This window comes from Polypterus senegalus, chromosome 5 (genome assembly GCF_016835505.1).
Source record: "Polypterus senegalus isolate Bchr_013 chromosome 5, ASM1683550v1, whole genome shotgun sequence".
Classification (NCBI taxonomy): Eukaryota; Metazoa; Chordata; class Cladistia; order Polypteriformes; family Polypteridae; genus Polypterus; species Polypterus senegalus.
Genome location: NC_053158.1, coordinates 135,868,965 through 137,022,397, shown reverse-complemented (window position 1 = coordinate 137,022,397; position 1,153,433 = coordinate 135,868,965). Strand labels below are relative to the sequence as shown.

The window sequence follows — 1,153,433 nt, the reverse complement described above, 5'->3', positions numbered from 1 at the left end:
TTTTCTCCCTAAATAATAAAAACCATCATTTAAAAACTGCATTTTGTGTTTACTTGTGTTATATTTGACTAATGGTTAAATGTGTTTGATGATCAGAAACATTTTGTGTGACAAACATGCAAAAGAATAAGAAATCAGGAAGGGGGCAAATATTTTTTCACACCACTGTATATGTTTTACTGGTTTACAAAATGAATCGTGTATTAATATCACTGAGTTCAAATAACAAAACCAATATAATGCATGAATTCACAACAAATTGCATACCTTTTCACAAGGACATAACCTTTTTTAATACTACCACACTGAAATGATTTTAATTTTTAAACTTATGTATTCCAATAATAAACATTGTATTATGCTATTTTTATCATTTTAACACACACCCATCACCTAATTTTCACCAGGCTACAATAATAATGAACATTTACTGCAAATCAGTGTGACTTCTGCTGTTGCCTTTGAGAGACCAGTTCAGAAATGCATGGCTTCATCTTGGTAATTGCCACTCTCATGTCATTTTCACAACAAAGTCTGTTCCTTTTCTTCATTTTTATGGCTAGCATCCTCGAAAAAGATTGCTCGCATATGTTGTAAAAAACAGTATAAAAATTTCCAGAGCTTTCCTAGCAATAGTAGGATAACTTACCATTTGTTGACACCAAAACGATGAGAGCGTTGTTGTTCTGAAGAGTTGCTGTTGAATTTCAATGATCTATGCAGATCTAAATGCAGAATTCCCTCAACACATAATTTTCTATATAAAAGTTATTAATTGTGCAAAAAAAAAGAACTTTGATTAGCAATTAAAAGAATGTTGGCAGCATTTTCCGACTATGGCAATTAATGTAAAATATCAGTAGATAAAAATTGGAATGTGGTGATTCACAGCATTTTTTTTAAATCAATTTCTACAAAACATGCCATAATTCAGCTAAAAAGTGTACACTGGAGACACCTCTGCAGATTAAAATTATTCTAATTAGACCCTTGAGGTGAATGATAATATGCAACTCCTACCTTACTAGGGCACATGTTCTGGGAATGTTCTACATTAAAATCATTTTAGACAAAGATATTTTCTTATTTTTCAGATAGCATACGGGTTTGGAACCAACCCACATCTATTTACATAAATGAATGCAGCAATTTCCGATGGTATTAGCAATGAAATTATTGTGATTTTGAACATTATATTTGGTAGTGCATCAACTAATCTTTCTCAGCTGAAAGAATCCTAATCCACACTCCATAACTCAATTGGAAAATGATATTCCATATTATCAAAAACTGGAAAATTAAAAATTCTCTTTGGAAGGAACAGTTCAGAAATTGACAATTTGGCAAGAATTAATTCATGTTATTATAAAATAAAACTACTGCACCTCTGCCAATGTTTTCTCTGAATCATATTGGGGTTTATAGTTTGGTTTAAATTCATAACTCATTCTGTATAGGGATTGGTTATGTTTCTGACTGGACTGACTGACTTTTTATGCTTTAATTATAATTGCAATTTATTGCTTATCTGTGCTTGACTATATATAACACATCCCTTGTAAGGTATATTTTTGAAAATATTTTTAATACAAAAATATGTCTAGCCTCATCTACTGGAAATTAGCAAACAATTCTACCTGTGTCTTAAGACCATAGGGGCTGTCTTCACTGTGAAAGGTGTGATATAAGTCTTCAACTGATACTTAAAAAATGCAATGAAAATTTCAATCAAAAAGCTCAATGGCTTGCATAAATAGACATCAAGCCAAGTTGAACAGTGGGTGGTTTCTCATAATGATGAGTCAGGAGGCACAGGACAAAAAAAAACTGAAGTGTTTTCAGAGTGTTCATAGGTAATTCATAGGAAGTTTGAATTGCATTGCGCACATCTTTTTTTGTTCTAAAACATTAGTATAAATTAATGCCAACCCAAATGTGTAATATTATGAGCATAGTCATTTAAAAAATACTGTTTGATACCTCAGTATCAATAAAGGATTTTTTCATATTGGATTCCTTCCATGAACATACAATACAAAATATACATACAAAAAATGTAAAGCTTATGTTACGTTGATTCCATATCTTGAGTGAGAGACACAATCATTAAACGGGTGGAAATTACTGCCACTGTGCCATTATGCCATCTGAATGATTATATTGTGTAATGACATTCCATCTGCTGTTGTATTTAGTCTTGTGCCTGGAACTACTAGGACAGGGGAACTAGTTTATTAAGACTTTGTTATAGAATAAGAAAGTTGATAAAATTAATAAATATCTCATTTGATTAATATTTTACAGGAATTTTAATTAATAAAGTATTTCAAAAATTTTCCATCCCTGTTTGTTTCTAAACCTTTGATAAGGTAGTTGCCTGACTTTGTAAAATTTCAACTCTTAGTCTGGTGATTCGGTACCATGTTGTTGCTGACTATGCTTTCAGCGTTGCTACTGAGACCTGAACACGGATGTGCATCTGTTAGTTTAGATACAGTAGGACAAATTTCGGCAGAATTTGCTCAAGAAGTTGTGAATCACCCCCCATTTACATACTCACTAAGAGGACAATTTACCTTGTGGAAATGTAAATGAATGCATGGAAACAAAGTTCAAAAATGGTCTAACATATGCCATGGATACAGAAGGCCATCAATATCAACTAAAAAAAGAAATGCAAAGATGCTTGAGGAAACAAAGTTCAAAAATGGTCTAACAAATGCCATGGATACAGATGGCCATCAATATCAACCAATATAAAGAAGTGCAAAGATGCTTGAGCCACCAGTCTCATGTAGGGAAGAGTCTTAATAGAGGAAAGCACACTACAGCCAGTAAAGATTGGTGGCTCTGAGGCTAAGGATCTGCGCTGGTATCCCAAAGGTTGCTGGTTCAAATCCCTGTCACTGCCAAAAGAGATCCTACTCTGCTGGGCGCTTGAGCAAGGCCCTTAACCTTCAATTACTCCAGGGGCGCTGTACAGTGGCTGACCCTGTGCTCTGACCCCAAGGGGTATGCAAAAACTATCCAACCCGCTATATCCTAACTACAGGGTCACAGGGGTCTGCTGGAGCCAATCCCAGCCAACAAAGGGCACAAGGCAGGAAACAAACTGCCATCCCACCGCAGATGCAAAAGCTAACAAATTTCTAATACAAGAAATTTTATAAGGTGAAATAAAGAACAAAAAAAAAGCATGTTGATTCACAGATGAGGTAAAAGAAGCAGCACAGAACTGGCATTACACTCAACTGAAAACATTTTTTTTCCTGAAAGACGTCAGACTTTTTAGACTGCTAAATATGGGGCAGCATGGTGTCTCAGTAATGAGATCAGGATTTGTGTCCCAGGTCCACCCTAAGTGGATTTTGCATGCTCTCCCCCTGTGTGCATGGGTTTCCTCCGGGTGCTCTGGCTTTCTCCCACTGTCCAAAGACATGCAGGTTAGATAAATTGATGACACCAAATTGGCCCTAGTTTGGTCTTGCACTTGTGCCCTATGCTATCTGGGATAGGCTCTATCACCCCCGCCCCATGACCCTGACCTGGATTAAGTAGGTTAGAAAATGATGTGACATGTTATAAATATATTGAAAACATAAGAATATAAGGCAAAGTAATAATATAAGTTCCCAGCATAAATACATTTTTGAAATATAAAGTGGAAATCCTTTGTGAAGAATTCTTGTATACATTTAAGTAAAGCTACCACTTGACAGCTTCAAGGACTGGAGTTCAGTTCACACCTTTTCACTATGTAGTGTTAAGTCGGCATAGTTGCCTTTTTCCAACATGGCTGTTCTTTTGGTTTTCCCTTTTCTTCCCACATTCAAGAGATGCACGTCTTAGGGAAAGTGGCTTTCAAATTCATTCTGACCAATATATTTGCATACTATATCTCACTTCTTTTATTGTAATAATTTAAAAGATTACTTTTAATATGTGGAGTTAATCAAAAAACTGAAAAATTAAACTAGAGAAAGACTGATTTAAAAAAAAAACAAAAAAACATGCCATTTGAATAACAAATCAATGATTGAAATCTGACATTGTAACAACAATGCCAAAAGATGTTGATTCACTCTTCATTTTTAAGCATCCAGCAACTGTCAGTCAGGATGGAAAGGAAATATTGTAGCAACGCTGAAAACTGATGTGAAAACATTAAGAAAAGACATGGATTCAGTTTCAATTTTCATCCATCTAGCAGCTGTCAAGTAACATTGAAGGCTGATGTTGCAGCAACCATTTTAAAACAAAAATTACACTCTGCAATATATAGAGACAAAAAAATTATGACATTTTTCAAACTTCAACAGTTACATCAGTGAGATTATCTCCAGAGAAAAGCACTTGAATTAAATCGATGAATGCAGGAATGCACTGGCATGTGCCCTAGGGCATTAATATTGAAAATTATACATCTGCACTCTATATTTACACATCAGCAATATTATTCAACATTCTGTGTAAATAAGTTTTGAATCATCATTCCACTCTGTCTTTGATGATTAGTCTCATTCTAGAATTTCTGCAAAACAAAATGTCATCTCTCAATGTCTACAGCACATTTGCCTACTCAAGAATGCATTGTAAAATTTATCTGCTAGTATTCAATCAACTGGTACCTTTTTTACTGTAGGAAAATCTGGCTGTTAAAAGCTTGGTTTTTCAATAAAAAAGAAATGTATAATAGAATATGGTGGGTTGTGTGTTGGTGCTGCTGCCTTACATTTGTCCATGTCAGTGTTTTTGTGTATGTTCCTTTTGTTTTAGGTTGTGTCCTTTTTGTATGAGTTTTTTTTTTCTTTCCAAGTACTCCACTTTCCACTCTCATCACAAGGCAGTACTGATTAGCAATGGAAGACTTTGCATGAAAACAATGAAAGTGAGGGTATATCCAGTTCAGGATTGGTTAATACCTTGGAGTAGGCATAGACGTTGTGATGCATGAAGAAAGGATATAAAAAGAATGAAGACAAGTTAAAAATACAAAAAACATCAAATAGCAACTCATTTTTTTCCTTCATTATGTTTTCAGTCCCTTTGAATGAAAAAAATATACTGTAATGCGGTTCAAGACAGCCTAACAGAAGGTTCAACTGTTGGGATTTTTAGCATTTGCACTAGCTCTAGTATTGCTGGAGTTCAGAGATTTTTTTTTTCATTTTAATTAAAAAGGTAGAAATTTGATAGTTGTTATTGTTAATGTTAAATTATTTGAATATGGCTTTCAGGGTTTATGAGGGAAAGAAATCTGGTGGTTATATTTATGTTTTGCTTCTTTGTTTTTTTTTTTTACATTGTTAAAAACGATTAACATTTTCCCACATTGACATCTTGTTTTTCTTATGGATTATGCCATGTTGGAGACAGGGTGCTAGGACAAATGCCCAGTTGCGTCATGATGTCCCTTATGCAATTTTATAAAAGCTGGCACTAGACATGCCTAGTCATCTAAGACTGGATTAATGAAAGAAGAAAAAAATTTGATTGTGATTTACATCTCCTGTTTCTTGTCTCCAGTTACAGTATGTGTTCCCATTTTTACTTACAACTTACCACTCTATTCTTTGACAACAATTCTGGGCTTTGTCATTTAATTTCTATCTTCCCAGTTATAAAGCTGTGTGAATTCTGACTTTTCCAAACCTTCTACATCCATTCTCTTTTAGTATTACTGTTGCCTTGGGCAAGCAGTACACTCCCGTCCCTATATTATTCTTATTTTTATTTCCTGGCAGTTATTTTTTTATTATTATTTATAGTCCCTTTTGTCATTTTTTGTAAGCCATTATCTTTAGTTTAATATATACAATAGCAGCACCTAGAAAAATGCATGAATTAACACAGATACACCAACTAGTACTCACTAATACACGGCAAGTTTACAGTATCCAAGTAACGTGCGTGTTTGAAATTTAGAAGGAAACTGGGGTGGCTAAAGAAAACGCACACAAACATAAACTCCAGGAAATATGCATACTTAACACAGACAGTGAACAAGCCATGAAATCATTGCTTCAGTGAGCACACACTCTTAAAAATACTGGTTCTTTAATGGTACTTACCGTAGATACTCGCCTATTAGTCGACCTCGCAGATAAGTCGAGTGTATTGTTTAAGCTGAAAATTATGAAATTTGTTATGACCTGCGTATAAGTCGAGGGTAAAGCTTGACAGCCTATTTGAATTTCATAATTATACCCAATGTACCTGGGCCCAGACTTTCAACATTTTAATCTTTGAAGAATTTTAGTAAGCCAATATTAAAACTCCAAAAACATTTTTATTCATTTACTTATAGTTAGAATATTTCAATTAAATTCATATTCAAATCCTTCGCATATAATAAAGTGGCCCTAAGTGTCTTCTTCAAATCCTTCAAAGTCTGACTCTTGTTGGTATCAGAGCTTAAAATAGCAGCCTGACATCCCTATTATACTGAATGTGGGATGTGGGTGGAGTTGTCGGGGTTTTGGGGGGTGGAGTTTTGGGATTGAGTGTTTGTTGACGACGTAGTGGGGCTCTTGTTTTTTTGGTCTCTGTTAAGCTAGTGACACGAAGCTTGTAAAACTGAAAGAAAATTGGTGCATTCTCTCAGTGGAATGTGTAACTAGGAAACTGTGAATGGCGACAAAACTAGGGGTAGACGCTGACCTGGAAGCAGAGCTTTCCAAAGCCACCGCAATTAGCACCAACCCCTTTAGGACATCGCCCACGCAAGAGGAAACTATGTCTCACCGTTTTCCACTAGTAAACTGGGAGAAAAGTGTCGAGGATGGGATTGTCGGACGCGAACGCGAACCATTGTAACCCTTTCGTACAGACGGCGTGGACCGAACTCTGAGAACATGCGGACTCGCTCGCTATAAAGCCTGAACTGTTTTGTGAAGAGTATTACTCGGTGATTCGACCGCACACCTCCGGTACCAATCCGTTTATTTTGTATGTAACAAACGAAGATACTTATGACAGCGAGATCGAGACCCATTCATTTATATTGCGCTTTAAAATCCGGTACACCTTATGGTCCGAAATACTGTATGTTTCTGGTTACCGCCATCTACTGGCAGCTAATGGTATGTTTGTTATCCAAAACCTGCAAAAGCTAATGCTCAAATTCAAGTGTGGTATTTCACAGTTTAAAGAATTATTTAATGAAATTAGTGTTGCCCCGTGGATAAGTCAACTTTGTGTTTTTGAATGAATTTTAAGGCATACATTTTTCGACTTATACATGAGTATCTACGGTTATTGTTCTTTACTGAGTCGTATGGTTTCTCGTTAAACTATTCCTTGACAAAGCACCATTTCATTCTGGGAAGGGTTTTCTACATATGAAGTTAGTTCTTTGTGCTTTGAAAAACTTTCCAAATATATAGACAAATCTGAATTCTTTAATATATAGTAGACAATCTAACAGGAAACTAACAGGTTAAGAAAATCCAGGCTTGACCTGTGTAATTGTATTCATCCATAGTTCTTTTAAAATGATCACTCATTGGTATTTCACAAATCTGTTACCATCTGTTCTTGGTTATTGTACTATATGGTGCCTGTTACGGATATAAATAAATAAAGGGTCGTTCTAGAACCTTTATGTGAATGGATCTTTTATGAACCAAAAATGGTTCCCCTCTGGAACCTTTATTATTAAAAATGTGGTTGAAGTAGAACAGAAAAGAAAAAATTAACTAAATATTTTCAATGCTCAGTGTTGAGGTATAAATACTTCTTTTAATATTATGAGTTACATTACTGCTTAGGTTCCCTACAGTAATTGAAAAATCTGCTGTGAGCTCCATTTTCAAATGATGCTTTTAATAAAATAAACTTTTAGGTTATATTATAAAAACTTGTGAATATAAACCAAGAGAGAGTATATCTAGCACTCTAATGCACTAGAGACCACATTTATAAAGGTGAGAGGTTGGGAGCTGATAGCGCATTGATGAACCCACTACATGACAAACCACCTGGATTGGGACCCAAGTGCAGCGGATGACACCTCAGCACTACACTGGAACAGTGTGAGGGTTTTTACATTGGCTGGAGTGCCAATTCTGCCACCAATCCCAAGTTTTCCCTGTAAGATGGAGGACCTGCTTGCAGGGCTGTGAGCATTGAGTGCATTTCTGGTCAACACTCTGTAAAATATATACTGTATAGTTATTGTATTTAAGCACACTGGTGCAAGTTAAAGGAAAATGGAAGCTAAGAAACAGTTATTAACATTAAGGTTTGAGAAAATTTGAAAGCACACTACAGGGTTATATAGTTGAAGCAGAAACCTTAACAACTTTCATACTATAAGTTGTAAAGTATAGTTATATAGTAGTTAAGTCAAATTATAATATTTGGCCAACTCACCTGTGAAATGAATGTGATAGACAGGTTCTTCTATATTAGATGTCTTCAAAAATTGAATAGCATGAACACTTTTGTGTTATCCTGTTGTCAGACCAGTGATATCCTGTCCAGGGTTGGTGTCTACCTTGTTCCATATGCTGTTAGGTTAATTCAAACTAGATTAAGTGGATTCAGGATATTAATAAAGGCACCATATGAATAAGTAGCTAGATAATCTATTTAATTGATTCTTTATTGGTCAGATGTTTTTTCAAATATTGTACAAAATGTTTGCTTAATATTAAATAAAATGTAACATCAAAAAGGAAAATTAAGTCCTAAGGGTTGCACTTCTTGCTTTCTCAAGCACTTTTCTAAAAACCTTAAACATAACTTTCCCAAAATGATTCTCCAATTAAAATAATTTCCCTAAAGATCACTTGCTTAAATTATCTTATTTCTTTCTGCCTTCATTACCAGGATGTAACCCATTTCCTCAAATAAAGAAACTCTCAATGTCAAAGTCAAGAAGAACCAGATCAACTAGGACAAATAATTAATAATGTATTTGTTAAAAATAAATTCAAATAATTTTAATATTACATTTGTATCATTGCTTATGGGGTGTGCTTTGTTGCATAATTTCTGGGATGTATATATGAAACGTTAGAATACTGCTCAAAAAATACTGATCTCATGTTTTATATGCAGCCCTTTTTATAAAAAGAATTACCTCGGCCTTTTCAAGTATTAATTTCTGGAATTATACTAGCATTAAGCACAAGGAAGAAAATAACTCAGAACATTATGCTATTCCATGAGAGCGCTTTCATACAGACACCCTCACACTAACACTGAGCTATTTCAGATTAGTCAGTGCAAAGTGTACATCTTCAGAATGCAGGAGAAAAAGTACATGGAAAAAAATTACAGATTCCACAAAGACAGTTATCAAGCTTGGGTTCAAACTCATGTCTTTAGAACTGTAAGAAAGCAATGTTAATCACTTTTGAAGAAGGGATGTGCTAAACTGCTATTAAAATAATCTAAGTTCAAAAACCTTTGATTTGGTTGAAAATTACTAAGCTGTGACAGTTTCTGTGACATGAAAAACACAGCCCTAAATCATCTGTGTAAATTTTAATAAAGCTGCAATGCTTTTACAAACTGGTGCTAACAGAACTGGAAAGGACATGAAGGAAGAATATAGCAAGTAAAACCTAAATATTATATTGTATTTCTTACTAACCAACAAAAAGAATAACCAGAGTGCACTGTGTGGTTACCTGCCTGCATGAGCTACACACACAGAAAGAGGAAAGGGAGAGTTCTTTATTCATATCACAGCTGTTTATATAGACAATAGATGGTCCTAATTCTAATACTTCTGCTTCTCTTCTTTAAACACCCTATTAGTTCCCTAAAAGAAGAACTATATATCTTGTCAACCTTGGGTTGTAGAGTTGCACAGGAGACAGGGTTTCCAAGGAAGATTAACTTTATTGCTAAACAGGCAGGAACAGACACAAAAGTTTATTCAATAGGGGTTTTTCTGCAGCACACGAGCGCACAGGTAGCAACAGGCAAACATTGCGCTCCAGCTCCACCCTTCTGCTTAAAAGAACATATAGTCTTCCTCAAGCAGGTTCAGTGTCTTGAAAGCAGTGGCTGGGGCAGATTCGGTCAGGGGAAGAGAGGACAGAAGCAGGCTGTGGCTCGCTCTTTTAAATGTTCTAAGCACTGTATAAGAAGCATGTTATGTGGTAAGGGAGAACAGCTACCAGCTGATACTGCAAAACATCTGGTTAAGAGTGTGTTCATTTCCCAATGGAATACTGCTTAGGTTGGGGTTTTCGAAGGGCAGTTGTGTTTCTTTGCCATTGGTTTACTGTTTAACAGAGAGTCAACATGCAACTAAGAGTGCGTCAGCGCGCAGCAGCCAGTGTTAAATGGTAGGAATATGGAGCAGAAGAGCCGTCGTCTTGAGCAACCTCCACTGCCTACATCAAGGAAAGTGAATCGGCCGAGACACAGGTGTCAGTATATACATGTAATAAAATTTTAATAATATGATAGATCAGGTAATCTCTCTCTTGTAAAAGCATTTGAACCTGATGGATTGAACGGTCTCCTCTTATTTATCAAACATCTTGCATTCTTAAGTGATGAAAGTGAGACTTTCTGCCTCTGCAATGTTTATTAGTCATTGATATTTTACTTCTGGTTTACAAAGAAATGACTACTATCTCCTGCAAAGTATTTAGATTATTTTCAATAAGTGCACAGTCATGTGTATATTTCAGTTAAAATACTTGAGATGGCAGAAGTTACTGTGAGACTGATAACAAATCAATGCAACAGCAGCATTTTTATAACATTGTACTGGATATTGGCAAAAAAAACAGAGCTAAGTCCTCAGATGAAACATTCTGTTTAAGGTATAATCCACATCCTCATCCTCACCTATTAAAAATTTAGATTACAATTACAAATGTCCAGAATAGGTTGTGAAGCTCAGAGGATATCAGAGGAGAGCTGTTGCTTCTCCAGATCAAGAAAAACTAGTTGACATGTAGTCAAGGCGTGCAAGGTATAGCCCATTGAAGAAAGACTCAGGGAAAGGCCCATGACTTTCTGACTGATTATATCTCTACTGGTCTGAAAGCGACTGGGAAATTCCCAGGTAGGGTTGAAAACAACTCCTGAGTATACTGCAGCCTGGTCAGCATCTGCCAGTGTGAACTTTATTAGGTTAAGCAGACTGAAATCAACAAATGTGGGTAAGTTTATAGTTGCTCTGCGTTTGATCTCCACTTTCTTACCCAATGAATTGTAATATACTGAAATTAGCTGGTAAAGGGTAAAAGCTAAAGTCATTGCACTCTTGCAAAAGGAGGGTTTTCCAAGGAGAGCTTTCCACTGGCATTTGTTATTGACTGAGTCAAAGCTTTAGATTGTTCTCTGAAAACTACTTCTGGGTTGCCAACTTTGCTTTTGTCATTTTTGGAGGTACAGTAAATAGCCAATCTCCACAAGTACAGAGGGCCGATTTCATGTTTTCTAAATCTTTGTGTTCTGAAGCCACACTGATACTCAGTAAGTATGTCTTCACATAGGAACTACAGTAAACCCTCGTTTATCGCGGTTAATCCGTTCCAGACTCTATCACGATAAATGAATTTTCGCGAAGTAGGATTCTTTATTTATAAATCGAATATTTTTGCAGTTAGAACATAGAAAACCTGTTTATGACCTTCTAAATACATTTTTTAACATTAGAGCCCTCTAGACATGAAATAACACCCTTTAGTCAAAAGTTTAAACTGTGCTCCATGACAAGACAGAGATGACAGTTCCGTCTCACAATTAAAAGAATGCAAACATATCTTCCTCTTCAAAGGAGTGTGCATCAGGAGCAGAGAAAGTCAGCGAGAGAGAGAGAGACAGAGAAAATACGTGCTGTTTGGGCTTTCAAGTATGCGAAGCATCACGTGGGAAGCATATCGTATATCATTGAGGAGTTTTATTTAATATGTAATACGTGCTCTGATTGGGTAGCCTCTCAGCCATCTGCAAATAGCGTCCCTTGTATGAAATCAACTGGGCAAACCAACTGTACCATAAATTAAAAGACCCATTGTCATCAGAAACCAGCGAAAAATCTGTGATATATATTTAGATATGCTTACATTTAAATTCCACGATGGAGTGAAGCCGCGAAAGTCGAAGCGCGATATAGTGAGGGATCACTGTATATAAACTTTAAATGTTCTTATCCTGGCCATAACTTTTCAAATCGGTATTTGCCACAAGGTGCAGTGTTTTTGCTCTTTAAACACATACTTATATATGGTTGCAAAGTTTATATCCTGCTATTGTGGTAGGCCTAATTCATATCATGATATTGTCACTCAGATAAGTCCTTTTAAACACATTTTATACTTGAATTTCAAAGAACAATAATGGCGTCTTCTAAAAGCAGACCACAAACACAAAAACTCCACTCAATTTACCACAGTCAAATTCACAGGCATCTCTATCAGCACTACTGATCTCCATGAACAATCTACAGGATATTGGACTTAAAATACATTAAGCTGCTAAGCTTTAAAGGTTTCTGCTAGCATGAGGCATGCGACTTTATGTGCCAGCTTGAAGTGGCTATCAGTGGATCCTGTACTGTCTCAAAGTATGCAATGGCCTGTAGATGTCTGCCGTTTGATCCCACACTGTCATAGTGCTACATGTTTGTATGTTCTCTCTGTGCTTGAAACAGCTCTAAAAAAAATAAAACAGCAGCCAACAGGGCTCTGCCCTCAGTCTCAATTATAAACAGTTGAAAAAAGATGATTGTAGACTTTAATTCCTTAAATATAATAAATTTTTTTTTCCTTTTTATTTTAAATGTGTTTATTTTATGTTTATAAAATAATTTCTATGATTCTCTATTTGTGATTTGTTTGTGGTTATTGTTTTTCAGCTTCTTTTCATAGTTGGCATTCTTATACACAGGCCATTGCAGCAGGGCTTGCTTGTGTCTACGTGTACATCAGAGTCTGACATCATGATACCACATTATTTAACGGTAAGCTACTGGTTTAGAGAATCTGAGCACTTGATTTAATAATAATAAAACAGAATACATCAAAGATTTCAACTGTTACACTTAATGTGTGCTAATGAAGACAAAACAATGTTAGTGAAAGTAACCTTTCCAACAGAGCTAAAGTGGTGTCTCAAAAAGACAACACAATGCAAAATGAGTATATGCCTTGAGCAGCTCAATATATTTGTAGTGAATCTGAATTCATGCACATCACTCACATACTTACTCAAACTAATCCAGTTTAGAGCTGTTAATTAACAATATTTAGGATGTGGTAGAAAGACCAAAGAGACACACTAACCAACTAGAGAAAAATCCTTACAGACAAAGGGGAGAGTGTGTAAACCAGCTAGCCAAGACCCAGCCTACAGCGACTATGGGGCAACAGCAGTACCCACTGTGCCATCCTGCTGCCACAATTCAATTCAGTAGACTTTGAATTTGCAATTACTGTAATGTACTTAGCAGTTACTATACTAAGTACATTATCATTAAAAACTTGGCACATAATTGGCACATAATAAGAACACAAAATATAACACCATGAAATGTACACAAGGAAATAAAGTACAGTATATATGAAATATATATTGGATTACAGAATCCAGAGTGAATTAGAAATAAGATACATCCAAGTAGTACCAAAATGATTTGGATCACCATACCATAATATTGTATGCTACAGTTTTAATTACTATTATTTTTATTGTTGTTATTATTATTATTATTATTATAAAACTTTACTTTAGGTACTGCAAAAATACATTACTATTATATAACATGACCAATTTAGTTTAGGTACTGCTGAATTCTTAATTATTATCCTGCCAACATGGTGGCAGATGGTAGCACTGCTGCCTCACTGTAAGGAAACCAGGGTTTGCATCCTGGATCCTCAATATTTGGAGTTTCCATGTTCTCCCTTTGTCTGCGTGGGTTTCCTCCTGGAGCTCCAAGTTCCTCCCACTGTCTAAAGACATGCGGGTTAAGTGAATTGCCAAAACCAAATAGGTCCTAGTGTTTTGGTGTGTGTGTGTTCATCCTGAAATAGATTACTTTGGCACCCTGTCCAGAATTTGTTCCAGCCTTGCGGCCTATGCAATCTGAGACAGGCTCCAGCCCACCTCATGACATAGTTCTGGATTAAGTGTGTTAGAATATGACATGACAGTTTTCATCCTTTTGGTTCAAGTACTAATGCCTTACGTATGCAGTCAATGTTTTGGTCTTTTACACAATAATAAAATAATAATAAAATGTTGCCAAGATTTACACAAATTCTCTAAAAAAAAGACAGCCTCTTTCAATCTCAATTCAATCTTTTGGAACTCCCAGAAGAATCTCTTACTAAGAGTTAATGATGAGCTGAGATTTCTCTGCTGCAATTTTATTTTAGAAAAATGGAGAGTCCTTGAGAGTCACACAGCAAGAGAATCTTAGTTGTTACTTCAAAGGATAATTATATTTTCAAAAAGCTCAGTGACCTCGAAGACAAGAATCATCTCTGCAGCATTCCAATTCTGGAAATCACAGGAGTATTGAAATCATATAATGACATACACTTAATGGCAAAATATGCTATTTATTCAAAAATTGTAGAGTTAAAATTGTGACAGCACATTGCATCCATAGTATAAATCTTCTCTGAATCTTTTTCTTACCTTGTTAACTAAAATACTGAACAAAATTCACAATTGAAAAGGAAAGAAACATTTTTTTTCCACTTATTCCCATATTATCATAATAGTACAGCTTAGAAATAGGTAGAATAATATGGAAGCCAATTTATAATCATGAATCCTGTGCCAAACAAGTGTCAAACTAGACACTGGCTTTAGCTTTTTGTAGTATTTTGATTAAGTGTAGTTTTGTTATTCTGGATTATAAAATACCATGAATTACAATCAAAATATTGAATGTTCTTAGATCAGGGTTTTCACCACATAGTTGTGTGTTCCTGTGTATGCTCTGAACATTCAGCTGTCACGACTTACTGATCAGAGACCTGGACAATCTAAACAATTGTGACGGTTTTCTGGAGATGCATAGCTAATAAGATCTTTTGGGATGAGTTCAGCTTTTTTTTTCACAAGTCATTCTCTAGTATTTAAGAGTAGCCAAGAGACAAGGGGCCTGAAATGGTGCTGTCTCAAGACCATGGAGCCTGCAGTAAAGAGATGTGGCTGAAAAGTAGTCAGTGCTATTTGGGGGTGCCAAATCTAAGACACATTAGTACTGTGTATGGATATAATCTAAGTGATAAGTTCCAAGAGACCAAGAATTAAACATCATTAGAGGTGGCTGTAGTGAACATCCATGTGTGGGAGTAGTTTGGTGAAGTCATGGAGAACAGACTTTCCAGTGGCATCAAAAAGACTATTTCTTTTCAAAATTTTGCTATTCAAGATTATTTATAATGTGATGAGCTCTGCAATGTAGGAGAAGAATGGCTGGTTCATTGAATCAAGCTTAGGTGATTTATTTGGGTATACTCCCTTGGTGCTTACAATGGAGGTGTTCCAGGCACAGTCCAATGGAAGAAAACCAAGGAGCAGGGCCTGCACATGCTACATAGATCGTATCTTTTCACTGGAGAATGTTGGTGGGGATTGGGTGCTTTAGTCCATTTAGTTTGCTGTGCCAAGGAAGACTTAAGAATTTAAAATTACTGTTAAAATATGAATAATTTTAAAGTTCTTATGAATATAAAGTAAATACTACTGGTCTTTTCTAAATGTAGATTTAGAGAAGAAAGGCCAGCTTGAATCTTGTTTTGTTTTTTATTCCTTTGTATTTCTGTTTTCTTTTGTTTTCTCTGTACTGAATATTAAGTAAATGCTTTTATCTACTTTATTATTATTTGTTTGATTGACTTGCATGCTATTGTAATATTCTGCTTTTCTAGAGGAAAATAAAAATTTGTAAAATCAGTGAAACCCATTTGAGGTTTTATCATGGTGTGGATGGGAGGAGAAATGGCGTAAGGATTATTCTGAAGGAACAGTATGTGAAGAGTGTTTTGGAGGTGAAAAGAATGTCAGGCAGTGTAATGAAGCTGGAAACTGGAGGTGTGATGATGAATGTTGTTAGTGCATATGCACCACAAGTTGGGTGTGCAATGGGTGAGAAAGAAGATTTTTGGAGTGATTTGGATGAAGTGATGAACAGTGTACCCAAGGGACAGAAAGTGGTGATTGGACCGGATTTCAATGGGCATGTTGGTGAAAGGAACAGTGGGAGACGAGGAGGTGATGGGTAGGTATGGTGTCAAGGAGAAGAATGAAGAAGGTCAAAGGATAGTGGATTTTGCCAAAAGGACGGACATGGCTGTGGTGAATATGTATTTTAAGAAGAGGGAGGAACATAGGGTTACGTACAAGAGTGGAGGGAGATGCACAGAGGTAGATTACATCCTATGCAGAAGAGTTGATCTAAAGGAGAATGAAGACTGCAAAGTGGTAGCAGGGGAAAGTGTAGTTAAGCAGCATAGGATGGTGGTCAGAAGAGAGTGAGGGCAGAGCCAAGGATCAAATGGTGGAATTTGAAAAAGGAAGACTGCAAGGTTGAGTTTAGGGAGGAAGTGAGACAGGCAGTGGGTTGCAGTGAAGAGTTACCAGCCAGCTGAGAAAATACAACAGATGTAGTAAGGGTGACAGCAAGAAGGGTGCTTGGCGTGACATCTGGGAAGAGAAAAAGGAAAATTGGTGGTGGAATGGGGAAATACAGGAGAGTATACAGAGGAAAGAGGACTGCAAAGAAGAAGTGGGATAGTCAGAAAGATGCAGAAAGTAGACAAGAGTATAAGGAGATAAGGTGCAAGGTGAAGAGTGAGTTGGCAGAGGCTAAAGAAAAGGTGTATGATGAGTTGTATGAGAGGTTGGACACTAAGAAGGGAGAAAAGGACCTGTACCGATTGGCTAGACAGAGGGAGTGAGCTGGGAAAGATGTGCAGCAGGTTAGGGTGATAAATGATAAAGATGGAACGTACTCACAAGCAAGGAGAGTGTGTTGAGCAGATGGAAAGAGTACTTTGAGAGGCTGATGAATGAAGAGAACGAGAGAGAAGAGGTTGGATGATGTGGAGATAGTGAATCAGGAAGTGCAACGGATTAGCAAGGAGGAAGTAAGGACAGCTATGAAGAGGATGAAAAATGGAAAGGCCGTTGGTCCAGATGACATACCTATGGAAGCATGGAGGTGTTTAGGAGAGATGGCAGTGGAGTTTTTAACCAGATTGTTTAATGGAATCTCGGAAAGTGAGAGGATGCTGAGGAGTGGAGAAGAAGTACTGGTGCCATTATTTAAGAATAAGGGGGGATGTGCAGGACTGCAGTAACTACAGGGGAATAAAATTGATGAGGCACAGCATGAAGTTATGGGAAAGAGTAGTGGAAGCTCGGTTAAGAAGTGATGTGATGATTAGTGAGCAGCAGTATGGTTTCATGCCAGGAAAGAGCACCACAGATGCAATGTTTGCTCTAAGGATGTTGATGGAGAAGTTTAGAGAAGGCCAGAAGGAGTTGCATTGCGTCTTTGTGGACCTGGAGAAAGCATATGACAGGGTGCCCGAGAGGAGCTGTGGTATTGTATCAGGAAGTTGGGAGTGGCAGAGAAATATGTAAGAGTTGTACAGGATATATATGAGGGAAATGTGACTGTGGTGAGATCTGTGGTAGGAGTGATGGATGCATTTAAGTTGGAGGTGGGATTACATCAGGGATTGGCTCGGAGCTCTTTCTTATTTGCAATGGTGATGGACAGGTTGACAGACGAGATTAGACAGGAGTTCCCATGGACTATCATGTTTGCTGATGACATTGTGATCTGTAGTGATTTTAGGGAGCAGGTTGAGGAGACCCTGGAGAGGTGGAGATATGCTCTAGAGAAGAGAGGAATGAAGGTTAGTAGAAACAGAATACATGTGTGTAAATGAGAGGGAGGTCAGTGGAATGGTGAGGATGCAGGGAGTAGAGTTGGCGAAGGTGGACGAGTTTAAATACTTGTGATCAACAGTACAGAGTAATGGAGATTGTGGAAGGGAGGTGAAAAAGAGAGTGCAGGCAGGGTGGAATGGGTGGAGAAGAGTGTCAAGAGTGATTTGTGACAGACGGGTATCAGCAAGAGTTAAAGGGAAGGTCTACAGGATGGTAGTGAGACCAACTATGTTATATGGGTTGGAGAGCCAGAGGCACTGACCAGAAAGCAGGATACAGAGCAGGAGGTGGCAGAGTTAAAGATTCTATGATTTGCACTGGGTGTGATGAGGATGGATAGGATTAGAAATGAGTACATTAGAGGGTCAGCTCAAATTGAATGGTTGGGAGACAAAGTCAGAGAGGCAAGATTGCGTTGGTTTGGACATGTGCAGAGGAGAGATGGGCGTATATTGGGAGAAGGATTCTAAGGATAGAGCTGCAAGTTAAGTGGAAAAGAGGAAGACCTTAGCGAAGGTTTATGGATGTGGTGAGAGTGGACATGCAGGTGATGGGTGTAACAGAACAAGATGCCGAGGACAGAAAGATATGGAAGAAGATGATCTGCTGTGGCAACCCCTGACGGGAGCAGCCGAAAGAAGAAGAAGTGAAATTCATTTGAGGTAAAATGACGCCCAGATTGTGAGACTCATTGGAACAAAGACCAAAGCCTCAGGTAACTCTCAACCTGGAAACCACAGCTTTAGTATTAAGTGAGTATATAAATTGTAATGCTGCTTTGAAAAGATGACTGCAGTTCCATTACAGCAACAAAACAACTGGGCCAAGTCTTAAGGGAAGCTCAAATGATAAGTCTGAAGACAGACAGAGATCATTATACTTAAGATAAAACACAAAATAAAAATAAAAGCAAAAAAATCTTCTTTTTTTCAAAATGAAAGAAAACCTTCAAGCAATTTCTTGCTTTAATTCAATTGAAGATTTGCCTGAATTAAATAATTTCTCTCTTTATGGAGCAAAGTTTGGTCATGAATGAATATGCTCTGCCATCTTTTATAAGAACACTGTGATGCCATCATGTCGGGGAATTTTCCTTTAAATAACAGCCAAGAACACCACAGCATTGTTTCCAATGGACATCCTTTCTTAGAACAGATTAGATGGAGCTCTGCCACATAAATGGCTTTGTTTTCTAAGACAAGAATGAAGAACTATGGAATTGCTTGATCGTATGAAGGCAAGAAAAATTTGAACAAGACTGTAAAATACTTTAGTTTGTATCAATAAACCTTTAGAAAACAGTAATAGCACAACATGCACCCTATGTTTTGAATACTTAGAAAGGTACCAAAATATCTAATTAGATTAACAGTCTTTGGAAAACATCCATCCATCCATTATCCAACCCGCTATATCCTAACTACAGGGTCACAGGGGTCTGCTGGAGCCAATCCCAGCCAACACAGGGTACAAGGCAGGAAACAAACCCCGGACAGGGCGCAATCAGATTATCTCCGTGAAAAATATACTGCCACATGAAGTTTTGGTTACACAGAAAAGATAAGATAAAATTTCCTTTACACGTCGAAAAGTCACAAGCAATGTTACAAAATGTTGGTGCTAATTGAAAAACACCTAAGAAAATGGCAGTATGATTATATCACAAAAAAAGAATGAAAAACATTGACAATACAAATAAATCATAAAAATAATTAAAAAAACAAATTAGATTAAAACCTAATGTGTTCTAGATAATACTGAGTTTCGAAATGTTCTGGCAGAGCATATATTAAAAATCTAAAACAAGAACATTCAATTTTAAAGCAAATTTTGATGAAACAAAATCTAAAAAGATAAAAACTGAGACAAACTATGGGGAGAGACAAGGATAAGTGCAGTAGGGTTTAAAATTATATTACACACAGTTATAGTTGCCAGATTGTGTGGGCTATTTTTAAATCTGTTTTGTGTAAAAAAAAATTGCCTTGGCTGTGTTTCTTCATTTTGGTCTATTTTTTCTGAAACTGTTTTCAATTTTGTAAAGATAAAAAAAAAAGTCTATTTGCATTCCCATACCCCTTTAGTCTATAAAAGCTCTCTTTTTCTTTCCAACCTATGAAGATATATGAATATTACATAACCCCTTTCATTTTAACTTTTTGATAAAATTGGATGTTGTAGTAGGTATTACCCAATTACGACTCATAAAACAGCCTAATTAAAAAAGAAAAGTACAAATGAATATCCAAAATAGAAATGCAGAGGTAGGATAACTTCAGTAGAAAACCCAGCACTTGAAGTGGTCCGGTATGTAGTACCAACTCCTCTTCCAATTTCAACATAGAGTACCAGCACCTTTTCTTAGCATGCTGTTGAGTACTGGCACCTCTTCAAAGGGTCAACCCCCCACACCCACTCTCCAATCATCTATCATTGAATTGCAACAACACAACAATCGACATTTCACGATACAGGCATCTTTTCTTGGCATTCAATGGAGTACCAGCACCACTTCAGGAATCTTGAAGGGGGAAAAACTATTTGATCGAAAGTCACTCTATCACCATAAAGTACAGCCAGTAATTTCGCTTCAATTCAAGCACTGAGAAAACTATTTTCACAGCAGCTCTACTACAGTTGGACAATGTTTTGTGAATATATGGAAAAAAAAAAATTTTTTAAAAACAAACAAAAATGTATTGAAATATATAGAAATGTAATCCCAATGTTAAAGAACTAATTGTTTGTGTTATTTGAGACAAACCCATGGTCAAAGGCAGCAGCATTGTTTATTTGAAATCCTTCCATTTTTGAATGCCTCTTACATAGAACTAGCAAAATACCCGCGTTTCGCATCGGAGAAGTAGTGTGTTAAAGAAGTTATAAAAAAGAAAAGGAAACATTTTGAAAATAACGTAACATGATTGTCAATGTAATTGTTTTGTCACTGTTATGAGTGTTGCTGTGTTTAAGGATTTTATTATCATTATTTCTTTCAATCAGGTTCGTATTTGGAGGATGTGTTGTGTTCAAGTTATATTCCGTGATTGTCAACCGTTGTAAAGATAACAGGTTTCATTCATCGAAGCGTTCACTACCCAAATCGGTACTCGTGAATCTAAGATGTTTAACAGGCATTCCCGGTATTAAGTTGTGGATTTGCCTGCGAATATTTAGTGTCAGCGTGTCTATGAACTTAATTTAAACCTAAGCTTTACACCTTGCTTTCCTATTGATATGTCTACAAAGGCTTGTTCAGATTCAGAGGGTTGCTCCTTTCTTACTGCATCAATAAACAGCTCGTCTTCCTCTTTATCTGAGACATCACACATTGCATGCACGGGTTTACCTTTCTCAGTCCTGCAAAGTCAGTTCACGTGAGCCGCTCAGAGTACATGCATCAAAGCTTCTCAGCTGTGCTTGTGCTATCTCGTGCGATCTTGCAATGTTCATGGCTTTATTTAATGTTAGCTCAGACCCGGCACTTAAAAGTTTCTCTCACACTTTTGCTGAGTTTGTGCCAAACACTATTCTATCCCTGACCATCTCATCTTCGTTTGCATAACAACAGTCCTTCACCAGCAATTTTAACTCTGTTACAAAGTGATCAAAAGTCTCGTTTATACCCTGCGTCTTCTCATTAAACTTGTATCTCGCGAATATCGTATTCGTCGTAGGCATGACAAACGCCAGCGGCAGCCTATCTATGAACTTAATTTAAACTTAAGGTTTACACCGTGCTTTATTTCCGCAGTAGCTGCACTTATGAATATGCTTGTATGCGTCACTCACTTCATATTCTTTTGCTGCCTTCTCAATTGTGTAATGCGTTTTTTGAACAGGTTTCATTCATCGAAGTGATCACTACCCAAATCGGTACTCGTGAATCTAAGATGTTTAACAGGCATTCCCGGTATTAAATTGTGGATTTCCCTGTGAATATTTAGCAGCAGCGTGTCTATTAACATAATTTAAAAGCTAAGCTTTACACCTTACTTTCCTATTGATATGTGTGCAAAGGCTTGTTCTGCGTCAGAGGCTTGTTCGTTTCCTACTGCATCAATTAGAAGCTTGTCTTCCTCTTTATCTGAGACATCACACACTGCATGCATGGGTTTACCTTTCCCAGTCCTGCAAAGTCAGTTCACGTGAGCCGCTCGGAGTATATGCATCGAAGCTTCTCAGCTGTGCTTGTGCTATGTCGTGCGATCTTGCGATGTCCACTGCTTTATTTAATGTTAGCTCAGACCTGGCACTTAAAAGTTTCTCTCGCACGTTTACTGAGTTTGTGGCAAACACTATTCTATCCCTGACCATCTCATCTTCGTTTGCATAAGCACAGTCCCTCACCAGCAATTTTAACTCTATTACAGCAATTTTAACTCTGTTACAAAGTGATCAAAAGTCTTGTTTATACCCTGCGTCTTCTCATTAAACTTGTATCTCGCGAATATCGTATTCATCGTAGGCATGACAAACGACAGCGGCAGCGTGTCTATGAACTTAATTTAACCTTAAGGTTTACACCATGCTTTCTTTCCGCAGTAGCTGCACTTATGAAAATGCTTGTATGCGTCACTCGCTTCATATTCTTTTGCTGCCTTCTCAATTGTGTAATGCGTTTCTTGTTCAGCCCTCCTTGGAGGTCTCACTTGTTCTCTGCATACTGCGTTCACAGTCAGTTCATTTGAGCCGCTCGGAGTACATGCATCGAAGGTTCTCAGCTGTGCTTGTGCTATGTCGTGCGATCTTGCTATGTCCACGGCTTTATTTAATGTTAGCTAAGACCCGGCACTTAAAAGTTTCTCTCGCACTTTCGGTGAGTTTGTGCCAAACACCAGTCTATCCCTGACCATCTTATCCTCGTTTGCATAAGCACAGTCCTTCGCCCACAAATATTTAGCGGCAGCGTGTCTATTGGATTGCTGTTGATGGACGGCCTTATATGGGCAGGCACTCAATTATGTGGGAGGTGTGACGATGAGGGAACGCAACTCCGCCTCACACGGCGACCGAGCTGCAGGCCTTCTACCTACACGTGAAGTTGGAGAATTAGTGATGAGTCAGTGAGTCAGTCAGTCAATCAGTCAGTGAGGGCTTTGCCTTTTATTAGTATAGATTAAATTTTGCACTTTCTCTGTGCAGCATCATTGTATCTTAACAATGGCAATTAAAAACTAACAGAGCAGACACCCAGGTAAACATCACTTAATCGTTAAATGCTGCAACTACTTTAGCATCAAACCCACTAATTAGTAAAAAATTGATTAATTAAACAATTAGAACACCTGGAAAAGTAGAATAAAATCAAGATGAAAATATTGTTAAAAAGAAAAAAATACATTATTTCCAAATAGCAAAAATGTGTTTAATAAAAATGTGCTTACCAAACTTAGTTCTCTAATTACTATATTTTCTCCAAAACACAGAATCTTGGAAATAATAGTTCACTTAACTAGCCCAGGAGTTCAATTAAAAACAGAAGCTGGTTGGAACAAAAACTTGCAGCCACAGTGGATCCCCAGGACTGAGTTTGAAAACCCCTGCTCTAATGGATCTCAGCTATTTGAATAAATTATTCTTTAAATTTAACTACACAGCCCTGCCTACTCATGCAAATTAAAGTATCAATTTGCCAATCATAGGAGTGGCATTCATGGATGTTTGTAGCTTGGGAGCGGTGAAAGGTATTTGGGTTACCATTTGCTGGCTTGGACTGCTCGATTTTGAATAATAAGTTACTGTGATTGGGCTGTAAAGTGCCTTCTCAAATCTGGTCACCCTGCACACAACATACCAATCCTGGAAAAAGAAAATTTTATAGAACTTAACAGCGCAGAAGCAGCTAGGAAAGTAAATGCAAAAAGGAAAAGTCACTGTGAAACATGGACACTTTCTACTGGAACTATTACACAGTGATTTAGAGATAGCAGAGAGTGAAATGGTATTAGGAATGAAATGACAAGGGCTGTGCAATATATCATTTCAGCATCATTATTAAGATGCACAATAATCGCATCACAGGACTTCCAATGTTATTTATTTGTTTGTTTATTTATTTATTTATTTATTATTTTTTGCAAAGTCAGTTTACAAGAATAACTTCTACAAAAAAGTGATACATAAATACAACACACTTAGTGGATTACACTGTATATAGGTACAGAATTGAAAGAATAAAAGGCAAGCCACATACAGATACTTATATCATGATGTGTGTTGTCAAGTAAAGCAAATGGTTCTCATCACACTAACTTATCTACAAGACAGGTTTGTGTGATATATCAAAATTTAATACGATTATGGGTTTTTGGATACATGGAGCTAGGTAATGAGTGTCATGCAGGCTGTGCATGAACAGAGAACCACCACTCAGCAATGGTTCTCAAATAAACAAATGAGGCCCTGCTAGTCATCAATCACAACAGACCTGAAAATTAGTGATGAACAGAAGAAAAACACCAGAAAGGAAGATTTGGTTCCAAAAAGAAATGCAACGTCAGCCATTTGGAATTATTATGGCCACAGAAAGGATGATGTAAACCAAAAACAGGTACTTTGTCGACAGTGCCTTACACTTTTTGCCACAACACAAGGCAACATGAATGATTTGTGTGATAATTTAAATTGGCACCACAAAACTCTGTATGACGAGTGCAAAGCCAGATCTGAATGCCATCCAAAGCAAAAAACTATTTCATTCACGTTTTCCAGTGTTACACCATATGAGAGGGGTTCCAAAAAGTATAGAGAAATCACTCACGCAATAGCATTTCACCTCAAAAAAGATATGGTACCAATTAGCACAGTTAACAGGGTTTTAAAAAGATGATCCAGTTACTTGACAAGCGGTATGTAATACCATCACACAACCATTTTTCTCATATCCCCATCCCAGAGCTGTATGAGTAATGCAAGGCACACTTTCAGTCAGAGCTATCAAAAGTGGAATATTTTGCAGCAACAACAGACTATTGGTCCAGCCGGTTAATGGACCCCTACATAAGTTTGACTGTCCACTTTATTAATGAGGACTTCCTACTAAAATGTCTCTGTTTGCAAACAGCATTTTTTCTGCATTAACATATAAGCGAGAACATCACAACAGGTTTAAGAGAAGCATTGGCTGATTGGGGTCTAGAAGAAAGATGCAATCTGTATGACAACTGACAGCATGGTGAACACGATTGAAGTTACATCCCTTAACAAGTGGATCAAGCTGCAGTGCTTTGGCCACAGACTGCTTTACTAAACTGTTTTACTAAAGAGCTTGTCCTAAAATTAAACATAATAAAATTATTATATCAGATTTATATTGCTATTGTTATAATGTTTATATGTGTACAGTATTATACAGTACTTCTACTGTTACTCTCACATATTGTCTTAGCTATACTGTAAAAAATGTATACATTTTAACAATTACACTTTCTTCCAGCTTATTGTTTAATAGCTGGATTATTTTAATAGAACTCTCTTTTTTGTTAGTCCTTTCTCTTAATTAGCACAATCTGGAGCTAATTAGACTTGTATTTCACTGAATGCTCCACCTGTAAGTCTGTAGTTAAACATTTTTAATCCTGAATTGAATTTTAAAATGTTATTTTCATAAACAATTAATTTTTAAAGACACATTAAATTGAAGCTGAAGGGCACATTCCCTCATACTAGAATGCCAAACATGATGGGTTTTAGACAGATGATGATCAGCAGGATACTAGAACAGCAGAAAGCTTTAACTTATGTCTTGCGGACAAGAAGATGCAACATCTAATTCCAACCTGGAAAGATATAGATGTCTTGGAGGCTATCAATAAGTCACTAGGTCCACTGCTGGATTTCACGACTGCACTTTCAGGAGAAGACTATAGCAGTGTCACATGTGTGAAGCCAGTTCTTCACCTCTTTAACACTTCAATGTTACTAATGCAAGAGGAAGAAACAGACCTGAATGAGAACTTGAAGAGTGAGATATTGGGCAAACTGAATGAGAGATATAAAGATGAAGATACTCAGTAGCTGCTAGATTTGGCATCTTGTTTGCACCCCCAATTACAAATGGACTTCATCAGTGCAGACATCAAGATCAAAGTCAAGGCCAGAGTGACATCAGAGATAATTCAATGCCAAGAGACCTGAAGATGAAGCTCTGAAGTGGAGCCCACAGTTGCTGACATGTCCGAGGCAAAGAAAGCCAAGAGATCCTTAGGAAGTTTCTTTAAACAAAGCAGAGCTGCAGCAAAGGGTGATTCCTCTATGACCCTTTATGGAACCTGTGGAAGCTGAGTGAAAAGTACCTGCGAACACACCTTCTATAGACAAAGAAGGAGATATACTTTCTTGGTGGAAATCACACAAGGTTAACTTTCCATGACTTGCCAAGCTTGCCCGCAAGTATCTGTCACTTGTCAATGTATTCTTGGCTAGAAATCTCTAAGTTAAGTAGTCTGTTAATAAAGTAACCACATGTTACACAATTGAAAAGATTCATTTCATCTTGTTTAGCCATGATGACCAACACTTTGTTTTACTTTGACACTGTTGCTAAGAGAAGTTAAGTTTAAAAACAGTTTGTTATGACAAAATGGTTTTAAGTTGATGTTTGTTATTTATTGCAAAATACTATTGTTATTTGTTAGTTCAGTTTAACCTTTTAAAAGTTATTTGTTTTATTTTTGAAAACAACTCAGGACTAGTGTATAGCTGCTTTTGTAGTTTTATAATTTTGTTTAAAATATGTTTACTATATTACTGTTTTGTGACAGGTGTCTGGACACACTTACAAGTAATCCAACTTAGACACCATTAACATATCCGACTATGCCACACAGTTTTATTAAGAGACTGGGAACTCTTGAGATCTACAGAAAATAGCACACAGGGTTCTTTAAATTGGGCAGTGAGTAAACACACAATGAAAGACACAACAGTAATTTCAGGAAAAGCAACAGTAACTTCTATTACACAAGACAATAATAAGTACATTAAAAAGATAAATGAACATAAACAAAAAAAAAACTAGCAATATCAGGTTCAAAATTCCTTATTTTTAAAAAGGAAAGCACACAGTCCACACTCTAAAAGTCTGTTAAAAACAAGAATTGGAGGATACAATCTTTAGTGGTGCAGAGCCCAGTTTGTGCACTGTGTTACCCCAACACTTAATCGTTCAACTGTCCACCGACGCACTCTGTTCACCGGACACTCGTTTCCCAACAGAAGTTGTGTCAAATCATTGAATCCCTGTCAGCGTCTCTTCGTCGTTCCTTTTATTTCCACCCTGGGCTCCTTGTGTTGCTGTGACCTAGGCACGCCTCATTTCTTATCTGCCAGCTTTGCTTGGTCCTTTCATGCGGCTTCCCTCTCTCGCTGGACCCACAACCGGTGTCTCCTTGTGGAGCTGTCTCTTCCTCCCTGGAAGTGTTGCCGTCCTTGTGCCTCACGTCGTGCCAGCCAGGTACCCTCGTCTGCCTACAAGCCTCTTTGCTCTGTCCGATTGTCTTGGCAGCGTTCTAAGTGGACTGTCCCACTCCTTGCCTTCTCCTGCCCAGAAGCTTAAATCTCCTTCAGTATCTGCAATTATCAGTTCTGGACAATCGGATTAATAAATGATACATCTAAATTTCCTGGATTTAACAAATAATGAAAACACAAGTTAACAAAATGTATTGTTACCAACCATTAATGAGTACAGATCTGCTGTTTAGAAACCAACATTGTCAAACATGTTAATTTCCAAGTCAGGTAAATACAGACATCCTCTAAGGAAGGAGCAGTTCTATTATCACAACTTGGTATTGCTTGTAATCTCAACCAGCCAAAAACTTCAAAGTGTTGACTCTTTTGCAATACAGCAAATACCTACATCCTGCAGACAGCCTTTTAACTTCTCACCCCTAGTCCCAACAATGGGTACCTATTGCTTCTTCATCTGCTGGATTTTAAATGTAATATTATATGTTTCTTTTCCTAAGAGACAAATGGATTGACCCAGTGTACAATAAATCTCGCCCTCTGACAGTTTACCAAAAAAGTAGTTTAATTTTGAAATTAAGTGTAAAATAGCATATTTTATTATTCATGTTAATTTGGTGTGTGAAAATGAAGCTTCCTTGCACCATATTTTAATGCTCTGTTTTAACCTCCTGTAGTCTTCTTTATCTGTTCTAGACAACATCCTGCTTCACTGATAGATGGGTTGAATGGCAAATAAAGCTTCATGAACAAATTGCAGTATTTTCTTACTCCACTAAATATAGAGATTACATGGCATTAGAGATAAAGACAAAAAGGTCAAACACTCAAAGTTTTTAAGAATCATTTTTCATTTTTAAAATTCTTATTTTCTATATAGCAGATGCACTCACATTCCAAGATCACCCTAAACATTCTATAATGGAAGGCAGCTAAAGGGCTTGAAAGAGGCGGCAGAGTGCACTGATCCATTCTCTCTTTCTTCTGCAGACCAACCATGGGAAATTCAGCCTGACATCACTTCCTCTAACCGGCTTTATAAACGTCATTTTGTGTGTTTTCAAATCAGTTCAGTTGTGGACTCAGCTCTGTAAAGAGATATTGTTGTTTTTTATTCTTTGCTCTACCAAATCTTCAAGTATATGGGGTAGCTACCCCAAACTCATTTGAGGTGTCCTTTGCATCTTTTGACAGCATGCATACATCTATAGTATGTGAACATAATTTTTAATTACATTAAATGAAAAAGCAAATATTTATGAGAAAGGGAAGGTCAAATTAAAAAAAAAGCTAATTCAATGAAAATTCCATAAAGTGGTGTAATTTCCATAACAAAATGATTGTCCTGGTGTACTTCATTGTAAATCACTGAACCTTTCTCACTGCTTTTCAGCTCTTTGGAAAATTTGGTTAATCCAAAATAATGAGTATTGTGAAACATGTGCAAACAAGAGACTGTTTTGAAAATTCTGAGATAGGGTGGTCTCACTGAAGCTGGATTTATAATACTGTATATGCAGTATGTCTGGAGACAACCATGAGTGAATTTTGCCTGAAACTGGGTAGGATGAATTAGATAATTCATCGAGTATCACATTTCTAAACCAATCCAACACCTCATAAAGGCAGTGCTCAAAGTAGATCAGTGACTTTGACCTGCAAAGATTAGAGTTTCTCCCATTAACCTGGTCTGATAGACAGAAATCTTCTCTTTTTACGATGAACCATCTATAGTTGAAAAGTCTCCTAAAAAACCCCATTAGACATTGTGAACGCTAGGGCTCACTGTTGCCCCTTAACATTAGAGTTACCAGAGCCTACGAAAAAACTTGTAGATCCGTCCCACCTTAAAACGCTTCACACCTCTCCGTCTCGTCCTTTGTCTTCTAAATTTGTGGCTAAGCGGCAAACAGCAAGCAGCCTACTATCATATCGCCCACCAGCGCACAGTTTTCTCAGCTCAAGTCTGTTTACCTGCGTGTCAGTTGCTTGGAGTTGTATAGAACGAGAAGTCAAGCAAAATGACACCTTTTATATAAATACTATATCGTTATTTGGAACACTTGCATTTCATGTGTGTTCTTTGTCTACATAGATCTATGCACACACATCGTTAAAAAAGAAACGTTTTTCATGTTTTAGTCATAATTGACAAAATGTTGACATGAAGTTTATAATGTGTGAAGCCTGAAGTCCAAATATCAAAGAAACAGTTTGACAAAAAGTACAAATATAATAGAACAAGTGCGCTTTTATTCAAAAATATAACTACAGAAAAACAACCAGTGTTAGAATGCGATATTGACACACATTTGCAAAGAGCGCTGTGGTGGTGCAGCGGTATCAGCTCTTTACTGGTAGTCTGAACTTTATGGGTTCGATTCCAGATGAGTCTGTTTTGAAAAGTGAGCTGCACCTATTCTTTCTATTTTAAAATAAAAACATAGATTTGATTCAAGTCTGTAACAGCTGGTGTAATTTATGATACTTGTAAAGGTTAGCTTTTTTTTTTTATTTTGTTATTCTCTCAGCCGCGTTCATGATCCCAACTCAAACTCAGCCCCCCGCCGCATTTGACACTGCTGTTTTCTCAGACGCGATACAACAGAGGTAAACTCAAATCATGATAATGGTTCTACATCGGATCAAGAATGCACTTTTGCCATCGCTGTACTTTGTATATGTACACGGGAAGCACTGCACTCGTGACTTTATGCTGTAGGAAGTAAGTAAATAAATAAAGGTAATAACATTAGATCTGGCTCTTACATACAAAGGACGGTGCATGCGCCCAAAACATTAACATTTACATGTTACATAAAAGCCAGATCTAATGTTATTACCTTTATTTATTTACTTACATGATTACAGTTCTACATCGGATCAAGAATGCACTTTTGCCATTGCTGTACTTTGTATATGTATATGGGAAGGTCTGCACTCATGACTTTACGCTGTAGGAAGTAAGTAAATAATAATATCAATATAGTAATAACAATAATTTTATTATTATATACCAGCTTCCCTGTCTGCCTATCATATAGTGCCTTTCCTTCCTATCTATCTATATATCTATCCTCTTAGCTGTTTTTTTTATATATCTATTATACAGTGCCGTATGGGGTGTCAAACAGGCAATTACAATGATTTTCGGAATATATAAAGTCAAAACTTGAATATATAAATTAATTCCTGAATATATAAAGTCGGTATCAGAATATATAAAGTCATTACTGAATATATAAAGTCAGAGTTAGAACATATATATAATATACTGTATATATATAATTTTTAACATACATAGCAGTATGTACAGCTCTTTATACATTTTTTATTAATTTTAATGCCTATTTTTTGTTTTATTTTACTTTTTTCAGTTTTTTCTAAAAATGACATTTAATTAGTTCATTTCAAAAATACTTTTAGAATGTTGTGTTTTGTCCCAGAAGTATATTGTCCAGCTGTCCGTTGCTAAATGGATGCACCATAAATATATACAGCCTTAACATGCAATTTTAAGCATTTGCTGCACACTGGGAGATTCCTAGAAATTGGAAGCTAGCAAATGTTTTCCAGTAATCAATTTAATTTTCATTGCAGCAGACATATTTTTTGTAACGATGTTGCTGGTTAGATGGCCACTCGCATGTTTCTCACTGACATTGTTACATGAATGTTCTTTAAAATGACTGTGTGATACATTAATCACACTTTCATTGATTGCTCTCATGAAAACAAACTACTGTCCAGCAATTATTCCTGCATTGTGACCGATGACCGCTGGGATAGGCTCTAGCTACCTTAGAAACAAATATCGTAAATTACTTTTCTTATGTGTTATACATTTATTTAAGCCAAACAAGCCTATACTCCAGAGCAAATACAGCGTAAAACCAAAATTTTTAATCAAACAAACGTTTCGACAGAAATGTTACTGTACTGTTTTTGACATTTTCTAAAAAAGCCTATTCTGGATAAGCTTCTTGAGAAGATGGATGGATGGATGGATGGATGAAGTGCACATAGATCTGTTAATACATTTGGCTGTGTTTTTGAGATATTAATTTTCTGGATTTTACCAAACATTTTTTGACAGTATCCGTGTGTTTTGATCTCTGCATAGCCCTTTCCCTTTTGGTTTCTCGCTTAGTACTTCTTTATTTCATAGTTATATTTTCTAGGAAAAAAAACATTAACTTGCCAGTTTTCACCTAAAGCATAACACTTTGAATAGATTAGGAGCTGATTAAAGTAGGCTGATAGCCATGTTGACTTCATGGTATCACACAGGTGAGGTGAAGTCCATAGAGGAGCTTCATAACTAGCTCTCTTTTTCAAGTTAGTCATAGAGCCAGTCAGGGATTTTTACAACTATATGCTGTTTTCTTTCATTTTTACATGCCAACTGCACATGAAATAATTTTTCATGTGTTCATACACACATATAATTGCACGCAGGATCTAGGGCAGAACTAGGGAAAAATGAACAGATGGAATAGTAAACATATGGAAGTTAAAGGATGTGTAGGCATGTGGTGTTAAGGGTCCACAGCTCACTGAGCACAGGCCATTTTTAATAAATAATCGATGTGCTCACGGCTTAGCGAGGGGACGTTGGGCCATAGTGGGCCGCGGGACGATCCGTAGAGTGTGGGCGTTTCTCACCTAGTGCACAGGTGAGGAACTGCCCACATTCATGATTGTCCCGTGGCTAATGCTGCAGCTGCTGTGGCCCTCGTCATTTTAAAAAGAAGCGCGAGTCGGTTTTAGGGGAAAAAAGTGGAGAGAGAAAGGAAAAGAGAGGACGGAGGTTACCGGGAGCAGGAGAGGAAGCAGGTCGGTGAAAGAGAGAGAGAGCCGCGAAGAGCGAGCGGACGGGCGAGCGAATGAGCGCTCGTGGACAGCTGCGCAGAAGCTGGGTGTTAGGCCGACACCCACGTGTTTGTGTTGATGTCGCTCCCGCTGAGCGATCAGGTAGCGGGAGTGACCAGGGAAGGCGACTGGCCGCAGAGAGGCCATGGAAAGGCAGCGGAAGTCGGGAGACTTGGTGGTGGGAATCCCCAACGTGAGTGACCTGGCCGTTGTGGGAAACCAAGTTCTCCGGGACTGGGATGAGTGCCATACCGAAGCCAGGGATCGGGAGGTCTCCAGTCTCGTGCGTGTGTTTCAGGAGGGCAGCTGCAGAGAGCGTCTTGCCTGCTGCGATGCCCAAACGGGATTAGCAGGTGAGACGCTAACAGAAGAGCACCAGGTTTGCTGTTGGTTTTAAGACTGCTTCCTAAAAAGATTTTAACCTCTCGTTTTTAAGGATGTGTTTGATTTTCTATTTATTGATTTTTAACCTCCACGTGTTCTTTTTATGGATTATTTATTTAATGAATTTTGAAGATCTGCACTATTTATGGAACACTGTTTTTGTTTTGTTGATTTTTAATAAAAGCACTGTTGCACTTTTTTTTTGCACCACCCCTTGCTCAAGTGTTTATTTGCCTCCATTGACTAGCTCACTCGGTTTCATTATCGACGGTGTGGGGTTCGAGTGCTTCCAATAGCAAAGGGAGTGTGGAGCCAGAACCTACATCGTCACAAGGCAGACTAAGTAAGTTGCCCTGCAATGGTATATTTATGTGCCTGTGGCATGAAGAAATTATGCTGCAATTACTTATTTTAATGAGGCACATTAAGTGATTAAGACAGACAGTTTTCAAAGAGATCCCCAAGGATATTCTTGTGCACACCTATTAATGAAAGTAAGAAAGTAAATTCTTAAAGTATAATCCTGTCTTTTCTGATGACAATGAGACATGGCACAAGTTTGGGGCATAACTGGACAGATTTAATTTGAAGTCTTAAGTAATAATGTGTGGCATCTGGCCGGGGCGGGAGCCCAGCCGGGACGCCCAGGAGGACCGGAGGAGGGCTTGTGCCTCCTCCAGACCACGAGGGGGCGTCCGCCCTGGTTATGTTGGGGGCCTCGGGTAAAGGGCTTGGAAGCCCAGCCCTGTAGGGACCCGTGGCCACCGCCAGGCGGCGCCCCGGTGCCTGAATATCCCTGGGGGGAAGACGACAGGGGTTCCTATTTAAGGGGCCGCCTCCCTTCAGTCGATGGTGGAAGTCGGGTGGAAGAGGACGGAGCTAGAGAGAGGACGGGAGGCGGCCAAGAGAGAGGCATTTTGACTGTGTGGCCTGGACATTTGGGGGAACAGTGCTGGAGGCACTGGGAAGTGCACTGACATCACTATTGTAAATATTAGTATAATAAACGTGTGTTGGGTGAACATAAGATGTCCGTCTGTCTGTGTCCGGGTTCAAGTTCACAAATGTCAGTACCACTATTAGCTCATTAAATGACACATTTGTGCCTTTGCCTATTTTCAGTGTTTTTATGTATATGTTAATGTTCTTCTGTAAAAAAAAAAAAGTTGTGTACTCCAAAAATTAAATCAAATACCCCTTTCCCTGTACATAAGCTTTTCAAAATGCCTATTTTGTATGGCATAATATAACTGCCTGGAATGACTAACATTAACTAATATTAAAGCAGGAGAAATTTAGCCAACAACAATAATTTTAGCTGGCATGTAACGTCACATTTTTGACAGCTTTTGTAAAGCACCACCAATGGATTATTTTAATGATAATTGCATATGTCACACACGTGCGCATGAGAGGCAGCTAAAGGGCTTGAGTAAGGGCAATTCTGAATCAGACCAGGATGTGACAAAGTGCACTAACTCTTTTTCTTCCTTTCCTGCAGACCATTCACATGAGATTCCGCCTGGTCCTCTTGACGTCACTTCTGGGTCTGAACCTATGGAAGAAGACCTTGCTGGCTCTGGCCCCTGTGATGTCATGTCCGGGCTCGAGCCTATGGTTCAAGACCCTTATGAGCTGGACCCCTCTGACCTTACTTCCTGTCCTCCCCTTTAAAAGCCTCCACCTTTTCCCTATTCCCTAAGTTCTGTTTTGGAGTCGGTTTTGTGCACATCAGTACTGCTTACATTTTCGCAACTTTGCAGCCAGGATACCAAATACAGTATACGGGTGGCTGCCCCAAACCTTGCTATGACTCAGAGTGGAGTTTGTGACAAATGATAAAAGGCACCTCTTCAGTTTTGAAATGATTCTGAAATGTCACATGGCATAAAACTACAAAGTGTGAGTTGTATAGTTTAAATGCATTGAAGTCAAAACCCAAAACAAAAATATTGGAAGAAAAATACAGTACAATTAAACAAAAAAGTGTACTTATTCCTTGACTGACACCTTAATTCGAGGCGACTTGTAACATCTGAAATACAATTGGTTACACTTCTTTTGTCTTTTCAATTGGAGCACAGGCAGGTGAAGTGACTTGCTGAAGGTCATACTGTGTCATTAGCAGGATATGAACCCACAACCTCAGGGTTTGACGCCCTAGGCTCGACGGTTTTATCACTATACCACCGTGTCTGTCAGATACAGTGCATGATTCTTTATTGTTTTGCAATATGTGCCAGCTCATGTTTTGCCGGTCATTTTAAATGGGCAAAGCTCTAGTAAAATGAAATCAAATTAAACTGTTCTCCTGTGCTACCTTGGAAACAAATATTGTAAATTACATTACTTATGTGTTATATATTTATTTAAGCCAAACAAGCCTATACTCCAGAGGGAATACTGTGTAAAAGCAAAGTTTTTAATCAACTGAACATTTCGATAGAAATGTTATTGTACTGTTTTTGACATTTTCTAAAATACTGCAAAACTATGAGAGAATGACTTTTCTAAAATTTATCAGCAGTTTTTTTTTTTCTTAAAATTAGCTTAGGAATAATTGTGATATTGAATAATCCCTTCATTAACATTAAATATTTTCAGGTTGAAATTTAATATGTCTCTGACTGTAAAAGGCAATTAACTAAATTGCTTCCTTAGGCACACACATTCCCTTTTTATGATCCAACAAAATGTTCTGCACATAAAGGGGATATTTACCTTTTTATCACAATATTTTTTGGAGTATACTCAAAGACTGTCAACATTAATTGCTGTTTAATGGTCATATGTACCTTAATGTCTCCTCCTTTTTGAGTGACATTAATTTGTCCCTTAGGGGAAATAAGTTTTGCCTAAATATTCACTTATAAAGTTTACCTGTTTCCAGAAATATGTATTCTTAAAATTAATTGTAGTACAATGGTGTTGTACTGTGTTAGCAATTATGAATGTAGAGAAAAGCCAAGAAAAATGACACATTTTATTGGCTAACTAAAAAGATTACAATATGCAAGCTTTCGAGGCAACTCAAGCCCCTACTTCAGGCAAGATGTAATACAGAAACTGAAGTTCCCTGTGTTTATATACACACACTAGGACAAGAAACAACATTGGTAAATCTTTAAATGAGAAATCTTAAATGTAAAAAATTAATAGGTTCATTCAGGCTAAGATTAATTTAACAAGAGAGAGAAGAACAATTCTTATCAAAGATCTTGACCATACATTGTTCTAGTACTCTGTGTACTATATTAATGGCACTTTATTAAGATTATGGTTTTTATCTTAATAAGAATTAGAACTATGGGAAAAAATATTGATTTCCAAAGATGAGTCCTTCTGCAATTGCTCATGTAACTCCCATACTTCATGTTGCATTACTACAGGCGACATGGGAATATTTGCTACATCCATAACCTGGAGTACAAAGCCATAATAAGTTAAATAATGTCTTCACTTGTAAGCTTAACAAAGTTAAATAGTCATACAACATGTGCCCTAGGATACTCCAAATGAAATGTGAGGTAATGACTGTGGGTGAATGATGCAGTTTAACTCATGGGGAAAACAAAGTTGCCCATTTAACTTCCTCTAGTGAGTTAAGCCAGATTAAAGTCCCAACAGGCATAATCAGAAGGCCTTCAGTGATATTTAATCAGTAGTAATGGTGAGCTACAAGTACAAAGTGCTGAAATTGAGACTCACTGCTGGTAAATTTGTTAAGATTTGTGACATTAGAACTCAACACAGTTACCAACTGGCTATTCCAGAGATGTACATATAAAAAAAGAAAATGAACCAAAAGGATTGACAAGTAATTTAAAATGAATTTTGAAGTTTGAGGTGTACATTGCACTACACTAGACACTAGGCCTAGTCAACACTAGGCAACAGTCAGCTGGAAACAGACACCATCTATCGCTGTCTCTAGCTTCTAATATGCTTCTTAGTGGTCAGCATTCTGGCAGTAGGGAGGGGTTCGATAATTGGGAGGGACGGCTCCACACACACAGTCTAAGATGTTTATTCCTTGGGAGGAATTTCTGCTTACAAGTGTAAGTGCACTGTGGCATGGTGGAAGAGATGATATTGAAGGGTTTTGTGATAGGCCGTATCATTGGACATTGAGAAAGATTATAACTAACTAGCGCGGTCCTTGATACCAAAGGTCCAGTGGGCCACTAGTGGACCACTAGAAGGCTAAAAGAGCGGTCTGTCAACAGACACCACCAGTGACTGCTGAAATTTTGCAGATTGGCTTTTGGTGGCCCGCTAGCAGCAGCAGCTGACAGCTGGTCCTCGGGTGGCAGGAGAACATTTGCCAAAAGAAACTTGCCCTTCAGCCACTATGTGCGTTTTCATTTTATCTTAATATTAAATACTGTTGTTGGCAGTTCATTAATTGACCGCCACTCATGTAGGGAAAAATGTAAATAGACAACAACACACTTAATAAAAGTCTTGATATTTTTATTACAGCAAAGAATGTGCAACAACAACAATAGTCTATATATATATAAAAGCCAAATACTACTGACTCACTCAGCACGAAATCTCCTGAAACATGAGGACTTAGGACTTGAAATTTGAAATATAGGTTACCCTTGGCCCATAGGTGCTCGGTAAGAAACGGTTTTAAAAATTTTGTGGTCCAAGCGCGTTTTGTCTGTATGTCTGTCCGCTTTTCACAAGTGAATTACTTAACGGATTTACAGCTGGTTGTTTTCTATAATTTACTTCAACTTCCAATGTATTTATGCAAAACCAAGAGAGTGTCTGAGAGCCAAGAGCAGGGGGGCGGGGCCTTCCTCATTCACTCGCCAGCCACTGTTCGAGTTGGTCTACGTCTTGCCACGTGTTGGCTAGCTAGTGATACCTGTTTGTTCAGCAGACATTATCATCTACAGATTGTTAAGGAGTAACGTCTGACGTTTTTGAGACAGAGAGTAGAGCTCCATGTGTTTTAGTGGGTAGCTGCTGATTGCCAGAGATATCACGGCCATCTGCTTTTCTCCCCACGTGGGGAACGCTCTCCCATCAGAGCAGAACATGATCAGATATAGTGCCAATGTCTATTGATTTTTAAAGTTTGTCCTGTTTCATTACTATGTTGCCACCTACCCATCCAATGCCTGTCACCAGTGCGAAAAATCCACGGAGGAAACACTGCCACCTCCCCGCCAGCGTGAAAACTCGAGACTGAGTGTAAAACTGCTGCTTTTGACAGTCAGTAGAAAATTTAGCTTCTCAGTTAAAATACCAGAGTTCTAGAAGTGTTGTTCCCAAAGAATTAATAAATACACCAATAAGATCTAGGCAACAGTTTTTAACATTGATGTATATTAAAATGCAATATTTTTAAATTGTGGTAAATTCTTGGTTTATCAGAAATATTTGTTTCACTTAACATTTTCAATGACCCATTTTTGCTAATAAGTTGGCCCAATATTTAAGCCCCTTACCTGCTGTCAAAACAATTTGACTATTCCACATCAGATTGAAACAAAAATATTAATAAACCCTTAAAGAGTGAACATATTGGCCTAAATTGTATATATGTTTTGTTTTTACTCAAAGTAACCAAAACTGTGACCAAATTATGTCTTCCAATACAACTCGGAGTCCTATCACATGCAAAGGTTTGCTGATGACACTGCTATCGTAGGCTGCATCGTGGGCAGGCGGAAGAGTATAGGAACCTAATCAAGGACTTTGTTAAATGGTGCGACTCAAACCACCTACAGCTGAACACGAGCAAAACCAAGGAGCTGGTGGTGGATTTTAGGAGGACCAGGCCCCTCATGGACCCCGTGATCATCAGAGGTGGCCGTGTGCTGAGGGTACAGACCTATAAATATCTGGGAGTGCAGCTGGATGATAAATTGGACTGGACTGCCAATACTGATGCTCTGTGCAAGAGAGGACAGAGCCGACTATACTTCCTTAAAAAGCTGACATCTTTCAACATCTGCAATAAGATGCTGCAGATGTTCTATCAGATGGTTGTGGCAAGTGCGCTCTTCTACACGGTGGTGTGCTGGGGAGGCAGCATAAAGAAGAGGGACGCCTCATGCCTGGACAAACTGGTGACGAAGGCAGGCTCTATTGTAGGCACGGAGCTGGACAGTTTGACATCTGTGGCAGAGCGACGGGCGCTGAGCAGGCACCTGTCAATTATGGAGAATCCACTGCATCCACTGAAAAGTATTATCTTCAGACAGAGGAGCAGCTTCAGCGACAGACTGCTGTCACTGTCCTGCTCCATTGACAGACTGTGGAGATCGTTCCTCCGCCACACTATGCGACGCTTCAATTCCACCTGGGTAAACGTTAACATTATACAAAGTTATTTTCTGTTATATCAGCATTTTTATCACTCTTTAATTTAATATTGGTTTTTATCAGTATGCTGCTACTGGAGTATGTGAATTTCCCTTTGGGATTAATAAAGTACCTATCTATCTATCTTTAGGTATTTTTTGGTGCATAGTCACAATCTAGATCAAAGCTATGGGGTGAAAGGTCACATACAGCTAAGCTGATAGGTTGGTGTCACGCCAGTGTTAATGATTGGCCAGGTAGATCAACTTGGCAGATAAAACAGTAGGGGTTGTCTTTTGACCGTCTGTACAGCATTATTTGATTCCTTCAATGATTTTTCTGTGATTTCTGCTTGTGCCATTTTTTCACATTTGATTTTGATAACTTTTTTTCTGTCCTCTTGATTCTGTCCTGGAAGAAGGAGGAAGAAGATGAGTTGTCTAATTGCAAGTTTTTGTTACTTTTTCATAATCCTTATTTTTGAGCCACATAAATACTGTACTGAATTTTTGTTTTCTTGCTGGCATTTTAATAAAGATTTGTTTTCTTTTGGATATCTTTTGAATTCTGAGTCTCCAATTTACACCGCTGATCTGGTTGGACACATTACAGACGCCCAGAGTTTGAGAGTGTGCAGAGGTGCCTTTATTGTTTTAGAATGTCTATTACAGGTGTTTCCTAGTAGAGCTCTGGATTTGGGTGGAAGTATGTTAGCTAGCGTCATCCCAAGAAGCTGCAGATCTGGCAGACCGGTACCTACACAGCAGAAGAACCTAAAACCCCTAGTTACGAGTATAATGCGAATGATCATTTGTCACAGTTGTTACCAACAGGGTCACATCAAGAGATTTTGCCCAGCTAGGCATAAGGAAGCACAAACATTTTAAAGGTCAAGCCCCCTACCTAAAAAGCTTCTTAGAGGGAAGTAACTTGGGGTGATACATGCAGAGCGGTGGTACAAAAGAGTAGTCCTTTGGCAAAGGCAAGCCTGGGGATAGGTGGACATAGTGAGGAACTATGAGAAGGGGTAGACAATGGGTTGGTTCTAGTTCTGTATGAGCTGGATGTGCCAGGCAAGAAGATGGAGCTGAAACAGCAGAGATTTCGGGTGGAAGCTCCAGAAGCAGTCCTGGGAAAGGCAATGGTGCAGGGTGCAAGCCAAGTGCGTGGCTCTGCATCACTAAGCCAGGAGAGATAAGGCCTGGACACGTGGAGTAAGTCCCAGATACAGGAAAGACTGGAGAAGCTGAAGGTCCTACATCAAGAGAAGAATGGAGCCATCAATCTGTCCATTTTCTTGGGTAAAGCCGTTGACTTACCAAGCAATGTGGCTTCCACTCAGCATGGCAATCCAAGCCTGAATACATGCTTTGACAAAGCTGCCCAAAGACACCAGGGTAAGACTGGGGAGATGTTTGTTATCCAGAATCACTGTACCACTTCAATGAGTGTGGAGAGCAACTGGCACTGCCGACCTGTTTGCATTAGTGGGTTCTGTAAATGAGCCATAGTACCCCCTAGGGTAGGCCATTGTGGGCCAATGAGAAAAATAGCCAGGATCTCAAATTACTTTTATTGGCCAGGTTGGACAAGAGATGTGAATAATTGGGTCAAAAGGATGGATAATAATAATAATAATAATAATAATAATAATAATAATTTATTTTTATTTATAGGTGCCTTGTAACACATTAATAACAACAGTCACAATATAAAGTTAATAAAATATTACAGTACAATAAAACCAGAATAAATACAATAATAAAAGTAAATGTAAATATATAAATGAAAATTTATGTCAAACAGAATAAGCTAGCTGAAAAAGATGTGTTTCAAGGTGAAATTTAAAGGTAGGAAGAGAGTCAATATTACAAATATCTTGTGGGAGAGAGTTGCAGAGGTGAGGGGCCGCTCATGTGAAAGCTATAAACCTCATGGTGGTCAAGAAAGCAGGAGGTATGATATGATTAATAGAGGAGGAAGAAATAAGGATACGGGAAGGAATGGAGAAATGAAGAAGATCAGAAAGATAAGGAGGTGCCAGAATATGGAGTGTGTTGTAAATAATAATAAGAATCTTAAAATGAATTGATATTTAACAGGGAGCCAGTGAGGCTGCTGAAGGACAAGAGTAATGTGTTCTATGGAAGGGGTTGTGATAATAATACGAGCTGCAGCATTCTGAACCAATTGAAGTTCATGAAAGAGTTTTTGAGGAAGACCAGAGAGGATGGAATTACATTAATCAATAGGAGATGTAACCAGAGCATGAACAAGAATAGCAGTACTGGTGGCTGAAAGAGATGGCTGTAAATGGCTGATATTACATAGATGGAAATATGCAGACTGAGTAATATTATTACACCTCACATTTTAAGGTGCTATCAAAAATGACACCTAAGCTCTAACCTGAGAGGAAAAACAGATTAGAGAATTATTAATAGTCAATGAAATATTATCACATTTAGCCAAAACAGATCTAGTTCCTACCAGAAGAATCTCTGTTTTATCACTATTTAATTTGTGAACATTAGCAGACAACTGTGATTTAACTTTGTGCAGGCAGTTAGAGATGGAAGAAGGTGGGAGTTTTGAAATAGGCTTAGTAGACAGCATAATGTTATCAGCATAACAGTGAAAATGAATATCAAATTTCCTAAAGAAATTGGGAAACACCAGAAACAATTGGACAAACTTGTGATCTGAAATTTTTTAATTTTACAAACTGTTGTACAATCCAAGAAATAAGATTTAAACCAGGCATGTGGAGTGCCAATAATACCAATCAATTTTAATCTCTCAAGGAGAGCTCAGATCAAGGAGCACAAGTATGGTTAACAACCCAGCGTCAGCTGCCATCGGCGGATCATTAGTGATGTTGACCAGGGCTGTCTCTGTATTGTAAAATGGACAAAAGCCAGACTGATATTGTCCAAACAAATGATTATCAGTAAGGTAAGAGTGAACATTCACAGCAACAGTTTTTTTCAAATTTTTTTGAAAGGAAAGGTAAATTTGAGATTTGACGATAATTATTTAGGTTGTAGGGATCCACACCAGATTTCTTGAGAATTGGAGTTATCACGGCCATTTTAAGAGATAAAGAAATATGAGCAGAGATAATCGATGATGTATTAGAGTATATGTTTTTAGTAATTTTTTTTAGGATTGTTAATAGATCTCTGGGATTAAAGTACCTGAGCAGTGGTGGTGAATTAGCATTGAAAACTATTTGGGGTGGTGTAGTCAGTACTCTAAATATTTAAGAGGGGGCAAAATGGGAGTGTCTGGGTTTAAACACATGCATATGTTTTTGGGTTGAAGTTTATTTATTTTAATACTCGCTAGCTTTGGAGATTGTTAGCTTTGGATTGTTATTATCAGATATCCTTTAGGGTCTGAGGCTCCAATTTACACCACTGATCCATTTGGTTACATTACAGATGCCTGGAGTTTGAGCATGTGCAGAGGTGCCAGTGCACATGGCATCACAGGGTTTAGTTATTGTTTAATGTTTGATTGCATTTTTTGTATAGGATTTTATGAACAGAGCCTAAATTTCCCCTGGGGCTGTTGTGTTAATTTAGTGTCGCCATGTGAATATACCTTTTTATTTTGCCTAGCACTCCATGGGAAAACTAATGACCTGCCATCAACTCTCTGTTAAATTTCACTCTGTTAGTCCCATTTTTTATTATTTCCCTTCAGTCTCTTTCTTATTACTTTTATTATCTTTGAATGTTTATGGCCTTCAATTGAACATCAAAAGGTTCAGCATGCTTGACTATTTGTGGCATAAGAGGACTGATGTGGCTTCATTACAGGAGATGAAGTTCCAGACTGATATGCACTAACTTTGTAATAAGTGCTACTTGTTGTTGTGTCAGTCTAAGCTGACTTAAACTGAACAGTGAGAAAATAGAGAACACACAGGATGAAGAAATTAATCAAAGTCAGGGAACAGAAAAAGGGTTGTAACTGAGAGTAAGTGTAACCATAGGACCAAAATCAAAGATCATAGTTAAAAAGAAATGTGAAGCTGAGCTGAGATCAAGAAATACCAGAAAGAGTCACACAGAAAGAATTCTTGTTTTGAAGTCCAATCACACAAATGAAAATAAAAATAACATATTAGTACAATAATTTCACATAAAAACCCCAAGATCTGACTAGGATTCTTAACAAATCCGTTTGCTTCACCATTTTTTATTGTTCTACTGGGCCTTTTGTCTCTCCTTATCTTCCACCAGTGGTGGTGTCTCTCAGAATCTAAATTCTGCATCTCTTTTACATCTTGGCAAGCTTAATTTTTCAATCTTACTCTACTGGCACTCTTAGCAGTGACGGTCAATGGGTCATCTGGTTCTTAAATTACAGAATTGCACGCTCTGGTGCAACGTCTACAGGGCCATATGGCTTGTAATGGCCAATGCACTCTTCTCATTTCTACCTAAATTTGATCACAACAAGACCTAATTTCCAGATTGATTTCCCACCTACGTTTTTCTGAGATAATTTGTATGTGTGGATGGGTTTTTATCATTGTCTTTATTTTACAGGATATTTTCTGATTATTATTTTTTTAGTCATTATTAAAATTAGAATTCCTGTAAATACTTGATCACAATAAAGTCAACTGGAACCATATGTTTAATGTTCTTGTTCAAGAGTCTGAATAAACGGCAACCACTTGGATATCCAATTCAAATATAGAGATATAATGCTAGAGCATATCCCAACAAAGCAAGAATAAGTTCTGAACAGGGTACTAGTCCATCACAGGTCAAACACACATGCACACACACATTGGGAGACAATTTAACATTTTGATTTTCTGGAAGAAAGCCAGAGTACCCGCTGGAAGCCCATACAGACACTTGGAGAACATACATACCAGCTCCACTCAGGGAGAACCTGGGACTTGAACCTAAAACACTTAATATCATTCAAAACTGCAATAGATTCCTGAGCAATTGTCATGGAGTGCCAGATCCTCAATATTTTAAATAATAGATCCTTATATGTTTATTATATTTTGCATATACAAACAAGATGAACTAAATTTAGAAGGGAAATTAACATCAAAGCATCTTCTTTTCCTGATCTGAACATCATCAAAAGCATTTTATGAATAACACCCATTTCTAATTCAAAAGCCTCCCCAGGTCAACATCCAATCCTTGACATTTTCTGTAAGCTTTTTCTAAAGACTATATCAAGACTCTTTCTATCAATTTTATTTTCTATCATATCTTGTTCTACTGTTATTAGTATTATTATTATTCATTAATAAATACCACTTTGCTATTACATTTTCTATATTTTGTTCTTGTATCTACAGTAATTGAAATAATAAATTGAAAATTAAGACACCTGAATGAATAGTTTGTCACATTAATTGCTCATAAGGTTATCAAGATTAGATGTCACTCCTCAAAAGAAAGACAACTGTGGTAAAAGCAGGTCATATTGTTTGGTCAGGTAAGTGGCATATAGCCAAAAGAGTTGCACTTTTAATTGTGTCTTGATGACACCTACAAGTTTGTCAGTGCTGGTGATAGTAAGTTATTAAGCAGAGACTCCTACATAATATTGTGTGATGCATTTAGGCATTGTCTAAATTAAGATATCTACAGTATGCATGAATCTGAAGGGGTTCTAAGTACAGTAGAATATTGCAGGGTGAGTGACAATTAGGCTTTCACCTGAAACTTTGTAGCATCCCCATGTGTATGTGTATTAAACTTAAGGTGTGAGAGTAGGCCAACCTAGTAAGGGAACCATGATAGTACCGGTATATCACTACCTTTAGAAATACTTAGTTTAAGCTTTAGTAAAGCTGCGAGAAATACATTTTTAGGATGCAGCATGAGGAAATGATTTTTTTTTTTTTTAAATTAGTATGAAAAGCAAGTTACTTGACGCATGTCTTAAGATAAAAAAGTTTTTCAAATGAGCTCCACCATTAACAATACAATAGTTTAACTTACCTGTTTCAAGAATTCAATTAACCAAGTTAAAAAAGAAAAAAAAGGTAAATTATTCCTAAATAAAATGAAAACACTATTTGTATTTTATACAGGTGCTACATATAAATAATGGTGAAAATTTTGGTGACAGTCCAGTTTGAAAGAACCGTGGTCTAGCAAACATATCCTTCACAATACCAGTAGATGGAACTTGAAAATCCACTTTAAAATAGTGTGTCAAGAAGGAGTTCTTCCTCACTTAGGTACATACAGTATTAAACTTACTGCAAAATCTTCTTTACAGCTCTGTTACAGATTTAGATTCAATGCATGCTGTAACAGTGAACACGCAATGACCCAAAGAGCAGTTGTTCATGGCCATTGAAACTTCATTTAGTGTACATCACTGCCAAAGCACTATATATTCGCCCACATAAATCACGTACCCTTCATAAAATCTTGAATATTATCAAATTCTTCTACATTATTTTCATTTTTACATTTGAATCTAGCGGCACAGTCCTTTTATCTCACAAGCGTGTCTGTGTCATTCCCTCCTCCATTCCCATTTCACATCTCTTTGCTGTCAGTTTTTGACTGTTAGATTGTTTATTAGGTAATAAGATGGGAGATGGGGAATACTTAATTTCATTTTCATGCCACGGAAACAAAAGCTTTCATTGATACATCAATGGTGTTTCACATACTGCGCTAAATAGCTTGCTAAATAGCGGGTGACATACATTTCAGCACAGAATTCATACAGGGATAAACTTGGGTAGTTTTACTACATAAACATATGGTGACCAATCCCAAGCATGATACAAATAGTTTAAGAAACAACAGGTCAATAGCATCTGTAGTCCGTGATAGTAAATAATTACTCAGGCACCTATGGAGAGCATTCCCTTCTCCAAATCATCATCAAAACTAATGCATTTGATTTTGGGGGTTAAAATATGTGAAAATCTGTAGACATTTATGCACCAGAAATGTTGTAGTTTCTTTATTTGCTGCTGAATTATATGTGTACATTTTCCTCACATAGGATGCTGTATGTTAGACATAAGGTACATTGTCCTTGTTTATGTAGTTTGTGGAAAGTGGGAAGGATATCTTTTAAATTTCCATTTAAAAAGTTTACAGTATCTTAATGTTTTTGTACCTGGATTTTATATAAAAATTTCCACAGCACGCACCATTAGATTAAATATGTCCTGAATGACACAGTACGTTTGCAGAAGAATCAGAAATACAATTGGCTCAACCTCAGCACAGCATGTACAAGACATTAATGTAATTGCCAATTTCCACCACATCCTCCATATTTTAAAGAGTAAATTAAAGAAAAAGTAAAATTAAGGCTAGGTTCAAGGTGAAAGTTTGATGCATAACAGAGTCAAAACCTTTCATATGCAATCTCTTTTATTAGCAAGAACCATTCTACGATTTTGTGGGGAAGTTTCTTTTTACATTTTTAATGAAGACTGATCTTATCAAGTGTCTTAAGCAGGAAGGCCAAAGTCATAATCCACAGTGCATTTAAAATCATATGTGGTGTATTATCAGTCTTTCTTTTAATACAGACTCATTAAAAACAAGGCTACCATTAAATATCAGACAAACTTGAGGATAACAGAAACCACGCCCAATGTAATTAGAATATAAAAAAGACAAAATGACTAAAACTGATCAAAGCTGAAATACAGAATTAGATAGAGCAGTTCTTTTTAACAATGCACATAACTGAGCCAAAACGAGACATAAAAATCGTAGTCAGGGACATAAAAGATGTCAAAACCAAAGAGCCATTCAAAAGAATGAAAAAACAAACAAAACACAATCTATTTAGTGAGTTTAAACTTGGACAACTAGTAAGTTCAAGGGGATGACCTTTATACCCATTGATCTGTGATGTCATGCAATTTAAGACTCGTAATGTCACTCCTAAAAACTATAGTAATCAACATTAGTGAAGTTCCAAATGCTGGTCCCCATAGAAAAAATGAAATGGTGCCATAAGATAATGCAAATAATAAGGAACATAAGAAAACATGCTTTGAAACAAAAAAAATGTGACCATTAGATTGTTGGGTGTTAAAAAACATATATAAATTATTTTCAGAGCCCTAAAAGCCATTCCAAAAAAAAAAAAATACAATCAAATCATGACATTTTGTGATATTAATAGGGATTGTTGAGACATGTGTAGTGTTTAAAATTTGCTGTGTAAATCAATAAGACCAAAAATGCTTGATTATGCCAAAGGTAAGAGATCAAAACTAAATTGGCAACCAAAAATCAAAAGGTAAGATGTTACTCCATCCAAGGTAAAACAGAGTAAGAAACCATAAAAAAACTTAGTGATGGGGCCTTCTTGAATAAAAAGTTAATTGCATTAAAGACCATCAATATGTAGAGTATCCAAAGGATAGCACGTAGTCAAGCTGTTGCAAGCTTATAAAATCATTTCTGTGATGTCACAAACTTAACTAATGCAGTCATGTGACATGTCATGTAAACAAGAAAATCAAGAGGGGGAGAAATGTAAACTGCTTAAAAAGAAACATGAAAACCTAAACCATAAATATAATCTACATGTAAGAAAACCACAAAATACGCCAAAATATACAGGGTACCACAAAAGATAATTAATACTACATATATCGTTTTTACAATTTACACCCAAATTGGAAGGCATCTTTACACTTATAACAAGCAAAATAGATTTAAAAGTTGTAATTGAGGGTTCAACAATCAAAAAGCCGAACAGAACAAATGGACCTTCAGAGTGAATTTGAATGCAAGCTGAGAAAGTACCTCTCAAACAGACCTAGAAGCAGAGTTACAGGAAGATGTTGAAAACAGCTGAAAGGATGAGGAAATTAAAGGGAAATTTTAATTTGAAGGAGATAGGCAGAATTGTAGTTAGTATGGCAAGCAAAGATCAAGACCAAAAGTATACACTAGCACTAAAAGAAAAACTGTATCACATTTAATTAAAAGGAAAGCAAAAAGGTCAATAATTGAACTGGCAAAAGAGTACCAAAAATAAATGTGATTCAAAACAGCTATTTAGTCCTAGGTTTTCCAGAACCTTTTATATAGCAGTTGGTGTGCTGCAGTCTTAAATTCATGTCTAGTGAAGACATCACCTGTCAAACCACATGGAAGGCATGAAAGCAACAGGAATGTTGTGCCAGCCAAAGCACAGTGGTGAACTTACAGCAGATTCTAAAGCAGTGGTGCATGGACCATAAAATCGAGCAACAAAATTGCAGAGATGATTTAATCAAAATAATGGAAAAAAGAAACATCTAATGAGGACACCAAAAATGATTGAGTGCTTGCCAAGTGATGTGCACAAAGGATTTCAAAAGCTTTACAAGGTCAGTATCATAAAAATGTAAATGTTTAAGAAATGTATACTGTGAAGCCAGTTGAATGAGCCAACTGAAAAATAGTATGGCTGTGGTGTTCAGTTTGAGTCAGCGTTCCATCAGCTAAACCTGAGATATCTTGCTGATACTATCCACAGGAAGTAAATTTAACAGAAGAAAAAGGAAGCATGAAAAAAGTAGCTCTGCTGAAGTGGTTGGAATAGATTTAGGAAGCCTCTGTTAACAGTATGACACACCTTCATTACTTCAACAAAATACCATATATACTCGCATTTAAGTTCTCCCATGGATACAGTAAGTCGGGGCTTGATTTTACTGTATAATTTCTGATATTTTATAATGTTGGTCATATAAGTCGAATGTGTAAAACTCACTCTATTGATCCAAGGGATTATGATATGCTAACGCCCACCTGAGAGAGTAACCACGAAGCACATTGCCTTTTTTTCTATGTTTTGTGACTACGTGATCACACAGTAATACCCAAGCTATTTCGAAGCAATGTTTGCACTGTTTTGTATTTTTTGTATCGCACACCTTTATCATTCTAGTATCCCTTTTCTATGATGGTGCATTCGATCAGAAGAAAATATGAAGCTGGTTTTAAATAAAAAGTCATTGAAGTGGCAAAAGAAATTGGTAACTACACTGTTGAAATAGAATTCACTGTGTCAGAGAAACTGGTGCGAAATTGGAGGAAGCAAAAAGACATAAATAAAAATTAAGTATTGTATTTTTGAACAGGATATAATTCGGGGTCTGATTTTATGATCGAGTTTTCGGGTTTCAAGACCTGAATTATACGTGGTTATATACAGTAATGCATGTGTTTCTTATTGTTGCACATTTTCAACTGTTTTTTCAGAGATTCTTCATTGGATACATTTTGATTAACACAATGAACAGTAATTTCCAAGACATTCTACACTGAATAAAAGCATTTTTACTATCAACAATTCATCACACATACCCACCCGCAGCTCAACATTAACAACAAATCAAATTTAGGAGGCAGAACAATGCTAAAGCATTTTTATAACTGTGCTACTGTATAACAATCAAGTAGCAATCAGTTGTAGACCTGCAGTTTCAGGACAGAAGTGACGTCACAATAGATAGGCAAGGCGAACACAACATCTTCATTTCTCAAACACATTCTCCATTTCTAGGCACAAGCACAGCATTCTTGAGCACAAACAAAAGATGGCAGAAAGCAGCATGGTGTTATTATTATTATTAATATTGTTTTTAATTATAATTATAAAAACTGTTTTTCAAAAGAGGTTGAAAAATTAATATTATGTTACATGTACGAGGTGTGTCAATGTAATTCCCGTAGTGTTACCCGTGACATAATTGTATCGAAATCAAATGAGTATTCATGTTTGAACATGTTTGAACTAATATGTGTGTAAATTGCAAGCTGATAAAGCCAGTTGTTAATTAGCTAGTGGAAAGGTAATATATATCTGTATGTACACTTTGGCGTAAAAATGGGTGATCAAAATTTAGAGCAACGTATTAATATTAAATTTTATGTGAAAATTGGCAAATGTACTACTGAAACATTACAACTGTTGCAAGTGGCATATGTGAAGATGCTATGAAAAACTTGCGTATGTTTGAGTGGCATAAGAGGTTCAAAGATGGGTGAGAAGATGTGACGGAGCACGCAATGGAAATCCCTGGGTTCAACAAGCCCTAAAAAAGTATTCATGTTGTGTTCACAGTTTAAGACCATGCTGGTGTGTTTCATTGATCACAAGGGAATAGTCCTCAAAGAATTTATTGAACAGGGACAAACAATCAACCAACAATTCTATTTAAAGCTACTGAAGAGATTACAAGATTATGTTAGAAGAAAAAGACCTGAATTGTGGCCTAACAAGTGGATCATTCATCATGACAATGCACCAAGTCACACTGTGCTCACTGTGAGAGACTTTCTGGCCAAAAAAGCAATTACCCAATTAAATCATCCTGTCTATTCACCTGACTTAGTTCCCCATGATTTCTGGCTATTTCCTAAATTAAAAGCTGCAATGAAAGGACAAAGATTTTCTATTATAACTGATACCTAACAGAATGTGAGACAGCTGCTCAACAGTATTCCAGAAAATGTTAGCACTATTATACTGGCACAATGACTGTTTTACCAGCCTTGGAAACACCACTGCCAGTGCCACAATGATTGTTCCTCCAACCCAGGAAAATCCACCAATTGCCACTGCCTTAATTACTGTTCCATCAGCCTTGGAGACTCCACCAACTGCCAGTGCCACAATGACTGTCTCTCACACCCTCATTGTTTACACAGGACAGGTTAGTTTGTGTGCAGTGGACAGAATGAAGTGCCCAATTTGCAATGTTCTAATTAATAAATGGAACTCGAAAAACCATACTGACCTCAAACACACAGAGCAAAAAACACAAGATATCAATGCTAGATACCACCCTACCAGCCAATGCATTGATGTAAAAAATGGCATTTTTGCTGTTTTGAAGACATTTAAAGGGCATAGCATACCACTTCATGTACAGTGTAAAACATGGAGGGAAATTCACACTGTGCTATGTGAGTCAAATGAATGCCAGATCAACATGGGACTAGTAAAACGGAGTGGGGTCTTGAATCTTATCACTGAAAACACATCAAGTCAGTTAGCTACTGTGTTTCTTCTGCTAAGGTAGTTTCGCTGTCGGAGAAGGTATTGTCAGAGATGGTAAGCGCAAAGTGGTTTATTGAAGAAAAGAAAAAAAGACCTGCTTTGCTTGACAGAAGCTTGTTAACACCAACAGTCAGTCCTCCTGTCAGTTCTCACAACAACTGGAATCCCACAAACAAAAAAGTGTATTTCAGTCTATGAGCTATCTATGTCCTACTACTGCCAGTTGGGATGTGTCATTGTTGTTTATGATACAAAATTAAATACCTGGCACTGTCCATGTGCCAGTTTAAGACGATCTTGCATTCACAAATATATTTCCAAATGGCACTTGTTTGAGACCCACTGTGAACTTTTCAGGACTGTCATCAGTACAGAGGAAGCACTGCAAAGAAAAAAGAGATTCTGTTCTACTGAAGAAAGGAATGTGAAAGATGACCATTCTGTTTATCCTCCAAAAGGTGTGGGACTAGAGATTATAGTGATTTACAGTATATTCTGAGGAACAAGAAGATACCTGCTGCCCTGCCAAAGAATTTGTGTGTACCAACAGTTGACAGGCACTATCTAAAGAACTTTTTTCCTGAAGAAACAATGTCTCAGAGATGCCACAGCACTGTACCACTTAGTGACCCTATACTGATTACACAAAAGGCAAAAATACAAACCAACTGGTGCATTATTGAAGGCAAGTATCAAGTCCCAATCCTAGTATAACTTTTTGCAAAACATTGTGTTTAAGCTAAAAATATATATTTTTTATCTTTTAGATGTTGCCACTTACTGCAAGCAGTGACTCTTGGTGTTCTATTGCTACCAAGAGTGGAAAGACCACCTCCACAATTTAAAGGATTACATTGTTCTTGACTTAGCATTATGCCTGACTTTGCGAAACCTTCTCAGGGTAACCTTGTCTTTTAGTAGTTATGAATCTTATAAAGTAACCAAAACCTGGATACCACTTTTATAGTCACTTTGACTCTTTAGCTGATTTTCACTTTAAAACTGAAGCATAACCCTTAATTCATAATATTGTCTTTACATGTAATGAAATATATACTGTACAATGAAAGATACATATGAAGTGTGTAAATCAATTATAGAGAAAGGGAGAATTTTCACTTTCCTGTTTTAGGTCCATACTGCAGTGAGCAGAGCTGTTGAATATTTACAACTCACAGCGGGTGTGCAGTTTCCACCATCGGACACGGTGCAGCATGCCTATGTACATTTTGAGGCCCTTACGGGTTACTTGTGGTGATCATCCCACAGTGATAATAATGGATTTGCACAGAAAGGATGTTTTCAACATATCAGGATTTACAGTTTAAATGTTAATTCACAGGACAAGCACATTATTACACCTACTCCATTATTGACTTCTCAAAATAAAACATAAATCCTTTGATTTTAGTAAATGACATAAAATAAAAAACACCAATTTCAGAGGAAAGGTCGATTTGGAAACTTTTTGGGGGGCATTGTCCAAGGAGATGATTTGTCATGAATTTATGGTAAGTAAGTATGTTGTCTTGGCAATTTCATTACAAATACTAGACTACACTTGCCACTTGTTTGCTATCCTGCCTATTGGATATCTGTAATACTTTTGTTTTATGTGGATGATGTAATCCCTTTGCAGTACCATCAAGTTTTCACTTTTGGTCTCCTTATATAAGCAGGAGGACTCGGCGCTCAAATGTTGTGGCAAACACTAAATTTGAAAAGATTCTTTTTCGAAATTCTTTGTCAGAGGCTGCTGATATTTGGGTTTCAGAAGACAGGCTTATAGATGAACTTTTCAAGCAGAAGGTTTTTTGAGTACTGTAAAAAATAATTTTTATTTTCAAGTATTTTTAATCTTGCAGGTTACACACTGATAGGTTGAAGTGATAAGAAAATTATGTAAAGAGTGTGGATTGGATTCCAGTGGATCATGTAGTGACCTTCTACTTAGACTATCGAACGAAATGAAGTCTTGGCAAATGTATGGCAAAATATTTCAGAAAACCTGGGCTGTCTGTGTTACACCTAGTGTAGTCTTTTATTTATTTCTTGTATTCAACAGAATAAATTAACTTTGAAATACGTTTTGCTAAGTTAATGTGTACTGTAGTATATTTTATTGAGTATTATTTGAGAATGTAAAAATCTAAATGACTTTTCTTTGTTAGGTGGATGGGCAGTAATCATTTGTCCATGGGGGATTGTTAACAGCCTGAAATGTAATTGTGACTTTGCTGATTTGTTGCTATCATGGAAACACGTGCAAATGTTGTAATTTATGACTTTGCCAGGGGTCTTGCAACACATACTAATCTCAGGGTGCCAGAAAAGCTGCCCTTCTTTCCATTTGGAGGACATTTAGCTGAACCTACTGAAAGCAACGTAGCATTGGCCACACGCAGGAAGCTGAAAGTGTCTTTACCTTGGCCTAACACTAAAAAGATAATAGCAGATCCAGATGGTCACCCCACAACAGGTTCTTCTGATAATTATGCACTGGATGATAGATTTCATGAGAGCAATAACACAGACCATAGGAATATCCTGAGGAAATTTACCTTGGTACCACAACTAGCTGAGAAACTGAATAGACAGGTTGCTGAACAACTGTTTGATAAGATGAGGAAAACCAACTAGTTCTTGAATATGACAATGCTCTTAAACAATCTCAAATGAGGAACATAATTCATCACTACAATCAAAACAGGAACAAAAAGATTTTAAACAGGCTAAATAAGACTTTGGGTTCTGAAACGATGATGAATGTGCATGGACAGGTCATGTTGGGTAATTTTGATTGTCTTTTTTCAACATGTAAAACTATTGTGAAATTTTATTTATTTTAAAATGTTTATGTGAATCCAGAGAAAACAAATCCTGATATGGTCTGTTCAGTTACAGTTACAGGAGGTGTGTTTTTGCTGCTTATCACAAGATTTAAGTTTATGCCTTCTGATTCACACTCTAATATCTTTTTTTGTTTGTTTATTTTGTATTTTGATTACTGGAACCAAATTAGAGGAGAACCCTGCTCTGATAAATGTTAAGACCACCTCAACTAAAGGTAAGTGTTTTTTACAAAATGTAATGTAACTTTTAAAAAAAAGGTATTTTACAATAAAATGGATTTTCCAATTGTCTGTCACAACAGAATACCCAATTGTGTATCAGATTCAAGACCTGTCTGCCAGGAGAACCTGCTGGGATTACATCAGCCAAATAATAAACAGATAAAAATGGTATGTTCTACTACATAGATTATTAATTCAGTACTTTGTTTAATGCATTTATACTCAATCCTTTTTTGTGTTGTTATTTATATATTTTGTCGGTCTTTAAGCTTGATTGGATTTTGGGAAAAACTGACCCAGAAAAGAAAGTGGCCAAAGTTGGGAACATTACTCTCTAGCAAAAGAGCTTTTAGACCTTGGGTCACAATGAAGAGCTAGAGGCAACAGTAAGTCTACACTATAAACAAATGTTATGGAAATGTTTATGTATGTATGTGTAACACCAATATGTTACTTTTACAACTACTGTATTCTAGATTGCAAATAGCTGTCTGCATGCAATCACATTGGTGGCTGATGTACATGGGTTGTAGTTAACAATCAGTTACACACAAACATACAGTATTGCTTTTGTGAGCTCTGAATTGTGTGTAATTTTGTAGGGGAAGGATGTATTGGCAGTTGATGTATATGTTGTGGTTACATGGCTACCACCACTAAATCAAGATCCTTTTTTATCATTTCCAGTAAGTTAACAAAAACATTCGGCATCAACTAACAATAAAGTGTTAGCAAATAACTTGTCAGGATCATTCACTTCATGTTTAAAATGACTTCCAGAGTAATATTGCGCTCAAGGATTACCTTCTTTTTCCTGCTGGGAAGCCTGGTCACTGGATGCTATGTGTATGTATTAACTTCTGAATGTAATATGTAATTAAATTTGTGGAGATTAATGTTTATTCCCCTCTGAAGTGCTTATTTCTCCATTCAAAAATATTCAAACTGAATATGAAACATAAAGCCTAAAGACAGACAAATGTTCTTTCTTGATTCAGCCAATTCTTATGGATTGGGAGATGGTTGATACTTGACGCTTTTCAGGTTGCTTAAGTTTAATAGTTTGGAACAGTTCAGATTTTCATTATTTTTTTTGTTTTGCATAAGGTTACTAGCAGTCCTTACTATGTTTTTGTGTGTGTGTGTGTGTGTATTAACACACATATTGTATATATACATATATGTGTGCATGTTGAATAGTATTTATGCATATACAGTATATATAATATAGAATTTCCCAACATTTATACTTGCAGAAACTGTTCATATTTTGTTTTAAAAAATTGTTTATGACTTTGGCATAGTATTCTGCACATATATATATTATACTGTACATATGTGTGCGTGTGTGCAAATGCAAGTTCACCCTGCAATGGATTGATGCTTTGTCCAGAGTTTGTTCCTGCCTTTTACCCCATGCTTAATGGGATTGTCTCTAGATCACCCAAAACCCTGTTCAGGATAAAGTGGGTTTAGAAGATAGATTATGTATATGTATCTTCATCTATAATTAATAATTAATTCTTTGCATTTATATAGCGTTTTTCTCACTACTCAAAGTGCTATCGATCTTAAAAAAAAATTAGAGAATAGCTTACAATTTCCTAAATTTCAGAGTCACTGCTTATACCAATTAGAAGCTATCCTAACTTGAATAGAAGGGCAGGTTGTTAGGCATATTTAATAATTTAAAACATATTCTGAAACATAATATAAAAAACTTAAATCAGAAATTTGAAGAACTCTGATTATAATTAGGGCGGCACGGTGGCGCAGTGGTAGCGCTGCTGCCTCGCAGTTAGGAGACCCGGGTTCGTTTCCTCCGGGCACTCCGGTTTCCTCCCACAATCCAAAGACATGCAGGTTAGGTGGATTGGCGATTCTAAATTGGCCCTAGTGTGTGCTTGGTGCGTGGGTGTGTTTGTGTGTGTCCTGCGGTGGGTTGGCACCCTGCCCAGGATTGGTTCCTGCCTTGTGCCCTGTGTTGGCTGGGATTGGCTCCAGCAGACCCCCGTGACCCTGTATTCGGATTCAGCGGGTTAGAAAATGGATGGATGGATGGATGATTATAATTAGAGAATATATTCAGATACCTCACAAGTATTGGTGTAAATCTGGCACCTAATTTCCTTAATTATCTGACAAGCCATATTTATCTGGCAGCACTGCTAATTACTATTAGCCGTTCCCAGCAGACCCTCACAACACGTTTGGGCCTACCATGGCTGACCGGCATCTTCCCCCACCATCGAAGACATGTGGCCACAAGTCCGACGACACTACCACAAAGTCGATCATCGAACTGAGGCCTAGGGTGTCCTGGTGCCAAGTGCACATACGTCCAATAACAAAACACCGCTCAGGTTCAGATCGGTGGGGCCATTCCTCCCAATCACACCCTTCTAGGTCTCACTGTCATTACCCACGTGAGCATTGAAGTCTCCCAACAGAACGAGGGAGTCCCCAGAAGGTACGCCCTCTAGCACCCCCTCCAGAGACTCCAAAAAGGGTGGATACTCCAAATTACCGTTCGTCGCATACGCACAAACAACAGTCAGGACCCTTCCCCCCCCACCTGGAGGTGGAGGGAGGCCACCCTCTCGTCCATGGAGTAAACCCCAATGCACAGGATACAAGTCGGGGGGGCAATAAGTATGCCCACACCTGGTCGGCGCCTATCACTGGGGGCAACTCCAGAGTGGTAGAGAGTCCAGCCCCTCTCAAGGAGATTGGTTCCAGAGTCCAAGCTGTGCGTCGAGGTGAGTCCAACTATATCTAGCCGGAACCTCTCGACCTCTCGCACTAGCTCAAGCTCTTTCCCCTTCAGAGAGGTGACATTCCACGTCCCAAGAGCCAGTTTCTGTAGCCGAGGATCAGACCGCCAAGGTCCCTGCCTTCGGCCACCACCCAACTCACACTGCCCCGACCTCCTTGGCCCCTCCCATAGGTGGTGTTCCCATGAGAAGGAGGACCCATGTTACCTCTTCGGGCTGTGCCTGGCCGAGCCCCATGGATGCAGGCCCGGCCACCAGGCGCTCGCCATCGAGCCCCACCTCCAGGCCTGGCTCCAAAGGGGGGCCCCAGTGACCCGCATCCGGGTAAGGGAAAACGTTGTCCAGAGTTTTTGCTCATCATTGGAGGTTTGTTTGTTGAACCGTTCTTTGTCTCAACCCTCACCTAGGACCAGTTTGCCTTGGGTGACCCTACCAGGGGCATAAAGCCCCGGACAACATAGCTCCTAAGATCATTGGGACACGCAAACCCCTCCACCACGATAAGGTGACGGTTCAAGGAGGGGGGTATGTGGAATTGTACAGTATGTTTTATTTAATTTTCTTTGTTGTGTATCTTAAGGAGCCGCTAATAAAAAATGACTTCCACACTGCAATAAAATGGTTGCGCCAACATAGACAGCCATGTTTGATCCACATTTTCTGGAGATGGAGGTGGAGGAGGACCAAAGCCAAGCTCTCCAGGACATTATCAATGTAGTAAATACTGAAAATGCAGTTTTGGCAAAAGAACCCTTTTTATTTATTTTTCAGTTTGGTGATGATATGGAACTTTTCACTCAGGAATGTTGGGATAAAATGAATCTTAAAGTAAACTGCATATTTAATGAATCACTATAAATTTGTTGTCTGTTGTTACATTAATTGTATTAATGTTCTGTTGATTTCAGTTTAAAACACTTTGATTTTTCTGCTTTCTTTTGATGGTGGGTAGTTTTTGGAAATAAAAAATTAACCGTAGGTCTCTTTTTTGTGTCTGCTGCTCATTTTGAAATATTAATATTAGTTCTTCTTACGTTTGTTAGTATTTTAAAACTCACTTACCACTATCTAAAAGCTCTTTTAAAATATTTTTTTAAAATATTTCATAACAAACAAACAAGTAAAATAGTAGAAATGGCTCCTTTTGGAAACAATTTTCTTCGAGGGCAGAACATTATTTTGGTACAGTAGTGAAAGTTTTAAGGTATTGGACATTACAAAGATTCTGCTGTGCAATATAATTTAATGTATTATCGTGGTTTTATAAGTCACTACACACATTATTAAAATACACTTAAAGATAGTTTTGAAAAGCCCCACACTTCTGTCCTTGAAGAAATGTAATGCGGTACTGTTCTGATTACATTATTGCTACATATGTACTATTGAGGGACTTAGGTGTTTTTTTTTTTTTTTTTATATATAACCTGTTTGCTATTTACCTTCAGATCACATTTAATTTGTTTATCAAACAGAACTGAATATTTTCATTTTCTACACAACACTGTAAAAACTGTACCGTTCAGCAGGCTAAAGTAAGACACGCACAGACACATTTATCATGCGTACATACTACAGATGCTGTCATTGGTTCTCCTGTTTATTGGACTCGTGGGACACTAGCATCTTACTGTTGAATATACGAAGTGACTGTAAAATGCTGGCACATGTCCCAATAGCATGCAAGGTGTCACCAATGGTTTACCCAGCTCCTCAAAAAGGATCTGTCTCCTATGACACTTCTCTTTGTTCCAGTGTTGGTTCAAGTTTGTCCAGATGACAAAAGTATTTTTTTCTGAGATGCTCAATATGCTGAAAAAATTGCCTGTGGCTATCATCTAGCAAGATGGTTTTTTTTTTTTTTGCAGCAGTAGCAAGTAATCAGCTTGTCTAAATTCTTCACTCCTCCTTTTGTAGCATTGTAGTAAATTATCATTTCTGGCCATGGAATCTTCTATCCCTGTGCAGCGTACTCCTCAAGATCACACTGTGCACCAAGGATGTGTAATTTGTTTAGGCAAACTTTAATGTCTTCAATGGCCTACTCTGTGTGGCCAGCAATTGAGATGGAAGCTATGGCTTATTTTTCCTTATAGGTTTGAGCATTGTTATCTTCCTCTTGAGGAGCTACTGTCCCAGTGTAAAAGTAAAGGTTATCTCACATGGCGTTGTGGCCATGCAGCTTATGTCATGTCCAGGGAAACCCACATGTCTTAATTTAATGAACTAGTTCCTCCATCTGACTTCCTCCTGTTAATGAAATGGCATCTTCTGCTCTTCTGTATCTACAGTATATACTTCCCCTTGACCATGTTATTCATAGCTTTGCACTGGGTTTTCATTTTTACGCAGATGATACCCAGTGTTATTTCAGTGTTATGAGTGACAGTTCATCACAGTTTTCTCAGCTCACAGCTCGCCTCAGTGAAATTAAATTAAAACCTGAATGGAGCACAACTGAACTCCTGCAAAGTGGCACCAAAGTGCAACTTAAGAAAACTAGCTCATCTCCAATCATTCTTGGGGATGATCTTGTCATACCTTCCTTTACTATAAAGAATCTTGGTGTCACTTTGATTTCTCCTTTTCTTATTTCACCCATGTAAACCATATTTGGAAACTTTCTTACTTCCACCTGTGTAGCAGTTCGTATGTTTGCTCATTCCTCTCCTTTTCTAAGGCAGAGAATCATGTCCCTGCTTTTATCACATCCTGCATCGATTGCTATAACTCCCTACTGGCAGTTCTTATATCACAGCTCCAACTGATTCAAAACTCTACTGTAAGAGTCCTAACACAGACTAGCAACAGCGAGCACAACACAGCCATCCTGCTGCACCTTCACTGCTCTTACAGGGTTGAATATAAAATTCTATTATTAACCTACAAAGCTTTAAATGGCCTTATACCGTACTACATCAGTGACCTTATCCATCACTCTGATTCTGGCCATCTTGTTGTGCCCCACACTAACCTGCACTCTATGAGTGACAGCAGGGCATTTGGCTGTGCAGTGCCAAGACTTTGGAATGACCTCCCGAAATTACTAACATCAGCTGACTCCATTCATTTTTTTTAACTTATTTGTTTAGGAAGACATTAACAGACCTGACATTCTGCCCCTTCATTTAGTTTACCTGTCTGTCCAGGTGCTCAGGATTTGGGTTTTTATCACAAATTATGTTATTTGTTCAAGATTTTATTGTTGTGTATGTTTTTTTTATTATATGTTGCATTTTAGTTTGGATTATTGTCTTTTATTCTATTAGAATACTTTGTATATCCTGTAATTATCTTTATTTACTGGGGATATTATTAGTAACCAAGGTTATATATGTGATATTGTTCTTTCTGAATTTTGTAAAGTGCTTTGAACATAAGAAGGGTGCTATATCAAAAAATTGTGTTATTAGTTTTTTTCTTGTTTTATTTTAGTGGCCTATCATTTATAATAATAAGTGACAAAAACTAGAGATGTTCTATAGAAGGCAATTAATATATAGCATAGTGCAGCACAGAATATGTATTGCCATTTTCTTTACATATATGTTTAAAAATATTTTTTCATTTATATTGGTTTAGAACAAATTGCACACATGAATCATACATTGCACACATGAATTGTACACTTTTTACTTAAATCTAACATAGTGTAAACATTGTAATTATATTGTAAATTGTGCTCATGAATGTAAACAAAAACTATTTTCAATTAAAACAGTTCTTAATGATTTTAATTTTGCCGACGTTACATGGTTCCCACAGACCCAAACACAACATAAATGTTAATAGTGTAATTCACAGAAATTATCTGCATTGTTTAGTTTGATCTATGACACAACGTGATGGCAGAAACCCTCCAAACTTCACAATGATGTGCATTGTTTGGTGCAATGTACTGTTTTTCCTTCTCTTTTTTTGTCTCTTAACTTTTGAACCGGTCCATGACACCACATTACTTTCTGGGCTTTGCCGAGACCCGATGAAACCTTCCAAAAGTGAAAATGAACTCTGAAAACTTCTCCAAGCTTTAGAATTCCACATGTACACAAATGTCACAAAAGCAAAGAACAGTCAAATAATAAAAAAGATTTTAAGACTTAACTCCCTCTGAACTCCACCTTACAAACCTACCCTGTTCTTACACTCACCGCTATATATTGATTCCTGTATGTCTAATCATTTTCCTCTGATGATGATACCTGATGGGTGTCAAAAACTTATGATATGTGATTTATTTTGTCCCTTTTTGGATTTCTGTCTACAAATATGCAAACCGTATCACAGACCTTTGTTTTTATATATATAGCCATATGTCTGATCACCTACCAGGTAATGTTTGTGGTTGGTTCGCCAAATCAGCAAAAATCCACCATGCCATTTCAGTTGCAAGAAGCAGAATGTAGAGATGTTATATAGTACCTGCCAAATAATGCAAAGACTACACAACACTTGTTTCACCCTACTTGGGGCTTGTCAGGTGTACGCACTTTTGTTACCTTGTCGGGGATCAAATCTCAGATGGTAGCTGGTTTGCTTATTTGATAGGTACTATATAACATATACACACATTTAAACATATATGCACTGGTAGCAGACAACCAATCTCTGCCAGAGTCCACGTGAACACTGCAGTTGGGCGGTTGTCGGGGTCTCAAAAATCTCACAATTTATAGTATACAGTACATACACTTAAAATATTCATATAGACAAAGATAGAATGATAATTAGAAATTTTTATATAATTTTATGTAAATATTACAAGATGTACTGTTTTTACAAAAGTTACTATTTGGGATTGATTACCTACCCAAAAGACCAGAACAATATTTGCACACACCTAAAAGGAATGGAGGAGCTGCTGACACTTGTGTTTGTCAGACAGATTAAGAAAAACATAATGGAGGTTACTCATGGAGTGTATGACCACGGTCAAAAGAAGAAAAGCAGGTGCACTATATCCATCAGTCTTTCACATGGAAGGTTGCAGAAACACTGTGCAGGTGATGCTCGTTGAGATGGTGCTTGCAGGAACAAAACTGCTACTGCTTTTAAGACAGGTTGAATAAAAAAGGGAACAAATAAAACCAATCAAAGATACTTACACAAGAATGTTCCTTTTAGACCTATTCACTTCAGAACTGCAGTTTCCTACCCTAGAAAACAAAAGATTTACCTAAAATTTTACAAAATTGAAAGCCTCATGTACTGAATTGCAAATGTTGTCACTTTCATATCTACTGCCTTTAGTTTTATTTGTGTTGTTTTTTTTTTAATTTCCTGAGTTTCATTACAAATTTATGTCTTTAGATTATATCTATAATCTATAAGATATGGCCTCACACCAGAAGGGGGAAATGCCATGTTTGAAGGTTGTGATTAATTTGCATGTCACCTGTAAATGCTTGAATAGTTGCCTTGACAGTTTTTGTCTGTTTATACATAGTCTGTTCAGGGAGGCAAAGGTAGCCAGCTGTCTTATGTCTTTTGAAAATTCTTTGATGTAAGCACTGTGGGCCCACAGGGGTTTGTTTTTTTCTAGGATTTATGTCATGTTGAAGTTTTATACAAGTCTAAAATATGTGATGAATAATCAAAAACTTTTTGATCATTACATATGATATCAGACATACAGCAGAAGTCTTATACTGAAATATACTGCTCATGTTATTTGCTCTATTTAACATATTTCCTTTTGGTGATGTAATAAAATACAAAACTGTACATAATCTGTATTTACCACATACTGTATAAGACCAATTTTAAATTCTCTCTTCTCCACCTGCATAGACACTCACTGATCTCCCTGGGGATTCACTCTGGGCACCCTCTCTGGGATTATCTCAGGGATGGGAAAATATACAGAATGACCCTCTGAAATCTAAAAAGTTATAAGCCACTCTAATGGACAGCTGAACCTGACAAACTGTTCCTTTGTGAACCTGAGAGCTGACATTCAGTTTACGAAGTTAAACATTGAGCCAGTCTGAAGGCTGAGAAACAGACAACCCTTCAAGAAAGGAAACCTCAAGCAACAACAAAGCAACAACTTCACAAAACCTCGGACATCATCCATAAAGACTTGGTGTTGTAAAACTGTTTATCTGTACCAAGATAAAGTAGAACTTTAAATACTAGTAAATAACCAGATTATATGTTATATGTTTATCTGTCTAGTCTGCATTATATAGTATGTTAACATATATACACAGTTATATTTCTATAATCCTTGTTTTTATTATTAAATAATTTTATTCTGTTTCTTGAAACAAGTGTGCCTCAGTTACCTTTATATAAATCTAAAGGCCAGAGACCCACCTCCTACAAGAGAGAAATGTACGGTAAATAAAGTAGGAGGCTAGGTATTGCCAAATGCAAAACTGATATAATTAACTAACCAAGTTAAAATTTCTTTTTCATATCCTATAATATTAGAGCATCCTTCCTGGACCCGCAAGTACTTCTCTTGCCACCACGTTGCATCCCGGAAACACTTCCGGGAATCTGACAGAAATGGGATGGGTAAGAGTATATTTGTTTCTCAGTGAAATATTGTTTAAGAGGGAGTTTCTGAAGGGCAGCTGTGTTTCTTTGCCATAGGTCTACTGTTTGACAGACAGAAAGCTTGCAGTTATGACCATAAGAGCATGCATCTGGTGGTGTTTTGCGGAAGGAAAAATGGAGCAGGGGATCTACTGAACTGCACATGAGCAATGGTCGCCACCGCTATAGGAAACTAACCAATATCGACACTGGTCACAATATTTATAGCCGCCTTATTAAGTACACCTGTTCAATTACTTGTTAACGCAAATATCCAATCAGCCAACGACATAGCAGCAACTCAATGCATTTACGTATGTAGACATTGTCAAGACGACCTGCTGAAGTTCAAATTGAGCATCAGAATGGGGAAGAAAGGTGATTTAAGTGACTTTGAACGTGGCATGGCCATTGGTGCCAGACAGGCTGGTCAGAGTATTTAAGAAACTGCTGATCTACTGGGATTTTCATGCACAACAATCTCTAGGGTTTACAGAGAATGGTCTGAAAATGGGAAAATATCCAGTGAGCGGCAATTCTCTGGGCAAAAATGCCTTTTTGAAAACAGAGCTCAGAGAAGAATTACCAGACAGGTTTGAGGTGACAGAAAGCCAACAGTAACTCACAGTTACTCACAGTAACCACACTGAACGCACAACACATGAAACACTGAAGTAGATGGGCTGAAGCAGCAGGAGAGCATACCAGGTGCCTCTCCTGTCAGCTAATAATTGTCAACTGAGATTACAATTTACACAGGCTCACCAAAATTGAACAATCAAAGAATGAAAAAACTTTGCTTGGGCTGATGAGTCTCGATTTCGGGTGCAACATTCAGATAGTTTGGTCAGAATTTGGCGTCAACAACATGAAAGCATGGATCCATCCTGCCTTGTATGAATGGTGTAGGTGGTATTTTCTTTGCACACTTTGGGCCCCTTAGTGCCAACTGAGCATTGTGTAAATGCTACAACCTACCCGAGGTATTGTTGCTGATCATGTTCACCCCTTTATGACTGCAGTGTACCAATCTTCTAATGACTTCTTCCAGCAGGACGAGTCATGTCACAAAGCTCAAATCTTCCCCAACCAGTTTCTTGAATATGACAATGAGTTCACTCAGCACTACTGTATATAGCATATATTTAAGTTCAATATCTTCAGATTCCTCTGAGAAATAAACAAGTTTATTTGCAGTTTCTTTACCTGTGTTTGTTACGTGTGAAACAAGGTCCTTAATACACTTCACTTTTTAACTGTCTGCTCTGTTTCTGCAAACAATCCCTCCACTCATGCACTTTGTTCAGTTTAGGGTCACAGGGGCTGAAGCCTAAATTGGAACAATCCTTTGTAGAACACACTCATTCACACAAGCAGACTTAGTCATACTGAGCTATTTTAGCAGTAGTAATAGTAGTAGTGGTAGTAATAGTAGTTTTAGAGCTACTAAGTAATACTGTTAAAACCTTTGGGGCTTTTTGGTATGCACTTCTTATTTTTACCTTTAGTTGTATCTGTATATAAGATTTTAAAAAAAAAACAATGAAAGTTATTTTTCAGCGATATACAGTAGAATTTAAGAAACCTGACTTTTTAAATACCACTTTGGTGCAAATATATCAACTATAGTGTATACTGTTAGTCTAAAAATAAAGTATAGCCTGTCACTAAAGAATTCTTTAAATACTGTTCTTAAAGTAAACAATGGCAAATTGTAAATCAAGAAAAACATTGGTTTATATTCACAATAACTACCTTGAACAAAACTGCATTGAAAATACAGTGTTTACAATGCTACAGAGCTTAGACTTCTGAAAGTGCTAATTTCAAAGTGGCTACACCCATGAACCTCATAGGCATTATAAAGGCAGACTTAAGTCAGACACAGAATCCTAAATGATAAAACTATTGATCACTCATTATTACTGTTTAGCAAGTGTGTAATTCAAAATGCTGCAAAGATAATTTAAAGGTATTTTTACAGTAGCTTTAGATTAAAGTGTAGGATTGTATAATAGCACATAGAAAATAGAGAAATAGCTGGTATTATTTTCCCCTCTATTATAAATAGTTTGTTTTGTCACTCGCTTCATTTCACTTCCTAACCGCTACTCCTGGTAAGGGTAACTAAATAATGCAATACCAAAAACATACAAGACCAAAAAACATGAGAAATAAATTTCACATTTAAAAAAATTGTGTAGCCCCATCAAAGTCTAAACCAGTCTCAAGTTTATGGAACGGCCTCCAAGAGACGGACCTGAAACAAATGGACGAAGACCTACCAGGACCTGACGCTGCAGCATTGGCTCCAGCTGAGAACATTAGGGGGAGCGAAACTGTAAGTGAGAAAGGTAAGGAGCACTTGTAAACTTCAGCTAATACAACTGCCAGTCTCCCATACTCTCCTCTAGACTTGCAACTCCTGCATATAGTGTTTGGGGAAGATCAATACACACTTTGCGAGCTGAATGAAATGATCTCATCACTCGGGACCTAAATGATATAAAATGAGATATAAAGAAGAACAATAGGGAAATAACAAAATAAATAAGGACCACAAATGAGAAAAATGAGAAGCAACATTAGCATATAAAACACCTGGGGCCTCATGTATAATGCCGTGCGTAGAACTCGCACTATAACATGGCGTAAGCACAAAAGCCGAAATGTGCTTACGCACAAAAAAATCCAGATGCAGGAATCTGTGCGTACTCCAATTTCCACGTTCTTCCGTTACATAAATCCCGACCAGCGTGAAAACTAACGCTCGTGCACGCGCATTATGCAACGCCCCAAATCCTCCCAGAATTACGCCTATTTGAATATGCAAATCAATATAAATCGCCCTTAAGCGCAGCCTTCTGTGAAAAAACAATGGGAAAAGCACGGGGGAAAATATAAGAATGTCAGCGAATACCAAGTGGAGGCAAAGGAAAAACATACTATTTGTTCAAATAAACCGTGGTATAATCAACAAAATGAAGTTGATAGAGTGACATAGCGTGTTGGAGAAACTTGAAAGCTCACATTCACAAAATCGCACAGTGCCGGAAATAAAAAAGAAGTCACATATCAAAGTCGCCGTGGAAAGCCGAGTTGTAAGCCCACTGTCTGAGTGTCATATGAAAGCTTATTAGGGTACAAAGAAAAAAAGGCACACGGTGGGGAAAAAGCACGAAATGTCAACTTTAATCTCGAATTTTCCACTTTAATCACGTAGTTTATTTTGTCATTTAGTAGAACATTATAAACTTCATCTTAAAATTGTTTAATTAACCAGTTTCTCAAAATTACATCGTAATTAAAGTAGCACGTTAAATGCTTTGTTTTGTATTTGATCTTCTACTCGTATGTGATCTATGTGTGTGAATCACTACTTGCTTCATAAACTGGCTCTCTTCCTCCAACTAGACACAGAGTCCATTACATTTGTGATATTACAGCTCTCTAAATAACTAAAATACTGAGATGTATACGTGATATCATTTTCATGATGATAGGAGCTAAAGCACATTATTAAACATGTGTTTCATGAGCCTCGTGCTCATGACAAGCATTTATCTTTTGTCGAAATTTGTCGCTGCGTTTTTAGCTGTGTTGTCATTTTCTCTTTCTGTTTTATATTCAATATATATTGGCGTGCGCCCAAGAGTCCTTGCTTTTCTTTCCCCAAGTAACCGATCGCCATACAATCAGCTCTGTAATAGACGTTAAGCCATCTGTAAGCTTAGTGCCGATTCTTCAAAACGTTTAAAGAACATTGAAATATCTTCGTAGTACATGTTTAATTATTCTATCCTTCACGACACTCCCAGTGAAGAATATAGATTATTTAAATGAAGTTAAAGTTTTATGTGTATAATTTAACAAACATATTTTGCTGCATTTCACCTTAAAAATGATATCGTCATCATATGTAAATACGCGCTTTATAAAGTGGCCCAGGTTGTGAGATATTATAACTGTAGTGCAAGTTTACAGTGGGGTGATTGTACTTATAAGTACAAACCGTTCTACAAGGAGCAATTGATTGAGTGCATTTAAAGTTCTTGGGATTAAACTGTTTCTGAACCGCGAGGTCCGTACAGGAAAGGCTTTAAAACATTTTGCCGTGGCTGAGACAGCGTGTCCTTAAAGCTGTATACCGATAATTCTCTTTCCGATCAGCTGCTGCTGTGATTCCCACTCAGATACAGTGATATAAATACTCCGAGTCGTGCAGTGAGAGTAATATGGAAAAAGATGATCCGCTGTGGCAACTCCTAACGGGAGGAGCTGAAAGAAGAAGAAGAAGAAGAAGTGAGAGTAACAACGCTAAAGCAGTTATGGTATTTGGAATACTATGGCTGTTCCCTGGACCATTATATTGTTACGATTTAATTACAATCAGATGCATTACACTAATAAACAATATGCGGTTAGTTTCTGTGTATTTATAAAGCCGCGTCATGAAAATAATGAGTAATCACACAAGAACAGTACCATTGCTTTGACGCTGGGTGCCGCCAGTTTGCAAAACCGAGCGGAGAACTTGCGTACGACAAGGCATGAGGTACCGTGGAAAAGTGCGTGGCTTTACGCCAAGTGTAGGTTTTATACATCGCGATTTGAACGTGGAAAAGTTCTTACGCAACATTTCTGTGCGTACGCACCGTTTATACATGAGGCCCCTGGAGATACATTTAAGTACTATTTATACTACAACCTTTATAGATATGTTACATAAAATTTGTAAAAAAATATAGGACAATATGAGTAAGTTAGAGAATAAAATTAGAGCACTTGCTGCTCAACTTGAAGATGTTAAGTAAACATTTACGACCCACATTGAAATAGTTGAACAATCATCTTCCACCGAAAAAGCAACAGCTAAAAAATCATAATGCAAAGTGCTCACTGACAAACTGGCTGTACTGGAAGACAGATATAGAAGGAACAACATCATAATTGAAGGTCTTCCTGAAAAACGGGAAAGTCCAAGTCCAGTAAAATTCATAGCTGAACTGTTCTCTAAAATAACTGGAGAGAACTTTAAATCAGACATCAAGATCTCAGAAGCCTACCATATACGGGGATCGAATTCCTCCAAACCGATAAGTCTAATCAACAAACTACAGGCAAAGCAAAATTTTAATTTCCCTGCTCAGACAGAAAAACAATTATATTTGAAAATAACATAATTTGTATTTTCCCAGATTTCTCCCCTGCAACAGCCGTTAAAACGTGTCACATTCTACAGCATTAAAAAGCGCCTGCGTAGACCTGAAATCAGTTACAGCTTCTTGTACCCTGCCAAACTGAAAGAGGTTATTGAAGTTAGGTTTTACATTTTTACTTCTTCAGACGAAGCACATAAAGAGCTAAGAAAATTGATCTTGACATTCTTTTGAAACATGCAAACATGAATCACACTATGTTCTAGCAAGGCAAAGAAGATTCTACTTGAAGCTTGCATTCTCGACCATTTGTAATCGATATTTGTGACATTTGCTGTAACTAAATATTATATTCTCTTAAACTCTGTGAAGTGCCTTGAGCATGGGAAAGGCACTATATAAATGTGTTATTATTATTATATTATTTTACTTTATATTTTATGTCCTTTTCACCTATCCCTTTCCCTTTTTTAAGCTGCATTTGTTATATTGATGTTTCTTTCAATAATTATATACTCATTTTGGCTATTTATGGCTTATGGCTACATATTGACTATTTACCAAAAAGTAAACAGCTATTGACAGTTTGTTTAAACTTCAGTTATCATATTGAAATTTCTTCCAGTATGCACACTTTGGCTACCACAAAGTAACTAGCTGATGACTTTTTGTTAATGTTTAATCAAGTAACCAGCAATTACAGTGTTTTTAAAGATTTTTTTAACATCATACCCTTGATTTATTTATTATATTAGATTGTTTAAAGATTATATACTTAGTTTATTGTATTTGAACTGTATCTTCACAAGATATTGTGTCACTCTAGATATTCTCTTTCTCTTGGCATGTCAGAGGACCGGTACTTCATGAAGTGTGGTTTGCCTCAATTGCAGAGGCACAATGGTGGAGAGTGGTGAGAAAGACAGCAATTCAATTTATCCCTTATACACAACTGTTGGTGCCATCATAACAATACACCCCATAGCTGTATCACTTGGCAGTAATAATAATAATACGTTTTATTTATGTAGCACCTTTCATACAAATAATATTAAATCTGTGTAAAAGATATCATATATAACAATGTACTATCTTCACCTAAGATTACAAAATGATAACAAAAGTTCAGAAGCAATGTTTCTATGAACAAATTGTGAACTTTGTTAGTCTGGAATGTCAAGGGTCTCAATCATGAATTAAAGAGAAAGAAAGTACACTTGCACTTAAAAAGTCTAAATGCCAATGTAGTATTTTTATAGAAAACTCACTTATTAAGCAAGGACCAGTTCTGATTGCAGAGAGTGGTCTGGCCAAATTTTTCACTCCAGCTATACAAAGAAAACTAGAGGTGTGGGAATCTTAATACACAGAACTATTCCATTTTTAGTGTAAAATGTAGCATCTGTTTCTGAAGGGCAATATGTCATGGCGACAGGCAATTTATCTAATACTAAAATGATTTTGATTAATTTATATGCATTTAACATGAATGATAGAGCTTTCTTCCAATATTTATTTGCATCTATCCCTAATGTGAATACAAAATTATACTAACTTTAATTGTGTTTTAAATCCAGACTTGGACAGATCCTCAGCTACAATGGCGAAAACATTTAATACTGCAAAGATAATTACACAGTTTGTAAAGAATCATACCATTTGACCCATGCAGTTTTTAAAATCCTTTCCTAACAGCATACTCCTTCTCACTTGTACATAATTGTTACTCAAGAATTTATTATTTCCTCATAGACAATATTTTTTTGCCCACTATCAAATCTTGTAAGTTCAACACTATTATTATCTCTGACCATGCTCCTCTCATCATGGACCTTAAATTACTGCACCCTACACACTCACCTTGTAGCTGGCATCTTAATCTCATGTTATTAGCTGATGAAAGCTGTACAGAATTCATATCTAAGCAAATTGATTATTTTCTTGAGACAAATGCATTTTCAGAGGTTTCAGCAGGCATGCTCTGGGAAACTCTAAAGGCTTTTTAAGAGGACAGATTACTTCATATTTTTCTCACAAAATAAATTAGAAGCAAAGAAGGTATCTGATTTAATCAGTAAAATTACAAGAGTACATCTAGAGTACCCCAAGTCTCCAAAGCAGGCACTTTATAGGAAAAGACAGGTTTTGCAATCACATTTAACCTCTTGACTACTAAAGAAACAGGAAAGCTTATCTTTAATTATTATGAACGAGAGAAGACAAATAAGATTTCAGCCCAATAAATCCATAAGTAGGAAGTCCGTAATGCAATAACAGCAATTAACTACACAGATGGAGATAAAATTATTGACCAAAAAAAATATAACTTACACATTTAGAGAATTCTATAAGTCCCTATATTCTACTCAGTTTAAAGAAGGTAAGACACAATCTAATGGGTTTCTTGATTCATTACAGATATAACAGCTAGATGCTCTTACTTCTGTGGAACTAACTAAACCTGAACTAAATTTCAGAATTACGAGATACAATAAACTCAGTCCAATTTTGGAAACAGTTGACCCTAAAAGCTACCCAGTGGATTTTTATATAAAAATTTAAATAAGTTAACTCCACTATTATTATGAATCTTTATAGAAGCTAAAGACAACAAAATTCTACCTCAAACTTTTCACCAAGCATCAATGAACATTTTTCCTAAGAAAAATTAGGACTTACTACAATGTGCCTCACACAGACTAATATCTCTTTTGAATAATGATGTTAAGATACTCTTCAAAATTTTAGCCAGAAGGATTGTGAAAGTGAAAGGGAGGTGAATGGGCGAAACTGGCTAAGGATAGGTGTGCCAAGCTTGTGGCCTCATATTCAAAAAGACTTGAGGCTGTAATTGCTGCCAAAGGTGCATTGACAAAGTATTGAGCAAAAGCTGTGAATACTTATGTACATGTGATTTCTCAGTTTTTTTATTTTTAATAAATTAACAAAAACCTCAAGTAAACTTTTTTCATGTTGTCATTATGGGGTGTTGTGTGTAGAATTCTGAGGAAAAAAATGAATTTAATCCATTTTGGAATAAGGCTGTAACATAAAAAAATGTGGAAAAAGCGCTGTGAATACTTTCCGGATGCACTGTATGTGGTGTCACACAAGTGCGAGTAGAAGGCAGCTAAAGGGCCTGAGTAATTGTAATAAAACATCCAACCAAGGGGCAGCGAGTGCGCTGACTGTCTTTCTCAGTTCCCTACAGACCTTTCCCGGGAAATCTTGCAAATCCGGTGCCTCAGAAGACGTCACTACCGAAGCCGGCCCCTTTGATGATGTCACTTGTGGTTCCGGCCCCTTTGCTAACATCAGTTCCTCTCCAGATGTTTAAAGCCTCCATCTTGGGCTACTATAGCCAGTTCTGTTTTGGACTCTCTGATATGCACATTGTGTTTTTGATTCATAAAACCCTTTTGCAGCTGGGAAAAACAATATACGGGTGGCTTCCCCAAACCTTTATAATGTTTTGGACTCGTATTTATGACAGTGGCGTAGTCGGCAGGATGAAGTACCAGAAGAAACCGGGGCTCGGACAAGTAAATAACCAGGCAGGAAAGTACCGGGGCCGAATTTCTGGGGGTGCGTTTGGGGGTCAGGAAGGACTCAGGACAGGCTCCGCTACTCAAATACAACCCCGGGCTTACAACTTACAAAATGGAGAATGTGAAGGGGACATACAGATGTAGGCTGGTTTCTGGAGATGAAACAAAAAGGGCTTATTATGTTCTTTCAGAGGAGAGAGCTGAGCCGCCCATTGGGACTGAGGTCCCAGATAAATATGGGCTATCCCTAGTCCAGCAGGCAAAAATAATAAAAAACTGGGTACTTGATCCAGAGATATCAGTTCTGGAGCAGGCGGCTGTATGGCTAAGGCCATTTAAATTAACCACCTGCCAGACAGTTCAACAGGTAGCCTGCCTTCTCTTCTTAAAAGGCCCCCCTAAGACAAAACTTTGTCCAGCCGGACTGGGGTGACTTTCACTCTATGGAAGAGCTTTTTAAGCTCATGAAATCACCCGAGACAGTCTCAAAATCTGGGAGTGCAGAACGGCCCTCTAGTGGATTTCCTAGAGATCACATCCTACTGAATAAGTCTCATACACATACATCGGAGCCTGTTTCTGACTTCCTGGGCCACCGGGCGTGTGACCTACCCGGGAGCGAGGCGGAATGTAGGTGGAAGGGGGGAGATGGTTTGTGCACTCTTGCCAACCCCCTGACGTGTTCAAATACAGGATCAGTAGTCATTAATGGTTATAAACTCCATGCCCTGTTTGATTCCGGCAGCAACAATTCCATTGTTGATTGCCGATATGTAACAGAGAACAAAAAAAATAACAGAGAATTAAAAAAAAGACCAGTATTAAATGTATTCACGGAGACACCCAGATGTACAACACCGCCCTGTGTTTCGTGAGTCAGGGAGGATCGCTAAAAAAATTTCCCATGGCCATCCACCCTAATCTTCCCTTTCCAGCGATTCTAGGGTGGGACTGGTCAAAAAATAAATGTGGTAAACTATTGATTACTCCTAATAAAAACTTAGGCCTCATTATAGATGGGGATAACTTATCTCAAGCTGTCTCCACGCCATGTACACAGCCGGCCGAGAGAGATATGGAAGCCCACGAGGAGGATGGAGATATTCCTGTTCTGTCACAGGCAAATATGTCATCCACCCGCGTCTTGACGATTCGGGAGGAATCCCCTCCCCTTGAGGTCAGACCAGACCGTCTCTCCAACATTTACTTTCAGTTTAAACAAACACCTGCTTCTTTTAAAAGGGAGCAGTGAAATGATGACTCCCTAAAATTTACAAAAAATGCAGTAGTCCTTGTCAATGGCCAACGCACACACCAGCCCATGCCACAAGGACCTCACTTTGTAATAGAAAATGATCTATTATATCGGGTCGCGGAACATGGGGTGGAGGTTCGGAAACTGTTGTTAATTCCACGAACCTACTGGCGGCAGGTTTGTGAATTAGCTTACGCCCACCTCCTTGGAGGCCATTTAGGCTCCGAAAAAACTTTACAGCGGGTTAAGCTCAGATTTTATTGGCCAGGAATTAACAAGGAGGTTCGCCGTTTTTGTATTTCTTGTCCAGAATGTCAATTGTGGCAAATTCTTAGGAAGAACCGTGCTCCTCTTATTCCCTTTCCCTTAATTGATGTCCACTTTGAACAAATCGGGGTCAATATTGTAGGACCCTTGGAGCCTTCAGCCCGAGGACATAAATATATATGAGTCCTCCTGGATATTGCGACACGATATCCAATAGCTGTTCCCTTGCGCTCAGCTACATCTAAAGCAATCGCACGGGAACTAGTAGGAGTATTTGTGCGTGTCGGTATTCCTAAAGAAGTCCTAATGGACCAAGGAACACCTTTTACCTCGGAGACGTTCAGGGAAACGGTCAAGTTGCTGAAAATAAAGCACTTAAAGACTGCGGTGTACCATCATCCGGTCTAGTGGAGAGATTTAATCAAACTCTCAAGCAGATACTTTGCAAGGTGGTCAGCGGGGATGGGAGGTATTGGGATCAACTCCTCCCCCTCGTTCTCTTTGCCTATCGGGAAGTCCCACAAGCCTCTACGGGGTTCTCTCCTTTTGAATTGTTATACGGACGACAACACCGAGGTATATTGGATATTTTGAGAGAAGGTTGGGAAGGAGGGTCTCCTTTCTCTACAAATATTTTGGAATATATCGCACAGTTGCACAATAGATTTGGCAAAATCCAACCTATTTTGAAAAGTCATATGGAAGAGGCACAAGCAGCTCAGACCCGTTATTACGATCGTGGCACAGCACTCTGACAATTCCAGGCAGGGGATTGTGTCAGGGTATTAGTTCCCACCTCCCATTCTAAATTGCTTGCCCATTGGCAAGGCCCTTATGAAATTAAGGAGAGAAAAGGATTGGTTGACTATTTGGTGAAACAACCCAATCGTAGACCAACTGAACGGGCTTATCATGTGAACTTGCTGAAGCTGTGGAAGGAGAGGGAACCAGATCCCTCCTCCACTCAGCCCTGCTCATTCTTTGCTCACATAGACACCCTTAATTTCAACGAGGAATTAATTTATAGAACAAAGACGAGAGCTGGAATCAGCTATCCTGTCCATCTCAGAGGTGGTGAGTGAAAAACCCGGAAGGACCTCTCTGATTACGCACGACATAGTGACTGAACCAGGGGTTATAGTCCGGGAGCGCCCCTATAGATTTCCTGAGACAAATAAAACAAAAGTGGAGCTGGAAATCAAGCGGATGCTGGAACTAGGAGTGATTGAGGAAAATTATAGTCCCTGGTCCAGCCCAGTTGTCTTGGTTAGTAAGCCTGACAGCAGTTTGAGGTTTTGCAGTGACTTCCGTCGGCTTAACCAGATCTCCCTTTTTGATGCTTATCCCATGCCTCGCGTGGATGACCTCCTCGAGAGACTTGGACAAGCTGAATTTTTGACCACGCTTGACATGACAAAAGGGTACTAGCAGATTCCTTTAATGGACTCCGCGAAGGTCAAGACCGCATTTAGCACACCTAGCGGACATTGGCAGTATCGTGTTCTTCCATTCGGGTTACACGGGGCTTTTGTAACTTTCCAGCATCTGTTGGACAAAGTGCTCCAACCCCATAATGCATATAGTGCTGTGTATCTGGATGACGTCGTCATCTATTCCAGCACGTGGAAGGAACACGTACAGCAGGTCACTGCGGTATTGTAGACACTAGGAGAAGCCGGGCTTCGTATTAATCCCAAGAAATGTTTCTTTGGATCGAAAGAGGCTAAATATTTGGTTTACCTGGTGGGTCGGGGTACCGTGAAACCACAGTGTTCAAAAATAGATGCCATTGTTAAATGGTCCCGTTTGCAAACCATAAGGCAAGTCCAAGTCTTTCTCGGGTTGGCCGGGTACTACCGTTGGTTTGTACCTCGGTTTTCAGAGAGAGCGGCGCCCTTGACTGATCTTACAAAGAAGAGGGCTCCTAATCATGTGGTATGTACTGACAAGGCGGACGCTGCATTTAGTGACTTGAAACAGGGTCTTATGTCAGCACCAATATTAAAAGCTCCTAATTTTTCTCTCCCTTTTATTCTCCAGATGGATGCTTTGGACACGGGCCTGGGTGCCGTGCTGAGCCAAAGCGTCGATGGTGTTGAACACCCCATCATGTACCTGAGCCAGAAATTGTTGGATTGGAAGACCAGGTATGCAGCAGTGGAAAGGGAAGCTCTTGAGATCAAATGGGTGATTACGCAGCTGAGGTACTACCTTTTGGGCCAGGAGTTCACTCTAGTGACGGATCATGCTCCTTTACAGTGGATGGCACTTCACAAGGAGTTAAATCCATGGGTCACTAGGTGGTTTCTTGACCTTCAACCTTACAAGTTTTCGCTTATTCATCGTAAGGGTTCTCTCTATGCCAACGCTGATGCTCCCTCTCATGCCTACGACCTCTTGGTGCAGGATGTCCGACCCAATGGGTCTGGGCTGAGGGGGGGCCTTGTCACACACATGCGAGTAGGCGGCAGCTAAAGGGCCTGAGTAATTGTAATAAAACATCCAACCAAGGGACGGCGGAGTGCGCTGACTGTCTTTCTCAGTTCCCTACAGACCTTTCCCGGGAAATCCTGCAAGGTTCCAGTGCCTCAGAAGATGTCACTTCCGAAGCCGGACCCTTTGATGACGTCACTTCCGAAGCCAGCCCCTTTGATGACGTCACTTCCGGTTCCGGCCCCTTTGCTAACATCAGTTCCTCTCCAGACGTTTAAAGCCTCCATCTTGGGCTACTATAGCCAGTTCTGTTTTGGACTCTGTGATATGCACATTGTGATTTTGATTCATAAAACCCTTTTGCAGCTGGGAAAAACGATATATGGGTGGCTGCCCCAAACCTTTATAATGTCTTGGACTCATATTTATGACAGTGGTTAATTTCAGTGTATTTGATAAAGCCGCGTCAGGGATGTGAATCTAAAATATAAAGGGAAACCACACAGGAACTAGCACTGCTTTGATGCTGGGTTCCGCCAGTTTGTAAAACCGAGCCGAAAAGTTGCGTACAAAATGGTTTGAACTGGCGTGAGAATGTATGTGGTTTTACGCCAAGTTTAGTTTTCATACATTGTGGTGTGAGCATAGAAATGGGCATATGCAACATTTTTGTGTGTACAGACCGTTTATACAAGAGGCCTCTGGACATCGACACAAATTGATGAATATACATAAGTCTGGTCTGCAATCGAAATAAAATCTTGCAGTATTTGTTTACATTCCCTGCTCTGTGCCCCAGTTAATACAAATTACCATCAATGCACTAATAATTGCCTTTGATTCTTTCAGTATATGGAACCAATTTTAGGAAGCACTTTAAGACAGAGAAGCTTTTATCCATTGAACCTCTACACAACAACCACCGTTGTCCACCCTCTAAAACATATACATTATTTAATGTCTGGAAATGTGTGGAATTAAAATGGTTAGAAACCTATACATAGATAATGTCTTCGGACCCAACAAAAAATAAAGCTTCAAATTCAACCTCTCATCAACACAATTCTTCCACTACTTTCAAGCTAAAATCTTTACTAAACAAACAATATCCAATTTTCCTCACCTCCAACCTTGTTCTATTCCAGAAGAAATATTGATCAGTCTCAGATAGCATCTCTACAATTTATAAAAATATTTTGAAGTCCCTTCCTTTCAAAGACCCTAGAGTACATTGGGGAAAGGATCTGTCATTTAATATTTCAGAATGGGGTGTAAGGCGGCTGCATCAAATACACTCTAGCTCCATATGTGCAGAGCATTCAATCATTCAACTTAAAATCTTTTATCAAGTGCATTTATCTCATTTAAAATTGTCCAAAATGTTTCCAGGGCAAGATTCAACCTGTGAATGTCTAGTTCCCAGCCTCGTATTAACATATTCTGTGTGTGCACCAAATTAAAAACATTTTGGACCAAAATCTATGCATGCCTATCAGACAGCTTTGGTGTCACAATCACTCCTAACCCATTAACAACTGTGTTTGGTGAGCTTCTAGATGAGCTTAAAGTGGAGAATGACAAACAATCTGTAATTGCCTTTACTACACTACTAGACTTATCTTGCCCAACTGGAAGAATCCCACCACACCACTTTTAAGTCAGTGGGTAACTGGTGTTCTGTACTACTTGAAATTGGAAAAAATCAGTTCTCACTGAGAAGATCTGTTCAAAACATTTTTAAAATATGGCAGGATCTAATCAATAACATTTTAGAGTAAGCTTTAATTTTCGTGGAAAAGGATAGCCTTCCTTTCTTGTTCCTTTTATACAGTAGCTTTGGTTATTGGCTCTCCTCTCTTTCTCTTGGGTGGGGGTTGAATTCTACTTTGCTTTGTTAAGTTTGACTTGATTGTATGGAATGTATCTGCTTTTAATTAAAATCAATAATAAAATAATTGTGTATATTTTGTTAATCATTTATAAATTTTGCAAACATAGTTCTTGCCATGACTTCTAAAAAAAGAAAATGATTATAAACATGTTTAAAAAGTCCAATTTTTGAGCTAAGTTAAGACAATATATTCAAGTGTGCATCTCTAGTGAAGAGGGTTGACACCTCCTAAAAGCTTTACAAGCCAGGTCAGGTTTTTCCAGCCTACCTAGAATTAGCCTCAACATTATCAGTCTGACCTGCTGATTCCACAGGGTTGATTCAGTCCTCTAGGCCCAAAATGAGAAACTGTCCTATAAGCAATGCTGGCAAATTAGGCATTCACCTAGGGCACATATCATAAGGGGAGGAAAAACTTAGTCCCAAGGGTTAACTGCCGAACAGTCAAATAACAAAAATCTCAATAAACCAGAAAGTCAAATGCTCCCTGTACTCAAAAGAACTTCAATGGGCCACTGAAGAATCTGCTCTCAGTCTCTGAAGATAAAAGCTGGATTTAATTCAGATAAATGATAAACAAATCCAAGAGAAGTAACACAGAAACATAAAAAATAATGAATCAGAGTTAACAAAAACAGCAGGAAATAAATACAAGCCAGGGAATAAACCCAGGCTGTAAAATAACACAAACTACAGAATGAAAGATTTATTTTACAAAAAAACACATATCAGACTAGTGCAAGGACTCTGCTAAACTGCTGTTTTATCATGTTATCAGATTATTTAACACAAAAGGTATCAATCAATCTCTTATGTCTTTTCTCAGTTGGGGAAAGGAATAAATGTCAAAATCAGCTATGTACCAATTGTTTGCAACCGCTTACCTGTATTATTGTCCATATTGTACCCCTCATATTCAATCCTTGGGATCTCTAATGGCAGGTTACTTGCTGACTGGTGCTATCATTACTTTAACTCCTTTACTTTAACCAAGTTTACTGCCAATAGAGAACTTCACAAGAATATCCTCTGAAGCCCTTAAGTGAACACAATTAGACAAGGAATGGTAATCCATCTTTTGGCACTCTAGTATCATTCAAAGTCAAGATTTAAGTGTTAAACTAAAAATAATATTTACTTCCTTTAAAACCATAAACATGAAATATAAAGTAATGCAACGAATCATACAACCTGGGTGTGTCAAGTCTTCATTCAGTCCAAGTAGCACTAACTGTGCTGATGACCATACAATTCCTAGATGGTTTCTTTCCTTGCAGATTATGTGTTCTCAAGCAAAAGAAGATACAGTAAGTAAAAGAAAAAGGAAAAGAGGAAGTTTTTAAAAGCAGTTGGAGGCTCCTCTGCAGAGTGACTTATTTTAAAACAGCATCAACTCCCCTTCTTTTTGTCTCCAAATGACAACACATACAACACTTGGCAAACTCATTTTTATATCTTTTAAAAAGAGCATGTTTAGATTATTTTCTGCATTTTATCAGAGTACCGGAAAATGTTTTAGACCTCATTATCAAAAGTTCAAGGCTAATTCTCTGAGATTCAAAGTGAAATAAGCAAAACAAAAATAATTAACCCTCTAGCTTCCTGTTAAGTGAACTCAATGAACAGCTGAAATTGTCTCCAGCAAACCTACTTTAGGTGAAAGCAACTTTGCTCTCCTTGTCAGTCTTCAAACATTTGGAATCAGATTCATGTTTATCCAAGTTGACAATATTATTCACTTTTTGTATAATTAACAATTATTGAGAGAAAAACAAATAGAAAAAGAAACTGATGATATGAAGAAGGTCTAGGTGTTGCTTCGATACGCCTTATGCTTCTAAGGCAGGGGAAACTAGAAGATAACTTAAAATAAATACACAACAAAAACTAAGTATACAGAATCAATAATATAATGCTACCTAAAGTATAGGTGTCCAGATGGATCCAACTGGAGTAGCAAACACACTAGAATAACTGCAGGATAAAAATCTGTGCAAAAGAGTTTTTTTTTGCTGTGAATATGCTGTGTTTGCTGATGATCTTGTTCACCCAATATTTTATATGAAATTTTTCAAATGGCTGGTTGAGTTGTAGCAGCCATGGAGAGAACTTTAACGCATGTGTGCTCTCATTACCAGCATACTATTCCAGCTGAATTTTCACCATGTGTTTTAAAAAAAGACCTTGTCGTATTTTCATTTGCGAGATATATTATGTGACTGTAATGACTAATTTCACATGGCTAATTTTGAATGCGAGCTGAAAGTGTATGCAATTCGCCACATTCAGCGATGAGTCAAAACATACCTTAAATTAGACTTCCCTCCCCTGCTCCCAGAGTGACAAAACACAAGATCCTGTGAAGTAATAATAATGACAAAAGGTTTATTTCTATTAAGAAGGCTTTTCTATTTCTTGATGGAAGAAAAAAATATGAATCATTTTCACAGATAGATTAAAAACAAAAAAAGGCTATGCCAGCAGTGTGAATGCCGCCACTTCAGGGTTGCATGGCTAGTCAAAGCGCAACTTCAAAAAATGCTGTGTGGCACAGCCAGAAGATAGGAAATCTGTAAGTGCAATGATATACAGGTTGAATATGCCTAATCTGAAATTTCAAAATCTAAAATGCTCTAAAATCTAAAACATTTTGAGTGTTGATGTAGCACCACAACAGGAAGATTCTAAACTTGATTTTACTTGCCTATGTGGGGCTGTGCCTCTGAAAACTGTTGGAGTCAGTTTGTTATTAATTGTCGTCACCGCCAGACCTATGTGATGTTCTTATTCTCTGCATGCAGTAACCTTTTAATCAAAGCATAGCATCGTAGGTGGAGACTGAAAGCCTGCTGTTGTTTGTCATTGCTGTTGTTTAACAGATGATACTGGTATTCTGCTGAAGCAACTGGACTGTAATTAGATCAGGCTACAATGTAAAGGAGCTCGCAGTGGACATTGTTTGGGAAGCTTGAAATGCTTATGAGGGGTTGAAGACTGAAGGGTTAAATGAGATTAGCATGTGATAAGAGGTCTGTGGCAAAGTGTGTTTTAAAAAAAAAAATCGAGTCCTGGAGTGTGCGGGATCCAAACTGGTGCAAATTTGCACATGGCGGCACTTGCTTCAAGGTTGAATGGGTGCTTGGCTGATCACGCATTCATGAGCAAATGCAAGCAAAACAGTCAGGTGCCTCATTCACACCTCGGAGTAGGCAGAGGACCACACCTGCAAGCTGATGACTGCCTTGCATCAAATGATACTGGACATCAGGTTCCCATGGTTCACATTACCATAAATTAGATAAGCTACCTGTTCATCCTTTGTATATTCAGTTCTGTTTAAAGATCTGAATGAAAAATGTCATACTTTGCTTGACTTATATTTTTAAGAAAATTCCTGATAGGTTTGGTCATTTCAGAATGTTTCAGGAGAAAGCTTTAGGCAACAGTGGAACAGAGGGGATTTTCAAACTTATAGAATAGGGGCAAAAATGCATTTACCTCAAGAGTGATTTTGCAAAGAGGTACATCAATTGGATTGACAACTTTCTGTTTGTCTTTATTAAATCATAGAATTAATATGTTAATTACATTATGTACAATCCTTGTATATGCCATTAGTTATTACTAATGATTATAATATTTATTTTTTAACTTTTTAAAATAATTTAAATGTAAAAAATAATTTACATGGGCTCATCTAGTGTTGCTTCATAGTTGTAGTCACATTGATTTGTTCTCTCTGAATCCCAATTTTGATGACTGTTCATGTTTTTAAATATTAATAATCTGTATTAATGATTATTTCTGTTAATTAGTGTCCTTTCAATATAATTAGATGCCAGATATTCTAATTTTCTAAGGCTGATGTATTCATGTTCAAATCATTCAAAACACTCACTTCATCTTTGCTCTCAGTGTTGCCCTTCTTGACATCCGCACACAGTGATCATCAACTGAGATGCATTTCATTTATGCTAAGTAGAGGTACATTTGCATAACATCTCTACAAATAAGTTGTGAAATTTTTTATTGAATTATGTAGTAGTCTTTTGTTTGTACAGTACTTGTTTTAATTTAGTGGTGCATGTATAGTATGTTGTATTCCATTTTACTTCTCTAAAAAATAATAAGAAACCGAGGTGAAAAACATTAATATAATAACAGACTTTATTGTTTTTTCAGTACAATTGATCACTGATACTGATAAATATTTTTTTTAAATGAACACTTCTTTTTACTATCATACACAGTTTACTTTTTATGAGCTTTTAACAAATAACACATGACAGGCTTATAACATTTATATCCTGTAATATGTTGTCTCTCACCTAGCTGTGGTAGTGTTTATTGCTTTATTTAAAAGTTCACCAGCTTGGAAACATGGTGACAAGGACTATAGCTACAATTTTCAGTGAGATACCTTGATTTCACTTTAGTGAAACTGATGTAAAAATATCCATGCACCATGATAAAATTGGATTCTATAACTGTATAATTTGTAGCCTGGTTTGACTTTTGAAGTAATTACTTTGATGTCAGACTTTAAATCAGCCTAGACATATTGAAAAACACAAAGCCATATTTAGTTGTCCTTCCCTTAGCTCTGTGAAACATGTGGTAGAAAAGACCACAAAGGTGTTCCCAGGGTAATTAAACAACCTTTCTGCATAGAAAGATGTGTCACAGTTGGCAGTTGGAATACTAATAAGGAATGTTCATTGTTTTAAAATCTGATGACACTGGTAAACTGTATAAATAATTTAAGAAAAACAATTGTGCTTAGTCTAAGATTTAATTTTCAAAAATATATGTTTAGAAAGAAGTATAAAAAACTTTAATGAAAAAGAGGATTCTGATGAGTAGATTTTCAGATTGTTTTGAGCATTTTGTGTTGTTTTTTTACTTTGTTGGGGTTTTTTTTGGCTTCTACCTTTTTAATCATTAGCTTTGTAGTTTCTAATGTTATGGTGTGCAGGCACATTAAAATAATTAAATAAATAAATTGGTGGCAAAAGATAAAGAGGATTTTACTAGAAGAATATTTTCCAAAAGGGAACCCAAGCCACATCCCTGCATTTAAACAGGGATCTCTAGTACTTGTCTTACAACCTGACTAGGCACATCCAACCACACACTGGTGAAAATAATACTTTAAAAAAAGAATATCAATCATTAAAGAATCTGGCTTTTCCCAAAAGATATGAAAAGTCTGGCAGAGAATGTGGAATATTGGGAATGTACAGCTCCCCAAACCTGAACACAGACAGGCAGAGAAACACAAGTCCAAAAGCAACACACCCTTTATTCTTTTTTGCAGCCCTTACAGCACACAATGCACACAATTCTTCACAATAAAGCTCAGTCCCTTCACTCTCTTTTCTTCTCTCTTTCTCTTTCTCTCTCTTCTCTGCCACCTCCACTCATCTTCCAGCAAGTGTTTTCCTCCACCTCCTGGCTCCTCTAACGAAATGAGGTGGCCTCCTTTATAGTGCACCCGGAAGTGCTCCAGGTGCTCTGTGATCCTCTTCCAGCTGCACTCTTGGGTGTGGCAGAAGTGCTGCATGGGCACCTGGAAGTGTTCCAGGTGAACCTGGATCCTCTTTGGGCAGCACTTCCGGGTGTTGTGAAAGTGCTACAGTCCTGTGCTCTGGAACTGTCCAGGTGCCCCTGGGCGGTGGCCCATTGAAATCCAGGGGGGTTGCCCTCTTGTGTTCAGGGGAAAGTATTGCCATGACCCTGTCTTCTCCCCCTGTCCTTCCATCACAGAGGTGTCTGCCACAATACTAATTACTTAATTGGATACTTAACGCAATTAATACTGTAATAATCAAAATACACTGAGAAAATCAATGTACTTTTCAAATAAGCACGTACAGCTGGTATTTTTGCAAGTTATATGGGCTCCAATGTTTAGGTATTGTCTTATTGGGAAACCCTGCTGCAGTTATCCGTGGTGGTACAAACACAGGACTGCTGGGCCAATTCTAGACTGTTAAGTACAGCGGATATGAATATGGTGATGAAAGAATTCTAGAGATGGTCTACAGAGGGAATGATGAGGGTTGCATAGCTGTAATGTCTCATGGTGGTGATACAAGTCAATACTGGTAAAGCCTGATGACAGTCAATGGTTACACCATAGTTAGAAAAGCACAAAAGCCAAATCAACTCAAAATGCATGAAGAGTAACCACAAGGGTTGGTTTGTAACCAGTTAATGCATAGACATATGTGCTCTCACATCGGCAGTTACCTTCCAGATTTTATTAATAAGTTAATAATACTGCTGCACATGCCTAAATGAATAGTTTGGGACAGTGGTCTAATTAGTGTGACGATTCCAGGTTCTGCTCCATACTCCCATCTTCTATTCGGGAGCCCTTGAACCCAACACCGTTGATAGTTATAACCGAGATGAGCTAGACAGTGAGGCAACAATAGCAAGGGGATGGTACAAAAACTGCAAAGGTGCTTTTATTAACAATCACAAACAAGAGTGTTCAAATAAATAAAGTGCAGTACCCAAAGTTCAATAAATAATCCATCAAAGAAATGTGGAGATAAAACAATAGAAAAACAATCCTTTAAAAAGCGAAGTTAAACGTTGCTGGAAGCAATAAGCCCGGTGCTTCTGTTAAACTAGTGTCTCACCTGCTTCTCCCGTTTAGGCCCTGCAACAGGCAAGACACTCTCTCTGCGGCTAACCTTCACAATGCCTGCTTCTGCTGTCAGATGCCTTCCTTAACACAGGTCTGGAGGCCTTCCGATCCTGGCTTTGGTCTGGCACTCATCTCAGGTCCGAGACTTGGAATCCTTGGACGCTTACACCAAGGACTTCACTACCAAGCCTCCTGCTGCCGTCCCAGCCTTACATGGCCAGTCGCCATTCACTGGTCATTCCCGCTGCTCGTTCACTCAGCTGGAACGACCACTACTACGCCTCCTGGGTGTCTAACACCCCGGCTTCCCATTAAGCTGCCTGCGTGCATTCACTCGCTCGCTCATTCATCCGCATCGGCTCTCTCTCTCTCTCTCGTGCGCATCCTGCTTTTTCCAGCCACCTCCGTCTTTCTTTTCCTTGTTCTCTTTTTGTTCTCCTCTTCCCTAGCCGACTCACGCTTCTATATATTGATGGGGGCCATAGCAGCTGCAGCACATTAGCAGCCCCAGGAACAATCACCGATTTGGGCAGTCACTTCACCTATGCACTAGGTGAGAAACGCCCACACCGCAGATCGCCCTGAGATCCACTTCAGCCACCATGCCCCCTCGTTAAGCAGTGAGCGCGGTGATTATTTATTTTAAAAAAAAAAACTGGTCTTTGCTGAGAGAGTTGTGGACCCACAACACCACACTCCACCCCCATAAGACTAAAGTTGCACAGGAAAGCTCCGTGCCACTGCCAACCCTGTGCAGCTGGAGTCCAGGTCCACAGCTCGGCCACTCTACACTGCACTAAAACAATAAACGCACTAAAACAAAGCCCACAATAAAACTAACCCAAGCCCCCTTCTTAAAAACAGGACATTAAAAGAATGAGAACTTTAAAAGACAATTACAACCAGCAATAAATAAATGTCCATAAAAAGCTCAATCTATTAAAATGTCCTCCTCCGGCTACGTGGGTATTTAAACGTCTGTCACCAATCATGCTTGCTGGTCAGTCTCCTCTTCTGTCCCCACTGCTAGCTCATCCCACCGCTACCACAATTGGCAGTGTGATAAAGAAACAGCATAGATTAAGAAACAATTCACATAATAGACAGTGGGCCAGTTTAGTGCAAGTTGTGGATTTGTCTCATTTTGATCCACCAGATCTGATAACATATGAAGACTGCAGAAAGCTAAGAGAAACAAACGAAGCAAGCTGGAGCAGATAAAAGTCATCCGGATCACATTCAGATTTGTTTTTGAAATAAAGAAGATATGTAATGAACAAATGATAACACATGATTTTTTAACACAGAAAAAACAGAAGTTGTGCAACAGACTTTTAAAACAATTAATACTGTTTGATTATATCATATCGACATTGTACGAAAAATTATCAAAGGTGGAATCTGGTGGAGTGATATGTGGTTTATAAGTTGATAAATAATTTGTTTGTCTTTATTTGTAAGTCAGGCACAGCAAATGTAATATTGGTATTTTAGGAGAATTTTTTTTTATTTTTTAGTGAAGATGCTACCAAAAATTGTATTAATGAAATCTGACATAAATTCTGTAAACTTTGTTTCATATTATTTTGTTTGCGAACAGTGATCCTTTGGGGATAACTTTCAAATACATCAGTCTACATTGATACTTCATTAGATCTTTAAAATTCACAATGGAATACATTTATCTTCCTTAGCATTGTCCAAAAATACCTTTCCAAATGTAAATTCAATAACACACCTCTTATTTGTCCAGATGTACTGATATGGAGTTCCTGAAATACACATGCCAGCTACAGTGACCATGATGTTCCAAAGTTCCAAGAAGCATCAATTCCATCAGTACTTCATTTACAAGAGTTTTATAGTAGGATTAAACTATGCAATAGTAAAACAAAGGCAGTTATATATAAAAAGTTGATATTAACTAATATGCATACAAAATGTTTAATGCTTAACAGAAGGCTACATTATAAGCTTTTTGTAACGACATAAATACTGTATTTTGAAAGAACAGAGAAAACTACAAAGCAGTTTATTCCTACACTGTATATAGTATGTTGCAAAATTACAGCATTTTTACAGTGCATTAACAATATATAACAGAAACAAAGAAAACCGCCTTGTTTTGTACAATAAACATGATATTGTCAATGTAATAGAAAACAAGTTAAATCTAGTTTAGTAGTATAAGTAACAATGCTGTTTATATCTCCAACTAAATTGCTATACCCTGCACAATACATATTATTTCAACAAAATATTAAAAAACAGGTCAAATATAGGGAATCAGTATAATATAAGCAGATATATAGTAAACTACCTAGAAAAGAAAAGACAAGGGAGAGTATTGGAAGCACGAGAGTATTCATAAGGAATAACCTAATTACAAAATTAATTAAATTGGGAGATGAGCCATGTCTTATTGAGGGCATTTGGGTTAAAATAGAAAATGCCAGAAATAATGATCTGATATTATTAAGAGGCTGAAATAACCTCTTGACTCTACTCCTTAATAAACAATTTTATCATAACACTTAAAAATGTACCCATTTGTAGTGGTGAGAGAGGAATACAGTGATAGTAATGGGTAACTTTATAAACTGAAACTAATCAGTAAAACACGTCCTTAATTGATAGTCCATAACAATCAAGCAAAATAAAAATTCAGAGGTTACTAAACCAACTGCAGGCATTTCATCATTTGGCTCCTGTTCTCTTTGTCGTATGATCCTGACAAAATCAAAGCTATGTAACATAATATCAGAAAGGAAAAGTTTGAGCAGCTTCACTACACATAGGAAAATGAGATCAACTTCTGTCATAGACAATGAATGGGGGCTCAGATGTGGAACAAAAATGTACAGAATCATTTTAAAACAACATAACAGTAAATTAAATAATTGGTTTTGCTTTAAACATTTGACTATTTAAAACAAATTACTACTAGGTTTAATTGGCAACATGAGATGAATATTATTGACAATACAAATATTTAACTCCATAAGATTTCCTTCATATTTTCTTAGGGAATAACCACAATAATAACAAAACAACAAATAAACCAGTAAGTGCCTTACTTACTGGCTGTAATGTCACAAATATGCCAGTAAATATAGTACAGTATTATACTGCATTATAATTTGAAATATTAAAAACAGGGAACTTAAACAGTAATATCATATAATTATTACTTTTTGTAATTTATATATGACAGTAGCAGCATTAATTGCACCCACATATGAAAAAGATCAATCAATCAATCAATCAATCAACATTTATTTATATAGCACATATTCATACAAAAAATGTAGCTCAAAGTGCTTTACAAAATGAATAGAAAAATAGAAGACACAATAAAAAATAAACATAAGTCAACATTAATTAACATAGAATAAGTAAGGTCCGATGGCCAGGGTGGACAGAAAAAACAAAAAAAAAAAACTCAAAGAGCTGGAGAAAAAAAATAAAATCTGTAAGGGTTCCAGACCACGAGACCGCCCAGTCCCCTCTGGGCAATCTACCTAACATACATCAAACAGTCCTCTTTGTATTTAGGGTTTTCATGGAAGGACCTGATGATGATGGTCACGTAGACTTCTGGCTTTCAGTCCATCAATGTTGGTGCATCATGATGGTTTGAGTAGGTGGTGGTGGCGCAGGCCGCCACCACAAAGAAACCGGAAAAAGAAACAGAAGAGAGAGTTGGGGTCAGTACGGATTTTAGAGCTACTATGAATAGTTATTGTGATGAATTGAACATACAGAGTATCAGTATTAAGTTAAAGTGAAGTTATAGAAAGGCCATGTTAAAGTAATGTGTTTTCAGCAGTTTTTTAAAGTGCTCTACTGTATTTGCCTGGCGAATTCCTATTGGCAGGCTATTCCAGATTTTAGGTGCATAACAGCAGAAGGCCGCCTCACCACTTCTTTTAAGTTTAGCTTTTGGAATTATAAGGAGACACTCATTTGAAAATCTAAGGTTACGATTTGGAATATAATGTGTCAGGCATTCTGATATATAAGATGGGGCGAGATTACTTAAGGCTTTATAAACCATAAGCAGTATTTTAAAATCAATCCTGAATGACACAGGCAACCAGTGTAATGACATCAAAACTGGAGAAATGTGTTCGGATTTTCTTTTCCTAGTTAGGATTCTAGTAGCTGCATTCTGCACTCGTTGCAAGTGATTTATGTCTTTTTTGGGTAATCCTGAGAGGAGTGCGTTACAGTAATCTAGTCTACTGAAAACAAAAGCGTGAATTAATTTCTCAGCATCTTTCAATGATATAAGAGGTCTAACTGTTGCTGTTTCTTAAGTGAAAAAATGCTGTCCTAGTGGTCTGATGAATATGCGATTTAAAATTCAGATTACAGTCAATGGTTACCCCATTGACTTTTTTTACTTCCGTCTTAACTTTTAATCCTAGTGCATCAAGTTTATTTCTGATAACCTCATTGAATCCATTATTGCCAATTACTAAGATTTCAGTTTTCTCTTTATTTAGTTTGAGAAAATTACTATTCATCCATTCAGAAATACCAGTAAAACATTGTGTTAATGAATCGAATCATATCAGCTCATTAATGTGTACTGTGTGTGAACCTCATGAAATAATTTTAAAAGACAACATAAACAGTAAACAATAAAAACATTTCAAATTGAGGTAAATCAAACAAATTGGGGCATGTTGCAATAACTGAATGGATTTTATGAGGATACAATATAAACATTTGGTAATGGTAAGGCAAGTAATATTGCGTATTGAGACTTTTCAATGGCTTATTAGTACTACTATTTTGTGTTACTACAGGTAGTCCCCAGGTTAAGGACATCTGACCTACGACTTACGAACAGGCCGCAGCTGTGACGCATGTGCCTCAGTAACTGCCGCTCTGTCATCTTCGGCCTGGGGACGCTGCAAGCGGTGGCTGGACAGAGGCTGGAGGGGGTCGATTTCGTTGCTTGTGCAGTGTAGTGTCCCTTGGGCAGCTCCTGGTGGCAAGAGGTTTCACTGCCCACCCACCACACACGGTTGCCCCATTCATTCTCGGTGGGCGGCTGGTAATGCTGCAAGCGGTGACCCGGTTGTGGCTGAACGGAGGCCATTGAGGGTGAACGGGGCGGCGGGGGGTAGCATTGTAGTGTGCATTGGATTGCTGCCTAATGAATGGGGGTGATTCACTACCCGCCTTTGGCCGCACCATGTTTGTTCTCGGTGGGCAGACGCTGCAAGCAGCATACTGTAGTGGAGGTGACTGTGAGGTGGGCTGGTGATGAACCGCCCGTCAATGCCCCCGTTCATTCTCAATAGAAAGCCTGCTTGTACTATTACATACATAGCAGGCAGTTGTCTCTTGTCAGTACATCAGACATTTGACGACCGGTGCCTTCCTGCTGTGATAGTGTGTACAGTGCACTTGGTTACAGTCGGTCAACAATAGCATTTATTAAATTTATGTACCTGTTCCGACTTACATACAAATTCAACTTAAGTACAAACCTACAGTCCCTATCTTGTACATTACCCGGGAACTGCCTCTATTTCTTCAGACAGAGGAGTAGCTTCAGCGATAGACTGCTGTCACTGTCCTGCTCCACTGACAGACTGAGGAGATCGTTCCTACCCCACACTATGCAACACTTCAATTCCATCCGGAGGGGTAAACGTTAACATTACACAAAGTTATTGTCTTTTATACTGTACCTGCATTTTTATCACTCTTTAATTTAATATTGTTTTTTATCAGTATGCTGTTGCTTGAGTATGTGAATCAAATAGGAAAAAAAAAACAGTATGCAAGTTAATAAAGTGAATATATATGCTATATATTAATGAAAGGAAGTATAACTAAATGCCAAACAGTATAAATCACTCACCTTCCCCCCGCATCATAACACACAAAACCTCACAAGTAATATTATAAAAAAAAAAAACTGTGTGGCAATAAATATACAGTGCAAACCTTTCCTTGACTCTACACTGAACATAAAACAGATATGATGCATGGGAAACATCTAACACACATAAAGTCCAAAAAATTGTCCAAAGAATGATTAATGGAAATGACCTTGAACTGGTTAGAAACTGATTGTTTGCTCCTTTCCCAAAATTAGAAAAGAAACAGTCTCACCATATGGTCCTCGGCATGTCTTGATATTTCTGAACCCCGGGATTTTGTGAGAATGGTGATATCATAACAGGTCTGGCATTGATAGCAGCAAGCTGTGGAAAGGTACGTGACGATCTGGATCAGTGCTTCTCTGTCTCATGTGATGAATTTCAGTGTTGTGTTCTGGTTTGTCTCCTTTTCCCCACTATCGCCTTTTCTTGTCTCCCTCTTCATGCTTAAGTAGAGAATAAAAAGACTTGATGGGAGGGGCAGGAAAATTACCTTAAGGGGTCATGGCTCTGTAATGTTCTCCTTCCCCCTTTGGTTCCAGGTTGACGACATTTACACAGACGCACCACAGACTACATAAACGGGATAAAAACACATTAAGACGCCCCCTTTCATGTAGCACCACTACACATTATAAACTTTTATAGACTTATCAGTTATAAATACTGATATCAGTTGATAAATATTTTGTATGTCTTTATTTGTAAGTCAGACAAAGCAAATGTAATATGTGTGTTTCAGGAGAAATGTTTTTTTGGATGAGAATAGCAATGCTTTCATGTCTAACCAACCCCTGAGTCATTAGGATTTTCGGGGTGCCTCAAACTGGTTTCTCAAGGGATTCTGTCCAGGACATTCATATGAGACAGCCCCCACAGGATGGCCATAAACTGCCTAGTAGCAAGATTCAGCTAAACAATTAAATGGTTTTGGGAGCATGTGTGAAAAGGCAGTGTGTGCACCTAATGTCTGAAGAATGGCTGTTTGGGATTGGTTTTGAATGTGAGCCCATTTTGTACCATGATGCACTGTTTAAGTAAGGATTTGTACAAAGAATCTATAAATTTTGTCGCTTTATCCCTCCCTCTCTGTCTCTCTCTCTCACACACCATGGCCATGAAAAGAAGAGCACAAGCAGAAAGTTCAACTCTGCAGCCTTATTGAGACATGCATTTGGTTTGTCATGAAGAAATCTGACTAGAAATGATGACTTAACTAGAGACATTTGATTAACTACAAGTCTGTGTGGAACCTGAAACTACACATCAAGCATTTATCAGGCTGTATGGTTGCCATTTTTCACAGGTACTTTGGTTATTGCTATTATTTTATGAATATTATCAATAATACATTACTTAATGTTGTAAGTTAATGCCTGCTTCTCCTTTTACTCTGTGTAATTGCCTGAAGGTATAGATATTTGTTAGTACCTTTCCATGTACTTCACATAAGGTGTGTTCTGACAATGTTGGCATTAAATCAGTCTGTATGAGGGTGGGTTACAGCACAAAAACAAGCTATGAAAAATGTAGGGTTTCTGAATCTCACTTGCTTTCCATGCATCTCAGTCTCAGCAAGTGTACCCATTATTGCACAGATTCAGTGAGGAGTCCAACCTAATACAGTATCCAGTTTGAGCTCCAGAAACTGCAGAGTGTACGTGAAGCTAAAATAGGCCAAAAATAATTGCCATTTTTCTTATGAATTTTGTTTAACCATAAGTGTGAAATGCTTCATTTTCTACATGAGAGGGATTTTGAAACACCCAATGTCTTTGACTCATATAACTACAACTCTGGGGGAGCTTACTCATTGACCACCCAATTAAAACAATTAATGATGTTAGTTAAATTCAAAATATAAATGAATGAAATCATTGCTTTCAAAAAACAAGATTGCTGACTGTTTTTTGCAAATATGCAAAAAATGTTCTATCTAGCCCTTAAGGTCAGTAGCAAAGTAGATTTCTTTAGTTTGTTGTTAACTTCATACAGATTGTCATAATGGATGGTAAAGTTAAAAGATGATCAGTGAGATCAGATTTTTCAAACATTTCAAGATTTACTTTTCCTAATCTTGATTCTTTAGGATGACTACCATAATGTTAGGTAGGTGTAAGGAAAATGTGTCTTTTCCAATTTATCTAAAAAATCAAATACAGAGACATTAGGCAATGATGTTTAAGACACAATGGGAATGCATGAAAATGTTTAGGGTATATATAACTATATGGATATAAAAATAATTACCTGAAGATAAATGAAGATTAAACAGAATAGTTTTGTTATTCTATAGTCCCGGAATCCATAACACAACCTAATCTGATTATCAAGAAAGCCCCCCCACATTGTTCAGAATGCTTTGTTGTATATTACTGTTCATACCTCTTCTCAGTCTCAGCAGAAAGGCAAGCTAGACACAATCATTATAAGAGGTTAATGTGGCACATTAACAGATTCTCTAGTGCACCATCCTGAAGCATTTTCCTTCTGCAAGGCAACATTTCAGTTCCAATTTGAGGTGGCCCATCTAGTTAGGTGCATGGAACACCTTGTCTCTCCGGCATGATGAACATCTTTCTCTACTGTCAGCATGGCTTTGTAAACTCTGCATTTCAGTGGCTGTATTCTTTGAGGTTTACATACTTGGAACTGGCCAGATCTCCGTAGAAGGGTACACCTTTTGTTGGTCTGGCTGTTCTGATGGCTGTCATATTCAAGGAGTTGCTGTTGCTGTAGCGGATCGGCACCTTTCGATGGAGTCCAGTTTCACATTTTTCAATGGACGTATTACGAGACTTGGATTAAGGCACTCTCTGGGTGCCTTGTCTGTTGTCTTAGTGTATGCTCTTACTGCTGTGAGTGACTTTTTGTTTGCAACTTCGCTTGGTGATTGATGGGTGCCCATGAGGTGACACTCCTCTGGTCATGGGTGTGGGAAAGAGTAAAGAGATGATAGCAAGGGTACAGGAAGGGTGGAGAGTAGGGGAGAGAAATGGGGAAGGTGAAAAGATAGTAGATTTTGCCATGACATCTGTTTTGGTAATAGTTAAGACATTTTTTGAAATGAAAGTAAATCAGCTTGTGACATACATTAGGGAGGAAAGGGAAAACCAAATAGACTTTCTAATGTGTGGAAGATCTCTTGAAGAAGATCAAGAATTGTAAGGTCATAAATAGGGAAAGTGTGGACAGTGCTGCATAAAGTTGTGATGGTGGTGGTGGACTGGGAGATCAGAGTCAGCAGAGGAATAAAACTGGAGCAGGCAGCACCAAGGATGAAAAGGTAGAAATCAAAAGAGGAAGGGCTCAAGAACAGGTTTAGGGAGAAGGTTTTAAATGAAGGGCACTGTGGTGGAACAGAGAGATGAAGAATGAGATAAAGGATAAGAAAAAGGCATAAGGGAAAGACATGGTGGCAGTAACCAGGAAGGGATGAAGTTAGAGAGCTGAATAGACAGACAAACAAGAAGGCAAAAAATACAATGGCAAGCGCCAAAGCACAAGCTTTGGAGGAGGTGTATGAGAAATTCGATATAAAAGAGGGAGAGAAATTTATTTTTAGAATAGCGAAGGCTAGGTACAAGGCTGGAAAGAATTTTAGTCAGATAAAGAAGATGAAAGATTTGCAAGGAGTGGTCTTGTTGTTGTTGTCTTGGATGAGCATGATACAATGAAGAATAGATGGAAGAGATAGAAAATCCAAGGGTAGTATTTGGGGATAGAGTCCCAAGTGAAGGGCTAATACCAAAATAAAGAGGAAGAAAGTGAAGGAGGCACTGCAAAGCATGAAAAAAGGAAAGGCAACAGGACCAGATGAAATACCTGCAGAAGAGTGAAAGAGCTTAGGAGAAGAAGGAGTAAATGTGTTGTAAGGATCTAATGCAGAATATGTAAGAAAAGAGAGAATATCAGAGAAGAGGGGGGACATTGTGATTGTACCAATTTATAATGGGAATGACAATATTCAGGATTGTGGAAACTATAAAGGGATAAAGCTGATATACACAAAAAAAATTTGGTAAAAGGTTATATAGAGAAGGCTTAGGGAAGAGACCAATATAGCGGAGGAGCAGTTTGGTTTTATGCCAGGAAAAAGAAACAACTGATGCAGTCTTTGCAGTGAGAAACCTCATAGAGAAGCATTGAGAAAAACAGAAAGGTTTGCATATGGGGTTTTATTAATATGGAGAAGGCCTGTGATAGAATGTCTTGGCAAGATGTCTGGAGATGCATGAGACAGAAATAGAGTACCTGAGAAGTATGTGAGAATTGTCCAGGATATGTATGGAGGAGTGAGGATTTGGCTTAAAAGCAGTGTCTGGGTAACAGACAAGATCCCAGTTAGAGTAGGTCTGCACCTAGGATCTTCTTTAAGTCCTTACCTATTTGATCTGATTATGGATGTGTTGAGTCATGGAATAAAAAACAATAGAATCAGATGTAGTTGAAGATGGTAAATTAGAGGCAGAGATAAAACACAGAGTACAGTGTGGATGGTTAACTGGAAGAAGGTATCAGGAGTCTTGTATGATCAAAGAATTAAGGACAAGGTTAAAAGTAACGTTTTTAAGACAGTGTTAAGTCCCGCAGTGATACTGTATATGGAGCTGAGTCATAGGCAGAAAAGGGAGCTCAGAAGAAGAAGTTAGATTTGGCAGAAATGAGACTGTTGAGATGGATGTGTGGAATTGCAACATTAAAAAAATGAGACAATCAGAAGCACAACAAAAGTGGGAGTGATATCTAAGAAGGTACAGGAAAGTGGGTTAAAGAGGTATGGACATGTGATGAGGAGATACAATGAATATGTGGGTAAAAGCGTGATGGGAATGGAAGTACAGAAACAGAAAAAGTGAGGGAGCCAAACGCGTTTGGAAGGAAGTGCAGGAACGAGCTGTTTGGAGAAGGCTGATCAAGCAAATTGACCCCACATAGAGGTGGGGGAAAATGAAGATGAAGACCAAGTTCATGAGGACATGAAAGGCATGATTTAACAAAGAAGAGGATCATATGTTTTTTTTAGAATTTATATTCAAATTTAAACAGCAGCTCTAAATATTTGGTTCATATATAGAGTGGACACATCCAAGTCCTCCAGGATAGTAAATGGAGCAAATGCAAACTGTACTGGTTCTTGGCCTTTTGAACATCCATCAACAATGTTCCCTATAAGCTGTTTGGTTAGGATGTGAACCCAGTGCAAATGTCAAAAATAAATAAATAAGGCCTAATTTCCATGACTTTCTTTATAGAACGGGCAACAAAATTATCTGTACTTATGATTTATTTTTGAATGGATAGTTCGATAACTAGACTTGAGTATTTTGTCCATTTTACTTCTTGATTTATATACTGTAATTGTTGTTATTTAGTCATTTTAATTATGTTTACTACATTACTTATGTTTACATTACTATATATTATGTATATATAAATAATTACATAGGCTTCTGTAAAACAGATTTATATACAGTAGCATTAATAACTGTGTGGCTCTAATAGGCATGACTTGACTTCAGTAGGGCAAATAAAATACAGTGAAACTAGGAACAAGTCTATAATTCTGACCTGAGTAAAATACAGGCATTTGTCATCTAAAACAGGTACAGATGTTTGCAATTTATAGGTACTTTTGTTTTACTTACTGAAATTGTTTTAATATCCTTAAATGCTGGGAGAAGGGGATCTTCTGCATGACTGGCACAGATGAAATTACAGTCGTTTATAGGGCAGTTGGTGTACCTCCACACAATGGTATTTATGCACATGGGGTAATATTTTATAATTAAGCAGTCATAAAAAATGGATGAAATAACTTGCTGCTTAGCCTACTTCAGCAGTGCCATGGAAACATAACAAAAGAACAGCATGCAGTGTTAAGAATCTCTCAAAGGTGTAAAGCAAGCCTGAGGAGAAAGATACTTCAATTTCTAAATGCCTTATTGTTGAACCCATAAGTGCTTGTTTTGTTCAACTGATCCTGCAAGGTTAGCAAGATATCCTGCCTATGATAACTAGCTCCTTAAGCACAAGTGTATTCAGATCTCAAAAAATGGCACCTGGTATCTAAAGTACCTTATTTCACTGATCATGAAAGTGTGTAAAGCTTACCTGTCTCTGTGCGTACAGAGGTAACTACTTACCAGAAACAGCAAACCAAAACCAGCTTAAAATAAAAAAACAGGTGTACAAGAAAAAATCAGATAAAATAAGGTAGAAGCTACACAGGCTAAGATGAAAACCAACCTTCAAAATTTAAGTGCATTGAATGTAAATATGACAGTCTAAGAAAAAAAGATCATAAGGACTGACAATCTTAACATGTTCCCGATACATGGGGAGGGGAGAGAGGACTGAGGACTGAGATCTCCATGATGTTAAATAGTGACCCAGTGAGCCAGAAGACTATTTTATTTGTGGTAACCGTGATACTAATTACTGTAGAGAAAAAAAAAAAAACATTTTACAGAATAAAGGGAATTTTTTTTATTTTTTAGAAGAGTTCTATTTTTGGCGAAGAATAAAAAATTATATGAGTCTTTTTTGATTTGGTTTCAAACGTAATGTGTTGCATGTTGAATAGTACATGCAAATAAGAATGTCACTGTTTTTTGTATATATGATATAAGTGACACAATAATCATATAAACATCTTTTTGATTTCAAATTTGACTCTGCTTCTGTTTTGAGACCATGGTTTAGATTTGGATTCTTGATTTTTGACGTAGTTTGTGTTTTTTGATTCAGAGCTTTTTAGCAGACAGAAAAATAAGTGAATTTTACTGATATTTTCACTGAATTAGAAATCGAGTAACCAAACAGAATCTTTTTCAGCTCTTCTTTAGAAATGCCTACATATTTTAAACAGAGGTTGATTGTGGTAAATTTAAAAAGGTATAAAATTTAAAGTTTGGATTTTTAGTGTTTATATTGTATAAACAGCAACAATTGCTTAACAAATGTCTTTTTAGGCGTGTAAATTACTTTATGTCTTTATATTGCCACATTCTAAAATTAAGACTATTTTGGAAAAGTGTAAGAGTATTTTATCTACTTTGGCCGTAAATGATTTTCAAAACCACTGTAAATGTAATTTCATTGCCTTGAATTGCTTTACTGTACAGTATGTGTGTGTTGTGGAACAATAAGGACAATTACATTTGTTTGAGTTTTTGCTAGAAGACAGCATTAATGGGCATTTTCAACAAAAAAAAATTCTTTAGGTATCACTTATATTTTAAAGATATAAAATCAAGTTAATTGAAAACTGTAAAATCTAAGTATGACAAAGTGAAAATCTAACTATAAGTGAACTTTTTAAATGGCTGGTATCTAATATTGGTTGTTCCCTAACTTTGATAGGCCCCTGGGGCCTCATATAAAACCTTAAATAATAATAATAATTTATATACTGTATATAATTGACTAAGTCGCCCAACCATGGGATACTCACGACAGAGCCCTGCCCGCTAAACTCTAACCCTCCTCCCACGTCATGGGATACACACGACAGACTCCTGCCCGCCAACTCTAACCTTCCTCCCACGTCCATCCTTGCTCTCGAGGCATGCACACTGCCTGCTCATGTGCCCGCACACAACACCTCACCAAACACAGCCTCAGTCGCTTTTGTCTCTGCTACAGTCCATATGCACCTCTGAGCCACATTGACTTTTCATTGTTCTTTTCGGTTCCGGCTGCTTTTCTATATCTTCTATATATATAATCGACCAAGTCACCCGACCATGGGGTACGCACGACAGAGCCCCGCCCGTTAACTCTAACCCTCCTCCCGCATTCACCCTTGCTCTCAAGGCATGCTCACTGCCTGCTCATGTGCCCACCCCCAACACCGCACCAAACGCATGTTTACACGCTGCATACAGAGGTTCCCATCCGCGACAAACATGCATCTTTGTAGATGGTACTGAAGGAACAGGGAAAACCTTTGTCTATAAAACCCTGATTCACACCATCAGACCTAAGAAGCTCGGACCATCGTCCTGCTTCCACCTCAAAACCGGTCACACGCAGCCGATACGGCATTTCTCGCCAACCTTCTGCAGTATGATTGCAACATAAAGCAAACTCTACATGCAGCGAAAATTTACTCCTCCAGCTAGATTCCATGCTCAGAACCATCAAACCCTTCGCTAAATCATACAAACACATGCATGAAATCGCTCAGTCCAATCCAACAGCATCTGTACGAATGCTTTTCGAGGAAAATCCTAGGCAGGATTTACGACGATACAATGCCCCGACATGTCACACCAATGTTGCAGCAATTTTTGTCGGAGAAGATGGCGAATTGCCTGCCGAAAGGGACATTTGCATCTGTCCCATAGGCAACTCCTGTAAACAGATTTCCACGCTCAATATGAATTGCAATCCTATGGTTTACCCACTTTTATTCCCTTACGGAGACATTGGCTGGCACAAAGATTTACAACATGTTCCCGATAAAAGAACCGCCAAGCGAAGAAGGCTTACTCAATGCCAATTTTACGCGTACAGATTAGCAATGAGGAATACATTTAGTATTTTGCACTCCAGCGGCGAACTATTCCAACAGCATGTCGTAGATGCGTATGTTAAAACAGAGGGCACGCGTCTCAACTATCTCAGATTAGATCAACAAGATTTGCGTGTGGAACAATAGAAAGGACTCTCAGTGCACTGCAGGCAAACGCTGAAAATAACAATGTATGTGTAGGCAAAATGATCATATTACTGTCCACATTTCCAGGAAGACCAAGATACATGCAACAAAACTAGCAGGATGCCATGGCCATAGTACAGAAATTCAGACAGCTTTATTTATTTATCAGTTTCACAGGTAATCCTGCTTGGCCAGAAATTCTACATGCACTGTCGAATACACAAAGACGGGAGTACAGACCTGATATTGTAGTACGAGTCTTTTGGATTAAGCTGCAGGAATTACTTAGAGACATTCTACAATAACTTCTTTTGAGGTTGTTATTGATTATATTAACGTAATCGGATTTCAGAAGCGCAGCGTTCCTCATACCCACATTCTGTTTACTCTTCACAATAATTCTAACAACCAGTCTTCAGCCATGGTCAGTTGTACGTGGCTTTTCCTAGGGTTAGATCTTATTAGAACTCATTATCTGTTGTCACCACCAAAACACCTATTCACAACTGCATCTTTCAAGAAGTATTTATTTCTTCTTGATTTTTGAATTCCTTTCTCACCGTTTTCCGTTACTAATCTTACACTGCCGTATGCTATGGCAGTCTTTGGCTAGTAATAATAATAATAGGGTCCTCCCTGCGTGGAGTTTACATGTTCTCCCCATGTCTGTGTGGGTTTCCTCCGGGTGCTCCGGTTTCCTCCCACAGTCCAAAGACATGCAGGTTAGGTGCATTGGTGATCCTAGTGTGTGCGTGTGTGTGTGCCCTGCAGTGGGCTGGCGCCCTGCCCGGGGTTTGTTCCTGCCTTGTGCCCTGTACTGGCTGGGACTGGCTCCAGCTGACTCCCGTGACCATGTGTTAGGATATAGCGGGTTGGAAAATTACTTGCTGACTAATCAGGGCTGGATTAACCATTAAGAAAGATACATTTGTGCTTAGGGCATCAAGGGAAGGGGGACACCACAGACATTTTCCTTTGCCAATTTACCAAAAGAGGATCTCATGTTAAATGAAAAAATTACATACATATATATATATACAATAGTAAAAATAATGATAAAATAGTAATAACAGGTTAATGATATATACATTAATCTTGGGAATACAACAAAATTAGAATCTGGTAGCTGCAAATGGGGGCACCAAAATTTTTTAATTAAGTGCTTAGGGCCTTTAAAGGTCTTAATCCAACACTGATAATAATAATTCTTCACATTTATATGGCACTTTTCTTACTACTCAAAGCACTTTAGTGAGTGGGGAGGCATATGTAGCATTCAACTGTTTGATACGACTGCAGCCGTTTTTGTGCCAGTACACTCACCATATATTAGCTATTAGGTGTTGAAGGGGTGAGAAAGAGAGAGATAGCTAACCAATTAGAGACAAGGGATGATTAGTTGGCTAGAATGACTAGGTCTTGGAGGGCAATAGAGTCTGGACATTGAGGTACACCCTGCTCTTTATGAAAGGATGCCCAGGGCTCTTTTACTACCAAAGAGAGTCAGGACCTTGGTTTTACGTCTTTTGCTTCCATTCAAAAGGCAAAAATGGCAGATGCATAAAAAATTGGATTTATAACTCATAGATTCATCCCATACCAAGCTCAGTTCTTTTATAAATCTCTAATCAACTTAAAACTATGTGCTTGTTGTGCATGCACTTTTAGCCAATTCCCATTATGTCCTGTCAGTAACCAAATGACTTTTTTGAATAGTCATGAATTAATTACCATGTTAATTTGTCCGTGCCCCTGAGTGAAGTCTTTAGGCAGGACTAACAACTGCAAATCAAAGGAAGAAGAAGTGATGTCTTTACTACAAATCATGGGAAAACCTAGAAAATGAAACTTCAGTGAATGTAAGTTCAAAGTATTACAGACTGAAGTGGAAATATACTAAAATATTCTTTTTGATGTTCTCTCTATGGGAGTCACAAGTAAAAGACAAAAATGAGTGTGAGCAAATGACAACAGCTGAGTGGAGAGCACAATAACAATGTGCCATCACGAAGTGCCCAGAACGCTACCAACATACAGTGTGGATTGACAACAGGCTGTGCAGAACTGCAAGATATTAAAAATGTTCTTATTGAACTTGTGAAAAAAATAAAATCATTTTGCCAAGTCAATGTCAGTCTTGCAAATCAGATAAGTTTCTTTACATCCTACATACAACATCCAAACTTACCATTACAATTGGGTAAACCATCATGGGGCTGTACAGCAGTGTGCCTCCCGACTAGTCCAAAAACTGCACTCTACCTATTAATGAACCAATGGTTCATTCTAGCATCGATCATGTGCTGTAGAGTCTTTCATTATATCTTCTCTCTTCTAGTGTATCCATTGTTTCCTGAAAGTAAGATTATACAAGTTGTCTGTAATGTACTAGACTTAATTGAATTCCTATAAATTAGGCTTGCTTACCAAGATGCCAACCATTACTTACAGAATGACCACAAAGTCTGCTTCCCTCACTACTATCTAAAACAATAAATTGCACCATTTACATTAGATTAATCAGCTATCACTGCAAACTGCCTTTGCATCTCAGCTTGCTCAGTCTGACCATAAGGAAACTGGATGAATCTGTGTAGCACCTTAATTTTATCTTCCAATACATATGGCATGACACAGCTCAAGGATGACTGTTAGATCTCCTGACCAGTCAGCCAGTTCACTCTGACTTGCCTGTGACTAAATTCACTATGGTTGTTAACACCTGTAATGGAACAGGTTTTCTGTGAGGTGGCCTGTGTAATGTGGGCTTCAGTTCAGCACACAACTCCAAAGATGACAGTACAAGGAAATCTAAATTGGTTTATTATCCAGTCTTCATCATTAGCCAAAAAAATCATTACAATACCTGAAAATTCGTCCCTTGCATAGTCTGGAGTGGTGATATTATCCAAAAAAGCTAATGCTGCCATTGGCAGTTATGTTGTACAATACACAGCATACTGTTTTTATAGAAAAAATAGGTACACACTAAAGCAATTAATGTATATATGTATTAGACATTATTGCAAACACAGAACACAACTGTTTTGAGAGAACTTGGTTAACTGTAATATATGTTCAGGGACATTAGAGTGTTACTGATGCCTTGATGAAGTTTTCAATGAAATGATAATTTGTGTGTACTTCATTGTCCTGCCGCATAGAGTTACTAAAATGCCAACATGAAAAAAGTCTACGTAGGATTTACGTATGGTTGAAACTTGCTGTAATGTTAAGTCAATTTTCATGTCAAGTTTCTGTTTTTTAAATCCTGAGCTTTGAATAAGAAATGGATTACACAAGTTGCCAAGCCTAAGCACATTTTATACATGAAGCCCCAGTTCCCTATAATCAACTGCTGGATTAAGCAGATACACTTTTGATCAGTATAGATAAATTAATTTAACAAATTAAAAATTACACTTTGTGAAATTTGTGGATCTTATGTGGGTTAGAGTTTATTGTACATTAAATGACTCCACTTTAGTATACAAAATAAGTATTAAATGGCATCTCCACAAATCACCAAGATACAGAATGGGTTGGAGAATCAGTGAATTTGATTGTTCACTAAGAGCATGTGGTTTCATGAAGATAGCTCTATGTTTTAGCGGTCCGTATAAAACTATAAAATGTGTGGATCTTGTCACATATGGTTTAGTTTTACCCAACCAAACCCGTTTTTTTTTTTTATTTTATAGTGATGCCATGAGAGCTGAGCCAGGAGGATAGTAGGATCTATGGCTGTTCTGGGATCTTTTTGGAAAAGCTAGACTCCATCAATTTTAAAATTATTTTTCTTGCTATTTTTTTCTCTCAATTTTATCCTGCACTGGATAAGTGGGTTTGGAAAATGAATGTATAGATGGAAGGATTTTTAGTTAATACAGGCAGACTCTCATTCTGAATTTGCAGAGTTAGTCATGAAACAGCATTATAGTGAGTGAGGATGATAAAAAAAATTAAAAGTAACTGGAAAGGCTTTAATAGTAGTCAACAGCAGAGAATATGATTAGGAAACCAAACCATGATTCTGTGTATGTAACCTTATCCATATATTAGTATATTTTGGAAAGCTGAATAAAGTTTCCACTCTGCTAGTCTAATATGGAATCCACAGAATATTTAAATGTTCGCTCATATTTTCTTTTACACAGCTTGAAATCATATAGTCATTATTGATAGGAATTTAAATCATATGTTCATTATTTATTGGGAGGAGAGTCAACGGGCCAAGAAAACAGGCTTATTTTTTGAAGACTTTTGAGTTTATAATTACTTCAAATCCTCCAATAGTTTTATCAGTATAGAATTATTATTCAGAATAATGCCACATAGGAAGAAGCTCTGTCAAGAAAAATCTAGCAAAATGTCTTAAACTACACAACTCAATTGTCCTATTTACACTCCACACCAAGATGTTGAAATGCAAAACCAAATTATAAAAATCATTATAACTGAAAGAACAACCTTGCAAATTGCTCACACAATCACATTGTAGGTTGCACAAGAACACAGTGGAAAGCATTGTTGCCTTAAATGTCTATGGATTCTATCATGGTCATCCTCTTGGCTTCCACGTTGCAGCTGATATTGCAATAATTGACTTTGCTTCTCTATAGCTATTTAATAAAGAGAAAATTTATTCAGAATATTGACGCATATTAGTGTGTCGCAGGTGGCTGTGGGGGGAGACCCGGCCGGAATGCCCCGGAGGACCGGAAGAGGGCTTTTGCCCACCTCAGACCACGTGGGGGCGACCATCCTGGTTGCTATGGAGATCATGGGTACAGAGCTTAGAAGCTCAACCCTGTAGGGGCCCGTGGCCAGGGGGCGCCCCGATGGCTTGGGGATCCTGGACCTCAGCACTTCTACCACACCCGGAAGTGTTGGGGGGAAGAGAAGCGGGGACACCCGGAGTGCTTCTGGGTGCGCAGCCAGCACTTCCGCAACACTGGGGAGTGCCGGTGGAAGATTGCAGGGGAGCACCTGGAGCACATCCGGGTGATGATAAAAGGGGCCACCTCCCTTCATTCGGGAGTGAGATTTGGGAGTGGAGTAGGACGGAGCTCGGTTGGAGAGAGACAAGGAGGCGGCCTAAAGAGAAAGGCATTCGAGGTTGGCCTGGACTTTGGGGTTTGTGCACAATTGTAAATATGTATAATAAACATGTTGTGGGTGATGTCAACGTGTCCGCCTGTCTGTGTCTGGGCTGGTCTTCACACTCCTTAAATTTCATAACTACCTCTACCTCACCCTAACTGTGGGAATTTGATAATAATAAGCAAAATAAAGTAATTTGTCTATAGAAATAGATTATTAGTTAACTGTTAAAAATCTGAAAACTAGCAAGATGAGTTGAGATAAAATGAAGCTTCCCTAAACACGTATCTCTATTATAAAAGGAAATCCTGGGATGAGACTTTATCGGAGATAATTTCAACTCCTGTGAGAGATAATTTCAGGTCCCACGAGACAAGGCCTTTTGCCAAGAGATTTTTACAAGTCCCGCCCTCCTCTCAAACATTTACAACCACAGCCACGGTCCAATCACTTCTCATTCATGTAAATTCTAATGTGCTCTCAGCTCCAAACCTGGTTGGAAATAAAAGACAAAGAGTAGAAGACAAAGTAGAACTTGTAAAAAGGTTCAAAAATGTTGGCGTGATGCACATACACAACAGGTTAGAGATTATGAAAGTACTAAAATTCGAAATTCTCCAAAAACTGATAGTTAAAATCGCACTAGTAGTAACAAACGGAAATTATTACTCAGTAAATTATTGGAACAGCGAAAAGAGATCGAATATATGGACATAGGTGATATGACAGAAGTATGTAGTTATTGATCGGTTTTAAACTTTAAGTCGGAAACTTGTAGATCGTCTAATTCATGTTGCCATCAGGGAAAAGTAGTGTTTCTTCCCAATTAAGAGGTGTAACCGTGACAACTAAAAGATTTGTTGTTCGGTGAAAGTGAAATCCACACACGTGAGCAGAAGAGACACAAAGTGGCTGTCGCGTAGCACTGGCCAAGGGGTTGGTGAGCAAAGTGAGCAGGGGCGAAGCCCCATATTTTTATATACTGATAATAGCAAAAAGTTGCTGTTAACTTCTTCTGTTATTTAATTACTTACTAGCTGAAATACCCAGCGTTGCCCAGGAGGAAACTAAAATTGTTTTTTAATTGTTTGATAAACCTGTTGGGGGTTGTGCTCCCCTATGATGTTTGTCTATTCTTTAATCGAAAACTAACTGCATACTGAGCTTGTTTTACTTCTGAAAGAGACATGTTTGTTTGAAGTGTTTGAATAAAGTTCCTGTCTCTACAATCTCCTATGTTACTGTGCAATTCTGTGACCCAAGCGTGACATCCTGCAGCACTGCAGCCTCACTGTCCTGGGGATTGAGCCGCTGCACTAGACTAGCCTGCCAGCATCAGCGCTTATCTCTGTGTGCTTGCGTGCAGCCAGTTCAAGAATAGTTGGCTTAGTGATTTACTGAGTTTCATCCATGGCATCAGTTGCACTTTGTACGTATTGTTCCAGTAGTTTTTTTAATTGTTTTTACAGTTCATTAGCAGTGTGTAAAATGATCAGTGTTGCAGTAATTGTGATGCTCTTTCCATGAAAAAAAAGTGTACCATTAAAATTTCACTTTTTCTTTGTGAATTGTGACGTTTACTTAAAGTGCAGCAAAAAAGTATTTGGCATCCAGGGATGCATTAACCCCCAAGTATGTGGCAGTTTAAGGGTTAAAGCCCCAAGATGCCGCCAAAACGAGCTGCACGGTCTAAGGCTTCTGGCAATGAAAACGCGGTAACATTGGTATTTTACATTCTAGCACTGCGGGAGACATAGCAGGACAGCATTCAGGGTTACCTTTACATTCTTTATTTTTAGTTAATGTATTAAGCTGAGTTTGAAATTAAATTAAAGTTTTTTGGGGGCGTATTTATGGTTTAAACTATGAAAATAGGTTTTTTTTAACCACATCCAAAATTCATGGTTTTTCACAATTTGTGTGTGCTCTAGGAATGCAACCCCCGCGAAATTTGGTGTACTGTATAAATAAATATATAAGTTAAATATCATAGCTAGATTTGTCCTATACTTTACCTTCAATTTTGAGAACTAAATTATATTAATTTTTTGATTATGAACGTATTAAAAAAATCCTATTTCTTTTTTACGAAAAAATTGCAACACCAACATGTTAGCTATGATGCTGTAAAAGAAATTACATTTAGTTCATTAATGAATAAACAAAAATTGCAAATAGACCCACTGAATCCACAAAATAAATATGGAATGTTTATGGTAGATAACAATAAAATTGCTTACTTATCTATACTAATAAAAGCCCTTACTGAGTGACTCACTCACTCACTCACTGACTTATCACTAATTCTCCAACTTCCCGTGCAGGTAGAAGGCTGAAATTTGGCAGGCTCATTCCTTACAGCTTACTTACAAAAGTTGGGCAGGTTTCATTTCGAAATTCTACACGTAATGGTCATAACTGGAACCTATTTTTCTCCATATACTGTAATGGACGTTAGCCCGGTGGCCATGAGGGGCGGAGCTGCGTGTGACATCATCACGCCTCCCACGTAATCACGTGAACTGACTGTGACCGCAGTACCTAGAAAAGAAGGAAAAGCCCCCAAAGAGCGCTGAAGAAAAACAACAAATACTTTATTCGAAAAATACAAGTTTAATGAGAAGACACGAGGTATAAACAAGATTTTGGATCACTTTGTAACAGAGTTAAACTTGCTGTAGTGAGAAACTTTTAAATGCCGGGTCTTAGCTAACATTAAATAACGCCGTGGACATCGCAAGATCGCACGAGATAGCACAGGCACAGCTCAGAAGCTTCGATGCATGTACTCCGAGCAACTCACGTGAACTGACTATGAGCGCAGTGCGCAGAGAAAGCAAGACCTCTAAAGAGCGCAGAGAGTTTTGTTCACGTGAACGTGTCTGCAAAAAGTGGTGTTTCCTGCATTGCAAAAATACTACAAAAGTCGGGCAGTCGGCGCGCGCACTGCGCTTCTGCCTTAAGTGAAAGTAAACGTGTCTGCAAAAAGTGCCGTTTCCTGCACTGCAAAAATACTACAAAAGTCGGACGGCCGGCGCGCGCGTGCCTGCGTAGCTGTGCTGGCCTTTGAGACGCTGACTGCGCTTCTGCCTTAAGTGAAAGTAAACACTTTTCATTTTTTCCCGCTTCCCATGAGCTATAGCCCAGACAACTGTAAACACGGGATCCCATTTCTAGACCGCGGCAAACTAACATTAAGGCGCTTCGCACTTTCTTTTACACGTATACGATTATGAGGTCGTCAGGTCGGATTATGAAGACACGCACAGGAGTGGAGGAGCGACAGTGCCATCCCGGACAGTTAATGGCAGGGCCATCTCTCCAGTCTACACGAGACCCACCGCAACGCTCATATCGTCAGCTAAGACCTCTCTCTACACTATATTAAAGAAAAAGGCAAGTTTCCTTTCTTTACACCCTTTTTCCTTTTATCCCCAACCAAAGCCTTTCTCTCTTAACACTGCAGAGCACACAAAAATTATTTTCTTTTAATTACTGGTAATGCCGGTAAGGCACATTACCACAGGCAGAAATTTGGGCGTTCACATAGAAAATGTAATTTCTATACCACTGCCGTCGTGTAGCGCCTTTCAAAAGGGATCAACTACCAAGAGATGATCCATATACATTTTAGCTGCTGCTAGTACTACTTACCTGTTATGTTATACCGGCTTTAAAATGTAGCTTACCCGAAACCACTCCACTGGTGCTCAGTGTATCTTTACTTCTTTAATAGCTTATAGACTACATTTTATTTTTTTCCCTTGCACTCAGTGACCAAAGCTATACACACACATATAGACACATACATATATATACCTGTGTGTATGTATGTATGTATATATATATATATATATACACACACACACACACACACCTATCTACATTATATATACACACACACACACATATATATAATTTGTGTGTGTGTATGTATATGTGTGTATATATGATGTAGATAGGTATGTATATATATATATGTGTATATATAGATATGTATATATGTATATATACAGTGCATCCGGAAAGTATTCACAGCGCATCACTTTTTCCACATTTTGTTATGTTACAGCCTTATTCCAAAATGGATTAAATTCATTTTTTTCCTCAGAATTCTACACACAACACCCAATAATGACAACGTGAAAAAAGTTTACTTGAGATTTTTGCAAATTTATTAAAAATAAAAAAATTGAGAAAGCACATGTACATAAGTATTCACAGCCTTTGCCATGAAGCTCCAAATTGAGCTCAGGTGCATCCTGTTTCCCCTGATCATCCTTGAGATGTTTCTGCAGCTTAATTGGAGTCCACCTGTGGTAAATTCAGTTGATTGGACATGATTTGGAAAGGCACACACCTGTCTATTGAAGGTCCCACAGTTGACAGTTCATGTCAGAGCACAAACCAAGCATGAAGTCAAAGAAATTGTCTGTAGACCTCCGAGACAGGATTGTCTCGAGGCACAAATCTGGGGAAGGTTACAGAAAAATTTCTTCTGCTTTGAAGGTCCCAATGAGCACAGTGGCCTCCATCATCCGTAAGTGGAAGAAGTTCGAAACCACCAGGACTCTTTGTAGAGCTGGCCGGCCATCTAAACTGAGCGATCGGGGGAGAAGGGCCTTAGTCCGGGAGGTGACCAAGAACCCGATGGATCACTCTGTCAGCGCTCCAGAGGTCTTCTGTGGAGAGAGGAGAACCTTCCAGAAGGACAACCATCTCTGCAGCAATCCACCAATCAGGCCTGTATGGTAGAGTGGGCAGACGGAAGCCACTCCTTAGTAAAAGGCACATGGCAGCCCGCCTGGAGTTTGCCAAAAGGCACCTGAAGGACTCTCAGACCATGAGAAACAAAATTCTCTGGTCTGATGAGAAAAAGATTGAACTCTTTGGTGTAAATGCCAGGCGTCACATTTGGAGGAAACCAGGCACCGATCATCATCAGGCCAATACTGTCCCTACAGTGAAGCATGGTGGTGGCAGCATCATGCTGTGGGGATGTTTTTCAGCAGCAGGAACTGGGAGATTAGTCAGGATAAAGGGAATGTACAGAGACATCCTGGATGAAAACCTGCTCCAGAGCGCTCTTGAACTCAGACTGGGGCGACGGTTCATCTTTCAGCAGGACAACGACCCCAAGCACACAGCCAAGATATCAAATGAGTGGCTTCAGGACAACTCTGTGAATGTCCTTGAGTGGCCCAGCCAGAGCCCAGACTTGAATCCGATTGAACATCTCTGAGGAGATCTTAAAATGGCTGTGCACCGATGCTTCCCATCCAAGCTGATGGAGCTTGAGAGGTGCTGCAAAGAGGAATGGGTGAAACTGGCCAAGGATAGGTATGCCAAGCTTGTGGCATCATATTCAAAAAGACTTGAGGTTGTAATTGCTGCCAAAGGTGCATCGATAAAGTATTGAGCAAAGGCTGTGAATACTTATGTACATGTGATTTCTCAGTTTTTTTAATTTTAATAAATTTGCAAAAACCTCAAGTAAACTTTTTTCACGTTATCATTATGGGGTATTGTGTGTAGAATTCTGAGGAAAAAAATTAATTTAATCCATTTTGGAATAAGGCTGTAACATAACAAAATGTGGAAAAAGTGATGCGCTGTGAATACTTTCAGGATGCATTGTATATATGAAGATATGTATGTGTTGTAAAAGATGCAACAATAAGCAGCATAAAGGTTTGGGGTTTTCTGGCCCCATATATTGTAGACAATCCACAATTCAAAAAAGAAAACTCAGGTCAAACATAAACACAAAAATTGGTTCATATGCGCGTAACCATTCTAGGCGTCGGCGGACATTTTATAAGGGAGGAGCCAGAAGTGGAGGAATGCTGGGAAGGAACTGTGAGGGAGGATGGAACTGATGACGTCAGGAAAGATGGCGGAGGAAGGGCGGAAGTAAGCGTACTGCGGGAAGGCTTATGATGGCGGAGCGTCTTTTTTCCTGGAAGAACGCAAAGGAGAAAGGTTAGTACCCCGCCACTCCCTGCCGGCGAACGTCTTCCGAAGCGACCCCCCCCCTCAGCCCAAGACCGTCAGGTTGGACGGACCTAACCGAGAGGTCGTGGACGTGAGAGAGGGCATCGGCAATGGCCTGAAAGTTGCCGCAACGATAAGTGACCGTGAACTATTAGGGTTGTAGGTCCAGAAACTACCTGGTGACCTGCAGATTCGACTCTTTGTGCAGGGACATCCACTGAAGCGCAGCGTGATCAGTCACTAGAGTGAATTCGCGACCCAACAGGTAGTACCGGAGATGGGTTACCGCCCACTTAATGGCCAAGGCTTCCCTCTCCACTGCCGCACACCTGGTCTCTCGGTGCAGCAGTTTCCGGCTTAGGTACATCACGGGGTGTTCGACACCATCGACGCTTTGGCTCAACACGGAGCCCAGGCCTGTGTCCGAAGCGTCGGTCTAGAGGATAAAAGGAAGCCCAAAATCAGGGGTCCTTAATACAGGTGCCGACATTAGGGCCTTTTTTAGGTCACTGAATGCATGTTCCGCCTTGTCGTTCCATACCACGTGTAGGGGAGCGCCCTTCTTTGTTAAATTGGTCAAGGGTGCTGCCCTTTCGGAGAAACGGGGTACGAACCGGCGGTAGTACCCCGCCAACCCCAAGAAAGCCTGCACCTGTCTCTTGGTATTCGGACGGGCCATTCCAGGATGTCTTTGACTTTGGAACATTGGGGTCTCACCTGTCCTCGTCCCACAAGGTAGCCTAAATATTTGGCCTCCTTTAAGCCAAAAAAAACATTTACGGGGGTTAATGCGGAGGCCGGCTTTAGCCAGTGTTGCGAGGACAGCAGAGACCTGCAATAGATGCTCCTCCCAGGTGTCGGAATAGATGACGACGTCATCCAGGTAGGCAGCACTATAGGACTGGTGGGGCTTCAGCACTCTATCCACCAGACGTTGAAACGTCGCTGGGGCCCCGTGCAGCCCAAATGGGAGGACCTTGTATTGCCAATGTCCACTAGGGGTGCTAAAGGCCGTTTTTCTTTTGCAGATGCCGTTAAGGGAATTTGCCAATACCCTTTCGTCATGTCAAGAGTAGTCAAGTATCGAGCCGCACCCAGCCGCTCAAGTAGGTCATCAATGCGGGGCATCGGGTAGGCGTCGAACTTGGAGACCTGATTCAGACGTCTAATGTCATTACAGAACCTCCAGGAGCCGTCTGGCTTGGAAACGAGGACGATAGGACTGGACCAAGGACTGTGGCTTTCCTCAATAATGTCCATATCCAACATCCGTTGCACCTCCAGTTCCACTTCGGCGCGTTTTGCCTCCGGGAGTCTATAGGGCCTCTCCCGGACGATTACTCCGGGGTCCGAGACTATATCGTGCGCAATCAGCGAGGTCCGGCCCGGTGACTCGCTCACTACTTCGGGTACGGCCTGGATTGCCTGGGTTATCTCCTGCCGCTGTAAGGGTGTCAGCTTGTCACCGAGGTTAAGGGCAGACGTGCTAGCGAATAGGGAGAGGGATCTACGAGTGTCAGGAGACTCCTCCCTGTCCTTCCAAGGTTTTAACAAATTGGCATGGTAGATCCTCTTGCTCGGCCGACGATTAGGTTGTTTAACTAAATAGTCGACGAGCCCCTTTCTTTCCTTAACCTCGTATGGCCCCTGCCAGTGAGCTAGCAATTTGGAATGGGAGGTAGGAACGAGCACCATCACTCAATCCCCCGAGCATAATTCCCGGAGGACACAGTTGCGGTTGTGCGCTGCCTGCGCACGAGTCACGTGGTCGTTTAGGAGTGGCCTGATTTTATCTAGTCTGTCGCACAGTTGCACCACATACTCCAATATATTGGAGGAGGGAAGGGCCTAAGCCTCCCAGCCCTCTTTTAGTATGTCTAAAAGTCCTCGGGGTTGTCGCCTGTACAATAATTCAAAAGGGGAGAAGCCCGTAGAGGCCTGGGGCACTTCCCGGTAAGAAAAAGGCACGAGCGGTAGGAGCTGGTCCCAACTCCTGCCATCGGCGTTGACTACCTTGCGGAGCATTTGTTTAAGCATCTGATTAAAACGCTCCACCAGCCCGTCTGTTTGAGGGTGGAAGACAGACGTCTTCAGGTGCTTTATTCGCAGTAATCTGGCAACCTCCCTGAACGTATCTGAGGTGATGGGAGTACCCTGGTTCGTGAGGACTTCTTTGGGGATACCCACCCTAGAAAATAGGTTGACTAATTCCCGTGCGATATTTTTGGTTTTAGCAGAGCGCAGGGGAACCGCCTCTGGGTATCGGCTAGCTTAATCCACCATAACCAATACATACTTATGGCCATGGTTTGAGGGTTCCAGGGGTCCTACTAAGTCCACCCCTATTCTGTCAAAAGGGATATCTATCAGGGGTATTGGGACGAGAGGAGCGTGGTCCCTCCTAGGAATGTGGCGAATCTGACATTCCGGACAGGATTGACAGAAGCGCCGGACCTCCTCGTTGATCCCGGGCCAGTAAAAGCGGAGTTTGATTCTCTCCAAAGTTTTTTCGGCCCCGAGGTGGGCGCCTAGGAGGTGAGCGTGAGCTAGTTCACATACCTCCCGCCGGAAGGTACGCGGCACTAGCAACAATTTCCGCACCTCGCCCTCGTGGGTTGCCACGGTGGGTTGTCATTCTCCAGAACAAAGAAGGGCTCGCGTGGCATGGAACCGTCAGCTGGTGAGCTGCCTGGAAGAACAATCGCATTCCAGGCAAACCGCAGGGAATCGTCATTCCACTGCTCCCTTTTAACACTAGAATTACCAGAGCCTACAAAAAAACTCGTAGGTCCGTCCCACCTTGAATCGCTTCTTAAAACCGTTCTCACCTCTCCGCCAGCGTCTTTTGTTAATCTAAATGTGCTGATGAAAGAAAAGCTGCAAGTAGCCGGCTATTCCATCCCCCCAACGACTTAGAACGTGCACAAACTTCTCCCAGCTCATGCCTTGATTGATCATCTGGGAGTGAAGTGGAGTTTTAGAGTGGAAATAACAGATCATTATTTGGAATACACGCATTTCACGTGTGTTCAGTTTCTACTGTAATCCGTGTAAACACATTTTTTTTTTTTTATTAATTTTATTACAATCCATACAAAGTAATCAAGATTTTACAAAAAGAAAAATTGAGTTAAGAACAGATCGATCCCCACCCCTGAGAGAGAGAGCAAGCCAAATAACGTTAAATTTAAGGCTTGTAAACATACCTAATTTAAAAAACAATTCTTTGTGCTTTATGAACTTATTTTAAAATATTACTGATTAGATCCTGCCATGTTTTGAAAAAGGTCTGTACAGATCCTCTAACTGAGTATTATGAGCCTATGAAAAAACTCGTAGATCCGTCCCACCTTAAATTGCTTCTTAAATCTGTTTGCACGTCTCCGCCAGCGTCTTTTGTCTTCTTTTGTGCCGATAAAGACAAGCTGCAAGCAGCTGGCTATTCCATCCCCCCACCGACTTACAACATGCAAGAACTTCTCCCAGCTCATGCCTTGTTTGATTATCTGGCAGTGAAGTGGAGTTTTAGAGTGTAAGTAAGAGATTGTTATTTGGAACACACACATTTCATGTGTGTTCCATTTCTACAGTAATTTGTGTAAACACATTTTTAAAACAGAAACGTTTTTCATATTGTAGTAGTAAATGACAAAATGTAAGCATAAACTATATAATGTATGAAGCCTGAAGTCCAAATATCAAACACTTTCACAAAAGGTACAAATATAACAGAACAAGTATGCTTTTATTCAAAAATATAACTGCAGAAAAAAGCCGCCTTAGCATGCCACATTGACACATACTTACAACAGCTGCCACGGTAACGTAATGGTATCAGCCGCTGACTAGTATTCAAAAGGTCATGAGTTCGATCCTGCACGATTCAGTTTTGAGAAGTAAACTGCTCTTATTCTTACTATTTTAGAATAAAAACATGCATTTGATTTCAGTGTGTAACAGCCGGTGTAATTTATGATACTTGTAGAGGTTAGTTTTTTTTTTTTATTCACTTTTCATTCTCTCAGTCGTGTTCAGGATCCTTCCCTACCACGCCCCCCCCCCATTTGAGAATGCTGTTTTCACATAAAGATGCACTGTAGCTCTGCAGTGTACTTGTGACTGCATTCTTGTACCAATGCTTACGAACTGAAGTGCCTGCGTGCACTTCTCATGGCATTACACGTCTATTTTTTTGAGCATGCTCGTGTCGCTCAAACACAGAAACATATGTTGGTGTACAAGTAAAACAAAACAAGTGTACTTTTATTCTAGACTATAAGTGAAGAAAAAATAAAGCAAGTTACAGTAGGCGGTTGATACGACAGCTTGTGTGGCGCAATGCTAAGAACTGCAGATTTCCGATCCGTGCTATATAAAATCATCACATTCAAATATTGACAATTCCCACACACCCTTCCTACATTCACGACATGTGTACTTGTTTACAATTATTTACAATTATTATGCATTTACACTGGCTCTTATGGACTGACTGAAATCAAATGTATGTTTTATTCTAAAATAGTTCAGTACATGCAATATTATTTGAAAACGAACAGCGTCAGATCGGGTTTGAATACACACTGACGCTGTTACAGAAGGAGTCAGCTTATTCAGTGCAGCAGTTTCAACGCACAGTACATGCAATATTATTTGAAAACGAACAGCGTCAGATCGGGCACATATTCAAACTCGATCTGATGCTGTTCGTTTTCAAATAATATTGTATTAGTGCGATAATGTTTTTACATATATTGCCTCTTTCATTCATCTTGCGGTTTGTAATCAGTGGCCGTGTGTTTTTTCCCCCGATCTTGCCAGTTCGCACATGTTGCTGTATGGTGGTGTTTCTTTTGTACTCCAGGACATGCAGAGGACAGAATATTACAGAGCGGTAAGTTCAGCGCTATATGCAATCAGACAGACAGACAGGCAGAGAAGGCACTAGATATATAAATAAACAGGGAAGGCACTGTATAATAGATATATAAAAAACAGCTAAGGGGATAGATATATAGATAGGTAGGAAGGAAAGGCACTATATAATAGGCAGACAGGGAAGCTCCTATATAATAATAAAATTACTGTTATTACTATATAGATAGACAGGGAGTTCAGGCAGGCCGAACGGCGAAGGTTAAAAATAAAAAAAATTTCTCCCCAGGGTGGAATTGAACTCAGATCTCCTGAAGTACAGCAAGTCTGCTGCACTCTAAGTGATGAAATCTTACCAGTACACCACAAAAGCTGTTGTAAAAGTTTTGAACCTTTTATGAATGTGTTTATTTGCTCTTTGGCTGTCAGGCTTCACACATTTTATAGTTTATGTCTACATTTTGTAACATTTATTACTAAAATATGAAAAAGTTTCTGTTTTAACATTGTGTTTACACAGATCACTGTAGAAACGGAACACACATGAAATGCGTGTGTTCCAAATAACAATCTATTATTTCCACTCTAAAACTCCACTTCACTCCCAGATAATCGAGGCATGAGCTTGGAGAAGTTCGTGCACGTTCTGAGTCAGTGGGGGGATGGAATAGCCGGCTGCTTGCAGTTTGTTTTTATTGGCACATTTACAGGACAAAGGAGGCTGGCGGAGAGGTGAGAACGGTTTTAAGAAGCGATTTAAGGTGGGACGGATCTACGAGTTTTTTCGTAGGCTCTGGTAATTCTAGAGTTAAATGAGGCAGGCGTGGACTGAAATTGATGGTCCAAGTTGCTCAGGGGGTCTTGTGAGCGGGTTAGCAGAAGCGTTCCCGGCTCGTCCCTTCTCCGGCAGATACTCACCGCACTTGTAACAGCGCGGGAAGGCCGGCTTTTCTTTGGACCTTTGCGCCGCTTCCGCAGCGCGTCGAGAAGGCTCAGGGGTGGCCGCCCGTCCCTGTCGGTTCCCACGAGCTTGCCTTTCTGACCCCCCGGCTTGGTAGACTTCCAGGAGTCCTGGCATGTCCTTACAGGGGTGGCGCCGGACCTGCTGGGCGAGGGAGCTTGGCAAGGCGTTTACCAGGCCCTCACAGGCCACCTGCTCCACGACCTTCCGTGTTTGGGGACCCTCGGGCCGTAGCCAGCGTACCATCTTTCCCCAGAAGTCGAAGGCCTGTGCTCGGGCCGGCTTCTCCGGGTCGAAATGCCAGCTCCGCCATTCGCTCGCCTGCTGGCCCTGCGTGATGCCATAGCGTGCCAGGATCTCCTGTATTAGGAGGTCGTAACTCGCGGCCTCCTCCTCGGGGAGATCGTAATAAGCCCGCTGCGCGGGTCCCTTCAGGTAGGGCGCCAGAATGGACGCCCACTCGGACCACTGCCACTCGTTTTCGAATATGCCCAGGTAGGATTCGATGTCGTCCTCCTCTGTTATAGGCACCAGAGGCGGGGGCGTTGGACGAGGCGGATTGGGTCTTACCCGCCGGGCTTCTGCCAACCTGGCCTTCGTTTCCTCCAACTCCCGGGTGGTAGTGGCTTGCGCTTGCTGCAGGGCCAGGATCTGGGCGTTCATCCCCTGCAGCACTGTGTTGAGGTCTTGTTCTTCGGTCATTTCGCTCGGACTTGTATCCTGCCGACTACACCACTGTAAAAGATGCAACAATAAGCAGCATAAAGGTTTGGGGTTTTCCGGCCCCGTATATTGTAGACAATCCACAATTCAAAAAAGAAAACTCAGGTCAAACATAAACACAAACAGGTTCATATGCGCGACGCCATTTTATAAGGGAGGAGCCGGAAGTGGAGGAATGCTGGGAAGGAACCGTGAGGGAGGATGGGACTGATGACGTCAGAAAAGATGGTGGAGGAAGGGCGGAAGTAAGCGTACTGCGGGAAGGCTTATGATGGCAGAGCGTCTTTTTTCCTGGAAGAAAGCAAAGGAGAAAGGTTAGTACCGCGCCACTCCCTGCTGGCGAACGTCTTCCGAAGCGTTTTAAGGTCTGTCCGCGGTCTCCTATTCGCGCGTGCGTGAAACGGTGTATATATATATATGTGTACACTCAAACCGATTATAACAGCAGCAATCCAAGTTGTGAGAAAACACTAAAAAGGAGGCGTGCCAGACGTCGTGGTACATTCTGATGCAGCTAGACGAAAACAACTTCGTGGACGCTGCGGCCAAATACACAAAACAATTACATTGACAATCATGTTATGTTATTTTCAAAATGTTTCCTTTTATTTTTCATAACTTCTTTAACACACTACTTCTTCGCTGCGAAGCGCGGGTATTTTGCTAGTCTTATATATAATAGATAGTCTATCAAAATATAATTGCGGAATACACTCAAAGTAGTGTAAAAATGATGGAAAAGCAAAGCCTTTAAGGTTTTTTGACAGATTAATTTTTGTTTTGTGGTGTAGTAATAGGTTTTTACATGCAGAATTTTTGATGATGTAAAAAAAGTAAATTAAATTAATAATATTATTAAGTTGATTTAATTCTATTACCACTACAAAATTGTTACAATAAGAATAATGCAAGATGAAAATATAGTTAACAAAAACAACATTAAACGACAAACAAATAATACTATGGATTTTTCATGATAAAACTGTTGGTTGCTTTTACGGAGCACACCAGAAACGTTCTGAGTGTCAACTGGAGGATAACATACATAAAAGACCGCAAGATTGTTACAGTCAGCTTTATATATGTATGGCGGCTCAAGTCACAAAGACAGAATGAGTCCCAAAAATAGTTTGGATGCCAACCCGGCCAACTCTATTTAATTTCAAAGGCAACAGGGGCTCGGTGGTGCTCAAACATAAAGAATGCTGGCAGTCAACTCCAGTTCGCCCTCTGGTGGTCATTCCGAGTGTATACTGGATGATAACATGTATACAAGACCGCAAAATCACCCCCCACCCTGCCAAGAAGGGGGTGGGTTATGGCTGATTTTACCCTACAGTATTTTTAGTCGACCAATGAGGATCATGTGTACCAAGTTTCTTGAAAATCGCTCCAGCCGTTCGGATGTGATGCTGGAACATACATACACACATTGACTTTTATATATATAGATGTACTGTATTGGCTGAAAACTTATTTACTGTAACTACACAAGACTATAAGTTATTTATCTGTGAATACATTTTAAGTTGGGAAAAAGAAAAAAAGATCAAAATAAAATATTGTATGTTAACTGTAAAACATATACCCTAAATCTGGAGTTAGAGATTTATTCTGTTGATAATGTGATTATTTTCTCTTTATATTAAAATGTTACCGCTCAGAAACAACATTATATAACATATTTTTTCAGAGTGAACAAGTTAAAAGAATGGAGAGCCACAGAATCCGCCAGCCAATTTAAGGAAAGATCTATCAGTCTACTCCAAAGAATCAACAGCTGTTAAGTCTAATACGTCACTGGATTAGCGCAACTAGTACCATCAAGCAAATTGTCTTTGGACATATTTAGTATTTCCTTTTCCCTTTAACTGAATTGGTAAAACAATATTTTTTTTCTCTCTGTCTCACTCTCTGCACCTCACATCCACCTTTCCAGTTCATGAGCAATTACCACAGAATCTAGAAGAAGCTAATAAAGAATGAAGGCAGGCATCAGCATCTCTGTTCTGCCTTATTTAGTATGCCTGAAGGAAAGATGACTGCATTGAACATTTTAGACTCTGTATTTATTTTTCTTTTCTGTCTCTACCTTTTTTCATTTTCTTCTTAAGTTTTGTAACTTTATATTGTATGTTACAGTTCAATTATGATATTACATTGCAAAGAGCTCTAAGACAACTCTGCAGTAAAAGTATTCAAAATATTTGGTATTGAATTGAAACCAGTTTTACTTTTGGTATGTCCTAAGAGAGTCACATAATATAAAGTAAGCTTGTTTTAAGTGTAACCCCATTAAATCACTTAACACACTTATTTATAAAAACAAAAAATATAAAAATAAAAAACATAGTTTACAAGTTAACAAGGCCAGGACTATTTCCATTCTGTTTTGTTTTTTTTACCCTTTTTGACTGAGAGCGGCCTTGCCCGTCTTTTCTTTTTTTCTTTTACTATCTTCTTTATCCACTTTCTTAGTCTGCCAAGCAGCTAATGTGCTATTTCTTTAATGAGGCCGTGAAACTGGCATCAAGTGCAAAGTACTGTTAACAAAATCCTTAATGCCAAAAGGTGACTACATAGTAGAGTCTGCCCATTTCCTAGTCACATAATTCTGACAGGGTTTCGTGACCTTGATTAGTAGTTAAACATGAGAACTATGGAAGGCTGAGCAGCTGAAAATAAAAAAGGTATGCTAATATGCAGTGGATTCAGAAAGTATTCAAAACCCCTTCACTTCCTGCCTAGTTTATCATGTTGTAGTTTTAATTTTAAATTGATAAACTTGACATTTTGGACAATCATTCTACACTTAATAACCCACAATGACAAATATTTTCAGAAAGGTAATCAAATTTATTAAAAATCAAAAACTGAAATCTCACACATATAAGTATTCAAACCTTTACTTTTGGCAGCAGTTATAGCTTTGAGTCTTTGCCAGAAATCACTCCAGCATTGTCTTGGCTGTATGCTTTGGTGAACTGTCACCCAGTCTGAGATCCCTCAATTTTGATCAATCTACCTGTCTCTACTACTGAGAAGCACCTCTATATCTTGATTCTGCTACCACCCTTCTTTATCTTAAAAATTATTAGGGAGGTGATGGGCAGTGCCAGGTCTATGTCAGACATAATGCATTGAGTTCTTCACAAAGGACTTAATTTTGATCTCATCAGATCAGGGAATCTTTTCCTTTCTGATTCCAAGCTGGCTGTCATGTTCCTGCCTTTTAGTCAAGGCTGGCTTCTGTCTGGCCATTCTACCATAAATGCCAAATTGATGGTGTGCTGCTGAAACAGTTGTCTTTTTCAACATGTTTTCCCATTTCAGCAGAGGGCTCCTGAAGGTCTGTTATGATCACTGGGTCCTTGGTCACCTTGCTGATCGAGGCCCTTCTTGCCTAGTTAGTCATTGTGGCCAAACGTCTTGGTGGTTCCAAACTTCTTTCATTCCACAATAATTGATGCCACTATGCTAAAAGCTTTAGAAATGGTCTTATATTTTTGTCATGATCTATGCCTCATCAGATTTGACATATAACTCTATAGTGAGTTCCTTAGTTTTTGTTTTAACCTGCAATGTAAATTATTGGAACTTATATGAACAGGTGTGTGCCCAATCTTTTCAGTTTGCCACAGGAGGACTCCAATCAAGTTCTAGACACATTTCAATTATAATAAAAGCAAACAGAATACACCTGAACACAATTTTGTGTGCCATAGCAAAGGGTATTAATATTTACTAAAATGAGAAATGTTACTTTTTGAATTTCAATTAATTTTCAAAACCTTTTCCACTTTGTCCATTTAAAATGAAATCTGCAACACAATAAAGTGTACAGAAAGTGTAGAGGTCTGAATACTTTGTGAATCCACTATATAACAGTTTTCCATGGTTTGCTTATATTGATAAGTATCTTCACTAGTATTTCTCCAAACGGTTGTCAAAGGTTAACAAATCGGATTAGTTTTCATGTGAATAGCAAAGTTACCAGCATGCAAAATGACAGAGTTTGTGTTAGCTTGTTGCTTACGGGGTTAATCATTGATATTGGTTTCCCATTGATTTCATTGTCCCTTGCTTTGAGCAGAAGCATAATGGGTGATGTCATATTTGTGAGCCATTTAGCACAGAGTGTTCCTGAAATGAAAATGACGAATGGTCAACAATAATATAGCAACACAATGAAGATGCATCATACAAAATCCTTTATTATGCTTGCATGCTCAATTAAAAAAGACAATGAACTTCATTGGGAACCAATACCAAAACAACAGTGGTGTCTATCCTGATTTTAGATAATTTCAAACTGCATGTTTGCCTTTGCATAATACTAAATATGGGTTATTCTGTTTTTGTGTATCATTATGCACAAGCAATTGATTTTTATGACTTTATGAATTTCTTTAACAATAATCCACATAAAATGAGATTACATTAGTCAGCTTCCAGAACTAATGATACAGTATTTCATTATTTCTTTCTCTTTCCACATACAATATCATCTTACTATCTCTAAACTGAGAATGCGATTTTACATTTTATTTCCAATATTAAACTTATCACCTGTTCTTTAGATTCACCTTCAATCAGTTTGCTGAAAGCCTCACTTGTAGTACTTGGACAGCCAATATGGGGTATAATTCACACATTCATATTAGTTGTAATTCAGAAACAGCATATTGCCATTCAGTCAAATTATTAAAATTGTTAATAACTTGCTGTATTTATAATTTAAACAATATCATTGATGAAAATAGTGGATATATAATGAGTATTCATCTGTTAATCAAGAAAAACAAATGATTTTTTTGTGGGGTTGGTAACTTCATGAATAGTAAGGCAATAGAGAAAATTCAGAAGGCTAGTGTTTTTGTACAGCAGCAACTACACAAAATGCAAGTATTATTTTTAACACAGATTTAACCTTTGGGTTTCACATACCTTGTACAGTTTAGAAGTACTGGAAAATTAATGCAAATCTCTTTGGATGAAGGGTCTCAATGTTACTTTGTGTGTTTTTTCACTATCCTTTTTAGTTTCACATTTCATTTGTGAGAATAGATGAAAAATAATTTCTTGCTTGAAGGAATTTTTTTTGGTTTTTGAGTTAAGTGCTATAAAAGTCCTTAGAGCTATATAGTATATAAGTCAAGTTGGGGCGCATGCACTGGTACAGTGCGTTGCCACACTCATACACAGCAAAAAAATTCGGGATCCAGGTTTGTAACCCCGCAGGCAGACCAGTCCAGTCCTGTACTCCGGAAATTACCCTCTATCTGCCGCAGCCAGGTGTTACGTGGGAAACCCCTTGGCCTGGTCCAGCCACTCGGGTCCCCAACAACGAGGATCTTACGAGCCGGATCACCCTCTGGGAAACGCGCCACATGGCCGTAGTGCCGTAACTGATGCTCTCACAATGCAGGTAATGTGCCTCATTTGGGACTCCATAAGCAATCACTCATTCAACACAAAGTCAAACCAACAGTACCCAAGGATTTTCCGGAGAGACACAGTACCAAAGGAGTCCAGTCTTTGTCTCAGGTCACTGGATAGCGTCCATGTCTCGCAACCATATAGCAAGACAGGAAGCACCAGGACTCTAAAGACTTGGACCTTTGCCCTTTTGCATAGATATCGGGAGTGCCACACACCCCTTTCCAGCGACCTCGTGACCCCCCATGGTCTCCCAATCCGTCTACTGACTTCACAGGAAGAGTCACCAGAGACATGAATGTCACTATCAAAGTAAGTAAACCTCTCAACAAGGTCAACACTCTCTCCACAAACAGTCACACTGCTGATGGCTGTGCCCAAGAGGTCATTAAAGGCCTGGATCTTGGTTTTTATCCAGGACACTCGCAAGTCCAGACACTTAGACTCCTCACTCAATCTCTCGAGCGTCCCGATCACAGCCTCCATTGACTCCGTGAAGATCACAGCATCATCAACAAAGTCAAGATCTGTGAATCTTTCTTCACCAACAGATGCCCCACAGCCGCTGGACCCCATGACCTTGCCCAACACCCAGTCCGTACAAGCATTAAACAGAATAGGAGTAAGAACACCCCTGACGAACGAATCAACTGGGAAAAACACAGAGGTCCTGCCTCCACTTTGCACAGCACTCACAGTACCAGTGTACAGGCCGGCCATGATATTCAGCAACAGTATATAAGTGAGATCAAAAACAAAAGAAAGGGCATGAGCAGTAACATTTTTTAAAGAATTATTAACCTGGGGACAGGCAGAATTCCATGTCAACATTTTAACTGTAGACCTTTTATATATAAAGACTGAGGACAGACCCAATGTAGTGACTTCATGGAAGCCCTACCTCTTGGGGTTCCACCCACAAAACACCAAGAGGCCTAATTGGTAAAACTTAATGTGATTTTGAGCGTTAAAATACCTGTATGCCAAAAACAGGAAAATGCGTATGCTAAAAAAAATCAGATTTATAAAACCTGCTGTACACACATTTCTACGCAATTTACCGTAATAAATTACAATCATATTGTAAATGTTTGTGAAAGTGCCTCAGACACCACCTGATTCCACCCTGAAGCAACCATATATGAACCATGCCTATCAAGTTCATACATATGCAGTCACACTGCTACAGATGTTGATTGGGTGGTAGTACAGACACATGACACATCCAGTAATGTGAGGTAGAAGTTCTTCTCTCTAAATTAGAGGCATGCAAAGAACCTTTATTTGGTTGGTTAAGCGCAGGCGTCAGCATTAAGTGAGAATATTTTGAATGGCATCATGTTACTGGAGCTGTAAATGTCATGCAATAAAAAAGGTCAATCACTGCGATGAAGCGGATTGCTAGTGACCAGTAGAATATGTGTGTAATGAGATGTGGAAAAAACACACCTACACTCTCTTATTTCGATCTATGAATGGCATCTGCAATTGGAGATTACTTTTTTATGCAGCATTATGACAAAGGAATCCTGACAATTGTCAGTCTTATCTTAGCAGTTAGCAGTTTAATTACTTACTAGGTGCCCTTATTGCAATATTAAACATATAATATTATTATAATATAATATTAAACATTAAAGTTGTAGTTTTACATTAGGAAAATGGACACTGGTGCTAACAGACTTCTTACGTTGGTAACAACATGTTATGTTATATGTATTGTGGTAAACCAGGCCCAGACACAGACAGAAAGACATCGAATGTTCCAATCACACACATTTTAATTAATACAGTCCAGCACCCAACACAGTGCTCTTGCACCAAACACCTTTAGTTCAGTCCTTTCTCTCCTCTCTGGACTTCTCCTTCCGCCTTTCTACCTCTCCTTCCGAGCTTCGCCTTCTTCCTCCTGACTCGACTCGCCTGCCCAGTTTCTTTGAAATGTTATGTATGGATGGGTTAGAGTTACTGTAAGTATACACACATTCCCATGGTCAAGTTTTCTTTTATAAATTCTGACATTTTCCGTGGGAAGTACAAAAAGATACTCATGATGTTCGTATGTAAGCCTAATCAATGAAGCCCCAACAATGTAGCTTAGATGCAGCAATACACAATACATACAAATTAAACAAAACTTACATAAACTTTATTTAAAAATGTTAAAAACAAAAAACACATTAAAGCAATTCAAAACCAACAAAAATAACAATAAAATACACATAAGCCAGGAAAGAAACCCTGGCTGTAACATAATACCAATGATGTTGTGTATTGTTAGGCACCTAAAGCATGCATTGCATGATGCACATTGTCTTGATGGCCTCAGGACTGCTCAAACTTTGGGAAATAAAGGGAGACTTCACAAGAGACTTAGTGCTTGAGCAAAACAAATTAGTTAAGAATCTGATTTGTTTAAAGACTTCAAAGTTGTGTTGCTCCCGTGAACTTTGGTTTTTGTTTTAGTGAACTGTATTCTGCTTTGTCTGATGATACTTCTGATACACATTTAAAAAAAAGAAAAGACTTCTATCACACTCTGTAAACCTTGTCCATGAGGACTTCTAAGGAAAGTCCTTGGCCGCCACAATGGCCTCTGGGAAAGAGGATATTTGCATCTAAGTGTTCCAATCAATTCAATCATTTTTAGTTGGTGGTTATGTGTCTTGACATATATAAAATCAGAATACATTGATTTTCTTCAGCTCACAACATCGATCTGTTGAAATATAATATAATATAATTAAATGTGATTACAGATGGCCTAAGATGAATATTTCGTGAAGCACATAAGGTTGTTAAGGGCTGTAATTCAAAACACCCGAGCCTCTAGTCCACAGTCAGGTACAGAGTATGTAAACTAAAAAAAGTGTGCATTTTAGAATAGCAATGATAGAATCCTGACCTCAGTCCTATTGAAAGGCTGTGGCATGATCTGATGAACTGAAGTTCCAAAAATAAAAGGGTCAAAATACCTCATAAAACCTTTTGCTGTTCTGACCAACAGCAACATTTTTTTGAGGTTATTTTTGTTAAAGGAGGTTTCACCACACACTACATCTAAAGGTTTGAGAAGTATTTGTTTCATCATTGATGTGTGTATATAATCAATATGTTCAGTGTACAATTTTGTTTATGATAACAGTTTAATCACTGCAATGGACTGTCACCCAGTCCAGGGCTGTTTAATGCCTGGCACGCTATACTGCCCCAGTGCATCTTAAGTTGTATTAATCATGTTTGAGAATGTTATATTTATTTAAAAAAACATTTTTCAATACAGTACTATTATGATTTAAATCTGTACCTAAATCACAATTTAGGAGCACTTAAGGAGGAATCCAGAAATTTCCAAGAGGGTTACAAATTGTCTCATCGTCCATATCAGCCTTTATCCCTCCATTGAAGGCACTATACTCAAAGACAGAAGACAGAAAGAGAATGTTAAACCAAGGGTAACTAAACAGTTACTTCATAAAAAATGTAATCCATTTATGGTGTTCTTTGCTGGTGAGTAGGAATACTGTAAGTATGCACCTGAAATGAGATGTAAATTGTTCTCTTCTCTTTACTGCATACTCACCTACCCTCATGCTGTGCTGACATAAACATCTTTTAAACTGAAAATAGGTAATTCCATTCTGTAGCTTCAAAAGCCTTCAAAGCCCTAATCTGATTTGCTGAAACATTTTTTAGAGCCTTTTCACTTAACACATTTAAAGTGTTTTGGTTAAATTAAAAAAAAAAAAAAAACAATGTCTACACTGGCAGCTGTTAAAACTGGTATTCATTTTATGAAAATAATATGGAGCTGTCAAAATGTTAATATGATGGTTTTTAGGATAGCTAATTCATTTTAATTTAAATATATATCCAAATGTCTTTCTCCTATCTTATTAACAGTTTCTGATTATTTTGCAAATATACATTTTACATTGTTTTCTAGCATTTTACTAAGTCACACACGTGCACTTGGGAGACAACTTCAGGGCTCATATAAATGTAATTACACTTCAAACCAAGGGTTTATGCTTGTCACTACCTGATTTGGACCGGAAACCTAATTTGGACAACACATGTGCAGCAAAGTTACATAACTTCCATTATCGTTTTACTATATTCTTTTACGACATGTTTTTACAACTTTGACAAGTATGAAGTGCCAATGTTTTTATTTTTGGCTGTTGGTTGAGAGTAGGAGAACTGTTGGCTGTGTTTTGGAAAAAAATAACCAGCTTTAAAAATAAAATGTATTCCAGTTGTTTCCTTAAGTGAAAAATAATAAATTTACTATCAGTTGCGCTTTACAGGATTATTTAGCGAAAGGTGAATTTGCATACATTGTGGGGATCAAATAAAAAAAATAATAATAATTTTTATGACACTTCTTTCCACTCTTAGAATTTAACTTTAAAATCTGTGAAGTACAACTTGTTCAGTGGTTACAATTAAGCCCATTTGTTTCATTCTCAACTGTATAGCATTATTAAAAAAATGAAGATTTGATACTCTGTTCGGTGTAATTTTAAATTGTATTTATTTAATCAATTATTTTCCATCTCTTCATTTTGAACTAAAATTTGTTTAGCTATTATTGTCGATGTTTATTCGTCTATACAGAAAACAGTCTTTTCTTCACCAGCCCGAACCAGAGTTATATGCGATTGGTTGTGCAGCCAGAGGCTGAGAGAGGGTCTGCTTTAATTAAGTGCCACAATAACCCAGGGACTGGTAAGCACAGTGGCATCAGAGGCACTAGAAACAGGGTCACTGCTGGCTATTACTGGCCTAAACTTAATAAGGATTTGACAGATTGGGCAATGTATTGACACTACCATGTGTAATGCATACTCTGATTTATTTTGGGCAAACACTTAGTATTAGATTTCCATATGAACTTAAAATGGAATTTTCCAACATTGAAAATTTAGAATTAAGATTTGCTTGGCTAATTTTTTTTAGCTAATTGGTTTTATAATGACCTATTTGATAAGCCTGCTTAATTTAAATTGTGATCGTTTTAATAATTAGCATCAGATTACTACTAGTTTACTACTTCTACTTTAGTTTTGAAAATTTAATATCACTCAGGTAAAATTTAGCCTCTACTGCCAGCTGAATGATCCTATTAAAACTGTTGCTCCAGTTTTGCATTCTATTATGGTACTGTTTACAACATTTGTGCAGTAGGCTTTGCAACTCTGTATTTGTGCAGGTTTGAGAAGCCAGGGAGGTGCTTGGCTTAGATTTGATCAGTCCACTACCCAGAACTGCTCGTCACAACATTTATGTCTTGACCATTACCAGCCAGAACACAAAATGGGTTATTGCTGAGCCTCTGCAATCAAAGAATGTGATTGAGGTGGCTTTGACTGTTACTAAGTTACTAATAAATTTTATGTTTGGCTTGGTCAGGAAAATGGTCACAGGCCAAGGCAAGGAGTTTGTCAATGAGGTAATAATTCAGAATTTTAAATAAGGTTTTATTTGTACTTAATTCTCGTATTTACAGTATATACATTGTATATTGAATTATTGATTGATTTTCAATATTGATAATATAATTGTTAATCATTTGTCCGCAGCTCAATGACCAGATTTTTAAAATGCTGAATATTAAGCATTCTGAGTCCAGTGCATACCATCCTCAAACCAATGGCAAGGTAACTCAAATAATGTTGTGTTCTCTTAGATCTATTATTGCTACAGTGCTTATGTACTTACAAATTGATATGTACAGGAGGAAAGTTGCCAAGTTGTTTGCCTGCCTATGGTAAAGTCATCCCTGATGGAGGATCACAGGAATCATGGGAAAGAGGGGTCCTTTCATCGGAGCAACGTTTCAGCCGTGGCATGGTCAAATGGGGAGGCAGCTAGATGGATGAGGTCTCCAGGACTCTAAAAATATCCAAACCTAATTATGTCATATCATCTACTGTTAAACCGTACTTCTAAAATTTTTATTATTATGCTGTATTAAGGAATTGTTCTGTTCTGTGTATTGTATTGTATTGACCCCCTACTTTTGACACCCACTGCACGCCCAACCTACCTGGAAAGGGGTCTCTCTTTGAACTGCCTTTCCCGAGGTTTCTTCCATTTTCCCTAAAGGGTTTTTTTGGGAGTTTTCCTTGTCTTCTCAGAGAGTCAAGGCTGGGGGGCTGTCAAAAGGCAGGGCCTGTTAAAGCCCATTGCGGCACTCCCTGTGTGATTTTGGGCTATACAAAAATAAACTGTATTGTATTGTATTGTATTGAAAGGACCAATCGATACATAAAGCACGCTCTGAGGAAGTATGTCAATGGCAGTTATAATGACATGAGACCTCCACCAACATGCTGTGGTCTATGGCATCAACACTGCCAAGCAGGTATGTCTTTATAAAACTGTATCTTAATATCAACCATTTTTACAATGGAAAAACAGCAGAGTGAATTTGTGGTCAGCTATGACTGTCTTCCATTTATTTTATTTTATTTCTTTTAACTGTACATTCCTCGTGATTAGAACTCCTCCAAGTAAAGTATCAACATCCTACTCCTCCACCAGCACCCCCATTGATGCAAAAATCAATGATACAAAAATTCTGAATGAAAAGGTGCACACCTAAGCAAAACACACCAGAAATCTTAATGCTTTCCGCATGTATTGATTTATTGGTTATTACTTATACATTCCCAGCAATACTGAGAGAGCACAAAGCAGGCAGCAAAAGACCTTTGGAGACTGGAAGCACAAGTTTACCAGAGTGTGCTTAGTTAACACTGCATTGGAAGACACCCTTGGAAGTCTACAACAAGGAACTTATGCCATTATGAACATAACTTCTAAAGGTGTAACCACTGTGAAGAAGGGTAATTCAACAGTCGAGAAGATCAACTTGTCAAGACTATGGCCATATAACAAATTAACAAGTAAGGGACTATAATAGATAGAGGGCAACCTTGAGCCCCAATCACCAGGAACAACTACAACACAGAAAGTCATGGGTTCAATGATAGTGGTGTTTATTATAAGATACCTCACAACAGGCTTCTTGGTCACACAATTACCAATAAACACAATAGTTTATTTCTTTCTTCATTTCTTTCCATCTGCCAACAGGTAAGTACATGGACTGATTTTGTTTGGAATTTCCACAGGTTGTGTAAATCTTCAATGTATTTGTGGAACATGTATTGGATTCCGAATATGCACCTTTCCCCTTTTTGAAAAACAGGAATCCATGCTCCAAATCTGGTATCTGTATACTTTTTCATTTTTTGTCAAAGGGAGGAGTCTTCTTAAAAAGACTTTTTTCTATTGTTTTTAACCTCCACGTTTCACTTCTGATTTTATTTATTGGAACTTTGGACACTGCACTTTAATTTGAACAGCTTGTTTTGCTGATTGTTTTAATAAAACAACTTTTTCACCATCCCCATACTTTATTGTGTCTCACTGCTAAGCTCATCGGTAACATTACTGACGATGTAAGGTTCAAAGGCTCCCCGGCAGCAGATGGGAGCATACAGCAAACCCGCATCGTGTGTTCGCATTCGAAAAATCGCATTTTGTGTTTTTTCACGTAATTTGAATTGACTGTTGAAAAGTATGAAGGTGGCATGCGTATCCAGGACATGGCTGTTGCATACCGTTTGCCGAGAACAACGGTATCTACGTTTGTGAAAAACAAAGACATTATTAAAAAGTAAAGTGAGGTTAAATTTTCATTTATTTCATCTAATTGCTTTTGTATTTATGTATTTTAGTATTAAGCAGTGTTTAAATTATTTTATACAACCCCATCAATGTATAATATGCCAATAACAATAGGATTTTTTTCATGGGAACAGATTAATAATTTTCCCATTATTTGTTATGGGAAAAATTTGTTTGGTATACGTCCTGTTTGGTATAAGTCAAAGGATCTGGAACGGATTAAGGATGTATACCGAGGTAGCACTGTATATATATATATATATATATATATATATATATATATATATATATATATATATATATATATATATATATATATATATATACTTACAAACAATTTTTCGGCGACCAAAGCTGATATCCCATAAAACAGTGGTGGTGCATTCAGCTAATGGTGAGATTTTGCATAAAAATATTGAGATATTGAAACATAAACTCTTTCTTGTGTAAGTAATTCAGTGATCTTACTCAGAAATGGACAGAGTTTTGCCTGCTGGTTAGAGGAAGCTTCATGCTTAGAGCATCTCTTCAGGGTGTCAATGTCCACCTCAAAAACAATCCAGCCAGATATGCAAGGCGTAGCTGATTGCACTGCCAAAGATCACCCTAATGTAAGTGTGTGGTGTTTTTTTTTTGTCTTTGTTGACTTCTCAATATAGGTTTTGACTGGTTCCATCCCTGATATTTACTTCCAACTTTATGTAGGAGCCACGTGATGCTTTGTCCTGGATTCACACGAATGGCCAACTCTTTTGTGAAAAGGTGATCAAGCCTGCTGTGCTCTGAATTAGTGCTAAGGATCAGCAGGAGGCACTCTGCAAGGTTATGGAGGGTCAAAATGTGGACACAAAGGAGCCATTTAGTTTTTTGTTTTTAAAAAGAAGATGAAACGGAAATTTTAAACTTAATGCCATGTTTATATAATCATTTTTGTGTTTTTAGGAAACCCAAATTAACTCTGTTCCTTCTATTGTGTTTACTTATTTGTTCAAATGTTATCTGTTTATTTTCTATTTACTGTACAGGTTTATGCTTGACAGAATCTTGGTTATTGCACTGTTTCATTTCTACTCTTCTCACACCTCTCATTTTTTTCCTCACATTGTTCACCCTGGCTGCAGTGGACCATCTCTTGATTCAGGCCTAGTCAATCGTGTGTTGGTGGAGCACAGATGGGATCCTGAACTATGCTGGACCATATTGAGGCCCAAGTCCAGTTCTTCGTGTGCTGGTACAATGCTTTTGGATTACTGATATTTTGGCCTTAGACATGTTCAGATGTCCCTGAGAGAATTGTGGTCTTCTTGTACGTGGACTGTTTCTTTGCTTGCATAGTTTTTTAAGACAATCAGTTATGAATTGACACACAACAGTTTAATACATAACTGACATGCAATAGTTACACTTTGCTTTCTCTACATTAGACCTAATAAATGTCTATATACTTATTGTGCAATTTGTTTTCTTTGTTCTGTTTACTTAACAAATTTAACTAAACATTCTTATATTGTTTCTATTGTTTTGCTATTCTTGTTTGTTTAACACAGTCTCAGCAAGAGGAAGATGGGCTCCTCTTTTTGGGTCTTAGTTCCTCTTAAGGTTTTGACCTGTAATTTTGCACCAGGAAGTTTTTCCCTTGCTACTGTTGCCGTAGGTGTGCTAACTGGGGGCTGAGGCCTGGAAACATGTAAAGCTGCTTTGTGGCAATGTCAACTGTACAAAGTACTGTACAAAATATACACAAAATATTTCACCAATCAAATTAATGGAAAACTGTGAGAACACAGCATGCACCACACCAGTCTTTACATTCCACAATACATCTGAACAGTTCAATCACACACAAACACTATAAGAGGGGAAACAAGAACAGTTAAGTCAGAGAATACTTTCACTAGCTGCCTTGCTACATGTTTGTGTTTTCTCCTTTTCCATCCATATGTAATAAACTCCATTGGTCATACTTACCTTGTTCATACCGTATATGAACTTCAACTTCTACCGGCAGGGAAGCAGAATCTTACATGTACCACATAATATTGAGTTGACGTTGAAGGATGGAGAGGGGAAATTGATGACTGTACATGCACTGATTAAGTGGTGACCAAAAGAAAAACGTTTCAGTCCAGTGATGTATAATCCACACCTTGATCATGTGTCTTTTTGTCTATATGCATTATATTGTTCTTTTTTGGGGGGAATCATCCATTGTGGTGATGAGATGTTCTGCACAGAATGGTGCTTTTGTCAATAAATTAAACATTCTCCTACTTTGTGTGAATTTGTATTATGGGTGTTGAATTCTTAAAGTGCCATATGTCATGCTACTAAACAATAAAAAATAATAATAATAACCACCTACACCATACACACACATCGCATTTGAATGTTGATACAATAATGGTTGGTTCTGTTATTTTCCGTGCTAATAAAATACTCATTCAGAAACAGATAATACATTCTCCTTTAGATTGCACTTGAAGAGTAAATATTAATTTGTTTGATTTTTGTATGTAATTGGTTGTGATTGATGCTCCTTTAATTATTTGGCCATGGTGCAAAATATTTTAAAAATATATTTTTTGTGCAGTGGGAAAATACTATGTAACAACATTATCACTAAATTATTTGGAATGTTCGTTTTTTTAATACTATAATATTATAAAATTTTAAACTTACATCATTGAAATGAGTCATATGTAATTACTTGTTTTTTTTTAAAGTAACCACTATTTACTTCTCTGTTGTTTATTGAAAGAGTGAACCTAGAACTAAACAAAACTGTTTAAAAAGCAAACATATCATTAAAGACACAACTTGAACAGTCACAACGTAAATTAAAAGGTACAGAGTGCCAGGTTTGTTACTACATTCTCATCATCTGCTGAAAGAAGAGATAAACAGTCTCGTTCAGTTAGGAAGATGAACAGACCAAACTACTTCTTTATTGCGGCAAAACAATTTCCAAGCATTATCTCATGTCCAAGAAACAGAATTACATTATGAAAATAATTCATTTTACATTAAGTTAAAAACGATTTTGCACATGTCTTGTTCAAATTAAAACATAATAGCGGAAATGACATATTTTCACACATGCGTTGTCAATTTAAGATGTCATTTCCAGCTCCCGACTGCCTGAACCCGCCTCTTCTTGTCCTAAATATATGATCACAAAGCCGATGAGTTATTATTAATTAATCTGCATTCCATATTGACTGTGATACAGTGTTAAAAAAAGAATAGATGCTTCAACATTCTATCCTATTGGTAAGGACTGTGAAACTGCTTGCTACAGCTAGCTAAGTGTTACTAAATCTTTTTACATTATGGCCTTTTAGGTTTTTTTTTTAGTAGTGATTAAAGTGGACAGAAGAATTCTGATTACTTTAGCTTTAAAATGAAAAACTGATTAAAATTAAGTCTTATTTTACAATACTATGTCCAATCATTCGTTTAACAAATACAGTACAGTTATTTTACCAATTCTTTAAAAATAACTCTTAATATTTTTACTATGTCTTTTACCATTAAAAATATAATTCACTAAAAATTCTGTTTAATAAAATGTGAAATATAATATCATGTCATTTCTAACCCACTTAAGTCAGAACAGAGTCAGGGGGGGACTGGAGTTTATTCCAACTTGCATAGGGCACAAAACAGGAACAAACCCTAGTCAGGACACCCGTCCATCACAGGGTGAACACACACACACTAGGGCCAACTTAGCCTTACCAATTCACCTAACTTCCTTGTCTTTGGAGAGTGGGAGGAAACCCAGACACACATGGGGAGAACATACAAACTTCACTTAGGGAAAACCCGGGACACAAACTCTGGTCTCCTTACTATGAGATGCTACCACTGCACCAAAATATGTATATATATATTGAATATAAAATAAAAATTGAATAAAGTATGATGTACAATTCATCTGTATGTAATCTACACCACATGCCAATTAATACAAAATACAACACTGGAATTTTCCAAAATATACATATTTTGCATTGATTCATTGGCTCTGTAGTCATCTATATTGCTTTTATTTTTTGCATTATAATTGAATGAAGCAGTTTAAAATAAAGAAGGAAAAAGGTATCAGTGAACTTAAGACTTCTATATGCAAAGGTAGTTCACTTTTCTATTATAATACTTTATATTGTCACAGATGCGCATCAGAGAGTTGGTTCCTCCTGGGTATGTAATTGCACTGCAAGCCAAGAGGAATCAACCTTTGCCCACACAGTGCTGAGAAACATCCAGTGAAGGCAATTGAACTTGTTGCTTCCAATCCCAGACCTTAAAAACCCAGCCACTTGCCAACTGGAAACCTGAAGAGACTGACCTCCTTCAAACCCTGAGCAACATGACAGAGGAAGCCTTAAAACACAATGATTCTGTTAGCCTGAATGGCAGAGGGCGACACTTTATTATTTGTATCTGTGTCATTGTGCGCTGTTTAATTTGAAGTTTGGAAGTAAGGAAAAAAATGGGGTGACTCCCCAACATTTATCTTGTCTTTTGAATGACCACAATATATTTAAACAACTTAAGAAGCCACACTGATTGAAAACTGATAATGAACTGTACTTTGTATAACAAAAATTTAACACACTGCATTAATGCAATTTTCTAAAGATTAAATTACACACTTAAAAATATTTTTCATAATTTAATATGAAGTGTTACACTACTTTTGTTATAATGTATGAGGATGGTTCACATTCACATTCAATGTATTTATTTAATTTGTAATTTTGTAATATGATCATATCAAAGTAGGTATGGATTTAAATTCTTTTTTTAATTCTTTAATTGATGCATAGTCAACTGAAGTTTCTAAAGTGTTAGTAGGCACAATGGGCTGTTAAAAGGCATAACATCACACAATTTATTGAATGTAATATTGATATTAGTGGACAGTAAAGATTATCATTTGCAAAAGGTAAAAATGTGGACACTTCTTCTTGATCCATTGGTTTGCTAAAATAATATAAAACCTCTTAGTCTTCTTCAGGTCGATTTTTGTTTTAAAGAATGTCGAAGCACATTCAGCAGTGGGCATTTTCTGCCAGAACATGTACAGTAAACAGTACAGTTAGTATGAAACTGTGACTACAAAACAGTCAAAAGGCAACCTGGGATTGACCTCTTTCTTTGGAAGAATTCCCAATTAATTATCAATTCATTCTATGCAATAAGAATTATCAGATGTTAAATGTTTCAGGTATAGAGATAGTGTGTCCCTCCAAGAATGTGGAGGGATTAAATGGAATAGAAGCAATGCTGACCTACAGAATCTTGGATATGCACATCTACTTAACTGACCAATATAGACGGAAAAGTCTGCTCAAAGGAGTTGATATCAATTGTAGTGAGAGTACACAGAGTCCTCAGTCACACCGCTTCACTTTCTGTCGGGAATCCACGTGGCAAGGCATATGCAGAACGATAAGGCAGAGCACTGACCAATATATGGCAGTAAACTGTAAAAATTGTTTGTGCTTTATGATAGTCATAAAGTGGTATACAAGATAGAAAAGCATCTTCCCCCTTAAACCATTATGAAGACTCAATTCCAAAGACAACAAAAAAAATGTTTGGTCACTCACCCTTCCTCTCTAATAATACATACTTAGAGCTTGTTGTTAAAGGAGAGTAAATCCACTGCTTTTCAGTCAAGACTTATTCCGATAATGACTTCTTCTTCATGTAAATATTCGAGCTCTGAAAAAACTCAAAAGATAACTCATTTGAGCTAAATAATATGAACAAAACATTCATTTAGCCATGTATTTTCCTAATCTGCTTATTTAGGTCTGAGCCTTGTGCAAGCTGGGGCCTATCCCAGTAAGCACTGGGCACAAGACAGGAACAGTCCCTGGACAGGTTGCCAGCTCATTGTATAATTTTAAATATAAAGGGGTTAATTAAATAATGAGAGCAATAGAAAGCTCTGAGTGTCTAAACTGTAGATAACAGAGGCAGAGAAGAGACTTTTAGCTGGAAAATACACCTATTAGCACTTGACGTTTCTAAAGGCTGATAATCCTGTGGAAGTACTGCACCTGGAACCAGGAAACAGAAACAGCAAAGTTATGTGAAGGGGCTTAACCAGATCTATAAAACTTTAGGTTTGATTGTTGATTGTAATTCTTTTAAAAGAAAAGACAGACATTTGCAATTTTCTAATAATGTAGTTGAAATATTTGTATTTAATGTGCTTAATTTTAAAATTCTAATTTAGTTTTGACTATATTTATGGATTAAGATTAAAGAAGGCAAAAGAAGACTGAAATACCCTGAGTCAAAATTACTCTTCCAAAATGGAATTAATTCTCCATCAGATGAGATACCTTAAAAGACTGGTCATTTTAAATAAACATTATGAAAATATAACAAGTAGGTGTCTGTTTTTCGAGAGTACACCTTCCTGTTTCCCTCTATAGTCACTTATAATTCTCACATTAATTTCATCCTTTCACATACGTAATTTCTTTTTAATTCTGAATATTCAAACTGTTAACAGTTTACTGTGGGAGTACCAGCTTTTATGTATGTAAAAGAAGATTCTGGATTTGTTGATACATTTGTCTTTTCATGCAGTTTTAATAATCTCAGCAGTGAAGGCAAGAAATATTTTTTAAAAAATACTCTATTTACTGATTAATTATATCTGTTTGATATAAACAATAACTTTATTTTTTATTTAAAAAGTCTTTGAAGAGAAAAGCAGTGCAAAGTCAATAAAATTCCATGAATATTACATGGAAAATATTACAATGATTTTATACTTCAAATGTTTATTAAAGCTATACAGTAATCCCTCCTCGATCGCGGGGGTTGCGTTCCAGACCCCCGCGATAGGTGAAAATCCGCGAAGTAGAAACCATATGTTTGTATGGTTATTTTTATATATTTTAAGCCCTTATAAACTCTCCCACACTGTTTATAAATATTCCCCGCAGAGTTATACAGCATAATCCCTTTGTATTCTCTTAGATATTAGGTAAGATTCATTGAAATTATGTATATAAAACACACTGTTTATATACAGTAAAACCTAAATATTATTTTAAAGATATTGAGTGTCTCCGATATCACATGTTACAGCCATTACGATAGACATGCCACCAGCAATAAATACGTACAATGCAACAAAAATAGTATACAGTAAATGTGTGTGTACAGTGACACTAAACGTACGTACATGTACTAAGTACTGTAAGTAGAAAATTAATTATGGTTACTCACCAACAATGACACGATGACTTGTCCGATAACAATGAGTTTTATTTTACTGCACAACAAAGGAGAGCGTTACAGCCCTTAAAGGAGCCACTTCAGGCGATTGTGTAGCACTGCCGTTGTTCTTCTTCTGGCAGTCTTCAATCCAAATCCCTAAAGCAGATTCCATCCAGACTACTGCCTTATTATATCCACTTACAACTTGTTTTGCACCCTGGTTAAAAGGACACTGCGGCCGTAGATCTTATATTCCTTTCCTACTTTTTAAATAAAAAGAATCGTAGCCTTCAACAAATCCAAAACGTTTACCTTTTCGGCAATCATTAACATCGTCCGTTTGCGCTTAGGCACGGCCCCTGAAGCAGTAGCAGATCGTTTTGGAGCCATAATGAAGGGCTTGACTATGCACAAAGATAAACACAAAAGAGCACAACTCTTTACACAGCGAAACATGTTGATGCTGAATGAGCGAGACGAGACTTCCTGGTTAACACTGCATTCAGCAAGCAGGAACTTAACTGCATGCTCTGATTGGTTAGCTTCTCAGTTAGGAGGACTTAACTGCGTGCTCTGATTGGTTAGCTTCTCAGTCATCCGCCAATAGCGTCCCTTGTCTGAAATCAACTGGGCAAACCAACTGATGTACAGAAAGTAAAAAGACACATTGTCCGCAGAACCCGCGAAGCAGCGAAAAATCCGCGTTATATATTTAGTTATGCTTTCATATAAAATCCGCAATAGAGTGAAACCGCGAAAGTCAAAGCGCGATATAGCGAGGGATTACTGTACTTATTTATAAGTATAATAGCAGTTAGGATGAAGAAGTATTTGAACCTGATGTTTTTTTTATCCTTGGAACCTTGAACCTGTGACCTAATGACAATAACATGAATTGTGAATGGAGTGGGTGAGTCCTGTCTGAGAAAATACGCTCTGCTTTCCGTAACACTTGATTATTAAACAGGTTTGTCAGGTTTGACTGTTAAGACTTTGTGATTTTACCGATCCACTTTACAATTTGATTTATTTTATTGTTGTTGCTGACATTGAGATTTCCAACATAAGTAAAAACAGACTCAATACAAGATTCAAAAAGACTGACATAATTTAAAGATTCACTCTAAAACAACTTTGTTTCTTTAGACAATGGTACCGCTGTTGTCGCTTTTGCAGACTGCTACTGTATTTTCATTAAAAGTTAGTTTTGAGTCTATGATTGTCCCAAGATATCTATAACTATCAGCAATCTCAACTATCTGGTCTTTGATGATTGTTTCTTGTGGTTAAATGGTGTAAAAATTTTTATATTAGTTCCCAAGTGTTTATAATGTTTAGTTGTAGGAAGGACTCTTTACACCAGTTAACAAAATAATTTACTACTTGACCGTGATTAGTTTCATTCTCATGAAGTAGGCTTGTAAATCACTGAGTCATCAGCAAATATCAAGATGAACCTATTTTCAAATTTATTATGACAACCATTAGTATAGGGAATGTATAAAAGAGGTGAAAGAACACACCCCTGGGCTGACCCTGTAGAGGAGGACAGCATATCAGAAAGACAGCCATTGAATTTCACTGTCTGAGTTCTGTCTGTTAAAATGTCAATCAGCCACCCTACTAATGTGAAATCTAAATTAAAATCTTTAATAGTCTCCCTTCAAGAAGGTGGGGCTGAATGGTATTAAAAGCTGATGAGAAGTCTACAAATAGCATGAGTCTTGATTACATGGTAATATAACAGATGAAGAAAATGACAAGGGCATCTGTCCTTCTATTAGACTGGTAGGCAAGCTGAAAGATCTAAAAAAGCTTGAGCTTCAACTTTTTCTTCATATGTTTTTCAAATGATATAACCCGCGATGTCAGAGCCATTAGTCTGAAGTCATTTAAGGTTTTGGGTTTTTGTTTTTAACTACTGGAATTACTGTAGCCTGTTTTCATAGCTTTGGACTTTGTGCTGTTCTAATGACAAAGTAAAAATAAAAAATGTGGCCGAGCTGACTGCACCAGATTTTAAAAGCCATCCAATAAGATTATCTGGCCCAGGGCTTTTATATGTTTTTAATTTTCTAGAAATGTTCTTTACATCCTTTTCAAACAAAAAAATATCTCTGCCTTATAAGAAACCATCTGCGTTATCTATTGCACTAGATCTATAAAATCAAACTCGTCAAATTTGAAGTAGTATTCATTTAACTCATTATTAAATAGATAAGTTAGAGTTAAAATATGGCAATTACTTTTTGATTGTTGTTAACCAGCTAAGGTTTTAATGTCTGACTACAGAGAGATCAAATTATGTGTGGACAATTGCTGTTCAGTATTATCTCTTTCCACAAGTTTAACTTTTTTAATACCAGCCTTTAAATCGTATGTGCAGCACTTACCTCGGTACAACTGCCTTGCCTAAAAGCACTTTTCTTTTAATATGATAATGACATTATAGATTTGTTGATAAAGGGTTTGTTGTTAGTTTAGACCTTAATGTATTTAGTTGAGACAAGCACGTCTTCACAAAAATTACTGACAACATCAGAAAGTTTGTCTAAGTCAGTTCTTATATCTTCAAACAGATTTCAATCCTTACAGTGAAAACATTCTTGCAAGCTTTGAAGACAACCTTCACTCCAGAGCTTTCTTCAGGCTGGGTTAGCCTTGGGTGAATATATAGAACTGTAACAAATATTTGTGGAAATTCACAAGGCAATTAGAATGGTGTGAGAGAAACAGAGAGTAGCTCAATGTCTGTAGAGCACACTGTTTTCCAAACAGTTATTGATTTACGCCACAGCTATTCACAGACAGACATAACTGATGTGCTAGTTTGCCTGTGTGCCTGCTCTCCCTCAATCCGTTCTCACCGGCTCTCCGAAGCTGTCAATTGCAAGCTCTGCATTGCTGATCGTTTCAGAGAGCCATGTCTCTGTAAAAGCCATAATGCAAGCATCTCTGTATTCTGGTGGAAGATGAGCATTAGTTTGTAATTCATTCAGTTTATTAGATAAGAACTGCACATTTGCCATTATTACAGTAGTTAGAGGGATGTGTTGGGTTAGCCATTCCTTTGCCAGACAGCTTGACTGTCATTGATGGTGATTTTTTAATAACTTTATCCAATATTCACTTTTACTCCTCTCTTCTGGGTGTTCAGACTTGTATTTACTTTTTCTAAAATTAGCTTAATTTTCTTTTTTAAAAGCCAAGGTTTTCCTCATGGGTATTATTTGGTTAAACCATAGTTTTTAGTTGTAGTTATAGACAATGACTAATTTATGAGGGATCATGCACAAAAATAAATAACAGAAACCAATGTGTCAGTTGGATCAGTTGCAAAAAAATCCTTAATGTTTTCTGTGAAACCTAGAAAACAGCAATAACCTGAAAACTTGGTGCTACTAAATAGAAGTGGTTAATCTCAGATAGCTAGTGTAAAGGTTCTAAATGGGAATATGTACTATGAATAATTCTATGAGGGAGACTGTCAAGGAAGGGTCGACTTCATTCACTGGTAGTTTCACTGCTGAAACTGACTATATCTGTCACAGGCTTCAGGGTACATATTTAGCCAGGTGTGTGCTTACTGGTGGAATACCCATGTATTGCTTGTATGCCTGAAGCTTGGGTAACCAATAAATTAACTTGACAAGGCAGTCACTTTTATTTTATTCACATGGCATATGAAATCATCATATTGTATGCAGAGATCAACTGATTAATGCAGCATACTGATCAAATGATAAATGCAAAGTGGAAAATAATAGATTTTTTTGAATACTGTGCTAGATCACATCAAAAGACAAATAAATTGATTATTAAAACTGCTTCTGTTCGAGGAAAAGTGTACATACTAATATTTGAGAGAAGACTGATTTGCAAAATGGCAGTTATTCCCACCATATCTCTCTAGATATTTATGATGTGATAATTATATTAAATCATCTAGGACTTTAATTCAATTTGTGTGAAACATGGTCTAATTCAACTAAAATTTATACACTGCACAAATTTATTTTTACAGCCAAAATTGCTTAAAACAAGACTCTACTTGTGAAAAATGCCTTCCAGCATCTGCTTCTGTTGGCCACAAGTTGTGTGAATGCTCCTCGTTTAAATCCTAATGAAATCAATTTTTCACTTTTTCAACTGAAACTATAAGATCAGCAAAAAATTAAATAATATAGACCCAATTAAAGTTAAAAAAAAGTTTAGCTTATTTATTAAATCACAAAAATAAAATACAAAGATAAAAAAAATTAAAGGCAATGTGTAAATAATAAAAATAATATTCCTACAACACTTTGGCAATGATGATGCAGATTTAGACCTTCCTCTCTATATTCAAGATAATCTGTCTCTTTTTAAATTTCGTTCTGCTTATATGTAAAATTTGTTCGTTCAAATTGCTGTTGTCCTCCTACTTCTTGCATTACCCTTTGTCCCACCATGAACTTTCCCTTCTTAGATGGTATAATACTTGAAATAAACAATTTCTTTTTATATCTAACATAATATATACTCAGCAAAAAAAGAAACGTCCTCTGACTTTCAACTGTTTTTACTTTCAGTAAACTTAATGTGCAAATATTTGCATGAACACTAAAAGAGTCAACACCATAAGACATAAACTAAAAATGTTTCACAATGTGTCCCTGAATGAAGGGAGGCTCAAAATCAAAAGTACCAGTCAGTATCTGGTGTGGCCACCAGCTGCTTGAAGTAATGCAGTGCATCTCCTCCTCATGGACTGGACCAGATTTGTCAGTTCTTGCTGTGAGATGTTACCCCACTCTTCCACCAAGGCACCTGCAAGTTCCTGGACATTTCTGGGGGGAATGGCCCTAGCCCTCACCCTGCGATCCAACAGGTCCCAGACGTGCTCAATGGGATTGAGATCCGGGCTCTTCCACTGCGAGGATGATCAGCTGTCCTTCCTGTCTCCCTGTAGCGCTGTCTTAGGTGCCTCACAGTGCGGACATGGCAATTTATTGCCCTAGCCACATCAGCAGTCCTCATGCCTCCCTGCAGCATGCCTAATGCACGTTCACGCAGATGAGCAGGGACCCTGGGCATCTTTCTTTGGGTGTTTTTCACAGTCGGTAGACAAGTCTCTTTAGTGTCCTGCGTTTTTAGAACTGTGACCTTAAATGCCTACTTTCTGTAAGCTGTTAAGGTCTTAACGACCATTCCACAGGTGCATGTTAATTAATTGATTAAGGTTAATTGAACATGCATGGAAAACATTGTTTAAACCCTTTACAATGAAGATCTATAAAGTTATTTGGATTTTTAAAACATTATTGTTGAAATACACAGTCCTGAAAAAGGGACGTTTTTTTTTTGCTGAGTATATATAATTAAAAAATATATTTCTTTGACTAATAATATTTACTTATTTTGAATTAAATGTACTCTAAGCTTCTCACTTACTATTATCTAAAATGCATTGTTATGATTAAAACAATCATTGTAAAGTATAATACGGGAGTAAAACTTAATTTTTTTCTTTATCTTAATAGTTTCTGTTTCCAGTAGCACAGATCACACCAAGAAGATGAGCCAGAAACTATATTTAATAGAACAAATACATGAAAAATTTGTAGAAAAAAACATCTGACATTAAATCATTCAGCCTCTTTTTTATTGTATTTAAACAATGTTCAATGCTCAATTGAAAAATAATCACTCTTGATTTAGAAGTATTTTTGAATAATTTTGACTCCAGGGCCAGTGTGTTAAATAATACCACCTGTGACAAGGTGCAGTTTTGCTGCCCAATTTCCTCTCCCAAATATGTTCTTACTAGGCAAGGGACAATGTACTTAATTTACATATAATATTTATTGCTATACAGGCTTCAAGATACAGTGCATTCTTTGAACACTGCACATAAGAAATTAGGAAAAAATATGAAACATTATATAAAAAGCTCAAAAACGTTAAAATATAAAAAGGGCTTAAAAACAATACAATTGTAATATGAAACTGAATGAAAAATAAAATGTGTATCACTTCTCCTGGACACTTCTCTAAATACCTTGGAAGTGTTATAAACTGGAAGTCCCAAATACACAAGTGCCACAAATACTTCCAAAAAAAGATGTACTCTGGACAATTAGAAAAAAAGAGGCCTTGAAGAAGCTTTATAACAAATACAGTAATCCCTCCTCGGGTTCTGGAGTGCAACCCCCGCGATAGGTGAAAATCCGCAAAGTAGAAACCATATGTTTGTATTGTTATTTTTATATATTTCAAGCTCTTATAAACTCTCCCACACAGTTAACATTATTAGAGCCATCTAGACATGAAATAACACCCTTTAGTCAAAAGTTTAAACTGTGCTCCATGACAAGACAGAGATGACAGTTCTTTCTCACAATTAAAAGAATGCAAACATATCTTCCTCTTCAAAGAATGCAGAGAATGTCAGAGAGAGAGAGAGAGAGAGTGAGAGAAAAGCAAATAATCAAAAAATCAATACGTGCTTTTAGGCTTTTAAGTATGCCGAAGCACCGCGATAAAGCAGCATTTTTTTAGAGGAGCGTCCGTATCCTCTAGGCAAACAGCCGCTCTGCTCACACCCCCTCCATCAGGCAGAGAGTGAGAGAGACAGAGAAAAGCAAACAATCAAGCACCGCGCGGAGAGCATATCGTATATCATTGAGGAGTTTTAGTTAATATGTAATACATGCTCTGATTGAGTAGCTTCTAAGCCATCTGCCAATAGCGTCCCATGTATGAAATCAACTGGGCAAACAAACTGAGGAAGCATGTACCATAAATTAAAAGACCCATTGTCCGCAGAAATCCGCGATCCAGCGAAAAATCTGTGATATATATTTAGATATGCTTACATTTAAAATCCGCGATGGAGTAAAGCCGCGAAAGTCGAAGCGCGATATAGCGAGGGATCACTGTATATATATCCATCCATCCATCCATTTTCTAACCCGCTGAATCCAAATACAGGGTCACGGGGGTCTGCTGGAGCCAATCCCAGCTAACACAGGGCACAAGGCAGGAACCAACCCTGGGCAGGGTGCCAACCCACCGCAGGACACACACAAACACACCCACACACCATATATTTTATCAAAAACACTCTGTAGTTAATTTATGCCTGCACTACATTCTTCGGCCCCTTGCCTAACACCTATGTGAGGGACTTGTTTGTGTATTTCTGCTCAGCCTTCAGTATCATTGTTCCAGAGTAAACTAATCCAGTTAGGTGTACCCTATGTGCTAGTGGATTATGAGTTTCATGACAGGTAGGAAGCAGTATGTGAGCCTGGGGCACCAGCTGTCAAATCCAATGTCAATTAGCACAGGCCCCTCCAAAGGCTCTGTTCTTTCACCCCTTCTGTTTTCACATTATACAAATGAGGTGAGTTGTATTATCTTGTATTCCATGTTTTTGCACCTAACCAAACTCAATTCTTATATGTTTCACATCGTAGCAATAAAGTGATTCTGATTCTGACTATGAACAAGCTCCTTAGAGCACAAAAGAGAAGGCAAGGCAATCTATAGCAAAAACAGTCCCAATACAGAATCCCAAGGCAAAGATAAAAATGGAACACAGGTTCAAAAATCCAGGAAATCTCAAAAACCACTGCAAAACACAAGTAAACACTCTACTCCCTAATACATTTGAAATGAATCCCCAGTAACTATGTAAGGTCCTTCAATTTATAGATTTATAAGGGGAAGGGCAATTCCTAGCTGAACATTAAGTAGATAAATTAATGAATCAAAAATGAACAAAAGAGACATTAAACATGAATTTGAATCTCAGTCAGAGGAGAAACCCTGGCTGAGATATGACAGTTACAAACTCTGTTCATTAAGTAAAAGGGCGTCTGCCCTTTTTAAGTAAACATGCACAGTGTAAGAGACTTTTAACAGACATTGTAGATGACAGCTTAAACAGATTCTAGAAATTAACAAAATTTTACAAATGATATAATCAGTATATATACAATATAAATTGCTTGGGCACCAGCCCCTCATAAATAAGATTAGGAAGGGACAAAAAAATGTACAGGCTACAACAGATAATGGTCAAGCAATAATAATAATAATAATAGTAATACATTGTTGTAACATAGGAGACATAGACATGCAATTTAAAATCAGAGCAATAAACAACAAACAATTATATGACTTTGTAATGGTAAATATTGATTTAATTCAAAGTATAAGCATCTCATGAATGGACTTACATTAAAACTTGAGTTAAAACTCTACACTTATCATCCTCTCTTGTTCATCACCATTAATGACTTAATGATTCACATTCACACCTGCTCATGGCATGCTAAAGAAGTTCTCCAAAACTTGAAAAATCTCTGCAGTGCACTGGTTGAATGCAGAGGTGACGGCTCTAAGACTGTAAGGGAAGCTCCGCCTCCTCCACCTATCATGAAAAAATTTGTCAAATATGAACTGTTGTATTTATGTTGCTATTACAAAGAGAATGCTAGGACATGTTCAAATTCAAGGCTAGTTCATTCAGAATCAGTAATAATTTCATGCAGGTCATTGTTGTGATGTGAGATTTTGCATATAACTTGATAAATATTTTATACATCTTTATTTGTAACTTAGGCAAAGCAATGTAATATCATTATTGATAATAACAGCAATGGTTTGATGGTTTAAGAACCCCTTACGCCCACCAGGACTGAGTCTCTTTAAATTTTACGACAGGATTTGGCAGCTATGCATAAAACCAGTTTGGCAAGTGTCTCTCTGTTAAAGTCTTTCAACCCCCAATACCAAAGCCAGGCTGCCTAACTGCCAAGCTTTACCTTAACATATGGTTTTGGGGGATGGCAGGTGTTAAGATGTTCTGTTCCCCCATTGGTCTGAAGTATGTCTGTTTGGAATTTTGGAATTGGCTTGTATCAGAAGCCTTTAAGTACCACGATGTCCTATTGGCTCTAGAAGTTGGACAGAACACCTATAAATTTGCTCACTCCCTCACTCTCTCTCTCTCTTACCAAACTGATGAAGGAGAAGCTCACACAGCATGAACTGAAAAGAAAAACACAATGAAGAGAACAGCTCAGCAGCCATATTGAAATAGGCATGTGGCCTGTTCTGAAGAAAGCAGACCACAAATGAACTAGAGACATTTTTAAGTAACTAACAAGTCTGTGTGTCGCCTGAAACTACACATTACCATTTAATCAGGTTGTATGGTTGCCAGTATTCAAATGTACTTTGCATATTGTTATTATTTATGAATATTATCAATAATATGCTGTTTAAATTGTAACTTAACTCCTGCTTGTCATTTACCTGAGGTTATAGATGTAGGAGGGAAGGTGGGGAGAAGTTATATACTACGTATAATACCTTAGAAAAAGTGGTAAGTCTGTGAGATCTGAGGCATTCTGACAAAGGCTATATTTTAATAATACAATAGGGAAAAGTAGAGCTATAAATTACTCTACCAAGGCAAAACAGTCATCTAACATGATTTGTTTTCTCATACATTCCTATGGCAGAACAATCCATTAAAATCCATTGAAGCTTCACTGGATTTTCATGGAACTTCAGAATATGCTTTGTTTTTGCCAGCAAAGCTAGACGTTTATTGGACAAATGCTTCAAAACTTCTTTTCCAGGTTGTAAATGGGGCAGGGGGCTGGCCATGATGCTGGGCTGCTGCATGATGATTGGAGGAGATGTCAAAGTGGCTGGACCTCTTTTTGATTGACAGAATTTTGGCATCGGAGCATTTCAGGTGCAGTTCCATGCAGAATTTTGAAGTGAAGTTGGAAGGCAAGCTGCTGCTGTTAGTCTGTTATTTACTAGTGATACAGCCCACTATTTTTATTTGTACATATCCTAATGTAAGTAAAAACATAAATATAGTTTTCTTGTGTTTGCTCCTTGTTTCTGTTTAGTAAGGTATGTTCGTCTATTTCAAAATAGGTCTTTGGCTATGGGGGGGTAGGGAAATAGCCAGAAAGCTAGGTAGCTGTGCATAAGGACAAACAGTGCTTATACTATTGACCTGATTTTGGCTAGGCCATTTGATAGTCTTCCTTATGAGGAGAGGCTGAGAATTAACCAGCAAGGCAGTGTGACGATGTGGGTTCTGGCTCCACACTCCCATCTGATTTTGGGACCCCTTGAACCCAACACCGTCGATAATAAAACCGAGTGAGCTAGTCAGTGAAGGCAATAATTGAGCATCTGAGCAAGGGGATGGTTAAAAGTGAAACAGTGCTTTTATTAAAAGAAACAATCAAAAACAAAATAGTGTTCCAATAAATAGTGCAGTTCATTCAATAAATAATCCAATAAAAGAACGTGGAGGTTAAAATCGATAAACAGAAAAAACAATCCTTTAAAACGAGAGGTTAAAAATCTTCTTTAGGAAGCAGTCTTAAAACAACAAACAAACTTGGTGCTTCTTTTAACATGTGACTCCCCTGCATCTCCCTGTCCAGGCTTCGCGACAGGGGAGCCACTCTCTCTTTCTGCAGCTGCCCTCCTGAAACACACGCATGAGACTGGAGACCTCCCGAACCCTGGCTTCGGTATGGCACTCTTCCCAGTCTCGGAGAACTTCGTTTCCAACCAACGGCCAGGTCGCCCACGTTGGGGATTCCAGAACCAAGTCTCCCGACTTCCGCTGCCTTTCCGCGGCTTCTCTGCGGCCAGTCGCCTTCCCTCGGTCACTCCTGCTACATAATCGCTCAGCTGGAGCGACATCCAAATCAATCGCCTGGGTGTAGGCCCAACACCCCAGCTTCCTTACAGCTGCCCTAGAGCGCTCGATCGCGCGCTCACCACGCACGCACGCACCGCGTGTCTGTCTCTCCTGCACCGCATGCTTCCTCGCTCCCTGTAACCTCCGTCCTCTTTTCCTCATCTCTTTTCTCCTCTCTCCATTTTTTCTCCACCCCACAACCGACTCGCGCTTTTTAAAATGACGTGGGCCACAGCAGCTGCAGCATTAGCCATGGCACAATCACGAATGTGGGCAGTTCCTCACCTGTGCACTAGGTGAGAAACGCCCACACCCTACGGATCGCCCCACGGCTCGCTATGGCCCAACGTCCCCTCGCTAAGCCGCGATCATTTATTTAAAACGAATGGCTTTTGCACAATGAGCTGTGGACCCATAACACCACATTCCACCCCCCATAAAACTCCAGTTGCATGGGAAGGCTCCACACCACTGCCACCCCAATGCAACTGGAGCTCAGGTCCACAGCTCGGCCACTCTACACTGCACTAAAACAATAAAAGCACTAAAACAATCCCACTAAATCAAACCAACCCAAGCCCCCTTCATAAAAACAGGACATTAAAAGAATAAGAACTTTAAAAGACAATTAAAAATCTCAGCAATAAATAAATGTACTTAAAAAGCTCAGTCTCTTAAAAATGTCCTCCTCCGGCTTGGGTACGTGGGTTCCACAATCAGGTACCAATCCCGCTTGCTGCTCTGCCTCCTCTTCTGGCCTCCACTGCTAGCTCATCCCACCGCCGCCACCAAATGTGACGATGTGGGTTCTGGCTCCACACTCCCATCTGATTTTGGGAACCCTTGAACCCAACACCGTCGATAATGAAACCGAGTGAGCTAGTCAGTGAAGGCAATAATTGAGCATCTGAGCAAGGGTATGGTTAAAAGTGAAACAGTGCTTTTATTAAAAGAAACAATCAAAAACAAAATAGTGTTCCAATAAATAGTGCAGTTCATTTAATAAATAATCCAATAAAAGAACGTGGAGGTTAAAATCAATAAATAGAAAAAACAATCCTTTAAAACGAGAGGTTAAAAATCTTCTTTAGGAAGCAGTCTTAAAACAACAAACAAGCTCTGTGCTTCTTTTAACATGTGACTCCCCTGCATCTCCCTCTCCAGGCTTCGCGACAGGGGAGCCATTCTCTCTCTGCAGCTGCCCTCCTGAAACACACGCATGAGACTGGAGACCTCCCGAACCCTGGCTTCGGTATGGCACTCATCCCAGTCTCGGAGAACTTCGTTTCCAGCCAACGGCCAGGTCGCCCACGTTGGGGATTCCAGAACCAAGTCTCCCGACTTCCCCTGCCTTTCCGCGGCTTCTCTGCGGCCAGTCGCCTTCCCTCGGTCACTCCTGCTACATAATCGCTCAGCTGGAGCGACATCCAAATCAATCGCCTGGGTGTAGGCCCAACACCCCAGCTTCCTTACAGCTGCCCTAGAGCGCTCGATCGCGCGCTCACCACACGCACGCCGCGCACCGCGTGTCTGTCTCTCCTGCACCGCATGCTTCCTCGCTCCCTGTAACCTCCGTCCTCTTTTCCTCATCTCTTTTCTCCTCTCTCCATTTTTCTCCACCCCACAACCGACTCGCGCTTTTTAAAATGACGTGGGCCACAGCAGCTGCAGCATTAGCCATGGGACAATCACGAATGTGGGCAGTTCCTCACCTGTGCACTCGGTGAGAAACGCCCACACCCTACGGATCGCCCACGGCTCGCTATGGCTAACATCCCTCGCTAAGCCGCGATCATTTATTTAAAACAAATGGCTTTTGCACAATGAGCTGTGGACCCATAACACCACAGGCAGATCAGTGCCCAAGATTGATTTGGTTCAAAACTGGTCTTTTCAACTCTTCTGGAATGACAATGTGAGCTTGTGACTGGAAGTGCTGTGAATATGAGAATGTACTGTTGACCATTCCCTTTAATCCTTTAATGAAGCCATCTCAGGCTGTTTGGTCAAAACTGGGTTTTGGGGGACTGGCTAACTTTGACAGGGAATACAAAAGACATGAGAAAAGCAATGAACACATGAGTTAATGTGCACAGTTAAGCTGTCTTGGCAAGGTCAGAATAGAACATACAATTAATGATGGTGTTTACATTCAGGTGGTGATGAAACAGGTGAGAAAAAGCATGGCCTTTCTTAACTGCCTAATTGACGTCACTTCACTGCTTGGCCGTCAAGATCTGGCATTCAGAGGGCATGATGAGGGTAGTGAATCCTCTAACAAAGGTAATCACAGAGAATACACTGAAACACTATCCAAAATTATGTCTTAGTCAAACACTTCCAGTCAGCGTCTGTGTTGTCTGGCATATACCATTTCATTGAAAATGATTTGATTTCTTATATTGCGGCCACTGTTGCTGATGAAATCAAAGTTCAAGTTCAAATTGATCTTTTTTTGCATGGCAAGTAGATGAGACAACTGACATTTCATGTCATGCACAACTGTCATAGTTCAATATGTTGATATTGCAAGTCAAATTCAGGAGCGATTTTTTGATGTTTCAGGGGGGTAAGTTGCCCAGTCTCTCTTTGATGTTTAAAATGAAAACATTCTAGGCTATAATTACAAAGAAAACCTTGTGACTCAAGCCTATGATGGGGCTACTGTCATGGTGTCTTCTCTGAATAGACTGTAGGGTAAAGTTAAAGTAATAAATGCAATGTGTGTATACTACTATGCACACAAAATGAACATGGTGTTCTCTCAAGTGGCAAAATGCTTGTCTAAATCCATGTATGTTTTTAGCATTTCTCTCTAGGTTTGCCATATTTTTTTCTAAGTCTACTAAGAGGATGTCTTTTCTCAAGTCTGCAGGGTGTTCAAGGTTGCCCAGAAACACTCCTACTTGGTGGAACTTTACATCACGACTATTGAGCACTGTGGCAAACAAATATGATGGAATCCTGTACATTTCAGAAAAGATTATCAAGGAAATAGTAAATGAGGGCACACTCAATACTGCCAAAGACTTCTTAAGCACAGTGAAGGATTTTAAGTTTATTTTCATGCTGAACACATATGAACAAATTTTCTCAGAAACGGATGTGATGTTTAACATTGAGCAGCAGAGGGCTATGGATAATCTTTACTGCAAACAAAGATCTGAGGATCTCCTTGCTTTTGCAAAGGAGAAGAGGTCAAAGGAACCTTTCAAAAGCTGTTTAAATGAAAGTGGCAAGTCTCACACCGGACCCTCAAAATAAGCCTAGGCAAAAGCGTTGGTGTCTGTCACAATAGCAGGATCCTCAGGAGTGTTACAGAAATCTGTACATGGCCATTCTAGACAAACTTATGGAGCAGATTTCTGAGCTTTATTCATATTTGGAAAGTATGCGCTTTCCACAAAATTTATCTGCAAAACATTTTCTTGAATTTCTATATGAATCCGAAAGATCACGGTCGCATTTATAATAATCCTGAACAGACTGAGGAGATCGTTCCTCCCCCACACTATGCGACTCTTCAATTCCACCCGGGGGAGTAAATGCTAACATTAATTTTATTTTAATTTTTTTCTTTTTTCATTTTTATTACTATTTAATTTAATATTGTTTCTTTGTATCAGTATACTGCTGCTGGATTATGTGAATTTCCCTTTGGGATTAATAAAGTATCTATCTATCTATCTATCTATCTATCTATCTATCTATCTATCTATCTATCTATCTATCTATCTATCTAATCCAACATGTGACGAATTGCCAGTGATAACAGTTAAGAAAGACGGAGATATCAAAGACAGAGTTGATATTCGTGTATATCCAAAAGCAAAGCACGATTCAAAAGGAGATCTTGATATGACATTCGTATTAAAACATTTACAGTTTCCTGTGAGAATAACTTTTGCTATGACAATTAACAAATCACAGGGATAAACATTTGAAAAAGTCGGTTTATTTATTAGAGAGAAAGAATATTCACTCACGGGCAGTTATATGTTGCGTTGTCACGATGTAAGTCCAAACATGGAAAAGAAAATTCAAAGCAATCTTGAATAAAAGTTAATTCCAAATATTGTTTTTACTTAAGTTTTAAAGTAAAAGTGAAAATAATGTATATGTAACAATTCCCATGAAAAAAACAATCTCTTTAAATTGCATATCCGCCTAACCAAACCTAGAGCACATGGAGGAAACACATACAAAACAAAGCATTTAACGTGCTACTTTAGTTACGATGGTATTTGAGAAACTAGTAAATTAAACGATTTTAAGATGAAGTTTATGATGTTCTACTTTAATGACAAAATAACCTATGTGATTAAATTTGAAATTTTGAGATTAAAGTTGATATTTCAAGCTTTTTTTCCACTGTGTCCCTATTTTTTTCTGTACCCTAATAAGCTTCCATATGACACTCAGAGGGTGGGCTCCAACATGCTTTTTCACAGAGACATCGATATCTGAGAACTTTTTTTATTTCGGGCACTTTGCGACTTTGTGAACTTGAGCTTTCGAGTTTCTCCAACACTTTATGTCACTTGATCAACTTCCTTTTGTTATTTATGCCACTGTTTAAACCAACAAATAGTACTTTTTCCTTGCCTCCACTTGGTATTCACTGAAATTCTTCTATTTTCCCATGTGCCTTTGCCATTGCCTTTTCACATAACGCTGAGCTTAAGGGCTATTTATATTGATTTGCATATTCAAAGAGGCATAATTCTGGGAGGAGTGGCAGTAGGCGCCTGCACGAACGTTACTTTTCACACTGATGAGGATTTATGTAGCTGAAGAAAGTGGAAGTTGGCGAACGCAAAGATTTATGCATCTGGATGCCACAATATATATATATATATAGGATATCTTGAAAGTGTGTTACACTTCCAATGTGAATATAAAGAAATGACAAACAACTTTGCACACATTGTGGCCTAATGGTTTCAGTCATTAATTTGCTGTTTTAACACCAATTCATGTACACATTTAATGTCACATTTACATGGTATATTAAAATGTGTTTTTCAGTTCTTCCACAAACTAGTAATAGTGGTGACAACAGGCTATGAGTACAAACATAGGAAAGTGAACACAGCATCCTACATTTAAAGGAACATCATGATATACATAAGAGAAACTTCTTTAGTCTAGCAGCCAGAATCTAGTGGTGTGGGTGGTTGCTAATGTTCCTGCATCATTTACCATAATAAAAGAGGAAAAAAGGTGACTCTCCATGGTGGCTGAGGTCTTTAATATTACTGTGTTTTTTTTCAAGGCAGTATGTGTTATACTGTATCTGTTCTGAAGATGGGAGCTGTGTACCAGTAATATTCTGTACCAGCTTCACTACCTTTGGTAGTGCTTTACAGCCCTAAAAGTTGAGTAGATTACCATATCAGTATACAATGGTGCTACTGAGGACTGACTCCACTATACATCTAATGATATTGGTGAACGTAGATACAGTTTTTCAGGCTTGTTTTACAAATTCCCCCAGTGTAGTTGGGATTGTTGTCTACCATCAATTTACTAATTTACCAGCTCATTGGTTTTGCTGAAGTTAAGGGAGAAATTCTCATAGCAACACAGAAGGTAAATCACTTCAATCTAAGCCATCATATCATTGTAGGAAATCAAGCATATGATGATGGAATTTAATAATAATTCTAGTTTTTAAATCATTTCACTATCTTCCAATTAAGTTTAGAAACAATTATAAACAATCCACCACACATATGATTATAATCAAAGGCATACATAACATGCTATGTAGGATGAATTTGTGTCACAGGGAACAAATGTTACAGTGAACATAAAAGACTTTCTCAAAAGTGTGCAGGAGATTTGCCAAAGATGAGATGATACATAAAAAATCATTATTTTTCATCACATTTCTATTACAACATCAGGATCAAACCCACAAAATGTAGCAAGCAAATCCACAATTTCATTTCCATAACTAAGTTTCTTTTTCTTTTTTGTTGTTTGAGCACTAAGTATCCCATTAATATATTTTATAACACTTCTTCATTCACTCTGCCATCTCTTGTAGTGTTTCATTTCAATGCTTTCATTTAAATGAAATTTAGTATGAAGGAGGCTGCAGAGCCAATAGGAAACACTATGAAGCAGAATATTTTTAATCATCCAGAATTTAAACCATGTCTGTAGTTTTTGAACAGGACTTTGCCTTTCAGTTAAAATGGATCAGAAAAGTCAAAATCTGGAATGCGAAATTGAAAACTGTGGATTTTTTCATTTTATCATTCCAATTTCTGTAATCATGACACTTTGAAGCTGGCACAAAACATTATGTAACTTGAAATAGCAAAATCAATAAACAGCCATCTTTAATGAAAGATGTCTTTTGATCCATACACCTTTAAGAAGAAAATCACCATGACTAAGGATGGTTAGACAGTTCATGGTACCAAAGGTGAACTGGCATGACAGAGCAGCCCGCTGTCAGAGGGGAACTTTTTTTGCACAATGGGTGATTTTAGGCAAAAAAAGAAACATGTAATATTAAAGTTAAAGGCCAGTAGATGAAGGGGCAATAGGAACCCATTGTTGGGACTGGGTGAGAAGTTGAAAGGCAAACTTCCTGGCTAATCCTGTTACTGATTATTATGATGGGTGTCTACAGGATATAGGTATTTGCTGTCTTGCAAAAGAATCACTGCTTTGAAGTTTTAACTGCTTAAATATACAAACAATACAAAATTGTGATAACAGAACTGCTTCTTCCTTGGAAAATGTTTGTACTTACCTGACTTACCAATTAACATGTCTGGGAATATTAGTTTCTAATCAGCTTATAACTACTCATTGATAGTTGTTAACAATACTTTTTGTTAACCTGTGTTTATATTATTAGTTAAGCCCAGGAAATTTGGATGTGCCATTGTTTAACACTAGAATTACCAGAGCCTATGAAAAAACTCGTAGATCCGTCCCACCTTAAATTGCTTCTTAAATCTGTTCGCACGTCTCCGCCAGCGTCTTTTGTCTTCTTTTGTGCCGATAAAGACAAGCTGCAAGCAGCTGGCTATTTCATCCCCCCACCGACTTACAACATTCAAGAACTTCTCCCAGCTCATGCCTTGTTTGATTATCTGGCAGTGAAGTGGAGTTTTAGAGTGTAAATAAGAGATTGTTATTTGGAACACACACATTTCATGTGTGTTCCATTTCTACAGTAATTTGTGTAAACACATTTTTAAAACAGAAACGTTTTTCATATTCTAGTAGTAAATGTCAAAATGTAGGCATAAACTATATAATGTATGAATCCTGAAGTCCAAATATCAAAGAAACACTTTCACAAAAGGTACAAATATAACAGAACAAGTGCGCTTTTATTCAAAAATATAACTGCAGAAAAAAAAGCCGTGTTAGCATGCCACATTGACACACATTTACTACAACTGCCTCAGTGGCGTAATGGTATCAACTCCTGACTGGTAATCAAAAGGTCAAAAGTTTGATCCCACATGACTCCATTTTGAGAAGCGAACTGCTCTTATTCTTACTATTTTAGAATAAAAACATACATTTGATTTCAGTCTGTAACAGCCGGTATAATTTATGATACTTGTAAAGGTTAGCTTTGTTTTTTTTCTTTATTCACTTTTCAATCTCTCAGTCGCGTTCAGGATCCTTCCCTAACATCTGACACTGCTGTTTTCACATAAAGACACACTATAGCTCTGCAGTGTAACACGATATATACTACTGGGCCCCGCAACCACCCCTGGGCCCCGCCACCCCTGACACACAAACGCTGGCAAATCTGCCTTCTTCGTATATCACCATCACTTGATTGTCTTTTTATTCAGTTTTATTGAGTGTTCCTGCTCACGCTGAATTAGTATGAACTTTATGGTGTATGATGTCAAAAAAAAATATATAAAAAAACAGAGACAAAGGTATATATAATATTTGGAATTACTCATTTTATGACCTGTATAGTACATTTTGGAAAACTTTGTGGCACAGATGCAACATTATCTATATATATAATTCACTAAGGCAAGACAACCATGGAAAGCACGCCGGAAGGGGCGTGGATTCACTAAGCCGCCGACAAGTGAGACACCTATGGCGCACGCAGGGAGGAGCCATGCCCACCAACTCGGACGCGACGACACAGAAAAACCGGCGTCATTTATATTCGTCTGTCGTTGAAGTCACATGCAGCTCCGACCCACGTTGACTGTTAATAGAGGCATGTTTCTCGCGGAGGTGAATCGCCATATGCGGCGTGTAAAACTGTTTGCGAGGGGTATCCCATGGAATCCTTAAAACGTTCCTTTACAACTGAGGTTAAAACACAATGAAGTGAGCAGTCTTTAAAAAACGAGTTTTCGGTTACGACGCATGACTGCGTGCACTATAGCAAACTGTTTTACACGCTACATACAGCAATTCGCATCCGCGACAAACATGCGTCTTCTTAGATACTCCTGCACTTTGTACACACCCCCCTCCCACTGTGGTCGGGTGTCTTGGTGGATTATATATAGAAAGGCAGCCAAAACCGCACAGAGCAATGAAAAGTCTACGTGAGTCACAGGTGCATCTGGACTGTACAAAGACTCGAGTGACGAGTTGGAGGTGGGCACATGAGCAGGCAGTGTATACTGAACGAGAAATCAGCATGACGGAGGTAGCGGAGTGGATGTCCTTCTCCTCTCCTCCCTTTCCACCCTGAGCGCCGCATGGACGATTGTGTGTTGGTTCGTTCCGTGCATTGGTTAAAACCCAATGAAGGAAGCAGTCTTTAAAAACCAATAAGCCCTGTGCCTCTTTTTCATTACCGTCTCACCTGCTTCACCAATGCAAAGAACAATGAAAAATCAACGTGAAAACCCGACTGAGGCGGTGTTTGGAAAATTAACAGTCAATGTGACTCACAGGTGCGTGTGGACTGTACACAGACGAAAGCGACTCAGGTAGGGAGTTAGGGGCGGGCATATAAGCGGGCAGTGCGTACTGAATGAGCACCGTTCAACCCCGTCCTTCACTTTGGAAGGAGAAAGCGCAAAGGCGCTCCTCCGGTTTTCAGTCACGGACAATTGTATGTTAGTTCGTAGCATGCATTGTTGCAATGTTACTTTTCTTGGTGATTTATTAAATTACGGATTTTTCAAATGTTTATTTTTTCCTCTGTGCTTAAAAATCATTTAAAAAGCGGCCTGATTATGCGGCGTATGCTACGCCGCGGGTTGGCTAGTTCATATTATTCATATTCATTCACAAAACATCTTGCGGTTTGTAATCAGTGACCGCGTGTTTTTTTTCACCCGATCTTGCCAGTTCCCACATGTTGCTGTATGCTGTTTCTTTTGTACTCCAGGACACGCAGAGGAAAGAATAGTAAAGAGCAGTAATAGAATAGAATATGATAAAGTTTCTGTTTTAAAAATGTGTTTACACAGATTACTGTAGAAACGGAACACATATGAAATGCGTGTGTTCCAAATAACAATCTATTATTTCCACTCTAAAACTCTACTTCAATCCCAGATAATCAATCAAGGCATGAGCTGGAAGAAGTTCTTGCACATTGTAAATCGGTGGGGGGATGGAATAGCCGGCTGCTTTAAGCTTGTCTTTATCGGCACATTTAGAGAACAAAAGACGCTGGCAGAGAGGTGCGAACGGATTTAAGAAACAATTTAAGGTGGGACAGATCTATGAGTTTTTTCGTAGGCTCTGGTATTTTTATTGTTAATCCATCGTCATGTTGACCGAGGCAGGGAGTGAAGGAGATTTACACTTCTGGCTAGTACGACATGAGGCACAAGGAGCAACACTTACCCCTAGGGAGGAAGAGACAGCTCTACAAGAAGACGCTGGCTGTGGGCCCAGCGAGAGAGGGAAGCCCCGTGAAAGGATTGAGCAAAGCTGGCGGACAAGAAGTAAGGCGTGCCTAGGTCGCAGCAACAGAATAAGCCCAGAGTTGGAAAAAAAGAATGATGAAGAGACGCTGAAAGGGATTGAACGATTTGACAAAGTCTCTGTTGGGAAACAGAAGGAATTCAACCTCAGTTGGAATCATTTTACACTTTTCAAATGTGTCTTGGTAATTCCCCAGAATCAAGAACCTCACTATAGCTACAAACTCAACTTCATTCTCTTTATATATCTGCTGTGCTGTTTGTCTTTTTTTCTTCATTTTTAGATCTGCAGAAGTTCTTCAATAGTGGATTATGAATCAAAGTGAAATTGAAAGTTTTGGCAGTTCTACAGTTGGACATATCAATGCTATAAAATGACAATTCCAGATAAAAATAAGTAACAACATATCACTATCACATTAAAGTTCCAATCCCTATCAAAGGGAAATTGCAACTCCACTATTCAGGAAACTGCCAAATATTTACTATGAACCCATGGATGAATAGTTGTACCATATAAAGACAACAACTGAAGTGAAGATAAAAGCTGGACTTCATTAAAAATTGTGGTGTCTCAGTGATATATATATATATTTGTGAAAAATAAGGACATACATTTTTTCCAATAAGTTTGTAACCTTAAGGCCTATCATTGTGGATGATATTCAGTAAGTCTTAAGGTTTTTGTTTATTTTGCTTCTGCTTCCTCACTGGCCTCAACTGTAAGCCTCTGAGAGGAATGATTTTTTTCTTAATTTATAAATACTACTAGCAAAATACCCGCGCTTCGCAGCGGAGAAGTAGTGTGTTAAAGAAGTAATTAAAAAGAAAAGGAAACATTTTGAAAATAACGTAACATGATTGTCAATGTAATTGTTTTGTCACTGTTGTGAGTGATGAGTGTTGCTGTCATACAGTATATATATGAAGGCTTTACGTGAAGGCTTTATATATATATATATATATATACACTAATAAAAGGCAAAGCCCTTACTTACTCACTGACTCATCACTAATTCTCCAACTTCCCGTGTAGGCAGAAGGCTGAAATTTGGCAGGCTCATTCCTTATAGCTTACTTACAAAAGTTGGGCAGGTTTCATTTCGAAATTCTACGCGTAATGGTCATAACTGGAACCTATTTTTCTCCATATACTGTAATAGACGTTAGCCCGATGGCCGTGGGGGCGGAGCTGCGTGTGACATCATCATGACTCCCACGTAATCACGTGACCTGACTATGACCACAGTACCTAGAAAAGAAGGAAGAGCTCCCAACAATAAATCAGTGGAGAACCTGTGGATTAAATAAAAAGGCTGCTTAGTTGGCGAAGTAAGGAAAAACGGCGGCCTTATATAGTGTTTATTTATAAAACAGTGGAGAAGCTGTGTAAAGGCTGCTTCACAAAAAAACAGGGGAGCGCCTTATATGGGCAGGCAGTCAGCCAAAGAAGGGAATCAATAAATAAATGCCGAATACTTTATTCGCGAGATACAAGTTTAATGAGAAGACACAAGGTATAAACGAGACTTTGGATCACTTTGTAACAGAGTTCAAATTGCTGTAGCGAGAAACTTTTAAGTGCCGCTAACATTAAATAAAGCCGTGGACATCGCAACATCACAGAAGAGAGCAGCTCACGTGAACTGACTGAAAGCAGTAAGAGTGATCACTTCCATGCATCAAACCTGTTCAAAAAACGCATTACACAATTGACAAGGTAGGAAAAGAATATGCTCCGAGTTCAGCTCCACAGCTAACACAGTCTTGCGGAAGCAACTTCGTCACGCTGCCACCAAATACTCACAGAAAAATCCACAAGTTAATACACACGCTGTCTCTAGAGTTTCTCCACACTCAATGTATTCCTCGCGTCTCCTTTATACCCTCTGAACTCCCATTTCAATTCAGATGCCTCCAATTTCCAGTAAGGCTCTGCTGCGTGATGACAAGTAATAAGTCTCAGGGACAGACCCTACAAAACGATGCCATTGATTTCAGGCAAGATTACTTTTCTCCTGGACAACTATACGTTGCATTCTCAAGAGTGAGCTCGCGCAGCTTTGTCATATTACAACCGGAGTGCAGCTGGAAACTTTTAAGTGCCGGGTCTTAGCTAACATTAAATTAAGCCGTGGACATCGCAACATCACACAAGAGAGCAGCTCACGTGAACTTACTGAACGCAGTACGAGTGATCACTTCCATGCATCAAACCTGTTCAAAAAACGCATTACACAATTGACAAGGTGATGGCTTTATATGTTGTTCGTTTATAAAAGAGCGGAGAAGCTGTGTAAAGGCAGTTTCACAAAAAACCAGCGGAGTGTCTTATATGAGCAGGCAGTCAGCTAAAGAAGGGAATCAATAAATATCTATATAATCGTAATAAACGAGCAAAAATAACGTACAAGCCGCGGATTAAATAAAGGAAATGGTTACCTGAACAGTAAAGTAAGTCTCGAATAGCTACACAATAACTATAAGAATCGTAATAAACGAACAATAAAACAGTATAGAACCGCGAAGCAAGGAGAAACGATGGCCTTATATGGCGTTCGTTTATAAAGCAGCAGAGAAGCTGTGTGAAGGCAGCTACACAAAAAAACAGCAAAGTGCCACACTCTGAATGTATTCCTGGCATCACCGTTATACCCTCTGATCTCCAATTTCAATTGAAATGCCTCAAATTTCCAGTAAGCCTCTGCTTTGTGATGACAATTAATAAGTCTCAGGGACACACCCTACAAAAGGTTGCCATTGATTTGAGGCAACATTGCTTTCCTCCTGGACAAAACTATATGTTGCATTCTCAAAAGTAATACAAAGTATATAAATATATATATCCATGTTGAAGCTCATCGAGAGAATGCCAAGAGTGTGCAAAGCAGTAATCAGAGCAAAGGGTGGCTATTTGGAAGAAACTAGAATATAAAACATGTTTTCAGTTATTTCACCTTTTTTTGTTAAGTACATAACTCCACATGTGTTCATTCATAGTTTTGATGCCTTCAGTGAGAATCTACCAAGGTAAATGGTCATGAAAATAAAGAAAACACATTGAATGAGGAGGTGTGTCCAAACTTTTGGCCTGTACTGTATATATATATATATATATATATATATATATATATATATATATATATATATATATATATATATATATATGTGTATGTATGTGTGTATGTGTGTGTGTGTATGTATATATATATGTATCTGTGTGTATATACTTTGTATATCTATATATGTGTGTATATGTATGTGTGTATATATGTAGATATGTAGATATATATGTGGATGTGTGTGTGTCTGTGTATAAATATATACACAGTATATATATATATGACAGCAACACTCATAACAGTGACAAAACAATAACAATTACATTGTCAAATACGTTACGTTATTTTTAAAATGTTTCCTTTTCTTTTTCATTACTTCTTTAACACACTACTTCTCCGCTAAGCTGGTATTTTCTAGTATATATATATATATATATATATATATATATATATACACACACACATATAAACATATATCTATACTAATAAATATGGTCATAACTGGAAGGTATATTTCTCAGAACTGCCTTAATTCTGTGAGGCATTGATTCAACAAGGTGCTGAAAGCATTCTTTAGAAATGTTTGCCCATATTGATAGGATAGCATCTTGCAGTTGGAGATTTGTGGGATGCACATCCAGGGCACGAAGCTCCTGTTCCACCACATCCCAAAGATGCTCTATTGGGTTGAGATCTGGTGACTGTGGGGGCCATTTTAGTACAGTGAACTCATTGTCATGTTCAAGAAACCAATTTGAAATGATTCGAGCTTTGTGACATGGTGCATTATCTTGCTGGAAGTAGCCATTAGAGGATGGGTACATGGTGGTCATGAAGGGATGGACATGGTCAGAAACAATGCTCAGGTAGCCCGTGGCATTTAAACAATGCCCAATTGGCACTAAGGGGCCTAAAGTGTGCCAAGAAAACATCCCCCACACAATTACCACCAGTCTGCACAGTGGTAACATGGCATGATGGATCCATGTTCTCATTCTGTTTACGTCAAATTCTGACTCTACCATTTGAATGTCTCAACAGAAATCGAGACTCATCAGACCAGGCAACATTTTTCCAGTCTTCAACTGTCCAATTTTGGTGAGCTCGTGCAAATTGTAGCCTCTTTTTCCTATTTGTAGTGGAGATGAGTGGTACCCAGTGGGGTCTTCTGCTGTTGTAGCCCATCCGCCTAAAGGTTCTGCATGTTGTGGCTTCACAAATGCTTTGCTGCATACCTTGGTTGTAACAAGTGGTTATTTCAGTTAAAGTTGCTCTTCTATCAGCTTGAATCAGTCAGCCCATTCTCCTCTGACCTCTAGCATCAACAAGGCATTTTCGCCCACAGGACTGCCGCATACTGGATGTTTTTCCGTTTTCACACCATTCTTTGTAAACCCTAGAAATGGTTGTGCGTGAAAATCCCAGTAACTGAGCAGATTGTGAAATACTCAGACCGGCCCGTCTGGCACCAACAACCATGCCTTGCTCAGAATTGCTTAAATTACCTTTCTTTCCCATTCTGACATTCAGTTTGGAGTTCAGGAGATTGTCTTGACCATATATACACTCTTTGGGGTGCGAGCAACTGTTGCTGGGGATGCCAGAATCCATCAAGGAAGAAAAATGAAAAACATTATTTGTACAAAATCTTAATTTATTTATCCATTCCTAAATAATTTAATGGGCAGGCTATTTCATATCAGTTCAATACGCTGCTTGTTAAAACGGATGACTCCCGCTCTTAAGTGCAAGTCTGCGTGGATATTATGAACTATCGTATCTGTTCAAGTTCTATTTAAATTTTAAATAGAAGGAATTTTTATTTAGTCGACAGAAATATCTTTGGTAGGAATGTAAGTTAAATGTAGGCATTATTGCATAAATTTTTCTTCACCATAGAAATGTAAAGAGTAAATTCGCCTTACATTCCAACCAAAGATATTTGTGTCGACTAAATAGAACTTGAAAAGATATATTTTTTCAATGTGATCACGCTAATTCAGAACGTGCAGGGGTATATATATATATATATATATATACTTCGCAGAGGAGAAGTAGTGTGTTCAAGAAGTTATGAAAAAGAAAAGGGAACATTTTAAAAATAACGTAACAGGATTGTCAATATACAGTAATTGTTTTGTGAGTGTTATGAGTGTTGCTGTCATCAAGGAGTTGATTATCATTATTTCTTTCAATCAGGTTCGTATTTGTAGGATGTGTTGTGTTCAAGTTACATTCCGTGTTTGTCAATCGTTATAAAGATAACAGGTTTCATTCATCGATTCGTTTCTTACTGCATCAATAAACAGCTCTTCTTCCTCTTTATCTGAGACCTGACACACTGCATGCACGGGTTTTTTTTTACACTGTCTTCCTTTAGCGGGACATTGACTTTTTCCACCGTGTGCTTTGTTTCCGCAGTAGCTGCACTTATGAATATGCTTGTATGTGTGACACGCTTCATATTTTTTTGCTGCCTTCTCAATTGTGTAATTCGGTTTTTGTTCAGCACTCTTTGGAACTGTTGCTTTTTGTCTGTGCACTGCGTCATATCACGTGAGCCGCTCAGTGTACATGCATCAAAGGTTCCCAGCTGTGCTGGTGCCATCTCGTGCGATGTCCACGGCTGTATGTAATGTTAGCTAAGACCCAGCACTTAAAAGATTCTCTCGCAGTTTCGCTGAGTTTGTGCCAAACACCACCCTGACCATCTCATCTTCGTCTGCATAAGCATAGTCCTTCACCCGTGAATATTTAGCGGCAGTGTTTCTATTGGATTGCCGCTGACAGACGGCCTTATATGGGCAGGCACTAAATTATGTGGGAGGCGTAACTCCGCCTCCCACGGCCATGGAGCAGAAGTCTATTATAGTACATGGACGAAAAAATAGGTTCCAGTTATGACCATTATGCGTAGAATTTCGAAATGACCCCTGGCCAACTTTTGTAAGTAAGCTGTAAGGAATTAGCCTGCCAAATTTCAGCCTTCTACCTACACGGGAAGTTGGAGTATTAGTGATGAGTGAGTGAGTCAGTGAGTGAGTGAGTCAGTGGGTGAGTGAGTCAGTGAGGGCTTTGCCTTTTATTAGTATAGATTATATTTAGCTCGACAAATCAGACAAATCATAGTAAGCCAAAACTGTGAAAGAATAACATCTTTAACCCAATACCAAATTTCTCCCGTAACCTAACATGGCCCATTATTGAAATGAACGTGAAGTACTCAAAGAACATAACCATAGAGATGTTCTAATTTTTTTAGACTGTACAGTAAATGTAATAAAAGAATAAAACTACATTTCCTGCAACTCTTTCACATCATGTTTCTATTAATAAACATATTTCAGTGAAGACTACTTGTTTATACTCATTTTTAGATGGAATTTAATAATAGCAGCATGTTCATGGCAGATTGCAAGTGACTCCTTGCAGAAATGTATTTTAAACATTTGTGGCAAGAATGAGCAAGTGCTGCAGTTAAACTGGTATTTATCTTTTATATTTTAGTTATTAGGCACATCCAAAAAAAGTCAAATTAATTAGTGTTTGCGTATCTATACGAGATTCTAAAAATCACCCCTTATTTTAAAAATACTTAAAATACACTATGTTTAGTAATTTAAATGACACTGTCTGTTTCTCACAGATATTTGAAGCCACAAGAATTACTTTAGAAGAAAAGTATTGACTTGACGAAGTGTAGTGTCAGCAATATATTCCTATAAGCCAGTGATGCTCCATAGCATGTAGTTATAACCTGTCTTATAAAGGCAGATTAATCATACTACAATTTCTATAGCCCACTCAAACCTACAAATACTTTAAACACCCTACTGCTTTCATTAAGGGTAACCAAACAGTATAATTTTCACTTCCTGAAAACAAAGTTCGTTCAGCAATCCTGCGATTCTATGGCAGATGCCATTATCATTATGGATGTTATTATTGACCCAGAGTCTTTTGCAGCAATGTCTAATTAAAAAGCTCATTGAATAATAATTGACCCCTGCTTTTTGGCCACCATCATTTATCTGTTTGCTTTCAACCTCCCTCTTCCTGACTTCCTACTATATAATTAATTTTCTAAGTAAGTCACCAAAGGACTATACCAGTGCCTCTTATTTGCAGCATTATGTGTATGGATCACTCTTAATATTAAAATCATACTATATGATAACATTGCTACCATAGCATTTAAGTAATACTTTGTAACATGATTAAATAGCTGAGCACCATCAGTTAGTGAACTTGCAAACCCTAACTCTGGGAAATAGTAAAACCAAGATTGGCTTCAGAAATAATTACTAGAATGATGTTTAGAATTTGTATTGCTTTATTGAGACCAAAAAATAATGGAGTATAAATTTTGTATATTTATGGACTTCACTCAGGATTTTGAGTAATTTAAGGTTATCGCTAATAAATACTGCATTGCTTTTTAAATGATATCCTTAATGTTACTGTTATCTCTTGACATTGATCATAATTTTAGTTAATATGAATATCAAAATAATTGGGAAAAGAATGAAATAGGTCATACATTTTTGAATAGGTTTATGGCTTCTCAACTCATTTTCCGCACTGCTTTGATTTGGCACATTTAACAATAATACAAGATTGTTTTTTTTTCTTCTGAAAATAGTCTTCACAACATTCTTTACATCATTCTAAGGAACTTCCATGTTTTTTGAGTTTAGATGAAATATACAGTTGCAGAAGAGGATGTGAATGTTGGGTATGCCCCTCAATCTTTTCTCAGTGCTTGGGACACAAATACAATATTTTTCCAGCACAAGAGTAGTTCCACTCTGAAATCCTATCATGAAATGTAACATAACAATGAACCCATAATCTCTGCTGTTTACCACCAAAACCTGATGATGACAGGTGAGAATAACTATGTAGGACCTGGTTAGTGCTTCATCACCAATGTCTACTGTACCGCAGCACCAGTCAACTGGTCAGCTTTACATGGTAAACTGCAGTTATTTGCTTATAAGACCTCAAGGCACTTACTTGTTAATCTCACTGGCACAGAGAAAAAAATGATATTAATATTTTCCTAGTTTGAATATCGTTTTGTATTTATAAAACACAATTCAGTAAACCTTTGTTTTCCAAAAACACATTTCTTGTTCCCTAAAGCTTGAGTTTCTTATTCATACCCACTCTACCAAAGTCCTGCCAAACTCCCCTTATCCATAGTCAACTATGTATACAAGAAACAAGCAGAGGAACATCGGATACCTCTATGGAAGCATCTTGTTTTTGTTATCTTCTTGTACAATGACTTCTCCTTTTAAACTACATATACTTAAAAATATGCAATTTATTTTGCTTTTTTTACATAGTTGCTAAGAGGGAAATATGCTTCCCTTCCCACCAGTAAAGGTAACAAATAATGTATTTGATCTGTTTCATTCAAGTGCACTGAGTATTTATCACCACCTATGTAAACCTTATTGTCTTACCTATTTACTACAATTTTATTTTTTAATTTAAAGTTTATAATTATTGATGACATATTCTATGGATATTTTTCTAAATAATTACTATTGCTATTAATTATGGGGCGGAGTGGTGGCTCTGAGGCTAGGGGTCTGCACTGGTAATCAGAAGGTTGCTGGTTCAAATCCTGTAAATGCAAAAAAGTGACTCTACTTTGTTGGGTCCTTGAGCAAGGTCCTTAACATGCAATTTCTCCATCCTGGGTATGACATTAATCTGCATCCAATCCTGCATGTAGCCCTCCAACCTGCAGGGAAAAACCTGGGGGTTGGTGGCAGAATTGGCACTCCAGCCACCATAAAAAACCTCACACTGGTTCCATTCCATCTGAACTAGTGTGGTGCTGAGGTGTCACCCATTGCATGGCTGCACTTGGGTCCTACTCTGGGATCCTGAGTTGGTTTGTCATGTAGTAGGTATGGCAATTCACTGTATCAGCATGTGCTCCTAACCTCCTCTCTTCTTCCTCCTATTAATTATACATTATTATTTGCTGTCTATGTTAGTTTTTCTTATGTTTTATTTTTCTTATTTTCATTATATATTTAGCACTGATTACAACTTTTGTACTCATTATTTCAACACTATATAGGTATTTTCCATTTACTGTATATGTTATTTTACTACTAAAAATATATTTGATAAGTTTTTCTTTGATTATGTATTTTATATTACATTTTGTTTAGATTTTTTTTTTATCTTTATTGGTAACATTACTTCAAGAGAGGCCCACCAAATCAATATGCTAATTAAAAGGGCAGGTTTAGTTATCGGATACACTCTGGACCGCCTGGAGGTTCTTGCAAAGGACAGAATTAAAACAAAACTGAGTCCCATTATAAATAATTCTGCACATCTTCTCTCTGATGCACTAACACTGAGTTGTTTTAGCCAATGAATTATTCAGCAAAAGTGTATCAAGAAACGCTACTGGAGCTCATTTATACCAACAGCAATATGTCTGGATAATGCCTCACTGTAACTGTGACATCCGAGTCAGAACTTTTCTTTCCTTTTAATTTTCTTGCTTTATAGTTATCAGGGGCCTCATGCATAACGTCGTGCGTAGAATTCGCACTATAACATGACGTAAGCACAAAAACTGAAATGTGCTTACGCATAAAAAATTCCAGATGCAGGAATCTGTGCGTTCGCCAACTTCCATGTTCTTCCACTACATAAATCCCGGTCAGCGTGAAAAGTAACACTCATGCACGCGCCTGCTGTCCCACCCCAACTTCTCCCAGAATTATGCCTCTTTGAATATGTAAATCAATATAAATAGCCATTAAGATCAGCCTTCTGTGAAAAGACAATGGGAAAAGCACGGAGGAAAATATAAGAATTTCAGCGAATACAAAGTGGAGGCAAGGAAAAACATACAATTTGTTGGTTTAAACAGTGGTATAAACAACAAAAGGAAGTCGATCGAGTGTGTCGGAGAAACTCGAAACATCAAGTTCACAAAGTCACACAGTGCCCGAAAAAAAAAGAAGTCACATATCAAAGTCGCTGTGAAAAGGCGAGTCGTAGCCCACAGCTGAGTGTCATATGAAAGCTTATTAGGGTACAGAGAAAAAAAAAATAGGCGCACGGTCGGAAAAAAGCACGAAATATCAACTTTAATCACGTACTTTATTTTGTCATTAAAGCAGAACATCATAAACTTCATCTTAAAATTGTTTAATTTATTAGTTTCTCAAATCCCATCATAACTAAAGTAGCAAGTTAAATGCTTTGTTTTATATTTGATCTTCTATGTGCTCTATGTGTGTGAATCACTACATGGTTCTTAAACCAGCTTTCTCTTCCTCTGACAGGACACAGAATCCATTACATTCATGATATTACACCTCTCTGAATAATTAAAATACTGAGTTGTATACAGTATGTGATATCATTTTCATGATGATAGGAGTTAAATCATGTTATTAAACATGGGAACGCAGTGGCACAGTGATTGTTCATGTCTCAGATGCTTGCTGTGCCATGCGCAACATTCGATGAAATGCTTTAGTACAGAAGTACTGTCTCTTTCAAACGTACTAACCTCCAGTTCCTGTCCTTACTTTTCTTTCTCCAAATACCCAATCGCCACACAATCAGCTCTGTAATAGACATTAAGCCATCTGTAAGCTTAGAACGCCGATTCTTCAAAACTTTTAAGGAACACTGAAATACCTTCGTAATACGTGTTTAATTATTCTATCCATCTATCCTTCCAGTGTCGCGCCAGTCCCAGTAAGAATACAGCGCAAGGCATTAACAATCCATAAACGGAGCACAAGCTAATAGCTAGCGCTGCAGCACCGTGTCCTGACATGCTTAATTATTGACAATATAGATTATTTAAATGAAGTTAAAGTTTTATCTGTATAATATAATAAACATATTTTGCTGCATTTCATCTTAAAAATATCATCATCATATGTAAATACGCGCTTTATGAAGTTGTGCAATATTGTAACTGTACTGCAAGTTCACAGTGAGGTAATTCTACAGACAGTTCTACAAGGAGCACTTGATTGAGTGCGTTTATAGTTCTTGGGATGAAACTCTTTCTGAACCGCGAGGTCCGTACAGGAAAAGCATTGAAATGTTTGTCATATGAGAGCAGTTCAATAGATAGCATGGCTGAGGCAGCGTGTGTTTGATGCTGTATACCGATAATTCTCTTTCTCAGCTTCTGTAGATCTTTGATTCCCCACTCAGATACAGTGATATAAATACTCTAAGTGGTGCCGTGAGAGTAATATGGAAAAAGATGATCCGCTGTGGCAACCCCTAACGGGAGCAGCTGAAAGAAGAAGAAGGTGCAGTGAGAGTAACAACGCTAAAGCAGCTATTGTATTTGAATAGTTTGACCATTCCATGGACCATTATATTGTTACTGGTTAATTACAATCAGGTGTATTAAACTCATAAACAATATGTGGTTAGTTTCAGTATATTTATAAAGCCGTGTCAGGAATGTTGATCTAAAAAAGAAAGGATAACTACACAGGAACAATAGCACTGCTTTGACGCTGGGTGCCGCCAGTCTGCAAAACCGAACTTGCGTACGACAGGGTATGAGGTACCATGGAAATGTGCGTGGCTTTACGCCAAGTTTAGGTTTTATACATCGCGATTTGAACATGGAAACGTTCTTACGCAACATTTCTGTGCATACGCACCGTTTATACATGAGGCCCCTGGTGTTCAGACCAAAGTATGTGTGTGTGTCTTTGTATTTTTTAAATTTATTTATGTATGTATTAATTTAAGAGGTTTTGTAAAAAGCCAAATTTCCCTCTGGGGACAAATAAAGATCTATCTATCTTTTACTTTTTTTTTTTTTTACTTTTATTGAATTTTTTAAAGCATGTAAAATTCCATACAATCAAGTCAAACTTAACAAGACTACATTCAATTCAGCCCCCACCCATGAGAAAGAAAGAAAGGCCAACGGCCAGAGTAAAACTTTTGAGTGTATATTGACGGAAATGAGTCTTTCTTCCCAATATAAGTGCTTAATCTAAAATATTATTAAAACACAGCTGTTAATGGATTAGGAGTGATTGTGACACTAAGGCTGTCTGAGAGTCATTTAAAAATTGTATTTCTAACAGTATACATTATTTAAATGAAGTTAACAGTTTATCTGTAAAATGTAATATACATACTTTAATGCATTTCATCATAAAAATTACATCAGGTATACATTCCAGCATTCTAGCCCTTGGAAAGCTAAATCAACTTAGAAGCTAATCATCATCACCTGTAAATAAGCAATCTCTTCTATTGAATTTAATATACTGTAATTCCTTTATTGTCAATGTATGGTACAATGAGATTCAACATGTAAATACTTCATAAACTTATTTTCCTATAAAATGATATAACAATAATGATAATATGATAAAAAACAATGAAAAATATGTAGTATGAAAGCTTAAGTACAATATACATGTACATATAGTGTAGATAGTACAAATGATTCATAAAGTGCTCAGGTTATGCAATATTAATGTTGAAGTGCAAGTTTACAGTGAAGTCATTATAATCATAAGTACAAATAGTTCTGCTGGGAGCACTTGATGGACTGATTGAGTGCATTTATAGCTCTTGGGATGAAACTGTTTCTGAGCTTTAAGGTCCGAGCAGGAGCAGCTCTGCAGCATTTGCCGGATGGGAGAACCTCAAATAGGCTGTGCGCATGGCTGAATGGAATTCATGCAAATGCTGGTGGCTTTCCTGAGGCAGCATGTGCTATAAATGTCCTCCAGGGCTTTCTAATCAGCTGCTGTACAGCTGTAATTCCACACACAGATATAATGGATTCAAATACTCCGAGTGGTGCATTAAGAGTAACAACGCTACAGCAGCTATGGTATTTGGAATAGTTTGGCCATTGCATGCACCATTATATTGTTACAGAATGATTGCAAAGGGCCTTACATTTGTAAACAATATGCAATTAATTTTGATATATTTGATAAATCCTGCGTCGTTAATGTAAATCTTTAAAAGGGAGACCACACTAAAAGAGGAGCACTGCTTGTACACTGGGTGCTGCCATTGTGCAAAACCAAGCAAAAACTTGCATACACAGTGAAGATGTGCGTGGTTTTATTCCAAGTTTAGTTTTTATACCTCTTAAAGTGTATGTGGAAATGGGCATATGCAACATTTTTGTGTGTACGCACTGTTTACACATGAGGCCCGTGGTCTGTATTAATGAAGTTGTATTGATTAAACTGGATATGTTTTATCTGGAAAAATTAAGAAACAGTATGGTAATTGATTAATGATCTGGAGTAGAACCTAGTAGCATGTACGATGTATTGTATTGTGTTCCATGTGTTTTCTGCATAGAGAAAATTGCAAGGAATTATCAACAACACTGATAGTAATATTCAAAAAAATTTAAGACTAAAAATAATTTCAATAAATTATGTAAGAGGTTGTAGAACCAAATTATTTGCAAAAACTATGGATCTGTGGATCTATGAATCTTTGGTAGGAAATAGGTGAGCGGGGATCTAGAGTGGATTAACATTTTTCTAGTTTGGCAGAAATAAATTCCATAGAATGTGTGTGATTTGTAATGGATGTGATTAAAGCAGCAATATGAGGACTTCACATGGAAATGACAAATACAGTTAAGTGGAAAAGAACAGATTCAGACAAATTAGTCTTGTAGCCAGAGAGGATTATATAGGTGTTAAAAGAGTTGAGAACATGGGGAAGATCACCTGGGGCATTACCAAGGTTAAGTAGAATACCGTTAGTGTACAAGGAAACCTTTTTTGAGATACCTTTAATTAATATTGGACTGAGTTGTGTAGAGCTGCTGTAAGAGGCTCTAACAAGAGAATAAGGAAAAGCGAGACAATTAGAGAAATAAGGAGGATTAAACATTGAGATGAATAAACAATCTACATCATGTTAATTAAGAGTCATTCTAAGCAAGACCTTTCACAAAAAGGACCCATTCATTCTGTTAAATGCCTTCACATCATCTTGGGAAAATGTGCAGCAGGTTTCAATGGAGCAGTGTTATGATTTTGGTTTTTTTCTTTATGCAAAATAAATTCTGAACTTAGTTTTTGGTTATAAACACATTTCAGTGTAGTTATTGTTTTGTATTGTTATTTTTGCTGCACTATAGTGTTGCCAATTAATGTATTACAGGGGTTGCTGTTTTGGCAAATTTTCTTGCTGGTGGCCATATTGTTGCTGGCAATTGTACTGCATTAGCATGTAATGATGACCTGAAGTTACATTGTTTGATGTGTCCTGGACAGTTTGTCCAAGATTCCATGTTTACAGTGGAACCTCGGGTCAAAATATCTCGGACCACGTACAAATCAAATTACAACCAAAAGTTCGCCAAACTTTTGCATCTGTTCACGACCACACACTCGGGTGACGAACAAGCCAGTTTACCTTCCAGTTTGTATATGCTGATGATTTATGCACGTGTTCAGTCTCTCCCTGTGCATTCCCTGTGCTTTGAGAGAGAGAGAGAGAAAGAGAGAGCGAGAGAGTGACCAAGTGAGAGAGAGAGCATGAGAGAGCGAGAGAGAGAGAGAGGGCTGGCCGTGTAATGACGAGAAGGCAGTTAAAAAAATGCAATGGGCTTGGTTTTAAAGAGATTGATTCGAGCATTGTTTTAACCTTGTTGTATTTAATGAAAACTTTTTTCTGTTGGATTTTAACCTCCACTTCACTTCTGTGTACAGCAATCGGTTCGTAGCATGCATTGTTGCAATGTTACTTTTCTTGGTAGTTTATTAAATTACGGGTTTTTCAAATATTCATGATTTTCCCTGTGCTTAAAACTCATTAAAAAAAGTGTTTACAGCAAGCGGTTTGTAAGGCTATAGCGTGAATTCTAGCAATGTTACTTTTCTTTGTTCAAGGTTTTCTCAGTGTTATTCAATGTTTTTACATTTAGTTTACTATTACACTGTGCATTCTGTGGTATAATTAACTATTTTTGTACTTAAAAATCCTTAAAAAATATATTTACATACAGTACAGTTTGTACTGTATGGAACAGATTAATTGTATTTACATATAATCCTATGGGGGAAATTACTTTGAGTCACGACCAAATCGGGTTACGACCAGGGTTTTGGAACAAATTACGGTCGTGAACTCAGGTTCCACTGTATATGTGTTGCTGTTTGTGCATTTAGAGATCTAGAGATTTGTTGCATTTGTTAATCTCTATTTTCATTTTGCATAATGGACTATGGTTACTCAGTATTTTGTTTGCTTCTGACCATTCCTGATTTGACTAAGATTCTTTGCCTTTATGTTCTGGTTTTCATCTTTATTTTTTCTGCCATTTGTTTACCTTGAAAGTGTAATAATGGACAAAGTGCTTCGCCTCATAACTCATACAGTTTGCCTAGAGATACAGGTCGTGCTGAGAACTCACCCCCCCATGTTCCACTGAGCCCTTTCACGGACCATGAGATCTAGAAATGTCCATAATCTCTACCTCTCGGTTAGGTCGCCCGACCCACGGGTCTGGGCTGATTTTGAGGCACTCAAAGATTTGAAGAATGACAACATACAGTCCATATATTTGTTTATAGAGAGAGAAAAGACTTAAAACGTAAAATTCCATATATTATAAAGAAAACGTGGTTTCAAACACATTAAAAAATCAAAAGAAAAATGTCATAAAGATGTGAGTCTCCAAAACAGACTGCTGAAGATGGCAGGGCGATAGAAGTCCCTTGCATTCTGACCTTGCCTGAAAGAGTTAAAAAGCCTGTGCTTCGACACCTGTGAGCAGTAGTCTAAAAGCCTGTAATCAGACATGCAGTCAAGCCACGGTCACAAGGCATCAGAGTCACAAGGCACACAGTGCTCATCCGGCCACCTCATGTACTGATTTATGCATGAAAAACTCAAAAAAGGCCTGAACACTACAAAGAATGACTGAAGTCTATTCTTTTTAAAGACCTGAGGCCTACAAAATCAGTTTAAGGGAGAAGATAACCACCGATACCCCACCCCAAATAAACAGAATTAGTAATATATTAAAAAATGAAAAAATCCAATTAGGCAAACAAATCCAAAAATAAAAACGGTTTAAAAAAAACACTGTCAAAGACACAAAACAAAGAAATTAGCAGAAATTCCAAAGCCAAATTATTGAATAAGCAAAGAAAAATAAAATTAGATACTCAGAATAAAAGAAATAAAACAAAAGGTAATCCATGGATTAGAATAATAATAGCAAGGTAAGAATTGCTAATAACTGTTGTGTTTAAGCCAGGGTTCCACCGCTGACTAGAGTTCAAATGTCAATTTTATGTCTTTTTTGTTCATTTTTGATTCCTTTTTTACCTCAGTATTGCTTGTAATTTAGTTTCTATATATCTTTTTTTATGTTCAATGTGCTTTATGGCAGTCCCCCAAGAGGCAGGGTCATAGGCCCATCTCCATCAACGAACTGTCCTCGGCCCAGTAAAGGCAAGGACAACCCACGGTCCCTTATGGTTTATTCTGAATGTGGTTGTGGTGGTGGTGGTGATGAGTTTTAGTGATTATTATATTTATGCATTTTCTGAACTTTCCCCTTTGTTTTTGACTGTTCTTGGGGCATTGTTTGCCTTGGATTGCCTGCAACTCTTTTTGCCATTTGTGCCTCTTTGGGAGATTTCATTATTTCAAAACATTTTTGTAAAATAAATATTATTTATGAAGATTTATTTTTGTCATTTTTGGTGACTAGCCATGATATGACAGTTTATCCCTCTATTTGGTATTTCGAGCTATTGTAGGACTTATTGTGCATTAGAACTCTTAAATTCATAATTATGAGATTAGATATAGAGCTCTTCAAGGTTTCATCTGAAGAATAAACTTAGATCAGTATGTAGGGCCTAAGTCATTTAAAGTTTTATTGATATTAAATTAATATTTACTTATTTGGCTGACATATTTTTGTATGACAATTTACAATATCTGAGATACATATATTTTCCTTTTCACCACATAAAGGAGAAGTGACTTGTTCACAATCAATGTCAACAGCAGTGTCTGAACCCAGAATCTTGGGGTTTGAAGTCCAAAGCCTTACCACTATACCAAACTCTCTCTGTATGTAAGAAGGAGAATGTTTTTTATCAGTTTATATAAATAAACAGAGAAGGCACATGTACTAAAAGAAAAAAAAGATCAACATGTGCATTGATCGTGCTGCACTGAATAAGCTCACGCGCTCTAACATCTGACTCTAAGTAACAGCGCAAGTACATACGCTACCAAGTGTATGTGTGTACTGTATAATATTAACAAAATGAGCAGCTTACTACTAAAAATGGCAAATATAGGAGTGAGTGGGGATCGAACCGGGGACTCTTGTTTTGCATCTGCACTTGCACTGTTACTTAGAGTCAGATTGCGAGTTGGGGGGTCGGGGGTGTTAGAGCGCGTGAGCTTATTCAGTGCAGCACGATCAACGCACATGTTGATCTTTTATTTTTTTCAGTACATGTGCCTTCCCTGTTTATTTATATATCTACTGACTTCTCTGCCTGTCTGTCTCTCTATTACACAGTGCTCTGTCTGTCTGTGTGTTATGGATCAGTTATAAGGACACTTGTTCATGTTAATTGCAGTCTCAATTGTTAAAAAATATTTTAAAAGAAGCATCCCACATGAAAATATAATAATCTCATTAACTGACAGTGCATACCAATTTATACATTTTATGTCCATCTGTGGTTAAAAAGAAAAAATACTTTCTCCTCAACAGAGAATCAACCTTGGGTCTCTGAGGCACAACAAACGCGCTGGGTTCTGAGTCAGCAAATCTTACAGCTAAGCTACAGAAGCTGTTATATCATTTTTAGTGAAAGTGTTTATTTGATGTTTGGACTTCATACTTCACACATTCTATAGTTTATGCCTACATTTTGTAACATTTATTACTAAAATATGAAAATTTTTCTGTTTTAACAATGTGTTTACACAGATTACTGTAGAAACGGAACACACATGAAATGTGTGTGTTCCAAATAACAATCTATTATTTCCAATCTAAAACTCCACTCTACTCCCAGATAATCAATAAAGCCATGAGTTGGGAGAAGTTTGTGTACATTCTAAGTCGGTGGGGGAATGGAATAGCCAGCTGCTTGCAGCTTGTCTTTATCGGCATATTTACACAAAAAAGGACGCAGGCGGAGAGGTACGAACGATTTTAAGATGGGCTGGATCTACGAGTTTTTTCGTAGACTCTAGTAATTCTAGTGTTAAAAGACAGACTGGTGTCAAAGATAACACCTAAGCTAACACACCAAACAAGTAAAACTAATGATTGAAAAAAAAATCTCAAAACATACATAATGCAATAAACAAGTAAATATATAAATATTAAAAAATACATTTCAAATCAAAATTATTAAACAATGAAAGAATTTAAATTACCAAACTAAAATACTCAGAATGAAAGAAACAAATCAAAGTGTAATCTAATAATTACCAAAAACAAGCTTGATAATTAAGAAAGAAAACCAATAATAAGAAAGAACTGTCATAACAAACATTCCTCAAATTAAAATAGTAAAAAGACCAACAAAGCTGAAGAAGGTGGGAAGCACAAGAATGGTAACCAAATAGGTATACCAGGGAAAAGGAATCCAGACCCTCAGCAAAGAGCTAAGGCAATCAGGCAAAATATATAGGCGTTGTGAACTGGAGTTCGTAACATGGCAAAATGTGTGAGACCTCCAGAGCCATAAAAGCAGGCCAGGATTTTCACTGGTCAGCCCACGAGAATATTACCCCAATCCATCTTATATCAACTACTAACAGCAGGCTGTCAGCCTGGCTAGACGCTAAATGCCATTTTCCACATTTTAAGTGGCTGGTCCAGATCTAATTTTGCAATTTTCATTACGCTATATAGAGAATTAACAAAAAATATTTATTTTTGTTGCCAATAGATGGCAGCACTTGCCCTGCCTTCCAAAATGGAGGGGAGACGGTTGTCAGTCGAACAGCAGGTACGATGTGTTCGCCTTTTCATAATTGCATAATTAGATCTGGACCACCCTGTACAATGTTACTTGTAATTATGTTTAAGCTTTCATATAGCACTAATGATGTGACTTTTTACGTCACCACCACTTGCAAATACCCTGACAACAAAAGAACAACATGACACTGCCATTGCCAAAACAAGATGACATTGTGGTAAAGTTTAAATGATCTTAAACTACCTTAAATATTTATTAAGGAGTGTTGTCTTTATATTTAAAAACCTCTAAGACTATCTATAAAAGTCTGAAGAAAAATTTAATTTTGAAGACGTAAATTTCTAAAATAAAGTGAATAATAACATAAGGCAGAGGGAACTTGAAAAGACAAGTCCAATTCGAGAATATTTATAACTTATGGAATTTATTTTAAACAAGGAAAAAAGAAGTAGAAAAATGCAAAACAGGGAAAAAGTGAAATAAGAGGCAAAAGGGTTTGCCTAGAAAGGCAGCCTACATCAAACAGATTCTAGTACAAAATCCATGAATCAAAGATCAAATATAAAAGTAAATAAATCCAAAAACAACAAAAATAAAACTCACAAAACCACACTCTTCAAACTTCAATGAACCACTGCTGGGACCATCTTTTTCACCTTAATATAGAGACTGAGGGTGGTCCCAGCAATAGTAACCTCTCTTGGGGTTCCACCGACAAAATATAAGGAACATACTGCATACAAACCTAAATGTGTAATACACACAATTACTAAATAATAAATAACATAATATTAACAAAAATTACATAAAAACATTAAAAATTATACTTCAAAAATAACAGTAAAAAGAAAAAGATATATAAGCAAGAAAATAAAAAATGGCTATAATATAACAAAAGAGACTGGGGAAAGATGCAAACATTATAGTAAAAAAGAACACATACATGAGCAAAAAATCAACAGCAGACAGAGCTGCTAAAACAAGTTTTTTTTTTAAATGAGAAGAATTAAAATAACCAGAACATTGAATTTCTTCAAAAAAAAAATAAAACAAAGAAAAGAACATCAGAAGAGCAAACTACATAATAGGACAGCTTATAAGTAATCATGGCAACAGCTCAGTGGAGAGCTCAAGGCCTTTGGTGGATAAGCATCACATAGGGGAACTGCTAAGTGGGTCAGATTGGTCTTAAGCTTTATTCACCTCAGCTGCAGTGTCATAAAAATATCCTGAGCCCCAAAGGAAAACTTGAGATGCACAGGAAAATCCAAAAAGAGATGGCCTGTATTTCATTCTCAAGAATTTGGGGAGGTTCCTTGCTCTTCTAGCAATGAGACATGTCTAAAATGTCTGTGTCTCAAGTAGAAATTTTAGATAGTTTTGATAATGGATAAATTATAATATCATGAAATGTGAAATGTTTTCCCATATGCCATAAAGCCTCTCTGTAGTCTGCTAAAAAAAAAAAGGAAGAGAAGAAAAATAACCGTGCAGAGCTAACAGAGAAATACCAGCATATTATTTCCTTCCTGGCCAATCCTTAGTCTAGGAATTCTGGGTAATTTCTTAACCAGACTGCAAAGAATTAAGCATTGTAAGACATATGTTACATGCTGTGTTGACAAAGTTTAGGTGGCAAGGGCAGTTAGTGGTGTGTGAAAAGTGAAGGGGACACAAGCAGAAGCAGAGCTAAGCAGCCATTAGCAGTGCACACCACGTGATCTCTACAGCAATCTTTAAAAATGTAATTTGCATTTCTTTTTCAATAGTCCCCAGATGTTTACACGGATTACCAAAATGAAAGTGAATAAGTAAATAGCTCAGGCGTAAAGAAGATTGTGACCTTGCAGATAAAATAAATAGAAAACATCAATGACTTCAAACATAAACAACAGCCTGAATATTGCATTGGCCAGAAGAAAGGCAAAGAGTTATTCCAATGACAATCAACTACTATCTTTACAGTATATTATACAACATTATAAAAAAGTTGTAAGTTATTTGTAAATGTCACATATTCTGTCAAAAGCAATAAATACAGAAATTCTCAAGGGAAAAAAAATGCCAAATAGAGTGATTTTAAAAGTACATGTGATAGATTAATGATTTTATGATTCTGTAATGTAAAATGATTGATGACTTCCAAATATGTGCTGTAACCTGGGATAAAAGCCAAAAATAATGTGTGTCCTGAAGGTTACAAACTGTGATAAGATACTTGGAGCAAGATATGATATACACTCACCTAAAGGATTATTAGGAACACCATACTAATACGGTGTTTGACCCTGCCTTAATTCTACGTGGCATTGATTCAACAAGGTGCTGAAAGCATTCTTTAGAAATGTTGGCCCATATTGATAGGATAGCATCTTGCAGTTGATGGAGATTTGTGGGATGCACATCCAGGGCACGAAGCTCCCGTTCCACCACATCCCAAAGATGCTCTATTGGGTTGAGATCTGGTGACTGCGGGGGCCATTTTAGTACAGTGAACTCATTGTCATGTTCAAGAAACCAATTTGAAATGATTCGAGCTTTGTGACATGGTGCATTATCCTGCTGGAAGTAGCCATCAGAGGATGGGTACATGGTGGTCATGAAGGGATGGACATGGTCAGAAACAATGCTCAGGTGGCCCGTGGCATTTAAACGATGCCCAATTGACACTAAGGGGCCTAAAGTGTGCCAAGAAAACATCCTCCACACCATTACACCACCACCACCAGCCTGCACAGTGGTAACAAGGCATGATGGATCCATGTTCTCATTCTGTTTATGCCAAATTCTGACTCTACCATTTGAATGTCTCAACAGAAATCAAGACTCATCAGACCAGGCAACATTTTTCCAGTCTTCAACTGTCCAATTTTGGTGAGCTTGTGCAAATTGTAGCCTCTTTTTCCTATTTGTAGTGGAGATGAATGGTACCCGGTGGGGTCTTCTGCTGTTGTAGCCCATCCACCTCAAGGTTGTGCGTGTTGTGGCTTCACAAATGCTTTGCTGCATACCTCGGTTGTAACAAGTGGTTATTTCAGTCAAAGGTGCTCTTTTATCAGCTTGAATCAGTCGGCCCATTCTCCTCTGACCCCTAGCATCAAAAAGGCATTTTCGCCCACAGGACTGCCGCATACTGGATGTTTTTCCCTTTTCACACCATTCTTTGTAAACCCTAGAAATGGTTGTGCGTGAAAATCCCAGTAACTGAGCAGATTGTGAAATACTCAGACCGGCCCGTCTGACACCAACAACCATGCCACGCTCAAAATTGCTTAAATCACCTTTCTTTCCCATTCTGACATTTAGTTTGGAGTTCAGGAGATTGTCTTGACCAGGACCACACCCCTAAATGCATTGAAGCAACTGCCATGTGATTGGTTGATTAGATAATTGCATTAATGAGAAATTGAACAGGTGTTCCTAATAATCCTTTAGGTGAGTGTATATTCTTAAATTTGTCTCGTCATAGTAAAGTTAATCTTTTTTCGTAAAGAATATATATATATATATATATGTAGGCATTTAGTTAGTCTGCAGTACTCATCTTTGCTTATGGATATCCATATGTACCCTGAACTTCTTAGCTCTCCTCTGCTTTTTGTGGGTTGCGGTTTTTGGGTTATTATTTATCCTATTTTGTAAACACCTAGACTTGAATATTCACTCTGTTACCTTTGGTGGGAACTGCAGAATTTTGTTAGTTCACATTTAATATCATTTTGTGAAATAAAGTCTGTACTCCACATTCAAGTTCCAGAAATGACAAAGTGAACTATAATTTCACATTTCTAAATCTGAACTTTGTGTTCATGTACAAAATGCCAAAACTGGCCTGGATTTTTCTCACTGTTAAATAAAACATATTTTGTTATATGGTTAATTAAATATAGTGTCTAGACATCAATATATGTGAAAGAAATAATAATGGGTAACAAGAGATATGAATGAGATTGTGCAGTGTTGTACAGTGGAATGATAAACTGAACAAATTGTACACATCCAATTTTTTATATGTGCTATGGTTTATGCAGCTTACCTTACTCAGGTAGTTTCTCTAGTAAAGAATTGGGTATACAGTTCCATAGCTGAAAAACATCATGTCTTTTAGGAGATAAGCATCAATGATTCCAAAGTAAATATAATAAAAGATATATTAATCTCTAAAGTTCAGAATAGAAAGTTATGAATATGCAACTTTTTTTCTACAGAACCTATGAAGAGTTTTAAATATGTAAACAATTAACATACTATTCACAGCTCAGACAGTGGACACTGATCCTAAAGTAGAAAGTGGGTTAATAATACATGAAACTGTGGATGAGATTTTTAGGACAGAAGACAGTAAAGCTGAAAGTAAGGACAACATATGTACATGAGAATGAAAATGAATTGACAATCATGAGTTGGGGAGGTACAGAAATACAACCTGTTGAGCAGAGTGATGACTATAAAGTTCCAAAAGTTGGTAATAGGCTTCAAAACACTGAAGCACAGATCATGTTCAAGAAACATTTAGTTCTTTGTTTGTTTTTCTGTCAGGAAACTGCTGAAACAAAGATCAGACACTAAGGACCTTTCGGAAAGAAAGGGATGGAGGCTTAAACATCACTAATAATGTTTTGATGAAGATCTAGACGAGTGTAAACAATTTGTTTCCAAGAGTAGAGGAATTAATTCAGACTGTAAAAACCCTCAACTAAAGCATGCTGTTCTTTTTCAGAGACAAGTACTCATGATGTTAGACTTAAAATTTGAAGATGACAATTTTGAATATACTAGGGGGCTTTAGTCACGAACCGCCACCCAAACCTGTGCTATGTGTCAGCCATTTCGCATCTCTGCCGCTCTCGTTGTGAAGAGGGGGGCTGAACGCTCCCCAAGGAGACGCGGTCGTTCTTCTGAAACCCCCTCTTAAACGGTGATACAATGGGAAACAAATACAGTTTTTTTTTTACCTCCTCTTTGCTTGATCAGCTGCTGGCTTGATCTGCATCTCGCACACTGCACTTCTGTCATATCACCTATGTCCATATATTCGATCTCTTTTCACTTTTACCTTTTCATCAATATCACACTAAATTTTGATTCTGTTTTTGGAACTTCATCGTGACAACACAACATTTAACTGCCCGTGAGTGAATATCATTTCTTTCTCTCTACAAGAAATGTGTCTGACCATACTATTCACACAAATGAGAAATGATTGAACCGTGTGCGTGGTTATGTGGGCAGGACTTCTCCAAATCTCCTTGCATAAGCTCTTGTCTCGTGGGACTTGAAATTTTCTCTCCCGGGATTTCATTTTCACCAAACAACAAATCTTTTAATTCTCTCAGATAAGCCTCTTCATTGGTAAGAAACACTACTTTTTTTTCCTTGATGGCCACACGAATTAGACTATTTACATGTCTCCAACTTAAAGTTTAAATCGGAACAATATATTTGATCTTTTTTCGCTTTTCTGTTATTTCACCGAGTAATAATTTCCGTTTGTTTGCGCTAATGTGATCTTTACTATCCTTTTTTTGAGACTTTTGAATTTTTGTACTTCCATTATCTCTAACCTGCTCTGCATGTGTACCGCACCAACATTTTTGAATTCTTTATGACGTTCTACTTTGTCATCTACTCTTTGTCTTTTATTTCCGGCCCCTGGTGTGGTTAAATCTTTTGGCACATAGTCTCGGACGTGAAAGTGTCTCTATGAGAAAATCACATCTTGTCTTTTATTACTTATGGGCCAATGAAATGCTTTAAATATGAATGCCCTGGACATATAGATAAAGTTTTTATTGGAAATGTAGATGCAGCCACTGATCATGTTAAAAGAAGTCTGAATATGGCTTCCAGTTACACACTACAGGTAGAAATGGCGGTGGCACATGCATGCAGCGTGTAGACTGCACCTGATGAGTGAAGGTGAAGAGTAGCACTCAGAATAAAGTTCAAAATCATAATGAAGGGAGTCTGATAGTGGAGTGATTTGCAGTAGAGTGTGTATGGGGAGAGGTGGACTTGACACCTGCATAGCAACAAGAGGGATTTAATGATCCAAAACTAAAAAGAGTTTGACATAAAGTACAGCAATTTGCACCAAAGAAGTGTGAAGTTCAAGTGGAAACAGATCATGACTTAGAAGAATTATCAACTTCAGATAGTGGCAATGATTATGAAGGATACACCGATTTGCCCTTTGTTTTAGAAGGGAACCGGGAAATGGGATGAGTTACAAGTTTCTCTTCAATAAAATCTTTTTTGAATGAAACTTAGAGCAGGAAGAATGTTGTGGTTCAGGAGGTTTTTCCTTTAATTGTTGATAGGTTCAGCAAAGTTACTTGTGAAAAGTCACACAGGAGCTGAAAGGTTTAATTAGAGAGAGTGTTGGTGTCTCAAAAGTATTATTATGAAACTGCAATCATTGCTAGTTAAAAAAAGATTAAGGATTTATCTGTAACTTATACCTATTTACTTTTCTCTTATTGATGTTTAGTGCTTGTTGTGTGTTTCTTTCTCTCCTTATAAAATGAAAAGATTAACAGCAGGTACTTTTAATGTTAATGGGTCAAACAGGATTGTACTGCGCAAGTCCCTAAGAGAGAAGAGCTTAACAGTGGCTTTTCTTATAGAGATGCACAGTGATGTGAGTTCCTAGTGAATTAGGATTAGGTGCAGTCATGTTTTTTCCATCCGCTGCCTAACTTGATGTGGGGCAGGTAATAATCCACTTTGCTAAACAGCGGAATCCTGTCAATGTGACAAAAACTGACATGGTGGACGGCCATCATCACTTATTGGAAAAATGTTCTTTAAGATTAATAAATATATATGCACCAGTGAATGGTAAAGAATAAATGTTGAGTGACATATTGTTGACAATAAATACAGATGATTAATGTTTTATAGCTGAAACAGAATCTGATACATCAACTCTATGTTTCTTCAGGTTGGAAAGAAAATGGGGCCAGAACTGAATGCTCCACTCTTCAGAATCATCAGATGGTCAGGAATTGATAGGAATGGATCAAGTTTGTTCAAGAGCTGTAAAGAGTTATCAGGGAAATCTACAGGAAATTCAGTTTTTTTAATGGTCTGCCAAACATTTCTGATGAATGCATGCCCCCAACGACTGTCTAGTTTTCAGAAAGAAATACCTCTTCAGGAGCTACAGTTTCAATGGAGAGTTTAAAGGGAAGTCTGCTGATACATTACTGAGGTGTTCAGAATACACTCTTTCAGACAGAATGATCAGCTGCTAAGGAAGACCTCTGACAGCGTCCCAGCTATGGTAAAATCTCTTATTGAGGATTTCCTTGTTAAGAGAGATGTACCCAAGTCTAGTTAAGATTTTCCCATGTGTCAGTTCCACCTGCTGTTTTGGAAGAAGAGGACACTGAAGTTATGCATGTATGCTGTCTGTAGGGCAAAATAATTTCCTTGAATGCTGCTGTGGGGAAAGAGCTTAATAGAATATATATGGAGGCATATCATTGGGAGTCACTTAACAGAACACCAGCGACACCCTCAAGGAGCATACTTAGGGGGGAACATTTGGTCCAGTTTGGCAGAACTTGCATTGAACACCACTGAACAAGAAAACAGGCATTTTTTAAATGCATGTTCTGCAAGGTAACATGGATGTCAACGGCTGTATCTCACTGATTGAGCCTACATTTGCAGACAAATTTCCATTCAGTTAGTAAAGATAGACTGTCTTAAACTATCTTATTTTCTGTTTTAGGGCCAGTATATCTACTTGACGCTCAGAACACATCCGCGCATATTACAAATTAACGTGACACGTGCATTAGTTGCAGTACCAGCAAAAGTTTGGGTGGCCAGTGTGTTCAAATTTTTAGTATGTGACGTCAGCATTGTTGTTTACTTACAACATGGCTGAACACCAGGAGGAAGTGCTGATAGAGCAAGTTAGAAATTATCATCATCTTGGGTGGATTTTGTCTCATCCGTTATGGTAGATGGACGTCTGAAGCGGAACTCTGTTAGCAGCAGTGTAATTTCTTCTCTTATTTCTTATTACTCTGAGGTATACTATATTTAACCAACCCGAGGAGGTTCTATTACAGTATATGTATATGTATAAACATGAGCGGCAAGAAAGGGGTTCAGAAAGAAACAAAATCTAAAGCTACATCCAAGCCTAGACAGGCATCAAGTCCAAGTCCAAGCACAAGGTACAGCCTTCTGATAAATGTTTATACAACCAATGTGGATGATAGCGAATTCATGCAAAATTTATTTGCATCCATTCCCAATGTGAACACTCATAAAATTATAATGGCTGGGGACTTTAATTGTATTTTAAATTCAGACTTAGATAGGTCTCCTGTCACAGGGGTGATGACATCTAACACTGCAAAAACAATTATACAGTTTGTAACTGATCACAACTTATCAGACCCCTGGAGATTTCTAAACCCAAACTCATTATGATATTCCTTCTACTCACAAGTGCACCATTGCTACTCAGGAATTGATTATTTCTTTGTAGATAACAATTTCTTGCCTACGATTAAATCTTGCAACTATGACTATTGTTATTTCTGACCATGCCCCTTTGTTCTTGGAGTTAAAATCATTATGTCCCACATACTCATCTCGCAGATGATGACTTAACCCACTTTTATTAGCAGACGAGAACTGTACAGAATTTATATACAAACAAATCAGTTTTTTTTTTTGTAGAGACAAATGCATCCTCAGAGGTCTCTGCAGGAATACTCTGGGAAACCCTGAAGGCCTTTTTTAATAGACAGATTATCTCATATCTTTCCCACAGAAATAAATTGAAAACCAAGACAGTATCAGAGCTAATCAACGAAATTGGTAATAGAATAGATCAAGAACATGCCAGGTTCCCAAGTGAGGCACTTCATAGGAAAAGGCAGGCTCTGCATTCAGAACTCAACCTCTTGACAACTAAAGAAACAGAACAATCAGTCAGTCAGTCTTTATCCAACTCGCTGTATCCTAACACAGGTTCATGGGGGTGTGCTGGAGCCAATCCCACCCAACACAGGGCACAAAGCAGGAACAAATCCCCGGGCAGGGTGCCAGCCCACCAAAGGGCATACACACACACACACACCAAGCACAATTTAGAATCACCAATGCACCGAACCTGCATGTCTCTGGACCATGGGAGGAAACCGGAGATGCAAGGCATCAGCGGTAACAGTGAGCAACCGTGCCACCAGAAACAGAACAACTGATTTTTAAATCAAGACATCATTACTATGAACATGGAACGAAAGCTAATGAGATCTTAGCTCAACAAATCCACAAGCAAGAAGTTCACAACGCAATCCCAGCAATCACCAACACAAATGGAGACAAAATCATTGACCATAAAATATAATTAGATAAACCTCTGGCACTGTCAGAATTACTAGATGTTATAAAGTCATTTCAGAGTGGGAAATCAAGAGGCCCCGATGGCGACCCTGGCAAATTTTATTCTCCACTCAACTAGCTCCTCTCTTATTAGCAACATATACAGAAGTCGGAGACAATAAAATTCTACCTTAAACTTTTTGCCGAGCATTAATCACCATCTTTCCTAAACAAAATAAGGACTTATTACAATGTGCATCATTAGACCAATTTCACTTCTGAATAATGATGTTAAGATACTCTCCAAAGTCCTAGCTAGAAGGTTGGAGAAAGTGCTGCCTTCGGTAATATCACAAGATCAAACTGGATTTATTAAAGGCAGATACTTAGCTTCCAATCTTCGATGCCTGTTGAATATAATATATTCATCCACATAGTCAAACACCCCAGAGATATTATTATCGTTGGATGATGAAAAAGCATTTGATATGATTGAATGGAACTACCTATTCTTGATAAATTTCAGTCAGGTTTTAGACCAAATCACAGCACAGAAACTGCATACAGAGGCCATTTATCTGTTCTCATCCTCTTAGATCTGAGTGCTGCATTTGACACCCTTGATCGTAATATTCTTAGAAATTGCCTTAGTCAATGGGTGGGCCTCTCTGGCAGTGTCTTAAATTGGTTTGAATCCTACCTGACAGGGAGAAAATTCTTTGTTAGTTCTGGTAATTACAACTCAAAGTCGCATGATATTCTATATGGTGTTTCACAAGGCTCTATCCTGGGTCCGCTGCTCTTCTCAATCAACATGCTTCCGTTAGGTCAGATTATCTCAGGTATGCTATGCTGATGACACACAGCTGTACTTATCAATAGCACTTGATGACCCCGATTCTCTTGATTCACTAACACAATGTCTGACTTGTATCTCAGAATGGATGAATAGTAACTTTCTCAAGTTAAATAAAGAGAAAACTGAAATCTTAGTGATTGGCAAAAATGGATACAATGAGGCTATTAGAAATAAACTTGATACATTAGGATTAAAAGTCAAGACAGAGGTAAAAAGCTTAGGGGTAATTGTTGACTGTAATCTGAATTTTAAATCGCATATTAATCAGATCACTAGGACAGCATTTTTTCACTTAAGAAACATAGCTAAAGTTAGACCTCTTATATCACTGAAAGATGCTGAGAAATTAGTTCACGCGTTTGTTTTCATTCGACTAGATTACTGTAACGCACTCCTCTCAGGACTACCTAAAAAAGAGATAAATCATTTGCAACTAGTGCAGAATGCAGCTGCTAGAATCCTAACTAGGAAAAGAAAATCCGAACACATTTCTCCAGTTTTGATGTCACTACACTGGTTACCTGTATCATTCAGGATTGACTTTAAAATTCTGCTTATGGTTTATAAAGCCTTAAATAATCTCGCCCCATCTTATATATCGGAATGTCTGACACCTTATATTCCAAATCGTAACATTAGATCCTCAAATGAGTGTCTCCTTAGAATTCCAAGAACAAAGCTTAAAAGAAGTGGGGAGGCGGCCTTTTGCTGCTATGCACCTAAAATCTGGAATAGCCTGCCAATAGGAATTCACCAGGCTAATACAGTAGAGCAGTTTAAAACACTGCTGAAAACATATTACTTTAACATGGCCTTTTTATAACTTCAATTTAATTAATCCTGATACTCTGTATGTTCAATTCATCATAATAACTATTCATGGTGGCTCTAAAATACATACTGACCCCTACTCTCTCTTCTGTTTCTTTTTCCGGCTTCTTTGTGGTGGTGGCCTGTGCCACCTCCACCTACTCAAAGCATCATGATGCTCCAACAATGATGGATGGATTAAAAGGCAGAAGTCTATGCGACCATCATCATCAAGTCCTTCCGTGAGAACCCTAAATCCAAAGAGGACTGTCTCATTTATGTTAGGTAGAATGCCCAGAGGGGACTGGGCAGTCTAATGGTCTGGAATCCCTACAGATTTTATTTTTTCTCCAGCCGTCTGGAGTTTTTTTTTTTGTTTTTTCTGTCCACCCTGGCCATTGGAACTTACTATTATTCTATGTTAATTAATGTTGACTTATTTTATTTTCTTACTGTGTCTTTTATTTTTCTATTCTTCATTATGTAAAGCACTTTGAGCTACTATTTGTATGAAAATGTGCTATATAAATAAATGTTGTTGTTGTTGTACCTGTTCACTGCATTGGAGAAATTTGGGTTTGGCCTGAACATGTGTGCATGGATCAAACTACTGTATACCAAATCCAGAACCTTCAGTTTGTATTAACAACATTAATTCAGACTACTTTAAACTAGAATGTGGTACCAGATAAGGATACCCCTTGTCACAACTGCTTTTTGCAATCACCATTGAGCCACTGGCAGTTCACTGTATAAGATAAAGTGGATTATTAGAGAAGGACTTGAACAGAAAATGTCTCTATATGCAGATGATATGGTACTGTATATATCAAATCCACAAAATACTGTGCCTGCAGTCCTAACAGCACTTACAGAATTTCAAAAGATTTCTGGTCTCAGGATTAATTTGACTAAAAGTGTGCTCTTTCCAGTGAATTCTCAAGCACAAAATATTAGATTTTACACCTTCCCTTTTATCATCGCAGATCACTTTAAATACCTAGGGGTAAACATCACAAGTAGACATAAAGCTCTCTATCAACAAAATTTTGCAGTCTGTATGAAAAAAATTAAGCAAGACTTGCATAGATGGTCAACCCTTCATCTCACTTTAGCTGGAAGAATTAAAATTCTTAAGATGAATATCCTTCCTAAGTTTCTCTTTTTATTTCCAAACATTCCAATATACATCAATAAATTGTTTTAAAGAAATTAGATTCAACCATAACCTCATTTATTTGGAATTCAAAACATTAATGTGTCCAAAGAGCGACCCTACAAAGACCTAAGGTAAAAGGTGGCATGGCTCTACCTGACTTTCAGTTTTATTACTGGGCAGTAAATATACAAGCTATTAACACCTGGTTATGGACACAAATAGATGAACATACACAGGCTTGGTCCACAATAGAAATAAAATCCTGCAGTACTTCTTTACATTCCTTGCTTTGTACCCAAATAAATGCAAGTTATCGCCAATATACTAACAACCCAATTGTGCTTCACTCACTCAGGATATGGAACCAATGTCGGAAGCATTTTAAGATAAAGAAACTTTTATCTGTGACACCTCTGCAAGAGAACCACCTTTTTCCACCCTCTCTAACATGCAGTATTTAATGTCTGGAAAACATTTTGGGATTAAATCACTTAGAGATCTGTATATAGACAACGTCTTGGCATCCTATGAACAATTACATTCCAAATTAACTTTCCAGCAACACATTTCTTTAAATTACCTTCAAATCAGGAAACTTTGTTAAACAGAACCTTCCCTATTTTCCTCACCTCCCACACACCTCTATGCCGGAAAATATATTGATCAGTCTTGAGGAATCAGACAGCATTTCTGCAATAAATAAAACCATTTTACAGTCCCTTCCTTTCAAAGGAAGGAGAACAGTGGAAAAAGGATCTCTCACTCCATATCTCAGAAAAGGAGTGGAAGGTAGCAATGCAGAGAATCCACTTGAGCTCCATATGCGCAAAGCATATAATTATTCAACTCTAAATTATATATTGAGCACATCTGTCTTGCTTAAAATTGTCCAAAATGTTTCCAGGGCAAGATCCACATTAAAAGCTGTGTTTGGTGTACTACCAGATGGGCTCAAAGTGGAGAAAGACAAACAAACTGTAATTGCCTTTACTACACTATTGGCACACAGACTTATCTTGCTCAACTGGAAGAATCCTAATTCTCCTATTTTAAGTCATTGGGCAACTGATGTTATATACTATTTAAAACTAGAAAAAATCAGATTTGCACTTAAAGGATCTCTGCAGAACTTTTTCAAAACATTGGCAGGATCTAATCAATAAAATTTTACAATAAGCTTTTAAAGCACTGAGGAAGCAGATTCGTCCCCCTTTTTCCATTTATCTTTATTCACTTATTAATTTATCTATATACTTATCTTTACTAGCTTTAAATTTTACTCTTCTGGCCTAGCTCTCTTTCTCAGAGGTGGGGGTTGATTTGTTTTGATCCTATTTTTGTTACAATTGATTTATTTGTATGGAATGTTGTGTGATTTCAATAAAATCAATAAAATAATAAAAAAAAAGAAATTATCATCATCTTTGTGATGTGATGGCCCCTCTCCATAGTGACAAACATGCCTGTTTGGCATTAAATCACCAACTCTTTGAAAGAGAGCGAGAGAGAGAGGTTAGGAGCACGCACTGATACAGCACATTGCCGCACCCACCACAAGACAAACCAACTCAGGATCCCAGATTAGGACCCGAGTGCAGCCATGCAAAGGGTGACACCTCAGCACCACACTAGTTCAGATGGAATGGAACCAGTGTGAAGTTTTTTTATGGTGGCTGGAGTGCCAATTCTGCCACCAACCCCCAGGTTTTTCCCCGCAGGCTGTATGAAAGTGGATGTGGAAATGTGTAAGGCAAAATGGAAGTAAAGTCGACACAGATATGTCTGTGCAAAGTGAAAAAATATCTGAGAAAAGAAATGGAAATTCAGATGAAGCTGTGATTGTCCAGAAATTGTCAAGCATCTGGCATGGCTGCAAACCTTTGTGACCCATCATCCAACCGATACAAACTTCAATACTGTGGTATGTGCTAAAGCATCGTATTTAACATATAGCATTTGCTAATTTGAGACCTAGTGCACATCACCTCATTTTATACTCTTGGTGTAATTAGTGTTTACTCCAGTTTTAACAACGTGAGATATATTTCCACATAAAAACTGAGTATATTGCCTCCATATATTTTTTTGCTCACATGTTGCAGTCATCACAGTTTCTTCACAGATGCAGACTGGATTTTTCACTGTGGTTACAGACAAGCAACCTGGAAATTCTTGGACCAAATGAGACATGTGTCTTCACCTACAACTGAGCTCCCTTCGCCATGTCCTTAAGAGTGTAGTTTGATCTACAACTCCGACACATTCAGAACCATCAAAAAAAAAAAAAAGTAAGACAATAAGGTTGCCCCGTCAATACTGTTCTCCAAACTTTGTCTAAACTGCAAGATTGAAGTCAGCCATCCCAAAACATGTATAGCGTATTTTGAATTATCAAGCACAGATTATTCTGCAGCTTGACGAACCAGATGCAAACAGACCGATTTAAGAGATAAAACAACTCATGCTCTCAAATGAGTAGGTTTACAAAACCACTAAATGTTTACACTAATAGTTTTCATTGTTAAAAGTGTTAACTGTGTATACATTTATGTGTTTATGTTTATATAAGTACACTAAACATTGTTTTGATAGTTTACATATGTTGCTTGCATGTCAAACACACCTTTAAAAAATGTACAGTATGTTTATTTAAAGTTTTGCATATAAAATAAAATATTTCTTTGTGAGAGACAGATTTTATAGAACTGTTCAGCATCACTGCAACAAAAATAAAGTATTACTTTATAAATATATCAAGTAAGTACCTTGATTTACATTATAATCTCTTAAAATCTCATTAATTCTTTACATTCTAAACCCTTAAGGGAGCAATAATGAGAAAAAGCATAATTGATTGTGCCTCGCTGGAGCAGAGCATCCTAGAAGGACACTTTCCCTGCAACACTCTGAAAAAATTGCTTGAGACGGTCATGGACTAAAGTGCCAGTCTTTGTAGCATGGCTGGCAGTGAGGCATCCTAGATGTGTTAGGTTGGAATCTCCCTCAACCATGTATCTCCACTTTCCTGGAATGTCCTCATCATCCACACAAGGTACTGGACACATATTGTACCCCATCAAGCTCTATACTGTCACTAGTACAGAGGTAGTTGTGTAGAGTGATGCATGCTTTCTTATGTCTTGTGCTTAGTTAACTGTACTCTCCATGGTCTTTCCAAAAATTCTCCACCTAGAAGCAAGAATTCCAAAATTCCAGTAGTATTGCTGCTGCCTCGCAGTAAGGAGACCTGGGTTCGCTTCCCGGGTCCTCCCTGCATGGCATCTGCATGTTCTGCGTGGGTTTCCTCCGGGTGCTCCGGTTTCCTCCCACAGTCCAAAGACATGCAGGTTAGGTGCATTGGCGATTCTAAATTGTCCCCAGTGTGTGGTTGTTGTGTGGCTGTGTGTGTGCCCTGCGGTGGGCTGGCGTCCTGCCCGGAGTTTGTTTCTGCCTTGTGCCCTGTGTTGGCTGGGATTAGCTCCAGCAGACCCCCATGTCACTGTGTTAGGATATAGCGGGTTGGATAATGGCTGCTGACAAAACATCAGCAGATATGGTGCGAAAAAAGACTACATCATTTGCCATCTGAAATACTACAATTCTTTACTAAGAAATCTTCTTGCTGTCAGTTGTGTCAGTAAACTCTGCGTGTGTTTTAACTTTATTTTGCATGTTTCTTTTCGCCTTACTACTGACAAAGTCCTGTTATCATCATGATGATGGATGTTTTTTGCACCCACCCAAGTGAGTACAGCTACCCTATGTAGTTCTTGGTTTGTGCAGCATGATCTGCTCAGCACAGTTCTTCATGCCCCCATATGCACTGACTTGAAAATTAATGTTCATTTTTTACCAGGTACTTATGAGCAATGTGATTATCTTCATTTGCAATGAAATTTTAAATTGCTGGATGCTACTGGAATCTTGAGCGTTTACATGTAAACCTGCGCTATATTATATATTTTATGTTTGTATGTTGATGTAAGGAGTGTAGGTAGGAACAGCCATGAATTGGAAAGAGGGACATAAGAAAATGACATAAAAGAAAGCTAGGTCTGAAATGAAGTAAGAAATTAGCTATGTGAAGAATTAAATCAGAATAAATAGGTGACAAAAAATTTACATCATATTGAAATTCTCCTGGTGTAGGCCATAAAAGAGATACTTTTTATCATTTTGAACCTGGCTTTTTCCTTGTGGCTTTAATCTTATTAAGTCTCACCTTTTGTTTCTAAGTTTGAACTTCCACAGATACATATTTACAGTATATAACACAAATAATATGTAACAGATATGTTTTTTAAAGCATTCATTAAAAATTTTACACCTATGCAAACTTTCATTAGATCCCCACTTTTTAATCGTTTATGTAATGTTTTTAACTGTCTGTTGCCCATAGAATTTCATTATTCTAGGCACAATGTAGTTGTTTAAGTTGTATCTTGATATAGTGTTTGTGAAATTTTAAAAGCCAAAATATACAATGCATTATATGTTAGAAACCTTTTTGGCATATACAGGTAAAAGATTGGTGTAGTAGCCTTCTTTGCTTTTTGCACCCTGATTAGATTTTTTGCTGAGCAATTTGGAATCTCTTCATGAGTTCTGAAGATTATTTATTCATAATCGGTATGATACTACACCCGTGTGTTTGTGTAATGTCATGGAATGAAGTTATATCTAGGCCTAGAATTTCCTTTTCCATTATTATACCCTGGATGGGCTCAGATTTCCTTTAACTCTAAACAATTGGTAAGTGAATTAAAATACTCTTAGTACACACACACACACACACACACATATATATATATATATATATATATATATATAAATGTTATTTAAGACCCATTTGTTTCAAATTTTACTCCATATGAATGAATAACATATCCATTTTATGTTCCTATTTATGCAATTATAACTATCAAATATGATGCTAAACTTGAATAACTTCACAATTTGAATGATGTTTATAAGCTATTATATGCATAATCATGTTAAAAATAGGATACTATTACTGATTAAGTGTTCCACGGTTCTTTTTGGAGTACAAAACAAGCACTTAAATGTCACTTTTCATTGCTTCTCAGTTGAGTGAACTTTCAACAGTCTAATCTCCAACAGTATTCTTCGTCCATTTGAGAGATGAGGTGGAAAGTTAAAGCACCTTTAAGATCAGAAAATCATGTTCATCCATCTTAAGTGTCTTCCAGATCAATGCTCCTGACTCTTCCTTCCTTTAATCATCATTTGGAGCAACAGTAACAGCAAAAAAAAAATACTCTGAGAGAGATGGTTCTAAATACAGTACAGAATGTTTGCCTGCTGAGATTTACTGTTAAAACCATCAGCAATCATAGCATTACAGAAAATGAAAAGGTCACTGGAAATGCCAATGAAAAAGGTCTAGTTTCTGAAAAAGAAAAGGCTGTGTGTCTGTATTTTAAAATAGCTTTAAACATGGGCCCATGAACACATAACTAGAAAAATAGAAATGTAGGAAAGCAGCTAGAAAAGGATATTCCTAATTTGCAAAAGTTAAGCTGTAGAGAGCAGTAGGAGATCAATAAAGGAAGAGATTAAGAATATTTAAAATTGCATTAGAAAAATAAAATATACAGATAGGGAAAGAGCAGATACATTTTTTCTGAATTTTTCACAACTGAAATTGTCACTGACATGCCATTAGATGCAAGAAATATTCAACCTATAGAAAACATATTGTAATTGTATGCAAACGTTAAAGATGCATACAGCGCCACCCCGCTGCCTGCGCTTGGGAAAGCAGATCATAACCTGGTTCTGCTTCAGCCTCACTACAAACCAATAGTGAAGGCACTACCTACAACCACACGATCATTAATGAAGTGGTCCCCTGAAGCAGAGCAGGGTCTGAGAGACTGCACAACTGATTACATCAACTTCTGTATGGACATTGTAGTTCCAGTAAGAACAGTAAGCTGCTATGCTAACAACAAGCCATGGATTACAAGTGACATCAAGGGCCTTTTGAACCAGAAGAAAGGGGCTTTTAAAGGCGGTGATCAGCATGAGCTCAAGCGTGTGCAGGAGGAACTCCGAGTCCAGCTCAGAGCGGCGAATGAGCAGTACAAGAAAAAGCTGGAGCTGGAGTTGCAGAATAACAGCATGAAGGAAGTGTGGGATGGGATGAAGATCATCACTGGCTGCAGCTTGAAGCAGGGTGCCACCATAAAGAGAGACATGGAGAGAGCAAACCAAATGAACAACTTCTTTAACAGGTTTGACCACACTAACCCACGCTCACATCGGAGTACTGCATCCTCAACTTGAGCCTGGAACAGGGGAGAGTCCCGAGGCTTTGGAAAACATCTTAAGTATCACATCCTAGTGAGCTGAATGACTTCCGGCCTGTTGCTCTGATGTCACATGTGATGAAGACCATGGAGCGGCTGCTGCTTCACCACCTGAGGCCACAGGTCCACCACACCCTCGATCCTTTGCAGTTTGCATACCAGGAGAAGATGGGAGTGGAGGATGCCATCATTTATATGCTACACCGATCCCTCTCCCACTTGGACTGAGGCAGTGGTGCTGTTAGAATTATGTTTTTGGACTTCTCTAGTGCCTTCAACACCATCCAACCTCTGCTCCTTAGGGACAAGCTGACAGAGATGGGAGTAAATTCACACCTGGTGGCATGGATTGTGGACTATCTTACAGACAGACCTCAGTATGTGCGTCTCGGGAACTGCAGGTCTGACATTGTGGTCAGCAACACAGGAGCGCCGCAAGGGACTGTACTTTCTCCAGTCCTGTTCAGTCTATATACATCAGACTTCCAATACGATTCGTAGTCCTGCCATGTGCAAAAGTTCGCTGATGACACTGCTATTGTGGGCTGCATCAGGAGTGGGTAGGAGGAGGAGTATAAGAAGCTAATCAAAGACTTTGTTAAATGGTGTGACTCAAACCACTTACACCTGAACACCAGCAAGACCAAGGAACTGGTATTGGATTTTAGGAGGCCCAGGCCCCTCATGGACCCCGTGATCATCAGAGGAGACTGCGTAGAGGGTACAGACCTATAAATACTTGGGACTGCAACTGGATGATAAATTGGACTGGACTGCCAATACTGATGCTCTGTGTAAGAAAGGTCAGAGCCGACTATACTTCTTTAGAAGGTTGGCGTCCTTCAACATCTGCAATAAGATGCTGCAGATGTTCTACCAGACGGTTGTGGCGTGTGTCCTCTTCTACGGGGTGGTGTGCTGGGTAGGCAGCATAAAGATGAAGGACGCCTCACACCTGGACAAACTTGTTAGGAAGGCAGGCTCTATTGTAGGAATGAAGCTGGACAGTTTAAAATCTGTGGCAGAGCGACGGGCACTAAGCAAGCTCCTGTCAATCATGGAGAATTCACTGCATCCACTGAGCAGGGTCATCTCCAGGCAGGGGAGTAGCTTCAGTGACAGACTTTTGTCACTGTCCTGCTCCACTAACAGACTGAGGAGATCGTTCCTCCCCCACACTATGCGACTCTTCAATTCCACCTGGGGGGGTAAACGCTAACATTATTCAAAGTTATTGTCTGTTTTTACCGTGTAGGTAGAAGGCTGAAATTTGGCAGGCTCATTCCTTACAGCTTTCTTACAAAAGTTAAGCAGGTTTCATTTCAAAATTCCCTGCGCTAACCAAAACCAATGTACGTGCTTATTTCGGTGGTATGACGCCACTGTCGGCCGCCATATTGAACTTTCCAATGGTCTGTTACTTATGGGCCCATCTTCAAGAAATTTGGTACACGGGTTCCCAACGCTAACTGAATCCTACTTACGTACATATATACATCCATAGCCTGCAGCTCGGTCACCGTGTGAGGTGGCGTTGGGTCCCCCATCCCAATGCCTCCCACGTTGTTGGCTGCCTGCCTATATAAGGCTGAACGTCGCTCTGGTCTCTTCATTCCCTTCCTTGCTTCGCCATGAGATTCACGTCTCCCTGCTGATAACTACAGCCTTTTTATTTAATCCACGGCTTCTCCTCTGTTTTATTGTTCGTTAATTACGATTATAGTTATTGTGTTGGTATTTTAGACTTACTTTACATTGTTCAGGTACCCATTTCCTTTATCGTTCCAATCATACCCCCATTAACATGTCTATCGAGGTGATCACCATCGATCAAAGAACTGTCACTACCGAGTGGTTTCCATGCCCGGAGATGGCACCGGCCTTTTCCATTCTCTGTGTTACATATTACACGGCCATATCGGGCTCACTCTTGATATCCGGAGGAACATTGTGTCTTATGTATTGAATGACTGGGACAGGTTCAAGGTGTAGACTGATGATGGTACAGGAGATAATTATATTACACAGGGGCACTATAAGAGTGAAATGCTTAAGCCCTTCGCCTATGGTTCTCCATGTGAGTTGATGGCTGCCGCTGAATTGTTCGGTTGTCGTTTTCAAGTGTACCGAAATGGCCAAATATTTTACACCTTTTGACAACCGCCAATTCCTCTTAAACATCTAAGATTCACAGGTGACGATTTCAGTAGTGGACACTGTGATGTTTATGAATGTTTAAACTCTCAAAAGCTGGATGTGAAGTTATCAATGAAACCATTTGTATGCTTACAGCGCTTGACAGATGCCGAATGTCACTTCAGCACAAGTCCTGCAAATACTGTCGAAACTGAAACAAACCATGAAACTCAAACCGATTATTACAGCAGCAATCCAAGCTGTGAGATTTGAGACAAGATTACTTTTCACATGGCCAACTGTACGTTGCATGCTCAAGAGTAAGCTCAGCGCACAGCTTGGTCATATTACAACCAGAGGGCTGAACTGACAATGTGGTATACAAAGAGATCCTTAACAAATAATTATTGGTATATTTTCCCTCAGTTTAAAAAGGTTTAAGTTTCTTCTTAATAAAAATTTTAAGGCAGTACTTCGCCGCTGCAAAGCACGGGTATTTTCCTAGTATATATATATATATATATATATATATATATATATATATATATATATATATATATACACACACACAGTGGGATGCAAAAGTTTGGGCAACCTTGTTAATAGTCATTATTTTCCTGTATAAATCGTTGGTTGTTACGATGAAAAATGTCAGTTAAATATATCATATAGGAGACACACACAGTGATATTTGAGAAGTGAAATGAAGTTTATTGGATTTACAGAAAGTGTGCAATAATTGTTCAAACAAAATCAGGCAGGTGCATAAATTTGGGCACCACAAAAAAGAAATGAAATCAATATTTAGTAGATCCGCCTTTTGCAGAAATTACAGCCTCTAAACGCTTCCTGTAGGTTCCAATGAGAGTCTGGATTGTGGTTGAAGGTATTTTGGACCATTCCTCTTTACAAAACATCTCTAGTTCATTCAGGTTTGATGGCTTCCGAGCATGGACAGCTCTCTTTAACTCACACCACAGATTTTCAATTATATTCAGGTCTGGGGACTGAGATGGCCATTCCAGAACGTTGTACTTGTTCCTCTGCATGAATGCCTTAGTGGATTTTGAGCAGTGTTTCGGGTTTGTCTTGTTGAAAGATCCAGCCCGGCGCAGCTTCAGCTTTGTCACTGATTCCTGGACATTGGTCTCCAGAATCTGCTGATACTGAGTGGAATCCATGCGTCCCTCAACTTTGACAAGATTCCCAGTCCCTGCACTGGCCACACAGCCCCACAGCATGATGGAACCACCACCATATTTTACTGTAGGTAGCAGGTGTTTTTCTTGGAATGCTGTGTTCTTTTTCCTCCATGCATAACGCCCTTGTTATGCCCAAATAACTCAATTTTAGTTTCATCAGTCCACAGCACCTTATTCCAAAATGAAGCTGGCTTGTCCAAATGTGCTTGAGCATACCTCAAGCAGCTCTGTTTGTGCTGTGGGCGGAGAAAAGGCTTCCTCTGCATCACTCTCGCATACAGCATCTCCTTGTGTAAAGTGCGAATGGTTGAACGATGCACAGTGACTCCATCTGCTGCAAGATGATGTTGTAGGTCTTTGGTGCTGGTCTGTGGGTTGACTCTGACTGTTCTCACCATTCGTTGCTTCTGTCTATCCGAAATCTTTCTTGGTCTGCCACTTGAGCCTTAACTTGAACTGAGCCTGTGGTCTTCCATTTCCTCAATATGTTCCTAACTGTGGAAACAGACAGCTTAAATCTCTGGGACAGCTTTCTGTATCCTTCCCTAAACCATGATGGTGAACAATCTTTGTCTTCAGGTCATTTGAGAGTTGTTTTGTGACCCCATGTTGCTACTCTTCAGAGAAAATTAAAGGAGGAGGGAAAACTTACAATTGACCCCCTTAAATACTCTTTCTCATTATAGGATTCACCTGTGTATGTAGGTCAGGGGTCACTGAGCTTACCAAGCCAATTTGAGTTCCAATAATTAGTTCTAAAAGTTTTGGAATCAATAAAATGACAACGGTGCCCAAATTTATGCACCTGCCTGATTTTGTTTGAACAATTATTGCACACTTTCTGTAAATCCAATAAACTTCATTTCACTTCTCAAATATCACTGTGTGTGTCTCCTATATGATATATTTAACTGACATTTTTATGTAACAACCAACGATTTATACAGGAAAATAATGACTATTAACAAGGTTGCCCAAACTTTTGCATCCTATATATATATATATATATATATATATATATATATATATATATATATATATATATATATATATATATATATATATATATATATATATACTGTATATGTGCAGTATATTCTTTATAAAAGGTTTTAATAATATGTTTCAGAGCTCACTATGGGTGGGGATATCTAAAGATAAAACACAAACCAACATTTGAACTGATTGCTTGAGCGCATCATAGTTTTTGTAACTGACATAAACAATACCTATAATATTATTATAAAAGCATTTCACATCCTTGTAGGTTGTTTTGTCTTGTCTTGTTTCTGAACATTTATTTATTTGTTGTTCTCTGTACCATTTTGAGAATTTCCACACATACAGCTTTTGAAATCAACACAACTTCAGTTTAAATGAATGTAGGGCAAGCAGGAAGCATTAAGACTGCATCTTGGCTCAGTGTATATTTTTGTTTTGTTTGTGATTTTCTGACTTTTGGCTTTTTCTTTTACTGTTCAGGTGTATGGATTTTGGTTATTTAATTACTGACTTGTAGTTAACTTGGTTTCAGTTTTGTTGATTTATTCCAGTATTTTTTTTTATTTTCATTTGATTTTGATTGATTTGGAATATTGAAAAACATTGTTAACTTTACTGTTGAATGTAATGTAATGTTACAATTTAAATGAATTGCTTGATAAAAAAAGATTCATAGTGGGCAAGTTGCTTTTATGTTTTTGGCTTCTTCCAGTTGTGGAAGTTCACAATAGCAAAGTGTCCAAACATTAAGATCTTCCTATTCGTGAAGACCTACACATAAAACCAAAATACTACATGGGTTGTTTTCTGGCTGTGTTTTTTTTTTGAGTAAGAATTATTGTTTGCATTTTGCTTTTGAATAAGGATCATTTGATTTCTCATGAAGGAAGGCCTTGCTTTTTTATTAATTACTCTGTGATGATTCCAGTAAAAATAGCTTGTTTACTCATCTCTGCTTTGCTCACAACAAATTCTACTAGCTAGAAGTCCATTTGTTATTACCGATGTTATAGAAATTATTATGATTATCTGTCATATTTGTTGGGGATCATGGATACAAAGCCACAGTACATTTTAGGGGGTATTTTTGAGTTTTACTAAATCCAAATAATACCCACATTGTGCAAAAGAGTAAAAATATGAAGAATTTATTAAGGACAAATTTAAGCACATAAGGGAAAACACAAAGTGCAACTCGAGCTGTTAGGTGTTTCCCTTACGGGTAAGAGCCACAACTAGGATTTTCTATTTGTGATTCACTGCAATTTAATAATATAGACTGGATAAGACAAACTAAGTGTTCTCTCAGAATCAATAAAATCTTTTAATTACTACATATTATATACTATACATGACAGTGGTTACACACTAAGGAGTGTAATTTCTTTACACATGCTTAATGTGCAGTGAATATATGTACAGTATTTAATTTATTATAAGAATAAAACATGTAATTTTAGCACTCTAACATACTATAAATATAATAAATCTTATGTTAGGACATTTAATTTAATGTAAAGTATTTTCTAATATTAAGGAAAATGTTCTGTACTATTTTCCTACATTACTAAAGAAGTATAATTTTTTTAAATTCGTCTTTAAGTATTGCTGAACTTATAGTGAACTGCCATATTTTTTGCTTTAGGTTAATATTTTAAGGTACCTATTTATACTTGAGTGTTTAATATTAAAGTGAAAATATATTTCTAAGTGGTCTAAATTAATTAGAAATATAAAACAAAAAATAACTGATCCATTAAGTTTTTTTACCTTTACAAAGACTTACCTAAATCGTTACTTGTGGAGCCAATTTTTAGAAGGTTTTAGAAGTCACATAATTAATTCAGTTGACAGTACCTGTCTGTAGTCAAGGGGCTTTAACTGACTGTAGTTCCAAAAGAACACTCCAGGCAATTACATGAAATGGTGATTGAAAAGCACAAGTCAGGGGATGATATAAAACAAATCAATTAACATCCCTTAGAGTCCGGTTAAATTAGTCAGTTAAGAAAAGTAAAGAGTATGTCAAAGCTGTAAATCTGCCTAGAGCAGGCCATTCACAAAAAGTGAATAATCATGGAAGTAGAAGACTAGTGAGAGAGGCAACCAAGAGATCAAAGCTACAATGGCACACACACACAGGATAATTCAATAATGAACTATTTAACCATATTTTAGCAAGAAAAAACATATTTTTTAATGTTTTGAGAATATGACTGGATAACAGACACGTGGATTATGAGACATGAGTAATGTGAACGTGTGAATTTTTTTTTTTCCATGGATATTTTTCACATAATTACCATTGTTCCTATGTGGTGCTGAGGTGTAATTGGCACATGCTCCCAACCATCCATTGTATAATACTGGTCACTATTGCCTTCTACTATGTCATAAACGTATTTCTCAACATTCTGCATGAAAGAGAGGTTAGGAGCACGCAGTGATACAGTGCAAGCAAAGTGGTGGCTCTGAGGCTAGGGATCTGCACTGGCAATTGGTAGGTTGCCGGTTTGAATCTCATAAATGCCAAAAGGAACTCTGCTCTGTTGGGGTTAGGGTTAGGAGGGCCTACATGCAGGGAAAAACTTGGGGGTTGGGGGCAGAATTGGCACTCCAGCTACCATAAAAAAACCTCACACTGTTCCACTCCATCTGAACTAGTGTGGTGCTGAGGTATCACCCATTGCATGGCTGCACTTGGGTCCTAATCTGGGATCCTGAATTGGTTTGTTGTGTGGTGGGTGCGTCAATTCACTGCATGAAAACATGAGATTAAACATTTTTCTTGGCTACCACTACAAAGTAATGACATTTTTAAAAAAATATTTTTGCTGGAGTATTCCTTTAATGTTCTGAAGTGGATCTCAAATTAAGTTAGTCTCAGTCCAATTGAGAATTTGTGGTTGGACATTAAAAAATCTATTCACTTGCAATCCGAATGCAATCTGACAGATCTTGAGCAGTTTTGTAAAGAACAGGGGAAAACTGCAGTGTCTAGATATGCAAAGCTGATAGAGCAACCTGTTCACACAGACTCAAGGTTTTACTGGCTGCCAAAGATGCATCTACTTAATATTCAAGTAACTTTCAAAAAATCCAAAAAAAAAAAAAAATAGCATCAGGAAATAAAAAAACACAGTTCCAAAATTGCACAAATGATATAATATCAAATTACAAGGACAAAATTAGGAAGGAAAGAATCAAAATCACGACACATTTACAATTGAAAGACCTGTCTGGCAATGTGTTCTAATTTGAAATAAGATTTACATGAATATAGGCATAATCTGTTTCAAGGTCATATATTGGGTTCAAACCATATTTGCATAGTACAGTAAAGACACATTTCCGAACTACACTCTATTAAATGCTTGACTACATCCAAAAGTAAGATTTCTGATAGCCTGGATAATATAAGGCTATATATTGCACAAAATTGGTATCTAAAGCCAATCCCTTTTGATTTTATGACATTATTATTTATCTATTATTTATCTAATTTTGCTAAGATCATAAAATCATTTTTAAGCAGTGAGACTGGCCTGTAGGATACACAAATAACATGTAGAGTGTATTCCTCTTTGGGTACATAGGCAGTGATTGATGACTAATGTAGAGTTCCTCATTAAAGGGACTAATTTAAAAGTCAGCATTCATTTTGAAAGTATAGGAATTGTGAAAATATTCTACCTCGAAATTTTGATTAATCTTGACATTTTAGACTTTCTTGAGTCCAAAAAGACCATGTACAGAGAAAGTGTAGGAATCGCCAAAAAACTTGAAATTGAGATTTTGATGAATCTTGATGTTTTATTCCTTCCTGAGTCCGAAAATGGCATTTTTGAAATTATATCTGTCTGTGTGTAAACACAATAACTCGAGAACACTTTGACTTAGGTCAATGAGATTTTGTACACTTGCTTTATATAAAAAAAAGAATCCTATCAACTTTTAGGGTACTTTTACTGAATACTTTCATGAATTTTCAAGTAAACTATGGTTATAATTACACATAGATAATTAAAATTTTGTATAGATATTTATAATGATAAAAAGCAAACAGATATGAAATTTTAGAAAAATTACTCAACTGGAAGTAATATTTAATTTAATCAACCATCCAAATTTTTTGTATCATGGAAACATAAATGTGTATGTGATATTAAAAACTGTATTCAATATAACGCTTGTTCTTTCAATAACTATTATTTATTTTATTTTAGTATATATATATATATATATATATATATATATATATATATATATATATATATATATATACAGTACATCCGGAAAGTATTCACAGCGCATCACTTTTTCGACATTTTGTTATGTTACAGCCTTATTCCAAAATGGATTAAATTCATGTTTTTCCTCAGAATTCTACACACAACACCCCATAATGACAACGTGAAAAAAGTTTACTTGAGATTTTTTCAAATTTATAAAAAATAAAAAAAATTGAGAAAGCACATGTACATAAGTATTCACAACCTTTGACTTGAAACTCAAAATTGAGCTCAGGTGCATCCTGTTTCCCCTGATAATCGTTGAGATGTTTCTGCAGCTTAATTGGAGTCCACCTGTGGTAAATTCAGTTGATTGGACATGATTTGGTAAGGCACACACCTGTCTATATAAGGTCCCACAGTTGACAGTTCATGTCAGAGCACAAACCAAGCATGAAGTCAAAGGAGTTGTCTGTAGACCTCCGAGACAGGATTGTCTTGAGGCACAAATCAGGGGAAGGTTACAGAAAAATTTCTGCTGCTTTGAAGGTCCCAATGAGCACAGTGGCCTCCATCATCCATAAGTGGAAGAAGTTTGAAACCGAGACTTCCTGGAGCTGGCCGGCCATCTAAACTGAGCGATCGATGGAGAAGGGCCTTAGTCAGGGAGGTGACCAAGAACCCGATGGTCAATCTGTCAGAGTTCCAGAGGTCCTCTGTGGAGAGAAGAGAACCTTCCAGAAGGACAATCATCTCTGCAGCAATCCACCAATCAGGCCTGTATGGTAGAGTGGCAAGATGGAAGCCACTCCTTAGTAAAAGGCACATGGCAGCCCGCCTGGAGTTTGCCAAAAGGCACCTGAAGAACTTTCTGGTCTGATGAGACAAAGATTGAACTCTTTGGTGTGAATGCCAGGCGTCACGTTTGGAGGAAACCAGGCACCGCTCATCACCAGGTCAATACCATCCCTACAGTGAAGAATGGTGGTGGCAGCATCATGCCGTTTTTCAGCGGCAGGAACTGGGAGACTAGTCAGGATAAAGGGAAAGGTGACAGCAGCAATTTACAGAGACATCCTGGATTAAAACCTACTCCAGAGCGCTCTTGACCTCAGACTGGGGCGACGGTTCATCTTTCAGCAGGACAACAACCCTAAGCACACAGCCAAGATATCGAAAGAGTGGCTTCAGGATAACTTTGTGAATGTCCTTCAGTGGCCCAGCCAGAGCCCAGACTTGAATCCGATTGAACATCTCTGGAGAGATCTTAAAATGGCTGTGCACTGTGGTAATGCGCGGGTTGCGTCTTACCAAATTTAAGTAGCAGCATGTATATCGCTATAAGAAAGTGCACTTATCGTTGGTGTGTTCAGGGCGCTGTTGCGGGTACGCGGGGCCGTCTAGCGGGTGAGCGCTGTGAGGCGCGTGGTGTTGGACACACGTGGGGCCGGTATAATGGTCAGTACGGGCTCCACCGCATGTTTTCATTTTTACAATCCGTTGTCCTCGCAGCCACGCCTAAAAGAGAAAGCCGGCATTTGATTGATTGAGTCAGAGATGGGGATTCCAATATGTTAGAGAAATGATTTTACTTACTGGTGAGTCAACCACGGTCATGCTTGAGCTCAGCATAGCTGTTGGCTGTACCGGAGGGCTTATATGCAGCATCGACCCGCAGGAGTTTGGTTTTAAATACATAGTTGCTTGGGGCGTGTCGCGGTGTGTGGCGTGAATGCGCTACCGTCTACCTGGATAGGTGCATGAAGTAGACGTGTTGGCAGATTGGCTGGACAATCTTGCCGGTTATATTTAAAGAGTTACCGGCCAACAGGGGTCGTCAGTGGACCTAAGAGCGAGGTAGGAATAAGCACTGCTGAGTTATTTGTAGGAGCAGTTGTAATTTTGGCGACTTTTGCATATATTCTTTTGTATATATTCTTTTTGTATATAGAGTTATATATCTCCTAGTGATTATTTTTGGTGGAGGTATATATACTTATTTGGTGCTGGGATAGTTTTTGATTTTGGGTTTGGTGCAATTGTTTTATTTTTGTATATACACACACTTGTTTTTGTGCATTTTTCTTTCCTGCTGGAGGAACGTCTTGAACTCGGGATAAGAGAAGACAACCTTCATTATTGGAACGTGTGTGTGTAGTTTTTGTAGGAGTGCACTGATTTTGTAAATACACCATATTTTTCCTTTTTGTTTGTTTTTATTTTCTTTTTGAAGTGTCAGGGTTAAAGGACTGTGTCTCAAAGCCCACCTGACACTACTGCATTTTTTTGTGTACAGCACTCTTGTAAATAAACTTGCACCATTCACCCTTCAATTTTTGTCTGTGCCTCTTCTCTCCATTGATCCCGTTCGGTTCATGAACTATCAGATGTCCACAGTGTAGGCTGGGGCCACTTCCCACTACATGGGATTTCACATGCACCAACACTTCCCATCCAACCTGATGGAGCTTGAGTGGTGCTGCAAAGAGGAATGGGCGAAACTGGCCAAGGATAGGTGTACAAAGCTTGTGGAATCATATTCAAAAAGACTTGAGACTGTAATTGCTGCTAAAGGTGCATCGACAAAGTATTGAGCAAAGGCTGTGAATACTTAGGTACATGTGATTTCTCAGTTTTTTTATTTTTAATAAATTTGCAAAAACCTCAAGTAAACTTTTTTCATGTTGTCATTATGGGGTGTTGCGTGTACAATTCTGAGGAAAAAAAATTAATTTAATCAATTTTGGAATAAGGCTGTAACATAACAAAATGTAAAAAAAGTGATGTGCTGTGAATACTTTCCGGATGCACTGTATATATATATACATATGTACATCATCAGTTTAACAGTAATGTGTAAACATTGAACATGCAGTGTAAATTTAAAAATCTAATGGGAACAATAAACTGCTACGTCTCTGTCATGTTCCTAGTAATACATTTAATTTTATTATTTTTTATATCCACCATCTTTATCATAGTTAAATGTAGTTAAATGCAGTTTTACCAATAGCAATTTATTGCAACAAATCTCTTATATATATTTCTTTTCTGGTTCATCCTGCTTCCACCTCAAAACCGGTCCCGCCCACACGCAACTGACACAGTATTTCTCGATTCCTATTTGCCCTCTTCCAAACCCCTCCCCATGCTGCCAGCGGCTTCTCTTCAAAACCCAGTCCCGCCCACACGCAGCCGATATGGCATTTCTCGCCAAGCTTCTGAAGTACGCTTACAAAATAAAGCAAACTCTGCATGCAGCGAAAATTTACTTCTCCAGCTAGATTACATGCTCAGAACCATCAAACCCTTCACTAAATCATACAAACACATGCATGAAATCGCTCAGTCCAATCCAACAGCATCTATACAAATGCTTTTCGAGGAACACCCATGGCAGGATTTACGACAATACAATGCCCTGACATGTCAAACCAATGTTGCAGTGATTTTCGTCGGAGAAGATGGCGAACCGCTTGCCAAAAGGTACATTTGCATCTGTCCCATAGGCAACTCCTGTAAACAGATTTCCACGCTCAATATGAATTGCGATCCTATGATTTACACACTTTCATTCCCTTACGGAGACATTGGCTGGCACAAAGATTTACATGATAAAAGAACCGCCAAGCGAAGAAGGCTTACTCAATGACAATTTTACATGTACAGATTAGCAATGAGGAGTACATTTAGTATTTTGAACTCCAGCGGGGAACTATTCCAACAGCATGTTGTAAATGCGTATGTTAAAACAGAGGGCGCTCATCTCAACTATCTCAGATTACATCAACAAGATTTGCGTGTGGAACAATACAAAGGACTATCAGGGGCACTACAAGCAAAGGCAGAAAATAACGTATGTGTAGGCAAAATGATCATATTAACGTCCACATTTCCAGGAAGTCCAAGATACATGCAACAAAACTAGGAGGATGCCATAGCCAGAGTACGTAAATTCGGACAGCCTCATTTATTTATCACTTTCACATGTAAGCCTAGATGCACTGTCGGATGCCCAAAGACCGGAGCACAGACCTGATATTGTAGTACAAGTCTTTTGGATTAAGCTGCAGGAATTACTTAGAGACATTCTACAACAACATCTTTTTGAGGTTGTTATTGATTATATTTACGTAATCAAATTTCAGAAGCGCGGCCTTCCTCATACCCACATGCTGTTTACTCTTCACAATAATTCTAACAACCAATCTCCAGCCACGGTCAGTTGTATGTGGCTTTTCCTAGGGTTTGATCTTTCAACTCATTATCTCTCGTCACCACCAAAACACCTATTCACAACTGTGTCTTTCAAAAAGTATTTATTTCTTCTTGATTTCTGAATTCCTTTCTCACCGTTTTCCGTTCCTATTCTTACACCGCCATATGCTACGGCGGGCTTCGGATAATATTATATAATACTAACACTTTATCTATGTTTTTAGGTGACAACTCTTTTTACTTTGCACATAATGTAGGTTATGCATATGTAAACATTAAAAAATTCCACCACCATTTTCAAAACTGCAGAAATATCATTTTAATATAAAGTTTGATTATGAATAGAAATAAATGTGTATCGATATTATCAAATAGTTATGATGAGAAACAAACAATATATATGATATTTGAGAAATATTGTGCAGCTGGAAGTACTTCTGATGACCTTTTCCTCCATCTCAGTATACGAGGGCAGGGTTGGCAAACTCCTGGGGCCTCATGTATAAATGGTGCGTACGCACAGAAATGTTGCGTAAGAACGTTTCCACGTTGAAATCGTGATATATAAAACTTACACTTGGCGTAAAGCCACGCACTTTTCCACGGTACCTCATACCTTGTCATACGTAAGTTCTCCGCTCGGTTTTGCAGACTGGCGGCACACAAAATCAAAGCAGTGCTACTGTTCCTGTGTGGTTAGTCTTTATTTTCCTGACGCAGCTTTATAAATACACTGAAACTAACCGCATATTGTTGATTAGTGTAATGCATCTGATTGTAATTAACTTGTAACAATATAATCGTCCAGGGAATAGCCATAGTATTCCAAATACCATAACTGCTTTAGCGTTGTTACTCTCACTGCACCATCTTCTTCTTCTTCTTTTTCTTCTTTCAGCTGCTCCCTTTAAGGGTTGCCACAGCGGATCATATTTTTCCATATTACTCTCACTGCACCACTCGGTGTATTTATGACTCTATCTGAGTGGGGAATCACAGCAGCAGCTGATTGGAAAGAGAATTATTGGTATACAGCATAAAAGCCCACGCTGCCTCAGCCACAGCAAAATGTTTTAAAGCCTTTCCTTTATGGACCTCGCGGTTCAGAAACAGTTTCATCCCAAGAACTATAAACTCACTCAATCAATTGCTCCTTGTAGAACTGTTTGTACTTATAAGTATAATTACCCAACTGTAAACTTGCTCTACAGTTATAATAAAACACAACCTGCGCCACTTTATAAAGCGCGTATTTACATATGATGACAGTATCATTTGTAAGATGAAATGCAGCAAAATATGTTGATTATATTATACAGATAAAACTTTAACTTCATGTAAATAATCTGTATTATTAAACATGTGAGGTCACGGTGCCGCAGCGCTAGCAAGGTCACGTATTGTTCCTGCCTCGCGCTGTATATTTGCTGAGGGTGGTGCGACACTGGAAGGAAAAACGGATAGAATAATTAAACATGTACTATGAAGATATTTCAATGTTCCTTAAAAGTTTTGAAGAATCGTCGTTGTAAGCTTACAAATGGTTTAACGTCTATTACAGAGCTGATTGTGTGGCGATTGGTTATTTGAGGAAAGAAAAGGACAAGAATTGAAGGTTAGTACATTTGAAAGAGACAGTACAGCTACAATAAATTATTTCATCGAAGGTCGCACATGGCGCAGCAGCATCTTGTATGAGACATGAACAATCACTGCCCAATCATGATCTTAAAAACATGCTTTCATTCCAATCATCATGAAAATGATACCACGTCTACATCTCAGTATTTTAATTATTCAGAGAGCTGTAATATCACGAATGTAATGGATTTTGTGTCCTGTCAGAGAAAGAGAAAGAACGGAAGCACGTAGTGATTCACACACATAGAGCACATTGAAGATCAAATACAAAACAAACCATTTAACATGCAACTTTCGTTAAGATAGGATTTGAGAAACTAGTAAATTAAATGATTTTAAGATGAAGTTTATGATGTTCTTCTTTAATGACAAAATAAACTATGTGATTAAAGTGGAAATTTCGAGATTAAAGTTGACATTCCGTGCTTTTTTCCCCACTGTGTGCCTATATTTTTTTTGTCTGTATCCTAATAAGCTCAGACAGTGGGCTACAACTCGCCTTTTCACGGCGACTTTGATAAGTGACTTCTTTTTTATTTTGGCACTGTGCAACTTTGTGAACTTGAGCTTTTGAGTTTCTCCAACACGCTATGTCACTCGATCAGTTTCCTTTTCTTGATTATACCACTGTTTAAATCAACAAATAGTATGTTTTTCCTTTGCCTCCACTTAGTATTCGCTGAAATTCTTATATTTTCCCCCGTGCTTTTCCCAGTGTCTTTTCACAGAAGGCTGAGCTTGTAGCGCTGCCACATAAATGTAATATGTTTTCTGCTGTCTGCTGTGTTGTAGGGAATATGCTTACATCCGGAGATTGACAGCGTTGCCCCAGAGGTGGAATTCTGGTTTTACTGTTTTCTTTCGGGAGTCATTTGCATAAAGTGCGCCATTTTTAAGAGAGAAGAGGGAAGAGGAGAAAAGGAAAAAGAGAATCAGAGAGAAAAAAAAAGCAGATCAGTTACTGCACTGGTCATACAAGAAGTCTAGGAGCTCCTACAGTCCTGGCAGAAGGTGGAAGGTATTCTTTTGATCGGGGAATCAAACGTTCTGCTAATTCCTTCAGACTCGGGTGAGCTATTTCAAAGGACTTATATTGTATCATGGCGCAGGACTGACTGTATGTCTTTTAAGACGAAGAGGTGATTGTGATAGTAGTCCGCAATTTTCAGGACACCTCGGTTGGCCTGCCGGCAGTTGCAGGACAGAACATTGGACATTGGTGGATCTATTTATCATCTCTTGAAGGGGAACTAGGGGAATTAATATTGTTATTGTGTAAATATATGTATATATTTGTGGCACTACAGAATAAGGGTTATTTATGGTGGCGGGGGGTGGTGCATGTGTAAGGGATTGTATTCTTTTGTTCATTGTATATAATATACTCGTTATTTGATGATAGATCTTGACTATTTGGTTTTTTTGGGGGCTATAAAGTATTGGCATTAAGAGACTGAACCGGGTAGAATAAAGGGTGTACGGGAAATTGTTTGGGGTGATATTGGCCTATCCTTTTATCACCTACCGTTACCTAGGACTGATTAGCAGTAGCAATCGGCTCATGTTAGTGCGCGGGACGAATTGTTACAAGCTTAAGGACGATTTATATTGATTTGCATATTCAAAGAGGCTTAATTGTGGGAGGAGTTGTGGCAGGACAAAAGGCGCGTGCATGAGCGTTACTTTTCACACTGATCGGGATTTATGGAGCGGAAGAACGTGGAAGTTGGAGTACGCACAGATTACTTCATCTAGATTTTTCTTTGTGTAAGCACATTTCGGCTTTTGTGCTTAAGTCATGTTATAGTGCAAGTTCTACGCACGGCATTATGCATGAGGCCCCAGGCCTGGAGTAGCTACTGGTTTTCATTCTAACCCTTTTTCTAATCAGTGACCAGTTTTCACTGCTAATTAACTTTTCCCCCATTACTTTAATAGCCCTGTTAGAAAAGTTCAGCCCTCTGAACCGATTCCTTTCTTCATTAAATGACAGCCAAGCAGAAATGAGATGTGAAACGACCTAACATATGACCAGCTAAACTGGGGCTTCAAACTCCAACCAATTTCACTCCAATCACTTAATGAGAAGCCAATTCTTGCTGTTAATTAAACCCATTATTTAATTCCATGTCTTGTTGCTGCTGTCATTCTGCCACAGTACACATTTTGAAAACTGCTTTTCTGTTTTTTCTAAGAGCACTGTCAAAATGTTTTGATGACCTGAGAGATCAACCTTACCAAGACCATCACCTCTCTTTAATTTCAGATATTGTGTAATGGGCACAGGGGAGCTGGTTGTGTGGTGGCTTGTTTTGTGTCTCATTATTGTTTGGCTGCTAATTAAAGAAAAAGAAACAACTAAGGGGCCTGAGTCAAGTTAATTAAAAGAAGTAATCAGCAGCAAAAACTGGTCACTAGTTAAGAAGATGATAAGAATGAAAACCTGCAGCCACTGCGGCACTCGAGGCCTGGAGTTCGCCACCCCTGGTCAAAGGGATCATACTCCCGATTTTTTAATTTTGCTAGGCAGCCATTTAGAGTTGTGTTTTTCCCAGAAGTATAAATATAAGATGGTGCCCCCCCGTTTCTTTGTCATCCTAACTTTAGATCAAAAATACTTTTATCCCTACAATCTTAGCTCAAACACAGAAAGGACATAGATCAGGGAAACTCTGGACGATGTGTTACTCACAAAAATGTTGCGTAAGAACGTTTCCACGCTCAAATCACGATGTATAAAACCTAAACTTGGCGTAAAGCCACGCACATTGCCACAGTAGTTCATACCCTGTTGTATGCAAGTTCTGCGCTCGGTTTTGCAAACTGGCGGCACCCAGCGTCAAAGTAGTGCTACTGTTCCTGTGTGGTTATCCTTTCTTTTTTATATCCATATCCCTGACACGGCTTTATAAATACACTGAAATTGACCGCATGTTGTTTATTAGTTAAATGCATCTGATTGTAATCAACCTGTAACAATATAATGGTCAAACTATTCCAAATACTATAACTGCTTTAGCGTTGTTACTCTCACTGCACCTCGGATCCCACATTGGATCATCTTTTTCCATATTACTGTCAGTGCACCACTCAGAGTATTTATATCACTGTGTCTGAGTGTGAATCAGAGCTGTACAGCAGCTGAACGGAAAGAGAATTATTGGTTTACAGCATCAAGCACATGCTGCCTCAGCCATGTTGTCTATTGAACTGCTCTCTTATGACAAACGCTTCAGAGCCTTTCCTGTACTGACCTCGCAGTTCAGAAACAGTTTCATCCCAAGAACACTAAACGCACTCAATCAGTCCATCAAGTGCTCCTTGTAGAACTGTTTGAACTTATTAGTACAATCATCTCACTGTAAACTTGCACTACAATTATAATATTGCACAACCTGAGCCACTTTAGAAAGCGCGTATTTACATATGATGACAATATAATTTTTAAGATGAAATGCAGCAAAATATGTTTATTATATTATACATATAAAACTTTAACTTTAACTACATGATGCTGCAGCAGTAGTGAGCGGCTGGCGCTCCGTTCACGGGTTGTTCCTGCCTCACGCTGTATTCTTGCTGGTGCTGACTCAACAGTGGACGGATAGATGGATAAAGTAATTAAACATGTACTACAAAGATATTTCGATGTTCCTTAAAAGTTTTGAAGAATCTGCATTCTAAGCTTACAGATGGCTTAATGTCTATTACAGAGGTGATTGTGTGGCAATTAGGTATTTGGAGAAAGAAAAGTAAGGACAGAAATTGGTGGTTAGTATTTTTGAAAGATACAGTGCTGCTACAATAAAGTATTTCATCGAAGGTAGCACACGGCACAGCAAGCATCTTGCGTGAGACATGAACAATCACTGCGCCACTGTGTTCCCATGTTTAATAAAATGCTTTAACTCCTATCATCATGAAAATGATATCACGTATACATTCATCCATCCGTCCATTATCCAACCCACTATATCCTAACTATGGGGTCACGGGGGTCTGCTGGAGCCAATCCCAGCCAACACAGGGCGTAAGGCAAGAAACAAACCCTGAGCGAGGCGCCAGCCCACTGCAGGGCAACCACGTATACATCTCAGTATTTTACTTATTCAGAGAGCTGTAATATCATGAATGTAACGGATTCTGTGTCCTGTCAAAGAAAGAGAAAGCCTGGAAGCATGTAGTGATTCAAACACATAGAGCACATTGAAGATCAAATACAAAACAAAGCATTTAGCGAGCTACTTTAGTTACGATGGTATTTGAGAAACTAGTAAATTAAATGATTTTAAGATTAAGTTTATGATGTTCTACCTTAATGACAAAATAAACTACGTGATTAAAGTGGAAATTCAGAGATTAAAGTTGACAATTCATTCTTTTCCCCACTTGATGCCTTTTTTTTCTCTGTACCCTAATAAGCTTTCATATGACACTCAGATGGTGGGCTACGACTCGCCTTTTCACAGCGACTTTGATACAGTATCTGACAATTCTTTTTTATTTCGGGCACTTTGTGACTTTGTGAACATGAGCTTTCGAGTTCCTCTGACACGCTATGTCACTCGATCATCTTCCTTTTGTTGTTAATACCACTGTTTAAACCAACAAATAGTATGTTTTTCTTTGCCTCCACTTGGTATTCGCTGAAATTCCTCTATTTTCCCTCTTGCTTTTGCCATTGCCTTTTCACAGAAGGCTCAGCTTAAGGGCTATTTATATTGATTTGCATATTCAAAGAGGTGTAATTCTGGGAGGAGTTGGGGTTGGACAGCAGGCACGAGCGTTACTTTTCACGCTGACTGGGATTTATGTAGCAGAAGAACGTGGAAGTTGGCGTACACACAGATTTATGCATCTGGATTTTTTTTGTGCGTAAGCACATTTCCACTTTTGTCCATACGCCATATTATAGTATGAATTCTATGCACGGCGTTATACATGAGGCCCCAGTTGTTTGTCTCTTTGGGTACAGACCTCAGCATGTTTTTCAACTGTTATCTTTCAGCATTTCTTTACAAGTAGGCTTAACAATAGTATCTTGGATTTAAATAAGCCTCCGCGATTTGTCTAAGAGAAGTGTATTGACTTGTGAAAGTTCTCTTTTATCAAGAAACATGGTGGCATAAGGATGTCCTTCACTGTAAACTGACGTGTATTATATTATTAATTACAGATATAAGTTGTTGCTTTTTTGTGTTCATCAACTTCAGTTTCTTAAACATAAGAGGCTAAGATACATTTTACATGACATGCTTAATAAGGTTAAGAGTAATATAATTTAACACAGAAGACAACTATTAAGAGGTGGCAGCAAATCAGGAAAATAAATCGATAATGTTCTGCCATTTTTCACTTTCTTTAAAGTTTTGTAACAAAATATATTGTTAACATAAATAAGACGGAGCTACTAGAATAAAAAAGACACCTTTTTGCAGTATTAATTAGTTTTATTACTGTAATTCTACAAATATTGGTGGTATAGAACAGAATGTTTTGGGTGATAATTACAGTCCATTCTTGTAAAAGGAAAATTGGCTGGTTAATTTCCACTTCTTTGTGTCTGTACTACCGACATAATCCTCACATATTTAAACCGAAAAGAGTATAGAAAGCAGTCATAAATTGTTAGTTTGGTATTCTCCTCAAACAGTGTGTAGGTATTGCGCATAAAAGCATAACTTTGCTATTCTGTTCTGCCATTATGTCACCGGTTAAACCAAGGTGTACAGGAAATGATATATATTTGTCAGTAATTCTTGACTTGCTTTAGACAAAAGATAAAATGACTGCATGAAGAGAACAATCTCCTTGTAGAATAAATATCAATTTTGTGGTGCAGAGAAGCTGTCCTTTTTGACCTTTTAAAGATTGGTTTACTAGTACTTTGCTTCCAAATTGTATTAGGCTATAGGTTCTGTTTTTTATTTTTTTTATCAAAGAATTGCTTTGAGTAATTGAAAATGTATATAAACATGAAAGACTTGAAACATAAATCATTGCAAACAACAATTAACACAAAACTGGAAAATAAAAAACACATTTGAACTAGAGGTCTAGAATACATCCATTGGCTACCCTAAGCATAGACATAATTTACAAAATTAAATGTCAGACTAATTAATTCAGTAAGTGGCTTTTTGAGTTAAACCACAAACTATTAATCAAACAAGGACAATCTTTCATAAACCTTTTTGTTCACTTCTTATTTAGCAGCCATTCTCACAAGTTATTTTAATTAATTTAAGACTTTGACAAATTAGAAATGCTGCTATACAGAACTGCATTATGAATTGCCTTTACAATATATATATTGGTTACGCTATAGCCAGGCTTAATGCAGTTTTGTTTTATATTGTGCAAGGTCACTTGTGTTTCAAAGAGTTTCCTAAAGCTACAGTTATAACTGCAGGTTTATCGAATGTGTTATAGATATGTCAAGTATTCTCTAAATATTGAATTCATTATAAGGCTCAACCCAAAAGGTTATTGTTTTACTTTGGAAGCCTGATAAGTCCAGTACAGGGTCATGGGGGACAGTAGCCAATCATAACAGCGCTGAGGGTGAGGATGGGACCAACCCTCATACTCGTGCCCACTCAATTATGGTGCATGTAGAGATATAAATAACCTAAATGTTATTGGGATGTGGCAGTATCCTTAATCCTCTTCTCTACTCCAAATGGTGGCGCTATATTAGTAAAATCTGTTTAGATTTTTGAGCTTAAAATGAAGCACTAGCCAATTGTAAAGAGTTACAAAAGAGGTAAAGAGTAGAGAGAGGCATAAGTGGTAAAGGGAAAGAACAGAACAGAAATGGATCTTGGAAAGGCTATAAAGAAACCCATTTGTTAAGTCTTCATCTCTATATACCAAAGTGGTCAGACATTTGCTGCCACAGAGCAACACCCTAGAAAGAAGAGATATTGAAGTCTCATGAGAAAATCTAGAAAGTTGGGGAGAAGTAGATAAATATATTTTATAGGTGCTTTACCATCTAATGAAGAAAGTGAGGCTGATAAAACTCTTTCATGCTGGCAGCTGGCTGTTTGAGAGGACATGCAGCCCAGAAGCTATCAGTCAGACTTGGCCCATAATTAAGGACACATCAAGGTCAATGTGTGCAATGGTCATAAGCAGACTAAGGTTCTTAATGGATGCTCATTGATCAAGGGATGTTAAATAAATCATCTAGCTATAATTCTTGCACCACACTGCAATGTAAAAAGACCAAAACACTTAAATTAATGAATGTTACTGCTGATAATTCAAATGAACAATAAAACTATTATGAAAATGTCTTAATGTTATAGTAACTGTTGCCCTGCATCGTTCTTTTTCATAGGCACCTAATTAGCAAACTACATTGAAGCAAACTTATTCTAGGGTTTTACACAAACTAAAAAGTATAGTCAAAAATTTGCTAGAGGCATCAAAATCTCCAGGCTTGTCTCTTATCAAAAAGAGCTGGGAAGAGGGAAATCATCCTACTGAAGGAATAATTGTGAATTTGTGATGACAAGTTGCTTGTCTTACTAGTTATGTGGTTTATGAGAAAGAATCAAACAAAAGCAACAAAATGAATCTCCAATATGATACTATGCAGAGCCTGGCCAAGGATGAGATTGTACTGTTTAAAGTTTTTCCCAGATCATGCAAAAGACCAGATAAGGGTGTGGCTACTCAGTGTGATATCTCAGACTTCCACACAGACAACGGCGAGATGTATTCATACCTAGCCGATGCTTGATGTTGGACACAAACAACTGCTTCTGGGAACAGTTCCTGATCCTTTACTTTCTATGCAAATTCAGTTTAGGTCATTACCAGCATCCTTTAGCCTCTTATTCTCTAAGGCAGGGATATTCAATTACAAATTCAGTTGGGCCAGAGTTTCAAACCAAGAAATTTAGCTAGGGCAGGCATTTTCAGCAGCTGGTAAGCAGAAGGTAATAACAAATTTAAAAGCAACACAAATTAATGTATTGAAAAATACATGTTTATTCATTTTTTCCCTGTTAAATGTGGTCACATCTGACATAGGCACATCAAAACTGCATAAAAAACAATAAAAAAGCTATAACTGAATGGAATCTGAGGTAGTAGCTATACTTTTTTTCCACTTTTGAAATAAAAACATAAACATTTTGGTTATATCTGATCTTGCAACATCTCAAAGTGAATACAAATAAAATAGTGCACAGTATTAGCAATAACATTTGTTTCCCGTTTAAAGTAAAATAAACATTTTGCTCACATCTGACCCAAGCACATCTCAAAGTGCATAAAATCAAAAAAGTGGACAGTATTAGCAATAACATTTGTTTACCTTTTGAAATAAAATAACTATTTTAGTCATATATGACCCAGGCACATCACAAAGTGCATTTAACTGAGTAAAAGAGAACTATCAGTGCTGTCAGAGCTATCAGTGCACAAATCCATAACAAGTGATAACAGTGACTAACACATATGAATACAATGCCCAGCGCACACTGAGGGAACATACGTTCATTTTAAATCACCACATGTGTGATTAGCAGTGCCTTTTTTGTAAGCATATGCATATGTTGTGTTTGGATCAAGTTTGAGGTACTGTGAAGGTAGATAGAGGCACAGAGTCCTAACGCTGCATGTTTTGTTTATTTGGTGAAAAAACAAAACATTTAAAATTTGAAATTGACAAATCATCAAGTATAATAATAATAAGTCTTTATATTTATATAGCACTTTACTCATAGCACTTTGCAGAGTCCACGCTGGAAGGACCTAAGATGTGAACTCCTTAGTTAGAGGCAGTGGCACTACTATTACCCCACCTGCGTAGGTGTTCTGTACTTCATAATATTGTGCTTGATAGTTTAAAATTGCAAACACAGAATTTCCGAAAATGTAGAATATTAACTCCAGGTTAATAATGAGTTCTACAATCAAAATTAAAAGTTGTTATGTAGTCCCACAAAGCAATCCTTGCTTAATTTGATTGAGTTTTAAAGAAAATTCTATACTTTTTGCTCTTTTCTTTGAGTGTCAATGGCTGATCATTGTCCTCGTAACAGCCATGAATCCACAGGATCAGAGCGTGTGAGAGTAGGGCCAACAAATCGTAGGAAGTGTGGAGACAGTTCTTGTCAGTAACAAGGCCCTCATTGGAGTAACCATTAGATTCATTTGCAAAAACACACGTTCTAACTCACTTGATGAAACTGGAATACAACTAAGACTCGGCACACAGTTGATATAAAATCATTTAATATGTAGTCGATGCTATGACCAGTGGTTGTGTTCGAGGTGATGGTACAACGTGCCGTCACAAAAAAAAAAAAAAATCACTGTATCATAGATTACTACCACCACTTCTAGACACATAACAATATGCAGCATTGCGGGTTGAATTTTACTAGGCTATACGCAGTATTGCATTCATGGTCTGTACTGCTGTAGGAGTTTCTGAAGGCTCGCGAAATGTGTTTTTCTCTGTTTTCTCTGTGTTTCTCTGTGTTTCTGGGGGAACCACAGGCTGGGCCACTTGAAGGTTGCTTCTGAGCCACATGTGGCTCTCCAGCCACCATTGAAATTGGCCAGCCCAAGGCTTTTGACATTATTGCTCCTAAATTACCTACCCAAAAATGAACGTCTGTTAATCTACTTATGTAATAAAGGAGCTGCAAATGGTTGAAGTGTACTGAGTATAACACTCCAAAACAGAAAGTAGTGTTTATATGAATAAAAACTTTTGTTTCACATCAATATCAACTACATAAAACACTAAAATTTGGTATTTTAGGAATTTAATCTGGATATTACAATACATAAGCAAGATATTTTGTGATGCACAACCCTAGAATCAATTTTTAGTTGTGTCCAAATCTGTTAACAATCAAGACCAAGTTTAGATTTCATATCCCATAGTATTACAAAATTAGACTGTTTGGCAAAAGGTGTCCCTTTTGGAAACGTTTTGTGTTCCTTTTTGAAACTATTTAGTCTCTTCTACCTAAACAATTATTCAAAACAACTATTACAGTTGCAGTTACAGTATATTCTTTTGATTTTTAAGGAAAAATATACATACAGTATATATATAGACTATATATCACTCTGAAGCAACAAGTAAAAATGTGTAATCATGTATGTATAATTATGTACTTTCATTCAAACATATACTTTCAAAAGTAAATTTAAGTTTCTTGCCATTCCTTGAAACAATTTCTGTTCACAACTAGACACAAAAAACATTACAGTTTGTGAAATAGAATTTGGTTTTTGCTGCAATTTACACATCTTCTCCTGCCTTATGTTGCAGCTGTCCCACAGATTTTTTGTGTGTGTTAATTTATTTATTTGTCTTTTTCTTGCATTTCACATCTGGAGTAAACTAAGTGCATAAATACACTTTCATACCAGCTTCATTCACTGCAGGTTAAAATTGTTGGGGGAAATGCCTTTTCTGTCAGTCCTGGGCACTAGTCACACTCACATGTACTCATAAACCATTCACACAGGGCCCAATATAGAGTGTCCAAACAACCCAAACAGTATATGTTTGGCATGTTGGAGGAAAACTGTCATACTCAGAAACAGTGGATTGGAATAGTGATATGACATTAGATTAAAATGGGTGGAGAGAGAAGGGGTCATCATGTGAAACTTTGAGTGGCAGCATAGCATAATACAAGTACATTTGATCAAAGAGGGGTCCCGTGTGAAAACTGACAGTACTCTAAGTAGAGACTAGAAGAACACTGCTTAGAAAACTAATGTAGGGAGAATGTACAGCTCAGAGCCTTCAGGTATGGTAATTGAACACATGACACCTTAACTGTAAAAAAGCCTGGCACAATGCTTCAAACTTACAGTAAACTATAAGCAATATTTACAAATCACCTGTAGCACTGAGTCCTTCAGCACATGCATTTTTCTCAATGTCAAAACTGTGATCAGAATCTGACTCAAGGTCTTCATATTCTATATTACTAGCATTCTATAATGTCTCTAGGACTTCATCAACCATATGTTTTCTTTTCTCTGAAGAAGACATCTCCCTGACACAAGTCTTATTCCATGTCAACCAAGCAATCCCCATGTTGTCGTTGCTTCACTTTCATAGAAACTTAGTGTGTAATGGTCTGTAATGCTGAGTGGTTATTTCATATCTGCAACATGTAGTATGAATGACCAATCATAGGCAATGGTCTGAAACTCAGCTGTCCAGTGTTAATGAGTCTTTTACTGTATGTGGCTTGATGTAGGTAGGATAAAAGCAAATTCCCTCATGTGTGGAGCTCTGCTCACCGTGGCATATATTTGTGCAAATCACATATTTTACTAATGAAAGAAACTTATGATTAATTTAAAAGACGGCAAATGTGGGTATGTAAAAATATGAGCATTGCTTTTGATTGACTTGTGGGTATATTGCAATGTACACAAACACCCTTGAAATCAGTGTTAACAAGAAGCTACAAGGGAACAGTGGAATAATGATTCACTGCAGTTTGCTAGAAATACGGTTGTTTCAGTAAATAAACAAGCCACCTTGGATTCCATATGATTGGGTCATTATTTTGAGATCAATAACAATCTGTTATATTGGGTGGCTGAACATTAGAGGGTGATACATACTCAGCTCCTGATTCCTCAATGCTTCAGGAGAGAGATTTGTGACCTGGTTAATGCCCACCTCTAGCGAGATTTTGGGAACAGAAAAAATTTTTAGAACAAATCAAAAACAAATTCTATTGGTCTGGAATGAATGAGGAGGTAAGACATTGTTGCATGTCATGCCTAGAGTGTCAATTCTTCCAAATTCCATGAAAAGAATGTGCTCCACTTGTCCCTATGTCCATTATTGATATTATCTTCAAATAGATTGGGGTCAATATTGTGGGTCCAATTGATCAGTCCACTCTGGTGCACAAATAAATCTTGTTGATCATGGATTATTCTACCTGATATCCCGAGGCCATCCCTTTGTGGCAGGCTGATATTAAGACTATTGCCTGGAAACTCATGGGGGTCTTTGCATGATTTAGGATCTCAAAGGAAGTTTGTACGGATCAAAGGATGCACTTTTCCTTGAATGCATTCAGACAGATGACCATGTAGCTAAAAATAAAACCTCTTGAAACATCTGTGTACCACCCCCAGACAAACAGGTTGGTGGAGTGATTCAACCAAACACTGAAACAGAAGCTTCAAAAGATTGTTCGAGAGGACAGGAGAGACTAGTCCAGGTTCACCCCTTCATCTTATTTGCTTTTTCGGAGTTGCTAATGGTCTCCGCAGGGCTTTCCTCCTTCAAATTACTCTATGGGAGACAACCATGTGGACTCCTAGATATTATCAGGAAAGTCATGGAAACTGAGTCTCTTCCTTAAGTTAACATAACTGAATATGTCATGCAGTTGTGTGAGTGCTTCTCAAAGATATGACCCCAGTAAAGGAATTTTTATCAGCTATAGTTGAATCTATAACTATAAAGAGCTCAGGCCCCACAAGCACAGGCTTTCCTGGCCAGTAGGCCTTCAGCCTTCCATCTCAAATCTAGAGGTAAGATTCTTGGCTTAGCAGGCCTACGGGGGAAAAGCTCTTAATAGTTCCACAAACTTAACAAAATCCTCCACAAGGAGGAAGAACCGTCAATAACTTCCAGCTTATAGAGGGCAGAAAGAACAGTTTTTATAAAAGAAAAAGTATTTATTAATAATAATTAAAAATGCAAGATCAAGCTTAGTAGAGCAAAAAGAGAAAAAGGTATTACCTGAAGCAAATCCCAATACATTAATCCTAAAACAAAATCCTTGGTCCAGAGCAAAATGGTCGTAGAAATCCAAAAACATTAAAGAAAAAAAGGCAATGCTCACAAAGCAACTTCAAAAAATGAAAGCAAAATGTTTCCTTGATAAGTGCTCTTTGATCTACTCCTTATACAAGCCAAAGGAGGGCTCAGCAGTTGTTGAGGTCACATGGCCCAGGGTCTTTTAGCTCCACCCACATCATATGTGGAACGTAAAGACATTTAAAGACATAGTACATAATTACTAAAATAACAGAAACAACATAAAATATGGCAAATATTAATTCACAATTAACAAAAATAACAATAAAGCACAAAAAATATATATTAATACCCAATAGGAACATATTGACCATGCACAACCCACCCAGCCTCAGCTATATGGCAGAGGGGCCATGCTGATTGTTAGCCCATCGTTAGAGTTCCTAATAAACCTAAGAGCACCGTGAAATGGATGACTAACTTGTTTTAAAGCATAAAGGCTGGCCTAAAACTTGAGTCTACCATATTTTTTTTAACAAAGCTATTGAAAGATCAGGAAGTGACATTGCCAGACTACCAACCTCATACAGTGGGATGCAAAAGTTTGGGCAACCTTGTTAATAGTCATTATTTTCCTGCATAAATCGTTGGTTGTTACAATAAAAAATGTCAGTTAAATATATCATATAGGAGACACACACAGTGATATTTGAGAAGGGAAATTAAGTTTATTGGATTTACAGAAAATGTGCAATAATTGTTCAAACAAAATCAGGCAGGTGCATAAATTTGGGCACCACAAAAAAGAAATGAAATCAATATTTAGTAGATCCGCCTTTTGCAGAAATTACAGCCTCTAAATGCTTCCTGTAGGTTCCAATGAGAGTCTTGATTGTGGTTGAAGGTATTTTGGACCATTCCTCTTTACAAAACATCTCTAGTTCATTCAGGTTTGATGGCTTCCGAGCATGGACAGCTCTCTTTAACTCACACCACAGATTTTCAATTATATTCAGGTCTGGGGACTGAGATGGCCATTCCAGAACGTTGTACTTGTTCCTCTGCATGAATGCCTTAGTGGATTTTGAGCAGTGTTTCAGGTGTTTGTCTTGTTGAAAGATCCAGCCCTGGCGCAGCTTCAGCTTTGTCACTGATTCCTGGACATTGGTCTCCAGAATCTGCTGATACTGAGTGGAATCCATGCGTCCCTCAACTTTGACAAGATTCCCAGTCCCTGCACTGGCCACACAGCCCCACAGCATGATGGAACCACCACCATATTTTACTGTAGGTAGCAGGTGCTTTTCTTTGAATGCTGTGTTCTTTTTCCTCCATGCATAACGCCCTTGTTATGCCCAAATAACTCAATTTTAGTTTCATCAGTCCACAGCACCTTATTCCAAAATGAAGCTGGCTTGTCCAAATGTGCTTGAGCATACCTCAAGCGGCTCTGTTTGTGCTGTGGGCAGAGAAAAGGCTTCCTCTGCATCACTCTCGCATACAGCATCTCCTTGTGTAAAGTGCGCCGAATGGTTGAACGATGCACAGTGACTCCATCTGCTGCAAGATGATGTTGTAGGTCTTTGGTGCTGGTCTGTGGGTTGACTCTGACTGTTCTCACCATTTGTCGCTTCTGTCTATCCGAAATCTTTCTTGGTCTGCCACTTCGAGCCTTAACTTGAACTGAGCCTGTGGTCTTCCATTTCCTCAATATGTTCTTAACTGTGGAAACAGACATCTTAAATCTCTGGGACAGCTTTCTGTATCCTTCCCCTAAACCATGATGGTGAACAATCTTTGTCTTCATGTCATTTGAGAGTTGTTTTGTGACCCCCATTTTGCTCCTCTTCAGAGAAAATTAAAGGAGGATGGAAACTTACAATTGACCCCCTTAAATACTCTTTCTCATTATAGGATTCACCTGTGTATGTAGGTCAGGGGTCACTGAGCTTACCAAGCCAATTTGAGTTCCAATAATTAGTTCTAAAAGTTTTGGAATCAATAAAATGACAACGGTGCCCAAATTTATGCACCTACTTGATTTTGTTTGAACAATTATTGCACACTTTCTGTAAATCCAATAAACTTCATTTCACTTCTCAAATATCACTGTGTGTGTCTCCTATATGATATATTTAACTGACATTTTTTATCGTAACAACCAACGATTTATGCAGGAAAATAATGACTATTATCAAGGTTGCCCAAACTTTTGCATCCCACTGTAGATCCTTCAGTTTCCCTAAACCTTGGCACTGATTTAAAGACCTCACAAAAGAATAAGAAGAATCTGTAGTTTAAGAATGCCTGTACCAAATTCCAGAGGCTAAAAAGGCAGAGATGGATCAGGAAATAAAAAGAATATTAGACCAGGGGAGGACACAGGAAAGTTTTGGCTCCTTGTCTAGCTTGAATGTATTAGCACCAAATCCTTATGGTAACTGGCGCTTTTGTAATGATTTTTGCAATTAAACCAAGTCTCCCATATTGATTCCTTCTTAATACCACAAGTGAATAATCACCCTGACACAGGAATACACAATATTTAACAACTCTTGACATGACCAAAGTATATTAGCAAATTCTCTTAATTTAATTTGCCAAGGAGAAAATTAAGTTTAGTACCACAAGTGGTCATTGGCAGTGTTGTGTCATTGCAATCAATTTACACTCTGCACCACCGACATTTCAACATGTGTTGGACAGACTGCTGTAGCCAGCACATGGAAGGACCTTGTGAGCAATGTCTGTTGTGAAATGCTGTTGTGAAGTTCTGAAACATGGGAACAAAATACTTTCAAAAGTTGCCTACTAGTCGGGGAGAAAACACCATAAAAACCAGAACTAGAAATACAAAGGGCTAAGACAAATCATTAAAAATAAAAGATATATTTTCAAAAGGCTCTGAAATGCACAAAACTCCAATGAGCACAATGATTTGCCTGAATAGGCAAGGTGATCTACAGTGAAAAAAGTCCCAATACAGTAGCCAAAACAAGACGCGAAGTAAAAAAAAGTGCAGGTCAGGTCAGGTCTGGTTGGGGAGCAGCGTGTTGCCACACACACCACACAACAAAACAGTTTGGGATCCAGGATGGAAATCCCCCAGGCAGACACACAGTCCAGTCTCACCCTTCGGAAATGACCATCTTCCACAGCCAGGTGTTACATGAATGTCCCTTTGGCCTGGTCCAGCCACTTGGATCCTCAACATTGAGGACCCTGCGAGCCAGATCACCTTCAGGGAATCATGCCAAATGGCCATAGTGCCATAACTGACACTCCCTCACAGTGCAGGTAATGTGCCTTATTTGGGACTTCATGAGCAGCTGCTCATTTGACACTAAGTCAAACCAGCAGTACCCAAAGATTCTCCAAAGAGACACAGATCTTGATAGTGTCCATGCCTCACAACCACATAGCAAGACAGGAAACATCAGGACTCTAAAGACTTGGACCTTTGTCCTTTTGCATAGATGTCAGGAGCGCCACACATCCCTCATGACCCCCCATGCTCTCCCAATCTGTCTACTGACTTCATAGGAAGAGCCATTCAAGTCATAAATGTCATTGCAGAGGTAAGTAAACCTCTTGACAAGGTCAGACATGCTGCTGATGGCTGCGCCTAAGAGGTCATTAAAGACCTGGAAAAAAAGTGCAAGGTTTAAAAAAATCCAGAAAATCACAGGCAATAGCAAAAGCACAGGAACACAAAAAACACATCACTCCTAGCGCATTCAATGAACCGCGACAGTCTACGGAAGACATGTCTTGGCCATGCTATGCTCTAAGGCTGGTCTCTGCATCAGTCCTGAAAAGTATTATTTTGGACTGACAGTGGCTAAATGTTTGGGTTATGAGAAAGAACAGAATCAAGGCATAGTGAGTGTCAAAATCAAAAGTCAAAAAGAGAGAATGTCAGAGCTAAATTGTAAACTAAAAATCAGAGTCAAAAGGTAGACCTTTGTTTCAGGGATCAATACTCAAAATATCAAGTAAACCAAGTCACTAGGTTCAGTCCAATCTGCAGATAGACTTGACTGTTATGGGGGAATCTTTATACTGGTGCATCAATGACATTACAACTGGTGCAGCCCCTGTGCATCATGGGAGAATCCCCATGCAGATGGATGACACTAATGCTGAAAAATGGTGGCACAATTGTCAAATCAAATGGTACTGGAAAAGAAAGAAAAATGAATCAACTTCAAAAAGGATGCTCTTTTCTGTCAGTAGAACTGGATTTCTTGGATTTTAAAGCCCAAAAACAACACCAAAATGAGTTTTCAAGCTTCAGGAAAACCCAAGAAAAAATTAAAAACAAACTCAAATCATAACAAGGTCATACTAAAATGTTTTAAGGTTGCTGCCTGTTGTGACTGGCCTTGTTCACAAACAATAAGACAAATGGATTCCTTTCTCGGAGTCGCAGAGTACTACTGACATTTTGTGCCCCAGTTCTTTGAGAGGGTGATGTCTTTAATTGATTTTACTCAAAAACAAGCACCTAACATGGTGGTGTGGAATAAATTTGCTGAAACTGTATTTTGTAACCTTGAAGAAAGCCCTTATGTCTGCATCTGTTTTGATTGATCCTGATTTTTCCCTTCCATTCTTACTCCACACCGACGAATATAACACTGCCATTGCTACGTATGGCAGATGTTTTGTGATGCTGAACACCCTGTGATCCACCTCAGCCAGAAACTGTTGGTGATGTAAAGGAGATACTAGACAGTAGAATGTGAGATCCTAATCATTAATTGAGTAATTACTCAACTAAGGTACTGTATTATGTCCTATGGAGTTAAATCATGTTGGTCACGGACAATGTCTCTCTTCGATGTCTTGTGACACAAAAGGAGTCTAATCCTCAAGCCAACCATTAAATCTACAGCCTTACAAGTTTTACATCACAATGATGCTCTTTCTCCACTGATGATCTTTCAGTTAGGTCTGCACATGCCACAGAGGACAAGCAGAGGGGACCAGTGTCATACACATATCTTTAGGGGACATCTTCTCTTCACAAGGTAATGATAACCTCCCTGAGTAGAGAGGGGGAAATGTTGCTAATTAAATCTTCCCTTTTACCTGCAGTTCTGAGACTCAAACCCAGTTCTGCTTCCTCAAAGAATCATCACCACTTCCAGGACGGCCATCATGTATTTTTAGCATAACGCCTTCAGTGTATTTCAGCCTTCTTACGTTTAATGTTTCTTCTTCAAACCTACAAATACCTATGCAGCATCTGAACATACAGTAGCTTGAATATTTTAAGATGAAATAATTTGACAAATGAAAAGACACTGAATAAACTATATATCAAATTATTGCGTAATAACATCATCAAAAGAAACATTGTAATGTCTTCTTGTCAGGCACTCGGTTCCTTAACAGATAAATCTGGCAGACTGCAAGACCTTGATAGAGGGACCGAGATCAGTGGAACAGTAAGAGATCCCAACACAGAAATGTAGTTTGAAAAAAAAGTGTAATTTATTGTGCAGTAAATGGCGCAAACTGTCACAAAAGTTGTGCATTGCAAAAAGGCAAAGAAATAAAAAAAATCCTGTAAAATTGCACCCATCCAATTGTTCCCTCAGGGTCCTTCTCTCAAATATAAATTCATTTTATTAATCTACTCTTGTTCTGAAGCAACGCTGTACATCCTCCTCAACTGCGCCTCCTCAGCGAACAACAAAAGCAACAAAACAATAACCATCCCAAAAACAAATCCAGCCTTCAAAGACCCATTGCTGTGCCCTATCGTGCTGCCTCGAAGCCCCAGGCTGCAGGCAAGAGTCTACCGAGGACACGGACAGGCAACCACTGACTTAACTCCTGTAAAGGCATCTGAGGGGAGACCAAACCACGCGCCATCCAACGACCGCTGACACCACCCTACACCCTCTCACGAGCACCAGAAAGGACGCAAGTATGTGCCATTTCTCCAAGTTTAATTTATAATACAGCGGATAAACCAGAAACTGTTGTTCCTGTAGTTGATAAGGCCTTCTATGTACCCACATTGTGTTAAAGGGAGCTGCCTCCTCACACTTCTATATAAACTACTGTCAGGGATGCCAGGGGCCATGACCCGGCCGGGACGCCAGGAGGGACCGGAAGAGGGTCAGAGCCCTGCCTGGATAACGTGGGGTTTGCCTTCCGGGTTGCTTTGGGGGCCACGGGTCAAGGGCATGGAAGCCTTTACCTGTAGGGGCCCGTGGTCACCGCCAGGAGGCACCCCAGTGCCTTGGGGACCTGTTACCCCAGCACTTCCGCCACACCAGGAAGTGCTGGGGGGAAGATTTATGACGGCGCCCGGAGAGCAGCCGGGAGGACAGCCGGCGCTTCCGCCACACTGGGGCGTGGCCAACAGAAGATTGCTGGGAACACCTGGGGCTCATCCGGGTCCTCTATAAAAGGGGCCGTCTCCATTTATTCGAGGCTAGAGTCGGGTGGAAGGAGGACGAGGCAAGAGGAGCTGTGGAGGCGGCCCGAAGACAAGGCATTGTGGCCAGGACTGTGTTATTTGGGGTATTGTGCACTTTTGAACTGGGTCTGAGTGACCATTGAATTGGGTCTGAGTGACCAATATTGTAAATATTGTGTTTAATAAACGTGTGGTGGTTTTAAGACAACATGTCCGCCTGTCCGTGACTGGGTCAAGTTCACATCTGGCGTAGTCGGCAGGATGCTCCGCCTGTTCCAAGGCGGGGACCTGTTATCAAAAAATTTGTTGTGGACGGCCCGGCGCAGCAGGGGACCCCACCCACGCACCGCGGGGGCTGCGTGCACACAGCCCCGCGGTAAAGGAACCCCACGGACCACCAGGGGTCCGCAGGAGGGCCGTTATTCCCTGATGCGGGCGGGCGGCGTGCATTGGAGGAGTGCAGCGGGCTCCCACGATCGCGCCATTGCTGGAGGCGCCCGGGACGGCATGGCATCCAGAGAGGCCACGCCGAGGACGTTTCCTCGGTTAGACGGGACCTGGGAGGTGAGTTCCCTGCCTATCAGCAGCCGCCCTTGGGGCCGGGCGTGTTTTGTTTTCCCAGGCAGGGACCTCCCGGATCAGCGTCAGTGGCGGGCGCATGCTGGTTTGCGGGGCTCCGGCAGGACGGTGGCAGCCGCGAGGGCTGCGGAGGAAGAGACGCTGCAGCTCGAAAGGTGCTGGCAACAACAAGGCTGCCGGCAAGCACGTCGCCGCCGCAGAAGGGGAGCCAAGATGGCCGCGGACCAGAAGTCCCTCCCCCTGACAGGCACGCGATGGGACGGTGTGTCTTGTGGGCCCGCCGATGACTGCAGAGAGGTGGGACCAAGGAATGTCCATCACGGGCAGGGGGGAGACCCGATTGGGCCAGAGGAGAAGGCCCACAGGAAGTGGCCGGCGTTGGAGGCTGACAGACAGGTAGGCTCGCGCCGTTAACTTCCTGTCTTTGCCGGCTGCTCTGGCGGAGCTGGAGGCGTCCCTTCAGCCCGTGGAGCAGCGTGTATTACAGATGCTACGTGCCCTCCGGGCTGAGGTGCTGGAACTGGAGAGGAAGGCGCTCGCGGCGCTGCAAACGTTTCGATCGACAACGGGACGGCGCGACGCTGGAATCTCCAGCCGGAGAGGTACGGCGGAGACGGTGAGTACAGCCGACTCCGTACAGCATGCGGGAGGGTCTGTTGAAAAAGGCTGTGATGATAACGATCAGTTCCGAGTAAGCAGCCCTCCGACAGGAGGTGCGGCGCCGCTGGCTGTATCGCGGCGAGGGGAGTCCGAGGACGCTGAATGGACACGGGCTGCTAAGTGCCCCGGGTCCTAGCGCCCTCCGCCCCGAGTCGGCTGCGGTCTTGTGCCGCACTATAGGGACGCAGATGAGAAAGAGGCGCCTTTTTTTCCATAAAGAGTTTCAAACCGTCATGGCGTCCCAGAGTGAACGGAGGAATAAGAGGCTGGGTGCCAATTCCTCCGATATGTTGGGGACGCAGACGGGAAAGGGGCTCGTGTTGGTTAATGCAGAGTCGCATACCGTCAAGGCGTCCGAAAGTGAAGGGAGGATTAAGCGGCTGGGTGCCGCCTCCTCCAATACGGTGAGACGCGTTGCTGGGTGCACGCGTACGGCTGGCCGCCCTCTGAGGGAGCAGAGGGAATCCCTGAGGCCGGCGGAGAGAGAGCAGGCGGTGCCGGCGGTTCCATCATCGAGAGGGACACGGAAGCCGCGGAGAGGGTGCCGATCAGGCAAGTACCGGGGTGTTGTTTGGAGGGGGGAACGCTGCCCGTGCGTGGCACGAGCTGGGTGCTTTGGCAGCGGTTCTGCCCCTGTATTCTCTTTTGTAGGGACGGACCCCGGGCGAGCTGAAGGAACCCCTTCGTGGCGGAACAGCCCTCTGATGTCGGGCCGTCTGCGGAATGATCTCTCTGCCGGTGCGCAGGTGCACTCACAGCTGGAGGAGCCTACGGGGGAACGAGTGGCTCGGAACAAAGGGGCGTGGAGGTTTCGGAGGGGTGCCGATCGAGGAGGCCCCGGGGTGCCGGTAAAAGGGGGGAGCACAACCTGTGCGAGGCGCAGGGATGCACCATGGGTTGGTGCTCGGATTGTGTCTCCGCCCCTGTCCCTGCTAGGAGTGCGGGGCCGGACCCCGGCTATCCTCGAGTGGGACCCGTTTCGGGGCTCTGCTGCCCTCGCGGGACGGGTCGCTCTTACCCACGAGTGGTCTTCGCTGGCTGTGGGGCACTGTCAGGGATGCCAGGGGCCATGACCCGGCCGGGACGCCAGGAGGGACCGGAAGAGGGTCAGAGCCCTGCCTGGATAACGTGGGGTTTGCCTTCCGGGTTGCTTTGGGGGCCACGGGTCAAGGGCATGGAAGCCTTTACCTGTAGGGGCCCGTGGTCACTGCCAGGAGGCACCCCAGTGCCTTGGGGACCTGTTACCCCAGCACTTCCGCCACACCAGGAAGTGCTGGGGGGAAGATTTATGACGGCGCCTGGAGAGCAGCCGGGAGGACAGCCGACACTTCCGCCACACTGGGGCGTGGCCAACAGAAGATTGCTGGGAACACCTGGGGCTCATCCGGGTCCTCTATAAAAGGGGCCGTCTCCATTTATTCGAGGCTAGAGTCGGGTGGAAGGAGGACGAGGCAAGAGGAGCTGTGGAGGCGGCCCAAGACAAGGCATTGTGGCCAGGACTGTGTTATTTGGGGTATTGTGCACTTTTGAACTGGGTCTGAGTGACCATTGAATTGGGTCTGAGTGACCAATATTGTAAATATTGTGTTTAATAAACGTGTGGTGGTTTTAAGACAACATGTCCGCCTGTCTGTGTCCGAGCAAAGTTCACACTACATTTTTATACATTTTCTTGGCATGAAATCACTTTTTTAATATATATTTAAGCTGAATGTGGGTGCCCAAAAAGGCAAAGTGATATTATTCTTAATGTTGGTCCACTTAGTTTTGCACATATTCTTTATTTTTTTTTAAATGATGCCCCTATTAAACCATAACATTGTGGTGCATTTCTTTGTGCTTATGTTTAACTGTTATGTACTGGCAGGTAGTGTGGTGTAGTTACTACAACCCTGGACCTTAAACTCTAATTGTATTGTTATCAGTTCAATTCCTGATTTTCAGTGTGACTCCTGATTATAAACAAAAAATGTATTTAAATATTTGCACTATGTCCTGAGGTTGTAAGTTGCCATACATAAAGCAGTTAGCCAAATAAATAGTGATAGTAATAACAATAAGCAGCACAGCAGATGGAAACCTGGGTTTGTGTTTGAAATTCATAAGAGCACTCTATATTTGATCTGTTCACTTTGTGACTACTCCAATGTCTCCCCCAATTATAAAACATTTTAAAAATTCCATAATTTATACAGCTTCTAACAAATGTTTACACTACCATGTTTTGGGGTCAATTTTGACCCAACATAGACTTTAATGGATTTCCCTGGCATTTAGTGTATTTTGTTCAAAACCCATTAAAAACATGCTAAATGTTGTCTTCTAAGCCCATAAATGTGAAGAATTTCAGTAAAGTGCCCTAACTTTACAAAAAGAAAAAAAAATCCAAATAAATTTTTGTACAGCTGGAATACATTTTGAAAACTGCAGCATCTTTTGGGTCAACGCTGGTCAACCATATATTATAGTGGATTTTACTCTCCATTTAGGGGACTTTGCTTACAAATCTTAGAAACATCCCAGATGTCACCTGCTCTGAATGTCAGGACCAACAGTGTCACGGGTTAAGATGATCATTTGATGTAAAATAGGTTTGGGGTAAGAAGTCTGACGTCCAGGGCACCTAAAAAGGGGTGTCAGAATAAGCTCAAAAAAGACCTGTAAGGCACAGCCGTTAGTTAGTGTTTGAAGACATTTTAAGAGTTCATTTTATTTACCTGTTGAGGTCATGTGAGAAATGTTGGGAGCCAACCTTGTCAGCTTGTTTAATAACAAACTGAAGTTTAAACAAAAATACTGCCTGATGGGAAAATAATAAAGCATATACTGCAAGGGGATGTAACTTGGTCAGATCTGGTTTGGAGCTCTCTCGAGCATCAGTCTAGAATAAGACACCACTTTATCTGAGCATCTCGCATTTTTACTCCTCTAGCCAGAAGGGGCTAAATAAATTGCCTTCACTGGCCGTCTTCTCCTGGCTGTGGGAGCAGAAAGCAATGATACCATTAGGTTGGGTAATCCACAGAAACATATAAATGACACTGTACATAAATGAAAAAATAAACCATATAGATAGATAGATAGATAGATAGATAGATACAGCATAAGCATAGACTTTTTTCATTTGAGGATAATTCTATGCAAAGAAAATACAGTATAAACCTGTATGTTTGTATTGTACACATTTTCCTAATCTGTGTATGTATCTCATTTTCTGAGCTGCTTTATTAAAGTAACTAGCCGTCCCCCATGGCTCTGCTCACATAGTAGTGAAACAGGACAGTGTGGAGGGTCTTGTCCGGCTCTGTACTCCTGAGGTCACGCTTCCCCTCCACTCAGCCCACAACCTCTGTCGCAGATAAGCGGGAATATATTGCTCCTGCAAGCAAACTATGATTCTTAGTGCAATGAGAGAAGTTGGAAAATCAACCGGAATGTTCAAACAAATTCTAGAAAAAATATCTATATCCGTTAAGTAGTTCTCTCATTTGTTAGCTAAGCGGAGGCAAGTGGAGGCTGGTGCGTGAGTGAGGAACAAACCCGGTCTAAATCTGTTAAGTAATTCTCTTGTGAAAAGCGAACAGACAGACCGACGTATGATTTAATATATATACTGTATAGAGATAACTACTTCAGGGTTAGTGGCGAGTCTTCCTCAAATACTTTTACAGCCTAAGGATATCCACTACTGGACATTGTTTAAAATTAAGCCACTAAGCCTAAAGAGCAGAGAACAAAGTGACATTCAGAGTCATCCTGTTGATTAAAAAAAGGAACTGATTGCACAGATCAAGATGTATGATTCACAGTCCAATATACTACATATACATTTTATACCTATATAAAATTAATCAGAATGAAGCATCGAAAAAAAAAAAGGTTGTTGTCCCAATTTCGGTCTACCCAGTTTAACAATGATTTCAGGTTGCTGGTGAATTTAGATGACACTGGTGTAAGTACAGCACAGCTTTCAGACAAAGCTTCCAATGGACTGTTGATAGTGTCCTTTTAATAGACAAAGCAATAAGAGTGGCGGAGGTTGGGATTAGCACACACAGTAAACTGGGATGATTCCTTTTATTGGTCAATGAATTCAGGGTAATAAGTAATTCATATAGACACACAACCTACTCTTATACTCCTGGTTCTCAGTCTTATCAGGCATATGCAAATAATCACACTCTTGAAACATACATAACACACATACATATTGTGAACGCTGGCCCCGGCACAGACAGACGGACATCATTTTTCAAACCACACACTATTTATTATATACAGTATTTACAGTTCGTGCTCACGTGCACCCCCAGTGCCTTCTCGCACCGAATTCCCCAAAGTCCAGGCCCACAGTCCTTTGTGCCTTCCTGGCCGCCTCCAGTCCTTCCTTCCGCTCAGTCCACTTCCTCCCGACTTCCACCATTTGACTGGAGGGAGGCGGCCCCTTAAATAATGCCCCGGATGAGCCCCAGGTGCTTCTGCCATCTGTTCCTTGGCTTTGCCCCAGCGTGGCGGAAGTGTCGGCTGCCTTGCTGGCGGCTCTCCGGGCGCCACATAAAGTCTTCCCCCCGGCACTTCCTGGTGTGGCGGAAGTGCCGGGCTCCCGGGATAATTAGGCCCTGGGGCGCCGCCTGGCGGTGGCCACGGGTCCCTACAGGGTAGGGCTTCCATGCCCTGTAACCGAGGCCCCCTGCCTAACCAGGACGGACACCCCCACTCCGTCTGGAGGAGGCACTTGCCCTCCTCTTGTCCTCCAAGGCGTCCCGGCCGGGCTCCAGCCCCAGCCGCGGACCGTACGGGGTAAACCGGCATCGGAGCGCCGCCTGGCGGTGACCACGGGCCCCTACAGGGCTGGGCTTCCACGCCCTTGACCCGTGGTCCCCAACAGAACCAGGACGGACGCCCCCTCGCGGTGTGGAGGAGGCACAAGCCCTCCTCACGTCCTCCAAGGCGTCCCGGCCGGGCTCCAGCTCCGGCCGGCGACTGCATGGGATAAACCGGCATCGGGGCCGCCTGGCGGTAACCACGGGCCCCTACAGGGTAGGGCTTCCATGCCCTCGACCCGTGGCTCCCAACAAAACCAGGACGGACGCCCCCTTGCGGTGTGGAGGAGGCACAAGCCCTCCTCTCGTCCTCCTGGGCGTCCCGGCCGGGGACCACAATATACATAACTTTGTGGTTGAAAACCAGGGTAAAAATATCAGTAGGCTGACAAAACTAAGGAGAAGTTATTAAAAGATAATAGACAAAAGACAAGGATTTAAGTGCAAGTAGCATTACAAAAATCCAAAAAGTCTTATGTATTGAAAACAGGTGCGCAAAATACTACTATGTGGCCTTTAGTATTTTTTTATTTATTTATATAAAATACAGTATGATTTTGTTGCTTTATACAGCAGAAGGTTAGTCATGGCTGACCTTGAAGCAGTGAGAGAAGTGGTGGTGGACATCAAGAGGTTGCAGTCTTTTGATTTACCTCCTTCTTTTTCTGATACTGCAACCAACAAATGGCCACAAACTAGCAATAAAACGGTGTCATTGCCTTCTCAGAGATCCAGGTCCAGGGCACTGACTGGCCATGCCAAACAGCATTGTTTTGTAATTGATGGTACACACTTTTTTCTTCCATCACTAATATAAAAATGCCTTGTAAATAATAACAAACTTGAAGTTGTCGTTAGTATTATTTCACATATGTGTTTTGGAGGGCCTTATAAGGTTTGATTTGATCGGCACTGCTCCACGCTTACGTGGACCTGGCATGCAGCTGCCGAGACTCGAATTGGTTTGTGCTACTCCAGCTAAAATATGTCTGCCAGCAACTGAACTTGCTTGATCCAGTCACATGAAGCCTGAGCCTCCTAACTGGGGTTTTTAATGCAATGGGCGAATCCAAATGTACAATTAGTGTTTCAGATTTCTTACACAAATAGTGTTTACATCTTGTGCAGAAAATGAGCTTTTGTACTAGTTGAAAAGACGTTTGACTTCTTACTGAATTGTATACCATTTGTTTTTTTTACAGTCATTATACTTTAAACTACAAACAAATGTATTTTTTGCTACTCACTGATGAAGAAATATGCAGAGACTGGTGGGGCTACCCGTCTAAGATGGGTTGAAATCAATGCAGACCTTGTGCACCATTTATTGGAATGTATTTTGTAATGCAGTAGTAATAAATACATTACATTTTTATTCCAACATATTGCACATCAGAAACGTTTGTAGTATTAAAATGCATTACTACAAATATTTGCAATATGCCATTTGTTGGAATGACAAATACAGTGTAGTGGAGGGAAACATGAAATTTTTGAACTAAGTGTTCGTGACTCTGGGGTGTTGGCAGTTGTTTGCGACCAAAGAAACCTAATTTAGAACCCCTTGCCATTAGTTACAATGGAGCAGTGGAGTGGTGCGCCACGAGCATTCGCTGTGAAAGCCTTTTATAGGAATGGTGATAGTGTGACTGCTGCGCAAAGGGAATTACTAGTTAGGGCGCCATGATCGCATCCTGTCTGCTCACGTGATTACAACATGGGTGCTAATTAAAAACAAAATAGGTTGAGTCTTAAAAAAGAAGTCCCCAGGTGAAACCACTTTGCATACTGCCTGACAATGGATGACAGCTATTCAACGATTATTTGGAAGGCGCGTCATTTCATGCAACTGTAACATTTCATGGCCTCCAAGACGCTCAGATCTCACCATTTCTGATTTTTTTCTGTGGGGACATCTTAAATAGTGCAACGATTGCTGAACTAAAGAGGATTGAAGAAGAAATCGCTGGCATTACTCTTGACATGTTATGTTGAGCAATGCAGAATTTCTACAACAGGCTGTCAGAATGTGTACAGAGAAATGGACAACACTTTCATGAGTATTAAATGACTATTGATTACCATCGTTAATTGCATACTCCGTACAATACATTTCATCATTAAATGTATTTCGTAATGTGTTTATTTGTGCATTAAACGGCAATTGAAAATTTCCCGTTTCCCTGTGTCTGCCTGTACAATGCGCATGTCTCTGTTAAATGCAATTTGGTATTTGATTCATTAAAGCATTCCTAATATTTGTGATGTGCTATCTGTTAAAATGACAAATGCAATGCATTTTATTACTACAAATGTTTTTTAAATGGCATCTGTTGGAATGACAGATATAGCAACTTTTTGGACACACAAATCCACAGACACTCAGACACTTAGCCTTTTATTAAGATGGATAGAACAGTACATGATACAATGACCCTTCAGACAAAGATTGCTAATGAAAACAGAATGATGACAGAAAACAACATAAATAAATACCTAATTGTATCAAATAATTTAATAATTATCAGATTTAATTTAGTAAAAAAAAAAAAAGGCCAGTAACAACGAATTTGGTAGTGTGGTAAACTGGAAAAACAAAACGGCTGACATTCTACAAAGTAAACACATGCAATTAGGTACTTCCATCAGGCTGTACTTCAAAGTTGAATATATATCACTTAGTATTAGTGTTTGATATCATTCTGGTTTGATTACAGTAATAACACATAAGGGATAAGAGGCTGTTTTATTGAAGGTGAGACATAAAAGATGAGCATCAATTATTTTTTTTCTATAGAATTGGTATTAGTAATTCAAATGAGCACAGCTACAGTAGGAAGTCTATTAGTTATTGTGTGACAGCATTTAATTATAGAAACTGTAAATGAGCTGAAATTTAAAATTTAAATTGAATTGCTATGGAATTAATTGTACTTTGCAAAATTAAATGACCATACCCTTCAAAGGAGATTCCAAACTGCTATCAATATAAAGCATCTACATTAGTATTCTATTTTTATTAAATATATCTATTTATTTATCATTTTTATACCAGTTCTATCAAATCAAGAAACCTCAAAAATGTAAATCTGGAAATTTTCCAGATTAAGAACTAGTGTATTTCCTGAGAATTTCTAAGGTCTGTGTTTTTGTGAGCAAATATAGGGAGTTGTTCTGTTAAGTATGAAATACATCCCACATGCCTGCAAATAAGACATCTGATATGAGTTAACTATTCATAACAAATTTATGTGATGATGAATCAGTCTTTGATTAGCACAGTTGTTTTTGTGCATTTATTTGTTTTCCATGATTAGTAATCTGAAAATGTCAGAGAATCAGAATGATTCTGATATAAGGGAATCATTCTCCAACAATGCCCAAAAAGACATTGTAACTATTAGAAACAGACACTTTTCACCCTTAAACTTAGCTGTGTACTTATGTTGCACTCCAGCACCTCTTAAATGGCACGATGATGTGCACTGTTCATTTGGTGGGAAAACTCAAGCTTTAAGTTATCTTTGAGAAAAGTAAAATTCCGCATCATGTATCTATAGATCATTACTACATACATTTTACTAAAAAACGCATGGACAAAAAAATGGCAAAATAAAAAAAAGTGACGTCCACAGTTGCAGATCATTTGAACACCTGTGACTACAGGAAAAACCTAGGACTACAGGTGTAAACATTTTATCTAAAAAATAATCTGGTCTTGTTTGAATGAGCAAATTCAGGTAAGTTGCTATTATGGTTAATATAAAAATCAACTTGTGTTATGTGTGTAAATGTGGTAATAATAACAACTCCCACTATTCTGCTCTAAAAATGTACTTTTTTGCTTCAGAGTATGGTCAGAAAAGTGTTGTCTCAATAGATGCACTTCAGAAATTGGCCCTGCTGTGGAAAACATCCTGCCTTGTTCCTGTTCCAAAGAAGGCAGGCACCTTTTGTAATAACTATAGACCAGTGGCACTTATGTATCACATCATGAAGACCTTTGAGAGACTGGTCCTGGACTATGTGAGTCTTCTTGTGTTAGACCACCTGGTCCTACTGCAGTTAGTCTATCAGACAAAGATTAGAGTGGAGGATGCAATTATCTATCTGCTACACAAGGCTTATTCTACCCTGAACAAAACTGGCAGCACTTTGAAAATTATGTTTTTTGATTTCTCCAGCGCCGTCAATACCGTCCTGCCATCCCTGTTAAGGGGTAAACTCAAAGATATGCAGATGGATGAGTCTATGGTGTCCGGGATAATGGAGTATCTGTTGGGTAGACCACAGTTTGTGAGACTCAAGGATTGTGTCTCTGATGTGTATGTGAGAAACAATGGAGCACCAAAATGAACAGTTGTGTCTCCTTTTTTCTCCACTCTGTACACCTCTGACTATAAATATAATACCAGGTCATGTCACTTGCAGAAATTCTCACATGACTCTGCACTAATTTAGTGTATTGATAAAGGGGGTGAGACAGAGTTTAGGAGTCAGGTGGAGAGGTTTGTTTCTTGGTGCAAAGAGAATTTGTCTGAGCATCAGTAAAGCCAAGAAACTTGTTATTGACATTCGCCGCACCAAAGAGCCTATATGTCTAGTCACTGTTCAAGGATTGGGTGTAGAGGTGGTACACTCCCTCAAGTACTTAGGGGAACCATATTAATAACAGGTTGGATTGGCCTAGGAACAAGTCAAGTCAAGTTGGGGAGCATGTACTGGTACAGTGCATTGCCACACCAACCACACAACGAAACAACTCGGGATCCCGGTTTGCAACCACCCAGGCAGACACGCGGTCCAGTCCCACCATCCGGAAATGAACTTCTATCTGCCGCAGCCAGATGTTACGTGGGTGACCCCTTGGCCAGGTCCAGTCACTCGGGTCCCCAACAATGAGGATCTTACGAGCAGGATCACCCTCGGGGAAATACGTCACATGGCTGTAGTGCCATAACTGATGCTCCCTCACAATGCAGGTAATGTGCCTTATTTAGGACTCCATGAGCAACCGCTCATTTGACACAAAGTCAAACCAACGGTACTCAAGGATTTTCTGGAGAAACACAGTACCAAAAGAGTCCAGTCCATGTCTCGCAGCCACATAGCAAGACAGGAAGCACCAGGACTCTAAACAGTTGGACCTTCGTCCTTTTGCATAGATATCGGGAGCGCCACACACCCCTTTCCAGCGACCTCATGACCCCCCCATGCTCTCCCAATCCATCTACTAACTTCATAGGAAGAGTCACCAGAGACATAAATATCACTGCCAAGGAAAGTAAACCTCTCGACAAGGTCAACACTCTCTCCGCAAACAGACACAAAGCTGATGGCTGTGCCCAAGATGTCATTAAAGGCCTGGAACTCAGACACTCAGACTCCTTGATTTGTCTCTCGAGTGCACCGATCAGAGCCTCCATTGACTCCACGAAGATCACAGCATCATCAGCAAAGTCAAGATCCGTGAATCTTTCCTCACCAACAGATGCCCCACAGCTGCTGGACTCCACTACCTTGCCCAACACCCAGTCCATACAAGCATTGAACAGAGTAAGAGCAAGAACACACCCCTGATGAATCCCAGAATCAACTGGGAAGAACAAAGAGATTCTGCCTCCACTCTGCACAGCACTCATAGTACCAGTGTACAGGCCGGCCATGATATCCAGCAACCATGAGGGGATCCCGTGAACCCTCAGGGTGTCCCACAGGGCAGCTCGATCAACTGAGTTGAAAGCTTTACAAAAATTGACAAAGGCTGTAAAGAAACTCTGCCGATATTTGCATTTGTGCTCCATGAGAACGCTCAGTGCCAGGATAGGTCTATGGTAGACTTCTTAGGTCTAAAACCAGACTGTTCTGGTCGCTGGTAGGTGAGCAAATGATCACAGATCCTATTAAGGACGACCCTAGCAAGGACCTTACCTTGCACATAGAGCAATGTTATCCCCATGTAGTTGCTGCAATCCAGGCGATCACCCTTCCCTTTCCAGATAGGGACGACAAGTCCTGTTGTCCAGTCAGTTGGGATAATGCCAGTCTCCCAAATGAAAGCAAAGATTGCTTGCAATACCAGGAGGATAGCCTTACCACCAGCCTGGAGAAGTTCACCTCGGATACCATAGATCCCTGCAGCCTTTCCCGTCCTCAGCTGGTTCACCACCTGTGCAATCTCAGTGAGATTGGGTGGTTCACAGCTAATTGGAAGATAAGCTTCAAGAACAGTGAACCCAGAGATATCCAATGTCCTAGCCGGAGGATCAGCTTTGAACAACTGCTCAAAATAGCCAACCCAGTGGGTCACAACTGCAGGTCTAGGAATGTAGAGAAACTATATAAAAAAGGGCGCAAAGGCTCTTCTTCCTTAGGAGATTGTGTTCCTTTAATATGGGAAGTGAAATCCTTCACATCTTCTATAACTCTCTAATGGCCAGTGTGATTTCCTAGGCTGTGGTTTGTGCTGGGCTGATAACATCACTTCAAGAGATGCCCACTGAATCAAAGGTCAAGCTCAGTTATAGGATGCATTCTGGATCCCCTGGAGGAAGTAGTGAAGGGAATAATTAAAACAAAACCAAGTGCTATTATGAGCAATGCCATAAATCCTCTTTCTTTCAGCCAATGAATTATTCAACAGAAGTGTGCCAAGAAACGCTTCAGGGGATCCTTTATCCCAAAGGCAATATGCCTGTATAATGTAACAGTGAGGGCAAGGTCAGAACATTTCTTTTTGTGAATTTTCTTGCTTTATAGTCATTCCAATATGTGTTCAGACCAAAGTATGTGTGTATATTTATTTATTTACTTACCTATTTATGTATTTATTTATTTAAAGAGCATCTGTAAAAAGCAAAATTTCCTCCTGGGGACAAATAAACCTCTATCTATTGTCACACATGTGTGACTAGGAAGGAGCTGAGTGGACATAGTGGAGGTAATTAACCGCAAGGCCAGGCAGATTGCACTAAACCTATCTCTGTTATCTCTGCAGGTCAAATGTGGGAAAACCTACCTGAGTTAATGCCACTTCCGGTTCCAGCACCCAGACTGATGTCACTTCCGGTTCCGGACAGATGACATCAATTCCGGTTCACGGCTTATTAAACCACCATATTTCAAAACCTCATCAGTTGAGTCCTGGAACTTAACCTAAACATAGCAACTTTGTTTTCTTTACCTTTTTGCAGCCTGGGACAGTATAAAGATGGCTGCCCCAAACCTTTATCGTGTGTTGAGACTACTCCTTTCGCACTATCTATCTATCTATCTGACCATTCGTCTGTATGTCTATCTATCTATCTATCTATCTAAGTAAGACTAGGAGGGAGTTTTGACATAAGTATTGTAGATTTAGACAATGGGAGTTTTTTGCTCACAGCTCTTCTGGGTTACGGTTAAAAGTTTAGATGAAGTTTATATCTTTTCTGGCTTTTTTTTAACATATGGGAGGCTTTTGCAAACATTTATCTTACTCTGGAGAAAGCTTCTCTGAAGTGTAAAATTATTTAACAATTTACCGTTTTGTTTATTATAGGATGCCACCATTTTCCATTTTTCTTTTGTTAGCAGTGTATAGATCATTTTCAGTTTATCTGAGATTAGGATACTGTGAATTCTTGCAACAAACCTTTATTTTATTTGAATCTTTGAGTTTCTGATCTCAACATTTGTTGTTGAAACCTAATTTTTGATGACACATTTCCCGACCATGTCTGTCTCCTAGTCTTTCCTTATTAAAAACATTCCTGTATCTTATTTGAGTCAGAACAGTAGATAGGTGGCTATTAAAGCTAATAGCAATTAAACACATTTTTCAAACCTTAGCAGTCCGCTGGCCAGTATTGAAGCTAGTATACTGCCAGTTTCCATATGCCACATGAAAAAGACTCACCAAACATTCTTAAAGTAAGCTTGCTCACAGGAATTGACAAGTATCACAGTTTTTCCTCAGTAAAAACCACAATATTAAAAAATACATGCTGGGACTTGATCTAGATATTTGTTATTAAAAAGTAGACAGTTTCTACAGCTTAAGCTGTATATTCTCATTCTATAAAGAGTCTGTTATTTCTAACTTAGGTGTTATTTTATATTAATAGTTTAAACATTCTAAATTCCAGCCTTTGCTTTTACTGAAAATCCATATAAGAAAAACAGCTATAGTGTTATAGTTGCAAATTCCTTTCTCTTTTAAATAAAACATTTCCATATTGATAAATAACAAGAAATGATCATCTGTCAACAATAATTCCCTTCAATAAAACATCACATGATTTTTAGTTTAAAATCATTTAAAAAAGGTTTAAATTGTGGACTTTTAAAATCACTCATCTGTCCTGAAATGCTTTGTTTTGGTGGTAGCAATACAAATAATAATACCAATAATAAATAATAATAATACACTTACCAGTGTGGTTTCACTAAAGCAGTGGGCTTACTCTTCAGAATTGCCAATTGCTGCTGACTGCTCTGCAGTACTCCTGATTGAGGCTATTACTCCAAATCAATGTGAGCATCTGCTAGTGTTAAAGGTCCCCTTAAATTCCCAGCAACAGACAAATGCTGCAATTACTCTGTGAAAGAAAATGTTGGATATGAAAAAAGGAGCATAAGTTTGATTAACTCAGAAATGTAATTATGGTAGATTTTCTCCTAGGATGTCTGCCTGATTACATAGCTTTTGTTAAATAATTTCTTATTGATAGTATTAACATTTTTCACAAATAAACTACTTTTGTTGCAAAATTATTTGTTTATCATCATTTGTACTACTTTCTTTTAAAAAATATTTCAGAATGTTTTGATAAAACGACATAAAGTTATCTATAATGACCAGATAATAAGAAACATTTTACTATTCACTACAGTATAATTAAAGTATTTTTTTCCCTTTCAACTGATTATCCAATCATTTAATCATCTCAATGCACAAAGCAGCGAGGCTCCTACTTATTACCTTGTTTCTTCTTTAATTCAATGTTTACGATAAATATATGGAATCAGATACTGTACGTAGTTCTAATTTTACTAATTTTGCTAGCTATAGAGAAACATTCATCCATTTTATTTTTCAACCCTGTCTTCCCACCACATGATGATTCATTATTTAGTGCTGCTTCTGCCTTACAGCTCCATTGGCCTGGTGTAATTCCTATCTAGATTACTATCACTGTACAGTTTACACATTCGGCTTATGTCTACATGGACTTTCTCTGCATTTCTGTTTTCTCTTGCATCCAAAATATTTATATATGTGTCGTGGACGCGGCCCGGACACAGACAGGCAGACATGTTGTTAAACACCACCACACGTTTATTTTACAACTAATATTTACAATTCAAAGTCAAGTGCATACAAACCCCAAACACAGTCCTGGCCACACAATGCCTTCTTCTTCGGGCCGCCTCCACACTCTCTCCTGCTTTGTCCTGCTTCCACCCGACTCCAGCCTCGAATGAAGGGAGACGGCCACTTTTATCTCATCCCGGATGAGCTCCAGGTGTTTTCCGGCATTCCTCCCTGGACATGCCCCAGTGTGGCGGAAATGCCGGCTATTCTCCCGGAAGCTCTCCGGGTGTCCCTTCTCTTCTTCCCCCCAGCACTTCCTGGTGTGGCGGAAGTGCTGAGGACCATGGGTCCCTACAGGGTTGGGCTTCCAAGCCCTCTACCCGTGGCCCCCAAAGCAACCAGGATGGCAGCCACCACGTGATCCAGGGTGGGCGTAGACCCTCTTCCGGTCCATCAAGGCGTCCCGGCCGGGTCGTTGCCCCTGGCATCCCTGACAGTGGTTAATTCTCAATTTAAATTTGTTCCACTAAGAGTAAATGTGGTTATTTTAGTATTTAGTACACTGTATTAATCCCAGAGGGGAATTTGTGTTTTTGCATGTCCTTTGGAGGTCAGAGTGCACAGTGGTATGCTATCAGATATGTGTCTTTGCTAAAATGGCATCCATGGTTGGCTTCTCCCTTAAGCCTTTTGATGACACTATAAGGTGTTGATCCCTGCAACTCTGTAATAAGTGGGTTCAGAGGGGTTGATTGGCAAGAATGGTCTACCCAATCTAAATATGAATTGCTATTAGGTATTAATGCTAGTCATGGACTATCTCTTTGCATGCAGCTGTATGTGTACCTGGTAACATAGCACCTTTTCACAAAAATCGCTGGTTGACTTTTTTTGATTGTGTAACAGTTTTAAGTAATGTTTGATGTCTGTATTACAGAGCAACCCAAAACTTAGGTGTAGGCATACAAAAAGATTATTAAATTAATTTAGCATATGCCGAGTCATTTCATATTAACTAATAAAAGCCTATGTGTTATTGATAGACAAAAAGGGCTAAGCTTTTATTTGATTTCATCCTGGCCAAGTGTCTTAAATGGCATTGGTGTTAGCTGGATAGACCAGGAAGTCCCAAATGGGCAGAGAGGATGTCCTGAAAATACCTCAGAAATTCATGTGTTCAATGTTTTCTACAGGTACAACCAGTATATGAAATACCCTATGGTAATCTGGTAATCCTGTTTCTCCAGTATTGGCTGAACGGTGAAATATCACTCTGGTACTATGGAATATAGAATTTTAGAAGTTAGGATATGCTTATCTTATGAACTTCCACTATAAACAAAAAAACAAGTCAAAATAAGGTAATATGTTTGTGATAGTTCCCAACTGAATGGTCCATAATTAATAGAATACGTATGCTGGCTACTTAAATGTGGAATTATTTGGAACTAATCTAATCCTTATTTTCAAAAATTCCAAATATCATCCATAAAATGTTGTATCTACTTCACATCACACACAATGAGACTACAAAGATGTAGCCAAAGCATTTAAGTGCTGTTTTTAAATACTAGCTTTGTTTATTTGAAATGGGTTGCCTTGTGCAATATCGCCTTTGAAGTGTAAAATTAAGTCACAAGTGCACCTAATTAATAAATTAAATAATTAATAAATATTTTCATTTATAGAGTACTTTTCTCACTTCTCAAAGAGTTTAACATAGCCAGAGGGGAACCATTTGAACCTACACCAATGTGTGGGATCCACTAGGATGATGCAACGGCAGCCATTTTGCAACGGTACACTCACTGCACATTAGTTATTAGGTGGTGAAGGGTGAGAGAGATTGTTGGTTAATTAGATACAGGGGATGATTAGGGGCCCAGAATGGATGAAATTGTAATGGGCAATCTAGTGCCAGGACATTAGGATAAATCTTCCTCTTTTTGAAAGATGCCCATGGAAGTTTAATGACCACAGAGTCAGGACCTTAGTTTTATTTCTCATGTTCATTTTTGCAGCACAGTGTCCATCACCGTCACTGCATTGGGGCATTGGGATCCACACAAAGACCACAGGCTAAGAATCCCCTGCTGGCCTCACTAACATCTCTTCCAGCATCAGTCCAAGTTTTTTCTAGATGGTCTTCCATCCAAGTACTGGCCGGGCCCGAAAATGCTTACTTCAGGTGCATGTGCTGTTCTGAGGTGCAGGTGGTATGGTTTGACTTTGATCTTTAATGATAAAATATATTTATCCATCTAGTGGTGCCATCTCCATTGTTAGCAAGATTTTGTTGAGAATAGTAATTGGTCATTAAGCTCACAATGTTTTCCTTATCAACCATCCATCCATCCATTATCCAACCCACTTTATCCCAACTACAGGGTCGCAGGGGTCTGCTGGAGCCAATCCCAGCTAACACAGGGCGCTAGGCAGGAAACAAACTCCGGGCAGGGCGCCAGCCTACCGCAGCCTTATCAACCAGTGAAGAGAAAAAATACAATTCTATAAAACTAAAATGACACATTGCACATACTGTAGTTTAATTGTGATAGTAAGGTACAAGCATCATTTAAAGACAAGGCTAACTAGTACAGTACTAGTTGTGATGGACGGCACATAGCAGCGGGTGTCCTGGTTGGGTGTCATAACGGGGATGGTGAGAGGTTCCTTACCTGGACAGGAGGCCAGACCATTGTTAGCACTAGAAGACAGGCGAGGACCAACATGCCCCAGATAGGAGATGTGCTTACAGAAGTGGGTTCGCTGAAGTCTCAGCTGGGATGGACTGAAGATTTTTACCTAGCCAGGTGGCAAGTTTAATGGAGTGACAGGAGAAGGCAATTGGCTTGGACTACATATACCCACAGTATGTTAGATGGCAGCATCCTTGGGCTTCAGCACCGCTACGAAGACCCACAGGGCATGCTGGTAACTGTAGTGTTGAGTTTCATGGGTGCCGCCAGGGTGTGCTACATTTGACCCAGAAGTGCTTCAAAGTAGTCCAAGGTCAGGTTTAACACTAGAATTACCAGAGCCAATGAAAAAACGTATAAATCCGGCCCACCTTAAATCCCTTCGCACCTCTCCGCCAGCATCTTTTGTTTTTTAAATGTGTTGATAAGCCTAGGCAGCTTGCTACACCATCCCCCATCACCTCAACAAGATGTTCTCCCAGTTCCTGTCTTGATTGATTATCTGGTAGTGAGCTACCCAGAATTGTAAGGGGAAATAATGTGATGTGTGTTCTGTGTCTACAATAATCTATGTAAACACATCGTTAAAACAGAAACATTTTTCATGTTTTAGTAATAAATGACAAAATGTAGACATGAACTGTATAATGTGTGAAGGCTGATGGCCAACTATCATATAAACACTTTCACAAAAGGTACACATACACAATGACAGCTTCTGTGGTACAGCGGTTAAAACTGACAATTTATAATCCAGAGGTTGTGAGTTTGAAACCAGCTCCCCGGCAAATTTACAGTTTTGAGTTGTGAGCTATTCTTATTGTTAATATATACAATAAAAACATACATTCGATTTGTGTCTGTAAAAGCTGGTATAAATTTATAGAACTTGTAAAAGTTAGCGTTTCTTTTTCACTTTTATTCTCTCAGTTACGATCACGATACAACACACACCCCCGCCCCAGATCTAACACAGTTACTTTTTATCTGAAACTTGGAATAACTGTAGATGTGAGTGGTGTTTTGAGACAATGGGACTGGAAATTCACTGATCTGGAGGGATAAAAGCTGACACACAAACGCTGGTGAATTTGCTTTCTTTGTATCTCACCGTCACTTGAATTTTTTTTTATTCCGTTTTATTGAGTGTTCCTTCTCACATTGAATTAGTATGCACCTTATGGTCCATGATGTCAAAGCCGCACTGACAAAAAAACAGAGAAATAGGTATATATGATGTTTGGATTAACTCATTTTATGACCTTTATAGTACATTTTGGAAAACATTGTGGCACTGATGCAACATTATTCATATTATTCATATTCATTTGCATGCTTTCTTGTGCTTGTAATCAGTGACCACATTTTTTTTTCCATCTTGCCCATACAGTCTCTTCATTTTGGTGCACTGTGCTTTTCTTTTATACTCCAGGACATGCAGCAGAAAGAATAGTACAGAGGTCAGTCAGACAATATGCAATCATCAGATTCAAATGTTAACAGTTCACACACACCCAAGGACCATCCTTCCTACATTTACGACATGTGTACCTGTTGCAATGTACACACTTCTCTCTATGCTGTGGTTCCTATTACAATGAAGGGGCTGGGGGAAGAGGCAGTGGGGGGGATGGTATATTAGGCTGCTTGGGATTATCGACACATTTACAAGACAAAATACGCTGAATGGAGAGGTGTGAGTGGATGACTGTGTAAGTTGTGATTGAGTTTGGGGTTTGGGGCTTGCTGGTGGTGCCCTCTACTCATTACATATCAAAGTATGATCTCCGTCTTAAAATACTGTGAAAAATGAAAGAAGATTAGGATGAAGTTTAACTAATCAGCAGCTAGTATTGTGTTAGTCTGGTATTTATTACCTGCTCAGTCAGTTAATTGTTTGATTGCTCGTTAACAGCAGCACAACAGTAATTACCAATATGACGCTATGCTTTACCCTGCATTTATAGGGGCAGAGTACAGAAAACACTATTAAAAATACTTTAAAAAACTATATTAAATCTTACATCCTTGTCACATATTCTTGGAAATGCTGCATTAAATCATATCAAAATGAATTTGGTTTAAAGGCAGACTGCAGGTGTATTGTAAATATTATTCACTTTGGAGTTTATGAATAGACTTTCAAATTTTGATATCAGTATCATTCACTGTAAAATCACATCACCCGGAAAATACTGAATCACGAATGTAATACTGCATTAGTATGTTCACCTTCAATGTTAAATTGCACTAACGAGTAGATTAGAAGGTTAATTTTTTATTGTCACATATTAAACAAAGCACCATTATCAAGAAATCCGTCTTCATTAAGTGTGGAGTTAAAAGAATCAAAAAGGAGTCTGCAAAGAAAAATAACTGCAAATGAATTTTAATAGTTAGCTATTGGTTGCTCAAATTGTATCTCAAGCAGTATTGCTCCCGCTCTTTGACTATTTTTCCAATTTTGTATATGGTATTGAAAAGCTGGTAAAAATTGCAAAAATCTAGATAACTTTGGTACTTTCCAGCTATTATGCACACGGTATATTCTTATAACATTAGCACAATATCCAGTAAGATCAGATAAAAAAGGACATTTGGAAAACATATGATTCTTTTAAAATCTGTTTTCTTCACCAAATTTATAATATAGCAGACCCTTTATTCAAAGTGCAGGATGCAGTGCAGAGATGAAGATTCAAGCAAATTAAAGCACCAACAATTCAGCCCAAAGTGTCTACATACTTTAAATTTCCCATCATGGGATATTACTTCATCTCTGTAAATCACATTACTACTGGACTGTTCTTTCTTTTTAAATAAACTGTGCAATCCTTCTAACTCATTTGAAACTACTCTAATTTTTTTTTAAATAATATTTTTATAGTTGCCAAATAGCAAACAATTCTGCCAGCCCTTGTAAAAATCACTACAATTGCACAGAGTAAATACTGCTTTGTGCTTCTGAGATTAGTTTGTGGACAGACACAATAGCTAGAGATTTTATTTTTTGTGACCACTCTCTTAATCAGAAGCTAATACCTGGTTATAACTGGACTGTACTATCTGTCTTCTTTCATTTGGTTTCTGCACTCGATCTCTGAATTTAGAATTAAGCAAGGATGTGAAACGGTGTATTAATGTTGCCTCTAGCTTATCCACACTGGTGCCTTTACTCTCCAGTGGGTTCATTAGCATTTTGCTTTCATTCTTTTTCTAAACTGCAGGCAGTTTGCATTGAACAAGTTCATTTGTATGTGACAAAAATATCTGTCGCTTCAGCAGGACTCACTGTATGAGACCTATTTCTCAAGCTAATTCCCCAATTTTAAAATTGCTTTAGAAAGAGAGTATAAGAGACATATCAAAGAGACATATTAATATTCTGTGAATTTAAATTCTCGATACAAACTCATATTTCTTAAATATTGCAGAAAACTGAAACTAAAATCTGAACCCACTCAGAACCGTCATCTGAATTCAGAATTTAGGAAGAAATATGATCAAGAAACAACTTCCAGACAACTCAAAACTGAGATTTTTTTTGAAAGACTTTATTTGTTCTGTCCACTGTAAGTTTAAATTTTTTTTAAATTCATTTTTCGCAGTTTCTCTAAAGGAAAATTTAATGAAACTAAGGAATGTGTTTTTGATTTACAAATTATTTGTATCATTGTTTATGGTGGTGATTCACTGACGTTAGTAATTAGACCCATTTCAATAAGTTATGATATATTTGAATCAATTGTCATCAGTTGTTATCTTTAATTCTCTTTTAACTTATAAGAACACATGATCAGATTTTTTAAGCATTATTATTTAGACATTTATGTGAATCATTGTATTACTAGCCATGTTACCTGTTGAAGATAGGTAATAAAATACATTTTTAAATATTTAACATCTTTTGCCCTACATGTACCTTTCTCCTGCATTTCCTTGTGTCTACAACTCTCTTGACTAGTGCTCCCTCTATGAAGTGTGTTCCCGTAAAGCCTACTTCCCAGACTTGGTCATTTTGAGGTGCCTTGTTTAAGTCCTGTCTACTTTTATACTTCACCTCTCTGAAGGCAACTTATAGTGTGCCTCCTAAGGCTTTACTTCTTCTTGTGTGTTTCACACTTGCACTTTCTCTTTTGATCACGTGATGAAGCCAAACTGACCAATCACACCAAAGCCAAGCAGAGCAATTAGATTGCTTGGAGGGACCAGACACATACACAGACTTTAGTGTGTTTTTGTATGCAGTAGATTATTGGTACATGCTAATATTTAGGTTATATCATAATTCACATTATTATACATGCAGTATATTCATCCACTGTAACCCACAAAAATGGTGTTTGTAAATTTTTCTTCCATCTTCTGAACCTATATCTGCTATTACAAAGCTGGGGTTAAACAGGGAGTTATATCAGCACCTTCAGCCAAGAAACCTGATTCAGTACTGAAAGAAATGCAAATCCTTTGGAAGGTACATTCACAAAATGCAATCTGTCATTTACTAATTAAACAATAGCAAATCAGAAAAAAATTAATTCAAGTATACACTATGCAAGTGACATTATTTGAATGGTCTTGAGAATTTTAGGAAATTATAAACAATCACAATCCATACAGAGAACAAATATATACCATTTTCATGCCAGTTACAAAATGTGTCATATTTAAGTTGAGAGTGTTGTGGTTTGAAATTTTGTATATAAGTTGATAAATATTTTGTCTCTTTATTTGTAACAAAGCAATGTAATATTAGTGTTATTTCATTGATACAAACAGCTGTGGTTTGATATTTGGCTAACCACCCCCTTCCTACCCTTTTAGGACTGAGTGTTTGTAATTTTATGACAGTGTTTTGTGGAAGTGCCTAAAACCATTTTGGCAAATGATTGATTCTTTGCGGGAATCTCTCAATCAACCCCGACAGTCAGTTCAGGAGAATATTCTGCACTATAAAAGAAAGGCTTACTTATTATACCTTCATACAACAAGCTGCACCTACTCTGCCCTTTTGTCAATGATACATCAGATTACTTGGGTTTCTAGGGTAATTTGAGAAGTACTACTAGATGTGCATTATTAGCCTTCTTTAGGTGTGATGCTACCGACCTCCATAGCAATTGGGGTAGTGGACAATGTTGTAAGAATGGTTCAACATTGCCTCCTCTGGTTCAATTGACTTTTGATGATACAGCTTAGAAATTAATAAATTGATCAACACAATGTTTCCATTTCTCTGTAGCCACAAAGGACATAGCATCAGAGACATGTCTCCCAGAGAAAATTGTATTTGGAATATGTAAAAAAGATTTGGGAATCCTGTATGCCTTACAATGCACTACACACTTAGATTTAATACAGCAAAGCAATTGAGTAACTGACAACCATTAGAAAGTATTGTTAGATATTATTTTGTTGTGAAGTGTTGAGGTGTGTCAGGAAAAAATGGTCTAACCTTTTCTGAATATTGTTTAAGCCATTAGTATTGTTATATGAACTCACAAACATGGTGGAAGGAATATGAGACCTGCTTTCCAACAAAAACAGGCGAGGCCCTTCACTGACCTACCCAGAAGAGGCTCACCCCAAGGCTACAAGGTTCCATATTGCTACTTCCCAACTGCAGCCTAAATAGGACTAACCGGGGGAGCATGCTTTGAAAGTACAAAAAGAAAAGAAAGTTCTACATTTTACAAAAAAAAAAAAAATTACTGTCAAACTCTGTCTTTGTGAATCTGACTTTAACACTTTCAATATAGGTTGTTCATTGTTCTACATTTTCATCAAAGGTTGCACATGGTGTTTGTCCTTTCTTCTTTTTTTAACTTATCACATTGCATTTTGTAAACAGTTCTCAGAAAGTGTTCCTTTAGCACAGTTCTTACTCTGGTAAATCTGCAGTGAGTTCAGGAACCTTTAGCTTAGGTTCTGGGTATCATAACATTGAAAAAGATATTGGTACTATTATAGTATCTGTGTTCAATAACACAGCAGACAAAGTCTAACGAAACTTATTGTGACTGACAAAGCATTGGAAAATAATTGCTGTCTAATATGATCTTTTACAGATAAGAAGGCCATTCCATACAAGTGCTCTGGCTCAACTGGTAAATCACCTTTTTCAATGAGTACTAAGGTGGAAAGTTTCATATAATAAAAAAATTTTTTAGATGATGCTGTGATTCCATGAAATTCATAAATTGGCAGTCTAATGTAATAAATCACATTTATTGCAGTTATGAATGTGATTCCATACAAACACTCTAGCTTAAGTATTAAACCGTTTTTTTTTCAATAAAAGTACTAAGATGTTAAATTTCATATAATATAAAAAAAGTTAGCGTCCTACTAAAGAGACTAGAAAGATGATGCTGTGACTCCACAACTGCAAAAAATGGAAAAAAAAATGCGTGCATAAGACAATTCATAAATAAACATCTTGAAAAATATACATCAGATTTTAATTTGAAAAGTCACCAGCTGTTTAAAATATGGTATTTTTCTTTGATTAGTGTACCACTTAAAACTGCTTTCTGATTCACTTTAAATGAAACCACACAAGAAAATATTAACATTGTCTGCTTTGTGAGAGTTAAACATTTTCACTGTTTGGCTAATCGAGCTGCACACACTAAGACCAATTTTCAACCAGGTCTTCTCTTTTCATTGGCTTTTCTCAATCTGAAAAGTGCCCTACATTGAACAGATGAGTTTGTTTTTTTTAAATAAATGGTAAGTAGTCCGAATTAATGGATTAGCTCCTCACTATCGCCTCTGATTAAGGCAGAGCTAGAAAGGAGCATATTTAGTCTACGGACATCATGCATGTTTTTATTTCAGAAATGTTCATTGTTTGCCTTGTGTGTATTAATTCTAGTACATCTTTATGCTTATGTTTGGCGACCAGAGCTGTATACAGTAAATCTGATTTTATTACTACTTTTTTGCAATAGTCTTTCTTGATTTATATTCTGGGAATTTTGAGACATGGCCATGATTTTATTAGCCTTTTAAATTGCTTCTGCACAATGCCAAGATGATGGGAACTTGTGCCAGTATAAACACATAAATCTTTTACAAAATGTTTCTTTCATAGCTCAGTGCCTTCTTTCTGGTGTTTATACTTAACCTACTTGATACTTGCATATACTGTATTCCTTTGAACCTGTTTACACTCAAATGCACGTTGAAAATATTAGCCAGCTTAGAAGACCTAGTAAATTTGAATTATTAGTTATGGATGATTGATTTAAAATTCAGATAATTAAAAATTAAGAATTTACTTTATAGCCATTACAATTTATTTTTTGTTAAACTTATAATGCTTTATAAATGAAACATTCATATGGTCAAATTTTTTTCTAATTAAATGCTTTGCATATACTACATTTTTCGGAATTGCTAGAAAATAGTTTTTATTTACATTGTGTGCATTATACAATGTTAGTTCTGTTTATTTCTGGAATATTTCACAATGAGTATGCATGCATTTTCTGCACATATTTCTTTATATAAAGTAGTCATTAAGCCTCTTTTTTATCTTTTATTGAATTTATTAAAAACATATAATATTCCATATAATCAAGTCAAAATTTAACAGAAATAAATTCAAATCAGCCCTCACCCATGAGAAAGAGAGGAAGGCCAACAGCCAGAGCAAAACAATTGAGAGTAGTAAAGAGAGAAATTAGTCTTTCCCCCCAATATAAATGCTTATTCTAAAATATTATTGATTAGGTCCTGTCAGGTTTTAAAAAAGTTTTGAACAGATCCTCTTAGTGAGAATTAGATTTTTCCCAATCTCAAATAATATATAACATCAGTTACCTCCTATTTTTAAATTAATAATTGCCATTCATATAATTTTTCATAGTGTAACAACCCCAGGGTCTGGACTTGACGAAGACACACTCCATTGGTGGCCTAGGCCTGTCAAAGGGGGCAGTAATACCTGGAGAAGCCAGCTATAAAAAGAGGTTCAGTGAGTAGTGTGAGATGGGGGCGCAGACAGAGCTCTTAGCCTGCACCTTGATCTCACCTTTCAGCATTTAAAAACCTATTGGCCTGGATGTATGGGCACTGAAAAGCCTAGGATGTGGACCCTGACCTTGGGGCAACTCACTTAGCCGGGAAATAGTGTGGAATGCGAGTTGATTCTGACCCCAGGTAAGCGGAGTGAGTTGAAGCCACGCAGCGTGCATGAGCAGACAAAGGGAGAAACCAGCTGGGAGTGCATGTTGCAGCTGAAGACCTGAGCAACATGAAGATGTTCTTTTTAAGGACCACTCATCAACTATTGGTGTGAAGAAGCTAAATCCATTCCACTGTCACTCATACACTCCAGAGTCATTTCAGTTGTAATGCTTAATCCTGGACTGTTTTGCCTACTTGAGCTAGGAGAATTTTAACCTAAGGTTTTAAAAAAAAACTGTCTGGCAAAAAGAAGTGCTTAAACGGTATGTCCAAACACAGTAGAGAGCTGAATGTGCTATAAATGTACACATTATAATATACTCAATCATAGCCAGTATTTGAAATTACAACTGAAGAGTGCATTGTACATGATTGAAGAGGATTTAAGCTCTGCTCTATTTCATTAAATTAAAAAATGCAAAGTAGTTTTAAATTAGAAGAGTGAGATATGCTTCAGGCCCTGGATGAATTGAAGATGGTTCTAATGGAACCTGATGAGATTTTACCAGTTTTTGGTGAAAGACATGAAAAAATATAAACCTTGATTACTTCAACAGTTTAAGATGGGAAAATTACCCAATGACTAAAAAGTTGCAAATATAACTTTGATCCATTATAACAGAAACAAAATGGATCCACAGTCATTGTCCACATAACAGTTGTGTGTTAAATTGTGAAAAACTATAGTAATTAATTACAAAAATACTAGCAAGAAAATATTAAATAAATAACAGGTGGCATGGGTTTATGAAGAAAAGATCTTTCCAAACTAATCTGTTAGACTTTTTTGAATGGGCTACTGAGGTTATACATAAAAGCAGAGCATTTGACTTAATTTACTCATACTTTCACAAGGCTTTTGTTACACTTCCACACTGAAAATTAATTCACAAACTAGGTGTTAGCATTCGCATGCCACCACAAAATATGCCATTAACATTAATGTCATAAATGTCTTAACTGTCATATCTGTTACCCAGTTTGCAAAAAGTGTCAATGAATTCTTAGACTGTTGTTATGATATGTTATGTAAGCTTTCTGAAGGTGACATTGAGGGGATTTACAGAATCAAAAATGTTGAAAGTATTAATAAAGCTTTAAAACATATTTTGTTTTAGACTTGAAGATCATTTATCACATATATGACAAAATTGGATATATAGCAGTATACCACTGTCATGCTGATATCAGAGTACAGTGTATATAGCACATCATTTTTACAGTTGTAATTGTTAAGAAGAACGGCTTCACTTTAGATGTCAAATTTGACCCAGTTTGTCATTGCTGTTAGATAAGACATTTTCACTCAGTAGAATTTAGATCACAGGGACTCAGACACAGAGTTGATGTGAAGATGAACAATTCAAATATTCAGTCATATCTTGTGTTAGTAATTACATTTTTAATACTATACATAACAAAAATATTAATTTTAAGAAGTTATTTTAAAATCAAGAAATATTCCATTTGAAACAAAATTTGGTCTATTACCTGATTTGATAAATTTCAGTCAAGAATCAATCTCATTAAGGAAACTATACATTTTAGCCACTTGACAATGATGGTTGCCATCTTAATTCTTATAAGCAATGTTATACATGCTAAAATGGTCAACCCCATAATGTAGTTTAACTGCATAATATGAAAATAAACAGTCATTCATTAAAGATTACATAATGATTACTCTTTTTTTATTAAGTGACTGATGCCTTTATCCAAGGCAGCTTAATATGTCAGGGTACATTGCAAATGTTTACAGATATTTTTTACAGTTTGCACACAGACATGTGAGGACTGCTGCCTTGCAGTAAGGAAAACAAAGTTCACATCCTGAGTCTTCACTACTTGGAGATAGAATGTACTCCCTGTGTTTCCTCCATGTGGCTCCTCCATGTTTTCTCCCACTGTCTAAACACATGCAGGTTAGGTGAACTGGTGACACTATATTAGTCCTAGTGTGTGTTTGGTGTGCGGGTGTGTGTTTGCCCTGTGATGGACTGGTGTCCTGTACAGAGTTTGTTCCTGCCTTGTGCCCTATGCTAGCTGGTATAAGCTTCAGCACAACCACCCTGTAACCCTAATCTTGTGGGTTATAAAATGACATGACATCAAAAGTTATTTGCTTTGCTCAAGGTCACAGGAAGGTAGAGGTTTTGTGGTTCAAAGTCCAATGCCTTAGCCACTATACTGCCCGCAAACCTTTGTAAATTTTCAGAATTATACTCTATCTTTCTCTTCTAATGGTGCTGCTTGAAGGTGACTGAACACCCATTCCTGTACCAGTTTAAGAGCCAAAAATTACATAAAGTACTTGATTCTGTCCAGACAGGTTTTGCCTCTACAAAGTTAAATTCAGTTAACCAAAAATGGTAAAACAGAATCAACTGTGTAAATGTGTATATATTTCCTTATTTCACTAAAAATAAGTTTATAGTCAAAAAATCATTTAATTTTAATGCACCAATGTATATACTGTAGGACAGACTGGCTTTATCCAATTTACTAGGCTTGAACCCAAATCCTGGCTTAGCAAACTGTTGCCAGCCACTTTTATTGTCAGCTAAAAGCCTTAGTTTGCCTGATGGGGCCTCCCTCTGGAATGTATCTGATTAGATGATCGATCATGTAACAGCCAGGTACATCTCTCTCTCTAAGATCCAAAATGGACTCAGGTTCTGAACAAAAGACTTTAAACCTAGGATAAAGAGTATTGATGGACAACACTTTGCACCAGTGATCAACCAAGAGGATGGGCTCATGTGCATCCAAGAAGCCAATGACACAACCTCTATTCCTCCCTACTATAAAAACCCTTGTAACACCTTATCTAATTGCTCTTCTGTCACTACACTACAGCTTCACCTGGCCATAATTTGGATGCCCATAGCCAAAACCCTTAGGTGATTGGGTGTGGACTCAACAGAGGTTGAAGCAATCCCTTTACTCCAGAGGGCAACCGTGCTGGACTGAAAAGGTGGAACACACATTGAAGTTTAGACAAGGATGCCGTTAGTCCAACCTTGCTGAAGGACAGCAAGGACAGGAGGAGGAAACCATGCAATTGCCTTGTTAACAATGGTCACTGACTGATCAACAGTTGACCTAGAAAACATAAGTTTGCTAGCATCTGAGAACACTTTGTGTAAAACCTTTGAAGAAAAGATTGCAGTACTTACTGCAACCAGAAGGTTCGACCAAAGGTGAAGAAGGAGACCTCTTGAACAAAGAAATCACATGTCTGGAGAAAGATGAATTGGAAAGAAACCAAGCATTGCTCACCTCAAACCATAAGTATACTTTGACTCCAAGAACTATTAACTGCAATTTACTGTAATAGGTAGGAGAAAGCCAGCTACATTGGTTGGTGTTCACTGCAACTAGATAATATTCTTTCAAAGGATAAGTTATGGCTATTATAAGTTTCTCATCCTAAATCCAAAAGGAAAGGGCAAAGCAGCACACACACTGAGACAGAGAACTCTGTGTCGTGGGGGTGGTCCCTGAGCCATGGTAAATGCTAGCTACTCTGAGTAAATTAGCAATAATTGATACTTTAGAGGGTGGCATGGTGGCGCAGTGGTAGCGCTGCTGCCTCACAGTTAGGACACCCAGGTTCACTTCCCGGGTTCTCCCAGCGTGGAGTTTGCATGTTCTCCCCGTGTCTGCGTGGGTTTCCTCCGGGCACTCTGTTTTCCTCCCACAGTCCAAAGACATGCAGGCTAGATGGACTGGCAATTCTAAATTGACCCTAGTTTGTGTGTGTCCTGCAGTGGGTTGGCACTCTGCCCAGGATTGGTTCCTGCCTTGTGCCCTGTGTTCAGATTCAGCGGGTTGGAAAATGGATGGATGGATACTTTAGAATAGAAACTTTGTAACTAGCCAGAGAGAACCTATCCATCTTAACCTCATGAAATTAAAATTCAGGATTCATAAGTCACGTGTCTTCTCCTAGAGATAAAATTGATAAGTTACATGCCTTTTTCTACAGGAGAAAGAAGTTAAACTAAGTTTTCGTTATTTTATGTTTTGTGTTGTTTGTGTCTTTTGTCTGTATAAAGCTATATAGTTGCATATATCCATCTTCAATTATCCTTATGTTATAAAACAATTGTAGCATTTTATAAATTTCAACAAATGCATCTGGGTTATTTGTGAAAGCAAGTCTTTGGCCACATTTCAAATCACAACAGAGAAAGTGAAAATGTTAATGTAGACCTATGAACCTTGTTCATATACTGAACAGATCTCTTCATATTTCTGGCGTCCCAGCCAGAACATGACACAGAGATCCTATACTCCATTGCCTGCATTAATTTACCATGCTAGGATGGGTTATGATTAATCATATCAAAAATACAGTCCATATCCAAGACAATATTTGGAGCTTGTATTTCAAAATTAATTTTCTCATTCTGTATTATGCTGTTCCTCATCAGCTACCTAAGCATTTTTGTTACCTATCAGTATTTCATTTTTAACAATATCTGCTAGGTAGTGTCATGGGCGGCTGGGGGTGGAGCTTAGTCGGGACGCCCAAGGGGACCGGAGGAGGGCTGGTGCCTCCTCCCAACCACGTGGGGGCAACTGCCTTGGTTTTGTTGGTGGCCTCAGATAAGGGGCCTGGAAGCCCAACCCTGTAGGGGCCCGTGGCCACCGCCAGGCGGCGCCCCGGTGCCTGAAGAAACCTGGAGCCCAGCACTTCCACTACACCAGGAAGTGCTGGGGGGAAGAGAAGCAGGAACACCCGGCGGACTTCCGGCTACACAGTTGGTGCTTCCGCCACACAGGGGTGTGTTGGCGGAAGCTCCTCAGGAAGCACCTGGAGCCCATCCGGGCGTACATAAAAAGGGTCGCCTCCCCCCAGTCGACAGCAAGAGTCGGGTGGAAGTGGATGGAGCTCGGAGGAGAGGAGTGGCGACGGTATGAGGACTGAGCAAGGCATTGTCGTGCGGCCAGGACTTGAAGGGGTGATTGGTGCTGCAGCACTGGGTTTGTGCACTTTACTTGTATTATAGAATTGTAAATAAACACTTGTGTGGCGAAACAACATGTCTACCTGACTGTGTCCGGGCTGTACCCCACAGTAGGTACATGATAGGTGCCTTTTGGTGGAGTTAGTGATCATGAAGCTTTGTCATTGTTATAAAACCAAGTGATAAATGCACAAGTTGTGTCCTTAGGCAGACATTCCAGTTGTCTGTCATCCAAATAGGGAAGAACTTGTTTTATGAGTGTATTTCAAAATATACTGTTTATGATAGTCACTGAAGTTATTTACTCTAGACACATTCAAAACAAATTGCCATGGTGCATCTTGTAGGTGCAGATATAAATTACCTGGCTATAGCTGGCTAGAAACCTAAATCAATTAACACATATCCAATGCAGTGGAATTATATGACCTGAAATCGTCTAGTCTAGTTTTTCCATTGATATCTCTTGCTCATCTATACTAATAAAAGGCAAAGCCCTTAAAGACTCACTCACTCACTCACTGACTCACTCATCACTAATTCTCCAACTTCCCGTGTAGGCAGAAGGCTGAAATTTGGCAGGCTAGGTCGGATTATGAAGACACGCACAGGAGTGGAGGACTGACAGTGCCATCCCGGCCAGTTAATGGCAGGGCCGTCTCTCCAGTCTACACGTGTGTGTGTATATATAATGTAGATATGTACTGAATATATATGTATATATATATATATATATATATATATATATATATATATATATAATGTAGATAGGTGTATATTTATATGTATATGTGTATATATATATGTGTTGTGAACTGGGACCCGGACACAGGCAGACGGACAACATAGTTCCACCACACACCGTTTATTTACAATATTTACAAGTTTTTTGTGCACTCACACCCCAGTGTCTCCAGCACCGATTCCCCAAAGTCCAGGCCACACTCTCAGTCACTGTGCCTCTCTCTCGACCGCCTCCTGTCCTCTCTCCAGCTCTGTCCTCTTCCACCCGACATCCACTAATTGCTGGCTCCAGCTGCTTCCTGGCAATCAGTCCTGGCCACACCCCTGTGTGGCGGAAGTGCCGGCTGTGCACCCGGGTGTCTCCTGTCTTCTTCTCCCCAGCACTTCCGGGTGTGGCGGAAGTGCTGGGCTCCAGGGTTCCTCAGGCACCGGGGTGCCACCTGGTGGTGGCCACGGGTCCCTACATGTCTGGGCTTCCAAGCCCTTTACCTGAGGCCCCCCACGTAACCAGGGCAGATGCCCCCTCATGGTCTGGAGGAGGCACAAGCCCTCCTCTGGTCCTCCTGGGCGTTCCGGCCGGGGACCACAATGTACTGTATGTGTGTATATATGTATATACAGTATGTGTATATATGTATATATGTAGATATGTATATAGATATATGTATATATGTAGATATATATGTAGATATGTATGTAGATATACTAGCAAAATACCCGCGCTTCACAGTGGCGAAGTACTGCCTTAAAATTTTTATTAAGAAGAAAATTAAACCTTTTTAAACTGAGGGAAAATATACCAATACTTATTTGTTAAGGATCTCTTTGTATACCACATTGTGAGTTCGGCCCTCCGGTTGTAATATGACCAAGCTGTGTGCTGAGCTTACTCTTGAGCATGCAACGTACAGTTGGCCATGTGAACAGTAATCTTGTTTCAAATCTCACAGCTTGGATTGCTGCTGTCATAATCAGTTTGAGTTTCATGGTTTGTTTCAATTATGACAGTATTTGTAGGACTTGTGTTGAAGAGACATTCGGCATCTGTCAAGCATTGTAAGTATACAACCGGTTTCATCGATGACTTCACATCCAGCTTTTGAGAGTTTAAACATTCATAAACATCAAAGTGTCCACTACTGAAATCGTCACCTGTCAATCTAAGATGTTTAAGAGGCATTGGCGGTTGTCGAAAGGTGTAAAATATTTGGCCATTTTGGTACACTTGAAAGCGACAACCAAACAATTCAGCGGCAAAAATCAACTCACATGCAGATGCACAGGTGAAGGGCTTAAGCATTTCACTCTTTTAGTGCTCCTGTGTAGAATAATTATCTCCTGTACCGTCATCAGTCCACACCTTGAACCTGTCCCAGTCATTCAATACATAAGACACAATGTTCCTCCGGATATCAAGAGTGAGCCTGATATGGCCGTGCAATATGTAACAAAGAATGGAAAAGGTAGGTGCCATCTCCGGTCATGGAAACCACTCGGTAAATGACAGTTCTTTGATCGATGGTGATCACCTCGATAGACATGTTAATGGGGGTACGGTTGGAATTATAAAGGAAATGGGTATCTGAACAATGTAAAGTAAGTCTAAAATACCTACACAATAACTATAATCGTAATAAATGAACAATAAAACTGCGGAGAAGCCGTGGATTAAATAAAAAGGCTGTAGTTATCAGCAGGGAGACATGAATACTGTGGTGAAGCAAGTAAGGGAATGTAGAGACTGGAGCGACGGACGGCAGCCAACAACGTGGGAGGCGTGGGGATGGGGAACCCAACGCCACCTCACACGGTGACCGAGCTGCAGGCTATGGACGTAAATATGTATGTAAGTATAATTTAGTTAGCGTTGGGAACCCGCGTACCAAATTTCTTGAAGATGGGCCCATAAGTAACAAAGAACGTTGAAAAGTTCATTATGGCGGCCGACAGTGACATCATACCACCGAAATAAGTACCAAATTTCAGCCTTCTACCTACACGGGAAGTTAGAGAATTATTGACATCGGAAACTTCAATATGGCGGCCGAAAGTGGCATCATACCACTGAAATAAGTACGTACATCGGTTTTGGTTAGAGCAGGGAAGCCACCTACCAAATTTTGTGAAGATGGGGCCATAAATAAGAAAGTTCAACATGGCGGACGTTGTTGACCGTTATGATCGTTACACGTAGAATTTAGAAATGAAACCTGCTTAACTTCTTTAAGTAAGCTGTAAGGAATGATCCTGCCAAATTTCAGCCTTCTACCTACACGGGAAGTTGGAAAATTAGTGACGTTGGAAAGTTCAATATGGCGGCTGACAGTGGCGTCTTACCATCGAAATAAGTACGTACATCGGTTTTGGTTAGCGCAGAGAAGCCGCCTACCAAATTTCGTGAAGATGGAGCCTAAAATTAGAAAGTTCAACATGGCGGATGTTGTTGACCGTTATCGACCGTTATGACAGTTACGTGTCGAATTTCGAAATGAAACTTGCTTAACTTTTGTAAGTAAGCTGTAAGGAATAAGCCTGCCAAATTTCAGCCTTCTACCTACACAGGAAGTTATAGAATTAGTGATGAGTGAGTGAGTGAGTGAGTGAGTGAGTCAGTGAGGGCTTTGCCTTTTATCAGTATAGATAGATATATATATATATATATATATATATATATATATATATATATATATATGTAGACTCAAACTGATTATGACAGCAGCAATCCAAGCTGTGAGAAAACACTAAAAAGGGGGTGTGTCAGACGTTGTGGTGCATTCTCTGATGCAGCTAGACGAAAACAATTTCGTGACACTGCTGCCAAACATTCGCAGAAAAATCCACAAGTTAATAGATACACTGTCGCTAAATACTCGCAGGCAAATCCACAACTTAATAGAGATGCTGCCGCTAAATACTCGCATAGTGATTTGGGTAGTGAACACTTCGATGAATGAAACCTGTTATCTTTACAACGGTTGTCAAACACGGAATGTAAATTGAACACAACATGTCCTCCAAATACGAACCTGATTGAAAGAAATAATGATAATCAAATCCTTGATGACAGCAACACTCATAACAGTGACAAAACAATTACTTTGACAATCATGTTACGTTATTTTTAAAATGTTTCCTTTTCTTTTTCATAACTTTTTTAACACACGACTTTTCCGCATGCGAAGCGTGGGTATTTTGCTAGTTCTGAATAATTCTAATATTTTGTCCTTCTGTACAGCAAGGCAGAAATCCTTTCATGACAAGTCATAAATTCATAGATGACAAAGACAGTAATTATGCAAGATACATGGATATAGGCATGAGATAAGCTTGAAAACATTTACATGCTGTCACGCATGTGCACATGGGTGACACCTAAACGGCTCAAAAGATGGTAATTCCTCTCCAAACCAGGGGATGGCAGAGTACATTAAGCCTTGCTCTTTTCCATTAGCAGACTGATCACAGGAAATTCCTCCTGGGTCCAATGACGTTGCTTCAGCATCTGGCATCAAGATGCCACTTCCAGTTCCAGCTCCAAGGACACTACTGTATTTCTGGTTCCAGCCACGTCACGTCCAGTTCCGGCTCTGAGGACATCACTTCCGATTCCTGCCATGTCACTTCCAGTCATAGGCCCTAGAAGGTCACTTCCAGTTCCTACCATGTCACTTCCAGTTCCTGCCATGTCACTTCTGGACCCAAGGACGTCACTTCCGGTTCCTGCCTGATGACATCATTTCCCATCTGCTACACATATAAGAAGCCATGTTCCCCTATACTGTTTGCTCTTTGTTATGGACTAATCTGTACCAATTTGAACCACATCTTTGCTAGATATGGCAGTCAATTTCAAGTATATGGGTGGCTGCCCCCAAACCTCTTTCCTGTGTTGTCTAGATCATTTTACAATGCATAAATAGGGAAAATAAATGATCACTCAAAAGGTACATTTTTATAAAATAATTCAATTCAGATATGATGCTATATAACAAAGAGAAAGTATATCAATATAAAAAAAATAAAAAATCGGTAGTAATATATTAATAGTAAAAAAAATATATAAACAATATATACACAATTTTAACCAAAAATGGAGATAAAAATAAAGATTATTTGACAAAATGAATAACAAAGCAAATAAATAAATAACAAATGATGAACAAGTAGCTGTATTCCCAGACAAAAATTTGGTCATACTTCAAATTGTTGACCATTTGTATGTAATGTGTGAGACTAAATAAATTTTCTTTTTTTTATCATGTTACACTTTTTTTGTAATGATTAAACAACAAGTGCTTTAAACAACAGTCTAGGATCAATTTAGGACATATTTTTTTAAAATATGGCTAATTACAACACTCTCTAAGAATCATACTTTTGTAACACTAACCCTCATGAAGGGTGTTGTGCTGCATTGAAGTAAATATCATATAAATATCACATTTTCCTAGATTACTCAATAGTCTAATGTATCACACAGGCACGGGTGTAGCACAAAATGTGTGTTTTGTTTTTGAAAACCATGCTGTCTCCAACCAATTTGTTGCAATTCCAGACGAAACTGCTGTGGAGTTAAAATAATAATAGTGAAAATTTTGAGACTTAGTTTTTTTTTTATTCAGATAAGTCTTTATCAAGTCTTTACAGATTAGAGACTCCAACCAAACTGGGAAAATATGGTGGTTGTGCTAGTCATGAAGATGATAAGGTAGAAAGGGCAGGTTCAGGTGTCCCAAATCTGGAAGTGATGTAATGTATTGTTGGTCCATGATTCTACGGATCTGCAGAAGGAATGAGCGGAGAGGCGTTAGGAGGCAGTGCTAACCCACGACTCGGAGTGGAATTGATAGTCAGAAATCTCTGAAGTTGTCTTTCTGGCACATGTGCGAGATGAAGTAAAGAATTCCAGTTCAACAGTATATTAGTTAGACATTTGTCAATCGATTTTGAACTGAATTCTGACAATTAACTTAGAACAGAGCAAATTGTGGTAATTACAAATGCCTCAAAATCAAATTTAATACATAAATAGTGTAATTTACGTAGGACATTTTTGATTTACTGATAAATATGATGGAATCCTTTAGATTCCACATGCACTGACTGAATATTTGATATTACAATCCAAAAATCTGTAGTCAGTAGGGAAAACAATTTGTTAAGAAAGTCATCTGGGAACATCATTCTTTTTAAAGTATAGTGTCATTAATATTATCTATATAAAACTTAGTGTATTAGGATCTGGCGTATATGTTTTAGTACCACACACACACACAAACCCACTTTCTTTTTTTTCATTTTCTTTCCACTGAACTGTTACTTTTCACTATTACTATCTAAAAGAGTTATTTGTTGTAAAGTGACTTATTGTCTTCTGCTTCAAGACCTAACCAATTACATTCTTGTAGCCTTCTTGTAATCAAAAAAAAAAAGAAATATGCAAATAAGCCACTTTTAGTAGTTATGGTAAACATTTAACCATTAGCCAAAAGCAAAAAATTATGACAGCTCCAATAGTGAGTGCCAACATAGGGCACTGTACCATTAATTTTGTAATCTACAGGGGAAGTAATATCTGAGGCAATGGAATTTCTGGATGTTTTCTGACTATTCAGGACTAGTGGGTGAACCAGCTTTCTCCTTAAGTTCAACTTGAGCTTATGAAGTCTGCTGAGAGCAATAGGAAGCTACAGTATGTGCATTGGTTGCCGAGCCATTTGCAATTCTGGGGGCACCATGCTGAGTCGCATATGTCTCTGGCAACCAGTCCCTCAGCATCCATGGGAACATTGCATATCAGGCCGCTCCTACTCCCAGGCAAAAACTTAGTAGGAGCACCACTTCCACAGCCTATAGCTTCTACATCTTTGAGACTCACACCCGACCACCTTGTAACAGCCGAACCCGTACCCAGACCAGCCACTACACTACCAAGACTATTCCATTGCCATTATGAACAATACTGCATATCCTCTCTCTGACACACTAATGCTGATTAGTTTCAACCAATGAATCATTCATCAGAAATGTTTCAGGAAATGCTATGAAGACTCCTTTATACAAAGAGCAGTACACCTGAATAATGCCACATTGTGACTGTGACAGCCAAGTCAGAAGGTTTTTTCCTTTTTAGTCATTTTGGTATGTGTTCAGACCATAGTGTGCATATATTGTGACAGTAGATGGTGCTATACCAGCGCTTAACCTGACATAGATAGATGCAGGAGACACACGAATAAAACACAAAAGTTTTATTTTCTTTTCTTCGCCAGTGTGCAACGCCTTCCCTGTTTCCCACAGGCCCAACACAGTCCAAATAAGCACAATCTAAACACACAATACTGTTCTTCTCTTTTGTTTCCTCCACTCCTTCCTGCAAGCTTGTCTCCCTCCTCCCAGCTCTGGCTCCCTGAGTAATCTCTGCTGGTATACTGTATATATATGTGTGTGTGTGTATTTATTTGCTTAATTAAAGAGATTCCGTAAAGAGCCAAAAGTCAGTTTCCCTCATAAAATTAGTACTGTTAATATAACTGCTGGACAACTTCCATCTTTTCTTCTTGACAGCCTTTTCTATCACATTGTATGGTGCCTGTGTCATTAATCTTGAATTTAACCCTTACAGTCTGTTTCCAAAGGCTGACCAGTATTAAACTTCTCCCTAAAAAATAAAATGTGCCATACATTATCTGAGTAATGGGGTACATTGAAACTGAAATGAGAACAAACTTGGTTACCATTTATTGTCAGAATTGTGAAGTGTAAGCTTAATGCCTTTCACAAAAAACTGATTCTGTTCTCATAATGGCAGATGTCTAGTCTAACCCAGCCAAAGGGGATGCACAAACCAGTGTGTTTCTTCGTGCCAGTCCCAAGCCTGGAAAAATGAGGAGAGGTTATGTCAGAAAGGGCATATGGTGTAAAATTTTGCCAGATCAACATGCAGACAACAATACAGATTTCCATACCGGATTGGTTTAGTCTAGGGCTAACAATGACCATCACCAGGACTGTTAGCCAACAGTATTTTGGCAGAAATTGGGCTACTGTTGGCCGAAGAAGGAGAAGAAGAGAGGGGAGACTTCTCTGGAGGAAAGAGGAGAGGAGAAAGGTAAAGAGAGTGGAAGTGAGGGTAGGAACTTTGAATGTTGGCAGTATGACTGGTAATGAGAGAGAGTTATCTAATATGATGGAGAAAAGAAAGGTTGATATATTTTGCGTGCAAGAGACTAAGTGGAAGGGGAGTAAGGCCAGGTGGATTGGAGGTGGATTCAAATTGTTCTATCATGGTGTGGATGGGAGAAGAAATTGGGTAGGGGTTATTCTGAAGCAACAGTATGTTAAGAGTGTTTTGGAAGTGAAAAAAGTGTCAGACAGAATGATGATTATGAAGCTGGAAATTGGAGGTGTGATGATAAATGTTGTTAGTGCATAGTGCATTTTCCCTGTATTTCCTCAAGGGATCACTAGCTCCCTAGTTGGAAAAAGTTATTTTGCAATTGCGGCATTTTAAGTAACCTGAAACTATATAGATATAATGTAAAAAGGAGATATCCCTCCCATAGTGATACGATGGTAAGAAATCACATAAGAGAAAATAACTTAGCTTTCTTTAATGACGATTTACGCAACATTACAGACGAAGAAAACCAAATGGCAAGGCAATTACCAAGGTAGGATATCGATGTATACAGTCTGCCATTTTTTGACGCTGTGGTCGAAGGGTTTTCACGACAGATGACATTATCACCCATCCGTCCGTCGGCTTCGAGGTGTTTGGCTGCTGTCCAAGTCTTTTATACTCTTTTCTCCACATGCAGGCCCTTACTTAAGTTCCAAACAAGGCAAGGAGAGGATTCAATTTCATCTCTAAAATACAGAAATAGTACAATGCCCATTTTCGTGGTTGTCCCCTTCTCTTTTCAAATGCTTGCCTAGCAGTTCTAAATGCTGAGAGCCCCTGGCCTGTACATGTGAGTGGATATATAAAATAATTTTTGTACAGAGCACAGTGACATTATACATGTATATTCTGATTACACCCTGCAAGTTGGGTGTGCGATGGATGAGAAAGAAGATTTCTGGAGTGAGTTGGATGAAGTGATGGACAGTGTACCCAAGGGACAGAAAGTGGTGATTGGATCGGATTTCAATAGACATGTTGGTAAAGGGAACAGAGGAGACTAGGAGGTGATGGGTAGGGGTAGTGTCAAGGAGAGGATTGAAGAAGGTCAGATGATAGTGGATTTTGCAAAAAGGATGGGCATGGCTGTAGTGAATACATATTTTAAGACGAGGGAGGAACATAGGGTGACGTACAAGAGTGAAGGAAGATGCACACAGGTAGATTATATCCTATGCAGAAGAATCAATCTGAAGGAGATTAAAAACTGCAAAGTGGTGGCAGGGGAAAGTGTAGTTAGACAGCATAGCATGGTGGTCTCTAGGATGACATTAGAGATCAAGAAGAGGAGGAGAGTGTAGGCAGTGCCAAGGATCAAATGGTGAAAGTTGAAAAAGGAAGACTGCAAGGTCGAGTTTAAAGAAGAGGAAAGACAGGCAATGAACAGTTACCAGACAGCTGGGCAACTACAGCAGAAGTAGTAAGGGTGACAGCAAGAAGGGTGCTTGGCATGACATCTGGACAGAGGAAGGAGGAAAAGGAAACCTGGTGGTGGAATGGGGAAGTACAAGAGAGTATACAGAGGAATAGGATGGCGAACAAGAAATGGGATAGTCAGAGAGATGCAGAAAGTAGACAAGAGTGCAAGGAGAAAAGGCGCAAGGTGAAGAGAGACGTGGATAAGACTAAAGAAAAGGCATATAATAAGTTGTATGAGAGGTTGGACACTAAGGAGGGAGAAAAGGACCTGTACCGATTGGGTACACAGAGGGACAGGGCTAGGAAAGATGTGCAGCAGGTTAGGGTGATAAAGGATAAAAATGGAAACATACACACAAGCGAGGAGGGTGTGTTGAGAAGATGGAAAGAGTACTTCGAGAGGCTGATGAATGAAGAGAATGAGAGAGAGAGAAGGTTGGATGATGTGGAGATAGCAAATCAGGAACTGCAACGGATTAGCAAGGAGAAAGTAAGGACAGCTATGAAGAGTATGAAAAATGGAAAGGTCGTAGGTCCAGATGATATAGCTGTGGAAGCATGGAGGTGTTTAGGAGAGATAGCGGTGGTGTTTTTAACCAGATTGTTTAATGGAATCTTTGAAAGTAAGAGGATACCTGAGGAATGGAGAAGTGTACTAGTACCAATTTTTAAGAATAAGGGAGATGTGCAGAGCTATAGTAACTACAGGGGGATAAAATTGATGGGCCACAGCATGAAGTAATGGAAAAGAGTTGTGGAAGCTAGGTTAAGAAGGGAGGTGATGATTATTGAGGAGCAGTATGGTTTCATGCCAAGAAAGAGCACAACACATACATATGTTTGCTCTGAGGGTTTTGATGGAGAAGTATAGAGAAGGCCAGAAGGAGTTGCATTGTGTCTTTGTGGACCTGGAGAAAGCATATAACAAGGAGCCTCGAGAGGAGTTGTAGTATTATATGAGGACGTTGGAAAGAGTGACGGATGCCTTCATCCTGGAGGTGGGATTACATCAGGGATCGGCTCTGAGCCCTTTCTTATTTGCTATGATGATAGACAGGTTGACAGATGAGATTAGACAGGAGTCCCCGTGGACTATGATGTTTGCTGATGACATTGTGATCTGTAGTGAGAGTAGGGATCAGGTTGAGGAGACCCTGGAGAGATGGAGATATACTCTAGAGAAGAGAGAAATGAAGGTCAGTAGGAACAAGACGGAATACGTGTGTGTGAATGAAAGGAAGGTCACTGGAATGGTCAGGATGCATGGAGTAGAGTTGGTGAAGGTGGATGAGTTTAAATACTTGGGATCAACAGTTCAGAGTAACAGGGATTGTAGAAGAGAGATGAAAAAGAGAGTGCAGGCAGGGTGGAATGGGTGGAGAAGAGTGTCAGGAGTAATTTGTGACAAAAGGTTATCAGCAAGAGTGAAAGGGAAGATCTACAGGACGGTAGAGAGACCAGCTTTCTTATATGGGTTGGAGACGGTGGCATTGACCAGAAAGAAGGAGACAGAGCTGGAGGTGGAAGAGTTAAAGATGATAAGATTTGCATTGGGTGTGACGAGGATGAACAGTATTAGAAATGAGTACATTAAAGGGTTGGCTCAGGTTGGATGGTTGGGAGACAAAGTCAGAGAGGCAAGACTGTGTTGGTTTGGACATGTGCAGAGGAGAGATGGGGGTATATTGGAAAAAGGATGTTAAATATAGAGCTGCCAGGCAAGAGGAAAACAGGAAGGCTTAAAAGAAGGTTTATGGATGTGGTGAAAGAGGACTTGCAAGTGATGGGTGTGTAACAGTGCAAGATGTAGACGACAGGAAGATATAGAATAAGATGATCCGCTGTGGCAACCCCTAACGGGAGCAGCCGAAAGAAGAAGAATGTCAGATGCCTAGTCTGCTAAGCAGTATATCCTGTTGTTCAGAGTCACAAAATATATTGTGCTGAAACATATTGTTTCAGAGCAAGGTCTGCATTTCATAAACTCAAACATGGACGAGGTGTACCAAGTGAGTGACATCACAAAGTTATCGCTTCCCTTCCTGCAGAATGGTACTCATGATGACATTTCGTAGCTACCTAAAAGTGAAGAAGAAATAAAACATACAGCAATAAGGTAGGATACTGCATTGAACTGCACATAATCCTTGCCACTTTGCATGGGTATGTTTATTTAACAATCGATACTCAGCCGCACTTTCAAAAGAATCACCATCCCACTGTTATAGCCATGGAAAGCACTTCATAAAGTAACAGTTATTCTGAAACTAGCCATGGCTATAAGTCTTCCTGTGTATTGTTGTGCTGTTATCTTCTGTGAGGCTTTATTTATCCCATGCCCCAGGAATCTGAATTTATCTCCTTCCACCTTCCCGGGTTTGTAAACTGCAACACAAATGAAATACAAAGCTTAATGTACCTGTGTGTAATTTCTCTGTCAATTACCTATAATAACCCACCAACCTTCAGGGTTATAAGCTGAGTAATACAGTACAGCTTGCTTCCATGATCACCTGTTTATTGCTATTGTGATATCTGATTCATAAAATTATTTTACTTCTACTCCTAAGAGTAGGACAACATTTGCATCATGCTGAGATTTTTGAGTCAGTTAAGAATGTTTTCCTACTCTGAGATGCATAATAAATACAGGCACAGATTACAAATTAGACATTATACATGTGCCCAATGTCAAGTTGTTCTACACATGGGAATGTATCAGGGCTACATGATTTTTATCATTTGTATTGGTCTGTTCAATTATTTCTGTCAGTTTTTTGTACTGTTACAGTACTGTCAATTGTTTATTGTGTAGAAGAAACCAGTCATTGAAATTGAATGAGGAAGATACCTAATTCACTGCTGCTGACCCTCTGGGGTGGGACTTCCTGTTTTTGGTAAAAAGATTTCCAGGTTACTTCTATATATAGAAGTCTTTAGACCTCAGAGGTGGCTCCATCTTGATTTCATTGTACAAATTCTTCCATCTTTACTGTGCTTGCGAAAACAGTTTTTTTGAAGAGGGACTTCCAGAATACAATTCTCCACAGTTGGCTCGAAGGACATTTTCTCTAGTTTCTACCTGGAAAATAACTAATCTGTAATCTGATGAGACAGCTCTGTTTTACTATTTTTTTTCCTTCAGGGTAGCACCATTAATTCATTTAATATGTTTTCACCTAATTTACTTGAATGATTTATGCTGGCCTCATCATCTGTCAGCATTTTCTTAGCCACTACTCCTATCTAGATTTTTTTTTAGTCAGTCATTACAATTTCACCCCTGAATCTACCCAAATAGACAACACAATAGAAACTAGTCAATTGGCAAACCATGTGGAGGAGTGGAATCATTCCACTGCCTGTACCTGCTGCCATATATGCATGCCATATTCTGTAACATAAAAAATTCTTCCACCTACCACTTCTTTGTGATTTGGAGGGAGCTAACCCTACCCTGAAAGCATGCGAGAGGAACGGGATGTGGAAGTTTTTAGAGGTGATTCGGAAGGGTGCTAGAGGTCAGTGTTATTTCTGTTAACAAAAACTAAAATGAAATATGTTGTTAATGAAAAAATAATACTTTTTTTTAACTAAAACTAAAATAAAAATGACAATGTCTGAAAGCCAGAAGTAAATGAAAACAAGAAAATAAAAAACAAAATGAAATATGTTTTTGTAATTTTTATTATGATTTTCACCACACTAGTCTTTGCGCATAATGTACATGTAGTTCCTAGTATTTATACTGTATTGAATATTATTTGAAACCACACTCTTGTAAATTTGGTTAGGAATGAACGCTGATTAGTGTGCATGTGTACGTATTCCTTGTTGTTGCCATCTGAGTCTGTGGATTGGTCATTTCATCTATTAGGCAGCTTTTACTTCTACGTAGAACTGTGAGCAAATACCAAAACTTCATCACTTATCAATGACTTATTATTTGCATTTTTATTGGCCACAATTGACTGTCATTCACAGACGGCAAGTTGTTAGTGTATGTCAGGTAACTTTCACTAAACGTCAATGAAAAGGCATATAAATTAAAACATGCAACATGTTAGTTTGGAAGATACAGCTAAATAGTTTGAAAATTAAAGTCATGGATGATTTGTCAGGATCAAATAGCCACACCTCACTTCAAATTTAGTCTGTATTAATTATGTCAAAGAAGGAAGGAATTTCAGCAATTGAACCTTATTTGGCAAAAATATAAGGGGGGAGAGAAAGAGAGCAGGCCTGATCTATACCTAATCTATCCCCACAATCTTTATAATTATTACTACCAACATAATAATAAGCTGCATGGCAACAACTCTAGGGGAAATAGGAAATTAAGACCAAAGATGTCTCACTTCCAGTTAAGACTATAAAATGACATCAAAAACTCAGAATCAGTGTCTCCATGATGGGACAGTTAACTTCGTAAGCTGGAATGTTAAAGGCCTGAATCACGAATTAAAGAGAAAGAAAGTACTCTCACCTAACAGGTCTAAATGCTAAAATAGTATTTTGACAGGAAACCCACTTACTAAGCAAGGATCAGTTCCGGCTGCAAAAAGAATGGACTGGCCAAATGTTCCATTCTAGTTTTACAAAGAAAACTAGAGGTGTGGGAATTCTCATACATAGAACAGTACCATTTGTAGCATCAGATGTAGTACTGGATCCTGAAGGGAGATATGTAATGGTCATGGGAGACTTATCTAACTGTAAAATGATTTTGATAAATGTTTATGCACCTAATGTTGATGATAAGGAATTTATACAAAATTTATTTGCATCCATTCCCAATCTGAACACTCATAAAGTTATAATGGCTGGGGACTTTAATTGTGTTTTAAATCCACTTTTAGATAGGACTTCCTCCACAGGGGGAACAGTATCTAACACTGCAAAGATAATTACAAAGTTTATAACTGATCACAACTTATCAGATCCCTGGAGGTTTTTAAACCCAAATTCAAGAACATATTCTTTCTACTCACCAGTACATCATTGCTACTCAAGGATTGATTACTTCTTTATAGACAATAACTTCTTGCCTAAGATTAAATCTTGTAAATACGATGCTATTGTTATTTCTGACCATGCTAAGCCCCACACACTCACCCGCAGATGGCGCCTCAACCTGCTTCTATTAGCTGACGAGAATTGTACTGAATTTATATCCAAACAAATCAAATTCTTTCTAGAGACAAATACATCCCCGAGATCTCTGCAGGAATACTCTGGGAAACTCTTAAGGCCTTCTTAAGAGGACAGATTATCTCATATCTTTCCCACAGAAATAAATCCGAAGCCAAGAAAGTAGCAGAGATAAAAAGCAAATTACTAAAATAGATGAAGAACATGCCAGACTACCAAGCGAGACTCTACATAGAGGAGGCAGGCTCTACATTCAGAATTAAACCTCTTGACAACTAAAGAAACTGAACAACTAATTTACAAATCCAGACATCATTATTATGAACATGGAGAGAAAGCTAATAAGCTTTTAGCTCAACAAATTCACAAGCAAGAAGTGCAACGCAATCTCGTAATTACTAACACGAATGGAGATAAAATCATGAACACAAAAATATAATGCACACTTTCAGAGACTACTATAAATCCCTATATACTACTGAGTTTAAAGAAGACAATACACAATCTAATGCATTTCTGGATACATTACAGATACCACAAATAGACGCTATTAGTGTGGAGGAACTTGATAAACCTCTGCATTATCAGAATTACTAGATGCTATAAAGTCACTCCAAGGTGGAAAAGCAGCAGGCCCTGATGGCTACCCTGCAGAGTTTTACAAGAAATTCTCCGCTCAGCTAGCTTCCCTCCTATTAGCAACATTTACAGAAGCCAGAGATAACCAATCTCTTCCACAAACCTTTCGCCAAGCACTAATCACTGTCTTTCCAAAACAAAATAAGGACTTATTACAATGTGCATCATACAGACCAATTTCACTTCTGAATAACGACGTTAAAATACTCTCTAAAATCATAGCTAGAAGGATGGAGAAAGTGCTCCCTCGTAATATCACAAGACCAAACTGGATTTATTAGGGGCCGACACTTATCTTCAAATCTTCGACGCCTGTTTAATGTAATATACTCACCAACTAAATCAAACACCCCAGAAATATTATTATCATTGGATGCAGAAAAGCATTCGACATGATTGAATGGAAATACCTTTTACTACATTGGAGAAGTTTGGGTTTGGCCCAACATTTGTGCATGGATTAAATTACTGTATACTAACCCAGAAGCTTCAGTTTGCATCAACAACATTTGCTCAGACTACTTTAAACTAGAACGTGGCACTAGACAAGGATGCCCTTGTCACCACTGCTGTTTGCAATTGCCATTGAACCACTGGCAATACATTGTCGAAATACTGATCAGATAAAGGGGATTAGCAGAGAAGGACTGGAACAGAAAATCTCATTATATGCAGATGACATGGTACTGTATATATCGGACCCAGAAAATTCTGTGCCTGCAGTCTTAGCAGCACTCACAGAATTTCAAAAGATCTCTGGTCTCAGAATTAATCTGAATAAAAGTGTACTCTTTCCAGTGAATTCTCAAGCATATAATATTAGATTAGACACCCTACCTTTTATCATTGCAGAACAGTTTAAATACCTCGGGTAAACATCACAAGTAAACATAAAGCTCTTTATCAACAAAATTTCGCGTCTGCATGGAAAAAATTAAACAAGACTTGCATAGATGGTCAACCCTTCATCTCACACTAGCTGGAAGAATTAACACTGTTAAGATGAATATTCTTCCTAAGCTCCTTTTTTTATTTCAAAACATACCAATATACATTAATAAATCATTCTTTAAGCAATTAGATTCAACAATAACCTCATTTATTTGGAATTAAACATCCACGCATCAAAAGAGCGACCCTACAAAGACAAAAGGCAGAAGGCGGCATGGCTCTACCTAACTTCCAGTTTTATTACTGGGCAGCAAATATACAGGATAAGAACCTGGACACAAATAGAAGAACATACACAGGCTTGGACCGCAATAGAAGTAAAATCCTGCAGTACTTCTTTGTATTCCTTGCTCTGTGCTCCAATAAACACACGCTATCGGCAATACACTAATAACCCAATTGTGCTCCACTCACTTAGAATCTGGAACCAATGTAGAAAGCATTTTAAGACGGAGAAGCTTCTATCTGTGGCACACCTGCAAGAGAACCACCTCTTTCAACCTTCACAAACATATGCAGTTTTTAATATCTGGAACAAATTTGGAATTAACTTGCTTAGAGATCTTTATATAGACAACGTCTTTGCATCCTATGAACAATTACATTCCAAATTTAACATTCCAGCTACACATTTCTTTCACTATCTTCAAATCAGGAACTTTGTTAAACAGAACCTTCCAGATTTTCCTCATCTTGCACCCTCATCCATGCTGGAAAAATTATTGCTCAATTTCAAGGAGTTAGACTCCATCTCTACAATATATAAAATCCTTTTACAATCCCTTCCTTTCAAAGATCCAAGAGGACACTGGGAAAAGATCTCTCAATTAATATATCAGAAAAGGAGTGGAAAGTAGCAATGCAGAGAATTCACTCAAGCTCCATATGCGCAAAGCATACAATTATACAACTCAAAATTATTTATCGAGCACATCTGTCTCTAAAACTCTCCAAAATGTTTCCAGGGCATGATCCAACCTGCGAACGTTGCAACCAAGTCCCAGCCTCACTAGGTCACATGTTCTGGGCCTGCACCAAATTAACATTATTCTGGACAAAAATTTTTAATTACGTTTCAGACAGCCTTGGACTCACAATCCCTCCTAACCCATTAACAGCTGTGTTTGGGGTTCTTCCAGAGGGGTCTTAAAGTGGAGAAAGACAAACAAATTGTGATTGCATTCACTACACTGTTGGCACACAGACTTATTCTGATAAACTGGAAGAACCCAAACTCTCCTCTTTAAGTCAGTGGGAAACTGATGTGTTATATTATTTGAAATTGGAAAAAATCAAATACTCAGTTAAAGGATCTGTACAGACTTTTTTCAAAACATGGCAGGATCTAATCAGTAATATTTTAAAATAAGTTCATAAAGCACAGAGAATTTTTTAATTTAGGTATTTTACAAGCCTTAAATTTAAACGTTTGGCTTGCTCTCTCTCAGGGTGGGGATCGATCTGTTCTTAACTAATTTTTCTTTTTGTAAAATCTTGATTGTTTTGTATGGATTGTAATAAAATTAATAAAAAAAAAAAAAAATATTACTTGTTTGTTGATGGTACCCTTGAAGTGGCAGATTAAGCAGATTCATAGTATGCAGTCAGTATTATCAACCAAGCCAATGTTACATGCATTTCTTTAGTTTTAATCTGGTTATTAGTACTGATGATTCAGCATATGTGGTGCTATGTTGCAGAGCTTCACTGATAGCAAATTGATGGACTCCAATAATCTCAATATATGTAGCATGGTGTGGTATTGAAAAGTTTTTATTAGGGAATTGTGGCGTGCTGTAATTTGGATCTCATATAGCTCATATATACTGTAGCACTGTTAATTCTGTAGCATACAGTTTATTATAAGAGGAGTAGTGTACTGGATCTGCTCTGTTGAAGTAAACTCTTGTGTTATATCTTTGTACAACAATCTGTCTTTGTATAAAATTGTCATGCTTAACGGCTCATCAGTGGTAAAGCACTAGAAGTACCTGATTTATTGCAGACACAATCTTGATATGTCATGAGGGGAAAAAAACCTTGAGGAGTTTGCGTCTCTAAGTGAGACAACTCCTTCTGGTCTATTTACTTTGCAGCAGTGTGAAGGTCTGGCCGGGTTTTTTTAGATCTGAACTGAACAGCAAACAAATTCCCATTAAATGGTCTATGTCATCCAGCGGTTGGATGTAAAGCTGATAAGAAAATCAGCTCTTATCCTATTCATTGTTCCTTATCACTGTTCTCAAAGTCTTACGCTCTTATCGCAATATGCTCAGTGTGGAGGAAGACTTTCTAACATTTTTGCAAAATTTACATTTAAGTTTTCAACAGTGTCCCCATGCCTTTGTTAAACTCAATTTAAAATAAAAGCCTTGCTTCACTGTACCGATTTCTTTCATGATTTTAAAAACTTCAATAGTGTCACCTCTTGATCTGTTTTTCTTTAAACTGAAAAGTTTCAACTTTAGTCTTTACTCATAACCCATAGCATGCAGCCCTGGAATCAGCCTAGTTGTTTTTCTCTGCACTTTTCCTAGTGTTATCTTTTTTTTGTCGCCCAGAGACCAAACCTGCATGCAGTACTCCAGGTGAGTATGTTACATAACTCAAGCATAACCACTTTTGATTTGTACGCTACATGTCATGCTATATAACTTTACATTCTGCTAACCTTGTTAATAGCTTTTATATACTCTCTGGATGTTGAAAGTGATGAGTCTCCTATTACTCCCAGTTTCTTCTCACAATGGGTAATTTTAAGTTTCTGACCTCTCATTGTGTGTTCTTACATTTCTTCTTCATACAAATAATACTTTATTTACTTACATTAAATTTCCTCTATCACAAATCTACCAAAGCCTCCATTGTGTCCAAGATTCTCTGTAATGATTTGACTTATTTTACATTACCTGCTCTCGCACCTATCATCTGTATTGATTAAAAATAGCAGCAGCCCCAACACTGACCCCTGAGGCACACCAATTTTAACATCACCTAATTCTGATAAGGTTCCTCAAGCAATCAGGCCTTCTGTGTTTTAGGCAATTTTGCACCCATCTACACCCAACACCCTGAACTCCCCTTCTTTTAGTATGATGTTTAACCTCTCATGTGGTACCTTATCAAAACGGCTTCTGAAAATTAAGATAAGTAATACTATAAGCACCTCACTTATCATATGCTATTTTGCTTGCTCATAAAATTCAAGCATATTAGTAAAGCATTACCTCCCCATCTAAATCCATGCTGACTTTTCCCTAAAACTCATGCTCTTTCCATGTGCTGCTCAATCTTTTCCTTAATTCCTTCTATTAAGGAACTGACTATTAATTTACCTTTGATGCATGTTAATCTTATTAGCCTATAGTTACTTGGATCTACCATATCACCCTCTTTATGTAACAGGATATTTGCTCTTTAGGAATGTCTTCAGTGACTTTTGGAAAAAAATGTGTCAAGTGTTTATATACAGTGGTGTGAAAAACTATTTGCCCCCTTCCTGATTTCTTATTCTTTTGCATGTTTGTCACACAAAATGTTTCTGATCATCAAACACATTTAACCATTAGTCAAATATAACACAAGTAAACACAAAATGCAGTTTTTAAATGATGGTTTTATTATTTAGGAGAAAAAAAATCCAAACCTACATGACCCTGTGTGAAAAAGTAATTGCCCCCTTGTTAAAAAATAACCAAACTGTGGTGTATCACACCTGAGTTCCATAGCCACCCCCAGGCCTGATTACTGCCACACCTGTTTCAATCAAGAAATCACTTAAATAGGAGCTGCCTGACACAGAGAAGTAGACCAAAAGCACCTCAAAAGCTAGACATCATGCCAAGATCCAAAGAAATTCAGGAACAAATGAGAACAGAAGTAATTGAGATCTATCAGTCTGGTAAAGGTTATAAAGCCATTTCTAAAGCTTTGGGACTCCAGCGAACCACAGTGAGAGTCATTATCCACAAATGGCAAAAACATGGAACAGTGGTGAACCTTCCCAGGAGTGGCCGGCCGACCAAAATTACCCTAAGAGCGCAGAGACGACTCATCCGAGAGGTCACAAAAGACCCCAGGACAACGTCTAAAGAAGTGCAGGCCTCACTTGCCTCAATTAAGGTCAGTGTTCACGACTCCACCATAAGAAAGAGACTGGGCAAAACGGCCTGCATGGCAGATTTCCAAGACGCAAAACCACTGTTAAGCAAAAAGAACATTAGGGCTCGTCTCAATTTTGCTAAGAAACATCTCAATGATTGCCAAGACTTTTGGGAAAATACCTTGTGGACTGATGAGACAAAAGTTGAACTTTTTGGAAGGCAAATGTCCCGTTACATCTGGCGTAAAAGGAACACAGCATTTCAGAAAAAGAACATCATACCAACAGTAAAATATGGTGGTGGTAGTGTGATGGTCTGGGGTTGTTTTGCTGCTTCAGGACCTGGAAGGCTTGCTGTGATAGATGGAACCATGAATTCTACTGTCTACCAAAAAATCCTGAAGGAGAATGTCCGGCCATCTGTTCATTAACTCAAGCTGAAGCGATCTTGGGTGCTGCAACATGACAATGACCCAAAACACACCAGCAAATCCACCTCTGAATGGCTGAAGAAAAACAAAATGAAGAATTTGGAGTGGCCTAGTCAAAGTCCTGACCTGAATCCAATTTAGATGCTATGGCATGACCTTAAAAAGGCGGTTCATGCTAGAAAACCCTCAAATAAAGCTGAATTACAACAATTCTGCAAAGATGAGTGGACCAAAATTTCTCCAGAGCGCTGTAAGAGACTCATTGCAAGTTATCGCAAACGCTTGATTACAGTTATTGCTGCTAAGGGTGGCCCAACCAGTTATTAGGTTCAGGGGGCAATTACTTTTTCACACAGGGCCATGTAGGTTTGGATTTTTTTTTTCTCCCTAAATAATAAAAACCATCATTTAAAAACTGCATTTTGTGTTTACTTGTGTTATATTTGACTAATGGTTAAATGTGTTTGATGATCAGAAACATTTTGCGTGACAAACATGCAAAAGAATAAGAAATCAGGAAGGGGGCAAATAGTTTTTCACACCACTGTAAGTAGTTAAGCATTCAAGGATAAATGTTATCTGGTCCTGGTTATTTTTTTATATTTCACCCTATTTAAATTAATGAGTTCTTCTCCCTTTATATAATTTCCAAATCACTAAGTACCGCCATAGTAATCCCTGTTACTGCTGGGAGATTATTGACTTCTTCAAATATAACAACTTCAGAAAAATGCAAGCTTACAGTATTCATTATTTTACTGTCCTATTTTAAATAATCCTTAGTGTTTGTGATACATGTCACGAACCTTCTTGACCATTCTTTTACTACTAAACTTCTGTAAGAATCTCTTTGGACTGCGGTGGGCTGGTGCCCTGCCCGGGGTTTGTTTCCTGCCTTCCACCTGTGTTGGCTGGGATTGGCTCCAACAGACCCCAGTGGCCCTGTAGTTAGGATATAGCGGGTTGGATACTGGATGGAATCTCTTTGGATCATCTTTTTTGCAGTATTTCACCCTAACTGCTTCTTAGCTTCCCAAATAGCCTCTTTAGCAGTTTGTTCTCAGATTTGGATAATAGCTTTGGAGCTATTATTATGTATGTCTTATAAAATTGATTTTTTTTCTTTTGTAGCTCTTTTTTATCTCCTAATTTACCCACAGCAGATTTTTAAAACATTTTTACTGTTTTCCAATTTTGGTATGAGCTTGTCCTGCATTATATGTAAAATGTTTTAAAACCTGTTCCATTGCTCCTCGATAGTCTGTACAGTTAAGAGCATCTCTGTCTGTTTCCCTTTTAGACTTTGCCAAATTTGCCCTACTAAAGTTAATTTTAAGTTTCAGTTTTCATATCTGTGCTCTCCCTTAATATGGAGAATTGTATAATACTATAGAACCCCAACAGTAAAAAAAAAGTTGGGGTGGTATGGAAAATGCTAATAAAAACAGAAGGCAGTGATATCTAAATTCACTTTTGTTTGTAATACATTACAACAATATCACGACATTTTCTTGCCAGTGAGGACATTTAACACTTTCTAAACAAGAGTGGGAGGTAGTAATTTAGGTCCAGTAATTAATTAAAAAAAAAATTGATGTGAAGTGAAACAGATGTTCAACAGGTCTTTCAGTAGCAAAGATGGGCTGAGAATCATCAATTTTCCCAAAATACATGAGAAAATCATTTAAGATTTTAAAATAATGTTTTTCAAAGTCAGATCAGAAGTGGTTTGGGTATTTCACCCTCAGTAGTGCATAATATAAATACAAGAGTCAAGAAGTCTGGAAAATCTTTGGTGTGTAAAGGGGCAAGGATGCAAGAATAACCTCAATGCTGGGGATCTCCAATCCCTCAGATGAAACTGCATTAATAACAGTCATTCATCAATAAGTAATATAACCACGTGGGTTCTGGGCTCAGGAGTACTTTGGCAAACCTTTATCATGTAATGCAATGCTTAATTACATCCACAAATGCTGGTTACAACTGTACTGTGCAAAAAGGTAGCCATACGTTAAAAAGTTTGGCATTTTTCTAGTCAAAGTTATTTCTCCACAATCATTGTATATATTAAGTCGCCAATAAAATTGTGTTCAAAGTGAAACATTTTTAAAAAAATATCTGGTCTGATCATGCACTTTATGATAGGCTTTTGGTAACAAGGACCCAATTATGAATAGGAGCTTAAAAGTCCACTTTCAAGCAGAAAAAGTTTTGATTTAAGAAAATATGCCTTCTGTGTTTGAGGCATTCTTGTGATAATGAAAGAAAGTAGAAAAAAATATTTTACCACTGAATCTTTGAACCTTTTCCCTTAAGGTAAGAATATATGTCCTGTTCACTCATATGCTCACAGCCACTTTGTAGGTGGAGTTTAGATGTAAATAAGGAAGTTGATCAGTATAAAACCATAAATGTTACAGAAACTGTTTGAAGCAATTTTGCCTTTCAAGAAACATTTTTGAAAATGCGCATAAACAGGATGTGGATATAAATTTAGAAAACAAAGCATTTATAGTTTTCATTGTGTTCTTTATGGTAACTACAAAACCTTAAAAGTTATTGCTTGGTAAGATGTGAACACTGCATGGAAGAGCTCCTGAAAGCAGACCTGCAAGTTTTGTAGTGCTCATTACTCCATGGATTAGTACTTGCAGCCAAAGAGAAACAAATTCCTGATTGCCCATTATTCAAGCCAATTACGGTTCCAAACATTTCAGGTGAGTTATTTCACTGCAACTGAAACTGAATCTGCCTGAAATGTGGAACTGTAAAATAATAACAATATGAGTAGCTGTTATGTAGATGGCAAGGTAGAATAATTGCTACTGGTGATCCTCCACAGATCATGGATTTGAATCTTGTTCCTGGTTTTTGTTGTTGTCAGTGTAAATAACAACAGCATACGGTCACTCAGGTCTGTCATGCATTAAATCTAAGCACTTAACACTGCAATAAATAAGATTAATAAGCAAACTTACTCTAATGAAAGCTTCCCACTTGGTACTTTAGGTTTTGATAATTTCTTCCAGTTTAACTTTGGAAAGTGGAAAATTGTCTCCAGAATTTCATGAATGATGGCTGAATTTTTTTTTCTTATCTGTTGCACATACTTATGCCTCACATAATAAACCATATTATCCCCCAAAAACACATTCAGAGTAAGTTTTCCAACAGTAGAAGCAGCCCACTCCACAGGTGCTCTTCCTAAATGGTCATAACTTCACATTTTCAGCACTTTCACCACCAATTCCCATTTCTCTGTTACACTGCTGTACCTTCCAGTTCAATATTTTTCTTTCTTTTTCTGTCCAGTTCTGCCCTTCTCTCTGCTGTATCCCAACATTAGTAAATTCTGGCTTATACAAATATGATTACGTGTTAATGATAAATGTATCCTTTTCTTCACAGTCAGATGTGTTGACAATTTTAAACAATTGTTTTTATATGAATCCTGAAGGAAAACATACCTGAGAGTTGTACATTCTCAAAATTAAAGTGGTATGTGCGAAATTACACAAACTAGAGGAAATGGCGCTCCTAACAGGTGATAGGTTATCGCAGAGATAGAGAGAGAAATTCACCAATATTGTCTGCAGGTTTTCTTTTAAAATGTTCATATCTCATTAATAGTTTCTTTACTTTAATTCCTTTCTAAAGCAACATGGATATGCTGTTTTATAATATTTCTGCAACCTCACAATGCAGATTAATATCTGATAATATTCTTCTCAAAAAATAGACATATTTGATTAGTTTATAGCCTTTTTATGTTTGTACCCAGGTAAGGTGTTTTTAAAATTTATAAAAAGAATATAAATAATATAATAGAATACATCATTAAATTTTAAATTAATGTATACTATTGTGACACAGTAACATCTACTTGAAAAATACTGTACCAAACTTATTCTAAAACTGTCTGGAATCACCATTGACTTCTCTGGAATCAGAGGCATCTGGGATGGACCATTACACAATGAAAACATGTATTGTGGTGGATGAATCAATATTTCAGGTCTTTTCTGGAAAAAATGTGTCAGGCCGGCAGCTCAACTCAGCCGGGACACCCCTGGAATTGAAGGATGGGAGAAGGCAGCTACTTGCTGACACTGCCTCCCCCAAAATGCTAGGTGGCAATTTCCCTGGAGTGCAGCGGTGCCCCGGCATCCTAGGACTTGGAGTTTGGTTTCTCAGCCCTGTTGGGTGTCGCCAGGGGGAGCTATCGGAGGACCTGGGGGCTCATTCTGTCCATATAGTCCATAAATACGAGGTAGTCACGAGGACGGAAGCCCCAAAGTACTTATGGCTGAAGAAAATGTCAGTTCTTCATTAGACCCGGAAGTACCAGCCAGTCATGTGGTCAGAAGGACAGAAGCACTTCCAGATCAAGGACTATATAAAGGACTGTTGGAGACCCAGTAAGCAAGCCGGAATTGGGAGGAGTAGGATAGAGCTTGCTGGGAAGTGTGAAAGAGAGAATTGTGATTTATTGTTGATTTACTTGTGTTTATTGGTGGCTGTGGTGCTGAACGAGCACTATTTAAAGAAGAAAAATATTAAATATCTTCTTAGTGCTTTTACCCTGTGTCTGCATGAATGTCTGTTGGGTTTAATAGGGCGACATACTACCTCTAAGACAATATCTCTTCCATGGACACCCACATTCTGTGTGCATTACAAAGGCACAACTAGCTTGCCTGAAGTTGTGACTAGTTCCCAATTTTGAATATATGCCACGTTTTTAAACACAATAACTGACAATGAAGACCCCCTATTGTTGCACACAATAATATTACAAAGTGGCAAATTATTTACTGTTTAAATCTTTTATGAATATGTTTCAAGTATCAAAATCAAAGTGTATATTTTTTTAAAAAACAATCAAATTAATTAGTGTAACATTTCTGAGAGCTTATCCCGGTCAATACATCCAGGCTGCTAGATGGAGTCCTCCCTGCAACATGTAGGTGCCCCAGATTCCCGCAAGGCATCATGAAAAATGGAGTTCGGCTTCACAGCCCTGCTGAATACAGTGGGGTCCACCAGGGGACACTGCAGGGAGACACGAAGATTATTGTTTCTATTATAACCCGGAAGTACTCCCAAGTCATGGGGACGGAAGGACAGAAGTACTTCTGGGCTGAAGGAAAATATAAATCTTCATCTGACGCGGACGTGCTATTGGATCATGTGGACTGAAGGACAGGAGCACTTCCGGGTCAAGGACTATTTAAAGGACTGCGAGAAACCCAGCAAGCTGAGCCAGAGTTGGGAGGAAGGGTGACGGAGCTGCTGGGTGGAGTGGAGGATTTATTGTGTTTATTTGTATTGAATATTGAGTATAGTGGAGGTGGAGGTGCTTTGTGCACATTATTCAAGAAATTAAAATTATTTCTAATACATTTACCTGGAGCAATCACATCTACACACTGAATAATATCCTGGTTATTAAAAAAATATTAAATCTACTCAGGCTTTCCATCTCATTGGTGTTTTACCATACTATGTTAAAAAATGACTATGTCCAGAAACTCCTGCTTTTGTGTACTGCTATTTGCAAGGTTAGTCCAGTTAATATTTGGGTAGTTAAATTCCCCCATGATGGCAATATCCCCCTCTAAACTTGCCTTTTTAATATTATTTAAAAGATGTACATTGATACTACTGTCTTTATTGTGTGGTCTATAACAAGGGTTTTTAAACCAGAGGCCATGGCAGCCTGGGCAAGGTTGATGTTCTTAAACAAAAATGAACCCAAATTTCAAAGATTATTTTTAAATTCTCATGTAGTTTTTTCTTTAATAAGTATAACTTGTATTGTTCTTCAATTGTAACTCAGTTTAAAAGTAGTGTTGTATTAACGTAATTATTGACTATTGACTACAGCCTGTGCAATACATAAGCAGCTCTTGGGTGATATGCAAAGGAACACACAAACCTGTCCAATCCACTAACACTGCAATATTTGTGCTTATGATAAATATATTTAGCGTACCATCTGTTTTTATAAAATTGTCAGACTAATGCAAAACAATACTTTGCTTTGAAACAATGAATTTATATGGGGGACACTATGGATTAAAAATGTTTTTGAACTGTGAAAGATCAGCATCGACACAGGCAGGCATGGACTCCAGATGTCGAAAGCACATGCTTATTTCACACGACACACACAGTGAAAAACACCACCAATATTGTTCACAGCCCTTTTGCCTTTCTTTCCTTTTGCCGTCTCTATTCCTTCCGTTGCAAGCTCTGTCCTCTTCCACCCGACTCCGGCTCCCCGAATGGAGTGAGGTGGCCCCTTTTATGGCACACCCGGATGTGCTCCGGGTGCTCCCTGATGATCTTCTGGCAGAACCTGGTGTGGAGGAAATGCTACACTTGCACTCAGAAGCACTCTGGGCATATCTGGTTCCTGTTCCGGCAGCACTTCCTGGTATGGGGGAAGTGCTGAAGTCCATGGCTTGGGAACCATCCAGGTGCCCCCTGGTGTCGGCCATGGACCCCCACAGGGCCTGAAGGAATCCAGGGGAGCTGCACTCTTGCGTCCAGGGGAATATATTGCCCCTCTCCTGGTCCTTCCTTGTTCCAGGTGTTCCAGTGGGGCAAGGTCCCTGGTCGTCTGCCATACTGCCCGTCTCCCAGCTGAAGCTCGTAGGGCGAAGCAGCCTGTCCCGCGAGGGCTGTCCTTTGACAGGTTGGGGCGCCGGCATATCTCGGTTCACGGTTTCGCCCTGAAAAACAGAAGCAAAAGAAGGTCGGGGATAAGGACAACATCTCCACCACGATTTTGGCACTCAAAGCGCCAGCGCTTCCCTCCATGTCCCTTTGCCCTCCGGACATGGAAATAGGACGGGTAACTCCGCTCCACCTCATCCCCAGCCAGGTTCGGGGCCCCTCTCTACACCCACAGAAAGTGGCTTTTTACTGCATGTGGGCACACAGGCTCACACTGCACCTTGTCAGGAGACCCGATCTTCTGTTTCCGGGTCTTCCTTTTATTCTGTGGCGCACCCACAGCCTGAATCCCCTTATGGGAACAAGATGGACCCTGCGCTGTTTACACTCCTCTCGACCTAGACGAGACTGTTGCGGTGTCTTTGGGCGGGGTGATCTGGGTGTCAACACTTACCATGTGTTAAGTCCATGGCTCAGGAACCATCCAGGTGCCCCCTGGTGGCAGCCAAGGACCCCCACAGGAATGAGCTTCCCAGTTCTGTATCCGTGGCCCTGAAGGAATCCAGGGGGACTGCCCTCTTGTGTATAGGGGAATATATTGCCCCTCTTCCAGTCCTTTCTTGTTCCAGGCGTCCAGGTGGGGCAAGGTCGCTGGTCATCTGCCACAGAACCCCTGGTCTAAACACACTCCTAACATAAAGTGTTAATGCTTTTGAGACTTCCTCACTATGACATGACTCATCATCCAATTAAAGGAGAGTTGCATTTAAATTCTGTTTTCCATAAATGACAGCTCGCCTCCTTTTCTTTTTTTTTTATACATCCTTTCTTACCAAAAAAGTAAATAAATGTTTATTCTGTTGATTGGTTGATTAATTGTTTTGTGTCATATTACACAACTGTTTTAAGAGCTAAATCCTTTAAGTTAATGAAAATGGTTGATTTACTGTAGTTTAATTTTTAACTTGAATATAAAATGAACAATGGAAGATTCAGTTTACCCTCCCTATAAGTTAAAGATAATGGTATGTTCATTATGTTAGCTCTTTGTGACAGTAGAATAGCCAATAAACTGAGGTTAGACCACTAGAACGAAACATGAACCATTAGACAGATAAGCATTAAGGGCATTAAGTTTTCTGACCATTATGTAGGTTATGTGCGTTGATTTGGTAAATGAGATAACATATAGAAACCTTAGGAAATGTAACCTAGATACTTAATCCTCAAACAGAATACAATTAAGTTTCCCTTTTTACTCCTTTTTCCCTTATTTTTTGTCTGAACTGTTTGCTTTGAATTTCACTTAAATCTTTAAAAAAAAAAAAAACAACAAGTTGGACTATGGAGATTTTTTAATGTACTGCTAGTCATACTAGTGCTGGAATGCTTGTCTGGTAGCTGCATTTGAAACACTGAAATATTTGGAAACCCTTGACAAAAGCAGTTACATATGCCATTTCATTTTTATGGTTGTTATAGATAGATAGATAGATAGATAGATAGATACTTTATTAATCCCTTATACATTCTCTTGTTTTCTTGATTACTAACTAGAAAACTTTGTCTTGCAAAATCAATGCTTTGTATTATAATATCTTAAGCCAAGATAATGAAAAAAACTTCAATGTAAAATTCCTCCTAAATTCTTCTGGTAATAGTAGAGAGTCAAACAAATAAAATGATAATAGAGGTATAACATCTGAAAAAAATGCACATTTTAACCTTTGTTAACACTAATATAAGATTTCCTGGTGTACCCATGAGTAAAAAAATGTTTTATGTATGTGAAATAGATGTGGATTTATAAAGGGTAGTGTCAAAAAGGATCCTGTTCATACGTAAGAGTTAAAAAGTCACAGCACAGAGAGAGCCTGCAGTATTTTGTCTGTGAAGATTTTTGATTTATTTAGTCAGTTTTCTTCCTTATCATGCACTGATCTAAAAAAAGCATCACATTCTAAAATAAAACCAAGGCTTATATAAATAAAGCTATACAACAATCCATTCAGGTAATCCTCCTGGCTACACCAAATTTTCACATGCTGTATAACATCTAAACTTAACTCTGATTTCTTTTATGAAGATGACATGACAATTTATTTTTTAAAATGATAACAACTAGTTGATTGGGGAGATACAGTATATTTATGAGCAAAGAGATTTATCTTAAAAAAGTAAACCTTTTCACTGTCTGTTACATTTTGATGACAAAAGAAACAATTAATCCAAGTTAAACATATGTAGTTGCTCTAAGAAATAGTTAACCAATTATATGTTATGATGAGAGAAGTACATTGTGGACAGGGCTGTGGAGTTGTACAGAAAACCTTCAACTCCTACTCCTCTATTTGTAATTAGACTAATATCTTTAGTATTTTGATTGAAAGTACACAACTGCTGATGGGAATCACCAGGCTACTTTTTTAGCACCTTAACCTGTTAATGTTTGGGTTTATAGACTGTAGTGAACGGGTTCTGGTTTTTTAATGTCATTTATTAAATAAGTTACAACACTGAATAGCATTAAACATAAGGCAAAACTTGCACAATTAAAAAAGAAACTGTATTTTTATTAAAAGTGAAGAAGAGATAGTTTAAGCAAATTAGTATATGAAAACATATATTACAATTTATACTGTATTTAATCTGACATTTTTTCCCATATCTGACTCCAGTAACCCGATAACTGCTTCCAAATCAAACAAAAACCACCTCCTTCTCTCTCTTCACCGACCTCGTCCGTCTTCCACCTGACTCCAGCCCCGAATGAAGGGAGGTGGCCCCTTTTATCTGTACCCGGATGTGCTCCAGGTGTGTTCCGGCAATCTCCCACGAACACACCCCAGTGTGGCGGAAATGCCGGCTGCGTATCCTGAATGCACCCCGGGTGTCCCTACTCATCTTCCCCCCAGCACTTCCTCGTGTGGTGGAAGTTACTGGGTCCAGGGTTCTCTAGGCATGGCCCCCAGAGGAACCAGGGCGGTCACCCTCTTGTGGTCTGGTGGAGGCCTGAGCCCTCCTCCTGTCTTCCTGGGAATCCTGGCTGGGTGCCACCCCCAGCCGCGTGCCACAGCACTCAATTTCAAAAGATCGCTGGTCTCTAAATTAATTTGAATAAAGGTATGCTCCTTCCAGTGAATTCTCAAGCATACAATATCAGATTGGACACCTTCCTTTTTATCATTGCAGATCAATTTAAATACCTAGGTGTAAATATGACAAGTAAAGATAAAGCTCTTTATGAACAAAATTTCGCCGTTTGTATGGAAAAAATTAAGTAAGACTTACATAAATGGTCACCCCTTCATCTCACTCTAGCTGGAAGAATTAACGTTGTTAAGATGAATATCCTTCCTAAGCTTCTCTTTTTATTTCAAAACATTCCAATATACATCAATGAATAATTTTTAAGCAATTAGATTCAACCATAACCTCATTTATTTGGAACTCAAAACATCTATGTATCCAAAGAGCGACCCTACAAAGACCTAAGGCAGAAGGTGGCATGGCTCTATCTAACTTTCAGTTTTATTACTGGGCAGCAAACATACAAGCTATAAAAACCTGGACACAAATAGATGAACATACACAGACTTGGTCAGCAATAGAAATAAAATCCTGCAGTACTTCTTTATATTCCCTGCTTTGTGCCCCAATAAATGCAACTTATTGCTGATATACTAATAACCCAATTGTGCTTCACTCACTCAGAATATGGAACCAATGTAGAAAGAATTTTAAGATGGAAAATATTTTACCTGTGGCACCTCTGCATGAGAACCACCTTTTTCAACCCTCGCGAACATATGCAGTTTTTAATATCTGGAAAACATTTGGGATTAAATTGCTTAGATATATTTATATAGACAACATCTTTGCATCCTATGAACAATTACATTTCAAATTTAACTTTCCAGCAACACATTTCTTATACTATCTTCAAATTAGAAACTTTGTCAAACAGAACCTGCCCGATTTCCCTCATCTCACACCTTCCTCCATGCTGGAAAAAATGTTGCCTAGTTTGGAGGACTCAGACAGCATTTCTCCAATATATAAAATTATTTTACAGTCCCTCCCTTTCAAAGATCCAAGAGGACAATGGCAAAAAGTTCTATCACTCAACATATCAGAAAAGGACTGGAAGGTAGCAATGCAGAGAATTCACTCAAGCTCCATATGCACAAAGCATACAGTTATTCAACTTAAAATTATATATTGAGCAAATCTGTCTCACTTAAAACTGTCCAAAATGTTTCCAGGGCAAGATCCAACCTGCGAATGCTGCAATCAAGTCCCAGCCTCACTGGGTCACATGTTTTGGGCCTGAACAAAATTAAAACCATTCTGGAAAAAAAAGGTTAAAGTGCCTTTCAGACAGCCTTGGTGTCACAATCCCTCCTAACCCATTAACAGCTGTGTTTGGTGTTCTTCCAGATCGGCTTAAAGTGGAGAAGGACAAACAAACTGTGATTGCCTTTACTACACTATTGGCACACAGACTTATTTTGCTAAACTGGAAGAATCCTAACTCTCCTCTTTTAAGTCAGTGCGTAACTGATCTTTTATACTATTTGAAATTGGAAAATATTAAATTCTCAGTTAGATGATCTGTGCAGAACTTTTCAAAACCTGGCAGGATCTAATCAATAATATTTTGGAATAAGCTCTTAAAGCACTGAGGAAATAGATTCTCTTCCGATATATATTTTTTTTTATCCACCTATTAAACTCATCAATTTATGCATTTTGACCAACTTTAAGTTTTACTCCGTTGGCCATGCTCTCTTTCTCAGTGTGGGGGTGGGGGTTGGTTTGATTTGTTTTCAATACTATTTTTTGTAAAAATTGATCTATCTGTATGGAATGATTACAATAAAATCAATAAAATCCCAAATTCCAAGTCCCAAAATTGGAGTTTGCCTTATGGACAATAAGTTAGAACTCCATCTAGTGTCTTCTGGTGTTCTTGCACATCTTAAGCTTTTGTTAGCTTTAAAGGGCTAGGTATCCAAGCCAGCCCCCCAGCTTTTAGAATTGTCTGAAGGGCAGAAGATTTCTTTAGTGTTGCTACCTTTGATGTCCCCCACGCCCCCTTGTCTTCATTCTCTCCCTTCAATGCATATGCTGGTGCCTATGCCTGTTGCCCTTCTGGTGCTCTCATTTCCACACTGACATATGTAGAACCGGTCCTGATGCCAATGTGGCACTCGCTGTCTCTCTTGCAGAGTCTATCTTCAGAACTTGGCTCAGCTCTGTTAACCTTGTTTTGCATTTGCCCCTGAGAACTTGTTCTTGCAGGCTGCCCACTCACAGTACATGTCATTTTATATTTCTTAGATAACAGATATTTATATAGTAAAATGATAAATAATAAAACCAAAGAAAGAGGCAACAGTGTGAATGTGTAGGCCATTAATGCAGTAGATGAGAGCACATAGAGCCACATGTTAGGGTGATGATAGCAGCATCCAAGACTGGCCAAGAAACAAGGTACCACCAGAGTGCTGAATTTATTCCTCCGTTTCTCACAAACCATAAAATCTACCCCTTTTTTAAATTTTAAATTGCATATTGTCCTTTTCATCATATAACTGGATCACTTTGAATAGCATAAGTATCTTTTGCACATTATACTCCTTTCAAAAAAATGAAATTGAACCAGTATTTTCTGCCTTTAGCAATATTATGCCATTTTCCATTTGTAGAATGTCTTTCATGCCAGAAAAGAATGAACTGGTCTTTTTGTTCTAATTGACTGTATTATGTTGATTCCTTTATTATATTAAAAATCTGACTTAGTGGTGCCAGACTCTTAAAAGGAAGCAGAGATTTGATCATTTATTCAGCCTCAGGGATTTGGGTTAACTGCTTTGGTCTGAATAAGTAACGGTTACTGAAAACCAAGATACTTTAATAATATTCTCATAAATTGCAGACCAGTTTACATATCTGAATCATAGCCTTTTGTTTTCAGCAAGTCACAATGAATATACATTGTAAGAACTTTAAATATGGCAAACTGAGTGTCCAAACACAAAAAAGGACCTTTGAGTTTTAATGAGGGGTATGAGGTACTGTATTTGCTTTTATCATTGCACTCCATGTCCTTAAATATAGAAAAAAGACTCAACACTTATTAAGACAATGGATGGTCAAGATAGCAGAAATGCTAAAAGCTGTTGGAATACCACACATTAGAATATATTTAAAAATTCTTGTTGCAATGTTAATGGGCTAAGTGACATAGATGCCATCTATATTGGGTTGATTAACTTGCCATTTCTAAAGAAACCAAATATGAAGAACAATTTACAGTAAGTGAGCCAGAAGTGAATATCAAGAGTGTGACTAGTGATGGTAGTAAACAATAGAGAAACATATTTGCCAAGTTTTAATGGAGGTTTTAATGCAGGCAAATTTGGCAAATGCGTATGCATTTTTTTTTAGCAATGCATTTCTTTTTTATTGATTTTATTTAAACCAAGTATCATTCCATACTATCAAGTCAAACTTAAAAGAGGCTAAATTAAATTCAGCCCCCCACAAGAGAAAGAGAGGAAGGCACACAGGCACAGTAAAACTTTAAGAGTAGAAGAAAGAGAAGAGAATCCTTTCCCCCAACATAAATGCTTATTCTAACATTTTTATGACAATCAAAAGGATGTATTATATTCCTTTTCTTACAAAAAATGTCTTCATCATTAAGCAGAGAAATAAAAATCTTTTGGGAAAACAAAACCAGTGTTAAGGAGTTTTGGTAATTTCAAACAACTCAATTAGCCTCCTGCAAAAAGTAAAAAAGCCAAAGTAGAATATAGCAACAAGCTATAAAATAAGAGTATTATTAAAATTAGCATTACTGAAAGCTGAAATGCCTGGTAAATCCTTAAACTAATTACTAACTTACTCCTCCTGTTCACCATCCGTCTCTCTTGCTTTCTACCTGTCTTCCTCAGACAAACAGAATACATTCGGCTGCAAAATGGAGTTAAGTGCACTTTCTAAAGCCAGTGTAATCTTTCTAGCCACTTATTTCCATTATGTAGCATGATGTAAAATGGATTTTCTCGAAACAAAGCAGCAGGAAAGCATCTAAGCTTAATCTTGTTTCAATAACTTTAAAATACTATGACAATCTGCTTGCTTCTCTTTTCACTAATGTTTTCATCTCTTATTTAAGCAGATTGATTTACATTTTCTAAACCTGTTCCTTCCAATTCAAGATTACGGGGGCCCAGAAACAGTTCCTGAAGCATCGTGTGCAAAGCACCCTTTACCAGAATGCCAGCTTGTTAAGCACATTATTGTTCATTTCTTTCTGGTTCTTTTTTTTTGTTGTTATTGCATTTTAATGTTTATTTCCTTTGATTTTTTAGTATGTTTTGAACATATTTATTGCTTTCCAGCTGATAGATTAAAATTTATTTAGTCTTTATTTTGTATGCTTTTATGTGTTTTAATTATTTTTTTAAACATTTGCATCTGGTGTGATAATATAACATATTTGGCAAATTGGTCGATGCTCCTATTCTCGACAGTCTGTGCTTTTCTGACATGGATGCTAGGAAGTATGCAGCAAAGAAGTACTTTAAACTTGTTTGCTAAATATTAGATAATGAAGGGCTTCAGGAAACACTCACAAAACACACATGTTCTTTACATACATCGTTCACAGTCTTGAATGCTGTTCACTAAGATTCATCATTTTTGGGAAATGTACAAAGTTTGAGTTTCAGGAATTGGCTATGGGAACCTTTCAGTGCAAATAATTCTCGTCTCCTTTCTGTAGACGACAGTGAATTTATTGTTGCATAAGTGTTATGAGTAATAAACTGACTAGGATGACTAAATGATACTTTAAAAAGTTCCAAAGTTAATCTGTACTGCCTCTGTAAAACTTAAAATTATTGCTAACTATAGTACTTTTAAATGTATACATTTTATATTTCGTAAAACCTTGTCAAATTTAACTCAGTGAAGTTTTTATCTCATAAATAAAAAATATACTATCAACATTTAATATGTGTTTAATATCCCTCCATTATATAAAAAAATCTTGGGACGAGGCAAGACTTTTTCAGAGATATTATTTCAAGTCCCACAAGATGAGACTTTGTGCCAAGAGATGAATTGAAAACCTAACAGGTCCAAGTTGGAGCAGAAATAAAAGACAAACAGTAGAAGAAGAAAAGACAAAGAGTAGAAGACAAAGTAGAACGTCGTAAAGAGGTTCAAAAACATTGGCGTGATGTACTTGCAGAGCAGGTCAGAGATTATGAAACTCCTAAAATTCGAAAGTCTCAAAACACTGATAGTAAAGATAGCATTAGCGCTAACAAACAGAAATTATTTCTTGGTGATATAACGGAACAACGAAAAGAGATCAAATATATGGACAAAGGTGATATGACAGAAGAATGAAGATATTGTTTGGCTTTAAAGTTTAAGGCGGAGACTTGTAGATTGTCAAATTCATGTTGCCATCAGGAAAAAGTAGTGTTTCTTCCCAATGAAGGGGCGTATCTGCGAGAAATAAAAGATTTGTTATTTGGTGAAAATGAAATCCACAAACAATACAGACAAAATATCCAAGTCTACAATTATCTGTTCACGGTTGAATCATTCAATGATCAAAATGTAGATTTACACAATTCAGGACCATACGCTATGAGAGTCTGTGGTCCTGCAACAATTAAAGCTACTACAAGTTTAATTTCAAAGAAACCATAATTTGTTCAAGTTTATATTTATGATCACGGGGAAGCAATGCAACATAGAAATGAAAGAGTTAAACGGTAGGACGGGTTACAAATTCTACAGCCAATAATGGATACAAATCCATACATCCAAAAATATTGCATTTTACACGAAAGTTAACTGAAAAACACGGACAAAGAAGTTTTCTTGGATTTTTATATGAATCCAAAACATCACGCTTGCATATATAACAAACCAACATTTGACGAATTGTCAGCAATAATAGTTTTGAAACACGGATATATCAAAGACAGAGTTGATATTTATGTTTATCCAAATGCACAGCACGATTTGTTGCAGATCCGAGAAATGACGAGCACGTAGGGCCTGCACGGGGTTTGGCGAGCGAAGTGAGTAGGGGGCACAGCCCTCTAGTCATACAAAATTGAAAACCAAATCCAATAAATAAAAAATACACTACTAACATTTAATACAGTACATATTTAATACCTCTAAAAAAAGAAAACCGAATAACAATATAATGTCCGTCTTACACTCTGATAAAGTAGATTTTAAAGGATATTGAAATTTTTTCAGGCTGTTTGTTTCTAAATCTCTGAACGGTATTGTTTTTATGACTATTTTGTTATTAATGTAAGCACACTTTGTCATTGCATCAGTCCACTACTTACTTGTAATGTACATAAATTAAAACTAACTTCTTATATTGACAGGTCTTTAAAGTAGTTTGTCAGATCAAGTTAACCATTACAACTTATGACATTAGAACGTGTTACAACTGCTACATTTACATTCTTTACATTTGGAGTCATTATGTGTTAAGCGACTTGCTCTGTGCCCACACATTATGTCAGAGATAGGCACTGAAGTAACATCCTTATACTTTAAAACATAACTCCACAGCTACCTGGATTGTTATCACAATTATAGGTTGAAATGTACTGGTTACTGTCCAAAAATTTGTCTTAATTAGAGCTTTTTGGAAAAAGGAAATGTGTTATTTGAAATAATTATTTATATGAAAGAGTTCTCAGCCATCCTTTGCACAGTACAGTGGTGTGAAAAACTATTTGCCCCCTTCCTGATTTCTTATTCTTTTGCATGTTTGTCACACAAAATGTTTCTGATCATCAAACACATTTAACCATTAGTCAAATATAACACAAGTAAACATAAAATGCAGTTTTTAAATGATGGTTTTTATTATTTAGGGAGAAAAAAAATCCAAACCTACATGGCCCTGTGTGAAAAAGTAATTGCCCCTTGTTCAAAAATAACCTAACTGTGGTGTATCACACCTGAGTTCAATTTCCGTAGCCACCCCCAGGCCTGATTACTGCCACACCTGTTTCAATCAAGAAATCACTTAAATAGGAGCTGCCTGACACAGAGAAGTAGACCAAAAGCACCTCAAAAGCTAGACATCATGCCAAGATCCAAAGAAATTCAGGAACAAATGAGAACAGAAGTAATTGAGATCTATCAGTCTGGTAAAGGTTATAAAGCCATTTCTAAAGCTTTGGGACTCCAGCGAACCACAGTGAGAGCCATTATCCACAAATGGCAAAAACATGAACCAGTGGTGAACCTTCCCAGGAGTGGCCGGCCGACCAAAATTACCCCAAGAGCACAGAGACGACTCATCCGAGAGGTCACAAAAGACCTGTTAAGCAAAAAAAACATTAGGGCTCGTCTCAATTTTGCTAAGAAACATCTCAATGATTGCCAAGACTTTTGGGAAAATACCTTGTGGACTGATGAGACAAAAGTTGAACTTTTTGGAAGGCAAATGTCCTGTTACATCTGGCGTAAAAGGAACACAGCATTTCAGAAAAAGAACATCATACCAGCAGTAAAATATGGTGGTGGTAGTGTGATGGTCTGGGGTTGTTCTGCTGCTTCAGGACCTGGAAGGCTTGCTGTGATAGATGGAACCATGAATTCTACTGTCTACCAAAAAATCCTGAAGGAGAATGTCCGGCCATCTGTTTGTCAACTCAAGCTGAAGCGATCTTGGGTGCTGCAACAGGACAATGACCCAAAACACACCAGCAAATCCACCTCTGAATGGCTGAAGAACAACAAAATGAAGACTTTGGAGTGGCCTAGTCAAAGTCCTGACCTGAATCCAATTGAGATGCTATGGCATGACCTTAAAAAGGCGGTTCATGCCAGAAAACCCTCAAATAAAGCTGAATTACAACAATTCTGCAAAGATGAGTGGGCCAAAATTCCTCCAGAGCGCTGTAAAAGACTCATTGCAAGTTATCGCAAACGCTTGATTGCAGTTATTGCTGCTAAGGGTGGCCCAACCAGTTATTAGGTTCAGGGGGCAATTACTTTTTCACATAGGGCCATGTAGGTTTGGATTTTTTTTCTCCCTAAATAATAAAAACCATCATTTAAAAACTGCATTTTGTGTTTACTTGTGTTATATTTGACTAATGGTTAAATGTGTTTGATGATCAGAAACATTTTGTGTGACAAACATGCAAAAGAATAAGAAATCAGGAAGGGGGCAAATAGTTTTTCACACCACTGTATGTGCATGTACTGCATAATTCCTAATCTACATTTCATATGATTTCTCTAGTAGTGTTTCCACACTTTTGTTAAAGTTTATTTTCTATGTCTTTAAGCGATATTATATTTTTAGTTATTGTGTAGCACACAGGGTTATTAAATATAATTGAATTGAAGAACAAATTGAGTTGAAATTAAATAATGTGTCAGCTTCTGGAAGATACCAGTGATAAAGATTTCAAAATATTATACATTAAAGATTGGTTTACATAATCACTAATGAGAGTAAATACTGTTTAAGCCCTTCTTTACCTATCCATCCATCCATTTCCTAACCCGCTGAATCCGAATACAGGGTCACGGGGGTCTGCTGGAGCCAATCCCAGCCAACACAGGGCACAAGGCAGGAACCAATCCTGGGCAGGGTGCCAACCCACCGCAGGACACACACAAACACACCCACACACCAAGCACAATTTAGAATCGCCAATCCACCTAACCTGCATGTCTTTGGACTGTGGGAGGAAACTGGAGCGCCCGGAGGAAACCCACGCAGACACGGGGAGAACATGCAAACTCCACGCAGGGAAGACCCGGGAAGCGAACCCGGGTCTCCTAACTGCGAGGCAGCAGCGCTACCACTGCGCCACCGTAATTTTTTATTATATCAAGTGACCATGGTCTATTTGCTGTTCTCTTTATTTGTAAATTGATATTTTCATTTATTAACAGTATTTGCTATTTGCTTTTCTTTTAATATGGGTTTGATCTTTAGGGCTATAAAGGGCCCAATCAATTACCCTCTCCCCACACAGGAACTAAAGAAAGACATTTTATGTGAAATATTTGCTTTGAAAAATCTAAAACGTTAATAATGGTTAAGCAGGCTTCATTATGGACAACATTAATATATACCTACCAGACTTTTACATACGTTTCAACTGTTTCTCATTAAAGTGATTTTTTTTCTTCAAATTTTAAGTAAAATAGGTTAGCCTTTTCCCATTGTGTTATAATTAGTAGGTCAGACTTCTTACAGTAAGATAAAACAGCTTGCTAGCAGTGCAGTGCATCTTATCACAACAGATTATTCATTAGGCAGCAATGTCACATTAGGTGTTACTGCCAGCTGACCTGCTAGAGCAAATAATTTATTTCAATATGGACTGAGTAGGGGGCATTCCCAAAATTTTGATGCAGTAAAATTGGTATCTGATGTGTTTGCTCACAGGTGAGGTTTTGATCCAGATACTTTTTGGATAGTCTAAGTCAAAAAGATCTGTAGAATGTGTTACTTTGAATTAGAACATGTTTCACAGGTGAGAAAGATTAAATTTTATCTAGAGCTTTCTTCTGTTTATTATCTGAATATATCATTGAAAGCTCCCATTGCCACTGGCATAGTTTGGAGTTACTATCTATATGATTTTTGTAAATAGAGCTAGACAGTGCAGGATGTTTTTTTTTTTTTGCAAAATCTCTACAAGAAATGTTTTGATAAAATAATACATTTGAGGTAGTTATTTAAATGATACTGTACGGTATACACATACAAATCTCCATACATTAAATTGTGTACTTTAGGGATTTTGGAAATGATTGTGTTATGCAATTTACAAGACCGCCTCAGCCTTCAAGTGTCTCCTTCACTGCTCCAATGTTCTAAGTGAGTGTTAAACTACTGAATTTGTTCTTAGTTGGTGCTAATTATTGGTAATTGTTTACTTAATTGTTTTAGAAACCTCTGCTCAATTGACATTTGAGCCTGTCAGCTTTTCTGCCTTTTAATGATTTCATCATTAACATTAAAAAAGTGAAATGATCAGTGACCAGAATTAAAGAATCTAGGTATCATTATAGATGTTTAGCTAAATTTTAACTGAAACATTAAACTTTATTACACATTATTACTAAAACCTATTTTTTTCATTTAAGAAACATAGTGAGCATTAGATCTCTTATATTGTTATATGTAATGTTACAATGCCTGTTTTGTGTCCATTAGGTTTGAATTTAAAATTCTCCTACTTATATATAAGGCTTTACACAATTTAACACCTTTTTATATTTGGACTGTGTCTGGACCCATATGTTCCTAATCATAATCTTAGATCTTCTAACACTAGTTTGCTTAATATTCTAAGCATGAAGTATTAAAGAACCAGGGAGGTAGCCTTTTATTTTAATGCACCCAAAACCTGCAACTTTACCACTGGTAATATGCTGGACCAGTAAGGCTGAACACTTCATTACACTAAACGCTCACTTTTTTAACTTAGCTTTGCCTAATTTTTTTTTCCTTAATCTGTGCGGGTGAGTATTGGCTTTAATCAAAAGTGCAGTTGTTTTATAATAACCAGAGTTGTTGCTGCATTCTGAGCAAGTTGGGCAATGCCCCTCATCTTTTAGAAGATGACACTGCTCTGTAAAAACTAAATAAGTAGTAAATACGGTGCCAGCTTTTATGTCAGCTTAATCCTAAAATGGGTTGCAGGGAAAGTAGTACATTTGCCTCAATAATTTAACATGTGAATTTCCCCTTGGGGATTAATAAAGTATCTATCTATCTATCTATCTATCTATCTATCTATCTATCTATCTATCTATCTATCTATCTATCTATCTATCTATCTATCTATTAAACTCAGCTTATTCCTAATTGTCACACTAGACCATTAGAAGCAATTCAATGAGAACAGAACATTCAGTCCCAACTTGAGGTTTGAAACTATAGACTTTTACGTGACCCATTGCTTGACTTTTTGTGATGCAATTTAAAGGATATGTAAACTTTTACAACTAGCTCTTTTCAAGTAGTCATCATTATCATGAATCATGAAATAATTCAACCACTTACATACTGTATGATTTAGCACTAAGTTCATTACACAAAAACTGGAAAATTATGAAAATTCATTTGCATTTCTGGTTCTAGTATTGATTATTTGATGTTGAGATATTTTTAATACTGTCTGTCTCTTGCACTGTATGACAACGTACATTAATCTTTATTTTGTGTAATTTGTTTACAGCATTACTTGGCCGTTGTTTTATCATCTCTGATGCTGGTAGCTTAATACATTGTGAAACAGTGTGTGGAACGGCTTTTCAAGGTTCTATGGTGGTGCTTGTTTATATAATATATAGTCACACAAGTGTGCTTAGGAGGCAGTCAACAAGCCCAGAGGTAAGTGAAATATCATGAGACAAGGGGTTGATCCACAGTAATAATGCCCCCCTCTCTCTCTCTGTTCATACAAAAAGAAGAAATATAAAATACCTCCAATACTTCTGGGTTCCCAAGATGGCAATCGATTGTCATGTCCTCCTCTGACTCCCAAAGACACCGTCACTTCCGGCGCCCTCGTCACAAAATCACTTCCAGTTCCACCCTGATGACATCACTTCTGACTCCACATCACTTCCGTCTGACAGCCATGATGTTATCTCCTGCCAACTCACTTCCATTTGCTTTATTTTCTGTATAAAAACGCTATTCTTGCACATGTACTTTGCCAATTGCTATACAGTATTTTGATCACGTTTTCTGGCCTTTATTTCATTACTTTCCTTTGGACATTATACGTCCCCAACTCTTCTTTGTTGTGTTGAAGTCTCATAATTCATCATAATATATATATAAATGGGGACTGGTAGATGCCAGATAAGTGTAGTTTCTGGTTGCTTGAGATTTACTATTAAAAATGGGCCTAGTAGTGTAGTCCATAGTAATTAAAAACAAATTAACTCTTAGAGTGCTGAATATTTTTTTGGCAGCCGGCAGGAATGCTTAGCAGAGCATCTGCTGGCCATCGGAGCTGTCTTCATGCAGGTGCTAGATGTCGGAACTAAAGATGGACATGGCGAGAGAATTTGCAACACAAAATACTCGGTAGACAACGTTTTGTGTATTATTGCTGAATCAGACTCTGACTTATCACCCTCCAATTTTGATGCAAGTGATCTGGAGATTAAAATGAAAATGATGTACCAGCATCAGTTGATTAGTCTCCTGCTGATCACAGTGCTGAATGCGTTCATGCAGGGGCAGGCAACTGGGTGGGGATGTGCGCAACAGTTATCCAGGAGCAACAGAACTTTAATCTCCTCTGACATTCCTTCCTTCCTTAAATTTTCTTTGACACTGGGACCAAATGAATGGTGGGACCTCTTTGTAAAAGTTTCAGCGTCCATCAAACTGTTCCTCTGTGGATGATAATCCATAGGTAGGCAAGTTATGCCTTTAAGGCACCTTGGATTGGCAAATTTACCTATTACACATAACTTTACCGTATGAGTTACGGATGCTTTTACACATACAAACACTGGTATACTGTCTTTATTTAGCATGAACCCATGATCTAACTTTTCATTACCACCAGCCAAAGTACAATTGGGCAAACACTTCCACATTAAGCCAGTCTCATCTGCATTGTAAATCTACTCTGTATTCAAGCCATTTTCTTCAACCGATTCACTAAACACATTACGAAATGAAGCTGCATCTTGAAAATCTGCCAATTTCTGCATACCTGACAAACCTAGCTTACGAATGCCATGGCAAATCTTGAATCGAGTAAGCCAGTCACTTGAAAATGAACACTGACCCTCAATATTCATTTTATCATGAGACTCTCTTGCTTTCCTGCAACATGTGTCCAGAAATACAATTACCCTCAGACTTTTTCAGTAAAAACCCCTCATACAGGGCCTGGTCAAGCAATTCTATCTTTGGTGTATGAAGAGTATGATGCTTTTCCACATTCTTGGCACTCTTTGACTTGACATAAAACTCCTTTATCTTCTAAGACTAAGCCTTAATGTCATAGATTGTCGATGAGCCAACATTAAATTCCTTCATAAGCACTGTGCAATTTTCACTTTTCTCAAGCATCTTCCATATTTCATCTTCTGCTTGAGAGCTACTCCCATAACGTTTATAGAAGCTGAACAGAACAGATGGGGACAGAAAAGAAAGAAAGAAAAAATCAAGATTAAGAAAAGATTCTAGTGATTGAATTAGTGTGGTGGAAAGGACAAGGTGGTTGGGAGGCCTTAAAGGGAGCGAAAGAAGCCTCCTGTTGAGAATCTGTAGGAGCAGGAGTGTCCTTTGCCTTTCAGTGCTGTCTCCAATATAACTCAGGATTATAGTGTGATGATGAAGCTGTGCTTTGGGTGTCCCAGTTGGTACCATCTGAGATGGGTGAGACAAAAGCCGATGAAGAGTTCACTGCAATTGACGGTGTCTCAGCCTTACCAAAGGGTGAGCAGGGAGACAATAGAGAGTAAAGCACACTAGGCTCGTGGAGAAAGAAAGGAAAACTCTGTTTCTGACAGTGTTTTCCTTTTGGATTGTAACCCATTCTTTATTTATTTTTTGATAATTTTATCCTTCACATGCACTTGTTTCTATGGATTATTCAATTGAAGATTTGACTGCACTGTACAATAGACACTTTGTTTGGAATTAAACACACTATGCACTTTTCCACCAGTCTTGTTGTTTGTGTCCTTATTGTTCTAGTCCATCCTCTGTTATGGCTGCTGTCCTGGGAAAAGGAAGATGCCCAAGGCTGCAGTCATCCGTGGGCATTATTCTGTTCCTTGCTCCTTCCACTGGCTGTGCTATTCCGATCTTCTATAGCTCTTTCCAAGTAGCATCAATGATCTTTTCTCTGTGGACTCCCAGTATCACTTCACACTGTTCACTTGGGATCAGAAGTAACACATTCTGCACTCACTTTCAGCAAAATTCATAAGCTGAAAAAAAACAGGATCTTTCTCAAGGCTAGCCAGCAGCTATGTCCGCAGGCCAATGAATTCAAATACAAGAATGAGCCTTGTAAGTTCTGCTCTTTAAATGTTTGATCACCAGTGCCTCTCTTGTACACTCACTCAGACACACGCCCACACACACATATATACCCTCTTCTGCATGACTTCTTAGAAATGCTCCACATGTTCTAAATGTGTGCCTCTCCATTGTCTGCTTGGCTCCATTGGGATTTCCATGCCAAAAATCTCATAGCTTATCAAAACTTTTGTGGATTTCCTTTATCTGGTATTTGGTGGTGCTGCTTATGCACATTGCAAATACTTGCAATACTGGTCGAATGAATGTAGAATAAATAAATCTATACAAGTCTATTCTCATATTGTTGTAATCAAAAATTGCTGAAACTTTGATTGCTAAAATGCCCAGAGGGGGTTGGAGGTTCTTTTGGTCTTAGAAACCACAAAGGCTGATTTTTCTCCAGTGTCTTCACCAGATTGAAATTCTGATATACCTGGCCATAGTCTTTGTTTATCGAACTAGAAATTTACAGTCTTTTTCACATGGTCTTAAATAAGTTTTTGTAAATAATTGCTTCTTTGTCTTTTACTTTCTTCTTTGTAACCTTTTATAATGTATCTGTTATTTCTGTAAAGCACTTTGAGCTAATCCTATGCATGAAAACATGCTATATACTCTAGATAAATGTTTATTTATTTCTAGTAGAGACATGAAATTAAAGGCCTAAGGGAAATTTAAAAGAAATTTAAGAGTTAATTGACATAAAATTGCACAGTAGACAGTTCTGAGAGGAAGTACATTTTGCAAACCACATGCTCTAGTTCCTTTTGGCTTCTCCCTATAACAATTTAAAGTAACCAATGTTAACAAAGGTGGCTTATTAAATTATTACTGCATGGAGGACCAACTGCATCAAGAAGAGATTTACTGGATGTACTGCTTTGTCAAGACATTTCCACTTGCAGGCTTCTGTTATTTCAACATAGAAATATTTGGAACAAAGACATTTGAAAAGACGATTCTTTAAGTAAGAGTCTAGAGGAAACAATTTAATGGAAGTTGAAGTAGCAGTGTCGAGTAAGAATAGTCCTGACAAGAAGAAAAGACAAGAGGCACTGCCATAAGAATAGGCCAAAAGTCTCCTAAAAACAGAAATAACCTGTGCCTTAAGGTTAAACAAATGTTACTGTGTTTAAATGTAATTATATAACACTTCTTCTGTTTAAAATTAGTTTATAAGGGGATTTCTGAAGTAACAAATGTTTCAACATATTTCAATAGGTTTCTGCCAAAGTTACTGGTTGCCTATTTCCTCCTGATCTTGAACCTATCACCTACCACTTCTCATCTAGTCTGCAGAGTGGACACAGAAGTAACATAGCATTGTTGAGATAAACTAAAATTCCTGTTGCTGTGGCATGCAGTGTTCTTCTGGCACCCCTGTATCTAATATGCAACTGCTGGCACTTCCAACTAAGGAGTCTTAAATTTCAGCGTAATTATTTAAAAGAGACTGTGGGTGCAGTCGGTGGCAGACCTACATTTTTGGGGACCTGTGTCTTGAACTGTTATAGGGGCTCTTTAAACATCCTTTCATTTATGGCTAGCCTACATGATACTTTAATGGCATTTTAATTTTTATTTTAACTATTTTGTATAGAATTTCTCGGAATAATTATTTTTTAAAAACTCCTCATACAGACATCAAAATTTTTAAGCAATGTGGACTAAAGTTGCTTCTGGTAGCCCAGCAGGATTAGTGGCCCTGTGAGCTCAGTAGCCTTTGATAAACAATGTATTTCTCTCCAGAATTTTTTTTTTGGTAGTAATTACTTGGTCAGCCACCATTAGGCCTTGTCAGCTGTGTCTGTTATTACATCATAGACGTTTTTGTGTTTTCCTGCAGTATACTTGTACTGAAGTAGATACCATGATGATTTTCCCTATACTATTTGGTAATGTTCTTACCAGGCTATAACTGTAGCTCTTTCAACATCATCTGTACCTTTTTAGGAAACACCTATTCAATGAGTATATTACTTTATAAGCATCCAGACATGGTATAAGGTGCATTCTTATATCACTCATTAAACAGCCACTGTATTATGTGACCAAACTGAGTTTCACATGAATACTTTTCCCAGGGCCAGCACTGTTATATTAGGTTTCTTTTAGTGGATCACTCCTCACCTGAAAGTGTGATAGGATTACTGACATCATTCTAAGGTAGGAAATAAAGTCATAATCCTTGTGAATATATCTAGAACCTTCCAAACACAACTCTGGGCATCACGGGCCGATTTTATGATATGGTTATATTTGTGCATTCATGATAGATGTTGGGCCATATCCTATAAGAATTAGAAAAATTAGGAAAAGCCTCACAGAAAATAACATGTTATTACAAGGAATGATAACACTGGGTAACCTTGGAATCAGCAAGATGTTTGAGCCATACTTTAGTGATAAGAAGTATTGTGCAAAACACTGTATGTATTAAATTATAAAGAAGTTATATGAAAGATACTATATATTTACAAATCTGATTGTAAAATTAAGTAATGGAAGAGAGAGGAAAACTTAGATTGAAGGGTGACTCCATAGGTTTCTAAGTTCTGATTTTCAATGTGTTGGTTTTCAATGTAGGGTGGCGCGGTGGGTAGTGCTGCTGCCTCGCAGTAAGGAGACCTGGGTTCGCTTCCTGGGTCCTCCCTTTGTGGAGTTTGCATGTTCTCCCCGTGTTTGTGTGGGTTTCCTCCAGGTGCTCTGGTTTCCTCCCACAGTCCAAAGACATGCAGGTTAGGTGCATTGGCGATCCTAAATTGTCCCTAGTGTGTGGGTGTGTGTGTGTGCCCACCCTGTGGTTTGTTTCCTGCCTTGCATACTGTGTTGGCTGGGATTGGCTCCAGCAGACCCCTGTGACCCTGTAGTTAGGATATAGCAGGTTGGATAATGGATGGATGGATGGTTTTCAATGCTTAACTCATTTGTAAGCATAATAATAAGGGTGCAGAAGAATAAAAGTGTACTTTTAAAAGTGTACTACACACCAATAATAACAGAATAAATTATCACTGAAGATTACACTCCCTTAGTGCTATCTGGGCAGGGTACAATGTTTACAACAATAGTCTCCAAGCATTGCTTTTTAAAAAGCCAGCATAAGTATATTATTTCAATCCATAGCTTAGATGGTTATTTATAAGACTACAAACCTGGCCTGCACAATACTAAACTACATCAATGGACAATTTACACTTCTCAATATCAAACTGCCCAAGAATGAATGATTGTTCAGTAGATTATACCCATCTAGGATCTTCCACATTCTACTTTAAGCAAGAGCAGTGGATAACATCTATGAAAATATTAAGCGCAAAGGGAACACCATTTCCTCTGCAAATAAATCAATGTAAAAGATTTTGATAAAAAAGCAACTATCTGTAGTCCCTGAGAAAAACTCTTCTGATAATAATTCAGAATAGAATTAAAGCAATTCTAAATTAAATTTCTTGTAATCAAATGTGAGATTTCTTCTCTGGTCTTAACAGATAAAATGGAAGTAAAAAGTTTTTCACCAAGCGTTATTTCAGCAGCTTCTTCCTAATTTATTGCTCTCAACAGTGTAGTGCAAATTTTGTCAGAAGAGTTAGTTCTCCTTTAAAAACTGCAGTTCCTGCTTCCTCCTGTGAATTCCGCTACTGAGATACAATACATAAGCACCTCATTACAAATAAAACCTTCAATTCCTTTCCTTTGTATAGTAAGAACCTGTATTGGTCATTATCAGCCTCTAAACACCCATTTTTAACTACGTTGTAAATCAAAAGAATAACATGGGGTAATTTTTCCCTTTACGCCAGCAAGATTCTGATGTTATTGTTAATAATTAACAGAGATTAAGTGCCTAAGTGCTAGATTGAGTTACTCTTATTCATCAAAACAAGGGATATCACCAGTCACTCACTCACATAATTATTATTTAAATAGAAGAGAACCAACATTTGTAAGATGGAAAGAACCAAAAATTCAGAACAAAACCAGAATCAGGAACAGCAGATGTCAAACTACACATTTTTTATAACTTAGCATCTTTAACAAAGTGGAACCAGAATTTATATCAGGGACTTGCCAGGGTTATTCATTTGTTTAACATTATACCTAAACAAAACCAAATTACTGAACTGTACAAACCAAAGCAATGTTGCTGCTAGATGAAACAAAAAGTTTATAATTATTGCAATATATTGTACAGGTTTTATATATGTATAGAAACTGGGATCTTTTAATATTGACTATTTGTATAATAAGACAAAAAATAGCAAATGTGACAACAAAACCCACAAACTAGTATATCAGAGGGAGCCTTCTGTAGAGAGTGACAGCATAATTACCAACTGCTAGTTGGGTTGAGTTTGTGATGACTTCAGAATATGAAAGACTGATGACTGAATGTCTTTAAACAACATTGACGTTACAGCTGACAAAGAAAAGTTGTTGCTGAAGTACCCAGTTTTTTCAATGCACACAGTTGGCTTTTCCGGGACAGATGGCTTGTAGTGTTATAACTACAATGGCCCTTCAATGAAAAAATGTTTACCCCATAGCTGAAACCAACAGGTGAATGGTGTCTTTTCTGTTCTTTTGGTTTCCTGTTAACCTTTTCAGCATATTCTGGCTCAAGGTCAGCATCATTATTTCCATATTATATCAGAGACTGACAAGAGACATCTGTTGTTATTGTGTGTTTTTATCGTACTGTTGTTTGTCTATACCTGTATCTGTATTTACATTTGAATTACTTGCATGTTATCAAATTTGAGCTGGAGCTCCCTACCTGGCTCTACCTTCTTCCCCATTTTGGATTTTGTCACATTGATGTTTCTTTTTACTTGGTAGTTGTTTTCTCTCTTCATTGTTTCATATTGAGCCAAAGAAGGTCCTTTTATTTTCCCCAAATTGCCACCAATATTTAGAGTGCACTGCTAATTGTGGCCACCACCTGAGTTATAATAAAAAGGTTGGCTCAAGCCTTAGTTCTCTACACAGGCATTGCATGTGTATCAATTTTGTCAGTAACCCCTCATGTCTCATTTCTTTTGAAGCACAGTTTTTAGTTTAAGCTCCTCTACTTTTTTGATATTGACTTTGTATTTCTAACTAGTCTAATGATTATTGTTTCCAAATTGTATTTTTGGACTTAAGGTTCTGTTAAAAAAATAATCTTTACTTCCTTTGAGATTAGTTGTTGGAGTTTAATACTTTCTTCTTCTTCTTCTTCTTCTTCTTTCGGCTGCTTCCGTTAGGTCTCCATAGTGGATCATCTTATTTTTTGGTTCAATGCTTGCTTCTTTATAATTTTTTCTTTACCTCATCAATCATTCTGGTTATTTGGATTCATTTACTTTAACTTGCAGAATATTTAATTATTATATTTTCTTTGTTTTACAAAATCCCAGTTATTGTTTTCCTGTCATTCATTAATTTAATTCTTATTCTCTTTTTATACCTGTTTATGGAGAATTGTTACTTTAAGCTTTGGTTTCTCTCTACTCTTGTCAGCAGTTTCACAATTGCCACTCTGACATGTAGAAATTCATTAGAATAATTAATGATGATACCGGTCCCAACAGACTTAATGTCAGTGAAACTAAAATTTTCCAAATGAAGATGCAAAGTATTATCAATTTTACAAGGTAATACTTGGGGGAGGAATGAACGCTATATGAACAAAAACAAAACGTAATCGACTACAAATTCCTGCTTAGATACTGCAAGAACTACTTAATCTGGAACCATGGTGGTGCAGTGGTAACACTGCTGCATCGCTACAACAGGGGTTGATGCTTCCTATATGGAGTTTACATGTTCTTTCTGCAACCACACAGATTTCCTCCAGCAGTCCTAAAACATGCAGATTAGGTGAAATGGCATTACTAAATTGGCCATTGCATGTGTTAACCCTGAGTAGGACTTGTCACCAGTGATTGCTGGGGTGGGATCCAGCTGCTTCTCGACACTGTCTTAGATAAGAAAGTTGAGAAAATGGATGAACCTACTCAATCCAGGTCCATAGGTCTCTAGCATTAAAAACAAAGTTCAAAATGTCTCATCTAGCCAGTTTCACTTTAGCTGATCTCTTTGTCACTGCCAATTATTACCACTCTTTTTTAACAGAAGCTATATTCACAAGAATTTCAGATGCCATTCCCTTGCAGTCCTAAAGTGAATTAAGATTATTCGAGGGTAAGATAAGAGTTAAAATGACTGTTTGGGGTGCTAACTGGGCCACCCGTTTTACTTGGTGTAATAAGTTCTCTCAAATTTACAAGCACACAATGGCACAATAAAAAAAAACAACAGCAAAATGTGGCCTTAGGCTGTGATTAAATGGCTCTTGAGAGTGGTCAGGCTTCAGGATTGGAACGCCATAGCGCGGGTAGCTAATCACACAAATGAGATGGGAGTGCCTTGCTTTTATAGCTTGTGGACTGGAAAGGGGTGAAATCAATTGCTTTCAATTGGCATGTTCTCAGAGCTGTGGGTGAAAAAGAGACAGAAGAGTTAGTGATCTCTCCCCCTTCTGTCTCGGGGTGGTAGTACTTACCTCTGAAGAGCCCAGAAGGAGACCCTTTGGTGTGTATGCATGACAGATGTTGCATTATTTTTAACTTTAATTTGTAAAACTTTACATTTTTCAAAATTTAAATTTAATCCACCTTAAACAGCTGTAGTAATTTGCTGACCACAATGTATCCATCAGCACAACTAATATTTAAAAAAGTATTTTAAAGCATATGGTGACTGGAGAAACACAATTAATTTTGAATGTTTTTGTATAGAACATTTATGTCACATTTTTTGATTTTATCTATCAACATATTTTTCTTCCCTTTAACATAAATGCATTGTATATGAATGTTAATTTGCTTCTGCCATATATATTCACATCTTAACATTGTAGCTAGTTCTGCAATTAAACATTCATGTCTTGAATGCATTTACAATTTTATTTGAAGAAAATAAATATGTTATCCAGGTGGAAAAATGGTCACTTTTTGTTAATAAAGAAAATAAATGTTATTATTATAAAAGTAATTTTATACTAAGTAATGTTAAATCTTAAATTACTTTTAAATCTTTTACAAACAGATTTTTATACATTTCCACCCTATATTAATTTATAGGAGTTTCTGTTCTAATCTTTAGTATTACAATAATTGAATAAGCTGTATTTGCTATAATACAATGGCAGTATAATAATCTTAATAAATTCTTATTTTAAGTTTCTAAGCAAGGAATTAAAAAATAAACCAGAATTTCAATACTTAAATTGATGAGAGCAAAAAAGGAATTGATGAGAAATAATAAGATATAATGTAGAAAAAAAACGTACACTTTCCATATGTAGTTTTAATTTTCATTATTTATTTATTTATTTGCTAATTCTTATTGCCATGCATTTTCCAATGCTCAAATTTTAGATCTGACACATTAAATTGCAGCCTAGCTATAACATGTTTAGCTTCATTGGTAAATATGCTTAAGAACACAGCTTAAGCTGTTTGTACAAATAAAAAAAAGTACAGTGAATCTAGATCAGCAGTTGATGTGAGGCAGGGAATTAGGTAACTTTCTTAAGCTGAAGCAACATCTTATTTATTTATAGTACCAAGCAGTAAATAGTATTAAACAGGCTTATGCAAATAGTCTGTGGGGGTATAACTGAAGGAGGGCGTCTTTCCATCAGTAAAAACCCGTGTGAAAATAATGAATATTATGTACAGTAAGCTTAACCTAATAAAATGGAAAGTTGTGGGAGAAGTGCTAGGGATGGGCAAAGTTAGTTTAACTGATTGTAACCAGTATGCCCATTTTAATTGGAAGCCGACTTCACAGATGTAAAACTGAATTATTTCAAATGTCAATACGGAAAATGCTCTCTTTTGTAAACAAATACATACTGACTAACGTTAATTATGTAGTCATGTTTAGAATCCAAGCTGATGACTTTTAGACAGTTATTATCGAATTTATGCGTAATTAAATGGAAATGGAAAATCAGATACCATCAGATCAACCATTTGTAAAATGTGTGTTAGATCTGCTTCCAAATATCGGTAATTTATTTAATCTAAAAAAAGTTTTAGGAGAAAACTGTATAAATTAGGTTGAGCATTTATGTCTGTATATTGCTGAGTTGTGGTGTGCATCTTCCATGTTTTGCCTATTTACCCTATTAAGTGTATCTGTTTACGACTAATGTGCATTCGGTTAACAGTTCACAGAGTTTTTACTAATTGTTTAAGTATTTTTTTATCAATTAGTTTTAGTTGATCCGGTAAATCGACACAACGGTAAAATACGTACCCCTCTATTCACCTATACACAGACCCGTGAACACTGCTCACACAGTCGCGTCCACGTACACAAGCGGACTCATGTACACACACGCGCACAAACACACACACACACACACATGCACTCTCTCTGTTGCATATGTATGTCACCACAAACAACACCGAATCAATTTCTCACTACGGAAACCTGCAGTTACATTTTAAAACAGTCTGGTTAATGTACTATACTGCGTCCTTTAGTAACCGCTGTCATTAAATATTGTATTACAAAATAAGGCGATGATCATCAAGAACAGTATGGAATCGTAGAATTTGATTTTTATATCCACACCTGCTTTTATCATCCCCATGTGTGAATATTTGCATTACGTTACAAAAACAGTGAGAGAACAGTGTGGCCACATCTGCGCGAATCTGCTCATTTCAAGTCAAAAAGCCCAACACGATGAAGCACGGAGTAAAGACACAAATGAGGGGCATGTTATAAAAACGAATGAAAAAACGCCAAATGCGAACATTTTAATACGTGCTGCATTATAATGTATGCCCCTAAAATAGATGCCGTTGAAATGAGTCGTTTTCACACAAAACGCGATCAGAAACACAACCTTAATAACACGAAAAGAAAATCATTTGAAATTTAGAAATTAAAATCTCATCTATGACCTTATTCCTTGCTGACATACGCGTTTGTGTGTTATCTCTCCTAAACAAACAAGTAAACAAATGCTACGAACGACAGTTGGGGGGAAAAAACAGGCAGCTTTACGTGTGTACGTTTCGCAGAAAATACTGAATTTTCCTCAGTAGCTGTTGTCAAATCTTTGTTTTGTCTTGTCAATCTGCACAGTTGGTGAGACGTGCCTTGTTTTTTGAAGCCTATATTGCGCAGGCGTGATCCAATCTGAGCCCAGACAAATGCTCTTGGATATAGGATGGGATCACCCCTCTGCTCTGCTATCTTTTAACCTATTTCTGCCTCTCGTGCAAGCCGAGAAAGTGCCAGCGGTCCACTTTTGTTGCGATCCCCGTGACGGGAACCTACAAACGCAGACAACACGTTGCTGGCTACTTAATTGACAAGCTACTGGAATCAACCTGTGGATGATATTGGTTACATCAGAAGATTTTAATTTTGTTGCTCTGAAATAACATTGTCATCCCTCCAGCCATTAGGACGCACAGATCTCTACGCTATACCTACTGCGTTTATGCAAGGAGAGACGCGCGCCGAAGTGGGAAAGAGAACTGATTTCGGTTTATGAATGGCACTGACATGGAGGAAATTCCGTTTCAGAAAGTCAAAACCCGGAGGAAGAAAGGCCACTGTCCCCCCGGATCCCCTTTAAATGCTATTGCCTGCGAGGACGAGTTTGACTGCAAGGAGCTGGAGTCCCTCTTTCAGAATTACAATTTGAAACTGGAGCAGACATCGACTCTGAAAGCCCTGGCCGTTTTGATCATAATGACTTCAACTTTAGCACTGGTGGAACTAATGTCTGGTCCCAGTTTAACCATCTCCAAAGGTTCCCATCCTGTACATTGTATCATCTTTGTGTCCCTTTTCATTGTAACTAATGTTAAATACTTGCAGGTGACCCAGCTCCAGCAGATCGTTAAACTAACCTTGCTATTCGGCTTTACTTTTTCCTTCCTCTGCTGCCCCTTTTCCCTTGGAGCCTACGGGCTGGAGCCACCGACTTCCCCGGAGCAAGGAATGTGGCAGCTTATGCTGGTGACATTTGTCGCTTATTCGCTACTGCCCGTGCGGACCTTACTGTCTATCGTGTTTGGGTTTATGGTGGCTGTCTCGCATATCATTGTCACCGCGACATCTGTCACTGCCAAAAGACAGCCGCTCTGGAGAACGGTGAGTGTAGCGCTGCGGCAATCATGTCTATTAAAGAGGACCGGGGAGTGGGGGAGGGTGTAACGATTTGTGATCTCGCCATCGGACAACTTTTACAATTTACTTCAACCGGTGGTCATATTCACGTTGGCGTATCTGGGTGAGAGTAAAGAAATAGCTGTCCTTAACACGTGTGGTATTCCCCATGACCCGAAGAGAGGTGAAAACTGGAGAGGGGATGCTGATATTAATTGGGCTTCACCCGTACGTGTCTGTCAGCTAACTTAACTGCGACCGGAATGCCCACTGCACAATCGGCTATGTTTATAATGTTATTAAAAGACTTAAGATGTCTTTAGAGCTTTCCAATTTTTGAAGTACGACAAGTTCAATTCTTATTGTATTAGAATATCTTAATGTATTTAATCGCACTATACTGTATACGTACAGCGAAAATGCTCGTAATTGAAAACGATATTAAGATTAGGAAAAGCTTCTTGTCCGGGGAAGGCGCTATATACTGAGTGGGCAGCTCAGTTCCTGTCGATTCACCCTCTCTTGCTTTTCAAATGGATTAACAGCCTGTAATCCCCGTGTCACTGCAGGCGAAGTAATACAATCCGTTTGAATGCATGTTAAAAAATTGAAGCACGTCGTTAATTTTTAATCATTGCTAATTCACACTGATCGCACAACACTTGTCCATTAATATTTAATAGCAATATAAAATCTGTCGTAAATCAAAATTCATTTTTTCTTGCATATCCTATATTTTTATATTTTATTTTTTATTTTACTTTCCTTGCTCAAGTATACATTTTGATGCAGGTGTCATTTTGTAAATTATTTTTATGGTGTAGCCGGAACTGGGGGAATACTGCTAATTTGTATCAGCTGAATCCTTCGCCACACAAAATAAAACCACACGTATTGATTTAAAAATATCCGGGAACACGTCGCTGTTTTTTCTGCGTTAACACAAAACAAGAATGCAGGTTATACTTTAAATTATAGGATTGCGCTTATAAGCAAACGCTACTTTTTTGCTGCAGAAATTTTTTGTGTTCTACTCTCATTCCAATTATATATATATTTTTTCTGAACTTTAAAATATTTTTAACATAACAGTAAGGCGTTGGTTTTTTATGAGGAGTTTATTCGCGTAGGTCCAAGTTATGTTTTATAATTTTTTTCAGAAAAATTACATTTTGTCAGCGCGTCACCGTGTAGTTTTTCAATTAGCGTCTTCAAATAAGGCAACAGGTCTTGCGGTTAATGAAATTTTGCTTTGGGAAAACTTTGAAATGAACCGTTCAAACATGAATGCAGTGCGCCATATAGATTATTAAGTAGGTTGTATTTAGTCCACTAGAGAGGAATGCACGTTGACTCTTCACCTGCAACTCTGGATTAAAACGGGCGTGAATATTATGTTAGCTTGCGTATCGTATTTAAGATTTTCACAATTGCATCTTAATATAGCCAATTTCCCCAGGGCATTTTCCTGTCCGGGTAATATTTGTTCAGTAATAAGGATGCAGTTCGGTAGTATATATTGAGCCCGACTGAGGTGTGCGACATGTTTTCCGTTAGTTCTCTCTTTTTCTGGTCCTCGATGGCAGTATTTATCATGTCAAACCTATCAGTCAGACAGACTGATGAACGCACCAAATAAAAATGCCTATTAGGAAACCTTTGGCTGTTTAGTTACGGACTTGAGCAAACACAGAACCATTACCTGCAACTGTAAATGTCTCATTAATTATTTAAATTGATGGCTATTCTTCACTGTAGCTGGGGATTTGCTTCTTGTCCTTTGTTGTTAAAAATAGCAACAGCGGATAGACAGCGAATAGCACAAGCTTTAACTCTTTCATTGCCGCAAATATGAGCAGTCTGCTGCCGCTTCTTCAATGAGCTGACACAGCTACCTGAAATGAAGGAATTCGTGGAGTGCTCTTGTAATAAGTGAAGAGCACCATTTGATCAATAGAATGATTCATTTCTTTATGAAGGCTTTAAATAATGGGTTTTATTTTCATTGTGTTACGGTACATTTTAAGACCGTGTCATCATATGAAACACTTAGAATTGTTTATTTCAGCCATTTTTAAAATAAGGTTTTGTTACTCCTAAGCCTCTCTGCAGTGTATGTTTTATCCAGCAAATCGCCGACCAGTTACTGTGGTATATACAATACAATGTAAAACACTAAAAAATAATGCTTCTGGATAGATTTTTACAACAAATTGCTGATTATAGGGTTTCTGGTAAAATTTTAAATGATAAATTATTTCTGCATGATAATGTGTACAAGGTGTAGTTCTTTGTAATCAGAATGTATGTTGGTCACGTATTGTGATCCTTAAAGAATTCAGTCAGTTTATGAATGTTTTTTGGTTTTCAGTTCAGACAAACCATTAGACATTAAATTGGTTAATTGTTAATTAAAGAGATTGAATGATCACTTCTGAAAATACAAATATATGTTGTTAACTGTGAAATATTGGTGTCGTGTGGTTTTCCTGGTTTGTTTATTTTGAACTGCATTTAAACACCTGCAGGCTCAAATTTGCTATCAAAGTAGTGCTACTCATGACTTTATACTAAGTATATTGTAAGTTAGGTTAGAAGTGAGTTTACAGAATGCAAGAAAAGCAAGAATAATCTATTGAGGCTGTTGTGACAGGGGTAGAGTTGCACTGGAGATGGATGGGAATCACTCGCTCAGAGATAGTTATTGTACATCCAACAAAATACAGACAAAAAATAGACTATGAAGATACAGAATGTTTCTTTGAAGCTTCAAGGTAATCATTTGCTTTTGGCATGCCTTCTGATAGGTCCAGGGAAACATTGAGGTTGGCACCTGATGTGGGTGTAAACAAGCAGAGGATGACGATGTGCCAAATAAAGTCACCTGTCCCACAGGGCATGGATACAGTGGCTTCCGTGTCTGGCAGATTACACTTTTACTTTCAATTTTTCTAATTGATTTAATTATTTATTTATGGGGGACTGCGGTGGGTTGGCACCCTGCCCAGGATTGGTTCCTGCCTTGTGCCCTGTGTTGGCTGGGATTGGCTCCAGCAGACCCCGTGACCCCGTGTTTGGATTCAGCGGGTTAGACAATGGATGGATGGATTTATGGGGGATACTAATCATTATATGAGTTAAATTATGAGGGACATTCAAAAAGTATCCATACTTTTATATTTTTGTTGGAAACAGTAAAGGCGGGAGGAGTAGTAATTGGGCATGAAAAAGTTGGTATGACGCTGGAAAAATTGTATGGCTAACAAAGATGACTATGTAGAAAAGTGATTTCATTTGTTTCTGAAATTCTTAATATAGAGTTAAAAAAAGTGTAGAAACTTTTTAAATGTCCCTCATACAAAGATTGTTTGGCTTATTTTGGGATGCTTTTTATACATAAAACAAGAAGACAGATTCTGTTCTCTCTCTGAAAGGAAGCTGTCCAATTAGAAAGAGTATTAAATAGTTATAATTCAATTGCATTAACTAGCCAAGTTTATGAATTTAACATTTTTGTACAGCCTTAAAATGCACAACACTAACCTACTGTGAAACCACTATTGTTACCACTATGGGATAAGACATTTGTCAACACCAGCAGTGCTTTACTTATTGTTTAGTTTTGAAATGATTAACTGTTTTTGATTAACTGTTTTAAGCATTTCTGTGTTGACATAGCCATGTCTCTATCTGATTGGTTGGCTTCAGTTTTGTTCCTAAATAATCAGTGTTATATATAATTAGTACACACACAAAGAATCAATCCTTTTTAAAGTCAGAAGTAAAACATATACAGATTGTTTAAGTGAGAAGAACTCTATTAATTGAAAATGACAATCTTTTTTTTATAATACATTTATACTGTATGTGTGAATTCACTAATTTGGACAGTGCTCTTGTAGAAGGTATTCGACTGCAGATATGAATATTACTTTTCATATTCAGACTCTAATCTATGTGTCTGGGTAGCATAGTGGTGTTGAGGTTACAGCTACTGCACCAGAGCTGCAGGTAACTGGGCTCAATTCAAACTCTGGTCACCATTAATGTAGAATCGGTACACTCACCCTTTAGCTTTGTAGTTCTTCTTTAAATTAACAAGTATAGCATTTATATCTGGCAGCAAACCTGGGAGAAAAATATGCATGGACACATGGCAGAGTTGGAATTCCACACGGACAGAGAATTAGCCAGGAACTGTCAAGAGCGTGAGGAGGAAGCAATATTCACAAGTGCAACATTACCATGCCACTCATGCAGTACTTAATTAATTGGTGTTACATTTCAAAACTTTTAATTATATTCACTCTTTATATAATTTTCACTAGAGAACTTGTTTTTTTTAAACAAACTGGATGAAGTTAACGTTAAAATTGAAACTGTTAAAGTTTCAATTTAGAGATGAACACATAAAAGGTTTCTCACATTGTGTACTCTTTTACCCACAAATTTACCTTGGATAAGGAGTCACTGGGTTAGCACATGTCTTCATGAGTGACTGTCTTTGAGCTTTATTAATGGACTTAGCAACGGCAGGGTCTCCTAGAAAAAGCAGATGCTTGAATTAAAAGATGTATTTAAAAGTGGTATAAGAACTAGTTGCTGTATACTGTAAAGTGATGATCGATGATGATAAAAATAAATGAAGATGAACACTTTTGGTTAAAAGGAAAAAGAAATCTCATGACCATTTGTAGTTATATTTGAATTTCAACAAATAGCCTTTTAATTTATTAAACATTTTCTACTAGAAAAAATCAATTCAGTTTGTTTTGTATACTGTTATTCACCAAAATCAGTCTCTGAGCACTTGTATGCTATAATGCACAGCATCAGTATTGAACCTTTATAAAACTGTCTTGGTGGTGGGATTAAGGGACTCCCCTTGGATTTTTTGTAAAGAAAACTGTAATGGCCAAGGAGGTTTTCTTCTGCCTTTTTGCAGTTTGTTTTTCTGATATGCTGGTAGGCTCTGCCTGATTGAAAGCTTCATGGAAAGAAATGAAAATGAATTCTGTCATGCAGACAAGTAGCTGGTGGTTATCATAACACATTCAGACACTCATTGAGTTAAAATAGCAGCTCATACATACTTACTGTGCATTTCCAAGAATGGAAGAAATCACCTGTGCACAGCAATATACAGTGTGTTGCTTAGGAAATCTAGCATCTAATGCATGACATATTTGAAAACAGTGAACAAAATTGAACAAGAATTGTAAGATATACTGTATATTAAAGTGGCATTACTGTGTATAGTAGAATCATATACAATTCATTCCTTATTAAACTACCCATCGAAAGCAAGCAGTCTGTACATTAGTACCTGATTAATGTATGTCCTTGAGGTTTATTGATAGACTTCACAAAGACAAGAGGTGTTTGAATTCAAAAGGCATGTCAGTAGGAACCTCCTGCTAGCAGTATTCCACTGGGAAGCCAGTGAGAGCATCTGCAAAACAGCAGGGATGTCCTGGATAGTTTTCACATGCTAGCACTTTGCTGAAGTGGTGAAGTTCAACAATGTACAGTTCAATCTAAAAAAGCCTAGAGATTCATAATCTGTGCTTAAATGGAGTAATGTTAAGGCCTGTGGCATGAAGAAGATTATTCACTTTGGGTTAAAAAGTAGCCCATGCTCTTTTACTAGGTTAAAAAAACACATTAGATGTTTGTATTTAAATTGAATAATGTACTGCTTGGGTTGGGGAAGCAGAGAAGTATTGCCCCTAGGCACATGTGTATGTACTCATGGTTGCAGCTGCCCTTGAATGAAAACTGTCACACTGATGCCACTGGACTGAAACCTTTTGGGCTGAAAAGCATTTCATTGCCAACATGTGGCTCATTCATAAAGCAACATTATTAAAATGTAATTTTGTAAATGAAACATAGAAAATATGTTATGTGTATTGTGGTCCATGGCTGGCCTTTTATCCCGGCCAGTTCCCCCAGGCCGCCTGAGGGAGCCATTCCTATGACATGGAAATGTTTCAGATTCCAGCAGGGCATCATGGACTATGAAGTTTTCCTGTTAAGCCCTGCTGGATAACATCGGGACCACCAGGGGTCGCTCCAGGAAGAACCAGGGACTGCTATTTGCCCTATGCCCCGGAAGTACTTCCAAGTCACATGAACGGAAGGAATGATGTACTTCCAGGGAGAAAAAAAAAGGACTTTGATCTGACCCGGAAGTGATAAGGAATTATGGACTGAAGGATGACAAACACTTCCGGGTTGGGAACTATATAAGAACTTTGGGAACTCCCAGACGAGGAGCTGAGCTGGGTGGTAGGAGGGCAATGCATCTGGGAGTGGAGGATTGGTAATTGTGATTATTATTGTATTGTTTATTTATGAGTAAAGTAGAGTGGAGGGTGCTTGGTGCACATAATTATTATAATAAAAAGAAGAATTATTGCACTTTTACCTGGTGTTTGGCGTGGTACCTGAGGGTTCAAGGGAACGATAGCACCCCCTACTGCTACACTGATGTAGCCGGCAGGTCTGTGGCCGTCGATTTGGCAGAGGACCTGTTTAATAAAAATTGTGTGGGCAGACAACCCTAAGAAGGTAGTGTCAAAGCATCTGGAGGTAGAAACTGAAAGCCTCCTTCAACATCGGTACGTGATGGGGAAGAAATCTGGGAAGAATAATGGGGATCACCCAACAAAACAACCCCTAGATGATGCCACGCGTACGTGGGCCTACCTGACGGGAAGCGAGGAAGACCTGGCAATGATAGAAGCTGAGAGGGCCCAAGCTTTACGGCAATGGGATGGTTTCCAGACATCGGATACAAAGGACTTCCTATATGAACTGAAAACATGTAGTCAATGTTCAGAGGTAGGTGCCGTAAAAATGCCTGATGCGCCGGGACTTTACTATAATTATTTTTCAGAGGCCTGTCTTTTTGTTTCTGACGACAAGTCGGAAAAATACTTTCTACCTAGGCAAGATGGTAGCAATGACGAGGAGGCTAGCCCATCTAGAAGTCGAAAACTGGAGATCCAATTCAATGAGAACAGTCATTTGAACTATCCCGGAGCAGGCTGGGAACACCTAAAGGAATACAATCGATCACATGACCAAGTCACTGCAAACCCAACAAGGGAGTGTGGTGTGATGACAGACGGAGCAGGGGAAGTGCTGATCGAACCGGAGCAGCTGAAAAGTGCTATCTCTTGGAACAATGCGTTGCTAAAGACGCCGCTTCCGGTTATAAATAAATCAAAGGCCATGCAAACAGTGAAAGGGCTGTTTCTCTCCCATAGAGAGACTCAAACTGTAGACAAGCCCAAGAGTAAAAAGGAGATCCCAAGTGAGACAAAGGGGTCTCCTGATAAGGTAAAAAGGGGAGCTGAAGTAGCAGAGGCGGCTGGGGACTCCTATTTAGCAGAAAAAAGGGCGGAGCCAGAGATGCTAAAGTGTTTTCAGTCCCCAAGAGGGATGAGAACAAGGGGAGAGTGGCTGTGTTATGAATGCCACAGGCTGGGTCACATATGGCGAGATTGTTGTCAGAGAAGAGGAGAAAGGAGGTCTCATTCATTTAATGTTCCCCCTAGGTTCTTCCGAGAGTATGCAGAACATTACAGTGGCCCGACCAATACAGCTGCCTGGAGAAAGACATCCCTCACGGGGTTGGCCGCTTCGAACCCTGGTTCTTTGCTGGGAGGGGAGTACTATGGTCCATGGCCGGCCTTTTATCCCGGCCAGTACCCCCAGGCCACCATAGAGAGCCATCCCTACGGCATGGAGATGCTTCAGATTCCAGCAGGGCATCATGGACTATGAAGTTTTCCTGTTAAGCCCTGCTGGAAAACATCGGGACCACCAGGGGTCGCTCCAGGAAGAACCAGGGACTGCTATTTGCCCTATGCCCCGGAAGTACTTCCAAGTCACATGAACGGAAGGAATGATGTACTTCCGGAGTGGACAAAAAAGGACTTTGATCTGACCCGGAAGTGATAAGGAATTATGGACTGAAGTATGAGAAACAATTCCGGGTCGGGAACTATATAAGAATTTTGGGAACTCCAGGACGAGGAGCTGAGCTGGGTGGTAGGAGGGCAACGCGTCTGTGAGTGGAGGATTGGTAATTGTGATTATTATTTTATTGTTTATTTTTGAGTAATGTAGAGTGGAGGGTGCTTGGTGCACATAATTATTATAATAAAAAGAAGAATTATTGCACTTTTACCTGGTGTTTGGCGTGGTACCTGAGGGTTCAAGGGAGCGATAGCACCCCCTACTGCTACACTATCACAATACATGATCATTTTTACTATTTAATACAAGTATATACTTATATGAAGTTACAGAAATGAATTATTAAACAAAAGGATAAGGATTGACCAAAGGGTTAACCAAAGGGTTAACTAAATGTTGCTTAAAGTTTGGGCACTTGAGGTTTTTGCCTCATGTTAGAGGAGCCAACAAAGTAATTTTCAAGGTTATAATGAAGTAATTGAGTAATGAACACCCTTTAAGAAACTGTGGATAACCTCATGGGAAAACCCAAAAACCCCTCATATTAGGCGGTGATAAGATCAATTGGAAAATCTACATAACACCCCTATTTAACAAGGCAGCATACAAAATAATGTAAGAATTGAACTGTATCCAAAGTTACTGGTGGGATGTAGTTGATTGGTTAGGATGACAAAGCTCTGCATATTAAGAGTTAGATGATGTGATGTATTAGATAAGGAAATGGTAATATAAAAGTATTAAAGAGAAGGAATTGTTTAATTGCTCACCACATCGACATAGACATTTGTGCATATCTCTGTGCAAATAAAGAAATTATCTACATTCTCATCTGGGCTTCATGACTGCCTTTTTTGAAGATAGAGGAGGAATTTATTCCATGACAGTACTTGCACAGTGATACCGTTTTCATAATTTTGGCTTTGTGCACCACCACAATGGATTTGAAATGAAGCAATCAAGATGAGATTGAAGTTTAGACTTTCAGTTTTAATTTAAGGCGTTTAACAAAAACATTTTGTGAGCCATTTATAAAAGACATTTTTTCAGGGGCTCAAAAGTATTTGAACAAACTAAATATTCATGAATATAATGATGATTTTCAATACTTGATTGAAAATCTTTTGCAAACAATGACTGCCTGAAATCTGGAACACATGGTATTTTCCAAGTGCAGGGTTTCCTCCCTACTAATGCTTTGCCAGGCCTTTACTGCAGCGGTCTTCAGGTGCTGCTTGTTTGTTGGATTTGCTGCCTTCAATTTTGCCTTCAGTAAGTGAAATGCATGTTCAATTGGGTTAAGGTCATTTGATTGACTTGGTCATTGAAGAATATTCCACTTCTTTGCCTTGAAAAGCATTTGGTTTGCTGTCACGGTAAGTTTTGTCTCATTGTCCACCTGTACTGTGAAGTGTCGTCCTACCAGTTTAGTAGCATTTGTCTGAATAAATAAATACTAGTGACAATGTAATTATTTCTTCAAATCCATTGTGGTGATGTATAGAGCCAAAATTATGAAAATTGTGTCACTGTCCAAATCCTTATGGACCTAACTGTATGTAATGTTTGGGCTACTTAGTGGTAAAGAGTATAAACACACTGAAAACCGCTAGTAGTTTCACTGTGCTTTTCTATTATAGAGGCAATTGCCTCTGTTATCTGTTTGGCATGGCTTACCTCAAACATTGCGCTCACTTCCTAGACCAGTGGACTCCAACATGTCGTTCACCAGCTACCGGTAGCTCGCCACCCCTTTCCAAGTAGCTCACCAAAGGGTTAATGAATCCTACATAAATTTGAAAACTTGATTAGTCAAATTAGGAGTGGGCAATCTTTTCAAAAAATCATAGCATAATCCACAATCTGAATTGCAATCTATATTTTCAATGTGGTATACACTTAAGAGAATATCCAGACTCAAACTCATCCTAAGTAACACTTTATTTTAAATATCTAGCAAAGGTGAATTCAATTATTCTCTCGTTCACTAGCTACGCGGAGTTAAGGAACATGCCCAGAAGCTGGAGAGTGAGTGAGGAAGGTCCCTTCCCCTTGCCTGTTGCATGGCTCTTGGATTCGCTCAAGTAAATCGATACCGCAAGCGAACTATGATACATAGCGAAATGAGAGAAGTCACAAAATCAACCGGAATGTTCAAGCAAATTATAGAAAAAAAACCTGATCTAAATCTAAATCTAAGTAGTTCTCCTGTGAAAAGCAGACAGACAGAGAGACATTGGATTTTATATATTATATATTAGTAAACCTTCAAAATAGTGTACATTTAAAGTCACAACAGCATTCTCAGCATTTCCGAAGCTTAGTACAGCCAGATAACTATAAGAACCTTCACCAAGCAGCTCTGAAAATGTCTGCTTTGTTTGAGTGTACATACCTCTGTGAGTCTGCCTTTTCTGACATGAATGTCATGAAATCAAAGTTCAGAACAAGACTGACAAATGAACATTTAAATGACTCCATAAGAGTGAACCTAGTGGCTACACTCCATGCAGTGCCAGTCATCTGACTAACTAAAAAACACATCACACGTGCAAATGTACATGTGAATTTTCTTGTGAAGTGAAATAGTGACCTGTAACAAAATGACAAATGAATAAGTAATATCTGTGTATTTGTAATTGCATTGTTTTGTTTTGGCAGCATTCATTTTTTTAATGCAATAGTGTGAGATACGCTAGAAAATGCATACAGACATACAAAATGCACTTGCAGGTGAACTACATTTTTTTTTGTGATGTTTTAATGCAAAATGTGGGTATTTTGTAAATGTTCAGGCAAACCAAGCTTATTCAGTTTGTTTGGGTTGAAATAAGCTATGAGAATAAACGTTAGAAAACATGAGTAGCTCTTGGCCAGTTTCATTTTGTAAAAGTAGCTCTCATGGGGAAAAAAGTTAATGACCCCTGTCCTAGACTATATGACTGTATAACAATGCTGCCTATATAGGTCCCATCCAAACTGATCCCCTGCTACTACTCTAAATAGGGCTTTTGGTGGCAATGAGTAGCTTTCAAACATTGAAGTGATGATAATGTCAGGCTTTGCCAGAATTATTTCTTATATCAGGAATGTCCCATGCAAACATCAGGTCCATAGTCCAAACTAGAACCTAGCAAAACTGTGCAGCAGTGGGGGGATGTGATAGTAGGCTGCTTGCTGCAGGACAAAAGATGCTGATGGAGAGGTGCAAAGTGATTTAAGGTGAGACAGATCTACGAGTTTTTTCGTAGGCTCTGGTAATTCTAGTGTTAAATAGTTTTGGTTCACCTTGTTGCGGCTGTACAACTTGACCCATTTTAAGCAGGAGAGGCTCCTCTACAGCTGCTGATGTAGCATGAATTGTTCCCACTAAAAACAATAGGTTGTATAGCTGAGTCATTAAACCATTCAACTACATGTCTTTAAAAACACCAAGAAATCACACAGCTTACCCCTGTTGCCCTGCAAGTCAAGATTTTAACATAGGACATGGAATTCAGATATTAGTCTCCCTGAGTCAAAGAAATGGACTTGCCTTTTGTGGACATTTTGGAACACCTCCTCAGGAAACAGCTGTGTGGTGTAGTGGGTCCAAAGCTCACGACGAAAGAGACACTTTTAAATAAATAATCACTGCACTTGCGGCTTAGCGAGGGGGTGTGGTAGTGTGGCTGAAGCAGTTCCAGGGTGGATTCGTGCTGCAGACGTTTCTCACTTAAGTGCACAGATGAGAGATGGTCTGCTCCGTATTTGTTCCCAGGAACTGTTGATTGCCACAGCTGCCATGTCCATTATAAAGAGAAGCTTGAGACGGTTAAGAAAAGAAAAAAAAAAGAAAGAAAGAAGAGAACTGAAGTTGTAGAGGAAAGCAGGAAGCAATGGGGAGGGAGAGAAAGCCAATGCGGGAGAGTGAGCGAACGAGTGAAGGCTCGCATGCAGCTGTGTAGGACGCCTGGGTGTTTGACCGACACCCGGGGGAGTAGTAATTGTGGTCGCTCCCGCAGAATTTACTTTGGAGGGCGGGCATGACCGGAAGGCGGAAGACTCTCCGTGTAAGGCCACGGAAGGCAGCGGGAGTGGGGACTTGGGACGTGGTGTCCCCAGCGTGAGAGCCTTGGTGGTTGGGGAATCCCAAGTCACTGTTCGGTGGTACCTACTGGAGCCAGGGATCGGTAAGGCAACCAGCCAGTTTGCGGAAAGAGAGAAGGCCAGCTGCAGGTACAGTGACTAACCAGTTGAGGAGTCCAGATGGGAGGAGTAGTGGAGTTGCCGCAGGAAAGAAGACACCGGGCTTTGTTGTTTTAAAAGATTGCTTCCTGTTATATTTTAACCTCGTTTTTAAGAAGACTTTTTCTATTGTTTTTAACCTCCACATTTTCACTTGCTTTTGTTGGATTATTTATTTATTGACTTTTGAAACACTGCACTCTTTATTTGAACACTTTGTTTTGTTGATTGTTTTTAAATAAAAGCACTTGACAATTTTTTACCATCCCGTTGCTATGTTGTTGCCTCACTGCTAAGCTCATTGGTGACATTACCGACGGTGTTGGGTTAAAAGGGCCCCCAGAAGTTGAAAGGGAGCATGAAGCTGAACCCGCATCATCACAAGCAGTGTCATTTCATCTAATTTCCCTGGACTGATTAGTTCTAGGAAGTGTATACTTTCCAAATTTGAAAAAACGCTCACTAATCTGCTCCGTAAGATTTTCTAGGATGGCTATGTACAGATTTCTGTAGTGCATGGGGAACCTGCAACTGTGACAGACACAGATGCTTCTGCCTAGGCTTATTTTGAAGGTCTAACATGAGGCTTACCACTTTTGCATGAACAGCTTTGCAAAAGCAAGGAGACTGTCAATTCTTTGTAGTAAAGAACATCCATAGACCTCTGATGCACAATGTCAAAGACCATATCAGTTTTTGAGAAGATTTGTTGATATGTGTTCAACATGAAAGCAAACTCAAAATCCTCCAGTATCCTTAAGAAGCCTTTGGCAACATTGAGTGTGTTGTCATCTACTATGGTCTCATCCTTGATAATCTTTTCAAATGTCTGCAGTAGGCCATCATAGTTGTTCCCCAGAGTGCTCACTATTTGTGATATAAATTTCCACAGATAGGAGCATTTCTAATCAACCTTGAATATCCTTCAGACCTGAAAAAAGGCAATTTTTTTGGTAGATTTGGAAAAAAAGGTGGCAAACTCAGAGAGAGGTGCAAAAAACATCCTGGATTCAGACAAGCATTTGCCCCTTGAGACAATACCAGTTTCATTCTGTGTGCATAGTAGTGTACAAACATTGCATTGGGGGCTATTACTTTAACTTTAGCCTGAAGTACATTAAGAGAGGAAGCCATGACAGTGGCCCCATCATATGTCTGAGCCACAGGTTTTTCTTCGTAATTGTAGCCTGCATGTTTTCATTTAAAACAGCAAAGACAGGCTGAATTTGAACAACTGTATCGACATATTGAACTATGACAGACAGTTGTGCATGACATAAAATGTCAGTTGCCTCATCTACTTGCCATGCAAAAAAGGGAGCAGTTTTTAACTTGACCTTTTATTTCATTAACAGTGACTACAATAGCAGAAATCAAATCAATTTTAATGTAATGGGACATGCCAGAAAACACAGAAGACGACTAGAAATGTGTGGCCAAGACAGAATCATATTTACATAATGTTTCGTTAATTCTCTGTAGTTCCCTTGTTAGCAGATTGACTACCCTCATCTTGCCCTCTGAATGCCAGCTTTTGGTGGTCAAGCAGTGAAGTGACATCAATTAGATGGTTAAGAAAGGTCCTGTTTTTTTTATTTTTGACTGTTTCATTGTGTTTTACTTTCTGAATGTGAACACTGTCATTTATTGAATGTTATATTCTGACCCTGTCAAGACAACTTAATCATGCACATGAACTCATGTGTTCATTGCTTTTCTCATGTCTTTTGTAGGCCCTGTCAAAATTAGCCAGTTTCCCAAAACCCCGTTTTGACTAAACAGCCAGAGATGGTTTCATTAAGAAGCATTGCCAACAGAATATTCACTTTGTTAAAGCACTTACAGTTAGCCAGTTCACCTTGTCATACCAGGAGAATTTAAAGGACTATTTATATTTTCCTGAGTTTTAAACCAAATTAGTCTTAGGTGTTAACCCTCCCTGCTGTTTAATTTTGAGTATCACGAAGACTGGACTCCTTCGGTACTTTGTTTCTTTGGAGAACCCTTGGATACCGCTAGTTTGACTTTATGTGGAATGAGCGGTTGTGAACGGAGTGCTGAATGAGGCACATTACCTGCATAGTGAGGAAGCGTCAGTTATGGCACTATGGCAATGTGGGGTGAGTGTGTGAGGGTGATCCAGCTTGCAGAAATCTCATTGTTGAGGACCCTTTTGGATACCCACGTAACACCTAGCTGTGGCAGATAGAGGGTCATTTCTGGAGGGTGGGAGTGGACCACATGTCTGCCTGGGTTACCAAATGAGATCCTGATCTGTTTCGTTGTCTGGTTGGTGCGGCAATGCTCACCAACCTGACCTGACCTCATTAAGAAGACTATTAAATGGCTTCACCAAAATCAGGTCAACAATATTAGCATTGTTTGCCATTATACACAGGTAAGCTAGCTGCCTGGCTTGTGTCCCCTCCGGGACCTTGTTTGAAATAAACAAACTTTAATGAACTAAAGCAATGAGCAAACTCAAGAACACTATATTTGTTTTAAGTTACAGTAGGATATGTACAAATGAAAATAGCGAACTATATCTCTAGCAAATAACAGACTACTAGCAGCAGCTTGTCTCATGGCTTCACTTGCCAAAAATCCACATGGAACTGAATTTGAAATGCTCCGATGCCAAAACTGCGTCAATAAAAAACAGGTCCAGCCAGTTTGACAGTTCCTCCAATCATCATGCAGTAGCCTGACGACCTGCAAGAAATTATTGCGGTTTCTGAATGAACTAGCTATGAAGCTGAACATGTACTACCACGCTTTGTAATAGCAATGTAAATACAACAGTACATATTTGATTAATTTTTAGAGGAGGTGGAGCTTCCCTTGAAGTCTCAGAGCAGTCACCTCTGATGTATGTATGTAATTGTATATCCATCAATATCTAGGAGCAGCACAGTGGTGCAGTGGTAGTGCTGCTGCCACGCAGTTAGGAGACCCGGGTTTGCTTCCCAGGTCTTCCCTGTTTGGATTTGGATTCTCCGTGTCTGCATGGGTTTCCTCCGGGTACTCCAGTTTCCTCCCACAGTCCAAAGTCATGTATTGGCGATTCTAAATTGTCCCTGGTGTGTGTGTGCCCTGTAAAACCCTGCCCAAGGTTTGTTTCCTGCCTTGCGCCCTGTGTTGGCTGGGATTGGTTCCTGCAATCCCCCGTGACCCTGTAGTTAGGATATAGCTGGCTGGGTAATGGATGGATGGATCAACATCTATATACATATATATAATATATATATATATACTGCTCAAAAGAATTACAGGAACACTTTTTAATCAGAGTATAGCATAAAGTCAATGAAACTTATGGGATATTAATCTGGTCAGTTAAGTAGCAGAGGGGGTTGTTAATCAGTTTCAGCTGCTGTGGTGTTAATGAAATTAACAACAGATGCACTAGAGGGGCAACAATGAGATGACCCCCAAAACAGTAATGGTTTAATAGGTGGAAGCCACTGACATTTTTCCCTCCTCATCTTTTCTGACTGTTTCTTCACTAGTTTTGCATTTGGCTACAGTCAGTGTCACTACTGGTAGCATGAGGCGATACCTGGACCCTACAGAGGTTGCACAGGTAGTCCAACTTCTCCAGGATGGCACATCAATACGTGTCATTGCCAGAAGGTTTGCTGTGTCTCCCTGCACAGTCTCAAGGGCATGGAGGAGATTCTAGGAGACAAGCAGTTACTCTAGGAGAGCTGGAGAGGGCCATAGAAGGTCCATAACCCATCAGCAGGACCAGTATCTGCTCCTTTGGGCAAGGAGGAACAGGATGAGCACTGCCAGAGCCCTACAAAATGACCTCCAGCAGGCCACTGGTGTGAATGTCTCTGACCAAACAACCAGAAAGACTTCATGAGGGTGACCCAAGGGCCCCATGTCCTCTAATGGGCCCTGAGCTCACTGCCCAGCAGCATGCAGCTCGATTGGCATTTGCCATAGAATACCAGAATTGGCAGATGCACCACTGGTGCCCTGTGCTTTTACAGATGAGAGCAGGTTCACCCTGAGCACGTGACAGAAGTGAAAGGGTCTGGAGAAGCCATGGAGAACATTATGCTGCCTGTAACATCATTCAGCATGAGCAGTTTGGTGGTGGGTTAATGATTGTCTGGGGAGGCATATCCATGGAGGGTCACACAGATCGCTACAGGCTTGACAAAGGCACCTTGGCTGCCATTAGGTATCAGGATGAAATCCTTGGACCCATTGTCAGACCCTATGCTGGTACAGTGGCTCCTGGTGCACGACAATTCCTGGCCTCATGTGGTGAGAGTATGCAGGCAGTTCCTGGAGGATGAAGGAATTGATACCATTGACTGGCCACCACACTTTCCTGACCTAAATCCAATAGAACACCTCTGGGACATTATGTTTTGGTCCATCCAATGCCACCAGGTTGCACCTCAGACTGTCCAGGAGCTCAGTGATGCCCTGGTCCAGATCTGGGAGGAGATCCCCACAACACCATCTGTCATCTCATTAGAAGCATGCACCGATGTTGTCAGGCATGTATACAAAACACAGGGGCCATACAAAGTGCTGCGTACAATTTTGAGTTGCTGCAATTAAATTTTGGCAAAATGGACTAGCCTGCCACATAATTTTTTCACTCTGATTTTTGGGGCGTCTTTGAATTCAGGGCTCTGTAGGTTGATCATTTTCATTTCCATCAAACGATGTGGCATCCTTTCGTTCCTAACACATTACCCAGTCTATATCAGTATAGATATCCAGGAGGATTTCTTTTTCCCATTGAGATCTGATGTGTTTTCAAAGTGTTCCTTTAATTTTTTGAGCAGTTTATATATATATATATATATATATATATATATATATATAATGTAAAAATTTCATTCTCTGGTGCCCTGTGTACATGTGCAGTACTTTCTCAGCTATCTTATTTGCAGATCCTCTGTATCTTTCTTAAATCAGATTTAATCAGGCACAGTAGTGAATGTGAAGGAATGTACTATGCATTTTACAGTAAATGTGTATGATAAAAATTGAAAAGAGAATTGTGAAAAAACCACAAAAATGACTTGGTAGGCTTGATTTATATTTAATAAACTGAAGGTGAGATGCTATAAAAATCTAGTTTAATTTATTGAGAGAGAATTATTTCTTTGTTATGCAGTATAGCAAAGCAAATGTTGGGATATGAAAAAGCCACCATTAAAATTAAGAGTTACAAATATATTACACTTGTCAATTGATTAACTTTGCCATCTCTTAGAGGAATTATCTTTAAACTATACAAAAGAAAGCCCTGTTAAGGAATTAATTGCAGACTGCCTATCTAGGTGCTGCTCCTGCTTTGTACTGAATCTTTGCCTGGATAGTCTCTAGGTGTTCTGCAACTCTGGTGGACAAATGGAATAAATGAATAGGTGCAAAAGGCATGTTTAGTATCAGGACAATTTTAGGTTATTAAGTTTGAGTATAATACATGTTTGTCACTCAAGCCCAACAACTTGATTCTGAAAATGGAAAAGTGAATTGTAATACCTAATGATCTACAGAGTCATAAAGCTTCCAAACTGTTTTTCAATCATTTTTCTTTATGAACTGCTTTAAGAAACACATTATTAGTACCTTTAATTAGAAGCAATCTAAGGCCAGATACTGCGATACAGCTAGGGACCAGATTTGTTTGCAAATGGATAAGGTAGCCAAGCAAACAATATTTGTTGAAGTGAAGCATGAATTTAACAGCTTGCAAGCACAATGGTAGGCATGGTGAACAAACAAACTTACCACATTTAGTGAGTACATTAGCACAAATGAACAATCTAGGCAAGTATGCTATGCACATCAAATTATCTGTAAAAAGAAAAACAGTTGAAAGATCAAGCAAACTGGTCAGAAGCAGTAACTGAAGAGGCCCAAAGATTAGAAAATGGGTTAAAACACTAACAAAGTCACTTCAAGTATGAAAATGCAAAAAGCACCAACCTACAGCTCAAAGAAACAAAATGAGACAAATAAGAACCGAGTAGAGATGTGTTTGATAAATGCACAACAAACATAAATCCATCATCCATATATTTCTTTCCCTGTCTTCCCAGTCCATCCAGCTCCTTTTCTAAGTTTTTGCCAGTTACATCTACATTTCTTAATGACCTGCTTTGTTAGATGACGCCATCTTCTTGTGTACTGGACCCCATCCCCAACACACTTCTTAAACCCTGCTTGCATGCCATAATCCTGAATGTTAGAACATAATAAATGCATCCCTTGACGCTGGCTTTGTGCCAGCCACTTTTAAAATAGCTTTTATATCCCCAAATATTAATGTCTGGTCTTGATACAGACAATCCTAACAATTTTTGGCCTATCTTGTACTAGTTCTTGAGGGTGTTGTATCCTCCCAACTAACCAATTACTTACCTTACTAATAATTTGATGGAACCGTTTCAGTCTGGCTTCATAGCTATCAAACTGCTCTGCTTTGGGTAACCAATGATTTGCTTATGGCAGCAGACTCTGGACAAACCAGCATATTAATTCTGTTAGACCTCAGTATTGCATTTGACACTGTCAGACTGGGTATCTCTGGCACTGTCCTCCAGTGAATTACGTCGTATCTGACTGAAGGGCAAGAGTTTTTTAGTGTTGGCGACAACAAGTCTAGCTCAGTGCCAGTCACACAAGGAGTTCCTCAGGGCTCTGTCCTCGGCCCTCTGCTCTTCTTTATCTATATGCATCCCCTTGGCCAAATCATTCATAGCTATGGACTGGGTTATCAGTTTTTGGCAGATGATACTGAACCCTATTTCAATATTAAAAGTGAAACTTCATCAGAGCTTTCTCAACTCACAACTTGCCTCGGCGAAATTAAAACCTGGATGGAGCATAACTCTTTAAAATTAAATTGCAACAAAAATTAACTCCTGTAAATTGGCATTAAAGAACAACTTAAGAAAATGAGCTCCTTTTCAATCACTCTTGGCGGTGGTCTTATTAGACCTTCATTTAATGCAAGGAATCTTGGTGTCATTTTTGTTTTCTACCTTTCTTATTCCACTTACATAAACCACATTAAGAAACTAAGGAAGGAGGAAGGAAGTGCATTTGACTTTAAGACACCATTTTTTGTTAAGTTTTCACAGCAGAGTCAAACTCACCTGTAAAACATGACATGGTGTAAGAAGTGATCTGGCTGTGGTGAACAAGTCTCCAGTACTAAAATTTCTCTCAAACAAATAAACATTGGAGAATCCGCAAGAACAAATTGCTAACCAGTGCTTGTAGGGGTCAAAATGGATGCCGCTGCTGCCAGTACATGCCAGCAAATCGTACAAGCTTCATGGCCAACCGCAACAATCACTATTCAGTCACCAGAGCCTTTCAAATTTTCCAAACCCCAGGAGTGGCCGAAATGGATACAGCATTTTGAATGGTTTTGCCAGGCAAGCAACCTGCATGCGTCCCCCGAAGAGAATCAGGTGAACACGCTTATTTACTGTATGGGCGATGAAGTGGATGATGTTTTAAGGAACTTGAATTTAAATGAGCAACAGATAAAAGAGTATGTGCATGTTAGGAACCGCTTTGATGACTTTTTTATTATTAAAAGAAACATCATTTATGAACGCACAAGGTTCAATATGCGGAAACAAGGTGAGACCGAAACTGTTGATTCTTTTGTCACTGCCCTATATGCCTTAGCAGAGCATTGCAATTATGGGCACATCGAACTTATACGTGACCGGTTTGTTGTTGGATTGTCAGATATGAGTCTCTTGGAGCGTATGCAGCTTGATAAAGACTTAACATTAGATAAAGCAATTAGAATGGCATGGCAATCAGAAGAAGTTAAATGTCAGCAGAGTACTTTGCGTAGTGACTGTAATATTGTAATAAAAGATACCTGCTCTGTGGACAGAGTTTTTAAGGGCAGCACCCCCATAATAAATTAAAGTATACCAAGTTCACACAGAACAAAAGTGCACCAGAAAGCAGCAGTTGCCCTAAATGTGGAAGATGTCCCTCACGGCCAATACAACAGTGCCCAACACAGCATGTTAACTGCCTCCTATGTGGAAAAAAAGGGCATTTTAGATGTACTGTATGTGTGCCACACTGAAAACTTTGCATGAGGTCACTGAGGAAGACAGCATATTCTTGGGAACTGTCTCAGCTGGGGACGATTCTTGGATGGTGGATATTCAGATATTGGACTCCACAGTTGAATTTAAATTTAACACTGGGGCTAATATGACCATAATTCCTCATCATATTTTCAGTGAAGTTTTGCTTGTAACATCTAAGCCTGCTCTAAAACATGCGGTGAAGCCTCATCTAGGGCCAGGGCAGACACCAACAGATGTAATCAGTATCACAAGCCTCCTACTGAAGAAAGGAGAGAGAGAGATAGTGGAGTATACATAATTCGAAATCTCCATACAGCGCTGCTTGGAAGACTAGCTGTCACAAAGCTAAAACTGGTAGCACGTTTTGATAGAATTTCTTTCGAGACCCTAAAGAGACAATATTCAAAACTATGCAGTGGTTTAGTTGTCATCCAACAGCCATATGCTATTCAAATAAAGCCAGGTGCAGTGCCCTTTTCCCTAAAGACACCATGACAAATTCCACTCCCTATGATGCATAAAGTCAAAGAGGAGCTCCAACAGCTGGAAAGCATGGGAGTAATTAGCAGAGTGGAGGAGCCAACTGACTGGTGTGCAGGCATTGTGGTAGTCCCAAAGACAAACGGTGCTGTGCGATTATGCGTTGATCTCACCAAGTTAAATGAATCGGTGTGCAGAGAAAAGTACATACTGCCCTCTGTGGAGCAGACTCTTGGCATGTTTGCAGGTGCAAAGCTTTTTAGCAAGCTTGATGCCAATATGGGGTTTTGGCAAATCCTCCTGACTAAAGAGTCAGCTAAGTTCACAACATTCATAACCCCTTTTGGGAGGTATTATTTCAATCGCCTTCCATTTGGCATTGCCTCTGCACCTGGACATTTTCAAAGTCGCATGGTCTCGGATATCACAGAAGGACTGGAGGGAGTCACCTGTCATATGGATGATGTGCTTATTTGGGGGAAGACACAAGAAGAGCATGATGCAAGACTGTACACACTATTAAAAAACTCCAGGAAACAGGTATCACATTGAATATTGAAAAATGCAGTTTGAATAAAAACAGGTGCAGTTTTTAGGTCACTTTATCTCTGCCGATGGGATTAAACCAGACCCAAGCAAAACAGATGCTATACTTAAAATGCAAGAGCCTTCTAATGTTAGTGAGCTAAGGAGCTCTTTGGGCCTAGTAAATCAGCTTGGAAAATTTATTCTTCACTTAGCATAAAAAGACAAACCACTGAGAGACCTGCTTTCTAAGAAAAATCACTGGGTTTGGGGATTAGACCAAGTCAAAGCTTTTGAAACTGTCAAGGAGGAGGTATCTTCAGTTTCTGTGCTGGTAATGTATGATCCAAACAGAGACATCAAAGTGTCAGCAGATGCTTCATTGTTTGGGTTAGGAGCAGTCCTTCTGCAGAGGTGGGCAGAGATGTGGAAGCCTGTGGCATACACATCACGCTCACTCACACAAACGGAGCAACAATATTCACAGGTTGAGAAAGAAGCACTGGGCCTTATCATGGGCATGTGAGAGATTCAGAGACTACATAATTGATGGAAACTGATCATAAGCCTCTACTGAGCCTTCTTTGAACTCAAGCATTGGATGCCTGACACCCAGAATTAAGTGTATCAGGATGAGATTGATAAGGTACTCTAATTCATATGCTTATTGCTCATGTCCCAGGGAGAAGTCCATGGATTGCAGATGCTCTGTCCCATGCACCAGTTAGTCTGGAAATAAATCGTGAAGAAGATGAATTCATGGAAAGCACCAATATTTATATTGATGCCATTTTAAAATATCTTCCAGACAGCACTGCCTACATTGAAAGCCTAAAGGGAGCATCTTAAAGCCGACAGGTTCTGCTCCCAAGTTATGTCAATGTGTATAGGGGGATGGCCAGACAGATCAAAATGTATATGGCCTTTAAGTCAGTACTGGGCTCAGCGTGCTTTCCTTATTGTTCAGAATGGATTGTTGTTAAAAGGGACCAGGCTGGTCATACCTTTCACATTAAGGAACGATGTGCTGTCTATGATCCATGAGGGGCATCAAGGGGTGGTAAAGTGCTGAGAATGTGCCTGTCAGTCCATGTGGTTGCCCGGCCTCCGCCATCAATGCAATGAACTTGTACAGAATTGTAGGACATGCATAAAAGAAAGAACAAATCACACCGAACCATTAATACCAACCGACTACCCAAGCAGAGCTTGGCAAAGACTTGCCGCTGATTTATTTTCACTAAAAGGTCAAAACTACCTACTAGTAGTGGACTCATTCTAGGTATGTATAGATTGCTCACCTGAGTGCCCTAAAATCTACTAATGTCATAGTTCATTTGAAGTCTGTTTTTTCTTGCCATGGCATTCCTGAAATTTTAATCTCAATTAACGGACCACAGTTTTCTGGCCTAGATTTTGCAAGATATTCAAAAACATACGGATTTAATCCCATGACTAGTAGCCCAAACTTTCCTTGAAGTAATGGTGAAGCAGAGCGAGCAGTACAAACCATTAAAAATCTACTGCAGAAAGCTAGTGATTCATATTTAGCACTGCTTGCCTACAGATGTACACCTCTACACAATGAGTACAGCCCTGGCTCAGCTGCTTATGGGAAGACGACTCTGTACTATTGTGCCTGTACTCCTGCAATTGCTGAACCCCTCAGTTCCTGATGCAGTCACAGTTGCTTTGCGAGAAAGGGAAAAGAGCATAGCAGATATGCAGATCTTTAACAAAAGGCACAATGTCAGAAACCTGAGTAAGTTGCCAGTTGGAAGTGATGCCTAGGTGACTGACTCTAACTTACATGGAACAGTTATTCAAGAACATTCACCTCCCCGATCATACTTGGTTGATGTGCCTCATAGAACAATACACAGCAACCGTTGTCACCTGATCCCCAAGGATGTCACTCACGAACAAATAGAGCTGCTAACACCTTTTCCTTCCACTGCACCACCATTGTCAGAAAGTAATGTTTCATCAAACCAGCTATCGACACCAAGAACCAGATGTGGGAGAGTGATAGTTAAGCCTAAGAAACTGGACAAAGGACAAAGAAAATAAATGAAAAGTTTGCTAAACTGAAATGATTTAATTGATGTTAAATATTGTTTAAGGAAAAGTGTTTCTTTCTAAGAAGGGGAGACGTGGGATAATTTGTGTATAAAACTGTTAAGTGTTAGGGGGTAATGTAGGCTGTGGGTGGAGGAATGCTGGAGGGGAACCGGAAGGAGAAAGGAGGGAGGAGCAACGGAGGGAGAGGAGGAAATGCATTTGACTGTAAGATGCTATTTCTGTTAAATAAAAGTTATCAAGTTCTCACAGCAGTGTCGAACTTGCTTGTAAAACACGACATATAGTATCCAGACTTTGGAATGACCTCCAGAAATTAATTAGATCAGATGACTCTGCCCCTTCTTTCACTTTACCTCTCCGTCCAGATGCTCTGGATAATTTGTGTGTGGGTTATACCACAAAATATTTGTTCAGACATTCTTTTAATTTTGAATTTAGTATTTTAAGCTGCTTTTTTCTTATCTTTGTTCTATGCATTGCTTGTATATCCTGTATTTTATCTGTTCTAGTGTTCTTTGCAGAAAATATTTGCATCCAATGTTATATATACACTGCTGTTCTTTCTGTGACTCTGTGAAGTGCCTTGACCACGGGAAAGGTGCTATCCATCCATCCATCCATTTTCCAACCCAATGATTATTATTATTAAGTGATATATCCCAATCACTTTCAAATGGAGTATCAGAGAACTTTGATACGTTTAGCTTTATTGGTGATGAACTGTTACTGGTCTTTAGCCTCACCTATACTGACCTTTTCACTTGATAACCTAAGTTAAGAAATTACAATGATAATAATGAATATGAACAGTTTTTTTGGACAAATATTATAAAAAAGATCAAGTTTACACGATATACATTTTAACAAACCAAGATCAATAACTAATTTGTATTTGATATATACAATACTGTGCCAAAGTCTTAGGCACTGTAGATATTTCCCAAAATATTTTTCTTAGATAGATATGTTATATCTTATGGAGTTCCAAATATTCCTTTTGCAAAACGTAAAGTGATACAGTAAGTATGTGAATGTCCTTAAAGAAAGAAACTTGCATACTAATAGACTACTTTCAAGTTAAAACATGTTAAATCTTTGTAGGCATGGAGCCAAGTGTTTGATTAAGCAAATATAACAAACAGGTGCTAATAATCAACAACATAATGAGTAGGTTGAAAAAAATGGGATTAAATGAAACAATAGTAGCTATGTAGAGGGACAACCATACTAGAAATGTGTAGTTACAGTAATTGTAGCAGGTTAATTTGCAGATCTTTCACCATAGCAAAAAAACACAAGGTGGTCATTGTGCATTGTCAAGGTCAATTCCAAGCAGATGTGTGTTTCCAGATGTGCTGTCAAGATCTTCTGCAGAAGCAGAAACAAATGAGCAAAGCTGAGGATTAGAAACACAGTGATTAGGCATGGAAAATGAGTGCAGCCAATGAGAAAAACATCAAGCTTACATTTTTTTCTATACCATTGGATGTCAAGCAATGCTACCAGTGCAGGACTGGCAGAAACCACTGGGACCCTCGTACATCCATCTACAGTATGGAGACGTCTTTTGTACAGTTTGATACGTGAGAGTCTCATATAAATTTGGAGCCTATTATTTCATACATCAGTTCTTTAAATCCACTTTGTTCAGAAAATTGCGGTGATAGCAGGACCAGTCTGTCAGAATGTGGTGCGAGACAGGCATCTACCCTGGATGGGATGCAGGTCACTACAGGGTTCATGCATCCATAAGAATAATAATTTTATTTACATACAGTAAATACTTACTTTCTCTGAGCCAGTTTAAAAATTGCCAATTATAAAAACAGTTTATTTAGTACTTAAAAAAATAGTTGCACCTAGAAGCAGTATTTTATTTTGCCGGAAAACCAGTATATGGCATCAGCAAGCCAGGTATGCAAATTATAAAGTCTTAATTTCTGTTTTGCTCACACTTACCATTGGATGACTTTGAATTGGGCTAACTACAAAAAGGCTATAATTTCACAGATTCAAATGAATTGCACCACAACTACAACGCACTACACAACAACTATTGCGAGATTCGACAACGGACAACTCATTAGTTTCTGAGAGGTGGTGTGGTAAGCTTGATGTATCAACAACAACGACATTTATTTACATAGCCCATTTTCATACAAATGATGTAGCTCAAAGTGCTTTACAAGATGAAGAAAGAAAAGTTTATAAAAAATAAAAATAACATTAGGCAATACTAAGTACCAAAGAGTAAAGTAAGGTCTGACGGCCAGGGAGGACAGAAAAAATGAAAAAATCTCCAGAGGGCTGGAGGAAAAAAATCTGCAGGAGTTCCAAGGCCACAAGACTACCCAATCTCAACTGGGCGTTCTGCCTAACATAAATTATCTAAATCAGTTCTGATGGTTTTCAGACTTCACGTGGAAGAATTAAACGATGATGGTCATGTGGACCTCTGGCCTTCAATCCATCAATGTAGGGACTGCATGGTGCCTTGATCAGATGGTGGTGGCGCAGATCGCCACCACAGAAAACCAGAAAAAGAACAGCAAACAATGTAGGGATTAGTACGAATTGTGGAGCCATGAGAAAAATTATAATTACTGTAAATGTATATACAGAATATCAGGGTTACACTAAAATGAAGCTATAAGAAAACCATGTAACTGGTTTTTAGCAGTGTTTTAAAGTACTCCACCATATTAGCCTGACAAATTTCTATCGGTAAGCTATTCCAGATTTTAGATGCATAACAGAAGAAGGCTGCCTCACTACTTCTTTTAAGTTTAGATCTTGGAATTATAAGCAGACACTCATTTGAAGATCTAAGGTAACGATTTGGAGTGTAAGGTGAGAGGCATTCCAAAATATAGGATGGAGTGAGATTATTTAAGGCTTTGTAAACCATAAGCAGTATTTTAAAGTCAATTCTAAATGACACAGGTAACCAATGTAGTGACATCAAAACTGGAGAGATGCTCAGATTTTCTTTTCCTAGTTAAGATTCTGGCAGCTGCATTCAGCACTAGTTGCAATTGATTGTTGTCTTTTTTGGGTAGTCCTGAGAGGAGTGCGTTGCAGTAATCTAGTCGACTAAAAGCAAAAGCGTGAACTAATTTTTCAGGGTCTTGCAAAGTTATAAGGGATTTAACTTTTGCTATATTTCTTAAGTGAAAAAATGCTGCCCTTGTAATCTGATTAATATGTGATTTAAAATTCAACCAGAGTCAATAATTATAAATATCAGCACATACGTGAAAGTGTAGCAATGCTGGATACAATTGTAGAAAAACTTTAATTCTCTAAGGAAAGATCCAGGAGTCCCAGTGCAGTAGCACTATGGAATAACCAAAAGATCAGTACTTCACAAAATCTACAGAAATACAGTGCCCTAAGTGGATTACTGGGTAATGAAGTATGGACTGAAAATTCATAGAACTACAATGCTATACACAGCATAAGCATCCTGGACTGTCTTGGAGTGGAGTGTTCAGCTATTCCCCTGAGAATGTTGACAATTAGATGTGCTCATTAAAACAACAGTGAGAAAAGATAGTGATATGGCTTGTATTTGTCCTGTTTTATTTTCATCCACGTGGAAACACCCTTACTTTTTAATTTTTTTTTTTTGTGGGTCTTGTTGAAGATACAGAGATTCAGAGTAACTCAGTATTGCTATTTAAGCCGATTTCACATTACATGACTTCTAGCTCTGGGGGAATGTCAAACTTGCTGACTGAACTTGCTGAACTCATTGCCTGAGCATGTAATAATAAATGAATAGTAATTGCAGGGTATGTCAAATTAAATGACCTTGTAAAGACTTTCCAGTGCAATATTGCAAGCTTGCCTTGTTTCTGACAGTCAATAATGTGCTGACTGATGGAGTTGTTGCCTGTGTGAAGGGTTTAAGGGAATGGTGAGTTCAACTGTAATCTTGGCGCTTTTCTCTCTCTTTGTTTTCCATTATGTTGTGGAACTAAAACACACAATATCAGACAGATGAATCACAATTCTTTTTGTCATGTCCAAAACACTTGTGCTCCTTATTTCCTGTAGCTGCATTATATGTATTGTACTTCTGGGTGAATGCTCATTGGTTGTCATCTCCCACATGCACACAAGCCAATCTCTACAACTTAAGATAAAATCAAAGCTGTTTGGGTCCCAGACTGGATGGACTGAGTTGCTTTGTATGTGAAACTACACCACTGCTAATTGTGGAAGTGTGCAACAACTGCCTCTGGCTTGCCATAACAGTCATGTAATATGACATGTTGTTTAGTCTAATTGTGGGGTTCTAAACTTGTCATCCATAATAGCTGTTCACTGAGGGATACTAAGATCTCTATTAGCTCTAAAACTCCACAACAGGAAAGTCTGGGAGGGGGAGAATTAAAAATCAGATCTAATTTGGATAGCATGAAGAAAGACTGAGCTTTAAAGACCACACAGCACAATGAATGGAGTCTCCTACATTCACTACTGCTAGCTAAGCTATTCACTGGTTTAGAGAAAGTCACCAGGCTGCCTTACGTTTTTATTGCTTATGATTTTTTTGTTGGCACAGTAATTAGTGTTCCTGCCTCATATTTCAAGGAGACTGGACTTGAATCTCATTCTGATTACTGTCTGTGTATGGTTTTGTTTGGGTACTCCACCCTAAACATGTGCACTGTTCGACACATTGTATTTTGAGTTATCCTATTGTTTCATTTGTTTTAATTGTTGCAAAGGAGAAGGAAAATGTAAAGTAAGCAGGCCATCTGTAAGTTTAGCTGGTTTGCATTAACTTTATAGTGTCAATGTAATGTATTTTCATTTTTTCTGACATTTAGAAAACAAAGTTTATGTCTTTTCTCAAGGGGATCTAAAACATTGCTTATGTATTATATCTGGATGTAATTTAAACTAATAAAAATGTGATAGAAGAACAAGTCAACTCATCAATTCATTTGCCATTTAACAGTTTCAAAAAGATCTTAATAGAAAATCAACAAAAGCAATATGCCATGCTATGTACAACAATTACAATTAGCAACCTTTCCTTAAGAATAAAGTAATATTTACTAACTAAACATTTAAAAAAGAAAGAACTCAAATGAAAAAAGTTGCATTTTTCATTAATGCACACTATTTTAAATTTAAATCAAATTCTCACAAAGGTGTTTGCAGGTGACCACATTTCTTTAACTCTGCTTGTCTAACAGTTATAAAAACACCACAACAGATGTCAAATATAATATTTATTAAGCAGATTAAAAATGATTCTTCTACATACCATAAACATAGAATAGACTTTTGCTTTTATCACATGTAATTTAAATAAATTGCATGTGCAGTAACAAGCAGTAAATCACATATGTAAATAAATACAGTAACCTGTCGGTCACACACAAATCATAAATAGGCAGAGTTTACTCACCAGATGGTGTTAGGTCTGTATGGGTATCCACTGAGATGTATAAGAAAAGACAGTGAAAGCTGTATTCTTTATGTTACAGTAATTCTCAAGTCAATTTAATTTGAAAAAAAGAAAAATAGGAAAAGAATAGTATGGCCCATGTTTTTATTTTACTAATATGTTTTATCGACCTCAGTAAATGGCTTCTGGCGATTGTGAGGCAGGCATGTCCATTAGGTTATGAATTTCTCTAGTGCACTTTTGTCAATTTATGAGACTGTGGGTAATGCGTAAATTGAGAAAGTCTGTAATGGCAGGGCTGTAGACACGGTTTAGTTTCCATCAGAAATACTGACAGTTTTTGATATTATTGATGTCTTTGTTTAATTTGCATCTTTTACCTATATGTGAAGAAAAAGAGGTCAGCAAAGAGCTCCAAATATATTAACCTCAAACAAAATAAATATTTGTGGAGTGAGCTGAATGTGAACTGGCTTCCATTAGGGAAAAATAATTGACAATAAAGAAGCTAAATAATGTAAGACTATAACGTGTGAAAATATTGCTTTTTCATTTAGCATTTTAGAGAAAAGAACACTTTAAAAAAGGGCTTAATGTTTTTCACCCATCTTTGTTTTATTTATTAATGATGGAATCCAAATTGTCTGTTCCATAGCAGTCTCATGACAAACCGCTATTTATTGCACCTACTATCAGGTTCAGTGAATTATAGACTACCAACAATGTTCTTGTATATTTACAACAAATATTTGATTGGAACTATTTGTACAACTGTTGAATGCTCAAGTAAGGTGATTATTTTCTTGTAACTCGCAGTAATGTTGCAATAGTTACATACGCAATATAATTGTCTTACTGTCTATCAGTTAACATATACCCCATGAAAAGTTACTTTAATACAGATTGTTTATAAAATTACTGGTCGTATTTCTAATTACAATAATCAGAGTTGCACAGCTTGTATAAATACTAACTTACTGCAATTGTGCATTTGAATTAGTATCTACCCTTAAATCACTGACAATAAAGCTACTGAACCTGTCAGTAGACTAAGGAGGATCCTCTCAGTTCATTTCAAAGGGACTGATAACAATTATTTCTACTAACAACAAAGATATTAGGCATGTTTACACAGTTTAAGTTTTCAAAAATACCACTTTATAAAAGAAAATTGTAGGTGGTATGCTATGTCTTTTCTCTGTAACAACTTATATAGTGTCTTTAACAACATGCACCATCACCCACTGCAAGTAGAAATACAATAGAATATGAAACATCATATTCACAAGTCTGCGATGGGCTGGCGCCCTGCCCGGGGTTTGTCTCCTGCCTTGCACCCTGTGTTGGCTGGCATTAACGGCTATCACATTGAGGGAATTCACTACCACATAAAAACAAATCCTTTGTGTAATGAAATAAAAATTCTGTCTGAAAATATTTTAAAGGTGTAATATTACAATGAGTGCAAAAAAGTTCAGAAGGTTTTGAAAAAAAATCATTGTTACTAATTAGGTTATTTTTTTATTATTTGCATGTGCTGCTTATTATGTACATTCAAAAATATTTATTTCAATGAAGAACTATTTAAAGAACAGCATTTTTGCAGTGACTTTCTTTGTACTCATATTTAAAATATTTTATTTATTTGGTTACATTATTACATCCTAAAAGGCACCCAACTTCTGATTAAAAACTGAGAGAGATCAGAGAAACCAGAAAACTCAAACTTTAAAGTAACATTTGTTTTTGTTTGAGAAATTTGGAAACTCTGATAATCAAGTTACATTAGAAAACTTTATACTGCATGACTCCTGAAGTCACTTCATTTATGACCTTCATCATAGTTGCTAGCAATGGCATTGCAACAAGTAGACAAAATTACCCAACATGGTGACTCCCAAGAAAAAAGCAAATCTGTGCCATGGGAGAATGTACATAAATAACAGATACTTTAAAATAACCCTAAATGTACAAACTCATTTCAGGAATACCTTCATTGATATAAAAATGTATACAAATAATTAAATCCAGACATAAAGGAGGAAATGATGACAAAAGCACAGAAAATAACTAAGTGGAACCTGTGTGACAAACAAAGTAAGCAACTGTCCACAGCCATACTGAAAAAGAAAAGGGTCAGGTTTGACATCACTGACTACCAGACATATAGCTACCCAAACACTGGCAACTGAAAGCCATTTGCTAAAGTTAGGGCCAGATGCTTCACTGATTTTCAATGCTGAGAACTTAAGAAGAATCAGGTTATCAAAAGATTTCCAAGTATAATTAGACAAAGAAAGAGAGTGAGAAGCCAGTGCCAGCTTTTTGACAATGGTACCAAGGAAAAATAACCTCTGTTGCATAAGAGTTAATCTGGAGAGATTCAAGAGAAAGAAGACGTGGGATGAGAGAGAGGGATCTGTACAGAGAGTTTGAAAGAAAACTCCAATATGAAATGACAGAGTAAGGCTTTGTAAACATCCAGAGAGCAGAAGTGACAGGGGATCAATGGATAAACCCATTGCAAACTGTTTATGAGGGATATGATATAAGCAATGAGCAAAATTAAGACCGAGTATGCTGATGGTTGGGGTTCCTGGAGGACAGAATGATATTCTTAAAGATTGTATTCCAAGATAATGTAATGGAAGAAGTGAGAGGCCACTGTCACATTCAGTACACAGGCAAGGGCTCATAGAATGAAGCAACACCATACCAATGGTTTTTATGTGACAAGAGGGAATGAAAAAAGGCAAGCACTGGATGAGGAGGAAGTGGGGAAGAAAGCAATGCACAACATGTCCTAAAAATTCTAAAAATCTCAGTTGAACATAAAAGAAAAAAGAAGTTAGGAAGGGATGGAGAACTTGAACCTTAGTGCCTGGGACATATGGACTTCCAAATCATGGAAGGAATTACCCAGGGTGTTAATAACTAAAACAAGCCATTTTTATTATAAAAAAATGATTCATTGTAAGTGCCAATAGGATTTTAAAATATTTTATGTAAATTAAATATTTAAATGATGCCTTTGATTTTTAAAAATACTGACAACTTCAAACCATACTAACAGGAAGCAGTATGACAGATCTGTATGTGTAATGGGGTGCAAAAGAAAAGACCCACTGACAAAAAAGATGAATTGAATCTAAAGAATAATAACAATGCATTTTTGAAGTACAGGTTGAGTATCCCTAATCCGAAATTCCTGGAACTAGAAGAGTTTCTGATATCTTTGGATTTTGGAATATTTGCAAATGCATAGTGAGATATTTTCAGGAGATGCTTGATCAAGAAGGGAAATGCAGCCATACCAGCTAAATGATGAATCACACATATAACACACACCACAGAGCTGAAATTATAATTTGCATTGATGTAACAAACATATTATATCTCAAAACTAATAAACATGATGTAAAGGCTAAATTTTAGTTCCCATTTGAGAGGGTCAATTTTGTGTATTTACACTAAAGAACATTTTTGTTTTTCATCAGTTTATATCGGCTACCTATTGTCACTTCCCAGGGGTACTGGCTGAAAGTCTGGAATATCTCAACCAACCTTGACTCCATAATGCCTGCTGTGCTTGAAGTCATTAACAGTAGAATCCCTGAAGCCTACGAAAAAACTTGTAGGGCCACTTTATTAGGTACACCAGTTCGTTAAAACAATTATCTAATCAGCCAATCACATGTCAGCAACTCAGTGCATTTAAGCATGTAGAAATTGTCAAGACGACCAGCTGAAGTTCAAACCAAGCATTAGAATGGGGGAGAAATGTGAATAAACAAATGGTAAAACAATGTTCTATTTTTATTAAAATGAAATTATGTGAATAGGTACCATAATGCCTTTCTTTCACAAAATATGAATATAATTAGCTCTTATTTGAGCAAAATTTTTACTTTGCTTTAAGCCTTGGAATTATTAACTTAATAGTTGCATTGTGTGCTTAATTTGTACAGGCTTATAGTAAAACCAGGTTCCTCATGTTCATTTAAATATTTAATGGAAAGGTTACTCAGTTATAATGAGAAGAATTTATTATAATAATATAAACTGTAAAAAAATATTCACTAGTGTGCAGTGCCGAAGCCTGCAATTTGTATCTGTTACTTTTAAAATGCAGATCAGAATCCTTATAATTAAAATTTAATTAAACCCAATGTTTGTATTTTTCTTGGGAAAATTTAGAACAGAAAGTCAATAGATATCATGGTTATAATTAGTGACAGAAACAACTGTCCTGAAAATAAAATAAGAGGCAACATATGGTGTGGCATTCCTTAACATGTTGCACGGGTGAGAAAACACTTACATAACAAGGCTTCCCAAGCTACTGTGTATGACAACTTGCATTCCCTTCTCTCAGCACTTTAGTATTTCTTTTGATTCTCTGAGTCTCAGTATATCTGCAGATATAAAAAATGGCCATTGTACTTGATCCTGTGTTTTTCAGACACCAAAATAGCTGGCTACAGATACAAATGGCAACAATATGAAAATGAAAAAAGAAAATTTTGTAACATGTAGTTCAAAAGATTTTACAATATACATTTCATCAGTGCGTTTCAATGTGTATGTGGTTGTGATTCTCAGAACACAGCGATGGCAATGTGTAAGGCCTTTAAAATTGGGTTAAAAAAGACCTTTATGCAACAACACCTCCCATGGAAAGACTCACGTTCCAGCAACCCAAATGAGTAATCAAGGGGCTGGTTTCAGCCAACACCTGGTCAAATGATCCTTGGGCTTCTAAATATTCAAAAATATCAGAACAGTCCAAAAATGCTCAGAATGGTCACACAAGAAAAAAGCCAACCTCAAAAACAGTAAATGCAGAGAAAATAAAAGATATTAACAGATAATAATAGAGTAAAGACAAAACCACCTTTACCAGAGCACAATCAAATGAACTACAAAAAAATTGGAACTACCCAGAAAGTATAAGAACCAAGACAGAACATACTTTCACAATTCTACACTAAACTGTAATCACAACTGACAAAATATGAGTAAACAATTAACATAAATGTGATATTAAAAATTATAATAATAGAATTAAAAATAAATGTAAAAAGCACAAAAAAGGAATTTAAACATAAGCCGGGTGGGAATCTTGGCTTAACATAACAAAAGAATGTTCTCAACATTTGAGAAGTTGGGTCTCACCAGTTTCATGTAAATTTAATTTTGCATTATAATATTTTGTCCACCCTGTTGCAGATCCACAGCTTAGGAATCAGGGGCCGTTTTAATAAATAAATAATTAATTGGCCGTCTCACTCTTCATTGCTGTGCGTGCTTCAGCAAATTTGGGAGGTTGGTGAGGTAATCGGGGTGAGGCCCGCCTGCATGTGAGGGTCTCAATTGCTCATTTGCTCAATTGAGCCGTCATGATAGGAAAAAAAAAACAGATTGAAAGAAACAAAAGATGGAAGGATGGAGGTTAAAGGAGGAAAGTGAAGCAGGCAAAAAGATGGGAGAGGGAGCCGGTGCAAGAACAAATGAGCGAGAGAGGAGCCAGGCATCCATGAGGAGAGTTCCAGGAGGAGAGTATGCAGTTGACGCTCAGGGCTGCTGATGTGGATCGCTCTGGCTGAGCATCGTATGCGGCTGGAGTGATCAGAGGTGTGATGTGAGCAGCTTTCCAGAAGCACAGGAAGGCAGCAGGAGTCAGAGGTTCAGATTATTAGCCTTACTGAGGTCAATGGACGGTAAGGAACCATGCCTGGGTCCGGACTGGGAGCTCTGCTGGGAGCCATGGAAACAGCAGAGACCCAGACCTATAGTTAAAGGGAAGGCTGTGTCTGTCAGAGGGGTGTCTCCTCTGCTGTGAGGCTTCAAGAGAGGTGAGCAGAGGAGATGTGCACCAGTGCCCACATTTTCATGGACGGCTTCCTGCACTGTTTTTAACCACGCTTTAACTGGATTTATTTATTAGAACTTTTATCCTCCACCAGCACCTTTTATTTTATGAATTATTTATCTATTGAACTCTTGCACTGTACTGTTTTGAACACTTTGGTTTTGACTGCTTTTAATAAAAGCTCTGGAGCCCTTGTACACCTACCCCTTGCCAAATGAGTGTTATGTCCTCATCTGCTGGCTCATCCCTCAGGTACATTATTAGCAGTAGCGGGTTCAAAAGGCTCTCCAGAAGGACCTAGTAGCATTGGACCAATCTCCCCCCAACTGCAAATGTAACATTATTTTTTAAGTGCAATATTAAAAGTGTCTGGATATGAACACTGGAAAACTGAAAGTATGAAAGTTGGTCACATACTTAAGTGTAGACTTAAAATAGACAAGTGAACAAGAAAAGACAAATTGTTGAACAGGGGAAAAAAGCCAAAGCCAAAGCCAACTAGGGTTTTCGACCAGGAAACCTGAGAACAAGCTTGCTGGCAGAGATGATGTTATTGTAGTAACCTGCAAGATAGCAAACCAGCCAGGCTGTTCAAGCAAATATCTAATGCTTGTCTTGTCAGTATCCAAACCTGACTCTATTCTCACCATATCCATGAAACAGCAACGATCAGAAACTAAACCACTTGCTGACAGAGATAATGCCAGAAGCAGCTTATTTTGTAGCAGGAGCCACCAAAGTAACTACTCACAATAAAATGTCCATTGATGTTTATTTGGGAGCCAATGACAGATCTAGATTCATATTGCATGAGCAAGTGTATCAAAGTACCGCTATTGTCTTTGCACAATGTCTTGTCTGGTTTTTGTTTTAATCTTAATTTTAAAATGTATTTTGAAATTCAAATTTAAATTTAAAGTTTAATTTTAATTATATTTTTAATTTTATTAAAATTTTTATTTGCACTTCATGTTGTTACACTGTGGACCCTGAGCTTAGCAATTTTGTCTATTTGTATACTTGTATATGGTTGAGATGACAAAAAAGTTTGCTTTGACTTTTGACTTTTGTGTCAATATAATAATATACTGCTGTGAATTATTTTCATGAATAATTTATTATGGAAAAATTGTTATATTTCATTACAAATGTTTTATAATTCCACTGAAGTTTCAAATGGAGGATTCATTTGTACCAGTGATCACACTGATAGCTTTTTGAATGGCTTAAGATTATTTGGTTCTGATTTTTTGTTTTTTCTCCATGGATGCCACCACTAGTTAGTTTGTCACCATGGCTCTGACCTGGCGGTGCTCAGGCACTTGTATCCTGTCATTATCTTGAGATGCTGGATATCCTAAAAACATTGCTGCTTATTTTCCTATTTACTTTTCTAGTTAAAGAATGTTTTAGTTAAATTACTTTCAACTTTGATATTTGCTTTACATATTGGAGTAGGATGACAGTTCTTTGAATTCCTGGTTCTGATCTTGGTTTGATTATAGACTACATCTCCTCTTCCGATCCATCATTAATTTCTCCCGTGTTCAGCACAACGTAATATACAAGGATTGTGCAAAAGCTTAGGTAAATCTTTATCATACTTCCTCTGAAACAGTGAGAAGATTTCTTAAGAATGGCTGGGTTTATTCCCTATTCACAAGAAATGCCTACTGCTTTTTTATGTTATTTTCTGGCAGCTCACAATTTGCCTGATTTCTGCCAGGAAGTTTGGATTGGAAACCTGTCACATGTAAGGTAGAGGATCATAAGGCAAGTCAAGCACAATGAAATGGCACATGGCATGCAATGTGTGCGACGTTTAAAACTGCTCAAAACGTTTTTTTTGAATAGCAAATTAGGAAATATGAGGACAAGGGTAGAGAAACACCTTCCTATTTATCACTCTATTGGTTCAAAGGGTCCAAGCTAAAATCATTGTACAATACATAACGAAAGATATTTTCTGACACTAATATGTAATTTGTAAATAGTACACTGTAATTCTTCCTTGCATGTCTCCTCAAAATAATGAAAGCGACATAAAGTGAATGAATATTATAAACCAGCACAGACTGCAGCATATTGTGTTTTCATATATTCCCATGTATAAGGACACATTCAATATTTGTTACTATAACTGGCTTTTCAGTAGCCTTATATGCAAGGACATGTATAATATTTGTTATTGTTACATTCTGTTCATTTGCTTTTCATCATGTGGAAAGAATTTGTCTCAGAACCTACTGATGCTAGTGCAAGTGGTCATGTTTGGCTTACCAGAAAGAAAGAGCGAGGAAAGCAAATGTGCATGATGGCTGGGGTCTTTAAAAAGATTCTTTGACTTTCTGAGGTATTATATGTTATATATGTACCAGGATTGATGCAGCTAGTGAGGATGGACTCTACTGTGCACATGTAGAGAAAACAAATGGAGGCTGCAAGTTTTCCTTAGATGACTGGGCAAATAAAGGCACTGGTGAATTTAATGACAAGAGTCAAAATTTATTGTACCCACTTAAGTTTACCATTGATGGTCACTTGAAGAAATTTAAAGGACTCATCCACTCAAAAGCATCCCTTCCAATATAGATGGCAATAATAACAGGGGCATGGTGTGAAACTTTCAGAAATCCACCAAGTAACAGTATAACCAATAGTATGGGTGGAAAAACATATAATCTAGGAAGGGCTTAGCCCATCTAAATGGTTCTCCTGTAACAAGGCCTGCATACAAATGACTGAGTGCTCTACATGTATTTAAGGGTGTGTGTAGTACAGATTTCTGTACTGCTGTTGTTCTCAATTAAGCTCACTCTCTTGCCAACTAAATACTGTAAATCACTTAGAATTGTCATTCTTCTGCATCTTCTGGAACACAGCACTTCAAAGATTTCCATCTAACAGCAATGACCTTCCTGAAAGTACATTGGACTTGTTGCCAGTGGTGAAGCCTATTAATTCAATTGTAAACTTGGTGTCTGATTTGAGTCACCATTTTGATGAGTTTGAGTCAAAAGCAGGGAGATGCTGGTGTCACAAGAGTATTTAGATTTACTAAGACTTGCTTGCCAAAGAGAAGGTCCATATTGGATGACTGATATATACGAGATTATACTAACTGAGGTTTTCCGTCAATGTGTTGTAAGTTGCAATAGACAGAACCACCTAATTGGGATTGCTCTCAACTGATGAAATAAATGAGGTAAATCACTTTTTACACAGTATATAATATTGACCTTCAATTTATGATTTTCTGCATGAACTGATTCAGTTTGTGAAATTCCTTGCAAAACCACTCAATGATCTGTCATCCATTAACCTTTTATAGCAGTTGAGAGATGAAGAATTCTAAAGTGGTTTCCCAATATTGATACTGCATTTTGAATATATACTATCTAATATCACTTGCCAGCAAAACCAGTCGAGGATGATTCTTTTGTAATCTTGAGATCATTATAAATTGATTGAGCTTCAGTGGGTGAAGAATGCCTTAAAAATCTGACAATAATGCAAACTGAAAGTTATTCAGATCCTGCAAATTATTTTGAATCCACAAAAAGTGTGAAAAGAGTAATAACTATAGACAATAAACTTGGCTTTTTTGTGATTTCTGTAATCTCTTTATTTATTTTGTTTTTAGCAGTCTCTAACGGAGATGCTTATGGTGGGTCCATCAGCTAAAGCCCAAATTGGTCTTGGACTTCTCGGCTCTTTCTCTGTCTTTTGCAAACCTCAAGTCTACAATCTTGGTGTTATTTTTGACAGTAACCTCTCTTTTGAGAAACAGATTAATTCTGTAGTCGAGTTGCTTTTTCCAGCTTCGTCTTTTAGGTAATATTAAGCCTTTTCTATCTTCTAGGGATCTTGAGAAAGCTACTCATGCTTTTATCTTTTCTCACCTTGATTACTGCAACTCACTGTATTCAGGGATTAGCAAATCCCTGATATGCAGGTTACAGTTGGTCCAGAATGCTGCTGCTCCCTTTCTGCTTGGGGCAAGAAAGTCTAATTCTGTTTCTCCGATATTAGCTTCTTTACACTGGCTGCCTGTCAGTTTTTGAATTGATTTTAAAATCTTTCAGTTTTAAAATCTTTACATGGGCTTAATCCTGCCTTTTTATCCGAATTGTGTGCTTTACACCAGCCATCTAGAGTGCTTAGATCTTCTGGTCAGTTGTCTCTTATTGTCCCTTGTACCAAGTGTAAAACTAAGGGGGGCAGAGCTTTTACAGCTGCTGCTCCTCGCCTGTGGAACTGTTTACCTCATTACATAAAGGAGTAATTTACAATTGAACTGTTCAAAAAAAGATTAAAGACTTATTTCTATTGACTTGCTTTCCATGATCTTCAGTAATACTAATGGTTTCCTCATTGTGATTATGTGATCTTACTTCTATTTATTATTTATTTTATTTATGTTCATTTAATTTATTTCTATTTATGTTAATTGTATGTTTTTTCTTCTTTTATTGTAAAGCACTTTGGCCACATCATTCCTATGTTGTTTTAAATGTGCTATATAAATAAATTGACATTGACATTAACTGATTAAGTTATAATACATTTACGTTCAGAGATTAATTGTATGTTGATTTACTGATACTCACAAGTATCACTCAGTTTTGGGCCTTGCATTACTAATTGTTATAATATGGCAGTAGTGTTCAATTTGGATTTTTATATTCTTATCAGTGTTAAATGGGCATGCAGGAAGGAAGTGTTACAGTGAGGTAGGGGCTCCAAAATGGTAGTTAAAATCTAACGAATACCTTAATTACTGCCTGGCTGCAATGCATGTTTCAAATTGGTGTGCTTTTCAAATTGGTGACATACACAAATGTCAGTTAAAAAGCAATAAAAAAAAGCAGATGTGTTTTTGCATGTGATCATATATCAGATCAGAATGATAAATAAAGAACATAATAACACTCTTTTTTTGCTTGCTTGTCAGAGTTACAGTTATAAGGTAGACAGTATTATAATTTACATTCCAGGATGTTTAATGCACATGGACAGTAAATCTTACAGCACAAACCCAGTTAGTTTGTTAGTTTTTTCAAAGATTCTAAGCAACTTCTATGTTGTTTAAAGTTGGTTTGGTGATGTGTGCAAAGACTAAACATCAAATCAACGAATAAACGACCACACTCTTGAGTGTCTTCTTTTTTAATTAAGCGAAACCCCTATTTTCTGTAAATTTTCTTTGGCAACTAAGATGAAAATAAACCTGCCTTCTTTTAACTGAATCTTTAGCCACAGAAGTTTAAGAAGGTAGAAGGTGTTAATGAACTTAATGAACCTTCAGTGGGATATACTGTATATGTTGTGACAGATAGAGGGCGCTATCGTCCTCTTGAACCCTCAGACCAAACGCCAGACACCAGGTAAAAGTCCAATAATACGACTTTTTATTAATACACAGCAGTGCACAAAGCACTGTCCACTCCACAATACTCATTAAATAACAATAATCCACAATAATACAATCCTCCAACTCTCCCAAAAGCATTGCCACCCTTCCACCCAGCTCAGCTCAACGTTCTGGTGTTTTTCCCAGTCTTTTATAGTCCCTGACCTGGAAGTGTTTCCCATCCTTCAGTCCATGTGACTCCTTATCACTTCCGGGTCAGATAAAAAGTCTTCTTCTTCATCCCGGAAGTACGTCATCTCCCCTGCCGCTGTGACTAAGATGGACTTCCGGGTTATAGGGCACAAACGACTCTCTGGGCCTTCCTGCAGCGTCCCCTGTTGGCCCCTGTGGTATCCAGCAGGGCTGTAAAGGAAAACTCCATCGTCCATGATTCCCTGCTGGTATCTGGGGCACCGCCATGCTGCAGGGAGAGCTCCATCTGGCGGCCTGGGGGTATTGCCCGGGATGACAAGCTGGCCATAGACCACAATGTGTACATACAGCGAAGTCAGTCTTGGCAATAGAGATTAGACTGGCTAATAACTATCTCAAACACATCCCGATAATGTCTTTCAAATGCTGACAAGATGGTAGTGTTAGAGCACAAGGACGCTGAAGAGATGTGATTCTGTAGTTTAGATGTCCAAAACAGAGTCAAAATATTCACATCATGTGACGAACCATTTGTAATTAGTGATAAAATGTATTGTCTCTTAGCAGATGTCAGTTAGAGCAACAGTAATATGATGCATATTGCAATAGCACTGCGTAAATGAAGAAACTACACTGAGTTTCATGTTGGTTAGTGAAATATAAATATCTGTACACAAGAATATGCAGGTACGTTTCTCATCAAACAACTTATTTGGGTGCCAAATGATGTAGCATCTGAGATCATGGGGTGTTTCAGGGCACTATATTGTATCCTTTACATCACATGTAAGACAAGACCACAGGTGTGTTGATAGAGTAACCAAAGTATTACAGTATGTGTCATATTACTTGATAACATTCATGTTGCCAAATGTGCATATTTTTACTATATAAGTTAGGTTCCATTTGAAATACTTTTTGCTGTCATTTGATTATTCTGTAGTATCTCTAATGTTTTTGTCAAAGTGTATTGATTATGAAAAGAAAATTAGGCTCGATGTAAACATACAAAATCATCTACACTGTTAAAATGTTGCATCCTATAAAAGGTTTTATACCTTCAAGAGTGCATTACACACTAATACTGAGAATTCTATCATACTATATTTCTTTTCTAGTCTATTCTACTGGATCATTTATATACTGTTTCTATTTATAAAGTGACTTTTAATTTGAGTAGTACATAATACTGTATATACAGCATTCTGTACTTTAAAGTCAGATCTGACCGGCTTGAAAAAAAAGAGCAGATTATTCCAATGACAAATGTGTCAATTCATTCAGACAATTCTAGGGCCTTTGAACTGTCAGATTTCCTCTACTGGCAAATATAATCACCGGAGCCTGTCTTCAGCAGACCTTCTTTATTTATGGCATGATACGGTGTATACACAGACATACAAAATACAAGTGGGATTTCTTCTCAAAGGTGTAAATACTTTCCAATTACTCCTTTTGAGAGTCTGTTGGCCATAACCTCAGAAGTGAGCAGTTCTTTGGTAATTTACCTGGGAGTATACAGACGTGACAGTGTACCACACCCAAATTCATTACATGACCCACATACAAAACTGATTCATATCCACAATATTCTCAGTGACCAAGACAAGGCATTTTGCTAAAGACAATGTTTGCATTTCTATTTCAAAACTGATATTTCAAGCCTAGACTGTCAACATGGGGGATGGAGGGATATTGTTCTATTAAAAATGAGTAGCATGTTCTATGCTTTTGCTGTCTGAGATGAGTTAACTAAGTTGATTGCTGATTCTTCTATCATTATTATTAAATGTGAATCATTTAATAATGATTTAGCATTTAATAATGATATAGCATAATTAATGATGCTATATCTCCATCCAAGGTATAAAGAAACATCAGTATTTTTGGAAGAATACTTATTTTAACTACATTTTACCTTCTTATCAAAGACAAGTATATGTTGAATCAACAGTAAATTCGTGCTCCAAACATTAAATGAAATTTTACTTCAGCATGTCTTTGAAGGTTTGTGGGGTTATTACACTGAGATATATCAATTTTAAATTTTAATCTTTAAACAATTTACAAGAAATAATATGCTTATATTCATGTGTCTTTCAGTTATCAGAAATATATGTTAAAGTGTCCAGATCAAAAAGGTACAGCTGCATATCATTTGGGCCACCGACTTTCTCTAGTCCCAGATTTAAGCTGTCATGCAAAAGGAGTACAAGTGATAAAAATAAACCCTTAATCTCCATCTGTCTTTAAATTAGATTTTTTTTCTTCCCCCTTGATGAAGGCTGATTTGTCTGGCCACCAAGCCATCTCACATAGACAAAGGCTGTTAAAGCCTTGTTTATTTCTAGATTACACAATGGTATACTGGGGCAACTGCATAAGAAGAAGGGATGCCAACAAACTTAATATGTTAATCAGCAAGACTGACTTTATTCTAAGCACTAGGCTGGACTCACGGGGGGCATCTGCAGAGATAAGGAGTTCGGATAGGGTGCTGGCTATTAGTAGCCATGGCTAACACGTTGATGAACCTGCAGAGCACATTCAGCACATGGTGCTCTGAAATGAAAGCACTATCAGAAGTATTTCCTACAGCTGCCATTACATGTAATAACATAACCTCTGTTAAGAAGTGGTTTCTTTTTCTTCTTTTTCTTTTTCATTGTGTTAATTTTAAATAACTTATGGACACATTCATTCATTTATTTATAAACATAACAATCATGAAAATGTGCCAACCCACTGCACGTCCAACTCATACAGAGTCATCCTAGAAGTGCCAATAAATTTAACTAACGTGTGTTTGGAAATATAGAATGAAAATCCAGACAATTGTGGGAAGAATGTGCAAACCCTCACACACAATAATCAGTGGTAGGATCTGAATAAAGGCCTCTGGATTTATGTGCTGCCCATTTGTTTGTTTGTTTGTTTATACCTGTTAAAAATCACAACATATAATGAAAAGATTTTCTTGCAATAGTCAATTCTAAGATGACCAAAACCATCTAAAATACTTCATCAAAAAGTACCACTACATTCACAAACCTTTTACTCAAAGTGACGAAACCCTTTTATATAGTAGTGGCCCTGTTGCAATCCATTTTAACAATCAATTCCATATAAACTGACAATTATAAGGGGCAGCACGGTGGTGTAGTGGTAGCGCTGCTGCCTCTCAGTAAAGAGACATGGGTTCGCTTCCTGCGTGGAATTTGCATGTTCTCCCCATGTCTGCATGGGTTTCGTCCGGGTGCTCCGGTTTCCACCCACAGTCCAAAGACATGCAGGTTAGGTGCATTTTTGAAAATTGTGCTTGGTGTGTGTGTGTGTGCCCCGCGGTGGGCTGGCACCCTGCACAGGGTTTGTTCCTGCCTTGTGCCCTGTGCTGGCTGGGATTGGATCCAGCAGACCCCCGTGATCCTGTGCCTGTGTTAGGATATAGCAGATTGGATACTGACTGACTGACAATTATAACAATGCATTGAAAACATCATATGTTATCCATTTGCTCACCATGTTAATCTAACTCAGTGTTGTGGGGGCCAGAGCATGGGAGGCATGAGCACAAGGGAGGACTCAACCTTGGATCCATCTCAGAGTACATTCATTCTTACACATACACTCACATATTCTTTTTTTGCTCTGGGTGATAACACAGACATCAGCTTGCCTTTGTAAGCATCAATTTATTCTGTTCTTGACACACTTCTTGGGAGATTGGGGCTGTAGTATTTACCAATGATTCAGCTCTTCAGCATGACTCAGATCCCATGCATGTCAGTACAAAGCACTCTTGAGCAACAGGTTATAATGAGATCAATGTAGAGCCTTCAATGCCACCTACCAGAAATTGCACAACCCAGAGCAGCATTTAACGAATGTTCTTTTCTGATGTTAGTAGGGTCATAAATGTGGCAGAGCAACAACTGGCATAACCAGCTTCCACTTAAACATTATTTTTTTAAATAAATGGTCTGACTCAAAATGATTTGATAAAGACATTTTTATAGATATAAAAAAATGATCGACCTACAGTATATGCTAGATATTACTCTCCATTGCAACAGGTATCAGATATATTCATCAAAGTGTAAGTTATTGAATTAAAAATAAAAGGCACAAAAATTATATCTCAGACAGGGGTTAAGAACTAAAAGAGAAACTGTTCAATTAACCTATTCCTATAATCCATCTACATGATCTAATGAAAATGTATGGATTCTTAACAGAAACAATGTATACAGTATTTCATACATTTTATTCAGGAGGATCTTTTCAATAAAGAATTAAATTAACAAATTAAAATATTAGTAAATTTAACTTATTTAGACTGTTTGAGATTAACTCAAAGTATTAGTATCACCTTCAAATTAACTTGCATCAGTTCAGTGGATTTGTGACAGATAATGCCAGCTAACATCATCAGTAATAACCATCACATTTCTAGACCAAATTCAGAATATTTTTTTCGTAAAGACTAAGCAGGCATACAGATGACTTTAGGGAAGGAAGTTAAGTATGACGTTTTAGATTTCTGTAACCATTAATGTAAAAAAAAAAAAATACTTTAATAATAATGCTTTAAAAATGACCAACCTTCACTTTTGTGATACCATTCATTGATCAAAATGTTCAGTACAACCTAGAAAATGCAACACTTGCTATGCATCTGCAGATTATCAATGCGGATTTACACATTTTCAGTTTATATTGTTGGGTAAAGAATATTTGACTTTTAAAACTCTCATATTGGTGCAGATACTTTTTTTTTATCATTTTAGGTTGGTATTTGATGCTTGCTCTGGTTTCTTCTCCTTTCCTAACAACATGCATAGTAGGTAAAATGAGAATTTGAGTGAGCAAATGTAAATGTGATAGTGCTGAAAAATGAAAGATCCAGGGAAAGCAGGTTTGTTTTCGCAGAATTGAGCACATGGCCACGTGGAAAATCTCTCTGACATAAATTGTGTATTTAAAAGTGTATGATGATTTACATTATAAAGAGCATCTGGCCATGCAATGCATGCATGTGGCAATATTACTTCTACTATTGTTACTGGATGTTTGATTTATGCAATACCATACCAGGCCATTTTCTAAGCCCTCTTAATCCTGAGAATAGTTTCAAACTGTTGAGGAAAGGGCTATTTTAGTTTTCAAAGGAAGTCTGTATAGGTACTGTTGGGGACCCTTAAAATAAAGCTTATTTTTTATGTGACATTTAAAAGGGCCAGTCAAAATGCAGAGAAAAAAGACTATATTTTAAGACAACCTACTCTGTTACTCTGAATAGATGACCAGCAGTCTGAACAATGCACCCGATTGATACTGAAGAACAGATTAAAGCACTTACCAGGTTTACAAATGCAAAAGAGTAGCACAGAACCACACAATATTTACTTACATCTAAACTGCTATGGAAATTGTTCTAACAGAAAATCTCCTTCAATGGCATACTGTATGTGGTCTCACAGCAGATAAAATCCTGTCATAGAAACTGCTTAGCGTTCAAGTACACTTTAATAGTTAAAATCCCATTCATTGTATTCCTCTCCTTTCCTTGGATTGAACCTTTTTTTTTTGTTTTGCTGCACAATCAACTTTGTTTGGGCCCTGACACCACTTGAATGATGGCAAATGTGTACTGTGCAGCTGGAAAAGTCTGTTTGCAGTGACAAAAATAATTTAGCAAGAGTGCAGAAATAAATCGTTGTTGGTGTTTTTATTGTAGGTTTGAAACTTACATAAGCAGATGCATATATCAGGAAATTTGATGTGTTTTGTGACTGTATTCACAATATAGCATTTTCATATGCATGTATGATTTCACAGGTATAAAGTTAGGTGTTTATCAATTTAATATTGTCACCTTTAAAGAGTACAGTGAAATTCTTGCTTGCATTTGCTATTAAAACGCAACACATCACCATTCTCCAGCTCCAAGATTAGCAAGTATCACACTCTTATCTCAAAACTTATGCCTTTGTTACCTGAAAAATCGCAAGACACATTTTACAATGTGAACTTGTAGCTTTTTTTTGTAAAAAAGGATTATACAATAACACCAATAAAGGTAAATATGGTAATAGAGTTATAAAAGCCACATCAGAGGAAAATATTATTTACTGTATACTATACGTTTGAAACATCAAGACTTGAAGCAACTATATATACTGGCAATAAAGTTCAGTTCAGTTTTAATTGGTGTCAAAATAGAGAAATTAAAGGAAAATAAAAATATTTTGTTTTGGGGCAACTTTTTTTTCCTTAGCCTAGGGACTAGAGCCCTTGACAGAGTCTTTTGGACGTTGTGTTTTATTTTGATTTTTGTCACTATCAAGCTGGACAACTTGTGCATAGCATAAGCTGGTGCTACATATCAGCTTCAGTCGGTTTTATTTTGTTGGGGTCAAACAACAAATTGAACATTGGCTGTCCAGTTATGTTAAGCTGGATGCTCATTTATTGTAGCAGCTGTTTTGTTCCACTTCATTCAACATCAGTGAGGTGAGAAAGTCTTGTGCTAGCTCAGTTGTACCCCCCTTAGAGAGACATTCTCCTGGCCACAGCCCCCACATATTCTTTTTTTTTGCAGCTATCTAACTAAAAACAGTCTGTACAAGTCAGTCCATTTTGTGTTTGTATAGCACATGAATGGCTTCAGTCCTTGTTGCTGTCTCATATCTTCCGCTTACTGACCAAAACCAAATGACAACAGTCTCAAAACCATTTGTCTTGCAGCTGGCCTGCCCCTCAGCTGCTTTGTTTCAGTTTTCTGCCTGACTGCTTTAATTTTATATATCAGACAGCGCAAGTAGTCAGCTACACAGGAGATAATTTTGTATTGCCAGCATTGACCATGGTCCAATATTCTCCTGTGGTGCAAGATGTTCTGTCCTTTTGACTACTGCTTGCTCTTGAAACTAACTTCTTTGTGTTATTTTCAGAACACGATTCTGCAATTTGTATATGCCTGACCTATCCCATTTTTAAAATTTTCCTAGGCTGATTATGGTAATACCAAGGTCAAAAAAGATACGGCCAAGATTATGGACCCAGCTGCCAATAAACAGAAATGAACATTTTTCTCTTTTTTTTTTTTGTTTCAGACCTATGCATTACAGAAAAAGCATTATAATATGAAAATCAAACTTAAGTTCAATGAAACAGAGTGAAAAGATTTTTAACATTTCTGTTTAATCAGAAATGAAATCAACACCATATTTCAAAGAAATAATTAAGATTTATAATCATAAACCACTAATTACTAAAAACAGAGCTTATTTGTAATAAAAAGAGATACATCACACTGGTAGTACAACCCTCTTATTAAATAAAACAATAGAAGTGTAAAACAGGCACAAGTTCAGAAGAATTATTTTATATTAATATTAATGAATTCTAAACAGTCTCTACAGAGTTTTACATAAATAAAATGTAATATTTTCTAATTTTAAATAATACAAAATATCCGTTTTCCATTGAATTATGAAGTGTGCCTTAGTATTCCTCTAATCGAGCAGAAACAGTTGATGTGCCAACAATGTAGTAGAGATAATTTGTGTTTCTTCACTGTTTAGAGTAATTGCCCATCATTTTATACAATTTAGGGAAGATGAAGCATGAAGGACAACTTTTAATGCACCCTCCAGGCATTATAAATATTTAGTTTTGCAATATAGATTAGCAAATGTGAAAATACACATAGGTCATGTTCAAGAGGTTATAGATAGATGAAATTAAAATAAATTTTAAAATGGAGAATTCCATAAAAATAAATTAGTTTCTCAGTAGTGGTATAAATACGGGCCCTGCCAAAGTTACAGTAGTGCTTGAATGGGCCTTTCCCAGTTCATCCATCCATCCATCCATCCTCTTCCGCTTATCCAGGGTCAGGTTGCGGGGGCAGCAGCTTAAGCAGAGAGGCCCAGACTTCCCTCTCCCCAGCCACTTCTTCCAGCTCTTCCGGGAGAATCCCAAGGCGTTCCCAGGCCAGCCGGGAGACATAGTCCCTCCAGCATGTTCTGGGTCTTCCTCGGGGCCTCCCCCCGGTTGGACATGCCCAGACACCCTGCAGAGGAAACTCATTTCAGCCGCTTGTATTCGCGATCTCGTTCTTTCGGTCACTACCCATAGCTCATGACCATGGGTGAGGGTAGGAACGTAGATCGACTGGTAAATTGAAAGCTTTGCCTTACAGCTCACTGCGGATGCCGCTCCAATCCGCCTGTCGATCTCACAGTCCATTCTTCCCTCACTCGTGAACAAGACCCCGAGATACTTGAACTCCTCCACTTGGGGCAGGATCTCTCCCCCAACCCTGAGAGGGCACTCCACCCTTTTCCGGCTGAGGACCATGGTCTCGGATTTGGAGGTGCTGATTCTCATCCCAGCCGCTTCACACTCAGCTGCAACCGATCCAGAGAGCTGAAGATCACGGCCTGATGAAGCAAACAGGACAACATCATCTGCAAAAAGCAGTGACCCAATCCTGAGTCCACCAAACCGGACCCCTTCAACACCCTGACTGCGCCTAGAAATTCTGTCCATAAAAGTTATGAACAGAATCGGTGACAAAGGGCAGCCCTGGCGGAGTCCAACTCTCACTGGAAACGGGCTCGACTTACTGCGGCAATGCGGACCAAGCTCTGACACGGTTGTACAGGACCGAACAGCTCTTATCAGGGGTCCGGTACCCCATACTCCCGAGCACCCCACAGGATTCCCGAGGGACACGGTCAATGCCTTTTCCAAGTCCACAAAACACATGTAGACTGGTTGGGCAAACTCCCATGCACCCTCAGGACTCTGCTAAGGGTGAAGAGCTGGTCCACTGTTCCGACCAGGACAAAACCACACTGTTCCTCCTGAATCCGAGGTTCGACTATCCGGGACCCTCCTCTCCAGAACCCCGAATAGACTTTTCCAGGGAGGCTGAGGAGTGTGATCCCTCTATAGTTGGAACACACCCTCCGGTCCCCCTTTTTAAAGAGGGGACCACCACCCGGTCTGCCAATCCAGAGGCACTGTCCCGATGTCCATGCGATGTTGCAGAGGCGTGTCAACCAAGACAGTCCTACAACATCCAGAGCCTTAAGGAACTCGGTATCTCATCCACCCGGGGCCCTGCCACCAAGGAGTTTTTGACCACCTCGGTGACTTCAGTCCCAGAGATGGGAGAGCCCACCTCAGAGTCCCCAGGCTCTGCTTCCTCGTGGAAGGCATGTTAGTGGGATTGAGGAGGTCTTGAAGTACTCCCCCACCGACCCTAGCGTCAGTGAGGTCAGCAGCGCACCATCCCCACCATATACGGTGTTGACACTGCACTGCTTCCCCTCCTGAGGCGCGGACGGTGGACCAGAATCTCCTCGAAGCCGTCCGAAAGTTTCTCCATGGCCTCTCCAAACTCCTCCCATGCCCGAGTTTTGCCTCAGCAACAACGAAGCCGCATTCGCTTGGCCTGCGGTACCTATCAGCTGCCTCCAGAGACCCACAGGACAAAAAGTCCTATAGGACTCCTTCTTCAGCTTGACGGCATCCCTCACGCCGGTGTCCACCAGCGGGTTGGGGATTGCCGCCACGACAGGCACCGACCACCTTGCGGCCACAGCTCCGGTCAGCCGCCTCAACAATAGAGGCGCGGAACATGGCCCATTGGACTCAATGTCCCCACCTCCCTCGGGGCGTGGTTGAAGTTCTGCGAGGTGGGAGTTGAAGCTACTTCTGACAGGGGACTCTGCCAGCCGTTCCCAGCAGACCCTCACAACACGTTTGGGCCTACCAGGTCTAAACGGCATCTTCCCCACCATCAAGCCAACTCACCACCAGGTGGTGATCAGTTGACAGCTCCGCCCTCTCTTCACCCGAGTGTCCAAGACATATGGCGCAAGTCCGGCGACACGACCACAAAGTCGATCATCGACCTGAGGCCTAGGATGTCCTGGTGCCAAGTGGACATATGAACATCCTTATGCTTGAACATGGTGTTCGTTATGGACAATCTGTGATGAGCACAGAAGTCCAATAACAAAACACCTCTTGGGTTCAGATCGGGGGGGCCATTCCTCCCAATCACGCCCTTCCAGGTCTCATTGTCATTGCCCACATGAGCATTGAAGTCTCCCAGCAAAACGAGGGAATCCCAGAAGGTATGCCCTCTAGCACCCCTCAGAGACTCCAAAAGGGTGGATACTCCAAACTGCTGTTTGGCATACGCACAAACAACAGTCAGGACCCTTCTCCCCACCCGAAGGCGGAGGGAGGCCACCCTCTCGTCCACCGGGGTAAACCCCAATGCACAGGCTCCAAGTCGGGGGGCAATAAGTATGCCCACACCTGCTTGGCCTCTCACCGGGGGCAACTCCAGAGTGGTAGAGAGTTCAGCCCCTCTCAAGGAGATTGGTTCCTAGTCCAAGCTGTGCGTCGAGGTGAGTCCGACTATATCTAGCTGGAACCTCTCGACCTCGCGCAATAGCTCAGGCTCCTTCCCCTTCAGAGAGGTGACATTCCACGTCCCAAGAACCAGTTTCTGTAGCCGAGGATCAGACCGCCAAGGTCCCCGCCTTCGGCCAACACCCAACTCACACTGCACCTTGGCCTCCTTGGCCCCTCCCATAGGTGGTGAGCCCATGAGAACCTTTCCTAGTTCAGTTTAAAAAAAAAAGCTAATTGCTTTAATGAATGATTTTCAAAAGTTATTTGATCAATTCAAAAGATGTTTTACTTCAGTTTTCTTTCTGATTGTTCTTTGCAATTTAAATTGTAAGTTAATTCCTCACATGTTCAAGTGGTGCCTATTCATTTAAAGGTTTCTCAACAAAAGCAAATTTTGTGGCTTTTAATTATTTTTTAATGACATCCCTGCAAAAGAAAATTAGGATGTCAGTAAGTTCCCAGAAATTAAGGTGACAGTGAAAGAATGGAGGCATTAGCTTATCAGAGCTTAATCACCCCTTGTTATCCATATTGATAACCAAAAACATTCATATCTGAAAACTGCAAAAAGTATAAATTCTAAACAGAGTAGATGGGTTTTGTCCAGATTTATATTTCTCATTTATTGGGAGTAAACATACAGCAAGGTATAATCTAAATTCTATTCTCCCAAGTGAGAAATTTATTAAGGTGATTAGTATCGATACAGACATGAACATGGATAAACTGACTGATGATGAAGAAATGTTTTGTACCCTTCATACATTTTTGATAATTTAATATTTTTTCCCCAAATATTCCTCTGTGTCTAATCATCTTCCAAAGCAGAACACAATAATGATATTTTAAAGCAATCCTGGTGGGCTACCTTGAACAGAAATATCAAAGAGCATGTGAGAACCTGCACTAAGTGTACCCAGTATAAAATATCAAACTTCTGTCTAGATGGATTGTTATATGTTTTGCCTGATAATTTATTGATACGTTGATGGGTTTCATCATAAACTAACCTCAGAATGGGCAAGATACTCAGGCCCATTGTCATGGGCAAATTAAATGTTTTCTCACTTACTCAGTTTTGGACAAAAGGACATACTTGCATCATGTGAATTTGTTGCAGCACAAGACATTAACTATGCTTCTCACACCAGCTCCTTTCCATATTTCAAAGCATGAATACAAACAGCACCTGCATAATTTTGTAACAGTCTTGCATGATTTTTTCTTAACATTCATGCATTTTCATTATGAGTCTATATTGTTTAGTTAGTAAATTGAGCTTTAGTTTACAAATAAAGTACAGGGTGAGTCAAAAAGAAGTACCACATTTCCCAAGGTCATTGCGAGAGGTAGGTGCAGCCGAGTGGGTTGGGGTAGGGGTCCTTTCATAGGCGATCGCTTGTAGTTTTCATTTGGCAACATGCCTTGGTCTGATGCGCACCATGCTTTCGCTATTGAAGCGATGCAAACATGCTTCTGCCTTAGGCGTGTCCAACACGTCTTTGAGGAGGATTTTGCATGAGGTCCTTAATTTCCATCCATACAAAATGAGAGTAGTGCAGGAATTTACTGAAAGAAACTGGGAGAGCGATAGAGAGTTGTGCGCGAACTTCTGCGAACCGTTCATCGAGATGCCATTGTCATGTGCAGCGACAAGGCACATTTCCATTTGAATGGTTATATAAATAAGTAAAACTTTCGCTATTGGGCCGAAACCAACTCTCATGAAGTTCATCATTGACCCCTGCACAGTGAGCATGTTACAGTTTGGTACGCCTTTGCAGGGCATTGTAGGCCCTTACTTTTTTGAGGAGGGGGGAACAACGGTCACCGTCACTTCAGAATGTTAAATTGAAATGCTAGAGAACTTTTTGGGACCTCCAACTGGAAGAAATGGATGAGGTGGATGCCTGGTTTCAACAGGATAGAGCAATAGCTCATACGGTGTGGAGATCCATGCAAGTTTTGCAGGAGATGTTTCCAGGGAAGCTGATTTCACTGCGCAGTGATGTTGGGTGGTCTTCACGTTTGCCTAATCTTGCTCTGTGTGATTTCTTCTTTTGGGGCTATCTCAAGTTGAAGGTATACACACACCAACCTTAAGACATTGAAGCCCTCAAGGATGATATTTACCACAAAATTTACGCTATTCCCCTTGAAAATGGGTGGAATGGCCGAACGAGTCATGTGAGCATTCAGAAATCATCTCGAAGAGTGGATTGCTAATGATGACCACCATCTTGAAGACATCATTTTTAAAACACAGTGAAATAAATCTATTTTCTATACCCATTCTTGTGTTGTAATGAAATGTATTTTATCTTGTAACATTTTTGTAGAATAAATGTTTGAAATGTGGTACTTCTTTTTGGCTCACCCTGTACTGTTTACCTAAATGAGTATGCCATGTATAATGTATTTATTCTGCAAAAACATTTATAATTACTGTAGCAACTGTGGTCTGTGAGGAAATGTACATGTGAGCAATGGTAGGAGAGTGAGGCTGGGTGTTGCATAGGCATAAAAGGAGCTGGGCTGAATAGCAGGGTAGGTAAACTGCAAAAGAGTTAGGAACATAGACAAGGAAGAAAGCTTATGAGACAGTGATTCCATTAAGAAGGTTTAACTACTTCATGAGGAATCATCTGAGGACCAACTGCAGGAGACAGACCACCTATGTCACTGTCACAAAATGTACTTCTTTTACCATGTCACTGGTTGCTCCAATACTTTGAATCTGTATAGGAAGCTGAATATTACAGAACATCAATTATTCCTTCAAATCCAGTTTTATTTGGACAAAAGTTATCAAAAGCATAATAAGTTATCAATTAATTTGAAATTCTGATTTTATAATACCAAAGTTTAGTCCTGAGTATTTACTTTCCTATTTATTGCGACTGAAAGTGAAAGATATATTTCATCTGGATATTTGCACATCTCCACTCATAATCTCAAATGCCCCCTTTCAAATTGTTTCCTGCAGCTGGCCCTGGGGGTGCTTCACTGTTTTATTGGTAGTGGATATTTTATCCAGAGCTGCTCATTTTGTACCCCTAAAAAGTTTCGCTTGGCCTAAACTTTGCTTTTGTACAAAACCTGCAATTTGTATCATACTTCTGGTAATGTTTTTATTTAATACTTGGCATCATAAATCATTTCTATTCTTACTGTTCAAAGTGCTAATTGGCAAAAAGGGTAAATTAGACATGGGAAAATACGTACAATGTAGTATTAAAAATTATCAGTCCAATTGGTATCATATTCTACCATAGATTCAGTACAGTATAAAACATGTATTTGTATCCATGAATCACCTGTATTATTCAAACTTCAGTAGTTTGTCCTAGTATCGTGTGTCAATAATAGAAAAAGAAATTTAAAGTTTGGGGTAAAGTATGCAAAAACCTAAATACAGTAAACCCAGGAATCTGATGAAAACATATGCATATAGATTTTGTAAGTGTCAGGATAATCCTATCTACAAATTTATCTATAATTTCTCATAGAATATTGTTGTTGAAGAGGGTTAAAATTAGGCTGCAGTGTTAAAGATGGCAGAGTAAGTAGTTTAACTTTAAAAATATTTTGATAAGCAATTAATTCAGAATTAGCAAGCAGGTTCATTCACTAACCATATTACATTATCTCTTTATAATTATTATTAAGTATTATATTTCCTCAGATCACGGGGAGATCATATTTAAGATCTTCTTACATTACAATACAAATGTTTGATCTGACTGCTTAACATTTTAATTCTGGCTATACTTATACGGTATTCTGTAATTAGAAAAAAAAAAGTTCCCTTATTGATTAAGCAAGCTGTATCCTCATATTAGTTATTTCTGTCCCTCATATGACAAATATCCTATGGCTTTGCAAGCTATTTATTGTTTAGCTACAGTACTAGTTGCAAGGAAATGTTTTCAAGTTAAATTTAACATTTAAAGCCATATATCCTGTTTAACTGGCTGTGAGAAACAAAATTTTCTAATTTTCTTATCTGTAACAAATGTTGCATAAGATGTGCAGTCATAATAGCCCAAAAGTATGAAAGTATGCAAAACTAATAGATAATACCCTCTTGCACTATTTTGTTACATTTCCATGCATCATTAAACATTCAAGATAGCTATTTATAAAATGATGCTCCTGAAAATATGCATGTTACTATCAAATATTTTATTACGGTTCCATTTTGAGATTATCATACATTTGATCTTATTCAGATCCATCTGGGGTAGCACAATGAAGATGGTTAATGCAGTTTTTACAGTTTCTTTTAGTTAAATCCTATAATGACTAAACGGCCTTAATTTTTGGCATATTAAATTTACGGAATGTTTTTTATAATCATTGCATTGTTTTCTATTCTGTTTCATAGGACTGGTCTCCAAGGGTGTTTTTAATTGCTCCTTTAGAATCAGGACCTTCTTTAACTGTACATTTGATAGAATACTTCAGCCTACTGTAGATGTTTAAACATTCTGCTTTTACACGTTTTTAGTTGTTCCAAAGACAACATTCGTAGCCACACAGCACTACTATATTTAGATTTTGTATGTTAATTGCAGACATCACTTTTTTTCTCTTTTTGAATTTCCAAACTACAAGCTTCTGCATTAATTTTAGCCTGGCATGTTCTGTTATTATCAAGCAGTTCCTGTTGTACTCCCTCAAGCATGTTTTTCAATTCCTTGTCTGTTACAATTATCTCTTTATTATTTTATTCACATTGTGTTGCCTCTTTTTAAACAACCTCATGGATTATTTTATATTTTAATGTGTGATGATTGCATTCTGCTGCAATTGTTTAATTTCAGCACATATTTCTGCATTTTTGTCTTTAGCCTCCTACATTGTTTTTCTTGTTGTGACATGGCATTTCTCTATATTTTAGTACATAACAGTTCTTGCATCTGCTTTGTTCTTCCATAAAATCTGTCATTGTCTCTGTCATGCTTTTATTTCTCAGTTGCTGATCTCACTGATTTTAAATTGTTTCTTACTAGCACTTTTGATGTAGTCAAATCTTGTCAATTGTTAAGTATCTTTTATTATTTATAAGTTAATTTTCTTCATCATTTCTTCTTTTAAAATGCTGAATACCATTATGTCAGTATGATTAAAAATCTTAACTCTGTCATAGGTACGAAATGGTTGTGGTCTCCAATTCCTCTGCTTAGCAGTACATTTTTAACAGATTTATTTTAATCAAGGCCTTAGTAAAGACTTTCTAGCATCCCTATATTACCAGGTATAATAAGGACAAGATGAGGATATCTGTATTAAAAGTTTTCTCGTTTGGTCACACTGTCTTTTGGAAATGTTGAAGTACATTCCCTATAGATTATTGGCTTTGTATTTAGTTTTACTTTTTCTGTTCACTCGAAGAATCTCTTACATTAAAAAAACACTGCTGGCTTACACATTATTTGAAATGAATGCCTTTAAAAGATGTTGTGTGCTGATTTGGGTGTACTGGTTTATAACAAGCTTATCAAATCATTTCAGATTGCTAATAGAAGTCTCTGCAGTTAAATTTTGATGATGTTTTCAGTGGAAAACTTAAGTTAAAAAATTAATTTATACGTTTATTTATTTACTAGTCACGTTACTGATTAAAGATAATGGAATTGAAAAATGTTTGCTATCTCTTGCCCTGCTTGTACTTTCAGTGCCTTTCCTCGGTATTCTCGTATGTATGAATGTTTCTTCATCAGTGCTCCTTTTCTCAAGCGTGTTCTTGTAAAGCCTACTTCTCAGACTTTGGCATTATATTCAAGATGCCTTCCTTACCTCCTGTCCAATTTTATACTTTCTGTGTTTGAAGGTGACTCTCTTAGCATTTGGCTTTACTCCTTGTGTGCCTCAGACTTGCACCTCCTCTTTTGCCACGCCTCCAAAGTCTGACTGACCAATCAGGTTGCTCTGAGGGACTGGACACACAGACCTTTGTGGTTTATTATATACAGTGGTGTGAAAAACTATTTGCCCCCTTCCTGATTTCTTATTCTTTTGCATGTTTGTCACACAAAATGTTTCTGATCATCAAACACATTTAACCATTAGTCAAATATAACACAAGTAAACACAAAATGCAGTTTTTAAATGATGGTTTTATTATTTAGGGAGAAAAAAAATCCAAACCTACATGGCCCTGTGTGAAAAAGTAATTGCCCCCTTGTTAAAAAATAACCTAACCGTGGTGTATCACACCTGAGTTCAATTTCCGTAGCCACCCCCAGGCCTGATTACTGCCACACCTGTTTAAATCAAGAAATCACTTAAATAGGAGCTGCCTGACACAGAGAAGTAGACCAAAAGCACCTCAAAAGCAAGACATTATGCCAAGATCCAAAGAAATCCACTGTTAAGCAAAAAGAACATTAGGGCTTGTCTCAATTTTGCTAAGAAACATCTCAATGATTGCCAAGACTTTTGGGAAAATACTTTGTGGACTGATGAGACAAAAGTTGAACTTTTTGGAAGGCAAATGTCCTGTTACATCTGGCGTAAAAGGAACACAGCATTTCAGAAAAAGAACATCATACCAACAGTAAAATATGGTGGTGGTAGTGTGATGGTCTGGGGTTGTTTTGCTGCTTCAGGACCTGGAAGGCTTGCTGTGATAGATGGAACCATGAATTCTACTGTCTACCAAAAAATCCTGAAGGAGAATGTCTGGCCATCTGTTCGTCAACTCAAGCTGAAGCGATATTGGGTGCTGCAACAGGACAATGACCCAAAACACACCAGCAAATCCACCTCTGAATGGCTGAAGAAAAACAAAATGAAGACTTTGGAGTGGCCTAGTCAAAGTCCTGACCTGAATCCAATTGAGATGCTATGGCATGACCTTAAAAAGGCGGTTCATGCTAGAAAACCCTCAAATAAAGCTGAATTACAACAATTCTGCAAAGATGAGTGGGCCAAAATTCTTCCAGAGTGCTGTAAAAGACTCTTGATTGCAGTTATTGCTGCTAAGGGTGGCCCAACCAGTTATTAGGTTCAGGGGGCAATTACTTTTTCACACAGGGCCATGTAGGTTTGGATTTTTTCTCCCTAAATAATAAAAACCATCATTTAAAAACTGCATTTTGTGTTTACTTGTGTTATATTTGACTAATGGTTAAATGTGTTTGATGATCAGAAAAATTTTGTGTGACAAACATGCAAAAGAGTAAGAAATCAGGAAGGGGGCAAATAGTTTTTCACACCACTGTAGCTCATGATGATTTATTGTTGCATTAAATCAGAAATTCAGAGTTCCTATTTAAATTATTAAATCTTAAATAATTTTTTAAATGTATTTTGTGTAACCAATAACTTATACAACAAAACAATTATTATGATATAGCTAAACATGCAGTGATGAATTTATAGAAGACCTACTGTGGACAAAAATGTATTGTTCAGTAAAGTTTTTTTTTTAAATAAATGTTGGTCAGTCGTATTTTGGAGAAATTAGTTAAAAATAGAATAATAATGTTGCTAAGCACTTAATATGTAGCTAAAGAGAATATTTTTAATGTTGTTTGCTTGGCCACTTAGACCTAGTCCACATTATCATGAATAAAGTTAAATACCATATTTTGAAAATATTCTCCAAAGTATGTAAATTTGAAAACACATGGTTTCACATAGCAGTGTAGCTGGAGAAAAATTAGCTTTTTGAAAACACTGACATATGGCTGTACTGTGATCAGGCACTGATTTCAGTTTTTCCCAGTATGATCTCATGTTTACAGTGGGGATAGTCTTTTCGTAAATTCTTTGCAGCAGCTGACAGGTTCTTTTGCATTATTTACTATGGCAGGACTCCCAGCCTATAGTTTCCATAGCTTTGGCAACCTTTAACAGAGAATAACTTTTTGATTTTTCCTTATTCTTTATGCATTTTAATTTGATTTATGTTTACTCCATAAACAAACCTCCCTCTTTGCTGATAAATTATGCATGCCCCATAAGAAAGATTTTGCCATTTCATAGTTGACGATAAAGTGTTACAAAACAATCTTGAAAAGCTAGTGTGAATGCAAAATTTTTAAAATAAAAAAACAGCATTTCAAATGTATCTGTGTTAGTGTGGACTAACTCTTACATTTTGTTTGGTGTTTATGGAGCAGGTTATTTATCACTTAGAAAACTAAAAGACTAATAGAGGAGTTAAATTTATTTTGAAATATATTTTTTTTCATTAGAAAGCTTCATAGATATTTCACTAATCTTAATATATATCTTTCTTATGAAGTATTTGTTGGAATTTTACTAACAATGATATACAAAAGCAATCAACCAAGTTTTCCTTAAAGTAAAAAGGAAAAAGAATTAATGAAAAAACTACCAATGATAATAACCTCCACTCCCAATGCGACCAAAACCAAAGACAGAAATGCATCAGAAATATTTTGATAAGAACAAGTTATTTAGCCCAGCAAAGTTTGACAATTTCATCCAGCCAGTTTCTGAAATATAAACCTAGGTTTAATTTTAAAAATACACTAGGATTCAACTGCCTTCCACAGTACTTGGTAACTTATTCCATATGTCCATGTTTCTATGTGTGCCTTGGGGGTTTGTGGTTGGTGGGTCTAATCTTTCTAATGTTTGGGAAAAATTTAAAAGTTTACAACTGTTGTCCCTATGTTCTTGTTGAAAAACTCATTTTAAAATAACAGAAGGGAGCAACTCTTCTAATATCTTTCATAATTTAAATATTTCAGTTATGTCACCTCTTAATCTCTTTGCTTAAACTAAAAAGGTTTAGCTTCTTCAATATACACTCACCTAAAGGATTATTACGAACACCATACTAATACGGTGTTTTACCCCCTTTCGCCTTCAGAATTGCCTTAATTCTACGTGGCATTGATTCAACAAGGTGCTGAAAGCATTCTTTAGAAATATTGGCCCATATTGATAGGATAGCATCTTGCAGTTGATGGAGATTTGTGGGATGCACATCCAGGGCACGAAGCTCCCGTTCCACCACATCCCAAAGATGCTCTATTGGGTTGAGATCTGGTGACTGTGGGGGCCATTTTAGTACAGTGAACTCATTGTCATGTTCAAGAAACCAGTTTGAAATGATTCAAGCTTTCTGACATGGTGCATTATCCTGCTGGAAGTAGCCATCAGAGGATGGGAGGATGGGTACATGGTGGTCATGAAGGGATGGACATGGTCAGAAACAATGCTCAGGTAGCCCGTGGTATTTAAAAAATGCCCAATTGGCACTAAGGGGCCTAAAGTGTGCCAAGAAAACATCCCCCACACCATTACACCACCACCACCAGCCTGCACAGTGGTAACAAGGCATGATGGATCCATGTTCTCATTCTGTTTACGCCAAATTATGACTCTACCATTTGAATGTCTCAACAGAAATCGAGACTCATCAGACCAGGCAACATTTTTCCAGTCTTCAACTGTCCAATTTTGGTGAGCTTGTGCAAATTGTAGCCTCTTTTTCCTATTTGTAGTGGAGATGAGTGGTAGCCGGTGGGGTCTTCTGCTGTTGTAGCCCATCCGCCTCAAGGTTGTGCGTGTTGTGGCTTCACAAATGCTTTGCTGCATACCTTGGTTGTAACGAGTGGTTATTTCAGTCAAAGTTGCTCTTCTATCAGCTTGAATCAGTCGGCCCATTGTCCTCTGACCTCTAGCATCAACAAGACATTTTCGCCCACAGGACTGCCACATACTGGATGTTTTCCCCTTTTCACACCATTCTTTGTAAACCCTAGAAATGGTTGTGCGTGAAAATCTCAGTAACTGAGCAGATTGTGAAATACTCAGACCGGCCCGTCTGGCACCAACAACCATGCCACGCTCAAAATTTCTTAAATCACCTTTCTTTCCCATTCTGACATTCAGTTTGGAGTTCAGGAGATTGTCTTGACCAGGACCACACCCCTAAATGCATTGTAGCAACTGCCATGTGATTGGTTGATTAGATAATTGCATTAATGAGAAATTGAACAGGTGTTCCTAATAATCCTTTAGGTGAGTGTATACTTATAATTGATATGTTATAATTCATAACATGAAGCCCTGGAGAGCGCCTAGTCACTCTTCTCTCTACTTTTCTTTACTGCTACTATATATTTTAGTATGCTGGAAACCAAAACTGCATGCAGTACTAGACCTTACCCGTATTGGTATATAACCTCCTTAGGCTTGTACTCTGAACATACTGCTATATAACCTAACATTCTATTAGCCTTCTGAATGGCTTCTGCATGCTGTCTAGGTGTAGAAGTTCACCATGGCTCCTAGGTCCTTCTCATAAGGGGCACTTTCAAGTTTTAGATCCCATTTTTTGCTTTCATATCTAACATTTTTATATTCCTAGGTGTAATACTTTACATTTACTTACATTAAATTTTACCTGCACAAATCAGCCCAAGCTTGAATTCAGTCCACATCCCATTGTTATGATTTATCTGATTCTATATTATCCACAAACTTAACCTGCTTGTTATTTATAATTCTATCCAAATTGATTTATATATATATATATATATATATATATATATATATATATTAAAAAGAGCAGCAGCCCCAGCACTGACCCTGAGGCATAGGCTCCGAAGGGGAAGAATTCAGGCAGAAAAATGAAAAGAGAGAGAACGTCAGCCATCACCAGTCATCTGGCCCTGCAAATGTTACACAAGGGCACACTGATAGTTATAAAAGGGAAAGGTTGAAAAATAAAGCTTCCCAAAATTTAAAAGAAAAATGGACATTAGGATACCAGCAAAAGTATATTGATGCCTTGCAGCTATTGTACCTAGAAAAATACTGCCTTCAGTGGATGGAAAACAGTAAGATTGAGATGAGAGGTTGAATAAGAGAAAGATTTGGGTAAGGAAATAAGTGTGAAAGATAATAGGTGTAAAAGAAGACCTTAACGCAGGGTTTGGGGCAGGGGGTTTGCAGGGGGACTCTAAAAACCTGCTTTTAGGATGTAAGTTAAGTGTGGTAAACCATTCCAAATTAAATACTTTGGCTTTCTTAGAAGAACATAAAATGTTGTTGAGTTCCAAGAGTGGGTGAAGTGTTGAGAGAAAGTTCTACTACCCAAAAGATTGAATTGATAGGAGGCCATAAGAATTCCTCAAAGATAATCATATAGTGATGCCAGACCTAAGAATAGACCTTATATGTGAGTAGAAAATAAAGCAAACGATAGAATTTCAAAATCTGGAATTTTCAGAGCCCGATATAGCTAAAAATATTGCCAACAATCAATATGCTTTAACAAGCCCTGGACGAAAAGGAAACAGAATGACCACCTTTGTTTCCAGCTTTCTTCAGCTGGGATTTCACATTGGGGACAGTTCTTAACAGTTCAATTCAAGTGCATAGTCGCAGGAAGTTTTATATATAAATCACAATATCAAATTGAAAACAAAGCAAACAAGAGAACTGCAATACAACTTAAACTTTGTACAAAAAAAAATTATAGTAATGAACACAATATAAATGTTATGACATTTGAACATACATATTATATAGAAAAATTATACCAACATTAAAACTTAATTCATGACTAAAATGAAAGCTAATCAACCATAATTTAAGCCTGTTGGATGTTTATTAAAATTAAACTTATTGAAAACATTAATAGCCTTAGGATTAAGGAGTTGTTTTTTATCTTTGGAAACCTGAACCTCTGACTTGCTGGTAACAACTGGAATTGTGAAAGTAGTGAGTTCTGCTTGATTGAATACACTCTGCTTCCCTTAATAATTTTTTTAATTTGATTTATTCTGTGTTACTAACATTAAGATTTCCAAACCAATGAATCATCTCATAATTTTTTTTTATAAGAATTTACACTAAAATACTCTATTTTCATAGATAATATAGGTCTTGTTGTCCCTTTTTGAAGACCGCTTCTGTGCTTTGATTAAAAGATGGTTTTGAGTTTAAATGTTGTAAGATATTTACAACTTTTACAACTCTCCAATGCCTTTGATTGTGCCTTATGGGCAAAGTATGTGTCTTCTAAAATCAATTATTTGTTCTTTAGTATATTTAATGTGTTTGTAGAAAATATACATTACTCCAGTTAACAAAGTCACCTTCAACTTAACCATGGCTTATTTTGTTATCACTAAGTAGTCCTACAATCACTGAACCATTGCCAGATTTTCAAACTGAACATTTTTTAAATTTACAGCAAGAACCATTAATGTATAGAATGCACAAAAGAGGTGAAAAAACACTCCCCTGAAGGAATGCTTTAGATAAGGACAATATGTTCACTACAATTATTTATTTTTACTTTTCAAGCCCTGTCTGTTCAAGGGTCACTCAGCCGCTCTTTCTCAATATACTCCAAATTAAAGTCTTTAAGTCTCCCTGCAAGATGTTGGGACTGGATGGCATTAAAAGCTATAACAAGGAGCTGTCCATGAGTCTTCACACCATCAATGGGATTATACAACAGTTGAAACAAAGTAACAATAGCTTCCTGTGTCCCTTAGTCTAATAGGTAAACACCTACTCTTTATAAGATCTTCAAACGATTTTTTAGCCAGTGATATGACAGCCACATGGTTCTGAAATCATTTAAAGTAATGTGGCTTTTCTTTTTATCTACAAGAGTTGTTGTAGCCTATTTGCACAGCTTTGAAATGTACTGCTCTTCAAGTAATAATCTGAAAGCAAGATTAAAATGACGCTGGGCTGCTCTGCACAAACATTGTCAAGGTCTTCCACTCAGATTGTCTGCCCATGTCTTTAATTTGGTTTAATTTTTTTCTTAAAAATCTTCTCTACGTCCATATGAAGAAAACATATCTCCATATCAGAAGCCTTGTGCTTTAAACATTACACTTCAATGGCTAATAACTTTTAACTGATTTGCTATACCAATTACCTAATTCAAAGTTTGTGTTAAAAGCAGAAACTCTAGAGGAAAATGAAAATGTGCTAGGCTGTTTAAAAGGAGATTCAGTTTTTATGATTCCTTAAAATCCTCCTTACAGGTGAACACAGAAGAGTTTACTGAGCATCTGTTGGATAACTCCCCATTTAGTTCAAGAAAAAAGGAATCAATAACATAATGGTACACTTGCATTACATACAGGAGCACTGCTTGAGCTTTTGGGCAACATGAAAAGAAATATTTTACTGGTCCCTCCATCCAGTCCTGTCCTGTCCATATCAGTTATTTTTGCTGACCACATACCTAGGCCATCTAACAGATGATAATCTTCCTGTATAACCCTCCCACATTCTTTAAATATGTGATTTGTTTTTTCACATCCTTAATTTGCATCTGCCTTTCTTCCTCTCTTTGTCATTTACAGTATATTCTAAGATACTAGTTTTACTTGTTCCCTCATTACGCTCCTCTCTTTATTCTCCTCTTTGGTTGCATAACTGGAAGAGGTTGCTGAATCTGTAGACTATACCCAGGATAAATTATATATTAAATCTATCTTTTAATATTATACAAATATAATAACAAAACCATAGTTTCAGTCACTACCATAATTAGGATGTTTGGCTTGGAAATAAACATTCATCTTGTAAATGAAACAAGGCTGAAAATCATGTTGTCAGCTCTGTGTTAAAAACTAAGTAAAATATTTTCCAGCATAATGCTTCTAAGTGGTTTTAAATGGGTTGCTAAAGCTTCGTCTGTACATGGCAGCAGGGCACAACTGACCAACACTATCTCAAAGTAGTGTTTAATTTGTAAATGATGAGGTGCTGGAGCTCCTAGTACTGCCCTAGAGTGGAATGGTGTGCCAGCAATGGTAATTCGGGCATTTGAGTGCAGCACTGCTAATGTTGAATTGTGTCATTGGCCTAATAGGTATATGAATTCAGTCCTGTTTACATTTATACTCGCACACTGTAATTAGTATTTCACTTGGTTATCTTGTAGTCTTACACATTTTTGCTGTCTGTACTCTGTAAAGCAGACTTGTATTGAAGTTTTTGCTCTCCTCCACCTCCTCTGATGCATCCTTATTCCCATTGCCTCACGCCTGTTCCTGTTCTTTCTCTATATTCATGTCAGCATCCATATTCACCCACCATGCTAGAACCAGGTTTTTGTGTGGCTTCCAGTGTTTTGGCTAAAGTTTTTTCTTTCCTCATTAACCAGTCCAAAAAACCCAACAGATGTTCATAGCATTAACTAAGCTTCTTTTATAGAGTTTAAATAAACAGTGTGTAATAAACTTTGTTTATTTAAATACTAAAAAACTGAAAACAAATATTTGATGTAGATATTGGGCCCTCAGAGTGCAGAGGGCTCAAAATCAGAGGTACCGATCAGCTCCTGCACAAATTAAGTGCTTGCTCACAGATACTCCTATAAAAGAAAAGCTGTCTTAGCTTTAAAATCATTAGCATCAGAAATGTGTAATTTTCTATTTACTGCATAACAGCACATTTCTTGTGGATTACTTACTATAATGATAACCATCTGCATGGTTTATTTGAACTGGCTTCTTATTAGATGTTTTTGAACTTTTCGTTGTTGGGACAGAATGAACGATCCTGTAATCCAGTGTGTTTGCAATTCAAATGGAGAGTGTATTAACGATAATAAACTGATTTTTCTTTGAGAAAAATTGGGTAGCCAACTGTTCTTCTCTATTTCAAACATTTTTTGACTTTCTTTTCTTTTCTGGAAGGTGGACACTGATCTCAAAATTCATTTAAAAAAAAAATGAAAACACTCCTAGATGTAGTGTTGGCAAGCAAGTGTGTGAATTACTGCTTTATGGTTTAAGTGCATGAACACTGAGCTGAACCAGCTTGGCTAAAAGAGCAGGGCGGCAAACACTGTACAATGTAGAGGCTGACTGGATGGATATTTTTGACCAGATATCAAGAAAATGTCAAAACCTTTAGTTTCTAAATTGTAAGTTAATTATTACTTTACATTGTAAACATAACATCAATAACTACCCAATAAAAGCCAATCAAATTATCTGTTGTGGATGTCACCCTTGGGTCATATTTACTTTTTGTTTTTTTTTGCTTTTTTATTAGTTTAGGCAGTGAAGAGTTACCAGACAGCTGGGAAACTACAAAATATATAGTAAGGGTGACAGCAAGACGGATGCTTGGTGTGACATCTGGAAAGAAGAAGGAGGAAAAGGAAGCCTGGTGGTGGAATGAGGAAATGCAGGAGAGTATACAGAGGAAGAGGATGGCAAAGAAGAAGTGGGATAGTCAGAGAGATACAGAAAGTAGACAAGAGTGCAAGGAGAAAAGGCGCAAGGTGAAGAGAGAGGTGGCGAAGTCTAAAGAAAAGGCGTATGATGAGTTGTATGAGAGGTTGGACACTAAGGAGGGAGAAAAGGACCTGTACCGATTGGCTAGACAGAGGGTCTGAGCTGGGAAAGATGTGCAGCAGGTTAGAGTGATAAAGGATAAAGATGGAAACATACTCACAAGCGAGAATAGTGTGTTGAGCAAATGGAAAAAGTACTTTGAGAGGCTGATGAATGAAGAGAATGAGAGAGAGAAGAGGTTGGATGATGTGGAGATAGTGAATCAAGAAGTGCAATGGATTAGCAAGGAGGAAGTAAGGACAACTATGAAGAGGATGAAAAAAGGAAAGGCCGTTGATCCAGATGACATACCTATGGAAAAATATAGGTGTTTAGGAGAGATAGCAGTGGAGTTTTTAACCAGATTGCTTAATGGAATCTTGGAAAGTGAGCGGATGCCTAAGGAGTGGAGAAGAAGTGTACTGGTGCCGATATTTAAGAAAAAGGGCGATGTGCAGAACTGCAGTAACTACAGGGGAATAAAATTGATGAGCCACAACATTAAGTTATTGGAAAGAGTTGTGGAAGCTAGGTTAAGAAGTGAGATGATGATTAGTGAGCAGCAGCATGGTTTCTTGCCAAGAAAGAGCACCACAGATGCAATGTTTGCTCTGAGGATGTTGATGGAGAAGTATCGAGAAGGCCAGAAGTAGTTGCATTATGTCTTTGTGGACTTGGAGAAAGCATATAACAGGGCGCCTCAGGAGGAGCTGTGGTATTATATGAGGAAGTCGGGAGTGACAGAGAAGTATGTAAGAGTTGTACAGGATATGTATGAGGGAGTGTGACAGTGGTGAGGTCTGCGGTAGGAGTGACAGATGCATTCAAGTTGGAGGTGGGATTACATTAGGGATCTGAGCCTTTTCTTATTTGCAATGGTGATGGACAGGTTGACAGACGAGATTAGACAGGAGTCCCCGTGGACTATGATGTTTGCTGATGACATTGTAATCTGTAGCGATAGTAGGGAGCAGGTTGAGGAAACCCTGGAGAGGTGGAGATATGTTTTAGAGAGGAGAGGAATGAAGGTCAATAGGAACAAGAATACATGAATACAGAATACATGTGTGTAAATAAGAGGGAGGTCAGTGGAACGGTGAGGATGCAGGGAGTAGAGTTGGCGAAGGTGGATGAGTTTAAATACTTGGGTTCAACAGTACAGAGTAATGGGGATTGTGGAAGAGAGGTGAAAAAGAGAGTGCAGGCAGGGTGAAATGGGTGGAGAAGAGTATCAGGAGTAATTTGTGACAGACGGGTATCAGTAAGAGTGAAAGGGAAGGTCTATAGAACGGTAGTGAGACCAGCTATGTTATATGGGTTGGAGACAGTGGCACTGACCAGAAAGCAGGAGACAGAGCTGCAGGTAGCAGAGATAAAGATGCTAAGATTTGCACTAGGTGTAATGAGGATGGATAGGATTAGAAATGAGTACATTAGAGGGTCAGCTCAAATTGGACGGTTGGGAGACAAAGTCAGAGAGGCGAGATTATGTTGGTTTGGACATAAGCAGAGGAGAGATGCTGGGTATATTGGGAGAAGGATGTTAAGGATGGAGCTGCCAGGGAAGAGGAAAAGAGGAAGGCCTAAGCGAAGGTTTATGAAAGTGGTGAGAGGGGACATGTAAGTAATGGATGTAGCAGAGCAAGATGCAAAAGACAGAAAGATATGAAAAAAGATGATCCATTGTGGCAACCCCTAATGGGAGCAGCCGAAAGAAGAAGAAGTTATGTTCCCCTGTTAATTATGTCATACATTATTTTATTAAACAAGCTGGAAAAGGGTAAAGATCCATTATTAGATTATAGACCGCAGGTACTTAAATCATTCTCACTGTAATGCATGGGGACTATTGAAGATTTTGTCTACCACAGCATCAGTAGAACAACATAAGTTAATTCTGTGCCCTTCCTCTGCTTTCTGTCACTTTTACTTTTGTTTAATTTATTGGTCTAAGATAGTTTTGTTTTTGACTTTTTAGATTTTCAAATACTTGGCCAGCCATTCAGGGTAAACAGATGATCATACACAACAGTGTTTCTGTCTTCCCACTAGAATATTTTGTTGTCCAATGTTGTAAACTGATAACAACAGTGTGGTAGCACGCTTTATAGCTGTCATGTTAATGACTGCTGATTTCACATGGTGGGCAATGGATGAGTGAAAATAATGATAAATCACTGTGCATATCAGGAAACCAAAGCCTGGACACAACAAGGCTAGAGTGGCTAAACCAAGACAATATTCCCAGCAAACTCTTCAACAGTAGTCTATTCAATGAGCAATACTGAGGGGAAGCAGCAAAAACAGGATTTTTTTTTCTCCCAAAGCGGGACTATTTAATATCATGCCCTTGGTATATTGTATGAGGATTGTACTATCATACATTATCTGCTATCTATCCTTTTTACCCCCACAATTTAAATGCTAAACCAACAGAAGGCTACATAGCCATAACTCTTGGCAAAATTGGAAATGAAGGCTAAAGCTATCTTATGTAATAATGTACTACCTTAATTTAAGACTAAAAAATAACAACAAAAGTTCAGAAGCAATGTTTCTATGACCAGTCAGTGAACTGGAATGTCAAAGGTGTCAGTTATGAATTAAAGAGGAAGAAAGTATTCTCTCACTTAAAACAGGTTTGAACACCAACATACAATTTTTACAGGAGATTTATTAAGCAAGGATCAGTTTTGGTTGCAAATAGATTGAACTGGCCAAATGTTCCACTCCACCTACACAAAGAAAACTAGAGGTGTGGGAATCTTAATACATAGAACAATTTCATTTGTAGTATCAGATATAGTATCTGACCCTCAAGGGCAATATGTGATTGTGATGGGTAAATTATTTAATAATAAAATGATCTTGATAAGCATCTATGCACCCAATGTGGATGATAAAGACTTCATCCAAAACGTATTTGCATCTATTCCTAAAGTGAACAGTAATAAAATTATAATGGCCAGAGACTGTGTTTTAAATCCAGACCTTGTTAGGTCTTCAGCAAGCAGGGGTGTTAACATCTAACACTGCAGAAACAATTATACAGTTTGTAATTGATCATATCTTATTAGACCCATGGAGATTTCTAAATCCAAATGTAAGAGCATATTCCTTCTCCTCACCAGTACATCATTGTTACTGTTACTAAATATAATCATTTTTTTGCCCACAGTCAAATCTTACAAGTACAACACTATTGTTATCTCTAACCATGCCCCTCTGATTATGGAGCTCAGATCACTATGCCCCACATACTCATCTCACAGATAGCATCTCAACTCCGTTATTAGCTGATGAGAACAGTGCAGAATTTTTATACAAGCAAATTGGCTTTTTTAAAGAGACAAATGCATCCTCAGAGGTCTCTGCATGAATATTCTGGGAAACTCTGAAGGCAATTTTTAGAGGAAAGATTATTTCATATCTCCACAAAAATAAATCGGAAACCAAGAGGGCATCAGATTTAATCAGTGAAATTACCAGAATCCATCAAGAATAGGCCAGGTATCCAAATAAGCCACTTTATTGGAAAAGACAGGCTTTGTAATCAGAACTCAACTTCTTCACAACAAAAGAAAAGAAACAACTAATTTTTAAATTGCAACATAATTACTATGAACACTGACAGAAAGCTAATAAGATTTTAGCTCAAAAAATCCACAAGCAGGAAGTTTGCAATGCAATTTCAGTAATTACTAACATTGACCATAAAAATATAATGAATATATTTAGGGACTACTATAAGTTGTTATATTCTGCTCAGTTTAAAGAAGACAAGACACAACCAAATGCATTTTTTAATACATTTAAGATACCACAGCCAGATATTATCAGTGCAGATGTACTGGATAAACATCTGTCACTCTCAGAATTACTAGATGCTATAAACTCACTTCAGAATGGGAAAGCAGCACGCCCTGATGGTTACCCTGCTGAGTTTTCAACTAAGTTAGTTACCCTTTTATTAGCAACATTTTACAGAAGCCAGAGACAGTAAAATTCTTCCTCAAACTTTTCACCAAACATTAATTACCATCTTTCCTAAGAAAAATAAAAACTTATTACAATCATACAGACCAATCTCACTTTTGAATAACGATATTAAGATACCCTCCAAAGTTCTAGCTAGAAGGATTGAGAAGGTGCTTCCTTCATTAATATTACAAGACCAAACCGTATTTATTAATGGCAGAAACTTAGCTTCTAATTTTTGATGCCTGTTTAATGTACGAGCACTCATAAAGTCTAACACTCCAGAGATCTTATTTTCTTTGTATTCAAAAAAAGCATTTTATATGGTTGAATAGGACTATACCTATTCACTACATTGCACAAATTTGGGTTTGGCCTGAACGTGCATGGTTCAAACTACTGTATACCAATCCAGACACTTCAGTTTATATTAACAACATTACTTCAGACTACTTCAAGCTAGAATGTGGTACTAGACAAGGATGCTCCCTGTCCCCACTGTTATTTGCAATCGCCATTGAAACATTGACTGTTCATTTTTGAAATGCATCTGAGATAAAGGGGATTATGAGAGAAGGACTTGAACAAAAAAAATGACTATATCCTGATGATATAGTACTATTTACTGTATATCAGACTCACTAAATTCTTTGCCAGCAGTCCTAACAGCACCAGCAGAATTTCAAAATATATCTGGGCTTAAAATTAATTTGAATAAAGTTTTAGTTTTTCCAGTGAATACTCTAGCACATGTCATTAGATTGGAGACCTTCCCTTTTATCCTCAAAGATCAGTTTAAATACCTAGGGGTAGACATCACAAGAAAATATAAAACTCTTTTTCACCAAAATGTTGATGTCTGCATGGAAAAACATAAACAAGACGTGCATAGATGGTCTACTCACTTTAGTGAGGAAAATAAACACCATCAAGATGAATATCTTTCCTATGCTTCTTTTTCTATTTCAAAGCATCTCCATATGCATTAACAAATATTTTTTTAAGAAATTAGATGCAATCATAACCTCATTTACTTGGAATTCAAAACATTTATGAATCCAAAGGACGACCCTACAGTGACCTAAAGCAGAAGGTGCCATGGCTCTACCTAACTTTAAAATTTATTACTGGTTGGCAAATATAGAAGCTATTAATACCTTGCTATTGACACAAGTAGATGAACACACATAAGCTTGGTTCACAATACAAATAAAATTCTGCAGTACTTCTTTGTATTCCTTGCTTTGTACCACAGTAAATACAGGTTATCATCAATATACTAACAACCCAATTGTCTTTCATTCACTCAGAATATTGAGCCAATGTAGAGGAAGCACTTCAAGATAGAGACGCTTTTATCTGTGGCACCTCTACACAAAAGCCACCTTCTTCCAACATCTCAAATTTACAGTTTTTAATGTTTGGAAAGTGTGAAGGATTAAATCATGTAGAAATTTTTATCTAGATAATGTCTTTGCATTCTACAAACAATTACACTTCAAATTCAGCTTCTCAACAAATTATTCCCATTTTTCCACTATCTCTAAATTAGAAACATTGCTAAATGAAATCTGCCTAAATTTCCTCACCTCCCACCTATGTCTGCTCCAGAAGGAATATTGATTAGTCTTGAAGACTCAGAAAGCATTTCTATAATATATAAAACATTTTATAGTCCCTTCCTTTGAAAGATCCGACTGTACAGTGTGAAAAGGATTTCTTACTCAACATTTCAGAAAAGGAGACAAAGGCAGCCAAGCACAGAATTCACTCTAGATCCATATGAGCAAAACATACACTTCTTCAACTGAAAATCTTTTTTTGAGCACATCTATCTTGTTTAAAATTGTCCAGAACGTTTCCAGGGCAAGATCCAACCTGTGAATGTTGCAATTGAACTCCAGCCTCACTGGGTCACATGTTTTAGGCGTGCACCAAATTAACGTCATTCTGGACCAAGATCTTTAAATGCCTATCAGAGAGCCTTGGTGTCATAATCAATCCTAATCCACTACCAGCTGTGTTTGGTGCAGTTCTAGTTGGGCTTAAAGTGGAGAAGGACAAATAAACTGTAACTGCCTTTACTTCATTATTAGCACATAGACTTATCTTGCTCAAATGGAAAAATCCTAGCCCACATCTTTTAGTCAGTGGGTAAACTGATTTTATATATACTATATGAAATTGGAAAAAATCTAATTCTAACTTAGATGATCTGCTCAAAACTTTTTAAAAACCTGGCAGGGTCTAATCAATAACATTGTAGAATAAACATTCATGTTGTGGAAAAGGTTTCCTTTCCCTATTTTTCAACTCTTGAAGTTTTTCTCTGGCTGTTGGTCTTCCTCTTTCTCTTGGGTGGGGGTTGAATTGAATTTAGTCTTGTTAAGTTTGACTTGATTGTATGGAATGTTACTTGCTTTTAATAAAAAATCAATAAAAAAAGAAAAGAAAAAGAGCTCTACATTAATTATTTCAACTTGCCTGGGATAAATAATTGTAGAAAGAATCAGAGTGAGTTTATGTGATTAGCATTGTTATTTCTTTCAAAAATCCTTTATTGTGTACTGATTTTTTTTCCCTCATAAATGACTATTAACCAAGCTGTTAATGTCACTTGCTAGTTAAGCACTCTCTGAGTGATTCCAGGGCAGTGTAGTATGTTTATACATTCCTATGAAGTCAGTAGATGAATTGGGAGAGCACTGGGTCACTGGAAAGGGGTGTGTGGTGCTCCTGATAGCTTTGCAAAAGGATGAAGGTCCAAGTTTTTAGAGTCCTGGTGCTTCCTGTTTGCTATATGGTAGTGAGACATGGACTCTTTCCAGTGACCTGAGACGAAAACTGGTTTGACTTTGTGTCGAATGAGTGGCTCCTCATGGAGTCCCAAATGAGGCACACTGCCTGCATTGTGAAGGATCGTCACTTATGGCAATGTGGTGTGATTCCCCCAAGGGCAATCTGACTCGCAGGATCCTCATTCGTAAGTATATAAGCAGCTGGACCAGGTCAAGGGGATGCCCACATAACACCTGGCTGTGGCAGATAGATGGTCATTTCTGGAGTGACCAGACCATGTGTCTGCCTGGGAGACTGCCAACTGGGATCCCGACCTGTTTTGTTGTGTGGTGGGTGAGGCAATGTACTGTACCAGTGCATACTCCCTGATCTGACTGTGACTCCTTTTTTTAGTCTTCATCTTTAGCCAAGTGAAAAGTTTCTTTAACTTTTGTTTTCTTTCCTTTTGTTATTCTGGTGTGTATCTCTGAACTAGATTATTGTTTGTTACAATGATATTGATTTATTTATATATTGACCTTCTGTTAAAAGTCAGATTTTACCCTGGGTATAAATGTCTGTCTGTCTGTCTGTCTGCATGGATTTCCTTCCCAACTACCTGCTTTTTCTTTCACATCCTAAATGTTTTTAGGTGACTGAATAACTTATTATGAATAAGTGCTTCTGATTATTTTATTGTGGCAAGGTTTTGGGGTGAACTCAGCTGAAATATAAATACTTTGTTTCAATGTCCAGGCTCTTTCCCCATAGAAACACATTAACAAGTCATTTTCATGGCCTCTATACTCTTCCTACACTGACCCATTGGAAAGGTGGCAGAACCTACAGCTGCAGTGCACTTGTATCCAGGACTATGGTCTGACTTTACCCATGGTTAACTGCTACCATGACTCTTCTCTCTAGATGTCCCTCTATTGCCTCCTTTTATCTATCCTCGATTGGCAGCATAGAAAAACAAGGCATGCAGTTGAGAAAGTTTACGTACTTTTTTAAGTCATTATATTCTTTAACATTAATTAATATGGCAAAAGTGAAAACAAAGCAAATGATTACAATGATCACCCAGTACAACCTGGATGTTTAGCAGCTTTCACAGACTGTCGAACAAAGCACACAATGTGTTATGGTGTTTAGATGGTTCTCTGCTCATGTGCTTATGATTAGGTGACTCATTGCATGGAGTCCTCTTGATTGGGTGTGTTCTTTCTGCTGCTCCTTGGATCAGCTTCTTGTCTGACCTCATAAAAATGGTCTAATGTGTGGCTCAGCTTTTAAGACAGTATACTTATCTCCTTTTATTTGTAAGCTGTTTGGGTCCAAACTGTAGTTTTGACATATAAAATCAGTCTGTAGTCACAGTTTGATTACCTTGTTTGGCGCTTGTGCAACTAGCATGCAAAGCAGCCGGCACCAGACAAGCAATTCTGCATAATCAGCTGGTTTAAACCAGTTTTTACTTTATGTAAGAGCTCAAGTAGTCAACGCATACATTAATATAAATTAGCAGAGAGAACGTACATCCATATTACCTACTTAATACAAATTTATTTTCTTAATACTTCCATCCATCCATTATCCAACCTGCTATATCCTAACCACAGAGTCACAGGGGTCTGCTGGAGCCAATCCCAGCCAACACAGGGTGCAAGGCAGGAACAAACCCCGGGCAGGGCGCCAGCCCACCACAGGGCTTTCTTAATACTTTTAAAATCTTAAAGCCAAATTAAAATACATTCTTAATAATCCTATGTACGGCTATCCTATTCACCAACACTAATGCCCTGCTCTGCTTTTGGCAATTATCCTATGACAAATTAAACCAACCTCACATTCAGTACAGGAGTACAGTCTCCTGTCCTCAGTGCAACCATTAACTAGATAAAGAACTTTTTGAGAATGTCATGTTATGAGATGCCTGCTTTAACTTATATTCATTGGATGGTAAAAAAGGCTGCAGTATGGCATCACTTATGGAATTAACAACAAGTAAAATATCCCAAAAATATTTAATGAGTAAGAACATGTTTTTATAGCAGTCACACCTTCTTTCCCAAACTGGAACAACTTTTTCAATGGCACAGTGTTTATGAAGTTGACCAGGGAGATGCACATCTACTTTAGAAAAATAAAATTAAACAATTTATTTTTCTCAAGGACTGAGAAAGAAATAAATTCCCCCAAAAAAAGATAAAAGTTTTCAGACTACCAAAACTAGATTTTCAAACCAGAAGGCTTAACTATGATTGCAATCAGAATAAAACTGCAAAAGACATTCACCAAAAAAAATCTGTTTAATAACAAGAACCAAATCACTAAGACAAAAACCAAGTTGAGATAAAAGAGACAAAGAGTCAAAACCCGAAAATCATATACCAAATTTTGCATGAGCACTGTTTCATATGGTTTGATGGTTGAATTCTTGTGACAAAGCCACCAACATTGCTATATCATAATTGATCAACTCGTGGGGTGATACCTAACCAACCAGGCAAGGTCTTACAGCAGTTCATTGCCTTGTTGCAGTGCTTTTCAACGTGAGGATGAGAAGAAGCCAGACATGAAAAACGATTGAAAATTTCTTCAAACAAAGAAATACAATTCAAACAAATGCATGAAAAGTTCAAAAATAAAATCTTCAAAATGTAAATCTATCATAAACTGCAGAAAAATTATTTTTTGAAAAGTAAAATCTAAATTGTGAAGACAGGTTTCCCAATATACAACATACGTAAGGGTTGTGTGGTTTACTTTTAAAATTAAATTGAAGCTGTTTTGCTTATGTCTTTGCTGTAGCTCATGCCCTGATGGTTTTGACAGGGGCACACATAATTGCCCTCTCCTCTTACTGTTTATTCAGAAAATTGAAGGACAGTAGCTGTGACAGGAAAACTCACTACAGCATAGTAAAATAAAGTTACTTGGTGAAACAGGAAAAGTCAAGTGCTGGACAAGTGAAGTTATAGGATGTAGTAACATGGCCATTTTGAAACACTTTATGTGCAAACTGGGATGCATAACTGAATCTCCAGTTCTTCTTATTTGAGGTGAGCTTCCCAAAAGAATTTTTAAGCTAAGAAACTCCATTTTAAGGTAATTTTTCCCCAAAGTTCATTGCAGTTAAAGTAGTACTTTAAATTCTTCATAATCTGCTTGCTCTCAGAACCACTTGGTAATCACTGCATACTACCTTTAGCCAACAAATAATGTTCACCTGACAAAGCACAATAAGTTTGCACCAAATTCATGACAACTAATAATAATAGTAATATAGTAATAATAATACAGTCTGTTTATACAGCATCTTTACTTGTGGAAATGCTTTACAATTAGAAAAAATATTTTTAAGTGACACGATTATATTCAAAAATGCATTAAAAAGTAAAAAAAAGTTTTTCTTTTTACTAAGCTTTTGTTGGTCATATGTGACTAAAAATAAAATCGTGGGGTGCCCATAAAAGACTTACCGGTAATTTCACATTTGTTAAAGTGCAATTTCAAATCAGCTTAACTATGGAAAGAAAATGACATGCTAAGGGACTGCAATGTTTGTAATTTTAAAACTGCTGCTTTCGTTTATGCCACAAGAATAAAACACTATGTACTAGTTACTGACTTTTTAATTTTCAACTGAACAAGAAAACTACACATGCCTAATGCTTATTAAAGATGAATGCCAGTGTTGAAAAATTCAAATGTAGGACATATACGGTGTATTTCTTTATTGCAAGTTTAACTAAGATTAAAAACCAGACAGCTTTTGCAGCATTTGGCAAAAGATAAACAAGCCATGCTATCTAAAATACAGCTAGCATAAACCAGAATATCTATAAAACACAAAGTAGCACTACAAGCCTTGATGACTCAAACTAACTGATAGGCAGTTTAACACACAATTACAAGGAAACATCACTGCTACAGATTTCATTTTAGTTTAGTTTAATTTTTTATCTTAAAACATTACCATGTTTTTTTACTTAGATTTAGGTGTCTCTGGTAACTATTGCAACTACACTCATGAGTTTATCATTAACCATAGGTTGATGATTAACCTTTTGGTTTTCAGATCATAAATCCTTTATGACAATGCACACACTTAACAGGTTTTAAAGTTCAACTAATAACTTCAAGTAATATATAGTTTAGATAAAATATATATCAATTTGAAGATATAAATCCAGCCATACAGAATGCATAAAAAATACAGCAGTGGTTCACCGCCCAGTAACTGCAAAAGAATTATATTGGGAGATAGTTTCTGAGAAAATTGGCTCCACTATAAATGTGTATCTGGATGAATTAGTATATGTGATGGTTTAATGATGAAGTATTTCTTCAAGGAATTCTTTAAGTTAAACAGAAAAGGAAAGAAATGTTATTTTTACAATTGTCAGTAATTGGAGATGAACTTTTCAATATTTTGTAACCGCACAGCAATAGATTAGCTCTTGACTCTATTTGCAGTTTACTAATGTATACTGTTTACATGTCAACATCCTTGCTAAATTAACAAGAATAAGCATTTCATTATTAATCTTTGAGATCCTTACTAATTTGACTTTGCATTTTTTTCATTTTGGTAAACTTAAAAACAAGAAATTGTACAGTAGTTAATTTTGTTGGAGGAAAATGTTTAATAAACACTCGACTCCAACATATTCTGCACCGTGATATGCAGTAGATCTAGGAAATGTTACTACTTTAAACAATGTAGTTATTGGAAAAATCCTGTTCAACTCGGAGAATTGCAGAAGGTGGCATACTACACATAAATTATTTAATGAGACGGTACAAAACTGCCTTCATTATAAAATGAATAAACAAATCAGTAAAAAGTCTGTAAGTTGCACGAAGGATCCCTGTTTCATCTTCCAGCTGGGATGCCAGAACTATGAAGAGATCTGTACAATTTATGAATGAGGAGCATGGACTGGCAAACGTCTAAATTAAATAAATTTCACTTTCTCTGTTCTGTGGTTCTGGCATGATGATCGATTACTTTTCAAAAAAACAACTCAAACAAATTTATTGCAATAAACCAAATAATAATTAATTTATAACATAAGAAAAATAGAAGATGGATATATGCAAGTATATATCAATACATATATACAGTAGATACACAGAAAAAGGACACTAACCCTGTAAAGTTAAAATAGCTTAGTTGAATGTTTTATCTCTTATAGAAAAGGGCACATGACTTCTGAATTCTGATCTTTCAATTAATGTGGTCAAGATGGACACGTTCTTGAACACATAATTTGTTCTCTGTGTGTGTGTGTGTAAATGAATGAACGTGAGCAAGTGAGTGATTAATATGCTGCTATGAACTTTCCTACTGGATTTAGGAACAGAAACTTACAACATCTAAACATCCTGCTCGGTTACAGTGATACCAATAACATAATACATTAGCTGGTTTTATCCTAACTGTTATGTTACAATTAATAGTTCTCAGAATCAAAGTAGGTGTACATATGTTGTAGACAATGGTTTGTTCCAGTGCTTCTGAGTTGGCTTTCACCAGGCACATGGAAGTGTCTGTTTGGTGCACTTTTCTTTCTTTGTTCAGGAGCTCTTCTTCTTGGCATTGATCATACCTTCTGGTTGTGGGCAGTACTTCAGTTTTCTCTTCATGATTTTGCATACATTGTCCTCTTCTGCTACCATAAAGTTTACATTTGCTGGGTAGTTGGTGATGAATCAACTCCCATCTTTAGTGAGATGAATGTGTGGCTTTTACATATATCTCCTCTCTTGTTCATACTCCTTGCTTCACTTTAGCAAGGTTTGGACTAGTGGCATCCTCATCTAACTGACAGTCTTCCACTCTTCCAGTCTAGCACCTAGTTGCTCTTGAAAGTAAAAGAGATCACCCCAGCCTTTGTTATGACCACATTCTAGGCTACAGTGTTCTGCTGTATGGAGTTACAGCCAGGCTAAGAGCATTGAACATGTAGAGTGAACATGGATCTGGTACTTGTAATGGTTTTTAAAGGAAGAAGTAGATATTTTGTCAATGGTTTCTTGGATGCATATGAATCAAACCTTTTGGTTGATGACTGGTGCAAATTTTGCCCATCATTGAGTTATGGGTATTTGTTCACTGACTGTTTAAATGGTGCATCAAGGAGACATCTCTTTGAGGTCACTTTGTCTGTGATTGACAGGTTCAATCAAATAAAGCACAGAAGTTGCATTCTGAAGAGGTGTCTGTCAGGGGAACTAAATCTTGATAAGAAATTTAAAGTGTCTGGCAGCTGCTTTTTTAAGCAAATGACTTGTGTTTTAAAGCATAGCAAAATGAGTAATGTTACTCTGTCTAACAGGATAGTAATTATTTTTACTCAGTTCTGTTTTGGTCATATTCTGAACAACAGTGGCTTAGCATGCAATATGTAAAAATTGCACTTTGTTCAGTTTCATTTTGGCTTCGCTCTATCACATAGTTTGCATTTTCTTCAATTTACTCAGTATTTATCCAGTCATGTACACACAAAATTCTGCAAAAAAATGTGTATAGCTGAGTGTTGATTGTTACAGCAAAACTTAGTAACAATATACGAGTTGACAATAGTGTTGACTTTATCAAAATAAATGACTTTGAAATAATAAAACAATCTATGTAATTAGTTCATTTCAGATTTATTGTCATGTGTACATAACAACCAACCAACAAGCACCACGCAGCCAACATATGACAGTTGGAATCTCAAACTGACAAGATAGAATAGGTAATGATGAGTTCAATTTCTCAAACTGTCACTAAAATCCATTTTAGTAAATGATGCAATCCCACAATGTTTTGTGTTTGAATTGAAGGTCCACCTCTTTCCCTCATGCATTGGTCATGAATCCTGTCTTTGATTCACACACATAGTAAACTGGGAATTTTACATTTAATACAGAGTTTTCAGGAATTCAGAATTTAGCAAAAACTGCACACATTTTGTACATTGTGAGCATATAAACTGATATCGGACTTGTGGATTATGTGACAAGTTATGCGAGAATTTTTTTTTCCATGGGTGCCTTTCACATTTGCTGTTGTTCATAACTGGTCATCACAGGGCCCTGTTGGGTTTGAATATTAAATATGTAATTACTCCACCAAAACATAAGATTTTAATTTTTTTTCAGCCACCACTACTAACTATATAGCATAAGTACCATGTAAAAAAATTATTGGGTGGAGTATTCCTTTAACCTATTGCTTTATTTAGTATAAAATAACATTTCTATTTAAAAAGGAGGTCATAGTGAGTGTTTTTAAATATTAAGGTGGACAGTGATTTACACGGCTTCTATAGATTTATAAATAGCTTAAATTAAAAACCAGTGCCATCTACAGAGTGAATAATTTCATTTGTTCACTCAAAGTTTTGTGAGCATGGAAAGACATTTTGGCTACATTGTAGTAACGACATCCCATACAGATGAACTTAACAAGACACTTTTATAGTTTCATATTTGCTTAACCAAAGGAAGCAAATCTTAACTCGAATCCCTAATGTTAGGCTAAAAATAGTACTGGCACCCCATTTCTGCAGTCTGTGCTTATCTATATTGTGGCGAGTGGCTGGGGCTGCTATCCAGCCTGGACGCCCAGGAGGACCGGAGGAGGGCTTGCGCCTCCTCCAGACCATGAGAGGGCGACCGCCCTAGTGGCTTTGGGGACCACGGGTGCAGAGCTTAGAAGCTGAACCCTGTAGGGACCCATGGTCACCACCAGGGGGTGCCCCAATGCCTTTGGAGCCCTGGGACCTCATGTATAACGCTGTGCGTAGAACTCGCACTATAACATGACGTAAGCACAAAAGATGCAGGAATCTGTGCGTACTCCAACTTCCACGTTCTTCCGCTACATAAATCCCGATCAGCATGATTCCTAGAGCACCCGCAAATTGTGAAAAAAACGCAAATTTTGGATGTGGTTAAAAAAAAAGCCTGTTTTCATAGTTTAAACTATAAATATGCCCACAAAACACTTTAATTTAATTTCAAACTCAGCTTAATACATTACCTAAAAATAAAGAATGTAAAGGTAAACCTGTATACTGTACTGCTATGTCTCTCACAGTCCTAGAATGTAAAATACCGATGTTACCACTGTATGTACTGTAATTCATGCAAGTGCGTTTTCATTGCCAGAAGCCTTAGGCGGTACAGCTCGTTTCGGCAGCATCTTGGTGCTTTAACCCTTAAACTGCCGCATACATGGGGGTTAATGCATCCCTGGATGCCAAATACTTTTTTGCTGCACTTTAAGTAAACTTCGCAATTTACAAAAAAGTGAAATTTTAATGGAACACATTTTTTTTCATGGAAAGAGCATCACAATTACTGCAACACTAATCATTTTACACACTGCTAATGAACTGTATAAACAATTTAAAAAACTACTGGTTAATTATCGATTAAAGAATAGACAAACATCATAGGGGAGCACAACCCCCAACAGGAGCAGATAATGCCTGGGGGTGGAGAGAGAAACAAAGCAATCAGCCAAAAAGGACAGGTGCTGTTCATGCTTTTAAGTAAGCGTAGCGCGAGAAGCATATCATGTGACAGAGCAGCCGCAAGTAAGCCCAGCAAGTAAGGGAGCAATGTGAAGGTAATCTATCAGCGTTTTTTAAGAGGGGGTTTTTGAGGAGCGTCTGTATCTTCTAGGGGAGTGTTCAGCCAACCTGCTCACAAGGGGCTGCCGCTAAGATTCACACCATTGAGAAGACGGTGATTTATTTTTATGGTCGGAGATTCCAAGGATGCACTCAGACTTGACCCAACCCGCGCGCACTCACAAACAGAGACAAAAACAAAGCAAACCAGTAATCAAACAGCAAATAAAGAATGTAATGAAAACAAATGAAATAAGAAAACAACGATACCACCCCGTTCCCCTTACAGTGATTACAAATTAAAAACAACAAAGCACAAATAAAACACACACATCAAATCATGAAAAAGTTCATGAAAAACGACAACGGATGAAATGTAATGATGAAAATAGGTAGTCCAGAGATCCATACGTTGAATGGGAATGTACAGATAGTCCTACAGGTAGTTCCTGAAATGGTGAAGATGGGTGGAGGGGTTCAGGAGCGCTCCTTTCTTTGCAGGATGGTCATGAATCCACTTACAGTCCTCATGTACACAGGCAGACAATCCAGACGCACAAAACGATCCAGGACAAAAGGAATAAGTACAGGTAACCCAACAGAAGGCAGACAGACAGGAACTTGAAACACAAATTACAAAAACTTTTTTTTTTGCTTTTGGTCACCGGCTTACTTTTTAAAAGCCGTGCTGACATCCTTTGACCTCAACAGCCCCAGCACCCTCAGCAGAAGATCAATCAGAGCCACTGCAGGGACTGCTGGGAGTAGCAGTTTCAAATTCTGTTGGCTACTTTCACCATCCCAAGCCGTGGTTTTCTCTACAGTTGCTTCTTGTTCTCTCTACAGTATGGCATTGCCATGAATAAAGCCATAAAAATTGCACAGGATATTTGCGGTTTCCGCTAACAATTATTAGTTAGATTCTAAGGAAAAATCTGCAAATGACTGAGGCCGCGAGCTCTGAACTGCGACTTCACGGTGATCTACTGTTTAGGTAAAATATTTAACCTTTAATTGATTGTAAAAGAATTTCAATTGGAATAGACTAATTGGAGATTTGGTCTTGTATGTCTGTTATCAGCCACTTGACGCTTGGAACGTTTGGACAATCATTGAAAATTGCTGCAGTCAATTTGGACACAGCCTGTTTCTCACATGGACAACTTTATCTGGCATGTTCAAGGGTAGGATATCCTAAGAACCTTTATATATTGGCAAAAGATAGAAAAACTAAAATCATTTTATTTAACAAGGCACTTCAGTAAACAATACAAGTACATTAATGAGTCTTTGTTGTTTGTTAATTTATTTTTATTTTTTAAAGTTGTGTCTTTTTTTTAATTATATTTTTCTCAAACAATTAAAAGAAAAACAACTTTATTTTCCTCCTGGTCAACGCCGGGTATTTCAGCTAGTTTTAATTAAAAGGTGTGTGATGTGAACATTGGAACTCTACCAGACATTGTACAGTATGTGCTGTTTAGCCATAATAAGGATCAATCAACTTTTTCCTTTTTGTAATGGGGTTATTAGGAAAAAGAAGGTCATGGGCAAAGTTTTGTCACATAGTTGGTTTTACAAACAAAGCTGTTTCCTATAGATTTCAATACTCCTTTTGATTTTGAGCAGGTGCATTAAGGCTTTATTGTTTTTGGTGCCTTTGTGCTGTGTTTCTACTTTTGCTTTAATGCATGCTTTGTGCCAAATGTACTTACCTGTTGGAAATATGAATAGTCACTAGATTTGCTCTGTGCACTGCACAGAACTGTTGTTAACTCTAAATTCCAAGTTTACGGTTGTATTACGATTTGTTTTCCATTGACGAAAATCACATCACCAGTCTCTTTGTTTTTATGTGATTGTTTTATTGCTTCCCAGGTTGTTAAATCAGAAAAAAGGTCTTTCTCTTCATAACATTTAATTTATCTGACAATGTAAGTTTAGACAGTCTTTGGTTCACTTTGCTTATGTTTTATTTGCGATGGAAAAGCCTTCTGCATCTGGACCAGTCAAAATTTACTGATGTGGTCTGTCCCAGTAAACTACTAAAGTCACAAAATAACATAAGAAAACATCAGTGTAATGGTTGACTCTGGCTCTTTCATCTGTGCCAAAGCACAGCATATCCAGTTTCTGCTTCATCTTTTTGTTGATTGGCAAAAGTTGGAGAAATTAACATAGCATTAGCATCTTTGAATTCTCCTGTGGTTGAGTAAAGGTTGCTTCCTTTTGTGAGAGACAGAGTTGTAACAACGCTACCCAATTCCTGGGGGATGGTGAACAGAGGAGCTAAGATGGGATGTCATTTCTCTCAACTGTCCACTTGTGGTTTAGAGACATTTTGACACATTACTTTTAATTTTGATACAGTTATAATGTTGTACTTTGCAGTTTTTTTTATTGCATGATTCATTCTATATTGTTTTGGTCTTTTCATAAGTTTCTGATGGGTTGGAAATATGCTTAATCTAAAAATATACATTTTTTTTTACTTTAAGTTTAATTTTGGAAGTGTTGACATTTTTTAAAGTTATATTTTTATTATTCCCAATCCTCCATTTTTTGTTCTTTATCGTCACTAGTGTTGATCATCAAATTTCACCAAAGCGTTATTCGCTGCATATTAGCTGCGTTCGCCCTTTGTGGTGTTATGGGTCCACAGCTCGTTGAGCAAAGGCCATTTTTTTTAAATAATCACCGTACGCGCGGCGGCTTAGTGAGGGGGTGTAGTGGCCGTAGCAAGCCACGGGGCGAACTGCAGTGTGGCCGTTTCTCACCGAGTGCACAGGTGAGGAACTGCCCACATCCGTGATTGTTCCCGTGGCTAATGTGCTGCAGATGCTATGGCCCCTCGCAATATAAAAAGCGCGAGTCGGATAGAGGGAGAAAAAGAAATGAAAAATGAAACGGAAAGGACGGAGGTTACAGGGAGAGAGGAAGCAAGGCTGTGCAAGAGAGAGACAGACATGAGGAGCGTGTGGGCGAGCGAACGAGCACTCGTGGGCAGCCGTGAGGAAGCTGGGTGTTAGGCTGACACCCAGGTGTTGACATTGTAGTTGCTCCCGCTGAGCGAACAGGTAGCGGGAGTGACCAGGGAAAGGCGACTGGCTGTAGAAGACCGGGAGTCGCGAGACCTTGTGTTGCAGTCCTTGGTGTGGGCATCCTGGAGACTAAGGAGTCCAAGTCTCAGGCCTGGGATGAGTGCCAGACCGAAGCCAGGATCGGGAGGTCTCCAGACCTGTGTGTGAGAGTTGAAAAGGGCAGCTGCAGAGAGCGTCTCACCTGCTGCAAAGCCTAGTCGGGAGAAGCAGGTGAGACGCTAACGCTAGTTTGAAAGTGCACTGGACTTGTCATTGTTTTAAAAAATTGCTTCCTAAAGAATGTTTTAACCTCGATTTTAAAGGATTGTCTTTGTGTGTATTTTTTAACCTCCACATTTCTTTAATGGATTATTTATTTAATGAAGATTTATTGAACTGTGGACATTGCACTGTTGCACTTTGTTTTTTGATTGTTGACTCTTTTAATAAAAGCACTTTGCACATTTGAACCATCCCCTTGCTCAATTGTTTATTGCCTCAACTGTCTAGCTCAACTTGGTGACATTATCGACGGTGTTGGGTTCAAGGGCTTTCAAACAGTGATGGGAGCGTGGAGCCGAACCCACATCGTCACACCCTTGTTCAAATTATTTACTGATAATTTGGCAGGTTAAGGAGAACTTTTTTCCCGAGCTCCCCATAATTCTTTGCGAGGCCAGCGTGAGCTATAACGTTGGATGTGGATCTCCCCCTGGGTGCATAATGCTGATCATTTGCATTACAGACTCTGTGGAACTTACTTAGTGGTAGAACAGAAAAGTAAAAATACAGGTTCTCATAATTTTATTTTTATGAAGCATATACAGCATAACTAGATGTCTCTGCAAATGTGCAGGCCGCTGTTCGAGTTCCATGTCAGTATAAGAGAATTAAAGAACAGACCTTGAAAGACAATCCCCTCAAATCCCCCAACCTGGACAAATGAGACTCTATGAAATAATAATAATAGCAAAAGATTTATTACTCTTTACAAAACATTTCTATCTTTTTTGACAGAAGAAAAAGTGCAGAGCATCAGCACAGACAGTTTGGAGAGCCTTCAGTGTGACTTTAAAAAACAGAACAAACCAGAGGCTTCAATCATGACACGTCTCTTTGAATTTTTTGCCTTTAAAAGACCTATGTATTTTTTTCTGAACTTTGACTATGATTTCAGTATTGCAGGTTTGTTTTTATAAAATATATGATTGTGCATCTCTGACTGCATTCTTTCTTCTTTGATCTCACAGAGGCATGCTGGTGTAGTGGTTGGTACTGCTGCTGCACAGCTCAGATCACTTTTTTGGCCGCAATAATCAGTCCAATATTTGGAAGACATTTCCCTAGCCCTCATGGATGCTTTAAAGATGATTGTACTATTAGAATCTAGTCAGTTCTAGTTGAGTTAATCCTTCCCCATTGACTTCAATGCGTTTTGCCGAGTTCTGCAATATTTACAAACACTGAACTCGAGGCAAAGCGAACACATGGTGTTCACTCATTACTAATATTCACCTTTTTTGTTGCCAGGATTCAGTTACCTGTTGCAAGGGGCATATCCTCAAAGGTTGTAACCTAAGGTGTCACTGGCATGACAATATAAAAGGTTGGTGACAAAATCCTCTCCTGTCTAAGAATGGTTCAGAATAAAATTGCGTGTGTTAATTTTGCTTTGGTTTTGAAGGCTTAAACCTCTACTATGTATATTTGACTCTAAATTCTGGTTTACTTATTGGGTTATGGTGCAAGATCTAAAAGTAAGGGATTTTAAGTTTTTATTTTACCCAAACTATGAGTAGGGTTTGCTGCCAGATTGTTAGGCTTCTTGGTTAATGTACTCCAGTCTGATTATTTGGTTTCCTTGGTATCCATTTTCTGGTCTTTTCCATACTATCCCACCTTCTGGTCAGGATCTATTAAAGCAGACAATTAAATGCTTAGGGTTTGAAAAGCACAGTAAGGTATAAACAAGTTCTACTTTTGGGAAATTTATTGTACTTAAGTTGATTTTAAATTACCCAGCATTGCTTGGTATGGATGTTGTTATGGCTTCTTTTTGTCTATAAAACAAGAGCTGCATAACTGAAAAAGACAACATGGTTCCACTATAACTTTTTAGCTTACAGATTATTCAAGGATATACATTAGTAACATTATTCATAGTATCTTTTGAATGAAAACTGGAATGTTTTACAAATGTAAATCCACCAGCCTAACAACAATATTTTCTAACCACTTTATGAAGAATATAGGTTGCACAACTTTGACAAGTGTTAGAAAGTTTTAAAACAGGTAAGATAGAGGGAATTTCACAAATTAAAACAAGGTCTGGAACACTGTCTCAAAAATAGGTCTTATAAGAAATCAAGAGAACAAAATACAATTTTAAAACAAAAACAGCTTGAAATTATTTATAAATTAATTTGTATTAGTGTTATATATTAGATGTAATTAGATTTCAGTTTAAGTTATCTTTTTAAAACTGTGATGTTCTCAAAAGTAATTTTAATGTATACAGTAATCCCTCCTCGATCGCGGGGGTTGCGCGATAGATGAAAATATGTTTGTATAGCTATTTTTATATATTTTAAGCCCTTATAAACTCTCCCACACTGTTAACATTATTAGAGCCCTCTAGACATGAAATAACACCTTTTAGTCAAAAGTTTAAACTGTGCTCCATGCCAAGACAGAGATGACAGTTCTTTCTCACAATTAAAAGAATGCAAACATATCTTCTTCTCTTCAGGAGCAGAGAATTTCAGAGAGAGAGAGAGAGCCGCTCGCAAAGAAAAGCAAACAATCAAAAAATCAATACGTGTGCTTTTAAGTTTGCAGGGGCATTTTTTAGAGGAGTGTCTGTATCTTCTAAGCAAACAGCCCCTCTGCTCACATCTCCTCCGTCAGGCGCAGAGAACGTCAGAGAGAGAGAGAGAAAGAGAGAGAGATTAAAGCAAACAATCAAAAAATCAATAAGTGTACTTTTGGAAGCACAGCGATAAAGCGGCCAGCATTTCTTAGAGGTGCGTTCGTATCCTCTAGGCAAACAGCTTCTGTGCAAACAGCACCTCTGCTCACAGCCCCTTTGTCAGGGGCAAAGAATGTCAGAGAGGGTGAGAGAGAGGCAGAGACAAGCAAACAATCAGGCACCGCTCGGCAAAACATATCTTATAGCATTGAGGAGTTTCAGTTAATATGTAATACATGCTTTGATTGGGTAGCTTCTAAGCCATCCGCCAATAGCATCCCTTGTATGAAATCAACTGGGCAAACAAACTGAGGAAGCATGTACCATAAATTAAAAGACCCATTGACCGCAGAAATCCGCGAACCAGCGAAAAATCCGTCATATTTATTTAGATATGCTTACATTTAAAATCCGCGATAGAGTGAAGCCGCGATAGTCGAAGCGCGATATAGCGAGGGATCACTGTAAAATGTAATTTTAAATCTGAATTAAATCAAGATAATGTTCATAATTTATTTTACTAATTCAGTTTTTTTAACGTTTTCCTGCTGAAGCAAATCTTATACTCTAAGAGAAAATTTAAACCTCGGCTTTCAGAGTTTGAGCCAGACACTGAAACATTTACTGTATGCCAACACAATATACTGTAGGAGTTAAAGCTGTAGTTGAAAAGACAGGTGAGATGTTTTCATCAGGGTCTTCTGGATCTGCAGTTCAGGGGCCCATGACATCAAAGGGCCTTTTTGCCAAAACAACTTAATGAAAAGTTCAAGTATCCACACTTTTAATTGACCAAAGGGGACACCAATCCCCCCAACCTTCCATGGGCAATGGAGAGATTATGTAAAATTCAACAGTGCGAAATGCCATCCTGCATTAAATGACCTGGGGCCACATGTATAACGGTGTATGTAGAATTCATACTAAAACATGGTGTATGGACAAAAATGGCAACGTGTGTACGCACAAAAAATACAGATGCATAAATCTGTGCATATGTCATGTCCCAAGCACTTTATGTTTACAAATCCCAACGAACATGAAATTTAACGCACGTGCACGCGCCTACATCCCCACACTGACTCCTCCCAGAATTTTGCATATTTTAATATGCAAATCAGTATAAATGTCATCTTCCGTTTAGTGTTTGGTTAAAAAACAATTGGAAAGGCTCATGAAAAAAAGAATTTCAGCGAATGTGAAATAGAGCTGAGGAAAAACCTAGCATTTGTTGTCTTATGCAGTGGTATAAGCAAGAAAAGCATGTCAGAGCACGTGGCTGCACACACACCTCTGCTTCGGAAACCGTTGGGAGGCCAAGTAGCTTTGTGCTGACAGACTATTCAGGAGTCGCAAAATGGAATAGTGGATGCTGTAAGAGATGTTGCCAATGAATGGAATATAAGGGCTGTACTATGTGATATTGACCACAAGATAAATTAATAAGTTAAAAAATAAGTGCTGCATCTGATTACTCTTTTTACATTCTGCTAATTACAGCTAGACAAAGTTATAACGCTGTCCAATCTGCCTGATCATTTGGTGGGTCAGGGTCAAAAACAGAATAAATCACAAAATCTAATTTAATATATCTTAAAAAAATGAAAGAAAAAACAGTAAAAAAATCCACAAATATCATACCCAGATGATAACAAAAGAGGTCGTTTTTAGTTATAAGTGCTCAAGAACTTTAGTCGAAATTCTGCTTTTAAAGTACTCAGGGCTCATAACCTATGTGTTTCAGCAAAGAATCTCTTAGTCATGGTCTGACTTTTTTTTTCTGGTCCCTTGCCAATCCTTTGCCTAATCTTCTTTTTGATTTTTTTTTTGTGGATGAGCCTTTTGAAGCACGGACAGATATGGTACGTACTTAGCTTTTGTACAGTTTTTTGAAATAAAATGAAAAACATTAAAGACTATTTCACAAATACACAGAATATGTCATATCACATAGTACATTCTGTGTAGAAAGCTATGTGTCTCCGAGGATCTTGTTATATCAAAATCAAAAACCTTAGGTTAATAATACAGTAACTTTATATCAGATTAGAAACTCGATTGTTCTGCTTCCTTTATATGATGAAGAGAAGCTAAAGAAAGCACCGGTATGTCCTTAAGTAGGCTACGAAGCTGCTAAAAATTGTATACCAGGACATACTGTAATGGAAACACAAGTGTCAGAGATCAAAGCTCTGACCAGGTATCATAAATCACAGCCACAGGACCTTTCAGAAGGTAAAAACACACACAGCAAGTCAACCAGATAATATTTCACCTCTGCGTTCTTCATAAAATTTATTTTATTTGTTTTATATTTCGTTCTTCTTGGAGTACAGGCTCAGAATGCTCACTTTACACTTTTATAAGTATAATAAAATAAATTATTCAGATATATAATATTTATATACATACTGCAAACACACAAAAATTAAACTTTCAGGGTCCACAATTATTTATAGAAGGCAAAGCCCCAGGTCTGATGACTAGACTGCCCTCCTCTTCCTGTGAATTATTCAATATCATAAGTAGGGTAGTCTAATGCTATTGTTATTGTTAAACCCGAAGGTTTCTGGGTCAGTCTTTCTGGGTAGTAGTAATTTCTTGGTTGTGTAGCAGTGGCACCTTATATAATACATTCAGTACTGGGTGAAGCACATTTTGCAGTCTAGGCTTGGAGAGTTGCCCAGAGGGGACTGGGAAGTCTAATGGTCTGGAATCCCTAGAGATTTTATTTTTTTCTCCAGCCGTTTGGAGTTTTTTTTTGTTTTTTCTGTCCACCCTGGCCATTGGACCTTACTCTTATTCTGTGTTAATTAATGTTGACTTATTTTATTTTCTTACTGTGTCTTTTATTTTTCTATTCTTCATTATGTAAATCACTTTGAGCTACTTTTTGTTTGAAAATGTGCTATATAAATAAATGTTGTTGTTGTTGAGGAGGAATAGTGGCCCTTGATGTCCATACCAGGTTGTCAGTATTAAACTTCAATTTCCCCCTTGGTCTTCAGTGGGCACTCCCCTTCAGTTACATAACTGGCATCCCTCTGTATATAGCACAACTTTACGGAGCATGTGCCCTTTAACTTTCAGAAACCGTACCCCAAATTGATTGACTGGCTCAGGCTGTAACCACCATTTTGGTGCCCCATGCCACCCATACCTAAGTCAGCCACTGAATATATTGTACTAGCCAACCCGCGGCATACCATACGCCGCATATAATTATTTATTGAAGAGTGAACACTTCCTTAAAGACAAAGTTGTCTAAATGGGGAGGGTTTTCAGGATACAACTGTCAGTGAATGAAAAGATGGAACTCTGGAGAGAGCAACATACAATTGTCCGTGAGTGAAAACAGGTTTTGGCAGATACAGGCATATTTTTTTGAAAGTTTGTCCTTGTGCCTTATTAATAGTCATTGCAAATGCCAATCTAACAGGAAATTGTCTGCGTGTAAAAGTAAAAGGCAAATTAGAATCTGATGGGGTCAGGGAAATCCGGGGAATAAGGACAGTTTGTGAGGTAGCAGATGTGATAGTCTTACACTCCAGTACATTGCGGTGAATGCTGGTAACAGAAAGTCTAGTGCCATTACAGAGACCTTTTGCTGGCATGAGGTTCCTGAGAAGCATGATGACTGAACCAATTTTAATTTTGAGTTTATGTGGAGGCATGCCAGTGGGAGTAAGACTATTAAGAAATTCTTCGGGGAATGCAAGTTGATCTGCAGAATTGTCTGTGACGATGGAGTCAACGGTGGTGAAAGTTACTTCGTCATTAGGGATAAGTGTCAGCACCTGTTCATTAAGGTGTAGTGAGTCTTTGATGGTGACGCTTAATATAGTTTGCGTACTTCGTTGTTCCAGAGTGACAGTTGAGAAGTCGATGTCACCATATAATTGCCTCGAGAGCGATGTTGGAAGCCTGTGTATGGTGATAGTTGACAGGCGTGGCCTTGTCGTGCGTTCCCCATGACGTGGGAGTAGGGTTAGAGTGGGCGTTCTTGGCTCTGTTGTGCATAACCCATGGGCGGGGCTCTGTTAGAATTGGCGGGCGGGGCTCAGTCAGTTGGCGGTCGTGGCTGTCTGTCTTGCGTGCCGTGAAAAGTCAACGTGGCTGAGAGGTGCATGTGGACTGTTGCACAGACGAAAGCGACTGAGGCTGCGTTTGTTGAGTTGTTGCGTGCAGGCACATGAGCAGGCAGTGCACATGCCTAAGAGAGCGACGCTGGACGCGGGAGGACGGTTACAGTTGGCGGGTGGGGCTCTGTTGTGCGTATCCCATGGTCTTAGAGTTGGTGGGCGGGGCTCTGTGAGTTGGCGGGCGGGGCTCTCTGTCTTACTTGCGCTCACTGTCTTGCGTGCCCTTAGTGAATATATATATACTGTAGATTATAATATTATCTTCATATAGCAGCTTAAATGAAGTACATACCTGAATGACAACCACTTCTCTGGATATTAAATTCTTGAAAAATCTAATAATGGCTCATATTGTTTGCTCACTACCAGACTTCTATAGCACTTCCAGCTTGCTTACGAAATTAGTAGGACAGTGAAGTATTTTCCCTGGCCCCTATATTTTGCCCTTGAAGACCGGGAAAAACAGAATCCCTATCTAAGATGCCTTTATTAATTACAGTTCTGCATTAACTACAATTGTTCTCTGTCAGCTCGTCCAGAAACTTAGAGCTTTGGGTTTGTGCACCTCTTTCTGTAGCTAAAATACCTGATTTAGATGCAGAGTACACATAAGAAAATCCCATTTTAAAAACTGTGGCTTCTCAATTCTGCTGCCACAGAAATGTACTTTTACCAATTATTTTATAACCAATACAAAAGAACTCTTAGTGTCTCGGTCATTGTTAATGGAGCAGCAATGGAAGCTATCCTGAAAAAGGCACGAGAGCATCTCCAGGTTCTATGACAGTGGAAATTTTACATTAACAAAGGGGAACTTTTAAACTTTTACCATTGAACAACAGAAAGTGTCCTGAATAGCAAATTTACCATATAATATTATAAGTTTATCAAATGAAAAGGTGATTACTTTTTTTATGAGATTGCACCAAAAGCCACAGAATCTGAATTACCACTCCTTTGAGAGATCTATACTGGTTTATGAACAAATGCATCCTGTGCCATTATTATGGTTCTGACCATGGATGACCATGAATCCTATCTTACCATTGTAGTCTCAAAGACAGTATTGTAGTACTAAATCTGAGACCACATTTTCAGTAGAAATAGTTTTATTTTCAAGCCTTATGTGATTCTAACAACAAAAGCAAAGAGATTATGTTACTCCTGTCCTTAATTGTCTTTGCACAATACTATCTGTTATTGTGTTTATTTAAACCATGTGTTCTCATCTTGTATTTCATTTTAGCTATATTTTTACAGATAAATGTAAATAACAATTACAATGTATTGCTTATTAGAAAATCAATAGTAAATGTGACCTTCAAAAATAATGTATTCCATCTATTTAGACCGTTTTAGAATAGACTGACACATTCCTCATTTACTTATCATTTTGAAGATTTTTACCCTATAGACATTTTTAATCCTTGAACTGAATAAATAAAGCAGTTCAACTGGATATGGGGTTTAAAATTTGAACATGACTAAAGCACATCAAACAGAAAGTATATGATTTCCAGCAGAATTTGAAATTTGTAACATCTTTCATCTTATCTGAAAAGCAGCTTTTGCAACAGATGGCAATTATTCACACACCTTGCTTGAGCTCTTTACTTTCCTGGAATGGGAGGAGAAAAAGTTGTTTTCTGTGGATGAACAGCGGCTTTTTCAAATTAATTTGATCATCAGCATCTCAGCTTTTTTAAGATCATGTGTTCCAGCAATGATAACATGTCTGAATGGATGGAACCAATCTGGCATGACTGATTTAATTGAAATTAAAGGCATGATTTTGTTTAAGTTAATTTGAATGTATGAAATGTACTTAGAAAGTTAAAAAATAAAAGAAAATTGATCACAAAGCTTCATATAATAATGCTTCATACTGTATGTTTGGTTTTGATTCATTGATTTCTAAACATCTTCAATATTTTACTACTAAATGCAGTAGTAGGGCTTTGGGATGTGGCTTGCAGATGCATTCGAAATGAGTTTAAACAGAAGAGAGCAGCGCATCTTGAGAGGAACTCTGTGTGAAGTGAGAGCTGTTTAAAGGAGGGTCAGCTGCATTCCACAACTGAATTGCACTTTTTAATTCAGGGATTTAAATATATTTTCAATAAATCAGCTGCTTCTCTGGAAGACTCTAAATTATGCAAATTACCAGATACCCTGGAAAGCACAGATGTTAAAAATAGTTTAAATGCTGTACATAGAAAGCTTTAAATAGTGGAAGACAGAAATCTTACAATAGGGTAAGACAAACTATTTTAAATATCATTATCCAGTGAGGAACTTAGACATAGAAAGTGCACAGTATAAAAATATTTTGGAGACCTAGAATGATCCATTGGTCAATGCTGAAAAGTGACTAAAAATGAGTAATAAATTTTTACTTGTGTTGTTAAAAAAAAAAAAATCTAAAGATTGTTTTAATGTTTTATATCCAAGTAGGTTTTCGCTGGAAAATTCAGAATTGTTGCATATCCCAAAGACATTTGAAGGCAGCATTACACTACAGGACTTGACACAGCTTCTAGTTGCAGAGAATGCCAAATTTAACAACTGCAGTTGGGGAATCTTGCTGCATTTGAGTGTGTCAGATTATATGACTAGGAATGACATTTTATGATTGAATACATGATTCCCTCACAACCTTTCAACAAAATCTTGTTTTGCATCCTGAAATAACAACAACAACAACATTTATTTATATAGCACATTTTCATACAAACAGTAGCTCAAAGTGCTTTACATATTAAAGAATAGAAAAATGAAAGACATAATTATAAAACAAAATAAATCAACATTAACATCGAATAAGAGTAAGGTTCAATGGCCAGGGGACAGAAAAAACAAAAAAACTCCAGACGGCTGGAGAAAAAATAAAATCTGTAGGGATTCCAGACCATGAGACCGCCCAGTCCCCTCTGGGCATTCTACCTAACATAAATGAAACAGTCCTCTTTGGATTTAGGATTCTCACGGAAGGGCTTGATGATGATGATGGTCACGTAGACTTCTTCCTTTTAATCCGTCCATCATTGTTGGAGCATCATGAAGCTTTGAGTAGGTGGAGGTGGCGCAGGCCACCACCACAAAGAAACCGGAAAAGAAACAGAAAAGAGAGTAGGGGTCAGTACCGATTTTAAAGCCACCATGAATAGTTGTTATGATGAATTGAACATACAGAGTATCAGGATTAAGTTAAATTACGATTAAAATGAAGTTATAAAAAGGCCATGTTAAAGTAATGTGTTTTCAGCAGTGTTTTAAAGTGCTCTACTGTATCAGCCTGGCGAATTCCTATTGGCAGGCTATTCCAGATTTTAGGTGCATAACAGCAGAAGGCCGCCTCACCACTTCTTTTAAGTTTTGTTCTTGGAATTCTAAGGAGACACTCATTTGAGGATCTGAGGTTACGATTTGGAATATAAGGTGTCAGACATTCCGATATATAAGATGGGGCGAGATTATTTAAGGCTTTATAAACCATAAGCAGAATTTTAAAGTCAATTCTGAATGACACAGGTGACCAGTGTAGTGACGCTAAGACTGGTGTGATGTGTTCGGATTTTCTTTTCCTAGTTAGGATTCTAGCAGCTGCATTCTGCACTAGTTGCAAACGATTTATGTCTTTTTTGGGTAGTCCTGAGAGGAGTGCGTTACAGTAATCTAGTCGACTGAAAACAAACGCGTGAACTAATTTTTCAGCATCTTTCAGTGATATAAGAGGTCTAACTTTACTTATGTTTCTTAAGTGAAAAAATGCTGTCCTAATGATCTGATTAGTATGTGATTTAAAATTCAGATTACAGTCAACAATCACCCCTAAGCTTTTTACCTCCGTCTTGACTTTTAATCCTAATGTATCCAGTTTATTTCTAATAGCCTCATTGTATCTATTATTGCTGATCACTAAAATTTCAGTTTTCTCTTTATTTAACTTGAGAAAATTACTATTCATCCATTCTGAGATACTAGTCAGACATTCTGTTAGTGAATCAATAGAATCAGGGTCATCAGGAGCTATTGATAAGTACATAAGATATTGATAAGAAATTACTGTATTGTTGCTTTATTTTGGCAGCTAACTAATCAAGGTGTAAAATACCAGAATCGTTCATAACCTCAGTTCATATTTTTTTCTTTCAACCTTTTTTGTAGCATCACCAACATGAAACATTGAACATTGAACAGACATCTATGCTGGCTTTTCAATTCAACAAATCTCTCCTCCATTTACACTTTTCAAATTATTCAATTTTTTTCTTTCCTAGAAACTGCCAATTTCCCCCAATATTTATGGGCTACGCTACCAACACACTGTAATAAAATCAAACCAACCTAATTTTGTTGCAGTGTGTCACTGAGTACTATGACTGAGTCAATGGTAGTGTCCCGTATTAGCACATGTTCATGAGGTGTAAATGCAGAAATGAAGATATCCAATGGATGAAGGGTATCACTTGATCACGTTTAATCATGTTCAAGATTAAAGTCCAGAACATGATCTTTCTGAAAATATAATTTTGCTGTTTAAAGTTTTGACCTTTTTCTAAATCTTATTTTTCTTCAAAAGATGTCTGTCTGCTCTTTTGACTGCAGAAAAATCTATCTTTATATCGACTGTTTCAACTAACACTTCTTTCTGTTTTTTAAATGTGTTGCTTTTACAGAGATCAACTGGTTAACTGAAGAAACAAGTGCACGTAAAATGTTTTAACATGATACAATTATTGTTTAACATGATATAATTATTGTCTATAATCCTTCTTAACAATTGAACAAGAAATATAACATATACAAGATTAATAAAACCACATTCCATCCGAAGATAGTGCCTGCTTTACTCGTGATGCTGCTGAGATTAGAGTCTCGCTGCCTATGGTCTTCCTTTGGAATAAAAAATAAATGAATACTTGATCACTGAATTCTGTTAACAATTTTCGGTTTGCAAAACAGTTGCATTAATCTGGACCAGTTTGTCACATTTTTGGGTCAGTGAGGAATTGCTCTGTTCCCAAAGTTAGAGTGCCTTCATTTCACAAGTACATTGAATGCAGCAATATATAAAAATATAACAAAATAAAAATAAGAATGGCCAGTAGAGGCGAGGCAGCCAATTGGTCAAGATCTCCACGACTCTGACTGTGTCTGGTTGGTCTGACTCCTTTCTTATAATTTGGCAGTGGTTCTGCAGTTACCTGATTGTTTTTAATTTATTTTTATATGTTTTTGCTGTATTTGAACAAATCTGTATTCTCATATGTGATAGTTCTGGATTTAGTGAGTGGTGTAATCTAATCTTGCATTTTGCATTATAGTTTGTACTATTGTATTATATTTCTGAAGTTGGCAGTAATAGATTGGCCATCTCTGTTTTGTGTGTTGTATTTGCCCCATTTTTTAACACTCACTGCACGTACCACCTACCTGGAAGGGGGTCTTTCTCTGAATTGCCTTTCCTAAGATTTCTTCCATTTTTCTTTCACAACAATATATTCTTGGGAGTTTTTTTCTTGTCTTCTTAACAAGTCAGAGCTGGGGGACTGTCAAAAACAAGGCCTCTTAAAGCCCATTGGGGCAATACTTGTATGATTTGGGGCTATACAAGAAATAAACTCTTGTTGTTCTATATTAAATTTGTATTAGCAGCCATTCACTGATAGAGATCAAGTGATCCCAATGTTTAATATTTTTTAAATCTTGAATGTAATGTTTTCCTTTAAGCCAGATGAAGCCATAGTGAGCATGGTATTATACAGTATGCTTCACCTCCGCTACTGAACAATTTAATTTCATCCTGGATAATTTTCACAAACTTTAAATTAGAATAGCTGTGTTCAGTAAATTGAATAATATACAGTATCTGTCTTTGAGAAAATTACTTTACACATGCAGCTGTGCTATACTGGTCAATCTATCTTATAAGTACTTGTCAGAATTTTTACTGATCCAGTCTCTTTTGGCCTCCTCTTTTTGTTTTTAGTAAAACATTTAGTGTGTGTAAATCAACTTATGGGCATAATAATTACACACAGGCTGAAGCTTGTGCATGTTATTTCTCATTAAAGACCATTCAGTACTTAAGGTGATTAAACAAGCTTAAAATGTTACATTTTTAACAAGTACAAATAAGTCACAGAGAAATACGTTACTATACAGTTGTCAAGATCACATATACTGTGATGCAGTACAGCTTTCATGATCTCTTCAAGTTCAACTTTTATATTGCCAGCCAATTAACTACATTCTGCAGGTGCTTATGAAGCTTTTTGGTCAATTGCGTGCAAACCAATAATTTTGTCATTTATTAAATCCAGAGTAACAAATGTGGCTGTTAAATGATTATATACAATGAGTTTTGCTACCATTAAAGTATTTTGATTATATACTTATTTTAACAAAAAGTATATACCTTTATTTTTTAGTATTGTTGATAAATTTTCCTCTAAGGAGTAATGCACAAATTCAAAAGAATATGTTTTTTTTTATTTTGTCATTAATGTAATTGAATTTTTTATTTTTTATGCAGGGTGCTGGGGTAATGTGCCTAACCAGGTATTAGCAACCAAAGAGAAAATTAACTTTAAAAGAACCTTCATGTTTCATGGGGAGGTTAAAAAGAAAGTTATGTTTACCAGAGCAGAGAGCAATTCAACGTTTTCCCTAATGTTTCAGCACTGTTTCCACAATGCAAGTAAAAGAAAAGAAGTGTAAAATGCTTAGTTTACCATAGAAAGTAAAAGGGATCATGGAGCTTAATTCTAATAGTAGTATTAGAAGGACGGGTATTAACTTAGATACAGAGTTAAAGTGCTTAAGCTTCATTTCCATGCATGTGTTCATAAATGCACACCCACAAGGCTGACAGTATTTTAATAGAGACCTTACAGTGGCGGATGCAACATAACGCAAGAATGTGTTTGCGTCACCTGCGATTGATGACTGGGCGGTGTGGACGAAAACTCAGACCAGACAGCAGGTGCGGTTATAAAGCAGCTTTATTTTCAGAGTCACGGTGAGAAGAGTTTCAGAAAAGCAGACAATCAAATATACATGACAGCGTCAGGGCTCTTCTGAACCCCGTCTGTTGGGTGGGGTCCAGTTTTATACTCCTATAATGCGTGATTTAATATCATTATAAAATGTAACAGTCAACACTTTATTATACACAATCCTTGAGCCCCTTCAACGCCCCTTATGCAACTTGATTTCTTGGCCCCTTTTGTTATGGCGTTCAGATGTAAGCTAAGGGAAAATGTGATAAGGCAGACTCATGTGTGGAATGCATAGACCTTGAGTCCTTTGCACAAATATTTTTCTGTTTGCTAAAACAAAGCATGCTATTACATGGTTTTGTAAAGCTTACTTCTCAGACATGAATTGGTACAAGGAAACGAAGAGAACATTCGTCTTCCACAGCGGCAAACTGGCAGCAAGTAAAAAAGGCACTTCCTGCCTGCAGGGTTTCTTGGTTTTGACAGAGTCATGGTGAAGAGTGATTGTTTGGTGTAGCTCTATTTAAAATGTACATCAAGGATTGCAACTTCTGTGTTATTTTTGTATATATTTTATTTTTGTACATATAGATATAAATATATCATAGTAATTAGTATAGTTTTGGTGAAGGTATTTATACTGTATGATTTGGATTTGTGGTGCTCTTTTTGTCACTTTATATACTGTATACACTGACTTTTTTTCATTATAAATATTTTTTGTGGATTACCTTATATCGTATTATTGGAAGGATTGTGTTTATTTAGGAAGAGTGCCAAATTCTTGTATATATACATTGTTTTTATTTATTTTTTTCATTTGGCGACTTGCAATACTCACTGCAAACACTGCACAGTTTCACTATTTCTTTAGGGACATTGCTTCTTTTGTGTGTCAGTTGCAGTGAGGACTATGTAAGAAAGCCCACCTGATACTAGTTTGCATGCACCTGTAAACAAATCACCAATTTTGTTTTTGCAATGCATCCCTGTCTTACACCTTTCATTTCTGATCCTGATCAATCCCGAACTACAAGACACCGAGTGTTTGGTCTGATGCCATCTTTACCACTACATGGTGTGTCACAGATGCCTTTTGTGTGAGTCTGGATAGTTCCTTTTGCAGTAATCTTTGGTGTTCTTTCACAGTATAAAGCATTCATTCATTTAACCAGGCAACTCTAAAATTTTTGCTGGGATGTAGGTGTAATAGTCCCCTGTCCCCTGCCATTCAGTTTACAATAGGAAGTAGACCCTTCTCTTAATCCTTCCCTCCTGGTACTGCTTTGATTGGCTTCTTAGTAAAGGATGAATAGACATATTATTCTTTATTTAAAAAATGATATTGGTATTTTCTTTAATTACACTTTATGTTGACAGATTACAACAAAAAAGTATTATTTATATTTTAGCATTTTTCTTATATTCCAAATGACATGAATACCTAATACCCAAGCACAATATATCAGTCATTTTGTAGATTCCTTAGAATGGTTATTTGTACTACAATCATAGTATTGTTGCATAACTGTTTTAAGTAAGTAGATGAATACTGGTAAACCTGTTTGCCAAAATCTAAGTTGAATAGTTTAATTATGGTAATACTTGAGCTTTCAGTGAATTTTTACTTGTTATTTTTTTTAAATTTAGAAAATACAGTGGTGTGAAAAACTATTTGCCCCCTTCCTGATTTCTTATTCTTTTGCATGTTTGTCACACAAAATGTTTCTGATCATCAAACACATTTAACCATTAGTCAAATATAACACAAGTAAACACAAAATGCAGTTTTTAAATGATGGTTTTTATTATTTAGGGAGAAAAAATCCAAACCTACATGGCCCTGTGTGAAAAAGTAATTGCCCCTGAACCTAATAACTGGTTGGGCCACCCTTAGCAGCAATAACTGCAATCAAGCGTTTGCGATAACTTGCAATGAGTCTTTTACAGCGCTCTGGAGGAATTTTGGCCCACTCATCTTTGCAGAATTGTTGTAATTCAGCTTTATTTGAGGGTTTCTAGCATGAAACGCCTTTTTAAGGTCATGCCATAGCATCTCAATTGGATTCAGGTCAGGACTTTGACTAGGCCACTCCAAAGTCTTCATTTTGTTTTTCTTCAGCCATTCAGAGATGGATTTGCTGGTGTGTTTTGGGTCATTGTCCTGTTGCAGCACCCAAGATCGCTTCAGCTTGAGATAACGAACAGATGGCCGGACATTCTCCTTCAGGATTTTTTGGTAGACAGTAGAATTCATGGTTCCATCTATCACAGCAAGCCTTCCAGGTCCTGAAGCAGCAAAACAACCCCAGACCATCACACTACCACCACCATATTTTACTGTTGGTATGATGTTCTTTTTCTGAAATGCTGTGTTCCTTTTACGCCAGATGTAACGGGACATTTGCCTTCCAAAAAGTTCAACTTTTGTCTCATCAGTCCACAAGGTATTTTCCTAAAAGTCTTGACAATCATTGAGATGTTTCTTAGCAAAATTGAGACGAGCCCTAATGTTTTTTTTGCTTAACAGTGGTTTGCGTCTTGGAAATCTGCCATGCAGGCCGTTTTTGCCCAGTCTCTTTCTTATGGTGGAGTCGTGAACACTGACCTTAATTGAGGCAAGTGAGGCCTGCAGTTCTTTAGACGTTGTCCTGGGGTCTTTTGTAACCTCTCGGATGAGTCGTCTCTGCGCTCTTGGGGTAATTTTGGTCGGCCGGCCACTCCTGGGAAGGTTCACCACTGTTCCATGTTTTTGCCATTTGTGGATAATGGCTCTCACTGTGGTTCGCTGGAGTCCCAAAGCTTTAGAAATGGCTTTATAACCTTTACCACCCAAATCCAAAGAGGACTGTTTCATTTATGTTAGGTAGAATGCCCAGAGGGGACTGGGCGGTATCATGGTCTGGAATCCCTACAGATTTTATTTTTTCTCCAGCCGTCTGGAGTTTTTTTGTTTTTTCTGTCCCCCCTGGCCATTGAACCTTACTCTAATTCGATGTTAATGTTGATTTATTTTTTATAATTATGTCTTTCATTTTTCTATTCTTTAATATGTAAAGCACTTTGAGCTACTGTTTGTATGAAAATGTGCTATATAAATAAATGTTGTTGTTGTTGTTGTTGTACCAGACTGATAGATCTCAATTACTTCTGTTCTCATTTGTTCCTGAATTTCTTTGGATCTTGGCATGATGTCTAGCTTTTGAGGTGCTTTTGGTCTACTTCTCTGTGTCAGGCAGCTCCTATTTAAGTGATTTCTTGATTGAAACAGGTGTGGCAGTAATCAGGCCTGGGGGTGGCTATGCAAATTGAACTCAGGTGTGATACACCACAGTTAGGTTATTTTTTAACAAGGGGCAATTACTTTTCACACAGGGCCATGTAGGTTTGAATTTTTTTCTCCCTAAATAAAAAAAAACATCATTTAAAAACTGCATTTTGTGTTTACTTGTGTTATATTTGACTAATGGTTAAATGTGTTTGATGATCAGAAACATTTTGTGTGACAAACATGCAAAAGAATAAGAAATCAGGAAGGGGGCAAATAGTTTTTCACACCACTGTAATATTATTCCATGAATTATTCTGTATTAAAGCACACCATTGTGGTAGTCCTTTTCAAATCAGGAGCTCTGTTTTCCTTTCATATGTCAGATATGTACAGGTTAGGTGAATGTGTGTGCCTATAAGGCCTACAAAACATATTCATCCCTTGAAAATTATACATTTTTTACACAACATTGAGACAGAGTGGATTTATTTTTTTATATTGATTAACAGACAAAGACTACTTAAAATAAAAACTGATCATTGCAAAATGATTTGAATGAAAATATAAAACACAAAATAATTGATCGCACAAATATTCACCATCTTCAGGTGACTGTTTTGGCAGCCATTCCAGCTTTTAGTCTGGATGGATAGGTCTCTTCCAGCCTTGTACATGTAAGCATTGCAATTTTTCTCATTCTTCTCTGCAAAACAGCTAAAGCTTTTGTCAGGTCACATGTGGATTGCGAGTGAACTGCCTTTTTCAAAAGAAGACACATATTCTCAGTTGGTTTGAGAGTTGGATTCTGACTCAGCCACTCCAGTACATTAACATTGTTGTTTATAAGCCATTACTATATAGGTTTTGGGGTTGTTTTTTGTTGGAAAACTAATTTTCCAAGGAACAGGTTTCCTTCAGAATGCCTTAGGCATTCCTCCATTGTTTCCCAACATATTTCTGCATTTACTTAACTGTCTAAACTCACATGCCTGCTGCACAGAAGCACTCCCCACAGCATGATTTTGTCACCAGGGTGCTTCATGGTATGTTTGGTATGTTTTTGATAATGTGCAGTGTTTAGTTTATGCCAAACATTTTGTTTAGTCTGTTGGCCAAAAGTCTCAATTTTAGAATCTTCTTCCTTCTGGCAAACTCTAGCCATGATGACATACGCTTTTTTTTAACAGTGGCTCTGTCTTTACCACTCTTTCATGAACCTGTGACTGTTAATGCACCCAAGCAACAGATGTTGGAGGCATAGTCTATCCAGGGTCATTTCCTGTGGAATTTAACTCCTTGGTGAATTCCCTTAATACTCTTTCTTTTGTTTGGTCACTTAGTTTTTGTGAGAAGTCTTCTCTAGGCAGATATATAGCTGTACCATGCTCTTACCATTTCTAAGGGAATATCCCTGGGAATCCGGTTAAATTAATAACTTGGAGATTTCTTGTGTCCATTCCCTGACTTGTTCTTTTCAATTAATTTTTCACAGTGCTGCTTCATTGCAAAGGTTGGGCCATGATACTAACTCACAAGTTTTTCCTTCTAGATACTGGTACATTTATACTACAGTTGAACCCCTTTGACCATAGACTTGATTCCTGATTAACTGTATTATTTTAAACCAATAAGCTACACCAGTGAGGATTTAAATGTGTACTTTTAAAGGGTGTAAATACTTATGCAAACAGTTATTTTGTGTTTTATCTTTGTAATCAATTTAGAGCAGTTTTTTGCTTTTCTTTTCACATTGACTTTAAAGAGGCTTTTCTTACTGATTGATTGTCAAAATAGCCAAATTAAATTCACTATAATTCAATCTATTGAACCCCTTTGACCATAGACTTGATTCCTATTGAACTGTTCTATTCTAAACCAATAACCTACACCAGTGAAGATTTATGTATTTCATATTAAACAACAACAACATCATTTATTTATATAGTATGTTTTCATACAAATGATGTAGCTCAAAGTGCTTTACAAGATGAAGAAAGAAAAATATAAAAATACATTAATGCAATACTAATTAACAAAGAATAAAGTAAGGTCCGATGGCCAGGGAGTACAGGAAAAACAAAAAAAACCTCCACAGGGCTGGAGAAATAAAACAAAATCTGCAGGGGTTCTGAGGCCATAAGATCACCCAGCCCCCACTAGGCATTCTACCTAACATACAGTGCATCCGGAAAGTATTCACAGCGCATCACTTTTTCCACATTTTATGTTACAGCCTTATTCCAAAATTGATTAAATTCATTTTTTTCCTCAGAATTCTACACACAACACCCCATGATGACAATGTGAAAAAAGTTTACAAATTTTTTAAAAATAAAAAAACTGAGAAATCACATGTACATAAGTATTCACAGCCTTTGCTCAATACTTTGTCGATGTACCTTTGGCAGCAATTACAGCCTCAAGTCTTTTTGAATATGATGCCACAAGTTTGGGAAGCGTTGGTGCACAGCCATTTTAAGATCTCTCCAGAGTTGTTCAATCAGATTCAAGTCTGGGCTCTGGCTGGGCCACTCAAGGACATTCACAGAGTTGTCCTGAAGCCACTCCTTTGATATCGTGGCTGTGTGGTTAGGGTCGTTGTCCTGCTGAAAGATGAACCATCGCCCCAGTCTGAGGTCAAGAGCGCTCTGGAGCAGGTTTTTATCCAGGATGCCTCTGTACATTGCTGCAGTCATCTTTCCCTTTATCCTGACTAGTCTCCCAGCTTCTGCCGCTGAAAAACATCCCCACAGCATGATGCTGCCACCACCATGTTTCACTGTAGGGATGGTATTGGCCTGGTGATGAGTGGTGCCTTGCTTTTTCCAAACGTTACGCCTGGCATTCACACCAAAGAGTTCAATCTTTGTCTCATCAGACCAGAGAATTATGTTTCTCATGGTCTGAGAGTCCTTCAGGTGCCTTTCACTAAAGAGTGGCTTCTGTCTGGCCACTCTGCCATACAGGCCTGATTGGTGGATTGCTGCAAAGATGGTTGTCCTTCTGGAAGGTTCTCCTCTCTCCACAGAGGACCTCTGGAGCTCTGACAGAGTGACCATCGGGATCTTGGTCACCTCCCTGACTAAGGCCCTTCTCCCCTAATCGCTCAGTTTAGATGGCTGGCCAGCTCTAGGAAGAGTCCTGGTGGTTTTGAACTTCTTTCACTTACGGATGATGGAGGCCACTGTGCTCATTGGGACCTTCAAAGCAGTAGAACTTTTTCTGTAACCTTCACCAGATTTGTGCCTCAAGACACTCCTGTCTTGGTGGTCTACAGACAATTCCTTTGACTTCATACTTGGTTTGTGCTCTGACATGAACTGTTAACTGTGGGACCTTATATAGACAGCTGTGTGCCTTTCCAAATCATGTCCAATCAACTGAATTTACCACAGGTGGACTCCAATTAAGCTGCAGAAATATCTCAAGGATGATCAGGGGAAACAGGATGCACCTGAGCTCAATTTCGAGCTTCATGGCAAAGGCTGTGAATACTTATGTACATGTGCTTTCTCAGTTTTTTTATTTTTAATAAATTGGCAAAAATCTCAAGTAAACATTTTTTCACATTATCATTATGGGGTGTTGTGTGTAGAACTCTGAGGAAAAAAATGAATTTAATCCATTTTGGAATAAGGGTGTAACATAACAAAATGTGGAAAAAGTGATACACTGTGAATACTTTCCGGATGCACTGTAAATGATCTAAATTAGTCCTCAAGGTTTTCAGGCTTTACATGGAAGAATTAGACAAAGATGGTCATGTGGACCTGTGGCCTTCAATCTGTCAATGTAAGGACAGCATGGTGAAAACCAGAAAAAGAACAGCAGAGAAAGTAGGGGTTAGTATGGATTTCGCAGCCATGAAAAGCAATAATAATTAAATGCATATTGTTTTGTCTTGGTAGAGCAATATTTTACTCAACTTTCCCCTATTGTATTATTAATATTTAGCCTCTTTCAGAACTCCACAAATATCACAGACTTACCACTGTTTATAAGGTACTAGCAAAATACCCGTGCTTCGCAGCGGAGAAGTAGTGTGTTAAAAAAGAAATGAAAAGAAAAGGAAACATTTTGAAAATAACGTAACCTGATTGTCAATGTAATTGTTTTGTCACTGTTGTGAGTGATGAGTGTTGTTGTCATATATATATATATATATATATTATATATATATATATATATATATATATATATATATATTTACACACACACAAATAAAAATATATATATATATATACATATCTATACATATACACATATATACATACATATATATCTACATATATACACACACATATACATACATACACACACATATATACACACAAATACATATATATATATATACATACATATCTACATATATACACACACAGCTATTTCGTATCAGTGCAATACGCTGTTTGTTAAAACGGTTGACTCCCGCTCTTACGTGCAATAACAAATCAAATCATTCAGTTGTCTTTGCTCATATGTCATTTTAGAGCTGGACGCCTGGCATCTTTTTTGGCCACAAGTTCGTTTCTGTTTGGTGTGAGGTTCTGTGTTGTGGAGATTCTCAGGATGGATTGCAGGTGCTCATCAGTGAGGCGACTCCTGTGTGCTGTTTTGTTACTCTTTATCACTGAGAAGAGCTTCTCACACAGATATGTGCTACCAAACATGCACAAGGTTCGAGCCGCATGTAGACGGACTTTTTTTGTTCTTCAAAGTCACCAAAGCGCTGTGCAAACTCAGTGCGCAATAGCTCTAGCTTCGCAATAACTTGCAGCATCATAAGGTAGACTTGATTAACGCGGTAAGTGTTCGGCAAGGCAGCTGAAGTGCTGCATTATGGGATCTGTAGTTTATTGTGTTACCAGCGCTTCATATACCCGGGCTTTAATAACAATAATACAGTATATAAAATGATCTCGGGCGGATATAATTACGCCGGGCGGATGTGGCCAGCGCCCTTGAGTTTGACACATATGGACTAAATAGAACTTGAAAAGATATATTTTTCAAATGTGATCGCGCAATTCAGATAGAGTTGACGCAAGACTACAGCCTGCATGCCTCAATGAGTCATCCTCCCCTCGCTCTTACTTTTTTACCGTTCATCTAATGAATACACTGAGTATGGCTTTACCAAAACAATCATTGATGGCGAATAAAGTATCCATTATTCGAGTATGTAGAGCGGGATATATATATATACATATATATACCCGCGTATCGCAGCGGAGAAGTAGTGTGTTAAAAAAGGTAGAAAAGAAAAGGGAACATTTTAAAAATAACGTAACATGACTTTCAATATACAGTATTTGTTTTGTGAGTGTTACTGAGTGTTGCTGTCATCAAGGATTTGATTATCATTATTTCTTTCAATCAGGTTCGTATTTGTAGGATGTGTTGTGTTCAAGTTACATTCCGTGTTTGTCAATCGTTGTAAAGATGACAGGTTTCATTCATCGATTCGTTTCTTACTGCATCAATAAACAGCTCGTCTTCTTCTTTATCTGAGACCTGACACACTGCATGCACGGGTTTTTTACACTGTCTTCCTTTAGCGGGACATTGACTTTTTCCACCGTGTGCTTTGTTTCCACAGTAGCTGCATTTATGAATATGCTTATCAGACGCTTCATATTTTTGCTGCCTTTTCAATTGTGTAATTCGGTTTTGTTCAGCTCTTTGGAACTGTTGCTTTTATCTGTGCACTGCGTCAGTTCACGTGAGCCACTCGGTGTACTTGCATCGAAGGTTCCCAGCTGTGCTGGTGCCATCTCGTGCTATGTCCATAGCTTTATTTAATGTTACCTTAGTCCTGGCACTTAAAACTTTCTCTCGCAGTTTCGCTGAGTTTGTGTCAAACACCACCCTGACCATCTCATCTTCCTCTCCATAAGCACAGTCCTTCACCCGTGAATATTTACCCGTGGCAGTTTGCTATTGGATTGCCGCTGACGGATGGCCTTATATGGGCAGGCACTAAATTACAAATGCCAGCGGCAGCCTGTCTATGAACTTAATTTAAATTGTAGGTTTACATCGTGCTTTGTTTCCGAAGTAGCAGAACTCATGAATATGGTTGTATATGTCACTCGCTCGCTTCTTATTGTTTCACTGCCTTCTCAATTATATAATGCATGTTTTCTTGAGCGCTTTTTTGAGGTCTTCCTGGTTTTCTATGTACTGCGTGATTACGTGGGAGGCGTGATGATGTCACACGAAACTCCCCACGGCGTTGAAGCTCATCTCCATTACAGTAAATGGAGAAAAACTGCTTCCAGTTATGACCATTACGCGTAGAATTTCGATATAAAACCTGCCCAACTTTTGTAAGGAAGCTGTAAGGAATGAACCTGCCAAATTTCAGCCTTCCACCCACACGGGAAGTTGGAGAATTAGTGATGAGTCAGTGAGTGAGTGAGTGAGTGAGTGAGTGAGGGCATTGCCTTTTATTAGTATAGATTATAGTATATAACTTCTCCCCACCTTTCCTCCTACATTTATAACCTCAGGCAATTAGGTGTAGTAAAAGACAAGCAGGAGTTAAGTTAAAATTTAAGCAATGTATTATTGGTAATATTCATAAATAATAACAATATGCAAAGTACATTTGAATATTGGCAACCATACAACCTGATTAAATGGTGATGTGTAGTTTCAGGCAGGAAACACAGACTTGTTAGTTACTTAAAAATGTCTCTACTTAAAGCATCATTTGTGGTCAGCATTCTTCAGAACATGCTGCATGCCTATCTCAATATGGCTGCCGAGCTGTGCTCTCCATTGTGTTGTCCTTTCAGTTCATCAGTTTGGTAAGAGAGAGAGAGCTGGGTACAGCAAGAAAATTTATGAGTTTTCTGTCCAACCCCTAGAACCAATAGGGCATTGTGGTACTTAAAGGTTTTTGATAATAGCCAGTTCCAAACAGCCATACTTCAAATCAATTGGAGAACAGAGCATCTTAGCATTCTTAGAAATCACCTTAGTCAATGGGTGTTCCTCTCTGGCAGTGTCTTAAATTGGTTTGAATCTTACCTGGCAGGGAGAAAATTCTTTAATTGTGGTAATCACAACTCAGAGACACATGATATTCTATATGGTGTTCCACAAGGCTCTATCCTGGATCCGCTTCTCTTCTCAATCTATATGCTTCCGTTAGGTCAGATTATCTCAGGTTACAACGTGAGCTACCACAGCTATGCTGATGACACACAGCTGTACTTATCAATAGCACCTGATGACACCGACTCTCTCGATTCACTAACACAATGTCTTACTGGTATTTCTGAATGGAGGAATAGTAATTTTCTCAAGCTAAATAAAGAGAAAACTAAAATTGTAGTGATTGGCAATAATGGATTCAATAAGGTTATCAGAAATAAACTGGATGCATTAAGATTAAAAATTAAGACGGAAGTAAAAAACTTAAAAAAGGGGTAACTGTTGACTGTAACCTGAATTTTAAATCGCATATTCATCAGACCACTAGGACAGCATTTTTTCACTTAAGAAACACAGTAAAAGTTAGACCTCTTATATCATTGAAAGATGCTGGGAAATTAATTCACGCTTTTGTTTTCAGTCGCTTAGATTACTGTAACGCACTCCTCTCAGGACTACCCAAAAAAATACATAAATCATTTGCAACGAGTGCAGAATGCAGCTGCTAGAATGTTAACTAGGAAAAGAAAATCCAAACACATTTCTCCAGTTTTGATGTCATTACACTGGTTACCTGTGTCTTTCAGAATTGACTTTAAAATTCTGCTTATGGTTTATAAAGCCTTAAATAATCCCGCTCCATCTTAAATATTGGGATGTCTGACACCCTATATTCCAAATCGTAACCTCAGATCCTCAAATGAGTGTCTCCTTACAATTCCAAAAGCTAAACTTAAAAGAAGTGGTGAGGTGGCCTTCTGCTGTTATGCACCTAAAATCTGGAGTAGCCAGCCATAATAGGAATTCGCCAGGCTAATACAGTAGAGCACTTTAAAACACTGCTGAAAACACATTACTTTAACATGGACTTTTCATAACTTCACTTTAACTTAATCCTGATACTCTGTATGTTCAATTCATCATAATAACTATTCATGGTGGCTCTAAAATCCGTACTGACCCCTACTCTCTTCTATTTCTTTTTCCGGTTTCTTTGTGGTGGCGGCCTGCGCCAGCACCACCTACTCAAAGCATCATGATGCTCCAACATTAATGGACTAAAAGCCAGAAGTCTACGTGACCATCATCATCAAGTCCTTCCGTGAGAACTCCAAATACAAAGAGGACTGTTTCATTTATGTTAGGTAGAATGCCCAGAGGGGACTGGGCAGTCTCATGGTCTGGAATCCCTACAGATTTTATTTTTTCTCCGTCTGGAGTTTTTTTGTTTTTTCTGTCCACCCTGGCCATCGGACCTTACTCTTATTCTATGTTAATTAATGTTGACTTATTTTATTTTCTTACTGTGTCTTTTATTCTCCTATTCTTTATTTATGTGAAGCACTTTGAGCTACATTTTCTGTATGAAAATATGCTATATAAATAAATGTTGTTCTTGTTGTTAACACCTGCCATCCCCCAAAACCATATGTTAAGGTAAAGTTTGGTAGTTAGGCAGCCTGGCTTTCTGGGGGGTTGAAAGACTTTAGCAGAGAAACACTTGGCAAATTAGTTTTAGGCACACAAACGACCAACCCATCAACCCTATCGTAAAATTACAAAAAGACTCACTCGTAAAAGTGGGAAGGGATTCTTAAACCATCAAACCACTGCTGTTATTATCAATAATGTAACACTAATATTACATTGCTTTGCCTAAGTTACAAATAAAGCCATACAAAATATTTATCTACTGATATGCAAAATCTCACATCACAACACTCCACACCGATAAATCTTTTGTACAATGTCTTTATAAACAGTCTTAATTGTTTAAAGAGTCTGTTGAATAAATTGTGCTTTGAGTTGCAGTATTTGCTCTCCCAGTGTTAAAAGTTGTGCATGACCATTTGTCTATTACATATCTTCCTTAATTCAAAGACAATCAGTAGAACGTGGATCTGCTCTTGATGACTTGTATCATGCTCTAGCTTGCTTCAACTGTTTGTTTGTTTGTTTAGCTTTCTGCAGTATTCATATGTTCAAAATTAGACAAGTCCACACCTTCCACTAACCTAACCCAATTTAAGTCAATTGTATTTTCTTAATCCATACTGTTTTTGGGTCTAAATACTAATTAGACTGCTGTCCCAAACTATCTGTTTAAGCATATGCAGCTGTACAATTAACATCAAAATTTGAGAGGTAACCACAGGTGCCAGTACAATCACTTCTGCCCAAGTGAGAGCACATGTGCCACTGCATAAACTGCTTACAAACCAACATTTGTGGCCCCTCTTTGCACATTTGGGGTTGACTTAGTTGCCTCTTGTGCTTTTCTACCCATGGTGTAACCTTTGACTGCCATCAGCCTTTACCAGTTTAGGCTGGCATCACCACCATGAGACATCACAGCTATGCAACTCATCATCCCTATAGGCCACCCCTAGAGTTGTTTTCTCACCATATGCATACCCACTGTGCTAAACACCTTGATTCAGAATTGGCCCACTGGTCCTGTGCTTGTACCACAGCTGACAACCTCAGCAGGGCTTCCGTATTTTCCCAATTACACTATACCTAAACTTCGGAGCCCATATGACTTGCAAATGTACCAGCTGCACCTGAACTTTAGAAATATGTTACCATACCAATTTGCTCAGTATACCTTTCTTTAATAATAGTATTAATTATATTAATTATTCCACGTAATTAATTGATACCCAGAATTTACACTTATGAGCCCAAAATGAATCCCCTTATTTTGGCATTCCTAACTGGTTAGCTCAGTTTCCACCCTTTGGAATATAAATTTGCTGCAGTAATGAATAGTCTTTTCCTTTTAAACTACAGCTATTGTGACTAGTCCTATTATTATGTCACTTGTGGACTTGCTACTCACTTTAACCCCAGTAAGTGTATTTTTCTTCCTGTCTCTTCAGTTCTTCTTCATGTCTTTGTCTTTGTTTTTTCCTCTTTATGTATTCGTTCCGCTATGTAGGCAGGTCTGCAAAATGGAAGGTGACAAAGCAGTTTCTGTCCATCTCATATTCTTGGTTGTTGGTAGCAGATTCTGTTCATCTCATCTTCTTGGTTGTCGACCTGGTGCCCACACTCAAACTTTGTTTCTAGGCATTCATTGGAACAGCTTGGCCACTAATGCCACTCCACTCCAATGTGCTAGTTGTAACCCGATCTCCTGCATGGATTTTACTCTGGTGAATTGCCTTCACTATTTATTACCTGCACCAATCCAAGGTCGATAAAACCTCACAATAGACGTAGTACTATTGCTAAAGGTCTGGAAACAGAAATAACTATTTTCCCTTTCCTGTCTCCCTGCACTACCCTTCTATTTTTTTCATTGCCTGTGTGTCCTTTTTTATTTTAGGGCAACTGCTACCTGAAAGTGTGGGCTAAAACCTCTCCAAAATCCAAGTGCTAATTCCAGCATCTCTCCTAAAACTGACCTTTGTTCTTTACTCAAGACCAGCTCACTTTTCTCCATTTTATTGCATGGAGTTCCATAGGCTGTCTTTTTAAACAACTGGTCAGTCAGGTTTCAAATTACTGAACCTAAATGTGTGTGCTTTTTAAGTACAGCTGGGCCTAGCAGAGCGGTTAGGACACTCACACCCCCGTGAATTCCTGACTTACTGCCTGAGCTTGTAAACCTTCCTGCTGCACCATCCACCATCCTTTGTTCTTTGGCTTGTCCTGTTTCATTCAAACCAACTCCTAAACTGGTGCACTTTCTTTCTAACTCAGTCATTCTTGCACTAGCACTTTCAGACCATTCACACACAAACAATTGAATTTCCTTAATTTCAATTGTTCTTTGTTTTATTTCCACACTTTTTTCCACTCAGTATCCTTATGCCATTATCCATTTCATGCCCTTCAGTCAACAATTGCCATTCAAACTCACCAGCTTCTCTGCTTCCTATCTGATTTCTTTGTCATAAATCAAATTTCAATGCAGTGCTGGTTACATTCCCTAACAGTGGCGATATACCTATCAGTGTAGCATGTTCTTTAAATACTGGACAGACCTCAGAATTACCTGGGGGTGTGGTGCAGTGGAGAATAATTGAAGGAAACACCCTTGCTGTTTTCCCTTCCTTTCATCCCTCTCCCTTTCCTCACACTCACATTCCCACTCTTTTTCAGAGAACTCATCTGTCTCAGGTAAGTCACCCACCCATGTTTTAGGCTTCCAGTCAGATCCTGTTACAACTGCCCTAACTTTCAACATGGGTGGTTTTATCTCCGTTTTTCCCCTGCTTTCACTGCTTTCCACTTCAGCAGTGGCTGTTCTACAGGTACATGCTAACACTTCACATTCTTCACACCAACTGTTACTTCTCTGAAAACTTTTATACAACATTTCACAACTTTCACTTGCATCTACTTTACTATTTCCTTTCTCATACTAATCTTCCTTATTACCAATAATACAAGATAGTAAACCTCTAATAACAGCAGCTGTATTCTTTATACCTGATTTCTGTTTTCTTGCTTTTAATCCTTCCAGTCCCCTTCCATTTTGTGGCATGCTCAGCTCAGCTTTTGCTTTCTCTACCTGCACTACAGGTTTTAATTTCCTAGCCTTAGCCTGCTTGCTTCTGCCACTCCACTGGCAGATGGCTGACTTTAGTATAAATTTAGGCATTTCTGAGTCTACAATTTTACTCTAATACAATTTTCCAACTTCGTTATGGTTGGCCTACTTTTGCCCCTGTAAGCAAACATACACATACATACACAAATACAGTAATCCCTCCTCGATCACAGGGGTCGTGTTCCAGAACCCCCCGCGATAGGTGAAAATCCGCGAAGTAGAAACCTTATGTTTGTAAGGTTATTTTTATATATTTTAAGCCCTTAGAAACTCTCCCACACTGTTTATAAATATTCTCCGCACAGTTATACAGTAAACCCTCGTTTATCACGGTAAATCCGCTCCAGACAGATAAATGAATTTCCACGAAGTAGGATTCTTTATTTATAAATCTAATATTTTCGCAGTTAGAGCATAGAAAACCTGTTTATGACCTTCTAAATTACATTTTTTTAACATTGTTAGAGCCCTCTAGACATGAAATAACACCCTTTAAGTCAAAAGTTTAAACTGTGCTCCATGACAAAACATAGATGACAGTTCTTTCTCACAATTAAAAGAATGCAAACATATCTTCCTCTTCAAAGGAGTGCCGTCAGGAGCAGAGAATGGCAGAAAGAGAGAAAAGTAAACAATCAAAAATCAATAGGGCCGTTGGGCTTTTAAGTAAATGAAGCACTGAGATAAAGCCGCCACAGTGAAGGTAGTCTTTTCAGCAGTTTTTAGAGGAGCTTCCGTATCTTTTAAGCAAACAGCCTCTCTCTGCTCACATCCCCTCCGTCAGGAGCAGAGAATGTCAGATAGAGTGAGAGAGGCAGAGAAAAGCAAACAATCAAAAATCAATACAGGCTGTTAAAGCTTTGAAGTGTGCGAAGCACCACGTGGGAAGCATATCATATATCATTGAGAAATTTTATGTAATACGTAATACGTGCTCTGATTGGGTAGCTTCTCAGCCATCCGCCAATAGCGTCCCTTGTATGAAATCAACTGGGCAAACAAACTGAGGAAGCGTGTACCATAAATTAAAAGACACATTGTCCGCAGAAATCCGCGAACCAGCGAAAAATCTGTAATATATATTTAGATATGCTTACATTTAAAATCCGCGATGGAGTGAAGCCGCGAAAGTCGAAGCGCGATATAGCGAGGGATGACTGTATCCTAAAAGAATAAGTGCTGTATGAATGACGCATGCATACCCCACCACTCCTTACAACTCCAATTAGGGACTCACTACCACCAATACTAACAAACATGTGGGTGTCCTCATGACACACATGAAGTCTCTATACTTTGTTGGTTATATTCCATTCAGCAACCAAACAATGTTTTATTTCCATTGCATTTGTACACTGGGTGCCCTAAACGTCACATACATAAACACACACATATACATCAACAGTATTTGCAAACAGGGTGCAAAACATGGTTACCCCCAAATCCTGTCAAACTACGCCAATTGTTTTTTCTTTGTAGAGCAATATTTTACACTACTTTCCCCTATTGTATTATTAATATGTAGCCTCTGTCAGATCACCTCAAATCTAACAGACTTACCACTGTTTATAAGGTATTATAGTATACTAGCCGAAGCCCGCCATAGCATACGGCCGTGTAAGAATAGGAACGGAAAATGGTGAGAAAGGAATTCAGTATAACAAAAGCTTAGTAAACCACCGTCGCAGTATAACGAAAATAGAAAGGAGTGAAACCAATGCTAATGGTCGAGAGAGTACCTTCCTGTAGCAGGCTATGGAAAACATAGACATATAGATAGACGCCGCATTCACTGTGTTGCCCAGTTGACACGATAAGTCAGCGCGTCCGCCCTATTGCAACTGGTAAAAGTGCCATTTAAACTTATACAGGTAGATGTGGAAACCGGGTTTTCTGATGAAAAAACAATAACGTTTTAAGCAGTATCATTTACATACAACAGATTTTGGCGAATCATTTACATGCAATTATTTATATCCATTTTCACATTAATAATGGCAATTATTAAATAATAATTATTATTATTATTATTAAATTATTCCTCCCGTATAAGTAACATTTCTCGGACTGCTTTCTTCCATCTCTGAAACATTTCTAGACTTCGTCCTGTTCTTACGCAACAAAGTACTAAAGTATTGGTTAATGCCCGAGTCACCTCACGTATAGATTACTGTAATGCTATTCTATCTGTCATCCCACAAAAACATATCCATCACTTACAATTTATTCAAAATTCTGCTGCCAGGATAATAACCTGCTGTTCTAAATCCACTGAACATACTGTACTACACCTATTCTCTCTCATCTTCACTGGCTCCCTGTTAACTACAGAATACAATACTAAATACAGCTCTTAACATTTAAAGCTCTCCACAACCTCACTGATATCCTACAGACTGACACTCGTCTCGCTCACTCTGATTTTCATCTGCAGCTGTACTTTCTGTACCACACATCAAACTCTGTGCTATGGGAGCTCGAGAGTCTCTCATAGTGCTCCTCAACTCGGGAATTCTCTTCTCTGTCATTTACATCAGTTCGATTCAATAACACATTATAAAACTACCCTTAAAACTTATCTTTTCAAACTGGCATACCAATTGCAAATTTTGCACTGTTACTGCCAGTTATCTTTGTTTGTTTGCTAATTATTGCTGTTTGATTGAGAACGACAGTGGACACGGAAGTAGGATTAGAGATGCCGGGCGGCTCTGTCGTGCGTATCCCATGCTCTTAGAGTTAATGGCGGGGCTCTGTGAGTTGGCAGGCGTGGCTCTCTGTCTTGTGTGCCCTTAGTGTTGGCAGGTGGGGCTCTGTCGAGCGTATCTCATGGTCTTAGAGTTGGCGGGTGGGGCTTTCTGTCTTGCATGTGCTCTCTGTCTTGCTTGCGCTCACTGTCTTGCTTGCGCTCACTGTCTTGCGTGCCCTTAGTGAATTATATATATAGATAACTTTTCCCCACCTTCCCTTATACATCTATAACCTCAGGCAATTAGGTGTAGTAAAAGACAGGCAGGAGTTAAGTTACAATTTAAACAATGTATTATTGGTAATATTCATAAACAATAACAATATGCAAAGTACATTTGAATATTGGCAGCCATACAACCTTATTAAATGGTGATGTGTAGTTTCAGGCGGCACACAGACTTGTTAGTTACTTAAAAATATCTCTAGTTAAGGCATCACTTGTGGTCAGCTTTCTTCAGAACAGGCCGCATGCCTATCTCAATATGACTGCCGAGCTGCGCTCTCCATTGTAAAGTCCTTTCAGTTCATGAGTTTGGTAAGAGAGAGAGTGAGCACATTTATGAGTTTTCTGTCCAACCCCTAGAGCAAATAGGGCCTTGTGGTACTTAAAGGCTTTTGATACAAGCCAGTTCCAAACAGCCATACTTCAGACCAATGGGGGAATAGAACATCTTAACACCTACCATCCCCCAAAACCATATGTTAAGGTAAAGCTTGGCAGTTAGGCAGCCTGGCTTTTCTGAGGGGTTGAAAGACTTTAGCAGAGAAACACTTGCCAAACTGGTTTTAGGCACTTCACACCTAACCCTATTGTAAAATTACAAAGAGACTCAGTCGTAAAAGGGGGAAGGGGTTCTTAAACCATCAAACCATTGCTGTTATTATCAAATAATGTAACACTAATATTACATTGCTTTTCCTAAATTAAAAATAAAGACATACAAAATATTTATCAGCTTATATGCAAAATCTCACATCACAACACATATACAGAATATCAGGGTTACACTAAAATGAAGCTATGAGAAAGCCATGTTAAAATACTTTGTGAATACTTATGCAAACAGTTATTTTTTGTTTTATCTTTGTAATTAATTTTGAGCAGTTTTGTGGAAGTCTTTTTTTCACGTTGACAGTAAAGTGGCTTTTTTTACTGATTGATTGTCCAAATAGCAAAATTAAATTCACCATAATTCAATGTTGTATAAACATCCAAAGGGAATAAATAGTTTCCATGTGCCTTGTAACTGTGCACTGCAGTGGACTGATATCCACAGCTGGTTATTGTCTTGTGAACATTGATAACAGGCTAGCTTATAGGCTATATAATATGCAACTGGAATATGCAGATTTAGCAAATTAAATGAATGAGCAAGACTGATTAACAGACATTTAAACAATTAAAATGATACAGTGAGGGAAGCTAGACAAAAGTACTAGGAAAGAAATATTGTTGAAATGCACTGGATGATCTAGTATCAACTAAAGACTAGCTTTGACATGAAGGAAATAACCAATATTTGGTAACAAACAGGGAGGATCCACTATAGGGAAAAGAGTTTTACAACATTAGTTTGTTCGTAATGGAGCTTGAGTCAAAGTGATGGTCGCATCCAATCTCAGAGGTTAAATTCAACATGCTAGAGATCCCAGTTTTTGAGTCTTTCGCCTGCTTCATATCTGTTTGGATAAAGTTTAGCAGCTGGTTGGTGAAATATGGGTTTAGCAGTTGTTTCAGTGGAGGGAGGGCAACAGTTTCACCTCAGACAATCTTGTCTCCCAATATACATTTTAGTAGCACATTTTTTCACCTCTTTAAAGAATAATAATCAGTTATAAGCCCTCCTGCAAATCCCTTCACTAGTGTCAATAGAGTCTTAAAAAATCTCCTTTGACTGGAAGAAAAAAAAAATCTAAACAAAATTTCTGTTGACAGGCAACATATATAACTGAGTTACAACACTGAACCTCAGCACCTATGCTACAGACTAACATCCTAGGGGAATACAGACACCTTACATAGCAGTCCGAGGCCAGTGAAAAACTGTAGACTAACCATTCAATGGCAGAATATACAACATAATTCAGGAACCTGTCAGGAGAGGCAGAATGATGAGATGTCACCTTCATTGTGTGAAACAGTCTAGCCTAGTTTAAGAGACATGAAAAGAGATTAGTGCATTTGACATTGAGAACATAATGAAGGAGACTAGCCTTGGAAGTTGAAGGCAGATTAAATCAGTAATACCTTATGCTTACTCTAGAGCAAGATTTTTTTTCCCCCAACAGCGGGTGTATTATAATTTTAGTTCTGCAGTTTGGTTTGGTGGGTGGTGTTTTGCAGCCTGTGCGTTGCTTTAGCTTTGTGGCTTTAATGATACGTTAACCAAACATCTCTGCAGTACTGAACAAAGACAAACAAAACCCATGTTGATCAAGAAGTCTCCCCATTCCAGGCAGTTGTTCATACACCGCTCCCTGCATGGGCATGCTTGTAACATTTGACTGTTTGGTCATGGACAAGGGATTCTTATCTGGCTAATTTCGTTGGTCCATTTTCTGTCAAGGTTCTATGGTCTATATCAGATCTGGCAGACCTAAGCTAGGTTATTGGACAGAAGATCTGCCTTTTCAATTGCTGGAGGTCAATTTGCTGTAAGCAAGTGTTTTCTACTTTACAGAAATTTGAAATTTTAGATAAGGTGTTTCCTCCAGAAAGTAAAATGCCTTTACATCTTGAATGGACTTGCTTTCAAAAGAGTGTATGCCAAGGGATTGCCTATCCAAGTTTTTGACTTACACAGTTTCTCTATGCGTCTTCATTGTGGACCAGTTTTCTTTACAGTTCTGGGAAACCACTTGAAGAGGATTAGGCATAAGTCCAGGAACCAATGACCTGTTGCTGTCAGCAGTGGTATTATACTGTTACATTTAGAATAAAAAGTTAATTTCAGCAGAATGGTGGTCTGGGACACAGGAGGCTGGAATTCTAAATTTTCTAAATTCTAAAATTTCTAAAAATATTCTACATTTTGTCATGAGCATGGCAGATCAGAACCCAAGGGTCAGTTGCTTGGGAAACCCCAAAGTCTATAAAACTAAATGTTTTTTTTCTTGGCTTTGCAGTCCATGACCATGAGGCACATACAATTCTTGATTCAAACTCCCAAGTTTTATAACTTTTTTTTTTTTGTTTGTTGGGTCCCTCAGGATAGTGGGTCCACAAGAAAAATAAGAGACTATTGTTTTTGATTGCTATCCTGTTTCAGGTATGGAAATTTGGTAGACCTGGATGGAAACCTTTGCTAGCAGGTATTTAACTCCCACCAGACTGGCTTCCTGTTCCTGTATGAGGCTCAATGGTGGGTCTGTAGCTTATTAGATTGAAATATAGTACTTGTGAGGGACCCTGTTTAACCCAGTTGTGTGGCATTTCCTTGTCATTTCTGACATTTTAGCAGTTTATTGTGTTTGTTTTCCAAAAACATGGCATCCCAGGCTGGAACACTTGGATGACAAAACATATTCAATGATATGTTATTGTTGTCTTGACTGGAGATATGCAGCATGACTGGGATCTGGATCTCCAACAGCTATCAAACTATTATTAGGCACAGACATTTGCAGTATTCTTATTCCCTGAAGGATTAGAATGGAAAATTTGTCCACTCTTCCCTCTAAAGGGATACCTCGTGCTAATGAGTCTCCATAAAAATAAATATCATCTTTCTTGTTTAGACTTGTTAGTATTTTACATAACTTAAAACATTTCCTGGAAAAAATGTAATCAAGTCCTAAAGCTCCATTTCACAAAAATGAACTGGAATGTTTTTAGTTTGGTCATAGTACTGTATAAGACAAGGATGTCTTTTATCAACTCTTCGTTATGGCATTAATTTTGAAACGTTTTCTACTTTTGAACAACTGTTGTCTGATTTGTCAGATTAAGAGCCTGGTTGTCTGGAAGACACAAAGGAGAAAATCACATGCTTAATTTGAACATCTCTTTAGAATATCTCTGGGTTTTTACAGTTAATATATTAAGGCAAAAAGACTTTTTTGCATGCTATTATCTGCCGTTAAATGTAAAGCAACATTCCTTCACTGGGACACTGAAAGTATATGCAGTATTTAGGTGTTAACAATTATGCAAACCTTCAAAAATGTATGAAAGTAAAAAATTGTTAACCTTGGCAGAATCAATCTGGACATCAACACCCAGTCTAGTGTACATTTATCACTAGAGAGAATAATTAATTCAGTTTGAAGGAATATTCTCCCACAGCACTTACATTTTTTTCTTCAGTGTATTTCCATTTTTATAACTAACTATATAAGCTTCTTTAACACTTCGGAAGAGACCATGTTTTAATTTGGAATAATAAACAATATTTCTTAAAAGACTAATTAACTCAGAGACCTAAAACAGAATAAAGATTGCCATTACTTGACACTGAACACTTTAACTGTACTTGGTTTCCAAGGACAGTGCATTTTTTATACAAAATTTAGGACATGTAAGATACTGACATGGGCTAATATGAAAGGAAATCTGCCATTTTTTTTTCTCCCAGCATTTGCTTCTATGTACATTATATACACTGTTACCCACCAGGTGCTTTAGTTATCTCAAGTATCCATTGGTTTAAATTTCTAAAGGTGGTATCAGTACAGGAGATACTTTAAATCAGACTTTCTAATGTCAGTTGTACCCTCTAAAAAAAATCACGTTACATGTTCAATGAAATATCTGGCATTTCCTATCTGGTATTAGATGGCAACAAGATCCTTAGAGACTTAAGCAAATTTTTGTTTTTATTTTTAGGTGGTTCACATACCATGAGAAAAGCACTTACTGCGACAGGTATTTATTTCTGTCTGTCAGTCTGTAACTTTGCATGAGACAACTCAGCTCTCAGTGGACCCATTTTGTTGAAATTTGCCAAACTTTTTTAAGGACATTTGTCAGGAAAATTCAATTTTAATTGAGATATTTTGAATAAAGCAACTGCTCATACTGTTCAAAAATTTCATTCTTGAAATTTCAGAATCTACTATTGAAATGCATTGGCGAATGTGCAGACTCAACTTTCTTAAAACAGAGAAGCATTCTGTGTAGCTTCAATTAGAAATTAGTGTACTGTTTCAGTTTTCCTTGAGAGCGGTTACTTCAACTTGTGCATTTTTTATATATTGTTTATTTTACTAATTCAACAGCTACAGCTGATCTCAAAACAGTGAAGCATCTGCAGTTGTGCATGCTGAAGCAAGTATGCCTCACTAGAATACAGGATGGGGCGGGGTCAGATTGTAGGCGGGGTTGGAGGAGTAAGTATTACCATATAAGAAAGGTATGATGTTAAATGTTAATTTAATTGTTCAGTTCTCTAATAATATTATTAATTTATACAATACAGTATTATTAATATTTACTTATTCATCACTTTGCAAAGTAAGCACTCTCCCTTATTTTACCAGTATGCAGGGGTTGGTCTCATTATATTATAATAGTCTCGTTTATGCCTCAACCCTGTCCCACCCTCGTCTTTGCAGCTGCATAGTGTCTTGCACAAGCCTCAGTCACAGCAGTTCATCCCTCCTGCTTCTTAAAATCAAAGTGAGTAAATGAAATGTCATTCGTGTCTTTAACAAAAATAAAGGCAACTTAACTTATGTAGAAATGTATGAATGATGGCTCAGTGTACTTTATGCTACACTACACTATAAACGTGTATCAGTATTTTCATTACACTATAAAAAACCTAACAGCTGCATTTCCTAAAGATTATTATGATTCAATATTTCTCAGACAATGTAATTTATCAGCTAAGTGACAATGTGATTCATTATTTATTATGTTTGCATGTAACCAATGATATTTAGCACTGTTTAGGAAATAAAATCCTATGATTATAGTGCGGCTATATTGAAATGCTTGCGAATGTATTAGTTTTAGTGCAGCTCTGTCTGTTTGCCTGTACAGGTATGGGTTTCACTTCCATAAACGATATTGAATTGCTACCACACATACTGTATTGGATTCAGAGAAACTGAAAGTTTTGTGGGCTCACATACTGTTCTTTTAGCGTATAAGTTGCTGGTACACACATTAGACTCGGCTGACACATGCTTTTGATTCAGTACAGCTCTATTGGCTTGTTGGCACATATATTGGTAAGTAATTTTATGCAGGCAAGCTTTAGACAGCCTATATGTCTATAAACACAATAAAGGAATAGAATTATGAAAAGAGAAGATTTAGTATATACTGTATGCAATAATTGGTAACATTTTAGGTACTGCAAAAATGCATGTATTATTTATTTACTTGCATAACAAGACCTTAACAAAGGCTTCTTTTAGTCTTCATAACACTTTTAAAACATCAGTAGACAGGTCATTCATCTCTGTGCACCGTGGCATATTGACATGATGGCAAAATGACTTGTTAATATGAAGGATTCACAGATCTTACACTAAATATGTAATATCAAGAGAAATATGTCTCAATTATGCCACTTCAGACAAATCCAAAGTGAAGATTTGTTAGTAAGTCACAATGCAGAGATGAGGGAACACTTCACTGATGCTTTGTAAGTGTTATAAAAACCCAAAGAAGTGTATGTTAAGGTCTTGTTACATAATAGTAAATGAGCAGTTTGCATTTTTGCAGTACCCAAAACAAGTGTTATACCCAATAATCAAAAGAAAACAATGCAACTTGTTACGATTTCTTTTAATTTTTTCATATGTTAACTAATTAACCAGTTGCAACCTATTAAAATGAATGCTTGAAGGGCCCTGTTGTTTCTGGTGTATGGTCTGTACTGAAAAAAGACTGAATCAGTTGTTTTTATTTTGAAAATATGTAATAAGAGAAATGTATTTTCTTCCTCAGACAATTATTTTTTAATAGAATGTTTTATATGATTTTATAATGATAATTGGACATTAATGTTCACTCAGAACACATCTTTTTAAAAAGATTTGTTTTTGAAAAATTAAACTATAATTGTCATATCAATGAACAAAGAGTTTTGTATTCTGTACTCAAACCTACTTCACCAATATGTGTTTGCAGTCCAGTCACTATTCTATGGATCTTCTTTAGTGCTGCTACTCTGGCTTTCCTATAAATTTTCCAAAGAAGTGTTATTAAGAAACTGGTGAGGGTGGGTGTGAGATTTAGTCAACACTGCTGTGTTCTGGCATCCCAGCCAGCATTTCTTTGTGCACCCTTGAGCTGGATCAGGCTCTCCATCACCTAAGCTTGATAAAGTGGATTTGAGACAGTTAATTCTACAAATAATCCATCCACCCATCTTCTCTACCCACTTACTGTATTAGGGAAGGGTCATGAGGCAGCTGGAACCTATCCCAGAAAGCATCAGATGTAACACAGGAACAACTCCTGGAAATGGTATCATCATGAGCCAATTTAGCATTACCAATCCACATAACCTGCATGCCTTTTGACTGTGATAGGATACCAGAGTACCGAGAGGAAACTCTTTAATGGGAAATACATATTTGTGAAACTGAATTGTGTAGTTTCATATTTTAAATGTTTTTTAAAAAGAGTACTTATCAGGACTTCTTAAACATTTTTGTTTTTTGGGATATGAAAGTAGTTTTTTTTTATTAGGTTAGATTTAATATTATACCCGCACAATATTTAAAGAGACGTTGGAGACACGAGGAACGCATTAACAAACTAGGCTTAAGTGTTTAAACTCTATTTAACCACAACATACTGTATAAGTTGGCATGTTGGCAAATAAGCCATTTAATAACATTGTCCCATAAGATCTTTCTTGAGCATCCAGTGTTAATAAAACACATTTTGGAACTATTTGAGCTTGTGGTTAGAGGATTTAAGGATGATAAATAAGTTAATATCTAAATGTCATTGATCCTGATGGAAGAATAGTTAGATGGCAATAGGGCATCCAAAAAATATATATCACTAATTTACACAGTCATTTGTGGTATGAATCATATTAGAAATACACAAAGAGTGCAATTTATTAAGAGTAGCCCACCACTAGCAGGAGATCCCCATGTTGTTGTTGTCAAAAAACAATTTTAAAGGGATCATCCTTTCAGATGAGAGTCCAAGCCATGTTTGAAGCACAATGGCAGTTGAGTTGGTTATGAGTTGGAATAGGCAGGCTCAGGTGATAGTAACTTGAAAGTGATGTCAGACGCTGATATTCTTTCACTTGTTGGATCTGTAGACAGAAAAGTGAATCATTAAGCAACAGCACCAACACTCAATTTGGGGTGAATTTTTCATTTGACGAGGCCTGAAGTTATTTTCCAGTATTCCAAGTACACATATATAACAATTGCCAGTATACAATTGTGACAAATACTAGTTTAATAATTAGTGTACCTTAATGTAATTATTGCATTATCTCAGTAATACATCAGCTCTGTTTTTCTGCATACACTTTACATATTATATTTTACTAGGAAAAAAGAAAGTGATGGTAAAACAATCTGTATGAAGGAGAATGGGGTGATTTAAGATGTAAGTGGAGATATTTGTGCTAGAAAATACAAGAGAGAAATATTGTAAGTCATATAGAAAAGCAAACAGGTGGAGGCAAAACAAATGTAGGGAACAATTGAAGGCCTAAAAGCACTTGAAAGTTCTATTATGCAGATGGAGTCCCACAGAAATAAAAGGTGTACACTGTCCCGGAAATAAACTTTAGAGACAGAGGTGTTCATCCATTCTCTAGACCCTTTTGAGCTTGACAGTAACTCTGTCAAGGCTAGAAGGGACTTAGAGCAATACTGCAAGAAAATGAAATAATTGATCTAAAAAGGTTATTTCAATATTTTAATAGTAGTAATAGAAGGATCAACAAATGGGTGATGTATTAAGATTAGTAAATGTACTATTAAATATTACAGTAAATGAAATGTCAAATGCTGCAAGTTTTATATTTTGCTTAAGTTTTCATTTGTGAACAAGGTAATACTTCTGTATTAGCTACTGTACTTCTTGTTCTTCTGCTTCTTATGTGCTTTCTTTGATCTGAAGATTTGCAGTCACAGCTTTCCATTTTACCTTATCATATCAACATTATCTTTTTATACCCCACCATTCTTTTCATGCAGACCATTGTTTTATGTCATTAGCCCATTTTCTTCACCATCTTCTCACTTGACCCTTTCAACACTTGTCCTGCAAATCTCATCTTTCTTCTCATCATCTCCTTCACCATACTCTTTCCTATACCTATCCTCTTCATTTGTCACTTTCTCTGTCCAAATAATTTAATTATCCTTCTGTAGCAAACCATCTCAAAGTATTTTAGCCTGTAAATAGTTATTTTCACATATGTTAGGTTAGGTTACTACAGCTTAATATTGGGACGATGTATGTTCTCAGTAATTTCTTTATAAGGCAAATGCTCAGATTCCTTCACAGGATTTCTTTGCACTCCCAGAATCTCTCTTTTGTTTTACCCATTCATCAATCAATCCCTTTTCTCTGTAATCTAGTTTGCAAAATAATTATATTTCTTCCCCTGAACTAACTGTTGACGTTTCACTTATGTATTCATCTCTGGTGTTGCCTTCTTGCTAATCATCATCAATTCATCTTCCTTGCATTCATTTCCATTCCATACACCTTGCATGGTTTGTAGATCCTTCTTACATCTACTACAAGTTATTCTATCTTGATGCTAGTATTACAGTATCACCTCGCTACTGGAAGTATTAAAGAGGTACTCAGTGATTTAGAGATACTGTAGCTGTGAAAAAGTAGTGGTACTAGGATTAAATAGGCTTAAATCAAATAAATCATTTGATTCAGACAATAGTAATCCCAGAGTGCTTAGTGAGGCTCTTGATTACATATATGGCATATATTATAGCAATTTTTTAGAAGCTATCAAATGTTGTTCCATTATATTAAAAAGGTGATCAGCCAACTCCTTGTAACTACAGGCCACCATGAGATAATTAGCAGAAGCAAATATTAAAGAAAAGAATGAGAACAGGTTTGTAAATAGTCAACATGGATTAGACAGGGAAGTCTATTTACCATTAATATGCTACGAATAAAGTGGAATTCAGCAGATGTTCAGCCAAATCATTACAGATTAATCTGCCATGGGCTTATGCACATGTTGTAATTAACTTTAAATATATAGCACTACTGATAGGATGCGAAATGTTAAATTTAAATGCATTAAAAAGAGGTATGAAAAAGTCCACTATGACTGACTGTTTCACCTCATAAGGTGAACGTCAATGTCCATTTCTAATATATATGTCTAATTCTTCCATGTGAAGCCTGTAAACCATGAGGACTGATTTAGATCATTTATGTAAGGTAGAATGCCCACTGGGGGGTGAAGGGTCTTGTGGCCTTGGAACCCCTGCAGATTTTGTTTTTTTCTGTTCTCTTGGCCGTCGGACCTTACTTTATTCGATGTTACTTAGTATTACCTAATCTTATTTTATATTTTTCTTTTTTCTTTCTCCATCTTGTAAAGCACTTTGAGCTACATCATTTGTGTGAAAATGTGCTACATCAATAAATGTTGTTTTTGTTGTTCAGATTCGGACAGTGAAGACATGATTATGAAGGCCATTAGGATATTGGATTACATAACATAATGTGTCAAAAACAAATAATAAGAAACCATTGTTAAACCATGTAAAGCACTGTAATAAGGAGACAGAAACGTATAAAGGTTTGGGGTTTCCGGCCCGTATACTGCACAGAAATTGCAAAAAATAAAAAGTTCGGCCAGTGCTTTGACTTGCGGTCATTACAACACACCCCCTTCATAGTTGATTTGAGGAACTTAAATAATGAGGGACCAGAAACTGAGGTCTGGAATGCTGGGAGGAACCAAAGTGTTGTATGGGAGTTATGACGTCATCAAGGTGGGACCAGAGGAAGGGATGGAATGCGGAAGTGGCAGTGTGTGGTTTAGTGCATCCGTGGAAAGTTATGGCAGCATTGTTTCTGTCTTTCTGTGGGAACAAGAGAAAGAAAGGTTAGTACCCCGTCTTGATCCCCTGGCACGATATGTTACTCTGCTTGTCGGGTCTGTTTGAAGCTCCCCATGCGCACGTACGTGACACGCACTAATGGAATGCCCTCTGGAATACAGTGTTAAGTTATGGTCTTTGTATTACAAGAAAGACAGTAATATAATTATATGAACTATAATCTATTTAATAATTACACATCTGAGGAAAAAGATTTCTCTTGATAAACCCTTTCAACATAAAAACAACTGATTTCAAACTAATACTTTCAATTTAAAAAAAAAAACTTTATATGTCGAGCTGCTGTAAAGGTCAGCTCCATGCTCTCACTCTTGTCTGGAAGCCTCATGAATCCGACACCATTGATAACGTAACCAGATGAGCTTGGCAGATCAGGACAAAACACACATAGAAAGGGTAGGTGCATAAGGGGCTCAGGCGCTTTTATTAAAAAGAATCAAAACAAAACAGTGTTTAAATTAAAGTGCAAAATCATCAATAAATAAAACTCTCTATTATTAAAAAAAACTTGGAATGAGACTGCGACGAGACGTGATCTTTTAAAGAGAGATCTTTGAAAGACAGACACTTTTACTTTCTGCGAGATGGGCAGATCACGTCATACTTACAGCCTTTGGAAGCAAGTCCTGAGATACACATACAGAGCAAGTTGGAGATAATGGAAGTAGGGAAATTCGAAAGTCTCAAGAAAATGAGAGTAAAACTCACATTAACGCAAATAAAACGTAAAATATTACTCAGTGAAATAACGGAATAGCAAAAAGAGATCAGATAGTGTTTGAGGATGTCTGGGGGAGAAGACAGACAAGGCAGTGACTTTTAAACATTTGAAGTGCCACACGAAATACAGATCACGCTGCACAGGAGGAGCAGCAATCCAGCAGCTGATTGGGCAAAGAGAAAGTAAAAAAACAACTGTTACTTGCTTCCCATTGTATCACCGCTAAAGAAAGGGTTTCGGAGGAGCGGCCACATCTCCTTGGGGTGCGTTCAGCCCCCATCTTCACTACGGCGCGTAGTGTTTTGCGGGGGAGTGGGGGTTTGAGGGGAGGGGTTTGTGAGCAAAGCGAGCAGGGGGCGAGGATCCCTAGTAATCCATTAAAATGAAAAGGTCCCAGTGGAGGTTAAAAACAGTTCAATAAATATTTCATTAAAAACCAGAGGCAGTTCATAAAATCAGTGAGCCCCAATGCTTCCCTTTAAACCCTGGCCCGTCAACAGGTGCAATCTGGGCTATGTTCCCTGCTGCCCTTCCTTCGGTTTATGCAGGGAACCCGATGAGCCCCACACGCCTCTCCTGCTGCTCACTTTTGGTACTTGCAGGCAAATGCTTTCATACTCCTACTGGCTCCAATGGTCCTGAGGCTCACTCCCACCTACCTCAATCCATTAAGCTCGGGCGCTCTTACTCTCCATCTCTGCCTCTCTGTCTTCCATTTCTTTATAACCTTATTCTTCCCTTTCTTAGTCACTGACCTCTGATCTGCTTTTTTTCTGCCCTCTCACACTCGCGGTTCCCTTTTAAAACAGGGACGTGGCACAGATGCAGTGATCAGCAGCTCCCAGCACCAACTAGGGTTGCAAGGGATCATGTGCAGGGCTGAATGCACCTTATCGCGCACAGGAACAGATCTCACCACACTACTACGCCCCACACAAAGACATGAGAGTAGCAGTTATTTGTTTAAAATGGCCCCTTTTTTCTGAGCCGTGGACACACTATACCACATTCCTCTCTGCTTACGTTTCTAGTTGCAGAGGAAGGCTCTACACCTCAACCAACCCAGTGTAAATGGTAGCCCATGTCCGCTGCTTGGCCCTGTCACTGCACTAAAATCAATAAAAGCATTAAAATGCATTCAGAAAAACAACTGTTCTGGGCACGCTACCATGCCACCATACAAAGACATGAAACTGGCAATTATTTATTTAAAACTGCACCTTTTTTCTGAGCTGTGGAACCACTATATCACAGCAGTGCATAATCCAAAACATGCACCAGCAAACCAATCAAGGTCTCCTGAATCCAATATATATGCCAGCAATTCAGTATTTGCATCCATAAACTGTATGAGTTGTCCTGAATCCAATGCATGTACCACCAATCTGATCAAGTTGTTCTAAATCCAATTCATGCGATGTGCTAGCTAAATCCAATGGGTGCATCAGCAATCTGCACTGTATTAAATCCAAGGCACTCACCAGCAAACCTGACCACACTAAACTGAATCCAATGCGTGTGTCAGCTGAATCCAAAGGGTGTGCCAGTAATCCAGTTGAGCTGTACTAAATCCAATATGTGTATCTGCAAACTAATAGAGTTTTCTTGAATCCAAAGTATGCACCAGCTAACCAATCAAGCTATAATGAATCAAATGCACAAAATGGGGTGCATTGTACTAAATTGTGTGTGTGCTCCAGCTAGCCAATCAAGTTTTTTTGTATCTAATGCAAGTGCCAGCTAGATCCAATGCATGTACCAGCAACCTGATCCCACAGTACTGAATCCAATGTGTGAGCAGCAATCCAGTCAAGTAGTCCTGAATCCAATATGTGTCCGCAAACAGAGTTGTTCTGAATCCTCAAGCTGTTCTAAATCCAATATATACACCAGCAAACTGATCGATCCAGTTGTGTTGAATCCAATATGTGTACCCACAATTTGATAAGGTTGTGCTGAAGTAATACCCATATACATGCAGTCAAGCTGACAAGAGTTTCACTGAAATTGATACATGCGTCAGCATTTCATTACAGCCTCATTAAAAACATGCCAGTTTTTTTCTGAAATGGTGCCTATTACAGTAATTTCAGCTTGAGGTTTCATCACAGATTTTAAATCTCCATTGGCTACTCGTTTAGAAAGATATTTTGTTTAAGAAATTTGAATTACAGTTTTCCATAGACTTGATATCCTATAGCAACTAAGAATAACACATAAATCTTTTCAGTTGAGTTGGAATTTCCTATCTATGAAAGCAAATTCAGCCACACGACCTTGTAAAATAATAGTTAAACATATTTTATGTACATTACTAGTACATGTAATTGCATTATATTATAATTGTTATTTAGGAATAATGCATTGTTACAAAAATTGCAATAAACAAAATTGTAATGACATTCTCTGAGGAATTGACTTGAAAATTTAAAAATGCTCCAGCTAACCAAGTTTCTGAATACACCTGCACATTTGGCCATGCATATATTTTCTTACTTGTTGGCCATGCATGGATATTCTTATTTGTTGTTCTATTGTATCAACAAAAATACTTTTATATGAATGTTTGAAAATCATTGTGTTTTTTAGTTTTAGCTGTCTTTCACAGACCAGCCCTGTTTTTTTAATGGAAAATCTGCTTCAAATGTATGGAAGAAACAAAAGTTATGTGTGTTGTATAGATCATTTTGTTAGGAAAAGAATTTATTCTCATTCATGGAAAATTTGGCTTTTTACAAAAGCTCAAAAATAAATAAATAAATAAATACATATTATTATATTATGACATTCAACAACACCCCGTCTGAATACACACAAGAATGTCTAAAAGGAAAGAAATGTAAAGAGAGGGAAAAACATTTCAGTTGGCTAAAGGTAGAAAATATAATCTGTTGTGGAACTGGACCTGGACACAGACAGACGGACAACGGTTTCGTACCCAACACACTCATTTTATTTACAATTATATTTACAGTTTGTTTTAGTGCACTACCCAGTGCCTCCAGCACCGATCCCTCAAAGTCCAGGCCTCACAGTCACCGATGCCTTCCTTCTGGCCGCCTCCACTCCTCTCTCCGAGCTCCGTCCTCTTCCACCCGACTCTTGCTGAATGAAGGGAGGCGGCCCCTTAAATACCAGCCCGGATGGGCTCCAGCTGCTTCCCAGCAATCCCCCGTAAACACACCCCCATGTGGCAGAAGTGCCGGCTGGGTGTCCCCAGTCTTCTTCCCCCCAGCACTTCCTGATGTGGCGGAAGTGCTGAGGTCCAGGGTTCTTTAGGCACTGGGGCACCGCCTGGCAGTGGCCACAGGCCCCTACAGGGTTGGGCTTCCAAGCCCTCTACCCGTGGCCCCCAACACAACCAGGACGGTCGCCCCCTCGTGGTCTGGAGGAGGCACAAGCCCTCCTCCGGTGTCCTCCTGGGCGTCCTTGCTGGGCTCCACCCCCAGCCGCATGCCACACTATGTTTGCGTACTTCTTTAGAAATTACAACTCTAGGGTTGAATGTGTTCTTATTCCATCTTATCCTATGTAGCATTTACAAAGCCATACTACTTTAAGTAGTTAAAACAATTAAGCAACAAAAAAGAAAAAAAAAAAACGCATGCTGTTGGCTAGTGCGTGCCAATATTCTTCTGATGCAGTGGCTTGCTGCACATTTCTTAGTAAACCCTACTGTATTTCTTCACTACAATAGCCACATTAAAGCAGTCATATTAACTCTTCAATAGATTGTAGCTGATATAAATAACTGTAATGAAATTAATGATTGAATTGGTATTTGTTATCAGTTAAAACATTAATACTCATCTATTCACTTAGATAACCAAAAAGTAATACTGCATCTTTATTTTCTCATTACAGCTTGTGACAAATGCAGTTCTTTTTGCTAGTGTAAATCTATCTGGAGTGTTTGTGAGGATTCTGACTGAAAGAGCTCAAAGAAAAGCATTTCTTCAGGCCAGAAACTGCATAGAGGACAGACTCAGACTAGAAGATGAGAATGAAAAACAGGTTGGTAAAACATTTTTTTTTTCTTTACGGTTCTTGCTTACTATGCATTTTGTTTTCCCCAGTCTTGTATATCAGTACAGCCATCAAAGGAATGCTTAGAGATCTTTTTATCTTAATTTGACTATGAAATTTAGATGGCTTCTCATCCAGTGCTTTTTTGGCCATTCCCTGGTGTACAATATAGTCATGCCAGCTCTTGCTTGACTTATGTTTGGCAAACAGACAATCTTTTTGTAGTTTTCATTATATTAATCCCAGACCTGGAACTGTCTGTCTTCTTTATTTGTATTGTCCAGATATGCTTTTCATGATAGTGTTATTTTTGAATTCAATGGCCAAATACTGCTTATGGGGTAAAGCCTGTCAAATCTATAAAATGACTACCACTAACAGTGTTTCCCTCTACATTTACTTTAAAAGTACTACATCAGATAATTAGAACTTAAATATATTATGTTGATCCTCTGGATAATGTAACTGTAATGACTACAACGTTTCCAGCCTGTTGTAACAGTAATTTGACAATTATGCACCTTATGCAATATCATGAATATCACAATTTTATTTGATTTTTTTAAATAATTGAGGTAGTACATATTAAAATAGAAAATAATAAATGATATTATTACCAAGAAAAAGTGATGCATTGAAATATGTTTGCCCTAGCAAAATATTAATAAAGCAGAAACAACTAACTGCTGGGAGACCACTGAGACTGCAGGTTTTAGTTTCAACCAGTTTCACAATCTGTCTATCATTTTCTCATTGTTTAGCTGGTCTTTTTTTCTCTTCTATTATTCTACAATTACTAAAGAGAAGTAATGAGATTTATTGTGTTTGTTCTATTACTGTTATGTTAGTTCAATAAACTACAATTTAGCTTTACTATGATCTCTCTGTGTTTCTCCAATCTTTCCATTTTACTAGGGTAAAGCTAATAGCCCAGTTCTTTAATCTTAATATGTCAGTTCTGGGTAAATCCACATTAATCTGATATTTACCATCTAGCATACTTGTGGAAACAACAATTCTATTTTACCTCATAATGTTATTCCATTAGAATTGCAAAAAAATCCTTGCTGCAAAGAGAAACAACTTGGTGATAATAGCAGCATGAAATGTTAAAACTGAATTGCAGATTACTCCTAAACACCGGAACTACACACACCTATGGTTTATCCCACTTATCAGTTGACAGCCCTGGCACAGTGTACGGCTTTTTGTTTTCCACTGAAGACAATGTAATTTTTTTCCAGCTTCAAAGTGTAACATATAGCTATGGAAAAAAAATGATTTTGCACATTAGTGTCTGCAAAAAGCATAGCTGTTTTTTACACATTTTCTGGGAATCTCTCTGCCAGCAAATTTCACACTGAAAAACATCAGTAAAGTGTTTATTCATCTCTGCAATGTGACCTACTAACAAAACATCACTTCGGAGTGATCTGAGTTAGCTTAACTGAGAAACATTTCTCTTGATATTACATGTTGTGACAGATAGTGGACGCTATTGTCCTATTGAACCTTCGGACAATACGTCAGACACCAGGTAAAAGTCCAACAAGTTGACTTTATCATTAATAACAGTGCACAAAGCACCCTCCCCTCCGCAATACTCATATAATTATCCAATATACAATAAATCAATAATCTATCACAATCCTCCTACTCCCAGACGCGTTGCCACACTTCCACTCAGCTCAACTTTTCTTCTGGGATTTCCTATGGTCCTTTATATTCCCTGACCCGGAAGTGTTTACAATCCTACAGTCCATGTGACTTCTTATCACTTCCGGGTCAGATAAAAAGTCCTCTTCTTCATCCCGGAAGTACGTCACTGTGCCGATGTGGGTTCGGCTCCACGCTCCCATCGCTGTTCGGGAGCCTTTGAACCCTACACCGTCGATAAGGTCACTGAGATGAGCTAGACAGTGGAGGCAACATCATAACAAGTGGATGGTTCAAAAGTGCAAAAGTGCTTTTATTTAAAAGATCAAAACAAACAAAGTGTTCAATAAATAGTGCTGTGCAGTTCATTCAAAGTTCAATAAATAATCCATAAGAAAAAACGTGGGGGTTAAACAAAAAATAGAAAAAACAATCCTTTAAAACGAGGTTAAAACGTTCATAAAGGAAGCAGTTTTTAAAACAATGCCAAGCCTGGTGCTTTCCAACACTGCGTCTCACCTGCTTATCCTGGTTGGGCTTTACAGCAAGCGAGACGCTCTCTCAGCAGCTGACCTTTTGTTCCTGCTTCTGCCACTACTGCTACTGTCAGTTGCCTTCCCGATCCTTGGCTCTAGTCGGCTCTCCCTGACTGTGACTTAGGAATCCCCTAACGGTCAAGGCTCTCACATTGGGGACACCACGTCCAAAGTCCCGACTCCTGTTACCTTCTGCGGAGAGTACTGCACCTTCTGAACACTCCCGCCCTTCAAATCAAACTCTGTGGGAGTGACCACAACCTCTCCCAGGTGTTGGCCAAACACCCAGGCTTCCATGCAGCTGCCTGCGAGCGTTCGCTCGCTCGCCCACTTCCTGCTGCACCGACTTGCTCTCTCTCCTCACTGCTTCCTGCTACAACCTCCATTTCCTTCTTTTCTTTTTCTTTCCATTTTGTTCTCTTTTTTTTTCTTTCTGTCCGACTCGCGCTTCTTTTATATTGAGGGGCCATAGCAGTTGCAGCACATTAGCCACGAGAACAATCACGGATGTGGGCAGTTCCTCACCTGTGCACTACTACGCCCCCTCACAAAGCCGCCTCGAGTGCGCTGATTATTTATTTAAAAACGACCTTTGCTAAGCGAGCTGTGGACCCATAACACCACAGTCACTTCCGCTGTCGCTTTGCCTAGGACGTACTACTGGGTTATGGAGCACATATGACTCTCTGGGCCTCCCTGCAGCGTCCTCTGTTGGGCCCTGTGGTATCCAGCAGGGCTATAGAGGAAATCTCCATTGTCCATGATTCCCTGCTGGCATCCTGGGCACCTCCATACTGCAGGGAGAGCTCCATCTGGCGGCCTGGTGGTATTGGCTGGGATGACAAGCTGGCCGTAGACCACAATGTTTAATATAAGACCTAAGAATTCTTTATATTAACAAGGGATTTTATCATTATGTCAACATGCCAAAATGCACAAAGTTGAACAACCTGTCTACTGATGTTTTCTAAGGGTTACAAAGATAATAAGAAGCTTTTGTTAAGTTCTTATTACATAAGAGTAAGTAAGTAATAAAAGCAGTTCTGCAGTACCTAAACTGAAGTGCTTCTAATACATAATTAGTAAACAGGTAGAGTCCTTATATATAATATCATATTCTGTGTCTAAAGATGAATACAATGATATGGTCAGAGAATGGAAAAAAATATATATGTCCAGACAGGAAAAAAACTAGGGGGTTTCCAAGCCCCAAATACCACCTGGCCCTCACTGGACATTCCACCTAAAATGTTCATAAGTCATTCCTTAGTGCCTTTAGCCTATCTCTGCTAGCAAAGGACACTAGGCAGAAACAAATACCTTGCACAGGGCACCAGTCCATTGTAGGGAAAACCCACACATACAAAGATACACACACTAAATCACCTAACCTGCTTGTCTTTGGGAAGAAACAAGAGCACCTGGAGAAAACACATGTAAATATGGAGAGAACATGGAAACTCCACATAATGAGGACCTGGGGTGCAAATCCTGGTCTCCTTACTGTGAGGCAGCAGTGCCACCACTGAACCAAAATATGTTAGAAATCGAAAGTCTGTTTCTTGATAGAAATGCTGCACACTATAACAAGATACGTTTCATTTTTAATTCAGGGAGCCTGCACATTAGTTTTACTAAAAGGCATGCCACTTTAGGACTATTCTTTCCTTAAAGTTTTGCATGTTGCAAATTAAGTACTTGCTATTAAGATTGGAGAAATACTGTATAGGACAATAAGGTGTTTACTCAATGTGCAGGATACAGAAGTGGTAATTCATGGATATATTTATAGTAATGTATAATTGACTACTGTAATCCTTTATTTACATTCTATTTAAATTATTCCACTTTTGACTTAATTAACTTGAAATGTTACTCTAGGCACCATTCCTAAAACTAGAATGTATGAAATGCTATTAATTAGGGATGATTGGCAACTCCTTCTAATGTATAGAAAATTTTAGATGGTTTGGGCCCCATTTTATTAATTTGTATATTTTAGAATGTAAATCCGAGGATACATAAAACTGTTAACAAGAGAGTCCCCAGTTGTTGAATGGTTTATCTATTAGTGTAAGTGAACTTCCATTGGTCTCAGCATTTGCATTCAAGTTCTATTGCAAAGAGCCACAATGGCTTCAGGTTTTTGTTAGGAATGAGACATCTGATCCAGGAGCATTTAAGTTGAAAATCACTTTTGTAAAGCACACTGTGTTGACACTTGTATCAAATTCCCACTACTACATGACTGATGACATCCAAAGCTTCGAACATCACGGAAACACAGAGAATGATCTGAGTTCTTTGAAGTTTTGAGCTTTTATGTACCCCACAAACTATAAACAGAGACTGAAAACTACTTATACTGAGACAATATTGAATTAAATATGGAGCCAATAAGTGAACAAAAGTGATTAACTGTGTGAGAACATTTCGACCTGTTACCCGACAACAAGGTAAATACTGTACTATACTATTCCTCTGCGTCATTAATACTTTTGGCACATTCCCTACACTCACTTTTATTTGCCCTGTTCCACAAGCACATTCCCTAAAACCAGTTAAGATTCTCTTTGCCTCTTAGTAGTTTTATTCCCTAAACACTATGGGGAAAATATTCATCTTCCACATTGCCTCATAGCAAAAATACCCTCACATTAAAAAGTTGTCACATAATTATGAATTGGAGTGTCTTATAATGTATTCATAATGGTTGCTGTCATGGCAACAAATTACATCTTTAGGGCAAGACATTTTAACATTATTTTTTGCAGAAAATTGTTGCACATACTAACACGTACATTTATTGTAGGATTTAAATTACAACATGATTACCGTGAGATCAAAATTAATTCATAGAGGGTTTTTAGTGCTTAGTGCTTTTAGTGCATGTATCTGATTAAAACTACAATCAACAAGGGCTTGTATGTGTGCTTCCTCTACTGTCTCACGCCCCATGGTTGCTATGATTTCTGTAAATTAGTAAATGTGACTATTTTTGAAGTTCCAAAACATCTCATCCTTTTCCAATACAATCAGGATGAGGCCTCAAAACCTTCATGGAGATTTGACTGTCCATAAATAGTTTTATTTTCAATCCAGTTTCTTAATTTGAAGTCAGTTATTGCCACCAAATCACTTATTGCCCAAGCAACATTTGTGTGCTTTATTTTAAGGTTTCTAATCCATATTGTCTACTTTTAGCTTTAAACAACTTCATTCACTATTTTTAATTGCTTCTTGTTTCCTTAACCTGCTGCCAATTAATAATGTGATGCAAATGAATAAGTAACCAGCAGTTTGTCATATAACTTGACAGATTTTACAACTGAATACTCATCACGAGTTATGTGTTTTAATAAAATATTTCAGAAAAAAACAAGAGAAAAGTGACAATTACATATCCGCTCTGGGACACATGTCATTTAGATAATATGTTCAGAATGGAAACATTTACAATATAAGAATGACCTAGGGTCTGTTCCAGAAAAAAAAGATTAGATAATCCTAGATCTCAGAGCAATCTCTGGCTTGCTATAATTCAGTTTCGCACCAATGGATTAGCCTGTTCCAGAACACCACATTTCAACTGGCTGACACAGTCTTGGAAAGATTGATCCTGATTATTGTGCATTAATGGCATAATATACAAGTGCTTACAAGTTGAGCACTGAACACCCATGCATTACAAGTCTGAGAAACAGCGGGAACAACCTTCACACCAGCAAAGCAAGAGGTGCTGGTGGCAGTGCATGAAAATTATTAGCACATCGGACAGAAGAGGAGCAACACAAGGGCAGCAGCCAAGGAAAGGGACATGATGTGGAAGCATTCACGGATAGAGTGAATGCATAAAATAGTTGGTCAGTGAAATCCATGTAAACTTTGTGTGGCAAACTGTTGCATTGCACACCATTGTTCTCTACTTGTTATATGCACTCAAGTAAGCATTGTATTCCGTTTTTGTAATATCAGTGCTATCAAAAAAGTCTAAGACCAATGACATTAAGTGTTCAGCATATATATAGTTGTTCTAGTTGTTACTGTGAGAGATATCGAATGTTATCCTTCCAACACTAAACTCTGTGTTATCCGGTAATTACATGCCAAAAGAAACCAAAGGTTAATTACTGTCATGTACAAATCTACTACAGCAGACTCACAGTGCCCACTCTTTAAATGGCAATCTACCCCGTTTAAATGTGAGACCAAGGATATCTGGCCTCAACACAGTAATCATGTGTGTGGCATCTCATTCTTTTATGAATGGATAAGATGACACATTGATATTTGAACTGAGAATTTGATAAACATATTGGCGATTCATTCATAAAGACCCATCAGTCAAATATGAAATACAACACAACGAAAAAGTAATATTGTTGCCTTATTCCATTACAGAACTCCAAATTGAAGCTACATTTTTTTATAAAGACAACAGACTCCACAGAAGGGTGGGTAGCTTGTTCCACCAGCCAGTCCATTATTGGTTAATAATGACTACCCATGACTCTGTTGGATTTCTCTTTAATAGTGGTTATTTATTTCTGTCTATGGAAGACAGGACATTCATCTGTGTGCATGTGTGTGAACAGACTCTGCTTTATAGTTAGGCACAATTTGTGTGATCACTTTGCCTATATGTTTGGCATCTCCAATGTTGTGAAACTACCCTGTGCAAAAAAGTGATTGGAAACATCTGTGATTTGCACTGATGTCAGCAAAGAGCCACAATCACAATGTGCACAACTGGAGATGCTTTAGAAGGTTGATCATATACTGTACAGGATGGTCCAGATCTAATTATGCAATTTTCATTATGCTATAACTTATTAAGTTTATTACGCAGAGAATTCACAAAAAATTATTTTTGTTGCCGATAGATGGCAGCACCTGCCCTGAATTCCAAAACGGTGGGGAGACAGTTGTCAGTCGAACAGCGGGTGCGATGTGTTTGCCTTTTCATAATTGCATAATTAGATCTGGACCACTCTGTATATTAAAGTATCAGGATGTAAAATGTAAATGTAAAATTCATGCAGACTCTTTCCTGGGCATGCCAGGGACCGTGGTCTGATTGTGTATTTCTTGGCAGAATTTGGCTTATGTCTTAATTGAGGCAAATTACCTGCATTGTAAGGGAATATCAGTTATGGCACTACGACCATTTGGTGTGTTTGCTTGAGGGTGATCCAGCTCATAGGATCCTCATTGTTGGGGACCAGAGTGGCTGGACCAGGCCAAGGGATCACCCACGTGATACCTGGTTGCAGCAGATAAAGAGTCATTTCTGGAGGGTGAGACTGGACTGTTTGTCTACCTGGGGGATTGCCAACTGGGATCCTGAGCTGTTTTGTCATGTGGTGAGTGCGGCAACACACTGTACCAGTGCATGCTCTCTAACTTGACTTGACTTGACTTGTCAAGTTATCGTGAAGTTATTGTCAAGTTATTTCAACATATCGTAGGCTTTTTCTACTTCTTAAAGAATGCAGCTTGGATCAGTATTTCTGACAGGACATTCGAAGACTTTGATCTTATGATTCGATGTTCTGCTCCTTAATTATTGAGGCTGCAAAGTGTTAATCCTTCATGCTCTTTAGCAGGTTAATTTCAGAGCATTGTTTGCCCCAGTAAGTGAGCTGGATTTCATCAAATCTTTGTTTCTGGAACTGGAAAATCGTGATCCCGTTCTAAAAAACAGGATTAGTGAACTTTTTGCATTATCGGTCTCACATATCACATACTTCTGGCTTGATCTGTTCCAAAAACACAGATTTGGCTAAATCTTGAACAAAATTACCTCGATTTTCATTAATCTCGATTTACTTTAACCAGATTTTATACTAATCCTGCTTTCTGGAGCATACTCCTGATGTAGCAGAATAAAAACACAAGCCTGTTGTGATGTGAAATTTTGCATACAAGTTGATAAATATTTTTTATGTCTTTATTTGTAACTTAGGCAAAGCAATGTAATATTAGTGTTGCATTAGTGAGAAGCATTCATGTTTACAATCCCCCCACACCCTCCTGGAAAGTCAATTTTACGATAGGGTTGGGGGGAAGTGCCTTAAACAAGTTTGGTAATTGTTTCTCTGAAGTGTCTCAACCCCCATAGGAAAGCCAGGCTGCCTAACTGCCAAGCTTCACCTTAACATGGTTTTGGGGGCAGTTGTAAAGTCGTCCTATTCCCCCATTGGTCTGAAGTATGGCTGTTTGGAATTGGCTTGTATCAAAAGCTTTTAAGTACCACGACTCCCTATTGGCTGTAGGGGTTGGACAGAAAACCTGTAAATTTGCTTGCTCTACCCAGCTCTCTCTCTCTTACCAAACTGATGCATAAACTGAAAAGAACAACACAATGTAGAGCACAGATCAGCAGCCATATTGAGACAGGCATGTGGCCACTTCTGAAGAAAGCTGACCACAAATGAACTAGAGACATTTTTAAGTAACTAACAAGTCTGTGTGCTGTCTGAAACTACACATTAACATTTATCAGGTTGTAAGGTTACCAATATTCAAATGTACTTTGCATATTGTTATTATTTATGAATATTATCAATAATACATTGTTTAAATTGTAACTTAACTCCTGCTTGTCTTTTACTATACCTAATTGTCTGAAGTTATAGATGTAGAAAGGAAGGGGGGGAGAAGTTATATACTTTAATACCTTATACACAGTGGTAAGTCTGTAAGGCTTGAAGCATTCTGACAAAGGTTACATATTAATAATACAAAAAGTAGAGCAATATAATACTCTACCAAGACAAAACAGTTGGTGTAGTCCGGCAGGATTTTTGGGTAACCATGTTTTGCACCCTGTCTGCAAATACTGTTGATGTATATGTGTGAGTATGTATGTGAATTTTTGGGCACCCAGTGTACAAATGCAGTGGAAGTAAAACATTGTATGGTTGCTGAATGGAATGTAACCAACAAAGTGTAAAGACTTCATGTGTGTCACGAGGACACCTGCATGTTTGTTAGTGCTGGAAGTAGCGAGTCCCTAATTAAAGTGTTAAGGAGTGGTGGGACATGCATGCATCATTCATACGGCACTTATTTGTTTAGGATCATTGTATATGTATGTGTATGTTTGCAAAAGTAGGCCAACCCAATACGAATTTGCCAAATTGTATTATAGTAGCATTGTAGACTCAGAAATGCCTAAATTCATATTAAAAGCAGTCATCTTCCAGTGGAGTGGCAGGGATAAGTAGGATAAAGCTAGGAAATGCAAACCTGTAGTGCAGGTAGAGAAAGCAGAAGCTGAGCATGCCACAAAATGAAAAGGAGATGGAAGGATTAAAATCAGGAAAACAGAAATCTGGTATAAAGAAGACAGCTGCTGTTATAAGAGGTTTACTATACTGTATTATTGGTAATAAGGATGGATCTGGGACTTGTTTTTTTGAGAGGGTTTAGCCCACCATTTCAGGTAGCAGTTACCATAAAATAAAAAAGGACACACAGGCAATGACAAAAAAATAGAAGGGTAGCGCAGGAAGACAGGAAAGGGAAAATAGTTATTTCTCTTTCAGTTTCCTGACCTTTTGCAATAGTGCTACTTCTATTGTAAAGTTTTACGGACTTTGGGTTGGTGCAAGTAATAAATAGTGAAGGCAATTAGCAGAGTAAAATCTGTGCAGGAGATCGGATTACAACTAGCACATTGGAGTGGAGTGACACAAGTGGCCAAGCTGTTCCAATGAATGCCTAGAAGCAAAGTTTCTACCAAGAAGATGAGATGGACAAAAACTGCTTTGTCACCTTCCATTTTGCAGACCTGCCTACATAGCGGAACAAATAAAGAAGCTAAGATGACAAGCAAAGACTAAAGACAAAGACATGAAGAAGAACTGAAGAGACAGGAAGAAAAGTCACTTACTGGGGTTTAAGTGAGTAACAAGTCCACAAACCATCCAATAATAAAGCTAGTCAGAATAGCTATAGTTTAAAGAAAGGTTTGTTCATTACTGCAGCAAATTTATATTCCAAGGGGTGGACACTGAACAAACCAGTTAGGAATGCCAAAATAAGGGGATTCATTTTGGGTTAATAAAGTATAGAATCTGGATATTAATTAATTAAATAGGATAATTAATATAATTATTACTATTATAAGAAAAAGGTATACTAAGAAAATTGGTGAACTTTTCAAAAGAGTAAGTGCAGCTGGTACATTTGCAAGTCGTATGGGCTCCAATATTTAGGTATAGTTTTATTGGGCAAATATGGAAGCCCTGCTGAGATTGTCAACTGTGGTACAAGCACAGGACCAGTGGGCCAATTCTGAACCGAGGTGTTTAGCTCAACGAGTATGCATATGGTGAGAAAACAGCTCTAGTGGTGGCCTACAGGGGGGAATGACGAGGGTTGCATAGCTGTGATGTCTCATGTGATGCCAGCCTAAACTGGCAAAGGCTGATGGCAGTCAAAGGTTGCACCATGGGTAGAATAGCACAAGAGGCAACTAAATCAACCCCAAATGTGTGAAGAGGGGCCTCAAATGTTTGTGAACAGTTTATGCAATGGCACATGTGCTCTCACTTGGGCAGAAGTGGTTGTACTGGCACCTGTGGCATGTTACCTTTCAAATTTTGAAATTAATAGTAGTGCTGCGTATGCTTAAACAGATAGTTTGGGACAGGGGTCTAATTCGCAGTTAGACACAAAACCAGTATGGATTAAGAAAATAATTCACACAATAGACTTAAATTGCAGTAGGTTAGTTTAGTGGAGGGTGTGGACTTGTCTCATTTTGATCCACCAGATCTGGTGACATATGAAGACTACAGAAAGCTAAAGAAACAGTTGAAGCAAGCCGGAGCAGATACAAGTCATCAGGAGCACATCCAAGTTCTTCAGCTTGTCTTTGAAATAAAGAAGATATGTAATGGACAAATGGTCACACACAACTTTTAACACTGGGAGAGCAAATACTGCAAATCAAAACACAATTTATTTAACAGACTCTTTAAACAATTAAGACTGTTTAATTATAATAATATAAAGACATTGTACAAAGGATTTATTAGGGTGGAGTGTTGTGATGTGAAATTTTGCATCCAAGTTTATAAATATTTCAAATGTACTTTGCATATTGTTATTATTTATGAATATTATTAATAATACATTGTTTAAATTGTAACTTAACTCCTGCTTGTCTTTTACTATACCTAACTGCCTGAGGTTATAGATGTAGAAGGGAAGGGGGGAGAAGTTATATACTACTGTATAATACCTTATAAACAGAGGTAAGTCTGTGAGATTTGAGGCATTCTGACAAAGGCTACATATTAATAATACAAAAAGGGAAAGTACAGCAATTAATACTCTACCAAGACAAAACAAAGCCATAAAATAAAATAAGTTCTGTTATTTGCAAGTATTTAATTTCCAATTAAGTAATTGGGTTGGAACCAAAGTTTGTAGCTCTTATTGCACTTCAGGACCAAACTTGAGCACCCTTGAGTTATAGCAACCTTGCTGAGCTGTTGATTACACTCTTCATTCTGAACTTTTTTTTGTTAGTTATTTGCATAAAATTAAAAGCTTTGCTATCCTTACTGTTTCTGATCATTCTCTGTTCTATTTCTTTTCTCATTATCCTGCTGTGGCACTTGGTGAGACTTTTAATTTGATCAAGCTACTGCCACTGTTGATGGAATGAGACATAGTTTACTAAATTTATTCAGTTTTTATTACACTTGTTGACTTCAATATTTGAAGAATGAAATTGTAGAATGTCAAGGAGGGGAAGACTAACCAGTTCGCCCAATGGGAAGATTTCTAATACTATGTTTATTGCAAAAAACATGAGCAGCCTGGAGGTTTATTTTTTTCCCTAAATGCTGCCATCAGAAATTTTCTTTTTTTCCTTCACTAGCTACCAACCTCGTTAGATAGTATTTTTGGGTACAGAAAGACATGAAAACATGTGTTATTATTTTCATATCATGATTTGTGTGTTTATGTTTTTAATTTTTTTGATTATGTAGTTTACAGTTGATAAATTATATTTGTAAACCTTCATAAGAGCTGTAAATCAGGGAAATATCCTATAAAAGAAAAAACAGAAACATTAGCCCATCTTTGAGAGCCCTAATGTGTATTGAAAATGATTTATCCTGATCTGTAGAGTCATCACACAATGGCATGAAGCATTCTGCACCAAACTCCGGTGTTAAGCCTACATTATGAACATTCACGTGCATATTTACATAGAAACTGCACACTATGGGAAAGTGTCATTATGGATTATCCTTGGTATCTATTAATCACAAAAGATCTCAACAAAATTGCCCTGAACAGGCATCAGATGAATTTATACATACTTAAGATAGCTAGTAAATATGTGCAGAGTAAAATGCTTAGTGGTTTCAAAGTTCGAGAGGCTGTTGATTTGAATGGAGCTCTAGAAGGAAGCAGATGGCAGTTTAAAAATGAAGGTCACTTTGCTGGACTATTGCCCTATTCAATGTTGGTTTCTGGCCTGCATCTGGTGCATAAGAACAGACTCCTTCGTTATGCAATCGTAAATACTGTACAGTTTTTAAAATGTATAAATTGAGTGGGGATGAATGTATAGAAATGTCTTTATAATAAAAACTTAAGACTTCCATCCATGGCCTTAGTGCAGACAGAAATGCTCTTAGGAATCACTGAAGAACCCTTCTTTCTTTCATGTAATTTGTGGCAAACATACAAACCAGAAGCAAACCACACAAAAATGCTGTCAGTCTGGGAGTTTACTAGAGGCACATTTTTTATGCCTGAATTTGTGATGCTGCTGATTGACAAATTAAAATGATGCAGTAGGACGTTAGTAGTACCTCATTTTTTAAATTCTTTTTACTAGTTTATCATAATCTCTAATTCAGGAAAGAATCATTGGTGAAATTCACACACAACACATTGGCTGTTCTGGTGTTTCACTTACACTGGACCTCAGTGACACAGTTGAGCCAGTACATGACACTGTCCTTATAATTGACTGTAATGAAAAGGGGGAAAAAATCCACCAAAGGTGCCCCCACACTCTAAATGTTAGGTTCCAAAGTACAGTGTGTCTTCCAGACTTAGTGGATATGAGTGCACAATTTTGTTGAGCCTGGGTTAAGGGTGTGGAATTGTATAAAGTACAAACACACACATATCTTGAGCTTTATATATAAGACTAGCCACAGTACCTGTCAAAGACAGGTGATAGAGTAATAAAAAAATACTTATCTCTTGCCCAACAGAGTGGTTCTTCAGAGTGATGTCATAGGGGAACCATTTTTGGTTCCCAGAAAACTGTCCACATTGCTTCACAGAGTTAGTAACAACTAACAGATGGTAAGTGACTTGTGAAATACCAGTGGGTCATGATTTTAAGAAGACTCTTAATGTATACAATAACCCAGTCTAAGTCCAGGTTTTCTTAATCCGTTAGTGTCCTGCTAGGTACATGCATAAAGTATTTCAGTTTTTTTCCAAGTACAGTGATCCCTCGCTATATCGCGCTTCGACTTTCGCGGCTTCACTCTATCGCAGATTTTAAATGTAAGCATATCTAAATATATATCACAGATTTTTCACTGTTTCGCGGATTTCTGCGAACAATGGGTCTTTTAATTTATGGTACATGCTTCCACAGTTGCTTTGCCCAGTTGATTTCATACAAGGGACGCTATTGCAAGATGGCTGAGAAGCTACCCAATCAGAGCACGTATTACATATTAAATAAAACTCCTCAATGATATACGATATGCTTCCCATGTGGTGCTTCGCATACTTGAAAGCCCAAACAGCACGATTGATTTTTGATTGTTTGCTTGTCTCTGTCTCTCTCTCTCTCTGACATTCTCTGCTCCTGACAGAGGGGGTGTGAGCAGAGGGGCTGTTCGCACACTCGCCTAGAGGATACGGACGCTCCTCTAAAAATGCTGAAAGACTACCTTCACATTGCTTCCTTCCTTGTAGCTGCTTTGTCCGGCGGTGCCTCGCATACTTAAAAGCCCAAACAGTCCTATTGATTTTTGATTGTTTGCTTTTCTCGCTCTCTCTCTCTCTATCTCTGACATTCTCTGCTCCTGACACACACTCCTTTGAAGAGGAAGATATGTTTGCATTCTTTTAATTGTGAGAAAGAACTGTCATCTCTGTCTTGTCATGGAGCACAGTTTAAACTTTTGACTAAAGGATGTTATTTCATGTCTAAAGGGCTCTAATAATGTTAGAAAATGTATTTAAAAGATCGTAAACAGGTTTTCTATGCTCTCACTGCGAAAATATTCGATTTATAAATAAAGAATCCTACTTCGTGGAAATTCATTTATCGCGGCAGAGTCTGGAATGGATTAACCGTGATAAACGAGGGTTGACTGTATTAGAAAGTCTTTTAAAGCAAAAAGAAATAACTTCATATGCAAAGAACCCCTCACAGAAAGAAATGCTGCTTTGTCAAGCATGAGGAACCACATAATCCAGTAAAGAAACATAAAATAGCATTAAAAAAACAGTATTTTAAGAAGGTGCATGTGCCTTCAACACCTTTCCTCCATATTTATGTGTGTGAATATCTCTTGACCGGCACTCCATCCCTCGAGCGTGTTCCCATAAAGCCTGCTTTTCAAATTCTGGCTCATTTCTCACCTCCTGTTCTGTTTAATACTTGTTGTGTTTGCAGGCAACTCTCTCAGCATGCTGTGTACTCCTTTACTCCTCCTTGTATCACTTCCACTTTCGTCATGTCACTTAAGATAGACTGACCAATTAAGTTAAAGCCAAACTGAGGATGATTACTCAGGAAGACAGTTTTATTATATAGTGGATACTAGACTGCATTAGTATAAAATTCAGGCTGTACTGTATCACACAATCTGAACAATGATTTGTAGTACTTTTCGGGTGCTTTAATTAACTTTAAATACTTTTAATGAATATACTACTATTTTTCCTAGACTACAGGTGTAAATCCTACAATTAATATTGTATGACATTGCTTTTCTGCACTGCCTACTTTGAAACTACACAATGAAAAATGTAGGGGTGTCAAAATCAGCAACAAACCACTCTGAAATTTGGGGGGTGTCTCTAAATCTATAAATTTGTCTATTTAAGCTACAATAATCAAAAATGGAGTAATATGTAAAAATAAAAATATAACTATTTTTAAGCCATATGAGTAACCGGTGAAGGTGGCTTTTTCAAAGAAGGCTCATTCCATGTCAGCTTTTTTACACATGCATTTGCTGCATATGGTGATGCCATCCACAGCCTTATCACAAATGACCACATAATTATTTATTTAGCATATGAAAAATATGCAAAGTGATACAAAAATTTTGTTCAGTCTTATTGACTGGCTATACACCTCAGCAGACTAATTTTTTTTTTTTGTGTAATGACATGTGCTTGACCCCCACCATATGGTAATTGGTGAGCTTCCCCAACTGTCATGAACTTGCACACTGTGAAACAGCAACATGTACCTTAATGCACAACGTTTTTAAAAGTGTGCCCTGTGATGGGCAGGAGGCCCCATCCAGGGCTGATTATTGGTTGTGCTTGTAGCTGCAGTCCAGCAATTTTGAAGTGGATTAAGGTGGTTTTGATAATGCATTGATAGTTAAAGCAGGTACTGACTGACTGACTTTTATTTAAAATACTATTTAATTCCATACATTTTTAATCTGAGTATCCTGTACAGGTAACATTTATATTTACTAGAAAATACTCAGACCTACGATCCACAGAGAAAGGTTTGCACTTCTTTTTCCGGTTTACTATTGTGGTGTTCTTCTGAAAGGTGCTCTTTGAATTCATGCCATGCATTCTGCATTTTGTCACCACTGCATTGTGTGTTCTTTCCTGTAAACCATGGCACATACCGGTGCTGCAGTTTTCCATGAGAAGGAAATATATGGTACTAGCTAATCAGGCCGGTTTTTTAATGATTTTTAAGCAGAGGAAGAAAATTAACATTTGAAAAATCGGTAATGTAATAAATCAGCAAGAAAAGCAACATTGTAACAATGCATGGAACGAAGCAACCCACAATCGTCTGAAGTGACTGAAAACTCGCGCACCATCCTCGTGCCTTCTCCTGCCAGATGGAGGGATTGGGATGCACGGTGCGGAGTGTGGAACGGGAGGAAAGGAGAATGACGTCGATTCAGCTCCATCCGTCATGCTAGTCTGCTGATTTCTCATTCAGTATGCACTGCCCGCTCATGTGCCCACTTCCAACTCGTCACTTGAGTCACAGATGTACCTGTGACTGACGTAGACTTTTCATTGCTCTGTGCAGTTTTGGCTGCTATTCTATATATATTCCACCAAGACAACTGACCACGATAGTAGCGAGGTGGGAGGGGGATGTGTACAAAGGGTTGGGACACAACCAGTGAGATCGTATGAGTCGCACTTAGTGGGACTTAGTTTGCAGCCCGAATGGGGTTCAACGGCTTACCCAAGCCTCTCTGCGCTGGGTAGACACACGGTCAATGTCATGCATAATTATTTGTTGAATGCTAAACACTTCTGGAAAGACACGGATATCTAAAACGGGTTGGTGTGAGAATACAACAGTAAGTGAATAAAAAGATGGAACTCTGGAGAGAGCAAAATACAACACAATAATGAACCCGCGGCATAACAAACGCCGCATGGCTCAGACGTGCATGCCGACTCTTACCACAGACGAAAGGGACTAACTGGGTGGTCGATGAGTTTTTGCGTCCGGGTAAATGGGCAGACAGTGTGAATGCCTAGAGAGCGAGGGTAGATGCCGTCCGTTGAAAAAGGAGCCTTGGTGGGCAGGAAAACGTTTTCTGTGTTCCTGCAGGAGCATTTAAGAAGATGCATGTTTGTGGCGGAAGCGAATAGCTGTATGTAGCGTGTAAAACAGTTTGCTATGGTGCACGCGGTTGTGTGTCGTAACCGAAAAGTTGGTTTTTAAAGACTGCTTACTTCTTTGTGCTTCAACCTCAGTTGTAAAGGATTGTTTTAAGGATCCCATGGGATACCCCTCGTAAACCGTTTCACACGCTGCATATGGTGATTCACCTCTGCTAGAAACATGCCTCTATGAACAGTCAACGTAGCTCGGAGGTGCATGACATGTACATGACATTAACCTGACCTGCACTGCATGTGGCCTCTACGACAGACAAATATAAATGACGCCATTTTTTCTGTGTCGTCATGTCCGAGTTGGTGAGCGTGGCCCTGCGAGTTGTCGTCGTATCCAATGGTCTTGGTGTTGGTGGGTGTGGCTCTTTCCTGCATGCGCCATAGGTGTCTCACTTGTTGGCAGCTTAGTGAATCCACGCCTCTTCCGGCATGCTTTCCATGGTTGTCTTGTCTTAGTGAATTATATATATAGATGTTTTCTTTAAAAAAATCTAGCTCAGAGTGCTCAAATTGCTTCACAAGATAGTAAAGAAAAAATTTCAAGTTAAATGAAAAATAATTAACTTGAAATAAATGCATATATGAATGAATAAATAAAATACCTAAAATTCTAAATAATGATAACTCAATACACACTTACATAATACAGTTAAACAAGTAAGAAAGAGTCCTTAATTATGCATTAAACTGGCAATTTTTTTTTAAGTTTCTAATGATTATATTGATAATTTTAATGCTATGGTCAAATGGCCAGGTAGGATAGAAAAATAAAAACTTCATCAGGAGAGATGCTTGAGTAAAAAAATCTGCAGAAGTTCTAAGGCTAAGATGATGGCCCAGCCCCCTCCTGATGTTAGTTCCTTATTGATTGTATGCCTCATCCTAGAAGATTCAATGCAGTGGGTCTTGTCAACCGTTAGATTATCCAGATTCCTTAGAATATCACAAGAGGCTGCAGAATAGTTGGATCAGATAACAGTGGCACAAAATGCCACTACAGGAAACAGAGAAAAGTAGAGATTAATAATGATTGCAAATCCAACAAGAACTTAACATGGCAACACCAATATAATCTATCAAAAGTTGATCAAAAAATGGCAATACAAATGACGGCATGGAGAAGACCAAAGGAGCAATTGTGGGCAGAACAGTACCTCACCCGAGACAACAGATAGCAGCTCCCATGGGTTGCAGTGGTGTCTTGGATTCCCACAGGGTTTCATGGAAGTTGAAGTTATCCACAGCCCTGTTGGGATCACGGGGTGCGGTCAGGGAGTGCTACAACAGCTGCTGAGCCCTCTTGGGCAGGTTTTCTGCCACACCCAGAAGTGCTACCATAAGTAGGTCAACAAGCACCTGGAGTACTTCTGGGGTTGTTAAAAAAGGAGCCAGCAGTTACCACTCCGGGAGCCAGAGTTGGCAGGAGGGAGAGAAAGCTTGCTAGAGAGGAGTGGAGGTGAAAGAATAAAAAACAAAGAGAAAGTATTGTGTTTAGTACTTGGAATGTGTTGTGGGCTTGTGGGGACAGGGAAGACATTCCACACAAGCAAAGAAAAATAAAAAAACAGCTTGTTTTTTTATAAGTGTGCCTGCCGTGTCTGTCTGTGTCGGGTTAAGTTTTGGTATAGTGGCATCTACTGTCACTATATATATATACACACTGTATTGTGTGCCTTTAATTTTCTCTCTCAGTAATACTGGTTTGAATTTCCGTAAAATGCCTGTAATTTTCTCTGACAGTAATACAGTGGAACCTCGGTTCACGGCCATAATTCGTTGCGTGAACTGAAGTAATTTCCCCCATAGGATTGTATGTACAGTAAATACAATTAATCCATTCCAGACCGTATGAACTGTATGTAAATATATATTTTTAAGTTTTTAAGCACAGATATAGTTAATCATACCATTGAATGCACAGCGTAATAGTAAACTAAATGTAAAAACATTGAATAACACTAAGAAAACCTTGAACAACAGAGAAAACTAACACTGCAAGAGTTCCCACTATAGCCTTACGACCTGCTTGCTAAAAACACTTTCTTTTAATGAGTTTTAAGCACAGGGGAAAAAAATGAACATTTGAAAAATCCGTAATCTAATAAACAATCAAGAAAAGTAACATTGCAACAATGCACACGTGCGCCTGTGTGTGTGTGTCTCTTTTGCGGGCCTGTGTGTGTATGTGTGTGTCTGTCTCTCGCGTGTGTGTGTCTCTCTTAAATGCGCGCCTCTGTGTGTGTGTGTCTGTCTCACGCGCGCCTGTGTGTCTGTCTGTCTGTCTCGCGGGCGCCTGTGTGTTTGTGTCTCGCGGGCGCCTGTGTGTGTGTGTGTCTATATTGTGCACGCCTGTATGTGTGTGTGTGTCTGTCTCGTGCGCGCCTGTGTGTGTGTCTGTCTGTCTCTCTCTCTCTGCACAGGGAATGCACAGGAAGAGACAGAACACGTGCCGTGTGGCCCCACGCATGCGAACTTCACCAGAAGACACACACACACGGACACCTGGACGCACACAGGGGTTTTATTAAAGAGGATATATATATATATATATATATTGTAAGTTGGAAGGGTGATCACCCCCCAAGAGGACACAGACGCCCCTGGGAATACCCCTGAAACACAGTCTACCTTCACATTGCTCCTTACCGTTCTCACTTGCGCTATAACGCGTGATAAACCTCTTGCGCGGTACTTCGCTAACTTAAAAGCCTTGTGCAGCACCTGTCAGTTTTAGAATTGATTGTTTTGCTTTTATCTGTCTCTCTCTGACATTCTCTGCTCCTAGCGGAACTGTCATCTCTGACTTGTCATGGAGCACGTTTAAGCTTTTGAAAAAGAAACAAATGTTTGTTTGCAGTGTTTGAATAAAATTCCTGTTTTCTACAACCTCCTGTGTCTCTGTGCAAAATCTGTGACCCAAGCGTGACAATATATAAATGTTCTAAAGTATTAGCCTGGTGTATCTCTATTGGTAACGCCTGAAAAAGTTTTGGTGCATAACAGAAAAAGACCGCCTCACATCTTCTTTTACGAATAGTTCCTGGCATAATAAGCAAGCCAGTGTTCAAGGACCTAAGATTACAGTTCTGAATATAAGAGGACAGACAGTCCAAAGTAGACAAAACTCGTTCTTATGTAGGGGATTTACTGTATAAGTAATATAATTAATAAGCAATTTAAAGTTTAAGTCTGAATCAATACTAACAGGTTATTTACTTCCACTTTCACTTGTATGCCACTTGATCAAGTTTATTTCCAAGACCCTCTCCATTTCTGTTAACAACTAAGACTGTTTCTACTTTTTTAGCTTAAGGAAATTACTACTTCTAAATTTTGAATTGCTAGTAAGACATTGGATCAGAGAGCACAGAGCTTTAGGGTCATAGGGTGCCAGTGGTAAGTAATGCTGTGTGTAATCTGCAAAGCTGTAGTAGTTTGTGTTTCAAGATAATCTGGGCTAACAGGAGCATGTAGGCTCAAAATAACAGTGGTCTCAGCATATATCCTTGAGATACATCATATATAATATCATGGATCCCCAATATATAATCACCACAATTAATGAAGAATTCTCTACCTATTATAAAAAATTGAAACCATGCGGCTTCAAACTGGGACACCAGTAGTACGAAGAGATCCATACAATTTATGAACAAGGGTCATAAATCAGCAATAGTCTGCATTAAAGTTGCAATTTCTCTGTTGTGATTCAGATGTGGGAATAGACTATTTTTCAACAAATAATCCAAACACAATAAACACAATTTTATAATTTATTTATAACATAAGACTAATAAACGATTAATAATATCCAAGTATACTGTTTTAGAGATATATACACAAAGTACAATTAACATAAAATTATGATAGCTTAGTTGAACTTTTTCTCTCCTATAGAAATAGGCCCATGAGTTATGAATTATATCTTTTGGCTTAGATAAATCTTTTTCTTTCCTACAGAAAAAGACACACAATTTATGAATTCTGGTCTTTTGATTAATGTAGTTAAGATGAATAAGTTCTTTAGTTAGTTATTACATTTCTGGTGCCTGCACAGTGAATGTGTTATTTATTTTTTCACAACTAGTTTGTCCTGTGTGTGTGTGTAAGTGTGCAGTGCTACACCTAACATTTTTACTGGATTTAGAAAGAAACCTGTAACAGCTAGACCGTATTCTTCACAAGTTATTACCTTTTCGTTATAGTGATGCCAATGCAATACTAATACATTCAATAGCTTTATCCTAATTATTAAGTTATATTATAATTAATAATTCTTGGAATTAAAGTAGGTGTATTTGTAGTCTGGTAATCAGTGCTTTGTATCTTTATTGGTCAACTATCTCTGGCACATGGAACAATCTTTATGGGCTCTTTTCTTTCTTTGTTCAAGAGGTCTTCTCCTTCTCCATCTTGGTTGCATTGTCTGCTTGTGGATAGTACTGCAGTTTTTTCTTTGAGGTTTTTATATACAGTGTCCTTGGTGGCTAGATTATGTCTGCTGGTTGGCTGGTGATCAGTCAGCTACCAATGTTAGCAAGGCAAACACATGACTTTTATGTACAGTTTCTTACTCTGTCTAGCTCATGTGCTTGCTTTCTCTAACAAGGTTTGGACTCATGGACCCCTTGTCTAACTCCAATACAGACACATCTTACACCCTTTCAGTCCTGTACCCAATTCGTCCCTCAGAGAAAGAGAGGTTGATCTAATGAAACCTTACTGTAGGTCTATCCAAGCATGTTTGAATAAAATGTGCCAAAAAGCATTCACCCAGCCAAAATGAATATCATAACACTTTGAAATTCTCTTAATTCAAATTAGGGTAGTAGGAGCAGAAATCAGAACAATATGTGGCATCAGACAATTACAGGGCCCACTTTTGTACACACCCACATGTGCAAAATTTGGAATCACAAATTACACTTAACAAGCATGTGTCTGAGATGGAAGGTAAACAGAAGTACCAGAAAAAACTGACATACAAACATAGGGAGAATGATTAAATTCTACAGAGACAAAGACCAATTATTGAATTTAAGCCCAAAAAATGAATCTGTGAGACAACACCACTAATGATTACACAAGCATACTGTCAAAAAATTGCATTCATTTTTAACAACCATTAATTTTCCGTAATTTCTGACATACCTAGTTCTTAAGGAAAATGTACATAGTTTGTTTTAAGGATTCATTAAAACATAGGGAATGCATTATGAATATTTACTTATTTGATTCACACTAAGGGTATATTATAAAAGAAAACTGCACACTTTCATATTTCTGGTATGGAAGCAGAGATACATTTGGAAAATAACACAGCAGATACTCCACTCTGAATTGTAATATTCCCAAAATCTAACATATAAGTTGCCCCTTCCCAATTTACATTATGGCCTCAAATCACAAGAATCCTGCATATTTAATTACAACTATAGCATTCTATAATTTTATTATGGAAAGCATTCATTAATTCCTTTGCTCTGTACAGTGATGCAGCCACCAAGCATATGTTTTTAATTTGATTGGAGAGAAATTTAGGAATATTTCACAATGATCTCAGTTAAATAAAGTTCATTTGTGTGCAGTTGTTTCTTTTGCTAATTCATGTTCCTGATCTTTACAATCTTGAGCAGGTGTCCTCCACGACAGGAGTTGCTCTTGCAGGCTACTTAGTTGCTCTGTTTTATAATTTATAATCTTTATATTCACACTTATGTTGACCTGATGCATAATTAATGCTGTTGTTATGTGAATAGTAAATAATTCTGAGAATTCCCAAGAAACATACTGTTCATATTCAGTTCATTGCTCTGCAGGAAATGCACTTCAAGCACTTTTCTTGTGAAAGATTGAGAAGAAAAAATGATAATAAAAAATATGTCAGAAATAAAAGTTGTCTTTGTAAAATAAATACTTATTTATTTAAAATATTACAAATGAGCACATAAACAACCAAAACAAATGAAGTTTCATGATTGGTAGTGTCACCACCACACTTCATCTTCCCTGTTGAAACCTTCCATTTGCTTTGCTTTCATTACAAATAAATAAGTAAAAAGTTACACCAATTCATTAATTTTTGAGCTACGTAGAAAACCAGGAAGAGCTACAAAAAGCGCTGAAGAAAACATGCATTATATAATTAAGAAGGCAGCGAAACAAATAGAAGCGAGCGAGTGACATATAAAACCATATTCAGCGGCTCACGTGAACTGACACAGTGCGCAGACAAAAAGCAACAGTTCCAAAGAGTGCTGAACAAAAACCGAATTACACTGCTACGCTCAAATAGACAAACCGCACGCCGTGGCGCAATAGTAGAGGCTTCGCCTCTAGTGCCGACATTCGATTCCCGAAAGGGGATGCACTAAGTATGTACTCGCGCTTCTCGATTCATTTTAGCCTCGCATCTGCTTGGTTTGAGACGTATGAAAAAATATTCGGTTAACGCAGAAAGACAGATCACCAATTGAAGCTTTATGAATAATGGATACTTTATTCGCGATCAATGATTTTTTTGGTAAAGCCATACTCAGTGTATTCATTAGATGAATGGTAAAAAAGTAAGAGCGAGGGGAGGGTAACTTATTGAAACACAAAGGCAAAACCACAATAGCACGCGGACTCGATGTACTGTAGTGCACGTCAACTCGATCTGAATTGCGTGATCACATTCGAAAAAATATTTCTTTTCAAGTTCTATTTAGTCCATATGTGTCAAACTCAAGGCCCATGGGCCACATCCGGCCCGCGAGATCATTTTATATACTGTATTATTGTTATTAATGGCCCGGGGATATGAAGCGCTGGTAACACAATAAACTACAGATCCCATAATGCAGCGCTTCAGCTGCCTTGCCGAACACTTACCGCGTTAATCAAGTCTAGCTTATGATGCTGCAAGTTATTGCGAAGCTAGCCCACACGATGCCAAAGAGAAAAGGTGATTCTGAACATAGAGCCTTTAAAAACCGTTGGGAGGCTGAGTATATTTTTACTGACATTGCCGGTAAACCCGTGTGTCTCATTTGTGGAGCTAATGTGGCTGTAATTACAGAATTTAATCTAAGACGGCACTATAACACAAAACATCAAGATAACCTGAAACACCTGAATGCAATGCACAAGATACAGAAAGCAGAAGAGTTAAAGAAGAATCTGACACTTCAGCAGACGTTTTTACCGTGCAAAATCACAAAGTGATTTCAAGTGAAGCTACTTTTATGGGAGACACAAATGCACCAGTGCAACTTGCCCCACTTTCCCTGTTGCCAAGTAATGTTGAACCAAGTCGGCACAACGGTGTTCCCAAATAAGCACTTTGCTGATAAACTGTTCACACGGCGCTTTGGTGACTTTGAAGAACAAAAAAATAATTTTGAGTTGTTTCGCAACCCATTTGCCGTCGATGTGGAAACTGCGTCTGTGCAGATTCAGATGGAGGTGATTGAGCTGCAGTGTAATGGCACACTGAAGGCAAAGTACAATACTGCACGGCCCGCACAGTTTATTCACTCCATTCCCGCAGAAATGCTCCAGCTCCGTCTACATGCGGCTCGAACCTTGTGCATGTTTGGTACACATATCTGTGTGAGAAGCTCTTCTCATTCATGAAGACTAACAAAACAGCACACAGGAGTCGCCTCACTGATGAGCACCTGCAGTCCATCCTGAGAATCTCCACAACACAGAAACTCACACCAAACATGAACGAACTTGTTGCCAAAAAAGATGCCAGGCGTCCAAATCTGATAAAATGACATAAGAGCAAAGACAACTGAATGATTTGATTTGTTATTGCTGAAAAGAACAAATGGGAGTTTGCCCGACCGGTCTACATGTGTTTTGTGGACTTGGAAAAGGCATTCAACCGTGTCCCTCGGGGAATCCTGTGGGGGGTGCTCCGGGAGTATGGGGTACCGGACCCCCTGATAAGAACTGTTCGGTCTCTGTACAACCGGTGTCAGAGCTTGGTCCGCATTGCCGGCAGTAAGTCGAGCCCGTTTCCAGTGAGAGTTGGACTCCGCCAGGGCTGCCCTTTGTCATCGATTCTGTTCATAACTTTTATGGACAGAATTTCTAGGCGCAGCCAGGGTGTTGAAGGGGTCCGGTTTGGTGGACTCAGGATTGGGTCACTGCTTTTGCAGATGATGTTGTCCTGTTTGCTTCATCAGGCCGTTATCTTCAGCTCTCTGGATCGGTTCGCAGCTGAGTGTGAAGCGGCTGGGATGAGAATCAGCACCTCCAAATCCGAGAGCATGGTCCTCAGCCGGAAAAGGGTGGAGTGCCCTCTTAGGGTTGGGGGAGAGATCCTGCCCCAAGTGGAGGAGTTCAAGTATCTCGGGGTCTTGTTCACGAGTGAGGGAAGAATGGAGCGTGAGATCGACAGGCGGATCGGTGCAGCGTCCGCAGTGATGCGGGCTCTGCATCGGTCTGTCGTGGTGAAAAGGAGCTGAGCCGTAAGGCCAAGCTCTCAATTTACCAGTCGATCTACCTTCCTACCCTCACCTATGGTCATGAGCTATGGGTAGTGACCGAAAGAACGAGATCGCGAATACAAGCGGCTGAAATGAGTTTCCTCTGCAGGGTGTCTGGGCTTTCCCTTAAAGATAGGGTGAGAAGCTCAGTCATCCGGGAGGAGCTCAGAGTAGAGCCACTGCTCCTCCGCATCGAGAGGAGTCAGATGAGGTGGCTCGGGCATCTGATCAGGATGCCTCCTGGACGCCTCCCTGGTAAGGTGTTCCGGGCACGTCCAACTGGGAGGAGGCCCCGGGGAAGACCCAGGACACGCTGGAGGGACTATGTCTCCCGGCTGGCCTGGGAACGCATTGGGATTCTCCGGAAGAGCTGGAAGAAGTGGCGGGGAGAGGGAAGTCTGGGCCTCTCTGCTTAAGCTGCTGCCCCCGCGACCCGACCTCGGATAAGCGGAAGAGGATGGATGGATGGATGGATTGATGGATGGATGAAAAGAACAAATTTTATTTATATTTCCAGGTTTTGTTATGCACCATGTTCATATTTGAATTTGTATAATTTTGACAGGATATATTTTTATGGAGAGCAAAATCTTTTGGGATATTTAAAATTTAAGTATTTTTTATATAAAATTATATAAGAGTAAAGAAATTTGAATATTTGTTCTTTTAACGTTTACTTTATTTCTAATTTGTATAATTGAGACAGGATATATTTTTATGGAGAGCAAAATATTATAAGTTATTTAAGGTTTGAGTTGATTTATTCCGGAATAATATTCTGTCGACTAAATAAAAATTCCTTCTATTTAAAATTTAAATAGAACTTGAACAGAAACGATAGTTCATAATATCCACGCAGACTTGCACTTAAGAGTGGGAGTTATCCGTTTTAACAAGTAGCGTATTGCACTGATACGAAATAGCCTGCCCATTTAATTATTTAGGAATGGATAAATAAATTAAGATTTTGTACAAATAATGTTTTTCATTTTTCTTCCTTCATGGATTCTGGCATCCCCAGCAACAGTTGCTCGCACCCCAAAGACTGTATATATGTGTGTGTGTATATATATATATATATATATATATATATATATATATATATATATATATATATATATATGTGTGTGTCTGTGTGTGTGTGTGTGTGTGTATATGTAGATATGTATGTATATATATGTTTATATGTGTGTGTGTGTATATGTATATATGTAGATATGTATGTATATATATATGTATTTGTGTGTATATATGTGTTTGTATGTATATGTATGTGTGTATATGTAGATATACATATGTATATATATGTGGATGTATTTGTATATATGTATGTATATATATATATATATATATATATATATATATATATATATATATATATATATATATATATATATATGTACAGTGGTGTGAAAAACTGTTTGCCCCCTTCCTGATTTCTTATTCTTTTGCATGTTTGTCACACAAAATGTTTGTGATCATCAAACACATTTAACCATTAGTCAAATATAACACAAGTAAACACAAAATACAGTTTTTAAATGATGGTTTTTATTATTTAGGGAGAAAAAAAATCCAAACCTACATGGCCCTGTGTGAAAAAGTAATTGCCCCCTTGTTAAAAAATAACCTAACTGTGGTGTAGCACACCTGAGTTCAATTTCAGTAGCCACCCCCAGGCCTGATTATTGCCACACCTGTTTCAATCAAGAAATCACTTAAATAGGAGCTGCCTGACACAGAGAAGTAGACCAAAAGCACCTCAAAAGCTAGACATCATGCCAAGATCCAAAGAAATTCAGGAACAAATGAGAACAGAAGTAATTGAGATCTATCAGTCTGGTAAAGGTTATAAAGCCATGTATATATGTGTGTGTGTATATATATGTGTATATGTATATATGTATGGATATGTATATATATATGTTTATATGTGTGTGTGTGTGTGTGTGTATATATATATATATATATATATATATATATATATATATATATATATATATATGACAGCAACACTCATCACTCACAACAGTGACAAAACAATATTGGCAATCATGTTACGCTATTTTCAAAATGTTTCCTTTTCTTTTTCATTACTTCTTTAACACACTACTTCTCCGCTGCGAAGCGTGGGTATTTTGCTAGTATATATATATTTTTAAATATAGTGTTTCCAATATGAATATATTTTAAAATGTTATGATATACTTAAAGAAGTAAAATATCATGCAGTTCACTGAAATATATTGTAAAGTATATAATTGCAAATTTGGTATTTTTGCTATTGATGTACTGAGTTACAAATATATAACTTGTCACCCTATATAACTTTTGCAAGAAACCAATGCCCTAATATTCCATCCATCCTAATATTCCAGGCCTATAAAAAGTTAACAATTGTTAGACTGACAGCAAGAAATGTGCATTTAAAAACAAAGATAGGAATACATTTATATATAGAAATACAGTTAAAATTCAACTTCAACGAATATCTTTACAACGAAATTTTCGTTACAACAAAGTATTTTTATGGTCCCAACAGCTTCCCCATGTGACACGAGTCTATAGAAATTTTGTTACTACGAAGTACATTCAGCAGATACTTTCATTACAACAAAGTGCCCAAAAGACCTTGAAATCCATCCATCCATCCATTTTCCAACCCGTTGAATCCGAACACAGGGTCACGGGGGTCTGCTGGAGCCAATCCCAGTGAACACAGGGCACAAGGCAGGAACCTATCCCAGGCAGCATCATGCTGTGGGGGTGTTTTTCAGTGGCAGGGATAGGACGACTGGTTGCAATCGAGGGAAAGATGAATGTGGCCAAGTACAGGGATATCCTGGACAAAAACCTTCTCCAGAGTGCTAAGGACCTCAGACTGGACCGAAGGTTTACCTTCCAACAAGACAATGACCCTAAGCACACAGCTAAAATAATGAAGGAGTGGCTTCACAACAGCTCTGTTACTGTTCTTGAATGGCCCAGCCAGAGCCCTGACTTAAACCCAATTGAGCATCTCTGGAGAGACCTAAAAATGGCTGTCCACCAACGTTTACCATCCAACCTGACAGAACTGGAGAGGATCTGCAAGGAGGAATGGCAGAGGATCCCCAAATCCAGGTGTGAAAAACTTGTTGCATCTTTCCCAAGAAGACTCATGGCTGTATTAGCTCAAAAGGGTGCTTCTACTAAATACTGAGCAAAGGGTCTGAATACTTAGGACCATGTGATATTTCAGTTTTTCTTTTTTAATAAATCTGCAACAATTTCAAAAATTCTTTTTTTTGTCTGTCAATATGGGGTGCTGTGTGTACATTAATGAGGGGAAAAGCTGCAATATAACAAAGAGTGAAAAATTGAAGGGGGTCTGAATACTTTCCGTACCCACTGTATATAGTACATTTTCATGCAAATAATGTAGCTCAAAGTGCTTTACATGATGAAGAAAGAGAAAAAAGAAAAAGTAAGAATTAAAATCAGAGAACTATAATTAACATAGAATAAAAGTAAGGTCTGATGGCCAGGGAGGACAGAAAAAACAAAAAAAAAAACTCCAGATGGCTGGTGAAAAAATAAAATCTGTAGGGGTTCCAGGCCATGAAACTGCCCAGCCCCCTTTAGGCATTCTACCTAACATAAATGATCAATCCTCATTTTAACAATTTAACTCATTTTCACCCTCCTATAGAAACGACAGACATGAAAAAACTATAACAGTTCATATTAGAAAAAAAAACTTTACATTTTTGCAGCTCTTGATTGCGGCAAAAAGAAAAAAGACGTCAGTGAATTCAGAATTTCACCATTGACACTGTCAACTTTCTTGAAAGGCCGAGCAAAAAAAGAAGAAAAATGCAGCACTCAAGAAAATGTGAGGTTTGTAAACTCTCTTGGGACCTCCCCCAACTAGACAGCACGCCGAAGAGCATCCTGAAGTGCGATCACCATGTCTGTGGAAGACAGTTTATCAGTTGCCGGGGCAAACAGCAGGCTCACAGCTATGCTGCGTCTCTCCAGCAAAGCAAACAGAAAAGATCTCGATGGGTGGTGCATGGTACATTGTTAAATGCAGATGACCGGATTACTTGGTCACTGACCTGGCCACAACCCTGCTTGATTGTTGTGTCTGTGTATCGCTGAGTGGCAGACCCCGTTACAACAAATAACAGTGCTGTTCCTGTTTCAAGCTGAATAAAGCTGGTTTTGCTAAAGTACTGAGACTAAGCCTCGTGTTTTGGGGTGCAAGACAAGGACTTATAGCGCGACCCCGATATTTTATGATTTGCTTCTGTGGCGCTTCACTGAAGCACTGTGAGCCTGCTGTTGTCCTGCCCCAGCAACGGACAAACAATCTTCCACAGAAGCTGCAATCGCGCTTTGGGACACACTTCAGCGTCGTTCCCGTTGGGTGGGAAGTGGGGGGGGGGATCCCAAAAGTGTTCAGAAACCTCACAATATGAAGAAGAAAAAAAGGATGATTCGGCGTCTGATTGATAACTGTGCTGAACACAACATGCTTCCACATTTAAATAATGTTTGCGTTGAATTCCTCCCACCCAATTGCACGGTAGTGCTTCAGCCACTGGATTTGGGCATCATTCGCACCCTGAAAGTGTATTATGGCAAGGAAATGCTAAGAAAAATTTTCGTCAGCATAACTTGTAGGCAAGAGGAGATTAAAATTAATGCAAAAGAAGTTATTCAAATAATTGCAAACACCTGGACGCAAGTTAAAGAAAGCACTATAGTAACAAATACAGAATCTCATTACAACAAAATTTTCGTTACAACGAAATATTTTTTAGGTTCTTGGGAGTTCGTTGTAACGGAATTTTACCTGTATATGCAAGTGATCTAATCAAATAGAAGATGTGATATTTTAGGGGTGGAGCCAACACCTCCTCTTAACAAACATAAAGAAAAATGCTAAGTTTTATTATTAGAAAGAAATACACAGAGGAGTAACACATTAACATGTACAACATATTTATCCACATTGCCACATTGGGTCATCCTATACCCACATTTGTCTCCATCTGACACCAATGCAGATAACCTATTACTTAGGCCAGTTGCAGTTCTTCCTCTTCTTCTACTTCTTCTTTCGGCTGCCCCCGTTATGGGTCGCCACAGAGGATCATCTTCTTCCATATTTTTCTGTCCTCTGTATCTTGTTCTGTTACACCCATCACCTGCATGTCCTCTCTCACCACATCCATAAACCTTCTCTTAGGCCTTCCTCTTTTTCTCTTGCCTGGCAGCTCTATCCTTAGCATCCTTTTCCCAATATACTCAGCATCTCTCCTCTGCACATGTCTAAACCAGCGCAATCTGGCCTCTCTGTCGTTGTCGCCGAACCTTCCAAATTGAGCTGACCCTTTAATGTACTCATTTCTAATCCTATCCATCCTTGTCACACCCAATGCAAATCAGCATCTTTAATTCTGCTACCTCCAGCTCTGTCTCCTGCTTTCTGGTCAGTGCCACCGTCTCCAAGCCATATAACATAGCTGGTCTCACTACTGTCCTGTAGACTTTCCCTTTCACACTTGCTGATATCCGTCTGTCACAAATCACTCCTGACACTCTTCTCCACCCATTCCACCCTGCCTGCACTTTTTTCACCTCTCTTCCACAATCCCTACTACTCTGTACTGTTGATCCCAAGTATTTAAACTCATCCACCTTCACCAGCTCTACTCCTTGCATCCTCACCATTCCACTGACCTCTCTCTCATTTACACACATGTATTCTGTCTTGTTCCTACTGACCTTCATTCTTTTCCTCTCTAGAGCATATCTCCACCTCTCCAGGGTCTCCTCAACCTGCTCCTTACTATTGCCATAGATCACAATATCATCAGCAAACATTGTAGTCCATGGGGTCTCCTGTCTAATCTTGTCTGTCAACCTGTCCATCACCATTGCAAATAAGAAAGGGCTCAGAGCTGATCCCTGATGTAATACAATACAATACAACACAATTTATTTTTGTATAGCCCAAAATCATACAAGTAGTGCAGCAATGGGGTTTAACAGGCCCTGCATCTTGACAGCCCCCCAGCCTTGAGTCTCTAAGAAGACAAGGAAAAACCCTTGTAGGGAAAAAATGGAAGAAACCTTGGGAAAGGCAGTTCAAAAAGGAACCCTTTCCAGGTAGGTTGGGCGTGCAGTGGGTGTCAAAAAGAAGGGGGTCAATACAATTACAATACACAGAACAAATCCTAAATACAGTACGGAGCAGAATTTAACAGTAGAATCTGTATCTGATTTGGATTTGTTTAGAGTCCTGGAGACCTCAGCCATCAAGCTGCCTCCCCCATTTGGCCAGTGCTGGGCCAGCCAATCCGATGAAGGGACCCCTCTACCCCATGATTCCTGCGATCCTTCATCAGGGATGACTTTACCTTAGGCAGGCAAAACAACTTGGCAGGTGAGCTGTGGCACCAAGTGCCACATTTGATCCCACGTCCATCTTGAATACATCCATCACTCCTACCGCAGACCTCTGCACTCCTTCCTATCTCCTAAAAACTTCTTAAAGGCAATGGTGTCTTTCCCCCTCCATTACTTCAAGTGAGGACTTACAGTATCTCTATACTCCCACCTAACTACACAAGGGGTAGAACATCTAAACAGTCTGACCTGTGAGTATTTTCCATGTCACTGACTTTTTCTAACGAAACACTTTCAAGTCAGATTCTACCTTGTAAAACCAACCTCATCGAGCTCCCCTAGCAGCCCAGGTATCACTGCAGACTGGCTAATTCATTTTGCTTTAAAAGTACGGGCATCAGTGCTGGAGACTAAATAACATTGGCAGCAACCTCCTGTAATGCTGCCAACTGCTGATACAGGAAAATGAAATATTAACATACTCCATCTGCCTTCTCGTTAAAATGTAATATTCCTGTCAGGAAGTGAGTGTTCATATGTATGGGATACTCTAAACTCTGTGTAGCTCACCGTGCAATGCATTCAGAATTAATTTACTGTTTGATTTGACTTCTTACAGTGAGCAAAAGAACAAGGAAGGTGTTTTCTGAAATATCAAAGAAACATTCACGAGTTTCAGTGTGGAGAAAATTGCAGCCTACATGCTGATGCAGCTACCAACTCAAACTACTTTTAGTGAGACAGAGGAAGTTGAAAATAAGTTGGGTTCATTGGGAATACCGTGTTTAATTTATTTCTAGGTGAATTGAAAAGACAAATAAACATGCATCTGGACACAGTATGTGGTATGTCTTGTACGCAATATATTTAGAAATATCTTTGTTGCAATATTTTGTGAACTATATGTTTAATTCTATATCAAATATCTTCCTTAAAATATATATTTGAACTACATATATTTGCCATACTGAAAGATATGCCTACATATTTTTCAGGCATATTGCAAAATTAACATAAATGTACATAGGTGGAATTTGTTTTCAATACAGTGTGTAAAAGCCATTTTCCTAGTTCTATAAGATTCATGAATATTTTACTAGATGACAATGCATAATCTATTAGAGGTTCCTATAACCCCCATGAATAGAATTGTATTGGTATTTTCCTATCATTTTCTAACAGCTTTGAGTGAATAATGTTCTCCAGTTAGTGTCTAGCCTTGCCTTGTGTAAGGTATAGAGGCATACGGTTTTTAACCGCGTTCGTGCTCGTGATTGTGCTTGTGCACGTGACCGTGCCTGGGCACATGCCTATGTGCCAACCGGCCTACTGGCCTTTTCAGTGTGAAGTAACTCGTAAAATAGCACTTTTATTTAAGTGTTGAACCATATGCTTAAGGCATACAGAAGAAGAAATTAAGAAACTTTAAGTACAGAAAGAAGTAAAGAATGTTTAAGTATAGAAATAACTAAAGTTTCTCAAGAAAAACTAAGTTTATATAAGATGCATTTTTTCTTTTTTTTGCCTTTATTCTATGTGTGTAACTATTTTTCCTTTTATTCTTGTGTGCATTATTTGCCTTTAACTTTCAGTAAATATTTTAAAACAAACTTTTGGACTGTGAGATTTCTTTGACACGCATTTTACCCGTGCCTGACTTATGCATCGGCAGCTACACAGTGAAATAAAAAATTGTTTATTTATGCTGAACACAATTTAACGAGTTCTAAAGTCTATTTTAGTTTATATATTACACTACGTTACACTGTTCAAAAAGTGATTTCCCCTTTTGTATTGCAGAAAAATGAATCTAATCAGTTTTGCAGAAAAAAACCCCCACCATATTTACCAACATTTGTTTGTCTATAAATTACAAATCCATAGCAACAGGTGTCATCCACCATTGGACATTGGAAACACTGATCTTGAGCCTTTGGTGAAAATTTTAACTGATTTTGTCGATGATTAGGATATGTGACTGCAAATTTTACACCCTGCCAAAGAAATTGCATTTAACAGAATTTACTTTAGAAATGAAATACTTTAATAAAACAAAGGGATTTCCTTTTTCAGATTTGTGAATAATTTACTTGAGACATTGAGTGAGGAGTCTGAGTCTAATGAGTGTCCTGAATAAAAACCAAGATCTAGGCTTTTAATGACCATTTCGACAAAGGCATCAGTAGTGTGTCTGTTTGTGGACAGAGTGTTAACAGCGTTGAGAGGTTTACTTATCTCAGCAGTGCCATTCATGTGACTCTTCTTGTAATGTCAGTAGATGGATTGGGAAGGCATGGGGGGATTATGAGGTCACTGAAAAAGGGTGTGTGGTGCTCCCAATATCTTTGCAGTATCTTTTCCAGAAGATGGGACTGCTCCGTGTGTCTGCCTGCGGGGTTGAAAACCAGGATCCCGAGGTGTTTCATTATGTGGCAACGTGCTGTACCAGTGAATGCTCCCCTGACCGTAATAAACAATTTAATAATAATGTATTATCATTATCTCTGTTTCACAGGAGAAATATTATAATATGTGAAAAAATGGAAGAACTATAACAAGAAACAGAAACTTTATGTATATTAATGTCATAGTTCATTTTGATTTCAGTCCCCATTAAGTTCTTATAGCAGTACATATTTAAATATGCAAACTATATGAATAACTTCTTGCATTTCATTTTAATGTATTTATATTTTGATTAACTATCTTTGGACCTGTCAGTTTAGCAGTATATTTTAAAGTTCAAATTTTTTTTCTCTTAAGGAGCGCCTCCTAATGAGTCTTCTGCCCAGAAATGTCGCTATGGAGATGAAAGAAGACTTTCTTAAACCTCCTGAAAGGATATTTCATAAGATTTATATTCAGAGGCATGACAACGTCAGGTAAGAAGACAAAAAGAGAAAATCTAGATGTATTTCTCTTAGTGCTACCTTACAGTAATCAACTTGTATTTTTGTAAACTTCATGCTTATCATCTGCCATTAGATAAAACCTCATAAAATTTAAATGAAAACAATGTTTCATTAATTTTTAATAACATGAAACTATTAAATTTCCCGCAACAAGGAGGATACTTAGCACTTACTTGCGATTTCTTGTAGATGAAACTATTGTACATTGGTCATTAAATGTTTTACTACCAGTTGCTATGCTGCTTTTTAACTTTTTTATTTAGAAAATGTAAAAATAAAAGTAAACATTTACTTCAACAATACGTTTGAATTAACTAGTGTACTGTACTGTTTAGTGGCAAGTACAGACTCAAATATAGAAAAATGGTCACTGTAGACAATTAACTATCATAATAATGGGTGATATGATCAAGAAGTAGCAAGCACTGCTGCTTCACAATGGATACACCTGAGGCTGCCCTTTAATTGGTTGCTTGCATATTTTTCCCGGAACACAGCTCTGTGTGCCCCAGACACTCCCACATTTATTAGTAGCGAATTAGTATTGTTTTAGGTTTTTTTTTAATCTAATGTGATTAGACAATTGTTGAAGAACTATTTCATATTTACGTCCATGGCTCACAATTCACACTACAGATGAGCAAGTGTGACATTAGGAAGATGGCAACTTCAAGTGGAACTTCAGAAATCAAGGAATATTTTCTTATTTCTTTAATGAAACACTCCTTTGCAAATCTTTAACTTGACTCAAAAAAGGAGATAAACAAGCTTGGACCCGACTGACCTGATTTAAGAATTCAGCAGCAGGCAAGTGATCAAGGACAAACTTATACATAGACTTTTTCTAACTCTTGTTATGACAATGGAGTTGGCTAACTGGATGTGGTGTAAGTAATGTTTTCCTTGTTTGTTGTTTCAAAGTGTCAGTACTGAAGCACTGTAGACAATAATGGGAGTACAAGACCTAAAACATCTTTCTAAAAAAAGCAAGTGGCATGGAAGTAACCACCATCATTTTGAGCAGTGTTTTTCAACAAGTATGCTGCGGCACAAGTGGTGTGCCATGAGAGCTATCCAAGCGTGCTGTGGAAATAAAACAATAGTGTACCTGGGTCGGAACCTAAGAGGGACAAGCAGCGCAGCTGGTCCAGACCTGTCTGAGAAGGACAGGACTACCTGGAGAAGCTGACATAAAGGCAGCTCCATTATCTCCAGGCTGCTAGAATCCAAGTGAAGCACTTGAGTGGCCCACTTGTGTCTGCATGTGAATGCGCAATCACTAAGCACCCCATTCACCCCAATCACCTTCGGAGTGGCTCCTGCACGTTTTCACGTGCACTTGTAACTACCTACAGTTTGCGCATTCCCAAGTTATTTATTTAATTGAAGAACACACATTGCCACAAACCTCTCTCATCACACTGCTATTCATTGAACTTCATTAAATATAGTATCTTACTGCACGTTTAGAGTTTGACATAAAGGAGTTAATTTCTATTTAATTATAGTCAATATTTTTAAGACTGTGAACCAAATAAAAATTTCATGCAAACAACAAGCTAGCTAACGCCAATTTAGCCCAATTTACAGCATTATGTGTTCTTCATAAAGTAGGTCTTTAAACATAAATTCTGAACAAATACTTCACAAAAATTCAGGTATACAAGAAAGACACTTAGTATCCATTTTTGTCTAAGGAAACAGAATGGAGCTGAACTTTATGTTTAATGGGAATAGGAGGGGGTGGGCGAGAAAAGCGAAAACAATGTATTGATTTTCTCAGAAAATGAAGGACAAACACATTCACCTAATTTGTTTCTTAATTGGCTCCTAAAGTATGTACCTGGAAGAATCTGGTGGAAATAAAAAGTAGATGTTTATCTGGTACACTTGTGGTTAGTCTACATCAACCAGGGGCTCCAGGAGTCTAGACTTTACTACCCCAAGTGACAAAAGACTGAGGAACTTTGTAATAAGTTAAATTGTATTGTATATCTAACAAAATAATTTATGTTGGTTAGCTTTGTTGACCTGTTTAACAAATAAAACATGTAGCTGTATGAGCTGATATTACCCCCTCCCCCAAAACCCCCATCAAATTCACAAATTAAATATAGACTTTGTAGTACCATTCATTTTTCCAGGCACTCTTGACAGTTTTATCTGGTTTTGTTCAAGGATGCTCTTGACCCAGCAATTCAGCACTAAAGTACCTTGGGAAAACTGACTTTCTAGGTCAAGACGCAAGATCATTCCTGGGAATTGAGTGCTTCTGCTTTTGTGTAGACACAGTCATAGAGTGCTAGATTAAGCACACAAAACATTAAAATGGCCTCATGTATCATGTGCGGATGGTAATGAGAGCCATCCAGTCATAAAAGACTTGGACAAAGATGCATTAAGTTAATACCTAGTGCAATAATTTTCAAAGCAAGTGCAGACATTAAAATTTGAGCTGTTTTGTTAGATTTGTTATTTGGAATTATTTGAAAAAAGGATATATACCTTGCCTGAAGAAGGAACCTGAGTTGCCTCGAAAGCCTGCATAATGTAATCTTTTAGTTAGCCAATAAAAGGTGTCATTTTGCTTGACTTCTCATTACACTGAAAAAAGGATAAACTCTGAATTAATTAAGCAAATCTCCAACAGAAAGTAATATGTCATAATTCTACCAAAGTACCTCTTTACTATTTACATCTTTCAAACTTCCTTGTACAAATCTGAACATTTTATAGAAAAGGAGACATCACGTTCTGGTGGCAATGAATGACAGTGGAATAAACAGCATGCGACACTCATACAATGGACACCAGACTTTATGCAGTTTTCAGAAGCAGTTTAATTAGCAGGAGCATATGTCATCAGATCTTTGATGCTTTGATTATTTTTCATTTTCCCATACATTATTGTACTGTATACATTGTGCACACTGTGCAAAAATACAGCATATCTGACTTGGAAATACTATTAGCAAAACAAATCTTAAACCTGTTCACTACTGCTTAAAAGTAAATACTGGAACCTTTTTGTGCAACTTTTATTTGTTACTATTACTCACGAAAATTATTAACATGTAAAATGACAGGGTGGCGGTGATACGTGTAAATAAACAAATGCCACTAATTTCTGGGATAGTTAAACCATAGTATTTCCTAGGTTCACTGTATAGAAGAGGCTACAGAGCCAGCTGTTATTTCTTTCTTAGAGGCATTTTGTTTATCCAAATAAATGGGAATTAATAAGAAAGGTTTTACTTTGCCAGTAAACCAAATTCACATCATTACACAACAACCTATGCCTAACCTCTGTCAGTACAGTAGATAGATAGCAATTCTAATGTAACATTTTTAAATAAGGAGGAATTCCTCAGTTTTCCAGGCAAATTATTCTTTTACCTCTCAGAAAGGTATACCTTTTTGTCCCATCCCTCACCTCGATAACCTGAGCTACTTTTCTTTCCGACAAAGAACTGTTATCTTCATTCTCACAAATTTGAGCCTGCCTACCTCTGGCTGGGTGTTAAGCATTTTAACTCATGTGAGATTCACTTCTAAATCGCAGACGATGACATATTCTTGGAAAGTGATGAGTATGCTAGATCACAAAGCCTTCTGGCAGCCCCCTGGCCCAGTGTCCTTTCACTCCTTAGCCCTTAATTTTCTTAAAGGGCAAAAACAACAATTTATTTCTCTTATTACCCAAAATCACACAATAAATGCTTCAATGGGCTTTAACATGCCCTGTTTTTGACAGAACCTGACCCTGCCTCCCTAAGAAGACAAGAAAATATAATTGTAGGAAAAAAATGGAAAAATCTTTGGAAGGGAAAAAAGGGGTACTATAAATACCACACACAAAACAGAGCACAGTTTTCTTCACAGAGCTTGATGGGCAATCTTTCATTGCTACATTAGAAATGCTAGTCTTGTCTTGCACAGTGCTTTTTGCCAAGTGCAAACATAGAGTGCTTCAACAACTCTCAAGGCAAAATTAAAGAATATAATATAGTGCTCACTAAATACAAAACTGTCAAATATAAGGATATAGATTTGTTAGAATACATCATAAACAAAGTAGAAACTAATTAACATAAATAAAAAATAACTCCACCAGCTACTGTAATTTGGAACCACGGCTGGATTGTAGAAAAAGAGTCAAGAGTTCTGGACAAGTCACTCAGGACTCGTCCAGGTTTGTCTGACTGAATGAATGGACAGCACATCAAAGATGCTTACCTTGGGTTATAGTTTCCAGCCACCAGATGTAGCCAGATTTTCTTGGACACCAACTATTTGTCTCTCTTCATTATGTTGTGCCAGACACCTTGAGCTCTAAAGCCCAAAGTATATGCGGTATAATGAAACTACAGCCCCTTAAAAGTGGCTTTTTATGCAAGATACAAGGGGTGTCCCTATCTGTGTTAAGACTGACACAAACTGATCATTTGCTGCCATCCAAAGTTTAGGTTAGCTATCATTTTCTCTTATATTCTTGTTCATTCTATCTCTCCCTCTCCCTCTCCCCAATGGCATGTTTTTTTTACCTTGTTTCTATGAGTGGAAACTCATCCATCATGCTTCCTTCTAGTTCATGCGTTGAATAAAAAATAGAAATTGATAGACTGAATGATTGATTGATGACTAGGATCGAGTCTTGTAATATACATAATAAATAATTCAGTATTTTCTTTAAAATTAGTATACAATACCTTTACTTGTTTTGCTGCACTTTTTGCATTAATTTTTGCTGCAATACTCTAATAGCATCAATAGCATACAAAATTTCTTTGAGCGATCTTTCATTAAATGTTTTTTTAAACCCTATGTAAACAAAGCATGTGTTAGGCTTAAGCGTATTCTGCCTAGCAGCCTTCATTTGTGTTCCCAATAGGCCAAGCAAACCAATAGCAAGGATGATATCTTTTGCTTTTAAAAATAGTGAGGATACAAAATTATATTATTTATTTTAAAGAAAAGAGTGCTTTAAGTTTGAACTTATAATAAAGTATGGAAGAGTAACCTTTTTTCTGTAAGCTAGTTCAATTCTTCGTGTAGCATGGTAAAATTCCACTTGACTAGTTTTAATATCATTGAGTTTTTAACTGAAATAAACCACCTACTACTTTGGTTACACAAAATAAGTAATATTCCCAATTTGAGTAAATCAACAGGTCACATATTATTGACAAAAATCACAGGAAATTTAATAACTTTACAAGTAAACTCATTTTCATTACATGGGATCATTGTATTAAATGTGAGAAAGTTTGTTAGATTACGTGGGGTAACTTTTATTTTAAGCTCCTTATAAATTTATATGTGTTATAGGAAGAGGAGAGAATGTTAGCTGAATGAATTAATTATGAGTTTTGCGTTTGGCAATGTCGGCAATTAATTGATTAAATAATTTGTTAAGGCTTTCTCTGTAAGGAGAGACCATTAGATTTACACTGACCGGCCACTTTTTTCGGTACACCTTGCTAGTACCGGGTTGGACCCCCTTTTGCCTTCAGAACTACCGTAATTTTTTGTGGCATAGATTCAACAAGGTGCTTGAAACATTCCTCAGGGATTTTGGTCCATATTGACATGATACCATTACGCAGTTGTTGCAGATTTGTTGGCTGCACAGCCAAGATGCGGAACTCCTGTTCCACCACATTCCAAAGGTACTCTGTTGGATTGAGATCTGGTGACTGTAGAGGTCATTTGAGTACAGTGAACTGATTGTCATGTTCAAGAAACCAGTTTGAGATGATCTGAGCTATGTGACATGGTGCATTATCCTGCTAGAAGAAGCCTTCAGAAGGTGGGTACACTGCAGTTATAAAGGAATGGACATGATCAGCAACAGTACTCGGGTGGGTTGTGGCATTTAAACAATGCTCAGTTGGTACTAAGAGTGCCAGGAAAATATCCCCCACAACAATACGCCGCTACCACCACTACCAGCAGCCTGAACCATTGATACAAGGCAAGATGTATCCATGCTTTCATGTTGTTGATGCCAGTTTCTGACCCTGGTGCAGCACAAATCGAGACCCATCAGACCTGGCAACCTTTAACCAATCTTCTATTGTCCATTTTTGGTGAGCCTGTGTGAATTCATCCATCCATCCATTATCCAACCCGCTAGATACGCCTAACTACAGGCTCACTGTGATGATACGGGTTTAGCTCCATGCTCCCTTTCAGCTTCTGGGAGCGTTTTTAACCCAACACTATGTCACCAATGAACTTAGCAGTGAGGCAACAACATAGCAAGGGGATGGTGCAAAAGTATCAAGTGCTTTTATTAAAACCGTCAACAAAACAAAATGTTCAAATTAAAGAGTGCAGTGTTCAAAGTCATTAAATAAATAATCCATAAAATCGAAATGTGGAGGTAAAAATCAATAAATAGAAAAAAGTCTTTTTAAAACAAAAAGTTAAAATAGCACAGGAAGCAATCTTTTTAAATACAAGCCCAGTGACTTCTTTCCTGGCGTCTCTCCTGCTCCACCCATATGGGCCCCGCAACAGGAGAGTCGCCCTTTTCTCCGTTCGACTACTGGTCTGGAGGCCTCCTGATCCCTGGCTTCGGTCGTGTACTCATCCAAGACCAAGGCCTGGCTTTCACCCAACGGCCAGGACACACACACTGGGGAATCCGCCACCAAAGCCTCCCGAATCCCGCTGCCTTCATAGCCTTACGCAGCCTTTCATCCTTCACCTGGTCACTCCAGCTCCTTGCTCGCTCAGCTGGAGCGACTGCTTCCTTCTGCCCCCACCGAGTGTTGGCCAAACACCCTTCTTGGGGCTCTCCTTCCAGCTGCCTACCTGCGAGACTGCACTTGCTCGCTCGCCCACTCTGGCTCTCTCACCGCACTGCTTCCTGCTCTCTCCTGCAACCTCCGATCGTTCCTCCCATCTTTTTCTCTTCTTTTTTTTTCCTTAACTGTCTCGGGCTTCTCTTTATAATGAACGTGGCAGCTGTGGCAATCAACAGTTCCTGGGAACAACTACAATGTGGACATTCTCTCATGGCCACACCGCAAATCGCCCTGAGAACCGCTTCAGCCACACTACCACATCCCCTCGCTAAGCCGTGAGCACGGTATTTATTTATTTATTTAAAAAGTGGCTCTTTACATGAGCTGTGGACCCACTACACCACAGTTATGGGGGTCAGCTGGAGCCAATCCCAGCCAACACAGGGTGCAAGGCAGGAAACAAACCCTGGGCAGGGCGCCAGCCCACCTCAGGGCACGCAGACACAGGGAGAACATGTAAACTCCACGCAGGGAGGACCCGGGTCTCCTAACTGCGAGGCAGCAGCGCTACCACTGCACCACCGTGCCGCCCCCTGTGTGAATTGTAGCCTCAAATGCATGTTCTCAGCTGACAGGAGTGGCACCCGGTTTAGTCTCCTGCTACTGTAGCCCATCTTCAAAGTTCAATGTGTTGTGCATTTAGAGATGCTCTTCTGCATACCTCACTTGTAACAAGTGGTTATTTGAGTTACTGTTGCCTTTCTATCAGCTCAAACCAGTTTGGCTATTCTAGTGTACTTTGTCCTCAAAAAATGACATTTTTGCTCAGAGAAGTACCACCCAATTTTTTTCCCATTATCTGCAAACCCTAGAGATGGTTGTGTGTGAAAATCACAGTAGATAAGCAGATTCTGAAATACTGAGACCAGCCATCTGGCACCAACAATCATGCCAAATTAAAAGTCACATAAATCACCTTTCTTCCCCATTCTGATTCTCGGTTTGAACTTCAGCAGGTCTTGATAATGTCTACATGCCTAAATTCACTGAGTTGCTGCCATGTGATTGGCTGATTAGATATTTGTGTTAGCAGGCAGTTGAACAGGTGTAGCAAATAAAGTGGCTGGTGAGTGTATATCAAGTTCACTGAAGCACAGTCATTTTGAGAAACAGAATAATGCAATTTATTGATAAATGCAATGATTTTAGAAATATGATATGATCTGCATATACATTGACAATGGCAGGACACAAGACAGATGAAACAGTGTGACAATGCAGGTTCTGCTCCATGCTCCCATCTTACTTCTGGGAGCCCTCGAACCTGACACCGTCGGTAATGTCACCGATGAGCTGAACAGTGACATACAACAAAGCAAGGGGGTGGTGCAAAAAGTGCAAAGTGCTTTTATTAAAAACAGCAAAATCAAAAACAAAGTATCCAAATAAATAGTGCAATGCTTCAAATAAGTTAATTAAATAAATAATCCAATAAAATAAGTGAATCCATTGAGGTTAAAAACACAATAGAAAAATTCTTTTAAAATGAGGTTAAAAGCAATGGCAAGAAGTAGTCTTTTCTTAAAACTCCAATGCTTTCATCTCCCTTACTGGTGGCTCCCCTACTTCTCCCCTAATTGGTCCCGCAACAGGAGAGTCAGCTTACCAGCAAATGCAGCTCCTTCATTTCTGGTCTGGTAGCCCTCCGATCCCCAGCTACGTCGGGCTCCAGCTGGACCAAGACTTTGGTTCCTTCCCCAGCGGCCAGGGCACTCAAGCTGGGGCTCAACACACCCAAAGCCTCCTCTACTCCACTTCCTTCAAGGGCCAGTCCACTCCTCTGCCAGTCACTCCAACTCCTCCAAATTGCTCAGCTGGAATGACCGCTTCAATCTGCCCCCTTCGAGAGTCGGCCAAACACCCCTCAGGGGCTCTCCTACCAGCTGCATTAGCATCCAACCTGCTCTCGCTCTCACGCACTGGCTTTCTCCTTCCTGCCGCCTTCTTCCCCATTAACCTCCGTTCCTTCTCTCTCTTCTTTCCTTCCTCTATTTTTCTCCCCTTTCATCCACCTTGCGCTTCTATTAAATATTACGGGGATGTGGATCAAGTGTGGCAATTAGCAGCTCCTGGCAACAATTATGGATGCGGATGACTCCACACCTGTGCACTTAAGCGAGGACCGTCCACATCATGAATCACCCGGGAATCGTTCCAGCCACACTACCATGTCCCCTCTCTAAGCCGCGAGTACAGCGATTAATTTTTTAAAAAGTTGCCTTTGATCTGAGCTGTGGACCTGCTATACCACAGACAGACAAACATATAATACAGAAGATGATGGCAATTTACTGGCTATTTGCAGTTAGAATCTATCCTGGCACAGATAAAGCTTTACCATACCAAGTTTTTAACGATAATGCCCAATGTTGTGTGGGGTTGTTGCTCCAGATTCTTCATGCATTGGAGTGCACTCTTTTTCATTTTTGATGTGGTCCATTGTTTGTGGTGTGCTGTGTGTCCCCTGTAACTTCTTTCTGGCATAATACCTTAGGTCCTGAAGTTCCCTTCTTGAAATGAGTGGCTCCTTCTAAGACTGGGTTCAGTCAGTGACACGGTGCTACTTTATAAAGTAGATCTCAGCTTTCAGGTCAACGAAGAGAAGCTCCCCAATGAGAGAACAGCTCATTAGCTTTTTGGTTTCAGAGAACGAGCATGTTTCAGAGAGTTCAAGCTCAAGAGATTAATACAATTAGTTTTTTGTAACCTTTGGTGATTGGATTAAGCTCACTTCCAATTACAGAACCATGCCCATAGGTTGGTTATTTTATCCATCAAATTTGCCATTCATTGAATTACAGTTTTTTTTGGACTTGGTTTAGCATACAGTGGTCCGCTTTGGAATAAGTCCAACTTGGTATAAGTCCTGTTTGGACACGAAAAAGTTTGCTTGGTATATGACCTTTGTTTGGAATATGACTTGCGTGCTAGAACACTGTGCGCTACCCTTGTTTACCTCTCTCGAGACAAAGCCACAATTGCCCACGAGCATCAGTACACCAGTTGCTAGCATTCAGTGAACAACCCGCGCGCTACCCTTGTTTACCTTTCTCGAGACAAAGCCATGACTGCCCACGAGTGTCAGTATGCACTATAACTCTCTGTGAATTTTCATGTGATTTTGTGTTTTTTCGCATAAATTTGAATTGATTGTTGAAAAGTATGAAGGTGGCATGCGTATCCGGGACTTGGCTGCTGCATACCATATGCTGAGAATGACGGTATCTTTGATTGCAAAAAACAAAGACGTTATTAAAAAGTAGGTTAAATTTTCATTTATTTTATTTAATTGCTTTTGTATTTATGTATTTTAGTATTAAGCAGTGTTTAAATTATTGTATACAACCCCATCAATGTATAATATGCCAATAACAATAGGATTTTTTTTCATGGGAACGGATTAATCATTTTCCCTTTATTTCTTATGGGAAAAATTCATTTGGTATATGTCCTGTTTGGTATAAGTCAAAGGATCTGGAACGGATTAAGTCCGTATAGCGAGGTACCACTGTATCAGTTTAACTCTGATTTATAAGTTTGTTATCAGATGAAGTACAGGGCTGACCAAGAATGTTATAGATGCAGTTCAACCATTTTCTCAGGATTGTAGGTTGGAGGTGAAGCTGGGTTTGTAAATCCTTGTTAAATCTGCTTTTTTAACAGGTCTTGTGTGCCATTGTTGTTGTGATATGAAATTTATTGCATATAAGTTGATAAATATTTTGTATGTCTTTATTTATAACTTAGGCAAAGCAATGTACTATTAGTGTTACATTAGTGTGAAGCATTCATGTTTACAACCCCCACCAGGACTGAGCCTCTTTGAATTTTATGACAGGATTTGGGGGAAGTGCCTCAAACCATTTTGGCAAGTGTTTCTCTGCTAAAGTCTCTCTCTCAACCCCATGCAGGAAAGCCAGGCTGCCTAACTGCCAAGACTTACCTTAACATATGGTTTTGGGGGCAGGTGATAATCTATTCCCCCATTGGTCTAAATTATGGTCTAGGGGTTGAACAGAAAATCTATAAATTTGCTCACTCCTTCACTCTCTGTCTCTTACCAAACTGAAAGACCATCACACTATGAGCTGTAAAGGACAACACAATGAAGTGCACAACTTGGGAGCCATATTGAGACAGACATGCGGCCTGCTCTGAAGAAAGCTGACCACAAATGATGCCTTAACTAAAGACATTTTAAATAACTAACAAGTCTGTGTGCCACCTGAAGCTACACATCACCATTTATCAGGTTGTATGGTTGCCAATATTCAAATGTACTTATCGTTATTGTTTATGAATATTATCAATAATACATTGTTTAAATTGTAACTTAACTCGTGCTTGTCTTTTACTATACCTAATTGCCTGAGGTTATAGATGTAGAAGGGAAGGTGGGGAGAAGTTATATACTATAATACATTATAAATAGTGGTAAGTCTGGGAGATTTGAGGCATTCTGACAAAGGCTACATATTAATAATACAAAAGGGGAAAGTAGAGTTGTAAAATATTCTGGAAGTTAGCTGTTTGGGTTTTAATATATATTTGTTTTCTTTATCAATAATTCTAACAAGTATTTTCAGTCTGTTTGTAATTTATCCAAATAGAACTGATATCTACATAGCTAGATATTTGTCCCCAGGGGGAAATTTAGCCTTTTTTAATGAAAACAAATCAGCCCTAATTCAAATTAGGGAAGAGTTACATTCCCTTGCAATATATGAATTGTTTATTGAAAGATAAAAGGCACACAACTCATGAATTAAACATTTCTTCCTTGCAGTGCACATTGAGTCCTAACAATGCTGGTAAAAAAATAAACAGTTCTGCAGAAACTGTGATGTAAACTGTGACAAATTTATTTACAAGCTGTCAATAAAAATAGTTACCAAAAATAAAGGTGTGGCATTGGAACTTTATATAGCAACCAATTTCAATTCTAGTGTAAATGGGGAAAAAATACATTCTCTAGTTTTGATGTAAATTAACTTAATTCAAATAAATGGTCCAGCATAATGCTACTTTTGAAAGTAGTAATTAAACATTAAACAAATAATTCGAAAAAGCAAACAGTTTTTAAGAAAGTATCTTGTAGCGGCCTTAAACCCAGCTAAGATTCACACTGCCTAATGATGGTGATTAATTTATTTTTTCAGTGGGGATCCCAGGAATGTACCCAGCCTTTGCCTGACTCACACACACTCCCTCACAGAGACAAAAAGCAAATGGAATTAAAACAGCAATTCACAAATACATTAAACAATAATAAAGGAAATCTAACCACATGAACCAAAACAAACCGACTCTAGTTCCCTTTCCGGCAATATACAATAAACACAAATTAAGCAACAACAAACAACTAACAAAAACTGCGCACAATGAAATCCATAACAAAGTCCATAGGAAACGGCAAACAATGTAGTGAAATGATGAAGTTTGACTGATCCAGAAATCATTTTGCTGTAAGTATACGTAAAGAACAGTCCTACCGGTACATCCTGAAAGTGAAGAGTGATGGGGTTGGTAGCGCTCCTTCTCCAAAGGTCGACAAACAATTCAATTCAATTCTTATGCAGCAGGCAGACACCAGACAATCCATACACACGAACAGGAGATAATCCAGGACAAGAACAATAATCAATAGGATATGAACGGAAAGACAAAACAGGCGGGTAACTCCAGACACAAAACAACCTGTCTTCTTTGTGTAACTGGGCTCCCTTTAAAACTTTGGCTGGCCTTCTTGTCTCCAGCAGCCCCTGAATTCTTGGCAGGCATCCATTCAGATCAACTGCAGGGACTGCTGGGATTTGAAGTTTTTACTGCCCGGTAGCACTGCTACAAACTCATGTGACAAATTCATTTTATTTTATCAATATGTGTAGTAAGTGGAACTAAGCATCAACCATTAGGTACTCAAGTTACGTGTCTTACCTCAAGACTCCATAACAAAATGCCAGTTTGGCAACAGAATGAGTTGAGTATAGTTCTTATTGTGTCTCTTTATTATAAACTGAAGTAATAAATTTAGTTAAATATTTTTTATCTCTGCTTTGGTGAGAATTGGGTAGATATAACCATTTATACATGTATCAAAATCCCAGAATTACAGAAATGACCAACTTGTTTCTAAATCAAGCTACGGACCATATCCTTATATAAAGTCTACAGATTTATGAACTTCTTTTGGCTAGTATACCTGGATGAGGAAGTCCACTAATGATCTATGTTTCTTTTCACATTCCAACAAATAATGATTCAAATATTTATAGCAACTGTTTGAATGAGTCAGATAAAATGATGATTGCTAAGTTTTATGCACTGGTTGAATTCATCAGCCAGTGTTTTATCTATGTACAGTCTGTTCATATTAAAGAAACATAAAACATTCTGTAATTTATATATATAACTAACAAGTGAGAAACTATAGGAAATGTAATAATGTACAGGTATATTTAAAAAAAAACCTGCTGCAAGGCCAACATGGATATCTATAACAAAGCACTGTGTTGTAATGTTTGCTTAAAACTATGAAGTATAATACATTATCTTAAGGCTTTAAAGGTAACAACAACTTCTTCTTTTTCTTCTATCGGCTGCTCCCATTAGGGGTCACCACAGCAGATCATCTTCTTCCATATCTTTCTGTCCTCTGTATCTTGTTCTGCTCCACCGATCAACTGCATGTCCTCTCTCACCACATCCATAAACTTTCTCTTAGGCCTTCCTCTTTTTCTCTTCCCTGGCAAGTCTATCCTTAGCATCCCTCTCCCTATATACTCAGCATCTCTCCTCTGCACATGTCCAAACCAACACAATCTGGCCTCTCTGTCTTTGTCTCCCAAACGTCCAACTTGAGCCAACCCTCTAATGTACTAATTTCTAATCCTTTCCATCCTCGTCATGCCCAATGTAAATCTTAGCATCTTTAACTCTGCCACCTCCAGCTCTGTCTCCTGCTTTCTGGTCAGTGCCACCGTCACCAACCCATATAACATAGCTGGTCTCACTACCGTCCTGTAGACCTTCTCTTTCACTCTTGCTAATGTCTGTCTGTCACAAATCACTCCTGACACTCTTCTCCTCTCATTCCACCCTGCCTGCACTCTCTTTTTCACCTCTCTTCCACAATCCCCATTACTCTGTACTGTTGATCCCAAGTATTTAAACTCATCAACCTTCGCCAGTTCACAAATGTCTTATTGCTCCAAGAATGAATACTTATAAATATCTTCTACATTTTATTCAAACACAGCTAATTTCTGGGCAACCCAACCTATTTTGTTGCAGGTACTGTATTTTAAAGTTAGTTATACTTCATTCACATGTATGGTCATTCACATTCACATGTATTAATTGTGTCTGAAAACCTAAATTAAAATTAAAGAGAATATGTTATTAGAAGGGTATGGCAGTCTGGTGAGAGGTATGTATTGCACTTCTCATCTTCTCCAGATGAACAAGACAAAGGTTTCACTCTTTTGCTTTAAATATGTACAGAATATTAAAAAATATGTTTTCCATTTTTTTTAGTCCTTTAATGATTGTGAGATGCTGGGATTTATACTGGCAGCATTAAGAAGTAAAATTGTTCTAGATAGAACACCAGTTCATTTTGGGGAATACATACACACAATTAAGAGTGATCAATTAACTTTACATGATTGTCTTTTTAGTGATGGAGGAAACACAGAATACCAGGAAAAAAATCTTTAAATAGAGAATGTGCAAACGTCACACAGAAAATGCTTAAGTTGGGCTCCCAAACTCTCAGAAAGCTGCACCAACAATGTGCAACTACACAATCTCACATTTTCACAGAAACACAAATATAGAATAAACTAATATACGAGTGTACTTTACAATCACGTGTTCTACATATAAGCTTTATGGTGGATACAAATTGATGAATTTTAAGCATTTTTACAATATATATGATTATAGAGTTTATATAAATGTATTTGTTAGGATGATTTTTCTTTTTTTTTATATCTAATTTTCCTTTGTTTTTTCTGCATTATTTTCATAGTAAATATAAGTATCTGTTATGTTGTTATTATTTGATGTAGTATCAAGGCTTTGTAATGTTTGGCTTTTCAAAAATTAAAAGAAAAATGAAAAGAAAAAAAAAAAAGGAAAAACAAAGAATGCTTTTTTTCCAGAAATTAATATTATACATCTTTATTTTCATCAGTACCAGGCAGATGTAGCAAAAGATTCTGATCCTTGTGAAACATGTGTGCACAGTGTTCATCTGGCAATCATCTTGTCAGTGCGCTCTGCTGTTTTCTAAGTCTTTACACAGTTCTGTGAAAATGAAAATCCCATTATAGATGCTGCAGCCTGTTGACAGAGCAATGCACCTCACTGTAATCACTGCCAGGAAGCTGCTGTGTCTTTTCATTATTTTCATTTTTCCACAAACTGCTGCTTTAGTAGTCTATGCATATTTCATCTGCTTGGGCCCTGATTGGTTTGTGAATTTAAAAACAAAAAAAAAAAAATAGGTCGCAGTAACTCTTTCCACCTGGAATCAAAGGCACTTCACAATGGGGATTTTCATCTTTGTAAGAAGCATTACGATATAAGCTTGCTTTAATTCAATTAAATTTATTTTTTATATAGCACGTTTCCATTTACAAGTACAGAATATATGTCCCTTGCAAAACAAGCATGATGTATTTGCATATGCTTTTACTTCACATCAATTTTACTGTTTTAATGCTATTAGGTTAAAATAGCATTTCAGTGAATATTTAATTGTCCTTTAAATTTTTCAGAATGAAGAAAGATTCTCTTGGCATTATGGCTTTATACAGGAGGATTTTTCTTACATTTAGGTGGCTGCTGTCTTCCCAGCCGGCCTAAAACTTACCAGTACATCTGTCATGAATGTTTTCTGTGCATCAAACTCATCATAATAATTGTCGATGCTGTTTAAGATATATAGAATTCTACAGTTCAAATATTAAGTGTGACGCATAACATAAAAAGACCCATGTTCAAAGTAAAAACAGTTCACAGAAAATTAACAGAAAAATTCCATATCACAGACAAAAAAGTTTTGTTTTTTTAAATATGATGCTACAGTTTCAGTTTTCTATATCTTTGATGCAGTTCTTTATGTTACTATGTGAATACATAACTGCTAAGTTAAAACTGTATGCATGTGTATCATACTGTATGCAGACAACAATCTTTATAGCAAATTATAATGAATTTATATATGAATTATAGCAAATTGATAAGTGCCATTTGTGCATTAACTTGTTGGAGATAAGGCAGAACATTCCTTTATCTATTTATGTATTCTATGTATCAATGCAAAACCAAGAGGTTTTTTTAGCATAAAAAAAATATATAAATCTAACATTACAATTGTTTTGTTCACAATTCACATTACGTTTTTGATTTTATTTTATTGCCATTTTTTGTTTTTCATGATAGTGACTATATTATTTACAGTAATAATTTATGGCTTGTGATGCTACTGCATAGCAATTGTAAAAGATGGAGGTATTCAGTACTCAGCTTCCAATGTTTTGAATATTTCAGACAAATCTAAAAGCAGGAAGGTTTTGTTTAACTACACAGAAATCTTTTCCCCGACTAAATAAAGACTTCAGTCTTATATATATTTGACCTACAAATTTTGTCCTACATTTTGGGTTTCGTTGGTTAATTCTAAAAGACCTTTATGGTTTAGACTTCCTGTCTTATTTTTTAACTATCCTTTTTTTATTCTCTCAGGCTGTTTATTTCCTGATTGTTTAAACCTTCTGACAATATTGGACTGGTCATTATTTTACCTTTTGGCCATCACTCAGGATTTATGGAAGATTATTTGTGCCAAGATTCTATACAACCCAACGGGTTAACTATGTTGAAATGCAATGCATATGCAAGTGGGACATTTAATTTTGGCATGTGGCATAATTAAAAACACATCAACCAAACGATTGATTGCTTTTCACTATGGAATGTAATTTTTGTGTAAGTTTAAAATGCAATACAATGGTATATTGCATTCTAATTCCTGTCCATAGATTGAGTGTCTTAGCTAAAAGCAAAGCACAAGTATTGTATTTCGCCTAGTGCCTCTGAGTCCAACTGTTGCCACCCTTTGCTCCACATTTTGACACAGATTGGTTATTTGATTACATTTCGTTTTTATATGTTTTTAATTAAGACACAATAAAATCGTTCCAAAATTAAATGTCCCACTTGCATATATATTGCAAGTCAATGTAGTTAAACTGTTAAATTGCATTTAATTTTGGCATGAATAATCTTCCATAAATATTAAAGTGAAATTGGTGTCAGGAGGAAGACACCATCAGTTCTTTCAATGGTCAGTGTGCAGCGTGAAAGTGCTTCTGTAAGATTACCTCTAAGTGGAGCTGGCCACAGACTTAAAAGCCCCATAAAGTCGGAGCCTAAATTTGGGAGATATTTAAATCAAAGTGTAAGAGGTTGTCCAGGGATCTGTGTATGGAAATGGTTAAGTGGATCATCCACCTAAGAGATACTGTAGTTAGTATCTTCAATTGGGAAATTATTTCTTCTTTTGTTGTTAAATTCTCATTTTGTTGTGTATTTCGATCTTCTGTGTAGTCCTTTGGGTTTGGCTTCATCTCTTTTGGTTATGTCTGCCTGTTCCACTATTCCATCCTTACTTTTTTCCTTTCCCAACACACTTCCTTCATTCCTGTCTTGGCTTACATTTGTTAGTTTATAGTCTTAAGCATTACTTTCTATTTAAGTCAAAATTTCTGATATGCTTTCTCTTTTCTTTAAATACTTTTCACTGACTATTTCCTTTTTTAACTTTAGTTTTTCTTTGTTTGTATATAACATTGGAGAATGTTTAAACCTTTGCAATGTCTGAAGGATTTCAATATTAACACTATATACTCTTATCACTTGCCTGTCTACTTAACTTTTTAGTTTTTGGCTGGTCTTTATATAAAAAAAAAAACTATCCAATTACCTCTTTGACTCTTTAGTTTTTCTTTTATATGCTCCCCTTTTTACTACTTTATCATCCTTTGGTGTCATGCAATAACTTGTAGATTAGTACTTTGTTTTATTAGTTGTTCTCACTAAATTTTGATGTTCATGTATATATAATGTTTGTCTTTTAAACTCGTTATAACAATATTCTTTTATTCAGGAATAATGTGGCTTTCAACACATTAAATAAACAAAGTATATTTTGCAAATACAGCTGCGGCTAGTACAGTATATCTATGTTTTTTAAACTAAGTCCACTTTCTTTAGAACAGTCATTAATATGTTAGAGAAATGTCTTGGGTGAAAGTGGCATAGAGCTTCCTCAATGTTCAAAAGAGTTTTTGATAAGAACAGGCCATTCAACCCAACATTTTTTCAGTCTATTCACTTAACTCATTAAAAATGATCAAATCAAGATGGTAACGTATTCCATGATTCTAGGTTTGTCTATGTGAAGAAATGTTTTCAAATGTTTTTGTGAAGTTTACCATTAAACTTCCATCTGTGTCTGTGTTAAAGAACAAATTTTAAAGCAGCCTCCACTAATCATACTACTGTAGCTCCCTTAGTCATTTTAAACAGTTATGTTATCTCTCAATTTTCAATTGCTTCAACTATAATGATTTAACTCCTTTAATTTTTATTTGTAGCCAATAGCCTGAAGTGCCAGGGGTCATCACATATATATTTTATAGCTTAAGCATATAACCTCCCTTGATTTGTATTGAAACACCTTGTGGAATGTAACCTTATCCTCTTTTATCCTACTTAATCACTTCTGCACACTGTCTGATTGTGGATAGTGAGGACATTATATTTTGTGAAGGACAGCAGGGCACTGTAAGAGTTTTTTTCTGGGGTTTAGTATGGATTACTGCCTGGATGAGACAACAAACTGTCTAGGAATTGGAATCGACCACTGCCTGCATGGAACCTCAAGGAGTTATCCAAGGGTGGAGAAAGCCATGCTCCAGACAGGACACTGAAGGCTGCTGGAAAATGACACAAAGCCAGGGCTTGCTCTTTCAGGCCAGAATGTTGCTATAACAATGAAAGGAAATAAAATGGTAACAACATGCCTAATATAATGGATTGAATACATTAATAAAGGAGATCAAGTTTAAATGTTATTATTTATTAAGTTAATTTTATATTGTAACTAGTTTACTCCATGCACCGTTAAGATTGTCTCCTCTGGAAAACAAGCATATTACTTTGCTTTTCCCAGATCTGCAACAGAGTAGAATAACACGTGGCTTAGCTTAACTACTAATTTATAGGAATTTTGCAACCATTGATTTTTTAAGTGCAGGGTTGCTACATTACTGCATTGTTTCACTGTATAATTGTGTTACAGTATTTAATAATGGTCCTTGGATTCATCATATCATGTTTAAGTTGTATTTCAAGCATATTTTAATACAATGAAAACTAATTTGAAGGTCCCAAGTGACTAGCAGACGACATATTATGCAAGTTATTTTCCTAAATACTATTTAAAGTATGAAAAAAATAACATTATTTTAAATAATAGAAAGATTTACTCTTACCTGTTTTTTTATTTTACTCACCAAAATTTCAGTTATTTTTGCTATCAAAATATTCATTCTTGTTTTTATTTTTTCAACATATAGTATATGTAAGTACAGTATGCTGTATCTTTAAGGTCTTATACATTCATCATTTTAGATTTTCATTTTCCTTTAAATATAATATTTTGCAAACTATTCATCCCTGTTGTAAACCTGCTTCATACAAAGATTAGGACTGCAGCCTGGCAGAAACAATCTCAACAGAAAAAGACATAAGGGAGGAGGGCACATTCACAATAATGCCCAGGCAAGGAACTGATTCTGGTTAAAATTGTGCTAATATTCCACACCCTGTATGTAGTCCTCACTGGTTCCTAAATTAAATAAATCTAATCTCACCCTTGTAATAATTCATCCATCAAAAAAGAAGACGATGCTCAGAAGCCCGGTTTGAGCTACTATGTACACCTGCACATTTATATTAATTCAATAGATAATAAAAGTCAGGTGGAGCTAAATAAGAGCACTTCATTAGTTTTTGATCAGTAAGAGTTACCATCTCTTTATAAAAACACAACCTCTGGAGCTTTCAGATTTGTGGTCGCACCATGTTAAGGATTTAAGGCATCTGCAGTAATCTCATGGATTCAAATCTAGACACCAGTAATCTTACGATTAATTGAATAAAGAAATGATTTTGATTTCAGAATGACCAAGTCACAGCTCAGTCCTCAAACTGCATGAAGAAAAGCCCTCCAACATCAATGAGCTGAAGCAGTTTTCCAAAGAGGAACAGACCAGAATCCCTGAGGATGCAAGAGACTGATAAATTAAGAAAAGAAATTATTATTTCATTTTATTACTGCTAGAGGTGGTATTACAATTTGTTAAATCATGGGGTATACTCACTGTTTAATGCATGGCTGCAGCATTCTGGCTTATTTTTTGCTGCATAAAATAATGAGAAAGTCAAATGTTTTGTCACCTGATGTTAGAATTATGTTATTATGGGACATGGTGAGGACTAAATAATAACTAGTAATATTCTGGTATATAAAAGCATAAAATTGAAAGAAAGCACCCTTTATTTTTTACAAAAATAGCTTGTTAATTCTTGTAGTGACCATCACACACTGTATTATGTTTTAACCAAAGGGGTAAGAGTTTATAGATTTCCAACATTTACTCTAGGTCAAGGCTCCCCAACCCCCTGTGGGCCTTGGCCATCTGACAACCAGGCCGTGAGAGAATTGCTGGCAACAGAGACTCACTCACTGAAGGGCTACAGCAAAAAGGCTGTCCCCTTTGCTGAGGACACTTTTCAGAACGCTAGGTGTGCTGGGCTTTGCAGAAGCGCAGAGAGAGGAGAGAGACTGAGGTGAGAGAGTATTACAACAAAATATTTTTATGTTTCTGACAGTTTCCCCATATGACACGAGTCTATAGAAATCTTGTTACTGCGAAGTACATTCAGCAGCAGATACTTTCATTAAAACAATGTGACCTTGAAATGCTTGAATGAATCATCCACAGAGCAGTGGTCACAGCTCAGTTGTGCACATTTGCACAAAGATCCCCAAACAGAAACATTGTAAAAAATGTTCTTTCTTCGAACTTTCCTCGTACTGTTTTTTTTTGCTGTTTTTGTTTTCTGTGGTTTTCAGTGATACCTTTTACTTATTGCTTGTCAACATTTGAAAAACATCCATTGGAATTTAACTTATTGTCACCCTCTTATAGAAATGGCAGACATGAAAAAACAATAACAGTGTTAATGTTTGTGATGTGCAATCTGTTGTAATGACAAATGCAATGCATATGTCTTCGTTATATGCAAAAAGAAGAAAAATTTTGGGTTGCAAACGTATGCGGACTGCTGCATTTGAAGACACCAAAAAAGCCATTTTTATGTGGTTCAGTGATGCTCGTTCAAGAAAAGCGGCACTCATTCAAGAAAATATGAGGTTTTTAAACTCTCTTGGGACCCGGACAAACAATCTCACACAGACGTGGCAATAGCGCTTCGGGACACACTTATAATAATAATAATAATATATACAAGTGGAACCTCGGTTTGCAAGTAACTTGGGTTTAGGAGTGTTTTGCAAGAAGAGCTAAATTTTTTAATTAATTTTGACTTGATAAAACGAGCAATGTCTTGCAGTACAAGTAGTATGGATACACTTTGTCTGCTGAGCATCATGTGATCATAACTGAGCTGATGGTTCTTCTCTCTCGTGCGCATCTCTCTCTCCTAATCTCTCTCGCGCGCTTCTCTCTCTCTCTCTCTCCTCTTGAGGGCAATCGTCTCCTATTCTCCGTCTGCATGTCCGCAATATTTTTGGATAAGCTTATACAGCGAACTGCTACAGCGAAACAATGAAATCACAAGCGCACAAACGCGTAGATCCTCACGCTACGGGAGAACAAGGAACATTGAATGAGCTGACGTGCTGGCAGTGTCAGCTTGGGTGAATCCCCGAGTCGAGGTGGATCGGGAAATGCGTCACGCATACCCACAGCCTGGCTCGTGGCTCTTTACGCAAGCCAATGCTCGTATTTAGATCCGAATTTTTCGCTCATACTTTACTCTTATCTTGAATTCCTCGTATACAGAGGTGATCGTATCTCGAGGTTCCACTGTATTTTGATAGCCTAGTAACAGAGCTTTAACACACAAACATCTATTAAAAATATGTTTATTCTTAGTTTAGGTCTTTATTTTATTTTCATTATTTGCTTTATTATCCTGTGTGGTGTATGGCCGGCCGTTTATCCCGGCCAATACCCCCAAGCCTCCAGATGGAGCCCTTCCTGCAGTATGGAGATTCCCTGAAGACCAGTAGGGTATCATGGACATTGCAGTTTTTATACGCAGCCCTGCTGGATGCCATGGGGGCCACTAGGAGACGCTGCAGGGGGGATCAATGGTTATTTACCCTACACCCCGGAAGTACGTCCAAGTCACATGGACAAGGGGAATGACATGCTTCCGGGGTGAAGAAAAGGAAATATATCAGGGAATATAAAAGGATTGTGGGAGCTCCCAGATGGCGAGCTGAGCTGGGTGGAAGGGTGGCAACGCGTCTGGGAGTCGGAAGATTGGATTATTGTGTCAATTGTGATTGTTTATGAGTATTGTGGAGGTGAGGGTGCTTTGTGCACTGTGGCAATTTTAATAAAGTTGATTATAGTACATTTCTACTACTGTTATCTTTAAATGCTAAATAAAATTAATAAGAACTCACACAACCTCTCTTGAACCTACTTAATTAAATTCAGAGTCGTAGGGAGTTTAAACCTTACCACATCCAGAACAAGGCAAGAATAAATCGTGGACCCAGATTCATTGAAAAAGGAATCACCAATTTACCTAACAAACACATCCTAGGAGAATGAAAAGAAAACGTACATAATTGGACAAAAACCTTTGCAGAGAGAATGATATATTATATTAGTTTTATTACATATTACAAACTGAAATATTACTCCATTGCCGGCTGATTCTTATGTAGCACACTTCCATTGACCAGTCACAGCTTTAAACACAGGTATAATTAATATAATGCAGTATATTTAAAAACACAGATTTTATAAGGGCAACATGGTGGTTTTTATTGCTGCTGGGTTCATATGTGCTTGTATGGATTTTACATGATCATCCCACATGGACTCTACTCCTAACCTCTCAATAAACAACACACTTGGTTAACTGACAGGTCTGAATTAGCCCACTTTGATTAAAAGTGTCTTGTGAAGGATGGGCAGCCTTTGGTGTTCATAGCTGTCAGGATAGATCCCAGATTGAGGTAGGTTAGAAAATGGAAAGATTAATTATTATTATTATTATTATAAAAAATATATATAGTTCGTAACACAAATGAGTTGGCACAAAGCAATCACAGAAAAAAATAAATGTATAGACATTTTAATAAAGGATATTCTAAAAATGTTTAAATGTTAATAAACAGGAAAGTATTAAATCGTAATATTTTAATATTATTATTAATCTCAGTTTAGCAGAATATGATGATAAACAAACAAAACCTTCAGAAGAACCATTAGCTCTGCATCAACATTTACCTGATCAATGACAATGCCTATAATATCTATTATAGATCTCCAAAATTTAAAATCCCACAGATTTTTAAAACTTGAGTCAATCTGGGCAGGGGTGAATATTGTTTTACTTTTTTTTCCTTTGTATTTGTGTTTTTCTTTTGTTTTCTCTATTTTTGGATACATCTGCTATGTAACTACGAGTTCTGATTTTTAAAAGTTAAGAATTGGGACAATTTTATAAATTTTAATAATGCCACAGTGAGAAAATATAAAGAAATATTGACATTGTACATGATTTATAGATAATCCAAGGCTGAATCTTTAGTTGCATTTTTAATTAAGGCAAAGGGTTTGATAAAAGAGTGCCAAATTGCATGGCTCTCTATTAGTTGTTTGTATCAAATTCAGTGCATAAACTTTAATAAAAATGTATAATATGTTTAATTTAGGAAATTAAACATAATAATCTTTTTATTTTAATCATATTTTATTATATACAAAATCTAAAATATTGTACATACTTGCTATTAGTTAGAAAGTGAGTGTGAAATTAAAATGTGAATTTATATATGCATTAAAGTGTCATTTATGAGGGCATTTTCAGGATAGTGAATTGTGTCTGGGGTCCATGGCATGATCAGCAGACTAGCGCAGGTGCAAGTTTCTTAATAGAATATTGTGGCTCAGACTCTTGAGAGTAGGAGTGTGCGGGAGGAAAGCTGTGTGACTTGTGTTTTGAATGGGGCAACTACCCAATTGCTTGTTCATTTATGTGAGCGCAATCAGGACAGCCATCCCTTATTAGTAAAACACCCACACACTCACAGGACTATTAAAGGTCTGAGTAGGAAAGATGAGATAATAAAAGGAAAAGACAAGTGGAAGGAAAAATCAAGGAGAGAAAGAGAGCCAGAGAGCACAATGGGACAGTCAAGCCAGTGCAAGGGACAAGAGGTGAGTGGTCGTGATGTCATGTGTTACAACAAGAGGAATGGCACTCCAGGGAAGTATCAACATCATTTAATGGTTGGAGCAAAGGAGATTGTGGTCTCCAGGGATCATGCAGGTGATAGGCCCTAAGGAGTCAGGCTTGATCTGTGTCTCAGTGTATGCTGAAGGAGGTGGTTGTGACAGGAGCCAGTTGGTGGACTGCATTTGCCAGGGTCTCAGCCCTACTGAGTAGACAGATAGGTGAGCAGGATAGACTAGAGTGAGAGAGAGCACTGGGAAATGAAAGGGAAGAGATGTGACACCCCATGTAGTGGCAATGTGGACACCAAACTACACACTGGGAGTTGTTGTAGTTTGGGACCGAACAGGACCAGCAGGAGAGATTTAAGATACAGAAGCACACACAAAAATATTGGGCTTCACCAAAAAGGTACAGTTTATTTACAGGCGTAGGGACAAAATCGTGTCATGTAGGCTTTGTAACATAGTCTATAGGCAATGACACACAAAAATCAATCAAGAAAAAAGTAGTGATTATTTACAGTAATTACAGTGCAATCCAATGTCCCCATATCAAAACGAAAAAGTATATACAGTGCAATATGCAAGGTTGCCTTCCACTATGAATATATGCAGTTCAGAAAGATATTCCTTAACACTAGAATCCCTGAAGCCTGCAAAAATATTCAGAATGCGGGGCCACCTTTACTTGCACGTCCTCATCAATGCATTAATTGCTCACTGTTAGAGCCTTTGCTTTGCAAATGTGTCAGTCCGCCGCAGGCAGGCAGCCTGCTATCCTATCACCCACCGATATAGATGAAGTCAGACACAAAATTCTCACAGCTGAAGTCTGTTTATCTGAGAGTGAGGTGTCTGGAATTGTATAGTAAAATAATATATCATTATTTGAAATACATATGTTTCATGTGAGTTCCGCATCTACAATGATATGTGTAAATGTTGGTTGACAGGCAAGAAATGTTGAACACATAACTAAAACATTTTTTTTCATATGATATAGCAAGTGTAGCCGCCTTTGCATAAGGTGAAGTCAGGCACGGGTAAGACGCGTGTCAAAGAAATCTCTCAGCCCAAAAGTTCGTTTTAAAAATATTTAGTGAAAGTTAAAGGCAAATAATCCATACAAGAATAAAAAGAAAAATAGTTACACACAAATAATAAAAGTAAAAAAAAAGGGAAAAATGTATCTTCTATAAACTTAGTTTTTCTTATGAAGCTTTGGTTACTTCTGTACTTAAAGGTTATTTATTTCTTCTTCTGTATGCTTTAAACATACGGTTCAAAACTTAGATCTTTTCATTTATGAGTTACTTCACACTCAAAAGACCCTTAGGCCGTTGGCACTTAGATATGCGCCAGGCTCAGTGACGTGCATATGCACGAACACGAGCATAAAAAGGAATTCGTTCAAGGACACGGTTAAAAAACCGTATGCCTCTATACCTTACACAAGGCAAGGCAAAACACTTACTAAAGAACATTGTTTACTCAAAAACTGTTAAGAAATGACAGGAAGATACCAACTTTATTCTATTCACGGGGGTTTTAGGAACCTCTCATAATTTATGCATTATCATCTAGTAAATATTCATACATTTTATAGAACTAGGAAAATGGCTCTTACAGTAATAACAACAAAATGTTGACATGTAGACTGAAGTCCAAATATCAAACAAACACTTTCACAAAAGGTATAACAAAACAAGTGTCCTTGTATTCGAGAATAAAACTGAAGAAAAAGAAGTTGTTTAATTTACATGTTGCTGTCAATGTGTGAAAACTGAAACTCAAATATCAATCAATACAAACTAAAGACGTTTGCATGCATGTGTGTGTTTCACAGTGGAAATGCAGTGTTCTCACAGATATCTGCTTTGCTCGTGCAGGGGTAAGAACTCTGTTTCGTAACTGAGATGTTGCCGGTATGATTCCGGGTCCTCCCTGTTTTTAGAGCTTTGAGTGGTGGGATGCTTTTATTGTTACTATTATATAATGAAAACGTGCATTTGATTTGAGTCTGTAACAAATCAATGAAACAAGTGCGCTTTTATTCAAGAATAAAAACAAAATAAAAAAAATTGCACATAAGTTAGTTTTAGCAGCCTATGTAAAGTTTTGGTACTTGTAAAAGTTAGTGTTTTTTTTTTTAAATTCAGTTTAATCTCTAACGCTTGTGTTTTGACTGGGTACATGTAAAGTCCTGTAGGCTTTTCCTGAACTTGTGTATGCTACGTTGCTTGAAATATTTGCCAAAGAGCACACTCACACTTCAACTGTTTCAAACGGTATGTATTTTAATTAGTGTAAGTTGTATTACACTAGTCTTAGAACTTTGTTTTTTTAAACCGGTAATGCCTGGTAGGCGCATTACCACAAGAGGCGATTTGGTGCTTTTTATCTTGATTTTAGCAAAATATTTATTGACTCTATTGACTGAATTTTAACTGCCTTACTACTGGCACCGAAGGTGAATGCACTGCAATTTATTTTGACACTGGTTTGTTGAATTTCTATAAACGCTGTGGTATATGGCCAGCCATTCATCCTGGCCAATACCCCCAGGCTGCCAGATGGAGCCCTCCCTGCAACATGGAGGTGCCCTGACTGCCAGCAGGGAATCCTGGACAATGGAGTCTCTATTCACAGCCCTGCTGGATACCATGGGGGCTGCCAGAGGACGCTGCAGGGAGGCTCAAGGAATATTTTCCCTACAGCCTGGAAGTACGTCCCAGTCACGTGGACAGAAGAAATGACGTACTTTATTTCCATCTGTAGAGGTTGTATTCTTTCTGGCTATATCCTCAAAGGTTGTTCTCAACTGATAGCTAATTTTTGGTCCTACTGGGCTATTGATTCCAGAGGCCAGAATGGGAGATTTTGATAGGTAAGGTCAGAGCCAATCTTGTATAAATTATTCTGGGTTATTATCCTCCCAACTGTAGAAAGAAAAGATACACATGAGCTGTGGTGTAACTTCCAAAATCCTTTTCTTTTTCAAAATAGTCCCTATAAGACTGTATCAAGTGCTTACTTACGACAACATCTATTGACACATTCTTCATAAAATGTTCAAATATTGAATAATCATTGATGGCTGAGTCACGTTTTACTGTTGCTGTTTTTAATAGAAAAGTGTCTGTTGTTAGACTTTCTTACTCCAAAAGATTTTCTTACTCCATAAGGGTTCACAGCAAGTAGCATTAATCCATCATGGGAATACATTTCTTAATGCATTAATTCAACAAAGTGGTTGTCTACTGATAAAGAAAATGACAGGTGAGAGCAAAATAAACTAATAGCAGCACATCATCCTTTAATATTTAATAACCGATTTTGAAAATGTCTGCAGTAATTTAACTGTGTTAAGCTGCTAGACATACAGTTGCAACCAAAGGTTATAGTTCACTTCATATTCTTGTAGTTGACATACTCAATATATATCTACCGACTTTTGTCCTAAATCAAATGCTCTGTGTGAGCTTAAGGGAAGATAATGTTCATAACACCTGTTAGCTCCTTATTCATTAATTCCCAACAATGTGTCATACATTTATAATAAAATTAACTACAAACTTGAAATCCAGTTTGACTAGCTGCAGCTCACTTTAAACAAGATTAATGTGAAAATAACTTATATTTACTATAACAGGATCATGTACAATACAGTACAAATAATAATTAGCACACAAGTAAGATACAGGTAGTGAACTGGAACCAAGCAACCAAGTATATTAGAGATGGACTGTAATTTTGCAAAATGTTTTGCCTCTTATTTTGCTTACTATTATAGTACTGTTAAAAATTAATTAAGAAAAATATTGAACTCTATCACTATATAGTGCCTTTCATAAACAGCTCTATTAAGTCACCTCGGCAAAAGATCACAAACAATATGATTAACAAGCCTACTTTTAAAGTGTACATTTCATAAACATTTCTGTTAAAAAAGAGTGGAAAGAATATAGAGTAATGTTGCTGTTATTTTAAAATGTCTTTTATTTGACATTATTCTAAAATTTTGTTCAAGCAACCAGGAGAATTCTGAAGATCATTTTGTATGGTACTTTCAGTGATAACAGATTATTCATTATGTCATTTTAGAACAATCTAGACGAGAACAGGCCATTCAGCCCAACAAAGCTCGCCAGTCCTATCCACTTGTTTCCTCCAAGAAAACATCAAGTCGAGTTTTGAAAGTCCCTAACGTCTTACTGTCTACCACACTACTTGGTAGCTTATTCCAAGTGTCTATCGTTCTTTGTGTAAAGTCTATCGCTCTTTGTGTAAATATGTTAAAAGCAAATTATTTGTGCTAATGAAAATGAAGTTATGACAAAGGAAAAAGATATGACAAGTATATAATTCTGAATACAACTCAAAACAGTTAATGCTACAATTAAATAGACGATAAAGTGATCAAATATATAAAGTACAGTCAGTCAGTCAGTCATTATCCAACCTGCTATATCTTAACACAGGGTCATGGTGGTCTGCTAGAGCCAATCCCAGCCTACACAGGGTGCAAGGCAGGAACAAATCCCGGGCAGGGCGCCAGCCCACCGCAGATAAAGTACATTTAAAATTATATTAATAACTTCAACAGTAGCACATCTATGCTATAGCAAGTATGAAAATAATAATGTAAGCTGCTCAGATCCATCCATCCATCCATTATCCAACCCGTTATATCCTAACTACAGGGTCACGAGGGTCTGCTGGAGCCAATATATTGTTAACTTGCTTTGCCCCTACTCAATTACTTATACTCATTAAAATTGTAATGTCAGCTATTGCTAGGTGTGCCTCAATCCCAATTAAAACTCAAAGATTGTGTGTTCACAGTAACTGCCCCAAGACTGTGGAACAGTCTCAGTGTTAGAGCTCCTCAATTTTAGAGCTGCTGCTTCCATCACTATTTTAAATGCAGAATTAAAATGCAGATTTTTGTTAGCTTTGCCTGTGTCTAAATGTACATTTATATGCTTGGCTTTTGCTTTTATGCCTTAAGGTCTCTGAACTAATGATTTACTGTATATCATTCATGACTTTATTGTCACTTTCTTGTGTTTTTTATTATGAAATAGCCACACTTGCTTGTTAAAATATCTGATATAATATGATCTATCTAAATAAATAATTTTATTAAATGTTTATTTGTTGTTGTAAATATAATTGTAATTATAATGTTTTAAATGACTAACATGGATACTTAGTATTTTTTTTTTAACAAAACTGGGTACCCGCTATCTCACGGCTGAACTGCTTGACGGGCATTGGGGTGCCCCTTTGTTGGAGGAAATGATTGTATTTAAATAGTTGGTATATAGAGAAGTATGTGGGAGGAAGACAGTTTGGTCCTTAGTTATTATAGACAGAAAGTCAGTTACTTGAGTATTTCACTACAGCTGTCTATTTTAAATACTTATGAATAATAAAGCATAGTAAAAAGCAAAAAAAGTAGAAGTAAAAAAGTAAAACATAATAAAATGTAAATAACATTAACGCCTTGTCTAACTTACATTCTATAAATGTTCCTTTTTTGCATTTTTGTTTGCATATTCTTCGGGATATTTTTCTCTTTCTCGTTTATTGGACAATTCTCCTTCTTTGTTCTTGATTTTTATTATATGCAGCTTTTTTTGTTCATTTTCTTTTTTTCGATGTGCATTATTAGCTCTTGACCCTGTTTTTCTATCACAATTTAAAATCCAATGTTCTTGAATAGATAATTTGCTTTTCTGTCTTGCCATTACAACTGACTGTGTTGAAGGGTGAGTTACAAGCACATTGAATGTCACAGGGGTACGGAGAAAAGATGTGCGTAGTAGGAGTAATGATTGGGCAGGCAGTGTGGAGGGGAGTGGTCAAGGCTGAATAACACAGACAAGACAGAAAACTTTAATATAACGTAGAGAAATAAGTATTTCTGTAGTTATTTACTTTATTATAAAATATTATCAAATATATCAGTCAACATATAACTGCAACATAAATTACTTCCAAATCTACTGCTATTATATACCCTACCCTACACTCACCCTCAGCTCTACTTCTGACTCTACAGGACTTCTCCATACACTATGTTTTTTGTATCACTATTACTTTCCTCATCACCTATCATTACCTTCACATCTTCTCTTCCTTTGATTCTTCTGTAAACACTGGTTGAGGGAGATATATGTCCTCCTTTTCTAACGTCTGTCCCTGAGCCTTGTCTTGGTATCTTTTCATGCCTCAACGTCTTTTGCTCTACATGTACCCTCACCATTCCTTCTACAGCTTGTGTCTCAGCCTCTCTTACCTGGTGGTTACTCTCTTGATTGTGTTCCTGTAAAGGCTTCTTTTCAGACTTGTACCACTTTAAAGCACCTTGCTTGTCTCCTGTCCACTTTTTGACTACTACTAATAGTAGACAGTTATCCCATTATGCACTGTGGAAAAAATATTGTGTATTCTTGCGACATCCTCTTGTCTTTATAATAATAACTTTATAATATAATAATAATAGTGATTTTATTAATTTATTGTCACAATCAGGAATTGATCTTTGCATTCCCAAACTACTGTGTCATCATCCCTACCACTGAGGCATCAAAGTCATACTAACCAATCAGATTGCCCAGAGGGACCAGACACACACACTCAGGGTAGCATTTTATTATAAAGTTGATATGTACAGTATTTTGGGTCACACAATGTTGCTTTTAAATGTGGTTGCTTTTCTCTACAATATATCAAAATGGTCTGTCATTTAATTAAGTAACCACTTCCTCAAATTTCTTTAGCATTTTACAGATACATTTGGAACACACTAGGGTGGCAAAAACTGATGTGGTGAGTTTGTGACCTTGTGCTCACTGTTTAATGGTGTTGGCTCCATTAAACAGCTGTCAAGAAACAATGATGTACAAATAACAAGATACCAAACAGGGAAGAAGCTAACTTAATACTATTTCCAAATGGAGGTATTCATTATAATCTCATTGCTTTAATAAAATACTCAAAACAAAAAAACAGAGATTAAAAAAAATAAATCTGAGTGGCATTAATGCATATAATATGTCAATTGTCTCAACAAAAACTAGTATGAATTTCACTATAGAGGGAAAGTTACAGCAAAATGTTTAACTTAATGATACTATTCATCAACAGCATGAACTAAAAACAAGTTTGACACAAAATATTGTTTTATGGTGTTTTTATTAAATCCTAACAAAATGTACTAAGAAAACCAATGAAACTCAAGAGTTGTGCAGCACTTGAATTGTCAGAAAAATCACCCAATGTTTAGACGATATAGCTCATGTAATAGAAAATGAAATGTATACTGTATATAATGGTTTAATTATTTTATTTACCAGATTAGTTTATAAATGTTGAACTTGGCAACTTACTAGAACGATTGCCGATTTACAGTGTGTTTAATTACTTCTCTCTAGGGCTGACCTTGTTTGTCAACGCCTAGGGACAGTAAAACTCTTTCCTAATGTAATATTGAACTACTTGACTCGCACACTGTTTTCAGTTAGCTGCGTTCAGAGTGGCATTCATTCAACTTCATTTTTTATGTGCAACTTAAGCCCCATGCAGAATGCAGCAACATTAATCAAGATAGGGTAACTCAAATATGTATAGGGCAGCTTCTTTCAGATATTTTGGCTTTTTGCTTTTAATAAATTCATCTTCATGATCTGTTTTATCTCTCAGTCTTTCTAGTTAGCTTTCCTATGTAGCTGTTTTGTGGTTACCCTGCTGACCAACTTCTTAGCAGACAGGCAGATTCACTTGATAGTCAGACAGTAGCTTATGATCCTCTTATGCACTGCAAACAGCTTTTCTATTGTACACACTCGCCACATACAGGAACTGTATGACATAGTCCTAATTTCAGGTTAATGGCATAAAGCCAAAAATAACATGATTTCTGCTCTAATGCACTTACTTCTACATGACCTGTACTTTAAGTATATTATGAATTAAATGTATTTTCAATCAAATGATTAACTATTTTTTTTTTGTAAAAAAGAAAATACATTTACTGGTTCAAGCTTTTTATTAAATATGTTATTTTAGAGGTCTACCTGTTAATTTTAACATTACTCTAAAATAATATTTGAAGTTTTTTTTCAGTTTTAAGTGCATCCTCATATGAAGCATAATATTCACTGAAGAAAGATATACATTGAACTAGAAATCGTGTAAGTAAATTTCAGTAGAGGCCAACAGAATTTTAAGATCACAATCAAGCATTAATATATGCTAAAAAATATGACATATTTTTAAATGTTTTATTCATTTTATTATTTTGTTCACTTTTTGCAAGTTCTTATTTTAGAATGAATGATGGTGCTGTAAGATATGTTAGGAACCAGTGTTATTTCTGGTCAAGACCAAGAATGTGGAATGCACTGCAAAGATGAAGTTAAACTCTGGCAGGAATGATACATGAGTCAATAATAAAATGCCACCTGATGCAGTAAAGAATGTTCAGGGAGCTATTACTCTAGGGGCTTAGAAACAGATAAAAGGCAATTTCATGCAATATCAAGTGCAAACATATTTGTTAGGAGTCCCCCAGTCTCACAGGTGACTGTTGGGAGGCCTGGTATGTTATTAATGGTCCCATGCTACCTTTTATGCTAGATGAGTTATCTGGAGATTGTCTACCCCTTTAAATGAGAAAACCAGGGGCTAGTTGTATGTATATCTTAGAGGTCAGCTCCGGAAATTCCAGAGGGCCTTCCTGACATCGGAAGTAATCACTTACAAGTGCTCCCTGGCTGAAGTGAAAAAGCTTCTTTCGTTCAGACCTTCAGTGAGCTTGAAGTTAGGAAGTGAGATAACCTGAAGAAGGGGCCTGAGCTGCCTCAAAACCTGCATATTTTAATCTTTTTAGTTAGCCAAATTAAAGGTGTTATTTTGCTTGACTTCTCATTGCATCCATAATGACTAACACAGTACAACATCCTACTACTAGAGATGAGTTAAATGAAGTGATGGCAAGTGAACCAGCACATGTACCTTACTAACAGGGCAACTGAACTATATGTAAGAATTCAAAGGGCTGCCAATTTTGTTATTTTCTTCTTTATTTTTCATTCCATTTTTTCAATCTTTGCAAGTTAGCATATAATAAAGAAACTGCTTTTTGTACGCCTTTGGCCTCCTTTGCTTTTTGAAATACATCACACTCCCGCTCTGCCAGAGTAGGAAACGCAGAAAAACAATAAATGACTGGCAAGAACCAGTAGATAGATATTAATTAATAATTTAAAAAAACAAGCTGATGTCTGATGCCAAAAAATATAAGGAAAATCTGATTGTCAAATCAAAAATCATGAAGTTGGGAGGTGCAAGGGAATTTAAGGTTGCCCTGCATTCTGAATATTTTCGTAGGCTTCAGGGATTCTAGAGTTATATGTGAGAAAAATGATGAGAATCAGAGATGGTGTTCTCAACTTCTACTGCATGAATACAGTAAAAACTTAAATACAATGCATCCTACTTAGTCAGCAATACATAGAAGAAGGCATCCTATCGGTGAAACCCTTCTATTAACATTGCATTGTTCAGTTGGCAGACTCAAGCTGTTTACAGGGCAAACAAATTCAGTGTTTTGCTTGAGTAAATTTTGGTGAAGTGTGGTACATACTGATAGTGTTAGAGCACTATATATTTGATGAGATACCACTTAGGTCAATCAATATCAGGACCAACACATTTCATAAAAAATCAGTATTCCCAAATTGTAACATGCATGTGCCCAAAACCTTAACTCAAAGAGCTGACTACAATAGTTAGATGGTTATGTCTAATTGTATTTGTGTTAAATTACTTTTTTATGGCCTGTTGTAGAACAATGATAGCTGTTGTGCTTATGCTATATGTAGCCGCCGAAGTGTAAGGTAAGGTCAAGCATGGGTAAAACATGTGCCGAAAGAAATCTCTCAATCCAAAAGTTTGTTTTAAAAATACTTAGTGAAAGTTAAAAGCAAATAATCCACACAAGAATAAAATAAAAAATACTTTCACACGTAGAATAAACTGCAAAAAAAGAGAAAATGTATCTTCTCTAAACTTAGCTTTTCTTGAGAAACTTCAGTTATTTCTGTACTTAAAAGTTCTTTACTTCTTCTTTACTTAAAGATTCTTAGCTTCTTTCTATATTTAAAGGTTCTTAATTCTTCTTCTGTACGCCTTAAGCATACGGTTCAACACTTAAATAAGTGCTGTTTTATGAGTTACTTTACACACTCAAAGGGCCCGTAGACCCGGGCACGTAGACACGTGTGCAGGCACAGTTTAAAACCTTATGCCTTCCACACCTTACACATGGCAAGGCTGGTCACTAACTGAACAACAACAACAACAACATTTATTTATATAGCACATTTTCATACAAAAAAATGTAGCTCAAAGTGCTTTACAAAATGAAGAATAGAAAAATAGAAGACACAATGAAAACTAAAAATAAGTCAACATTAATTAACATAGAATAAGAGTAAGGTCCGATGGCCAGGGTGGACAGAAAAAAACAAAAAAAAAAACTCAGAGGCTGGAGAAAAAAAAATCAAATCTGTAGGGATTCCAGACCAAGAGACGCCCAGTTCCCTCTGGGCAATCTACCTAACATAAATCAAACAGTCATGTTTGTATTTAGGGTTTTAATGGAAGGACCTGATAATGATGGTCACATAGACTTCTGGCTTTCAGTCCATCAATGTTGGAGCATCATGATGCTTTGAGTAGGTGGTGGTGGCGCAGGCCGCCATCACAAAGAAACCGGAAAAAGAAACAGAAGAGAGAGTTGGGGTCAGTACGGATTTTGGAGCCACTATGAATAGTTATTATGATGAACTGAACATACAGAGTATCAGGATTAAGTTAAAGTGAAGTTAGGAGAAAGCCATGTTAAAGTAATGTGTTTTCAGCAGTTTTTTAAAGTGCTCCACTGTATCAGCCTGGTGAATTCCTATTGGCAGGCTATTCCAGATTTTAGGTGTATAACAGCAGAAGGCCGCTTCACCACTTCTTTTAAGTTTAGCTTTTGGAATTCTAAGGAGACACTCATTTGAAGATCTAAGGTTACGATTTGGAATATAACGCGTCAGGCATTCCGATATATAAGATGGAGCGAGATTATTCAAGGCTTTATAAAGCATAAGCAGTATTTTAAAGTCAATCCTGAATGACACAGGCAACCAGTGTGTTGACATCAAAACTGGAGAAATGTGTTCGTATTTTCTTTTACCAGTTAGGATTCTAGCAGCTACATTCTGCACTCGTTGCAAGTGATTTATGTCTTTTTTGGGTAGTCCTGAGAGGAGTGCGTTACAGTAATCTAGTCTACTGAAAACAAAAGCGTGAATTAATTTCTCAGCATCTTTCAATGATATAAGAGGTCTAACTGTTGCTGTTTCTTAAGTGAAAAAATGCTGTCCTAGTGGTCTGATGAATATGCGATTTAAATTTCAGATTACAGTCAATGGTTACCCCTAAGTTTTATACTTCCGTCTTAATTTTTAATCCTAATGCATCAAGTTTATTTCTGATAACCTCATTGTATCCATTATTGCCAATTACTAAAATTTCAGTTTTCTCTTTATTTGGTTTGAGAAAATTACAATTCATCCATTCAGAAATACCAGTAAGAAATTGTGTTAGTGAATCGAGAGAGTCGGAGTCATCAGGTGCTATTGATAAGTACAGCTGTGTGTCATCAGCATAGCTGTGGTAGCTCACGTTGTAACCTGAGATAATCTGACCTAACGGAAGCATGTAGATTGAGAACAATAAGAAGAATAATGTTTACTCAAAGCTGTTAAAAATGGCAAGATATACCAATACAATTCTACTTATGGGGGTTATAGGAACCTGCCATAGATTATGCATTGTCATCTAGTAAAATATTAATGAATCTTATAGAATTAGGAAAATGGCTCTTACACTATATATTTGTATTGATATTTTATTAGTGTTAACTTCACATAATCAAATACAATTGCAACTGACATTGTAACCCTGATAAGGCATTAACCTTTTTTCTGTATTACTCTCTCATGATGCATTTTAAAGGCTAAAACACTTTTACCAGAAAATTCTGCATGTTGTGAAAATTTTGTGGTCTTGCAGACCAAATAATTGTACAAGGTAAATCCATTTAGATATCCCTAGAGTTAAAATATTTTCCGACCTAATAATTCAAGTAGTGAGATACTGTACAGACAAATTACTACTTGAGCACAAATATACTAGGACACATATAAAATCAATACAATGTTGGTTTGAACATGAGCAAATATTAAAACTGTTAAATGCAGTGACCTTTTCGAAACAGAGGCATAATGACAATATTATAGGTTAAAAATAGTTACCTTAGTGTAATAAAGCAGCATCTGACATTTAAGTAACTGGCATCCATAAAAGCACATTTTTGTTTGCAAGTCAGGTTTTGTGATTAGACATCTTGTCTTTTGAATTAAACTCAGCACATACTTATGGTCTTTCTAGGTAAAATTCTATTTGAAAAATGAAAGCCTTTTTCTGCTTCTGTAACAAGTACTGAACACATGAAGGACTTCTAGCGTACATTTGTATTGCTATTATTTGCATAACTACAGGAAATCCACTAGAGGTGGTGAGGGTACTTATCGGCACTGCTTAGGCAGCAAATGACTCTTTCATGTTTATAAAAAAAATGCAGCAACATTGCACAAAAGAGCTGGAAAAAGGATGCTGATATATGCTAATGCTACACACACAGTGAGGTGTATTTTCTTTGCAACATATTGTTTGCAAGATGGGCTTTCCTTTTTTGGTTTATATCATCATTATTATCACATGTACATAGTGCAGTGAAATTCTGATTGCATGTCCTAAATCAAACAACAGATTACCACTTTCCAGCATCTTGAATAATGAGTATATGCAAATTATACTTTTGAATTAAACTGCACTTTTATTTTAATTAGAATCAGATTAAGCATTTTCTCACATTAAGTATATCCCATAATCTACAAAAGAACTTATTGAAAACACCCCCACAAACTGCAACAACCATGCTAATCTTTCCTGTGAAAATATACCATCTGGGCAGAAAAATAATCAATTTGGAGATTTTGATTTTCCCTAAAGTCTAATCATAGTGTTTGTTCTGTGGCCATATAACCAGCAACTGAAGTAGAAGGAACAATGGAGTAATTCATACATGCACACAATTGATTTTCCATTTTTTTGTATCATACTGTTATATTGGAAATACTACAAAAGGAAAGAAAAACAAATGTCATTTCCATACTGAGAAAATAAAGAGAATTTTACAGACATGACATTTTGTCAATTTTTATTAATATTCCATAACAAATGGTATGTTTAAACATAAGTTCATTTGTAAGTGTTGTGATGCCTTGGTATCTTCCTTTACTTGGAACATCGATAGATATAACCGAAATGGCCTAGGACAATGAGGACACACATAACTATATCAAGTGGAAAGTGCATAGTGATTTTATTCACAATCAAAACAGTGCAGTTCACAATTTTCAATAAATGATTTACATAATTTTCTATTAAAACAATGTCTTTGTATAAGTTAAAGACAACCCAATAAATTTGTTAAAATCAAGAATAAAAGCATAATTTACTTCCTCTCGAGCCTTATTGCATCTTAATCTACCCCGTCTTCCCTGCTCACTATCCTTGTCTTTTCAACAGACTGAAACACTGAAAGCGGTCAATCAAATTCAGCTCTCCTCTCTCTCTTCCCACCACCATCCTTCAACATACACAAGGATCTACCAAGCCAGGCTCCTTTGTCTCACCTACATCCTTCAGTGTACACAGAAAGAACCAGGGAGTTTTGCCTACTTATGCTCCTCTCAATGCACAACTGGAGTGACCCCACCCCTGCAGCGCCATTCCTCTTGTTCCCCACAGGGCATCCCGACCATCTTATCTCCCTTCCTCCACACTGGCCAACCACTCAATTCTGCCACTCTATGTCTTTGTCTTTCTGTTGGATTTTTTTATCAATCATTTTCAATTTTTTTCTCTTTATTTCCTCTCCTTGCTGCTCGGATACTTTATACCTTGGTGAGTGTAGTTATTTTCCTTAACGAACTGTGGAGCATCAATGAGGAATGGATGGGCTGATCACACTTGCATGTGAATCAGCATATCAGCCAGTTTCTCCATTAAAAACTCTGGAGCTTCTCAGCTTTCCACCAGTGCCCACCTACATACAGAAAACCTAAGCCCCACTTTTTTTTTTAATAAAATCACTGGCATAGACCACTGTCACATTGCATCACCCATGAACCTGGTACCAGAACCAGTCAATAATCTTGAGTTGTCTTTTGATCACATGAACAAAGTGATATTTAGATCTAACCTCTGAATTCAGCTCATAGTGTTGAGTTAGTACCTCAAACTGACAGTACATCTGCTGGAAAGACCTGGAAGATTCACATGAGATATGATGGTGTGCAGGGAGTAGCAGATTTCTTTGTTCGCTAATGTTACTTCCAGAACAGCTTCATCTGAATCTTGTGGGGGGATTTACAAAAATGTGATATGTATGACCAATCTTTATAACCTCAGTAGATAAGGCAACTGTAAGGACATATGGCTGAAAAAGTGGACAGAGCCTGCCATAGGAACAATTGAAGGACTGACTGGTTCAAGGTTATGGAACCGCTCAAGCTAAATAATGTGTGTGCCATGCAGTTTTAGCAGAAGGGTCTCTGGTTTTAACTGGCACACCCAAAAAGTGGCAATTGCAGTAGTTTGCTCAAAGAGATTCAGACAAACTATTCAACAGCTTTGGAAGGGTTTGAGGAAAATCACAAAGACTGCTCTCAGAAAGTGTGGAGAAAATGTTCAACTCAATTACAGTAATAACTGGAAAGAGTGCTTTCAGAAACTCTTAAACCCTGTAGAGATGCCTTAATTAAAGGAAGTTGTGCATGGTGCATTGTTTTGGATTTCTATATATCCATATTTCTATTTCTATCGTTCAGCTTACTGTGGTATTAAAAGGCTTGGTGGAATAGATAAATTCTGGCATTGGAAATTGTGGGAGATTGTTTTAAACATAACTTTAATGTTTCATGAAAAAAGAAGGCAGTGTCTTGAAATCTTAAGGACGGGGCGTGACGTTACTTGTCATTACTTGAGTTTGTTTTCCACATGTTGCAGGATTATACTCCTCAGATCCTTATACCAGGGTATTGGAATGGAGAATCCACCTGATAGTTGAACCTTTGATTCAGGATGCAAATTATTTCCTGTCTGATTTACATTGGTGTAACTCTTTCTCTTATACATATTTAAAGTGTAAAAGTGTTTTTTTCATAGTTGTACTTTAGGTGTACTCTATAGGTCTACACATAGGTGTACTCTATAGTATCCTGTAAATTTGATGAAATATTCTTTTCCAATTTCTTCATACTTGAGGTTTAAATGAGATTCCTGAGCGGAGTTTCTGAACTCATTTTCCACAGTGAGGAAGGAACTACAGTAATCCCTCCTCGATCGCGGGGTTTGCGTTCCAGGTGAAAATCCGTGAAGTAGAAACAACATATATTTATGGTTACACACTGTTAACATTATTAGAGCCCTCTAGACATGAAATAACACCCTTTAGTCAAAAGTTTAAACTGTGCTCCATGACAAGACAGAGATGACAGTTCTTTCTCACAATTAAAAGAATGCAAACATATCTTCTCTTCAAAGGAGTGCTGTCAGGAGCAGAGAATGTCAGTGGGAGATAGAGAGAGCGTGACAGAAAAACAAACAATCAAAAAATCAATACGTGCTGTTGGGCTTTTAAGTATGCGCACTGCGATAAAGCGGCCGCAAAGAAGGGAGCAATGTGAAGGTAGTCTTTCAGCATTTTTTAGAGGAGCCTCCGTATCTTCTAGGCAAACAGCCTCTGTGCAAACAGCCCCTCTGCTCACACCCCCTCCGTCAGGCGCAGAGCATGTTAGAGAGAGTGAGAGAGAACGAGAAAAGCAAACAATCAAACACCGCTCGGGAAGCACATCATATATCATTGAGGAGTTTTAGTTAATACGTAATACATGCTCTGATTGGGTAGCTTCTAAGCCATCCGCCAATAGCGTCCCTTGTATGAAATCAACTGGGCAAACAAACTGAGGAAGCATGTACTTTAAAAGACCCATTGTCCGCAGAAATCTGCGAACCAGCGAAAAATCCGTGATAAATATTTAGATATGCTTACATTTAAAATCCGCGATGGAGTGAAGCCGCGACGAAGCGCGATATAGCGAGGGATCACTGTAATCAATACAGGATTATCTCAAAATGGAAATGTTTCTATTCTGTTTTGAAAGGAGACATTTTGGGTCATTTGGGTACAGTGTAAACTGAAGATGTTTCTTAAGTGCATCTCACAGCTTGGCCAGCTGGCTCAAAATTTAAGGACAACAGAGTAGTCCCTTGTAGGAAAAAAATCGTTCTCTCTCTAAATTTTTTTAATTTAATTTTTCTCTTTAGCATTTTTTGAAGAACTGAAAGGCTATTATAATATGAGGAATTTTCTAAGTGTAGCTTTGTATCACTCAGAAATAGACGTTATTTATTTTCTTGTACATATATTTGAACCTGCATTACCTATGGACCCTTCTGGGAAAAACAGCCAATGCAGAGATTGTTTTTTTTTAATATGTGTGCCCTAGGAGAGCACAGTGGTTGATTTTTGTTTGATGGAAGTGGCTATAAACAAGCTGTGTAAGTGTAAAAACTTAGGGTGAGGGCATGATGAGGTAATTAAAAAATGAGACAACACCAAGGTGTAATGCCAGTAAGAAGAATAAATTGCTTCTTTAAAGAATTGCTATTCTAACAAGGACTTGGATCTCTTACCCGAGAACGGTGAGGTGTTAATAACATCATTTCCATGTACCAGTGCTGTTGTGGTGCCTCAGCAGTACTGAAGTGCATCTGGGACTATCCTGACTCAGAAAGACATCTAATAAAGCTTTTTATTTTCATTCTTGTGATGATTGCTGTTCACAATTTAAAACTTCCTAGGACTATTTTTCAAGCAAGCCTAATTTCTATAATTCATCCCATCCATTTCAGCTCTGTGTTTCTCAACTGTGATTAGACTGTGTCTTTTGTTTGTATTGTGGCCTGAACAGGGTGCTCCTGCTGCCCAAACCCAACACAGACAGATACAGGACACAATTTCAGCACACAAGGTTTGTTTTTTTTCCCCTTTTCCTTGTAGGAAACACCTCCTCCCCTTTTACCAATTGTACAGCACAATTTAAGCACAATATAATGTACAAAACACACTTTTTTCTTTCTCTTCTCTTTCCCTCTTTGCCTCCAATCCTCCTCCATCAAGCTTTGTCCACCTCCTCTCAACAATGGCTCTTGGAGTAGTGGCGACTGGCTCCTTTTATAGGGTACCCAGAAGTGCTCCAGGTGTCCAACAACCTTCTTCAGGCAGCACTTCTGGATGTCGTGGAAGTGCTGCCACACAGGGGTCAATAGTACCTGCAGTCCCTGTGGCGGCACCCATGGAACCCAGCAGGGCTGCTCCAAACTCCATCTTGCAAGGAGCACTGAGGGAGTCCAAGGCACTGCTGCAACCCCTGGGAGGCTGCCACATAGTGCTCCAGGGGAACTAATGCCCTGAATAATCTCTTTACCCCTGTTCCTTCCACTGTCAATGTGTCCTGGCCGGATAAGGGCCCCAGTCTTCTGCCACAGTACATTTTGTATATGCATATATATTGTGAGGTTTGTAAACTCTTTTGGGACTCCCCTCAACAGGATGACATGCCAAAGAGTGTCCCAAAGTGCAATTGCTGCGTCTGTGGAAGACTGTTTATCCGTTGGCAGGGCAACCGCTGGTTCACAGCACGGCAGCGGCTTGCCATGGAAGCAAATCCGAGCTGATTGCGGTCGTGCTATAAGCGCCTGTTGTCGATGAGTGATGCAAGGAACATTATAACTGCAGGGAACAGCATTACTTGGCCACTAACCCTGCCATGGACCTGCCTGACTGCTGTGTTTGGGTATAGGAGAGTGGTAGATCCTGCTACAATAAATAACCGTGCTGTTCCTGTTTCAAGCTGAATAAAGCTGGTTTTGCTAAAGTACTGAGACTCAGCCTCGTGTTTTGGGGTGCAGGACAGTGACTCACACGTCACAATATATACAGGTGCTGGTCATAAAATTAGAATATCATGACAAAGTTGATTTATTTCAGTAATTCCATTCTAAAGGTGAAACTTGTATATTAAATTCATTCATTACACACAGACTGATGTATTTCAAATGTTTATTTCTTTTAATTTTGATGATTATAACTGACAGCTAATTAAAGTCCCAAATTCAGTATCTCGGAAAATTAGAATATCAATTAAGACCAATGCAAAAAAAGGATTTTTAGAAATGTTGGCCAACTGAAAGGTATGCACATGAAAAATATGAGCATGTACAACACTCAATATTTAGTTGGGGCTCCTTTGGCCTGGATTACTGCAGCAATGCGGTGTGGCATGGAGTCGATCAGTCTGTGTTGCTGCTCAGGTGTTATGAGAGCCTATGTTGCTCTGATAGTGGCCTTTAGCTCTTCTGAATTGTTGGGTCTGGCATATTGCATCTTCCTCTTCACAATACCCCATAAATTTTCTATGGGGTTAAGGTCAGGCGAGTTTGCTGGCCAATCATGAACAGGGATACCATGGTCCTTAAACCAGGTACTGGTAGCTTTGGCACTGTGTGCAGGTGCCAGGTCCTGTTGGAAAATGAAATCTGCATCTCCATAAAGTTCGTCAGCAGCAGGAAGCATGAAGTGCTCTAAAACTTCCTGGTAGACGGCTGCGTTGACCTTGGACCTCAGAAAACACAATGGACCAACACCAGCAGATGACATGGCACCCCAAACCATCACTGACTGTGGAAACTTTACACTGGACCTCAAGCAACGTGGATTCTGTGCCTCTCCTCTCTTCCTACAGACTCTGGGACCTTGATTTCCAAAGGAAATGCAAAATTTACTTTCATCAGAGGACATAACTTTGGACCACTCAGCAGCAGTCCAGTCCTTTTTGTCTTTAGCCCAGGCGATATGCTTCTGACGCTGTCTCTTGTTCAAGAGTGGCTTGACACAAGGAATGCGACAGCTGAAACCCATGTCTTGCATACATCTGTGCGTGGTGGTTCTTGAAGCACTGACTCCAGCTGCAGTCCACCCTTTGTGAATCTCCCCCACAGTTTTGAATGGGTTTTGTTTCACAATCCTCTCCAGGGTGCGGTTATCCCTATTGCTTGTACACTTTTTTCTATCACATCTTGTCCTTCCCTTTGCCTCTCTATTAATGTGCTTGGACACAGAGCTCTGTGAACAGCCAGCCTCTTTAGCAATGACCTTTTGTGTCTTGCCCTCCTTTTTCAAGGTGTCAATGGTCATCTTTTGGACAACTGTCAAGTTAGTAGTCTTCCCCATGATTGTCTAGCCTACAGAACTAGACTGAGAGACCATTTAAAGGCTTTTGCAGGTGTTTTGAGTTAATTAGCTGATTAGATTGTGGCACCAGGTGTCTTCAATATTGAACCTTTTCATAATATTCTGATTTTCGGAGATACTGAATTTGGGACTTTCATTAGTTGTCAGTTATAATCATCAAAATTAAAAGAAATAAACATTTGAAATACATCAGTCTGTGTGTAATGAATGAATCTAATATACAAGTTTCACTTTTTGAATGGAATTACTGAAATAAATCAACTTTGTCATGATATTCTAATTTTATGACCAGCACCTGTAACTCTTCTAATGGTGACTTCAGTGGTTTATCATCTACTTTTGCATATATGTATTTTAGCATATATCAGCTTTGGAAAACTTACTTTGCTTACAGTGTTATGACAGCTGTTAAGATAGCAGTGTATTAATAGTCTTATTTTATTAGTCTTGTTGTTTGCATTTGTAGTGATAATAGGCCAAGGTATAAAAGAGACATTCTTCAGTTTTTATGCCTGCATTTATTTTTCATTTTGTTTTTATTTTTATATATGACATTGTACTACTCTGTGATGGATTTTCTGAATGCATGAATGTTTGTTTGGTAGATACAGCTTCTGTTTGGTTTTAGGCTTTATGAGACCTAAATTATACATTGTGTTTTGTAGGATGAAGTTCTCTTTGCTCTAGTCAGTTGTGTATGCACTTTCACGCATACTTGTTAAAAAGCCAACATTCAGTTGGTTTTATTTGAATTGAACTCATGCATCAGTACTGCCCATAAAAAGCCATCCCTGTTGGAATGATAATTTATTATGACTGGTGGCAAGGAAACTGTATTAGCCAAGTTCATTTTGCTATTATGTTATTGAACTTATGGTAACAAAATGATGTCTGTTTTTTTCCTGCAATACCAGCTTTTATTTTAAATTGGTATTGTACTTAACAACTTTAACAGTATTTTTTAGTCATAGCCTTCAATTCCATCTTGTTAGTGAGTTGAGACACATTGTGAATTGCTGTAGTGACTGGCGTCCATGTAGTGTGATTTTGGTTTTGCGGGTGTGATTATATGTTTTATGCAGGTGTAGAAAAGATCATAAGTAAACACGGACATTTGAATTAGGCTTTAAGGATTTAAGTATTTGTCTTTTTATACCAAAAAATCTTTTTAAACCTGTAAAAATTCTTCAAGGCAAAGAGTCCTGGGAAACTAATTTTAGTGACAACTGAAACTGTATGTGAATTTAAACTTGTATGTTTCACTCATCATAATTTACAAGGGAAGTGTAAGATCACTCATGGGGTAACATTATATTGCTTAAGAAATGTTTATTAGTCAAAACAGATATCTATTCTGCCACACCGCTTTTATTAAAATATTGTATTTTATTCCTGTAAACATTAAATATGAATGCAGCTAAAAATATACAGTATATAAATTTAAGCTCCATAAACAATATTTTCCATTAAAAAAACCACAGGGATATTGATATGGGATATCATATCTTTCATTATTGGTCCCAGAGATGACTGTCAAAAAAGTATAGAGGCAGAGATTTAAATTAGTTTCAGAACTAGAAATTATTGACATTTCACACAACCTTTCAATAATACTATACAAAATAGATTGGTTAAAGGTAACCATTCATTTGAGAATTTTACATTTGGATGAAAGCAGAAGTAATTTTTCCAGAACAGCTCCATGTTCAACCAGAATAAATGTTCAAAAATCAGCAGCAATGTCACATGTATGATAATCATTATATTTATTATCCCATAGTATCAAAAAGTGACCAAATCCAAAAGATTAATAAAACCTGACCTCGCTTGACATTTTATGATGGAATTCTAATATCTAAAAGAGACTTGACTTCACACAAGATTCTTACATGGTAGAGAGGAAATTAAATTAAAGAAAGAAGTGAAATAAGTCACCTGTCAAACAATTCAATGCTCCAGGTTTTCAGAGACAAGTGTATCATGAACAAGAATTCTTTGTTGTTTTTATATTAAAAAATGTGCAAACTAAATGTAACATTGTATATTCAGTCTATACAGTATAGCTATTCTTTAAATTAGATGCCTAATAATACAAATGAAAACATCTACAAAATGCAGTTTTGCCTGATAATTTGTCAGTCAAGTTTTGTAATAGTTCAATTGTGTAAATCTCTAGACATAAATTTTATGTTTTCAGAAGCCCAGGCATAATTTTGATACATTATCAATAATAGAATTCTGAGCAAAAACTGTACCTCTCATTCTGCTTGAACATAACTTCCTTAATGATTGGGTAATATTGAGTTTCTTGAATGGTCAATTGATCTGTAAATACAATGAGTTATACTAATGTTAAGAAAGCAGCCAATACCTCTTTTAATAGTAATAGATCTTAGAAACCAGTGGTGTGAAACATCTTTCATTGGTAAAGGAAGTACTAAGTACAAAAAGTTGGTTATGTATGTAGTGTGTGTCTGTTCATACTTTTTTGAAAATCTTGTGCAAAAATTAACATATTTCATCTGATGATGCTTGAAGACAATCATTTTACCATAAGTAACTTAAAAATTTCACTTGAGTAATGGAGAGTAATGTCAGTGGAGACATGTGTCCCTTCAGTGGTTTGTTGTCTGTGTGAATGTTCCTAAAATCTAGTCACTGCATTTATCTTTCTAAAGACATTGGGTGTGATGTTTAAAAGGTAACCATCCTTTCTTGTTTCTTGTGCAATCCTGCTGACTGGAATCAGTTCCTATAGGGGTTATAGATAGCTGGAGGTGTGTAATTATGAGATATGGCCTTCCTGATCTGAATTTAAGTGATGAGTTTTTAATGGTTTTCAATGCAAGATATCTTTTAAAAATCATGTTTAATCATGACATTTGTCATAATTGTTCCTTATGAATATATATATAGTTAGTGTTACAACATATGTTTGGAGACCTATTATTTAAAACAGTAAGACAAGAGAAGGATGTGCTGAGATGTTACATAATCACTGCTGCTTCCTATTGTCTGTACACAATAGAAAAAATTAATTGTAGAACAAAAAATATACTGTAGCATTTCCAATCATGCTTACAGCTCTACTTGTATAGTGTCCCCTAATAGCCATCAAGCAAGTGTGACACATCTGCTAAGTGGCCATCTTGGGCTCCTGGGAACAATTGGAGACAGTAAGCTAGCAAAGCAAAGGAGATTAAATGAAAACAAATACACTGAACGCTGCAGGAAATGCTTGCAAAGAGTTGAAAACCTGACAGTAAAACCATGGGTAAAAACAAAAAAATGAGCTTGCTACAACAATCAAAAGCACTAAGTTTCCAGCATAACAGCAATGTGTTTTCACAACTGTTTATGGCAAGGTAACTATCCAAGCAATCTGTTGGAACCTCTGAAGAAAGCAATGATAAGTTTAGTTTTTTATGACCCACTGGAGGAGTACTAGGACACATTGGAAGAATTCAATTCTTTAGATGAACCTTCTGGAAGAAACAAGTGTTTCATTTTTTGATCTGAGAAGAGAAATCAACAGAGAGCCGTGTATTTTTGACCTATGGGCTTGAAATAAATGATATTATTAAGAATGCTGGTATTACAGATAATCTTTAAACATTCACCTATGCCGGCCCTTAAGATGTCTTGCAGGTATACCCCTTAGGCAAAATGACAGTATTACTCTTTGATGTCTTCAATTACTAAACATGCTCTTCATCTGTAAAGGGGAAGTATATTTATATGCCTGCAGGGTGTGCCATGGGAAGGACAGTCCATTTTGAGAACAGGAGTATCTTGCCTGGCTTTGTTACCATTGTATCTCTTACTTGGACTAGTGATCACAGAAAGAAAATAATGAAATGAACATTGTTGTCAGTGAGGCTTAATGATTTAGAATAGTAGTTAGCAGTATTTTTAAGTGTATACTTTGTGATTTGGATCTACAGAATCTTAGGGGTAATGTATTGTGACAGAATAAAATTGGAAGAAACAAAGCAGAGCACTATGGTGAAAACAGTGGTATACCAATGTGACTCACTGCTTATCAGTCATATGCTTGTATATGCCATTATATGGCAGTGTACTCATAGAAATATCTTACATTCCAGGCCCTGTGAGGTGGCCTGATGATGCTAGGGTTTGCTGCTGTAAGTGTAGTATGTGGCCATTGGTTGTCTTCCAAACAATAATTAAATGACTTATGTTTTTACCATTCAGATAGAGACAGTCTGTTGTGCAGCCTCATAGATGGTAAATTGGTATGATTTCAGATTCTTGCTTGTTTTTGTCTTGCTTACATATTCTACCAGCCCTATACCAAAACTTAAATGAGCTTCCCTAAAAGCTGTACTTATCATTTTATTCTAACTTGGCTGTGAAACATTTGAAAAATGCACAAATTGCCCAAGACACAGTTGAAATGTTTTTGCCAGCATGTGCATCTTACTTCTTGTCTCAAATAATACATGGGCTGAAGTCCTACTACTGGAAAGCTTTTGTCCTCCTAATGCCCTCCCATCACATTTGTAAATGACACTCCTAATAAAGATTTGTGTGCAGACTCAAAATTATACCCAGAGTTCCACTTTCAGGGATACCACTGATAAAATCACCATGCTCAAACTCTTTAATGTATCTTTTTCCTTCATTCTTCAGTCTTTACAACAATTTTAAGTCAGTAGCAACAGGCAAAACCTGTTTGTTCTCCCAATTTTAACGAATGACTGACAGACATGCCACTCTTGTTTTGTTGTGAATATTTATTGCACATCTTGAATTTAGGCACTGCAAGACAGATTTTGCAGTTTTTTTTAGCTAACTTTAAACATCCATGCTCCTAGAAATAATTTAACATTTGTCCTTAAAACTACATGCTCTAGATCAGGGGTGTCAAACTCCAGTCCCGGAGGGCTGCAGTGGCTGCAAGTTTTAATTCTAACCATCTTCTTAATTAGTGACCAGTTTTTGTTGCTGATAACTTCTTTTAATTAACTTGACTTAGGCCCTTTAGTTGTTTCTTTTTCCTTAATTAGCAGCCAAACAATAATGAGACACAAAACAAGCCACCACATCACACAATATCTGAAAATAAAGAAAGGTGAAGGTATCAGTAAGGTTGATATCTCAACTCACCAAAACACTTTGATGATGTTCTTATGAAAAACAGAAAATAAACAGTTTTGGAAATGTCTTCTGTGGCAGAACGAGTGCAACAACAAGCTGTGGAATTAAATAATGAGTTTAATTAACAGCAAGAATTGGCTTCTCATTAAGAAACTGGTTGGAGTTTGTAGCCCCAGTTTAGCTGGTCATCTGTTGCCTCGTTTCACGTCTCATTTCTGTTTGGCTGCATTTCAATGAGGAAACAAATCAATTCAGAGGACTGAATCCTTCTAATAGGGCTATTAAAATGTGAATTAGCAGTGAAAACAGGTTAATGATTAGGAAAAGGGTGCGTATGAGACTGGGAAAACTGTGGACATGGTGTGAGTGGTGTGCGTGACTGAAAATGACTGTGGATGCAAATTTATTTATTTATTTTTTTTTTATTCTTGAGTGCTCCTGCTCACACTGAATTAGTATGCACCTTCTGATCCATGATTTCAAAGAAGCATCGAGAAAAAAGAGAGACATAGGTATACAGTGACCCCTCGCTATATCGTGCTTCGACTTTCGCGGCTTCACTCCATTGCGGATTTTAAATGTAAGCATATCTAAATATATATCACGGATTTTTCGCTGGTTCGCGGATTTCTGCGAACAATGGGTCTTTTAATTTATGGTACATGCTTCCTCAGTTTGTTTGCCCAGTTGATTTCATACAAGGGACACTATTGGCGGATGGCTTAGAAGCTACCCAATCAGAGCATGTATTACATATTAAATAAAACTCCTCAATGATATATGATATGCTTCCTGTGCAGTGCTTGATTGTTTGCTTTTCTCTGTCTGACATTCTCTGCGCCTAATGGAGGAGGTGTGAGCAGAGGGGCTGTTTGCACAGAGGCTGTTTGCCTAGAGGATATGGACGCTTCTCTAAAAAATGCTGCTTTATCGAGGTGCTTCGGCATACTTAAAAGCCCGAAAGCACGTATTGATTTTTTGATTGTTTGCTTTTCTCTCCCGCTCTCTCTCTCTGACATTCTCTGCTCCTGACACGCATTCTTTGAAGAGGAAGATATGTTTGCATTCTTTTAATTGTGAGAAAGAACTGTCATCTCTGTCTTCTTATGGGGCACAGTTTAAACTTTTGACTAAAGGGTGTTATTTCATGTCTAGAGGGCTCTAATAATGTTAACAGTGTGGGAGAGTTTATAAGGGCTTAAAATATATAAAAATAACCATACAAACATATGGTTTCTACTTCACGGATCTTCACCCATCGCGGGGAGTTCTGGAACGCAACCCCCGCAATTGCGGAGGGATTACTGTATATGACATTTGGAATAATTCATTTTATGACCTGTATTGTACATTTCAGAAAATGTTGTAGCACTAATGCAACATTATATTCATTTGCATACCTTCATGCGGTTGTAGTTACTGACCGCATTTGGTTTTTTGTTCAGATCTTATTGCTGCATGTTGGTATTTCTTTTGAACTCCAGACGATGCAGAAGACAGCATAATACAGAGAGGTCAGTTCCGCACTATATACAATCATCAGATTTATGTTAACAGTTAACAGTTCCCACACACACCCAAGGACCATCTTTACAACATGTGTATAAGGTGTGAAGCCTGAAGTCCAAATATCAAATAAACACTTTCATAAAAAGTACAAGTATAACAAAACAAGTGCGCTTTTATTCACGAATATAACCAAAGAAAAAAGAATGCAGGTTACGGTAGGTGGTTGATGCAACAGCTTGCGTATTACAATGCTAAGAACTGCTGACTCCCAATCAAGAGGTTCTGGGTTCGAGACTGGCATCTTCTCAAGTTTACCGTTTTGAGTACAGAGCTGCTATTATTGTTAATATTATACAATAAAAACATGCATTTGATTTGTGTCTGTAACAACCGCTGTAAATTTATAGTGCTTGTCAAAGTTTTTTTATTCAGTTTTATTCTCTCAGTCGTGTTTATGCTCTCCCTGATCTGACACTGCTGTTTTCAAATAAAGACGTGCTATAACAGAGGTGAACTCAGATCGGAGAAAGAGAACAGATGCCCTTTCCGCAAGAAACGTCCACTCACATATAAAAACAACGCAGCTGCACCAGGCGTGAAGGAGAAAGATGGCACCTTTTGGATACAGGACGAAGTTTGGCATCATCCTGCCAATTACCTGTCCTTGAAAGAAACAGCACAGCTTACAGAGCTCACCAACGCTGCACCGTCCAGCTCTAAACACTAGCGTGGTGTATGTGCCCAAAAAAAGTCTAACTGCATTCTCGTACCATTGCTCGCATACTAAAGTCAAGTGATAAGTAACACTAACCTGATTTCTTTTTCTTCGGTTATAGTCTTTTTTTGTGAAAGTGCTTATCTGATATTTGGACTTCACACATTATACACTTCATGTCTACATTTTGTCATTTGTACTAAAACATGAAAAACATTTGTCTTTTAGTTATGTGTTCAACATTTTTGTCATCCTACACTTACACAGATCTTTGTGGACATGGAACACACGTAAAATGCATGTGTTCCGAATAACGATATATTTTTTTAGCCTAGGTACCTGACTCACTGATAAACAAGGCTTCATTTAGGAGAGGTTTTTGCAGTTTCTCCAGTGGTGGGGGGGATGGTATAGCAGACTGCTTGCTGCTTGGGATTATCAACACATTTACAAGACAAAAGACGCTGAATGGAACATGTGAGTGGATTTAAGGTAGGCCAGAGTTTTCTCGTAAGCTTTGGTAATTCTAGTGTTAAGAGTGGTCTAGAATTTCCTGCTGGACAACAGTATTTACTTATACAGACAGACACACACATCCATCATCAAGATATCGATGCCTTTGGTATTAGAGGTCCCTAAAAAGTGAGATTTGTCGAAAAAAGGAGATTGAAATTTTTAGCAAATCTAAAGCTTTATGGTGGGGGAGGGTGCAAAGCAAAATATTATAGATATCATTACACTTGGAGAGTTCCAATCTTGGGGAATACCTTAGTCTTCAACAAAGCAGACGCTTGTTGCATTGTTTGATTTTAGGCACCGGGTGTCACTCAAATTACTTTTTTGTTTCCGATTTCTATGCAGATGCTTTACACTTTTTTCTTCCATGAAGAAAATGGAAATACCTTGTAAAAAGTAAGACATCTTTTGTGAATATTATTTTTTCACAGGGTCACATGTGTTTCTTTCTCTGGGATTGAGGGTGTGCTCCTTTAAGACTTGTTCTGAGATCATATCCTCTGCACATGGCTAATTTGCATGCATAATTATCCATGTGGCACAGCAACAGGATTTGTTCTCATAAATCCGGTGACAGTACTAATAATATTCTCATTATAGCAGGGGTGTGGAAATCAAATCTGTTTCTACTTGTCCACGGACAAGTAAACTTAGAAAATCCACTTGTCCGCCAGTTAAATTCACTTGCCCATAAACAAATAACAAAAGTGAAAAATAGTTAATTTTTTCTGATCTCTTTTATTGATACCAAAACTTCCTTCCATTTTAAAACTTAAAAAAGTTCTTTCAGGGAGTAGTATTTTGCCACCTTGCTCTAGAACATTATATAAAAGATTCCCTTATTTTAACTGGCTAATAAACAATGCCTTCATTATAGCTACACTAGTTCTTTTTTCATATATTACAGTTACATAACAGAACACTGTCCTGATTCATTTTCTGCCATGCTCTTCAGATTTTGTCTTGCAACATCTTCTCCCCCAAGAATCATTACTATCTCAGACAGCATGTGCGGAATGCTGTTCATTTCTGCTTGAGCTGAACTGCATGGTTCCTGGACTGATGGTCCTGTAGAATTGGATGCTGATGACTTTTGTGGTTTTTATGAGTGATAGGCCTGTTGCCAGGTGACAGCCAGAATTCCACAGCTGGTCGTGGGTCAAACTCTTCTAAAGAAGCAGTATTGAACTGCCTAGCATAACACTCAACCTCCGAGCGTTCAGCTTTAGAAAACGCTTTTTCAATTGAGCCAACTTTTTTCTTACTTTTAGACTCATGTCTTGACGTACTAAACCCCCAGTTCCTATCCTTTTTCTTTCTGCACATAACCAATCACCACACGATAAACGTATTTGTGAAATTAAAACTAGTTATAAGCTTAGACCTCTGAATGGATGGCATAATTAAACATGTATAACGAAAATTTTTTTTAAAGTTCTGAAAACTCTGAGGTCTAGGTTTATAACTAGTTTTAATTTCACAAAGATGTTTATCATGTGGTGATTGGTTATATGGAGAAAGACAAAGGATAGGAACTGGGGGTTTAGTACGTAAGACAGATACAGCAAACATGCAATAAAGAAAGCCTGCTCAGAAAAACATCCATTGAATTCTGCATTGTGTCTCCAACCTCCAGATCACGAACCCAACATTTACACAATATTTCAGTTAAGCCTGTGCGATACCCATTCAGATATCCAGTTTTTCGGAGCCTCGTCACACCTGCCATAAACTTCTCTACACTGAACATAGACCTGAGGACCCCTTAATGCAAGGGAGCAGCACTACAGCCACGCCACCATAGCCCCCGCCACCCATGTCTAATACATGCTTTAATGCATTTCATCGTGAAAAAGATATCAAGTATTTATCTTATTATTCTGAATGTTCATTGACCAGGAATATCATGTAGTCAATGTGCGGCGATTGCTGCCGGCGCTTCCTCAGTGCAAGAGGAAGTCTGTTTAAGAAGCGCGCAGAGATTAACAACTGGTTCGGGGAACACAATATAAAGCTTTTAATGTGCTACATTAATTTATGACGGGGTTTGAGAAAATCTAGTAAATGAAACATTCATTTTAAGATGAAATTTAGTCTGGACATTCATCTGATAAAATAAACTACGAGAATAAAGTGGAAATGTCGACTTTAATTTTGATGTAAATGTCGAGAATAAAGTCAACATGTCGACTTTAATCTCAACATTTACATTTTCTTTGTCTTCACTAGCCAGGTTTCCATCCAAGGAGTTTTTGCGATAAAATATTTAGCGCTTCAAATTTTAGCTGATGGAAATGCTAATTATCGATAAAATGTTGTACATGTCGACATAATATTTTTCCGTTTAACTTTAGCGCATACATTCCATATCGATACTTCAGATGTCGCAAAAACTACATTGGAAACATTTTTTTGTCGGAAAAAAAGGGCTTTAACGCAAATAAATGTGTCACATGATACATTTTCATCAAAACGAGAATAGCGGAGCGGTTCGCATGGTCTGATGAAGAGCCCCGTTATTTCTCGTGATGAGCCAATGCAGTAGCGGATAGGCTGGGTCTCCTGCTACTAAAAGGGGTACCTGAACTCCCTCCACATCAACTGTAGCCTGGGGGTGTCTCTCAGGATGTCTAAATAATACAAAAACCGCAAAGTTAGTTTACTGTGCCAGTCAAAATATTTAATAAACCGTGTGTTTCATTATCTAAACATTTTTTTTCTTATTATTAAATGGCAGATGTTTTGGCATATATGAGAAATGTTCTCATTAATATTAACTTTAGTTTTTTTTTTTTATTAAACGTCGTTATTTTGTATTAATTCAAATTTCAGTTTTAATTAAAAACCTTAAGGGAAGCAGGTTACAGTACTAATTCAGTTGTTATCGCACAGAGAATGGATGTTGAAAGGTAGGCTCACCTATACAGATCCGATGCTGCAAACACAGCTGCATCATGGGCACTTCCAGGAGTGCCAATGCAAATGTCTCGTATCATGCACCTGTCATCAACAAGGGCCTGGAGAACAATAGATGGCCACCCTTTGCGATTAATGTAATCGCGTAGCCTTCCGTCGGGGGAAGAATAGGCACATGCGTGCCATCCAGCGCCCCGTAAATCTGTGGCACAAGATGCACCAAGGAATTGCGGTATGCAATTTCATTGGCCTCCGCTACAGTCGGAAGTCTGATATAACGCCACATTAATTTTTCTTTAATAGCGGTGCACATCAATGGACGGTAGTTTTACCAACCCCAAAAGTTTCTCCAACTACTCTATACTCGGCGCAGGTTGCCAGCTTGTAAAGGGCGATGGCAATCCGCTTTTGGGTTGGATCCGGTGGTCGATGGCAACCTGTGATTGCCGCAACATCAGGACTGATGAATCCACACAACATCTCAAGCGTTGGCGTGTCATTCTAAAATGTTGCAGCCAGAGATTTTCTGTAAGTGTCTCTCCACCACCTCCTCCCAGAAGGTCTTATTTCGTCGTCTCTCCCATACCCGTGGGTTTCGTCGCACTGGGGTACTTTCTTCGAGCTCTAGGGCTATCGGACAAGCAACTGCTTCATTCTGCTGTCGTCTTCGGATATTATGTACAATTCCAATTATTTGTGAAACTGAAATAACAGTAAGCTGGCAAATTTCAAAAAACTGTCTAAATAATCTCTCCATTTCTTTGATTCTTTGTTTAGTGGAGGGGGTGTAACGTGGAAAACAAAAGGTAGATAATTTGCGGCATACACAAAATTATGTATGGAAACGGCTCACGGGCAGATTTTTTTTCGCGATACAACAAAACTTATGCGACAGTTCGTTTTGGGGGGGATGACGTCATCACGCACACCATTTTATCAATAAAAAGCCAGTTGGATGGAAACAGGCTGGAGACAGCAAATTTCGCACATTTTTTTTACGTATATTCTGTTTGTCGATAACAAAACGTTGCAAAAAACTGGATGAAAACTTGGGTACTGTGTACGTATTTGTTTCACCGTGGCCTTAATACGCTCCTGTAGGTTTTTCAGGGCCTGTTGTGCCAGTTTTAATCAAACAATGATCCATTTCCCATCTGCGATGCTACTTGTTTAAATTTAAGCAACACGCATATAGCGAGAACAACGTGCTTACCACAGTGCATTATGGGTTACGCAGGTAATGCCTAATGAGGTATTCGAAATTCCGCAAGATGGTACATTTCCAAAGAAGTAAATATTGCCGATGTTGTCGGGAAAAAAATAATTGCGTCTAGGTGAAGATTTTTATTGATATTTCATAACATTTGGAAACTGTTAGAATGTTTTCTTCTTTATTTTTAATAAACTGACAGCGCAAAACCAACTTGTTTTATATGAAAAATTCTCTAATCAAAAATGATCTATAGACAGCTCATCAACATTGATGACACGCAATAAATTTCTTAACTCCTCAATATATCACAACCTACGTGAACTTGCAAATTTCAGGAAAGATTAACTGCCTAACAAGCTTTATGTGGCGAAAACAATTGCATTGTAGGTGAAATGACCGCATTTTTATGTAGAAAAAATGAATTTTATCAATAATATATAAAAGTTATCAATTATAATGAAAAATCATCAAATTACATCGTACTGTCGGCATGAAAAAAATGACCGCATCTCCAAGTGTGTATATAGTAGGGTAAAATACTTATGTAAGACCACAAGAGTGATTCCCCTTTGAAAAATCAACCGTCATTTTGTAAACAATATTGAATACCAATTTGAGACATGAAGAACATGCCTAAGTAGACTGTTTCTGCACAAAGTACGTACCCAAATGTTTAAAATTTGAAAGTAGTGGTAAAAATGTGCCCTGCACAGCACATATACTTCTTTTTTCTCCAGAAAATTGCACTTGTCCACGGACAACTGAAACCAGAAAAACACACTTGTCCGACAGTCAATTTACCCGTGTCGGACGAGTCGGGCATTGGATTGCTGCACCCCTGTATAGTCCACTAATGAACCCTTCAAATAAAAATACTGTAAGTCATTATTTTATTTTATTTTTTTTTTGTAAATGAATGCAGGGTGAAAGGCCGGAGTCCTGGTCAGGTGATGGCATCACCCATGCCAAAAGCAGCTCCATAATGATCTTGCTGTATGCAAGCATTTAAGGTCTGTACCTGATTTCTATAGCTGTGTGATGTCACGCTGGCCATACAAAGCACCATGAGGTGCTGGGGAAAAGTTTTCATCTAGGCTGCAGGGCAAATTTCCAGAAAAAATATCGGTGAACAAGGTTACTGATTAATTCACGGCGAGAAATGCTTTGGTGAATTTCACCAAACAACACTATTTCTCACTAATATGTACAACAGACTGGTTCATCTTATTTCGGACTCCTTTTATTTGCAGAATTTCACTTTCCAAAGAAAATATATTGAAAAAGATAAAACTGATCAGTATTATTTTGTGGATGTGGAGTAATGAAAGTAGGAATGTGTGTGAAACATAATTTTCCTTTGAGCTACACCTAAGCTGTTATGAGTGAAAGTTTAAAACATAAATCAAAAAAACTGAAAATAGATTAATTAAAACAGACATCAGCACCCTTGTTAATATTAACTTTCCCAGATTGTTCAGTAAAGGAGTTGGGATACTTCTAATGTTTAGCATTGCAGTGAGTCAGACCCTGTTTTGCTATACATATGCAAAATGTACCAAATCTTGGAAAGACACTATTTATGGTTAGTGCATGTAATGAGAAAGAGAAAAGTGATATGACACTATAGCTCCTTAATATGTTCATATATAATAACCTACATATTTATTTCAGTACTTTGTAGCTTAGCTCTAGCTAAGTTGTCAGTTTTTCTCAAAATTCCTTTTTGTTGAAAGAATTTGAATCCAATGCAGACTAAATCTTAATATAGTTGCAGGCCTTGAATTTCAGCAAAGGGTGGTGAGTATCACACATTTTATTTAAACATAAATGTAGGTGTTTTGAATCTTCCATGCTAGCCAGATATTAAACTGACTCAGCTCATAATGATGCTTTAAAATGGAAGCATGCGACCACACCGGTCTAATGAGACCACAACTAATGCATTAGCAGCAGCTCCAGCTCACAAAGGGGCTGCTAAAAGAAAATGAATTCATTGCTAAAGATGATCTAGCAAAACTGAATTTGTGTTGCTCATTAAGTTTGTGGAGACAACAGAGTGTTCCATCAGGATAAAAACCTAAATGTGATGAAACAGAGAGTGCACGTTTAGCACTTATTTGAATATTTGAGGAATGACAGGAATGCACTCTACAGCTGGAAGTTCTTTATATTAAATTGACATAAGTACTAGAATGGAAAAGGGCAGAGTGGTAGCACTGAGGCATGCTCTGGTGTCTGGAAGGTTGCCGGTTCACATCCTGTTACTGCCAAAAGGGACCTTACCCATTGAGCAAGGCCCTTAAGCTGAAAATTGCTCTGAGGTGCTGTACAATGGCTGACCTTGCACCCAGTGGTAATGTGAAAAGACAATTTCCCCTTGTGGATTAATTACAATACTATAGTCTTTGTCTGAGGAAGGCTGTTAATGAAAAGCATCTGCAATATTGATTAGCCACAGTGTAAAATGGAAGGTACCAATTTAGGTGCTGTGGAGGGCGGCTGGGTCCCATGCCCGGCCGGGATGCCCCTTCTACATGTGTCCCGGGGGAGCAACCATGGGCGTCTCATTACCTCCCCGGGGGCGCTTGGTGGCAGCCTCCCTGGCTGACGATGGTGCCTCAGTTTCCCACAGGGCTCCATGGGAGATGGAGTTCTCCACAGCCCTGTTGGTATCTGGGGTTGCCGCCAGGGGGAGCTGCATGGGTCCCTGAGCCAACCTGGACAATTATACAGCCCCTCCCGGAAGTGCAATCGGAAACAGGTGATCAAGCACCTGGAGCGCTTCCGGGTAGACTTTAAAAAGGGCCAGCAACCACCACTCCAGGCCAGAATCGGGAGGAAGAGGACGAGGTTGCCTGGGAGGAGTGGTGGTTCGAAACGGGAGTGTTATTGTGATTTGCTGAAAGTGCTTTGGGACTGTGTTGTGGCTGGGGGGTTCACAGGGAAGACATGGTGATGAAAAATAAAAGTCTTTTTGTTTTTTACTCGTGCCTCAGAATGAGTCTGTGGGGTGCTATACAGTGTCCAATTCACAGTGCTTACTAAGATTAAGTTTACGTGTAAGTTTATGAGAGAATTTAGTATAATGTACAGTACAGTATACTCTTTTTCTTTGCCTCTTACATTTTCTCTCACTCTTTGTTTTTACATTCTTTTCTTACATGTCACATAAATATTTGCCGGTTATTTAAATAATTGTACTCATTCAAACTTTCTACTGTATATATAAAGAAATATTTAATAAATACTGCTTTACTAAAACCTGTCATATATACTTTAACACCTCCTACACTAAGTTACATAATATTATGTGAATTCAGGCCAGTGCCAGTGTATAAGGGCTTAACTGCGTGTTTGTTTGTTGTTTAAGCAATCTGAGTCATTTTAACATTCTGTGACTAGGATTCACAACTGTTGGTTAGAGCTGTTGGTATGTAGTGATGAAGGGTTGTATTTATAACTTAAATGAACAGATTTTATTCCATTATTGTTGTTTCTTCTTAAAGTATTCCGTCCCTTTAGACCTCAGTTGTTTCCTGCTATTTAACTTAAGCCTCTTAGTCTGTAAAAGCTGCCAAGTATAACCTTAATCATATTCAAGTTCATTTGTTCTCAGCTTTATGGCTGTGTTTTTTTATTTCTACTGCCAAAGTCTAATATCAGAGCAACAAATTATATAAGGATCAAGTAGGCTTGTAACAACATGCTGCCTGCTTAGTCCAAATTTAACTTAATAAAAACTTCTTAAAAACTTGCTTCATCTTTATTAACCACAAATGTGTGATTCTGACTATTACAGAGCTTATTAGGTGTTGTTCATAACACAAATATGGCCTAACAATGTATCTTGATACTCTTAAAACAAAACATTAATCAAATGTTGGCTCAGTATGTTACCATTAAAATTCAATTGGCTGCTTTTAGTGTAGCTCAGTACATTACTGTAATAAATGATTTCATTAAAATGGGGACAATGAAAGAATGCTAAAATGCCACATTTGTATTTGTTAAAATATTTGGTCAAGAGTTATAGTAAATATGCAGTAGACAAGAGTTTTATAAGCTATGTCCTCAAATGAGTAGCACATAAAGTCATAACTGCCATCCATTTTCTCTCGACACTGTTGAGATGTCTTTAGGCCATTGATTGACCTTAAAACAAGTAGTACTATTTGAACTTATTCCTCTTCAGGTATTAATTAGTTCCATGTATCCTCAGTCCATAGTACAACTTGACACTTTTTGTTGAGTAAATGAGGTCATCACCAGGTAGGTGATAGAGATTTTCTTTTACACATTTGTGGATCAGAATAGCAGTAATCCCAATGTTGCTGGAATGCCCAGTATGATTTGAGCTTGCATGGGTGGTGATTATAGAGATTTACTGGGTTGGTAAATTGAATCCTGCCACTCAATCAGAGCCCCACTACCAAACAATATTTTGCTTGTTGAGAAAGTGTATTTATTTTATCATCACTTTAATCCTATGGATATTTACAGACTTAATAAGTGTCTAAGTGGGAGTTTTGGAATGGTCAACAACAGCAATCACATTTTGCTGTTATATCTTTGCTTCTTCACATGCAGGTTCAGTTTAGCATGACTGAGCTGACATCATAGGGCTACCAAGTCAAGAAGATGCTTATTTGTTGGTGTTCTGTCAGAGTAAATAATAAGTAGTAAAGAAATATATGTCGACCATAAACAAGAGATGAGAAAGGTTGAACCTGGCCGGGGTCAAAATGAATATAATAACCGCCTAAACACCAAAGTCCAATAATTCAACTAAAAGTCAAAGTTGAAAAACCACAGAAAATCTTGACTTCCTAAGAATATATGATACTATTTAAACACATAAGGTAATCTGGTATTCTGCAGATAGCGTGTAGCAATCTAAATTACCAATGGCCTGATAAGGTCTTTTGATGATAAGATGCCAACAATGTGGTGCACAAAATGGCAGTAAAAACAAAACAGAAATTTTTTCTGTTAAACAGCAAAAAAAAAGAAATTAATTACACATTACAAATGTAAGACAAATCAAAAGAATATGTACAAAACTCTGCATGTAAAAAGTACAAAACCATAATTTGATATAAAAAAATAAGATTTTCCTTTTCTTTTAACTTTTCAAGAGCTAATTTCTCTATTTGCTCAAAAGATGACAGCATTTTTAAGTCCAAATACCATGAATTTGAACTGGAAAAAGCCTTCAGGGTTGACAATGACTATTTTCTCTTAACCGCCTTCTTACATTTACATCTGCCAATCCGTGCTTTAAAGATCCAGGGGAATCCCCAACTTAAAGACATTGGGCATTCATTGTTTTGGCATCAGGGCTTGATAATGTTTTGAACTATGAAATAGGAGAAGGTCATTTCCAAAAACAATTTCTTATATACTGCTTTATGAACTGATACTTCATAAAATGTTTACACTTCATGCATCTTCAGTTAAGTTTTTTTTTTTTTGTACTCTACGCCTCTGCTCACTAGTTTAGCAATGGCTCCTAATTATCTCTTTTGAAGCTTTAGCTACTAAAGACATTCATCTGTCTGCAACTGCACTGTACCTTTTCCTGTGTGTTTTTTAATAATTTATTATGGATTTTAATTCATTTGGAGTGAGATTGGCTGACTCCAGCAAAATCCTGCTCTTAAGGATGTACTCAAGGTCATTTAATTCTTTATTGGCATGAAAATAGCATGTAAGTTTGGAATAGCCTATGACCTGTTATGTTACAATTATGAAGAAAACACGCTAAATGTCTCTGTTTTTCTAACCTGTCAAAAAGCATTTAGTTTTCATAAGGAAATTGAAACTTTTAAAGAATGTGAAATTTTCAAGGCACTGAATACTATGTGGCATCATAAATTTGAAAAAAAAAAATCAAAACGTAAACTTTCTTTAAAAAACTGAAACAGCTAATAAGTTTTTTTTTCAGAAGAATCTATAAACCTGTGTAATGATTCACAAATAGTGTAAATTATTTTGCCAGTAAATTATTTGTTATTAAGCAGCTCAATGTTCACATCAATGTTTTCTTAAGAAACTAAGTGAAAAAGAATATAATGTATTTATTATGAAAATTTAGCTTAGATAAATTTAAATGGAAGTGTGTAATAATCTTTAGCCTAGATTTATATGTAATAGTTTAAATTTGCATTGTCAAAAGTAAATGAATAACTAATACATATTATGTCTTAAGAAATATTTGTCTCTGATAGTCCTCCACTAGTGACATTGTTTTGTATTGGTAGACCTCTGTATTACTCTTCTTTCCCCTTTTGTATTCTTTATTGCATAGACTTTATCAGAATGCCTCAAATCCCATAGACTTAGCCACTGTTTATGACATTGCACTTTATAACTTCTCCCTACCTTCCCTTCTACATCTTATTTCAGGCAATTAAGTAGAGTAAAAAATTTAAATAATGTATTTTATTCATAAAATAATAACAATAAACAAAGTACATGTGAATATTGGCAACCGTACAACCTGATAAATGCTAGATGTATAGTTTGAGGTGGTACACAGACTTGCAGTTACTTAAATGTCTCTAGTTAAGTCATCATTTCTAGTCAGCTTTCTTCAGGAGAAGGATTCATGTCTCAATATGGCTGCCAAGTGGTGCTTTTCTCAGTGTGTTGTCTTTCTGGCCTTGGTGTGAGAGAGAGAAAGTGAGGGGTAAAGTGACCAAATGTATAGATTCTCTGTTCAAATTCTTACACCAGTAGGTTGTTGTGGTGCCGAATAGCCTCTGATTCTAAACCAATCCCAAACAGCAAACTTTAAACCAGTAGAATTCTGGTACAACTCACCCCACTTGCTTTAATTATGGCTTTGTGGATGGCTTTTAGGCTCTCTGTCTAAACACAGTCACTCTTGCCAAGCTGGTCAGATACTGTATCCCCCATTTTCTGCCTCACTCCGCACTGTCTTGTGCAATGTGGCCGGAGAGAGCTTAAACAACTCGGCACATCCACATAAAAAACGACAAGGGGTGAGCGAGCTATCTTGAAGGCTTTTACTGGACGTACTTCATTTTAAACTGAAATATATACAAAAGAAACATACAGGCATTTACAGGTGTACAATCAAAGACAATAAAGAATGATTTACAAAGCAATACATAGCAGACAGTGTACATTAAACAATAAAGCTTTAAAAAACACTTACAAGGCGAGTGATTTCCACGGTTGGATCAAGACGAAGAGTAGCGCGTAGACAGAGGTTCAAATTGTTGCGTACCACAACTAACCAGACACAGGGGTTTATATACCCTAAGGACACGTTTTGGATGTGACCGAAACAAGAGATAAAAGGGGGCCTATGTGAGACACATGGGGTGTATTGTATTCAAATGTTTATTATGGGATTTACATGCTTTACATGAGTTTCATAGACTTTTATAATACCACTGTGAGTGTGGGACGTGACTGACTGGTGTGTTAATAAATGACAAGATAAAGGGGGAGCACAGTTCAACAAATAACAGTCTCAACTAACAAGATGTGGGGCAGAACACTCCCCATCTAATATAATAACATTATATCACTAAACAGTACATAGAGACAAAAATTGTGTTAACTTAGAACTTATCCATTTTCTAGTAGAAAATTTTTTGTGATATGTCTGATAGAGTTTCTGGAGATGCCATGGAAGGCAGTCTTAACTTCTATCTTTTGTTCTGTACCATCGCTGCTAGGGAATACCAAGGTGACAAATCCCATAGGCCATTTATTGCGTGATAGTGGACGCTTCTTCAACAGCACAATGTCTCCTATTCGTATATTTATGGATCAACAAGTCCATTTGCACCTGCTCTGCAAAGCGGAAAGGTATTTAAGTCTCCAGCATGTCCAGAATTCATTTGCCAAGGCTTGCACTTGTCTCCACTGGCTTTTAAAGAGACCATTCTCTGTGAAACCACCAGGAAGTGCAGATAGCCTGATCCGTGGCAACATGGAGTCAAAAGTTGTCCTCAGCACATCATTATGCTTCATCAAGGGGCCAATGGTATTGGCTTCCTGCCGTAAGTCACCCTTTCTCTCAAGCAAAGGTGGTTGTAGCAAGGCGTGAAAAGTGAAGGTCGCCCATTTTCCAGCACACTTGTTTTGAAAGTACAAACTGCCAGCTTGTGAGCATTTCCGAGGCAAACTTTGCCTACAAGAACCCAAACTAGGTCAAGTTTTTGAGCAAAGGGTGCACTTTGTGCACTCTGATGATGTCTTTTGCAAGCAGTATCAGAATATGGGCATTAGTATACAATTCTGGGATGTGGCCTGCCACAGACTGTAAGTGAGGGTGGCGACGTGCTGACTCTGGTGTTAGTATTTCAGAGCGAGTGTTCAAAATCTTGTTGCATTCGATAAGTGGAGGCAGGGCTATACTTACTCCTCCATTCACAGCCTCTGTTTGGAAGCCAACTGCTTTCCTGACAATTGCGTCCATAATTCCAGCACAGGTCCGTAGAAAATTTGTGAATGGGCTTCTCTTTAGAGGAGAGGTCTTGATGTGATGATCAAGCAGTCCTGCTTGGTGGGGCAGTCTTGGATAAATGGCACATGATGACTGTGATGACACTCTTTGGACATCTTCACTTCTCCTGCCTGCACCTGTGTACAAAATGGGTTGTCACCTGAGATGCGTGAAGGACTCTTCATCATGACGTCCTGTTGTGCTGCAGGGGATGTTTCCACTTCTTTGCGTGTAGGTGTGTTAGGCTGAGAGGTGACAGCATCAAGTGTGAGCCATTCCATCTAGTCCTGTAAATACTCTGCTGTCCTTCACTCATGTGCTGATTGTGATGATGCTCTCTGGACATCTTCACTTTCTCCTGCCTGCACCTCTGTAGAAAATGGGTGGTCACCTGTGATGCGTGAAGGACTCCTCAGCATGATGCCCTGTTGTGCTGCAGGTGATTTTTCCACTTCTTTGTGAGTAGGTGAGTTAGGCTGAGAGGTAACAGCGTCAAGTGTGAGCCATACCGTCTGCTTCTGTAAATACTCTGCTGTCCTTTCCTCATGTGCTGACAGTGATGACACTCTTTGGACATCTTCACTTTCTCCAGCCTGCACCATTGTAGAAAATGGGTGGTCACCTGAGATGCGTGAAGGACTCCTCAGCATGACATCCTGTTGTGCTGCAGGTGATGTTTCCATTTCTTTGCGTGTAGGTGTGTTAGGCTGAGAGGTGACAGCGTCAAGTGTCACATAGCCTGATGTCCATCTGTTAACTTGAAATGAGTATCGGCGGCTGCGAATCTTATGATTTAGTTGATTGGTCGCAGCTGCTAATATTTCAGCTTCAGCAGCAGCTTCTTTTTCGGACTGAAGAGCCTCTAGTGCTGCCTCCAGTGCAAGTCTCTCTGCCTCCATTCTTGCTCATTCTCTTTTAATCGCAAGCTCTTTCATTGTGCAGGATGCGCGTACATGCGCACCTTCAGCCAACGCACGAGCTTTGGCTGCGGAACTTTTTGCTGAGGTGTTGGAATAGCGTGTGTGTCTTGAATTGGCCACAGAAGCAGCGTCAGTTTTGCATACCTTCTCCATGTCTGCAACAGTGGAGTTTGGAATGTATAAGTTGAACTGAGTGCTTTTGTAGCGAGCTACACAAAAAGAAGACTGCCGATTTCAGGCTATTCAGGAGAGGCAAAGTAAATAAAGTTGAAACGCTTAAGGTAATCAGATCGCAATTCGGCTTCTCTGTGAACTGATTTTCTCGTTGTTTACGGCCACGAGAAACGCCAATTTATATTGGAAAAAACAGCATGAACAGCACTTACTGCGCTTCAACCTGTGAGTAGGCGGAGTCTTTGATTTAAAAGATGCCGTGGAGATGTTGCACTCCGATTGCGGTGTGAATACTATCTTTCAGCGAAGTTGCCCAGAGATCCTCCCTTTGATCCCTGACACGGACATCCCTTTACTTAGTAGGTGAGGAGCAATGTTCTGCGGTTCCGTCCCGCGCCGTGGAATTGCCCTTTTTCTAAGTTGCTGTAGGATCTTTCTTTGATCCGCGTGGCCAGAACGTTCCTTAACTTAGCTGTCTTAACGATCCTCTTGCAGTCTGTCCCTCAACGTGGATTCACCTTTTTACTTTTCTGCCTCACTCCGCACTGTCTTGTGCAATGCGGCCGCAGAGAGCTTAAACAACTCGTGACATCCACATAAAAAACGACAAGGGGTGAGGGAGCTATCTTGAAGGCTTTTACTGGACATACTTCGTTGTAAACTGAAATATATACAAAAGAAACATACAAGCATTTACAGGTGTAAAATCAAAGACAATAAAGAATGATTTACAAAGCAACACATAGTGTACATTAAACAATAAAGCTTTAAAAGACACTTACAAGGCGAGTGATTTCCACGGTTGGATCAAGACAAAGAGAAGCCCGTAGACAAAGGTTCAAATTTCTGCGTACCACAACTAACCAGACACAGGGGTTTATATACCCTAAGGATACATTTTGGATGTGACCAAAACAAGAGATAAAGGGGTGCCTATGTGAGATAGATGGGGTGTATTGTATTCAAATGTTTATTATGGGACTTGCGTGCTTTACGTGAGTTTCATAGACTTTTATAGTACCACTGTGAGTGTGGGACGTGACTGACTGGTGTGCTAATAAATGACAAGATGAAGGGGGAGCACAGTTCAACAAATAACAGTCTCAACTAACAAGATGTGGGGCAGAACACCCCACACTGCCTTTTCACACCTGCACCTAAGACCATTAGATAAACTGCAGGGACTGAGAGTATACTCTGCAGAGAATCACTTCTCAACCCGGTTTGAAGCACTCCCCCCTAACCCTGCCATAAAATTCACATCCACAGTCCTAAAATCACAGGGGGGTTGGTTATGTAGATATAAAAGCATTGCTGTTCTCATCAATGAAATCCTGAAATACTAACATTACTTGCTTTGCCTGACTCAAAAATATAAAAACATACAAAATATTTATCAGCTTATATACAAAATTTAATGCCACAACAGACATGAAAGAAAAGAAACATTTCTTTAAGAAAAATCAGAAACACATGGTTTACTCTTGCACAACAGCATACTGCTTCTAGTGTTACCACTGTGTAAAATGAAACATTTTCATATTAAACAGATAGTGAAATGTGCCACCAAAATATTAATATTTACTATTGCCTATGCTCTGAAATGACAGATGTGTTCAATAGCATCTGATTATAAGAATCAACTATGGGGGCAGAGTAACAATCTGAAATTACAGGACTGAGTGGAGACAGGGTGTTGGATTCATGTTTCACTCTGTGAAGTGTTGTGGAGGTATTTTGAATGAAAAGTATAATTCAGATTTATTGTTTTTACATGAAGAGTCATTTCTTAATGATACCACACACCATGTGAATGCATTGATATTTATTCAGACATTCAAGGAAAATATTCTCCTGTTTTTATTGGGTGACGTTTTTGTCTTAGAAGCTATTTATTTTTACTGTGCAGCTACCTGTAAGAGATTTCAGTCATGTTTTATAAGTAGTTTATACCGCGGTAGCACAGCATAATTCAGATAGGCATAAGTAAGGACAAAAAAATTCACAACAGATTTTCTCTAGCTTAGTATACATGAGGGCCAACTGGATATTAAATTGTTTGGAAAAAGAAATGCAATTAGAATATTCATATAGTAAATATTTAAATCATATAAGTTTATCTGTTTACCCGAAGAAGTGCCAGTTTTGTAATGCTCTAGTAATAAGCAATACTAAATATTTTTTTCTGCCATTTATTATAAAGGTAGCAAGTTGTTAACACTCCCTGTTTGTAATTAGATTTGTGATCAATTAACTTTCTAAACTTTCTTATGAAAATAATTCATTCAGTTCATTTTTGTATTGCGATCTTCACTGAGCGTGGGCTCATAGCACGGCAATAAGTTTACAGGAAAAATGTAATTACAACTTTACAGTTGACTAATTATGTAATTACAAAATCACATTTACTGTAGGTAGAGATTAGGTTAAACAGACAATAACACAAAGCATTCCAAACTGACTAACATATACAAACTAACCATGCCAGTCCATTAATATTATTGTTGAACGATGGTCAGTTGATAATGGATTAAAGGAATTCAAAAACTGCAATCAGCAGCATTTCTGGAAAAATAAATCAGTTATAACAGACAAAATCAGACAATGTCACAGTCCTGGCTAAAGTAGAGTGTCTTCAGCCCAGAATTATGACTAATAAGTAGAGATACAAATATGCATAGTGAATCAGCAGCTCTAATCAGGGGATTCTTGACTAAAGCAGTGTGTCTTCAGCTCAGATTTAAAAACTGAGACCAAAGGGGCATCTTTTCTATAAAGCGACAGATCATTCCATAGTTTTTGGAATGTGTATACCTTAAAGCTCCGCCTCACACTATTATTTTATTAATCATTGGAATATTTAGTAGCCAAGCATTTTAAGATCTTAATGCTTACTCATGTTTGTAAGTAATGATAAATTTGGATAGGTAAGCAAGGTATTTTCCATTTCATCTATCACCCCAGTCCACAAGGCAATGATGAATGAGGATTTAAGTGCTCAGCTTAACCTAAAGTCAATGTAAAGACTTTAGAACTGGAGTTATGTACTTTCTTGTACTTGTAAAGATTCTTGCATCAGAATTTTGAAATAAATGAAAGCAGCATTAGACTCTTCTAAACAGCTGTTAATTTAAAAGATTCCTTTACACCAGGGGTTACCAATCTTTGTCCTTGAGTGTCTTGGTTGCAGCAAGTTTTTGTTTGAATCAGTTTCTTAATCTGGTTGTTCATTGAAGTTCGCTCTGTCTGCTGTCCTAGGAGTTAATAGTATTATGATTTTTACTTTCGAAATTCATAAAGATGTTCACTACGGCCAGTGTACTTCGTCTCTCAATTTTTATTTTTTGAGTTTTACTTGATTTTGATTTTCTTGCTTTATTATTCTTCTTTATTATTGGTCTTATTAACCAGAATACAAGTAATAGCCATAAACAGCATATGTGACAACAGCTAACCAGTTAAATTGGTGTTATTTTTCACTTGTATATGTGCTTATCAAGTATTAATAAGGTATTAAAAAAGTTGAGTCTTTGGTGGGTTCTAATCCCACCCAGTCCACTTTGTTAATTTTTTCCAGAAAAGCAAAATACTGTATATTATGAAAGGAACTACAGTCACAGCAGAATGTCAATAGGTACATGATAAACCTAGTTAAATGGTTTGTTTAATAAAACAAAAGGACTGATTTCTAGTTTAAAAAGTGGTTGGAACCAAAAGCCTGCAGTCACTGTGGGCTTGCAGTTACAACTCAAAATTGGCCAGAAATTGCTGAGGAGAGAGAGAGAGAGAAAGGTGCATCTCTGGCCACACAAAATCACCTTCATGCATCCCTCTGGGTGTTGCTATCTTTAAAAGGTAACATACAGTAAGGTCCATAAGTATTTGGACATTGATATATAAACAAATCAATCATTATGTGATCGAAATGTAGACTTTCAGCTTTAATTTAAGGGGTTTACCAAAAATATCTTATGAGCCATTTAGGAATGACAACCGTTTTTCTGCAAAGCCCTCCATTCCCAGGGGCTCCAAAAGTATATGGGCATTTGACAGACAAGTTGTTCCATACTCAGGTGGAGCAGTTCTCTCATTGTTTCATTAACTATTAAGCAGGTAAAGGTCTGGAACTGATTCCGAGTGTGGAATTTACATTTGGAAGCTGTCACTCTGAACTCTCAATATGAGTTTGAAAGAGCTGTCCATGCAACTAAAAACAATTCATCATTAGGCTGAGAAAACAAAACAAACCCTTCAGAGAGACAGCAGAAACACAAGGAGTGGTCACATCAACCATTTGGTACATTCTTAAAAACAAGGAACACACTGGTGAACTCAGCAACACCAGGTCTAGAAAACCACAGAAGACAGCTGTGCTGGATGATTGAATAATTTTGTACTTGGTGACGAATAACCCCTACACAACATTTAGCCAAACCAAGAACACTCTCCAGGATGTATATCTATTATTAAGTGAAGATTTCTTGAAAGTAAAGACAGAGGATTTATCACAAGGCCCCAACCTCAAGCATAGGAAAGACAGATTAGACTTTGCCAGAAAACATTTTTTAAAAGCCTGGCCAGTTCTGGAACATTTTTCTTTGGGCAAAGGGGACTAAGATCAGTTTATACCAGAAAGTTGGAAAGACAAGGCTATGGAGAAGAGAAGAAATGGCTCTTGATCTGATGAATACCAATCATCCGTGAATCATGGTGGAGGCAGTTTTATGACATGATCATGCATGGCTGTAAATGAAAGTCAGTCACTAGTTTTTATCGATGATATGACTGCTGGCAGAAGTAGCAGGATGAATTCTGAAGTCTATAGGGGTATAGTGTCTCCTCATATTCAGCCAAATGCAGCAAAACTGATAGAACAAAGCTTCAATGTACAGATGTACAATGAGCCAAAACATACTGCAAAAGGAAACCAAATGTTTTTCAGTTCAAAATAGTGGAATGTTCTTCAAAGTCCAAGTCAATGAACTGATCTCAACTCAACTGGACATGTTTTTCATTTGCTGAAGACAAAACTCATGTCAGAAAGTCCAATGAACAAGCAGCATCTGCAGTAAAGGCCTGGCCAAATATCACTAGGGTGGAAACCCAGCAGTTTGAGATAGACAAGGCTTCCAGGCATCAGGCAGTCATTAACTGTAAAGGATTTTCAACCAAATATTGAAAATGATCATTATATTTATGATTATATTAGTTTGTCCAAATACTTTTGAGCCCTTGAAAATTGTGGGGGGCGTATATAAAAGTATCTATTAAACAGATCATACAATATTTTTGTTAAACCCCTTCAATTAAAGCCAAAAGTCTATATTTCAATCACATCTTGATTGCTTTGTTTCATATCCATTGCAATGGTGTATAAAGCCAAAATTTATGAAAAATGTGTCAATGTCCTAATACTTATGGACCTGACTGTAGCTGTTGTCAGGACTGACAGCTACCTGAGCGTATTTTTATTCAATCTTGTTTGAATTTTTCTAATGTATTTTACATTTTTTTTTCTTACTACTTATCTGACTGTAGGTCATTTGTTTTTTCTCAAGGCTGGTGTTTTATGAAGTCATTGGATGTGTTCATTTCATCATTACTGTTTTTGTGACATTTGCATTATCTTGTTGTTGGTAAGGAAAACTACCAGATTCTTGGCTGATGTAATTTTAACAGTTGCACTTTTATATAATTTTTTCTGTTTGTACGAGTGAATATTACTTTTAGGATTAAATTTATTTTTTATATGTTCTTCTGCTTCTTCATTCTGTTTTTCTCTGTTCTGTCTTTTTTCTTTTCTGTTGTGTGGTGTCTTATTTGGTTATTTAAATCTCTTTATTTCTAGCACACAGTCATGTTTGACCACATAGTAACATGTCAGCAAGGGAATCCTTACTAATTCATCCATCAGGCTAGGGTAAGGGCCTCTCAGAAATTCTGTATTTGGCAAAAATGCTGTTCTTAATATTTGCTCCCTGTCAAAGATGCCTTCATGACACACATAATATACATGCAGTTTTTAAATGATGGTTTTTATTATTTAGGGAGGAAAAAAAATCCAAACCTACATGGCCCCATGTGAAAAAGTAATTGCCCCCTGAACCTAATAACTGGTTGGGCCACCCTTAGCAGCAATAACTGCAATCAAGTGTTTGCGATAACTTGCAATGAGTCTTTTACAGCACTCTGGAGGAATTTTGGCCCACTCATCTTTGCAGAATTGTTGTAATTAAGCTTTATTTGAGGGTTTTCTAGCATGAACCACCTTTTTAAGGTCATGCCATAGCATCTCAATTGGATTCAGGTCAGGAGTTTGACTAGGCCACTCCAAAGTCTTCATTTTGTTTTTCTTCAGCCATTCAGAGGTGGATTTGCTGGTGTGTTTTGGGTCATTGTCCCGTTGCAGCACCCACGATCGCTTCAGCTTGAGTTGACAAACAGATGGCCGGACATTCTCCTTCAGGATGTTTTGGTAGACAGTAGAATTCATGGTTCCATCTATCACAGCAAGCCTTCCAGGTCCTGAAGCAGCAAACAACCCCAGACCATCACACTACCACCACCATATTTTACTGTTGGTATGATGTTCTTTTTCTGAAATGCTGTGTTCCTTTTACGCCAGATGTAACGGGACATTTGCCTTCCAAAAGGTTCAACTTTTGTCTCATCAGTCCACAGGGTATTTTCCCAAAAGTCTTGGCAATCATTGAGATGTTTCTTAGCAAAATTGAGACAAGCCCTAATGTTCTTTTTGCTTAACAGTGGTTTGCATCTTGGAAATCTGCCATGCAGGCCATTTTTGCCCAGTCTCTTTCTTATGGTGGAGTCATGAACACTGACCTTAATTGAGGCAAGTGAGGCCTGCAGTTCTTTAGACGTTGTCCTGGAGTCTTTTGTGACCTCTCGGATGAGTCGTCTCTGCGTTCTTGGGGTAATTTTGGTCGGCCGGCCACTCCTGGGAAGGTTCACCACTGTTCCATGTTTTTGCCATTTGTGGATAATGGCTCTCACTGTGGTTCGCTGGAGTCCCAAAGCTTTAGAAATGGCTTTATAACCTTTACCAGACTGATAGATCTCAATTACTTCTGTTCTCATTTGTTCCTGAATTTCTTTGGATCTTGGCATGATGTCTAGCTTTTGAGGTGCTTTTGGTCTACTTCTCTGTGTTAGGCAGCTCCTATTTAAGTGATTTCTTGATTGAAACAGGTGTGGCAGTAATCAGGCCTGGGGGTGGCTACGGAAATTGAACTCGGGTGTGATACACCACAGTTAGGTTATTTTTTAACAAGGGGCAATTACTTTTTCACACAGGGCCATGTAGGTTTGGATTTTTTTCTCCTAAATAATAAAACCATCATTTAAAAACTGCATTTTGTGTTTACTTGTGTTATATTTGACTAATGGTTAAATGTGTTTGATGATCAGAAACATTTTGTGTGACAAACATGCAAAAGAATAAGAAATCAGGAAGGGGGCAAATAGTTTTTCACACCACTGTAGAATGTGCCAACATTGCTTGCACCACCAGCAAAGACCAATACTTTGTTTAATGCCAGAGATCTTAGATATGTGCCTTTTTCCCCTTCCTGGTCGTGTGAAAGGTAATATTTTAAACATGGAGCTAGATGGAGAGCTTTGGGTCATGCTACAACTGAATACATGCAATACATGCTTACTGTTGACAGAGAGAGCTGGTACAGTATGGATGTATGCATATATTTGTCAGGTTTTTGAATATTGGTCATGTCAGGTTGAATTGCTTAGCAATGGCAGTGTCTTGTCCCTTTGGTTTTCACCATTCATGGTTCTATAAAGAATGACCTGAAAGTGAGCAGGTGGCCACAATACTAAAGATAACAAAGGAGTTTGTTAACTTAGTTCTAATAAATGTATACATTTGTTTCTAACCTCTTTTTATCTTTAAATCAACATTGTCATTAGAATCATATTTTTTCAGGTTACTTGGTGCATCCAACTTTCCTTTAACTTTTCTAATGGCTTCTGAATTTCTGTGTTCATAAAATTTAATAATCTTGTAATCTTTTGCAAATAGCAATTTGATGGTTTTAATATGATTCAGGATGTGGCTGGTTTCAGTCGGCTGGATTTTCTAAGTACAATCCACCATTAAAGCAGCATGATTACACCAATATTCCCTAGTTTTAAAAAATAAGATTCTGCCTGCTCTGGGGTCCTTCAGTTTAGTAGTCAAGTCCGTGTTACTCCAGGCATGAAGGTCTTCCCCAGAAGCAATAATATGAACATATATCTAATTATCTTTCTCACATTATAATACTGTAGTACAATTTAAGCTCTGTTACACTGTAAATTACTTTACTATATTATTGCAGGTCATAACACTCCCTAACAGTTTTCTTTTTATTTTTATTGATGAATGTTTTGAAACTGGAAGACTAACTGTAGAGTGGGTACCTTTTCTGATTGTAATCTTAAAATATTTTCTTATTCCATTGATTAAAATCATAAATAATCTGATAGTTACAACAATACTCATTTGTCAGAATATATATTTCTTACAAATTGCAATAACTCTCTTGTAGTAATATTTATCTCAAACAAAGTTAAATATTATTAAAGATATGGAATTAATAGTAATTTTCAAGTATCTAGGAAGTGAAAACACTGACTTTTGCAAACTATTATAAAATATTTTTGTTAATACTGTACAGCATGTACTGCTTTGATTCAGAATTTATAAACAGCATTTACTTTTCAATGATTTGTTTTTACCGTTGTCTCTAGTTTTGTATATCATACTTTATTCTGAAATCATGTTCGTTCAAATGAAAGCTAAATTGCTAGTATTTGGATGTTTGGCTTTCAGTCTGAAGCAGAGAATCAGTAAAACTGAATACTTACTGTGTGTGTTAAGTAAAAGAGCTACTGAATAGTATTCTATTGAGACTAAATGTTTAATATTGTTGAATGATGGCACTTCAGTACACTTACAAGTAATTCGTGAATTCAGTTTTGAGCTTTATTTTCAACTGAAGTACCACTTACATTAATATCCTAGTTGACTGAATTCTAACAATTTAGAGAATTCCCTCTTCAGTTGAAAACTGATCTTGCAGAAAAAAAGATTTTAGCACTCTTATTATGTCAGGTCAGGTGTGGAAGAACATAATTCCCAAAGTCCTTTTTAGTTGAGCTCTTGATGTGAAATACTGTGAAAGAAATAAAATATTATTTTTATTACACTACCAGAAAACTTCACTGTGTATAAAAATGTTGAGAAAATGGCAATAAGTGAAAAAATAGGCAGATTACATTTGTTTACTAAATTATATTGTATATTTATATGAAATTATACTGCTTGAGGAAAGAAATAGGTAAAGGATTGACATTATGTGGATCATGTTTTATGTAAATTAGTCTAAATTAATGCAAACATGTTTTGAAACTCCAACTTGATTTTTTTGGGGTGAAGTTTTTTGTAATAATTATATTCTCATATATGGTGTAGCTGAAGAACATTTTAAACACAGATATCAATTTTACATTTCAGAGCTATACAGCTAAGCAATGCAGTAGATAATAAAGTATTTTAGTGCTTCCAGATACAAAAGTATGCATGAATGTATCCTGATATACATTGTACAGAAGGGGTTTCACTGTTTAAATAACTTACTTCTCAGTGAAACAGATGCACAATGTAATAAAACACATAGAAACTACATTATATAATGCTCATTTTCTCTTCATTGTGTATTGTATATTGTGATTACATTTCACTATAGAAAAGCTGAAAGACATTCATTGTATATAAAAACCCATGAACTTGAATGTTTGCTGTTTTTTTCCAAGCTGAGAACTGGAAAGAAATTTACTTTACCTTCATGGCCAGTGTAAGACTCATTATTCTGCCTAGTATCATTTAATAAATATTTGCACTGTCTAGGGGCAGGACATTTACTTGTTGGTTAAATTATCACGCCAGGTTTCTTTGATTATTCTAAGGCTATAGAACAGCTTGTTCACTGAGCTGTGTACCCTTAAAATAAAAAGTCAATGCACATGAAATAATTAAAAACCTAACCTACCTATAGCCAAAATTCATTTGATCTTTTTTTCAGTTAATCTGCAGTAATTTTCCCCTTTTAAAGGTGCATATTTTTCCTAAAGGCAGCAACCACATAGAGCAAGATTTAAAAAACAAATTATTTTTTTAGTATTTCCTCTTAGAATGATGTAGCTGAAGAAATAAATTTAAGATATATTATTAGAAACTTTATTGTTTCATTTTTGGTTTCTGTTTTAGTTTATTCAGTGTCAGATATGTAATTGTCAATGCTTTCTAATGTTATAATAATTGGACGTTCCAATTTTTTTTTTCTTAGTACAAAAATGTCATTTACATTGTAAAATAAAACTGTATGTGCAATATTACATAAATAAGGTTGTGTATGTAAATAACACTTTGTAAGCCTCAGCATATTAACAGTGCACTGCACACTGAAGGCACTTCCTTTGTTCTGTTTGAGATACTGTTTGTGTTTTCACTGTCAGAAAACCTTGTTTCAGTTTTATTTGAAAAGGTCAGAGTGCTTTGGCAAACTATTTTCCTTCAGTTTTTTATCTGCCGTTTTTGTCAGTAGAAATAGTTTTTTTTTTTTGTCTGAAAAGATTAAGTTTGACTTCTTTTGATGGCAAGTAATTAAGTGTTTTTAAAGAAAAAAAAACACAATTTATTATTACTGTTAAACAACTGTTATTCATACATTTCTATGTATTATATACTTCAGATGTAAAGAACAAAAGAGTTTCAAAAGTATTAATTCCATATGACATATTTTAGTTTGGATGGCAATACAACACAACTGTTATTAATTGTGTTTTGTAACTCTAGGCACCTAAGTTTGAACCTAAGTAATTCACCATTTTCACTGACTTTTACAGGCTCTCCCTGAGTCTCTGTGGGTTTTCTCTGTGTGATCTGGTCTCTTTCCACATCCCAAAGACATGAATATTGGGATACACTGATTTGGTTCTTTATGAGTTTGTTTATGATACACTCGATGATGACCTTTAGTCTGTTCTTAGATAGTCCCTATCTTGTGCTCAATACTAATAGGATAACCTTTAGGTTTCTTTCAGTGTGTAATAGTTCATATTAAATGTTTCAGGTCAGAATGCAATGTTTTTAACTGTTCCTTCTTACATCTGTGAATTGGTGAAAGTTACTTTCCTTTAAATATATACAGGGAATGTATAATATTTTTTATTGTGTCTTCTATTTTTCTATTCATTTTGTAAAGCACTTTGAGCTACATTTTTTTTTGTATGAATATGTGCTATATAAATAAATGTTGATTGATTGATTGATTGATAATGAACACATGAACAACTTTTGACTTGATTATTTTATTATATGTTTTGCATACTGCTTTGTAATAATTTTGATCATCCACTGATAACTAAACTCGCTTGTTTTATTTTGTAAACTAACACCATGGTTACATTAGTAGTTCAAGAGAGGCTTTGACTTGGCTGTTTACTGCTGCTTGAGTAAAACAGCTATTGTATTTTTGACTTGTTTTCTTGTATACAAATCAATCTTCTACCATCTAGAGGTAATGTAGCCTCTTATTTCATATACATTGTTATTGGTAACTTAATCATTCAGTTAATACCTAATACTTTGAAATGCTGACAGAGAGGTTTATGTTCTACTAGCTACACTACCTGTCGAAGGTGGGTAATAGAATAATTTTAAAATATTTACTATCTTTTGCCCTACATGCACTTTCAGCTAATTTTTTGTGTATCCGTGTAAGAGTGAACGTTTTTTTCACCGACACTTCCTCTCATGAGCATGTTACAGTCTTCACAGGCTGTCATTATTTTTGAGGTGGCTTTCTCATATCCTGTCCGCTTTTATACTTGCAGTCTTTGAAGGTGACTTTCCACATGCCTCCCATGCTGTTTCTTCTCCTTGTGTGAGTCACACTCGCATTTCCTCTTTTGTCATGTCGTTAAAGCCAAACTGTCCAATCAGATTGCTCAGAGGGACTGGACAAACAGACATTAGTGCTTTATTATTTAGTAGATTATATATAGTGTATGACGGGCGGCTATGGCCTTTACCTGGCCAGAACAGCAACTGAATGGTAGGACCTGGGGAGAGAGCATTGGTGAGGCAATACCTCCCCTGGCACACTAGAGGGCAGCCCTCCTGGGCAGCTGTGGCACTGCGGAATCTTGCAGGGCACGCTAGGAGCTGGAGTTTGGCACAGCCCTGTTGGGTTCTGTGGGGGTCACCAGGGTGAGCTGCAGAGCCCTTTAGTGGACTTCTACCACACCTTGGAGTGATTCCAGATAATTTTGATGAGCCACCTGGAACACTCCCAGAACCTGAATAAAAGGAGCCACCTCACTGCATTCACAGAGCCAGAGTCAGGAGGAGGTGGATGAAGCTTATTTGAGAGGAAGTGGAGGTGGAAGGATGGAATGAGAGAAAAGAGAAAAAGAGTAAAGCACTTTGAATTCTGCTTAAGATACTGTGCTGTAGGGGGAGAGAAAACACTCCCCCAACTGCAAATAAAGCATGTGTGTTGGATTAGAACTTGTGTCTGTCTGTCTGTGTTGGGTTAGGGTGGCTGTATGCGACCTGGAGGCCCACATTATATATATTCTTACATTCTTTTGACAACAGATCAAAAGTGAGCAGAAAAACAGCTATTTGTTATTAAAGCACTGTAGTCAATATAACAATGTAAATTCCTTAAATGTAATGCCTAAATAATGTTCAAAAACATTTGAAAAATCCAGGATATCATGTTGATAACATCCATCTAATTTAGTTTCTTGTTTTCTCTGTCAACTGAACAGCTTTGGCTCCACCCAGAATTCCAAATGCACAAGTTGCTTGTCATTAGTTAGTGGCTAGATTGTCAAATTTGCAAAATGCAGACCTTCATTAAAGCACATACATACACAAGGATAACAGGAAGACTACAATCTTTAAAAAAAATGAGTGCCTAACTTAGCCATTAGTAATCAGGAGTTTATAATGGTTATCACATGAGGTCAAGTTCCCTCTTCTCCATGCTCAACTCTAAGAATCTGTCTATGCTTAGAACATTCTTCCTTTCGCAAGTTTATCTATTTCTGTCAGCACACGACTATTTATAGCTCGTTATAGGTTCACTTTTCAGGACCTGAATTACAGTACATCCAAGGTCACATCATTCTTTTAAATGTGGCCCTCAGGCAATAGTACCTTATTTTGGCTCATCAGAAGAATTACTGCAAGGAGAATGTTATGCTTATATACAGGAGGAAAGTATCTGAGAAATAAAAAAATGTTGTACAGTACACTGCATGATACTCCGTAGCACAGTATTACATTACCCTCTAAAATTTTGCAGAGGTCAGGATTCCCAGTTACTGCAACCTACAAAATCCTCACAGTTTAAGAATCTATTCCTTTTTTTTTTTTTCAAAAAAACAAACAAAAACTTCCTTATTATGTGTGGAGTGTAGTTATTAGTTTCAGTAAGTATTTGGCTACATATACTGTATATGGTTTAATGTTTTTTCTTGAATATTTGAGTATTACAGTTAGAAAGTACATTATCTTTAAATGGATTAATACGTAAACATTTATAAGATATTTGAAATAAATCTTCAAGGTATTCACTGTAGGAAGCACTTGTACTCTGGGTAAAACTGATTGCTAGTGTAGCAGTGCCTCAGTCATTTAGTTTAAGAGCTCTTGTTGAGGGCTCCTCTCAGCAAATTACTGTTATAAATAGAGTTATCATTTAAGCTTGGAACATTTGTGTGCATTTTATTGCACCATTTAAATTATTATTATGATTTTAATTTTGCTAGTTTTTATTTTTGTGATGCCCTTTTGTTTATGGTTTTCATGATAATGACCATATTGTTCACAGCAACATCATCTGTTGCTTTTCAAATGACTGCTTGTCAGTGCTAACTAAATGTGACATCAAACACACTTTTTAAGAAAGTGTTGTATATTAATTCTCCGGTGGGCTGGCGCCCTGCCTGGGGTTTGTTTCCTGCCTTACGCCCTGTATTGGCTCCAGCAGACCCTTGTGACCCTGTAGTTAGGATGTAGCGGGTTGGATAATGGATGGATGGTCGGATGTATATTAATTTGCATCCACGTTTTCTGGTTAAATAAAATAATAAACTTTGTAGACAGAAAAATGATTTGGTGTTAGTTATAGTCAGAATCTTTTTGCAATTTCTTTCAGTCTGAGATTTTTAACTTCTTCATTTATGTATTCAACTATTTCCTATTGATCCTCTAGCATCTGGTTTATCCCTGTTTACAGACCATTACTATCTAGCTCCCCTAGGCTTTGGTTTTTCATCTGCTGGTTTCATTTTTCAGTTTTTTGGTCTTTAACCAGTTACATGAGATGTCCATTCAGGCAGGACACCGAGATATTTTAAAGTCATTAGCTGCAATAAACACATGAGTCAATCAAAAGAAATAATGGTATTTTTTACATACCCAAGGGTGTCTTCTTTCAAATAAATCAAAACTTTAAATATATAAAGTTTCCATGCTGTCTGCTCTTTTTCATTACCGTAGATCCCGGAATACAGGCTGACCCGGTATATTAGCGGAACCCCTTCTCCAAGCAAAATTTTCTAAATTTCGTTAAAAGTGTCTCTTCGGGTATATTTATAATGTTTATCGGCGAGAATTTGAGACTGCCAACATTTTTGATATATAATATAATGTGCATAATTTACCAAAACACCAATAATTTTTCTAATGTACTAACCAAAAGTTATAAAAAGTACCTAGCCTACTTCGATTAAGCTAGGAGCATGGCGGCACGCATGGTCGCAGCGGCTCAGGGCTCTCTTTTCAGTGCACTTTTTTGTTGTTTTTGTACTTTTTTTTTGTCCTTGTTTGTGCACGATCGGTTCGGCGAACATCTGCTACACCATTCAGAACCTTATAGACATTGGTGTCCAGAGCCAGACATCTGTTTCGAGTGTTTTTCATCACATGCACAACATCCCAGACAACATAGCGAGACCAGCGGGCTCTCCATGGATTGTTGTCGGGTCTAGGAAACGACACAAACGGAGGAGGGAAAGAAAGCAGAAGCGGGGCCGCAGATCCAGCGTTATGCTAAAGCTAAAAAACAACCATACAAGCCCTATACAGAACTTTTTTCTGCACTGAAGAAGCTGCTTTTAATCTCATTGTAGATGCGTATAGTGACAATAAAAGGCATTCTATTCTAGAAAGAATTTCATACTGTACTCACCATTTAATTTGGCATCTTTGGGCTGCAGGAAGGGAAGAGATATTTCCACACAATGTCCATCTTCGTTTCAATTGCGATCACTTTCTTTTACCTTCTCTTCCTTCCTTAGCAATTATGTGTCTTGCTTGCATGGTCTTAATGAATTATATATATAAGTAAATCACTGCAATGACGGAAATTACATACACAAACACATGTATCTTGGCTCCGACTGACGCTACTAACGATCTCGGTTGTTTGTTTACAATCGCGCAAGCGGATACACGTGACCACATCCGTTTCGTAACGCAAGATGTTGGTCGTAAATCAAAACAAAAAATTTCACTTTAAACTTCCCGATAATTTATTATAAATTTTATTAATAAAATCAACAACTAAAACACTTTTTTGAATAAATTCTTTATTTAATTTAAAGTACCGGCATGCAAAGTTACTTCTTCATCTGAAAGATGGCTCTGTGGTTTCGTCATTATTTACTTCCATATTCATCGGCAAAACCGGCATTGCGCTGGAATCTTGAATCTGAAACGATACTCGTTGTATAAACTGACCCCCAAACTCCAAGCCAAAAATCTAGGACAAATTCTCGGCTTATATAAGGGATCTACGGTATTACAATATGTGATTTGCATACATATACCCAGAGGCAAGTAGCACATCACACAACTGAGTTAATCTGCTTTTATCAAACATCCCTCCTACATCGAGTCACATACAATATAAGGCTCATTAGCATTGGATAGCTGTGGTTCAGAACATTCTAATGATGTTTAGTTATCTATGATTGATTATTTGTACTACCCGTCACAGCTGTGTGTAAACGGCAACATATATATATTATGTATGTAACAGCTCATCTTTACGCACTGTTACGTATCATTAAGAACAAAGCTTGAGTCAGATTCTAGCAAAGTTTTGACTTTATTGACAACGACATGTTTGATGAAGGACTCATGGCTGCACTTGATTTTTATGTACTGTTCATTATGACTTTGCAGTGTCACGGAATGCAGTTTTACAGTTCAAGCATCATGGGTTCAATTACCATATCTGGAGGCTGTCTGCTGCACGTTCATCCTGTGTATGTTTTCTGAGCTGTGCCCTTTTAATTTCAACATAGAGTACAGAAAATGTTTCTTAGTGCACTGATGAGTAATTGTTATGCTGTTTCACGTGAGGAACCCCCGCACCCAATTGAATGTCACTGTATCAGTCCACTCATGTCACTGTGTCACAAGTATATGACAACAAAAAATAAACTAGTTACAGCTAGTGACTTGTTCACGATATGATTACCCCCAACCCCCTCATCCACTGAAAATAGCACCGTTTTTTCTTTTTTGTGTTTTATTTACTTTGTATTGTTGTAAACAAAGGTTTTTAATTGCATACTTTCTTTTAAAAATCTGAAGTCTTATACTTGCTACTCTTCAGCCATTTTCAGCTCCTTTATTACATAAACATAGTTATAGCCATTTATTTTTCGGTATGGAATTTAGGCACAGTAATCCCACAAGTTATTCCAATACAGGGTCACATGGGTATGGAGTCTTTCCCTGTAGCATTGGGTGCAAGACAGGAATGATTCCTGGACAGGGCACAACTCCGTTTTCACCTATTGGCTGGTAAATCAAACACAGCATTAGAAAAATAGCAACTGGAACGACTGATTCTTTGATCAAGAAAATTTTTAACTTCAGCCAATTTAACATGCTAGTCATATTATATGAAAAGCAGAAGATATCCCAAGAAATAAAACAGTGCAACTCTTGAGCATCCAAAGAGGACTTAGAAGCGTATAAAAAACTTTGAAAATGCAATAAACAGTTGTGACAAAAGAAGAACACAAATAGGCAGATAAAGATTTGGGGGGCCTCCCTGTATATTTGTTGTGAATCTCAAATTTAAATCACGCTCAAAATAAATCATAATAGACATTTGACAGTCACACAATTGGTTCCCGGAAATTCTACGGAGACATAAGAGGAAATACAGCTGACAGGAAGTGAAAGGAAATAGATGTGAGGTTGATTGAAGGATCCGAAGATGACATCAGAAGTGGGTGGGCAGTGGTGAAGTCATCGGAATGAGACAGAAGTGAGGTAAGCCCGTGGAGCCGGAAGGAGAGTCTTCAGTAAGGATGTGGTGTTGTTTTCCAGTTTATTTTTCTGCTAATGAAAGAGAGAAAGCATTTGTGCTCTGTTCCAGACCCTTATTCTGTGTTCTTTCACACCCAATCGAGCCCTTTGGCTGTCCCCTATTTGCATGTGTGTAACACAGTCTAAATCAGGTTTTTTTTTTTGACAAATGTTATAAATCACTTTTCTATCACTTTAAAAGACAAATGAAGTGAAGAATTGAGAAAAGATCACAAAAGCAAAAGGGGTCCATATCTTCCTGGTCCTCAAATATTTCCTATTCCCCTTCTTCCTTAATCTTTCTTTTTCCATTTTTTACGTTGTCTCTTTTAAAGCATTATTTTACAACATTTCAGTATGTTAAATGTATAACTTATATAGCAAATATTAGACCATGTAGTAGAACAGCAACTATCCATCCATCCATTTTCTAACCCGCTGAATCCGAACACTGGGTCACGGGGGTCTGTTGGAGCCAATCCCAGCCAACACAGGGCACAAGGCAGGAACCAATTCTGGGCAGGGTGCCAAACCACCACAGAGAACAGCAACTATCAATTTCCATTCTCCACTGACTCAGTACACAGTACTCAAATAGTAATTTGTGCAAGGAAATATTATTAAAAGTATGTTTTCTGTCCCAGAATTTGGAATTAAAAAAATATGAATAATGTGTTATTCATTGAATCTTTATGTTTTTTTTTTTTTTTCTTTCAGTATCCTGTTTGCTGATATTGTTGGATTTACAAGCTTGGCTTCACAATGCACTGCTCAAGAACTGGTTAAACTTTTAAACGAACTATTTGGAAAATTTGATGAATTAGCCACAGTAAGTAAAAGAAAGAGTTTAATTTACATTTTCAGTTTGTTTTTTAGTATCTGCTGTCTTTTTTCTGCAATATTTCTTTGTTGTTAAGTCAACTAAGAAACAAAAATAATGAAAATGAAATAACATGCTGATATCTAAGGGCGGCTCGGTAGAGCTGCTGCCTCACAGTAAAGTGGCTCAGGTTCACATTCTGCCCTCCTTGCATGGACTTTGCATGTTCTCCCTGTGTTTTCATGGGTTTGCTCCAGGTGCTCTGGTTTCCACTGTCCAAAGACATGCAAGTTAGGTGAATTGGAAAAGCCAAATTGGTCCTAGTGTGTGCTTGGTGTGTGTGTTTTTTTTGCTGTGCATAAGGTTTGCTGTCAAGGGTTTGTTCCTGCCTTGTGCCCAATGCTAGCTGGAATATTGTCCCACCACACCATACCCCACCCTGACCCTGTCTGGATTAAGCAGCTTAGAAAATGTCATGAGATGACATTTTGATACAGTATCTATAAACAATAATCGGATTTTGCAGAAATATATTTATCAAAATGTAAAACTGATAAACAAATTTTGAACACAGTTTAAAGTCACACAATATTTCTAAATTCATACCTTTTTTTAAATATTTATATAATACATTACAAAGACTAACATCATAATCAGAATTCAAATTATTGACCACAAGTGAATTTGAAAAAGCTAATACTTAACCTCCTTTGTTGTTAACCTGTCTCTCTTGGGCTCTGACTTCTATGTAAAGACAGTTAAACCTGAGTGTCCCTTAGTTTTACTTGCTGCCATCTAGTGGATGAAATAACATCATGCAACCAAATAATCATGACTATTTCTTTGTGTTTTGCCACTCTAGCTGATCAATATTCATAGGGGGGAAAGGGTCTTCAACCAAAACACGCAATGGTGTGTAAATGAAAACCTATCAAGGCAGTTTTTGAACAAACTGAAACCGAACCATTAGTTGTATTAAGCAATTATAATGACTGTGTGAATTGGTCATCAGAGGTTGACACGAATAGTGAAACTGAAGTATACTGTACTGTATGACTAAACTGCTGTGATATGTCTGATGAATTTGGTCACCTGATGTTGTAAGTAGATGAGTAGCAAAGAGCCAAAATGATTGTGATGAAACAGAAAGACAAGAAAGACATTAGCCACCAAGAACTGTTCACAATGTAGCAATTGTATATGTTTGAGTTAGGGGAAAGGTGGAAGTCACTAAGCCTTGCACTGTGGTAGCCTACAATAACACAATGGGCATGTCCATCATACAGATCAGGTACAGACATTCTTCCCTCTTATGTACAAGCAGATAAATATTATTTAAAAAATGCATAAAGAAACCCACTTCTGCTGTCCTGGTTGCAATTTTGAGTTGTACATTGGTGATTGTTTCCAAACATTTCACATGAAGGACATGTGCTAAATCTGCAACAGCACAGCAGTGGACACTAGACATACCTTTCCCATGTTTTTGTTACATGTACTAATATTTTTTTCTTTTTGAAAAGAATTCAATGTTAGGCAAGTGTTTCTGGGGATAAACATAACGCTAAGGATGCTACTTTGTGAGTACAGGGAAAAAACAGCCCACACGATTCTGGCCAGGCATAACAGGAAGGAATGTAGGGCACAATTGTAGAAATCAGTAATGCAGATGCAGTTTAAGTCCCTGAACATAAAGGAACATTGCTATATATTTTAGGAATACTATGAGATACCACACATATCTGAACGTATTTAATGAGAGGCTCTTGTCAAAGATTTGTTTGAAGAGCCTGAAATACCACACCATGGCATGTTCTGCACAGAGGAGTTAGATAGACCTCTGAACCTTTCAATGATTTATGATGCTATCACGTCTTTACAGAGTGAGAAGCTACAGACCCAGATAGATACATGGTGGAATTTTATTAAAAAAGCTATCTAATGAATCAACAGTTTGATGTTAACTACTGCATGTTCAACTAAGAAAGTCAAGAGTGCCTTTTATCTAAAACATTACAGAAAGCATCAATCACTAAAAAAAAAAAGAATAAAAAACAACAAAAACCCCTTAGAATGTTTGTCCTACAGACAAATTTTATTAATGAAATATTAATTAATGAACAACATTGTAAAAACTTTGTGAAGGCCATACTAAAAATCGTGAGTGATCTCCCCTGGACTTTCTCATATACTCAGATATGGGGATGGATATAAGTAAAAAGCAAGACAATGATTATATTTTTATATTATGTACATTATAGAACCATCAACAACAAATCAAATCAAATTAATAATATTTTGAACAATTGTTATAAAAGTAAGTTGAATAAATCGGACTCTGCAGCTGCATGAATAAAAGGTAAAGTATCACTTTCGGTTAACGGAAATAGCACAAAAGTTGGTAGAAATCAATGTTTTGTACCTAATACGTGTATGCAAAATTTGGTTGACATAAGTGAAAGCGTACTGAAGTTATCATGTTTACAAACACACACACACATAGACAGACACACAGACATAATTCCAAAAATGGTATTTTCTGACTCAGGGAGGTCTAAAACATCGAGATTCTTCAAAATCTTGAAATGGAATTTTTGGAAAATTCCATACTTTCCCTATACTTCGTATACGAGAAAGTCAGGGATGTCCAAACCGTCGACAATCATCAAAATCTCTAAATCAAATCTTTGGACAATTACAATAATTTTTAATACAGTGGAAACTTGGTTTGCAAGCATAATTTGATCCGGAAACGTGCTTCCAGTCCAAAGCACTCGTATGTCAAAGTGAATTTCCCCATAAGAAATAATGGAAACTCAGATGATTCGTTCCACCACTCAAAACTATTCATTTAAAAATGATTAATACAAAATATAAAGTAAAAATACATAAAACAAATTGACCTGCACTTTACCTTTGAAAAGAATCATGGCTGGTGTGGGTGAGTTTCTAAATTCTTGTGGGATTTCACCCAATGGGGCAATATACGAAAGAACGTCCCAAAGCAATCTCTGTCTCCAAGCGCTGTAGCAGTTCACTGTAAAAAGCAAATCCAGAAAGATCGCGAACATGCTATAAGCGCCTGACGTCAGTGGGTGATACAAGGAACAAGGAACATTATAAATGCGCAGGGCACAGTATTACTTGGCCACGACCCTGCCTGACTGCTGTGTCTGTGTATAGGAGATCCTACTACAATAAATAACTGCGCTTTTGCTGTTTCAAGCTGAATAAAGCTGGTGGTGCAAGACGGGGACTCGCATATCACAGCATACACATCCGCACACGCGCACACACACACACACACACACACACAGACACACACAGTCACAATGCTGTAGTAAACAGTATACGCTCATACGGATGTTGACTATATGAGTGAGGCACGCTGACTCAAACGGAGAATAGGAGACGATTGCCCACAATCCCGCAGTGAGAGAGATAGAGAGAAGAACCATCAGCTCAGTTGTGATTATATGACGCTCAGCAGACAAAGCGTATACATACTACTCGTATTGCAAGACGTCACTCATTTATCAAGTCAAAATTTATTAAAAATTTTAGCTTGTCTTGCAAAACACTTGTAAACCAAGTTACTCGCAAACCGAGGTTCCACTGTACTTCATATACGAGAAAGTAAAAAGAATGAAAAAACTTCTTTATTCCATTATGGGATTTGTTAACAGAAGGCATATATTATCAGACTTCTGACAAATAATTAATATATTGTTTGGCAGCCATTCATGAGGATGTGCTATCTCCTGAACCAGGTGATGCTTTTGATAGAGTCAAATGCAGATATCTCTTTACTGTATTTAGGAGATATGAATCCAATTTGCATGGATTATACTATTATACTTTAGACCAGAAACACCTGTTTGTGTGATTAATATCAACTTTAAAAAATTTGCCTTAGAGCATAGAACCAGAGAATGCTGCCCTTGGTCACCAATATACTTGCCTTTTGAACTCTTGGTATTCATATTCATAAGCAAGAATATATCTGGGGAGTTGTAAGTTAAAGACTGGAACAGAAGGTATTTAGGCAGTTGTAATGATACTTTACATTATGAATCTATATTCATAAATACTAAATTTATATATTTGAAGAGTTTCATATAATTTCTAGGTTTGTGATTAATTTGAATAAGAGTGTGTTAATCCCAGTCAATGCTCTTGCACTTCACAGTTCAAATATCTTCAAATTAGAAGTGCAAAAAAATTTAGAGAATTCTAATCTAATTTTTGTAATCTAGTGTAGTACTAGGGTGTTGTACCATGTTAGCCATTATGAATATAGTGAGAAATTAAGCAAAATGACTCATTGTAATCTATTGGAAAATCCCAAATTTGATACTGTAGCACTGGCACTGTTTGCTCAAATGGATACTTTTGGTTTTTGTGTGGCTTTTTTAGGTGGCTTGCTATCCTGAAAAGGACTGCTTATCTTTGACACACTACATGGAATTCTGTTTGCAGCTTTGCAGGCTTGCCGTTTTAATAGGTTCCTATGCTACTGGTAATGGAATGCCATCTTAGACTATGGGTAACTTGTCCTTGACTGATGAAGCTTCAGGGCTGTTACATAGCCCTCCCTTCAAAGTTGCTGCCTCCAGCACCAACTTCCAACTTCTTGAAAAGACAGTTTTACTACTCGGTAAAGTGACAACTTAGTGTGCCACACTTTTTCCAAAGTCCATGAGCAAGAAGCTCCACGTAACTAGGCCAATATTAGCAGATGGAGAACTGATAATGAACCTGCAGAGTTAGCAATCTCCTCATTAATCTGTGCTATGTATGGTGCAATTCGAGTAATAATTGTATGGTATTCTTACTCACCTCAACTGAGGTTATTTAACATGTATCCATGCCAAGACTTTAAAACTAGAATTATCAGAGCCTACGAAAAAACTCGTAAATCCGGCCCACCTTAAATCCGTTCGCACCTCTCTGTCAGCGTCTTTTGTCCTGTAAATGTGCCGATTAAGACAAGCAGCAAGCAGCCTGCTATTCCATCCCCCCACTGACTTAGAACGTGCACAAACTTCTCCCAGCTCATGCCTTGTTTGATTATCTGGGAGTGAACTGCTGGAGTTTTAGAGTGGAAATGATAGGACGTTATTTGGAACACATGCATTTCATGTGTGTTCCGTTTCTACAGTAATCTGTGTAAGCACATTGTTAAAACAGAAACGTTTTCATATTTTAGTAGTAAATGTTACAAAATGTAGGCATAACATATAGAATGTGTGAAGCCTAAAGTCCAAAGATCAAATTAACACTTTCACAAAAGGTTCAAGGATGATACGACAGCTTCCGTGGTGTAGCATTAAGATTTGCTGACTTATAATCAAGAGGCCACCGGTTCAATCCCCACTTCCTCCTACTGTATATTTGCCATTTTCAGTAGTGAGCTACTCTTATTGTTAATATTATACATTACACACATACATTTGGTTTGCATCTGTAATAGACCATGTACATTTGTAGTACTGTACTTGTAAAAGTTACCTTTTTTTCACTTTTATTCTATCAGTCACGATCGCGATACCCACTATCGCCCCTCCACCCAGGGATCTGACGCTGTTAGTTTTTATTTGAAACTGGGAATACCCATAGATGTGAGTGGTGTTTTGAAGCAATGGAACTAGACATTCTCTGATCTGGAGGGATAAAAATGACACACAAACGTGCCTTCTTCGTATCTCACTGTCACTTTATTTTTTTTGCTCAGTTTTATTGAGTGTTCCTAGTCACGCAGAATTAGTATGCACCTTACGGTTTATGATGTCGATGTTGCATCCTCCTTTTCTTTTTTCATCGCCTTTTCTAGTAAGATGCGACAACGAAGTTCCTCTACAATATGAGCAATGAACACTCTTCTTTTCACAGTGGCCCCCGTACATGCCTTGCACAGTACATGTGCGTTGATCCTGCTGCACTGAATAAGCTCACGCCTCCTGGTGCACGATGTCAATGCAGCACAGAGAAAAAAAAGAAAGAGACAAATATATGGGACACTAATGCAATATTATTTGAAAACGAACAGCATCAGATCGGGTGTGCATTTACGTTGGCGCCGTTACTTAGAGTCACATCAGGAGAGGTTTTATTAGAGTGTGATCGTGATTGAGAGAATAAAACTGAAAGAAGCTAACTTTTACAAGTACCATAAATTTATACTCAATGTCCCATAAAAGACACTGACGGAGAGGCACGAACGGATTTAAGGTGGGCTGGATTTACGAGTTTTCTCGTAGGTTCTGGTAATTCTTGTGTTAAATGTATGTCATCAGGTACCCACCTTGTTCGAGCACATGCTTTAGGACTATCCTACACCACTAAGGAAAAATATTTATCTACCTCATAAAGTATTGGTACAACTAGTACCCTTAATACACTTAAGCAGTGTTCAGAGTATTATCAGAGAGGATAATATTGCGTAGTGACAAATATTGTAATGAGCACTTGAAAAACAGCAGGGAGACACACATACCAGATGAAGTTAAACCTGAATTGGACATCTTAATTTCAAATGAACAATGTTGCAATCAAATACATTGCTATACCTTAAGTTGACTGGGCTACAGAAAATTCCTTCAAAAAATTTGAACAATAGTGATATTGTAATTGCTCCCTCATTTACTACTTCACACCATACTACTCCACCAATGAAGACTTTTACTTCAGTGTTGGCTCCCACTTATCGTTTTTGGGTTACAGACAACTCCCACCTTCCTTCATCTTCTTGAAGGTTCTCAGAAGGGTGCTGACCTCACCTGCCTGTCTTACCTCTATCAGTCATGTCCCTAGCTCCCACTCTCATCTCAGCAGTCAACTGCCCTCTGCAATATACTGTGATAAAATACTCTACTATGCTTGCTCATTGTCCCATGTTACTCAGTTGGAAGAATTCTGATTTGCCAACACCATAGGAAAAGTCTTATTCTATTTAAAATTTTAAAAGAATCAATGAATTGTCCAAAGTTTCTTTAGAATTTTGGAAAAGTGTATTCACTTTGTTTTTATCCAGCTTGCTGGGCCTCTGTTATAACCTTAGACACAAATACATCTTTGAATGACAACTATAAACTGTAATGGGTCATCTTATTTCATAGCTCTCCAGATATGTCGGGGATGGTGTTGAAGCTGAATTTCAATTTCATATGAAATATTGCACTAGTTACAGTATTGTATAGGCAGTTGTTTTGTACCTCAATTACTATAATGAATTCTTAAAAAACTAATTGGGGAAAAATATCTGCATAAAGCTAATAGACATAATATCAACAAATATTTCAGGACAAATATACAACAACAACAACATTTATTTATATAGCACATTTTCATACAAACAGTAGCTCAAAGTGCTTTACATAATAAAGAATAGAAAAATAAAAGACACAATTAGAAAACAAAATAAATCAACATTAATTAACATCGAATAAGAGTAAGGTTCTTTGGCCAAGGGGGACAAAAACAAAAAACTCCAGACGGCTGGAGAAAAAATAAAATCTGTAGGGATTCCAGACCATGAGACCGCCCAGTCCCCTCTGGGCATTCTACCTAACATACATGAAACAGTCCTCTTTGGATTTAGGGTTCTCACGGAAGGGCTTGATGAAGATGGTCACGTAGACTTCTGCCTTTTAATCCATCCATCATTGTTGGAGCATCATGAAGCTTTGAGTAGGTGGAGGTGGCGCAGGCCACCACCACAAAGAAACCGGAAAAAGAAACAGAAAAGAGAGTAGGGGTCAGTACGGATTTTAGAGCCACCATGAATAGTTATTATGATGAATTGAACATACAGAGTATCAGGATTAAGTTAAATTGAAGCTATAGAAAGGCCATGTTAAAGTAATGTGTTTTCAGCAGTGTTTTAAAGTGCTCTACTGTATCAGCCTGGCGAATTCCTATTGGCAGGCTATTCCAGATTTTAGGTGCATAGCAGCAGAAGGCCGCCTCACCACTTCTTTTAAGTTTTGTTCTTGGAATTCTAAGGAGACACTCATTTGAGGATCTGAGGTTACGATTTGGAATATAAGGTGTCAGACATTCCGATATATAAGATGGGGCGAGATTATTTAAGGCTTTATAAACCATAAGCAGAATTTTAAAGTCAATCCTGAATGACACAGGTAACCAGTGTAGTGACATTAAAACTGGAGAAATGTGTTCGATTTTCTTTTCCTAGTTAGGATTCTAGCAGCTGCATTCTGCACTAGTTGCAAACGATTTATGTCTTTTTGGGTAGTCCTGAGAGGAGTGCGTTACAGTAATCTAGTCGACTGAAAACAAACGTGAACTAATTTCTCAGCATCTTTCAGTGATATAAGAGGTCTAACTTTACTTATGTTTCTTAAGTGAAAAAATGCTGTCCTAATGATCTGATTAATATGCGATTTAAAATTCAGATTACAGTCAACAATTACCCCTAAGCTTTTTACCTCCGTCTTGACTTTTAATCCTAATGTATCCAGTTTATTTCTAATAGCCTCATTGTATCCATTATTGCTAATCACTAAGATTTCAGTTTCTCTTTATTTAACTTGAGAAAGTTACTATTCATCCATTCTGAGATACAAGTCAGACATTGTGTTAGTGAATCAATAGAATCGGGTCATCAGGTGCTATTGATAAGTACAGCTGTGTGTCATCAGCATAGCTGTGGTAGCTCACGTTGTGCCCTGAGATAATCTGACCTAACGGAAGCATGTAGATTGAGAATAACAGCGGACCCAGGATAGAGCCTTGTGGAACACCATATTGGATATCATGTGTCTTCGAGTTGTAATTCCCACAACTAACAAAAATTTTCTCCCTGTCAGGTAGGATTCAAACCAATTTAAGACTGCCAGAGAGGCCCACCCATTGACTAAGGCGATTTCTAAGAATATTGTGATCAATGGTGTCAAACGCAGCACTCAGATCTAAGAGGATGAGAACAGATAAATGGCCTCTGTCTGCATTCACCGCAAATCATTTACTACTTTAACGAGTGCAGTTTCTGTGCTGTGATTTGTTCTAAAACCGACTGAAATTTATCAAGAATAGCATGTTTATTGAGGTGGTCATTTAACTGCATAATGACTGCCTTCTCCAGAAAGGCAGGTTAGAGATGGGTCTAAAATTTTCAAGAGCCGAGGGGTCAAGATTATGTTTCTTAAGTACGGGGTTTAACTACAGCAGTCTTAAGACAGTCTGGGAAGACCCCGTATCTAATGACGAATTTACTATGTCAGAACATTATCAATTAGCACGCCTGATACTTCTTTGAAAAACCTTGTTGGTATTGCATCAAGGATGCAGGTGGAGGTTTTAATTGAGAGATTATTTTTGTAAATCAGGTAAATCTATCCTAGTGAAAGAGTTTAATTTGTTTATAACAGGATGCTGGGGTTTAGGAGGATCCTTAGTGTTGGGGAGATATACTATGTTATTTCTAATATCATTAATTTTTGATTGAAAATACAGCATAGCCTCACAGGTTTTACTGGAAGAACTTTGGAGGCATTCCTTTGAGTTACCTGGGTTTAGTAGGCGATCAATTGTAGAAAATAAGACTCTGGGATTACTAGCATTGTTATTTATAATCTTGAGAAATAGCAGCGTCTCTCAAGACGGACAGTGTTATTGTATTCTGTTATTTTGACTTTTAATATTTCATAGTGGATAGTTAGTTTAGTCTTCCTCCATTTACGCTCAGCTCTACGGCATGTTCTCTTTAAATCAGACACTCTTTGGGTCTTCCATGGTATAACAATGCTAGAAGATTTTTTCACTGTCTTTTCAAGTGCAACTATGTCAACAGCAGCTCTCACTTTAGTATTAAATCTTTCCACCTTACTATTTACATTATCCTCACTATTATAGCTGGCACTATAAACGGACTGATTGCTTAGAATGTTTGTAAGTTTTAAAGCTGCTGCCGAGTCAAAGAAGCGTTTTTTAACAATATGCTTCTCATGAGTGTTTTTTATCATTATTTCTATATTAAAAGTAGAAGAAAATGGTCTGATAGACCAATATCAATGATCTGTTTTATATCAACTTTCAGTCCTTTAGTAATCACTAAGTCTAACGTATGACCTGCTTTATGTGTAGGCTGATTTATGAGCTGTCTCAAATCAAAAGAATCCAGGAGGTTCATAAATTCTTTTACTTTTAGATCACACTGATTATCTATATGAAATATACAATATAGATTATCCATACAGGAGGGATTTTCCATTGTAAATCATATGATGCCGCATCTATATATATATATATATATATATATATATATATATATATATATATATATATATATATATATATATATATATATATATATATATATATATATATATATATATATATATATATATTTGTTCAATATCTGACAAGATGATTATCCCCTCATAAGTACTGCCTACTAATGAGACATTGCATTGATGAGGAGCTAATTACACCATAATCTTTCTGTGTACACTTGAGAAATATATAAATTTGCACAATTAAATCTGTTTCAGATTGTAATTGCTTGGATCACAATCCCTTACCAAATAAGGCATAAATGTACTTTGGGTGCTAAAAACACCAGGGTGATTTTCTTTTTTGTTTTTCTTAAGGAACACAGACAATAACAAACACACACACACACAACAAAAATTTAAAGGGTTTAACTCTAAGGCAAAATGTACCTTTAATCAATAAATACAAATTAAAAATAATAAATAGATAAATACATACTTATATAAATGAGGGTTGTGCAGTATACAAGTGCTGAAAAAGTGCCAAAAAACAATTTTTAAAGCAGAACTAATTTACTATTGGAAATAAATGGTACTTTTCAAGCACGTCACACTCAGCCTTTTATTAGCATAATCACAATTTAACCAGAACCTATTCTTCAATGTTACAGTATATCTGTGGGCACCAGGGGGCACTTCAGCTCCTCAAAAACACCCAACACAAGCAGCCTCAGACACAATTTAAAAGGCTAAAGAGTCTTTTATTATTGTAAACTCTTTAAAGCAAGTACAGTATTTCCCACTACAACCACAAGTGCAATAAGCACAATACAGCACACAGCAATTATTTTCTTCCTTTTCTCTGCCTTTCACTGCCTACTCCACTATCCCCACAAGTGTCATCCTCCTCCTCCTGACTCATTGATGGCAGACAACTCCTTTTATCTAACCACCAGGGGCCTCATGTATAAGCGGTGCGTACACACAAAAATGTTGCATACGCCCATTTCCACACTCAAATCGCGATATATAAAACCTAAACTTGGCGTAAAGTCAAGCACATTTTCACGCTAGCTCAAACCCTGACGTACGCAAGTTCTCCACTCGGTTTTGCAAACTGGTGGCAGCCAGCATCAAAGCAGTGCTTTTGTTCCAGTGTGATTTCCCTTTCTTTTTTAGATCTACATCCCTGATGCGGCTTTATCATATACACTGAAATTAACCACATATTGTTTATTAGTTTAAGGCATCTGATTGTTTTTAACCTGTAACAATATAATGGTCAAACTATTCCAAATACCATAGCTGCTTTAGCGTTGTTACTCTCACTGCACTTTCTTCTTCTTTTTCTTCCAGCTGTTCCCATTAGGGGCTGCCACAGCAGATCACCTTTTTCTACAGGGTGGGCCATTTATATGGATACACCTTAATAAAATGGGAATGGTTGGTGATATTAACTTCCTGTTTGTGGCACATTAGTATATGTGAGGGGGGAAACTTTTCAAGATGGGTGGTAACCATGGTGGCCATTTGGAAGTCGGTCATTTTGGATCCAACTTTTGTTTTTTCAATAGGAAGAGGGTCATGTGACACATCAAACTTATTGAGAATTTCACAAGAAAAACAATGGTGTGCTTGGTTTTAACGTAACTTTATTCTTTCATGAGTTATTTACAAGTTTCTCTTTGTGTACAGCCTTTGACATGTCGCAGTGGTTAACACGTGAGGAGCGGATAGAAATTGTGTTGATGTCTGGTGAACGCAGTAACCGGGTCATTGCAGCAGATTTCAATGCAAGACACCCTATGAGACCACCCATCTCCCATGCTACAGTTAGCAAACTACTTGCTAAGTTTCGTGAAACTGGTTCAGTGTTGGATTTGCCAAAATGTGGATGCCTGAAAACTGTCACTAATGAAGAAACATCAGTGGCTGTCCTTGCTTCATTCAGCAAGAGCCCACAGCGTAGCACTCGCCGCATGTCACTGGAGAGTGGCATTAGTCGAACATCCCTTCGGTGGATATTAGCTACTCACAAATGGCACCCTTACAAACTCCAGCTACTGCAGCATCTCAACGAGGATGACCCAGATCGCCACACTGAATTTGCAGAATGGGCAAAACAAAAATTGGAACAGGACCCTCAGTTTATGCAGAAGATTTCGTTCAGTGATGAGGCAAACTTTTATGTGAATGGTGAAGTTAACAAACAAAACCACCGCTATTGGTCAGACACTAACCCACATTGTATAGATCCCTCCAAGACGGTTAGAACAAAAAAATTGATGGTATGGTGTGGTATATGGGGTACAAAGATAGTGGGGCCATTCTTCATCAATGGAAACCTCAAGGCCACTGGATATGCGAAATTGCTACATGATGATGTGTTTCTCTCTTTATGCACTGAAGCTGGCACGTTCCCTGAGTTTTTCCAGCAAGATGGTGCACCACCACATTATGGGTGTCAGGTCCGAGCATTCCTAGATGAACAGTTTCCTGGAAAGTGGATTGGGTCGTGGGCCAGTTGAATGGCCCCAAGGTCTCCCGATCTGACCCCCTTAGACTTTTATCTTTGGGGTCATCTGAAGGCAATTGTCTATGCTGTGAAGATACGAGATGTGCAGCACCTGAAACTACAGATACTGGAAGCCTGTGCTAGCATTTCTCCTGTGGTGTTGCTATCAGTGTGTGAAGAGTGGGAGAAGAGGGTTGCATTGACAATCCAACACAATGGGCAGCACGTTGAACACATTTTATAAGTGGTCAGAAACTTGTAAATAACTCATGAAAGAATAAAGTTACATTAAAACCAAACACACCATTGTTTTTCTTGTGAAATTCCCAATAAGTTTGATGTGTCACATGACCCTCTTCCTATTGAAAAAACAAAAGTTGGATCCAAAATGGCCAACTTCCAAATGGCCACCATGGTCACCACCCATCTTGAAAAGTTTCCCCCCTCACATATACTAATGTGCCACAAACAGGAAGTTAATATCACCAACCATTCCCATTTTATTAAGGTGTATCTATATAAATGGCCCACCCTGTATATTACTCTCACTGCACCACTGGGAGTATTTATATCACTGTATCTGAGTGTGGAATCACAGCTCTACAGCAGCTGATCAGAAAGAGAATTATACAGCATCAAGCAGATGCTGCCTCTGCCATACTGCCTATTTGAATTGCTCCCATATTGCAAACTTCAGAGCCTTTCCTGTACGGACCTCGCGGTTCAAAAACAGTTTTATCCCAAGAACTATAAAGACAATCAATCAGTCCATCAAGTGCTCCTTGTAGAACTGTTTGTACTTATAAGTACAATTACCTCACTGTAATCTTGTGATACAGTTATAATATTGCACAACCTAAGCCACTTTAGTACATATTTACATATGATGACAATATCATTTTTAAGATGAAATGCAGAAAAATATGTTTATTACATTAAACAGATAAAATGTTAACATCATTTAAATAATCTATATTGTTTATAATTAAACATGTGAGGACATAGTGTCACAGCGCTAGCAAGGAGCTGACTCCCCATTCAGGGATTTGTCCTGCCTCACGCTGTATTCTTGCTGGGGCTGTTGCAACACTGGAAGGATAGATGGATAGAATAATTAAACATTTACTACAAAGATATTTCATTGTTCCTTAAAAGTTTTGAAGAATCTGAGTTCTAAGCTTACAGATGGCTTAATGTCTATTACTGAGCTGATTGTGTGGTGATTGGGTACGTGGAGAAAGAAAAGGAAGGACAGGAATTGGGGGTTAGTATGTTTGAAAGAGACAGTACTGCTGCAATACATTATTTCATCGAAGGTCGTGCACGGCACAGCAAGCATCTTGCGTGAGGCAGGAACAATCTCCGGACAGGGTGCCAGTTTCTCACTATCACTGCGCCACTGTGTTCCCATTTTTATTACATGCTTTAATTCCTATCATTATGAACATGATATCAAGTATACATCTCAGTATTTAAATTATTCAGAGAACTGTAATATCACAATTGTAATGGATTCTGTGTCCTGTCGGAGGAAGAGAAAGCCCGTTTAAGAAGCACTTAATAATTCACACACATAGAGCACATAGATGAACACATACAAAACAAAGCATTTAACATGCTACTTTAGTTACGATGGTATTTGAGAATCTATTAAACAATTTTAAGATGAAGTATATGATGTTCTACTTTAATGACAAAATAATTAAATTGGACATTTCGAGATTAAAGTGGACATTTCAAGCTTTTTTCCCACTGTGTGCCTATATTTTTTTCTTTTCTCTGTAACCTAATAAGCTTTCATATGACACTCAGACGGTGGGCTATGACTCGCCTTTTCGTCATATGATGCTACAGCTCCAAAGCAGTTCTGGGTGAGGTTGGAATCCTATAGAGTAGGGACTCCCAAATCTTGCAGCTCCCACTGGTGGCTCCTACGGGACCCAACAAGGCTGTCCTCCGGGACTACAATACCTGCATGCCTTGTGGACACCCATGTGGGATACTAGCCTGGGCTTCCTGCCATCTAGCGTCCTGGGGGAGATAAAGTCCTGTGTAAGCTGTCTCCTCCTGTACTTTTACTTCAAGGATATCCCAGCTGGCTAAGGATGCTAGCCGTCCATCACAATACACATTACATCTAGCTCGAATCACCCCATCCCCCCACTCCTTCAATTTTGATATTATATGAATGTATTGGAGACTTTAAGAGGAAAGATTGATCCTCCCAGTCCTTTTTATGACATGCAGTGTGCGGCATAGCAGGGAGGTGTGTGATTGTTGGTTATCTATTTTTGGCTTTGATATCTTTGTGGTGAGGTACTGAGGTATAAAATCTGATATTGATAGAGAACATTTTAGTAACAATTCAGTGTTAATATGCTTAATGTTTAAAATGCAATGCGTTATTTTGAAGTCGCCTCACAGTTTGTGATCTTAGTTTAAGTTTTGATGTGGTCACTTTCTGTGTGAAGTCTACACAAATAAATCTTTCTCATCAAGTTCACATGGGATTTTTTTGGGAACTCCATTTTCCTCCTATCCAATGGCTACTATATTGATCTGGCTTGGGTCACATTAAGTGGTAGTGGGTCCTACAAAGTAACACTAATTTTGCTCTTAATTATGAACCATGATACTCCATAATCTTGTAATCCTGATAGAGAATATTCATTAAAGGAACAGATGCAATAATGTTTTCAGTTTAACTAGGTTTCAGGTGAGACTTTAGTAATTTATTAAATTGAATAAATTTAGTGATTCTTTTTTAAAAATGCTGGATTCAGTTTTTTTAACCGATCCATTTTGTTTATCTGATTAACACATTTAAATTCATTAATAGCTCCAGAAAGAACATAAGAATCTATCTGTGAGTAATAATTGGTTTCAGGGCACACAAACACAAGGACCAAATTAGGTTTACTAGTACAACTAAGAGCATGAATTGAGACTATTATTTTGAGGAACTGTTGTACTCTGAATTCCCTTAGGAATTTATCTCTGCACTTCTTCATTAAAAGCTTTCAGGAGATGGGCAGATAAGTAAGAAAAACACTGTCAGGAGAATAATGCAGTATGTTTCGATTTTTTTCTTCACTTGAAAATGAGAGCTTGCGAAAAATGATGATTTATATACAGTATATTATTATTATTCTGGAACCTCACATTATTATTTTTTTCTTTTGTTGTTCACTACAATAAACCTGAAAGCTCACTGCAAAATTATCAGTATGGCAAAGTCTAATTATGGTAAAAAGGCATTTACCTCTGTCTTAGTTAATCAAGTTCACAAGTCACAATGTCACACAAGACACACCCAGCAGACTTGGGTTGGGAGTCTAGGTTTGATTTGACTTGGACATGTTTGATATTCTTTCACTGTGCAGTGCCCTTGAGTGACAGCACAAAAAAAGTAATCAAACACTGAATTTAAAGTGGATGATTGTACACAAATAGGCTGTATTCACTTAAACCAAAAAAATGTCATGACTGTCAGGCAGAAGATAAAAGCTAAATGATTTGACATAGTATTCTTGTCTTTTTTTTATAAATTTTTTTAATTGTTCATGAATGACATATGGTGACTAGCAGTTTGTCTCATGTTTAAGTGTATGATAATGGTTGCTTAAGTCACAGCTTCACAACTTCTGTTTGGTTCATTAAAAATAAAACTTTTAAAACAGACTAGTGTAAAGGAGTGGTCCTTGTGCTACATTTTGGTTCACAGATGGAAAGTATTCACAAGCCACACTGCATTAATATTTGAATAATTGTGTTAGAGCTAGATATGCTTTTAGACAGAGAATGGAAGTGAGGCTCATCATTTTTCCAAAATATACAAAGTAGTTGATGTTATTGATAAACAGTTATAGACACATTGTAGAACAGTAATACACACTGTAGAACAGATTTAACTTACATTGGTAAGCGATTTATAATTAATGATTCTCATGTTTTAATTTAATGGTGCATTATGAAGCAAGCACATTTTTACATAGACAACAATGCTCAAGAACATATTTCTTTTGCTTAAAAATCCAGGTAGACTTCCGTTTTACTGACAATTCTATTTCTTAAAAATATTAGTTTCTTAAAAATAAAGTTAACTGTGGAGTATTATTATAACTTGTGACCCTTTGTTCACTTTTGAATTGTTGTCTAGCTTGTAGATGCAAGTTAACTGAATGTATTTTCCATCCATCCATCCATTATCCAACCCGCTATATCTTAACTACAGGGTCACAGGGGTCGGCTGGAGCCAATCCCAGCCAACACAGGGCGCAAGGCAGGAAACAAACCCCGGGCAGGGCACCAGCTCACCGCAGAATAATAATAATACATTTTATTTATATAGCGCCTTTCCCATGCTCAAGGCGATTCACAGCGCTTAGAAAAAAAAACAGCAGGGTACATGTAACATTGGATGCAAATGTTTTCCTGAATAATACAATGAATCAGATAATAAGCATTAAATAGAATAAAGGACAATACACCAGAGTAAAATACTAAATTAAAAGAAAAACCTAACAAATAACCTAATTTGTGATATAACAGACACACAAATTATCCTGAGCACCTGGACAGAGAGGTAAACTTAAGGAAAGGGAAAAATGTTAAGTTAAGTTAAAAGCCTTCCTAAATATGAGTTTTGAGTTGCTTTTTAAAAGAATGAATGGAGTCAGCTGATCTAATTAATTTCGGGATGTCATTCCAAAGTCTGGGTGCTATGGAGCTGAAGGCCCTGTCACCCATAAAGTGTAGGTTAGTGTGAGGCACAACAAGACTGCCAGAATCAGCGGACCTTAGTAGGTGAATAGGAGCATAGTGATTTAAAAGGTCACTGATGTAGTCCGGTGCAAGGCCATTTAAAGGTTTGTAGGTTATTAATAGAATTTTACATTTAATCCTGTAAGACACAGGGAGCCAGTGAAGGCGAAGCAGGATGGGTGTGATGTTGCTGGTTTGAGTAAGGACTCTTGCAGCTGAGTTTTGAATAAGCTGGAGCTGTGATATAAGATTAGAAGGGGCACCTGCCAGCAGCGAGTTACAATAATCGATGCGGGATGTGATCAAAGCATGGACAAGTTTCTCAGCATTAGAAAAGGAGAGGAATGAGCGAACACGGGATATGTTATGGAGGTGAAAGTAAGAAAGTTTCTTAATGTGGTTTATGTGGGTGGCATAAGAAAGGGAAGATTAAAAAATGACACCAAGATTCCTTGCATCAGAAGAAGGTCTGATGCGATCACCATCAAGAGTGACTGAGAAGGAGTTAATTTTCTTAAGTAGCGCTTTAGTGCCAATTTGCAGGACTTCCGTTTTGTTGCAATTTAATTTTAAAGAGTTCTGCTCCATCCAGGTTTTAATTCCACTGAAACTGTGAGCTGAGAAAACTCTGATGAAGTTGCACTTTTGACATTGAAATAGAGTTGAGTATCATCTGCATAAAAATTATAACCCAGTCCATAGCTACGAATAATATGGCCAAGGGGAAGCATATAAATACAGAAGAGAAGAGGGCCAAGGACAGAATCCTGAGGCACTCCTCATGTGACTGGTGCTGAGGTGGATCTGCTGTTGCCAAGACTAACAAACAAACAAAAGGACTCTACTGTATTGGGCCCTTGAGCAAGGCCCTTAACCTGCAATTGCTCCATCCTCGGTATGACCTGCATCCAGCCATGCATTCAGGTCCTGCAAGGGGTCCTCGGGGGTGGGTGGCAGGATTGGCACTCCAGCCACCGTAAAAAAAAAGCTCACACTGTTCCAGTGTGGTGCTGAGGTGTCACCCACTGCACTCGGGTCCCAATCTGGGTGGTTTATCATATGGTGGGTGCAGAAACACACTGTAATCAGTGCATGCTCTCAACCTCTATTTCTCTCCTCTCTTGTAGATGCAAGTTAACTGAATGCATTTTATTAAGTTACAGAAGCCAGATCTTGTGTTATTTTGGCTATGATGCATGAAAACTGGCCAGTTTAAAAAAAAAAAACAAATAAAAAAATATATAATATTTCAGTGTGAATGTTGTTTTGTGAATGACCATTTATATATTACATAAAACCTTTAAGGAAAATAATCCATCCATGATTCTTCCATACCATTTAATCTACTACAAGCAGAGCTAGAAGTTATCCTTAACACACTGGCCTTGGAATCAACCCTAGAAATTATATTAGTTCATCCTTGGGCACACTCAGTAACATCCATCCATCCATCCATTATCCAACCCACTATATCCTAACTACAGGATCATGGGGTCTGCTGGAGCCAATCCCAGCCAACACAGGGCGTAAGGCAGGAAACAAACCCCGGGCAAGGCACCAGCCCACAGCAGGGTGTGCGCACACACACACCAAGCACACACTAGGGAAAATTTAGAATCGCCAATGCACCTAACCTGCATGTCTTTGGACTGTGGGAGGAAACCGGACTACCCAGAGGAAACCCACAGAGACACGGGGAGAACATGCAAACTCCATGCAGGGAGGTACCCATGAAGCAAACATGGGTCTCCTAACTGCGAGGCAGCAGCGCTACCCACTGTGCCTCCGTGCTGCCCCACTCAGTAACAGCTAAATTAGTCAGATATACGTGTTGTTTAAATGTTGCAACAAACAAATGTGCCAAGACAAAACCCACAAAATAAAGGAGGAATGTGTAAACTCCACACACATCGGTCCAGCCTTACAAAAGAATCCAGGTCCCTAGACAGTGATAACTGTTCCACAAGCATTCCTCCCTGAAAAAAAAAATTAAATATGTTAGAACCACTTCAACTAATTTATTAGTTGTGAGTGAATCAAAATTGTATGTGTCTATAATACATTGAACCAAATCATACTGTTTTACTACAACTACAGTATAAACATTGTCATATGATACAGTATGATACTATAGGGTGCTCAAATCCTGTATCTTATGGATTTATCCTCCCTAGAACTTTTTTAGAATGAATGAGGTAACATTTTAACCAAAGTATATGGATTGCTATATTGTTCATTTTATTACATGTGTGCACATGTATCTATCTAATGTTGCATTGTTACTGTATATACTGACCTATGGCCATTTTTTATGGTGTGTTATATAAAACTAATCAGAAGAGACAGAATAAGGTGCAAAAAATACAAAATACACAATGTTTGTCATGTGACTGTATGAAAAATAAGCCATTGTATAACTTGTGATAATCTCCAAATAAAACAAGAACACACTGTAAATTGAATATATTCAGATACCTGTCAGAAAAATCAGTTCCTTATATTCTTCTGCTGAAGAAGTTGCAAATTCATCAAATTTATTTTGTCAAATATAAATGATAGGATTTTTTAAATACTAATTGTATGGTTCACAACTGTGGCACAAACACTTTTACAAAAATAAGGAAATGATGAACAGTAAGTGCATAAATACAACTAAAACATCTTCATACAAGTCAGACACCTACAATGACCACAGAGATAAGTGACTCTTACAATAGTCAGATGGTAGTAGCACTTTTTTGATGTTGGTTTTCATGGTTATCTTGGTTAGTCTTGCCTATGGTTATTCATAATTTTTTTACAGATGACCCTACTCCTCCATGGCCTTTTAATGTCTTCTTCTGCACTCACTTGCCAAATTACATTTTTATTTTCTTGGCACAGGACAGGTGTAATAAAAATTCAAAGTCCAGTGAAAATCTGATTGCCTTGTACATTTCATGCAAGTGCACAGGATTTATCTATCAGTTATCTCCTCATCACACTCAACTGTGTGGAAATATTTTCACACTACACTGAAGCTGCTGTTACTCTTTACTGCTTAGAGTTATACAGCCTACTATATTCAGAGAATGTCAATATTTAATTTTTCATGCCCCAATTCTCTTGTGACTCTCTCAAACATGGAACACAGTAAATCTTTCGTTCAAACCAAAGACATAGGCAAGCCAGCAATTTTTGAGTAGAATACACAATCTGCTACCTTTGAAATTTAAAACCAAGAAAGTTAAAGTTTTTTTTTTTGCAAATTCTAAAGAGACAAAATTGTGTCAACAGTCCAAAACATTGTGTTGTATTTCAGAAGTCTGATACATTACTATTAAAGCTTCTATGTAAAATCCTGATTTGACAATGATAAAAGAAGGCTTATATATTTGGCTGATGCCTTAACAACATTTATGATTCAATTGGCCACATTTCTTTTGGTTTTCCCATTGGAGCACAGGCAGGTCACGTGAATTGTTCATGGTTACACAGCGTCAGTAGAGGGATTTGAACCCACAGCTTCAGTATTTGAAGTCCAAGGCCTTAATCCACAGAGTCTTAAAATATTAATGTACACTATTGCTGAACTGCTTTTTAAATCATGGTTATAGTTTGTAGTAATGCAAAACTGGTTGTTTTTCAATCACCAGAATATTGTGTGGCTGAAGCAGTAAAATTATTCTAAAAACCAAGTTATATTTGTGCAAAGTTTGAGGTTCTGGTGTTTATTTATAGCTTTAGAAGGTATGACTTTGCTATTCATCTCTCTAAATACCTTATCTGTCATAGCTGAAATGTCTGTGGTAATTGGGGAGGGGAGTTGGGTATAAGTGATCCAGTTTTGAAATATATAATAAATTAACTATGGAGAATGCAGTCAATAATTCATGACTATCTTTGGCTTAATAAATTAATTCACACATACACAATCTGCAAACAAACTGTCTTGTCCTTTTGATCAACAGCACACAGAATAGACATTTTTCATGATGCACATGCACTTACACTCTGTATTAAAAAAAAGAAAGTCTCTGCTCCCCTTTTTATTACTCCTGATTTAAACAATGCACTCTCCATCCATGCTGTACCTTGTACTGTCAATCAAGCATCTAGCCCCATCCTGTCTGTAAAGACCACTCTACACTCTCCTACAATATTTTCTCACAAACCTCAGTAAAGGGCTGTAAATAATTTTAACACTATAACATGTTTTAAATTTTGATGTCCAGCTTTTATAGTGTCCATTATGTTAATAAGTATCTTGGACCCTCTGTAGTTTGCATTGGTTTCGTACAGTTTTGCACAAAAATGGTGACCGGAGTCAGATTTTTAAAACTTTTGTATGCACAAAAACAGCCTTCAAATATGTATATGCAGCTTTCCACTCAAACGTCAGGATTTATAAGATAAACCTTGAAGGGAATGCTTGTGTATGTTTACGGCAACTCTGACTTATTTGTGCATTACATTTTGTAGAAAGTGGGAAAAGGTGACACCCTTGATCAAGTAGGAAAATGCAGCCAAACCAGCTGCATGACAACTCTTGTGTATAATAATCCATATCATTGAGGTGGTGTTATAATGTGCATAGATGTGACAAACATATTAAACCTTAAAAGTGATGAAAATCATGTATAAACTCAATTTTAGCTCCCTTTTAAGAGTGTCAATGGTGCATGTTTGCAGGCAGGGTTGTGTCATCCAGCAGCTTTGGGGCATATGTTGGTGAAGAGTGATTCACTCATCTTGACTTTGCCGAGTTAATGGAGGATCGTGAACGTGACATAGAGAATAAAACTGAATAAAATAAAAAAAAAACCTAACCTTTACAAGTATCATACATTTACACAGGCTGTTACAGATAGAAATCAAATGTATGTTTTTATTCTAAAATAGTAAGAATAAAAGCAGCTCACTTTTCAAAATGGACTCGAACCCATGAAGTTTCAATTACCAGTCAACAGTTGATACCATTGCGCCACCGAAGCAGTCGTAGTAAATGCGTGTCAATGTTGCACCCTAACGCGTGTTGTTTTTCTGCAGTTATATTTTTGAATAAAAGTGCACTTGTTCTGTTATATTTCTACCTTTTCGTGTAAGTGTTTCTTTGATATTTGGACTTCAGGCTTCACACATTATAAACTTCATGTCTACATTTTGTCAATTATTACTAAAACATGAAAAACATTTCTTTTTTAACGATGTGTTTACATAGATCATTGTAGACACGGAACACACACGCACATATTTTTGTGTTCAACTTCCATGAAAAGTTACCTAAATGTCTAATTTTTTTGCAGACATAATCGAGTGGCACACTGAAAAAAACAAACAGTATATATATACTTTTTTATATATAAATGAAGCAGATGTCTTAATCATCTAATTTATATACTGTACCGTTCAGGTGTTTTTTAAAAATAAGAAATCAAGTCACTTGTGATTCTCCCTTATAATTTAAATTTTATTTTCATGTCTTTGAAAAAAATATTAACAATAGCATTTCAGTCACAATTTGCAAATGTTCACACTTTTACAGACTGAAAAATTGTTTATCATTATTTCTTATGTTATTATTAGTATTATTGCTTGTTCTTTAATTGTATGATTTACTTTGCATCAAAAGTATATCTGTTTTGTTCAACACCTTGTTATTATGTTTTACTGTGCTGCACAAAATTAAGACTGATGGATATATTTTTTACGGTAAAATAACATGTGTTTTAACAGCACATAAAAATTATTAAACAAATTAGCATTTAGAATTGCTACAAAATTTTAAAGTTCTACCAACTTCCCCACTGTACTGCACTTCCAAATTTAAAACTTTAATGGCATTATTTGATTTACTCTGTGATGCAAGCAGTGCATGCTAGTAGCCAGCACAGGCTGTGAACACCAGAGAATTTAGGTAGGACTAATTTTGTTTTTACTTCCTCTTAACATTTTGTCTACTGAATTGTGCAGTGCAGAACTCTGTCTGGTTTGCAGATTTCAAAGTTATATCTAAAACCAAAGTTACATCAACAGTATATAGACAAAATTCACTCCTAAAACCTAAGAAATTCTATTAATGACAGAAAGATGATTGATCCTTTGGTCAGTTAATAGGTATCTTACACCAATACTTCATCCAGAAATTTACAGAAATTTACAAAAATCTCTCAACATCTTATCTTAAGCTAAATGATTCTGTTTGTTTGATTAATCTTTGTATTTAGGTAATCCTAATTAAGCCTATTCAACATTGTCAACAGGCTTGCTTGGTACTAATTAATAAATCCTTGTACTATTCAGGAACTGAGCCTTCTTAACCCATTTTAACTTTTGATCAAAAGCAATATTGAAATAGTAAGTACACTCCACCATTTATAGATAGATACATTTAGTTATTTTCTGTTTTGAGTATCTCAGAACCACCCACTTAATACATTTAGTCACCACAGGCAATATCTATTTTCAGCTAAAGTAGTAATATGATTTTAAAATAGCTATTATCAAATGATAGATTTTTTTCTGCACTATTGGCTATGAGGAAATACATTTCTGATACCCCCACTAACTTCTACACTCTATCTGCAGCCACTGATTGCTGTATTAATTCCAAAGCTTAAAGCAGTAGTATGACCAGTAAGTAGGCTTACTTCTTCATCATTTCAAGTATTTTGCAGTTTTGTCACCCAAAATTAACACTGTTCCTGAAGGAAACACAAAAAAATCATTTTATTATTTAATATATTTATTACATTTTACACTTAATAGCTGTAATGATAAAATATTTGAATTCCAAACTTTAATTTCCCAGAGGTACTATGCATGGCAAAGCAAGTATTCTTAGAGAATTTAATTTTAGGTGCTTAGGCTTTCAGTTGTGTTATAAAACCTTACAATACATTATGTATAATCTTTTAAACTACTGTAGAATGCTTACTATTTTCTTTTAATGACAAGACAAAACATTTCATAAAAAATTTTAAAACTATAATCTATTTTAATGCTGTGCTTGCTGTGATATATTTTAAAATAGAGAACACTTCTATCTTTAAATGGTTTCCAAATACAGTGGAACCTCGGTTCATGAACGTCTCGGAACACGTACAAATTGGTTTACGACCAAAAAGTTCACCAAACCTTTGCATCTGTTCACGACCACAGACTCGGTATATACAAAAAAGCCAGTTTCCCTTTCGGTTTGTGCGCGCCGATGATTTCCACATGTGTTCAGTCTCTCCCTGTGCATTCCCTGTGCAGTGAGAGAGAGAGAGACAGACAGACACACACACACACACGCGCGCACAAGAGAGAGACACACACACAGGTGCACGAGAGAGAGACACACGTGCGAGAGAGACACACACACACACACGCACACGCGAGAGAGAGACACACACACGCGCGCACACATGTGCTAAGGTTTGACAAGCTTTGCATTCCAATATGTAAACTTATAGACTGCAAGTTCTAATACACACGCATGAATATGTGCGTGTTCATGCATGTGTATGTGTGTTTATATATATATATATATATATACATATATAGTGGCGAGCGGCTGGGGGGTACCCAGCCGGGATGCCTGAAAGGACCAGAAGAGGGATTCCTCCGGACCACAAGGGGGCAGCCGCCCTGGTTGGTATGGGGACCATGGGAAACAGAGCATGGAAGCTCAACCCTATAGGGGCCTGTGGTCACTGCCAGGGGGTGCCCAGATGCCTGAGAAGCCCAACACGTCAGTACTTCTGCCACACCCGGAGGTGCTGGGGGATGGAATAACAGGGACACCCGGAGTGCTTCCGAGTGCTCAGCCAGCACTTCCGCAACACCAGGAAGCACCGGCGGAAGTTCATCAGGAGACACCTGGGGTACATCCGGGTTTGATTGCTGGAGTCGGGTGGAAGAAGAAGAACAAGAAACGGGTGTTGGTGCTTGAACCAACGGTGTCTGCCTGTCTGTGTCCGGGCTGTTCCCCACCAAATATATATATATATATATATATATATATATATATATATATACTAGCAAAATACCTGCGCTTCGCAGCGGCGAAGTACTGCCTTAAAATTTTTATTAAGAAGAAAATGAAACCTTTTTAAACTGAGGGATAATATACCAATAATTATTTGTTAAGGATCTCTTGTTATACCACATTGTGAGTTCGGCCCTCTGGTTGTAATATGACCAAGCTGTGCGCTGAGCTTACTCTTAAGCATGCAACGTACAGTTGGCCATGTGAACAGTAATCTTGTTTCAAATCTCACAGCTTGGATTGCTGCTGTCATAATCGGTTTGAATTTAATGGTTTGTTTCAATTACGACAGTATTTGTAGGACTTGTGTTGAAGAGACATTCATTATCTGTCAAGTAAGTAAGTATACAACTGGTTTCATCACTTGAAAGCGACAACCAAACAATTCAGCAGCAGCCATCAACTCACATGCAGATGCATAGGTGAAGGGCTTAAGCATTTCACTCTTATAGTGCTCATGTGTAGTATAATTATCTCCTGTACTGTCATCAGTCCACACCTTGAACCTGTCCCAGTCATTCAATACATAAGACACAATGTTCCTCCGGATATCAAGAGTGAGCCTGATATGGCCGTGCAATATGTAACAAAGAGAATTGAAAAGGTAGGTGCCATCTCCGGGCATGGAAACCACTCGGTAAGTGACAGTTCTTTGATCGATGGTGATCACCTCGATAGACATGTTAATGGGGATACGGTTGGAATGATAAAGGAAATGGGTACCTGAACAATGTAAAGTAAGTCTAAAATACCTACACAATAACTATAATCGTAATAAATGAACAAGAAAACAGCGGAGAAGCCGTGGATTAAATAAAAAGGCTGTAGTTATCAGCAGGGAGACGTGAATCTCGTGGCGAAGCAAGGAAGGCAATGTAGAGACTGAAGCGACGGACGGCCTTATAGAGGCAGGAAGCCAACAACATGGGAAGCGTTGGGATGGGGGACCCAACGCCGCCTCACATGGTGACCGAGCTGCAGGCTATGGACGTATATATGTACGTAAGTAGGATTCAGTTAGCGTTGGGAACCCGCGAACGAAATTTCTTGAAGATGGGCCCATAAGTAACAAAGACCGTTGAAAAGTTCAATATGGCGGCCGACAGTGGCATCATACCACCGAAATAAGTACCAAATTTCAGCCTTCTACCTACACGGGAAGTTGGAGAATTAGTGACGTTGGAAAGTTCAATATGGCGGCTGACAGTGGCGTCATACCACCGAAATAAGTACGTACATTGGTTTTGGTTAGCGCAGGAAAGCCACCTACCAAATTTCGTGAAGATGGGGCCATAAATAAGATAATAAGTTCAACATGGCGGACGTTGTCAACCATTATCGACCGTTATGACCGTTACGTGTAGAATTTTGAAATGAAACCTGCTTAACTTTTGTAAGTAAGCTGTAAGGAATAAGCTTGCCAAATTTCAGCCTTCTACCTACATGGGAAGTTGGAGAATTAGTGATGAGTGAGTGAGTGAATGAGTGAGAGTGAGTGAGTGAGGGCTTTGCCTTTTATTAATATACTAGTAAAATACCCGCGCTTCGCAGCGGAGAAGTAGTGTGTTAAAGAAGTTATTAAAAAAGAAAAGGAAACATTTTAAAAATAACGTAACATGATTGTCAATGTAATTGTTTTGTCACTGTTATGAGTGTTGCTGTCATATATATATATATACACACACACACATATAAACATATATACATATACATATATACATCTAAACATTTCAACATATACACATATTTACACATACACATTTCTACATATATATTACACATATACACATCTACATATATATACATAAATATACACATATCAACATATATATACACATACATATACAGATCTACATATATACACACATATATATACGTATCCATATACTGTATATATACATATCTACATATATATATACATACATACATACATACATACATACATATATATATATATACTGTATATAGCAAAATCCCCGTGCTTCGCAGCGACGAAGAACCTATATCTATATCTATAGATATATAAATATATATCTATATCTCTAGATATCTATTTATATCTATCTATCTATCTATCTATCTATCTATCTATCTATCTATCTATCTATCTATCTATCTATATATATATATATATATATATATATTTATATCGATCTATATCTATATATATATATATATATATCTCTCCCTTTGGGATGCAAGCAGCTGTTGCTGGGGGTTCCAAAAATTGTCATCGCGAAGCAGAGCCTTACTGGAAATTTGAGGCATTTGAATTGAAATGGGAGATCAAAGGGTATAACGGTGATGCGTTCTGCTGGTTTTTTGTGTAGCTGCCTTCATACAGCTTCTGCGCTGCTTTATAAACAAATGCCATATAAGGCCGTCGTTTCTCCTTGCCTCGCGGTTCTGTACTGTTTTATTGTTCGTTTATTATGATTGTTATAGTTATTGTGTAGCTATTTTAGACTTACTTTACTGTTCAGGTGCCCATTTCCTTTATTTAATCCGCGGCTTGTACGCTATTTTTTGTTCGTTTATTACAATTATAGATATTTATCGATTTCCTTCTTTAGCTGACTGCCTGCTCATATAAGGCGCTCTGCTAGTTTTTTGTGAAGCAGCCTTTACATAGATTCTCCGCTGTTTTAGAAACGAATGACATATAAAGACATCCTTTTTCCTAGCTTTACCAAGGATGCTGCCTTTTTATTTAATCCACGGGTTCTCCGCTGTTTTATTGTTCGTTTATAACGATTACTATAGTTCTCTCTGAGACTTATTAATTGTCATCGCAAAGCAGAGCCTTACTGGAAATTTGAGGCATTTGAATTGAAATGGGAGATCAGAGGGTATAATCTTGATGCGAGGAATACATTCAGAGTGTGGCACTCTGCTGGTTTTTTGTGTAACTGCCTTCACACAGCTTCTCCGCTACTTTATAAACGAATGCCATATAAGGCCATCGTAACTCCTTGCCTCGCGGTTCTGTACTGTTTTATTGTTCGTTTATTGCGATTGTTATAGTTATTGTGTAGCTATTCGAGACTTACTTTACTGTTCAGGAACTCATTTCCTTTATTTAATCCGCGGCTTGTACGCTATTTTTTGTTCATTTATTACGATTATAGATATTTATCGATTGCCTTCTTTAGCTGACTGCCTGCTCATATAAAGCACTCCGCTGGTTTTTTGTGAAGCAGCCTTTACATAGCTTCTCCGCTGTTTTATAAACGAACGACATATAAAGCCATCCTTTTTCCTTGCTTTACCAAGGATGCTGCCTTTTTATTTACCACGGGTTCTCCGCTGTTTTATTGTTCGATTTATTACGATTATTATAGTTCTCTTTATATATCACGTTGTCAGTTCAGCACTCTGGTTGTAATATGACGAAGCTGCGCGAGCTCACTCTTGAGAATGCAACGTATAGTTGTCCAGGAGAAAAGCAATTTTGCCTGAAATTAATGGCAACCTTTTGAAGGGTCAGTCCCTGAGACTTATTACTTCTCATCGCAAAGCTCTTCCTTCTTTTCTACGTACTGCGGTCACAGTCAGTTCACGTGATTACGGGAGGCATGATGATGTCACACGGAGCTCCGCCCCCCCACGGCCATTGAGCTAATGTCCATTACAGTATATGGAGAAAAATAGGTTCTAGTTATGACCATTACGCGTAGAATTTCGGAATAAAACCTGCCCAACTTTTGTAAGTATGCTGTAAGGAATGAGCCTGCCAAATTTCAGCCTTTTACCTACACGGGAAGTTGGAGAATTAGTGATGAGTGAGTGAGTGAGTGAGTGAGTGAGTGAGTGTGTGAGTGAGGGCTTTGCCTTTTATTAGTGTATATATATATATATATATATATATATATATATATATATATATATATATATATATATATATACACTGGAACCTCGGGTCACAAACATCTCGGACCATGTACAAATCAGGTTACGATCAAAAAGTTTGCCAAACTTTTGCATCTGTTCATGACCACACACTTGGGTGACAAACAAGCCAGTTTACTGTCCGGTTCTTATATGCCGATTATTTCCGCACATGTTCAGTCTCTCCCTGTGCATTCCCTGTGCAGTGAGAGAGAGAGAAGGCTGGCCATGTAAGGCCGAGAAGGCAGTTAAAAGAATGCACCGGGCTTGTTTTTAAAGAGACCAATTCGAGCGCTGTATTTAATGAAGACTTTTTTCTATTGGATTTTAACCTCCACTTCGCTTTTGTTTACAGCGATCGGTTTGTAGCGTGCGTTCTTGCAATGTTACTTTTCTTGGTTGTTTATTAAATTACGGATTTTTCAAATGTTCATTTTTTCCCTGTGCTTAAAACTCATTAAAAAAAGTGTTTACAGCGAGCGGTTCCTAAGGCTGTAGCGTGAATTCTTGCAATGTTACTTTTCTCTGTTCATGGTTTTCTCAGTGTTATTCAAAGTTTTTATATTTAGTTTACTATTATGCTGTGCATTCTATGGTATAATGAACTATTTTTGTGCTTAAAAATCTTAAAAAAAATATATTTACATACAGTTTGTATGGTCTGGCATGGATTAATTGTATTTCTGCTAACAATACCATCTCTTTTCTCCTGTGTGGCTCAAAGAAGCTGCCCCGTGAGGGCACCTCAACCATACCCCTACTTAACTAAACCACACCTCTTCCGGTCAGGATGAAATAAATTTGAGGACACCCAGAAGATGGCGTCTCAGGAACACAGTCCCGCAAGACGGAGCTCCCCAATCCAGAACTGCTCAAGAGAGCCAATAATTTAGAGAACCTGCAGAGGCTAAAAAGACATATATTTGTGCCCAATTTCTGTTGCATCACTGCACGCTCATTTCTGTTCTTTGTTTTGGATATTGACAAATAAACAGGGTGACCTGGTTGGAACTCTAACTTTTCTTTGTTTCTCTTCTCCCTCACCTGCACCTCACAATATATATAATTTTAATTTTATATATAATTGTAAACACCAAAACACAGCCTTTGATTCAATACTTAGAAAAGTATTGAAATTCTATATAATTTTCAATACCCCAAAACAAAAACGTATTTAAATAAATTGCAATTCTGTATGCAATAAAAGCTTTCCATTGTAAGACACAAATAATTAAAATTTTAGTCACTAATTGCAAATACTTCAGGCAGTGTAGTCTTTTGTAAAAAATAAGAGTAAAGCTCTGCAAACATTAAAAAGTAAAGATTAAATCCATTCAACAGGTGTTTTTAACATTGATGAAAACAAATACTTTTACTGAGGTAGTACAATGACATTTTACAAATGTCATTGACTGTTACTTAAATAAAAAATGTCTTTTGATGCAATTTACCTACAAACATTAAATAAACTTTCAAGTAAAAGGAACATTAATATGGTCTATTGTAAACATTTGCTTAGAAAAGTAACACCCAAACTACTAACACATGTAAATACTTTGCATAAATGCAAACAGTGCACACTTTTATGTAAATAAATAACAATGTCTTTTGTAAGAAAGACTAGCATGTCAACCTAATCTTCGGTGAGGTGTGTTGCAAATGAGACTGGACGTACTAAGCACATGTTCTGAAGCATAGCTTGAAGCATATGACCGCACAGAGAAGTTCTATCACTGTTTAGGCAATTAAGCAGTGAAATATTATAGTGCGTTATCTTATTTAGTAAACATGATGAAATATAATTTTAAAATCACACATAATAAATTACAAGAATATAATCTGCTACTGCAGCATGCTTGAAAAATAATTGCAGACCCCTGTCTTGATGCATTAAACATTTAACTGACTACAAGAAAGTTTTTTAACCTGTAAAAAAATGAACATGATATCCTTACTTTATACGCAACAGTTTACAGGTTTATATTAATTTTTCCATATTGGTTCTTTAAACAGTCAGTCAAGCCATCAGGCAAAATGTGCAATCACCTGAGGGGTGCTGTTTAGGTAAGTTAAGGGGCTCATACCCCACACACTGAGGGAATTCTTGTGCTTAGGGTTCCATAAGGGCTTCAGCAATCCTTCAAAAGCAGTATCTATGTACATATCATGTCACATCAGAGTCATACTGGTGTGGTTTTTGTTTGTAAATTATGTTCATGTGTATAATGTAGCTTGTCTAATTATGAAATGCCTATTCTAAGTGATATTATTCTCCAAGTCTAATTAATTGTACATTTCATTGTATGAGCATAAGATTTCAGTGTTCAGGGAATGGGACCCCCTGATTACCACAGGGTACTTCAAACACTGGAAAACATCACCTGTTTTTCCCAAAGTGCAGAGAGTATATGTTATTCCTCAACTGGCAACGTAGGGAAAGCTAACAAGATCAAGGTTAGACATTAGTTAATAAGGTTAGTAAAAGCATCTTACTGTTGGTTTATGTTAGAAATTACTGACGCCCCAATATTTTATGAATCATATCTGCTATCATATTTCAATTAAGCAATTTATATATTCATACCTAAATCTTTCATTAGATGTAATCATATTTAAATATGGCATATAAGTAATCAATATTCAGAATTTGTGTACTCTGAATATATAAAGGGTGAAAGTAGTGTTAAAAATATTAATGTGTACTTTCATAATGTTTATTTCTTCTGGGAATTCCATCTTGTTTGATTTTTTAATTGCCTATAAGCATGATTTAAGCATGATATTCAACCTGACTGAAAAGAAGTAAAGTTATTATGAAAAACTACAAGAAAGACACAAAAAATATTTTTCTATACAACAATTGACTATGTATTTTAACTTTATAAATATCCGCATTTGTAGTCATCTCTCTGATTGCCAATCTTGCTACCAAACCCAAGAAAAGCCGTGCCCTTATTTCTAAATTAACTAAGTATGGATGTGTGCATAAATGTCTTGTGATGGACTGTTGGAGGTTTGCTTCTTTCTGCCTTGTTCCCAGTGCTGAAAGATTAAACTACAGCTTGCTTCTCACAACTATGAATCTAGATAGAGAATGTTTGAAAATGTATAAATAGGATTTGCATAACAGCCTATACCAAACATGCAGCAGAATTATGAACTGTCTGTTAAGTTATCATGGCACTTACAAGCAGGAATAAGAAGTAAAATGTGTCGGGTATATACCTGTATATATATTTAGAATTTTCTATATTTCTGCATAAATATGACCTAACACATCATCAGATTTTCACTCAAGTCCTAAAAGTAGATAAAGAGAAACCAGTTAAACAAATGAGACAAAAATATTATACTTGGTCATTTATTTATTGAGGAAAATAATTGAATTTTACATATTTGTGAGTGGCAAAAGTATGTGAACCTCTAGGATTAGCAGTTAGTTTGAAGGTGAAATTAGAGTCAGGTGTTTTCAGTCAATGGGATGACAATCAGGTGTGAGTGGGCACCCTGTGTTATTTAAAGAACAGGGATCTATCAAAGTCTGCTCTTCACAACACATGTTTGTGGAAGTGTATCATGGCACGAACAAAGGAGATTTCTGAGGACCTCAGAAAGAGTTGTTGATCCTGATCAGGCTGGAAAAGATTATAAAACCATCTCTAAAGAGTTTGGACTCCACCAATCCACAGTCAGATTGTGTACAAATGGAGGAAATTCAAGACCATTGTTACCCTCCCCAGGAGTGGTCGACCAACAAATATTACTCCAAGGGCAAGGCGTGTAATAGTCAGCGAGGTCACAAAGGACCCCAAGGTAACTTCTAAGCAACTGTAGGCCTCTCTCACATTGGATAATGTTTATGTTCATGAGTCCACCTTCAGGAGAACACTGAACAACAATGGTGTGCATGGCAGGGTTGCAAGGAAAAAGCCTCTGCTCTCCAAAAAAAGCATTGCTGCTTGTCTGCAGTTTGCTAAAGATCACGTGGACAAACCAGAAGGCTAGTGGAAGAATGTTTTGTGGACGGATGAGACCAAAATAGAACTTTTTGGTTTAAATGAAAAGCGTTATATTTGGAGAAAGGAAAACACTGCATTCCAGCATAAGAACCTTATCCCATCTGTGAAACGTGGTGGTGGTAGTATCATGGTTTGGGCCTGTTTTGCTGCATCTGGGCCAGGACAACTTGCCTTCATTGATGGAACAATGAATTCTGAATTATATCAGAGAATTCTAAAGGAAAATGTCAGGAGATCTGTCCATGAACTGAATCTCAAGAGAAGGTGGGTGATGCAGCAAGACAACCACTTTAAGCACACAAGTCGTTCTACCAAAGAATGGTTAAAGAAGAATAAAGTTAATGTTTTGGAATGGTCAAGTCAAAGTTCTGACCTTAATCCAATCGAAATGTTGTGGAAGGACATGAAGCGAGCAGTTCATGTGACGAAACTCACCAACATCCCAAAGTTGAAGAAATGGAAACGGAGAAATGGGCTAAAATTCCTCCAAGCCGGTGTGCAGGAATGATCAAAAGTTACCGGAAACGTTTAGCTGCAGTTATTGCTGCAAAGGGGGGTCACACCAGATACTGAAAACAAAGGTTCACATACTTTTGCCACTCACAAATATGTAATATTCGATCATTTTCCTTAATAAATAAATGACCAAGTATAATATTTTTGTCTCATTTGTTTAACTGGTTTCTCTTTATCTACTTTTAGGACTTGAGAGAAAATCTGATGATGTTTTAGGTCATATTTATGCAGAAATATAGAAAATTCTAAAGGATTCACAAACTTTCAAGCACAACTGTATATATAATCCAACGTCTGTACGTCTGTCCGCTTTTCATGAGAGAACTAGATAACGGTTTTAGATCAGGTTTTTTTCTGTAATTTGTTTGAATATTTTGGTTGATTTTGCGATTTCTCTCATCGTGCTAAGTATCATAGTTTGCAAGTGGTATCATTTTATCTGTGCAAATCCGAAAGAGAGGCTGTGGGCCAAGGGAAAGGAGGTGAGGCCCTCCTTACTCATGTGCCAGCCTCCGTTCAACTTGGCCACTTCTTGCCAAGTGTTGGCACGTACCTTGCCTCCGCTTAGCTAGTGATACCTGTTTGTTCAACAGACATTATCATCTACAGATTGTTAAGGAGTAACGTTTGACATTTTTGAGAGAGAAATCAGAGATATCATGGCCACGTGCTATTCTCCCCACGCGGGGGACACTCTCCCGTTAGAGCTCAATACTATTTTTTTTTATTGACCTTTAAAGTTTGTCCTGTTTCACTACTATGTGGGTGGAGCCACGGGGGACAGTTAGTATATAATGTAGACATGTGTATGTATGTATATATATATATATGTATATTTATATATGTATGTGTATAAGTATATGTGTGTATATGTATGTGTGTGTATGTGTATATATATATATATATATATATATATCTATACTAATAAAAGGCAAAGCCCTCACTCACTCACTCATCACTAATTCTCCAACTTCCCGTGTGGGTGGAAGGCTGAAATTTGGCAGGTTCATTCCTTACAGCTTCCTTACAAAAGTTGGGCAGGTTTTATATCGAAATTCTACGCGTAATGGTCATAACTGGAAGCAGTTTTTCTCCATTTACTGTAATGGAGATGAGCTTCAACGCCGTGAGGGCTTAGTTTCGTGTGACATCATCACGCCTCCCACGTAATCACGCAGTACGTAGAAAACCAGGAAGACCTCAAAAAAGCGCTGAAGAAAACATGCATTATATAATTGAGAAGGCAGCGAAACAATAAGAAGTGAGCGAGTGACATATACAACCATATTCATGAGTTCTGCTACTTCGGAAACAAACTATGATGTAAACCTACACTTTAAATTAAGTTCATAGACAGGCTGCCGCTGGCGTTTGTAATTTAGTGCCTGCCCATATAAGGCCGTCTGTCAGCGCAATCCAATAGCAAACTGCCACGGGTAAATATTCACGGGTGAAGGACTGTGCTTATGGAGAGGAAGATGAGATGGTCAGGGTGGTGTTTGACACAAACTCAGCTAAACTGCGAGAGAAAGTTTTAAGTGCCAGGACTAAGGTAACATTAAATACAGCCATGGACATAGCACGAGATGGCACCAGCACAACTGGGAAACTTCGATGCATGTACACCGCGGCTCGTGAACTGACGAGTGCACAGATAAAAAGCAACAGTTCCAAAGAGCGCTGAACAAAAACCGAATTACACAATTGAAAAGGCAGCAAAAACTATGAAGCGTCTGATAAGCATATTCATAAATCCAGCTACTGTGGAAACAAAGCACAAGGTGGAAAAAGTCAATGTCCCGCTAAAGGAAGACAGTGTAAAAAAAACCAGTGCATGCAGTGTGTCAGGTCTCAGATAAAGAAGAAGACGAGCTGTTTATTGATGCAGTAAGAAACGAATCGATGAATGAAACCTGTCATCTTTACAACGATTGACAAACACGGAATGTAACTTGAAACAACACATCCTACAAATACGAACCTGATTGAAAGAAATAATGATAATCAAATCCTTGATGACAGCAACACTCAGTAACACTCACAAAACAAATACTGTATATTGACAGTCATGTTACGTTAATTTTAAAATGTTTCCTTTTCTTTTTCTAGCTTTTTTAACACACTACTTCTCCGCTGCGATACGCGGGTATATATATATGTATATATATATACCGATCTATATACTCGAATAATGGATACTTTATTCGCCATCAATGATTGTTTTGGTAAAGCCATACTCAGTGTATTCATTAGATGAACGGTAAAAAGTAAGAGCGAGGAGGATGACTCATTGAGGCATGCAGGCTGTAGTGCGTCAACTCTATCTGAATTGCGCGATCACATTTGAAAAAATATATCTTTTCAAGTTCTATTTAGTCCATATGTGTCAAACTCAAGGGCCGGGCCACATCCGCCCCGCGTGTAATTATATCCGGCCCACGAGATCATTTTATATACTGTATTATTGTTATTAATGGCCCGGGTATATGAAGCGCTGGTAACACAATAAACTACAGATCCCATAATGCAGCGCTTCAGCTGCCTTGCCGAACACTTACCGCGTTAATCAAGTCTACCTTATGATGCTGCAAGTTATTGCGGTTAGAGTTATTGCGCACTGAGTTTGCACGGGCTTTGGTGACTTTGAAGAACAAAAAGTCCGCCTACATGCGGCTCGAACCTTGTGCATGTTTGGTAGCACATATCTGTGTGAGAAGCTCTTCTCAGTGATAAAGACTAACAGAACAGCACACAGGAGTCGCCTCACTGATGAGCACCTGCAGTCCATCCTGAGAATCTCCACAACACAGAACTTCACACCAAACAGAAACGAACTTGTGGCCAAAAAAAGCTCTAAAATGACATATGAGCAAAAGACAACTGAATGATTTGATTTGTTATTGCACGTAAGAGCGGGAGTCAACCTTTTTAACAAACAGCGTATTGCACTGATACGAAATAGCTGTGTGTGTATATATGTAGATATGTATGTATATGTATATATGTTTATATATGTGTGTGTGTATGTATGTATATATATATATATATGTATTTGTGTGTATATATGTGTGTGTATGTATGTATGTGTGTGTATATATGTAGATATATATATGTATGTATATATGTGTATATGTATAGATATGTAGATATATATATGTATGTTTATGTGTGTGTGTGTAAATATATATATATACAGTGGTGTGAAAAACTATTTGCCCCCTTCCTGATTTCTTATTCTTTTGCATGTTTGTCACACAAAATGTTTCTGATCATCAAACACATTTAACCATTAGTCAAATATAACACAAGTAAACACAAAATGCAGTTTTTAAATGATGGTTTTATTATTTAGGAGAAAAAAATCCAAACCTACATGGCCCTGTGTGAAAAAAGTAATTGCCCCCTTGTTAAAAAATAACCTAACTGTGGTGTATCACACCCGAGTTCAATTTCCGTAGCCACCCCCAGGCCTGATTACTGCCACACCTGTTTCAATCAAGAAATCACTTAAATAGGAGCTGCCAGACATAGAGAAGTAGACCAAAAGCACCTCAAAAGCTAGACATCATGCCAAGATCCAAAGAAATTCAGGAACAAATGAGAACAGAAGTAATTGAGATCTATCAGTCTGGTAAAGGTTATAAAGCCATTTCTAAAGCTTTGGGACTCCAGCGAACCACAGTGAGAGCCATTATCCACAAATGGCAAAAACATGGAACAGTGGTGAACCTTCCCAGGAGTGGCCGGCCGACCAAAATTACCCCAAGAACGCAGAGACGACTCATCCGAGAGGTCACAAAGACCCCAGGACAACGTCTAAAGAACTGCAGGCCTCACTTGCCTCAATTAAGGTCAGTGTTCATGACTCCACCATAAGAAAGAGACTGGGCAAAAATGGCCTGCATGGCAGATTTCCAAGATGCAAACCACTGTTAAGCAAAAAGAACATTAGGGCTTGTCTCAATTTTGCTAAGAAACATCTCAATGATTGCCAAGACTTTTGGGAAAATACCCTGTGAGTAGTTATAGGCATGCGGCTTCTGTCAAAATCGCAATTAGAGCTGTCAATCATAATGATTAATGACTTTTAAGCCCCGCCCCTCTGACGTCACACCGGAAGTGCCGCCCCGCTGACGCAAGACCGGAAGTCCCGCCCCATCGCCTCCTGATGACGTCACGTCGGAATTCCCCGCCCCTCCACGTGACCTCTCTCCGCCCCGTTGGCACCGCCCGGCGTCGGATTGGTATAAGGCTTCCCGTCCCCTCCCCGACTCCTCCTTGAACCCTCCCCTGGCCCCTGATTGGTTCCATAAACTGTCAAGGGTCCGTTTGACGGAGGCCTGACCGCTGTTTGAACCCGGATTGCACCTGCCGGGTGAAATAAACTGTCAACGGACCGTGTGATGGATGTCTGCCCCCTGTTTGAACCCGCTCCCACCCCCACCCACCTGCCTGCCCAGGAAACTGTCAAGGGCAGTTTGATGGATGTCTCCCCTCCTTGAACTCCCCACGCCCCCTCTCCCGAAAGACAAGCCCGGGCAGTTACAGCCTTTACCTCGACAAGCTCGGGCATGCCCGGGCCTGTCCTGACCAGCTCAGACATGCCCGGGGCTGCCTCGCCCCGCCTTTCTCCGGCACAAGCCCAGACAGGCCCTGGGGTCTGTCCTGACCGGCTCAGACCAGCCTAAAGTCGCCCCAGCACCGACCCGAGGATGATGGACGGCCTCCCCACACTGCCCGGTCCCCCCAGAATTCCCAGTCCCCCATACTTACCGGCCAGTTCTAAAAGGCCATATAAAAAGCTAAGCATTTTGTTCTATCTACGATTTTAAGACATGAAAATATCTCATCTTGGCTTCAAAAACCTGCATTTTTCCAGCTCACACACACACAGATAACAAACTGTCAGATCAAAGACACGGTCTGAGTCAGGCCGCATTTAACCATAGCCCACACTTCCCGGTCCCCACACCTCCCAGTCCCCACATTTCCCTGCTGAAAGCCTAAAAAGCTAAGCATTTTGTTCTATCTACGATTTTAAGATGAGCACACCATTAAAACATCTCATCTTTGCTTCAAACTAAGTCAAGCTGCTTTTTTTTTTCCATCTCGCACACAGATAACAAATTGTGAGATCAAAGACACGGTCTGAGTCAGTCAGCGTGATCGCACCCTGTTTCTGGGCCCCCCGGGGCTCCCCACCACTTCCCAGCCACTTCTGAAAGTGCTGTATAAAAAAGCAAAGCATTTTCTTCGGTTCTATCTATGATTTTAATATGAACACGCCATTAAAATATCTATCTCATCTTTGCTTTATCACTTACAGGTCCATCCTTTTCCATCTCACAGAAATTCCTCAACCAACATTGAGTCAGGTTCCCAGTGACAGACTCCCAGCAATGGAGCCGGTTTCTCAAAAAGAAATCAAGCAGCCCCGCTTTTAGCAGACCCCCCTTGCAATCAGGCCTGTGTGCTCTGTCTCTCTCTCTCTGAGCGCAGACACGGGCTCGAGACCGCGCAGACCCTCTGCCCATGACGGATGGATCTTTTAAAGTTAAGGGATTTTTAAAGATTAGCTTGTAAAGCTTGAGATAACTGCTAGTTCAGCCCTTTAAAAATCACACCTAGTTAAATAATATGCCGCAGTTCCCTTTTTAATCACGTTTGAGACGTCTAAAAAATCTAGCCTGGGCTGATTGGTGGCTGATATCAAAAATGTTCTCTTATATACAGAGCTTAACCTTACGGACCCTCTCCATTGAGAATATTCAGGAGTGGCTTTAAAGCGCAGGCCGGTGGTGCAGTAACTCTGACCTAATAAAAGTATTCTGAACTACTTGCAGAAGGGACCCGCTTGTGAAATGCCTACTCTTTCAAACGGGCTCTCTCTGTACGGAGCCGCCTGTTTTAAAAGGTTGAGATAACAAAACATTTTTGCTTTATAAACTCTCATTTGGACAGCCGGTTAGAGACAGACTCCAGGAACTTACTGTAACGGTGTTTTCATTCATTCATTTCGCTAAATGTAATTATTTTAATACAGGATAGTAACCCAAAATCCGGGTGATTTTAGACGTGTGAGTAATATAATGAAGTTATTTTTAAAAGTAACCCCACACCGCACAAGAGAGACAGATTCCACGTGTGTTTTAGGATTTGCTGCGGTCAGTGATGAATTTTTTTTTTTTTGCTCAGCTCATTTCTATCACCTAGGAGCCTTTTGACAAAAGAAACCTCTCTAAATACACTTGTGCATTTAAACGGAGGTTTATAAGGAAGCAGGTTTTCTACCTTATCCCAGTTTTGTACATGCATGTAAAAGCACTTACTGTTACACTAGCACAAAATTTTGATATTTTCTGTCTACTCAAAAAAACTGAAATTATTTCTATTAACACAGATGATAATTAGAAATCATTTTACTATTTTTAATTAAAAGTTAAAACAGAAAAGCCCAATTATGATTTTTGTTTTGTCATGGAGGGCCCTAGGGTAACACTGTTCCCCTTTATACTCTTACTTATGTAGACCTTAAAACATATTCTTACCAAAATAGTTCATCACTTCCCAATTCCTGTAACTTCAGGTAATTAGACAGAGCTCCATGACAGGCAAGAGAAGATTATAGGTCAAATACACAGTGTCATAAAATAAAATAAAGTGTGAACACCGCGCAGACCCTCTGCCCATGACGGATGGATTTTTTAAAGTTAAGGGATTTTTAAAGATTAGCTTGTAAAGCTTGAGATAACTACTAGTTCAGCCCTTTAAAAATCACACCTAGTTAAATAATATACCGTAGTTCCCTTTTAAATCACTTTTGAGACGTCTAAAAAATCTAGCCTGGGCTGTATAATTTGTAATTATAATACTTAATATAATTTGTATAACAATCGATCTAAAACAAGCCCTTTTCTCTTCAAACTCACCCCACATTTTAAATACAGGTATCTTCAGCTGACCCTAAGGAAACATCTTGTGGAAGCAAGCGGCCCGCATGGCTCAGGGAGGGGCTGATGGTTCCAGCAGGGGCCGTTTCACACTTCGCTAAATCAGGTTTCCCAGTGACGGACTCTGCAGTAAAAAACAGTTTTAGCAATGAAGCTGATTTCCCAGAGAGAAAGACCAAGTGGCAGACCCTGTCAGCTTTTAGCCGACCCCCTGCGATCAGCCCCTGCTCTCTTTCTACACACAGAAAGTAAAGTCAGGCTCTGTAAGCACCACAATCGTGGGAAGGACTCTGCAAGTTCGCTTGCAAACAACTGAGCCGCCCGTTTCGAGCACCCACCCCGCTGGGTGACCCTCGAGAGCTCACCGGCTGCTAGTCTCAGGAATTTGTTAGGATTATGTCATGTACAAACCTAAACTTTGATTTATCACCTTTAAAGACATGGAGCAGTCTCGTGCTACAAACGCCTTGTGTCTCTTTTAACACTTCTGCCTGTAAAGCTCTCTATTCCTTCTGTGGCCTCAGGTTTAATAGGGGCTTGCACCCAGGCTAATGAACAAGGTCCTGTACATGTCGAGATGCCGGCCCATGCCTGTCGTCCCTTACACTATATAACATGTTTGGTTATTCATTTTGTAGTATAATATAATGAAGATATTTTTAAAAGTAACCCCACACGCACAAGAGAGACAGAGTCCACGTGTGTTTTAGGATTTGCTGCGATCAGTGATTTTTAGTGTTTTGCTGAGCTCATTTCTATCACCTAGGAGCCTTTGGACAAAGGAAAACTCTGTAAATACACTTGTGCGTTTAAACGGAGATTTATAAGAATGCACAGGAGGCCGTAGTGAGGTGTGCTGGTTTAACTATAGTCAGGGGATGTAAGTAGCCCTTTTTTGCCCCTCCAAGTTCATGAACTAAAATCATGTTTTTAAAATCAGCAGCTTTAGCTCATGCTAGTGACCTCGTAAATGGGAGCCAACCGCTCAGCACGCTTGTATAGCTCACAAAATAGCAGAGCTAATTACTCTTTCTTCTTAAACTAATGATCAGATATTCGGGTAATTCTTAATGAAACACTAAAGCTAGTGAACAAAATACATGTTCAGTAGCCAAGTAAAAGACCGGTTGCTTTAACATGAAAATAAAGTATCTTTAGAAAATAAAGCATCTAAAAGCATCTTTATAAAGTCCGATTTTAAAACGTTATAAGAAAAAGCCTTGTTTCCAAAAGAGTTCTTTGGAACCATCAGTGCCTTTCTGATCACATCCACCCCAAACATAGCATAGAACTTAATTTCTGTACTCCTTTTAAATGAGAATAGCCAGTATAAAGTCCCTAAAGGAACGGAGACATCTGATATCTTTTTATATATGTTTTCTTGCCGCCCAAGTCATTCAGATTCTGCTTACAACACAAATGTACGATTATTTTTTCTCAAATGGCCTGTTCTTTGGCCTGCTAATCATGAAAAAAATCATATTTTATTCTCCTGACACTTTATTTGCATATTTTATTATACCTACTTGTATCGACATTTATCTATCTCTATATTTATTTTTCTGTATCAGAAGGTAGTTTAAGTCAATTTGTTTTGGGTTCAATAGATGTATTTTTCATATTTTCGATTCTTGTTTTCTTTTTTCACATCTTGAGTCCCCTTTTTGTTACTTGCCTAGCGTGGTCAGCCCAGAGTTTGAGAACCACTGTTGTAGGGTTTTATTGGTAAAACACTCTGCGGCATTTCAAGCTAAGTTAGATTCCCTTGTTTATTCAGCCGTCCATCGGTGTTCCATTTTGTTATAAATTGTATTTAGTCTCTCTTTATTTACTAAGCATTTTATATGATGATTAGAAAACAGTTATCTTGTTCAGGCTTTACTTTAAATCAGCATTTTCATCAACAGGTTATAAACACTTTGGTACTCAGGGTCTTTGTATAATACAGCGTTTTAGAAATTCTGTGAATGCTTGGTAATAGCCTTCCATTTTACAGCAGTTATGAGACCCTGAAAATAAGAACGGTTATAGGAGGTTATAGGAGCCTATACACTACAGGGCTGATGATTAGGCTTTGGACACGTTAGGCCAATCAGGATGGAAAATGTTTTTAGTGAATAGTTACATTTTATCTATTATAGGCGTTAGCACAAGGATTAAAATTTTACTAAAACTATGAGGTTTATTCTTTCTTTTAGGTAGTCCAGGTGACATAGGACGGCTGTTATGGAAAACTGCTTTTCCCCTCTGTTTGTGAAAAAGCATCCTTGGTTTTAGTAGCATTCAGGGTCAAGGGACGTAAGTTTGAACTGTGATTCCAAGAGTCAACAAGTGTCTGCAATCTTCTTGAATACGAGTCCAAGGACCTGGGTTTTGCAGGGATCATAGTCAGGGGCAGAGTTACGCTAGACATTATTATTCCAAAATGAAACATTGACTCGCCCCTATCACAAAGATAAGACAGTAAAACTAAAATGTACAAATACTAAGTGACAGAGGAGATTAAAAACATCTTAAGACCGGATCACCCAAGCTCACGCACACTACAACAGAACCTAGTGTTCTGCGGTATATTATCAGCTAAATGGTCATCTATGTAGGCAGTTCCACGGGATGGCAAAGAGTTGGGGAAAACATTATTGAACATCTGCTAGTATGAGGCTGATTAACATGAGCCGGTTATTGTTAGAATCTTATCCGGCACTAAAAGTCAGGCTTGTGTTCCTCCTGATTCAGGAAGAACATTAAATATTGGAGTTTAGAATATGAACTAGACTGATAAGGACATGTGTGCCAAAATTAATAAATAAAGTAAATAACCACATGAAAAAGTGGAGTGATTACAATTTGAAAACTGCCGTGATGTATCAAAAACATTTGAAATAAATAATAAGCTTTTTTGACATGCGCAGTCCGGAATAGTCTGAATGTGTCTTAAAGAGTTCATTTTTAAATAAAACTTAAAAAGGCAAATTAAAAATATTAAATCTGAATAAAACACAGAAGTATCATTTAATGATATCAATTAGGGTTAAGTATTATCAAGCACCGGGATCTATTTATCAGGTTTATTTAATTTAGTTATAAACAAAATGATTGTTGGCATTTTGCTTTGAAATGAACAATAGTCTGATAGAGCTTTAAGAATTAGAATGCAAGGGCTGACAAAGAGTATCTCGGATGTCTGTTTTATTTTAACCTTTTGACAAGAATCCCTGGTCTTGGAAATATACCACCTATGTTGAAATGAACAGTGCCGACATGCTAACTAAATAGATATAATCTAAGATATTTTAGAATATGACCCTAGGCGCTAACCCCATGATTCTGACCAACTAAAGGGTCTTCACTTCATTGTCCAACTTCCTGCGGGCTATGGATCTTGTAATGGAGACTGCAAAGATTCTCTAATCTTTACTCTGTAATGGTCCATATGATGGAGATCTAGCGCCTGGGTCGCAGGGTTAACCGGTCATAGGACATGATGTTCAAAATTCAACTCGGGTTTTCAAATGAGAGAGGGCGAGTCGGCGTGTGTTCTGTATTCACTATTCACAACGACCATAACCCCGAGACCTTAGGTTTTTTATGCCGAAGTACCTTTCACTGACCCGAATAAGAGACATCCATCAAAAGGCTCTTGACAGTTTCCTGAACCAATCAGGCCGGTGGGGCGGGAGTCGCTTTTCAAAGAGTATAAAAACGCTTTCAGCGACGTTTTGAACGGTTAACAATCAGCATCTCTCGGCTATGTTCCTGATCAGCCACGACGGTCTACGGACCAGACGGCCTCCTACAATGGCCTGTTTTGACCTGAGGCTATCGTGCCCGACTCCGAGTACTCTACGCCTAACAGCTAGCCTGCAGACCAGCCTTCTCGGCCGGACCATCTTATGCCTTCAACTGCCCAGATCTAGGGGCCTGAGCCTCAGGTATCTGCCCCTGGTGATCTATATTGGTCGGATAGTTTCCTGGAGAACCGCGCAGTACCTGACATTTTTGTACCTGCTCATGATGTTCCGGGGTTCCTAGCAGGGTCTGAGGAGATAGCCATTCAGGCCTGCAACAAGAAGAGGCCGTGGACGACCCGCAGAGGCTCCGGCCGATTGGAACCTATCACCCAAGGATGGGATTATGCGGGCATGGCCCTTGAACAAACGGACGGACCCTGGGTGAAACATTTCGAAAGGCACTGAAGCTGGGCAAGTGTTGGATGGCGGCTCTGCCGGATAGAATAACGGATCGGCCCCTAAAAAGTACCGGCAGGGATATTGTACGGACCGACCCAGCCAGACACAGCCTACGGGTCTGTTTGAGACTGATTGGTTCAGCAGCGACTGTCTATTTTCCACACACTGTGGCTCAGGATCCCGGTTATCAAGACTCTGGGCTGTTTCCACATCTTTCTGCCTTTTCACCGCTTTGTACAAAATGCTGTTCTGACAGCAAAATGAACATTCTATTCAGGAGTCGATCGTCCAAGCCTTTCATCACACGGACGTTGACTCTTTTCAAAAATACGTGAAATAGCCGAGGCATTCTCTAAATGCCATTTTCTGGACCTGATAGGTTTGGTGGAACTTTAAGATTTTACCAGGTATACGAACTGGAAAATCAGATGAAGAGTCTGAACTGAATGTTTCGGTGAGATCACATGATTTTTGTCGGCTTTTAATCACGCTGTTTAGTTGTAATGTTTTGAAGTGGTTGGTAAAACCTCTCTGAATTTTTAGATTGTTTTGAAAATGACCAATAAAGGACCAGTTGATTTTAAACCCTAATTTCTTTCACCGTCGAGGATAGTGGGTCGTTGAAAACGTTTTTTATACTCTTTGAAAAGCGACTCCCGCCCCACCGGCCTGATTGGTTAAGGAAACTGTCAAGAGCATTTTGATGGATGTCTCTTATTCGGGTCAGTGAAAGGTACTTCGCATAAAAACCTAAGGTCTCGGGTTATGGTCGTGAATAGTGAATACAGAACACACGCCGCTCGTCCTCTCTCATTTGAAAAACCCGAGTTGAATTTTGAACATCATGTCCTATGACCAGTTAACCCTACGGACCCAGGCGCTAGATCTCCATCATATGGACCATTACAGAGTAAAGATTAGAGAATCTTTTGCAGTCTCCATTACAAGATCCATAGCTTCCGCAGGAAGTTGGACAATGAAGTGAAGACCCTTTAGTTGGTCAGAATCATGGGGGTTAGCGCCTAGGGTCATATTCTAAAATATCTTAGATTATATCTATTTAGTTAGCATGTCGGCACTGTTCATTTCAACATAGGTGGTATATTTCCCTGACCAGGGGATTCTTGTCAAAAGGTTAAAATAAAACAGACATCCGAGATACTCTTTGTCAGCCCTTGCATTCTAATTCTTAAAGCTCTATCAGACTATTGTTCATTTCAAAGCAAAATGCCAACAATCATTTTGTTTATAACTAAATTAAATAAACCTGATAAATAGATCCCGGTGCTTGATAATACTTAACCCTAATTGATATCATTAAATGATACTTCTGTGTTTTATTCAGATTTAATATTTTTAATTTGCCTTTTTAAGTTTTATTTAAAAAATGAACTCTTTAAGACACATTCAGACTATTCCGTTACTGCGCATGTCAAAAAGCTTATTATTTATTTCAAATGTTTTGATACATCACGGCAGTTTTTCAAATTGTAATCACTCCACTTTTTCATGTGGTTATTTACTTTATTTATTAATTTTGGCACAATGTCCTTATCAGTCTAGTTCATATTCTAAACTCCAATATTTAATGTTCTTCCTGAATCAGGAGGAACACAAGCCTGACTTTTAGTGCCAGGTAAGATTCTAACAATAACCGGCTCATGTTAATCAGCCTCATACTAGCAGATGTTAAATAATGTTTCCCCCAACTCTTTGCCATCCCGTGGAGCTGCCTACATAGATGACCATTTAGCTGATAATATACCGCAGAACACTTAGGCTCTGTTGTAGTGTGCGGTGAGCTTGGGGTGATCCGGTCTTAAGATGTTTTTTAATCTCCTCTGTCGACTTAGTATTTGTACATTTTAGTTTTTACTGTCTTATCTTTGTGATAGGGCGAGTCAATGTTTCATTTTGGAATAATAATGTCTAGCGTAACTCTGCCCCTGACTATGATCCCTGCGCAAACCCAGGTCCTTGGACTCGTATTCAAGAAGATTGCAGACACTTGTTGACTCTTGGAATCACAGTTCAAACTTCCTCCCCTTGACCCTGAATGCTACTAAAACCAAGGATGCTTTTTCACAAACAGAGGGAAAAGCAGTTTTCAATAACACCGTCCTATGTCACCTGGACTACCTAAAAGAAAGAATAAACCTCATAGTTTTAGTAAAATTTTAATCCTTGTGCTAACGCCTATAATAGATAAAATGTAACTATTCACTAAAAACATTTTCCATCCTGATTGGCCTAACGTGTCCAAAGCCTAATCATCAGCCCTGTAGTGTATAGGCTCCTATAACCTCCTATAACCGTTCTTATTTTCAGGGTCTCATAACTGCTGTAAAATGGAAGGCTATTACCAAGCATTCACAGAATTTCTAAAACGCTGTATTATACAAAGACCCCTGAGTACCAAAGTGTTTATAACCTGTTGATGAAAATGCTGATTTAAAGTAAAGCCTGAACAAGATAACTGTTTTCTAATCATCATATAAAATGCTTAGTAAATAAAGAGAGACTAAATACAATTTATAACAAAATGGAACACCGATGGACGGCTGAATAAACAAGGGAATCTAACTTAGCTTGAAATGCGAGAGTGTTTTACCAATAAAACCCTACAACAGTGGTTCTCAAACTCTGGGCTGACCACGCTAGGGGCGCGAAGTAACAAAAAGGGGACTCGAAGATGTGAAAAAAGAAAACAAGAATCGAAAATATGAAAAATACATCTATTGAACCCAAAACAAATTGACTTAAACTACCTTCTGATACAGAAAAATAAATATAGAGATAGATAAATGTCGATACAAGTAGGTATAATAAAATATGCAAATAAAGTGTCAGGAGAATAAAATATGATTTTTTCATGATTAGCAGGCCAAAGAACTGGCCATTTGAGAAAAATAATCGTACATTTGTGTTGTAAGCAGAATCTGAATGACTTGGGCTGGCAAGAAAACATATATGAAGAAGATATCAGATGTCTCCGGTTCCTTTAGGGACCTTATACTGGCTATTCTCATTTAAAAGGAGTACAGAAATTAAGTTCTATGCTATGTTTGGGGTGGATGTGATCAGAAAGGCACTGATGGTTCCAAAGAACTCTTTTGGAAACAAGGCTTTTTCTTATAACGTTTTAAAATCGGACTTTTATAAAGATGCTTTTAGATGCTTTATTTTCTAAAGATACTTTATTTTCATGTTAAAGCAACCGGTCGTTTTACTTGGCTACTGAACATGTATTTTGTTCACTAAGCTTTAGTGTTTCATTAAGAATTACCCGAATATCTGATCATTAGTTTAAGAAGAAAGAGTAATTAGCTCTGCTATTTTGTGAGCTATACAAGCGTGCTGAGCGGTTGGCTCCCATTTACGAGGTCACTAGCATAAGCTAAAGCTGCTGATTTTAAAAACATGATTTTAGTTCTATGAACTTCGGAGGGGCAAAAAAAACGGCCCCTGCTGGAACCATCAGCCCCTCCCTGAGCCATGCGGGCCGCTTGCTTCCACAAGATGTTTCCTTAGGGTCAGCTGAAGATACCTGTATTTAAAATGTGGGGTGAGTTTGAAGAGAAAAGGGCTTGTTTTAGATCGATTGTTATACAAATTATATTAAGTATTATAATTACAAATTATACAGCCCAGGCTAGATTTTTTAGACGTCTCAAAAGTGATTTAAAAGGGAACTACGGTATATTATTTAACTAGGTGTGATTTTTAAAGGGCTGAACTAGTAGTTATCTCAAGCTTTACAAGCTAATCTTTAAAAATCCCTTAACTTTAAAAATCCATCCGTCATGGGCAGAGGGTCTGCGGTGTTCACACTTTATTTTATTTTATGACACTGTGTATTTGACCTATAATCTTCTCTTGCCTGTCATGGAGCTCTGTCTAATTACCTGAAGTTACAGGAATTGGGAAGTGATGAACTATTTTGGTAAGAATATGTTTTAAGGTCTACATAAGTAAGAGTATAAAGGGGAAAAGTGTCACCCTAGGGCCCTCCATGACAAAACAAAAATCATAATTGGGCTTTTCTGTTTTTAACTTTTTAATTAAAAATAGTAAAATGATTTCTAATTATCATCTGTGTTAATAGAAATAATTTCAGTTTTTTTGAGTAGACAGAAAATATCAAAATTTTGTGCTAGTGTAACAGTAAGTGCTTTTACATGCATGTACAAAACTGGGATAAGGTAGAAAACCTGCTTCCTTATAAACCTCCGTTAAATGCACAAGTGTATTTAGAGAGGTTTCTTTTGTCAAAAGGCTCCTAGGTGATAGAAATGAGCTGAGCAAAAAAAAAAAAAATTCATCACTGACCGCAGCAAATCCTAAAACACACGTGGAATCTGTCTCTCTTGTGCGTGTGTGGGGTTACTTTTAAAAATAACTTCATTATATTACTCACACGTCTAAAATCACCCGGATTTTGGGTTACTATCCTGTATTAAAATAATTACATTTAGCGAAATGAATGAATGAAAACACCGTTACAGTAAGTTCCTGGAGTCTGTCTCTAACCGGCTGTCCAAATGAGAGTTTATAAAGCAAAAATGTTTTGTTATCTCAACCTTTTAAAAACAGGCGGCTCCGTACAGAGAGAGGCCGTTTGAAAGAGTAGGCATTTCACAAGCGGGTCCCTTCTGCAAGTAGTTCAGAATACTTTTATTAGGTCAGAGTTACTGCACCACCGGCCTGCGCTTTAAAGCCACTCCTGAATATTCTCAATGGAGAGGGTCCGTAAGGTTAAGCTCTGTATATAAGAGAACATTTTTGATATCAGCCACCAATCAGCCCAGGCTAGATTTTTTAGACGTCTCAAACGTGATTAAAAAGGGAACTGCGGCATATTATTTAACTAGGTGTGATTTTTAAAGGGCTGAACTAGCAGTTATCTCAAGCTTTACAAGCTAATCTTTAAAAATCCCTTAACTTTAAAAGATCCATCCGTCATGGGCAGAGGGTCTGCGGTCTCGAGCCCGTGTCTGCGCTCAGAGAGAGAGAGAGACAGAGCACACAGGCCTGATTGCAAGGGGGGTCTGCTAAAAGCGGGGCTGCTTGATTTCTTTTTGAGAAACCGGCTCCATTGCTGGGAGTCTGTCACTGGGAACCTGACTCAATGTTGGTTGAGGAATTTCTGTGAGATGGAAAAGGATGGACCTGTAAGTGATAAAGCAAAGATGAGATAGATATTTTAATGGCGTGTTCATATTAAAATCATAGATAGAACCGAAGAAAATGCTTTGCTTTTTTATACAGCACTTTCAGAAGTGGCTGGGAAGTGGTGGGGAGCCCCGGGGGGCCCAGAAACAGGGTGCGATCACGCTGACTGACTCAGACCGTGTCTTTGATCTCACAATTTGTTATCTGTGTGCGAGATGGAAAAAAAAGCAGCTTGACTTAGTTTGAAGCAAAGATGAGATGTTTTAATGGTGTGCTCATCTTAAAATCGTAGATAGAACAAAATGCTTAGCTTTTAGGCTTTCAGCAGGGAAATGTGGGGACTGGGAGGTGTGGGGGACCGGGAAGTGTGGGGCGCCTATGGTTAAATGCGGCCTGACTCAGACCGTGTCTTTGATCTGACAGTTTGTTATCTGTGTGTGTGAGCTGGAAAATGCAGGTTTTGAAGCCAAGATGAGATATTTTCATGTCTTAAAATCGTAGATAGAACAAAATGCTTAGCTTTTTATATGGCCTTTTAGAACTGGCCGGTAAGTATGGGGGGACTGGGAATTCTGGGGGGACCGGGCAGTGTGGGAGGCCGCCCATCATCCTCGGGTCGGTGCTGGGGCGACTTTAGGCTGGTCTGAGCCGGTCAGGACAGACCCCAGGGCCTGTCTGGGCTTGTGCCGGAGAAAGGCGGGGCGAGGCAGCCCCCGGGCATGTCTGAGCTGGTCAGGACAGGCCCCGGGCATGCCCGAGCTTGTCGAGATAAAGGCTGTAACACGCCCGGGCTTGTCTTTCGGAGAGGGGCGTGGGGAGTTCAAGGAGGGGAGACATCCATCAAACTGCCCTTGACAGTTTCCTGGGCAGGCAGGTGGGTGTGGGGTGGGAGCGGGTTCAAACAGGGGGCAGACATCCATCAAACGGTCCGTTGACAGTTTATTTCACCCGGCAGGTGCAATCCGGGTTCAAACAGCGGTCAGGCCTCCGTCAAACGGACCCTTGACAGTTTATGCCTGTGGACTGATGAGACAAAAGTTGAACCTTTTGGAAGGCAAATGTCCCGTTACATCTGGCGTAAAAGGAACACAGCATTTCAGAAAAGAACATCATACCAACAGTAAAATATGGTGGTGGTAGTGTGATGGTCTGGGGTTGTTTTGCTGCTTCAGGACCTGGAAGGCTTGCTGTGATAGATGGAACCATGAATTCTACTGTCTACCAAAACATCCTGAAGGAGAATGTCCGGCCATCTGTTTGTCAACTCAAGCTGAAGCGATCGTGGGTGCTGCAACGGGACAATGACCCAAAACACACCAGCAAATCCACCTCTGAATGGCTGAAGAAAAACAAAATGAAGACTTTGGAGTGGCCTAGTCAAAGTCCTGACCTGAATCCAATTGAGATGCTATGGCATGACCTTAAAAAGGTGGTTCATGCTAGAAAACCCTCAAATAAAGCTTAATTACAACAATTCTGCAAAGATGAGTGGGCCAAAATTCCTCCAGAGTGCTGTAAAAGACTCATTGCAAGTTATCGCAAACACTTGATTGCAGTTATTGCTGCTAAGGGTGGCCCAACCAGTTATTAGGTTCAGGGGGCAATTACTTTTTCACATGGGGCCATGTAGGTTTGGATTTTTTTTCCTCCCTAAATAATAAAAACCATCATTTAAAAACTGCATTTTGTGTTTACTTGTGTTATATTTGACTAATGGTTAAATGTGTTTGATGATCAGAAACATTTTGTGTGACAAACATGCAAAAGAATAAGAAATCAGGAAGGGGGCAAATAGTTTTTCACACCACTGTATATATATATATATATATATATATATATATATAAATATAAATATATATATATATAAATATATATATATATATATATATATATATATATGACAACAACACTCATCACTCACAACAGTGACAAAACAATTACATTGACAATCAGGTTACGTTATTTTCAAAATGTTTCCTTTTCTTTTCATTGCTTCTTTAACACACTACTTCTCCGATGCGAAGCGGGTATTTTGCTAGTATATATATATATATACAGGCAGTCCTCAGGTTACGTATGAGATAGGGACTTTAGGTTTGTACTTAAGTTGAATTTGTATGTAAGTCGGAACAGGTACATTATTTTAATATATGCTATTGTTGACCGACTGTAACCAAGTGCTCTGCCAATAAATTAATTTTTTTTATTTCTACTTTATTTTCAATGATGATGGTTTTTCTCTTCTTTACTGTATCACCAGCACTTGCATCAGATTTGTGTTTCAGAGACATTCTTGAAGGGTGAAGACAAAGGGTTAAGATGAGCTCTTTTGCACAGCACTGTACACTCTGTTACAGCAGGAAGGCACCAGTCGTCAGCACGTCTGATGTAGATAGATAGATAGATAGATAGATAGATAGATAGATAGATAGATAGATAGATAGATAGATAGATAGATAGATAGATAGATAGATAGATACTTTGTTTATCCCAAGGGGAAATTTACATAATCCAGCAGCAGTATACTGATATAAAAAAAATGAAAAAAATTTAATTAAAGAGTAATAAAAATGCATGTAAAAAACAGACAATAACTTTAAATAATGTTAGCATTTACTCCCCCGGTTGGACTTGAAGAATACTTGTCGTACAGACAAGAGACAACCTCCTGCTATGTGTGTAACAGTACAAGCAGGCTTGCTATTGAGAATGAATGGGGGCAGCGAGGGGCAATTCACCATTCGCCCACCACACAGTCACCTCTGCTACAGTATGCTGCCTGCAGTGTCTGCCCATCGAGAATGAACACGGTGCAGCCAAAGGCGGGTAGTGAATCACCCACCACCACCCCCATTCAACAGGCAGCCAACCGAGGCACACTACAATGCTATCCCCCACTGCCCTGTTCACCCTTAATGGCCTCTGTTCAGCCACAACCAACATGGCTTACACTGGGTTTTATTTTCATCAGCATTGTAATTAAAGTTGGTTCATATGTCTGACCTCTTTTTTCTCCTTTTGGCCAACATAGTAGAGTGGATCAGGACTCTGTCAGATGTGATCATTTGCTGATGGCGCCCAAACTAGTGCTATTCAATTACAAGTGTGCATACAAGTTTTTAAAATTGCACCACTGTATTTATACTCGTTATTTGTTGGCAGACCATTTCATTCATAATAGACATGTGCAAAGAGCTTCACATTACTCATTGTCCAGTCGTCTGTTTGTAACATTTTTGTTTTGTTTATTTTTCATCAACAATGATTTTAACAGCTTTTGTCTTAGTTTTCATCATTAAAGAATAATTTTTATTTAGTTTTTGTTCCTTTTTCATCACAGAAAAAATGTCATTGATGAGTGTTTTTCACCATAGTGTTTAATTATCAAAATTAACACTGGGTACAGCATCTGTTTCACAAAGCAGTGTGGGAGTCGGTGAGTTCCCCTGGAAGGTACCAACCTTGGTTATCTTAATGGTCTCTGGTAAATTACTAATGACATCTGTATTAAAAAAATGCTTAAACTCCAGACATGATTGCCCCCTTATATTTAAAGGCACTGGAACACCTTATAGACCAAATTTACTTAATTTCTAAATGCTGTAGGTCGGAGGCGTGACCACGGGGGGGCTGGGGTGGGCACTGCCCCCCGAGACAAGCCGTGCCCACCCTGCGAAATGCTCTGTCTGTCCAATGAAAACCCTGGAGAAGAATAACATTTTAGTTTCAAAGTTCTCTTTGCAGCACGTTTTGAACCTGTTGATCAAATTCCTTAATTAAAACAGCGTATATGTTCCATTCTTCTTTTATTTTCTGGTTGATAACACCAAAGGCTATGCATAGGTGGCTTATTTAAAAGCAGACATCTTCAACCTCTGTCCCTCCGCAAGCTGCTGGCTACACGGTTGAGCCCAGCACCGCTGCTACCAACACGGAGCACAGCGCACACACGTCAGGAACTGAAACTCCAAAAGATGTAGATAAGCCTACACAATCCTCCAGCTCTGCGTCCGTGTCGGGTACTCCAAACCTCTGCCTTCAACAAAATATACAGTCCGGTCTGCCTGACTTAAATATGGATAGCCCACCCCAGCCCATTTTAATTAATTATCCCAAGCGCGCATTCGGAAAGACACTCGTATGTTTTAGTGCAAGCTGGTATCAGTCTCGACCATGGCTTGAATATTCTGTTGTCCGTGATGCCAGCATTTTGCTTTGCCTGCCGCAAATTTAGCATTTCCAATTCGGATCGCGAGGACATTCACGGCTACACTAATTGGAAAAAGGCTCTAGAAAGAGACAGTGGCGGCTTCCACAAACACGCGTCTAGTATCCCGCATGTCAGAACCACGTCTGCATTGCAAGAGTATCGGCGCCGGGCAGAGACGGGTGAAAGCATAGTTCAACTTCTGGGTCCAACCCAGATAGAAAAGAATAGATATTATGTGAAAAGCATTGGGGAGGCGGTTCAGTTCCTTGCAGTCAATGAACTGGCTCTGCGTGGTTACGATCACGAAGGTAGGGAGGAGTGACTTTTCCTTAAGTTCTTTGATTACACAATCAAAAAAGATGCCAAACTTGCAGAAATTGTAAAATACATTCCAGACAATGCAAAATACACATCCAATGTAATTCAAAATGAAATAATTGAGGCTCTTGCCAAAATGGTGGTAAAAGATATCAGGACCAAATATGAAAAAGCTGACTCTCCTGGACTTTGTATTCAAAGTGATGGTACCAGGGATCACTGTAACATTGAGAATGTGTCTGTAGTGATTAGATTTGTCCAGATCTCCATCCCTGAAGAACACCTGATTGGCTTAATTGAACTGAATCAGCTTGATCCTGAATATATTTGTAACTAAATTCAGTCACATCTCTCTGAGCTAGGTTACAGCCCAGACAATTTAGTGTGTCGGTGTTTTGATGTCATGTCCGGGGCAAGGCGTGGTGTCCAGACTTTGTTACAAAACAAAGTTGGTAAGTACATTCCATATGTACACTGCTACAACCACCAGCTCCATTTAGCAGTGATACATGCAATGGAATCAGAACCTCTGGCTAAGAAGTTCTTTGACTGGTCAAATTCATTGAACACATTTTGTCACAGACATTATGTTTCACACACATACAATGCACCCACACTGTAAAGATTTCTAGAAATACGACGGACCAGTCATTATGATGTCACAAAGTCCATTGTCAACAATGATGAAGCTATAAGGGAGCTTCTCTCAGAGGTAGCAGAGGCTGACACTGCCCCTTTTGACATTTGCATAGAGGCATATGGTCTTTTGACCCAATTTAAAAAGCAGAGTTTCTTCAATACAGGAAAATTCCTCCTTCATGTGCTTGGTGTGCTAAAACCCGCCAATGCAATTCTACAGGCACATGCAGTGGATTTGTGCACTGCTGAGGAGGTGGTGACAGCTTCACTGGCCACACTGAAGGAGATGAGATGCGACTCATTCTGGGAGGAGCATTTCTCTCAGTGTGAAAGTAGGCCTACCAATTCGCTCAAAAGGAAACGAAAAGTTAACTCACAGCTTGATGATAGTATTGTCGTGTCTACGCTAGGGCATGGTGACTCTGATGAACAAATTGCTCCTAATCAGACTTTTAAAAGGGCTATGTTCAGCATTCTTGATAGAGCTATTGTGGAAATGGAGACAAGATTCTCTCAGAGAAATGTTGAATAATTGAGGGCCACATCGCTTCTCCTGCCAAAATCAGAATTATTTCTTGATCATTCTCTCCTGAAACCTCTTCAGGCACTTGCAGGGACAGAGCAAAACAGCATGAGCTTGCAAAATGAAATGGCTGTGGCAAAAGCAATATTAATCAATAAACTACCAGCTGATGCTAATCTCTCTGAAGCATGCAAATGCATTCAGCAGTACAAAGAGGACTTCCCTATGCTGCATTCGTTATATGTCACAGCACTCATCATTGGTGTGTCTTCAGCTGCATGCGAAAGCTCTTTCTCTACTTTGAACCGCATTCTCACTCCACTCCGCTGAACAATGCTGCATTCAAGGAAGAGAAATTTAGTCATTCTGGCACATGAGAAAAACATCACAGAACATCTAGACATGAATGAATTTATTTCAGAATTTGCCAAGAGTAACCGCAGACCGGTCCTGTAGATAATATCCAGGTTAAACACTGGAAACTGATATCCTATAGCCTTCCTAATGACTACAATGAGCCATGTTTCTGTTCTTGCTCTCATATATTGTATACATTTGACTTTATTGATATTTACCTTGTAGATGTAGTTCTATATATGTTTACAAAAAATAATAATACAAGTTCTATTGCCTCTGTTAATTTTATTGAACAATAGGTAATGTTTTATGCCACAATTTTTGCTTTTTTATGTTATATAAAACTATGTTGTTATTATTATTTGGCCCCCCTACAAAAATGGCAATGGATGGATGGATGGATGAATATTTTTTGCACCTCCAGACAAGCCAAATGCCCACCCACACATGATGTTCTGGTCACTCCTCTGCTGTAGGTAATTATTTTCAGTGACTGTAGGTTTTTGCATTGTGGAAGAAAAATAAGCCACAATATTCTTAATTTAATAAAAGGAGCCCTTTATTAGCATTCATTCTGGTCCAGAACTTTAACATTAAAATCCTGAATCTCCAGTTAACACAATGTGTGCTCTATATAGCTTGGAAATTGCAAACCCACTTAATAAGTACCTATTAAGATACAGATATGGTTAAAACTGACAAGAAAATAAAGTAGTATGAAACTATTTACATACATGAAACCCAGTTCATTAGTTATTGTTAAACAAGTAGCATATTTTGCTAGTGATAGGATTTAAAGCTAATAGAGCAGAATACATACCCTGAATAGATACATACTGTATATCCAAATAAATATAATACAAATTGAGTGAATATTCTTCCATAGCATAAACACACTCCACAGTAAACCTATATTTCATTTTGAAGCTTTTTATGGCATTGTATGAATTCTTATCAGTATAGTTTCTCATTTCTAATGACTTTGTATTGGAAAAGAACATTCAGAACATGGATGGAAGAATGGAGGGGCATGCAAAATTTCTGCAGAAATGCAGTACAGTAATACACTGGGCCAGGAGTTTGCCAACAATGGCTTTGCTGCCATTTGGAAAGGCTTCCAGACAATTGCTAACTATGAAAAGAAATCTTCTCATCCATCTGCTGACCCATCATTCCTAATGAGCTGAATGAGCATCACAGCAGATCTGATAAGCACAGACCATTTAGTGACGTTAGTTTGCATCACCAAATGTCCAATGGCCCCCAGTTCATATTTCCAATTATCTAGCCTTTTCCTTACCATTCTTTAACCCCTCTTCCACCAATCTTATCACTCTACACATCAGATGGATTATCCTGTTAGTTTCAAACCATCACTTCCCCATCTTTGATCAAAGAGTGGGACTTCTGTAGGCTCTAAAAGAAATTAAAATGTAGGAATATGGTACCCCCTTTACCTTGAAGCACTGTGCTGGTCAGCCAGTGTTTATTGACTTTATTAATTCAATCAGTGGACCAGTTTTTCATTTAGACCAGACTTCCTATGATATGGAAATTAAAGTCATGAAAAGAAGGATGAAGTGGTTTGGGCATATTATAGACAGTAGGAATGATAACCCACTGGAAAAGCACACTGGCTTTTGGTGGAAGGAAGCCTGAAGATAAGTCAACAGCTTAGATGCAGAGAGTGTTTGTGGCAAGAGATTTGAAGGTGATGGGTTTGAGGACAGAGTTTGCTGCAGATAGGAATAAATGGACATAAAGGATTTAGACAACTGATCCCTAAGATTTGTAAAGAAGTTTTAAAATGTCTTGACAAACAAAAAGCATGGATGGACCCTTGCCTCTTGGACTGTTTCAGCATAAGTAGTTATGTTCCACAATGCTACCTACTGTTCCCTCTGTTTTTCTCCTGCACATTAATGAATGCTCCTCTAGAGCCCCATCAGTTAAATTAAAGCTTGGCTATGATATGACACTCACTGATCTCATCAAAACTGAGCCACCCTTTTTTGCTGCTGTAAAAAAGTATGCCATGGTTAGTGGGGACCACTATATCAAATAGGATCAACATATAATTATCTTACACAGCAAAGAATATCCTTCATGCATCAGTTGAAAAAACTTTGTCATCTCTGTCTTTACTGGTCCAGTTTTACAGAGCCATGGTTATGATCCTCCTCAAGTCCTCCTTATCTGTCTGTTTTGGCACTGCATCTACTTGCTCCAAGAGCAAACTGCAATGTGTAATTTCCTCTACAGAAAAAGTCACTAGCTACCGCCTGTTCTTCCTGGAATATCTTCACAACTCCAGAACAAAAAAGCAAGCAGAAAAAAACATTGCTGATCCCACCCACTCTGGTCACCGATCTGTTTTATAAACTGCCCAGCAACTAAACTGATTATTTCTTAGAGCTATTAGATCATTGAACTAGACCTCCTTTGTAACTAGTACAGCTGCCACAGGAAAGGCACAGTAATAATTAACAGCATAGTTTTCCTTTAGCAGAATCAAGAGTGATTCTCTCACATTATTCTTCTTATTAAAAACATCATTACATGTTAACTTTGCCTAACTTGTGTTGTATTATGTTGTGAATTTTAAGTGCCACTATCCTTACCAATTACATAGCAGAAGAAAGTCTTTAAACATATGTGCACTTGGTGAAATAAAGATAATTCTGATTCTGAAATATAATCAATGTAGATTTTATCATAATTTGTTAGTATGTTCAACTTGGAAAACACATCAGGCATTGAAGGAAATACACTTGACTATTACTGAATGAAGATAAAGATTAGAAAACTGGGAAAACGTTTTAACTTATTTCTTTTATTTAATTCAGAATAAAATAAGTTTAATTATTCAGGCTAAACTAAAGTCTCCTGGTATAAATCATACAAAGGATTGTCAATTTTTCCTTTGAATTATAAATGTCTGCAAAGATCTCAAAAAAGATACTGTAAAATAATAAATGCAAGGACAAGATAAAAGTTTTGGGCACCAGCTGCTGACCCAGTATATTGAAGAAATAAAAAACAAAATCAAAGTTGGCAATAGATGAAACTTAAAACGTCTTTCCAGATCCAAGTCCATTAGTGAGGCCCTTGCTTCATTGCTGCAGTGGCCTTTAAATATGGCAGAGACCAGAAATAGTGGAACCATTCCTGGAAGCAGAAGTTAGATCACTGGTCTTCTTCCTATCCTGAATAATCTGTCCGTGGAAAAAAAAAGAGAAGATATATATAACAGGCCCTGTCTCAACTCAGTGTTTTATTACAAAGGTTAGACAAGACCTGAGAAAGCGCCATCTTCATACATGTGTAACACACCAAACACCAAGCAGCCCAGACCAGTCAGGTCCGGCCACCCAAATTCAGAGGTTGTAAACCCAAGGTAGAGTGCTGGCAATGGTGTGTTGGGACGATAATTTATAAGGCAGAAAGTCCAAAAACCACCAGACGATCCAAGGATTCGATTACTTATGAGTTGCCATCCAATGCAAAGGTACATGGTCCAGCACTAGGGTGAACTCACAGCCCAAGAGGTAGAACCTCAGCTGGTTCACTGCCCATTTGATTGCCTTAGGTTCCCATCCCACCAGTGTATCCCAGGTCTCACAATCCAGCAGTTTCTATCCCGGATACATCACTGGGTAAACATCATCGATTCTGTTTCTCATAATACCTAAGCCTGTTTCTGAAGCATTGGTCTTGAAGCTAAAAGGCAAAGAAAAGTCTGTAGAGATTAACAAGGGTGCTTATGTTAGGGCAGTTTTAAGTCACTCAGTGCTGCCTAAGGCAGATCATCCCATACTCATGTGTTTTGAGGGCATTTTCGTAATAAATTGGTTAAGGGTGCAGCTCTCTTGGAGAAGCAGGGCACAAACTGGCAGTAGTGCCTGGCCAAATATAAGAATACTTAAATTTGGCACATGGTTCATGGACAGGACCACTTTGAATGATGACATCTTTGGAATGTTGTGGGTTAACTGCCCCTCCACCTACAATGTAGCCTAAATGTTTAACATATCTTACCCCGAAGAAACACTTTAGGTTGATCTGATGCCCAGCCTGACAAAGTGAGTGGAGGACAGCCATCAATTCCTGTATGTGTTCCTTCCAGGTAGACAGCACTATATGCATTATGGGGCCAGAAGAGTTTATCCACCAGACTTTGGAATGTGTTTGGGTCCCCATTTAATCCAAATAGAAGTATATAATGCCAGTATCAACTAAGAGTGCTAAATTAGTTTTTTTTTTCCTCAGTGGATTTGGTTAAGGGAATTTGCCAAATCCCTTTAGTCATATCAAATGTGGTTCATAAGTGTGTACTTCCCCATCCATTCCTGGAATGGGGTAAGTATCAAAATGAGAGTATTGTTTGAGCCGGCTGAAGTCATTGCAAAAATGCCAACTTCCATTTGGCTTTGGTATTAAGACAATTGGACCAGATCAGGGACTAAATGTTTCCTGTATTTCACCTAAGTGTAGCATATTTTTGATTTCAATCTCTGCCCTGGGCGGCACGGTGGCGCAGGGGTAGTGCTGCTGCCTCGCAGTTAGGAGACCCGGGTTCACTTCCCAGGTCCTCCCTGCGTGGAGTTTGCATGTTCTCCTCGTGTCTGCATGGGTTTCCTCCCACAGTCCAAAGACATGCAAGTTAGGTGCATGGGCGATTCTAAATTGTCCCTAGTGTGTGGGTGGGTGAGTTTGTTTCCTGCCTTGCACCCTGTGTTAGCTGGGATTGGTTCCAGCAGACCTCCATGACCCTGTTGTTAGGATATAGCAGGTTGGATAATGGATGGATGTTCTTTTTTAAATGAAGGTAATTGTTTATATTGGTAGTGTAATAATCGATAAAGGATCATTAGAAACCTGCACAGGTCCATGATGTTTCATTGGAAGAATCTAAAGTTGATGCCAAGAGATCCTCAGTCTCACATTGGGTGGCCTCTCCATTCATTGTACCTATTGGACACAGTGAGGGAGCATTATGATGCAGGGGCTCTCCATCTACAGCCAGGCTCATATTTTGTTTGGTTAAAGTGTAGTAATTCTGTTTCTTTCTGACCAGTCCCACCCAATATGATGGGGTAGGGGGGATTATGAATAACAGCCTTACCCATTTTCTGGGTTCCTCTGAATATGTAATCACACAATAGGCGGTCCTGTAGAGCTGCTGATCTTGGTACTTTTCCAGATATATTTCAGTCAGTTGTGCTGTACAGTGACATTTGAGTGACTCAAACCAAGTTATCCATGTTTTTCCAGCTCTGACTTCATACCTGATGGGCAAGAATCTCTGGAAAAAAATTAACCAAAAAGTCATAGGCGATTATTTCTTCTGCCTATTCAGCATTATTTTTTCCTGGCTTGAGCCACCTCACCTTCTTATCCCAGATGTCAAAGACCTGGACAAATGAGGGTTGGTGCGGATCAAATATCTACTTCCCCATCAAGAAAATTGCAATAATATGGACCCACTCTGCCTTATTCCAACAGTGTGACTTACTGTAGTGCATTTGCAAATAGAAAGAAATACCTTCCTTTGGGTGTAGAAGCATTAATACCTGGGAGGGCCTGAGAACCCCCTCTACTCGTTGCACCTCTCTAACAGATGTTGTGGCTACCAAGATGCCTGTGAGGTTAATGTGTTCTGTCAACTCACTTTAACTCCTGCCAACAAAGCCACTATAAAAGATAATTGTAAGGACATTACAAAGTTTTGACACACAAGCCAATGAACCCCATTTAATGAAGAAAAAACAAAATCAAAGTTAGCAATAGTTAACAATTAGAATGTATTTCCAGATACAAGTCCATTAGCGGGACCCTTCTGTCTTTGTACCAGTAACCTTTAAATATGGCAGACTCTGGAAGAGATAGAACATTTCCCAAAAGTGAAAGATCATTGGTCTGCCTATCTTGAAATCCTCTCTTCTGTGGACAAAAAGGCAGCCCTAAAAATGGTCTCCATTCACCCAAGTGTGCCAGAATGCTACTGTATAAAGCATTAAGATTTTTGGAGGCAGTAGCAATCAAAAATATTTTAAAAAATTAAGGACATGTAATTTGCAGACTAAATATGAAGGCACTAAATGCTGTCCAGCTGTGAAATTTTCTTCTACACCTCTTTCATGGATAAACATTATAATGAGTATAGTATAATGTAAGATATTTGGATGGGGCAGAAGGTTAAACTTAATGTTCCAAAGCAATAAAATGTCAACAGTAGTATGCGTACATATAATCGTAGTACTTGTATCAACTTAATTGTACAAGTCAGTCTCTAAAATGAACTTTCTACTGTGCAGATATTTATAAACATTTGCAACTTTCCTGGCACTAGCACCAATGATGGTTTTTCTGTCCGGCAGTCCACAGAAATACCCTATTTTGCCTCTCTTTTTTTGTCCTGTACATATCTTCATTAGATTTCTAATTAGAGTGGGGTTCATGTTCATTTTCATATCTTAGTTACTAGAGTTATACGTCTTTTCTGATTACAATTTTCAATTCACATCATCAACTTTTCTCGGTCATCAAATTCTTTAAATATCTCTACTGTCTATCAGAAACATGAAAACATTTTAATTGTATGTTATCCCTTATTTTGTCATCTGTTTATATTTTACAATGATGACAGTAATGTTAACATACTGTAAGTGCCATTGTGTAAGATAACTTGTTATTGTCCTCATTTTATATTTTGTTTTTATGGGCACACCATTTGGTGCTTCTTGTTTCCATACGCACAAACATTTTGTGTGTCTAGTTGTCATAGGTGTTACCAGGGTATTAGGCACATAATGTACACTCAATTAAAGAAATGCATCATACTGACCATCTCATATAAGATGGCTAGGCAGTTTAATGTGTCTGAACTTATGTAAACTAAAGGAAACAGTGAGATATAACCTTGATTTTGTTACTTTGAATTTATCAATTTCTTTTAACTACAGCACACAATTTCTTGTCTTTTTTTCTTTCTGACCTTGGTATTATTTCACTTACCTTCTGTAATTACCCTAAAATATCTGCTATTTGATCAATATATCAGGTCAACTTAAACTTCTACTTTTGCCCAATATCATTATGACATTGTTTGGTTATCAAAGGGTTTCCTTTCAAATACTGTAAGTAGCTTAAACTAAGAGTGTCATTCATGAGGCCAGCCCCAAGATACAATATACAAGCTATTAACATATCATCTTGCAGGTGGTCTCTGTCACTTTTAAGTTAGCATTCCCAAGATTCACTGTGGTGTCTAGTTATCACTGTTGAGGTCCTACATTACAAGTAGAGAAAATTCAGAATGTGTGTGCTGTTATCAATCACCCCAAAACTGAAACCAAAAAGGGAGGGAAACTGTCAAAAAAACCCTGTCCATGTCAAACCTTAACTGAATTATTTAAATCAATTTTATGAATAAATAAAGGATTTCAAGATAGAAACAAAAAGTCAATATCCATAACTCAAAATTTTAAAACAACAAAAAGTCAAACGTCTGGAAACAAAACAAGACTAAAGAAAGGACCAACGCACAAAAGTAAAGTGGAGGGTAAATAATGCCTTCGTAAAACTGCAGTGACAGTACCTTAAAATATTCCAGAGGTACTGCTGTGAGGCTGATTAAAGGTTCTGTGACCATTTTGTATGTATTTTATGTTAATTTTACAAATTCAGACACTATCGTATTTATTTTATTTTCTGTTTTCCTATTTGCAGCTGGGTTACCATAATGTGCAATGGTAACGTAATTTAATTATGATGGGGTAAGCACTGACATAATGCTGACGCAAGACATCACAGGCACTTTTTTGTTATTAAATGTTACTGAAGAAAATAAATAAAATACACAAAGAAAGAAAATATATACAATTAAAAGATAAGTTCTACCCCTACTCTCTGCACTCCTTCATCACCACAGACACTATTTTGTTTTAAAGCAGAATGTGCTGGGGCAAATTAGTTATTAGCTAACCAAACAAGCTTGAAGAACCGAATGGGCTCCTCTCATGTGCCAAAATCCCTATATTATTTTGGTATCACTTAGTGTCATGCATTTGGGATTATGAATTTGAAAAGTGCCTTGGGAAAATTCTACAGAAGGGACTTTTTAATTTGTTTAGTTCAGCATAGTTTTTGTCCCTCTAAGCCCTGAGATTTTTCTGATTATTTGTTGAAAAGCTTTTCTTTAATTATGATCTTTTGCCAGTCTGCTAAATTATGACTTTGGCAAACCAGTGGTACAGAGCTCTCCAGCATCGATCCTTTGTTGGTATGCTGCTAAGGGTGATTTGGGGAGCCATCCAGCTTTTCTTAATGATATGCTTTGTTTATAAATATATTTATAATGTGTTGAATAATTGTCATTATTATATTAAGATGAATAAATGTGAAATTGACTTAGGCAATCATTAGTATTTGGCAATCCTTAAATACGCATTCTGTAGCTGTGTTCTTAGACTTTCTTGCACTCTTTTCAAATTCAGTCAAAGAGTAATTTTCAAAAATTACAAACTGTTAATTGCCTCATAGACTTTGTCATCATTTAACCAATAAAAAACATACAAAAATCTAAAGTGTTTAATTGCTAGTTCATTAAATTGATTTTTTTAAAATACACTATTTATTACACAAACTAAATCAAATCTACCATTAAAGTTTTCTTACAAAACATATCTGAAGAAAGAAAGGAAGGAACTCGAAATCCAAACCTCTATTTAAATTTTCCTTGGAAAAGTTTTATTTCCATGTATGTGCAATGTTGAAATGTACTCTGTAATCACTACAAAGCGACTATGCATTCTGACGCATATAAAAGGAAAACAGTGATACACAAATTATCTCCTGAAATCTGGTGTGAAGCATTACCTAGATCCATCTTCATCAACTGGTTCCCTCAAGTTACTGTCCTCTAACTCATTTCTTTCCATTTATATTAAAATGATATACAATATACAATATTATCTATAAATTCAGGCATATACAGAGAGTATGAAAGGGGCAGGTGTTCAATTCAGGTAAACAACAGGCAAGGTGCAAGAGAGGACTCATAAGAAAATAAAATAATTCATTCAAATATTTATATTTTTCTTATAGAGTGCTCAAAAATTAGGATTGCAGGTATTGTGCCTATTATTTAAAAATCCTGTAACTTGAATTTAATGAAGTTAAAAACATGCTGCTCTTTCAAAACAAAAATGGCTTTTGTTATTGACTCCTTTGTGCTATCATGGAATTAGTTTTGAAATCAAAAAACGTGATTTGTGTTTGCTTTGAGAGCATGATGAGGTGTGAACTGTAATAACAGTGTATTTGAATTACAAGCATAGTAAACTTAACCACTTTTAAATTTTGCACTATATACTGCCCCGATAAAGGAAAAGAGGCTTTCCAGTCATCCACTGAGTATAATGGACAATGTTACCATTATCTGCCCAACCATACATCCATCTTCAAATTGGAATACCCGTACCTGTGGCTGGTCAACACAATTGACAAAATATGTCCATGACAAAGTTAAACATATTTAGTTGCCGTTTTAATTGATCCACATTGGACTGACATTTATGTGGCTCAGCTCATAATGCTTTGAAGCAGAAGGAAGGCCACTCTGGTTATATAATCTCAAATATGTCTACAGAAGCATTTGAGATATGGTTTTAATGGGGCTGTTAAAACAGCATAGTTCAGTCATAAAACATTAACTTTGTGTTTGTCGGTTTTTGAAGACAAAGTAACATTCGTTAGTATAACAACTAAAATGTGACAAAAGTAGTGAAAGCACATACATAACATAATAAAAATGTTGTTGTTATAAGTAAGGCACAGAGATGATGAATATACTAAGAATACATAGTACAAATAAATAAAAGTAAAAACAAACAAATAAACCCTTCTGCCACACTTACTCTTCATCCATGCTTCTGGAATCCCTTTCTTAATGGGTACAGTGGTGTAATACCAAACACTCCCTTTCTTCTTCTATCTCCCTCCCTATCAAGCCTTTGGTCCAGCTCTTCCCAAGACCCATTGACCACTTTGCATGCTTACTTTTAGCCACGATGTATTTTTATTTCTGGATCCAAATGCTGTTCTACATGGACATCTGTCTGACTAGAGCCTCCTCTAAATTAGTATTTCTATATCCCTGAGCCTTCAATAACCCTTAAAAATCTATTCCTATCAAGCTCATTGTCAGTTTCCCATTCACATAGACAATTACAATATGTGCTGTTCCCTAGTGACTGGACAGAAGAGTATTTTCCTTCTTTCGCTGCTTATTAATATTATTAATTAGTCATTACCATCTATAAATAAACTCTACTCAATTTTCTGAATCCACCATTCCTATATGAGGTTCTTACAACTAGAACCAACAATGAGAGACCTGTCAGCTTTTATAGCATAGTAAAGTCACAATTAAATCACTGCTGTGCCAGTGTAGGCGTATCTCTGGCATATGGGAGGAAACCAGAGTACCAGAAAAAATTCTTTATATAGGAAAGGGAAGTAAAAAATAAATACCATACAAATCATATTTCAATCAGGGTATGAAATAAAGATTCTAAATCTGTGAGACAGCAGCACTAACTACCACTCCAACATGCTGTAATTTAATATGCTTAATTAAAATTACTGAGTACAGACTGATTTAAAATAATCTCTGGAATGTGTCTTAGTTCTACCCTGGGTTCGTGATCGCTAGTCAAGCCAATAACCTCTGGGTGAAATATGTTTACATTGCCTTTGTTCAGTATCCCACAGTGGATAAACTCTAAAACCATTCTTTTATGAATTAAGAAAAGTGCTAAAAAGAAACCAGAAGTAGCTGAAAATTTTCTGAAGCTAAATGGTACTCGTTAAGTGTAGCAAATTTGTATGGAAGTTACGGAGAGAGTGAGTTCTAGAGTGCCAATGAATGCAAGTGCAGATGGCCAGGAGTTCATCAGACTTAAATCGCTAGAGTGTGAATGGAGGCAATTGTGGGCAGTTAGAGCACTGATGGAGGCCAGTGGCTGATGGCTGTGGGGATAGGTAATCAGGATTCCATCACTACAGTGATGATAGAGGCAAGCTTGAGGTTGTGGAGTGCTGATCGAGATGAGCGTACAGGGCCACAAGGATAGCTGATCCTAGGTGACTATGTGAATGAGCAAATCTACAACCTTACATTGTTTTTATGGACAAGAGTTTTCTTTTAACCTTAGTTTTATGAAAAAACATTTATTGTTAATTTATGTGTGTTTTATCCTTCTGGTTTTATCATTAATTATTTATTTATCTTTTGGCTGAAGCACTGCGTTTTTGGAACACTGTTTTAATAAAAGACTCTTGCAATTCACACATTCCCTTGACCTTGTGTCCTCATTGTACTGACTCATTTTGGTTCATGACTATCGACGGCCCAGGGTTCAAGAGGGTTAAGGCAGCTGCAGCAGACCAAAGTGTCACATAATCAGAACTACTGTAATTTAATTGGTTTGCCCATTTGGCAAGCTGACTAAAATACGTTTCCTCCATTCTATTAGTAATCAATTGTACCTTTTTTACATCAATGAACTCTTTGATTATTTTTAAACTGTACATTGTTCATGTTCCAGGCCTTTATTTATTAATGTATTTATTTATCTGTTCTTACTTTTGAAAATATAGAGTTTTTAATAATTAAAGCAGCAATAATGAGAATAAGTCATGATATACAGTAAGCTATGGTATTTCAATTACTTTGTGAATGGTTGTTAATGTTTTGCTTGAAGCTACTGCTTCATACAAACAATTTTTCATGAACAACAATTATGGTTTAATCAACTGTAGTCTTTAATTCAGTGCTCAAAAAGCTTAGATAGCTCCAAACCACTGCATCTTTAGCAGTCAGACACTGTTAATTTTGCCCTAAAATCCCTAGCTTTGTAATGAACTGTCAAGTGCTACTTTAAGATTTTTTAAATGTTCTCTCCATTAAGGCAATATTGACAAACTTGGATATTAATTTTCTTCAAACAATTTCCCAAGTATCACAAGATTTGTCACTACAGAGCCATAACGGGTCTCCAATTGGTAGATGACTTTGTCTGTTATCCACTGCTTTTGACAATAGAGTAAATTACACTTTGTTTAATTCTAGTTTTCAAAGCCTTAGCATCAAAAAATCAACAAAATTTTCTGAATGGTCATAAATAAAAAATAGCATTGTATTATTTTTAGATATACAGAATTATTGTTACCATTTGTATTTTGTTTACCAGTACAAAATAATGTTTTGTAAAAGAGAATCTCTACTGATTTAGTTTGAGAATTTATCTTGGAAGAGGAAGCATAAACGGTATGGAAAAGTTACACCAAATACTTATTTTACTCCTAGCTTGTGAATATGCTTCTTTCAAATTACTCAGTATTGTCTTCTTATTAATTTTACATAGCCCAGTGAATTTTACCTGCAATATCAAAATTTAAAAACACATTTTTGATTTTTGTCTTGTAACCATGTTTAGGTACATTCACGTATATTGTGAAAAATACTTACTGCATCCGTTGGTCTGTCTAAAACAACTTGGCTCCCAGTGGACCAATTTTGTTGATATTTGCCGTACATATTCTTTAATAAAATCTGTAATGACAGTTCTGGTTTAGTTGAAATACTGTATATGAAATAGAGCATGATGTACAAAGGTTTGTAGTTTAAACATCTCCCAATGAAAAGTATTGGAGAATTTGCAAACTCATCAGTCTTAAAACAGAGAAACATTCTCTGTGACTTCAATTATGGATTAGTTTACTGTGTCAAATTTAATTTGAGAGAAGTCACTTCCGCTTGTATCTTTTGTATATTTTCCTGTTTTACGCATCTGAAAGCCCATCGTGATGGAAATATAGATCCCCAATACAAGTTACTCAAACAACGAGGGAGGCCCATGCATACAAACTGCAAGTACAGCTGCTCACTTCTCCTGCTGCTTGAAATAAGTTAACTATAAAAATAAAAAAAACTACCTAGAAATGAATGTCAGAGGAAAGAAACTTTAAAAATGGTACTTTTCTACTGGACCTTTAATTTGTAAAAATGTACTGATAAGGTCAATCAAAATAGAATTGGACAAAGAGTGGCTAGAAGTGTTCAAAGTTTTAAAATGTCAAACGCTTCAAGGGAGATGCAGATAGAAGCAAAGCCTAGATAGGACCTCCTCTTATGACAAAACACACTTGTGCATGTATCTATACTCACTGAAGAAGTGCCAATTTAAAGATGTTAGTCAGCCTAAATGCCTGTTTAACTTTTATTTAATAAAGCTACTGAAAATTATTATTTACAGCTAAACTGTTTTGTAAAAGATGCTTAATTGTTGAGTCTAAATACAAACCTTACAGTACTTCTAAAAACAAATAGTGATTTCTTGTTTGAGTCTTGCCAAAGTAAAAAATGCTTGTGTTATGGAGCCTTTTCCTTTTTATAAACTATAAACTATACAAGAAAAGAGTTTGGATTGAGGCTTGATACCACGCAGAGGCAGCATTACCAGACACCATCCCCTGGCAGACCTGAGTGGACAAGAAGGAGCATAGCACTTCAGCAGTGCCTTCATATACACAGGTGAAGACCCATTGACTGCTCTGGACAAGCATCTGGGATTTGAACGTAATATATGCTGCTATGCGAAGCCAATGTAGCGACCTGACGAGAGGAGTGACATGTGCCTGTATCTTCTAGTCAAACACAAGATGGACCACTGTATTCTGTACCATCTGCGGTGGCTTCATAGCACATGCGGGTACTCCAGGTAGAAGCAAGTTACAGTAGTCCAGACGTGACAAGACCAAAGCCTGGACCAGAAGTTATGCTGCATATTCCCTCAGATAAGGTCTGATCTTGCCGATATTGCACAGCATTAACCTTCATGAACCAGAAATAAGAGAAATAAGGTCAGAAAAAATCAGAGGGTGTTTGAAGATGGTGGGAAATGTGCCTGAGCTGAGTGAGTTGTTAATGATGTGTGTACATAATTGCAGAAATGAGTGAGGAGGAAATGGCTTGAAGGAGGTGTGAGGGGACAGGGTCAAGTGGATAGGTAGAAAGGTGACTGGAGAGGAGATGAGAAATATCACTGGCAGAGAGTTTGTAGAATGTTGGGTAATGCTTGGGAGGAGGCACAATGGTGAGAAGTGACTGCTGATAGCTGCCACCCTATCCTGCAAAAAGGTGGCAAAATAATCAGCAGACAAGGAGATTAGGGGAGGAGGGGGGTTAAGAAGGGAGGTGGAATCAGAGAACAGAGGGTTGTGTGTCAGTGAAGCAGTTAATTCTAGTCTGATAGAATCTTACCTTAGCCTTGAATAAAAAAATCATGTGTTTGTCCTTACGTCTAGCCAGGGTTTGACACTATATCCATTCCGGTAGGAATTTTTCAGCATTTTTGGGACTCTATTGTTTTACTCTTAAATCATAACACCTGGTATAAAACCCATTTCATTTGTGCTATAGAATCAAAGCATGTGCTTCTCCTTAACTGTAAAATAAAGTGGTGCAAAATAAATGGAGCTGATAACTAAGAAGCACTTAATGAGAATGTTTATGTGAATGCCCTGCAATAATTCCTTAATAAACGACAGCAATTCGGCTATAAAAGAATAACACAACACTCTTCAAAAACAGCTCATTCACAATGAAAGTAGATAATGTTTTTACTTTTCTTCAGGTTTAAAAAAAACTATTATTTACTCCCCTGTCTGGAGTCTACCTGTATTTTACCTCTGCCATATAATGCAATATAATAGTATATAATTGATCTGTATACAGTAAGTGCAAATGCGATTTCCAAGATGTTCGTTTGTATACTGAGATAAGCATTTAAAATGCAGAAACTGAAACTTTACATATACTGTTTTCATATTGCATAAATGTAGGAAGAGTTGCTAATCTTCTTTTATCAAAGCTTAAATTTTAGGCGAAGCAAAAGTGGAAGTCTAATTTCCACTAAATGCTAGAAGATAGCAAGTGAAAAAAGAACAATATTATGTCCTTGTCTGTTTGAAAGGCATGGATGTATGAGGCAACTCTTGTTCAGCAGCAATATTTTTAATTTTGTTTCTGTTAAATTATTTGATAAACCCTGCACCCTAATACTCCTAGTAATGTTTCATACAGTATATAACATAACAACATAATCAAAAGTGAAATACTTACAGTATATAACTGTTACAGGTAAAAAAAGTGGAGAGCAAAATAATTTATGGTAAATGAAAACACAAGTTGCATACAATACAGTTAGAACAAGTGTTGACTGAGGTAGACAAAAGGGTGTATGCTTTAGAAAAGAAATGTAAAACTCTTCATAATAAATTAATGAATTTTGAAGATTGATATAAAAAAAAAATTACATTTTTGAAATTCCTAAATGGGTTAAATGTGGAAATCCAATTACATTAATGTTGGAATTTTTCATTATAACCTTGAGAGACATCATTAAAGATAACTGGGAAGTTAAACGAGTGCATAGCCAATCTAGTAAAATATTCTCCAAGGGCTTTTGTGGCCAAATCTGAAAAATTTGGGAAAAGGAGAAATGTGAAAGTCTGTGCCTTTTAAGAATAATCAGAACTATATCTGTTCAAAGCAGGTGGCAGTGAATAGTAATACTCAGTAGTGGTTATGCGTCACTAGCATTCATTAGGGGTTCAGACATTCAGATCAGCCAAGTGTCATTATTGAATATTATATTCACACTCATAATATGCCTGAGAAAGAAGGATGATTTAAATATACTTTTTCCAAAAATTTTAAAACCCTGAATAGGGTGTGATCAAGGTTGGGGAAAGACAACAGATGTAAAAAATTATAAATTGGATGCTACTCTGCCATAGAAAAAAAATATTAGATATAATTACCTGAAGTTTGGCAAACTGCTATTGATTATTATAAGCAATATTGATTGTACATGATATGTAAATGTCTCTAATTATTTTAATTATTTACCTGTCTACAATCGTCTGTTTATGTCTGATTTATTTCCTCTGTTTTTTTCCCTTTCTGTCTTGTCTTTTACCTATAATTATTCTACTATTATGACTTTTTAATTAAGATATTAAAAATATTACATCACACAAAGCAACTACTGGTAGTCATGAGATGGCAATGGATCACCGTTGCTAATAATAATGCGACTGCCATTAATATAAAATGTCCAAAGTACAATAAACAGTATAACAAAATATATTTAAAAGAATGACTTGAGAAAAATAAACAGATACAAAAATAGTAATAAAAATTAACTGTACAAAGGCCTGAACCTCAAGTTCATAACGGAAATCATTATGCTCCACTAAGACAACTTACAGCTGGGAACTCAACACATTAATATTAGCTAAAGAAGATTATATTAAATTCACTTCCCCACAAGTTGGTATTTTCATTGAGAGTAATGTATCTCAAGAGTTATTTGTTGGAGTACTCCAGTAAACACTTAAAGAATATTTGAAGGGAAAAATAATTTTATATTTTTGCATAAAATTAAATTAAAATCTAGGAGGACAACAGAACTTATTATGGAGATTTCTAAAATCGATTTATTATGTGCAAGACTATGCAACTACATGTTTTTTAAAAGCGTATTGTTATTACAAATACAATTCATTTTTTACCACAGTAGAAAGTGTAGTTAAGCAGCATAGGAGGGTGGTCTGTAGGATGACGTTGGAGATCAAGAAGAGGAAGACAGTGAGGGCAGAGCCAAGGATCAAATGGTGGAAGTTGAAAAAGGAAGACTGCAAGGTTGAGTTTAGGGAAAAGGTGAGACAGGCACTGGGTGGTAGTGAAGAATTACCAGACAGTTGGGAAACTACAGCAGATGTAGTAAGTGTGACAGCAAGAAGGGTGCTTGGCGTGACATCTGGACAGAGATAGAAGGAAAAGGAAACCTGGTGGTGGAATGGAGAAGTACAGGCGAGTATACAGAGGAAGAGGATGGCAAAGAAGAAGTGGGATAGTCAGAGAAATGCAGAAAGTAGATAAGAGTACAAGGAGATAAGGTGCAAGGTGAAGAGAGAGGTGGTGAAGGCTAAAGCAAAGGTGCATGATGAGTTGTATGAGAGGCTGGACACTAAGGAGGGAGAAAAGGACCTGTACCTATTGGCTAGACAGAAGGACCGAGCTGGGAAATATGTGCAGCAGGTTAGGGTAATAAAGGATACTCACAAGCGAGGAGAGTGTGTTGAGCAGATGGAAAGAGTACTTTGAGAGGCCGATGAATGAAGAGAATAAGAGAGAGAAGAGGTTGGATGATGTGAAGATAGTGAATCAGGAAGTGCAATGGATCAGCAAGGAGGAAGTAAGTACAACTATGAAGAGGATGAAAAATGGAAAATCCGTTGGTTCAGGTGACATACCTGTGGAAACATGGAGGTATTTAGGAGAGATGGCAGTGGAGTTTTTAACCAGATTGCTTCTCTTAGGCCTTCCTCTTTTTCCTTTGCCTGGCAGCTCTATACTTTGCATCCTTCTCCCAATATACCCAGCATCTCTCCTCTGCACATGTCCAAACCAGCACAATCTCGCCTCTCTGACTTTGTCTCCCAACTGTCCAAATTGAGCTGACCCTCTAATGTGCGATTTAAATTTCAGATTACAGTCAATGGTTACCCCTAAGTTTTTTACTTCCGTCTTAACTTTTAATCCTAGTGCATCAAGTTTATTTCTGATAACCTCATTGAATCCATTATTGCCAATTACTAAGATTTCAGTTTTCTCTTTATTTAGTTTGAGAAAATTACTATTCATCCATTCAGAAATACCAGTAAGACATTGTGTTAGTGTATCGAAAGAGTCAGAGTCATCAGGTGCTATTGATAAGTACAGCTGTGTGTCATCAGCATAGCTGTGGTAACTCACGTTCTAACCTGAGATAATCTGACCTAACGGAAGCATGTAGATTGAGAAAAGCAGCGGACCCAGGATAGAGCCTTGTGGAACACCATATCGGATATCATGTGTCTTTGAGATGTGATTACCACAACTCACAAAGAATTTTCTACCTGCCAGGTAGGATTCAAACCAATGCAGTTAGAAGTAAAACTAGTGAACACAGATATATAGTAACTAAATAATTAAAAACACTGTTGGACTTTGTACTCATTGGACTGTATTGAAAGTGAAGCTTATACAAGTGATTTTCTGGATAACATATAAAAGCTGCACAGTCTAAAATGGAGTGAGATAATCCATTGAGGACCTCTGAAATTTAAGATTCAATGACTCCTTGTAGAACAGTATCTATCTAGTGGATTTTTAAAAGAAGATATCTATTAAAATGCCTTGTTGATGTTAGCTGTGTTTCAGGATGCTAGAGAAGATAACATCACCAAATACAATGTGAAATTGCTGTTTTTCGTAGAAGAATAAATATCTAATAGAGCATGCATCTCATGACCAATCTCCCTACTGAATATCAATATCAGGATAATGGTAATAATTTTGCATAAAGAAAAGTAGTCTATAATATGACAAAACCAAATGGGATTTGTTAAAGTTAGACATTTATTATCAAGCCTATATAGTCCTACAATAACTGAGTTTCCATCTGTCTTACAATCTCTGAATGCAGGAAAAGCTTTTGATAAAGGTGAATGTGAATATAAATACACTGTACTACACAAATTTGGGTTTGAAGCCAACTTATTTGCAGTGATTTAATTATTCTGCAGCCCAGAAGCTAATGTTCATATAAATTACTGTACATAAATTTGGAATATTTTACTCTTTTTAAGTCTCTCAACACTGCCTCCAGATCTGGTGATGCTGAGAGCTACAGCACATCCAGGGCCAACCTGAAAAATGGCATGAGGAGTGCCAAACAAAAATACAAACAACAAATTAAGGATCATTTCAAAATCTTCTACCGCAGTGTATGTGGCAAGCCATCTAGACCATCACAGAATACAGGAAGGTAAATACAATCTCAACAACCAGCAATGCCTCCCTTCCAGAAGAGCTAAACAACCTTTATGCTTGTTTTGATCAGGACAGTAAAACACCTGCAACCAAAACTTCCCCTCATCGAGACGACCAGCCCCTCAGACTTACCACCTCTGGTGTACAATCACTAAGTGGTTTGAGAGACTCTCAATAGGTCAACGGAGGATGCCATATCCTTGGCTCTTCACTCTGCCCTGACATATCTGGATAGCAACAGGTCCTACATCAGGATGTTATTTGTTGATTTTAGCTTCATATTTAACACCATCATCTCCTCCAATCTGATAAATAAACTCAGCAACCTCGGCATTATTACTGTAGCCAAAAGGAAGGCTCTGCAATGGGTGGTGAAAACTGTCCAGCACATCATCGGCATCCCGATACTGACTGTCACTGACCTGCAACATACATGGTGTCTCACACCTCAACAATGGACTGTTTACCTCCTCCCATCAGGGAGGTACTACAGGAGCCTTGGGTCTCGCATCAGCAGGCTCTGAAAGTTTCTTTCATAACCCCATCACCATTCTGAACTCTTAGCCTTTACCACTCAATAGTTGACCTTACTAAATATCAATAACTTCTGACTGTACTCTATGTATATTTTCACTTGTTTACATATTTCTATTCTCTGCAAAAATATTTAATATATCTAATTTAGTCATATCATGTATCTATACTTACTGATTAGTATTCATATCTATATACTCTTCCTTGTATATACTACTACCTGTAAATATCATATAGATATACCTGTATATTCTCATTTGTATGCTGCCTTATTGCACCTTGCTCTCTATTCCACTTTAATATGCAATTTGCACCCACAATCTATTCTACCTTTTTCTACCCTTTCACTTTCTGGTTAGATGCTAAGGTACATTTTGTTGTATCTGTACAATGACAATAAAGTTGAATCTAATCTAAAAGATAATCTAATCTAGATTGTGAAACTACACAATTTGTCCATTATCAGCAATGCTTTTCATAGATGACATTGAAACAATGGTTATCAGAATCTTTAAACAGACAAAAATGAAGGAGAATAAGGGAAGAACTTGCATGAAAAATATCTCTATATGCTAATGATATGGTGTGTTACATCACTGATCCATTGTTATGCAGCAGTTTGTATTATTGTGGATTTTATATTTTATTGTTGGTTTTGTGCATTTTCAATTATTATTTTCCTGTTTTTATTCTATTTCAGTTGATTTTGTTTATTATTGATTAATTGTGTACTGACCCTTTAAGTTTGCATACTTTGCTTTTCCTTTTTCTGGTGGTTCCCCATGATGTGGGGTCAGTTATATTCAAGCCAGAAGCAGGGCTAGCAGCCAAGCATTTCATTAACTTTGGAGTTGTAAGTATTGTTATTTATGATTGAATTCCCAGTTTTTCTAATTTTTCTTGCTCTGTCTTTAGGTTTGTGATTTTTGGTTTTTAAATTGGGACATTGTTTATTTTGGATTGCCTTTTAAATAACTCCTTTTGTGCCTCTTTTTGAACTGAGAAGTCTTTCCTTGTACTTTTAATATTTTTTAATAAATTCCTTTTTTATAAAAATCATTTGATGATAAGATCATTTGGTGGTTACCCACCCACCCTTGTGGAGATTTGGTTCATTTTTGACTTGCATTATTTATAGTTGTTTTGGCAGTTGTTCATTTTTGAGGCTTTGAAGTCAGCAGGTAGTATTTAGGACCTAGATGGGTAAAGGTAAGGCTCTGCTGTGCTAATAAGTGAAGTTCCTGCCCAGCTTTATGGGTCTTTTGGAGGCCTCACTCCGCCTTTTGCCATATTTAGAACTCCAAATCTCAGCACCCATACTCATTAGTATAGATAGATAGATAGATAGATAGATAGATAGATAGATAGATAGATAGATAGATAGATAGATAGATAGATAGATAGATAGATAGATAGATTATACTTTATTTGTTCACAAGGGTAAATAATATTTTGCAGAAGTTCCAAAAATAAAAGAAAAAAGATAAAAATAACAACAACCCCGTCCCCACCTGCCACCCCCAATACCCGAAGCAAACACACATAAAAACTTCAGGATTGGATAACAAAGACTGTCAATAACAGGTTTGTAGGTTGCAGTAAGTTAAGGTCAGATAAGCTTGGGTTGTGCCATGGGTTTATATTTAAAGGCATTACTATTTGGATGGAGCAGTGTCCACGAATGGTGCAGTCCTAAAAGACACTTGATTCCTTATTTGAAGTCACCTGCATTAAGAATGATTAATCAAAATGACAATGATGCAGAGTGAATCATGTCTGCTGTTGGATGCTGTAATTTACTTTCCCAGGCAGTGTCATGGACGATTTCAGTCCGCAATACAATGTCTGGATCTCACATTATTCTGCTCCTTTTTTCATCATCTCCAGTCCTCCTCTTGCATTATCCACTGAGTCAAATGAAAACTAGCCACCATCTAAAATAAGAGGTGAAAGCCGGTTCTCTGCAGTACCCAAATATCACAGTTCCTGAACTTGCCATAACTTGCTATAAGATTTAACATTTCAAACAACTTATATGAAAGCAATAGAACATTTCTCTCTATATGAAGTCAGCCCAGGTATGAATCCTTTCCTCCTTACTTTAGTCCTTGCTCTGGACCTTCACCTCATCCATCTCAATTACTGCCAGATGCGTTGAATCTACAAGATCTCTGGGTTCAGAATGAAATTGAGTAAGAGTGTACTGTGCCAAATGAATAGTCCTATAGTCCTGTGTGTTAGAATAAACTAACTCTCCTCTGATTGTCTCAAAAAAGTTAACATATCTAGAAATTATTGTTACAAAAAACATGAAATGTCTACTCAAATTGAATTTTTGAAATGTGATGCAAAGCAGCAAACAAGATGTAACTAGGTTGTTATCTCTTTGTCACACATTAACTAGAATGAATTTTTATTAAACCTAATATCTTTGCAAAGGTCACTTTTTCAAATCTATTAAAATCCTTTTGTAAAAATATTAGGTGCAGTTGTTATTTTGTTAATTATCAAGGAGCATAGCATTATGTAGCATTATTATAGTGTCATATATATTTGCATTTCCAGGAAATTGTGTTCCAAATTTAAGCTCGTTCTATAAATGTAAAAAAACACATGGCCAAACTAGTTCTTTAAATTGTAGTCTATTAGGTGAGGAGGAAAAATCTAATAACTTACCAAAAAAGTCATTTTTTAAACCTAAGACAGTTGTGTATTAATCTGTGTCCAAGGGGTTGTTTCCTCTCAAATGAACAATTAATAGTAAATGTGCCATATGGTTGGTCTTCTTTTGGATTACTTGTGTATTTATGTGAGAACTCATACAACTAAATACAAAATGTATCCTTCCCGCAAGAAAAATATTACCAGGAATATGTGATAAAATTATTATTTCTAGATTCCTTTTGTTAGAAACAAGGAAGTCGAGGATAAGTACTCAACAACTGCCTTGGGTAGAAAAATGGATATATTTGGAAAGCTTTTCCTCCATGCTCCAAACCATGCGGGCAAGATATTTTTTTTAATTTATAGAAAGTCCTTGACTTTTCAACACAATTTTACATGGCAAGAAATAAGTTTGATTTAAAATTTCTAAACTTTCCTTTAAGTACCTGTCTTACTAGTTATGTTTTGGAAATAGCTTGCAAATTATACAATATTGGGGGAAAAAAAACATTCAATTATTTGTCACGTACTTCTGGATTTACAATTAGAGTACAATCCCTCTTAACCAGCCACCTCGGGACTGGACCCATGGCTGGTTGCTATTTTGGCTGGTTAATCCGATGCATACCTATTTTCATGTAGAAAAATATTTCTAAGGTATGTACTGTACCTCTTCGACATTCCTGAAGAAACCATATCCACTAGGCTTCATCCACGATTTCGCACACAGGTTCTTTTCTCGTACAACAACTGCACAGTGTAGTGTAGCAGGTCCACAGCTCAAGTCAAAAAGACCACTTTTTAAATAAATAATCGCTGCACTCACGGCTTAGCGAGTATGTGTGGCCGATCGGGAATTCATGATGCGGGCGATCCTAGCTTAAGTACACAGGTGAGGAGTCATCCGCATCTGTAATTGTTCCCGGGAACTGCTAATTGCCACATCTGATCCACATCCCCATGATAAACAGAAGCACGAGGGGGAGAACAGGAAAGAACGGGAGGTTAATGGAGAAAGAAGCAGATAGAGGAAAGCTGGTGCAGGAGAGCGAGTGAGCGTGCGAGTGAGTGAGAGATAGCAGATTCAGCTGAGGTGAACCCCTGAAGATGAGTATTTGGCCGACACTCGGTGGAGCTGAAGAAAGCGGTCACTCCAGTTGAATGATCATGGAGCTGGAGTGACCGATATTGAAGATTACATGCCGTCGAAAGGCAGTGGTATTCATGGAGGCTTTGGGCTAGTTTAGCCACAGCATGAGTGCCCTGGGTGCTGGGGAAAGAACCCAAGTCTTGGTTGGGATGGACCCTGACATAGCCAGGGACCAGTGTGGAAGGCAGCTGTACCTGCAGGTAGGGCAACTCCCCTGTTGAGAAGCCTGATTTTTGGAAGTGACGTTGTTGGTTGTATATATGGTATATATGGTATGTATATATATGTGTGTGTGTATATATATCTATATGTATATATATGTGTATATAAATGTATATATATATATATATATATATATATATATATATATATATATATATATATATATATATCTATATATACAATGTCACACACGTGCGAGTAGGGGGACGTTGTGAGGACCAAGTAAAGGTAATTCCATGTCAGGCCGGGGTGGGGGGGCAGAGTGCACTAAACCTTCTCCTGTTATCTCTTCAGACCAGCTGCGGGGTGGGGGGGCAGAGTGCACTAAACCTTCTCCTGTTATCTCTTCAGACCAGCTGCGGGAAAATCTATCTGAACCAAGAACGTCACTTCTGGTTCCAGCGCCCAGAAGAATGTCACTTCTGGTTCTGGCGCCCAGAAGAACGTCACTTCCAGTTTTGGCTCCTAGAAGAATGTCACTCCTGGTTCCAGCACCAAGACTAATGCCAGGAGAACATCACTACCGGTCACCCTACATCACTTCCGGTGACCATACATTACTTCCTGTATGACGACTTAAAACCGCCATCTTTTGCAACCTTGATCAGTTCTGTTTTGGACTCTGTACAATCATCATCTCAAATTGAACTTAAAGAATCCTTTGCAGCTAGGAATATTATACGGGTGGCTGCCCCAAACTTTTTTCTACGTGTGTCAAATCTCTTCATTTTACAGTGGCATAGTTGGCAGGATGATGGCCTCCTGGTCTAACAGTCATATGAAAAGGTTTGGGAACCCCTCTGAATTCTTTGAATTTTTGTTTATCATTGGCTGAGGTTTCAAAATAGCAACTTCCTTTTAATAAATGACATGCCTTATGGAAACAGTAGTAGTGTTTCAGCAGTGACATTAAGTTTATTGGATTAACAGAAAATATGCAATATGCATAATAACAAAATTAGACAGGTGCATAAATTTGAGCACCCCAACAGAGATATTACATCAGTACTTAGTTGAGCATCCTTTTGCAAATATAACAGCCTCTAGACGCCTCCTATAGCCTTTGATGAGTGTCTGGATTCTGGATGGAGGTATTTTTGACCATTCTTCCATACAAATCTCTCCAGTTCAGTTAAATTTGATGGCTGCCTAGCATGGACAACCTGCTTCAAATCATACCATAGATTTTCGATGATATTCAAGTCAGAGGACTGTGACGGCCATTCCAGAACATTGTACTTCTCCCTTTGAATCAATGCCTTTGTAGATTTCGAACTGTGTTTTGGGTCATTGCGTAACTTCAACTTTGTGACTGATGCTTGAACATTATCCTGAAGAATTTGTTGATATTGTAGGTCTTTGGAAGTGATCTGTGGGTTGTCTGTAACCATTCTCACAATCCTGCGCATATGCCACTCCTGTATTTTTCTTGGCCTGCCAGACTTGGGTTTAACAGTAACTGTGCCCGTGGCCTTCCATTTCCTGATTACATTCTTTACAGTAGAAACTGACAGTTTAAAGCTCTGAGATTTTTGTAGCCTTCCCCTAAACCATGATACTGAACAACCTTTGTTTTCAGTTCTTTTGAGAGTTTTTTTGAGGATCCCATGCTCACTCTTTAGAGGAGAGTCAAAGGGAAGCACAACTTGCAATTAACCACCTGAAATACCTTTTCTCACGATTGGACACACCTGTCTGTGAAGTTCAAGCCTTAACGAGCTAATCCAACCAATTTGGTGTTGCAAGTAATCAGTGCTGAGCAGTTATGTGCATTCAAATCGGCAAAATTACATGGGTACCAAATATTTGCATAGCCAGTTTTTCACATTTGATTTAATTTCATACAACTACTGCTTCACTAAAAATCTTTGTTCGGAAAACACCCAAGTACTCAGATGTTCCTAGGAAATGAAAGATATACCACTGTTATCTTTTTTGTTGAAATCTGAATAAATTATTATGCAGGCTGAGAGGGGTTCCCAAATTTTTTCATATGGCTGTATGTAAATATATCTTTTCACACACATGCCTATGGGAGGCAGCTAAAGGGCTTGAGTAAGGGCAATTCCGAATCAGACTGGATGTGGCAGACTGCACTGACTCTTTTTCTCCCTTTCCTGCAGACTATTCATGAGAGATTCTACCTGGTCCTCTTGACGTCACTTCCGGGTCCAAGCCTATGGAAGAAGACCTTGTCGGCTCTGGCCCTTGTGATGTCACATCTGGGCTCAAGCCTGTGGTTGTAGACCTTTATGAGCCGGACCTCTTTGACCTCACTTCCTGTCTTCCCCTTTAAAAGCCTACACCTTTTCCCTATTCCCTCAGTTATGTTTAGGACTCAGTTTTGTGCACAGCACAACACAACCTTGCTATGACTCAGAGTGGAGTTTGTGACAATGTATATATGTATATGTATGTATGTATATATATGTATATATATATTGTAAAAGAATCAGTCTCTACACACGAAAAAGTTTAGTTGCAGCCACCCATATATTGTCCCTGGCTACAAAAAGGTATAGAATAAAACACTGAAGTGTACTGATTGAGTTTCAAAACTGAATTGACTTGACTGGTGAAAAGATGGCAGCTTTAAAAGCCAAAACCGGAAGTCATGTCATCTATGACCAGAACTGGAAGTAATGTTGTTCTAGGCACCAGAACTGGAAGTGATATCATCAGTGTTGAATCAGATAGGTTTTCTCATATTTGGTCTGCAGAAACAACAGATGTAGGTTAAGCACCCCCTGCCACCACCTGGCCTGGTGGGTAATTACCTTCATTTGGTCCACAAAGCTTCCTCCTAATCGCACGCGTGTGACAATATATATATATTTATATATGTGTGTATATGCATACCAAGGGACAACTAAATGCAGCCTGTGTTTCATAGTTCTGGTCAAGCTAGCAGCCACAGAAAGTCAGCTGAGTGGTATTGACAGGTGATATCAAAGATAGGAGTGCAACAGATAAGTGCAACATGGTGGTGCTCTGGTGTGATAACAGAATGTAGGTCTGTGGGTATTTTTCAGTTTTACAGAAAATTATATGACCAGTGTGAAATATTATGTATATTGTAGGATATAAAGAAATTATTTATGGACGTACAGTATATGCAAAAATAAATTATAGCTATACAGGCATCATGTATTATGTATTGCAATGTTAGTTAGACATGCAACATAGTAGTATACCCTACATAGCAGTAGTCCTATTAATTACTAAAGATGAGGCTGGCTCTGTGGGAAGTGAGGAAGTTAGCTAATCTGCAGGAGCCAAGCTAGAGACTTGAGAGGATTTTACTAGGTACAAATAAAGAAATACTGATAAAGAAAGAGATACTCAGGATGATAAAAGCAATGTGGAGACTTTGCACATCACCAGTCCAAAGACCTTGGTCTGTTTTTCTGCTATCAACTCAACGATCCCCAAGACAGAATGTATTGTTAATGTCATAAAATAGATTGGAAAGTGTGGTGTTAGCTATTGAGGATAAAAACTTAAGCCACCCATACTCTAGAAGACAATGCTCCTAAACATGGCAACTTGTTGCCCATGCATCTACTGTATATAAGAGCATTGAAACAAACAATAGGCAGCTGATTTAGGAGATGTATGACTATATTCTTTTGCTGGTAGTTCCATTGGCTGCTTAGTAACTATGCCTGCCGTAACCTGGAGTGGGGGTTGGTTGGTCTGTATCATGTCACTCCAGGGTCTAAAAAACAGTCCCTATCAAACCTCAGATGTATAGTATCCTCAGATGTTGCTAATGCTAACCCAGTGATTCCTGATACTGTTCAATGGATGAGGTGATGCCTCTTTACCTACAGTTGTTTACTCAAAACTGAACCTAATGGATCAAAGACATTGGCATCAGAGCCTAGTTTTGGTTAATAACTTCTGGACTAATTTTGTGAGATTGTATCTTCCACATCTTACCATTTTCTAAAAATCGTGCAAAGATACTGAGAATTCAAAGGTTGGACAGGTTTTTATAATAGTTGATCCTTAGTTTCCAAGAGCACAATGTACGCAAGATCTCTGAGTCATTTGAAGGAGGTGGTGGTTGAGTTTGTATGTTCTGTGTTGAGGTGAATGACCATTACTGTACATGTCCCATGTCAAGATTGATATGGCTTACTGAAATGCAGGATTATACCAAAGACTGTAAAGCAAAATTTAAACTTTCTTCATGGTTTCAAATTTGTTGTAAAAATATGGGGGCACCTGTGTCACAACGTTTAAAGTCATACAGTCCAGCGGAAGGGGTTTTGCCTAATCCCAAGACTTCTGTATTCAGCCATCTTGTTTTACCTTGTAGCATGTTAGTGGCTTACTTGTTTATTGTTGTAAACTGTTTGATTTTTTGAATACATTTTAAGATACTGTTATGCTACCTTCTCTCATCTCCCGTCATCTAGCAATGACTCCTGCTCTTGGATATCTATTTGTAACACCATATGAATTAGAGCAATTTGCAGAGGTCCTTCAAACCCTATCTCTTACACTCACTGATTCTAAAAACAAACTATTTTTCCTTAGCCCGATTTTAAATTAAGTCAAAATATTGTATGTGCAAAGCTTTGGTAATTTTTTCAGCTTTTTTCTTTATTTAAAGAAGGTATTATAATAGTATTATAAGGATGGAATTAAACATTTGGTGTGCATCATCTTAGCACAGTTGATAATGAATATTTTTGTTATTTTCCTTGGAAATTTAATGTTGCATAATCAAGTAAAGGACCCGTGGGAAACTATTACAGTTTGATTAAGATCCTGGCTTGAGTGAAACTATTAATTAGAAACACTGGTATCATATTGCAAAAAATACAATTATTATAAATCATATGATACACATATTAGGTAAATGTGAAAACTAAGAATAAACCTGTAGTTGTAAATCTAAAAATATAGCAGTAAAGGAATCTTTCTTTTAAAAGCAATTCTATTTGGTCTTTATGCAGGAAAATCACTGTCGCCGAATCAAAATCCTTGGGGATTGCTATTACTGTGTTTCAGGACTAACTCAGCCAAAAACAGACCATGCACACTGTTGTGTTGAAATGGGATTGGATATGATTGACACAATCACGTAAGTAAACTTTTTTTTAATGCATCCTCAATGAAATAATGTGGTTTGCTCAGGAACAGTAGTAGATAAAAATGCACTTTGCTTACTATTATACATTAATCATTTTTATCACAGAAAGAGTAAAACACTCATGTCTCAGAAATGTTTTCTTTGCTATTTGCTTCTTAAAACCTGATGAAAGGGTTGTTAAATATTTTTTGCAGATTTTTCATTAAATCTAATACATGCTTAAGCATCAAATAAGAATTATCAATTATCTAAAGGACTTTCAATTTGCCCACAGACATTGATTGTGATCTTCTTCTAATGTTGTGTGGCTTATTAATGATAAACACACTGGACTTTGGTAGGTGTAAATAATCTAGACGTGTTTATAAAGCTTCCAAGACCAACCAACAGCAAGATCACAGGTACTGAAAATATAAATATATAGAGGCAGGTAGAAGCTTTCTTGCATCTTAAAATGCTGGCTTTCTAGTTCTAAAAAATTTCTTTGCATTGCAACAATAATTTAATTTTCCAATCAATGCAATCATTTTCTGTACAATTAAACAAATATATATAATATATAAAATAATTATAATTATGTTAATACAGTACCTTTAAAAAACTTATAAAAATAGCTTTTGAATGTTATGGATAACAATGACTAGCAGCACTACTAAAGAAAATATACTGTGCCTCTACTACAGTATATGCACTTAACAGAAATATTATGTATCAATGGATTAAATAGCATGCGTTGCTCTGAATGTTTTAAATCAGTCACTTCTGGGTTTGCCAAAAATTACTTTCTGCAGACTTAAATGATATTTTTAAAGTAAATCTAGTAGATTCCTTCCAACTCAATATTCCAGAACATGAATAGAAACTAAGGCAAAGTGCATTTACACAGCTGACATTGTGGATCTGTAACTACTAATTCAGCCATGTGTTACTGATGTAGATACACAGTGGTATTTCATAAGATACTGGATGAGGTATTTGGTTTATTCAGCTGTTAAAAAAAATCATTGCGCTATATCTGATCAGCCTTAATTGGGCACCAGCATTTACGTAGTTTGCTTTTCAAAAAACTATTTTTTGTTTCTCTTGAGATGAAAGTGTAAATGAATATAGCGGTCGTCTGCTTTAATGGCACAGGACTTTATAACAAATAGTATTTGGAGTTTAAAAAATTTTTTACTGGAAAATGAGTAATCTGTTGCACTCCCTGTAAGCTGTAAATGATAATACAATCTAAAGAGATTCTGGCCTTATATACCTGTAATTAGGTGTATAGGTATACCTGTATATACGGTGGATTGAGAAACTCTTCAGATCCTTACACAAGCTTTGCACAAAATCTTGTCTCTATTTTATGGCCAGGTATGAGAATTGTTTGCATCTCTCAGACTGACACAGACAACCTGACTACAGATCCCCATTGTATTGAAAAACTCATTAGACACTTCAAAAGACTTTGTAGGTTAGTTATCTTATCCAAAGATCTTGACCATACATTGTTCTTCTCTCTTGTTAATGAAACCTAGCCTGAAGGAGTCCATTAATTTTTTACATTTAAGATTTCTCACTTAAAGATTTACCAGTGTTGTTTCTTGTCCTAGTGTGTATATAAACATGGGGAACTCCTGTTTCTGTATTACATCTTACCTGAAGAAGGGGCCTGAGTTGCCTCGAAAGCTTGCATATTGTAATCTTTTTAGTTAGCCAATAAAAGGTGTAATTTTGCTTGACTTTTCACTACATTCATAAAGGCTAACACAGTACAACACCCTAGTACTAATAGCCAATGAAAAGACATAGTACAATTAAACAGATATGAATACCCTCAGTAATTGTTCCAAATAAAAATATTCAACTTTAAAATAAACAGCCTTCAAACTTGGTTTAAATGAGGAGATCAAAAGAGCTTGTTTATTATTCTCAAGGTGCAGGTACCATGGTTTGAGGTTTCCACTTCTAAATGACCTGTCTTGTACGTTAATTTAAAGCATGGATCCTCAATCACAGTCCTGGAGGGCCACAGTTGCTGCAGGTTTTTAGTCTAACCCGGTGGTTTAATTAGAAAGCAGTTCTTACCAATAATTTAATTTAATGGCTTGTTAGTGCTTTAACTCTGCCATGTCAGCTCATTCTCATATCTTGGATTTTCTTCCCCTTTCTAAGGGTATCATCTAAATGATTTGAAGTCTAAAACAGATGAGTAATTCTCAGTCCTTCACTTTCCTTCCAAGTATTTAATTGAGCCCAATAGTGCATGATAAATACACACAGGTGTAAATGGAAACAAGCTAAATGGAGAACTACTGCTCTCTTTTGTCATTTGCATGTTGTTGCTAATTAGGAGCAATTCAAAACCAAGACTACAGCTGTTTAAGACTAAAATAAGCAATAAGGGTTCAAAATCTTAACAAGCGAGACAACTAAAGTGAAGCAGAAGTGTTACGTGAGCAATAAGTGCTTCTTATTAAACATTTGGGTTGGAGCAGAAACCTGCAGCCCTCCAGGGCTGTGGTTGAGGATCCCTAAATTAAAGGAATTTTAAGCAATGACAGTAAATGTAATAAATAAAGTATTAAATGCATAGAGTACAGAAATGCAATAAAACATACAGTAGTGTGAATATGGTTATATTAGTCAATCAGAGATCCCCAGCTATGGACCACCTGAATAAGCATTGAAGTTTGAAACTTATTGATGGTAGAAGTGAGGACACTTTTAGCTTTCATGTAAGTAATTATTTATTACAGTACAGGCTGTAATTTTTTGTACAGAAATAAAAATGAGGGTAGCTTTTGTGCAGTTGTCACAACTCTCTTGGTGACCTTTACATCTTATATAATTGTGTTACAGTACCAGATGGTGATGTCACAAGAAAACAACACTTAGCATGATGAAATGAAACACGTTTAGCCATATTTTACAATACACTTGCACTTGTTCACTGGTGAGTAAAAATGTAATTGGCAATGTGTATTGTGACTGTGATGACAGAATGATGATTTTATTCCTTAATTGAAAACTTTGCCTATTGTTGGAAAGACAAAAATAAGTCATATAAGGTAGCTGAAATTTAGTAAGTGTTTTTCACAGAGAGATTTTCAAATAGAAATGTTTGAAAAACAAAACATTCTAAAAACTGTATAACTTAACTTTGAAATTAAAAGTGTTGGACGTTCGGGCAAATTTTTACAGTCCTTGCAATTACACAACAAAACACCTTTTTGACTACTGAATAGAATAAGTCAGCATGAGCAGTGAAATAATAAACTAGTATATATACAATGTTCAAATTATACCTAGGTTCTATTATTGGCAAATGAGAAATTCTGCACATAAACATCAGTCCATCACAGAGCAATGCTCTTAGGCAGTCACATCCACTCAGTATGGTGCAATTTACTGTTGCTTATTAACCTAACAGGAACAACATTACAGGACTTAATTAATTGACAGAGAAATGCTTTCTTTCGAAGTGTCTACAGTTAGAGCTGTAATTAATGAAGCATATAGAGCCACCATAAAAAAAGTTTAGAAACACCCACAAATCTGCCAATTGCTACTATTTATAGATGAAAATAGAATCAGAGATAATTTTCCTAATAAACTTAGAATGTTTGGCTCCACTTATGGATTGGGTGGTCCCCGAGGCAACACTATATCCAGCATGAAGTAGTCAGGTCAGTTTTTCAGTCAGAATTTTGTAGTCCTCCATTACCTACTGTTTTGTCTTGGTAGAGTGATATTACTCTACTTTCCCCTTTTGTATTATTAATATGTAGCCTTTGCCAGAATGCTTCATATCTCACAGACTTACCACTGTTTATAAGGTATTGTACCATATAACTTCTCCCCACCTTCCTTTCTACATCTATAACCTCAGGCAATTAGGTGTAGTAAAAGACAAGCAGGAGTTAAGTTACAGTTTAAATAATGTTTTATTGATAATATTCATGAATTATCACAAAATGGAAAGTACATTTGAATATTGGAAACCATACAACCTGAGAAATGTTAATGTGTAGTTTCAGGTGGCACACAGACTTGTTAGTTACTTAAAATGTCTCTAGGTAAGGCATCATTCGTGGTCAGCTTTCTTCAAAACAGGCCACATGCCTGTCTCAATATGGCTGCCAAGCTGTGCTCTTCACTGTGTTGTCCTTTTCAGTTCATGGTGTGTGAGATGGTCTTTCATCAGTTTGGTAAGAGAGAGAGAGAGAGAGAGAGAGAGAGAGAGAGAGAGAGAGAGAGAGAGAGAGAGGGGTAAATGAACCATGAAACATGAATGCTTCTCACTAATGTAACACTAATATTGCATTGGTTTGCCTAAGTTACAAATAAAGACATACAAAATATTTATCAAGTTGTATGCAAAATTTCACACCGAAACACCTACAGTCCCACATTTGGTAAGAGGCTTGTTGTGGCCTGATCCTCCCTGGCTTGCCCAAACTTCAGATGGCTCTTCTATACATACTGCAGTTTCTGGATTCAGTCCTTCAGTGTTCTTCTTCTCACCTTTTCAGATGCTGTTTAATTAACTTTAATTTTACTCTAACCTGCTCTTCTGATAATTTGAAAATTCCAGCTGTTCTGTAAATCATTTGTCTATACCTCTGCCTTTCTTCAGGACCAGGAACCTTGATTTTTTAGACTTGAATGTCATCCTGGCTCATCTAATCAGTTTTTCAACCCCTTCCGGATCCACCTGGCTTTAGATGGGTAATTGGCAGATCTCAGATTTGGTCTTGAACCCTCTGAACACTGATTCAGCTGATTTCACTAACTTATTCATCGCCATCCCAAACAATATCACTGAAACGGTCGTAGCCCATGATGATTCTCACCTCCATTCTGTGCTACTCTAATGTTATTGGTTATGCTGAAACTTTGAATCTGAAATCACTGTAATTCTCCTAATTTTTCATCTATGGTGGGGTCACTAAAGGTTTCTAAGACAGTGTTTCCCAACCGTTGGCCCACGGACCTCAGAATATTTTTACTACTCTGTGAAAATCAATGAATTCTCTGGTCATGTTTTTAGCAAATGTGAACATTTTTCATATAACATTTTGAATGAAAAATGTCATCATGTTCTGTTATATGTATTATGTTTACACATAACCTAACAATTAAACTTAATACACACTAGCCCCCGCAGCTCTGAGATTCGCCAATCTAATGTAAGTAAATATGGATGCTAAAAACTCCAAGGGAATCACTGCTCTCCAATCTAATGTTAGTAAATTATGGACACTGGAAACTTCACGGGGGACAATACTCCACTTCCTGCTCTGCAATTCTCTGATCTGATGTAAAACAAGATGCTCCCCCCAAAGCTTTCATATCTAATGTTAGCAAATTTTGGACACTGGAAATTCTCAGAGGGACCCTAGGCTATGATCTAATGTTGCCAAATCTGGATGCTCAAACCTCTGCTCTATTAAGAAATCAGACTTTAAAAGAAAGTACCAGCACTGGTGTTTCCATTTCAGGCACTGGTTGAACAAATTATGATATAGGCTAAATAAGGTCATATTTTCCACCTCTCCAGTTATGGTCAAAAAGGATGAAAACCACTGGCCTAGGAGGTGATGGTGGACCACTTCTTAGATACGTGCTTTGCATCCACTGAATATTTGCCGGATGAGCTGCCTTCACAGTCTGCTTGCTGCCGTCTCCCTCCTCCTCCTCCTCCTCGTTTAGTGGTGTTCAGCACTGTGCAGGGTTAGGAACCTCTTTCTCAGCATGAGATAGAGCTCTTCTGGTGGTGCCTGATCTTTTTCCCTTGCTTTGTTACACTGTTTTCAGATTTGTAAGTTTTTTTTATTGTCCTCTGGTCTCTGGTGTATGGCTGCTTGATTCTCCTTTTTCCTTGATGTCAAACCACTTCACAGCCATTCTTTATTATGATAATCCTTATAGTTTGCGGCCTACTATACCCATCCCATTTGGCTGTTACTTTCAGCACCATGTCTAGATCCTCATCAGTCTCCTGCCGTTCAGCTGTTTTGCAGGCTTGAGACCACCTGATTCTCATCTTCTCAGATTTTCTGTCTGTAGTCAATGCTTGCACCCCATGGAAGCTATAGGCTCTGTGTGGTGCTTTCTGGCCCGTCTACTCTTCTGCTTCACCAAGTATTAAACCTATGCATTGTGGAGCTTGCTCCTTATATTTTATCCATGACTAATGGATTTTTAGGCTTCTTTCCTCCTTTAAATCTTCCCACATTTTTTTAAAGAAGTTAAAATGTAGTGAATGGAACGATTATTCACTGACAAAGCAAATAATGTACCAAGTGATGTTGGGTCACTAAATACTAATGAGGTGCAACCCCAGTTGTCTTCAAAGATGGAAGTATTTGCAAAACTGCAAATGATCTTTTTAGAGCAGGTAATAAGGGTCCATCTACCATTCGTGGTAGTTAAAAAATGTACAAGAGGCAAGCAAGGTGGCTCAAAAAGAGTCTTATAAGCAGGCTTTACATGAATATGATCAAGAAATGACTTGCCAGACAAAAGAAGCTGAGACACATGAGGATACTTAGTAAAGGCATAGGAAGAATGCTGAGAGTCGCTTTCAGAGATAGAAAGCATTCACAAAAATATGAATAACGTTTTCAAAGTGGGTAATGTGGGCCCGTCTACCTTTGGTCATAGTCAAAAAGCGGACAAGAGGTGAGCAAGGTGCCTTGAAATGAAAGGTCTGAAAAGCAGGCTTTTCATGAACGCAGTCGAGAGAGACAAACAAGGGTACCTAGGAAAGGTGTAGAAGGTATAAATAAGAAAAGCCAAATATCAAATATTTATCTTCGACAGGTAGCATAGCTAATATTAAACATTATATAAACACAACAGAAATAAAATTAAAACATGAAAAATAATAAAATATTAACAAAAACAACCATACATCAGAAAATAAATATAACCTAGAGTGAAGATAAAATAGAGCCCAATAAACTTTAGCTTGCTAAAAGAAACCTTCAAATAAAAATATTTCCTTGACCTTCAAACAGTTTATGGCTTGTTTTTCTGATGTCATTTCTCAGACTTCAGCTGATAAACAGTGTTTACTATATAGACTGATTACCCAGCACGATACTCTAAAGCTGCTGTCTGCTGTGCAAAAAGCAGGCTTTATTATTGCTAAGAATATGAACAAGTAATTTCCCCTATACTGTACTGCTTATATAGCTTATTTAGCCCCTTTATAGCCATACTCTGTTTATTACCCAATATATATTCTCCTCATGAAATTTCCATATCTGTCAACAATAAAAAAAGTGTACTAGCTTTTAAAATGGAAAATTCTCTGTGATGTTTGTATATCTAATAAAATTTAAGCACATATTAATAATATAGAAAAATGTGATACAGTATATGGAAATAAACATCTTGGGTGAATATTCAAACAAATTGTTTAAATTTTAATCATATCAATTTATTCTTATTATTATTTATTGCTAACATAAAACAAATGTTCTGGTTAAATTAATTAAAATGTGTTAACATAACATCAGAGCCAGAATGTGTAATAGTTTGATCCTGTATTATAGCTTACAGTAAAGATATGATACTAGTTTATGTCTACCAAAAATGTAAATTATTGTATATTTCTTTTCTTATTTTTTGCTTTCTTTAAAGACACAAGTAAATTTATATTTATATTTGAAAAAAGAGACATTAAGTGTGACAGACCGAACTCCCATCCTGTTGCATTCTTACTTAGTGCTCAAAACTGCTAGGATGTGTTCTGGCTCACACCATCCTTGTAATGTAATAGTATGAAAAAACTGAAACAATTAGCCAAATTACAAATACAAATCAGGGGAGACCTAGTAACAGTATTTAACACTGCTGCTGTTACAGTAATTCGGTGTTCTGAGTTAAAATTATGATTTCCAGTCATTGTATGATGTGTACAAGTTTCTCTTGTGTCCATATAGACTTTCCTTTCATTGTGTTTGGATTTTTCTCACAAGTGTAAGACTACTTGACTAAGAAGGATTCTGAGCTTTTTTAAAGCTGTTTTTATATGTCCAGTAGTCAGTGACAATTACATTTTAAAAATATGGGTGTAGAAAAAATTGCTGGAGATTCTCAAATGCAGAAATTTCTGTTTTGAATTCTAGTCAGCATATGAACAGAATGAATAGATGCTGTGTAAATCTTTTCAGTATGTACATGATGGGACTCTGTCATAAGATTTTTCCCTCTTATTTATGACAGTTTTATTGTGTTAAATATTTAACACTCTTAAGAAGTGACATGTGCATTTTAAAGATGACAGATTTGCTATGCAAGTGATTCACACTACTAAGAAACTACTTTTAGGAAAATTAGTCATGACTTAAACAAATATGACAAAATCTTTAAGCAAAAAAATGAAACAATTGACTTGCTCTTTATTTGCCAGTGAGAATGAAATCAATCTTTCAAGATCACAAAAAGCTTATGAATAACAGCTCTTTATGAAAATAAATATGTCATTCAATCAGATCATCACTTTATAGGATGGCTTGGATGGTGAAGGAATGTCACAAAGCACCTTATAATAATATCACACAATAAATTGAATAACATAAGGAGATGAAAATAAAAAAAAACAATCACACAAAAACAATTTACTTTAATTGTGTGACTACTGAATTCCAAATGGAATTGTGAATATCAACCTAATTCTGACAATACGAATAACTGAAAAAATACATTTGCAACAAAGAAAAAGTTTTTCAGGCAGGGTTGAGCTAGCATTTACAGCCATATTAAAGGTAAGAGTTTGAGAGATGCAAAATAATCTACCAGAGTTCCACTGCTTTCTGTTATTATGGAAAATTAACTTTTGTGACAGGTTTTGTGTACTGAAAAGTCTTTATTATCAGCAGAGCATAACCTAGAGTGCTAAATTGTCTATAAAAAGCCAAAGGGGTATACATTCTTGAACACTACTGAGTTGCCGGTGAAAAGGAAACAAGAATCCTGTCAAATGACAGGCCTGGATATGTCAAATGAAGTGTTAATCAAGACATAAAAATGACTGTCACTGTGGTGACTGTGGTGCAGTGGGTAGCGCTGCTGCCTCGCAGTTAGGAGACCCAGGATCACTTCCCAGGTCCTCCCTGCGTGGAGTTTGCATGTTCTCCCTGTGTCTGCGTGGGTTTCCTCTGGGTGCTCCAAAGACATGCAGTTTAGGTGGATTGGCTATTTTAAATTGTCCCTAGTGTGTGCTTGGTGTCTGTGTGTGTGTGTGCCCAGCGGTGGGCTGGTGCCCTGCCTGGGGTTTATTTTCTGCCTTGCGCACTGTGTTGGCTGGGATTGGCTCCAGCTGATCCCAGTGACCCTGTAGTTAGGTTATAACAGGTTGGATAATGGATGGATGGATATGTTGGCAGTGTCAGTTTACTGTGAACTTTACATATGCTGCCTTTTACATGTACTGTGAAATAAGTGTCAACCCTGTACTTTTCATAAATGATTTAAAGTCATAGCTTTTAAATTGCACCGACATTAATGTCATTAACTGATGTAAAACATTGAAACATTAATTTTACTTAAAACCAAATGTATTTTTAAATATTGTTTACTCAAAAAAATTTGGGTTGAACACTATTCACTGTTTTCAAATACAATGGGCCAATTTAGATTTACCAATTAACCTTACTTAACGATTCTTTTGCTAGGTGGGAGGAAAACTCAGAGAGCTTGTATATTTTATACAGGCAATGCATCACACAGAACTCAGTAACCTCTGCACCTCTATGTCTCCTTGTTTTCATTTTCAAACTACAGAATTGTATTACAGTAGTCATCAAAGATACAGTTCTTCTTGACATAAACTGTTAAACCATCTGAAGTAGGTTCAATGTGAAGGATTATTTATGACAAATTTAAAAATTCACCAATAAAAAAACAAAACAAAAAAAAAATAAATAAGCAATAAAATATAATATAGGATTGGTTTTGGTTCTTCATGGTGGTTAGTGCTACTGACCTCATCAATACCCTCTATGAAGATTATTTTTTTCTTCTGTATTGTCTAGTTTTCTCCCACGTCCAAAAAGAAGATGCACAACAGGTTGGACTGTTGTGAATGTATATGCCTCATCCTGAATTGTCAAGCTATTTGCATTGGAATAAACAGTTCTGGAAAAAATGAATGAACAAATAATGTAAAAACAAAATTTTGCTGTGTATTCATTTGTAGGATGCAGAACCTAGAATCAATCATTCCCCAAATGCAGCTTTTTCAAGAATGAAACATAACTGTTCACTAATTTTGTTGTTTATTTGTATACAAGCAGTATATAAAAAGTGCATATATAGTGTTTGGTAACTATAATGTAAATAAATTGACATTAAAATATTAAATATGTTTACAGTTGAAAAGAAATTACAAGCAAAGCTGGAAAGCTTAGCACCAATTTAGTGATTAGTGAAGAACAGTGATGAGCGAACGCCACGGAATTCGATTTGCTGAGAGTTTAGCATAATCCCAGAAATGTTCAGGAACTCTGCCAAACTCCAAGAAATTCATTGAAGTCAATGAAGAAAGAGGAACTTAACTAGTTTTCAGTGGATTATAACAATGCAACGGTCTTTAACATTAGAATCCCTGAAGCCTATGAAAAACTTGCGATTCTTTTGCACCCCATCATCAGCTCCTTTGTTTTTCAAATGTGTCAAGCAGTACAGGCAGGAAGCAGCCTGCTATCCCATCCACCCACCAACATAGCTTAAGTCACATAAAACATTCTCAGAGCTCAAGTCTGTTTATTTGGGTGTGAGGTGCCTGGAGTTGTATAGGGTAAATAATATATCGTCATTTGGAATACATATATTTAATGTATTACCAAAGCCTACAAAAAAACTTGTAAACCTGGACCATTTTAAATCCCATCACACCTCTCCATCAGTGTCTTTTGTCCTATAAATGTGCCGATCAAGATGTGCCGATCAAGACAAGTAGCAAGCTGCCTAGTATTCCATCCCCCCACCACCGCAGAATGGGCACAAAGTCAGTTACCTAAAGTTGTAGAGGGAAATAATAGATTGTTATTTGGAACACATGCATATTATGTGTGTTCTGTTTCTACAACAATCTATGTAAACACATTGTTAAAACAGAAACGCTTTTCATATTTGAGTAATAAATGACAAAATGTAGACATAAACTGTATAATGTGTGAAGCCTGAAGTCCAAAGATCAAGTAAACACTTTCACAAAAGGTACAAAGATGGTACAACAACTTCCGTGGCGCAGCTGTAAGATTTGCTGATTTGTAATCAAGAGTCCCCCAGTTCTATCCTGGCTGCCTCGCAAATTTACCATTTTGAGTAGTAAGCTGCACTTATTGTTAAAATAAAAAGCCAGTGTAAATTTGTAGTACTTGTAAAATTTAGCATCTTTTTTTTTCACTTTTATTCTCTCAGTCATGCTCGCTCATGATACAAACCCCACCCCAGATCTGATGCTGTTAGTTTTTATTTGAAACTGGGAATAACTGTAGATGTGAGTGATGTTTTGAGACAATAGAACTGGAAATTCTCTGATCTGGAGGGAAAAAACTGCCACACAAACGCGGGTGTTTCATGCCTTGTTAGTATCTCATTGTCACTTGATTTTTTTCTATTCAGTTTTATTGAGTGTTCCTGCTCATGCTAAATTAGTATGCACCTTATGGTTCATGATGTCAAAGCTGCACTGACAAAAAAAAAACCAGAGACATAGGTATATATGTTGTTTGGAATAATTCATTTTATGACCTGTATAGTACATTTCGGAAAACATTGTGGCATGGATGCAACATTATTCATATTATCCATATTCATTTGCATACCATCTTGTGGTTGTAATCAGTGACTGTGTGTTTTTTTTTCCCTGATCTCCACATTTTGGTGCATGGTGGTGTTTCTTTTGTACTCCGGGACATGCAGAGGAAAGAATAGTACAGATATGCAATCATCAAATTCAAATGTTAACAGTTTCCATACTCCAAAGGGTCGTCCTTCCTACATTTACGACATGCGTACCTGTTGCAGTGTAGACACTTCTCTCTGTGCTGTGGTTCCTATTACATTGAAGGGGCACCTGACACTGACTGAGTTTGCTTTCCTGGGGGAAGCAGCTGTCTTGGAACAGAAGTTTGTCGAGGTTGCATCCTCTTTTTCTTTTTCCATTGCCTTTTCTTGTAAGAAGCGGTGATGAAGCTCCTCTGCAAGGTGAGCACTCTTCATTTTTCAGTGGACCCGTGCATGCCTTGTACAGTACATGTGTATTGATCGCCACCAGACTAAGCATGTTGTAGCACACAGCAACTGGCCACCTGTGTGTTCCTGCTCGCGCTGAATAAGCTCACGCCTTCTGGGGCATGATGTCAATGTATCACCGGAGAAAAAAAGAAAGAGACAAATATATGGGACAATTTGAAGTAATCATTTTATGACCTGAATAGTAGCAATCAGAAAATATCGTTGCACTAATGCAATATTATTTGAAAACGAACAGTATATATATATATCACTGTGATCACTGAGTTCCAGTCTTGGAGTACACATTTAACATGCTATGAAACAGTTACATATTTCTTTGATTGTTTGAAATCATGGGTCTGGGTGCATCTGGAATGTCTTTTTTGTTTCACATCTATCTGTGCAGATGCTTCACATTTTTTTCTCCCATCAAATATTAATATTTCATTATCATTGTTATTTCACAGGGCTTCCTGTATTTTCTAACTTGGAGAGGGCTCCTTTAAGTCCTGCTTTAAGTTGTAGTTGTGGTGTGTGAGGCTGATCCTCCAATTAGCTGTGAACCACCCAATCTCACTGAGATTGCACAGGTGGTGAACCAGCTGATGGGAGGAAAGGCTGCAGGGATCTGTGGTATCCGAGGTAAACTTCTCCAGGCTGGTGGTAAGCCTGTCCTCCTGGCATTGCAAGCAATCTTTGCTTCCATTTGGGAGACTGGGATCATCCCAACTGACTGGAAAATGGGACTTGTTGTGCCTAAATGGAAAGGGAAGGGTGATTGCCTGGATTGTGGCAACTACAAAAGGGATAACACTGCTCTCTGTGCCGGGTAAGGTCCTTGCTAGGGTTGTCCTCAATAAGATCGAGATCACTTGCTCACCTACCAGTGACCGGAACAGTCTGGTTTTACGCCTAAGAAGTCTACCATCGACCGCGTCCTGGCACTGAGGGTTTTAATGGAGTGCAAACACAAATATCGGCAGAGTTTCTTTGCAGCTTTTGTCGATTTTCATAAAGTGTTTGACTCAGTTGTTCGAGCTGCCCTGTGGGATATCCTAAGGGTTCGCAGGATCCCCTCAAGGTTGCTGGATATCATGGCTGGCCTATACAATGGTACTGTGCTGAGTGGAGGCAGAAACTTTGTGTTTTTCCCAGTTGATTCTGGGGTTCGTCAGGTGTGTTCTTGCTCCTACTCTGTTCAATGCTTGTATGGACTGGGTATTGGGCAAGGTCATGGAGTCCAGCAGCTAAGGGGGAATCTGTTGGTGAAGAAAGATTCACGGATCTTGACTTTGCTGATGATGCTGTGATCTTCACGGAATCAATAGAGGCTCTGATCAGGGTGCTCAAGAGACTGAGCAAGGAGTCTGAGTGTCTGGGCTTGCGAGTGTCCTGGATAAAAACCAAGATTCCAGGCCTTTAATGACCTCTTGGGTATAGCCATCAGCAGTGTGTCTGTCCTAGGAGAGAATACTGACATTGTCAAGAGGTTTACTTACCTTGGCAGTGGCATTCATGTCTCTGGTAACTCCCTCTCTGAAGTCAGTAGAATGGGATAGCATAGGGGGTCATGAGGTCACTGGTGTTCATGTGTGGTGCTCCCGATATCTATGTAAAAGGACGAAGGTCCATGTCTTTAGAGTCCTGGTGCTTCCTGTCTTGTTATATGGTTGGAAGACATGGACGCTATCCAGTGACCTGAGACAAAGACTGGACTCCTTTGGTAATGTGTCGCTCCGGAAAATCCTTGGTTACCGTTTGTTTGACTTTGTGTCGATGAGTGGTTGCTCATGGAGTTCCGAATGAGGCACATTACCTGCATTATAAGGGAGCGTCAGTTACAGCACTACGGCCATGCGGCATGTTTCACAGAGGGTGATCCAGCTCGTAAAATCCTCATTGTTGAAGACCCCGAGTAGCTGGAACAGGCCAAGGGGTTGCCCACATAACACCTGGCTATGGCAGATAGAGGGTCATTTCCGGAGGGTGGGACTGGACCGTGTGTCTGCCTCCGGGGTTTGCCAATCAGGATCCTAAGCTGTTTCATCAGGCCACACACTGCACTAGTGCATACTCCCCAACTTGACTTGACTTTACTTGGTGTGTGGTTAACTATGCATGACTAGCCATGCAGCGTTGCGTGGTAGCGAGTGAGTATTATATATACTGTCACTGGATATATAATTTTCTTATTGCGGTAGCTAATGTACCCCACAAATAAAAATGCTGCAAGTTTTTTTTGTCTGCATTTTAATTTAATTAAATGAATACTTTTATGGGTGCCCCAAGATTTTATTTTTGTGACATATGACCAACAAAATCTTAGTACAAGAAAAACATATTTTTTACTTTTTTGTGCATTTTCAAATAAAATCATGTCACTTAAAAATGTTGTTTTTTTAAATTTTTAGTCATCCTAATGCCACACAGTATGTTACAAAAATCTTGACTTGGGAGGGAAGGTGATTAGACAGAAATGACATTAGTGACTTAGTGGAATTAAATCATTTCAGCACAGAAGGCAATAAGCGAAAAGTAGATGCCATTTAGAAAAAAAAATCGTCATGTGATTTGAGTGTGCATCTGTCAACAAACCAGTGTGCTTGTGGACATTGTAAATTACGGCAGAGTCAAACTGGAATCAAACTATTTCAAGTAACACAGACTCATATCTTGACAGTCAGCAGAGTTTTTTTGCTGAGCATCATTTGTTAAAAGCCATGGCAGGGAGTAACCATTGAACAAACAGAACTGCAGAGACAAATGTAGGATAATAAGCAGCCTGAAGCTATGGAAATCTGGTGAAATGGGGTGCACTGGGATAAATGTCAATACTCCACCCAGGATGGATACTGCAAGCAGACAAGCACATAGGAAATGTATCCTTACCTCAAGTAAATAGAACCAAGAATCTGTGATATAATGTATTACTTTAAGTTTACTTTTATCATCACAAGTATGCCTCAGAAATGCAGAAGGCACTCAGACAGCTCCAGAGACAGCTAAGAAATTGGTTTTGTCCCCAGAAACAAAAAACAGATTTTAGAAAGCTGCTGTTCATGATATACATAAGCACAAAGTTGAACTTTTAAAGCAAAAGTCGTATATAGTATAAAGAACTCAAAGCTTGCAATGACCAGTGCCAATACATGTTTGGGTACTTTGCTACAATATCCATGAAAATGCCTTATTTATTGCAAAGTCATCTATATATTCCATGCAAAGGACCTTTTAAGGCAGGTATATTCAGGCTCAAAGAGGCATGGTGTATGAGTGGGCATCAGTTTCATCCCACTGGTGTAATTTAAATAACGTTTGAATGTTGGATTCATAATGTAGTTGTTGGAGACACAGACACAGAGTCCAAAGGGGTTTCTTTTCTGTAGCCACTTTCTAAATGTATCAATCCCATCAATTCCTATCTTTCCCTTTTCTTTATACTTCCCTCTTTTCCACATAACCAGTTCCAACACAGGAAACATGAAAGTAAAACTAGCTGCAACCTTACAAAACTGATTCTTCAAAATATTCAAAGAACATAGAAATATCATCAACTTATAAATTTGTGACTACCAGTATACATTTAAATGAACTTAACAATCTATGTATAAAATATAATGCTATAAATTGTTTAATGCAATTCATCATGAAAATGATATAATCTGAAGTATAAAATTTTACATTTTCAGAGAGCTGTCATAACATGAATTTAATATTAATATAAAGTATGTAGCTAAGATCAATGTGAGAGGAAGTCCGTTTAAGAAGCACTTGTTGATTATTGACTACAACTGGGTCGGGAGCGTGTAGTTTGCAAAGGATTTAACATGCTTCATTTCCAATGAAGTCTGAGAAGCTCTCTTAAATTAACAATCAATCCTAAGATGGAGTTTATAAGTTCTTTGAGTTACAGTGCATTCAGGAAATGCAGCCCTAAATACTGAGCTCTCAGTCTAGAAGCTTTCATAATTTGCTTTCTTTCCATTTAAGTTTATACTATATAAGATGTAAATCTGTAAAAGAATGATATCTTCCCCAGCAGTCCCTTTTAACCAAAAACTAATTTTGGCATTATGTGACCAGAGTAATTTTCACATTTAAAGAACTGATGAATCCAGGGGTTCTCAACTTCTGTCCTTTCTGACATATGTAGCTGCAGGATTTTATCCTAATCGACTTCGGCTTCAGTTTTATTCCTGGTGTTATTAAGGAAGCTGCTATTTTCTAGTTCCTAAGTTGCGGTGTCAATACAGAAAATTTCAAAACTGGGTTTGCTAAATTTTGTATTGGAATGTACCAAACAATTATGTATTTTACAAGGAAATAATTAGGTGTCTTTTTTTTCTTTTAATCTTTCCTTAGTCATCATGATTTTCATTCTTCTTTTCAATGTGCTCTGGATATTTAAGCTGACATTTATTAATGAGCACACTAGTGGTATTGACACTGAAGGAGCTCCAGCCTTTCAGCATTGTTTTGCGATTTGCTCTTGTTGTTTGCTTTTCTTCCTGTGAATTATTATTAGGATATAATTAAGGGAACAAACTTGACAGAAAAAAAGTTAATTGATAGAAAAATAATCAAAGAGAGTTAAGTGTTTATATCTTTAGCAAAACCAGGAGTAATGGTGTCTTAAAAATATAAATCTCATACGCACCATGTGCTTCTGAATGTAAACTAAGTGAAGGAAAAAAAGGCCAGCTAATTAAACCAGGGGCAATAAGAAGTTAAATTCAATTCCTCATTGTAAAACTGTTTGAAGCAAAAACTAAATTAACTATAGAACTTGAAAACCATTTAATTAATCCATATAATTAAAGAAATTAATTTTCTTCTGAGGTTTATTCTCCATATTAAGCTAAACAGAACTGTAATAGATATTGTCAGAGCTGGATTCTACTCACACAATAAGGAGAATTCAGACTAAAATATGCTTGACATGCTACATTTAATCGTGCATGCTTGTTTGTTGCCTTCAAAATTGAATTTTTCTTTTTAGTCTAAGCCATACTTACACCTTACACCTTTTTTGGAAGCATATCCTTTTTATTACATACAGTATGTCTCAAAGTGTAGTTTGTAGGAGTCAAGCTTCTTTAAACATTTGTATGTAAAATTCACAACCAGATTATGAAGTTTGGAGTGCGTTAGTTAAGTGCTTCTTGAGTCACAGACCACCTGCTGACAGCGTTGTTAGTGCTCAAAGTTTATAGAATCTTTGTGTTACATCATCAAACCAAATGAAGCAACAGAGTATTTGACAGAGATACAATTTATTTTTGTTATTAAAAAAAAAAGTTGAGTAAAAAACATTTGAACATTTGTAATTTTACTGAATTATTTTAAGCATACAGTACACCCAGTGAATGAATTCCTAACGTTTTTTTTCATAAATCACTGTTATGCATTTACTGAAAAACTCGAAAGGAAAATATTTGGAAAATGTGCTTTTAAATAAAAATAAACATCATAATACATGTAGGATGCTACTGTTCTTTATAGTTTATTTATTTATTTATGAAATGCCAGCATAAATTGCCAATATAATGAACTTTTGTATGAAGTGCTTTATTAGAAATTAGTTTGCAGTCACTACACGTCTAGACCTATTTTTGGAAATGTTAGCAGACAATGTGCTGCGAGGCATAACATTGTGCCACATGTAATAAATATCCACATGCTTTGAGTATTTGCTCTTGAAATAGGATGTCTACATTTTTTGGGGCCATATGAATTTGAAGAGGAAAAGGGGGAGTAGAATTTGGTGCAAAAATGGGAATTTCCTTACATTTTATTATTATGTGTATATATAAAGTTAGTCAAAGCTATAAATGCATATTGTGGTTAAAAGCATACAAGTTAAGAAGAAACTGTTCAACTTTTCCAAACCAAATTTTAACCGATATTTACTTTTTCATATATTATTTGATAAAGTATTCTTCATATATTTTGCTATGAACCTTCCATATTTGGTTATTTGTCCCCCCTGGCCATTGAACCTTACTCTTATTCGATGTTAATGTTGATTTATTTTGTTTTATAATTGTGTCTTTCATTTTTCTATTCTTTAATATGTAAAGCACTTTGAGCTACTGTTTGTATGAAAATGTGCTATATAAATAAATGTTGTTGTTGTTGTTATTTGATCAATGAAATAACATTATGAGAAATTTGAGTAATTCAGTGCTGTTTAAACTTAAATTTGCACTGGGCATGATGAGGATGAACAGGATTAGAAATGACTACATTAGAGGGTCAGCTCAAGTTGGATGGTTGGGAGACAAAGCCAGAGAGGTGAAATTGTGCTGGTTTGGTCATGTGCAGAGGAGAGATGCTGAGTATATTGGGAGAAGGATGCTAAGGATAGAGCTGCCAGGGAAGAGGAAAAGAGGAAGGCCTAAGAGAAGGTTTATGGATGTGGTGAGAGAGGACATGCAGGTGATGGGTGTAACAGAACAAGATGCAGAGGACAGAACGATATGGAAGAAGATGATCCACTGTGGCAACCCCTAATGGGAGTAGCCAAAAAAAGAAGTGTTGTTTAAATGTAATTTTGCAATATTAGGTGATGAAATGAAAGATTTTTGTGTAGATAAACATCTAAATATATAAGCATGAATGAGTCACTTAATTATAATTTAGGTTTATCACATTTAAGCATAATTATCATTAAGGAAGAATAAGTACGTAGTGTTTCAAATTAGCATGAAAGCTTGAAAACAATAAATAAAACTGCTGTATGAAGTAGGTAAACAAATGTTTTACTGGGATGTTTTAATTAAGAATTAAAAAAATAAAAACCTGAAAATGGGTGGCACTGTGGCACAGTAGTTCTCTGCCTCCTCAAAGCTCCTGGAGGCACGGTTTGAGTCATAGCCAGGGCAGTGTAGAATTTGCTTGTTGTTCTCATCTATCTGGGTTTCTCAAATGTCAAAGATAAGCAAACTCAATGTGCCTGTAGGTAGGGCTTGGCAATATACTGGGTTTTCAATATCATTTAATGCTTAAGAAAAATAATATGACAAATCTGGTATTGCGATGTTCAATACTTTTGATTTTCAACAACTTCAACTGTAGTACTAGGGTGTTGTGCCATGTTAGCCATTTATGGATGTAGAAAGATCTTGACTATACATTGTTCTCCTCTCTTGCTAAATGAATCTTAGCCTGGAGAGGTCTATTAATTTTTTACATCTAAGATGTCTTACTTAAAGGTTTTCAAACGCTGTATCTGTCCTAGTGTAAAAGCACAGGGAATTCCAGTTTCTATATTACATCTTGCCTGAAGAAGGGGCCTGAGTTGCCTCAAAAGCTTGCATATTGTAATCTTTCTAGTTAGCTAATAAAAGGTGTCATTTAGCCTGACTTCTCACAGCAACTTTTTCTGACAAATAAATTCCACAAAGCATTCATTGCTCTTTTTAAGCATGACTGGTGGTGGTAATGAGTGTCAGAAGAAAAATTGAGTGAGGATCAGAAGGGAAGAGTTTAAAATAACAACACCCCATAATGACAACATGAAAAAAGTTTACTTGAGGTTTTTGCAAATTTATTAAAAATAAAAAACTGAGAAATCACATGTACATAAGTATTCACAGCCTTTGCCATGAAGCTCAAAATTGAGCTCAGGTGCATCTTGTTTCCCCTGATCATCCTTGAGATGTTTCTGCAGCTTAATTGGAGTCCACCTGTGGTAAATTCAGCTGATTGGACATGATTTGGAAAGGCACACACCTGTCTATATAAGGTCCCACAGTTGACAGTTCATGTCAGAGCACAAACCAAGCATGAAGTCAAAGGAATTGTTTGTAGACCTCCGAGACATGATTGTCTCGAGGCACAAATCGGGGGGTATGGGCGGGGGTCGGGTTACAGAAAAATTTCTGCTGCTTTGAAGGTCCCAATGAGCACAGTGGCTTTCATCATCCAAGTGGAAGAAGTTCGAAACCACCAGAACTCTTCCTAGAGCTGGCCGGCCATCTAAACTGAGCGATCGGGGGAGACGGGCCTTAGTCAGGGAGGTGACCAAGAACCTGATGGTCACTCTGTCAGAGCTCCAGAGATCCTCTGTGGAGAGAGGAGAACCTTCCAGAAGGACAACCATCTCTGCAGCAATCCTCCAATCAGGCCTGTAAGGTAGAGTGGCCAGACGGAAGCCGCTCCTTAGTAAAAGGCACATGGCAGCCCGCCTGGAGTTTGCCAAAAGGCACCTGAAGGTCTCCCAGACCATGAGAAACAAAATTCTCTGGTCTGATGAGACCAAGATTGAACTCTTTGGTGCTAATGCCAGGCGTCACTTTTGGAGGAAACCAGGCATCGCTCATCACCAGGCCAATACCATCCCTACAGTGAAGCATGTTGGTGGCAGCATCATGCTGTGGGGATGTTTTTCAGCAGCAGAAACTGGGAGACTAGTCAGGATAAAGGGAAAGATGACTGCAGCAATGTACAGAGACATCCTGGATGAAAACCTGCTCCAGAGCGCTCTTGACCTCAGACTGGGGTGACGGTTCATCTTTCAGCAGGACAATGACCCTAAGCACACAGCCAAGATATCAAAGGAGTGGCTTCAGGACAACTCTGTGAATGTCCTTGCGTGGCCCAGCCAGAGCCCAGACTTGAATCCGATTGAACATCTCTGGAGAGATCTTAAAATCGCTGTGCACCAACACTTCCCATCCAACCTGATGGCGCTTGAGAGGTGCAAACAAAGTATTGAGCTGATAAGGCTGAATACTTATGTACATGTGATTTCTCAATTTTTTTATTTTTAATAAATATGCAAAAACCTCAAGTAAACTTGTTTCACGTTGTAAATATATTCTTTATCTGTTGTAATAAGTGGAGACCAGAGACGTGGAAAGGTTTGGGGCAGCCACCCGTTTATTACGGTTTCCCGGCTGCAAAAGTCTTTGAGGCATTGTAACAGTTGTTTACACAACAGAGTCCAAAACAGAACTGCCTGCCTAAGCAAAGGCAGTGAGCTTTATAGCACAGAGGGCGGAAATGATGTCGCCCTCTGGGCCGGAACTGGAAGTGACATCATCCTTGGGGCCGGAACCGAAGTGACCTCATTCTTGGGGCCGGAACCGAAGTGATGTGTCCTTCCTGGAAATGGCGGCTCCTGGTGGGATTTCCCGGTAAGACCTGCAGAGAACTCAGAAAGAGCGCCAGTGCACCCGCCCCTGGGCAGATGTATAAACAGTATTTCCTAAGCCCTTCAGCTGCTTCCCATGCACACGCAGTGTGACAAGACTCCCCTCAGCCCAGACCCGCCGGGTCGGGCGACCTGCACCGAGAGGTCGTGGGCCCGGAGAGGGCATCGGCGTTGGCATGAAGAGACCCCTGTCGATGAACGAAGCGATACTTGTACTGCTGCAGGTCAAGAAACCACCTCGTGACCCGTGGATTCGACTCCCTGTGAAGGGCCATCCACTTCAGAGGTGCATGATCCGTCACCAGAGTGAACACGCCACCCAAGAGGTAGTACCGCAGCTGAGTTACGCCCATTTGATCGCCAGAGCCTCTTTCTCCACCGCCGCACCTGGTCTCCCTGTCCAACAGTTTCCGCTCAGGTACATAACGGGTGTTCAACACCGCCGACGCTTTGGCTCAACACGGCACCCAAGCCTGTGTCCGGCGTCCGCCTGGAGGATAAAAGGGAGAGAGAAGTTAGGGGAGATCAAGATAGGTGCTGAAGTCAGAGCCCTTTTAAGTCACTGAATGCAGCCCCGCTTTATCAGACCATACCACCGTATTAGGAGCTCTTTTCTTTGTCAAATCGGTCAAGGGCGCCGCTCTCGAGAAGCGAGGCACAAACCGGCGGTAGTACCCGCCAAACCGAAAGGATTGGACTTGCCGCTTGGTTTTGGACGGGCCAGGCCATTATGGCTTGCAACTTGGAACACTGTGGCCTCACAGTACCCCGCCCACTAGGTAGCCCAAATATTTGGCTTCCTCAATCCAAAGAAACATTTCTTGGGGTTGATTCGAGCCCGCCTCTCCCAGTGTCCGTAATACTGCTGTGACCTGCTGTATGTGTTCCTTCCAGGTGCTGGAATAGATGACACGCCATCCAGATAGGCAGCACAGAACGAGTTATGGGGCCGGAGCACTTTGTCCACCAGACGCTGAAAAGTCGCAGGGCGTGTAACCCGAATGGAAGGACACGATACTGCCAGTGTCCGCTAGGAGTGCTAAACGCGTTTTTCCTTCGGACTCGCTAAAGGAACCTGCCAGTACCCCTTTGTCATGTCAAGTGTAGTCAAGAATTTGGCTGGTCCCAGTCTCGAGGAGGTCATCCACGCGAGGCATGGGATAAGCATCAATCTGGAAACTTGGTTAAGCCGACGGAAGTCATTGCAAAACCTCCAACTGCCGCCAGGCTTAGCAATCAAGACGATGGGACTGGACCAGGGACTACTACTTTCCTCGATTACTCCTAGTGCCAGCATTCGCTTGATTTCCAGTTCCACTTCTACTTTCTTTGCCTCCGGGAGTCTGTAGGGTCGCTCACGGACGATCACCCCCGTCAGTCAATATGTCATGCGCAATCAGAGAGGTCCGACCGGTTTTCACTTACCACCTCTGGGACAGAGCGGATAGCTGCTTCGAGCTCTTGTTTCTGCCTGGGGATAGCTGCTCACAAATTAAGGGAACTTACTTCAGCAAGAGAGAGCAGGGCTGTCCGGAGGAGGGATCGACCCTCTCCTTCCACGGTTTCAGCAGGTTTACATGATATATTCGCCAGCTGGTCGGCGATTGGGCTGTTTCACCAAATAGTCAACCAATCCCTTCCTTTCCTTAATTTCAGAGGGGCCTAGCCAATGGGCGAGCAGTTTAGAGTGAGAAGTTGGTACCAATACCATGACGCGATCCCCGTTGGAACTCCCGGAGAGTCGTGCCACGGTCATAAAGGCGGCCTGTGCTGATTGCGCCTCCTCTATATGACTTTTAGAATCGGTCTTATTGCATCAAATCTACCGCAATTGGGCGATATATTCCAAAATATTAGTGGAGGGCTGTGCCTCCCCTTCCCAGCCCTCTTTAAAATATCCAATAAACCCCGGGGTTGTCTTCCGTACAGTAATTCAAATGGAGAGAACCCCGTAGAGGCTTGAGGAACTTCCCGATATGCAAAGAGGACAAGGGGGAGGAGTTGGTCCCAATCCCTCCCATCCTTGCTGACTACCTTACGTAGCATTTGCTTGAGAGTTTGATTAAATCTCTCCACTAGGCCATCGGTTTGAGGATGATACACCGAGGTCTTTAAATGCTTTATTTTCAGTAACTTGGCAGTCTCCTTGAACGCTTCCGAGGTAAAAGGCGTTCCTTGGTCCGTCAGGACTTCTAGGAATGCCTACCGCGAAAAGACTCCTACTAGTTCCCGTGCAATATTTTTGTGGTAGCCGAGCAACGGAACGGCTTCAGGGAATCGGGTAGCATAATCCACGAGGACGAGTATATATTTATATCCTCGGCTGAGGGTTCTAGGGTCCTACTATGTCAACCCCAATCCTATCAAAGGGAACGCCAATAAGGGGAAGGGGAACCAGAGGAGCACGGTCCTCCTAGGAATTTGCCGCAGTTGACATTCCGGACAGGAAATGCAAAAGCGCTAACCTCCTCATTAATCCCCGCCAGAAAAACGGAGCTTAATTCGCTCTAATGTTTTATCGGAGCCGAGATGGCCTCCAAGAAGGTGGGAGTGTGCTAACTCGCAAACCTGCCGCCGTAGGTCCGCTGGATTAGCAACAACTTCCGACCTTCCCTCATGTTCAGCGACCCGATACAACAAATCATTATCAACGACAAAGTGAGGTCCCTGTGGCATGGGCAAATGCGCGCTGGCGCTAACGAGAACCACTGCATTCTTTATGTGTTTCAGAGAGTCGCCATTCCACTGTTCTCTTGAAAGAAGCCGGCGTCGCTCTAAACTGAAAGTGCAACTCAGAGAGCGGGTCCGGTCTGACCTCAAGGGGCGGAGATTCCTCCTCGCTGCCGGGCGCTTAGTGGATGACGTAGTAGCCCGCGACGGTCCGGGAGTGTCTTCGTCACTCTCTTGGCCTACCGCCCCACTCCCTGTCGGCTGATTACACGGTGTGGAAGCAACTTGAGATGAATCGTTGTCATCTATAACGAGGCCATAAGTTTTTCGGGGAATGCTTTCTAAACTACCGCGTTACTATCAGACCAGTCTCGCCCGAGGATTACGGGAAACGGAGGATCCGGATGCACCGCCACGGTAAGCTGTCGAAGGGTTCCTCCGAGACATACGTAACACCGGGCGGTATTGTATGTGCGGATATCTCCGTATACATTTTAGACTGGTCTCTTTTTAATCCACTGTTGCGGTAGAATAAAACGGCGAGCAACGACAGACACGCTACTGCCGGAATCGAACAGCGCTGTTATCTTATGTCCATTAATAAGAAGCTCCCCGTATGTTTATCCGCCAGGGATTGCTAAGGGCACACAAACAACCCCGCCATTGTCCCCTACGGTCCGCCTTGTTCCTCGACAGGTCGCAAGCCAGACGGCCCGCGACTTCGAACAAGCTCTGGAATGCGTGGAAGGGACTGCTTTAGTGGGACATAGCTCCCGGTAGTCCACAGAGCGGCTGTTCTGCCCTCCCAGGTTTCACAGCCGGCCTCTGGGTTTGCAAGAGCTGCAGCAGCTCGTCCATAGAATGGAATTCGCCCCAGGCCGGCTGGGCAAATTCCTGGGGTAGTCTTTTAGCAGCAGAAAACAGGCCACTTGCTGCACTATTTGTAAGGGGTTAACTCAATGGCCGTAGCCACTCACCCACCTGTTGCCAGAGAGCCATAGCCTGCTCTGACAGCCCTTTGCTTGGGTTAAACTCCCAGTTTATGATTTCCTTCACCTGCCGCCTGGGGACAACCCATCGCTAACTGGGACCTTGGTCCCGATGGGCAGCTCGGCTTTCCTGCCAAGGAGAGCATACTGAGCCACTCGTGTGTGTTCCCCAGAAGCCAGCCCACGCCTGTGGGTCCCCTACGTTCTCCACGAGATGGGTGGTCCCCACCGGTTATGCTCATGGAGCAGAGCCTGCACCGCCCTTCCTGACCCTCTGGCACTCCCGCCCTGAAACTCGGCCCCGTACTCACCCACCTGGTTCCGTGATAGTTCGTGTCCCGGTTCATCGGGACACCATCCTGCCGACTACGCCACTGTAATAAGTGGAGACCAGAGACGGAAAGGTTTGGGGCAGCCACCCGCTTATTACGGTTTCCGCTGCAAAAGTCTTTGAGGCATTGTAACAGTTGTTTACACAACAGAGTCCAAAACAGAACTGCCTGCCTAAGCAAAGGCAGTGAGCTTTATAGCACAGAGGGCGGAAATGATGTCGCCCTCTGGGCCGAACTGGAAGTGACATCATCCTTGGGGCCGGAACCGAAGTGACCTCATTCTTGGGGCCGGAACCGAAGTGATGTGTCCTTCCTGGAAATGGCGGCTCCTGGTGGGATTTCCCGGTAAGACCTGCAGAGAACTCAGAAAGAGCGCCAGTGCACCCCCCCCTGGGCAGATGTATAAACAGTATTTCCTAAGCCCTTCAGCTGCTTCCCATGCACACGCAGTGTGACACCATGCCAAAATGATAATATAAGAATTTTCGTATCCACTTAATCCACTTCGGGGTCCAGGTGGGCATGAGCCTATCCATGACAAAAATATTTTTTGCATAAATCCGATTCTGTAATATATTAGTTTTCTGCATTAAAGTTATGGGTTACTTTGCAAATTAAAGTTACTATATAAGGTATCAAACAAAATTTTCCTCTCCTGCATTCATAGCTGTTTCTATTAACAATAAAAAAAAGATATGATTATCCAAATAATAATGTTTCAGATTATCTTTTAAAAACCTGTTTAAAACAAAAGGATGGAACAGTTTAAAATTAATGCATTGGTCAGAGAAAAACAAACACCTCATGTACACAGTTTTGAAGGTAGCTAATTAAATGCTAACGTATTACAATAATGTAAGCATAATTGGACTTTCTAAAGCTGCATATTGATTTTGCGTCTGCCAATGTGTGACAATGATTTATGATATTTTGGTTATGTGCACAGAGGTCATGTTTGCTGATGTGCTCTTAAAATAAGCTGTGAATTTGGCAGACCTGTTTATTGAACTTATATACAGAAAAGTTCATATTTTCCATAATTACACATTGAGGGTCTTAAGACAAAGTGTTATTACTAATCTAAATAAAATCTGTCCTCTTTTGTTTTGTCCTTAATTTTAACCTTATAAAGAAATCAATAAATAATCAAACAGATAATCTGTTTAACTAATTGTTAAACAAAATATAAAATCTATATGGAAAGCATTAATACAAAAATAATGTATTCATTTCAAAGCTTCATTAATTTATTTAGCAGGTATTTCACTGAATAGATGCCATTGTTGTTTTGTTGGTTTCTACAGACACCATAGTTTTCTTCTCTTTATTTTTTGACTTACTCATTTTGTATGTAACACAAATGCCATTTGTCAGAAAAATAGCCCTATGCTTGACAGCATTTTTTTCAATATGTTCCTAAAATAGCAAATAAAGGTTTTTTTTTTTTCTCTCTTTAAAATGAAATTAACAGAAAACCTTAATTAAAGAATAAAAGCAATGAGCAAGAGACAGGTAATGCTTTAGTCAATCCGCCTTATGCCCTTCAAATGTCTTTCGATCAGTTCTACAAAAAGAAAGGGAAACTTGAAAAGCAGCCAGTGCAATCAGAAAGAGAAGCACAGAGGGGACCTGGGGCCATTAGTGTGACCAAGTGACCCAAATAGCTTATACTTTACAAGAAATCAATTGAATTTCAGTTGTTACATGAGGACTGGCACTTGCTCCTATACTGCAAGGTCTCTGCTTCCTAATCAGTTTAGAGAAACAACATATGATACAAAAAATTCTATAATCTGTGATTTAAAAGCTTTAATAAAACAGGTCCAACTCTCAGATGCCAAAGAAGAATAAAAGACAATAGAAAGGAAAATGTACTGCATAGATGGTTCACCAAAACAGAATGAGTAAAAAAAAAGAGTGTTGCTTCTCCAATCTTATTTAACCCTCTTAAAACCCTAGAATGTCACAAAGTTTTTGCGTTAGCAGATCAAATTTGACCCAGTAGTTGTTTTTTAACACAAAGTATTCTTATCACAATGATTGCCATTCAGTGTTGCATTTTATGAAATATCTATTCATAGCAATAAAATCTAACTGTTAAATTAACATAAAACCCATTACTCATTTTCACAAAATATTTCTCAAATTATTTATCAGTGGTGAAGAAAAGAGTTGAATAAATGTTATGATTAATTGTGGAAAGATACTGTAGTTGGTCAGATCAGTCATCTTGTCCTTTCTTTGGCAGGAAGAAAGTATCTGTTATCATTAAACGTTAAGTGCGCCTTTAATTAGCCACTTTAGTAACACCTGTAGCTCTTGATTGCCTGTTCATCTTAACTAAGCCATCTGTAGCTGGAAATTGTAAGAATGTATTTAAAAAAGGGGTTTAATATGAGTTACTTTATAAAAGATCAGGTACATTGTTAATACCAAAAAATGGGAAATTTAAATCTTTAGAAATAAAGTTGTGGTTTTCAAGCAAAGGTTAGTCTTGATCAGTAAGAAAGGGACCTACTTAAATAGACGGGCAACATGACATACTATATAAGATTATCTCTTTGAAGACTATGTCATTGTTATTGAAGAGCATAGGTGGTATTTTTACAGCAAATGTGTATGCTCAAATGCATACATTTCAGTGTGTAAAGAAGTATGTTTCTTGCAAATGCATCAAGTATCAAGTTGCAATATGTTTTGTTTTTTGTTTGTAGACCAGTGTGCCACCTTTTCTTCTTCTTCTTTTTCTGTCATCAGACAGAGCTATCAGTATAGATATATTTGAAGTCTTTGCCTGAGGTGCCCATACTAAAGTGACGGAGAGAGGGTTTGAGAATAACTGTCAGTGTTTGGATTTAACAGATTTAAAGAGGCCCCAATAACCTCCAGAAAGAATATCTTCTTGGGTACCTCTTCAACATTTTCATCCTAGATATTTAAGTCAACACTATAAAAGATTCATATGCTCAGATATCCAACATATTAGAAAAGATGTTCTGAAGTGAGCAGAGTGTTATTTGGCTATGTACAAATAGTCAACTCCAGCTCTTTTCAGGATAACAATTGTTTTTATTTTTTTTGTCCTGCCTACTTTTTGTGGAGGTATTCCTCTGGAGTGCCTTTATCTTTGGGATGTTTTTCTTTGCCTTGAGCAAGTGTCATACAATTGTAATGGCCCCAGTAAAGGAAAACTTTGAGGAAAGAGGAGAGCAGAATTGTTCTTCCTAAATGTTCTCACCTTAATCAGTCTCCTCCACATCAGTTCTTAGCTAAGAATGGCATGTGAAGAAGTTATTACATGAAATGAAGTGATCCTTTAATTTTCTGTCAAATCAAGCACTCTGTTGCCAGTACAAAAGAAACAGCACCATGTACCCAAAAGTGGACACTGGCAAGATCGAAAAAAAAACGCATCACTGATTACAAGCGCAAGAAGGCGCGCAAATGAATATGAATAATATGAATAATGTTGCATCAATGCCACAATGTTTTCCGAAATGTACTATACAGGTCATAAAATGAGTTATTCCAAATATCATGTATACCTATGTCTTTGTTTTTTGTCAGTGCGGCTTTGACATCATGGACCATAAGGTGCATACTAATTCAGCGTGAGCAGGAACAATCAATAAAACTGAATAAAAAAAAATTTCAAGTGAAAGTGAGATACAAAGAAGGCAGATTCACCAGCGTTTGTGTGTCATCTTTTATCCCTCCAGATCAGAGAATTTCCAGTTCCATTGTCTCAAAACACCACTCACATCTACAGTTATTCCCATTTTCAGATAAAAAGTAACCGCGTCAGATCTGGGGTAGGGGGTGGGTGCTGTATCGTCATCGTGACTGAGAGAATAAAAGTAAAAAAAAAAAAATGCTAACTTTCACAAGTAAAATTAATTTGCACCGGGTGTTACAGACACAAATCAAATGTATGTTTTTATTGTATAATGTTAACAATAAGAGCAGCTCACTGCTGAAAACGGTAAATTTGCCGGGGAGCTGGTTTTGTACTCAGGACCTCTGGATTATAAGTCGGCAGTTTTTACCACAGCACCATGGAAACTGTCGTATTCTCTGTGTACTTTTTGTGAAAGTGTTTATTTGATATTTGGCCATCAGCCTTCACACATTATACAGTTCATGTCTACATTTTGTTATTTATGACTAAAACATGAAAAGCGTTTCTGTTTTAATGATGTGTTTACATAGATTGTTGCAGACACAAAACACACATCAAATTATTTCCCCTTACAATTCGGGGTAGCTTACTCCCAGACAATCAATCAGGGTAGGAACTGGGAGAACTTCTTCCCCGTTCTGAGGCAGTGGGGGGATGGTATAGCCGGCTGCTTGCTGCTTGGGCTTATTTAGAAGACAAAAGACGCTGATGGAGAGGTGCGAAGGCATTTAAGGTGGGCCAGATTTACGAGTTTTTTCGTTGGCTCTGGTAATTCTAATATTAAGAAATAAGATCACTACATTTTGAGTTTTGACATCATGAGTATTAACTAACTCCAACTGCATTCTTAAGAGCAGAATTAGGACCTTACTTAAACCTATAAAATCAATTGGTTAGAAAAGTTTTAGAGAGTGTATTCCATTCTACAGCTATAAAAATATTACTCTCACTTACAAAGATTCTTTACTTTATAGAAGGCTATTCAATGCATTTAAGTATGAAGAATATGGTTCACTATATAGTTTGTACTTTACTGTAGTACATATTTAACCCATACACATTTTACTCTGATATATTAGACCTATATATTTCTTATTTCTGCCAAATACTACACTGTGTATATTTTTATTGTGGCATCATAGCTTGTTTACATGTTCAAACTCCAGTAGTAAATTTATATTATCTTAAAAATATTAACCCTCTAAGATTTTTATAACCCTTTTCCCCTCAGTAATCTACAAATCTTTGTTAAAAGTTATGGATATTGTCTACCTAACATGACATGATCCACAATTTGCCAAAACAAGCATAAAAACCATCAGATTAAAATACATTTATCTCTTTAATAACTACAGTACATGCTTGAATTTGCCGAAATAAAACAAATTTTTAAGTCAAGTCACTCAGTTTGTTAATAGAGAACACTTGTGTTGGAAATTAATAGCTATCACGTTTTATGTTAGTGTGTGAGGACAATACTCTGTTTTTTCATAAGATACCTCAGTGTGTAAAAAATATTTTCAAAGGAAATCTTTAAAATGAACGCAAAGCAAAATTCTAAGCAAGTCAGACACCTGATTCCAGAAAGCAAGTGAGGAAGTCAAGTCAAGTGGTTTTATTGTCATACCACCGATACATAGTATTGCAGCATACAGTGACAGGAAATAACATTCCCTAAGATCATGGTGCAACATGCACCTGTAAACACAGGACAAGTGCAAGACTGGCAAAAAATGATACTATGCTATAAATAGATAATAAACAATAGATAAGTGAATAGATAATATAGTTCCATAGGGAAGTGTTGTAGCCTAGCAGGTTTAATTTCTCTATGAGCATCTGAGGGATGATGGTATTGAAATATGAACTAATGAAAAGCATTCTGGTATTAATGTCTCTTTTGTCCAGATGGGACAGTACCAGATGAAAAGCAGATGATATGACATCTTCAGTGGAACAGTTTGGGTGATAGGCAAACTGGAGAGGATTATGTGATGTGGAAAGTCTGGTTTTCAAATAGGCTAAGACTAGTATCTCAAAGCATTTCATGTTGACAGGTGTGAGTGCTATAGTGATTGTGGCAAGTGACAGAGGACTTCTTTGGCACAGGTATGATGGTGGTGGTTTTGAAGCACTTGGAGACAGCTGCCTGCATCAGGGAAATGTTGAAGATATTAAAAAAAAATGTCTGTCAGCTTGTTTGCACATTCCCTGAGCACTCGGCCAAGTATGTTTTCTCATCCAGCAGCTTTATGCAGGTTTACATTCAACAAACTTCTTCTGTGAATGAAAAGTAGCTGTTCCTCCTGAGGAAGGATGGATTTCCTTACAGGTATGTCGGTCAGGGCATCAAACCAATCACAGGAGTTATTTTGAACACCTGGAAGGGAGGCATCACCACTGAAAAAAGGTGGTGTGGCCTTACAGTCTGTGATTACTTGAATTCCTTGCTATATGCACCGTGTGTCTTTGGCATCCTAAAAGTGGCTGTGGATTTTCTTGCCATACTCTCACTTGAGATGTGGGTGGTGCATGGCTTTGTAAGCATCTCAAGAATCTGTAAACAGAAGGTCCAGTTTGTTTACTTCACTAGTTGGAAAGTTCACTTGTTGAAGAAAACTGTCTTCATGTTCACATGATTAAACTCACCAGCCACAATAATAAACCACCAGAATGCACATTTCTCAGCTCTGTAACAGTTGTGTAAAGTACCCTCTGCGCTTCTTTAGAATTAACTCCCAGAGAGATGTAAATGGTGAGAATAAAAATAATGGCAAACTCCCATAGCAAGTAAAAAGGATGGCAGTTTACAGTTAGACATTCAAGCAATGGAGAGCAGTGGCTTGACTCTACTACAGTGTATCTGCACCATTCATTGTTCACAGAAACACACAGACCATCTCCAAACACCTTACAAGTTGCTGAAGCAACTCTTTCTGCTCAGAAGAGGTCAGTCCATCCAAATGAGTGGCAATATCAGAGATGTTGTTATGCAACTATTTTTCAGTAAAGCTAAAATAAAACAGTCCTCATCTCTTGCAGGGTTATTCACTTTAAGTCTGAGGTCATTCAGCTTGTTGTCCATTGAGTGAAACTTTGAAAGCAGGACAGAAGGGGCCTCCAGCCTGATCAGACTTTTTTCTATCTGATGTGGACACTAGCTTATTTACCTCACTTCTGTTTCCATTCACAACATTTACGGTGGTTGTGGATATTTCTTTCAATAGGCGATTCATGTGAAGCCATGTTCTCACAGCCTTATCTTCACAGTATGTCAGTGCTGCTCCCTTAATGTTGGAGTAATGTTGTATGCTGGGCAGTGATCACTGATCAGTGTAAAACAGTGTACAGTAACAGCAGGTTTTCTGATCATAAGGCAAATGCATCAACTTTGTTTTAGGTATATGTGTTGTATCTAATACGATATTTGGTCAAGTATAATATTATGTTTCACATTCAAATCACTTGGTAAACAATATTTATTTACAACAAAAACTGCAGTAAAAATAATGGCCAGTAGAAGAATAAAAAACAAATTAGTAGAAGTTAATGATTTACAATTGAAAAATGGGACACCTGATCTTTTCAATTCTTATATAAATCATAAAATGATAACAAATGGATTGGAATAAACCAATAAACTTAAAATCAGTATTGTTTTACACAGTTTCAATAGATATGATAAGTACTGGACTATAACAGCCAAAACTGAAGAACACTTAAATAAGCCTAATGGTTAATAAAAAAAGTTTTTGGCCTGGTATTTAAGACCAAGATAATCATAAATGACAATATGTAGAAAACAAAGGTGAATAATGAAGAAGGAGGTATCAGGATCTACATTGCTGGAAACTGCAGTTGCAAAATAGATATTCTGTTCTGGGAATTAAAGCAAATGTAGATCTGAACTGTGCCAGAATAGATTAATACACAAGAATGTCAAAGCCTTCTGTTCAAACGTGTGGTACACTAGAACCATCTAGCATTAAACTTGACACTTAAACAGTTTGGACATATTATGGCACAGGAAGATTACAAAGAAAAACTGCTGATGTTTGAAACTGTGAAAGTAAAAGACAAACAATTGGGGGCATAGAATAAGACATATATCTCAAAGAACCAAAAAACATTACCACCGAAAGAAAAATCATGACCGCTATTGTCCATTGTCAGTAAGAACTGGAAATGGTTTAATGGAAAAATAACAACAAACTCTGAGAAACCTATAAAAAGATTTCTCCGTGGTTATCTACTTTTATTCTGGAGAATTACAAGAACATTTACTTGACCTGAATTAGAGTCATTTATCAATCAGTATGGAATATTAAACTTTATGCAATTATTATTAGTGAAAGGGAAATTAGTTTCCTTTTAAGGAACATGTAGCACTAAGCCACAATCCAAGAATAACTGCTTTGTAAAATTTGAATAAAAGAGTATGATGCAAACAAGATTGCTGTAAATTATAAGCTAATTTGTGCAACACTCAATGGCATTGTCTAAATTATTCAGACTGCCATGACATGCAACTCAGCCTCCTGTTTCCAGTTCATTATGACATCCCTGAAGATGACTGATATATTCATTAGAAATATGAAATGGCTTGTTCGCTGAAACTGAAAGAGGTTGAGATCAGTTTTCAAATGGTAAAAACTGGCACACATTTATGTTAGAAAAAAAATCTTGTTGGATTATTGCTAACTGACATAGTTAACTTTCTATTTTGTATTATTCTATTCTACTTTAGAATAATCTACACAAGACCAACACAGCATGCTTTGTTTCATTGATTTATTTAATTCTTTGTTTATTCTTTAATTACCCACATTCTGTGGGTATATTCTGCGAAATGCAGTTAGGATCAATGTATAGTTTTATCAGTAGATGCCATTATCAGTTAGTAATCTTTTTCAACAGTGTCTGAATGAAAACGAAAGGTGATGCTGTAATAGGATGTTAAAGAAGTTTTCATATTAAGTTCTAAAGTAAGAGCCATACCTAACTAATGTATTGACATACTATTACAATAAACAAAAGGGAGGTTTCAGATAAGTAAATATCTCAGTGGTACAAACTATTATAATTTTGGTTACATTTATGTAGAAACAGTCAGTAACTTAATATTTCTCTTCCTTACAAATAGCCAGAAAGCACAATTCTGTAATGTCATCTACGACAGTTTTCAAAATGTATAAAATTGGCTTCCTGTGAATGTGTATTTTAGGTATCATACACAAAGAATAATTTTAAATCTCACACAGAGTTTGCAACTTTTCAACTAACTTATGTTAAAGATGATGGCTCTGTAAAATTTAAACTAACAGACAAGAGAGAAAAAAATAAAACACTCAATCCTTCATGTCCAGATGAGCTCAACTAACTAGAGAGCTTTAAAATAAGAGTCAACTATAGTGTTAGTTTCAAATTACGATGATTTTCCTTGTCAGTGAGCACTTAGGAAGCTTATCAGTATCAAAAGGAATGTGGATAATACAAACTACAAGTAGAACATTCATAAACAGGCACATAAGTTTGTTAAAATGTAACGCTCAACTCAAATCATACTTAAACCTACTTACAATTTGTAGCAAGTCTTCAAGTGTTATGGTACAAATGGCAAAAGGTACATCACTAGGACAAAGGGAAGAAGGACCAGGAGATAAATGCTTGTCGTAAACAGGCCAAAAGTTGCGCTGTGAATTCAGAAACTTAGCATGAAAAAGAAGTCCACAATCTCAGAACTTAGTTGTTGCCCAAAAGCCAAAACACCCTCACTGTACTAATACTGTATTCATTAATAGCCACAAACTTAAATAATCCAGAATTCAAAATCACTGAACTTTACACATAATGATCTGTAACATCACACATTGCACAGCCCTGCTATCACCTCATACAGTAGCAACTACTGCTAAAAATATCTGCACAATGTGGCGAAGCCCATGAAATTCAAAATGGTGTCATGGGAAGATGTAAAATATATTTAGCACCATTAAAAAGGTAGAATCTGTGAAGACCACCAGCAGAGATGGATTCAGCAGCCTCAACAACGGGAACATCCATCCATCCATTATCCAACCCGCCATATCCTACCTACAGGGTCACGGGGGTCCGCTGGAGCCAATCGTAGCCAACACAGGGTGCAAGGCAGGAAACAAACCCTGGGCAGGGCACCAGCCCAACGGGAACATGAAAATAAAAAACAGTATAGTAAAAAAATAAGATAAATGCACAAACTAGCTTCAATCCTAATATTAAGATGGCAAAATACTGATGGTGCTAAATTTAATTTAAAATAAAATTAGCAATTTTTAAAGATTGTGCAAATGCACAACATAGTGCAATGAAAAATGGATGTAGGCCCTTTTAAAAAGATTACAACTTGTGTGATATTACCATTACAACACCTGGTAGGTCTGGTCTTGTCTGAAATAGGGTTTTGCCAGGTGGAAGGGGAGTCACTGGTATGTAGTAAGTTGAGATCTCTAAGGCTTTATGTTATTGTGAATAAACTAGCAGCGAGAGAGACTTTTAGTCTGGAACTATAAAAAGAATTCATAGAAGGGAAGTGGTGTTTTGCAGTGCGAGCAACTGTGCAGACCAGAGTCTGTATCTTTTGTCCTTAGCTGATAATAGAGTACAATCCAGTGATTATAAGTTTAAAGACTTTTCAGTCAAAGACATATAGAAAAGGGTCAGTATTTCATGTGATACTTCCACCTTTTTAACTGTCTTTAAATTAAAATCCTCTTCTGAGCTCTTATGAATAAAATTGTTACATGGAGCTGTTATTTTAGAATGGCGTAATTTGTGATGTACAATGAATCGATACCCATATCAAAACAACTCAAAATAACTGTCCTGCCACCCAAAATTTTTATGGACAAAAGGTATTTTTGAACACTTCTGCTTTCTTATTTTGTGTACTAAAAAGTTTCAGTACTTTTTCAGTGGCCTACACTTACCATTACCCCCTAACCCCTAACACACAGCAAAAGAACACATCAGTACAGTGTAAACATAGCATAAGCACTCATTCAACCTAACAGATATCGCTGACAGTTGTGTATTTGAACTCGACAATCTGAAATAAAAATAATGGCATGAGAGAGATTAGTGACGATTGCAAATCTTTAAAGAATATAATAATTTTATAAACACATTATCTATTACGAAAAAGTCAAATTAAAAAAGTGTTATGACTTGGAGTATAGGTGTACAGGCATTCCAAAATATAGGTAGGAGCAAGATTATTTAAAGCTTTATATACCACTAGCCATCCCCTATGGCTTTGCCCGCGTATAAGTGAAACAGGACAGTGAGGAGGGCCCCGCCCAGCTTTCTGCTCCTGACGTCAATCTTCCCTTTCCCCTCGGCCCGCAGCCTCTGTCTTATAAACTATGATTAAGCAAACTATAATTCATAGCATATGAATGTTACTGCAATGAGAGAAGTCTCAAAATCAAGCAGAATGTTCAAGCAAATTATAGAAAAAAAAAAGTTAAGTTGTTCTCTCGTTCGCTAAATAAGCGGAGTTAAGGTTACACCCTGAGGCTAACGCGTGAGTGAGAAGGGCCAAGTCCCCCTCCCCAATGAGTCTCTTTCGGATTTGTGCTAATAAATTTGTACCGTAAGTGAACTATGATACTTAGCACAATGAGAAAGTCACAAAATCAACAGAATGTTCAAGCAAATTAAAGAAAAAAAAACCTGATCTAAATCCGTTAAGTAATTCTCTCATGAAAAGCGGACAGACATACAAAAACGGGACCATAAAATTTTTAAAACCGTTTCTTAGCGAGCACCTATGGGCCAAGGGTAAACTACATTCCAAATTTCAAGTCCCAAGTCCTCATGGTTCAGGAGATTTCGTGATGAGTGAGTCAGTGGTTTTTGGTTTTTATATATATAGATTATATGATGTGTTTAAATTCATCAATTCAAAAATCACTCAACTTGAAGTAATATTTTATTTAAACAACCAACCAAATTTGGAAATATAAATGTGTACACAATATTAAAAACTATATTCAATATAATGCATATTCTTTCAATAACTTATTAATTTTATTTTAATTTAAACATCATCAGTTTAACAATAACATGTAAACATTGAACATGCCATGTAAATATAAAGATGTAATGGGGACAATAAGCTGCTATGTCCCTGTCATGTTCCTGATAACATATTTAATTTTAGGATTTTTTTTTTATTTCCACCATCTTTATCATAACTACATTTAACTAAATGCAGTTTTAACTATATAAATTTACTGCAACAAATATTATATAATACTAACATTTTTTTTGTGTTTTAGGTGACTATAACTCTTCAATTTGCACATAATCTAGGTAATGCATATGTAATCATGAAAAAATTCCACCACCATTTTCAACCTCCTTAAGTGCAAAAATATAATTTTAATATGAAGTTTGATTATAAATAGAGATGAATGATTGTGTTTCGATGTTATCAGTTAGTTATGATGAGAAATAAAGACATATGATATTTGAGGAATATTGCGCAACTGGAAGTGGTTCTGATGACCTTTTCCTCAATCTCAGTATACGAGAAAGTCGAGGGGAGCATACTCACGATTTTTTCACTTGATGTCAAACACGCAAGTTTGGTGTTTCATGTTTAGGTTTTTTTGGTGTAGGTGCCCCTCTCACCCGAATAGCCATATAGTAAATCTGGCCCTGAAAATTTAGTTAGTTTAAATACAGTTTTGCAAGAGAGAAATCACAACACCACAGTATACACTAACAAGCAATCAACATACATAAACTCAAACAATGAGACAACTGGATTATGAGCACATATGTGCACATTTTCTTCTCCTTAACTGTTCTAGACAACATGTAATAAAATGCTCTTGACTACTAATGAAAGTAGATCTGGTTGTGGTTACACCGCAGGTTGTAATCTAAAGTTTCATTTTATTCCATCTTTTTATTTGATTGACATCTTATCAGTTTTGCAATTGTTGTATGGTGTTTTTTCTTCTTTTTCATTTAAGAAGATTTGTTTTTAATATTATAAATTTTCTGATCACATTCTGGTATTAGTTCTGGTGAGATTTTTATTATTCTAGTTTACCTGTATTGGAAAGCACAATGATCAGCTTAGTTCAAGATCAATTTGACAGCACTATTAGCTCCTTGAAACTAAAGGGGAGCAAATCGGTTCCTATACACCTCTATTCATAACCATCAATGGAATTGTAAAGAGTCACTGAAGCTTTCTGTCTATCTGACATTTACTCCTTTCACAGTTCTGTTAACTTCCAAGTTACAGTAATCTGATGCCCCCATCCTGGTTTTACCAGTTTTTTGAGACACTTGTGCATTTTTGCAGATGATCTAGTTTCAGGAGAAGCTCTTACTTTTCCTGCTCCAGAGCACTAAATCTCCTTATAAAAATGTCACAACACAAGGGACTAATACACAACAATTAGAAAATTTCTAACCTGAAACATACATTTTCAAAAAAAAAAAGCACTATGACCAGTGACATTTATTCCAGGCTTATATACATTGCACTTTGTTATAGATTTTTTTACTAGTTATTAAGCTTTTATTGTAGGCTGTTGGTGAATTTATTTAACTACTTTGAAAACTGCCATGTCCATATATGCAAAATGTTTAACTATTTACTTTTTGATTCTATGAAGTGTGGCTTTGCAACTGTACACGTCTTCTCTTTACATCTTGTAACCCTAGTCTGACAGTTTTAAGTATTATACTGGCCTGCTCACTAAATATGTCTGTTGCTGTTGATTTTGCTTGCTAAAAATTAGACCCTGAAGATGATTAAAGCTGACAGTTCTAGACACAAATCCCCTGCTTTCTTTAAGATTTCTATTTTCAACAGCAATTTTTCATTGCTTCTTTTCAATTTAAATGAGGCGTTATGATGCACCTCACAAATATAAACTTATTCATTTTCCTGGTCTCTTAATTAAGGCCTGTTAATCCAGGTGCTTCCCAGACCCACTCTCTCTGCATGTTCTGTCTATGCCCTTGGTTTCAAGCTTTACTGTTTACATAGTGATAACAGGTGGGAATCAACCATATCCTAAGTTAAACAAGGTGACATAAGACCTGTCATAATATATTTAAGGGAATCTATTGCATTTTTTCAGAGATACTAATATCATTACTTATTGTTTTTAATATGTTTTCAATTATGTATAAAAGGGTTTTCAGTTGTATTCTGTCAAGCTGCATTTTTCCCTTTAATTAAAGAGATCTAGTTTACTGTATGGAACTGATTTTTTTTTTAGATTTTTAATTCCTCTTAGGTGTAACTTTTGTCTTTTATCACACTTGACAGTTGCAGGGCACTTAAATTTGACTGTGTTCATCCCTGCCAACAGAAGCTCTTTTAAGAGTAGGTTTAGATTTTCTCATTCCCTTTGAAGCAGATTTCTTATGCAGCCAGCTTTGCATTGAGACAGTACAAAAGAAATGAATAGTCTTTAGTCTCTAAAGCTTTCTTTGTAGCTTATCTCCCAGAAGCACTCCAACTTTGCAAAAATAGAGCAGAGATGGTGGTAGAATGTATTAATATGCTACTATAAATACTGCAGGATAAGTACTTAATAAGTACTCTATAAGTGTATGATATGAAAAAGAAGGCTGTAGTGTTGCACTTCATAGAAATCTTTGGTATGTATCAACCTAAAAAAATCAAGCCCTATACTGACAAATTTAGAATCAGCTTCACATATCAGCAGTATATTATTGTATATGCCAACTATCCATTTCAAAACACTTTGTTTTCCATTATTGGTTTTTGCATACCCACAGCATTTCCTGGCGATGTCAGACACAAGACAGGAATAAACCCTGCATTAGATTTCAGTCTGGTGATCACTCACACACTTTCTGAAAACCTGCCTATAATGTGTTATAAAGTCATGATTTCAGAATCTTGGTAGGACTCTGGGGGCAGAAAACCAAAACTTTGCAGTCCCATAATTATAGTAGCCACTTCAGGAATGTGAAGACACATACTGCATTTACAGTTTTTAACAGCAAATCTATACTAGAACAATTAAATAGCTGTCTAAAAGAATCTAGATTTCTGTAAATAACTTGGCATTAGTAAAGCAAAATATAGTAAGAAAGAAATCTAAGAATTACTCAATTATCTTCTTGTCAATTCTTTTTATTAACAAGCCGATACAAAGAGTTTACCATCTTATTTATCAATTTTTAAAAACAAAAATGTGTTACTATTGCATTATACTATTACATACATAATTATAATCATTTAATTCTGATGCTATTGTGCAAATGAAATAGTATAGAATTACGTCCCCATTATGTCCAGCAGCAAATAATGTGAAAAACGTCCATAGAAAAAAGAAAAAAATTCTCATGTTCACATAATCAACATATCCATTAGCCATTTGAATGCTCAAAACATGCAAAAACACATGCATTTTTGTTAAAATATTATTAGTTTGTATATATTATTTGTTTTCCTAATCAAGGACTTTGTTAAATGGTGTGACTGGTGAAACCACTTACACCTGAACACCAGCAAAACCAAGGAACTGGTGGTGGATTGTAGGAGACCCAGCCCCTCATGGACCCCGTGATCATCGGAGGTGACTGTGTGCAGAGTGTGCAGACCTATAAATACCTGGGAGTGCAGATGGATGATAAATTGGACTGGTCTGCCAATACTGACACTCTATGTAAAAAAGTACAGAGCTGACTATACTTCCTTAGAAGACTGGCGTCCTTCAACATCTGCAATAAGATGCTGCAGATGTTCTATCAGACGGTTGTGGCGACTGCCCTCTTCTACGCGGGGGTGTGCTGGGGAGGAAGCACTAAGAAGATGGATGCCTCACGCCTGGACAAACTGGTGAGGAAGGCAGGCTCTATTGTAGGCATGGAGCTGGACAGTTTGACATCCATGGCAGAGCGACGGGCACTCAGCAGGCTCCTATCAATTATGTAGAATCCACTGCATCCACTAAACTGTATTACCTCCAGGCAGAAGAGCAACTTCAGCGACAAACTGCAGTCACTGTCTTCCACTGACAAACTGAGGAGAGTTCCTCCCCCACACTATGCGACTCTTCAATTCCACCTGGGGGGTGGGGTTAAACGTTAACATCATTCAAAGTTATTGTCTGTTTTTACCTTTATTTTTATTACTCTTTAATTTAATATTGTTCTTGTATCAGTATGCTGCTGCTGGAGTATGTGAATTTCCCCTTGGGATGAATAAAGTATCTATCTATCTATTGGTAATTACTTCCCAAGACTGAAAATTCAATGTAGAACGTAAACATCATCTCATCTCATCTTCCTACCCGATTTCCTGGTAAGGGTTGCAATGGCAGCAGGCCATTCAGGTAAGCCCAGTGGCCATCCTTACGACGTTCCCAAACCACCACAACTGCCTCCCCTCGGTCTGGAGGAGCAGCAACTATACTCTGAGGTTCTCCCGAATCGATTATACTCACAGTCTTTTTCTTTTGGTCATTACCCACAGGACAGGATGTAGATTGACTAGTAAACTGGCAGCTATGATTTTAGGCTCTGCTTCACAGCTACACAATCGCAGACTGGTACATCACCCACAAAACAGCAGCTGCTGCTCCAACAAATATTGTTGAACAATATTTAATGTGAAGTTCATGATGCAGACAACTGATTTATGATGGGTTACGTAACTTTATAAATATATAGTTTAAGTTTAAAATATCTGAATTTAAAACGTTTTGTGTATAGTAAATTTACATGTTACAATTCTTTTGATATTTTTAAGTGACTTTAAGATAATATGTATGTAAAGTAATGTGTCTCGCGAAAATGCACTTGGGAGTTATCAAGAGAACATGAGAAAGATCTCCCCCATGTATCATTGATGTCTCTCACGATGCTCTGCTATGTTGCATTTAAAGTTGAAACTATAGATGTCTGAAGCTAAGGCAGACAATCAAAGTGGCTCAAGGATTTAAGGACCTCTTTTCATGACAAGCGGCCAATGAGGCATTTTATTTATAAAACGTCTTTTGTTTCATGTTTGCACTAAATGTGTTGTATTTCATCGTATGCGCACGCAAGTTACTGTGTATTTGCTAATGTGTTTTGTACTGATTACAATGTAGTTCTTAAGGCGTGGAGGCGTGACAGTGTGAGTAAGATAAGCCCTAGCAATAAACACCCATTTCAAAGAACTGACCTGTGTCTGTGTTGTTGTGAAGTGAGTTACAACCATGATCTCAGATCTACAGGTGCTGATCCTCATCCCAGTCACTTCACACTCGGCATTGAATTGCTCAAATGCATGCTAAAGGTCACAGTTAGATGACACAAAAAAGACAACATCATCTACATAAAGCATCAATGCTACCCAAAGCCCCTCCAGCTGGACACCCTCACATCCCTGGCTCTGCCAAGATATCCTGTCCATGAAGACCACAAACAGGAGTGGTGACAAGAAGACACCCACAATTAAAGAATCCAACTTCATGCCAGGTATTCGGAAACAGCTCTCACTGCGTTCACATATGGAACGAATAGCATGCAAGAGAAATCCTATTATCCCATATTCCTGAAGCACCTCCCACAACATTTACAGAGACATACTACCATGCACCCTCCAGCAACTGCACCAGAGAGAAGAGCCGGTCTGCTGTTCCTCAGCCAGGACAGAATCCACATTGTTCCTTCTGTATCTTTGGCTCAACCATGAGACAGATTTTTCCTTCTAGCACCCATGCATATGCCTTACGTGGGAGGCTGAGGAGTGTGATTCCCTCTGTATGTAGTAGGAACACTCCTTCTGGTCCTCTTTCTTAAATATGGAGTCCACTACACCAGTCTTCCAGTCCAGGTATGCTTTACCCCCCTTTCCATGCAACTTTGAATACACATGTTAACCATGTTATCCCAACAATGTCCAGCGCTTTCAATATCTCCTCTTGTATTTTATCTACCCCAGCAGCCTTACCACTACAGAGTCCTAGGATCACCATAGTGACTTTGGCAACAGTAAGGGACCCCCTCAACAGACATATCCACTGGAAATGGAAAGTTCCCTGAAGTGTTCTTTCCACCACTTGACAATTTCCTAAGAACATGTCAGCACCTCGCCATGCTCCACGAACACTTTTACATGAGTCCTGTTAGCCTTTTTGGTACCTCTCAGCTGAGTCAGGCGATTCCACATTTCCCTGAAGGTCATCTTCTACAGTTAGACAGATTTCCTCTCCTGTGGTGCTCACTATCAGGTCCTAGGGTTTCCGCCATGTGGTGCCCCAACCACTTTAAGACCACAGCTTTTAACAGCCACTTCCACAACTGAGGTCTTTAACAGAGTCCATTTAGACTCAATGTCACTGAACCTACTCTGCAATTAAAGGAGATTCCTTCAAAGGTAGGAAGTGAACTCATCATAAATGGAAGCCTTAGGCATATAATGTTCCCAGGAAACCCTAACTGCTCATCTAGAGTTCCCTGGTCTCTCCTGCCTACACCCCTCACTTCAAAACCAAGTCACTACCAAGTCAGGATCAGTTAACAGCTCTGCCCCTTCTTCACCCAAGTGTCCAAAACATATAGTCTCAGGTCAAATGACACAACTACAAAGTCTAGCATCAACCTTCAGGTGCTCTGTTACCAGTTACACTTATGAGCTTCATGTATTTGAACCTGGTGTTTGTTATGACTAGCAGAGAAATAAAATAATTCACCATTTTTATTCAGATTCAGCAAGCCATTCCTCCCAATCTCACCCCTCCAGATATCTCCATAATTCTTACCATGAGCATTGTAGTAACCCAGCAAGACTACTAAGAGGGCAGCACTCTTTAAGTACTTCACTCACCTTGTCTGAGAAGGCTGAATACTCCAAACAGCTGTTTGGTCCATACACACAAACAATCAGAGTTTTCCTCTTTACAACTCATAGCCTCATTAAGGCAGTCCCTGCATCGACTGGAGAGAACTCTAATTGCACATACCTCAGCCAGGGGCTTGTGAGTATCCCCACACCCCACCAAGGTGCTTCACACATGGGAACTCCAGAACTCCACCTCTAATCAAGAATACATTAATTGTGTTAAGGTGAAACCAGCTATATCTAACTGGTACTTTTACACCTCAAACACCAGCTCAGGCTCCTTTCCTGCCAAAGAGGTAATGTTTCAAGTTTCCAAAGCCATTCTCCATTTCCAGGGTCAAGTCCATCTAAGTCTTTTCTGCCTGTACCTGCCACTAAACTGGCATTACATTCTGACCCACATACTTCATCTTGCAGGTGGTGAACCCATGACAATGTAAAGAGGAAAGGCTCATTTCCATAATTCTGTGCTTTTGAATTCAAAACTCTTAAATGTTTACATTATACACCAATTTTTCCAGAAGTAAGTATTAATGATATTTTTTCTTAAATGCACATTTTGTGCATTTGAATGGATAACAGATATTTGGATTATGCGACACAAGCAACTTGACAGTTTTTTTCTTTTTTCCATGGATGTTTTTTCCATTGGATAAAAAACATAACCATTAAGTTCCATTATATCATAAACTATTATCTCTTATTCTATATGAACACATGAAATTAAAATTTTCCTTAGCCATCACTACATATCACATGAGGTAAGATTTAAAAAAAGTGTGTTCTAGCAATAAATAGGTATATTCATTTGAATGATAACAATTAGATGTTTTCAAATCTCTTACACTCACATGTGTTTGGGATTTGTAAGGAAAACAGAATTTTTGGGGAAAACTATACATATATGCATGCACTCTAACAAATGCCACAAAGCCCCAGGAGATGTAAGGCAACATTGTTGACCATTGAGCTCTTTTTGGTTTGAATATATTTACTCTGAAGAGAAAAAATAGAAAGAACTTAGTAACAAACAATTACAGTACCTGCCACAATTATTTTAAACAGCCTAACTAGCAACACTAAAGGATGCAGTATATAACATGTCTACTAATGAGTAAACATAATGAGCCATGAAAGAAACATTTTGCATTTATTCTTCTAGAAAATGTTTATGTAATTAATAAAATATATGCTTTTCATTTTTATGTTTTAAGAGTTTAATTATTATTTTGTTGTTAGCTTATATTATTTCTGCAGTTTTTTCTAAGGAAAATGAGGGCACGCAAGCCAATGTTTATACAGTAATGACTAATCTGAATATTTATGTTAATCCACGTGTTTACAAATTTTAATGTATTTTGAGTTTATTAGTACACATGCAAAATGCAACACTCTGACTCCATAAGGTCCCAATTGCTGAAGATATTCGTCTGTGACCCATATGGTACACATCTTCATATCATACCTTATATAAGTGCACACGTACAGTACCTGTATGTGATCAATAGAAATTATAGAAAAGCTCCAAAAAATATTTTGACATATATATTACAGTATATTACTCTAGATGGAGATACAAAATTAATTCTAATGCCCTGGGACTGAACAATTCAGAAATTCTAGGACTAGAATTGAGCCAAAATATCTCCATTTGCAAAGAAACATTCATTTCAAGGGTCCTTGTGACTTGCTTATTAATTCTCCTTTGCAGACGGTAAGCTGTGTTTTTATTTCTTGCAAACCACTTCTTGAAAAATGTATCCATTACTAAGCCAATGATTTGTGAACCCTAATCTGAAATTATACTACTGGGTACCTGACAATCGGTGAAAATCTTTTCTTTGAGAATAGAGTATACTTTGGTTTATTTTGAGTTTTCCGAGATTAACAGTTCTACTCACTACAGCCCAGTAGTCGGCAGGTATGAGATACCAATTCTTGGATAATCTTCACCCCCACCAGTCCACACACGCTATATCCTTGGTTTAGCCCCTCTTTTTACATCAACATTGAAGATTGCTAACTGAAAGGCTAATTGTGAGTTACAAGTGGCATGTTTAAGGGAGAATTCAAAATACTAAGCAGGGCTGCTGGGGAAGCATTCATCAAGAAAGCACTTAAAACAATCCAGTAGTTAATGAGTCTGATGAGCCTGCAGAACTCCTGGTCTTTCACAGAAAATAATAAGTCTCTTAAGCAGGGGCCATATTCACCAAGTTTTCCTCATGGAAAAATCAGTTTAGTCATTTAAATTTTTTATCTCGTCTGAAGCTAATCTCAGAAGACTTGCTCAGCTAGTACTTTAGGATTATATTGTTTTAATTGTGCAGTGCTCCATTCTGTTTCCAAGTTATGAGCCTTAAATCTGGGACAAACTGCTGAAACTCTGAAAGATTTTAATGGTAATTAACTGCAAGAGGATATTTGGGGAAGTGATGCAAAACATTTATTACATGAAAAATATGTATTATTTAATGTGCCTAGGTAACAACCCCTTTTAAAATTTTCCTAATAAAAATAATAACTTCAGTTTATTTTTATTTTCATTTAATGTACTGCACAATATCACAGTTTGGGCCCAGGCAGTGTGGCATTTATTGTGCTGTGCTTTATTTAATTTTCATTCTTGCAACTTCAGTTTTATTTTGCACTTACATTGTGTGTAGTCTGGTCTGTATGGTGTGTGGACAATAAAGGAATAGTGTCACTCACCTGTTCTCGTTATTATTTATTTTTATCAGTAGGGTGTGTGCATAAGTGTCCCTTTGTCCCTTGTGTGTGCCTTCTGATAGATTCTGACCCTTTGACCCTGAAATAGATTAAGCAGAAGTAAAAGTGGATGGATACATAAACATTTCACAATAAAATGGTAATTTTTATTATCTTAGAATGGGATATAACAATTCAGGCTACTGATTCTTTCATAGTCCTTTAAGCTTTGCAGAATTAAGTTACATAGATATTTTCAGCAATACATAAATCTTGCCACAATGCATACTTATAGGCTGCTGCATCAGTGTATAAACAACACTGTACAAGTTGCAGGATAAATGCCTTAATATTATGGAAACTACTGTGACCTAGTTATTGAATACTCATTCTTTTGCCACAATTACAAACTCAATGAAGCTGTACGAAATCATTGACACACAGAAGCATGGCTGTTTGAATGAGAAAAAAACAACAGATAGAAATCAGCATTGTCAATTATCTTCTGATAAAAATAGGAGTTGCTAGCCTCATACAGAGCAAACACCATTCTCAAGGCTGTTCTTGTAAACAAATACATCTGTAAGAAAACAAGCCTTTGGATAATAAGGAGCAACCATTAACTTATATCAGTACAGCTCAGAGACACCTTTGTGATGCGAATAACATGAAAATAACTGGCTTAACACTCAGTCTGCTGTTTACTCAATATTAACACAGCAGATCAGTGGTTCTCAACCTGTGGGGCACGAAGATGTGAAAAAAGAAAACAAGAATCAAAAATATGAAAAAAAACATCTGTTGAAACCAAAACAAATGAACTTAAACTACATTCTGATACTAGAACAATAAATATAGAGTTAGATAAATGTCGATAAAAGTTAAGTAGGTATAATAAAATATGCATCTACATTTCAAAAAATGTTAGGGGGGCGCAATTAAAACTGTTATGAAAACTCGGGTCGCAAATACTTAAAGACTGAGAAATTCTGCAGCAGATAATTACACAGAGAAGACTGATGGTCATCCCTCCTCCCAACAGGAAAGGCCTCAAGCATTAAGCCTGGTGTTGTACTTGATGTATGTTGTTACCTAAATAATGAAGAGTTAATGTAATGATGTGCAGTCATTTTCACATAAAATAAAGCCAGAATGGTTCAAATTAGAATTGCATGCAATATATCTCAAAAAAAGTCTGTTTGAGTCATATTGTGCACAGGGTAGAAAATTCACACTAAGTTATGCACAGAAAGAAAGCATTTAATATAGTTTGTATTTCACGTATGTTTTGAGAATACTAAATTATTAATGTGGACATGTAAGATTAAGGTTTACTTCAATACCTTAGTGTTCAAGTAAACAATGTTCCCCTTTGTAATAAAATACCAAAGTTTCCACTCAGTTTTGAATTTTACTGTACCATGGACACATTTTTCTTTAACATTAGATGAAATATTTTATGGCGAAAATTCAAATTGCTGACAAATTATGATGCTAATCAAGAGCCTTTTGCATGCTGCTTAAAATCTGAGGCCCATGTACCATTGGAATGGTGCTAAACAAAAATAGCACTTTTTCTTTAATAATTAGTTTTGTTGTGGTAGGGTCCTGGGGTGACCCTGTGTGTCCTTTTAAACTCTTTATTATTTAAACTTGATCAGAATGCCCCAGATCCTATCATCAGCCCTTGTGCAGTATGTTTACTCTTACCTGAGTTCTCCCTGCTACTGTAATTCAATACTTCCCTTTAAATGTATAATTCCAGGCAATTAGAGTGCCAGAACAGTGTTAAAGAGAGACAGAATGTTGTTGCAGTCGGAGTACTTGTGATTATTTCATTAACTTTACATTAAGAATAAATCACTGTGACCTTGAATTGGATTAAGTAGCTTCAGGAATTGGATTGATAGAAAGGTGGATGGATGGGAAATCATAAAATCCTATTCGAAGCACATGGAGTACTTCAGATTTATCTGCACAGAGGTAAATGAATTTGTTGCCAAATTGTGGGTCCTCAAGCTACTGCAATTTTGTTATACTTTGTAGGTTTCACATTACAAACAACTGTAAATTGTGTATATATTGCATTTTTATCCTGTTCCTTTTTCAAAAATAGCAAAGTTGAATCCCACCCTACCATTTTATGGTAAACCAAGTGACATTCTGCTTTGAAAATTAAACATGTTGTATTGTTGCTGTTCATTATTCTTTAATTATTTTGTCAACAATTCCAACTGAATTGTGAGAAATAACAAACAATATAGCTAATTTAGTTTAAAAGTAACACTTTACAATTTTTTAAATCTGCTAATGCCCTGGCAGTATTTACACTAACATACATATTTACTTATTTATAGAATTGGTGAAAAATGCAATAAAGCAAATTAAAACTCAGTAAACAAGGGATTGCTACCAGCATGTACAAGTGAAAGCTTATATTCATGTTTATTTGGTCAAATTACTAAAGAGTGTTTCCAACATTAAGCCAAACATGAGAAGATGGGTGAATAATCTTTAATAAGAAAGAATAATTTTAAACTGCCTTACTGAAATGTAATTCATGAAATCTCATGCATAAAAAGATATATTTTATCTAAACATAGTTTTTCTACTTCCTTTAATATTTTACCATATTTATCTTATTTAAATCAGTTCAGATAGCTTATCCTCAACTCATGTATTAGAGCAGGAAAAGATATAAGTTTATTAAGAAGTAATCAATCAAAGACAGAGAATTTTCAAAATGATACAGGTTAAGGGCAATGGTGTCAAATATGTGTCACATTCTAAAGCCCTTTTAAACTGCTAGATTTAATTTTGAGTAAAACAGGACATCTTCTTCCCTTTCTATTATAATAGTTGAGTTAAGATTCTTCCATTTTAGCAAAATAAGGTGGTGTGTTGTCAGAGTTCTGTGTATTATTACAGTAGCTTTTTCATTAAACAGTCTTCTTTCTTCTTTTTTTTTTTTTTTGGCTGCTCCCGTTAGTTGATCATCTTCTTCCATAAGCTTTTTCATTAAACAGTAACGTCCCATTTGGTGTTACGCCAAAACGAGCTGTTACATAATTACAGATTATCCCAAGACTGTCTTATAATTATGGAAATATTTTACTTCAATAAACTTTGAACAGGGGATGGTCCAAGTGCAGTACATGTGACCAAGTGAAGTGACTCTCAAAATTACCCTCAAGTAGGGTCTTGTCCCAGATGCATTTTGTGTAGTTCTTAGTTAAGACAGATTTGGGTTGAGTTAGATGAGGTTTCCCAAAGACGATACAAGTATATATTTTAATCAGTACTGACTTACATTCAATTTTTAATCTAATTGAATCCAATGCCATCTTGAATTACCTAGAAGTGCATTTTTTGAAACTGTATCTTTAATGCAGCTAAAAAGAATAATTTCTACAGTAAATATGTAAGGATATTTATGACAGTTAGCCATGTTTTCTTTAACAAAGTCTGCAACTTGCATGTATTTAAAGTACTGTTTTGACATAAGATTATATTTAAGTCACAGTTTTTTTAAAGGATACAAATATATTGTCAGTATGCACATTACTGAAGGTCCCTATGCTGAAACTAGTTCATGTATTAAATGAGTATGATGGAAATATGTAATTGTCTTGTTCCACACTGGCACCATAATCTTAGTGATTTCTGAATGACTATTTCCACCTACTTGGCAAGATTTATTATTAACTGGCACGTAGAGCAAAGCATAGCTGTAAATAGGGCTGGCACAAGGGGTGTGGCAACAAGGCAATAGCATCAGATGGCAGATTGGTAAGGGCAGCATTTTCATTTGATGGTTTCTCTTTTCTTATTTTAAAATAAAAATACTGTACTTTTTTCATCTTGAAATAATTTCAAAGAGAGAGTTAAGTGCAAAGCTTATGATTTACATACACATCTAGTACCTAATATGTATGTTACCTTTAAAAGTGTGGTAAACATTTTTATTTTAAACATTTCAAAAGTTACATAGCTCAGTTCACAATACCTCACGCCTCTTCATTATGCACATCTCAGAATCAAAATAGGACATGCTTATTTTAAATGATGGTTTTACTATAAGCTGCTATGTACACTGTAAAACAATTGCCATTCATTAAATATTCAAAAAAGCGATCAGAAGCACAGAACAGTATACAGTTTGCATGAGCAAAACAAAAGGAATCAATAACAAAAATGCTACTTAAAATAATACTAAACTAGTATCTAATGAATATTAAATCATATAAAAGAGTGTTTTTTTATAGTTTGATTACAATCAACAATATGAGTGAGCAAGCTATCAACATGTTAAGCCCATTATATTTTTATGTTAAAAATAATTCAGTGTTTAATGAAGTTACATCATGTTGTCAAGTGGATAAGAAATGTTTAATTTTGTGATGTTAAGTATGCTACAGGTGTGCCAGTTTATCGAAAACAACCTATCATAAATCAGATTCTATAATCTCATAAACCCTACAGCACTCTAGCAAAACAAGTTTGCTTTCTCTGTTTAAGTTTCTACCCTATTGTGCAAAGGTCAAGTATATGGATCACCAGGAAAATATGGTAAAAGGGGACATTTCCTAATGGAAGTATTGTGCAAATGCAGAAATCAGTTCCAATAAAAAAAAAACAGAAAATTTTGAAAAAGTTATGATAAACAGCATGGTAATCATGCAAACTTATTTTACCTTTGGTGTACATTAATTAAATTAATATTAAAGAAACAACTACATAAAGCCAGTACATATAATCATTAACTTAACTTAATGCAAGGTAGCTGTTTAAAGTTAACTTCGGGGAGTCATTTTTGGAGTGAATTGAGATAAGTTGTATTCTTCAGTATGTTTACTACAATATTTTAATGAAGCATAATTGTGAGTTGTACAACAATTATTCATAAAATGCACTTGCACATTGAAACAAGTAATTTATATTGACAACTAAAACACTGCACAAATGTAAATGCACATGCATTTATCTGTTTAAAATTACTTTAACTATTTATTGTATTAGAGTTTGCTGTGAAAATATGCAGTTCATGTAATGTGTTTTTATGTGAGTTTTTATAGTGTATCAAATCAGAGAAGACTCATAGTTTCAACCTCTTATTTTGTGTATATATTTTATGTATATGTGTATTGTGATGCATGAGTCGTTGTCTTGAACCCCAAAAAGGAGGCTGAATCTCAGCACTTCAGAAAAACCAGCTTTATTCAACTTGAAATAGGAACAGCACGGTTATTTATTTTAGCGGGATCTACCATTCTCCTATACACAGACACACCAAACGGTGCAAGGGTGATTTATTCAGGCAGGCAGGCGATAGCTCAATAGCTCGAATTTGGATACAAGTAGCTTCTATTTAGTCGCCAGAAATATCTTTGTTAGGAATGGAAGTTGAATTTAGTCTTTAAATTTCTATGGTAAAAAAAAGTTATGCAATGATGACTACATTTAACTATATAAAGTCAAAACTTGTATATATAAAGTCATTCGCGAATATATAAAGTCAAAACTTGATTATATAAAGTCACTGTCGGAATAAATAAAGTCAAAACTTTAATATATAAGGTCAGCGTCGGTATATATAAAGTCAATACTTGTTTCTGAATATATAAAGTCAAAACTTGAATATATAGCCTAAAGTCATTCCCAAATATATAAAGTCAAAACCTGAGTATATAAAGACGGCGTTGGAATATTTCAGAATATATAAAGTCAAAACTTAAATATATAAAGTCAGCATCGGAATATATAAAGTCAGAGCTGGAATCTATAAAGTCAAATCTTGAATATATAAAGTCAGCGTCGGAATACAAGCTATAAAGTAAGCGCTGCAATATATAAAGTCAAAACTTCAATATATAAAGTCAGCGTCGGAATATACAAAGTCAGCGCTGGAATATCCATCCATTTCCCAACACGTTGAATCTGACCACAGGGTAATTTTCAAAACATTAACCGAACAGTGTTTTTTTAATTTATTTTTCTGAATACGTTTTTGTTAACTTAGTTCAGTTCAGAGTCGTTTCAATCAATAGATTTTGACTTTCACTTTATGTATTCAGGAGTGAGTTTATATACTTCAATGTTGACTTTATATAATCAGGAATGACTTTATAAATTCTGAAGCTGACTTTGTATATTCAGAAAAAAGTTTTGACTTTATATATTCCGACAGTGACTTTATATATTCGGGAATCTATACTAATAAAAGGCAAAGCCCTCACTGACTCACTGACTGACTCACTCACTCACTCACTGACTCACTTATCACTAATTCTCCAATTTCCCGTGTAGGTAGAAGGCTGAAATTTGGCAGGCTCATTCCTTACAGCTTACATACAAAAGTTAAGCAGGTTTCATTTCGAAATTCTACACGTAACGGTCATAACGGTCGATAACGGTCGACAACGTCCGCCATGTTGAACTTTCTTATTTATGGCCCCATCTTCACGAAATTTGGTAGGCGGCTTCCCTGCGCTAACCAAAACCAATGTACGTACTTATTTCGGTGGTATGACGCCATTGTCGGCCGCCATATTGAATTTTCCAAAGTCATCAATTTTCAAACTTCCCGTGTAGGTAAAAGGCTGAACCCATCTTCACAAAATTTGGTAGGTGGCTTCCCGGCGCTAGCCAAAACCGATGTACGTACTTATTTCGGTGGTATGACGCCATTGTCGGCCGCCATATTGAATTTTCCACACGTCACTAATTCTCCAACTTCCCGTGTAGGTAGAAGGCTGAAATTTGGCAGGCACATTCCTTACAGCTTACTTACAAAAGTTAAGCAGGTTTCATTTCGAAATTCTACGTGTAACGGTCATAACGGTCAACAACGTCCGCCATGTTGAACTTTCTTATTCATGGCCCCATCTTCACGAAATTTGGTAGGCGGCTTCCCTGCGCTAACCGAAACCAATGTACATACTTATTTCGGTGGTATGACACCATTGTCAGCCGCCATATTGAACTTTCCAACATCACTAATTCTCCAACTTCCCGTGTAGGTAGAAGGCTGAAATTTGGCAGGGTCATTCCTTACAGCTTACTTACAACAATTAAGCAGGTTTCATTTCGAAATTGTCTGCGTAACGGTCATAACGGTCAACAACGTCCGCCATGTTGAACTTTCTTATTTACGGCCCCATCTTCACGAAATTTGGTAGGTGGCTTCCCTTAGCTAACCGAAACCAATGTATGTGCTTATTTCGGTGGTATGACGCCACTGTCAGCCGCCATATTTAATTTTCCAACATCACTAATTCTCCAACTTCCCGTATAGGTAGAACGCTGAAATTTGCAAGGCTCATTCCTTACAGCTTACTTACAAAAGTTAAGCAGGTTTCATTTCGAAATTCTACGCATAATGGTCATAACAGTCAACAACATCCGCCATGTTGAACTTTCTTATTTATGGCCCCATCTTCTCAAAATTTGGAAGGCGGCTTCCCTCCACTAACTGAAACCAATGTACGTACTTATTTCGGTAGTATTATGCCACTGTCGGCCGCCATATTGAACTTTTCAACAGTCTTTGTTACTTATGGGCCCATCTTCAAGAAATTCTATCGATCAAATAACTGTCACTTACCGAGTGGTTTCCATGCCCGGAAATACCACCTACCTTTTCCATTCTCTTTGTTACATATTGCACGGCCATATCAGGCTCACTCTTGATATCCGGAGGAACATTCTGTCTTATGTATTGAATGACTGGGACAGGTTCAAGGTGTGGACTGATGACAGTACAGGAGATAATTATACTACACAGGAGCACTAGAAGATTGAAATGCTTAAGCCCTTCACCTATGGTTCTGCATGTGAGTTGATGGCTGCCGCTGAATTGTTCGGTTGTCGCTTTCAAGTGTACCAAAATGGCCAAATATTTTACACCTTTCGACAACCGCCAATGCCTCTTAAACATCTTAGATTCACAGGTGACAATTTCAGTAGTGGACACTTTGATGTTTATGAATGTTTAAACTCTCAAAAGCTGGATGTGATTTTATCGATGAAACCGGTTGTGTGCTTACAACGCTTGACAGATGCCAAATGTCACTTCAACACAACAAATCCTGCAAATACTGTCGTTATTGAAACAAACCATGAAACTCAAACCGATTATGACAGCAGCAATCCAAGCTGGGAGATTTGAGACAAGATTACTGTTCACATGGCCAACTGTAAGTTACATGCTCAAGAGTAAGCTCAGTGCACAGCTTGGTCATGTTACAACCGGAGGGCCGAACTGACAACATGGTATACAAAGAGATCCTTAACAAATAATTATTGGCATATTGTCCCACAGTTTAAAAAGGTTTAATTTTCTTCTTAATAAAAATTTGAATGCAGTACTTCACCGCTGCGAAGCGCGGGTATTTTGCTAGTGACTTTATATATTCAAGTTTTGACTTTATATATTCTGACGCCGACTTTATATATTCACAAAATCAATTTATTTGCCTGTTTGGCACTCCATAGTATATGTGTGTGTGTATATATGTACACATGTATGACAAAACAATTACATTGTCAATCATGTTACATTATTATTAAAATGTTTCCTTTTCTTTTACTTCTCCGCTGCCAAGCGCGTGGTACTTTGTATATATATATATATATATATATATATATATATATATATATATATAGATATAGATATAGATATAGATATATAGATATGACAACAACACTCATATCAAAGACAAAACAATTACATTAACAATCATGTTACGTTATTTTTAAAATTTTTCCTTTTCTTTTTCATAACTTCTTTAACACACTACTTCTCCACTGCGAAGCGCGGGTATTCTGCTAGTATATATATATATATATGTGTGTGTATGTATGTATGTGTATATACTCGTATATATATGTATGTGTATGTGTGTATATATATTTATATTTATCTGTATGTATGTATATATGTATATGTGTGTGTGTATGTATGTATGTATATGTATGTGTATATATATGTTGATATGTGTATATATATGTATATATATGTAGATGTGTATATGTATATATATATATATAAATATGTGTATGTGTAGATATGTGTATATGTATATATGTATATGTATATATGTTTATATGTGTGTGTGTGTGTGTATATATATATATGACAGCAACACTCATAACAGTGACAAAACAATTACATTGACAATCATGTTACGTTATTTTTAAAATGTTTCCTTTTCTTTTTCATAACTTCTTTAACACACTACTTCTCCACTGCTAGTATATATATATATATATGCTGGTATTCTGCTAGTATATATATATATATATGTGTGTGTATGTATGTATGTATATGTATGTGTATATATATGTTGATATGTGTATATATATGTATATATATGTAGATGTGTATATGTATATATATATATAAATATGTGTATGTGTAGATATGTGTATATGTATATATGTATATGTATATATGTTTATATGTGTGTGTGTGTGTGTATATATATATATGACAGCAACACTCATAACAGTGACAAAACAATTACATTGACAATCATGTTACGTTATTTTTAAAATGTTTCCTTTTCTTTTTCATAACTTCTTTAACACACTACTTCTCCGCTGCGAAGCGCGGGTATTTTGCTAGTCTAAAATAATTATAATAATGTTTACAACCAAGCCGAAAACATTTTTTCCTGTACTGTTTAACCCAGAGGCGTTAACGACAATAGAGACGAACTTTGTGAAAGGAACATGAGCATCCTTTTAGTACATTTGGATTTTCAATTAAAAAAATCATCATCAATCATTATAAACGAGGAACACCAAAAATCCTCAACTGCACACCCTCCTCCACCACTTAGATTAATATGATAATGCATATCCAAGATTGTCTTGCCAATCACAACTTTTCAACCCAAGAAAGGGACTCACATTGTTCCAATATGTCCAATGGGGATTTGCTCTTCTGTCTTCTGAAACTGATCTACCTGACTTAAACATACCCTCATTTACTTTACTTTTGTTTGATTTATCAAATGATGCAACTGATTTATGAACTGTTTTTATTGTTTGTTCACATCTCAAAACATAGTTGAGCATGTATAAATTACCGTGCTGTTTTAATCTCTAGATATAGCAGTGGTACCAACTTTTGGTTATTATTATTCATTTTTTTTTTTGTTTTGAGGCAGTAGTTCAATGTCTTTTGTGGAAATTTTATTAGGACTATTAGATCTTTTATCTAAAAGATATTATTGCAGTGAAAACCACAAAATTAAGGAAATTGCTCTCTTAAAACTAGTTGTAGTACATTTTAACTACACAAGAATCAATTTCAAAATGTGCATTTTTCTCAGTGGTTAGTAAATTACTTTAGAGTGTGATACATGCTTTTGTGGTTTCAGCATTCATGACTTGGTTCTGAAAAAAGAAACATACACTATAAACCACAAATACTGGGATTTTGCAAGTCATGTATTTTAGCATACAGAAGCTAATCTTTGGCCACGTATGAAGTCAGCACTGTACAATGCCACTTTCAGGTTCTGCCTTGTCATCATACCTCAATTGTACATACACACATCACATTCAATCAAATTCTTGAACATTTTCAACCTTTAATCTTTGGTACTGATATATAAGTTTACATAATGTATTAAATAAGTGAATTGTGATAAAAAAATAATTCCACAAGGTTGGTTTTCATCATTATCTTTATATTGCAAATTTTCTGCTGCCTCTGGTTTGTAATTGTGACTGTTTTTAATCTTGATTTCATACTAGCAGGAAGACCACAGAGAAACCTTACAGAGTCAATAATGAACAGGGCAACTAATCAGTAATATAAAAGAATAGCAAAAATGTTGAGCTATCAGGGTGAGAAAGCAAAAGTTAAAAATACATTAAAAATACTTTTTTTTAAATTTTATTTAAGAGAACAAACCACTTACAGAAATGTACAGTGCAGTTTAACATACATTCACATACAGTAAACAATACAACAGTACAGACATTGTTTTCCAAAAATAAATTCCATCAAAACAAAAGGATACATACTGTAACTACCTGTCCTTGACCACAACAGAGAGCCATGTGGCAAAAAGGCCATACAGGGACCAGAAAAGCGAAGTGACAATAACATCAGTTCTTTTAAAATTTTGATACATTCTTAAATCATTCTTTGTATACAGAATTTCTTTTTTTTCCAGTTTAAAATATCAGATTGCATTACCATTAAGTTATAACATGTGTATTAGGATTCTGCAATATGCAATTCTTCATGCAAGCAATTTTGTAGTTGCCACAGTAGATTGTTTGTTACATAATATTAACTCATCTGTTGTTACTCAAATTATTGCTGTTAAGATGCTAGGAGAAATTTAATTTTAAACCAAAATGATATGAACATAGAGCATTCCCATAACATAGGGTGCAGTGAGGTGGCCACCTGTTGACAGCGTTCACAGTACAGATCTTGTCCTGAATACATTTTAGACAGTTTTAAACAAGATATGTGTATAATATATTGATTATTAGCTGGAATATGGCATACTTTGAAGAAATTTATGAATAGCTGCATTCCATAACTTATCTTAAATTCTAACTGAAAGATCCTTTTCTCACCATCCCCTGAGATCACCTGTTGGTGGATTTCTGAAAATTTGTTAACAAATTCTAAAAATACCTCATCAAAATTATCCAGCATTTCTTTAGGAAAAGAAATTTGTGGAATTTGAGGAACATTATTTATATTATTTCTCATGAAGTATCTAGTATATATAAAAATGTGTTGTTGGGAGATTACATAAATAAACATTGTGCAAACAAAATCTCTAAATGACTGCTAGGTAGTGAGTTACTTCCATAAATTGTATGTAGAATAAGATAAGGAAGGCTGAAATATGGTAATATTTTCAGATATACATACAAAACTACTAAGTGCATCACTTAAAAGATTTTTTTTCTTTGCAATGATGCCCTGTTTATCTATCTATCTATCTATCTATCTATCTATCTATCTATCTATCTATCTATCTATCTATCTATCTATCTATGAACTAGCTTACAGGGAGGATTTTGAGATTGATTTCATTTTCATGGCTAACCAAGCAGATGTGGTATCATTGATTTCTGCCTCCTTACAACAACAACAACATTTATTTATATAGCACATTTTCATACAAAAAGTAGCTCAAAGTGCTTTACATAATGAAGAAAAGAAAAATAAAACACAAAATAAGAAATTAAAATAAGACAACATTAGTTAACATAGAAAAGGAGTAAGGTCCGATGGCCAGGGTGGACAGAAAAAAACAAAAAAAAAATTCCAGACGGCTGGAGAAAAAAAATTTAATCTTCAGGGGTTCCAGGCCACGGGACCACCCCGTCCCCTCTGTTTTGTATCATCCCTTTTACCAATACACCCCGTAAGTGCAGAATAATCTGAGAATTTCTGCAAGTGACATGACCTGGTGTTATATTTGTAGTCAGCGGTGTACAGAATGAAAAGAAAAGGAGATAAGTCTGTTCCTTGTGGTGCTCCTATGTTGCTCACATCTACTGTATATCAGAAACACAGTCCTTGAGACTCATAAACTGTCTTCTGCCCAACAGGTAGTCCATTATCCAGAACACCTGCATTTCTCTGTGTTTACCCCTTAACAATGATGGCTGGATGGTATTAAATGCACAGGAGAAATCAAAACCATAATCTTCATACTGCTGCCTGCCTTGTCCAGGGTAGAATAAGTCTTGTGGAATAGAGGGATATTTGCATCCTCCACTCCGATATTTGTCTGTTAGGCATTCTGCAGTTAGTCCAGATGTGATTGTGATGGAAGAAGATGCATCAACAATTTCTTGCTTTCTTTCTTCAAAATATAATATAATGGTCTACTAATCAAACATAATTGATCATTTTGAGAAATACGCTTTTTTACTTTGGCTTCTTCATTTATAAAATTTAGCTGCGTACGATGTAGATGAATTGACACTTGACTTGCCCAGGCTGCTCCCTCTGTAGTTTAGTTCAAGGGTATTTGCTAAGTGCAGCTCAGTACTCATTGAGGTGTTCTAGTAATACCACGGCCTCCCACCTCTTGCTGTATTTTTCCATTACTACAGATCCCAACCTCTTTTGTGCTTTTTTTTTACAAGAGTTTTTTTTCAGAGACTGTTAGAATAAGTGGAGCTGCAAAAAATTAGAAAAATGTATTAGCAGATTAATAGTAATGAAATGTCCCCAGCCTTGAATTATTATAATTTATTTCATTATAAATATGACTATTATTTTTTTAGTTTATGTACTACTAATATATATTATTCACCTGTTTTTGTGTTTGTCTGGCTTCTATAACTCTGCCATTCCAGAAATTGGCATATCACGAACATTTGTAGTAATAAAATACCCTGTATTGGCCATTCCAACAGATGGTGTATCAGAAACATTAACACTGCTTTTATGAACCCCATACCAAATGGTATATTAGAGAGACATATCCACTGCATATGTCATTCCATCAGTTGACATATCACAAACATTTGTAGTTATTAATTTTTGTGATGCTTAAAATGACAAATGCAGTTCATTTTTTACTACATGCCTACAAAAATTCCAACAGATGCTGCACTGCAATTATTAACATGAAATACGCAGAGGTCTACCTTGATTACATAGATTTCAACCTGTCTTAGATGGCTTCATGACCAAGTAAATAATGTTCAATATGCATGAATGAAAAATAATTCCATAAAGGCTCTATTTTGGATTATAATTTTTTTTCCTTATTTTTAGGTCTGTAGCAGAAGCCACTGAAGTGGATTTAAACATGAGAGTAGGGCTGCATACTGGAAGAGTACTTTGTGGAGTCCTTGGCCTGCGTAAATGGCAATATGATGTCTGGTCAAATGATGTGACGTTAGCAAATGTAATGGAAGCTGGTGGTTTACCTGGGTAAGCAAATACATATATTTTGCCTATAGCATAAAGTTTAAGAGTATAGTATATTTTAGTCGGGCAATTATGAATGCACTGAAGTTCATATAAATGTTAATAGCCCTATAATAATAATTCACTAACAAAAATAACAATGGATAATCAATTTATAATATTTTCAATTTCAGTGTATTCAAATGACTCTTTATACATCCAGCTATCTAAACATCCATTAATTTAATGCTTTTTCACCTATTCCAGGCACAGGGACCCTATCATGACATCTTTATGCTCAACCAAGAACTATCACAGCCCATCACAGTGCGCTCTCATGTACAGTACATATCCATACAACACCTATTTTAGAGCCAGCAGTAAACAAAACCAATGTTTTGTTTTTTTTTTAATGTAGAACGAAACTACTAAGGTCCTCAGAGAAAAAGAGTATGCAAGTTTCTCACATGATGTACCTTAGATGAGAATTTAAATCAAGGGTTCTGTATATTATGTTTTGAAAAATAAAACTATACCCTCAGTATAATTAATCTTTACACCCTCAGCATGTAATTTTCAATGACTTTGAACCCATTCCCCAAATACCATCAAAGAACTATTACAATTACTGAGACTAACCATTTAGATGGATGTTATTTTGACAACAACAAAATTCTGGCTAACATTACCAGGAAATAAACGGTCAATGAATAGCATCAACAATACTGGCAAAATGTGTGTAAAAGATACATTAAGCTTCAAACATTGTTGCACTTTGCCACAGGTGGGGTAATATATAGTAACTGTAAGAAAGACACGACAGAAACATCAAAAAGGTTCCGGATCTAATAGGGACACCTCGTTTAATGTTGTAAGACATGGGGTTGAGAGAAAAGTAATACATTTCTATGTCAGGCATACTGATGTGCCTTCTACACGTACTTATCTTGACTTGTGCCATCTTGTTAGCTCTCTAGGACTAAGGGCTTTAAAGGAGCTCTTCTTCAGTCGTCTTTGCTGTAGATGAAATGTACAAAGAGGAAAAGCATAGTGCAACCCCAAAATTCTCCCTGGGCATCAACTTTAAAATGACTACCTTAAGGCTTGTGGGATGTTCATGGATGTGACATAGCCAGTGACTCAACAAGTTCTCTCAATGTATCAATGAAAACAAGAGTGTGCGGTTATAGTGATGAAGAAACACATACATTGGAAAAAGGACCACTGAACAATCAGATCAGTCTTAGTGTTTGCTGAGTCACCATGCATGAAGCACCAGAATATAACAAAACGTTTATGAACCCAATCATTCTTCCTGATGGGTATCAACAATGCATGCTGTTGGGTCATACATTTGATGCTTAGATACAAGTAAAGCAGGTTTTATTGTAATGGGAGATAATTTGAACTCAGAGAGATATTCAGGTTCAAAGAAATGGAAATGTTCAAATAGTAAATGTGCTGTTAACATTAATTGTTAAAAAGTGCCATCCAAAAATTATGGTAATAATCAAACCAAGTCCTAACACTAAAGTCTTTATGGAAGTGCCTATTAACTTCCTCTAAACTAGAAAAAAATATTGTGGAAAAACAAAGAAAGGAAATCTGATGCTTAGATGCAGAGAGCTGTGAGCTGCCATCTTAAATGGGCAGGATTAGATGACACAACATGTGATATGACTTCTACATCATGTGACCAACAACAGACACAGTAGCCATAATCAATATGGCCATGGTCATAGTGGTGACTATATTATACAAGAAACAAATAATAATAATAATAATAATAGTAACAAGAGTTTAAAAAGTCCGAAAACTTCCATAAGTGAAATGGGTATTCATGATGATCAGGAAATGGGCCAGGGTAAATACCGGAATTTAATATGAAAAACAATTGCCAAATACAATCCAAAAATTCAGCTTAAAATATTTGCAACAAAAAGTCCTAACTAAATATCCATTGCCTAACTAATAGGAAATTGTACAAACATTTTTGTTTGTATATTTAAAACCTTTGACACTGACTTTAATGTTCTTCTGTAAATAGTATGGCCACCCTAAATCTAGCAACAATGTGAATCTGTAAAAAATAACAAACAAAAAGTCTGAACATAATTAATTAAAAGAAACATAATCATGATAATTCAGAAAAGTACAGAGCCACTGAAGGGACATATTGCTTTTTTTTTTTCTTTCTGGGAATTAATTTTGTGCGTACCTCATACCATTACATGCACATTTGGAATAATGTTAATGATACTCAGATTTCAATATGGTGTGATGGTTGTCCATAAATATAATCTGTCATGAATTTCCATCTTGGGCTGGTTCCTGCCTGGCACCTGGTACTGGCAGGATTGATTCCAACCCCTCTTACTCTATATTGGACATGTTTTTTAAAAATTCAAAATAAACAATGTTTATCAAGGAAGACATTTGCATATCTGGTTTACACTTTGCTAATAAGGAGTTCTGGGTTTTATAATAAGGATGAACAAAACACACTGATGTAGATAAAACTTTATTTGTCCCCATGTTGTAAACTGGCTTTTACAAAAGTTTTTAAATAAATAACACATAATCAGATAAAAAAAATAAATTTATATATATATACATACACTGCGGTCTCAACACCCACCAGAATGACAGAAAAAGAAGAAATTTTAAAAAGAAAGAAAACTTGTGACTTGGCAGTCACAGTCACAGTGAGGCATTATACCAGCATATTGCTGTTGGTGTTAAGGAGCTCCTGCAGATTTTCTTGACACATTTCTGCCGAGTGATTTTTTGGCTGAAAGTCCTCAGTGTTAGTGTGTCAGAGTAAGGATAGGCAGCACTGTGCCCAACTTATAGTCCATTATCCAGGACAACATCAGCTATTCCACCTGAATATCTCTGAGCTTACCCCATAGCAAAGACTGCTAGATGGTATTGAAGGCACTGGAGAATCAAAAAACATAATCCTCACTGTGATGCCAGCTATGCCAAGGTGAGAATAAGTCTTGTGGAGCAGATACTGTATATAATTGTGTCCTCTACTCCAGTCTTTGTCTGGTGGGCAAAGTGCAGTTTGTAATATAAACAACTAGCCAACCCTTGGCGTACCATACGCCGCATAATAAGGCCGGTTTTTTAATGATTTTTAAGCACAGGGAGAAAATTAACATTTGAAAAATCGGTAATGTAATAAATCAGCAAGAAAAGCAACATTGTAACAATGTAGTTGAAACTGACTGGTTTAATATACTGCCCTCAGTACTTAAATTAGAATGATGTCTTTTTTTTAATGGGGCCTACTAGTCAATCATTCTGCTGGACACATCAATAGCAGAAGATGTTGTCTTACGTGAGCTATTTATGTAAACTTTAATTTTGAGTTTTCTAAACAATTATGCTGTATGAAAAAGGTAATTCCAACCACTGTATGTAAACAGGTTGCATTGTAGGAGGCAGGAAGTAATAATGTAGAAAGTACCACCAAAATGCATATGTTCTTTTGAAAAATGATATTCTTTCTTTCAGACATCTTTATGTCATTTGAATGCTCTGATATGGCACATTAATGACTTCTCTGGCCAAACCACAAGTATTTGTTAACATGCTGTGGGTATTGCTTTCACTTGTGGCACGGGATGTGACATATGATGTTAAAATGTTTTCTCTTTGCGTTTGCTTCATTGATTCTATTGATTTGATTAAGACAGATAGAAAGTTGATTCATCCAGCAAGCACAGGTTTTGAAAAGAGAGTATTTTCCTTCATTGTAAGTGTTTTGATGGAAAGAGAAGAACACTTTATTCTGTTACTCAGTTCAAAATAGTTTTAAAGAAATGTTATAATTGCTATCCTAGTAATAGGCACTGTTTGCACTTATAGGGTCCTTAGCAGCTACAATCAAAAAAGGTGATTTACTGAACAATAAAGAAGTAGTAATTGTAGCACATGGGCAACCTCTTGTTTTAACATGTTTTCTTAATTTTTAATGCATGTTTTAAGATTAATCAGAAAATGTATGAAGCATTAGACATTCTATTTAGGAAAACAATTTTAATGCAGTGTAAATGATTGCAACAACAAATATTAGTGATGTAAACAAGTCAATATTATAAAATGTGTTAGAACTGGCTAAAATTAACTGTATAATAAATTAGATCAAAAAATAGCATTTCTCACAGTAATGATAGCACATATTCCTAAATGTGCTGAATTAAAGTGATAATTTGTATGAGCTGGACACAGTAATGAGAGTAATACTCTGTTCTAGTCAGCTACACTCTTAAAAATAAAGGTGCCAAAATGGTTTATAAGAGCAATGCCATAGGGGAATGATTTTTGGTTCCCAAAAAAACCATCCATGTGAAGGTTCCAGAAAGAATCTTTATTTGTTTGTATCAATAACATGCTCAAAAATTGACCATTAATAAATGATAACAGATTTGTGAAGTAGAAATGGGTTTGTGTTTTTAAAAGGACGTTAACACATGAAGTTTGGGTTTGTATCCTGATAGGTATCCTTTTTTGGGATCAAATTTTTATTAAACATATATTTAATTGATACACATCAGAAAATGAGAGTGTTTTTTAATGTTAACAACAAAGAGAGAAAAAAGAAAAAAAATACCCAATACCCTTCATCCTATATTATACATTAAAGATTTCTATGTCATTCTCATATTAGAAACCTTTTAAAATCCCAAAAAACAGTAACATCTGTAAAGAACCCTGCTGGAATTTAACAGTTCTTTGTCAGGCAATAGCTCTACAAGGAACCACACAACTCAGTTAAATGCCATTACAGAAAAATTATTTTAAAGGAGGTGCGCTCTGTAGTGTAGTTCAATTTGTGAAAATTTGCGTAAGTACTGAAGGTAAGAATGTTATTTATTAATTGTTATCATAGTTAAACTGAATAAAAGGTGAATTATATCCTCCATCCATGTAATGTGTAATTAAAGGAGAAAGACTTTTCTTATATTAAATAGCTCTTCTGGACACCAGAGTAGACAAAAAGAGACATGTAGGATGCCTAACTGTACTGGGAACTGTAGGATAGAGTAAGAATTTGGCTGCCTTTAGAAGTGGTCTGTTAAGCCTGAAGAAGATAGTTATTAGAGAATTAATTATATGGGAGAGAAGAGAAGAGCTTTGTTTAATGCAATTACTTTTTTATTCTAGTGCAGTATAGTCTTTTTTTAGCATTTTATTAAAATCAAATAACATTCCATACAATCAAGTCAAGTTTAATAAAACTAGGTTTGAAATAATTCAGCCTCCATCCATGAGAAAGAGAGCTAGGTCAGCAGACTAAAACTTTAATAACAGTAAAATATGTAGATAAATAAATGAATAAAAATAAATAGAATTAAAAAGGAGAGCATCCGCTTCCTAAATGCTTTAAATGCTTATTCTAAAATTTTATTGATCAGATTCTGCAAGGTTTTGAAAAAGTTTTGTACAGATCCTTTAAGTGAGAATTAGATTTTTTCCCATTTTAAATAATATATAACATCAATTACCCACTGACTAAAAAGAAGTGTTAGGATTCTTCCAGTTGAGCAAAAGAAGCCTATGTGCCAATAGTGAAGTAAAAGCAATAACAGTTTGTTTGTCCTTCTTCATTTTAAGCCCATCTGGGAGTACACCAAATACAGCTGTTAGTGGATTGGGAGGGACTGTGACATCAAGGCTGTCTGAGAGGCATTTAAAAATGTTTGTCCAAAATGATGTTAATTTGGTGTACGCCCAAAACATGTGACTCAGCGAGGCTGGAACTTGATTGCAACACACGAAGGTTGGATCTTGCCCTGGAAACATTGTGGACAATTTTAAGTGAGACAGATGTGCTTGATATATAATTTTAAGTTGAATAATTTTATGCTTTGCGCATATGGAGCTTGAGGGAATTCAGTCCATTGCTGCCTTTCACTCCTTTTCTGAGATGAGTGAGTGAGAGATCCTTTTTCCACTGTACTCTGGGATCTTTAAAAGGGACCAAGTTTAAAACGTTTTTACTGTATATAGTATGGAAATACCGTCTGAGTCCTCAAGACTGATCAATATTTCATCTGGAATAGAGGTAGGTGGGAGTTGAGGGAAATTGGGTAGGCTTTGCTTGACAACGTTTCTACTTTGAAGGTAGTGAAAGAAATGTGTTGCTGGAAAGTTAAATTTAGATTGTAATTGTTGTAGGATGCAAAGATGTTGTCTATATACAGATGCAGTTACGGTGCAGTATAATCTTATCAAAAGTTAGAGCCTTATGCTCTAAGATAGGCATCAACCACATAGATACTACACAAGAGTTCTTAGTGTGTAAGCCGTACCTAGAAGATCAGAGCAGATTATTTCCATTATGTTTGTGTGTCTCCATTATTATTATAATAGCATGGCAAAAAATATTGCTTAGTGTTTTCTTAAAGAGATTGTGAGGCTTCCAATTCAGAAAAAAATGAGAAAAAAGATTCAATTTCCTGTCAATCCAGATGATTCAAACAACATTCAACAGATTTGAAAACACTTATTGCTGCAGCCAAACTGTATAATCTGCCAGCAGGATTTTGTAATACTTTATATAAGGCCATGAACATCCAAACAAAAATCACCTAAAGATGACTGTAGATGTGGTTTTAAAGCTGCTTTTTCTCTGTTTTATTTAAACTGACCCTACATAACAAAGAAGTCCTCATAATGTCAATCTGATACAGAAAGCAGTAATGACCTTAGTGATCCAGAAATACCACAGCTCAGTATTCTTTAGAGCTAGTTTTGAAGCAGTGGACAGCATGATTTTCAGATTCAGTTCCTCCTTCTTTAGATTTATCATAATAGTATGTTAAGCATCCATCTAAATAATGTTATTGTAATAGTGGGTTAATATCATATATTTCACAGTAGATTTATATGAAAAATACTATGTTTAAGCAAAGAATAAAATTAATACAATTATCAAATGTTAATGTATTATGTGCTAAAATATGGAATGGCATTACAGATGGTCTACAGAGGAAATGCCAATACAGATGGTCTAAAGGGGAGAATGCTCTATTACAATATTCTACAGTAAAAATGATTCCAGATCATTGTTATATCAAAAAATAACTCAGATGTTTGGTAACATTTTGTAATGGAGTACAGAAATGTAGGCAGTTTACAACTCAGTCCCTGATATTAGAAACTGTCCCCACAGTAAACTTAATTCATGTGCAACATATATATATGGATAATGAAACAGTTCCCTCAAATCTGTCCCTTTTGTAAAGAAACAATCAGTTCTAGCCAAAAATAATTTGAGATAAATATTGCTTTGCAATTAATAGTGTGTAGATGGCTCTGCATTGTGAATGCTTCTGTGGAATCTGAAACACGTTAGTTTTAGCTCCAGTGTTGTTTCTGATGTGGTGTGATGGATTAATATTTGGGAGCACATGTTTACTAATTTTACTGTTTCAGTGATATTTTTGTAAATACTTTAGTATATTCTTACACTAGGCTTTGATAACAATTATTCTGAATATATTACAATCCAATTAGACCAGGGTTTCTCAAACTCAGTCATGGGGACCAACTGTGGCTGCAGGAAGCACTGTATTAAACAAATAAAAAATAGTGAAATACAATTAATTTTCTCTTTAATCCATTTGTTTCATTTTTTTCTTCGAGTTTCATGTTTATGTAGTTAAGTTCTTAACACAAATTTTATAAACAAAACAGGTATATTTAACATAAATATATTTATGAAAAGAAAACAAGAACTCCGTCAGAGAAAGGAAGCATGAGTCAAAAGGACAGGGAATTGCTCAGCTCTAATGGTTTTAGAGAAGTTAATTGAATGCACAGTGGATCAGGGTATGAAAAAGTTAGTCAATAAACAAAATGGAGGTCATAACCAATGGAGCAAACTATTGAGTGGTAAAACCAAATGAAAAAACAGTCAGAAGTCAAAGCTTAAGTGTTCAAAAAACAGGAAACAAAACCAAATGCAAGGAAAGGGTTTTAGAGAAAATATCTGGATAGTGTGTTGGTGCATGGTGCAGGATTAAATGGAATCATGCTGATGACACAACATGATGCAACTTCCCCTAATAACCATCCATCGCATTATGGTAGTGGAACCTGAAAAAATAATTGTGTCCATAAGAAAACAATATGGCATTGCAGTATTTTAAATCCAAACTTATAAAACAACAAATGCAATTAAGAGCTGAAAACAGAAAATGAAAGTAAAAATAAGTTCTCCATGATTCAAAACTGTTTTGTCTTGGTAAGGTCCTAGGGTGATCCTATTCTCCTCTTCATGCTCTTTATTATATAGACCTGAACAAAATGTCCTACATTCTGGTTATAGCCCTTACAGGTGCATCTCAATAAATTAGAATATCATTGAAAAGTTAATTTATTTCAGTAATTCAATTCAAAAAGTGAAAATCATATATTATATAGATTCATAATACAAAGAGTGATACATTTCAAGCATTTATTTCTTTTAATTTTTCTGATTATGGCCTACAGGTAAAGAAAACTCAAAATTCAGTATCACAGAAAATTAGAATGCTACATAAGACCAATACAAAAATTGGTTTTTAAAACAGAAATGTTGGCCTACTGAAACATATATCCATGTACTGTATGCACTCAATACTTGGTCAGGGCTCCTTTTCCATGAATTACTGCATCAATGCGGGGTGGCATGGAAGTGATCAGCCTGTGGCACTGCTGAGGTGTTATGGAAGCCTAGGATGCTTTGATTGCGGCCTTCAACTCATCTGTATTGTTGGGTCTGGTGTCTCTCACCTTCCTCTTGACAATACCCCATAGATTCTCTTTGGGGTTTAGGTCAGGCAAGTTTGCTGGCCAATCAATCACAGTGATACCATGGTCATTAAACCAGGTATTGGCGCTTTTGGCAGTGTGGGCAGGTGCCAAGTCCTGGTAGATGGCTTCGCTGACATCGGACTTGATAAAACATAGCGGATCAACACCAACAGATGACATGGCTCCCCAACTCATCACTGACTGTGGAAACTTCACACTGGACCTCAAGCAACTTGGGTTCTGTGTCTCTCCACTCTTCCTCCAGACTCTGGGACCTTGATTTCCAAATGAAATGCAAAATTAACTTTCATCTGAAAAGAGAACTTCGAGTTTCACTTTTTGAGTTGAATTACTGAAATAAATTAACTTTTCAATGATATTCTAATTTATTGAGATGCACCTGTATATTTTAAACGACCTTTTATATCTATGATGTCAGGCAAAAAGATAGAGTGTGACAAAAGTACAAATACAACCTAAGTAGATGCTTGTTACCAGGTAGCTTTCTATCTTATGTTCTGATCTTTCTTAGTGTTTACTAGTTTGGATGGACTAATGGACCCTCCATGAATGGAAATGACAGAGAGAGAGATTGCATGGCTTTGCAGCCGTCAATTATCCAATTTTAATGGACCTTGAGAAACCTCATGCAGATTCAACCCCATTTTCACCCCTTGCTTTCCTCCTGGAGGGGAAGGGGTGCCTACCTATTTCTTCCATTCCAACATTAATGTCATTCCCTTCTGTATTATCACAGCCTGCGTGGACTGGCCAGTCAATTCCTGTTTTGGAATTTCTGTTAAAGCTATCTGCATCCATATTATATCTTGGTCTAGTAAGTTGTAAATGTCCCCAAGCAAGGGCTAAGACAGCTTACCTGCATTTTAAAATATATTATTAGACATTAATAAAAAAAAAGACATTATCAATCTATATGGTAGATATTACTCTCCTTTACAACAACCAACATAATATATAAATATATATATATATATATATATATATATATATATATATATATATATATATATATATATATATATATATATATATATATGTGTATATATATATATATATATATATACAGAAATCTTGTTTATAAGGAAAGCAAAATCATGATCAGTAATTTTATATACTTCAAAACTTTTAATATAAAGAAATCAGTAACCAGTATAAATAAAATATTTGCTGCTGAAAGAGGAGAAGTGTTATGCGAGTCATGAAAAACATGAAACTGTCCAAAATGCTGCAAAGCAAATGCCCAGTTCCTGTTATCTTGCCTAAACCAGCTGCCTGCCTGATTTCCCAAACCGATGTCTTAAAGTTTCCCACTGGCATGATGTTTTATGAAGCTGACTGTGAGATGAGCAGTCATTTCAGAAAAGTGGGAAAGATTCTTTTCCTCAAAGACTGAGAAATAAACATTTCCATGTACAAAAAATTGTTTTTCTAACTACAGGGTTTAACCATGATTCTGTTTTGTACTGAATTAAATGAAGAGGAAACCAGAACAGTACTGGTGCACCAGACAAACAAATAGAACACAAAAGCAGAAGAGCTACTAGAGCACCACTTGACTTAGCTGAAAATAACACATTTCAAAGTTACATATTGGACTGGGCCATCTGGACAAAAACGGATTAAAGAGATGCACATCTTCCTACCACCAGCTCTGCATGATCACCATGGGGCCAAGGACTAAAAAAGCAAACAAAAAAAAAATGCTAAATATTATCTGTAAGCCTTACTTAGTTGAGAACCGCAAGTACCTAACACTAGAACAAACAAAAGTTGAACAAGTCTTGTTTGCAGTACTAAAGCACCAGCTAAATATTTTGTAAAATGGCACTAATGGCATCATATGAATCTCAATGAGACAATACAAAATCTTCAAAAAATGACAAAACATAACAAAACGTTGCTGAAATGGTGCACCTCCAAAACCATCCATCCATCCATCCATCCATTGTCTAACCCGCTGAATCCGAATAGGGTCACGGGGGTCTGCTGGAGCCAATCCCAGCCAACACAGGGCACAAGGCAGGAACCAATCCTGGGCAGGGTGCCAACCCACCGTAGGACACACACAAACACACCCACACACCAAGCACACACTAGGGTCAATTTAGAATCACCAATCCACCTAACCTGCATGTCTTTGGATTGTGGGAGGAAACCGGAGCGCCCCTCCAAAACCTAACTATGTAATTATCATAGTTTTTTGTCTAATTGTTATTTATCCAAATTTACCATTAATACTCTTTGTAGATTCATCTATGTTTTTCTTAACTTTATTTTCTACAAGTTTTACTCTATCCTTAATACAGATGTCTTGTGGGTAAATACCTTACCTAGAAAGTAAATTGACAAACTTTTTTAATGAGTCGACTGCATATAGATCAACTAGAGTATGAGAAACAAACAACCTTTTGATATATACATAGACAGAACAAACAAAGATGGTACAAATTTGAAAAGCTGTTGTTCATTTTTGTCCTCAGCTGCATCATTCACAAAAGTGGTAAGTATGGGTGTGGAGAAAAGGTGCTGTATCCTCTCTGTTGGTTTTGAAATGCCAAATATTAACTACAATGTCACGGTCAAGAAAGGTCCTGCTGATGTTCAGCAGATCAAAACAATGACAAACCACTTTTGTGAATGATGCAGCTGAGGCCAAAAATGAACAACAGCTTTTCAAATTTGTACCACCACCTACATAATTTGGACTGTTTTCTGTTTTTGATTTTGATGATATTTTGGTTAGGCAATGTGGTGTAGTGGTTAATAAACCTGACTCTCAACTAAGCTATTGCCAGTTCAGTTCCTGCTTCCAACTTAATGTGTGACCCAAAGGAAGTAATTTACCTTTGATACAACTGTTAAACAAATACATGTAAACAGTTGTACATTGCTTGTGTTCTTCCACAGCATCTTATAATGATGTTCATTAGAGAAAGGTACTTTATAGAATAAAGGAAGTTTGTTAAGTGGGTTGAAACCACAAATGGGATTGATTAAATAGTAATGCTTATTTGTTAGGTTCAGCTCATTTATTAATCGTTATGCAAGCTAATACTTTGTTGAAAAGCGAACATAGTAAATCAGAGATGATTGGTTGACTTAGGTTAATAAAGTTATTTTCTTTAGAAGTGTTTAATAAATGTCCTACTTAAGCCCTGTGATTCAAATAGTGTTTACATTCCACAGAAACACTGCTTTAACCTTAAAATGACCTGTTTCTGCCTTTTTATTACCTTAATCTGAACAATAAAATAGCCATTATAGAGCTACCTTCAAAGTGCTCATGTGTGCATGTGCCATGAAAAATGACTTTTCTTCTTGATAATGATCAGAATTATGAGGTGGCATGGCTTTTATTTGTGGATATATATGTGTATGTATGTGTGTGTGTATGATGCAAGCCTTCAACTTAAGATATGCATATCTTAACTAATAGCATTCCGCTTAGCTAATTTATTGTATCAGACAAAACTAGCAGTCAGCCAACAATGGCGCACTAATGGGAGGGAGCCCCTCTGATTACTGTTTTGCGTACTGTGCACAATATAAGTCACATGTTCAGTTGAAAAAGATAAAAAAGTTTAAATTAGCATAATCTGACCTAGTTTATGAGGAGGCAGTGCCTATCATGGCAGCACTGTGTGCATGGTAGCAATAAATCTTGCGCAGTGTGCCAGTTATTCACATTGCATACTACCACATGCCTAGATACTGGGTCCATTAATCAAATGAACGTGTTGTTTTCAGAAAACAAAAAAAACAAACAACTTGGATTAATTTTCACGTGGAATTCATGGGCAGTGTACTTTGTAATATAAAGCTAGGAGTTCATTACAGTGCTGCATGCATGTGATGGGTTTGGCCATTGTTTTCATGTCATGGTACGCTGTTCCATCTCCGCTTGCTGTGAGAAAGAATCGCAGGAGTTGCAGCCCAATTTCAGGGGTTGCAGTGGCCCAGTCATCCTATAAATGGGTCATGTTATGTGTGTCAAGGCACAAGTTGTCGATTGAGACAAACATTGATTTTCAAGGGCTAGGAATGCATGAGCTTTTGCATTACAAACAGACAACCCTTAAAATTTTATAAGTTTAAAGTAGCGAGGCAGTGAGCCATTAGCCCATACATTTTAATTCCTGCAGAATTAAAAAAATAAATATAATTACAAAATTAAACCTGTTACAATTAGTTACTGTGATTTTCTTATTCAACAACAATATTTTTCAGACACATTTTATAGCAAATAAGTCTGTATTTCTCAAATTATAGTTCTATCAAGCAAAAAATGCTTGTAGGAGAAACACACATGAATCTAATCTAATTGTGCAAGGAAAATACTTTGACAAAATATTTCCAATATCAGCACCATGGGATCTACCTTTTATTTACACCATAATGAAGAATAAAGGTTTCTAAAAATAGCAACACAGACAAACAGGATGTTTGACTGATCCAATGTCCTCTTCAGCATAGTGGAGCCACTGTAGTTGTACAGATTTTAGAGGTTAAAACAGAATTCAAGAGAGTATAACAATAAAGTTCTTAAAAAATATTAATAAGAAATTTCTAAGCCTATACTGTAATAAAAACAAATTGCATTTTTACAGAAACAAATGGCAGCTGGGTTGGCAGAAATATATCATTAAAAAACAGTAATTTTGTAATTTATATGAAGGTATATATTTGACAGAAACTGTTAATTCAATGGTATACTAATGTCATTTATTATGAGTAAATTATCATATAAACTAAGGTTGCTCAGTACACTATATTACAGAAATAAACAGTAACCCAGCTATTTTATATAGAAAACAAGCTGGGTTGCCAGTAATATACCGTAAAACAAACTGAATCATTTTAATTCTCACTATGGTATTAAAATCTTAAAAACCTTCAAATTTATGGTAAAAAATCAATTGAAAGTATAACTGCATAGTGGATAATTTACAGTATCTATATATATAATTCACTAAGGCAAGACAACCATGGAAAGCACGCCGGAAGGGGCGTGGATTCACTAAGCCGACAAGTAAGACACCTATGGCGCAAGCAGGAAGGAGCCACGCCGGAGGTGAATCGGCATATGCAGCGTGTAAAACGGTTTGTGATGGGTATCCCATGGGATCCTTAATACAATCCTTTACAACTGAGGTTAAAACACAATGAAGTAAGCAATCTTTAAAAACCGAGTTTTCGGTTACGACGCACGGCCCCGTGCACCATAACAAACTGTTTTACATGCTACATACAGCAATTTGCATCCGCGACAAACATGCTTCTTCGTAGATGCTCCTGCAGGAACACGGAAAGTCTACGTGAGTCACAGGTGCATCTGGACTGTGCAAAGACGACAACGACTCAAGTAACGAGTTCGAGGTGGGCACATGAGCGATGGCGGTCCGCCAGTTTTCAGTCACGGACGATTGTGTGTTGGTTCGTTCCGTGCATTGTCACAATGTTGCTTTTCTTGCTGATTTATTACATTACCGATTTTTCAAATGTTAATTTTCTCCCTGTGCTTAAAAATCATTAAAAAACCAGCCTGATTATGCGGTGTATAGTACGCCGCGGGTTGGCTTGTTTTACTATAATTAGTAGGAAATGCTAATGCTAGCTATCCATTATCCAACCCTCTATATCCTAACTACAGGGAGTTAAATTTTAATGTTTTAAATAATAATACTGTGTCTAGTATCTTAGCACATGTCTCTACCTAACACATTAGCTGTTGTATTTCCAATACTACATACTTTATTTCTTATCTAGTCAAGTAAACACTATTTACTTCAACACTTACCTCTGTAAAAACTCAAGACTAGAGCATAATTTCACAGGGTAATCTGTTCCTCTTGGAACAGAAGTAGCTTCCAGACATCGTGCAAAATGCAGATATAAATGTAGTTATCTTGTCATTCACAAGTGTTTTGTCAATGCTCATCATGAAAAAGGTAACACTTTGAATGGAAGGTCCTGGAAAAGTAACATAAGCAAAATAGAACACAAGTGTTAAATTAACCAATAGCTTTAAAGTATTTATCTATCTATCTATCTATCTATCTATCTATCTATCTATCTATCTATCTATCTATCTATCTATCTATCTATCTATCTATCTATCTATCTATCTATCTATCTAAAGAGTAACAGCCATCATACTCTGTATTATTGCTTTATGCTCTCAGGGTTTTCTAATTTTTATTCATCTTTGTAAAGAGGGTCCTCTAACATGTAGCTTTATATATTATTTACAATTTCAAACTGGAATTTTTATTATATATAAAAGTAGCGTGGATATAACAGAAAACTAAAATATGTATGGACATTAATTGAACAGGTACGCAATATTTAAAATGAGATGTTCTTACCACAAATAATAAGGCAGGGTGTAAAAGGAAGCTGTTTTGTTTGTAATTCTTGAGACACAGTGAGTAAGCCAGGAGGAGCAGGATCCTATTTGTTATCTTAGCTGAGCAACCTTGTGAATGACTGTGAGCAACATCTAGCTTTCCCAACGTCTGAAGGCCCCATGTATTTTTTTTCAGCAGCAACATGTCTCATAGAGTAAAGGAGTAGTTTTCCTTTTTTGTCAAGACTACTAAGAAAGCTGAATACCTGTGAGTTCTTTAAAATGAACTGCCATACCATTCTCATTAAACAGAAAAGGCCACTCCTCTAAAACTTTAGGAATGCTGGTGCCCTGGTTTATTTCCTTTCTCTGACAGTGGTTGCTGTGCATTCCTCATGGTTACTCCTTCACCTTCATCTTTATCTTCAAGTTCAGCTTCTCCACGTCAACTGTATGCCACTACAATCCCAAACTGGACTGATAACAACAACACCAACAACAACATTTATTTATATAGCACATTTTCATACAAACAGTAGCTCAAAGTGCTTTACATATTAAAGAATAGAAAAATGAAAGACACAATTATAAAACAAAATAAATCAACATTAATTAACATCGAATAAGAGTAAGGTTCAATGGCCAGGGGGGACAGAAAAAACAAAAAAACTCCATACGGCTGGAGAAAAAATAAAATCTGTAGGGATTCCAGACCATGAGACCGCCCAGTCCCCTCTGGGCATTCTACCTAACATAAATGAAACAGTCCTCTTTGGATTTAGGATTCTCATGGAAAGGCTTGATGATGATGATGGTCACGTAGACTTCTGCCTTTTAATCCGTCCATCATTGTTGGAGCATCATGAAGCTTTTAGTAGGTGGTGGTGGCGCAGGCCACCACCACAAAGAAACCAGAAAAAGAAACAGAAAAGAGTGATAGTTTTCAGATCCCATACTTGAAATTCCCAGAAGATGTAATGCAATCCCTGGAAATGGGCAAAAGACCAGCCCAAATTTACACAATGAAATGATCAGAATGTACTGTAGAATCAGAAATTCACAAAAGTCAAAGAGGTCCTTAATACTTTGGCATTTTATGACCTCGTTCTACTGTTTTAGCGAGTACATATGGAAATGAGGTGGAAACTCTAATATAAATATCCTTGTCACAAGAAATAACAAGGAACCATTTTGTATTAAAATAAGAATAATTTCACCAAACTCCAAAGTTCAATCTGCCTTGGTCACTACCAGCAGGTCTGTCTAGTATGTTGTTCCTTGAAATTGTATTTCTGCACATACCTTTGTGTCAGACTCATTGAAGCCAAAATCTTTAATTGCATTCTTTATTTCTTCATTGTAAACCTCAGAATAAAATGGAGAGCAATCTTCTGTTTGTAAAACAGGCAAAAACAATGAGCCAGCACAGAGATAAGCTTGAAATATGTCATGCCTTTCAGCAAGTGCTTGGCAGAGGTTTTTAAATATTTCAAATGCCTTACACATCTCTTAAAGTAAGAGTGCTTGCTTTCAAAGTGCATTGTTTATAATCTAATGAGTGGGCCAAACTTCAGTATTAATCAATGATAATACCCTTAAATAATGATGTTTGAATTTTAGCATGTTGTGTGGAAACAGTTATTTTATACTATATAAATATTCTTGAATAAAAACATACAAGTAAGCAACCTGTGATACAGGTATGTTGTGAGTACAAATCATTTTTACAATATCTTTTAGCTGAAGTAGCAACCACACATCATCATCTGGATCAGACATTCTGTCCCCAATTAGCATGGACAAAAGTCTCAAGAAAGCCCAATTCTGTACAGCTCAACCCCTAAGGTTAATTCCTTGTAGATCAACCTTACGTGGCTTTGTGATAGCATCAGAAGCATTATGCTTAAACTGTTTGATACATCTATTCAGAAGTAAAGCAATTCTTTGTTTTTATGAAGTACTTATGGTAAACAGTGACATCATAAGAAAGGACACCTTCAAAAATGTCGTGGCCAAGACAAGGAGGCAAACCTGGCTGACAAACATTAAAATATTTTAAAGAATTAAAAACAGTTGAATTGTATTCCTTCCACTTCTGTTATTTCTTCATACTGCAATAAATCAACTGCAGAATTTTATCCTACACTGGTTCTAAGTGGGCCATAAGCACCTGAACCGTCTTTTTCAAATTCCGCTCAAATTATTAGACAGTACCTACAGAAGTATTGTGATCGAGTAAAATTTTCAGTGAAGCCCCCAATACAGTGTGAACCTGAATGTGAACCTAAATTATCACCAACAATGCAGTAAAGTGTACCTTTTATATATCTACCTTCAGAAAGAGCAATTTCATTGCCATCTAAATCTTTCAAATCAAACATCAATTTTGAGAAAACTATGTCATAGCCAAACTGCTTAAAGACTTTCTTCTTACAAAGTAGAACAAGTTGCATCTGAGCTGTATTTGATGGCATATATGGTGAAAAATAAGGAAGGGAAAAGTACACAGCTACCCCCTTGTCTTTTTTGCAGACCCCAAAGGGGTAACAACTTCAGTTGCATCCTGGTATAAAATATTCTTAAAACACAATGGAAATTGCTGAAATAAAATGTTAGATTTATATATCTGACCATTACATATGTCAACAAACACATCATTATGTACCTCTTTGTCATACTCACATGACATATATTCCTGCAACACTTCTGAATTTGTCATCAAAGTTTTCAAAGTTTGATTGATATGTATATAAAACACAAAACTGTCTTGTCTGTTTTCATCTCTGCCAAGATTTATGGTTATAGATTTTACATAATTAAACAGACTTTTAAGTGACTGAATCCTTGAATAACTGGACCTGAATGGAATGCCCTAAACAGATCACACTCTGTAATTGTTTTACAGATTTTGAGGATATCACCATTTGACAATAACAGTTCATATTTTAGCAAGCAACTCAGTTTGTTTCTCACATATGTCTGGCCAATTTCATGTACTGTATATTGTGCATCTGCTCCACTATACTCTGAAGAGTGGAGGATGGTAAAAGAAATTGGCCCTGTAGTTTCATGTAAAAGAGACAGACATTTCTAAGGTACCAGTTACTGAAATTATGTGATATTTCTATGTCATCATCAGTGAATGACATGGTAGGGAATGTGCATAATGTAGAAGCACCACCTTCTGATGTAATTGTGTACAGGTTTCTACCCGAATATGCATTGGACACATCACTTACTGACCAATGTCAATGCTTTCTGGAAACATGAGCCGTCAATGATGATTTAATACTAAACACTTTATTACAGGGAACTTTGCGACCCTCGACAAAATGTTCTTTTAGATGATTAAGGAAATCTTGTAAATCTTGACGAACTTTTTCACATAAAGAAATACAATATTTTAGCATTATAATCTTTTTAAAAGCTGTTTTACATGTGGGATCACTGTGCTGTCGATAATAGTGTGACTTGAAAGCAGTGTGCGTTAAAAATGTTTACTTACAACCTGTTGCTGTTTATGTGAACGTACAACATGGTTTGTTTCAATTAAATCTGCATTGGGATACATACCCTTTCACAGTTTGTAACTACTGAGTATGCATGTATACATTTTATGATTAGATGGTTTGCTATCTGATTTGTTTCAAGCAATTTATGTGCCACAATCAGTTTTTCTCCCAAAGAACAACAAACAAGCACTCCTAACAATTTAAAATGTTCTTGTTGCTGGCGACAAAACATTTGGTTTAATTTGTGAATCGATTTTAGCCCACTACACATTTTCCAACCGTATTAATAGTTAACAAAGTAAATTAAATGTCATTCTATATTATTTCCCAAAGTCAACTGAAAAACCACAAAGACTAATACACCTGAATTAAACAGTAACACATAACCATCATGAATATATAAAAGCTCTTATGAAACAGCACCCTTAATATAGTGTGCACACTCCCACCTATGAGATTCTTAAAAAGTGCTGAAAACTGGTTTGGTTCTTTTGGCAAACAAAAATAGTGCAAGTAAAAATTAAGTGCTTTAAATAACTATGTTATATTTACAAATAGTAATTTATTAAAATCAAGATCACTTTAACTCACAACTTATTTTATTGAATTTAAAAAAAATGTAAAGCACTTCAAAAAACAAAACACACAAACTAGTATCTAATTCAATGAATAACCACGTTTTCTACACAGTAAAATAATTGCTCCTATTAGACATTACCATCCAAAGCTCACTTACCGAAGAACTTTGTAAAAAGCACTTGGGAACATTTGACTTGTAACCTTTGCCCACCATATACAAGCAGGCACAGTGATAAATTATTCGCAATTTAATGTAAATAACTGTAAAGTATCAGTATACAATATCTGTATTTTGGAGGTAGAAAAATATCGATTATACTGAACTTGACTATAACAAATAATGAAATGTATTGTTTAAGAGATACAGGTAATTTTCAGTTGAAAATAAGGTAACTTTCCTTTTTTTAGAAAAGGTATTTTACTTTAACCATTAAATTTAGGGACAGCTTTTACAGTTTATAAATCTCTGTTCCAGTTATTAACTGCATCTTGATTGAATCCATAACTAGACTTATTAGTAAATTCACTACCCAAAAGAAAAACATATGGTTTATAAAGTGTAAATTCTGATTTTACATAAAGATTATAAATACAATAATTTAAGAACTTCTCAGACTTGTATAGATATTCAGATAAAAGCATTAGATTATAATATTATACTGTAGATGGAAGTTCATTAGATAAAACTTTTATTTGTCCCAATTGGGAAATTTGGCTTTTTACCTAAAGTAGATAAACAGAAAAGAGAGAAACTTCTGACTTGGCAGTCACAATCACAATTAGGCATTATGTAGACGTATTGCTGTTGGAATATTGGAGCTCCAATAGTGTTTCCTGACACACTTTTGCTGAATAATTAGTTGACTGCAAGTACTTAGTGTGTCAAAGAGAGATTGTGCAACATTGTTCATAATGGTACTCAGTTTTATTTAAATTCTATTCTCAGAAACTACCTTAAGGGGGTCCAGAGTGTGTTCTGTAACTGAGCCTGCCATTTTAATTAACGGACTGATTCTGTAGGCTTTTCTTATCATACATATTTTTTTTTTCTAAATGCAATCTTACAACTTAACATATTCATTTAAGCTGGAAAATAAACTCACTACAGATCACAAAACCATAATTTACAAATATTTCAAATACTGGCCACAACTACATATTCATGACATCTGCTTGTAAAATTAAGCATCATTTTCCATTAATTTTCTTTGCTTATTTTAATTAATCTGCAAAAGCTTCAAAGGTGTAATTTAATGAATACAATACAGTAGATTCACCAACTTGATTATTTGGTGGATACAATACTGCAAATTCACCAACTTGATTAAGAGTGAAACATAATGCAATGAAATCTTTTTTTTACTTATTCAGATCTTGATAGTCAAAACAATCATAACAGTTTCATTTGTACAGAGCATACACAGGCACCAGAAGTGCTAATTGCAGGACAAATTAATCAGTTTTCCTTTTATTTTAATATTAGGTAGCCTTTTTGGCAGGGCCAGAAATTGTGTATGAACACCTCTTGCATCATTTTTTTTGGTTTGTTTTTGTTTTTTTTGTTGTATCGTTAAACCTGAAAAATGTAGCACAAGCACAAAGAAAAGAGAACGTAATTAGAAGAACTTAAACGTTCTTCAAGTGGAAGACATTAATTAAAGAAGTTCAAGTTCATCTTGCCCTGAACCATTTAATGGCAGAATTGAATTGTTTCAACTCAAAAAAAGCTTAAATTGATTTTATTATTTAAACATTCTACTACCATACATATTTTTTTCTAAATGCATTTTTCTAATACTTACAATGATGAACTAGGTGGCCAGGGTCTTTCTATTGCACAGTGAATAGCATTATTGCCTTACTGCTCTAGAGTGCTCTGTTTATATCATGCACTGCTAATGTTTAATTTCACCTCTGACTGTGGGAGTTTTCCAGTCACACTTTTCTTTCATATCCTAAAAACATCCTCTTTAGGTTGAATGGCGATTCTTAATTGGTCCTCAGTGAGTGTTTATAGGTATATGAATAGGTTCCACAATGTAGGGAGTTCTGGACAATGTTTGGTTTCTATTTTATTTTGCATGTTGTAGAATTAGTAGCAAGCCTGCTGTGATTTTGTATTTGAATAAGCAAATTTAGAAAATAAACAGATATACCCATTTAAAACGAATTGTGAACGAGTTAGATTTTTCATGGCATAAAAATCTGACCAGTTTTTGCCATTGCTAAAACCGTTAAATAGCTTGATTCTAATGTAATCTGTAATCATCCGGTACAGGAAAGAAACTTCAGTGAACAAGGTTTCTGTTCTTCTTTAATATAGGGCACTTACTTACAAAACAATTATTATCCCTTCCATATAAATAAATAAGAAAATACATATAATTCAATTCATTTTTATATAACATTCTTCACTGAGTTCAGACTGAAAGCCCTTGTGGGAACTATAATGAGAAATATAAAGCAATAAAAATAAATTGTTAAACATTAAAAAAACATGAATGCTTAACTTATGTTAAGCACACAGTAAAACTGAACCAGTTCAAATGTAAATTAACATAAAGGAATCATCACAATATAAATTCCATTGTAAATGAGATATGACAAAGGGCTATTTGACAACGGATGAGAGGAAAACAAAAACTCCAGACTTCAGCATTTGTGGAGAAAACAAGTATTTATAAGTTTCAAATTCAGTTATAACAGGCAAGGTCACAGCCATGATAACAGACCAACTGGCTCCGTCTCCTAGACATTCTACCGTATCATAATTAAATGTTTGTGGTTTATAGTATCTCTAATTCCACTTTTCTTTGGGCTGTAATAGTAGCTTGGTGATGCAATAGTGTCACCAAATGCTCCAGCAGGTTACAAAGAAGAGAAACAGAATAGAGAAGGATCAGTAACCATTTGTAGTAATGGCTAAGCTTTTATGTTTGAAAGCATGATTAACAACCAAAATTGCAATATAAACAGCAACATAATCATCAGCGTTAATCAGGGTATGCTAGACTAAACTAGTAACTTGTTTACACCAACAACCAGATCATTCCGCAGTGTTGGTGCCAGAAGGTAAAGGCTCAGCCTCCCATTGTATTTTTATTCTTCCTTGAATCCTTTTTTAAGACCAGTATCTTGCAATTGTTGTGAGCCCTCTGGCATATACAGTGTGCATTAGTAAATTCCGTTAAGTAAGGAGGGTCCAAGCCAAGGTGTGAAATATGAGTGGCCCAAGGGGAATGGGACCCCCAAATTAACACTTTTGACTCCCTACAAGCCTGGAAGTCAAAATTTCGAAGTTCTATGAAAATAAATTTTAAAAACATGAGATAGTGTTATAAATCACTCAGTGACCATTACTTTGTTTGCAAGTAAACATTGTAGTAGCCAAAAAACAGTTCTTCACAGACTGTGCATGAAGGCATCTCTTTTGTTGTGGAGTCAGACCATGATCCATCCCATGTTACACATTTTACTCTATGGTAAGTGCTGTTAGCCAGCCACAAGCCTGCAATGTCTGGATTACAAAGGCCCTCAGAAGCAATTTTTCTATCGCAAGAGCAATAGAGAAACTTTCATTCTCAGCTCTTCAGAGACTGCCTATAAGCACTGTAAGCAGAGTGCTTCACGGTGACGTTAATGTTTCTCTGCAGCACCACCACTACAGCATCTGTCTGCAAGCTTTTTACAGACTAGGCAGGGATAGGCTGCCTGTTGTGAACGCTGGCCCCGGCACAGACAGACGGACAACATATTTTTGCCCAACACACTGTTTATTTACAATATTATACAATATAAAAGTCACGTGCACTCACACAAACCCCAGTGCCTCTGCACTGATTTCCCCCAAGTCCAGGGCCCACAGTTCTGTGCCTTGCTTCCTGGCCGCCTCCTGTCCTCGCTCTCCAGCTCAGTCCGCTTCCTCCCGACTTCCACCAATGACTGGAGGGAGGCGGCCCCTTAAATAAGGCTCCCGGATGAGCCCCAGGTGTTCCGTCCTTAGCCACGCCCAAGCGTGGCGGAAGTGTCGGCTGTCTTCCTGGCAGCTCTCCGGGTGCCACACAAAGTCTTCCCCCCGGCACTTCCTGGTGTGGCGGAAGTGCCGGGCTCCCGGGATAATTAGGCACCGGGGCGCCGCCTGGCGGTGGCCACGGGTCCCTACAGGGCTGGGCTTCAAAGCCCTGTACCCGAGGCCCCTGCCTAACCAGGACGGACGCCCCACTCTGTCTGGAGGAGGCACTCGCCCTCCTCCGGTCCTCCAAGGCGTCCCGGCCGGGCTCCAGCCCCGACCAGCAACCGCACGGGATAAACCGGCATCGGGGCGCCGCCTGGCGGTGACCACGGGCCCCTACAGGGAAGGGCTTCCATGCCCTCAACCCGTGGCCCCAACAGAACCAGGACGGACGCCCCCTCGCGGTCTGGAGGAGGCACAAGCACTCCTCACGCCCTCCTGGGCGTCCCGGCCGGGCTCCAGCCCCGGCCGGGGGCCACAGTGTCTAGAATGTAAAAGAAGTGCATCCTTTGACAAGTCTGGGGAGTTTTTGAGAGGCAAAGTACTGTATGGCCTATCTGTGGAAAAGAACAGATATGAGTTCCACACAAACAGGAATTCTTATATCAGTGATGCTGAAGACTGTGATGGCATGCTGATATCATTATGTTGACAGTGTTCACAATTGCAGGAGTAGGGATGATGCTAGCTGTGTCTTATTCCTGGTCCATATTTGTAGTTTTGCAGACATTTCATATGGCCAGTAACAAAGGGAAAGTGAAGGCATTAGTCTAGTTAGCTCTTAAGAGTATGGTGTTCTTGCTTACTGTTGTTCAAAATACAATGTATACTGTATTGTTCAGTTTGTACCTGTCTTGGGGTTTGCTGCAAAATGTTCAAATATTAATTTAAATAAGGGTAATTGTTAGGGTGCAAACTTTTCTTTTAGCATGTTTTACTCCCCTGAAATGGCATTTTCTCCTTTCCATGCTCTTTACTAACTAGAGTTGCAGCAATAATGTGTGATAGGGTGGCATTGTACTAGACTAGTTCTGGTATTTATTCACTATATACTAGGCCTGGGAAAGTTAACATGTTAATTTTTGAGATTAATTTGACCTGTTTTAACGCGTTTAAAAATATTGTTGCATCCAGGGCTGGCCCCAAGGCCAGTGCTCAGGTGGTGCTTTGGTCATGGCAGCTTTTTCTTTTTTATCTTTTATTGAATTTATTAAAAGTATGCAACATCCACACAATCGAGTCAAGCTTAACAAAACTAAATTCAAATTAACCCCCAACATGAGAAAGAGAGGAAGTCCAACAGCCAGAGTAAAACTTTGAGAGTAGTAAAGAGGGATAGAAGTCCTTCTCCCCAATAAAAAATGCTTTTTCTAAAATGTTGATTGTTTAGATCCTGCCAGGTTTTGAACAGATCCTCTAAGTTAGAATCTGATGTTTTCCAATTTCAAATAGTATATAACAACAGTTACTCACTGACTTAAAAGAGATGGGCTAGGATTCTTCCAGTTTAGCAAGACAAGTCTACATGCTAGTAGTAAAGTAAAGGCAATTACAGTTTGTTTGTCCTTCTCCACTTCAAGCCCATCTTGCAGTACTCCAAACACAGCTGTTAATAGATTAGGAGGGATTGTGACACCAAGGCTATCTGTTAGGCTTTTAAAGGTTTTTGGTCCAGAATGAGGCTAATTTGTTGCAGGCCCAAAACATGTGGCCCAGTGAAGCTGGAGCTCAGTTATAATGTTCGCAGTTAGATCTTGACCTGGAAACATTTTAGACAATTTCAAACGAGATAGATGTGCTCAATAAATGATTTATGCTTTGCACATATGGAGCTCGAGTAAATTCTGTGCATGGCTGCCTTCCACTCCTTTTCTGAAATGTTGTGTGAGAGATCCTTTTCTCGCCTCACTCTGGGGTTTTTAATAGGAAGGGACTTGAAAATGGTTTTTATGTTATAGAAATGCTGTCTGAAACTTCAAGACTGATCAATATTTTTTTCTGGAATAGAAATAAGTGGGAAGTTTCTAAACATTTTCAAGTATTTTTTTTTGTTTATTTAACATTACGAAAATAATAATACAAACATGTTAAGGGTGTGCCTGAAGAATTACATATACATCCAGTAACGTATTATATACTTTCTTTAAACGTTGACTGAAATAAAATTTTCATTTGAAGGTTGAGCAAAATAACACCTTTTATTGGCTAACTAAAAAGATTACAATATGCAAGCTTTCGAGGCAACTCAGGCCTCTTCTTCAGGCAAGATGTAATGCCTGAAGAAGGGGCCTGAGTTGCCCCGAAAGCTTGCATATTTTAATCTTTTTAAGTTAGCCAATAAAATGTGTCATTTTGCTTGGCTTTTCTCTACATTCATAATGGCTAACACGGTACAACACCCTAGTACTACATTTAAAGGTTTCAAATTTTGTATTATGTGATTCATACTGATAGGGCCACATGACAAAATATAGCACTGATGTTTGTTTTCTTGATAGATACCTACTGACATAGGTGCAGGGGAGTGTGGAGAAAGGGGATATGTGAGGGTATATGGAAGACCTGGTGCAATGATAGAGAAAAGTTGTGAAGGTAAATTTATTTTTTTGATGAGCGAATCAATATCATATCACATCCATCCATCCAGCTATATTCCAACTACAGGGTCACAGTGGTCTGCTGGAGCCAGTCCCAGGGCGCAAGGCAGGAATCAAACCCCGGGCAGGGCGCCAGCCCACTGAGGACAATTTTGGATCGCCAATGCACCTAACCTGCATGTCTTTGGACTGTGGGAGGAAACCAGAGCAACCCCATGCAGATACGGGGAGCACATGCAAACTCCACACAGGGAAGACCCAGGAAGCGAACTCGGGTCTCCTAACTGCAAGGCAGCAGCACTACCCACTGTGCCACCGTGCCCAGTCATCATATCACATAAATGCTAAATAAGTTATCTTTGAGAGGCACTAAACCCAAGTATCTAGTACCAGATTCATTTTTAAATGATATACTGTAGTTTATGCAAGCATGGAATAATGAAGCCACTGTGCTCTATTTATTGTGTAGCTGATATTATCATACTCTGAATTAAAAAGAAAGAAATACACAAGACAGAATGTCTCAAATTACAGACCTCATCTCAAGACCTGATTAGAAATACAGTATATAGGATTACACTGCTCCAAACTATGCAAAAAAAGTCTTAAACTACAGATATTTTATTTTTTATCTATAAAAACACAGATTCTTTATTTTTAATTATCTGATAATTTATTTGTATGTATTTATTGTTCACATTTTTTCCTAGTAATATACTGTGATGACATCATTTTGAGGTTGTACAATTCACCTGCTATCAGAATTTTGATAATACTACAGAATTTAATCCCATCAACTAAAGCGGTGTGAAATGAAAATGCTTTAAATTCAATCTTTCAAAATGGGTTTTTAGAAGAATTTAAAGATGAGATCTAAAATTAAGATGCCATAAAACTGAAACAAAATATCAGTTTATGCTGTCTATTGAAAAAAAAATGTAAAAAAACTAATTTAGATTGGCAGAGATAAATTGTTTATTTCATTTTCTGCTAATTTTGGAGCCAAAATGATGTACCCATAATGATTTCACTTTGTAATAAAGCTTTTCTGATTAACATTATATTTAGTTTACAAGCAAATCTGTGTCTACTTCTTTACCTACACCTAGCTTACTAAGACTCTTACTGTATGGTTACACCTCAGCTGACATGATATGCATGACCACATGCATCACTAACAGAAAAACAGTGGTGTGACAGAGCAGCATAGATGACACAAAATCAGCAACCCCAGCAACAGAAAAATATTACAGTAACCTCAGCAGAGTGACTGGTGTTTCTGTGTTTCATAAGAGGTGCAAGCACCACCTGATCTGACTTTTAGTTGCATGACATAACTAATTGGAAAAGAAATGTGGTGATGGCTGCTGATGACAACCTGTGTTGCAGAGGGCGGCTGATTGTTTTCATTGCACACATAAGTCATGTACAGTGATCCCACGCTATATTTCGCTTCGACTTTCGCGGCTTCACTCCATCATGGATTTTAAATGTAAGCATATCTAAATATATATAACGGATTTTTCGCTGGTTCTCGGATTTCTGCGGACAGTGGGTCTTTTAATTTATGCTACATGCTTCCTCAGTTGGTTTGCCCAGTTGATTTCATACAAGGGACGCTATTGGCAGATGGCTGACAAGCTGCCCAATCATAGCATGTATTACGTATTAAATAAAACTCCTCAATGATATACGATGTGCTTCCCGCGCAGTGCTTGATTGTTTGCTTTTCTCTCTCTCTCACTCTCTCTGACATTCTCTGTGCCTGACGAAGGGGGTGTGAGCAGAGGGGCTGTTTGCACAGAGGCTGTTTGCCTAGGGGATATGGACGCTTCTCTAAAAAATGCCGCTTTATTGCGGTGCTTCGGCATACTTAAAAGCACGTATTGATTTTTTGATAGTTTGCTTTTCTCTCGCGCTCTCTCTCTGACATTCTCTGATCCTGACACGCATTCTTTGAAGAGGAGGATATGTTTGCATTCTTTTAATTGTGAGAAAGAACTGTCATCTCTTGTCTTGTCATGGAGCACAGTTTAAACTTTTGACTAAAGGGTGTTATTTCGTGTCTAGATGGCTCTAATAATGTTAACAGTGTGGGAGAGTTTATAAGGGCTTAAAATATATAAAAATAACCATACAAACATATGGTTTCTACTTTGCGGATTTTCATATATTGCGGAGGGTTTTGGAACGCAACCCCCGCGATCGAGGAGGGATTACTGTACTCAAAAACCAATACCAATTACTGGATGTCGTTAGGTGGTGGCTGCCTCAGCAAAATTACCTTGGTTGTTGGGTTTCATGACAGGCATCTTTCCAGTCACTCACTATGAATCACATTGCACAGAAAAATCATACGAACCACAAGAAGAAAAACAGAGCTACCTACTGAGAATCAACCACAAGATATGCACTTCATCAAAGTGATACACACTGGCGTGCCACAAGAAAACTAAAAAACACACTGGCGTGCCACAAGAAAAATAAAAACCTATAACCACTGCTCAGCCTCAAGCCAAACACAAGATGCTCTTCACACTGACGAACAATGAGAAATCATAAGGTGACAAGACACTGCTGCGAATGCCAAAGTGAGAGCTTGACCTTATTATGGAGCCATCATGCTGAATTCAGACACTGAAGCCCATCAGCATGCCACATTCACCCTGTGATAACAAATGTCTCCTGACAAGCTAATAGACTCCCACCCATATGCGAATGTTGCTTTTATATTCTTATATCAATGTTTGTTTGATAGACACTGATTGGGAAAATTGAATCACTATGTGCGCACTGTGGAGTTCTATGTTTTCAAGGGAAATACAAAAGACTGTGTTCTCAAAATTGAAATGTACTGCTTGATCTATATAAACCACCACACATACTGAAAGACATTGAAACTTAGGAAGTACAGAAAGAAATGATTTACAGCACATAATCAGTAACATCAACTCCTCATCTTTTCCATCCATTGGAGCTGCTGTTGATAATCCCCCATGGCATGACACCTACATGTTTTCGTAATCAGGTTTATCATTAAACACCATGTATTTCAGTTCCCATTTATCTGAGGACCAGAGGTACGTGTCTATGGAATACCATTTGAAATAAATAATCAGATACAAAAGTACAGGTATACAGTACAGTACAGTATATATATATATATATATATATATATATATATATATATATATATATATATATATGCATGAGTCATAAAATTGTGAAAAAATTCACAATTAAACAACAGTCATTTAATAATTATGAAACAGTCATTATTTTAGTATTATCACAGGTTTTATTTCACAATTGCCTTATTTTTAAACACCATTTCTTAATTTCCCAATGTGAATTTTATGAATGGCACAATTACGAATGGCTCTTTTAAAGCCAGTGCTATTTATTTTAAAATGCCTCTTTTCATAATGTTTTAGTCAGTTGTCTGTTAAGACAAACTTCCTATTAGTTAATCCTTTGCTGTTGATTAATGTTGCCTGGTATACATTAGATGGTAGGCTACCAAAGCTCTTTTACTGCTACTTGTACTTTTCTCACATTTTGCAGATGAACTATTATATGTAGCAATAGTTTAACATATTGTAACAATTAGTGGGGGTGTTTATTAAATAATAATAAACTGAACATTGAAAGCTTAATGACCTCACTTTTCTCGTTGTTACAATCCCCAGGAAACACCCACTAAAAGAACACCAGCTGCTTACTCACTCTCTGTTGTCACCAGGTGTAGCTGTGATTGCTCTCTCACTGTCATTCTATTTTCCGGTCTCTTTCATTCTCCCCAATTCATTTTCAGGAAGAACAACCCATCCTCTATTTCAAAGTCTCTACCTATCATCTTGAATTTTCTTGAGGCTTATGGAGTTATGCCATTTTAAGATCAGTTGACAATACATTGGGAATGTTCAGACACAAGCGATCTTCAAAATATTCAAACTGATGAAGACATTCTAGGTAGTTACAATCAGTTGAGTCAGTCTTAAAGTACTAACGACTTCTTCATCAGCATCAACATTTTGAAGAGCTCTTCATTGTCTCAGCATTTCCAATATATCGCCAATTTGTCTCAAATAGTAGTGACTGCTCTAAAAGACATTTGGCAGCCTAATGTCTACAAACATGGAAAAGTAATCAACAGCAAAGGATTACCCAATAGGAACAGGTGGTATTTTTCTTGATTACCAAGTGACAAAACCATTTTGAAAAGAGGCATTGGAAAATAAATTAAAGAGCCATTCAGAACCATGCTGTTCAGATCAATCGCATTGTGAAATAAAAATGGTCTTTAAAAATAAGGCCAATGTGAAATAAAACCTGTGATAATAATAAACTAATGATTTTCTATTTCATAATATTTAGATAAGTTTTCATAATTATTGGATGACTTTTATTTAATTACATATTTTTTTACAATTTGCTTACTCCTTCATGTACAGTATATAACTGTACTTTTGCATGCAATTGTTTACTTCATAATTGCCATTTAATTTACTTCATTTTGCCACAAATTGTATTCCATATATGCGTACCTCCAGTCCACAAATATAATGATAAATCTGTTCATGATTTCTGAACATGTAGGCACCATAAACAATACCAGCCAAAGTTTTAGAACACTTCAGTTTTTATGGAAATGATCACAGTTCAGTGTCTTAATATTTCATGAAATCAAGGCATAGAACAAAACAGGTAAACCCCCGATTCTGTAACGAATCGCAAATCTTTGGAGGGATGAAAAATCATGGAGGGTGGTAGCGTTCTGGGAAAGTTTTCATTTAATTAAATAAATTAAAAATTGTACTAAAATTAACCATTAAAACTAAAATTGAAATTTAATTGTTATATCATTTAAGTCCAAAATGTCTTTGAGTTGCTGCACTCATAAGTAAAAAAAATATTGGAGTGCAAAGGTTTAAGTGAAGTAAATTGGAAACAAAAAATTCATAAAATAGTACATTCAAAATTGTAAATCAAAAATTTCCTTACAAACCACATATTTGGTAAAGATGGTTTCCTGTCCTTGAATCAGCTCTGCCTGGTATGGAGTACTGTAGTTAAAACCTTCACTTTAACGTCACACGAATGCCGGACTCTTGAAAAGGCAACATAAAGTTGTCCATGTCCAAATATAGGCTCAGATAGGTAAATTCCTACTTTGTCCATGGTTTGTCCTTGGAGTTTTCTCTGATATTCTTTGTGATGAACAATTGCGCAAGCCTTCCAAACACTTCTCTCTTTGTTCTGTTGTCTCATTTGCATGCCTATCTGATACCTGAGCTCTTTCTTTTTGGAGCTGTGCCTCTTTTGCTTCTGATGTTTCAGAAACGCATTGTAAGCGCCTTCGTTCATTGTTTTTATCCATGCTGGCTCGTTTTTGTATTTCTGTGGCTGTGTCGTTAGCTAGAAGTTGTTTGCTGTTAGGAATCATATTTGAACTTACTTTTAACACTGAATTACCCTAATGTGATTCAAATAAGCCACACTGACAGCTGCCACACTGACTGCTGGCACAGTGGATTTGAGCACACTGACTTCTGGCACTGTGTAGTGGAGTAGCTGCTGGCACTGTGTAATGGAGAAACTGCTGGCACTGTGGACTGGAGAACACTAACTGCTGGCACTGTGGAGAAGCTGACTGCTGACACTGTCCGTGGTCACTGCTACCTCAAGTTTAAATATGTTACCATGGCAACTTGTTAGCTTGCAAGCTTTACTTTACAGGTTGTGTTATGTTGTTTGGGCACCACCTACTAACTCTGGGAAGCCACTGGGTTTGACTGTGGGGCACTGAGGCGCTGTGCGCTTTCACCACCACCTAGTTCCCTGGTGGTGATGGTGGCGGATTCGTGTGCTAAAGTGACAATGGCAGTGTATCCCGGCTTGGAGATCTACATTACTGAATGAAGGTTGTATATGCGGTGGTGTGCACGTTTGTGTTCAGGTGGCGGTTGTATTGTTCGCATTTGGGCGGTGGTTGTATTGTGCACGAAACGAAGGTTGTATATGCAGTGGTGTGCGCGTTCACGTTCAGGTGGTGGTTGTATTGTGCACAGCTTGCTTCTGGCCTCTGGCATCCGTGCATATATACAACCTTCGTTTAGAACTAAGTATGACTAAGCATGAAAGGAGATATTTTACAGTTTATGTAAGAGATTTAGAGACTTTACATTGAGACAGTGATGCCAACTTTGTCGAAATGGTGTATGCAAAGAAAAGCTGCTGTTGAGAGAGAGAAAGGGAAGAATGCTCAGTAGTATGATAATATGAGGAAATGTTTGAATGTAGATAGGATTATGGAAACAATATTAGCAACAATGACCCAATGGCAAGAAACAGATAGAGTCCCATGGAGAAAGGCTCCAGGAACACTGAGGGAATAAAAAGATGGTAAAAAGGATCAGAAACCAACCATTTGGAAAAACATTTGCAAGGGGAAAGAAATAACTGGTGTACAAGTGTATACTGAATGTGTTGGTGGTTTGGAGTTTTGAAGAGAAGAAAGAGATACAGTCACATGAAAAAATAAGGTAACACCATGAAATGTTTTTCTCTTTTAACACCACTCTAACACTACCAATCAAACCATGGTCAGAGTGACTTAGATCACTTGTCTTGCCAATTCAGAATCTTTTGAACTGAAGTTTCATTTCTTGGACATTTCTGCATGCTGTATATATTGACGTAAATATAATCCAATGCAATTTATTTTTGTATAGTACTCTTTAGTGAGTGTAGGTACAGAATGCTGTGACAAATTCTCAGGAAAATTCCAAGTATAGATTAAATTAATTACTAAATAGATAATTATTACATGTAAAGATACAGATTTGTTCAAACACACAGAAAACCTAGTAGAAACTGATTAAAATAAATCAAAACCAACAACATCTGTCTGTTAATTAATAATTGAACTATGGCCAGTTGATAATAGGTGATATTTTTCATGAAATATGTTTCATGAACTAGACTAGTTGTGTTAATGTGTAGTTGTACTTAATAGAGCAGTAACTAAGCATATATAGATTATATAATGCATACATGTATGTACTATATATATAGTGTATATATATTTATAGAAACATATATGTCCAGTATATAATATTCTGTATGCGTAGAATGCCAGAAAGAAAAGATATATGAAAGACTTTTTTATCATGTAAAAATGATCTACTGTATTTCAATTTTTTATCACAAAATGTAAAGAGAAGAGGAGAGTGTGTCTGTTTAACACAGACAAGAGCAATGTGAAATTTTAAAACTAGCTATAAAGTAGCAGAAACATAAAGACAGGCTATTAACACAGCTAAAATAAAGTAGCTGTCAGTGCACTTGACACCCCTACAGTAACTTGTTGACTTGTAGTTTGGCTTAGATAAGGTCTGTGATGAAAATAATGGCATCATTTCACTACTAAAAAAGAACCAGAAATTGGACATTTAAACAATGTCCAATGTGAAATCATAGTAATAGCAATATAAATAGGAATAATAGAAATAGAATAATAGAAATACAAAAATGATGTTATGTAAGGCTAGACAGAATATAGAGGAAAATTGCTAATTACTTTACAATAGTGTTTTGTTCTCCTAGTGTTTTATCTGTCTACACATATTCATGTGCCAGATGACAAATAGAAAACATTCTACACTCATTATTTGTTTCTATTTAAACTCATCTTTGTGTGTAAATTGCATTTTTATGTATTTAAGTTACATCAAAACATTCTGCCAGAGACAGTGACACAACTTGAATTGTTGTCTTTAACCTCCTGCCATTCATCCATTTTCCAAATCTGCTTGTGCCTATGAAGTGTAAAAGCAACATATGCAATATGTCGATCCTGCATGGAGCATAAGTATGCAGAATCAGTGAACATGCATGCACACATGTATTTTAGTAAGGCCAAGACACTTTGGAGGCAAAAATGAATATAATATCATGTCTTTCAATGATGGGATGAGGCAGGAGTGTGTAGAGAACCAGCACTTACCTGGAAAAAACATGCAAACTCCACAAATAATGCACCCTGCTTAGAAATCAAACAGGACTCCAGAAGCAATAAGAAAGTGATGCTATCTGTGTCCCCTCCTTGATGTCTCTTTTGGTCTTTATACTTATCATTTTTTTAGTGAAGAAAAGGCCAATGGAACTACGTCAGAATTTTTTGCATTAATTTGAAAGACATGAGTGGCACAAAGCTTCAAAAAATTCTCATGTAGCTGAAAGTTGGAATTACTAGAGCGCTCTGCATAATTGTTCATTTAAATGAAGTCTGGTGGCTTTTTCCATATTTCAAATTCAAATATTCCTGATCATGTATTGAATAAAACATTTCATTTTGTTAGATTGTCTTTCAGCTTATTTTTTCACAGTATGTAACTGTAAGATTGACAGTCTCTGGGTAATTAAAAGCAAAAGGGATGCATCTACCCTGAAATTTTAAACTGCTGCACAAGACTGCAAAATCACCAATTATAAATGGAGAGGAATCAGATAAAAGATGACAGGTCTTGATGTCTTTCTTATCAGTGTAATATACCATGTTTTTAAATTATTAATGGATGCCATAGTGTGTTGTACACTTGATATGATAGATTATTTTTACTGAATATTTCCCTGTAGTTTTTTAATCATTAATGTATGTTTCAGCTTTGCAGTCCTTACCAGACCAGCCAATTGGGATTATTTTCAATTGGTCACCTTGACCAACACCACATGCTACAAATGAGCGTAATACAATAGACTGTGATATTCCTACTTCAATAGGTGTAGGAATAACAAAGGGTCAAAGGTTATATTCAAGTGCCTATACTAAATTTACATTCAGAGAAAGAAGCAGTGAAGAGTGTGACCTGCTTCGTTGTCCTTTTCCATATTACTCTTTTCTGTTTATTTCTCATCTTCAGTAATGTTTCCTAAATAGTATAAACATATATACAGTACATTAGTTTAAAGAGCACCATCCCTCTAACGCCAACTACTTTGTGAATTACATGAATATGACCATGGTACCCTGACATGCAAGTACAAATGGTATTCTACTTATAGATACAGTGGTGTGAAAAACTATTTGCCCCCTTCCTGATTTATTATTCTTTTGCATGTTTGTCACACAAAATGTTTCTGATCATCAAACACATTTAACCAGTAGTCAAATATAACACAAGTAAACACAAAATGCAGTTTTTAAATGATGGTTTTTATTATTTAGGGAGAAAAAAAATCCAAACCTACATGGCCCTGTGTGAAAAGTAATTGCCCCTTGTTAAAAAATAACCTAACTGTGGTGTATCACACCCGAGTTCAATTTCCGTAGCCACCCCCAGGCCTGATTACTGCCACACCTGTTTCAATCAAGAAATCACTTAAATAGGAGCTGCCTGACACAGAGAAGTAGACCAAAAGCACCTCAAAAGCTAGACATCATGCCAAGATCCAAAGAAATTCAGGAACAAATGAGAACAGAAGTAATTGAGATCTATCAGTCTGGTAAAGGTTATAAAGCCATTTCTAAAACTTTGGGACTCCAGCGAACCACAGTGAGAGCCATTATCCACAAATGGCAAAAACATGGAACAGTGGTGAACCTTCCCAGGAGTGGCCGGCCGACCAAAATTAACCCAAGAGCGCAGAGACGACTCATCCGAGAGGTCACAAAAGACCCCAGGACAACATCTAAAGAACTGCAGGTCTCACTTGCCTCAATAAAGGTCAGTGTTCACGACTCCACCATAAGAAAGAGACTGGGCAAAAATGGCCTGCATGGCAGATTTCCAAGACGCAAACCACTGTTAAGCAAAAAGAACATTAGGGCTCGTCTCAATTTTGCTAAGAAACATCTCAATGATTGCCAAGACTTTTGGGAAAATACCTTGTGGACTGATGAGACAAAATTTGAACTTTTTGGAAGGCAAATGTCCCATTACATCTGGCGTAAAAGGAACACAGCATTTCAGAAAAGAACATCATACCAGCAGTAAAAAATGGTGGTGGTAGTGTGATGGTCTGGGGTTGTTTTGCTGCTTCAGGACCTGGAAGGCTTGCTGTGATAGATGGAACCATGAATTCTACTGTCTACCAAAAAATCCTGAAGGAGAATGTCCGGCCATCTGTTCGTCAATTCAATCTGAAGCGATTTTGGGTGCTGCAACAGGACAATGACCCAAAACACACCAGCAAATCCACCTCTGAATGGCTGAAGAAAAACAAAATGAACACTTTGGAGTGGCCTAGTCAAAGTCCTGACCTGAATCCAATTGAGATGCTATGGCATGACCTTAAAAAGGCGGTTCATGCTAGAAATCCCTCAAATAAAGCTGAATTACAACAATTCTGCAAAGATGAGTAGGCCAAAATTCCTCCAGAGCGCTGTAAAAGACTCATTTCAAGTTATCGCAAATGCTTGATTGTGGTTATTGCTGCTAAGGGTGGCCCAACCAGTTATTAGGTTCAGGGGGCAATTACTTTTTCACACAGGGCCATGTAGGTTTGGATTGTTTTTCTCCCTAAATAATAAAACCATCATTAAAAACTGCATTTTGTGTTTACTTGTGTTATATTTGACTAATGGTTAAATATGTTTGATGATCAGAAACATTTTGTGTGACAAACATGCAAAAGAATAAGAAATCAGGAAGGGAGCAAATAGTTTTTCACACCACTGTATGACAATAAACTTGACTTTAAACTGTACCTAATATTTATTGTTAAAACCATTGAAAGGCATCTTAAAGTTTCCAAATTACTAGCACAATTAGTGATTTACTCAAAATTATGCAGTTAGTAAGAGGTGTGGACTTATCTAATTTACTGATTCATACTACACATACAATACACTGGCACACATTTTTGCATTATAGGATCCAAACAATTACTTTTATTTCAACGTCTTGTAATAAAATCTAAAATAGGAGCCTCAAAATATATTTTTTGTTTGAACTATGTACAGCATGAAGTTATGGGAAAGAGTAGTGGAAGTTAAGTTAAGAAGTGAGATGATGATTGGTGAGCAGCAGTATGGGTTCATGCCAAGAAAGTGCACCACTGATGCGATGTTTGCTCTGAGGATGTTGATGGAGAAGTTTAGAGAAGGCCAGAAGGAGTTGCATTGCGTCTTTGTGGACCTGGAGAAAGCATATGACAGGGTGCCTCGAGAGGAGTTGTGGTATTGTATGAGGAAGTCGGGAGTGGCAGAAAACATAAGTATTGTACAGAATATGTACGAGGGAAGTGTGACAGTGGTGAGGTCTGCGGTAGGAGTGACGGATGCATTCAAGGTGGAGGTGGGATTACATCAGGGATCGGCTCTGAGCCCTTTCTTATTTTCAATTGTGATGGACAGATTGACAGACGAAATTAGACAGGAGTTCCGGTGGACTATGATGTTTGTTGATGACATTGTGATCTGTAGCTATTGTAGGGAGCAGGTTGAGGAGATCCTGGAGAAATGGAGATATGGTCTAGAGGAGAGGAATGAAGAACAGTAGGAACAAGACAGAATACATGTGTGTAAATGAGAGGGAGGTCAGTGGAATGGTGAGGATACAAGGAGTAGAGCTGGCAAAGGTGGATGAGTTTAAGTATTTGGGATCAACAGTACAGAGTAATGGGGATTGTGGAAGAGAGGTGAAAAAGAGAGTGCAGGCCATGGTGGAATTGGTGGAGAAGAGTGACAGGAGTAATTTGTGACAGATATCAGCAAGAGTTAAAGGGAAGGTCTACAGGACGGTAGTCAGACCAGCTATGTTGTATGGGTTGGAGACAGTGGCACTGACCAGAAAGCAGGAGACAGAGCTGGAGGTAGCAGAATTAAAGATGCTATGATTTGCACTGGGTTAGAAATGAGTACATTAGAAGGTCAGCTCAAGTTGAATGGTTGGGAGACAAAGTCAGAGAGGTGAGATTGTGTTGGTTTGGACATGTGCAGAGGAGAGATGCTGAGTATATTGGGAGAAGGATGCTAAGGATATAGCTGCCAGGGAAGAGAAAAAGAGAAAGCCCTAAGAGGAGGTTTATTGATGTGGTCAGAGAAGACATGCAGGCGATGGGTGTAAAAGAACAAGATGCAGAGGACAGAAAGATATGGAAGAAAATGATTCGCTGTGGCAACCCCTAATGGGAGCAGCCGAAAGAAGAAGAAGAAGAAGAAGAAGAAGAAGAAGAAGAAGAAGAAGAAGAAAAGTAAAGCAATTGAAGAAATTTGGGTAACAATTCCTGCAGACACCTTGGTGGTACTTAGCAGATCACTAGAACAACTATGGCAATAGTACACAGACACCAAGATTGAACATTCTGAACACATATTAAAATTTGGCATGCGTCACAATATTTACTGTATGTACCTGAATTGACATTATGAAATACATACCAGCCACGTCCCAGTGTACCAAATACCAGCAAGTAATATTTATATGCATGTATTTCCGTTGAAAAATAATTGTATGAATTAGTCATGTTTAATGTGTATATGCATTTCTTGAAACAACTTACATGTTTGATTATGTACTGTATAGTTAAAAATTTGAAATGTTTAATTTTGTTTAAACTTTGAAGTCAAAAGACTTACAACATATTCATCATTTCAGGAAAGTGCACATAACAAAAACTACTCTAGAGTGCCTCAATGGAGACTATGAAGTTGAGCCAGGATATGGGCATGAAAGAAACAGTTTTCTTCAGAAGCACAATATTGAAACATATTTTATAGTGCCATCACATCGGCGAAAGGTAAGAATTGAGTCTTTTTAGTCATTTTTGTGTAAAGTACTTAAGACTTCTTGTCTTTGGATCCTGAATGCCGTAAAGGGACTTAATGAATGCATAATTGAGTCTACATTATAAAAATGCAAAATGTCATTGTGATTGGTGGCAACATAAAATAATTAATCATACAAGTATCAAAATGAATAAAACTCAAACATGCGCAAACAAGGGAACCATGGGACTAAACATTTAGAAGACAAGAAAAATGGAGATATTCTATTTCAATAATTACCACTGAGACAGGGTCCATTATAGCATGTTGTCATGGACAGCAAGGGCTCTACCCAACTGGAACACCAAATTAGCAGATAGACCTGGGGAGAGAGCATGCTCAATGCATTATCTACCCTCGAATAGTTCCATGGGTGCCTCCAGGGGCTGCAGAGGCTGAAGAGCCCTACTATGTTGGGCTTCTGCAACACCTTGGAGTACTTCTGGAAAATGCTAATGGGCCACCTGGAATGCTCTCAGGTGCAGAATAAAAGGAGCCGGCCACTTTCATTCTGGGAGTGGAGGCAGAGAGAGAAAGAAAAAGGTGGACGAAAGGAAAAAGAAAGAAAAAAAGAGAAGTTCTTGCTGTTTATTGTGTTTATTGTCCTTACTGTACTGTGCTGAGCAGGTGGGAAACGAGGAAAGCACTTCCCATTAAAATAAAAATGTGTGGTGCTGAAACTTGTGACTGGTGTGACTGGTTGGGACGGCTGGTGTGCCCCCTGCAGGTCACAATGTATACAGTATATTAACTAGTACTACTTTATTGATTAAATAATAGGTGGTTGGATGGATGAATAGATTGTGATATTATGCGTTGCCACAAGGTTCAGTATGGTTTTACTGCCTCGTGGCTGCCATTCTGCATGGAGTTTGCAATTTCCTGTTGTCTTTACCTGTATTTCTCCTGAGTTTTTGTTGTTAGATGAACATGCCTAATTAACTAATGATTTTAAATTTACGCAGTTTGAGAGAGTTTGTGTTTGTGCATAAATATAAATATGTCCTGCTTTGGACTGGCATTCAATACACATCTGGTACTTGAAACTGCCAGGATTGCCTTTAGTTCCCATCTACTATGTTATTAATGCATACATAAAAAGAACAGGTTTCCAAACTGTAATAATCTATGTACTGTTACATTATAAAAATTAAGAATTTATTGTCTTTTCATGAAATTTCTCTTTTTATTTTTTGTATCTTCTCATATCAGCTCTTCTTATTAATTTTTTGTGTTTTTGAATTGTACAGCTATTTATTATACTCTAATGTGTTGCATGGTATACATGTTTACGAAATACAATAGTCTGAAAATGTAGTCATCGGAATAGTCAATTTGAAATTAAAAGTGAGAATAGTATATTTACTTTCCAGGGGACTTTTAAGACAAGAAATTGGTTCCAACAGCAGAGAGAGAGAGAGAGTCTGATCCAAAAGATATGCATGATATGTTTACCTAGTATGGCTCACTGCCTGTGTACATGAGCATGCATCCTTGAATTAGATAATGTAGTTTTAAAATCATATTAGAGTTGTAATGGCTGAATTTCACTGATACTCAATGATTTTTACTGTCCAATAACATCTTGCATAAAATTACTGTTTTATAAATTTCAAGTATTTTATGTTATGTGAAACACATCACTTTAAATGCAGTTAACATTTTTACAACATACAGTTATATGTACAGTTATATACTGTATATTATAGCGTATACCTCTTATGTTTACTCTGAAATACAGAATTAGTTTATTTTTGAAAATGTTAACATCTTTCTTTTCTATGGATTTGTCTTTTTTAATAATACATACTGTTAAGTATTTTAAATTGATAGGTGGCTTTGATTAAGCACTCTCTTATTGTCAATATAGGAAATGTCAACTAGTTTGTTACATTTATGGAAAAAGGTAGCAAGTATTTATCTATTAAACACTAGAGATGAATTAACATGCTTTACTATGCTTTTTAATCTTTTATTGTCATTTTGTTTTGGTCACAAGATAACATGCACAGGAACGTGGTTGGTGTGGAATACAAACTGGGTTTGCTTATGCAGTCTTCACAGCCATTTTTCTACCTTGATTAAAATAGCTATAGAACAACCCACTCTTATTCTTTCTCAAAATGTACAATATATGTTTTGAGCAAAGTTTCTATCGTCACCTTTGCATTTTTAAAATATTAATTTTTTTCAATGTATTCATTGTTTTTTTAAATATGTCTTTCATTTTGCATCTTGTTTGCTAGTTAGTTACTTGCTTAGGTTGTATTGTAATAATTTTTATTGTAGAGAAACGAGCAAAGCAATTTTCTTGTTGGTTTGATCATAAAGTCTTGAGTGTTAGTGTCCCTTTTCAGGTTCATTTTAGTCCTATAGTCCATAGCTTTTGTAAGTGTCATGCTGTTTCTTTTGTTTGGAATATATTAAATGTTTGTTAGTCATGATATGGTCCAATCAGGAGAAGGTACAACCTTCCTTTAAAAACTGATATATTCATAATGTACGATTTTATTTTTGCTACTAACCAAAGTTTAAAATGTGTAACTGCTTCAGTCGTGTTATCAGTGTTGTTTGTCTGCATTTCAACTTTTGCCTTCATTAAAAACTTCAATGTGATGCTGTTTTGTACCTGAAAAAAGTGCTGTTGTGATGATGGTGACAAAGATGAAAAAAATGAGAACAATTAAATTTCTTTTGAAGTGATGTTTGGACTACACTGTTGATTTATTATTATACTGTTTGTCTAACACCTTTGTATAAGGCAACATACTCTACAAGATCAGGATACATTTCAGCTGTTTACAGATATATTTTACAGAAGGAACACAGGCATTATAAGTGACTTGCTCAAAGTCACACAATGAGAGAGAGGTGGAAAATGAACCAGTAAATGTTTAAAGTAAATAATGTGTGTGTTTGTTTTTGCTGTGTGTGTTTTTGTCCCCAACCCTGACAAAGAAATGGCTTTTTGTTTATTGCAAATTATAGAGTCTAGACAGAAAATGACTGATAGTGAGAGTATGTTTAAGTGTGTCCTGAGACTGACTGCCATTTCAACTAGGAAGTGGTTCCTGGATTATACTTCATGCTGAACTATTTGGATTTCTCTAACCCTTTAATAAAATTCATAGTTGGAAGGATGGTTGGATAGATAGACAGATGGGTACTGCACTGCAAAAAAACTCAGATTTTGACATTTGTATAGTGAAACTTTCATCTTGTGGATTAAGGAATCATCTTGTCTGTTTATGACATCTATGATTTTAGGGTAATCTTGTTAATACTTGTATTCACCCCATAAAGCTAAATTGGAATAAACATGATGGAGAATGAGTAGATATTTATATTCATTGCATTGAAAAGTGGGTGACATGGTGAAACACCTAATCCCTTTTAACACCAGTGGCCTATTTTGAAATCCCAGCATGGAATTTTCAAGGTCTCCCCAAGTCCAGAGTTGTTTTCCACACTGCCCTAACTTTTTCTTGGTTGCAGCTCAATGTGACCCTGGTCTAGGTAAGCTGCTTGAGAAATCTCTGGGTAGATGGACTTTACAAAGTGAATCCTATAAAAATCCAGATGTGTTGCTGCCTTTTAAGGACATAAATGGTAACTATTGAAATGTATTTTTAAAAATATATATTTAACATAATGTGAAGCATTATACAATATGATTATTTAAGAAAATAAGAAGTTGCGTTAGTTTGGGGATGATGGTTAGTCCTGCTGCTTCACAGATGCGGTGTCCTCAAATCAAATCCCATACCGTATTGTTGTCCGGGTGTAGTTTGCACATTGCATAAGGTTTTTCTGTAGAGACTCTCATATATCCCCCAGCAGGTTAGAGTGATTGATGATTCTAAACTGGCTCTGTAAGTGGGCCTTGTAAAAGATTTTTTTTCCTCTCTTGTGCCCACTTATGCCAGGATATTACGTATCTGGACCCACATTAGTTGAAATTTTGTTAATGGGTTTGAGAAAGTTTGGATGTTATGGATTAATTTGCATGTTATCTTAAAGAATCTATTTGTTAGAATAATATTAATAGTAATGCAATTGACAAGTGAGGCAACACATTAGTTATGCTTGTTCATTGCTGGTATAAAGAATTTCAATAAATGCGATAAAAGTAAAAAAAAAATGCTAATAAAATACATATTTCTTTTTAATTAAACTATAAGTAAATAGAATAAAGAAATTTGTACAACATTTTATCATAAGTAGCATGTTTCTTAATAAAAAAAAAACATTGAAAAAATACAGCTGAAACAAAAAATAAAGTAAACCTAAATCTGATCTTCTGTAGCTCATTCAACAGTAAGTAGTTCAATTATGTGTGTGAAATGAATTGAACAATATTCCAGGACAAGAGGTTTGATTGTACTATACGAGCAGGTTAAGTGACTATTAAATTCTCATAAAACCATTGGCAGAGGGCATAAAATATAACATGATTTAAGTGCATCAAAGATAAGTGAGAGGGAATGAGATCCAAGCTAAATCATTAACGCAGGTTGTTTTGGGTGAGCAAAACTGCCTGAATTTGTTCAATTACTGTATTAAGAAAAGGAGAAACAACTCTTAGCTAATGCTTTTTTCTAGTATGAAATACTATAGATATCAGGTATGTGTAATTAACTAAATGTTTCTAAAGGGTAAAGGGATGTAGGGAGAATTAAAGTGCCAATAATATGGTCCCATCAAAACAAACAAGATGTCCACTGAATTTGCCATTATGTTTACTCAATCATTGAGCCAATTCTGCAAGTATAAATCCTATTACTACATCCTCATAGTTCCCATGTTTTTGCAAACAATAGTTAGTGAAAGGTGAATCTCTGGCACCTAAACAACAGAATATTTCAGCTAAAGAAAGGGAATCCCCTACAGAGAAGCAGCCATATTCATGTAATGCCTGTGTGACATCAAAGGAATTTAAATAGGAATACAGTTGACTTATAGTATTGACTCTTTAGTCAAAGACTAGGCCTACAGTGGAAAATTGTTTTTCTACTGTTTAGTCCATGTCTTAACTGTGATTGATATTAGCAAGGGTAAGTGGTGAAAAAACGTGATACCAAATTGTGAACTTTGCCTGATATGTATAGGACTGTTAAAAATGTTGCAGTGTTCTATGTGGACTGGACTACCACAGAGGTCATGACTCTGACTAAAGAAACAAGCAAAAGAGTAGATTATTCTTTTGTACTTGGAATGTAGGATCCATGAATTTTGAGGCAAGAGAGATTTTGGATGAGTTGGAGAGGTGTGGAATCTATGTTCTCCTTGAACAGGAAACAAGGTGGACTGGTGCAAATTCTGGAAAATTGGAAAGGGTTTTAAATGATATTATTGAGGAACAGATAATGGCAGAACTGGTGTGGGAGTTGTAATAAGGAAAGAATGTAGCGATAAGGTTTTAGCAGTTAGGAAGTTTAGATAGATTAGTTAACTTGAAATTATTATTAGGAAATCACAAATATAATAATGGCATAAGTACTGTGCATCAAAGTGAATTTACAGTGGAGATGGAGACATTAATTTGTCAGGGTTAAGGAGCAGGGTTAGATATAATGAGATATTGGAGAGGGGAGTGATGGATACAAGGGTGAACATGGTCAATATAGATTTGGAAAAAGAAGAAAGAAAAAAACCAAAGCAGCATTTGACAACCTAAAGGCTTAGTGGATCTCAAAGTCGAACATGTTTATAATGAATTGTAGAGAGAATGCCTTTGTGAAATAATATAGGATTTTGTTAATTCATTTGAATATGAATGGAAGCAACCCTAAGATTTGATGTGGAAATGTAAGGATTAAGATGTGGAAAATGAAGAGAGAACATTAACGTGTTTGGAAAATTACACAGACAACAGGGTGGAGAATATTTGGAAAGATATGAGTACATTATGTGTAGAGGGAGCAGGGGTGGTGAGATGGAGATGGGAAGTTGTGTCTGTGTGGGTTTCCTCTGGGTGCTCCGGTTTTCTCACACAGTCCAAAGACATGCAGGTTAGGTGCTATGGTGATCCTAAATTGTCCCTATTGTGTGCTTGGTGTGTGTGTGCCCAGCGGTGGGCTGGCGCCCTGCCCGGGGTTTGTTTCCTGTGTTGGCGCCCTGTGTTGGCTGGGATTGGCTCCAACAGACCCCTGTGACCCTGTAGTTAGGATATAGCGGGTTAGATAATGGATGGATGGATGGAAGATTTTAAATTTAGAAAGTATTAAATAAGATGAAGGACAGAAAAGCATATGGGCTGTCAAGGATGCAAAATAAAGTCCATAAAATATTAGGAGAGTTTCTGCTTGGATTGCTGAAAATGTTACACCACAAGGATAAGATCTTGGATAACTGAAGAAAGAGAGCATGTGTGCCTTTGTTTAAAAACAAGGATGATGCACTGGATTATGGTCACTGGGTTAAGTTAGAAAGTTCAAAAGAAGATAGATTAAGAGAATTTGTGAAGACACAAGAGGAAAATGAAAAGCTATATTATGTCTTTGATCTGAAAAAGGCCTACAATAGAGTTCCAAGGAATGTAGTGTTTTGTTGTCTAAGGAAGAGGAAAGTTCTGAAAAAGCTGGTCAGACAAGTAGAAATGATGTATGAGGAATCACTAAAAACAGAAAGAACTACAGTACATATGGAAATACAGAAAGGATTCATTTGTCAGTAGGTTTGCTGTACATCAGATTTTGGCTCCTAGCCCCTTTTCTCTTGGATCTTGAGGTCAATGGGCTAAGTTATCAGAAGTGAACATTTATGGGAATTGTTTATGATGACCTTATGATCATAGCAGAGTCAGAGGAAGAATTGCTAAGAAATTTAATTAAATCGGTGGCCTTGGAACAGGTGTAATTGAACATAAAAGCAAGAAAACCTGGAGGAAAGGAGAGAAACTGTCAATGTAAGATAGAGCAGGCTTGGATCTTAAGAAGGAATGGAATACAGTATTTAATACTTATGGTCAGTTATAAACCTATTGAGTAGCACTGTGACATGGAAATAGGTAAAAGAATAAAGGCACGAGAAAAGAAGAATGGTGTAAGGGTTTGGTATGTAATAAAAGGATATTAAGCGAAATAATGATAAAGATCTATTTATGAAATACAAAGCCTGTGATAATATAAGTTGCAGGCATATTGCCAATAAGGAAGAGAGAGAAAGAGAAACTTTACATGCTAAAAATACTAAGATGGGCCCCTACAATCTCATACATGTAGAGACGACAGAGGGATGAAAAGGTTATGAGAATGACAAGAATGGTAAAAACCTGAATGAAAATTAGTGAAGTTAGTTTGAGATAGTTTGGGCATGTGGTTAACAGAAACAAGAAGAAGGAAAAGATTGTAAGAATCTGGAAAATACACATCAAAGGGAGAAGGTCAAGGGGGGGGCAGTGGCTCATGTATGAGACTATGTGAGGAGGAATGTAAGGAAAAAGGAGATGAGAGAAGAGAATGTGGGGGGATATACAAAGAAGAAAGAGATGTGTCAAAAAAGCTGCTACCTAGCAATGGAATAAAGAAGAACAAGAAGAATATTCAATATTTCTGTGTGCTCACTGCCCACGTATAACATTTAACCAGCTCATTATTAATTAATTTTGTTTTTTTAAATAGGTGAAAAAGTATTTCATTATTATTATTTTTTGCCTAATTTTATAGAATTTTGAAAAATATTTATAGATAATCTGTCTGTATAATATATTCTGGCATTTTCTTTCTCATGACAGATTTTTCCAGGATTAATCCTTTCTGACATAAAACCTGCCAAAAGGATGAAATTCAAAACAGTTTGTTATTTACTTGTTCAGCTTATGCACTGCCGAAAGATGTTCAAAGCTGAAATTCCTTTTTCAAATGTCATGACCTGTGAAGATGATGACAAGGTAAGCAAAATATCTATAAAGAGATGTTGAATTTGTATTTCTGAGCTTATTTTGTAAAGTAATGTACTGTAATGAAATAGTTTTAATACAGGCCTTTTTATATATCAGGATTAAACTGGGAAAATGTATAATATTCATATAAAATTTAGTTACAGAAGAACTATGTCAGCAATATAAATAATACACTTGGCAAAAGATCATTTAGAATAACAATATTTTTTCATCTGAGTGACAGCCTCCTTCCAAGAAAAGTTAGACAGGTATTAGCAAATCCTGTTTACAGGTAAATTACTTTATAAATATTTTAAGTATCTGGTAATGTGAAAAATGCTCAATATATACTGATATTAGTACCACAGAATTTGAATACTTTGTAAAAAGCATGCCAAGAATGCATCTATAGAATGTGAGTATACTACCTAGAGAGTGTCTTGTTTGATTCCCTGAAGCCAGAATAATGTCTTGTTTCTCCTGTCCCATGTTAAGAATTTTCCAGTATGCTATATTTGTGAGCTACTGTGGTAATTGTCCTTAATCTTGAATTTTTGTTTTTATCTGATTAGATAAGTTTTGGAATAAATGATATAACTCTCTATTTATTTATTAAGAGTGACTGGCTGATAACATTACATTTTTCTTTAATTTACAGCGAAGAGCACTCAGAACAGCTTCTGAAAAACTAAGAAATCGTACTTCTTTTTCAACTAATGTAATACATAACACCCCAGGCACACGGGTTAACAGGTATATTAGTCGCCTGATAGAAGCTCGACAGACAGAGTCAGAAATGACTGATTTGCATTTAATCACTTTGATGTACAAACGTTCTGAAAGAGAAAAAAAAGTAAGTGACCATTCTTTTCCAATTTTTCCATTAATTTTCAGTGTGCTAATGAAGAGTCTTTCTTATATATTCATTCTATAAACTTTAAAGTAAATAATTATTTTCTTAACCTTTAACTCAATTTTAATTTAATTTACATTCATGTCCTTTAGGGTTTTTGTTTAATTTCCACTTCTTATTTATTTTTGATATTGTGGTCCCCGGCCGGGCTCCCGCCCAGGAGGACCGGAGGAGGGCTTGTGCCTCCTCCAGACCGCGAGGGGGCGTCCACCCTGGTTATGTTGGGGGCCTCGGGTGAAGGGCTTGGAAGCCCAGCCCTGTAGGGACCCGTGGCCACCGCCAGGTGGCGCCCCAGTGTCTGAATATCCCGGGAGCCCAGCACTTCCGCCACACCAGGAAGTACTAGGAGGAAGACGACGGGGGCACCCGGACAGCTTCCGGGTGCGCAGCCGGCACTTCCGCCACACTGGGGCGTGGCTTCGGAAGAATGCCGGGAAGCAGCTGGAGCCCATCCGGGTTCCCATTTAAGGGGCCACCTCCCTCCAGTCATCGGCAGAAGTCGGGTGGAAGAGGACGGAGCTGGAGGGAGGACTAGAGGCGGCCAGGAGAAAGGCACTGGAACTGTGTGGTCTGGACATTGGGGGAATCGGTGCTGGAGGCACTGGGGTGTGTCGTGCACGTGATCTTGTAAATAGTGTAAATAAACAGTGTGTTGGGATTCAACAACGATGTCCGTCTGTGTGTGTCCGGGCCAGCGTCCACAATATATTTTTTTCTTTTACTAGCTGTAAAAGTGTAGCTGTGAGCTACACTTTTATGAGAAATGTTATTTTTAAACTTAAATCTTTTTTTAAATGATATTATTGTATTGTATTATTGTATTGTAATATAAAATGTTTGATTTTAAACATTTTATAGTTGTTTGAATAAAGAGAGATACTGTAAGAAATATTTAGAAAACAATACAAAAATATTTTATTTAAAAAGTATTTAGCACAATCCCTGCAAATCTAGTCCTTATGTATTTCTTTGTCCCCTGGATTTCAATGATCTAATAAGAATATAGTCATGCGCTGATTTTCTGCCAACTTAATTGAGGTGATTCTTACTTACGACCAAAAACCACAGGAAAACAATATTCTACAAACTGCAAAAACCAGCAAGAGTAATAAATCTTTTACTATTATTGTTATTTAACAATATTATTTACCAGAGTTTTCTCAGTCTTGGACTGACCTCTAAGGTTTGTTCTGATTGGTGCTGCACCGCATGGGTAATTCTTATGCATTAAGCCTGCACCACCTTCTTTACACCAGTGTTTCTCAATCTCAATTGCAACCCACCACCATCAACCCAGGTTGTGATACAGTATTTGAGAAACTCTGGATTAGGTAACCCACTACGACTCATTTGCAAACTAACAATGGCAACCTGCAGCTCACCAGTGGAGAGAACCAGTGATCAAGAAACACTAGCTTAGGCAACCTACTTTGACCCACTCGTGAACCACTGATGACAAACCGCGACCTAGTTTTTGAGAAACTCTGCCTTACATGGATCCAGCATGCAGATGCCAAGACTCAAAGATTGGTTTGAGCTATTCTGTACCTGCAGTTAAACTAAGCATACCGGAGCCCCACACCAGATAAAACAGAGTCTCAATTACAATGACCTTTACACTTGGCGACCAAAGTGCAACCAGTTACACATACAGCCGAATAGTGAGTTCCAAATGGAACTGTAAGTTGGCTCGTGACTGTGTTTCCCTTTCCCGAAGCTTGATTTAGAGTATTCCTAACTGACTGAATCAAGATCATATTTAAAATGTGACAAAAATGTATCAAATTAAGTTAAATTAATAGTAACTCCAAACCATTTCAGCAGATCCTTGAGCAATGTAGCTTTGTAATATCTAATATGCCTCTAATAAAACAATTACACCAACTTTTTTAATGTGTCTAAATAATATATTTGGTAATGGAGTTTTATTTTGGATTTTTTTTTTCTTTTTTACTTTTTGAGATACCATAATCAATTAATCAATCAATTTTACATGTATCAGTTCTCAGACTGAAAATGATTTGTGCTGAACTGGAAATATTTACAATAAAGTGATAAATGTGATAGTAATGATTTCAAAAATGTGTATATTCCAAATTTTAACTAGTTTGTTTTCTTCTGTTTTTTTTTCTTCTTCCAATGTTTAAAAAACATTCAGTCTGTAAAGCTTTTAACTGATCCAGACAGGATCTAAAGAAAGTTAGGTTTTATAGGATGATGTGTTCAGCACAAATCAAGACAATATACTCTCAAGCTATACAATGTATTATTGAGGCCTTACCTGGATTACTGTCCACAGTTCTGGATTCATATTACAAAATAAAAAAACAGCACTAGAGAGGGTCCAGCAAATAGCAAGTAGATTGAATCCTTGACTTTGGGGAATGAGCTGTGAGGAAAGATTGAAAGTGATGAAGTTTTTCAGTTTAAAGGGAAAGAGGATAAGAAAAGAAATTGTAGAAGTGTTCAACATTATGAAAGTAATTGGTATAGCGGTTTTTAGCTGTTATTTTAATATTAGTTTTTGAAAAATAACATGGTTTTTCCTTACTCTGAAATCTATAGATTCTATTGTATTTTCCAGGCCTTGCAAGAAGTACCATAGGTGACTAGAAATTGACAATCTATGCTGAGTTGAATGGCTTGTTTTCATCAATATTGTTCTCATATTCTTATTAAAGGATATGTTTGATTATTTCTTCACAAACATGGTATATATGCTATAGTTAAGCATTTTCTATATATTTAAAAAACATCTTACCCACACTGGCATTTTATAGTTGCAAGCCACCATAGAAAAAAGATATTTTGTAAAATTTATAGAAAACACTCAAGTTTAGAACATAATTTCACATGGCAAAAACATATACAGTAATCCCTCCTCGATCGCGGGGTGTGCGTTCCAGAACCCTCCGCGATAGATGAAAATCCGTGAAGTAGAAACCATATGTTTGTATGGTTATTTTTATATATTTTAAGCCCTTATAAAATCTCCCACATTGTTAACATTATTAGAGCCCTCTAGACATGAAATAACACCCTTTAGTCAAAAGTTTAAACTGTGCTCCATGACAAGACAGAGATGGCAGTTCTTTCTCACAATTAAAAGAATGCAAACATATCTTCCTCTTCAAAGAATGTGTGTCAGGAGCAGAGAATGTCAGAGAGCGAGAGAAAAGCAAACAATCAAAAAATCAATACGTGTTTTTGGGCTTTTAAGTATGCCGAAGCACCGCGATAAATCGGCATTTTTTAGAGGAGTGTCCGTATCCTCTAGGCAAACATCCTCTGTACAAACACCCCCTCTGTTCACACCCCCTCCGTCAGGCAGAGAGAGTGAGAGAGACAGAGAAAAGCAAACAATCAAGCACCGCGCGGGAAACATATCGTATATCATTGAGGAGTTTTATTTAATACATAATACGTGCTCTGATTGGGTAGCTTCTAAGCCATCCGCCAATAGCGTCCCTTGTATGAAATTAACTGGGCAAACAAACTGAGGAAGCATGTACCATAAATTAAAAGACCCATTGTCCGCAGAAATCCACGAACCAGTGAAAAATCCGTGATATATATTTAGATATGCTTACATTTAAAATCCGCGATGGAGTGAAGCCACGAAAGTCGAAGCGCGATATAGCGAGGGATCACTGTATACCATGTCTGTAAAGAAATAATCATCTTGAAAAATACCAAACATAGCTGATCTTATGGAAGACTGTTTACCATTGTATGTAGGTGGAAGGAAAAGTAATTAATAAATGTATAGTCAAGCAAAATAAGGGTAAGCAAGAGAGTACAAAATCTCAGTGCATTAACAAGCAAGGAAATTCACAAGATTTGAATTTAATTTTCAAAGTTGATAGGCTATCATGACTTTGTTGGGTTTCTCTTGATGTACATTTTTTTCTGGCAATGACACTTTTTGCTATGTTTTGTGACTAGTTTTCCTGTGTTTAGTTTTGGTTTTTGATGAAAGTATGGCTTGACTTCCTGTTTTTGACTCCTGTTGATCCTATTGACTGGTCTTTCTCTTAATAAAATCTTTTTCTTCAGTTTAGGAATATTACAGATGACATGAATGGTATAATACTAGTAAATATATCTATATTTAGTTAAATATAAACAAAACCAAAAATGTAAAAGGATATTTTGTCATACCTAACAAATTTAACATTGATTGCATACAGGGGGGGTTCAAAAATGTACTAATTGGTCTTTATCTATATTCACAGTATCACCAACTCCATGATGAGTATTTCACCAGTGCAGTAGTTCTTTCATTGATTCTTGCTGCCTTATTTGGTGTTGTCTACATTTTAATAATACCGCAGTATGTATGAATTGATCTGAAATTTCTTTTCCTATTTCTTACTTTAACTTATTTTAAATGCTCAAGTATTAACTTTCTTCCTTTCTTCTCCAGGAGTACAGTTGTGCTAGTTCTTCTGGTATTCTGCATATGCTTCCTAGTTGCTTGTATCATGTATCTACATGTTACAAGAGTACAGGTAATGCTTCAGAACACCTAACAAATTATGGTATTAAGTAGGAATGATATTGAAATGTTTAATATAAGTAGCATTCTTTACTATATAATTATTTCTATGGGGTTTTGTGCTTAGCCACTTTGGGAATTTGAGTCTGTACTAAATGTCATTTACTTTTTATCCATAAGGTAATATTTGAAAATGTGTACAGTGCTGAATTAAATTGGATTAGGTCAGTGATGAAGTACTGTAGCTTTCACCGAATTCACATCAATTAGCATTGAGTGCTGCAGATTCCACCAATAAGTGTTGGTTGGTTTAATTGGTTAGTCTGAATGGCCTGTTATGTTGGCATTTGTGTGTAAGTTGCACCTCACCTACGGATGACAAAAAGGATATGACAAAATAAATGGAAGGTAAACAAATGCTCAGCTTCTCACAAACCTGTGGGAGTTTGATTATCCACTTGGCAAATTACCACATTATAGTTGCTCTTGACACATCTTCTATCATCTGCCACTCTTTTCTTCTTACTATACCTTGCCTCACAAACAACAGTGTGAATAGGAGCAAAGCAATGCAAACGATAAGAAACAAAGTCATCATACAAGAAAGCCTGTCTTTTTTGTACAGTTTATATTGCATTCCTGCTGGGGGCAGTGCTTGACATCCTTTGTTATGGTGGTAACTCACATAACCTCCAGTTGTCCACACTGTATGATTTTTATAGATCTCGATGCCAGCCATATCCATTACCAGATGACAAAGATTATATGTCTGTCACCTGAGGCTTACTCTGAATTGTTTCGATTTATACTTAAACATGCATTTCACACAATTCAGCACTTTGTTGCTGAGTCAGACTGATCTCTGCTCTCTTCAGTTTTGATTTGTTTGTTGTATCTTATTTTTATCTTCTTCATTTTGGGTCAATCAGCATTTCTTGTGATTATTGCAAAGTCTTTCTTTTGTTTTCCTAAATGTTTTTGATCATTATTTTGACTCTTTTGCTTTTTATTGGCCTTTGTGTTACCAACTCTCCTCCTTGCAGCAATTATTTTTTTGTAAATTATGACCTTCATATTAACATTAAATACTTCACCAAACAATACTGTCAAATACATTCATCTTGTTTCACTGACAAAATTTTCTGAGCCAGTTGCTCAACATAAAAGGAAGGATGGGCACTTAAATGGAGGGAGTATGGAAGGAAGTAAATGCCCAGCACTGGTTGATGGAACATACTTTGACCTGTTAGGAAGTAACTGGTAAACTTCAGAAAATGTAATGAACAGTATAATTCTTAGCAGTGCTAAAAACAGAACCATAAAAAAGTTTACAATATCTGGAAACAGTTTGATCAGATTAGAACTTCAGTGTAAGCCTTGATTATATATATGATAGCTGGCTGGGTAGATAAATCAATGGGAAGCACTTTGGTCATTCCTTATATTGCTTAAACGCTAGTCTGATTCTCTGTTGGAGTACCATTTCTTCAAGGTAACATGCCCCCACAATGCTAGAATGGGGTTTAGTTCCATAAGTACCAATTAATTGGTTCATTGTGAATTAATGTGAAAGTGTAGAGGGGTGTATTTTACAGTTAACTTCCATCTTGTTTACAGTACAGTTCTGCTTTCTGCATAATACCAATGAAATCATCTAAAAAATTCTTAAGACCATGTACAGGATAAAGTGGTTAAAATGATGTATGATAGCATACTTGATAATCTTATAAAATGTAGATTGCAAATAGCATTATATATGCAAAATGTCAGTGTGAAATGAAGCCACAACATCTGGAAAATGTTTAAAAGAGATGAACATGATTGGCTGTCTAAAATGTAAACTTGAAGGGGAATAAGTAGTCTGAAATAAAAACTGACAGATGTGTATCACTGTGGTGGGTTGGCACCCTGCCCGGGATTTGTTTCCTGCCTTGCGCCCTGTGTTGGCTGGGATTGGCTCCAGCAGACCCCCGTGACCCTGTAGTTAGGATATAGCGGGTTGGATAATGGATGGATGGATGTATCACCTTTCTAATGCCTGCACAGTATTAAAAAAAAACTGCTGTCATTGCTTTAGCATCCTGCTTGCGTTTTTCACATTTTTGTGTCTGTGTTAGAAGAGAGGAAAAGATTTGGATGGAGGTCAGAGGCAGGGTGGTGTTTTGCCAGCCAGCAGAATGTGGATGGGATTTCAGAGAATGGATGACATTTTGGAAGAGGCGAGAGGGAAGATGGAGTTTTGCTGCAGGGAAGTTTTGTCAGGAGACAGATGCTTTTTGACTGAGATAGGAACAAGGATGGAGTTTTCCCAGAGGAAGGATGTCATTTTGTCTGTGGAAAGTGTATGTCTTAAAATGGACACTGAACGCACAAGACATGCCAGCCCTGTAGAACACGTCTGTCCATTGCAGCATACACACAATTACAGTAATGTGGACATTAACGGAATTCAGTACTGACATGGGAAGAACATGCCAACCCAACACAAAAGGAACTAAAAAAATATGTTGAAAAAAGAGCTCTCTACAGTTCCTGCTTCATATTCCTTTGTGCAAAGTATTGATTTAAAAGGGATTTAGAGACTGGAAATACAAAAAATACAACATTACTGACTTTCACTGTAAAAAACTTAAAAGATATATTTTTACATTTTAATTAGTAAAATTTTGAAATAATTGGGCAGCATGGTGGAGCAGTGGTAGCACTGCTGCCACGCAGTAAGGAGTTCAGGGTTCGCATATCAGGTCCTCCTTGTGTGGAGTTTTCATGTTCTCCCTGTGTCTTTGTGGGTTTTCTCTAGGTGCTCATAGTTCCTCACACAGTCCAAACACATGCAGGTTAGGTAAACTGGTGATCCTAAACTGGCACTAGTGTGTGGTTGGGGTGTGTGTGCATTTGTGTGTTTGTCCTGCAAAGGTCTGTTGCCCTATCCAGGGTTTTTTCCTGCCTTGCGCCCTATGCCAGCTGGAATAGGTTTAGCAGACCCCCACGACCCTATTCAGGATTAAGTGTGTTAGAAAAACACTGACATTTTGAAATAATGGTAGGCTAACAAAATTATATACACAGAAAGTATTTAATGTTCTATTTCATTATTTTAATACCTATTTTCTATTTCTTTAGTGCTTTCCAGGGTGCCTGACAATACAAATTCGAACCATTTTGTATGTTTTTATAGTCGTTTTATTATATTCAGTGGCACAAGGATGTGTGGTAAGTTTTTTCTATAACACATTTCTTCATGCAATACATATACATGTAAAAGTCAAAACATTCCATTCATTTAGCCAAGCATATATAGTCAAAAGATGAATTAAATGTAAAGAGTTGTTTTAAGTGTTTGTAACTTACTTCACTTCTATCAGAATTTGTATATTAATTAACTTAAAGGTAGTATAAATACAATGAATTCCAAGATATTAGATATTGATCTTTGTAACACAGCCAAGTAATTGCTTCCTTGGAGTTTAAATGTTCCCTGTGTCAATACAGGTTTTCTAACGAACTCCTTTAAGAGTACAATTTAGTTTAACTGGTGATTCCTAGTTGGTTCTTTGTAAGTGTAAGCATGTGTGTGAGAGAGTCAGACTTATAAGGAACTAGTGCCCCACTCAGGGCTTGCTCCCGCCTTGTGCCAGGTAATTCCAGGAAAGATAAATAGACCTAGAATACTACCTAAGAAAGCAGTATATACTGTATAAAAAGTGCCTTTGTTATACAAATGAAATATACAGTGCCGAGATATCCATGACTATTTTTGCTTGATGCATTTGTAGGACCTGACTTCCTGTAAGTCCAAAGCTGGGTACGCCTATTTGGTAAAGTAGTGCATATACTGTATAAACCATTGAAAATGTATTAGATAAAGTATTGAAATCAAATTGGTTGGTAAACATGCTTTATGTTTAAATTAAATAAGTTAAAAAACACACACACACAGGTACATTGATTAGTAATTTCAACTATTGTTTTAGTACAGCTTAAGGTATTTTTAATACCTCACAACTGATCTCTTGTTTAAGTCTTTGAACATGTTTGTGTATACTTTGTAGTGGACTGGAATCAATTAAAGGCTATTCCGTGTTTGTATATGCCTTTAATTTTGCTTAAAAATGTGCCATTTTTGTCTGTTTCCGAAAATGCATTATAGATTTCTTTAAATAATAAATCTTCATTGGCTGAGTGACATGTAGAGTAGTAGAGCATAACTTGTATTACTGATTTAAATTATTGCTCAGCTGGCTTTAATTTGAAATGATTTGGGAAATACACAGCAGATATGACGCAGTAATATTTTAAAGGTACTATACTTTTATACATTCCTATGTGTTCTATGCGACAATTATTATTTACAACTACTGTAACTGGAGACCTACTTTTCTGAGCCAGTACTTCAGATCTTGTGGGAATTTCCCTCTTGGTATGCACACAATATGTGGGTCTGATTATAAAGTATCCTTACGGACAACAAATACAGAATGCTTTTGTCTAAAAATAGCCAACTTAGTAAATATTTCTATAAAATTCTAATATACTATAACTGTGTTTTCTTCTAATACAGACCTGGTAAATATATATATATATATAGTAAATATTAACAGAAAAAAAGAAAAGAAAAAACAAGGCACTTATTTTTTGTAAAAGTGTTTGTAATAGTATCATTCACACAGTCAGAAATTATTTAGAAACATTGACAGAGAATGTAGCTTTAGTTTCAGACTAACAGTGCACCAGCAGTACCTTAGTTCATTTATGAGCTATTACTTCTAAACATATTGACTGAACATGATGACCTGTAGTTCTTTTCAGTGTATCATATTGTAAAATTGATTTTACTGAATGAAGCTGGTAAAAATGTCAACATAGCATGGCCAGTCAACACAAAGAAAATGTGAATTTCTAGATATTAAAAACTGCTAGAGATGGACTGTGGCAGCAGGCAGGACATAACTTATTTGCTCTGAATTATTTATTCAATTTATATAATAATGTAACAGTAACAGTGTTAAACTGAGAAGAAAAAAATCAAGTTAATAATAGCCATTTTGGCATATCTGTAAATACATGAACTCAGGTCAAATTACTCCTAAACGATGTGAAAAAATAGTAAAAGGTCAAAGAACAAAAGGGATCAGAAGTGAAATCTGTCCTGAGGCATTTTAGAGATGTATAGTTTCTGAATACACTAGTGGTTACTGAAGAGGAGAATGTGTTTTTTGGGATGATTATGCAGTTTTTTGCTTAAATTTCTGTGGCCTATGTTTTTTCCTGCTTAAGATCATCCTTTTTTGTGTTCCACAGTTTTCATTTTAAATGCCTTATTTTATTGTCATTAGTTTATCTCAGATCTTTTGAGTTATTTCTTATTTTATTATTAATTATGACATGCAGTCTCTTAAGCTCCTTGGCGTTCTCCCCGAGTGTGACTCAGGCCCGGAACTGTATGCAAAAATATTTATTTTTGAGTCACACTTGGGGAGATTTAAATTTGATCTTTATAATGTTATGCCCAAAAAAATTCTCAGGATGGATTTCATCCACTAGATGACAGCAGAATAAATATCATGCTGCAAAAAATCATTAATATTTCTTTGCTTTCTGTCAGTTTATGAGAGGGGTGGAGTCTCTAAACAAAAATATAACAACATACAAGAAGACGTAAAGTATGTTTTTAAATTAAACTGAAACTGAACCATTGCTTGAATCAAGCGATAGTGATGACAATGTGAACTGGTCATCAGATATTGACATGGACAGTGAAATTAACACCAGTTCAGCAGATACTGACCTTCAAGTTTCAGCGATGTTCATGTTTAGTACTGCACCTCCTCGTTGCCCAATCTAAAGGTGTGTCCTAATCATAATTATTTGGATAATGTACAATTTGTTGATGATAGTGTGGTAGAAAAAAATAGCTGTTGAAATGAACCTCTAGGCTGAGCAGTGTTAGAAAAGTCACAGTAAACAATTTGCTTGTTGTAGCTGCTGGCATCTGTCGCTACAGATGACATGTGGGTGCTTTTCTGTTTACTGATACTGCAAGGTGTAGTGGGTAAACCCGCCCAGAGATAACATTGGTACACAAACCAGTTGTTGCAGTCATTCATTTTTGACGAAGTTATGAGTGACAGTCGTTTGCACTGACTTTGAAATTTCACTCATAATGATGACTATGATAAAACCAGTCACCCAGCACCAAAACCATACAAACTGTAGCATATGTATTAGATGATTATTAATAATATGCAGAAAGTGTGTGTTCTCAATCGTGACATATGTATTGATAAAAGTTGTTACAGTTGAAGGATGTCTTAGATATAGTACATCACATCCAAATGGGCACGATTCTGTATCAAATTCTATACTCTGAGTGATATTTTTAATTCTGGTATAGCCTGTTTACCTCATGGATCCAGCATCCTGTGTATGAATCCCATACCCTATTGTTTGTGTGAAATTTTGATATCCTGCACATATCTGCTGAAGTTTCCTCCCAAAGTTGTACAATCTTGGCCAAACGTTTTGAGAATGACAAAAATATTAATTATCACAAAGTCTGCTGCCTCAGTTTTTATGATAGCAATTTGCACATACTCCAAAATGTTATGAAGAGTGATCAGATGAATTGCAATTAATTGCAAAGTCCCTCTTTGCCATGAAAATTAACTTAATTCCAAAAAAAAACATTTCCACTGCTGTTGTGAAGAAGGCTTCAGGGTGCCCAAGAAAGTCCAGCAAGTGCCAGGACTGTCTCCTAAAGTTGATTCAGCTACAGAGCTTGCTCAGGAATGGCAGCAGGCAGGTGTGAGTGCATCTGTACAAACAGTGAGGCAAAGATTTTTGGAGGATGGCGTGGTGTCACTTCTGCCCAAGAAAAACATCAGGGACAGACTAATATTCTGCAGAAGTTACAGGGATTGGATTGCTGAGGACTGGGGTAAAGTAATTTTCTCTGATGAATCCCCTTTCTGATCGTTTGGGGCATCCGGAGAAAAGATTGTCTGGAGAAGAAAAGGTGAGCGCTACCATCAATCCTGTGTCATGCCAACAGTAAAGCATGTGTGGGGTTGCTTCACAGCCAAGAGAGTGCACTCACTCACAATTTTGCATAAGAACACAGCCATGAACAAAGAATGGTACCAAAACATCCCCTGAGAGCAACTTCCCCCCAATCATGCAAGAACAGTTTGGTGGCCTTTTCCCGCATGATGGAGCACCATGCCATAAGGCAAAAGTGATAACTAAGTGGCTCGGGGAACAAAATATTGAAATTTTGAGTCCATGGCCAGGATACTCCCCAGATATAAATGCCATTGGGAACTTGTAGTCAATCCTCAATAGACGCGTGGAGAAACAAAAACCCACAAATTCTGACAAATTCCAAGCATTGATTATGCAAGAATGGGCTGCCATCAGTCAGGATTTGGCCCATAAGTTGATTGGCAGCATGCCAGGGTAAACTGCAGAGGTCTTGAAAAAAATGGGCCAACACTGCAAATATTGACTCTTTGCATAAACTTAATGTAATTGTCAATAAATGTCTTTGAAACTTATGAAACTCTTGTAATTATACTTCAGTATACCATAGAAACATCTGACAAAAAGATCTAAAAAAACTGAAGCAACAGACTTTGTGAAAACCAATACTTGTGTCATTCTTTTGACTGTTAATCAGCAAATAATCATCAGTGGTTAGTGCTTCAACTTTGAAGCATCAGTAGACTAAGTTTAAATTTTCTTTTTGTTGGCACAGGGTCTTCTCCAGGTTCTCTGGCTTTTTCTTTTTCTTCCAAAAGATGTGAATGGTAGAGTAATTTTTCAATGTTAGTTTAACTTACCCAGTGTGACTGAGTGTGTAAAAGTGACAGTACTTTCCCAGGGCTGCTGAATGCCTTATGTCCTATGTTGCCAGGATAAGCTCTGAATTCCCAAAATATGGAATTGCAATAAGCAGATTGAGGCAAATGGGTGGATATATCAAATATGAAAAAAGTTATCATACTCCTTAAATGCTCTATATGTTTATTTTGTGTACTTTCATTTAATATTGATCGGAATGTTTAAGGAATTTTCTATGAAATTATGTATCATTCATTCCAATTAAGAATTAAAACATCTGTAATCTCCATATTATAAAGGTTTGGTAAAAATAAACAGTGATTTCCATTAATTAAAATAAAATAAATCTTATTTTTTTGAATTATACATAGCACAATTACAGGGTGGGGCATAAAGATCTGCCACATTTCTGAAGGGGTATAAAAAATGAATGAAGCTACCTAAAAAACAATAAAATGAACGATTTTTTTTATATATATATTTCTGAAAAGTACTCAAAAAACAGTTTTGTGTTAATGGGTTTTAAAAATCACATCAGACAAATAGCGGCTGTCATTGCCAATACAGTGCATCCGGAAAGTATTCACAGCGCATCACTTTTTCCACATTTTGTTATGTTACAGCCTTATTCCAAAATGGATTAAATTCATTTTTTTTCTCAGAATTCTACACATAACACCCCATAATGACAACGTGAAAAAAGTTTACTTGAGGTTTTTGCAAATTTATTAAAAATAAAAAAACTGAGAAGTCACATGTACAGTATATTGCTGAAGACTTTCCTGGAAGTTCTCCATCACTTTCCATGTCATCTCAGGTGGAATGGCGTCGATATCCTGTCCTTCAAATCCTTAAGAGATTGAGGATAATGTTTGAAAACTTTTTCCTTTAGGTGTCCCTAAAGGAAAAAGTAACATGGACTTAAGTCTGGTGACCGTGCTGGCCGCACTACGTCTCCCCTTAAAGAATTCAAATGCCCAGGGAACATTTCCCTCAAAACTCCGAGCGAACATCGTGCTATGTGAGCTGTGGCCCTGTCATGTTGAAACCACACATGTTCTGTATCCACATCATCCAGTTTAGGCCACAGAAAGGTCTCCAACATTTCAACATACCGGTCAGAGGTTACAGTTACTGTTGCACCAAATTCCTGAAAAAAATATGGGCCAATTACACCAAAGTCGGCAACTGCACAGCAAACAGTTACGTGAGGAGAGTGGAGCAGTCATTCATGGAGTTCATGAGGATTATGTTCAGCCCAGTAGTGAAAATTCTGCTTGTTTACAGCTCCACTGATATGGAAGTGAGCCTTATCGCTACTCAGAAGAACAGCTGCAGCAGGAACCTGTTCAATAATTTCCGCACTTAGGGCTCTGCGGTTGGCATGATCTCTCTCACTAAATTCTTGAGCCAACATCATTTTGTAAGCATGCAGTTTTAAATTGGCATGCAGAATCCTCCTTAAACTCCGATTTGATATCCCAAGTGGCGTGGCATGCTTACGAGCTGAACTCCTTGGCAATTGCTGAATGGATGCTTTTACAGCTTCCACATTTTCTGGCATTCTAATGGTCCTAGGTCTGCCAGGTGATTTTTTATCAGTGTGGACCCTGTTGCCCGAAGGTTAGAAGTTCATAGCAAAAAATCGTTTTCCGATCTGGTACAGATGCATTTCGACCGAGCGCAAAGCATGTATAGAATGCTCTCTGCATGGCTATCACAGAACGGTTGTCCAACTCATGATGGGTACTGAAAACAGTAGAGCCTAACCTACCAAATGAGACCTACCAAACCTCTCTACCTCTACTACAGTGTGGCATGTGGGAGTTCTTTATGCCCCACCCTGTATTTTTACTTCTGCCTTACTGCTCCAGAGATCTGGATCATGTTATACTGCACTTTTCTGTGTGTAGTTTGCACTTTTGTCTTCCAGTCCAGGGGTGGTTCTCTCCTGGAAAACAATAAGGGTATGATCAATGTCTCTGTGGAACGTTCATGCTCTTGCTATGACTATGTGTGTTTTTGCTAAGATATTTCTTTTTCTCCAAAATCCCAGAGATGTGCCAAGTTAGGTTAATTGGTCTAAATAATAAAACTCTAAATTAGCTCTGTATAAGTGAATCTAGATGTGGGCGTCAATGTGCCCTACAATGGAGTGATATTTCACACAGTTTCTATATTGTGCCTCTGAGTGTCAGATCAGCCACCAGGTTATCCTGAATTAAAATAACCTGAGTCAGAAACAGATAATAATACTCACAAATGGATCAAGAAAATAACATAGCTGCTATATTGGTCGGGTGTAAGCTACAACTCACAATAAATATACTTTAACATTTTATATAGGTTACGTCAGCAATCTTAATTATTATGGATAAACCAGTGCAGAGGCTAAATTTACATGTCAGGTTTTAATAACACATAATTTTGACATTTATTACTTACTATTTTATTATTGAAAAGAATTGTGGATCAACTGAAAAATTATGAACAGCAGTTACTCTCTTCAGTGTACAGACTTCTGAATTGGGTGTTCTAATAATATAAGGGGTAGGTTTTAGACACTGAGTAAAATATTTTTAAAAAAATATCTGATCTGGATAGCCAGCTGATGATGTAGTTTGTGTGAAGACCTTTATCAATAGTGAGATTTTTCAGAGAATTTAGAGACATTCTGTGTAACTAAGATGCCTGCTAAAATGTAAATAGAGGTGAAACGGCTCTCTTATATCAAAGAGTAAAGTATACCCAGGCTGCGTTGATCAGTTATATCCTAATTTTGACTAAGGAATTGCTAACGAACACAGAAAATGAAACAAAGTTGGAAAGGATAGAGATGCAGTTAATAGATAGATAGATAGATAGATAGATAGATAGATAGATAGATAGATAGATAGATACTTTATTAATCAAAAGGGGAAATTCACATACTCCAGCAGCAGGATACTGATAAAGAATAATATTAAATTAAAGAGTGATAACAATGAAGGTATAACAGACAGACAATAATTTTGCATAATATTAACGTTTACCCTCCAGGGTGGAATTGAAGAGTCGCATAGTGTGGGGGAGGAACGATCTCAGTCTGTCACTGAAGCTGCTCCTCTGTCTGGAGATGATCCTGTTCAGTGGATGCAGTGGATTTTCCATTATTACAGGAGCCTGCTCAGCACCCGTCGCTCTGCCACGGATGTCAAACTGTCCAGCTCCGTGCCTACAGTAGAGCATGCCTTCCTCACCAGTTTGTCCAGGCTTGAGGCATCCCTCTTCTTTATGCTGCCTCCCCAGCACACACCACTGTGTGTAAGAGGGCACTCGCCACAACTGTCTGATAGAACATCTGCAGCATCTTATTGCAGATGTTGAAAGACGCCAGCCTTCTAAGGAACTATAGTCGGCTCTGTCCTTTCTTACACAGAGCATCAGTATTGGCAGTCCAGTCCAATTTATCATCCAGTTGCATTCCCAGGTATTTATAGGTCTTCACCCTCTGCACACAGTCACCTCTGATGATCACGGGGTCCATGAGGGGCCTGGGCCTCCTAAAATCCACCACCAACTCCTTGGTTTTGCTGGTGTTCAGTTGTAGGTGGTTTGAGTCGCACAATTTAACAAAGTCCTTGATTAGGTTCCTATACTCCTCCTCCTGCCCACTCCTGATGTAGCCCACAATAGCAATATCGTCTGCAAACTTTTGTACGTGGCAGAATTCCGAGTTGTATTGGAAGTCTGATGTATATAGGCTAAACAGGACCGGAGAAAGTACAGTCCCCTGTGGCGCTCCTGTGTTGCTGACCACAATGTCAGACCTGTAGTTCCAGAGATGCACATACTGAGGTCTATCTTTTAGATAGTCCACGATCCATGCTACCAGATATGAATCTACTCCCATCTCTGTCAGCTTGTCCCTAAGGAGCAGAGGTTGGATGGTTTTGAAGGTGCTAGAGAAGTCCACAAACACAAGTGCAACTGCAAAATATCACAATGATAAGGGACTGGAAAGGAATTTGAGAAGTTAAAGAAAGCATGACATTTTTGGGGTATTTGGAGGAATTAAATGAGACAGTAATGAAAATGGAACACACAAGGTCTTAAGGGAGATTATACAGTATAACATATGGATGAACTGGTGACAGAAGCCATGAGTAAAAGTATGAATGCTGAAGAAAGGAAATGCGAAAGGAAAGGAGCTAGCCTAGGTAAACCCAGATAACTAACATTTGAACAGCTGATGTTGTTTTGAATAAAGCACATGAAAATGTTTTGGACAAGTTTAAATCACATAATGGACAAAATGTAGCTGTTAAAACAGTAATTTTTAATTCTCTCAAATTTATAATAGATTAGATTAGATAAAATTTTATTAATCTCAAGGGGAAATTTAGATGCAATTTTAAAATTTAAATTTAGATTTTGTTACTATGTGTTATTGAATTTAACTTATGTACTGTGATTTTGAAAAAAAAAATAATGGTTGCATTTTTAACAACTTATTTGTTGTGATCTGAATGTGTTTTTATGAAAATTGTAGTAACATACCTTTTTTGTGATTTTCTTTAGCTTGGCTGTATGCCTTGGAAGTGGAAAGCCAATTCAAGCAGTTCCATAGTGATCATCAACTCCAATGGAGTGAACAAAACAATGACTGAGTTGCCATGTGACACAGCTCATTATGCCTTCCTTTCCTGTGTTGTTGGGACTCTTACTTCTGCAATATTCCTGCGTGTTTCCTCATTGCCAAAAATGATTCTGCTCTTCCTAGTTACAATTTTGTATATAGTTATTTTGGAAATAAGTGGATTCAGAAAATCGGTTGGGTAAGTGTCAGAGTGTCCTTTCTATTACTGTAGCAAGAAAATCCAAAAGAAAATAAAGTTCTTACTACACAAAATTTGTCCATTACTGAACTACTCTGCAATCTTTAATAATATAAGAGGATTTTTTGTTGATTTTTTTATGATAGAAATAATTACAATAGTAATTATAACTTTGTTACTGACATTATTCAATGTTAATATCTAGATGTGAATGACTGTGTCTGTTCTTTAGACAACTACACAATAAACACTGATAAATGTTGCACTTATGATCACTCACAGTCTTTCAGTATATTGCAAATAGTACTAGGGTGTTGTATCGTGTTAGCCATTATGAATGTAGTGAAAGGTCAAGCAAAATGACACCTTTTATTGGCTAACTAAAAAGATTACAATATGCACATATTGTAATCTTTTTAGTTAACCAATAAAAGGTATCATTTTGCTTGACTTTTCAATATATTGCAAAGATATTGCCTGCTGCCTCCCAGAATTATCACACATGCTTGTGCTTCAGTGGTCCAGCAAGAGAAAGATTGTGCAATGCATGCAAAGTTTAATACAGATGCTTAAGCAAAGGCAGAGCAGAAGTGCAGAGCTGCCATTCCTGCCTCACAGTGCTTGGGTCTGTATTGAGTTTTCTTGTTCTCCCCATGTATTTATGGATTAATTGATATCAGTCAGTGTCAGTGAGTTTACTCATTCAAAAACATTGTTCTCAGTTATTGCCCAATCTTCTGCAAGAGTGAGTTAGCATGCCTTATAAATTTTGATAATTGGTTTCTGGAGCTTCCATCTGTTTAATCATGGTTTGGCTCTATGCATTACATTCTCTGCCTTTTTCACTTGCTCGGCATTTTTTTTAATCATGTGTGTGCATGAAACACCATGGCATATGCATAATGGTGAATTTGATTGGCCCTCTTAACTTAGTATTTATGTGGTGGTGGCTTAGGAGTGTATCTAAACTCCACCAATGATGCCCACTATGTGCAGAAAAGAGAACAGGAAACACATCTTTACCTCAAGAAATTTTTAGCAAGTATCTGTGATAAAATGTATTACCAATTTTGTTTTTTTGTCACAAGCATGCCTCAAAAATGTGGAAGGCATATTTTCTTAAACTGAAAGCATTGCTGCCTGAAAGTAGTCATATTCAATAACTTTTAAGGCTTTTTTTTATGTTGGCACTTCGGCACTCTTCATTTCCATTATAAAAGGCGAGAGGAGGCCAGGAAGTTTTAAAAAAATGCTTCACGATAGAAGGCAATTTTAAGCATAAACTTTAGACACTTTAGTATTTATTTATTGTTGCCAGTTTTTACACTTGGCAAAGCCCATTGCTTGGTCTAGAGCATTCTCAAGAGCAAAAGTTAAAGTCTATGAGTGTTACAGCCATATGCATAATTGCAACAGCTGTTTTAATAGATTTGTTGCCTTTCTTGGATGTTCTTTTGAGACAAAATCTTATTTTACCAAATAGTCAACAGTAATTCACCCTGAACATTTCTCTGTTTCTTGACATTTTCAATCTACTCACTAAATTCTGGATGGCATCTGGAATTAAGGTGTATCTTTCTTCCAAAATATGAACAGAAAATCTTTCAAAAAATGTGAAGTGAATAGACAGACAAAATTAAAGAAAAATTGAAGTAAATCAATTGTGTAATTTAAAAAAATTCTGAAAGGAAAATATTATCTAGACTAGCAAAGAACAGGTTTAGATTTGGGAAGTATATTCACTATGCAGGGCAACAGCAGTTAAAATTCAGAAGATTGATTGTGTAATAACTAGCTAAGGGAGTGCAGAAATTAAATAAATAAAGGTCAGAACTTCAGACAAAATCGAGAAACATAGCAACAGTGTTAGAAACCAGAATATTTGACACACTTTAAAGTATAATAATGTGAAGGTTTTATTTAGTTTTGATTTATCCACAAACTTTGACAAGAACTTTATGACTCTGACCTTTATATGGTTACAGTAATGACATGATACGTCATACTCGCCAGTCGTCCTGCACTGCAACACCCCAGCAACACTTCATGCATCATAAAGAGCAAACAATAACGGAGACCTTTAAAAAAACACAATGATGCTTAGGCAAAATGTATTTCAAATATAATGCCATTACATTCCTTGGCCCCTAAAACCTCCAAAATGATATATATAGATCATTTTAGAGGCCAAGGAAAAGCTGAAAAATGTAAAATAAAGTCTAGGAGCCTCATGTATAATGCTTTTAATAGAATAGAATGCTTTTATTGTCACTATACACATGTACAATGAGATTAAAAGCAGCTCCTCCAGTGCAGACATATATGTAGAACACAACAAAAAAATAAACAAATGTTCTGCAACATTATATACATATGGAAAGAATAAATAACTATAAGGGTTATTGCACATTATTTAAATAATATAAAAAATATTGCACAATAATAATGATCATGTGCAGTGAGTAGTGGATGTTGGACCCTGAGAGTAATGATATTGTGCAGTATACAGATATTGCACAGCTATTATCAATACCATTTAGATATTGGATATTGCACAGTTGATGGATAGAAGGAAGTCCAGGGGTTGGGGGGTTAGACTGTATAGTCAGTGCATGTGTGAGTTTAGAATAGTTATGGCTTTTGGGAAAAAACTGTTTGTGTAGAATTCACACTTAAACATGGTATATGGACAAAACTAGAAATGTGCATACAATATACACAAAAAACTCAGATGCATAAAACTGTGAGTAAGCTACACACTTTCCTTTTATAAATCCCAATCAACATGAATTTTAACACACATGCCAAGCCTACAGCCCTACCCAGACTCCTCCAAGAACATAATCTATTTGACAATTCAAATCAATATGAATAGCCCCTTCCATTCAGTGTTTTGTTAACAGACAATGATAACAGCACATTTAAAAAAGAAGAATTTCAGAAAATGCAATGGAAAATGGAGGTCCTGCTCAGTAAAGTGGAGGCAAGGAAAAACTTACTATTTGGTGCCTTAAGCAGTGGTATAAGCATCCATCCATCCATTTTCCAATCCGTTGAATCCAAACACAAAAGGAAATTGATAGAGTGGCACAGCATGGCGGAAACACTCAAAAGTTCAAGTTCAGAAAGTCGCACAGTGCCTGAAATAAAAAAAACAAGTGGTCAGATATCAAAGTCGACATGAGAAGGTGAATTGCAGCCCATGGTCTGAGTGTCAACACCACTGGAGGAGGTAGCGGAATTTCGGGGCTCATGCCATTTGAACAGAGAGCTGTTGCAATTATTGGCGAGACACATACATACTCATTTAAATAATCTAAATGTTTAATAAAATAAACAAGCAGGCAACAGATGAGGTATTACTGTTTATTCTGTTTCAAACTATATTACAAAAGATGACTCCCATTGTGGGGATGCAACTCAAGGCGGTGATGGTGCTGCTGTACCAAGTCCATCTTCAGGTTCTGGCTGCACACACACCCCTACGACCATCTGGCCATGTGCTGACGGACATTGTTCTGGAGTCACAAAATACAATAGTGGATGTTGTAAGAGTTATGGAGAAAGGGATTAAAGAATATAAATGCTGTACTATGTAATATTGACCACAAATCAAATTTACTGATTAAAAATAAATGCTGCACCTGTTTTTACATGCTGCTAATTACATTGAAACGAAGTTGTAACACTGTCCGATTTGGCCGATCATTTGGTGGGTCAGGTTCGTCATACTGTATCTCTTCAGGTATAGGCAAGCCACAATTGTGTTCCACATTATGTAAAACACTACATGGTTGCACCATGCGGCACACTTTCTGTGGATTATAGAGCTGCACTCCACCAGTCTTATCCAGGCAAAACTAATGGACCTTAAGCTGCCCTATAGTACATTCTACCACTGCCCAAGTCTGAGAGTGGAAGTGATTATAACATTGATCTTGTTCAGTCAGTGGGTGGATGAAGCCATATCTTCAGCAGGTACCCATTGTCACCTAAGCAATTGTGTTATATGGTTACATCATACAGATAACTTACAATTTTGACCAAAGGGGTAATATTAAATTTTTTATCTTACCGAAAAGCTAGCCCTCACACAAAACACCATTATCAACTTTGTTCCCAACACCAGAATGAATGAATCATAAGTTGAGCCAGGCCATCTCGTCACAACATTAATGAGGCGCATTTTCACATCACAGATAATTTGCACATTAATAGAGTGGAAATGCTTTCTATTTACATAATCAAATTCATTCTGTGAAAGCACCTTCATAGCAATGCGCCTGCAGTCAACCACTCTGATTACATTTGGAAAACTGGACGTTGGTGTGAATTGCGCTTTGATGTTTGCCTGTTCAACCACAGTGTAAGAAAATCATATTTCTGGATGAGAAGCAGATGATACTGTCCCATACAGTTGGCATGGTGCAACTCAGTGATGACTGAGAAATACCCGATCAGTGAGACTGTTCATGTTGAAAAGCTCCTGTGGCTAAAAACCAGAGAGTGGACAGAATTTGCAACGGAACAGGTAGAGCACAATTCCTCAAAGTCTGCCATTGTAAAGCTGTGCCCAGTTCAGCACACAGCTCCAAAAGGATAGCTTCTGGAAATCTAAATCGGCTTAGAAGCCATTCAACATTATGGGACAAGAAATCAGTATGATCTCTAAATACAGTACAAGCCAAAAGTTTGGACACACCTCCTCATTCAATGTGTTTTCTTTATTTTCATGACCATTTACATTGGTAGATTCTCACTGAAGGCTTTAAAACTATGAATGAACACATGTGGAGTTATGTACTTAACAAAAAAAGGTGAAATAACTGAAAACATGTTTTATATTCTAGTTTCTTCAAAATAGCCACCCTTTGCTCTGATTACTGCTTTGCACACTCTTGGCATTCTCTCGATGAGCTTCAACAGGTAGTCACCTGAAATGGTTTTCACTTCACAGGTGTGCCTTATCAGGGTTATTTAGTGGAATTTCTTGCTTTATCAATGGGGTTGGGACCAGCAGTTGTGTTGTGCAGAAGTTAGGTTAGTTGGACGATCATTTATTTTTCAACCGGACAATGACCCCAAACACACCTCCAGGCTGTGTAAGGGCTATTTGACCTATAAGGAGAGTGATGGAGTGCTGTAAGTGGTCATGAAAATAAAGAAAACACATTGAATGAGGAGGTGTGTCCAAACTTTTGGCCTGTACTCTTTGGCCTGTGTTCTCTTCTAATTCTCCCATTTGCAATATCGATTAACAATGCTAAAGCAGCCATGGTAGTTGGAACATTCTTTCTAAAAAAGAAAGGGAAACCACACAGAAACAGTAGCGCTGCTTTTACGCTGTTTGCTGCCTGTTTACAAAACCGAGCAGAAATATGTGTATGCATGGTCTGAAGCTGCAGTGAAAATGTGTGCAGCGTTATGCCATATTTAGTTTTTATACATCTCGATGAGTTTGGAAATGGGTGTAAGCAACATTTTTTGTGCATACACACTGTTTATATATGAGGCCACAGATCATGACAGGAAGGGAATTAAAAGGGAAGTTTTTACAATTTATCAATGACAAATAAAATGGTGTTCTAGCCCTTTCATGGAGGAATATCTGTGATAAAATCATCTGATACATAGGTACATGATCTTTTGGGAATCGGTAATGTTTGAAGCAAACCCGCCGGGAAGCTATTTATTGTTCTTTCCCTACTCTTCACATATAGGTCTTAACATACAGTATAGTTGACCATTACTGACAAAACAGAAATTAATAAAATACAAGAAAAAGGAGAAATGCATCTGTAATTTTTTTTCCAGGTCATAGAAAATTCATTTTAGAATAGCATTTATGTACACACAAAATATTAGCTGTAGTAATTCCTTCCTTTAGTATATGAATTACAGTTCATTAAGAACAGGCATACCTAACATGTACTTCTCAAGGACACCTTTTGCAGAAGACAGGATGAACCTCCAGGTGGATGTGAGTTTTCTGGTATTGGTCAAAGATTTACTTGTCTGACACTATTCAGTACACTGACTTTTGAAATGTGGCACCTTAACTTTTGTCAGAACATATTTCTATCATCTACATCTTGTCACAATAAAGTATGTTAAAATATGTGGGAGAGCAGCAAAAACAGGATACTTTCATGACACTGAAAAGTCAGAGCTTCTAGTGTTTTGCCATAATTTTGACATAGACTAATGGTTGGTTAGTGTGCTTGGTGTGTGGTGTGTATGTGTGCCCTGCGGTGGGCTGGCGCCCTGCCCGGGGTTTGTTTCCTGCCTTGCGCCCTGTGTTGGCTGGGATTGGCTCCAGCAGACTCCCGTGACCCTGTAGTTAGGATATAGCGGATTGGATAATGGATGGATGGATAATGGTTGATTATTCAGCTTCTAGTGTTGTACTGAATAAAAAAGACTTTCTACTGACTCATGAGGTATTTGTTAATTTATTCCTTTGGTGAAAACTTTTAATTCTATTTTAGAATTGTTCAGAACACATGCATAGGCACAGAGACAGAGTCATTATAACAGGCAATATCCCAATGATTTAACCCTTAGTCCTTTTAGTGAAACATTTTTCAGACTACTTGCCCTATTCTAAATATTAGATTATACTAATTAATGGTAATGCACAAACTCTTAAGTTAATATTTGGTATTAGAATGTAAAGTTATTTATTGTTCTTGTAACTGAGAAACACAAAGTACAAACAAAACAGTACAAAAATAAAAATTTGATGCAACTTTTGGTCTCCATAGGTATGTCTTCAACCTTTTTCTGCCTGGTGGCTCATTTCAAAAGTACTTTTCAAGCACTTACTTTCTAAGGGTCCAGGAAAGTTAGCTCAGCAACAAAACAAGAATCTCTGGCTCAACAGTGAAAACAGGAACATTTATCTATGGCTGGGTTCTTAAACTGTTCAGTTCTGTTCAGGGATCTAAATCCAAAAAAGTTTTAAAGGCTATAGTGATGAATTCCAACAAGAAGTTGGATTTAGATCTTAAAACTTTGTTATAGGCAGCCAACAGTGTGATGTGCTAGTTACTCTTACCCAAATGTAGGTTACAAGAAATACTAATGGAAAACTGTATTTTCCAGTATTCTGGATAACCTGTTATCATTTGCCTGATACAAACTTGTGATACTACCAAAAAATTTACACCAGTCATCTCTCTATCCGTCTATCAGAAATTTTGTATAAAACTGCTTAGACGATGGGTAACAGTGTCATTAGTGATGCTACCTCATGCACTCAATGTTTCTGAGCCCAGAGCCATTGTGAAAGGAATATGCTAGTTTGCTCATGAAATGTCATGTTCTGCAATAAGGCATATTGCAATTTCAGTTTTGGGGGCACAACAATGTAGAGCAGACCTCTGAATTTCTTTCCTTGCCTAGTTACTGTGATGAGTTTGCCTGCTCTGACCTTGTCTACATGGGTTTTGCTTTCTATTCATATCTTTTTTTTCATCAGTATCTCAAAGGTTTATTTGTGTATTAGGCTAATTGGCAGCTCTAAATAAATATGTTAGTGTAAATGTGTCTGGCTTTTTCAAAAACGTTAACCTCTTCTTTCTAGGTGATTTTTGGTTTTGTCAGTGTATAGTAAATATATCTAATAAGACAAATTTAACTCAATAAAGTCGTTAAACTTTAAATTGATTTGCCTTGCACAGTGTGATTCTTTGTTAGACTGCAGGTTTCCACAACTCTAAATTCATATAATCACGACCAGAATTTGTATACATGGACATAGTATACTGTTCAGAATAGCATCATAAAAGAGTACAGTTGGTTTAATGGCAGGACTGCATTAAGACCTTTAGAGGTCCAAAGCACTTAAAAGATTTTGGTGCCCCCATATATATCTAATTCAAAATAGAAACAATAACAAAAACTTAAAATATATATAATAAATAAACAATAATAATAAAATTGTATTTTTCAATATGAAACAAAAACTTACAGTAAGATCAAAAAATAATCTTTATTTTGTGGTTTTTCACCATATGGTCCATGGTAAATCCAGCAATGGGAAATTTCTGTGGTGCCCCGCTTCCCTTGATGTCTTGAACACATGCTTATTTTGCTTAATGGCTACTCCAGTCCTGTTAACAGGCATGTATGAGCTACACATCACCATAATGATACTTTAATATGCGTTATTAGCTGCATCTTTAAACTCTGTATAAACTTTTGTTAAGACTTTTCTTCACAACAGCCACCTAACCTGAATTTGCACATTTACAAAACATAAACACATTCAGATTACCCTTATTTACCAAATTTTGTCCATACGGAATTTCTATACTGATTCCTTTTAAATCAATTAGAGGTACAGTCAAGCTAATTAGAAATTCTAAAGTGATACAAGATAACAGAGGGAGTGGGTCAGTGTGGCCATTAAAGATTTTTTTTTTCCTTGTGCCTTGTAATGCTAATATACACTCTACTAAAATGTGACGTTGTAATGGAAAAAATTGGATTCAGAAAATGAATGGACAAATTAATTGTTTCCTTTAATAATATTAATATACTGTTTTTCTGAAAGTTTGATTTGTTAATTGTGACAGCTGAAAATAAAAATGACTTTACTCTTGCCTACGCAAAGACTTCATATAATATAAAATGGTTACATTTATGTGTCTGAAGTAGTTATGATCTTTTTTTAAAGGGGAGGATCATTTTACTTACGAGGATATGAACCTATCTTAGCAATCTTGCTGTTCTTCTGTGCATTGGCTCTTCACTCTAGACAACTGGACCTTAAGTTACGGTTGGACTATCTCTGGGCTGTTCAGGTAAGAAAGTATGCTAAACTGTTCAAACTGAGTATCCTACTTAAAAAAATGTGTTTTTAAAAAATATTTTCATGGCACTTTTGTTATGAACACGAGACAAGACATGTGTTCAGAAATGTTATTTTGTATCCAAAAAAAGATGTCCAGGAAATGGAGGTGGGAAAAGAAGCCAGTAAATACATAGCCTTTAAACAGTCCAGGACCAGAAAACCGTAAAAGACAAACCAAAGCTGATGTCCAAAAAAACATCATATAAAAGTTCAAAGTAAATGAAGGTCCTCACAGTGATTCTTTTTTTTTTTATCATAACTTTCACTAACACTGTGTGTTGCTTTTCTGTTTTAAAATGTATCTAGTACTCAAATAACAAAATACTGCATGGCAGTATCTGACACAGATGGAACCTAAGGATATATATATACACATAATCTCTGCTTTATGGAACCAGCAAATGGCATGGCACCTTTAAACAATATGGCTACAGCCATGCGGAATTAGCTACAAATTAGGGCGCAAATATACAAAACACAAGAAGATGTCACCAGAGATACAATAAAAATAATAAATCAATTAAAATAAACATCCAAGATTCCAAAAATGAAACAAATTTGATAAGGAAGTTTTAAAAACATGGATTCAGCTCAGACTACTTTAAACTAGAACGTGGCACTAGACAAGGATTCCCCTTGTCTCCGCTGCTGTTTGCGATTGCCATTGAACCACTGGCAATACATTGTTGAAATACTGATCAGATAAAGTGGATTAGCAGAGAAGGACTGGAACAGAAAATCTCATTATATGCAGATGACATGGTACTGTATATATCGGACCCAGAAAATTCTGTGCCTGCACTCACAGAATTTCAAAAGATCTCTGGTCTCAGAATTAATCTGAATAAAAGTGTACTCTTTCCAGTGAACTCTCAAGCATATAATATTAGATTAGATACCCTACCTTTTATCATTGCGGAATAGTTTAAATACCTCGGGGTAAACATTACAAGTAAACATAAAGCTCTATATCAACAAAATTTCACCGTCGGCATGGAAAAAATGAAACAAGACTTGCATAGATGGTCATCCCTTCATCTCACACTAGCTGGAAGAATTAACACTGTTAAGATGAATATTCTTCCTAAACTCCTTTTTTTATTTCAAAACACCCCAATATACATTAATAAATAATTTTTTAGGCAATTAGATTCGACAATAACCTAATTTATTTGGAATTCAAAACATCCACGCATCAAAAGAGCGACCTTACAAAGACAAAAGGCAGAAGGCGGCATGGCTCTACCTAACTTCCAGTTTTATTACTGGGCAGCAAATATACAGGCGATAAGAACCTGGACACAAATAGAAGAACATACACAGGCTTAGTCCGCAATAGAAGTAAAATCCTGCAGTACTTCTTTGTATTCCTTGCTCTGTGCTCCAATAAACACATGTTATCGGCAATATACAAATAACTCAGTTGTGCTCCACTCACTTAGAATCTGGAACCAATGTAAAAAGCATTTTAAGACGGAGAAGCTTCTGTCTGTGTCACCTCTGCAAGAGAACCACCTCTTTCAACCTTCACAAACATATGCAGTTTTTAATATCTGGAAAAAATTTGGAATTAACTTGCTTAGAGATCTTTATATAGATAACGTCTTTGCATCCTATGAACAATTACATTCCAAATTTAACATTCCAGCTACACATTTCTTTCACTATCTTCAAATCAGAAACTTTGTTAAACAAAACCTTCCAGATTTTCCTCATCTTGCACCCTCATTCATGCTGGAAAAAATATTGCTCAATCTCAATGACTTAGACTCCATCTCTACAATATATAAAATCATTGTACAATCCCTCCCTTTCAAAGATCCAAGAGGACACTGGGAAAAAGATCTTTCAATTAATATATCAGAAAAGGAGTGGAAAGTAGCAATGCAGAGAATTCACTCGAGCTCCATATGCGCAAAGCATACAATTATACAACTCAAAATTATATATCGAGCACATCTGTCTCGACTAAAACTCTCAAAATGTTTCCAGGGCATGATCCAACCTGTGAACGTTGCAACCAAGTCCCAGCCTCACTAGGTCACATGTTTTGGTCCTGCACCAAATTAACATTATTCTCGACAAACATTTTTAATTACCTTTCAGACAGCCTTGGACTCATAATCCCTCCTAACCCATTAACAACGGTGTTTGGTGTTCTTCCAGATGGGTTTAAAGCAGAGAAAGACAAACAAATTGTGATTGCATTCACTACACTTTTGGCACGCAGACTTATTCTCATAAACTGGAAGAACCGAAACTCTCCTCTTTTAAGTCAGTAGGAAACCGAAGTGCTATATTATTTGAAGTTGGAAAAAATCAAATACTCAGTTAGAGGATCCGTACAGACTTTTTTCAAAACATGGCAGGATCTAATCAGTAATATTTTAAAATAAGTTCATAAAGCACAGAGAATTAATTAATTTAGGTATGTCTACAAGCCTTAAATTTAATGCCGTTTGGCTTGCTCTCTCTCTCAGGGGTGGGGATCGATCTGTTCTTAAGTTAATTTTTCTCTTTGTAAAAACTTGATTGCTTGTATGGATTGTAATAAAATTAATAAAAAATAAATAAAAATAAATAAATAAAAACATGGATTCATCACACATAGTTGGCTTACACAAAAACACATACACATGCAAAACAGGGTAAAGAAAAGGGAGTCAAAAGTAAGCCATAAAATAAACTTGTAAGATCACCTGCTCTACTTTAGACTATAAATGGGAGTCATGTGACAGAACCGTATCATTAGGTGACTGAAATGAAGTTAGACTACTAGTGTTAGGGAGCAGGTCAATCAAGACTGATTTCATAAAAGTAATCATTCTCATGAACTATGTGAATATGATGAATCTCCAGTTCTGTGTTTTTAAGTTTGCTTGTTTGTGGGCTGTTGGGGAATGATACTGTAGTTACATGTGGAATATATGTTATTTGTATGAACATAAGAAAATCTAATTAAGTGGGATTGACAATGTTATGGCACTACAATTTTACCTTACCTGTCCAGGTATCAAGGTTATTATAATGAACAAAAACTAAAATCAAAACTGAAGGTATTATTAAAAAAACATTTTCGTAAACCAAAATAAAATAGTTAATAAAACTGAAATGAAAGACTAAAACTAAACAAAACTATTAAAGTGGCTGGAAAGACTAACTAATAAAATAATAATTTACTAAAAATATGTTTAGTTTTCATTTTTGAGTAAATATTCTTGCTGTTAATCTTTAACCCTTTTCACTGTAAAACAGAAAGTAATCCACCACAAGCTACCCATATCTATTCATTCAGTGAACAGTGGCTGGTGACAGAGGGCAAGTGTTCACACAGCATTTGCAGTGGCACAGCAAGCTGAACATGGTCACGTAAAGTGTGTGAAATAGAAAGCAATTTACTGTGTTAAAACTATGAAAGTTCTTCAGGAGCTGATAGTGATAGCATGATAGATTCTGGTTCAAGTGTCAGTGAAGCATACCATGGCGATGATTTTGCTCGGTAACTTTTAAAGCTGCAGTTCACTAGATCTCCAGGGCTCAAGAGATACTGTAAGTATTACAGATAATCCCTTACAGAATTTCAGTCTGTACATTAATGACAGCATGTTAGCTATAATTCTAACTGAGCCCAAGATATGGTATATACAAGCAACTATTAAACCGCAGCACACACTAAGCCAAATTCCAGGCTGCATATGAGTTTAACATCCGTTATGATGAGCTGCCACCTTTCTTTGTGCTTGTTGTATATCAAGATGTAATTCAAATGCCTGAAGTCAGGATGTGCTGATCAACAAAATCTTTACCATATGGACAGAAAAATCACAAGTGAATAGCATTTCAGTTTATTGCTAAGGTGTCTGCGTTTTGTTAAGAATGATTCACCTGCCACTTCACACAGGAGAATTCCTTTTTAAAAATAAAATGGCACCGATCGAGAGACAAGATCAGAATAGTGTTGCTGACCAATCACTTCTGCTTTAAAAATGTCATTTAAAAATGAAGCAATACAAACCTTGTACTTGTAAAATTCCTGAGTTGGCAATGTCTCTACTGAACTACAGGTAGGTAGGTGACGAGAGTCTGCCAACTGATGAAAAACTAAATATACTAATGTGTTTTTGTATGTATTCTATATTTATTAATTTATCTTTTTTGGGGTACATTCACAGTTCAGAATACCTGATATTGTGAGAATAATCAAAGCACCAAGATTATGTTTTAAAATATTTGTCCCCTTGTTTTCAATTTTTTTCTCTCTCTCAAAATAGATTGTTGAAATATCATATTCATTTTGTTCTTAACATCAGCTATATCATACATACTGTATTGCATACCAGGGATTTTTCCTGCCTTACATCCAAACCTGCTGGGTAGACTCCAGGTTTCCTGCACTTCTGCTCTGGATAAACAGGTTTAGAAAATGTATATATTGTTCCTAAACTTAGATAATGTCTCTGTTGTTTTGTTGGCATCCATACTCCTACTACCTACTCTTACTCTACTCATTAAGGATTTACTGTTCCTTTGCCTGTGGTGGGCTGGTGCCCTGCCCAGGGTTTGTTTCCTGCCTTGCGCCCTGTGTTGGATGGGATTGACTCCAGCAGACCCTTGTGACCCTGTAGTTTGGATATAACGGGTCAGATAATGGATGGATGGATGGATGTTCCTTTGCATGGACTATTCAAGTGTCACTGCCCCAAACCTTGACACTACATGCTATTTTTTCTTTGTTTCCCTCAATAGAGCTAAGTGGGGTCTGCACTAAACCTAAAAGCCCTGTTTTTGCTAAGCCCCCATGATTTTCATGATCACACCTGCCAGAACACAGTAAAATCTATTTTCTGATTTTTGATATCTTTTCAGGCCTGCAGGTGGCACAATTCTGTCTATAAATTGTAGGCGCCGGAGATGGAATCAAAGATCAGTATGGCTGGTAAAAAATAAAAAAGCCCAGTATGGGAGATTTTTGAATGCAATATTGAAGGCATTCATTTTAAGTACATTGTCATGGAGTAGGATATGTTGTGTGCTTAGTCATTTAGAGTAAAAAAAACCTCAAACCTTGAAATTCATCTAATTTTCATTACAAATTGGCTCATTCTGGGGAAGAAAAAGAAAAGATGGAAAGTGCCAACAGTCAGTGTACATTTGTTCAGCAAATGACGTAGAAAATATTTTAAAAATCACAAAATTGTATAAAATTGTTCATATTCAGTATCTGGTTTTCATTATGCTTGTTTTAATCAGACAAAAACAAAACCAGATAGTAAACCATGTAGTTTAGTAACCTTCCACTAACATTAAATTCATATTTTATCCAAACCTGTTAAGTGTACAGTTCTGTCTGATTGTGACACAAAACTAAACTCCATAGTAGCTTTATAACAATACCATATTTACTAAAAGTAAAACTGAAACGAATAAGATATAAAAATAAAATAGAAATGTCTTTGTTAAATAAAAACTAAATTAAAACTAAAAACATACAATGAAGAAAAACTAAAGCTAAACTGAATTTCCAAATAAAGTCATGAAAAATATAGAAATAAAAACTAATATAAAAAAGAAAAAATATAATAACCTTGCCAGGTATTTTCATTCATCTGAAGAACACTGATGTCTTCATTAAGACTATGCAGTCAGTAGGCAATACTGTTTTGAGCACCCAAACCAATTTTCCTAAACAGACCAAAAGATTGTATATTAGCAAGTGTCTTTCCAAAAACAACTGTCAAAGTCTCTCTGTTTAAAACTCCCTATTGCACTGAGGTGACCCTATCACCTACATTCCCAACTGCAAATTTATGCTGCCTAGCTAGAAATTTAAAGTATCTCCACACTAATCCAGGGTGTTTTCTTGGGAAAGATACGGCAGAAGAGATTGGCTACACTCGTTGAATAGTATGGTTCTGGCACCAATGCTTTGGGTGGTGGTGATGCTAATCATTTTTAGGCCAGAATTTCCCCTACAAAACATTCCTTCATTTTCCACCACAAAAATTTAATTTTTTTAACCTCAACAGCCAATTTCAGTAACCAAATTCTAGTAAGTCTGAGTCCATCCAATTAATGTATGCATTTAATTAGCTAAACCTAACAGTACAATGCGAGTCTTGTACTTCTCACTACCAGGACTTTGCTGGTGAACTTTATTCACAGGTCTGGTTCCAAGACTAGGTCCTAGGATCCCTGACCAAGATAAACTTTGATTTAGTTTAATTTTAGAATTGTTGTTCTTCTAGACAAAATTCAGTCAGGTTAACATATTTACATATTTAAATCCTTCTTGACACCACCATGCAAAGTGTGATACTGTATTAATAAAATAAAACCATTTATCAGCATGTTCATTCAGAATTTATGAAACATCTGGGAATATCTGTAAGCTTTGGGGTTAAATTAGTTTCAGCTTGTGGAAAAAGTATCTTGGCAACCACATTTTTAACACAGAAAAATTCTATTGTTTTCGTTTGATATGATTAGGGACTTGTAAATGTAGTGTTAATTCAGTTGAAAAAAGATTTTATCACAGTGCTCCTTGGAATTAAGGAACCAGATACAATAATGAGCTGCTTCAATAATTTAGAATTCACTTGTGTCAAGTAACACTGCCATGATAAGTTGGATGCTCAGCATTTGCTGAGGATTAAAAATAAAGTCAATTTTAAACTAGTCTTGTTTTTTTTTTTATTTTTTGTTGTAACTTATATCAAACCTCTGTTAATCTTCTCACCTACTGGCACACAAGTAACATGTCTTGCTAGTTTTTACATGCAAGATTTAAGTATAAATCTAAATAAAATGTTTAAATAGTAAAATAGTGATAATTGAGGCAAAGGCATGCTAGTTAATGATTTTCATTTTGGTTGTTGATTTTAATTTGAATGCAAACGTTTTACAGCAAGGATCCTTTTATATTTATGGAACTTTATGACTTAATTTTAAATAGAAATTAACAGTTAATTTACTCAATTAGTGTTAAGTGTCAGGGCAAAGTTCTTAAACTATTCTTCATGTCATCATTTAATGACTGGGAAGCATTCATTGTATATAGTCAGAAATCATAGCCTAACTACTCAGTAACAAGAGAATGGCTGCTTTTGTAACACATTCACTGTAATAATTATTGTGTATACACTTAAGAATAGCACAAGCAGCCTAGGCACAAAATGGTATCTTGTGCTTTTTTCTATGCCCCCCTAGACAATTTCAACACAATATCTTGTTATTATAAGTATCCAATAGCAAAGTAATTAGTGGTTTTAGTCATATACACTGGAAGTTTGATATCTCTCTGCTAGCCTTGAGTACCTGAGAAACACCCAACAGAGTCTGGCTGCAGACCTCTAGCAGCAGATCCCTCTGTGGCTGCCCTAGTCACAGGACCCTGTGAAGTCATTTAGGAGCCTGTGGCTGGAGGTCTGAAGTGTCTTGGTACAGGGCGATGACACAAGGTCCTGTGGCTGGGGCAGCCACAGGGTGGTCTACTGCTGGAGATCTGCAGCCAGACCCTTCTCGATAAACAGAAGTGTAATATGCCTCATTCAAATTATTACCACAATGACTAAAGGAACCTAGGACGATGGCTATAGAGGATAAGTCATATCACATATATTGTATAAGCTAAAAGAAGTCAAGGATGCATCAACTAAATGAAATGTCAGAGAAAGAAAAATGTAAACATTCATTTTTATCCTTTTTGATTTTATAAGACCTAATTCATAATTGTACAGAGAACTCAGAATCATAAATGTATATTAAACCAGTGATCAATTGACCATAAAATAGATTTTTGCTGAAATTTGCATTACTATGATAACAATAACAGTAATGACCAACTTTTTTTTTTTTAATCTAAAGGAAGAAAGGAGCATCAACCTTGTTCTGCAGAATTCTTTGCAACAAAATTCCTGATTACATTGCTAAGGTCATTCCAGATTCTTGGTACAATAATGTTGAAGACTATATCTTCTATAAAGCATAAGTTAGATTGGCTCATAACAAGAATGAGAACATCAACAAGGCACAAGTTTACTAATATTTTACATTGCAATGCCTTTTACAGTTTTACATGATAAGCAAAAGTTTTTTTTTAATTGCAGACACAAGAATTTGTTAAAGGCTAAATAGGTGAAGATATGTACAGAAAAGTTTTGAGATAGCTGGAGCTAAGATAGTATATTATGAAAAACATCTGCCATCTCAGAGTTACAGAAGCCATTAATGAAAGTCTGGATAAGTCACTCAGTATAACCTTGAAACAGTAACAGACTGGCAGGAGACATGTTGTGGATGTGGAAGTAACAAAACTTTATTAATGTGATTTTTGTTAGTTGAAAAATTGACCATAACTTTCCTTGCATAAGACAAAAGGTCAGATAATATCAACAATTACAATGACTTAAGATAAGTTTTATTGCAAAATAATGGAATTTCTATTTTGTTCAGTTTAATATACAAGAGTTGTGCTAAATTCATCACTGATTTTTAAGGCAGTCATAAGTAGAGAGATCTCTGAATATCCACTTTTAACACTGAAATAAATCTGGTGTAGCATCTAAGTAAAGATGATCACCCAAAGCTACTCAAATATGGCTAAGACATATAGCAGAGGGCAAAGAACAGAACCCTGAGGAACTCATATACTTGTTTGACTGGCATAAAACTGGGCTGGATGTTGCCAGACTGAGAAATGCTTTCTTGTCAGTTAAGTCAGTAAGGTAGGTCAGTTAAGCTACTGTAGATCAGTGCCAGAGATATCCAAGATGCTCTCTAGTGTGAATAATACTATATCATGATTAACAGCACTGAAATGTGAGCGACATTGAAATTGATCCATTGGATTACTAATATGGTTGCGGTACGGTAAACAAATGAAACCACGGAAAAAACATTCTAAGACAGAGAGTGCATCATCATTTGTGGCAGAGGTGTGACCAGAACATCATGTGTGGGTGGGCATTTGGCTTGTCTGGGGGGGGGGCAAAAAATATCCATCCATCCATCCATCCATCCCCATTTTTGTAAGGGGGTCAAATAATAATAAAAACATAGTTTTATATAACATAAAAGCAAAAATTGTGGCATAAATCATAACCTATTGTTCAATAAAATTAACAGAGGCAATAGAACTTGTATTATTTTTGTGAACAAATATAGAACTGCATATACAAGTTAAATATCAATAAAGTCAAATGTATACAACATATGAGAGCAAGAACAGAAACGTGGCTCATTGTAGTCATTAGGGAGGCTATAGGATATCAGTTTCCAGTGTTTAACCTGGATATTATCTACAGGACCAGTCTGCAGTTACTCTTGGCAAATTCTGAAATAAATTCATTCATGTCTAGATTTTCTGTGATGTTTTTCTCATGTGCCAGAATGACTAAATTTCTCTTCCTTGAATGCAGCATTGTTCGGCGGAGTGGAGTGAGAATGCAGTTCAAAGTAGAGAAAGAGCTTTCGCATGCAGTTGAAGACACACCAATGATGAGTGCTGTGACATATAGCGAATGCATCATAGGAAAGGCCTCTTTGTACTGCTGAGTGCTTTTGCATGCTTCAGAGAGATTAGCATCAGCTGGCAGTTTATTAATCAACATTACTTTTGCCACAGCAATTTCATTTTGCAAGCTCATGCTGTTTTGCTCTGTACCTGCAAGTGCCTGAAGAGGTTTCAGGAGAGAATGATCAAGAAATAATTCTGATTTTGGCAGAAGAAGCGATGTGGCCCTCAATAATTCAACACTTCTCTGACATATTCCTGTCTCCATTTCCACAATAGCCCTATCAAGAATGCTGAACATAGCCCTTTTAAAAGTCTGATTAGGAGCAATTTGTTCATCAGAGTCACCATGCCCAAGTGTAGACACGACAATACTATCATCAAGCTGTGAATTAACTTTCCATTTCCTTTTGAGCGAATTGGTAGACCTACTTTCACACTGAGAGAAATGCTCCTACCTGAATGAGACGCATCTCATCTCCGTCAGTGTGGCCAGTGAAGCTGTCACCACCTCCCCAGCAGTGCACAAATCCACAGCATGTGCCTGTAGAATTGCATTGGCTGGTTTCAGCACACCAAGCACACGAAGGAGGAATTTTCCTGTATTGAAGAAATTCTGCTTTTTTAATTGGGTCAAAAGACCACATGCCTCTATGCAAATGTCAAAAGGGGCAGTGTCAGCCTCTGCCACCTATGAGAGAAGCCCCTTATAGCTTCCTCATTGTTGACAATGGACATCATAATGACTGGTCCATCATATTTCTAGGAGTCTTGCCAGTGTGGGTATATTGTATGTGTGTGAAACATAATGTCTGTGACAAAATGTGTTCAATGAATTTGACCAGTCAAAGAACCTCTTAGCCAGAGGTTCTGATTCCATTGCATGTATCACTGCTAAATGGAGCTGGTGGTTGTAGCAGTGTACATATGGAATATACTTACCAACTTTGTTTTGTAACAAAGCCTGGACACCACCCCTTGCCCCAGACATGACAGAAGTACCATCAAAACACTGACACACTAAATTGTCTGGGCTGTAACCTAACTCAGAGAGATGTGACAGAATTTGGTTACAAATATATTCAGCATCAAGCTGATTCAGTTGAATTAAGCCAATCAGGTGTTCTTCAAGAATGGAGTTCTGGACAAATCTAATCACTACAGACAAATTCTCAATGTTACAGTGATCCCTGGTACCATCACTTTTAATGCAAAATCCAGGAGAGTCAACTTTTTCATATTTGGTCCTGATATATTTTACCACCATTTTGGCAAGAGTCTCAATTATTTAATTTTGAATTACATTGGATGTGTATTTTGCGTTGTCTGGGATGTATTTTACAATTTCTGCAAGTTTGTAATCAAAGAACTTAAGGAAAAGTCCCTCCTCCCCACCTTCGTGATCGTAACCACGCAGAGCCAGTTCATTGACTGCAAGGAACTGAACGGCCTCCACAGTGCTTTTCACATAATATCTGTTCTTTTGTATCTGGTTTGAACCCAGTAGTTGAACTATGTTTTCACCCATCTCTGCCCAGCGCCGATACTCTTGCCATGCAGACATGGCTCTGACGTGCGGGATACTAGACGCGTGTTTGTGGAAGCCGCCAACGTCTTTTTCTAGAGCTTTTTTCCAATTAGTGTAGCCGTGATTGGTGAATATGTCCTCGCGGTCCGAATTGGAAACACTAGATTTTTCGGCAGGCAAAGCAAAGGCTGGCATCACGGACAACAGAATATTCAAGCCATGGTCGAGACTGATACCAGCTTGCACTAAAACATCTGAGTGTCTTTCCGAATGCGCGCTTGGGATAATTAATTAAAATTGGCTGGGATGGGCTATATGCATATTTAAGTCAGGCAGACCGGACTGTATATTTTGTTGAAGGCAGAGGTTTGGAGTACCCAACACGGGCGCAGAACTGGAGGATAGTGTAGGCTTATCTACATCTTTTGGAGTTTCAGTTCCCGACGTGGGTGCGCTTTGTTGCGTGTTGGTAGCAGCTGTGCTGGGCTCAACCATGGAGCTAGCAGCCCGCGGAGGGACAGAGGTTGAAGATGTCTGCCTTTTAATAAGCCACCTATGCATAGCCTTTGGTGCTACCAACCAGAAAATAAAAGAAGAATGGATCGTATATGCTGTTTTAATTAAAGAATGCGGTCAACAGGTTCAAAATGTCCTGCAAAATGTGCGGCAAAGTGAACTGTGAAAATCAAATGTTATTCTTCTCCAGAGTTTTCATTGGATAGACAGAGCATTTCGCAGGGTGGGCACGGCTTGTCTCTGGGGGCAGTGCCCACCCCAACCCAACCCCCCCGTGGTCACGCCTCCGATTTATGGCATCTCAGTTATACAGGTACATCTGAATCAGAGGAACAAACCATGAACCTCTCTGTGTCTGCATCAAACATTTACATTTTATTGTATTTTTTTTTTGGTTAGCTGTTTTATTACCAGTATCTTACTAGTTTCTTTACCATAAATCATTACTCTGTAATAGCCATATACTGTAAAGAGTGAAAATCAAAGGTAAGCCTGTAGGTATTTGATACATTTGTTAAGACAGTAGACAAATATAGCGTGAGTTAAGTACACAACCAAAACACATGGTCAGGGACTGAGTGAATTTGAAACCTTCAGTCAGAGGTGTAATCCTAAATAGAGTTTTGGCAATCCATGTCATCAGATAGAGAGATGTGCTCAGTGTATACATTTGAAATGAAGTGAACAATGTCTGTCATTGACTGAAGCAGATTGTATATAATCTAAGGGTTAATTTCCATTCATTTTTTGTCATTCTGTTCTTGATGTTTCAAGTGTATTTATATTTGTGTTAATGAGGAATAGCAAGTATATTTTTAACATTATTTCTTTGTCTATAATATATTTTGAAATAATATCTTTGTAGTAAATAAAAAGGAATGATAAGAGACAGAGTTATGTGGTTTGTGGTAAAGAAGTCTGACTTGCATGTAACTGACAAAATGTATTTATATGAGAATATATTTAAAGTTGTTCAAAAGATGCATACATTATCAAGATTCAAGTCTCTGGTGCTCTTGATTCCTTATGTGTATCATATATTAAATGCTAGATTTTTTTAGTATAATGATATGGTTGTTTTGTAGTAACAGTAACTAGCTGAGTTAAGGTATCATTTGCAATGATAGCAGATTCTCAAAGTATTCTAATCCACTACTGCATAAGGATACATAGATAAGGCCATATAAAGTACAGGCAATGCTACATCTTCTTTCTGTAGTGAGTAATGTCACAATATTTTCAGAGATATTTGTTTCATTCCAGACACCAAAGGTTTATGCAAGTGCTGCCCAGTAATAAAACTGAAAATTTTGCGAATCTGAACCTACAATTTTTTTTCTTCAATGTGAAGGGTGTCTCCTATTTCAAGTAAGCATGGTTAATAGCTTTTGATAATTAAATTGAATAAATATTTGAATATGAATTTGAATACCATAAAAGCACAGAATGACTTTGATGACAATAATGTGCACAAGAAAGCAAACAGTCTTTGTAAATGTCTAATCTTAACTGAATTGTGAAAAATATTTTATTTTTATAAATGAAAAGAGAAAACAATTTATACAGTATATTGCTTCATTGTACTGTACTAATTATTTTTCTGAAACTGAGAGATGAAACATAAGTAAGCATTACAATGTCCTAGAATATAATAATAAAAAAAATAATATTTAAACTTTTATGCACTGCCCCTTTATTTTACAAGCTCTATTGCAGTTATCCAGGACTTAGTGCATGGCAAAATAAATTTGGGGCATAGCAGTGTACACATATTTATACTCATCCATACCAGGTCAATTTACATAGAAAAATAATGTACAAACCACATATAGACAGTGGCCAAGCGTGAATGTATGTCTCAGGTACTTAGAAGTGGACTCTCTAACTACTTGATTGTACTGCCACAGAGCTGGATATGTATTTATAGATAATTCTTCAATACTGAATACAAGATCAGAGCCATGTAACAACTTTACAACAAACATGCAGATTACATCATTTATATTTATAAAATATAAATTAAGTTAAAAGTACTGTACAACAGAGCAATTTCAATTTTTGTTAACATTATAATCACAAAAGTTAAGGTTAATTAACATTCTAATTGTAAAACGGCAAGTTGGCAATGAAGAGAGGAAAATAAAAACTTCAGTTGATGGTAATCTTTAAGAAAATAAACCTCTGGATTATACTTAAAAAAATTGTAAGTGGTGATGTGTGCTTGGTGTGTGGGTGAGTTTCTGTGTGCCCTGCGGTGGGTTGGCACCCTGCCCGGGTTCCTGCCTTGTGCCCTGTGTTGGCTGGGATTGGCTCCAGCAGACCCCCATGACCCTGTGTTCGGATTCAGCAGGTTGGAAAATGGATGGATCGTTGGATTTTAATATTTTCTGAGGCATTGCTGCCACACACTATAGATACACTTAGACATTCTTTTTCATTTGCGAGATAAGTTAATGGGTTTATGAGTTCTGAGGAGAAATCCTACTTCATCATCAGTCCAGGAATTCTCTGCATGTGCTCAGTGATTTTGTCAATTCATCTTTAACCAAATCTTTTACCCAGACAACTTACAAAATCTCTATTGAAAATAAGGAAGCAAATATATAGATATGTAAGGATTTCATTTGCAGTTAATTTAAGACATCATTGTTACCAAAATGTAATCTCTGAAATGGTGATTTTTTTTTTTCTTTTTGTTTTCAACACAGCTGTTTTTAAATTTATTGTTTTTAAATTTTTAAATTTATTATTGTTTTTATATTTATTGACTATTAACATATAGAAGGAGGCTTGTATTGAACTGATTTGTGTGTGAGCCATAATATGTTTTATCAGGTTGTCGTACATACTTGTGGCTGTTAGCTATCTTGGTGGATCTGTTGTGTAAGGAAACTTGAATAGCCTTTACATCCTTTTTGTCAGTTACGCTATTAAGCTAAGGTGATGTAGGAAGCAAAAATGCGATGGTCAAATATACAATGGGAGGTCTGAAAAATCAATGTACATCTTATGAGAAGGATTTAGGAGTTGTAGTGGACTCATCACTATCAAATACCAGATAGTATTCAGAAGCCATTAAGTAGGCTAACAGAATGTTAGGTTATATAGCACAATATGTGGAGTACAAGTTCAAGGAGGTTATTCTCAAGTTTTATACCGCACTGATTAGACCTCACCTGAAGTACTATGTATAGTATTGGTCTCTAGGTTACAAAAAGGCCATAGCAGAACTAGAAGAAGTCCATAGAAGAGCAACTAGGCTGACTCCAGGGGATGAGTTATGAAGAAAAATTAAAAGAGATAAGCATTTGCAGATTAGGAGGAGACATGATTGAAGTGTTTGAAATTATGAAGGGAATTGGTACACTGGATCAAGACTGTTACTTTAAAATGAACACATGGACACATTTCTAAACTTGTTAAGGGTACATTTCGCACAAACATGGGGTAGTTTTTCTTCACACATAGAACCATAGACACATGTAATAAGTTACCAAATAGTTAGTTAGACAGTACACATGTAATAAGTTACCAAATAGTTAGACAGTTGAACTCTAGGGACTTTCAAAACTAGATTTGATGTTATTTTGGAAGAATTCAGTGGATAGGACTGGCAAGCTTTGTTGAGCTGAATGGCCTGTTCTTGTTTGTGCCAATCTAAACTTGCCATGTTCTATCAGTTCTCTAATGAATCACTTTAGCAATGTTCAGTTGACTTTAACTATCTCTGGATATGATTACTTTGCACAAACCTTCTCTGCACTGCACCCAGGGTTCAGATATGCCTGTTTTAGCAATATTGCTCTGCATTGTGAACAGTGTTCCTGGAAAAATGTCTCACAATTTAATTTACTACCTTTAGTAATTTCTGAGATATCACTGCCACACGCATGTAGAGAAATTATGAAGGGAATTGGTACACTGGATCAAGACTGTTACTTTAAAATGAACACATGGACACATTTCTAAACTTGTTAAGGGTACATTTCGCACAAACATGGGGTAGTTTTTCTTCACACATAGAACCATAGACACATGTAATAAGTTACCAAATAGTTAGTTAGACAGTTGAACTCTAGGGACTTTCAAAACTAGATTTGATGTTATTTTGGAAGAATTCAGTGGATAGGACTGGCAAGCTTTGTTGAGCTGAATGGCCTGTTCTTGTTTGTGCCAATCTAAACTTGCCATGTTCTATCAGTTCTCTAATGAATCACTTTAGCAATGTTCAGTTGACTTTAACTATCTCTGGATATGATTACTTTGCACAAACCTTCTCTGCACTGCACCCAGGGTTCAGATATGCCTGTTTTAGCAATTTTTGCTCTGCATTGTGAACAGTGTTCCTGAAAAAGTCTCACATTTTAAATCACTACCTTTAGTAATTTCTGAGATATCACTGCCACACGCATGTAGAGAGTCTCATTTTTTTACAACATGGATAATGTCATATGTTACACATGTGTATACCAAAATATATACAGAACAAATGTTCTGTAAAAATAATTTTTAGAGAAGGCAAAAATGCAAGAAGCATCTTTCAAATACCCACAGAACCTGACAGTTAAGGGTGGTGGCAAATTAAAAGCAAAATTGTCTCCAAAACCTTTAATGACAAGAAAATCATTTAAAAACAATGATACCTGCAGACTAAACTGACATGGTTAGACAGTACTGTCTCATATCTTACTCATTATGGTATTACTACAAGGATATTTGAATGGAGATTCATTGTGAGCCTATTTCTTTAACTATAATTTGTATACTAATGAACTGTTTTATCGAAATATCTTCTAAATGCTACATTTCACTTAGAATTATGTTTGCATTTTTGTCTAGCTCTATACAAATGCCTTCTCCTTTCCTGAATGTTTGTTTAATTTAATTCTAAAATAAGTAACAGTTAGTGAGCTGTAGCCTAGCACAATGCAGTGCAATAAATTAATTTAGACCACTTTGCAGAGCTCTGTTTTCACGTTGACATTAAAAAGTCTTTTTCTGTTGATCAGTGCCAAAAGCCAATTTAAATCTACTGTGATTCAATGTTGTACTACAAAATAATGTGAAAACTTCAAAGGAGTAAATACTTTTTTTTTGGCACGATATAAGCACAACATTTATCATTAAATGAAATGACTGCACATACAGTATGCTGTTAATGTGACTTTCTGTTGAATACATTTAAATAAGACCATTTGACACAATCTAATCTTTTAATAAAAGAAATGATAGTAATTTATAAGGTGATTTGTTAACATTATTCATATAAATTAATTATACTTCTTATCTTTTGGGTAATAAACAATCCCTTTTCCTCAGTTACTACACTGTGGCATACATATTAGCAAGGCAGTTCAGGTTTTCTTTATCTGGTAAACAGGCAGAAGCTGAGCTGTACTTGTTCAAAAAAGCTCTAAGTTAATATTCTTTTCTTTTTGGTTTTCAAAAAATATATTTATTTCATTTTTTGTTGATTTTTCCGTTTCCAGTAGTCGAACTTTAATTAAATTGTAGCTTCAACAGCTACATCTCTTTTCAAGAAGTCGGATTAGGAATTCCTGTACAGTAGATATGTTTTTCAGTTTTTATCATTCACAAGGGACACACCACACTACTAAAGGATCAGCTTTCCTTAGATGAACTTCAATTCAAGCTAATTGGTGAATTCATTTTTCATCTCTGGCTTCAGCACTATTTAAAGGGTTTATCACAGAGAACACTGAAATCAGGGGAATCATTTTGTAATAAAAGTCAAGTAGTAACAAATATTTTCTAATTTTGCTGATACAATAGCCACCATCAACAGTAAATTGAAGACAATGTGTGTTTCTTAAGCTCTGACTAATTAACAACAGTGTTCTGATGACTCTTGTTAATGATGTAGGAAATGAGACAGAATAATGTACTACTATAGACTCCTCAACAATATAAATGATGGAGACTCAGCAAATAAAAGTTGTAAAAAATATATTATTTTGAGCTAAACATTAATACACAGTAATGGGATGACAATTCTCCAACATTTTGTAACAACTTGTTCACCCAAGAGGTTAGGTTCTTTAACACCCCACTGCTCTCAATGCCACAAAAAAACATGGTGTTAACCCCAAAACACACATACATTAGCTGCTTTATTTTACTACCACTTTACTTGATACTCGGGCATGGTTCTTTTGATTCTTATGTTTAGGTAAACATAAGCATAGTCCTGTCAACACAACTACTGTCTTGCATGTAGCGCCACGGCTCAAAATAAACTTTATACTTGTGCATGGACAGGATCACAATAAATTGATTTATGTATTTGATTTACCTTAATGTGAAACCATCTGGCTAGATCAAAACCTGGCAGTTGTAACAAGACAAGAACAAAGACAATTAAAAGGTTTGAGGATCTAACACTTGGGCGGCACGGTGGTGCAGTGGTAGCGCTGCTGCCTCGCAATTAGGAGACCCGGGTTCACTTCCCGGGTCCTCCCTGTGTCTGCGTGGGTTTCCTCTGGGCGCTCTGGTTTCCTCCCACAATCCAAAGACATGCAGGTTAGGTGGATTGGCGATTCTACATTGGCCCTAGTGTGTTTGTGTGTGTCCTGCGGTGGGTTGGCACCCTGCCCAGGATTGGTTCCTGCCGTGTTGGCTGGGATTGGCTCCAGCAGACCCCCGTGACCCTGTATTCGGATTCAGCGGGTTGGAAGATGGATGGATGGATGGATCTAACACTTATTTTTGAAAATTTTGCACTTTGGGAAAACAAGAAAAAAAAATTACAAGAAATGATTAGTATTTGAGACTGAGTCCAAATGTGATTGATTCATATACAGAGGAATAGTCTCTATATTTATAGACAGCAGGCAGGAAGAGGCATGTCTGTTGTGCTGCACCCAGAAGGAGGACTGGAATAGAATTGGATGGGAGGTCTGTGCTGAAAGTAGAAATGAGGTTAGGTAGGCTTTCCTTCTGAGGATCTGTAGAGGAAGAGAAAAAGGCATTAGTGTACACTGCCAACCCATGGTCCAGCACATCAACACATTTAGTCATGCCCGTTGACTGCCTCCCATGCGCACGTGTGTGACACAGTGAACAGTGGATCATAAGTACTTCAGCTAAGATTACTGATGTTTTAAATCTCCAGTCTTTCACAGTCATTACATCTCTATATATAAAGTCCAGCTTCTGTATGTCTGTCTGCTTTTCACAAAAGAACTATTTAATGGATTTAGATCAGGTTTTTTTCTATAATTTGCTTGAACATTCCGGTTGATTTTGCTACTTCTGTTATCGCTCTAAGTATCATAGTTCGGTTGCAGCACTTTTTTATTTGCGCAAATCCGAGAAACAGGCTGCTAGCCAAGGGGAGGGGGAAATGTGACGTCAGGAGTGCGGAGCCGGGTGGTGCCCTCCTCACTCACACCCAGCCTCTGTTCAAGTCGCTTTACCTTTCCCACATGTTGGAGAGTTTTGCTAGTGATACCTGTTTGTTCAACAGACATTATCATCTAGAGATTGTGAACGAGTAACGTTTGATGTTTTTTACAGAGAGATCACAGCTACATGTGTTTTAAGGAGTGCCTACTCATTGGTTGAGATATCACAACCAGGTGCTCTTCTCCCCATGTGGAAGACGCTCTCCCATCAGAGTTGAACACGATGAGATACAGTGGCAACGTTTGACGTTGGAGCATACCTACCTTCCACTTGGCCAGAGATACTTTGCCAACTTTTTACATTTTTGGCACAGAGATCATAGCTACATTCTTGACCCTGATAGCAAAACCAAAAATATTGTATATCAAGAGGCCCTTGGATACACAATTTATCAGTATTAATTCTTCTCAATACAAATGATTACTGTTTTTTTTTTTTATTGATTTTTAAAGTTTGTCCTGTTTCACTACTACGTGGGCAGAGCTGCGTGGGAAAGCTTGTTGTCAATAAACAAGGTAGATATTCCTGTATTGAAATTACAAATCAATTACAAGCTGACATGTTTAGGTCATTCCACAAATGTTATATGGGTTTTAAGTCTGGGCTTTGGATGAGACACTAATGGACAGTGAGAAACTTATCCCAACGCCTCTCTGAAACCAATTCAATGTACGGCTGGTATTAGACAGGTGATCAACAGTCTTAGCCAGACATAGTGATTAGAGTTCTGCCAAAAGAGTAAAATTTTTGTCTAATCAAACTTTAGAATCTTTTCCCCTCATGATCTCAGATTCCTTTAGGTGCCACGAGAGTAAGTAACTCTATCATAAACGCCTGATTGATGGAGTGCTACAGGGATGGTGTCTTTCCAACAGGTTTTCCCATCTCAGCAGAGGACAACTGAAGCTCTGTTACAGTGACTATTGGTTGGTTATTGGGCACCTCATTAACCAATGCCCTTCTTGCCTGGCTACTCAGTTTGGCCGGACTGCCCATTCTAGGAAGAGTGTTGGTCATTCCAACCTTCTTATATTTCACAATTATTGAGGCCACTGTGTTCCTGGGAACACTTAAAGCTTTCAAAATGGTTTTATACTCTTGCCCTAATCTATGTCTCACGACAACAGGATCACAGTGGTCTACAGAGACTTCTAGGGACTTCATGGCTTGGTTTTTGTTCTGACATACAAGGGTGAATTGTGGGACAGTAGCACAGTGGCAGTGCTTGCCATAAAGACACCAGGGTTTGCACTCTATTTCCTTCGGCATGAAGTTTGCATGTTCTCCCCATGTGTGGGTTTCCTCTGGGTCCCAAAGACATACAGTTTAAGTGGATTAGCAATGCCAATTTTGTTCTATTGTGGTGTGTGATTGTGTTCATTCTGTGATGGTCTGATGCATTGATCAGGGGATTGTTCCTGCCTTGTGCTTGATGCTTGTTAAGTTAGGCTTCATCCCCCATGTGGCCCTGCTTATGATTAAGTGGGCTTAGAAAGTAATTACTGGCCTCCTCTCTTCTCAAAATAGTACAGTTATTCTTGCAGTAAAGGTGCAACTGAGCTACCATTAGAAGAATTTTCCCACAAAATCTTTTATAACTGTTCTGTCATAATGTCTGTTTAAGTGTTTGTTTGGGTTTAAACCTCCACTGTTAGAACTAGCCTTGGTTTCATCTGCAGTCTAGAAGAGTATATTTCAGCCTATGTGATACATGCAGACTAGCTTGGGAAAACCAAAAGACAACAGGAATATCTCTAAACAGTTCACAGATCTGGCGGCACAGTGGCGCAGTGGTAGCGCTGCTGCCTCGCAGTTAGGAGACCCGGGTTTCCTTCCTGGGTCCTCCCTGCGTGGAGTTTGCATGTTCTCCCCGTGTCTGCATGGGTTTCCTCCAGGCGCTCTGGTTTCCTCCCACAATCCAAAGACATGCAGGTTAGGTGGATTGGTGAGGTCACGTGTGCTTTGCAAACGCTAGAGTCTGTTGAGAGTTGTTGGTTTGTTCTGTGGCGTGAGATTTAAATTAAAAAATACATTTTGCTCTATAGAAACTTGGGTTTTGGTTGCCGCTAAGGAACCGTGTGGGAATTTTAAAGCTTTTTCCCTTTAGAAGGGTTTTTGCTTTTTTCGCCCGCACAAGAGCAAAAGTAGCTGGGTGTTTGGAAGTGCACTTGGAAAAGTTATTTGTACTTGTTCTTTTCTTGTTATCTGTATTTGAATTAGCATCGAGGAGGCAGGATAGAAAGCAGCAGTAACTGATATCGGCATTTGTAAATAAATAACCGCGTCGTCGTAACAGCGATTCCTTAGTTTAAAGGAAAAGAAAAAAGGCCGCGGCTGACTTCAAAGCAGTAAAAGGTAGAAACTCAGTAGTGCGCAGGTAAGCGGCCTGCGTTAAGACACCATCAGGCACAAGGAGCAGTAGGAGCAAATAAGGTAGTAAAGTTTTATTTATTTGTTTATTTTAGATTAAACAGTCCTTAGCGGTCCAGAGGCAGAACAGTTAAGTGGGCGACAGCGTATTGGTTCATTAATACGGGGGAATACAAACAGTGCGAGTGAAGAGCTTATAAGTAAGAAGAGAGCAAAGTTAGAAGAGACAGAAAAAGTAAAGTTAACCTCATAGAAAGGCAAATAGCAGGCAGCTGAGAGGGAGAACAGTACAGGAGCTTAAGGGGAAAAGGTGTAAAATATCTGTAGCAGATCTTAGTGTTACCATTTAAGTTAAGGAGCAGCTGAAAGAAGAAGAAATTTAATTTTAAGAAAAAAAAAATATAGTTAAGGCAGCTTAGTAATCCCAAATCAAATTTTAATAATGAGGCCAGTGCAATGCAAGTCCTGTTGGATGTTGGACTTTTAGATGATGGTTTGGAAGAGCCAGTTGTCTATGAGGGCTACATCTGCAAGAGATGCCAGCTGATCCAGCACCTCGAGCTCAGGGTCGCTGAACTGGAGGAGGAGTTGGCTGACCTGCGTTGTAATAGAGAATTGGCGGACTTGGCCCAGGTGTCCTTTAGAGATAGTGTGCACCCCTAAGGTGGCGGGAGGAGATTCCAGACCAGACAGGTAGGAATAGGTGGGTCACGGTCACAAGGCGTAAGGTAAAGGGTGCACACTGTCCGGGGGCATCAACCCCAGAATTAGAAGTGTCTAACGTTATCATGTCCTGGCGGAGCTGGACGGTGACTCTGATAATTCTGAGGTGGTAGGCAGGGTTGAGGAGCCCCAACGGGCCACCTCAAAACCAGTTCCCAAAAGAGAGAGGTAGTGATAGTTGGGGACTCAATCATTAGGGGATTGAAGCGCAGGTGTGCTCCAGAGAGAGAGTCTCGACGGTGTGTTGCCTTCCGGGAGCACAGGTGGGAGACCTCCTGGAAGGGTGGATAGGCTCTTGGCCAGAGCGGGGTGGATCCAGTTGTCATTGTCCACGTTGGAACAAATGACATACATAAGGGTAGTCTGTCAGTTCTGCGATCCAAATTCAAAGAGTTAGGTACCAAGCTGAGGAGCAGAACTGACAAGGTAGTCTTCTCCGAAGTTCTGCCTGTGCCACGCCAGTCCAGGTAAGATTGAGGAGATTAGAAGGCTTAACGCGTGGCTCAAATCTTGGTGCAGGGTAGAAGGGTATAGGTTTATGGGGCATTGGGACTCCTTTTGGAACAGATGGGACCTGTTCCGCCGTGACGGGTTACATCTGAACCGGAGGGGCACCAATGTATTGGGGAGGCGTATGTGTAGGCTAGTCGAGGATTGTTTAAACTAGGGAATGGGGGGCAGGGAGTTTAGGACAGGCCAGATTTAGATCTATACATGGAAGAACAAACAATGGTGTAGAAATAAAAATGCATAGTAATGTAAATTTTAAGCAAACACGTAAAGATAGAAGGATTAACACATTAAAAATAGCTTGCCTTAATGCTAGAAGTATCAAAAATAAGGTAAAGTTGGAGTTGTATGTAGCAGAGCACAATTATGATATTATAGCAATAACGGAAACCTGGCTAAATAACAAAGATGGGGATGAGTGTAACATAGAGGGATACACATTTTTTAGGAAGGATAGACAGAACAGAAAAGGAGGTGGGGTTGCTGTTTATGCCAAACAGGAATTAAATGTAAGTCATCTTCAGTTGGATGATGAGCCCCATCTTAGTGAGGACATGTGGCTTCGCCTGGAAAATATTAGGGAAAAGGTCTCATTTTAGGAGTGTGTTATAGACCACCCAATTCAGACAGTAATTTCAACACACATCTTTTAGTAATATCAAAAGGCAAGTTTACAGGGGATATTATAGTCATGGGGACTTTAATTATCCAAATATTAACTGGGATAACCTTACAGATGGAGGAGCACAAGAGCAGGAGTTTTAGAAGTAATCAGCGACTGTTTTTAACACAGCATGTTAAAGCACCAACAAGGGGTGAAGCCTATCTGGATTTAGTATTCTGTAATAATCAGGATAGAATTGAGGGTGTAGAGGTGATTGAACCACTAGGGTCAAGTGACCATAATGTAATACAATTCTCAGTATTTTGTAAGAGTACAGATGCAAAGACTAAAATTGTTAAGTTGAACTTTAGTAGGGCTAATTTTGAGCAGATGCGACAAAGTCTAAGTAGGATAGACTGGGATAAGCTTTTAAATGTGGAGACAGTCGAGGAGCAGTGGAACAGGTTTAAAATGTTTTACATGTAATGCAGGACAGATACATACCTAAATTTGGAAGTAATAGGAAACTAAAAAACTCCACGATGGATTAATAAAGATTTAAAAAGAAGTTGCAAAGGAAAAACTGCTGTATAAGGCATATAAGACTAATGACTGCAAAGAGAACCGTAGCGTATGAGAACATGAGGGCAACCATTAAGAAGGATATCAGAGAGGCTAAAAGACAGTTGGAGAGGAATATAGCAGATAAGGCGAAAGAAGACCCCAAGAGATTCTTTCAGTATTTTAGTAGTAAAAGAACAGTTAAGGAGGAGGTCAAGTTCATCAGGAATAGTAAAGGGAATTAAAAGATACAGACAATGAAATAGCAGATGCCCTAAACTTACATTTTTCTGAGGTGTTTACAAGTGAGCAAGTGGATAACCTGCCAGAGGTAAACAACTACTAAGGAGGTACTGAGGGATTTGGAAATTGTAGAGGGAGAAGTGCTGCTCAGATTAAATAAGATGAAATCAAACAAATCACCAGGCCCAGATAATATTTATCCTCGTGTTCTTAAGGAGGCTAGTGAGTACATATATAAACCCTTGACACATATTTTTAGGAAGTCACTGTGCACTGGAGAGATTCCAAAGGACTGGAAAATGGCAAATATCATCCCATTATATAAAAAGGGTGACAGGGCAGATCCAAGCAACTATAGGCCAGTAAGCTTAACAAGCATCACAGGAAAATTAATGGAAGGAATTATTAAGGATAAGATTGAGCAACACATGACAAGGACAGGAGTTATTCTGAACAGTCAGCATGGGTTCAGAAGGGGGAGGTCGTGTTTTACTAACATGTTGGAATTCTATGAGGAGGCAACAAAAGGATACGATCAAAGTGGAGCTTATGATATTATTTATCTGGACTTTCAGAAAGCATTTGATAAGGTGCCACATGAGAGGTTGGGCATCAAGTTAAAAGAAGTGGGAATTCAGGGTGATGTTTTTAGATGGGTGCAGAATTGGCTCAGACACAGGAAGCAGAGGGTGATGGTGCGAGGAACCTCATCAGAACTGGCGATGTTAAGAGTGGTGTTCCACAGGGGTCAGTGCTAGGGCCGCTGCTATTTTTAATATATATAAATGATTTAGATAGGAATATAAGTAACAAGCTGGTTGTTTGCAGATGATACCAAGATAGGTGGATTAGCAGATAATTTGGAATCCGTTATATCATTACAGAAGGACTTGGATAGCATACAGGCTTGGGCAGATTTGTGGCAGATGAAATTTAATGTCAGTAAATGTAAAGTATTACACATAGGAAGTAAAAATATTAGGTTTGAATACACAATGGGCGGTCGAAAATCGAGAGTACACCTTATGAGAAGGATTTAGGAGTCATAGTGGACACCAAGCTATCAACTTCCCAAACAGTGTCCAGAAGCCATTAAGAAGGCAAACAGAATGTTAGGTTATATAGCACGATCTGTGGAGTACAAGTCCAAGGAGGTTATGCTCAACCTTTATAATGCACTGGTGAGGCCTCATCTTGAGTACTGTGTGCAGTTTTGGTCTCCAGGCTACAGTTTAAGCAAAAGAAGATTAAGAGGTGACATGATTGAAGTGTTTAAAATTATGAAGGGAATTAGCACAGTGGATTGAGACTTGTATTTTAAAATGAGTTCATCAAGAACACGGGGACACAGTTGGAAACTTGTTAAGGGTAAATTTCGCACAAACATTAGGAACTTTTTCTTTACACAAAGAACGATAGACACTTGGAATAAGCTACCAAGTAGTGTGGTAGACAGTAAGACGTTAGGGACTTTCAAAACTCGACTTGATGTTTTCTTGGAGGAAACAAGTGGATAGGACTGGCGAGCTTTGTTGGGCTGAATGGCCTGTTCTCGTCTAGATTGTTCTAATGTTCTAAATTGGCCCTAGTATGTGCTTGGTGTGTGTGTGTGTCCTGTGGTGGGTTGGCACCCTGCCCAGGATTGGTTCCTGCCCTGTGTTGGCTGGGATTGGCTCCAGCAGACCCCCGTGACCCTGTGTTTGGATTCAGCAGGCTGAAAAATGGATGGATGGAGTTCACAGATCCTAGATGTTGTAAGGCCTATGAGTTTTGGGTCAGCCACAAGGTGTGGTTCACAAGATGCCTGGAGGTTCCAACTTTTAAGTTGACTCTACAATTCATCGAATCATATTCTAGTTTTAGATGCAATGGTCAAATTATTTATATGTTGACTTTTTGGACCATTCCAAAATTTATCTAGTATTCCATATTTCCCATCTTAAACTGTTACATTCTAATCTCCACTTTAGTCTATTGCTCCATCAAATCCATCTCCTTCTCTGATTTAAGTGCACAGAAAACATGAATTTGAGATGCTCAGATGAACTCCTAACATAGAGATTCTACATTCTAATGCTTGGTTTATTGACATGGATATGAAACCATGAGTTGGTTGCCTTACCATGATATTCATGTCCCAGACTACTCTGGTATTTTCATTTCCAATATCATTGGAAGCCTGACAGACATGTCCAAAGTTCAAGCCTTTAGGAGAAAGTTTTGTTATGAATGTTTGTATATTTAGATTTTGTTCTGGGCTTTCTTCTTTGGCATTTATTTTTTGAGGTGTTTGTTTGAAACATGAAATTCAGTTTCGGTTTCAGGATTGTCTTTTTGTTTGTTAATAATTTCATTTCAACTGCATTCAATTATATAATATTCCCTTTGAGGTCTCTTTGGAATCATTCTGAATTTGGAGAACGACTACAAAAATATCTATTATATATGCATATCATGACTTCTGGTTGCCCTAATAGGTGCTTTCTGGCTTCAAATCTTCCAGTTCATTCACTAGGAAAGAAAAGGACAGGTTTTGAGGAATCTGGAGTTCAACATCTCCTTTTAGTGGTCTTCACTTTTCCTTCAGATGCCCCATATGAGAAGGCACAACAAGCTGAAACTATTTACTTATCTATATGTGTTTGTGTGTTTCTGGTGGGATAACTTGTTGTTTTGTCCCCGAAAACCCTAGAGCTAGAAGAGCTGGAATGGGATCCACATTTCCTCTCCCCCCCCCATCCTAGGCACTCCTGTATTTTCTATTATAACATTTATGCTGATGAGCCAAACTTTTCCTTTAATTTCCTTCTTTCAACCTACAGACTTCTGTCAAGATCTCTAAAGGTTTTTCTGCCATCTCACTGTGGATTGATGAAGTAATGTCATCTAAAACTGTACCACTCTAAGTATGGTATTATGCAGTTACCTTCCACTTTTCCATGCCAGGATGATTGTCTAAGCATTTATCTTGACATTGTTACACTCTCACAATTGGCCACTGTCAGGAACCTTGATGTGATCATGGATAGTTCCCTTTCCTTCAGTCAACCATGTAACGGTTGTCACATGTTTTCATGGTTGTGTATTCTTTTAACCGTTTCTGCCTCATGCTTCCTTTAGGGTGTATGCCCAGAGGAATCATTGACTGGGGAATATTTCTTTAAGGGGAGTAGGGGTCCAAACAGCGCCTGTGGGTCCTGGCTAAAATCTTCCTTAAAAGGCAAGGAGGCGCGTAGTTTAAGGGGAAGAGAAGAAAAAGAAAGGAAGCGAGGAGGGCGGAGGAAGAAGAAAGGTTGTTAAAAGAAGAAGCTGGGAAGGAGAACGGAATTTGTAAAAGAAGCGCCTGGTAAAAGCACGGAAGGCTCCGAAGTTCACGGTTGGACGCAACAAAAAGGAGTGCGGGCTAACAGGAAAGCATCTTCGGAGTGCACGGCTTCAAGTATATTTTTGTTGAGGGTAGCGGCCATGGAAGGACGTTAACGCTCAGACTCCCGGGTGAGACGGATTTCATCTCTTAACGAAGGATCGTCCCCAAGCCGGTGAGATCGCTCCTTTTACTTATAAATCAGATTACTAGGCAACGGAACGGAGTTGTCTAGATTACTGGACTATTCACGGACTTCCCAGGCCGTGTGGCTAGACTCTTTAAATCAACCTTATATAAAAGGGAATGGGGAACATGTGGGGATTGTGACTCTGTGGGTATAATTTTATATTTGTATATATGTGTATTGCTATAGATATCTATTTTGAATATAGGGGGGGTGTTGTTAAAAGGATATATCTTTGGTGCTTTTCTGGGCTTTCTTTCTTGCTGTCTGTCTGTATAGTATACAAGGGTAAAAGGGGTTGGTCTATTACTGGGTGTATATTTTTTGGATAAGGAGTGACTTAAATGAAGGGTTATTACTGGTGTGCTTTATAATATATATATATATATATATATATATATATTTTTTTGGTTAAACAATTGTTAGGTGTTTATTTCTTTTTTTGATATAAACAACTCCATCTGGGGAACATCAAAGTTGGGTCTAAGGTTCTGTCGGTGCTCGGACATTATAATAATAATTTCCTATTAGAAGGAGTTTTTTGTGTGTGTCGGACTCCTCAACCTTCAATTAGTGGAGTTCGCCACAACCATTTACTTCATCAATGCAAATCTGACACTTCTTTCTTTCATAGTATACACAAAATCCAATTCTTCCTGACTGTCTATGCCAGTCATCTCTTTGTTTGGTCTCTTGTTATTTGTGGTGGTAGATACAGGACACCTTCAGAGGCCTTGAGGAGTCAGAGCTGTATTGGTGGCACAAGGGGGCTATATATAATATTAGTCAGATAGCTTTAATGTTGTGGCTGATTGGTGTATATTACTGTAATAATCTGTGTTTGGAACATTCTAAAGTGAAATACATTATATTTGTAAGTATTCTGCTTTTGTTCATAAAGTTGATATGGCTGGTAAACCAGTACATTTCACTATTATTAGTTTTGATTTGCCAAAATGATTTTGCTTCCAACTTGTTGCTGTCATTTTCAAATAAAATATAGTCTGAAATTACAGAAAAATTACAGCAAAATGTGTGTTTTCATTCATGTTTGACTTTTGTCAAACTAGAACTGTGAACTTCAAAAATAAAGTAAATTTTCAGCTTGTTAAATTATTACAAGAAAAACTTAAAAATAATAATTATGACACAATGAATGGTTATGGTCAATATGTTATAACTAACCAAGCTTACAGTCATATGAAAAGTTTGGGAACCCCTCTTAATTCTTTTGTTTATCATTGGCTGAGCTTAAAAAATAGCAACTTCCTTTTAATATATTACATGACTTATGGAAACAGTAGTATTTCAGCAGTAACATTAAGTTTATTAGATTAACAAAAAATATGCATTATACATCATAACAAAATTAGACAGGTGCATAAATTTAAGCACCCCAAAAGAGATATTGCATCAATACTTAGTTGAGCCTCCTTTTGCAAATAAAACAGCCTCTAGATACCTCCTATAGCCTTTGATGAGAGTCTGGATTCTGGATGGAGGTTTTCTGACCATTCTTCCATAGAAAATCTCTCCAGTTCAGTTAAATTTGATGGACAGCCTGCTTCAAATCATCCCATAGATTTTCGATGATATTCAAGGCAGGGGACTGTTACTGCCATTCCAGATCATTGTACTTCTCCGTCTGCATCAATGCCTTTGTAGATTTCGAACTGTGTGTTGGGTTATTGTCTTGTTGGGATATCCAACCCCTGCGTAACTTCAACTTTGTGACTGATGTTTGAACATTATCTTGAAGAATGTGTTCATATTGGGTTGAATTCATCCAACCCTCGACTTTAACAAGGGCCCTGGTTCCTGATCTAGCCACACAGCCCCACAGCATGATGGAACCGACACCAAATTTGACAGTAGGTAGCAGATATTTTTCTTCCGCCATGCAAAGCGCTTTTTGTTATGACCAAATAACTAAATTTTTGACTCATCGGTCCAAAGCACTTTGTTCCAAAATGAATCTGGCTTGTCCGAATGAGCATTTGCATACAACAAGCAATTCTGTTTGTGGCGTGAGTGTAGAAAGGTCTTCTTTCTCATCACCCTGCCATACAGATGTTCTTTGTGCGAATTGCGCTGAATTGTAGAACAATGTACAGATACACCATCTGTACAAAGATTTTCTTGCAGGTCTTTGGAGGTGATCTGTAGGTTGTCTTTAACCATTCTCACAATCCTGCGCATTTGCCAGTCCTGTAATTTTCTTGGCCAGACTTGGGTTTAACAGCAACTGTGCCTGTGGCCTTCCATTTCTTGATTACATTCCTTACAGTTGAAACTGACAGTTTAAACCTCTAAGATAGCTTTTTGTAGCCTTCCCCTAGACCATGATAATGAACAATCTTTGTTTTCAGATCTTTTGAGAGTTGCTTTGAGGATCCCATGCTGTCACTCTTCAGAGGAGAGTCAAAGGGAAGCTGTAGTGTTATGGGTCCACAGCTCGCTCAGCAAAGGCCAGCAGTTTTATTTAAATAAATAATCACCACACTCGTGGCTTAGTGAGGGGGCGTGGTGGCTGTAGCAAGCCGCAGGGCGATTTGCGGTGTGGGCGTTTCTCACCTAGTGCACAGGTGAGGAACCGCCCACATCCATGATTGTTCCTGTGGCTAAGGTGCTGCAGCTGCTATGTCCTCTCTGCATATACAGAGAAGCACAAGTCAGTTAGGGAGGATGGTGTACAAAATGGAAAGAGAAAGAGACGGAGGTTGTTGAAGAAAGCAAAAAGTAAGTAAGAGAGAGAGAGAGCGAGCGCCGATACAGAAGAGTTTGCGAGCGAGAGAAGGCTCGCATGGGAGAAAGCAGACAGCTGAGAAGAGAGCCCACGAGGGGAGTATTTGGCCAACATTCAGTGGGGCTGAAGGTAGCAGTCGCTCCAACTGAGTGATTAAGTAGCTGGAGTGACTGGTAGATGAGTCGACTTGGCCGTCAATAGGAGCGGGAGTCGGCTTTGGGCTGGTGTAGTCCTAGTGTGAGCACCTTGGCCGCTGAGAAAATTGTCCAAGTCTTGGTCTGATTGGGAGCCCGACCTAGCCAAGGAGCGAAGGGCTACCGGAACTGAGTGAAGGGCAGCTGTTCCTGCAGGTAGGCCACTCTCTTGTTGAGCAGCCCAGATGGGTGTAGCAGGGGAGCCGCCATGATAGCTGAAGACACCAGGCTTTTACTGTTTGAAAAGACTGCTTCCTGATGAACGTTTTTAACCTTGTTTTGAAGAATTGTTTTTGTATGTTTTTTAACCTCCACATTTCTTTCAATGGATTATTTATTTGATGAAGACTTTGAAAACCACTGCACTATTTAATTGGACACTTTGTTTTTGATTTATTTTGATTGTTTTAAATAAAAGCACTCGCACTTTTTTACATCATCCCCTTGCTCAAATGCTATTGTTGCCTCACTTCTTAGCTCAACTCGGTGACATTATCGACGGTGTTGGGTTCAAGGGCTTCCGAACCACCGATGGGAGCATGGAGCTGAACCCGCATCGTCACAGAAGCACAACTTGCAATTGACCACCTTAAATACCTTTTCTCATTATTGGACACACCTGTCTATGAAGTTCAAGGCTTAACAAGCTAATTCAACTAATTTTGTGTTGCAAGTAATCAGTATTGAGCAGTTACATGCATTCAAATCAGCAAAATTACATGGGTACCCAAATTTTTGCATAGCCAGTTTTTCACGTTTGATTTAATTTCATACAACTAAATACTGCTTCACTAAAAATCTTTGTTCGGAAAACACCCCTGTACTCAGATGTTCCTAGGAAATGAAAGACATACCACTGTTATCTTTTTTTGTTGAAAGTAGAGTACTGTAAATTATTATGCTGGCTAAGAGGGGTTCCCAAACATTTTCATATGACTGTAATTTCTGCATTGCACATATCTTATTACTGCCATAGCAGCTTATGGTTGCAAAATTATGGTTACAATGATTAACCTTCTGACTGTTAATATTTCTACTTGAGCTAAGTCTGAGTTCCCTTCAGCAAATTCCTTAAAATTAAACCTTCACTCTCTTTGGATTTTATGAACGTTCCCGGCCATCACAATATTAATTCTGTACATTTAGTAAATAGTAGAATGTGGGATTAAGGCATTTTATCCTTTGTTTTTTTTGTATTTTGACTCCTCCTTTTTATGATTTGGACCATCCCGCAGCTCGTTTTATTTTTATATACAGTATATACAGTATATTTTATATGATGTTCCTAGAGGAAAGATGACACTCCTTAACTTCCCAGGTAAGGCATATGCAAGGGTGCTGGAGGGAAGAGTCAATCAAATTGTTGAACCAAAGATACAGAGGGGAATAATGTGGATTCAGTCCTGGTTCTGGAACCACAAACATCTATGTGGTGCAGTTGCTGTAGCGTGCATGGAAGAAAGACTAGGGCTGCCAATCATCCTCATTTTCCCGGACATGTCCTTATTTTTAATGCGCCATGGACTGTCCAGGAAGAATTTATAAAAGTTTGAAAATATCCGGAATGTTGGCTCCTAAAATTTGAGAATCTCCATATCCTTATCATTGGTAAAATTTGAAAGCCGTACACCAATCAGCATTTGCAGAAATAGTGTGCACACTTTTTTCCCAGAATCCTCAGTTTCATTTTAGTAGTAAACAACACAGATATTGATGAGAATAGTCAATGTTTGTCCAACTTGGCTTTTTCACTTCATCTTTTGAATTCAGCTTTATCTTCTTGGCGAGTAGACAGTTCATTATAAGTGTTGTTCGTTTTATTAATTATTTATAATCCTAATTCACTGTAACTAAGTGAATTTATTCAAAATCAAAATTACAATTTCACGTTTTGTATGTGAGATCTTATTTTCAATTCTTCTTTCAGCAGAATGTTTAAACAAGAAATTTCATAAATCCAGGTACAGTCTGTCATATTTAAGTGCAAGTAAGTACTGCTTTGTAATATTTTAATGGAAAGTATTGTTATTACCAACCATTTTTCCAAAATGTAAATGAATGAGTCAATTATCAATGTTTCAGTTACTTAAAAAATCACACATGTATTCTGTCAGATAAATGCAATATCTTTTTAGTTATCAGTTCATCAAATAATAAGTCACTTCTTCAAGTAATTTAATATTTTCATAATTCTTTCATTTACATAAATTCTGGAATACCTATTATGCCGGAAAGAAAGTGCAAGTTTACAGACTACTTGAACAACAAATATCCTTGTTTTATCAGATTTATCAGATTATATCAAATTTACTGTGAAAAACAGCTTCAGGGGAAAAATATAAAAAAAATGTAGTTAAATGCAAATAAACTAAATTGAAAAGATTAAAATTATTTTTATTTTACTACAAGTGAATTTACCATGTGTATCATTTTTACAGGTTAACGAAATTTAAGCTATCCAAATAAGATTGCAAGGAGTGAAGTCTGTTAATTTAAGAGGCTTGACATATTCAAAATATTTAATGGCTTATTAGTTTGCCAGTGACTGTGATTGTGGACATCATTTCATAATTATAGTGATAAACTGCTACTAGAGGTTTATATCATTTTTAAAAACCATAAGACATTGTAAAGATATATTATGGCATCATAAGGAAAGGTGTCCTCAAAAGTCCTAATTTTTCAACCCAAATATCCTAATTTGCAGAGAGAGTTGGCAGCCCTAACAAAAGATATCCTAGTCTACAGGATAGTCTAGTGATTTGTAGGTTTGGAAAAAATATATGACCATATCTCTCAGCATGTGTAGGGGAGGTGCTGCTGGAATATGGGTTAACAGGGTCATTCTTGTCAAGGCTGTGTTATGTCACCATTCATGTTTGTGGTTTTCAAAGACAGGATATCAAGGTGCAGCTGAGAAATTAAGGTTGTCCAGCTGGAGAGGCTATGTTGTTGCTTAGTTCGGATTATGATGAAGTCCTCTTTACTTCATCTGATTGTGACCTTCGGCATGCACTTAAGCGATTCACTGCTGAGTGTGAAGTGGTTGGCCTGACAACCTTTGAGAAGCTCATCGATTCAGGAGAGCCTGAGTAGATTGTAAGGCTCTCCAGATTGCAAAGAGCCAGTTGAGGTGGTTTGGGCATATTGTAATATGTCTCATCCTAGAGCTGCTCCAGGCGTGTCCCACTGGGTGGAGACCCTATGGCTCTTTAGCCATGCTCTTTAATTTGGCCAATGAAAAGGATTAATCTTCTCATTTTACGTTTATTCTTCCTTTTCATACAATTGCTTAGCTTATATCAGACATTCTTGTCTATTACAATACGATTTAAAAAACAATCAGCATATTGTGGTCCACAATTTAAGATAAGCCCTGATGTATACATAATAATCTTCTGGCTGTGAGTAGCACTCAACTGGCTATGCTTCACTTCTGGCCTCAAGAATTCAAGGTTGCAAATGGTATCTTTTCATAAACCATTTGAATTGGATTTAATGTGGTAAAATCTTCAAGACATATAGTTGCTCAATAAGCTGATATGAGAAGTTTTTTTTAGTGTAGGGGAAAAAAATCAGAAAATATCAGTTTTTTCATACATTACATTTTATCTCATACTGGGCTTTGGGTTCATTCATATTTTTCTTTGATACATTAAATCTCTTTACAAAATGCTACTAATTTTTGATTTTACCAGTCTAAAGGTAATTTCATAAGTTTTTTTTATTTTCTTTTTTCACTCTATGGTATGATACATGCTGTATAATGTGGGCTTAAGAGAAGGACTTTACGGGTATAAAAATTAAATAAATGGGAAAGGTCACATGAAACCATAAAACATGAAAACAAAGTTAGTCTGCTGTCCCAATGCAGAACTCAACTTATAGTCAGACAGCGTGTCGGATTTAATGACTGCAGTTGATGAATCTCATTGCATTTCAGGGTTTCGAATTATACAAGGAACTGCAGAGGTGACTGATTGCACAATTTCCTCACAACTATTCATCACAGTCTAATATCTAATATTGCACCTCTTAAATACTGCTAGGCCACCTCATTCTGGTCAACATGGAGCACACCAATATGGCAAAGAAAACAGAAAATAAATGTCTGTACTGGCTCCAAACTTTTCTGAATACACATTCCAAAACAATTGCTTTCCTTCTTTTCTTGCAAGTACCGTTTTCCTTCTCTGATGTTGTCTGCATTTTATGCATTGTGATTCCATTGCACACAAACAAGAGCCCACTGTGTGACTTGCAGTTTAATTGTATCATAGTACTTGACAGTCAGTTGAAGGGGCTGATTGAGTTGCTGGAGGTGCTATATTCCACAACTTAAAGGAATGGGCAGGCGCTGTGACTTTCTACAAATCATTGAGATATTATTAAGATTATGAAATAAAGGCTACGACTAAATATTGTTGTGAAAAAAAAAAAAACTGAGGTATTGTGACAACAGCTTTAGACAAACAAAAATAAAGGTTCAAGAGTTGATAAGCATTTCTAGTTTTTATTTTTTAGAGTGAATTTAACCTACCAGTTAAATTCCATGAGACAAATATGCCAGATATTATTATCATCCTACTTTATGCTACTATGCTTCATTACAGGGCAAGGTTTTTTGGGCATATGGTAATTATGTGTTGCATAGCAAGACATGGTGCTAGAATTATTTTCTTCTATTTCATATATTTGAAATAAATCTGAAAGCAATTTACCTTCCAATTGCAGATAACAATTTATATTAATGTCTCTGCAAAGATTCTCATATTTTTAATGTCTTCCAAAAGTTCAATGCATCATGAGACCTTATGTTTTCTGTTCTGTATTTATAATTACATCAAAAGGGTCACTTATGGATGAAATTTATTTTATGCATTTTAGGGAAAGTGATTTACAAAAATTGTTTAAATAGTAAAATATTGTTGATAATTCCTGAGTTTACTGTCAAAAAAGTGTCCAGTGCTAATATACAAAATGATTCTATAACAGGCGTAGGTGTTTATGTCAATGCATCACCTGTAATGAGTAGATGAAGATTGGAAATATAATTCAGTTTTAGGATACATTATTAAAAAGCCCTTATGTAGAGTCTTCTGATATTTATATAGCTGTAGTATATTTTGTGCAGAGTACAGTATCTTCTTCACACTTTGAATAAAAAGCATTTCTAGCTGTGACAAGTTAAGGTAAGCATATCTTTACAATCCTGAGTACAGGAGATTTAGTTGAGAGACGATCTGGGAGTTTAAATTCCTCAGGGAGCATTGCGTCCAGAAGTGATTGCTGTTGAAGCAGAATTGAAGAAGCAAGTAGACGAGAAACTTAAATCAATTTGTTTCCATGGAAATGTCATTGTGATTTTTCCACATTCTCCTAAAGCTGTTATCATAATACAGCAGTAGCCTAATTGGCTAGAATTTTCTCAAAGTGGGAGTGTGATTAGGACTACTTCTAAAATGCATATAAATAATATTATTTTGTGAATTTCCTATAAAAATTTGTGTCAAAATATTTTGCTGAATTACTGTAATATCTAGTTACTCTTTCTGTGTTATTTCCATGTTAAGCTACTGTCACTTTGTTTAGTTACAATTAAGTTTTATTAGAATTAAAGCTTTTCGTATGGTGCACAATTTATGTTTTGAATATATTGTTATTAGTTTACTTCAGGATTGAAAGATAAGTTTATAATTATTTATTATTTTTGCAATCTATACGTGTAGTTTGTTCTACTTATCAAGATACTAATTAAAGAAATGTAATTCTTTATAATGAAAACAACAGAGGGTGTCCAAGTAGATGGTTATTTGTTTATGTAATCTTCCTAAATTAGTATTAGATTATTGGTTTCCTCTGGTAATTCAGCTTTCTTTCCACAATTTAGAAATTGGCGTTGAATGAATACATTTAAATTCACCCAGAAATAGTGAATGTAGTTTTCCCTGGTGATAAATTACCATTTTATTGAGGTTTGGTTCCCTTTTTCCAGCTTTCCATTGCCCTCTACTGGAATAAATAGAAAATGCAATACAGAAAGTACCCAGTTAAACCAGTTTGCTTTACCCATACAGTACAAACATTTGCAATACAATCTTTATTTATAGAATATTTTATATTGAAGACTTACAGTAAGGATTCAACTAAGTGAACAGATGTAACACTTCTTTTTTTTTTAATGGTCTAATCCAAGTGCTAAAAAAGATCAAAAAGCAAAACAGGAGTCATTAAAGTAATATATTTTAAAAAGAACTGTTAAGATTTGGAGCAGCTAGAATTACACAGCAGGGCAGAAATACACAATGGAATATACTGCAAGTCAGGGAGTTTAAAACTGGGATAGGAATTGCATTACTAATTAGGGAAGCAGGGTGAAATCCCAGTATTCAATATACTGTATTAATGTCCATCTATAGTTAGAACTGATTGTCACTACTTTTAAGCAGGACAATAGAATGGTGTTAAAAGAAGCTTCTACACAGACAAATAAGAACTTCATTTATTTATATTGCACATTTTTATACAAAGGATATAGTTCAGAGTGTTTTACATGTTAGAGAAGTTGTTACATGCAAATTAAATTAATATAAATTAAATTTAAATAAGAATAATAATGAATATGTGGTACATAAAAGATAAATAAATAATGCCCATTTACAGTACATAAGAAAGATATATAATTAAGAGAAGTAGAGTCCTTAAATAATGAATTGGCAGTCCAATTATAAAGTCAGATTACCCGGGTGGACAGAAACCCACATAGAAGAATGGAATTTAACCCTAAATAACCCAACCAAACCTCACAATGATAATAGACTGGTATAGAAACTTAATACATAAAACTTCATCATAATGTAGGTTAATAATATTCAGGATAAGTCAGTCAGTATTGGAGCGGGCAAGTAGTATAACCTTTGTGCTGAAATATTCAGATGACAAAAGAGTGTAACTCTTTGTCAAGATTGTGACAGCTGAAAATCAAGAACAACAATCAGAAAACTGTATATCTTGAAATCCAGAGTTTACTTCAGAGATACCTCATATTTGGAGGGTAAAAATAAAATAATGAACTCATGGAAAAAAGCCGTCTACATTGTATGAGGCCAAACAATTTTACAAAGACTACCTCTATCTAAAGGACAAAATCCTGGAATTATATTTAAGCTGCCAGCACTAAAAATAATGAATAAACTGAAAGGACAGAATCTCTGTTAAAGCTATGATATTAAAGTGGAATATTATGCATTACAGTATGTCTAGTTTCTACTACATAAATGTAAAGAATTATTATTATAAAAAAGGTTGCAAAAATATATTTTCACTGGCACTAATCCAAATTATGGACAAAATAGAGAAAGAAACAATACTTTCTAGAGGAAAAGAAATGAAAAGACAGAGCAAGCACTCAATACATAAAACTGCACACTATTACCAAGGATACCTGAGGTGAATACTTCCTGCAATACCTGAATGGACACAGGAAACAACTGCTATTTAAACAGATAATGGAAAGAGATGAGCTTATCAGTGATTTGATTGGGTCAGATAAGATACAATCAGATCAGATAACATAAAATACTACAGTCATGGGCCAATTTACAGCCGACTGTGTGAAGACCATTCGTACTTACGGCTGAGCATCATAGGAAAGCACCTTGAGCATGGGAATGGTGCTATATAAATAAAATGTATAAAACAATGTGGCAAAAATGATCTAGAAATTGCCAAAACTAGTCACTAGAAGCCAGAAAGGCAGAACTATCTTGTAAATAACAATAAATATTTCATTATCATTATCTCGTGGGGTCTCATATGCTTTCTGATTCTTGTAGGACCCTTTAAGGTTTGTTTTAACTGGCACTGCTCCACATGGCTAATTCATATGCATTTGGCACACACTGTCTTCCCTAAGTTAAAGTATGCATACTAGTGACTCACACCAGACCCACAGAGCCTTAATTGCAACCTGTAAACTTTATGACCGATATACAATTTGACATACAGCTGAATGGACAGTCTCATATGAAACCATAAGACGGTACACGACCATATATGATTTTTTTTTTGTCCCAGAGGGCTTTCTTGTGATTCACAGGGTTAAGCCTTGCAACATAAAACATAGGAAGACATATATTTTACTACAAAAAGAAAGAGAAAAACAAAACAGAGCTTTAATAATCTGGAATCCACAAAGTGTATGTCATTAGCAGTGCAGCATCTCGGCAGAAGGTGTAATCATTAAGGGTATCTCTTAACTTGCTAATTGGAAACCTGTTAATTGTAAATTTTGGATTCCAAGATATATATTCAGGCTGTTTTCTTGATTTTCAGTTCTGAGACACTTGACATAGCAAATAATTAGAAATGCATCAGCTATCTGAAAAGGTTTTTATTTGTAGTATTACACTACAAGCCCCCACCACCTTGGACTGTTTTAACATGAATATTTTTCAGCATACATTTTAAAAACCTGTGGGATTCTAATGTGTTCCAGACTGTACACCAGTTTATTAATATTGTGTGGGCTGGTTGAGTTATACGGGGTTACAATATTCCTTCCATTGCATAGAAAATCCTAATATTCATCCATCCATTTTCTAACCCGCTGAATCCGAATACAGGGTCACGGGGGTCTGCTGGAGCCAATCCCAGCCAACACAGGGCACAAGGCAGGAACCAATCCTGGGCAGGGTGCCAACCCACCGCAGGGCACACACAAACACACCCACACAACAGGGCCAATTTAGAATCGCCAATCCACCTAACCTGCATGTCTTTGGATTGTGGGAGGAAACCCACGCAGACACGGGGAGAACATGCAAACTCCACGCAGGGAGTGAAGTGAACCTGGGTCTCCTAACTGCGAGGCAGCAGTGCTACCACTGCGCCACCGTGCCGCCCCAAATCCTAATATTGCACCTCTTAAATACTGCTTAAATATCCTGTTTGCGATATTTTTCTGTTTTGGTATACTTCAGCATCTAATTTGTAATACACTCCCCATTATTATCTAAATTCTGTTTCAGAAAAATAATACTTCAGAACACCAACATTTTTATGATCATATAGAAGACATGTATTGTATGCATCAGCACAGATAATACACAAGACTTCTTGTACACACATACACACACACACACATATACTGCTATTTGTTCATATCAGTTGTTACATTTTATTTACATTTTTTGGCCCTCAATGGACCTGAAAAAGAAAAACTAAATTATTTCCAGTTGTCACCTTCCTTTTGTTCACTTCTCAGATCCTTCAGTTCTATTTTTAACATCTTATGTTAATATGCAAACCTACAACCTCAGGCAGAACATGCTGAGCAAAGTACATTTCTATATTCATTCTTCTTCTTCAGTGCAGAGTGGTGACACCAGTGCATCAGTAAAATAGGTTTATTTTTTTAACAGTTTTAAGCATGTGAGCCTGTTAAAATACATCATGAACACCTCAATCTCACATAATATAAATTCTAACCAGTCTGACTGCAAAAGATCTTTTTTTTTTTTTTTTGGAGGATAGATTATTTTTTTGGTCCATGGTGTGAAAAAACAGGAGGATCAAGGATTAATCCTAGGAGGCAGAGCTAGCTACAACAAATATCTAATCTTGAATGCAGTCAAACAAGGCAAGATATAAAAGCACTAGTCTAGAACCTGACATCATTAAGAATTTATATTTTCTTTACTTATATTTATTTATTTAGATATGAATTTTCAAGGTCCATTGACATCTGTTTCTTCCTGTTCATTGCATCAGACAGATCCCTAAAAAAAGGGTTAGCCATGTCAACTCGGAACATACAGTCTTCATGTAGTACAATATCAGTTGAATCATTGAAGTAAACAGCATTTATTTCTATACACTGCCCTCCATAATGTTTGTAACAAAGCCAAATTTTACCTTTATTTACCCTCTGCTTCTCAGTTTAAAATTACAAATCAAACAATTCAGACGTGATTAAAGTGTACATTGAAGACTTTAATTTAAGGGTATTTGCATACATTTCGGTGACAGTATAGGGAAATGACAACACTTTTTATATATGGTCCCCACCATTTCAGAGCACCATAATGTGTGGGACTTAGCAATGGTTGGTATATTAAAATGTGTCTTTGTCCCAAACATTATGGAGGGCACTGTAGATCATTTTCAAATTACTTCACAATAATAATAGCTAAACAGAGTTGCAAAAGAAAGCTAACACTATAGAACAATTATGTATAGTAGATTATTTAAAACTACAGAAATGACAATCAAAATATTCAGCTTAGTAACAAAAACTATGACTACATGGCCTGGGGGAAGAGGAAAATAAAAATTCCAGCTAGAGTAACGAGAAAAAAAAAGTAATAATTAGTGACCAGTCTATAAAACAGTAAATCAAATTCATTTTTATGAAAAGATCCAATTTCCACCACCCCTCGGAATGAAGGAATGCTACTGATGCTAATAATTTCTTAAAATATCAAGAAAAAGACACCTGAAAGAGGCACGGTTTTAGTAGTTTTTTGAAGTGTTCACCTGTATTACGATGGTGTATCTCAAAGAGTAAAGTATTCCAGATGTTTGCAGCATTAAAACAAAAAGCTGCTGCATCAGTTTTTTTCATGCTTTACTACAGCTGGTGAGATATGTTCAGGTTTCCTTTTTTTCTTGCTGCTGTATTTTAAACTAATTGCAGTATTCTAATGGTTAAAGACAAAAGCGTGTATTACTTTTTCCGTAGCTTGTAATGATATGAGATTTAATTCATGCATTGTTTCTTAAGTGAATGAATGCAGCCTTTTAATGTGTGATTTGATGTTAAGCATCTAAAATGACACCTAGATTCCATACTTATGAACCAGTTTATTTTTAATGTCCTCCTTTTTTTGCTGCCAAATATTAAAAATGTTTGTTTAAGTTTAAGGAAATTATTACACATCCATTCTGTGATGCTAGTATCAGAAGGATGGATCAGAAGGTGTAAATCCTCAGGGCCATCTGGCACTATTGATAAGTACATCTGTGTGTTGCCTGCATAGCTGTGGTATTTTCATTTTATATTTCAAAATGATCAGACCTAAAAGAAACATGTAGACTAAAGAATATCAAGGAAATCAAAACTGTTGAAAAACTACTTCACTTTTTCTAGAATTTTACTTAAAAACATGCTAGAAATAGTTCTAAACTTGTCCAAGGCAGAAATATTAGATTACTCTTCTCAAGTAGTGGCTTAACTAGAGGATCAGGAAAATCCCCAACCCCAATAAAAAAATAACTATATCAAGTGCACTATCAATTAGCTAGTCAGACACTACTTAAAAAAGGCCTGTAGGGACTAGATCAAGGACACATGTGGACGGTGTCAACTGAGTAATTATTCTGCAAATATCAGGCTAATTTTAGTAAAAGGAGTTTAATTTACTTTGTTCACTAAGTTAAGGTATAGCTAATGTAAGAGCCATTTGCTAGTTATTTAAGTTATATTAAATGTTTTTCTATATATTAGTGCATAATCTATGGGAGGTTCTTATAACCCCCACAAGCTGAATGGAATTGGTATTTTTTATTTCTTGTCCCTCTGACGATAGGTTAGTCTCAGTTAGTGACCTTCCTTGCCGTAGGTAAGACATGAAAGGCACACAGTTTCAAACTATGCCTTAACGTGCTTAGTTGTATGTGCAGAGCCATACGTTTAGAACCTACTGAATGTGAAGTAAAGCAAAGTGAAACAATTCATCCTTAAGTATAGAAACAATTGCAGTTTAACAAGAAGAAACATTCTTCCTTATTTTGCCTTTTATTGTACATGTCTAACAACTCATCTCTATTCTTGTGTGGATTGCTTGCTTGAATTTTCACTAAACCTTTTAAAATGAGCTTTTGGACTGAATAGTTTCTTTCAGCATGCGTTTGACCCATGTTTGATCCTACCGTACATTCCAGTAGCTACAGTTAAGTTTCACAAGGCCTGTGATATCTTACATCTTTATACTTTATAAGAAAAAATATGTGCTGCAAAAAGTCTCACATTTAGCCATTGATGGTTTAAACATCCATTCCAAAATACTAAGCTGGGTGCAAAAGTCAGTCATTTGTTGGATTTCCTGCATTATTTTAAATTATTTATAATTATTATAATTACTTATAATTTTGGAAAACATTTTTCCTATTTATTGATGTGAGCCTTTAATATTTTGCAAAGGATTGTTATTTTAATTTTTCAGTCTTACAGCACTCTGTTTCAAACCTGCTTCTGTTTTCCACAGTATAACAGCTATGTTGCTTTTTAAAAGATTTTTCTGGGGTTACAATGTCAGCCACTGCTTTCAGGTTTGCATTTAAATTGTTGTCCTAGTATTTAAATTGCTGGCTGCATTAAAGTAGGTACTAAAGTAAGACTGAATATTTAATAATATTAGAAAAGGAAGAGTCCGCTATGCCACTAAAAAAAAGAAATGTAAAAAACTGTCCTCTTTAATCCAAGTAAAAGTATTGTCATATTGAAGAAAAGTCAAGTCAAGTTGGTGAGCATGCACTGGTACAGTGCGTTGCCGCACCCACTACACTACAAAATATTTGGGATCCCGGTTTGGAACCCACCAGGCAGACACACGGTCCAGTCCCACCCTCCAGAAGTGACCCTCTATCTGTCACAGCCAGGTATTACGTGGGCGACCCCTTGGCCTGGTCCAGCCACTCGAATCCCCAAGAATGAGAATCTTACAAGCCGGATCACCCTCGGGGAAATGTGCCACATGGCCGTTGTGCTTTAACTGACGCTCCCTCACAATGCAGGTAATGTGCTTCATTCGGGACTCCATGAGCAACTGCTTATTCTACACAAAGTAAAGCCAACGGTACCCAAGGATTCTCCGAAGAGACACAGTACCAAAGGAGTCCAGTCTTTGTCTCAGGTCACTGGATAGTGTCCGTGTCTTGCAACCATATAGCAAGACAGGAAGCACCAGGACTCTAAAGACTTGGACCTTCATCCTTTTGCATAGATATTGGGAGCATCACACACCCCTTTCCATCAACCTCATGATACCCATGCTCTCCCAATCCATCTACTGACTTCATAGGAAGAGTCACCAGAGACATAAATGTCACTGCCAAGGTAAGTAAACCTCTCAACAAGGTCGACACTCTCTCTGCAAACAGACACACTGCTGATGGCTGTGCCCAAGAGGTCATTAAAGGCCTGGATCTTGGTTTTTGTCCAGGACACTCGCAAGCCCAGACACTCAGATTTCTCACTCAGTCTCTCAAGCGCCCCAATCAGAGCCTCCATTGACTCCGCGAAGATCACAGCATCATCAGCAAAGTCAAGATCCATGAATCTTTCTTCACCAACAGATGCCCCACAGCCGCTGGACCCTACGACCTTGCCCAACACCCAGTCCATACAAGCATTAAACAGAGTAGGAGCAAGAACACACCCCTGACAAACCCTAGAATCAACTGGGAAAATGCAGAGGTCCTGCCCCCACTCTGCACAGCAATCACAGTACCAGTGTACAGGCCGGCCATGATATCCAGCAATCTCGAGGGGATCCTGCTTAATCAACTGAGTCAAACGCTTTGCAAAAATCGACAAAGACTGCAAAGAAACTCTGCCGATATTTGCATTTGTGCTCCATGAGATCCCTCAGTGCCAGGATGCGGTCGATGGTGGACTTCTAAGGCATAAAACCAGACTGTTCCGGTCACTGGTGGGTGAGCAAGTGAAAAAAACTCCAGAAAGCTGGAGAAAAAAAACTAAATCTGCAGGGATTCCAGACCATGAGACCACCCAGTCCCCTCTGGCAATTCTACCTAACATAAATGAAACAGTCCTCTTTGTATTTAGGGTTCTCACGGAAGGACTTGGTGATGATGGTCATGTAGACTTCTGGCTTTTAGTCCATCAATGTTGGAGCATCATGATGCTTTAAGTAGGTGGTGGTGGCCGTAGTTATTATTACGGCAGTATACATATCTCCTTAGGTTAATGTTAAGTCAGCGCTTGAAAAATTGTTTGACGTTATCAGTAAACAACAGAACTTGCACCCTGATGCAGTTTTTATCATTGCTGGGAATTTTAATCAAGTGAATCTTAAGGATGTATTCCCCAGATTTTATCAGCATGTTCATTGTAAAACCAGAGGGGAAAACACCTTAGACCACATATATACAAACATAAAAGGTGCCTATATGGTTATTCCATGCCCCCACCTTGGCAAGTCTGATCATCTCTCTTTGTTTCTTGTTCCAGCGCACAAACCCCTTATTAACAGTACTAATCCAATTAGCAAGACTGTTAAGGTTTGGCCTGAAGCTGCCATTTGCCAACTCCAGGACTGCTTTGAACAAACAGACTGGAATATATTTTTTCATTAGACAGACATAGAGACATATACTTCATCTGTGCTGTCATATATTATTTACTGTGTGGACAATGTCACTGTCAACAAAAGGATTAAGGTCTACCCAAATGAGAAACCATGAATGAACAGTGAACTCAAACAGCTGCTCAGGGAAAGGGACAAAGCTTTTAAATTAAGAGATACCACAGCCTGTAGAGCTGCCAGAGCTAACCTCAAGAAGGGCATCAAGTCTGCTAAACTAATGTACAAACAACGGATTGAGGAGGACTTTGACAGTAACTCAAATTCGCAGTGAATGTGGCAAGGCATCCGATTAATCACGGATTACAAAATGAAAAATGACGTACAATACACACTGGCAAATAACAATGCCAACCTAGTAGAGGAACTTAACAGTTTATTTGCACGGTTTGACAAGGACAATAACCAGCCTGCTGACTGGAGACTAACAGCCTGTGGTCGTACACATACATGATGTGTGGTAGGCACTCGAAAACATCAATACAAGGAAGGCAGCAGGTCCTGATAATGTGCAAGGACGTGTGCTCCAGGCTGCACTGACCAATTAGCTGAGGTATTTACACACACATATTCAACCTCTCTCTCTCCTCAGGTGTAGTCCCCTTGTGCCTGAAATCCACAACCATTGTACCTGTTCCCAAAAAGCTGAGGATAACCTATCTTAATGACTATCGACCAGTCGCTCTCACCCCTGTCATCACAAAGTGCTTTGAACGGCTAGTAATCACCCACATGAAAGCCTCCGTCCCAGCTGATCTATACCAACTCAGTTTGCCTATCAGTCAAACAGATCAACTGAGTATACCATCTGTGTGGCTCTACATGCTGCCCTCTCACACCTGGAAAAGCCCAACACCTATGTTAGGATGATCTTCATTGACTACAGCTCTGCATTTAATACCATCATAGCTAACTAGCTGATCAAAAAACTCTATGCACTAGGACTTGCTCCATCCATATGCAACTGGTTACTGGATTTTCTCACCAACCACCCCCAGTCTGTCAGGATGGGCAAACACACATCCTCCACCCTTACCCTGAGTACTGGTGTGCTGCAAGGATGTGTACTAAGTCCCCTTCTCTATGCACTCTTCACCCATAACTGTCAACCCATCCACCAATCGAACATTATTGTTAAATCTGCAGATGATACAACTGTCATTGGGCTTGTAACAGACAACAATGAAGCTGCATATAAGGAAAAGGTTCAGAATCTGACAGCATGGTGCAACACCAACAACCTGATCTTAAATACCAAAAAGACCAAAGAAGTTATTCTGGACTTTAGGACCACTAAAAAGACCAATCACAGTCCAATAACAATCAATGCAGATGCTGTAAAGAGAGTTTCCAGTTTTAAGTTTCTAGGAGTCACAATCTCATAGGACCTGTCGTGGGCTCACAACAACTTGACTATAATAGGCAAAGCACAACAATGCCTCTGTTTTCTCAGGAAGCTAAGGAGAGCTGACTTCGCCCAGAAGCTGCTGGTTAATTTTTATAGATGTACTATAGAGAGAATCTTAACTAACTGCATGATGGCCTGGTACAACAGCTGCACCAAGGCTGTTAAAGAAGCCCTGCAGCAGGTCGTTAAAACAGCAGAGGCCATTATTGGGACTGAACTGCCATCATTAGAACTCTTGTATAAGACTCGTTGTGTGAGAAGGGCCAAAAACATTCTCAAGGACAAAACTCATCCTGGAAATTCTTTGTTTGATCTCCTTCTGTCAGGAAGACGCTTTAGGTCAATCCGTGTATGCACAAACAGACTAAAAAATTGCTTTTTACCATCTGCCATAATCTTTCTGAACTTTGAATCTCCTCACTCTGAGATTATTTTTAATTGAACATGCGCAATAAGATATATTGGTAATGTGCAATATACTAATGTAATACAATATATAATATGTAATGTACTGTTCATTAACAGGCGCAATAACAATTTATGCTGCTGTACTTTGAGCAATAGTAATTTGCTCTGGTTACTTGATCACTTAAGACTGTATACGACATATTTGGAATTATTTTACTTTTCTTTAAATGCACCTTGGGGCTGTCACAAAAAGTAATTTAATTGTGTTACACAATGACAATAAAGTGCTTGAACTTGAACTGACTGTGACTCTCTGATGGAAGGGTCTAGTGATCATCAGATATACCATATATGTAAGATATATCTAGATTTTATTCACATAAATTCTAAGCCCACATGAGTTGACCAGGCCTAATGTGTAGCACCCTTTATGCGTAGACTGGTTGATACATTGAGTAAGGTCAAAAGAGTCCTATCTGATCAAAGCAATTATCTACATGAAAGTTGAAATCACATACTAGTAGAAAATTGTTGTAAATAGTTATTATAAAAGATAATAAATCTGAAAATTACTTAACGAAGGAAGCATTATATTTAGGTGTTTGATAAATAAAGGAAATTTATTTCTTTAATAGCAACATCAAAATGCTCAAAAGATACAAATATAATGATGTTGGCACCTTTACTATTTATACTGCTCAACAAGATATTTACTAAGCCACCCCTCCCTTTTCCTGATGAACCAACTAAGTAAACTATTAAAGTAAAGATAGAAATGATTGGACATTGGATTATAATTATAATTAATAATAATTCATGTGTAAAGCTCCCAGTGGTTAAGAACATTACTTTGATAAACTAAGCCGTTCAGTCTATAAGACACATTTCATTAGCTAGTAATTAAGTTGACCCACTATCTCATGTCAAGGTGTCTCAGCTTCAGCTACATGACTAAGTAGATTGTCCCAGGCTTCCATGATTATCCAGCATTATTTACATTGTTTTCACAAAGAATTCAGACTCCTTCATTGTATTGTGTTGCACGTTTTATTTTAAACAGATACATTTGCCATTTTCACTAATCAATCTAAGCTTCACCCATAATTAAAAAATGAATGAATACATGTTTTCAGAAAGGTCTGACAATTAAATATCCATCCATCCATCCATCCATCCATCCTCTTCCGCTTATCCGAGGTCAGGTCGCGGGGGCAGCAGCCTAAGCTGAGAGGCCCAGACCTCCCTCTCCCCGGCCACTTCTTCCAGCTCTTCCGGGAGAATCCCAAGGCGTTCCCAGGCCAGCCGGGAGACATAGTCCCTCCATCGTGTCCTGGGTCTTCCCCGTGGCCTCCTCCTGGTTGGACGTGCCCGGAACACCTCACCAGGGAGGTGTCCAGGAGGCATCCTGATCAGATGCCCGAGCCACCTCATCTGACTCCTCTCGATGCGGAGGAGCAGCGGCTCCACTCTGAGCCCCTCCCGGATGACTGAGCTTCTCACCCTATCTTTAAGGGAAAGCCCAGACACCCTGCGGAGGAAACTCATTTCAGCCGCTTGTATTCGCGATCTCGTTCTTTCGGTCACTACCCATAGCTCATGACCATAGGTGAGGGTAGGAGCGTAGATCGACTGGTAAATTGAGAGCTTTGCCTTACGGCTCAGCTCCTTTTTCACCACGACAGACCGATGTAGAGCCCGCATCACTGCGGATGCCGCACCGATCCGCCTGTCGATCTCACGCTCCATTCTTCCCTCACTCGTGAACAAGACCCCGAGATACTTGAACTCCTCCACTTGGGGCAGGATCTCTCCCCCAACCCTGAGAGGGCACTCCACCCTTTTCCGGCTGAGAATTAAATATCTAACACTGAAATCTGTCATTTATATAAATATTCAGACCTTTTACTGTGGCAATGTAAATTGTGGTCAGGTGCATCATGATTGCTTTAACTACCCTTTAGATGTGTCTAGAACTTGATTGGATTCCACTTGTGGCAGTCTGAATTGATTGACACTGGAATTACCAAAGCTTACGAAAAACTCATAAACCCGGCCAAACTTAATCCGTTCGCACTTCTCCGTCAGTGTCTTTTTTGTTGTAAATGTGTTGATAAGCCCAAGCAGCAAGCAGCCTGCTATCCCATCCTCCCACAGCCACAGAAACGGCAAAAACCTCTCTTAGCTCAAGCCTTGTTTATCAAGTTACCCAAGGAGATATGTAATTGTAAATGCTGCCAAAGCGGCTTTTGCAAAGGATCTGAATACTTATATAAATGAGAGATGTTTTTTTGATTCTTAAATTTGCAAATGGGTTATTAAGTATAGAGTGATGGACAAAAATGGCAATTAAATTAAAATCTACAATATAGTAAAGTATGCAGAAAGTGAAGGGGTCTGAATTCTTTGTGAATCCACTATATGTAATCGTTTTCTGTGCTTTTTATCATATTGTACTCCTTTGAATATTTGTGGATGACACCTGCAAGGCAATATATTAATAAAATGCATTAATATTTTCATTGTTATTTTGTCTTGGCAGTTGTGAAACGTATTAAATAAATAATCTATGTGCAGTGGTGGAGCAAAAAGGTGATTTTATGTGTTACATCTACCCCAAAATAAACATTATGAAGTGAACATTAATTTCTTGCATATTAAACTATCCATCCCATCAAATAACAACCACACCTTTAATTTCTTGCTAAAATATTCAAGGAGAATTATTTCCAAATGCAAATCCACACCCTTAGGTAAGTAAACATAAAGTCAAATACATCTTGCCTAAAAATGTTGAAAGGAGACCACTTGATTTCCTCCGTCCCCAAGCCTACGTCAATTTGTACTGATGTCTCTGTACACCTTTTTATTTGAATTTTTTGCACTTTGGTCAGATCAGTAATTTAACTGACCCAAGTTATGAAAGGCCTCCTCACCTTAATCTGTTTGCTTAATATTTTATCATTTAGGCAGAAGAAGAGAGGGATGATATGGAGAGAGTTAAACTTGACAACAAGAGGATTTTGTTTAACTTACTTCCTGCACATGTTGCACAGCACTTCCTAATGTCTAATCCTCGAAATATGGTAAGGATCATGATTATAACATTTTGTAGATGTCCTCACAAATGCTTAGTGTTTTTGTATTGCCTGGTAATGTACATACACTGAATTTTGCCAATGAGATAAAGTGACAGATATACATGGTTATTCTTAATTGACATAAAATCTAGTGTGGGTGCTGATGTATGTATTAATGGGCCCTGTATTGTACAGGTGCCTCATTCAATGTGGGTTCCTGCTTTGCATTCTTTCCTGCTGAAATAGGCTCCAGACACATGCCTAATATGCACTGGTAGGTTTGCATTAGGTGAATCATAGTACTTTAAAGGACACTTTTTTAAGATTTTTAATCTATTCATATATAAGTTTTAGTCCTTTGCAATATATAGTATTTCTCATCATTAAAATTAAGATAACTAACATTATCTTCCCATTCTTTATTGCTCCCTTCCTCTCTTATATATTTTGTTTTGTGTACTGTATGTTGTCCTATCTACTGATGGCATTTGATCCATCACAGAGTTTTGAAGAGTTGAATTAATAAATTGGAAGTCATGTAGTTAATTGAACATACTATTATCAAATGAAGCCCACAACATGACTGAACTTTTTGTTCCTTTCTGTTTTCTTTCTTTCACTCTATTTGTACTTCGAATTAAGTGTTCTGGCTATAACCCTGCCTTTTTGTCTAAATAGCAGCCAAATAAGTATCCTGCCCAATTTTCTGGATTAATCTGTTTATTCTCCCAAACCTTCCAGTGTTCCGTCTCCAACTTCTGCTTTCAAATTCAAAACCCATCAATTAATTTACCGTATATTGTTTTTGCTAATGGTCTTCTTAACTTAAGGGAATACTCCACTCAAAAATGAAACACTTTTTATATAATACTCAGTCTATGTAGTTTATAGTGATGGCCAAGATAAAAAGTAATATCGTGTTTTTTCGTGCAGAACTGAGAAAGAGCAAATATCAAAATCATGCTTGAAAAAAATCTAATGTTTAAAAATTCAAAGCATACATAGAATTTTATGAAAAGTCTAACTTTTATCAGTAATAAAGAACTGCAATATCTCATTTATTCCTCTTTGTGGAAGAATTTTATACACCCAACACTAAAAACAAATTCTATTTACCACATATCTGCTAACATACAAACAATAGCATTTTACTGTGCTTAAAATAATGTCACTAATTGAGATTACTTTTACCTCCTATTGAGCATAAAATTAGAAAAATATATTTAATTGTCTAATAAAAGATGATGATTTGATTTTTAACATCACAAGAGGAAGCAGATTATCAATGCAGGAATTTCACGTGTAAAATTTGCATTTAATTAAGTTGCTGTCAATTACATTTTACATTTTTTTAACTGCTTACATTGTAGGTAACCACTCACAAGATTAATATATTTAAGTTTTTTGTGATGTATCAATTATGACCTTTGGCCATTGACATTGTTTATGTAGTATTCCTCATAGTTCATATCTCTCAGACCACTGAGTCTGCTTTCATAAAACATTTGATTAATGTATGCCTGGTGTGTGCTTTTAAAAGATAAAAACTATTACAACAAGTAATTTAATGTCACAAATGTCATGTATTCTTCATTTTCGTTATGTATTAGTTTATTATAGATTACTATAGTACATTTTGCAGGAAAAAAGTTTGTTGTATGCATGTTACTCTGCAAACTTGGGTCCACCTATGCTATCAATCAATCAGTCAATTTACCTAATTTTATTTTATATAGCACCAACAGCATCACAGTAAAGTCATAATTTTTCATAAATTTTGTATATTGCAACCTTGTAAGTTTTAGTATATTTTTAAAAATACTAATTTCCTCACAGTGTTTAACCATGTTCATGGATTGTGGACTGTCTTAAAGACAGACCTCAGTATGTGCGTCTCGGGAACTGCAGGTCTGACCTTGTGGTCAGCAACACAGGAGCTCCGCAGGAAACTGTACTTTCCCCAGTTCTGTTCAGCCTATATATATCGGACTTCCAATACAACTCAGAGTCCTGCCACGTGCAAAACTTTGCAGACGACACTGCTATCGTGGGCTGGATCAGGAGTGGGCAGGAGGAGCAGTATAGGAAACTAATCAAGGACTTTGTTAAATGGTGTGACTCAAACCACCTACAGCTGAAAACCAGCAAAAACAAGGAGCTGGTGGTGGATTTTAGGAGGCCCAGGCCCCTCTTGGACCCAGTGATCATCAGAGGTGACTGTGTGCAGAGGGTGCAGACCAATAAATATCTGGGAGTGCAACTGGATGATAAATTGGACTGGACTGCCAATACTGATGCTCTGTGTAAGAAAGGACAGAGTCAACTATACTTACTTAAAAGGCTGGCGTCCTTCAACATCTGCAATAAGATGCTGCAGATGTTCTATCAGATGGTTGTGGTGAGTGCCCTCTTCTATGTGGTGGTGTGCTGGGGAGGCAGCATAAAGAAGAGAGATGCCTCACGCCTGGACAAACTGGTGAGGAAGGCAGGCTCTATTGTAGGCACAGAGCTGGACAGTTTGACATCTGTGGCAGAGTGACAAACATTAAGCAGGCTCCTGCCAATAATTGAAAATCCACTGCATCCACTGAACAGGATCACCTCCAGACAGAGGAGCAGCTTCAGCAACAGACTGCTGTCACTGTCCTGCTCCACTGACAGACTGAGGAGATCATTCCTCCCCCACACTTTGTGACTCTTCAATTCCACCTGGCGTGAACGTTAATATTATACACATTTATTGTTTGTCTGTTATACCTTCATTGTTATCACTCTTTAATTTAATATTGTTCTTTATCATTATGCTGCTGCTGGAGTATGTGAATTTCCCCTTGGGATTAATGAAGTATCTATCTATCTATCTATCTATCTATCTATCTATCTATCTATCTATCTATCTATCTATCTATCTATCTATCTATCTATCTATCTATCTATCTATCTATCTATCTATCTATCTATCTATCTATCTATCTATCTATCTATCTATCTATCTATCTATCTATCTATCTATCTATCTATCTATCTATCTATCTATCTATCTATCTAGAATTATTGGTGTCAGTGTAGTGAGATAGAGCAGTAGTCCAATTCATCTTGGAAGAGTAAGTGCAGAAGCTTTCAAAGCTGAGAGAAATGTGACAGAAAATAAAGGTGGTCCTTTTGCAGGTGAAGGGAGAAAGGGAGACTCTGGTTCTTAGTGCACAGTAGCATCATATGTGTGGCAGCAACTTCAATTTACACCAGTTACAAAGAGAAGACACTGAGCACCATTTAAAAGATACAGTGAATATGATGGATATGAGGTTGAGCTTCAGTTCATAACAGTAAGAAGTTGAAGCTGTGAAAATTTATTGGTAGAATTTGACTCTACATTGTGGCTTATCCTTTCATAACTTGGACACAGAAAGGGCCTACTGTTGAGGTACTATTTATAAAAGATGGCTTTTGCTTTTTTTCTTTAGCAAGAGTCCTGTGTTATTTGGTTAAGTACTTGTACACGATAAAACATTAAAACAATTTTTACAAGAATAGGCCATTTACTCAAACTGACAGCAAGAATGAAGGCTATTTATTTGTAATTTGGATTGGTGCCTCTTGATTAATTTCCTATTTGAACTACAATACATATAACATTTTTATATCTAATAATATCTTTTTTGACTTGATTACTCTTTCTGTCAGTGCTTTCTGTGCAGCTTCCTAAAGAAAACTTGTCATTTTAGCAAAATAAAAAAAGTTTTGACACTCCTCATTATCCCTAAGAGTGTCTTCATGGAGAGGTAAGGTGGGACAAGTGGGAATTGTCCTATTTTGATAGGCAGACTCACAGAAATGCAGAACTCCAGTTGTTCCTTGCCATGTTATGATTTGGTTTTATATTTATTTTTTACCTGGCTTTATAGTTATGCTTTTTCTTGTATTTCAGTTCAGGGATTTCATGTATCACAGCATCTGATTTTGACATTTTTTTCGACTCCAGTATTGTTTTAAAAGTGTTGAAATATCTTCTTTTTGTTATCTCATTGTTTATACTGGGTTGTCATACGGTGATGACTGGCATTGTGTAAGACCTTGTGTAACCATTGCAACAGTATAAAAGTCAGCATCCTGCATTTTCTGCTTGTCCAAGATTGTGGATAAGCAAACAAGACCTTCTTTTCCTTGTTTTACTGATTATTTTCCTGGATGAAAACCTTTCTTAATTGTATTCATAGTACAATTTATTTTAGTGTTGACTGTATTTTGGTTGACTGCTTTTTTGGTTGAGAATTTGTTAGTCTGTTTTTTGACAATGCCTTACCTCAGGGTTCCTTATTATAAAAATCTGCCTTGGTTTCCAACACCAGCAATTTCAGAAGAACACTAAACTGAGTGGATGAAATATTCTGTATTTCTACTGTTAACCAACGTTTGGTCAGCTGGCTTTCTGAATTTCATCTGATAACCAGAGGTGTTTACCAAAATAAGATGACTTGTCCACAAACCAGAAAGGCACCTAAAAATAATAATAATAATAGTATATTTTATTTTTATACTGTAGTATCTTTAAAGACATTTAAGTTAAGTTTGTAACCATAAAATAAAATCTTTCTCTTACTTGGATACACACCTATATATCTGTAAGCAGGCATGGACCTGTAACAGGAAGTGGACTCTGATCCAATCAGCAGAAAGGTGCACCTTTCCTTAAAAATGTAGATGTATGCATCTCTTCAGTCTCAAGAAGTACATCCATTCTCTTTAGCAACTGAAAGTTTTGTCTAGGTCTGGAAGCTGCTCTCCTTATGAGTCTTTCAGCTGGAACCTGAGGAATCCCTCTGAATGTTGACATAGGGGTGGGTGGGATCACATTCTCTAAAATCTGTTAGCACTCTAACACAGAAAGCACCTAACAATGTCACACAAGACTGCCTATAAGAAAAGTAGTGAGGGGGGTTGCTTATTGTGGAGGACAGGGACAGGCTGGCGCTTAAACTTTAGATGGGGCAATTTGTGCAAAATTTAAATCCTATAATGAAGACATGCTCATTTGGTATAAACATCTGCCTTCTGTAGTAGCATCCAAAGATATAAAATTCCTGTTTTGTTAACTAAGGTTTCTATAGAAACCATGTCCCATTTAGCAAATGTGTTCATGACAAATATTTTTCTTTAGAACTTATCACGCTGTTCCCTTAAATAGTAACATCTACTCTCAAAGTAGTGTGAAATATGGAAAAAAGGTGTCTGGATAACTGTGCATGACTCACCTGGAAGAGGAGTGATTTAGGCTTAATAGCTAGCTCAGTTGATGCGGATTGCATTTTAAAGCATTCACAAATTAACTTTTTAATTTTCATTTATATTTTCTCTGTATCACCAGTATAAAGCTGATATCTGTGAAGTCCAATACACATATGACATGACTGCCCTAACGGCCATTAACCTAAACCCTTACACAATTTTAAAGTACAAATTTCACTTTGAAGACCATCCTCATAAACTACCAAAGAAAATATCTCATTATGTAACCCATGATTCTTTTTATTTTTTGGACATTACACCCATTTGTATTTATCAGAAATTAAATACAGGTGCCGGTCATAAAATTAGAATATCATTACAAAGTTGATTTATTTCAGTAATTCCATTCAAAAAGTGAAACTTGTATATTAGATTCATTCATTACACACTGACTGATGTATTCCAAATGTTTATTTCTTTTAATTTTAATGATTATAACTGACAACTAATGAAAGTCCCAAATTCAGCATCTCGGAAAATTAGAATATTGTGAAAAGGTTCAATATTGAAGACACCTGGTGCCACACTCTAATCAGCTAATTAACTCAAAACACCTGCAAAAGCCTTTACAGGGTATCTCAGTCTAGTTCTGTAGGTTACACAATCATGGGGAAGACTGCTGACTTGACAGTTGTCCAAAAGACGACCATTGACACCTTGCACAAGGAGGGCAAGACACAAAAGGTCATTGCTAAAGAGGCTGGCTGTTCACAGAGCTCTGTGTCCATGCGCATTAATAGAGAGGCAAAGGGAAGGACAAGATGTGGTAGAAAAAAGTGTACAAGCAATAGGGATAACCGCACCCTGGAGAGGATTGTGAAACAAAACCCATTCAAAACTGTGCGGGAGATTTACAAAGAGTGGACTGCAGCTGGAGTCAGTGCTTCAAGAACCACCACGCACAGACGTATGCAAGACATGGGTTTCAGCTGTCGCATTCCTTGTGTCAAGCCAATCTTGAACAAGAGACAGCGTCAGAAGCGTCTCGACTGGACTGCTGCTGAGTGGTCCAAAGTTATGTTTTTTGATGAAAGTAAATTTTGCATTTCCTTTGGAAATCAAGGTCCCAGAGTCTGGAGGAAGAGAGGAGAGGCACAGAATCCACGTTGCTTGAGGTCCAGTGTAAAGTTTCCATAGTCAGTGATGGTTTGGGGTGCCATGTCATCTGCTGGTGTTGGTCCATTGTGTTTTCTGAGGTCCAAGATCAATGCAGCCGTCTACCAGGAAGTTTTAGAGCACTTCATGCTCCCTGCTACTGACAAACTTTATGGAGATGCAGATTTCATTTTCCAACAGGACCTGGCACCTGCACACAGTGCCAAAACTACCAGTACCTGGGACCATGGTATCCCTGTTATTGATTGGCCAGCAAACTCGCCTGACCTTAATCCCATAGAAAATCTATGGGGTATTGTGAAGAGGAAGATGCAATACGCCAGACCCAACAATTCAGAAGAGCTGAAGGCCACTATCAGAGCAACATGGGCTCTCATAACACCTGAGCAGTGCCACAGACTGATCGACTCCATGCCATGCCGCATTACTGCAGTAATCCTGGCCAAAGCAGCCCCAACTAAATATTAAGTGCTGTACATGCTCATACTTTTCATTGTAATATCTTTCAGTTGGCCAACATTTCTAAAAATCCTTTTAGAAGGATATTATAATTGATATTATAATTTTCTGAGCTACTGAATTTGGGACTTTCATTAGTTGTCAGTTATAATCATCAAAATTAAAAGAAAAAAACATTTGAAATACATCAGTCTGTGTGTAATGAATGAATCTAATATACGAGTTTCACTTTTTGAATGGAATTACTGAAATAAATCAACTTTGTCATGATATTCTAATTTTATGACCGGCACCTGTAAATGTGTTGAATTTCTTTGCCTACAATTTTTTTTTGGCACAACCGCAGACAATGGCATTTTAATGGTAAGATGCTGGGTACATCTTTATAAAGTTTGTACACTGCGTTATTACTTCTGTAGTTTTGCAGTGAACCAATTCTTATCAAATGTTTCATGAAACTGGATACTAAATTAATACCAGAGGTTGCAGCCATGACTATGGAATTGAAGTTCTACGTACTTAACATTCTCAAATCTGTTTATTCCAATTCTTGGTCTCAGTGGGCTAGAATCTTTACTAGTACCACCAGAAGCAATATAGGAACCAGCCTTGAACAAGGCCTATTCATACACACACCCATACTTGTACTAAAGGCATTTAAGAGTTACCAGTTAACCTAACCTGTACATCATTGAGGACACAGAACAAAAAATCTGAGTATCTGAAGGAAAACCTACACAGACATGGCAAAAGCATATAAAGTACATGTGGACAACATCCAGGTATGGGATTCAAGTTCAACATACTAGACCCATGAAGCATCAGGGCTAACCTTAGTGCTGACCAATTGCATTAACTAATCAAATTATGTTCCCCAATTGTTTTAAAGACTATAAATTAAATTTAAATACCCGTTGTACTTTTTTTTTTTTGCTATCTTAAAGCTTTCTTTAAAATGCTTGAATTTTGCTACACTTGACAAAACTTTTTTGCCTCCTACATAATTTAGGGCAAACGTGTACAATCACTTAACTTTCTTTGAACTAAAATGATTTGTCTGCTTTGTTCTGAGTGAAAAATTAGGAAAGCAGTCACTATGGAGGAGAAAGTGGTAGTGTTGTCTCTGTTTAAAATGAATTTGTGTTTTCTTATCAATGTTTTCAGGATCTTTATTACCAGTCATATTCCCAAGTTGGAGTGATGTTTGCATCTATTCCAAATTTCAATGACTTCTACATTGAACTGGATGGAAATAATATGGGAGTGGAATGTTTACGACTATTAAATGAAATCATTGCAGATTTTGATGAGGTAAAGTCAGTTTGCATATTTGCTATAAAGTATTACAATATAATTCATTTTAGTCCTTTTCTCTTCAGTCAGAATTACAACATTTATACTTGGCTTATGTGTATAATTCTTTTTGAAATATTATATTAATATGCAAGTATTATTCAGGTGAAAAAGGTCTAATCATTTGTCTCTTTATAATATTGTGAATGGCATCTTAAAAGTTAATTTATATTTTTGCAGTGTTATTTTATAATCTAACAGCTATGCATCCAAAACAAATATGTTGCCCTGATAAAACAAAAAAAGTGGGCTGTATGAAAAGTAAATTGGCCATATTTATTATAATTTCCAACAAAGTATACATATAAACATTTACTAGTCATTAAGATCAGGAAACCAAACTTGCAATAACCCCTTCTAATCGCTTAGATTAGATTGATGATTACATTTTGCTTTATGAAATATTACAGTTGATTTTAACGAGCATAATTTATAATTTAGTTTCATGTACATTACTATTTCGTAGCTTGGTAAATACTTTTTAAAATTATTTGTGGATTGCAGCATTACGTGGCCCAAATTTATTTTCAACTAGCAAAATACCTGCGCTTTACAGCGGAGAAGTAGTGTGTTAAAGAAGTTATGAAAAAGAAAAGGAAACATTTTAAAAATAACGTAACATGATTGTCAATGTAATTGTTTTGTCACTGTTATGAGTGTTGCTGTCATATATATACACACACACACACAGACACACACACATATAAACATATATACATATACATATATACATATCTACACATACACATATCTACAGTGGTGTGAAAAACTATTTGGCCCCTTCCCGATTTCTTATTCTTTTGCATGTTTGTCACACAAAATGTTTCTGATCATCAAACACATTTAACCATTAGTCAAATATAAAACAAGTAAACACAAAATGCAGTTTTAAATGATGGTTTTATTATTTAGGAAAAAAAATCCAAACCTACATGGCCCTGTGTGAAAAAGTAATTGCCCCCTTGTTAAAAAATAACATAACTGTGGTGTAACACACCTGAGTTCAATTTGCATAGCCACCCCCAGGCCTGATTACTGCCACACCTGTTTCAATCAAGAAATCACTTAAATAGGAGCTGCCTGACACAGAGAAGTAGACCAAAAGCACCTCAAAAGCTAGACAGCATGCCAAGATCCAAAGAAATTCAGGAACAAATGAGAACAGAAGTAATTGAGATCTATCAGTCTGGTAAAGGTTATAAAGCCATTTCTAAAGCTTTGGGACTCCAGCGAACCACAGTGAGAGCCATTATCCACAAATGGCAAAACATGGAACAGTGGTGAACCTTCCCAGGAGTGGCCGGCCGACCAAAATTACCCCAAGAGCAGAGATGACTCATCCAAGAGGTCACAAAAGACCCCAGGACAACGTCTAAAGAACTGCAGGCCTCACTTGCCTCAATTAAGGTCAGTGATCATGACTCCACCATAAGAAAGAGACTGGGCAAAAACGGCCTGCATGGCAGATTTCCAAGACGCAAACCACTGTTAAGCAAAAAGAACATCAGGGCTCGTCTCAATTTTGCTAAGAAACATCTCAATGATTGCCAAGACTTTTGGGAAAATACCATGTGGACTGATGAGACAAAACTTGAACTTTTTGGAAGGCAAATGTCCCGTTACATCAGGCGTAAAAGGAACACAGCATTTCAGAAAAAGAACATCATACCAACAGTAAAATATGGTGGTGGTAGTGTGATGGTCTGGGGTTGTTTTGCTGCTTCAGGACCTGGAAGGCTTGCCGTGATAGATGGAACCATGAATTCTACTGTCTACCAAAAAATCCTGAAGGAGAATGTCCGGCCATCTGTTCGTCAACTCAAGCTGAAGCGATCTTGGGTGCTGCAACAGGACAATGACCCAAAACACACCAGCAAATCCACCTCTGAATGGCTGGAGAAAAACAAAATGAAGACTTTGGAGTGGCCTAGTCAAAGTCCTGACCTGAATCCAATTGAGATGCTATGGCATGACCTTAAAAAGGCAGTTCATGCTAGAAAACCCTCAAATAAAGCTGAATTACAACAATTCTGCAAAGATGAGTGGGCCAAAATTCCTCCAGAGCGCTGTAAAAGACTCATTGCAAGTTATCGCAAACGCTTGATTGCAGTTATTGCTGCTAAGGGTGGCCCAACCAGTTATTAGGTTCCGGCGGCAATTACTTTTTCACACAGGGCCATGTAGGTTAGGATTTTTTTTCTCCCTAAATAATAAAAACCATCATTTAAAAACTGCATTTTGTGTTTACTTGTGTTATATTTGACTAATGGTTAAATGTGTTTGATGATCAGAAACATTTTGTGTGACAAACATGCAAAAGAATAAAAAATCAGGAAGGGGGCAAATAGTTTTTCACACCACTGTATGTATATATACATATACACATCTACATATATATACATATATACACATATACACATACATATATATATACACATACATACAAACATACACACACATATATCTATATATACTGTATATACACACACAGACACATATATACATATATATACAGATCTACATATATATACATATCTACATATATACACACATATATACACTGTGAGTGGAAAAAAAACACACCAAAATGTTTTTCATCACATCTTCAACAATAGTCGGCTGATTTACTTAATGTTTGATACAAAGTGTATGTAATATGTTTTCCAACAACAGTTGTATTAATTACAAGTTTATACAATGTTCCAAATTTTATCAAAATCGGCCAACTATTGTTGAAGATGTGATGAAAAACATTTTGGTGTGTTTTTTTTCCACTCACAGTATATATATACATATCCACATATATATATGTACACATTGTGACAGATTAAGGGTTTTCTCGCACCCTTGCACCCTCAGACCACATGTCAGACACCAGATAAAAGTCCAAATAGTTATTTATTATAATAATAAAGTGCACAAAGCACGCTCCTCTCCACAATTCTCCAATAATAAATCACAAAAATACAATAAACCAATCCTCCACTCCCAGACGCTTAGCCACCCTGCCTCCCAACTCAGCTCGCCGTCTGGGAGCTCCCACAGTCCTTTTATATCCCATGACCCGGAAGTGTTCCCAGTCCAACAGTCCATAAGTCCTTATTCCTTCCGGGTCAGGGTAAACAATGCTTTTTCTCACCCCGGAAGCCCGTCGCTCTTCCTATGACGAACTTCCGGGTCATAGGGCACTAAGAACTCTTCGTCCTCCCTGCAGCTCCTCTCGTGGCCCCCATGGCATCCAGCAGGGCGGTGCATAAAAACTCCATTGTCCATGACGCCCTGCTGGTCTTCTGGGGACCTCCATGCTGCAAAGAGGGCTCCACCTGGCGGCTTGGAGGTATTGGCCGATAAACAGCCGGCCATCCTCCACAACATATATATACATATCTACATATATATATATACACATACATACATACACATATATACTGTATATATACACATATCTACATATATATATATATATATATATATATATATATATATATACTGTATATAGCAAAATCCCCACGCTTCGCAGCGACGAAGTACTGCTTTTACATTTTTATTAAGAAGGAAAGAAAACCTTTTTAAACTGAGGGAAAATATACCAATAACTATCTGTTAAGGATCTCTTTGTATACCACGTTGTCAGTTCAGCACTCTGGTTGTAATATGACCAAGCTGCGCACTGAGCTTACTTTTGAGAATGCAACGTATAGTTGTCCAGGAGAAAAGCAATGTTGCCTCAAATCAATGGCAACCTTTTGTAGGATGTGTCTCTGAGACTTATTAATTGTCATCGCGAAGCAGAGCCTTACTGGAAATTTGAGGCATTTGAATTGAAATGGGAGATCAGAGGGTATAACGATGATGCGAGGAATACATTCAGAGTGTGGCGCTCTGCTGTTTTTTTGTGTAGCTGCCTTCACACAGCTTCTCCGCTGCTTTATAAACGAACAGCGTATAAGGCCGTAGTTTCTCCTTGCTTCAAGGTTCTGTACTATTTTATTGTTCATTTATTACGATTGTTATAGTTATTGTGTAGCTATTCGAGACTTACTTTACTGTTCAGGTACCAATTTCCGTTATTTAATCCGCGGCTTGTACACTATTTTTTGTTCGTTTATTACGATTATAGATATTTATTGATTCCCTTCTTTAGCTGACTGCCTGCTCATAGGCGCTCCGCTGGTTTTTTGTGAAGCAGCCTTTGTACAGCTTCCCCACTGTTTTATTAACAAACGACATATAAGGCCATCCTTTTTCCTTGCTTTGCCAAGGAAGCTGCCTTTTTATTTAATCCACAGGTTCTCCGCTGTTTTATTGTTCGTTTATTACGATTGTTATAGTTCTCTTTATATAGCACGTTGTCAGTTCAGCACTCTGGTTGTAATATGACCAAGCTGCGCGAGCTCACTCTTGAGAATGCAATGTATAGTTGTCCAGGAGAAAAGCAATCTTGCCTGAAATCAATGGCAACCTTTTGTAGGGTCTGTCCCCGACACTTATTACTTGTCATCACGCAGCAGAGCCTTACTGGAAATTGGAGGCATATGAATTGAAATGGGAGATCAGAGGGTATAACAGGGATGCAAGGAATACATTGAGTGTGGAGAAACTCTAGAGACAGCGTGTGTATTAACTTGTGGATTTTTCTGTGAGTATTTGGTGGCAGCGTGACGAAGTTGCTTCTGCAAAACCACGTTAGCTGTGGAGCTCAGCTCGAACCTAATATTCTTTTCCTCAATTGTGTAATGCATTTTTTGAACAGGTTTGATGCATGGAAATGATCACTCGTACTGCGTTCAGTCAGTTCACATGAGCTGCTCTCGTGTGTGATGTTGCGAGATCCACGGCTTTATTTAATGTTAGCTAAGACCCAGCACTTAAAAGTTTCTCGCTACAGCAATTTTAACTCTGTTACAAAGTGATCCAAAGTCTCGTTTATACCTCGTGTCTTCTCATTAAACTTGTATCTCGCGAATAAAGTATTTGACGAAGGCATGACAAACAGCAGTGTGTCTATAAACTTAATTTAAACTTACGGTTTACACCGTGCTTTGTTTCCGCAGTAGCTGCACTTATGAATAAGCTTGTATGCGTTTTTCTTCAGCGCTCTTTGGGAGCTCTTCCTTCTTTTCTTCATACTGCGTTCACAGTCAGCTAATGTGATTACGTGGGAGGCATGATGATGTGACACGCAGCTCTGGCCCACACGGCCATCGAGCTAAAGTCCATTACAGTATATGGAGAAAAATAGGTTCCAGTTATGACCATTACGCGTAGAATTTTGAAATGAAACCTGCCCAACTTTTGTAAGTAAGCTGTAAGGAATGAGCCTGCCAAATTTCTGCCTTCTACCTACATGGGAAGTTGGAGAATTATTGATGAGTGAGTGAGTCAGTGAGGGCTTTGCCTTTTATTAGTATAGATAAAAGTCACAGTATGTTGTTTAATTGTAGTATCATGCAATAGTTCTTGTCTGTTTTTTCTAGTTGATACAATAGGTCAATTAAGCAATGTGGTCAGTTTTTCCAGTAGTACTTCTCATGACAAGTATATGATCTATCTCATAAATGTACGAGAAATTACATTATTTTGCTATTTTCTCTTAGAATTAAGCTAGTACTGTATAGCATAATAGTTTAATGACATCCAAATATACTAACTTCTTATTGAAAGCTATGTGCTACCGGTAAGATAATCTTAAGTGTCAGAAAGAAATCCAAAACATATTCATATAGGAACTCCACTAATAAAACTAATAATATTGACCAAAATCAGGCTTGGTTGTAGAGTTCTTTTGCAAATGCAAAACAGCTTGACCATTTGTTTAGCCATCTCTGGCTTTGCTGAGAGTGGCCATGTAAAACTTCCAACCACAAGACAAAGAGTAGGAGAGATTTGGTTGGAACATTCAGTGGTGGTGAAAACTGGCTTTTGAAATGTGCAATAGTATATGACTGATGCGGGAACAGCCAGAAGTCAGTGTGACAGGTATAACAGTACTTGGAATATATAGTAGGTCTGGAACTACAGTACGTTTGTTGATTGCATACTGTTTCTCTAATTTTCTGGTTTTGTCTATTGGGAGATACCCTGGATGAATGTGAAAACTCTTAAGTTCTTGGCTAGATGCAAGATACTTAGAGATTCTGTTAGTGGGTGAGAGGGTTAGCAATACATGTCTGTGATTGACAAAGTGAAAAGTTCACTGCTAAATGTTCTTGTGTAGCATGGCATGGGTCTCCAATCTCAATCCTGGGGGGCCTGCAGTAGTTGTAGGTTTTTGTTTAGCCAATCTCCTGATTAGAAGCTAGAAACCCTTAGGAAAACATAATCAACAATATCAGAAATGCCTGACAAGGTGAAATAACAAGATATGGAATTAAATTATTTTTTTTCAGATTGGTTGGAGGAAACATCAGCAACCATTGTGGCTTTCCAAGATAGAGTTTGAAAACCTCTGCAGTTTAGCAAGATGTATTTTGCTGTATAGTGTCAGTCATTTTTATTATCATCTTTTAAGAAATATGTCTACAGGGCATATTGTTTCCAGTCACAGTCTATATTTGGAATATCATGATCTACCACACAGAAGCTCTTTTTCTCTCTAAGTACTGGCAGGTAGCTGCATTGTTTTTATAAAGGGGACACATTGCAGTAGTCTGCTGGGTATGCTGCAGATTGTTTTTATAGGCCTTTTTAATTTTAAACTAAAAGTTTACAATTGTTTTATTTTTAAATACACTATAAACCCTTTTATTAATTAAATATTTATTTTAAACATATATAGTTTAATACAAATGTTAATAACCTTAGAGGAATACCCAAGTTAAAGTAAACAGCTTAAAATTTCATCAAAACATAGCTGTCTTATTATTTGTATGATGAAATCAAAGCATTTAAATAGCTACTTAGTCACAGTAATGTATTAACTCCTTCATACAGTTAATGCTTCAAATGACTGGATTGCATTTTTTTCTTTAAAGCTTATGGATAAAGAATGCTACAAAGATATTGAAAAAATAAAAACCATTGGAAGCACATATATGGCAGCAGTTGGCCTTGTCCCTACTACAGGAACCAAGGTAAGAAACCAACAATATCCATTAGGCAAATCTGACTTTAGTGTTGATTACAATTATTTTAAAGAAGTTGCAGCTTCTTCTAAAGAAGGTACACTGATCCATTGACAGTTAAGAGATTAAACAAACATAAATGAAGTATAATTAACTGGGCTAAAGCATCTTGTACAATTAATTCTAAGACTTCTAGAATTTTAAGAATAACTCTACAGCATATCAGGCATTATTATGGAATGGTTCCCTGAACAAAGTAAGGGTAGCATAGCATCATATTAGTATAGCATAGCATGCTGAAATATTTTAATGACTTTACAATTTGTATTTTTCAGTATTTGAACATTGTTTTTACACATTTGCAAAGATCCAGATCGTGTTACATTATTTACTTTTTTAGAAGCATGGGAATGTTGCCTCTAAGAAAACATTATCACAAGATATCACAAGACCTTTAAGTTTCCTAGCACACCAGATTACCTTTATTCTGTTTTAGAAATGAAAATGTTAAGTAATACTGAACGTAATATAACAACTTCTTCTTTCCCTGGGGCTTTCCCCTTATCTATGGTTGCTTGTGACAATGCAGGTTTGCTGCATGCTCCCATCTTCTGTCCGGGAGCCCTTGAACCCAACACCGTTGGTAATGTCACCGATGAGCTCGTAGTGACGCACAACAATGGAGCAAGGGGATGGTGTACAAAAGTGTCAAGTGTTTTTATTAAAAACAACAATCAAAACGATGTTCAAATAAATAGTGCATTGAAAAAAGTCATTAAATAAATAATCCATAAAAACAGAAGTGAAAAGTGGAGGTTAAAATCCATTAGAAGAAAAAAATCTTTAAAACAACAAAGTTAAAATAACGCAGGCAGCAATCCTTTAAAAACACAAAGCCTGTGTCTTTTTACCTGGCGACTCCCCTGCTTCTCCTGTCTGAGCTTCTGAACAGAGTTGCCCTACTTGCAAGCTGATCTTCTCTCTACCTGCTTCAGCTGATCGGATCGCCTCACCAACCACTGGCTCCTGCAGGTTCCTCCAGACAGCGACTTGGGTTCCACAGCGACTAGGGCGCCAACGCTGGTGAATACACAACCTAAGTCCCGACTCCCGCTGCCTTATCGTCATCCATCTTCCGGTCACTCCCGCTCTTCAAAATAAACTCAGCGGGAGTGACCATTACAACTACTCCACGGGTGTCGGCCCAACACCCAGGCTCCCTGCTCGGCTGCACGCGAGCCTGCAATTGCTCGCTCTCCCGCACCGGCTTTCTCTCTCTCTCCACTGCTTCCTACTTTCTTTCTGCAACCTCCGTTCTTTCTCTTTCCTTTCTTTCCTCTCCTCTTAGCCGACTCATGCTTCTATTTATCAAGAGGGGGAGCGGCAGTCGCGGCAATCAGCAGCTACTGGGAACAATTACGGATGTGGACCATCTCTCATCTGTGCACTTAGGTGAAAAACGGCCACATCACAAACTCCTCAGGAACTGCTTCGGCCACGCCCCACCATGCCCCCTCGCTAAGCCGCGAGTGCAATGATTATTTATTTTAAAACTGGCCTTAGAATGGGAGCTGTGGACCCTCTATACCACATTCCACCCCCCATAAGCCTCCAGCTGCACAGGAAGGCTCCACACCACTACCAACCCAGTGCAACTGGTGGCCCAGGTTCACAGCTCGGCCACACTACAACTACACTAAAACAATAATAAAAGCACTAAAACCCCACAAATAAAACCAACCCAAGCCCTCTTCGTAAAAACAGGACATTAAAAGAATAAGAACTTTTAAAAGACAAATAAAAACAATCAATAAATAAATGTCCATAAAAAAGCTCTGTCCTTTAAAAATGTCCTCCTCCGGGTCCGTTGGTTCTTTAAAATCTGGCACCAATCCCACTTGCTGCTCTGTCTCCAGCTCTTCTGTCCCCACTGCTAGCTCATCTCACTGCTGCCACCAAATGTGATATCCCGTGTAGTGGGAAGTGGCCCCAGCCTACACTCTGGACATCTGATAGTTTATGAACCGAACATGATCAGTGGAGAGATGAGACACAGGCAAAAATTGAAGGGTAAATGGTGCAAGTTTATTTACAAGAGTGCTGTACAATCAAAATGCAGTAGTGTCAGGTGGTCTTTGAGACACAGTCTTTCAACACTGGCACATCTTCATAAATAAAAATAAAAAAAAAGGAAAAATATGGTGTATTTACAAAATCAGTGCACTCCTACAAAAACTACACACACACTCCACTAATAAAGTTGTCTTCTTTTATCCCTGGCTCAAGAAGCTCCTCCAGCAGGAAAAAAATGGACAAAAACAAGTGTGTGTATATGCAAAAACAATTGCACCAAACCCAAAATCAAAAACTATCCCAGCACCAAATAGGTACATATACCTCCACCAAAATGATCACTAGGAGATATATAACTATATACAAAAGAATATTTACAAAGCCGCCAAATCACAACTGCTCCTCCAAATAGCTCAGCAGTGCTTACTCCTACCTCTCCTTTAGGTCCACTGATGACCCCTGTTGGCCGGTGACTCCTTAAATATAACTGGAAAGATTGTCCAGCCAATCTGCCAACCCGTCTACCTCACGCACCTATCCAGGTAGACGCTAGCATGTTCACGCCACGCGCCGTGACACGCCCCGGGCAACTATGTATTTAAAACTGAACCCCTGAGGGTCGTGCGCGTGTAAACTCTCCAGGACGGCCAACGGCAATGCTGAGCTCAAGCACACCCTTTGCTGACTCACCAGTAAGTAAAATGATTTCTTTACAATATGGCATCCCCTTCTCTGACAACCTAGTTTACATAGGCTAATGCTGGCTTCTTTTCTCTCTCTCTCTCTCTCTACTGATTTCTGCCTGCAACCTCCGTTCTTTCTCTTTCCTTTCTTCCCTCCCCTCTTAGCCGACTCGCGATTCTATTTATCAAGAGGGGGTGCAGCAGTCGTGGCAATCAGCAGCTCATGGGAACAATTATGGATGTGGACCATTTCTCACCTGTGCACTTAGGTGAGAAACACCCACAGCATGAACTCCTCAGGAACTGCTTTGGCCATACCCCACCATGCCCACTTGCTAAGCCACGAGTATGGCGATTATTTATTTTAAAACTGGCCTTAGAACGGGAGTTGTGGACCCGCTATACCACATCGCTATATCTTTTCTATTACATTCTATTCCGGAACATATCCTTATTACATCAAGCCTCCTGAATATCCTTCATTACTACATCTTTCCACTTGTTTTTTTAATTTTTCTCTCCTTCTTTTATCCCCCAATTCTGTCTGAAATTTATACACAGCACAATTGAGTGTTCTTTCCCTATATTCCTTTCTTTCCATCATCTTCCCCTATATTCCTTTAACCTTTTAGCTTCCCTTCATGTACTAATTATCTACTGAATAATTTTGTTCAAACTTCATATCCATTGCAGCATTTTCATCCCTTGAGCTTCCATTCTTCCATAATTTTCCCTTTATCTTGACAGCTATTCTTCTGTCTATCATTATGTAAAGTATATAATGCAACTATGTCTAAAATTATTTTACGCATCTACTGTGATAATCTCCAAAATGCATTTCCTTTCACTAATGTATATAATATAACCATGCACTGACATTTTATTAGATATGAAATAAAAGCTATAAAGAGGAACATGTGATTATTATTCCTATAGCAGTAATTACATTTTTAAACCTGTGAACGTAAATATTTGAGTAAATACTTTAACTACACTAATTACTGTTTTTTTCTTAACAGGCTAAAAAGTCAATTTATTCTCATCTAAGCACATTGGCTGATTTTGCAATAGAAATGTTTGATGTACTTGATGAAATCAACTACCAGTCCTACAATGATTTTGTATTAAGAGTTGGTAAGTTCCTCAGTATCTAGTAAAATACTTTGAAAAATTCTGTTCACATACAGTACAAGTAAGTATAATAATATAATCACAGCTATACAGTATCTATATATATAATTCACTAAGGCAAGACAACCATGGAAAGCACGCCGGAAGGGGCGTGGATTTACTAAGCCGCCGACAAGTGAGACGCCCATGGCGCACGCAGGAAGGAGCCACGTCCACCAACTCTAAGACCATTGGATACGACGACAACTCACAGAACCACGCCCACCAACTCGGACTCGACGACACAGGAAAAACGGCATCATTTATGTTCATCTGTCGTAGAGTCCTCCTGCAGCTCTGAGCCACGTTGACTGTTCATAGAGGCATGTTTCTCGCGGAAGTGAATTGCTATATGCAGCGTGTAAAACAGTTTGCGAGGGGTATCCCATGGGATCCTTAAAACAATCCTTTAAAACTGAGGTGAAAACACAATGAAGGAAGCAGTCTTTAAAAACCAATAAGCCCTGTGCCTCTGTTTCATTACCGTCTCACCTGCTTCACCAATGCAGGCCCTGCAACAGTCGAGACGCTCTCTCAGCAGCTGACCTTCTCTGTGCCTGACCGGTTCACACAGAGGCACCACACGACGTGCCAGGACTATCTAAGAAGAGGCATGTTTGTCACGGATGTAAATCGCTGTATGCGGCGTGTAAAACAGTTTGTTTGTCCCGGATGTGAATCGTTGTATGCAGCGTGTAAAACAGTTTCTGAGGGGTTTCCCATGGTCTTAGACTCGGTGGCCGGGTCTCTGTCAGTTGCTCTTGCGACCGGGCACATGACCAGGCAGTGTGTATGCTTCGAGTATGAGGGTGGACGCGACAGGACCGTCTAAGAAAAATCATGTCGTGGCTGTGAATCGCTGTATGCAGTGTGTAAAACAGTTTGTTTGTCGCAGATGTGAATCGCTGTATGCGGCGTGTAGAGCAGTTTGCGAAGGGTATCCCATAGTCTTACAGTTGGTGGGTGAGTCTCTGTTAGTTGATCTTGCGAGCGGTCACATGACCAGGCAGTGTATGTGCTTCGAGAGCGTGGGTGGATGCAACAGCACCATCTAAGAAGATTCATATTTGTCGCGGATGTAAACCGCTGTATGCAGCGTGTAAAACAATTTGTCGCGAATGTGAATCGCTGTATGCAGTGTGTAAAACACTGTATTGTATGTTGCCCTCTCCAGAGTTACATCTTTTCATTCACCTACAGTCGTATACACAATGAAGTAACCAGTCTTTAAAAACCGAGTTTTCGGTTACGACGCACGACCGCGTGCACCATAGCAAACTGTTTTACACGCTACATACAGCAATTCACGTCCGCAACAAACATGCGTCTTCTTAGATGCTCCTGCAATTTTTTTACACACCGCCCTCCCACCTCACTACCACCGTGGTCGGGTGTCTTGGTTGATTATATATAGAAAGGCAGCCAAAACCGCACAGAGCAATGAAAAGTCTATGTGAGTCACAGCTGCATCTGGACTGTGCACAGACGACAACGACTCGAGTGATGAGTTGGAGGTGGGCACATGAGCAGGCAGTGTATACTGGCCGAGAAATCAGCAGACTAGCATGACGGAGGCAGCGGATTGGACGTCCTTCTCCTCTCCTCCCGTTCCACCCTCCGTGCCTGAGCGCCGCACAGACAATTTGTGTTGGTTCGTTCCGTGCATTGTTACAATGTTGCTTTTCTTGCTGATTTATTACATTTCTGATTTTTCAAATGTTAATTTTCTCCCTGTGCTTAAAAATCATTAAAAAACCAGCCTGATTATGTGGCGTACGGTACGCTGCGGGTTGGCTAGTTAAGTATATAGCATAACATTACATTGCCTAACCCATTTAGTCTAATTCAGGTGGTCCAGAGAATATCTCAGCAGCATCGGGTACATGACATAAACTAATATTATTTAAGTAAGAATCACTTGTGCTCCTGTTACTATTATTATTCAACTATTTATATTGCAGTTGGATGACATGACCAAAAAAAGGTTATAGTGGTGTTACTGACTTTATTAGCAAAGAAAAGGTTCAAAATGATTTATGATGATCCAGAAGTTATTATTTCTAAGATACAAGAATCACTGATAACAATGTTTTTATTAACCATAAAAAATTACATTACTGTTAATACAATCTTCCACTTTTGAATTCAGCTCTGTTCAAGAATAGGTTTGCTCAGTTTAGTGAACGCAAAATAATATCCAAGTAATAATTTTAAATAATTTCTCAATTTGTGGAAAAGTAACAGTTGTTTAGTTAAAAGTGTGTGATTTTATGTGTTCAGTAGAATTAAGCTCAAAATTAACAGTGAGTGAACATGGGAATGCTTTGAAAGTGTTGCTGTCATATATGCAGAGAAAAAAGTTTTAAAAGGGCAACTTTTAAAACTCATTCAAACTTTTAAGAAAGAAAGAATTTGCATTTTAATATCATGGTAAAATAATGGCTAGTTATTAAGAATGTTTTAATGACATTTAGTAACTTAAGTGGGTTTTATGTTTTCCCGAAAAAGATAACATTAAATTACTGCACTTAAATAACAAATCGAGTGACTAAATGTAAAGATTTAAACAAACAGTTGTAATCAAAAAATCTATGTCATAATTTTATTTTATAACAATGTGTAAATGTTGTTTAATGCATGCAGCTGTCTTTTACAATATGGCCGTGATAACATTATGAGTTATGTGGCACATTCATCATGTACATAGCACCATACCAATCAAACAAAAAATTTTGGCATCCTACAAATTGGTGACACCCATACAAAGAAAAATACAAAATGGAAGTACTCAAAAAATAACCTGACAAAACAGAAATAAAGTTATGTCACCAAAATCATGTTACATATAAACATTTTTTTTAAATGGAATGTTTTTTGTGAAACAATGACATTTAGCTTTTTTTTTTGTTTTTGATTTTGCTGTTTGCTCACCACTGGATTTGCAATGACTTTGTGGTTTACTTGTTAGTCTGAGTAGATAATGAACACAGTCTATCATTAGAACACCTAATTACCCCTGCGAACCTCCTGAAGGCCTAAAAATACATTTATAAACATGCTATGCTCATTACACCGTTTGTGAGAAAATATTATAACACAGAACAGATAGCTGTTAACAGACTAGATGGAGCCAAATGGTTGAGTGGCAGCAACTAGCCAGCAAGAAAGTGGAATGTATGTTTTAAATCAGAGACTTACACAGAAATAAACTAAATAGGAGACCCACATAGTCATTCAGGGCATTACCACAGTTATGATGAAGAGTGGGACACAGTTGCTGATACAAATGTATTTAGAACAGCATGAGGTTATCCATGCCTTCTTCCCAGTTAATAGTCCTTTGTTTTGAGTTTTTGCCTGTAGCCCGTACAAATAAGAAAGTAAGGTCATCAGTCCTGTTGCTGTGAGTATGGTGTTTCTGTTTATTGTTATTCAGTAAGCAAGCTTATTATTACAATGAACCAATGACAGTTTGTGGAACTGGACCCAGACACAGACAGGCGGACAATGGTTTTGCACCCAACACACTCATATTTATTATATACAATATTTACAAATATTTCAGTGTATACCCAGTGCCTCCAGCACCGATCCCCCAAAGTCCAGGCGTCACAGTCACAAATTGCCTTCCTTCTGGCCGCCTCCACTCCTCTCTCGAGCTCCGTCCTCTTCCACCCGACTCTTGCTAATGAACGAAGGGAGGCGGCGTCTTTTATCCCAACCCGGATGGGCTTCAGCTGCTTCCCGGCAATCCCCCGCGGACACAACCCCGTGTGGCGGAAGTGCCGGCTGCGCACCCGGAAGCCCTTCGGGTGTCCCCAGTCTTCTTCCCCCTAGCACTTCCTGGTGTGGTGGAAGTGCTGAGGTCCAGGGTTCTTCAGGCACCAGGGTGCCGCCTGGCGGTGGCCACGGGCCCCCTCTAACCATGGCCCCCAACACAACCAGGGTGATCTCCCCCTCGTGACAAGCCCTCCTCCAGTCCTCCTGGGAATCCCAGCGGGGCTCCACCTCCAGCCACATGCCACAAGTTCTACTAAAATGACTTTAATTCCCGGCAGTCAGAAGGAATGCACAGGGACCAACAGGAGGAAACGTTCATTTGCACACACGTTAAACAGAGTCATGGTTCAGAAAGAAGGCATCAAGGCAGAGTTGCTCCAGTCTTTCACACACAGTGTCCAACTGCATATGAGTCACAAAATTTTGCTCTTCTGTGTGATGCTGCTCAGAAGTACAAGGTGGCATTACTTTTGTTTCCAGATTTCAAGTCCGTGTATGATTTGATCAATCTATTTAAGATATTCACATCTTAACTGACAACATTCTCCATAGCTACAGTAATTCATTGTATATATTTCAAAGGACCAGATTAGAGGTTTCAATACGGGAGAACTAACAGGACCTCCTATTATCAGAGGATATTTTGCACACTGGTGCAATCCTCATAAATCCTTATCCTTGTAAGTATAAACAGACATTCTTGGATTCTAGCAGATTAAATTACAACTTTAAAATGTACACACTTAAGTTATGAAAATTATCAACAATAATTAGGTTTGTCCATCCATCCTCTTTCGCTTATCCGAGGTCAGGTCGTGGGGGCAGCAGCTTGAGCAGAGATGCCCAGACTTCCCTCTCCCCGGCCACTTCTTCTAGCTCTCCCAGGGGAATCCTGAGGCATTCCCAGGCCAGCCGGTAGACATAGTCCCTCCAGCATGTCCTGGGTCTTCCCCGGGGCCTCCTCCCGGTTGGACGTGCCCGGAACACCTCGTCAGGGAGGCGTCCAGGAGGCATCCTGATCAGATGCCTGAGCCACCTCATCTGACTCCTCTCGATGCGGAGGAGCAACGGCTCTACTCTGAGCCCCTTCCGAATGACTGGGCTTCTCACCCTATCTTCATTAAGTTTGTTAATTTTGTAATTAAAATTAACAGCTTCCTGGTTTATCCGTACTACCCTGAACTAGATATCAGCAGGCTAGAAAATTGATGCATGGATGATTATGATCAATATACTGTAAAGAACATTTATACACAAGGAAATTTTATGTATAGTTTAAGCATTGAGAAATGAAAAACCTGTAAATAAATGGCATTATCATCCTCAAGGTCAATAACAAATACTGACAAAGTGAAAACACGTTTTTAGGAAGGTTTGAAAAACTATTCAAAATCCAAAGCTGAAATCTTACATTCATATAAGTATTCAGGCCCTTAATTCAGTACTTTCTAGAAGCCCCTTTAGCAGCAATAACAGCTTTGGACAGTATATCCCATTCTTCCCTGCAGATTCTCTCAAGCTCCATTTGAATGGAAGGGAATCATCTGTAAACTGCCATCTTCAGGTCTCTGCTGAGATTGTCTATGGGGTTTGAGTGTGGGCTTTGGCTGGGCCACTCAAGAACAGTCAGAGTTTTGTCTTGAAGTCACTCCAGTGTTGTCATGGCTGTATGCTTCAGGTCATTGTCATGCTGAAAGGTGAACCGTGGGCCCAGTCTAAGGCTGTGGGCATTCTGGAGAAAGTTTTCTTCAAGGACCTCTCTGTAATGGACTACAATCATCCTTTCCTCAATTCTGATGCTGTCATGGCCCTGCTTTCCCATAAGGATGGTGTTAAACAGATTGTGAGCACTGCCTGGTCATTGTCTGACATAGAGCTTGGAGTTCTGCTCAGAGAGTCCAGTTTCTGCCCCATCAGACCAAAAAGTCTTTGTCTTCATGCTTTCAGATGTGTTTAACCTGTCATATGGCTTTTATTCAAGAGTGGCAACAGTCTATCTGCTCTGCCATAAACATCTGATTCATAGAGTGCTTAGATGGTTCTCCTTCCAACATGTTCTCCTGTCTCAGAAGAGGACTTCTAAAGCTTTTCTTGGGTTCTTGGCAACCTCCCTGACCATGGCCCTTCTTGCCTGGTCACTCAGTTTGGCTGGACAGCAAATTATAAGAAATACCCAGGTGGTTCCAAACTTCTTATATTTCATAATTATGGAGGTCACTGTGCTCCTGGGAACTTTCAAAGCTTAAGATATGATTCTTGTAGCAGTAGGGGGTGCTACGCTCCCTTGAACCCTCAGGTACCACGCCAAACACCTGGTAAAAGTGCAATAATAATTATTTTTATTATTATAATGAAGTGCACCAAGCACCCTCCACGCAACACTATTCATAAATAAGCACAATACCCCAATAATAACAATAACCAATCCTCCACTCCCAGACGTGTTACCCTCCTACCACCCAGCTCAGCTCAACGCTCTGGTGTTTCATTGTCCTTTTTATAGTCCACAACCCGGAAGTGCTCCTTGACCTGCAGTCCATGTGACTTCCTAGCACTTCCAGGTCAAATCAAAACTCTTCTTTCTTTGTCAGCCCGGAAGCACTTTATTCCTTCCGTCCTCGTGACTGGCAAGTACTTCCAGGCTGTAGGAAAAGCCAATGTCTCTGTGTCTTCCTGCAGCGTCCCCTGGCAGCCTCGACTTTCTCCAGCAGGGCTGTGCACTACAACTCCAAAGTCCATGATACCCTGCTGGAATTTGGGGCATCTCCACATTGCAGGGAGGGCTCCATCTGGCGGCTTGGGGGACTTGGCCGGGATAAACTGCCGGGCATAGTCCACATTCTATATCCTTGCCCTGATCTATGCATCATCACAGGCTTATTGCGGAGGTCTACAGAGAGTTTCTTGGACATCATGACCTGTTTTTTGTCCCGACATGCATTGTGAATTGTGGGACCTTATACACACAGATGTGCGCCTTCCTAAACAATGTCCAGTCATTTCAACTTGGCACAGATGGACTCCAATTAATCTGGAGATACATTTCTCTATTATATAAAAACCATCCTGGGATGAGACAAGACATTTTTAGAGAGATAATTTCAAGTCCTGTGAGACAAGACTTTGTGCCAAGAAATTTAACCACGGTCCATTCACCTCTCATTCATGTGAAAGCTATTGTCAGACACACTTCCTGTGCTCTCAGCTCTTATACATTTTTATGTTTTCCTCATTTTAATATAAGGCATACAGTCTTTTCATTTCCTTAGATGTAATCCTTTTCTGGACAATAATTTTATACATGCTAGATTAAACGTCAATGACTAAGCAAAGAAGAAAGGGCAGGCTGTTGAAAAGAGGCCCAAAAGCAAGAACAATAATAATCTAGGTGCAAATCCACAAAATAAGGAAAGTTATAATCAGCCCGGACCAAATGGAATTGAAAACCTAACAGGTCCAAGCGGGGGCGGAAATAAAAGACAAATAGTTGAAGACAAAGTAAAACATTGTAAAGAGTTTCAAAAACGTTGGTGCAATACACATGCAGAGCAGGTTAGAGATTATGAGTACTAAAATTCGAAAGTCTCAAAAAACTGATACTAAAGATCACATTAGCGCTAACAAATGGAAATTATTACTCGGTGTAATAACGGAACAGCAAAAAGAGATGGAATATATGGACATAGGTGATATGACAGAAGTATGTAAATATTGTTCGATTTTAAAGTTTAAGTCAGAGACTTGTAGATCGTCTAATTTGTGTTGCCATCAGGGAAAAGTAGTGTTTAATCCCAATGAAGAGGCGTGAAATAACAGATTTGTTATTTGGTGAAAAAGAAATCCACAAACACTACAGGCAAAATATCCAAATCTTCAATAATCTGTTCGCATTCACATCATTCAATGCTCAAAATGTAGATTTATATGATTCAGGACCATACGCTATGAGAATCTGTGGTCCCATAACAATTTAAGATACTACAAGTTTAATTTCAATTCAATTCAATTACAGTTTGGTCATGTTTATATTTATGGTCACGGAGAAGCAATGCAACATAGAATCGAAACAGTTAAACAATCGGATACAAATCCATACATCCAAAAGTATCGCACTTTACACGAAATTTAACTGAAAAACACGGACAAAGAAGGATTTCTATATGAATCCGAAAGATCACGCTTGCATATATAATAAACCTACATGTGAAGAATTGTCAGCGATAATAGTTTTGAAAGATGGAGATATGAAAGACAGAGCTGATATTCGTGCTTATCCAAAAGCACAACATGATTCGCCACAAGTGGCAGATCGACGAAATGATGAGCACGTTGGGCCCACACGGGGGTTGGCGAGCGAAGCAAACAGGGGGCCGAGCTCCCTAGTCTCAAGGATAATTAAAGCAGACATGATGCATCTGACCAGAATTTGGAGTGCAACATCAAAGGATCTGAATAATTATGTAAATGAGAGATTTCAGATTTTAATTTTTAACAAACTTACAACCCTTTCTGGATACATGCTTTCCTTTTGTCATTATGAGTTATTGAATGTAGATTGATGGGCAGGCAAAAATGGCAAATTAATCCATTCAAAATAAAATTTACACGACAATAAACCATGCATCAAATGAAGGGTTCTGAGTATTTTCTGAATCCACTATTTCAGCAATACGGGGTGAACCCACAGTTTCCACAGTAACTGACAACTAGAATAACACATGGGCAGAGTAGTTCTCACTTTTATTTGACTCAGTGGAAAAGAAAATGTGCATAAAAACACAAATTGGTGGGACACTGTTGTTTCAAAAAGTGTTCTTTTCTTGAGTTTCTGAATAATCAGCAAAGATGAAAGTATGGTTTGTTGTCTCTCCTTCTTTAAACTATATTGTAGTCTATTGTACTTTTGTGAGAGAGATGCTTTGACAATACAAAAATTCAAATGTTTCAATTAAATCACAATGTTTTTACTGCTCAATGTTTTTACCCCTCAATGTAAAACAATCTCTTTTTTATTTAAAGCAGATTTCCACTAGAACTATTGCACATAAGTGCAATAGTTCATTGGAAAACACTGCTCTTATTATAAATGCATCATTTGTAGGAATCAACGTTGGACCTGTTGTGGCAGGGGTAATAGGTGCCCGGAGACCACAATATGATATATGGGGGAACACAGTTAATGTGGCTAGCAGAATGGACAGCACTGGAGTTCAAGGAAAAATTCAGGTAAGCTTCTGTGTCATTTATAAAGTGTAAATTTTCATATGAAATACCTCCTTCTTCTTCAGATCATCTTTTTCCATATCGTCCTGCCTTCTGCATCTTGCTCTGTTATACGCACCATCTACATGTCCTCTCTCAGCACATCCATAAACCTTCTCTTAGGCCTTCCTCTTATACTACATAATATATTATACAGTATTTTTGATGTATTTCAAAATGCTTTTAGGCATATATATATATATATTATTAAATGTCAAAGATATATAATCATTGGTAGTGATTTGTGGCTTTGAAATCAACAGCAAATGTAGTCAATGGTGCATAATAATAATGATAATCATAATAAAGACTACAGTGAACCAAGACAAAAGTAATATGTGACTTACATTGTACTGGAAATTGAAAAGTTTATCTAGGTTTGATATGGAGAAGGTTGGGTGCAGAGAAACAACAAGACAGTGAAAAGTATAACAAGGTCAAGAAAACAGACCATTGTTTTGGAATAATATGTTATGAAGTCTGTTTCACAAGTGATAGTACTTTTGAACAATAACATCAAGCAGAATCAAAATAAAAATATTAACTAGATAAAAGCAATTGCAGGGACCATAAAAAGAAGTTTATTTTGGGGTCACCCACATTCCCACAGACAGTGTGACAAACACTACACTTCTCAGATATCTCTGTGGGAACATTAAATGCTGAAGCAGGGAAAGGCTGCTGCAGTTGGAATACAGCACATCTGTATCACAAGGTGGCACCACACATTGGTGACTATTGTTAATGTGTCAGTTACACATTTTACCTGTTTCTATGTGGACTTTCTCTGGGTATTTCAGTTTTCTCTCACATTCTAAAAATGTGATTGTTAGATTGGTTGTGGGCTCTAAACTGCCTCAGCATTAGTGAGTGTGGGTATATTATGGTACTATAAATATGTAGCTTTCATATTAAAAATAAAAAAAAAAACAGTAAAACTAATATCATAAGTTATGCATTGTTTTCTTTCAAATTGTTTCAGGTAACTGAAGATGTGTACAGAATACTCAAAAGGTGCAACTATGATTTTGTATGTCGAGGAAAAGTAAGTGTAAAAGGCAAAGGTGAAATGCTGACATACTTCCTGGAAGGAAAATTGAACAGTACTAGTCCGCAATCAAGGTCAACTAGTCTGGAAAGAAAAACATATGCCTTTGGCAGAGTCAACATTCAGACAAAGCTGGGTACAAGCTGCCCCTCGGTCTCATCAGTAGCAAGCTTCACAGTGAAAGCTGGTCTTGGAACTCTTCAAGCTTCCAGTGCTCATACAAACCAGACTGTGCTTTACCTTCCATCAGTGCCAGCAATGAAAGAAGCATGAAATTACCCTTTCTGAATCAAGACAAAAATCTATGGTACTAAAAACAGACAAAAAAAAAAAAAAACATTTTGCGGACAGTATTCTATGGAAATATCACCTCACTTGTTAAATCTTAAATCCAGATATGCCTAAATTCTCAATAGAAGGTCTTAGATAAAGGCACAACCATGGATCATTGAAATCCAACCAAAGAAAAAGTTTGGATTCCACTTAGAAGAACTTTTCGGGAAGGGATTAAGGGCTAACACTTTGTTAGGATAGGTACTGCAGTTTTTGCCATACTAATGTGCTTTATCCTGTTTTATCCACACTGCACAATTCCAACAAAAATAATCCTTCCAATACAGTTACAGAGCATGTCCTGAGGGGTATCCTATATATCTCCCCCGTGTAAAGAAATTGGATTGATAATGTAATAACAAAGTGAAGCTATAGAGGACAAGCAGTCTTCCTGTAATCTGAAAAGGAGGTAAAGTCTCTCATGCTCTTTGTAGGACAATCCAAACTCATCTTTTTTTGCTCAGTGGATGAAAGTGGGGGCTAACATCAGAGTTGGTATTTTTTTTTTTTGTTAACCAGCATTTTTGCTTTGTTAAGTACAATTACTGTTGAATCCTGTTACAACTTAATCTAAAACTGAGGAAAAACACTCAAAATGGATATCATTCTGTTGGGCGCAAAAGAAATACATTCCATTTGGGTTGATATATGATAAGTTTTAGTATACATATACTGTATGAATGAACCACAGTTTTTAACTGGTAGTTTAAGTTCAATATGCCAAGGAAAAGGGGTTTACATAATACTCTTGAAAGCTCCTTGATTGCAAGCAAGGAACACTGCTGCTGCAGAAATTCATAATGCAGGTAGGTACAGTAAAATATAATATTTAATATGAGTTAAACATAAATGAAAGAATTTTATGTATACAAATGCATTTCAAGTAATTTTTCAACAATAATTTTATGTCTATGTAGGAAATGACTTTATTTTATTACTGTATTTAAATGTACACTAAAAAAAGATTGCATATATTTAATGTTGATTCAATAACCATTATAAATAATGCACAGATTATGATTTAAAATAGGACTGATTACAGAAAGGTTGTGGAAGAAACTGAAAATTTTGTAGTGAAATATACACAAACTTAACGTCTTTCATATAACAAGTATAAGATAATAACACAAGGAAACACAATTCACTCTTCTTAAAATGTCTGAGAATTCTTTATTTCAGAAACGTTATTACTAAAACTGATCATATTTAGGATATGCAGCCTGGATAATTTGTTATTGCATGTGTAAATAGTCTGTCAGTTTACTTGTATTCATCTTTTATACATTAATACAGGGTGAGAAAATCACCAGGTCGTCCAAAATGAATATGGTTTGAATTTTGTTGACCCCTTAGGTGATTTTAAAAATTAAAATATTTAGGGAAATCAATGCATTTCTCTACAGCATCAAATGAAATAAGCAAGCAGAAAATATATTTTAAAAATATCACTTTAAAAGTATTTTTGAAAAGGATTTTTTTTTAACCTTCAATATTCAGGCCTCAGCAGCAGATTATTTGTTGCATATCACTCTTCTGAACTGCATTACATCAATACAGTGGCGAAAGAGGGGTTAATGATCATCATTCTTTTACATTCTTTCCTCTAAATGTGCGAAACTGTATGATAAAAAAGTAATTTCCAAAATGAATTTAAAAAAATCAGGGAACTTACTAAAGCTGTGATAACAACTACAGGGGTAATAGCATGACTTTTTTTGCTTCTTTAGTCGCATGAAGGTTAATGTGGTCTTGTGCAAAGGAATTTTTCAGAATGTTAAATGCTATACAGGGGTCATTTCACGGTATTAAAGAAGAAAACCTCTTTATGAAACATTTTTATTTTATGATGACTTATAGTTTTTGAAAAAGAAAGTTCTAGTGTACCGCAAAGAATCAAAACTGAATGAACACTACATTTTTGCTGAAAAGCTTTATTTTAAAATTAATAATAATTATTTGTTATAATGGTTGATTTTTTAATTTATTCTTCCTCTTTAAACAGGTAATTTGTTTAAAATTTGCTATTTTTGATATACAAATTAATATTGAAAATAAGTTTGTTACTACATGCCAAACCTGTGCCATTTTGCATAATATCATTTAAAGAACATTTTTCTAACACCTTAAGCTGTTCAAACAAGAATCTAAGTTAGAAAAATATAATAATTAATTCAATTTACCTATATGCATGGTTGGAATTAAAGTATTTTTAGAAAGAAACATACAGCGCTGTCAAAAGAATCCCATCTAGTGAAAACTGCAGCCCAACAAACATAATTTGCAAGAAAAATTAAAATGCAAAAGGATAAACTGTGTTTCAACACAAAGAGCTGTTTTTATTTGCTAAAAATGTGCGATCAAAAGTCAAAGTAACACTGTACAATGAGCAGTTGAAAGTGAAATGCTGGACAAATCACCAGTGTAATGACCAAGGGAGTCTGCTTTTTATCTCGGCTCAGTGACATCCTGCAACATTGGCCATTTGAAAATGAAAGGTTCTTGCAGTAAAGCTGTGCAAAAATCCAACCCGAAACAAACCACTGGAAAGAAACCTTCACATTTGTGGGATTCTTTACTGTACAGGGACAATTAATGATACATAGGTTTTTTTCTTAGAGAAGTATGAAATGGTCACAAAACAGTTCACAATGAGACTTAGATTTAAATGTCTGACCATACCACACTATGTGAAAAATTCAAATCTCTTTCTTTAAATAAACTTATTATTGCATATCACTGTTACAGGTTAAGCACGGAATAATTGCTTCTTTTATTAATTTTATTCCGTACGTACATGGGAATAAATATATAACTAAAAATATATATAACTAGGAGAGTAATCCCCCACCCCACCCAAACACTGTGAGAAACAGTACACTCATGGACTGAGCTACTCCTAACCAGAGTGGTAATGACAGAGGGCAGTGACCTTCAACCATTACAGATTAAAAATTATAAAAAAAGATAAAAAACATGTGAGACTGAGCTCTCATCATCACCAACTGTTGAACATCCCGCTACCCCATGCTGGGTAACAATTCTTGATATTGGCAGTAGATGACCTAATCCTCAACTTTAAGAGTTTAAGAAGAATTAAATTAAAGAAAAGATTTTCAAGAGTGATCACAGAGAGAGACAGAGCGTGTTTGTTTGGGACTTTCCAGCTAGTGAACATCGCAAATATCCTCTCCTGGATAGTATTGATACAGAGGCCTAGGAGATGAAAAATATGTGGTAAGAAGGAAATAATGACAAAGTATCAGTGAGGGGGCACTAGAAAGAAAATTGGAAGAAAATTTTGGGAGCATGTGGGGAGCAGTAGTGATATAAAGCAATAGTGGAACAATCAATTGCAAAGTTTTTATGAGGGGAATAATTTTCTCTTGCAATACATTCTCCAAATATATCTCTGGATTATATGCCATCCCAAGAGTAGCAATACTACCATGTTCAGAGTACATAAAATTCTCAAACCCGCAAAATCCTGTGCTGGGTTGCTGGGGGTGGTTTATGTGCCTTTCCCAGTAGCTTCAGGTATAAGACACAAACCTGCCCTGAACAGGGTGCCTGCCCATAAGAGGACCAACTAATATACACACATACACTTAAGCTGATGCCAACAGAAGGACAACTTAAAGCCAGTAAAGCTAAAACACACATGGCTTTAGGGATGTGGAGGAAAACCATGCAGTCATTGAGAGAACTTGTAAGAGCTATATGGTAACCAGTACAGGACTTAAACCAGGACACTGGATCTGTTAGGTAAAAGTGCTAACCACTATGACCCCATTCTGCCCTCACCCTGAAACTAATTTTCATATGTTTTAATGGAATGTTTTAAGATATTTCAAGAAAAAACTCAAATATTTTATGGTAAACTATATTTAATTAATGATTCCTCTATGCCCTTCTGGTAGTTAAAAAAAAATAAAAAAGTTAATCTGAAAAAATGGCTTTTCATTCTAATTAGTTAAGATACATGGTTAATTATCCAATAATCTAATTAAACTAAGGTGCATTAGCCAGAAAACATTAAGTTCGATCCACAATGCAATAAGGAGACAGCTGCTGTTTTTCCCTTAGCCTCTAAAGAAATGAAGTAACTTTACAAAAAACATAACTAAAAGGCACTAAATGGCATATCGCTATATATTTTATAACATAAGCTTGAAATATATTGTTTGATGCATTACCTATAACCCAAAAAGTGGTAATGCATCAAGCCATTTTAGAGACAGGACTATTTCATCATCTTATTTTTTAAATACTTGCAGTAATTTTGCGGATTTGCAGTGCTCAAAATCTTATTTGGGCCATTGAGACATTGCATTTAAACATGTACACCAATAATTTAAGATTAGGATTTGTTTAATTTTCTCAAGTACTGTACACATCGATATTCGAGCCACTCATCTTCAACATATGAAAAAGTAAGAAATTATTGTAGCAGTTCTGAATATGGATATTAATTCCATATGCATTCTAACATGTTAACAACATGATGCCTCTGAAGCTAGAAAACTAGATGTTATCAGATGACCTGTTGAATTGGTCAATATCAATATGATAATGAGACATTAAGTTCTGGTGGTTTGGTTTAGGAGAGGGTTACATATTCACATTTTCATGATGCTGAAAGATTAATGTGGGAGTCAGTCAATCAGTGATTCTCCAACCCGCTATATCCTAACATAGGGTCACGGGGGTCTGCTGGAGCCAATCCCAGCCAACAGAGGGTGCAAGGTAGGAACAAACCCCGGGCAGGGCGCCAGCCCACCGCAGGGCATTTAAGTGAAAGATTTAAGCAAAATGTGCATGCAAGTCTTAATCAACAGATTAATTGTTGACATGCACCACGGAGGGGAAAAAATGTTTAAGAAATCAGTCATTAAACTCTAAACAGATACTGAGTATTGGTGTTTAACAGAGAATAATTTACACAATATTACAAAGCACAGTCCCTAATAATCTAATCTTGTTTAAATAGCACCATTTTTATATGAGCACAGACGTGTGCCTGAGAATTTACAATAATAATAAGTAACAACAAGCTGTTTTATTGCTAATCTATAATCAGTTGTGTGAAGTAAACAACCTCGGCTGCATTAATAAGATGTCTTCCTCTGAGATGTGTTGGCCTATTCCAGTTGCATGTACTTTAAGTGTATGGTTGATCCTAAATATTCAATAACATCTCACACTACCAAAAAAAGGCTTTTTTTTATTTTTCTGCCAAGGGTTGACATTGTTTCATTAAAGCATTTTAATTTACCTTTAATTAAATTAAGACTTGAACTATCTGAGTTTATCCATTTGCTGTCCACATTCAGGAATCAAAAAGTTGAATTCTTCCAAAAGTATTATTTTATTAAATAATACAATATCATTCATCAATATTTTCAAAAGTGTTAAAGTTCCATGAATATTTTGTGTTATAATTAATTTAAAATAAGTCAGTAATAGGGTACACACACATTTCTTTTGTTTGAGGAAACTGTAATTTAATGCCATGAGGTAACTCAGAAAGCATATGAGGATTGAATGAGTGCATCTAATTCTTGTCTTGCCCATATATTAAAACTTCTCAAGTTTTTTACATTATTTGGTATTGCAGTGAGAAGTATAGCTCTTGGTTATTATTAATGTGTGATTTATTGCCTTATTTATTTTAACCTTGTACAGTGTTTTTACATTTTTGCCTTTTAAACACTCACTAATCTAGTTGTCTTAAGTTTTATAAGTATACTTAGCTACATGTTTTAAACAAGGTGAGCTTTAAAGAAGACAAATCATGGCATTTTTGCTATGACTTAGTTTGGAAATAATTGATTTTCACAGGTATTTCAAGATCTCAGTCCTTGCATTAAAGCAGTATGGATAAATGCTATGATGTATTCTAACACAATATGAAGAAAACATAAAAACTGCATTTTGTGTGTAATTCAGATTTATCTGAAATGCATAATAATTGCAGGTAGCTGTTGAAGTTGCATCCCAAAATGGATTATGCCAGTATGCTGGGTTTTTTTTTTTTTTCATTAAAGGAAAAGGGAACACAAGTTGCTTTTTGTTGATATAGCAATAAACTATATAAGCTGTATATGTCATGTTAGTAAAACATGGGATACTATAAACAAACACAATTACAAATTTGTTCTCCAGATGCATATCAAAATCTGTTCTTTGCACAAAGGTTATCAAACTCTAATAAGAATTGTAAAGGCGTATGGAAAGTTATTATTAAACATTTGTATTTCTGTGCAGAAAAAGCATGCCACTGATAAATATGTGATAGTTGACTGCCAATGTCATTTTTTTATATTTCAGCATGTCCTTGACTCGGTACATTTTTAATGTGAATATAATCTAATAATATTCAGATTTCTTGCAGTTAAAAAAAATGAAATGATTAGAAATAGAATTTCTTCCCTTCAATTTTTATGAGCTAAAGTGATATTTTTGTGGAAATGCAAACTGCACATATTAAAATTTTGTATCCACATATTTATTTATGTATTTGTTTGTTTGTTTATTTATTTATTTTGCACAGTCTATAATGTGTTAAAGGTCTCTTCCACCATTGTCTCAGCAGCATTGCTCTTGGTTTCTCAGCATGTTATTTATGTTTAGTACTCGGCCTTACCTTTTAATGGGTTATTGCAGCTATGGTCTTCTCTGTCTTGGTAGTGACAAATATAGCTGCAATACAGAAAACTATTTTATTTATTTATTTTTTTTTTGTTTGTTCTATACTGTCAATAAGCATGGACTAACAAATCGGTTTTGCTTCAGTTGTAATGCATGATGGCAGAAAATAACTACTTGAATGTAAAAACGCACTTAGTGGTATCACAAAGTCTTCTAACATCCTCTATTGTGGTGCCTCATTTTACGCAGTTATTTTAATTGTTAGAAGGAGCCGCTCCAAAAAGTTATCGGTAGTTAGCATTGTAGCATCTGGAAATCAGAAGAACTTTGGTAGTGTGTGCTGCACTGGCGGTATCACACTCTTGTTCATTAAGGGCAGGCTTGCACTTCACATTGGGCACAATCTGTGCCTAGCACTTTTCTCTTGAAAAAGGCTTAGCGTGATAAAATGGCCTTGACTTCATTTATTATTATGAGTCTTGCCAATGAAGGCACAGTGTTTATGAATTTAAGATACAGATGCATTGTGTTTGTTGAGGTTCTACCTGTTTCTGCTGTTATGATAAAACTTTTTGTGCAACAGAAACTACTCTTTGTGCTGCTTTGTAGTTTCTGTGGCCTGTGTGTTCTTCAGGGGCCAAACAAGGAGCATATTTTAGACGTAGAAGAGAAATATGTACAGTAGGCTGAAGGTGTTATATTTTCTAAATATTGTGGCCTACTGAATATTTTTTGTAACCATTACAATAGGTTTATCTCGGTATACAATCACTGGTAAACATTTAGGCTTTTAATGTGATTTAGATATTTTCATAATTAATACGGGTCTATTTTGTAAGTCAATACAATATTGTAGAGTATCTTCCAGTCTTTTTTCAAAATTGGTAACCTAATCTGAAGAATTAAATATTTGTCCTATTTTTTATGTTACAAGTGGATTGATTAAAATGTTATATGTGAATGTACATTTCTTATTGCAACTTTTATACTGTGTTTGCACTATTATGATAAATGGGATATTATGAAAAAGTAAAGAAAATCCTTGCTTGAATTTATCAATGTGTCTTTGATTCAATTTGTGAGTACATTATTTTTCAGTTACTATGTCAGTTACTAATGTGTCAATATCTCTGCTTGTGCACAATACACCTTTATAAGTTTATAGGGTCGTTTCTGTCACATGCGCAGAGTACAGTGAAATTGTTAATTACATGTGCAAAACAATATGCAACTTATTGCTACTCTCTGGCACCATGATTAATGAGTATAACAGCCATACCTCAAAACGTCTGTCTTACTTACTGTACCTGAAAACTCTCAGAAAAAATTATCATTATTAAAAGAGATAATTTCAAAATAGTTTGAATTACACTAAGCCTATTTAGAGTTGCCAGTGACCTCATAAAAAAAGAATCCTGATCCTTAGGCCACTGTGTCTTTCCCAAATTAACGATTTGCCTCTGAAAAAGAAAAACAGAAATAAATATATACAAATATTTAACCATTGTTAAAAATTAATATATATGGTTAAAGGGAATAAGATACAAAAGTATAAAGGCTCTATACAGTTAGGTCAATAGTCAATGCCCTCAATTACAAATAAGCACCCTAAAATACATGATTTATCAAATTGACATACTGTATAATTGCTTACACCTATAAAGGTGTTATAATGCTCTGGCAGTTGTGTTCAAAATGGACTGCAAACAAATAATACACAGCCAACCATGTATAAAATGAACAGCAAACATATGCTTTGCTGTTTGTGCTCTAAGCACCGATATGAACAAACGGTCAAATGTTGTTGGTATAAAAGATTAATTCACATGAACAGAAGGATAGACAATAGAGTACACCTGGATTATAGTAAGGACTGTGTAATTGTGTGGTATAAATCAGAATGCCACCAGCTAATCACTTATTAAGGCCTCATTTGTGAATATTTCTTATATGTTTTTGTTTAACATTAGCAGTATTTAGTAAATTATCTTAATGTTAGGGATAATGTCTATTGGCTTGACATAATGGTTATCAATACTTGTTCATAACTCCAGAGAGTTATGTTAACCTGACTTTCTCTCCTAGTCTACAGTATTTTCCACTAGGTGTTTATAGAAAAAGATGTGCAGTGAAGCAATAAAAAGGTCTTTCTGGTCTCATGGTAGAAAAAAAGCCAACTCAGAACCAAAGAATGATATAAATGTACACTTTTTTAGTATGAAAACCTCTCTTAGTTGCCCTATAATCAAAGTTGGGATGGGGTCACATTGCTTTAGTGAGGCTGGGTTTGGTCAGGATGGATTAATTTAAAAATGACTTGTTGTAGCCATTCACAGTATTGAATGCAGAATTGGTGAAGTCTTTGCCCTGACTGTAGAGAAATGGCTGAGTTTATTACAACTTGATAAAGAACAGAAAAGTTTAGTTTTTTCAAATGCACATTGAGATGCTGTTTCCAAAAAGGCAGGAAAAAATGTTAGAACCTAGAGAACCTAGGGAACACTTCATTAAGTCCAAACCCTCCTTCAGCTCTGAGTGCATAATTCAAAACGGACTTTTGCAGTCATTGTGGAGGGACAGGGTCTCTAAAAATGAGCTGAGTTATGAGGAGGGGAGTAAGGGTTTAGAGCAGGGCTATTCAATTAGAAATTCATTCGGGCCAGATTTTTAAACCAAGAAATTTAGTTGGGCCAGATAATTTCAACGGCCAGTAAGTATCGGATAATCCATCCATCCATTATACAACCCACTATATCCTAACTATAGGGTCATGGGGGTCTGCTGGAGCCAATCCTAGCCAACACAGGGTGAAAGGCAGGAAACAAACCCCAAGCAGGGCACCAACCCACCACAGGTATCACATAATGACACATTTTAAACCAACATAAATGAATGTATTGAAAAACAAGTAATGTTTATTCATTGTTTCCATTTTACATTTGGTCACATCTGACACAGGCACATTAAAGAATGCATAGAAAAACAAAAAAAAAAGCTATAAATGAACAGAATCAGAGGTGGTAGCAATACTTTTTTTCCACTTTTGAAATAAAAAAACAAACATTTTGGTGATCTCTGACCTAACCAAATCTCAAAGTGCATAAAAACAAAATAGTGCACAGTATTGGCAATAACATTTGTTCCGCTTTTGAAGTCAAATAAACATTTTGCTCACATCTCACCCAGCCACATCTCAAAGTGCATACAATTAAAAGTTCACAGTATTAGCAATAACATTTGTTTTCCTTTTGAAATAAAATAAATATTTTGGTCATATAGTAATAATCCTTTACATTTATATAGCGCTTTTCTCACTACTCATGCAGGGAGGACCCGGGACACAGACCCATGATCTTCTTACTGTAAAGCGGCAGCGCTACCACTGCGGCACTGTGCATACGTGACCTAGTCACATCACAAAGTGCATTTAAGAGAATAAAAAGGAACAATCAGTGCACAAGCCCATAACAAGTGATAATAGTAACTAAACTTGGTTTTAAATCACCACATGTGTAATTAGGCATGGCTTTGCTACACATCCTGCATTTCGTTGATATTGTGGTGTGTCTTGCTGCTGCATGGGCTGTGGGAGTGCAGTCATGGGGCAAGCACTTTGTAGATCAGAGCATCTCCCTGGAGAGAGCTGAGTGACAGGATCAGGGTGAGAGGGGAGTGAATGGTAAAAGAGAAGAGAGAGGTAGAAAAGTGGAAGGCTACCTTTTTTTTTAAGTTTTGGAAGTTAAATATGTTTATCTAGGTTTTCTCTGTGTTTCTGGCTGGGCCACTCGGCCACAGAACCAGTGGGCCACCATGTGTTTAGGCCAGGTTTAGAGTGTTCCAGAGATAATTCAGAATAAAATTCACATAAGGACTTATTAATCTACAAATAGTTATTAGTTAGGCTGCCTGATTCAATTTTGAATGCTGAAACATATTCAATTGCTGCAAATGTAATGCCTTCATATTTGCAACAGAGACTTTAGCTCAGATATTGTGTTAGTGATCATTATTTCATGTTGTCTATTCACCACACTGCTTTCAAAGCTAAGGGATAAACTAGAACTGATGTATGTCCAATTGTAAATTAATAAACCAAATATATATATTCCTCAAACATAAACAATGGCTTGCAGCAAAAAATTAAACATTCATCATGTGATGAACCAAGAAAGCATGCAACATGTAAAACTGAAAGGGGAAGACAAAGAAAGTTTTATGAATGAGCTTGAATCAACTGTAAAGAGCAAGTTATATTCTAATCAGTACTAAATTTGCACAACAAGTACGAAGGTTGAAGGATATGCCGAGAGAGGGTAATTGGGAGTTTATCAAGTTAAAGACGTATATAAGCATTGGCATCTTTGTACAAAATAATCTCACATGCTTTTAGTTGTAAAATTTGCTTAGCTCGTATATACAGAAGTAAAAAGTTGATATAAGCCTGGACTATAAACCAATGATAATTTTATATTTTTCCTCTTCTAGTTCTGTTAGAACAGTGCAAAACCTTCCAAATATATCATATTTCGTCTCTATTTGTTTAGCTTGCAAGCTTCAGAAAAGTAGAATTGTCAAACAGTGTTTCTTAGAGTTACTAGATGCCAAAGCAGCAACAAAATATTGGTTTTTACAAAATCTTCACACATCTTTCTAACAATTAGTTTCTTGTAGGATTGCAATAAATTATCTTGCAAAACAGAGACTCAAGGACCCCTTCCTTTTAACATTTGATCCCAAGCAATGGGCATTAACTGAGGCAAATAAGAAATTAGTCATAACAGTAGAGTGGGAGAGCTAAATAGCAAGACTTTGAAAGATGAACAAGAGAAATAGCAAGCATGGAGGCACAGCCACAGTATCATAAAACCCACTCAAAATGATCCTAAACTTTTATTTCCCTTAAGAGAAAACTCCAAGAAGTAAAACATCACTTATAATTCACTGCTCTATTTATTATTTTTACCTTTGTTTTAGAGATTTAAGCTCTCTGAGTGTGTTTTGACTTTACAGAAATTGGTTTCACTTTCATTTTCCACCTTGATTTTGACTTAAGATTTACTATTTTATATTTTTCATTAAGTTTTTGAAATTTCCCAATACCATCTTGGGTGCCACCATATCCCTTATTTTCCATTTATGTGGGTATAATCCTTTTTATTTCCCACTAATAGACAATTATTATTAAGTATTTTGACTTTGAGTTTTGCCTTTTCTTTTTTGATGCACAACTCTTTCTAGTTGTTTCAGTTGTTCCGCACCCACTTTGTTTTTGACTTCCAATTCATCTCCTATCCACCCATCTTCAATCCTCCCTTGTGGTATAGCGAGTCCAAAGCTCATGTCAAAGGGCCATTTTTAAAATAAATAATCACCAGACTTGCGGCTTAGGAAGGGGGTGTGGTGGTGTGTGGCTAAAGTGGTTCCAGGGGTGATTTGCGGTGCGGGCGAGTCTCACTTAAGTGCACAGGTGAGGAGTCGTCCGCATCCGTAATTGTTCCCAGGAGCCGCTGATTGCCACAACGGAATCATGTCCCCGTTATAAAGAGAAGTGCGAGTTGGCTAGGAGGAGAAGAAAAAGGAAGAAAAAAGAAAGAAGAAGGTTGCAGAGAAGAATGCAGGGAGCAGGAGGGAGAAAGCTGGTAGAGAGAAAGAAGGAGAGCGAGCAAGCACAGGCTCGCTCTGTATACGAGCAGCTGGGAGAGGCGAGCCCAAGTAAGGTGTTTGGCTGGCACCTGAGGGCTGATGGTAGTGGTCGCTGACCATGAGAAGGTTGGCTCGCCGCAGCAAAGGCAGGCAGCGGGAGTCGGAGATTGGGAAGAGAAACCCCAGTGTGAGCATCCTGGTCTCTGGGTAACCCAAGTCTCGGTCTAGGTGAGTTGAACTGAAGCCAGGGATCAGAAGGCCACCAGATCAGTTGTGTAGGAGAAGGTCAGCTGTAGATATGGCGAATCTCCTGTTGCAAAGCCCGATGGGAGAAGCAGGGGAGCTGCCAGGTAAAGAACACACCAGGCTTTGTGTTTTTAAAAGACTGCTTCCAGCATTGTTTTAACCTCGTCGTCATTTTAAAGGATTGTTTTTTTTTTTCCTGTTCTTTTTTAACCTCCACTTTACAACTGTTTTTATGGATTATTTATTTAATGATTTAAATCACTGCACTATTTATTTGAACATTGATTTTGATTGTTGTTTTAATAAAAGCACTTGGCATTTTTGCACCATCTCCTTGCTCCATTTGTTCTGCCTCACTGCCAAGCTCATCGGTAACATTACCAACGGTGACGGGTGCAAGGGCTCCCAGAAGCAAGATGGGAGCATGGAGCAGAACCCGTATCGTCACATCCCTACTTACTTCTGCCTGCTAATGTCATCCTGTGGCAGTACAAAATCAACGTCAAAAAACAACTTGCCAAAGTCTTAAGCCAGAATATCAAAAGCAAACTAGGACTGCTTCAAAATGATAACCAAAGTAGATGTCAAAAATACATGTGAAAAATTCTGTTTCCCTGAAATCTTAAGATACTCTTAAAACTACAAAAGTTTGTTTTGATTGAATCCAGCATCTTGGACACTTGGAGTAGTGCACCACCATCTTGAATAGCTTTTGAGTAACAATGTCAGGATGAGCAAATTCCTGGCATTATCTTATGGTAATGAGAATGCATTGCTTACCACAACATGACCACAAAGTCCAAAAGAAGGAATAATCTGGTTGATTATGCTGAACATGCTGTTAGTGTACAGTACTTCCCTAATCCAGAGCCTGGAGGAGCATCAGCTACACAAAAGAATCAGATGTGAAGTCAGGAAATCAGCATCAAGAACAGAAGGTGCCTACTACCTCAACATTTTTAATAAATTCCAAAAACAGATTTGACTTTTGCAGTTACAAAGCTTTTGTGTATTTATGCATATTTTTGCATTTTTTATTGTTTTTGTTAATTTTGAATCATTATTTTTTCTTATTTTATATTATTTCTGTTGATTGTGTTCATTATTGGTTAATTATGTGCTCCCTTTAAGTATACATGTGTTCTTTGTGCTTTGTAGGTGGTTCCCCAAGAGGGAGGACCACCCTAATGCTATAGCTACTGGGTCCTCCTTCTGGCACAATTTGTCAACCAAGTATGTTGTTATCTGTGGAGATGTAATTATTGTTATTTTTTGTTGGATTTTCTGGATTCTGCTTCTTTTGATTTTCCTAAGGATTTTGCTAACTGGATTTCGTATTGGTATATTGTTTATTTAAGATTGTTTTTTAGGCAACTTATTTTTTGTTTTTTGTTCTGTGAAGCCATGCTTTGCATTTTTTTTTTTGTTAATAAATACTTCTTTTTTCAGATCATTTTGATGATGTTTTGTTCACAAGCCAATGTTTACAATGACCCTCCTACTTTTTGGGATTTTAAAAATATTTTTAGGGCTTTTAAGTTTCTTTTGAAGGCTTCGATTCCCTTTGGGTCTGCAAGGCCTGAGGCAGGCCAGTAGAGTTGGGATTAAGCCCAACTGGGGTGAGGCCCTTTCAGGCAGTTAAAGGCCTGACCAGTTGAGTTTTTTAGTTAAGCTTTTCAGAGGTCAAACCACTTTTACTTGCTTTGTTTGTGTCTCCAATTAACAACAGAAGCCAAAAGCCAGTTTCATCTGTGTTTTATAAGAAGTGCTGGCACCCTGCTTCATGTGCACTTTTCATCACTGTAGATCAGCTATTGCATGACCTATTTGCATGTTAACTGGATGAGGAACTGGGCCATAAAGGATAAATGGGTTATTGTATGACAGATCAGATGTTCCCCTATTCTTCTGAAGGACAGATTGTCAGTTGAGGTAACTAAGAACTTTAATATTAGAGGTCTTCGGTGAGGTGAGTTATTAGTTAGTCTATATTCTGCAATACCTTTACCTGGTCCTCCAGGATTTTATTCTGCTTGTCATGCTGAACCATGGTTTTCATTAGAGCTTTAAACTTTAGTGAGCTCTTTAGCGAGTCTGACCTTGAATCTCTGCTAGATGGAGTTACAAATATCTGCAGGTTCTTCAAAGATTATGTGTCACGTACTACTAAGTAGCCCCTTAATGCTGAAACCACTACGCTGCTTGGCTGTTTCAACATCCCTGCACACAAACTTGCCCAGTAGGCATTAGCAGGCTACATATGGTAAATAACAAAGGTTTGTTAAATGTAGAAGTCAAAAGATATTAAGTGTAAAGATTGGGAGGAAAAAGAAAGTTGCTGTATGGAGTTGCATCAGCTCTTGTCCATCAGTCTTTTGAAATTTATGTTTGTGTTATGTATTTATTTTTTGTGAAATTTTATTATTAATTTTCTTTATTCTTTCACTTTAAACAGGTTACAGAGTTTTGCCATATTTAGACACAGTAAGTATGGTGTAGCATGGAGTGTGTAATGGCATTCCTAGAGGGCCATAGTAGCTGCAGGTTTTTGTTCCAACCCAGTTTCTTAATGAAAAGTCAGTTAACATTTTTCTGTTTTATTTTAGTTGTCTTGCTTGTGAAGATTCCCCACCCCTGATTTCTTATTTTACTTTCAAAAAGCTGTAGTCACTGTTTTTAATTCCTCCTTATTTACAATAATATGTAATTGATGACCAGCAGTTCTCCATATAACTTGTTTCCATTTCATGAAATATTTCACAGAGAAAAAAGTGAAGGACTATGAATTGCTCTTCTGCTTCATTGTTCAAATCATTTGGCTGATATCCTTGGAAAGGAAGAAATCTATGGTATAAAAATGACTTTAAATTCAACACTTGGCAATTTTATTCTAATTGTTTTGATCACTGTGAAAAAATAAGCAAGTCACATAACTTGCATATGCTCCATTCATAAAGAAAATGAATTTAAATAACTGTATGATATTCTGGGGCCTCATGTATAAATGGTGTGTACACACAAAAATGTTGCATACTCCTGTTTCCATGCTCACATTGCAAAGTATAAAAACTAAACTTGTCATACCCATTGCGTATGCACATTTCCGCTAGGTTTTGCAAAGTGGCGGCACCCAGCGGCAAAACAGTGCTACTGTTTCTATGTGGTTTCCCTTTCTTTTTTAGATTCACATTCATTACACAGGCTTGATCAAATACACTGAGATTAATTGCATATCATTATAAATTTAAGGCACCTGATTGTAATCAACCTGTAACATTATAATAGTACATGGAATGGCCAAGCTATTCCAAAAACCACAGCTGCTTTAGCGTTGTTACTCTCAGCGCACTACTCATAGTATTTTACCCCACTGTATCCGAGTATGGAATCACAGCTCTACAGCAGCTGATCGGAAAGCTCTATGGCGGGTTGTGTCAAGAGCACAGAGGATTATCGGGATACAGCTCCCAGCTCTGGAAGAGAATATATCACATGCTGCATAAAGAAAGCCACCAGCATCTGCATGGATTCCACTTAGCCATGTGCACAGTCTGTTTGAAATTCTCCCATCCTACAAATGCTTGAGGTTCAGAAACAGGTTCATCCCAAGAGCTATAAACACATTCAATCAGCCCATCAAGTGCTCCTGGAAGAACTCTTGTACTTAGAATTACAATTACCTCATTGTAAACTTGCACTAAAGCTGCAATATTGCACAACCAGAACCACTTTATGAACCATTTGCACTATCTGCACAATATATACATTGTAAGAGGTCAGCCTCGGCACAGACAGACACGGACTCCAGACGTCTTCAAAACATGCACCTTTTATTTTGTGACATACACAACACACAATGCCCAAATCATCACGCTATACTCATTACTTAGTCCTTCACCTCAGGCCACCTCTACTTCTCCTCGTAAGCTCCGTCCTCTTCCACTCAACTCCAGCTCTTCCAATGGAGTGAGGCAGCCCCTTTTATAACACCCTGGATGTGCTCCAGGTGCTCTGAGATGGTCTTCTGGCAGCACTTCCTGGTTTGGGCAGAAGTCCTGCCCTTGCACCTGGAAGCACTCCAGGCATTATATATATATATATATATATATATATATATATATATATATATATATATATATATATATATATATATATATATATATATATATATATATATATATATATATATATAATCAAAAATTATTTCAACAAGGGTCGCGCGTGCCAGAGCTCATTGCTATCACTGTGCCACCATGCCCTCATGTTTAATACATGTTTTAAAACATTTGATCATGAAAATTATATCATAGTATTCCAAAATGTTCAGAGAGTTGTAATATCATGAATATAATGTATTCTGTGTGGAGTTCAGTGCCTACACACTCCTGTCAGTGTAAGAGAAAGCCTATTTAAGAAGCACATATTGATTCACATACATAGAACATTTAGAATACAAAGCATTTAAAGTGCTACTTCAGTTATGTTGGAATTTGAGAAACTCTAGGAAATTAAAATCTAAATTAAAATGAAGTTTACAACGTTTTACTTTGACAAAATAAACTACAATATTAAAGTTGAAATTTTGAGATTAAAATCAACATTTCAACCTGTTTTTCTTTACTGTGTCCATATTTTTTTTTTTCTCTGTACCCTAATACGCTTCCGCATGACACTCAGACAGTGAGCTACAACTTTCCTTTTCACAGCGACTTTGATATCTGACCACTTCCTTTTTATTTCGGGTACTGTATTACTTTCTGAACTTGAATTTTCAAGTGTCTCCTCCATTCTGTATCACTTGATCAACTTCCGTTTGTTGCTTATACCACTCCTTAACCCAATAAATAGTATGTTTTTCCGTGCCTCCACTTTGCATTTGCTGAAATTCTTCTTTTTTCCCTGTGCTTTTACCATTGTCTTTTCAGAAAACACTGAAATTAAAGCGCTATTTATACTGATTTGCCTATTCAAAGGGGCATAATTCTGGGAGGAGTCGGGGTGGGATGGCATGCGTGTGCACGTGTTATTTTTAATGCTGTGTAAATTTTTCAGGATTTATGGAGCTGAATTGTGTGTAAGTTTGCTTACACACAGTTTTGTGCATCTGAATTTTTTTGTGTGTACGCATATTTCCACTTTTGTCTACATGCCAAGTTTTAGTGTGAATTTTACACACAGCATTATACATGAGGCCCAGGTCATCTAAATAATATTTGCTGGTTATTAAGAATAGATGCTCTTTATGGCAGATACTAATGCAATGCCTCTGCCCTAATTAGAATTGATGACATCATTGGGAAGTGAATAGAGAATTAAAGAATGATCACAAACAGCAAAGACATTAAATACAGAGAAAAAACAAGCCTCAGATGACACAGACCAAAGTAGACAAAAACAGATAGTGGAAGACCCACCAGCACTCAGGAAAAAAAACAAAAGAAATAAAAGAGTTTCTTTTGTGGGCACTATTCTCTTAGCTAATCGATTTAAAACTAGAATGTGGTTAAATTATATGGTCTTAAAATGTTAGTTCAGCACATCTATATCATTTGCTCCATTAAATTTTTTTGCTTACGTTTTTTTCTATTGTGTATCTTTTAACAAACACTTTCCTTAATACAGACACAACATAAGCATCTGTGTCATAAATAATTTGAATTTCATCTATTATTTATACAAAATTATGGCAGCTAACTTTAAAATCCCTTGTACACGTACATGAATACTGTAATGTGCTTGAACTTCCATGACTAATTCTTAATATCTAAGAATACATACATCTATTGGCATTCTGAAACAGGGAAAATACAAAGATCACTGCAAAGCAGTGGTTCCCAAACTCGGTACCGGGGACTCCCTGGGGCTGCAGGTTTTTTTTCCAACCAACTTCTGTTCTTAATTGAACTCCAAGCCTAAATAAGTGAGCTGTTATTTCCCAGTTTCTGTGTTTTGGGATCAATGAAGAATTTCCAAAAGTACTTTAAGTGTATTAATACATTTTAATAAAAATTAAGCAGTTATGTGTAGATAATGTATTTTTTTACTTTTTATTTCTGTTCAACCTGATTTCCATTCTGCCTTTCCATTATTCATTAATTAGTTTGTCTGATGCTGAAGCAGTTGCATCCTTTCATCATTTAGTGATGTCTGGTTTGATTGTTTTTAATTGTCATTACTAGGAAACAATAAAAGGAGCAGACTACAAAGAATAAGAAAAAAATAAGAAAACAGCAAAAAAGAGGTAAACTTTTAAAGCTATAGCAAAAAACAGAAATATTTATAAATATCTTATAATGTAAAAATTATACTGCTGTGATTTTCTGAATGCAGAATAAGACCAAAAAAAAAAAAAGCAGCTAACTAAATGAGATCAGTTATTATCACTTATTGTGAATCTAGTTAGAACAAAAACCTGCAGCCACAAAGGGCCCCCAGGACCAAGTTTGGGAACCCCTGCTGCAAAGTAATTAAATTAAGGATAACTTGGAATAAGGGTGCTTTGTGGCAGGCTGACACTCGTTCCCAAATTGGTTTATACCTTGCTTCTGGGATGTTCAACGGCTCCCCCAAACCATGAACTGGATAGTAATGGATGACAGCCAACAGGAATATGACAAGGCCATTATAATGAGTCAGTAAGCACAAAAAAAAAATTGATACTTTATTACCACCTGGTGGTTTAGTGAGTTATTGCAGCATTAGCAGGCTAAAGAACAATAAGTTTTAGACTAATACATAAGACCTGAGATATAGTATATATATAGTTCCAGAACTATTCTACACTTCATATTTTAAGATAATTTTTAATGCACTATTTATGTCTTATCTAATTTTATATTCACACATTTAGATTGTAATACACTTTATAAGTGACCATCACTGTTGATAGCTTTGAATATATACATTTGAATGTTCAGAGCATCAGGTGATATGACCTTGATCTTGGACCTGACAATCTATTTTTAAATGTGTAACAGTCAGAACGTGAAAGTATCTTTTCCTTGAATATTCCTAAAAGGCACACATGAATTTTCCCCACTGATTACAGTAAATAAGAGCTGAAAAAAGTTCTAAGCATCCTAGTCAGAGATGAAAACCAAATGCTTTGTTTTAATACAGAGCAATTGTCTTGTGCCAATTAATAAAGTGTATCAAATACCAAAATATTTGCAATGCTAAGCTTGGTACTTCAACAGTATTACTGGGGAGAGCCTGTGATCTTGATCCTGGCTAGTAATTCTCAGCTGAAAAACAAAAGACAAATAGTGTTAAAAAGTAATATGAGTAATAGTGTTGTAGTTGCCTTTGTGTGTATCATCTGTATGACATTAGTGAAGCTTTTGCCTATCCTATTTTTTAATTTATATTCTTTGGTTTTAATTTTTGGTTAATGTTTTATCAAAATTCTTTAATTGACTGAATATAAAATTTAATTCCTGCTTTGTATACATTTTTATAGATGGACCAGTGTGGGAGACCAACATAATGGATGGTCAGGAAGGAAGGTGTGATATTCCCTGTCCAGGCCAGTAGGCTGTCATGAAGGGGCACTGTGACAGTTAGTACGCTGGGACTGGAATTTCAGCAGCAATGGATGGAAATCCCTTACCCACCTGAGAGGCCAGCATAGTGGATGGACGACCGGAATGATTAGTAGTCCCTTTCATGATCAGGAGGCTAGAAAAAATGTGAGACAGTAGGAGACTACTTCACATGCCCGTGTTGTCCCCCAAACACTTGGTGGCAGCATCCTTTATGGTGAGCCCCTGTTTGAACACCCACTGGGTTGCATGGGTTGCCTTGTTTGGTTCTGTGAGTTCCACCACAGGAAGCTCTCAGGAGATGAAATGTCTGTTCCAGGGAGTTTCCCCCTTACCCAGAAGTGCTTCCTGGAGATTATGGTTTTGGCAAGTTGGGTTTAAAAGGAAGCCCACTGTTTTGTCCAGGGAGTTGGACTATGGTCCTATGGAGTATTTGAACTCAGGACAGTTTCTGGTCTAATTGTCCCTGGGCTTTGAGGTCTTGTTATGCCCTCTAATGGTCTAAACATGTATTCTAAAGATATTTATCAATACATTCTGGTCCCTAAGATAACTTTCTATATACATTTAAAGAGTTTATTTAACTTTTAACCCAAACCAGCCACAGGGGATGCACAAACCAGTGTGTTTCTTTGTGCCGGACCCAAGCCCAGATAAATGGGGAGGGGAAGAGCATCTGGTGTAAAAGTTTGCCAAATCAATATGCGTACAACAATACAACTTTCCATAACCGATCGGTCGAGCCCCGGGTTAAGAATGACCACCACCAGTACTGTTAGCCAACAAGGTGCTGGCGGAAATTGGGCTACTGTTGGCCGAAGAAGAAAAAGGACAAGAAGAGGGGGGAGACGTGTCTGGAGGATTCAAATTGTTCTATCATGGCGAATGGGAGGAGAAATGGGGTAGGGGTTATTCTGAAGGAACAGTATGTCAAGAGCGTTTTGGAGGTGAAAAGAGTGTCAGACAGAGTAATGATTATGAAGCTGGAAATTGGAGGTGTGATGATGAATGTTGTTAGTGCATATGCCATTCAAGTTGGGAATGTGATGCAGAAGAACGAAGATTTTTGGAGTGAGTTGGATGAAGTGATGAACAGTGTACCCAAGGGACAGAAAGTGGTGATTGGAGCGGATTTCAATGGACATGTTGGTGAAGGGAACAGACGAGGCGAGGAGGTGATGGGTAGGTATGGTGTCAAGGAGAGGAACGAAGAAGGTCAGATGATGGTGGATTTTGCCAAAAGGATGGACATGACTGTGGTGAATACGTATTTTAAGAAGAGGGAGGAACATAGAGTTACGCACAAGAGTGGAGGAAGATGCACACAGGTAGATTACATCCTATGCAGAAGAGTCAATCTGAAGGAGATTAAAGACTGCAAAGTGGTGGCAGGGGAAAGTGTAGTTAAGCAGCATAGGATGGTGGTCTGTAGGATGACATTGGAGATCAAGAAGAGGAAGAGAGTGAAGGCAGAGCCAAGGATCAAATGGTGGAATTTGAAAAAGGAAGACTGCAAGATTGAGTTTAGGGAGAAGGTGAGACAAGCACTGGGTGGTAGTGAAGAGTTACCAGACAGTTGGAAAACTACAGCAGAAGTATTAAGGGTGACAGCAAGAAGAGTGCTTTGTGTGACATTTGGATAGTAGAAGGAGGAAAAGGAAACTTGGTGGTGGAATGGGGATGTACAGGAGAGTATACAGAGGAAGAGGATGGCAAAGAAGAAGAGGGATAGTCAGAGAGATGTAGAAAGTAGACAAGAGTACAAGGAGATAAGGCACAAGGTGAAGAGAGAGGTGGTGAAGGCTAAAGAAAAGGCATGATGAGTTGTATGAAAGGTTAGACAATAAGGAGGGAGAAAAGGACCTGTACCAATTGGCTAGACAGAAGGACCGAACTGGGAAAGAAGTGCAGCAGGTTAGGGTAATAAAGGATAAAGATGGAAAAATACTCAGATGCGAGGAGAGTGTATTGAGCAGATGGAAAGAGTACTTTGAGTGGCTGATGAATGAAGAGAATGAGAGAAAGAAGAGGTTGGATGATGTGGAGATAGTGAATCAGGAAGTGCAACGTATTAGTAAGGACAGCTATGAAGAGGATGAAAAATGGAAGGGTCGTTGGTCCAGATGACATACCTGTGGAAACATGGAACTGTATAGAAGAGATGGCAGTGGAGTTTTTAACCAGATTGTTTAATGGAATCTTGGAAAGTGAGAGGATGTCTGAGGAGTGGAGAGAAAGTGTACTTTTGCCGATATTTAAGAATAAGGGGAATGTGCAGGACTGTAATAACTACAAGGGGATAAAATTGATGAGCCACAGCATGAAGTTATGGGAAAGAGTAGTGGAAGCTAGGTTAAGAAATGAGGCGATGATTAGTGAGCAGCAGTATGATTTCATGCTAGGAAAGAGCACCACAGATGCGATGTTTGCTCTGAGGATGTTCATGGAGAAGTATAGAGAAGACCAGAAGAAGCAGAATTGCGTCTTTGTGGACCTGGAGAAAACATATGACAGGGTGCCTTGAGAGGCGCTGTGGTATTGTATGAAGAAGTCAGGAGTGGCAGAGAAGTACGTAAGTGTTGTACAGACAGGATATGTACGAGGGAAGTGTGACAGTGGTAAGGTCTGTAGTAGGAATGACGGATGCATTCACGGTAGAGATGGGATTACATCAGGAATCGGCTCTGAACCCTTTTTTTATTTGCAATTGTGATGGACAGGTTGACAAATGAGATTAGACAGGAGTCCCTGTGGACTATGATGTTTGCTGATGACATTCTGATCTGTAGCGATAGTAGGGAGCAGGTTGAGGAGACCCTGGAGAGGTGGAGATAAGCTATAGAGAGGACAGGAATGAAGTTCAGTAGGAACAAAACAGAATACATGTGTGTAATTGAGAGGGAGGTCAGTGGATTGGTGAGGATGCAAGGAGTAGAGTTGGCGAAGGTGGATGAGTTTAACACTAGAATTACCAGAGCCTACGAAAAAACTCGTAGATCCGTCCCAGTTTTTTGGAAAGAAGGTACATGGATGAATTTGATCCTTATCAAATTATTTTTGTGATAAAATGGCTCTAATCCCAATACTGGATGTATCGACTTCAAGAATGGATTGATATGAGGGATCTACGTGTCTCAAAATAGGGGCTGTGGTGAATACAGATTTTAACTTAGCAATCGCTTCTTGTGCTTCAAGGGTCCATGCAAGTTTATTCTGATTTCTTTGTCAAGAAAGTGATAGGAGAGATAACATAACTGAAATTCCTAAAAACCTTCTGTAATAATTTGCAAACCTCTTTCACAATCTGTGGTGTTCTACAACTTAAATTAACTGATACCTTACCCTGATCTATTACTAAACCCTTTTGTGTGATTTCCCAACCCAGAAATAGCACTTGATTGGCATGAAATTCATTCTTCTTTAATTTCACAACAGGATTACATAAAAAATATATATCTTTAGTATATGCTAAAATCCCTGAATATACCACTAACAAATAACTGAAAAACAGCAGGTGCCTTAGCAAGCCTATAGTTCATTACTCAGTGTTCATAATGCCTGGTGGTAGTGTTAAACATAGTTTTCCATTTGCCCTCTTCTGTTATCTTAATTAAATAGTACACAATTCTTAGATTTAATGTTGAGAAAATTGTGGAACTTGTTACTTGATTAAGAAGGGTTAGATAAGAGAAAGGGGCAATTGTTTTTTATAAGAATGGTTTTGATTTCCTGTAGTCTATGCATGGTTACAATCCTCCATCGTTTTAACAAAGAAAAATCCTGCCTCCACTGGATTATAGGATAGAATAAATGTGCTTAATATACTCTTCCATAGCTTGAGTTTTAGGGTGAGTTAACACATAATTTAAACCCTTAGGAAAGGGCACATTGAAGAGATGAATGACACAGTCACATTTGTGATGGGGATAAGTTCTTGTGAAAGATTTTTATTAAATACATACACACCTTCTTACATTTCTTGCTACCAACTCCTACTCTCTGTTTCCTATATTAATACTGGATTATGTTTGTGCACCCAAGGAAGACCCAAAAAAAGATGAGAAATTGAAGTTGAGGTGACAGAAAACAGTTAACATCTCTTTATGAAACATCCCCACTTGCAATTTTGGAGGTGGCAATATACATTCTAAAGACTCATTAACACCGGCTTTCCCATCTATCGAAACAACATGTGGTTTAACTTTTAAATCAATAAGATGTATTCTCAGTTGATTTAATAATTAAGAACTAATAAAATTATCTGCTGATCTATAATCAATACGTGCAGATACCTGAATGTTATTAACAATTGTTGGGATTACTTGTCATTTTTGCAAAAAAATGAATTGCCTAAACCGACCCTCCCCATACTAACTAAGAAATTAGGCTTTTTCTCCAAATTCGCACTTGAGTTTTTATATTTATGCTTTCACCTTTAGCAATGCACTTTGTTTAATTCTGTGTTATCCTTTTTCCTTTAAGTGCACTTATTTGTTTTGTTAGAGAAACTATTACCTCAAATATATTTTCATAGAGATTAGAGTTGATTTCAGATACCTGTTTCTGCATACAACAACCCCTCCCCTCATTCTTAAAATTGAAAAAAAATCCTTGTCCTTTCTCAGGATTACTCAAGGTGATCCAAGATAATGTACTGACAGCAACAAATGTCAACAACAACATTTATTTATATAGCAGATTTTCATACAAATAATGTAGCTCAAAGTGCTTTACATGATGAAGAAAGAAAAAAAAGACAAAATAAATAAGAATTAAAATAAGACAAAACTCATTAACAAAGAATAAAATTAAGGCCAGGGAGGACAGAAAAAACAAAAAAACACCAGACGGCTGGAGAAAAAATAAAATCTCTAGGGGTTTCAGACCATGAGACCACCCAGCCCACTCTGGGCATTCTACCTAACATAAATGATCAGTCTTCATTGTATTTAGGGATCTCAAGAACTTGATGATGATGGCCATGTGGACTTCTGACCTTTAATCCATCAATGTGGGAACATCATGGTGCTTTGATTAGGTGGTGGTGGCGCAGGTTGCCACCACAGAAAACCGGGAAAAAAACAGAAGAGAGAGTAGGGGTTAGTACAGGATTTTGAAGCCACTATGAATAGTGATAATTAATTGAATATACAGAGCATCAGGATTAAACTAAAATGAAGTTATGAGAAAGCCATGTTAAAGTAATGTGTTTTTAGCAGTTTTTTAAAGTGCTCCACTGTATTAGCCTGGCGAATTCCTATTGGCAGGCTATTCCAGATTTTAGGTGCATAACAGCAGAAGGCTCACATTGTGCCCCGAGATAATCTGACCTAACAGAAGCATGTAAATTGAAAAGAGCAGCGGACCTAGAATTGAGCCTTGTGGAACACCATATAGAATATCATGTGTCTTTAAGTTATAATTACCACAACTAACAAAGAATTTTCTACCTGCCAGGTAGGATTCAAACCAATTTAAGACACTGCCAGAGAGGCCCACCTATTGACTAAGGCGAGTTCTAAGAATATTGTGGTCAATGGTATCAAATGCGGCACTCAGATCTAAGAGAATGAGAACAGATAAATGGCCTCTGTCTGCATTTAACTACAAGTCATTTACTACTTTAACGAGTGCAGTTTCTGTGCTGTGATTTGTTTTGAAACGCGACTGAAACTTATCAAGAATAGCATGTTTATTGAGGTGGTCATTTAGCTGCATAATGACTGCCTTCTCTAGAATTTTACTTAAGAAAGGCAGATTAGAAATGGCTCTAAAATTTTCAAAAGCAGAGGGGTCAACATTATTTTTTTTGAGCAGGGGTTTAACTACAGCAGTGTTAAGACAGTCTGGGAAGACCCCCATATTTAATGGCGAGTGTACTATGTCAAGAATATTATCAATTAGCATGCCTGATACTTCTTTGAAAAAACTTGTTGGTATTGGGTCAAGGACGCAGGTGGAGGGTTTCAGTTGAGAAATTATTTTATATAAATCAGGTAAATCTATCCTGGTGAAAGAGTTTAATTTGTTTATAACGGAGTACTGGGGCTTAAAAGGATCCACAGTGTTGGGGAGATCTCTTATATATATTTCTCTTCTGGTTCATCCTGCTTCCACTTCAAAACCGGTCCTACCCACACACAGCCAACACGGCATTTCTTGATTCCTATTCGTCGTCTTCCATGTCATGCACTATACTGGCCTGCCAAGCATAATATATCCAACAAATACCCGAGGTGCTGCCACAACGGTAAAGTAGCTTTACCACCTTTGCGGGAGCCACCTGTGTCTCTACAACAGCTTCTTACACAGCAAACATCAGAAGCTAAAAATGATCGTGAACACATTCGAGAATACAACACTTCTCTAGCGTTTGCTTCCATGGGTGCACAGATAACTCAACCTCTTGGCCAAGTACCATGCTGTTTAAAATACACGAGCAAATTTATCACCAAATCTCTCCACTATACGCTGACACTTCTACCTCTCCAGGATATGTACAGTTGTATGTTTTTAACACAGCGCAAGCTACTGAAATACGCTTACAAAATAAAGCAAACTCTGCATGCGGCGAAAATGTACTTCTAGATTCTGTACAGCTAGATTCCATGCTCAGAACCATCAACCCCTTTGCTAAATCATACAAACACATGCATGTAATCGCTCAGTCCAATCCAACAGCATCTGTACGAATGGTTTTCAAGGGAAACCCCAGGCAGGACTTACGACAATACAATGCCCCAACATGTCACCCTGATGTTGCAGCAATTTTCGTCAGAGAAGATGGCAAAACGCCTGCCGAAAGGGACATTTGCATCTATCCCATAAGCAACCCCTGTAAACAGATTTCCACACTCAATATGAATTGCGATCCTATGGTTTACCCACTTTTATTGCCTTACGGAGACATTGGCTGGCACAAAGATTCACAACATGTTCCCAATAAATGAACCACCAAGTGAATAAGGCTTACTCAATGCCAGTTCTACTCGTACATATTAGCAGTGAGGAATACATTTAGTATTTTGCACTCCAGCGGCAAACTATTCCAACAGTACGTCGTAGATGCGTATGTTAAAACGGAGGGTGCACGTCTCAACTATCTCAGATTACATCAACAAGATCTGGGCGTGGAACAATCAGATGCACTACAAGCAAACACTGAAAATAACAACGTACTTGTAGGCAAAATGATCATATTACCTTCCACATTTCCAGGAAGTCCAAGATACATGCAACAAAACTATCAGGATGCCATGGCCATAGTATGTACATTCGGAAAGCTTGATTTATTTATCACTTTCACATGTAATCCTGCTTGGCTGTAAATTCTACACACACACTGCATCTTTCATCAAGTATTTATTTCTTCTTGATTTTTGAATTCCTCTATCACCGTTTTCCGTTCCTATTCTTACACCGCCGTATGCTATGGCGGGCGTCGGCTACTATGCTATATTATTTCTAATATCAGACAAACAGACAGTTCAAACATTTTACAGTAAGGATTAGAAGAAAAAACAAAGGCAAAGCAAAGGTCAAGATCATAAAAGAAAATGACGGAGGTGTCAGAGCCAAATCACAAAAGAAACATCAAAGTCAAAAAAACACAGCTTATTTCTAAAACCAGTAGCCAAATGTCAAAAGAACTGCAGGCTGCTAAGATTTAAAAAACAAAGGCTATCGAGATAACCTTTAAACCCTTTACCAATTGACTCCCAATGTCATGGCCCTAGAGACAATGCCCCTAGCAACCAGGACCTGCATCGTGATGACTATACCCACAAAATGACAGCACCAAAAGTCTAAACAAAACAAACTGGAGTCCAAAAAGACGTAGAATAAAAGTCCAATTCTAAGCAAAGGCTATAATCAAGAATTAATTTCCTCAAGTATACAAACTCAGGAAACAACACCTAGATGCTTTTTATAGCTCCAGAAAAGTCTGGAAAAACACTAAAAAGAAATTAATTCATAACAATGTGTTAGTTATAGAAACATGAATATAATGATAAAAACTATTCACCACTGAAAATGATGAAAATGAATATGGTAAAGAATAAAAATAAAATATAGGGCATACAAAACCCCCAAATTATTACAAAAACACAACCAGCAAAAAGTACTGATGTATTTATACTTATCTTGACATGATCCTATGCAGAACTGGATTTTGGCTTGAGCCTGCTACTGCTGTGGAAGGTGTTACTGTAATGGACTAAACAAATTCAGAAAACTGACAGATGGAAGAATGCAAACTTTAATTTAGTAACACAATAATCTGGAAACTGTTTATATGGGGCAAATATTACTAAAGGTAATTAATGTTTAAATAACCTGATAATTCATTTACTCATTTTTAGATTTTACTGGGTTACTACAAGTTTTATAAAAAAATGTAACAAGCCTACCACAAGTACAGTATGTGGAAAAAAATGGTCTTGGAGAATACAGGTGATAGTGACTAGCACATAATTAAAGCAGCAAAGTGCATACAGTTTAAGCTAGAACGAAAAAGTTCAAAAAGGATTATTAAATGACAAATAACCTAGATACAGTATTTAGCCAAAGCTACACACACATTACATAATAATTAAAAACTAGGTGAACGAGTACAGTTTTGATTACTGTGACCTGCTTTGGAATTTAATGGCATGTCACAACAGCATGGCAGAGAGACATTATGAAGCACAGCAGATAAAAACAGACCAACTTACACAAGATTGTCATGTGAAGTCTTTTATATTTGTTTTGTAACTATTACTTCATGGCTGTATTATATTATACTCCAATACACTATTTCCAAACTTAAATGTAATTAATTCTTGATATTTTTAAAACACAGCACATAATTTGGAGGCACTCATTCATGAAAGGCCAAGTTTAACTCTGTGTTCTAGTAGGTGCACAACAAGAGACCTTGCTCAACCTTTTTGTTTAAAAACTTGATGAATCTGATAACTATCTGCCTAACTTCAAATGTTTTGAGTTAATCATTAACAGGCTGGCATGCGCAACAATTATTGACATTTTAGGAGAAAACACAAGACAGAGAATATGTAAGGTAATGTCTTATTTTGCTCAAAGAAGCCATAAAATATGACTTATCAAAGAGCTATTCCTACTTGATCAAATGAAAAATATTTATTTCATACCTTGTACAACTAGATAGCTATGTAGCACAGAGCAAAAACATTAACATTAAGGAAGTCAACAACAAGAATGGCTTTACTTTTATGTCTATAAACAAAGTTTTGTGTGCATTCCTTCCCTTTTACCCACAGGGCAAGATTCAGTTAATTATTACTAGATGTTCATCAGCATATACTAACTTTTTCATTTAGGACAAAAACATTGATCATTTCCCAAATGTAGCATATAATGTTGACTTAGGGAAAGTTGGGCAAAATTTCATCTGAGTTACTGTTGTTGACCTGTTTTTTCTTTGAGTCACTGGTTAACAGCAACAGTATTGGATAAATTGAAGAAAAACTTGTGAATTTTAAATTAAAACAATACATTAACTATTTCTTATATAACTAGTTTTAATTTGATTAGGTATGTAGAAGAAATCCTTTAAGTGGTTACAAAAATAATTACATGTATAATAACTCAAATTAAATGGTATTAACCTGTTTTATATACATTAGTTTTCAAAAAGTTAAGGTTTTTGAAAGCATCAAAAATATGGCAATACTTCATAACAATATATAATATTCAGAAGTGTGCAATTAACACTCTATGTTTTAGTGTAAGGACAATAGGAATGAAGCCATGCCTGGATAGAAAAGGTGATAATGTGACATAAAAAATTGGTAGATATAGAAAACAGAAGAATAAGGAACTAAATGAGGAAAAATCAACACTGTTGCATCAAATAAGGCAAGAATAAAACCAAGGTCGGAGAGAAAAGTAACACTTGCATCAAATAGCAAGCAAACAACAACCACAGCAGAGGCCACAGTACTAGACAGCTTAAAAAGAATCAATAAGTTAGTCATAGTAGAAGAGTATGTGTCAACATTCCCACGATCTGGTTATGATATAGAAGGCATTTACCAATAACCTGAATGAACTCAAAACAAATCAAAATAACTGTCGAAATTGTGAATACTGAAAATAGCATTGGAAGAGGTTAAAGGAACGCTCCACCCTAAAATATTATCTGTTTTTATATTTTACTTTGTCCATGTGGATTTTAATGATAGCCAAGAAATCTCATGTTTCTACTGTATAGAGAATGTAGATAAAGTTTTTTACTATAATATTGTTAATTAAATATTTTTTGAAAACTTAGAGTACTGCATGAGGAAACACGTTTACATGAGAATGACCTTTTGAAATGAAGACAGGACTCTTGACCAATAAATAGGGAAGGTGGGTAACACAAAATATATAATTTTCAGGTGGAGCTTTCCTTTAATGTGGAAATTCCTTTTCTTGAAAGATACAATGGGTTGGCCTGTACAGAATGAAGTGACAGGCATCAAAATGAAAGTTTGGGGCACTGTATGAAGAAAGTCAAAAACCATTCATGAACCTAATAATGGTTGTGTTTAATGAGGAGTGATACAGGAGCAAACTGATCTTACATCAAAATGTCGCTGGAATTAGAAAAGCAGCCCCAATTGTTAACCTTGGCTCTTAGGTACAATTAGCTGGGAATGAAGCACACTTCTAGCAGTTCAAAAAAGTACTGCTGCATAGTTAAAGATGTAATATGTTTAGACCTGTGTATTTCTTCTATTTTCTGTATAGCAATAAATCCTCGGCATTAAATGAGGTATTCAGTTCATACCAGTTTCTATGATTATTTGTTACTTTGGACTAAAATCATAACAAAATCAAAGCACGAGACTAGTGCATATAGATTTGATTAGATACTTTGAATCACTACTTTTCAGTAGCTGGAACACACCTAAGACATCATGTAACCAGCTGATGTCACTATACCTTTTATTACATTATTGGAAATCAACACAAGATAAATCACTTGATACTCAGGTGCTGGCTGCCTAACAAACAAAACAGGTGGTAATACAGAGATTCCTACAAGCATCCATATAAAAATGTAAAGACCAAAGTCTCCTCATTATCTCTATGGGTTATGGACACCTGAACAGTAATGAAAAATTAACATGCCAAAATCCAGTACTGAAAAGTCCTTGAAATTCTCTAAAAAAAAAGTGGTATTTAAAGGCCACAGACATTTTTAAAGTGAATTCCAATAATCATAAATATCGTGAAATAAAACATCCAATATTCCATCAACAAAATATTCACTTCTTGCATGAATATCTCATTTATTAGCTTTGAACAACAACAACAACAACATTTATTTATATAGCACATTTTCATACAAACAGTAGCTCAAAGTGCTTTACATATTAAAGAATAGAAAAATGAAAGACATAATTATAAAAAATAAATCAACATTAACATCGAATAAGACTAAGGTTCAATGGCCAGGGGGGACAGAAAAAACAAAAAAACTCCAGACGGCTGGAGAAAAAATAAAATCTGTAGGGATTCCAGACCATGATACCGCCCAGTCCCCTCTGGGCATTCTACCTAACATAAATGAAACAGTCCTCTTTGGATTTAGGGTTCTCACGGAAGGGCTTGATGATGATGATGGTCACGTAGACTTCTTCCTTTTAATCCGTCCATCATTGTTGGAGCATCATGAAGCTTTGAGTAGGTGGAGGTGGCGCAGGCCACCACCACAAAGAAACCGGAAAAAGAAACAGAAAAGAGAGTAGGGGTCAGTACCGATTTTAGAGCCACCATGAATAGTTGTTATGATGAATTGAACATACAGAGTATCAGGATTAAGTTAAATTACGATTAAAATGAAGTTATAAAAAGGCCATGTTAAAGTAATGTGTTTTCAGCAGTGTTTTAAAGTGCTCTACTGTATCAGCCTGGTGAATTCCTATTGGCAGGCTATTCCAGATTTTAGGTGCATAACAGCAGAAGGCCGCCTCACCACTTCTTTTAAGTTTTGTTTTGAACATTAATATCATCTTGCATTGTGTTCTGTGTGTGAGTAGTCATTAGGCTGCACATCGAATTATCAGTGTTTAGTTTGCATTAACACTCAAGTCCCTGAAACCTATGAAAAAACTCCCAGGGCAACTTAAATTCCTTCACACCTCAGCTCCTTTTGTTTGCAAATGTGCCGATTAGCATAAGCAGCAAGCAGCCTGTTATCCCATCCCCCCACCAACGCTACTCCAATCGCACAGAAGATGCTCAGAACTCAAGTCTATTTTTCTGGATGTGAGCTGCCTGGAATTGTAGAGGGTACATAATATATCATCATTTGAAATACATACATTTCATGTGTGTTCCATACAACTATCTGTGTAAATGTAGGATGACAGGGAATGTGAGGCAAGAATTGTTGAACACATGACTGAAAAGAAACTTCATCATTTAGTAATAATTGCTAAAATGTAGACATGAAGCATATAATGTGTGAAGACTGAAGTACAAATATCAAATAAAAACTTTCACAAAAGATACAAGTATAACAAAACAAGTGTGCTTTTATTCAAGAATATAACTAAAGAAAAAGAAGTTGGCGTAGGGTATAAAGTAGATATGTCTGCTTGGTTGGTGCAGCAGTAACAACCGCTGCCTCATAAGCATGAGATTGTGGGTTTATCATTTTGAGTAGTGTGCTGCTATTTTTATTACTACAGTAATCCCTCCTCAATCGCGGGGGTTGCGTTCCAGACCCCCAAGCGATAGGTAAAAATCCGCAAAATAGAAACCATATGTTTGTATGGTTATTTTTATATATTTTAAGCCCTTATAAACTCTCCCACACTGTTTATAAATATTCCCCGTAGAGTTATACAGCATAATCCCTTTGTATTCTCTTAGATATTAGGTAAGATTCATTGAAATTATGTATAAAAACACACTGTTTATATACAGTAAAACCTAAATATTATTTTATAGATAGATAGATACTTTATTAAGATATTGAGTGTCTCCGATATCACATATGTTACAACCATTACGATAGACAGGCCACCAGCAATAAATACGTACAATGCAAGAAAAATAGTATACAGTAGAAAATTAATTATGGTTACTCACCAACAATGACACGATGACTTGTCCGATAACAATGAGTTTAATTTTACTGCACAACAAAGGAGAGCGTTACAGCTCTTTCAAAGGAGCCACTTCAGGCAATTGTGTAGCACTGCCGTTGTTCTTCTTCTGGCAGTCTTCAATCCAAATCCCTAAAGCAGATTCCATCCAGACTACTGCCTTATTACATCCACTTACAACTCGTTTTGCACCCTGGTTAAAAGGACACTGCGGCTGTAGATCTTATATTCCTTTCCTACTTTTTAAATAAAAAGAATCGTAGCCTTCAACAAATCCAAAACGTTTACCCTTTCGGCAATCGTTAACATCTTCCGTTTGCGCTTGGGCACGGCCCCTGAAGCAGTAGCAGATCGTTTTGGATTCATAATGAAGGGCTTGACTATGCACAAAGATAAACACAAAAGAGCACAACTCTTTACACAGCGAAACACGTTGATGCTGAATGAGCGAGACGAGACTTCCTGGTTAACACTGAATTCAGCACACAGGAACTTAATTACGTGCTCTGATTGGTTAGCTTCTCAGTCAGGAGAACTTAACTGCGTGCTCTGATTGGTTAGCTTCTCAGTCATCCGCCAATAGCGTCCCTTGTATGAAATCAACTTGGCAAACCAACTGAGGAAGCATGTACAGGAAGTAAAAAGACACATTGTCCGCAGAACCCGCGAAGCAGCGAAAAATTTGCATTATATATTTAGTTATGCTTTAATATATATTATCTGCGATAGAGTGAAGCCGCGAAAGTTGAAGCGCAATATAGCGAGGGATTACTGTATTATATAATAAAAACATACATTTGATTTGAATCTGTAACAGCCGGTGTAAATTTATGGTACTTGTAAAAGGTAGTTTTTTTCTTTATTATACAGTTTTATTCTCTAAGTCATGTTCACACTCCCCCCTATCTGACACTGCTAGTTTTCAAATAAAGACATGCTGTAACAGAGGTGAACTCAAATGAGGATGAAGGTTCTACATCGGAGAAAAAGAACAGACGCCCTCCCTGCAAGAAACATCCAGTCCCACATAAGAACAATGAAGCTGCATCAGGCGTAATGGCGAAAGATGGCACTGTTTGGATGTAGCAAGAGGCTGGGCGTCATCCTGCCAGTGAATCTGCCACACGCATGTCCTTCAACGAAACAGCAGGGCATAACGAGCTCGCCAAGGTATTGTGCAAAGTTCTGTTTATAATTATGTTTTGTGATGCTCTTTAAAAAAAAAACATTTATATATTACTTATATAAAAGCCAGATCAAATGTTATTTACCTATTTACCTTGATTTATTTACTTATCTTCCTACAGCGTAAAGTCATAAGTAGACTGCAGAGCTTCCTGTGTTTGATCGACACAGGCATGCTCATAAAGTACATGTGCAATGCAGCTCATTGTTCAGGAAAAGATCCCAGTCATCCCATGGGAGAAAGACTTTCCGAGACTAAGGTCATGCAGCCATTTCTGGACAAAGGCAGAACCATAACAACAGTTGCATAACGTGCAGCTGAAATCACTCACGTACTGAAGTAGCATTCATTAAATTCTGGCTATTTAAAAGGCAGAAAAGAGGATCACAGGCAGCAATGCATTGTGGTTATAGCAGTCAATAGTGAGTACTGTTTTTTCTTGTGGATTATTTAGTTTTCTGGTTATTTTTTTCTGGTTTCTGATTATGGATTGTGTTTTGGGTCTTGTTCTTTTAAACATTGTTATTCTGTTATTTTTCTAATTTATGAATAAACACCCTCATTTATAAAGAGTTGTCATTTTGGTTTGCCTCCACAATTTTTCATAGTTTTTTCTCTCATGTGAGATATTGGTAATAATATGAGACTTTTAAATATATTTTGACCTTTAAAAGCAGAGTGGTGGCTCTGAGGCTAGGGTTCTGCACTGGCAATCGGAAGGTTTTTGCAATTGCACCCTGTTGGACCTTTGAGCAAGGTCCTTAACCTGCAATTGCTCCATCCTGGATATGACATTAACCTGCATCCAGCTCTGCAAGCAGGTCCTTAAACTTGCATGGAAAACTCAGGTGTTGCTGGCAGGATTGAGACTCCAGCCACAGAGTCAGGGATGACCCTGGGTGGATTGAGTAAAGTACACTCATGATGTAGGGTCACTCCTGCTGAGTGCCCAGGAAACAGGAGCATTCAATCACTCCAGGAGGTCCCACGGATGCCTAAGAATTATGGCAGGAGTAGGGAGTAGGGCTCACAGAGAATGTAGAGGGATGGCAGCAGGTTCATAATGATGGTTCAAGGATGAGTATGGCAGCTGCTGGCAACCAACGCATCACACTCCCCCTCATTTATTGGTCAAGAGTCCTTTCTTCAATTGAAAAGATAGATAGATAGATAGATAGATAGATAGATAGATAGATATTTTATTAATCCCAAGGGGAAATTCACATAATCCAGTAGCAGCATACTGATACAAAAAACAATATTAAATTAAAGAGTAATAAAAATGCAGGTAAAAACAGACAGTAACTTTGAATAATGTTAGTGTTTATCCCCAGGTGGAATTGAAGAGTCGCATAGTGTGGGGGAAAAATGTTCTCCTCAGTCTATCAGTGGAGCAGGACAGTGACAGCAGTCTGTCGCTGAAGCTGCTCCTCTGCCTGGAGATGACACTGTTCAGTGGATGCAGTGGATTCTCCATGATTGACAGGAGCTTGCTCAGCGCCCATCGCTCTGCCACAGATTTTAAACTGTCCAGCTTCATTCCTACAATAGAGCCTGCCTTCCTCAAAAGTTTGTCCAGGTGTGAGGTGTCCTTTTTCTTTATGCTGCCTCCCCAGCACACAACTGCGTAGAAGCGGGCACTCGCCACAAACGTCTGGTAGAACATCTGCAGCATCTTATTGCAGATGTTGAAGGATGCCAACCTTTTAAGGAAGTATATTCGGCTATGACCTTGCTTACACAGAGCATCAGTATTGGCAGTCCAGTCCAATTTATCATCCAGCTGCACTGCCAGGTATTTATAGGTCTGTACCCTCTGCACACAGTCTCCTCTAATGATCACGGGGTCCATGAGGGGCCTGGGCCTCCTAAAATCCACCACCAGTTCCTTGGTCTTGCTGGTGTTCAGGTGTAAGTGGTTTGAGTCGCACCATTTAACAAAGTCTTTGATTAGCTTCCTATACTCCTCCTCCTGCCCACTCCTGATGCAGCCCACAATAGCAGTGTCATCAGCGAGCTTTTGCACGTGGCAGGACTCTGAGTAGTATTTGAAGTCCGATGTATATAGGCTGAACAGGAGCGGACAAAGTACAGTCCCCTGCGGTGCTCCTGTGTTGCTGACCACAATGTCATACCTGCAGTTCCCGAGACGCACATACTGAGGTCTGTCTGTAAGATAGTCCACAATCCATGCCACCAGGTGTGAATCTACTCCCATCTCTGTCAGCATGTCCCTAAGGAGCAGAGGTTGGATGGTGTTGAAGGTGCTAGAGAAGTCCAAAAACATAATTCTTGCAGCACCACTGTGTTTGTCCAAGTGGGAGAGGGATCAGGGTAGCATATAGATCATGGCATCCTCCGCTCCCACCTTCTCCTGGTATGCGAACTGCAGAGGGTCGAGGGCGTGGTGGACCTGTGGCCTCAGGTGGTGAAGCAGCAGCCGCTCCATGGTCTTCATCACATGTGACGTCAGAGCAACAGGCCAGAAGTCATTCAGCTCACTAGGACGTGATACCATTGGGACTGGGGTGATACAAGATGTTTTCCAAAGCCTTGGGACTCTCCCCTGTTCCAGGCTCAGGTTGAAGATGTGCTGTAGAGGACTCCCCAGCTCGGAGTTCCTTCTGCACACGCTTGAGCTCATCCTGATCACTGCCTTTAAAAGCCCTTGTCTTCTGGTTCAAAAGGCCCTTGTCGTCACTTGTAATTCATGGCTTGTTGTTAGCATAGCAGCATACTGTTCTTACTGGAACTATAATGTCCATACAGAAGTTGATGTAATCAGTTGTGCAGTCAACAACCTTCTCAATGTTCTCACTATGTGATACCTGCAGGATATCCCAGTCAGTGGTTCCAAAGCAGTCTGTCAGAGCCTGCTCTGCCTCAGGAAACCACTTCCTGAATGAGCGTTTGGTTGTAGGTAGCTCCCCCACTCTTGGTTTGTAGTGATGCTGAAGCAGAACCAGGTTATGATCTGCTTTCCCAAGCACAGGCAGCGGACTGGTGCTGTATGCATCTTTAACGTTTGCATACAGTAGGTCAACAGTCCTATTTCCCCTGGAGTTACAGTCCACATACTGGGCGAAGGCAGGTAATGTTTTGTTCAGCGTTAGATGGTTAAAATCTCCAGCGATTAGCACAAGCGCCTCAGGGTGCTGCGTTTGTAATTTAGCAACTGCGGAATGGATGACGTCACTCGCTATCTCCGAGTTCACTCGAGGGGGGATGTAAACAATGACAACAATGACATGTTCAAACTCTCTGGGCAAGTAATAGGGATGCAAACTTACGGCCAACAGTTCGATGTCCTTGCAGCAAGTGGAGATTTTAACGTTATCATGTCCAGAATTGCACCTTGTATTGACATAGAAAGCGACACCCCCTCCTTTCTGCTTCCTGCTGGTACTTGCGTCTCTGTCCGCTCTAACTGTGCTAAACCCGTGTAGCTCCACGTTAGCATTTGAGATATTAGTTGATAGCCACGATTCACTAAAACACAGCAAACTACATTCTCTGTAGATCCTGACATTTTTCACCAGTGCAGCCATTTCGTCGATCTTATTTGGTAGTGAGTTCACATTTCACAGAAGGCACCGAAGGTTTGTAGCGCCACTTTCTTGCTAGATGCATGTTTTTTATCTTGGCACCAGCTCTGATCCAATGTAAAGGGGCTTTCTATTTGCTTGTTTTCTTCTTATGAAGGTATTTATTCAATAATATTTTAGCCAAAAATACATATTTTTGCATATTGTAGGCATGTGACTAGATGACTTGATACATTTGATTATGTGATATGAATAACGTGAGTTTTTTTTTTTATACCATTTGCGGATGATCAACGTTTGCCTCCTTTGGCTTCCATTCAATCAGAAACTTTGTTATATCCATTTACCACAAAACCATGAAATAAATTTTTTCTCAGCTATCACCACAAATTACATATATATAAACTGCTCAAAAAAATTAAAGGAACACTTTGAAAACACATCAGATCTCAATGGGAAAAAGAAATCCTCCTGGATATCTATACTGATATAGACTGGGTAATATGTTAGGAACGAAAGGATGCCACATCGTTTGATGGAAATGAAAATGATCAACCTACAGAGCCCTGAATTCAAAGACGCCCCAAAAATCAGAGTGAAAAAATTATGTGGCAGGCTAGTCCATTTTGCCAAAATTTAATTGCAGCAACTCAAAATTGTACGCAGCACTTTGTATGGCCCCTGTGTTCTTGTATACATGCCTGACAACATCAGTGCATGCTTCTAATGAGATGACAGATGGTGTTGTGGGGGATCTCCTCTCAGATCTGGACCAGGGCATCACTGAGCTCCTGGACAGTCTGAGGTGCAACCTGGGGGCATTGGATGGACCAAAACATAATGTCCTAGAGGTGTTCTATTGGATTTAGGTCAGGAAAGTATGGAGGCCAGTCAATGGTATCAATTCCTTCATCCTCCAGGAACTGCCTGCATACTCTCACCACATGAGGCCAGGAATTGTCGTGCACCAGGAGCCACTGTACCAGCATAGGGTCTGACAATGGGTCCAATGATTTCATCCTGATACCTAATGGCAGCCAAGGTGCCTTTGTCAAGCCTGTAGCGGTCTGTGTGACCCTCCATGGATATGCCTCCCCAGACAATCATTAACCCACCACCAAACTGCTCATGCTGAATGATGTTACAGGCAGCATAATGTTCTCCATGGCTTCTCCAGACCCTTTCACTTCTGTCACGTGCTCAGGGTGAACCTGCTCTCATCTGTAAAAAGCACAGGGCACCAGTGGTGCATCTGCCAATTCTGGTATTCTATGGCGAATGCCAATCAAGCTGCATGCTGCTGGGCAGTGAGCTCAGGGCCCATTAGAGGACATGGGGCCCTTGAGTCACCCTCATGAAGTCTTTCTGGTTGTTTGGTCAGAAACATTCACACCAGTGGCCTGCTGGAGGTCATTTTGTAGGGCTCTGGGAGTGCTCATCCTGTTCCTCCTTGCCCAAAGGAGCAGATACTGGTCCTGCTGATGGGTTATGGACCTTCTATGGCCCTCTCCAGCTCTCCTAGAGTAACTGCTTGTCTCCTAGAATCTCCTCCATGCCCTTGAGACTGTGCAGGGAGACACAGCAAACCTTCTGGCAATGACACGTATTGATGTGCCATCCTGGAGAAGTTGGACTACCTGTGCAACCTCTGTAGGGTCCAGGTATCGCCTCATGCTACCAGTAGTGACACTGACTGTAGCCAAATGCAAAACTAGTGAAGAAACAGTCAGAAAAGATGAGGAGGGAAAAATGTCAGTGTCCTCCACCTGTTAAACCATTCCTGTTTTGGGGTCATCTCATTGTTGCCCCTCTAGTGCATCTGTTGTTAATTTCATTAACACCACAGCAGCTGAAACTGATTAACAACCCCCTCTGCTACTTAACTGACCAGATTAATATCCCATAAGTTTCATTGACTTTATGCTATACTCTGATTAAAAAGTGTTCCTTTAATTCTTTTGATCAGTATATATCATTTTTGGGCAGAGTATTCTTTTAATATAATCTTGACAACCACAAACATATATCTTCTGCCTGAAAGTGCTTTATTAAAAATACATATATACAATAAACAGTGAAATAAACTTTTGCTGCCTTTTTTAAAGCATAGAGAAATTAATCAATTATACAATGCTTTTTCAGATATGCAAAACTTCATATTTTTTTTACCTTCTCATTTGTGCTGATGTTGTCCTGTGGAATTACCATAATCCATGGGTTGGGTTTATGGCTAGGAGAAAGATTAAACACAGTCATCATGTGAGACAAAATGTTGTGAAATAGGATAGACAATCAAGGAATGGTTTGAATTAAGAAGTATCACGCTGAGTACAAGTGGCAAGGTCACATCTCACACCTCTTATGCAGTATATCTTTAGCCTTACTCTGCACATCTGACTTGCCCTTGGTCCTATCTCTGTTTCTAATTTGCATGACAATTTTAATTATAAGGTACCACAAAATGCTTTTAAGCAGTATCTGTTTAACAGAACTACCCTTTCGGCCTCACTGTTAACAGATTATCAAATTCGAATTTTATACATGTAATTTTTTCAGCTCTCCTCCTACTTGCATAGAATATGTTGTTGTCCTCCTGCATTGTGATTCTGCTTGTGTTTCTGACTAATTTGCATTTACGATGTTTTTTGCATGCTTCTTAGCCACCTCTTCTTCTATTTTATTTGGCTATATTTCTTTGAAGATTTCTAGTTACCTGTTTTTGTTATACTCCATGATAATGATATTGTGTATTGTGTTAGTAGCAACTACTAAATCAACTCCATCACCAGATTCAATGCCAGTCACATGTTATGCAAAGACCTCTCTGAAAGTTCCTCTCTTCAATAGTGTCCAGCCATAAGGGTAAAAGAGAAGACAGAGTTCAATTACAATTGATGTAGGACTGGCAATCATTTGTCAGCAGGTTAGGATCAAAGTATTTCTCCAAGATGGCAAGCAATCAAGGGAAGGGGCATTTTATTTAGTCAAGTCCACATTGGAGTATTCTAATGGAACCTGAATATTACAAGAAGAAAGGCTGGAGACTGGATGCATTTAGACTTTGGACGTGATGTTAACCCAAAAATGAGGGCTGTGTTTTAATGCTGGCTTCAAAAGCTTCTGAAATATAAAGGGTGAATACCCCCTACCAAGAAGTATGGTTAGCTTTATTGTGTGCTGGATGGCAAGTAAGGTAGAAAATGATTCATGGGCATTCTATTGTGGTGCTAATTCAATCTTGAATAGAGGACAATTTAAAAGTTAACACTTCATGTTTGTAGCTTCTAAACTAGGATTGAGGGCTCTCTAAAAATAAATAAAAAAATACTATGGTGTTATAAATCAGATTTGCTAAAAACACATGTTCAAACTATAGTCATTGTTAGAGTATTTCATGTTATTTTAGAATTATTTGTCCTCGAAATGCTTAGCTTCTGCCTGCTGTGATGTTAACTGACTAGTGCTGTAGCCGTGGCAAGGTGATGAATTGGTTCACGGCACAAAATTATCTTCATCCATGAGATGAAATAGCCATTGAAGCTAGTGACACTCCAAATAGAAAAGGGAGAAAAACAAAAAAAAAAGTTTTCACTTGTTAAATTGTCTACTATGAAAATTTCCAAGTGACAAAATTTCAACTGAATGCTCTGTTGCTGTGAAGCACTGCAGTAAAGTGAAAAGTGGTAGTTCTTGTAAGAAGCTTGTAAGGAATTTGATGTTCCATGGCTGTTGTCTTTAGATTTTGTATGCTTGTGTGACTGCATATCTTAAATTATAGCATTTTATAGTTTATTCTAAAGCAGCAAAATAAAATTTCAGTGTTCAGGAGCACTAAAGGAAATCCCAGAATCTCTGCTTCATGTTTCCATAATTAAATAATTTCACCTGCCTGTTTTGGGGAAACCTAATATAAAATTCCCCACAGCTGCACTTAAGATGATGCTCACAACAGGCACATAGCACATTTGACATCTTCAACCTGACTCAGAACACTACAAAGAAAAAGGCAATGATTTGCTATGACCATGCATGTTCTGCAAACTCTCTCCAAAAGTTTCCTAATCTACTCGCAATGTTTGTACAGTTGCTGAAAGAATAGAACCATGAACGAAATTCATGCCAAAATTAATTTAACTTTGATAAGGCTGTCTGCTAGTAGATATTTGCAAGCCTGTCACTGTCACTTTGTTTAAAATGGTTGCTACCCAGACTCCATGACTGAGAAATTGCAGAGACAGATTCTGATTAAGCAATTGGGCATCTTTTTGATCCTCTGAGAGGTAACGTGAAAAAGAGAATAACTGTAAGTAGATTTGATTACTTTTAGACAAAGGGGTTGAGCTTAGCAAAACATCTTTAATTTCTCCCCCAGTAATAATTGCTAATGTCAAAAATGAAATAAAGCAAGGTAAAGACTGATGATCTATGCATTCTTTATAGAGAAAAAGGTAGAGACGGATGGATACAAATTTGTTTTTTATATTTTTTACATTTGTAAAGAGAAAAGTCTAAAATAGCATGCTAATGAAAACCTTGTCTTCTTTTCCATACCTGACATTTTAGAGAAAAATATTATAGACAGTAAAAAGACACTGGAGCCCTGGAGCTTGAGTACGACTTATGGTATGAGATATTTTTGTGAGTCATGCCGGACTTGTCATTGTTCACAACCTTAAAAAATTAAATATGATGTTAGTTTATATAGCATAAAAGTACAAGTTCACAGAGGTTAACTTACATATTTTTAATGTAGTATCTGGAATTCCAAAAATAGTTTTGATATACATTTTACTGGTCGAACATAACAGCACTGCAGTGTGCCACAGAGGACCTGCTAGGCTAATTGCAAGACTACTGTATATGAGCTATGATTAACAAATGCCATTATCTTCTTCTCCTTTCAAAGCTTTTCCCACTTTCTTATGAGGTTGCAGTATCTGACCACCCTTCTCCATTCTTATATGTTTATGCCTTACAACCCCTTCTCCCTTAGATTCTCCTTCACACAATCCAATCATTTTCTCCTTGGTCATGCTCTTCTTCACCCCGACATCTTCATATCCATAATTCTGATGTTTCACTCTCTTCTCATTGATCTCCATACCACTTTAACCTTCTGTTCTGTATTTTCTTTTATATTTCCCCAACTTTCACTGTACCTCTGGTTCTCTCATTTCTGATCTTATAAAGATTTGCTCTTCCACTCATCCATCTCAACATCCTCATTTCTATGGTTTATTTCTAACAAATTACATTATTAAAGTGCTCATATTTACAAAGCAAATTAGTATTATAGATGCCAGCAGCTGTTATACAATTTATTGTTCAACAAACGTAAACTAATCAACATTATATTTTTGAAAATTCTAGCTTTTATTACATTTAGAATCGTGGATATGTTGAACCATTTACCAGTTAGTGGGGTTAAAACTTAGAGACCTTTAACTCGATATTTTTAAAGTCAAAAGTGATTGACAAGCTATGTGAGGTTGATGGCCTATTCTAATAAAGACCTGTCTTATGTTATGAAATTAAGTAATTTTATTAGTATGTCACAAATTATTATTTTGCTGTTGTAGTTTAAAATAGAATTTCACAAAGACTTTTTTTTAAATGGGTGTTCAATGAATGGATGGAGAGAGACATTGCCCTTATAAATGGACAGTTATAAATCCTCTCTAAAAAGTACTGGAAAAGCAAAGATAAATTAAGGATAAGCAATGTTGTCAGCAAAGAGTCAATATTGTTATACTTGATATAATACTTTAAGTGTTTGGTGAGATTTTACCTGTTTGAAATTGATTCTTTTAACTATCTTAGAACTCGATGAGCCATAGCATGAAGTTATGGGAAAGAGTAGTGGAAGCTAGGTTAAGAAGTGAGGTGATGATTAGTGAGCAGCAGTATGGTTTCATGCCAAGAAAGCGCACAACAGATGCAATGTCTGGAATATTAAATAAGAATTAATGATTTTTTTATCTGTAATTTTATAAAATATTGCAATAATTGCCTCTGAATGCATATGTGTATTAAAAGACAATATCTCTTCAGCAATAAAATACATTATCACTGGGTACCTCACTAACTGTGGCCATCATAACCAAGCACAACCACTTCAAAGTAAACATCAAGGAAAATACTGAAAATCAGACTTAAACATTCAAATGTCCATCAGTTTTTAATTCTTAAAATGAAAAGTTACATATATATACAAATAGTACATTAAATTTACAGTAATTGTAATCTTTTATTCTTTCTTTCATATCATTTATGTTCAACATACAAACAGGTGTCTCAGTAACAATTCAGGAAGATTTTTAGCTCTGATGACCTGCCAGTTTTTTCTCCAACATAATCTTACAAACACTTTCTTTAAGATACTTGTCTTTTATATGTATTTTTGAAAAACTTCCATAACTGAGCACTCATTTGGTGCAAAACATTCACCAAATTGTTGCAGAGGTTTTTCTTTGCATTTGTATTTAAATCTATGATGTAAAATAAACTATGCACATAGGGACATTGTCAACCCCACCCCGCAACCCTGTTCAGGACTAAGCACATTAGACAATGACATGATGATGACTTTATTACATGGCTGATTTTAACGTTCCATTTGTAAGTCTCTAGCCAAGAGTAAAAATAAATAAATCAGGTAAAAAAAAGGTTAAGTAATTATAGCAGCATGGAAGGTATCCCATGCCAAGCAGGTAGCACACTTTGTCTTAAACATTTACTTCTGGTGTAACCAGTCTGGAAAAATGCCTGTCTGAGTAGTCCCAGGTCCTTTTAATTGTCCATTTCTAAAGGCTGGCAATCCCTTTCAGTTGTTCAACATTTAATCATGCAAAATGTATAATTAAGTGACTGATAAACATTAAGGATGTCATTTTCTAGTTAGTCATTCTAAAATACTTACTTTAAGTGCATATTTAGCTCTTTTTTATCTCGGTTTAAACTAAAACCTTCATTCAGTTCAGATGGTTTTGGAAAAGTCCATTTTTGTGTAATCTACTGAAGAACATACACTCGTTTACTCATTAGGGTTAATTGCTATAGCAAGAATTCTTTATCTTCAAACAGGTGCTTGACACTAAAGGTAAAAAGTGCGTTTAAAGTGAAACTGTTCAACAAACCCAGTAAATCGGGTAAAAAAAAAAATACTTTGTGAAAACTATAAAACTAAACATAAGTAAGCAAACCTATTGGGAAGTAAAAACAGGGCAGGTGAGTCCTTCATTTGATTATGCACTTTAAAGGATATTATAGTATGAACAGTTAAGGTCATTGTATGTTTGTAAATGTTAGGTAAAATCTATTCTGAGCAAAGGCTAAATACTATTGCAACATGATTGAAACTCACTTGTAAGTTTAGGTGTAATTACCTGCATATATTGAATTTATGCAGTCTTTGATTTAATTTTATTCAATTACCATTTTTAAAGAGATCTCAAATCTCAAAAAGATTTGCATTATTCCATAGAAAAAAACCTACAACTACAATGATGAATCAACATTTTTTACAGCAATATTACTGTTGAAACTATAAATAATTTGCTTTCTGAAGATATCCATAATGCACGACATTTGGGTATATCAAAAAGTTATATACCATATATTTGGCTAAAAGTTTATTTAAAGAAAGATCTGCATACATATAATTACAGCTTTTGATAAGTTCAATTGGTCAGCTAGAGATTATTATTTAATCAAGATGTGTATATTATTCTGTTTTTCATGCTTAATTATTAGGATGGGAATGGTACTAAATGTGGGCAGCTCAGTGGTATTGTTGCTACCTCACAATCAGGCGACCGGGGTTCATTTCTTGTGTATTTCCTGCGTGAAGTTTGCATGCTCTTGCCAAGTATGTGTGAATTTCCTCTGGTTGCCTCCAAAAGTCTAAAGACATGCTGGTTAGGTGTGTGTGTACCTGTGATGGACTAGTGCTCTGTCCCAGGGTGAGCTACAGGTTCCCTGCAAATTTGCCCTTGATAAGCAGGTTAGGAAATGGATGGATGGAAATATCTAGTTGTAAATCATATATAATAACTGACATATTTTAGATGTTGTATCACTAAATAATACATTGAAAATATACCTGGCTATAGTTAGGATCCTAGGCAGAATTAGCACTTATGAACATTTCTGCTCCTTTGTTAAATAATGTATCTGAGGTTCTATTAAGTTGTTATTTTTTAGAACAGAAGATCTACCAAAAGAAGGAACAATATTTAATGCTGCATCTTTATAGTTCCAGCATTCTTGGTTTAAATCCTGCAGCTGGTCACTGTCTATGCAAAACCATTTTTTTTTTTCTTTCTTCAGGTGACCTGTTTTTTTTATCTCACATCTCAAAAGGAATGAATTAGATTGGTTGGTAATTCTTAATTTTGCCTTTTGTCAGTTGGTTCCATGTTTTCCAGCTTCATTTCCAGTGTTGTTCCTTGAATTGTACCCAATGCTACTAGAAAGAGCTTTGTGACACCTGTGTAATACAATTGGATTAAATAAATATTAGAATGTTATTAATAACCCAAGTTTCTTCCCACATACCAAAGACATGCAGGTTAGGTTAACTGGTGATTTTGAACTTGCCCAGTAGGAGTCCGTGAAGATGGTTGTAAGCATAATTATATCCTTGACCCTGCCAACAGAGTTATTTGTTGCCTTACACCCAATGCTATGAAATTTTACCTCTCTCGCAATCCTACATTGCAGAAAGTGAGTTAAGAAAGTCTACAAAGGAATGAACCGGTATTTCCTGGTTAGAAATGTTGTAAGGTTTCTTATTCAGACCTCCGTGACTGCTGCTGTAATTAAACATAGGACTCTAGATCAGTGAATAATGTGAGAGGAGCTGGTCTTCAGTTCAAAGTGTGACCCCATGTAAAGGTGCTTCCAATTTATGGACTACTTTCATTTTTCAAAAGCTATTTATCTATTTTTGAAAAAAGTGCATGCCCGGGACTTGCTGAGGCAAGTTCTAAAGATTAGGGTCACAGATATGCAGCTCTTGCTTACATATCAATCATGGAAGAAGTGAAACCAGTAGACTCCTGGATGGCAAAATGATTGTCATAGCTGTGGATGAATGGTTTCACGTCCTGCCTTCACTTCACTCTACTCAGGTAAAACTGCTGTCTCGGCCACTTAAGCATTTTTGGAATTCCAAAATAACCAACCTCAGTGTCCCATGCTCCTCCCAACAGATTTATTGATGGAGGTGCCAAGGCACTTGCAGTTGTCTTTTTGTCCTACACCATCGGAAACCCCAGCCCACTCAGGGTCTACTTCCTGTGGCTGCTGAAATTCTGCCATGGTGTTGACTTGCAGCCTGATCATATCTTTAAGTTTCTTTTGCACTGCATGTCGCTCAGCAACAGGGTCATATCAGCATTTAGGTGTTGACTGCCAGCACAATAATGAATGGTGAAAGGTAAATGCTTCTATCTATATTATCATGTCTCTCTGGCTCTTTGAAATATAAAAGCCAGGTGAGCGAGGCATGGTTAGTCTGTAGGGTGAACTGGCACTCCTAGAGGAAGAGTCAGAAGTGCTACAAACATTAGAACAATGCTAGGATTTCCATATATGTAATGCAGTAATTCCACTCTGCTCATCTCAAAGAAGCAGTTATAGTAGGATTGCCATACATGCATTTTTTGTCACCTATCCAAGTGTACAGGCAGTTGTTGAAAAACTATCAGTTTGTCTGGGCTTTTCACACTGAAGCTCATCGTACCTAACCTAATTTACTTTTTTCAATTTGTGTCCTCCCCCAAAATGTTGGAGGCAATCACCAACAAGAAGTCAGGGTAAACTACACAAGTTCTTCTCAACTTACTTCTTGAAACCACTGAACCAAAATATGGTTTGTAAGCCATGGTGACCTAATGGATTTATACTGATTTGTGTGCCAGTGTGCAAAGAAGATCACATTGTGCAGTGTTGGGTTTCCCTTTTTTATGGGTCCCCCTGTAGCTGATGCCACAGCTTTTCATTTGAATAGCAGTCTACCAGCTCAGACTGCTACCTCCTTCTCTCTTGACACTACTTCTTATCCTTATTTCTTTTTTTCCATTGCTGCTGATACTCTGCACTTTTACAGTATAAACTGCTCTGTAAGCAAATATTCATATAATGTGGCTTGGGTTTGTTCTCTGTTCAAAAGGTTACACAAAATTAATAATATCATAAATATATTTAATAAATTAATTTCATTGGCACTGCTGAGAAACTGCAGCTAGCATTTCTGCTTCACTCTACTCACATCAGGACTGATGTTCTGTGTGAAGAGTATGTATTTCTATGTTGTATTTTTTTTCTAAAGTATTCAAGATATTATTTTGGTCAATTTTATTTTCTGTCATTCAGGATGTCCCTTTTTGCTGGTAGGAAGAAAACTTGCATTATAATTTTGCAAGGCAGAAGTGATCCTAAAAATAGCATACTAGATGTGTATTATTGTGATTATACTGTATAACATACTGCTTTCTAGTGCAGATTACCTTCACTGCCCTTTATTTTGACTTCCTTAAATATATTTTATGTAGAACTCTCTAGCCATTTCTAAAATCAATACTTCTCTTTTTACAAAATTAAATATATATCTGCAGTAAATTTCCTGGACTACAATGAACATCTTTACACACACTTAATCAATTGCTGCAGCATTGGGCGCAAGAATGAGACTAGTACACACACACATTCACATGAATGCATCACACCAGTTTAGGGCTCTCCATTAAATTTACCTGTAGATGTTTCAGATGTGGGAAGGAAAAATAGAGTTTCAATGTAAATCTCCATTTAGACACTGGGAAAATATGTAAATTCCACAAAGACAACTGACTGCAAAAGGATCTGAATGCATTCTCTTGGAGAACCCATTATCCCACCCTAAAATAAATCTCTCTATTATAATAAAAACAATCTTGGGAGGAGAGACAAGATATGACTTTCTCAGAGAGACACTTTCACGTCCTGCGAGATGAGACTTTGTGCCAAGAGATTTAACCACGCCTAAGGCTGGAAATAAAAGACAAAGAGAAGATGACAAAGTAGAACGTCATAAAGAATTCAAAAACGTCGGTGCGATACACATGCAGAGCAGGTTAGAGATAATAAAAGTCCTAAAATCTGAAAGCCTCAAAAAAATTATAGTAAAGATCACCATAGCACAAACAAACAGAAATTATTAGTTGGTGAAGTAACGGAACAGCAAAAAGAATATATTATTTAGATTTAAACTTTAACTTTGGTGAAAGTTAAATCCATATATGCTGTCACACTTGGGTCATAGAGTTGCACAGATACACAGGAGATTTTAGAGACAGAAACATTATTCAAACACTTCAAACATAAGAGTCTTTCAGGAGTGAATTTGGCTCCATGTGCAGTCGGAGGGGACAGTCCCATCTCTTAATTAAAAGAATAGAAAATCTTCCTCTTTATAGGGGTGCACCTCGGGAGCAGGACATCCCAGAGGAGCAGAGGATGTCTGGGGGAGAAGAGAGACAAGGCAGTGAGACAAAAGGACAGCTGTTGTACAGGCTTTTAAATGTGCAAAGCGCCACACAAGATGCATATCATGCGGCACAGCAGCAGCAGTAATCCAGCAGCTGATCGAGCAAAGAGGAGGTAAAAAAAAAAAACTGCATTTGTTTCCCATTGTATCACCATTTAAGAAGGAGTTTCGGAGGAGTGACCGCATTTCCTTGGAGTGTGTTCAGCCTCCCTCTTCACAACGCAAGCAGCATAGACACAAATGGTGCATAGCACGGCCCCGGGGTTGTTGAACAAAGCGAGCAAGGGGCAAAACTCCCTAGTTTCAAATAAAAAAATTAAAGTTATGAAATGGTACACCAATTGAATGTGACAGCAGTAAGAACTAGAGTTATAATTGCTCATTCTAGGATTGTTACTCCCTAAAATGACTATGTACCCAAAATTTAACGAATTTATTTGTTTGTAATTTCTCATGTCTATAATGATACATATGTGCTTGCTCAATGCTTAAATAATGCTTGTTAATAAATTGTAATTTGAGCATTACCTGCATTCTGCTGTGCATGTGTAGTTGGGTAAGACCTTAAGTAAGGTGACTTTATTTACACGGATGGTAGAAAATGCAAAAAAAACACTAAAAAAAAATAACATATAAAACTAAGAAGATTTCTTAACATTATTAACATGTCATAGATTTATTAACATTTGGATGACTCACTGGCAGCAGGAAAGGTTCTGCATATACCTTTGTGGAAGCACAGGGATTGCAGGAGGTTAGGTGATCTGGCAACTCGCAAAAGTGCCTGACCCTTCTCTTTTAGATATAATGAGACTAAGGTGGCTGGACATTTTTATTTATTTATTTATTTTGAAGAGAAGCATTTAGCTGTCAAACACCACTTTGTGGTGAGTTCATGTGTAAGAATGGAGCATCTGCTGGACAGATACAAAGATACTGTGAGAGTATGCTTTCAATGACTGTTCCTTTGTCATCTACAGAAGAGCTTCTTCTGAAACTCATGAGAGTTCAAGGACATCAGTTCGGAATGGAGACTGCTCAAAACCTCAGTAGTTTGTTATGTCTAGCTGGTTGGTAGCGCCTGTCATGGATTTAGTCTTAGGACCTGTTAGTGGACACCAATGAGAGAACTAAGAGAAGCTTAGTTGTAAGAAGATTTCTATGCAATATTAATAAAATAGCCAAAATAATTTAAGGTAGTTAGCATCATCTTGATTAAAGATTAATCCTCTCTCTTTCTCCTTCTTGGGATTCTGCTGTTGTGATATGCACTATGGCACCATTGTTAAAGTCTGCCAGCAATCTTCTAGAACTTGTAATCATCTTGAAAGATGCCTCTTCTGAGAATCCAACATAATCGTGTCTCCTTGATTTCATGACTGATGGTGATATGGATAATGTGATAGAGTTCACAGGAGAGCCTGCATGGTCATGTGCCCTATTTTTGTTGTCAAGAAACTAAAGGAAGGGCTCAGTCACACTTACAAAAGATTCCATTACAAGACTTTTACTTTAACCAAAAGGTGTGGTGGTGTGTGTGTGTGTGCGTTTTTTTTTTTCTTTTAAGATTTATCTCTCCTTCACAGTTTGTGATGTCACATGTAGTGCTGACAGTCAACACATGATGCAACCTGCATGGGAACAGTAAACCTAAATAAACAAAATGGCAACATTAAAAAAATATATATAATAGAAATGAAAAAAACCTTTGGTGAAATGCATAAAGGTAGTGCCAGGATCATTAGGTGGGACAGATTCTATGTCAGAAAGGTCACTGTGGTATTTTAAAAAGCTTTGTATTAGACACAAGGAAATCTCTTAAAATACAGAGGATAATGTTTTGGCTAACATTCCTCTTTGAACTTGACTTTTAATGAGATCATATTTTTCAGTTTTCCTGGGAAAGCCTGTATTGGGGTACTGAAATGAAGACTCCATCCAATAGGCGACCCTTGAGGAAAGCTAATGTAGGCTCCATTTTGGCTGAATATGCAAATGTTTTGAGGGGTTGTGGAATAAGCCAGACCTCTCTACTTGTGCTTTGTGACCTTGGGAAATGCTTATGACCATGCCGGTAAGATTTTGTTGTGGGTTTTTCAAGAATATGTGGTTCCCCCATTTGGTCCCAAATTTGTTTCATTTGAGTATTGAACTCAAGGCAAATGTATTGAATTTATATTGAGTGGGAGATGAAATCCAGTTAGATGTGACTTAGAAACACCAGGAAAACAATAGATCAGGTTGTCAAGTCAAAACAAATGTAAATACGTAGTCAAAGTTTAAAAGCTGTTTAAAGTGTTTTGTGTGTGTGTTTTTTTTTGGTTTTTTTTAGCAAAATTAAATGTAAAATTTTTTAGAATAACCCAGAATCTTGAAACTTACATTGAGCATTTTATATTAGATGTATTTATTTATTGATCTATCTATTTAGCATTTATTTTGACCTCCCAGCAGTATTGTGGTTAATTGTGATTACAAGTCTAAGTACACTTTGTGCTTTTTGATTATGCGTGTAACTCGGACTGATAACGCGAAAATGAAATGTGAAAGAACTTTTTTTATTTCTTCAACAGGTACAAGATTTTTTCAACTAAGTAAATTAAAGTAAAGGGCATGGAAACAATACCAGAGTGCAATTCCTCTCAGGAATGTGATACATCTAAGAATGACAAAATGACACGGAGTAAGACAAACCCTTCCACAGAATTGGATTTCTTTTTAAAACACTCCACTCCAGCAACTTCAAATGTGCCATTTTCAAGCAGCATTTCCCTTGAAAGCAGCATCAGCCAAGAAAACTTGCTTATAAAATCCAGACAAAACAAAAGTGAGACGAATGTATCCAAACAAAGATCTGATCATAGTTTTACCACCACCGCATATTCATTACGGAAATCATCACTTCGGCATTCCTCAAGTCTGAGTTCATCACATGTTTCCCAGCAGGAATTAAAAGAGGTAACTGTTACTGTTAGCAACAAAAACATCTTTATCAAGCTGGATGTTTTTCTTTTAAATAGCAGTTTAATCTAAATCCAATAATATAACTTAAGTTCTCATTTAATTAATAGGTTGCTGTCTGTACAGTCAGATTAGTTTCTTCTATATGGATTTTTCAGAATGTTTGGCAACATAACTTGTTTTATTGCTAGTACAATTTTATACAGTTGTCATTTCAACATATTGTGAACTAATAAGATACATTTTCTGCATTACTTTTTTTCAGTCCGTGTTTTTGATGCAACACTGGAATTACTTTTGTTGGTATCCAACCAAATAACAAAGCTTAGCCTTTATCAAAAGCTTAAATTTGTAAAGCACCATAGTGAAGAGTGCTTTTTGTTAAGGGTATTTTCTATTTATACATATTTAACTAAATGTGGAGATTCCTTACTGTTTCATTTTTGCCACAAAAAAAAAAAATCCATAACAGCCAGTTGTTTCAAATACACATCTGTAAATAATGCTAACTGAAGGACCATCATTGCCTGCACCAGGAAATCATTGTTACATGGACTGCAGTTATAAGCAGGACACTCCAGATTAGCTACAGAACAATTTGCATTCCTGTTCTTTCCTGTTTATTCAGATTGAATATGATGTGTATTTCTGGTTATTGTATAATTTTGATTTCATTACTGCATCTTATTTCTGGATACAATTTCTTTAATCAGTCTTTTATCAGAACAAGATCAACCCTTCCAACTTTTTAAATCACTCCACCCCAGCTACTTCAAATGTGCCATGTGTGAGTACCACTTTCTTTGAAAAGCAACATCAGCCAAGAACACTTGTAAATTAGTTAATATTTGGAATGCTAAGCAGCAATTACTGAGAAATGTATGTGGAAAGGACAAAAGATTACCTAAATAGATTGTTTAAGTGTTTTAGAAGTAAAAGAACAGTCAAGGAGCAAATGAACTGTATTTGGAACAGTTAAGGGCAACTAACTGTTTAAGGGTGAATTAACATATGCTGACACCAAATTAGTGAATGTTATAAATTTGCATGTTTTTAAGTTTATACATATGTGAAGAAGTCCATAAACTTCAAGCAGTTAAAGGCACTATCATGGAGATACTTAATGACTTGTAAATTGCAGAAAAAGAAGCTTTGCTTAGATTACAAAGGCAGAAATTAAACAAATTGTTGAGACCAGGGAACTTTTTTTGAGTGATTAAGGTGGTCAATGAATACATACTGCATATAAACCTCTGTGTATTTTTTGAAAATCACTGCATACTGGGGAAATTCCTAATGACTGGAAGGTAGCAAATTTTGCACTATTATATAAAGGTGATCAGGATGAATGTACTAACTGTAGGCCAGTTAAGTTTAAAATACATCAAGGAAGAATTTTTTTTGTGATCAATTCTTTATTGAACATTTCCAAAAATAGTAAACTAAACAAAACCAATCAAAATATTTATTGCAGAAAAGATCAAAGAACAGGTGTCTGGTTGAGCACTCAGTCAGAATAGGATTAGACGGAGAGATTGTGTTTCACTAATACACTGCTATTCTGTGAAGATGCAACAAAAGCTTCTGATCGGATACGTGCATATGATAGTATGATTTTAAGAATCTCCGAGAAGACCCTGCATTAGAGGTTAGGAATCAAGGTGCATTGTGTAAAAGGGTGCAAAATTGTCCTGATGCTGGAAGCAGAGGGTTATGGGGTAAGGCACACTTTCAGAATTCGGTGACATTTAAAGTGGTGACCCTCATAACTTCAAAGCTGAGGCCTCTTTTTTTTTATATATATACATAATTTATCTTAATCTTGCTAAGTATATAAATAACATGTATAAGCATGCAAATTATGCTAATCTAGATAATGGATAATGTAGACACAGCCAAATCATTACAGAGGAGAACTTGGGAAGAAGAGAGAGGTATGCATAAGCAGATTTGGACACCGCAGTAATGGTGCGGCTATGTGCATCACTAACGGTCTGCAGGAACCTATTGGTGGTGGTGCAGGAACAGAGAGCTGTCAGGATTCGGGACAAAAGTTTGGTGTGTTCCTCTTTTCAAATTGTCCTGCACCAGACCAATAAGGGTTGTTATTTCACCCATGGGCAGCCTCTATTTCTCTATTAATTCTTAATTAATGAGATGGTCCAAATTGTTCATGTCTGCCCACAAAACAGTATTTATACCAATGACTTGGCTTTTTGGACAGCAGTGTCTCCAACTGTGTCTCCGGCTGAGTTGCAGCTGTCATTGTTGTTGCTGGTACTAAGGGGTGATTCACTTTCTCACTTTAAAGCAGGCATGTCAAACTCGCTACCATTGGTGGGCCGCTTTGACTGCCATACGTGCATCAGCGGGCCACACTGTAACAAATACTATTATACAAAGTTACTGTAGCTTTCTTTCCAATACTGAAAACTTTAAAAATGTAACATTTAAAGTTTAAAAAAAAAAAGAAATTTATTTCCATACAATCTTCGTACAACAGTGTACAACTAGAGTCTTAGCTTCTTAGCTAGGTCCTTATATAGGAGTCTTACAGTCTGAGATCTATTTCTTTTGTCCCGACACTTATCATCTCTTGTTAGTAACCAGTTCGTCCATATCACGCTTGAAATCTTGGGCAGATGCAACTTTTATGAGGGATGAAAGGTGCTTGACATTAAGCCTTCAGTAATGTGTGGTTTTGGTAGCTTTCATTAACAAAAGCAATTGCGCACAAAGGTAAGTGCTTCTGAACATTGACAGTACTCTCGATGCCAACTTACGGATCTGCACATACGAGCGTGGCAGGTAAGCATGCAAGCCTGACACACCAACTTCGTTATATTTTGCCTTCAGAATAGAATTTGACTGCAGTTCAATCAGTTCCATTTGGATATTCTCATCCTCAACGTTGTAAGAGTATGGTGATGTAAACAGCGCAAAGTACTATTTGTGTGAACTGAAATCACGAAAACGTTCATTGAATTCTTTGTTCAGTAATTCAACTTGGGGGAAAAAAAATCCTCCAAAAATCAAATTTTACTTTACTAAGTTTACTTCAAAGTTTATATTGTAAAATAAGCCGATATGCAAAAAGGTCTGTAAATTTTGGTATTTGAAATTTCATTTTAGAAGCAAAAACAAAAAAAACGAAAATAAATGGAGTTTTCAGATTTAGATTTTTGGTTAAAGAATAAAATGAGGGAAAATAAGGTATTTTTTAATTCTGTGGTAACAAATCGCAGTCATAAATCCAGAAAAATATGTGTAATTTTAAGTTTATTTGTGAATCAAATAATGAAGTGTTATAGCTCAAAAACAACAAAACAGATTTACTTGCGTTGTCTGAAACTGCAGGTGGTACTTCTGCGCAATTTTTGACGACACGTGCAAACAGTCCTCCTCCCAACTTATCGATCGACAGCCTTGAAGTTACACTGCATGGCATCAGCAGAGGGTTGACCATTACCTTGTTTTTCAGAACAGTAAAAGAGTGACACTTTGGGACGAGGACATGACTGCAGAAAAACTGAGTTGCATCTTTCCAGTAAAAATGCAAGCTTTGAAAACTTTGCTTCATTGATGTAGCAGTTCTTTTATGAACATTATTGTTACTTACTGCAAAATAAATAAAGGCCATTTTCTCGTTCTCGTTTCTTTCATTTTTCTTGTGTGATGTGTGAAAGAACAAAAGGAAAAACGTAATTGTTTTGCGTTTTTTTTTGTTTGTTTGTTTTTTTTTAATTTTTCCCTTTTAAGTTGAAAATCAAATTAGTGTCTCTTTTTCATATTTACATGAAATTTTCTGAAATGAAATTTCAAATACCAAAAAAGGACATAAACCCGAAAAGCCCCCTGACCTACACTAATTTTTCAAACTCAAAATCATAAAAATTTGTTAAACAACTCGCCAACTTCTCGCGTCCACTTCAGATCTTCAGCTGTAGTCTGTACTAACTGTCTGTTACAATACTAGAACAAAAAAATGTGAAAATACTCGTATATGAGCTATTACTACTCGTGATGGTCAGTTCTTCCCAGTGGCCAGTCTCAGCAGCCCAGCAAGTAATGTAGCCTGCCAGGCTGCTGCAGCCTAGCACTTCAGTTGCAAAGTTGTAGCTCATTAACTTTTTTCAAGGCTTGTAGGGGGGTTAGGGGGCAGTGTCATGCCTAGGGTATCAAGGAGCTGACGCCGCAGCTGCAACTATACTAGCAAATGACGTTTCCGGTACCGTAATGCCATGGGAAAATGTGCTTTTGTCAGAAGGCGGAAGTAAGAAAAGTCAATAAGTAACGCCGAAGATGCAGAATGATTCAATCACAAACGATAATGTTGTACAAGTTTAATGCGAACTAGGATCTGTCATGCAGACTGTGTGTTTGACATGCCTGCTTTAAATGATGTAACTGATTACATAGCAAGGTTGACTGGTTATCGAATTATGTACAGGTTTTGAAGAAACGAAGAACCCCTTTTGTGATCATTACAGTATTTGCCTACATTATAATTTTTTATTTTTATTCCAACATTGACCTATTATAATTATGTTATCTAAATAAAGATTTCTGTGTTGTTTTGTGATCTACTTAGGCCCACAGAATTGCAGTCAAAAATCCAAATAAAGAATGTCAATTTCTGAATGAGGTTGCCTAAGTTTTAGTTATGAAGTGTTTTGGGAAACAATTGCTAATTAACAAGCAACAATAAGCGAAGTATGAGACTGCAAAGTACTTAGTGTTATGGAGTTTTCAGGAAACACACCCAAGTTCAGTTCAGTCACCACTGATATTTATTAGGCACTGGAAAATATTGAAAATGAACACCAGATAAATATCTATATACAAGATGTTCTTTAGTGATCCATATTTTACATTGGAAATGACTGAAAGTTATTCTTTGCAATACAATATTCTAGCAGTGCTACATAAATTAAGAACTACAATTCATGGTGGACCCTGCTGTGGCCCTGATTGGACGTCTGCAAAGAATGCAGGGGCTCCTTAGAAGCAGATCGCCTGGCGGGCCCTTTAAAGGGAGGCCTGCTACAAAAAGAGGCACTCTGGAGTTTCTGGTTATGTTAATTTGTCAGTCTTGACGTCGAAATCCCCATCTTTGGAGTATCATTTTGTCCTGGACTGTCTTGTTGCCTGCCTGTTGTGAGAGTAACTGAGTTGGACTGCTTATTGTGCTTCGGCAAAGGGAATGTTCCCAACCTTATCACTCCACAATATATCAGGAATACCGGTAGGACTGCTTCTGCATTATTTGTCAAGCTGCTCGCTGTATTATTGTTTCACTTTCATTCCACATGATCAATTGTTACTTCATTCAGACAGTGTATTGGACTTCATGTTTATCATGCTTGGTTTTTGTTTTTGGATTTAATTATATTTGTGATCATCATCAGGGAGCTAGGAAAGATTGTTTTTGTGTATTGTTTTATGAGATTTAACAAAAATAGAAGGTTAAATATATTCATGTTGATTATTGTTTAATCTTAATTCGTTTCCGTGTCTCTGTGAGTGAGTGGTGCAAGTCGGGTCAGGAATGAATGTGTTCCAGGAGTTCCCACTTAAAAATTAAATAAATATCCATCCTTGTGGCAATGTGAATTATATCACCTGCATGACAACTACAGATTTTTGTGAGCCATATAGCCAGGTTTACTTATTTATTTACGTATTCTTGTAGTTCTGTTCGCATTGCCCACAATCGACAGAAGTCATGTCTGTTGAAAGTGCATGGCGAGGAGTCTGAGCTGAGCATGCCTTTGATGAACATGCTGCTGGTGCATAGGCCATGCCATGCCACAGTCAAAGCCTCTCTTGAGGGAGCCTTGAGCCTGCTGAATTCTTTGTGCATCTCCAATCTGGAGAAGCCTGACACCCGTGAGGGACGGGTTCTGCAAGAACATCACAGAGTCTAAAGGACTTTGTCTTTGTATTCCAGGCATTGTACCTTTAAGTAGTGTTCTGACATACACAAAGAAGAGATACTGAAGTGAGGCAGGTTCTGCTGTTATGCACCTAAAATCTGGAATAGCTTACCGATTGAAATTCACCAGGCTAATGCGATGGAGCACTTTGGGGGAAAAACTGCTAAAAACCAATTATTTTACCATGGCTTTCTCATAGCTTCATTTTGGTGTAACCCTGATATTCTGTATATGAATTTAATTATTGTTTTTTATCTGTACTAAGCCCTATTATCTCTGCTGCTCTTTTTCTGGTTTTCTTTGGTGTCGATCTGCACCACCATTGTCTGATCAAGGCACCATGCAGTCCCTACGTTGATGGATTGAAGACTAGATGTCAACGTGACCATCATCATCAAATTCTTCCAGACTGATGCAAATCATTTATGTTAGGTAGAATTCCCAGGGGGCGCTGAGCGGTCTCATGGCCTCGGAAACCCTGCAGATTTTGTTTTTGTTTTTTCTCCAGGACTCTGGAGTTTGTTTTTCTGTCCTCCTGGCAATCAGATCTTACCTTATTCTTTTTTGCTTAGTATTGCCTAATCTTATTTTATTGTATTGCTACATCATTTGTATGAAAATTTGCTATATAAATAAATGATGATATCAACAAAGATCATAAGATGTACCTGATGATGGTTGTGGGTTATTTCACACGGTAGGTGGAGTTGTTCCCCATGGCCAACGTGACAGCAAATAAGATATGCTCCCTCCTGAAAGACTAGATATTTCCCCGACTGGGAAGTGCCAGAAAACATTGTGAGTGATAGGGGTCCGCAGTTTACTGGCTCAGAGGCAACAGAATTGTGGAAGCAGTGGGGAGAGTAGTCCATCTGAAGATGATGGCATACCACCCTTAATCGAATCACACCAAGCGGGTGAACTGAACCCTGAAGACAATGATTGCATCCTTTATTGGACAGTACCATTAGGAATTAACTAGGTTCTCTGGTTCATATTGAATTTGGTGGTGTATAAGGTTACAGGTGAGACTCTTGCATTGTTTGCTTTAGACAGACAGCTAATCGATGAGGTTGAAAGGGTACTTGGTCATAATCCATCAAAACCATCTGTGTATCTGTCCAGACACAACTCCCAACTTTACCTCGTATTGCACAACAGGTGAAGGAGAGGATTTTGACGTTCCAGTCCAGACAATCTCATTCGTACAACCAGAAACATAAGTCGCTGCAATTATTGATTGGGGAGAAAGTCTGAATCAGGACTCGCCCCCACACCAAAACCTCTGATACGTTCATGGTCAAACTGGCTCCAAACTGGTTCAGCTCTGCTGAAGTAGTCTAAACAAGAGACTGTGGAATACCAGGGACAAAAAAGGACACACTGTTAAGCATCTCCAACCCCAAGCCTTGTTCGGCTATACCCAAAGATCTGGGGCTGGGGATTGTAGTGCCACTACTTATGTTAAAAACTCCCTGCTGTGGCCCTGACTGATGTCTGTGGGGAATGCAGAGGCTGATAGGGAGAAGATCGGCTGGTGGGTCCTTTAAAGACGGTGGTCTGGAATTTGTGGCAGTTTATTAACAAAGTGTTATGTATCAGTCTTGACATCAACATCATGTCTTTGGATTATCGTTCTGTCTTGGAATATCATGCCTTCTGGATGTATAGACTGTCTTGAGCCTGACTGCTGTGTGAGTAACTAAGTTGCATTGCTTGTTGAGCTTTGGGGAAGAAAACTCTCATAGTCTCATCACCCCCCTCAATTCATCAGGAATACTGATATGACTGTCTTTACATTATTTACAGCAAGCTGTTCTTTGGATTATCATTTCACTTTCATTCCACATAATTGGTAGCCCCTTAATTTGGACAGTGTATTGGACTTTGTTTATCGTGCTTATTGTTGTTTTCAGGTTTAGTTATATTTGTGATTGTCTTCTATTTTTGTTTAATATATTCATGATAACTATTGTTTAAACTCTTTGTTTTCCTGTACTCTGTGTGTGAGTTGTGTGAATCGGGCGAAGGCTGGGTTCATTTCTGGAGTTCCCACTTAATTACTGTCCTTGTGGCAGTGTGAATTGTGGAATCTCTGTAACTGCAACAATATAATATATTAACAAAACTATATATGTCTCAGTCTCGCTAGTTCACAGTTATTCACATAGGAGGCAAATGATTATCACCAAGTTTATACAGCCATTTGAACAGAAATGGGTTGTAAAGATATTTATGAATTTTTTATATTTTAGTTACATGACTAGTCATTTGCTGCCAAGAAAAGTAAAATCAAATACTTTAATGAACAAAATATTTTAATTATTATCGTAATAACTCTACAGTAGCTAATCCCCTTGAATTTATTTTAATTCCCACTGTGACAGCAAGGCAGCGAGCATGGGAGTGTAAGCCAAATGTTTCCTAGTTCAGTCCCTGCCATTATCTCACTTTGCATCCATGAGCAAGTCATTTGACCTGCCAGTACGCTTTTTGCATAAATTTGGTTCCCTCCACTTTACCAAAAACATACACGTTAGACTCATAGGTGTCTCTAAAGTCATCCAGTGGGACTCTGTGTGACTATATATTTCAGTGTATCCTGTTACTGATTCGAGTTCTAGTCTGTGTCCAGTACTGACAGAATGTATTTTATCTCCCTTTAGTCCCTTATTGGAAAAAGTGAATGGATTATTTTTCACAGAAGGTTCAATGATAGGGAGCAATTCTGCCTCAGAGGTTCAGTGTCCTGGCAGTAAAACCCATATCTGGTCATTGTCTATACTGTGTTTTTCACATTCTCTCTCTGTGTGAGTTTTTGTCCAGGTTCTCCAGTTTCCTTTCTGTATCTCTAAAGACCTGCATCATGTTAGGTTATGATAGTAAACTGTCCTTGTGTGGTGTGTGCATGGGTAGATTCTATAATGGAAAAAATGTTGTTTAATGACATTAGACTGGTGTCAAGTTTTGCTGGGATAGGCTCTGATGACTCGTGACCCTGAATTGGATTAAAAGGGTTTGGGAATGTACTGTTCATGGCTAAAAAAATGACTGCTTACATTTTAATTTTTCATTTTATTTTTATCCATATAGGTTTTTGGTGATGACTCGCTACGTAAAAAGACTGCAAAAATGTTAAACATGAAAACCAAAAATGAATCTTTACATACACCTTTAAACTTACCTGGCATAAAGGATAAAAAAAGACACAAAAGGAAGACGATACCAACTGCAAATGAAGTATGTATATATTTACTGTATTTAACAAATAATATCACATAAATAGCTTGTAATTTTTTATTTTTTGCGATTCAAAAATTCAAGACTGATTCGTAAGATTTTTTTCTCTGAGATTTTAATAGCATTTTAGCATTTTTTTGTAGCATGTAATTAATTTTTAAAAAATGTTACTTTTATCTTAAGAATGTCAAGATTTTGAATTATGGTCAGCTGAATTTCTGCAATCTTTATAACTTTTATTTTAGTTATGTGTTAACTTTAAGGTGCTGGAAACTTTTTCTATCAACTATAAAATATTTATTTTAGGAGAAAATTAGCAATGCCTAATATGTCCTGTTATAAGTTTAATGATTTACAGATTTAAATGTTTATCATTTGATTGTTTTCTAAGCTATAAACATTTGAAATAACTAAATGGTAAAATGTATTGTTAAAATATGCTGTAAATGCACAAACACCCACAGACTTAACTCTGTATTCTGTATAGCCCTTTGTTTAAACAGTTTCACATTTTCATTTTTTTTTTTTTAAACAGATTTTACGAGTTAAGCATTGGGAAATGATTCAACTAAGAAACATTGAGGAAGCAGTTAAGCACAACCTTGTCACAGAGTAAAGAACACTGCAAAAGCTAATTACATATTGATAAAACAATATTTTTTGACATATACATCCTTATTTCATCATAGGGCTATGATGCAGCACATAATCTCCATCAACATGTTATTTACAACTTTGGACTTCTGCAAGTGGTGTGTTAACAACCCATAAATTCTGTGTTAGATAAAAGCAAGCAATTGAACCAAAAATCATAAACATGACCTGATATGGTATGTAATTCCGGCCCCCATTGTTTTTAACCTTGGCCTTCAACTGACAAAACACGCCAGACTTGCATAATTTCATTCCTGATACACCGTAAGTTTGATGTTTCTTGTTTGAAAGTATATGATTACTAAATCCAGAAAAATTTCAGTCTTCTTATTTAAAACATTTTACCATAAATAAACATACAATTTGAAAATTAAGAAACTACAAACCACTTCAGTGATAAGAATACTGTGACAAATGTATTAAAGAATGAATAAATCTGAAATTAAGTGTGGGTTATTAAGTGATTTTTGCTGTAACAAGAATAACATTCAGGAAATGTAGAAGGTTGCTTAATTTTTTATAAGAACTCCTGACGAGACCGAATGCCCGCTGACATCCATGACCCTCTTGTTATCTTTAAAGGGGCAGATGTCTCAGGTAGCCTCCAAGCCCTTGTCCTTACAAATTCAACACACTCATAATCCCTACAGTTTGTAACTATGTGCTGTCTCCTATGGGACTGGAGCTTCAGAGTCCTTCTATAGAAATTGTCCATTAAGTAAAAGTACACCTTGGGACTATGTGGCTCCCCTTATCACTCAGCAGTTATTCTCATTAGCGGCCTCACATTTTTTCACAAGAGGGTCCTGCACCCTTGGTATCTAATGTCCTTGACCTAAAGAAATCCTAATTTATCTTTTCCTCCTCCTTGTTCCAATCCCACGTCAGAACCCTAAAGTAACTCTAATAAGAGTTGGTTCGTACTGAGCGCAGGAGGGACATAAGTAGGCTATCAAATAATACTTTCAGTATTACTAGCTTTTTATTGTATCCAGGTTTTGACATATTAGGGAAAGGGCCAGGCAAACATTTACATACACTTGTGATAAGACACATTTTAGGTCTGTGGTGATGAGCAGTTTTAAATAAATAAATGAGGTGCTAAGGTATAGGTTTTGTGGGTGTGAGCTGTAGTGTGTTGGTGCAACTGTGGGGTGTTGTTCAGTAATTAGCCAACCAAGCCTTCACGTGTGGATGTGCATGGCAGCCAGATTCCTCAGTAGCACTGCACCAAAAGAAAGAATAAAGAAAGCCTGGGCAGGAAACAAGAGTACCGACAAAAAGAAAATGGAAGCTTGTAAGTTAAGCGGAGAGAAAAAAAACAAACAAAAAAATATATATATATATATATATATATATATATATATATATATATATATAATATAATATAATATAATATGTGTGTATGAAAAGAGACAAGATGGGGTGCTACAGGATGAAGATAGCCAGTCAGGTGTGGCCACAACAGGCGCATGTGACTGTTGTTTGAGGAGCAAGATCACCCTTGCTGAGCAAACAGGGAGTACTAGTGACACATCGGCTGTGAGGAGACAGAGCACTGCTCATGTTGTCTTGCTGGCACTGACGGAAGTGATGACAGGATGAGATCGATGGAATGTAAGTCCATGAGAAGGTGGATTCAGCCTGTCAGGGGGGTATCTCCTCAGGGTGAGGAGACCTTTCAGTGAGCCGTGGAAATGTCAAAGTGAGAAAACACTGAGGCAGCCTTCGGTTTTAGAGGAAGACGTATGCTGTATGTTTTAACCTCATTTTATTTATCAGTTATTTATTGGATATTTTAATCTACACAAAAGACACTGTTTTTTTATTAAGAATATGCATTTATTATGGAAGATTGCACTGCACTCATTTGCAGAGTTGTCCTTTTATTTTTCCATATTCAAACCAAGCACATTAAACTATCTCTTGCTGGGTTATGTGACATCATTGCACTGGCATGTCCCAGGCATGACAATCGACAGGCCCAGGTTTAAGGACGATGTGTCAGCTGGAGTCAACCCGGACTGTCACACCATCCAACCACTGAACCCACTTTTTCCAATTTAGGGTTGCGGGGTGCACAGAGCATATCCTGGTTGCACTAGAAGGGAAGAAGACAGGACCTATCCCACATTGGACATACACAAGAACTGTCCTTCATATCCGGGGCAATGTTGGAGTCACTGATTAACCTCATTTTCTTTGGGATGTGGGAAGACAAAAAACACAAAGGCCTTGTAAATTTCACAGAGTCAGGAAGTGGGCTGGAATTTTGAGGCAGCAGTTCTAAACGCTATTCCATGGTTGTACTACAAAATATAATAAATTTAACAACATTTAATGAGATGTTATTGGAACACAATGTTCTTTTTATCTTAAACCATCCATCCATCTATTATCAAACCCGCTATATCCTAACTACAGGGTCACGGGGATCTGCTGTAGCCAATCCCAGCCAACACAGGGCACAAGGCAGGAAACAAACCCCGGGCAGGGTGCCAGCCCACCGCAGTTTTATCTTAAACTTTGGAGATAATAAATATTTTTTTCCATTCCTCTTGGCAGCATTGTCCACAAAGATGAAAATTATTCATTGGGTTTATTAAAGTCATACTTCATAAAATATGTTGAGAAAGGATGGCTTGGTTGGCAAGAAGTTATTATTGGCAAGTAATCTCCCATTAAAGAACAAAGCAGTAATAAGTTATATAGAAAACCTCTTGGAAAGACAAAGAAACACTAGCAGCAGACCCTACGTGTGCTTTGGGCACTCAAGAAGTGCAAAAAACTGGGGCACCTGTGTGAAGAACAGAGAGTTGGAGCTGCGGTGGAAGTATGGACAGTGTCAAAAATACACTAGAAGGCATTGCAACAGTTGTTAGGAATACTTGTTCCTCAGACAGGACAGAAGCCAGGCTTGAATGAAGGGTAGTGGTGGTGGGTGATTTGCAAATGTTTCATTCTTTTTGAACAACTCTTTTCAGTGATTCATACAAGTTGATTCAGGAGTATGAACAAATTGACTCAGAGCAGTTCAACAGGAGTGTTGTAGCACATGAGCAGCATCTTTCATTTTGCAGGTAGATGTTTCATTAATCTTAATCACTTTACTTATGATTCTTTTGAGTTTAAACTAAATTATTATCAGCAATCAACAACTCTGTCACAGATGATCTGCTCATACATCATAAAAGGACAACACAGTAATGGCCCAACTATTTTAGCATGTATAATTTTTTTGTTTTGTACAAACATTTTACATTCTTGTTTTAAACGGAATGTATAAATATAATATTAAACTAATATGTTTATGGCCCTTTGTACCTTTGACAAATTGGTCACACATTAACCTTATAAAGGTATTCTACTAATGTCTAACAGTTATTTGCTTTCAGCTTTATTTTAATGCACACTTTTTATGGCTCTATGACTGCACTGGATATGTATCATTCACTATTCTTTCAATGACAAACTGAATTCTCATTCATTTCATTTGTGAACTGAACTGATATTAGAGAATGAGGCTCATGTTTCTAACTTATTTGATTTACAAAACTGAATCATTGCCTATGAATGAGTCAGACATTTCCTATTCACTCATGATTCTCAACTGTATTGTCTTACTTAAATAATGTATTTTCACTATGCTGTCATGCTTTGTGGTTTCAAACAGGGCAATGGTGGATGATGTGAATTATCAGCATTTTGAATATATAATTTAATATTCATAAAAATGTCTGAATTGTTTGATTTGTAATGTCTACCAGAATGCCACATGATGCAGGGACACCAGCAAATGACTTTATTTTGTAATAACGCAGTTTCACTCACTAAACAAACCCATCTTCAGAGGAAATGTCCTCTGCATGCCCAAAAACCCTAAACTGGCAACTTCCCCCACCAAATAATAAAGAGCAAATGCAGATGATCTGTTATTACACATATGTTTGATTGCCCTAAAGTGACAAAACATTACAGTCCTCCTTAATAATACTTCATGATTATATACACTCACTTAAAGGATTATTAGGAACACCATACTAATACGGTGTTTGACCCCCTTTCGCCTTCAGAACTGCCTTAATTCTACATGGCATTGATTCAACAAGGTGCTGAAAGCATTCTTTAGAAATGCTGGCCCATATTGATAGGATAGCATCTTGCAGTTGATGGAGATTTGTGGGATGCACATCCAGGGCACGAAGCTCCAGTTCCACCACATCCCAAAGATGCTCTATTGGGTTGAGATCTGGTGACTGTGGGGGCCATTTGAGTACAGTGAACTCATTGTCATGTTCAAAAAATCAATTTGAAATGATTCGAGCTTTGTGACATGGTGCATTATCCTGCTGGAAGTAGCCATCAGAGGATGGGTACATGGTGGTCATGAAGGGATGGACATGGTCAGAAACAATGCTCAGGTAGCCCGTGGTATGTAAACGATGTCCAATTGGCACTAAGGGGCCTAAAGTGTGCCAAGAAAACATCCCCCACACCATTACACCACCATCACCAGCCTGCACAGTGGTAACAAGGCATGATGGATCCATGTTCTCATTCTGTTTACGCCAAATTCTGACTCTACCATTTGAATGTCTCAACAGAAATCGAGACTCATCAGACCAGGCAACATTTTTCCAGTCTTCAACTGTCCAATTTTGGTGAGCTCGTGCAAATTGTAGTCTCTTTTTCCTATTTGTAGTGGAGATGAGTGGTACCCGGTGGGGTCTTCTGCTGTTGTAGCCCATCCACCTCAAGGTTGTGCGTGTTGTGGCTTCACAAATGCTTTGCTGCATACCTCGGTTGTAACGAGTGGTTATTTCAGTCAAAGTTGCTCTTCTATCAGCTTAAATCAGTCGGCCCATTCTCCCCTGACCTCTAGCATCAACAAGGCATTTTCGCCCACAGGACTGCCGCATACTGGATGTTTTTCCCTTTTCACACCATTCTTTGTAAACCCTAGAAATGGTTGTGCGTGAAAATCCCAGTAACTGAGCAGATTGTGAAATACTCAGACTGGCCTGTCTGGCACCAACAATCATGCCACTCTCAAAATTGCTTAAATCACCTTTCTTTCCCATTCTGACATTCAGTTTGGAGTTCAGGAGATTGTCTTGACCAGGACCACACCCCTAAATGCATTGAAGCAACTGCCATGTGATTGGTTGATTAGATAATTGCATTAATGAGAAACTGAACAGGTGTTCCTAATAATCCTTTAGGTGAGTGTATACTAGTTTGAAAGAATCAAATCAGTAAAGTGAATTGAAATGTCCATAACAAAAGGGCAGCAGAAGGTAGCTGCTAGTTGGGGAAGATAGGGCTATCCTGCTTATTCAAGGATGATCTTAGGAAGGCTTAGCAGAAGACAAGTATGCTCTCCTCCATCCTCTAAACAGTGCATTGTTCCAAATACTTCAAGGGAAAGGATGGCTAACAGGCTGTCTAGAACACATCCTTTTAATGGATGTGGTGCAGGGACATCAAACTAAATTTCCTTTACTAGCCCTTTATCAAAAATTGCTGTCCCTGACTGCAGAAATTATTCTTCACCTTAGTTATCAGTGCTCTAAAGTTGACTTAATGCTGTGTCATGCACAGAAAAGAACTGAGAACATCTAAGGCCAGGACTTATAAAGAAATGCCAAAGGTAAAAAGGATAGTAATTATGAATTTTTGCTTGATAGACAATTGGGCAAGCAATCCCATCAGACAGGCAGGGACAGACATTTTGAGTAGGAAGGCCCAGAAAGGGAGGAGGATTTCATTTTTTTTTATTATGTTTGTCCCTTCCTTGTTGTTTAATAAAAGGGCAACATGACAAAATTTGAAGATAGCACAAAAGTCTTCTATTACTTCATATGCATGTTTATTGCATAACACTGAGATATCCAAATATAAAAACGTAGCCTATGTGAAAATCAAGGATACTAAACAGTAGATAACTGAAGTCTTAAATGATTACCTTTGAAATGTATTGATCAAGGTACAGCACAATTGCAACCATGTGGCTTTGATGACTTAAGTTCCATCACAAAACTGGTAATAGGGTCTATTATCATAAAGAATAGCACTCACAGGAAAGGTGGGGAGCTTGTAACTTGTAATATTTTAATCAAATAAAATCAGCAATTCAAGCAATGCATTTTCAATTGAGTCACACTGAAGCATCTAGCTTAGTGATGACTAGACACTGGAGAAAAATTAATGTGTTATATTGGATGAAAAGCACTATTTGAGTAAAGATTAACATATTTAGACCTAATTATACCAATCATGTGCAGGGAAGCACCAAAGAAAACAAAGGACAATTTCTAGACAAAGCCTGTGTTGGCCTGTGTACAGGTGGGGCTGCACTGTATTTAAAAAAATAAAGTTATATTTAGACCTCCTACTGTGGGAACAACTAGACAGTTTTCATTGAAGTAATCTGTAGACTTCCTGTGGACAAAAACATATCCCTTGCCAGGTTTGGTGGCATTTGCGCAAACAATGTTCAAAACACAAGCAATCCCACAAAGGAATAATGAAACATTTGAAAATAAATAAAGTGACTTGAATCTAACAAAATAATGTTTCACTTTTATTACTGCTGCTGTAACATGAGAAACAAAAGCTGAATAAAGGTTTTTTTTATACAATTCTAAATTATATTTAACTAACAGAATCTCTGAGTCTCACAGTCTATATGTAATGATTTTAGATATTGTGTTTTCTTTTGAGGAATTCAATCACAGTAAGAAGTTCATTTACTTTATTACTGAAATAGGGTATTTGTATATTCCGTTATATTCTGCTGAAAGTATTGCATTTTGTTCCATGAGTGGCATCTTCAATAATGAATTGGAATCAGTCCTCCACACATATTATATTGTTTTCCATTGCCAAAGTCCTTTTAAAAATAAATCATTTTATATATTCTCAGGTTAGCAGAGGGCTGGAGTTTACTTTTGCAACATTGAGAACAAGACCCTTACAGGGCAAGTGCATACAAATTCCCACACTCACTGGCAAAGGGATCACTTTAGAGACTAATCTGAAAATCCTTCGGAAATGAAGGAGGATAACACAGGGAGAATGTGTAACTCCATAAAGACAATAACTGGAAATGGGATTCAAACCCAGAAGACTGAATTCTTAAGGGAGCAGATGCTAACCACTGCACCAGTGTATTTCCCTCAAAATATTTCAGCACATTTACTTTTGCTGTATTGCCATAGCTCCTGAGCACTTTCTTTAAAATAAACCAAATTATCTCTGTATAAACTATACCTGATTTCCTCTTTACTGTCTAGTGTTAGATTAATTCATATTTGTTAGATGACCCTCAGCAGATTAAATATAAAATTGTTATGAAACCTCAAAAATGTTTACCTATTAAAAAGTGAGCACAATGTGTTCAGTTAAAGAGCTAAAGAGTTTAAGCAAATAAATCCACATATAAAGTCTAACATTTTCATATCTGCTTAATCCAGTTCAAGATCAAGAGAGACTGGAGTTTGTTGCTGCAACACTGGGTGCAATTTAGGAACCAAAACTGTATTGAATACTACCTTACCACAGGCTAATTGACACATAAACCAATATCCACACTCAAATAGGATATGTTTAGAATCACCAGTCATCCAAAAAACCATGTCCTTGGGGGTGTGGCAGTACCTGTAGAAATATCCATGCAGAAGCTGGATGCTGGATTCATGAAATAGCAGCTCTAACCACGCTACACCACTGTATCACCATATCTCTTAAATCCATACATAGCACACCTAGTAATTATTCCCTCAAGAGGAATATGTTCCGAATAATCCATCAAAGCACTGGACCTAAATGAAGACATCTAATATGTAAGAACTTAGATGTTTATGCACTGAATCACAAATTAAGTCTATATTTTGTGATGTTTTGCTATTGGAAAATATGAACCATAATGTTGAGGCCTATATCTGAAGGATGTACAGAAACAGCAAAAAAAAAAATGCCTCTAATTAACAGTGTCTAAAGTGTAAATTTATGGTTCCAGTTTAGTAGATTTGAAAAACAAGGAAGAACTTAGAGTGAAATTCACCTACAGGATGTGAAACAAGCAGAACAATAAATAGCAAGCTTCAAACTAGGCATCCTGGGACTTTATTTTCTAGTTTACAATACAAGCTCTACAGATTATTTTCTTTATGATCTAAATGAAAGATCAGAAAAACTCATGTGAATCCCAAAAGTCAATTTTCAGCATGTTGTTTTAAAAATGTACAGCTATCTTTTTGATGGTAAGAAGTATTTAACTTGAAATTTTCAATTTTTAATCCCTTGTCATATTTTGCTTAACTCTTTAAATCTTTCAAAGAGTCATCTTACCAGGTGAGCTTTTCTCCCAAGTCCCAGAGAGTGAAAATTGATCCTGCAGCCTCATGTCCTGCTTAGCACTTACAGCAATAATTGATTTATAAGAGAAAGTGCTTAAAATTTTCCTTGTGATTATTTCATTTTTACTAATAATAATAGTTATTATTAAAACATTATCCATTACATTTAACAGTTCACCTGGGATTATAATAATTTTAAAAACAGGTTTATTTAATTCACTGTCTGCACTGGATCAAAACATATATCGATGTATTTTGTGCCCCAGATGGAGCATGATTGGTGTTATCTCCTGTATGGTTAAGACTCTACTTTATTTTATTATTATGCCTAAATGTATACATATAGATATTTACACATACTCATTTCCACCTCTTTGAATAAACAAAGTTTCAATTTCAATTCAACAATGGATTTTATTAAAAATTTTAAAGCATTTTTCGCATCTGTGCCTGTACATGTTTCATTTCTATTTCTACTTTTGTTCATGGTTTATTGGTTAGAGCTCCTGTTTTCTCTTTGTTTCTGTTTATCTGTTTCATCGTCAGATGTTGTCAGTATTGTTTAGTCTTTGTAAGCAGAGTCCTTTTTAACAACGAGGTTTGAGATAGTTTTATTTTGTGGTGATTTTTCTGGTTTTTCTTGAATGCCACTAAAGTTAATGTGGCAAGTAATATGGACTAGTTCTTGGGTTACTCATGCAATCAGTTGCTTGTGCTAAAGCCAGACGCAGAACAGAAAAAATCTTTTTGAATAAACCCCCAGAGTTAAGAAGAAAGATGAAAAGGCAATGCAGTAAAAGAGTGAAACGTTGGGGAAATCAAGAAGGTAGGAATGTAGAACAGATGAGTAAAAGAGACAAGTAGAAGAAGATATAGGTTGTATCTCCCCTTCATTATTATGGGCACTGTTATATCACTGGAGAATTAGAAGGACGAGCTTGTGGTGCTGGTTAAGTACAGAGGGGTGTTTTGTGAGTGCAGTTTAATTTGTTTTACAGAAACATGGGTCTGTGAGCTTTTTCCCAACTAGGCGTAGACATTACTGGCTTTCAATGTGTGAAAGCTAATAGGACACAAGCTGGAAGTGGAAAGCACAGAGGTAATGGGCTCCATGCCCTTGTAAATGAACAACGATGCTGGCCTGATCACATTGTGATTAAGGAACTTATCTACAGCCTGGACTTACCACAGAACTATGTCTATACTACATGCCCAGGGAGTTCTGTCATTCAGTTGCCATTGTTGTTTGCATCCCTCCATTGGCCAACACAATAACGGCATATAACATCATACACTCAGTCACCATGAGATTCCAGATGAAACAACAAAGCTGCTTTCATCCTCATTTCCAGAGATTCCAATCATGCTTAGTGCCTTCATCCAGTTTGTGAACTGTCCCACCAGAGAGAATAAAACAATGAATGTAATTTATGCTACTATTAAAGAGACATACACTTGTACTACCATTCTACCTCTGGGTAGATCAGACCACAACCTGGTCCTACTTTCCTTTTATGCGTCACTTGTGAGGAGGCAGTTAGACATAGTCAGGACCAAGGGTGGGTGGTCAAAGGAAGCCAGTGTAGCTCTGCAGGACTGTTTTGATGCAACAGATTGGGATGGTCTTTATGAGCCTCATTTGAAGGACATTGATGGTCCCATGGACTATGTCACAGAATACATTAAGTTCTGTGTGGACAATACTGTGCCTTTAAAATCTGTACGTTGTTTCCCTAACAACAAGTCATGGGTCACCAATAATATAAAGGCCCTTCTGAATGAGAAGAAGAGAGCATTTTTGTCAGGTAACGGGGAGGCAGTGAAGAGGGTACAGAAACAGCTGTCGGTTAAAATAAAAGAGGAGAGGGACATCTATAGGAAGAAGCTTGAGCAAAGGCTGCAGCAGAACAACACCATAGAGGTGTGAAAGGGCATGAGGACCTGGGCTGGTGTTAATTCCAGCTGCCAGGGAAATGCAGGCGACAGAGAAAAGGCAATGAGTTTAACCAGTTTTTTAACAGGCTTGACAACATGCCTCAGTCCGACCTGCCCTGCAACTCCATCTCTATGGCTGACAATGTACCCCTGTATACTACTATTAGGTCCTCATTTGCTCACTGTTCCCTCTACAATCCCTCATTTTAGGGGAAGAGATTTGTAAAATCACTAGCTCCTCCCCCTTACTAGCTAAACCTACCTCCATTCCCTCTTCTGTCTATAATGTTGACACAAGCAGACCATTTATCACCCATACTGAAAACCAAGTTATGAAAGAATTATAAAGACTTCATTCTGCTAAGGCAGTGAACCCTGATGGCATCAATCCACATCACAGCTGTGTGGAGTATTACAATGCATGTTCAACATGAGCTGAGGATTCAAAAAGTAGCAGTGCTGTAAAAAACATCTTGTCTAGTTCCTTGTCTAAAGAAGGCACATCCTAGTGCCCCATCTGACTATAGGCCAGAGGCCCTCACCACACATATTGTAAAAAGAAAGTTTTTGAGGGACTGGTCCTGAAAATACTTCGCCCCCTGGTTAGGTCTGCATTGGACACCCTCCAATTGCCTACCAAGGAAGGATTGGGTTTGAAGATGCCACCATCTACCTGCCTCACCATGCCAACATTCATTTAGACAAGCCAGGAGGAATTTTTAGGATTATGTTCTTTGATTTCTCATGTACTTTTAACAAAATCCAGCCAGCCAGACTGGGGAGTAAGCTGTCTGCAATGCAGTTTACTCTCCCTTAGTTTCGTGGATCATAGACTAATTAACTGGAAGTGTACTGTATGTGTGGCTGCAGGGCTGTATGTCTGACACTTTACTATGTAGTACTGATGCTCCACAATGGACAATTCTGTCACCGTTCTTTTTCACCTTGTACTGTGTATTACAGATTTTAGCTACAATATAGAGGGCTGCCATCTGAAGAAATACTTTGATGACTCTACAATAGTGGTAAGTATCAGGCAAGGTGACAAGATGGAATATAGGAGGGTAGTGGACAGTTTTGTTGAATAGTGTGAGAAAAATCAGCTACAGGTCAACACCAGTAAAAATAAAGAACTGGTGGTGGATTTGAGAAGAACACAATCTCGTTTTCTCCCCTGTCTATTAGTATGGAAATGGAGATTGTTCAGGACTACAAGTACCTCAGGGTATATATGAACAGTAAGTTAGACTGGCCTAAGAACTTACTGATCATATATAAGGTCAAAATAGGCTGTATTAATTTAGCAGACTCATATCCTTTAGAGTCCGCAATACAATGGTGTGGATGTTCTTAGAGTGCGCATGGGGGTGGCAGCATGAAGGTGGCAGATGAGAGGATTAACAAACTGATTCAGGAGGGTGGCCATATGGCGGGAGAGAAACAGGACAGTTTGGAAACTTTGGCAGATAAGAGAATATTGCCTAGGCTCACCCACTTCACTTCACTTGACAGTCACCCATTTCATAGTGTTGTAGTTGAACAGAGGGGTGTTTTTAGCAGTAAACAGACTAGCATACAGTGCTCCACTGAACATCACAGAAAAGTCTTCCTCTCCATAGCCATCAGATGCTACTACTCATCTTCTGCTCACACATTCATACAATAAGCTGTTCCCTCTATCCTTAATGGATCTTCCAGAAAAATTTTCAACTACTTTGATGTACTGTACAATAACTCATCTGTTGCTTCTCATATAAATAACTTTTTGTTTCTCAGAATGTGCAATATTTCACTTATATGTGCAATATTATTATGTGAAATACTATTAGCTCAGTGTGGTATTACTGCTTAGTAAACTAGGGATTTTGTAAGAGACTCAGATATATGGTATGTAATTAACTGCACACCTGTAGAGCACAGTGAATGAGGATTTATTGTAATTGATTTGAATATATTCTATTTTATTTTGTATTCTTATTTTTTATATTTGCTCTTCATATTACTTGAGTCTTTGTCTATCTGTACAGTAGTAATATAAGTAATTTCCTTTAGGACTAAGTTTTCTGATTCTGATTATCACCCATTAGGAATTGTTTAAATAAACAAGTACATATGCCTACTGCATTAGAGTCATGGGGTAAAGGAAACTTTTACAAGCTATAGATAGTACTTTCATTGGCTTTTTGGTTTTCAGATTAGTAATAAGACTTGTTAGGGTTTTCTACGAAAATGTTATTTTTTCATTTATGAAAATATTTATGAAGATAGATAAGAGTTTCTTGTCACCCTTCTGTTGAATAATTCATTGTCTGAATGTCCTCAGTGTTAGTGTATCTGAGTGAGAATATGCAGCATTGTTCATAATCACACTCAGTTTTGTTTTCATTCTCTCCTTTGCTATTACCTCCAGTGGATCCTATAAATGAGCTTGCTGTTTTAATTAGCTTGTTGATTTGGTGGACCTCTCTTGAAGTGATGTTACCAGCCAAGCACACCACAGCGCTGAATATCACACTGGCCTTCATAGAGTTATAGAAGATGTGAAGAATATCACTTCCCGCATTAAAGGAATGCAGTCTCCTAAGGAAAAAGAGCCAGCGCTATCCTTTCTTATATAGTTCCTCTGTGTTCTGAGACCAGTACATCCTGTCATTAATGTGGAACCCCAAGTATTCTTAGGAGTGGACCACCTCTGCATTCACTCCCTGAATAGTAACCAAACATAAAGGCTGTTTGGTGCGGCAAAAGTCAATAACCAGTTTCTTGGTTTTGCTGACATTAAGACAATTTTCTTTGCACCAAGAAATAAAATACTTCACCTGACTCCTATACTATGTCTCATCCCCTTTTATCAGTACTCCCCATATGTGCAGAATCATCTGGTAATTTCCACAAGTCAATTCTGTTGCAGTAAATATCCAGGAGATTTGACAATACATTTACAAATATTTTAGTTTTAGTTATTTTTATGAACCAGCTGAACATGACACTGCCCTACTCCAAAGTATCACCTATAGAGAGTACAATCTCTTTTCTGTGTATATGACATAATAGACTTTGCATCACGGAATTAAGTGTTATTCCTAAATTTTTGAGATGCATACTAGCTTTGTAATTTACACGTATGTAAACATCTTCCAGTCTTGTGTAACAGCTTGCTATCTGTCTGTATATACAAAGCATTTATCTTTGTGGAATCTCTAGGTTTTGGCTTATTAAATGTTTGACTTCTCAAACAGATGATTTTCTTCTGTAAAAAAAACAAAAATAAAATAGTAAACACATAAACACATTTAAATAATAATTAGAAAAGAAAAGTGGAAAATAAAGTATAGTGAATTCAGAAAGTATTCAGTTTCTTTCACTTTCTGCACACTTTATTGCATTGTAGATTTAATGTTAAATCAATAGATCTGCCATTTTTGCCTATTAATCTAATATAAATAAAATAAATCTAGGATGGTATTAGGCAGCGGCACGGTGGTGCAGTGGTAGCGCTGCTGCCTCGCAGTTAGGAGACCCGGGTTCGCTTCCCGGGTCCTCCCTGCGTGGAGTTTGCATGTTCTCCCCGTGTCTGGGTTTCCTCCCACAATCCAAAGACATGCAGGTTTGGTGGATTGGCGATTCTACATTGGCCCTAGTGTGTGCTGGGTGTGTTTGTGTGTGTCCTGCGGTGGGTTGGCACCCGGCCTGGGATTGGTTCCTGCCTTGTGCCCTGTGTTGGCTGGAATTGGCTCCGGCAGACCCCCGTGACCCTGTGTTTGGATTCAGTGGGTTAGAAGATGGATGGATGGTATTAGGCAGGCAATGAGCAGTGCCTGGTCATGATTTCTGGTCAGAGTTGTCAAGAATCTGTGGTATGATTTGGAAACAGTTGTCCACAAGCACTTAACATTTGAGTGAGGTGCAGCACAAGATGAATGAGAAAAAAATCTCTTCTAACCTGTGTGCAATGTTGGTAGACACCAATCACAATACACTTAAAGAAGCAATTGAGGCAAACGGTAGGATAATCACATCATGGATTGTGGGTATAAATTCCTACAGAAGCAGTGTTTTTAAATTTAAGACATTGTATTGGTTAAAAAGTGTATTTAACATTTTTCTTTTTGATTCTTGGACCTGTATTTTTTTTTATTTTATTGATTTTATTTAAGGAAAACAACACTCCATACAATCATGTTAAACTTAACAAACCAGAAAATTTTTGAACAAGATGTATATCATCTTTAATTAAGTAACATTTGAAAAAAATGAACAGATGTGAGTACATGTGCAAGACAAAAAGGTAGATTATACAGCCAAAGGAATTTGTGTGTGTGTTTAATCATGCATGATTTGATATTGTTTGCTGTTGTTCAGCATTACTCCCCATTGACACCTATTATATACAAAATTTTGTTACCTTCATAAAAAACATGAGGTTAACAATTTTTCTGAGCTATAGCTACAATATGGAGTTAGCAACAGATAGAAAAAATGATTGTTCATAGGTGATGTGTTCTTTTAATATATTGTCACACATGCGCATTAGATTATCTCCCAGGTAGGTAATAACATCATAGGCTGAAGGGAGGGAAGGGGGGTAGCTGGTGTTGCTGTCGCGAACTGTGTCATCTTCTTTTGCCTCAACCAGTGCAGAGAAATCACCCAGTGAGGGCAATTTACTTCAACTCTTCCAGTTCCAAGACCATAAAAGTTCAGTTGCCTGGATGGAGGTGTCACTCTTTGACTAGAATGTAGAAGAGACAAAGTTCCTTCAAGCCCAGAACACAGTCTATAAAGAAGCTGTGACAGGCAGCAATTTATTTTGTAGAATGCCACAGGGCTACATTCTTTGTTTTTATTAGTGCCATCTAGTGCTCTTTCATTTTCAGTTTATAAGTAAATGAAGAAATAAAATATTAATAAATAACAAAATATCTTTAGGTACAATAACTTTTAGCTTAGTTATTCTGATTTAATTTTTTGTTTCACTCATGGGATGAAGTCAAAAGATGTTATGTCTTTCCAGTTTTGAGTCTGCTTTGTTTTCTGATTAACACATTCATATCCTGTTCATATTTAGTTGCCCTTGCAGTCTGCTAATATCATCATATTCTAGCAGAAATGTGCATGTTTTATATTTTGTGTCTTGATGGTCATTTTGGCTGATGTCAAGAACTGAGATTTGCCATGTCACTAGGTGTACCATTGTTATTCATAGATTTAAAAGCACCCGTACTGCCATGTGCAAGCCTACAACTACTTTCATGTCTGAACTTTAAACTATCAGAAGGAAAGAGTTTGTTTGGTAATAAAATCAAGTGTAATAAGCATAAAGTTTTGTTTTGGCTTTTTGACTTCTTGCTGGTTTCTCTTGTTTGCTTTTTTTAGTAATGATAAAAATAATGAATAATTGTTATCCTTTCTCTGCCACTCATATCCTAATAAAACCGACTAATTGAGCTTGTCAATTTTTTTATAGTCTGTTTTTTGACAGTTATAGTATCTATCATGCAAGTTGACACATAAGCCCTTTGAATAATGTTTAATATGCTCTGTTGTACTCTTTAGGATAAAAACCTTTGCATATGTCTCCAGTAACATTTTTGAATGACAATTCTGGTGGCACCATTGAGATCTGGCAGAGAGATACAAACAGAGAGTCAGAGGAGTTGGAATCCTCCAGGGAAGCTGTGCAGAGGTTGTGTACGGTATATGTGTGTGTGAATGTCAGTGTGACAGAGAAGGAGACAGAGATGATCAAGAACTTACAAAACCCTTCCTCTGCTTAAATCCATTGACTGGGAAGGCTCCAATGTTAGATCAGCTGACTTTGTTCTTTGTTTGGGGAAAGTGAATGCAGATAGTGTTGTCTTTGACTCCACAGGCCCCATGTATAAACGGTGCATACGTACAAAAATGTTGCGTACAAACATTTCCCTGTTAAAATCGCGATGTTTAAAACCTAAACTTGGCGTAAAGTCACACACACAGCCACGGTAGCTCATACCCTGGCGTACGCAAGTTCTGCGCTTGGTTTTGCAGACTGGTGGCACCCAGCATCAAAACAGTGCTACTGTTCCTGTGTGGTTACCCTTTCTTTTTTATATCCACATCCCTGACGTGGCTTTGTAAATACACTGAAATTAACTGCATATTGTTTATTAGTTTAATGCATCTGATTGTAATTAACCTGTAACAATATAATGGTCCACAGAATGGTTAAACTATGTGATTTACACACATAGAGCACATAGAAGATCAAATGCAAAACAAAGCATTTAACATGTTACAAACCGGATTCCAAAAAAGTTGGGACACTATACAAATCGTGAATAAAAACTGAATGCAATGATGTTGAGGTGCCAACTTCTAATATTTTATTCAGAATAGAACATAAATCACGGAACAAAAGTTTAAACTGAGAAAATGTATCATTTTAAGGGAAAAATATGTCTATTCAGAATTTCATGGTGTCAACAAATCCCAAAAAAGTTGGGACAAGGCCATTTTCACCACTGTGTGGCATCTCCCCTTCTTCTTACAACACTCAACAGACGTCTGGGGACCGAGGAGACCAGTTTCTCAAGTTTAGAAATAGGCATGCTCTCCCATTCTTGTCTAATACAGGCCTCTAACTGTTCAATCGTCTTGGGCCTACTTTGTCGCACCTTCCTCTTTATGATGCGCCAAATGTTCTCTGTAGGTGAAAGATCTGGACTGTAGACTGGCCATTTCAGTACCCGGATCCTTCTCCTACGCAGCCATGATGTTGTGATTGATGCAGAATGTGGTCTGGCATTATCTTGTTGAAAAATGCAGGGTCTTCCCTGAAAGAGATGACGTCTGGATGGGAGCATATGTTGTTCTAGAACCTAAATATATTTTTCTGCATTGATGGTGCCTTTCCAGACATGCAAGCTGCCCATGCCACACGCACTCATGCAACCCCATACCATCAGAGATGCAGGCTTCTGAACTGAGCGTTGATAACAACTTGGGTTGTTCTTGTCCTCTTCGGTCCGGATGACATGGCGTCCCAGATTTCCAAAAAGAACTTCGAATCGTGACTCGTCTGACCACAGAACAGTCTTCCATTCACTCCATTTTAAATGATCCCTGGCCCAGTGACAACGCCTGAGCTTGTGGATCTTGCTTAGAAATGGCTTCTTCTTTGCACTGTAGAGTTTCAGCTGGCAACGGCGGATGGCACGGTGGATTGTGTTCACTGACAATGGTTTCTGGAAGTATTCCTGAGCCCATTCTGTGATTTCCTTTACAGTAGCATTCCTGTTTGTGGTGCAGTGTCGTTTAAGGGCCCGGAGATCACGGGCATCCAGTATGGTTTTACGGCCTTAACCCTTACGCACAGAGATTGTTCCAGATTCTCTGAATCTTCGGATGATGTTATGCACAGTTGATGATGATAGATGCAAAGTCTTTGCAATTTTTCGCTGGGTAACACCTTTCTGATATTGCTCCACTATCTTTCTGCGCAACATTGTGGGAATTGGTGATCCTCTACCCATCTTGGCTTCTGAGAGACACTGCCACTCTGAGAAGCTCTTTTTATACCCAATCATGTTGCCAATTGACCTAATTAGTGTTAATTGGTCTTCCAGCTCTTCGTTATGCTCAAATTTACTTTTTCCAGCCTCTTATTGCTACTTGTCCCAATTTTTATGGGATTTGTTGACACCGTGAAATTTTGAATCAACATATTTTTCCTTTAAAATGATACATTTACTCGGATTAAACGTTTGATCTGTCATCTACGTTCTATTACAAATAAAATATTGACATTTGCCATCTCCACATCATTGCATTCAGTTTTTATTCACAATTTGTTTAGTGTCCCAACTTTTTTGGAATCCGGTTTGTACTTTAGTTATGATGGCATTTGAGAAACTAGTAAATTAAACGATTTTAAGATGAAGTTTATAATGTTCTACTTTAATGATAAAATAAACTGTGTGATTAAAGTGGAAATTTTAAGATTAAAGTTGACATTTCAAGCTTTTTTTCCACTGTGTCCCTATTTTATTTTTCTCTGTACCCTAATAAGCTTTCATATGACACTCAGATGCTGGACTACGACTCGCCTTTTCACGGCGACTTTGATATCTGACAACTTGTTTTATATTTCGGCCACTGTGCGACTTTGTGAACTTGAGCTTTCGAGTTTCTTCGACACTCTATGTCACTTGATCAACTTCCTTTTGTTGTTTAAACCAACAAATAGTACGTTTTTCCTTGCCTGTACTTAGTATTTGCTGAAATTCTTCTATTTACCCCCGCGCTTTTGCCATCGCCTTTTCACAGAACGCTGAGCTTAAGGGCTATTCACATTGATTTGCATATTCAAAGAGGCATAATTTTGGGAGGAGTTTGAAAGTGGCAGCAGGTGCGTGCACGTGCATTACTTTTCACTCTGACTGGGATTTATGTTGTGGAAGAACGTGGAAGTTGACGAACGCACAGATTTATGCATCTGGATTTTTTTGTGCGTACGAGCATTTCCGCTTTTGTCTGTACGCCATGTTATAGTGTGAATTCTAAGCATGGCATTGTAGATGAGGCCCCAGGTGAGCAGTGTGAGGTAAAGCCAGTAGCATAAATGTACAGGCTGAAAATATGGAAAAAAAGATACTTGGAGCCACATGGATGGAGCCATGGAAGATTGATGTAGTAGTGGCACTGCAGCACTGCTGAGGAAAGATACCACCCTCTAGTAAACCTTCCAGCAAGGAAGAGATGCTACATTTTAAAATGTATTTGGTTACCAGCACCAATGATAATAAAATGTCTTGTGTAGCAACTCCACAGTATATTGCAATAATATTTTACCTGTGTGAGTGGTATTGTATCTTGTCTGTCTTTTGTGTGCTGTTCGTCACTGCCAGGGGCTTCTACAAAGTTTCGGAGCTGCAAGGTGGTGACTGACAACATTGCCTTCATGGGCGGGATCTGGAAGGTCTGACAAAAAACTGTTTTGGTTGGCAGCCAATGAAGGGTCAGAGTGATGAAATTAAAACCGGTGAGAAGGAACTGATCAAGAGGAATGGTCAATTTGGATAACAAGTGAAATTCAAACCAAGGGTAACAGGACAGACGCTATCAACGCAGAGGAAAAAAAAGGTAGAAACATCTCGCCTCGATGCCGGGACAAGGTTAGTGAGGGAGCCACTTGCACGCTTTTTTTATTTCTTAAAACTGTCCATATGTTCTGCCCTGCCGATTTCAAAGAGATTTTCAGTAAGATATTGTGACTTCTTTTACTTTCAGAATAGCTCCATCATCCATCTTCCCTCGCTCCTTCCCAATATGATTGTTCTCTTTTACATGCTTCTCCTTTCTTCATGGACAGTAACCCATTGGAGTGTCAATTTGGAATTGTATGGATACACATCTGTCTTAAGTGTATTGTTTATATTTATGTGTACATATTTGTGGTTTACCTGAGGAGGGTGTTTTTTGTTCTGTAAGTCGTACTGTGGGTGTTGTTTATATTTATGTATATATATGTGCCTCACCTGGACAGGGAGATCTTTTGTTCCTTACGGTCATATTAAGAGTTTCCTGGCTGCAAAGTTGAGCAAATGAATACAGCACTGATGTGCACAAAACTGAGTCCAGAACAGAACTGAGGGAAATAGGGCAAAGGTGCAGGCTTTTAAAGGGTAAGACTGGAAGTGAGATCATAGGGGTCGGGCTCATTCAGATCTTCAGCCATTGGTTCAAGCCTGGATGTGACATTACAGGGGCCGGAGCCGGCAAGGTCTCCTTCCAAAGGCTTGGTCCCGGAAGTGACATCAAAAGAGCCAGATGGAAGCTCCCGTGAATGGTCTGCAGGCATCCCGGTATGCCTCAGAACTGCACTTACTCAAGCCCTTTAGCTGCCTCCCATGCACACGTCTGTAACTATATATATACAGTATATACAGTGCATCCGGAAAGTATTCACAGCGCATCACTTTTTCCACATTTTGTTATGTTACAGCCTTATCCCAAAATGGATTAAATACATTTTTTTTCCTCAGAATTCTACACACAACACCCCATAATGACAACGTGAAAAAAGTTTACTTGAGTAAACTGTAAATGTACAAAAGAAAAATTATTTTTTTATTGTTGTCAAAATCACGAAATTCTATAAATATGTAAAAGAAAAATTAGTATTATTTAACGGACTAAAAATCATGAAATGAGAATAAAATATTTACTTGCTTACCGATTGGAGTATTCCTGTTAAACGAAGGTCTACTATGCTCGATAAGAGACTAAATAAACAATTCATTTTAACTGACATCATTATAGATAAAAAACGTTACTCATTTAAATAACAGGAAAAATCAGATGAAACTAAAGTGGTATGCAATGGGCCATCGTAACTCAACTTTCAGCTAACTAAATCACCTAAATACAATCATTGGCGTTATGAATAGATCATTTTTTTAAATTGTTTGTTCCTGTGAAAGAAAGTTTACTCGATCAAAAATAAAAACCACAACTTTCTTGAAATTAAAAACCACGACTTTCTTGATATTTTAGTTTACAATTTAGAAACGGAATAAGAAACTTAAAATCTAACAACATCACATTAAAGTTCAATAAATCCTGAAAAGAATGATACCAAACATATATAAATAGGTTTTAAAATTAGCCCGATTTAAAACGTGACAAAAAAAATCACATAACCAAGTGTTATCGTTCAGTCAAAACATACCTAGGAATGTAATTTGTTTTTTCTTCCATACTTGCTGGGTAACAATCTTTGGGAGGAAAAGTGGCATAACATCCAAGTCCAATGTGCTGACAAAAGATTTACAAATTTAGCATTGATGTAGCTTTGCCCTTTTTGAGCTTAGGGTAATCATTACATAAGTGGTGCCTTCTCTGAGGACCTGGGTTGTTTAGTTGCTTTTACTTTCACACTTCAAGTTACTTCAGTGTTCAGTATTTTTTTTTCTTGAAAATGTCAGTACAGTCAGAGCAGGAAGACGTCAGACTGAGTAACCTACCATGTGATGATAGGGTATCCAGTAGCCACCACGTGACAATCAGAGCTTGTCCAGCTGTCCTTGAAGTGTCAAGCATGCTGCAGTCTTTGCATCTGGAAAAGCTATATGGGCTCTATGTTTAAAATAGTGACCAGGGATGAAAGAGGAAGAAATTGTCTATTACATCTTAAGTGCCTGTAAACCCTAGGTTGGCAGGGGGCCTTAGGGGTGTAGTGAATACAGTGGAAGGCTTGGTCAAGGTTGGTTCCCAAACAGAATGGGACTAGGCGGCATCTAAGAAGTAAGATCTCTCAATTATACAGATAAAAACTGCAATATTGGTTGTACCAGTTCAAGTGAGAAAGTGGGAAATGGATGCCATTAAACCGGGAGCCATTATACGCTGATGAACAAGACCTTGTGGCAAAGGATGGTTTGTAGAGGAGAAGATTTGATTTCTTCATCTGTCATGTTTGTTTTGTCAGATGGGACCAAACATCTCACTTTAGGCAGGGTCCCTATTGCATATCAGCTCCACTCCACAACCTGGAAGACAAACACTTACATCTTAGACAATCAACACCTGACCATGCTTCTGCTCCTTGGGCTGGATTCAGTTACCATCATTAAAATGAATATACATCTACACCCACACAAGTATTCTCTGGCTGGTGGTGTAATGCACATCTTTATATCAAAAGCCTGGGAAGATCTCCATTGGGCCCACCTAGGCTTCTATTCCACTAATGTTTTAACATCTGATGGCTCTGTTATGATCATCACTTGGAACCAGCCTCCCAAGGTGAGACCTTTATTGTGACAGTGGCCAGAAGTGTGGACGGAGAGGATAGGTGTAACCAATCTAGTCACTCATTACATTTATACCATCAACAAGGTCCCTATCCACCACCGTGCGTACAAGGTTTCCCCTCAGAAGCAAGCTACATGTATCATTAAAGAATATGTAGACAAGATGCTAGCCAAGGGAATTATAGAACCTTTGACCTCCCTGTGGGCTGCTACAGTGGTGCTCACATGGAAGCCAGACGGTACATATCGTTTTTGTGTGGATTTTTGGAAGCTGAATTCTAAAACCCATTTGGATGCGTATCCCATTCCCCTTGTGTATGTGATACTGGAGTCACTACATGGTGCTGCTGTTTGTAGCACATGGGACTTGCAGAGTGGATATTTGCAGGTGCATATGGGAGAAGGGAGTAAAATGTAGATGGCTGTCATAACTACAGAAGGACTGTATCACTTTAAGGTGCCATTTGGCTTAAAGAACACAGGTGTCACCTTTCAGCATCTCATGGAACAGGTACTGAAGGGGTTACTAGAGAAGATCTGTTTTGTCTATATAGATGATATCATCATCTTCTCCCCATTGATTGAAAAATATATCAAGAACCTGAATGATGGCTTTAGAACGATTCCCCATGCTCGTCTAACCCTAAATGTAAAAAAGAGCCACTTCAGCCAGCCCCATGTTTCCTGCACCATTGAACCGGCTGAGGAAGAAGGATACTTCATGGAAATAGTCATGTGATTGTCAAGATGCAGTCGAGCACTTCAAGGCCATCTTACTATCTCCTCCTATCTTGGCCCAACCAGATCCTCAACTCACTTTACTAGTGCAGACCGATGCCAGCAATGTACGAAAGGTAATATGGGGAAGAATATGTGATTGTGTATTTCTCTTGGGCCTTGCATGGTGCTGAAAGCAACTACTCTACCTCTGAGAAGGAATGTCTGGCAGTGGTACGGGCTGCCAAAAAGTGGAGGCATTTCCTGGAAGGGGTTGAATTTGAAGTTGTCACTGACCATAATGCACTCACTTGGCCATTTAATGACCCAAAAACATCTTCCTGCTTGACCCGGTGGGTGTTGTGACTCCAGGGGTTTTCATTCAAGGTCCTCTATCAAAAAGGCTGTGGTAATATTGTTCCTGACGCATTATCTCAGGGCATTGAACTTTCAGGAATGGTTTGTGTGGCTGTGCCTCTGAACTTATGGTCAAACCTCCCCCTGAGCATGCAAGAAATTGCTTGACCCCAAACCATTAGTCAGGTATGCCAGGTGTTTAGAGAGAAATTATGTGATACTGGACATAGTAAATTCGTCATTAGATACGGGGGTCTTTCCAGACTGTCTTAAGACTGCTGTAGTTAAACCCCTTCTTAAGAAACATAATCTTGACCCCTCTGCCTTTGAAAATTTTAGACCCATTTCTAACCTGCCCTTCTTAAGTAAAATTTTAGAGAAGGCAGTCATTATGCAGTTAAATGACCACCTAAATAAACATGCTATTCTTGATACTTTTCAGTCAGGCTTCAGAACAAATCACAGTACAGAAACTGCACTTGTTAAAGTAGTAAATGACTTGCGGGTAAATGCAGACAGAGGCCATTTATCTGTTCTCATCCTCTTAGATCTGAGTGCTGCATTTGACACCATTGATCATAATATTCTTAGAAATCGCCTTAGTCAATGGGTGGGCCTCTCTGGCAGTGTCTTAAATTGGTTTGAATCCTACCTGGCAGGGAGAAAATTCTTTGTGAGTTGTGGTAATCAAATCTCAAAGACACATGATATCCGATATGGTGTTCCACAAGGCTCTATCCTGGGTCCGCTGTTATTCTCAATCTATATGCTTCCGTTAGGTCAGATTATCTCAGGTTACAATGTGAGCTACCACAGCTATGCTGATGACACACAGCTGTACTTATCTATAGCACCTGATGACTCCGACTCTTTCGATACACTAACACAATGTCTTACTGGTATTTCTGAATGGATGAATAGTAATTTTCTCAAACTAAATAAAGAGAAAACTGAAATTTTGGTAATTGGCAATAATGGATTCAGCGAGGTTATCAGAAATAAACTTAATGCACTAGGATTGAAAGTTAAGACGGAAGTAAAAAATTTAGGGGTAACCGTTGACTGTAATCTGAATTTTAAATCGCATATTCATCAGACCACTAGGACAGCATTTTTTCATTTAAGAAACATAGCTAAAGTTAGACCTCTTATATGATTGAAAGATGCTGAGAAATTAATTCACGCTTTTGTTTTCAGTAGACTAGATTACTGTAACGCACTCCTCTCAGGACTACCCAAAAGACATAAATCATTTGCAACGAGTGCAGAATGCAGCTGCTAGAATCCTAACTGGGAAAAGAAAATCCGAACACATTTCTCCAGTTTTGATGTCACTACACTGGTTGCCTGTGTCATTCAGGATTGACTTTAAAATACTGCTTATGGTTTATAAAGCCTTAAATAATCTCGCTCCATCTTATATATCGGAATGCCTGACACGTTATATTCCAAATCGTAACCTTAGATCTTCAAATGAGTGTCTCCTTATAATTCCAAAAGCTAAACTTAAAAGAAGTGGTGAGGCGGCCTTCTGCTGCTATGCACCTAAAATCTGGAATAGCCTGCCAATAGGAATTCGCCAGGCAAATACAGTGGAGCACTTTAAAACACTGCTGAAAACACATTACTTTAACATGGCCTTTTATAACTTCACTTTAACATAATCCTGATACTCTGTATGTTCAATTCTTCATAATAACTATTCATGGTGGCTCTAAAATCCGTACTGACCCCTACTCTCTCTTCTGTTTCTTTTTCCGGTTTCTCTGTGGTGGCGGCCTGCGCCACCACCACCTACTCAAAGCATCATGATGCTCCAACAATGATAGACTGAAAGCCAGAAGTCTACGTGACCATCATCATCAGGTCCTTCCATGAAAATATGATGATTTATGTTAGGTAGAATGCCCAGAGGGGACTGGGCGGTCTCTTGGTCTGGAACCCCTACAGATTTTATTTTTTTCTCCAGCCTTTGGAGTTTTTTGTTTTTCTGTCCACCCTGGCCATCGGACCTTACTCTTATTCTATGTTAATTAATGTTGACTTATGTTTATCTTTTATTGTGTCTTCTATTTCTCTATTCATTTTGTAAAGCACTTTGAGCTACATTTTTTTTGTATGAATATGTGCTATATAAATAAATGTTGATTGATTGATTGATACCGTGTCCAGCCTCATCCATTTTGAGGAACTACAAGGTGTCTTGTATAGGTCCATTCCATTGACACCTGGAGGAACCAAATTTCAGCTGGTGGTTCCTGAATAAACCTCCAATGAAAAATAAAAACTGCGGACGTTTTCCCTTGCCCGGACGCGGGTCACCGGGGCCCCCCTCTGGAGCCAGGCCTGGAGGTGGGGCTCGATGGCGGCGCCTGGTGGCGGGCCTGCACCCATGGGGCTCGGCCGGGCACAGCCGAAGAGGTAACGTGGGTCCTCCTCCCCATGGGCTCACCACCTATGGGAGGGGCCAAGGAGGTTGGGTGCAGTGTGAGTTGGGTGGTGGCGGCGGGACCTTGGCGGTCTGATCCTCGGCTACAGAAACTGGCTCTTGGGACGTGGAATGTCACCTCTCTGAAGGGGAAGGAGCCTGAGCTAGTGCGCGAGGTCGAGAGGTTCCGGCTAGATATAGTCGGACTCACCTCGACGCACAGCTTGGACTCTGGAACCAATCTCCTTGAGAGGGGCTGGACTCTCTACCACTCTGGAGTTGCCCCCGGTGTGAGGCGCCGAGCAGGTGTGGGCATACTTATTGCCCCCACTGGAGCCTGTGCATTGGGGTTTACCCGGTGGGCGAGAGGGTGGCCTCCCTCCGCCGGGTGGGGAAGGGTCCTGACTGTTGTTTGTGCGTATGCGAACAGCAGTTTGGAGTATCCACCCTTTTTGGAGTCTCTGGAGGGTTTGCTAGAGGGCATACCTTCTGGGGATTCCCTCGTTTTGCTGGGAGACTTCAATGCTCACGTGGGCAATGACAGTGAGACCTGGAAGGGCGTGATTGGGAGGAATGGCCCCCCCGATCTGAACCCGGCGGTGTTTTGTTATTGGACTTCTGTGCTCGTCACGGATTGTCCATAACGAACACCATGTTCAAGCATAAGGGTGTTCATATGTGCACTTGGCACCAGGACACCCTAGGCCTCAGGTCGATGATCGACTTTGTGGTCGTGTCGCCGGACTTGCGGCCATATGTCTTGGACACTCGGGGAAGAGAGGGGCGAGCTGTCAACTGATCACCACCTGGTGGTGAGTTGGCTTCGATGGTGGGGAAGATGCGGTCAGACCTGGTAGGCCCAAGCGTGTTGTGAGGGTCTGCTGGGAGCGGCTGGCAGAGTCCCCTGTCAGAAGTAGCTTCAACTCCCACCTCCGGCAGAACTTCAACCCGCCCCGAGGGAGGTGGGGACATTGAGTCGAATGGGCCATGTTCCGTGCCTCTATTGTTGAGGCGGCTGACCGGAGCTGTGGCCGCAAGGTGGTCGGTGCCTGTCGTGGCGGCAATCCCGAACCCGTTGGTGGACACCGGCGGTGAGGGATGCCGTCAAGCTGAAGAAGGAGTCCTATAGGACTTTTTTGTCCTGTGGGTCTCTGGAGGCAGCTGATAGGTACCGCAGGCCAAGCGAACGCGGCCGGTTGTTGCTGAGGCAAAACTCGGGCATGGGAGGAGTTTGAGAGGCCATGGAGAGCGACTTTGGACGGCTTCGAGGAGATTCTGGTCCACCGTCCGGCGTCTCAGGAGGGGGAAGCAGTGCAGTGTCAACACCGTATATGGTGGGGATGGTGCGCTGCTGACCTCGACTTCGGGACGTTGTGGGTCGGTGGGAGGAGTACTTCGAAGACCTCCTCAATCCCACTAACATGCCTTCCAATGAGGAAGCAGAGCCTGGGGACTCTGAGGTGGGCTCTCCCATCTCTGGGACTGAAGTCACCGAGGTGGTCAAAAAACTCCTTGGTGGCAGGGCCCGGGGGTGGATGAGATACCGAGTTCCTTAAGGCTCTGGATGTTGTAGGACTGTCTTGGTTGACACGTCTCTGCAACATCGCATGGACATCGGGACAGTGCCTCTGGATTGGCAGACCGGGGTGGTGGTCCCCCTCTTTAACTCAAGGGACGGAGGGTGTGTTCCAACTATAGAGGGATCACACTCCTCAGCCTCCCTGGAAAAGTCTATTCGGGGGTTCTGGAGAGGAGGGTCCGTCCGATAGTGAACCTCGGATTCAGGAGGAACAGTGTGGTTTTAGTCCTGGTCGCGGAACAGTGGACCAGCTCTTCACCCTTAGCAGAGTCCTGGAGGGTGCATGGGAGTTTGCCCGACCGGTCTACATGTGTTTTGTGGACTTGGAAAAGGCATTCGACCGTGTCCCTCGGGAATCCTGTGGGGGTGCTCGGGAGTATGGGGTACGGACCCCTGATAAGAGCTGTTCGGTCTCTGTACAACGGTGTCAGAGCTTGGTCCGCATTGCCGGCAGTAAGTCGAGCCCGTTTCCAGTGAGAGTTGGACTCCGCCAGGGCTGCCCTTTGTCACCGATTCTGTTCATAACTTTTATGGACAGAATTTCTAAGCGCAACCAGGGTGTTGAAGGGGTCGGTTTGGTGGACTCAGGATTGGGTCACTGCTTTTGCAGATGATGTTGTCCTGTTTGCTTCATCAGGCCGTGATCTTCAGCTCTCTCTGGATCGGTTCGCAGCTGAGTGTGAAGCGGCTGGGATGAGAATCAGCACCTCCAAATCCGAGCATGGTCCTCAGCGAAAAGGGTGGAGTGCCCTCTCAGGGTGGGGGAGAGATCCTGCCCCAAGTGGAGGAGTTCAAGTATCTCGGGGTCTTGTTCACGAGTGAGGGAAGAATGGAGCGTGAGATCGACAGGCGGATCGGTGCGGCATCCGCAGTGATGCGGGCTCTGCATCGGTCTGTCGTGGTGAAAAAGGAGCTGAGCCGTAAGGCAAAGCTCTCAATTTACCAGTCGATCTACCTTCCTACCCTCACCTATGGTCATGAGCTATGGGTAGTGACCGAAAGAACGAGATCGCGAATACAAGCGGCTGAAATGAGTTTCCTCCGCAGGGTGTCTGGGCTTTCCCTTAAAGATAGGGTGAGAAGCTCAGTCATCCGGGAGGGGCTCAGAGTAGAGCCGCTGCTCCTCCGCATCGAGAGGAGTCAGATGAGGTGGCTCGGGCATCTGATCAGGATGCCTCCTGGACGCCTCCCTGGTGAGGTGTTCCGGCACGCCCAACGGGAGGAGGCCCCGGGAAGACCCAGGACACGCTGGAGGGACTATGTCTCCCGACTGGCCTGGGAACGCCTTGGGATTCTCCCAGAAGAGCTGGAAGAAGTGGCGGGGAGAGGGAAGTCTGGGCCTCTCTGCTTAAGCTGCTGCCCCCGCGACCCGACCTCGGATAAGCGGAAGAGAATGGATGGATGGATGGATGGTTCCTGAAGAGTACATCTCAGAATTCATCCTGTAATATCACCACAGTCCCTTTGGTAGCCCCCTTGGGAGAATGAAAATACTGTTGAAGATCTTGGAAATGGCTTGTTGGCCCACCATCCATAAAGATGGATGGAGTCACATAAAGCAATGTCAAACTTGTCAGAAATTAAAGAACCCTTCTGGTCAGCCTTTGAGATATCTTCAACCTGTTGTTGTAAAGGAACCAGGGGAGATGTTGGGCATAGATCTAATTGGCCCATTTTCACTTACCACTTATCGGAAGACCATCCTGATGGTGATAGTTGACTACTTTTCAAAACGGGTGTAATTATTTCTCTTGAACGATGTCAAAATCTCCAGAATATGTTCCATTTTAAAGAATGAAATTTTCACTCATTGGGGTGTGCCTATGTTCATTGTCTTTGATTGGGGACCCCAAGTTACGAGTTCAGTGTTAGAAGTATTGCACCTTGCATGGGAAGTCAAGAGGAAATTGACAACCACTTACCATCCCCAGAGCAATTTAACTGAGAGGGTAAACAGAACCTTAAAGACTATGATGGCATCCTAAATGGCTTCCAGAGCTTCAGTTTACTTGAACACAACATTTCACGAGGCTACCAAGGAGACACCAGCTCTGATTGTGCTGGGTTGACAACTTAAAATTACAGACTCGGCTCCCTCCCCCAGATTCTGGATCATATAACACAATACACACACTGGAACAGTTGAAGCAGAGGGTTCAGAAAAAGTTGGTGGCGTCTATATCACGATATGCCAGATATTATAATGCCCATCACAAAGATGCGTACTTTGTGGCGGGAGACCTGGTCTGGGTGACAGCCCACCATCTCTCTGATGCTACATCCAAATTCTCTGCTAAACTTGCACCTAAGTGGATAGGACCAGTGAAAATTGTAAAGAAACTCGGGCCAGTGAACTAACAGATTGAGAAAGTGTCAGGCATAGACTCTAAATTAGATACAAGACATGTGGCTAACATTAAACCCATTAAACCCTATTTTGGGTTTTTCACAAAAAAATCAAACAATAGGTCATCTTAAAGGAATTTAGGTTGAAGGAACTAAAGGTAGAAGGAACTGAAAAGTTCAGACTGCATAAATGAGTAAATGTTTTCTTAAAACACTGCAGGGCTGAAGGGGCTGCCCAAGAAACCCATAAACAGGCTAGCAGGGCCACTCACAAAAAAATTACACATATTCCAAAAAACAAATTTTTCAAAATTAGGAACTAAATTAAGCATATCATGTAAAATTTAAAAAAATTAATTTAAGTTTATTATATAAACATTGTAACAATATGTAACAATATGTTAAATAACTGAGGTGAGTTTACTGCTTTTTTCACAAGAGTGTGGCCTGTTGGAAGATGCCACCTCAAATCTCCATGAACAAGGATTTAAATACTAGCCCAGCATCTGTCTATGTGGAGTTTGCTTTTATTGGCATGGTTTTTCTCTAAAATTTATGGTTTCCACTAGCATCCAAAATGTTGAGTCTTAATTTTAAAGTGGAACCATTTGGAAGTTCCCAGTAATCAGAATATCTCACTGTTTAATGCACGGCAAATTAGAAATAACAACAAACAGTATGTATTGTAAGTAACGACTATTAACGGTAGGCAGTCACTAGTCAACTAGTTGACTAATAGGCTTAAGTATACCGGTATAAACAAGAAATTCAAAAATTGAAGAGGCAAATTTGATGCCACATTGGTTCATTACACCTTTCATATAATGTTGACTCGCTGTTCACTATTAATTCTTCTGCTTTTCATGTCTGGAGATCCTACTTCTTTTTTTCTTCGCGTCTGTCTGTATGCTGTCTATAGCTACACATAAAAGTAACTATGCCGCCACCTAATGAGATATTTGTGACATTACCATTGTCTGAATCTAAAGATTAAATGAGAAAAGAGTACTGCTGGTATCTAGAAAGTAAGGAGCAAATTTAGTTAAATCCTTATACTTCTTCTATGAATTATTATAAATTATTCAAGGTTTTAAACTTAATGTCTTCATACTAAGAATCTACTGGTATAATACTATTAAGTCTTTTTTTATATAATTGTCAACAACAATAAAAACAATTAATTTTTTTATATAGCCCCAAATCACTCAAGAAATGCCTCAATGGGCTTTAATTGTCTCTATTATGTAAAGCCCAAAGCCTTGACTCTCTAAGAAGACAAAAAAATCTCCTAAAAAACCTTGTGGAAGAAGTCTTGGGAAAGGCAATTCAGACAGAGACTCTCCTTCTAGATAGGTTGGGTATGCAATGGGTGTCAAAAATGGGGTAAATATAATATACAAAACAAAACACAAATACTTCTCTTTACATACAGAGCTAGATGGCCAATCTATCATTGCCACCTCAGAAATACAATAGTATTCTGTTCACTCTGGAATATATGTTTACCTGGACCACACCTGATGACTCTGAAAAAATACTTTATCTATCTATGTACCTCTGCCCTGATACGGTACACTTTATTCTATGTGTAGCATAAACAAGGTCATCTGTTATAAACACGAATGTACCTACGCACAGAGAAAAACATTTAGAAAGGAAAGATGCCTTACAAAGTGTTTAATATACAGTAGATGGGTGATGCATCTGTCTAAATGTTTTTATCAACATGCCATCCATTTAAGTCTGCATGGGAAATCCTGATACCATTCTTAGTTTTGTCTTCCCAAGGTCATTTTAGATCTATTTGTAGCACTGAGACCTTGGCTTGTTATTTGATTTAAATGTCTTATCTAATCTACAAGATGCCTCAACAAGGAAAAGAAAATTGTGAAGTTGTTAGTTACTGCTAATATTCTACTTTTACTCTCTCTAGCTGTAGAAGAGGCAGTTTTACAATGGTGTGGACTAATGCTTATGTCCCAAAAGGATGGGTCCACAAACCTCTTATTTCAAAACATTATCGCAAAAGGTTGTGATCTAAGTTGCATGATTTGAATAAAATCTGTAAATAATAATAACATCTATTGGTTGTGAAAATATTATTTGTGTTTTTAGGGTAATGTAATGTATTACTTTTTCTGACTTCACTTTTCCTTGTAGAATCAGGTGCAAGACAGAAAACATTTCTGTTCAAACTCACTCACTTGCAGGCCAATTTGAAGTTGACAGTCAAACTAAATTTTCCCAATTTTGGGATATAAGTTGTATACATAGAGAAAAGTCATAAAGAAATAGAGAAAATGTGCAAATATTACACAGAGCAATGGCCAGAGATTTGAACATTTCACAACTGTCAACATTCTAACTAAAAAAAAATTAAATCAAAGACAACAGTTACAAATCAGAAAATGAAAAAAAAAAAAATTAAAGTTACTTTTGATTTTCCTGTTTCCAAAAGTGTTAACACCTAAATACTTACACATTTTACTATAGACATTGGAATGTACATGTACACCTTGGCATGGACTTTGCCATGTTCTCAGAAACACATGAGCATTAGTCAGATTCTCAGCCCTGCCAAATTCCTGGTTAATCAATATGTTTTTTTTCTTCTGCTTTGTTGTTTCAAGGATCCTTGATTTACACTCCCCCTCTTACTGACTTATTAGTTTGTTTGTGTAAAGGGTTTTTGCTAACTCTTGGTTATGTATGCAGGTTGATTTTACTTTATAACTTTTAGCTGGAAAATTACCAAATTCAAATGTAATTCAGTTTACACAACTCTTAATCAAGGTTAGTCAAGTCAACTTGGGGAGCATGCACTGATACAGTGCGTTGCCGTACCCACCACACAACAAAACAGCTCGGGATCCTGGTTGGCAAAGGCAGACACACAGTCCAGTCGTACCTTTCGAAAATGACCCTCTATCTGCCACAGCCAGGTGTTACGTGGGCGACCCCTTGGCCTGGTCCAGCCACTCGTGTCCCTAACAATGAGGATCTTACGAGATGGATCACCGTAGGGGAAATGTACCACATGGCTGTAGTGCTGTAACTGACGCTTCCTCACAATACAGGTAATGTGCCTCATTCGGGACTCCATGAGCAACCACTCATTCTAAGCACAAAGTCAAACCAACGGTACCCAAGGATTTTCCGGAGAGACACAGTACCAAAGGTGTCCAGTCTTCATTTCAAGTCACTGGATAGCGTCCATGTCTCACAACCATATAGCAAGACAGGAAGCACCAGGACTCTAAAGACTTGGACCTTCATCCTTTGGCATAGATATCAGAAGCGCCACACACCCCTTTCCAGCGACCTCATGACCCCTCATGCTCTCCCAATCCATCTACTGACTTCAAGAATGAGACATGAATGTCACTGCCAAGGTAAGCAAACCTCTTACTTGAGAGTGCTTAATCAAATTACAAAAAAAATGCAATACTCTTTATAAGTAAAAATAGTACTAGGGTGTTGTACTGTGTTAGCCATTTTGAATGCAATGAGAAGTCAACCAAAATGACACCTTTTATTGGCTAACTAAAAAGATTACAATATACAAACTTTCGAGGCAACTCAGGCCCATTCTTACATCTTTCGTGAAGAAGGGGCCTGAGTTGCTTCGAAAGCTTGCATATTGTAATCTTTTTAGTTAGCCAATAAAAGGTGCCATTTTGCTTGACTTCTCACTACAAGTAAAAATAGTAAAAACATACTGTAATCATCCTGTGTAGTACATAAAAATGATTACTAAAATGAGAAAGTACAGATATGGAAGATAAGGGATAACCATAACTCCTAACCCACAGATCTAGAAAAATTTCCCAGCCTTGTCACTGTCTGGATGAAGTTTTCATGTTCTTTCCATATCTACTTTGGTTTTTTCTAGGTATTCTGATTTTTCTAAGAAGTGTCTATTACAAACTAGTTCAGGGTACAGTGGAACCGAGGTTCACGAACGTCTCGGTTCACGTACAACTCGGTTCACGATCAAAAAGTTCGCCAAACTTTTGCCTCGGTTCACAACCACACACTCAGTATACGAACAAGCCAGTTTCCCTTTTGGTTTGTGCGCGCCGATGATTTCCGCACGTGTTGCATTGTTCTCGGTCAGACTGCCTGCCTGCAGCTGACAGAGATAGAGAGAGAGAGAAATAGAGCTAGCCAAGTGCCTGCTGGGGAGGGGGAGGGGGAGATTGCTGCACGTGTTTGCCTGCCTATCTGCCTGCCTGCCTGTGCACGCGAACCATCCCCCCAACTCCACCCCCCGGCACAGGCAGGCAGGCAGGCTGAGAGAGAAAGAGAGAGAGAGAGAAAGCGAGCAAGCCGCGTGCCTGCCTGGCTTTTTCATTTAAGCAGAGCCGCTCCCTGTTCATTGTTCATTGTTGTTGAGTCAGACGTGCACTCTCTTTGTGCTCTACAGTATTTCGTGTGCTTTTGCAGTTAACTATGGCTTCTAAGCAAGTGAAGAGTGGTGAGAAGAAAGTTTTGAAGAAAATTAAAATCAAAGTTAAGAAAGAAATTACAAGAGGTGGAAAAACTGTTTACCAGTTTATTAATTTACCAATTTGAGAACCCTTGTGTTTTCAAGCAGCATAATGTAAACAAAGCCAGACTGCCAGTAATGTGGAGGGCAAACACGAAGGATTGGGTTACAAGGACTTTCTTTTTGGAATGGCTGCATGAGGCTTTCGTTCCCACCAGCTAAACAGCTAAAAACACCAGAAACCCAAGAAATCACAAGAGAGAAAACACCTGAAGGAAAACACTTCATGCCAGAACTCGACTCATGCAAGGTTAGTTTTCTTGGTGGTTTTGTATTACTGATTTTTCAAAAGTTAATTTTCAGTTCATAGCGTGAATTGTTGCAATGTTACTTTTCTCTTTTTTCAAATGTTCCTTTATTTCCGCTGTGCTTAAAACTCATTTTAAAAAAAGTGTTTACAGCGATCGGACTGTAAGGCTAAAATAGTGTGATCTTGTTACTTTTTTGGTTGCTTGTGGTTGGTTTTTAAAATAAAGTTTGGATTTGTTCTAATGTTCCTTTTTTCCACTGTGCTTAAAACTCATTTTAAAAGAAGTGTTTACAGCAATCAGGCTGTAAGGCTATTAGCATGAACTCCTGCAATGTTTTTTGGTTTCTTGTGGTTGGTTTTTAAATTAAAGTTCGGATTTGTTCAAATGTTCCCCTCTGTTCAGAGAGAGAGAAAGAGAGTGAGAAGGAGCGAGCTCAGAGAGAGAGAGTGAGGGTGTGCTGCTGACAGAGAGGGGAAGGGGGTGTGTGCACTACAGAGAGAGAAAGCGAGCGCGTGCTGCTGACGGGGGTGTGTGTGTGTGCTACAGAGAAAGAGACAAAGGGGGGGCTGACAGTGGGGGGGTGTGCTACAGAGAGAGAGAGAGAGAGCTTGGAGTACCTGCTCGTGTAGCTGAGCAGGGAGCCTGGGTGTTTTGTGTCAGTGTTATTCAATGTTTTTACATTAGTTTACTATTACACTGTGCATTCTATGGTGTAATTAACAGTATTTGTGCTTAATCTTTACATATATTTACATAATTACAGTCAGTTTGTATGGTCTGGAACGGATTAATTGTATTTACATACAATCCTATGGGGGAAATTGCTTCGGTTCACGACCAACTCGGTTTACGACCAGAGTTTTGGAACAAATTATGGTCGTGAACCGAGGTTCCACTGTATTTTTATATTGAACTGACTTCACATCTGTGGATGGATACAGTACAATATTACTATGCATGGTGAAAAAGTAATAATCCTTTGAGTTTTTGAGATTCTTAACAGATGTAATTTTGTAATGTTTCACCACAAGTTTAAGAGACAGATCAGGTCAGGTTGGGGAACATGAACTGGTACAGCACATTGCCGCACCCACCACACGACAAAAGAGGTTGGGATCTTGGTTGGAAACCCCCCAGGCAGACATGCAGCTTGGATCTTGTTTTATTTTCCAGGACACTCGCAAGCCCAGACACTGTGACTCCTTGCTCAGTCTCTCGAGAGCCCCAATCAGTGTCTCCATAGACTCAGCGAAGATCACAGCATCGCCAACAATGTCCAGATCAGTGAATCTCTCTTAACCAACAGATGCCCCACAGCCACTGGACCCCACAACCTTACTCAACACCCAGTCTATGCAAGCATTGAACAGAGTAGGAGTAAAAACACACCCTGATGAACCCCAGAATCAACTGGGAAAAATATAGTGGTTCTCCCTCCACTCTGCACAGCACACACAGTACCAGTGTACAAGCCGGCCATGATATTCAGCAATTTTGGGGGTATCTAGCAAAGTCTCAGGATGTCCCAAAGGTCAGCTCAATTAACTGAATCAAATGCCTTATGAAAATTGACAAAGGCTGCAAAGAAACTCTGCCGATATTCGTGTTTGCACTCCATGAGAACCATTATTGCCATCGATGGTAGACTTCTTAAGCTTAAAACCAGACTGCTCCAGTCACTGGTAGGTGAGCAAGTGATCATGAATCCTATTTAGGAGGACCCCAGCAAGGACCTTACCCGGCAGAGACAGCAGTGTTATACCACAATCCAGGCGATCACCCTTCCCCTTCCAGATAGGGATGACAGGTCCCATTTTCAAGTCAGTTGGGATGACTCCCGCCTCCCAAATGAAAATAAAGATTGCTTGCAATGCCAGGACAGCCTTACCACCAGCCTGGAAAAGTTCACCCTGGATACTACAGACCCCTACTGCCTTCCCTACCCTTAGATGGTTCACCATCTCTGCAATTGCAGTGAGATTGGGTGGTTCAGAGGTAATTGGAGGATCAGCTTCAAGAACCGTGCACCTATAGATATCCAATGTCCTAGCCGGAGGTTTAGCTTTAAACAGCTGCTCAAAGTAGCAAGCCCAGCAGGTCACAACTGCAGTGCCACCCTGACTGCAACTCTCTGAGGAACAGATTCAGATGTGCATAATGCATCAATTCCTCTGTAAGCAGGATATGGGCCACTAGACCACAGATAGTGTGTCACTTGCTCACAGATTCCTCTGACAAACATGTCCTTATCTGCCCTCAGAGCTCTTGCAGCCGTCCTTTCCAGTTCCTGGTACAAATCAGAGTTGCCATCAAGCTGAGAGCTGCGACTCCTCTTGATGATATCCAGAGTGCCCTGCGAGATGAAACACCTCATTTTGGGAACACTAGTAACAATAACACAACCCTTAGGGTCTTGCCATGGAAAGTCTCCCACATCACATTAGGATCAGCAGTTGCTGATCCCAAGACCCAAGTCTATAAGTTCCTCATACAAACTGCATACAAACATGTTAGAAACAGCCTGATCTTGGAGTCTGTCTAGGTCCAGCTTCATATTCCTAGTAGGTGGTATCCTGTGGTCAGAGGTACTAGAGTCCACAATGCACTGTCTCCACATTCTGGCTGTATAAAATGGTGGTACATAGTTAAATGTTGCCTGAGCTTCGGATTGACCTTGCCAAAAGAATTCTAAACAATTAATGTAGGCAGAGGAATTAAAAACAAATGGTGTTAGAAACTTTGCTTCTTCTTTCGACTATGTCTCAGACTTGCGCTCTGCTTTGAATGTCTGGTTTGGTTGGCTCCTCTGGGTATTTAGACTTCTGTGTTTCTGATTCTTCTATCTCCCTATGCTTTTTTTTTCAAAATTAAAAGAAATGATTCAGAGCAATTATACACCTGAGGTATTCAATACACTTACAGCCCACTTACTTTCTTTGTCCTTCTTTTTAAAGCATCAATAAATAAAGAGCAAAACTACTGCCAGAAGTCCATGTGTGCTTATAGTAGTTGCACTTGTGATGCCACATATGTACAGTATGCAATGATGTGGAGTAATGGCAGCCCCCCATGTGCATTGCATCCAGTGACAAAGTGTGGTGCCACGAGCACCAAAACAAATTAAAAAGTAAAGAAAATATATATTTTTTGTATTTATGAAACAACAATAAAATGTCATAACAAAATAAACTGTCATATTCAGAGCACTCATAAAACAAAATCCATATATATTGTATAACATTTGATTTAGCTTAAAGTTTATGAAATTTACTGTTTTTTACTTTTACTATAAGACATGTTTTATATTTAGAGATCACACTGTACTAATAAGTAAAAGTAGATTCTGTTAAAACTCAGTGATTTGCTTTTTATGGCCGCTTGCCAAATCCTATTTTTTCACATGCACCATATCCCTAAACTGTTTGTTTTCATAACTTAATCACTCTCTTAACACATGCCTGGATATACAGTAATTAAGATGAAAGCACATACCTCGTAAGTATTTAGTGCCACTTGCCTAGATTCCACTAAGTCACCAGTTATGAAGTTAATAACTAGAAATAAAATACACAAATGCATTTAGATAGGTTTCAGTAGGTTATGATAAAATATACACTCTGAATTGGTACAGAAGTCTTTACCTTGAAGAACTGCTATTCAGAAAAAGTAAGATTTTTACATATTTTTCACATATACAGTAGATAGAACGTTTTTAAAATGAGTCATAATGTAAATGTAAAAAATACATTCCCACATCATCCACTCAAAGTGCAATCATTACAAACAAGTAAACAGTTTAAAATTGTTTTAGTAATATTCTATTATAGCTATGGATATAATTCTGAAAATTAGTTATCATTTACAAGAAAGAAAAATATGATCAAACATGTTAGTTAAAATTTAGTCTTGCTGAAGTATCTTGCTGTATAACAACCATAACTTAATTTTGCTTAAAACTGGGTGGGAACAATTAGCCCATTGAGAATATTTCTAAACATTTCTAAACCAATCTAATGCCTCATGAAGGTGGCGCAAAAAGTAGGGTCAGAAATTTTGAACTGCAAAGATCAGATGTGCTCTCGCTAACCTGATCCAACAGAGAGTAAGCTTGATGACTATGACTATGATGAACTGTCCGAAGTGAAGTCTTCTAAAAAAAAACGTATTAGATATTGTCACACACGTGTGAATGGGAAACAGCTAAAGGGCCTGCCTACAAAATAGTAATTCTACGCCAGACCAGGGGGTGGCGGAGTGTGCTAATTGTCCCTCTCAGTCTCTTGCAGACCATTCTCGGTAAATCCCGCTTGGTTCCGGTGCCCACGATGACGCCACTCCCGGGTCTGACGCCAATGAAGATATCACTTCAGGTCATGAAGACGTCACTTCCGGTTCTGGCGCCAATGATGTCTGTTTTGGACTCTGTTCTATGAACACTTCTCATTTAAAAAGTCAACTTTTGCAGTCGGAAAAACAATACACAGGTGCCTGCCCCAGATCTTCATGATGTCTCTGACTCATTTATTGGACAATATATAAATGTGTGTCATGTTTGCAGAGAGCACTTTGCACATTTTAAAAATAAACATATCCTAATGCAATCAAAAACCTTTCTGTGGCAATCAGATTGGCATCTGATGGCATCAATGGATGAATGGTAAGCATGAACGATATGTTATCATAGGTGTGTGGTCTCTTATTCAGTGTTACAGTGATTAGCATAGGAGTCAATGTAAGACTGAAAGAATTGGCATTCATTAAAATATGAATTGCAAAATATGAATTTGAAGTAAATGATATGTTATACTCTGACAAAAGGAACTGCATTTAAGAGAGCTGATAACAAAGAGCCAAAAGAGATGCAGATATAAGTATTCAAAACACTGGAATCAACAAATCTGCCTAACAACACCAGTAGATGTACAGATTAGACTGTACAACATCCACCTTCTGACTGCACGTCTACATGAATGACTAAAGAGCTTTAACATTACTGTCTAACTGGAAATGCAAGCATGCCATGACAAAATTGCCAAAGCATTTTAACATGTATATCTATAGACCACGATACTTATCTAAACTCTATGTGCTGCTATTGTGATGAAACATTTAAAATGACAGACAGATTTTGTAGCACACAGAGGCACTTCTCAAATGTGTGGAGCCCATAGCCGTGTTGGTTTATGTGTCTCTGCTTGTCTCTACAGTCTTCAGTTACTACTGAGCTCCTGAATGGATAACAGCAATTTTGTTCAATATCGTTGGCTCTCACCCTGAAAACCGAGCTGCAGTTTAAAGCACACAGACAGATTGGGGGCAGGTATCTTAGGGAGAAGCCCTGTGGGTGCAGCCTTTGCAGCACAGGATTTCACCATTATTCACTACACATTTTTAACGGGTTGTACCCAGATGTACAGTATATTCTCTTTTGAAAATCACATCTGGCCCCATGTAACAAAAAGATTTAAATGAAGTTTAAAATTGGAAATCTGGTGGGTTGTATTACTTAAAATGCAATAACTCAGAAGAGAACATATAAAAACCAATACCAAGACCAATCTGACCTCTGACCAATATGGACCATATAGCAGTGATTGAATAAATCCCTTATCTGCAGGTATATGGACAACTAAGAAGCTGTGGAAAGATTGTCCAAACCCTTTTCTCTTTATTTCCTTAGTAATCTCTAGTTTGCTCTTCCTGCCCATCCCACAGATTTAATTTGATACATATCATTTTCTTCATTACTTCTTTGACAATTGCATTTTGGCTGCTTACAAAATGCAGCATTTGTTTCTTCACCATAATAAGAATACGTTAACTGCATTCTCTTGGTTCTCAAAATCAGAATCTAGAAACAAAATATTTTCATTTTGATATTAATAATACCAGTAAATTGAAACCAAAATGTCATGTTAATAAAAATACAATGAAAGGTAAAGTGCTGCAGTGGGTAACACTTCCACCCTCCAAAGCCAGTATAATGAGTTGATTCCATACTTCATCCCATACTTCATTTTGAGTTTGCACCTTCTCCCCATTTCTGAATGGGTTTTCCACACATATCCTAAAAAATGTGCATGTTAGGTTAATCTGACGCTTTAAACTGACCCAATGTGTGGGCCCTGGGATTGTGCTGTCACTATGCCCTGGTCTGTTTCCTGCCTCCCACCAAGTGTGGCCAGGAAAGGCTCCAAGCATAAAATGGATTAAGCAGGTGTGAGAGTATGCTGTTATAGGGAAATTTAATTCAATTAGATACCTCTGCAAAAATTTCAGAAACTTATAAACAGTACAGGTTTTACCTGATGAACGTCAAACAAGATACTTTCTGATTTCACTGTTTTTACTGTGAAGGAGTCATGTCATATTGTGTATGATGATGCACATTTTTAGAGTGGTGTGAACAACTCAGAACTCCATGAAGGCTATGTTTGCAGGAGATGCTCACTCATGGAGCACCTCAAACTCATAGTCTCTGAACTTCAGGAGCAGGTGGGTTCCTTTAGACTAAAGCAATGGAATAATCCATCCATCCAATATCCAACCTGCTATATCCTAACTACAGGGTCACGAGGGTCTGCTGGAGCCAATCTCAGCCAGCAAGGCAGGAAACAAACCCTGGGCAGGGCACCAGCCCACCACAGGGCACACACACCCACACTAGGGACAATTTAGAATCGCCAATGCACCTAACCTGCATGTCTTTGGAATGTCGGAGGAAACCCACACAGGTACGAGGAGAACATGCAAACTCCATACAAGGAGGACCCGGGAAGCGAACCCAGGTTTCCTAACTGCGAGGCGGCAGCACTACCAACTGCGCCACCGTGCCGCCCAATGGAAAGATGATTCCCTTAAATTTGCTGTTCTGATTAACAGCCAATTCACTAATTATACAGAGACCCCACTTTGTCTTAAAGAACGATCTATTATATAGGGTAGCGTAGCATGAGGGTTAGGTAAGGTCATTGTTTCTAGTCCCACGGGCCTCCCGGCGACAATTTAGTGAGTTTGCACATGCCCACCTCTTAGGTACCCAATTAGATACTGAGAAGATCTTACAGAAAATTAAGCTCCAATTCTATTGACCAGGAATCAATTAGGAGGTATGTCGCTTTTGTGTTTTATATCTGGAATGTCAATTATGACAGATTCCTTGAAAGGACTGTGCAGTGCTCCTCTAGTACCTGTCCTGCTCATTGATGTACCATTTGAGCAACAAGGGGTGGATATTTTTGGATCCCTTGAACCTTCAGCCAGAGTCCATAAATATATATTCGTTGTCATTAATTATGCTACCCAATATCCCAAAGCCATCCCATTGAGAGTGGTGAACTCTATTAAAATTGCATAGGAACTTGTCGCAGTCTTCACACAAGTCGACATCCTTACAGAAGTCCTAATGGACCAGGGATAACTGGGAATAAACCAGCCATTTACCCCAGAAACATTCAAAGAAGTGGACACATTACTCCATATTAAGTACATGAAAACATCAGTATATCACCCTCAGACTGAAGGTTTAGTGGAGCAGTTTAATCAGATGCTCAAGCAGATGTTTTGCAAGGTGGTCAGCAATGACAGAAGGACCAGGGATCCTGGCATCCAACACCCTTAATTTCAGCTCTTATCTGACCCTCCAACAATGACAGGAGCTCGAAGAATTTATCTCATCCATCCTGGGAGGGGTAAATGAGTGACCCAGAAGAACCTCTCTGATTGTACACAACATCGTTACAGATCCAGGAGGTTGTAGTCCGAGAATGTCCCTATCACCTTCTGGAAGCCAAACAAGCAGAAGATGAGCTTGAGATCAGAGAAATGCCTGATCTAGGTGTGATACTGGAAAGTTGTAGTCCCTAGTAGAGTCCCATCGTACTCATCCCAAAACAAGGTGGAAGTTGGCACTTTTGAAGTGTCTTCCATCGGTTGAATCAAATCTACCAATTCGATTCTTATCCTATGCTGTGAGTGAATGATCTCCTCAATCAACTAGGAAGGGCTCAATACCTTACTAATGTTGACGTGATGAAGGTATTGGAAAATTCCTTTAACAGTATCTGCAAAGTAGAAGACCATGTTCAGTACCCATAGTAGTCATTGGCAGTAGAAGGTTCTCCCATTTGGCTTGCACGGTTCACCCGCTTCTTTCCAGCTTCTGATGAATTGATTGCTTCAACCCTACCAAGCCTATAATGCTGCCTACTTCAAGGAAATTTATCATCTATTCTGGAACATACGAGGATCATACAGTATATGGTAGGTACGTGCAGTGCTCCTGACACTTGTCAACTTTAGATTAACAGAGGCAAAATATGTGGGCTATTTGGTGGGCAGAGGCACTGTACAACCACAATGTTCTAAAGTTGAAACCATAACAAACTGGCCCCATCCAAAGAATAAGAAGCAACTCCAAGCCGTCTTAGGACTAGTGTGTAGCGGTGCTTGAAACTTCAACTCCCAGCAGTCCCTGCAGTGGCTCTGATTGGTCATCTGCTGAGGGTGCAGGGGCTGTAGAGTACAAGGAGGCCGGTGCAACATTGAAAAAGGAGGCTAGTATTATCAAAAAGAGAGGAAGTCTTTTATGTTTTGTGTCAGGAGTTGCCTGTCTGTCTGCCTTCATTTTTGATACCTGTGGATTCTTGTTTTGTCCTGGATTGTCTCTTGTTTTGGACTGTCTGCTGCATGAGGACTGTCTGAGGATTTGTTGTTGAATTGCAAAAGGAGTGCTCCTGATCCCATTCTTACGCCATCATCTCATCAGGAAATACCAGTAGGACTGACCTTTACATTCATGTACAGCGTGCTGATCATTGGACTATCTATCATCATTTCATTTCATCAATTGCTGTTTTCAAGGAGTTCACAGTGATTTTTGTTAGTGGTTTGTTGTTCTCGAATTCATGTTTATTGTACATTGCTGTATGAGGGAACTGGGGTAGGATTGTTGCTTTCATTTATGTGAATTTCCCCTTGGGATTAATAAAGTATCTATCTATCTATCTATCTATTATTGTTTAATATATTCTTTAATTATTTTTTTATTACCAATCACTTTTTGTCTCTGCTTGTGAGTGTGTGTGGGTCGGACCAAGGCTGGGTGCGTCCCTGGAGTCTCCACCAAAAAAAAAATAAATCATCTTCCCTTTAATGGTGTGAATCTTAGCAGCACTGGGCTAGAAGTGGGTTACTATCACAAGTTTGTATTTCATTTCTGAGAGCTGTTTCTTTAACAGATTTGACAAAGAAACAGGCTCCTAATTCAGTGGTGAGGGATGAAATAACATAAGCCGCATTTAGAGATTTAATAAAGGTGCTTGTTTTAACACCAATATTAATAACTCCTGACATTTCTCTAATTTTTGTTTTGCAGACCGATTCTTTGGACACAGGTTTGGGTGCTGTGTTGAGCCAAATCATTGATGGTGTTGAACACCCATTATATATCTGAGTCAGAAACTGCTGGATCGGGAAACAAAGTATTCAGCGTGGAAGGAGATGCCCTCACAATTAAATCGGCTATTACCCAGCTGAGGTACTACCATCTAGGAAACAAATTCACCCTGGTGACGGACCATGCCCCTTTACAATAGATGGCCTTGCACAAGGACTCAATTCCCCATGTGACCAGATGGTTTCTGGACCTTTCTGGTTCAAAATCCTACATTGATGAGGTTCTCCCCATGCCGACGCCGATGTATTGTTTCGTGTCCAAGATCTCATGGCTTGGGTCGGATTTGGGCTCAACTGTCACACACATATACTTTGGGAACAGCTTAAGGGCTTATGTAATTGTAATTCTTCTCTGGGACATAAGATGACACTATGCAATAATGTTCTCTCTCTGTGGCAGCAGCTATTTTTAATATTATATAATATAAATGATCTGGATTACAATATAAATAACAAGCTTGTTAACTATGCTGATGATACCAAACTAGGTGGAATGGCAGATATTCTTGAATTCGTCAAATCATTACTGACATTCTTAAACAGAATACAGTCTTAGACAAATCTGGCTGATAAAATTTAGTGTAACTAAATGTAAAAGGATTATAAAAAAAACTTATGGGAGTTGTTTTGCTTTTATTTAGCAAACAATCTGGGGTAAGCAACATTTACTTGACAAGATTTCTTAACGTAAGCTAAATAATTGTAAATACAAATGTTTTGGTAAGTCAATAATTCTTAAAATAAGGAAAACAAGGTTTAATGTCATGATATAAATATTTTTCACCTTCTTAGATTTCATTTTTGCAGTGTAGAAATATTAGAGTTGAACTACACTATGGGAGGTCTGAAACCAGAAATTACTCCTAATGAGAAGGGCCTAGGAGTTGTAGACTAGCTGCTGTCAACAGCTGGACAATGTAGAGAAGCCATTATAAAAGCTAATAGAATGTTACATAAGCCTGATGTGTAGAGTACAAGTCAAAGGAGTGAGTACTTAAGTTATGTAATGCACTAGTGAGGCCTCCCCCAGAATACTCTATGCATTTTTGTTCTAGAATCTGCAAAAAGGACAACTCAGCACTTGAAAAAGTCTAGAAAAGATAAACAAGGTTGATTCCATTACTTCAGGGTACGGGTTATGAGGAAAGATTAAAGCAGTTGAACCTTTTCAGTGCAATCATTTCACCTCTTAATATTCATTTGATTAAAATTTTCAAAATGATGAAAGGCATTAGTACAGTGGATCCAGACCGTTACTTTAAAATTAATTGAACACAAACATGTTGGCACAGTTGGAAACTTCTTAACAGTAAATTTCACACAAACATTATAAAGTTTTTCTTCACACAGAAAACACTAGACACATGAAATAAATTAGCAAGTAATGTGGTAGAGAGCAGGGGCCTCATGTATAAACGGTACATACGCACAGAAATGTTGCGTAAGAACTTTTTCACGTTCAAATCGCGATGTATAAAACCTACACTTGGCGTAAAGCCACGCACTTTTCCACGGTACCTCAGAACTTGTCGTACGCAAGTTCCCTGCTCGGTTTTGCAGACTGGCAGCACCCAGCGTGGTTACACCTTATTTTCCTGACGCGGCTTTATAAATACACTGAAACTAACCGCATATTGTTTATTCGTGTAATGCATCTAATTGTAATTAACTTGTAACAGTATAATGATCCAGGGAATAGCCATAGTATTCCAAATACCATAACTGCTTTAGCGCTGTTACTCTAACTGCACCTTTTCTTTCAGCTGCTCCCGTTAGGAGTTGCCACAGCGGATCATCTTTTTCCATATTACTCTCACTGCACCACTGAGAGTATTTATATCACTGTATCTGAGTGTAAATCCCAGCAGCAGCTGATCGGAAAGAGAATTATCGGTATACAGCTTCAAGTATACGCTGTCTCAGCCACGGCAAAACGTTTCAAAGCCTTTCTTGTACAGACCTCGCGGTTCAGAAACAGTTTCATCCCAAGAACTATAAACGCACTCAATCAATTGCTCCTTGTAGAACTGTTTGTACTCATAAGTACAATCACCTCACTGTAAACTTGCACTACAGTTATAATATCGCACAACCTGAGCCACTTTATAAAGTGCGTATTTACATATGATGACGATATCATTTTTAAGGTGAAATGCAGCAAAATATGTTTATTATATTATACAGATAAAACTTTTACTTCATTTAAATAATCTACATGTATATTCATCACTGGGAGTGTCATGAAGGATAAAATAATTAAACATGTACTACGAAGATATTTCAATGTTCCTTAAACGTTTTGAAGAATCGGCGCTCTTAGCTTACAGATGGCTTAACTTCTATTACAGAGCTGATTGTGTGGTGATTTGGTATTTGGGGAAAGAAAAGCAAGGACTGCAGTGGCGGCTACGCCAATATATATTGAATATAAAACAGAAAGAGAAAAAAACACAGCTAAAAACGCAGCAGCAAATTTCGGCAAAAGTTAAATGCTTGTGTCATGAGCACGAGGCGGCTATGCAGTGTCTGCAACGGACATGGCCATCCACCATGCATAAGCTACCTTACTGACATTGGCGGCCTAAGGAGCCACCGATTCTTCCTCTGCCCAGTGCCACCACAAGCCTAGAGCCAGCGCTGAGTACTGCTGCAATAAATTATTTCATCGAAGGTCGCACACAATCACTGCGCCATGAAACTCATGTTTAATAACGTGCTTTAACTCCTATCATCATGAAAATGATATCACGTATACATCTCAGTATTTTAGTTATTCAGAGAGCTGTAATATCACGAATGTAATGGACTCTGTGTCCAGTTGGAGGAAGAGAGCCGGTTTAAGAAGCAAGTAGTGATTCACACACATAGAGCACATAGAAGATCAAATACAAAACAAAGCATTTAACGTGCTACTTTAATTACGATGAGATCTGAGAAACAGGTTAATTAAACGATGTTAAGATGAAGTTTATGATGTTCTACTTTAATGACAAAATAAACTACGTGATTAAAGTGGAAATGTCAAGATTGAAGTTGACATTTCGTGCTTTTTTCCCCACTGTGTGCCTTTTTTTTCTCTGTACCCTAATAAGCCTTCATATGACACTCAGACAGTGGGCTACAACTTGCCTTTTCACGGCGACTTTGATATGTGACTTCTTTTTTTATTTCCGGCACTGTGCAATTTTGTGAACATGAGCTCTCAAGTTTCTCCAACACGCTATGTCACTCGATCAACTTCCTTTTGTTGATTATACCACGGTTTATTTGTACATATAGTATGTTTTTCCTTTGCCTCCACTTGGTATTCGCTGAAATTCTTATATTTTCCCCCGTGCTTTTCCCATTGTCTTTTCACAGAAGGCTGAGCTTAAGGGCGGTTTATATTCATTTGCATATTCAAAGAGGCATAATTCTGGGAGGAGTTGGGGCGTTACATAATGCGCGTGCACGAGCGTTAGTTTTCACGCTGATCGGGATTTATGTAGCGGAAGAACATGGAAGTTGGAGTACGCACAGATTCCTGCATCTGGGTATTTCTGTGTGTAAGTACATTTCAGCTTTTGTGCTTACGCCATGTTATAGTGCGAGTTCTACGCAAGGCGTTATACATGAGGCCCCAGGACTTTAAGAACTCTTAAAACTTGACTTGATGTTATTTCGGATAACATCCAAATAATATTTTGGTGGAAAAGATTGGCAGGCTTTGTTGGGCTGAATTGCCTGTTCTTCTAAAAATTATTCTAATGTTCTAATGTCACTATTTACACTTTCTTTTTGACATATTTCAGCACTGGAGCAGCTAATTGTGTCTACGCCCTAAAAAAATCTTTTTAAATATGATATTTGAAAAGAAATAGAAAACCAAAACATTGTGGACTATGGAGTAATATGCCCTTTGGATTTATTAAAATATGTTGTTTATTTTCTCAGAAAACTCATACATAAACTAACAGAAGTTTTTGAAATGACTGAATGAGAGTTGTAACAAACATCCTAGCATAATTAGGTGGACATCTAATTAACAAAAATGTTTGAGAAACCTAAAACCTCTGCAAAAGAAACTGAATTTAAAAACCCTGTTTAGAAAGAGTCAAAAAGCTTTTAATGAGAATCTTTTTTTTTTAATTGAATCTCTCAAACGTATGCAGCTTTTACTGTCTAGAAAACCTTCAGGATTAAATCACTTAGAGATCTCTACATAGACAACGTCTTTGCATCCTATGAACAATTACATTCCAAATTTAACCTCCAAGCAACATATTTCTTTCACTACCTCTAAATTAGAAATTTTCTTAAACAAAACCTGCCCAAGTTTCCTCACCTCCCAGCCACTTCTACTTTGGAAAAACATTGATCAAGTCCATCCCTTTAAAAGATCACAGAATCCAGTAGGAAAAGGATCTTTCACTCAACATTTTGGAACAGGAATGGAAGGCAGCAATGCACAGAATTCACTCAAGCTCCATATCCGCAAAGCATACAATTATTCAACTTAAAATCATCTGTTGAGCACATCTGTCTCATTCAAAATTGTCCAAAATATTTCCAGGGCAAGATTCAACCTGCAAATGTTGCAATCAAGTTCCCGCCTCATTGGGCCATATATTTTGGGGGTGCACCAAATTAACATAATTTTGGATCAAAATCTTTAAAAGCTTTTCAGACAGCCTTGGTGTCACAATCTCTCCTAATCCACTAACAGATGTGTTTGGTGTATTCCCAAATGGCCTTAAAGTGGAGAAGGACAAACATACTGCAATTGCCTTTACTTCACTATTGGCACATAGACTTATCTTGCTCAACTGGAAAAATCCTAACTCACCACTTTTCACTTAGTGGGTAACCGATGTTATATACTACTTGAAATTGGAAAAATTAAATACTCAAGGATCTGTGTAAAACCTTTTAAAAACCTGGCAGGATCTAATTAACAAAATTTTAGAATAAGCATTTAAATTGAGGAAGTGGATTCTCTTCCCCCTTTTATTCTATTTATTTACTTACTTATTTTTTCTACTATTAAAGTTTCACTGTGTTGGCCTACGTCTCTTTCTCATGGGTTGGGGTTAACTTAACTTGACCATAGTCTTGACATTATCATTAGTATCTTTTAAAGTGTACTGTATTTTCTTAAAAATATATTCTTAAATTGTTTCAAATGTTTTTGTTTCTTAATTCAAAATGACATTTAAATCAATAGACAAACCGTATTAAAGATTTGACTGACATGAATGAAACCCTTATGTGCAAATCATTTTGATTAAAAACAAGTAGCTAGGAATCCAACAGTCAAACAAAATAATGCTGAATATGAGATATGGCTTTTGTCAGTTACTTTTCTGGGAAAAGGTAGATAGACACTTCACTGACCTTTTACTGTAAATTCATGTGGAGAGAGTAGAAAAAAGAAAGCATGAAGTCATTTTAGCCAGGAATTCATTTAAAGATAGAAACCAGCTTCTCATTCAGAGCTTGTTTGCAGCAAAAGCTTGCAGCTACTGTAACTCAACAGTAAAGAGATGCAAAAGCAGCACTGCTAGGATAATTCACAGTTCTCTATAATAGCTTAATGGAATGCCACATTCAGAAGATAGATGGATGAATGGATAAAGGAAAGGCATCTGACACACTATTAGTGCTATTTTCTTACAGCATATGGGAAAATTAGTTCACTTTCAGAACTAATAAACATGTACCTGTGTGTTTTTCAGTGCTCCTTAATTTCCTCTTATATTTGAAAGGATTGAATTTTAGGGTAACTTTTGTCAGGAAATTTTTCTGGCATGAGAGAAGAAAACTTTGCCCAGACTAAAACTAACGCTCTGTCTAAGAACTGGTTTTTACTCGTGGTGTTGCAATGGCTAGACCTACAGTACTCATAGTTCTGAAAATGGATGGATGGAAAAGTGAAAAGCTCCAGAAATATGCCATCTGATTTATGGCTTGTGCTCTATTCTGCTGGGATTCTGCTTAGTTCCCTGAAGCTTCAAATCAAATTAAGTGGGTTCAGTAAATTGACAGATGGAAATTTATAATTAAAAAAAAAACTTTGTAATCTATTAAGATAGAAGTAGACATTGTGACAGATGGCTGGAGCTCAGAGGGCAGTCTCCCTTGCTTGTTAGGGTGCCATGGGTTTGGAGCATGGAAGCTCAACCCTTTTGGGGCTCGTGGCCACTGTCATGGGGCACATGGAGAACAGCTGAGCCCTCCTCTGCAGGGCTGCTGCCACACCTGGAAGTACACCTTAAAGGAAATCACAGGTCCCCTGGGGTACTTCTGGGTGTTCTATAAAAGGAGCTGCTTTACTCCAATCAGGGAGAGTCAGGATGAATAAGGACAAAGCTTCCTGGAGGAGGAATGGAGGAGGAGGAAGGACAAGGGAGAAAAGAAGAAAAGTGCTGTGTGCTTTGCTTATTGCTGTGTTGTGCTTTGGGACTGTTTTTGGGCAAGTGGGAAACAACTATTTAGAAGTGTTTCCCACAAGGAGCTGCTAAATTAAAGTCTTGTTTTGGGCCACATTGTGCCTGTGTCTGTTGTGTCAGGTGTTTGGGGAGCTGTGTGCCCCCTGGTGGTCACAACTTATTATTTCAGCAGTTATAATTAACTTCTGCCTTCATTGCAGTGGCAATACCTTTCTCGTTAATTGGTAATTAGGGTGAATCAGTTTCCATTTCTAATAATGGATGGCATATTGGGGCAATGGTTAGCATTGCTGTCTTACAGAGCCAGCATTCTGGACTTCAGTTCTTCATCACTGCTTGTGTGGAGTTTGCACTAACTGTACATGGGTTTTCTGGTGGATACTCAGGTTTTCCTCCAATTTCCTGAAGATTTATTGCCAGATTAATTGCTGATTATAAATTTGTCAAATGTGATTGGTCTGAAGAAGGACTTATGACTAATCCAAATTTGTTTGCTAACAGGATTGGATATGCTGCTCATGATAATGAATTGGATTAAATGTGTCTGAGAATGTAAATGCATCAAATTATATTAGTACCAAGATGCTCATTAACAATATGCACTTTGCATGTGTGTTTTTCAAATGATAGAAGGGGTTAAAAAAAAGTAAGTGACAGTTAAATATTTTGGTGCAAGGAGCACAATAGACTATTTATTGGTAAGAGGAATTGATTGAAGCATTGTGAAAAATGTGAAGGTGATCCCAGCAGAAGGATGGTCTATCAGTCAGAGGAATGAAGAAAAATAGCAGAAGAAGTATATAAGGAAGCTGAAGTTCTGGTGGTTGAAGGAGGATAGTGAGAGAAATAAACCTACTGATGCATTTGTACCAACAGTCAAGTGCAATTTTAGAAGCATAAGAAATTAATGATAAGTGGAATCGATAAAGAACATTTGGCTGAAAACTATGGTAGAACTCAGTAGACAAAGGTCAAGCCAGACACATGGAGAATGGTGATGGCAAGCATATTAGGAAAGTTCAAAGGCAGTTAGAGAGAAGTATTGCAGAAAAGGCAAAAGATGAACCAGGGAGATTCTGAAACCAAATACACAAATGCTCTAAAATTGCATTTTTCTGAAGTTTTCACATGTGAAAAAGTGGACAACCTCCAGCAGTAACAGGGTCTACCAACACAGTAATTAGTGATTTGGAAATTGCAGAAAGCAAAGTTCTGTTTGGGTTAGGAAGGCTGAAATCAAACAAATCACCAGGATTGAATGACGTTTATCTTTAAGTGCTTAAGGAAGTTAGTGAATGAATTTATAAACTTCACAAATTTTTTTTTAAAATGATGTTTTTTTAACATATATAAATTATCTGTATAGGATTATAACTAACAAGATGGTTCATTTACAGATGATACCAACTATGTAGATGAGATGGTTAATCTAGAATCAGATGGAGTGAGACTTAAACAGGATAACAGGTAACTAAAAATGTTAGGTTTCAATGCACAATTGAGGTCTAAAACTCCTTATGTGAAGGAGCTGGTAGTGGACTCTTCACTACTAACATCTTAAGAGCTGTAAATGTAGTAGACACACAGAAATAAAGGCCTGATGATAAAACAGGATATGATTGACAGTGTTTCTAACAATTTGGGGTGCAACTGTAAATTAATACACTAGCCCTGAGAATGCCCAATACTAATATGTGTGTGACAAAGTGTACAGAAGACATTAAGAAGACTAACAGAAATTGAGGTTATATGGAACAATGTTTACAAATCAAAGGTGGTTATGCATAAGCTATGTAACTCATTAGTGAGGCCCATCTGGAGTACTGTGTACAGTTTTGGTCTCCAGCACTAGAAAATGTCCAGAGAAGAGCTGTTAGTTATGAAGAAAGATTGAAAGAGTGCAATATTTACAGTTTTATTAAATGAAGATTAAATGGTGGCATGACTGAGTTTTTTAAAATTATGAAGAAATTAGTAAAGTAGATCCAGGTTGTATTTTTTTTAATTAGGTTGTTAGCAATAGCCCAGAGATGGTGATAGAAACTTGTGGAAACCGAGCTGTAGTTATTTTTTCTAAATAGGAGGTTGTAAAAGTGCTGAAGGAGACAGGCAAAGGAATAGGCCCAAGTGATTGAAATCAGAAATACTGAAGGCAGGAGATGAATGGTGGGTTGAATGGCAGACAGAATTGTACAACATGATTGAGTATGAGTATGAAGAGGTGTACTAATTCCATTCTACAAAAGAATGGATGATCTGTTGCAGTATGGGTCATATTGAGTGATCAGACTTTAAGAACAGTTAATGAAGAAGTTTGAGAAAATGCTAGAGAATATAATCTGGGACTAGATGAAAGTCAGCAAAATAAAGCTTGGACATGAGAAACAGATGAGATGTTTGTTGAGAGGCAAAAGCAGGGAAAGCATTGGAGAAAGAAACTGCATTATACATTAAATGTATACTGTAGAAGTCTTTTGGCGGTGATCCACAAAAGGTAGTGAGGTGGGAAATGAGAAAATCAGGTGTTATTAAATGGTTATTGTCTGTCAGGATTATGATGTATAAGGAATCACAAATGGTTTTCAGGAAAAAAGATTGAGATTGTGAAAGATCTGAAGTGAAGATGCAACCTGCTAACCTTGATAAATAAATAAAAAAAACCTTTAAAACTATGATAATCATGTTTTATTATTATCCATACCTCAGACAACAGGAATGTTTAAACTAATAACAGAAACATTAATGGACTGTACATTTTCTTTTCTACTCAAACATACATCTGTTCATTAATTTTGTAAATTAGTTTATTCTTTTACTTATTTTGGAGACACCAATTCTATTATAGGACATATTGACATATATATGCACCAATGCCCACTGATGTGGATACTCACTAATATAGAAAAAATGTATTGTTACTAATCAAGGTTATATTGGGTTGCATGGTAGCGCATTGGTTAGTACTGTGACTTAATGGGTTCAGAGTACTGTGTTTGAATTCCATGTTCGGTTGATGTCCATATAGAGTTTACGTATTCCCCCTGTGACTCATACGTTTTCTTCCAGGAATTCATGTTTTCCCCCTACCTCCCTTAAGACATGCATATTACACTAACTGGTGATTTGGCCTATGCTAGTATGCATGACAGGCTTAAGCCCAGATTCCTGAATTAGAGAGGCTAATTGTAATGTCAGTATGGCATAAAGTAAGCTAAGTGAATTTCATATATTATTTTCATGCTTGGTGTGTAGTGGTGGTATATTATATACCTTTCTAAACCCACTAATTTCTCTTCTAAACAGATATTAGTTGTAATATATTTGATCAAATTTAAACTTTATAGATAGTTGGATTGTGGGCCGTGTAAATAGAAATTAAACATTAAAAAACCTTTGAACCATAACTCCCTCAACTTAATGCATATTGAATATTTTATGTGAAAAATAAATTCTTCAGTTTTTACCTCATATTACCAAAGAGATGTGTGTCAGTTTAATTGGCCCCTCTAAATTGACCCTCTCTGAGTGTAGGTGTGTGCATCTGTGTGCTCTATGATGAACTATCACCCTATCAAAGGCTGTTTCATACTTTGAACTCAGTGGTACCAGAATAGTCCTCCATGCCCCTGAACTTGATTAAGCTGGTTTGAGAATGTTTATTTGTTATGTTATGTGCTACATATTAACTCACAAAACTTGACGGCAAGTTGAAAAACCTTGCAGTTTTTATTTAGAACTAGTAATCAATATCACATTTGAAAGTGTAGTATAACTAACTGATTACTTTTATACACAGCCTATTTTTATCCAAAATGCTCACATTTATACTCTCAGAACTGATGTAAACACACAGCTCAGGACATGAAATTAATTTACTAATCTACTGAACTACTGATCTACTGATTCCAAGACTTTTTCACTGTGTTGCAATGTGTGCTTTAGACAGTAATTATAAAGGAAAACACTACACATCCAGGTGAAACCATAGTTCATTGACTTAGAATTCTTTCTTGTGTTTGTTTAAGATAAACCAACAAGCACTCAAATACTACAATGATAAAAACAGCTTATTGGACTCATAAATGTTTATACCGTCATTACTGAGTTATCAGTTTCTTTGTAGGAGTGAGAAACATAATTGAGAAGATGTAGTATTAAATGCAAGTCAATGTGTTTCCCTAAACACTTCATAACTAGTAAAGTCCCACTGGTAACAGATATTTTAGTTTACTTAAAAATGTAAGAGGACCACACAACACTACATTTTACATAAGTGGACATATGTAAATACAGTATTTATTGGTAGACATGATAGTTAAAACTTTATTATTTTGGAAGTAATTATAACAATATAAGCAACACTCCCTGTGCAAAAACCTATTTTATAAAGTTGACCCCCAGCATTTATCTTATAGCTGGATTTAAATCTGCTAAACTTTTAAAAAGTAATGTAGTCTAGTTTCCAAAGCATCCATCCATTATAATATCTGCTTAATCAATTTCAGTGTTTTCACGCCAGAGCCTATTCTGGTAGCTCAAGGGGAAAGGGAGGTGCTAACCGTGGATAAGTCAGTGGTACACATGACTCGTTCACATATAAACACTTGTAGACATACAGGACTGATCTTGAATCACCAATTAACCTAAAATGTCCATGTTTGAGATGTGAAAGAAAAACCCACACAGGCATGGGATGATTGTATATATCCATACAGACCGTCACCAGAATAGAATCTGAACATAAAAATCTGGAGCTTTGTGGCACATTATGTGCAATCCCTTGCAAAAAGTCTATTTATCAGTTATTTACTGTTTAAGGCAAAATTAAAGTTGGATATATCTGTATTTGGACACCTCTAGTTCTGGAGGGGAAGTATACACAAATTCTTCAAAAGCAACAACCACATCATCACAAGGCCCAAAACCTTAAGCTAATGACATTTTAACATGCTGGTAGACCTTTTTGTCACCTTTGTAAGTCTCCATTAATTTACATTTTTGTTCTCTTTTTCCACAGTAGCTGTCTGAGAATGAAAACACCATACACTAGGAGCACTGCTGGGAAGTCAGTTTGAATGATTCTGGTAAACATGAATTGCAAATACCTAGCAGAAAAGGAGAGTTGATACCTTGAATGTGTGCACATTTGTCACAGCATGTTTTGCTTTGTGTATTTTTGTCCTGTGCACTTTAGTTGCACCACCTAAGATCAAAGTGCATTGTTGTCCAAGTAAATTATAACATTTTACATTTTTCAACATTTTTATTTAAGTACTTTGTATTATATATATTTTATTATGTAAAACATTATATTAAAAATGTATATGACAATGATGACTTTCAATAAGATATTTGGGCCTGACATGATTTACAGATCTTTTTGTTAGTGGAATGCTGGAGAAGAATTTACTATCTTTACTTCCTCAGTCTTTATACAGGTACAATACAATACAATACAATTTATTTTTGAATAGCCCAAAATCACACAAGACGTGCCACAATGGACTTTAACAGGCCCTACCTTTTGACAGCCCCCCAGCCTTGACTCTCTAAGAAGACAAGGAAAAAGTCCCAAAAAAACACTTGTAGGGAAAAAGAATGGAAGAAACCTTAGGAAAGACAGTTCAAAGACAGACCCCTTTCCAGGTAGGTTGGGTGTGCACTCGGTGTCAAAAAAGGAGGTAAATACAACACAGAACAGAACACAAGTAATCCTCAGTATAATATAATAGAGCAATAGAAATATTACAAGTACAGAGTAGAATTCAATAGTAGATAACATTACATAATACGATTTGGATTTGTTCAGAATCCTGGAGACCTCGGCCATCAAGCTGCCTCCCCCTGTTGCCCATTCCAAGGCTGAGTCAGTGCTGGGCCAACCAATCTGATGAAAGGACCCCTCTAGCCAATTATTCCTGTGATCCTCCATCAGAGATGACTTTACCTTAGGCAAGCAAAACAACTTAGCAGGTGGGCAGTGGCACCAAGTGCTACATTTGAGTACTGAGAAGAGAAACAGAATAGGTGAGGGTTAGCAACAAATTATAACTATTACTGTATATTACTTATGTTTTAGTGGTAATGACTAACAACTGAGATGCAGTCTATACAGTTAATCAGCAGCTTTAGTCAGGATATGCTAAACTGAAGTAGTAAGCCTTCAGCTGGGATTTGAAAGCTGAAACCGAAGGGGCATCTCTTACAGTATCAGGCAGACTGTTCCACAGTTTAGGGGCCCTGTAACTAAAAGCTCGACCTCCCACTGTTATTTTATTAATCCTTGGAATCATAAGCAGATTGGCATCTTGAGATCTTAATGTGCGCTCTGGTTTATAAATCATGATAAGTTCAGACAAGTGAGCTGGACCTTGGCCATTTAAGGCTTTATATGTTAAAAGGAGGATTTTGAAATCTTCCATAAACTTGTCCTGGAACCAGTGTAAGGATTAAGAACAGGAGTTATGTGTTTGTATTTTCTTCTTCTTGCAATCATTCTTACAGCAGCATTTTGGATTAACTGGAAGTTGTATAAAGAACAGTTTGAACATCCAGTGAACGCCACGTTACAGTAGTCAATCCAACTAGAAATAAATGCATGAATTAATTTTTCATAATCCTGCTTATTTAGAAAACGTCTTAATTTCCCAAAACTTTTAAGATGGAAGAAACATGATTTAGACAACTTTGTAATGTGCGTTTTAAATGTCATGTTAGAATCAAAGATAACTCCTAGATTGCCGGCTGATTCAGTAAAATTAATGGATTGCAAATGAATTAAATGATGACAAAATATTGTTGCAATCAGCATCATTCCCTCCAATAATTAAAATCTCTGTTTTATCAGTTGTAAAAGAATGAGTCTCAACTCAAGGTGTCAAGGTCTCAAGGTTTGGGCCAGCCACCCAAATATTGTCCCTGGCTGCAAGAAAGGGTTTTTAAATAAGCATTGATGTGCATGGATGGAGTTCCAGATTGGACTGATCAGGTTAAGCAAAGGTGGCGGCTTTATAAGCCGAAAAGCGGAAGTGATGTTGAATCAGGCAGGTTTTCTCATATTTGGCCTGCAGAGATAACAGAGGTAGGTTTAGTGCGCCCTGCCACTCCCTGGCCTGGTGGGTAATTATCTCCACTTGGTCCATTTAGCTTACTCCTAATCGCACATGTGTGACACAGTGTTTAAAGACAAGTAGTTCTCATCCATCCACTCCTTAATTTACTAACACAACTAATTAAAGACAACCTTGGAGAAACTTGATTTGGTCTAAAAGAAAGGTATAATTGGGTGTTCTGCGTACAAGTGAAAATTAACATTATGTTTTCCAACGATAGATCCCAGTGGAAGTCCTGTGGGTTACCATATCACACTTCTGTGTATATTGTGAGCAGGGGGGCGGAATGCACCCCTAGAAGACAGATGTTCCTAAAAAAAACCTCTTAAAAATTCGGATAAAATACCTTCACATTGCTGCCTTACTTGCTGGGCTTACTTGCGGCTGCTCTGTCGCAAGACATGATTCTTGCGCGGTGCTTCATACACTTAAAAGCCTGAACAGCACCTGTCCTTTTTGGCTGATTGCTTTGTTTCTCTCTCCTCCCCCAGACATCCTCTGCTCCTGTTGGGGGTCCCCCTCCTGTTATGCACCCCTATGATGTTTGTCTATTCTTTTAATTGAGACCTTATTACATACTGAGCTTGTTTTACTTCAGAAAGAGACATGTTTGTTTGAAGTGTTGGAATAAAGTTCCTGTCTCTACAATCTCCTGTGTTTCTGTCAGGGCATTTCTGTACATATTGGAATCAATTTGATAAATAAGAACTTAACCAGGCAAGGACACTCCCTGTAAGCCCAACATCATTTTCCAGCTTGTGCGGTAAAATAGAATGGTCAGTGGTGTCAAACGCTGCGTTTAAGTCTAACAACATAGTTACAGTGGAGTTTCCTTCATCAGAGGATATCAGAATGTCGTTTGCAACATGTTAGTGCCATTTCTTTACTATGACCAGTGCGGAAACCAGACTGGAATTTCTCAAGTAAATTGGGATGTGTAAGTTGTGACTGAAGCTGATTGGCAACTACTTTTTCAAGTATTTTAGAGAGAAAGGGTAAATTTGAAATGTTTTTATAGTTATTAAATATATGTGGGTATAGGTCTGACTTTTTATGTAATGGTTTAATGACTGACACTTTTAGTGCATCAGGTACTGTGCTATGCGGTAATGAATTATTAACAATGTTAAAAATAGGTGCTGCAAGAACATCCATTGCACTTTTTATTAGTTTTGCTGGTACTGGGTCTGTGGAACAAGTAGTAGGTTTCATTTTAGAAATTAAAAGGTGTGCAATACACCTGTACAATAATTACAGAAAATCCTAAATCGCACATTATAAGATTTTAAAATATGTAGCAGAATTACCAGAGATTTGCCTTAATATGAGGATATTAATTTCCATAATTCTTTGAGAATCACTTCTTATTTTTGAATTTCAAATTGTCATCATTATGTATTTTAAATCATTTCTATTTCTCTGTGAGGCTGCACCTAGACTGACTTGATACCAATGCAATAAAAGGGTTCCTCAACCCATAATCTTGTATGCCTATTCTTTGACATGCATATTTTGAAAATAATACTAAATAATTTTCTATTGTTCTTTATTCTAAAAGTGACATGCAGAATTCATCCTTCTCAATAGTAAAAAATACATATGTGTTGAATTCAGAAAGTATTTAAACACCTTTACTTTCTGCACACTTGCTATTTCTACCCACCAGTCTACCCACCAGTCTACCAGTGAAAACATGTTTTTAGAAAGGTTTGAAAATTTATTAAAAAATAAAAAACTGAATTCTCTTATTGACATCAGTTTTGAGAACCTTTGCTGTGCTACCCAAAATTATGGTCAAGTGTATTTTCTTTGCTTTAATTATCCTTCAAGTATGTCAAGAAGTTGATTAGATTCCACCTGTGGCAAACTAATTTGATTGCACATTTTTTGGAAAGGCACACACCTGTTTTATAATGTCCTAGAATTCACACTGTATGTCAGGACAAAAACTAAGTCATGAAGTCCAAGGAACTCTGTTAGGCTTCTGTGATGAGGCATTGATCAGGATAAGGTGACAAAACCATTTCTAAAGCTTTGAGTGTTACCAGAAGCACAGTGGCCTGAATAATATGACAGGAGAGGTTTGGAACCACCAGGACTCTTCTTAGAGGTTGCTTTTCCATCTGGACAAAGTGAGTAACTGGCCAAGAAGGGCCTTAGTTGGTATCCCAGAATCCTATGGTTACTCTGAGAGAGCTTCAAAAGTCCTCTACTGAGATGTGAGAACCTGTTAGATTGATGACCATCTAAGCAGCGCTCCATGAATCAGGCACATATGACAATCTCCTCTCATATGCATTCAAATGACTCTGAGAGTATGAGGAAAAAGATTCCCTGGTCTAATGAGACAAAAATTGAACTCTTTAGGCATAACTCCAAGCACCATACCTGGCAAAATACCTGCTCATCAACTGCCTAATACCCTTCCCTAAGTTGAAGCATGGCAGTGGCAGCATCATGCTATGGGTTGCTTTTCAGTGACATGAACACTAGGAGACTAGTCTGAATTGAGGGAAGGATAAATGTAGTCAAATTCAAAGAGGCCTTTGCAGAAAACCTGGTCCAGAGTGTATGATGCCTCAGACTGGGGTGACAGTTCACCTTTCAGTATGACAATGATAGAAGCATAGAACCAAGAAAATGCAGCAGTGACTTCAGCACAAGTTACTAACTGTCCTTGTGTGGCCTAGCCAAAGCTCAGACCTTGCCATAGAAAAGTCATAGAACATCTGTGGTGACACCTGAAGATGGCAGTTTGCAGACGCTTCCCAATTCAAGAAGATTCAAAACTATAATTATTATCAAGGGGGCTTTACAAAGCACATAATTAAGAGCTTGAATATTTATATGAATGAGTGATTTTTAATTTTAGATTTTTAATAAATAATAAACCTTTCTGAAAACATGTTTTTACTTTGTCATTATGGGTTGAGTATGGGCAAAAATGGTAGGGGAAAGTTAGGCAAGGCAAGTTTATTTATATAGCACCTGCTAGAACTAATGTTACTCCTGACAGCTTTACAGGTAAGAACAGGCAAACAACTATAACAGTCTCAGCTTTATGAACCAAAGCAGGTAAACTATTCCATAATTTTGGGTCTCTTTATGCAAACGCTCCTTCACCAGCTGTGATTCTTTTTACTTGTGGCACACATAACAGACCAGCATTCAGTGATCTTAATGGCTGAGAGGAATTACAAAAACTTAATAAATTCTATAAATAGATAGGAGCCAGAGAATGAATCTCCTTATATGTCTTTAGTAAAATTTTATAATCTATATGAAAATTGACTGGTGACCAATGCACTATAGTTAAAACAGGACTAATGTGTTCCTTTTTCTTAGTCCATGTAAAAACTCTTTTTGTATTACTTACTTACTTAGTTCGTTCAGCAACTCAGTAGAGAACCCAGTTAGCAGAGCATTACTGCAATCACATCTAATAGAAATGAAAGCATGTATTAATTTCTCAGCATCATTAACTGAAGACATATTTCTAATCTTAACATTATTTCATAAAATGCACAAAATAACAGTTTTACAGAGAGATAGATAGAAAAAACAATATTAAATTAAAGAGTGATAAAAATGCAGGTATAACAGACAATATCTTTTTATAATGTTAACGTTTACCCTGCCAGATGAAATTAAAGAGTCGCATAGTGTGGGGGGGGAAACGATCTCCTCAGTCTGTCAGTGGAGCAGGACAGTGACAGCAGTCTGTCGCTGAAGCTGCTCCTCTGTCTGAGATGACACTGTTCAGTGGATGCAGTGGATTCTCCATGATTGACAGGAGCCTGCTCAGCGCCCATCACTCTGCCACGGATGTCAAACTGTCCAGCTCCTTGTCTACAATACAGCCTGCCTTCCTCACCAGTTTGTCCAGGCGTGAGGTGTCCCTCTTCTTTATGCTGCCTCCCCAGCACACCACCGCGTAGAAGAGGGTGCTTGCCACAACCGTCTGATAGAACATCTGCAGCATCTTATTGCAGATGTTAAAAGATGCCAGCCTTCTAAGGAAGTATAGTCAGCACTGTCCTCACTTGCACAGAGCATCAGTATTGGTAGTCCAGTCCAATTTACCATCCAGCTACACTCCCAGATATTTATAGGTCTGTACCCTCTGCACACAGTCACCTCTGATGATCACGGGGTCCATGAGGGGCCTGGTCCTCATATATAAAGTACAAATTTGAATTCAAGACTACACCTTGGTTTTAAAAAGTGTTATTTGAAACAACATAAAAATCATTAAAGCAAATAGTAAAACTGCAGTGTTTACTCCTGAAATTCTTAGACCCAATTAATAAAATCTCTGTTTTATCAGTATTGAGAAGGAGAAAATATGATAACATCAGAGCTTTAATCATAATTATACAATCACTAATTCTTGAAAATGAAGATTGTTCAGGCTTTAAAGAAATACAACTGAGTATCATCTGCATAACAATGGAATTGTACTCCATGTTTATGAAAGAAAGTGCCAAAGGGTAACAAAAACACCATACTGAACTTTAGTCCACTCAGAGCAGCTACTACGAATACAAACCAACTGAACCCTTTCCTTCAGATAAGATCTAAACCAATCAAAAGCAAACATGGCAAATTCATCCAATTAAAATTAAACCTACAACACAATAAAATGTGTAGAAAGTGGAAGTCTGAATACTTTCTGAATCTACTGTACATCTCACCGACTAAGTGTTGTCGCAAGAGTTAAAACTCTTGCGACAACACTTAGTCTCCTTTAGATAGCCATATTGTGAACAAGAAGGTGATTAACTGTTTTGCCCCAACTTCTTCACAAATAGATGTGATTTAAGAGGTCTACTTTTTAAATACTTTCTACATTTTTACAATTTTGCCCAGTACATTTTTCAAATCATTGCTAAGCTTTTTTCCAACCTGCACTTCATCGATGGAGAAAGAATGATGCTATTATGGTACCACTCTTTTCTTTCTTCAATAAAGAAACACATTCTTCACTGAACCAAATCTGTAAAACTTTCCACACATGGACGGTGAATTTTGTGATGGCACCAACATGAACAGAAGTGGGCAAGCAACAGACCCTCAACATTGCTAACTACTGGGAGGATTTTTGGGATTCATCCTGTTTGCAAGTCAGAATCCAAGACAGGAGCTAAAATAGCTTTATTTCGTGTCAATAAATTTTACTACATTTTTTGTAAAGTTAAATGCAATGATTTCCAAAGTAGAACCCAAACAAAAATACTCACCCAGCAGGTGACATGCTGTAATAACATATTTTATATATTATCTTTGTAATCTCACCTTAACTCACATTTTTTTTTCGTTTTGCCCTCATGGAACACACTCCTAAACACTGATTAGCATTCATCAGAAACAAAACACTGGCTTGGTTAAATAACATGCACTTTTTAGGCACCAGTAAGAAAGGCGCTATATTGTGTCCGACCTGGCACAGACTTGACACGGGAGACACATATAAAATGAAAAGACTTTTATTTTTCTTCAGCTGGAGGGCACATATTTCCCATAATCCCTCCAGCCACAACACAGTCCCAAGCACTGAAACTACACCACAAAAACACTCTCTTCTTCCACCACTCCTCCACAGCTTTGCCCTCCTTCCACCCGACTCTGGCCAATGAGTGGTAGGCACTGGCTCCCTTTTATTGGGTACCCGGAAGTGCTCAAGGTGCTTGATTGACGACATCTGCCTGCACTTCCTGGTAAGGCGAAACCAGTGCCCAAAAGGGGCCAGCAGTTCATGCTGCAGCACCCCCTGGCGGCGTCTGCGGAACCCCACAGAGCTGCACGGAACTCCAACCCCCATGAAGCCCTGAGGGAGTCTGAGGCACTGCTGCAACCCAGGGAGGCTGCTTCCAGGGTGAGATACTGGGCTTTCCACCCTTGTCCCCCTGGCAGATGTGGTGAAGGGGTGTCCTGGCCAGGCATGGGCCCCGGCCATCCATCACACACCCCTGGACTATTATCCCCCCCAACCCATTAAAAAAAACTGGATTAGACTTTCAAAGCGACTCGAGACTACTACACCTTCTTGCCAATTAACTCATGTGTGAGGGAAGGAATCTGGACTTCCCTTCAACTTTTTGCCCCAGATTTGTTCTTTCTGACGATTGTGTTGAAGATGTATTCCCTAACTTTCTACATTCTCCTTAAGTCTATGTGGATTTTTTTCAAGGTATTCTGATTATTCCCTTGCAACTTGATGTCCTGTAGGTTTCTGGTTCCCTGTCCAGGGTTGATGACTGCTTTGCCTTCACTGCTGTGAGGATAATTTCATTCCACCTATAGCTCACTATTAGTTCAAAATGCAACCTATTATAATTGTGAATGGCAGCCTGATTATTTGTATAGCTAAATAAAACAAGAACTTGTGAAGTGCATAAACGATATGATTTATTACGCTCACCTATAAAGGAGATGACGAAAACGTGTATTTTTAAATGCTTCCCCCTTAATGGCACATGCTTGTCCTGTCTCCCGTCCGATTTGGATGTTTACTGGATTTTCCTTATCCCATCTTATCAATTACTAGTTGGTGTTTCCACTAATTCATAGCCATTTCGCTTCCCACTGTGCTGATGAGCAAAGGATGCGTCTTGCGTCACAGATAAAATATTTTCTATAAAGTCGGAAGCAACAAAGAATCAATTTGGCAGTCAAAGAACGGAAATGGCAGTTACATCGTAAAATAACGGCCAAAAAAAAATCGGGAAAACAATTTAGCTGGATTAGCGACTTGTCCATGTACGTCATGACCTTGCATACACACACCTACACACAAATACACTGATCAACCTGAAGTGGCCAATGAACCCTTGAAAACAAACTCGGGCCACTTTGCGTGTTTTTGACGACATCTACAAAGCACAATGTAATGATCAATCAGGACATCAAAGTCGCGCGTTTCACGAGTTGCATGACATTGCATGTTCAGATATACATAAGTGTCCCGTTAATCATTAATTTCTGGTTTGGGCTGTATATATTTGACTTCGCGGAATTTGACAAGTTATTGAAGAAGCTCTATTCTGACATACCGACTGAAGGTTTCTGCTTTTTTATTTATTTATTTATTTGGAATGATCGGATCCTCTTTGAACAGTCTGCGGCTGGCTGTGGCGTTCCCTCTTCTGTTCCTGGCCCCGGTGGAACTGGTGGCTGAGCCCATCCGCTGCGCTCCCTGTACTCTCGAAAAGCTGCTAAACTGTCCGGCCGTGCCCGCAGGTTGCGAAGAGGTGATTAGGGAGGCGGGCTGCGGCTGCTGTTCTACTTGCGCCCTGCGCAAAGGCGACCTATGCGGTGTGTACACGGCACGTTGTGGTGCCGGCCTGCGCTGCTACCCACGAGAGACGGACCCTAATCCTCTCCAGTCACTGACGCGAGGGCTGGCCATTTGCATGGAAGAGTCCGAAGTGGCAAGAATTCAGTCGTCGAGGAACACAGGTAAATGCCAGGTCTGAAACTTAAGCGATTACGGCTTACAGTATCGAAACAAATATTAGAAGAGCATAATGAATGTCTATGGCTGTAAAAGCCAAACACCCACACTGCTGCTCTTTGGGAGCATGTAAGAATGAATAGTTTGATAACCGTATTTCTAATACCAACATTTATTATTATTATTATTATTATTATTATTATTATTATTATAGCTGTTAAGGAGCACAGAAATCACTGCATCAGTATATTTCCTGCGAAGGTACTGATTAAAACATACCTGTACAAAGTTTATGGGATGGTCCAGATCAAATTATGCAATTTTCATTACGCTATAACTTATTAAGTTCATTACATAGAAAATCACCCAAAAAATCCCATATCACCGAGAAGTGTGCGAAGTGACGACATGAAGAATCGTCTTCGCGCCGAACTGGAATCGTTTCCGCATAAATCAAAGACATCCAGACGATCTGGATCTGCATAATTAGATCTGGACCACCCTGTATAAAGAACTGCCCGTCAAGCAAATTCAAATCTAGGCCTTATTAAATTTATACACCATGTGGCTTGAACGAATTGTAAGCAACAGAAGATTCCAGCTGCTTGTCACAAGTAAGCCTCCTGCAGATGTGAAAGTGTAAAGGATCGATTGGCATCAATATTAGACAATAGGGCATCCGGATTAGTGAGTTACAGTAAAGTCTAATATTCAGTATAAATCTAAAATTAATTGATGTATCATCAGTGGAACTGCTGAGCAGATCTGGAAACTTTCCTGTGCTTAAAAATCATATAAACCAACATAATATAAAACTACAGCTGGTCAAGGTGAGATGAAGGATCTGCCGATACAAGACGTTATTTCATGTTCTTTTTTTCAGCTTTTTCCCTGACATCTCATTTTTAGTGATCTTTTCTGTCAGGTGCTAATTATGTAACTCTGTAAACCAATGCCGTACTTAAACAATTCATCCATCCACATATTTTCTGAACACACTTTATCCACTACAGATTTGCAGGACTTATTCTGGCGGAACTGGACACAGACAGGAACGAGTTCTTGACCGGGCATCATAGAATACACTGTACACTTGTTCTCACTTATTCACATTTTTCCAAATTATAATTGTTAGTCAACCTAGCAAGCTTGACTTTGGGATTTGGGAGGAAACCTATGTTACAGGGAAAACCCAGATACATCTGGATGGGGAGAACATGCAAACTCTACATTGACAGTAATCAGTAACCTATGTTTCAAATCCAGATCCTGAATCTGTGACACAGGCCTGCTAACTGCCAAGCCACCGTGCTTCCTTTGCACACTAAAACATTTTTAAATTATTGGTTTAATAAACATTTTCAAGGAAGATCGCTTTTTAAGGTAGTTCCTTAAAATGAGCCGACTAATTTTGTACATGTGGAGGATAGAAATGAGAGTAGATTCTGAAAATATTAAAAAATGATCATTGTTTTTTTTTTCTTTTAATAAGAGGCTTCAAATTATGGTTGAGCAAAGCAGTTTGTGACTTTGGCAGCATACAACTTGGCTGGCAGGATGTCCATAATAGGTTTGAGCTTATGCGGAATATAAATGAACTATGACTTTATTACAACCTTATCTATTCTTAAAAGAATACAGGAATGTTTTGCCATACATAGCCACCTTGACTCTTGGGAACCCAAATATAATTCATTTTGTGGTTGAAGTGAGGCTTTAGAAGCCTTTTCAGTTTTTCGTGTACATTTTTTTGCAACAGAATCTTTTATGTAAAAATTATATATTTGATATACATAATTTTTAATTAGTTACAATTATTATTTTGTATAATATTAACGTTTGTAGTTACTTGTAATATACAGCATATGCCATGTGCATATATAATATACCTGTGCTGGGTTGGCACCCTGCCTGGGATTGGTTCCTGCCTTGGGCCCTGTGTTGGCTGGGATTGGCTCCAGCAGACCCCCGTGACCCTGTGTTCGGATTCAGCGGGTTGGAAAATGGATGGATGGATATATAATATACATTTTTTCATACATTTCAATTTTTCTGTTAGTCTTACTCACTGACCAATCAATTGCATTATAGGTTGTAGGTGTTGAAGATATGCAGATAGACAGATAGATAGATAGATAATGTGCACTTTTTTGATTTTATTTCTGTGTTGTATGTAAGCCCATATCCAAGCAAGATGATTTACAGGAATGTCTCAAATTGTTCACCATCATGTTCAACACATGTACCATATGTGGCACACTAATTGTCCACAGAAATTGTATATAAATATATACATAGCAGTACCATTAGTGTTAACATAATTTTGACTCACCCTGTATTCATGAATTGTATCTTACTAGTGTGATTTTCAATTTGCAGAGCAATCTGAACTGCCTGGAAATGAGAATACAGAAGACATTCCAGTATCCTTAGACCAGCATTCAGTCCACTATGAAACAATGGGTCACGTGACACATGACCAACTCCAGGATCCTAACAATGTGGCCGAATTGCAAGACAACATGAAGACTAAGCTCAGTACAATAAGAAGAAAGCCCACTGAGATGGTGAGTACACTGACACTACTAAATATTGATTGTTATTCCATTAATCCCTTAGGTTGCTTAAGATGATCAATGTCTCCAGTTGCATAAGAAATTAGTCAGTAAAATGTACACATCACTTCTGTGATTTTAAAGGAAATGTGAAACTGTAAAATATTAAATGACAGATATTTCAGGACCATGTTTGTATGTCAGACCATACCATTGAGAGCACATCCATCAATCTATCCTGCAAACGTCTGACCTCCTGGTGATGGTTATAGTGGGTTGCAATTTCTTATGGTTTTACACCTTTCTCACAAGGACAGCCCCAAATGTGAAAACACGGGATAATTCAATAATTGATGTTATGTGTATCCAAGATTTATCAATTACAATGCTTGCAATGATCACATGTACCGCATAAATGTGGCTTTCCCAGAGCACTATACCTTATAAAACAGCCCTAGGTGTTGTTCTGGAATCAGACAAAATTGTGCCTGGCCAAAAATTGCAAAAAAAAAGGGAATTTTTTTAAAACACAAAGTTAGGGTTCATGTATTGAGCAAATAACATGCAAGTTAACCAATAAAGAGCTGTACCGCACAATGTTCCCTTGGTATCTTTTTGTCTGCTCTAAGACATTCTTTCTTGTGTTAGGGAATTGTGTTCCCACATAGGAGCTTTGTCCTTAAAACTCCCTATCTTGATTTACCTCCTGGTTCAGTGGTTATCACCAATGATCTTACAGACCCCAGATAAAATTGTAACTGGGGATCAGAGATGCATTGTAACAGTGCTTGGGATCCTCCAATGATTCTATGCATTTTGATCCACTATGCATACCATATAACATAGCAGTGCAGCTTTGTGTTCACCTGCTTCTATCTGCAGGGGAACAAATAAAAGTTAGAAATTTGTATTAGAACTACTATTTTTCCCTTTTGGTGCCCCCTCATAGGTCATAGAAGTAAAAGGTAAAGAATGGTGAATAAAAGTCCTTTCCATACAGCGTAGAGGTAGTTCAGTTATTCCTACACTGTCTGGCCCAACACACATCACCGCAGCAGATTCCAATTCACCATTATCAAGTACATTTTACTCACCAGAGTTTGTTTTAGGGGGTCCCCTTTCTCTGACCTGACATCTCCGCTCAACACTGTCCTTCTTTGTTACTTTAAAATGCAGTAATGCAAAATTTCTTATACAATAAAAATAACACCAAATTAATATTGTTTAAATAGCCTCAATTTATTTTTATTTCTGGTAATTAGAAAGTAATGGGAGATGTTATATATTTAATCTTCAAGTTAGACTGTTACATCTAATGAGTGATAGGCCAAAACATCATTAGTGCATACTGATTGCCATAATAAATCTTACTATTAAATCTGTTAATACACTTGACAAGTACAGCATTAAATCAAATAACAAAAGTGTGTTTCTAGTAGTTAAATACAGAATATCTCTTGATCTGAGAGCCCTATGGTTTTCTATTTGTTTTCTCATAACATTAACCGGTTCAGTGATTATAAAAGCAATTAGATATACCATAAACAAGAATGCTCAAGTGTATATTGTGAAAAAATAAATCAAAGAAAGGGATTTTCACAACCTCTGACTACCTTTATTTATTTGTCATACTGTACACAGTATATAAAGTGTACTGATGTCTTTGAATCCTGGATCTGGAGCCCCCTTGTGGATAGTACTTTTCATTACAGCAGCTAACAGAACCAGGAATCACTTGCAAATTTTAATTCTTTTATATTATTTTCAATCTATTTACCTTGGCAGTTCAAAACTACCCAAAATTAAATTTTTTCTCATTTTGTGTGTTTGATATACAGAAGTTTTTAAATTTGATTTTTATGTTTACAGTTTGTAATTCATGAGACACTTCACCAGCAATTGAACATTACACTAAATTAATTGAACAAGTGATTTATCTCTTGTATCTGTTTATAACTACCAAAAAATAAAATCCATTCCCTTTTGGAACCTGGTTATTCCAACAGAAGTTCACAGTGTGTGTGTTGGGCAGAGGTGTTTGTGGATTCAAATCTGACATTATAGTATGCAAACAGGGACCTGAACTGGTGGGGCCATGGATAAAGTCAGGAACACAGCTACAGTGAAAGTCAGAGAACCCCAGACTATCAAGATAAAGGAGGAAGCCTAAGTATCCACAGAAAGAAGACATGTGTAAACATGTAGACTTGAAGAACATGCAGATTTGAAGCCAGCCTTGTGGAAGTGCGAGGAAGAAGCACTTCCAACAATATACCACAATGCCATCCTCTTTGAGCAGTTAAGGGAATGAAATTTTGCTGTGTAATTAAATGGCACCATAAAGAGAAAGAGTACAATACTCTGAAGTAAATATTACTTTGAACTTTCAAACAAAGTGCTGAAAAAAGTAATCAGATTAAACAATGGATTCATTTAGAGCTGCCAATTTTGCATTAATATTTTTTTTGAGTAACAGTTTCTGATTATTAAACTATCAAGAGCACTTAATTAGTAGAGCCTGTCTCTGGTTACTTTCTTAATTTATATGTGCTTAATTTTTTTACACATGTCTGTCGGTTTATTTATTTTGTCAAACAAATAATTACAGAAGACAATCTGTCATTTTAGGTTAGAGTTATTATATTTGTGGACATATTGAGGACTACACAATTTTTAGTTATGTTCTGATCAATAAAACCGCAGCACTGCAAGAGGGCGCACCATCTTTTTTAAGATCACTGTGAACAGTGTATTTATAAGTAAAGTTATCAGTGGGAGCTAATTGGGTCAGCTATATTTGGACTTTGCATGTTCCCAAAGAACATGAACCCCTCACAGGTTTATTTTCTACAGGATTTGTATAAACTGCAGTGTTGTTTTCCTCTTCTCTGTTGCCAAGTAGCTGTATGATAGCTTACTTTATCTTAATTTACTTTGCATTATATAACCATTTAGTGTCATTATGATCATTTGGAAATGTAAAAACCTGACAGTCTGCAAAAAATGTAAAAGAAATGATTAATGGGTTTTATTTACAAATTGCATGGTGTTTTTGTGTTTTATTTTAACTTGTTTTTGTAAAGTTGAGCTCTGAGCCTGCCAGCAGACAATATGCTATATAAGGACACAATGAATTGAAAAAAGATGTGTTACTATACTAAGCACTGATTATGCAGACTCTATGGAAACAGGACTGCTGATGGACGGACTGAAAAACCTTCAAAATATCACTTATTTTATTTTATTATATAGAATGCCAAAATAGCATGTTATGACAGTGTTCTTTTAATTTGCAGTACAGATAAATGACCATATGATGGTGACAAAGATCAAACAAAAAAAAAAAATTAATACTGTTCTGCTTGTTGCATACAGTATTTTTAGTAGCATATTAGGATGCTATCAGATACTCTTTAATGACATTTATTACGGCAAATCTTTCCAAAGCATGCTTTTTTGCATTTCAATGATAGCATCCTTTCACAATTAATTATTACTATAAATGTGATTTTGTTTAAACATTTTTCACATATATTTATTTGGATAATTTTTATCTTTCAAGGCACCTTGTCGGATTGAGCTGAAAAAAGCACTTGAGAAAATATCTAGGTCTCAGAAAACTGGTGAAAGAGTCAACTGGTTCCACCTTCCTAATTGTGAGAGACATGGATTTTATCATACAAAACAGGTAAAAAGCTTATGAAGCTTTAACATTTATCATAGGTAAAAAAAAGGCCATATACTTAAACCTGCGTAATTCAATTTAGGCTTATGTGGTACTGGAACCCGCCCTGGCTACATTGAGAGCAAGGCAAGAACCAGTCCACTTAACTTGTGGTTATGGGACAGTAGGGTGGAAAATATGGTACCTGATGGAAAATCTACAAAAATATACAGAGAATGTGCAAACTCTATGCAGATAATAACCAGGCACTGAAATTAGAACCAGGATGTTGCATCAGTACTAAACACTGCCCTACTGTGTTATCCTTAAAAGCAAAAGCGGAGGAAAATTCTGTTTTTCTATATAAAAATAGGACGGGAAAGGAGGCAAAGGGACAAGGATCATCAACTAATTTATAATATTCTTTAATTTAAACTGCAAATATCTGTATACTGATTTCAGTGTACAGTAGAAAAACTGTTGTGTTCGCACAAAAATTAATATTTTAACAAATATTCTGTCAGTTTAAGGGGCTCCCCAGGGGAAAAGTTCAATACTTGTGTGTGGCATGGCCGTGCAGTGATCAGTGGTGACGTTTCATGGATGTTGCATCCTGCGTTTAATTTCCATTTCCTGTTGCTCTCCTCATTCAATCTGCACATTCTCCCAGTGTTAGCATAGGTTGTCATCTGGGTTTCCTCCTACATTCCTAAAGACATGGAAGGCAGGCTGATTGGTGACTCCAAGCTGGCCTCGGTATGAATGTAGGTGAGTTTGTGGACCATGTGATGGCCGGGCATTCTTGTGTTGTTTAGATAGTCCTAAGCACTTAAGACCCTAAACTGGATTGGGCAGGTTTAAGTGTGGTATGTTTTATGTTATGGCCTGTATTTGCTGCCTTTTGGCTTCATTTTTCCACTAGCTGGATGTTATATAGCGTCTTTCACAGTTTACATAGAAAAAAATTACAATACACAGTAGAAAGGATAAGAACACCAGAATGAAATTCTAAATATTTTTGTTTCATTCTGCTGTATGGTCAGTTCCGGCCACGTCTGAGGAAGTCACTTAACCTGTTTGTGCCTCATTTGAAGATGTAAACATCCTTAAGATGGTATTTACTAAGCACTACAAAAAGCAAAGGGTTTTATTTGTCCTATAAGAATAAAAAAAATGACTTATCAGTTTATGTTAACATTTTTAAAATAGTTTTTACCTATTTTACAGATAATGCAAGACTACTTGCTTAAAAGAGATTAGAAATATTTGAACAAACGTGTTGACTATTTCCCTCTAGTGCAACAAACCTGATTTTTTTTCTACATGAATTAATTATAGCATCCTGCATCGTGAAAAACTAATTTTAGTTGTTCAGGAAGTGTATAAATGGCATGCTATGGGTTGTCTAAATTTCTGGGCGCATCATGGTTATCAGTAGAGCACTTTTTCAAACTCTGATCTATTTGTGGAAGATGAAGCAGCTCTTGATGCATTGCTGGATGACTGCCACTCTTAATGAGTGCTTTGGACGATTGTGTATTGCTGTTTTTGAAAACTGAAACGAGCTCATGACAGATAGAAGGCAACTTATGTTAGTGAGGGCTAAATTGATCATCCAAGCATTTCATTATTTGTGTGTACCAAACACTGTTACATTTAAATTAAGTTATTTTATTACATTTCTAAGAATTTTGTCTGAAAACTTTGAAATGTGCCATGGGTCTGATCAAGTTATTTTCATGTTATTTATTTACAGAAAGGGCTCTAAACAGTAATTAATTTTATGTATGTTTTTAAGCCTGTTGCTTTCTGACATCGCTATCTGACATCACTGTGTGTTCTTCCCATGTCTGTGTGACTTTTTCTCCAGGTACCATGGATAGGTTGCTAGAAAATGGTAAATTTGCCTTTTTTAAGTGAGTTGTGAATGTGTGCATGAAGCCGTCTTTTTCAGGACTGGCTCTTGCCTTGCTGTTGAGGTTGATTGTGATCCTCCTTGATCCTCAGATGGATTAAGCGGTTTCAAAAATGGATGTTAAGAAATGTTTGGCTGCATATTGTGTAATATGATTAATGTCTTATCACAATATAGGTATATGATAAGATATTAATCTACGAAAACACCCTGAACTGGACTAAGCATATGTGAGCGTTATGTTATCAAGAATAAAATTAATGGGAAATTTTCCAAACCTTGTCGGTTCAGATAATGTTCCCTATGAATAATAAGTGTGTTTTTACTAAAAAAAAATCTTTTTTTTGTTTTTTTACTGAAGTCTCCTTTACTTTGCAGTGTGAAACCTCATTGGATGGCCAGCGTGGAAAATGCTGGTGTGTCTTCCCATGGAACGGGAAAAGAATTCCTGGATCTCCTGAAGTTCGTAGTGACCCAGAATGTCAGCAGTACCTGGATTTGCAAGAATAAGATTTTAAGATTGTTTTCCCCTTTTGTCTCTTTCTTGTGAAATAGTTTGTGCAGTTTGTTCTTCAGAAATTTTATTTATGCAGTGATGATGTTTTTGCATTATATTTAACATTTTCCTAATAAGGTTTATATTATATACTATATTTCAATGCTGTTGTTTGAGATGCTTTATTCAATTTTGTATTTTACATTTCAAAAGAAAGGAGAGTCTTTCTTTTTTACAGTACAGTATATGTGAAAGCCTCTTTCTTTATCGTTAACCACAGTTCCCCTTCCCCTACAGTTCATGCCCCTAGCCATCTGAAGATATTTAGTGCTAGGGTCAACCATCTGCCTCCATTTGTTCTGTAGGGATGTAAACATCCATTGATGAAGAACATCCTCCAGTTTTGAACATATAAATAAGAACAGATAGACCAGAAAAATGACTGAAACTTGAAGTACTGCTTCAACTTGTAGAATGACCATGTTGGAACAGCCATCCATTGTCAAACTTTAATCCTGTTCAGGGTAAAGGGGAACATCTATTTACAGCATATTGTAATCTCACGCTCTTCATTATGTCGAGCCTATCCGGCAGCATCTGGTGCACTGAAGAAACCATCCTTAGGTTAGGTACCAGTTTGCCACAGGACACTTTCATGCAGACGTCCTTAATCCTTGACGATGGTCCAGGTTAAAGCTAAAATCAAGTTACCATACAATTAAGTAATCAGGAAAGGGACTGAGCTCACATTACTGCTGTTATGAGGAAACACTGCTAACCACTGCACCACATAGCAAGCAAATCAAGAAAGATGTAGTATAAAAATTATATTAAACATGATATCTTTGACGACTCATAATGCACATTCAACTCTTCAGTACTTACAGTATCTTTAGTGGAACCTTTAAAGTTACCTTCATAACTATATTTCTATATGTATTCAGAGACAGGGAGGGAGAAAGATAGTGAGGTTAACACATGTTAAGTCACTGGAAATTACTTCACTGTTTTGTACTCTTTAAATATTTATGCAATAGCATTTTCATATGAAGTTATTTATTTTTCTTGTCATCAGCTGTTAAGTTAATGTAAATAAAACGTTTTATCTTTGATGTTTCATATACATGCACAACATTTCTTATCATGAAACTAACCTTACACTAACGTTCATTGGAAAAACAGTTTCAAAAGTGAAACATTACTAAAAAAATACATATAAATATTGTTGAAGTAGGAAGAATTCTCATAGTTTTTTTTTGGTCACAGTAAATAGTTGCATAATGTTTTTAGAACAAAAATAGAAAAAAAACCCACATGGGTACATGTGTTATTGGACAACATTTTTATAAAGCACTCATCAGAGAGTTCTTCCAGAAATATGTAAAAGCATATTTACATGTTTAAAGTGAAAAAAGGTTTACACTCTGTTTTACTATTGAGAAAATTGTGAATCTTACAAGACATATATTTATTTTTTATAAACACACTTCATTTTTATTTTACATCTATAAAATAGTTTAAATGACTGTAAAAAATTAATTGTTTATGTTGATAATGACATATGTATCAATGTTCATTTTGTCGTTGGTTTTACTGCGTCATACCTGACTCTGTTAGACTAAGCTGCTAAGATTTTGCATAACTCAGTTATGTTGCCATTTGTATATGGATTTATTTTGTACATGTATATTTTTTACACAAGATTTAATTCCAAAATTAAGACTTTACATTTTAATGTAAACAAAGTAAATAACAATATAATGTATATATCAAATAAAGAGAGTTCTATTGACAAGGCGTCAGTTGAATTTAATCTAACCTTAAAATTTCAGTTTGATTTAGTAGTATATAAGTCAATTTCCTATTGTTTGCAGAAGAAAACAAATATATAGTTTTTTTTTAGAATAAAACAAAGCCATAAATGATACTACATCTGGTAGCGCAGACTGATATGTTTTCTTACATTTCTGAATTCTTGACACTTCAAGTCATTGGTGCTTATAAACCAAAGTAACATAGCCAAATGCAGAAGGAAAAACCCTGCTTCTCATTATGACACACGCACAAAGATGCTTTTAAGTTTTGTTTGTCTGTTCTGTAATGAAAAATTGATTTACATTGCAATAAACAAATTTGTAATGCCTCAAGAATTCATCCCATGTAGTCCTATAACAAACATAAAAGAAAAAACATGGAACATACTGAGCTTGATGTTACGGAACACTAAACACAAAACAAATTGTTAGCTTTTATGGGATGAAAAGGAACAGTTCCATTATAAATGGTAATTAAATGTGTTTTTTTAGTCAGTACTTTTAGAAAATGTGAGCTATGATCAGTATTGAAATATACAATGTAATTTACAACCTATTTTTCAACTTAAGGTAACAAAACCTTTTTCCTAAATTCAGTTTGCCATAATTTCAGTGTATGTTTGAAGCTCAATTTGAATTGCTTAAGAGCACATTTTATTCACATTCTGAATGCTACTGTAAATTCAAAACAAAGTATGACATAAAATAACTAATATAAAACATACAGTATATATGTGTCATGATAGAAAGAGCTAATGTCAAATATCTATATGTGTAACTTTTCTTTTTACAAATGTGGCTGTATATTTCAGTTTACAATATCGTATTAAATACTGAATCATGGAGTTAATCGTAGCTCTTTTAAATGCATACCAGCTTTAAAGAAGAATAAATATGTCAAAGAGTGGGCTTTATGTATTTTAATATAGTGGAGATAATACAGAGAAATGTAGTTTGCTATATTTAATCAAATAAGTAAAGATATTGCAACATTCATGTTCCATAAATATTTCTTTTAAAAAAAACTATAATTTTGTTTCCATACCCCACTTATTAAATTATTTCTATCATTCCACCACAATGTTTTGCCACCATTGAAGATACATTAGTCTCTAACATGTGCATATGTTTTGGGGTTATTTGGCATGCTTTCCACACATGTTCTTTCAATTTTCACTTTTACTTGTGGTCTGTTGTATTTTGTTCTGTTTAAGCAAGTATGGCCCCAAATGTAAGATGAATAAAAGTGCTGCCCCCTCTCTTGTCCTACTACCCTGGAAGGACATGTATTAAGTATTATCCAAGTATACCCAATGGTCTTGTGGAATCTGATGAAATAGAGATTTTTTATGTTAACAGTATTTCAGTAGGCCAGTTATGTGCAAGTCCTGGTTGTTGCCCCAGGGAAACTGCATTTTGGGAAAGGGGATTTTTTTTTCAGGATATGTTTAAACTAAGGTGTCGTACTAGCATACTGTGTGGTTGAGCTCGTCACCCTTGTCTAGGGCTGCCAACAGTCCTTATTGTCCCAGACATGTCCTCATTTTTTACATGCCATGGACTATCTGGAAGGAATTTATAAAATTTTGAAAATATCTGGAATTTTGGCTCCTAAAATTTGAAAATCTCCTTATCTTTGGTAAAATTTTAAAGCTGTACATCAATTAGCATTTGCAGAAGTAGTATGCACACTTTTTTCCCCAGAATCTTCACTTCCGTTTTGGTAGTAAACAATGCACATACCCCGTGTCTGCGTGGGTTTCCTCCGGGTGCTCCGGTTTCCTCCCACAATCCAAAGACATGCAGGTTAGGTGGATTGGCAATTCTAAATTGGCCCTAGTGTGTGCTTGGTGTGTGGTTGTGTTTGTGTGTGTCCTGCGGTGGGTTGGCACCCTGCCCAGGATTGGTTCCTGCCTTGTGCCCTGTGTTGGCTGGGATTGGCTCCAGCAGACCCCCGTGACCCTGTATTTGGATTCAGCGGGTTAGCAAATGGATGGATGGACAATGCACATATTGACAAGAATAAAAACAACCCTTCAAGTTCTTGGCTTTTTTTTTAATCCACTTGGCTTTTTCTTTCATCTTTTGAATTCAGCTTTATCTTCTTGGTGAGTAAACAGTTCATTATAAATGTTGTTCCTTTCCTTAAATTATTAGTAATCCTATTTTACCGTAACTAAGTGAATTTATTCAAGATCAAAATTACAATTTAAAGTTTTATATGTGAGATCATATGTTCAATTCTTCCTTCATCAGCTTGGTTAAACAAGAAATTTCATACGTCCACGTACAATTTGTGGTATTTAAGTGTGAGTAAGTACTGCTTTGTAATATTTTATGGAATATATTGTTATTACCACCCATTGTTCCAAAATTATAAATGAATCAACTATTAAAGCTTCAATTAATGAAAAAAATCACAGATGTATTCTGTCATATAAATGCAATATCTTTTTAGTTATCAGTTGATCAAGTAATAAGTCACTTCTTCAAATAATTTAATAATATTTTCATCATTCATTTACATAAATTCAGGAATACCCATTATGTTGAAAAGAAAATGCAAGTTCACAGACTACTTCAACAACAAATATCCATGTTTTATCAGATTTGTCAAATTATCAGATTATATCAGATTTACTGAATAAAGGGGAAAAATATAAAAAGAATGTAGATAAATACAAATAAACTAAATTGAAAAGAGTATGATTATTTTTATTTTACTAGAAGTGAATTTACATTTTTTATCATTTTCTACAGGTTTACGACAGTTAAACTATCCAAATAAGAATGGAAGGAATGAAGTCTGTTAATTTAAGAGGCTTGACATATTCAAAATATTTAATGGGTTATTAGTTTGCCAGTGACTGTGATTGTGGCTGTCATATAATAATAATAGTGATCAACTGCTACTAAAGGTTTACATCATTTGAAAAAACCGTAATACGGTATAAAGGCGTATTATGGCATCATAAGGAAGGGGCATCCTAAAAAGTCTTAATTTGTTGACCCAAATTTCCTCATTTCCAGAGAAATAGAGTTGGCAGCCATACTCTTGTCTTTTTCTTCTCCACTTGTGGGGTCTCAGGTATAAACTCTTGCTTAAATTTCATACTAAAATTTTGCTTACACTCAAAAAGAAAACTGTGTATGCATAAAAAAATGAATTGATAAAAACGTATGTATACCATATACCATGCCAAGTTCCTTTATAAACCTCAAATTAATTAAAAAATATGTGCTAGTGCAAGTGTTTTTACCCCCTCCCTGCCACTTCCAGCCAGTAACCATTTATGGCTTAAAAATGCCTTTTTTAAATATTTATAATCTAATCATCATATACAGTAAATGTGGCCATAATCCTCTGCTACTATAAACTGCAGGAGTACACAAGAACACAAAACTTCATTGTATGTTCTTTTCTCTCTGTAAAAGAAAGAAAGAAAGAAAGAAAGTGACAGCTGCTGAGTGGAGAGTGCAATAGCAATGTGCCATCATGCAGTGCCCAGACTGCCGCCAATACACAGTGTGAATTGACGGAGACTGTATGCGCAGAAGCTCAAGACATTAGCAACTTTTTTTAATTCAGATTCTTTTTGAAAAAAAAAAATATTATTTTGCCAAGTAAATGCCAATGCTGCAATACATACAAGTCTCTTCACATTTGACAAACAGAATTCAAATATCTTTGAATTACAATTGTGTTGATGTCCTGAGGGACTGGGCCTAGGTGATCCATGCACTCATCCTGGATTATCTCAGGGGGCAGAGAGAGTCCATGTTTCTGTCATCACAATACAGTAAATGTCTGTGTGGCTGCCAAAACACCACCATCTATTTTTTAATGAACCAATGGTTCATTCTATCACTGATGGTGTGAGAGGAGTGCCTTTTAATATATCTCTGCTTTTGCGGTGTGCCCACTATCTCCTGAAAGGAAGATTATATAAGTTGTCTATAATGTACCAAACTTCAAATAATCAATCATATAAATTAAGTTTACTCACTAAGAAGCCATCCATCGCACACAGTATCTAAGTCTACATACCACACTACTATTTGATACAATGAAGGAATCATCGGTTGGGCCGGGCCACATCCCAACAATGTTAGTTAAATACACTAGAGCATCACTCATTAGTTATATATTAATTGAATATAAGTGTTTACAATATAGAAAAGTAGATTGATTCTGTGATGGTGCCTTTACCACAACATGTGTGCAGTCAGTTGCTGAGATTACATTAGGAATATAAGCAATTGCTGCAAATTGCCTCTGAATACATGCTGTGACAAAAATCATTTTTATTAACCAAGACCCTACAATAACATGGACCATCAAAGATTTTGCTTTCTGGACATTTTTGGGTGTATTTTATGTATTTTAGCCTAACAAACACAAAACAACTGGGTGTGTCTCTAGATCTGTGCACAAATCAGTATTGTGAGCATGATCTACAAATGTGAAAGAAGGACATTAGAAGAGAAAGGGTTTTTGAGTAATGATCAACCAAAACAGACTATTCCTGCACTTCATCCCAATATGTTTGATAAGACAATGAGTAAGATACATGTTCCAGCAGCGACATCCACCTCGTTGGTTTGGACATTTGCAGAGGAGAGATGCTGGGTATATTGGGAGAAGGGTGCTAAGTATAGAGCTGCCGGGGAAGAGGAAAAGAGGAAGGCCTAAGCGAAGGTTTATGGATGTGGTGAGAGAGGACATACAGGTAATGGGTGTAACAGAACTAGATGCAGAGGACAGAAAGATATGGAAAAAGGTGATCCGCTGTGGCAACCCCTAATGGGAGCAGCCGAAAAAAGAAGACAAACGCTTCATTGCCAACTTGGAAGATGAGAACAGCTACAGCTTTTGAGTTGAGCTCATATTATCTTTAATATAATGCTTTTAATGCATCATTTTCTCTCATTCTTCAAACTTTACAGTAATTTGAGCCAATTTTAAGAAACAGTGTTCAGACAGAACTGTGGACTTTCCCAGACAGGCAGTTCATGTCTTCATCCTTCATGGTGCATTTGAATCTTACTTTTAGGACTGTAAGTGCCTTAAGACAGATTCTGAAATTTCTTAAAATTTCCTTCTGCCATTAAAGGGACAATGTTCCAGAAGTCTTTCTGCTGGTAGTACTTGAACCCCAGAGCAACAGTGAACTTAAAAATCAGTTTACTTTGCAAGTATATTATGCACATTGTATCATTATTTAGTGGAGCATACAGCTGGTCTTCTCACAAATGTAAATTTGTAAAAGCAACAGTACACAAAAAAGTACACAAGTATACTAACAGATATAAATCATTGCAATGAATTAGTTGTTGGGACATTCAGCACCCCAGTTGATATTAAACATTTGTCCAGAAGCAAGAGGATTTATGCTCATAGCCAGAACAAAATCACTTTGATTTAAAATCACTCTTGTACTGATGTTTGAACATTGTTCTAAGTAGCATTTAATAAATTCCTAGGGCATTATCATCATTAACACATGTGCTAGATTGTCTGGCTTCATAGGCACACGTAGACTTTATATAGCTCAGTGTAGGAGTGAATACTGACAACATGGCCCATGGCCAAAAACTTTTGCCCACTGGAGGAGATTTTGAGGTCAGTGTGGATGTTGCCTACCAGTAGGTTAAACACTGTAGCTCTGCATCCCTGTCCAAGGTTATTTTTTGGTTTCTTAAACAACTGTTTTTTGTTTTTTAAATTAATGCTATTTAACATTTCTTTTGTTTGAAAATATATGCATTATAGTAAGAAGTATAACCAAGCAATCAGGCACACAATGATGTCAAACTCATATTGCAATACATAAAACAAAGTCCAATCAAAAATACAATTAATGCAATATTTCAAAGAGACAATTAAGATACATTAAATCATAATCAGCATTTAAAACCCTACCCTTACCCAGTTCGGAGAACTATTTCAAGTAGTAAACTAAAAAACCAGAGGCAGAGCAGCAGCTCAGCAAACTTACTTCAGAAATATGTGAAAAAATCTGCAATGTTCCACATCATGAAAACTATTTTTTCTAGTTTAAAGTAATATGTCACTATTGTTAGCCTTGCAAGTTTAAAAGGAAGGCCAAGGGAGAAAGTGTAAACGAGCAGGTATGTAGGTACCTTTCTACTGGGTTGGAAGAAAAACCTGCAGCCACTAAAGCCATTCAGGACTGAAATGGCATAACTGCCTTTGAGTGTCAGAGTAGAAGACTTTAGTCCAGGGATTCACTTGGCTGCCCTTGAGTTCTCCCAAGAAGTGTTGTAACATTTAGACTTGGATTAACCAAGGCTATTTAAACAACTCCAAATACAATGCCACTTGTAAAATACAAATAGAATCTAAGCATACCAGCCCTTACTTTACATTTTGATTTTTTTTTTTTTGTAGTACAGTATAATGAAACATTTTATTAATGTTTTTAATTGCTTCTGCACATTACCAGAAGAAAAGACATTTGTATCTTTCAGATAACCTCACCCTGCTGTGTAAAATATACATATAGAAAACAAAACAAAAAACAAAAACAAATATACATTTGCTGCTCTAGTACACTATCTTGGATTGGCTGGCCCAGCACTGTGTCAGCTGTTGAATGGCCAATTGGGGGAGGCAGCTTGACGGCTGAGGTCTCTAGGACTCTAAACAAATCCAAATCATATTATGTGATATCATCTACTGTTACATTCTGCTCCGTACTTATAATATTTTTATTTTTATACTGTATTGAGTATTACTTGTGTTCTGTGTATTGTATTGTATTGACCCCCTTCTTTTTGACACACACTGCACGCCCTACCTACCTGGAAAGGGGTCTCTCTTTGAACTGCCTTTCCCAAGGTTTTTTTTGAGAGTGTTTCTTAGTCTTCTTATAGAGTCAAGGCTGGGGGCTGTCAAAAGGCAATGGCCTGTTAAAGTCCATTGCGGCACTTCTTGTGTGATTTTGGGCTATACAAAAATAAATTGTATTGTATTTTATCTTTGATCACCCACCGTAAGTTATGATTATACAGAAAGTAGGTTTTTATGTGTTTTAACTGACAACAGGAGACACTCTGAAGGTCACACTCATTTTCCTCCGACTGGCCTGGTAGATCCTCAAATAAAGGACTCATTGAGGACGTAAATGGAGAAAGAGACAGAGAGACATACACACAACCCATTATCTTCACTTGAAAAAGTGCCAATTTCTTCAGATTCCTAAGAGCTGTACTCCAGCATCCATGGAAATGTTTGACTAAAACTAAGACTCGGAGTTCTCAAAAAATGCTGCTGGATTGGTTTGCTAGGGAGAAGAGATGTTGATAGGATATACTGTGGTGTCTCTGGACATGTACTGCTCTTCCAAACAAATTACTCTAGCTTCTATTTGTATCTTCCTGCTTCCATCATCCTGTCTTTGGAGAAACAGGTCAATTAACCCACCTTAGTAGCTTTCTTAAATCTAAATCTAATTTCTCTTATATCTCTTTTAGACTAATGCTGACTTGCATCAGCTAAGATAACAATTTGCTTTGAACTTCCTGTATGAACAAACTCCAAGAAGCTATTGTGCTACAGATGAGAGCACAGAAGATTTGTGGGGCAGACTGGGAGATAGACATAGTCAAAACAGGCAAAAGGCAGCATTTCTCTCCACAAACTCGGATGAGGAAGTGCTCTAATTGATGACCTTTTACCTCAATCTGGGAGGTCATGATCTCTAAAGCATCACCCAAACAACTGCTGCAGTGCCCCATCAGTTGTTTGACAAAATGGCATTATTCGTAACAAAATGGCATCAGGTCTGTTTCAAAATAAAAACTGGAATGAAACACTGAATCAAAATGCTGAAAATAAAATTGGATTCCATGAAATTTAAAACATGAATTAGAATTTTTAACCAATCAAAAAGGCCCTAAAACATGCAAAAAATATTTAAATTATTACTTCATAATACAAGGTGGTCCAGATCTAATTATGCAGATCCAGATCATCTGGATGACTTTGATTTATGCGGGGACGATTCCAGTTTGGTGCAAAGACGATCCTTCATGTCGTCAGTTCGCACACTTCTCAATGGTCTGGGATTTTTTGGGTGATTTTCTATGTAATAAACTAATAAGTTATAGTGTAATGAAAATTGCATAATTAGATCTGGATCACCCTATGGAAACAAGCTGGTAATTATCACATGTGAACCTGTGCTCCACTGCTGCAACCTGCTGCAACAAAATCCATGTCAGTTGTAATAGACTAATGAATAAACATAATTTTATTCATTTTTGAATGCAGATGTTAAACTTATATTACTGTTCTGTTATACAAATACTTTTTATGATGTTAGGTTAGGTATCATTTATTACCCGAGAGGGAAATTTTTTTGCAGCAGGCAGTGTTACACAGATTCAATAAAATAAATAAAGATAGCACAACTGACAACCAGTATTATCATATATACACACACCCAAGATTAGTATAAAGAAGAATAATTTTAACAGCTGGCAAAGTAATCATTTGGAATTTAGCATTTAGAAGCATTCCTACAAGTAAAAGAAATCACAATGCTTATAGCTCTGGGAATAAGAGAGTTTTTAAATCTGTTGCTCTTTGCCCTTGGAAATCTAAATCTGCAGCCTGATGCCAATAAATGAAATTTAAGAAAATGAGGATGGCCACAGTCTGTCAAAGTTGAAATGGCCTTCTTTCTAACCTGTTTGTAATACAGTTCAGCGAACCAATAATTTTACTGCTAATTTATGCAAAGTTGTTAAGATGGTTTATATTCATAATGATGTGGTTGCCAAACCAATATATAAAAGAATACTGTGCTTTTTATAATTTCTGTAAGGCATTTTTCAACTGCTTTTCTATGTTTTATTTACCATTCCAAGGGTTCTGGACACAGAATTAATTTCTTTAATTATTTTGTGGCTTTAAGTTCAGTTTACGGGTCCCTCAAAATGGTATGCCATTTTATTTTTCATGGGTGGTGCTATTTTGTGTTTTTTTTTTGCTTTGCTTTGTAATGCATTGCCAGGTGGGTGTGGTCTAGGAGGTCATGACCTAGTGTGACAGCATAAAAGTAAGCATTGCAGACCTATCAGTTTCTAAGTTTCTAGATGAATAAAAAAATGTGTGTTTTATTAGTGAATCTTTTGATATTTTTGAATCTGTAACTTGATTTTCTTGACTCATCTCTTGGCTCTTAGGCTTTGTTCTCTTTGCTATTAGTTTGGACTCATGACCCTACTTGTATTTAAACTCAGATTTTTGGATAATCCACTTCCATATTTTCTTTACGTTTCTGAATCATTCCATTTCTGGCAGAAAAAGTTATACAGTAATCCCTCACTATATCGCGCTTCGACATTCGCGGCTTGACTCTATCGCGGATTTTAAATGTAAGAATATCTAAATACATATGACGGATTTTTCGCTGGTTCGCGGATTTCTGCGGACAATGTGTCTTTTAATTTATGGTACTTGCTTCCTCAGTTTGTTTGCCCTGTTGATTTCATACAAGAAACACTATTGGCGGATGGCTTAGAAGCTACCAAATCAGAACATGTATTACATATTAAATAAAACTCCTCAATGCTATAAGATATGCTTCCCGCGCGGAACTTGATTGTTTTCTTGTCTCTGCCTCTCTCTCACCCTCTCTGACATTCTCTGCGCCTGACGGAGGGGCTGTGAGCAGAGGGGCTGCTTGCACAGAAGCTGTTTGCCTAGTGGATACGAACGCACCTCTAAGAAATGCCGCTTTATCACGGAGCTTCCAAAAACACACTTATTGATTTTTGGATTGTTTGCTTTAATCTCGCTCGCTCTCTCTCTCTCTGACGTTCTCTGCGCCTGACGGAGGAGATGTGAGCAGAGAGGCTAAAGGAAAACTTTAAAGCACAAGTATTGATTTTTTGATTGTTTGCTTTTCTTTGCGAGCTCGAGCTCTCTCTCTCCCTCTGAAATTCTCTGCTCCTAAAGAGAAGATCTATTTGCATTCTTTTAATTGTGAGAAAAAACTGTTATCTCTGTCTTGTCATGGAGGACAGTTTAAACTTTTGACTAAAATGTGTTATTTCATGTCTAGAGGGCTCTAATAATGTTAACAGTGTGGGAGAGTTTCTAAGGGCTTAAAATACAGTATATAAAAATAACCATACAAACATATGGTTTGTACTTCGCGGATTTTCATCTATCGCGGGGGGTTCTGGAACGCAAACCCCGCGATCGAGGAGGGATTACTGTACATTATAATATGGGAGAAAGGAAGGTATGGTTTATGAGATTATGTGTTGAAACCCATTCCTTCCTTTATTGTTGCGTTGGGTCACAATTATTCAATGCTTCTTTCATCCAAAGTGTTTGCTGGGTTAGGTTTATTACCACATACATGAACCACCTTTGATGTCTGAAAATTTTCATATCATTTCATCAGCCTCATAAGTTCTGTTTTAGGTGCTTTTTTGTGTCTAAATCCTCATTCAATAAAATGTATCCTTTTTGTAGTATATTTGTTTTGGTACATGGTACATCGTGCTACAGCCTCACTGCTCCTGGAGACTGGGTTTGAATCCCAGTAAGGCTATGTCCACATTTTGACACTTTCATTTTAAAAACATAGACATTAGTCTCCATTTTTACCTCTCGTCCACACTACCCCTGTAAATAGAGACTGGCTCAGCACTGTAGTGTGGATAAGTAAAAATGGAGAGACTAATTGCACTCTAATTGAGTCCCACCTTGTACTCATGCATTATTCTAGGTATTCTAAGTCTCATTGTTTTCTCCTTTGCGGTTCTCCAAAAGCAAGTGGCAAACGAATGTCTAGTGTGATGGACACTTGTTCTTCCTGTTTCTACCAGTGCTTGCATACTCAGTGTAGACGAATGGCTATGTCCTATGGGTTTTCAGTCATTTTAGTGTAAATGGAGATGCTTTCATAAACAACATTGGTGTGGACAAAGATCACTTTCATTTAATAATGCCATTTTTAAGTGAAAATGTAGCAGTGTGGATTTAGCCTGCAGGTTGTCTGTAACATTGCTAGCAATAGTTATGGCTCCTGGGCCTCTGTACTGGATAAGCAAATTCAGAAAATGTGATGAACTGCAATTTGTTTTTCTGTTTTACCCTGTGACGATGTGGGTTCTGGCTCCACACTCCCATCTGATTTTTGGAAGCACTTGAACCCAACACCGTTGATAACATAACCGAGTGAGCTAGTCAGTGAAGGCAATAAACATCTAAGCAAGGGGATGGTTGAAAGTGCAACAGTGCTTTTACTTAAAACTGTCCATCAAAACAGGTGTTCACATAAATAAAGTGCAGTTCATTCAAAAAGTCAATAAATAATCCAATAAAACATGTGGAGGTTAAAAATATAGAAAAAACAATCCTTTAAAACAAGAGGTGAAATGTTTAAGGAAGCAGTCTTTAAAAACAACAAGAACAAACCCGGTGCCTTCTTTTAAAACTAGCGTCCCTCTTGCTTCACCCATCAGGGCCACGCAACAAGGGAGACGCTCATTCTGCAGCTGACCTTCTCTATGCCTCTGCTACTGCCAGTCGCCTTCCCGATCCTTGGCTCCGGTCGGCTCCCACCTGACAGTGACTTGGGAATCCCATAATGGCCAAGGCTCTCACATTCGGGACACTGCGTCCCAAGTCCCGACTCCCGCTACCGACTGCGGAGAGTCCTGCACCTTCCCAGTCACTCCCGCCCTGCAACAAACTTCTGCGGGCGTGACCACAACCACTTCTCCCAGGTGTTGGCCAAACACCCAGGCAGCCTTCAGCTACCTGCGAGCGTTTGCTCGCCTCCTTCCTGCTGCACCGATTTGCTCGCGCTCTTTCTCCTTTCCTGCTTCCAACCTCCCTTTCCTTCTCTCTCCTCTCTCTCGTTCTTTTCTCAATGCTCCCACAACCGACTCGCGCTTCTTTTAAAATGACGAGGGCCACAGCAGCTGCAGCATTAGCCACGGGACAATCACGAATGTGGGCAGTTCCTCACCTGTGCACTAGGTGAGAAACGCCCACACCCTATGGATCGCCCCGCGGCTCGCTGTGGCCCAACGACTCCTTGCTAAGCCGCGAGCGCGTCGATTATTTATTTAAAAATGGCCTTTACTCAGTGCCACATACCCATGCAGCCTAGTTTAAATATTTTGTATAATTTATCTGTAATGGTTTTAATCAATCAATATATTCCCCTTTTCTTTTAGAAAGAATCTGTTCATGTGTATAGTATGTACTGTGATCAGAGATTATCTTCTGAAGACACCTGTTCATCCCAAGTAATGGCATAAATGAACAAAAATCTGACTGATTTAGATTTTTCTTACAGTTTTTCCTCGTTTTAGAATTTTTTGCAAGGTACATGGAACTTATAAATTGCCACAGTATGAACTGCAATCAGAGACCTTTCAGCTGTTCTATTCCATAACTGGTCTATTGCCATATGCTCTGAGAAATTTGGAGTTCCTCTTAGGCAGTATAGTGTGGTTAAACATCTGCCACATAAAGAATTGGCTTTGCAGCTAAAAGAAACAGTAGTAAACAATTGGACCTTCTTCTTTGTCTTACTTCAGGGGGTATTTTTCGTATGTGGATTACTCGTTTAGCCGGATGTAATTGTTGACGATTTGGCATGATCCTGGATCTGTCGGTTTTTCGAAACTCTTGCTGGATGTGTTGTCATAGCAGCACATCCAAATCCTCAAACCTGCTCGAAGCAGGTTTGTTCTATGTAAACAATGATAAGCTCACACACTTAATCAGTTTCAGTACATGGAATTCATTCAGTCATGGCTTCACCATTCATGAATGAGGAACCAATTGATATCGGTGCACAAATTATAAGAAGAGAATTTCATATAGAGAAGGTTTTGCACGATTGGCAAGATCCTTTATTGCTCCCGGAGGTAACTCTTTTTAAAACAGACCGCTTTAGCCGAGGGGGAATATTCTACCTCAAAGATTTATTAGCACCTTATATTCGAAGTCAAACTAGGCAAAGTCGGGCTCTCACAACCACACAGACAGTATGCATTGCTTTGAGGTTTTTTGCATGCGGCACTTTTTTTTTATACTGCAGGCAAAGCAGAAAATCTATCTAAAAGTGCAGTTTGCCAAGCAATTCATAAAGTCTGTTTGGCTCTGAAATATTTCCTTCGGGTTTTCATAGTGTTTCCTGGACACCTGTGTGTGCAGACAATAAAAGAGGCATTTCATGTCATTGCAGGTAAGTAATACACAGGCAAAAACACCCACAGTTCCATAAAGAATCTCACAATCAGCCTAACATTCTCATTACCCAGGATTTCCAAATGTGATTGGAGCACATGGGACTGATCATAGTGGAGTTTGATCAAATATTATTTGGAAAATGTACCTCTCCTCCTGATGAATAATCACACACAGTGTCTTCATCAAATATTTGACCTTCGTCAATATCTTGTTGGTCAGACACAAGTTCTAGGGATATGACATTCCCTGCAATTGACCCAACAAAAAAAAAGAGGGCTATATGGAACATACCTATGGCACACATTGAGGAAAAATATATGCAATGACCATCCTTTACCTGAAATGAAGTAACCACTGCATCCTGCCACTGGTTCTGAGGAGGAGCTTTCCCCTGGAATGCCCTCAGAAACAAGGCGATGGGCATTTTGCTGGAGAACCAACTCTTCTGCAGGGGTTAGGTCTGGACCGCGTGGACCTCCACCTGTTTTTTGCTTGTCTGCCTTCTTATTAGATTTAAAATTAATGTTTTTTATATTAAGTTTGATTCCTTATGTGAACATTTCTTTAAATAAGAATATTTACCAGTTTGAAATATATTCAAGTCAACTTTAACCTGTTCCCATGTTCTCCTTGTACTCAAGTTTGATCTGGAATTATGACATATTAAATAATAATTAATCTGACACATAGGAAATGAAACGCTGCATTCAGTAAGTACAATGCACACTACTTAGCGTGTAATTTGTCGGTCACTTTTTGCCAGCCGTCTTTTCTGGTTTGGGCTGCTTTTGCAGTGTTACCCCTTGTGCATATTAAATCTTGGAAATTCTTCATATCCTTCAAGTAAAAGGTCCTAAAAAAGTGTGCCTGTTGTTTTGTCATTTTGTTGCAGCCTATAAAAGATTTGCTGATCATGTTTTCTAGACTCAATATATATGGGCTTTTCAATCAGCGCAGGCGCGCGCATTCATCTCAGATGATTAGATCCAGCTAGATTAATCTACTACACGGCTGCATTAGAAAAACCGACTTATCCCGGATGAGTTTCACTGGCATTAACTCATCCAAGATGAGGAATCTGATCTCGGATGATTTAAGCGACGTACGAAAAATAACCCCCACATGTTAGAAAATGTCCTAAAAAGAAGAAAAAGAAAACACAGCTTTCATAAGTATTAACTTTTCATACTTTAATATTATTTTGTAGCACCACCTTATGCAAAAATAAAGCTAAAATAAAGGGAGGTAAATTTGCCCCAATCTTCGTTCACTGTTTTTATATTTATTTTAGGTTGTTCAGGTAGTTGGTACTAGTGCATAATAATTTTCATACTACCACTGATTCTCAATCCAATTGAATTCAGGGGCTCTAACTTCCTTCATCCTTGGATCACTCCCATGTTAATTTGGCCTTGTGTTTGTGATCACTTACCTACTAAATAATGAACTTTTTCCCAAGGTTCAGTGTTTTAGCAGACTAAAACATTCCATTGCAGTATTTGCTTTTTATTTTCCATCATCCATTCTTGTGTTATAACCAGAAGCACAGTCCCTGTTGATGAAAAGCGGTCCCACTGCATAAAGCTACCACTACAATATTTCACTGTAGATGTAGTGTTTTTGAGATGTACATGGTATTACTTGTGCACTACGCAAATCTCCTTGAACAATGGCAAAAAACTCTATTTTGGTCTCATCTGATGACAAAACCTTTTCTGTTATTGAAAAGGGTCCCTCATATGCTTTTTGTTCTTTTTTTATGTAACAGTTTCTTTTCTGTTCCTACTCCTATACAGGACTCTTGATATGGTTGAGTGTTGTACCTTTACACCAATCTTAGCTAATAAAATCCATAGTTTCTTGAAAGTGATTGTTAGTTTCTTTTTGGCTCTTCTCTGAAGTCTCCTCCTTGTTTGTAGAGAGTTTCAACAGATGGATTTTTCTGGGCAACATCCAAGTAGTTTCATGTAGCTTCCAGCTCCTGATATCTGAAGACACTGCTGGCTGGGACTTCCAAATTTTTTTGTACCATTTACCATATTTGTGCAATTTTATTATGTTATCACTCTAACTTCTTTGGAATGATCTTCAGTCTTCATTTTCACATCTCTACACCAGTATCCATAAAAGGTGACAATTATTTTAATGATTAAGTTGTGTAGGCCAATTGTAAGTTAATGGCAACCTCGTTAGACACTTGTTTTTCAGCAATGTAAATTTACTGCTTGCACAACACAAGGACTGATACGTTATTACTTTTTGGACTGATTAACTGCATGGTCTCAAATGGGCTGGTCCCTCAGCCCAGGCTGGTTTCTGTCTTGCTTCAGATTCTTCCTGGGATAATTTTATAAAGCAACGTTACCTTAAAAAATCATTTCAGTGATTTGAAATTCAGCAAGAACATTTATGTAACACATTTTCAAATAACCAGGGAGGAGAGTAAAACAAAAACACCAGCTAGTTTGAATGCTGGAGAAAATAAAGTTCAAAGTATTTCAAAGACAAAAGCCTGTCTGGGCCATACCTGGGAATTCTGAAGTACTCAGAAGTGATAAAGTTATTCAAAATTATCTATGTTTGACGAAAATCCAAAAAATATATAACAAAATGGCCTGGAAAACCAATTTTAGTGGACTTCTTTAAGGGTCTAAATGATCTGATAGGGTACTGTATACAGAAAATTGTTATATAATTCTTGCATATAACATATGAAAATTAAACCTTTTTAATCAAATATTTTCCCTTTTTTGAAAGCATATCCATATGAAAATACTGAGGTTCCCTGTTCCTTCTGCTTCCCATTGTTCTGGTGTTCCACAAGAGAATATTTTACATGTATTCACTTATTTTTTCCTTTATCCAGAATTTATCCTGAGCAAATTTATCTGGATGTGTATTGTTTATAGCAGATAAAAACATATGGCACAAAACTCCAAATCCAGACTGACATATAGGAGGTAAACTCATGCAGACCCAGTGAAAATGAAAATAAAAATGTTTGTTTGAACTACGTACAATAAACAGGTAATTCTTTTTGGAGTGATTGATTGCATTGTCTGAAATTGGCTGGAGCTCCATTCCAGGATGGTCCTTACCTTGCTTCCGATTCCACTGGGATAAGCTGTAGCCCCTCAGAACCCTAGAATGGATTATTTGGATTTGAGGAGGTTATGATTTCATGATGAGTACGAGTATGTGAAAGTTTTAGGTTTAGATATTTATAGGGAAGCAACTAAATACTTGATTTTAATATAACAGATAGCAATAATATACATGTTACAAATTCATGTACAGTATGTGTGATGAATCAGTGTTTTTGGCATCTTATAGTATTTTCAGTCAGTTTTATGTGTTTATATGTTCTATTGGTTATTAATAATTGTTATTATTATGATAATTATACAATTTCATTGTCATCTTAGGACCTTTGATTTTCATGGGCACCACCATTTTCTTGATATCTTTCATGGACAAGGCCATATTGTTTATCATCGCTTATTGATTATGCCAATATAAAATGGTGGTACACAGCTTGAATTCGAATCAGTGTCTTTGTAAGGACTATATAGCGGAATTTAAAGTAATGAGCAGTTGGTACTTTTTGGCTATTGTCTTTGTCTCTAGTTTTGTTTATTCAGTATTTGTTTCACCCAGTTTCTGACCCCTGGTGTTAGCAAACTTTTGTTTTTACTCTACTCTCTGTAGTTTATTTTCTGTTCACAATCTTCCATCTGTTTTCATTCTATCTCATTTAAATTACAAGTCTTATTTCACTTGAAGATTAAAATTAACGCTGCTCATATTAAAATTTTGTTCAAAACAGTTGATCGTGCATTGTGAAATTAGTAAAGAGATAAAGTCAATAAGTAGCAGTGCTTGTGATAACAATATTGCCATCCTTGACTTTAAATTATTTTACTAATTTTCTTTAAGAATGCTTGATTGCACTGCAGAGCATAAGCTCACCATGTCGCACGTTTTGCCATCAGCAAGGAAGTGCAGTTTGTGCACAGTACTGCAATTATGTACAAGGTGGAGGGGTATTTTTTCATACAAATGCAAGACCCATTAAAAATGTCAAATATACTGCAATATTTAAAGTATAACATTAAAGTTTCACATCACTTGATTCTACTTTTCTGTTTAAAAATTGTTGAAGTAATTTACACTTTTTTCAAAATGACCACTGTTCCGTGTGAAATGTCGAGTTTTCTTTCAGACATACTCGGGGTCTGGTCCAGCCTTTTTGCTGCCCTTGGCGTACTTGTAAATGGCACCTTGCCACCCCCTTTGCTTTGAGTGAAATCATCACTGCCAGACCTGTACATAGAAATCTGGAGACACAGGAAAGGAGCCAGGATTGGGCTGAGCGAAATATGGAGGGTTTGGATAAAAAACACTGAATTTACAATTTGGAGATGTCAAGGGGGGCACTTAATTTCCTAGAATAAAGTCTGTTTACAAGAAAAATACACACTTTGAGAAAACTTGTACTACCTTTATACCGAGTGATGTGGAGTTAGGCTCCACAGCACCCTGCAGTGAAATAAGGGTTATCACAAATTGAGGTTAATACACATTCACCCATAGAAGAGCAGTGCTGAGCTTCCATTCAGTATGTCATGCATATCTTTCAAATAGGGGGAATAAATTACCATTATTAAATACTCACATGACACTTATGTAAGAGTAAGTTGCAATAATTCAAACTGCTTTATAAAAACCCTGTCTTTACGTTTTCTCCTATATAATGCAAAATCTGAAATTTCACAATGGCATTTTGGCCTTTCAAAGTTTTAGTAAGTTAACATACAGAATTACTGCTGCAAATATTCAACTAGAAAGTGTTACCTACAATCGCATTCATGGCAAAATATATGGAAAGATGAAAGTAAGCAGTATTTCAAACAACATCAGCACTATTTCTCTCTATGAGGGTACAAAAAACATTCTTCTATGTGTGGGCAGCAGTTTTCAACAGACAAGAAATCTGAAGCAATGGCAGGCTAATGCTAGCTACTGTGTGAAAACTGTACAAAAAAAAATGTGGAGACTTGTGCATCAGTGATTCAGCACATGAACTTGATGGGATATGTGTTAGCCTACTGGATCTACCATCAAAAAAGTAACTTAAAGCTTGACTTCCATTTTTGCTACATACATACTGATGCTTCCTACATCAAATTTACTGCTTCAGTGGGTCAGGCTGCATTGTCTGCACTGCAATATCATAATGAAACTCTATTATATAGCCAAAGACACGGCACCAGATATTCACGTTACAGTAAATTTATTTAGCCAAAGGTATCAATCAAATTAATGTAAGCAAAATGTCACATTCATGATTCCAACAGCCTGCAAAAGGCTCTTATTTAAAAGGTGTTATCTGAAGGACCTAGTTGTTAATACAAACCTAAAATCAACAGGGTGCAGGATCCACTAGTAATGTGCTAAATACTGTACACTCTTCAAAATGATATACATAAACTTTCCAAAGTGCTGAATGTAAAATAACCCTGTCTAATTGTAATTAAACTTATCACTTAACTACACATTCATAATTTTTAGATTTATTATAAGAAACATTTAAATTTAGAAACTCAGGCTGTTTAATATTCATTTCAGAATAAACTTGTCTTATAGATAATCAAAATTGCACCCTTTGGCAATAACAAATGTTTACAAATGCAGTAATTAACTGTAATAACCTAAACAAAGACCAGTAATCTTTTAAAAAAATGTTATTCTTAAAAGATTATATTCAGTGGCAAAATACAAAAAAGAAATGGCAAGAGAATCATTACACATAATATAACTGACCAACTTCAGAATGAAAATACTCATTAAGATACATACAGTATCTCCAAGATACAGTAGGCTTTGAATTAAGATAAAGTGAATGTGAGAGGGGGACACAAGACATACTGTACAAGGGCTACTGGAGAAATTGTGATTCTTTGCATTTCCCACTGCCCATATTTTCAAGAAGAGGCTGAACATTTGGTTTGAAAAAGTTTATTTAAATATTTTGCATATTTTTTATAAAACAATTTTCTCTATATATGTAATGTGCCTTGTTATGCATTTATCTGTCCAAACATCCATCGATTTTCACTAACTACTTTGACTTATTATTTTCATTCTCAGTTAATATGCATGCATGGCAGTAATTTGCATAGACTGCACATGCACACAGACACACACAAAACATCCTAAACTTCATATCTTTAAACACAAGCCACTCATATTTCTTCAGATGTTCCATTTATTCATTTGGTTTTCAGTTCAGCTTCCTGTACCTATAGCCATTTAAGTTTATTTGCTGGTTTATACAGTGTCCCATTTGTGTAAATATTTTCTTTGACATTCTTAAATTAAACTATATCTAATCCCCATCCCATTATCCATTAGACCTTTTGTGACCTTATTTGGCTGTAATTTGTTGTTCTAGTCGGGTGAAAATCGACTACGGTCACATCTTAAGATACAAAAACAAAACAAAAACAAAAAAACTAACTGCTTCTAAAATTCTTTCTGTGATTTCAACCTCCCAGAGTACACCAGTTCTTTCAAGTTAAAGTCCTGAATGGAAAAATATATAATTATATTTTTACATTTAAATAGTGTTTATTAAAAAACATAACTTTATTAAATACAGACAATATTCTAACAGCTTTTTCATTTCTTTTCTTAAAGAGAAAAATAGCTATGACTTTTTACTTTAGTAAAATGAAAGCTCTAACAAGAACAAAATTCTTTGAAATCATATAAAAAAAAAATTACCCGTGAAGGCAAGATTCCCGTCAGACCTGTAGAGAACTGAGCTTAAATTTAACTTTTTACAAGCTTAAAATATATATTTTTATATATTTATATATTTTAATATAATATAAATATTTACATTTAAAAACAGTGTCTTTCGGGATCAAATTGGTCACAGGCAGTTCTTTACACAGTCAGTGGAAATTCCCTGATTCCTTTCTGAAGTGCCTTTTTTCTCTTGGGAACAAATAGTGCAGCAATTTGTCTAGGTTTATTTGGGAATTCAGAACTTTCTATACACAATATAGAAAGCTGGAAAATAAAATAAATGTCAGGGCCAAACGGCAGTTTCCAGTCTTCAGAAACCTTTCTCATTCTCCACTCAACAGGTGGCAGAATTCACAGCTCCCACTTTTCAAGGCAGCCCCTGGAGGATATATCAGCAGCTCCAAATCTCCAAAAGTCTTAGATGGATCATTCTCGTGCATGCACACACATAGAGGGGTCCTTAGGAGGTCCTTGTTCTCCTTCACTTGTTTTCCAGGTTGTAGCAGTGTGCTTCCCCCTTCCCTTTTCCATCATAGCCTTGTAAAGGTTGTCCATATTTGTCTACGCACCAACAGTAGCCTCTTTTTCTTCCTTTGGAAGGGCGACACTAAAAAAAACACAATAAAAACAATACTCATTAATACATATAGAATACTAATAAACATACCATGTATATTATATGTCTCACAGCCTAAAACAGCTTAAACATTTTATTACATTTTTTCCTAAATGTATATGCCTGACATAAATTTAAACACTCAAAGATACCTTCATAAACTGAAGAACCAAAGTTTAAAACACAATACAGTTTAACACATTTACTTAAATGTTCTACTAGACAAAGCTGTCTTGATTACCTGATTAATATTAACAAGCAAATCAGGTTATGGTAATTATTATATACATAAATATATAGGTCAACAGAGTCCTGTTTCTCACAAGATACAATTACAATTCATAGTCTCTTCCTGTCTCATCCTAAGACAGCAAGTTGAATGAACTACCAAATCATTTCGATTGAGCAAATAGTGGAAGACGCTTCAATAATGTAATAAAGTAATTTTGACATTATATAATATCATGTCTGTACAACTAGAAATTGTCTGTACTATAGGAACTCTGATGCTATTAATTTACCTATTAAATATTATAGGCTGCTCCCTTCTAGTTTTAACACAGAATGAGCTGTGAAATAAGACTGAGAAGCTATCTGGCAACTCTAAGCATCTAGAAGGTATGTTTGGTTGAATGAAGTATTCCAATAATGCAGATGTGTATCAAGAGGATGCATTTACTTATCGAAAGGTCATGTACTTAGAAACTCAGGATTGTTGGATGACTGCACCTGATGGAATTAGTTGAGGAGATGCCAGACTTTAGAAAGAGGCATTGGGGCTCATAAATGCTTTTAATGGAAGAACCTTCCTGGGATTTTAACCTTGTTTTTATGGAATATATTTATTTCTTGTTTTTAACACTTGACAAATTTGGATTTTTCTGGATTACTTATTTACAGCCTAGTTTTGAAGCACTGAATTTTGGACGCTGTCTAGTTTTTAATTAAAGCACTTCACACTTCTGCACCAACCCCTTATTGACTGAATGTTTGTCCTGATTTGCCTGGCTCATCTCAGTTCATAACTAAATTGATGGTTCCACGTCAACAGGCTCCCAGAAGCAACCAAGGAGTGTGGAGCCAACCCAGACCATCATAAAGACCCACTCACTTTCACAGTACAACCAGAAAAAGGAAACACCCAACTGCTTTCATGGTACTGCCATTAATCTGATCAATGATATGCCTAGTTTAACTTCAAAATCACTAACAGCCCACTGCAACCCTCCAAACCAAACTGGCAGCTGTAAGAATACAGCATATTCTTTGAGCTGGCTATGTCTGTTTATGGAAGATATAATTCTTACAGAACTGCTTTAGTTCTAACCAAAACTGAAATTTAAAGCATACAAATAACATACAATGTAGTGTAAGGTAAAGCGCCACCTTAGCCATTTCCAGTTTTGTGGTTTTGCGTATATATAAGGAAGCTAACTCACACAAATGTTAAGCTCTTCAACATTTTCTAAATTCAATGAAATACTGGCTTCTAATTCAGCGATTCAAATGTAGGTGTTACGCAAAAATCTGGAAAAAATTAGCTAATATACTACATCATTTTTAATGCTTATGGCATGTAATGTCCTACAAAATGAAGATACACATACTCATGATCACGGTCACAAATAAATCCAACATGTACTTCTCAAGTATATGGGTGGAAACCCAAGTATAGGGAATAGATCAGCAAAAACATGAGGAGAATAAACTCACTTCAAATGGATAGTAGCACAGCCTTGGAATGCAAACTCAGGACCTGGAACTGTTAGGCAGTATGCCGCACACTGTGCCACCATACCATCAAAAACTAAACAAACTAATGATTTGATGTGCATTTTTTTATTCTGTAATATTCCTTGCAAAGTGTCCAAAAGTAGTCAAATCTCTCAAATCTGTCATGCTATAGCAATTTATAAACTATGTAACAGTATTTTAAAATATTCAGATAAATGTGCTAAACTTAAAAACAGCAACTACAACCGATTTCCAATTTAAAATCTCTGTTTTGAATCAAAAATCTTTTCTGTTCTTTTTTTGCTTCCAATTTAAATGTGGGTACGTTTTCAAAGACTTTTCCAAAACAAGTTATTGAAATGGAATGTTGCTATAAGCTGTACAACACTGAAATATTTTCAACTGGGGCCATTAATAATCGAAGCATGAACGTATAGTGTACCCATTAAATAAAACCAAATGCTTCTTCTGTTTGTTGGGGTCAGTCATAATAAATGGCAGTTAAAATAAACCATTCATTTAAAATCTCCATGTCAGCCACCCTACCCCCTTCCTGAACTATTCATATAAAATACCCATTCTCTCCAATATCCACAGTCATAATTGTGATGACTGGAGAGCACATTTGATTTGCTGTATACAAACATAATGTGCACATTTATAGCTTATGGGAAGAATGTTTGGCTGAGTGAGCATTTAGCAGAAATCAGAAAAACCACAAAGTAAATACTGGGTCTCAGGGTCATGAAATGACCTCTAGAAATTAAAGGAGCTTTATTTTCCCACTTGGAAGATACTGCAGTTTTCCTAAGCAGCTTCTACAATATATGTACATAATGATTGCTTTCTATGTCAGACATTGAAGGCAGCAACTTTGCAAAACATATAATATATATATATATATATATATATAAATATATATATATATATATATATATATATATATATATATATATACACACATACTCACAGATGTAAACTTTGTGCTTTCCTTAGCTGTGCATTCTGCGATAGACAATGATGAGCCCTATTCCCAACTGTTTGCATAGGTTTTTAAATGAAGATAAATTCTGCTAACATTAAATTCCTTTTCACCATGGCAATGGCGAGATAACCATCAACCCTAAATGCCCAAAAGTTCATTTTATACCACTACTGAACATTCCTCTTTAAGAGAAATGTCATAATAGAGATAAAGCTTTTAAAAATGTGCATTACTTGTAACTATATTTACACTAGGACTTCAGGGCTTTTCATACTGTTACCATAATTATGAAATTACAGTACATGTGCCACAAGCTGAGCCAAAACCAAACCTTAGGAAAAAAGAAATATACAAAAAAACTGCCAGTGTCACTTAAAGAAATTTAGTAAGAACATATAATCTCACCTGCTTTTTCTTGTAGAAGCCTTTTTTGTCACAGTTTGGAATTCGAAATCCCCTTGGACTTAACACATTCATTATTTTTAGATTGTTTAATATGCTCTCCATTTCTCTGCGACATGGCCCCTAGGGAAACAAAAACAATTCATTAGTTAGTTTTTTGGTCAACCATTAATATCATTATTATAAAACTTATGATATGAACAGATGCAAGTGTGTTATTGAAATTTATCATCAACAACAATTATGCTGAAAGCATATTGGAATTTATTTTAGCTCTGGGCTCCACTAATTTTACCAGCAGAGCATTTGCAATATCTAAAAGCAAAATGGGTGAATTTATTTCCAGAGTGTCAACAAATTGCAAAGGCGTTTTCCTTAGAAATATGCCATCTCCACTAAGGATGTTGAAATTGAGAAATTTGGTAAATGTTTAGGATAAAGAATAAGAACCATGCAGACATTTACACTAAACTTGAAAGTTAATGTCAAATTTCAGCAAATCAAAAATGGAAGACTTTATTCTCAAGAGAATTTTTGAGTGATCTGTTGAGAACTGAATGATCATGTAATGCCATAGTGCACCTGGAATGTCTGCTAGGATTTTACTCCATGTTTTATGTTTACAAATATATATCATTTACCTTGGTGTGTGCAATAAATCAGTTGAATCAGTATTGCCAGTTGAAATTCTTCAGGCAGTATGGATTTTGAGAAATACTGTTTTACCAGTGTGCCAACAATTAAAAAAAAGCTTCCAAACACATTGAACACAAAACATGTTCTATCACACAAAGTGCAACTCTGTGCAAGTGAAAGGAAACAAGACATGTAATTTTCTGGTGGTGTATTCTCTTCAATGGAATGTCACTGTGCATCCATTTGTGTGTGATCTTTGTGTAATAAAAGTACCTGCCCCTTTATGAATATTACACAGAGTGATTAGCAGTTCAACCTGATTTGTAAATCAAAACAAACAATAAATGTCATGACAAAGTTACATTACAGACTCAGTGATGCATTTTTATTGGTTCAAGAGAAGTGGATACCTACTCTCAAATCCACTTCAGCAGTAAACAATTAACAAGCTTATTAGCAGAAAAGAGGCAAGACTGTGTGCACAATTAACGAGTAATATGTTGGTAACTCATTAAAAAAAATACATTTCAGTCTAAGAAGTATACATATACCAAAACCATTATAACTTTTAACTGTACCAGGATATGGATTTTTGGCCATAATGCTCAATATTAATTCCAAAGCTATTACACAGGGAGAAAAAAGGAATAGTCCCCAAATGTGAGAGTTACTTAATAATATTTAATAATGGAATAAAAAAACAACCCCATATAAGTAATACAGTATAAGTATTTACATATAAGTAAATAAAGGGTAGGTAACCGTAAAGAGGAACCAGTTGCCAGAAACACAAGTCGCTAAAACAAACACTTGAAACAAAACAGCTTACTAAATATGCCTTTTTTTTGTTGTCCAAATGCAAAAGCAAAGCCTTTTTTCTTTAGATAAGGTAAGATCTTTCTCATTAATATTGATCTAAAGTGCCATTTGAAGAAGATGTCATCAAAGATTATTTCAACAACATGCAGAATTGGAGAAAACTCAGAAGTAATTCCTTCAGCAAAAGCTTAAGATGATTCGTATTTTTGTTCATGCCTTAAATGGTTTTCACCTTTAAATCAGATAAACTTCTTGTGATTTTTATTGCCATTCCTAATCTCCACTGCATCATTCACGAACATGGTTAAGATTTACATAACAAAATAATTTCAAAAGAGTTGAAGTTAAGGTGAAATTTAAATATTAGCAAAATTAAACTTTTAATTTGTTTTATTGATGTGGGGCCTTTCATGTGCCTCTATTTGCACTTATTTGCCTCATCAACTGCCTACACATTTATGCCACACACTCCACTTCACACTGCACTTGAGATTAGAGGCCAACTCCACCTGCCTCACTTTCCCTGGAAGTCTCTGTTGGCCACATATCCTGGCCAAAGGACTTTAGCAGCAGAGACTTTTCTCCAAGATGCTTGCAGGTTAAGTGCTCTCTATCAATGATCTTCTCCAGATCCTTTAATGACTGGGTGCCAACTCCAAAAATTCTGCTATGTTGCATTTCTTTTGACCAGCATCAGCCCTCCTTACAATGTGCATTTCACACTTCATGGTTTCTACAGAGATTACTTTATGTTTTCATGAAACACTAGGAAAATTACATATATTACTTTATAAAAATGTAAATATAGCTGCAGTATGTGTTAAATAACTTAAGAACTCGCATAAAAATAACTTCTCATTCTACAGTGCACACAATTGCAATGAGAGATGTAAACTACTGAGTATAAGGCAGTTACAACACTAAACTAACAACGCACTGTGCCTCAGGCACATGCTCCCAAGAGCTTTTAATGCTGGTTTCATTATAAATGGGCTTCATTACAAGATTTTCTGTTTAACCAGAAACCTTTTACTGTTACTTAAAGTACAAAGCTCACAGTCAGTTAGGGAGGTTTAAAATTTTAATTTTAATGTTGTTAAACTATGTCAGAAATCTGATTCCCTAATAGGTTCACTGCTAGCATGTTTTGTTTTCACTTTCTTCTGATGATTTAAGTAGATTTTTAAGAATATGTGAAAAAGAAGACGACTGTCATACTTCAGTCAATCAGTTTACTGACATTCAGTTCATTAAAGTCCTTTCCAGCAATGAAGATTAGCTACTTAAAACCAGGATGAACTCTCTCTCCTCTTTCTCTTCTATTGTTGCTTTTGAAAACTACTTCCTTGACTATTACCCAACAACAACTCTGAAGCAATATATTCTGTAGGGAGTTCTAACAAACTGATCATAATCAGTTTGTCTCCATTGTTCCCACTATACAAGATAAGAGATTTCTGCCTGATAGATAGATGTATGCAAGATACACCTCCTTGCTTGGGTGTTTATGAGTAGATATTGCTACACTGCAGTTTGCCAAGTAAAAAACTTTAAACATGTGAGAATGCTATTATCTTTAATAAATGGTACTGATAATAACAATTTTGCAATAATTTGTTACTTGATTTTTTATAATGTGCATGAAGAGAATGTTCTGTGCAGATACTTACTACTTTTTATACTTTGAAGAAAACAATTCAAAGCCTGAAAAAAGACTGAATTCCCACAGAGACAGATTTGTCACTCACAACAGGTTGTTGTGTAGGAGAATGGCAAGTTCCATATAGTTGCTTAGATGTTATATTTCATAGATGAATGACAAGTTCCTTACAATTATCCAAAATTTATAGTAATTCAGTTTATTACACGACTCTTGTCAGGAAGCTGCACTCATGGCCCACATTGGAAAGGTCACAGAGCACTCCAAAGTTTTTTGTTTAGTTTTTCTTGAATATGATCCAGAAATAATTTTAATTAAGTTTATAAGACATGTACAACTTGCCTAGTATGTTAGGCTGTCATGCTCACTTGTGATCCATGAGGCATGCAAGAAACCTCATTAAGCATTGTTTAACTCAAATAAGCTAAGAACAACATTTAGAAAATACACTCATTGCCCTAGGGAAAAATTCAATTTAGAACCAAATACATAAAATCAAGCATTTATACCAACACAATCAGACCTTAAAGTTTAACCAAAAAATATGCGGCAGAAGGAAAACAAATGCGCTCTAAGGAGGTCCAAAGCAATTACATCACCTTAAAATATTGTCCACAGACCCCACTCTCCACCAAGATAGAAAACTCTTTCTGAAAAATTTACATTTCATTTGAAAAAAATAAACAATTTACAATACTACTTTTCTTGCTTTTATGTTAGCAAAATTGTTGATATTATTAAAGTCAATTTCATTTGTCAGTTTCTGCTCTATGTAAAGTATGGCAAGGTTTCTTAAACACAAAGTACTCATTGAAGATCTTATTTTTATGTTGCAAGTTTTTATAAGTTTGGAGAAACTTCTATTACAGCTAGGCACACTAATAGCAGTTGTGAGGAAAATCATAGCATTATGATATTTGGAACTGAATATTAAACCACAGACGCACCTTGCCGTACCAGTAAGATCTAATCATGCATCAGCATCAATTTGCTTGGCCAGAGGCCGATATTTTTTCAGTTAACAGCCGGAACTTTTTGTTTGTCATACATTTCAACACTAGAAGATGAAGAACTACCTGAGCTTGAAGATGGCTTTAATTCTGAAACTTCTTCACATGCAGTAACTGTAGTTTCTTCATGATTGAGGTATTTCAATAATGTCCTTCATTCTTTTTTAATGCTTCTGCCCTCATCTTTCTTTTTTTCTAAAAGCAGCACCACTCTTTGTTCATTTCATTTTGAGATTGAGAGAACATAATTAAATAATAATAATGGGACTGAAGGATTTGTCCCTTTTGGTGATAGTAACTCAGTGAACTGGTCAAGATTTGCATTGGTAAAGAATAACTGCAATATATGTATTTGTAACAGTTGTTAAACTTTAAAAATGGTGTGATTTTGACATCGATAACGCAAGTTGGCTTACAAAAGCCCCATCGAACCTGCTTGGGTTGGACCACACCCTCTGGTTTAGAAACTGAACAATGCTGGCATCAGGGAAAATATTTCTTGAGAGCTGCCATCAATGTACAAGCAAGGAGGTGGAACTGCGTATCCTTACTTATCTCTGGGGAACCCCAGAAGTAGAACTGTGCCTCTAAGAGGTGTACAGCACAAAATGTCTCAAGGTAAAACACTAGAATATGGGTGCCAAATCCTCATTAAGGAATGTACAATGTAAAAATGAGCCATATTAGTAAATAGATTATGTATGAGAAATATTCTTTTGAAACATAAAACATACTAAGTTCATATCATGTTTTTGAATTTCATTTTAATGCCTTACCAAACTCACATTTAAAGCATATACTGTACAGGAGATAGATAATTTTTTATATATATATATTCTTTCATTTTTCTGGTACCTCATTGTGTTTGGCAATGTACTTAATATTGCATTCATTCTAAAGGGTACTGTACAAAAAAGTGAATACTGATAATTTAAAAATAATCTACTACAAACATACACATTGTTATGAATAACTACTTACATATTCTGTTTCCTGCTTTGATTCTGAAAAGAAGTTGTTTGAATCTGTACATATTCCAGTTGGCACATAATCCACTTTGTAGCTCTGTTGTTTTTTGGTCTGATCTTTCTTGATGATTCCATCTAGAGTACCGTGAGTTGATTTAGGATCCTTGACACTGCTGTGGTCTTGGATGTCTGCACTACTACTGTTTCTCTCTTCTTCAGACCCACTGGCATTTCCTGTTACAAACACGATAGGTAGTCATTACTACAAAGTATGCCAAAGGCCAGAATGAGTAACTGCTCCTTTCTGCGTGATAAGAATTATTTTTGCTGCATTATTATTTCACATTGTCAAGATTTGCAAATATTTAAAGGTATACCTTTGCTGTATTAAATTTCTTTATCTTAAATGTTCTATGTACTTAATTTCATTGGGATAAAGGCTGAACACATGCCACAGCATCCTCCTGCACTGTGCTTGCTCATTCATTCATTGAATTCTTACAAATTAAATAAGAACAAATTTGAACAAGGCAAAATACTAAGCAGACTCAAATTTATGGATAAAAATTCAATACATTCTTCAGTAAGCCCATGTAGCTGTGCAAATAATCAGATCAATTATCTAAATAATTTCACAGAAATAACCTCTATTAACTTCTAGTATTGACAGCAATCGTGAAATTAAATTATCAGAATTGTATTTCCTTTTTGCTTTGTGAAACTTTATTGGAAAAATACATATAAAAAGACATACAATATCTTGGTAGTTTGACAAACACAAAAAGGTCTATTCACAAACATGAGACAGGCAATGTCACCTAGCAATTAAGATCTGGACTGTAAATCCCAGGATAACCAGTTAGAACCTCACGGTAAGTGTGTTATTGACCATGACCATACAACTTGACCAGAATGTGTTGCAACTGTTAAAACGTATATATGAAAAAAAAAACGGTTCTAAAACTGCAAGATTTCTTTGAACTCTGGTCTAATAAAGACTGTGTGTGTACTCAGTACGGTAGGTGTAAAATGTCTTAATAGAAATAACTGACAAGTCAAAGTCAAGCTAAAAACAAGGACTGTTCACAGTACATGTTGAATTAAACCCGTTACCTTGTGTGTATTTTGCAGCATAAACCATACTGTACAACCCAACTGCACGAAGACTAAAAAACTGCTCATTCTATTCATATTTTATACTGCCACAAGAGGGCAGTCTTATAAAAGAGACTAACAATCACCAAGTTTATCAGTTTGATGCCATCTTAAAATGTTTAAATTACTTATTCCGACTATTAAAATATTTTAAACGTTCGCAAACATTATCAATCAAAGATACTAAAAGTACACTGACAGCATTACTAGTAACCTGAGTACATGTAAGGAAGCAAATGCGCAGCCATTATGTTTTGTACGAATTCTTACTTGACATGGTCGTATTACGAGCACACAGCTCTCCCATCGTTGCCCTAAAGGATCACTTTGTGTGATCATACGATCATTATATGTTTCAAATCTAGACTTGCATGCCCAGATATGTAAAGTGTGTCTGATGAAATTACTACAAACTGCGCTGAGTAACAAAAAGCGAGAGATTTAAAAGATACTGGCAGCAAGGTAATTTCATGCATTTGCTACATACAAACAGATGCTTAAATTAATTTTGAGTGTTCGGTTAATACTGGATTCGCAAATCGTTACAGAAATGTGCAGAAGTGTGAAAGCAGAACACGTAGAATGACTCACCATGGAAATGAACAACCAATGAAATAAATTAAGATCGTCAAATGGCAGCAGTAGCAAATGTATTTTTTGTCGGATGCAAAGAAATGTCATTAACATGCTGCGTTTGTAAACCAATTGTGCCTGCAAGTGCCAAATGACGGGAAGTAAGTGCCGTAAAGTCAGTGACACGTGTGTGCGCACTTGGATCTCTCCTAGACCTCAAAGCAAACCTTATGCTATTAAACATGACCGTGAGTTTAAAAATATCCCCAGCTTCCATAAAAGTAAAACTGCAACGCATGCGAAAATAAGAAAGTGGACGTCCAATATAAACATTTAGCCTGCTTATTTTATGCAATCAGTCCGCTCCGATTTCTGCTTGACTTGTTGAAAGTTTTTGTATATTAGTGCAGCAGTGCATGCCACTGTTAGCCAAGACGCAGGGTGCACTGTAGAAGGTTCGCCAATGATTCCAAGTGCTGCGGAGTTAACAGTCTTCCCGCTGTGTGAGCGCAGATGGAAAGGGTAGTAAAACAACTTGTTGCGTATCTCACGCAACCCAGTGCGAGGGGAAGCGACACGACCGGGCCCAAAATATACTGCTCTAAATTTTCTGGGTTTGGAGTCATGCGTGCACAGCTGCAAGGGGTACACTTCCAGACTATCAATTATAAATGCAAATCGCATCCACGATTTTGAAAGCAGCGGGAGTCAAACTCGAAGATTCCTCCACATACCGTGCAACTACATGTGATGCTAGTTCTAACAACCGATACCAAGTGCAATAAACTGGGTGGTCGACGTAATGGCATCGACGAAACCCCAAAATCTTATGCATGAACTTCTGCTTACCTGAACCATTCCTCGGCAAAATCGTGCGCAGTTTGCTGGATGGCGAACTGGAGCACACCCCCCTGCCCTCCAGCATCGCCTGTAGTGGCTTACTCTCCCCTGGCTGTGGCTGGCAGGTCAAACCAGAGCCGCACCTCTCCGTGTACACCCCGCAATTCTGGCCCTCTGTGAGCGCGCACGTCATGCAGCAGCCGCAGCCTGGCTCCCGCACCTTCTCCACACAGTCCGTTGGTGGCGGTTTACACTGCCCCAGAGTCTGGGCATCGCAGGGCTCGCAGCGGACCACCGGCCCAACCGCCTCGCTCAGCCTGCTCAGCAGCGCCAGCACCGCCGCCAGACACCCGACATACACTCTGCACACCATGACGAGCAACGACTGCAAGAGCTGGGCCAAGTTAGCTATCACGTCCAAAAGGTGCTCTCTCCCGCTAACCCGCTGTAAACTTTCTCCATCTGTTGCTTTCCTTGCACCAGCTTCACGTTATATAGAGGCAGGGGAAACAGAAACCTGGAAGACACGCCCACTCTGCATGAATAATGTACGCACTTAGGGATCGCTTGCATTTCCTTCACGTATGGAAATCGGAAAAGGAGTACAGGAAACGCGATCCATGTGTAGCGTAATCATACAGTCTGATGGAGAACAATAGGCGCGCTCGACGTACATTGCCATGATCACAGTCGAAAACGTGTTTTGAAGTAACATCTATCTGCGTATTAAAGTACTGTATAAGCTGTACATAATTAATAAAACAAACATTTCTTTTTGTGAAGTGAAAAGAAAGTATTATACATAAACGTTTTAAGACGGCCCCCACTGACGAAACCTTGAGTATGTAAACTTTCCTTTACTTTCAAGTATTTCCAGTCTCACTGTGTGCACCCAAATGCTTTAAACTTTACTTCTATAAAGTACCTCCGAAAGACAGAGAAAGACATTTATACTGCAATTAAAAAGTAGAGGTGCACAAGTAGCCAAAATTTTATTTTTTAAGATTTATGTATTTCCCTTGTCCCCTCACTCTTCAAATAAACTGATAGAAAGCTTAAAATTAGGATCGTTGTGAATTTTACAATGCATGTAAATTATCATTTTTATTTAGTCATTTTTGCATTTTTGTCATCAAATGGAAAATCATGAGTCATGTTTTTATTGTTTCGTGTAATGTTAAAAATAGAATGGACAAAATATTTTAGGATGCTGAAATGCCTAAACTGAATTTAAATCTTTCAACGTAAAGTACGTCTTGAATAAAAATTACAGTTAACTTTTTCTAGCATTACAACGGAGTGTACAGTTCACTTTAGACAGTCTCTTGCTATATGAAAATTACTAGCATCTTAAACATGGAAAGCAAGTATATATGCGTCTTTATTTTTTCTTTTGTTTTAACTAGATTCGCTAACATATATCAGACGTAAGCATTTTAACCGACTGCGCCTCTTTCTCTGTCAGAATCACGTAACCTACAGCGTTCTGTTATCTCGAATGCCGAATTTACAGTAACATGATTCTGCAGTTTTAGCTTTAACCAGTGCCGTTACCCGGGAAACAGTGCCTATGCAGCTGAAAGGTCCTTCTGTACATATCTCTCCGAAAGATGTCACTGTAGCACGCGAATAAAGTGCGAGAAAACCAAGCGCGGTGAAGTGGTATGCTCGTTCCTGGGCAGAGGACTGTGGCTCCCTGTGAAACAGCAGGCAAATAGATAACCTTGCCGGAACATGAATGCTGACGACGGATGTGGAACTGGTTCAGCTTGTCTGCAAGGGAATGAACGCACCGATGGGGCAGCTGTCCTGAATCGTTTGCACCCCTGTGGATCACTGTAACTTTTAAATCTTTTTTCCATACAAGTTAGTGCTAGCACATTATTGACAGGGCAAGACGCTGGCAGACCTCATAAATTAGACCCGTCTCCAGTTAAAGACCAGGAATGTATACTTACTTCTAAAGCAAGAGGCACTTAATGTAAAGCTATAACTTTCTGAAGTATGTCCTCAGACAGTCCCATTCAAAATAAATTATAATTTTTTTAAATCTTTGTATTCCCACCGTGAAACTATACATACATTCATATCCATTCATCAACAAACATAATCCAATGACTATGTCCGATAGTTACATTATTATTATTATTATTATTATTATTATTATTATTATTATTATTATTATTATTATTATTATCACTGTACCACTCTACTGCCCGATAATTTTATTGTTTGCAACGCTTGTGTAGGCATTGCTTTGATGTCATCCCAATATACATCTGTGATAATCCACTTAACCCATCCCTGAATATTCACGGTATCGACTGCATTACCGCTGGTCTTATCATTGGTCAGTGAGCAACCATAGACGGTTGATAAATCGTTTTGTAATCATACATTCATCCTGTTTCTGGACACTCTTTATCTATTTCAGGATCGCGGGTGAGCGATCGGCAGGACGGCAGTCCACGGCAGGAAACTTTTGCGCTCAACAGATTTAAATTCCCCAATTAACCTAGCAAGGTTGGTATCATGAACGCTGAAACCTCAGTCGGTACTTGAAGAAACATAAGCGTACCTGGGAAAACCTTCTTTCTTGACACACACACAGGGTCAAGACCTTGTTCACTAAGGCTATGAAATGGCATCACTGACATTAAATGTTCACGTCACTTACTATTATAATTATTAGTGTTATTATTATTATTATTATTACTGAAGAATCAAGACATGATAAGCTTTAACCACAAACTGAAAATAACATAATGCAAAACTTGTGATTGGCAGCGTGAGAATGAGATTTATGCGTGACGTGGAATATCCGTTATTGCGAAGTAGTTTTCAGGATGAAAACGTGCACTTCAGGACGTACGACCTCAAGTACAGAGAGGTGCATTGTTTACACGCGTTTCTAGGCAACTGCTCTTCTTGCCGGGAACATGTTACTCGTACAAAACTATTACATTGCCATGTGACAAATATAGAAAAGCACCATTATTAAACAGATCGCGTCATAAATCAAACAATTGCCTATAGTTATTATAAAAATAAATATCTTTGGCTTTTATTTATTTGTACAGCTGTTCTCATTTTTAAATACTTTAAAAGACATGATCTGACACTTGTATAGCATCAGAGTTGTACTTCTCACGCAGATCCTACTTTGCGCTAGTCAAAAATAGCAATAGCTGTGTCAGCAGAATTTCTCATCAAATAATGGCGTGTGCGTGTGTGTTTTAATTTAGTTAAAATCTATTGAAGTGAGCAAGAGCGTTAGGATGACAGTAGATATTTTCTCAATTAACACACCGGAGACAAGGCAGATGCTTTTCAGTAATAACCCCAAGCCTGGCATAGCTTTAGAAAGTGTAATTATAGGCAAGTAAAGCATTACAGTATCTTGTGTTTTTCCTTTGTACGCCTTGACTGTTGTGCCTCCCTCCCTGTCACCCCCACCACACACTCAGATGCGCACAAACACACAGGCACACACAAATTTTCTGTCTCTGCCTTTCTATGCATATGTGTTTTTCACTATTTTTCCAGTTCTTATACTATACTAATAAAATCTGGATGCCATCCTTCTTCATAAACAATACAAACAAATGTATACATTTCTATATTATACAGTCATGGAGAGCATGGTGGCATAGTGGGTAGTGCTGACACTTCATGTTGTTGTCCATGTGGAGTCTGTAAGTTTTCCCATCTTCTGAATGTATTTTCCTGTAGGTACTCTGTGTTTACTCTCATGTCTCCAAAGGCAGGCTGGCTAGTATGATTGTACTAGGTGTGGATGTATGTGTGAGTGATGGACTGGCACTCTGTCCAGGGAAGGTTCCTTTCCTGCACCCATTATTTCTTGGATTTTTATCTTGTGAATAAACTATGATAAAGCAACCCAGATCAGGTTTAAATACATTATGTACAGTATGTTATATTACATAATATTCTTGTACAGAAATCTGTGGCAATTTATATGTTTTATATTAGTTTTGCTTTTGATGTTTATATTTTTCCATCTGCACTACCGTCCAAGTACAAAACACCACATTTCAAAAAAAATTATATTTCAAAAAATTTACTTTTACAAAGAAATGTTTGTATTTCATTAAATAAAAAGAATACTTATAAAGTGATAGACCACTTTTCATTAAAGATAATGACATACAAAGTAGGAGTCCACTTTCTGGTGGTAATTTGAATACTTTCCAGGTCTTTAGCCCAGTGCAAAATTAAACAAAGAGAACAGATAGGTGCTAATGATCAGTGACATAACAAGTTGATTCAGCCAAAGCGATTAACTGAAACCAATGTTGCATTAAGACCAGCACAGGCCCCTGAGTGACACAGCTACTTAAAAGATAGTTGATCATACTTTTAAGAAAGCAGTGCATGGATGATTTAAGCGCAAGACTTGTTCGCTTCATCACACATTGGGGTTCCCTTTGTTCATTACAATTCATGGACATTTGATTGTTTCATCAAGTGTGGAGGAGGGAGGAAGGTGAAAAAGTCCCTTGACTGAAACAGAAATTGGTGTCAAAGGAATTAAACTAGGCAAAGGACAAGCAAACTAAAAGCTGTTTGTGTGCCAAATGGGACAGTTTAACCGTCTCATTATCAATTCTTACATCATGGCAGTAGTGAGCATAAAAACAAGACACAAAGTGGTCATGCTGTATCAGCAAGTTCTGTCCCAAGAAGACATTTAGCAGCAGGCAGAATTTTCAGGATGTGATGTCGAAGTTATTTTGAAGAAGCACAAGGAAACAGTCTGAACTGAGGATTGGAAACACACAAACTGAGAACAATGGACAAGGTACACATCAAACTGATGTTGCTTCAGATTAGGAGTGATCCAGAAGTGTTATCAGCTCTGATCTCACAAAAAACACTGAAGCACAAGTATATCCTTTTGCAGTCTAGAGACTCCTTGTCAAAAGTTACCTTAATGGAAGAGTTGCTCCCAAAAAGCTATTCCCCCAAAATTTAAACAAAGCCAAGAGACTCACAGAAACACAAGTCAAAATATGAAATTCTTGGCTCAGACAGCAGGCAATTAGTTTTTAAAAGAAGACAGCACCACATAGGTAAATGTCTGCAGCCAACAGTGGAGCATGATGGAGGTTCTCCTTAACTTTGGGGCTAAATTTCTGCAAAAGAAATTGGCGATCTAGTCAGAATTAGTGGAATAATCAATGTTAGGAACTATAAGCAGATTTTCACCCTTTGCACAGTGCCATTAGGGAGACAAATGATTGGTCCTAACTTGATTCTTCAACAGGACAATGGACCCAAAGACATGACTAATGTCATAAAGCACTATCTTCATCAAAAGGTTTAAGAACAGATAATATGGCCTCCACTGAGCCCTGATCTCAGGATCAAGCCTGTTTGGGATTACCTGGAGAGATCAAAGCAAACAAAATAGCTAAAGTAAGCAGAAAAAATAGGGCAAACTCTCCAAGATGTTTGGAACAAACTATCAGCTGATTTTCTCATGTCACAAGAGTGGACCTAAGAAAATTGATACAGTTTTAAGGCAAAGTGGAAATCTTCATTTTACTGCCTTTGAAAGCATTTTCATTTTTTTAAATTTTTAAACGTGTTCATGTTCCTACAACTTTTACGAAGTACTGTATATACTATATGGAATGGAATTAAATATGTAAAGTCAGAGTCTGTAGACAGTATAGAAAGTACTAGCTGTCTCCCACATAGTAGTGAAACAGGACAAACTTTAAAAGTCAATAAAAATAAAAATGTAATAATTTGTATTGCAAAGAATTTATATTGATTGCTTTTGTATCTGAAGACCTCTTGATATGCAATATTTTTAGTTTTGCTATCAGGGGCAAGAATGTAGCTGTTAGCTCTTTGCCAAAAATGTAAGAAGTTGGCAGAGTATCTCTGGCCAAGCGAAAGGTAGGTACGCTCCAACATGAAACACTGGCACTGTATCTGATCATGTTCAGCTGTGACGGGAGAGCGTCCCCAGCATTGGGAGGATAGATAGATAGATAGATAGATAGATAGATAGATAGATAGATAGATAGATAGATAGATAGATAGATAGATAGATAGATAGATAGATAGATAGATAGATAGATAGATAGATAGATACATTATTAATCCCAAGGGGAAATTCACATACTCCATCAGCAGCATACTGATAAAAAACAATATTAAAGAGTGATAAAAATGCAGGTAAAACAGACAATAACTTTGTATAATGTTAACATTTACCCCCTCCCCGGGTGGAATTGAAGAGTCGCATAGTGTGGGGGAGGAACAATCTCCTCAGTCTGTCAGTGGAGCAGGGCAGTGACAGCAGTCTGTCGTTGAAGCTGCTCCTCTGTCTGCAGATGATACTGTTTAGTGGATGCTGTGGATTCTCCATGATTGACAGGAGCCTGCTGGGTGCCCGTCGCTCTGCCACAGATGTCAAACCGTCCAGCTCCATGCCTGTAACAGAGCCTGCCTTCCTCACCTATTTGTTCAGGCGTGAGGCGTCCTTCTTCTTTATGCTGCTTTCCGAGCACACCACTGCATAGAAGAGGGCACTCGCCACAACCGTCTGATAGAACATCTGCAGCATCTTATTGCAGATTTTGAAGGACAGCAGCCTTCTAAGGAAGTATAGTTGGCTCTGTCCTATCTTGCACAGAGCATCAGTATTAGCAGTCCAGTCCAATTTATCATCCAGCTGCACTCCCGGGTATTTATAGGTCTGCACCCTCTGCACACAGTCACCTCTGATGATTACGGGGTCCATGAGGGGCCTGGTCTTCCTAAAATCCACCACCAGCTCCTTGGTTTTGCTGGTGTTCAGGTGTAAGTGGTTTGAGTCGCACCATTTAACAAAGTCCTTGATTAGGTTCCCATACTCTTCCTCCTGCTCACTCCTAATGCAGCCCACGATAGCAGTGTTGTCAGTGAACTTTTGCACGTGGCAGGACTCCAAGTTGTATTGGAGGTCCAATGCAAATAGGCTGAACAGGACCGGAGAAAGTACAGTCCCCTGCAGTGCTCCTGTGTTGCTGACCACATTGTCAGACCTGCAGTTCCCGAGACGCACATACAGAGAAGAGCACGTGGCCATGATATCTCTGCCAATGAGCAGCTACCTTCTAAAACACATGTAGCGTCAAAAATGTCAAACGTTACTCTTTAACAATCTCTAGATTGTAATGTCTGCTGAACAGACAGGTATCGCTAACTAAGTGGAGGCAAGGTATGCTCCAACACATGGTGAGAGGTAGAGCAACTGGAACGGAGGCTGGCGCGTGAGTGAGGATGGCCCTGCCCGGCTGCCTACTCCTGAGGTCCTGCTTCCCCTTCCCCTTGGCTCATAGTCTGTCTCTTGGATTTGCATGAATAAATTGATGCTGCAACTGAATATGATACGTAGCGCAATGACAGAAGTCGCAAAATCAACCAGAATGTTCAAGCAAATTATAGCAAAATACCCGATCTCTTGTAAAAAACAGACAGACATAGGATTTATACATATATATATATATAGAGAGAGATAAAGCTGATGCTGACTTTGTATATTCAGTGTAATTTATTGCTGATAAAATCACAGAGGGTATGCAGACAATAAAGTCTGTTACACTGTCACCCTTTAGCCAAAGTTATTTCACTTTATTTCATCATCTCAGTGATAATCATTTGGATAGAGAAACACAAGGCTGAATACAAATTCATGCACCCTTTGATTCCTCTGTCATTTATAATGTCACATCTATTAAAATACAAATAAAATGAAACCATTTACTTTATAAATCAGTAATTCAAGAAAGACCAGTGCATAGAAAATGACATTCTTAATGCACCACAAGAAGAGAAACCTTCATCTTCAGAACAATAGGCTGTGCTGTAATCTGTTCTGGTGCCAAAAAAACTATTTCAAAACAAGAAGTTAATCCTTTAATGATGTTGGCCTCAACCACTTAAATGATAACCTTTTTTAAGAAAAGAAGTTATACCTATTTCAGCATTTTACACCAACAGTAACCTTAAGAAAATGGCAACGGTAATAATAATTAGACGTTAGAAAAGCAGAAATTAAAAAAGTATTTTGCAAGTGAGTTTTGCCTAACTATCTGAAAGGAGGAAATATTTTCTATTGGCCTTGACATTAAATATTTTAAACTTCCAAAATATTTTAGCAAGACTACACATACATATTAATACACTGCAAAAGAATTGTTAATGGTTAGTAACTGACTTTGGAAAAGCCTGTTTCGACTAGCTAAAATATAGTATTTTGTACATTCATCATATAATGTCAAGAGTACAAATAACTTTAAATAAATATATATTTTTGTGACCTCAAATTAGGTGAGTACATTATTCTGATTTGCCTTTTTAGTGAATGTAATTGACACTGTAGTTTTTGCTCTGTTTCCTGTCTTTCCTGTGACGTCTTCTACATCCTTTCTTTTTTCTTACAAAATTGTTAATTGTATGAGCCATGGTCTTTCTGACGTTTTGCCTGAGGCATAAAGTGATTTTTTAGAAACTGGAAATGTCCGTCCTTTTTCTCCCACGGCTTCCCGCTGCACTTTAACAAGTTTACATTTCATAAACTGCCAGTGACGTAAATATGTGATTAGGGAAGCCCAATCTGATGCAAGAAGTCTCAAAGAGCTTTTTTGTAGAGATAGTGTTAAGCATCACAGTCTATTTAACTCTTGACAGCATGGCAAAAAAAGAACAAAGACAAAAAAAAAAGAAATAGAACATAATTACAACTCTGACCTTACATTTTTGTTGCTATTACAATAAAAGTTGATTTGACAAGATAGAATATTGCAGTTGACATCTACCATAGATCTGTGGTTTGAGATTTTTAAACAGCTTTGCAATTGTATTAGTAGTCTTAGTGTATTTTAAATGACATAACAATTATGGTTTGTGCAATATTGCTTTTTTACATAGGCTATACTGAAAGCTTTGCCTTAGGAATGGACAACAGTGTGTGAAATATGTTGAAGAAATGAAATATTGTGATAACTGGCCTCGTAACATTTGGTTAACTCTCTTATGTAATTTTTTTATTTTACAAACATTTATTCAGCTACTTCTTGAGCATCACTTCCAAGGTTGGTTCATGCAGCTCCATCTGTCTTGATGTTCAAATCCAGATCATTCACTCAGCTTTTCTCTCCTATTTTGTAATTGCTCTCCTTTATTTTACAATTTTCAAAAGTCCATGCTCTTAAACAAGATACATCTGTTGCTATAATATTGTCTGCTATACTAGTGTGGTCTGATTAAGCCACTAATTTTGCTTATCTGTCATAGATGCAATGCACCATTTTTTAAAGTTTTGTTCTGTAGCTTTGTTTAGTTTATATAGTCAATTATATACCTCCGTCTGATAATTGCTGTTTGAAATCTGTCAGGGTTTTCAATCTACTCTTGTTATCTATCTCTGCTAGATGTTTTTGTATTTGCTGTGATTTGTTGTACTGAGCATTTGCTATATCTAATTCCATATCGATATTTTTGTTGCTTTTTAAAGTGCATTGTGAGTACTGGGAAGATCATTCACATTGTGAATGCTATAGTGTAATATATCGATTGCCTTTGTAACATTTATGTCATACTGCACACACTATAAATTTCACTTGAACACACAGTAGTTATCGCTATGGTTATACTATCTACTATATGCAAATATTGTTAGATTTACAATCAAGATAATATTCTTCAGTCCACTTAATGCTGTCCACAGTGGTGGGGGCAGGAGTCTGTGCAAGCAGTTCTAGGTGCAAAACAGAAACCAACTATAGACGAGAGACCAGTCGAGCCACTGACCCACTCACACATCTCAGCCAATGACTATTTTATTTATAAAAGCACATTTAAACACAACAAATCTTGACAAATGTGCTGTACATAAACACAGAATAAAAACAACGTCAAAATAAAATCTATAAACACATTAAACATAAAAATGTTAAATTAAAAATAAAGAATTTAATAAAACATAAACACAATCCTTACCACCCCATTAAAAGGTTATAATAAAAATATAACACTATTACCTTTAAACATCACCATATATCAATGAAAAAAGAAAATATTTTAATTTAGATTTAAAATATCAACAGTGTTTAAAGTCAAATGTAAAAGGGTGGACCATTCCACAGAAACAGCACAATCAGCCTTAAACATCAGTTGTGATCACAGAATAGATAGAAGTTTTTTGATCAGATGATCTCAAAGGCCTAGAGTTGGAGTAAGGCTAAAAGAGGTCTGAGATATAATGTGGTGCCAAACTACAGAGTGAAGACAAATAATAACACTTAAATCTGCATTCTTTATTGTGCTGGCAGCCAATAAAGAGAGACCTAGCACTGCAGAAATATGTTCTGTCTTCTTTGTAACCAGTCAGGAGATCAGCTGCTGCATTTTGGACCAGCTGCAAACGGATAAGAAAGACTGACTAATGCCCAAATAGAAAGAATTACAATAATCAAGATGAAAAGAAATAAATACAAGAACAACTATCTCTAGGTCTTTAAACAAAAGCACAGATTTCATTTTTGCAGTCCTCTTAACACATAAGGACCTGCCTTTTACAACACTGTTAATTTGCTTCTCAAATTTAAAAGATTTATAACAGATGACACCAAGATTTCTGACATGGGTGTGCACATTTGCTGACCAAGGTCCTAAATTATTACAATACTTAGTCACTGGACACCTTAAATTCTATACTATGGTGTTCCCTGAAATTTGAATGATAAGCCTTAAAAAATGTCAAATTTAAATGAAGAACGAGGAAAGGTGAGAAAAAACAATAAATTGTTTTATTATGTTCAATAATTTATTGCAGCAGTACTGTCTCTTTCAAACGTACTAACCCCCAATTCCTGTCCTTACTTTTCTTTCTCCAAATAACCAATCGCCACACAATCAGCTCTGTAATAGACATTAAGCCATCTGTAAGCTTAGAACGCTGATTCCTCAAAACTTTTAAGGAACATTGAAATATCTTTGTAGTACATGTTTAATTATTCTATCCTTCCAGTGTCACGCCAGTCCCAGCAACCATACAGCGCGAGGCAGAAACAATCCATGGAAGGAGCGTCAGATCGTTGCTTTCGCAGCAACATCATGTCCTCACGTTTAATTATTAACAATACAGATTATTTAAATGAAGTTAAAGTTTTATCTGTATAATATAATAAACATATTTTGCTTCATTTCATCTTAAAAATGATATAGTCATCATATGTAAATATGCACTGTATAAAGTGGCTCAGGTTGTGCAATATTATAACTGTACTGCAAGTCTGCAGTGAGGTGATTGTACTTATAAGTACAAACAGTTCTACAAGGAGCAATTGATGGATTGATTGAGTGCGTTTATAGTTCTTGGGATGAAACTGTTTCTGAACTGCGAGGTCCGTACAGGAAAGGTTTTGAAGCGTTTGCCGTGTGACAGCGGTTTAATAGACAGCATGGGTGAGGCAGCGTGTGCTTGATGCTATATACCGATAATTCTCCTTCCGATCTGCTGCTCCGAGTGGTGCAGTGAGAGTAATATGGAAAAAGATGATCCGCTGTGGCAACCCCTAATGGGAGCAGCTGAAAGAAGAAAAAGAAGGTGCAGTGACAGTAACAACGCTAAAGCAGCTATGGTATTTGGAATAATTTGGCCATTCTGCGTACCATTATATTGTTACAGGTTAATAACAATCAGATGCATTAAACTAATAAACAACATGCGGTCAATTTCAGTGTATTTATAAAGCCGCGTCAGGGATGTGGATCTAAAAAAGAAAGGGCAACCACACTGGAACAGTAGCACTGCTTTGACACTGGGTTCCGTCAGTCTGCAAAACCAAGTGGAGAACTTGCATATGCCTGGGTATGAGCTACCGTGGAAATGTGCGTGGCTTTACGCCAAGTTTAGGTTTTAAACATTATGATCTGAACGTGGAAACAAGCTTATGCAACATTTTTGTGCATACACACCGTTTACACATGAGGCCCCTGGTGACTGTCAACATGCAGCTTGCACATTCTAATTTTGTTCACATAAGATTTTCCCCCTTTTAGTTTCATCCTACAATCTAATGTTATGCATTTTAGATTAACTGACAACTCAGAACTGGTGTCTAGTGTTGTTTTGACTGGCTCTAACTTCTTGTGAACCGACTTAAGTAAATTAAAGAATGAAAGGGTAAATACAAATATATATTCAATATATTCTTTTTATAAGAATTATATTTGAATTAGTTGATATACTAATTTACAGTAAAATATATGCTACATTTGGCCTAATGTTGACCTGTAACTTCACACCCATATTGCACTAATTTAAGCAGATTACTGCTGCCCATTTACATCATATTAAATAAATGGTAGTGTGTAACTTCATATCTCTTCTTGGGTGGTGCTGTGGTTAGTGCTGCTGCATTACAGTCCTTGAGAGACTTAGTTCATATCTTAGCTTAATTAGCATCTTTGTGGTGTTAGCATGTTATCCCCATGTCTGTAAGGGGTTTTCTCTTGTTACTATTTGTTTTCTTTGACACGTGATGGAGAAAGAGAGGAGTTGGGAGTATGTGCTGGTTATACCAAGTTGCTGCACCCACCACACGACAAACCACCTGGATTGGGAGCCAAGTGCAGCCGTGCAATGGATGATACCTCAGCACCACACCGGAACACTGTAAGGTTCTTTGCTGAGTCTGGAGTGCCAATCCTGCCACCAGTGCCCGAGTTTTCCCTGCAAGTGGGAGGACCTGCTTGTACTGCTGGATGCAGGTTAACATCAAACCCAGGATAAAGCAATTGTAGGTTAAGGGTCTTGTTCAAGGGCCCAATGGAGTAGCGTCACTTCTGGTGTTTACAGGATTCGTCAACCTTCCAATTGCTCCAGAATAGGCATGCACATTAGGTTAATTCAGAACTCTGAGCTGGGCGGGTGTGGGCATGTGTTTGTATTAGTGTGTCCTGTGATAGACAGACAGCCTATCCAGAGTGAGCTCCAACATTGTGTGTTACTGCAGTCATGTTAGGATCCAACTCTCTCTGATTCTAAATAGGAATATAGGTTTAAAATTACTGCGGTGGGCTGGTGCCCTGCCCAAGGTTTGTTTCCTGCCTTGCGCCCTGTGTTGGCTGAGACTGGCTCCAGCAGACACCGTGACCCTGTAGTTAGGATATAGCGGGTTGGATACCTGGATGATTTAAAATTAGGTGAATGAACAGAAGGTTATCTCTTATTTATTGGCAGTTACTGTATATAGATAGATAGATAGATAGATAGATAGATAGATAGATAGATAGATAGATAGATAGATAGATAGATAGATAGATAGATACTTTATTAATCCCAAAGGGAAATTCAAATTTTTTTTTGATAGATAAATACTTAATAGATAGATAGGTACTTATTTAATTTAAAATGTTACCAGTGTATGAGTGCACATGTGTGTGTGTGTTCACCCTATGATGGGTTGGTGCCCTGTCCAGGTGTTGCTCCTGTCTAGCACCCAATGATTACTGGGATAGACTAAAGCTGCCTCAAAACCCTGCATTGGATATGCGGGTTAGATACTGTTTATGGACGGATGGGGGAATGTTACTTACACTTTCCAAAAAATAACAGTACATAAAAAACCTCTTATTAAAGTCAAATGAAAAAAAAAAGTAATTTTATGTTTCCATCTGAATTATATAACTACCATCACATGTGATAATCCTCGTTTCTCAGAGGGAGCTTCTTGCCTAAGGTGGGATAATGTAGTTTTCTGTTAAGACATGCAGCTAATTTGCTACTTACTCTGGCTGTAATGTTTTGCATTGTAATATCTTCTAACTTACTTTAACATGCATCCTGCTTTCCACTGTTTACAGAAGAGTGTGTCATTTTGCTGCCATGTGACCTCAGTCTCTTGAAAAGATATTCTAAGAGCATACAAGGCAGAAAATAGCATAGCTTTTTAAGAGACATGTAGCAAATATTTATAGTTTGAATGCTACAAGGTTTTTTCAGCAGTAAAGTTTCTCCCATTTTTTATCTAGTGATTTATTACAAAACTACTACGACAAAAACAAGTATATTTGTATAGATAGATAGATAAGAGCTGAGAACATAGGTCAACTTAGGTTCTCAGCCCTAGATGTAATGCCTATATGTTGCCTTTAATATCTCACATACATACAAGTTATAGTTAACAATTATGGTAGACTATTTTGGACAAAATACAATTAATAAATATACAAATAAATAAAGGTGTTGTGAAATCTTACAATACACTGTCACACATGTGTGCATGGGAGGCAGATAAACGGCTTTAGTGAGGGTAATTCCAAATCTGAACGGGATGTGGCAGAGTGCACTGACTCCTTTTCTCGCTTTCCTGTAGACCATTCACGGGAAGTTCCACCTGGCCCTGCTGACGTCACTTCCAGGTCCAGACCTATAGAGGAAGGCCTAGTCAGCTCTGGCCCCCTTGATGTCACATCCAGACTCGAGCCTATGTCTGAAGACCTTTCCGATCCCGGCTCCTTTGACAATACTTCCTGCCTGACCTTTAAAAGCCTCCACCTTTACCTTATTTCCTCAGTTCTGTTTTGGACTTTTGTGCACATCAGTGCTGTCATTTATTTGCAATTTGCGGCCAGGAAAATAATATACGGGTGGCTGCCCTAAACCTTGCTATGGCTCGTTGTGGAGTATGTGACAATGCAGATGAAAACAAAATGATATGGGAGCATACATAATTAAATGTGTCATGAAATATATGTATTTTGTTTCTTTTTTCCTCATATATTTGTTTAATTATTTCTTCATTTATTTATTTCAATGACACCACATGCAGCAACCATTTAACACCTTGAAATGTAAACTGTGCTTTTCATCATTCAACATGCAAGGGTTTAAGTAATTGAGAGACCTAGGGCCTCATTTATAAACAGTTTGTACACACAAAAATGTTGCGTAAGCGCGGCTTCCATGCTCAAATTGTGATGTCACTATCACTGCGCCACTGTGTTCCCATGTTTAATACATGCTTTAACTCCTATCATCATGAAAATGATATCAAGTATACATCTCAGTATTTAAATTATTCAAAGAGCTGCAATATCACAAATGGAATGTATTCTGTGTCCTGTCTTAAGAAGCAAGTAGTGAGATATATATATATATATATATATATATATATATATATATATATATATATATATATATATATATATATATATATATATACATACAGGTGCCGGTCATAAAATTAGAATATCATGACAAAGTTGATTTATTACAGTAATTCCATTCAAAAAGTGAAAAGTGATTCATTCATTACACACAGACTGATGTTTTTCAAGTTTTTATTTCTTTTAATTTTGATGATTATAACTAACAACTAATGAAAGTCCCAAATTCAGTATCTCGGAAAATTAGAATATAAATTAAGACCAATGCAAAAAAAGGATTTTTAGAAATGTTGGCCAACTGAAAGGTATGAACATAAAAAGTATGAGCATGTACAGCACTCAGTATTTAGTTGGGGCTCCTTTGGCCTGGATTATTGAAGTAATGTGGGGTGGCATGGAGTCGATCAGTCTGTGGCACTGCTCAGGTGTTATGAGAGCCCATGTTGCTCTGATAGTGGCCTTCAGCTCTTCTGAATTGTTGGGTCTGGCGTATTGCATCTTCCTCTTCACAATATCCCATAGATTTTCTATGGGGTTAAGGTCAGGTGAGTTTGCTGGCCAATTAAGAACAGGGATACCATGGTCATTAAACCAGGTACTGGTAGTTTTGGCACTCTGTGCAGGTGCCAGGTCCTGTTGGAAAATGAAATCTGCATCTCCATAAAGTTCGTCAGCAGCAGGAAGCATGAAGTGCTCTAAAACTTCCTGGTAGATGGCTGCGTTGACCTTGGACCTCAGAAAACACAATGGACCAACACCAGCAGATGACATGGCACCCCAAACCATCACTGACTGTGGAAACTTTACACTGGACCTCAAGCAAAGTGGATTCTGTGCCTCTCCTCTCTTCCTCCGGACTCTGGGACCTTGATTTCCAAAGGAAATGCAAAATTTACTTTCATCAGAAAACATAACTTTGGACCACACAGCAGCAGTCCAGGCGAGATGCTTCTGACGCTGTCTCTTGTTCAAGAGTGGCTTGACACAAGGAATGTGACAGCTGAAACCCATGTCTTGCATATGTCTGTGCGTGGTGGTTCTTGAAGCACTGACTCCAGCTGCAGTCCACTCTTTGTGAATCTCCCCCACAGTTTTGAATGGGTTTTGTTTCACAATCCTCTCCAGGGTGTGGTTATCCCTATTGCTTGTACACTTTTTTCTACCACATCTTGTCCTTCCCTTCACCTCTCTATTAATGTGCTTGGACACAGAGCTCTGTGAACAGCCAGCCTCTTTAGCAATGAGCTTTTGTGTCTTCCTCCTTGTGCAAGGTGTCAATGGTCGTCTTTTGAACAACTGTCAAGTCAGCAGTCTTCCCCATGATTGTGTAACCTACAGAACTAGACTGAGAGATCATTTAAAGGCTTTTGCCGGTGTTTTGAGTTAATTAGCTGATTAGAGTGTGGCACCAGTTGTCTTCAATATTGAACCTTTTCACAATATTCTAATTTTCCAGGATACTGAATTTGGGACTTTCATTAGTTGTCAGTTATAATTATCAAAATTAAAAGAAATAAACATTTGAAATACATCAGTCTGTGTGTAATGAATTAATCTAATATACAAGTTTCACTTTTTGAATGGAATTACTGAAATAAATCAACTTTGTCATGATATTCTAATTTTATGACCGGCACCTGTATATATATAACTAAACAGATTCAAGTATCTACAATTCTAGCTTTGTTCTTTATCATATTTATAAAACATACAAAATTTATTGAAAAAAATAACATTTAGGAGTCACTCTATTTGGCACTTTTAATGTCATGTGAACTGAACAGTAGACAATTGTTCCAAATTTGTAGGTCTACAAAATTAAGGCTGTCTTTAATGAAGTTTGGAAAATCTTATAATGGTTTCAGACCAGTCGAAGAATAAACTCTTTCTGTTACTCATCCCTTGTCAGTATGTCATTGTACTTTTCAATGAGACTTATCCATCTTTCAGCTGCATTGTTCACTATTGACATATGTGCCAACAGTTCACAAAATGAGTTGGAGATTGCGATCATCTGTCCACTTTTCTGGTGGTTTCTTGAGAAATGACTGAGACCTTTCTTTGCTTTTACCATAAGGTCATCAAAGAAGGATGTTGTTCTTTCTGTTACCAGATCCTCCAAGTATAGCTGTTCAGATTAATTTGTCAGCTAAACACATCAACAAATGTCTGATAACAGTGGCCACTGTAGGCTTTGCAGCATCTTTTACTTTGTTTCTGTTGAGAATCTGTCATCAAAAATGGCTAAAATAGAAACTCCTACTTACTACTAGAATGCTCGGAAGCTCACCAGATACTAAAATGTTATCTGTTTCATTTTTTTTATTGCTTACTAATCACTTAGCTAGTTAAGAACCCCACACAAGATAATGTACATAGAGTATGTAACAAAACAAAGAAGATATTCACAATGAAGCAACCTCTAAGTGTTTCACAATCAGGCCAAATTTTCACAAGGAAGCAATCTATCTTTAATGGACAAAAATAAGCCTTGTAGAGAAACTCTTTACATTGATTTTTGGACCACCCTAATGCATGCCTATAACAGTTATGCCTGGGCCTAAACCTTTTACAACTTTGAAAACTATTAGAAGTAGAGCAGTCAAGATATCTGTCATGGGCTTTCCTCAGCTACTGATAACTAAGGAGAGTTTGTTGTTCTAATTCTTTCTTTTTGGAAAAGCTGAAGTAGAGAGCTGCATGAATTAACATCTGCCACATAAATTAAAAGATTACGCTCTGAGCTCCCATTCACAAAAAATATTTTAAACAAAGGGTCTCACTGCTGGACACAGAAAGGCAGTGGGATGAAGGGAGAAAGAAATTGTCTGGTTTTCCACATACATGTCTAGCAACTACTTTTGAAAGTGATGAGAGGAAAGAGGACAGAAAAGACAAACAACTACAATTATACCTGTTTGTGTGTTTGTGGGGAGATGGCTTGATAACAGAAAAAAAGTCCAGCTCTCCGATTATTTTAAAATCTTACTCTTGTTCCTTTTATTTTCTGTGCCTGGATGTCACAGTGGTGGTAAAGCCAAGAAGACCGCTTAGTACTACCTATATATTTTCTTTTAAAAATTCATGACCCAAAACTGTCACCACAGTGGAGACATAATAGGCAGTTCAACCAGCAGGAGCAATATCCACATTTTCAGTGAAATGCAATTAAATATACTGTATATGTTGCATTTTTATATAAACATTTTTAAAACAAAATATTAGAGCAACTTATTACTGCATTCTATTTATGAAAATGGAATATAAAATCTGGGATTTGATTCAGAAAGCAGTAACAAAATGTGGCCTACTTGGGCAGTTAAAGCTGGCATGGACTGTCTTGGCAGCATTAAGTACAGTACTTCAATGCTGAGTAAAGATCCTTACAGTTCGTGAATTTTTTCCAAACGGATATTATGAATCATATGGCAACATAGCATGCACCATAAATTAGATTAATTTGGGTCAAATATTTTTCTTTTTTTTTTAATTTTTAATAAATTGAAATACTTATTCTTTAATTTGATTTGTAACATACTTTGTGGTAGTGCTGTCTTTGAAAGGTAACTGTTCATAATATATTTCACATGGATGAAATCACTAGGTAAGATGGTAAAAGTAGATGTCCTAGACTGGCACAGATTCTTGGTGGTTAATGCCACTGCTTTCAATTCTTTGGACCTGGGTTGGAATCATGGACTATCATTTGCTTAGTTTTACATTGGCCATGTAGGTTTTCTCAAGATGTTTGTTTTTACTCTTCATGTGGACTAATGAGTGATTCTAAATTAGCTTTGCATGAGTGAACGTGGGTGTGTCCCGTCAAGAACAGATCTCCCTTATGTTTGGTTCCTAGTTGTATCCAATGTTGTCTGGATAACCTATGATAACCAGCAACCCCAAAGAGAAAAAAAATAATGCAAGTAATTTTATAAATCTGTACTTGAATTAAAAAAATGAAGACAGTAGATTTCTGTTTCATAGTTTTTTAAACTTAATTTTACCATTTGTTAATGCGATTCCATAGTACCATATACTGTACAGTGAATCCATTACTATGGCATTTCAGCCTGGCAAAGCAGTGTATAAATATAATATAAATATAATATAAATAGTGTAAAACAATTTTCAAAGTAGCTATAACAGGAAGAGTGTTTTATTTGGGACTAAACATCAAACATTTTAGTAATGTACTTTATCAATGCAATCAATCAATGTAAGTTGCATCTTTTAACACTAACAGAGATGAATTTTCTTTGTAGAATTCAAAATACAATAAAACTTACAACACAAGAGGTCACTATATAGTTTCTACAAAAATATGTACCGAATTACTAACATTTAATGTTCCATTATTTTAAAAATAAATATCTTATTTAAGTGATCTATAAAATGTTGCATACCCAACACTATTATCTCACCTTAGTTAACATTTTCTGTTAAATATGTCAAAAAAACAATAAAAAATCAAATCATATAATTAATGCAAATGTGTTTACTGCCTTACCTTCATTTTAAACAGATACATATACTAGAGACAGAGTTTTAAGTCCATTCTCTTGTCATCTTCAGTCTCATTTATTTTATTGAGAAGTCAGCCATTTATATCTTAAATTCCACAGTCATTGTGTCAAAGGAGGCCAGGGCTACCATTCCTCACTGAGGTGTCCTATATGCTGTGTTCCACTGGCTCAAGCTTTCATTATACTATTAATAAGAAACAACCATATAAAAACATAAAGTAAAGAAAAGATAATACTCTAAAGTAAGTAGCTTAGTTAACTGGACCGACCAAGTTTCTTCATGGCTCCATTTCATACTAGCCTGGTTACCCCCAGCTAGACAAAGAGTACCTGTAGCATTCGCCAGAAGCATCTGACTTTCAGAGATTCACTAATTGCTAGCATTTATTCCCACTGTCTGCTACCACACCAGAACCATACTTGACCAGCTAAAATTTCCCTTGAGACAAATAAAGTACTTTCTATCTATCTAACTATTGTGAAAGACGCTATATAGGCAACCGACCCGACACAGACTGGACACTGAGGCACACATAAAATAAACTATTTATTTTTCCTCGCCTGTGGGCGCATGTCTTTCCCATGTCCCACAGGCAGTACACAGTACCAAGTACAAACAGACCAACTACAACACAAAGCAAAGCATTCTCTTCTTCTTCCAGCACTCCTCACAAACAACCTCATCCTCCTCCTCCCGATTCTGGCCCGAGTGATGGTTGATGGCTCCTTTTATTAGTCACCCAAATGTGCTCCAGGTGCTTGATTGCTCACACCTGGCTGCACTTCATGGTGTGGCGAAACTACTACCCAAAAGGGCCCAGCAGCTACTACTGCAGCACCTCCTGGCGGCGCCTACAGAACCCAACAGGGCTGCATCAACCTCCAACTCCCAGGAAGCTCTGTAGGAGTCCGAGGCACAGCCGCAACCCAGGGAGGCATTCCAACTAGCGTCCAGGGGGAGGTATTGGGTCTCCCATGCTTGCTCCCCCAGAACATATGCTGCAGGGTTGTCCCGGCCGTCTGCCACATTATCTACAGTATCTATCGACTTATCTATCTATCTTATACCACTGTCATATAGCCAACCTGTCATAATTCAGATTATATACTGTATTTTTTATGAAGTATCTGTCAGGGCTTCCTCCAGGTGCCTTGGTTTCCTCCCATAGTCCATATTTTAATATGCATAAATCATATTTGTGTTATACTTATTAAAGTTGCATACAATTTTTTTGCACATGTAAATTGGAAATTAGTATAATGTTTTTCCTAATGTATCTCAAAACTAGTCATTCTTATTTAACACACAGTAGTAACATTTTTATTGCTAATTTTTACCCATTTATAAAAGCTGTACATCTGTCCATTCGCCATATATGTGCTTTTATTAATGTGGTTGGTCACATTCACATGCATAACAAGTGTTAAGTTACAGACAGCAATTGTATTTATTTGCTGTTTTATAGTTGTTTTAGTTAACGTTGAAATATTATTTTTCATATTTAAGAGTCCTCATGGTTTTATTTTCATTGTAAGACATTTTCGTATATTCTGGGATATTTACAGTCTCTTTGAACTTTCAAAGCCAGCTTCCTATTTTGGAGTCTGCCGAACAAGGGGTAAGCTGGACTGACATTATCCTCCCATGGGCTAGCAAGTGAAGTTTTTGGCCCGCTTAATGGTTATTTTGAAAGGCTCAACCCCTTTTTGCTATGTTCCCAACTCCTGTTCACAACAGAAAGCAGTTTCTAGGCTCTAGTAAGGTAAGAGCTTCAAAATCCTATGGTGAAGTAACACAGTCATTAAATACTTCTGTCCTTCCATCTGTAGAACAGATGAAAAAACACAAAATGGCCTCTGATGCCACTTCAAGTCAATGGTCAGTTCTGAAATGAAGAAGATGCAGCTTGTTCAGAAGATATATTTTAAAAGCTGAAGGTAGTGCTGTGATTTTTATTGTTTAGACTTTTGTTTTCAGCTTTGACTACTAAACAGTAGTCAAAGGTGGTCCCCCAATTCTTCACTTTTCATATAGACCATATAACCTACAGTACAGCATGTTAAACTCTGGAAAATCCTTATTCTGTGCTCAACATCCTTCCTCATTTGAATGCAAGAGTGGCAATTGTGAAATGTTTACCTATTATCTCAAAAAATAACAAACGTGTGCCAGCCATTGTTTTCCAGTTAGAGAACAGAAAACTAAGGGCCTACAAGTTTTTCTCTTGTGACAATGTTTTTTTTCCATTAATGTAGTTATTAAGTCAATTATATCTTAATTTAGATTCTCCATTCTCTTATTTACCTATTCCCACCACTAGCCATCTTTTCTTACAGGTGTGGAGTTCGTACAACTGTTTACATGTTGACTCTGGAATGGGATGCGATGAGATTAGTAGAAATGGAAATGATATTTCTTTAAATCTTGATGCATTAATATAATATATTGTTATACTTGTGATTACTGATCATAAAAGAGTGCAGATTATTTGTATAATTCACTTTTAATCATTTTTCTATTTTGTGAAATAGAAATGTGCCTCTAGTAAATTACTTAAGAATGACTTGTAAGAAACACATTTTTTTAATGCATCAATGTGCACACAGTTAAGTACATTACCTTGCTGGTTATGTAAAAGCATTCTCTCCTCTCCTCCTTGCTTTTGTATATTAAAGTTGTGTATGATTATACATAAAATTATAAAACAAAAAACACTTCTAACTAAAGAATAATCATGAGGTACATTTTAACCCACAATGCAGAGATTTCTTTGAGGTACACTCAGAAGGTGGCTTTGTATGTGAGCAGCTAACTCTGTTGTAACAAGATTTTGTTTTATTTGGTATTTATACAGGGACGATAAAGAAGACTCTTTTTAAATATTCTAGAAATTCAAGGATTTAGACATACCAAAAGCACTATATAAATTATTAATATAGAATAGTTAAAACAAAGTAAACCCCACTCTTGGAACTCTAACAATACAATATAATGCAAACAGTGCCCATAGCTCTGGTATAATATAAACAAGGTCTGATTTTCTCTACATCATTGTTACTGACACATCCACTCTGCGGTCCAATTCTAACATCAACGGGAATAATCTAATCAAACAGAAGAGGAAGACAATAAGTTAGACTCACTAAAGACTAACCACAAAGTTTTACAGCATTATTAAAAAAAAACCAGTATTTTCAATTTATTATCTATGACAAAATCATTTCTACCATTACATGCTAGTCAGACTTTGCTTTCTTTAATCTTCCTCTGTTACCTTTATCCGAAGCTTTATTACAAAATACCATCTTTGAAACAGGAAATATGTCAGATATTTCAAAACTATGCTAGTGCTTTCACAAAAATTCAACTTTAGATAATATGGTGCAGGGCAGGAAACAAACCTTTTACAGTTGGGTTCTCAGAATATGATCAAAGTCAAATGTAAAGGGAATATATTCTTCAGTTTATGCAAGATATTATCTAATTGCATTCAAAATTGCACATCTTATACATCTTTTTAACTTAGATTGCCTGTTTTCCCTAGTATTACCTCCCACCAGAGACAAAAATCTTCAAGCACCCTTCTCCCTCAAACAGATTTTTTGGCTGTCCCCTTTTTGTATTCCTTACAGGATTATGACTTTAAATTACTTATCCCATAGCATTATAGCCACTAGAAGTCCACATTCTTATAAAGGTGGTTTTGGTAAATTATTTAGTGGAGCAACACAGCTAATGAGAAGTCTAACAGGATAATTTTCAGTACACTACTTGGTGGACAGCTTGTATGGTTCTATCAGAGTAATTTTAACATGTCCACGCAGGAAACTGATGTCTTGCTTCAATAAAATTTAGAAAAAAAGTAACACTTGCTTAATAATTACTAATTTATAATCCAATTTGTTTTTTCTTTATCTGGTAGAATTTCATAAATACCATTCTCAGTTAAAACATTTTAAACTAAACATCATCATACATACTTCCCGTAACCGTTCTATCCATTTTGGCATCTTTGCCCAAGTACTCTTTACTGTATTGTTTTCACCTTGGGAGAGTGACAATGTGTTGTATGTTGGTCAGACATGCAAGTAAGATGTTGGCTGTGTTGTTTCGTATGGGCTATGGATTTGAATATGATACATTTTTTGATTTTGTAAGTCTATTTTATTAATTGCAATACTATTTTGAAATCAGTAAAAAACTCAAGCATGAAAAGCTTATCTATACAAAATGGACCTTCACTCATTTTTATTTACTTACTGACTTCAAAGTTTCATATAACATACAGCACTACCACATATGTAATATATGTATGTTACATATATTACAAAAAAAGAAGACATACTGTAGTGCATCATATTCAAATCAAATAACCTCTACCCTACCTTTCCAGAGAGCATAAAGCTAAAAATATACATTATAAAGTAATCACTTAGATGTAAAGGTTCAAAAGACTAACTTTGTTTTTCAATTGATTAAAGACAATATTGATAAATCTTGCTAAATTTGAGAACACTTTCGTATTATTTCTGGTAAATGTAATTTTTTGTTTTTGCTAATTTTAAGTAAAATATGAAATCATGTTTCTGTTTTGTTATGGAGCATGGATTAGGCTGGATAGGACACAGTGCTAATCCAGGGCTAGCACTTTTATTATAAAGCTGATACAGGCTTTATGATAAAATAGTCCCACAATTGAGTGCATATTTTAACAACAGACAAATTAATTAAAAAAAGTAAATAAATAAACAATATATATTTGGGTTGTTTGCATATTGTATGTAAATATTAACTATTAAATTGAAAGAAAATGTAAATAAGTAAAAAAAACAGCGATAAAAATTTGAGAATATTAAATAACATCTGGGAAGCGAGGAAAGAAAAAAACAAATAAAACAGGAAAATATTAGAAACATATATATATATAAATAAAATATACATGAATGTGGACATGCTTATATACATATACTGTATGCACAAACACACTGTATACATATAAAATGCATGCATATATAAGCATAGCATATATGGTCACTTACATATCAACACATACTTACATATGCTTATCTTTTACACATGGATGTGGTAATTTATGTCCTTTTGCTGAGTTAACTGCGTAATAAATACTTAAAAAATACTGATATTGCTATTATGGCCAATATAAATTGCATTACTAATACATGAGTACCTGTATATGTATCAATTCTTATATGAGACAGCCAAGCTTAATGTTGTTTTTTTTTCTCTGTCTTTCTTTTCTGAATAGATACTACTTACAGAACTTCAAATTTTGTGACATTTTTAAGACAGTTTGTTATTTGTTTAACAAATGAAGATTGCAGTGATTTTCAAACAAGCCGGATGCAAAGCTCAAATTGGATTATTGTGGTTCACAGCTGTTGCTTAATGCTAATAAATGATAAGCATTTCTGCCTGTAGTGCCTATGGCTAAAAAAGATGATACACCCAATTATTTGTGCACATCAGAATCCCCTTGTCCTGGGTACAGAAAAGGAATATGTCTGTACTGAAACGGAACCAGTCTGATGATCTTTGGTTTGGTCTTACTGCCTAACTGTGTTTCATAAAAGATGGACTCTTGTTAGTTTATTAATTTTAATCTCTACAGCCTACCCATACGTTCAGGAGTTCCAGCAATCTGCAAGTTATTCATATCTGAGTATTGACTATATTCATGAAACTCTTATTTTGGTCAGCCTGGGATCAAGTAAGGGACTCCAGCTTAGTGACTGTATCTAAAACATTCTTAATTGTCTGTCTGAATTCATTATGCGTCATTACTACTTCCTTTACCTTGTTAATATCCTTCTCTATTTTTATTCCTGTTCTCTGTACAGCCAGTTAGTCATGTGAAAAAGTACGTACACCCCACAAAATGCTTTTTTTTTTTTCTTTTTTAACATATGTTGACATATCAAGATTTGATCTTCATTTAAACCAGTGTTTCCCAAACTCGGGCCTGGTGGACCCCTGTAGCTGCAGGTTTTTGTTCCAACCAGATTCCTAATCAGTGACAACACCTGATAGCACTGATCTCATTTAATTAGCTGGTATTTTTTTTCTTTTATTCAACATTCAGAAAAGCTTAGCAGCATGATTTTTACATTTATAAGATATTTAGAAATATTTCTGCTTTTGCTATAATGCTTAACTCTCTTTTGTTGATTTCATTATACTTTGCCCTTTCTCTGTGCAGTTTTTCCCCTTCGTTGTATCTTAATAATGACAAATAAAAACAAGCACAGCAGACATGCAGGCAAACAACACAGAATAATAAAAAGCTACTACTTTAGAGTCAGACCCACTAATTAGTAAATGATTAATTAATTAAACAATTAGAAGACCTAGAAAAGTAGAATGAAAATCAAGATGAAAATACAGTTAAAAAGAAAAAAAAACATTATTCCTATATAACTGCTTGGTAGATTTTAATATATTTTGTTTTTAGCAAACTTAGTTTTCTAATTTCTATATTGTTCCCTAAACACAGAACTTGAGAAATATCAGTTCACTTAATTAGCCCAGGAGTTCAATTAAAAACAGAAGCTGGTTGGAACAAAAACCTGCAGCCACAGGGGTCCACCAGGACCGAGTTTGGGAAACACTGATTTAAACCATATTTATAAGTAAAGGTGATATGGTATATGAAACATCATGACACATTTGTATTCTGTAGTCCTTTGTCTAATTTATATAAAAGTAAATGCAAATTTTAAATGTGTAAAAAGTAAGTACACCCCAGGATTTAGCATTACTTTAAATACCTAAAATTAGAATTGGATGCATCAGATGATGTGATTACAACATCATTAGAGTGGATCTTGGAGGAACCTGTCTTATTTAAAGTTCAGATATTTAGTTTAGTTTACTCTTTGTTATTGAAGTGTATGTTATCACCAAGTCAAGAAAGAAAGAGTGTGAAAGAGCTTTCTGAGGCCTACAGAAAGATGTTATTAAGTATCTAAGAGTCTGGGAAGGGATTTAAAAAGATCTTCAAACATTAGTGAATCAACCAAGCAAATGTCCACAAAATCAACTACAACTACATAACTCCAAGAATCCCAACATTTCATCACATAACCAAGAGATAGCTCTTGGTCTACCACTAGGAAGTGCTTGCACACACTGGACCTAAATGGGATGTGTGTAAGGAGAAAACATTTGCTGGTCAGAAAAAACTTTAGGACATGATTAAAGCTTGCCTATGAAGACCAAGACAAAAACCAAGAACAATATGCTCTGGATAGATAAGATAGATAGAGTTATTTGAAAACAGTACCAGAAGACATGTTTGATGAAAACCAAACCCAACATTTGACCTGGAGAAACTGCCACCAACTATAAAGCATGGCTGTTGGACATATTATGATTTGGGGCTGTTTTGCTACATCAGGGCCTGCACAGCTCATCATCACAGAATCCACTATGAATTCTTTATTATACCAGAGGATGCTTAAAAATAATGTGAGAACATCTGTCAGAAGACTGAAGTTCAACTGAAAGTGTACATTGCAACATGACAATGACCTTAAATATGCCAGTAAATCCACCAAGGAGTGGTTTAAAAGAAAGAAAATGGCGGATTCTGTGATGGCCAAGCCCCAGCTTAAATCCTATTGAGATGCTGTAGGTGGATTTTAAAATAGGCTGTGCAAGCAAGATATCCCTCATCCATCACACAGGTGAAAGAATTTTGCATGGAGGAGTGGGCAAACAGTATAATAGTAATATTACAAAGTACAAGTACAGAGCAAAATGCAAGAGTAGATGATAGAATAGATTATAGAGTAGATTATACCACATAATAGGATTCAGATTTGTTCACAGTCTTGGAGACCTCAGTCATCAAGCTGTCTTCCCCCTACTGGCCATTCCACAGCTGAGTCAAGGCCAGCTAGACTTGTAGCGGGGCTACATAGGTTGTGTTGTCAAATGTCAGTACTGAGTGCGTCTCGTTTCATTGTCCCGTTTGCTGTTTGTGTGTGTATCAGTAAATGGATAATGGAAGAAGACCACAGCCTCAAACCTGGAAAACACCTGTTCACTATTAATCAATTACAGCCGTCACAGGACTATTTAAGCCATCAGGAGGGAATAGCCAGAGGGAAGAGAGAGGAGAAGAGAGGAGGAAGAGAAGGAGACTTTCATTTCACGACCACGAGCCATCTATACCTGCCGTATTCCACCACGCGCATTTCATCCAGTTTGTTTTTCAATTCGCCGGACTAACTTCAATATCCTCATCAGGAATGACCCCGGGGTCGGACTTCATTATCCACCACGCACTGAGGATCCACGGTGAGGCTGTTCTATTTTGTTCCGGGAAAATCAAAAGACTCATTTACAACTAGTTCAGTCAACCGTATTCAGGACAGTTTTTATAACCGGACTCAAGTTCATGATCATTTCCATATCTCATTCATTTTTGGTTATTTGTGTTGTTTGTTATATGTTACAGGGGCAAGGGAGGGTTTTGTTGTATTTATATATAGTGGTGTCTCGTTGTTGATGTGGTGGAGGGATATTTATATTTAAGTTTCTTTCTATTTTTGCATTTGTCTTGTTGTTTCATTTAATACATTTAATCTGTATAATTTTACATATCTGCTTTTGTGAGTTTATATTTACACCGTCGATTGTGGGGAAAAGAGTACTTTGTTAGATTCATCTCAGTAAATTATCCAGGCCACAGGTCTTGGAGGTGTAGCTGCCAGCTGGGTAAGGGGTCAGCCGTTACAGACTCTACCCGAAGATTCCAGTGATCCTCCATCAGAGATGACTTTTCCTTAGACAGGCAAACAACTTGGCAGTAGGGCAGTGGCACCAAGTGCCACATTTGAGTACCGAGAAAAGAAGCAAACTAGGTAAGGGTTAGTAACAAATTATAACTATCATATTACTTATGTTTTAGGACTAACAACAGAGATGCAGAATGCACAATTAAGCAGCAGCTCTAGTCTGGGTATGCTAAACTAAAGTAGTGAGTCTTCTTGCCAGAATTTGAAAGCAGAGACTGAAGGGGCATCTCTTATGCAGTTGTTGCAGGCTGCCCAGCTTTGGGGCTCTGTAACTAAAAGCCCAACCCCCCCACTGTTACTTTATTAATCCTTGGAATCATAAGCACACCAGCATCTTGAGATCTTAATGTGCGTTTTGGTTTGTAAGTAATGATAAGTTCATATAAGTAAGCTGGACCTTGGCCATTTAAGGCTTTATATGTTAAAAGAAGGATTTTTAAATCTTCCCTAAGCTTAGCCGAGAAAGCTAGTGTAAAGATTTAAGAACTGGAGTTATGTGTTTGTATTTTCATATCTTGTAATGTTTCTTGCAGCAGCATTTTGGATTAACTGGAAGCTGTATAAAGAACAGTTTGAACATCCAGTGAACACCGCACTGCAGTAGTCAATCCTACTACAATTATAGGCATGAATTAATTTCTCAGGATCCCGCTTATTTAGAAAACCCTTAATTTCCCAACATTACGAAAATAGCATATTCATCCATTTTGCATTGAAAAAACTATTGCAAAGTCATATTTTCATTATCTGTATTTGTATAATTCCAGCAGTTTTTCAGTCATTTTTCTATCACACTTTGTTACTCCTGCAGTTGTCCAATAATAAACCCTCTCATCTGGTCATATGTTTTGCTTGATTTCAGGGCCAGGGCAGAGATAGTCATAGCTTTGTTGTGGTACTTTATTTCATAACTCATCTGGGCAAGCAATAACTAATATGGGATTTTCATTGATTTCATTGATGAAAACAAAACTGCCAATCTACTCATTTAATCTCAGATTTTTTTTTTTACATTATGCCTTGAAATATCATTCAGAAGTAAAAGGCAATTGTTTGGACTACTAGCTCATTCACACATTTGTAAGTAAAATGTCAATATTATTAAAATAAAAAATGTGAGGGAGGGCAAATGTTCTATTTGTCTAGCTATAAAATTGAAATAAAACCATGTGGAGCAACCTTAATGTAAATGCTGAGATTGATATGGCACATCTGATATTTCCTGACAGATCATTTTAAAGTTTGAAAACACAATGCCTCATACAGTAGTTTTATTTATTCATCTTATGATCATTGGGTTGAGGCATATATTGTGAAAGTGCACTAAACCATTTTTGAATGTATATGTCAAAAAAGTGGACTATTACCTTAAATGGAAGCCAATACAATGACATTGGAAAATAATGCTATTTGATTGTACTTTTGACTTATAGTTATGATAATTGCTGACATATTGTGAGATTAGTGCAAAACATTAGAGTTCTAGTGTTATCATAAAGTTTCTTATGTATCATCTTTGTAATTGAATTCTTGTATGCCTGAGGGGTGGTAAGTTCTGATCCATTTACATAGGGTGAAAAATGACTCCAATCGGAGGCGTGACCACAGGGGGGCTGGGGTGGGCACTGCCCCCCCAGAGACAAGCCGTGCCCACCCTGCGAAATGCTCTGTCTGTCCAATGAAAACTCTAGAGAAGAATAACATTTGATTTTCACAGTTCACTTTGCCGCACATTTTGCAGCACGTTTTGAACCTGTTGACCACATTCTTTAATTAAAACAGTATATACGTTCCATTCTTATTTTATTTTCTGGTTGGTAACACCAAAGGCTATGCATAGGTGGCTTATTAAAAAGCAGACATCTTCAACCTCTGTCCCTCCACGAGCTGCTAGCTCCACGATTGAGCCCAGCACCGCTGCTACCAACACGCAACACAGCGCACCCACGTTGGGAACTGAAACTCCAAAAGATGTAGATAAGCCTACACAATCCTCCAGCTCTGTGCCTGTGTCGGGTACTCCAAACCTCTGCCTTCAATAAAAATATAAAGTCCAGTCTGCCTGACTTAAATATGGATAACCCACCCCAGCCCATTTTAATTAATTATCCTAAGCGCGCATTCGGAAAGACACTCAAATGTTTTAGTGCAAGCTGGTATCAGTCTCGACCATGGCCTGAATATTCTGTTGTCCGTAATGCCAGCCTTTGCTTTGCCTGCCGCAAATCTAGTGTTTCCAATTCGGACTGCGAGGACATGTTCACCAAACACGGCTACACTAATTGGAAAAAAGTTCTTGAAAAAGATGGTGGCGGCTTCCACAAACACACGTCTAGTATCCCACACGTCGGAACCATGTCTGCATGGCAAGAGTATCGGCGCCGGGCAGAGACGGGTGAAAGCATAGTTCAACTACTGGGTCCAACCCAGATACAAAAGAATAGATATTATGTGAAAAGCATTGCGGAGGCCGTTCAGTTCCTTGCAGTCAATGAACTGGCTCTGCGTGGTCACAATCACGAAGGTGGGGAGGAGGGACTTTTCCTTAAGTTCTTTGATTACACAATCAAAAAAGATGCCAAACTTGCAGAAATTGTAAAATACATCCCAGCAAAATACACCAATGTAATTCAAAATGAAATAATTGAGACTCTTGCCAAAATGGTGGTAAAAGATATCAGGACCAAATATGAAAAAGCTGACTCTCCTGGATTTTGTATTAAATGTGATGGTACCAGGGATCGCTGTAACATTGAGAATTTGTCTGTAGTGATTAGATTTGTCCAGAACTCCATCCCTGAAGAACACCTGATTGGCTTAATTGAACTGAATCAGCTTGATGCTGAATATATTTGTAACCAAATTCTGTCTCAGGTTACAGCCCAGACAATTTAGTGTGTCAGTGTTTTGATGGCACTTCTGTCATGTCTGGGGCAAGGGGTGGTGTCCAGGCTTTGTTAAAAAACAAAGTTGGGAAGTATATTCCATATGTACACTGCTACAACCACCACCTCCATTTAGCAGTGATACATGCAATGGAATCAGAACCTCTGGCTAAGAAGTTCTTTGACTGGTCAAATTCATTAAACACATTTTGTCACAGACATTATGTTTCACACACATACAATATACCCACACTGGCAAGACTTCTAGAAATATGATGGACCAATCATTATGATGTCACAAAGTCCATTGTCAACAATGAGGAAGCTATAAGGGGGCTTCTCTCATGACATTGCCCCTTTTGACATTTGCATAGAGGCATGTGGTCTTTTGACCCAATTAAAAAAGCAGAATTTCTTCAATACAGGAAAATTCCTCCTTCATGTGCTTGGTGTGCTGAAACCAGCCAATGCAAATCTGCAGGCACATGCAGTGGATTTGTGCACTGCTGGGGAGGTGGAGACAGCTTAACTGGCCACACTGAAGGAGATGAGATGCGTCTCATTCTGGGAGGAGCATTTCTCTCAGTGTGAAAGTAGGCCTACCAATTCGCTCAAAAGGAAACGGAAAGTTAATTCACAGTTTGATGGTAGTATTGTCATGTCTACGCTTGGGCATGGTGACTCTGATGAACAAATTGCTCCTAATCAGACTTTTAAAAGGGCTATGTTCAGCATTCTTGATAGAGCTATTGTGGAAATGGAGACAAGATTCTCTCAGAGAAATGTTGAATTATTGAGGGCCACATCGCTTCTCCTGCCAAAATCAGAATTATTTCTTGATCATTCTCTCCTGAAACCACTTCAGACACAGAGCAAAACAGTATGAGCTTGCAAAATGAAATTGCTGTGGCAAAAGCAATGTTGATTAATAAACTGCCAGCTGATGCTAATCTCTCTGAAGCATGCAAATGCATTCAGCAGTACAAAGAGGCCTTCCCTATGTTGCATTCGCTATATGTCACAGCACTCATCATTGGTGTGTCTTCAGCTGCATGTGAAAGCTCTTTCTCTACTTTGAACTGCATTCTCACTACACTCCGACGAACAATGCTGCATTCAAGGAAGAGAATTTTAGTCATTCTGGCACATGATAAAAACATCACAGAAAATCTAGACATGAATGACTTTATTTCAGAATTTGCCAAGAGTAACTGCAGATCGGTCCTGTAGATAATATCCAGGTTTAACACTGGAAACTGATATCCTATAGCCTCCCTAATGACTACAATGTTTCTGTTCTTGCTCTCATATGTTGTATACATTTGACTTTATTGATATTTACCTTGTATATGTAGTTCTATATTTGTTCACAAAAAATAATAAGTTCCATTGCCTCTGTTAATTTTATTGAACAATAGGTTATGATTTATGCCTCAATTTTTGCTTTTATGTTATGTAAAACTATGTTGTTATTATTATTTGACCCCCCTACAAAAATGGGGATGGATGGATATTTTTTGCCCCCCCAGACAAGCCAAATGCCCACCCACACATGATGTTCTGGTCACACCTCTGACTCCAATGTTATCCAGATTAGCTTCTTATTAAATAAATCAATAAACTGCTTGATACTATTACTGAGTAAAACTAAGCCAAGGACTCCTGACTGCTTATTTCACAAGTTAGCTATTGCTCTAAATAAAACTCAGAGGTTGTTAATATTTCCTCTTTTAAACCAGAGTGTTCATCAGAGCACATAATGTAGTGTTTTTTTATACTGTTTTAATACTTTCAGGCAATGCTAACTATAAAATTTACAACTTTATATTCTCTGTTTAAATTCCAGTGTTTCTTTTTTTTGCAATAAAACCTAACAGAGTGTATGGTATTGTTATGCCAATGGTAATCGATATCAGAATTCAGTTCTTCTACTATCAATAAATATACAAGTATTTTTGCTATTCAGATTTCTCATAGTTTTTTTTTAGCAATTGAATAATGGTTGCAAATGGTTTAATTAACAGAAGGGATACTTACATTTGGAATCTCAACACCATAGATGATGATTAAAAGTGACAAGGTCCTTTCACAATTTGTAAAAGCCCTACAGAATCAATGATGTTCATTTCCACATTAGTATGCAAGTATTATATTCATCCAACAAGATTAACATTATCATATTTTATAGATCAGTGGTTCACAAACTCGATTGTGGAGACCCCCTGTGGCTTCAGATTTTTGTTGCAAACTATTTCTGTTTTTAATTGAACTACTATTCTAATTATGTGGTCTTTTATTTTCCAGTTTCTGTGTTTTGCAATCATTGTAGAAATTACAAAACAAAGTTTCGTAAATGTATATTAATATGTAAATGAGTTAGATCAGGATAATGATTTTTTTTTTTTACTTTTTAACAATATTTTAATATACATTTCACATTTACTGGTGGGTCTTAAAGTGAAGCAGTCAAAGTCTTTTAGCATTCAGTATCTTTCACCGATTTGTCTGCTCTTTTTGCTTGTAATTGTCATTTTTACAATACAGTGATGGTAGCAAACTACACAGAAAGAGGGCAAGATAATAAGATAAAAGAGCTATAGCAAAAATAGAAATACTTATGAGATCAATTATTTTCAACTACTGTTGCTGATTGTGAATCTGGTTGGAACAAATACCTGCAAACACCACAGAGGGTCCCCAGTTCCAAGTTTGGGAGTCATTGTTATTGATTATTGACATGAGTGAGTGTGCACTCCTATAGACTACCACCCTATCAAAGGTTAGTTCTTGCCATACGCAGGATAGGCTCTAGCTTCCTTCAATATTAAATTTGCATTAGACTGGCTCAGGAAACAGATAAGCAGTTACTGAACTCAAGTAAAATAAGTGTTTAAGAATGCATGAATATCAATAATACATTAAATTCTTTTTAATGAATAGTAATAACACTTCAACATGTATTAAGAAGTATTCCAACTCATACAGTATGCAATTTAAGATCATACAAATTTGTCTTGGACAGTACTCAGTGAACAGTGTATGGTGGAAACAAAATCTATTAAGAAAACCATGCTTTCTCTAGAATCATTCTAACTACTCATAGACTCATTATAGATACTCTGTGCATGTGGGAATATTAATCTCATGAAAGAAGACAGCCAGTATATATTACAATGCCTACATTTGATTTTGTGCACATTTATATAATGCTATAATATACTTATAAGGTATTCAATAAAAATTAAAAAAAAATCTTTACATGTAAATACAGCTGCAATTCTAAAACTGGCTTCTTTAATTTTTTTTTAATAACTTTGACATTTTTGTTGTTATGAATCTAGTGCACATCGATTGTGAAAAGTGTTTGAAGCTTTCTACAGCTTCTACAGCTTTCCGCAAACCAATGTCTGGACTTTCCCAGTCTGCCTAGAATAGGCCTCACCTCAAGCAGTCTGACTTTACAATTCCATAGGGAGGCTTCGGCCTACTCAGGCCACAAATGAGGAGCTGATGTTCAATAATCCCAACAATCTCTTTAATGTCCCAAAATCCATAAAATATATAAAAATGCTCTTCCAGGGAAAGCAACTGTCAAAAACCTATGGCTAAGAAGGACAATGCCATATAGTAATCTTTATAAATAGCAGGTAGGAAGCAATTGGTTTATAATTAAAGGATTGACATAAAATCACTTAGTTTTTGAGTTTACTATTATCAGCTTGAATGGCACAGTCTTGAATTCTTTATAGAATTAGGTTAAAGGAGGCAGATGAAAGTGATGAAAAAATCGAAAAAAATATTACAGTCACAAGAGGTTTTTGGATTATTATCCACATGGCCTCTAATATCAATAAAGCTGTATAAGATCATAGAACATAATTTATTCCAAATGTTGATCTCAGTGTTTCAGTAAATCAAAAATGGGTAATAGTTTAAAGAAGATTACATTTTCCTGAAAGGAAATCTTAGAAAATACTCAAATTGTCAAGCAAATGCTCCAATCTTTTTTGTCACCAATATCATATTGAACACAGCTCCAGCCAAATTATAGTCATACATTGAAAGAGAAATGCCATATTTAGAAGTCAGGTTAAGAAGAGCAAGGTTATGCTGCTTATGTTGGCAATACAAAAGTAACAATAAAGGATGCCAAAGATTTTGATAATATTGATCTTAACCAATTATTGACCCCACTGAATGAAGTTGGTTTCTAAAATTACTCCATGTGTCTTTTCAACATCTTATAAACACAGAGAAACAGAATGGTTTCTATGTTAAGAAAACAACACACCAAGGCTATTTTCTAACTTAACTGAGTTAATGTGTATTTAAATTTGTAGTGGAATAGAAGAACAACCTAAAGTACAGGGGCATTCCACAACTCAAGAAGCTACTGATAATGACAACTTCGTGAGAACAGAGATAACTGACAAGGAGTATAGATCTAACCAATTAGCCAAGTGATGCCAAAAGCATACTTTGAGAGCTTAAGCCAAGTCATCAGCTAACTAACTTGTCTGAGTATTTACTTTGACTTTCACAATGGTGACATCAAACCTGGTAAATTACCCTAAGTGAACACCATTGACATTTAATGCATGGCTAGTCTGTCTTTGATGGATTTGCTGCATAATGTATGAAAGTTAAATTTATTTATTTAGTTGTTTATTATTAATTGTATTACAATCATTCCATACAAATCAATCAATTTTTACAAAAAGTAAAATTGAGTTAAGAACAAGTCGACCCCCACCCCTGAGAGAGAGAGCAAGGCAAACGGCGTAAAACTTAAGGCTTGTAAATATACCTAAATTAATAAATTTGATAAGCCAATAGAGATGAATGCAGAAGACACAAAGAAATACAGAAATAATTACTTCCTCTGTGCTTTAAGAGCTTATTTTAAAATATTACTGATTAGATCCTGCCATGTTTTGAAAAAAGTCTGTACAGATCCTCTAACTGAGTATTTGATTTTTTCCAATTTCAAATAGTATAAAACATCAGTTTCCCACTGACTTAAAAGAGGAGAGTTTGGGTTCTTCCAGTTTAGCAGAATAAGTCTGCGTGCCAAAAGTGTAGTGAATGCAATCACAGTTTGTTTGTCTTTCTCCACTTTAAACCCATCTGGAAGAACCCCAAACACAGCTGTTAATGGGTTAGGAGGGATTGTGAGACCAAGGCTGTCTGAAAGGTAATTAAAAATTTTGGTCCAGAATGATGTTAATTTGGTGCAGGCCCAGAACATGTGACCCAGTGAGGCTGGGACTTGGTTGCAGCATTCACAGGTTGGATCATGCCCTGGAAACATTTTGGAGAGTTTTAGATGAGACAGATGTGCTTGATATATAATTTTGAGTTGTATAATTGTAATGCTTTGCGCATATGGAGCTTGAGTGAATTCTCTGCATTGCTACTTTCCACTCCTTTTCTGATATATTAATTGAGAGATCTTTTTCCCAGTGTCCTCTTGGATCTTTGAAAGGGAGGGACTGTAAAATGATTTTATACAGTACTGTATATTGCAGAGATCGTGTCTGAGTCCTTGAGATTAAGCAATATTTTTTCCAGCATGGATGAGGGTGCAAGATGAGGAAAATCGGAAGGTTCTGTTTAACAAAGTTCCTAATTTGAAGATAGTGAAAAAAATGTGTAGCTGGAATGTTAAATTTGGAATGTAATTGTTCATAGGATGCAAAGATGTTGTCTATATAAAGATCTCTAAGCAAGTTAATCCCAAATTTTTCCAGATATTAAAAACTGCATATGTTTGTGAAGGTTGAAAGAGGTGGTTCTCTTGCAGAGGTGCCACAGATAAAAGCTTCTCCGTCTTAAAATGCTTTCTACATTGGTTCCATATTCTAAGTGAGTGAAGCACAATTGGGTTATTAGTATATTGCCGATAACTTGCATTTATTGGGCACACAGCAGGAAATATAAAGAACTACTGCAGGATTTTACTTCTATTGCGGACCAAGCCTGTGTATGTTCTTTAATTTGTTTTTATCACTTGTATATTTGCTGCCCAGTAATAAAACTGGAAGTTAGGTAGAGCCATGCCGCCTTCTGCCTTTTATCTTCGTAGGGTCGCTCTTTGGATACGTGGATGTTTTGAGTTCCAAATAAATGAGGTTATTGTTGAATCTAATTGCTTAAAAAATGATTTATTGATGTATATTGGGATGTTTTGAAATAAAAAAGGAGCTTAGGAAGAATATTCATCTTAACAGTGTTAATTCTTCCAGCTAGAGTGAGATGAAGGGTTGACCATCTATGCAAGTCTTGCTTAATTTTTTCCATGCAGATGGCGAAATTTTGTTGATAAAGAGCTTTATGTTTACTTGTGATGTTTACCCCTAGGTATTTAAACTATTCTGCAATGATAAAAGGTAGGGTATCTAATCTAATATTATATGCTTGAGAATTCACTGGAAAGAGTACACTTTTATTCAGATTAATTCTGAGACCAGAGATCTTTTGAAATTCTGTGAGTGCTGTTAAGACTGCAGGCACAGAATTTTGAGGGTCTGATATATACAGTACCATATCATCTGCATATAGTAAAATTTTCTATTCCAGTCCTTCTCTGATAATCCCCTTTATCTGATCAGTATTTCGACAGTGTATTGCCAGTGGTTCAATGGCGATTGCAAACAGTAGCGGTGACAAGGGGCATCCTTGTCTAGTACCACATTCTAGTTTAAAGTAGTCTGAACAAATGCTGTTGATACAAACTGAAGCTTCTGGATTGGTATACAGTAATTTGATCCATGCCCAAATTTCTCCAATGTAGTAAAAAGGTATTTCCAGTCAATCATTTCAAATGCTTTTTCTGCATCCAATGATAATAATATTTCTGGGGTGTTTGATTTAGTTGGTGAGTATATTACATTAAATAAGCGTCGAAGATTTGAAGATAAGTGTCGGCCCCTAATAAATCCAGTTTGATCTTGTGATATTACCGAGAGGAGCACTTTCTCCATCCTTATAGCTATGATTTTGGAGAATATTTTAATGTCATTATTCAGAAGTGAAATTGGTCTGTATGATGCACATTGTAATAAGTCCTTATTTTGTTTTGGAAAAACAGTGATTAGTGCTTGGCGAAAAGTTTGAGGAAGAGTTTGGTTGTCTCTGGCTTCTGTAAATGTTGCTAATAGGAGGGGAGCTAGCTGAGCGGAGAATTTCTTATAAAATTCTGCAGGGTAGCCATCAGGGCCTGCTGCTTTGAAGTGACTTTATAGCATCTAGTAATTCTGATAATGGCAGAGGTTTATCAAGTTCCTCCGCACTAAAAGTGTCTATTTGTGGTATCTGTAATGTATCCAGAAATGCATTAGATTGTGTATTGTCTTCTTTAAACTCAGTAGTATACAGTGATCCCTCGCTATATCGCGTTTCAACTTTCGCGGCTTCACTCCATCGTGGATTTTAAATGTAAGCATATTTAAATAAATATCACGGATTTTTCGCTGGTTCGCGGATTTCTGCGGACAATGGGTCTTTTAATTTATGGTACATGCTTCCTCAGTTTGTTTGCCCAGTTGATTTCATACAAGGGACGCTACTGGCGGATGGCTTAGAAGCTACCCAATCAGAGCATTATTACGTATTAACTAAAACTCCTCAATGATATACGATATGCTTCCCACGTGGTGCTTGATTGTTTGCTTTTCTCTGTCTCTCTCACTCCCTCTGACATTCTCTGCGCCTGACGGAGGGGGTGTGAGCAGAGGGGCTGTCTGCACAGAGGCTGTTTGCCTAGAGGATACGGATGCTCCTCTAAAAAATGTTGCTTTATCGCGGTTCTTCGGCATACTTAAAAGCCCAAAAGCACGTATTGATTTTTTGATTGTTTGCTTTTCTCTCACTCTCTCTCTCTCTGACATTCTCTGCTCCTGACATGCATTCCTTTGAAGAGAAGATATATTTGCATTCTTTTAATTGTGAGAAAGAACTATCATCTCTGTTTTGTCATGGAGCACAGTTTAAACTTTTGACTAAAGGGTGTTATTTCATGTCTATAGGGCTCTATTAATGTTAACAGTGTGGGAGAGTTTATAAGGGCTTAAAATATATAAAAATAACCATACAAACATATGGTTTCTACTTCGCGGATTTTCATCTATCGCGGGGGGTTCTGGAAAGCAACCCCCGCGATCGAGGAGGGATTACTGTATAGGGATTTATAGTAGTCTCTGAAAGTGTGCATTATATTTTTGTGGTCAATGATTTTGTCTCCGTTCGTGTGGGTGATTACTGAGATTGTGTTGCGCACTTTTTGCTTGTAAATTTGTTGAGCTAAAAGCTTATTAGCTTTCTCTTCTTGTTCACAGTAATGATGTCTGGATTTATAAATTAGTTGTTTAGTTTCTTTAGTTGTCAAGAGGTTTAGTTCTGCATGCAGAGCCTGCCTTTTCCTATGTAGAGCCTCGCTTGGTAGTCTGGCATGTTCTTCATCTATTCTAGTAATTTCGCCTTTTATCTCTGCTACTTTCTTGGTTTCTAATTTATTCCTGTGGGAAAGATATGAGATAATCTGTCCTCTTAAAAAGGCCTTAAGAGTTTCGTAGAGTATTCCTGCAAAAATCTCGGAGGACGTATTTGTCTCTAGGAAGAAACTGATTTGTTTGGATATAAATTCTGTACAATTCTCGTCTGTTAATAGAAGCGGGTTGAGACGCCATCTGCGAGGTGAGTGTGTGGGGCATAGTAACTTTAGCTCCAAGATCAGAGGTGCATGGTCAGAAATAACAATAGCATTGTATTTGCAAGATTTAATCATAGGCAAAAACTTATTATCTATAAAGAAATAATCAATCCTTGAGTAGCAATGATGTACTGGTGAGTAGAAAGAATATGTTCTTGAGTTTGGGTTTAAAAACCTCCAAGGGTCTGATAAGTTGTGATCAGTTATAAACTTTGTAATTATCTTTGCGGTGTTAGATGTTGTTCCCCCTGTGGTAGAAGTCCTATCTAAGAGTGGATTTAAAACACAATTAAAGTTCCCAGCCATTATAATTTTATGAGTGTTCAGATTGGGAATGGATGCAAATAAATTTTGCATAATTTCCTTATCATCAACATTAGGTGCATAAACATTTATCAAAATCATTTTACAGTTAGATAAGTCTCCCATGACCATCACATATCTCCCTTCAGGATCCGATACTACATCTGATGCTACAAATGAGACTGTTCTATGTATGAGAATTCCCACACCTCTAGTTTTCTTTGTAAAACTAGAATGGAACATTTGGCTAGTCCAGTCTTTTTGCAGCCGGAACTGATCCTTGCTTAGTAAGTGGGTCTTCTGTAAAAATACTATTTTAGCGTTTAGACCTGTTAGGTGAGAGAGTACTTTCTCTTTAACTCGTGATTCAGACCTTTAACATTCCAGCTCACAAAGTTAACTGTCCCATCATGGAGACATTGATTCTGGTTTTTGGTCTCGTCCGTTGCGAGAGATGGATGTCTGAAGTGGAGCTTCGCTAGCAGCGGTGTTATTTTTCATATTATCTGCTTATTATCCTGAGATATCCTGTATTTATCTAACCTGAGGGGCACTGTTACAGTATATGTAAGCATATATAAACATGGTCAACAAGAAAGGGGGTCCGAAAGAACCGAAAACTAAAGCTGCACCCAAGCTGAGATCGGCAAGCCCTAGTTCAAGATACAGCCTTTCAGAGACTTACCTGGATCAGATGGGCGAAAGCTCAGACTCCTCGGGACCGCGGTCCGCTACATCGTCGCCGGCTGAGAGCAAAATGGGGAGCGAATGTATGAGTGTGAGTGAAGCAGGTCTCGATAGCTCGCTGATTGGAGATCACCTGAAACTGGAAAAGGCCTTGCAGTCCGCGGTATCAATTACTCCACGCGAACATCGGGGACACTGGCTACAATAGAGCCTGTCGCTTCACCTACGGTTCAAGAAAGCAGAATTGATCTGTCTGAACTGAAGGTGATGTTCACTGAGCTCATGCAAGAGATAAAGAAATGCGAGAAGGCAAATGAGAAGGCAAGGAAAAAGGAAAATGAGAAGCTGCGACAGGAGCTCCAACAGGCAAATGAGAAGCTGCAAAAGGACATAAAGAAAAGTGAGAAGGCAAATGAGAAGCTGCGACAGGAGCTGCAACAGGAGCTGCGACAGATGAGGCAGCAGGATAATAATGTCTTTAAAGATATGCTGGGTAAAATTGAAGAGCACATTCAGGAAACCTCGGTTAAACTGAGCACGCTAGCTGATCAACTGGAGGATGTCAAGGAGACATTCACAACTTGGATTGAAACAGCCGAAAATTTAGCTGCCAGTGCTGAAGAAAAGGCAGCAAATGTGAGCTCCGAATGCAAAAAACTCTGAGACAGACTGGCTGTTTTGGAAGATGGAAGCAGAAGGAATAATGTCAGAATTGAAGGTCTGCCTGAGAATTGAGAAAGTCCAAACCCTATGAAATTCGCAGCTGAACTTTTTTCTAAAATAATTGGAGAGGACTTTAAAGCAGATTCTGAGATAGCAGCGGCTTATCGCGTATGCGGATCAAATACCGTTAGACCTAGATCTTTTATTATTCGCTTTGAAAGATTATCATTTAAGATATAGGTGATGGCACTCCTCAGACACAAGCAAGAGATTATATATGAAAATAACCACATTCGTATCTTCCCTGATTTCTCTCCAGCAACAGCTACTAAACATGCAGCCTTCTACAACGTTAAACATTACGGCAAGCCAATATCAAATACAGCCTCTTGTATCCTGCCAAACTGAAAGTGGAATTGCAGTGTCAATTCTATGTCTTCACTAGCAAGGAAGAAGCAGAAAAGGAATTAAGTACGCTGATCCCGGGACTATTCTGATACATAATAGTGAGTCATGATCGTTAATGATATGGCAAGGATTAATAATCTACTGTCTGATCTACAGTGGTGTGAAAAACTATTTGCCCTCTTCCTGATTTCTTATTCTTTTGCACGTTTGTCATACAAAATGTTTCTGATCATCAAACACATTTAACCATTAGTCAAATATAACACAGGTAAACACAAAATGAAGTTTTTAAATAATGGTTTTTATTATTTAGGGAGAAAAAAAAATCCAAACTTACATGGCCCTGTGTGAAAAAGTAATTGCCCCCTGAACCTAATAACTGGTTGGGCCACCCTTAGCAGCAATAACTGCAATCAAGCGTTTGCGATAACTTGCAATGAGTCTTTTACAGCGCTCTGGAGGAATTTTGGCCCACTCATCTTTGCAGAACTGTTGTAATTCAGCTTTATTTGAGGGTTTTCTAGCATGAACCGCCTTTTTAAGGTCATGCCATAGCATCTCAATTGGATTCAGGTCAGGACTTTAACAAGTCCACTCCAAAGTCTTCATTTTGTTTTTCTTCAGCCATTCAGAGGTGGATTTGCTGGTGTGTTTTGGGTCATTGTCCTGTTGCAGCACCCAAGATCGCTTCAGCTTGAGTTGACGAACAGATGGCCGGACATTCTCCTTCAGGATTTTTGGTAGACAGTAGAATTCATGGTTCCATCTATCACAGCAAGCCTTCCAGGTCCTGAAGCAGCAAAACAACCCCAGACCATCACACTACCACCACCATATTTTACTGTTTGTATGATGTTCTTTTTCTGAAATGCTGTGTCCCTTTTACGCCAGATGTAACGGGACATTTGCCTTCCAAAAAGTTCAACTTTTGTCTCATCAGTCCACAAGGAATTTTCCCAAAAGTCTTGGCAATCATTGAGATGTTTCTTAGCAAAATTGAGACAAGCCCTAATGTTCTTTTTGCTTAACAGTGGTTTGCGTCTTGGAAATCTGCCATGCAGGCCGTTTTTGCCCAGTCTCTTTCTTATGGTGGAGTCGTGAACACTGACCTTAATTGAGGCAAGTGAGGCCTGCAGTTCTTTAGACGTTGTCCTGGGGTCTTTGTGACCTCTCAGATGAGTCGTCTCTGCGCTCTTGGGGTAATTTTGGTCGGCCGGCCACTCCTGGGAAGGTTCACCACTGTTCCATGTTTTTGCCATTTGTGGATAAGGGCTCTCACTGTGGTTCGCTGGAGTCCCAAAGCTTTAGAAATGGCTTTATAACCTTTACCAGACTAATAGATCTCAATTACTTCTGCTCTCATTTGTTCCTGAATTTCTTTGGATCTTGGCATGATGTCTAGCTTTTGAGGTGCTTTTGGTCTACTTCTCTGTGTCAGGCAGCTCCTATTGAAGTGATTTCTTGATTGAAACAGGTGTGGCAGTAATCAGGCCTGGGGGTGGCTACGGAAATTGAACTCAGGTGTGATACACCACAGTTAGGTTATTTTTAACAAGGGGGCAATTACTTTTTCACACAGGGCCATGTAGGTTTGGATTTTTTTTTCTCCCTAAATAATAAAAAACAAAAACTGCATTTTGTGTTTACTTGTGTTATATTTGACTAATGGTTAAATGTGTTTGATGATCAGAAACATCTTGTGTGACAAACATGCAAAAGAATAAGAAATCAGGAAGGGGGCAAATAGTTTTTCACACCACTGTATTTGTTTAAAATATGGGTTTTTATCATTATATATTCTCATTATCACTCATTATTACTCGGGCACTATCTGTTTATGTTTTAATTACAGTTATAGACATTTGTGCTTAATTACTTTTTTTTTTGTAATTATTTTCTCTCTACCATAAACAAGACTGTTCAACATCATACCCTTGGTTTATTGTTATTGTTATTATTGCATTAAGACTTATGATGCTTATTCTGGACCACTTTCTAACACCATTCCCCAGTTTATTATCCGGGTGTATTATCTTAATACACTAAGCTTGCTGAAGATTCTATATATTATAAGTGCACAGTTTGTTAATGATTAAATTTTATGCATATAGTATTTAGACTATATTGGTAATAGATATCTCTATGTTTTAACCCTAAAAAATTGATTTGCTTTGGACGTGCTCTGTCTCTGGGTATGTCAGAGGACCGGGACTGTGTGAAGTGGGTTCTAGCCTCACGTGGGGAGGCAAAAAGGGAGGGGGTTGAGAGAAAGAGAGCAGGCTAGATCTACACCTAATCTATCCTTTTAATCTTTAATTATAACTACCAATGTAATAATAGGCTGCATGGCAATAACTCTTGGGGAAAGAGGAAATTAAGGCCAAAGCTGTCTCACTTTCAGTTGACTATAAAATGACATTGAAAGTTAAGATTATTTTGCACCAATTGGGAGTTAAGCCTACCTAATGCTGCCAATGTTAAAGATAGCTTCATTTGTCAATAAGGATTAATCAAGTTGAGACTAAAATGCTCTTCAGTCACCTGTTTTTTAACAGAAACAAACAGGCAAAAATATGGAGGAACAGCAAGTGATGCAAAATCCTACCAGGCTGTATCATTAGCCTGAAAAACTGGAAACTAATGACAGTACTAGGTGGTGCTTGTAAAAGCTTGCATCATGCTTGACTCTAATGTAGCCAAATAACAAGCTTCTACAGGGGCTGTAAATTACCACAGCACTGAGTAAAACATTGAGGAGGCACTAAGCAAAATCAAAGGTAAAGATAGATAGAAACCTCTTAAGTAATTTAACACCAGAATAGCACAGTCAAATTTTACCAAGATCAGAAGAGCCACCAATTGGAATATTCCTTTTTTGCTTCTTCTGTTAGAGCTCAAAAGCAGTTATCAATCGATTTAATGGGCGTTAACTCTGCAAACTGGGATTAGAGTTTAATGCAAAATTGTACATAATAAAAAGTACTAGGACCAACATCTACAGTATATACTATACTAAGAAAAGTTCCTATTAAAGATCCTAAACACATCTACACTTTTTTACTCTTTGTCAAAAGTTCCTTAAATTGTACATAATAGAAAAACTTCTGATTAATGGGTAATGTTGACCTCTATAATGCAACAATCTCTCTTTTATATACAGGTATATATATTATCCTTCATAAGGGGAAGATTGTTTAAAAGTTGATTTATTTGGTTACAATAAGCTTCACCCTACAGCACTACAGTTACAAATGTACAGTAGACCTACAACCAATACTAAACTGTCAGCTATCGAAATTATTTTTTTCTTAAATATAACAGAGGAAATAAACTAAATGATTCTATGGTAGTGAGTAGCAGAGAATTTTAAATGGTTAATGAGATGAATCATCACGTATTGCAGGGTTCTGTCAACAAAGAAGGCAAATCATCAGTAAGACGCAATTTAAACTTGTAATCAGAAAGTTAGCAAAAAAATTCAAACCTTTAAACAGATGTGAAATTGTTTGAGACATGTGCCAATGAATATCTCCTTTATTTAAAACAAAATGAAGATGTCTCGTGGCTCACTATTACCATGTGATCAAGCATCTAAGATATTGCATACATTCATGCACATAAGCCATAACTACAGGGACGTGTGGTATCACAGCATCCAGGTCCAAAATCATCATGTGTGCAAAATTCTCCAAAAAAATAAACTGAAAGAGTAAATAAGAAAAAGACCAAAGCTTTATTATGTTTTATTTACTCAAGAAAGACATGGGTTTCACATATATCCACATGACTGATGTTTCCAATGGAACTGGTGAGATAAGGTAACTTAATGCACATCACTGGAACCCAGTGCATTTTTTAGGGCTTACCTACACAAAATACTATGAGCAAATATCAACTTCAAAGTCCCAGAGACATACAGAGTAAAGTAAATGACTACTACAGAGTCTTAGCTTTAAAATGAATAGCAAAAACCTGAAGAACAGAAACAAATAAGGGTTTAGTCTCTGAAATTATAAAAAGCAAAGTATGCTGAATCAAATCTAATATCCTTAATTAGACATTGCTACACAGATGACAAATAACCAAGTAGCCATCTCAAACCTAGGTTTGAAAAAAAAAACTATAGACTCCTATTGCAATTGCCTAGAAAAACAGGAATATCGAATGCAGCATTAGCCATTCTGTATATTAACAGAGCCAAAAATTGTAATTTTCTGGAGTTCTTTGCAGCAAAGTCCTTGACCAGAACACTAAAATCCAGTTTATTTACCGGATCACTTACAATTGACATCAGAATCAAATTATTTAGTTCTTCTTGTCTCATTGTGGATTTGAGACAATTCTTCACTAGCCTGACCTTGGTTAAAAAATCGCTCATCACTTCCATTTGTAACAGGGTGGATTGGTGGCTCTGAAGCTAAGGATCTGCGCAGGTATCCTGAAGGTTGCCGGTTTGAATCCCCGTCACTGCCAAAAGAGATCCTACTCTGCTGGACCCTTTGGCAAGGCCCTTAACCTTCAATTGCTACAGGGGCGCTGTACAATGGCTGACTCTGCGATCTGACCCAAGGGGTATGCAAAAACTAACAAATTCCTAATACAAGAAATTGTATAAGGTGAAATAAAGAACAAAAAAAACAATGTCAAAGCCTGAAAGCAATGCCAACATTTGGGAATCTTAAAACATCGTACCTCAAACAATAAAAGGTGCAGATGAAGCAATAAATGCAAAAAAAATACAACAATTTTCTATAAATTAGTAATAAATCCAAATTATTAGTTTCTGTTGTCATTTATAAAATGGACAGATTTTTTCAGCCCACTGCTCTGCTTTTTGGTTAACTAGTGTATTACCAGATTTTAAACATGTCTCCACTGCCCTAAAAGTATTATTTTGCTCCTGATCCTGTTCTGTTTCACTCTTGGACCTGAGATCAATGATTTACTTTTGTTTTACATTAAAATCATTCAAAATTCATTGTCAGGAGAATACCTTTGCTAGTGCACCAAATTCTGAATCTCATATTAAGGTTTAATGTTAAAGCACACAAGTAAGAGGAAAAAAAATGCTTGTGGAAACTGGCTTTAGAGAGAAAAAATAGTGTCATTTTCTGAAAGAATCAATAATTTCCTAGAATTAATCTGTTTTATGATGTTAAATAGACCAATATATTTTGGGGCCCTTAGCTAAAAGCAACAGTTCTTATATCTTATATCTTTCTTTTTGAGGCCTGTATATACTTTTTGCAACTTTCTGGTCATCACATTCGTCTCTGACCTTAATTTACTAATGTAATATGCTTACTAAATATTTAAACATCATTTTATTTTCAGCACTACTGGTAAAGTCTCATCTTCCTCAGGAGTTTATTAGTATTTAACGTATTGATGGTCCAAAATACACCAGATTACTCTGTTTTTAAAACCAGAGCTTGTTTTTACTATTGATTAAGACAATTTATTAATTCTTCGACAAATACTTGGGTAAAATCTCCACTCAGTTTATTTCCTTTTCATTTTTAATGATTTTTCCTTGTGCGTCACTGAGGCTTCTTAAATTATCTCTTACTTTTTTTTTAACTGGATAAATACTGGAAAAAATATTTGTTGTTTGATTTGGCTTCAATAGTACCTTTTCGTAGTTTCCTTTTTAACCTTTTGAGTCCTTTTGTTGATCTTTTACAGTAGTTTCCAGCATTTCATTAGGTCAAATTTTTCAATTGTACAGTAATATTTTCAATTGTACATTTTAATAATGTCTTTATTCTACTATTTTAGCAATTTTTTACTATTTTCATTTTATGCAATAATAGATATATTTGGTTTAAAGCGATTAAAGTTAAGGTCAAATGCAAAAAGTGTACCAAAAAAAAAAATACAGACTTGAATGGACACTATCCAGTTGGACTAGATCTGATTGAATAAATAATCTGAAAACAAAATTAATGATAGGTTACTACTGTAGTCTGATTTATGAAGTGTTTTATTTTACATCAAAAGTACTCCTGTAGTCCTTAGTTTATTCTTTCAGTTTGTACCGTGACATAGATTCTGGTATAGTTAGTAAACTAGAGAAATTTGCAGATCTGTGATTCCTCGCCATGGGCCTCTTCCATCTTCAGGGACATTGATAATCATAACTGAGGATGGACTAGGATGAGTGAGGACACAACAGTCATTGTTACAATGTGTGTTTTATTAAAACAGTCAAACACTATCTAAAAAAGTGCAGTGCATTTGATCTTCAATAAATAATCTGTAAAACAGTGCAGTGGTGAGGAAGTTAAAATCCACTAAATAAAGTCAATAAATGATTAGAACCAAGGTCTAAATTAAAGTCAGAATTGACACCTTTTTGTCGTGTTCCCAGTGCTTCACTCTCTCATTCACATGTCTCCCCTGCTCACCCTTAGGTCTAATTAGCAGGACCGAGTCACTGGCAAAAATTATCAATCAACTCCTGCCCCAGCTGTTGGGACAGTCTGAACCCAGTTCCCTCTTCTTGCCAACTTCTGTTAGTCAGGCAAGATCTCTGGAGCCCTGTTCATCCCTGTTCTACAGCTCAGCAGGGCTGATCCATCCCAGAACATCCCTGTTTACGCTCCTCTGCAGAGCATACCAATAGCTTTGCCACCCTCTTTCTCTCACTGGCTTGCCTACCTAATTCTGGCTTTCTCTTTTCCTCTCAGTTTTTTTCGTCCTGTTTCTTTATCATTTCCCAGATATTTTCTGCTTCCTGTGAATGTAGTCACACTAAATGATCCATGGACCACAAATGAGGGATGGCTGTGCCTATCAGTCTCATGCATGTGAATGCTTAATCCCCTATTAAGTGCTCAGCAGCTGGTTGTCTCTCCTGTGAACATCTATATTCACAAAGTTTGAACTGCACTATTATGAAACAAAACTGCACCTATCAGATTTGCTAATCAAGCAAAAGACCCCAGACATACACAAAAGATGTCACTAAAATTAGAGAAAAAGTCAGCAAAAACAAATTGTATATTAATGGATATTTTACATTAAACAGGAGTCAAGAATTGGAAGCAAAGTGTCTACCTTTAATAAATCTGGTTTGGTCTTGTGATATTAATAAAGGAATCACTTTCTCAGTCCTTGTACAAATGCTTTGGAGAGTATCTTAACATCGTTATTCATAAGTGAGATTGGTCTGTATGATGCACATTGTAATAAGTCTTTATTTTTCTTAGGCAAAAACATGATTAATGCTTAGCAAAAAGTCTGATGTAGAAGTTTATTGCCGTTAATTTCTATAAATACTGCTAATAAAAGCGGAGATAACTTACTTGATTTTTTTATAAAAAATTCAGCAGGGTAGTGATTAGGACCTGCTGCTTTTTCACTCTGAAGTGAGTTTATAACATCTAGTAATTCTGAGATTGTCAGAAGTTTATCCAATTCCTCTAAATGGAGGGTATCTTGTGGCATCTGTAATGCATCAAAAACACATTATATTATGTCTTGTCTTCTTTCAATTGAGTAGAATATAAGGACTTATAGTAGTCTCTAAATGTGTGCATTATATTTTTGTGGTCAATAATTTTATATCCATCTGTGTTTGTAATTACTAGTATTATATTGTGAACTTCCTGCTTGTGGATTTGTTGAGCTAACATCTTATTAACCTTCCCTCCGTGTTCATAGTAATCATGTTGCAATTTTAAAATGAGTTGTTTCATTTCTTTTGGTGTCTAGAGGTTCAGTTCTGAATGGAAAGCCTATCTTGTCCTATAACGTGTCTCATTTGAAGGCCTGGCTTGTTCTTGATCTATTCTGGTAATTTCTCTGATTTAATCTGATGCCTTCTTGGTTTACAATTATTCTTGTGGGAGGGAGATTAAATAATCTGTCCTGTTAAAAATACCTTCAGCGTTTCCCAGAGTATTCCTGCAGAGACTTATGAGGATGCACTTGTCTCTAAAAATAAAAATAAATTTGCTTGGATATAAATTCTGTACAGTTCTTATCAGCTAATAACAGGGGGTTAAGGCACCAACTGCACGATGAGTATGTGGGGCACCATGATCAGAACGGCATGGTCAGACATAACAATAGCATTGTAGTTGCAAGATTTGACTGTGGCAAAAAAATTGCTATCTATAATTTAATCAATTCTTGAGTAATAATGATGTACTGGTGAGAAGAAGGAAATGCTCTTAAGTCTGGATTTAGAAATCTCCATGTGTCTGATAAGTTATGATCGATTTCAAATTGTGTAATTATTTTTGCAGTGTTAGATGTTATCACCCCTGTAAGATGAAGACCTATCCAGGTCTGAATTTAAAACACAAGTCTTCAGCCATTACAATTTTATGAGTGGTCACATTAAGAATGAATGCAAATATATTTTGGATAAAGTCTCTATCATCTACATTAGGGGCATAGATGTTTATCAAAATCACTTTACAGTTAAATAAATTACCCATCACCATCACATATCGCCCTTCATGATCAGACACTACATCTGAACCTACAAATGGAATTGTTCTATGAATTAATATTCCCACACCTCTAGCTTTCTTTGTATGGCTCAAGTGGAATATTTGGCCAGTCTAATCTCTTTGCAACCCAAACTGATCCTTGCTTATTAAGTGAGTCTCCTGTAAAAATACTATCTTGGCATTTAGACTTGTTAGGTGAGAGAATACTTTCTTCCTCTTAAATTAATTATTGAGGCCTTTGACGTTCCAGCTCACAAAGTTCACTGTTTGGTCATAGAGACATTGTTTCTGAACTTTTGTTGTCATTTTATACTCTTAAATTAAGGCAGTACATTATTACATATGGTACCTTTAACCTTAATTTACAATTTTGCGAGGAGTTATGACTATTGTGTTAGTACTTACAATTGTGGGGGTAAAAAGGATAGATTAGAAAGAACTTACTCTCTTTCTCCCTAAGATTTTGCTTTCCCAAGTGAGGTAAGAACATACTTCACAAAGTCCCAGTCCTCTAACATGCCTAGAGATAGAGCACATTCAGAACAAAACAAGCCTCCAGGCAGCGGTGTAACAAGATTAGAGATATCTATTGGCAATACAGTCCAAATACTATAGACCTAGAATATAATCTTAAACAGTCTTGAAAGAACACACCCAGAGAATAATGTCAAACAGTACCTGTGGATAAGCAGATAACGTATGATAATAAATCCTAATACAATAAACCAAGGGTATGATGTTAAACAGTCCCCTATACTCATTGTATACTTATAATCGCAATTAAAATGTAAAAGTAGCTGAGAAGGAAATAGTATGTATAATTATGGCAAAAGTCTGATGGCAAATGGACCAATTTGCAGGTAAAATCTTCTTTACCTTTATATAAGCTATTGTTTCAGTCTGAAAAGTAACATTCATTTTAATTTACATCATAAGTTCTCAAAACATACAATAAGGTTTCAAAGTTTGGAGGCATTTGATCCAAATATGAGATAAGCTGCTGATATCTTGATGTCTGATTTAAAGTCCTCTCCAATTATTTAAGAGAACAGTTCAGCTATAAATTTCACGGTGTTTAGACTTTCTCCCATTTTCAGTTCTGATATTATTTTTTCATTATCCATCTTCCAGCACAGCTAGTGTGTCTCCAAACACTTTGCAATCAGATTTTGTATCTGTAGATTTTTTGTCAGGGGCATATGCCAGTTGTTCAACTATTTCAATACGAGTTTTAAATGTTTGCTTTGTAGCACTGCTACATAAGGAGTGTATTAAAATAATGTTTTACCTGTGTGTGCTGTATTGTATCTTTTCTGTCTTTTGTGTGCTTTTTGTTACTATTGGGTGCTTCCACTCAGATTCAGGTGGAGGAGGCTTTCACAGTTCAGGATTGGGAGTTGTGAAACAGTGATTGATGACATTGTCTTCATGGGCAGGATCTGGAAGGCCCATTAAAAAATACTGTTCTGGTTGACAGCCAATGAAAAGTCGGAGCACCGAATTTAAAACCGGTGAGATGGAAGTGATCAAGAGGAATAGCTGCTTTGCGTTACAAGGGAAATTGGATGGACACTACCAACGCAGAGGAAAAAAAGGTAGAAATGTCTCACCTTGCAATGCAATGCAATGGGAAAAGGTTAGTGAGGTGGTGAGTCACGTGCATGACTTTTCTCTTCTTTCTTATGACTGTCCATATGCTTTGACTTGCCAATTTCGGAGGGTGGGATCTATGGCCTTTTTTTACTTTTGGGATAGCGCCATCATCCATCAAACCATCCCAATCTAATTGTCTTCTTCACATGGCTCTCCTTCCTTCATGGACAATAACCCTTTGGACATCTTTTGTTCCCTTAGGTCACATTGAGGGTTTTGTGCATATTTAATTGTATATATATATATATATAGGGAGTGTATGTATATGGGATAGGCATTTGCTCGAGAGACAGTTAAAGGGGACTTTGTTTTGTTGGTGCTGTTGTAGTATGTAAAAGTGTATAATTGTTTAGTTAAAATATATTTACATATGTAAAATTTTCTTGTGTTGTTCCATAACTGTTTCCTCTTGTTTTCTGTCTTTGCTTGAAAAGTAAGCTTTGTGAGAAGAAGTGGAAGGACAGCCAGGTCCAATATGCTAATAAGATCTGAACAAGTTTATCATTAACCATTGCCCACTTTAGGCTTAGGGTAACCATTACAGCTTAATGTCTTTAGGCTGAGCACCTAGTACTCCGAATTTATTCTCAAACTTACTCTCATCACTGTATTTTTTTCCTCAGTTTTTTCTAGCATACCTGTAAAGGTTGCCTCAAAGGGAAAACTCAAAGTCTTTAATATACTGAAGCATCTTCTCATTTATCATGTTTATGTTCTTTATATCTTTCTTTATATCCATTGTAACCTTCTGTATATTACTCTTCATCTCCTTTATCCCCCCCCCAACCGACCGGTAGTTATTACGGTAATCATTGTGGTGATCATTACCTTCAGCTCAGACTGTTTGTTTCGGTGCCACTGACTCCCAGCAGGTAGTTAGACAGCATGGATAGTATGTAAATGTTCAGTTTCAATGAACCTTATGGGATCAATGAGCTCTGCTGGTCCAATTTATTTCCAGTCTCGCTACCACTTTCACTTGAAGGCGATGCTGCAGCTTCAAGTCCCTGGAGATCTGTTCTTTTGCCTATCTGTTCCACGTCAGTCTCTGGCAGGCCACACCTTAAACTTGAAATTGAGGCCTGTTTAGGCTTAGATGAAGCTTTAGCTGTCTTTTCTGTTTCTTTCTAAACCTTTTTCTCTGCCACTCTATATTGCATATGCTGTAATTGAAAGCTCTCAAGTTGAGTAAATACAGGATACCTCGGGATGAATGTTAAAAAAAAAGGAAAAATAACACTCCTGCTAATGGAGTAATAGAGGCATGCATCTCCAGAAATGGATGAGACCTAAAAAAAGTCTTCTTTTTAAATATGTACATAAAAGTACACTGATCAACCATAACAATAAATTCAGATTGAGATCTGGGGAATTTGGAGGCCAAGTCAACACCTTGAACTCTTTATCATGTTCCTCAAACCACTGCTGAACAATTTTTGCAGTGTGGCATGGTGCATTATCGCTCTGAAAGAGGACACTACCAATAGGGAATACCATTGTCATGAAGGGGTGTACATGGTTGGCAACAATATTTAGAAAGTAACATCCACATGAATGCTAGAACCAAAGGTTTCCCAGCAGAACATGCCCAGAGCATTCATGTGATCTAAAACAAAATGTCATTCATTAGACTGGGCCACATTCTTCCATTGCTCCATGGTCCAGTTCTGACACCCATGTGCCCATTGTTGGTGCTTCTGGCAATGGACAGCGGTCAACATGGGAATTCTGACCAGTCTGCAACTATTCTGCCCCATATACAGCAAGCTGTAATACACTTTTTTCTGAATTAAGGTTTTCATGCAGTTTGACATACAGTAACTCTTCTGTAGTATTGAACCAGTCAGGCTAGTCCATTATAATGTTGCTGTTTCACTGGTTGTCCTTCCTTGGACAACTTTTGGTAGGTACTGATCACTACTTACTGGGAACACCCCGCAAGACCTGCTGCTTTGGAGATGTTCTGACCCAGCTGTCTGTCCATCACAATTTGGCCATTGTCAGAATCGCTCAGATCCTTACAGTTGCCTGTTTTTTCCTGCTTCCAGAACATTACTTTCAAGATCTGACTGTTTATTTGTTGCCTAATATCTTGACAGGTAATATTGTAATGACATAATCAATGTTATTCACTTCATCTGTCAGTGGTTTTAATGTTGTAGCTGAATGGTACAATTAACTTTTCGTCTCTTTTGGCATTTAATCTAAGGATAATACAGGCTTAAGTCTGGGAGGATAATATTTTTTTATCCCTCACAATAATGACTGGAACAACTCTATATATGTACTGACCCCTACTCTCTCTTCTGTTTCTTCTTCTCTCTCTTCTGCGCCACCACCACCTACTCAAAGCATCATGATGCTCCAACAATTATGGATGGATTAAAAGCCAGACGTCTACGTGACCGTCATCATCAAGTCCTTCCGTGAGAACCCTAAATCCAAAGAGGACTGTTTCATTTATGTTAGGTAGAATGCCCAGAGGGGACTGGGCAGTCTAATGGTCTGGAATCCCTACAGATTTTATTTTTTCTCCAGCCGTCTGGAGTTTTTTTTTGTTTTTTCTCTCCACCCTGGCCATTGGACCTTACTCTTATTCTATGTTAATTAATTGTGTCTTATTTTCTTTTCTTACTGTGTCTTTTATTTTTCTATTCTTCATTATGTAAAGCACTTTGAGCTACTTTTTGTATGAAAATGTGCTATATAAATAAATGTTGTTGTTGTTGTTATGCATTGAACACTGAACAACACAGGTTTTAGGGTTTTTTGAATGGAATACAATGTTTTCTTGAGGTCATATAACATTTCAAGTATGGTAATATCATTTATACATTCACTCTTAAAAGACATATTCCACTACTCCATCTCCCTTTCCTTAGCAGCTGCAGCTGCTGCATGCTCATCTTTCAGACGATACACTGATAATCTTCATATGATGCCGCTAGCATCTTTTGCTCTGCTGTCATGATGGTTGTTCTCGCTGTGTTTCGAATTTATAGTAAATGGTTGATCAGCTATTCAGTACTCTCCTCATAAGGACTTGTAAATAATGGCATGAGTGTGTGTTAAAAAAATCTGGGACTGCAGGAGCCAATTAAAAGTTTGATATTCTGGAAATGGCTAAAAATCACACTATAGCAAACCAGGATTTATTCTGAGATCCAGGATTATCTAATCTCTCTTTCTGAGACAGATTAAAATCTTCTGGTCATTAAATTTTATGAGGTGAAACAGGTCACTTAGGTTAGTGTCTTCATTCTTCTAAAGCTGATATGATAATTTGATATACACAGTGTTATGATTAAGAATGATTTTTTTAAATATTCTTACGTTTGATTGAAAATATTTGTTGTTTTTTCATTCTGCACTTTTGAGTACATGTAGTTTGTTTCTGTAATTGGTTTAATGACATTAGTTAGTTTTGAATGTCTTAAAATTAATGTGTTGATGCAGTATCATTTTGTTTTCCTGTGGGTGTTGCCATTTTTGGCAATATTTGTTTACGCTCACTATTCTAGTTTCTGCCTTGTGATAAATGAAAGCTGTGATGTTGGCAGTGTGCCAGGTTTGCCAGTGGTTTTGACTAGGATATTCAAATTTGGCTTTTTAACAAGGGTACATTTCTTGTCTGAAAACGGCGGGAGTTAAAGTGGCCCAATTTGGATTGAACTCTTTAGATTCACGTTAAATCCTACAGTTCATTGGTGTGGATAAGTGATCGAGTGTGCCAGGTTTACCAGTGCATTAAATTAGCAAACCTGCATTGGACGGGGTAAACGTCACATGCACTAAATACGTGAAATATGAATTCCTTTTGTAACTTGTGCGAATAAGAAGCTGTGGGCTAGTAAGTAGATGGCTAACTTATGTCATTTCCTTTTACTATAAATTAGTGCATTGGTTAGTGGTGCTGCTTCGCAGATTTAACAATCTGGGCTTGAATGCAAAGCCTGCTTTTATAAACTTGCCAATATCCATTTCTGTGGTCTGTAACAGTGTGAGGAAAACATCAAACTGTTCAGTGATATGTCCTGTTTCCAGAAAATTATGTACAGTAGCACGCAATGGCATTTGGTGCTCATCTGAATGTATGCATCACACACGCAGTATTGGCCGGTGCGACCTTAAAGTGACGTCAAACTGAAACGCCATGGCCTTGGTAAGGTTGTAATTAGGAAGCCCTGAAGCACACTTTTGTAATTATTTAATCTAAGTTTATCTCGTACGTACGTGAAAGTATCTCGTACGAGATATTTTCACATACGTACAAGATAAGGGTTATCCCATAATTTTTTTCACTGTGCGGTTCAGAGCTTCCGTACTTTTCCTTTTGTTCTCCTTTTTTAATTTTTATTGTTATATTTCCCAAGGAGGTGTGGACTTCTAATGCTGCATTTGCTGTCTAAAGCATGGGACTAGTTAAACAGAGGCATTAGCTTTTAGTGTTTATGTTACTTGAATCATTTGTCATGTTGAAATATTGGTCTTTGATTTTTTTTCTCACTCCTGGTTCTAATTTGTTAATTTGATGATTTGCTTTTTTTTACCTGTTGTTTTTTGTATCATTTAATACTTGGCTCTGTTTTCCTAATGGTTTTGCACTAGTGGTTATTTTCATCCTTTTTCTGTTTTAGTTTTTTTAACTGTTTCTTTAATAAATAAAAATAGTTAAAGAAATGTTTTGCTACTTTGAGGTTTTCTCTCCCATAAGTGATTATTACTTTAGGCCTATGGTCTGTTTTCAATGTAAGGACTTGCCTAGGGCTTTTTTGAAATATTCAAGTGTTTTGTTTTTAACCCGTGAAGCCTAATTGTAACAATGCAACTGGAAATTCATCTTTAAGATTCTCAAAAAACTCGTATGAAAAATTAAATTTTGAAAGGAGGTCTTCTACCTGAGTTGATCAACAGCATTCTGTAATGTATCATAAAGTATTTTAAGATAAGAGTCCGTTATTGTCATTGCATAACACATACAATGAGATTCTACCTGAAAATGATGCACAAAACTATACTTTTAAAAACCACACATCTAATATTCTCACATAGACAGCTTACACATTACACAATTGTCAGCATATGTAAAAAAAATAAAAGTTTTTCTAAAAATATTGCATGAGTTAAGAGAAATAAATAATGATGAATATGATATTTCACAATTATTTCTATGAGGTTTGTGTTTGTGTATAACAATCACTTTGGGATAGAAACTGTTCATCATTCTTGTGGTCCACATTCTAATGGACCTCATGGCTGTAATGTTCCCTTGTCTAAGGTTTAGGATATAGCTTATTTTGACTATTTAATGCTCTGGGTACCAAACACTAGTGTAAATCCTCTCAAAAATCAATTTAAAACATGGAATCTAACAAAGACAAACAACAGAGAAATACTGAAGGCTATGTTTGCTTTATCTGTGCTAAGTAACATTAATCATAAACCAAAATTATATTTTTGGAGGCCTGCACCGTTTTTTTTAGCTTGTGAAGAGGAAGGGTAATAATAAGTTAATTTATAAAACTATTAATTTGCTGTGTCATGAATTTAGATTTTTTGCATTTAGAAATATTTTTTTCCTATATTGACATGTCTTTTTCTTATTATTTAATTTTTATTTAGATTTTTCTAGTGGGGATTGTTTTTATAAGCCTTAATTTTCTGGGACATAGTCAACATGTTTATAGCAATGATGCCCTTTTCCAGTCACTTAACTGACACTATTGCACATGATATCATGTGTGGACTATTTAAGACGGTGGCTCAATAGTTTGGTACCTTTGCTTTGAGATTAGTCTCTAAAAACTTTCTTTATTCTTAGCTTTTTGGTTAGTATTAAGTTTACTTTCTTGTTCTAGCTTTGTTTTTTTACCCTAACAATTTGTCAGGTTTTATAATCAGGTATTTTTATGGTATTTTTACATTTGCTTTTTCCTTGACAATATCTTTGCTTGCTCCTAAGAAACAACTTTACATTCTATCATGTTTTTTTCTGTTTTAGCCGCTTATGCTGAAGTTCCAGAGTCTGAATTTGGTGCATCTATTCAATTTTAATTACTAACTGTTGTGTAGTGCTGGTAGGCTCTGTGATATAAGCATGCAAATGACTTTGTTTAATTTGTTGAGTAGCCACCTTAGGGTTTCACTTTTTGAATCTCTAGGCCACTCATTTTCAGTGGTCTGTACTTTTGTGTGGATTTTTTCCTCTTAAAAATAGAAGAGCAAATGATGAATGTGACTTGAAGGCATTGAGTAGAGGAGATCTGTAAAGAGTCAATGAGAAGAAAAGTCAGGTGTTTGAGGGTTCTATGCGCTAAATAAGAAAAAAAAATTCAATCTAGTTTTTTCATTAACTTAGACAGAGATGCTTAATGAGCAAATGGATGTCTTTTTTCTTTTTTTTAATGATATGGTTCATATATGGAGGCACATGTTAACATCACAAAGAAGTATGTAAAAAATTGTAAATTAATAAAATTAGAATTAAAAGGAGAGGTAATTACTTTTTCATTGATACATGAAATCGAAAGCACATTTGTTAAGACCAAAAACAAATAAAGTACTGATCACTGGCATTTCCATACTGTGGAACTGTAGACTTCAAAATTTAAATAAAATAAGACCTTTCACCTAGAACCCATATTAAAATAAATTTAAACCATGTCCCATAAGTATTGCTTTTAAGCAGTGTTGTCTGCTAAAATGTTATTACTTGGGTAACAATATCTTTTTTGATTAAGGACATGAAAATGAGATACCAGAAAGTGAGATAAACCATCAGAATACAGTGTAATTCAAGCGTATGTAACAAAATAGATATAGAATACACAATATAAAAAAGTATATGTAGACAAAGACTAACTGATCTAAATGGTCTATATTTAGGCAGTTTTAATATACTTTTATAGATGTTGGGTAGAATGGCTTGCAAAAGTGTTTCCTTGAGCACTATAGCTGGAGCATTCTTTTACTAAAATTGTCCCACTGCCTAAATAACAGTTCATGTATCATGTCAGTCATTATCCATAAATAGCTGTGAGCCTAACCAACATTCTGCTTACTTCTGCCATCTCTTTAGGGGGCCAAGACTAAGTCCCAAAACTGAACCAACCCTTTTGGTTTAATGAGTTGACAACATTAAGTTCACACTCACAACTTTTCTCCTTATTGAAACCTAGCTTATTAACACCAACAGTATGCTCTCACTTGAAAGTTGTAACTTCTTTTATAAGTTATGGTCAAGTAGGTAGCCATAAAATAATTTTATGCGATGAACTATTATATTACTCCCAAAATTGTAAGTCATTTCCCATTATCTTATTTGCTCATGTTAAATGTTAAAACATAATTATCCTCATAATGTCTTCATGTGAAGATTCAATGCTGTGCCTTCCAAGACTTTTTGACCTAATTCTGACACCCCGTTTTAAGTGCTGTGAGTGTCAGAAATTTCACCCAAAACCCATTTTATATTGACTGTCCATCCTAACATATTGTACCGATGATCATAAGTTTTAAGTGCTGTGAAAAGTTTTTTTCTCCTTTCCTGATATCCTCTGTTCTTGTGTATTTGTCTCAATGACTGGCTTCAGATCTTTAGACAAAATGTGTAATTAGATAAAAGTAAACATATAACACTACTTCTAAATTTCTACTTACCCTAAGTTCTTGTCTATAAGCCACGGCTTATCTAAGGAAAAAAGTTGTGAAAATGAAAAATAGAATATCGGCTTATACATATGTCCGGCTTATACACAAAATCAATTTATTAAAAAAAGTTATACATTTTTAAAAATTAATTTTTATTAATCAAAGCCATCAAATTCATCAGATTCCATATTAAAGAGATCAAACATCTCGTTAAAAGATTCTGGAATATCAGATTCAATTTGATCTTCGGATTCCATTTTTAATGCAATCGGCGGTTACTTCACTCCAGCATTCGTCGATCCATTGACATACTTCAGCATAAGAGGCCCTTTTGATTGATCCAGACTTAGTGAATGAATGGTAACCATTGACCATCCAGTCCTCCCATTTCTCATGCATTTTGATTTTAAAAGATTTATTAACGCTTAGATCCAGTGGCTGTAATTTAGATGTCAGTCCTCCAGGAATAACAGCCAATTGTGAATACTTTTTCACCTTTTCTTTGACTTCTTCTGTGATGTGAGGTCGAGCCGAATCGTATATTAAAACTGATTTCTGGCAAAAAAATGAATTCTTGCGTTTACGCCAAATGTTTTCTAACCAATAGCTGACCATATCCGCGTCAACCCATTCCTTTTCGTTTGCTGTGACAATATCTCCTTTAGGGAAGACATCTTTAGGAATAGTTTTTCGTTTGAAAATCACTAAAGGTTTGCATTTTCCACCATCGGCTGTAGCACACAAGACAACAGTAAAATTGCACTTTTCATTGCCAGTGGTAGTGATTCTGACATCAGTTGATCCCTTTGTCTCAACTGTGAAACCACTGGGCATATCGAAACTGACGGAGACCTCATCCATATTCCCGATGTGTTCGAAATTGACTCCATTGATCGCATTTTTGCCAAAAACCCCAAATACAGCCATTTTCTCTTCCCAATCCTGTGGTAACTTCTGTCCAATAGATGTAATGGCTCTTACAGATAAGTTGTGTCTTTTCATAAACAGAAAACACCAACATTTGCTGCCTTTGAAGTCACTGATTTTTAAATGTTTTGCCAATTCTTTCGCTTTCAAACGAATTCCAGTGGTCGACACTCTTCTATTTTCATTGCTTCTGGAGATAATCCATGTCTTCAATTGTGACTCCAATTCCGGCCAAAACTCTTTTTGAGACCGACGGCAGCGCTTCTTCAGATGCATTGCTTTTATAACAGGCTTTTGTTTTTTCCATCGCCGGATATTTGACTCGTCTGTTCCGAACTCTTTAGTCACCGCCGCATTGCCATTACTTTTCGGCATAGCTCACCGCTTCAAGTTTTTGATGATTGGGATAAGATTTTCGAGTCTTCTTTACATTATCCATTTTAACAAATTTCACAAAACAAAAATTTAACAAAATCACAATTCAAATGACCGCTACGCGCGCGTGTTGACTCGGCGACGCCCAGAGCAGAAAGAACGCGCTCCGGCCGCTCCAACTGTGCCATGCAGAGAGTGAGAGAGACGCCAATATCTCACACTCTCTCCCCCCTTAAAGAAATTAAATGGGTGCGAGTAACACCACTGACCTCCCTCCCTTCTATTAGTTATAGGTTATAGTACTTCGGCTTATCCATGAGTCCGGCTTATCTATGATAAGATTTTATTTTAAAAATTGGTATAATTTTTGGTCTCCGGCTTATACACGAGTCCGGCTTATAGACAAGAACCTAGGGTAATATTCTTAAGTAACTGAGTTAATCAAAACCTATACTACTTGTATGAAAAGGTAATTTTCCACTTAGCTACTCACTAAAACAGGTGACCAAAGTTTATTAATAATTAGAGTCACTTGACTGAAACTCAGCCAGAACCGATTGCTGCCTGCCCTGTAGAATCTAAACCTGAAGTATACTTACTATTGCCATGAGACTTTAGTCTTCACCGTGAGGTTTCAAGAAGAACACTATTCCTTGATTAAAGGAAATTCCATGAGAGAGGTGTTGAAAACCATTTCTAAGGCTCTGGTACACCACTACATCAGAGTAAGAGTGATTATCTTCAAATGGGGAACATCTGCAACAGTGGTGAATCTTTCCAGGAGAGGTACCCTGTAAAAATTACTCCAAGGGCACAGCAATAACTCAGATATCACAGAGGATCTCTGAAGAACATCCAAAGAACTGTAGGCCTGTCTAGCCACCCTGAGTTCAATATTCATGGCTCCATGAAAGAGACCAGGTAAAAATAGGGTTCATGGGTGAGTATTAAGGTGGAATCACATTGCATATTTGCAAAGAAACACCTGCTGAAGATCCCCAATCCTTTTGGAATAACATTCTACAGACTAACAAGTCAAAACTTAAGTTCTTTTAACAACACATGTCCCACTGTGTTTGGTGTAAAGCTAATACAGCACTCACCAATAAAAACATCATATGTACAGTGAAGCATTGGAGTGGTATAGTGATGGTGTGGGGATGATTTGTTTCCTCAGGACTTGAAAGATTTACCATTACTGAGAGAACCATGAATTCTGATATTTGCTACAATATTAGGAGGATTTTAATCATCTTTCTGAGACCTGACACCGAAACATAGTTGGCTTTTGCAGCAGAATAATGAATTATAACACAAAAGCAAATCTAAAACAAAGTGGCTCAAGGGAAACAAAATTAAAATTTTGGAGTGACCTAGGCAAAGTTCTGACTTGACATGAGATACCATGCCAATAAAGGATGGACTTGGAAGCCTCTACATGTTCAGTGGAGAGAATAAAAATACAAATGGTGAAAGACAACTCATTCCTAACATGGGGGAAGGTTAAAGACTGAAGAGAGTGAATGATGTCTGGGTTAAGAGAAACTAAAGAGAAAAGCTGGGTGCAAGTACTAAATTAACACTTGAATTCCTGAAGCCTACAAAAAAAGTCATAAAGTCATAAATTCCTTCTCACCTCTTCATCATTGTCTTTGTTTTGCAAATGTGTCAGTCAGCACAAGCAGCCGTCTATCCCACTCCCCACTGATGCAGCTGAAGTCGAACACAAAGTTTTCCCAGCTCAAGTCTGCTGGGAGTGAGGTGTCTGGGATTGTATAGGGTAAGTAATATATTGTTATTTGGAATACATACATTTCATGTGTGTTCTGCGTCTACAATGATCTGGGTAAATGTAGGATGGCAGGAAATGTTGAACATGTAACTAAAGCAGAAACTTTTTTCATGTTGTAGTAAAAACGACAAAATTCTGGCTTGAAGTGTATAATGTGTGAAGACTGAAGTCCAAATATCAAATTAGCACTTTCGCAAAAGGTGAAACAAAACAAGTGTGCTTTTATCCAAGAATATAACCAAAGAAAAAGAAATCATTCAGAAACACCAAGCCCAAATAATCACTCGACACTTTATAAACAACATGGGCGTAGATATAGAAAACACTACAGAATGGCAATGCCATAAACAGCACTCATGACAATATCCCAAAATAATGTCAAAATACTACATTGTGTTTAACAGGAGAACAGCAATATGTTTTAAACAGAATCAACATGCTTCAAAAGTAAGAATCATAACAGAACACAAAAATGTAGCACTCAAAATATTTCCAAAGAAAATGACAAATAGGAGTCCCAAAGAAGGTAATAAAACCACACGATTTAAATGAACATCAAAATAATGTGCAATACAAAAATACAGCATAAACAGAGTTAACTTGTGTATTAGTAGAGTGGCATAAAAGCATTACATTTTAGGATAGTCTGCTCAGAGGAGGAAAGAGAAGCTTACAAACATATAACTTACAGAGTTATGTTTGTATGTGTGTTTAAAAAAGTCTTATCATTTTGACCTTTGAGGGTGAGCTTGAAGAAAGTGCAAGAAGCAAGCAGGATAAATAAGTGGGGTAGTCCAATGTGAGATTAGCCAGAGTTTTCTGTTGAGAAAGTAAGCCTCATACTGCATGAGCAGCATTCTTTAATGTTTTAAACAATGCAAGAAAACAAATGCCAAGGTCACAAGTAGCAGTGAGGGCATATGAAGAATTCTCAGGGCAAATAATTCCATTTAGAACAATAAATCAACATAATAATATTAAAGAGTTTACATATACAGTGGTGTGAAAAACTATTTGCCCCCTTCCTGATTTCTTATTCTTTTGCATGTTTGTCACACAAAATGTTTCTGATCATCAAACACATTTAACTATTAGTCAAATATAACACAAGTAAACACAAAATGCAGTTTTTAAATGATGGTTTTTATTATTTAGGGAGAAAAAAAATCCAAACCTACATGGCCCTGTGTGAAAAAATAATTGCCCCCTGAACCTAATAACTGGTTGGGCCACCCTTAGCAGCAATAACTGCAATCAAGCGTTTGCGATAACTTGCAATGAGTCTCTTACAGCGCTCTGGAGGAATTTTGGCCCACTCATCTTTGCAGAATTGTTGTAATTCAGCTTTATTTGAGGGTTTTCTAGCATGAAGCGCCTTTTAAGGTCATGCCATAGCATCTCAATTGGATTCAGGTCAGGACTTTGACTAGGCCACTCCAAAGTCTTCATTTTGTTTTTCTTCAGCCATTCAGAGGTGGATTTGCTGGTGTGTTTTGGGTCATTGTCCTGTTGCAGCACCCAAGATCGCTTCAGCTTGAGTTGACGAACAGATGGCGGACATTCTCCTTCAGGATTTTTGGTAGACAGTAGAATTCATGGTTCCATCTATCACAGCAAGCCTTCCAGGTCCTGAAGCAGCAAAACAACCCCAGACCATCACACTACCATCACCATATTTTACTGTTGGTATGATGTTCTTTTTCTGAAATGATGTGTTCCTTTTCGCCAGATGTAGCGGGACAATTGCCTTCCAAAAGTTCAACTTTTGTCTCATCAGTCCACAAGGTATTTTCCCAAAAGTCTTGGCAATCATTGAGATGTTTCTTAGCAAAATTGAGACGAGCCCTAATGTTCTTTTTGCTTAACAGTGGTTTGCGTCTTGGAAATCTGCCATGCAGGCCGTTTTTGCCCAGTCTCTTTCTTATGGTGGAGTCGTGAACACTGACCTTAATTGAGGCAAGTGAGGCCTGCAGTTCTTCAGGCGTTGTCCTGGGGTCTTTGTGACCTCTCGGATGAGTCGTCTCTCGCTCTTGGGGTCATTTTGGTGGCCGGCCACTCCTGGGAAGGTTCACCACTGTTCCATGTTTTTGCCATTTGTGGATAATGGCTCTCACTGTGGTTCTAGGAGTCCCAAAGCTTTAGAAATGGCTTTATAACCTTTACCAGACTGATAGATCTCAATTACTTCTGTTCTCATTTGTTCCTGAATTTCTTTGGATCTTGGCATGATGTCTAGCTTTTGAGGTGCTTTTGGTCTACTTCTGTGTGTCAGGCAGCTCCTATTGAAGGGATTTCTTGATTGAAACAGGTGTGGCAGTAATCAGGCCTGGGGGGCTACGGAAATTGAAGTCAGGTGTGATACACCACAGTTAGGTGATTGTTTACTTGTGTTATATTTGACTAATGGTTAAATGTGTTTGATGTTCAGAAACATTTTGTGTGACAAACATGCAAAAGAATAAGAAATCAGGAAGGGGGCAAATAGTTTTTCACACCACTGTAGTATTTTAAAGTATTCAAAGTGAAAGGTTCACTGGCAGGTCATGAGAGATTTAAAGCACAATTGCTAAAAAGCTTCTAGAGATAGCAGCACAGAATATTTAGGAATACTGGAAGGTAAACTTTAGACATCAATAGTAACCAAGTATGAGCCTCACCCATATCAATCAGGAAATAGGCCGTTTTAAGAGCAAAAGTTAAAGAAATACAAGACCTAGCAGAGAAAGAGAAATAAAAGTTTTCATGGCTTGAATTACCACTGATTTCATCTGACCTATGAGGAAGATTAGAAAACACTCCCCACCTTGTCCCCGGACACATTCTCTCCCTCTTAAAAAACCATTTCGATATACTGTCACTATCTTTTTTTGTTCTAATGTCCCTGATATAACTTACAATTTATTATGTTTATCAGTATCCCTACAGTATCATTCTTTGTTTTAAAACAACAAAAGTGTGCAGCTGCATCTTTTATCTTATTCTACAGTTCTCAGTCCCAGTCAGTACAAACCTTCTTTAAAGCATAAGCCCATTTAGTAAAACATAGAGCAAAGTTCTTATCACAAGTTCCTAAACATGGCACAATATTCTCAAAAACACATTAGTCAGATTTGATTTAGGTCAAAATGCTTATCAAGGTCCCCTGCTCTTTGCTTTCGTCCCTGGGAGTCAGACCACGCACACAGAGGACAAAGCTCCTCAGAGGTCAGAAGATGCAGGCATGGATGCCTGAACATGTTTCTCTGTTTAGTGTTCTTTTCGAACTGTTTACAGTTTGAATCAAACCCAATCAACATTCTTCATTTTTCCCTTTCTGTTTTGTCTCCATTTTTTTTACTTACATAAGATTTTTTTTTTCTTTTTCTTACATAAGTGGGCTTTTTGCTTTCTGTTCCTTTACCTAACACAGGGCTCCTTTTTAGGTTTCCTTCCATGCACAGCCTCCTAAAAAATAGATTCACCTTTTTATCAATCTCACACCACACCTAAGATGACCAGTACCCTTTATATATTTTTTCCCTGTCGTCTTTTTTAGATGTATTCATTTAAAATTGCAAAGCTTACATTCTGAGTGTGACTTGTTCTAAGCCTGGTTGTTGTTCTTGCACTCTGGTTCTCCATAGATCTTATCACAGTGGTACTTTTCCTTCAGTCAAAGGTTGCTGATCCATTGCAACACCATTTTTACTTCTTTTAAACTTGATGAAGCTTCTGCTTCATGACTTTGCGCTATATTTTATTTAGCATTGGAAGCTTCTGTTCCATTTCTACATTGTAGTGGTCCGGTGCAGCTGAGATTCACACCGTTGATAAGATGGTAATTTATTTATTTTTTTGGTGGAGCTTCCAGGGACACACCCAGCCTTGGCCCGACCTGCACACACTCGCAAACAGAGACAAATAAAGCAACCGATAATAAAACAATTAAAGTGTTTATACAATAAACACAAACACACCACAAACAGAAACCACACACTGTAAAGTTCATTGAAAATGGCAACTGTAGTGATGGAGGGTGATATGCCAGAGATCAGTATGCTGAATGGGAATGTAAAGATAGTCCTACCGGTATTTCCCGATGAGATGATGATGGGTGAGTGGGATCAGGAGTGCTCCTTTCTTCACAAGATGACAACACATCCATCAGACAGTTCTCATGTGCAGGAAGACACCAGACAGACCATAGCCCAAAACAAAAGACAATCCAGGACAGATCAAGAATTCACAGGTATCAGAATGGAAGGCAGACAGACAGGCAACTCCAGACACAAAACACAAAACTAGTTTTTGACTAGTTTGGCTAGTTTTGACTTCAGCTGCATCAGTGGGGAGTGGGATAGACGACTGCTTGTGCTGACTGACACATTTGCAAAACAAAGACAATGATGAAGAGGTGCAAAGGAATTTAAGGTGGCCCGGCAAAAATAAAACATTTTTTCGTTTTGGTATCACTGACCCCTTTTAAATGTTGCACTGGCCTCCTTGTACCCAACAGCCCCTGCACCCTTAGTAGATGACCAATCACAGCCACTGCTGGGAGTTGAATTTTCAATCACCAGTAGCACCGCTATAGTCCCCACACCCAGGCCATGGTGTATGGCCGAACCAAAGCTTGAGGTTAGAGGTGTTAACAGTGTCTACCTTTTTGGTAGGTAGGTACCTTTTTGGGCCTGGTAAGCTGTTGTCTTCAGATGAACCACCCCCCATTTTCTCAAAAATTCTTTAGCCACTGATCTGGTAAATTGTGGGTCTGTGATGATGTTCTTTGGCACCCCCCCTTTTTGGGTAAATATCTCGTTCTTCATGGTGGAGCATATCTTCCTGGTTGTGGCATTAGTCATGGGGAATAGCTCCACCCATCGGGTAAAATAATCCACAACCACCATCTGGTAGGTCTTCCGGTCCTTACTTGCAGGAAATGGTCCCATTAGGTCCACGCCTAGGCTATCCTCTGGGGTAATGATGGTTACTGACTGAAGCTGCCCAGAGGGGAGACCAGGTGGGGTTTTGTATTGCTGACAAGTGGTACAAGTCTGGACATGGGGCCAGACGTCTTTGCGTATCATTGGCCACCATACCACCTCCAGTATTTTGAGCAGTGTCTTAAACAGTGTCTTCATGTGTCCAAGGTGACTCCCGATTGGGCTATCATGGTAATATTGTAGGAACATGGGCACATCTGTCTCGGGCACTACCAACTGATAATGGTAACCCTGATCTTTTGTTCGAACACAGAAGTAGAGTGCCCCTTAAAGTTCCCTATAATGTATGCTGTCAGGCCTCCTCCCTGTGCCCTCTCTCAATCTCTGACATACAGGACTAGCAGCTTGAGGTTGAATAATGCCCTGCATGCTCAGGGGAAGATCAGGCCAAGGGTTAGAGACCGATACTGCACATACCACCGGTGCAGGCTCATGTGCCTGTGACCAGGCATCGGGCACAACATTAGCACAGCACAATGATAGCACTGTGGTAATGCGCAACCAAGTTTAAGTTAAGAAGCCTTAAACCGAGCAGTGGTATTTATAAGTTTAAAGTATGGCAGCGTAAAGGAAGTGCGCTTACCGTATGTGTATTGAAGGTGCTGCAATGGGAATGCGGGGCTGTTCTAGCTTGTGAGCGCTGTGAGGCACTGTGAGTTTGGGCACATGTGGAGCTGGTATAATTGCTAGTAAGGGCTCCTCCACACGTGTTCAGTTTTACATGCTGGTGTCCTTGCAGCCTACCCAGTGCTGGTGGTTTAAGGTACGGAGCGCCTGATAGAAAAAGCCGGCATATGCTCAGGTAACCAGGGTTGAGTCAGAGATGGGGATCCCGTATTGTGAATAAATGAATTTACTCACAGGTGAGTCAGCAACTGGTGTGCTTCAGCTACATGCGTGCAACCGGCAGGAGTCAAGTTTAAATACAAAATTGCTCGGGGTGTGTCACGATGCGTGGCATGAATGTGCCAGCGTCTACCTGGATAGTTGTGTGGGGTAAATAGGATGGATAATCTTGCCGGTTATTTTTAAGGAGTTGCCGGCCAACAGGGGTCGTGAGCGGACCTAAAGGCGAGGTAGGGTTAAGCACTGCTGAGCAATTGGAGGAGCAGTTGTGAATTTGGCAGCTTTGTAAATATTGTTTTTTACATTGTGGCAGTAGAGGTTCCATCCCACCTCTTGAACCCTCAGGTACCACTCCAAATAGCAGGTAAAAGTCCAAGACTCTTTTATTTTTCTTTTCTCACAGTGTACCAAGCACCTTCCACTCTACACTACTTCAATAAACCAATCACAATAACAAACCTCCTCGCCCAGACACTTAGCCACTCTTCCTCCCAGCTCAACTCAGTGTCTGGGCTTTCCCAGTATCCCTTTATACCCCCTGACCCAGAGGTGTTCCTGCCCCAATAGTCCACAAGTCCTTACTTCTTCCGGGTCAGGGTAAATAGTCCATATCTTCATCCTGAGAGCACGTTGTCTCTTCCTTTCCCGGGATTATGACGTACTTCCAGATTATAGGTCATATACGAGTCCAATGGCCCTCTGACAGCGAATCCCATTGGGCCCCAAGGAATCCAGCAGGGCTGTGCATAAAAACTACATAGTCCATAAGGCCCTGCTGGAACTCGGGGCCAATGTTCCCTCTAAGCTGAGCGCGTGAGCGATCGCTCACACGAATTCAGGGCGTCGCTCATACTTCCCGCACGATTGCTCATTCCGACAGCGTCACTCATACTTAGCGCGAAAATTAGTGCTCATAAATTTTTGGCTTAAACAAAATGTCGCTCATAAACAATGTTTTTTGCTCACTATATGCTACTCCTTAGAGGGAACATTGCTCGGGGCCCGTCCACGCTGTCGGGAAAGCTCCTCCTGGCGGCCTGGGGGTGAGGACTGGAATATAAAGCCGGCCATCCACTACAACATATAGTTATATATGTCGTGATAAATTTAGGTGCAGATATATACTTATTTTGTGTTGGGATAGTTTTTGATTTGGGGATTGGTGTAATTGTTTTTTTTTTCTTTTTGTATATACTCACACTCTTGCTTTTTTTTTTGTTGTTGTGCGTTTTTTTTCTTTTATTTTCCTTCCTGTTGGAGGAGCATCTTAAGCCTGAGATAAAGGAAGACTACCTTCATTGTGGGAGTGTGTGTAGTGTTTTTTGTAAATACACCATATTTTTTCTTTTTTTTTGTTTTTATTTATTTTTGAAGAAGTGTCAATGCTGAAGGACTGTGCCTCAAAGCCTTCCTGACACTACTGCATTTTTTGCACAGCACTCTTGTAAATAAACTTGCACCTTTCACCCTTGAATTTTGGTCTGTGTCTCATTTCTCCACTGATCCTGTTCAATTCATAAACTATCAGATGACCAGAGTGTAGGCTGGGGCCACTTTCCCTCTACATGGGATATCACAAGCACACCTTGAAAGTAAAGTGTTGGAAGTGCAATACCCTCCTGGTTAGCCTAGACGTGGTCTTTGGGCAATTGAATGCCCAGGTCAGAGCCCGATCATCAGTGTAGATTTCAAATGATATCCCCTCCAGGAAGTGACGCCTCTGCTCCAGGGCCCACAAAACAGCGAGGCATTCCTTCTCAGTAGTGGAATAATTAGGCATAGGCCACCACCCTCTCCTTGACTCATTTAAGAGAGAATGGCACCAAGCCCAAGGTCACTCGTGTCAGTATGGACCTGAAAGGTTAAGGATGGATTAGGTTGTGCCTGGACTGGTGGTGATGTCAGTGCCTTCTTCAGTCTTTTGAAGGAGTCATGGTATTGCTGGTGACCAATCCCAGAGACATCCCTTCCTCAGCAGCTGGAACAACGGGACAGCAATGTCAACAAACCTGTGATCAAAAATGTGCGGAACCATGCAGCAATCCTAGGGAAGCTTTAGAGACTTTTTACCTCCTAGGGCGCTGGGTAGTCCAAGATGGACTTATTTTTCTTTGGGTCCACCCAGACACCAATAATTGATACCACATGGCCGAGGAAGGTCACATGGTTTTATAAAAATTTGCACTTCTTGGTGTTGAGTGTAAGATGAGCCTTGCGTAGTCGCTGGAAGATGTGGTCAAGGTCCTTTAGATGTTATTGTACAGACTGGGAGAACACAATGAGGTCATCAATATATACGAAGTGGGTCTTCCCAATGAGCCCTCGGAGGACCTGCTCCATTAGCCGTTGGAATGATGCCCCTGTGTTTTTAAGTTCAAAGAGCATCACCCGAAACTGAAACAACCCCTGAGGGGTGATGACAGCGGTGTTCTCAATGCTACTCTTCCCCATCCTCACTTGCCAATACCTGGACTTCAAATCTAGGGAGCTGAACACTGTCGCCCCATACAAAACTCCAAGATGTCATGGATGAGTGGCATGGGGTAAGCATAATTCAAGGTCTTCTTGTTTAGCTCCTTATAGTCCACACAGGAATCATTATTTCCCGTCAGGCTTTTGAACGAGCACCGCAGGGCTAGCCAACAGTGAGGTGGAAGGCTGGATGACCCCATCCGCCAACATCTGGTTGACCCACTCCTCCATTTTTCCTCTTTTCAGAGGTGACCCTCTGTAGGCTCTGTGTGGTGATACACCACCTCAGTCCGACCTAGTTTGTGCATCCACATAGAGTGCCACCTCGTAAGCAGTAGGTGAACGAAGATTTGCCTTCCCTACTGGGCTGGGCTTGTCCACCAACTGCGCAAGGTAATAATGCAAGTTAGGCCAAACCAGATTGCTCTGAGCTTTTGTCCCAAAAAAATGAACTTCACCCCCTGGCAACACATACTCCAGCCACGACAGGTAGATGGTAAGCCCTACCAACATGAGATAGTCCATTCCTAGTAATAAGGGCATTGACAGGTTGTCATCTTCCAGGATGTAAACTTCTGTCTCCCAGTGCATCTCATGTAAGCAGAGCCTCATAGAAACCTTGCCGTTTGCCCCATGCGCCCATCCATCTGCGAGAAAGAATTTTACTTTCATAATTTCCCTTAACTGTTCATCAGGTACTTTAAGCTTTTCCCACAAGCTGTATTTCATAAGGGTATAAATGCTGCCTGTATCTACGACCGTCTGTCCAGTGATTCCTCACACTTGTATGTGCAACACTAAGAGGGGCAAGGTTGCTTGCACCAAGGTGAGATCGGCACGGCGTTCCGCTGGTGCTTCTTCTGAGACATGAGCCCCTTTTGAGACCCACTAACTCCGATGGCCGCCCAGTCCTTTTCCACTCAGGAACCCAACTTTACCAACCGATTTCACGACGCCCCTCAGAGTAGCTGCCACCCAAGGGTCACATGTCAGAATGCCACTTAAGGCACAAGGCACAGAATTCAAAGACAATGTCCCTGAGACTCTGCGATGGCTTTTGCACATGGGTTGGGAGCTTTTCTTCCAACAGTGGCTGATAATCATCTGAGAGGAACGTTTTCAGAAAGGCAGCGCAAAACTTCGCCCAGTTGTTATACTTGTGCCGCTCAGCAAACCACCAAGAGTGCACCAGAACGCTGAGTGCCGTGTCCAGAAATCCCCACTGCTCAAGCCCACTCAGAGGATGCAGCTCCATGAACCTCCTCGACCTCCTCTACAAAGTCAACGATATTCGTGGGTGCACACTGAGGGGCCAGCTTAGGGAACTCCATCTGCCCAACCCCAACTGACAAGGACAACTGTCCCTACATTCCCCACTCCTGCTACAGGAGTCGACTGCCTTAGTTGCTGTGAGATGGCACACCAACTCTCCTGTACCTACCTCCCGATAGTCTCTCTCATGTTTGCTTCCAGGTGCTGCACACACCATGCGAAGGACTGTTCAAGATGCTGCATCTACTTACAAACAGAGATAAATAAAACAAACTGTAATTAAACATTTTAAAGAACGTATTAAACACTAATAAATGAAATATAACTACACGCTAAACAATCCCATCCCTGTTCCCTTTCGCTGATTATGCAATAAACAAACAAACCACAAACAAAAACCACACACTATAAAGTCCATGGAAAATGGCCACTGATGAAATGCAATGGTGGAGGGCGAGTCTAGAGATCAGCACGTTGAATGGAAATGTAAAGATAGTCCTACTGGTATTTCCTGATGAGATGAAGATGGGTGCATGGGATCAGGAGTGCTCCTTTCTTCACAGGATGACAACAAATCCTTTGGAGAGTCCTCATGTGCAGGAAGACACCAGACATATCATAACACAAAACAAGAGACGATTCTGGACAAATCAAGAATCTACAGGTATCACTGCAGGAAGTTGAAGTTTCAATCCCCAGTAGCACTGCTACAACATTCTACCCTTTCTGTGCACTTACCAATTGTATGGCACCTTATGAACCACCAAATTCTTGGCAAAGAACCTTGGACCACTACTGACACCAGAAATAGCAGAGGAATCAAGCTTTACATTTCATTTGGCAAGAGAAACAATTAATATTTTATGGACAGGAAAAAAGAATTGCATATAGAAAAGAACATACGATTCCATCCAAGTCTGTTTTTTGTAGTAGTAGTGCACAGTGAACATGCAATCTAAATAGATGAAGCATAAATGATTATTGCAATTTATGTTCATGTCATGATATTACACACATGTTAACTGTTTATAAATCCAGTTGGAAACAGTTGGTGGTAGATCTAGCCAGCCACATTAACCACTCTTCATGATCCTTATACAGTCATTATTTTTCAGTTTGTAGATAGAGAAGGATTCTTGGGGTGCTTGACCCGATCACATGATAGTATTGTCTACAGGTTGTCAAACATCATAGGTGCCTTTCTTGCTAAAGATATAATTATATTCAATCAGTACAATGACTCAGGAAAGAAAAATGGTTTCAAGTATTCTGGATATACTGATATTTAGTATTGAAAATGAACTGTTGATTGATTTTGCAAAGTTCATGAGTGCTAGAGGAATACTGGCTTCTAGTGCAGATTATGAAGGTGGATTTAGGCTAGTGAATGCTTAATGATTTGTTTGCACATTTATTACATTTCTTGATATAACATAACATTCTCAAACATGATCAATCCAACGCAGTTTCACGAGGGTTGGAACATATCCTGGAAGCATTAGGGGTAGGGAAGGAAAGAGTCCTGGACATGGCACCGATCCATTGAAGAGCCCACTCATGCTCACATCTATGTCTGGATGTAAGTATAATCTGAGACAAATATGTTTGGAGATGTAGAAGGAGAACTGAAGCATCCAAAGGAAAGGCACATAGCCTGGATTAAAATGTGCAAAACCAACGAAGACAATGTCCATTTGAACCCAGTGTACTGGATTTGTGATCAGTGTCTACCCTATTATGCTATGTAATTTTAGGTTATATAAAGATATAAAAATAAACTGAATTGAATTGGATAATGTGGAAGGCCTATTTGTAAGACTAGAACAGCTGAATCAAAATAAATTCAATGACAGCACTGTACATATGAATCTGTGTATAAATGGTTTAATTTAAAAGGCAGACTATAAAATATTCATGAAGAAGGAGATAAAAGACAAAAAACAAATGCTTACCTGCTATGCAATATAAAGATGAAGAAGATATCTATTAAAGTTAAACTGATCAATGATAAAGTAAAACTTATTCCCATTTTCATCAAAGTGAAAAATCCATGTGAACAGAGATTAGAGATAAATCATTAAATTGTATGGCTTTTATCATAAATAACAAGGCAAACCTGAAAAGAAAAAAATCCTTTACAGACGTTAAATGCAAAGGCATAATAATAGTTTAATTGATTGCCTGGTGACACCAAAATAGCTGTAAAAGCTGGACTGTCAAGAAAGAAGATGCACTGAAAGTTAATGCTTTTGAAATATACTGATATAGAAAATTAGTTTGTAAATCATGGATTAAAAGATAGACATCTCAATCAGTTTTAGATCAGTTCAAGTGTGGGTGCGTGATTGAATCTTTAGAGAGTAATAATGAGAAAAGAAGATTTGACCAAAGAGGCAGTGACACTTGGTAAATGCAAAGATAAAAAGGCAACGAGAAGGACACTGAAAGTAAGATGGATCAGTAAATGAATGGATATTGTGATTAAACATGGTGAAATAAAGATCCACAAAATGAAAGGCATCAAACACAAAGAGAAATAGTAAGTTTTTTTTTGTTTGTTTTATAAAAACTGATAGCCTGATGTACTCATATTTGAAGGATATACTCCAATAATAAGAATATGTGCATATGATTTTATTGTGGTGAAATTTTATTTAAATATGCAACTTGCTAAAAAGAAATTACTATATGACTTTATTTCTCACCATTAGTATTACCTTTGATCCACAAAGTGCTTTACATGCTTTATTTGAGCAGGGGCAGTCAGCCCAAAGTGCTTTGAGAAACAATGCATGGAAGAAATCGTCTAAATTGAAATTCATCCCAGCTGAACTAATGGTCTAGTATTTTAAGATTATCCAGTAATTAGTACAGGTATTTCTTGCTTCCTATGCTATAATGAAAAACAGCAACCAAAAATACATAAAATCGAAACATTACTTGCAAAAAGTCCTTATACCTAACGAATGCAAACAGATGAATATGTTAAAGGAGCTAGTATTCATTATGTGAGCATACATCAGTCAATGTAATATTGATATATTATTTTACAAAATTCTATAACTTCATGCCAGTTGTACTCAATGTGCTTCTTAAGTTCAGGCTTGTAGTGCCACTGTGGCTGCAACTTTATATTCCAACCAGTTTCACAAATCAATGAGTCACTTTTACATTTAATCTATCTCATTGTATAATTAGGTTGTCCTTTTTGCGTCTTATTTCACATTCAGAAAATTATTTTAGTATTTTATTTACTTTTAGAAAAAATTCAGAAATATGCATTTTTTCCCATAGTTTTAGTCAAATGTATTTTACAATTTTGTTTTTAATTCATTTATTTCTGTGGAGTTTGGTCCCTTAATCGTATCCATATACAGTACCGACAATTAAATGATGAGCAGTGCAGACACGGGCGCAAATGACACTGAATGCTAAAGGGAGGCAACTACTTAATTGACATGCTCACTTGTATGCTAATTATTACGAAAAGACTGAAATCTGTGATTCTCAAGTTTGGTCCTGTGCCCTACTGAAATGGCAGGTGTTCCAAACAACTTCTGCTTTTAACTCCTGCCTTTACAGTATTATGAAAACTGTTATTTCCCAGATTTTGCCCTTTTTGTGTTAATCCAGATATAACAAAATAAGTCTCCTATTTTTTTGTTGAAAAGTAATATTTCTTCATGTTACACTGGGATGAATTATTTTTGTTTTTATATGATTTTGCTGTTTTATTAATAGCTATTTAAACCTTTTCTGTTTTTTTTTGTAAGTAGCACACTAGTGAATATGACTCTAAAGACGCTGCTCTACTTTACCATTCATTGTCATTTGCACCTGAGTCTACACTGCTTGTCACTAATTGTCAGTACTTAGATGCAATTAAGGGAGCAAACTCCACAGAAAAAAGTAAATTAAAAAGAACATGGTAACAGAAAGTTTAACATATAGCCTGTTTGATGTTATGTTTACCCTAGGAAAAAAAGCCAAAAACGCAGATTATTTTTCAATAAGAAAAATGTTATTATGTTTAACAGAAACATGTAAACATCAAAACATCAATATAATTACAGCAGGAAAGGTAGTGTTTGATGTCCTCTGCAGTACTAATGCAGATTTAGTACACATCCTTTATGTGATATGTTTTGAAACAGTCACTAACACTGGTGTATGGACAAACGTGGAAAAAATCCAGATGCATAAATCTGTGCGAGCGGCAACTTCCACGTTCTTCCGCTCCATAAATTCCAGTCAATGTGAAAAGTAACGCACGTGCACGCACCTGCTGTCCCGCCCCTTTCTCCTCCCAGAATTACACCTCTTTGAATATGCAAATCAATATAAATAGCCCTTAAGCTCAGCGTTCTGTGAAAAGGCAATGGCAAAAGCACAGTGGAATAGAAGAATTTCAGCGAATACCAAGTGGAGGCAAGGAAAAACTTACTATTTGTTTGTTAAACAGTGGTATAAACAACAAAAGGAAGTTGATAGAGTGTCGGAGAAACACAGTGCTCGAAATAGAAAATAAGTTGTCAGATATCAAAGTTGCCGTGAAAAGGCGAGTCGTAGTCCATCATCTAAGTGTCATATGAAAGCTTATTAGGGTACAAAGAAAAACATAGGGACACAGTGGAAAATAAGCTCGAAATGTCAACTTTAATCTCGAAATTTCCACTTTAATCACGTAATTTATTTTGTCATTAAAGTAGAACATCATAAACTTCATCTTAAAATTGTTTAATTTACTAGTTTCTCAAATACCATCATAACTAAAGTAGCACGTTAAAAACTTTGTTTTGTATTTGATCTTCTATGTGTGTGAATCACACAGAACCCATTATATTCATGATATTACAGCTCTCTGAATAATTAAAATACTGAGACGTATACTTGATATCATTTTCATCCATCCATCCATTATCCAACCCACTATATCCTAACTACAGGGTCACGGGAGTCTGCTGGAGCCAATTCCAGCTAACACAGGTCGCAAGGCAGGAAACAAACCCCTGGCTCTGTGCCAGCCCACCACAGGATATCATTTTCATGATAATAGGAATTAAAGCATGTTGTTAAACATGGGAACATGGTGGCGCAGTGATTGTTCATGCCTCACGCAAGATGCTTGCTGCGCCGTGCGAAACCTTTGATGAAATAATTTATTGCAGCAGTGCTGTCTCTTTCAAACGTACTAACCTCCAATTTCTGTCCTTACTTTTCTTTCTCCAAGTAACCAATCGCCACACAATTGTTAAGCCATCTGTAAGCTTAGAACGCCGATTCTTCAAAACTTTTAAGGAACATTGAAATATCTTCATAGTACATCTTTAATTATTCTATCCTTCCAGTGTCACGCCAGTCCCAGCAAGCATACAGCACGAGGCAGAAACAATCCGTGGACGGAGCGCCAGCGGCTCGCTAGCGCTGTGGCACCATGTCCTCACATGTTTAATTATTAACAATATAGATTATTTAAATGAGGTTAAAGTTTTATCTGTATATTATAATAATCATATTTTGCTGCATTTCATCTTAAAAATGATATCATCATTATATGTAAATATGCGCTTTATAAAGCGGCTCAGGTTGTGCAATATTATAACTGTATCGCAAGTTTACAGTGAAGTAATAGTACTTATAAGTACAAAGCGTTCTACAAGGAGCAATTGATGGACTGATTGAGTGCATTTATAGTTCTTGGGATAAAACTGTTTCTGAACCGCAAGGTCAGTACAGGAAAGGCTCTGAAGCGTTTGTTGTATGAGAGCAGTTCAATAGACTGCATAGCTGAGGCAGCATGTGCTAGATGCTGTATACTGATTAATTCTCTTTCCAGTCAGCTGCTGTAGAGCTATGATTCCCCACTCAGATGTAGTGATGTGAATACTCCGAGTGGTGCAGTAAGAGTACTATGGAAAAAGTTGATCTGCTGTGGCAACTCCTAATGGGAGCAGCTGAAAGAAGAAGAAAAAGGTGCAGAGAGAGTAACAACGCTAAAGCAGCTATGGCATTTAGAATAGTTTGATCATTCTGTGGACCATTATATTGTTACAGGTTAATTACAATCAGATGCATTAAACTAATAAACAGTATGCGGTTAGTTTCAGTGTATTTATAAAGCCACGTCAGGGATGTGGATCTAAAAAAGAAAGGGAAACCACACTGGAACATGAGCACTGCTTTGACGCTGGGTGCTGCCAGTTTGCGTACACAGGGTTGGAGCTACCGTGAAAATGTGCGTGGCTTTACGCCAAGTTTAGGTTTTATATATTGTGATTTGAACATGGAAACATTCGTATGCACCATTTATACTTGAGACCCCTTGAGAGCTACTGTGGCTTCATGTTTTCCTTTTCTTAAATAGTTACCAGTTTTTGCTGCTAATTAACTGTTACCCTTTATTTTAATTGACTTTTCTTGAGACTCTGAATTGATTCTTTTTTCCTTTCATGGCACCTAAACATAAATGTGTTTGTTTTAAGTGAGCTAAAAGATGACCAACTAAGTTGGGGCCTCAAATTCCAACCAACTTCACTTCATTCAGTTTCTTAATTTGAAGCCAATTCTCATTGCTAATTAAACCCGTTATTTAATTCCATGGTGCTCATTCTGCCATGGCAAACATTTCCAAAACTGTTGATTTTCTTTTTTTAAGAGTGCTGTCAAAATGTTTTGTGGACCTTAGCAGATTAACATTACAGAGGCCTTCATCTTTCTTTATTTTCAGTTATTGTGTGATGGATTCTGGTTGTTGTTTATGTGTTGATACATTTTGTGTCTTAATATTGTTTGCTTGGTAATTCAGGAAAAAATAAATAATCAAGGGGCCTACATTAATTAAAATGAAGACAAAGAGTTAATTAGCAACAAAATCTGGTCACCAATTAAGAAAAGGGTTAGAATGAAAACCTGTAGCCACAGTAGCTCTCCAGGACTGGAGTTGGAGGCCCCTGTGGAAGACTAACTCAAGGCAATGACTTCCACATTTCCCCTGAAACGAACATTGACAGCAGATTATGAACAGTGCTTAGGGTGCTAATGTCTTTCTTTTCCTTGCACTTTATTGTAGTAATTTTGCATTTTTTTCCAGAAATCTTGCACCACAGTTAAGCTTCACAGAACTGAATTCACCAGGCATATCAACGCAGTTCAGTCATACAGTGCTGAATGCATCAGTTTCAAGTTGAAGCAAATAATTTAGACAGGCATCCCAACTTCTTTTGATTACTTAAAAACTCCTTTATCTGTCTTAAAGTACAGTTGGAACAGACTATATTTCTACTCACTCTGAAGTACTACTTGGAAATATCTCGGTGATAATGGCAAGAAAATGGCAAATAAATGAAATCAGACAGATCATTATTACCCTCAGAACTGTAGGCCTTTCATTTAGAGAAATTGTAAAAAAATCAGTGTCAGTAAGTATGGTGCCCTACAAAATACAAAGGCAATTGGAAACCGGAACAAATGTTAATAGAAAAGATCTGGTAGACCCAAAGTCACAACCCAATCAGAAGACAAGTTTCTGAAGGTCGCCATCTTGCAGAATAGGTGCCTCACAGTACAACAGCTTCAAGCACAGCTTAACAGTGGTCAAAAAAAGCAAGTCTCCATTTCTGTTGTGAAGAGGAGACTGTCCAGTCTGCAGTAGTCCACAGACAGTATTTCAAGGACCTATTTTTTCCTTTAAGGAATGGCTTTCTTACTGCCACTTGCCCTATCAAACCTGCAGCACAATTTTAGGTCATTCATTGCTTTTTTGTCTTCTATTGAATTTATTAAAAGCATGTAACGTTCAATACAATAAAGTCAAACTCAATAAACCTAAAATCAATTCATCCCCCACCCATGAGAAAGAGAGGAAGGCCAACAGCCAGAGTAAAACTTTGAGAGTAGTAAAGAGAGAAAGATGTCCTTCTCCACAATATAAGTACTAATTCTAAAATGTTCTTGATTAGATCCTGCCAAGTTATAAAAAAGTTTTGAACAGATCCTCTAAGTGGGGAGAATTTGATTTTACAATTTTAAATAGTATATAACATCAGTTACTCACTGACTTAAAAGAGATGGGCTAGAATTCTTCTAAAGAAGAATAAAGGCAATTACAGTTTGTTTGTCCTTCTCCACTTTAAGCCCATGCGGGAGTACACCAAACACAGCCAGCTATTAATGGATTAGGAGTGATTGTGACATCAAGGCTGTCTGATAGGCATTTAAATTTTTTTGTCCAGAATGATATTAATTTGGTACACACCCAAAACATGTGGCCTAAATTCATTCATTTCATTTCAACTGATTAAATTTGAAGAAAAACTGTAGAAACTGAGGAGTGCTAAGACTTTTAACCGGTGGTGTGTGTGTATATATATAAGAAAATTTTTCAAGCATCAAAGAAGTCAGAAAGTAAGAAATAAGTGTATGTGAAGGGGTAAATAAGCTTTCTTTAGTTGGTGGACAAGGATTCAAAAAATACAACTGTTCAAAGAAGTGTACCGCAAAGATGTGTTTGTGCAAATCTCCTTTCTAACTCCAAATATCACAACAGTCAACCTTACTGTAAAAAGTGAGTTTAATTATGATTTGATAATGTTGAAGGAAATTGTGATTAATAAGTTACTTTTATTTCATGAATATTTTCTTATAATACATTAATTAAATGTACTAAATTAAAGCAGTTATGTTTAATGTTATTCTGGACATTGTGTTTCAAATTTAAATTGACAAAGGCATATTATTATAATGTGTTAGTTTAATGATGAAAAATATAGAATTTCATCTTACAATAAAATGCTGTTTTAATTTCCTATTCCATTTACACAGTTTTTAAATATACAATGATAATTAAAAATATGGACACAGTACAGCAGATATCATCTAAAAATTTTCATGAAATTATGCAAGATAAGTGACTTTTAGAATATTTTAAATTTAAATTTTCAAAGCATAGTTAAAAATGAAAAAAAAAACACACACACACTCACTTAAAAAGCATAATCACAGTCAAAAAAATAGACTTTTAGCAATTGGCTTTGGTAAATGCTGGCATTTACCAAAATGGTTTGGTAAAAGTCTGAAATGGTAGTGTTTGCAAGCATTTTTTGGAGTTTTTACATGTCAGTGGACATCCTTACAGAGTTGGACAAGGAACGGGGGGGGCCGTCACTGACTTTCTCTTCTCCTTCTCTCCTTGAAGCTCCAAGAAACCTCCCATTGATGGCACCTTGCAACAGCCCTTCAGGGACTCGCCAACATAAGAAGCTGGCCAGCCAGAGATCAGCTGGCAGTAGACCATGAGAGACTACTGCAAGATGGAGCTCCCAAGTGATTTATTGTATTTGATTGAAGACTACACGGAAGTAGCACTAATACCGCTTGAGCACTGATTTACTTTATTTAAAGTTCTGGACATTTCTGTTTGTTTTTTTCTGTTACTAAATGGCGCATCCAAGCTGGTGTCTAAACTATTCCTGTGTTGTCTGTCCTGCCTTACTGCTCCTGGACACTATCTATCTATCTATCTATCTATCTATCTATCTATCTATCTATATATATATATATATATATATATATATATATATATATATATATACTTTGTATATATATGTATATATATATATATATATATATATATATATATATATATATATATATATATATACCGTTAGAATGTATTTTTTTTAATAAACCACTTTGATTATATAATATCAAATAATGCTGACCATAAATGATTTAAAGCACTTTTTCATTCTTACAATGAGGGCTGCAGTTCAGAAAGTCTTTTTTATTTTTTTTAACGCGTCTTACATAGTTATGTATATGTATAATTTAAAACTCATTCAATTAGTAGTTATCCAGCCATAAAAAGGTACCATTTAACTTAAATGAGTTTTCATAAATCCTGTTTTAAAATGGATCTGGCTAATAAACACAGAAATTTACAGAGATGAGGGTGATGAACTCTTTTTAGATTAAGTAAAATAGCAAGAAAATTCCAAGAAGATCCAACACTTCTTAGAAAAGGAAATGAGCTTTTAATGTAACTTAAAAAAACACAGAAGTAAGAGTAATTAGGTATAACTTTTTGAGGGTGATAGTTTAGCATTCAGTCTGATTTTAGTATAATAATTTAAATTAATATTTATTATGATATTTAAATTCTCATGAATCGTTAATATAAGATGATTAATTTGGTTTGCATGATCATGTCCCAAATATAAAACACTCTTTACATTTGTTTCTACCACATTTATTTTTTAAAGAAAGAAAGAAACAATAGCTAAACATTAATATTTCAAATTCTATTATCAGTCTAACCCTGGCATTTCCAGATAATGTTGGAAATGACTATAAAGAAAATATCTTCAGCCTAAACTTCAGTATTTTTTGTAAACACAATAGTGGTTGATTTTATACACTATAAGAACTTTCAGAACTTTCCAGCTCTTTGAACCATACTTTACACTGGCACCATAATGTTTTCTCTGGATTTTTATCAACATATGGTTAATATTAATGGACTTTCACTTTTCACATCGATTAATCTTTACATAGAAAAGACCAAATATATTGCTGTGTGCTACAGTCTTGTGAAGCTATATAATAAGTTTAATCTTCACTGTCAGACCATCCTTAATTTAATTTTGGCTTTTCTCATAATGTCTGCTATGTGATTTATGTTCAATAAAATGCAAATGTGCTATGTACTTTAAGATTAATAATCAGTTCCGTAATGCATTGTAATGTATCTCATTCCAGTAAAAATGTTACTCTTACATTTATCTTCTCTTTCAACATATAATTGAACTGGCTGATGAGAAATTATTTTTTATTTCAAAATTATTTATGCATACCAAACATAAGAAGGGGCTGAAGACTGAATAATCTAAAGCAGCGGGTTTCAAATTGTGGCATGTGCTCATTTCTTATGGCTGTCACTGGATTGCATAGTAATGGTGGAAAAATGCTAAAACTAATTTTAAAAATATTTTAAGCATTGTTTCATGCTATGTGTTTTCCATCTATCTTCCATTTTCCAAACCAGCTTATCCAGAGCATGCTCATGGGGCAGCTGAAGCCAATCTCAATCAATCAAGACAGGAACAATCCCTGGGCACTGTGTAACCCTATCACATCATGAACACACACATGCACTAGGGCCAACTTAGCAATGTCAGTTCACCCAACCTACATGTCTATGGACTGTGACAGAAAACTGCAGAACCCGCAGGAAACTACACAGACACATGGGGAGCCTGAGACTTGAACCCCATTTTCCTTACTGTGAGGCAGCAGCACTACATCTGCACCACTGTACCACCCCCTATATGTTTTCATCTGGTTTAATTATAACAGATTAACTGCGCCTTCTATGTGTCGTTTTTGTCTACCCATACTTTAGTTCATTCTATGCTTTTAATAGTACTACTACTACTAATTCTCCTAATACATAGATATTCCCAATATAAGAACAACAACTATACTGAAGATGTAGAGGCATTTTCAGGTCCAAATTCAAAACAGTTCAGATTTAAATTAGGTTGTAGTTTGAAAGAGTAGTGAATTATCACACTTATTTGTGAATGTCAAGAAGCAGAAGTATTAAATATACACAATGTCAGTTTATTATTCCACTTTATTATAGAACTGCATATGTAGAAGCCTTTACTTTTTACTCAAACTCAGCAAAATTGAAATAATCAAAAAGCACCTAAGGAAAACCACAATTTCAGTTAACTTGCAAGCAGCATCATTTAAAGTGGTATAAAATATCTACAAAATATCATGGACGTCCTACAACTGACTTTTATGAAGAATTATCCAGACAGTCTGAAAAATTAAAACACCTAATGACATCATCAGCTGGTAGTGTATATACAGTAGATGAATCAAATTGATGGTTTAGATTTAGGTACTTTGAGAGTTTTTTTTTTTTTGTTTTTTTTTTTTTGTTACAAAGAGAATATACACAACAAATTGAAAGGTAGATTTGGTGTTTTTGAAGTGGAGCAGCACTGATATGCATTTTAAGCCCCTCAGGATGATATGTGGTTGCATAAACTTATTACATTCAGCTTCAATTATTAAAACAAACATCCGGGACTAATGGCAGAAAGCCTCTATTGCGAAAAAATAAACTTCAAAAGTACTAAATACGTCCTGTAGTATTTTTCACTCTACTTGATAGAAGTTGCACCAGTCTTGATATATTCTGTAGAGAAGCTATTTTGGCATGTGTCCAGATTGAAACTGTGTTATAGCAGAGGGTAAAAATGGAATTAAACGTTTTTGCAGAATCATCTATGTGATGTTACTATTACCACTACTACTACTACTACTACTCTGTTTATGCATGGTATACAAAAGAAATACCTGGAACCTCATGCATAACGCCGTGCATAGAATTCACACTAAAACATGGTGTATGGACAAAAGTGGAAATGTGCGTACACACAAACAAATCCAGATGCATAAATCTGTGCGTTTGCCAACTTCCACGTTCTGCTACATAAATCCCGATCAACGTGAAAAGTAAAGCACGTGCACACACCTACCACCACTCCTCAACTCCTCCCAGAATCACGCTTCTTTGACTATGCAAATCAATATAAATAGCCCTTAAGCTCAGTGTTCTGTGAAAAGGCAATGGCAAAAGCATGGGGAAAAATAGAAGAATTTCAGCGAATACCAAGTTGAGGCAAGGAAAAACATGCAATTTGTTGGTTTAAACAGTGGTATAAACAACAAAAGGGAGTTGATCGAGTGACATAGAGTGTTAAAAGCTCAAGTTCACAAAGTTGCACAGTGCCCAAAATAAAAAAAAAGTTGTCAGATATCAAAGTTGCCGTGAAAAGGCGAGTCGTAGCCCACCGTCTGAGTGTCATATGAAAGCTTATTAGGGTACATAAAAAAGAGAAAAAAAATAGGGACACAGTGAGAAAGAAGCTCGAAATGTCAACTTTAATCTCAAAATTTCCACTTTAATCATGTAGTTTATTTTGTCACTAAAGTAGAACATCATAAACTCGTTTAATTTACTAGTTTCTCAAATACCATCATAACTAAAGTAGCACGTTAAATGCTTTGTTTTGCATGTGTTCTTCTATGTGCTCTATTTGTGTGAATCACTATGTGCTTCTTAATTGGGCTTTTTCTTCCTCCGACAGGACACAGAATCCATTCCACTCATGATATTACAGCTCTTTGAATAATTTATGAGATGTATACTTGATATCATTTTCGTGATGATAGGAGTTAAAGCATGTATTAAACATGGAGGCGCAGTGATATTGATGAGCTGGCACCCTGTCCAGAGATTGTTCCTGCCTCCCGCAAGATGCTTGCTGAGCCGTGCGTGACCTTTGATGAAAGACGCCAGCCTTCTAAGGAAGTATAGTCGGCTCTGTCCTCTCTTGCACAGAGAATCAGTATTGGCAGTCCAGTCCAATTTATCATCCAGCTGCACTCCCAGGTATTTATAGGTCTGCACCCTCTGCACACAGTCACCTCTGATGATCACGGGGTCCATGAGGGGCCTGGTCCTCCTAAAATCCACCACCAACTCCTTGGTTTTGCTTGTGTTCAGTTGTAGGTGGTTTGAGTCGCACCATTTAATAAAGTCATTGATTAGGTTCCTATACTCCTCCTCCTGCCTACTCCTGATGCAGCCCACGATAGCAGTGTTGTCAGTGAACTTTTGCACGTGGCAGGACTCCGAGTTGTATTGGAAGTCCAATGTATTACGGCTGAACAGGACCTGAGAAAGTAGTCCCGCGCGACGCTCCTGTGTTGCTGACCACAATGTCATACCTGTAGTTCCCAAGATGCACATACTGTAGTCTGTCTGTAAGATAGTCCAAGATCCATTCCACCAGGTATAAATCTACTCCCATCTCTGTCAGCTTGTCCCTAAGGAGCAGAGGTTGGATGGTGCTGAAGGCACTAGAGAAGTCCAGAAACATCATTCTTACAGCACCACTGCCTCTGTCCAAGTGGGAGAGGGATCAGTGTAGCATACAGATGATGGCATCCTCTGCTCCCACCTTCTCCTGGTATGCGAACTGCAGAGGGTCTAATTGAACTAATAAGTACAAACAGTTCTACAAGGAGCACTTGATAGACTGATTGAATGCGTTTATAGTTCTTGAGATGAAATTGTTTCTGACCTGCGAGGTCCATACGGGAAAGGCTCTGAAGCATTTGTCATATGAGAGCAGTTTAAATAGCGCATGGCTAAGGCAGTGTGTTCTAGATGCGGTATACCAATAATTCTCTTTCCAATCAGCTGCTGTAGAGCTATGATTCCACACTCAGATACAGTGTGATAAATACTCTGAGTCGTGTATTGAGAGGAACAATGCTGAAGCAACTATGGTATTTGGAATAGTTTGGCCATTCCATGGACCATTATATTGTTACAGGTTAATTACAATCAGATGCCTTAAACTAATAAACAATATGTGGTTAATTTCAGTGTAATTTAATAGATAGATAGATAGATACTTTATTAATCCCAAGGGGAAATTCACATAATCCAGCAGCAGTATACTGATACAAAGAAACAATATTAAATTAAATAGCTGCGTCAGGGATGTGGATCTAAAAAGAAAGGGAAACCACACTGGAACAAAAGCACTGCTTTGACACTAGGTGCCACCAGTTTGCAAAACCGAGCAGAGAACTTGTGTATGCCAAGCATTTAACTGGCGTGAAAATTTGTGTGGCTTTACACCAAGTTTAGGTTTTACAGTGATTCCTCGCTATATTGCACTTCGACTTTTGCGGCTTCACTCTATCGCGGATTTTAAATATAAGCATATCTAAATATATATCACGGATTTTTCGCTGGTTCTGCGGACAATGGGTCTTTTAATTTATGGTACATGCTTCCTCAGTTGGTTTGCCCAGTTGATTTCATACAAGGGACACTATTGGCGGATGGCTGAGAAGCTACCCAATCAGAGCACGTATTATGTATTTAATAAAACTCCTCAATAATATACGATATGCTTCCCACTTGGTGCTTTGCATACTTGAACGTATTGATTTTTGATTGTTTGCTGTTCTCTGTCTCTCTCACTCTCTCTGACATTCTCTGCTCCTGACGGAGGGGGTGTGAGCAGAGGGGCTGTTCACACACTGGCCTAGAGGATACAGACGCTCCTCTAAAAAATTCTGAAAGACTACCTTCACATTGCTCCCGTCCTTGCTGCTGCTTTGTTCGGCGGTGCTTCGCATACTTAAAAGCCCGAAGAGCCCTATTGATTTTTGATTGTTTGCTTTTGTCTTTCTCTGTCTCTGACATTCTCTGATCCTGACGCGCACTTCTTTGAAGAGGAATATATGTTTGCATTTTTTTAATTGTGAGATGTCATCTCTGTCTTGTCATGGAGCACAGTTTAAACTTTTGACTAAAGGGTGTTGTTTTATATCTAGAGGGCTCTAATAATGTTAAAAAACATAATTAGAAGGTATTTAGATGTACTGTATACATCGTGATGTGAGCATGGAACTGGTTTACACAACATTTTTGTGCGTACACAACATTTATAGATGAGGCCTATGCTTATTATGCAGGGAATACATACATAACATAAAACAGTGACTTTGACATTAAATGGATGTAGGAGCTTTTATGAAAGAGGAAAGGAAAAAGTCATATTTATCATTATAAATGTGGGCTTTGATAAGGCAAGTTCAGAGTTAGTAGGACCCAAAGTCACAGTTATACAGAAAATATGAAAAGACCAAGAAAAGATGCTGCATCCAAAAGGTTCCATCTTTCGCCTGGTGCAACTGCGTTGTTCTTATATGTGAGTGAACGTTTCTTGCGGGGAGGGCTTCTGCTCTCTTTCTCCAATGTAGAACCCTCATTCCACATCTGAGTTCACCTCAGTTATAGCATGTCTTTATTTGAAAACAGCAGTGTCAGATCAGGGCGACTAAGAGAATAGAACTGAATAATAATAAAAAAAACACTAACCTTTACAAGTACCATACATTTACACTTGCTGGTACAGACTCAAATCAAATGTATGTTTTTATTGTATAATAGTAACAATAAGAGCAGGTCACTACTCAAAATATTTATTTTGTGATGTGGCAAGGCTCAAACCCACGTCATGTTGATTATAAGTCAGCAGTTCTTACCGCTGTACTACCGCAGCAGTCGTGACGGCAAAGTACACTAATCCGATTTATTTTTCTTCAGTTATAGTCTCGAATAACAGCAAACTTGTTTTGTTATACTTGTACCTTTGGTGAAAGTGCTTATTTGATATTTGGACTTCAGTCTTCACACATATACTTCTTGTCAAACTTTTGTCATTATTACTAAAACATTAAAAAAGTTTGTATTTTAGTTATTTGCTCAACATTTCTTGCATTGCCTGTTATCCGACACTTACATAGATCTTTACAGACACGGAACACACATGAAATGCATGTGTTCCAAATAACAATATATTATTTACCCTGTACAGCTCCCAGTACCTTACTCCCATATAAACAAGGCTTGAGCTGGGAGACCTTTTTGCCCTTTCTGCGTTATAGTTTTTTTGTAGGCTTTGGTAATTCTACTGTTAAATACCCTTATATTCGTTGTGCTCTGTGGGTGGTGTCCCAGGAGGTGGGGCCACCCAGATCTCACCTCTCCTGTGCTTTTAAAGAACATTGTTTGTAAAGCAGATGTAAGTATTTTTATTTTCTGGTTTTCTTGAGTTACTTCTGCTTCTGGTTTTCTCTTCTGGATTGTGACTTGCGTGCTGTAGGATTTCCTTGTAGTCAACATCTTTTTGCATATTTTTGCTATTTTGAGCATTTTTGCCAGTATTTTTCTTTTTTTTATGTTAAAGTTTCCATTTATAAAGATTTTGTGGTTGCACTTTTGAACATTATTCCACCTGTGGGGCTTTTTCTATATTTTGGGAGATTTCTTGCTATTTTGCCAGCTCATTTTGTTTGGGGTATGGTATGCCATAAACTTGCATTTACACAGTTTTGAGGTTAGATGGTTACTTAGGTATAGTAAGTCTCCTTTTGCAGGCTGGTTACATAAGAAACATAACAAAATTTGACAAAGAAGTGGAGACCATTCAGTCCATCAAACCTGTTTGTTCAGCTAATAGCTAAACCGTCTCAATAATGGTTAGGTTATGGTCCTGTATTTTAGGAGGCCACACACCCATTTTGTTACGTTTGGCACTCCTAATCATAACATAATGTTCTACTCAAAACCTAAAAAACATTTTCAAAGTGAACAAAAATTTTTATGAGACTCTGCGGATGAAGTAGATATTTTTTATAGATATACTGTAATTCTGCATTGAAACATAAAATGTCCTTCCCATATTGCTTTGGCTTATTAAAAAAAAAAATAAAGTCTATTTCTGAGAAACTTTCTATTGCATCCTCCTTTTATGCAAATATACCACACCTTAAACAGGATGATTTTTTTTATATCGAAGGTCATGTTTTTCTTTGCCAAGAAAGGATTGAATTTCATTTGACATAATATCAAACCATTGTACATTTCTATTATGTTAAGTCTGCATTTAAATCTAAAATTCCTAAAAGCAAGTGTCCTTCTGTCACACTCAAATATGCTGTTTCTACATCCAAATATCCATTGTCTGATGCTACCTTTGTTCAACAACCCTCTCCCGATTGTGCTACACTTCTTTCTGAGCTACTTATTCCAGTATTAGTTGTTTTGTTTCTTTTTATTTACTCTGACCACCAATCAGTGTCTTTGCCACTATCTTCAAACAACTACCTCCAATTTCTTCATCAAATTTTTTTTGACCTACCAACCCATTCTTACTATTTTGGCAGATTAGTGGAACTTTCAAAATCAATTTTGTCAAGTACTTTATTGATTACCACACCCAGTACTCCACTGGCCTTGCAGCCTGGTCCCCAAGTTATGTTCTTTGACAATTTGCCAATGTCTTTGGCTTATGTTGCTGTTGCTAAGCAACTGTTCCTGCTTACTATCTTCTGCTGGAGTTTGCTGTATCTCATAAAGTAGATGCTTCCAAGCTCTTTCCTGCCTCATCTGCCCCTCTGCTGCCACAGTGTTTCTGGGTGGTCGCTGTTGCCCCTTTGCTGCAAGAGTGTTACCAAAAGGTCGTCACTACCCCGCTTCTGCAAGAGATTTGCCAGAAGCTTACAACCACCCCAGTGTTGTAGAGTACCAAAATGCCTTCACCAACAATGGACCCTTAAAGTAAAGAAGTAAGTATCCATACTAAAAACTCACCTCTTAGCCTTTTTCTTATAGACCAGTCACAAATGGTTGTAGCTGACCTGCCTGCCCCCCAGTTTCCCTTTCCGGGAGGTACCCAACCTGCTGTCCAGCAATATAGTGCGCACCCGTGCCAGCAGAGTTGCACAATAAAAGAAAGCAAGTCACAGAAAAAGTATCTGAACTTGGACCACTCGTTTCAAAATGGTCATGTGATGATGTCACTGTTGTAATGGTAAAAATAAACACATAATTGAAAAAAATATTTATATGCGAAAGAGTATCATAAATGATTGATAACAGTAAAATAACAAAATCATGGTAACTATAAATTTAACATTTAAGTTAAAATTTGAAAAAGGCTTGTAATAGACTTAAACAGTTTATGTCCAACAAAGTGAACTTAAGTATCAATACACTGAATATACACATGCCTGCAAATCTTAATACACGTTAGGTGCAGGATTTACATGTGAAATGTGTCATACATTGTGAAACAGCCAATCCTTTATTTCTGACAACCTTGCAACAGTTTTGGTACACTCAAACTTTAAGAGGATATATGCTGGTGCTGTGGAGGATGAGATTCTTTACTATTTTTTTTCAAACATAAGGTAAAGATATAATTTTATTTTCTAATTCTAACTTGGCTCTATCATCAACCACTTATCGAGGTATAACCTTATTTAACAACTGTGTTTTGTGGACATAAAGTGCATGTTTCTTTTGATTTTTAGTAAATGTTTCTGTAAGTGGTATTTTACTCTTCAAACAAAGCAAAATATAGTCTTACAGATGCATGCCTTATAATACCATTGTCTCCTTGATGACTGTAGTGTTAGATGGATCTGGGGTATAAAGAGTTCAGTTGCCTCAGTTAAAAAGAAAATTCATCATGCTATGTATCATAGTTTGCTTGCGGTACCTATTTATTTGCGCAAATCTGAGAGACTCGCAGCAGGCCAAGGGGAGGGGGTGGTGCCCCGCTCACTCACGCTCCAGCCTCGGGGCGTGTACCTTACCTCCGCTTAGCTAGAGAATGAGAGAACTACTTCATGGATTTAGGTTGGGTTTTTTTCTATAATTTGCTTGAACATTCCGGTTGATTTTGCGACTTCTGTCATCGGACTAAGAATCATAGTTTGCTTGCAGGAGCGATATATTCACGCTAATCCAAGACAGATGTTGGGGGCCGAGGAGAGGGGGAAGCGTGACGTCAGGAGTAGGGAACCAGGCAGGGCCCTCCTCACTGCCCTTTTTCACTAAAATGTGGGCGGAGCCACGGGGAATGGCTAGTATGTAATAAAGTGAGAAAGTAAGGAAGTGAGCAAGATGAGAGGCAATCTGAAAGGTTCATAATATGCAAGAAAGAAATAATTCACTTTTCTCAGTAGAAAATAGACAAACCCATTGAGTATGGCCCAATAGAGGCAATAGGGTTTTTATATTTTTATGTGTATCACTTGGGTGTGCTGTGTTGCTGCCAGTACCAAACAATTAAGTGTCCAATCTGCCTAAAGAATTATTTAAGATATGAAGAGGTAGGGGAAGTGATGGCAAAGGTGGTAGGGATGAGAACAGCACCCGTACACATGCGCCACACAACTGACCCGCTACCAAGAATTGATTCTATAATAAAATAAAATAAAAATACAGAGTAATTAGAATCATTACCCCAAAAGCGGACAGTAGAGGTCATGTAGCATATGTGTACCAAATTTCAGGTCAATAGGTGATATTAAAATCCTGTACAGACAAATGGACTGCCACGGTAGCGTATTATATACAAAGATTAGTGTTTATATGAGATTTTTTCACATAGTAACCACCACACCAAACCTTTGCTGAATTAATTTACTCCAGTTGTGACTAAATGTTTTAGCCTTTTAGGCTACCAGGAGTAGCAACCATAATGTTCAAGTAACAGGCTATTAACAGAATAGTATCATGACACCACAAAAAAATTCTGAATAAGCTGTGTACATTGTGTGACTTATATACCTCCAAAATGTGGCTGTGCATTCAACAGTGTATGTTTAATGTACTTTAAAAAGTTATCCTTTATTCCATTTTATCACTGGCTATCTTTTGAATAAAAGCTGATCTCTATAAAGTGATAACAAGAAATAATATAAATGGATTTTAAACTTAAAGTTGGGTATACTGAATATGTGAATTTCCCCTTGGGATTAATAAAGTATCTATCTATTTCTGTAATCAACTGCCAGCACTGCAATCTTGAGTGCCTAAGCAGCTTCATGTAACCCAGCTACAGGAGTTGTTTGTCCAAAGACGAAGAGGACAAAAAGCTGGAGCAATGATAAATACAAGGTAGGAAGGATTCAGAATTGGGTAGTGATGAACTGGAGCCAGAGGAATGAAATGGCTCTGAATGACTGATTCTAAAGTATAGACTGGAAATTGAGACACATGGGGACAATGTTGTGGAGCTCAGACACCCAATCACAGACTATATTAACGTATGTGTCAGCACTATTGTAGCCTCAAAAACAGTGTGCAGCTTTCCAACTAAACAGTCTTCTGAACGAGAAAATGAGAGTATTCAAATATAGTGAGAAAGAGACTCTGAAGAAACAGATGACACTGAAACAAAAGCTGAGTGAAGGGAAGGAAGCTTTCAAAGCCAAAATACAAAAGAAACTCATTCAAAGTAACATAAAAGATGTTTGGAATGAGCTGGGCATGAGTACTCCAGCCAAGCATTTCAGGGTGCAGGTGCTAAAAAGAAATGAGAACAAAGCTAACACCCTTAACCAATTTTTAACAGATTTTCCTTCCTTCCAGCACCAATTTTTTTCAGTGACAAGTCTTCACAACACCATCCATATCGCATCAACAACTCCTACCACTTCAACTGGCATGGTCTTTGATGAGTCCACCTATGACTTTTAGTATGGACTATTCATAACTGGCAACCAATTGAGGAGACAACTAAGGAGGCTGCATACAGGAAAAGCCATGGACGCAGAAGTCAGTAGTTGAGTTTTTAAGGTCCGTGTTCAAACTGCCTCTAGGGATCCAAAAATACCCATTTTGGCAATACTGTCAGCACTGTGAAGAAGATGTCTTTTATTCTTTTAACACCATCCAGCCTCACTGTTAAGGGGTTATCTCACACATACACAAGTGGATGGAGTCTTTGGCATACTGGACAATAGCCTATATGTCTGGCAGATGGCAGTTTGTTTGCCTCAACTTGCAAGGCAGAATTTACTTTAATTGCTGCAGAATATCTGTAGGTTGTAACCAATTCATTGTTCCCTGATTATGGCCCATTTGTAACATTCTAAAAGTTCCTTTTTTTAGTTTTTGATAACCTAAACTTTAAATTTAAACCTCTGGCAATTTACAGCTTACCTTTTCACTATTTTAGGTCATTCATTGTATTTCAACTGATTACAATTGCAGAAATAGTGCTATGAAAGTATTTGCCCCCTTCCTGATTTCTTATTTTTTTGCATGTTTGTCACACTTAAATGTTTCAGGTCATCAAACAAATTTAAATATTTAAATATTAGACAAAGATAACCCAAGTAAACACCGAATGCAGTTTTAAAGTGATGATTTTATTTATTAAGGAAAAAAAACAAACTATCCAAACCTACATGGCCCTATGTGAAAAAGTAATTGCCTCCTAAACCTAATAAATGGTTGTGTCATCCTTAGCAGCAACAACTGCAATCAAGCGTTGGCAATGAGTCTTTCACATCGCTGTGGGTATTTTGGCCCACTCTTCTTTTCAGAATTGTTTCAATTTAGCCACATTGGAGGGTTTCCAAGCATGAACCGCTTTTCTAATGTCATGCCAGAGCATCTCAATTGGATTCAAGTCCGGACTTTGACTAGGCCACTCTGAAACCTTCATTTTGTTTTTAAAGCCATTCCGAGGTGTACTTGCTGGTGTGTTTTGGATCATTGTCCTGCTGCAGATCCCAAGTGTGCATCAGCTTGAGGTCATGAACTGATGGCCGGACATTTTCCTTCGGGATTTTTTAGTAGAGAGCAGAATTCATGATTCCCTCAAACACAGCAAGTCGTCCAGGTCCCGAAGCAGCAAAGCAGCCTCAGCCCATCACACTACCACCACTATGTTTGACTGTTGGTATGATATTCTTTTTCTGAAATGCTGTGTTACTGTTAAGCCAGATGTAACGGGACGTACACCTTCCAATAAGTTTAACTTTTGTTTTGTCAGTCCACAGAATATTTTCCCAAAAATCAAAATGTTTTTTTGGCAAAAGTGAGATGAGCCTTTATGTTCTTTTTGGTCAGCAGTGGTTTTGGTCTTGGAACTCTGCCATGCATGCCATTTTTCTCCAGTATCTTTCTTATGGTTGCATCATGAATGCTGACCATAACTGAGGCAAGAGAGGCCTGCAGGTCTTTAGATGTTGTTCTAAGTTCTTTTGTGACCTCTTGGATAAGTCATCGCTGCGTTCTTGGGGTAATTTTTGCAGGCTGGCCACTCCTGGGAAAGTTCACCACTGTTCCATGTTTTCTCCATTTGTGGGTGACGGCTTTCACGTGGTTCGCTGGAGTCCCAAAGCTTTAGAAATGGCTTTGTAACCCTTTCCAGACTAACAGATGTCAATTACTTTGTTTCTCATCTTTTCCTGAATTTCTTTAGATCGCGGCATGATGTCTTCCTTTTTGGGATCTTTTGGCCTACTTCACTTTGTGTGACAGGTTCAATTTAAGTGATCTCTTGATTCAACAGGTCTAGCAGTAATCAGGCCTGGGTGTTGCTAGTGAAATTGAACTCAGCTTTCCAAAAAATGTGATTAACCACTGTTGCTTTATGATTCACAAGGGGGCCAATTACTTTTTCACATAAGACCATGTAGGTTTGGATAGTTTTTTTCCTTAATAAATAAAATCATCACTTAAAAACTGCATTTTGTGTTTACTTGGATTTTTTTTGTCTAATATTTAAATTCGTTTGATGATCTGAAACATTTAAGTGTGACAAACATGCAAAAAAATAAGAAATCAGGAAGTGGGCAAATATGCCAGTGCCTGAGTCGAAGCCTCTGACATTGTACCACAGAAGCTGGTTTGTTTATTTGGCAGAGTGAAGATCGGAGTATTACATTGTTTTTAAGTATCAATCACAATGTGATTATTAGATGGTTACCTACTAGGTAATGCTTGTGGTTGGTCAGCCAGTTGGCAACCTCTGTCATGTCCTCTTAGTTGCAAGAAGCAGATTATAGATACAGTATGTGATATAGTATCTGCCAAATAATACAAAGAGTACACGATATGTGTTTCAGCCCTATTGGGGCTTGTAAGGTGTACGCAGTTTTTTGCATCCTCTTATGGGGATCGAACCTCGGATGTCAGTGCCTGAGTCAAAGCCTCTGACATTGCACCATGTTGGCTGGTTTGCTTATTTGGCAGGGTGAAGATCAGAGTATTACATTCTTTTAAAGTCTGAATTGCATTTTGATATTTAGGTGGTTACATTCTTTTTAAGGCTTTGCTTCAGGCGCTGACATCCGAGCTTTGATCCCCATAAAGAGTATATATATAGACATGCCCAACTTACAGCTCGATTTGGGACCAGCCATATGACTGTATGTTGGTCACAAAGTGTACAGGTCTTTGCATTTGAGGCTCTGTGGGTTTAATGTGTGTCACCAGTGCCAGGTATGTAAAGCGCAACTATATAAAAATTCTGCATGGCATATCCAATTAGTCCCCTAAGGACTAGAACTCTGTAAGTGCAATGATATATATATTGCTAGTTTGCATATATGTATTGTAAAGAAATAAGACACAATCGCAAACACAAACAAGGGTTTGGGGTTTTGAGCCCCGTATACTGTAACCAAAATTTCACAGGTCTTTTCTTCAGACAAAAAAAACTTGAATGAAATCATAAGACAAACATGGTGGGTTGGAGGGACAATATAAGGGGGTGGACCGGAAATCAGTCGTGATGGTTGCTGGGAAGGCGTGATGGTGTATGGGAGTTTGACGTCATCTTTAGGGGACCAGAGAGAAGAAAGGAACTCGGAAGTGTAGACCGTTGTTCATTCCGGGTTGTTTTACGGCGGCGTCACTTCATCTTTTCTACGGGAAAAAGGGAGAGAGAGGTTAGTGCGCTGCCTTCATCCCCTGGCGGGTCTTATCGTGGTGCGCATCGGGGCCTTCAACTACTCCCGATGCGCTCGTGCGTGACATGACCCCCCCTCAGCCCAGACCCTTCGGGTCATGCACCTGGGAGAGAGCATCAGCATTGGCCTGCAGGCCACCCCGGCGATAAGTGACAGTAAACTTGTAGGGCTGCAAGTCCAAAAACCACCTCGTGACCCGGGGATTCGACTCCCAATGTAGAGCCATCCACTGGAGAGCTGCATAGTCCGTTACCAAGGTGAATTCCCAAACCAGGAGGTAATACCGCATTTACGTCACCGGCCACTTAATGGCCAAGGCTTCCTGCTCGACCTGGTCTCCCGGTCCAGCAGTTTCCGGCTCAGGTACATGACGGGGTGTTCGACACCATCGATGCTCTGGCTCAACACGGCGCTGAGACCTGTGTCCAAAGCATCAGTCTGGAGGAGAAAAGGACGAGAAAAGTCAGGTGTTCTCAAAACAGGTGCCGAGCTGAGGGCCTTTTTTAAGTCACTGAATGCTCGTTCCCCCTTGCTATTCCACACCACTTGAAAAGGGGCCCGCTTCTTTGCCAACTCCGGCAAGGGTGCTGTCCTCTCGGAAAACCGAGGTACAAACCGACGATAATATCCGTCTAGTCCCTGGAAGGCCTGCACCTGCTTCTTGACCACCGGGCAGGGCCATTCTAAAATGGCTTTAACTTTATTACTCTGTGGTTTCACCAGCCCTCCCCCCCACCAGGTAGCCCAAATACTTGGCCTCGCTCAAACCGAAATAACATTTACGCGGGTTGATGCGGAGGCCGGCTTTTGCTAGTGTCAGGAGTACCGCGTAAACCTGTAATACATGCTCCTCCCAGGTTCCGGAAAAAATGACCACGTCATCCAGGTAGGCGGCACAATAGGACTGGTGGGGCTGTAGCACTCTGTCTACCAGACGCTGAAAGATCGCTGGTGCAACGTGCAGACCAAATGGGAGGACCTTGTATTGCCAGTGACCACTGGGGGTTCTGAAGGCTGTTTTTTCTTTTGTGGATGCCGTTAATGGAATTTGCCAGTACCCTTTGGTAATATCCAGGGTAGTCAGATAACGGGCCATCCCTAGCCTCTCAAGAAGTTCATCTATCCGGGGCATGGGGTAGGCGTCAAACTTGGAGACCTGATTGAGACGTCTGAAATCATTACAGAATCTCCAGGAGCCATCCAGCTTGGAAACGAGGACGATCGGACTGGACCAGGGGCTATGGCTCTCCTCAATAATGTCCAAATCCAGCATTCACTCTACCTCTAGCTCCACCTCTGTGCGTTTCGCTTCTGGGAGGTGATAAGGTCTTTCCCTGACTACCACCCCTGGGTGTGTCACAATGTCATGCTGAATCAGAGCAGTCCACCCTGGTGCCTCGCTGACCACTTCTGGGACCGACTGGATTGCTCGAAGGAGCTCCTGTCGTTGTTGGGGACTCAAATTGGGGCCGAGGTTAAGAGCGTCTTTTTCTGAGAACAGGGAGAGGGTCAGTCCTGGGAGAGGTGGTTCTTCCCTGTCCCTCCAGGGTTTCAGCAAGTTCACGTGATAGACCCTATCGCTCGGTCGACGATTCGGCTGAAGCACCAAATAGTCCACGAGCCCTTTCCTCTCTTTTACCTCGTATGGGCCCTGCCAATGGGCCAACAATTTGGATTGGGAAGTGGGCACGAGCACCATTACGCGATCACCCGGCTGAAATTCCCATAGGGACGTGCTCCTGTCATAGTTGCGGGCCTGCACTGCTTGAGCCTTTGACATGTGTTCATTTAGGATGGGCCTGATTTTTTCTAGCCTATCGCGTAATTGCGCGATATGTTCCAGAATACTAACGGAGAGAAGCGCCTCTCCTTCCCAGCCCTCTTTTAGAACATCCAAAATACCCCGGGGTTGACGTCCATACAAAAGTTCAAAAGGGAAAAACCTGGTGGAAGCCTGAGGCACCTCCCAATACGCGAAGAGCACTAAGGGTAAAAGTTGGTCCCAGTTCCAACCGTCCGTGCTGACTACCTTGCGGAGCATCTGTTTCAAGGTCTGATTAAAACGTTCCACCAGCCCATCAGTCTGGGGGTGGTAAACAGACGTCTTGAGATGCTTCATGCGGAGCAACTTGGCCACCTCCCTGAACGTATCCAAAGTGAAGGGGGTATCCTGGTCCGTGAGGACTGCTTTAGGTATATCCACCTGGGCAAAGAGGGCTACGAGTTCCTGCGCGATGTTTCTCGAATTGGCAGCTCGCAAGGGAACCGCTTCCGGGTATCGAGTAGCATAATCGACTATGACTAAAGTATACTTATGGCCTCGTTTTGAAGGTTCCAGGGGTCCTACTAGATCGATCCCGATCCTTTCAAAATGGTACGTCGATGAGGGGAATAGGGATGAGAGGAGAGGAGTACGGTCCCTTTTGGGAATCTGGCGCAGCTAGTTCACACATTTGCCGCCGGTAGGTCCGTGGGACTAGCAACAACTTCTGAACCTCACCTTCGTGTTCCGCCACTCGATACAGGAATTCATTGTCTAAGACAAAGTGGGGTCCCGGTGGCATGGAATCAGCTAATGATACATTGTTCATGGATACGATCGCATTCCGGGCAAACTTCAGGGAATCATCGTTCCACTGCTCTCTTTTAAATGACGCCGGCGTCTAGCGGAATTGATACTCCACACCAGCGAGGGGATCGGGAGCCACATCGTCTTGTGACAGCGCCTCCTCCGCTTGTATGTCCGGGAGGAGGTTCGTCTGTGAGGAGGATTCCCCTACGTCATCAACAGTCGCCGAAGTGCATGGCGTGGGAGCAGCTGGGAGGGGATCCTGTCCCTCCATGATGAGACCCAACCTGGCTTCCGGAGTGGTGACGGTTTTACCGCATTTATTTTCCAACCAGTCATGTCCCAATATAACTGGAAAGGGTGGTTCGGCCAACACCGCGACAAACATTCTCTTTTCCAGGTTATGTAGCAGAATGCGGACCTATAAGACTTGGTCTTCCCATGTATACAAGTGACCTTCGTATTCGGAGCAGCCCACTGTCGCGGCAAAACATAATGGCGAGCAACAATGGTAATGTTACTCCTGGAATCAAACAATGCGACCACCGAGTGCCCATTAATTAACACCACTCCCATGTTCTTTACCACCAGTGGATTCGACAGAGCACAGTACCTCTCACCCAGGGTCCAGCTGCAGTCCATCATCTCATGATTCAGGGGACAGGAGCTGACGATGTGTTCCAGCTCACCACACTTGAAACAGCACGGCGAGGAGGAGGGTCTATCGCGTGGCTTACCCGGAGCTTCTGGACCACGGCGGGTGGCCTCTGGCAAGGCCACATGTCTCTGTCGGGCCCCGCGAGCGGACTTTTCCACCTCCCCGAGTCGGTTCACCGCCAGCTGGCGCTTGAGTACCTCCAGAAGGCTATCCATGTTTTTGTACGGATATCTCCGGACCTGCTGGGCGAGATACTCTGGCATGGCATAAAGAAACGCCTCACATACCACCAGCTCTACAACTTGCCGCGGCTGGTTGACGTCTGGCTATAGCCAGCGCCCGATCTTGCCCCAGAACTCAAAGGCTTGCGCCTTAGGAGGGCAATTGGGGTCAATTTGCCAGTGCCTCTAATCCCTCGCCTGCTGGTCAGAGGTTACGCCGTAGCGCTTAAATATCTCGGCCTTCAGGAGGGTGTACTGGGCGGCATCCTCCTCAGGGAGGTCGTGATAGGCCCGCTGCGGCGGACCCTTCAGATACGGGGCCAAAATAGCGGCCCACTCCGCATGTGGCCAGTGATTACGGGTGGCCGTCCTCTCAAAAATCGCGAGGTACGACTCTATGTCGTCAGCCTCGGATAACGGCAAAATCGGAGGAGGCGCCGGCTGCGAGGGCTCCGGCTTTACCATCTCTGCCGCGGCCAGTCGTCTCCTTGCATCTGTCAGCTCCGCCCTCGTGGTAGTGTGCTCCACTTTCAGTGCCTGTAATTCGGTGGCCAGGGTGTTCAGCAGCACATTGAGGTCCTGTCCTTCAGTCATTTTGTACCCTACCGACTACGCCACTGTAAAGAAAGAAGACACAATTGCATAAAGGGATTGGGGTTTTACTGTATATACTGTAACCAAAATTTCACAGGTCTTTTCTTCAGACAAAAAAAAAACTCGAATGAAATCATAAAACAAACATGGCGGGTTGGAGGGAAAATATAAAGGGGCGGACCAGAAATCAGTTATGATGGTTGCTGGGAAGGCGTGATGGTGTATGGGAGCTTGATGTCATCTTTGGTAGACCAGAAGGAAGAAAGGAACCGGGAAGTGCAGATCGTTGTTCATTCCGGGTTGTTTTTTGTCTTTTCTACGAAAAAAAGGGAGAGAGAGGTTAGTACGTTGCCTTCATCCCCTGGCGGGTCTTACCGCGGTGCGCGTCGGGTCCTTCAACTGCTCCCGATGCACTCGTGCGTGACAGTATATATATTGCTAGTTTGTGGCCATTTGTTGGATAAAGCATCAGTACAGAAAAAATAAAGCAGAGGGACTGCTTCTAAACAGAGTACATCATTATGTTTCTGGCTGCACTGCCACAAATCCTTGATAAACAAAAGGCTTACTGCCTTTTCAGTTTCTAGCGGCTGGTTTTGGCAATTTCTAGAAAATTATTACCCTGTTACTTTCCTATGGCCCTTGGCCGAAAGTATGAATTGCTTCAAATCGGTCGTCTGTATATTGGCACATGACTGTATGTAGATACTGTATATAGACAAAGGACAACACAAATAAAAAACAATAGATTCGTTGAATTTTTTCTCCCCTATAGAAAAATGCACATGACTTATGAATTCTGATCTTTAATGTGGTCAAAATGAACAAGATCTTTAGCTAGTTATAAAGTTCCTAGTGCATGCACCATGAAGGTGGTGTAGGTTTTTTTCACTGTTTTGTAGTCTGCACTGGCTTACCCCCAAAGAACAGCTGGTTCTATGTGTGAGTGCATGCATGTGAGATGCTGTTTTGAGCTTTCCTACTCAATTTAGGAAGAAACATATAGCAGCTAAGGAATTATCCTTCGCAAAGTCTATTACTTTTCAGATACATTGATATCAATACTATGATACATTGGATGGTTTTATCCTAACTATGAGATCACAATTAAAAGTTCGTGGATTAAAAAAAAATGTTTATCGGGCCTACTGTATGAAATCTGTATCTGTCCAAGGGGGGTCTGATCTGTCGTATATCATCTCAATAGCATATCTCTTTGTAAAACACATGGAAGCTTAATGTATTGTTATTGTTAGTTTATTAAGTCCTATACACCACTAAAACACAAGCAAACATTACATGCACTAAGCTATTGCTAACTATCGTTTTACAGCATCAAAGCCAAGATCGACTCCAAAATTTTCTGTAGATCTTTCTGTACCAAAAGATCGTCCATCATATAAAAAGTAACTTAGTAGGATGACAACCACTGGTACCATTGTCATTTTTTGGCTTTATGGCAGGGCTGCTTCAAAATTGGCCACCTATTGCCCATCTTATTTCCATCTATTGTGTATATTGTGAAGCTCTCCTTGTGAAAGCTTCTTAAAAACATCCTCATTGTGTTGCTTATGTCCATCTACTCAAGTCAAAATATTGTATATTACATATTGCTTGATAAGGTTTAGCATTAGGGTGGTTTAAGCATCATTGTAAAACTCCATAGATCTACTTTTATTCATTCATTTCTAGCTGCTGATGCTCACTGAAATACAATGTTCAGAATGATGTATCTGGCCACTGACATACAGTACACTGGCTAAAAGAGTGCAACGTACAAGTTAAGGGTTTACATGGCCATATAATTGGGTTACTCAGAGAGAAATCTAGGTATGTTAATTTGGGTTCTCAGAGACCAATATCTTGGTTTCTCTAAACAGAATAAAAATATAGAAATTGTTTTTGAAAATCTGGTATCTTTGTCTAACCAGCCACATAAACATACTCAGTGTTAGTGTGTAAGAGACAGGATGTTGAGCATTGTTCATAATGATCATTAGTTTTATTTTCATTCTCTTTTTCACTACTACTTCCATTGAGTCAACAGTGTGTCCCATAACTGAGTCTGTCTTTTTAATTAGCTGGTTGATTTGGTTGGAAAATGCATTGTAGAATAAGTAAAGGATGTTAGTACCCACATTACAGGAACACAAGCCTCCTAAAAAAAAGAGTCTGTTGTGACGTTAACCTACATCCAGCCCTGCAAGCAGCTCCTCCAACTTGCAGGGAAAACTTGGGGGTTACAGAGGGTGGCAGGGTTTGCATTCCACCCTCTGTAAAAAAACTCACACTGTTCCACTCCATTTGAACTAGTGTAGTGCTGAGCTGTGACCTGTTGCATGGCTGTGCTTGGATCCTGATTTGGGATCCTGAGGTGGAATGTCTTGTGGTGAGTGCAGCAACATGTTATATCAGTGCATGATCTCAACCTCACCTTTGTTGTATTTTCAGGTTTTATTCTATTAAAGACTCTGTATATAAGGTTGGCTTGTTGCATGCTCCCTTTATTTCCTTTTTCCAAACAATAATACTGTACATATACAATCCCATAATATACAGTTAATCTCATCAACCCTGCATTTAAAGAAACAGACATCCCTGCAGATGCAACATCCCTCTGCTCCAAAAAAAAAATCAATCTATATTTATAAACAACGTGTTTTGGTCTATACACTTCAATATTAACTAAGTTTTCTGTAGGGACAACATTGGTAAGGCGAGGGCATCAATTATCAAAGAACATTAACATGTTTTCATCCAAATGTGCTATTATTCTAAAAGTAATACATTAACTAGATAAACTGCATCTTAAAGTATATGTTTTAGAACAGTATGAGCTTCAAAAAACCAATGTATCACTTGTGGACGTGGACCGGACACAGACAGGCAGACATGTTCTTTTTCCACCACCACACGTTTATTTACAAATATCCTATTTACAAAGTCCAAAAGTGCACACCAAAGTCCTGGCCACACAACGCCTTTCTTCGGGCCGCCTCCATACTCTCCTCTGCTTCGTCCTGCTCCACCCGACTCCAGCCTCGAATAAAGGAAGACGGCCCCTTTTATCCACACCCGGATGTGCTCCAGGTGCTCCCTGGCAATCACCCGCCGACACGCCCCAGTGTGGCGGAAATGCTGGCTGTACTCCCGGAAGCTCTCCAGGTGTCCCTTCTTCTCTTCCCCCCAGGACTTCCGTTCCCAAGGCATCGGGGCTCCCCCCTGGCGGTGACTACAGGCCCCTACAGGGTTGGGCTTCCAAGCCCTCTACCCGTGGCCCCCAAAGCAACCAGGGTGGCGGCCCCCACGTGATCCAGGGCGGGCGTAGACCCTCTTCCGGTCCTTCAGGATGTCCTGGCCGGGTCGTCGCCCCTGGCATCCCTGACACACTATACCCTTTATATTTATAAATTCAAGATATTTTTGGGCTTGACAGCAGGCCTGGATCTTGTATGGTATAATGATGGGCAGTTATTTGGTACATTTTGTGGCTGAGGTGTGCACTTCATGGGGGGAGGCCATTCTGATGAAGGTTCACTTTGCCCAGTGTCATCCTGCTCCTCACAAGAGTATTCCACATTTTGAAAGATGTTCAGGTTTTTTTTAGTGGCAAGGAGGTGTTGATGATTTCTATGGTATACTTGGCCTTCAGATGTCCGGATGTGGTAGGACCTCTTCATATCAGTTAGTTGGATGACAATTGCTGGTTTCCAGTGTCCCTGTTCTTGATCTCTTACAAAGTCACCTTTATTTAGTGATGGTAGAGGCTTGGCCGACCTGTCATAGTTTTATTTCTGTTTGTGTTGTTCCTGAGTGCACCATGCCTCAACAGCTTTCTGATTACTTACTTCTAATGAGGATGCCGCATTGCATTACTAAGGCCAGGTGGATCAAGACACAACCTTAGTTTCCTTGTTTGTGGCTTTTCCACAACGACTAGCATATGGACCCACTTGGTTGACTCCATCACCTTGGTAAAGATGCCTGTTCTCTGCATGCTGTTTAGTTTATCTTGTAGCTTACTGCGGAGAGCATAAGGAATCCTTCTAGAGGGGTAAACCACAGGAACAGCTATTGGATCAAGGTGAATTGTGCACTCTCCTGGAAAGACCCCAATTCCTGTGAAAACATCAGAGAACTCAAGCATTATTTCATTTGTTTCGTTGTCAGGTTCTGACACAGATAGGAAAAGCTTGATTAGGCCCAAGTCCAAAAATGTCTTCAATCCCAAGAGAGGTGGAGCTTGCGTGTCCACAATATAAAAGTCAAGGGTTATTACATGATGAGGAGGAGCAGTGGCTCTACTCTGATCTCCTCCCAGATGACCGAGCTTCTCATCCTATCTTTAAGGGAAAGTCCAGACACCCTGTGGAGGAAATTCATTTCAGCTGCTTGTATTCGTGATCTAATTATTTTGGTCACTACCTACAGCTCATGACCATAGGTGAGGGTAGGAACGTAGATCAACCGGCAAATTGGAAGCTTTGCCTTTCGGGTCTGTTCCTTTTTCACCATGACAGACCGATGCAGATCCCGCATCACTGCGAACGCCACACCGATCCGCCTGTCGATCTCCCGCTCCATTCTTCCCTCACTCATGAACAATATCCCAAGATACTTGAACTCCTCCACTTGGGGCAGGATCTTGTCCCCAACCTGGACAGGGAACTCCACCCTTTTCCGGCTGAGGACCATGGTCTCAGATTTGGAGGTGCTGATTTCCATCCCAGCCACTTCATACTCGGCTGTGAACCGATCCAGTGATAGCTGAAGATCACAGCCTGATGAAGCAAACAGGACAACATCATCTACAAAAAGCAGTGACCCAATCCTGAGACCACCAAACCGGACCCCCTCAACGCCCTGGCTGTGCCTAGAAATTCTGTCCATTTTTTTACCTTTCAATATATATTTTAAAGAACCCTATTTACAAGCTTTACTTTCTATGTATACCCTCTGGTGCACATTCAGCCATTTAGGAAAATTACTCTAGAAATTTAACAACTTAGCCCCACCTACTCATGCAAATTAAGTACTAATTCATTAATTAGACAAGTGACATTCATGAATGTTTGCAGGTCGGTGGTAGTGGAGGGTATTTGGGTGGTAATTTGCTGGCTTGAAATGTACTAACCAATGTTAGGTTTGATTTTTTTTTAGGATTGGGTGGGATTTTGCCAGTTATTGGGCTATAAAGTATAAAATTTGGCAGCCCTCCCAGCAGCTGATAAAAGCAAAATGCAGTTGCTCTTCAAAAGTAAGAAGGTGTTTTCAAATATACTCTGGCTTCAAGATGGAACAGCAACAACTGTCATCAATTGCTAACATGTTTCAGATCTCAGTGTCCCTGCATCAGTGCAAAGGAAAGTGATACTAAATAGGAAAAGGAAAATTGTGGAAAATGCATTCAAACAGGATACATTTCACACACATGTTTTATACCTAGAGAAGATGTTACATTTGTCATACTCAACCTTATCAATAGCAATAATAAGTAATAAATAGATACTCACAAGCAAGGCACAAAAAAAGAAATGGTTCCTGGACTGTTTCTGATGCTACTGGGATATCTTCCAGCACCAAAGACTGTGTATTATATTTAAAGGGTCTGAGAATTTATGTTTATATGTATAAAATATAATATTTTCCAATATTTCATACTTTCAAATAAACACTAAACCAGTGAGCTGGCACATGTAGCATTATGTCTGTGTTGTACATACATTTTGAAATATATGCCTGCAGGATGTATTGTCAAAACATTTCACTTATCATATGTTTAGAAACAACCTTCATTAAATATCTAGCTAGTTATGTCAATGGACTATAGGGATACAGAAAATAAGGGAATGTGTTATTTAGAATTTCTAACTGTAGCTTTATACGAGTAAGTTCATCTGTCCTAAACACTAGTGAAAGTGCAAAGGTATCACAAGAAAATTGAGAGCCTTCTACAGGTGACTAAACAGCATATAACTTCCTGTAGGTAACCCGAGATGTCAACATAATCCACATGGACTAACAGGCACACTGCCAAGGCAGTCTGCAGAGGAAGGTGCTATGAGGTCTGAAGTACAAGTGCTCAGTAAAGGCTTCTCAAGTAACTAAGAGGCTTGTAAACAGGAGCTAGAAAATCACTGCAACTTAGATGGACTGTACAGTACTTCCACCAAATATGGAATTCTCACTGACAGTGCATTTAACAACACCTCAAAGAAACACAGAATGGCAACAGGTGGACTAGTAATGAACAATCAGTCAGTCATCAGTCAGTCATTTCCCAACCCGTTACATTTCTACACAGGGTCACGGGGGTCTGCTGGAGCCAATCCCAGCCAACACAGGGCGCAAGGCAGGAACAAACCCCGAGCAGGGCACCAGCCAACCGCAGGACACACACACACCCACACACCAAGCACACACTAGGGACAATTTAGGATCGCCAATGCACCTAACCTGAATGTCTTTGGACTGTAGAAAGAAACCGAAGCACCAGGAGAAAACCCACGCAGACACGGGGAGAACATGTAAACTCAACGCAGGGAGGACCCGGGAAGCAAACCCAGGTCTCCTTACTGCGAGGCAGCAGTGCTACCACTGTGCCACCTTGCCACCCAATGAACAATCAGTTGAAATTTATTATACCTATATTTGAAAAAAAATTTTGTAAAAATTACATCATTTTGTTTAATATTGTTTTCATAAAATGGTGCAGAGTATATTGTTTTAGTTTCTTACAGTAACACAAACATGAAAAAAAGGTATTAAATTTGTACAGTATAGCAATTAAGTGAACAAAAAAATAACTAATGACCATAAATATTTATGTTTCACAACTTGTGGTTAACTTTAAATCTTATAAAGCAGACTATTGCCAATTTGTGTAATAAACAAACCAAAGGTAAAAATGATAAGTAATCTAATACTGGGATGAATTACAAAGTAGACAACTCTATATACCAGGCATTTTAACAAACTCCTAAAATTAGAAAAGTACTTGGGGCTCCCCAGGTTAGGTTTGCCTTCAAATGGGGTGGAGAAGACAACAAAAGCAAGTTTCTCAACAGCATGTCATATCTTGTGATTACAACAACTGGGTGGATGCATCTTATAATTAATGTGTAAGGTGAATTTAACAGTCATCTTATTTTCTTTTTAAATGATTGACCTGAAATGAAGCTGGGTGTATTTGTTATTTATTATTAACTTCTTTAAAAATACTCTTACTTAAGCGCCTAACTAAGTTAAGTTTTATAGATTCACCAAAGTAATGAAGCTGAACAACAGATGATTTTAAAAGTAAAGGTTATTTTATTAACTGCAGTGTTTCAAATGGGTCACCCAGTGTAAAATGGTAAGCACAGAGACCACATAAGTCTAAGAATTAGGGTTCAGTTTTTCATATGATTACTGGGTGTGAAATTTCCATATTTTGTCAAAGACGTGATGTGTTAGGTTTAATAACTCTAAGTTGAGTGAGTGTGTGCAGGAGTTAGCCTTGTAATGGATCAGTATATGCTTCAGGGCCAGTTCTACTAGGCTTCCCAACTTTGCAGTTGAAAATTTAGGTAAAGAAATGCAGGCATTAGTGGGTGTTATACGGCTTCAAGGCAGCCCCCGATACTGCATTTGTGAATGTCTGCATAGGTTTCTCTTCAGATATTACAGTTGTGGTTGGTCCCTGCCTTATACTTAATTCCTCCTGAATAGACCTAAGACTACTGTAACCCTGAAATGGATTAATAGGTTATAAACTAAATGAATGTGTCATTTATAGAAACTAAATGTTAAATCTGGGAATTGTATTATTCTGTACTGAATAGGTTGTTTCATTTTTAAAAGATTTTTTTTCTTTAACTTGTTCCAACAATGAATGAATTATTCAAACCAGTGGAAGTAATGAAGTAATTTGAAATATTCACTAAAGGGGTATTACTGCATTCACAGTGAGCATTACAGATATTATATTCATGTTACAAAGAAGACGGAAATGTTTTTAGCTTGTAGCTAAGTTTTCAGTTTGTGATCAAGAACAGTAATTTTGCTATTCGAGGATACTCTGTAGAGCAGAACAAGATTCTTTTAGTAACATGTGGAACAAACACCTGCCTGCTATATACATTACAAAATGCCAAAAATATGATTAGAAGGAAAGGTAAAATAGCTTCCAACAGAAGTTGCAGCTAAAGTAAAAATACTAAAAAAATAACAAGTTAATACATGTTTGACTTTCTGCTGTTGTTTCCAAAAATATTGCCTTTTTATGCACCTGAATTTATACATCCTCTTCATAAAAAAGACCTGGAAGTATAGTGTTAAAAAGAAACTTTGTTCTTGTATTGTGTTTTAATTTCCCTGACAACAGAAAAAAAAAACTCTGATCTGGCAGAACTGCTGCAGCTCTGACTCAGAGTGGAACAGATGAGAAACGTGAGTTGAGGGGGAGAATGTTTTTGAAAGACACACTAGTTGCAGGACTTTTCAGCTGATCAAGTGATTTTCAGCCATCAGACAAGAAACAGCAGGTTAAGGCCCTCCAGGGCCTACTCAACAAATTTTCAGTTCCTGGACTTGACCTTGAATTACGATTATGGCTCAGGTGTCCTAAATTTTTGGCTTGAAAATATATTCTGTTTTGAAACTGCTCCAGTGTCATGCGCTAGTTGCTAATTTACTTACAAATGTTAACTGCCTCAATATCCCCCATTCACTTTTTTAGCTCTTTTATTTACTTGCAATTTTTATTATATTGCACATCATATAGATCAGCATGAGAGAAAGTGTTACATATTAAAGACATAAAATAGCCTAATTACTGTACTACATTCAAGCATAAAATAGCCTAATTACTGTACTACATTCAAGCATTTCCTCCTCTCCGAACCAAAAGGCAGCTAACTGATAAGCTATATTTGAAATTTAAAATAAACAACAAAAAGGTATGCAAAATCTTAGCATGTTCATTTGTATGAAAATAACATTGATATAAACCTGCTAGATTCTAAAAAATGTTTTGAGCTGTTTCTTGTAAAGCTGATGTTGCATTATGTACTTTCTATTGTGGGGTATACAGTGGTGTGAAAAACTATTTACCCCCTTCCTGATTTCTTATTCTTTTGCATGTTTGTCACACAAAATGTTTCTGATCATCAAACACATTTAACCATTAGTCAAATATAACACAAGTAAACACAAAATGCAGTTTTTAAATGATGGTTTTATTATTTAGGGAGAAAAAAAATCCAAACCTACATGGCCCTGTGTGAAAAAGTAATTGCCCAGTTGTTAAAAAATAACCTAACTGTGGTGTATCACACCTGAGTTCAATTTCCGTAGCCACCCCGAGGCCTGATTACTGCCACACCTGTTTCAATCAAGAAATCACTTCAATAGGAGCTGCCTGACACAGAGAAGTAGACCAAAAGCACCTCAAAAGCTAGACATCATGCCAAGATCCAAAGAAATTCAGGAACAAATGAGAACAGAAGAAATTGAGATCTATGAGTCTGGTAAAGGTTATAAAGCCATTTCTAAAGCTTTGGGACTCCAGCGAACCACAGTGAGAGCCATTATGCACAAAAGGCAAAAACATGGAACAGTGGTGAACCTTCCCAGGAGTGGCCGGCCGACCAAAATTACCCAAAGAGCGCAGAGATGACTCATCCGAGAGGTCACAAAAGACCCCAGGACAACGTCTAAAGAACTGCAGGCCTCACTTGCCTCAATTAAGGTCAGTGTTCACGACTCCACCATAAGAAAGAGACTGGGCTAAAACGGCCTGCATGGCAGATTTCCAAGACGCAAACCACTGTTAAGCAAAAAGAACATTAGGGCTCGTCTCAATTTTGCTAAGAAACATCTCAATGATTGCCAAGACTTTTGGGAAAATACCTTGTGGACTGATGAGACAAAAGTTGAACTTTTTGGAAGGCAAATGTCCCGTTACATCTGGCGTAAAAGGAACACAGCATTTCAGAAAAAGAACATCATACCAACAGTAAAATATGGTGGTGGTAGTGTGATGGTCTGGGGTTGTTTTGCTGCTTCAGGACCTGGAAGGCTTGCTGTGATAGATGGAACCATGAATTCTACTGTCTACCAAAAAATCCTGAAGGAGAATGTCCGGTCATCTGTTCGTCAACTCAAGCTGAAGCGATCTTGGGTGCTGGACAATGACCCAAAACACACAAAATCACTGCCTGCGTCATATTTACTGACTGAGTGCCAACCGTCTTGCACAGTCATGCTTGCCTTTTTTCTGACAGCCAATGGCAGGCAGATGGAGCTGGCACTGTATGAAGGGTACAGCTGAAATCTAGGCCCCTTTTTTTCCTATTCTGCCATGGTACGTAAAACACACATCAGACAGACAAGCTACTCTGCTGTTAAAGAGGTCCAAAACACCCATGTTCCTTACTCTTTGTCACCACATTCTATACATTGGACTTTCAGATGAGCATTCATTGGTTGTCAGCTCTCATGCACACATGGCTCACCCCCATGACTAAACACAAAATCAAACCTGTCATGGACTAGCTGGAATAAGCTGCTGGCTATGTCACATTATGTAATGCCTTCACAAGAGGGTGCCACCGACTACCTCTGACTTCATTAGATTATGTATATGAAGGCTACAACTGAAATAACTGGAAAATTCGTCTAATATGATATAGCCTTAGGATAAATTTCACATAATATAATGCAACATTGTCAAGGTAAATTAATATAATTCAATGCCCGAGGGAGTTCAAGCGTGTTCTAGGCTTAATGGGCAGAAGGAAGGAAGCAACTCTGGATGGAGTAGTAGTCTATTATAGGGCCTAATTAAACTAACAGTCACAGGGGCAATTTAAAGTCATAATGAGCATGGGCAATTCAGGGAGTAAATCCCAGAGAAAACACTCACAGACATAGTGAGAGTTTGCAACATCCTCAGTGACAGTAATAAGGCATGGGATTTGAGCCCAGGGTACTGGATCCATGAACCACAAGTTCTATCCACTAACCCACCAAGGCTGGAGTATAATACTATCATGCAGATGTATTGGATCTGAATCCAATAAGTACATAAGAAGCTTGACTCACCTTTGTGAATTGCTTTTTTCTAATTTTTTACAAAGCAAGTCCTTAGGTAACTTGTGTAGGTTACATTTTTCATGAATCAGAAATTTGATAATAATTGGTCATCTTTTGCATATCCAGTTCAGAGTTGTGGAATTAGAGAAGAAACACTTTGTCTATTCTGTTTAAAAGAACCAAAATTCCGAGACTGGTGTTTATTAGGAAATACTTGTTTATGTGGTGTACATTCTAATGTGCCTGTATTTGTCTTGGGGAAGAATAATATAGGTTGCTAACTTTGTGGAACATTAGCAGGCTTAATTTAACTGAGAATTTTAAGATTATCTGGGTAGCCATCTGGACCTGCCACTTTACCACAGCTTTTAACAGTTTCTGCAATTTTGGAAAATGTTAAAGTTTGTCAAGCTTCGTGATGTATATTGCTTGTATTTGTGCATTATTTTTTTGTATTTTTTTTAAAATTTGAATGTCTTATGTATTCCATTCAGAAGAATTAATCAATTTCTAAATTACTTGAATAGGTTACATATTTCATTATTTTTTTTAATCAAGCACAGTATTGATTGCTTAGGTCAATTTCTATGTATTTCATGTTCTAGCCTTTCTTGTCTATGATAATAAATAAGAATATTATGATTTTAATTATTTAATATTCAGTCTATTTTAAATACTTTGTAAAACTAGCCTTTTTTAACAAAGGGCAGTGGTGAGTGACCTGAAATATTCATAGTCATGTTGAAAAATATAATTGAAGATGTTGTTGTTGTCCATCTGGTTTGAATTTGATTTTTTTTTTCTTAGGACTTAGGATATTTTTTTCCCTCAGGTATGTTTTAAATGTTTCACACAAATGTAGTTTTGATATAGTAGAGATAAACTTGTGTCTCTTTAGATTTATGCTAATCAGATCACCACAGTAAGTAGTAGCAAATTCATCATAACTGCAAGATTACACAGAGGGCAAGAATTTATAATTATGTACCATTTGCAAATAGCTATGATTCATTTAAGAGAAAAGGTAATATTGTCTTGTAGGTGGAAGAGCCTGCATGAGTCCAACAGTATGTGGTTTTTTTAAAAAATGCAATATTCTTAAGGCTTTTTTAGATAGTGAAATTATGAATAATCTGAAGAAGGATAGTGAATGCACATACTGGGATCTGAAAAAATCATTAGCTATAAATAAATAAAAATAAGTGATATCTTAAAGTAAAGAAGTAAATTTAAAGAATTAAATTAACAATATATCTGACCAACTTTAACTTTCATACTACTATGTCTTTCCTTCCTAAATGAGATTACTATTCAATACTAAAGGCTCCTAGTCCTGTTAAATACCACAGAGAAAGACATGCAAGAAACAAATAGGTGTACCCTCATTAATCACTAATAGTTTCCAATTTAATTATAATATTAATATAATACAAATTAGCAAAATCAATTAAAATTAAACCAAAAGGGAAATGTGCAGTAGGAATGTTAATAGTAAAGTTAACTTTTTTGAAAAAAAAACCATAAAATATTTTAGAATGGTACAACACAAAGTGACTTCAATGCTTCATTAATATTATTCCAGTGAATAGCAAATAGTACTAGTGATGATTTTCCAACTGTCAGATTCAGTGCAAAGAACATAATAAAATTAAGTTTTATTGAACTCAGAGATTACATTGTAAAAATATAAAATACAATTTAATCAAAAATAAATATATACAACATTTCCAGAAGAAATTATAATCAATCAAAACCTTACTTCTACTGTTCAAGACCAATGGACCATTTGTATGTTCAGTTTTAAGTAATTTAATTGATTTGTTTTCTTACAAATATTATGCTAATTCACATAGGGTCGTAGAATCTATAATGTTTTAAATAATATTTCAGCTAATATTTTAATGATATTATATAATTATACAATCCCTATATTAACAGTTTCATTCTTATTATTAGTTTATATTAATGCTTAAGACCACAGCCTATTTTCTTCATGGCAAAGTTCAAGATAATATAGAATATACAGCATGCAACCAATAGACGTTAGATAGTACAGCTAAACTGGATAAGCAGGTTAGAAAATGGATGAATGAATCAGCATTTAAATCCAGCCAGATGACATGCTACTTTAATTGTATTTACCTATATCAAAACTGCTGATGAGGCCATTCATGTTTCAACTATGTTTAGTAGTTATTTTGTTAGAAATACAAGCTATAGAAGACTAACAAATTGTTTTAAGACTCTTTGCTAATTTGTTCTCTTCTTTATATACTGCCTTGACTGCTTCTAGGGTTTAACAGTTCCTGACACAACACAAGACTTTTTCATTTCAGTTGTACAGTTATAAACCTCAAAATGTGTTTAAACAATTTTAAAGTACTCAAAAGCAGAATTGGCCTTTTTCTCCTAAACTGTGACTGTAAAGACGAATTGTGGCCACACTGCCAACGGTTTAGTTTCCCCAAGAAGGCTGTAAATCTGAGCTTACGTTTTTGTTCCCTCAGCCCTGAACCTGCTATATCTTATATCTTATATTAGCTGGAATATTTAGTCGAATATAGTATAGCTAATGACACAACCTATTATTATACTGTTATTTAGCTCAATATAGTTGTTTTTATATTGTAGTTGTACAATATTTTGTAAATATTGTAAGTTTATATACCTTATTATATTAATTATATTGTAAATCTAAGTAACTGCTTCAAGTGAGTACTAGTATTATTGAAATTAATACTCATTTTTTATAGCAGTCCCGGAAATAGATTTGATTAGAACTGTTACTTTAATCTTAGCATTTTCAATTTTGAATACTCGTGCTAATTTCAGTGATAGTTTCTTTTATAGTATATTTATAACTGACATTGATTTTCTGTATGAGAAATTGAGAATACATCTTAAGACAGAGATGTTTGGATTGAACTAGTATTAGAGCATCATAGACTACTGGGACTCCATATTATTGCATATGATCTGCACTTGTAATTAAAAGTTACAAATACAAGCAGAATGCTAAAAAAAAACTATATTTAGTAAATATGAATTTACTATCTACTCCAGTACTTGGGTCCTTGAACAGTACAGTACATGAGCCTGGGTGCTCACAAGAGTTGGAAGATCGTTCTCCGCACAGGCGGAGAAGTGAATCAACCTCAGATGAACGTGAGGAAGGGTCAAGTTTCCCACAATGCTTTTATTTCCACAGGACGTGGATAGGAGGAGGAGAGTGACTATGTCACCGGCAGTATTGTGAGAACCACTGCTGTCCTGATGAAAAGCTAGTAAATGTTGGTGGTCAATGTCGGCATAGCCCCTTTTTGCCCATTTCTTCTCTTGGTTTTGCAGGGCATAACTGCAGACTTGTTGATGTCATCTCTCTGTTCTGTTCTACAACCCTCATGGGACAAAACACTCCCATAGGTTCCTCCAGCACAGAGAGGGATTGGTGGCGGAAAGAGACAGAATTCAACCTATGGTGTGTTAAACTGTAATTTGGATTGCTGTTGTAATAGTGGGAATAGAAGTGGACTGGTTCCCACGAGGAAGAGTAATAAAATCATGTGCTGTGTGGTAAAAGCCTGTGTCTCTGCCTGCTTGTGTAGTTCCATAAAGGTAACACTAATATATATATATATATTTATATACATACATACAGTGGTACCTTGAGATATGAGCTAAAGTCATTCTGTGACCGAGCTCGTAAGTCAAAATGCTCGTATCTCAAATCAGTTTTCCCCATTAAAATTAATTGAAATGACATTAATTCGTGCCAGCCCTCAAAAAACCAACCAAATTTTTTGTTAAATGTTTTCAACATAAGCAAAATATATTTATAATGAACAAATATTTTTTACAAACAAAATAAAACCTAATACATAAAAGAGAATCTAAAGAAATAAACAGACGTTGGTGGAGCCGATTAGCGTATCGTAATGTTTTTTTCTTTCACTTTACTTTTGCTTAACTTAATTTTCTTCTTCACTAGTGTTTTTCTTTTTTGCCACGCTTTCGTCACTTTCATTCGCAGGGTGTTTCAATAGAAACCTGTCCAAGGAGCTTTGTTTCTTTCTCCCCTTTAGAATGTTTCTGAAATGAGTTAGGCAAGTGTCATTAAATGGTGCCGCTGCACGACCAGTTGCAACTTTTTCAGGGCGTTTCTTTTCAATAAAGTCCGAAATTTTTCCCACATTGCAAACACTTCCTTTATCTCACTTAAAGAGATAACCTCCTCCGCCTCTGGCTCCTCTGCGATACCGATCTCCTGCAGAACCTCCGTATGTTGCTGTGTCTGTAGTTCCGTCAACTTCCCTGTCTCTATCGGCATATTGCATTCATGAAAAATTCCTTGTAATTCCTTGGAAAAACATTTATGGTTTCCTGAGTCCTAAAATTGAGACACATTTTTCCTAATAAAACACCAAATTTCATTAAAATGAACACAATCATTTTGATAGTTAATAAGTTATCAAAAACACACTATAAAATGGAATTTCCTTTGTTCCTTAGGAAATGCAGCTGTTTACTGGCTCCAATTAAGCTCATTCATAGCTAATGCATTATGCCACATAATTTGCAAAAAAGCAAACAACACTCATAATATACAAAACAGAAAATTACAGATCAACCTACAAATATAGATTAACATACAATTAACCATTAATCTTCAATAAAAATACGCAGGGTCAATGTCCTTAATTAAGAATCACCTTAATATCTACACCAATTGACGTCCGCTGTTGCAATTTTCTATGTCCTGTATTTGCCTTTCTGTCTCCTACTTTCATCTACTTCCATAAATTTTCTTTTTTCCATACTGTATTCCTTCAGTGTCAATGAGATGTCTTTGTAGGCGTGAGAGCTTTCACAACATGTATTATATAGAGCTTGTGCTCTACTGTGAAGTTTACACTGCAATGAGACATTCTTCTTAAATTTTGTCCAGCCTGTAACTAGGTATTTTATACGCTTTGGTGATTGTTGGAATAATTCAGATTTTGGGAAAAGCTGTGCGTGTAGTGAAAGACAAGTATCAATTATCTGATTTAAATAATTGGGAAATGAATTATAAACAGAAAATTATGCTTCAGATATGAATCTACTAATGTGTACTTCTTATTGTCATTATTTTTTGTGTAAGGTTTTCACAGCCTTTTCATTTGCTCAAAGTGAGTAACATTTACAATAATGACAGTAACTCTTATTTCAATCTAATGTAGCTTAACAATTACAATTATTTTATTAGGTTTACATGAGGATAAACTTTTTCTCTGAGCTCTGTTAGTTTAAATTGAGAGGAATCTGTAGCAGCACCTCATTACTTAAGAGAGGATGAGTTGTTAATTTCCTGTGCATTTTTGTTAATAAGCAATTAGATGAAAATCTGAGCAAACCAAGGAGATACACAAGGCTAAAGTAAGACTAGCAGCAGATTAGTTAAACTTGCTATGGGTCTTCTTTTGCTGTTGACTGAGAAAGTACTTACACATGGGGATATTTCCTCTTAGTACGCTAGTCTGGTCTCATCTGCTACTAGTACATCAGTATCTCAAATACACTACAACTGGTCCCACTTGTCTTGACTTCTGATGGTGATGTACCTTTTATCAGCTACTAAGACATGCTAAGATAGGATATCAACAAAAAAGAGTCTCTGGTTCAACATTAAAAACAGGAACATAAACAATTTTCTTATCTTTTTCAAATCTGTTGGTTCTTCAATTATTTTGAGGTGACTTGGCTTGGAGAAAGCATTCAAAGGCTGGCTGGCATTCAGATGTTAAACCACTGTCACACACAGGCAGCTGTGAAGTAGTAGTTCATGTTTTGTGATGTGCATTTTGATATTCTGTTTCCACCTGTAAGCCCTTGGGCAACTGTCCTTAGCAGACCTGTATGACTGTTTTATATAGTTTTGTGGCTTTAGGCCACACCTAACTATAAGAGACAATCGGATTGTGCAATGTATTTCTCCAGTGTTCTAGCAGTTTTCAGCTTTCCTGATGAGTCATGTTATGAATGGGCCATTTGCATACCACAGCCTTGGGGTCAAAAGGATCAGTTTCCTTTTGTAATATTCCAGACCCATTTCCAAACCCCCTTCCTCCTGGCAGCTATCTACATTGTACATTAGGTGGAAGAATCTGTCATTGTGTTCTCTGCCTGCTAAACCTTTTTTAGTGTTTCTGAGGGATGAGTGTTAGATTATATTACAGAGAGGAAAGCTACGCCTGTTTATTCTCCAAGGTGTAACCTTGCTTCTGACACATTGTCTTAAAAACTATTTTAAAATATTTGTTAAGAAGAGTATTTTAAATAGCACCATCCTTTTTATGACATTCTTAGTACTAATGAGGAGCCAAAGTCTAACCTAGCTATTAAAGGAGCAAGGCAGAAAGCAACCCATGATGGACACCAGTCCATGTCAAGTTTTAGCAAATATAGAATTATCTAAATGTCTCAATCATGTCATATATGAAAGTAGATATAATAAATATTTTCCAATTCAGTTATGAAGGAAAATGTTGGTAACTGAATAAAAATAAGAACAAGTCACTATTGTACATTCAAGCATATATTCTTATGCCCATGTCAATTAATTTGGAAAAAAATGATTTTCAGTGTTTATATTTCTTCTGTTATGCAGAAGTAGTGCCACCTTGCTGGTGCTCTTTTTTCTTTTTGCTGCATTGTTATAATGCTAGCTTTAACAGAAAAAAGTAGAATTTCTAAAGGGGAGAAAAAAAAATTGGCAAAAAATCAGTTCAAAGTAGTAATACAATAAAAAAAAAATATCTCCACGTGTGTCCTAATGGCAAAGAGTACCCCTGCCATCTTGGATTCATAGGTGCCACAAGTTAAAGTCAAAAGTATTAAACCTCAGGACTTCACCTTGTATGCACATCATGACAAACAGATTACAGTTTAAAGGAAATCAACATCCCAGCATAACAGCTCCCACATCCAACATTCTGACATTCTGCCAGAATATGATACTTCATCCTCCCTGTGGCATTACAGCTAGAGAATTTCCATCACACAGCAGGGCTCCCTGTGTGTCTTATTTGCAGACACAACCACCACAGCGATCTATTTCACATTGCTTAACAACTTATTCCAATGTCCTGCCCTGACACTTTGGTAACCTGGGTGTGACTGTAACCCTTGTTCAACAGAATACATGCTGTTGACATCTGTTAAAGTATATATTTTTTCCATGCAGTTATCTTTCCTGTAAAAACTCAAAATCCAAATTCACATTCTCCAGTATGCATGTGTCTGTATAGAAAACCTTAAAAAATAAAATAAAAAGGGATGAGGGCCCTGAATATATCGCAATATTTTTATTTTATAGCAAAATACACAAAGGAGGGTCACACAACGGACAACTTGAAGTACAAACATAAAGAGAAACAAACCTCTGCCAACACTGCCTTTTCTTTCAGAAATATTCCAATTGGTCAGGTGGCATGTCTTGTACCCCCCACCCTTCCCCTTCATCAGACAAACACACACACATCCCTTCTCTCTCTTCCATCTGCAGCATTAAAGATGGAATCAAAAGAGAGTTCTTAACCGCAGTAGAAAGTCAAGGTTGCTACCAGGAGGACAATAATCAAATTAAAAAAGTCCAGGAAGTGAAACAAAATCATAGATCGAGAAACATTGCAAAACAGTCAATAATCAGTTCACGTAGGCTATGCCAAAAAGCAAGATGTAAATCAAAATCGAGGAACAGAAAAGAATTTTTAACTGTGATTCCTTTGCCAATAACAATGCTAGAGGTGTGTTACAATCAGGCTTTTTTCTATGCATCGGAACGCACTCCCAACTGCCTCCTCCTTTAGTTTTTCCTGTTGTTTTTTTTTTTTAATTATTATTTCTTAATGTTTTTATGTAATTTCCATTACGTTTGTCTATTAGTTAGTAATTGTCACAACAACATTTATTTCTTTAGCACATTTTCATACACAAGATGTACTTCACTTTAGGACCCATACACTCTGATGCCTGGGCTCCCTGCAGCTGGCATAATATCCTTGAACCTGGGACGCTGACAGACATAAGCCGAGGATAAAGTGGGCAATGAAGACACACAAACACAGAGCAAGAAATGCAAATTGCTTAGAGCTTTTATTTTTAATAAACAATTGCACACAGCAGGACCACCAGGCTCTGCAGAGAGTGATGCAGTCAGTTGAATACATCACTGGGTGTGCACTCCCAAACATCAAGAAAATCTACACCAAGCAAAGTTGGACCTGAGCAAAGAAAATCATCAATGATACCAGCAATCCCAAAAATGACCTCTTTTCTGTAATGCAGTCAAGGAAACACTATCACTGCCAAAGGCCCAATTCAGTGAGACTGAAGAGTTTTTTTTCTCTACAGTCCATATGTATCTTGATATATGATATATATATATATGTGATTCCC

General features: G+C 37.7%; 3 protein-coding genes across 3 annotated transcripts; 2 read left to right on the top strand and 1 right to left on the bottom strand.

Moving 5' to 3' along the window:
- Positions 1–313,756: 313,756 nt before the first annotated feature.
- LOC120529518 (adenylate cyclase type 1-like) lies at positions 313,757–871,646 on the top strand. The gene is made up of 20 exons (XM_039753390.1): positions 313,757–314,849; positions 446,845–446,994; positions 481,751–481,869; positions 565,506–565,617; positions 650,402–650,529; positions 710,964–711,122; positions 749,579–749,720; positions 757,484–757,639; positions 758,289–758,483; positions 762,779–762,876; positions 762,970–763,054; positions 766,165–766,254; positions 775,441–775,697; positions 784,378–784,504; positions 834,206–834,322; positions 842,342–842,488; positions 849,505–849,603; positions 853,370–853,484; positions 862,402–862,526; positions 863,545–871,646. Exons 1-20 carry the CDS (start codon positions 314,241–314,243, stop codon positions 863,881–863,883), a joined length of 3,369 nt encoding a protein of 1,122 aa, XP_039609324.1. The 5' UTR covers positions 313,757–314,240; the 3' UTR covers positions 863,884–871,646.
- Positions 871,647–990,396: 118,750 nt separating this feature from the next.
- On the top strand, positions 990,397–1,001,068 carry LOC120529517 (insulin-like growth factor-binding protein 1). The gene is made up of 4 exons (XM_039753389.1): positions 990,397–990,971; positions 993,346–993,533; positions 997,084–997,209; positions 999,479–1,001,068. The coding sequence occupies exons 1-4, from the start codon at positions 990,608–990,610 to the stop codon at positions 999,608–999,610; spliced, it is 810 nt and encodes a 269-aa protein (XP_039609323.1). The 5' UTR covers positions 990,397–990,607; the 3' UTR covers positions 999,611–1,001,068.
- Positions 1,001,069–1,020,664: 19,596 nt separating this feature from the next.
- On the bottom strand, positions 1,020,665–1,033,349 carry igfbp3 (insulin-like growth factor binding protein 3). Its single transcript, XM_039753388.1, has 4 exons — positions 1,032,883–1,033,349; positions 1,030,319–1,030,539; positions 1,025,216–1,025,335; positions 1,020,665–1,022,082 (listed from the first exon to the last, which is right to left on the bottom strand). The coding sequence occupies exons 1-4, from the start codon at positions 1,033,244–1,033,246 to the stop codon at positions 1,021,957–1,021,959; spliced, it is 831 nt and encodes a 276-aa protein (XP_039609322.1). The 5' UTR covers positions 1,033,247–1,033,349; the 3' UTR covers positions 1,020,665–1,021,956.
- Positions 1,033,350–1,153,433: the final 120,084 nt, after the last annotated feature.

Excerpts from the sequence above, each read along its gene's own strand:
- LOC120529518 (XM_039753390.1), top strand. The coding sequence starts at position 314,241 with ATGAATGGCACTGACATGGAGGAAATTCCGTTTCAGAAAGTCAAAACC. Across the intron at positions 762,877-762,969 it reads TACATTTTAATAATACCGCA|GAGTACAGTTGTGCTAGTTC; the intron begins GTATGTATGAAT and ends TTTCTTCTCCAG. Across the intron at positions 766,255-775,440 it reads CAGTGGCACAAGGATGTGTG|CTTGGCTGTATGCCTTGGAA; the intron begins GTAAGTTTTTTC and ends GATTTTCTTTAG.
- LOC120529517 (XM_039753389.1), top strand. The coding sequence starts at position 990,608 with ATGATCGGATCCTCTTTGAACAGTCTGCGGCTGGCTGTGGCGTTCCCT. Across the intron at positions 990,972-993,345 it reads TCAGTCGTCGAGGAACACAG|AGCAATCTGAACTGCCTGGA; the intron begins GTAAATGCCAGG and ends TTCAATTTGCAG. Across the intron at positions 997,210-999,478 it reads GATTTTATCATACAAAACAG|TGTGAAACCTCATTGGATGG; the intron begins GTAAAAAGCTTA and ends TTTACTTTGCAG.
- igfbp3 (XM_039753388.1), bottom strand. The coding sequence starts at position 1,033,246 with ATGGTGTGCAGAGTGTATGTCGGGTGTCTGGCGGCGGTGCTGGCGCTG. Across the intron at positions 1,025,336-1,030,318 it reads CAAAGCAGGAAACAGAATAT|GGGCCATGTCGCAGAGAAAT; the intron begins GTAAGTAGTTAT and ends TTGTTTCCCTAG. Across the intron at positions 1,022,083-1,025,215 it reads GCTTCTACAAGAAAAAGCAG|TGTCGCCCTTCCAAAGGAAG; the intron begins GTGAGATTATAT and ends TGTTTTTTTTAG.